A 1,153,433-nucleotide genomic window follows, 5' to 3' on the forward strand; every position below is an offset into this window, starting at 1 on the left:
CCATCACAAGCGTCGCCAGTCAGCTGACCCTGCTAAAAAAAAGGGGCTGGGCCAGTTCCAGTAAACCTACTACTGTGTCCCTGTGCATTACCTCCAAGTATGTGGGCCTAGAGCCCACTACTTTACATACCGGAACCACTCGACAGCACAGGTATCCGTGCTCTTATGAAAATAACAGCGGGCTCCGTTAACCTGGCTAGCCTGGCCCAAGCAGCCAAGACAGGAACAGCGGCAGAAGCAGAGATGGAGCTCCGGGCCTTGAAATAGTCAGATGCGCCTACAACACGCTAGAAGGCAAAATCTGGGAAGACGGAGAGCTGTAAACAGACACAGTTAAAGCATGTAGTCTGAGTCTGAAACGTAGCAAACAAATGTCTGAACACTGTATGTTCTACAGCTGCTTTGTGTCATGAGTTGATATCTACACAGTAGTTTTTACTAATGTAGTGTATAGTTAAACACCTAGGTAGCTGCGGCACAAATTCCATTTAGCTATGCATTTTCTCTGTATGCCAGTGTAGCACCCCCTTTCTTCAGGCTTTGTCACTCAACTGAGTTTAAATCTATTGAAAACAAAATCAGTGTCTTTGCAGTATATACAAATACGTACTGCTAGAAGAGTTTGCCTGTCTATGCATCAGACCAGGCCGAAAGTGATCTCCGAATGAAAAATTTGCGATGTGGCTGGCTACTAATGGAGTGTATATTGGTTGTATGTACTTAGTTTTTGTAGGTCACACTGCATATGTTAAACATGGTCACTTCAGAGCACTAGGGTCGGAGAGAGAAGACTGTTGGGGAAGAGTGGGGAGTTGCGGAGGCTAGAAGGAGGAACCATGAAAATCAGAATCTGGGTGGCAAACAACAGATATTTGTTTACATATGTTTAGGAAAAGATTGTTGGAAAATGTATTCCTTCAGATTGTTACTGAAAGTAGAATTGTCTTCAGTGTATTTCGGCCAGTGAGGAAGGGGGTTCCAGAGCTGTAGGCCAAGAACTGCAATTGTTCTTTCGGCGTTTTGGATATTTTCCTTTTGGGAGTGACAAGTAGAAGATTCTGACTGTGTTTGAGGTTCACATTAAGTTGATAACGTTTGGATTTTAAAATTGGGAGCATTCAGTCTTTGTGTATCAAATACGCAAGCCATTGGTCCATTAAAATAATGATTCTCTAGTGCCAGACTGGTGGTGTCCATATCCCTGACTTACAAGGTCTCCAGGCCTAAAATGTGAGCAAGTACACCCCAAAAGAGGCAAATTAGCCCATCGTGCTTCCCCAGGTGGACCATATCAGGACAGCAAAGCCATATAAAAGTTCACTACTCATACACTTGCTCAAGGCATCTAGTGCAGCCAGATATGAATCTAGTAGCTAACAAAGCTGCCTGGTTGCAAAAGACTTATGGTGAACTTGAGTGGGCTTATAGTTGTCCATTGCTTACCATTGGTTGGCTTTATTGTCGCTCTCATTACCATCCTTTTGAATGGCTGACTTTTATCCTTTCATTGTGGTGACTCATGTACAAGCCTACAGAATGACACGCTTGGCAACAGCACGTTTTGCTTTTTGTTGATGCTACACCGCATCAGCAGATGCCACTGGCAAAGCAATAGGTCAAAAAGGTGGGTCCATTCATTGGCTTTGACATGATTTTTAGGTTTAATATGTGACGTGACTGCACTATTCATATCCAATAAATTGAATTCTACGTTTCCTTTAAGCTGCGTTGGCTCAGCCTTCCACAGCCATCTGCTTCTTTTGCTCTAGAGCCTTCATCAGTTGACTTGAGACATTGTCTGATGGATGTTTGGTGGGCACCTCCTCCGCTATAGAAATGCTTGAGGGACTGTTTTAGATTTGAAATCAGTCAGAGCGCCGCCAAAAGCATTTGAAAAATGGATGCCACAGAAAAAATACAACTTTTTTCTGTGGGATCTATTTTTCAGGTGCTTGTGTCTGCATTCCCTCTTCAGTGCTGAGAGACAAACCAGCACTGGCAAAGACAATGGCTTTATTACGTTCGCATCCTTGATTTTGGACAAACGTCAAAGCTATTGGCTTCCCAAATGCTTATTAAATCTGACACTGGTAATAAGCTGAAAACCTTTAAACAAGCACAGTATTAAAGTAGAGAATAGTCTGTGTTTTTCACTTAAAATATTTTTTAAAGTGAACACTGATGCTGTGTTACAGGTAGAGGATTAATATTCACAAAGTGTCCATTTAGACGTTGTTGATTTATTTCAGTCATGTGATGTTCATAAAACAGTCTGCATATACCTTATAGAGGATGCATGTACTCCACAACATAGGTTTCTACAACAATCTATTAAATTAATTAAACTCGCCAACATATAATGAGACATTAAATAAAGCAAGATAAATAGTCAACTCTTTGGGTTTAGAGTGAGGGTGGACAAAGTTATAAACTTTGCCTTCAAAGTTGTGCATAGTTGGAAAATTGTGAGCTATTTCCAGAGCTTTTCAAGTTTGCTTGCGGGACAAGGTTACTGCAGAAAAATAAAGGGTATTTTGTAAGCAATCTTTCCTTCAAAAACGTCTTTGGTGGAGAATTCTGCTACAAATCTATATTTAGCAGGGGTCTTAAAACAAAGTTTGCACTTTCAAGAAGGTTCCAAAGATTGCAATGTTTTTAGTAAATTTAATGAAGTGCCATTTTTTCACACCAGTTTTCTACTGCAGCAAGGTTTGCTTTTAATGAAAGATGAGATTGTACCTGGTGGTTTATGCTCTTTGGCTACTCTCAGACCTACACAGCAAAATCTTAGTGGATGACAAGTTTTACAACAGAGACTTTCACCAAGTAGCATTCACTATTTCATTTCTTTGGCTTACTTCTGCCATTACCTAAGGAGCCAACTACGAGCAAATCAGTTTTGGCTCGACCCTTGAAAAGGAGAATTCCAGCTACAACAGCCAGCCCACACCCCATATTAATGAGCAAACAGACAACAGAAACGTGTTGGCTTTAAGCCTCATCATTGGGGTGCAGGTTGAGTCCTTGCAGCGCAGGGCACTAGAGACCAACAACTTGCCATATACCTTCCATTTGGAACGCTCAATTAGACAACACAAACTGATGCATCCATATGTCCTGCTTAGGTCCAGATAATCATTTTATGTAGAAAGGTATCTTGCTTATTATTCCATGCAGAGGAAAGTAAAAGTTACTTACCTTCAGTAATTATATTTCTGTTGTATAGATAATTTTCCTGCAGATTCCTTACCATAAGAATATCCTCCCAGACACCAGACGGGCCTGGAAAACATTTCTTCAGCAGTAGTTCACCAGCGCCACTTGTTGGCAACCTTACAGCTTCAGCCAATATGATGACACTGACATATAAAAGGTGCCAGACTGCACACTGACTTCAGTTCTTGTTTTTCGCGCCCCCATCTGCACTGTGTGAATCTCTCTCACTCTGCCTGTCCCTCACTAATGAAATTTCCTTAGCTTCAATAACAACTAGGTCAGGGTTCAAGCCCTATTCTAATTGCCTCAAGCGGAGGTCTGTGTTGGATCCACACAACATCTGCATATTGTATCTTGGCTTCAAGAACGTTTCCAAAGCATGTGATCATGTTCTCTGATTCACCCTAAGGCCATCAAGTAACAGAAAGCCAACTGTTTTTTTTGCTAGGGCCACATGCCAAAGGATACTCCTGCTCCCAAAGATAAGTCACCAGATAGGAATTGTCCATCCATAGGTTTATCCACAAGAACCATCACTGGAAAGAGAAATCCCATTCTTCCACAAGTAGGCAATCTCGTTCACTGGACTGTTCCCCGTTGCTGGACTCTTCCTTGTCATCGTAGCTGATTCCAAACCTGCAAAATATCCAACTGGAATTCCCTAGACCACCTGTTAAGCCTGTACAGGTCTAGACAGTATCAGCCGTGACACCACTATTGCTTCATGAGATCGAACCCCTGGCCATGATAGCCTGGGAATCATCTGACCACACCACGTTTGAGCTTCAATCAATCAAAGGCCATTTGTAGAGCACACGGCTACCTCAACAGAGGTGTCCTGGCGCTAGTAAAGCAGACTAGAGAGATTGAAGGCATAAGCTGCTATTCAGCCCGCTTGAAGAGCCAGGTTTTAACGCCTTTCTGAACTCGTTCTCTAAATTCAGCATGCGTAAATGATAAGGCAAGGCATTCCAAAGTTTGGCGGTCTTAGCTGTGAAGGACCTGCCACCCGTCTCATTTTGGCAAAGGGAGGGACATTAAGGAAGCATTGTTGACTATATCTTAATGTCCGCTCCTAGTGGTATAGGCTAAGCCTCATGACCCTTGCCATGGAGGGCTCAAAAGGCCAGGGTAAGGGCCTTAAATTCGATCCTCCTGGTTATGGGGAGATGTGCTGGCGCATAAGGACTTTGGGGATGAGCCTTGCCGCTGCGTTCTGAGCTGTCTGAAGCCTGTAGATCAGGTAACCAGGCAATGCCAGGTGGAGACAGTTGGCATAGTCAATTTGGGAGGTCACTAAGGTGTGAGCCATGATCCTGCGGCTCTCTTCTGGCAGGAAGCCTACAAATGTCCTGATAGATCACATTTATGCAAAGCAGGCTGCAGAAATGTGTGGGACTTGTGCAGTGAGGGCAAGGTCCTTCTCCCATCTGAATCCAAGGTTTTTAACTGAGTCCTTAGGGGAGGGTGGGGAAGCCAACTCCCAAGGCCACCAAAGGCATGGCAGGGGAGGCAATGCTTGATTAAAAAATAAGACCTCCATCTAATTGGCGTTTAGTTTCAAGCAATTCGCGTTGAGCCAAACAGCAATGTCCTTCAGGCAGTCCTAAATAATTGTCAAAGGCTGCAGTGGAATGTTCTTTAAAGGAGAACACCAACTGGGTGTCGTCCACATAAAAGACTATCTTAACCCCCTCTCCTGGTGATGAGGGCCACCAACGGGGCAAGGTAGATGTTAAAGAGCAGCGGGCTTAAGGCAGAACCCTGGCGCACTCCACATCTAAGCTGTTTAACTGATGAGGAGAAAGGGCAGAGGAAAACTTGTTGGTCACGGTCTTTGAGATAAGAATGAATCCACTCATGTGCCACCCCCTGCACTCCTATGTGTTTTAGTCTTTCCAGCAGGATACATGAGACACAGTGTTAAATGCTACAGAGAGATCCAACAGCACTAGCAAGGCAGAGGAGCCAGCATCCAATGAGATTCTAACTGAATCGGCTACTTCTACCAACTTGGTCTCAGTGCTGTAACCAGACCGGAATCCAGATTGAGAATCGTGTAAGAGCTCATTGGCTTCCACATAGTTGGCTAATTGTGGATGAGACAGTTTCTCTAGCACTTTGGCCTGTGCCAAAAGTAGGGGGATCGGTCTGAACTTGCTGAGCACTTAAGGATCGGCACTGGATTTCTTCAGTAGTGGTAACAGGTAGGCTAGTTTCCAAGTGGCTGTGAAGATTCCCATCCTGAAAGATGCATTCCAGATTTGGTTTAGGACGGGATTAAGCCACTCGTCCAGAGATCTGAACCACTGCGCAGGCAGGGATCTCCTGGAGATCCTGATTTACATTTCCTAAGTTCAGTCAAAGTCACCTCAACTGAAATTGGGAGGAATTTCGAAAATACGTGCCAGCAGTTCAGAGAGAAACGGGAATCCTTGCTTTCCCTGGACTCTGTCACTGATGTAAATGAAGAGTACAGCTGCGCTATCTTATCTTCGAAACATCCGATTGGCTAGAGCATATGCCTGGGAGGAATGGAAGCTGCAAACTATACCTGTGGGTTTAGTAAAGGATTTAACGATCCTAAAAACTTCTTTCGCAGAGTTTTCTGAGCTTGTGATATGGTCAGCCAGGTATTCCCTCTTGCACCTTAGCAATTTATGGTATTTCTTCAGAGCCTCTTTGTATGCACTTTTTGTTTCTGGCAGATAGACTTTCTCTAATTGCGTTCCAACCTTTTGCAGCTGCTTCTCTCCAGTCTGATCTCCTCTGAGAACCAAGGGGCGGACGGAGCCGTTCTGGGTGAATTAACAGGTCTCATGGGGGCAATCTTGTCTAGCGCAGATGTCGGCTACGCATTGAAGCCGACGACGTCTCGATAGAGGTTGTCAAATAGTTGGGGGCTAGATCTATCGAGACCTTACCCCAGGGTCTTAGTGGTGACCCTGCTCCAGTTCCTCTTGACTTCACTTGATTTTATATTTGCTAAATCTTTGGTCCTAAAGCTAAACAGAACAAAAACATGATCTGTCCAAACCATGCAGAGAGGCTCATCAACCCTCAGCTCCTGCATATTTGAGTAAATGAGAGGAGATCTTGCACATGACCTGCTTTATAAGTAGGGGATGGGACCAGCGGGGCTAAATTACAACCAATAAGGGCTGCTATAAAATGAGCACTATGAAGGCAGTTGGGGTCGTCGGCGTGGAGATAAAGATCCCTCAACACAGTAAAATTGTCATACCATGTGGATATCTGGGCTATGAAGTCTATCAGTTTAGGTGTGTGACTGTGTGGGCAATCTGGTGGCCTGTAGAGCAGCAGCCCAGCAAAGGAGAAAGAGGGGGATATTTTAATACAAAAGATTATGCCTTCGATGTTGCCAATTTGGCACAGGTTGGAGGTGGAAATCGCCCAAAAATCCTTAAAGATAATGGACACCCCACCCCCATATCTATCTCCACCCCTGTTGGCACACACCATTCGATAGCCTGGGCGCTTCCCTTGCCCTTAGCCATTGCTGTTATGGTCTTTCTAATAAGATGAATCTGGCAGCTTCTATCCATAGCTGCAAACTCCTCCCCACCCAGAAGAATCACAGGACGTCAGGGTTGGAGCTTGATTCTGGCACAGATGTATCACTTCCTCCATTTCCCTCACCCCAACTATGTTCTTCCAAATCAGTCCACCCATTTGTGTTTTAATAAAAATTTGAAATCTCAAATTGTTCTGTCTGCCACAAAGTAGTGCATATGACTCGTACTCTTATGCACTTTTCAAAAATTCAAACAGAAGAGGCAGATGGATTCAATCAGCAAATAGGTATTTTATGCACATTATTTAGGTTTACATTGTAGTTCAATTGCATTGTGTTTGACAAACAAGATGCTCTCAGGTACTTAGCAGGTATGACAAAAACCCTCCCTTCTCTTTGCCCCCTTTTGGCATGGATACAGCCAGAACCTGTTGCATTCTTATTTGTCTCTTCTTTTGACCTCGCAATTTACCCCTATAAAGCCATCACAGCAGCCCAATATGGATTGAGGGAGTCCTAAAGTAATACCCAACCGATCCTGCTATCTTTTAACTGCCCTCTAAGTCCTTATTACTTGGTGGAGGGTTAGAGGTGTTCCATCCATGTGGCTGAGTAGGTATGGTTAACAGCCCACTACTGCTCATTCTTCATGAAGGCAGCAAGGAGCCTTGCTGGGTAACATTTGTTATCCCCCATATCTTGCTTAATGTATCCTGTTGACCAGTCCAGTCCTGATCTGTCTTAGACTGCCTGATATGGAAAGCGACCAAGACACACTTACCTGTATCTGCCCATGAGTGACTTACCACTTCAGTCATCCTTGACTGAGGTTAACAGCTCCCTCAAAAGAAAATCCCCCAAAAGACCTATACAAATGGTGTTGTGGGGTGTGGTTTCGAACTGCACACATTACAGTGAGTAAAGGTAGTTAATGAGGGGTTCTTGTGTTCAAGAATCTATCATTGCCCTTGAGTCAATGTAGCCCAAGCTTTCAAGGATAGACGGAGCACAAATAAACTCATCATGTCCTCCAAATCAATTAGTTTTGTGTGATAAAGTATCAGCACTAGAAATTCAGTGGTTGAAGAGTTTAGTTTATTGCATCCATGGTCTAGATGGTAAATTGTGTGACCGAGCCCTCCAGTGTTTCTTGATATGCACTATTGTCTCCTGTTGCAGTATATCTGCACTTTTCCATGTAGTATTAATAGCTGCACTTTATCCCCACCAGTGCTATATTCGTCCTGCTCTGCAGGCTTTCGTCTTGAACACAATTTTCCAAAGTTCTTACTTAAAGAGCCTCATCATTCCATCCCCACCAGCTAATCACTAGCCACTTGTATTTACTCCCTCAACATGCCAAGTCCTAACCTCAATAGTGTGGAGAAGGCAGGTGCAAACTGATTGTCCCACACTACTATGCTAGTTGAGACATCGACAACTGGACAGCCCTCACCACCGAAGACACACTGAAGACAATGAAGTCAGTCCACTCCGGGGCCCCCACGGACCCCTGCCCTCACCACATTTTCAACAGAGCCGCCGACACCATCGCACCCATGCTCTGCCACACCATCAACCACTCCCTGGCAACCGCCTCGTTCCCTGATGACTGGAAACACGCTGAGATCAACCCCCTCCTGAAGAAACCCTCGGCGGACCCCACCGACCTCAAAAACTACAGACCCATCTCCCTGCTCCCGTTCCCAGCGAACGTCATCGAGAAAGCCATCAACAGCCAACTCGCCACATTCATCAAAGAGCACAACATCCTCGACTCCTCCCAATCCGGCTTCAGAAAAAACCACAGTACGGACACCGCCCTGCTCGCCGCAACAGACAACATCCGTACCTTACTGGACAAAGGAGAAACAGCTGCCCTCATTCTCCTCGACCTCTCAGCGGCATTTGACAGTCTCTCACCGCACCCTAATACGCAGACTCCACGACGCAGGGATCCAAGACAAGGCCCTCGACTGGATCTGCTCCTTCCTCTCCGGCAGAACGCAGCGGGTCAGACTCCCCCCCCCCCCCCCTTTCCTCTCGGACCCTACACCTACCACCTACCACCTGTGAAGTCCCCCAGGGGTCCTCCCTCAGCCCTGCGCTCTTCAACGTCTACATGGCTCCACTCGCCCCCATCGTCGGAACCTATGGACTCAACATTGTGTCATTCGCAGACGACACCCAACTCATCCTCTCCCTATCCAACAAACCCAACACCGCCAGACACAACTTTCGAGAAGGCAGGGAAGCCGTCACCAAACGGATGAAAACAGCTGCCTAAAACTAAACACCAACAAAACGTGTGTACTCATCATGGGCCCAAACCCAGACGCCTGGAATGACACCTGGTGGCCCCCCGCCCTCGGAAGCCCGCGCTCCCCCACGGACCAAGCACGCAACCTGGGAATCATCCTGGACTCAGAGCTCAAAATGGACCGCCAGATAAACTCTGTCTCGTCCTCCTGCTACCACACCCTCCGCCTGCTACGTAAGACCTTCAAATGGATCCCCCTCGAACACAGAAAGACTGTCACTCACGCCCTGATCACCAGCAGGCTCGACTACGGCAACGCTCTCTATGCCGGAATAAATAAAAACCTCACCCGCAAGCTACAGAACATCCAAAACACCGCCGCAAGACTGGTCTTCAACCTGCCAAGACACTGCCACATCTCCCAGCACCTGCACACACTCCACTGGCTCCCCATCGAAGCTAGAGTCACCTTCAAGATGCTAACCCACGCTCACAAGGCCCTCCACGACACCGGACCAGCATACCTGAATTGCCAACTCAAATTCCACGCACCCCAAAGGACCCTACGATCAGCCCAGCTCTCCTACGACATGATCCTCCGCACCAGAAAGTCCAGATCGGGAGGCCGCTCCTTCTCCTTCTGCACGGCCAGGGCCTGGAACGACCTTCCGCTCCACCTCAGACAGATAACATCGCTCCCCATCTTTGCAAGAAACCTCAAAACCTGGCTCTTCGACAGACCCCCTTCTTGATGGACTGGAACCTGCGAACCCCCCCTGCACTTGTCATAATCCAGTTCCCTCCCAGAAATGGAAACCCAGAAGGCAGATGCTGTCCAGGTGGACTGGCAAGAACCTGAACATAGATTAAATGTCTGCTTTTACCATTAGGGCATTTTTTTCCAGTCTTGTTGACCAATTAGATTGGTTTGTCAGATGACGCATACATGACTGGACATGTGTCCTAGCTCAAGCAGTTGTTGACTGTTACCCTAAGAGCAGGACCACTAACGCATCCAGCAGCGGTTGCTACTGGATAGGAGCCGGGGGAGAACGAAGAAAATGAAGGGAAAAAACACACTTAACTGGGCCGGCTGCCGTCTCCTTCCTCCGTCCTTTTCCTCCTGTTTCCCTGCCGGTAACATTATGCACTCGGGCTCCCAGACTCCCCATAGCTAATCACAACACTGCAATGCAGCGTTGTGATCGGTCTGAGCACCGTGGATCGGCACACAGACTGGGAATGGGAGGCTTTGCTTGTTTCTCACCATGCTGTGTAAAGCGAGCCCAGTGGGGAAAATGTAAAGTGTGCATGTCTGTTTGGCCAGCCCGAGAGGGCCAGCCAAGCAGTTATTCACACTTAAGGACCGGAAACAACTCCTCTCCCTGATCTCCTCTCCCCGATCTGGCCTGCCCAGCACCCCCAGAGAGCCACTGACTCAATAGGAAAAATAAAATGATAATAACGATATGTTATTATCATTTTATTTTTCCCTTTGAGCAGTGGCGGAGCCGACACTGGGTGCAACATTCAGTATTTGGCCTCATGTTTATTATGGACAATTCCAAGTGAGGAGAGGATGAAAGTGATGAAGGATGGTAAATCAAATTGACCTTCTATTCCCCCGATTTGCAGTTCTTTGCCTGTTTTTCAACTAATGTGAACTCTTTTTCCAAGTGAAGAGATACCCAAGAGGGCCTGCTGCTCCAGCTGCTAATTGCTTGCTTGTTGAAGGGGTTGTACACTCTACTGCGGCAGATTCATTTTGTTTCTCCTAGCTATTGGTTGGTCTTGTGCCCCACAACACTTGCTATTGAGATTGCGCCCCAGGCTCTAGCTAATAAACTCCTGCCCCTGATCCTGTACTGATGGTCCGTTACACAAAGAATCCTTGCTGCTTGGTGTTTGTTCTTTGGTGGAAAGGTAGTAATAGCAGGAACCATTTAGCTACAGTTGGGCCTGGACTCCCAGTGCTGGTCGAAAACCACCTGTAAAGTGCCAGCTAATGCCAAATGGGTGCTTGTCAGGTTGGTAATCAATCATTTATTAAATTTGCAACTCCTTCCACAATGGGGAGATCCAGGGGTGGCCTTCTGTTGTTATTTAGTCTGAAACTTCTATACAAAGCTGTATTAGTAGTGACAAGCTCCCCAAATATTTTAGCAGTAAGATTGAAGGGTGATAATTTGCCTACTATTTTGGTGGTAAATTTTTATAATTCCTTCACTAGGAATGACGAATTAGAACATCTATTAGCATTATCAGGGTTTCTGGATGATTATGATGAACACAATAATACCTTTTATTATTTGTTAGTGCTTGGGGATTTTACTATTCATGTTTGTCACATGCAATGTTTACAGAATTTGGATCTTGAGGAAGACCCACGCGGGAATATCCATTTCGAGCATACTAGGAGTGGGGTCTATCTGGAGAGTTTTTTATCGACATATTACTTGTTTGCCCCAGCACAAGGGGAAACTCAGTGCCCTGTCCCAACTTTTAATGGCCAAGGCAATGAGTCTACGATTGACTACATTTTAGTGTCATGTCTACTGAGGGACTCTCTAGGTCCTCTTAGTGTTGATCAGAGAGGCTTTAGTGACCATAATCCACTCACGTTGACCATCAATATCAGGGCACTTAATACTGAATTTGTACCATCCACCATTTTAAATTCTAATATAGTCTCTAAATGTCAAGGACGCAGGCTAAGGTGGAAGGTCATCACTCCTAGCGACTTTCTGGAAAACCTGTACATGAGTAATGCTGAGGACCTGGCAAAATGCCTAGGAGGAAATCCAGATCCATGGGAAATCCTGGATGCTTTTAATCGCATCACAGTACAGGTAACAGTTAATTTGACTAGGAAAAGTAAAATAAGGCCCAAGAAATTGAAAAACTGGTTCAACCAAGCTTGTAGTGACACCCATATGGCCCTTTTAGAAGTGCTTAAAGAATCTGGCAAGGACGCACAGAAGGTTGCGGAGGCAAGAAGGTCTTATAAAAAGGCTATTAAAAGTAAGAAAATTAAGTTAAAAGATATGGCCTGGGAAGAACTGACCAAAGAGAGTATTCAGAAAAGTAGTACTCAATTTTGGAAAGTGATCAATAGTCCCTTGTTTAACGAGACAGTAAACACTAATCAAGATTGCCTCATCCCACCAGATAAGTGGGTGGAGCATTACGGTGGCCTCTATGCCTGATTAAATAATTAATCTCTTGTGATTCAAAGTAAACCTACTCAGGTAGGAAAGATTAACCTCACAGAAGAGGAAGTGCTGGAGGCCACTGAGTCCACGGCACACGGGAAAGCACCCGGCCCGGATGGGGTGCTGGCAGATCTTTATAGGGCCGATCCGCATTTGTGGGCAAAGGTTTTAACTGCTGTGTTTAATGCAGTCACCATAGTGGGCCCCCCAGTGTCCTGGGGCAAAGCAGTTATTGTTCCTATATTTAAAAAGGGTTCAAGAGAGGATCCGGCGTGTTATCGGCCGATCTCTCTCCTGGACTCAGCAGCAAAAATCATGGGGAAGGTGGTCCTGGAGCGGCTGACAAACTGGTTGGAAGAGAATGCAGTCATCTCAGACTTGCAGTACGGGTTCAGAAAAGGAAGAGGTACTGTTGGGCAATGCCTCAACTTACACCTCCTCATAGGGAAGTACACAGTCGCAAAGCAGGGGGATTTACATCTAGCCTTTATGGATCTGTCCACTGCTTTCGACCTTGTAAACCGCCAGAAACTTTGGACTGCCCTGTTTGATATAGGTCTAGATCCCATACTGATATCCTTCCTAGCCGATATTCATAAAGATACTAGTGCTGCTGTGCGTTATAATGAGAACGGGAGCTTGACGGACGCCTGGCTTGTAAAGCGAGGGGTAAGGCAAGGATGTATCCTTGCTCCTCTGCTGTTTACACTTTATATAAACAAGTTGGGTGAAGCCTTAATTGCATCATGTAAGGATATCCCGAGAGTGGGCCATAAAAAGATTCCTGCGCTATTATACGCAGACGATGCTGTGTTGATAGCCAGGACGGCAAGAGGTTTACAATCACTTCTGGTTTGTTTTATTAGTTTTATGGACTCTTTGGATTTGAAAATTAATTTTAAAAAATCACACGCCATGACGTTAGGCAGCAGACGGGCGAAAAGGGCATCATTTGTCTGTAAAGGGCAGGAGCTAAGTAAAATACCTGCCTTCCCATACTTGGGTATTGTCTTTGACGATAGAAGATCGTGGGCAATGCAACGCTCGTTGAAAAAAAAACACATTAGTGAGGGCCACAGGGGCCCTGTTGGGCTTTGCTAAACGTTTAGGTTGTAAGCCATTACCGGCCATCATGAAAATCTATAACGCCAAATGTTTGCCCATGGTGTTGTATGGGAGTGAGGTGTGGGGCTATACTAAATCTAGCGAGATCCAAATGGCAGAAAATGTCTTTTTTAGAAAAGTCTTATTGCTCCCTCAATCTGCAGCATCCTTTAACATACATGAAGACTTGGGTGCTGGTTATATTTCTGACCAGATTGCTGTGGCTCCGATATTAGGATGGCTTAGAATCTGGTCACAGCAAGCTCCGAATTTAAATCAACAAATTATTCAGGACTGTCTGTCCTTGGACAAGGCCATGGCTATACCATGGATCCATTATATTAAAACCCAAATGGAGTCAATGGATAGCCTTGACTTGTTTACAAACCCTAGGGCCTTAAGTAAAATCGCGATTAAGGCAGTAAAATCTCAGTACTTAAACAGGTTGATGGTCCTAAGGGAAGAGGAGGAATTGGCAAAACCATTGGTTAGAAATTTTGTTATGTTAAGCACAGGGAGAGAGATTCAGCCGTACTTAACATACATAAATAAGCCATTCCATTTGTTTGTTCTGCAAAGGTTCAAACATGGCATGCTCCCATGGTTGTTATCTTTCCCCCGGGGGTATGCCAAAAATGGGACTCTAGGGCCTTGTCCGTGTGACAACAAATCAGAGCAAAATGTCCTGCATATGATCTTTTTCTGCGAGTTTTATGTACTGCAGCGAAAGAATTTTATCTTGCCACAGCTAAGATGTTGTAATTTTGAACAGGTCAGACCAGCTCTGGTTTATTTACAAATGCTTGGGTCTTCTGCAATATGTTTCGGGGTGGCGAGTTACATTATAGGGGCTGTGAGATGTCGTAAGAAAATGCTGCTACCCTAATCGCTCCCTTCTGCCTTTTTATGTCCGCAGTGTAACAGAAAGTTTTATTTTAGCGATAATTTGATGCAATAATTTCTGAAATTTTTATAAAAAATAATTAATTTTCCATTGGGTGACAAACTTTTTATTGTGTTTTTGTATTCATCAATTGTATAGCACTTTTTATATTGCAATATACTTAGTTGTGTTAATTATGACACAGTAATGTGACTAATTGTGAAAGGAATTTTATTGCGTATGCTTTGATGGTTTTAAAATGTTTAACCGAATAAAGCTAACTTTTGACTTTGGGTGCTTGTCAGTGACAGTGTGCCAGTACCATGTGATTGTGACATCCGCCCTCTGGTATAGTATGCCAGTAGAGTTTGCCTGACTTTGTTGCATAAAACTCCTGCACACTGGCGCTCTTGCTAATTCATTGCCTCCTTGTAATACCATGACTTGCCGGATATACCTTCATTCCACTGGTGGCACTCATGGTTATGGTGCCACCATCTGAGACCCCTATGTTGTCTCTATCTTTCCAGTATAACCTAATTGTACCTCATCATGGCGGGGCTTGCCTCAGGATACTCCTTACAAATTATGGCTAGTAATGCAAAGGCATTAATTTCATGTTTATTAAGGTCTCTTTTGGCCTGACCCGTTTCCTCTCCTCGCTGTTCTTTTCCTGACAAACACTCTTTAATGTACCAGTCCTCTCCATACATGTTCATACGCGTGAAGCTATCTTATGAATTTCCTGTTCCAGCCCCTTCTGTCATCTGCAGTATGTGCCAGCGAGTACTTCCCTCTCACCCCCATGATGGCCCTTGCTTGTGGTAGTAGTGGCAGGGCTGGGGTCTGGTGTCTTCTTTGCTACGTGGCACCACCACTATTATTTATTTATATTTGTTTTATTTTCAGTTAAAACCAAAAATTAGTTACAATACATGAATTGCATGGGTACATATATAGTTATACATTGCATTTCTTATATGGTCATACATGACAGTTAAGATAGTAGCATTGGGGAGGAGATAATGCAAGGAAAAGCAATTAGGTCTGTGCAGAACGATTCACCAACAATAACTATAGCAGATACTTACAGCTAGAGTAATCAGGACCGGTACATAATATTGTAAGCCTGTCTAGGTCTGTGCACATCTAATGCAAAAGTACATGTCTGTGTTGATCATGGTATCTATTGGATGTGCCAGTAGATATGATTTGAGGGGATCCCATATATTTCTGGGACGAGAAGCTAAGGGTAACAATTCTGCATAAGTGAGTGTCTGATCTTGCCAGAACATCATGTATTTGACCCATTCTTTGAACTTGGGGACCCGATCCCATCTACACGCCACTCTTAGCTTAGCCAGTAGTAGACCTATAGAAACAAAGCATCGGTATCCAACATCTATATTCTCTGTGTAGCCTAATAGGGCCGTCATGGATGAGACCTGTATTGAAGGTATAGTCATGAGTCCTGTAGCTGCAGATACCTGTCTCCAGTACTCCTCAATGTTGCTGCAGGCCCAGGCAAGGTGGAAGAAGTCTGCCCCTTCCCTCCCACATCTGTCACACTTGTCGTTATCTTGGAGTTTGTATTTGTACATTTTGGCAGGAGTACAGTAGATGCGATGTAGAAATTTATAGTGTGTAATGCGCAGACGACTGGTAGACGATACTTGTTCCGTCTGTGCACAACAATAAGTCCACTGCTTGTCTGTTATTTCCTGCCCGATATCGGTTTCCCATTTTCCCCTTGCAGCACTTTGTATCAGAGACTTATTAGCATAAGTGCAGTAATATAGTGTAGATACTACATGCGCAGCTGTTTCTGATTGTAATATCATATGTAGAGGGGAAGTGTTTGTGTTTCTTGCGGTTATGAAGGGGTGTACTCCTTAATACCCTGTCCATGTGTCCATAGAGGAGGGCATCTGGTTCTGGAACATCTGTTGCAGTGTACAAAATTTACTATTTAGATATAGGTCTCCCCAAGAATTTATAGCAAACTTCGTTTTTTTTTTTTTTTTTTAAACCCCTCCTGTAATACTGGCATCATTGGATGGTATACCAAAGGGGTGGCGGAGTGAGCTAAAGAATGATGATGGATTAAACCCAGATCAGTTGACTGGGGGTGAGTGCTTGCAATGTTCAACACTCCGTCCATCATCCCCTTTGGTTTTGCTTTCTTTTTTTGTTTTTAATCATTAGATGGTATACCAGGGGAAGCAGAGGTGAGTATAACATAGGGACCTGCATCCATTTGGCTATGTGCTGCCAGGCTTTTTTTTTTTTTTAAACTCTTTTTATTTAAACATAGAAACTTAGGTCATGTTACACAGCATCACATCTCACATAATATAATTGCATCGGTTTACACATTCGTCGGTACTTTCTCTTCCGCGCTGCAGGCAGAGCTACATTAAACATACATTGCGGTTCACAGTGTACAGTGGTCCTCTGGTGACGTGATAGCCGGCGGCTCACATATCCCTCCCCGGTATGTATTCCACTTAGTCCATATCGCCACCCATTTTTTGGGACAACCCCATGCTACGTAAATGGTTTTCTCGCGGATCATGCACCAGTCCATATCCTCCTTCCATTTCTTTAACGTAGGTGGCGTAGCGGCACCCCACAGCTGCGCTATGTTTCGCTTTGCCACCGTCTGCCCAAGTGTGGCCCACAACCTCCCGTGCACAGTTAAATCTGTGGGCTCCCACACATTCAGGAGGCATCTCTTGGCCTCCGGCAGCAGGGGCACACCTCACTCATAACTTTCAGTGTGCACCTCCAGAAGCCATGAACAACTGGGCACTCCCAGATTACGTGTAGGAATGTACCCTGCATTCCACATCCCCTCCTACACATCCCGTCCGCCCCACTCCCCATGTGGACTAGTTGGGCCCCTGATATGTAGGCTCTATGTAAAATCTTTAGTTGTATTAGTCTTAGCTTCGCCGATATAGCCACCTCCCTTGGCGAGGAGAGTGCTTCTTGCCATTCCTCATCGTCCACCTCCAAGCCATCCCTTACCCATTTCTCCCTGAGTGCCACGAGGGGGTCAGGGGTGTGATGGATGAGTTTTTTGTATGTGAGAGAAATACATTTGTCTGGCAGATGACCATCAAGCAGTCTATCCTCAAGTGGGGATGCCTCAGGGAGCTCCGAGCCGGGTCGGATGGCGGCTTGCAGGGCATGCCGTATCTGTGTATAACGGAAGTGTTCCGACGTCGCCATTCCGTATGTCTGTTGCAGTGTAGCAAACATCACCAATCCATCCCGCCCCCATAAGTCCCTAATGTGCGAAATGCCGATGAGGTCCCATTTTGTAAATCCTTTGCTACGCCCCAGAGTACCCAGCTTCTCTGTATCCCAGAGGGGGGTTGCTAACGTAAGTTTATTTGCCCACCCCAGGGTTTTGGTGGCCACATGCCACACCTGGACTGCGTGCTTCGTGGGGCCAGTGAGCAGATACCTATTGGGTCTGGAATACAGGGATCTCGTGAAGTCACCCTCCGGCAGCTGCCACCTGTCCATTCCGAACGCTGGGTCGTCGCCACTTCCGTACTGGCATTGGTTTATTGCTGCCAGTTGCGCTGCCCAATAGTATTTCCTGATGTCCGGAAGGGCTATACCTCCATCATACCACCCCAATGTGAGCTTGCCTAGCGCAATTCGGGGCCTGCCCTCCCACAATAGGTCTCTCTGCAGGGACTCGACCTCCCCAAAGAAGGTTTGCGGTACCGTGTCTGGGTAGTTTTGGAGGGCATAGAGGAATCTAGGCAGGGCCATCATTTTGAATAGGGCCGCTCTCCCTAGTAGGGACAGGGGCAACCTCTTCCAGACCTCTACATCTCTTCGCAGCCTTTGCAATGGAGGTAGCAGGTTTTTGTCGTACCGATTTTTAACGTCAGTAGTGATGAATATCCCTAGGTAACGGAAGCCGTCCTCCGCAATCTGAATTGCGCAGTCTCTCGGGAGGGAGGGGGCTTTTCCGTGGAGCATGTAAATCGATGACTTGCTCCAGTTAATACGAAAACCTGAGTTTCTTCCGAAACTGGCGAATATGTCTAACACCACCCTTATGGAACGCGCCGGGGAAGACAGATAAAGCAGTATATCGTCTGCATATAACGAGATCCTGTCCTCCCAGCCCTCAGTCCACCGGAGTCCGTGGATGGCCACGTCCCTGCGTATCCAAGCCGCCAGTGGCTCAAGCGAGAGAGCGAATAGCAACGGCGACAGGGGGCAACCCTGTCTAGTCCCTCTACCAAGAGTGAATAGTTCTGACGTCTTGTTGTTAACTGACACTTTCGCGAGCGGTTCGGCATATAGGAGGCGCACCCACCCTATAAATTTGGGCCCGAAACCTAGTTTCTTTAGCACTGCAAAGAGGTAAGCCCATTCAAGGATGTCAAATGCCATGGTTGCATCCAGTGAAACCACCATGGCGTCCTCCTGGATTCCGGGGCAACGCCCCAGAACACCATGTAGGCGTCTAAGCTTGAGGGCGGTATTCCGATGAGGCATGAAGCCCGACTGGTCAGGGTGCACTAGTTTGGTGATGACAGTACGGAGCCTGTTGGCTAAGACTTTGGCTAGTATTTTGGGTTCTGCGTTAAGGAGTGAAATAGGTCTATACGACGTGCACTCCGCCTTCGGTTTCCCTGGTTTGGGAATCGCGACCAACGTGGCTATGCGCTGATCTTTAGGTAACATTCCCTTCTTCTGACTATCGTAGTACATGGCTTTCAGGTATGGCACTATCTTATCAGGTTTAAGCTTGTAGAGTTCGATAGGAAGGCCATTGGGCCCTAATGCCTTACCCAACTTGAGATCCCCTTTTGCTTTGATTAGCTCTTCTGTAGTGAGGTCGTTTTCCATATCCTCTCGTTCCCGGTCCATTAGGGTGGGCAGCTGAATGTCTGCTAAGAAGGCAGCGGAGTCGTCCTCTGTGAGGTCAGACTGTCTCTGGTATACTTGCTCAAAGTACAGGGCCAGCTCTTTCACTATGTCGCTCGGTTCGGTTAGTATGGTACCCGAAGCGCTTCTGAGCTCTGGCACCACCCGCTGCTCCCTTTCTTTCTTATCCAGCCAGGCTATGAGTTTGCCCGCCTTATCGCCTTGGTCATATATACGCCCGTCTTTGTTGCAGGCAAGAGTTTTTGCCGCTTCTGTGGCGATGTCCTTATATTCCGCTGCCCTGAGTTGCAATTGGTGGGAGCTGTCATCGTCAGGCTCCCAGCCAATTTCCCCCTCAAGCCGTACGATTGCATGTTCGATCTCCGTCAGCTGTTTATTTTTCTCTTTACGCTTACCCGCTATGAGTGAGAGGGCTTGCCCCCTAATGACTGTCTTGAATGCCTCCCATAGAGTGGATGGTGAGTCCACCGTACCTTCATTGACTATAAAGTACTGCTCAATGGCCTTTACCAGTGCTGCTCTAGTCTCTGGGCTTTTAAGGTGCCATGGGTTTACCGGCATTAAGCCTTCGGCTCTCTTGTCCCCTATTGTGAGGTGGGCCCATATCGGCGAGTGGTCTGAAATGCCCCGGGGTAGGTGCGCAATTTCCGTGACAGTCATCTCCGTCTGCACTGGGGCGAGGATGTAGTTGAGTCTAGACAGTGTATTGTGCGCTCCCGACAAGAAAGTGTACCCTCTGCTGGTGGGGTGGTGTTTCCGCCAGACGTCGACCAGACCAAAGGCATTAAGGAATTGGGGGAGCCACTGCTGTCCTACTCCTATATCCCGCGGAGGATGCCTATCCCATTCCCCGGAGACCACGGAGTTAAAATCTCCTCCAATCACGAGGCGTCCCGTAGGTAAGCCCAATAAGAAGGCACCCAAATCTTTATATGATTGTGCTTGCAAACCCGGCGGAATGTATACCGCCACCAGTATGAGTGTGTGGCCCTCCCATTGTCCTACGACCGCGACGTAGCGCCCCAAAGGGTCTGTCCAGGAGCGTTGAATCGAAAAGGGGAAAGAGTGGCGCACTAGGATCCCAGTCCCCCTGGACCCCGCCGTGAACCCCGCATGTGTGACCATTTTGTAGCCCCATCTGTTAAGTGCTCTACAAGTGTTTCCCATCAAATGTGTCTCCTGTAGTAGTGCGACGTCAGGGGAGTGGCGTTTAATGTATTGTAGCACAATACTTCTTTTAATTTTGTCCCCCAACCCATTAACGTTCCAACTTAGAATTTTAAGACTTTTATCCCACTGCATGTGTGACGTGGAGAACAGGGAGTGTGGTGTTCCTCAAAATTCAAGTATCCCGACCATGCGACCGATGCTGCATAATTACACGACCAATAACAACCCCGCCTGCCTCCCTTTCCTTCCCTTGTCAACAACCCAACAAATACAGTCCCCCAAAGTTCCAACCCCAACATGTGCTGCCAGGCTTTGACCGTGCATGAGACTGTTGTGGGAGTAGTCTCCGTGGGCGGGGGCGTGCTAAGTATGACACCGTCTAGAGGAATAGGATCTGCCAGCCACTGTTCCACTGCCACCTGCGGCATATACATGGGGGGTGGAACCAATGCTGTACCTAATGAGCCTGAGCGCATATATAGTATAATTCTAGATTGGGTGCATCAAACCCTCCTTGCGAGTATGGCCTAGTGAGTATGTCCCATTGCAGTCTGGGCTGTGTACCACCCCAAATCAGTCTAATCATTTCTGTGCGTACGGATGCAAAGAAGTAAATGCCAGCGTCAAATGGAATATTCATAAATAAGTAAAAAAGCTTGGAGAGAACAACCATTTTTATGAGGGAAATGCGCCCCGCCAGACATAATGGCAATGAAATCTACCTCGTCACACTATTCGCGATTTTTTCCAGGGTTCTACTGTAATTAAGACGCATCAATTCAGACCTATCAGTCGTTATGCGTATTTCTAAGTACGTAATCTCTGTGTCACACCACTCTATGGGGAAGTCGGGAGTGAAGGCCTTCGCAGATACAGTAAGTGGAAAGATCTGAGGGTAACTCTAATTTATGTGTATTCCTGAAAGATCTCCAAATCGAACAAATTCTCTCAGTATGGGGTTTTGTTGGAAATGGCCCTTTTAGCAGGGTTACCCCCAAAACGTTTTGCTTCTTCCTCCTATTTTTTCCTGACCTGTGGTTGTTGGCTTTAGGACTCTGGGCACTTAACCACTGCTGATCAGTGCTAAAGTGCATATGCTCTCTGTATAAATTGTTATTGTGATTGGTTATCCATGATTGGTATATTTGTTTTACCAGTAGGTCCCTAGTAAAGTGCACCAAGTGTGCCAGGGCTGGTAAATCAAATGGTACTAGTGGGCTCGCAGCACTGATTGTGCCACCCACATGAATGTAGCCCTGAATAGATGTCTCAGGCCTGCCACCGCAGTGCCTGCGCGCAGTTTGCTATCTGCCATTTTCACCTGGCCAGTGTACTCACTAGCCAGGCTTTACCCTTCCCTTTCCTTACACATAGGACACCCCAATGGTAAGCCTAAGGTACCCCCCAGGGCAGGGTGCAGTGTATGTGAAAGGTAGGACATGTACTGGTGTATGTACCATGTCCTGATAGTGAAATACTGACAATTTTGTTTTTCACTATTGAAAGGCTATCTTGCCCATAGGACAGAATGGGGAATGCTTTGTAACATTTTACAAGCATATCTTCCCATAGGAGTGAGATAGAGAATTGGAGTCTGGTATCCCTGAACTCAGAATTTAACACATCTTTTAGTAAGGATGGTTTTTAAATTCTGTGTTTGAAAATAGCACTATTAGAAGGTGGCTATTTTCTTGTTCAACCTTTCTGTGTGCCTCTGCCTGGTTGTGGATTGACTGTCTGGCTTGGGAGTGACAGGGGCTGGGGTGGCTCCAGGAGTCTGGGTGAGTCAGCCTGGGCTGAATAGGCCAATCTGCATTTGGAGTGGTGGGAGGAGTAGTACCTGTCCCTGACTAGGGCTGTGCCTGCCTTCCACAAAAGACTGGCTCCACCTCCTGTGGTGTGTCTGAAGACCTTAGCCCACACTCACAAAGGAAGAAGTTGTGCACTGGCAGAGTGCACCCAGAACTGGTTTGGGCTGGGTTCAGGACCCCTTACACCTAGAGAACAAAGACATTTGGGGTATAAATATTAAGAGCTGAAACCCCTGTACTTTAGACTACTTTGTGATCAAGAGGAACCTTTGCCAAAGAGGACAGCTGAAGAGACTGAGGAGGAGTACTGCCCTTGATGTGTGTCTGGGGCTGGCCTGAAGTTTGCTGTTTCTGCTGAAGGAGAGGACAAGAGACTTTGCTGTGTGCTGTGTCCCCCTTGCTTGCAAAAGGACTTTGCTGTGTCCTGAAGAGAAAGTCTCAGAGGGCCTGAGAAGAGCTGGCCTCCTGTTGTGGGAACTCGGGAACATCAAAGATTCTACCCATCGTCTCAGCGACGCTGTGTGTGTGTGCTTTTTGCAGCCTGAGACTGTCGTGTTGTCCGCTGTACCTGTGTGCCTGAAGCGCACTGTGACCACACTGAACCCTGCAGCGTAACCATTGTACTGCTGCTAAATCACGCCAGAGCCGTCATCTGCAAAGAGCAGCGAGTGTTGCACCACCACCGGCCTGAGCTGGGGATTGCCAAGAAGTATTGCGAGCCGTCACCGCCGCTGTCCCGAGTCATCTGCCCAAGATTGAGAAGCACCCGAGATGGAGCTGCGCTGGGGTCCGATCCGCTGCAAGGCATCCCTAGCAACCGGGATTCCCCCAGCGAGGAACAGCTGTTGTCAAAGGAGATGCCCAGCGGGACGTTGAGCCGCGTGGAAAGGAGGAGAGAGGAAGAAACCCTCCGGTAACGATCGGACCGAAGTCCAGACCGCAGCGTGCGTCGCCGCCTGGGGCTGGTTACGTGTCTGTGAGAGACTGCTCTCGGCTCCCCCCTTCCTAGCGAGAGCCTCCGCTCGAGTGATTGCAGCGGCCCGTACTTGCCTGAGAGGAGCGGCAGTACCGGGGCCCGTGTTAAAGCTATTTACCTGTTTTAAAAGCATTTGGGGGCATACTTCTGCAATGGCTAACGAAGAGTCAGCAGTCCCGTGGTGAGAATCCGTGAAGAGCACTGTGTGTCGGTGCTGAACTGTGCTTTTGACTTTTTTGGTTAATTACACCGAGGAATACAAAACCTACAAGTTATTTGTGATAACATCTTGAAAAGTCACTTTACTGAATACGCATATGTTGGACTTTTGTCGTTTTGGTCTTGTCAAAGTTTAGATAAAGAAACCTTTATTTTTCTAAACTGGTGTGGTGTACATTTGTGGTGTTATCACTGTGTTACTGTGAGTGTTTGTACAAACACTTTACACATTGCCTTTTGGATAAGCCTGTCTGCTCGTGCCAAGCTACCAAGGGGGTGAGCAGGGGTTATCTAGAGTGTGTTTCCCCCTCACCCTGACTAGAAGCAAGGGTCCCTATTTGGTCAAAGGTACCTACCTCTGCCAACGATAGACCCCCATTTCTAACAGGTTTAGATTCTGCGGAGGATTTCTAAGCTACAGAGTAATATCGTCTGTGTACAGGAATATAAGAATGGATCGCATATGACACTGCAATGCTTTGTTCTGATGATGCTGACTTACCCTAGCCGCTAGGGGCTCAATCGCAAGCGCAAAAAGTAGAGGAGAAAGCAGACATCCCTGCCTTGTGCCGCGTGTAACGGAGAATGGTGATGAAGTCTGCCCATTAATAATAACCTTGACCACTGGGGAATTATATAGATATGTTAATAAAATTTGTAGAGTGCAGCGGTTACCCTCGGGGGTCCTTGCGCTATGTACTGCCTAACCGAAAGAGGGAAGAGGTCATTGGGTAAACAACCAGGTCTTCAAACCCTTCCTAAAAAGAAGAAGACTGAAGGCATTTCTCAGGTGGAATGACAGATCATTCCAAGCTTTAGATGCACATGCAATAAAGCTCCTGCCACCCCAACTGGACTTTTTAACAGAGGGCGTCAAGACCTTATTCGCTCCAGTAGACCGAAGGGTCCTACTGGGAACGTACCACTTGAACTTATTCTTCAAATGTTCTGGGCCTATATAGTAATATGGTAAACAAATAGTTCCATTCAACTGAATAAAAGACCTTTGTGGCGTCTTAAAAGACTGCCACTAGCACCAGCTGAGGGTCAACATTTTGCTGTATAGAGAATAAGGTGCAGAGGTTATGAGACATCGCCCTCCCTGGGATGAATCCAGCCTGATCAGGCAACACAAGTTTCTCCATCAAGAGGCTTTATCTATTAGCCAGAACTTTGGCCAGAATTTTTGCGTCATTGTTGATGAGGGAAAGTGGCTTATATGAACTACATGTGTCTGCAGGCTTACCAGGTTTTAGTAGTGATGTAATAAGAGCCTCTCTCATCGAGCACTGAAGAACGCCTGTTTCTTGAGCTTCTTCATAGGCCTCCTTTAGTATAGGGATCAGCTGATCAATATCCATTTTGTAATAGTCTATCGGAAGGCCATCTGATCCGGGGGCTTTACCTGACTTCATTTGCATGATTGCGGCCCGTATTTCGTCCGCTTCTAGAGGTGCCGCTAGGAATTCTCTTTGTGTATCCCCTAGCCAACCCTTGGCCACATCACCTAAATAATTAGATAAGTTGAGTGGTTGTTGTCTGCGGGATCTATACAAATTAGCATAGAACATAGTAAATGTAGTTAGTATATCTTTACTGCCTCTATATCTCTCCCCAGTGTCATCAGTAACCTCCATTACATAATTAGAGAAGCGAGGTTGATGAATCGTCTCCGCCAGGGCCTTACTGGGCCGTTCTCCTTCCCCATATTTGCGTGCCACGAAATATTTCACCCGGAAACAGACTTCTCTCTCAGCAGTATTCTTATATTCGGAGAACTTATCCCTGAAGTTTGGTTGTATGTCTCGTAAGACTCCAAAGTTCTTAGCTATACAGGAGCCTTGCATTATGACCTTAAAGGCTTCCCATACTGTGCCCATATGTGAAACTGAACTTACGTTCCTCTGGGAAAAGTCTGTCATTTCTTGACCCAGCTCGGATTAAAAGGCAGTGTCCAGAAGGGCATCTGGAGTGAGTTTCCAACTCCTAGGAGACTCGCCTAGCGCCGACGGAGACATTGTTAAGTGAACTGGGGCATGTCCGGATTATGTCCTGGCTAAGTGTTCATTCAGCATTAACTATCCAAGGCGCAACACCCCTGGTCACTACCCAATAATCCAGCCTAGCCCATGTTGAGTGTAGTGCTGTGAAATGTGTATCTTCCTTTTTCGCAGGATAAATGTGTCCCCATACGTCTAGAAGGCCATTATCTGAGAACATATCGAGCAGTATGTTATGGGTCTTAGTGTAATGATGTGGGAGAGGGTTAGATCTGTCGTTAACAGGGTTTAGCGCTGTGTTGAAATCTCTTCCCCATATTACATGCGTGGAACCTAGCCCGAGAATCTTCCCCTACAGTGAGGTGTAGAAGTCTGGGTCATCTGTATTTGGTCCATAACAACACACCAGGGTAACAGAGTGTAAACCAAGCCTGCCCCACATCATGCAATACCTCCCCTCAGAGTCGAAGTAAATGCCCCCTGGAGTGAAAGGAAAGTTTTTCTTGATGATTGCCATGCCTCTGAAGTATGAGGAGTGTGACGAAAACACTCTGTGTGCAGCCCATTTGCTAGCAAACGTGGGAGCGTGTCTCGGGTCAAAATGCATTTCCTGAAGCATGGTGATGTGAACGTGGTACCTGTCAAGGTATGCTAGTATCTGCCTATGCTTACGTGGATCCCCCCAACCCCCTAACATTCTATGTCAGCAATTGCATTGTCATTACAGTGTCCTGGACCTTTATGTTAAGCTTCATATTTGTGCGAGAAGATGTTCCCAGACCTATCGCTACCAATTTTCTTCTGTACATGTACAAGCATTTGCACCCATTTCGTCACAATGTTAAGTTGAATATGAAACAGTGCCCCCCCCCCCGCAACAGCAACCTAATCATGCTGGTAATCTTTAGCTCACCCCCTTTCTCTAATATCCCATCCCTTAACAAAAACATCAACAAACCCAACCCAAGTGGCCGAATGCCCTTGGGGTTATACCAGGGGGCCCACGAGATTCTCCCTTTCCGCCTAGCGGTGGAACAACCGATCATAAATCGGAGGAAAGGAAAGGAGGGGGGGGGGGGGGGGGGGGGGTTGCCCGGCATAGTCCAAGTCCATGTCCCAAAAATTCTTCAGTACCATTTTACCCACCCTTTGCTCTTCTCCAGGGCTACTTCTCTGCATATGCCGTCATGTCAATGTCTTCTTCTCAGGCTGCATCTGTGAGTCTCTTGTTTGGGAAAGTAGATTTAGAGCAGCATGTCGTCACTCCAACTACTCAGAAGTAGCAAGGACAAACCAACGGTTCGTGTCAAAGTTGTAGGTCTCCAGTTCTGTTTATCACTCTGACTGCGGAGATTGAGATCTGGATGCTTTGTCTTGAGTTGCACAAGAGGAGGTCTGTTGCTTGATACATTTGAGAAAATCTTCCACCTGTTGCACATTGGTAAAGAAATGCTGCTTGCCTTGATGCGTGACTCTCAGGCTTGCGGGATACATTAAGGCATAGTCAGTTTGAGCCTGAGGCAATTTTTGCTTGATTGCAGTGAATTTGCGTCTTGCTTCCTGTACCGCAGCTGTGAAATCGGGATATATGGTAAATTCGTTGCCCTCATGTTACAGATGTCGTTTTTCTCGGGCTAGTTTTAGAGCAACATCGCAACCCTGAAAATTGAGCAATCGCGCAATGATCAGCCGGGGTTTACTTCTGGGGGGGGGGGGGGGGGGTGTCTGGGGCCCAGTAAGCGATGTGCTCTCTCTATGGCCATTTGCAGCAAGAAGGCTCCAGCACCGAATGTTGCCCGCAGTAAACGTTCAATGTAGTCTTCCATACGGCCCGTATTTGTGCTTTCTGAAATTCCAATGATGCGCATATGCGCCTACCGCTCGCTTCCAGGTCTTCATTTTTGGCTGCAATTATTTTAAGAACCATATCCATCTGAGTAACCTGTTTTTGCATTTTTATCGTGGTATCCTCGGTGTCAGAAACGCACCGTTCGGTTTCCTTGATCCCCTCATCGTGCTTGTGCTGCTTGTGGACAATGGAGTCCATTTTGCTTTCTATGGAAGTGAGGTTATTTTGCATAGCTAGAAGGAGACTTTTTACATCATCGTCTTGGGCGGTGGCGGGTTCCTGTGACCGCTCCATGCTTGTGGGGTCTTATTCGTCTGCGCTTGAGCATGTGCTGGTCTTTTTGTCTACAAAGGTCAGCTTGGATTGTTTGCCATCTGTTTTCCCCATGTTCAGCTCAATGTGGCGTATTTGCACCTAGTACAGTGTAGAGGCGTGTTCTGTCTTTCTTCCACCTGACCCTTCAGAGTCTTTGAGTGTTGTTCTACCTCTATCTCCTGTGAGGCTGGCAAAAGAAAACCTTTTCCAAGTACGCGGCACCTGCTTATTTTACATAGTATTGACACCGTTGTTAATTAGAAGTCAAGCTACCCCTTAGTCAAGTTGTCTCAAAGGGATCACTGGCACCAGGTTCAGGGATTGTTATCAGAGGTGCAGGTTTATCATAAAACTGCCTCAATTTCCCAATGTGGCAGACTCAGGTGCAGTGCAGCAGAAACCCTCCTGATAGTGAAAGTCCGGGGGCCCAGCGCGCATTGGTATCAGGCCATGTATCACACCCACTAGGCAGAACAGCTGCTTTGAGAAGATAAATGTCACTGTCTAGTAGCGCTGAAACTGGTTTGGGGGAACCGCATCTATTCCGCATCTAACAGTATGTTGAGCAGCTTCGCGTTTGGTCTATGTGGACCAGAGCATTCAGTCTCTTGGAGTGACCACGCAGCAGTTATCCGGTAATCCACCTCGGTATACACGGACCTTGTTGTATCTCAAGATGGCGGTGTTGGCGGTCGCAGACCTTGCGCAGCTATGGCCGAGAGAGTCCTACGTCGCGCAATCCACTTTTACAGTCCCTTACCCAGATGGGTTGTCACAGTATGTTGCAGCACGGATGAATAGGGCTGTAAGGGGCTATATTGCTAACCTTACTTGTACGGCGCTGTTGTTTCTCTCAGGATTCGCCCGGTTGTAGCTTCCCAGTCACAATACAACTGGCGGGGGCCTCGCGTAGTTCTCTGAGCCGGCCTTTCCTCCACTGACGCAGCCCGTAATCTCCACCCCAGTCAGTCTGCGTGGCACCGCTGCAGCTAGAGGCCTCCTTTACCGGCGACAGAGACACCGATAGTGCCGGAGCGTGTCTTAGGCACTCAGCGCTTCACCAATAGTGATTTCTTTGGGAAAGGGCAGGATAATGCGACGGATTAGGCTGCCAGGCAGCAAGAGCCTCACTGTAGTGCAACCATCTTGATCGTGCGCCACCTAGCACCCCTCCACCACCACTATTATTTATGCCAATCGCCTTTTCTCTTTGCACTACTTGCAGATTTATGATAGACCCTCAATACTTTATTTTATATTTAACATATTTCTGTAGCGTGGAGAGCTTCACAGATTACATAGTGATCTAACCCCATTTAAGAAGGAACAGGTTTCTATAAGGAAGGGATTTCAAATATAACGGTAAGTCAGGGTGGTAAAGTCCAAAGAAGTATTTTTAAATCCTCCTAGAAATCAAGAAGATTCGGATTTACCCTGATGTAGTCCAGGATAGAGCTCCACAGTCTTGGAGCTAGATGGGAAAATGGCTGTTATCCTGGTTTGAGGAATTTCCAGAATTAAATGACTTCTGCCTCTGGTTTTTCGTTGTCCACTCTTCAAATGAAGTCATTCTTCAAAGGGGAAGAAAGGAACTCAGTCCTGCCAAGTGTCACTCATCAAGGGTTAGGCTAACCCATTCTCTGAATTTCCCCGCATTACAGGGAGGTTGCAGAATTCTCTCACATATCAGCTGAGCTGTGGCATTTTTCCCATTCTCTGTATTCTACCTTTTCAGTTTGCGGTGTTCCCCTCTCTTTCTGACACGGACAGCCAAAGAGGAGAGGGTGTTTTGAATCTTCATAGGATGATGGTTCACCCCACGAGCCGTCCCGCGATCCCAATCGGATCTCATTCGGCCTCCTCCCTGTCATGCACTGTGATGGGTAATTGGTGCTTGTCGCATGGGAGCACATACTCTGTGACTTGCTGCTCTACCTAACTCTTTTCCACCGTCCTGACTCTTGTAGCCGGTTATCGATGTGCACCTCGTAGCTGTTGTTACCCTCCTCCTGTGACCCCTTGACTGGGGGTGAATGTTTTGATTTGTTCTGCATTCCGTCCATCAATTGTGTGTCTTTTGCTTTCTCACCCTAAGTGCGCCGGGTATGCTCAGATGTGGGTCTCAGGCTTACTGTGCCACTGGAATTAGGCTATCCTGGCTGTTGAGGGGTGAAACCCCGAAACCGGTCCTAGGATGCTTGTTTCCGGTCCAGGGAGGACCTGGCTTGGCAGTTCGGGCTGGACTGTTTCCATGAGGCACAGGGTCAAGACTTATTTGCATATGGCCAGGTCTAAACTGGGGTGGCATGGTGAGCAAAAGAATGATGGATTTAACCCAGATCTCTTGACTGGGGGTAAATGTTTTGATTTGTTCCCGCATTTCGTCCATCAATTGTGTCTTTTTTGCTTTCTCGCCCTAAGTGTGCCAGGTTTGCCCAGACGTGGGTCCCGGGCTCACTGTGCCACTGGGATCAGGCTATCCTGGCTTTTTCAGGGGTGAAACTCTGAAACTGGTCTTAGGATGCTTGTTTCGGGTCCAGGGAGGACCTGGCTTGGCTGTTCGGGCTGGACTGTTACCATGAGGCACAGGGTCAATACTGACTTGCATATGGCTGGGTTCAAACTGGAATGGCATGGTGAGCAAAGGAATGATGGATTTAACCCAGATTTCTTGACTGGGGGTGAATGTTTTGATTTGTTCTGCATTCCGTCCATCAATTGTGTGTGTGTCTTTTACCCTCCTTCTGTGAGGCAGCAGAACAACAGCACTACAGTCTGGCACTCACAGGCAGAGCTGCTGAGACTTCAGTATGGTGATGTGAATAGCTTTATATATAATGGAAGCTATCTTGAATTTCATTCTTGCTTCAAGTAACCGTCAATGAGTAAGAAGAGGGAAATATGATCAGATTTCTTTGCTTCCGTTACTGGCCTGGCTGCAAAATATAGTATTGCTTCAAAAGGTTTAGTAGTAGCTTCACATCCGTATCTGTACATAGGTTAATCACAACGTTTTAAAGTGCTTTCAGGCTGACAACATTGGGGCAAATCCACAAAATCATTTATGAATACAGGAAGTAGTACTACAGGAGTTTGCTTCCATATGCTTCCATGCCTTTGTGACTCAACCCAGACACGCCCATTTCCCTGCAAGTAAAAATGCAAAGAGGACACAGTTTTTCTATTTATAGTAATTGTATACAAACGGATGCTCAGCTGTCAAAGCAAGCAAATCTGAAGGATTCGGGTATTTGGCTGTACGTGATCTTCACGAGGAAAGATTGAATTGCGGATGCACGGGTAGGCAGCATTTGTTCTGTTCTCTGTGAAGGCGCACTTTAATGGCACCTGTCCATATTGTACTTGTGTGCATGAGAGAAGTTGCTCTGTTACTACCAGAGGTGTATATATGCCACCTGTCCATATTGTACTTGTGTGCATGAGAGAAGTTGCACTGTTACTACCAGAGGTGTATATATGCCACCTGTCCATATTGTACTTGTGTGCATGAGAGAAGTTGCTCTGTTACTACCAGAGGTGTATATATGCCACCTGTCCATATTGTACTTGTGTGCATGAGAGAAGTTGCACTGTTACTACCAGAGGTGTATATATGCCACCTGTCCATATTGTACTTGTGTGCATGAGAGAAGTTGCTCTGTTACTACCAGAGGTGTATATATGCCACCTGTCCATATTGTACTTGTGTGCATGAGAGAAGTTGCACTGTTACTACCAGAGGTGTATATATGCCACCTGTCCATATTGTACTTGTGTGCATGAGAGAAGTTGCTCTGTTACTACCAGAGGTGTATATATGCCACCTGTCCATATTGTACTTGTGTGCATGAGAGAAGTTGCACTGTTACTACCAGAGGTGTATATATGCCACCTGTCCATATTGTACTTGTGTGCATGAGAGAAATTGCTCTGTTACTACCAGAGGTGTATATATACCACCTGTCCATATTGTACGTGGGTTCATGAGAGAAGTTGCTCTGTTACTACCAGAGGTGTATATATACCACCTGTCCATATTGTACTTGTGTGCATGAGAGAAGTTGCACTGTTACTACCAGAGGTGTATGAGGTGCAAAGCCTCTTCTGAACCTGAGCTGTTAGCGTCAAACCCTTTCCTGCTGCTGCTGCCTGTACTTTACGTGTTTCATGTTGAAGTGTGACACTTGTGCCGATGCCGTGTTGTACCTCTTATGCACGTGGGAGAAACTTGGCCTTACTGTAATTATTCTGTGTGTTAATAAGGTTGGAAAAATATTTGTTCTACGCAAATGCCAGAGTAGTAGACCTTGTTAGTGCTTCTTGAAAGAAGTAAACAGGACCGCCCAGTTTCATGTGCTCCTTCAGGGACATTGAAAGTTAAAATAACACTTAAAATGGTGGTTCTTCAATCAAAGAGTGCACTTAAACAACTACTTCAGTTGCCAAAAGAGAAATCACCCTACACTGGAAGTCGAGGATGGGTCCCAACTTCGCGAGGTGGAGGGCGACCTTTACCAAGTGGGCGGGTAGTGAGGGCACGCTCCGGCTGCAACTTGCGCTTTGGGGCAACGATGACAGGGCGCTGGACATGGCTCGGGCATGGGAGGCGCTGGTGGTTGACCTCCAGGGGTGGGGAATGGAGGGGGAGGGGGGCCCTGCAGCCCTGGAGCACCCGGCGGGAATCTAGGGGTGGAGTGACACTAGCTGGCTCGCTCATGAGGGCGGGGGGGCTTTCCTTTTCCTTTCTGCTTGAGCCTGATTATGGGGGTGGGGAGTAGCCTGCGGCTCCTAACACAGCTCCTTACGAGAGAGGCTTATCCTGGTATCTGTCGCCACGGCACACTGACATGGGGGTGGAGGGAGGGCGCGTTTGTTCAGGGGAGGGTTGGGGGACAGTGCATTGGTAGTTGGAAGTGGCTCGGATTGTACTTGGACATGGGTTATATAAGCAGGTGGCGGCCACTGTCCTGATTGTAGATGACAACTGTGATTGAGTAATGCAATAAAAATTGTTTTTGCAACAAAAAAAAATTAAACAACTACTTCAGATCTAGCCTCACATAACTGACGGCATTTTTAAAAATAATTATTTTGTTGGTTTTAACAATTAAGCAACATTACAATTCAATTGCATTTCCCAGGCTCCCTCTCTACCACCTCCCAAATATACAGGATAGAGACAAGCCACAGCAAGTACATTTCAACATTAGCTTATCCCTGGCTTCAGCTATGATAAACAACATATCTCGTCTTATCGTAAAATATTATATCAACAGAAGCGCATCGTATCTGCTACTTCTGCATCCTGCCCGTCCGTGGGACCCCCCATTTCTTGCTCTAAACGGACTTCTACTAAGTCCCATTCTATTTCACCCCCTGCTCTGCCCCACCTGTATGCCAATCTGTGATGCATCTTGCGTTCAGCCCGCACCCATCTTGCAAATTCCCATAGCCGTTGCTTCTGGGCAGGCAAACGTTTAGTCATTCATTTCACAGCTATACATTTCTTGGCCCCAGTGAAACCGGGTTCTAATACTTTCTCAACATTTCTGTTTTGTTTAGTGCGGATCACCAACCCCAGCAAACACATCTGGATCGTCGGCTGCAGTTGTAGCTCAGTCAGTATCCACAGTGTCTGAACCACTTCTCCCCACAAAGCTCACACAGCGGGCATGTTCATCACAGGTGTATGCAAGTCCCCTCCGCTATTCTACACTTGGGGCATTGCTCCGACTTGGTGGGGTCTAGTCTTTGCAGCCACTGTCATGTGGAACACCAGCATTTTACGTGCTCATGTTTAAACTTGACATATTTTCTTGAACTTTGATATTTGAACACTTTTGCTTGTGTGCTTGTACAGATATTGTTCCAAGCAATAACTTTGCTTACATTTGCACACCATCGTAGTCACATAATCAGAAGCCTTGAACATTCTGTACGAAAGCTAAAGTTCACTGTGCAAAATGTGCTTTTTATTATTATTCGCTGTGCAACAGCTTTTTCAGGGTAGAATCAATAACTGCAGCCTAACTGGAACTTCTGCATGGCAACATGGGTGATGTTTATTATATAAACAACATCATTTCCTTGTTGACTCAGACGAACATTTCGCTGGCACTGCGAAGTCGACCTGTACTGGAATTCCAGGCCAGCTGATTCATGTTTATCTCATGTGTGGAATGAAACCCAGCTCTCCACCAAGACTGGCTTTCTGATGAAACCCAAAGATAATGGGGGAGTTAGACCACCCTACAGGGATTCTGGCAGATTTACCCATCCTAGGTACACTAGGATAGGTAGTGCTAGGTAGGAGCATAATTTAATAGTATTTATATGCTGGCATTCTCTGTAACCAGCACAATGGTTGAATTATTCATCTACTTCACCATTCTTGTATTGCTGATCACACTATTTTGTTTCATTCCATTGATTATAACAGCACACATATTTCATGCAAGAAACTTAATGCTTCAATAAATATTGAAACACCATGTTAAGTATCACTTGTGTCTCTCTTTGGGTGTGCATGAGTTACCAAACAAAATGATTCTAGATCTGTACCACAATTTCCTTGGGGAGTCCGGCTTATCATGTTCTGAGGTTGCAGATTCCATCCTTTACCTTTCCAGGTTGGGTGTACTGTGAGATAGCAGGCCTAAGACCAACATATCCTGATGGTGTGCATAGAATCAGTCCTGCACAGTTTTGGTGCTTATGTTGTCCAACTAAAGCAATGCTTTTACTGAGAACGTATAAGCCACTGCTAACTTTCCAGCTTGGGTTCTTATTTAATGGATCACCTGAGTAATTTTCTTTTGTATACCCAAAGACCCCACTTACCTACTAACTGGAGACGTCTGTGGTGTTAGGGAAAATCCTCCTCAGCTGAGCAGGGAACCCCATGTATTGGTTGTAGGTTGCTCAAGCCTGAACCTTTCAAAGGATCAGCCCCCAGAGGTACCCTCTCTGAACTCTACAGATTCAAATGGCTGCTGCAGCACCAGTTAACATACCAGTGAGCTGCAGAGACATAGTCATTCAAATGTTACAACAACATGGGCTCCCCCTTGCAGGAGGAGATGTGACCTTCGTGGTTGAGGCCCACGAAGTATTACGGACAAAGGTATTCTATTCATGGGATACATTCCCAGAAGTAAATGCACAATCAAGACATTTTCATACCTACACTCTACCTGCAGCATCTAATAAGTACACAGCTTATGAAACACTATAGATACCCCTAAAATATCAAGAACACCAAATTTGGTTTGATGGTGCACTACCACACACAACACAAGATGTTAGAATAGGTTCCCTTAGCAATGAAGGAGCAATATGGCCAATCTTAGCCAGTTATACACCCTATCCAGATATAGCAAACATGACAGCAGCAGAACTGTGTACACCGTACACAGATCTCGTCAGAATATATAGATGTTTGACACAATACGTGATGCGAAAAATGACAGTAAAATGCAATGGGTTGCTGAAGCTGCACAACCCCAATTGGCTGTGCGTGGAATTAGTCCAGTTAACATCAATGCAGTCATGGGTAAAGTTCCACTCAGTAGGGAGGAGATTACATTCTGGATTGCACAAAAACAAATCAGCTTGAAGCACTGCGGGACCACAAGAAAAACATTTAATTCTCACAATATGCCTGCCAATGGGGATGGCTCCCCAGGTGGAAGACTGTGTGACTTGGGGCACAGTCTTTGATGCAGTATATACCAGAACACATGGCACACCCTTGTTAGCTGTTTTGCCAGAGGTGCTTAAACCGATCCAAAATGAGTATGGAACAGCTCCTGCCCTGGATTTGGGGATAAAACTGATGTGCAACTTTGCCGCAGTATCCGCAATAATGTTAAGTAACATTAAAAGGGAAGCACCAGCATTGGCTGTATGCCAGCGACTCGCGCGTGTGATTCCGGAGACCAGGAGCGTGAATTGCCTAAAATTATTGAGGAAACCCATGCATCAATAGGTAGAGATAATTTGGGAGCCTGACCTAACAAACCACAAATTAAGGGTCATTCTGAAAAGGATAACTTGAAGAAGGCACTGAGTCTTCTAAAAAGAAGTGGGATAATAAGAAAAATAAAGAAAAGACTATAGCACCGGTGGATCTCCACAACAGGAGCCCACTGAAATATGCTATAATCGGCAAAACCATGATACTATTAAAACGCCTGATAGGTATCAGGATACTGATACAAGTTTCTTTCAAGAGTCATCCGAAAAACGCTCTGAGAGAGGAGGACGATCAGAGTGCAGATCAGAGGAGTATGTGAAACCAAAGAAGGACTCACAATGCTCTTCTGACTATTTAATAAAATAGGAGGACAAACCTAAACAGTCAAAGCCTCATTTAAAAAAGAAGGTAGCTGGCCTTAAAGTCAAGCATTCCCCAGATATTGAGCACTCTGCTTCTGAACAGGGAATGGGCTCTGACCAAGCTGGACAGTGTGGCAGAAGTTACAATAGTTCACTGGAATCTTATGAAGTATCTGGCAGCATTAGCAACGAGTGACTACATCCAGGTGAAAACACTGGACAGGACACTGAGTGTCCCTAGTCAACTATATGAATTGCAACTCCAGATGGAGGGGGATATACAGCGTACCATAAATGTTCTTTTCTGAGAACTTGTCATTTGGCTATGACCGTCTCTTGGCTGAAAAGGATTGGCCACCTGAGTTTGTTCAAGAATGCCCCAAAGAAGAAAAGCTAATTTTATTTGCCTTTTCCTACCTCTTCCCAGATGCAGTCAAACATTCATATGCCAAGGAGTGGGCCCTAGCGCAAGATCCGGTGTTACACTACAACCATGTAGGTTAGAATGAACGACCCCCTTCATCACATCATACCTGTCAGGTCCACCCCACAACCACAAATAGAATACTCCTTTAAACATGAGGCTAAAAAACAAGTTCGAGAGATGCACAACTTGAATACCAAGGTGTAGTCGAACGTTGCACGTTCCCTATAAATAATCCTTTGCATCCAGGAATTAAACCAGACCATTCAGATTGTTTAGTGTTAGATAACAGTCTCTTGGACACTACTACATGCACATTCGATGTACAAAACATGCACTACGTGGCGCTAATGAACAATGTAGTGCAAAAGAAATACATAACCACATTTGACATCTCAAATGGATTTTTCTGCCAAAATACAGCACCTGAAAGCAGGTACTTGACTGCATTTAGCACCCTAGGTTCTCAAAAGCAGTTCTGTCAATAGCCCCAGGGGTATAAGAATAGCCAAGGGTTCTTTTCAGCCTGGGTAACAGAATTTTTACAAGATTTTGATGGCTGGGCATTGTTCTATGTTGATGACGTATACTTGATGGATGATGACCTTTCAACTCCTTTGGCTAGAGTAAATCCCATTGTTTTGGGATTTGCTCACATGGGCTGCAAATTTGAATTCAAGAAATCAAAAATTGCCAATCTTGGTGTCCTGTTCTTGGGATACAAGTTGTCAAGTGAAGGCAGAAGCCTTGCAACAGATTTCTTAGAGAAGTGTGCACGTCTACAACCACCAAACTGCAATCAATATTAGGTTTCCTAAATTCTGGCAGAACTTACATTCCAGATTGTGCAGAGTGGGTAAAACCGTTCTACAACTGGATTTGTCCATACTTTTCAAGTTCACATTGGACACCTGAACCCACACAAATTCTACGTTCAGTACAAACTGACATGCTAGCTTCAAAACGTTATACACACGCGTGAACACCACAAACCTGGTGATTCGTATACTTTCGGGTACATCAGGGTACCCCTGTGTCATGTTCTACAAAGGAGACACAGTACCTATTGCATATAAATCACATTTATATACAAATGCAGAAATGTGTTTTGCACCTACAGAAAAGATTCTGACGTCAGTACTGACTGCTGTAGTGAAAGAAATATCATTGACTCAGGGAAACATATAATTGTCGTGACTCCAGTCCCAGTCTTAGAGGCTGTGACGAAGGCCAGCATTCCAAAAGCAAAAGCTTTACATCCAAGATGGATACATTGGGCAACTCATTGACAGCAACAGATGTAAATCACATATTCAACTCTACACTGCAAACATATTTGCAATATGAACACAAATACCCTCTGCCCAGTGAAGTCATGCCTCTAGATCAGTATGATTTCGTCATCTATACTGAATGAATGAATACGTTTATTGTATGATTACTTAAAATCGTTACAATATAAAGTTAAAAGCATATAGCATGAATTAAAAACGGAATCAAGCTTTAAAATCGTACCAGTGAGAGGGTATGTATACAGCCGATGCAGACTGTGTAGTTGTCAAGTAGGGTTAAGAAGTCAATATAGTTCCTTTGTTGAGTCCCTAAGGAAAAGTGGTCCTTTTGGGGTGGGGTTCTGAAGTAGAGGAGCACGTCAGACTATTAGTCACTCTCTGTGTGCCATTTTTTTTTTTCAAGAGTGAACGTGCTTGGTAAATGAATTTGCCATATTCTTCACTGTATCCAAGGTGTAGAGCTGGCTGATGGCATCCTTTACTGTGTGAGTGCCCAGTTAAAGGAGTGTGGGTCTGAGGTAGATTTGGTAGGCTTGCCGCAGAGCTGGGCGGCATAGGAGTATATGTGCCAGGGACTCCCTTCTATAGTTGCATAGACGACACTCTGTGTTATCTGTAAGCCCTTTCAAGGTTGGATATAATTATTTTATGAGAAGAGGATGTAGTCTTGTGGCTAAAATCTGATATAATGCCTGACTCCCCACGACGCTTGGTCTCGTTTTCAGGACTTGTGGAAGCACAGAGTTTTGTAGAAGCCCCTGGCAGCAAGGGATTCCCTGTCCAGTTTGCGCGAGCAAAAACGCAGTTGCTTTTTTATAGTTAATTTGATGATGGCATGGTTGATTATTCTCGAGTCCCAATTCTCAGTGGCTAGCTGCAATAGCTCCTTTGCCTCTGAAAGTTTAGTAGACCAGGGAATGTTTGGTTTAGTGTAAATGGTTTTTGTGATGGCCTTCATGGAGTTAGCCATAGTTGCCAGGTGGTAGTATTTTGCTAAGGTGGTCAGCTCTTTTAATTTTTGTTGGATGAAGTCAAACTTAAGGCGGATCGAGGTGTTTCTTGTGGATGTGGGCATACAATATATTATATATTTTTTTATATGCAGCGCATTGTAATTTCTCCAGGTCTTTTGGAAATTATTCATGCCGTACGCATGAACACTCCCGAATTCTATCCCCTGATGAAGGGCAGTCCACCCGAAATGCATAGGGAAGATTAAAGGGAGAATTATAATCGTGGATACACTGTATTGATTAAGCCATAATTTAAATGCATTATGGAACTTGGATGCTTCGTGAATTAAGTTAATTCATGTAACAATGGCTACAAATATATCAGATGAACCGACCTCTTTTTGAACTATTGCCGTTCTTTCGGAAAAAAATATTTTTTTAAAGGATTTAAAGCCTCAGTTGAGGATCTTTGGTGCCTAGGGGGACATCCCCCTTGGGTGACGTGCAACTCTATTTTACGCTACGTTCTAGTCCGGAGAACGATACCCTAGGAGCACCTTACAACTTACAAGTAGAAGAGCTTTCTTAAATATTTGCAACAAGTAGTGCATGGGCCACAACTAGTTTTTGATTTTCTCCAGGTCTGCCGCAAGCATTCCTGGGAATGCCTGTTGCACGTAATTGTGATGGTTGCAGTTTAGCCCGCAGTACCCTTCGGATAGCCGCAGTTGTTTGGCTGTCTAGAGTGGCATGCAATTTGCAAAGGGAGTGTATGACATTTTTCCTTTCAGCTGCAGTTTTTGTAGGTGGAGCGAAGGGCGGCCAGTCTCACTTAGCCAGGCACCTAGGTAGTTGTAACTTTCATCTATACTGCCCTTTCTGCTCAGCCTAGCTTTGGGACAAAGCAATAAATACTCTTGCCGCGTGTACAGCAGTAAAGGGCAGGATGGAGATTTCCACTCCCATAAAACCTACATGCATTCACTTCGTATTTGCAGCACAGCTGGCTAAACTGAAAGCTTCAATTCTGGCACTTCGAGAATACAGATCCTTGATTCCCCACACTCACAGTGTGTGATTCGTATTCTTGAGTCCAGTCTTACAATGAGTACTTACACTACTGAAGCCAGAATGGATTCAGAGATTACAAGGGGTACACGATAAAGCACAAGCTGCTTTGAGGACAGGTGGTCAAACTAAAAGCGTGTCTGCCTCGTGATACACACATTGAGTCATCAACGTGTACTCTTTGTAGGGAATTCCATGGCTGACGAAGCCACAAAAGCAACAGTGCAAACTGCTGCAGTCACAATTACTCGTTCGAACATGGGGATAGATGGAGACATCATGACGGCTGTCAATGCTGCGCGCAGTTTCACTTGCTTGTTAAAAGGCTTTCCAACTAAATACTCCTACCAGTTCAGTGTGCAAAATATTCCATTTGCTCATATTCTTAGAGTGGGGGATGGAGTAAAACCTAATTCAGATCGCAGGTTAGGGTTGATCCTAGCAGTACACATATGCATTTGCTCATGCAGGGTTGGCAGCTACATTTTCACTATTGCAGCAACGCTACTAGTGGCCAGGTCTATACAAACAGACCAAGGACTTCATCCTTAAATGGGACATCAGCCAGCAGGTGAAGGTTTCCATCATAGCGCACCCACCACAGACACCTCAATTGATCTCCGGTAAGCCGCTGGCTTTTGTCTATTTGGACCAGTGCGGACACTTACAATCACATGGGTCTTACAAATACATCTTGGTGGCAGTTGATTCCTGCTCGCGATTCCTATGGATATGGCCCCAGCGATCAGCTGATACCCAAACTGTTGTGTAAGACTTGCAAGACTTCATCGGGACATATGCAGTCGCCACATTCCATTTTGACCAGGGTCCTGCATTCACCTTCAAGGCTTACAGAGACGCCATGGGAAAATTGGGTGTCACTGTGCAGTTGTCCTTACTCTATCACCCTGAGGTAAACGCGGTAGTGGAGAGGAAAAAAACATGACTAAAAGTAGTCTTAACAGCTACGGTATAAGGTTAAGGATGCAGTTGGGCTCACTACCTGTACGGGGTCAAGAAAGCCCTCAATATTCTGTCTAGAAAGTCCTTGGGTGGTCAGACTCTCTATGTGATCCTGTGTGGGTTCCAGGCCTTGACAGTCCCAGTACAGTGGCGACGGAAGCGCCTTTTGACATCAGTGAACATTTGGATGTTTTACAAAAACTGAACAACTTCTGAGATGCTCAGAGGAATATCCAGCAGAAACATTCCACCACTGGTGAAGTGAAGGAAGTGGTAGCAGCTCCTAGTTAGATTCCAAAGAGCGGGGATCTCGTCCAGGGTAAGATAGTGGGCAAAAAAGAATTTTGCCCATCCTATCTGTACTGGTAGTTGAAGGTACCAGAACTGTACTTGGACCGCTGCTTGCTGACAGCAAAACAAGAAATTGGAGTCAATAGATCTCATCACACCACATCATGTGGCCAGTTCTACATAGTAGGTCAAAAGGGCTCCTGGGAAGTTTCTAGTCATCGCTCACTACCATACAGTTATAAAGCAGTGGAATGCTGTGCATGGTCAAAGACGAGCATAAAACAGCAAGTGGAAAGTTAACACAATGTGGTGTTCTTTAAAGGGGAGAGTTTTTTATTCTTTTCTAAACTGGAGCAGTGTTGAGGCGGTCCTGGTGAATACTGGGATGTTGTTCTAGATCCTGGGGGGCTAGATTAAGAAGTCTGCCTTCTTTTAAAAATACTTCTTAGCCTGCAGTCTGATGGTGCACTAGTTGGGGGTGTGCAAACAACTATGAGAGATAGTTAGCTTGTCTGTAAGATAAGCAGATGTGCTTGTTGTGATGGCTTTGTAAATGATGCAGTTGGTTTTTCAAGATGGTGTGGTCCTGCAAAGGGAGCCAGTAGAGTTCCATCAGTATGGGGGTGATGTGATCATATTTCTCAGACCGTGGATAAGACATGCTGCTGAATGTAGGGTGCCTTAAAGGAATGACAGTGTGGAGTCTGGGAGGCTAGGAACCACCATTGAGATAAGAGTACAAGGGCTTGAACAGCATTTCTGAAGTCGCTTTCTGGAAGAAATGGTTTCACTCTCTTTCTTTAGAAGAGAGAGCTCATTCCTGGGCATCTTTTCTATTTTTGGTAATGTGTTTCTTGAGATTGAGGTTGGAGTCCCAGGTGAATCAAGTGAAAAAGGGGGATTTAAAGCTGTGAAGATTCATGTCATTGAGACAGGTTTGCACTGTTTCTTGTTTGTTGTTCTTTGTAAATAACAGGAATTCTGCCTTGGTTGGGTTGAGCTTCAAATATGTTTTGGACACCCAGGTCTGGATAATGTGCAGGCAGTGTTTTGAAGAACTGAATGTCTGAACCACAGGAGACTTCCAAGTAGAGATTCTGTATTTTCTGCATATTGATGTATCTTGATGCTGTTATCTGTAAATAGATCAAAAAGCGGGATTATGTAGAGGATGTAGATGGCAGAGTAAAGTAGGGAACATTGGAGGACTTTGCAAGTGATAGGGATATTTTCGGACCTGGAGGTGTAGCGCCGGTTGGAAAGATAGGAGAACCAGTAAAGGACAGCAACGGTGAATTCCTTTTGAGATTCCAGCGTACGTCTGATAGTGGGATGTCAACTGTGTCAAAGGCAGCTGAAAAGTCCAGCAATAGCAGGAGACAGTGTCCGTCTTCATTTGTGGTCAAGTAGGCACTGTCTATAATGTGTAAGGTAGCAGTCCCCGTACTGCAGCATGATCTGAAAGTAGACCAGTAGTTGTGCAGGAGATGGTTAGCATTGATGTGATTTTGACGATGAATATAGACTGCTTTTTCAGTGATCTTGCTGATAAATGGTAGGCGAGTGATTTTGGTGTGGTCATCTGGGTCTAGTGTAGGTTTATTTAGGCGTGACAGGATCTAGCCTTTCTTGAGAGCTTCTGGGAAGATGCCTTGAGTTACTGAGACATTGAGAATGGTGAGTAGGGGTGAGAAATCCTCCCTAGAGAGGGCTTTGATGAAGGACTAGGGTAAGACATCATTGTAATTGTAGTTATTTATACTACCTCTGATGAGATGTTTAATCGTTTTACGGCAAGTAACAGGCTACTCTGTAACCCGAGGTTAGTTGTAATCTAGTGGTATGGGATTATTGGTTATTGGTATTAGTAGTGCTCTCTAGCAATTCCACGCATTTACTTTAGTTTCTTCGCGGTAGATTAAAATTAATACCAATTAGGTCTGATCATTTGCAGAGCTAATGTGATTTCGGGCAAATTACTTTTTTACTCACAAAATTTTTTTTATTTGGCACTAGCTGAGAGCATCTCACCAAATTGCAGACAGGTGTATATTTTGTTTTGATACCTTAGCCCACTATACGTTGTTGCTTTGGCACCACAGAACAGCTGCAGATATGAAAGGTACTCAGTGCTAGCATCCCAAGTGTATGTGGCTAGTGTGGTAGATGCACTGTAAGTGGTCTGTGGATTCCATTTTGGAAGCCTCTGGCCTGCCCATGTGCAAAAGATGGGATGTTTTTCCCCCCCCCAGACAGTGAAGTTTGTTGCTGCTATTCCTGAAGCAGGAGGGAGGTGCCTAGACACTGAAGTGAGTACAGAGGAGACGGGGCTCCTTTAGAAATTCAATTAGGTCCTTTTGCTGATAGGGGTTGATAATCCTTCCTATATACAACAAAGTGATGGGTGAAATGCTTGAATTAATCCTAGCCACTGGTAATTACTTGGGGCCACATCCCATTCTATCATACTTTTACACACCATCCAACTTCAGTTTGGGCCAGCCATATGCAAATCATCCTTGACCCTGCTCTAATGGGAACAGTTCTGCCCAAACTGGGAGGCCAGGTCCTACCTGAACCAGAACACAAGTAACCCAGGAAAGGTTTTGCCCTAGTTAGGGCTCATCAACCAGGTATAACTTGGTTCCAATGACACAGTATGCACAGGACCCACATCAAGGCATACCCGTCCCACTTAGAGCGACACAAAAAAGTATACAGAAAGTAATGGATGGAATGCTTGAATTAATCTCAGCCACTGGTAATTACTCAGGGCTGCATCCCAGTCCATCGTTCTTTTGCAAACAATGCCATCTCAGTTTGGATCCAGCCATTAAGCATATCAGTCTATACCCTGCTCCAATGGGAACATTCCAGCCCAAACTGTCAGGCTACGGCCTTTCTGAACTTGCACCCAACCAACCCTGGGCTAGTTTTGCCCTTGTTAGGGCTCATCAGCCAGGTATAGCTTGGTTTCAGGGGCACAGTGTGTAGCTTATTTAAACTCATAACTTAGCTCACATAACTTCTCTGGAAGGCTTTCTTTGCTCTTAATTATTTAAATAATATTGTAATTCATTGATTGCATATGGGGTATAGTATTCCTCCAGCCTCACAAAACCAGGCCCAGATAATACAACTCAGTGTGGTCCAACACAACGAGGGCCGGTCAGTGCTTTAAAACCAGACCCTCTCTAAGCCCAAGCCTCAGGGATACTCCTGACACTCGTGGAAATAAACATAGCTCTCTGAAGGTCATTTCACTGGTTGTATTCCCTTAAGTAACATGTACCTGTGCACCAGTTTGAGATCAGCTGCTCCTTAATGCTTCATAAAAAAGTGCCTTTAGGAAGTTGAGTAATTCAGCTAGATCTTCAAGAGATTGGGCTTTAAAAACTGACCATTGCAGGACTCTACGGGGTGGGTGTTGTGTTGTTGATGTGATGTCGAAGCATTGTATTTTTTTACTGAAAAAGAGGTTGATCGTATTGGACTTTTCTGTGGATGAGCAAGGTGGGTCTGGTAGGGGGTTAATTCAGTGCTTTATTGTCTTGAAAAGAGTTCTGCTTCTGTTGGCAGCATCATTGATGGTGTTGGTATACTTTTCAATCACTGAAATAATGAGCTGTCTGCATGTTGCGCTGAGCCTCTTCAATATTGTGATGTCATTTGAAGTCCACTTTTTCTTTTTAGCCTGTAGATGGATCAAAGATTGTCAGCAAAGTCTTTAGAGCACCAGCGTGCTTAAGGATTTGGCTTGTACTTGTGTGTTTTAATTGGGGTGTGAATATTTACGTAGTTTTCCAAAAAACGTGAAGTTGTTTAGAGGGGTGTTGGCATCAGCCGTATAGTTGATAGGGTGAGAGAGAGGTTCAAGCATTAGGTTGTCATTGAGGAAGTATTCATTTGGAAGAACCTTGAGTAAAATCTTTGACTGCATTGAGACTAGGGCACTGGTTTGGTAGTCATTTTCTGAAGAAGTTTAGTTCTTACCGCATGCAGAGCTTTTGTATGCAAGTAGCACTCTTTTTGTGATGGATACCTGTACCTGCAGTTCCTGGCTCAGATTTTAGTGTTGCTAGGCTTGGTACACTGGGTGGTATCAATAGACCTGCAGTCTGCTTACTTTCATATTCAGATCCTGCCTACACACTGGAAGTACATGCACTTTGTGGTGGGTTCTACCCATTACCACTTTACAGTCAAGTCAAAATAAGCTTTGTTCGAATTCACAAGTGATTCTTAAAAGCTACAAACATAACATGTTTCATTGATTGCATATGGGGTAGCATTTTCCGGTACAAAAAAGCTGGTCGGCATTGTGCGAAGCCCAGCTGCAGTAACAAGGGTTTTTTATATATTTCTTCCTCATCCCAGAAAAAAGTTTACAGAACAAAACAGTGTGCATAGTGCTCTGCAGAGACATGTCGTCACAGGTGCATTTCCCCAGGTCAGATGACCAGTTGTTAATGGTGGGGAAGCTGATTAGATGATGGAAGATATCCAATCGGAACCGGGCCAGGACAAGCCTGTGGTGTGCGTTGAACACATTAGCTAAGTAAAATTGCATATTGAAGCTAGTCGATATCATCTGATTCCGCTGGACAGAAGGTTTCAAGATTTCAGATGCTAGACTCGTTTCCTCTAATAAGGATAAACATTTATTTTTGAGTACTTTTGTTTGAACACATACCAAGCTCTCTGGATGGTCGAAGTACTCAGGATGACCAATGTCTGCCAGAAAGTTATGCACAAATTTGAGCCATGGGATTTTAAGGGCCGACGTGGATCTAAGACAATCAGTTATAATAGATCGGTTAAGTGTAGTGTATTGCGATGACCACATTTTGTGCCATAATAATACTGGCTCTATCCTGATCAGGTCTGCAGTATAAGGGGCTCCTAATTCCGTATGGTAGATGTAAGTTGCACTGCTTTTCAGAACAACAAGGAGGTTCCCAAAAATGCATTTTCTTCCAATTGAAGACTATCAAACTGCCTGTGCCCCCGTAGTTTGGACCCATGCATGGCAGTGGGTCTGCATTTGGCCTTGTAAATGGTCAACATTTCCCTCAGGTGTTTACTTCCTTGAGTACTAGCAAACTGCAGCAGGGCCCTTTTAGTTTTATTGAAGTGGAGTTGCCTTGATTTTATTGCCTGTGCCACTCCCTAGTATGACTAAATACAATCCCCAGAAAAGAAAGTAGATGTGTACTGAATTTATGTGCCCTCAATACAAATGTCACGGCAACAAGAGGCCGAATGCTTAATTTTCATTGCAAAGGTTTTACCGATGTTATTTTTTAGGCCATGGTACCTCTTTACAGTGCTTCCTTTTTTATTGTAAGCTGCAAGAGACATGCTACCAACTTGATTTGGTTATCTGCTTACAAGTTCCTGTTCCTTTATTTTATGAAACATGCAGCTTCAATAATAGATAAAAGCAAAACACACTCAAATAAAGAGCAGTTTGACAGGATGGATAGCAAGTTGTAAGAGGCTCTGCTGAATTAAACATGGTGCACTGCTATTCTATATTTGCGATTCATTGTTCTAATATGATCCCTAACCATCTCCCACTAATAAGCAATTTACTCACAGAAGCTGCCTGATGGGTGTCTGCCTGATATGTTTTGGTTTTTCACGCAGCCTGAGCAAGAAGGGGTAGTCGGTGTGCCATACACACGTGCAAAGTTAGTCTAAGGTCTTGGAAGAACTGGCTAGATAAAGATACATAAGGGCAGTCTGTATCCCTTTTTCTGGCAAATGTGTATATTCACCCAGGGAGAGCATCCGACTCACTGGTAGAATCCATTTGTCCTGTGTGCAAAGGAGAAGTACCCCTGAAGAGTGCTCTTTGACTAGGATGGTGGGTGATTTTAATGCTAAAATTTGTTTTTTTTTCTGTGATGCCCTTCTCCAACCATGAGTTGGGGGATGTATGGTCCATCCCAGAATCCTTACTTCCAGGCCATATAAGATCTGATAGACGAGGTCCGTCTCTTTTGCATAATTGGAGAATGTTTGATCTTGTGATGATGAATGGTAGATTCCCAGAGGACTCCCCCGCATCTTCTACCTTTCAGGGCCCACATGGGCACTCATTGATAGACTATTCGACAGTATCCTACCAATTTTTTGGTGCATGCACGCAATTTAAGATACTGCCCACAAACATGAGTGACCATGGAGTTTGGGCAGTGGATGTTAACATGGAACTCGAGCTGCTAGAACCTAGGAATCAAAGGGACGAAAGTATTTTATACAATCATAGTAATGGGCGTACCTTTTGGTCGAATAATATGCTCCCTTGTTTCAAGAGAATCTTTGAAAATGTGGCTCCTGATTGTAATCAGGAATCCCCCATTTCTACGTTTGAGAGGACATTGGCCCTGACTTGATTGTGGGGAAATAAAAAGCAAGTTATCAGCTCTAAATCCTATAGTGGTTAAATCATTGGAGATCAAAAAATTAAATTGGGAGAATAACGCCTTCATCAGGGAACAATTTAGGCAGTCCTCAATACATAGGCAAAGGGAAATTAATAGATTAAAACAGTTAAGGAAAAGAAAATTGGTATCTGAACGTAGAAGGGTAGAAGATGCAAATTGGATCAAACTACGAGAGGCTGCACAGTCCGGTGATACCAGGAAATATTGGGCTTTAATAGCCAAATTCTGTGATGGTAGAGATAAGGCAAAACCCATTTTGATATCGGATGCAGAATGGACTATATACATTTCCCAGCTTTATGCTCTAAATTCCTCGGCCGGGTGGAATTTTGACTTTGTCTCTGACTCCTCCGTGGGGAGCGATTATGGAGCTCCCTCGTGTAATGAAATAGAGGGTTATATCAAAGGGGCACTCAATGGGGCAAGGTATTCAGGCGCAATGGGCCTCGATAATTTACCAATAGGCATAAATAAACAGGACAGCGAAGCATGGGCAGAATTCTTGTGTCCATTATTTTCGTTTTTGTTACACACATGGGGTCACTCCGCCGTCCTTGAAGGGCAGTATAGTTGTCCTGTTATATAAAAAGGGCCCTAAATGTTCTCCTGCAAGCTTTAGACAGATCACACTTTTGGATGCGACCGGTAAACTGTTTGCCAAGAGCCTTCTTATCCATCTTCAAGACTGGGCTTTTCGAAACGGTTTTATTCCTGTAGAGCAAACAGTGTTCCTCAAAAACAGTGGTACCCTTGATAACATCACCGCTCTGCAAACTCTAATTGAAAAATATCCAATGAGCCGGGGAATGCAGCTATATACAGCCTTTATAGATTTCTCAACAGCTTTTGACAGGGTTGATTGGGGTTCCTTGTGGAGAAAACTAGTCACTATGGGGATACCTGTGAATTTATTTAGATGTATTATTGCACTGTACTCCTCCCCTTGGACGCAGGTCCTATTGGGGGAAACACTTGGTCTGTCAAGCAAAATAGAGACCCATGTTGGCTGAAGCAGGGAAAGAGTGTTCTTTTTAGGAATTATCAAAAAGCAAACAATCTGTTTGGTTTTGAGATGGGCAGCATGGGGGCCCTTCTCAAACAAGTTTTGAAAACTAGAATTTAAAAAACGATCTACAATGTATCTCATAAAAGAGACATTTCACTGTGTGCAGAGAACTGTAATCATGACTGTATAGCCGGGAGTAGTATCTATAAAAAGCCACAACCTAATGTTTTATGGAACCTCCAACACGGAGTACCTAGAACTATTTTGCTGCTTAGGCTGAACTTACTCCCCTTAAGAATTGTAACAGGAGCTTGGGAAGGGCTTCCTAGGCATGAAAGACTCTGCCACCTATGTGGCACTTGTGTACAAGATTTAAATCATGTCCTATTTGTTTGTCCTCTATTACAACCCTTACGCCATAGATATTTAAGACCTTCTTTCCTAAAGTACATTATTGGCACCGCAGAGAAAGCCCGTAATTGCCTGCTGGCCCTCCCTTCTGAACTAGTATGTTTTAATTTTATTTGCTTATTTAAACATTTTTTTTTACTTATGTTAGAATAATATTGGTTTACTGAGTACTTAAAAATTGGATATTAGTAGTGCCATTGTGCTATGTTTACCTTGAATCCTGAAGGTTTGCTTTTACTATGATTTTTTAAAATCCTGAGGCATTAATTGTATTATTGCATATATATATATATATATATATATTTGTAATTACTGCAAAAGCCTAATTGAAGTTTTCTAAGGATTTAATGGTTTTAACTTAATTTATGTTCCTGCACTTGCACTTTTTTGCTACTTACTATGCTGCTAGCTATTGTGTACTGTACCTTGAATCGTAAAATCCTGCTTTTACTATGAGTTTTTAATCCTTTGGCATTAATTGTATTATTGTATATATATTTTTTTGTAATCACCACAAGAGTCTAACTGAAGTTTTCTAAGGATTCAATAGTTGTAATCTGATTTATGTCCCTGCACACTTGGCACTTGAAGGGTCACTGAAACAGACATTATATATAAGCTTTTCCCTTGTTTTACATATAACGATGAATTTTATATTGTAAAAATTGAACATTTTCCTTAATGGGGGGGTTGTGACGATCTTGGATGTATATTTGTATGTGCAACTCTTCGTAGTCCCAAATCATAATAAATTGAATTGAATTGGAAGAACTGTTGGCAGTCATGGTGATCTTTGATAGTTTATGCCTCAGTGATAGGATTAAATTACAAAGCCAATGACCACTACTGCTAGGGAACACTTGGACAAGAAACGTCAAATCAATACTCTAATCCGCTATAATTACTCACAATCTATTAACTTTTGAGTTGAGTGGCTCCTGCACATGCCACTTGCTGCATTCCTTTCTGTAATATGAGCACAGGGGCTTGCTCAAGAGATTATTGTCTGTTCTTTTAAATATTATAGAGATCGTGAAAGCACGCGACGTGTCATGCTTCAAGGCAGCGCTGCTATCTCCCTTTCATGATAACTAATACCTCTATCTATCACTCGTCTCCCCAGGGCGCTCAGCAGAACTGAACCTCTTGGATCGGGAGTTGTTGGATTGCTGGTGCCGTTAGTCCCACAGGCAGTTGTAAACCTGAGCAAATGTGGGCTTGCCCCATACCGCTCCGCCACCTGGCGTGAGTTCAGTGTTAGGGGGTCACAGCGTGAGGACCCCTCAAGAGAATAGTGTCCGTTGGTACGTAATCCAGGTGCTAGGTGGCCAATCAGGTGGGCGGTCAGTATAGATGACTCATCCACTGGCCTTCATTGATCGCCCGTAAACTAACCCAATTGTGCCTTGCCTACATGTGCAAAATAAACCTGCAGCAAGTTTTCTCCAACAAAATTTGGTGTTTCTGTTGGCTCACTCATTTCATGTGTCACTTGCATGCCTGGGGCGCAAGGGGCTAAGGGGTATCGGCGTTAAGGTACCTGCAGGAAGGCAGAATGGCTCAGCAAAGAATTTGAAATGCTGACTCTGAAAAAACATGATTTCTATGCACATTTACAGTGCCTTCACATATTTTTTGTTCAGATTACTGGGAAAAAATGGATAGTCGGCATTAATAAGTGACGCCTGTAAACATATATCTCTTGATTGGCATTGCAGCGCAATGTAAAGCTGTCCTCAAAATGAAAGGATTTTAATGAATTTGTTTATGTGAGGATGTCTGTCTGTTGCATAAATAATGTCTGCCCTTTGCAGAGGGCTGTATTAGTTGTAAAGTATGCACAATTGATTTACCAACTTTTGTGATGAAACTGTGGCATTCTTTTCAGGTTTTCCAAGTCAGACTCAAAAATGCAGATCTGAATTTTATCTATGCCACTTACATTCTGATCTGTGAAGCCCATGCCTTAAAAAAGAAAAACAAAATACATGCCTCGAATGCATAGTGTTTTCAGCTCAAAATGTGAGAACTAGCAGTTACCAAACATAACATGGGGTCAACTTTGCAGCTATTCTTTGACTGTAGGACACACTATCAAGGTAGATTTTGCAATAAAATAAACAGGCTGACCAAGTTTCAAAGCTTGTTACCTTGTCCCAATATATGGATGACTGTTTCAAGGAGGTATGTAGCATTGCTGACTCCTTAAGTCAGATTTGAGGAGATATTATGTTTGAAAGATTTGATGACATAACATTAATTTCTTTTTTAAACTTTATTTCTGAAAAAATAAACAGTTATAGAATATATTCCTCTCACAGACAGATTTAATAACAACAGATACAGCTGCATCACATGTACATTGCAAGTACAATCCAGGCAAAAATTAGATATATAGGGCGGGGGACTGCATATGACCCATCACAGATGTTAACACAACAAAGCAGCATGCACACCACCCGGGCACCCTTGGGAGCGGCCAAATATAATCCTATTATGGATGGTCATTTGATGCAGGGGGTTGGGGAGCCATGTCCACGACCGCATCGACTTCCAAACACAGCATACAAGCCAGCTCGCATCCGATAAACCTACAAGTGATGGCACTGCGTTAGATATATCATTCAGCATCTCTCAACTCTCCCTCCCCACTAGTGTTGTTCCTCCTGAGCACCAAGTATAGGTGGTACGGGCCCCATATTTCTTTTGGGCGACTACGGGGCGGAACGAGGTCGTGATAAGCGTCTGATTGGATATTACAGTATACCATATCTGTATGCCACTCTTTTACTGCCGGAAGGGAACTTTTCATCCAACGCATTGCTATCCTGGGGCGGGCTAGTAACAAGCCCACGCCACAAGTCACCGTTAATTCTTTGGGACATCTCTATCAGAGCCCAGTAGGGCTATCAGTGGTGTGAAAGTCAGTGTCTCCTCAGTCATCTCTTTCAGAATCTTAAATATTGCAAGCCAAAAATGCTGCACTCATGGGCAGTTCTATGCTATGTGTGCAAAACCAGCACCATCCGTCCCGCAGTGAGAGCACAAGGAATCCACATGCAAGCCATAGAGGAATAAGAGGACCAGAGTATGGTATACCTGATTGAGATACTTAAAGTATACAAGTCGATGGTGCCCATTCAAGCAGATGGTTCGAATTACAGAACAAAAGTAAGCCCACTGTGTTTCGCTAATCTCTACACCCAGGTCTTCTAGCCAGTCATGGCAAGCCTTGGCGATGTCAGACTGTTGGGCCTCCTGTGAGAAAGAGTATAGTGTTGCCGTTGCTGGCAATGGCGACATCGCTTCTGGTAGATAGGTGACAGCTCCAATGGTTTCACAATGGAGTCATCCAATAATGGTAACATCATTTGGCGCGCCCGATAATAACGCTGCGCACTGACATGTGCCCAGTTATAGAGGACCCCCATCCTCAAAGAAATCACCCATGTACCATATTCCAAGTCCCCACAATGCCTCCGCTGCCGCCTTTTCCTACCCTCAACGGAAACCACCCGCACCATTACAGAGGGAGCAGCTGGCAGTAAAGCATGGGTCATTTTTGCAAGTCCTATGAGATTGATCACATGAAACCGACGCATCGGTCTATCAAATAAGAATTGAGGCAGCGATAGAGGAAATGCCGCGTCACGCTCTAGATGGAGATGTGGTAAATCCTGCAGGCCATGAAACCGGTATTAGGCAAACATACATTGCACAGCCCTTTAGTAGGCCTCCAGGTCTGGAACTTATTTCATATGGGAGTGTGAGCGTATGCCAGCGCATACGTTGCGGGTTTACCAGCCCACGCAAAACGCACCAGAATGCCTCCCAGGGTCTGGAAGAATGCACTAGGTAAGTGTATCGGAATATTTGCAAATAAGAACAGAAATCTGGGGAGGACTACCACCTTCATGATGGCTATGCATCCACATAGAGAAAGAGGTAAGTGAATCCAACGGTCCACCACCTCAGTGACACGATGCAAAGCCTTTCCGTACTTATTGTGCAGCACAATTTCTGGGTCTGTGTGAACTTGGAGCCCAAGTAGCGAACTGGCTCCATCGTCTATCTAAACAGAAATTCTAGTGGTATTGGGGCCATGTCAGTGGTAAGGGATTTGTCTCAATTAATATGTAGTCCAAAATGGCCACCACAGAGAACAACCTCTCTAGGGACCGGCGAGAGGCTATGTTCAGGGTCCCGAACGTACAGGGGCGGATCATCTGCATATGTTGATATTATGAGTTTATAATGCGGAAATCGAACTCCGCGATGGGAGTGATATTCCCACAGGGCACAAGCCAAAGGCTTCGCAACTAGTGCATAAAGTAGAGGGGATAAGGGGCACCCTTGTCGCATGCCCCTCGTGTTGGCTATCGGTGACGACACCCCCCCATTAAGACCTATGTATGCCGTTGGTTCCATAGAAAGAACTCTGACCAGCTGCAGGTATCACCCACTCCTACTCAATGTAACACAGAAAACCTAACCCCCAACTAAAAATTAAAAGCTTTCTCTGCATCCTAACAAATCGCTGTGACATGGACATCAGGGTCAATGCATGTGATCACTCCAAAGAGAGTGCGAAAAATATATGAGAGGCCGGCCAGGAATAAAGCTGGATTGTTCAGAACCCACAATGTTGGGGGGCAAATGTGCCAGTCGGTTATCCAAGACCTTGGCAAAGAGCTTAGTATCAGTATTTAAGAGAGACAGTGGCCAGTAGGAAGAACATTGGTCGGCCGGTTTACCCAGCTTGAGCAGAGTGACCAGTAACGCCTCACGCACTGTCGGGTCATACATCCATTTCGCACCATCACCTTGAAAAGGTTGACCAGATGTGGTATAAGTTTGTCCTGGTAAACCTTAAAAAAGGACACTGTCAAGCCGTCTGAGCCCGGTGCCTTCCCGCTCTGCATATCTTTCAATGCAGCAGCGATATCAGTGGGGCAAAGAGGTGCCGTATGCCACACTCTGTAAGCATTAGTCAACCACTTCATGGTTATGTGTGTTAGGTAGTCATAATTCGCAAAGTGTAAAGATCTGTGAAATAGCAGCTGAATCGATCTGCCACACGGCGGACCCCATGCAAGGGCTCACCCTGCTCATCCATGACAGTTAGAACTGCACTGTCTTTCCAGGTAGGTCAAACAAGGGTGGCTAGAGTAGCACCTGGTCTCCCACTCTCCCCATAGATTGTGGCCATAGCATACTCTCCTAAGTGCGTGGCTTCATTCTGAGACAGCACATTATATTACTTTAGCTTGGCTTAGAGGTTGCTCAATACTTTCAGCTCTGCTGTCTCACCACGAGCATGCTCTAGATCAGTCAAGTCCTTCTCCAACCTTATAAGATGGACCCAAACTGAGCGTAGCACACCAGCATGCTTTGGGATAGTAACCCCCTGGATATAGGCTTTAAAAGCCTCCCAGATAGTGGTGAATTTTGCTACAGAGCCCAACTTGGTGTGAAAGTAGTTATCAATCGCCTGCAGCAGTTTCTGGCGAAAAACAGCATCTAGCAATGAATACTGCGGGAAGTGCCTGGAGAGCGTGTGTAGGTCCTCAAGCTCAAGGAATAATCTTACTGGTGAGTAGTCTGAGTATGTACAAGGCGGATGATCAAACTGCTGGACTGTGTACATCAGACTGTGTAGGACAAGTCAATACATGTATGCTTTGTCATGAACAGTGGAGTAATGTGTGTACTACCTACCCTGTGGAGAGTGATAGCGCCATAAATCTACCAAGCTACAACACTAAGCAAATGCTGCAGTGGCACAGGCTTCCAACGAAGGTCACCAGGGCGGGCTCCAAGAGCGTTCCAAGTCTGGCGACTGAATGCAGTTTGTCACCACCCCATATCTGAGGTAGACTGTCATAGTGGGCCAGCTTAGCCTGAAGGGCATGATAAAACTGTACGTCGTCGTAGTTAAGCTCATAGACCCCCACCAGTAACACGTCAAAGTGTTCTTTACAGCAATGCACCACCATGAAACGCCCCCCAGGGTCCATACATACATCCTGCAATTGTATCCTGACCCACGCCTGGCCCAAATAAGGACCCCGCGGGATGTGTATTAAAACCAGTAGCATGACATGCCCCCCTCATGCACCTCTGTGTGAGCAGCCCGCTGTGTGGAGCCAAGTGTGTCTTCTGCAGTATGGCTACAGCTATCTGGTGACACTATAGATACAGCACTACTTTACAGATCTTCCTGCTACCGTTCAGCCCTCTAACATTCCAAGTTATGAAATTCGACAGTGAAGGGCGCCCATTGAAAGTTGTAGTGTCTCCCACCGCATCAGGCATTTCTACTTCATGCTATAGAAAACAAGTTGTCCAGCTGCATCGCATGTAGCAGTCTCTGCCCTCGTCTGAGACTACAACTAGTCTAATATGCCTACCACCTCCCCCCGACCACGCCATGTCCCCCAACATGTGACATAACAACTTGCTTCCCATCCCAGGCCCCCCCAACCAGCAAACCCCAACAAGAAAAATGTGCTGTACACATGGAGGCAGAGAATGCATGCTGAACACCCCCGTAACACAGTCACAAAGGGGCCACATGCAAAATATGCAACGCGCCAATCATGCAATAAAGAAACATGAATATACATCCCTACTTTACATCCATCTGTATGTATCCAGTTAAACAGCAGGCAGTAGCCCCCTCTGCGGACCTGCCACTCGACCTCAGAACAAATGATCACGGTAAAACAAAAGGGGGATCACCACAGCCACCGACCCCACACATCCTCCAGGCATCATGCGTGTTGAAATATACGTCCAAGCCTGCATTCACAGACATGGAATTAGCTTAAAAAACAGAACAACACTGCAAGACACAATATCAGAAATGAGCTCACCCTTAGCAGTTCATGATGCGCTAAAGATAAGCGATAGGTCAGCATCAACCAGGTCCTTCCATATTGGGAGAGGCCAGAGGCACGCCGTCGTCCGCCTTTGGGAACCTCTGTCTGCCACTCGCCAACTCATGTTGCTTAAGGAATTGTTGCAGCCTTTTAGGATCACCAAGACCTTTTTTTCCCCATCAACAGTCACCTGCAAGCGAGCAAGGTAGAGCATAGCATTTTTAATCTTCAGTTCTTCCAGTTTCCTCTTGACAGGAAGAAATTGTCTCTTCACCTCCTGGACTTGTGTGAAGTCTGGATTAATGGAAAGTTCTGTGCCTTCGTATCAAAGAGTTTGTAGTTCCCATGAGCGACATAGTGCTGCGTCACGGTCTCAAGGCTAAGCAGTCTTGCTATAATCATAGGGGGCCGAGCCCCCGGCACTGGGGCCAGTGAACGGTTAGTGCGTTCCATGACGAATAGATCAGAAAATATCTCGTGCCCTAGTCGTTCTATAAGGAGCCTCTCCACAAAGGTTTCTATATTGCCCACATTTGTTGATTCAGCCAGGCCAGTGATGTGAACATTAGTCCGTCTGGAGCAGGCTTCCAAATCTTCTGCCTTTGCCTGCAGCACTGACAATGTCATCTCCATCTGCTTTTATACCCTGGCTGTCAGGATTTTATGTAGTTCTCCTCCCATCTTAGGTCTCGAGGTGTCTGCACTTGTCTCAGGTGCTGCTGCCCCATTCCCTCGCAGCCTAGAGGTTTTTCTCTGCTCAAACTGTAGTTTAGGTTGAGTCTTATCAGTCTTGCCTTTGGTGATAGGTGCTGCTCAGGCCTTTGAAAGCACGGAGTTGGAGGTATACACTTATGTAGATAGAAAAAGGCACAAGAAAGTGGTCAAAGAGTCTTTAGGTCGCCAGGCAGGTGACTCCATACACTACAGTAACGTGGTCAAGTAGGTATGATGAGGCCCGTATGGAGGGACCGCTGTAGAGCACATGCCGCACCGCAAGCCTGCACTGGCAGTAGATGATGAGTACTGGTGCTTCAGGCAGTCTCCCACTCTCGTGCCAGAGGACTGCACAGCGAGTAGGCCAGTATAGAGGGTCGGGCCCTGCAGTCTGTGTGAGCTAGGGCCCCTGTTCCATCTGATGCTGACAATCACTAGGAGCCCCAATTAATGAGGGGGTGCAGTCTCCAGCAGGCACCCCAGGTACTGGCAATGTGGTGTGACAGTGGTTTGGCACCCTCCCTACAAACTCTGAGGCTGCAAGTGAGCGCAGCAACACACAAGTCTAGCTGTCCCGTGCAGCAAGACACATCCTTGAGTGCAGAGTAGGCAGGCCTCGCAGCATCACATTAAGGGTGGTAGATATCCCCTGGGCTTGTAACGTCTGCTCACCTCAGGAGGTCTCAGAAGGCAGGAAGAGGCTGCAGGACAAATCGAGCCTCTGTTCCCATCATGGGCCCTGAGATGTAAGCACTCCGCCGTATGCAGGGCCCTCAGTTGCCGGCGGGACGCCAGCCACAGATCAGCGATGATGTAGTTTGGAGCCCCTCTTATGCACCGTGGGCTCCGGACAAAGACTGAAAGGGGCACAACAGGTCAGTGTCTGGCACCAGCCTCACGAAGCAGACCTCATCATGTCCGCAAGGTAGGCCGCAGCAAATCATGACGCTACCCCGGTAGCTACAGTTCCATGCAGCTTTAGGAGAAGGTATGTGGCAAACAGGGTGATGGCTCGGAGTGCACTATATACCACAATGGCGCATGATATTACAGGGTACTGGAAATGGCCGAAAGAGCTTGCCTAGCAGGCGGCCATCTTCGGGCCGGGCAAGCTCTGCCCCCCCCCCCCCCCCCCCCCCCATATCCATTTATAAAACCTCAAGATTAAAAATGTAAAATACAGCAGGGCCTACTCAGTCTTTTATCTATCCGAAGTTAAGCAAAATCTATTGATTTTGATTATGCATTGAAACATGCCACTGCGAAACCTATGACTCCGTCTTCAGTATTCATTTAACAATTTACTGTGCTCTGTGATTGTAAAAAGAGGGCTTTTGGTAATATTTCTCTCGTTACATGGGCATAATAGCATAGTTCTACTCACAATGAAGTGTCACACATAAGGAATGGCAATGTCACACAAGAACACAGAAAAAATGAAAATGCCACACAAACTGAAAACCTGGCAGCTCTGTGCCCTTGGCTCCCTCGGTACCCAGTCTCAGGGCAGAGCTTGCACACTGTCTTTGTGCTGGTTCCTCCGAAGCCCTTTTACCAGAGAACAAGGCCCTCATACGACCTCCCATCAACGAGGAAATGCACCCTCTTTTCACTTTTTAAAGCAGTAGTTTGGAGTGGTATTTACACTATTTGGTGCTGCACTCTCAAGCATGGTTGGGTTCTTGGTGCACATGGCCTTTGCTGCAGCACACAGAGACCTTACACTGTTGCACACTGAGGAAAACAATTAGAGGGAAATTGGTCATGAAGATCCTACGATTGCTTGTCTATTGACTTCGTTCATCCTCCTGGTCACACATGGACGCTGGCCCATGAGCTCTTCATTGGTGTCTTCGCAGGCAGTGGTTCCATTATCAGGGAGACTTGAAGGAATCTATTGTGGTCTCTGGGGATGCTGCAGCGGAGTTGAGCTAGAGGGAAAAGAGAACAACCTGATTTGACGGACACTCTTCTGTTCAGCTTCAGCAGTGACCACAGTAGCGACAGACGCTTCCACTTTCAAGTGGGGTGTGCATCTGGAGGACCTGGAGCTCAGAGGCCTTTGATCTCCAGAAGAGCAGAGATTGCACATCAATCTGCCAGAATTGACGGCTATGTGGTTGGTGCTCAAGGACTTCCTCCCTACCCTTCGAGGTCAGTTGATCCAGATCTTGACCGAAAACATAACCACAATGTGGTACCTGAACGAACAGGGAGTAGTGGGGTCTTAGCTTCTCTTACGAGAAGCCCTGAGGCTCTGGACCAGGGCACATTAACAAGGTCAAAGGCTGGAGGCCAATCAATCAGCAGGTTCCTTGAACCACAGAACCAAAAGCCTGAGTCTATTCCAACTTACAGATCCCAAGTGGCGCATTCACTCTGAGGTCATTTGAATTCTCTTCAAGCTTGGGGGCATACTTCAAGTGTATCTGTTTGCCACTCAGAACAACACTTATTGCTCGCAATTCTGTGCCCTCTATTATCGGTTGCGGACATCCTTGAGGCACACATTTCAGTTAGTGTAGAAGTTTCCCCTTGACTCTGCATTTACTCCCATGCCCTAGATTCCTCGGGTTCTGAGGAAGATTCACCAAGTCTGGGCCCAATTAATTCCGATCGCCCGGCAAGAAGGGTGATGGTGCACAAACCTATAGCACCTCACTGGAGCAGCCCTTCATCTTTTACCTCTTATCAGGAAGGACCTTACACCTTCAAACAGAGGTGGCAATGTGATCCTTTCTGCACATCATGCCTCTACCAAATTGGTTTATTCAGGGAGGTGGAACAGTTTATTTAGTGGTGCACTGAGTTAGTGGTGTGCATAATTAGTGATACATCCTTATCTAATTTATTACAGTTTGCACTATCTTTGCTCTATGAGGCAAGAGGCTGTATGGTAGCTACTGTTAAAGGTTATTTCTCACCCTTGTTGGCATTCCTGTGTGTACCAGATCAGCCCTTCCTGTTCAAATCAGCTGTGATTGTTGGTCCAATTGCCTCATCGATATTCACTGCAATAGTGTTTGACAGTCCCTGAGACCTCAGAGCTTCTGTTTAATAGTTTTGTGATTTTAGTTTATCTGCATAAACTAAATAGGTAAGCCATGTCTAACCAAAATTTGTGGATATTGTTTTCTGTTGGATTCACAGTCTTAGGCAAATGTATATAGAGAAGAGCAGAGGGGTCGGGATACACCCCTGCTTTAATCTATTTGCAGTACGGATTTTGGGGGTTATGCCCTGCCAAGTGGACAGTTTTACTGAACTTAGTTTTCTCTATGAAGTTCAACTAGGAGATGCAACAATGAGTGATCGATTCCTCATGACTGTAATTTTGCCCAGAGACAGTTGCGGTCGACTCTGTCGAAAGCTGTTGAAAAGACTATGTAACATATGTATAGTCTCTTGCTTCTGGTAGATACCACATTATTTGCCAACATGGATAATGTCAAAATATTGCCAATAGTTAAGCCTTGGGACTAAATCCTGTTTGATGGAATTTGATGTTATTTTGTATACATAGGTGGCAGAATTGATCCTTTCCAAGAAGAAAGGCTATGCCCATTAGAAAGAGCATTAGCAAAAAGTGGAGTCAGCAAAGTACTCTAGTTGTCAGGATTAATTTGTAATACAGCTATAGGTATCCAAATGGGACCTAGTTGAACAAAATGACATTTTCTTGTATTGGTTTGTCAGACATGTTCTGGTAGGTTGTGTATACATCTGGATTCAGCAATAAAAGTTTCCTAATTTCTGTATGTGATATTATAGTCACAGAATATTTTATAACTCTGTGTTCCGAGGTCTACAACTAGCCTAATGTTTCGAGAATCTTTAGAGTTGATAGTTATCTCTAATTCAACCCAGGCTTCTTATTGTTTAACTTGGATATTAACAAGGGCCATTTTGAGGTTACATTTAAATTGTCTTAACTTCTCGTCCCTAGAAGTCGATGTTTGGGATTTCAAGATCCACATTAATTATTTCCAGTATTTTCTTTTTTTCCCTGTATGTTTAAGTAATTCAAAATTGGTATTTGATTTATGAAGTTTCGCTTAATAGTTTAGTGTAAAAGATAAGAAATTGAAAACATTTTTTTAAAAAGGAATTCCCAGTTCAGGACCCATGAGTGAGCGGTGCAGTTTAAGCTAGATGGAAGACAACTATGGTTAACTATGACATCCTGCTGCCATAAAATATTGACTGGATTATTGAAGGCACAATCCCTTCAATTATTTTCTTTTGTTATAATAACAGTAGATTCATCATCATCAGACGTATTGTAGCATTTATAACTACACTTTAAGCTGAAATGTTGGGGATAATTATCACCATCTGCTCTTTTAATGATTTTAAAATCCACACATTTGCAAGATTCTGTGGCATGGATGAAGGTATAATCAATAATACTTTTAAATTATTTTACCTAAAGGTATGCTGTGCTGGATAGTCATTCTCCATTCAGCCATTTAGGTGTCAGAATCCAAAGTAACGCAGAACGGAACTAAGGGTTTTACTAAGTCGTTTCAATCTAGTCATGTCCTGTGAAGGCGATGGACTCATATAAATAAAGTAAGAGAAGTCTTCTTAAATGGCACATTTTGTATTTGGTAACGAGGTGGCATTAAAATACTTGCTGTTCTAATAGTATATTAATGACGAATTCAACCAGATGTTGTAGGTCTTCCAAGACGACAGATGTGATAACTTAGTCTTTGATGATCAAGGGTGATATATAGATGTTGATTAGTAGTTGGCTTTTACTATGAAATTAAAAACCAAAAACAGCTAAATACTATTTGATTTTGACATTGATCTGAACCCTTCAGTATCCAGTTTGTTGACTAATTTTAGTAATCCGCAACTTGTTGTTCCTATCCTACTATTTGCTGCTAATATATCAAAAGTGGTGGACTTCAGAAAGTGGAAGTGGGTAGTTTTCCGTGCTTCTTGTAAATAGATTTGGTAATCAGTAAACATACTAATTTAGAGATACTTTTTAATTGTATATTACTGCCAAAGTTCCATGAACAAATCTGCATTGTTTGATTGCAAACACATGTTTATCAATTGTCTATCAGGGAGTCTGCAACCCTCTACCACTCCTAGGTCTGGATTTCCAGTTACTTTCAGAATCTGTATATTCTTCCAAGATTGCTTGTGGTAAGGAGAGTATTATCTGCTTGTTTGGCACAGGGTCCTCTGTTGCAGTGATTTTTAAGTTGTCTGGCTCACTCAATATAATGAACGTGTGGAGGGACGCCTACATCACAGCCTGCCAATGTAAAAACAAATAGGACCCACACACCAGCATAATGGTAGCAGCATTTGCTCTGGTAGAAGGAGTGTTTAAAATTTCTGGGGGCTGCTTGCTGTTTAGCCCATAGCAGATCTTAATGCATGAAATAATTCATTGGGAGATGGTTCTTGTTTGCACCACTTTTCCCTGTTTTGAGTCAGAGAAGCCCAATGGATTGTCTCTGGTCCAATCAATGGAAAAGCTGAAGGCCCACTTAGGAGCAAGGAGGCTGAGCCGTTCTTTCTCCTTAAAGGGTGAGGTGGAGGGTAAAAATCCTGCAAGGTGGTGGATTGCCCTATGTGGAAGGGGGTGACTACGTTCAGCAGGAATGCCGCTTTTGTCCCAACGCCCAACTTGTCCGGGAAGTAATGTGTGGTGGTGTTGCACAGGCAAACCCTAGAGTTCGATCAATTGTTGAGATGTTATGGCAACGAGAAACACTGTTTTTACGGTCCAAAACTGATAGAGCAGCTTTGCATTGTTCCAAAGAGTTTATGCAAGGACCAAATTAAGGTACCACTGTGGCATCACAAAAGGTTTTGGCGGTAACATGTGATGTGGATCAGCTCTTTCAGGAACACATTTAAACAGGTGATTTGAACAGGGATGGCTGATCTTGCAAGAGTAAGAAGGCTGAATGATAATCATTTACTGTTGCCACAGCAATGCCTTGCAGGGACTAGAGAAAACAAAACATGAGGATGGCAATAGCTTGGCTTGTAAGAGATGAATGTCACAGGAGGACCACCAAACTTCCCCAGCGTTGCACAGACACTGTTTTGGTGGAAGGATGCCTGGTTGCCAGAATTACACCAACCACTTTGGGAGGAAGACTGAAAGCCATCAGCTGTCGCTGGTAAATCTTCATAAATGGAAATGTAGAACCTGGCCATGCTGCTGCCACAGGTGGCCTTCCCGAAGTGGTTGCCAGATTGGAGGGACATATGCTCATGGACACAGATTCTGGGTACCCCACACTGCTCGCCCAGTCCAGCGCCAGTAGGATGACTTGGGCCCAGTCTGTCTTGATCTTTTTAGGAACTTTAAAGCAGCAGAAGTAGGGGAGTACAGGAGTTCCCAACCCAAATTCAGACAGAAAGAGTCTGTGAGGGAGAACTACTTGCCAACTCCTACTCACAAAAGTTTGGACACTACACGGTCTCTGCTGCAGCAAATCGATCGAGCCAGAGTTCTACACTATGTTAGGAGATGCCCTGTCAGCATAAGAGTGTAACTGACATTTGTGATCTGCTAGGCACCGCAGCTGACATTGTCTACCCTGGCGTTTAAAGAGCCTACCATGTGTTGGGTAATCGGGCAGATGCACTGAGCGCTCTGCCACTTCTGAGATGTGGCGTCTCCTGGCACAGGTCCGACAACCCCACACCTCTTTGTTTGTTGCAATACCACATGGTGTTTGTGTTGTTCATGAGAACCTGTATCCGTTCCCCCCTGATGGACAGAAGAAACTCCTTCAATGATAAGTGAATCGTTTGTAACTCCAGTGAAGTGGAGTAGAGTCTCTGCCAGAGATGAGTCCTCTGATCACGATATCTCCCAAATGACCTCCCAAACCCAGCAACAATGCATCTGCCACAACCATTGGCTTTGGGTATCGTAGGGAAAGGGGTCTGTTGCCAGTTCAATTGAATTCAAGCAGCCCTCACAGCAAGTCTTTTGCAGTATCCTCTGACACCTGGTTGGAATCTCACAAGTTCTGCTAGTACTGAGCCCACTGAAACTTCGGATCCCACTACAGAGCTCGCCTATGTCAACAGGTGTGGTTCCACAAGCAGGATAGAGGAGGCCAAGACACTCCGGATCCATTTTCTCTGAGACCCAGATTAGGGGTTGAACATTAAGATCATAGCCTGAATGCCCTGCACTCGTTTAGGCGGGGGAAAGACGTGGAAGAGCACTGTATCCAGGATGGCTCTGATGCACAAAATCTGTTGTGAAGGAGTCAGGTGTAACTTTACCAAGCCCAACAATGTCAAGTCACCTACGTGTGCAGGTGGTTTACAATTGTTGCAGGTGAGCCTGCCTTCAGCTACTAGTTGTCAAGGTTTAGAAGGACTGGAATTCCCAACCTCAGAAGATGGGCTGCGACCATCACCTTTGTTAACACTCGAAGTGCACTGGTAAGGGCACTTGGCCTACCTGAAACTGTAGATGACTGTAGGATTGCACAACAGGGATAAGAAGGAAAATGCTACTTACCAGTATGCATCTGTTATTGGCATGTAGAGCTGCAGATTCACACACTGTGCATAGATGGCCATCTGGTGTTGGGCCCTGATGTTTGCGCTTTGTTGTTGTCTTGGAAGAAGTCTTTGGAAGTCACGAGATAGGTGACTCCCCCTTTGGACAATAGTGCGCATGGGCATAGACTCCATCTTCAGATTGTTTTTTCGCCAAGAAGGGAAATGATGGAGTTTTGTGAGAAACAGAAATAGATGTCCATGTATGTTGAATCTAATTAAGATAATACTGGAACAGATAAAGGTAGGGAGGTGGGTGGGCGTGTGGGAATCTGCAGCTCTACATGCCAAGAACAGATGCCTACTGCTATGTAGCATTTTCCGTTCGAGGCATATGAGCTGCAGATCACACACTGTGCATAGAGTGCATAGCAGTACTCCTCCTTAGCGGCGACTACCAGTATCTGTTGCAGTAGTTTGAAATAGCGTTTTTCGTACAGCTTGGCCCACACTAGCTTGTTGTTTTCCCTGCACATCTACACAATAGCGTTTTGTGAATGTGTGCAGTGTAGACCATGTAGCTGCTTTGCAGATGTCATCTAAGGGAATGTTCCCTAAAAATGCCATTGAAGCCCCTATTTTTCGGGTAGAGTAGGCTTTAGGGGGAATAGACAGTGTATGTTTTGCTTTGTGATAGCAAATTTGTATACATTTGACAATCCACCTTGCAATCCCAGACTTTGATATGGCATTGTCTTTATGTGGTGGTGAGAAGGATACAAAAAGTTGTTTTGTTCTACGAAAGGGTTTTGTTCTGTCAATATAGTAAAGGAGTGCTCTTTTCATGTCTAGTGTATGAAGAGCTCTTTCTGCTACTGTTTGTGGTTGTGAGAAGAACACTGGCAACTCAACAGATTAGTTGAGATGGAAGGGAGAAATAACTTTAGGAAGGAATTTAGGATTTTTCCTGAGAACCACTTTGTTATGATGGAGTTGTAAAAATGGTTCTTGAAAAGTTAGTGCCTCTAGCTCACTGACTCTTCTAAGAGATTCAATGGCCACAAAGAAAGCGACTTTCCATGTAAGAAATTATAGCTCGCATTTATGCCGAGGCTCGAATGGAGGACCCATTAATCCTGTGAGGACGATGTTTCGATTCCACACTGGGGAGGGTGGTACCCTGGGAGGAATTATTCTTTTGAGGCCTTCCATAAATGCTTTAATGGCAGGCACCTTGAACAATGATAGATGTCTATTTTGTAGGTAAGCTGCGATGGCAGCGAGATGTAATCTAATTGATCTGTATGCTAGATTACATCTTTGAAGATGCAGCAGGTAACAAATGATGTCCTGAGTGGAGGCATTGATGTTCTTATTGTTACAGTATATAACAAATCTTTTCCACTTGGCTGCATAGCAGGCTCTAGCGGTGGGGCGCCTAGCTTCTTTGATAACGTTCATACAATCAGGTGGAAGATTGAGATGCCCAAACTCTAGGACTTCAGGAGCCAGATCACCAGGTTGAGCTGTGCTGGATCTGGGTGTCTGATCTCTCCATGGTTGTGTTAAGAGCTGTGGGGAGAGGTGTAGTTTTTGGTGCGGTACTACTGATAGTTCCAGCAATGTTGTGCACCACGGTTGTCTGGCCCATGCTGGAGCAACTAGGATCAGTGTTAGTGACTGTTGTTGCAGCTTGCGCACCAATAATGGAATGAGTGGGAGAGGTGGAAAAGCATACGCAAATCTGCCTGACCAATTCATCCATATCACATTGCCTTTGAACAATGGGTGTGGATATCTGGCGGCAAAGCTTGGGAATTTTGTGTTGTAATGTGCGGCGAAGAGATCTATCTCTAGCTGCTCCCACATTTGGAAAAACGGTTGAAGAATTTGTAGATGAAGTTCCCACTCGTGATTCTGTTGTGTCTGCCGACTTAACAGATCTGCCATGTGATTTTGAATTCCTGGGAGATGTTGGGCTAAAAGGAATATGTTTTGAGGAATAGCCCACCTCCATATGCTCTGTGCTAGTTGAGAGAGCTGCAGAGAGTGCGTCCCCCCCCTGTTTTTGTAAATAGTACATTGCTGTCATATTGTCAGTGTGGACTAAGACAGCTTTGCCTGATATCTGATTCTGGAATGATTTTAATGCCAGAAAGATTGCTAGTAACTCCAAGTGATTGATGTGGAGTAGCCTTTGTTGAGGTGTCCATGTGCCTTGTATGGTGTGAGGAAGTAGATGAGCTCCCCAGCCGGTGAGCGATGCGTCTGCTGTTAGCACAATCTGTGGAACTGGCTCTAGGAACGGTCGCCCTTTGGAAAGGTTTTGGGTGTTCCACCACTGCAGAGAGCCATGTGTGCGGCTGTCCACCAACACCAAATCGGTCAGCTGACCTTGAGCTTGGTTCCACTAATGTGCTAAGTATTCCTGTAAGGGGTGCATCTGGAGTCTTGCATGAGGTACTATGAATATGCAAGAGGCCATCATCCCTATGAGTTGCATGAACACTCGAGCTGGAAGGGAGTGTTGCAGCTGGAACCTTGTTATAAGGGCTTGCTTGCTATCCTGGCTGGACTGGGATACGCAATGCTTTTTGAGGTGTTTATTGTGGCACCCAGATATTGTTAGATGTGATATGGTTGGAGGTGAGACTTTGTGAGGTTTATGGTAAACGCCAAGTCGTGAAGTAGTTGGATCGTGGCGTGTGTGTGATTTACACACTGGGTATGTGATTTGGCTTTTATGAGCCCGTCGTCCAAATATGGGAAGACGTGAATTTGTTGTCTTCTTAAGTGGGCTGCTACCACTGCCAGACATTTTGTGAAGACCCTGGGTGCTGTGGTGACTCCAAATGGGAGAAGCTTGAACTGGTAATGCTGACCGTCCACCACAAACCGAAGATATTTCCTGTGAGCAGGGTGAATGGGAATGTGGAAGTAGGCGTCCTTGAGGTCTAATGTGGCAAGGAACTCGCCCTGTTTGAGTAGAGGGAGGGCCTGTTGAAGAGTGACCATATGGAAATGGTCTGATTGTATGTAGAGGTTTAATGGTCTGAGGTCCAAGATGGATCTCAGGGTTCCGTCCTTCTGTGGAATGAGGAAGTACAGGGAGTAAACCCCTGTGTTTTAGTGATGAAGGGGGAACTGGTTCTATTGCATGTTTTTCTAGGAGGGAAAGCACCTCTTGTTTTAGAAGCGTTAAGTGCTCTACTGACATTGGACCCTGCTTGGGTGGTATTTTTGGGGGAGTCGAAGTAAGCTCTAGGCAATAACCCGATTGGATGATTTGTCCCACCCACCTGTCCGTGGTAATGTTGTTCCAGACAGGTAGGAACTGTAGCAATCTTCCCCCGACCGGATTAGAGTGGTCCGGGGGGGAGTGGAGGGAAGTCATTGTTTAGTGGTGGAGGCGGTGCGAGTATTTGTAGTTTTGCCTCTACCCTTGTTGTTATTGCCCCTGCAGCCTCCTCTTTAATAGCCTCTGTTAGATGAGTTCTGGGTGGGACTCTTGTAGGAAGTGGGGGGGTTATTAGTGGTAAAACCTCATGAGGCGCCCCTATAAGAGGAGCGACGAAAGGAACTTCTGGGAGCTTGCGATTGCAAAGCTCCCATTGATTTGGCAGTGTCGGTATCCTTCTTCATCTTCTCCTAAGATGAATCTACAGTGGGCCCAAAACGGTTGATTTAATATGGTAGTTTGAACCTCAGGTTGAAGCCGGCAATGCGTAGCCAGGCATGTCTGCGTAAAAGGACACTGGGGCTTATAGTCCGGGATGCTGTGTCTGCAGCGTCCAGAGCACAACGAATGGCGGTATTAGTTATGAGCTTGCCTTCCTGGATGAGATCATTGGAACGTGTTTTATATTGGTCTGGAAGGTGTTATTTGGGTCTCTAGCTCACCGTAGTGTGCCCTTTGATATCAAGCAAGCAAACCCTGTATGTTGGCAATCCTCCATATGTTGGCTGCTTGGGACACCGTACTTTTACCAGAAGCGTCCAGCAGTTTTGACTCCTTGTCAGGAGGTGGAGCATCTCCTGTGGTTTGGGAATTAGCCCTTTTCCTGGCATTGGAGACCAATAAGGAATCCAAGGGTACCTGCCCTTTAATATAAACAGGGTCAGCTGGGGCAGACTTGTACTTCTTTTCTACCCCGGGGTTAATGACTCTGGCCCTTACAGGATCCTTAAACACTTCAGGAGCATGTTTGATTACCCCTTTTAACATTGGGAGAATGGAAGTGGACCTTTGTGATGGTGCAAAAGTGTCCATGAGGAAATCTTCCTCTACAGGATCTGTGCGTAAGTTCACTCCGTGGTATTCTGCTGCTCTGTTTATGAGCTGACCTTTAGTGTCCTCTGGAGGGGATGTTCTAGATGAGTAGATGTCATCCTGTGGTGTGTCTGGGACCTCTGGTGTGTCATAATCCTTTCATGGGTCTTTTGGGGTACCAGGAGGACTAGGTTCCCCTAAAGGTTGATCAGCCCCTTCGTTTTCAGAGGTATCATCATCCTGAGGTGGAGGAGATGGTGAGGGCAGTGAATATGGGATAGGAGAGAGGTGTGGAGGAGGAGGTGGAGAAGGAATTCTTAAAGAAGAAGTTGCAATGTCTCTTTTCTTTAAAGGAAGTGGAGCTGGTACAGGTTTGTCCATTCTTTTTTTCTTGGAAGGACTAAGTATAAGTTGACCTGTGTTGGGGTCTTTTTGAAGAGTTTTTTGGAACAGGTCGAAAAAGCTCCTCCTCAGGAGTATGTTGTTTTGGTGCCGATTTTTTCGGGTCCGACTGTTTGTGTGGCAGAGGTTTTAGAGTCGTTTTGTGCTCCTTAGGTCTGGAATCGGGAGTTTTCCTGGGTTCCGGTAGGGTCTTCCGCACCGGTTGTTTGTTCGGTTCCGAGGGTTTTTTCGGATCCGAAGGCTGAGCGCCCGAGGTCTTTGGAACCGGGTTTTTACTTGGTTCCGACTAATTTTTCGGAGCCGGGACGCCCGTACCAATGAATTTCGGTGCCGAAGGCATCGATGTGGAGCTAGGCGTTGGTGCTGAGGAAGGCAGTGGTTTCTTTTTTGGTGCCAGGGATTGAGTTTCGGCACCAACAGCAGGCTGGCTCGATCCCGAGTGGCCTGAAGGCGTGTGTATCGACTTCTTTGCTGAGCCCGAAGGCGGGGCGTGAGTTTTGCCCCGGTCTGCACCTAGGCCTAAGGTGAAAGTGTGACCGAAGCCTTTTTGGGAATGAGTGGTGGGAAGGGTTCGACGTCCCTACTTATGACCCGCTGCCCCAGAGTGAGGTCTTCGACGTCAGAGTCGTCGGCTTCGGAGGCGCTGATGTAGCCCTCTTGGATCTGCTCCTGCACGTTGATGCCTTCCTGGAAGATGTCGTCCGGGATCGATGTCAATGATCGAGCCATGGTTCTTCGAGCTCGACGATCCCGAATTGTCTTCTTGGAGCGGAAAGAGGCACAAGCTAGACAGTCTTTGGCCTTGTGCTCGGGTGAAAGGCAGAGGTTACACACCTCGTGATGATCGGTGTGTGGAAACTTGGTTCCACATTTAGGACACTTTTTGAAGGGAGTCCTTATGGCGCACGTAGGCCCGAAGGCCTGCGTTGACGACCGGAATTGAAGAGTTCAAGTTTGAAGAGATGCGCGTCGAATGGGAACGCGATCGAAACAATAACCAAGATTGGGTGAAGGATTTCGCTTCAAAAGGTAGATCGGTAACGACACCGAACTGGAGCGCGATGAACACATCTGAACATGGAGTCGATGCCCATGCGCTCTATTATCCAAAGGAGGAGTCACCAATCTCGTGACTTCCAAAGACTTCTTCCCAGACAACAACACAGTGCAAACATCCAGGCCCAACACCAGATGGCGATCTATGCACAGTGTGTGATCTGCAGCTCATATGCTTCGAACAATATGTTTCTGCAGATCCACCACCATCCAGTCGTCTGGATCCAGGGTGGACAGAACTTGTGCCAGGGTGAGCATTTTGATCTTGTCTTTTTGCAGAAATCAGTTCAGAGGACCTAGAGTGAGGATAGGACAGAGGCCTCTGTCCTTTTTTTCAGCACCAGGAAATAACTTGAGTAACATTCAGTCCCAATCTCTAAGGCCAGCACCCTCTCTATTGCTCCCTTGGCTAAGAGGGCTTGAAGTTCTCCTTGGAGTATGGGCGAATGGTCCCCGGGGGGGGGGGGGGGGTAGCTGTGTGGAAGGCATATCCATGAGATGTGACATGAAGGGGGGGGGGAAGTAACTGTGTTCCAATATCTGGAGCATCCATTGGTTGGATGTGATGCTACTGCACCTGAGGAGGTAGAAAGTTATCCAGCCACCCACCGAGGTTGGCCTAAAATGATTTTGCGGCAGTGGCCATTTAGTATATTGCCCCTAGGGGCCTGGATGCTGTCGGCCTGATAGCTTGCCTCTACCTCGAAAGGACAGAGAGGCCTGCTGTTGAAGTACGTTGACATTGCCTCTGCTGGTATCTTCTGCCAAGGCCTGGAAAGGAGTGAAATTGCTGGAGGAACTGCCGAATGGGCGCAGTAGCTTTGCTCCATATCCGAGGCCAAGTCTGTCTTTACTCCAAAGAGTCTAGAGCCATCATATGGCATGTGCATCAAAGATTGCTGTGAATCCAGGCATGGCATTGAAGCACTACACTGACAACGCCCCTACCCAGACAGTTGGTTGTGTCCAGAACCAAGTGGATTGAGTACTTTACTGCATCCTGGCTTTCTTTACTGAGATGTTGCAGTGTTGGCCAAATATCACCTGGAATGCTGGCTGGCGGTGTGGCTGGGAATGCACCGAGTCTACTCATAGATGCCTGTACCTCCATGCTCTCAGTGGTAGGATGTTGGGTCAGGAAATCCAGGTCTCCAGGGGCAGGACTGTGCCCCTCTTGCCATTCATCTGTTAACAGAATGAGAAGATCCCTGATTTTGTCTAAGTGCCCATTAGAACATTGAAGAGAGCCTCATTAAATGGAAGATTATGTGCCTAGTAGACAAGCTTCTTACGTTCGGTAATGCCTTATCTGGTAGAGACATGATCTAGCCACAGATTCCTTATCCTTGAACTTCCAGGCTGGAACCAGAAGATTTTTGTTAGCAGTACACCTGCGCACCGGCATGTGGCGTCGGTCGACTCCGCGTGACGTTGTGTTCGTCGACATGACGTCCGTGTTGTCAATATAACAGACACTCCGGCGCGCGGACGTCTGTACTTTTGATTTTCCACATCCGAAGCATGAAGCCATGAAGTGACTGACCATGGTGTGTTTAAAAATAAACATCTAGGGACCTGAAGGGGAACATCCCTGACACTTAAAACCAATTCCGCAGTGTGGAGAGGATGGGTGGGTTGGTAAGGAATCTGAGGCTAGATCATGTCTTTACCAGATAAGGCGTTACAGAAGGTAAGTAACTTGTCCATCTGATAGAGACATCTAGCCGCAGATTCCTTACCTTTGAACAGATACCCAAGCAATACCATCCCCGTAGGAGGGACTGCAGAACGGCCTAAACCAGAAAATCCTGCAAAAAGGGAGCGACCAAACAGGCCTTCTCTGCGAACCTGGGAATCCAGGTAGAACTGTTTGGCGAACGTGTGCAGAGATGCCCACGTGGCAGCTTGGCAGATATCGTAAACGGGAACACCATGCTGAAGAGCAATGGTGCCCGCTTTTGCCCTAGTGGAAGGGGCTCTAAGCCCTCAGGGGGATCTTTCTTCGATAAAGTGTAGCAGATTTTTATACAGAGGATAACCCATTGGGATGTAGTCCTCTTTTGGACAGCACTGTCTTTCTTTGCACCCGCGTATCCTATAAAGAGTTGGTCGTCCACCGGGAACTCTTCGGTTCGATTGAGGTAGAATGATAATGCTCTTTTTGGGTCCAGACTAAGGAGACGCGCCTCTTCTTTGGAAGTGTGCGGGGGTGCACAGAAGGCGGTGAGAGTAACCGACTGCCCCATATGGAAGGGTGTTATCACCTTAGGCAGAAAAGACACCCTTGTGTGGAGCACCACTTTGTCCGGAAAGACTGGCGGGTAAGCAGGCTGTGAAGACAGTGCCTGCAGTTCACTCACCCTCCTGGCAGAGGTTATTGCCACCTAACAAGCTGTCTTGATGGTAAGCAACTATAGAGGGCAGTTGTCTAGCGGCTCAAACGGTACGCACATCAGGAAGGTAAGAACCAAATTAAGGTCCCACTGTGGCATAATAAAAGGTGAAGGAGGAAACAAGTGGGTTAACCCTTCAAGAATCTGCACCAGAGGGAATTTGAAAAGAGATGGCTGATCAGGCAGCAGAAAAAAAAAGAGGACAGGGCCGAAAGACAGCCCTTCAATGTGCCCAAGGCAGAGCCCTCCTGAGCAAAGGAAAGTATAAACAGTAGGACTTCAGCTAAAGGAGCAGAAGGGGGGTCAATAGACCGGTCTGTACAATATTTACAAAATGTGTTCCATCGGCATGGGTATACTGACTTTGTAGAGGGACGCCTGGCTGGCAAAATAACCTCACAGACTTCGGGAGGAAGGTTGAAAGCTGTCAACTTCCACCGCTCAATCTCCATGCAAGGAGGCAGAGAGTGGAGAGGTTTGGGTGGAGAACCCTCCCCTGCTGCTGCGAGGCGCGAAACTGCACCGTGTCCAGAACCGCTCCAATAAAAAGGAGCATCTGAGAGGGGGTCGGGTGTGACTTTGGCATGTTAATAATAAACCCCAGGGAATGCAGAAGGTTCGCCGTAGCCTGAAAGCGGGAGACAATCGCTTGGGGCAAGCCTGCTTTCAACAACCAGTCGTCGAGATAGGGGGAAGACTGGAACCCCTGATCCCCGCAGAAGGGGTGTGGCCACCGCATTCACCTTTGTGAACACCCGAGGGGCGCTGGTGAGGCCAAAGGGGAGCACCGTAAATTGAAAGTGCTTGTGGCCCACTGTGAACTGTAGGTAGTGATGATGGGCAGACAGGATGGGGATATGAAAATAGCTATCCTGCAAGTCCAGCACTACCATCCAGTCTCCTGGGTCCAAGGCAGACAGGACCTGGGCAAGGGTGAGCATCTTGAATTTTTCCTTTTTGAGGAAGTAATTAAGGGCTCTGAGGTCCAGGATAGGACGAGGGCCTTTGTCCTTCTTCGGAACCAGAAAGTAGTGGGAATAGCAACCACTGCCCACTTCGGGCACAGGAACCTTTTCTATAGCACCCTTGGCCAAGATAGTCTTGACTTCCTCACGGAGTAAAGCAAGGTGATCCTCAGTCAGCCGATAGTACACTGGAGGCATAGCTGGAGGAGCAGTCTTGAAGGGGAGGGAGTAGCCCCTTTGGATAATTTGCAACACCCACCTGTCTGATGTAATGTCTCGCCAGTGGTGGAGATGATGGCATACTCTGCCACCGGCTGGTTGAGAGTGATCCCGAGGGAACGGACTAGGAAGGTTTTGCGGTGGAGGAGGGGATCGTTGCTTGGCTCGACTTCTGGTTTCTCGACCCATGGGACCGAGGTGAACAGCGGCCATGGCCCCGCAGAGGTTGCTGAACTTGCGGGCCCTCTAGTCGGAATAGGGTTGACGCAGCCGAAAGCCCCTTCAGTAGCCACGAAAGGCGGATGAGGCCCTAGGGGTTGTGGTGAGACCCAAAGACCTGGCCGTGGACCGCGAGTCTTTGAAGCGCTCAAGGGCAGCATCCGCCTTGTCTCCAAAGAGACTGGAACCATCAAAGGGCATGTCCATGAGTTTCGCCTGGACATCCCCCGAAAAACCAGACATTCTCAACCAGGCATGGTGCTGAGGGGCCACTGTTGTGGAAATCGCTCCATGCACCCTGACCACCATCAGCTCTGTTAAGAACGGAGGCAGAGATGCCATTCCTCAGTGGCCATTCTCTGAGCGAATGAGCTGGAAGGCACTTGTGCAAGCATTTCTTTGTCCCTTTGTCCGCAGCACCAGGAGGTGGGAACGGCATATGGCCAGTTAATGCTGTGAAAGTGAAGGAAGTGTGTAAATTAACTAGCTGTATGAAGCACTCTGCATGCTGAAATGCTGTGAGGTGGGGAATGCCCCATGTACGCCACCCAGCTGTAATTCATTTGCTGGAAAGACTGCGGTGGTTCCAGGGAGAGACAGCCAAAGAGTTTCGCCGTGCTAGTCTGTGGGAAGAGAACACATGAGCGCGGAGACAGCTGTGGAGCGGGAGCAAGTTCTGTGGGAGTAGATTCGGTCGCCCGAGGTCCGCGGTCCATGTCTGAGGATCGCAGCAGGCTGTAAGCTGTACGCCCGGACCCAAAACCCGCCGTAAATCTGCTAGGTCAAATAAAACAAAACTATAACGAAGAGTCCGATGCGCTCACGGGATGACAATTAACTCTGTGCCCATCCAGGCAGAAGGCTGAAATCTGCAGCCAGGGCAGTACACCGAAGTTAATGTGGGAGACGCCGAGCTGCTGTTCCGTGCTCCTGACCCCTCGTCGACCTTCAGCCTGTGGCACCCGCCGGTACAACATACGGGTGGTCGGACATGGGGGGATAAAGTATTTTTTCTCCCCATAGAGCGGGGATTTCCCCATAGAGTGGGCGCAGGGATGCATTGTGATGCCCAATACTTTAAGTGCCTGCGCCGGCACCTGGACCAGCGCCTGCACTTGGACCAACTTAAGACCAGCACGGGGAGGACCACACTGTACAGCCTTATTCTGGTCGCCCGGGGAGAGCAGGACTCACCAGACCACCGTGGCAGCGAGGGAGCGGGACAGGACAGCAAGTCCCAGGCCCCCTTGTGGCTTGCTGTGACGCCAGCATCTCGCGCCAGGAGGCTCTTGAAATTCGCGTCTGGGCTCCCGCAGCACCCGTCCGCAGCTGGCTGAGGCTGGGCTGGACCCCCTCCCTTGGTTTTGCCTCATTTCATTAATCCGGCTCTTCGAATGGACTGCCTTGTCGTGGCCGCATTTAACTAGAGCAGAGGCAAATTGAGGCCTGGACTTCCACAACAACTCTAAGGGCAACCTCAAGACAAACTGTAAGTGACCCAAGCTCTTTGTTTTTCCTTCAGCTGCAATTATTTTATTAGTTCTGTCTGACCTTCCTCTTGTCCCAACACGGCATACAACTGAGGAAGGGCACACCTGAGCCTAGTCTAGGCATATTAAACTGATTTTAGTATTGTACCCAGCTAAATTTGTTATCATGGGCAAACAAACTACAATCGCTCTTTGCCATGCACCACCACGGCTTGTACCCCCCTCTCTACCGCAGACATCTATTGACCGAATGCTTCAAAGGGCAATTGGCGTTGTGGCAAATGAGATTGAACTCACTGAGCGTAGACTATTACTAACTCCAGACCTCCTACAGATTAGTACTATCACAGACTCTCAAATGTCACAGTATGGGAATGATCAACCCCCTGAAACAGCCAAATTGACCCTGTCTCCAGGGTCTGACATTGGCTAGACCCCCAAAGTCGTTACTAGAAGGAGGGGACCCACCAAGGGTGTAGTTAAACCCGTCTGCCCATGACAGCAATCCAAGTCAACAAGGGCTGGGGCCAAGCGTAAGAAGACCACCGACGGCTCGCCAGACCCAATCGTGTCGGAGGGGGAACTTTGGTCCACAGACTTGACACCACCAGCTTGGGTAGCTCCCATGCTAGAAGCATTACGCGGCCAAATTCGAGACATTATGACTGAAGAACTTGTCCACATTTCCACCCGACTGGACCTACTTTCCATTACATGTACTTGCAATGCTGGGATAGTATCTAAGCCCTCTACATCGACAAAGTGATCGCAGATCCAGATGAATCTGGAATAACTGAGACCAGAGAGAAGTCCAATACTACCAGCAGGGACCCAAACGCCACTCAGGAAGGCCAAAAAACAGCGCGAGAAAGGCCACAAAGCAAGGGGTAGTGTATCTGGACACGAGGGTACCTTTGGACCATTCCATGATAAGGGGGGGACAATGAGACTGAGAGGTGAGGAGGCGATGGACTTGCCAACTATAAACCTCCCACTAGCCTCCACTCCTTATGTCATTGTTCTTACAGGAGTCCCATCTTTTAAAGAAGGACAGAGGGAAACCCATTTTGAGTTAAAAAAATAAATGTTTACATCTGTTTGCCAGACACAGCCAATTTAATTGTGCCAATGCTGATGAAATACTCCTGACACGTAGAGTGGGTTGGGTGGGTAATAAACCCATAGATGTTAGGGGGGACTGTATTATAGTCAATTTCAGAAACCCCATTACTGTGTACAGTCTATTGCACTCAAGCAATTGTCTTCCAATTATAGGTTCTACTATTAGACTCTCCTCGCTCACCCATTTTTATGTACCAGCAGCTTTTTATGATGAAAGGGACAATCCTAGATCGAGGCATCACATATGGTGCCAGAATCAGCAAAGGACAGGGCAGGGCCCCCCCATATGTCCTACTATTTTCCAACAAAGTCAGGGAAGGTCTCAGAGTTAAACACAACACATGGCACCAGGCACAGACAATGACAGGACATGGCCCATCTTTAATGCAACCCTATGTCTTCAACCTGCCCCTGGCAAACAGATTTGGGGCTCTAGAGGAGGTCAATTGACTATTATGGGGCAACCTTGGACATACCATGCGAAGGATCACCCAATGGGAAAGGCCCTGGACCCAAAGCAGAAGTCACCTAGTCCGCAAGAAATTAACCCTACCTTGACCACTGAAATCACCTACATTGGGGAAATCACTTTCCTTGACCGCCCCTTAGTTCCAATCCCACCTGTCAGTCTTAAACCTTCCCCTACCCCCAAGGTCTTACAATCTGGTATTATTTACTTACCCATTAGCCCCAATCTATCCATGTGATAGCAGAAGAAACAAAGACAACATAGATAGGGGGACAGATACCACAATAATTTTTGATCCCCCGAACATGCCTTCAGAAATAACTCCAGGCACTGCACTCAAACTAGCCACTGCTATTCAAGTAAAGATTCTAGAGCAGGGGGATCTTGTAGGCAGTAAGAGTGCAGCAGACGAGCTTAAGATCATGTCCTGGAATGTGGCAGGCATCAAAAACAAGCTTGACTGCCCCGACTGCGGGATGTTTGTAGATAAGTGTGATATCTGCATGTTTCAGGAAACTTGGTCGGTGGTGGACTCAACCCGTAAGGGTTTTGTTTCATTCCACATACCAGCTGTAATTAAGGGACGAGGTAGACCATCGGGCGGGCTCTGCACGTGGGTAGGGAGTCATCTTGGATGCAGGACCACTCTAGTGCCACATAACTCCCCAGACATAATTTGCCTTGTACTGAATTAACAATTGCCCTAATTAACATATATTCAAGGCCGGTTAGGACTGGGCGGGAGTCAGCAACTTTAAAACAACTTGATAATTTGCTAGCTAGCCTCCCGAATAATGCCTCAGTAGTGCTGGGTGGCGATATAAACTGGAAATTTGAACCTCTGAAAGACCTAATGGGCCCATTTGCTACAGAAGAGGATGAGTTGTGGGCTATCCCTGAAACCAATATTCCCCCCATCAGGGCCTGGACACCACTGGCGCTTCAAATCAAGGCGCTCACCCTAAAGTACTCTTTGAGAGCCTGTAATAGTCGTTTTGGTTCAGACTCCCCGGGGAACCACACTTTTAATAGAGCTGGCTATTCCTCTATTTTAGACTATATTTTTCTAGAAACTAACCTCTGGCCAGAGATTTTATTGTTTGCTCACGGCACAACAGCGACCATAACGCCTTACTACTCACACTAAATTTGCCACCTAGTGGGAACAAATCTGTAAAACCATCTGAAGCTGACCACAGACTGACCCTTTCAGATAATAGACGGAAAGTTAGGTGGAGCTTGGTGGAAAAATCACATAGTAAATTGGCTTTCTTATTCACTACCATTATTCCCAATATTGAGGCCCTATCAGAGCTAGTGAAGTCTGGAGACCTTGCTGCGTCTCTGGACGAACTCAAAATAATTAATGAATCTACAATCACAAAGCTCCAGGAGACATTTTGGTCATCGTGCACCAAGGGCCGTGGGAGGACGCCAAGGCGTTCTTGGTTTAACGAAGACTGTCGGGCAGCCAAAAAGGCATTAATAGAGGCCATAAGAATACAGAGTAACACCACAGTGAAAGCAGCTAGATATGATTATAAAACCACAATTGCAGCTGCTAAACTCTCATGGGAAACTGATCAGTGGGACAGTCTGAAATCCGCTCTGGATTCTAAAGATTTGAAATCTTTCTGGAGCATTGTGACCACTGGTAGTACCACTGGCCACGCGGCACTCGAGCCAAATATATCGGCTGACAGCTGGAGAGAGCACTTCCTAGCCCTCTACGCCTCACTAGATGGTGCAGAGGGAGGCCAGACCCTAGACACCCTGATTCTGCCAGGACTGGTACAGATACTCCCGAGATAACTTTGACTGAAGTCCATAAAGCTTTAAACAAAATCATACCTGGTAAGGCAGCCGGACTGGATAAGATCTGGGGCCCATATTTTTGGGTGATCTTTAACGCCATCTTGCAGGGAATGGTCGTTCCTACAACCTGGCTAGGTGCAGAGATCATCCCAGTGTCCAAGAAGGGATCACCCTTGTTACCGGCAAATTATAGACCGATCAGCTTGATCGATGTCTCGCAGAAAATCTTTGCCGGGATCCTCTTGAACCGGTTGCAATCCTGGCTCGAACAAAAGATCTTGACCCCACTGCAGGCTGGTTTTAGGGAGAAAACGTCAATTATAGACTAGATATTCAGGCTCCAACTTCTCTATTGGAAAACAGTCAATCTAGAAGGCGGTAGCCTATATCTGGTCTTTGTTGATCTGAAGAGTGCTTTTGATTTGGTACCCAGAGACGCACTATGGAGGGTTTATCTCTTAAATATACTGCGTAGAGTACATACTGAAAATTATGCCCAAATCAGATTTGGGAAAAAAGGGGAATTAACGCAGCCCATCCTTGTCAATAGGGGAGTCAGGCAGGGATGTGTGCTTGCCCCCACCCTGTTCTGCATCTACATCAATGGGTTGATAGATGCTCTGAGATCATGCAAAGACACAGATGCTCCGAAAATCGCCCTAAAGCATTTTCCTGCTATGATGTTTGCAGATGATACTCTCCTCCTCTCTAAGTCGCCGATGGGCATCCAAAGAATTCTAGATGGATTTTGTGAGTTTTGTAGGAGCAGGGGATTAGAGATTAACATCAATAAAATAAAATGTATGATCTTCAACACCAGCAAATCCACACGCCCAAACCCACATATGAATGGAATCCCTTTGGTCCAGGTCCATGTATTTGACTACTTGGGCTTAACCCTTACATCAAAACATGACTTGGGGGGGGGGGGGGGGGGGTGCGTGGGCTCAGATTAAGAAATCCAACCTCAAATTGACACAAACTACAGGCGACCTGGCTAAGTCTTTTAGAAAGACTATCCAAAAGCCAGTTAGCCCGGTTATGGAGATTTATAAAAGCCAGGCGAGGAGTGCTGCCTTATATGGGGTTGAATTCTGGGGGCACTCTAATCATAGGTCTTTAGCTAGGGCTACCGATAAGCTCCCCCTTAGTTCCATTGCGTATGGACCTAGGGGTTAGATCCTTTGCTGAGGTAATTGCCTGTAGGCCACTACTCTTTTGGCGGCGCCTTTGGGTAACACCAGAATTGTCCGAGTACAAACTAGAGCTTTCGGAAATTCTGAGACTCCCCGGCTCAGGGAAGCTGCCGTGGCTTCTATTTGTCAGGGAGAGCCTCTATGAAATAGGTCTAAAAAAATTATGGGACAATGCCGACACAGCCTGTTTGAGTATATCACGTAAGTCTTTGAGTACTAGTTATTGGGGCAGACTATCTGCAAAACTTCATGCAGAACCCACACATGGCACCCTCACTTCACTCTTCTTGGAAGTAAAAGACACTTGCAGGCTGGAGGCATGTCTTGACGAAATCCGCCCGGCACTAGGAAGGAAACTATATGTGCAGTTTCGCCATGGCTGCCAACCTCTGCGTGCTTTCACAGGTAAATGGTCGGGTGGAAACACAAGTGGGTGTCCGGCATGTAATTTGTGTGATGAGACCGAAGTCAATGTTTTCTTTTTTTGCCCGAGGAATCAAACAGCAAGGCATAGATGGCTGTTTCAGCTGTGTAAAAACCTGGGCACAACACATGGCATGGAAGCATTTAGAATCTTAAAATACAACACAAATTCTCATATAGTCTATGCAGTTTCACGTTTTTTAAGTTCCATGTGGTGGGTCAGGAGAAACTTCCTCCAGATGCAAGATCAAGGACTTGATTATGCCTGATTTTATTATAATTTTTTAACCTAACAATGTATTATCTTTAATGAATTGTTTTTATTCTTCTTAAATTTTTACTTATTTGTATATATTTGTGGCTGTTCTTTTATGGTGAAATACCGAAATATTGGACTGGACTGGAAATCGCTCTGCCTAGCGAGTCCGTCGTGCCCAAGCCACATCTGATGGCGAACCTAGCTGTCGCTCTCCCATCTGAGATAGCTTTAGAGAGTAGCACCTGCACAGCTGTATCTCATATCGAATGGGAGTAACAGCCCAAAAGGCATTCGGTGTTCACGGACGTCAATGCTAGACTGGCAGAAGAAAACATTTTCTTTCTGAACTTCTCCAGTCTCTTGGATTCCCTGTCTGGGGGTGGGGAAGGAAACGTACCACAAAAGGTGGAAACCTGGACCACCAAGCTTTGAGGGTAGGGTGGGTGGTGAGGAAAAGTGGGTCGCCCGGTGCAGGGTGATTGCGGCGGGCGATCGTTCTATTCACAGGAGCCCCTGTGCTGGGTTTGGACCAGGTCTCCAAAAGGAAGTCTGTTAAGGCCTCTTTGAAGGGCAGGAGGGGTTTCAGGCTGCAGGACCTCTGTCAAGATGTTAGTCTTGACCGCCACTGTAGGAAGTTGCAGGTCGAGGACCTTCACAGCCATATGCACCACAATGGCGAAGGACGCTCCCTCCTCCACAGCCAGAGTATGAGGGGAAAGCATGCCCGAGTCTGGGGAGGTGTCCAAGCCACTGGTATCACCCAGTTCCTCGTATCAGTCGACATCTTGTTGGAGCGGCATTTCTATAAGATCTTGCTCCTCCTCCCACTCCTCTTCCTCCATTCCTAACCCTTCAAAATAGGGCAGGGTGAATGGTATGGAGCCGTACGACTCCATGGGTGCCGGTCTCGGCATGGAGGTTAGCCCTACCAACTTTGTGTTGTCAGGAATAAGGATCGGAGAGGTGCCGCCAGTGGGCTCCGGGTCAGCCGAGGACCTTGCGCCTGATGCAAAGCTGGGGAAGGTCGCTGTGGAGGTGCAACTGGCGTGGGTCCGGACCCGGGAACGGGTCCAATCAGAGGCCATGAGGCCGGAAACACTGGCATTGGAACCACGGGGCCCCTCCATATTCTGACCCTGCGGGGCCCGAAGGCGCGTCAGCAGGGTCAGGCTGCCCAAATATGGTACAAGTGGCATAATAAAACTCTTTCAGCTGGGCGGGGGTCACTCCCGGACCTGGGAAGGGGGATGGAAACGTGGAGCCCACCCAGGAACCTACTCCGTGGAGCGGGGCCTTGAATGCCAAGGCTCCACTGCCACGCTGCGAGCCGGACGTGGCAAAGTTGAAGCACACTTTGACTTCTTGTGTTTTTTGTGGTGCCTCTTACATGACTTAGACGAAGAGGACTTAAATTCTCTGGAGCGGTGCTCGGATCTTCCTCTTGACCAGGATTGAGACCGACGAGGCGACCTCCACGGTGCTGGGAGCCATGCCGCAAGAAGCTTTAGGGACTGCTCCCTCATAGCCTTCGGCGCCATGGCCCGGCAGTCGGAGCACGACTTGGAGTTGTGGTCGTGCTCCAGGCACCAGAGACACTAAATGGGGGTCCGTGACCGACATGGCACGGTGATAGGTGCCACATGGCTTGTACCCTGAAGACTTCTAACTCAGCATGACCCCTAAACACACCTACAAAGTTGACAAAAAGGTCGAAAAAGTCTCTTTAACGGATCGGTGCTGGCTGGTGCGGAAAGAAAATAACTGACGTCAGTGTGCCAGAGTGGCAGTTATATTGACAATGTTATGATGACGACAAACAAGACGCCGATGACGTCACACTGAGTCGACAGACGCCAACTACTGGCCTGCTGGGGTACTGCTATGAAACATCTTCTGGATTCAGCCTGACGCCTGGAAGTTCAAAAGTAAGGAATCTGCAGTTAGATGTCTCTATCAGATTAGGATGTTCTGGGCTGCAGGACCTCTGTTAAAACATTAGTCTTGACCTCCGTACTTGGCAGAGTGAGTGGCAACACTTCTGCTGATCACTGTGGTGAAGAAGACTGGCTCCTCAGGTGCCATGGCAGTGAGTAAGTAAAGGCCATTGTCAGGAAAAGTGCCAAGGGCACTGGGATATTGCAAGTCCCAAAATAACGTTTCATCATTGTATCGTAAGGGCTCCTATCACCAGCATTGTGGTGTTGGGTGTCAGGGTCCAAATAATAAAAATGACGAACCGTTTCGAACTCAGGGAAGGTTGTTGATTTTGGAATATGATAAAGCTATCAGATTCTCTTCTAACGTCAGTCACTGAAGCTAGCAGTGTGGTAACGTCACTGAATGTCGCGCTGGAGCCAACAGAGCAGAGCTCAAACAAGGGCCAAGTCTTGGAACAATGTTCTTTAGTATTTGTGACAAATCTGCTGGTGGTAACCTGCCTGGAGACCGCCTCAGATCTTTGGAGCCTGAAGGTGTGACTGAGGGCTTCGGAGAAGTACCAAAATCTTGTCTATCGCTGCTTTCATTTCTTTAAGCATTTGCAGCGTCACTGATGACCGGAAGAAAACAGGGTGCTTTGGGAGTAAAGTTTGAATCGGATCCAAAATCGGGGAACAAGTCCCGCCGCATGAAGGTACCCAGGGTATCGCATGAGACTGAATGGTGCAAGTGGCCTGAGGAAGAGGAGCCATGCTTAATCTTTGTATGCTTTTTGGACTTGTTTGACTTACCCGAGTATCACAACTTCAATGATGATCGGTCACGGGAGCAGAGCCGCGCCCTCATCTGAGACAGGGTCTTCCTCAACTTCTTCTAGCTTCTGTGACAGCAAGTTTGGTTTGTGTTTGAAGTCCAGATACCAGCAACAGACAGCGTGTGTGTCTGTAACCGACATTTGGCAGTGCCTTTAATCCTGTTGTTTTCTAAAGACACATATCCCTTGTACACTGGAAAAAGCTTGAGGGAAGAAGTAATGTAAGGTGACAGAATTCAAAGGAGTTCCAGAATCAGTGTCGGAAGGTGTTGAATGAAAGGAACTGATGTCAGCACGAGGACGTGGTGCATATATAGGGGCCCAGATGTCATATCCAGGGTAGGACGTATCCAGTGTGGAGCGACAACGCCACCCACTGACTCGCAAGGAAATTGCTAAAAAAAGAACCTCAGGATCCAGTCTGACACCTGCGGTATTCAGAAGGTGAGCAATATGCGATTAGAAATCTCTATCAGAATTTTCATTTGCTGCCAGCCTGTCAGACTACCTGGATCTGCACTGGACAAAGGGGAAAAAAATCCTCTGTCCACTCAGACTAGCCATTAAAATATGATAATAACTACAGAGTTGGTAGCGCTAGGTCTATATTTAAATATTATTTAAAACATTTAAAACATTTGTATAGCGCATCTGTCACCTAGCAGGTATCCTGGCGCTGGGAAAGTTGCTCCTAAGGTGGAAAGTGATGGGAAACTGAGAACAGTTTGCCAGAGAAGTAGTTAAGGGAAAAGCCAGGTTTTAATCCGCTTTCTGAATGGAAGAAGTTGCGATGTTTGGCGGATGTCGACAGGCAAACTATTCCAAAGTTTTGCGGCTGCCACTCTGAAGGATCTTCCCCCTGTCCTGACCTTGTTGAATCTTGGTACAGTGACAAGGCAGGCTGAGGCTGAGCGGAGAGTTCTGGTAGGGGTGTACCAGGTGAACATGGTTTGCAGGGATCTAGGCCCGACTCCGTGTAGTGCTTTAAAAACAAGACAGAGTGCTTTGAAAGCTACTCGCTGCTTCAGAGGGAGCCAGTGCAGCTCGGCTAAAGCTGCTGTGGCCGAGGATCTCCTGGTCCAGCCAAGGGCTAGTTTGGCGGTGGCCGTCTGGACTCTTTGGAGTCGGTCTAACAGTACAGCTGGGGACTCGAGCAGCAATGCGTTGCAGTAGTCAAGGCGACTAAGAATGGTACACCTGACTATTAACGCTCGGGCCTGTGCGGGAAGAAGTGGCATGATCTTGCGTAAAGAACGCAGTAAGGCCGAGCAGGTGGACACTGTTTTCGCGACCTGCGTTTCCATGCTAAGCTTGTTGTCCATCATGACACCTAGGTTGCGGACAGTGGTGATCAGCTGTGGTTTTTCCGGGGGCCAAAATTCAGTAGGGAACAGGCGAGGAATCCGGCTTCCAGCGCAAAACAGGACCTCGGTTTTGGAGGAGTTGAATTGCAGGGAGTTTTTTTGCAGCCAACCAGCTGTGTCTCTCAGGCAGTCGTGAAACGATTCTAGAGGGATCGATTCTTCCCCCTCCCAGGAGAGGATGAGCTGGGTGTCATCTGCGTAGTTAATAGCTTTTAGCCTATGGGATTTAATTATTGTGACTAAAGGTTTAAGGTAAACGTTAAAAAGGATGGGGCTGATGGACGAGCCTGCTCCAGATGTTTCGAGAGACAAGAGCTCACCCAGTGCTCGGCAACTTTCGCCGGGAAAGGTAGGAGAGAAATAGGCCGATAGTTTAATAAACACTCAGGATTCAGTGAGGGTTTCTTCAACAACGGGGTGATAAGTGCTTGCTTCCAAGGAGACGGGACAAATCCGCAACGCAGGGATTGGTTACAAATCCTGCAGAGGGTGCAGAAGAGTTCTGTTCCAAAAGCTTTCCAGGTTTTTGGGGGCAAAGGGTCGAGGGGGGAACCCGAAGTGATCCCGTGTGCCAGTCTATCGAAATCCGCTTCCAAGATAGGGGGAAATACCCCCAAACATTCCCTAGGTGGGTGCCCTGGGCTCACCGGATAAAGGTCAGTAGTGGCGGCCCCGGGGCCGTTGAGACTATCCAGTGAGGGGGAGGTGTTCAGGTTGTGGATAATGGTCTCAATTTTATCCTTAAAAAACAGTGCGAGATTATCGCAGAGTGTTTGTGTAGGAGGGATTGATTTTTTGGCACAGTCAGGGTGGACGAGGTTGTTAAGAATCTGGAAGATGCTTTTGGAGCTATTAGCGGCATTAACTATAGTGGAGCAGAAGTAGGTAGATTTACTTTTAACAATTGCCGATTTGTATTCCCGGACTTTATTTTTCCAAAGTGATTTATTTGTGTCGGAGTAGCCTAGCCTCCATTTCCTCTCAGCCTGTTTACAGGCTAATTTGAGGACTTTCAAAGAGTCGTTAAACCAGGGGGCTGATGCTCTGCCCTTAGGTTTACATCTTTTTAAGCGAACCAGGGAGTCGGTAATTGAGGATATCCTCGTACAAAAGGCCTTGTAGTTGTCCTCAACCGGATTAGCGGGGGAAAAGCTATCTTCCACGCAAAACACGGCACCGGTAGAACTCAGTTTTTCCAGAGCTTTCCAGTCTCTGTACATAAATTCTGAGGAGGTGCTGTGTGCCGGCATTCTAGCCCCTATACAGGTAATATGAAATTTGAGAAGGGCATGATCAGTCCAGCCCATAGGCAGGATGTCGTTCAGGTGTACTAACTGAGGGGTAGAGAAGATTAGGTCGAGTCGATGACCTGCTTTATAAATGGGTTCCTTAACCAGTTGATAGAGTCCCACGCTTTCGCAAGAGAGCAAAAGATTATGCAGTCCAGTATCCAGACTACCGTTCGGCCAGAGGTTGAAGTCACCTAAGATGATTAATTTGTTGTGGGAGGTTGCCATGTTTGTGAAGGTGGTGAGTAGCGATTGTTGTTGTTGGGAGGTAAAGGTCCCAGGAGGGCGGTAACAGATAATTGCCGTAAAAGTGGCTCTAGTGTGACAGTTTATGGAGAGGCCGAGGAGCTCGGTCCCAGCGACCGGATCCAAGTCTATGATGTTGACGAGCCAAGAGGCTCTGTAGATAATACCTACTCCACCACCGCGGCCTTTGGGTCTAGGAAGGTGCAAGATTTTAAAGTCCTGAGGACAGTCCCAGTCTAGTTCAATGTCACAGTCGGCGTGGGTCCACGTCTCGGTTAGAAAGAGAACGTCTAAGTGATGGGTGTCAATAAGTAGTTGAGTTTCATTAGCGTGGTTTGGCAGTGATCTGACGTTAAGAAGACCTCCCAGGAGCAGACCCCTACTGACGAAGTCATGCAGTGGAAAGGCGGTGTCAGTAAAAGTAAGCTGACCCTCGTGCGCATACTCTCTCAGATTGAGCAAGGTCTCACGAGTATAAAGCGGGGGCCTCGTGGGGATCTGAGCAGAGTGGTCCGCGCTAGTCGCGTCCTTGTCGCGGACATAGATGCACATATACAGTTGATTATCTCTTTTTGCTATGTGGAAGACACACACAGTCTTTCTAGTTAACAAACTTGGTCTTGTTTTCACTTGTTGCATCACGTAATTTTATAATCCTTGGTATCATCACTTTTTGCCATCCAAACTTCTTCATTCTGTTGCCCTGTCTCTTACCTGTTGTCCAGACGCTTCATCTTGTTTTAATTCTTTTGGCATCCTATCAAGTCAGGAATAAGATAGTATTCACTACCCTCAGTTCAAAAACCCAACTAATGGTGGTAAAGCCTTTTCTGTTTTAATTCCCCAACTATGGAATCTTCTGCCTGAAAATCCCCGCAAGGAACCCACACTCCGCGCTTTCAGGAAACAACTCAAGACTCTGCTGTTTAGGAAGGCTCTGGACACAGCATAAAATCCCTCTAAGCGTTGCTTCTGTAACTGCTGGTGGGTTTGGCTACCTTCTCAAAGCGCTAAGAGACCTGCCGGTGATTATGCGCGATACAAATCCGAGATAACATAACTACAGGTGTTCATAAACTACCCATATTCTTGAATTATTCAACCAACTTTGATAAAGTAGTTTTACTGTAATTTTCAGTTAGTAGACTGTATGAGCTTTACGGTTATGTACAGTGCTTTGGATTAAAAAAATATAATAAATAAAACCATTAAATACATTTCAAATAGCAATCAAACCTAGAGGGATCATAAGCAGGATGTGCCCTTCTACTCAAATAGCGTATTACAAGTCAAATGCCCTTTTTTGACGTCCATATTTAATATTTACAGTATGGGAGGGTAAATATACAGTAATAGTTTTACAAAATTAACATCCTTGGAAACAACTTAGCTTAAAAAATAAACAAAAAGAATGAATCAACGGCTATGTCACCTCTTTAAATGTAACAATATTTTCTTTAAACAGAACATCCTTCAATTAGCTGTAAAGATAACAGGGAAGTATGATTTATCACATCTTTTTATATACAGGAATAAAGTATGTGGGAAGGGTGGGTGGTAATGAAGAGGATCCCCTTTGCTGGTTTCAAACGAAGTTTCGAAAACCCTTGAAAAAGTGGCTGGAATTCCCAATATCCAAGCAGCACTTGTTTTATTTGGTCCATGCCAACAAGCGTCCATTTAACTTTTTTAGTTAGAAGTTCAGACAATAAATATCTACACGCCTTTGTCATCAACATTTTTGGGTCCAGAGATTTGTTTGTAGGCGTTCGACGGATGGACTATCTTCAACCGATCGGTTATCCACTTCTTCACCCCTGCTGCCTCTTCACTCAGCAGGCTCCCCTGAACGAGGACCGTGGTGCTCTGTCCCAGCATCCCCATCCATTCACAGCATCAGTTGTTACTTAAAGCCACCCTCCACAAAGTCTTGCCTGGGTGTCTTGCTCGCTGTAATCAGCTCTGTGGGTAGTAGTTATAGTTCCATGTATTCTGATAACTATAAGCACCATAATTCTGTAGATTGGAAACAAAACAACAAATCAGAGAAAAGCTATGCATAGAGAGCATTCTACCAAATTAATCTATGGAAAATACAATTGTGCGAATAGATTACATCTGGGTGGAGCTGGGGCACAGCCGAATATGGTGAATAGCGGTACATGTCAATCACACCAGTTTTATAGTCAACCGATTATTCATGTGTTCTACTTATCCAAATCTACTTAGTAACCATCTTGAGGATGTTTATTTTGAAACACCAAAAGGAGTCTGCATTAATGGGGACCTCATTTGTGGAGCCCCACTGTCAGAAGCACAAATACAGAGCGCTCAGTTGCAAGGAGCCAAGGCCATCAATGGAATCTCAATTTTCAAAGAAAGAACCTTCTTGTGTGCTAGTAGGGAATGCCTACTTCTAAATACAATGATTTCCATTCTTCGCACCAATACAGTACTAAGAACGCCAAATTTTACAGATATTGCTCATGCAGCCAAAAGAGTAATAGCTAGACACTAACCTGATACCAGGTGTTGTAATTATATGGTGCCGACGCGGCCACTTCGGTGGTGCTCACACCTCCCCCCATCAAACTCGTTGAAGTTTGTGCGGTGATCACTGGTTGGGCTGTGATCTCTCCGGTCTTGACCTTCTTTTCCTCTGGCTCATCTGCACTTCTACAAGTCAAAGAGAATGTATTAAAAGTTGCTCGAGGACTGGCACAAAACCATGTCATCTTCATAGCTGTTTTAAAATGTGTGTTTGGAAAGCTACATATCTGGACAGTACTCAAGCAAGACCAAAGGCAAAGCCAATCACCAAGTACAATTGGCAAAAGGTTACTTACTCTTAGGCACAGTATTAGAATGTTTCATAGCTTCATGCTTAGAAGTTACATAGAAGAAAACAACTTGTGCACTTTAATGAGGTGTTTCAATTTTCAGCCAAGTAGTTAACAGGCCTTTAGCATTGTCCTGGTGCCGCCCTCTCAGAGAAAAGATCAGGTACCATGTGAATCTATGAAAAATACCAAAGCTGTAGAGCTTTATGTACTTTTTCACAGTATACTAAAAAACAGTATAACATGGGCAAGGCTTGAGTGAGGATCACCTCAATTAAAACTCTGCAATACCACCTGACCCACTTAGACGAATTTCTGGCAAAAGCCAGACAATGTTATTCTATGGGGGAAAGTTTGGTTATCGGAAAATCACAGTTGTAATAATTTTTTAGGGTCAGTGCTGGGCACAAAGATCCAGCACTGGGATCTCTCCTGGTAACAGGTGAGTAATTTTGTTTTTGTTGATCGGGTGATTTTTAGTGAATATTTCAAAGTTTCAAAACTCGACACTTAGAAGAATTTCCAAGTGAAAACCAGCCAATGTTACCTTATGGAGAAAATGCAAGTTATCGGTTTTCGGGTAAATACTCGACTGGCAGAGTTAAGGATCTGGGGTTAGACTCGGGGGTCTCCCAGGGTCAGGTAGGTACAGTTGTTACACCCTCAGCGGCACAGGGGCAGCCGGGTGCAGGGAGAGTAGGCCCAATGTTAGCCTATGGCGGGCAGGGGGCCTTTGGTTGGTGGCTGCTAGCAGGCAGGCCACGCGGCTGTGGGAGCGGAGCTCCTGGTCACTTACACAGGGCAAGTGGGGAAGTAGAAGAGAACAGATGCTGCACTTCCAGTGGCACTCGGGCGGCTGGGTGCAGGGTGGTTTTGGGCCGTTGGGCACCCAATGTATTTCAAAGGGAAAGCTGCAAGATGAACAAAGGCTGCAAGCTCGGGGGCGGAGATTCTTCAGGTGTGACCACCACTTCGAGAGGTACGATGGGAAGCTGTAGGTTAGGTAGGCACCCAGGAGTTGGGCACAGGGGGCTGCAGGGCGCCCGGTGCAGGGGTGTCTTTTGGTGTTGGGAAGTCTTACACTCTGCTGGTCGCGGGTGGGGTCCCTGGTTGTGAGGCTGCAGGCGTCGTCAGGAGCGTCGAGGAGGGTCCTTGGGTGCTGGATTCGTGGTCACAGTCGCCGGGGGGACGTCCTCGTGGTCTTTGTTCACTCAGGCACAGGCCAGGCTCAGCGGGTGCAGAGTGTGCTGGATTCGCGTCCCTGGCTAGCACCAGGGGTTGTTGCTGTTTGAGCAGAACCACTGCTCGTGGGAGTCCCAGTCTTTGGATGAGCAAGGCAGTCAGGTCCTCCGGGGTTTTCGAGGTCGCTGACCAAAGGAGACACCGGGATTTAGTAGAAGCAGGTTCGAGGGTCGACAGGCCTGTAGGGCTGGGGCCAAGTCAGTTGGTGTCGTCCTCTTGTTAGCAGCTGCACGTCAGGTCTTCTTTCTTCTTGTTTCAGAATCGGGATCTGAGGAAGGAAGGTTCAGGGTGCCCCTAAATACAAAATTTAGGGGTGTTACAGGTAGGGAGAGGTCAAGGACCAATGGGTCCCTTTCCTGGGGTGAGTACACCCCCTGTCCTGCCACTCTCCAGTGGGAGGTGGCAGGAGCCTAGTCCTGATTGGGTAGGGCTCCTCATCCTCAAGATGACGAGAGCACGGAGTCGTGCTTCACCTCGCCTCCCCCACCTGAGGGGTGGGGTTGGCAGAGGCTGGCACACTCCCTTTCCTCCCTTGGGTTTTCCCGCCAGTGTGGGGGTCAGAACAGGTGGGGACCAGTTGCTGAGTACAGCAAGTGGTCTGGGGAGGCTCACAAAGGCGGCATGCCTTTGAAGCTTCCCCTTCCCATCCTGGGGGAGGAGGCTTGGCATCTCGCCCCAGGATGTGCATTGTTGCAGGTCCACGAGAGCGAATGTCTCTCTACCCAGGGGGCCAGCAACCTGTCTTCTGGGTGGCAGCCTCTCAGTCAGGACACGGGTTGTGGGTTAGTTTCAGGGGGCAACTCTAAGTTGCCCTCTGTCGTGCATTTTACATTAAATCCCACACTGGCATCAGTGTGGGTTTAATGTGCTGAGAAGTTTGATACCAAACTTCTCAGTGTAGCCATTATGGTGCTGTGGAGTTCGTAATGACAACCTCCCAGCACCACTGGCATAGTGCACCCAGCTAGAGGGGTGACTGAGGTATGCCAGGGCAGTGTGCAGGGTGCCTTTTGGGGTCGGATCTTCTTACGAGCTCCGGGTCGCGGTTAGGGGAGCCTTCTGGATTTTGGTTGCAGGCGTCGGCTTGAGGCAGATCAGGGGGTCACCGGATCTCAAGTCAGGATCGCCGGGGTGACCTCCTCTCGGTGTTTTTCTACTCGAGCTCAGGCCGGGTTCGGCGGGTGCAGAGTGGGCTGGATTTGCGGTCTCCGGCTACTGCTAGAGGTTGCAGTTGAACAAATCCGGTGTTCACGGGAGAAGCAGTCTTTGGAAGTGAAGGCAGGCAGGTCCTCCGGGGTTTTTGAGGTTGTTGGCTGCAGGACACACCGGGATTTCGTAGGAGCAGGTTCGAGGGGAGACGGGCTGGGGCCAAGTCAGTGGGCGTCTTCCTCTTGTTAGCTGGCTGCACGGCTTTTCAGTCCTTCTTGTCGTTGCTGGATCTGAGGAAGCAAGGTTCAGGGTGCCCCCTAAATACTAAATTTAGGGGTGTTACAGGTAGGTAAAGGGCAGGGACCAATAAGTCCCTTCCCTGGGGTGGGTACAACCCCTATCGTGCCACCCTTCAGTGGGACGAGGGTAGGAGCCTGTCCCTGGTTGGTTGGGTCCCCCCCATCCTTAATATGGCGGGGACTCTGTTGTGCTTTACCTCGCCTGCCCCACCTGAGGGGTAGGGTTGGAAGAGGTGGGCACACCTCTTTCCCTCACTTGTTTTTCCCGACGGTTCTCCCGCCCAAAGTGGGGGGTAGAACCAGTGGGGACCAGTTGCTGAAAGCAGCAAATGGTCTGGGGAGGCTCACAAAGGCGGCATGCCTTTGAAGCTTCCCCTTCGTGAACCCTGCCCATCATGGGGGAGGAGGCTTGACACCTCGTCCCAGGATGTGCATGGTTTCAGGCCCCCCGAGAGCAGCAGGGTCTCGACCCAGGGGTCCAGAAACATGTCAGTTGGTGGCAGCCTAAGCAGCCATTCAGTCGGGTCATTAGAAGTTGGTCGAGTTTCAGGGGGCATCTCTAAGATGCCCTCTGTTGTGCATTTTACATTAAATCCCACACTGGCATCAGCGTGGGTTTAATGTGCTGAGAAGTTGATACCAAACTTCCCAGTTTTCAGTGTAGACATTATGGTGTTGTGGAGTTCGTAATGACAAACTCCCAGCATCATATACTCTTAATGGCAGCACTGCACTTACAACGCCCAAGAATGGACTTGGGCTCATGCACCTGTACCCTCACCACTGGTATAGTGCACCCTGCTAGAGGGATGACTGATGTATGAAAGGGCAGTGGTTTGTGGGCATGGCACACAGGGATGTGTGCCATGTCGACTGGTTTGTTCTGCACCAAGACACTCAGCCTGCAAAGGCAGTGTGTGTGTGTCAGGGTACAGGGCCTCTAAGGGTGGCACAGTAAGTACTGCAGCCCTTAGGGGCCTTCTCTGGTCACAGGGCCCTGGGTACCTAGGGTACCATTTATCAGGGGCTGACATGTGGCCAGAGATGCCAATTGGGTTTAGGCTTCAATACAGTTTTAGGGAAGGAACACCGGCCCTGGGCACCTGATTGGCAGGAGCCCAGGGCACACTCAGTCAAAGTACATATGCAATTCAGCAAAAAGTGGGAGCATACCATGCAAGAAAGATGGCACTTTCTCACACCACCCTTTTAAAAGGTTTTGTGTGTTCCACCACTGCAGAGAGCGATGGGTGCGGCCGTCTACCAACACTAGATCTGATAACAGACCCTGAGCCCGGTTCCATTGACTTGCTAAGCATTCCTGTAGGGGACGCATTTGAAGTCTTGCGTAAGGTACTATTAGAATGCAAGACGCCATCATTCCCAGTAACTGCATGAACACTCGAGCTGATAATGAGTGTTGAGGCTGAAACTGAGACCGCAGGACCTGAATATTTCGAGCTCTGGCCGGAGTTGGGTAGGCTAGAGTTTTTTTGTGTCTATGGTAGCTCCTAGATATGCTTGAGTGGTGGATGGTTGGAGATGGGATTTGAACAGATTTACTGTGAATCCTAGCTGGTGGAGCAACTGCACAGTTTTTTGTGTGTGTTGTAGACCGCTGTCTTGCGAGCTGGCTTTTATAAGCCAGTCGTCTTAAGTATGGGAGGACGTGAATGTATTGTCTTTGTAGATGGGCTGCGACTACTGTCAAGCATTTTGTGAAAACCCTGGGTGCGGTTGTCACTCCGAATGGGAGCACCTTGAATTGATAATGCTGCCCTAATACCACGAACCCGAGGTATTTGCGGTGCACAGGGTGTATTGGTATATGAAAGGAGGTATGCTTTAAATACAGAGTGGAGAGAAAGGCGCCTTGCTGAAGGAGCGAAAACACTCATTTGAGTGTTACCATATGAAAGTGGTCCGACTAAATGTATAGATTTAGTTCACTGAAGTCCAAAATGGGCCTGGGAGAGCTGTCATTTTTGGGAATTAGAAAGTAGAGGGAGTACACACCTGCCCCTTGATATTGTAAAGGGACTGGTTCTATAGCACCTTTCTGTATGAGAGATAGAACTTCTTGCTTTAGAAGGGTGAGATGTTCTTGTCACATGAGGTATGACCTTGGAGGTATGTTCGGTGGAGTGTTTGTAAGCTCCAGGCAGTAACCATATTGGATAATTTGTAGAACCCATTCTTCTGATGTAATCCTATTCCAAATGGGTAGAAACTGGGAAAGACGTCCCCCGACAGGAGTGGAATGATCGGGGGATTTGAAAGGAAGTCACTGTTTGTTATTTGCAAAGGAAGCGTGTGTTGAATTACCTCTGCCTCTTCCCTTTCCATTGTTTCCTCTATATCCACCTCTAAAGTAACCTCTTGAAGAGGGCGACTAATTGTTGCCCTTCTAAGAGGAGGAGGGATTTTCTGTAGATTAATTTTTTGAGCCACCCCTGTAAAATGATCGACGATAGGGTCCCCTGTTGGAAGGTGATTGTAAGGCCCCCATGGACTTAGCAACCTTGGTATCCTTTTTCATTTTCTCCAGCGAGGTATCAACCGCTGGACCAAAGAGGTATTCTTTATCAAATGGTTGGTTAAGAATAGAGGCTTGCACCTCAGGTTTGAAGCCTGAAATTCTTAACCAGGCATGTCTATGGAGCAGTACGCTAGTGTTTACTGCTTAGGCTGCTGTGTCTGCTGCATCTAAGGCACATCTGATAGAGGAATTAGTTATAAGTTTACCTTCTTGAATAAGGTCGTTAGCTATGGACTTATGCTCATCAGGAAGAAATTGAATGAGCTTCTCGAGCTCAACATAATGAGCCCTATCGTATCTAGCTAATAGAGCGTGAGCATTGGCAATGTGCCAATTATTAGCTGCTTGTGACGCTAACCTTTTGCCCGGAGCATCAATCAATTTTGATTCTTTATCAGGATGAAGGGCTTCACCTGTGGTCTGTGAGTTAGCTCTCTTATGTGCATTGGAAAACTACCAGAGAGTCCAAGGGCAACTGACCTTTAATATATGCGGGTCAGTAGGTGCAGGTTTATGTTTTTTCTCTACCCTGGGATTAATGATTCTTGCTTTAACAGGGTTTTTAAATTTGTCATCAGTATGTTTAAGCATACCTTTTAGCATTGGTAATGTTTGGGTAGCCCTCTGAGAGGAACTCAGGGTTTGTTTCAAACAACAAATCCTCGTCTAAAGCCTCCTTATGTAGCTCTACCCCATGATACTGTGCAGCTCTGTTAAGGAGCTCAATATATCCAATATTGACATCAGGAGGAGAAGGTCTGGACAGATATAAGTCAGCGTCATTATCCGGCTGTGGGTCAATGTCATAATTGTCCCATGGGTCAGTATCCTGTGGGATATACTCCTCCCCATCCCTATATCTTGTGGGTCAGGTGATAGTGGAGGAGGAGAATGTGTGGGTGGGATGAGCAAGTTTGGATCAGTGGGTGAAGCAGACTGAATGTACGATAGAGAAGGGTTAGTATCCACATTTTTCTTCTTGAGAGGAATGTGGTAATCCTCTGGTATGGCCAATTTCCTTTTCTCAGGTAATTTGGCATGAATGTGTCCAGTTTCTGGATTAATCACAATTTCTTTCTGTTTCGGATCCGAAGGTGGAATATCCGACCGAGGGTCTGTGGTTGAACTGGTTTCTTTAGATGTCGTTTTTTTGCGCCGAGAATATTGGCTTCAAAGGTTTCGGCTCTGAAGATTTCGGCTCAGAAGATTTAGTCTTTGATAACACTGGAATGGAGACGAGTACGTGTTTAGATGCCGAAGGTTTGGGATCGGCACCGGCATTTGGACAAGTAGAGCCCGAGCTGGAAGATTTTCTGTGCGTCTCGCACCGAGCCCGAAGGCTGGGCGCTCAAAACCTTTTCTCTGTGCCGAGTTTGGCTCGAAGGTAGAGGCGGGACTGGAGCCTTTTTAGGGAGGAGGTGGTAGGGGAAGGAAGTCTCTGTACTCACGATCCTTTGGCCCGGTGTGAGGTCTTCGGCATCGGAGTCGGCTTCTGACAGGGAGATGTATTCCTCCTCGCATTCGGCTTCTTGCGCGTGAGAGTCTTCATATTCGGAGTCATCTCCGACAAGATCCGCTGCAGAGCCGCTTTCTTGATGTATTTCGTGACGTCGAGCCCGGCGATCAGGGAGCGTCTTCTTCGATCGAAACGACTGCCACGCGTCGCAGTCTTTCTCGTCGTGTTCCGGGGATAGGCAAAGGTTGCACACTTCATGCAAGTTGGTGCCTGGAAACTTAGCGCAACACCCAGGCCAGAACTTGAATGGAGTCCGTTCCATTGACCGCTACCGACCCCGGCGCAGGTGGGTCCAATGGCCCTCCACAAATCTTCTGATCGAAGAATTTTGAGTGTAAACGAACCGAGGAGAATGGGAACGCGATCATTAAACATTACAGTTGAGGGTAGTGGATTGCGCGTCGAAGGTAACCCGAAAAACGGTGCCGAACCGGCACACAACAATTCACATCAGAATCCGATGGCAGAAGAAACAATCTAACTATGGAGTCAAAGCCCATGCACACTATCACCAAAAGGAGGAGTCACCTACCTCGTGACTGGAAAGACTTCTTCGAAGAAAAACAAAGTTCAAACATCTGGACCCAACACTAGATGGTGATCTATGCATAGCATGTGATCTACAGCTCACATGCCGCGAACATGTTCTTTCCAAAGCTATCCAGCCTCTTGGATTCCCTACACACAGGAAGTAGAGGCTGGGACCACCATACTCTTGGGGGTTGGGTGAAAAAAGTGGGGCAGCTCGGTGCAATGTGGTGGCTGCGAGCGATTGTTCTATTCACAGGAGCCCATGTGCTGGGTTTGGACTAGGTCCCCAGAACGACATCAGTTAATGCCTCATTAAATGGAAGCAAGGGTTCCTTGGTACAGGACCTCTGTCAAGACATTGGTCTTGACTGGCATGGTAGGAATTTGCAGGTCCAAGACCTTTGCAGCCCTACGCACCAGGGGAAGGTCGAATGGGTGTGACCAGTGCGGGGCCAAAAGGCACTGGCAAGGTCAGGGTGCCCAAATATTGTACACATGTCGTCATAAAACTTTTAACTGGGCAGGGCCCGCTCCCGGGCACGGAACGGAAACTTGGAGCTGACCCAGGTACCGTTCCGTGGAGTGGGGCCTCGAACGGTAAGACTCCTCCGTCTCGTTACCAAGTCTTCAGAGTCAGGAGTTGTAGTGGACAGCTGTGCATAGGTTCGAAGGAAGCGCACAAGAGGAAAGTTAGGACCAGATTTATATCCCACTGTGGCATCACAAAAAGTAGGAGAGGAAACGCAAGTCAAACCTTTTAGAAACCTCATCACAACAAGTAATTTGAACAAGGGCAGCTGGCCTGGCAAATGTAAAAAGGCCAAAAGGGTTGACTAATAACAATTAATGGTGCACACTGCATTTCCTTTCTGGGCCATAGATAAAATGAACAACAAGACTGACAACAGTTTGGCCTGTTAAGGGGTCTTTATTGTGGGTACATACCAGGCAAACACGAGGAGATTATGGACGGAGCGCTGAAACTTTTCAGACACTCACCCACAGTCACAGATCTGAGTTGAATCCATCTTTATTCTTTAGTTCACTTCGCCACCCCAGTTCAGACACAGCTATATGCAAATCAGTCTTGACCCTGTGCCTCATGGGAACAGTCCAGCTCGAACTGTCAAGCCATGTCTTCCCTGGACCGCAAACAAGCACCCTGGGACCGGTTTTGGGGTAACAGCCCTCATCAGCCAGGCTAGCTGGAATCCAGAGACAAAGTGAGCAAGGGACCCACGTCTGGGCATTCCCTGCCAACTTAGGGCGAACAAAGCAAACAAAAGGAGATGATGGACAGAGCGCTGAAACTTGTCAGACACTCACCCCCAGTCACAGATTTATATCCCACTGTGGCATCACAAAGGGTAAAAGAGGTAACACAAGTCAAACATTTTAGAAACCTCATCACAACAAGTAATTTGAACAAGGACAGCTGGCCTGGCAAATGTAAAAAGGCCAAAAGGGTTGACCAATAACCGTTAATGGTGCACACTGCAATTCCTTTCTGGGCCAGAAATAAAATGAACAACAAGACTGACAACAGTTTGGCCAGTTAAGGGGTCTTTATTGCGGGTACCATACCAAGCAGCAGATTTTTCCAAGCCACTGGTTTAGACCGACTTGGAAAAGGGATGCCTGGCATCCACAACTTCGGGAGAAAGATCAAACGCAGTCAACAACTGAAGCTCAATCTATATAAATGGAGGCACAGGTTCAGGTACAGAACCCTGCCCTGCTGCAGCAGCAAAACATTTTTCTGAAGCAGCTGATTGATTGGAGGACAGATGCTCATAACCAGAAGTTCAGGGTGCCACACTCCTGGGCCAATCTGGTGGCAGGATGACACAGGCCCGATAATTCCTGATCTTCAGAACTCTGGGCAGGAAAGGCAGCGGAGAGAAGGCAAACATTAGTCTTGAGGTGCACTCTAGAAAGAAGGCATCTCAGAAAGAGCTACTTTGGAAACTCCAACACACAAAATGGTCGAGATTGCGTGTCGTTGTGGTGGCTAAAAGATATAGCCAGAATTCTCTCTATTCCTGGAAGACACCATGTATCACACCAAAGTGCAACTACCATTCATGATGTGCTAAGCATCCTCGCCGGCGTTTAAAGATCCTGCCAGATGGTGTGCCACCAGAAAGATTCAATGGCTGTTCAGCACTCCCAGAGGTGCAGATCCTCCTGACAGGGCCCAAGACCCCACCCTGCCCTGCATGTTGCAGTGGAACATGGCGGTGGTGTTGTATGTGAACACCTTTACTCTGTTGGTGGGTATAAAGGCTTCCAACATCAAGCAAATCACACTCAACTTTAACTGATGTGCAGTTGAGTCTCTGCCAGAGGCCTCGCGGATCTCCACCCCTCCCAGATGGCCTACCCAACCCAGTAGTGATGCATCTGAGGTCACAGTCAGCTTTGTGGGGGGTGGGGGGGGGGGAGGGTTAAGAGAGGGGGCTGCCACTGACTCAATTGCTGTTTAGTAGATGCCACTACACATCTTTTGTAGTCTACTCTGGAATATGGATACAATTTGACATATTACCCTGATGATGTACCTGGTATGTCTGGCCAGAGGGCTACAGAATACCAACAACCCCAGGAGCCTCAGGGTTATCTGCACTAAGATCCACGACAGACGCTGAAATAGCTGTATCATAGCCTGAATATACTGAAGACTGCTTCAGTGGAAAGGCACAAACCGTACTGTATCCAGAATTGCTCCATTGAACGGCACCCTCTGCAAAGGAGTCAGGTGTCACTTTGTCATGTTGATAATAAATCCTCAATAATGCTAAGAGCTTCAGTGTTGTCTGGAGGTGGCTGTCCACCCTGGGCCAGCCCACCTTTAGCAGCCGGTCGCAGAGTTAGGGGGAAGACTGGTAACCCAATCTCCAAATGTGTGCTCTGACCAATGATCTGTTTTGTGTACACCTGAGGAGCGCTGGTGAAGCCAAAAGGGAGCACTGTAAACTGAAAATGCTCCTGGCCCACTGTGAACTGCAAGATGGTGATGTGAAATTAAGCGTCCTGAAAGTCCAACGCCACCATCTAGTCTCCAGGGTCTAGGGCAGATAGGACCCTGGGCTAGCGTGACTATACTGAATTTCTCCTTCCACAGGAAAGCTTTGAGAGGGCGCAGATCTAAAATAGGATACAAGTCTCTATCCTCCAGCAGGATCAACACACAGTTCCAGCGTCTGAGGCCGGAACCCTCACTATGGCACCTTTGTCCAAAAGGGCATGCATTTCCGTCTCCAAGACAGACAAATGGCCGTCCATCAGTCACCTAGATGGTGGTGGAAGGAGTGGTAGAGTAAAGAGAAATGGGAAGGTGTAGCTCAGATGGACAATTTGAATGACCCCACTTGTCTGAAGTTACGGTCTGCCATCCTTAGAGAAAATATAAGCCTTCAACAGATGGCTGTGTGCTGGCAAGGACACAAAGTGGCTTTGCAGTTGCTGGAGTTGCGGGAAACTGGGCTGCATGTTGCCCCTGCTGTACTGAGTGTTGCCTCTGAGAACCAGAGCCACATAAGGGTTGAAAGGCCAGCTGGCCTGGTGGATGAGTCTAGCACAAGTGAAATGAACACCCCTACCGTGGCCATGAAGAGGGTGAAATTAATGGTGGAACTGTCGTGTGGGAGCACAAAGACCCAAGGATCATATTGTGGCTATACTCCAACAGTTCCAACCACGAGTCCGCTTTGTCCCCAAAAAGGCAAGAGTTATCTAATGCCAAGTTTATTAAGAAGGCTTGGACATCACTGGAGAAGCTTGTAGACCTCATCCAGGCATGGCGCCAAAGAGCCATACTCGTACAAAGTGCTCAACCTAAACATTTAGTTCTGTCCAATGCAGAAGTATGATAAACTTTGCAGCATCGCGATCTAGATAGGCCAACCACCCCTAACCAGTTCTGAAAGAGAAGATATTGGATTAACATATTCTCTAAGGTTTGACTGTTTAAAAGTGGTACCCACTTTAGTTCCAGTTCCAAGTCCTCTAGGTCCAAAGAAGGGAGTGCTCCCTAGAGTAAAGAGGACTGCTGTTTAACCAGTACTGGTGTCTGTCTGAAACCCAATTTCCCCAGGTTCCGGGAAGTCATCTAAGCCTTGCTTTTCTGTAATAAGCTATTAATTTGACCTTAGGTGCCTAGGAGCCAAATTGCTTGCTGAGAGACAAAAGGATTTTACCAAACCTTGTAGGAGGCGTGACTGTCCAGGAAAATCCAGAAGTAGTAAGACCAGTGGTGTAGCTAGCCTTATGGCTGCCCGTGGCAGGCTGTGCTTTTGCCGCCCTGCTGCGGCCCCATTAAAGACAGGGATGGGGCTTGGGCGGGTGCTGCCGAGAGTCGCCCGCAACAGTCAATATGTAAGGGGAGAGGGAGAGATTGCCGCCTGAGACGCAAGTTAGGAGCGGAAGAAGGCTGCCGCCCCCCAAAACTCGTGCAGCCCTTGACGGACCGCACCCTTGCTGCGCCACTGAGTAAGACCCTGGCGCTGGTTGCTGCAGGACAGAGGAGAGGTCTGTGTGTCCCTGGTGTAGGTGGGCATAGGACTCTCTTGGTTGTGGTTCAAGGTATGAACTGCAGAATCACAGCTGTTTAGTGCCACTACACCAAGAATTGCAACTGCGGTTGAAGCTGTGCCACTGTGACCCAAAGAAATGCAACAGTGATTCATCCCATGGCGCATCCAATGCCAACATGACCAAATGAAGTGCCACCAAGGCTCATCCTGTGCTACTATGACCAAAAGAAGGAGTAGTTTCTTTTCTGTAACTCCAGTTCTGTAGTAGGGGTATCTCTGTGATAGTCATAATCTAGGGAATAGTCCCGCCCATGTGCGGGGACCCCGGAGCAATAAAAAAAATAATCTCTTAAAGTGTCAAGCCATGCAGACCTGCATCTGCACTTAAGAGAGAATTTAATCTAAAGACAGATAATGCAGCCTACACCCACAGGCTACACTGTCCAGTACTTCAACTAGGAAATTCCACCAACATCCACAAACAGCACTGCCTGCCCAGCTTTTTCCACAAGGAAAAAACCTGCCTCTACCAGCAGAAGCCTCTGGAATGATAGAGAGAAAGGAATGGACAGACAAGCCCCATAGGCTGCCATTATGTGGCTCAGAACAGGATACTGTGCCTTTAAGAAAACTTTCCAGAACTTTTCCCAGTATCCCAGAATGCACAGCAGGTCCCTTTACTTTCAGTTCTTTTTGAAGGCGTAGCACGCCAGACCTGTAGCATTCCTTACATTAATAAATATCTCTCCACCGGGGAGGAGGGTGGGCGCTTATGACTATCACAGAGATACCCCTACTACAGAACTGGAGTTACAGAAAAGAAACTACTAGTAGGGGATCTCTGTGTATAGTCATAATCTAGTGAGTAGAATGGCAAGCCCATCCCCACAACAAAAACGGCGGCGGCGAAGAACTCAAAATAACACCACTATTGTGCGAACAAATTTCGCAGTGAAGCCTGCCCAACCTGAGCATCTGCCCTGGCATCCGTGTCCAGACAGTAATGCTTAGCAAAAGTATGGACTGACCTCCAAGTGGCCGCCTTGCAGATTTCTGCAATCGGAACATTACGTAGCAAAGCAGATGTAGCCGCTTTGCCCCTGGTGGAATGAGCCTTAGGTTTACCCCCTAAGGTCTTATTAGCCATTTGATAACACAATTGTATACAGGACACAATCCACCGAGAGATGGACTGTTTAGAGGTAGCAAGACCGGTCCTGACTGATCCATAATTGATAAACAATTGGTCTGACCTACGAATATCCTTGGTCTTATCAAGATAAAACTTCAACACCCTCCTAACATCCAGGGAATGGAGAGACCTTTCCGCTGGAGAAGAGGGATTCTGAAAAAACGTAGATAAAGTTATGGTCTGGTTGACATGAAAATCAGAAATAACCTTAGGAAGAAATTTAGGGTGAGTACGCATAACAACCTTAGTAGCATGAAATGCAGTATAAGGTTCTTGACAACATAATGCCTGAAGTTCACTCACCCTGCGGGCCGATGTAATGGCCACTAGGAACGCCGCCTTCCAGGACAGGTGCTGCAACGAAGCCTTGTGAATAGGTTCAAAAGGCTCCCTCATCAGTCTGGACAGCACCACATTCAATTCCTAGGAAGGCGAGGGAAGTCTGACAGGAGGGAACACCTTCTTCAAGCCTTCCAAAAAATCCTTGACCACAGGGATCTGAAAGAAGGAAGTCTGTGAAGGGCATTTCCTGTAAGCAGTCAAAGCAGCGAGATGAACCTTAATGGAGTGGAAATTAAGGCCAGACTGCGCCAAATGTAAAAGATATGGAAGGATGACATCTTCCTTACAGGTCGTCGGGTCAACGTTCTTGGACTTGCACCAGATGCAGAATCTCTTCCACTTGTAAGCATTGGAAGTCCTAGTGGAAGGACGTTTAGCCTCCTTCAGTATGTCCATACAATCTTCTGGTAGATTCAAATGGCCATATTGCACTATCTCAGGAGCCATGCCGCCAAACTCAAAGACGAAAGGTTGGGATGCACCATCCGCCCCCCGAACATTGTGAGAAGGTCCGGCCTGCACGGCAGCCGCATGTGAGGAAGGAGAGACCGGTGAAGTAGGTCCGTGAACCACCACTGCCTGGGCCATTCCGGGGCAATGAGGATCATCCGCGCCCCGGACTTGGACAGTTTGATGAGCACCGCCGGAATCAGGGGAATGGGTGGAAAAGCGTACAGAAAGCTGTTCGACCAGTCGATCCATAGCGCATTCCCCAGCGTCCCCCGCTGGTAGTACCTGGATGCGAAGTCTCGGCATTTGCTGTTTTCGGCGGTGGCGAACAGATCTACGTCTGGAGTCCCCCACCTTGCGAAGACTTCTCCAAGTACTTCGTCGTTTATGACCCATTCGTGGTTTTCCTGAGGCAGCCTGCTCAGTGCGTCCGCCTGAACATTCTGCACCCCCGGCAGATGCGTGGCCGTAATCATCAGTCCCCGGGCCAGAAGCCAGTGCCAGATCGCCTGCGCCTCCTGCGACAGAGTGCGCATTCTCGACCACCCCTGCTTGTTGAGGTAATACATCGTGGTTGTATTGTCCGTCTGTATCAGCAGCGAGTTGGTCTGGAAGGACGATGGAAGGCCTTCAATGCCAAGGAAACGGCTCTGAGTTCCAGGAAATTGATGTGGTACGTAGACTCCAGCAGAGACCACTTTCCTTGTATCTGTAAGTCTCCGGAGTACGCTCCCCAGCCTTGGAGAGACGCATCCGTCACGATACTCGTCGTGGGAATGTCCTTGTGGAAGGGAACTCCCCTGAGGAGATTTTCCGCTGAACACCACCATTTCAGAGACTGAAGAGCATGCAGAGACAGTCGTATCTTGTCGTCCCAAGAACCTGTCCTCTGATCCCACTGATCCTCCAAGCACTCCTGCAGTGGTCTCATGTGCAGCCGTGCGTGAGGAGTGAGGAATATACAGGAGGCCATCGGCCCAGCAGCGAAGACACCTTCCTCACTGTCGTCGATGGAGCGGTCATGAGGTCCTGAGCCTTCCGAAGGAGCGATAACCGTCTCCCCTCCGAAGGAGACACGCTTGCTGACAGCGTATCTATGGAGGCCCCCAAGTACTGTATGCACTGGACCGGAGTTGGGACAGATTTGGACATGTTGATGTGTAACCCCAGCTTGTTCAAGAGAGCGCACGTCCTCCGGAAGTGCGCCTGCGCTTCCGAGAAAGATGAGGCCTTGATCAACCAGTCGTCCAGGTACGGGTAGACAAACACCTTGTTCCTCCGCAGGTGTGCCGCTACCACTGCCATGCACTTCGAGAAGGTCCTGGGCGCAGACTTTAGCCCCAATGGCAATACTGTGTATTGATAATGATTGGCGCCGACTTGGAATCGCAGGAACTTCCTGTGTTTCCTTGCAATGGGCACATGGAAGTACGCATCCTGTAGGTCTATGGCACAGAGCCAGTCTCCCCGTTGCAGCTGAGGGTAAATCTGATGCAACGATAGCATGCGAAACTTCTCTCTGCGAATCCATTTGTTTGCTTGCCGCAAATCCAGAATGGGCCTGAACTCGTTCTTGTCCTTCTTGCGAACCAGGAAGAACCAAGAGTACAGACCTCTTCCCCTTTGAGACAGAGGTACGTCTTCCACTGCCTTTTTCCGTAACAGGATGTCCGCCTCCGCCTGGAGCTCTCGCAGTTGATACTGCGAGCTTACCGGCGGAATTGCTGGAGGCGGTCTGATGAACCGAAGACTGTATCCATTGCAAACAATATTCAGCACCCACTTGTCCTGAGTAATTTTTCTCCACTCTGCCAGAAAAAATTTAATGCTTCCCCCCACTGGAGTGGGTAACGGTTGCAGGGGGAGTAGACGCTCAGGGCCAAGACCCAGCCGGGCCCTTGGTAGCAGTAGCTGGCGTTTCTGGAAGGGTTTCCGGAACTGCTGCTGCTGGTGTTGCTGCTGTCCCGAGGCCTGCCCACGCCCTCTGCCCGCAGACCTGAACCGTCTCTGGAACGGGCGCATCTTCTTCTCGGGCTTCTCCAACCCGACAGCCGTCAGGGTCTCTGCCTCCGTCTTCATGCGGGCCATCTCATCGTCCGCATGCCTGCCGAAAAGGGTTCCCCCCGAGAAAGGTAGATTGGCCACTCTATGTTGGGCCTCTGGCTTGAGCGAGGTAAGGCGCAGCCACGCGTGACGTCGTTGGTGGACGCCATGACAATACCCATGCGCCGCCAGCAGGGACACATCCGCTGCCGCACTGATCACCTGGTTTGATACCAGCATCCCCTCGCGCAAAGTCTCCAAGAAGTCCTCTTTCTTGTCGCGAGGCAGCAGCTCCGCGTACTGCTGGAGAGACTCCCACAGGGCACGGTCGTAACGCCCCAGCAGAGCCCCAGCACTTGCCGCCTTCATGGTGGTAGAAGCCGTCCCACAGACCTTCCTGCCCGCCAAATCTAGCCAGCGGCTCTCGTCGGGCGGAACCGTCGATGAAGGGGTGGTAGCATGCTGCTTCCTCGCCGCCGTCACAATAACCGAGTCCGGCTTCGGGTCCATCCTCAAAAAAGTCGGGTCCGAGTCCGGCGCCCGATACTTTTTCAGGAGCCGTGAGGGGGCGGATTTCGTCACCGCCGGAGTGAGGAACAACTCCATAGCGGGCTCCACCAGTCCCGGCACTAGAGGCAGCAGGGGGCGAGACAGGTGCTTCTTGTGCAGCGTCTCGAATATCACGGACGTCGTAGGTGTCGGTACCGTCACCGTGATTCCCAACTTGGCTGCCCCCCTCAGTAGTACCTCTTGGAAGGAGACTAGGTCGTCAACCGGCGACACCCTCGTCCCTGGCGAGTCCGACAGCGTCGGCGAGAAGTCCCTGGCAGATGATCGTGTGCGTGATCTGGATCTGCGCCTCCTGCGGCGTCGCCCCGATGTTGACGACGAACGCCCACGGCTCCTCGATCTCCCTCTCTGTCCGGAGCGGGAGCGCGATCTCCTTGGCTTCGGTCTGTCCGCCGGCCTCGCCGGGCCCGGCGACGGTGGCTTACCCTGGCGCCGCGGCCTAGGAGTTCCCTGCGGCTGAGTCAGATACCTGGGCAACGAGACCGACGGTGGCGGAACCGCGGGTGGGACCGAAGGCGTGCGAGGCGGGATAAAACGAGGAGGAGGAGGAGGTGGAGGAGGAGGAGGCGGTGATGGTGTCGGTCAGGGTGGAGGAGGAGGAGGAGGAGATGGCGTAGGGATCCGCGGCGCGGGCTCCCGTGGCAAAGGAGTGCAGGGCAGAGACCCCGGCCTCGTCGGTGTATACACCACGGAGTATACCGAGCCCGGGGACTTCCTGCGCCGCCTCGACGTCGATCGCCTCCTCGACGTCAATCGCCTCCTCGACGCGATGCCGAACGCCGCTTCGACGCGATGCCGAACGCCGCCGCGACGGCGAACGCCACCGTGACGGCGAACGCCGCCTCGGCGGCAAGCGTCTCCGCGACGGCAAGCGTCTCCTCGACGTCGATCGCCTCCTCGACGTCGATCGCCTCCTCGACGTCGATCGCCTCCTCGACGTCGATCGCCTCCTCGACGTCGATCGCCTCCTCGACGTCGATCGCCTCCTCGACGTCGATCGCCTCCTCGACGTCGATCGCCTCCTCGACGTCGATCGCCTCCTCGACGTCGATAGCCTCCTCGACGTCGATAGCCTCCTCGACGTCGATCGCCTCCTCGACGTCGATCGCCTCCTCGACGTCGATCGCCTCCTCGACGTCGATCGCCTCCTCGACGTCGATCGCCTCCTCGAAGCGATGCCGAACGCCGCCTCGACGCCGAACGCCGCCTCGACGCGACGCCGAACGCCGCCTCGACGGCGAACGCCGCCTCGGCGGCAAGCGTCTCCTCGACGGCAAGCGTCTCCTCGACGGCGACAGGCGACCTCCCCTCGACGCCGACGCCGGGCCTCGACGTCGATGACTTGACAGCGACGTCGACTGTTTCGACGAAGACGTTGAGCGTCGACGCCGCTTCTCCCCAGAGCCCTGGGGAGAAGGTGAACAGACCGTAGTCATCCCCCTCGACGCCGTAGTCGACGGCGGCGGAGAATGAGGACGTTTGCCGGTCTTCCTTCCCCTGGGGAGCCCCCCAGAGGCCTCAGCATGGGCAGAATCAGCCCCTCCAGACCCACCTTGTGCCTTCAGCCTTCTGGCCTCCAGGACTTGGAGCCTGATCTTCATCCTCTCTCTCAAGGTCCTGGCCGAGAACGAGTGGCAGATTTCACACTCCTCCGGCACATGGGACTGGGGAAGGCAGAAGATGCACACCCTGTGTGGGTCTGATTTAGCCTTCTTCCTATCGCACTCTGGGCACTTGTCAAACAAGCCAGGCATGATGACAACACCAGAAAGAAGGCCACAACACTAAAAGCCTGAAAAGTGACAAAATCACCAAATAAACCCTTGAAAAGGGAGAGCTCAATGCTCCAGGGTCCTGCTAGCAGGAGCCGGAAAAAAAAACTGAAAGTAAAGGGACCTGCTGTGCATTCTGGGATATTGGGAAAAGTTCTGGAAAGTTTTCTTAAAGTCACAGTATCCTGTTCTGAGCCACATAATGGCAGCCTATGGGGCTTGTCTGTCCATTCCTTTCTCTCTATCATTCCAGAGGCTTCTGCTGGTAGAGGCAGGTTTTTTCCTTGTGGAAAAAGCTGGGCAGGCAGTGCTGTTTGTGGATGTTGGTGGAATTTCCTAGTTGAAGTACCGGACAGTGTAGCCTGTGGGTATAGGCTGCATTATCTGTCTTTAGATTAAATTCTCTCTTAAGTGTAGATGCAGGTCTGCATGGCTTGACACCTTAAGAGATTATTTTTTTTATTGCTCCGGGGTCCCCGCACATGGGCGGGACTATTCCCTAGATTATGACTATACACAGAGATCTCCTACTACAGAACCTTGATCACAGCTCATCATGTTCCACTATGATATAGAGATTAGTGTGATTACTTTGGGCTGCTACACTAGAACCCACCCTCTGAAGCTGGGGCATGAAAGCTTAGCGCCAAGAGGTGCGTAGCAACGTAGCCGTGGTATAATCTTCCTGTGGAGCCACAGTGACTCCTAGTTTACCTTAATCCCAAACCTGAACGGCCTCATATATTGGTTCCTGCGACGTCCCAGGACTGCAACCTCCCTGAAGCAGGAGGCTCCTGCGCTGGACCCGAAGGGTGAACACTCTCCCACAAGTAAGAAAGGGACTGTCAGCTATACCAGCTGGCCTAAGCCATACGCTTCCAGGGCATGTATTGTGATGAGAACCCAGAGACAATTGTGAACTGTGATGAAATGAGCGTATTGAGCATACTATAGGCAGTTAATCTGTACCTCAGTCTTTATTCATACTTCCACAGAGATTCATATCATGAGTTGACAATTATTTAGACTAGAGGAGGGCAGGAACCTAAGGGGGAAAAACAAGTTAGCAGATTTAGGCACTGTTAGCCCAGTTCACTAAATTGTACTGTTGATTATAATGTTTGTAGTATTTCGTTTAGGGGTGTAAAAGGTAATTTGCTTACTAGATTAGGCAGTCAGTTATTGTGCTGTTGTTGAGTTCTAAACTTGATCACCCACATACATCCTACCACAGAAGCACCTGACTGTACACCATTGTACCACTGATAGTCAAGTGCTCAAGGGGTTGAAGTTGGCCCAGCTTGCACTGTGAAGGAAAGTGCCCCTTTTTGCATGGCTGCCCCCACTTTGTGCCTAATGTTGATGGTCTTTGACTGAGTGTGCCTTGGGCTCTTGCCAACCAGGTACCCATGGCCTATGTTCTTTCCCTAAAACTGTACTACTGCACACCCAATTGGCAACTTTCTGGCCACATGTAAGTCCCTTGTAAAAGGTACCATAGGTACCAAGGGCACTGTGACCAGGGAAGGCCTCTGAGGACTGCAGCACATATTGTGCCACCCTTAAAGGCCCTGTACCTCCACACCCACACACTGCCCTTGCAGGCTGCGTCTTTTGGTGCAGAGCAAAGTGAAGAGTCGACCTAGCACACATCCCTGTGTGCCATGCCTGCAATGCACTGCCTATGGCATAGGTAAGCTACCCCTCTAGCTGGGTGCACTATACCATTAGTGAGGTTACAGGTGCATGAGCCCTGAACCCCGATAGTGTCTAAGTCCATTCTTAGACATTGCAAGTGCAGTAAAGCCATAAAGAAAATATGGTTGGGGAGTTTGTCATTACAAACTCCACAGCACCATATTGGCTTTACTGAAATCTGGGAAGTCTAATATCAAACTTCTCAGGACATTAAACCCACACCGATGCCAATGTGGGATTTTATGTCAAATGCACTCAGAGGGCATCTTAGAGATGCTCCCTGAAAAATGAACTAGCTAGTGTCCTGGCTGACTGGCTGCTCACCAGCTGCCACCCCCAGATATGTTTCTGTGTCCCTGGGTTGACAGCCTTCCGCTCTCGGGGGTCCTGAAACAAAGCACATGCAGGGCAGAGGTGCTAAGCCTGCTCCCTCAGGATCGGCATGGTCCACGAAGGGGAAGCTTCAAAGGCTTGTCGACTTTGTGAGCTGACCGAGCCATTTGCTGCTTCCAGCAACTGGCCCCCACCGGTTCTGACCCTCACTTTGGGCGGGAGAATCGATGGAAAGACCAAGCTAGGAGGAGAGGTGTGCCCACCTGTGCCAAGCCCAACCCTCAGGTGGTGGTTGCGGTGGTGATATGAAGCACAACTCTCAGTCCCCGCCATCTTAGGTTAAAATCTGTAAATGTAATAAAGACCAGATGCAGTAAACAATACAGTGCCCCTTTGGTAGGAGCCGAGTGATTATGCAAGTCAATGAGGCGTAACATGAAAAGGAATACAAAATTCCAACAACCCTCCCTCTCCATTTCATGCCCCTCCTCTCCTTCGCCCCGCGAGCCCCCAGAGGGAAAGACCAGATTTGTCACAGGGTGCCTCACATTGCTGGGGGTTGGGCTGGGTCCTGTAACAGTGCAGGGACAGTTTCTATGCTGGAGATGTTGCGCGCAGTGTCTAGCCCGGTAAAAAATGTCACCCCATTCCTTCAGTGATGATGTCCACCCCAGCTCTGCCTCCCAGCGCTTCTGGCCTGCGGATTTAGTCAAGTGTTCCGGGGGCCACAAGCGATGATAAAGCTCCGTGGTAAGATGTTTGCTTGACTGTTTGGTGAGTAACCATTCCTCATAAGGGGTGAGCAGTCAGTTCGCCCCTTGGAGTGTCGAGGACTGCATCACCCAGTGGTGTATCTGCTGGTAGGGATATTATTCAGTTTCCGTCAGTGCAAAGTCAGAGCGGAAATCCTCAAAGGACAAGGGACCCTCCGTATCGAGTAAGTGGCCAATCGATCTGTGCCCCTCTCTGTCCCAGTGTTTGAAGGCTACGAAGTCGAGACCCGGAGTAAAGTTGGGGTTGTTAGTTATAGGCGTGAGTGGCAACGGGAAAGTGGTAAGGCCACTTCGGGTGGCTGTCGGTTCGCAGGCCCTTAGGGTTGCCCGCGTGATCGGGGACCTGTAAAGCCCGGGAGGGCGGTGGGTTTTATGAATAAAAGGGATCTTCCACAGGGACTGACCCAGCAAGGCGCGTTTCGTGAATAACCAGTGCTTTTCAGACTCGCTCTGGTACCATTCCTACAGAGCCCGCTGCTGGGTGGCCCTAAAATAACGATCTATATTGGGAATACCTAGGCTGCCCTCCCCCGGGGGTCTATAGCTCAAGTCCCTGTTCTTCCTTGGTTTTTATCTGCCCAGATGAAAGAGAGGAACTCTTTTTGAAGTTGCTTCAAAGTACAGGGGGGAGGGCTCCACAGGCAATGTTTGAAAGAGATATAGTATTTTCAGAAGCACACTCATTTTGAGTGTCGCCACCCTACCCAACAAAGAGAGGCCAAATGGTTGCCAGCGATGTAGATCCCGCCGGGTCTGTGTCAAAAGGTGGGTGTAATTTAAGGTGACTGTATCTTGGATGGAAGGCGCCAGCTTTATACCCAAGTACAGTATGGATTTCTGGTCCCACGGAATTGGGTAAATCTGCGTCCATAGTAGGTGGCAGTAAAGAGAAACCCAGGGCTTGTGACTTGGACACATTGAACTGGAAGCCCGAGGCCACGGCGAACGTCTCGAGTTCTGTGAGAAAGGCCGGTATTGACAGCATTGGGGGCCTCAAGTGTAGCAATGACATAGTCCGCATATAAGCTAATGGTGTGGCGTTCTCCCCCAAACTGGACCTCAATACTCTTTTGGTTCTCCCGCACTCTCTGAGCCAAAGGTTCCATATACAGGGCAAATAGCAACGGAGAGAGTGGGCAGCCCTGTCTCATTCCCCGTGCTATCGGGAAGGGATCGGAGGTGAATCCATTTACCCAGACTTTGGCTGAGGGGTGGCTATAGCTACTAAACACCCATTTGTGGAAGCGATTCCCTACCCCAAACTGCTCCAGAGTGGCCTCCAGAAATGGCCAGTGCACCCTGTTGAACGCCTTTTCAGCGTCGACAGACATCACCCGGTCCTCTGACTGGTGTTGGGCTTTGTCTAGGAGGTGGAGTAGTCTCCGTGTATTGTCGCCACATTGTCTGGTCGCCACGAACCCGGCCTGATCCAGATCTATCAAACCCGGCATAATTGGTCCCAATCTAGCGGTCAGGATTCCTGTGAATAACTTTAGATCGATGTTCAACAGGGATATTAGCTGGTAGGAAGCACAATTCCGGCTATCCTTACTGGGCTTAGGGAGGACAACCGAGGCAAGAAGCATCGTGGGTGGGATATCAGAGGTGTCCTCGATTGCGTTAAGAGTTGAGTTAGTATCAGGGCTAGGATGGTGCAAAAGGTTTTTTAGAAAATAGCTGTGAACCCAGCTGGGCCCGGAGATTTAAGGAGTTTGAGTCGAGCTATGGCCGAGATCATCTCCTTGATGCAGATTGGGCTATCTAAGGTGGAGGCCTGGTCAGGGGTCAGCCGGGAGTGGGTTATTCCCTGGAGATAATTGAGGGTATCCCCCACTCTGGCAGCTGCTGAGCAGCGTACAGCTCAGCATAGAAGTCTCTAAACATGCGGAGATGTCTCGTATCCAGTATGCTTGGAGCCCTGCGCGTCACAGATCTTTTGGACAGTAGCCGCCTGGCGCTGAGCGTGTAGTTTGTGGGCCAGCAGGCGCCCACATCTACCCCCCCCTCCCCCCGGTGTGGACCAAGTGCTTCAGATGTAGGGCAGCGTATTCCGCCCTAGGGATTAGAAACTTATAGAAAAATCTATCCAGCTGTAAGTCTTATGGGTGTAGGAATAGAATGTGTAGTCTGTTGAGTGGGGACAGAGGGCGCGCCAGATGTCGACTAACCGCATTACCTGCAGACATTCTTTCCCGCTTTCGGACAAAGCCCCTGTCTGTCCCTGCCTTTGGGCTGAGCGGTCAAGTTAGCTGCTAACGAACAAGTTACTTGCCTTCGGTAATGATATATCTGTAAGAGACAGATTAGTTATAGATTCCTTACCTTAGAATTACCCTCAAATGCAAAAACAACAATTGATGGAGAGAATGCAGAACAATGTCATACACTCACCCCAGTACAGAGATCTGGGCCTAAATTCATAGTTTTTTTGCTCACCATGCCATTCTAGTTTGAACCCAGCCATATGCAAATCGGTCTTGACCCTGTGCCTCATGGGAACAGTCCAGCCCAAACTGCCAAGCCAGGTCCTCCCTGGACTGGAAACAAGCATCCTAGGACCGATTTCGGGGTTTCACCCCTCTTCAGCCAGGATAGCTTGATTCCAGTGGCATGGAGAGCACGGGACCCACGTCTGGGCATACCCGTCCCACTCGGGGTGACAAATGCAAAAACAACAGTTGATAGAAAGAATGCAGAACAATTTCATACATTCACCCCAGAACAGAGATCTGGGCCAAAATCCATCGTTTTTTTGCTCACCATGCCATTCCAATTTGAACCCAGCCATATGCAAATCAGTCTTGACCCTGTGCCTCATGGGAACAGTCCAGCTCGAACTGCCAAGCCAGGTCCTCCCTGGACTGGAAACAAGCATCCTAGGACTGGTTTCATCTCCTTATGTTTGCTTTGTTCGCCCTAAGTTGGCAGGGTATGCCCAGACGTGGGTCCCTTGCTCACTTTGCCACTGGATTCAAGCTAGCCCGGCTGAAGAGGGCTGTTAGCCTGAAACCGGTCCCAGGATGCTTGTTTCCGGTCCAGGGAAGACATGGCTTGGCAGTTCGGGCTGGACTGTTCCCATGAGGCACAGGGTCAAGACCGATTTGCATATAGCTGTGTCTGAACTGGGGTGGCAGAGTGAGCTAAAGAATGATGATGGATTCAACCCAGATCTGTGACTGGGGGTGATTGTTTGAAAAGTTTCAGCACTCCGTCCATCATCTCCTTGTTTTTGCTTAGTATTACCCTCAGGCGTCAGACTGGATCCGGAGAATTTTTCGTCAGTAGTACCCCTGCGCGTCGAAAGGTGGCGTCGGTCGGCTCTGCGTTCGTAGTTGGCGTCGTGGTCGCTGAGATGACGTCATGGTAGCTACTTAGACGCCACCTGCACGTGCAGACGTCAGTTTTTTTTTTCCACAACATTCCACGCCAGAAGTGCAGAGCACTGCAAGACACTGACCACTGCACAAAACTAGGGCCCTGAAAAGGATTCCCTGACCCTAGAAGTCAGTTTGCAGAAAGGGGGCGGATGGGTGGGGCGGTAAGGAATCTATAACTAATCTAGGTCTCTTGTTTATCTGAAAGAGACAATTAGTTATAGATTCCTTACCTTCTAATAGATGCCCCAGCAATACCAACCCTGGAGGTGGGTCTACCAACCAAGTTCACACCAGAAAGTCCTGGAGAACAGAATAGCCAAAAAAAAACACGCAAGGAGGTGGAGGCTGGACAGGTTCGGGTAGAGGACCGTCCCCTGCTGCTGCGAAAGAAGATCCTCCCCAAGAGGCAGTTTGATCGGAGGATCGATGGCCATGTGTAACAGCTCAAGATACGTGACTCTTTGTGCCCAATCCGGAACCACAAGAATGACTTGGTCGCGCTTGATCTTCTTCAGCATTCTGGGGAGAAGTGGTATAGACGGAAAGGCATATAGAAGATTGCAACTTCACTTGTGACGAAAAGCACTTCCTAGCAAGTGCCCCCTTGGAAACTCCAACGCGCAGAATTGCTGACATTGCGTGTTCTCTTCGGTGCGAATAGATCTAACCAAGGCTCTCCCCACTGCCGAAAGAGACCTTGCACCACCTCCGAGTGAAGACGCCATTCGTGATCCATCATGCACTTGCGGCTGAGTTCGTCCGCCCTGGCGTTCAGTAAACCTGCCCGGTGTTGAACTACCAGGGTTATGCCCTGATGTTCCAGCCATGTCCAGAGACAGAGAGCCTCTTGACATAGGGTCCAGGACCCCACCCCGCACTGTTTGTTGCAGTACCACATGGCGGTGGTGTTGTCTGTGAACACCTGCACTACTCTTCCTCGGACAGAAGTAAGGAATGCTTTCAGCGCAAGACGTATCACCCGGAGCTCCAGAAGGTTGATGTGGAGCCTGGACTCCGCAGGAGACCAGAGGCCTCTGACCTCCGCCTCTCCCTAAAAGTGATGCATCCGTCACCACTGTGTACTCCGGTTGGGTAAGGGAGAGGGATCCGCCGTTGACCCAACGCTGGTTCGTTAGCCACCACTGCAATTGTTGTGCAGTGCCCTCCGAGATATGAACGCAATCAGACAGATTCCCCTGAAGCTGTGCCCACTGGAACTTCAGGTCCCACTGCAGAGCTCTTCGGAGCCCCTGCTGTCGTTCAATTAAGCCCTCACTGACATCATTTTGGGGTGCTGTTAAGGCCAAAGGGGAGCACGGTGAACTGAAAGTGCTCGTGGCCTACCGTGAATCGTAGGTAATGCCGGTGGGCCGGCAGGACGGGAATGTGAAAGTAAGCGTCCTGCAAGTCTAATGCTACCATCCAGTCTCCAGGTCAGACCGGACCGGAGCTTGCATCAACAGTTTGAACTTCTCCTTCTGGAGGAAGTGGTTGACATTCCTGAGATCCAAGATAGGACGCAGGCCTTTGCCCTTCTTGGACACCAGAAAGTAGTGGGAATAGCAACCATGACCTACTTCTTGGGGCAGGAACTCGCTCGATGGCTCCTTTGGCCACGAGTGCCGAAACTTCCTGTTGGTGAAGGGCCAGATGATGCTCCGACATGCGATGGTGCTGAGGTGGCATGGATGGAGGGGTAGTTTTGAAGGGGAGGGGAGGGACTAGCCCATTCGGTCTATCTGCAAAACCCACCTGTCTGATCTGATGGTACGCCAGTTGGGGAGGTGATGGTGAATCCTGCCGCCCCCTGGCGATTGGTGGCCCTGAAAGGTTGGACTAGGAGGGTTTGGAGGCTGCTGCAGAGGGGGCTGTGGTGGACTGGCCCGCTCGCTGGCCCCCAGACCCACGGCGGTGGTTCCCAGGTCCCGGCCGTGCAGGGGCTGAACAGCTTGCGCAGGCCTGTGGCTCTGGGTGGAATGTGGTGTTGCACCCCTTCCATAGCCACAAAAGCAGACTGCGCAGGGCGGGTGGTGGAGAGGGCAAGAACTTGGCCGTAGCCCGAGAGTCCTGAAAAGCGCTCTAGCGCGTTATCTGCCTTGTCGCCAAACCAGTAGACCGCAGCCAGGCGTAGCGTCGAAGGGCTATCGATGTTGCAATCGTCCTGCCTAGCGAGTCGGCGGTGTCCAGTCCACAGCAAATGGTAAACTTGGCTGCATCTCTCGCCTCGGCAACTGCACGGGAGAGTACGGCCCGGGCTGCATCCGGGCACTGGGGCAGCACCTGCGCCACTGTATCCCACACGGTGTGGGTGTAATGGCCCAACAGACATGCAGTGTTTACCGACCGCAGTGCCAAGCTGGAGGAAGAAAACATCTTCCCAAGGTGGTTCAACTTTTTGGATTGCCTTTCAGGTGGTGCGTTAGGGAATGCGCCTTTGGACGTGGAGGCTTGGACCACCAAGCTCTCAGGAGAAGGGTGTTGGGAGAAGAGAGCAGGTTCGCCCGGAGCAGGGCAGTGGATTTGGGCGATCATCCTATCCACTGGCTCCCCTGTGTTGGGCCTGGACTAGGTGCCCAAAATGATGTCAGTGAGGGCTTCAATGAACGACAGCAGGGGCTCCGAAGAGCTCTCAGTCGGTTGAAGCTTCTCCGTCAGGAGGTTAGTCCGGACCGCCACCGTAGGTAGCTAGAGGTTGAGAGCCTCGGCCGCCCTACGCTACACCACTGTTAAAGAAGCTCCCTCCTCTGTAGCCACGGTAGGAGGAGACAACATGCCAAGGTCTGGGGAAGTATCTAGTCCACTGGCATCCCCCAACTCCTCTCGCTAGTCCGGATCATAATCTAGCTGGTTGCCAATCCGGCCTAAAAGAACCAGGATGGAACAAGGGCACAAAAGTACCCGTCGGCCCTGGATTCGGTGTCGGTTGATGCTGGTCCGATTCTGTGTCCACGTCAGGGTGGAGGCCAGGGTTGACGCCGGCTGGGCACACACCCGGCGTCGGCTGCGGACGTGGTGCTGGTGAAATCAGGGCCGGTGCAGGTATGGTCAGGTCGACCGGCGCCGATCCGGATCCAGGCCTGGATCCAAGGGGACCCTGTGGTGCCAGGACCGAAGGCCCAGGGCCCCCAGCTGAGACCGCGGGGACCGAAGGCGCGCCAGCGGAGTCAGGCTGCCCAAAGATGACATACATCGCCTCGTAGAAACTCCAAAGCTGGGCAGGGGTTGTCCTGGGAAGGGAAGGAAACTGAGTCGACCCAGCGGACTCCGCACGTGGAGCCGCACCACCTGTATCCCTCGTCACGTCGGCCTACGGACTGGGAGAAGTCAAAGAGCGACGATGCTTCTTCGACTTCGTGTGCTTCGACTTACCTGAGGAGTGCGAAGACTTGGAAGAGGACAGGTGGTGGTGGTGGCTCCACGACTGGTCCCTCGACTTCCCACACGACCAGGACCTCGAGAAGCTTTCGGGACCGCTCCTGCAAAGACTTCGGATTCATGGTCTGGCAGTCGGACTACGACGTGGAGCCGTAGTCGGGTTCCAGACAGAACAGGCAACACACAGTGCAGATCTGTCACCAATATTAACTGTTGGCAGGAACTGCAAGCCTTGAAACCGGGCATCCCTGAGGTACAACAGGAGTCGAAGACACAAAAACGACATCGACTAAAGTCAGCAAAAAGACAGTCAAACAATGACTGGAGGTACCGCTCTCTATGGATCTGTGCTGGCTGGTGCGGAAAAAAAGAACTGACGTCAGCGTGCGAAGGCGGAGTCTAAGTAGCTACCGCAACGTCATCCCGATGACCACGACGCCAACGACAAACGCAGAGCCGACTGACGCCAACTTTCGACGTGCAGGGGTACAGCTGCCGGAAAATTCTCTGGATCCAGTCTGACGCCTGGGGGTAATTCTAAGGTAAGGAATCTATAACTAATGTTCTCTTTCAGATCACTGTATTTAAGTCGCCCCCTATAAGTATCTGCCGGTCCGGGGAGGCCGCTAGGTCTGCAACTGCTCTATGGAGAAACGCCTCCTGGGCCTTGTTGGGTGCGTAAATAGTGGCTAGCGTGTGCGTGCCTATAGCTTTAGAGAAGGCCAGGAGCTCCCCTTTAATCTCGGATACCCTTATCCCTACAATTACAAGAGAGAAGGATGGCTTCTCCAGCCTTTTTGGTGGGGAGTGAAGAGAAATATTGCAGTGGATAAGCCTTAAAGCGGAGTCTGTGGGTGTCACTGGGGAGGAGAGTCTCTTGAAGTAAGCAAATATGCAAGCTTGTGTTCGAGGTATGACAAGATGGCCCTTTTTTAATGGGGCTGTTAAGCCCCTGTACATTCAGGGCTAGAAAGTTAATGCTTGCTGGCATGTGGGCCGGAATAGGGATATACTGCTAGAATAAGGTATTGGCATGCATCAAGAATGTCTTCATGTAGGTGAGCGCATGAGATCAGGCACTGGGGCCAGCATGGGACAAGCGCAGTTATGCAGAGCTGAGAGTGCAAAGGGGTGGGGTAGGAGATCCACCAAAAAATGAAAGAAAAACCCCAACAAAACAAGTGTACAAATAAAAGAGAATGTCATTTAACAATCAAGTGTCCAGAGCTTACAACTCCTGGAGAGGAAATTACGGGGTACCAGTGGCCGGCATCTCTCCATCCCCTTCCGAACACAGCCCCATGCTCAAAGTGGTTCTGGTGACGGGCAAGGGGGTAAGCAGCTGTTCGCGGTTTCTTTTCACTGCCTCTAAAAGCCTATTCCAAGGATGCTCTGGTCAGGGACGCCAGGACTGCCTGCCGCTCCTTGGCCATGGTGTCTGAGTCAGGTCGTGATGATGGCCAGGGACGGTTACCGACTCTCGCTATGCTGCGTGCGGCGGATTCGATCATTGAACTCATTGTTCAAAGCTGATTGGAGTGAGGCAATTCGTGCCCATGATCTCCTAGAAATTACGTTGATACACTGCTGTAGCATCTACCCCTTCATCCAGCCCTGGGTTGCAGATTCCACAGTTTATCCAGTCACAGAAGTCTTTTAATATATGTAGTGAACGATGGCTAATGTGCAGCCGGTTTGGGGGCCCACCTGACACATCGGCAGGAATTTTCATCTTTTTCTTCAAACCCCTAAGCCCATTACTGGATACTTAATATGTAATTCTTTAACTGAGCCCCTTGTACCACATATCCGGAGGACCTTACATGACAAACAGATGGCTTGTTATTACTGAACTTACCATAATATCTACGCCCTGAAGAAGGAATTGTGTATGTTCCTAAGTGTTACGAAACACGCGTCGGCGTTTTGTCCTGTTGGTTCATTTTTGTCTCCAACTCATTGCATAATTATTGTATTGTATTATGGTCTATATGTAATTGTTTTTTTTTTATTGTTTGAATTTGTCGTATTGTGTCGTCTGGGTTGATCGTACTTTATAATTGTCATATTATGTTGTGTATTGGATTATTATGTGGGCTCTTCTTTTACCAGTGATTTGCTATTATTCACATGAATGTATAGGTTTACATGTGATTTTAAGTAATTAATTTATATGTATGTTGTATCTATAAATATTTATATTTTTTGATAATAAAAGTTATAAATTATATGTTTGTGGGACAATTTTATGCTTATTTTGGATGAACCACCAGATTTGAAGCGGGAAAGATTTGGTTTTTTCCTTGCGTGATGATGTGCTAGGCAGCTTGATAGTGGTCCATCTGTGGCCACTTCGGCGTCTGTAACTTGAGTTGCTCCGTTGCGTCTTCTCGGCTATAGGTTCCTCAATATTCAGGAGCTTGTAGGCCACCGAGAGAAATCTTATTTGCCTGAGCTCCCTCTTGAAGGTGAAAAATCAGTTGAAAGGGGTGTCCCCAGGAGTACGCGATGCCAGCTTCCCTAAGGTGTGACGTTATTGGGAGAATTGACTTGCGCTTGACTAAGGTAGAGGCTGCTAGGTCTTGGTATAGAATTTGTGTTTGACCTGGAAAACAGAGTTGCCATGGCCGCTTGAAGTCTTCGCTCCTTGAGCTGGCAGTCGTGCACACGTCAGAATATCTGCAGAGGGGGCCCGGGCCGCCCTCCAAGGGCCCCCTCAATGTGTGCGGACCAGTTTGACTGGGAAGTCCTGGGGTTCGCCCAGAAATGAGCGGAAAAAGTATACCACTAGCGCTTCAATGTTACTGTCCTCCTCTCCATATGCCTTGCCTGGAATGCGGATGTTATTCCGCCGGGACCTGTTTTCTAAGTCCTCCGTATGGGCTTGAAGGTTGAGACGGTTGAGATTCTGTTCTTGTAGCCGTAGGGCTTCTTGATGGAAACTCTCTAGTTCCTCTAGCATGTTGACCCTTTACCCCAAAGAGTCTACATCAAGATGCACCTCTCGCAGGTCAGCCGTGAGGTCTCGTTTCATGGCGGACAGGTCTGCGCGGAGGGAAGGGAAAAGAGATTCCAGGAAGGATCGGCTGACTGGAGCCCCCGCTACCTCAGCCTCCTCTGCGGACTTTGCCGCAATCTGGCCCTCGGGCTGCGAGTTGGTTGACTTAAGCAACATTTCCTTCACTGTTCTGTCCTTTCGGGCCTTGCAGGCCGCCATTGCCATATGTTGCCGTTCTTGTTCTTATGTGAGCATAGCAAACTTTGTTTAGAAGTCCCAAGGGAAGGAGAGTGCTATTCAGGTGGGTCACAATTCACCCCCTCCTCCTTCGCTGTGAGCCATAGTCTCCTCTTGAGGCGTTGGCCTGCCCCAATGAGCTCTCCTGTCTGGTCGGGCCTGTTGCTGGCAGAGTCACTTTGTGCTCCATGAAGTGTAGCCCTGAGCAGGCAGATGACCTCGGACCCTTAGTCCCAGTCCCTGGGCCCGAGCCCCATTCCGTTACTGTTGAGCGTTGGGACGACCCCCGACTCCCAGAAGTCCGCTGGGGGATAGTTGTGTGTTAGGGCCACTCCCACAGGTAGGGACCGCGCTGGAGTCACCCACCTCGACCACGTCGCTGGTCTGTGAAAGATGGGTCCCACGATATGGTAGCACAGAGTGAGATGCCACCCCCCCTTCGGTCCGTTTCAGTCTTCAGCTCTATTCAACACTAGCCACTGGGTGAAGGCCCTAGTCCGAACAATCGACCACGTGGCAGGGGCTGTGGTCCGTGCACCTTCGATTCTTTCTTCTTGGCCAGGGCTCGTGTAGGCTGCCCAAGGTGCCCCTGCAGCTTCGATCCAGGCAACCAACCCCAAAGCAGTGGCTGATTCCTTAGGTATTGTGGGCCCTGCTGCCTCTGCTGCTCTCTTCGGTGCCAGCTCTGGGCTTTCTCAAAGTGTCCTCCTCCCAGCATGGTGGCAGCCGGCGAGGAGCCCAGGCCCGCCTAGCCTACGCAGTCCCCTGGGGCCCGGGCCCCAAACAGACCGCCAAGGCCTGCTTCCTCAGTATTACTCCCCATGTCCAGACTCGGAGTGTGGATGGGCAAGGGCGCAGCACCAGCCCGGAGTCAGCTGGGATGGGTAAACTCCTCGCGCCCCTGATGGTTCCTTACTGCCCCCGGCGTGGTTTGGATCGCTTGGGGCGCCTCGCACTCACCAAATCAGTGGCAGCATGGACCGCCGCAGTTGCGATTCTCTCGTCTCTGCGGGTCGGTCGCTCTCCTCACTCTCCTTGAGTGTGGCCCCGGGTATCCTCAGCAGGCTGTCAGACCGCTGGTTCCACACGCTTGTGAGGCCTGTAAACCCTCCTGCAGCCGAACCTTGCATGGACGCATGAGGGAACCTCCTCCTACCTCAGAGCCCGGCCGGAGGAGCCCCACTCCCAGGCACCGCCAGTGGTGTCACCCGGTGTCTGGCCCCTTCAGGCAAACCTGCACCCCAGGCTCGGTGAGGGGTCCGCTCGCACCTCTCCAGCTCGCGAAGGGCGTCCTCAGGACGGCTGCTCTCCTCCGCAGGGCCGAACCGAGCAGCTGCCACGCCACAGAACTAGTCTGTGAAAACATGCACCGGGAACACCCCTGTTAGCGGCGTGACCAGAGGGAGGGGTTGTGAGAAAGTGCCCTCTTTCTTTCATGGTATGCCCCCACTTTTTGCTGAATTGCTGATGTTCTTTGACTGAGTGTGCCCTGAGCTTCTGCTAATCAGGTATCCGGGGCCTATGTTCCTTCCCTAAAACTGCATTGAAGGCTAAACCCAATTGGCATCTCTGGCCACATGTCACCCCTCGTAAATGGTACCACAAGTACCCAGGGCACTGTGACCAGAGAAGGCCTTCAAGGGCTGCAGCACTTATTGTGCCACTGTTATAGGCTCTGTACCCGGACACTCACACACTGCCTTTGCAGGCTGGGTGTCTTGGTGCAGAACTAAGTGAAGAGTCGACATATGTGTGCCATGCCCACAAACCACTGCCCTGGCATACATCAGTCACCCCTCTAGCTGAGTGCCAGTGGTGAGGGTACAGGTGCATGAGCCCTGTACCCCTACAGTGCCCAAGTCCATTCCTGGGCACTGTAAGTGCAGTGCTGCCATTAAGAGTATATGGTGCTGGGAGTTTGTCATTACGATCTGCACAACACCATAATGGCTACACTGAAGACTGAGAAGTTTGGTATCAAACTTCTCAGCACATTAAACCCACACTGATGCCAGTGTGGGATTTAATGTAAAATGCACGACAGAGGACAACTTAGAGTTGCCCCCTGAAACTAACCCACAACCTGTGTCCTGACTGAGAGGCTGCCTAGGCTGCCACCCAGCAGACAGGTTGCTGGCCCCCTGGGTAGAGAGACATCCGCTCTTGTGGACCTGCAACAATGCACATCTTGGGGCGAGGTGCCAAGCCTCCTCCCCCAGGATGGGCAGGGTTCACGACAGAGAAGCTTCAAAGACATGCCGCCTTTGTGAGTCTCTCCAGACCATTTACTGATTTCAGCAACTGGTCCCCACTGGTTCTACCCCCCACTTTGGGCGGGAGAACCGGCGGGACAAACAAGTGAGGAAGAGAGGTGTGCCCACCTCCGCCAACTCCACCCCTCAGGTGGGGGAGGCGAGGTGAAGCACAACCTCGAGTCCCCACAATCTTGAGGATGGGGGACCCAGCCAACCAGAGACAGGCTCCTGCCCCCCTCCCACTGGAGAGTGGTAGAATAGGGGGTGTACCCACCCCAGGCAAGGGACCCATTGGTCCATGCCTTTACCTACCTGTAACGCCCCTAAATTTAGTATTTAGGGGGCACCCTGAACCTACCTTCCTCAGATCCAGAAACGACAAGAAAAGAAGATAACAATAAGGACGAAGAGCCGTGCAGAGCTAACAAGAGGACGACGCCCAGTGACTTGGCCCCAGCTCTGACTCCCCTCGAACCTGCTCCTGCAAAATCCCTGTGTGTCCTGCAGCCAGCAACCTCAAAAACCCCGGAGGACCTGCCTACCTTCACTTCAAAGACTAAATCTCCCGTGAACACCGGACTTGTTCAAACTGCAGCTTCTGGTGCCAGCCAGAGACCACGAATCCAGCCCACTCTGCACCCGCCAAACCCGGCGCGAGCTAGAGTGGAAAAACACCACGAGGAGGTCACCCCGGCGATCCTGACCCGAGATCCAGCGACCCCTGACCTGCCTCAAGCCTCCAGCCGACGCCTGCAGCCTAAATCCAGAAGGCACCCCAACCGCGACCAGGAGCTGGTAAGAAGATCCAACCACCAAAAGGCACCCCTGCACCTGACGCCCCACGGCCTTGTGTGCCCAAACCAACAGTGCCTAACCAACCCTTAACTTCCCAACTTACCTCTCCAAGTGGTAGTCACACCCAGAATTCCTTCGTCTCTCTGCCTGAAGTGCTTTTGCAAACCAGAGGTTCTCCATAGCTAACAGGGGGCCCGACGTCGAAACAGCACTCTGCACCCGGCCGCCCCAGTGCCGCTGAGCGTGCACCTTTTGCACTACTTTGTTTCCCCATTTCCCCTGAGCTTAACCTTAGGAGCTTTGCTCCCACGACCCTGTGGCCTGTTTGCCAACAGCCACCAACCGGAGGTCCCCTATCCTCCATTGGATAACATTGGGCCTCAACACTCTGCACCCGGCCGCCCTAGTGCCGCTGAGGGTGCAACAACAGTGTATCACTGACCCTGGGGAACCCCTGAGTCTAACCCCTGAACCTTAACTCCCACAGGAGTTTACTTACCGGTGAACCGTTAACCTGTTTTCCTCCCATAGGATAGATAACATTGTCACTTTTTCTCCAAAATGTTTTCAAGTGTGGAGTTTTGAAATCCAAAAATATTCCTTAAAAATCGCACAAATAACCAAAACGTGTTTACTCACCTGTTTGTAGGCAATGTTCCAGTGCTGAATCTAGGCATCCAGCACTGAGTTAGAAAAGTAAGGTGAAAAGTAACTTACCTGCAATGTACTGTAAAAGCCTATTCATTTGAATGTACTGCTCCAAAAAGTTTCTAAGTGTGGAGTTTTGAAATCAGAAAATATTGTTTAAAAATCGCACGAATAACCAAAACCTAATTTCTTACCTGTTTCCAGGAAATGTCCCAGTGCGCTGAATCTAGGTATCCAGCAGAGTTAGAAAAGTAGCGTAAAAAGTAACTTACCTGTAATTTACTGAAAAAGCCATTTCATTGTACTGCATTTGCTAAGTGTTGCATACTACTGCTCCCCTGTCAAAGTACAATTTCTATTGCATTTTCAAACTGTTCTATATCCAGTAACTTATTACTGAAAAGTGTTTAATGCTTACCTGTGCCAGGCTTCCTTGGTTCTAAAAATAAACAACAGTATATTTTTATTCAAAAACAATTGGCCTAGAGTTCAGTTCTTGAGTGTGTACATCAAATGCTTAACACGGTCCTCTGATACTGCCTTACTGCTCGACCAAGCTACCACCATTAGAGAGTAAGGTTCTATCTAACTTTAACCTCTGCCTACCTCTGGGGACACTTGAACTCTATACACACTATACCTAATTCTGGTGTAGTATTATATAGAGCCAGTTTCTTACAGGGGTCGCCAGTCTTCGGGCCCCCTTCCATCTCTAAATAAACGGGGCTATGCCAGGTGGGAGCCGAGAGACCCGAGGGCACGTCCTACCAGGTCGCCATCTTGGCCACACACCCTAGTCCCCATCAACGTGAAGATGGAGGGACCCAGACAACCAGAGTGAAAGGTGGCATTATAGAGGGTGTAACCACCCCAAGGAAGGGACCCATTGGTCCCAACCTGTACCTACCTGAAACACCCCAAATTTCTAAATTTAGTATTTAGGGGCAACCCCGAACCTTGCCTCCTCAGACCAGCAAGAAGAAGAAGAAGGACCGAAGATCTGTGCTGAAGGAAAGAGGAGGAGGACACCATCTGCCTTGGCCCCAGTCCTACTGTCCTGTCTCAAGCTCGACCTGCTCCAGCGAAATCATGCATGTCGTGCAGCCAGCAGCCCCCAGAACCCGCAGGACTTACCTTGCCTTCCCTAAAAAGACTTAATCTCCTGTGAGCACCGGACCTGCTCAAGAAACACTCTGGCTCCGGCCAAATCTGTGAGTCTGCACCCAATGTCCGAGTTTGAGTGGCCAAACATCACGAGGAGGTCTCCCTAGCGATCCTGACCTGAGATGGGCCTAGCTCCCATCAATGCTGGCAGAAACTTAGGAAATAGGGACAGAGAGGAATCTTACGATGCCAAAATCCCCAAAAAGATTGTCCCCAAATTTGAGGAAGGTGATGAGATCACCAAATGGTTCACAGCTTTTGAGAGGCATTGTGAAATGAGAAAAGTAAAGAAGTCACACAGGAGGGGTTCTCCTTTGGGAACTGTTCACTGGTAACTGCAAGGAAAGACTCCTACTGGGGCAGATGCTGGGTCTTATGACCTCCTGTAGAATACTCTGATTGAGGGCTCTGGGCTCACAACTGAGGAATATAGGATTAGATTCAGGGGGGGCTCGCAAAATTCACAGCCAATCCTGGGTTGACTTTGTAGACTGCTCAGTTTAAGACACTAGATGGATGGTTAACTGGAAATAATATGCATGATTTCAATGTACTTCACAGTCTGTTTATGAAAGAACATATTTTGAGTAATTGCACTAATGAAAAGTTGCATCAGAATCTGGTAGATCTAAGTCTAATTTCTCCCTAAGAATTGGGAAAGAAGGCAGACCACTGGGTTAAGACTAGGGTAACAAGCACTGAAAATGCAATAGGTCTCGCCTTTGATTAAGTTAAAGCCATTTGCTTTGCTAATGGTATTGTAAAGCAAAGCAAATGGCTAACAATGAAAGTTGAGACCTATTGCATTTTTAATGCTTGTTTGTCATGTGTTTGGTGTTATTTGTATTTATACATGTATTGTGGTTTTTTGGTGTAGTAGTGTTTTTTATATATGTATTTGTGTATATTTATGTGCTGTCTTGTGTCAATTGTTTCAGCCCTGAATAAGTTATTTTGTAAAGAACGATACGCGTTGGCTGATGTCTGACTGCATGTTTTACGATAAAGAATAAAAGAAACTTAAAGGACTTCCTTATTAGCGTTTGGACTTTTTTCCTGGTGCACCTTCCATTTCCTTAAAACCCGGCTATTCTCCATCTAACCTCTGTCCCTCAGCCGATCTCTTTTTCCGAAACTAGCGCTGGTGATGCCCCGTTGCTGGGGCAGCCTTGCGCTTTTACAAATACTGTAACATAACATAACAATAGGTGTGTTCTCTTTAAAGCGCCCAGCTTCTCCTTGAAGCCAGAGAGGCGCTTTATCCAATAGATGAAATCATCTGCTTTGCTGACACTTTGACTGGGAAGAAGGGCCGTGCAGCTTCCCATGCACCTCCACACACGTGGTTGTCTTCAGGGCTTTAAGTGGGTCTGACCGGGTCTGAGCACCGGCAGTTTTTTTAAAGGGGCCTCGAAACGGGTCTCTAGCGGGCTCTCTTTTGTGCCCTGACACAGGCGGTTTGTCTTTTTCCGGACTGCAGTGACACATCGATGTGCGCTACTCACACTGCTCACTTCTCACAAGTGGAGAAGTTACAGCATGACGTCATGCCTGGTGAGCGTTGTAGGGAAGGAAAATCCTTTAAAGTCTTTTTCTCTCTAGATTTCCCCTTCTCTTTTTGAAACACAGGAGCAGCAACATTGTCTTGGTGTCACCAGGGCTTTAAGTAGAAGCTTTTTCAATATTATATACAAGCCATAGTTGCTGCTTATTTATCTTGTGCAACTAACAACCATTGACAAAGCCAATAGTCCTGACTTGTTGTATCACATCTGGATGCAATGACAAACAGCAAAATAAAAGTCGGTGGCACACTATGCTAAGCACAGATTATTCGCTTATGTGTTTTTAAGCCACGCCCTTAACTACATTGGCCACGCCCCTTGAGACCCCCCAGTTTCTTCATCCCACTTAAAGCCCTGCTTGTCTTCATGGCGCAGCAACAGTGCACAGTGCTCCTGGATGATGATATGGTGCACAGCGCGGGAAACCCGCCCTTTTTTCTGCCCTAGTGATTTAAACATCTGCTGGGGTGCCGCACACCTGGCATGTGGCCTGCAAACAAGGCCCCCCTATCCCTCATAGGATAACATTGGGCCTAACTCTCTCTGCACCCGGCCGCCCTAGAGTCGCTGAGGGTGAACCAACTGTACTTACCTGACCCTGGGAGACCCCTGAGTCTGTGCCCAGAACCTCAACTCTGCCAGTCGAGTACTTACCCTTAAACCGCAAACTCCATTTTCCTCATAGGGTAACATTGACTGGCTTTTTCCTGAAATTTCTTCTAAGTGTGGACTTTTCAAATCTTCAAATATTCACCAAAAATCAGCCAAGTGACACAAACGAATTTACTCACCTGCTCTTAGGTGAGCTCTCAGTGCTGGATCTTGGTGCCCAGCACTGACTCTGAAAAGTACCCACAACTATACTTACCTTTAACTCATTTTTCTTCCATAGGAAACCATTGACTGTTTTTCTGTGAAATTTCTTCTAAGTGTTGATTTCTGCAATCTTTAAATATTCTTCAAAAATCGTATAATATCTGAAAACGTAATTACTTACCTGTTTTGGATAAAGGTCCCAGTACTGAGTCTAGGCACCCAGTACTGGATTACAAAAGTAATGAGAACATACTGTACCTATACCCTGAATTTTCTTCCATAGGGAATCATTGATTGTTTGCTCTGAAATATTTTGTCAACTTTTAAAACAGATAAATATTAGTTAAAAATCATTACAGTACCAAAGTCGACTTTCATCAACTGATTCTGAGAACTGACCCAGTACTGAATCTAGGATCCAGTCCTGGAATTACAAAAGTAATCTAAAAAGTAATCTGTTGCATATAACTTGAATTTATCATTGAGCTCAATGTATTGTTGTGTTTAGAAATAGAGTTGCCTACTGCAACTACTTGTAACTGTTTACTAAAAAGTCTATTGCATATACAAAAGTATTTTTATGAAACATCTCCTGTCGAGAAAGTATATTTTAATTCCAAGTGTTGGTTCTAAAATAAAACTAGCATATATTTTTTATATACAAACCATTGGCCTAGAGTTCAGTTATTGAGTGTGTGGAACCATTTGCTGACTGAGTGTGTACAACAAATGATTTATACTGTCCTCTGATACTGCCTTACTGCTCGACCATGCTACCACTTTGGAGAGTAAGGTTATATCTAACTTTAACCTCTGTTAAACCCTTGGGGTCTGTGGACTCTGTACACCCTGTACCTATTAAGGAACAGTACATACAGAGCCACTTTCTCACAAATTCCGTTCGAGGCATATGAGCTGCAGATTATACACTGTGCATAGATTATATAGCAGTACCCAACCCTAGCGGCGACCACCGGCATCCGTTGCAGTCGTTTGAAACAGTGTTTTTAGTACAGCTTGGCCAACACTAGCTTGTTGCTTGGTTTGCACATCTACACAGTAATGTTTTGTGAAGGTGTGCGGTGTTGACCATGTCGCTGCCTTGCAGATGTCCTCTAGTGGTATGTTCCCTAGGAATGCCATAGAAGCCCCTATCTTCCTTGTAGAGTGGGCTTTTAGGGGGAACCGATAGCGTTCGTTTTGCTTTGTGGTAGCAAATCTGTATGCATTTTACAGTCCACCTAGCTATCCCTGATTTGGAAATAGGGTTGCCTTTGTGTGGTGGGGAGAAGGAAACAAATAGCTGTTTGGTTTTTCTGAAAGGTTGTGTTCTCTGGATGTAGTAAAGTAAAGCCCTTTTAACATCCAGTGTGTGTAAGGCTCTTTCCGCAACTGTTTGGGGTTGCGAGAAAAAGACTGGTAATCCTACCGACTGGTTTAGATGGAATGGAGAAATGACTTTGGGTAGAAATTTGGGATTGGTGCGGAGTACAACCTTGATGTGATGCATCTGAAGAAAAGGTTCCTGTATAGTGAGTGCCTGTATTTCACTAACTCTTCTGAGGGAAGTGATGGCCACTAGAAAAGCTGTTTTCCATGTGAGAAATTGCAGCTCGCACTTATGTAATGGTTTGAAAGGGGATCCCATTAACCGTGTGAGGACTATATTCAAGTTCCAAACAGGTGAGGGTGGCACTCTGGGTGGAATTACTCTTTTGAGGCCTTCCATAAGGGCTTTGATGGCAGGCACTTTGAAAAGTGAGAGGTGCTGCCTATTTTGTAAATAGGCAGCAATTGCAGCGAGGTGTAACCGAATGGAAGTATATGCTAGGTTACACCTTTGTAAATGGAGTAAATAACATATAATGTGCTGTATGGATACATTTAATGGATTGATTGCGTTGTTGTGGCAGTAAACAACAAATCTTTTCCACTTTGCTGCATAGCACGTCCTAGTAGTAGGGCGTCTAGCTTCCCTGATAATGTTCATGCAATCAGGGGGAAGGTTAAGGTATCCAAATTCTAGGACCTCAGGAGCCAGATCGCAAGGTTGAATTGAGCTGGGTCCGGGTGCCTGATCTCTCCATGGTTCTGGGTTAGGAGGCATGGCGAGAGGCGTAGCTTTTGGTGTGGTACTACTGAGAGTTCCAGCAGTGTGGTGTACCACGGTTGTCTGGCCCATGTTGGAGCTACCAGGATCAGAGTTAGGGAATGCTGCTGTAGCTTTCGCACCACTAATGGAATTAGTGGGAGAGGTGGAAAAGCGTATGCAAATTTGTTTGACCAGTTTATCCATATCGCATTGCCTTCGGACAATGGGTGTGGATATCTGGCGGCGAAGCTTGGGCATTTTTTGTTTTCGTGGGTGGCGAATCGAATATGCTACTTACCAGTATGCATCTGTTCTTGGCATGTAGGGCTGCTGACATTCATATCTGAGCATAGATCGCCGCCTAGTGTTGGGTCCGGATGATTGCACATTGTTGTCCTGGAAGAGTCTTCGAAGTATCACGAGATAGGTGGCTCCTCCCCTGGACTACAGTGCGCATTGGGCATCCCCTCCATCCTTGGATTGTTTTTCGACCTTGTGGCATTGATGGAGTGTAATACAGTGAATGATGACCATGCTAACTAGTAATTACTGAATGCTACAGCTGCTACAGGCGCCGGGGAGGAGGGTGGGCGATATGAATGTCAGCAGCCCTCAATGCCAAGAACAGATGCATACTGGTAAGTAGCATATTCGGTTCAAGGCATGTGGGCTGCTGAATTCATATCTGTGCAATAGATTATATAGCAGTCCCTCCATTTAGCGGCGGCTTCCCGTGCCAGCTGCAGCAGTCTGAAAAAGAGTTTTGAGAACAGCCTGTCCTACAGCTGCCTGCTGTCTTGAGTGTACATCTACACAGTAGTGCTTGGTAAATGTATGTATAGTGGACCATGTGGCTGCTCTACATATCTCCTCTAAAGGAATATTTCCCAGGAAAGCCATGGAGGCCCCTAACTTTCGTGTGGAGTGGGCTCTCGGAGGAATCGTTAGTGTGCGCTTAGCTTTTTGATAGCAAATCTGTATACTCTTAACGATCCACCTAGCTATACCTGCTTTGGAAATGGGGTTGCCTTTGTGCTGTGGAGAAAAGGCAACAAACAGTTGTTTTGTCTTCCTGAAATTCTGTGTTTTGTCAATATAGTACATGAGAGCTCTTTTGAGATCAAGTGTGTGGAGCATTCTCTCTGCTACATTCTCAGGATTAGGATAAAACACTGGTAGTTCTATGGATTGGTTCATATGGAACTGCAAAATTACCTTGGGCATGAAAGTAGGGTTGGTGCGTAGTACGACCCTGTTGGCATGAACCTGTATAAATGGCTCTTGAATGGTTAGTGCCTGAAGTTCACTAACTCTTCTTAGTGAAGTAATGGCAACTAGGAAAGCTACTTTCCAGGTTAGAAATTGAATCTCACAAGAGTGTAGAGGTTCAAAAGGTGGTCCCATCAGTCTGGTGAGGACCACATTTAGGTTCCAGACTGGTGAAGGAGGGTGTCTTGGAGGAATCACACGTTTGAGTCCCTCCAAGAAAGCTTTGATGGCAGGCACTTTGAACAGTGAGAGGTGCTGCCTGTTCTGAAGGTAAACTGCCAGTGCGGTTAAATGTATACGGGTGGAATTGTATGCTAGATTGCATCGGTATAAGTGTAATAGATAACAGATAATGTTTTGAGTTGATGCATCCAGCGGATTGATGTCATTATTTTTACAATAAATGACAAACCTTTTCCACTTAGCCGCATAGCAGGCTCTGGTAGTGGGTCTCCTTGCCTCCTTGATGATATTCATACATTCTGGAGTCAAGTTAAGGTAGCCAAATTCTAAGATCTCAGGAGCCAGATCGCCAGGTTCAGCTGTTGCGGATCTGGGTGCTGAACCTCGCCATGGCTCTGCGTTAAAAGCGTGGGTGTTAGCCGTAGTCTTTGATGCGGTACCACGGAGAGCTCCAGAAACGTGGCGTACCATGGCTGGCGTGCCCACGTTGGAGCAACCAGGATGAGCGTCATCGAGTGTTGCCTCAGTTTGCGTGCCACCAGCGGTATTAATTGTGCTGGGGGGAAAAGCGTACGCAAATCTGCCTGACCAGTTCATCCATATCGCATTGCCCTGCGACTGTGGATGTGGGAACCTGGCGGCAAAGTTTTGGCATTTTGCGTTTTCCTTTGTGGCGAATAGGTCTATCTCTGGATGACCCCACCGTTGGAAGTACGGTTGGAGTAATGATGGATGTAGCTCCCACTCGTGTATTTGGTGGCTGTGTCTGCTGAGCAGATCCGCCATCTGGTTGTCCTTGCCCGGGAAGTGTTCCGCCATGAGGAAGATGTTCCTCTGAATGGCCCACTTCCACATGGTCTGAGCCAGATGAGACAACTGTGGGGAGTGTGTTCCTCCCTGCTTTTGTATGTAGTACATGGCGGTCATGTTGTCCGTCCGCATCAACACGACTTTGTTGCACAAGTGTACTTTGAATGCCTTCATTGCAAGTAAGATTGCCATGAGTTCCAGAAGGTTGATGTGCATCCTCCTTTGCTGTGTCGTCCATAGTCCCTGCACTGTGTAATTGAGTACATGAGCTCCCTATCCCTGGAGAGAGGCGTCCGCTGTCAGTATGATTTGTGGGACAGGCTCTTGGAACGGTCGGCCCTTGCAAAGGTTTTGTGGATTCCACCAATGCAGAGAGTTGTATGCCCGACCGCTCACCAACACTAGGTCTTTCAACTGTCCGTGAGCCTGATTCCACTGACGTGCCAAGCACTCCTGAAGCGGGCGCATATGTAATCTCGCGTGCGGGACTATGAAGATGCAGGAGGCCATCATGCCTATCAACTGCATAAACACTCGTGCCGGTAGTGAGTGTTGAGGTTTGAACTTTTTTATGAGCAACTGCATGCTGTTGATCCTCACTGAATTGGGCTGTGCCTTGGCTGCCAGAGTGTCTATGGTCGCGCCTAGGTACTGCTGTAAGTGGGAGGGTTGAAGGTGGGACTTTGGATAATTCAGTGAGAATCCCAGGATGTGAAGAAGGTGAATGGTGTGGGATATGTGGTTGGCACACTGCTGGGCTGACTTTCCCTGGATAAGCCAGTCGTCCAGATAAGGATAGACATGTATGTGCTGTCTCCTTAAGTGTGCCGCCACTGTTGCTAGGCACTTGGTGAACACTCTGGGTGCCGTTGTTACTCCGAAAGGGAGGACTTTGAACTGGTAATGTTGATTTAGAACAGTGAACCTGAGATATTTTCTGTGTGATGGGTGTATGGGTATATGGAAATACGCATCTTTGAGATCTAGTGTTGCGAGAAAGTCTCCCTGACTGAGTAACGGCAGCACCTGTTGTAGGGTGAGCATGTGAAAATGCTCTGACAGAATGTAACGGTTTAGAGGTCTTAAATCCAGTATGGGTCTGAGAGACCCGTCCTTTTTGGGGATCAGAAAATACAGTGAGTACACTCCTGATCCCTGTTCTTCTGCAGGCACGAGTTCTATGGCTCCTTTTTGGAGCATACTGAGAACTTCCTGGTGGAATAAGTGCAAGTGCTCTGCGGACATAGGACGGTGTCTTGGTGGTATGTTTGGTGGAGCGGATGTAAGCTCCAGACATTAACCGTACTGGATAATGTCTCTCACCCACCTGTCTGTTGTGATGGATTTCCAGACCGGCAGGAACTCTTGGAGTCTCCCCCCGACAGGTGTTATGTGGTCGGGGGGCAGTGACAAGGCGTCACTGTTTGTTGGTGGCGGAGGACCTGGAGCTGTTGTTCCCTCGGCCTTTGACGTTGTTTCCACGGTATCCACCTCTATTATTCTTATTATAGGTGGTCTGTGAACCTCCTTTAGAGTACTGCGACTGTTGGGAGTTCTGGTTTTTAGATGGTCCTCTGGTGCTAGAGCGACGAAAGGATCCACTCCGAAACTGCTGTGATTGCAGAGCCCCCATAGACTTCGCAGTCTCTATCTTTTTTGATCTTTTCTAGGGTGGTGTCAACTTCGGGGCCAAAGAGGGAGTCAGGGTTGACAGGTTGATTGAGTATAGTTGTCTGTATCTCTGGTTTGAATCCCGAGATTCTTAACCAAGCATGGTGTTGATAGCCCTATCTGCAGTGTCTGCTACGTCAAGAGCGCACTTAATGGAAGCGTTGCTTATGAGCTTCCCTTCTCTAATAAGCAACTCTGCTCCTTCCTTATACTGATCTGGGAGGTGCTGTAGCAGTGTCTCTAGGGTATCATAATGCGCCCTGTCGTATCTAGCCAGAAGTGCCTGAGTGTTGGCAATTCTCCAGATGTTAGCTGCCTGTGCAGCAACTCTCTTTCCTGATGTTTCCAAGACCTTAGACTCCTTGTCAGGGGGAGGAGCATCACCCGTCGTCTGTGAGTTGGCTCTCTTCCGAGCATTGGAAACCACCAACGAGTCCAAAGGCAACTGGCCTCTTATGTAGGTAGGGTCCACAGGAGCTGGCCTATATTTTTTGTCAATCCTAGGGTTTAGTACTCTAGCCCTTGTAGTCTCCTTAAAAATGTCATTAGCCGGTTTTAGGACCCCTTTCAGCATGGGCAGAGTTTTAACAGATCTTTCTGAGGTAGAGAAGGTATCCATCAGAAAATCATCCTCAATAGGATCAGTGTGGAGCTGTACATCATGATTTTTAGCTGCTCTCTCAATCAAGGCATTGAAAGCAGCAGTATCCTCAGTAGGAAATGTTTTTACCACATATGCCTGTGTGTCTGGAGCAGTTTGTGGGTCCCCTGTACCAGTATTGTCCACCCAAGGTTGGTTTTGATCTTCAGGGTCAGTGTCCACAGGATAAGTGTCCTCAACATCACCAGCATCCCCTGCATCCACATCAAATTGTGTGGGTGAGAATGACTGAGGCTTCTGGTCATAATATTGAATATGCTCTACCAGAACTGGTGATGTGGCCCTCTTTTTCTTCAATGGAATTTTGTATGGCTCCATTGATTTCTCTGGCAGTATCTTTCTTTTATATATTGAAAGTCTACCAGTCTCCGCATCGATAAACTGCCTTGGCTCCTCATCTTCCTGAGGTACTTCGACAGCTCTCTGTCCCATTGGCATTCCTGTTGGTGCTTCGACAGTTTTCTTCGGGTCGACCCGTTTTTGCGGCTCGGGACCCGTCTTTGCGTCGAACATCTTCGGTCGTACTGCCGGTGGTAGTCCGAATTTTATGTGCGTCGACGCAATGTGAACTGTGCTGGTCGTCTTCGGCTGCGGGGGTGCTTTTGCGCCGAGCATGGAAGCAGTGTCGTGGATGCGGAGTAACGACTCCGACACCTTCTTCTTTAGGAAGGGAGACGGTGTTGTCGATTCGACACGTTCCTTCGATACCCGTTTTGACGTGGCATCTAACCCCGAACCAGACGCCGTGTCCTCGACACGAGGACTGGGATGGGTCGGCTCTCGCGGGTCGCTCTGTATTTCTGTGTCGACCATCCTCGGCGCCGATTTTTTAGGGTAGGCAACCTTGACCTTGGTCTTCGGCGCCGCCTTCGGCTCGACGTCCCCATGAGATCTCTCGGCGTCGACGGCCTTCTTTTGTGTTTTCGGCTCCGAGGGCTTCGAGGCCTTGTTGCCGATGAGAGACTCTTTCACTTTCGGTTTCGAGTTAGGTGCCTTTGCCTTCAGTTTCGATTTCGTTTGATCGAATGATGGCGCTTTCGATACCGATGGCTCTTTAGGGTAGTTCGACGCCGGGCCTTTATGCGGGGCTGAAGAACGAGAGGAATGATCTTGGGTAAGGCCTTGTGGCGATCCCTCGACCTGAGCCTTATCGAGTGCCTCTTTGGGCCCTGTACTGACATGTGGGCCTAGCTCATCTTCCGAGCCATCCTCCTCTGCCCCAAGGGCCTCTTCGTCGTCTCCTACCTCTTCGACGACAGCATCTTCCTCTTCATCTACTATACGCTCGTCTTCGGCATCATAGTCGGATTCTCGCTCCGAAGCCGGATCCGATAGCTCCCCCTGAACTTCAAGGTCCACGACCTCCTCATCTTCGGTCCCGAAGATGTTGTCCGGGTTTGGCGTCACTTTCTGCACCTCGAGCCGAGCTGCTCGACGAATGCGAAGGGTCTTCTTCGATCGAAACCTGGAACACGCCATACAGGTGGCTTCGTTGTGGTTTGGAGAGAGACACTTGTTGCACACTGGGTGCACGTCGAAACGAGCATACTTAGCGTTGCAAAGAGGGCAACACTTAAAGGGGCTATTCGATGTCTTTGGTTCCATCGTTGATGATCTACTCGAGAACGCACTCGACAAAAATACTTGGCGCCGAACGAAAACAATACCGACGAATTTAAAAGCCTAAATACTCAAAGAGCTAAGATTAGGACATCCGAACCCAATGGCGGAAAAAAACAATCTAAGGATGGAGGGGATGCCCATGCGCACTGTAGTCCAGGGGAGGAGCCACCTATCTCGTGATACTTCGAAGACTCTTCCAGGACAACAATGTGCAATCATCCGGACCCAACACTAGGCGGCGATCTATGCACAGATATGAATTCAGCAGCCCACATGCCTCGAACAGGTCTATGTGTGGATGCCCCCACTTCTGAAAGAACGGGTGAAGAACCTGTGGGTGAAGTTCCCACTCGTGGATCTGCTGTGTCTGTCTGATCAGCAGATCTGTCACGGTGTTTTGTACTCCTGGGACGTGTTGGGCTAGGAGAAAAATCTTTTGTGGAATTGCCCATCTCCATATGCTCTGTGCTAACTGAGAGAGCTGTGGAGAGTGTGTGCCCCACTGTTTTTGAATGTAGTACATGGCAGTCATGTTGTCTGTGCGAATGAGGACTGCCTTGCCTGAAATCTGCGCCTGGAAGGATTTTAGGGCAAGGAAGATCGCCAGTAACTCCAGATGGTTGATGTGGAGTAACTTCTGTTGCAGCGTCCATGTGCCCTGTGCTGTGAGATGTAACAGATGAGCTCCCCAGCCGGAGAGCGATGCATCTGCCGTTAGGATTATTTGTGGGACCGGGTCCAGGAACGGTCGACCTCTGGAAAGGTTTGTGGTGTTCCACCACTGCAGAGAGCGATGGGTGCGACCGTCCAGCAACACCAGATCTGTCAGTTGTCTCTGGGCCTGGTTCCACTGGCGCGCCAAGCACTCTTGGAGTGGACGCATTTGGAGTCTTGCATGGGGCACTATAAAGATGCAAGAGGCCATCATCCCTATGAGCTGCATTAACACTCTTGCTGGGAGAGAGTGTTGACATAGGAATTTTTGACGCAGCGCCTGTATTTTTGCAATTCTGGCAGGATTGGGATAGGCTATGGCTTTTGAGGTGTCTATGGTGCCTCCGAGATATTGTTTTGTGTGTGATGGTACCAGGTGGGATTTTTGATGGTTCACCGTGAAACCTAGCTGGTGAAGTAGTTGGACCGTAGCGGCGGTATGTTCCACACATTGTTGGTAGGACATGGCTTTTATCAGCCAATCGTCCAGATAGGGGAAGACGTGAATGTGCTGTCTTCTGAGGTGTGCAGCCACTACTGCCAGGCACTTGGTGAAAACCCTTGGTGCTGTTGTTACCCCGAAAGGGAGCACCTTGAACTGGTAGTGTTGTCCGTCTACCACAAACCTGAGGTACTTTCTGTGAGACTGGTGTACTGGGATGTGAAAGTACGCGTCTTTCAAGTCCAGAGTGGTGAGAAAATCGTTCTGGGAGAGAAGTGGAAGAACCTGTTGGAGGGTTACCATGTGAAAATGGTCTGAATGAATGTAGGTGTTTAGAGGTCTGAGATCTAAAATAGGTCGTAGGGTCTCGTCCGTCTTTGGAATTAGAAAGTACAGGGAGTAGACCCCTAAATTTTGTTGATTTATGGGGACCTGCTCTATTGCTCCTTTTTGCAGGAGGGAGATCACCTCTTGTGTTAGTAGCGCAGTATGTTCTTGCGACATAGGTGCCTGGGTGGAATGTTGGGGGGTGTAGATGTTAATTCTAGGCAATACCCTGACTGAATAATTTGTGTCACCCATCTGTCTGAGGTGATTGTCTCCCAGACGTGAAGGAAATGTTGTAGTCTGCCTCCGACTGGAGTGGAATGGTCTGGAGGGAGCGGGGGAAAGTCATTGGGCAGGAGGTGTGGCAGAGCGGGCGGTATTTGTTTTGCCTCTGCCCTTATTATTATTGCCTCTGTATCCGCCTCTTTGATAACCCTTCGTGAAGGTAGACTGAGGAGGGGATTTATAGGACGTGGATGCACTGTCCGAGGAGTAGCCTCTGCCCGTGCCCCGAAAGGAAGAACGGCGAAAGGAGTGCCTGGGAGTCTGAGTCTGTAGGGCTCCCATAGATTTCGCCGTGTCTGTATCTTTTTTCATGGGCTTCGTCTACTTAAGGGCCAAATAGATGATCTTGGTTGAATGGGTGATTTAAAATAGAGGCTTGTACCTCTGGTTTAAACCCTGAAACCCTGAGCCAGGCATGGCGACGGAGAAGGACACTGGTGTTTATGGCCCTGGAGGCTGTATCTGCTGCATCTAGGGCACATCGTATCGAGGTATTGGTTATTGTTTTTCCCTCTTGAATAAGTTCATTAGCCCTAGTCTTGTACTTTTCAGGGAGATGGTGCATGATGGTCTCTAGCTCATCATAATGCGCCCTGTCGTATCGGGCCAACAGTGCTTGCGTATTGGCAATACGCCATATATTGGCCGCTTGTGACGCAGTGCGCATCTAGGAGCTTGGACTCTTTGTCAGGTGGGGGCGCCTCGCCTGACACCTGAGAATTTGAGCGCTTCCTAGCTGTAGATACCACTAGGGAATCTAATGGTGCAGGGCCTTTAATGTAAGAAGGGTCTGTGGGGGCGGCTTTGTATTTCTTCTCTATCCGAGGTTTTAGGACCCAGGCCCTGACTGGGTCTTTAAAAAACCTCAGGGGAATGTTTAACTACGCCCTTTAACATAGGTAGAATGGCAGTGGACCTATGTGTATCGTCAAAGGTGTCTAGGAGTAGTGTGCCGCCCGTTGTAACAAATGGTGAAAACCCAAGGAATCTTCAGGAGGGGATGGCCTAGATGGATAAAGGTCATCCTGTGGGACATCTGGGATGTCCGGATTGTTATAATCATCCCATGGGTCTGGAGATCCAGTAGGGGTGGGATCTTGCGGCACATCTGCTGGATCATAGTAAGGGTCCCCCAAATCGTCTGGGACAGGAGACAAGGTGGGGGAACGATGAGGTGGAGGGGGTGGAGGTGGAGAGGGTGGAGGAGGTGGGGAAGGTCTGTTTTGCACTTCGCGCCTTTTGCACAACAAGAATCCTATCGATCTTAAAACTGTTTTTATATAGTGTATTCTGATTACCTAAATTGTTGCTCACCTTTTGCCGCCAGTGCCTTAGACAACCTCACCCCTGACCCCGGTCCGTCACGGCGTGTGCCGATTGCACGGAGGGTTGCTTAGGGGTTGCACAACTTCCGGTTTTACGCCGGAAGCGCAGGTGCGCATTCTACTGTCTTCCCCGCATCATTACTACTTTAGTGGGCTGTGGGCGCGGACGCGCGCAGCGGCGCGCCAAAGGCAAGCCCGTCTGCGCCCGTCCGCGCCTGGCAGCGTCCAACGGCCACATTTGCTGCCGGTTTTGGTCTAGAATATATCAACACTCGTCTCTCTCTGTCACTAAGCTTCCCCGACCTCCCTGCCGTGTGACCACATGACAATGGGGTTTCTTCAATATTCGAGTGCCCAACTTAAGGATTTAAACGCCTTCTTTATAAATGGCACCTGTCTATTTCAAAAGGGCCTGCTCCAATGCCCTGAAATTATGCTTTCACCCAGTCTAACCAACGTATCCCCACCTGCTAATTCTAGGCTGCAGAAGAAGCATGAAGCCCCCCTCCCCTCACTGAAAGCTATCTATTTTAACGCCCGCTCTGTCTCCAAATATTCTTTGGAGATATGGGATCTACTGGACCAAACCGACCCAGACATATGTTTCATCACGGAAACTTGGCTTCATGAACACGCTGGTCCCGACCTGCATGTAGCCTTCCCTTCTGCTTACAAAACGATTTGTGTTGATAGAAAAGAGAAAAGGGGGGGAGGTCTCCTAATTGCCTACAAAAGCACTTTAACAATCAGTGCTCTTGAAAATATATCGGGCAATCACATGGAAATATGTATCTTTAAAATTATAGGCCTTTTAAGTGGGTCTTGGAGAGGAGCCCTGGTTTACCGTCCCCCCCGGTATGAAAGGGGACTTTTCGGACCTTCTAGTTGAAACAATTGCCCCGCATGTTATAGCCACCGACAACTTCCTTCTCCTTGGTGATTTTAACTACCATGCGGAACTGCTACATAACCAGGACACGGATAAACTACTTTCAAACACTAACTCTCTTGGTCTGGTCCAAATGGTGGCAGGGTCTACCCACTTTGCAGGCCATACGCTTGACCTTCTCTTTTCTAATGCACCGGAACTAATCATCAAAACCCCGGAGCCTTTACTATGGTCTGATCATTTCTTGTTGGAATTCACTATGCCCATTGCCATCAGAAAGAAACTGCATTCTGATAGCAATCAAGTATTTTGTAGGCCTTGGCGTAAAGTAACGTCATCACTGTTCCAAGATAAGTTCTGCTCTTATTCCCCAAATCCTGAGGTGAGTGTCAATGACGATGCTACGCAGTTAGATAAAGCAATTCTGACTACACTGGATCTCATTGCCCCGACACAGATCATCAGGTCCAACAGCCGAACCTCTTTCTGGTACACTGACCATCTAAAAATTTGTAAAAAATTGTGTCGCACCGCAGAAAAATTGTGGCGGAAAACTAAACGCCCAATAGATCGTGAAAGTTATCAAAGACTTCACCATAGTTACATGCGTGAAATTAAACTAGCTAAAAAAACTCACCTGGTAAGTCGGATAACTAAAGCAGAAAACTCCTCTAGGGAACTATATTACATCTTTAAAGAATTTACTTCCGCTGCCGATGAGCATACCGGTCCCGTCTCTCAAATCTGGATAGATTCGCTATCAGAATTCTTCGAGGAAAAAGTTACGAAGATTCACAAAACTTTCCCCTCCACTCCCGCACACGGGCAAACTGAATCTCTGTGCCCTGTACTTGACCAATGCAACCTCTTGACTGACTTTATGGAGTGTGACCTTAAGTCCGTCACCATGGTCATGAACAAAATTAAATCTGGCTCTCCCGCAGACCCTTTCCCTTCAAAATATTTTCCAATGATGGCCCCTACAGTCCTACCAGGGCTGGTCAGTCTATTTAACAAATCCTTGGCGGAATCTGAGTTTCCCCTATGCTGGAAGACTGCCAGAATTAGACCAATCCTGAAGAAGCCTTCGGCAGACCCGGAGATACTCCTGAACTACCGGCCAATTTCTCTCTTACCCTACTTCGGGAAAATATTGGAGTCATTGGTTAATAAACAGTTGGTGTGCCACCACGAAAGCCACGGGCTCTTGGATCCCTCGCAATCGGGTTTCCGAGCAGCTCACAGCACTGAGATCGCTCTGGTAGAGGTTACCAACAACATCAGATTTGCACTGGACAAACACCAGTCCGCGATCCTCGTGCTGCTTGACCTGTCGGCTGCCTTCGACACCATCTCCCATCATATCCTTGAACGACGTCTCTGGGAGATTGGTGTCAGGGGGCAGGCCTTGAAATGGTTCATCAGCTACTTGAAGGACCGAAAAACTATTGTCCAGATGGGTAACATCTCCTCCAGGGAACGATCTGTAACTATGGGTGTGCCTCAGGGCTCTATTTTGAGCCCTACTCTTTTTAATATCTACATGGCCCCCCTTGCTGCTGTGATCAGAACCTATGGCTTCTGTTGGACCTGTCAGCCTTAGGGTAGTCTCCCCATTTATTTTTGATCGTGCCTCATTTTTTCCACCCTCATTTTTGATGTTGGGCTTAGGTCTCCGGGCGCCTTTTCATTGCCAACCAGTGTTAAGGTGCAGGTGCTCCCTTCTCCCAAGATGGCTGCCACAGACCCCTGTTACTGCGGAGTGGTCTTTCATAGTAGCACCCTAGCTGCCAGGAGCTGGCTGGAACCCCACAACAATGTTGCAACACCAGCCCGCCTTTTTTGTCCCATATGTAGTATGGGGAAGCTCCTGGAATGTGCTGGAACCTTCTAGAAGGGAGGTGTGGTTTTTACTTTTGCCGCCTTGGCTAGAGGTCACCTGACCTAGGCATACATAAGTGAGGGAGGGAACTTTTTCCAGTAGTTGGCCAGTTGGGGTGAAGCAGAGCTGGAGAATACACGCAGGAGTGTAGGCGGTAGGGCCTAGCCAGGGACTTATGCCTCTGAGAGTGACAGGATTTAGGTGCTGCCTCTTAAGTGAGTGAGGGATCCTGTGAAACCCACTGATCTTGCCCAGCAGTAGGAGGACCCAGGGAACCTCTGCCCAGCCTGACTAGGAAGGACCTAGTCGCCAACTCATCCCCTACCCCCCAAGGAACAGAACCCCAAGGGCGCCAGTATCATCTGCGCCACAAAGACTGACTTTTGAAACTGCAGAAGTACCATTCTGAAACTTCATGCCAAGCTAACTATTGTAACTTCGTGAAACGACTGATTGCCTGACTGCTGGGGATCGACCAGGTGCTGGCGCTGTGTTTCCTGCGCTGCCAGACCTGACCTGTGACCCCCGGTGCAAATCTGCTGTCGAGCGCGGAGCTGGCCGTGCTCCCGCTTAATTTGTGACCCCCCCCCGGGTGCCAGGACCCGCAACGCGATCACCGCCGCGGCCCGTGGGCCTCAGGGAAGTGTCAGTGTCAAGTCGGAGCCCGCGGAGAAGCCCGGGGCCCCGCCGTTGCAGCGTCCGAAGGAAGAGCGAGAGTCCGGGAGTGTCCCGCGCCGTTGCGCGCATTGGAAGGAGGACCCGGATCGGAACAGAGCGACAAGATCAAGGTAACCCCCCGGGGGCTGGGAGGTAGCGTGGCCGTGTGGCGGCCTGAGACTCGCCCCCCCCCCTGCTCCCCGGGAGTCGTGGGAAGGCCCGGTGCGCCCCCTGCCAGGTGGGAACGACACCGCATGCAGGAACTGTGACTCCCCCCCCCCCCCTCCGTGGGATTTCCCGCCGTAATTGTGAGTCTCCCCTCCGTGGGATTACCCTCTCCTGGGGACTGCCGTTCGCAGGACTCAACAGTGCTCAATGCGTTCTATGTCCTCGCAGCGCTGATCGTTCAATTGCATTCAACAGTGCTCCATGCGTTCTATGTGGGAGTAGCGCTGATCTTCCAATTGTATTTATCAATGCTCAATGCGTTCTATGTTAGAGTAGCGCTGATCGCTCAAGTGTAGTTACCAGTGCTCCATGCGTTCTATGTTAGCGTAGCGCTGATCGCTCAAGTGTAGTTACCAGTGCTCAATGCGTTCTATGTTAGAGTAACGCTGATCGTTCCATTGTATTCAACAGTGCTCAATGCGTTCTATGTTAGAGCAACGCTGATCGTTCCATTGTATTCAACAGTGCTCAATGCGTTCTATGTCTCAGTAACGCTAATCATTCCTGTGTATTCGCCAACCCACAAGCGCTCCTTTCGCCAGTGAAGGTCCCAAGTGCAAGGCGCTTACTGTGCCCACCACGCTTATGCTCAGGGTGCTAGGCAAGCATTATACGACCGCAAGTTATGCTCATGTGCCTTTGTTTCTTCGTCGACACCCGTAGCGCCACGTGTGCAGGCCCCGGCCCGCAGCACTAGGGAGGTTCATACTGCAGGGGTTGTGGAGGTAACAGTACTGAGAGGCTGTAATGCACATGTTAAAGCGTACAGGTAATGAACAACTGTAATGCACATGTTGAAGGGTACAGGTCATGAACAGCGGTAATGCACATGTTAAAGTGTACAGGTAATGAGAAACTGTAATGCAAATGTGAATGTGTATAAGCTAAGATACATTGCCCTCCAAGATCACCACGTGTGATCCTTTGATTAGATAAAACTTGATTAATTTGTATTCACCTTATTGTGTGGCGTCCATTATTGTGTGCGTTTACTGCTTCAGAGGATGCGTGTGTTGTATGGTCGCTTAACACACAGGCCTTTGGGTGCCCAGCCGCTCGTGTCACGTTACCCCCTTAGGGCCTGGAGACCCCAGGTCTTACATTGTTGGCGAGCGGTGGGATATTAGGACCTGTGACCATACAGCACCCTTCCGTGAAGCGGAGGGCGCCACAATTAAATGCCTATTGTTTTTCTCCAAAAAGCTCTGAAACCATTGATTGCTGTGTATATTGATTCCACTGTCCAGGCTGAGTGTGTGAAAGAATCCTGGTTAGCTGGTTACTGTCACCCATATCCTAGGTCCCCACCTGTCACGATGGATTTCCGGTTAGCTGACCTCGAGGGGTACACGGTAAAGCAACTGAGAGAGTTCGGGCAGGGGATGGGGGTACCTGGGGTGCGGAAGGCCAAAGGACCGGAACTCCGTACCGCCATTAGGACATGGGTAGAGGCCCACCCAGAAGGGAGAGAGGATGAGGGACAGGAGGCGCCAGATGCACCTCAGGAGGAGAGCGCCCAGGAAGTACTAGACATATTAAATGTAGATGGGTCTGAAAATGTGCCCCCAGGGAGACGTTCTGGGGCCAGTAGTAGGACAGGGTCTAGAAGGAGCGCGTCTCCAGAGGAGTACGAGGACAGAAGGGAAGAGAGGCAGTTAAAATGGGAGCTGGCTAAATTGGAGCATGAAAGAGAGAGAGAGAGAGAACAAGAAATGGGCAATGGAGGAGAAGAAGCTGGCGCACGAGCTTCAGCTAAAAGAGTTGGGGCTGCACGCCCTCCAATTGAATGCGTCCAATAAGGACAATGGTGGCAGCATACCTAAGGAGTCTCACGAGTCAAAATTCTACCTACCTAAGGAAGTCATTGCCAATTACACAGTGGGGGACGACATTGCTAAATGGTTGGAGGCATACGAGGTAGCCTTGACTGCCCATGGGGTACCCGAGAGTAATTGGGGAGGTGGTTTATATCGGTATATACCTCCCAATGTCAGGGACACCCTGTTATATTTGGCCAAGGCGGATCAGGTCAGGTATGCCCCCATGAAAGAGGCTTTACTGAAAAAGTTTGGTCTTAACCCCGAGAGGTACAGGCAGAAGTTCCGTGGCAGCCATAAGCTGTCCACACAGACATGGGTGGATTTTTTTGATTATGCGAGAAAGGCACTAGATGGTTGGGTGCGTGGCAGCGAGGTGCAGGACTATCGAGGGGTGTACAATCTTTTTTTACGGGAGCACCTCTTGGATAAGTGCTTTCCGGAGCTGCGCCAACATCTGGTGGACCGCAAGTTGATGGATCCCCGTGAGCTTGCGGAGGAGGCAGATATTTGGGTGAGCACCCGGGTGTCTCACAAGGGCCCCGGGGGAGATGGCTCGAAAGGTGGACAGGGTTTCCCCCAGAAGAAAGAGGGGGGAGATAAAAAGGTGGAGTTCTCGAAAGGTCCCCAAAATAAGTTTGGGAAGGGAGTAGGAACCCCACCCCCGTCCAATTCCACAAGACCCACTTACCCTGACAGGAGTCAGCAGCCAAGGATTGTGCGGTGCTACGAATGTGGGGAGATTGGACACTACAAGGGAGATCCCAAGTGTCGCAAGCGACCCCCAGCCCCAACGGGCGGGAAAAGTCCTGGGGTGAGTAGTATAGCGCTTGGGGCGGAGCTGCCCTTAGATAGGGAAGGGGAGTGGAGTGGACAGGCCTGACGCTGGTTTCACTCGGGGACAGAGAGGTGGTTCCCGTAGTGTCCCTGCCCCCGAACACTGCTAAGTATCAGCAGAGGGTGAGAGTTAACGGGGAGGAGGTGGATGCTCTGAGGGACACAGGGGCCAGCATGACCACTGTCGTGCGGCGGCTGGTGTCCCCAGACCAAGTAGTCCCCGAGGAGTTCCATCCCGCCGTATTGGCTGACGGCAGTCTGAGTCACTATCCAGTGGCTCGTGTTCCATTTGAGTGGGGAGGAGTCAAAGGCCTACTGAGAGTTGCTGTGAGCCCTGCCTTGCCTGTGGGGTGCTTGCTAGGGAACGACCTGGAGCACACCAAGTGGAAAGATGTCGAGTTTCGAGCTCACACCGAGATGCTGGGATTACCAGGGTGGACTTGCGTAGTCACGCGGTCCATGGCTGTCCAGCATGAAACTCACCCTGGGTTGGAGCCTGGAATAATGGCCCAACCCAACACCAGAAGAGGAAAAAAGAAGGTGGTAAAGGACACCCCCGTGAGATGGATGGGGAGGCCGCAGAGGTGCCCCCGGAGTCCGTGGAGGTGGATGTCGTTCCAGTGGAGGACTTGCCGACCCTTGCTGACTGGCATGTGGGAGGAGGCCCTACCCGGGAGGAATTTTGTCAGGCACAAAGGGCGTGCCCCACGCTTGAAGGCATGCGGCGACAGGCCGAAGCCCAAGTGGCCAGTCAGGAGTTGGGAGGATATCATGTGTATTGGGAGGATGGTCTCCTATACAGTGAGCCCAGGGTGCCGGTACATGGATCTTCGAGGGCCATAGTGGTCCCCCAATGTTACCGGGCCTTCCTGCTGGAGTTAGCGCACGAGATTCCCTTAGCCGGACACCTGGGCCAGGACAAAACCTTTGCACGGTTGGTCCCTCATTTTTATTGGCCCAGGATGAGGATTGCCTCAGACACCTTCTGTAAGACCTGTAAGTCTTGTCAGGCAAGTGGCAAGACTGGGACTAAATTGAAGGTCCCTTTGGAACCGCTCCCTGTGGTCGGGACCCCTTTTGAGAGGGTCGGTATTGATATTGTTGGGCCATTGGACCCTCCGACCGCAGCGGGACACCGGTTCATTCTGGTTTTGGTGGACCACGCCACAAGGTACCCAGAGGCTATTCCTCTGAGGACCATCACTGCACCGGTGGTGGCGCGGGCACTGTTGGGGATTTTTACCCGAGTGGGATTCCCCAAGGTCGTGGTGTCGGACAGGGGCACCAATTTCATGTCAGCCTACATGCAGGCCATGTGGAAGGAGTGTGGGGTGACCTACCGGTTCTCCACTCCTTACCACCCCCAGACTAACGGACTTGTAGAGCGCTTCAATAAGACATTGAAGGGTATGATCCGAAGCCTGCCAGAGGGCTTGAGGCGTAAATGGGACGTCCTCCTCCCCTGCTTGTTGTTCTCCTACCGGGAGGTACCGCAGAAGGGAGTCGGGTTCAGCCCGTTTGAGTTGCTCTATGGCCATACCGTTAGGGGTCCCCTCAGTTTAGTGAAAGAGGGGTGGGAGAAGACTTCACAGAAGCTTCCCCGTGACATTGTCAGCTACATGCTGGCGTTCCGCAGCCAGATGGCCAAGCTGTGGAAGGCGGCCTCAGAGAACCTGGAGGCTAGCCAGACCGTGATGAAGGAGTGGTATGACCGCAACGCTCGGACGGTCGAGTTGGACGTTGGACAGAAGGTGTGGGTTATGGAACCTGGTGAGCTTCGTGCCCTCCAGGACCGGTGGACTGGTCCGTACGACATTGTGGAGCGACGAGGCCAGACCACGTACGTTGTAGATTTGAAAAACCCCCGTCAGCCCCTCAGGGTGCTCCACGTCAACCGCCTGAAGCCGCACCATGAGTGATCAGAGCTTGCTCTCCTTATGGTGACGGATGGGAGCGAGGAGGAAGAGAGTGAGGCTCTTCCTGACCTTCTAGCGGTACAGGAGAAGGATGGTTCGGTGGAAGTGTAGTCCTCTCCCCATCCTTGACCCCAGAGCAACAGAGGGACTGCCGCCATGTCCTGGGACAGTTCGCCTCGTTGTTCTCCCTCACGCCTGGAATCACTCATCTGTGTACCCATGATGTGGACACAGGGGACAGCCCCCCGGTGAAGAACAAGTCTTACCGGCTCTCTGACCGAGTGAAAGATAGCATCCAGCGTGAGGTAGCCAAAATGCTGGAGCTGGGGGTGATAGAACCTTCCAGCAGCCCGTGGGCTAGTTCAGTGGTGTTGGTGCCGAAAGCGGCCCCACCGGGAACGACACCGGCGCTTCGGTTCCGTGTGGACTACCGGGGGTTGAACTCTGTCACGAAGACAGATGCTCACCCCATCCCACGTGCAGACGAGCTGGTGGACCGGCTGGGAGCAGCCTGGTACCTCAGCTCCATCGATCTGACATCCGGATATTGGCAGATTGCCATGGCCGATGGAGCACGGGAGAAAACAGCATTCTCCACCCCCGAGGGCCACTACCAGTTCCGAGTGATGCCCTTTGGGCTCAAAAATGCTCCGGCCACATTCCAGCGGTTAGTGAATCAGGTACTATCTGGCCTGGAGTCCTTCTCAGCGGCCTACCTGGATGACATAGCTGTCTTCAGTGGTACCTGGTAGGACCATCTGCAACACCTCCAGGAGGTATTGCAGGCACTGCAACGTGCTGGCCTAACAATTAAAGCCAGCAAGTGCCAGATTGGACAGGGATCTGTCGTGTACCTGGGACACCTGGTGGGCGGAGGTAAGGTGCAACCCCTCCAGGCCAAAATAGAGACCATCTTGGCTTGGGAGCCCCCCAAGACCCAAACAGAGGTCCGAGCTTTCCTCGGCCTCACTGGGTATTAACGCCGGTTCGTCAAGGGATATGGTACCATCGTAACCCCCTTGACGGAATTGACCTCGAAGAAGCAACCTCGCAAGGTCATATGGACAGCTGCATGCCAAGAAACCTTTGACACGCTGAAACATGCGATGTGTACCGCTCTAGTACTAGCAACACCAGATTTCAGCAAGGAATTTATTGTGCAGACCGACGCCTCAGAGCACGGCATAGGTGCGGTGCTCTCGCAACTCAACACAGAGGGCCAAGATCAACCAGTGGCCTTCATATCCAGAAGACTCCTCCCTCGGGAACGGCGATGGAGCACCATTGAGAGAGAAGCCTTCGCGGTGGTATGGGCTCTGAAGAAGTTGAGGCCATACCTCTTTGGAACTCACTTCCTTATCCAGACCGACCACCGTCCCCTTCGCTGGCTCATGCAGATGAGAGGCGAAAACCCCAAGTTGTTGAGGTGGTCCATTTCCCTACAGGGGATGGATTTTCGGGTGGAACATCGGCCCGGAGTTGACCACGTCAATGCTGACGGTCTCTCCAGGTTTTTCCGCCTTAGCGATGAGAACTCCCTAGAGGTTGGGTAGCTCTCCCCTCTTTCGGGTGGGGGGGACGCGAGTTGGACCTGTCAGCCTTAGGGTAGTCTCCCCATTTATTTTTGATCGTGCCTCATTTTTTCCACCCTCATTTTTGATGTTGGACTTAGGTCTCCGGGCGCCTTTTCATTGTCAACCAGTGTTAAGGTGCAGGTGCTCCCTTCTCCCAAGATGGCTGTCACAGACCCCTGTTACTGCGGAGTGGTCTTTCATAGTAGCACCCTAGCTGCCAGGAGCTGGCTGGAACCCCACAACAATGTTGCAACACCAGCCCGCCTTTTTTGTCCCATAGGTAGTATGGGGAAGCTCCTGGAATGTGCTGGAACCTTCTAGAAGGGAGGTGTGGTTTTTACTTTTGCCGCCTTGGCTAGAGGTCACCCGACCTAGGGATACATAAGTGAGGGAGGGAACTTTTTCCAGTAGTTGGCCAGTTGGGGTGAAGCAGAGCTGGAGAATCCACGCAGGAGTGTAGGCGGTAGGGCCTAGCCAGGGACTTATGCCTCTGAGAGTGACAGGATTTAGGTGCTGCCTCTTAAGGGAGTGAGGGATCCTGTGAAACCCACTGATCTTGCCCAGCAGTAGGAGGACCCAGGGAACCTCTGCCCAGCCTGACTAGAAAGGACCTAGTCGCCAACTCATCCCCTACCCCCCAAGGAACAGAACCCCAAGGGCGCCAGTATCATCTGCGCCACAAAGACTGACTTTTGAAACTGCAGAAGTACCATTCTGAAACTTCATGCCAAGCTAACTATTGTAACTTCGTGAAACGACTGATTGCCTGACTGCTGGGGATCGACCAGGTGCTGGCGCTGTGTTTCCTGCGCTGCCAGACCTGACCTGTGACCCCCGGTGCAAATCTGCTGTCGAGCGCGGAGCTGGCCGAGCTCCCGCTTAATTTGTGACCCCCCCCCGGGTGCCAGGACCCGCAACGCGATCACCGCCGCGGCCCGTGGGCCTCAGGGAAGTGTCAGTGTCAAGTCGGAGCCCGCGGAGAAGCCCGGGGCCCCGCCGTCGCAGCATCCGAAGGAAGAGCGAGAGTCCGGGAGTGTCCCGCGCCGTTGCGCGCATCGGAAGGAGGACCCGGATCGGAACCGAGCGACGAGATCAAGGTAACCCCCCGGGGGCTGGGAGGTAGCGCGGCCGTGTGGCGGCCTGAGACTCGCCCCCCCCTGCTCCCCGGGAGTCGTGGGAAGGCCCGGTGCGCCCCCTGCCAGGTGGGAACGACACCGCATGCAGGAACTGTGACTTTCCCCCCTCCGTGGGATTTCCCGCCGTAATTGTGAGTCTCCCCTCCATGGGATTACCCTCTCCTGGGGACTGCCGTTCGCAGGACTCAACAGTGCTCAATGTGTTCTATGTCCTCGCAGCGCTGATCGTTCAATTGTATTCAACAGTGCTCCATGCGTTCTATGTGGGAGTAGCGCTGATCGCTCAAGTGTAGTTACCAGTGCTCCATGCGTTCTATGTTAGCGTAGCGCTGATCGCTCAAGTGTAGTTACCAGTGCTCAATGCGTTCTATGTTAGAGTAACGCTGATCGTTCCATTGTATTCAACAGTGCTCAATGCGTTCTATGTTAGAGTAACGCTGATCGTTCCATTGTATTCAACAGTGCTCAATGCGTTCTATGTTAGAGCAACGCTGATCGTTCCATTGTATTCAACAGTGCTCAATGCGTTCTATGTCTCAGTAACGCTAATCATTCCTGTGTATTCGCCAACCCACAAGCGCTCCTTTCGCCAGTGAAGGTCCCAAGTGCAAGGCGCTTACTGTGCCCACCATGCTTATGCTCAGGGTGCTAGGCAGGCATTATACGACCGCAAGTTATGCTCATGTGCCTTTGTTTCTTCGTAGACACCCGTAGCGCCACGTGTGCAGGCCCCGGCCCGCAGCACTAGGGAGGTTCATACTGCAGGGGTTGCGGAGGTAACAGTACTGAGAGGCTGTAATGCACATGTTAAAGCGTACAGGTAATGAACAACTGTAATGCAAATGTGAATGTGTATAAGCTAAGATACATTGCCCTCCAAGATCACCACGTGTGATCCTTTGATTAGATAAAACTTGATTAATTTGCATTCACCTTATTGTGTGGCGTCCATTATTGTGTGTGTTTACTGCTTCAGAGGATGCGTGTGTTGTATGGTCGCTTAACACACAGGCCTTTGGGTGCCCAGCCGCTCGTGTCACGTTACCCCCTTAGGGCCTGGAGACCCCAGGTCTTACAGCTTCGATGTCCTGTCCTACGCAGATGATACCCAGATTCTGGTCACGCTGGGCCCTGTCCCCAGCGAAACCAAGAAGCGTTTTAAGGACTGTTTGACCCATGTGGACAAATGGATGACATCGAACCATCTTCAGTTAAATGGGACTAAGTCTGAGATCATGCTTTTTGGTAAAGCGTCCAACCACTGGTCGCAGGATTGGTGGCCATCCAGGCTTGGCCCATGTCCCCCCCATAAGAATTTGGTCCGGAACCTAGGAGTCCACTTGGACAGTTGTCTGTCCATGAAGGGGCATGTGAATCATATCATTGGCACCTGCTTCGGTGTTATGCGGAGCCTTCGTAAAGTCTTCAAATGGCTCCCCCTTGAAGCCCGTAGACCTCTAATACAAGGTCTTATAATTAACAGAATGGATTACGGCAACGCCCTACTGTTATCTATCAATTCTGATCTCCTTGATAGACTTCAGGTTCTCCAGAACACCGCTGCGAGGCTGGTCCTCGACCGCCCTTATAGATCACCGTTGGCACCCTGTCTTAAACCTCTCCACTGGCTCCCAGTGAGAAAACGCACCCTTTTTAAGACCTTGTGTCTTACACACAAACAAATGTATGACAGGGGTCCTAAATATTGGGTGCAAAAACTACGATGGTATAAACCATCTAGGGCACTGCGCTCAAGTGACGTTGCTCTGCTCACCCCTCTCAAAATCCACACTGTTCGACAGGGTGGGCGTGCTTTCTCATTTCTGGCTCCTGCATCCTGGAACAAAATGCCATTTGAACTTCGCAGCATTTCAGGCCACAACTGTTTCCGAAAAAGACTGAAGACCTGGCTGTTTGGATAAGAGCCGTGGGTCCCTTTTTCCCTTCTGCTTCACTAGACTGCAAGCGCCATGAGACTCGCAAGAGTGATATGTGCGCGATATAAATACCCATGACTTGACTTGACTTGAAAGGAGAGGTAGCAATGTCCTTTCTCTTTGGAGATGGAGGTGGAGCTGGCTTGTCCAAGTGTCTCTTTTTTGAAGACAATGTCAAGTGTCCAGTCTTTGGATCCTTGGTGATGGTTTTTTGCAAAGGATCCGGTGTGAAAAGCTCCTGTGACACTGGTTGTTCGGTCGGCGCCGATGGTTTCGGGGCCGACGGCTTTTTAGGTTGGTCGAAGCTGTGCTTCCTTGGAACCTCTGTTTTTTTGGTCGGTGCCGAAGAAGGTCTCAGCACGGGAGTGTCGGTGCCGAGGGTCTTGTGATGTATGGTCGGCGCCGGAGGAGCAGGTTTCGATACCGAAGACTTCGGTGCCGGGTTCGGGGTGGAGGCCGATTTTTTCTTCGGTGTCGAAGGGTGTTACTCGGCACCGGTGGTCGGCTGGCTCGAGCCCGAGCTGCCGGAAGGCTTAATAGGCTTCTTTACCGGGCCCGAAGGTGGGGTGTGAGAAGCAGTGTCCTTGGTCTTGCCTAGGCCCGGAGGTGAAGGTGTGACCGAAGCCTTTTTCGGTATCGGCGTGGGAGGGGGAATTATACTCACGACCCGCTGCGCCGGGGTGATGTCCTCCAAATCTGAGTCGTCTGTCTAGGAAGCGCTGACTAGGTCGTCGTCCTCCTGTTCGATGTCCTGCTGTCCCGGAGCTTAGACGTCGTCCCCGAAGATGTCGACTGGAGCGGAGGTCGAGGAGTGCGCCATGTTGCGTCTAGCCCGATCTCGAATGGTCTTTTTTGAGCAAAAAGACTTGCAGGCGGGACAGTCTCGGGCCTCGTGTTCTGGGGAGAGGCAGAGGTTGCACACCTCATGGAGATCGGTGTGGGGAAACTTGGACCCACATCGAGGGCACTTCTTGAAGGGAGTTCTTTCCATCAGCCGAGACCGGAGCCGGAATAGGCCCGAAGGCCGCTGTCGACCACCGGAATCGAAGAAGTGCCGGAGAGAAGATGAATAAGATGATTTATAACTTTGAAGAAGCTCGATGAGCGAGGATTTGTGCGTCGATCGGTGAACTGGGAAGTTTGGAACCGGAGCGCGAAGTATTACATCCGAGCCCGATGGCGGAAAAAAACAATCTGAGGATGGAGCCGAAGCCCATGCGCAATGCTAACCAGAGGAGGAGTCACCAACCTTGTGACTCCCAAAGACTTTCCAAGAGGAAAAACAAACTGCAAACATCCGGGCCCAACACCAGATGGCGATCTATGCACAGTGTATAATCTGCAGCTCATATGCCTCGAACAAGTTTTTTCAGTACCCCTGGATCAATGGTACTAGAATGGAAACCCTCAGGGATACCAGTGTCACCATGGTTTCCATAGAGCAATACTTGATTGGAAAGTCATATCTAGTCACCAACGCTGACAGTGTTACTACCAACCATGCCATGGTAACATTAGACGGGGAGTGGGTGGTGGTTACTGGCCTGAAACAGGTAGTGGTCTCTCCAAAACTACCATCTACCTGTCTGCTTGGAAACAACCTGGAGACCTCAGCATGGGCTGAGGTAGAATTGAGAACCCATGCAGCAATGCTGGACATCGCTGAAAATGTGTGTGTCATGACTAGAGCACAGAGCCGAGCACAAGTTGAAAAATAAGTGTTGGTGACTGAAAGAATGGCCCTAACTTCCAAAATAGAAGGCAAGAAGACTAGGGAACCAGATTCTGGACAGCACATGATTCAGGACACCTCTTCCCAGGCAGAGGACTTATCAGCCCCAGAGGGAACTGAGCCCATGGAACTTGATACTTACCAGGTTAAGCTCTTAGGCCAAAGGGGACCCGCTAGGGAACAGCTGTGCTTTGAACAGCAGGCCTGCCCAACTCTTGAAAGCCTGAAGAAGCAAGCTGCTGTACAGGAAAAGGGAGATGTTTGTGGATCCCACAGAGCCTATTCGGAGGACGCAGGACTCCCCAGCCTGGTGCCACTAAGAGTGGCAGTGCCTCAGATGTACAGAGTTTTTTACTCACATTGGCTCATGACATACCCTAGCTGGGCATCTTGGCCAGACCAAAACTTGGGACCCACTAGTCAGCCGTTTCTACTGGCCCAAGATTTCCTAGAAAGTAAAGGAGTTTGTCAGCTCCTGTGTCACCTGCCAAGGCAGTAGCAAGACAGGTGTATACCCAAAGGCCTACCAGTGATTGAGGTTCCCTTTGAAAGGGTAGGTGTTGATATAGTGGGTCCACTTGAACCTCCCACAGACTCAGGCAACACATTTATACTGGTGGTAGTGGATCATGCCACAAGGTATCCTGAAACAATTCCCCTTAGGACTACTATAACTCCTGCAGTAGCCAAGGCCCTCACTAGTGTCTAAGGAGGTGGTATCAGACAGAGGGTCAAACTTCATGTCTGCATACCTCAACCCATGTGGAGTGCAGTACAAGTTTACTACACCCCGTCATCCACAAACCAGTGGTCTTGTTGAAAGGTTTAACAAGACATTGAAATACATGATCATGGGACTCCTTGAAAAACTCAAAATGTGATGGGATGTCCTTTTGCCATGCTTTCTTTTTGCATACAGGGAGTTGCCTCAGAAGGGAGTAGGGTTTTCCCCATTTGAACTTCTGTTTGGCCACCCTGTTAGGGGACCACTAATGTCTTGTTAAAGAGGGTTGGGGAAGCCTCTCCAAGAACCCAAATAGGATATTATGTACTATGTACTAGGCCTAAGGTCCAGAATGGCAGTGTACATGGAAAAAGCTTCCAAGAATTTTGAGGCCAGCCAGGAGCTCCAGAAGCACTGATAATACCAAAAATCTGCACTGATAGAATTCGGACCAAGAAAAAAGGTGTGGGGTTTGGAGCCTGTGGCACCAAGGGCCCGCTGGGACAAATTGAGTGTATGTTACCCTATCTTAGAAAAGAAAAGTGAGGTTGCCTACTTGGTGGACCTGAGCACAAGCAGGACACCCAAAAGGGTGATCCATGTGAACCGCCTAAAACTTTCCCATGACAGGGCTGACATAACCACGCTGATGGTTACTGATGAGGATCAGGAGACAGTGAGTGAATCTCTCCCTGACCTCCTCTCTTACAGCCCCAAAAGATTGGTCAGTGGATGGAGTGGTCTATTCAGAAACTCTCACTGCCCAACAACAGGCTGACTATAGGCAGGTCTTAAAGCAGTATGCTCAGGTCTTCTCCTTAACCGCTGGTCAGACACTCTGGTGTACCCATGATGTGGACACTGGAGACAGTGTACCTGTCAAAAATAAAATCTATTGCCAGTCTGATCAAGTTAAGGAGAGCATCAGAGCTGAAGTCAGCAAGATGCTGGATGTGGGGGTTATTGAACCCTCTGGGGGTCCTCTGGGCCAGCCCAGTGGTCTTAGTCCCCAAACCTCATCCACAGGGTGGAAAGAAAGACATGAGGTTTTGTGTGGACGACAGAGGTCTTAATGCTTTCACCAAGTCAGATGCTCACCCCATAACCAGGGCTGATGAGATGATAGATAAATTGGGGTTATCCTAATTCCTTAATACCTTTGACTTAACTGCAGGGTACCGGCAAACTGGTATTGCCCCAGGAGCCCAAAAAAACACTGCATTCTCCACACCTGATGGGCATTATCAATTTACTGTTATGTCCTTTGTTTTAGAGAATGCCCCTGCCACTTTCCAAAGGTTGGTAAATCAAGTCCTTGCTGGATTGGAGGCCTTTAGTGCAGCATATCTTAATGATATTGATGTCTTTAGCTCCACCTGGCAGGATCACCTGGTCCACCTGGGGAAGGTATTAAGGCCCTGCAAACTGCAGGCCTAACTATCAATGCATTAAAATGCCAGATAGGGCAGGGCACAGTTACATACTTGAACCACCTTGTTGGTGGAGGCCAAGTGCAACCCCTACAGCCCAAGATCCAGGCTATTCTGGACTGGGAGCGTCCAACAACTCAGGCTCAAATCAGGGCATTCCTTGGCTTGACTGGGTATTACAGGAGGTTTGTCAAGGGGTATGGATCCATTGTGACACCCCTCACAGAACCCACCTCCAAGAAAATGCCCAAGAAGATAAACTGGGCAGTTAGCTGTCACAAGGCTTAGGAAACCGGTCCTAGGATGCTTGTTTCCGGTCCAGGGAGGACCTGGCTTAGCAGTTCGGGCTGGACTGTTCCCATGAGGCACAGGGTCAAGACTGATTTGCATATGGCCAGGTCTAAACTGGGGTGGCATGGTGAGCAAAAGAATGATGGATTTAACCCAGATCTTTGGACTGGGGGTGAATGTTTTGATTTATTCTGCATTCCGTCCATCAATTGTGTGTCTTTTGCTTCCACGCCCTAAGTGTGCCGGGAATGCCCAGACATGGATCCCAGGCTCACTGTGCCACTGGATTCAAGCTATCCTGGCTGAAGAGGGGTGAAACCCCGAAACCGGTCCTAAGATGCTTGTTTCTGGTCCAGGGAGGACCTGGCTTAGCAGTTCGGGCTGGACTGTTCCCATGAGGCACAGGGTCAAGACAGATTTGCATATGGCCAGGTCTAAACTGGGGTGGCATGGTGAGCAAAAGAATGATGGATTTAACCCAGATCTTTTGACTGGGGGTGAATGCTTTGATTTATTCTGTATTCGTCCATCAATTGTGTGTCTTTTGCTTCCTCGCCCTAAGTGCGCCGGGTATGCCCAGACGTGGGTCCCGGGCTCACTGTGCCACTGGATTCAAGCAATCCTGGCTGAAGAGGGGTGAAACCCCAAAACCGGTCCTAGGATACATGTTTCCAGTCCACGGAGGACCTGGCTTAGCAGTTCGGGCTGGACTGTTCCCATGAGGCACAGGGTCAAGACTGATTTGCATATGGCCAGGTCTAAACTGGGGTGGCATGATGAGCAAAACAATGATGGATTTAGCCCAGATCTTTTGACTGGGGGTGAATGTTTTGATTTATTCTGCATTCTGTCCATCAATTGTGTGTCTTTTGGATACCTAGATTCAGCACTGGGAAATATGTTTTGGTTATTCGTGCGATTTTTAAAGAATATTTTTAGATTTTAAAACTCCACACGTAGAAACTTTTTGGAAGAAAATTGTCAATGTTATCCTATGGAGGAAAAACAGGTTAGCGTTTCACAGGTAAGTTATCCACTGTGGGATGCACTCTTGTTGCACCCTCAACGGCACTACGGCGGCCGGGTGCAGAGTGTTGAGGCCCAATGTTATCCAATGGGGGATAGGGGGACTCCGGTTGGTGGCTGCTGGCAAGCAGGCCACTGGGTTGTGGGAGCAAAGCTCCTAGGGTTTAGGTCAGTGCAAATTGGTAAACAAAGTAGCACAAAAGGTGCACCCTCAGCGGCATTGGGGCGGCCGGGTGCAGGGTGCTGTTTCGAGGTCGGGTGCCCTGTTTTCAATGGAAAACCTCCGGTTTGCAAAAGCACTGCATGCAGGGAGACGAAGGACTTTTGGGTGGGACCACCACCTCGAGAGGTAAGTTGGGAAGTTAGGGGTTGGTTAGGCACCGTCAGTTTGGGCACACAAGGCCGTGGGACATCGGGTGCAGGGGTGCCTTTTGGGGTCAGAGGTGCCTTTTGGGGTCGGATCTTCTTACGAGCTCCGGGTCGCGGTTAGGGGAGCCTTCTGGATTTTGGTTGCAGGCGTCGGCTTGAGGCAGATCAGGGGGTCACCGGATCTCAAGTCAGGATCGCCGGGGTGACCTCCTCTCGGTGTTTTTCTACTCGAGGTCAGGCCGGGTTCGGCGGGTGCAGAGTGGGCTGGATTCGCGGTCTCCGGCTACTGCTAGAGGTTGCAGTTGAACAAATCCGATGTTCACGAGAGAAGCAGTCTTTGGAAGTGAAGGCAGGCAGGTCCTCCGGGGTTTTTGAGGTTGCTGGCTGCAGGACACACCGGGATTTCGTAGGAGCAGGTTCGAGGGGAGACGGGCTGGGGCCAAGTCAGTGGGCGTCTTCCTCTTGTTAGCTGGCTGCACGGCTTTTCGGTCCTTCTTCTTGTCGTTGCTGGATCTGAGGAAGCAAGGTTCAGGGTGCCCCCTAAATACTAAATTTAGGGATGTTACAGGTAGGTAAAGGGCAGGGACCAATAAGTCCCTTCCCTGGGGTGGGTACAACCCCTATCGTGCCACCCTCCAGTGGGACGGGGGTAGGAGCCTGTCCCTGGTTGGTTGGGTCCCCCCATCCTTAATATGGCGGGGACTCTGTTGTGCTTTACCTCGCCTGCCCCACTTGAGGGGTAGGGTTGGAAGAGGTGGGCACACCTCTTTCCCTCACTTGTTTTTCCCGATGGTTCTCCCGCCCAAAGTGGGGGGTAGAACCAGTGGGGACCAGTTGCTGAAAGAAGCAAATGGTCTTGGGAGGCTCACAAAGGCGGCATGCCTTTGAAGCTTCCCCTTCGTGAACCCTGCCCATCATGGGGGAGGAGGCTTGACACCTCGTCCCAGGATGTGCATGGTTTCAGGCCCCCGAGAGCAGCAGGGTCTCGACCCAGGGGTCCAGAAACATGTCTGTTGGTGGCAGCCTAAGCAGCCATTCAGTCGGGTCATTAGAAGTTGGTCGAGTTTCAGAGGGCATCTCTAAGATGCCCTCTGTTGTGCATTTTACATTAAATCCCACACTGGCATCAGCGTGGGTTTAATGTGCTGAGAAGTTGATACCAAACTTCCCAGTTTTCAGTGTAGACATTATGGTGTTGTGGAGTTCGTAATGACAAACTCCCAGCATCATATACTCTTAATGGCAGCACTGCACTTACAATGCCCAAGAGTGGACTTGGGCACTGTAGAGGTACAGGGCTCATTCACCTGTACCATCACCACTGGCATAGTGCAACCTGCTAGAGGGGTGAATGATCTATGCCAGGGCAGTGTTTGTGGGCATGGCACACAGAGATGTGTGCCATGTCGACTTCACTTTGTTCTGCACCAAGACACGCAGCCTGCAAAGACAGTGTGTGTGTGTCAGGATACAGGACCTCTAAGGGTGGCACAATAAGTGCTGCAGCCCTTAGAGGCCTTCTCTGGTCACAGTGCCCTGGGTACCTGTGGTACCATTTACCAGGAGCTGACCTGTGGCCAGAGATGCCAATTGAGTTTAGGCTTCAATGCAATTTTATGGAAGGAACATAGGCCCTGGGTACCTGATTAGCAGGAGGCCAGGGCACACTCAGTCAAAGAACATCAGCAAATCAGCAAAAAGTGGGGGCATACCATGCAGAAAGAGGGCACTTTCTTACACAGGGTGGATATGTAGTAAAGTCCCCTTTTTTGCATGGTAGCCACCCAATTTTTGCCTGATGTTGAAGTGCCTTGACTGAGTGTGCCCTGGGCTCCTGCCAACCAGGTACCCAGGGCCTATGTTCTTTCCCTAAAACTGTACTATTGCACACCTCTCTGGCCACAAGTAAGTCCCTTGTAAAAGGTACCAAGGGCACTGTGACCAGGGAAGGCCTCTAAGGACTGCAGCACAAATTTTGCCATCCTTAGAGACCCTGTACCGCCACACCCACACACTACCCTTACAGGCTGCATATTTTGGTGAAGAGCAAAGTGAAGAGTCGACATGGCACACATCGCTGTGTGCCATGCCTGAAATCCACTGGCTATGGCATAGGTAAGCCACCCCTCTAGGTGGGTGCACTATACCACTGGTGAGGGTACAGGTGCATGAGCCCTATACCCCTACAGTGTCTAAGTCCATTCTTAGACATTGTAAGTTCAGGAAAGCCATAAAGAGTATATGGTCTGGGAGTTTGCTATTACAGACTCTACAGCACCATAATGGTTTGACTGAAATCTGGGAAGTTTGATATCAAACTTCTCAGCACATTAAACTCACTCTGATGCCAGTGTAGCATTTAATGCCAAATGCAATCAGAGGGCATCTTAGAGATGCCCCCTGAAAAAGTGTCCTGGCTGACTGGCTGCTTGCCAGTTGCCAGCCACAGACATGTTTCTGCACCCCTGGGTCAAGAGTCTACCGCTCTCAGGGTCCTGAAACCAAGCACATCCTGGGCAGAGGTGCCAAGCCTCCTACCCAGGATGGGCTGGGGCCATGAAGGGGAAGCTTCAAAGGCTTGCCACCTTTGTGAGCTGACCCAGCCATTTGCTTCTCCCAGCAACTGGCCCCCACCAATTCTGACCCCCACTTTGGGTGGGAGAAACAGCAGGAAAACCAAGCTAAGAGAAAAGGTGTGCCCACCTTTGCCAAACTCAACCCTCAGGTGGGGGAGGTGAGGCGAAGCACAACTCTCAGTCCCTGCCATCTTGAAGATGGCGGGACCTAGCCAGCCAGAGGGATGCTTATGCCTCCCTCCCACTGGAGGGTGGCATAACAGGGGGTGTACCAAACCCCAAGGAAGGGACCCTTTGATCCCAACCTGCACCTACCTGAAACACCCCTAAATTTAGTATTTAGGGGCAACCCCAAATCTTGCCTCCTCAGACAAGCAAGAAGAAGGAGGAGGACCCAAGATCCATGCTGAAGGAGGGAGGAGGAGGAGGACACCAACTGCCTTGGCTCCCGCCCTACCGGCCTGTCCCGACATCAACATGCTCCAGCGAAATCCTGGCATGTCCTGCAGCCAGCAGCCCCCCAGAACCCAGGGGACCTGCACAACGAGGAGGTCTCTCCGGCGATCATGACTTGGGATCTGGTGATCCTTGACCTCCAGTCTCCCGACGATGCCTCCAGTCTCTATCTGGAGGATCCCACGACCGGAGCCGGTAAGGAAAACCCGACACCAAAAGACACCCCATCGCGCCACTTCCTTGGGTGGCCCAACCAACTGTGCCCCGAATCCCCTCGACATCCCAACTTACCTCTCCAACCAGTGGTCATCTCCAGAAGATCTTTATGCCCGAGCCTGCAGTATTTGTTCAGACCGGAGCTTCCCAATTGAAACCAAGAGGGCTCCCGACGTTGATCCAGCACCCTGCACCCGGCCACACCTGTGCCGTGTGGGTGCACCTTATGTGCCAGCTTGGATCCTCCTTTGCCCTGAGCATACTTCTAGGAGCTTTTCTCCCACATCGAAGTGGCAAGCCTGGAAGCAGCCACCAACCGAAGGCCACTTATCCTCCATTGGATAACATTAGGCCTCAGCGCTATGCACCCGTCCGCCCTAGCGCCGCTGAGGGTGCTCATTGAGTGCATCCTTGACCCTGGGGGAATCCTTGTTCTAACCCCAGAAACTCAACTCCCAAGACCGATTACTTACCTTTTAAACCATAACCTCATTTTCTTCCATAGGACGGCATTGACTGTTTTCCTGTGAAAAAAGTTCTAAGTGTGGAGTTGAAAATTGTAACAAAATCTACAAGTGTGTTTTGACAACAAATTTAATTACTTACCTTTACCTAGGAAATGTCCCAGTGTGGTATCTAGGCATGCCACACTGAGTAGAAAAAGTTATCCTGAAAGCTAATAAAAAGTAATCCAAAAGTAATTACAAATGTATTTACACATTTTTACAAACTTGTAAGGAAAGTCTTTATTCATCCAGCTTGCTTTTTAACAATCTGTCTTGAAAAGTACAATCATATTTACCTGTACCAAGTCCTGCTTGGTTCTATGAATAAAAAACAACAAAGAAATATTTTTGATACTAACAATGGGTCTGAGTTCAGTCTTTGAGTGTGTGATATCATTTCTTGCTTTAGAGTGTACAATAAATGCTTAACACTACCCTCTGATAAAGCCTTACTGCTCGCCCACACTGCCACAAATAGAGAGTAAGGTATCTCTGAAAGCCTTTGGGGATCCGCTGGACTCTGTGCACACTATACCTTACTTTGGTAGAGTACATACAGATCCAGCTTTCAACACACAGCCATAGAAAGGATGGGACATCAGAGGCAAACAACCCCATCCCCTTAGGTTAAGGTCCAGTAGTCCCAGCTTGCTGCCCTGTACCCCCCCCCCCCCCCCTCAAATGGAAGGGCGTGACAACTGGCATCAAGCAGTGCAAGATCCTGCAAAACCAATTCCCACTTTCAACAAAAGCAACATGTTCACCATGTACATATTAAGACCTGCACATTAAATATAGTAAATTGAAGGTTAGAGGGGGCAGACCTTGAAAGCCTGTACTTCAATCAGTAAAGAGATCTTTGTTTGCATAGGGTACGGAGGCCTCTCAAGAACAAGGTCAGGGAGGCCCTTGTGAATTATATGCGAGACCAGTTACAGAAACTGAAATGGAGGGAAGAAACTGTCTGTACTATGATTTGTACCATGATAAGAAGCATGGGAGGGATTGCTGTAGTGTGAGGCTCCCTTAGCCCTTATCACAGTTTCCCCAGGCACAGACATGTGTATACTCAGATTTGCTTTTCAGTTTTTCCCCTCAAAACAATCACCACCACTACTGTTGTCTTCCATTTTCTTGTTAAGTCTAGCAGAGACACTGAATGTGGAGTTGGCTTTTGAGTAAGTTGTGACTGAGGAAGAAAAGAAGGAAGGCTGAGAGGAACAAATTAAGAATAACTAGTCAGAAGCAAGAAGAAAGTAGGAAGGAGAGAAGGAGAACTGGCTCATGAAGAAAGAAAAAGGAAGCATGAGGAGCAGCTAAAAGAAAGGAAATGTCAGGAAAGAGAAAGAGGATTGGAGCGAGAGGATAGTTTTAGAACAAGATAAGCTCAGAATAGTAGGTGAAGCAAATAAATCTGGGAAAAGCAATTTCACTTACAGTTCTACCAGAATACCTGCTAAGGTTCCAAAGGAGCTTTGGCATATGTATGTGGAGGGCCAAGATCGGGTGATGTGCTTAAGGCAGCCACATTAATGAGCTGCTTGGCAATTAAAGGTATGGCATTCATTGGAAGGGTGGCTGTGGCTAAAGAAAATGAAGGAAACCCTGATCAGATGATTTACGCTCAAGCCAGCTACATACCTTCAGAAGTTTGAAGACATTAAGAGAGCACATGTTGTTCCATCTGAAACTTGTATCCCTGATGTTCTGCGTGATTGGAAGGATTGGATGAGAAATATGGAGGCCAACGATCCACAACTGGATGCTGAACACAGATGTGTTCAGAATCCATTTATGGTAGTTGGTTTGTCCAGTTTAGGGGTATGGGAGATCTGTACTGGATGGCTGGTGATACTGAGAAGATGCGGTTGAGGAGGTCCCCATTGGAGTTGGTTGGTTGGGAGAAATTCTGCACCACTTTGAGTATGTTCAGGCAATTGAGATGGATATCTTTGTTTGCAACCTCCTCGACAACTCAAGCATGAGAAAGACACCCAGGAGGAAGGTGTGGGAGTCTCGGATGGACTAACTGGTATACTGCTCTGAGATTTCACTAAATTGTTGCTTTATCTGTAAGGCCTGTAGAAGTGAGGAGCTCCTCGCTCAGTATTGCTTGCCTAGGATCTCCTCTGCTTTTGGACCATGAGCGTATAATCAGGGGAAATCTAAAGGCAGGCGAATTTATATCGGATTTGAGGATCACATTTCGATAGTTTAGTACCCCAGCAATAAGAGAACAAGGAAGGCCTCTCAGCTCTGGCTGCTGTGCCCGTGCTTGGTGCGCTCTCTCTAGGATGAAACAGTACGAGAGCTTATACCTCGGCAGCGAAGAGGTGATTCGGTTTTCAGAACTTTTTCGGGGTGGACACCCTCCATATCCTCAAGGAACCCAACAAACCAGAGGTTATTTCTACGTTCCCTGCGTTCAGCATCCTTCACCCTTTCTCCCACAGTTTTGGACACTGGCAACAGGTAGAACACAGAGGATTTGAGAACTAGAATTGGGTCCTCTGACATGGAGATCTGGTTTTCAACCTCAGTCACCCTGACCACCACACTATGCACATCTTTCTTGAGCAGCATGAGGTCTCTTTTCCAACCTCTCTGATAACAGCCTCAAGGACTGAGCATGACACCTGGTTTGTTTTATGAATACACTGGTAGATGATTCTCACAGCGGCTGCTTTGCTGTCACACCAGGAGAGGGGTTCGAAGGTGGTCAAGCGTACCTGTGCATCTTGGTTTGCACTCCAGCTCCTGTGGCCCACACTCTCACCATGTTGTGGATTATTTTAAGGGTTGAAGTAGAAGCATCCCCACCTTGAGCCTTGGTTGATATGTACACAACACTATGGCCAGTCAGCATGGATTGGATACTTTGATAGAGAGTCTTTTGGATTGATTGGGGCAGGTCTGATGTCAGACATGCCACTGTCCTCACCGCCAGAAAGTTCTGTAAGGCTCTAATCAGTGATGAGTATCAGATGGGCAAAATCTCACCACAGCAAGTCCTGTGGATGGCCCAGTCCCTCTCCCCTGCCAAAAAAAAAAACCTTTGGTCACTACACCTCCCACCAACATTCACAGGGAGGAGGAGCCAGGCTCCATGGGGCATCCAAACGTGGACTCTCTTCCTTCGTACTGCCCTACATTGGAACAGTTGTTTCCCCCAAAATGCCATGGCCCTTCTCCTCAACCCACCTGCCATACTTCAGCGTGTACCCTGCTCTCTTGCTCTGTAGCATCACTTCATGAGCAGTACAAGTATCCGGGTAAACAACAAAGTTCTCCTGGCAGGTTTGTTTTGGCCCTCAATGCACTCTATATGCATCTCTAGGGGAGGTGGGGCACTGGGAGACCCTCCTCCACTAGTCATGCAGGTCTCTGGTGTGAGATCAGTCAACCAGAACAGAACGGCAGAGGGGGTCAAAGAGGCATGCTGCACCGTCAACTGTTTACCGTGCCCTCATGTCTCATCTGTTGCAAACGCACTGGTCAAGTAGACTAAAAACACTATTTGTCAAAATATCCACTTACCCATTCTCAGTTACTTTACGCTTTGAGGCCTGAAGTTTTAAGAGCTTCTGGTGTTCATCATAGGCAGTCAATAAGCTGTAAGGAGACAGAAAAGAAGTTGGTAAACCACAACGATCTAACTAAACACACATGCTCCACTCACATACACTTTACCAGACAATATGGGCCTTTTTTATTTTGGGGATTAAAAGTTAAATATAGCCTCTGGATTAAAGACCCCCACTACATCTATACATGGTGGTGATGGAAACCTGAGAGCGATATAAAAGAAACTTACAGACGATGTTGTATCTCTGAATTCTGGTGCTTGAAGGTAACCATCAAGAGAGCAATGTTTGGAGTCAGGTGGGATTTTAGTACAAATAAACCTTTATGTATAAATGTCAATTTATTCTAACCCTCACTCATCTCAGCAACATTCTAAATGGCAACGGGACAACTTTCCGTCTTATATAAGGTAGACATACTAAAAAAGGATTGTGAATTGGGCCTGGAAATCATTTGGCAGATGATGCAAAAAATACCTTTGCAACAAGGCTATCAGAATTAAGGCAGTTTGTTCAGTTACTTTTTCCACCAGAGGTTAATGCATTTGTGTCTGGGAGAGTTGTAGATTTGAAAGGTTGTGGAGGGGGGCGTGGCTTGGCGCCCGCTGGTGATGGCGGCGTTCCGGTGAAGCTCCGAGGCAGCGGAGAGAGACCACCCGGTTCCCGTTCATCTAGCCTGGGGACAGTTAGCCGAGGGAGTGTCGGAAGATGCCCTGACACCCCCAATGCTCGGTGGAAGCACTCTTGGAGTCCCGCGAAGCCGCAATTTCTGTCGTAAGTTTTGACAGGAATCACTCGATGCGGCCGCCATCTTGGATTTGCCGAGTGACGCACATTTGCTGCGGTTTTACAGCGTCAGCCTAATGCTCCTCATGCCTAATTCCACACAACTTTAAATGACTTTCTTTTTGCCTGTTTTGTTAGTTCCTCTCATTTGCTTGGAGCCATTATATCACTGGAACACATGTTTTCCCTGAAGGGCGTATGGAAGCAGCTTCCACATGAAATGCTCCCGCTCCATACAGCTGTTTCTGTTTAGTCAGCTCAGTATTGACTCATTCGTTGCTGATATGGACCCCTCTTTGGCGTTTTACTAGTGACATGTTGTGATATTGTAGCTTACCTGGTGGCTTCCTGCGCTCAGCTTCATCGTTCGCAGTGGACACTTGTGAGGTAGGCGAGAGGTCTTTTCTCCTCACCAATTTTTCCAGCCTCATTTTTGGTCGCGCAGTGAGTGGGTGCCATATCCCTACCATTTGGCATTGTATGGCCACTGCTTTTTCCCCTCACAGCTCCCTTGAACGGCTGTGAAGTTGGCTGCATTCTTTTCACGAGCTATCAGTTATCATCGCACTTCTGTCATGTTATATACTATGTAGCCTCCGTCTCTACCTCCTGTGCCCTCTGCTGAGTTAGCCATTTTACGGCTTTGTTATATGGGCAGATTTAAGTCAATGTCGCGCTTGACTCGTTCCGCCAAGCCCCAGATTGCGAAGAACTCTAAGGTTTTTTCTGCTTTTTCACAATTGGAAGATTCTTTAAACTCGTCTGGCTCTGATACGCCAATGGATCCTCCTAGGAACCCACAAGACAACTCTAAACCTAACACGAAGAGACTCAAGTCAAACTCTCTTTCTCCTCCAAAACATTCAGGGCCAGTATCCATGGAGTTGTTGTTAGAGGAGATAAGATCCTTGCGCCCATTCATGGAAGAGACCAATATTAAACTCCAGGTTCTTACAGATAATTGGTCGCAAATGGAAACAAGAGTATCTTCAATTGAAAAGTCTGTTCAGTCCTATCAAGAGACTTCCTCTGCGGTCTCCACCCTGAAGTCTCAAGTCTCAGATCTTCAACAGCAAGTGGAGCAGCTGGAGAACAGGAATCGGCGCAATAACCTTCGCATTTATGGTCTGGTTGAAGGCCTTGAGGGTTCCGATCCAATCGTCTTTTTCAAGTCGTTCCTTCCCAAGCTCCTGCATCTGCCACAGGATAAGGTCCTCAACATTCAGCGTGCTCACAGGCTGGGTCGACCACCTCCTTCTACTTCTTCCTCTCAGAGACCCAGAGGGGTTATCATCTATTTTCTGGAGTACACCGACCTTCTGATGGTTTTAGCAGCAGCCAAATCTTCTCCAAACTTAACCTGGGCTGGTTCTTCCCTGTTCTTTGCACAGGACTACGCCAAGGCTACTGCTGCTCGGCGAAAGGCTTTCCTGAACTCTAGAGCGGATCTGCGAGCAATGGGGGCGCAATATGGCCTTTATCACCCATGTCTGTTCAAAGTCACCTACAACAACAAGACTACCACATACGAAGATCCAGTGCGCCTACAGAGTTTCATTAATGCGCACAGGTCATCTGCTATGGATTCCTCCGGACCTTCATCTTCTGCTCATGGCTGACTCCTATTTGTATTTGTCTCATATGGCTATTGCATTTTCTTCCAGTTCATCTGAATTTGTTCTGATTCTTTGTCTTCCTGCTGTGTTAAGTATTCATTATCTATGTATGATGGTGTTCCCTGTTCTCCCTGTAAGTCATGGCTCCGACAGGCTCCCTTGATATGTTTTAATCATTTGTTTCTCCCCTTTTTCGTATCACAGGTTTGTGTTCCCGTACGTGACGATGTCTCTCGATCCCTGCCTCGTTGTTCCTGGATGTGCTGCCCTACCCATGTGGCTCCTTCCTCCCTCCACCCTCTCTCGTATTTCTCCTCCATAGGTATGTTTTTTCCCCATTCCCTTCCTTGTCTTCCTACTGCATCCGTTGGTCTTTCCTCCTCTTTTTCCCTTCTCCTTCTTCCCCTGTTCGTGTTTCTATTCAATTGTTTATATTGCAATTCAGCTTCTTTGACTAGACCCTCTTGTCTATATAAGGGTTACATTTCTTGTTCTTCTCAGCTTACCCGTTTTATAATTTTTTTCCTCTCTCTGGTTTTTTATTCTTGCGTCCATAATGTTTCCCTATATTCTCCTTTTTATTCTCCTCTTTGTGCTAATGCCTTTGCTCTCACTTTTGTTGCGAGTTGTACTCTTTGCCGTTCTGGCTATATTCGACCCCCTTCTAAAAACTGCACTTTATCACACACTACACGGGTTGAGAGAAGTGGGAACTTATTTGGTCTAGTTTTCCCCTCTCGTAACGGCACAAACGTGCATCTCCATCCCCGTGGACTTTTATTTTGGATCAGGGGTCCTACGAATAAAATTTTCAGGGCCTCCTGACCCATTTTAACTCACATTCACTAACACCTCCTCCCACATACCCGCACTCACCACTGTGGCAACTCCTAAAAGATCTCCGCTAGAGAGCCCCTAGGGGCCCGTGAGGGACTGCAGCGCCACCCCCACGAGGAGCAACCTTGCCCGATGATGATGCTATACACTCGTAAGGGTGTGTGAGGGCACTACGTACCAAACTAAGGAGTACCTTCCTCTTTCTTTGCACACTCACCTATCCCAGGAGACTACCCCTCTTCTTGCTACAGCACATAATTAGTGGCTGTATCCCCCACCACCTATAGGAACTGAAACCATCCATTGTGATTAAATGTACTGATTTTGGGAGCATTGGTTCAGGACCTTTCTCTAAATAGCTCCTAGTCCCCCCCTCTCCATTTTGATTTACTCTTCTATTCCCACTTCTCCCTTACTTCTGGCTTCCTGTGTTATCTTCGACGCTGTTGCATTTTCTTCCTCTTTTCTTGCTATGGCTTGCGCTCTTGATCGCTTGCTTCCTTTTTTTCACTTCAGCGTGTTTGTACTGGCTTTTCTTTTATCTTTCTATCCCACTTCCTCTTCATGGGTGTTCCTTTCAATAGCTATAATATTTAAGTGTTTTGCAGATAAGTTATTGTTATGTCGTTGAATATAGTATCATGGAATGTGAGGGGTATTAATTCTCCGATCAAGCGTATTCTATCACACCTCGCCAAACTAAATGTTGATATTGCATTCCTCCAAGAAACGCATTTGAATGAGGTAGAGTCTGCTAAGCTTAAACGTGGTTGGGTCGGTGAATTGTTTTACTCACAGGGTGATGGCAAACGCAACGGTGTGGCAATCCTCTGTCGTAAATCTCTTCCATTCCAGGCCCTGGCACATGAATCGGATGATTCCGGCCGATGGGCTTACGTCAAGCTATCACTCAGAGGTGCTCCGGTTTCACTCCTTAATGTTTACGGCCCTACTATGGGCGAGCCTTCTTTCTGGGCTGATTTTTCCCCACTTTTAACTAAATTTGTGGATCATAATTTTATTCTAGCGGGGGATTGCAATCACCCTCTTGACCCTTTTATCGATAGGAAGTCCATGGCCCCTTATATTCCTAACAAACCTCATAAGCTGTTCTGCCATGCTATTTCGCAACATAAGTTGGTAGATTCCTGGCGCCTTTGTAATCCAGGGTTGCGGGAGTATACTTTTTACTCTCCTTGCCACCAATCCCAATCACGACTTGATTACATCTTTGTTTCACACAACCTCACTCAATCACTCTTACACTCCGAGATTGGCTTGATATTACTCTCTGATCACGCCCCTGTTCTCACAAGCGTCGATATAGTCCCTAAAAATACTGGCCCTAGGAGATGGCGTTTTAATAACTCCCTCCTTCTCGATCCTAAGTTTACGTCCACCTTTACTTCCTTTTTTGATGAATTCTTTCTGATTAAGGATGATGCCACTCTTCCTGATCACACTATTTGGGATGCTTTTAAGGCAGCAGCACGTGACTTTATTATTCGTTACGTTGCGGACAAACGCAGAACTGCTCGTAGACTCACTAAAACTCTCCTTTCTGACATCAAGAAACTGGAACATGAGTATTTTACCTCTCATTCTGCTGATAGCTTGACAGCCCTTGTTGCAGCAAAAATGAAATTTAATGAGAAGTCTACGGAGGATGCCTCCTTGTACTTACTGAAATCGACAGCTAAATTTTACGGGGGCCGGAATAAAGCGGGAAAGCTCTTGGCTAATTATTTGAAGGTTAAACATAATAAGTTGAATATTGAATCCATTTATGACTCCGATGACACTTTAAAACACATGGATGCCGACATTCTCGCTGAATTTTCACGTTTTTATGAAACTTTGTATACATCTGAAACCCACTCCTCTCCCACCTCCCTTGCCAATTTTTTCTCAAATATTCACGCACCACCCAACTTCCCAATTGATCTCTCTTCTTTAGAATCCGATGTCACTCAAAAAGAATTACTCATTGCACTGCAACACCTCAAACTTAACAAAGCCCCTGGCCCTGATGGTTTTACTGTCGAATTTTACCTTCACTTTTCCAAATTGCTGATTCCGCGACTGCACTCCCTTCTCCACAACTTTATTACTCTTGGTGCTTCCTCAGGGACATTCTCGGACGCCCACATCTGTCTCATACCTAAGCCTGGGAAGGACGCACAATATTGCAAAAACTACAGACCCATATCATTAGTCAATATTGACTATAAACTCTTCGCTAAGGCGCTGGCGATCCGCTTAGATCATCTTCTTCCTGATCTCCTAGGCGAGGAGCAGTCTGGGTTTGTCAAAGGCCGATATATCACGGATAACACTAGACTCCTATTCAACATCCTGTCAAAGTCTTCCCGCTGTCAATATCCACTTGCTGCGATTGCCCTCGACGCCGAAAAGGCTTTCGATCGGGTCGAATGGCGCTATCTTTTTCATACTCTCACTTGGTTTGGTTTCGGCCCTAGATTTATTTCTTTAGTATCCCTATTATACTCTCATCCCAGAGCGGCGGTCTATGCGAATGGTCAAATTTCCTCTTATTTTGATCTTGGTAGAGGCGTTCGCCAGGGTTGCCCCTTGTCTCCCTTCCTCTTCAACCTCGCGTTAGAACCTTTTCTGTCCAGGCTACGTCAGAATCCCGCCATTCATGGTTTCCAATTTGCAAACACTCATATCAAACTTGCTGCTTATGCAGATGATATTTTACTTTTTCTTTCTAACCCCACAGAATCCGTCCCTGCTTTTATGGCCGAAGTTAGGCAGTTTTCCTCTATCTCTGGGTACAAGCTTAATCATGACAAATGCAAGATTCTTCCCCTGACCAAATTTACATTTAAACAGGATTTCAGTGAATCTCGGTTTACTTGGTGTCCTTCACATATTAAGTATCTGGGCCTACACATTACCCCCTCCATTTCAGACACTATCTCTCTATGCATGTCCAAATGTACACAAAAGATTGCAGACCTCACTGCTAGATGGCATCCCTTATACCTTTCTTGGTGGGGTCGTCTCGATACTATTAAAATGATGCTCTCCCCTATTGTTCTCTATACGCTTTCCAATATCCCAGTGTCTATCCCAGCGAAATTCTTTACAAAAATTAACTCAGCATTATCCTCGTTTCTATGGAATTCCAAAAAACCTAGAATGTCCGTGGTCAGGCTCATTCGCCCTGCATCGGAGGGTGGTGTCAATTTTCCTGACTTTCCTGCATATCAGAAGGCCTTTTTACTATGTCAAGCCTCCCTCTGGTTACTTGACCCCTCTTCTCCTTGCCCTCTATGGGTTAAGGTCGAACGTACTCTCCTGTCTCCATTCTCCTTTGCAGAATATCTTGCTTTCTCTCATAAGCCCTCTTCGATTCCTACTTCTATTCATAAATACACTCTTAAGCTTTTATTGTCTGTCACTCCTGATCCCCCAAAGACCACTGCTGACCTTCTTTCTTCCCCCATCTGGCATAATAAATATCTTTTAATTGGTGGTAAGCCCGTCTATTGGAAAACTTGGAGAATCCGAGGTTTGATCTGGATTTCGCAGCACTTCTCTGGTCTTACCTTTCTCTCTTTTCCTGATATATGCTCTTCTTATGGCCTACCCTTGTCTTTTCTCTCTAAATATCTTTTGCTTAAGGCTGCTGTATTGGAGATTTTCGAGCGACTCTCGGTCCTCCCATCTTCCCCTATTTCATGTACTCCTACCTCTCAACTCCATTCTTTCCTTCGTAACACTCCTAAAGCATCCCTTATCTATAAGCGCCTCCACTCACATGAGTCCACTAGACCTAAATCCAGTGTTGAGCTTCAATGGGAAGTTGACTTCGGATTAGAATGCCCGACATCTCTTTGGGACAAAATCTGGGTAAAGCTGCGTAAAACTTCTAGAGCGGCTTCCCTGACACAATCATTATTTTTCATTTACAATAGACTACTTCTTACTCCCTCCACAATGCATAACCGATTTCCCACTACACCAGACAAATGTTGGTCATGTGATTCTCCCAATGCCACCTTATTCCACATGTTATTCCTTTGCAAGCACGTACATGCTTTTTGGTTACAAGTATGGGCTCAAATTAATGTTATCTTTCACACCTGTATTCCTCTCTCCCCGTCCCACCTTTTCTTAGGTAGTTTATCCCCTGATTGGGACAATGCTGACATGTGCGTTCGTATTGTTGATTTATTATTGGCCGTTGCCTTTCAACAGATTACTGTTAATTGGAAAAGCGCTACCAACATTTCTTTTAAGGCGTGGTGGTATAATGTCTGTCATAACCATAGACTTGATAATGCCTTTGTCTTTCCTATTCAATTAGCTGCTAGGCGAGCTGACCTATGGCTCCCCATTACGTTATATCTAGACAACTGTGCTGCCTGTTCAACCTCTCCATCACCTGTTCAGCAAGAGGTTCCTAAACCCCCATGATACCCTTCTCACATTCAGTATTTGTCAACATGTTGTTTTATTTTCATGCTCTTCGCTTATACTGATTTTTTTTTAATGACTGATGTAATATCCTTGTTTCTTTTTCAACACTCATGATTATTGTTTTACCATTTTTGATGTACACTCTCCTATATGCATTGTATTTTCCTATCCCCTCCCTCTTCACCTTCTCCCTCTCTTCCCCCCTCCCTCTCATATTGATATTTTGTATTGCATCTCTCTTTTTTGCTGATCAATAAACTTCTTTCAAACTTAAAAGAAAGGTTGTGGAGCCACTAGGCTCACTCTCAACAGACCTGAACTGAAGACCTCAGTATTTAAAAGTATGTTATGCTTCAGAATTGGAAGAAATTGAAACATGGCTGCTCTTTTCTGCTCTTTTCATTATCCTTGAAATTTAAGTAAGGCATTTCAACTACACCACATTGCTTTTCCTTCTGTACTGAATGACAAGCCATGCCTGTTCACATAATAACTTCAGTTTTCTCAGCAGGCAAGGTGGTATTTGAACACTGATGCCCTAAATGTAAAAGAACTTCAATATGGCACAATAATTAAATGTTCCAATGGGCCACCAGATTATAAAGCTAAAGCACCAAGGCCAGATGGGGTAAACAACACCTACACAGCATCTAAAAATGGTGGTTATGGAAACTGCACCAGGAGGGAGAATGGTGTGTTCGACAAATAGTGAGAAAATACAATAGCAAGAGTTTCATGGATTGTAAATCTGGACCGTATGGTGGAACATTTGACTACCTAGTGCTTAGGCTTTTAAAAAAGGATACTGGCTGAGGTAAGAACTGTCAAACTAATAAGATACATGCACAGGAAGAAGAGACTACTTTCAATTCTGGGTCACCATTATGACTGTGTACATTTAAGGCACACACTAACATCCCCCCATAGGTGAAATCTTAGAAACAGGTATATTAAAGGGTACACTTTTTTTCATAAACATTTAAAGTATTTTAGCACTGCCTATCGAAATGCAGAATTTCAGGTTATACTAAAGAGAATGAAAAATAAAATGAAATCAACAGGGTGTAAGTAAGGCTTTCTAATTTACACACAAAAAAAAGGTAGAATACATAGCTAACTGTGAAGCAGCCTAATCGGGTGAACATTTGCCACTGTGGATCCAAGGCAGTAGAGTGCTCCAGAATAACAGAATGTAAGGCAGTGACAATTGATACAAGTTGATTGTGGCAGGCTAGTAGGTAGAAAGATCTCGATTAGTATTTCATCATGAACCTTTCTAGCCCTACACTGGTGGAGGGAGAGTAGTTTATGAATTGTATGAAAATACTACTGGTGGAAAATTAGGATTCCAAGCAACCTTTGCATCATCACCGAAAATTAATTTATATTCAAATATACTAACCTCATCGATTGTTTGAGGCAGTGTTGAAGTCTGTATAATATAAATTATAATACAGTTGGGAAAAAACTACTAAAAAGTCAATTCATAGGGTTCATCAGACAAAGAAAACTATTTAAGAGTGAGTTCTAGAAGAAATTTAACAAGTACACCCTAGCAAAAACTTGCCTTCATGCTGATACTTTCATAGAGATAAAATCGCTAGATGTGAAATCTCCATTTGAGAAGGTTTGGTTCTGAACTTGAACATGCTGATTCTTATGATAGGAGTTCATCAGGTAAAAGCTTACCACTCAAGCTATGGATGACTTCAATGTTACTAAGCCTGCACAGATGAAAAGAAAACAATGCATGGATTTGACACCATATTTGCCCTTACAAGGAACATCACAGAGTTGCTTTGATCTCAAGACTTTGTAGAAATCCTCCTGCGGAGAAGATGTCTTACTTGAAGCTAGGGTAAGAGAGAGTCAAAAAAACTGATACAAGTTGCAGGAAAAGACAAATAATACAGTTGATAGGGATACTTGCAACTTTGAAAAAAGGTGTTCAATTTCCATGGATAAGAGGTTTCCCTAACTGGACTAAATACTTTCACAAGGCCTTCAACAAATGTTCTAACACTGGAATTGTAAATGCAGGTGACTAAAAATGACAGTTATGCAGTAATAGGCACAAAATGTATGTTAATGAATGAAAACTGGGAGCCAGATTAAGCGAGGTAAAGAAGATGAAGTAGTGCATTTTCTTTTTGGAAGTTACCAGGGCTGCCTATCCTTTTCAAAGACATATGAAGACCTTGTGGAAGGGCATTTAGCTTCTTTCGGTATGACCATGCAGTCATCCAAAAGAAATGACAGTATGGAAGGCTGGTGTTTAACCCTTTAATAAAGCGAACATGACATACCTCTGTAATGCGGAGAATGTTCTCCACATTACCAAGACCAGGCAGGGGCAAGCTAAAGTCATCATCTGAGAAACAAACAGCCACTGGGAAACAGGTAAGTTTTAAGGCCCGCATCACTGGGAATTCATTACCCCACTCCTCCCTGACATGGCACCTACTAGAACGGAAAAAAGGTAAAGGGCTTACAAGGAAAATGTTTAAAAAAAACGTATTGAAAAATAATTATTTACAACTTAATTGCATCAACACAATGATAAAGTACAAAATCTTATTGTTTAAATGATTGTCCCAAGAGGAGACAATATGAAGCAATATATAAATAACAATGTGAAAAAAGAAAAGGAAAGAGCAGGTGTACATAGAGATATGGTAGAAAATCCAATGTATTTAAAAATGCCTGGGGGATTAAGGGGTACACAACAAATAATTTCCAAAAATACATAAACACTGTATCATCACAGTCTAATGCAGTTGAGAATAACAAATTTCGATGCATGAAATGTCCTCTCTCATAGGCATATATTATTGGTATTCACTGAAGCATACATAGTCCATAAGGAAGAAGAGGTGGACGTATTGTCGACATTTCAGTCTCAAATTAAATCAATCCACAAGACCATCCCAGGACTGAAATGTTGAGGATACATCCACCTCTCCTTCCTTGCAAATTGCTCTTCTTCACTTATAGACTATTTATGCTTTAGTGAAGACCAATAATATATATAAAAGTGGACATTTCATACATTGACACATGTTCATTTGTTATTCTCAACTGCACTGAACTGTGATGATACAGTTTTGATGTATTTCCGGAAATTGTTGTGTACTGTAGGAAAGTGCCCCTTTTAGACATGTCGCCCCCACTTTTTGCCTCATATGTGATGCAATTTTGACAGAAGTGCACTGGCTTCCTGCTATCCAGGTCCCCAGTGCCAGATCTCTATCCCTAAAACTGTACAATTGTTCCCCAAATTTGTAATACCTTTAGCAACCCTTGTAAGTCCCTAGTAAATGGTTCCCCTGGTACCTAGGGCAAGGAGGTTCATGAGTGTCTCTAAGGGTATCTTCTTGAGAACTATGGGCAGGAGCAGTATCGGCGGGAATGCATACAGGAAGCCTGTGCTACACTCAAGACGAAAAGTGTCTCAGAGCGTGAGTCGCTTTGGAAAATCCAGCACCTAAAAGTGCTGACATTGCATATTCTCAGCAGTGGTGAATAGATGTATCCAGGGCTCTCCCCAATCGTTGCAAAGACCTTACGCCACCCCCAAATATAGACACAATTTGTGATTCGAAAAGCATCACCTGCATTTTTCTGCTATGGAGGTCAGAGAACCCGCCAGATGTTAAGCCACCAGGAATATGTCCTAATATTCCAGCCATGACCAGAGATGCAGGGCCTCTTGACATAGGGTCCATGTCCCCACCCAGCCTTGTTTGTTGCAACATCACGTGGCGTGGTGCTGTCTGTGAACACCTGAAATAGTCTTCCCTTAATAGAATGAAGAAAAGCTTTCAATCACAGGCGGATCACTCAACTTCATCAGGTTGATAAGGAGCTGAGACTCTTCTGGAGACCAGAGTCCTTTGATCTTCACCTCTCCCAGGTGGCAACCCCAACTCAGTAATGATGAATCTGTCACTACTGCGAGCTCTGGGTGAGGAGGGGAAGAGGCATCTGCCACTGACCCTACCTAGGTTTGTCAACCATAACTGCAGATCTATTACAGTTCCCAGTGATATCTTGCCCGGGTTGGAGAGAGTCCCCTTAAAGTCCCACAAAAGAGCCCACATATGCCATTGGGCAAGTAATGCATGAGGCCCAGAAGCCGCAGATTCAGTCTCACCTAAATCCAGGATAGAGGTTAAAACATTGGAATCATAGCCTGAATATCCTGAACTCACTAAGCCAGAAACTGCACTTGGTCCAGAATAGCCGTGATGAAAGGGAGCATCTGAGAGGGAGTCACGTGTGACCCAAGACGTTGATAGTAAACTCCCAACGAAAGCTGAAAAGCATCTGTAGTCCAGAGGTGGGAGACGACTGCCTGGGGCAAGCTTGCCTTCAACAGCCAGTTGTTGAGGTAGGGGAAGATTGGAAATCCTGACCTCCAGAGATGTGCTGCAACAACCACTATCAATTTGGTGAATATCCAAAGGGCACTGGTGAGGCCAAAACGTAGCACAGCAAACAGAAAATGCTTATAGCCTACTATGAACCGCAGGTAACACAGGAAAGGGATGAAGAAGTAGGCGGCATGCTTGTCTAGCGCTACCATCTAGTCACCAAGATCCAAGGCACACAGAACGTGAGCATCTTGAATTTCACCTCCTTCAGGAGAAGTTGAGGGCAATGGTCTAAAATAGGGCAGAGGCCGCCATCCTTCTTGGGCACCAGAACGTAGTGGGAAGAGCAACCAGAGTCTACTTATGATGTGGGTATCCTCTCAATGGCTACTTTGCCAATAGAGCCTGCACTTCTTGACAAAACATCAAAAAGGTTGTCCAAAAAATGGACAGTGGTAGATCTCCCCGGATCTGTGGGGATAGCATGGAAAGAAAAGGACCGTTGTAAGTGCACTGGGGTGGCACCGATATAGGTACTGTGCTGGTCACTTCTGGTGTGGACCACGCTGATACAGATCCGATCGATGCCACTTACTGGCACATAGGGCTTCTGCTTGAAATTTTCCGGATCCAGTCTGACCCCCTGGGAATATTCTATGGTATGGAATTTGCAGCTAGAAGTCTGAATTAGACACACAGATGAATACCCTTGCCTATACCAAACTTCAACCACAAGCATGTTCACCTACAAGTCCACCTGTAATCACTCAAGATTACATACAAATGCCAAACAATACAACACAAGCAGAATGTTATGTGTACACTTCTACGGGAATATCTGCTTCTTTGTCCAGAGTCTCAAATTATCTGCTGATTGAGAATATTATAACATTCAGCCTTCTGGCATATATGGGTGAGGCTTTTTGTATAGGACCACATAGATCTGAAATTGCACCCATGTGCACTCAATGTTGACTTCGCTTAGGTAAGGGCTGCCGTATTTGGGTCCTGAGCCAACCAGTACTTAGAGAAACCAACCATCTTCAGACCTTTCTGAAAACTAGACAGCGTTGTGAGTCCAAGTCACTGTGGAATGCCTTGTCAACATCAAACCTATGCCTAGGTAATCCAATATGGTTTCATGGGGAATAGCTCTAGCATCGAGTCCTAGGTTAGCAGACACCCAGGAAACCACACCAATCCATCGTGTTCTCAAAAACTAGAGCTCCATAGTAGCGAGTCTTGCGTGGATCCTTGCACAATTTCGTACCCAGAATGCCTTGTATAAGTCAAAGTAAGGAGGACAAAAATTCCTTTTTTACACTTTTATGTAACAGAAAATAACAGGACCATATAGCAAATAGCTAAATTCTTACCTCCCAGAGTCCCCATGCTTCGCACAAAGAAAAATATATCATAGGTGTGGATGAGTCTATTGCCTGTGACAAGAATGAACCAAAAGAATGAACCAAACTTGTGACCATTTGGACGCCACACTGGCATGACACTGACTTAACATGGTCACGGTATCCCATCTGTTCCTATCCAGTATCGTAGGTCCACCCACAAATGTAGGGTGCTGCTTTCATTGGGAGAAGCGTGGGAATGCAGGTTGATAGGCCTGTTTTTGGACTGCAAGATTTGGAATTTCAGTCATAAATATAAGAAGATGGGAGGTTTTCACCCAATCTTTGGCCTTTGCAGTGCACTTTGGGTAAGAAAATGTACTAGTCACATCACAAGTCCTACCACCATTGAGTCCCCTGGGTATCAGGTTTTCAGAAATGTCTGGAATTGGTAGGTTACCCTGGGTGCAGGCGTATCCCTGATCTACATACATTCCCAGAATGACTCAAATTCATCAGAAAAATCATGATATTTCTAGTGTGTTTCTTTGAGCCTTTCTTGTGGCGGGTGGGAAGCCCACACAAGCAAGTGGGGCAAAAGTTTTGATCAAGTGACGTGTGAAATCTCTGGTTGATACGACTTTTGCCGATGCCAACAGATTCTAGACCTCCCCCACAAAGCAATATAAGGCCCCTTTGTGACTTTGTGCTACAGTTTGACATTTGAAGGACATACAGTTAAGAAAAAGTAGTGGAATTTACTCAAGCCACACCACCCTATACTCCCTTGGGGGTCTAGTTTTCAGAACTATCTGGGGCAGGTAGGTTGCAATGGATGCAAGACAACCTCAGGCTGAAATACTGCAGATTACCTATAATTAATTTAATTTGATGCATAAATCTTGATGCATAAGTGGGGGTACTGTTTCTGTTTGGGAAAGTGTGGAACGCCAAAAGTAGAACATTTTTGGCTTCCAAAGGCAAAAAAAAACATTTAGTAAAACTGCTTCAAAGTCACCAATAATTATGAATAATATCTAATTTCAGGGTACGCAAGGAAAAGTTACTTACCTGTGGTAACACATTTTCTGGTGGATACTCCATCTGCCTGAAGATTCCTCCGCTGTAGTACAATCCCAAACTCCACCATGGACCTGGAAAGGTCAAAGCTCTCACATCGCCAGTTGGGGTGCTGGCTTAGTATTAACGCCAGAAGTGGTGTCAGATGAGGTCACTGACGCCATATAACTGCCTCCCTTCTCCCTACCCCCGGAAACAGACGTCTATTTCCATCCATTCCTTTTCCTAGTCTTTGTGACAAGTGGACGGAGAGATATTGATAATAAGGTTGTGCAGAACCAAGGGCAATGTGGAATCATTAACTCTCCCTAAAGAACAAGTTACTTACCTTCGGTAACGATGTATTTGTAAGAAACATTAGTTAGTTAGATTCCTCACCTTAGAATTCCTCACCTTAGAATATCCCCAGGCGTCAGACTGGATCCGGAAGATTTTTCGTCAGCAATACCCCTTGCGCGTCGCTAGGCGTCTTCTGCGGCTCCGCGTCCGTCGTCGGCGCCGGAATGACGTCGGAGTACTTAGACGCTGCCCTTGCGCGCTGACGTCAGTTCTTGTACATAGCTTTCCGCGCCAGGAACGCAGAGCCATGCAAAGACCGACACTGGTGCCAAAAACAAAATCTAGGGGCCTGAAAAGGATAACCTTAACCCTAGATGTCAGTTCGCAGAACGGGGAGGATGGGTGGGTCGGTGAGGAATCTAACTAACTAATGTTTCTTACAGATACATCGTTACCGAAGGTAAGTAACTTGTTCATCTGAAAGAAACACGTTAGTTAGATTCCTCACCTTAGAATAGATACCCAAGCAATACCATCCCCGGTGGTGGGTCTGCGAACCAAGATCACACCAGAAAGTCCTGGAGGACAGAACGGCCAAAGAAGCCATCCCTCCGGACTTGGCTGTCAAGGCAATAATGCCTGGCAAACGTGTGTAGCGAAGCCCACGTTGCCGCCTGACAGATGTCCTGCAAAGGGACACCCCGTCCCAAAGCAGTAGTAGCCGCTGTGGCCCGAGTAGAATGGGCGCACAGCCCAACAGGAGGGTCCTTTTTTGCCAAGGAGTAACAAATTTTGATGCACAAAACGACCCACCGAGAGATGGTCCGTTTGTGCACAGCTTTCCCCTTCTTAGCACCCACGTATCCAACGAAAAGTTGGTCGTCCACCCGGAACTGCTTTGTGCGGTCCAAATAAAAGGAGAGCGCACGTTTTGGGTCCAGACGGTGGAGCCTCTCTTCCTCTTTGGAAGGATGCGGAGGCGGAAAGAAGGTGGCCAAGGTGACAGACTGCCCAAGATGAAATGGAGTCACCACTTTCGGAAGAAAGGAGGGACGAGGCCGAAGGACAACCTTGTCCGGATGAACAGAGAGAAAAGGAGGCTTTGAAGATAAAGCCTGGAGCTCACTCACCCGTCTAGCCGAGGTGATGGCTACCAGAAAAGCAGTCTTAAGCGTCAGCAGACGAAGGGGACAATTATGAAGAGGCTCAAAGGGAGCACACATTAGAAATGTGAGAACAAGATTCAAGTCCCACTGAGGCATTACAAAAGGGACAGGAGGGAACGTGTGAGTAATGCCTTTTAGAAAGCGTGTAACTACAGGGGACTTGAAAAGAGAAGGCTGATCAGGAAGCCGCAAGAAGGCAGAGATGGCAGCAAGATAACCTTTCAGGGTGCCCAGGGCAGAGCCCTGCCGGGCCAAAGAAAGAAGAAACAGTAGAACCTCAGAAAGAGGGGCGGAAAGGGGATCCACAGCCTTTGCTGTGCACCATGCCACAAATATGTTCCACCGGCAGGCGTATACCGTCTTTGTGGAGGGACGTCTGGCTGCCAGAATGACATCACAGACTTCAGGAGGCCAGTCAAATGGCATCAACTGCCGCCGCTCAATCTCCACGCATGGAGGTGGAGGCTGGACAGGTTCGGGTGGAGGACCGTCCCCTGCTGCTGCGACACAAGATCCTCCCGAAGGGGCAGACGTATCGGAGGATCGGTCAACATACTGAGTAGCTCGGGATACCAGTACCTTCGTGCCCAATCCGGAGCCACCAAGATGACTTGGGCCCGGTCGTGCCTGATCTTCTTCAGCACTCTGGGCAGAAGTGGTATAGGCGGAAAGGCGTACAACAGACCGCAACTCCACTCGTGACGAAAAGCGTCGCCGAGCGAGTGCCGCCTTGGAAATTCCAACGCGCAGAACTGCTTACACTGCGCGTTCTCTTCGGTGGCGAATAGATCTAACCAAGGCTCTCCCCACTGCTGAAAGAGACCTTGCGCCACTTCGGAGTTCAGACGCCATTCGTGATCCATCATGCACCGGCGGCTGAGTTCGTCTGCTCTGGCGTTCAGAGAGCCCGCCAGATGTTGAACCACCAGGGTGACGCCCTGGTGTTCCAGCCATGTCCAGAGGCGCAGAGCCTCCTGACAAAGGGTCCACGACCCCACCCCGCCCTGTTTGTTGCAATACCACATGGCGGTGGTGTTGTCCGTGAACACCTGCACGACACTTCCCCTGACAGAGGGAAGGAAGGCTTTCAGTGCAAGTCGGATCGCTCTCAACTCCAACAGGTTGATGTGGAGACGAGACTCCGCCGGAGACCAGAGGCCTCTGATCTCCGCCTCTCCCATATGGCCACCCCATCCCAGGAGGGACGCATCCGTCACTACGACATGCTCCGGTTGGGGAAGGGAGAGGCTCTTGCCCTTGACCCAATCGCGGTCCGTGAGCCACCACTGCAACTGCTGTGCAGTGCCCTCCGAGATCAAGACATGGTCGGACAGGTTGCCGTGATGCTGGGCCCACTGAAACTTCAGGTCCCACTGCAGAGCCCGCATGCGCCGCCTGGCGTGATGCACTAGTAGGATGCAGGAGGCCATCAGCCCCAGAAGCCGCAACACTAGCCTGACCGAAACCCAGGATAGAGGCCGAAAGATGGGAATCAGGGCCTGAATATCCCGGACCCGCTGTTCCGGCGGATAGACCCGGAACTGCGCCGAATCGAGAACCGCTCCGATGAAGAGGAGCTTCTGAGAGGGACTCAAGTGTGACTTCGGCACGTTGATGGAAAATCCCAGCAAATGCAGGAGATCCGCCGTAGTCTGGAGGTGGGAGACGACTGTCTGGGGCGAGCCCGCCTTCAACAACCAGTCGTCGAGATAGGGGAAGACTGGAACCCCTGATCTGCGCAGATGAGCTGCGACCACCGCCATCACTTTCGTGAACACCCGAGGGGCACTGGTGAGGCCGAAGGGGAGCACGGTAAACTGAAAGTGCTCTTGGCCCACCGTGAACCGCAGGTAACGCCGGTGGGCCGGCAGGACGGGGATGTGGAAATATGCGTCCTGCAATTCCAACGCTACCATCCAGTCTCCGGGGTCTAGGGCAGCTAGAACCTGAGCCAAAGTTAACATTTTGAACCTTTCCTTCCGGAGGAAGGCATTGACGTTCCGGAGGTCCAAGATAGGGCGTAGGCCCCCTTTGCCCTTCTTGGGAACCAGAAAGTAGTGGGAATAACAACCACGACCTACTTCTGGGCTCGGAACGCGCTCGACGGCCCCCTTGGCCAAGAGGGCCGAAACTTCCTCGTGGAGAAGATTCAAATGATCCCCAGAGATACGGTGGTGCTGCGGTGGCATGGCTGGAGGGGTCGTCTCGAAGGGGAGGGAGTAGCCCCTTCGGACGATTTGCAGCACCCACCTGTCCGATGTGATGGACCGCCAGTGGAGCAGGTGATGACGAACTCTGCCGCCCACTGGCGTGGAATGGGCCTGAAAACTCGGACTAGGAAGGCTTTGAGGCGGATGCTGCCGGGGTGGATGTGGGCTGACCTCGTCGTCCTCCAGAACCGCCTCGGCGGAAACCACGTCCGCGACCGCGCGCAGGTTGGTTCTGCGGCTGGTGGCTAGGCGCACGTGAGGAGGCACCCCTTCCTTGGCCACGAAAGGGGCGAAAGGCGGAAGTTTGCGACCGCGGGGCCGAGAGGCCCAAGGACTTGGCCGTAGCCCGGGAGTCCTTAAAGCGATTCAGCGCACTGTCCGCTTTCTCGCCAAAAAGGCGAGTGCCATCAAAGGGCATGTCCATGAGAGTGCTCTGGACATCGCCCGAAAAGGACGTGGACCGCAGCCAGGTGTGACGTCTAAGCGCCACTGTGGTAGAAATTGCCCTACCCAGCGAGTCCGTAGTGTCAAGCCCACATCTGATAGCATGTCGCGCTGCATCCCTCCCATCGGCCAGAGCCTGGGTAAGTCGTGTCCGGACCTCCTCCGGACACAGGGGCAGCACGTCCTCCACCGCATTCCACAGAGAGTGGGAATAACGGTCCAAGAGACAGGCGGTGTTCAAAGACCGCAGGCCCAAACTAAGGGAGAACAGCTTCTTGCCAAACTGTTCCAGTCTCTTGGAATCCCGGTCCGGCGGGGCGGTCGGGAAGGAGGATTGGGAGGTAGAGGCCTGGATAACCAGGCACTCGGGGGTAGGGTGTTGGAACAGAAAACTGGGGTCGCCCGGAGCAGGGCGGTGGCGCCTGGCGACGTTCCTGTCCACAGGAGGAACTGTGGAGGGCTTGGACCAGGTGCCCTGCAGAACGTCAATGAGGGCCTCATTGAATTGCAGCAGAGGCTCAGTGGAGCTTGCTGCAGACTGAAGCACCTCAGTAAGGACGTTAGTCCTCACAGCCACGGCAGGCAGCTCGAGCCCAAGGGCTGCGGCCGCCTTGCGCAGCACCACAGAGAAAGGAGCGCCCTCCTCCGAAGCCACAGTCGGAGGAGAGACGAATCCAGTGTCCGGAGAGGTATCCAGGCCACTGGCCTCCCCCAGTTCATCTGCCCAGTCCTGTGACATTTGAGCCTGAACGGCCATAGGATCCTCGGATCCCTCCCAGTTGTCCCCATCATCCGATTCCTGGTATACAGGAGGAAGGAGCGGAGCCGGGCGATAGACATAATGTGTCTACAGCGGCGCCGAACGCGGCGTCCATCGACGCCGTATCGGCGCCGGGCCCGGAGCGGGGCTGAACTGGGGCTCGACGTCGAGCGGAGTCGGCGTCGGAGGTGGTACCGGTGTCGACGCCGGTGGAGGAGGCGCGACGAGGTCGACCGGCGTCGGCGGGGACTTGGGAACGGGTCCCTCGGGCGCTTGCGGCGTCGAGGCCGGAGCCGTCAACGCGCCGGGGCCGGAGCCGCCGGCAGGCAAGGCAGCCCAGTCGGGTCCGCGGGGCCCGAAGGCGCGCCAGCGGGCGTCGACGGCGGAGCCAGGCTCCTCATGGCCGAGAGGAAGGCACTGACTTCCGCCGGCGTCGCGTCAGTCCCAGGGACCGGTGGGTATGGGGACTTGCGCGGCGCCTGTGGCTCCGCTGGAGCCGTGGGGGTGGAGCCACCCTGACCCTCGGCCGAGTCGCGCGACCGGCGAGGGGAGTCCGAAGAGCGGTGTCGACTTTTGGACTTCTTGGAGTGCTTCGACTTACCCGAAGACTTGGATCCCGACGACCGATGATGACGTCGGCTGCGGCTCCGCGACCGATCCTTGGACCTCCTCCTGGACCGGGATCGAGAGGGGCGCGGAGCCGAGTGGCGAATCTCGAGAAGCTTACGGGACCGCTCCCGTCTAGCCTTCGAGGTCAGGGCCTTGCAGTCCGAACACGACTCCGCGTCGTGGTCGAGGCCCAAGCAGTAAAGACACCGGCGGTGATGGTCCGTAACCGACATCAAGCGGTATCAGTCAGCACAGGCTTTAAAACCAGGCATCCTACCGGCACCGGAGTCGAGACAAGATCAAAAAGGATCGAAAAAAGTTAGTCAAAAAGTGACTAAAGGGGTAGCTCTCCCGGATCTGCGCTTACTGGCGCGGAAAAAAGAAGAACTGACGTCGGCGCGCGAGGGCGGCGTCTAAGTACTCCGACGACGTCATTCCGGCGCACGACGCCGACGACGGACGCGGAGCCGCAGACGACGCCTAGCGACGCGCAAGGGGTATTGCTGACGAAAAATCTTCCGGATCCAGTCTGACGCCTGGGGATATTCTAAGGTGAGGAATTCTAAGGTGAGGAATCTAACTAACGTGTTTCTTTCAGATACATATCCATCAAAAGATGAGGCAGGTGGGTCGATATCGTTACCAGAGTAAGTAACTATTTCTTCAGATGGATACTTCTATCTGCAGATTTTTCACCTGTAGAATAGATTCCAAAGCAAAACCCTGCCCAGGAGGAGGGTTGATGGATGGTTAGACTAGGGAATTGTGCAAGACGGATCTGGAAAAGTGGCCATCCCTATGCAATTCAGAATCCAAGCAGTAATGCTTAGCAAAGATGTGCAGAGATGCCCATGTTGCTGCCTTGCATATCACCCCTATCCATACTACCCTGGTAAACGCCACAAGTAGTTGATTTTGCTTTGGTGGGTTGTGCTTTGACTGTCTACTAGAGGCTCTTTCTTGGCCAAAGAATAGCAGATCCTAATACAGAGGATTATCCATTGGGAAGGAGTCTACTTCCAAACTGTTTTCCCCTAGGTGGACAATATGATGTCTACTACCTCTGGTGTGGCAACTGAAAGGAATTCAGATGTTCCAGCTCAATCTCCAGGCATGTAGGTGGAGGCCTCAGAGATTGGGGTGCAGAACCATTGCTTCTGACAGAAAGAAGAGCTAGTCTGAATTGCAGCTAGAGATGAGGAAATATGGAGAATCATCGAATATCCTCTTACAACATCCTCCTTGGCCAATCTGGGCTGATGAAAATTACTGGGGGCCGGTCATGGTGAAGTTCCCTCAGAACCTGAAGAATCAAGGGGATGGGGGAAAAGCATGATAGAGTGGAAAATTCAGTTTCAACTGAAAAGCATTCGCCAAAGCTCCCCATAACAGATACTGGAGGGCACAGAACTGATGGCATGGTGGAGTTTCCAAGGAGGGCAACAGGTCCACAAGAGGAATGCTCCACTGGGCAAAGATGTCCTGGACTACCTCCGGCAGAAGTTGTTAATTGTGACCTGCAAGATAACACTGGCTCAGGCTGTGGTCCCTGAGATTCGGAGACCTTGCTAGTGATTTACTGTTATCCATATTGCTTGGTGGTGAACCCAAGACCACAGTCTCAATGCCTCCAAACAAAGGCAGTGAGACCCTACGCCCAATTTCTTGTTGGCGTACCACATTGCCATGGAGTTGTCCGGACCAATCTTGGATAGAGAGGAGGAAGGTTTTGAGCGCCAGCCAGAATGCTTGCATTTCCAACAGGTTGAAATGAAGAACATGTTCTTACGGGAAAAGAGAGGCATCTGATCTTCAGATCCTCCAGGTGAGCTCCCCACCCTAAGAGGGAGGCACCCATCACTACTGTAGTAGAGGAAGTGAAGGCCATGCAGCAGCTGAGGCTCGCCTCTCTAACCCGCCAAGCCATTTCCGCCGCAGTGTTGTGGGAGATCACAATGAAGTCTGACAAATGTAGCCCCTGCCTGCGGAGGCAACACTGGAAGGCCCGACGTACCAAAGTGCGGGCATCACTAGGAGAATGCAGGTAGCAAACAGATCCTAGAATCTGAGGATTCTCAGAACTGGAACTCTTGTGTCTTGCTGGAAAAATGGAACTCTTTCCTGGATGTCAGTTATCTGGATGGTGGAAAGGTGAGAAGTGTGATGTCCTGCATGACCCTATGAATTGGAGTAGTGCTACATCTTGTTGCAGGATGAAAACACGACCGGACGAGGGAATGTAGAGGAAGGATAGGGCTAGAAGGGGCATGGAGCCTGAAAGAAAGGTGTAATCATTTCTATTCTCTGTAAGTCCCACTGGCCTGAAGTAATGACCAGGCCAGTAGACAAATTATTCACACTCTCATGGGCTCCAAATGAGTTGGGGAAGCGTACACAGTCTGCTTGCCTGGTGATGCAGGGGAGGAGGAGGGTTGGTGGGCGGATCCTTAGCACCTTCCTCTGATTCTTACTCTATAGTGCTCAACCAGCAGATTCTGCTGTTTTGGAGATTGTAGATGGTAGGACTGTCGTTGGTGAAAGGAGAATCCTCTTGATACCAGAAAAATGCCAAAATTTACAGTAATCCCTGGTGGGTGTGGACAATTAGAGTCCCAAGGAACGGGTTGTAGCCCTACTGGGTTTAAAGCGCTCCAGCACCAAATCCACTTTATTCTCATAACAGGTGTGTCCCGTCAAATGGAACATCCATTAACTATAAATCATTTTTGAGAGGGGGCATTCATTCAACCCCTGTCAGTAAGACAGAACCGGGGTAATATTCCTAGTTTAACTCAGCCATTACAAGCTAATTTCATTAATACATTATGTCTATGTAATTAGTATCCACATTTCTTAAGTAAGCTTGGACAACGAAGGAAAAATTTTAAATGCATAACCTAGCATGCCTGTAGATTGAGACAGAGACATCCATGACTCAGTCTACGGAGCAGAGGCATCCAGTCCTTATTTCATTATGTGGTGGGATGCATACTGGTTATCCTATACCACCTTTTGAAAATGTGCTCTCATGTCTCCAGGCACATGAGGTACTACCATCTGAGCCATATCCCATAGGGAATAAGTGGAGCGTGCTAGAAGGCAGTTTGCATTCAGGTACTTCAAGTTGATACCCCCCACAGAGAAGTTATCTTCTTCCAAGCTTCTAAACACTTTGACTCTCTATTCAAAGCGATAGTCATTGAGGTCCCAGCCTAATGTCCTGATGCCTGCATAATCAGACTCTCTAGCAAAGGTTAAGAGGAGAGGAAATGTAGATTTCCCTTAGCAGGAAAGTAGCTACAAACCACCTGTCTATTAACTGCTTTCCATTTGTGGGGAAGTGTTCAGATCACTAGCAGATGACAGACCTACAAATTCTTGGTTTAGTCTGCCAGCGTCATCATTGCCTAAGGCATACACGTTCTGAGTCAGATAAAAAAAATCATGAATCTTCTGCCTGTTCTCTCTCTCCTCTTATAAACTATGCATTCTCTTATCAACTTTAGTTGTGGCACGGCTTCAGAGATTGGTAACGAAGGCTCTGGGGATGTACGTGGTGGCAGTGTCTGTGGTGGCAGAGTCCGTAGATATGGCACAGCATATTGAGGCGCTGGGACAAAAGAAAAGCAAGCTGGTGTTGGTACCAGTGGGATGGAGACGAGTAGGATTTGAGCCAATGGCAAGAACATTGGAAGGACTTACGGTGCCATGGGACCTGAAGTTGCGACAAGTGGAGGCAACCCTGGAGGACAAGGAAAATATGCCATCAAGAAATGCTGCCTGATCTGAGCCTGGAGCATGAAACGCAGGTAAGACTGGAGCCTGTAATGCAGAGGTGGGTTGAGGAGATCGGACAGCTCAGAGACCGGGTCTGAAGCAGAGCTGCTAGGAGCAGGGTCAGCAAGCTCCAGCGAAACCAACTCCAGCTCAGAAGACAAGATCCTGCTGGAGTCAGAAATCTATGAAATTACTTACCTTTGGAGTGTTTTCTTCTCTTACTACCGGAATAATGTGTCCAGGATGCTCTAGAACGTGGCCTGGAAAGATGTTTAACACAGAATAATGCAAGCGATGCACACCGAATTAGTAAAGTAACAGTAAAGGTAAAGTAAAATAGTAGTTCGCTAGCTAGGCTGATGGTGTGTGCTACACAGTAATTGTGAGCTGCCCGTCCCACATCCGGACTAGGTATGAAAAGAGTCAAGCAGCAAAGTTGCTTGAATTAACTGTGTGCACTACTAGAGGAAGTTTTCACATATTTATGACAGTTTCAACTAAACATAACACAATTTAAAGCTCTGTTCATACAAAAAACAATGTAGTCAGAAAAGTGTAAATGGTTACAATCAATTATCTCATATATACTAATCATGATACAATAAACATAAGTGTGAAGTATAGACTTCTTAATGCAAATTCCAATCAATTGCGCAATGCCCTATGCATTTCGGGACACTTCGTCCCTTCTTCAGGGGCCACTGTGAAATAAACCGAAATGACCAATCATTTGGTATTGTATTATAATAACTATAACTTGCAGCTACCTTATTTAATGACACCCCCTACCTGGAGAGTCAAAAATGTCAATCAGAAATAGAAACATGCAAGGAAACTTACATGCATACCTTGTGCTACCGAAAAAACAGTTGCCGCTGCAACTAGTCTCTACTACTAAACATGTACCAACTTCTGTGGAGCCCCGCAGGAAGGATAACAATGTCACAAGAATAGTAACCATTATGTGCAAGAGATATCAACGCTATGAAAAATCGGAAAGAGTGAACGATAAAACAGTGCTCTGAATCAAACATGCTGGGTGTGTATACTACAAGTAGATCCAGTGACGGGTGTACATGCAGTAGAGTACTTACTGCCAAGCGAGGACAGCGTTGTGTAATTAGTGGTGAACGGTGGACGAGTATCTTCCAAAAAGTGCCACAACATATAAATGAAAATCAAGTGTGATTGGAAATACAGTGCGATAAGAATAGTAGAGAGATAAATATACCTGTGGGAATAACCGCTATGCTTGGCGAGACCTGAAACATGTGCAAAGATAAACTCACACATCAATGCCTTGAAAATGCCAAAGAAACAAGCAAATCGATATTAAACAAAAAGCGGCTCACCGGAACGCGTGAAAGAACTGGGTCACAAGACAACAGGTACACAAACTTCAGAAGACGCTAACTTGCGGTCTTCAACATATACGTGAGACGGTAACCGCGCTTTCCTGGTGCCGGTCACATGATAATAACTTCGCCCGAATACAAACCAATCTCATCCCCTAAGCAAATGTAGCGGCCATATTGGTGCGGTGCATGGAGTGCTGAAAGTATATGGAACAGTCACAAACCGTATAAATTAAATTATAGGAACACTGAGCGCGATTGACTTTCTAAACTGGTAACTGATCCAGAGAAAGCTCAGAATATAATGGTGGAAAAAACCACCCAGCTAGACATAATTCATTGGTAAAATGTGCTGATGGAGCACCACAAAACCACCTTGTGGAGGCACGGCCAATAGGAAAAGTAACCATAGTGTACATATGCCACAATCAATTAAAACAAACAAAAAGAACGCTGCCCTGTCCTCATCACAAAAAAATATATACGTGCCTCAATTCAATAAAATCATGCTAACATGACTTGCCTAACAGTGATCTCATAAAACCGGGAGTGTCATTAAATGATATCATGCAGATGAATGAAGTACAGTTTAATGGTACTAACAAACGGTTTTGCTGAAGGCGCTCAAGTCCCGCAATAGGCAACATATCACGTGTATATTATTTTCATAGAACACATTATCCACAATCGTCCTGTAACATAGGCATAATCTATTTGCCATAAACGTTTGATTGATACAAGGATCAACATGACACATATGCTGTATGACAAATCTGTTGAATTCTCATTTACAGACTGATTGTAGAGTTGTAAAAGTATAGATAAATAAAAAAGTGTGCAGAAATAAATGCGCTCAATCCTATTGTATATAATGCAGAACAAGGGTGAGAAGATAAGGAAGATGTAGCTGAACAAAGAACTGTGTTGAGATCTTTATATGAAACAACTTGGGTCTAATTTATCGTTGAGACCCAATGGCATCATTGAATTGAATTTCTTGATCCCAAAAACTTGTTTTTGAGACAAGATTTTACTTGGGTCCAAACCCTCTTTAGGTTGTACTTTTTCCAGAATTAGGAATCGTACTTGGGCTATGTTGTGACATTGTTCCAACCAGTGGACTACCATGTCGGAATTGGTATTCTTGGTCCGAATCATGCTTTTGTGTTCTACAATTCTAATTTTGATTTTTCTTTCGGTTTTTCCAATGTAAAGAAACCAGCAGGGGCATTTTATACAATAGATCACATGGGTGGTGTTACAGGCTGATGAATGTTTGAGAGTGACTTTTTCTCCAGTTCTAGGATGTGTAATAAACTTTTGCTGCATTACGTTGTTACAATGAATGCAATTATTGCATTTTCTCATACCTCCGAAGTTGGTGCTGCATTTGTTCTTTTTAACGGCTAAAAGCTCCTTGAGGTTTTGGCTTCTAGTATAGGCAAAAAATGGGCGTTCCCGAAATGAATTGCCAAAATCGGGTTCGTGTTGTAGAAGTTCCCATCACTTGTTGATCACCTTTTTGATTCTTCTGGATCTAGTTGAAAACTTAGATACGAAATCCATGCGACTGGTAACAGGGTTTTGTTTAATCGTCACTGAATCACTACGATCAATGTTTTCAATTTGTTTTTCGGCTTTTAGAACAATTTCCAGAAGGTACCCTCGTAAAAATCGCTGTTTGATGAGAGTGATATCTTGATCACATTTTTCTCTGGTGGAGACAATCCTTTTGATGCGCAACATTTGAGAGTAAGGTAGATTCTGAATCAAATGCGGAGAGTGGAAACTTTGAAATAACAGTGTGTTGTTTCGATCGGTAGGTTTAACGAATACACTGGTATTAATACCTTGCTCATTTTTCTCAATCATGACATCTAAAAAAGGTAATTGGGTGATATTGATATTATGAGTGAATTACATTCTGTTGTTTTTGGTGTTTTGGTTGTTTTTATGTTTCAAAGACTCTTCTTTGTAAGACCAAATTAGAAAAATATCATCGATGTATCGACAAAACATCAATAGATGCTCACTCCATGTGGGATCTTTGAAAATATGTTCTTCTTCAAAGGCAGCCATGAAAGTGTTAGCATACGTGGGAGCCCCCCAAAACCCATGGAGGTCCCACTTTTTTGAAGGAAAAATTCTTCTCCCCAACGAAAATAACTGTGTTGCAAACAGAATTGAAGAAGTTCCAATATGAAGACTTTATGGGCACGAATCTGGGGCTGTTGCAGAAGAGCCCATTAGACAGTATCAATCCCTTCTTGTAGGGGAATTGAGGTGGTGTAGAGTGAGGTAACGTCTATCATACATAGCAACCATTCTTTAATGTTGGTGGTATCCAAATTTTGTAAATGTGACAAACTTGGTGGTGTCACGTATGTATGATTTCCAAGAACAAACGATAGGCTGCAAGAATTGGTCGATGTATTTACCCAAAGGTTCAAACAATGACCCACATCCAGACACAATGGGTCTGAAAGGTGGGTCAGTGGGGTCTTTATGTATTTTCGGTAGCATATAGATATGCGGTCTCTTGGAGAACGGCTGAATAAGAAAACTTCTAGTTTTAGAAGTAATCCAGTCCATGTCTAGGGCATTGTCAAATCCTTGACAATGCCCTAGACATGGACTGGATAGCGACAATGTGAGTGGTTGGTGCGAGATCAGACGCATTCTGGATTCAGCAGGGGACAAGACAGGGAGGCCCCCTGTCCACCCTGCTGTTTGCTCTTGCTATGGAGCCCCTGGAGGTGTGGGTGAGGATTGACACTCAGGTGTGCTTTGAATGGGAGCAGGGAGCCTTGGATAGAATAGCACAATAAGAAAAGGATGTCCTCTTCTTCTTGACTGACCAGGAGTGCACGGGGCCCACATCCTGACAATTATGCACATATTTGGCAATTCATAGGCCTCCATTCCAATATATCTAAATCTACAGTGTCCTGGCGAATAGTTGCCCACAGGGATTTAGTTGGGCATCAGAACTACAGATCGCCTCAGAAGGCCTTCGGTACTTAGGTGTATGTGTGTCCACTGATGCCGCAGTGGCGTGGGAGCGAAACCTGGGACCAGTACTGGCTCACCTGAGGGAGGATGTTTGGGTGTGGTCCGTCTTGCCATCTCTCCCGGACAGGCAGATCAGCCATTTTTAAAATGGTGTCATTACCCCGTTTCTTGTACCAATTACAAAACTTCCCATATGACATCCCACAACAGTGGTTCCGACAACTAAACTCTACCCTCCGTAGCTTCCTTTAGGATGGCAATGCCCCTCGTACTACTCTCAGCAAATGTTTTAAATCTACTTACTATGGAGGTATCGCAGCAGCTGACATTGAATCATATTACTGAACTCCACATTTGCTGATCATTAATAACTGGTTGTATAGCCTCCAGGGCAATCCCGTCTTCGAGTCAGAGAAGGGAGCAATGGGAGACACCCCTCTAGTCTCCTATTTGTATGGCGAGGCAGCCTGGACAGCCCTGCTTCAGCTACCAGAGTAGTTCTAAACCAATGGAAAAATACTCTCCGACAAATGGGGAGGTGGCGAAGGCTGACAGAGGCAACACAACTCTGGTGGGGCACATGCTTCCGCAGGTGGCTGAACTGTTTTTTTTTTTTTTTAATGAGACTTGATAGGGATCTCTACCCTGGGTGATGTTATGAATGGGACAGTCCTCAAATCCTTTCGGACTCTACAAAGGAAATATGAGCCTCACCGCAATCAGTTCCATTGTTATTTACAACTCTGTCATGTCCTAACACCATATGCAGAGGCCCTGGCTGACATCCCTAAATGTAATCCGCTAGAGGGTAAGATTACTTCAGAGGATCATAAGATTACAAAACTATACCAAACTCTCCTGACTAATCAACCTGACACATTCCCCGCCCTTCGAAGGGCATGGGAAAATTACCTGGGGCACCTAGAGGATGAAGACTGGACCGGGGCCACAGAGGCATTTAGGGCGGCGGCTAGACTCAGACTGATCCAGCTGAAATACCTCCACAGTGTCTATATTGCTCGCTCTCTCCTATGAAGGATGGGGGTGATTGTTTCTCCAACCTGCCTCCGATGACACACCGCAGACAGAACATTCATACAAACTGTCTGGGGTTGTCCTGCCTTAGATCCGTTTTGGCGCGAGGTGACTTTCTGCCTGGCATATCTTGATGGACTCCAAACCTACCCTCTTATATATCAATGACACAATGGGTGGCAACCACTATAAATTAGCGCTGCTCTTTCTGGATCTGACCCTAGCTAAACAGGACATAGCCAAAGAGTGGAAGGCGATGTGGAAAAAAGGGATGGACCATTGCATGGGCTTAGAAAGGCGATGTACAAGGCGCGTGGCCGCCTGCAGAAACCCACCAAGGTGTGGCAGGCATGGGCAGATTATAGAGGATGAGGCACGATTGGGAGGGGGTGGGACACTTGTTGTTCTCAGAGATGTTGCTTTAATCTATGGATTGTGGGTGGTAGGACGGGGCAAGGAAAAACACGCAGGGATCTGGCGATGTTTGGGTTATTTGTACATTTGCCACCAGAGGCTAACATTTTTAAAAACAATAAAATCTGCCCCCCACCCCAAAACAAAAGATGCCCAGGGAACAATAAAAGGAGATTGCTCACTGGTACTTTAAAATGTTCCTGTTCATTGACGTGCAAGTTTGAACTGAGGAGCCAATATCTCTTTCTACATTAGAACTCCAAGACTGTCTTAGAACACTGACATTTATAGAATGGAACTTGCTACTTTGTGAGTCTTTTCTGATCAGAGGAAGGACATAATGTACCCAGGGGTAGTTTTGTGAACCTCGCCAACAATGCTACAAACAAAAATCACAAGATGAAGGTCACCTCAAATCACTCAATTGTCCAAACCAGGAAAAGTCCAGCTTATGCAATGTGTGCCACTCTTTGTAATGTGCATCTAGGACTCCAGGTATATTAAATGTATTAATATATTTATATTGGTTGGGCAGATGCAAGTAAGCTACTGAGTCTCCCCTCTATACAAAGCTATTTGTGAATAAAAGGTCACGGCCGTCAAACTGCATATCATAAATCTCCATATCTTTCAACTTCAGACAAATGCTAAAGTTTTTGTAACCTCCCTACTAATGCTGAGGGAGAGTAAGCCGGTTCTGAAATCAAGCAAAAGAGTTCATTGGCAAAAAGAGCAACTTGATAGCGATCTGATTTAGTTTGAGCCTCTTTTATGGCACTACTGTAATTCAATTTCTTCACAAGATGTTCCACTACCAGAGCAAATGATGGTCACAAAAGAGTGCAATACTATCTTGCCCCTCTTGAAGGTGTTATCAGCAAGGACAATTATGAATCCACTTTCTCTCTCGTAGGAGGGTCACCAAAATTAACACCTTGAAGTTTGTACATTTAGGAGCTACCATATTTTTGTTTTCTCTTTTCAGAGAAAATTCCAATCAACTCAGTCTATATGCTTTCTCCGCAACAAAAGATCATTCAAGATTTGTCATGGAGAATCGTATCAGTCATAGTTTTTTGACATATTTGTTTCTGCAAATAATAAACCTAAAACCTTATTTATTGTAGGGCAATTTTTGCAAGAAAGAAATTCACTTCTCAAGCAAATTTGCATCTGCTTCTACACCAGTCATTTGAAGATCTGAGATACCATACAAAAGGATTTTACCTCTTTATGTTGGATCCAAAATCTTCTAGAAATTCCATCCGGCGCTGGGAGAAAACTACTTTGGTATCAGCAGGGAGGCTGCTGCACAGGACCCGCTCTATGCAGTTTATGGTGTTACGCTCATTGTGGTTGACATCAGCGCTGAACTCCATTTCAAGTAGATTCAAATACAGCTTTGCATTCTCCTGCATTAAATGTCCAACAAAATAGGTCTTAGAAATCAAGGTGTGCCTTTGCAGAAAAAAAAACTTTTTTAAAGAGATAAATGACTTAGTTGTAATGACAGTTTTACAAGAAGGGCATCTTTCCAGTTTTATAATCTTGGAATAATCTCCAGCCATGATACTGGTCCCAAGACCTCAACATATATTTGTTTTTGAATCTTATATTGGAGTTTTTTTTTTTTTAGAATACACAGAAAGAGAAAACATATCTTTACTGTTACTGCTCTCTTTTGTAACGGATGTTCATCCAAATACCTTCACCACATTTGAAACATTTAAAACCTCTTGATATTCATAAACTCCACTGAAGAGGGGCTGAAGATCACATCAACTATAAGGAAGGACCAACAGTAGAGGAACACACTATTTAACATATCCACCGTACACTACCATAATCCTCCAGGTAACTATTTCATAACTACATGGGTACTGTTTTATAGATCACTTTGTTTGATTCAGTTCTTATCAGCAAAATTGAAGTGATTGTCTTAACCCCACTCCTCTACTTCTGCAATTCAGCAGTGAGTCATGCTTTAAACTACACTCAACAACCTCAGTTTCAGTCTTCTCTGAAAATGAAGGCGCTTGTTAGGTACAGAGGTAGCCAAACTATCATGTGGGCTAATGCTGCCAAACCAGTGCATACTTTATCATTGTTCATCTACGGCCCCTGGACCTGAAGCAATTTTTTACTGTTCAGTCAACAAGTATGATTATTTTCCTACCTTAAAGACTGTAAAGGGGAGAACAAAAAGAACTGTGTTGGAGGCATTGGTGAGAAATGAGACAACGATCTAGGAGGGCCAGGAGAGAGGTGGGGATTATATAACAGAGTTTTAATCGTTGTTCAATGTTACAGTATACAACACCTTAGAGCTCATGTGATACAATTATTCTGAACAACAAAAAGACCAGCAGTAACAAAACCTCAGAATTATGAATGGAAATCCCATACTTGTTTGTAGAACCAACAATCATCAGAATGTAGACATAAAATGTACGTCAATGGCGGAGAAAAATATCCACACAAAAATGTAATTATCGGGACAAAAGGCGATTTCTGGAAAAAAGACACTCCGGTAACTACCACTCTGAGGTGAACCCCACAAATCTATAGTGCCTTACTCCATGGGTTACACTCTTGTGAAACGAGCACTGACAACACTTTCTAATTACTTGTCTTGAGCAACAGTCTGCTTCTTGAACCAAGACAGTCTGGTACTCAGTTCTTGGCTCCAGAGGGTGACAGTGAGTGTTTTTTCTTGTGTGCAGATTAATATAGTGCAGACCAGAGGTATTGGAGTGCCTTACATGAGCACAGTTACATTACACATGGACACATTCATGTTTTGTAGGCAGGTGGAGATTGAGTGATATGCCCAGAATCACAGGATGTTGAGCCGATGGGGAAACTCAAACCTGTTTCCCCAGTTTAAAAGTTAGCAGCTCTGGCCGTCACGCCACATCCTGTTTTCTGTGGATAGTTTTTAGACCCCTGGTCGTGTTTGGTGCAGGTATAGTCTCGCCTTCTCTGCAATTATACTTATCCATGCTACTCTCCCGTTCTCCTTTGACTACTCCTCTTTACTCTCTGCTCGTCTCTAACTCCTCTGCTCTTGCTCCTTCCTCTTTTGTCTTCAAACATATTTGGGCCTTTGATAAACTTCCTTTCTTGCTTCCCCTCTGTTCGCCAATGGTCTCCAGCACATCTTCTCTTACTCTAACCTTCTGTCTGTTTCTGCCACTTCTATGTTCATGCTTTCACTTCTTAGCTGCTCCACGTCTGCAAACAAAATCTATTTTGATCTTTCTACTTTCAGCCCTTGCCATAAGCTTGTATTGGTTAGGCATTTTAACATCTGGTTAGTGGATCCATGTTCATGACGGGCTTGAACTAGATGCACAGCATTTAGTGACCCTTTTTTGGTGGTTGCATATATCACTGGATGGGCATGGTGCAGAAAGTCTGGTGCTCAAAAGATCAGAAGGATGCAGAAGGGATCACTATTGAACTTGCAGCAGTGCAAACACATGCAGAGGTGACGAGAAGGTACAGGAAATAGAATGAGACTAAGTGTCCAGATAGATGACAAAGGAGAGAGCCCATGAATTGGGACACTGGGGAGGAGATAGAAGATACAGTGCTCCTGGAAAGCGACTCTACTGTGATCTGTGCTATAATTTTCACTACTAGTCGTGCGGTTCAAGCGGGATAGATAAGGAGATTCAGACTTACAAACAAATACATGAGTGATTTTGGTTACTGTAGGGTGCTGACGGAGAAGAAAATAAAAGCAACTTAACATGAGAAATCAGTTTACCAGGTTAATGTGAATAACTATGCCCAAATGTTTTCAGTCAGTGGTGACCAATGTTTCATATGTAGCGGAGTTGAAAGCAAATCTATGTAGCTCAGTGTTTAGTCAACTAATGTGACTGGGTTAGAATCTCAAATTATGGTTAAAAGCGTTCCACAACCTGTGACCTTGTACACCCAGCATGACTGCCTCAGAGTTTCATCATCTTGAAAGATTGTTGCTTAGTCAGAGGAGCGGGCACTGAATAAAGATTTTATAATGGGGTATAGTGTGGTCTCACCTTCTGAAGGTATTCTAGACCTTTGCTCCACTGTGCTTCATGAATCCTGCACAGAAGATCACATACAGATATGAAACTACTGTCTACACGAAAACAATGGAATCCTTTAGGCTATGGCTTGACATGGACCTATTTAAAGGAGGTTTAGGCACATTATCACTGCCTGGCTATGCAGCTTGGCAAGCTGATTCTTGGTGGAAAAAGTTTAGATCTTACAATAGTCCAGGTGTTCCATGATAAAAGTGGTCATCATCATCAACATCCTGTGGTGTCCTCTGCTCTGGCTAGGATCACAGTCAGAGCCAAGAAGATAATGGAGCCTCGACTGGTAGAAAAGAGGACAGGGTCCCTGGAGGCCTCATTTTATGGATAACAAGTGACTAACAACTCCATAGCCAATTTCCAGATTGTGTTCTCAGATTTATTAGAGCCTTGAAGATAAAGAACAAAGATAGGTGACCATTAGGAGGCGGGCCAACATTAGTTGGTTGGGATTACCTGGGGAACACTCTATATCTTTGCACTCCGAGGTATTTCTATAGAAAGAGATGAATTTAGGGCCCAGTGTTGCTCCTGTTGCAGTCAGCAGAGTGATACGCTTGCCTGCAATGGGTGCACGCACCAATGACTATCAACAAGGAATAGAGTTGGCAACTTTGAGGGGGAGATCCACATGAACTAGTATTGACATGAGCAACTGGTTAGGGTCCGGTATGACGTACTGGCAAGAGACTTGTTTTCTTTCCTGTCACCATTACAAAGAGAAACAAATTGTAGATCCTGAGGAAGTAACTGGTGTGGAGGGCTCAGGCTACTGTACGTTTTTCAGATCTATCTGACGCTGGTATCAAATGGGAAGAACTTCCAATTTGGACTGGGACAGGCTCCAAGCACTTCCACTCATAGTGAGACAGGCAGGGATCTACAAAATGAGCATACGGGCCTGGCCAGACTTCCTAATGTTTAACAGTTGATTACAATAATCTCTTTTTTTCTATCCACACAGTGCCTGTGGGTATACTCGTACTCCGAACATTCTTTGATGCCCTATTATTTAAGGGTTACTTGATACAATGGAAGTTTGTAGAATAATGTCATAAATCCACTTCCCACACCTCCCTGCCCCACCCCACTTTTACTCCGAGCAGTTACAGTCTTTATGATATAACTGTCTTTTGAGAATTATTTAAAATGTTTTCATTTTTCTGATTGTTGGAGCTATACTTTGTAGGAAGCTGGCTCTTTATATAGGGAAACAAAAAGAGATATACTGTGTAAAGGCAAACCCCAATTGGTCTAAAGAGGCACAAATGACCCTCCCATGCCTATTATACGAGCTGCAAAGCAAACCATTTACGATCCCGCCAAGGTCTTTAGGAAAATTGACCACAACGACCGAACACTCCGGTGGAATAGCACCACCCCGGAAATCGCACTATATATGCTACAGAGCAGGGTATAAGATGGAGGACTAGCAGTCCCAGATATCCTGATGTATTACTGGGTGACGCAGCTAATCGTGATTAACAACATCTATATGGATCAGCAAGAACCAGCCTATCAAGTAGACAGAGAAGGAGGGTACGAGGCTATCCTGTAATGTCAAAAAAGAGAACGCTCTCCCAACACACACCCAGAAGGTAGTCCGGACGTGGAGAGAGGCCACAAACTATTTTGGCTGGTGGGGAAAACAAACAAACTTAACCCCGTTTTGGCATAGCACATGCTACGCGAGGTTGGGGGCCTACCAGGCTTCTCAAGATGGGAGTTAATAGACATAGAATACCTGGGAAGCATCTGGAGGGGCAGGCACTGGTGCGGTTTACGGTCCTCCACCGGAATATGAACTGGCAGAGTCGGAATAATACAGGTTCATCCAGCTCATCCATGTCATAAGGAGCCATATACTGGAAGGGGATCAGCTGCCCCAAGGCATCCCCTCCAGAGGATCGTTTACTTGCAGATCCTATACCCGACAACAAATTTCCACCATTTATACAAAACTGATGAACAACTCCCCAGGTCCATTAGTAATGTAACGTAACACTTGGGCTGAAGACTTGGGCAACATTGATGATGATGACTGGGCAGACACCATCGAGAGCCCCAGGGAGACAGCTATTTGGCCAGATTCAGACTGGTACAACTAAGGATTTTACATAGGTGCTACTGCTCAAGAATGGTAATACAGAAGACTGGTAAAACAGATACGCCGCTTTGTCTTCAGGGGAGGAAACATTCTTTCATACCCAATGGGAATATACAAGAATATTTGAAACAAGTAACTGAAGTAAAGTCTCAAGTGTTGTTGGCCGCAGTTTCCGTGGATACAAAATGGCAACTACTGTCTATTTTTGGAGAGAAGGCCTGGCCCAAGTACCCGGAAAAATTGGCTGGTGTTATTGGTAGGGGTAGTGGTAGTTAAGTGAATTATAGCATGTGCATGGGGCAGTGCAGCTCTCCTGAAAATTGAGGATTGTGCATTGGAACTAGATTGGTGTCACAGGGCAGAACAAGGGGTGTACCCGAGTATGGGGTGCTCCAAGAAATGAGGGAACGTTTGGGGGTGCCTGGTGCAAATTTAGAGGGGCCTGAGGGGGAGAAAGGATGGGTGGGGGGTGGAATGCACTGTATGAGAAGACAATCAAGTTCCATAAATTGTAATAAGCCGTTAAAGCGCCGTTATCATGATCTGTCCTAGTTCGCATCAGACACAGTCCACTGTATTGTATGATACATAAAAATCTGGAATCACTAGCCATATATGCTGTATGTTATGCAATGGTTTGATAAAGAGAGTTTAAAAAATAAATAATAACTCTGAGACTAACTTAGAAAAATAAATTGTATTTGTATGTAAATTTGGATAGGTTGGAAAGGTTGGTAGCTGTGCGCGCTATGCCTGTGGAAAGAAGGTAAATAACTTGTCTATCTGATTGAGACAGCTAGCTGCAGATTCATTACCTTTCTATAGATACCCAAGTAACACCATCCCAGGAGGAGGGACTGCGGAAAGTCTAGACCTGGAAGTCCTGCAGGACAGAGTGGCCAAAAAGCAAGTCCCTGTGGACTTGACTGTCCAGACAGTAGTGCTTGGCGAACGTGTGCAGTGATGCCCAAGTTGCTGCCTGACAAATGTCGAGGACTGGAACTCCACGTTACAAGGCTGCTCTGGTGGAATGAGTACTTAAGCCTAGCTTTTTGGCTAGAGCGTAGCAAATGTTGATGCAGAGGACAACCCATCGTGAGATAGTCCTCTTCTGCACTGCATAATATTACTTTGATCCAACATACCCATGAAGAGTTTTATTTATTTAATTACCCCCCCCCCCCCCAAAAAAAACCTTTATTGAACTTTAGACATGATACACTTATGCATTCAGTTGTACAGCTTGACATCTTTACATAGCATGGATTGATGACTGCAACAGGATATAAGCAGACAGTTGGCATTGCGCTACATCATTGATTCATGTGTGCAGTGTGCAAGTGAGAAGTCTAGCATTATGGGTCGGTACCGTTGGGCCCAGCGCTTTTAGTCGGGGCGTCAGGGGTGAATGACTGGTCAGGGAGCTGCCCGGAATTAGCAATTTGATGTAAGTAGGAGATCAAAGGGCCCCATATATCGAGAGGTCCCAGTATTTGCTTAGGTGTTTCTGGCAGTAGGCTACGTCGGCAAGCCAATGCTTGTGCTGTGGTGCCGGTCGGCGGCCCCAGTGTATCGCCACTTGGCCAAAATCAGCAGCATCGCGATCAGTGTGCGATTGGCATGAGTAACGTCTTTGACATGGGCCAGTAGGCAGAGGAGAGGGTCCGGCGTAATGTATTCGGTGGTGCTGTCGCTAATGGTTGTGCACACTTCATGCCAAACTTCTGTAACCTTGGGGCATGACCAGGTCAAATGCGCGAAAGTCTCGTCCGGAGTCGTGCAGTGCGCACATCTGCTGTTATCAGTCAGACCCATCTTGTGTAGTGCAGTAGGGGTGTGGTAGAGAGTAAGAATTTAAAATGAATGAGTTGCAGCTGCAGCTGTACTGCCACTGCGTTGGCCCGTCAGTTAGGTCGGTCGCCCACGCGTTGAGGGCGTGCTCAGTGTTGATGGGGGAGGCCACTAGTGTATAAGCATATAGTCTAGTGACGAGTTTATGTGGGGAGGATATATATATATATATATATATATATATATATATATATATATATATATTTTATCTACTGGCGGTCGCCAGTAGATAGTTATAGTTAGGACCATGTTTCCATAGGAAATCCGCAACATTCTATTTGGAATAACTTTGGCGCCGGTCGACGAATCCTCGCGAAATTTTCAAAACTAATATATGAACATTTAATAGATAACCTTTCACAACGAAGCGCATAATATGTCCTCCGTGTGCGGACGGTGCGCGAAGCGCATCGTGCGTACATGGTCCATCCAGCGTACCCATCCAGCGTAACGTGCCCACCGTGCGTGCACGGCACTAACTGCGTAAAGTTGGCGCGCGGTGCGCGAAGCGCACCGCGTGCTCACTGTGCGCGCACGGTGCGCAAAGCGCACCGTTCGCGCACGGAACGAACTGCGTGAAGTGGGCGCGCACGCCACGAACGGCGTAAAGTAACTTAGCATTTAAAAAACCGTACAAATTCACTGAAAAAACCATAGGTTTCACACATGTTATAGTTAGCTGGACATTTCACTCGTGAAAAACCATTGAAATTCCCCCGTTATAGTTAGTGCAGGCAACTATAACTCACGCGACCGCAATCCTCTGCTGATGACATATGTGTCTTTATGAAAAAAAAATATTTGTAATATATGTATAGCTAAAATTTAATGGAAGAAGACATGGGCAAATAAGTGTCTAAATACAGTATTAGCATCAGCAGAGGATTGCGGTCGCGTGAGTTATAGTTGCCTGCACTAACTATAACGGGGGAATTTCAATGGTTTTTCACGAGTGAAATGTCCAGCTAACTATAACATGTGTGAAACCTATGGTTTTTTCAGTGAATATATATATATATATATATATATACATATATTACCTACTGGCGGTCGCCAGTAGGTAGTTATAGTTAGGACCACGTTTCCATAGGAAATCCGCAACATTCTATTTTGAATAACTTTGGCGCCGGTTGACGAATCCTCGCGAATTTTTCAAAATAGGTGGGGCGCTACGCTCCGCTCCTACCCTGAAAGTCTCGGGGGGATTCGTCAAGCGGGGGCTGAGATAAAAGGGGGGTCCCAAAACGCGTTTTTCCCATGCATTTTTCCATCGGACCTTTAGACAGGGCTACAGCCCGAACGGCTGAACAGAATTACTAGAAATTTGGCAGAGAGGTAGTCCTCAGGTCAAGGAAGTGCCTTTTGTAGGTTTGGTGTAAATCTGTTCAGTAGATTCTGAGAAAATAGCCTTTAAATCAATATATATATCTGAGCCAGCTTACGGTGCGCTTACGGTACGCCTACCGTACGCGTACGGTGGCGTGCGCGAGCGCGATTCTGATTGGCACTTAGATCCTAGTAAACATTCGAATCGGCCGAAACCAGGAAGCGGCGGCCGCCATTTTCTCTCTCGCACTGAGAGTGATGTTTAAAAAATAAAGCCCAAAAACATGTAAAGGGGCTGTTTAGACAGCTCCCACACACATAGCCATGTTGAGGTAGTTCCCCAAGATCCCCCAAGGCCAAAAACGGAATTTTTTATTTTTCGCTAATTTCGCCGATTACGCTTACCGTACGCGTACGGTAAAAAATTTTTAAAAAAAAAAAGTATCCACACTCTCCCCACCCCGTGTGCAATTGGTGGCCGATGGCCACCAATTGTGCATGACTTATTAGTGCTGAGAAAAACTATAATATTTAAAAAAAAAATAATAAAAAAAAAAATTATCCACACTCTCTCCACCCCGTGTGCAAATGGTGCCCGAAGGGCACCATTTGTGCATGGCTTATAAAAATTACGAAAAAATTAAAATATTACCTTTCAAAACGAAGTGCATCATATGTCCTCCATGTGCGCACGGTGCGCGAAGCGCATCGTGCGTACATGGCCCATCAAGCGTAACGTGGGCACGCGGTGCGCGTAGCGCACCGCGTGCCCACCGTGCGTGCACAGCACTAACTGCGTAAAGTGGGCGCGCGGTGCGCGAAGCGCACCGCGTGCTTACTGTGCGCGCACGGTGCGCGAAGCGCACCGTGCGCGCACGGAACGAACTGCGTTAAGTGGGCGCGCACGCCACAAATGGCGTAAAGTAACTTAGCATTTAAAAAACCGTACAAATTCACTGAAAAAACCATAGGTTTCACACACGTTATAGTTAGGAATTAGCATTTAAAAAACCTTGCTAATTCACTGAAAAAACCATAGGTTTCACACATGTTATAGTTAGCTGGACATTTTACTGATAAAAAACCAATGAAATTCCCCCGTTATAGTTACTGTAGGCAACTATAACTCACGCGACCGTAATCCTCTGCTGATGACATATGTGTCTTTATGAAAAAAAAAATATTTGTAATATATGTATAGCTAAAATTTAATGGAAGAAGACATGGGCAAATAAGTGTCTAAATACAGTATTAGCATCAGCAGAGGATTACGGTCGCGTGAGTTATAGTTGCCTACAGTAACTATAACGGGGGAATTTCATTGGTTTTTTATCAGTAAAATGTCCAGCTAACTATAACATGTGTGAAACCTATGGTTTTTTCAGTGAATATATATATATATATATATATATATATATATATATATATATATATATATATACATGGGAACCCCCCTTTTTTCTCAGCCCCCACTTGACGAATCCCCCCGAGACTTTCAGGGTAGGAGCGGAGCGTAGCGCCCCATTAGTTTTGAAAATTTCGCGAGGATTCGTCAACCGGCGCCAAAGTTATTCCAAATAGAATGTTGCGGATTTCCTATGGAAACAGGGTCCTAACTATAACTATCTACTGGTGACCGCCAGTAGATAATATATATGGAATATGCTACTTACCAGTATGCATCTGTTCTTGGCATGTAGAGCTGCAGAGTTGTACACTTAGCATAGGTCGCCATCTGGTGTTGGGCCCGGATGTTTGCAGTTTGTTTTTCTTCTTGGACAGTCTTTGGAAGTCACGAGTTTGGTGACTCCTCCTTCGGTCCGTACTGCGCATGGGCTTCGGCTCCATCCTCAGATTGTTTTTCGCCAACAGGGAAATGATGGAGCGTAGTAATAACAGTGAGAAACCCATGTGTTGTATCTAAATAAGATGTACTGGAACGGATACAGGTAGCCGGGGAGGCGGGTGGGCGTGTACAACTCTGCAGCTCTACATGCCAAGAACAGATGCATACTGGTAAGTAGCATATTCCGTTCGAGGCATATGAGCTGCAGATTGTACACTTAGCATAGATTATATAGCAGTACCCAACCTTAGCGGCGACCACCGGTATCCGTTGCAGCTGTTTGAAAAAGTGTCTTTAGTACAGCCTGGCCCACCCTAGCTTGCTGCTTGGAATGCACATCTACACAGTAGTGTTTTGTGAAGGTGTGCGGTGTAGACCATGTGGCTGCGTTGCAGATGTCATCTAAGGGTATATTCCCTAGAAAAGCCATAGAAGCCCCTAACTTTCTTGTAGAGTGGGCTTTAGGGGGAACAGATAATGTTCTCTTTGCCTTTTGATAGCAAATTTGTATGCATTTTACAATCCACCTAGCTATCCCTGATTTTGAAATGGGGTTGCCTTTATGTGGTGGAGAGAAGGAAACGAACAATTGTTTAGTCTTCCTGAAGGGTTGCGTTCTTTGTATGTAGTATAGTAACGCCCTTTTTACATCAAGTGTGTGTAAGGCCCTTTCTGCAACAGATTGGGGTTGCGAAAAGAAGACAGGTAATTCCACCGATTGATTGAGATGGAAGGGGGAAATGACCTTGGGCAGAAACTTCGGATTTGTGCGAAGTATGACCTTGCTGTGATGCATTTGTATGTAGGGTTCCTGTATGGTGAACGCTTGTATTTCACCAACCCTTCTAAGGGAAGTGATAGCTACAAGGAAAGCTGTTTTCCAGGTGAGAAACTGTAGCTCACATTTGTGCATTGGTTCGAAGGGCGGACCCATTAGTCGTGTAAGAACTAAATTTAGATTCCATACAGGGGAAGGTGGTGCCCTGGGAGGAATTACTCGTTTAAGGCCTTCCATGAAGGCTTTAATAGCGGGCACTCTGAAGAGTGATAAATGCTGCCTGTTTTGTAGATAAGCAGCGATCGCTGCTAGGTGTAGGCGTATGGATGAATATGCCAGGTTACACCTGTGAAGATGGAGTAGATAGCATATGATGTGCTGTATGGATGCATCTAGAGGGTTGATTGTATTGTTACGGCAGTAAATTACAAATCTTTTCCACTTTGCGGCATAGCATGCTCTAGTGGTAGGACGTCTGGCTTCCATGATGATGTTCATACAATCAGGGGGAAGGTTAAGGTATCCGAATTCTAGGATTTCAGGAGCCAGATCGCCAGGTTGAGCTGAGCTGGGTCCGGGTGCCTGATTTCTCCATGGTTCTGGGTTAGGAGGCATGGGGATAGATGCAGTTTTTGATGTGGTACCACTGACAGTTGTAGTAGCGTGGTGTACCACGGCTGCCTGGCCCACGTCGGAGCTACCAGAATGAGTGTGAGTGAGTGCTGTTGTAGCTTCCTGACCACTAATGGAATTAGTGGGAGAGGTGGAAAGGCGTATGCAAATCTGCCTGACCAGTTCATCCATATCGCATTGCCCTTGGACAATGGGTGTGGGTATCTGGCGGCGAAGCTTGGGCATTTTTTGTTTTCGTGGGTGGCGAAGAGGTCTATCTGAGGATGCCCCCACTGTTGGAAGAATGGGTGAAGAACTTGTGGATGCAGTTCCCATTCGTGTATTTGTTGCGTTTGTCTGCTGAGCAGATCTGCCATGGTGTTTTGTACGCCTGGAACGTGCTGTGCCAGGAGAAAGATGTTTTGAGGAATTGCCCATCTCCATATGCTCTGGGCTAAGCGGGAGAGCTGGGGAGAGTGTGTCCCCCCCTGTTTTTGGATATAATACATTGCAGTCATATTGTCTGTGCGAATGAGGACTGCTTTGCCCGAAATCTGTTTTTGGAAAGATTTTAGGGCTAGAAAGATCGCCAAGAGCTCCAGATGGTTGATGTGGAGCGATTTTTGCTGTGGCGTCCATAGACCTTGCATGGTGAGGTGTAGAAGGTGCGCTCCCCAGCCGGAGAGCGATGCGTCCGCTGTTAGAGTCACTTGAGGAACCGGGTCCAGGAACGGCCGCCCTTTGGAAAGGTTTGTGGTGTTCCACCACTGCAGAGAGTGATGTGTGCGGCCGTCCACCAACACCAGATCCGTCAGCTGACCCTGGGCCTGGTTCCACTGTTGTGCTAGGCACTCTTGAAGTGGACGCATGTGGAGTCTTGCATGGGGCACTATGAAAATGCAAGACGCCATCATTCCTATGAGCTTCATAAACACTCTTGCTGGAAGAGAGTGCTGAGGAAGGAATGTTTTGCGTAAGGCTTGAATGCTTGTGATTCTGGCTGAGTTTGGATAGGCAATACCCTTGGAGGTGTCTATAGTGGCCCCGAGGTATTGCTTTGCGTGAGATGGTATGAGGTGGGACTTTTGGTAGTTCACCGTGAAGCCTAGCTGGTGGAGCAGTTGGATGGTGCTGTTTGTATGCTGCACACATTGGTCGTAGGACGCGGCTTTTATTAGCCAGTCGTCTAGGTAAGGGAAGACGTGAATATGTTGACGTCTGAGGTGTGCTGCTACTACTGCTAGGCATTTGGTAAACACCCGTGGTGCGGTGGTGACCCCGAAGGGGAGAACCGTGAATTGGTAATGTTGCCCGTCCACCACGAACCTGAGGTATTTCCTGTGAGAGGGGTGTATTGGAATGTGAAAGTATGCGTCTTTCAGATCCAAGGTTGTGAGAAAGTCTCCCTGGCAGAGGAGTGGGAGGACTTGTTGTAGAGTGACCATGTGAAAATGGTCTGAGTGTATGTAGGCATTTAGAGGCCGGAGGTCCAGAATGGGTCTGAGGGTCTCGTCTCTCTTTGGTATTAAGAAATATAGAGAGTAGACCCCTAGATTTCGTTGGTTGACGGGAACCTGCTCTATAGCATGTTTTTGCAGGAGTGAAAGTACCTCTTGTTTGAGCAGTGTGGAATGTTCTTGAGACATTGGACGGTGCCTTGGTGGGATATTGGGTGGGGTAGATGTTAGCTCTAGACAGTACCCTGACCGAATAATTTGGGTCACCCATTTGTCCGATGTTATGGACTCCCATACGTGGATAAAGTTTTGTAGTCTGCCCCCGACCGGAGTGGAATGGTCTGGGGGGAGCGGAGGGGAGTCATTGTGCGGGGGGGGTGGCAGAACGGGTGTTGTTGGTTTTGCCCCTGCCCTTATTGTTGTTACCCCTGTAACCACCTCTCTGATTGCCCTTTGAAAAGGTATTTTGAGGAGGGGACTTGTAGGAGGAAGAGGCGTTATCGGTGGAGGAGCCTCTGCCTGTGCCACGAAAGGACGAGCGTCGAAAGGAACGTTTGGAGGCTTGTGTTTGGAGTGCCCCCATAGACTTTGCTGTGTCTGTGTCTTTCTTCATCTTTTCGAGCGCTTCGTCTACCTTTGGCCCAAAGAGTGTTTCCTGGTCAAAGGGGTGATTGAGTATGGATGCCTGGACTTCTGGTTTGAACCCTGAGATCCTGAGCCAGGCGTGGCGGCGAAGCAGGACACTGGTATTTATGGCCCTAGAAGCAGTGTCGGCTGCATCGAGGGCACACTTAATGGAGGTGTTTGTGATTAGTTTACCCTCCTGTATAAGGTCATGAGCCTTGTGCTTGTATTTTTCTGGAAGGTGCTGCATAAGAGCCTCTAGTTCGTCATAGTGTGCTCTATCATATCGCGCAAGCAGTGCTTGTGTGTTTGCAATGCGCCACATGTTTGCAGCTTGGGAGGCGGTGCGTTTACCAGACGCGTCCAGAAGTTTAGATTCTTTGTCTGGCGGTGGGGCATCTCCTGAGGATTGGGAGTTAGCCCGCTTTCTAGCTGTGGAGACAACTAGGGAATCTAGGGGAGCAGGGCCCTTGATGTAAGCAGGGTCTGTGGGTGCCGCCTTGTACTTCTTCTCTATTCTAGGGTTCAGTACTCTGGCTCTGACAGGGTCTTTGAACACCTCTGTAGCGTGCTTGGTGACACCCTTAAGCATGGGTAAAATGGAAGTAGATTTGTCTTGTATATCAAATGTATCCAGTAGGAAGTCTTCTTCTACTGGTTCACTGTGCATGTCCACCCCATGGTAGTGTGCTGCTCTTTGCACTAAATGATGAAACCCTAAGGAGTCCTCTGGAGGAGACGGCCTTGATGGGTATAGGTCGTCCTGAGGTACATTGGGTATATCAGGGTTATTGTAATCCTCCCATGGATCTGGGGTCCCTGGTGGAGTGGGATCCATTGGGGGGTCCGCCGGGTAATTGTCCGGATCCCCATCATCTGGATCTGGGGATGGGGCCGGATCATAGTGAGGTAAAGGTGGCGGAGACCTGTGAGGTGGAGGCGGTGGAGGAGGTGTGGGTAGGGGAGGCGGTGGTGGGGAGGGCACTCTGAGGGGAGAAGTAGCAGAGTCCTTCCTTTTGGGTGGAGGAGGAGGAGCCGGAGCATCGAGGCGTCTTTTCTTGGTAGTTAAAGTCAAAAGCCCAGTCTTTGGATCCTTGGACAAAGTCTTTTGTAAAGGGTCTGGTGTAAACAGAGCCAACGGTGTCGAGTCGTCTGTCGGCACCGGTGATTTCGGAACCGGGGGTTTCGATGGTCTGTGTGCGCCATGCTTTTTTGAGGTCTCCGGGTGTTTCGGCGTCGAATGATGTTTCGGCGCCGGAGCGTCGGTGCCGACAGATTTGTGTTTGTGTTTGGTCGGCACCGAGTGTCCAGGCTTCGGCACCGGTGGTTTCGGAGTCGAGCTGGATTTTGCAGTCTTCGGTGCCGGATGCTGTTTTTCGGCACCGGGTGTCGGCTGGCTCGATCCCGAGCTGCCATGAGACTTTGGGTGCTTCGACACCGGGCCCGAAGGTGGGGTGATCGAAGTTTTGGTTTTGGTTTTGCCCAGGCCGGCAGGCGAGGGAGTAACCTGAGTCTCTTTGGTTTTCGGCGCGGGGGTGGGAGGGGGCATAGTACTCACGGCCCGCTGCGCTGGTGTAACGTCCTCCACGTCGGAGTCGTCGGCCTCGGAAGCGCTGACGACGTCTTCCTCCTGCTCGGTGTGTGTTTGCCCCGAAGCTTCGGCGTCGTCTCCGAAGATGTCCGGTGGAGCTGCCGAGGATGAGTGCGCCATGGTGCGTCGAGCTCTTCGATCTCGGATGGTCTTCTTCGATCGAAAAGACTTGCAGGCGGGGCAGTCTCTAGCCTCGTGTTCCGGAGAGAGGCAAAGGTTACACACCTGATGGAGGTCGGTGTGGGGAAATTTAGACCCACATTTTGGGCACTTTTTGAACGGAGTCCTTTCCATTGGCCGGGACCGGAGTCGCGGAGGGCCCGAAGGCCGGTGTCGATGTACGGGATGGAGAAAATTGCCGCTACGAGAGATGAAGATGATGAAGGAACTCGAAGAATCGAGGATTTTCCGTCGAGGCTGGAACCGTAGAAGTTCGAAGCCGGAGCACGAAGTATCACATCCGAGCCCGATGGCGGAAAAAAACAATCTGAGGATGGAGCCGAAGCCCATGCGCAGTACGGACCGAAGGAGGAGTCACCAAACTCGTGACTTCCAAAGACTGTCCAAGAAGAAAAACAAACTGCAAACATCCGGGCCCAACACCAGATGGCGACCTATGCTAAGTGTACAATCTGCAGCTCATATGCCTCGAACATATATTTATTTATTCCAGAGCAGCGTTAGGCTGGGGGGCAAGTGGAAACGCGAGGTTAGCAGTTCACAAGGAGGGAGAAAAAGTTATTGGAGTAGAGGTCGGCGTTAGTGTGAATGTCCAGGTTCGCGGTGCGTCGTGCCATTCCGGTTGTTAGTAGCGGAGGGAAGGAGGGGTTGTTAGCAAGTGGCATTGAAGGTGCAAATAAATCCCTCTCTAGAGTGTTTACGGAGCCTATCCCAAGCCCAGCGGACGCACTCCACAATGTTTATTGCAGCTTGGGGGGCCTTGAACGGCAGAAACAATGCCATCTGTAGTGGCCAAGGTGCAGTCAGGTCCGTCTCGACCGCCACGTGTGGTTGAAAGGGCATAGGGGATAGCCAGAAGTTAAGGAAACTGGCTTGAGCACAGAGTGCATGAGGTTTGGGGCCCCATGCCGCCTGAAGAGAGAGGGAGAGTTAGGATGTCTTAGGCAATGCGGGGTAGGCGGCCAGTCCAGATCATTGTAATCACATTAGAGCGCAGGCTTTTAAAAAAATTGTGAAGTCAGTGGAATCGGGATGTATAAAAACAGGTATATGCTCAACCATATGCCTAGGTATTAAGTGGGACCCGTAGCCCATATGAACCTGTATTCCGTGGAGAAGGACAGTGCCACAAAAGGGGCGAAAAGCAGATGGGGGACGTGTGGCCACTGAGAGGCCCAAAGACTTGGCTAAAGCCCATGTGTCCGTAAAGCGTTCCGGGGCCATGTTTGCTTTGTCTCGGAAGAGACCGGTGCATTCAAAGGGCATGTCCATGAGGAAGCCTGGACATCACCAGAAAAGCCAGAAGTTCTCAGACAAGTATGGTGTTGAACAGCCACTGTGGATGACATCCCACAACAAAGGCAAACTTTGCTGCATCTCTCCCATCTGATACAGCTTGGAAGAGGATGGCTTGGGCCTCCTTAAGGACCTGTTATGTTATGTTATGTTAAGGGGGATTTGTATAGCGCACGGCTACTCAAAAAGAGTGTCCCGGCGCTGGAGTAACTACCTCAAGAAGAGAGAGATCAGACACGCTATCAATCCTACCAGTCAAGATTTATTGATGGAAACTGCCAGGTCTTAAGATGGCGTCTAAAGCTGAGAAGTTCTGGATCACTTCTGAGGGCAAAGGGAAGAGATTTCCATAGCCTGCTTACGATCACCTGGAAGGAGCGTCCTCCCTTCCTTGTCAAGGGAAATTTTGGCACCACTAGCAGGTGTTGTGTTGAAGATCTTAGCGTCCTGCCTGAACAATAGGGAGCGATTCTTTTTCTGAGATATAAGGCTCCGTTATCGTGTAAGGCCTTGAAACCAAGGACCAATGCCTTGAAATTAATTCTGTTTTTTACTTGGAGCCAATGTAACGTTTTAAGGTGGCTGGCCAGATGGGTCCTAGGTCCGACCCTCAGAACAGCTCTGGTCACCGCATTTTGGACCAGCTGGAGGCGGTTAACTAGGAATTTCGGGATGCCCAGGTAGAGGACATTCACGTAGTCCAGTCTAGAAATAATTAAGGCTTGAACTACCATCTGTCTATGGGGTAGAGGCAGAAGTGAGAGAAAATTTCTCAACATTTTTAGAAGCCTGAAACCTGTGCCCGTCACAGATTTCACCTGCGACTTCATGGAAAGATCCGAGTCTAATAGGACTCCAAGATTTTTCACAGTGGTGACGGGGCTAGGGGGAGATGGTTGGTCCTGGGGCCACCAATTCTTCCATTCATCCCCTGGAGTATGTCCAAAGAAGATCATTTCGGTTTTGGACGAATTACAGGACAGCTGATTCCGACGGAATCAGCCAAAGATGTTAGACAGACAATCATTGATTACACTTTCATTAAAAGGTTCGTCCTTTCCATATGTGAACAAGATTTGTGAGTCGTCTGCATAGGTTATAATCTTAGCACCAAATTTTTCAGCGAGAGATGCCAGAGGGGCCATATAGATATTACAAAGAGTCGGGCTCAACACAGAGCCCTGAGGTACTCCAACATTAAGTTGGGGAATATCTGCAGAAAAAGGGGGGGACAAACCGATTATTGACGAACGTTAAGGAAGGAGGAAAACCAGCTGAGCACTGTGCCCCCAAGACCGCATTCTCTCAATCTCTGAAGGAGACGGTCATGGGGCACGGTATCAAAAGCGGCCGAAAGGTCGAGCAGTATTAGAAGTGCTTTTCCTCCTCTGTCAAGGGTATTTTTAATGCTTTCAGAGATTTCTAGCAGAGCTGTCTCTGTGCTATAATTTGCTCCGAAACCCGATTGACTGGGATGTAGGGCATTAGTGGCTTCTATATAGTTGGTAATGACTGCTTTCACATGTTTTTCCAAAGCTTTTGCAAAAAAAGGAAGAAGTGTTATAGGCCTATAATTGTTGGCAACGGCCGGGTCAGCAGAAGGCTTCTTCAGAAGAGGGAGTATTTTGCCCTGTTTCCATCTAGCTGGAACTTTTCCAGTAGTTAGTGAAAGATTCATAACTTGGTTGGCGACGGGATTCACAACTTCGGCAACAGATGCTATTATTTTCGCAGGACACGGATTTTAAGGCTACCTAGATTTGAGCGCTCTCATGATGGTAAGAGAAGTGTGCAGAGATATCAAAGGAAACTCTACTAGAGCGTCCGCCTTGTAACAGCCTATAGGGTCCGGAGCATTGGCCGAGTTTCGCCGTGAGGATAGATCAAAAGAATCCTGGATGGACTTAATCTTATCGTGGAAAAATTTAGCAATATTCACGGTCCGTTCTAGCGTGGGGATAAAAGGACTCTGAGTGACATTAGGGGAAACGAAATCTTTCACTATCTTAAAAAGTTCTTTGCTACAGTTGTTGGCGGAATCAATTCTTTTAGCTAAAAAGCTTTTCTTCTCATTGCGGACCTTCAAGTAGTGAGTTTTGAGAGCCAGTTTGTACATGAGTTTGCTCTGAGGGTCATAGTTTTTCCTCCAAGAGCGCTCGAGGCATTTACAGGCCCTTTTGCTCTTTCTCAGTTCCTCTGAAAACCAAGGAGCGAGGGACTATCGCGCGCGACCCTATGAGCTTTGGGGGGGGGGCAAGGTGAAATGTCCAATTGTGAAGCCACTTTTCTAAAGCGGATGCTGCATCTTCAAGAAGACCTTTCACAGGGATGGGATGATGGGTTATTATTTCCGCTAGGGCTTCGGGGGTAATGGCCTTAAAGGATCTAGTTACCTTGGGTTGATTGACACAAAGACCAGGGCTTGTGACGCTCTACACTTATCCAAAAAGTGAGCAAAAAGTGGTCAGACCAAGCTATCGATAAAGGATTATCGAATTCAATGTTGTGTGTCGAGAAAATCTGGTCTAAAATATGACCCTTGTCATGCGTTTGGGTAAACACAAATGGAGCCATACTAAAAATGTTTAATGATTCACATAGCATCTTGTTCTGGTCAAAATGCAAATTAAAATCGCCTAAAACCATACAATGGTTATATCAAACGTCCTGCCGGCCCCGGTGGCCTATAAATGACCATTCCTGCAACAGACTGGTGCGCAGAGATCGAAAGATAAAACCCTAATCCTCTGCTCCTTCAAGGTCATTTACTGGAACAACAGAGCACCGGAGGGAGTTTTTGTAAATAATGGCTACCCCCCCACCTCTACTATCAATTTGGTTTTTCCTAATAATTTTGTAGTCCGGAGGTATGGCGTTCGCAAGAGTAGGGTTAGATCCTTCGTGGAGCCATGTTTCTGTAATAAATACAAGATCAGGCTTGTCCTCCACAAGAAGGTCATGCAAGTGAAATTAATGCTTCTTCACGGATCTAGCATTCATAAGAAGAACAGTTGGCAGCACTTGCACAACTGTTTCCCACATGGAATGGGTGTAACGGCCGAATAGGCATGAAGTGTTCACTGACTGCAATGCAGGGCTGGTGGAAGAAAAAAAAATGGCTTATTCCAACCAACCAGCCTTTTGGAAACCCTGTCCAGGGGTGCGGAAGGGAACACACCTTGTGAGGTCAATCAGGTGTTTGTTAAGTGCGACTACTCACCCGTGAGGGTCTCAAGGCGCTGGGGGAGGGGAGTTTTGCAGCTTTCAGTCCATAAAGGAGGGGGTCTGTCGAAGAGCTAGGTTTTGAGGTTTCTTGTGAAGATGGGGAGAGATGTTGTCTGTCGGAGGTGGAGAGGGAGGGCTCTGGCCGCGAGGAAGGAGAAGGAGCGACCGCCTGATCTGGTCTTTCTGGTGTGGGGGAACACACCGTAGGAGAGCTGGGCTGCTCGTAGGGTCCTTTGTGGTGCGTGGAATTTGAGTCGGCTGTTCAGGTATGCTGGTCCAGTATCGTGGAGGGCCTTGTGAGCGTGGGTGAGCATCTTGAAGGTGACTCTAGCTTCGATGGGGTGCCAGTGGAGTGTGCGCAGGTGCTGGGAGATTTGGCAGTGTCTTGGCAGGTTGAGGACCAGTCTTGCGGCGGCGTTTTGGATGTTCTGTAGCTTGCGGGTGAGGTTTTTGTTTATTCTGGCATCGAGTGCGTTGCCGTAGTCGAGCCTGCTGGTGACCAGGGAGTGAGTGACGGTCTTTCTGTGTTCGAGGTGGATCCATTTGAAGGTCTTATGTAGGAGGCGGAGGGTGTGGAAGCAGGAGGACGAGACGAAGTTGATCTGGCGGTCCATTTTATGACGCCATGTGCCTTATATTTGGGCGGCCAGACCCTCCAGGCCCACCGTCAGGCCCTGGAGGGTCAGAAGGGGCTCCATTGGTTTCTGCATCAGCAGCCCCAGCGCCAATGTCCCCAATGGATCCGGTGGTGGATTCGGGCCGACGCCAGTCGCACCACTGCGACCTTCCGGGCGCTGGACCCGGAGTCGAGACTACCAACTCCACCAGTGCCTCCCGGCAACAGCCTGAGAGGGGAACAGGTACCAGCTTGTACCACCAAGCTGTCGGGAGGAGGATGGTTGGTGAGGAAATTTGGGTCGCCTAGTGCAAGGCGATGGCGATTGTCCTATTCACTGGAGCCCCTGTGCTGTGCTTGGACCAGGTTCCCAGAAGGTCAAGGCCTCTTTGAATGGCAGGAGGGGTTCCGAGGAGGACACATCCGGCAACAGGACCTCTGTCAAGAGGTTTGTCTTGACTTTCACCAAAGGGAGCTGAAGGTCCAGGACCTCAGCTGCCCTTCTCAACACTATAGCATATGAAACTCCCTCCTCCATAGCCACAGTAGGGGGACAGAGCAGGCCAGAATCTGGAGAGGTATCCAGTCCACTGGCCTCACCCAATTCCTCATACAAGTCCATTTCGTGCTCAGGCTGGTCTTGTAAAGGGTCCAACGACCCCACCCAATCTTCCTCCGTTCCGAGCCCTTCAAAATATGGCCGAGGAACCGACCTAGGACCCAAAGGTGCTGTGGGCGCCTGAATTGGTGCTGGTAGGCACCGATTGGGCTCTGGGTCATCTAGGATAAGAATGGGGCTGGGTTTGCCGGGAGGCACTGGCGGAGTTGGTAGTCTCGACTCCGGGGCCAGCGCCAGGGAAGGTCGCAGTGGCGTGACTGGCCTCGGCCCGGATCCACCACCGGATCCATTGGGGGCATTGGCTCTGGAGCTGCTGGCGCAGAAACCAATGGAGCCCCCTCTGAGCCTCCAGGGCCTGGAGGGTCTGGCCGCCCAAATATGAGGCACATGGCGTCATAAAATTATTTGATCTGGACAGGGGTTGCTCCTGGGAAGTCAGGAAAGCGTGGAGCAGACACAGGCGCAGGTTCCGCTGAACGAGACCTAGAGAGCCGAGACTCCTCTGTCATGTCAGCTGACGGTTGGGGAGAAGTTGAAGCACATTTCGACTTCTTCTGTTTCTTATGCCTTTTACCTGACCTTCCCGACCAATTCAAGTTGGAGGATGAGGACTTAGGACTTTCGGAGCAGTGCCCAGACCTTTCTCTCGACCGAGAATGAGACCTCCGGGCGAACGATGCAGGGGCGAACGATGCAGTGCCGAGCGCAAGGCCGCAAGCAGCTTTAGGGACAGCTCCCTCAAAGCTTCTGAAGCATGACTTCGAGTTGTGGTCGTGCTCCAGGCACCAAAGACAAATCAAGTGTGGATACATCTCCAACATGGCGTGATGGCAGGCACCACATGGTTTGAATCCTGAAGTCTTCTTTGACATGTTGGAAAATACCTACACAGCAAAAAATGTTTGACAAAATGTCTTAAACAGCCTTTGAAAAAGTGACAGATGGTAGCTCTCTTCACGGATCTGCACTGGCTGGCGCGGAAAGAAAAGAACTGACGTCAGCGCATGGAGGTGGTGCCTATACAGTTGATGAGGACGTCACAACGGTGGGGATGCAGCCAAGGTCATCACGCAGAGCCGACCAACGTCACCTACTGGCGTGCAAGGGTATAGCTCGGAGAAAATTCTTCCAGATCTAGTCTTTCACCTGGGAAATTCAAAGGTAAGGAATCCGCGGCTAGATGTCTCTGTCAGATGCTCCATTTAGGGGCATCTGGGGAGTGACAGGTAGTAGCCTATGGGCTACTTACCTTTAGGGTGTCTACACCCTTTATATGACCATTTCCTGTGGGAAGTGGGCATATCCCTGACCCAGAGAGGCTAATTCTGCCAAAACTGAAATGGTGTTATTCTAAAAGTCGTGTCCACTTCAGGTAGCCCACTTAGGAGTGGTACTAGCCTGAGAGGGGAACACGCCTCCTGATTAGCTCATTTTCCTGCCTGTCCTAGTGCCAAATGGGCCCGGGGTGGCATTTCCCCGCTCTGGGGAAGCATTGGGCCGCATTTAAAAGGTGGCAGAGGCCTTTGAAACCTTGATATGTTGATTACTTAGCCATTCTGCTTGGAGGAGGTGACAACACCTCCAGCTGGGAAGTCACTGTTTCTGCCCTCAGACAGTGCGGGCTCTTACCTGCAGGAAGTCAGAAACCTGGCTGTAGTGGCAGGCTGGTCTGCACCAGTGAGCCAGTACACAGTTAGTCGATAGATTTTCAGGGGCGCCTCTAGGGATCCCTCTGGGTGCATGTTTTAATAAATCCATCACTGGAATCAGTGTGGGTTTATTAATACGACTTGTTTGATACCAAACAACTCTAGTTTCAGTCAAGCCATCATGTTTGTGGGGAACTCTTGAACACCACGGACCAGCACATTTACTCAAAATGGCTTCCATGTGCACTTGTGATATCTAAGAATCAACTTAGGCATCACAGGGGCATATCTGCTCATGCACATATGTCCACACATATTATGCTGTGCATACTTTAGCTATCTAGTGTCGGGCTCGGATGTGTACAACCTACTTTTCTTCAAAAGATGTATTTTCGAGCCATGGGACTAGGTGACTCCACCTATCAGAGGTAATGCGGACTGGCATTGGCTCCATTGTTAGACTGTTTTTTTCTGCAAGAAGGGTGTGACTACAGATAGAGCATAGAGATGCAGTAACAGAAAACTATATTCATGCAAAGTAGAAAGTATGAATATACGAAAAAAGGAAGAAAGAGTATCTGCAACAACCACAGGCATCCGGGGAGGAAGGGTGTGAGTATGAGAATCAACAGCACTCCATGTCACGAACAGATGCTTACAGGGTAACATTTTCAGTTTCTGGCATGTGTAACTGTAGATACACATGCTGTGCTAAGACTGTAAAGCAGCTCTCCTAAAGTGGTGGCTTAGCTTTAAGATGTTGCAGAAGACTGGAATAGTGTGCATAGGACAGCCTGGCAAAATACAGGTTGTTGTCTGCTCCGGAGATCCACACAGTAGTGCTTAGTAAAGGTGTGAGGAGTGGCCAAGGAGCTGCTTTACAGATGTCAGCTAGTGGTTTATTACCTAAGAAAGCCACAAAAGCCCCTTTCTTCCAAGCAGAATAGGGTCTGAGCGGGGCAGTCAGAGACCTTTTAGCTTTAGCATAACAAGTCTGAATGCACTTGACAAGCCAACATGCAACTCCTGCCTTGGAGGTAGCAGGCCCTTTATGTGGCTTAGAGTAGGACACCAATGTCTGTTGTCTCTTACAAAATGGTTTTGTTCTGTCAATGTAGTACGTTATCGCTCTTTTGACGTCCAGAGTATTTAAATCAAGCTCCTCTACAGCCTGGATGTGGAAGCAGATTGGCAAGCCGATTGTCTGATTAAGGGGGGAGTTGGCAACCACCTTGGGGAGTAATTTGGATTGGTTCGGAGGACCACCCTATCATTTTGAACCTGGAAGAATGGTTCATCCGATGTAAGAGCGTGCATCTCACTGACTTGTCTAACGGAAGCCATGGCTAGAAGGAAAACTACTTACCATGATAAAAATTGCAATGGGTAAGAGTGAAGTGGCTCCAAAGGAGGCCCATGAGCCAGTTATGACCCGTACTTATGTTACTTATTGGAGCAGGAGGAGTACGGGGCGGAATAACCCATCTAAGGCCTTTCATAAAAGCCTTAATGACCGATCCTTTGAAGAGCGAAGCGTGTTGCATATTCTGTAGGTCATCAGCAACAGCAGCCAGATGCAACCGATTGGAAGTGTAGGCAAGGCTTGATTTCTGTTGGCGGTAACAGACATTGTCTTGAACCAATGCTGTAAGCAGACTGATATGTTTGGAAAGGCAATAATGTACAAAACGTTTCCATTTGGCTGCGTAACACGCCCTGGCAGTAGGCCTCTGTGCTTCTCCAAGAATAGACATACACTCCTCCAGAAGGTAAAGGTAACCAAACTCTCAGAAGCCAAATTGTAAAATTGAGCTACTGAGGATTGGGGTGCCAGGGAGAATTGTCGTTTTGTGTAAGATGGTCCGACCTGTTGGGAGTTTCTTGAGGGGGAATAGTGAGCGCTCTAGCAGGGTGGAGTTATTAAGATGAGGGTAAGGGATATCTACCTCAGTCTGCGGACTACAAACGGTAGGAGCGGGAGAGGCAGAAAAGCGTAGGCTGACCAGTTCATCTATGGTGCATTGCCCATGGACTGTGTGTGTGGTAACCTAGAAGGGAGGTTTGTTGGGTTACTTTTTCGGCAGTGGCGCACAGATCTATCTGAGGAAACCCCCACCGCTGGAAGTATGGGAGTAGGACCACGGGTGGGGTTCCCACTCATGGACCTGTTGATGCGTCTAGCTGAGCAGGTCGGCGAGATTCTTGTCCACTCGGAGAATGTATTGGAGAATCAGAAGTACTCTGATGTATCAACCACAGCCAAATGCCCTGGGCTACTGCTGACAGGTAGGTGGAATGTGTGTCCCCTTGTTTCTGTAAGTAGAACATGGCAGTCATTTTGTTAGTGTATACTAAGATTATCTTGTTCTGAATAAGAGGGCAGAACGCCAGATTAGTGAGCTGAATGCCCACCAGTTCAAGTTAATTGATGTGAAGGACTGTTGTGGAGAGGACCAGGATCCCTTAGCGGTGAGGTGACCGAGCTGTGCAGCTAGTGAGCAAGGCGTTCGCGGTGATGGTGACTTGTGGATCTCGGCTGAGGAAGGGCTGCACTCACATTGGGTTGTTTGTGTTCCACCATTGCAGATAGCGATGTGTGCGGCTCCCCAGCAACACTAGGTCCTCTAGATGACCCTCCGCCTGACATCACTGTGTTACTAGGCACTCTTTCAATGGGTGCATGTGCAACCTGGCATGAGGAACTATGGCTATGGACATGGGGCCAGATGTACGAGCTGTTTTTGCATGCGCAAATGGCTTTGCAATCTGTTTTCGCATGCAAAAACCTACAGGGCCATGTACAAAGCCTATTTAGTGAGTCGCTAAATAGGTTTTGCGGCTTGCTATTAGGAGGGGGCGTTCCGTTCCCTTCCTAATAGCGACCGCAAAGCCATGTACTAATGTTTTGCGACCGCAATTGTGGTCGCAAAACACTTGCAAATGGTAATGGAGTCTCAAATGGGAAGGGATTCCCAGGGGAGCCCTTCCCACTGGCTCTGAGAACATTTTTTAAGGGCAGGCAGTGGTCCCAGGGACCACGACCTGCCCTTAAAAAATGAACGAAAATGTTTTTATTTATTTTTTTAAATGCATCCCGATTTCCTTTAAGGAAAACGGGCTGCATTAAAAAAACAAAAAGACTGCATTATTGACAAGCATTTTGCAAGTCGCAAATTGCAAGTCGCAATTTTCGACTCGCAAAATGCTTGGTCGTACATCTGGCCCCAGGTTCCTCGCAATTGCATCACCGTTCTGACAGTTACCTGGCGGCCCAGCTGAAAAAAGAAGCAGTAGGTTTTGGAATGCTTGAACCCTTGCAGGGCTGAAGTAAGCCTTTCCCACCTGCACTTGAAATCTGGCCCACAGAAAGGGCTCCACTTGAAGGGGCTGAAGGTGTAAGTTAGTCAAGTTGATGGTAAAGCCTAGCCTGTACAAGGTGTGGACGGTGGTCTGCGTATGCATTAGTTATTGTTGGTGTATGGCACTCTTGATCAACCTGTCATCCAGGTAAAAGAACACGTGGATGCAGTTCCTTCGGGGATGCGCTGCTATCACGTCCAAACATTTTATAAAAACCCTGGGAGCTGTGGTAACCCTGGAAGGGTGAAATTTGAACTAGAAATGCTGTCCACTTGCCACAAACCTCCGGTATCTTTGATGTGCCAGGTGAATGGGGATGTGGAAGTAAGTGTTCTTCAGATCGAGAGCAGCCATGAAGTTGCCTTGTTGCAGCAGAGAATGACCTCTTGTGGAGTCACCATATGGAAGTGCTCCAACAAAATGTACCTATTGAGAAGTCTGAGCTCGAGGATTGGTCTTAGTGAGCTATCCTTTGTGGAGATAAGGAAGTTCGTCTGCAGATACTGCGTCTCGGTTCAAAAACTGTATGAGCCACATATGGAAGTGGATGCAGACAAAAGGTCTTAAACTTAACACTTCAAAAACGGAAGTTATGCTTTTTGGCAACACGCCTATTGTCTGGTCAGATATCTGGTGGCCAAGTCACATGATTAAGAACCTTGGAGTTCTGTTTGACTCCAAGCTCTTCTTCGAATCCCAGATCAATAACACCACAGCATATTGCTTCTTCATCCTCAAAATCCTGAAAAAAGTACTTCATCCAATTAGAGCTCAGGAAAACAGCCTTAATTGGTTCGAGGCTGGACTACTGCAACACCCTTCTTACCAGTGCAAGCAAGTGTAGTTTACACAAACTGCAAACTACTGAAAATGCCGCTGCCAGAGTTCTGCTTGGGCTTACTCGCTTCGATTCAGCCTCCAAGGCTCTCGCAGAACTACATTGGCTGCCCATCATTAAGCGCATGCAGTTTTAAGGCCTTATGTATTGCATTAAAGGCTACACATGGCAAGGGCCCATGGCAACTGTCGCAACTTTTCAGACCCTACATCCCAGGCAGATCACTAAGATCATCTAACAGTGGCAACTTATCTATCCCCAAGATTTCAAAGTAAAATGGGGAGGCAAAAGTTTTACCTACACCACTGCTAAACTCTGGAACTCCCTGCCCACTTCCTTTAGAAACAAACATAACATGCTTCAATTTAGGAAGTGTTTAAAAACCTGGCTTTATTAGAGCAAAAAAAAAAACTATGCCCATGAGGTTGGACACAGGCCCCGGCAGCGGACGACATCGTCCACTGAGCCACCAGACCCGGCATACACACATCTGTTATGTTATTTTATACATTTATTTTTATAGCGCACGGCTACTCCAAAGGAGTGTCCCGGCGCTTTATCGAGGCAGCTCAGAATAAAAAACATAACACCATACAGCGAACAACTGAAACAAAGAACAGCAGAAATACTAAAGGTTAAAAAGCCAGGTCTTCAGGCTCTTCCTAAAGTGAAGCAGATTAATAGAGGACCGTAGGGCCAATGGGAGGGTGTTCCACAACTGAGGGGCCCTCAGACTAAAGGAGCGCCCTCCAGAGCGTGCCTTCCTAATTCGAGGAACCACAGCCAAGAACAGAGATTCGGATCGCAAGGATCTGGCAGGGCGGTAGAAGGCGAGCCTGCGTTGGAGGTATTTCGCGCCCATGCCAAAAAGCGCTTTATGCGCCAGCGTCAGAACTTTAAACATGATCCGCTTCCGGATGGGCAGCCAATGAAGCGACTGCAACAAACCGGAGGCTCCAACTCGCCTATGGAGGCCAAAAATAGCGCGAGCTGCAGCGTTCTGCACAGCCTGCAGCCGCTGAACAAGATAGTCCGGGAGACCACTGTACAGGACATTAGCATATTCCAATCTGGAACCAACCAAGGCCTGTACAGTGATCTTTCTGTGCTCTTCCGAGAGCAGAGGCAAAAACCTCCGGAGCATCTTGAGTAGCCCGAAGCAAGTGCCCGTTAGACCACGAACATGTGGCACCAGTGTCAGGCTATTATCCATCTTTACACCCAAATTCTTTGCCACCAGCGAAGCCAGGGCAGGGGGGACACATATCCGACGGCCACCAGGCCCGCCAATCAGGGTCGAGGGAGCAGCCAAAAAACAACACCTCCGATTTATCTGAATTGGCCTTAAGGCCATTCGACTGGAACCAGCTAAAGACCGACTCCAAGTAGCCCCGGATGTTCTCCCCATCAAAAGCCTGATCCTTCCCACACGCGAAAAGCAGCTGCGTGTCATCGGCGTAGGAAACGATCTGGGCCCCAGAAGACTCCACCAGTGCCGCCAGAGGTGTCATAAAGATGTTAAAGAGAGTCGGGCTCATCACAGATCCCTGCGGAACACCGACTCTCAATGGCGGCATCTCGGCGGAGCTCGGAGAGGCCCAGACCGTTTGTCGGCGGCCCTCCAGGAAAGATGAAAACCAATCCAACACCGTCCCCCTCAGACCGATGTCATAAAGTCTGGCGAGAAGCATCTCGTGGGGGACGGTGTCAAAGGCCGCCGAGAGATCGAGCACGACAAGCATAGCGCGACCTCCAGAGTCCAGCGTCTCCCTAATGATCTCAGACACCCCCAACAGTGCCGTCTCCGTACTTAAATTAGGACGGAAACCGGACTGTGAAGGGTGTAGCAGATCACTGGACTCAAGAAAGCTGGAAAGAACGCCGTGCACATGCTTCTCCGTGATCTTGGCCAGCGCCGGAAGGAGGGAGATCGGCCTGTAATTGGCCAATACCTCCGAGTCCAGCCCCGGCTTTTTGAGGAGGGGGATCACCATCGCCCTTTTCCAGGGCGATGGAACCTGCCCCTCCTTCAGAGACACATTCACAAGTGGGTTGACCACAGTCGCCATCTTAGCCAGAAATTTGGCCGGGCAAGGATCTAATGGCGAACCCGACTTAAGATTGGCCAGAAGCGCCAAGGAAGCATCGGTGGAAATAGGTGGAAACTCTGCGAGGACCACAGCCTGTGAAGGCCACCACACCGGTCCCACCACCACGCTCGCATGCACCACGGCTGAGCCCACTGCGAAAGAGTCCTGAATGGACTTAATCTTATCCGTGAAAAATCTGGCTAGGTTACAGACCCACAACTCAAATGGAACCCCTTGGGGCAGGTTGGATCTGGGGGCCATAAACTCCCTAACTACCGCAAAGATCTCCTTGCATGAGTTTGAGGCGGCCTCAATCCTCCTGGCCAAGAAAACCTTTTTTTCCACGGAGAATATCACAGTGGTAGGCTTTAACCCTTGACCTATAGGCCGCTCTGGCCTCCAGATCATAATGGAGGCGCCACGCCCTTTCTGCCACCTTGCATTGGCGACGAGTGGCCAGCAGTGCCTCAGTGAACCAGGGGGCCGAGACCCTCTTGATCATATTTCTTGGGGCCATAACTGGGGCAAGAACATCTCTCTCTCTATTTATCTATCGCTCGCTCTGTCTCCCTCCCTCTCTCTATATCTCCCTCCTTCTCGCTATCTCTCCCTCCCTCTCTCCCTCCCTCTGTCTCCCTCCATCTGTCTGTCCCTGTCTCCCTCCCTCGGTCTCCCTCCCTCTGTCCCTGTCTCCCTCCCTCCCTCTGTCTCCCTCTGTGTAGGTCTCCCTCCCTCTGTCTGTCTCTCTCCCTCTCTGTCTATACAGAGCCACTTTTCTTACAGCATGCTCTTGTGGTAGGGCGTCTAGCCTCTCTAATGACGTTCATGCAGTCAGGTGGAAGATTAAGATGGCCAAACTCTATGATTTCAGGTGCCAAATCGCAAGGTTGAGTTGACTGGGATCTGGAATCCTTATCGCTCCATGGTTCTGAGTGAGAAGTTTAGGGGAGAGGTGTAGTTTTTGATGAGGAACTAGTGATAGTTCCAACAGTGTTGTGAACCATGGTTGTCGAGACCATGTGTGAGCAACTAGGATCATTGTGAGGGAATGTTGTTTGAGCTTCCGAATCACTAATGGAATTAGTGAGAGAGGTAGAAAAGCGTAAGCAAATATCCCTGACCATTTGATCCGTAGCGCATTGCCTTTGGACAATGGGTGTGGATACCTGGACACGAAGTTTGGGCATTGTGCTAAGATGTGTGTGGCGAACAGATCCATCTCTGGGTAGCCCCACATTTGGAAAAATGGGAGAAGAAAGGTGTGGTTCCCATTCGTGGATCTGTTGTCTTTGACCACTGAGCAGATTTGTAATTTGATTGTTTACTCCTGGGAGATGTTCTGCAAGGAGATATATTTTTTGAGGCATGGCCCATCTCCATATGCTTTGAGTTAGGTGTGAGAGCTGTAGAGAGTGTGTCCCTCTCTGTTTTTGTAAGTAGTACCTTGCTGTCATGTTGTCTGTACGAACTAGGACAGCTTTGCCTATTAGATGTATCTGAGAAGCTTTCAGTGCTAGAAAAATTGCTAGCAGCTCCAGATGTTTTATGTGGAGTCGTTTTTGTTGTAGAGTCCACATGCCCTTAATGGTATGTTTTCGGAGATGAGCTCCCCAACCGGTGAGGGATGCGTCTGTTGTGAGCACTATCTGTGGAACCGGGTCGATGAGTGGCCGCCAGTTGGAATGTTTTTGTGTATTCCACCACTGCAGAGAGCGAGGAGTGTGGTCGTCCACCAACACCAGATCGGTTAGCTGACCTTGATCCTGGTTCCACTGATGTGCTAAGCATTCTTGTAGGGGACGCATTTGGAGTAAAGCGTAAGGAACAATTAGAATGCAAGACGCCATCATTCCGATCAATTACATAAAGACTTGTGCTGGTAGTGAGTGTTGTGGTTGAAACTGTGATATTAGGGTTTCCCTGTTGCGTATTCTGACTGGGTTGGGGTACGCTATTGCTTTGCAAGTATCCATTGTGGCTCCTACGTACGCTTGCGTATTGGAGGGTTGAAGATGAGACTTGGTGAGGTTGACCGTGAATCCTAAATTGTGAAGTAGCTGAACTGTCTTGTGAGTGTGGTGCATACAGCTGTGTTGCGACTTGGCTTTTAATAGCCAGTCATCTGAGTAAGGGAAGACGTGAATGTGTTGTCTTCTTAAATGAGCTGTGACTACTGCTAGACACTTGGGGAAGACTCTTGGTGTTTTAGTTACCCCGAATGGGAAGACTTTGAATTGGTAATGTTGTCCGTCCACCACGAACCGGAGATATTTCCTGTGAACTGGGTGAATGGGAATATGGAAGTAGGCGTCCTTTAAACCTAATGTGGAAAGAAGGTCGCCATGCTGAAGTAATGGTAGCACCTGCTGAAGGGTGATCATGTGGAAGTGGTCCGATTGAATGTAGAGGTTTAGTTGTCTTCGGTCCAATATGGGCCTGAGGGAGCGTCTTTTTTGGAATCGAAAAGTAAAGGGAGTACACTCCCATCCCTTGATGACGTATTGGGACTGGTTCTATTGAATTTCTGTCTAACAGAGAGAGGACTTCTTGTTTTAACTGGGTGAGATGTTCTGGTGACTTTGCATGCTATCTTGGAAGGATTGTTGTAGTGCTGGAAAGTTCCAGGCAATAACCATGTTGGATAATTTGTATTACCCACTTGTCTAAGGTGATTGAATCCCAGACAGCTTTATTATTACAGTTAATCAAAACCATAACATACAGACGTATTAATAAAATTCAAGGATTAAAATATAAGAGTTAATAAAAGAAGAAGAAAAAGAAAAATTATATATACATTTATAAATCAGCTGTATGAAAAATAAGTGTCACAGTGCTTATCATAAAGGGTTTAACTTTTATCAACGTACATATGTGCAAGTAAGGATAGAGTTTGTCAGTTTCTTAATGCTGAGCATTATGCAATGCAATTAGGATAATATTAACAAACTTCCCAGCTCTTGCTAAGACTTGGGCAAGTTATTACTGAAGCATAAATCCGATGCTTCCCTGCAATGTCTCAGTAACTTTTCCCGGTAAACTGGGACCAGTAGGCGTTGGCGGTCATTGGCAAGGTGAGGGCAACAACATAACAGATGAAACCAGGACTCATGTGGATAGTTGCAGAGCCTACATGTTAGCTGGCCATTCTTCCGAGCCCACAGCGGGTTGAAGTAATGAATTAGGAGTGCTAGCAGCCTCATATAAATAATTTTATTACGAGTCAGTGATTGTTGAGAGCAGCTAAAATATGGTTGAGGTTTCGCCTTGATATACGAGTCATTCAAAGCTGCAAGGAGCGATTGTTTTGGAAGCCGAGCAACATCTCTCTCAAATGATACTAAAGTGACTTGGTTTTTTATCGTTTTTTTCTGCACTGACAAGGAAATGATTGGATTAGTAAAGTTGGTGATTTCAATCTTTAATGTGGAGATGGCCACGTGCAGCTGTCTGTACCAAGGAGAAAGTTTGTCCGTGAATACTGATTGCAATTGTTCTTTCATGGATTGAGCAGGTGCACGTAGAGCAGGGGTCCTCATAGTACGGCCCGCGGGCCGCCAGCGGCCCGGCAAGCCTTCCCTGGCGGCCCGCGGACCTTCCAGACATCGTACCTGAGCAAGCACCGCCGGTTGCAGCAGCGCGGAGCTATGGGGGCCGGGCGATTTTTTAAAAGCCAAGTCACTTGTAAATGAGGCTTTGTTGTATTTCACCTCTTTTTAGCGCCCCTGCATCTCCCCTCTGAATGAGTGGAGATGCAGGGGCGCTAAGAGGAGATGAAATACAACAAAGCCTCATTAACATCAGTGTTAAAGGCAGTGCCCCGACACTGCGATCAAAGAACAACAGACACTGCTGCTACGTGCGCCATCATGAAAGAACAGACGGCAACAGTTTCTCTCCTCACGTCTGCTCCACATTAAGACTGAAATGCAAAAAGTGGAGAGAATAGCAAGTCAAAAGACAAGTCATGCATATAAACTGTACTTTATGTTGACAAATATGATAACTTGCTCTCAGAAATGTCCGCAAGTTCCATTTGCCCTTTTGGTTTAAATAGGATTCATATTTTTCAAATTTCGAGGGTTTATATATTATTGAAAATCCTCACTGAATGCTTCGGTAGAAGAAGAAGATTGTTTGGAAGCATATGGACCTTTAGAAATTACAAACATGTCACCAATTAATATTTTCACTGTTGCTTGCTGACGTAAAGGTCACGCCAGGAATGTTTAGGTTTCCAGTTTGAAAGGCAAAACGTGCCACTCCCTCGTTAGATGAAAAGCTAGAAATGTACATAAATTGCCTCATTACCAAGTGAATGGTCTTTAAAAGACCCGTTAAGTACTTGGGTGCGACGGCTGTGTGCGCTCTGTCCACTCTGTGCCCCGCCCCGCCTCCCCTCTCATCCTGTGCAGTTCAGGAGAGAAATTGTTTGTAGAGAGGCAGATGTAAGGGAATATCGCAAGGACGCCTTTTAGGGCTGAATCGAGGTACTGAATCACTAAAAAAGCAGAGGGGGAAGACAGAGAGAGGGAGACAGAGAGAGGGAGAGACAGAGAGAGAGGGAGGGAGACAGAGTGAGAGGGAGGGAGGGAGACAGAGGGAGAACAGAGGAGGAGGGAGCGAGACAGAGAGAGGGAGACACAGAGTGAGTGAGACAGTGAGTGAGACAGGGAGGGAGACAGAGAGAAAGAGAGACAAACAGAGTGATGGAGACAGAGGGAGAGAGATAGAGAGAGGGAGGGAGACGGAGAGAGGGAGAGTGATAGAGAGAAGGAGAGCGAGAGAGAGAAGGAGAGAGAGAAGGAGAGAGAGAGAGAGAGAAGGAGAGAGAGAGAGAGAGAAGGAGAGAGAGAGAGAGAGAAGGAGAGAGAGTGAGGGAGGGAGCCAGAGAGAGGGAGGGAGCCAGAGGGAGGGAGGGAGCCAGAGGGAGGGAGGGAGACAGAGCGATAGATAGATAGATAGATAGATAGATAGATAGATACATAGATAGATAGATAGATAGGTGTGAATGCCTGGTCTGGTGGCTCAGTGGACGAAGGCGTCCGCTGCAGGGGCCTGTGTTCAACCTCATGGTGATAGTTTTTTTTTGTCTAGCCCCGCCCCCTCCCCCACAGGCCCCGCCCCCACCGGTGCGGCCCTCAGCCAGAAACCACACTGTAACTTTGGCCCCCGAGAGAAAGTTTGTGAGTACCCCTGACGTAGAGTGTGGATGTAGAATTTAATTAAATCTCCCAGGCAGTGAAGTTCTGCGCTTTCCAGGCCCAGCTCGAGTCTCAGTCTCGTCCTCCTAGCAATATTTGATATTTTGCTAGAAATATATCCATTTTGCCAGGGAAAGCCAGGTGGCCATAGGACACTGCCGGGAGCAGTTTAGAGCGTAGAACCCTTAAAATTGACTCAGCTGTAGGGCTGTGCAAGTGCCGATTCAAGCGCCTCAGACTGTATAGAACGCCTGCTCCCTTGGGCCGAAGATGTTTAAGATGGGATACTTGATTAGCCTTTTCATTGAACCAGACTCCTAGGTAATTGTAACTGGTACAGGTTGCTATATGTAGACCGCCTGCTCGCCAAGACAGATTTTTCCCAAAGATCATGACTTTGGTTTTTGATTCGTTCATCAGAAGATTGTTTTTTATGTTATATATGTAAAGGGCAGCGAGCGCTCTTTGTAGACCCGTTTTTGTATGGTCCATGATAATAATGTCATCAGCGTATTGCATAATCTGTAGTCGTGTGCCACCTAATTTTGGGGCGACCAAGGTTGCGCTTGCCAGTTCTTTTGGCAGATCAGCAGTGTAAAGATTGAATAGTAGTGGGGCTAATACGCTGCTTTGCTTTAAACCATTTTTAGTTGCGATTTTTGCAAATACTGTTGTGGCGCTTGTTTTAATCCTCACCCAGGTTTTCTGATGCAGAGATATCAGGGCAGAGAGAAGTGCAGATGGTATCCCCCAGGAATTAAATTTGTTCCATAGAGTCCCTCGGTTGACTCTGTCGAACGCTGCGCTGAAGTCCACAAATCAGCAAAATAATGGTAGATGATTGGCCAGAGTGGCTCTCCACGAAAGATAGGACAGCGCTATTATATTGTCCGTCGTGGAGCAGCCTGATCTGAAGCGGGACTGAGTATGAGGAAGAATGCTATTTTCTGTGACCCAGTTCTCAAGTTCTACCAGCAGGACCTGAGCATAGGTCTTAGCTTCGATATCCAATAGAGCTATTAGCCTATAATTTGCCGGATTTGAGCGGTTTACCCTTTTTATGAAGTGGATGTAATATTGAGCCCTGCCAGGTGGATGGAATTGTAGCTGTGAGAAAAGCTTGTTTAAAAAGAGATGTAAGGATGTCTGCCCAGAATGAACGATTTGATTTAAAAACTGTGGCGGGTATTCCATTTGGCCCTGGCGCACCCTCATTCCTCATACGACTAATGATCTTTGTTACTTAGGCTGCCGAGATGCCTAAGCCCTGGGTGTTTTCATTATTTGTTTCTTGAGGAGGGGAGAGAACTGACTACTCCCCTGTCCCACTGCCGTAGAGCTGAATGATATGGTTCACCCAGACATTCTCAGGTACTCCGTTATCCTTAGACTGGCCACTGTTATTGACTTGGTTGATGTATCTCCAAAATGGGGCTGGATTGTCCTTATTTAGGAGCTGGTTTAGATCGTTTGGCGCCTGTTTTTTTTGAGTATCCAATGTTCCCCCCCAGTGCCCGATGCAGGTCTATCAGGAGATTAGGCCAGTAATCTAAGAGGGCTTGCGAGCCGAGAGCAGTATTTAATTGTTCATTTTTAGTAATCCATGCACACAGTTTTGTACCGAGATTGGTGTTCCACTTTATCCTACGTGGGATTTTATCTCGTTCCTCGCCCGTAGATACGCCTACAGACATAAATTTGCAAGATACAGCAGTGGAAAGGCAAAAAGATGCTCTAAGGGGCCTGTGGTCACTCGGTTGTCAATGGCAAAATCATTCAGGTGCAAAGCTAATGTGCTACCAATGAATAGGTAATCAATTGTAGAAATATTCCTGTATGTTGGAAGCGGGGCCCATGTTTGATCCTTTGCTTTCTTGAGATTGTAAGCGGATGATATAGAACAGGCATCAAATAAGGCTTGAAGTGCCGCAACCTCTTTTGAATGTTTGTTTCCATTTCTTGTTTTGTCGAGAGATCTGTTGTTGAAGTCCCCGACTATAAGTGGATTATGATGAGGATATTTGATGAAAGTCTCCAATAATGGATGCCTGGTCATCGAGAGCTTGGTTTCTCTGATACAAGGCTGGATTAACATAACAGTTAAATAATAGCAGTCTGAGTGGATTATAATTATTTTTTACTCCATTGATGAGTAATACTTGAATTACAGGTGAGGGAGGTGCAAGTGAAATTACATCCAGCCTTCGAGAGTGCTTGATGTAAACAGAGAGACTGCCCATTGGCCGCCCAAAAATATTGCGTCTTAAAGCCGGGACATGATTTTCAAAATACCCGGAGAGAGCTGTAGTGGATGTTGCCCATGTCTCCTGGAGACAAATTATATCACTGCTTTGGAGGTAGTCTAGGACGGAATCATTTTTTAACAATTTCTGAAGACCAGCCACATTCCAAGAAATGATTGTTAAGTGGTTATTTTGCTCTTTCAGTATATTAGCTCTTTTGCCTTTATAGGACTTAAAGGTGCCGTCGGGCCGAATGAGGACCACATTCGACGCGATATCCGAATTGGTTGTTTGTGTCCTATTTGCTAGTAAAAACTCTTCTCTGATTAGTGGAGCGAGTGATCCTCAGTGGTTCATGTTGGGAGAAGATACTGGTAGAATTATGACCGTGACGGATATCGACAGCACATTTTAGGATAGAATAGGTATTTAGAGATTTATTGTCTAAAACGTGAGGGTATCTGTCTTGAGGTAAATGCCTAATCTCAATACCCCAGTCAGCCAATTGGTTGGCTTCACACAGCATTGCCGTTAGATGTGACTGTTGGTATTGCCCGATCACAGTGGATTCATCGTGGGGGTTGCCTGGCAGGCTTTGAAATTTAACCCAGGCAACATCTACTGAGCCTATGTGCTCCAGTGATGATATAGGAGTAAATAACCGCAGGATGCTCAAAACATCGTAGTTACCTTTGGCATGGTATCTTGGTGTAAGTGCGACCTCCACCACTCCTGGTTTTAAATGACTGCTGCTCGTTGAGGTTTCCGGAATGACTTGATTGTCAGATGCAGGTATTAGTTGATGTATTGGAGGGGTGCTGTATACCATTGGTGCTGGAGAGGATTTTATCGCCTGTTGATGCAGCATGTTAGTGCTGTGTACGGCACTGAACAGTGGTTGCGTGCAAGCCTCCACCTGTGGCCCTGAAGTTATAGGTGGAAGTGTCAGTCAAGGAGCGAGGCTAATCCTCGCATCTGGGCCTTCCGTGGACTTAGGCTGAGTTGATGTTATATGAGCCTGCCCTTTCATGTTATCAGGAAAAGAAGTGGAGGGGGCGTTGGAATTAATTGTCCCTCGAGCGGAAACGTCAGCTGAACTCTTAATGAGTGGTTGTTTGATGAATTGTAGATGATGTGGAAGCACTTCTCTGTTTTTCTTTCCTGATAACTGTACTGAAAAAATTGGATAGAGCTTAACAGGGGCAATATTTGGCTTGATTGTATGTGTACGTGTAAGAAGGGTCGCTGCTCGATTTTTAGTTTTTTCCCTTTTTTGAGCTTTCCTCAGTTTTTTCTTTGCTTTTGTAGAAAGCAAGCCTTCCTTCTGTTTGATCTCTGGGGCGCCATCTCGTTCTTCAATTGTTTGGTAGCTGGTTGAAAGGCAGGGTGCGACGGTTATAGGCCTCGTTGAGGGAGATAAACTTAAGGCAGTGGGTGAAGGCAAGTGTGATGTTTCAATTGAACTTGCAGCCGGGTCTTTAAGTAAGTTGGTAGGGTTCTTGAAAGTTTCTGTGTTTGATTTAGTTGAAGTCAGTTGTAAAGATGAACCGAGAGGGGCTCTTGGGATCCGAACTGAGTCTGCTAAGGTGGTCAAAAGTGCAGGAAGATTTGCCCACTGGTCCACAATGGCCGCACATGAACATGAACAGGTTGTTTGTGAGGTGGATATCAAGTTTGTAATTTGATCCATTTTTCCTTTCAAGTCTGCCAGACATGTAGCTATTGTCTGCAAGAGATCCATTTGGAAATCCATCTTGGAAGATTGCCAAAGTAGGGCTTTGGCTGTTATGTATTGTGGATTAGTGAGTTTTGGCGATTCGGAAGCAACCATGAAACTTGGGTTTTCTATGTTTTGAGAAGTACAGTGGTGATGATTTGATCCACTAGATGGTCTATGCTATTGTGGAGTAGACTCCAGGCTTTGCTCGATTTTGGTTTCAAGTTGCTGTAAAAATAATGCTGAAAGTTCTCCTAAGTCTTGTTTTTTTGAGACAACAGGTGAGCCTGAGGCAGTGATCAAAGGGAGATCTTGCCTAATGGGTGAGTGAGATTGGTGTATTTGTGCCTCGGTTGTTATGGGTCTTCTTGATGTGCATGAGGCTGATTTACAACTGCCAATGGGAGACAATGAGTGAAGATCCATTGAAGCAGAGCTTATGTTAGCATTGGGGGCGGAGTCTGGCCCCAAGGACAATTGAGTGAGACTATTGACAGTATCCATATTTGAGCAGGAAAGAGAGCGGCATTTTGTTTTCATAGGGCAGGGGCCCTGGGAGTTTGTTGCGGAATGAAGGAGATCTTCCTTGACACTTAAATTGTTTCTTAGATGGTCTGTCCTGTCGTTAGATGAAACTCCATTTGAGGGCTTTGGAAGCAAATATTTAGTTATCAAACCAGTGTTGGTATTGTTTTGGGCTATTCTGTATCTTGGGGGCCCCTGGGTTCTGTGCGTTTATGCATATTGGGCTAGAATCGTTAGTCAGTGGCCCTGCTAGGGCTGCGACTCCATTGGCGTCGACTGCTGACATTGACCTGGAAACCGGAATCCTTTTTGACATCTTAGGAGAAAATAAATGTGCAGCGTGATGTATTAGTTAGTCCTGGAGCAAAATAGGATGGTAAACTGGAAAGTTCAAATAATTGCTAGATAAGCATAGAAAGACGTGTGTAGGCTGTGAGCAGGGCACACTGGTGACCCGTTGGCCGCACCCAACCTAGTTGGGCCGCTTCCACGGGCTCACTGGGCACGCACTAAGCAGCAGCCTCTAATGCCAGCCACGCTCACCTTTGTGTATGGACGAAGGGAGGTTCACAGGGCTCTCAAGGAGTATTATACCAGGGTTGTTTCCGGCCAAGTAATATGATGAATGGGGAGCAAGTATAAAAGGCGGGCAGAGCTCACAGGGCACTCAGCATACGCAAAGTCACTTTTACCACAGTTGCTACTTTTGCTGCTTGCGAAATGCCATTTCCCGTCTGCCTTTACGAGGTTCACCAGTCCTCCTGTGCTCCCCCTTGTTGGAGAGGGTTGCGAATGGTTGCAGTGAATGCGATGAAACAGAGGTGTTTATTCATGCCCAATGGAGCAGCTCCTGCGTTTCTAGATCTGAACACGACCCGGGACCCCCAAACAGACCTGACGTGCTGATCTAGGTCTAAGGGCTGTCAGGAGTAATTACTGTCAGTGTCACTTTTTCAAGGGGCTTGAAATCACGGCTCCTGCCGCAATTGGGCTGCTCCCGCAGCTCTGGCTGCTACTGGAGTAGCTGTTTTAACTTCTGTTGAATAAACCTTACTAGCTGCTACACAGAGACCCTCAGAAAGCCTCTCACAGCCTTACAGAGTCTTTGTCACTCCCCGACGCTGAGGCTCACAGCTGCTGCGGAGAATGAAAAAGACCCTTGCCACTACTGCCCCTCTCACGCTGCAGAGTGGTAGTAGCGGCTCCTGCCGTTTGCAGAGAGGCCTTTCGTAGATGGAATCTGCGGGGGTCCGTCACGGCTCATGCAGCTGCCGGGCTGCTCCAGTGGCTGCCTGCAGCTTCCTGCCGCCGCCGCTGTAACCCGGGCAGCCTCTCTGCCACTTGCCACAGAAGAGAGGCAGGGAGCGTCCGCTGAAATCCTGCGCGGCAGCGCGGGCAACAGGAAGCGCCGGACTCGGCGTCCTCAACGCGCACACAGTCAGCGGTGCTCGCGGTCGGCTCGGGTTGTCACCAAGATGCGGGCTGGATTCTGGATTCCTGTGGAGCCGCTACTGCAAGCAGCGTGTGACAAGCAACTCCACCCAGCTATCCACAGACTCAGCTGGTTCTCCACTACTCCTGAAACTGTCTCGCCAAAAAGCCACAATGTCTGCCACTCTGGAAAGGCAGCTCCGACACAGGCATCGGCTGGGACCTCTAGAAACTGCCTCTGGTCTAGAGACGGCGGGAAGAGACGGGCGATGTGAAGGAGGGTGCGGCTGCTCTCCAGCGGACCCTTCACTAATCTACACACTGGTGCTCTGCGGGCCGCTGCAAGCCTCGAGGCCTCTCCCGCTGCCGAGTCGCTGCCGCCACCGGAGACTGGTGGAATCCGCGGGAGGCCCCTGGAGACCGCGGGGGGCTCAACCCGGGGGCTGGCGTCACGGGAACCATCCTCTAAACGAGCCACTCTCCGCTCATGCTCAGCTCCCTCGCTCCGCTCTGCTATGTTTCTGTAATCTGTAACCTCTCACACCGCCTACATAAAACAGAGAAATGAATCTAATGACAGGTAGGAACTGTGAGAGACGCCCCCGACATGAGTGGAATGATCGGGGGGTAATGGAGGGAAGTCACTGTTTATTGGCAGGGGAAGTGCGAGTAGAGTTACCTCTGCCTCTTCGCTTGTTATTATTTCCTCTGTAACCTCCTCGAAAATATCCTCCGAGGAGTTAGATTGGTTGTTCTCATTGTAAGAGGAGGAAGGATTTTCTGACGACAGTGTTTTTGAGCCACCCCTGTAAAAGGAGGGATGAAAGGAACCCCTGCTAGAAGGTAATTGTAGGGCTCCCATGGATTTTGCAGTTTCGGTTTCTTACTTCATTTTTTATAATGCAGTATCTACTGATGGCCCGAAAAGATGCTCTTTGTCAAAGGGCTGATTAAGTATGGAGGATTGTACCTCCTGCTTGAATCCAGAGATGCGAAGCCAAGCGTGTCTCCGCAACCGTATGCTAGTGTTAACAGCATGAGAACCTGTGTTTTATGGAAGTGTTGGTGATGAGCTTTCCCTCTTGAATGATGTGGTTAGCCTTAGTTTTATACTTGTCTGGTAAATGTTGCACAAGTTTTTCCAACTCTTCGAAGTGTGCCCTGTCATAGCGTGCCAACAGAGCCTCAGCATTGGCAATACACCAATAACTGGCGGCTTGTGAAGCTACTCTTTTGACAGAGGCATAAATAAGCTTAGCCTCCTTATCAGGAGGAGGGGTGTCACCCATAGTTTGAGAGTTAGCTCTCTTGCGGGCATTAGACACAACAAGAGAATCTAATGGTAACTGACCTTTTATGTATACAGGGTCTGTAGGAGCGGGCTTGTATTTTTTGTCAACCCTAGGTGTCAGTATCCTGGCTCTAACTGGGCCTTTGAATACCTCGTCGGTATGCTTTAACATGCCTTTTAGCATGGGTTAAGTGTTAGTAGACCTCTGTGAGTGTGTGAATGTTTCTACCAGGAAATCCCCTTCTAGAGGGTCTGCATGTAGCTCCACCCTGTGATTTTGGGCAGCCCTGTTGATAAGTTCAGTAAAGCCAATGTTGTCATCAGGTGGGCAAGGTCTGGGGGATACAGGTCAGGGTCATTAGGTTGATCTGGATCCTTATCATAATCATCCTAGGGATCTGTGTCATGCGGTATGTCTGGATTTTGAGGGATATGATGATCGTCATCCCCATTCCCATCCCCGTCTGTAAAATCGTCATCCTGTGAGTCAGGTGACATTGGAGGTGGTGAATTTGATGGTGTAATGTTGGGAATAGGAGGAGGAGATGGAGGTATGCAAGGGGGAGAAGGGTTAGTGCCCATATCTCTTCTTTTCTTCAGAGGTATAGGGTCATCTTGAGGGAGATCGAACTTCAGTTTTTTAGGAAGAGTAGCCAGAAGGTGTCTTGGATCAATAGTAAGTCTTTTCAGTTTTGGACCCAGAGGTGTCTTGGGATGGAATTTCTTCTGAAGGAGCATCCGTCCCTTTAGGAGTGGATTTCGGCATCAAAGATTTAGGCTCAGTGTCTTTATGCGCTGAGTGTTTTGAATCCTTATGCTTAGTTTTGGATAGTTTAGGCTGTGGAGTCTTTGGAGTGGTATGTTTCGGCTCCAAACTTTTCAGCACGGAGGTTGTCGGCACCGAGCTTTTAAATGTGGAGAGTTTCGGCTCCGAAGCTTTCAGCTTGGACATTTTCGGTTCAGAGTCTTTTGCTTTGGAGGGTTTCGCCTCAGAGGTTTTCGGCGTGGAAGATGTTTTCTGTGGCGGCGGCGTAGGAAGTGGCACGTTTCTCCTTCTTCGGTGTCGAAGGTATTGGTTTAGCACTGGACTGGGGCCGGCTTGTGTTTTTGTTCCATAGCCCGGCTGGAGCGCAGGGCATCTGAAACCTTTTCTCGGTGTCGACCGGAGCCCGAGGGTGAGGGTGATACTGAAGCCTTATCTTTTGTTTTAGTGGGTACATTGAGATCAGTACTCGCGGTACGTTGACCTGGGGTGACGTTCAGGTCTTCATCCATGTCGGTGTTGGCTTCGGACACGGAGACCAGTTCTTCGTCTTCTGCGGTAGGACGGTGTTCTTCCTCTTCGCAGAAGATGTCCGGTACGGAGCCGCCGTCTCTTTGCATCTCGTGGTGTCGAGCCCGAAGATCACGGGTGGTCTTCTTTCATCAGAACGATCAACAGGCCTCACAGGATTAGTCTTTGTGTTCCGAGGATAAGCACAGGTTGCAGACCACGTGCAAGTCGGTGCGTGGAAACCTAGCACGACACCCGGGACATAGCTTCAACAGAGTCTGTTCCATCGACTGCTGGCGTGGTCGGAATGGGTAGGCTCGACAGCCCGCCTCGAAGTTCCCGATCGAAGGTTTTTACAGTGTACATGATGTGAGAAGTTGGCCTGATGTATGATGTCACTAGTTCTAGTGTACACCTTATATCAGTCCAAACACCCCTTATGGTGATTGGTTGTAAAGTCAACCTTATAGACCAGCTATCCTAGTGGTAGCATGGACAAGAGCAGTCTTAGGCTAAACTCTGAATGGCATGTGAAGCCAGCTGTGATACCATATATAATCCCTTGAATACCAAATAAAAGGACACCACAACAGATATATCGAATAGTTTCTTACCTGTCGGTGTAGTTTTGCAGCTTGAAGATCTTTCTGGATTCACTATGCTGTGCATTATTCCGCGATCTTGTGGTAGGGTCCGGATTCGTAGTCTTTTCTTTGTTTTTTTTTCGTAGCCCAGGTGGGCGTCGACGTACACCATTTGGTGCACCTCCCGTGACGTCGTCGTGCTTCCTGCGGAAGTCCCACCTTTGGGGCGCCATCTTCGGGTTCTTTTTTCCTTTCCTTTTTTTTTTTTTTTTTAACCCTAGGCGGTTGATTAATCCTTCTTGTCCCTTTATCTGTATGTTTGTATTTCTTTGATCTTTTCCATTTTACCCCCTCTTCCTCCAGCCTCATCTTCCTGGCGGAGGTGGGTGGGTTCGCTAGTGAATCCAGAAAGATCTTCAAGCTGCAAAACTACACCGACAGGTAAGAAACTATTCGTTTTGCAGCGTGAATCTTTCTGGATTCACTATGCTGTGCATCGATTTTGTAGCGGTTTTCCTAGTCCTGTGGCGGCTGGGTGGTAGATGAGCGTTGGTCGTTGAAAATGTGCTGAAGCACCTTCTGTCCAACCTGTGCTTCCTTGTTCATCTGAATGTCCACGCAGTAGTGTTTCGTGAACGTGTGCACAGATGCCCAAGTTGCCGCGAGGCATATGTCCTGGATGGGCGTGTTCGCCAGGAAGGCCACGGTGGCCCCTTTCTTCCTTGTGGAGTGAGCCTGCGGCCCCTCCGCTAGCTCCTGTCCAGCCTGTTTGTGGCAGAACTGAATAGTGAGGGCAATCCACCTTGCGATGGTGCCCTTAGTCACTGGTCTACCCATGAAGCTAGTAGCAAAGGACACAAACAGCTGTTTCGACTTCCTGAGTTCCTTGGTTCTCTCAATGTAGTGCATCACCGCTCTTCTGGCATCGAGGGTGTGCAGTGCCTTTTCTGCGTTTGTAGTCGGGTTTTGGAAGACACTTGGTATCTGGATAGCCTGATTTATGTGGAACGCCGACACTACCTTGGGCATGAAGTGTGGGTCCGTTCTCAGGACTATTCTATCTTTGTGAATCTGAATGTAGGGTTCCTGCAGCGTTAGTGCTTGAAGCTCGCTCACCCTGCGTAGTGAGGTTATGGCCACCAGAAAGGCTGTTTTCATAGTCAACATCTGCAGTGTGGCCTTGTGAATGGGTTCAAACGGTGCCTTCATGAGCTCCGTCAGGACCACATTCAGATTCCATGCCGGCGGCGGCAACCTTTTCGGGGGGGCCATCCTTTTGGCTCCTTCCATGAATCTCCTCACCACCTGCGAGCTGAAGAAACTTCCACCTTTTTCACCTCTGGTGTAGGCCACGATGGCCGCTAGGTGTACCCTTAGTGAGCTCGAGCAGAGGTTACTCTTTAGAAGGTGTGTGAGGTACCTCAGTACTGTTGAGTCTCTTGTCATTCTGTTTTGCAGGCCCTTTTTCCGGCACCACACAGTGAACCTCTTCCACTTTGCGCTGTAGCATTTTCGTGTAGTTGGTTTCCTCGCCTCCCGTAGCACTCGCATCGTGCTCGGCGGCAATCTTAGGTGTGCGAACTCTAGGTCTTCAGGAGCCATGCCGCCAGGTTGAGGGTCTCTGGCTCTGGGTGCAGGACCTCTCCGTTTTGCATTGAGAGCAGGTCCTTCCTCCTCTCGAACCTGTATGGGTCGCCTTGTGCCATTTCTTGAATTTGTGAGAACCATGTCTGCCTCGCCCACTGTGGAGCCACCAGGATCAGGGTCATGTTGCTGGTTCTGCACTTGTCGAGCACTCTGTGCAACAGGGGTATCGGTGGAAAGGCGTAGGCAAATGTCCTCGACCAGCTTATCCATAGGGCATTTCCCTTGGATTGCTGATCTGGTTGCCTGGACGCGAAGCTTTGGCATTTTGCATTGTGGCGTGTTGCAAAAAGGTCTATTGTGGGAGTCCCCCATCTCCGGAAGAGTTTCTCCGTTTCCTGGCCATTGAGCTCCCACTCGTGTGATGCTGAGGTCTGCCTGCTTAGCCAGTCTGCCTCCACATTGTCCTTCCCCGGTAGGTGAATTGCCAGTAGATCTATCCTGAGAGGTATGGCCCATCTCCAAATCTCCTGAGCTAGGGATGAGAGCGGGAACGACTGTGTCCCCCCTTGTTTGTTGATGTAGAACATCGCCGTGGTGTTGTCTGTTTGGACCAACACCCTCTTGTTGAACAGGTGCCTCTGGAATGCCTTCAGGGCTAGCAGGATTGTTTTCAACTCGAGGTAGTTGATATGGCGGACCGCATCTGCTGGGGCCCATAGACCCCTCACTCTGAGGTTGTCCATGTGCGCTCCCCATCCCTTCTGCGATGCGTCCGTGGTAATGGTCACTGTTGGGATTGGTGGTGTCAGGCTTCTCCCTGCTGTTATGTTGTCTCTGTTCCACCAAGTTATCTCCTCCTGCACTGCGTGCGTAACAACCACTAGATCCTCCCAGCTTCCGTTTGCTTGTGACCATTGTTGTTGTAGCCATTCCTGGAATGGTCTCATGTGCAGGCGTACATTCGGCACCAGCTGGATACAGGACGCCATCATCCCCATCATCTTGCTCACAGCCCTCACTGTCAGAGCTCGCCCCTTCTGGTAGAGCTTCGCCTCCTTCAGTAGAGCCTCTGTCCTCCTCTCGCTGGGCACTACTGTACTGTTGCGGGAGTTGATCTTTGCCCCCAGGAAAATCTTCACCTGCTCCGGTTCCATCGATGATTTTCCCCAGTGGATCGAGAATCCCAGATTTGTGAGGGTGTCTGTTACGCGTTTTGCGTGCCTCTCGCACTTTCCGCGTGAGTTTGCCTTGACCAGCCAGTCGTCCAAGTAGGGGTAGACATGTATTCCCTGCCTTCGTAGGTGCGCCGCTACCGCCGACAGGCATTTTGTAAAGACCCTTGGTGCTGATTTTAATCCGAAGGCCAGGGTCGTGAACTGGTAGTGTTCTTGTCCGATGTTGAATCTTAGAAGGCCCTTGTGCCTTCTGTTTATTGGGATGTGAAGATAGGCATCCTTGAGGTCCACGGTGACCATGAAGTCCCCTTCTCTTATCTGTGGCAGAACCTCCTGCAGTGAAGTCATTTTGAACCTTTGCGTTCTGATGAACTTGTTTAGGTAACGGAGGTCTAGTATGGGTCTGAGGTCTAGTATGGGTCTGAGGTCTCCGTCTACCTTCGGAACCACGAAGTAGTTTGAGTAGACCCCTTTGTTGCGTTCTCTGAACGGCACTGTCTCTATGGCTCCCTTTTGCAGGAGTTTCCGCGTTTCTTCTCTGAGTATTGCCAGTTCTTGGGCCGATCTCAGTCTTCCCCTTGGTTTCCCGTTTGGAGGTCTTTTCTCCAAATCTACGCAGTACCCGTACTGCACAACGTTCCGTATCCACTGGTCTGTGGTTATACGCCGCCACTCCTGAAGGTAGAACCTCAGTCTCCCGCCTACTGGTGTCGTATGCTCGTAGGCTCTTGAATTTTCTCTTCCCCCTGATGACAATTTTTTGCGCCTCACCCTTGGGGTCCTGACGAGGGTAGGCGACCTCTTGCGTGCTGAGTCACTTCGTCGAGGGCTGTTCGCCCCCTCTCCTCCTTTGGCCACGTCCGTTCCCTCTCCCGCGAAAGGACTGGCCCCGAGGTTGATATTGCCAGCTTTGCTTCTGCTGACCTTGTCCGTGACCTTCACCCTGCTGACTTTGTTGGAACGCCTGGTGCGACGTCCCCTGCTGGCTTCCTCCCCTACCGTAGGGTCTTCTCGAGGGATTTCCTCGCCTCATTCCCCTCAGCTGTAGGGCCCCCATGGACCTCGCCGTCTCGTTTTCTTTTTTCAGCTGGGTGAGCTTGTCGTCCACTGTTGCTCCGAACAGTGTCTCTCCATTGAAGGGGGTGCCAAGGATGTTGTTCTGCACTTCCGGTTTGAATCCCGAGATTCTTAGCCATGCATGCCTCCTCTCTGTGACCCCTATGGCCATGAGTCTTGCTGAAGTTTCTGCCCCATCCAACGCCGTCTTTATACAGGAGTTGGCGATGTTTTTGCCTTCATCTATCAGGTGAGAGGCTCTCTGCCGGTATTCTTCGGGGAGGTGCTTTACTAACTCCCCCATCTCATCCCAGTGCTGGTATTGGTGTCTATTGAGGAGTGCATTTGAATTCGCCATGCGCCAGTGCATTGCGGCGTTCCTCTCGACCTTTCTTCCTGTGAGGTCAATCCTCCTGCTCTCCTTATCCGGGGGTGGGCCCGAAGTTGCTGGTACGTTGGCCCTTCTCCTGGCCGTGGAGGCTATGATGGAGTCCGCGGTCACGCTACCCTTGATGTAAGGGGGGTCCAGGGAGGAGTGCTTATATTTCTTCTCTGTCCTGGGCGTGATCGACCGGCAGGTCGCAGGTTCCTTGAAGGCTTCTCTCCCCTGATTCATCACGCTTTGTAGCATGGGGAGGAACTGGCTCCTTGTCTGGATGGGGAGCAGTGTCTCGACGAGAAAATCGGCTTTCGGTTTCTCCTCGTCGAGTTTGACGCCGAAGGCCATTGCTGCGCTCCTGACCACCATATTGTAGACCCCGATGTCGTCGGGTGGCGAAGGCCTCGAAGGGTACGTGTCCACGGGCTCCTCCGGGTTTTCGGTGTCGAGATCGTGCCATTCGACGTCGTTGCTGGTAGATGCCGCCGATTCGTAGAACGACCGTTGGTCTTCTTCCTCGGCTTCTCCCTCATAATAGGGCTCTTCTTCCTCTTCGAGTTCCCTTGTCAGCCCTTCGGCGTCGAACTCGTCTTCGACCTCCTCGACGTCCGCTGATGGAACCGTTGGAATCTTGAATTCCTTCATTCTGGCGTCGAACTCCTTCTTTCTTTGAAGGATGTTCTCCATTTCGGCCTCGAGCCGCCTCTTCTTTTTCTCCATCTCGGAGATGCTTTCGGCGTCGACCGCGGGTCTTTTCGATGAAACTTGCGTCGACGTCGAACGTTCTTTCTGCGTCGATCGGCCCGTTTCATGGGATGCTTTCGACGACCCTTGCCTTTCGGCGTCTTTCGGCACCAGGGAGTCCTTATCTAAGGATCCGCTCGGCCTCTTGTCCGTGGTTCCCCCTTTGGACGTCGAAGTTTTCGGCGCCGGGGCTCCCTTCGTGGACTTTGACTCAGATTTTCTCGAGTCACCCTCGTGTTGTCGAGGTACTTTCTGTTTTGCGCTCGACGATTCTCTTACCTCGTCTTCTTTTTTCTTGTCGGTCTCTACGACCGTGAAGTTTTCGGCTGTCTCGGCGACGTTGTCCTCGTCGTCCGAGGAGAGGCCCAGAGCGTAGAGCGTCGGGGGCTTCCCCTTGCCATCCATGCTGGCGTTGGCCCTTCTCTGCCGCTCTCTCACCCTGAGTGTCTTCGGCGCGAAGGCTGAGCAGGCGTTGCAGTCGATACTCTGGTGATCGACCGGTAGGCAGAGGTTGCAGACCGGATGCTGGTCTCTCTGCGCGAACTTGTGGTGGCAGTTTGGGCAGAACTTGAATGGCGTCTTGTCCATTGCGGTCAGGGTCTCTGAGCGTGCATTCTCCAAGGCCGTCGAAGAAAAAGGGCGCTGGTCCTCCTTTCTTCGCGCTCCTGATGAAATCTTTTCCTTTCCTGATATCTTCTAGTGTTTCTATCGACGAAACTCGCTTTTCTTCCTTCTTCCTTCGAGTGTAATTCTGGAGCTTCCCGATGACGATCCAGACCCAACGGCAGAAAAAAGAATCTGAAGATGGCGCCCCAAAGGTGGGACTTCCGCAGGAAGCACGACGACGTCACGGGAGGTGCACCAAATGGTGTACGTCGACGCCCACCTGGGCTACGAAAAAAAAAAAAGAAAAGAAAAAGACTACGAATCCGGACCCAACCACAAGATCGCGGAATAATGCACAGCATAGTGAATCCAGAAAGATTCACGCTGCAAAAATATAAAATAAAGTGTATTTATTCTAGTCAAACCCTCAGCACTCTTTATGAGATTAGAGGTAAGTACAACACAGTCTTATTTAAGCATACATTAAGTCACACAGGTAAGTAATACAGTTAGGCCCTAGGGGCCACGCAAACCATATACTAAGTAAGACCACTGTCACGGAAATAGGATAGGCCTAGGCCTAGGGAATCGCTGGGGCTACACTACACTAGCAACAGTTAGGAAGTGGGAGGCCCACGGGATTCAGGTGCAGAGTGGAAACACTCACGCGTAATGCGTAAAAGTCGATAGAAATAGTAGTTGTTAGCAATTAACAGTTTAAGGACACTTCTGAAGCAGCTAGAGAGTCGAGACTCGGAAACTAGACCCTAGGATAGTCACTACCCTTGTGAGCACCGAAGTACCCAAGTTACCTAGCACACGGGCTGCGGGTGCATAGGTGTGAACTTGCGTCGGGTTTCGTCGTGGACTTCTATGGATGCCTGAAGGAAAGTTGTTGACAGGCAGTCAGTGAAGAGTGTCCGGTGGATCCCAAGGCCGGGATCAAGAAGAGAGGAGACCTGCAAGCAGAAGGGACAGAGTCAAGGTCACTAGCCAGTGACCACGTGGAACCAGGAAGGAACCAGGCGATGTCGTGAAGATTGCAGGTGAAGGTGAAGCTTGTCGCTGCAGCCACGAGGACCAGGGAACGTCGAGGACGACCAGGACCAGGAGGCGAGCTGTCCCACGAGGGCTCTTGCTGTCGGCGGCGTCGAAGTTGGACTAGGACTCACCAAGCCTTGGCAAGCGGAACCCACGGAGGACTTGCTTCTGGTGCAGACCAGGAAGGTCTGGGGTGCTTCTCTTTTGCAAGGAAGCGGGAGCCAGTCTGGAGGAGCCAAACCAGCAGTGAAGATTTCGGGATGCGTCGTCACAAAGGCCACTAGCCAACGGGCAAGCAACCGGACAGGCGCGGCAAGCAGGAAAATGCAGAAGGGCCCCACGCAGGACTCGTGGAGTGTGGGGGGCTGATCTTCGGTGCAGATGGTGCTTGGGGTTTCTCAATCCCCGGTGCACAACTTCGAGGGTACCTCAGAAGCTGCGCAGGGAAGATACTCGCCACTTTTCCCAGGTAGCCGGTCCCACGTCTCTCGTCGCCTCCACGGATCTCAGCTCGGCTGTGGATGTGGATCAGGGTCGGAGAAGTCTGGAAGTCAAGGCTCTGGTCGGGCTCTGCAGTCGGTCCCTCGTAGAACTTTAGCAAAGCAAAGGGTAGTCTCTTGATGGTGCCTGTTTGCACAGGGTAGCCACTCCTTGGCCACAAGGGAGATTCTTCAGTCTTCTTCTTTCGTCGAATGTCCAAGGTCCAGAGTTTCTGTTCAAGTTGCAGGTTCAGGATAATCTAATCTCCTGGGGCCCAGCTACCACTCTTATACTAATCTGGGGGGCTAGGTTGCCTGCTAGGTCACGCCTTATGGGTGGGACCTGGGAGGGGGGTGGTTACACCCCCTTCCCTTTGTCCAGTTTTGCGCCAGGACTGGGGCTGGAGTGCCCCAGCACCGGTTTGAACTGGACTATGCATGGGACACCTTGTGTGCCCCAGGCAGGTCTCATTCCTTTCAGCCCTCCCTGCCCCAATACACTAAAGTCTGTCTGGGGAGGTGCTAGCACCTCCCCAAGCAGGAAACCTATTGTCCAAGCCTCCCTTGCCGGGATCACTCCCAGCAGCAGGAGGTCAGACTTGTGTCTGTGGCAGCAGCATCCATTTTGTGATGCTGAGGCTTTGGTTAGAGTTAAACAGCAAAGTAGGATTTTAACATGTCTCTCCCTCTAGAAGGGGGAAATAATATCCTCATCACCAGAAATGGTATGGGGGTATTATTCCAAAGTGTTAGACACCTTACACGACATGTTTTGATAAAGCCAAACCATAGTTACCATAACCTCTTAAGATTATAAGGCACTTTAAGAGTATATGGTAGGCTATATCATAGAACAGCTATAAGGACATGGTTCCGAAAGCTGCAGACAGGCTCAGCTCATGCTAGAGCACCATCTCACATGTTACCAAGCACTCTGCCTCCAGGATTGTTAAGGCCTGCCATAGGAGTGACTGATAGGTACACATGTGTCTATATATAAGGGTAGATATAGGCATACTATATCTAAGCAAGGGGTGATTACACGACCTTGCCCCAGCTGAGTGATCAGCCAGTTGTGTCTGATTGGAAGGCCAGACCAGGGGTGGCACAATACATGCTGCAGCCCCTGGGAGGCCTAGGGTACACCTATGCCCTGGGTACCTAGGGTACACTGTACAGGGTCCAATAAGGTGATCCTTACCAATTGGGAATGTACCTAGGGTACATGGAGTCCATTTTAAAGAGAGAGCAGACAGCCTGAGACCCTGAATGGCAGGATCTCAGGCCAACTAAGTCGAAAACCAGCTAGACACTAGGCGAAAAGTTGGGGGTAACCATAGTCAGATATCCACCTTCCTACACATGATACGTGTTGAATGGGAAACCGCAATCGAAATACAATACCGTCGAGGATAGAGGATGGCGCGTCGAAGGGGTTCGGAAATGATAGCGAACCGGAGCGCAGCAATACACATCCGAACCCGATGGCGGAAAAAAACAATCTGGCGATGGAGTCGATGCCCATGCGCACTATCACCGAAAGGAGGAGTCCCCTACCTCGTGACTACAAAGACTTCTTCGAAGAAAAACAAAGTGCAAACATCCGGGCCCAACACCAGATGGCGATCTATGCTAACGCATATGATCTACAGCTCATATGCCTCAAACATGCAATTACAATACAATAGATCACATCAGTGGAAAAAGTCTTGTGTTGGCTTATTGTATTCAAGACTTGGCATGAGGCACCAATTTAATAAAGGTGTGCCCATGTTGTAATTCTGGCCCTGGCATGATGGAGGTAATTCTTGTCATACAGGGGAGTCACACACTGTACATTTTTAAACAAACTGGACCATTTCCAGGAGAGGGACAGCCTTCATTGGCTTAGCACACAATGAAAGTAGTTAAATATTAAATAAGTACACTTTCAGAGCTGATGGCTTTTTAGCAAATTTATGTGAAAATTGGGCATACAATGCTCCATTTGATCCCATTATTTTCAACATGTTCTGATGATAGTAGTTCTCAAGCTATCTGGCATTGTTTTCTGGGATTTATGGCAAGTATTAATACCCACCACTTGCAAAAATTATCAGCCACCACTAGTTAATGCACTATGTTTGTTCCCACGTGTGGTTACTAATCCTCATCTCTCATGTTTATTAAATGATTAGTAGCTAGAATTAATTTTGATTTGCCAAAAAATGACGCTGCTGCACAAACTATTAATTTTGTTTATGCATATTTTGAAATGCTTAGACCAGCAGTCTCACAATTTTTCTAAATCACAAGCTTTTGGAAGTGTAAGGCTCGCAAAGATTAATCCTGCTCCTGGTTTTGACACACAACTAACAAAGACAAAATAGAAGGCAAATTAAATATGGTGTCATGCCCAGAGAAACCGCACCCAATATCAGCCCGAGCATAAGCCCACCCAAAAAATAAGAAGGCTGGCCAAAACGGGAGCATATTTGAGGGGCTTCCCACATGGTAGTAACTTCTCTCCCTTACTCAGGCAGAATGCACAGGCAACGCACCAGGAGTCAACAGGAATGCATTACAGTCAGGGCAACGAATATGCTACGGAGACTGAACAAGTAAATTATCTAGAATCTACTGAAAGTAGAGAGGGTGGACTCCTTTGATGCACACTGCACGGATCTACTCTGGGAGCACACTGGTTCACGTCAGAGTTCATGTAAAAACATGACCTAAGTCCAGTTAGGTTTGTGACCAAACAATTGAGTGCAATAAACTAAATCTTACCAGCCAGACCCGTAAAGGTGGCCCAACTGGCTGCTCAATCTTGATTCAGTCTAAGTTTTGCAAAGGCTGTGCAAGGTGAATGTACAAAGCGTACTCTCCTCAAAAGCCTCATCTAATAGAGCCTCGAACACCTTACGCTGTATCAAGTGCAACCAAGCTAGTTTAGGCAGTTCTGGAGAAACAGATTCTGAGGGTACGTATAGGCAGTCTGTCGGCACTGCAGCTTCTAGCGAGGAAGACTGGGTACACCATAGTCTTTTATAGTCCTATCTGGATGCCACAAAGTTGATTATTGTCTGCACTCTGGAGGTCTAGGTCCAGGGGTTTATGCAGAATGTAGAAAAAGCAGACTAATTGACTTTGGGTGCAAACGTCCATTTTGCACTGTGCTGGTCGACTGCACACTTCACAGTGAAACAGAACCCTCAGGCGGTTTCAGGAGCACGCACTTGAAGTGCTTCACTTGTAAATATTGCCGTTTAACTCCAGAAGCCATATTGCAGAAATGTTGCACTAGTGCCACCAAAAGAAATACATTGAATGCTTTTACTAACTGGCACTATGGCTTTGCAAATGTGTCCATTATAAGTGGAATTTGGTTGAGTTCCCAAAAACAAGAGCATGGTTGCACCAAAAAATTAAAGAGCTCAAAGCCACTGGGACATTTTATAAGTCACAGGTGAATGTTACCAGAATGCACGTGAGCAAAAACAGGAAACATTTCCACCCAGTTGTCAGCAATGCACTTTCCCCCCTTTTTTCCATCATAACACTGTCAACATAGTTTTTTAAAATTATTCTAATTAGAAAGTCTGGTCTCCTACACTGCAGACTAAACAAAATAGAATTGAGCCAAGTGCGGCCATTCCTACTGTGGGATCAGGCTGGAGGTTAAGGCTGTAGTACTGTAACACTGGAAGTTATAAAGTAACCACCACAGCAAAATCGGTTTAGATTAGACTTCCAACTGCTCGCCACTGCTGTGGGGCGACGGACAAGTATCATTTTATCAGATTACCACTAGGTCTGTTTATGTAATACCTGAAAACCGATAACACCTACCCTGGCTGCTAGTACCGGCTTCTGCGGGAATATAAAACATTACATAGTGCTGTCAGGAACAATGTCCCAGTAAGGCACAGTAAACAGGAGCAGATCAATTGAAATGGTGAATAGATCATAAAACAAGGCGTTCCTGTAATCTTACCTCAAGCCACCATAGACAGCTGTGTCTAATTAATGTTTGTAAAGTAAATAAAGAGATGTAGGCGGGCCACGCCATGCAGAACAAAAGAAAGACGCAGCTGGAATGTTTAAAGATAAAGCGCTGTGCTGTGCTGATGAAGGAATAAAGTGTGGCGTCCACTGTCTGGTTTCCCCGTGTTTCAGTAAACAAACCAATACAGCAACAAAGGTTTTTTTTTTTAAAAACGAAACTTGTAAAAAAAACTATTCCATGAAGCTCCCACTGTCAGGTTTCCCCGACAGAAAGCCAAAAGAAAAAAAAAGTCCTGTGATAGAGAAACAAGCAGTAATACTTGTAACTGGGCCAGTCGCCAAGGACAGGAACCACCCACAGAAAGGAGAGACAAATGTAGCAATTGACCATTGAAAGCTAAGGAATTGATTCAAGCACACACAGGAACGAATTGGGCGCAAGAGGCGTGATTAATGCCCAGTGAGGAGATGCATGTCTCGCAGAGCAGCGCATGCATGCTGCCCTGGGCTCGACCTCTAAAGTACCTTTGAAACACCAACATTGGCAATTTGTTTCCTACCTTTTGCTTAATTAGAGTAATATTTTAGACAAGATGCTACAGAAAAACTAATCAGAGCTAAAGGTTTGTTTTTTCATTTTTTTTTTTAAGCGGGTAGAGCTCAAGTGTGGGCAGAGAAGTGATCACTTACTGGAACTATTACTATTGTTAATGTAAGTAATGTTGTTTCGCCAGCAAAGGATAATCCTCATAATTATAATTTTGAATTAAATGGTAGGTGGGCATTGGTTGCTTTGATTACACAAATTGAAGGCCTTATGCCTTGGAGAGTGAGCTTTAGAACACCCTGAAGTACCCAACTGGCATTTTGGTAATAAAGTTGGAACACTTCCACAAGAACGTAGACTACTTATTTACGGATTTCCATGCATCAACCTGAACTTAAGTGATTACAAGCTGGTTGGACCTTCTGATACTCATCTTGCTAGAGCAGCAGGATTTTGGAAAACTGCAACTGTATAGGTTAGTTGATGTGTAACTCTAAAACAAACTATAATAGGTAGAAAGGGACTTAGTCTAGATGAAGATACATGGTGTAGAAAGTGGCAGGCCCAAATTTCACTCACACTCTGGGAAGAATTTATATCTGTATTATGGACATCATTTTCCGGGTGAAAGTAATGTTGTTTCAGACCCTTGCAAGGGTTAAAAATGCAAATTGATTCTGAAATGATTTAAGTTTCAAGGAAAGGGCTATGATAAGGAAAGGAATTAAAGGCCTAATCAGGCCCTCTGGAAAATGAACCCTGAAAAATGATCTCTGCTTCAGAGATGTTCTACATGCTGTAAGGGCTAGGAATGATATTCATAGAAACACACTGAAGTTCAGAGTTAGCTAGCTATAACAAGCGGGAAGCCATGTTATTATTGCTACTCCTAGAAAGCAGGTCTGATCTTCAGGGATGTACAGAGGGAGCTATAGTAAATAATCCTAGCACTTCTGGATACATGTGTCTTTCCCAGTAGGGAGAAATGAGATTGATTGTGGAGTCCTGAATACCAAGAAACCAGATTAGAAGAACAATGCATAATGTCAGCTTGCCTGGATGCATAAAGATGACATTCTTCTTTCTGTGGCACACAGGTCTATTATCAACTTCTTCAGGAAGCGAAGGGAAAACATAATATGTCCAGGTGTACATTTGCGCTCTCCAGCAAGCCGCCACTACATTAAAAATTTGACCATTAAGGAAGACTGCTGCTGAACTCACATGCACAGCACATGTGGCAAATTTCCTAACCCCCAGGGTTTCTGGGTTTCCCTAGACAAGATGTTTGATCTTGTTTCCCAATGTTCCCATACATCAAATATGAGGGCTGTTTTCTTTACCTGTACCAGTGCTGTCTATCCATGAAGCATCTGTAGCTATCCCTAAAGTACCAGTGTGCGCGCTCTCAATTTCCAAATGTCCAGACGGAACAAAGGTTTTAGCAGAAGGAGCTCCAATTGGGGCTCTCCAACCTTTAAGGGAAGCATCTGTGATTACGATCATATGATGTTGAACAGGCTCCAACTAGAAGCCCCATCAAAGTGTTCTTCATGTCCAGTATTCCCAATGTACCGACATCTGCACGCGCTGAAATTTAACACATCTCAGCACCAATGTCTTTGGCAAGTGCTTTTTAAGGACAGGAAAATGTAGGTGGGCAGCACGCTAAATAAAGGAACACCTTCTATGACTGGAGAATGGTAGGTTCTGGTCACCAGGATCATTCTCAGAAACAAGCTGCTCTTCAGCAGTGTTTCTGAAGGGAGACTGAGTCTATCTCCGTTGTCATCCACTTGACTCTCACTGCCCTAGTGGTCACCAAATAGAACAGAGCCCACAAAAAAGGAGGTTAGCTATGTGGAGAAGAGACTCAGATAGGAGTTCCAAAACATTGATTAGAACCTCGACAACTTCAACCAAGCATGCTTCTGGAGCTAATAAATACATATGCACCTTGTTTGCAAAGGGGACCTCGGAGCAGACCTGTGTCAAAAATACTGTGCTGATTGGGTTCTCCAGCCTTTGCACAGCCTTTTGCAACTGCTGCAATGTGCAAATCTCAAACTATTGCAGTCTTAACTGTTACATAGTTATATCAAACTCTGTTGTATATGCTAGGTCAGCAAATGACAAAGGCTCCTTAAAGGGTTTTTTTTTAGTGGAAAAGGTGCATCCTGTAGATGTTATCTGCAGTCAATTGTACTCTGTACAATAATGTTCACCAATTGGTGACAAATCCTCATACTGATCCAGATCAAATAGGGGTGAGGCTTCATCTACCAAGGGTCCTTAACAACAGGATGATCATTAAGGGCATGCTGCATAACTCTCCTGGGTTAAAATGGCTCCTTTCATGTTGAAAGGGGAAATCCCTATATGCATCTCCAGTCACTCAGCTACTCAGTGTCCTAAGGCACTGAACAGGATTGAGTTGAGAGGGACCTTGCTGCAAAATGTAACAGCCAAACATACAGAGGGCAGGTGGAAGGTACATGAGCCACTGGCAGGAATCAGAGCCTGCACCTGGGGTAATATGCAGAAACAGGTTTCTTACTCTGCATTTAAAAAAAATATATATTCTTTCCAGACCTATTATTGGGCCTAAAATGTTGAACGGGGCAAAACACTTGGTGACCTTTGAACTGTGTGCTGAGGATAGCTTCCACTTCTCTCCCTTTTGGATCTTGGTATTATTTTCAAGAAGGACCTACAGGCTGAACGGTCTTCGGCGGAAGGTATGAAAGTATATTCTATAAGCTCCTGGAGTGTCCATCTTCATTTGTTATCTTGCCTCACAAGCTGAGCGTTAAATGAAAAAGGCTGCACCTCTAGAAGGTAACAGAATGGGGGAGGGAGGGGGGGGGGCGGAGCTAAGCACTCCATCATGGTGGAGGTGCTCTAAGCGAGTTCAAGAGGCCCGCAATTAATCCTGCCCAATCCTGCCTGCCATCGTACTCCCTTGCTGCCACGACGAAATCCCCCCCCCCCCGTCCGTCCAGGCAAAGCCAGACCTAGGTCCATCTACTGAGCTCCGCAGCGGCTGCCGGATCGCTTTCTGCCCGCTCTGACGTGGCTGGTATGCCCTGCCAGCAGTGTCGTCTGGGGCTTGGGGCTGCCGCTGAGCTGTCCTGGGGGCGTGGTTGAGCACTCGGTGCCCCATCTGGAGCGGTGTTTCGGGGGTGTGGCCCTGGGCGCTTTTGTAGCCCGACGTGAGCTGGACCTGTGCATCGGAGGACACCTGGCCTAGAGAGCCGGCCCTGCAGAGTTGTGTGCAGTGGCTGGCAGTCGGCACCGCAAGCGGGTGCTTCAGAGCTTCGGCGGGGGCTACTGAGCTGCGTGCCTGGGGCGACGGTGTCTGGAGTGCCGGCCTTGCGGAGCTGTGCGCAGTGCCCGGAGGCACCATTTGTGGTGAGCACGACGAGGATCTGGACCTGCTGACGCTTCTGGGCCGGGGCCGGATCTGCAGCCCGCACGCTGCGAGGCACCAGACGACGTACCGTAGGACACTGCCGGCTGTATGCCCTGTCAGGGGTGAAGTTCTACAAAGGCGCCGGGGACCAGACGGATTCAAGGCCCATACTTTTGGAGACATCCAGGCCTTGCGGAGAGGATAGCTCCAGGCATCGAGGTGAGGCACCCTTTAGGGGGAGGGAGGGCGTGCTCCCGACTGCGGAGGCGGCCGGATTAGATCCCGTGCGGCTTGCGGTCAGGTGGGGCCTTCTCTTGCCCTAATGTCAGGGGCATGGTTTTGGGTGCTGCCCCCCAGCCCTTAGATGTAGCACAACACCACAAGGTACTGGCCCAGAGACAACACCAACTTGACACTGGGGTCGCTCAGGGTCTGGAATTGAGGCCCCCCTGGTCACTGGCATCTGAGAAGAGACATATACGGCTGGAGTCCCTGTGGTGCACACACCCCTTGATTGGCAGTGCCCGCTGCCCGCATATATCGTAGTGACTGACTAAGCAGGGCGTGTCGCTGGGGCCTCGTTTCTCCCTCCTAGTTTTTGGCTCTGGCAGTGAGGGCCCGCTGCTGGCTCTTGGTGCACGGCGTCCCCAGATCTGAGGTGGGCGCATGGTATAACACATGGTTAAGTCGTCAATACCCACACAGCATGTCCAAGGATAAGGCCTCGTGCCCGGGCCTAAATAGAGCACTATGGACCGTTTTATGGCCATGGCATCACCCCCCTTAGAGAATGTGAGGACCACTTCGGGCCTGCCAGACAATGCTGTGCTCCTGCAGGCCATTACTCAGTCCAGACAGGCATTGGAGGCTCAGATCGGTGCGGTGGGGACAGAGGTCACACTCCTGAGCCAGGTCCTCGGCAACGCTGTTGACTGCATCACTGAAGTTGAGGACGCGGTAACCACACTGCAACGCAAGGTCGCATCTCTGGAGCAGTTGACCAAGGGTCTCACCTTAAAGGTAGAAGACGTCAAAGGATGGGCTAGGCTAAAAAAGCCTCCGCTTTGTAGGTTTTCCAGAAAACTGTGAGGGGAATGATGCTGGACAGTTCCTTACACAATGGCTCACCTCTTGGATCCCAGACACCGCTCTCTTGTCTTGCTTGGCCATTGAACGTGCACATAGGGCCCTGCAGCAGACCTCGACACATGATCGCACAAATTGTAAACTTCTGAGATCGAGATGCCAACACGCAGCAGGCTAGGCTTAAGACCAATCTGGTTTACGAGTCCCATCGGGTAATGATTTTCCCCGGACTACACGAAAATGGTGCAACAGCAACACCAGTCCTTTACCGCGGCCAAGGCGCGCCTCCATGACCTCAAGATGCCATACATGCTCCTGTATCTGGCCCACCAGAGAATTGTTTTTAACTCCCGCACCTTATTTTTTGACACCCTGAAGGAGGTTTTCACATGGACTGATGAACAGCATATTAAGCCACATACTCCGCCACACAGAGACTCTGATTCCTCGACGGGAGACTTGACCAGGACACAACCGAAACCCAAGGACAAAAGATGCCATAGGTCCAGGTCCACGTGGCGATCCAAAAATAAAAAGCAGGACCTGGAGAGTTTGCAGCCCCTAAGGAATAACAATGCCCGTGATAGAATTTTATTCCTCAGACGGGGTCATCTAGATGTTCTTCATGTATGCTAGCTGATGAGCAGGAAGTATATGGGCCACATGTATGGGCTGCTCCAGTACCACCCAGTAGGATTCGGGACACTTTAGGGACCCTGGGGATCCATTGGGGAGTCGACGTTCCGCCTTCCTGTTGGGGGTGGGATGTCAGGCTTACCACTACAGATACTTCAGTTGTTTTGAGGAATTGGGGTGGGCTGGGTGGGGGTTGGGTTGTTTAACAAGTTTTGGTTTGCTTGTTTCTGATTTGTTTTGGCTGCATAGTTCTAATGTCCCTGCTCTCACTGTTTCCTCGATCATTAGTTTCCACATATTGCTCTCCTAGGACACAATGGTGGCAAATCCCATGGCACACTCCCCTGGGCAGCTACATATTGTGAGCTCCAACACGCAGGGGTTGCTCAACAAGATCAAATGAGGGACGATTCTCCGCCAGGCCAAAAACATAGGAGGTGATATTCTTCTTCTTCAAGAAATGCACATGCTTGGCACGAAGGCCCTCTGTCCTGCCCACTAAGGCTTTGCATACACCTTCCATGCGGGATTTATGAGGGGTTCCAGGGGGCTGGCCATCCTGATTCACTGCTGTGTTGCATTCACTTCGATACAAAAATGGATTGATATCCATGGGCGTTATCTATTTGTGCATGGAACTTTGGCTGGCTAACACATTGTGCTTGGTAGTATATATGCCCCCCCGGCCAGAATTTCATAGATCACTTGGTGGAGATTTGGAGTACTCTGCCCAATGGACCGACTGTGATAGGTGGGGATTGGAATGATGTGATATCCCAGAGGGTAGATAGGTGGCGCCCAACGATCCAGCAGCAATACCAAGGTGTGCTGATGGATGACGCACGGGCGCGTGGCTTGCCACACAAAGTAGGATCTATCAGTGGGGTGACAAATCTGGAAAGCTTCTCATTCGTTTGTGTCAACAAGCGTAAGCAGACCCTACACTCCGAGGTCTCAGCGCCCCTGATAATACGCTCATGACCGATCCTGTGGAGCTGGCCAACAGCTTCACAGACTACTATTTGTCCTTATACACAGCCCGTGAGGTCATTGCGGCCTCCGAGATAGAGACATTTTTTGATGACCTTCCCCCAAGAGCTCTCTCCGAGAAAGCCAGGGAATCATTGGAAGCCTCCCTGACCTTAGAAGAACTGCCCACCGCACTGGCTGATCTACATGCGGGTAAGGCACCAGGCCCCAACGGCCTTCCCAGTGAATTCTATAAAGCCTATATGGGCCTGCTGGGTCCGCATTACCTCGCGGCTATACAAGAAGCAGTTCAGACCACATTCATGTCCCCCAACTGGAGACATGCAGAAATTGTTGTGTTCTAGAAACCGGGGCGTACCCCGGAACTCCATGCCTCCTATAGGCCAATCTCTCTTATGAATGTGGAGGCAAAGCTTCTGGCTAAGGTGCTTGCCACTAGACTGTTGGTCAATCTTCCCGACCTGATTCACCTGGATCAGGCAGGGTTTATGCTCTGGCATGCCACTCGACAAAATATCCGTCAAGTTCATAACGCAATCGCTGTGGTTGACTGTCTTCACCGCCCCCGCAGCCCTTTTATTGGCCGACCTAAATCGAGCTTTTGATTCTGTCAGCTGGACATGTCTTTTCATTCTTTTGCAATGTCTAAACTTTGGTCCGAAATTCCTTTCATAAATACGTATGCTATACCAGGGGCTGACTCCATCAGTGCATATGACTGGCAGGGTGTCCGTATCATTTCCAATTAGCCGGGGCACCAGACAGGGGTGCCCACTCTCCTCATTGCTATTCACCTTAGCCATCAAACCAATGGCGGCCTGGATTCGTATAAATGCCCAGGTCAGAGGCTTTGAGTGGTCCGATGGGGTGTCTGATCGATTGGCCCTGTAGCCGAAGATGTTCTTTTGTTTATGACTGATCCCTCTAGGTCTGGCCCCCGAATCCTCCAAATTATGTATGTATTCGGTAAGACTTCGGAGCTCTTCATGAATGTAAACAAATCTACATTACGGCCACTTCGTGGATCTTCGGGCAATTATAAATGGGCCTCGGACCTCTCTCAGACCCGAGATGGATTAAAATACCTAGGAGTCTTAATAACTGATAGCCAGGAGATATCCCGGGCACAGGGGTTCTCTCGAAGATTAAAACAGAGATAAAGTCTTGGCCAGGATTGCCCCTCTCTCTGTATGGCCGCTCGGCGATATTAAAGATGATACCCCTTCCCAGGCTCTTATACCAATTACAGAATCACCCCTATCCAACCCCGCAGCTCTGGTTTAGACAGATTAACTATGTTGAACGAGTTCTTCGGGGGGGGGGCTCTAATTTACAAGTTCTTAACGATTGGTGGTATTGCCCGAGAGACGAACCAGCACATTTGTTAGAGAGATGATTATTAGAGGATTTGTCACGTTGAAAATATCTATACGGCCGTGTTAATACCCGCGCCCTCCCTCCGGCTACCAACGTAGTGCTGGCAGTTTGGCATTAGTCCCTTCGCCGTGCTGGCTGGCAGAAGCTGCTTACGGGTGAGGCCCTGCTGAGATGCAATCAAATGCTCCCACACTTGCAACAATTCCAGGGTTGGGACCGGATTGGGATCTTACTCTCAAATCCTTTTTGGACCTTCAGGAAGAGTACTCTATGCCACTCTCTCAATTCTACAAATATTTGCAGTTTCGCCACGCACTCGCCCCATATCTGAGGGACCCCACAGCTCTTCCTGAATTTAGTCCCTTAGAGCGGCGGCTTCTCATGGGTGATTTGGAGGACCATACTTGAATCCCTCCTGGAGACCTGGCAGACATGTATAGGCTCCATCGGCAATGACGATTGGAGGGAGGCCCTTGAGTCCCCCTGGTTGGCCGCTATCTCCATACGCCCGAGCCTGATACAGCTGAAATACCTACATAGGGCATACTTCACCTGGGTGAGGTTATACAGGGCGGGTCTCATTGCTTCCCCGGCAGGTCTCTGTTGTGGGGTAGAGGAGGCCACGTTCATCCACACGGTATGAACATGCCCAGGGCTGGACAGGTTCTGGAGAGGCGTTCACAGATGTTTGTCAGAAGTAGTGAGGTGGACAATACACAGTACACCACGGCTTGCATTACTACACATCACAGAAGACATAGGGGCAACCGATATAAGCGTCACTTACTGTTTCTTGGTCTAACCATGACTAAGCAAGATCTAGCCCATGCTTGGAAAGCACACTCCCCTTCCCTGTTGGTGGTTTGGAAGAGGGGGTTAGACTTTTGCATGGGGTTGGAGGAGCCGGTCTTTAGGGCTTAGGGATGCCCCCAAAAACACACACACACACATGGCCACATTGGGCAGACTTCAGGGGACTTGTCCTGATCCCACCGACCTCACAGCCCACATTGTCGGACCCATGGGTTTTGCCTCATGTTTAGTGCAACATTCGCACGCTCCGCTATTGAGTTGATGAGGAGGATGATGATCGCAGTGACAGCGCCCAGGGACAAGCTCATAATATCAAGATATTTTTCCTTTTCTTTTGCTTTCGCAGCCAGTGTTCTTCTCTTTCTTTTCTGTCGGTTTATATGATCAATGTATAAAGGAGCCATTTTCCATATGTACGCCAATATAATGTCTTGTCATATATGGATAACGCAACTCCTGGAGCATGTTCTAGGTGGGAAAAACTCCGTTATTAAAAAACAAACAAAAAAAAAAAGTAACAGAATTGTGTGAAACGTAAAATGCATTCAGTGGCTGTGTCCATGGATTCAGAAAAAAGAGCCATGGTAAAACGCCCCCCTAGGGGCCAGTCTCTTTATCCGAAAATAAGCACCACTCACAGAAGCTAAATAAGATTTGAAGGAGCATATACCCATTATTGCACTGATGCTGTTACATGTACACTCACATTTTATCATTTAGATACCATGAAAGGTAGAAAAAAATCTGTTTTAAATTCTGAAATTTGCAGTTGTGAAGAACCATCCCAGCAGAAGAGAATAAGTAAGGTAACGATAATGGAAAGGACCCCGTGCTGGAAAATGTAAAAACACTGCTGCTGTTTTTTGTCCTTAAATGCAAAGTGTACCAAACTGTGTTAATTTAGTACCACACCCACCTCACTGGAAATGATCCAAACTCCAGCAAAGGAAGTCAATGTTCTCTGGACTCCACAGCTCCTAAGACCAACATAGCTCAGATTTCGATGATAAAGGCAATATTTCATGAGGTATGCTCCATTCTATTCAGTGAGACATCAAATTGGAATTGTCAACTTTCGATTAATATTCCTATCCTTTTCCTTGTACATGTGTAATCTGTGGGAATATTTGAACCAGGGGCTTTCTGCTTATCCCAAGTCTGATTTCATCAGAAAAGCAATTAGCCGACCATGTGGGGTCTGTGGCAAAAACACACCTTTGAGCATTATATCTGCACAATAAGTGCATATATTGTGTGTACCTGCAGTCAAACCTCAGGAGACTACAATATGATGGACATCTTTAGCCAAGACCATTCAAGACAAAGTGCAGGGTCCTTTGGTGGCTCAAAGGGAAGGAATTATCAGGTGATGAATCAGTTTGGAGAACACCTCCAACTGCCTAAAAAACAAAAATCCACCTGCATTTCCTTTATCATTGGTCTCTTTCAGTAAACCTAAATCGTCCTAGACACACTTTCCAATAATGGAATTATTTTTGCCTTTATTGATAGAAAACTTTCCATTAATGGAAATTATTTTTGCCTTTGAATGACCACCTTGACAGGGCAACTCCACTGATGGCTTCTTCAGCAATTCTCCTGACAACACAAATGTCAAATACAGCTCATTTGGACCTCAAACAACTACTCTAGTCCCACTGTTGAAGACGCAGAGCAGATCCTCATATAGTCTGCAGTTTTCTTGCTGATGTCTTTGCTTTTTTTCAATCAAGATTTTTGAAGCAACTGTTAGCATGAACTCTCCTGGAGTCTGTGTCTGTCATAGACACTGTACAGTCCTGTTTCTGATGAGATTCATGTAACACAAACTGTTCCAGGAGAAGCGTTGTAGCTTTGATCTTATAAATATCTCACAGCTGCCTCTGAGACAGTCTGCCATCAACGTTTAACCAGTAGATTCCAGAAGATGCAGATTAATTCACTACTAATGAACATCTGTCTCCCCATGTAAACCATCAATACAGGAGATAAAGGGAAGCAACTAGCTGGAGTCTGAACCAGAATGCAATGTTGTTTACTACAGCGCAAATATAGAATTCACCATTATTTACTTAGTATATTGTGACAAAGCTCACTTAGAATGTTGCATGTAGTCAAATACTTCATCCCCAGAACTTACCGGATCTTTCTCTAAAGCTTCCTGGAGTACTTCCCTGGCCTTGCTCAGATTGTTTTGGACTTTCAGCACCTGTCGAGCCAACTTAATGGAATAGTATGTAGCTAGATGGGTTCCTTCATTCATCAAGATGGCTTCTCGGAGGAGCGCTTCTGCTGCTTCTAGGTTTCCAACACGCCGTTCCAAGCTCACTCTGCGCAGGCGCACCATGGCAAGTCCAGGAACCGCTTCTTCCAACCTCTTCAAAATGTTCCGGGCCTCTTGCACATCACCTGCAGGGAAGTGATAGGAGAAAATAATAGCAATGTCTGGGGGTAACACATGGGACATTCGCTAAATCAAGTGAGGTGTTATTTTTAAATTGAATAGAGGATGAAGACTTGGTCAAATAAAACAAGGGTATATTTCTCTATTAAGTCTTGCAACATAAACATGAGAAACCAAAGAGTTTATGGTTCAGAGTCAGAAACACTAAGGGCCTGATTAAGAGTTTGGTGGACAGGTTACTCCATCACAAACGTGACGGATATCCTTCCGCCACATTACGAGTTCCATGATATCCAATGGAACATAATGGAACTTGTAATAGGGCGGAGGGTAGAAATCTGTCTGCCAAACTCATAATCATGCCCTTAGTGTGTCATGTAACCTAACATAGCAAACAGGTTTTATCATCTTACAGGTAAGAAATTATATGTGCTCTTAATGAAACAAAGGAACTATATGACAAACAAATGGCACCGTATGATTATGTAATGTTGGTTTGCTTTATGATAACAATACAACAATGAAAGGCTTCACCATTGAGGAATTCTTGTTTGATAATGCAGGATGTCTCAGCGTCAGAGGCATAACGTCTGTGAATTACAATACTATAAGGTCAGTCACTAGTAACGGTATGGCACAGGGAAGCTGAAAGTTTAAATGTGTTTGGTAGTTTAGGAAATGACCAAAAAGTACAGATGTTTCACTTATTCAACTATGCAGCATCACTTTCACTTGGAGCCGATAAAGGGGACTTTAATTTAACTTAATTTAGGTATTATAGGTAGGGCCAATCGGAGACCATTACATAGACTCACACTATTAAGAGAAGGATAGAAAGCAGTCACCTCTGGGAAATTAATCACTTTAGGAGGAAAAAGACTTTGTAATCCTGGTTCAACATGGATGGTGTTAATACTTTCATACACAGTGGACTATCTCCACTCAAGTGTGGGATTCAGGATTTCATTATTTTAATAATGTAGGAAATAATTTACAGAAGAAACCACACCTACAGCAGGCAACATTTTAGGTATTTTCTTCACAAGGAAGCAGCAAATTATACTGCGATACACAAACTGCACATGCATAATGTGACCCCTGTCCAAACTATGACTCAAATACAGCCAGGTGGGCGAGGTATATGTGAATTCATAGAAAATTCCAACACTGGAGAATCCTAGTTCTCTTTAAGAATCTCCATTGATAATCATAAATACTGAATAGTCCTACCCACGTGCAGGGATCCCGGAGCACTTCTTTAAAATACATATTCTAAAGTGTAGATGTTCGCCTTTCTTAAGAAGGCTATAACCACTTAATTTATTACAAAGTTTTGCAACCTATAAATGAGTCTATATTGGACAATTGCTTTAATTTGCATTTAAAAAAAGGCTAATATATAATTCGAAAATCGGGACAATTAGTAGGGGCTGTGTAATTTGTCCTATAACTCTCATTCACCAAGCTATTTTAAAAGGAAAATCGTGAGGTAGGAAGAGAACAATATAGAATTATGGACTGCAGCTCTGCAGGTATGAAAAGGGGCTCTGTGCCATTAACAGCTCACAGCCGACCAATATCCCATTATACCCAGTAGGTGGAAGTTACCTCAGTTCGTTTTACTGAATAAAGTGTATTATTACTTAGGGAAACAGATTGTCTGTTAATCGTCTCTGCTCACCCACCGGGGAGGAGGGTGGGTTGCTTATGATTTCAATGGAGATTCCCCTGAGACAGAACTAGGATTACAGGTAAGAAACCATTCCTTCTCTCTCAAGGGATCTCCATTGATAATCATAAGCACCGAATAGGTTAGCAAGACCATCCCTACAAACTACGGAGGAAGGGAAAATAGACGATTCATGGAGAAAGCTACGAAAAGAAATTCCTCAGGGAAACCTGTCCTACTGGAGCATCTGTTCTTGCATCCGAGCCCAAACAATAATACCTGGTAAATGTGTGAACCGATTTCCACATATCTGCTTTGCATTTTCAGCAATAGGAATATTTCTCAAAGCAGCTGTAGCTGCTTTCCCTCTAGTGGAATAAGATATTGGCCGACCCGTCATAACTTTATTTTCTTTCTAGTAGCATAACAGAATGCAATAAACTATCCACTTTAATATAGACAGAATGCAAGAAAATATCCACTTTAATATAGATAAACAATTGATTAGACTTGCGTATATCTTTTGTTTTGTCTGGATACAATTTTAAGATTTGTCGAACATCCAAAGTGATGAGAGTTCCTTCTGCTGGCGGTGGAAGGGTGTTGAAAGAAAGGAGGCAAAGTAATAGACTGATTAATGTGAAAATCCTAAACAACTTTGGGTAAGAATTTCGGATAGATCCTCATCTTACTGCTATGGAATACTGTGTATGGTTCGCGAGAACATTAAGCATGAATCCCACAAACCCAATGTGCTGATGTGATGGAATATAGGAAAGCAGCCTTCCAAGAAAGGTGTTTTAATGAGGCTTTATGAAAGGGTTGAGAAGGAGATGCCATGAGAAATGAGAGTACAATGTTAAATTTCCAAGTGAGAGCAGGGACTGTGTTTTTTGGGAGAAACTTTCTGTTCGAGGCATATGAGCTGCAGATTACACACTGTGCATAGATCGCCATCTGGTGTTGGGCCCGGATGTTTGCACTTGTTTTTGTCTTGGAAAGTCTTTGGACGTCACGAGGTATGTGACTCCTCCTTTGGATCATAGTGTGCATGGGCATCGGCTACATCCTCAGATTGTTTTTTCCCGCTATCGGACTCGGATGTGTTCTCGCGTTCTAGCTCGGAACCGTTAACGTTTTCTCTGCGACGCGCAATCCTTCCCTTCTCGACGGTATTGTTTTCGATCGCGTTTCCAACCACACGCGCCCTTCAACTCGAAGTCTTCGATTCCGGTCGTCGACGAAGGCCTTCGGGCCAACAGGGCCTTATCTCTGGCTCATGGAAAGGACGCCATTTAAAAAGTGTCCTCGATGTGGGTCGAAGTTTCCCCACACCGACCTACATGAGGTGTGCAACCTCTGCCTCTCACCAGAGCACGAGGCCAGAGACTGTCCGGCTTGTGCCTCCTTCCGCTCCAAAAAGACCATCCGGGACGACGAGCTCGAAGAACAATGGCGCGCTCGTCATCTTCGATCCCCGACGACATCTTTCAATAGGCGTCGATGTTCCGGAGCAGGGTCGAGTCGAGGAAGCCATCATCAGCGCCTCCGAATCAGACGATTCCGACGTCGAAGACATCACTCCAGCTCAAAGGGACATGAGTACAGAAGTAGACTCCCACCAACCCACCCCCTCGACACTGTTGAAAAAGGCTTCAGTACCATCTACACCTTTGGGCCCAAGTGCACGCCGAGACACTGCTTCCCATGCCCCGCCTTCGGGCCCGGTAAAGAAGCCTGCTAAGCCTTTAGGCGACTCGGGCTCGAGTCAGCCTACCCTCGGTACCGACAAGCCAACTCCGGCACCGAAGAAAAAGGCGTCTTCGACCTCATCCACGCCGACCGCTGCTCCCACATCGAAGGACTCGGCGTCGAAGGCTAGCACCAGTTCTTCGGCACCGACAACACCCTCGGAGCCAACCAAAGACCTCGGAACCGAAACAACAGCACCCGGCTCCAACTTGAAAAGCCACTTCAAAAATACACGGTTCCAAGACTAAAACCGCTACTGAGGCAACGCCCAAAAAACTTACGGCACCGACGGATCTGTCTCCCACAGATGAACTGTTTCGACAAGATCCTACCCGAAAAACTCTAATGAAGGATCCTAAGACTTCCTACACCTATATACTTGGATTTAAGGCCGTGCGTCCATATGAATAAAGTATTGCCCACAGACTAGGTGTACAAAAACATATGACTAAGTCATTTATTGAATTTTTTTCATTTTTTAGAAAGACTATTATTTGTCCATTTTAAATTAGAAATGAATTACAACATTTAGACAAAATCATTATGTCAACAACAAAACACACCATATCGACATAAATAGAAAACAGCAATAGAAAACATCAAAGCACCATACAAAACTAACAAGGGTACAAAAAAGATACATGTGAGACAATGCAATTTTTTTTAAAAAGACAGTACATCATAAAAAGTGCAACAAAATGTAAACGCCAAGACAAGCAACAACGCGCGTTTCGGAGCTAAACAATATACAGGCTCCTTCCTCAGGGCGTATAAGGTAGGTCTTTCAGGCGACAACACGAACTACGCACATTTCCTTGACATGCGTCAAATGGTGTAGAAGTTGACAGAGTTTCAGAATTTACAACCATAAGTTTGCGACGTAATTAATTTCTGAAAAGACATCCAAGCTAGGATAGCTAATATAATATGCTTTCTGTGGTTGAGATTCCGACGAGTTTAAGTTCTACTGTTTAAGAAGCTTCCACAAGTTAGGAGCATCATTGGTAGATTTGTAAAAAGAGCAACCAATCAGCTTCGATAGGAGTGAAAAAGTGAAACCTGAAAACTCTGTAACTTGACCGACCCGTAGAGTTACTCTCCGTATCACAAGTGTCCTAAATAGACAGAATTCAGCGAGGTATCTGGAGTAGAGGCTTATCGCGGCTTACGGGATCGGCAGCGTCCATCGGCAGACGCTGCCGATCCCGTAAGCCGCGATAAGCCTCTACTCCAGATACCTCGCTGAATTCTGTCTATTTAGGACACTTGTGATACGGGGAGTAACTCTACGGGTCGGTCAAGTTACAGAGTTTTCAGGTTTCACTTTTTCACTCCTATCGAAGCTGATTGGTTGCTCTTTTTACAAATCTACCAACGATGCTCCTAACTTGTGGAAGCTTCTTAAACAGTAGAACTTAAACTCGTCGGAATCTCAACCACAGAAAGCATATTATATTAGCTATCCTAGCTTGGATGTCTTTTCAGAAATTAATTACGTCGCAAACTTATGGTTGTAAATTCTGAAACTCTGTCAACTTCTACACCATTTGACGCATGTCAAGGAAATGTGCGTAGTTCGTGTTGTCGCCTGAAAGACCTACCTTATACGCCCTGAGGAAGGAGCCTGTATATTGTTTAGCTCCGAAACGCGCGTTGGCGCTTGTCTTGGCGTTTACATTTTGTTGCACTTTTTATGATGTACTGTCTTTTTTTTTAAAAATTGCATTGTCTCACATGTATCTTTTTTGTACCCTTGTTAGTTTTGTATGGTGCTTTGATGTTTTCTATTGCTGTTTTCTATTTATGTAGATATGGTGTGTTTTGTTGTTGACATAATGATTTTGTCTAAATGTTGTAATTCATTTCTAATTTAAAATGGACAAATAATAGTCTTTCTAAAAAATGAAAAAAATTCAATAAATGACTTAGTCATATATTTTTGTACACCTAGTCTGTGGGCAATACTTTATTCATATGGACGCACGGCCTTAAATCCAAGTATATAGGTGTAGGAAGTCCTTGTTGTTATTGATTATATTTTTCCCTGACACTTTCCTCACATATTCCTTAGTTCAGGGTCCCTCTGTTGTAGCTTATAGGATCCTAAGACTGGTCATTTAATGCTCAGTATCAAAAAAAAACCACTACACATGCCTGCACCTGGTCCACCACCAAAGAAGAGAGACTTTGCCACCTCTCAATTAAGGATTCCTTCTCCTCTTCCTCCTCCTCTTCCTCCTCCTCCCCCACCACACCACTCTCCCACACCATCACCTACCCCAATAGATGATAATGATGACAACACATCAGACGATGAAAGGGGAGGTGCGGACGATCATCCCCTTGGGGACCCTACCCATACTGGCTCCCCTGACCCCTGGGATGATTATAGTGTCCCAGATGTCCCTTACACCCCACAAGATTATATTTATCCCTCCAGGCCTCTCCCCCCCCCCCAAGAGGAAAATATTGGGTTCAACCAGCTCCTTCACAGAGCTGCCCAATACCACGGGGTGGCCCTGCATACAGAACCAGTAGAGGAGGATTTTCTTATGGATACCTTTGACACCACACAAAGGTCCACCTCAACACTGCCCATGCTTAAAGGGGTCATTAAGCATGCAACAGAGATCTTTAAAGACCCAGTCAGGGCTTGGGTCATCAACCCAAGAATAGAGAAGAAATATAAAGCTGCCCCTACTGACCCAGTATACATTAAGTGTCCCGCACCACTACACTCCCTAGTAGTCTCTAACGCCAGGAAGAGGGCAAATTCCCAAACGTCAGGTGACGCACCACCACCAGACAAGGAATCCAAACTCCTAGACTCCTCTGGCAAACGCACGTCGATCTCCTGTTTCTCAAAGTCGACCCAGCTCTTGGCAGCGCGCAAGTAGGCACTGTACCCCGTCTCGACGTTGATGTCCTAGAAATTGATCTGGAATGACACTGTATTTGAGGATGTCCTCTCTTATTGGATCTCCCACTCCTAGAGTCCTCAGGAAGAGCACTGGTAGAGGACCGACCCTCTCCTCGCTCATGTGACGTCCCCCCATTAGACTGCGCCTCCTGTGGTCTGCGTTGCTCTTCAGCTCCATGAAAGCGATCTTCTCTCTGTGCCTCAGGGTCCACCTTGAGAAGGTCTTGCAATGCTGACATCTATCAGGGATGAGGCTGTCAGGAAGGCAGATAATACACTTAAGTCATAAGGGTCTGATTTGGCCTTCTTTCTTCCACAGGCATTTTATTTGACTAGAAAAATAATTTTCCTGTCAGAAAATGACAGAAAAACATGGACATTGTTGAAAAGAGTGAAGATGTTGACAAAAATCTCTGAGAGAAAGTTTTGAAGGAAAAAGCCAAAAAAGCCGAGCTCAGTGCTCCAAGATCTCGTCACCAGGATCCGGAAAAAAAGAACCGAGGTAATTGCCACCTACTGGTCATGATTGTGGGATGTGAGACCTTAAAGGCACAGTCTCTCTTCATACCTTCATAGCTGCAGCCTAGAAGTAATATAAATATAAATAATTTCTTTCACAGATATCTACGATCATGTATTACCATTACAATAATGGGGTAGAAACAATCTGGTACTGGCTCTTAGAGAGGAACATCTACATCACAAAACCTCCAACGAGGATAGGTTCCTCAGACACAGCAACATGAGTATTGTAGGAAGCTGGCTCTGTATATACTACACCAAAATGAGGTATAGTATGCACAGAGTCCAGTGGAACCCCAAAGATAGGCAGAGGTAAATGTAGATAGCACCTTAGTCTCTATTTGTGGTTGTGTGGGCGAGCAGTAAGGCTTTATCAGAGGGTAGTGTTATGCATTTGTTGTACAAACTCAATCAGCAAATGACGTCACACACTCAAAGACTGAATTCAGACCAATTTTGTTTGTATAAAAATATTAAGTTACTTTATTTCTAGAGGCAAGCCTGGCACAGATAAGTCAAATAAATGCTTTGCAAAATCTTATGTAATGTTTTACAATTGAATGCAGGTTCAAATGCAATTGATTGAAACACAGGTAAGCGAAAGGTGATCTGAAAAGTAATTTCAACATTTTAAGACTACTTTTCAAGTTACTTTTTCTACTTGGTGTGATATGTCTAGATATCACACTGGGACATTTTCTAGATAAAAGGTAAATAAAATCAGTTTTGTACAGTTGTAGTTTTTCAGGTTTTCATACAAATCAACTCCACACTTGGAACATTTTTCAAGGGAAAACAGTCAATGTATTCCTATGGGGGGAAATTAAGTTACGGTTAACAATTAAGTACTTGGTCTTTGGGATTGAGTTTCAAGGGTTAGAAGAAGGGTTTCCCCAGGGTCAAGAATGCACTCTCAAAGCACCATCAGCGGCACTAGGGTGGCCAGGTGCAGAGTGCTGAGACCCAATGTTATCCAAAGGGAATAGGTGGCCTCCGGTTGGTGGCAGCTCATGAGCAGGCCACAAGGTTGTGGGAGCAAAGCTCCTGGTGTTAGGCTTAGGGCAAAGGGGTATCTGGTTTAGCACACAGAGTGCACCCGCAGCAGCACAGGGTAGGCTGTGTGCAGGACGCTGTTTTGGCATCGGGTGCCCTGTTGTTTTCAATGAAGTTTTTGGTTTTTAGCTGCAGAGTTGGTCCAGGAAGACTTCCAGGTGGAGCCAACAGCTGGAGGGCTCAGGGACATAGGTGCTGCTCGGGTTCTTATCTCCAGGGCGTGGGACAGCTGGATGTGAGGGTGTCTTTTGAGGTTGGATTTCACCTTACCAGGCCACTCGCGGTTGGAGGGGGTCTACGTGCAGAGGCTGCAGGCGATGTTGGGAGTCCTAGAGGGGTCAACCCACGGTGGACTCGGACTCTGGGGGTCCTCGCTTGGACCGGTGGGCCACTCAAACTTGGGCCGTAGGTGACGGGTGCAGTGGTGGCGTCAGGTTTCTTTTGCCTCAGCTGGCTCAGAGTCTGTCTTGGGAGTTTCTTTTGAACAGACCTGCTGTTCACAGGAGATTCGCTCTTTGTTGAAGGCAGTCAGTCCTCCCAGGGTTCTGGAGGTCGCTGGCTGCAGGACAAGGCGACTTTTGGAGCAGGATCTCTGGATACTGCAGACGGGCCGGTAGGGCTGGGGCCAAGTCAGTTCTCTGCATTCTCCTCAGCAGGGTGTCCTTCTTTCGACCTTCTTCTTCGTAGGTTGTGGGAATCTGTCTTCTTGGTTCAGGGCGTCCCCCTAAATACTGTATTTAGGGGGCTTTTTAGGGGTCTTGAGGTCAGTAGCCAATGGGCTACTGACCTTAGGGTGACTACACCCTTGGTGAGCTCACCCCCACATGGAGGAGTGAGCACAATCCCTAATCCTGATTGGGGAGTGCCTGCCATCTGCAAGATGGCGGGCACTGAAGAGTCTGCTTCACTTCACCTCCCCCACCTGAGGGGTTGGCAGAGGTGGGCACACCTTTTGGGCTAGCTAATTTTCCCCACCTGTCTTCCCACCGAAAAGGAGGGGAGACAGGAAAGGGGCCTATTCCTGATACCAGGAGAGGCTGGGGGTCGCATTCCAAAGCTGCTAGGCCTTTGAAGCTCCCCTGCAACAGATGGCTCTTCCTGGCCTGTGGGAGATGTGAACACCTCCGCCCAGGAAAAGCTTTGTTTCCGGGCTCAGGGAGTGAAGGCTCCCACCCCAGGGGTCCAGAATTGCTTGTGTTGGCAGGCTGGTGTGTACTAGTCAGGGAACCCACCAGAGGCTGGTTATTTTTCAGGGGGCATCTCTAAGATGCCCTCTGAGTGCATTTTTCAATAAATTCCACAAGTGGCAACAGAGTGGGATTAATGTGCTGAGAAGTTTGATACAAAACTTCCCAGTTTTCAGTAAAGCCAGTACGGTGCTTTGGAGTTCATAATGACGAACTCCCAGCACCATATACTCTTAATGGCAGTTGTTAGAACTGGCGATTTCTGGTTGGCTAAGGCTTGCGCCAAAGCCAGGCAGAAACCACCACTCTAGTCAGGGCAAGGAAGCTACACGCCAAAGACAACCCCTGCTCACCCCCTTGGTAGCTTGGCACGAGCAGTCAGGCTTATCTCTGAGGCAAGGTGTAAAGCGTTTGCGCGCGCACCCAGCAACAACACCCAAGGCCCACCACAAAGGAAACTCCACACAAGGTATTCTATAAAAATAACCTTTTTATTATACACAACACATTAGATAAAAACACACACTTTACAATGTGCCAACAGGCACGGGCAGAATTTACAAGGGATTATATGTACAGGGGACAGGGCCACATGGGCCACTGTCAGGAATTAGCACCTTTAGATATTTAGCACTTAGCACCAAATATAAAATTACTGTAGCACAAAAATAACATATATATAGCACACAACCAGTACTTACTGGTAATAAGAAAGTACCACCTACGCAACCCTAACCACTTTAGGAGACTATCACGCAGGGACTCAGAACCTCCCTAGTACCACCGGTACCAGGGGAACACAACCCCCTAAGTATCACAATACCTGTAGGGGAAAACACACATTACACATGATGCATAAAACATTCAGAGGTGCAGAACATGGCACATGACGCATAAACTCATTCAGAGGTGCCGGGCAGGTAAACACATGATGCATAAAACATTCAGCGGTGTCATAAAAGGAAACACATGATGCATAAAACATTCAGAGGTGCAGGTAAGGAACCTTAGCGAGAAACTCTCATGAGCCACCACCTGTGGCAGTCCCTAGGCCAACTGGCCTTGTCAGGGCTAAGACGCCCTGTGTCCGGTAAAGCTGCGCCAGCTGCGCAGACCAAAACGAGAAATGTCCCCCACCTAAACGTGGCAGCTGCCCACTAAGTGCTGGGCAGCTGTGGAACGAACTCAGGCACCGGCGTGCCTCTGGGGCCCCCTCTAGGGCTCTGTCCATACAAAATGCCCCCTAGAGCCTTCGTGGCTCTGCACAACCAATGCCCCACAACGTTGGAGCGGCCCTCTGGCAAGCGGGGCCGCTCAAGTACCGGCAGGGATAGGTGGGGGCCCCCTCTCTGGGACCCTCGAAACTCAATTTACCCCCGTCGTTGGAGCCTCACGGGGCTCGTGAGCACGGCTCCCCGCACCCCCAGCCCTTCTAGACACTCACCGGGCTGCTCGGGGGACTCCCGCGTCGTCTCCGCTCTCCGGCTGTGGGAACGTCGAGGCTTCCAGTAACGCGGAGGGGCAGGCACCGACAATGTGCCTCGCGCCCCCTCCGCACCAGCTCTAGCCGCACTCCTTCCCTCCGTCCAGCGCGGGGTAGGCTCCCGCCTGGATCTTCGCTGTACAGGAGCGCGGGGTATGCTCCCGTCCGCTTCCTGATTTCAGGACGAGGCTTCCGTCCCGCGGCACGCCCCCAGGGGACGCCTGACTTCCTGTCTTCCCCGGGACCGCGGCGGTGATTTCTCGGCAATGAGAGGGGTGGGCTCCCTCGCAACCACCACCCATAAGCGGGGTAGGCACCCGCCAACGAAAGGATCAGATAAGCGGGGTGGGCACCCGCCAGCACACAGATCAGCGGGGTGATAAAAGTGCCGGGTGGGCACCGGCCTCCGGAATCAAAGCGCACACAGCGCTAGGAAGCCAAACAGCGTGCCCAGCGCTACACCATCCAAGGAGCGCTCCCAGGCGCTGTAAATCAAAAAGGTCCAGTAATAAAGTCCTTCCAAGAGCAGGGGGGCAAAGACTGGGCCCAGAGCCAGCTCACAGGGCCCTCCAGCAGGGAGGCAGTCCCCAGTGGCGGTCTCTCCTGGCGCCCAGCAGCAGCAGGCCCCCCTCAAGTTGATCCTGCAAGAGAACACCGAATGTAAGGGGACACAGCCCCTTTTTATACAGTAAATTCTTTGTCTGCAAGGTGCAGGGAAGGGGCGAACCAGTTACATCTGGTTCCTGAGCACTTTGTTTTGCTCAGCCCCTCTCCCTATTCACTGGCAGGACAGGGTCATCAGACGTACCACAGGGGCCGGAGCCAGCAGTGTGTGGGGAAAGCCCTGTCCTATTCAGGACCCAGGTGTACTCCTCCCCAGCCATCAGTATGCTAAACTCCCATTCACCACTGGGTGACTCCTCCTGTCCCTGGGGATTTCCCTAGCCCGTCACATGACCTACACCAGCCAATCGCCAGACAAGCCACACATTTCATACTGCACACTGAAGTGTCCACTTCTAGAAGTGACACTTCCACACTAGGTACATGCACGCCGCACATATCATCGCGCAGCATTCAATCACACGAGTCCGCACATACCAAACTCGGGCCTGCACACCCCACGCATCAGGAACTACCAGGACACATACATTCCCCCATGCATTCCTATGGGAGGGCAGGCCAACCTCACAACACGCACGCACTTTACCCTGGGACACAGCGGTAAAGTGCGCAGAAACCCAAAAATCACTAAACCAAGTCATCAATAAAAAGAAAAAAGTCTCGGGGGTGAGCCTGCCAGAAGGGCCGGGTCCAACAGCAGTACTGCACTTACAAAGTCTAAGAATTGGCTTAGAAACTGTAGGGGTACAGATCTCGTGCACCTGTACCCTCACCACTGGTATAGTACACCCAGCTAGAGGGTGGGCTGACCTATGCCAGGGCAGTGGGTTGTAGGCATGGCACAGGGATGTGTGCCTTGTCTACTCTTCACTTTGTTCTTTACCAAAACAAGCAGCCTGCAATGACAGTGTGTGTGTAAAGGTACAGGGCCTCTTAAGGGTGGCACAATAAGTGCTGCAGCCCTTAGACGCCTAACCTGGCCACAGTGCCCTTGGTTCCCATGCTACCTTTTACAAGGGACTGACATGTGGCCAGAGAGGTGCCAATTGGGGGTACAAGGTACAGTTTTTGGGAAAGAACACAGGCCCTGGGAGCCTGATTGGCAGGAACCCAGGGCACATCAAGCCAAAGTGCATCAGTAGTCTTGCAAAAAGTGCGTGGGGGGGGGGGGGGTTACTGCAGCACAAACCTAGCTTCCTACAAGTATGTGTAAGTTACATTTTTACTGACCACGTCTTAGAATAGGCTATTTCAAATATAATGCTATTAAAGGCAATTAAATATATATATATATATATACACACACACACACACGGGTTTAGGGCTGGGCATGCGTATAGGGTGAGTACAGGGTGATAAGGGTTGTTTAAGGGGTGGGTAGGAATATTGGGTTTTAAGGGTGATTATAGGGTTAAGGGGTTGGTAGGTGTAGTAACCACTGTGGTAATGGCATGACATACTGAAGGTTCTGTCACCTCCTTGGTGATGGAATGTTCATGCTAGAAGTCTAGAGTGATATTTGTATTAATTCCCTGGAAGCTGTCATTGATGAGCAGTAATAAAGACGACTTCTCTACCTACAAGCTGTGTTGGTGGTCACTTCAATTGGCGACGCGATTGGATTTACTGCTCATCTCTACACCCACGTGTGCGGAATCTCTCTACTTGAGATTTGTGCTTCAAAATTTTTTTTGGGGGGGGGGGGGTAAAGGATTGTCTTTGACACAAACAATATCAGAATCCTATTGAAATGCTCTGACTTTTCCGTTGCCGATGGGACACTCGGTCTCGGCTATCACTGACATCATCTAAAGTCTGTCAAATTCCTTTATTTCACTGCGGAACGAGAGGATTCATGGACCAGACTTAACAGCGTCAACCGGCACTTTCAGTTAATCACAACAGTCTTTGGAGCTTCATCTTACCTTCGGCATCGGGTTAGTCTCTGTTCTGCATCTTGCTGCTTGCCTGATCGGTGAATCGCTTCAGGAGGTGCACGAGATCCGAGGAAGCCGTTGGTCTTCACTCTTCTATGCCGGCTGGTGAAATGATGACGTGGTGTGCGTATTAGTGATGACGCTGTCACGTTCATCGAGTATTCTGCCTCTTTCTACATTCTAGCTGTGAGGTCAGTGCGCTCTTGTTTGCCTCACGTGGTTACGCCCTCCAGTAGTGAAGTCAGCGCGCTAAGAATAATCATCCTACTCCGTATGCTGTGTTACTCAGCAAGATGTTCGCAACGGAAGGGGACTGTAAGATATTTACTGTGAGTCAAGGTACTGTTGCATCGCTCTGCACGTCGTTTCTCATTTAAATCTATTCATCGGAGCAACGCTCGTCTATTTTCTAGCAAATACATTACTAACGTTCTAGCGCCATCTTGTGGATCTTCATATAAGGATGAAGGACTCATGTAGTGTACTGGGTAAATGCTGACTGTTAAAACGACTTCTTTTTCTTTACAGGTGCAATTTCACAAATTCTTTTTATTCTAGAGCAAATCTGACAACGTTTGAGATCAATATATATAACAAAATATATAATTTGTGTTGGGTATCAAAAAAAAAAAAAAAAAAAAAAAGAATATTTGTTGGGAAAGGGAGAATACTTGTTGTTTTACCTCAAAATCTCGTAGCTTGTTTTTCATTGCATTTTTATTATGCAGAATGTACAGGCACCTTCTCCTTTCCTACAGCTTCCAGGAGACCCACCAGTAGAGTGGAAAGTATGGTACAGGGCATTTACGAAATATTTAGGAGCCATTGGTGGCCTTAGGTTTAGCGCTGAACGCAAGAGATTTATCCTTGAACACAACCTTGGTTTTGAGGGTCAGGCTGTGTTAGAACATTTACCTTTACCTGTAGTAGCAGAGGGTAATGAACCGTTAAATGATTTTGATCAAGCAATACAAATGTTAGAAAAACAATTCGATGTTGAGAAGAGTTTGGTAGTAGCTAGGCACAAGTTTTTTACGAGGGAACAACAAGCTTCTGAAAGCATTGTGTCGTATGTTGCTTTGTTGCGTATTTTGGCTTCTGAATGTGAGCTTGAAAATTTTACGTCTCAACTCACCAGGGACCAAATCGTTGTACGATGTAGAGATAAAAAAGTTCAACAGAAGTTATTAACTTTAAAAAATCCATCTCTTGAAGAAACGGTCTCTATAGTCAAGAGCATTGAGTTATCCCAGATGTCTTCCAACGAGCTTAGATCAGACAAATCTATGGTTGGTGTTGTAAATGAAGGGAAAAATGGGGCGGAGAAGAATAGTGGGTCTGGGAAATTGCCTGCAGTTAGACAGGATAAGAAACAATTCTATTTTCAAAAGAAAAAATGTGTGTTCCAAATGTGGTTTTCCTTCACATTTCCCTAACTCACTTATTTGTCCTGCTAGGAATGCTTCTTGTAGAAATTGTGGTAAGCAAGGTCATTTTGCTAAAGTGTGTACTTCTAGGAGGAATATTAATGTTGTGTGGGAGGAGAATGACAAAGTGGAGAGTGACACGGAAGTCGTAAGCTCCATGAGTGATTTAATGTTAGTGGTTAAAGAGGATTGTGAGGAGTGTGCGGATCCATTATAGTTGATGGAAAAACTTTGAAATTGCTTGCTGATTCAGGAGCACGTATGACGATGATAACTGAAGAGTTGTTTGGATCTGTGTGGGGTGATAAGCATCTTGAACCTCCTGATAGAAGTCCCGTATCTTATGAAGGAAGGAAGATTCAACTAAAGGGCTTTTTTGAAAGTACATTAGTTTTCAAAGAGAGATCTATAACTGGGAAGATCTATGTGGCTATAAAAGGGTTCAATATCCTAGGGTGGTATCACCAAGGTTTATTCGGGATGACCCTTAGACCTGGCACAAAGGAACCAGTGTCCATTGTCAATGAATTTACATGCGATGATGACCCTTCGAGTTGGGGGAAGAAAATTTCCCAATGTTTTTTGTGACACAAGGTTTAATCAATGGTTTTAAACATCTAATCAAAGTAAAAGATGGAGCTATTCCAATTAAACATCAATTGCGAAATGCACCCTTGAGTGTTAGGGATGATTTAACGAAAGAGTTGGAGAAGATGTGTGAATCAGGTGTGATTGAACCCATCGAATCCTCTCTCTGGTTAAGTCCCTTGGTGGTCACACGGAAAAAGAATGGGAATCTCAGAGTCTGCATTGATCTGCGCTGTCTTAATAGGAATATATGAGTGGACTCACACCCGCTACCTCGCATTGATGATATAGTCGCTAAGTTTCAAGGTTTCAAATGGTTTTCGAAGATAGACTTATCTTCGGCTTATCATCAAGTTGAACTGGACGTATCGTCTAAACACTTGACTGCTTTTGTTTCTCCATCTGGGACTTTCCAATTCAAAAGGATGCCGTTTGGGCTAGCCTCTGCAGCTTCCGTGTTCCAGTTCCAGCGTGTCATGGAAAAAGTTGTGATGGGAGTTCATAACACTGTTGTCTTTCAAAATGATAGCCTAGTGGCAGGAGTTTGCAGATCTTCGCATGACAAAAGCTTGAATGAAGTCTTAAATAGATTACAAGAGAAGGGTATTGTGGGTAATTTGAGCAAATGTGTTTTTGGTGTGGAGTCCATTGATTATCTAGGACACCGCATATCTGGAAAGGGGATTCTTCCTACAATAGGTCTGATAGAGGCTATTGTCAAGGTTCCTTCTCCCAAGACCAAAGAGCAAGTTTAATCTTTCTTAGGAATGTGTGAGTTTTATTCAAAGTTAATTTCCAATTTTTCAGCCAAAACTGCTCATTTACGTGAACTTTTGAAGAGAGGAACTGTTTTTCTCTGGGATCAAAGGTGTCAAACTGATTTTAATAATATTAAGAGTGAACTTGGTTCCTGCAAAATCTTGACTCCCTTTGATCCTTCTTTAGAATCTATCGTATCTGTGGATGCAAGTATTGATTGCCTTGGTGGCATGTTGACTCAAATGGAAGGTGGTGCTGAACATACTCTTGGTTTCATCTCTCGATCATTACGTCCCAGCGAAAAAAAATTATTCTGTCATCGAGAGAGAACTTCTGGCTTGTTGTTGGGCAATTGAGAGGTTTGAAAGTTTTCTCTGGGGTAGATCTTTTAAGCTATTGACTGATCACAAATCTCTTATTCTTATTCTCAACAGTGTTGTAGTGAAAGATCACACTCCCAGGATCGCTAGATTGAGTTCCAAACTTCTTCAATACAATTTCGTGGTTGAACATATTCCTGGAGGAAAAAACATAAGACCTGACCTACTTTCTAGACTGCCTTTGCCGGATGTGCAGAGTGAATGTACTGGAGATGAAGATGAGGAATGTTTAATTGTGAGTATTGATGTTTGTAAAGAGAGGTGTTTCAAGGAGGAAGAGTGGTTTGATGCAATGCAGTCTGATTATGTTCTTAAGGAAGTAAGAAAATGTATCATTAAAGGTTGGCCAAAGGAAAAATATCTGGATAGAGATTTGAAACCTTTTTCTAAAGTGGCTGATGAATTGTCTCTAGAAGGTGGTGAGATGATTTTACGTGGTGATAGATTTGTACCTCCTGCAAGTTTGAGAGATCGTATAATTATGGCCGGACATGAAGGTCATTTGGGGCAAACATGCACCAAACGTAGAATTCGTTCAATTTATTGGTGGCCTTCAATGGATCGTCATATAGAGGATATGGTTGAGAGGTGTTTTACTTGTTGTGCCAGTGACAAAGTAATCAAGACTGTCATTCCTCCCAAAGTCAAAGTTGACTTACCTTCTGGGCCTCGGATGAAACTGGCGTTGGATTTTATTGGACCGTTTAATGCTTTGCCCAATAAATACAAATTTGCCTTGGTCATTGCCGATTATTACAGCAAATGGTGGGAGGTTTGTTTTATGACTGATCCCAATACGAATGAAGTCATTAAGTTTTTAGAGGGTCTTTTTGCAAGAGAAGGTTTTCCAAAGGAATTAGTGTCAGACAATGGAGTACAGTTTGTCTCCAAAGAAATGTCCAGTTTTTTTGAATTAATCTGGTATTATCCATCGGCGAGTTGCTCTTTACCACCCACAAGGGAATGGTTTCATTGAGCGCATGAATCGCATATTGGTGGAATGTGTGCAATGGGCGGTCTCTGAAAATATTGATATTAAAGGAGCTGTACAGAGTATGCTGTGGGCTCATCGGACCACACCGGGCACTGAGTTTGGGAAAAGTCCTTTCGAGCTATTGAGAGGGAGAGTTGCTACGTTCTGCATGTGTCCAGCTTGGATGAGGCAGTGGGGACTATTGTCCAGGTCGTCTGTGTCATCTTCTGAGGAGAGAGTTGACGGAGAGACGCATTCTCCTGTACACAAAAAAGCTAATGCTAAGGAAAACACTTCATACCTTTCAGGACAGAGTTCTCATAAAGAAGGATGGACCCACAAAATCAATGTAGGAGATTGGGTTAAGATAAAGAATCCTCATAATGTACCCAAAGGTCTCTCAAAATTTTGTCAACCGATGTGTGTTGATTCAGTTTCACATTATGCGGTGAGATTCAATGGGAAGAATTGGTGGAATGTATCCAGGATTTATAGAATGCCTGATAAAGTTGTACATCAAATGGGTTTGAAAAATAATCCTGCTTTTTCTTCTAATAAATCATCTCTTGATGGTGTGGAGATTGACTTGAGTGGGAAAAGTTCAACTAACGATGGTATACCTCCAGATACGTCTACTCCTTTGGTGAGGAAGAGTAGTCGCAGGAGATTTGTTCCCAAACGTTTGGATTTATGAAGCTTACTAGTTGGTTTAAGCTAATTTAAGTTATCAGTACTTATCTGTTCTTTTTATTTATTTTCCTTTTTCTGCTTATTATTGTATTTAATTTTGTTTATATTGTTCTTCTCTTTCTCCTTTAATTATTCAATCAGTATGTTTCTGTGAGAAAGGGAGATATTGTAGTATCCACTGTGGTAATGGCATGACATACTGAAGGTTCTGTCACCTCCTTGGTGATGGAATGTTCATGCTAGAAGTCTAGAGTGATATTTGTATTCATTCCCTGGAAGCTGTCGTTGATGAGCAGTAATAAAGACGACTTCTCTACCTACAAGCTGTGTTGGTGGTCACTTCAGTAGGGTTATAGGGTGGTAAGGGTATTTGAGGATTTAGGGATAGATAAGGGTATAGGGTAGTAAGGGATTTTTTAAGGTTTTGGGGAGGGGAGGGGGAAAGCGTGGTAATTTGTTTTGCTAGGATTTACTGGTGTGTAAGGGTGTTCCTACGGTTTAGGGGTGGGTAGGGTTATATGGTGACAATGGTGTTTTTTAGGGTTTAAAGGTGGGTAAGGGTATTGGGTTAGAAGGGTATTTAATGGTTTAGGGGTGGATAAGGGTATTGGGCTGTAAGGGTGTTTTCAGGATTTAGGGGTTGGTAGGGTTTATGGGTATGTAAGGTCATACAGTAATAAGGGATTTTTATGTGTTTAGGGGTGGGTGTTTTTTTTTAGGGCAGTCAGTATTTTTTGGATCCTAGGGTCGGGTAGGGGCATGGGTTGGTAGGGGTATAAATAGGGTTTCGGTTGGGTAAGGGTATTGAGTTGTAGAGGTGTTTTTAGGGTTTGGGTTGGTAGGGTTATAGGGTGGTAAGGGTGTTTTTAGGGCTTAAGGGTGAATAATGGTATTGGGTGATAAGGGTATTTTTAGGGGTTTGGGTGGATAGGGGCATATTGAGGTGGTAATAGTATTTTTTTATGGTTTCGGGTGAGTAGGGGCATAGGGTGAAAAGGGTAAATAATAAAAGGAGGTCTGAGTTGGTTGTGCCAATAAATAAAATATATATCTCTTCAGACCTGTTACAAGGCGGAACAAATTGCTCAGAAACCGCAGCTTGCGAGGTATGTAATCAATTTCTTTTTATTTAAGTCTTCAATCCGTCACCAGTTCATTGTTCCAACAATTAATATTATTTCTGGAGTGCAAAATTTGAACATGGAACTAATTCCCCAGGCCGAGGCGTTTCGGCTTCCGCCTTCTACTGGGGCTTATTCTTACACAGTGAGTCCTATTCTCTCCTTATCAACTGTCCCTGTACAATACTATACTATATATATCTATATATATATATTTAGTTTTACTTGCTGGTGTGGTAAAGGCATACGCGTGGTAAAGGCAAGTGTTGTAATGCCATACATTCATATGGGCATCATACCTTCAGTCCACCTTTCATATCCTACTACTGGCTACCTCTCTAGTATTCTTCCTAACAATGTCAGTCAAGAAGTCACCCCGGATTTAACAGAGAAGACTGTTCGTAGGTCTGGTGAGTGGTAATGTCTTTCTACCATGAAAAGTATCAGTTAATAAGGAGAATGCAGCTATGTCCTAGTAAGTGGCTTGGCAATGTTGTTTCAAAGGATGCTAGGGTCATGTTCTTGTGCACAAGTTGTTCCTGTGGTGATGCCAAGCATTGCTCAGCTTAATTGGCCTTCTTTGTGGTGAGAAAAGATGGACCCACATACTATATTGAATTCTGCTTCAGAACGAAGGAGAACAGTTATTTAAATTTGGTCCTGAAGAAGCGGACCGTTTGAGGCCCCTTTTTGTTGGAAAGTACTGAGATTCCCATCACCACAGTTTCCTCAGAGTATGGCTGATGCCCAATTACCCTCTTTGAATGGATGGCTATCAAAATGGACAATGAAAAAAGAAGAGGTGTAAAATTCCTCACTTAGGGCTTGGCCCTAATATTCAAATCCTCCTTTAGAAACACATTAAAGAAGTTCCAGGATCCGACACATTCTCCGACGGGTGCTGATGTTTTGAATTCTGTCATTAAAAATGATAATACAAAGTGGAGACAGAAAACAAGCATCTAGACTTAATTAAAAATGAAAACGTTAGAGCTAAAATGTAGGCGTGTCTAAAGTAAAGCCTGGTGGCCTGAACTAATTTTAAGGTTCTGAATCTGTGAAAAATCTTTGCTGGCAATCCTGTGTTCAGATTCAGCAATCCAATGATGGAAAGACAGTAGATTTGAATTATAAATCATATTGATCTGAAATCAAAATATTTGGCCATACTGTGAGCAGGTGCTTGAGACAAATTATGAAATTAAGAAAACGTGCGGTCAAGATAGAACGACCGCGCTCTTTTTAGGTCCAGACAGTGGAGTTGCTCCTCTTCCTTAGAGGTATGTGGAGAAAAATAGAAGGTGGGTAAGGTGAAAGATTGGCACACATTAAATGGTGTTATCACTATTAGCAGTTGACAGGCCCTAGTGCAAAGCACCAGTTTGTCCTGGATAAAATGAAAATAATGGAGACTTGATAGATAAAGCATGAAGCTCGCTCACCATCTGGACAGACGTGATTGCCACGAGGAAGGCTGCTTTAATTGTGAGCATCCGGAGAGAACAATTGTAAAGAAGCTTGAAAGGAGCACAGATCAAGAATGTGAGGGCCAAATTAAGGTCCCACTGAGGCATATTAAAAGGAGAAAGAGGAAACATATGTACAAGACCCTTCAAAAATCGATTTACAATAGGGGACTTAAATAAAGAGGGCTGGTCAGGCAGCTGCAAGAAGGCAAACAGAGCAGAAAGATAACCCTTCAAAGTGCCCAAAGCAGACCCATGCTGGGAAAGGGTAAGGATAAAAAGTAAAATATCAGCAAGAGAGGCAAAAAGTGTCAACAGACTTTTCTGTATAATATGATACAAATCGCTGCCAACAGCGGGCATATACAGTCTTGGTGGAGGAACACCTGGCTAATCAGAATAACATTGCAGACTTCTGGAGGTAGGTCGAAAGCTATCAACTGCCGCCGCTCAATCTCCATACAAGGAGGACAGTTGACCAGTTAGGTTGGAAGACCCTCTCTGGCTGTGGCGACGGAAGATCCTCCAGAAGGGGCGGCCTGATCAGAGGATGGACACATGTTCAGAAGCTTGGGATACCAGACTCTCGGTGCCCAGTCAGAAACCACAAGGATGACTTGGACCCGGTCGTTCCTGATCTTCTTGAGAACTGTAGGCAGGTGTAGTATGGGTGGAGAGGCGTTCAGGAGGCCCGAGCTCCACTTGAGACGAAAAGCCTGTCCGAACAAGAGCCGCCTTGGTAACTCCAGCACACAAACTGCTGACATTACGCGTTCTGGGCAGAGACAAACAGATCTAACCTAGGCTCTTCCCACTGCTGAGTGAGATCTTGTGCCACCTATGGGTGGAGCGGCCATCCGTGATCCATTAGGCGTCGACGGCTGAGTTTGCTCACTCAGGTGTTCAGGGAACCTGCCAGGAGTTAAACCAATGGGGAAATGCCCTGCTGTTCCAGTCATGTCCAGAGATGCAGGGCCTCTTGAAAGAGGGTCATCAACCACACCCAGTTTGTTGCAGTACCACATGGTGGTGGTGGTGTCCGTGAACTCCTCCACTAGCCTTCCCTTGATGGAGGGTAGAAAGGATTTCAACGCCAGTCGGATTGCACTGAGCTCCAGCATATTGATGTGGAGTTCAGATGTCGCCAGAGACCGGAGTCCTCTGATCTCCACCTCTCCCAGGAGTGACGCATCTGTCACTACTGTGAGATCTGGTTCTGCCTCTGACCCAATTGCGGTTCGTAAGCCACCACTGCAGGTCCTTTGCACTTCCCTTCAAGATCTGGACCATGTAGGAGAGATTCCCTTGATAATGCACCCACTTATATTTCAGATACCCACTTCAGAGCCTGCATATGCCATCTGGCATGCGTCACTGGCAGGTTGCAGGAGGCCATGAGGCCCAGCACCCTGAGTCATTCTCACAGAAACCAGGATACAGGTTCAAACATCTGTATCATAGCCTTAATATCCTACATTCGCTGCTCTAGAGGATAAGCCTGAAACTGCAGTGTCCAGAAGAGCTTTGATGAACGGAAGCATCTGAGAGAGAGTCAGGTGTGACTTCGGCACATTGAAAGTGAACCCCAAAAAAGGTAGGAGGTACACTGTAGTAGTCTAGAGGTGGGAGACGACAGCCTGGGGCAAGCCCGCCCTCAACAGCCAGGCATCGAGGTAGGGGAAGACTGGCTCCCCTGACCTGCGCAGATAAACTGCGACCACTGCCATCACCTTGGTGAACAATCGAGGGGCGATGGTAAGGCCAAAAGGGAGCACGGTGAACTAAAAATATTAGTGGCCTATTGTAAATAGCCAGTAGTGCCAATGGGCAGGCATGACGGAAATGTGAAACTAGGCATCCTGCAAGTCCAACGCTACATCCAGTCTGCTGGGTGCAGGGCACACAATACCTGCGCCCAATGTGAGCATCCTGAACTTCTCCTATTTGAGGAAGTAGTTGAGGGCTCAGGGATCTAGGACAGGGTGAAGACCCTTGTCCTTCTTGGAGACCAGAAAGTAGCGGAAATAGCAACCACAGCCCACTTCTGGCACCAGAACACACTCTATGACTCTCTTGGCCAAGAGAGACGTGACTTCCTCGCGGAGTAGTGACAAGCGATCCTCCATCAGCTGGTCGTAAGATGGGGGTATGGAGGGAGGTGTGGTCTCAAAGTGGAAGGAGTAGCTCCTTCAGACGATCTGCAGAACCCACCTGTCCGATGTTATGGACTGTCAGTAGTGGAGGTGATGGTGGATCCTGCCACCAGCTAGGCACCCCTGATTTAAAAGTATAAGATTAGGAAGATTAGGATGCCACAGTTGCTGGGGGTGGAGGTGGCTGGACCAGACTGCTGGCCACCTGACCCATGAGTTGGTAGGAGCCACGCAGAGGCTGGGAAGCTTGCGTGGCTCAGTGGCTGGGGCAGGGTTGGCGTGGCTGAAAGTCCTTTCAGTGACCACGAACGGAGCAAAAGGCAAACTGGAATTGACATGGAGCAGCCGAGAGGCCAAAGGACTCAGCCGTAGTCCGCGAGTCCTTAAAGCGCTCCACTCGGTACTTGCTATACAGGTTACGAGTGCCAGATCTCTTTTCCTAAAACTGTACAATTGTTCCCCCAGTAGACAATGGCTTTAGCACCCCCTGCAAGTCCCTTGTAAATGGTACCCCCCCCGGTACAGCGGGCAAGGAGGCTAAAGAGGGTACCTAAGGGCTGCAGGATCTAGGGTGCCACCCTAAGGGACCCCTCAGCACCTTCATGAAAACTGGCATTGCAGGCTGTGTGACATGGGGCAGAGAAAAGTGAAGACACAACATGGCACACCGCCTGTGTGCCATGCCTGCAGACACTGCATGCAGTATAGGCAAGTCACCCATCAGCAGGCCTTCCAGCCCAAAGGCATGGGGTACTATACTATATGTGAAGACATATCTACATGATCAGATATGCCCCTGGGATGTCTAAGTCGATTCTTAGATATTACAAGTGAACCGTGAAGTCATATTAAGTACATGTGATGGACAGTGGTAATTACGAGTTCACCAGCTACATGATGACTTCACCGAAACTAGAGATGGAGGTACTGCCTAAAGATGCATTTAAGTGAACGGTTTACTTATCTGTGAAATTCAATATTTAAAAATATACCTACTTGATAAAGAAGGATAAGGTACTTACCTGTAATCCTAGTTCTCTTCAAGGGGTATATTCATCAAAGTCATAAGCACTGAGTAGTCCCGCCCACGTGCGGGGACCCCGCAGCATTAATGGAAAAATATATGCATATACTCATATATATATATATATATATATATATTATCTACTGGCGGTCGCCAGTAGATAGTTATAGTTAGGACCCTGTTTCCATAGGAAATCCGCAACATTCTATTTTGAATAACTTTGGCGCCGGTCGACGAATCCTCGCGAAATTTTCAAAATAGGTGGGGAACTACGCTCCGCTCCTACCCTGAAAGTCTCGGGGGGATTCGTAAAGCGGGGGCTGAGAAAAAAGGGGGGTCCCAAAACGCATTTTTCCCATGCATTTTTCCATAGGACCTTTAGACACAGCTACAGCCCGAACGGCTGAACAGAGTTACTTGAAATTTGGCAGAGAGGTAGTCCTCAGGTCAAGGAAGTGCCTTTTGTAGGTCTGGTGTAAATCTGTTCAGTAGTTCCTTAGAAAATAGCATTTAAATCAATATATATATCTGAGCCAGCTTACGGTACGCGTACGGTGCCGTGCGCGATTCTGATTGGCTGTTAGATCTTAGTAAACATTCGAATCGTTCGAAACGAGGAAGCGGCGGCCGCCATTTTCTCTCTCGCACTCTGAGGGGGGGGGGGAGTAAAAACAAAGGGAAAAAACATGTAAAGAGAGCGGTTAGACAAGTCCTAACCACCTAGCCTTGGTGAATGTGTCCCCCAAGAACCCCCAAGGCCAAAGATTCATTTTTAATTTTTTCCGAAAAATCGCCGATTACGCTTACCGTACGCGTTCGGTAAAAATTATTTGTAAAAAAAAAATTATCCACAATCTCCCCACCCCGTGTGCAAATGGGGCCTGAAGGGCAACTTTTGTGCATGGCATATAATTCACCAAAAATAAAATGTCAAAGCTCACCTTTCACCACGAAGCGCATAATATGTCCTCCATGTGCGCACGGTGCGCGAAGCGCATCGTGCGTACATGGCCCATCCAGCGTAACGTGGGCACGCGGTGCGGGTAGCGCACCGCGTGCCCACCGTGCGTGCACGCCACTAACTGCGTAAATTGGGCGCACCGTGCGCGCACGGAATGAACTGCGTTAAGTGGGCGCGCACGCCACGAATGGCGTAAAGTAACTTAGCATTTAAAAAACCGTACAAATTCACTGAAAAAACCATAGGTTTCACACACGTTATAGTTAGGAATTAGCATTTAAAAAACCTTGCAAATTCAGTGAAAAAACCATAGGTTTCACACATGTTATAGTTAGCTGGACATTTTACTGATAAAAAACCAATGAAATTCCCCCGTTATAGTTAGTGCAGGCAACTATAACTCACGCGACCGCAATCCTCTGCTGATGACATATGTGTCTTTATGAAAAAAAAATATTTGCAATATATGTATAGCTAAAATTTTATGGAAGAAGACATGGGCAAATAAGTGTCTAAATACGGCATTAGCATCAGCAGAGGATTGCGGTCGCGTGAGTTATAGTTGCCTGCACTAACTATAACGGGGGAATTTCATTGGTTTTTTATCAGTAAAATGTCCAGCTAACTAGAACATGTGTGAAACCTATGGTTTTTTCACTGAATATATATATATATATATATATATATATATATATATATATATATATATATATATATATATATATATATATATATATATATATTTAAAATATACACGCGTATATAAAATATGCAGCCTAAACCATAATACTATGCCCAAATATGCCAATATTTCATTGCAATTTTTTTTGTTTGAAATACTTAAAAACATGTAAAATAACATTTTCATGACAAAGAAAATGTACCTTAAACTTGTTTTGAACATAGCCTTTATTTTCAAAGGGAAAAAAGCAAGGTGATAGGAGGCAGATTAGCCTAGAATGCTGCATATAGAACACTCAGAAAAACCTGGTGCCGTGCCTTTAAGACCTCCAGGCTCCCATCATACTCCACGGGTGACAGTTAGGCACCCGCCTTCAAGAGTTCAGCAGATGCGTGGAAACCGGAGCGGTGATTTAATTACTGCCGGAAACGCCGCTGAGGCTGGCACGCCAACTGTTATCGAGGGTTATCCAAACCCTGGGTTAGCGGGAATTGGACCGCTACCCGCGTTACCCACCTTTTCCATCTCCAGCGGCTAGGCGAGAGGTGAATATCGCATGACTGGCCGCACACGGCAGTGGGAGATGCCGGCAATGTGAACAATGACACGTGAACATTGTTGAAACTGATCATCACGGAGAACATTGCCCCGTCAACATGGCGGCCCAAAACGAATAATGCAATTCTATCGCAGGACCGGAGGCGAGGATTATGCTAGAGTCAGGCGCTTGCAGTATTTAATGGAGTGAACGTCATGCGCTTGTGATTACATTTTAGCACTGTAGAAGGAAGTTTTTCTGAAACGCGTCTGCATAATAAATGTATCCATTCACCCTGTGAGTGCCCTGTGGAGCCTTTGATATGGAATATGCTACTTACCAGTATGCATCTGTTCTTGGCATGTAGAGCTGCAGATCTACACACTGTGCATAGATCGCCATCTGGTGTTGGGCCCGGATGTTTGCACTTGTTTTTGTCTTGGAAAGTCTTTGGAAGTCACGAGGTATGTGACTCCTCCTTTGGATCATAGTGCGCATATGCTTCGGCTTCATCCTCAGATTGTTTTTCGCCAGCAGGGAAATGATGGAGCTTAGTAAGAAACAGGAAAGAAGCCCATGTGTGGTGTATCTAAATAAGGTAATACTGGAACAGATAAAGGTAGCCGGGGAGGCGGGTGGGAGTGTGTAGATCTGCAGCTCTACATGCCAAGAACAGATGCAAACTGGTAAGTAGCATATTCCGTTCGAGGCATATGAGCTGCAGATTACACACTGTGTATAGATTGTAAAGCAGTATCCACCCCTAGTGGCGACCACCAGTATCTGTTGCAGTAGTTTAAAATAGTGTTTTGAGTACAGCCTGGCCCACACTAGCCTGTTTAGTTTGCACATCAACACAGTAGTGTTTAGTGAATGTGTGTGGTGTAGACCATGTAGCTGCTCTGCAGATATCATCTAAAGGAATGTTTCCTAAAAATGCCATTGAAGCCCCTATCTTTCGTGTAGAGTGGGCTTTAGGAGGAACAGATAATGTACATTTTGCTGTATGGTAACAACTCTGTATGCATTTGACAATCCACCTAGCTATCCCAGATTTTGATATGGGGTTGCCTTTGTGTGGTGGTGAGAAAGACACGAATAATTGTTTGGTCTTACGAAAGGTTTTTTTTCTCTCTATGTAGTATAGTAGTGCTCGTTTGACATCTAAGGTGTGAAGAGCTCTTTCTGCAACTGTTTGTGGCTGCGAGAAGAATACAGGCAGCTCTACAGATTGATTGAGGAGGAAGGGAGAAATGACTTTAGGGTGTAATTTAGGGTTAGTCCGGAGAACAACTTTATTAAGATGCATCTGGAGAACTCTTCGTAGAGAAGTAATGGCTACGAGGAAAGCAGTTTTCCATGTTAAGAATTGTAGCTCACATTTATGCAGAGGTTCAAATGGAGGCCCCATTAGTCTTGTGAGAACGATGTTTAAATTCCACACAGGGGAAGGTGGTACTCTGGGGGGAATTATTCTTTTGAGTCCTTCCATAAAGGCCTTTATGGCAGGTACTCTGAAAAGTGAGAGGTGCTGTCTATTTTGTAGATATGCTGCTATGGCAGCAAGATGCAATCTGATAGAGGTATAGGCTAGGTTGCATCTTTGGAGGTGTAGTAAGTAGCCTATGATGTGTTGGATAGACACATCTAAGGAATTAGTGTCGTTGTTATGGCAGTATACTACTAATCTCTTCCACTTGGCTGCATAGCATGCTCTAGTGGTAGGCCGTCTAGCTTCTTTGATGACGTTCACACAGTCAGGAGGAAAGTTAAGGTAACCAAATTCTAGGATTTCAGGAGCCAGATCGCTAGGTTGAGCTGAGCTGGGTCTAGGTGTTGGATCACTCCATGGTTCTGGGTTAAGAGGCGTGGAGAGAGGTATAGTTTTTGGTGCGGAACTACTGAGAGTTGCAGCAGTGTGGTGTACCATGACTGCCTGGCCCAAGTTGGAGCAACTAGGACGAGCGTTAATGAGTGTTGCTGTAGTTTGCGCACCACTAGTGGAATGAGTGGGAGAGGCGGAAAAGCGTACGCAAATCTGCCTGACCAGTTCATCCATATCGCATTGCCTTTGGACAATGGGTGAGGATACCTGGCGGCGAAGCTTGGGCTTTTGGCGTTTTCTTGGGTGGCGAAGAGGTCTAAGTGTGGTTGCCCCCAAATCTGAAAAAACAGTTGAAGAACTTGTGGATGAAGTTCCCACTCATGGATTTGTTCTATTTGACGACTCAAGAGGTCGGCTATTGTGCTTTGGACTCCTGGGACATGTTGGGCTAGGAGAAAGATGTTCTGAGGTATAGCCCACCTCCATATGCTCTGTGCAAGTTGAGAGAGCTGCAGAGAGTGTGTCCCCCCTTGTTTTTGGATATAATACATGGCTGTCATGTTGTCGGTGCGGACTAAGACAGTCTTGCCCGATATTTGTTTTTGAAATGCTTTTAAGGCTAGGAATATGGCTAGTAACCCCAGGTGGTTGATGTGGAGTAACTTTTGTTGAGGTGTCCACCTGCCCTGCATGGTGTGATGTAGTAGGTGAGCTCCCCAGCCGAAGAGCGATGCGTCCGCTGTCATGACTATTTGAGGAACTGGCTCGAGGAACGGTCGCCCTTTGGCAAGGCTCTTGGTGTTCCACCACTGCAGAGAGCGATGGGTACGACCGTCTACCAACACCAGATCTGTTAGCTGACCTTGAGCCTGGTTCCATTGGCGTGCTAAGCACTCTTGGAGAAGACGCATCTGGAGTCTTGCATAAGGCACTATGAATATGCAAGAGGCCATCATCCCTATGAGTTGCATGAACACTCAAGCTGGAGGAGAGTGTTGCGGTTGGAATTTGGTGAGAAGAGCTTGGATGCTCGCTATCCTGGCTGGAGCGCTTTTGAGGTGTCTATGGTGGCACCGAGATATTGTTGCATGTGGGACGGTTGCAGTTGGGACTTGGGGTGATTTATTGTGAACCCCAGGTTGTGAAGTTGTTGAATAGTGGCGTGAGTGTGTTGTACACACTGATTGTACGATTTGGCTTTTAAAAGCCAGTCGTCTAGATATGGGAAGACATGTATGTGTTGTCTTCTTAGGTGTGCTGCCACTACTGCTAGGAACTTGGTGAACACTCTTGGCACTGTGGTGACTCCGAATGGGAATTTATAGTGCTGACCGTCCACTACGAATCTGAGATATTTTCTGTGAGCGCTGTGAATGGGAATGTGGAAATAGGCGACCTTGAGGTCTAGAGTAGCAAGGAAGTTGCCCTGGGAAAGCAGAGGGAGGACCTGCTGAAGTGTGACCATGTGGAAGTGGTCTGAATGTATGTATAGATTTAAGGGTCTGAGGTCTAAAATAGGCCTTCGAGAGCCGTCCTTTTTTGGTATGAGAAAATATAGGGAGTAGACTCCCTTGTTTTGTTGGTTCAAGGGAACTGGTTCTATTGCACTTTTTTGTAGGAGGGAGAGTACCTCCTGTTTTAACAGTAACAGATGTTCTTGTGACATTGAACGATGTTTGGGTGGGATGTTTGGGGGTGGTGGATGTTAGTTCGAGACAGTAGCCTGATTAAATGATTTCGTGGACCCACCTGTCTGAAGTGATGTTTATCCAGGCAGGGAGAAATTGGTGAAGTCTTCCCCGACTGGAGTGGAATAGTCGAGGGGAAGTGGAGGGAAGTCATGGGGTATGTGTGGAGGCAGAGCGGGAGTTGTCATTTTTGCCTCTGCCTCTGCTGTTATTCCCCCTGTAACCACTCCTTTGGTAACCTCTAGTAAAGGTGGATTGTGAGAGAGCTTTGTAAGAGGTGGAGGGGCTATCAGAGGAGTAGCCTCGATGGGTGCCTCTAAAGGATGAGCGACGAAAAGACCTTCTGGGAGCTTGCGATTGCAAGGCTCCCATAGATTTGGCAGTGTCTGTATCCTTCTTCATTTTTTCAAGGGATACATCTACATTGGGCCCAAATAGGTGTTGCTCATCAAAAGGCTGACTGAGTATAGAACTCTCTACCTCTGGTTTAAAACCGGATATACGTAACCAGGCATGCCTGCACAAAAGGACACTGGTGTTGATTGCCCTTGAGGCGGTGTCTCCTGCATCTAGGGCACAGCGAATGGAGGTGTTAGTGATGGTCTCACCCTCTTGGATTAGTTCACTGGCCATATTTTTGTATTTGTCAGGTGTTGCATTATGGACTCGAGTTCGTCATAATGTGCCCTGTCATATCTGGCTAGGAGCGCTTGGGTGTTAGCAATGCGCCAAATATTTGCTGCCTGTGACGCTGTGCGCTTGCCAGAGGCGTCTAAGAGTTTCGATTCCTTGTCTGGTGGTGGTGCGTCACCTGACGTTTGGGAATTTGCCCTCTTCCTGGCATTAGAGACTACTAGGGAGTCTAGTGGTGCGGGGCCCTTAATGTATACTGGGTCAGTAGGGGCAGCCTTGTATTTCTTTTCTATTCTTAGGTGGATGACCGAGCCCTGACGGGGTCTTTAAAGATCTCACGTGAGTGATTAATGACCCCTTTAAGCATGGGCAGTGTTGAGGTAGACTTTTGTGTGGTGTCAAAGGTATCCATTAGAAAATCCTCCTCTACTGGATCTGTATGTAGGGCTACCCCATGGTACTGGGCAACTCTTTGAAGGAGCTGGTTGAATCCGATATTGTCCTCTGGGGGGAGGGCCTGGAGGGATAAATATCATCCTGTGGGGTGTAAGGGACATCTGGGACACTGTAATCATCCCAGGGGTCAGGGGAGGCAGTAGGAGTAGGGTCCCCATGGGGTTTATCATCCGCACCTCCCCCTGCCTCATCTGAGGTGTTATCATCATCATCTATTGGGGTAGGTGATGGTGTGGGAGAGTGGTGTGGTGTGGTGGAGGAGGAGGAAGAGGAGAAGGAACCCTTAATGGAGAGGTAGCAAAGTCTCTCTTCTTTGGTGGTGGTGCAGGCGCAGGCATGTTTAGTGGTCTTTTCCTGATGCTGAGCATTAAATGACCAGTCTTGGGGTCCTTCATTAGAGTCTTTTGGACAGGATCTGGTCGAAACAGTTCTTCTGTGGGAGACAGATCGTTCGGAGCCGAGGGCTTCGGAGCCGTACGTTTTTTGGGCGTCAACTCGGTAGCGGTTCTAGGCTTGGAAGTGTCTTTATGAGTTGGAACCGGTTGCTGTTTTTTCGGTTCCGAGGTCTTCGGTTTGGAAGTATCGGCGCCTTTCGCCGGGTTTTTTTTTTAGTCGGCACTGAGGGTGTTGTCGGTGCCGAGGAACTGGTGCTAGCCTTTGACGCCAAGTGCTTCGATGTGGGAGCACCGGTCGGCGTGGATGAGGTCGATGACGCTTTTTTCTTCGGTGCCGGATGTTCGGTACCGAGGGTAGGCTGACTTGAGCTCGAGTCGCTTAGAGGCTTACTAGGCTTCTTTATCAGGCCCGATGGCGGGGCATGGGAAGCAGTGTCACGACGTGCACCTGGGCCCAAAGGTGGAGGTGGTACCGAAGCCTTTTTGGACGATGTCGAGGGGGTGGGTGGGTGGGTCGGGGTCGACGTCTGTACTCACGGCCCTTTGAGCTGGAGTGATGTCTTCGACGTCTGAATCATCTGCTTCGGAGGCGCTGATAAAAGCTGCTTCGACTCGACCCGACCCTACTCAGGAACATCGACGCCCTCTTGAAAGATGTCGTCTGGGATCAAAGATGACGAGCGCGCCATTGTCCTTCAAGCTCGTCGGTCCCGGATGGTCTTTTTGGAGCGGAAGGAGGCACAAGCTGGACAGTCTCTGGCCTCGTGCTCTGGTGAGAGGCAGTGGTTGCACACCTCATGTAGGTCGGTGTGGGGAAACTTCGACCCACATCGAGGACACTTTTTAAATGACGTCCTTTCCATGAGCCGGAGATGAGGCCCTTGTCGACGACCGGAATCGAAGACTTCGAAGTTGAAGGGTCGCGTGTGGCTGGAAACGCGATCGAAAACAATACAGTCGAGATGGGAAGGATTGTGCGTCGAAAGAGAAAACCGTTTCTGAACTGGAACGCGAGAACACATCTGAGCCCGATGGCGGAAAAAAACAATCTGAGGATGGAGCCAAAGCCCATGCGCACTATGATCCAAAGGAGGAGTCACATACCTCGTGACTTCCAAAGACTTTCCAAGACAAAAAGAAGTGCAAACATCCAGGCCCAACACCAGATGGCGCTCTATGCACAGTGTGTAATCTGCAGCTCATATGCTTCGAAAAAAAAGAAAAAAAAAAAAAATTATATATATATATATATATATATATGTATGTATGTATGTATGTATGTATGTATGTATGCATGTATGTATATGTATATGGTCCAAGCATTTGAGCTGCAGATTACACACTTTTGCATAGATCGCCATCTGGTGTTGGGCCCGGATGTTTGCAGGTTGTTTTTCCTCTTGGAAAGTCTTTGGAAGTCACGAGGTCGGTGACTCCTCCCTTGGTTCGTTTTTTTCCACCATCGGGCTCGGATGTAATACTTTGCGCTCCGGTTCCGAACATTTCCAGTTCGACGATCGAAGCGGAATCCTCGCTCTTCGCGGTATTGTTCAGATCCTGATCTCCTCAATCACCTTCTCTTCGACACACCTTCGATTCCATTCGTCGACGGCGGCCTTCGGGCCTATCCAAGCTCCGATCCCGGCTGATGGAAAGAACTCCATTTAAGAAGTGCCCTCGATGTGGGTCCAAATTCCCCCACACCGATCTTCATGAGGTGTGCAACCTCTGCCTCTCCCCTGAACACGAGGCTCGAGACTGTCCCGCCTGCAAGTCTTTCAGATCCAAAAAGACTATTCGAGATCGAAGGGCCAGACGAAACATGGCGCACTCCTCGACTTCCGTTCCAGTCGACATCTTTGGGGACGACGTCGAAGCTCCGGGACAGCAGCACACCGAAGAGGACCTCGTCAGTGCTTCCGAAGCCGACGACTCGGATGTGGAGGACATCACCCCTGCGCAGAGGGTCGTGAGTAAAATACCCCCTCCCACACCCGCGCCCACACCCAAAAAGGCTTCATCACGCCTTTGCCTCCGGGCCTGGGCAAGACCAAAGACACTGCTTCGAACACCCCACCTTCGGGCCCGGTGAAGAAGCCTAATAAGCCTTCCGGCGGCTCGGGCTCCAGCCAGCCTGCCAGCGGTGCCCATAAACACACTTCGGCACCGAAAAAGAGATCGGCCCTTACCTCGACACCGAGCTCCGCACCAAAGCCCTCGGTGTCGAAACCCAGCCTCTCGGTACCGACCAAACATCATAAGGGCCTCGGCACCGACACTCCCGCGCTGAAGCCTGCCTCGGCGCCGACCCAAAAAATCGGAGGTTCCAAAAAAGCACGTCACGGACAAGCCTAAAAAGCCATCGGCCCCGAAACCTTCGGCGCCGACCGAACAGCCATTGTCTCAAGAACTGTTTACACCAGATCCTTTGCAAAAGACACTTACCAAGGATAAAAAAACTGGACATTTGGCACTTTCTTCTAAAAAGAGACATTTGGACAAACCAGGTCCGCCTCCACCTCCAAAGTGGAAAGACTGCTACCTCCCCTTTCAGAGTGCCTTCCCCACCTCCTCCACCCTCTCCACCCTCGCCCCCTCCGCCTTCTCTACCCCTGCCTCATCACTCTCCGACCCCGTCTCCAGACCATGATGATCAGGGGGACCCATACTACGATCCAGCAGATGTGCCACAAGACCCCACCCCTACATTATCCCCAGACCCATGGGACGATTATAATAATCCAGACATTCCAGATGTCCCACAAGATGACCTTTATCCATCCAGGCCATCTCCACCAGAAGACTCATTAGGTTTTCACCACCTACTTCAGAGGGCGGCACATTATCACGGGGTAGAGCTACACACTGACCCAGTAGAGGAAGATTTCCTCCTAGACACCTTTGATACCGCACATAGGTCTACTTCTATACTACCTATGCTCAAAGGGGTAATAAAACATGCGCCAGAGGTTTTTAAAGACCCAGTCAGGGCTAGGGTCCTAAACCCACGCATAGAGAAAAAGTATAAAGCTGCCCCCACAGATCCTGCCTACATCAAAGGGCCAGCGCCACTGGATTCCCTAGTGGTATCCACTGCACGGAAGAGGTTAAATTCCCAGGCATCAGGCGAAGCACCACCGCCTGACAAAGAGTCAAAGCTCCTGGACGCGTCAGGAAAGCACACTGCGTCACAGGCAGCCAATATATGGCGTATTGCCAACACTCAAGCGCTATTGGCCAGATACGACAGAGCGCATTATGATGAACTAGAAACCATCATGCACCATCTCCCAGAAAAATACAGAAATAGGGCCAATGAATTAATTCAAGAGGGTAAGACCATAACTAACACCTCTATACGCTGTGCCTTAGACGCAGCAGACACAGCCTCCAGGGCCATTTACACTAGCGTCCTCCTCCGTCGCCATGCTTGGCTGAGAGTTTCAGGCTTTAAACCGGAGGTACAAGCCTCCATATTAAATCATCCATTTGACCAAGAACATCTATTCGGCCCAAAGGTAGATGAGGCCCTCGAGAAGATGAAGAAAGACACAGATACGGCGAAATCTATGGGAGCCCTACAGTCACACCCTCCTAGGCGCTCCTTTCGCCGCTCTTCCTTTCGGGGCACCGGCAGAGACTACTCCTCAGATAGCGCGTCCACGTCCTACAAATCCCCTGCTCAATCCACCTTCACAAGGGGTTATCAAAGAGGCGGCTATAGAGGCAATAACAATAAAGGCAGAGGCAAAACAAATACCGCCCGCTCTGCCATACCACCTACCCAATGACTTCCCCCTGCTCCCTCCAGACCATCCCCCTCCGGTCGGGGGCAGACTACAACATTTCCTTCACGTCTGGGAGTCTATCACATCAGACAGATGGGTGACCCAAATTATTCGCTCAGGGTACTGCCTAGAATTGACATATACCCCCCCAACATTCCACCCAGGCAACGCCCAACAATGTCACAAGAACATTCCACGTTACTAAAACAGGAGGTAATCTCCCTCCTACAAAAAGAGGCAATAGAACAAGTCCCCGCCAATCAGCAAAATTTAGGGGTCTACTCCCTATATTTTCTGATACCAAAAAGAGACGAGACTCTACGACCTATCTTAGATCTCCGGCCTCTAAACACATACATACATTCGGACCATTTTCACATGGTAACACTTCAGCAGGTACTTCCGCTCCTCTCCCACAACGACTTTCTCACCACACTGGACTTGAAAGACGCATACTTTCACATTCCGGTACACCATGCCCACAGAAAGTACCTCAGATTTGTAGTGGACGGGCAACACTACCAGTTCAGGGTGCTCCCATTCGGGGTCACAACAGCACCAAGGGTATTCACCAAGTGCCTAGCGGTAGTGGCGGCACACCTCAGAAGACAGCACATTCACGTCTTCCCATATTTGGACAACTGGCTAATAAAAGCCACGTCCTACAATCAAAGTGTACATCACACAGCCACTACAATCCAACTACTTCACCAGCTAGGTTTCACGGTGAACCACCAAAAATCCCAGTTAATAACATCCCACACAAAGCAATACCTCGGTGCCACCATAGACGCCTCAAAAGCCATAGCCTACCCCAATCCTGCCAGGATTGCAAGCATTCAGGCTTTGCGTCAAAGATTCATACCTCAACACTCTCTCCCAGCAAGAGTGTTTATGCAACTGATAGGGATGATGGCCACTTGCATTTTCATAGTGCCTCATGCAAGACTCCAGATGCGTCCACTCCAAGAGTGCTTAGCGCGCCAATGGAACCAGGCCCAGGGGCAACTGACAGATCTGGTGTTGGTAGACGGTCGCACCTATCGCTCTCTGCAGTGGTGGAACACCACGAATCTTTCCAGAGGTTGACCGTTCCTGGACCCGGTTCCACAAATAATCCTAACAACAGACGCATCGCTCTCCGGCTGGGGAGCTCATCTATTACACCTAACAGTGCAGGGCACATGGACGCGGCAACAAAAATTACTCCACATCAACCATCTGGAGTTACTGGCAATCTTTCTAGCCCTAAAATCCTTTCACACTCACATTTTAGGCAAGGCAGTCCTTATTCGCACAGACAACATGACGGCCATGTACTACATTCAAAAACAAGGCGGCACACACTCTCCACAGCTCTCTCAACTAGCACAGAGCATATGGAGATGGGCAATTCCACACAAAATCTTTCTCCTAGCCCAACATGTCCCAGGAGTCCAAAACACCATGGCAGATCTGCTCAGCAGACAAACGCAGCAGATCCACGAGTGGGAACTTCACCCGCAGGTTCTTCACCCGTTCTTTCAGATGTGGGGGCATCCACACATAGACCTCTTCGCCACCCACGAAAACAAAAAATGCCCAAGCTTCGCCGCCAGATACCTACACCCATTGTCCAAAGGCAATGCGATATGGATGAACTGGTCAGGCAAATTTGTGTACGCCTTTCCACCTCTCCCACTAATTCCATTAGTGGTGCGAAAGCTACAACAGCACTCCCTCACACTTATTCTAGTAGCTCCAACATGGGCCAGACAACCGTGGTACACCACGCTGCTGGAACTCTCGGTAGTGCCACACCAAAAGTTACACCTCTCACCATGCCTCCTAACCCAGAACCATGGAGAGCTCAGACACCCGGACCCAGCTCAGCTCAACCTTGCGATCTGGCTCCTGAGATCCTAGAATTAGGATACCTTAACCTTCCCCCTGACTGTATGAACGTCATCAGAAAAGCTAGGCGCCCTACTACTAGAGCCTGCTACGCGGCAAAGTGGAAAAGATTTGTTGTTTATTGCCATAACAACACAATCAACCCTCTAGACGTATCTATACAGCACATCATATGCTACTTACTCCATCTACAAAGGTGTAACCTAGCATATACATCCATTCGGCTACACCTCGCAGCAATTGCCGCTTACCTACAAAACAGACAGCACCCATCACTTTTCAGAGTGCCTGCCATTAAAGCCTTCATGGAAGGCCTCAAACGAATAATTCCCCCCAGAGTACCACCCTCACCTGTGTGGAACTTAAATATAGTTCTCACAAGGCTAATGGGACCGCCTTTCAAACCTTTGCATAAATGTGAACTGCAATTTCTCACATGGAAAACAGCTTTCCTTGTAGCCATCACTTCCCTTAGAAGGGTCAGTGAGATACAAGCATTTACTATACAAGAACCTTTTCTCCAAATGCACCCGAACAAAGTTGTCCTCCGTACTAACCCAAAATTCCTACCCAAAGTCATTTCCCCCTTTCATCTAAACCAATCGGTAGAATTACCGTTTTTTTTCTTGCAACCTCAAACTGTTGCAGAAAGGGCGCTACACACACTGGATGTTAAAAGGGCCTTACTTTACTATATCCAGAGAACACAACCTTTCAGAAAGACAAAACAACTGTTTGTCTCTTTCTCTCCACCACATAAAGGCAACCCCATCTCTAAATCAGGGATAGCTTGGTGGATTGTAAAATGCATACAGATTTGCTACCACAAGGCAAAACGCACGCTATCTGTTCCCCCTAAAGCCCACTCTACACGAAAGATAGGGGCTTCTATGGCTTTTCTAGGGAACATCCCATTAGATGATATCTGTAAAGCAGCTACATGGTCAACACCGCACACTTTCATTAAACATTACTGTGTAGATGTGCAAACCAAGCAACAAGCTAGTGTGGGCCAGGCTGTACTAAAAACACTTTTTCAAACTACTGCAACAGATACCGGTGGTCGCCGCTAGGGTTGGGAACTGCTATATAGGCTATGCAAAAGTGTGTAATCTGCAGCTCATATGCCTCGAACGGAATATGCTACTTACCAGTATGCATCTGTTCTTGGCATGTAGAGCTGCAGATCTACACACGCCCACCCGCCTCCCCGGCTACCTGTATCTGTTCCAGTCTATCTTATTTAGAAACAACACACATGGGTTTCTTCACTGTTATTACTACGCTCTGTCTTTCCCTGTTGGCGAAAAACAATCTGAGGATGGAGCCGAAGCCCATGCGCAATACGAACCAAGGGAGGAGTCACCAACCTCGTGACTTCCAAACACTTTCCAAGAGGAAAAACAAACTGCAAACATCCAGGCCCAACACCAGATGGCGATCTATGCATAAGTGTGTAGATCTGCAGCTCTACATGCCAAGAACAGATGCATACTGGTAAGTAGCATATTATATATATATATATTATCTACTGGCGGTCGCCAGTAGATAGTTATAGTTAGGACCGAGTTTCCATAGGAAATCTCAAAATTCTATTTTGAATAACTTTGACGCCGATTGACGAATCCTCGCGAAATTTTCAAAACTAATGGGGCGCTCCGCTCCGCTCCTACGCTGAAAGTCTCGGGGTGATTCGTCAAGCGGGGGCTGAGGAAAAAGGGGGGGTCCCAAAACGCGTTTTCCCCATGGATTTTTCCATAGGGACTTTAATCGCAGCTACAGCCCGAACGGCTGAACAGAATTACGTGAAATTTGGCAGAGAGGTAGCCATAAGGTCCATGAAGTGCCTTTTGCAGGTTTGGTGTAAATATGCTCAGTATTTCCAGAGAAAATAGCATTTTAATCAATATATATATCTGTACACGCGCAGCGTGCGCGCTGGGTGCGCGCACCTTGCCGTGCGCGAGCGCAATTCTGATTGGTTGTTAGATCTTAGTAAACATTCGAATCGGTCGAAACCAGGAAGTGTCGGACGCCATTTTGTCTCTCGCACTCTGAGGGAGTGAAAAACAAATGTGGAGAACGTGAAAAGGGGGCAGGGTGGACAGTTCCTGACCCCCTAGCCGTCGTCAGGGGGTCCCAGAAGGACCCCCAAGGGCAAAAAATTTTTTTAATTTTTTTTCGAAAAATCGCCGAGTGCGCGCACCACCCAAACGGAAAAAATTCTGCGAAGTTCGCGCAGCGTGCGCGCATTCCGCGATTTTTCGAAAAAAAAAAAAATGTATTTGGCCCTTGGGGGCGAAGCGCTCCGTGCCCACCGTGCGCGAAGCGCACCGTGTGCGAACGGTACGAACTGCGTAAAGTGGGCGTGCAGTGCGCGAAGCGCACCGCGTGCCCGCGGCGTGAAAAAGTTTTGTTTAAAAAAATATATTAATAAATACATAACTTAGCATTTAAAAAACCGTACAAATTCACTGAAAAAACCATAGGTTTCACACACGTTATAGTTAGGAATTAGCATTTAAAAAACCTTGCAAATTCACTTAAAAAACCATAGGTTTCACACATGTTATAGTTAGCTGGGCATTTCCCTCGTAAAAAACCAATGGAATTCCCCCGTTATAGTTAGTGCAGGCAACTATAACTCACGCGACCGCAATCCGCTGCTGATGACGTCAGATATTACATCACTGATGACATATGTGTCTTTCTGAAAAAAAAAAAAATGAAATATATGTATAGCTAAAGATGAATGGAAGAAGACATGGGTAAATAAGTGTCTAAATACAGTGATATCTGACGTCAGCAGCGGATTGCGGTCGCGTGAGTTATAGTTGCCTGCACTAACTGAAACGGGGGAATTTCATTGGTTTTTTACGAGGGAAATGCCCAGCTAACTATAACATGTGTGAAACCTATGGTTTTTTAAGTGAATTTGCAAGGTTTTTAAAATGCTAATTCCTAACTATAACGTGTGTGAAACCTATGGTTTTTTCAGTGAATTTGCAAGGTTTTTTTAAATGCTAATTCCTAACTATAACGTGTGTGAAACCTATGGTTTTTTCAGTATATTATATATATATATATATATATATATATATATATATATAATCCATTCAACCTTTTTTCCGTTGGATTCAGGTGAGACACGAATCCAAAAACAGGAACAGACACCTCTTATTTAGTGCAATTTGTTTTATTTGATTGATGCATATATCAAATATACACACATATATAAAATATGCCGCCTAAACCATTATACTAGGCCCAAATATGCCAATATTTAATTGCAATTGTTTTCGTTTGAAATACTTACAAACATGTAAGATAACATTTTCATGACAAAGAAAATGTACCTCCAACTTGTTTTTGAACATAGCCTTTATTTTCAAAGGGAAAAAAGCAAGGTGATAGCAGGCAGATTAGCCTAGAATGCTGCAGATAGAACACTCAGAAAAACCTGGTGCCGTGCCTTTAAGACCTCCAGGCTCCCATCATACCCCACAGGTGACAGTTAGGTCAGGTCTTTTTGACGGCATATTACATTGTATTCATATCATTATATGACATGTATTCGTCCGGGGATAGAGTAGCAAGCCCATGCCTGGACCCTGCGGACGAATGCCTGTGTAACAAGTACATCCTGAATTAAACAATTATCCAAACCAATTTCTCAAGGATGCTTGCCCAAACTGAGCATCTGCTTGAGTATTAGAATCTAGGCAGTAATGGCAGGCAAAGGTGTGAACCGACTGCCATGCAGCTCCTTTGCATATCTCCTGAATAGGTACATTTTTAAGCAGCACTGTAGTAGCCGCTTTACCTCTCGTAGAGTCAGCCTTGGCTTGCCAGGAAGCTGTTTATGAGTTAACTGATAGGCTAATGTGATGCAGGACACTATCCATCGAGCGATGGATCTTTTAGAAGAGGGAAAACCAGTGTGCATTGGACCATAGTTAAGAAAGAGATGGCCAGACTTCCTTATATCCCTAGCTCTAGCCAGATAGAATTTTCAGATCAAGTGAATGCAACACTCTTTCAGGAGGAGTGTTAAGATTAGAAAAAAATGACGATAGAGTGATAGACTGATTAATATGGAAATGTGAAATCACTTTAGGTAGGAAACTCGGGTGAGTCCTCATGACCACTCAATTCGCATGGAACACTAGATAAAGCTCTGCGGAGCATAAGGCCTGATTTTCGCTTACCCTACGAGCCGAGGTAATTGCCACTAGAAAAGCGACCTTCCAAGAGACGTTCTGTAGAGAAGCCTTGTGTATGGATTTAAAAAGGGGACCCATTAATTTAGAAAGGTTCCAGATTAAGTTCCCAGGTAGGGGAAGGTAACTGAATTGGAAGGTAGACCATTTTCAGCCCTTCCAGGAAGTCTTTAACAACTGGCATTTGAAAGAAGGAAGCCTGAGTAGGAGACTTCCTAAAAGCTGTAATTGCTGCCAGATGTACCCAGATACAGGAAAATCTTAAGCCTGCTTTAGCTAGGTACAAACGATATGGCAAAATAACTTGTTTTTGACTCCTGATAGGGTCATGACCATTAGCTGTACACCATAAATAGAAATGCTTCCATTGTAAAGCATATGACTTTCTCGTCAAAGGCCTTCTCGCTTCCTTTAAGATCTGCATACAGTCTTGCGAGAGGCCTAGGTGACCATATTGTAAGACCTCAGGAGCCATGGTGTCAATCTCAATGACGGGAGGTTGGGATGGAAAACTTTCCCTCCTCACCAGGTTAGCAGATCCGTAAGGCATGGCAATCTCCTCTCTACTGTGTCTTGGATAGTTATAACAGGTCTGTGTACCACCATTGGCGAGGCCACTCTGGTGGGATCAGGATCATTTCAGTCCTGGATTTGTAGAGCTTGTTGATCACCAGAGGCACGAGAGTAACTGGTCGAAAGGCGTAAAGTAATTTCTCTGACCAGTCGATCAAGAGCGCATTCCTCCTGGAGCCTGGTTGGGGGTACCTGGACAAGAAGGCGCGGCATTTTGTGTTTGCCGCGTCTGCGAATAAGTCGATGTCTGGAGAACCCCATGTCCGAAAAATATCTTGTGCTATTTCATCTGTCACTACCCAGTCGTGCGCTTCGACGAAGTTTCGGCTGAGGTCGCCCCCCTGTGTATTGAGGGAGCCTGGAAGGTGGACTGCAGATATGGACATGTTCCTCTCCAGTAGCCATTTCCAAATTGCTTGAGCCTCCAGAGACAGGGGTCTAGATCTGGTCCCTCCCCGCTTGTTCAGGTAATACATTCTTGTGGTGTTGTCCGTCTGAACCAACAGGGAGTGCAACTCTATGGAGGGGAAGAATGCTTTTAGAGCCAGATGCACAGCTCTGAGTTCCAACATGTTGATGGGGTAAGTTTTCTCCTTGTCAGACCACATCCCGTGTACCTGAAGAGATCCCATGTGACCGCCCCAGCTCTGGAGAGATGCAACATCTATGTGGCCCCACTTGCGAGACTAGTAAGATCCCAGGGGATGGAGGTGGTATCGTATGCAGACGACACGCAGATCATGGTGTCTGTGTCACAGTCTATTAGCATCTCGGCAGCTGGTTTCAGGAGCTGCATGCAATCGATTGACGATTGGATGACCCTTAATTCTTTGAGGTTGAATGGTGACAAGACTGAGGTCCTGATCTTTGGAAAGGATAGAGATGCCTGGTCGAATGAATGGTGGCCGCCTTCATTGGGGACGTGCCCAACCCCTTCTCAGTCTGCAAAAAACCTGGGGGTCATTTTTGACACTGAGTTGGCTATGAATCTGCAGATAAATAGAACTGTAGCTACCTGCTGGGGAGTTTTAAAAATCCTCCGTAGAATAGTTCACTACTTATCTCCACAAGCAAGAAAACAAACAGTTGTTGCACTGATCGGGTCTCGCTTAGATTATTGTAACGCACTATATACTCAGATCAACAAGGGATTGCTGCTGCGTTTACAAGTAACACAGAATGCAGCAGCAAGATTTGTTCTTGACCTTCCTATTTCAGCCTCCGTCACTCTGGCTAGGAAGAATCTTCATTGGTTGCCCATTGAACATCGTATTTCTTTTAAAATTGTTTGTTTAGTCCACAAGGCACTTATGGCAGGACCGACTGATGGATTAGGATCTCTGCTGTCTAGATATGTCCCTGGCAGATGTCTTAGATCTGCTCAACAGAATCTCCTTGTTATCCCCCCTATCAAGAAGACAAGATGGGGAGCAAGAGCCTTTGCATCGATTGCTCCGCGTCTGTGGAACGCACTCCCCTCTGAGCTCAAGGCTATTTAATCTTTGCCCCTTTTTAAGGGAGCCCTTAAGACCTGGTTCTTTAGGAAAGCATATCACTAACATTGCAGGACTATTCTAGCTATTATTTTAGGCGCCTTGATGCCCTTTGGGCTGAGTTTTTGCGCGTTATAAATTTAATTTCATTCATTCATCTGTGACGATACTCAGTTTGTGAATTTCCTGATTGAAAGGAACTCCTTGCAGAAGATGAGACCGTTGCATCCACCATCTTATTGAGATTTGGAATGAGTAAAGAAGTGTTCTGGTGTCCTTCCAACCATTGGAAGCTTGCTTTCTCAGGAAGGCCGCCACCACCGCCATGCATTCTGAGAAGGTGCGAGGAGCAGACTTGAGTCCGAAAGGAACGACTTTGAACTGGAAATGGTCTGAGACTATCCTGAAATGAAGGAACTTCCTGTGTTTTCAAGAAATTGGGATTTGAAAGTAAGCATCCTGAAGGTCTATAGAGCACATCCTATCCTCTTGATGGATGTGTGGGATGATTTGATGTAAGGCCAGCATCCTGAATCTCTCTCTGAGAACATATTTGTTTAAGAGTCTGAGATCTAGTATTGGCCTTAACTCCTTTGTTGGAACCAGGAAGTAACGTGAATAAATCCCCTGTCGATGGTGTTGCCTAGGACCCCTTTAGATGGCCTATTTTTGTAGCAGGATGGATGCCTCCTCTTGCAGCAGATCTAGCCGACTGACTGGGATTGTTCGAGGAGGCACGGATGGTGGTGGAGACTTTAATCTGATTGAGTACCCATTCCGCACAATATTGAGTACCCATTTGTCCTGTCTTATTTTTATCCACTCTTCCAAATGAAGACATACTTCCTCCCACCGGAGTTGGTAACAAAGTTGGAGGAAGCAAGAACTCACTTCTTAGATTGTTGTTTTGCAGTAGGAGGGGTTTGTCTAGAGCCCCCTCTTCCTCTACCATGCCATCACTGATGGAAATGAGATCTTGAATGGTGGTGCTGTGAGGACCAATGAGGGGTTTGAACCCAACCGCCTTCAAGGTATCCAACTCGGATTTCATCCATGACATCTCATCGTCCGCATGAGAGCCAAAGAGAGATGTACCATCGAAGAAGAGGTTGAGTATTCTATGTTGGGTCTCCGGTTTCAGTCCTGTGAGTCTCAGCCATGAGGATCTCCTAGCACAAATACCATGTGAATAGCCATAGGAAGCAAGGTCTGAGGCATCCGCTGCCGCGCTGATGACCTGATTCGCCACGAGACCTCCCCCATGTAGAATCGCCTGAAAATGTTGCCGATCTTTCTTTGGCGATTTTTCTGTAAAGATTGAGAGGGAGTCCCACAGCGAGTGGTCATAACGACCTAGTAGAGAAGATGCGCTTGCCACCTTCATGAAAGAGGCAGAGGTGTTGCACATTCTCTTTCCAATGGCATCTGTGGCTTTGCTGTCTTTGTCAGGGGGAACAGTAGATGATGAGGCCCCCAGCCGATACAATGACAGTCTGGTAGGTCTGACTTCAGAAAAAAGGGTCCTGCCCTGGAGCCCTGTACTTTTTTAATATCCTTGATGGCGCCACTCCCACCGAAGCTGGTGTCAGGAAAGAGTGGAGAGCTGGTTCTAGCAATCCAGGCACCAAGGAGAGAAGAGGTCTAGTGGAAGACCTGTGATGCAGTCTCTCGAAAATTACAGATGTTGATGAAACAGCTGTAGGCATCTAAATGTTGAGCTTCGAAGCCCCTCTACACAACACCTCGTAAAATGAACTAATATCATCCACTGGCGACACTCTAGCCGGTGGAGTGGATGACAGAGTCTGAGAGTATTCAGCCTTTGATGATGATGATTCAGAAGACCATGAAGCAGACCTGTGTCTTCGCTCTCTGGTTGAACTGTGCCTAGACCTGAGATGACTAAGGGGATACCTTGATCTGTGTCTCCTCGATGCTGTGGACTTCTGAGGTGTAGTATGTCGCACTTGCCTGTCAGGCGAATGAGAAGGCGAGTATATTTGCGAGTAGTCTGGACCATGGGGTAGTTTTCTGCATCTTCCATTTCCTTACACTCTTCAACCATCTTGGGGAGCGGTTAGTCGGAGGTGTATGGTGCACTGGAACCGGAGAGCCCTCTGGCGTTACCTGGACGATTCGCAGTTCTGAACAGGATGACGCACTCCTCAACGCCAGCTCTTTACCAGTCAGATCATGGATCTCCATTGACGGATCCCTCAACGTCGACACTGGTGAGCAATCTGTTTTCAGCCTCTTGGCCGTTAGAGTCCTACAAGTGGAAATAGGCCTCGATGTCGACCTCCTCGACGACGACCCCGCCAGTAACCTTTTCGACGTCGGAGATGATCTTTTTCTCGACGTTGGAGGCACTTCCTCGCAGGTGACTTACTCAACGTCTACCTCCTCGATGGCGATGCTCGCCCTGCCGTCGGCGGCGAAGGAGACGAACGGCTATGAGTGCAACCTTCGTTCGAGCACAACTTGAGCGTGCCAAAAATAGGCCCAAAGAACTGTTTAATATTGTTAGGAAAAAAACATTGTCCACTCCCCCTGAGCTGATTACCTCAACAGAGAGATGTGAGGAAATTGCTAACTTCCTCTCGGATAAAATTTCCAAAATTGATCAGTCCTTCCATCCAACCCTACCCCCTCCCTCCCCCAGACTTACTGCTTACGTTCCCATTGATTTACCTCCCCTGTTGACCCTGCCCCTTCCTCCTAATCCTCCAACTCACTGACCCACTTCAACGTCTCCCGATTTCAACCTTTCCAACGTACAGCTGAAAACATTGCCTCCTGGCATACTTTCCACCCCGTGACTGAACACTAAGTCCTTAACATAATTTCCAAACTCAAGCCAACCTCAAACACCAAAGAGCCCCTCCCCTCAAACCTTGTCCAAGATCTTAAGCACATCATTGCCCCGTACTGGACTACTATCATCAACACCTCCTTTGTCACCGGTTGTGTCCCCAACTCTCTCCAATTAGGACAAATCACTCCCATTCTTAAAAACCCCTCTGCTGACACAAATGACGTCAATAATCTCCGCCCTATCTCAAACCTCTCACTTCTATTCAAAGTCCTTGAAAAATGTGCTCTCCGACAATTGGACAATCACATCTGCAACTTTAACCTTCTTGACTCCTGGGTTCAGAAAAGGATGCAGCACAGAAACAGCCATGCTTAATATCGTCGATGACCTCCACTAGTCACTCGACAATGGTGAGTCCTGCCTACTTATTCTCCTTGACTTCTCTGCTGCATTTGATACAGTTAACCATGCTTCCTTACTTAATTCACTTAAAGCTCAATTTGGCCTTAATGGTCTTATCCTCAAATGATTCTCCTCTTATCTCCGACACAGAACACAGCAAATCAAAATCCTCGACTGCCTCTCGAACCCTACACCTGTCTCCCTAGGCATCCCTCAGGGCTCCATTCTCTCCCCCTCTCTCTTTAACCTCCTTATGGAACCACTTACCCTTATTCTGAAACAAGCAGGAATCAGCAACCACCTCTATGCCGATGACACACAACTTTACTACAACCTCCTCAAACTTAATCCCAAAAAAACAGAAATCATTCTCTTCTCTCCTAACAACAACCAGCTCCCCATCCGAAGCTGGCTCTCGGACTTAAATGCTCTTAACTGCTCGCTCTCCTTATCAAACTCAACAAAATCACTTGGTTTCACTATTGACAATAAACTTACTCTTAATGACCACATAAAAAACTCGGCTAAAGGAGCTCTCTTCACTCTCTGACATCTTAAAAAAATCAAACCCGTCATTCCAGCTGACGACTTTAAAGGGGTTGTCCATTCACTAGTTCTTTACAAAATGGACTACGGTAACGCTATCCTCTCCGGTACCCCTAAAGGACATCTTGCCACCTTTAGCTCTGTGCTCAACCTAGCTGCCAGGCTAATCACGGACTGCAAACGTTTTGATCATATCTCTCCTGCCCTCAAAGCCCTCAATTGGCTACCTGTTGAATGAAGATCTTCCTACAAGACTGCATGCATAACACACAAAGCTCTTCACCAACAAACCCCCTTCTACCTTACAAACAAGCTCAAAAAAGCAGGCTGCTCCCGTATGATGAGATTTTTAAAGAGGACAATGGTCCTTGTTGCAAGGAAATTAAAGCAAGGCAATGAATATAGAACAGAATCGGCTCTATATTGTATCTATCCAGCCGGATAGTAAGATTTAATCAAGAATAATAACAGGTGTCAAAGCGCTAAACAAACAATGTACAGTGGGATATAGTCCCTTATCCAATGGCAAAGAAGTAAAGCAAAGTGAGGTGACAAGGTGTCAGGGTGCTGAAATGCAAAAGACCATTTCAGGCAAAACAAAGGGAAGCTTGTTGTATAATACGAACAATGAAACAAGCGTGATAATTAGCACAGCCGTTACACATGGTATACAAATAGTTTGTGTGCACAGTGTTTAAGCAGTCGACGACGTTTCGATCCCATTTACATAGATACCGGGATCATCATCAGGACATGAATTACTGTATGCCTGAGCATCATATGAGTATAAACAACTATATACATGATAAAAAAAGAGATGGGAGAAAAAAAGGGAGGGGGAGAAAGGGATGAGAATAAAGGTACAAGAATTAAGGTGGGAGATCGATAACGAGCAGGGTTCAATTGGGACTTAAAACCTTGATTCAGATGGTGAATGCCGGTTCGGGCGAGAACGTAATTAAAACGGTTGTGGTGTGCCGGTGGCTTATAACCGATAGCGAGCATGGTACAGTCGGGACTTTGGGACCGTGATTCTAATGGTGAAAGCTGGTTTCGGCAGGATCGCAATTAGAACGGTCGTGGTATGCCGGTGAGATTAAAAGGAACTCTTACTCTTGGTTGCGCGTAAACTTTAAGGGTAAATTCCGAGTACCGGGTGAGAATAAAACCACGTAGTTCCAAATCTAATGAGGGGGGGAAGACTGGAATCAGCAAGTAACTACGGGGCAGAAGGAAGGAGCGGGGTAGAATGGCATGAGTCAAACCTTACCTTCAATCAATAATTGTGGGAGGGAGCCAGCGGCGTGGAGTTCATGGGGCTGATTCCTCGTTGTTTGGTAAGGTCAATCGCGGAATGGGCATTGCCGGCAGGGTGAATACCGATAAGGAAGGGACCTGGTCAATTGTTGGCTCGTGGGCGCATGACAAGGGCGGGGTTGGCAGTTGGTGCAGCCCTTACCTAATAGTCCGTGAGTGAGGCGGTGCCGGGTGGCCAGGGGTCTTGGGATGGTAAGTCTGCATCTAGGTTGGAGCTCGATGAATGACCAGGAGGAGAACGAATCCGAAGCCTGTTTAAGTATCGCAGGAAGCCTAGGAATAATGCAACCGCTGGGATGCAAGTCATGAGCATGGCGGCCATGTTAGGTGAGGGGATCCTGATTGAAGAGGAGGAACGCTGTGCTTGGCGGTAGGGGGAGCCTAGGTTAATTACGTGCATTTAGAAGGTTAACCGGTGTGAAAATAAAGTGAGTTAAAGTGAAATAACCGAATATTCCCATGAGTTAATGTGTGAAGATGGGAAGTATGAAATAAGAGAGCAGAATAGGCATGGAAAAAAGGGCGAGTTACAGTGCGACAAAAAAATTCTGAAAGATTGTAAATAACATGTAGCTAACACGGTGGAATGAACAAACAATAAACAGAGTATCGTCAATTATTAAAAAAGGGGAGAAAACATGTTAAGAACATATTATAGTTGTACGGAAGCTGGTGCACTTGTTACAGAAGATTGTAAAACATATTTGGCAGTGAGAACGGTCAGAGTAGAGTTGTCCAGTCTTCATTTCTGTTCAGTCCGTTTCTAATACTCTGAGTACGCAAAATCCATTTTAATTGCTCCTTATTTAGTAAACTGCCAATGTCTGCTCCTCTTGGAGGGGGTTTTATCTGGCTGATGACTGTCCATTTGATAACGTCTTCGTTGTGCCCTGCAGCAGTGAAATGTTCAACGAGGAGTGCATTGGGCGTTTTGCAGCGAATGCAGCTTTGGTGCTGGCAGATCCTGAGTCTTGCTTTCTGTGTCGTTTGTCCTATATAGATTTTTTGGCAGGGACATTGAATCACATAAATAACATTGCATGAATTACAATTGGTGAAGCTTCTTGAGGTGATTTTGACATTATTGAATGTGAATTCTGTACCTTCCATACTGAACGTACAAACGCTGCAGTTGCCACACTTAGAGTGCCCTAGGACTGGGTTGAAACCCCATAGTTCAGTTAATGTTGCTGCGGGCCTGGAGGTGGGAAGTGCTGCTCTGACCAAGTGGTCCTTTATGTTGCTACTTTTGCGGGATGCAAAGAAAGGGCGATTCATGGTAAGTGCGCCTACATTAAGAATCGTCCAGTGCTTGAGGACCGATTTCCGTATGGCATTGGACACAGGTGCAAAGGTGGTCACACATACCATCCAATCTTGGTTGGTTTTTCTCGGGGGCTGGCCCCTTCCATGGCTGCCGCTCAACATATTAGCCGCACTTTTTCCGATCACTCACCGGTGCTGTCTAGATTCCGACTGCCGGACATACTGGGAGGGCCCCCTTCCTGGCGTCTTCCCCCCAACGCGCTGCTGGATGATCTATTCCGCCATGAAATACGTCAAGACATCGAAGATTTTATATCCCATAACAAAGGATCGGTAGAGCGGGTAGCCACACTGTGGGAGGCATTGAAAGTTACGATCCGCGGCAGTTGCATATCCAAGGGCTCGGGCGTCTTGCGGGTTTTACGCAACACGCTACACACATTGGAAAACACACTCCGCACACTAGAAACCCAGCCGGACTTTCCCACGGACCACGTGGCTCAGGCCCGATATCGAGAAGCGCTGTCAGAATATACTACCACTGCAGACAGGGAGGTGAATTTTCGGGGAAAACATTCCAGAGCTAGAGCTTATGGAGAGGGGGAACGCCCCGGGAGTTTCCTGGCGGGTGTCATTCGTCCCCGACGCGGCTCCAATTTCGTCCTGGAGTTGGAGGGAGACGGTCAGCAACCATTAAGAGATACACACTCAATTTTAGGCGCTTTTGTCAGCCACTATTCCGCACTATATGCTACTACCAGAACGGGACTCCTAGAAATGGATGAGTATCTGAGGGAGATCACTCTAGGGTGGCTTCCGGACAGGCATAGAGAATTCCTGGCAGAACCCATAAGTCAAGACGAAATAAGGGATGCTATTAACCAGATGGCTCCTGGGAAGGCCCCTGGACTAGACGGGCTGCCTATGGACTTCTATAAGGCTTACGCGGATATCCTTATACCGGTGCTCCGTGAGGTGTACCTTGAGGCCCATGAGTCGGGAATCCTTCCCCCATCCATGCAGGAAGCCCTAATCATTTCCCTGCTGAAACCCGGTAAACCGCCCGGGAGTTGTGACTCATACCGGCCTCTGTCCCTAATCAACTGTGATACTAAAATCCTATCCAAAGTCCTGGCCAATCGCCTGCAGCTGCTGATGGGGGGGCTGGTGCTGTCGGACCAGGCTGGATTCCTCCCGGGCAGAGCCACCTCATATAATATGCGCACACTCTTCTCCATATTACAAAATGTGGACCCCGGCTTGCCAATGGTGGCGGTGTTTTTAGACGCCACTAAAGCCTTCGACTCATTAGAATGGGACTACCTCCTATGCATACTACGGAACATGGGAATGCCGATAGGCTTCACACAGTGGATACATACACTTTACAGTCAACCAGTTGCCCGGGTTGGAGTAAATGGTCGGATATCGGACGCATTTGCAATATCCAGGGGCACACGTCAGGGTTGCCCCTTATCACCATTACTGTTCGCCTTAGCGATAGAACCACTGGCGGCCAGACTCCGTCAGCACCACAGGGAGAAGGCCCTACGCTGCCTACAGAGAGAGGTACTCGTTTCCTTATATGCAGACGACATCACGCTATATGTACGTGATCCCTGCGATAACCTAAACCCCCTGCTGCGAGAGTTCATCCGGTTCGCTGGAATGTCAGGAATTCACATTAATTGGGGAAAATCCACTATCTTCCCGCTTACGACAGCGGCCCAACCATTCACCCTCGATTATCCTCTGAAATGGTGCGCAGAAGAGGTCCGATATTTGGGCATAGAGCTCACTAGAGATCGGGACGAGCTAATGCGGATGAATTATGGCCGTGCACTTGACCATATCCAAAGCTGCGTGACCAGATGGATCACATTGCCACTCTCGTTCGCCGGACGCGCGTCCCTCATCAAGATGGTGATCCTGCCTAAACTCCTATATCTCTTTCTCAACATTCCATACTACCCAGGTAGGCCCTTCTTCAAAATGCTGCGTTCTGAACTCATCAGATTGGTCTGGGGGGGAAAACAACCAAGATTGCGCTGGGAGGTCTTGACTCGCCCATTCGCGAATGGCGGCTTTGACCTACCGGAACTCGAACTGTACTACTATAGTGCCCAAGCACACTATATACATTATTGGATCCGCCCCACGCCCTTTCTGCCTCAGGTAGCAGTGGAGCATTGGTTGGCAGACCCGATTCCGCTGGAGGGTGCCTTATTTAGTGCACCCGTGACCCAAGTTGCGGATGCTACAACGGTCTCTAGCACAGTCATGGCGTGGCGTCGCATCGCGGTAAAAACTAATACAGCCTTACCATACTCTCCGCTGCTTCCATTGACGTACCATCCCGACATACCTCTACTGCAGGAACGAATATTCAAAATCTTCCTAAACAAACTCAACATCAAAACATGGGGAGACCTATACCATGATGGTCGGTTTAGATCGCAGGCACACATGTTCGCTGACCTTACACCCACACCTATGGATACATTTATATATATACGACTTCGGAGCGGGATTAGAGCACTAACAGCGGAGTATCCGGCCGAGCCACCCACACTGGCCCCTCTACATCAGCTGCTCAAAGCCACTACCCCTGCGCATGCGGTTTCGCACCTCTATCACTTAACACACGCTAGTCCGGAGCCGGAACATTGCAGGGCGCGCAGTGACTGGGAGGGAGAACTGGGAGACCCCATCGCAGACGACGTCTGGGAGTTCTGCTGCACGCAAACCGAACAAATATCTTCCAGCTGCAGGTTCAGGGTCATTCACTACAAGTTTCTGCATAGACTCTATCAGACACCAGCCCGCATGCATAGGTTCGGCCTTCGGGAGGATGACCATTGCTGGCGCTGTCATGCACCCGCGGCAGATTTCTTACATGTGGCGTGGGGATGCCGGGAGGTGACTGAATACTGGGGCCTGGTATATTCGGGCATATCAGAGATGATAAATACACCATTGTCACCATCTCCGGTGCAGGCGTTACTGGGATACACAAAAACTATCAGAAAGTCTGAACGCAGCTTCGCCACAATCGCATTTCTTATGGCTAAGAGACTGATAGCTTGCAGATGGGGCAGGGGAAGAGCCCCGAAATTCAAGGACTGGATCAGTAACATGGTGAAATGTCAGGAGACGTTGCTCCTATACGCGGAATTGCTGCCCGCGGCCTCTCGACCGTTGGACATATGGAGCCCTCTCACGACATACCTGCTCTCACACCCCATAACATAACACACCATTCAAGGCTCCACTGAACAGGTCATGAGACACCGCACCCAATGGACCTACCCTGTATACACGATAGCCTTAGAAGACGGGATAGGGCAGATACAGCTGCACCACTACATACATATAGGAAGGCCTCCAGCGGTGACGGCTTAGAGATACAGCTTCCACGCTGCGGGGAATCGGGCAGGGGGAATACCAGGAGGTGGAGATGGGAGGGGATGCCTCATTGAATCCATACGCCACTGGGTGATACGCATTGAAGGGGGAGATAATAAGATACTGTGACATGAGACGGGGTAGGGTGGCCATCAATATTTGTTGCCCGGCGGGGTCTGTCCAAGTCAGTGATTAAGAAGCCGGACGGCCTTCACTCGTTTAATCATTATACGTTTTGTTAAACACATTGACGCGGCCGGCCCCTTGCGGGTTGTGGATGAACCGCTGTGTACAACATTACATTTCATTCTCCTGTCACGCTGCCGGCCCCCGAGGTTGTAGGCATAAGCTGTGTAATGTGACTAAATGTTGAATAAAGATTGTTTAAAACCCAAAAAACAAAAAAACAAAAATTCTTGGTTGGTTTTGATTTTTGGAGAAAGGAGAACCTCTCTAGGGCAGTACCATGCTCTTTTTAGTGCATTACGTACCAGACGTCTGGGGTAGCCACGAGTTTAAAGTTTAGCTGACAGTTCAGAGGCTTCGCGGAAATAATCTACTTTATGAAAGCAATTTCTCCTGATACGTAAGAATTGAGAGTAAGGTAGGGAGTCTCTTAGGGCCCGTGGATGGTTGCTGTCATATTTAAGCAAGGTATTTCTTTCTGTTTGCTTTCGATATAGGCTAGTAATCAGTTCGCCATTGAAATGATGAATAGTGAGATCTAGAAATGGGATAGAGGACCTACTGTGTGTGAGAGTAAAGGTCAAGCCCTGACAGTTGTTATTGAGCCAGTGTAGGAACTGATTGAGACTCTCTATAGTGGAGCGCCAGAGTAAGAAAATGTCATCTATGTACCGTTTCCATAAAATGATACCCGACTGAAAAGGATTGTGGCTAGTGAGAATTTTGGGTGTTTCTGGCTGGTCCATGAACAATATGGCTAGGTTTGGTGCGAAAACTGCGCCCATGGATGTGCCCTTTACCTGCTGCTAGAATTAATTGTCAAAGGTGAAAAAATTCCTTGTCAACCATAGTTCCAACAGTTGTAGTATGAAGATGGTGGGTACATTGTAGGGACGTGGTCTCTGATCAAGGATGTGTTCAATGACCAACAATGCTTCGACCTGCGGTATATTTGTTTACAGGGATTCCACATCCAGGGTGCATAGGGTATCAGAATCCGTGTTGAAAGGGTGATGCTCAACTATGTTTATCATAGCCATGCTGTCTCTGATGTAGCATTTGGTTTTGGGGACAAAATCCTTTATGAAGTGATCCACATACTGACCTAATGGTTCGAGAATAGAGCCACATCCCGATACGATGGGGCGCCCAGGAGGTACTGCAAGATTTTTGTGGATTTTAGGGAGAGTGTAAATCACCGGAGTTCGTAGAGATTTAATGTTGAGAAATAAAACTTATTTCTGACTTAGGAAGCCTTGTGTTTTACCTTCAGTAGTAATCTGTGAGATTAGTTGCTGGAGTTCTTTTGTGGGATTGGTGGGTAGTCTGCAGTAGTGGTCTGTGTTGGACAACTGGCGAAAGATTTCCTGTTTGTATAAATCCCTTTCTTGTAAGACTATGCCACAATCTTTATCGGCCGCCTTTATTACAATGGTTTCATTGTTCTTTAATGTATCAATAGCCTTTTTCTCTTCTAATGATATGTTGTATGGAATAAAGCGTCTGGTATTCTCAAGTGGGGATAAATCTTTGAGTACCATTTTCTCGAAGGTGGCAATCTCGCTAGGAATCATATTTGCCGTTGGAGAGAAGGTGAAAGGTGGGCGTAAAGGTGTGTTGGTACAAACCACGGGTGTGGGGTTAAGTGAAAAATACAAATGTAGCCGTATTCGTCGAAAGAACCTTAAAAGTTCAGTTTGGAGTTCAAGGAAGTTGGGCTTAATGGTGGGGACAAAGGAGAGTCCTTTGCTGAGTAAGGCTAGTTTTGACTCAGCCAGGATGTGTTTAGAGAGGTAGAAGATGGGGATGGTCTGGTTCTCAGAAGTATTTGCTACCACTGGTAACATTTTTGTCGTGTCTGGCGTTCTCCTGGGGGATTGTACCATTGTTGTTGTCTGCCGCGGCCTCGTTTGGGAGGTTCGTTCTGGACTCTGCCTAAAAAATTATGGTTTGGGGGTCGAGTGGAGGGTCCGGGGGGTCTCACCTTGATCTGAGTTGTCTGAAGAATCAACAGAAGTGTCAGAAAAGCCAACTAGATTGTTGCGCCTGTTGTACCTACCCCAAGGTTTCAGGTTTTGAGGGTTGGAGTATGTGCGATTGGTATAGAAATCTTTTTGTAAATAGGGGTATGTCCTTTCTACTATGTATGATCTTATGTCTTTCTTGACTTTAATCGATTTTTTATTTTGTTCTAATCTATGGAACTCGTCGGTAGTTTTCTGTTCTTGTTCAAGTAATTTCTTACAATCAGTGATTGAACTGGTATCCTTTATTTGTTTTCAATATCCTGTATCTCTTGTTGTAAAGTTTTCAATGTTTCAATTGCTGTGTCAATTCCGAGTACCATCCAGTGTCTGGAACAGGTAGAACCTATATAACTGAAATTGTTTATGTATTTAGGGTTGTCGGTGAAAACTCCTGGTATATTACGAACTTGGAGACCCACTGGTATAACATTTGCTTTGAGATATTCAGTAAGCATGCGGATCATGAGTTGCAGTCTAACATATTTCTTCTTGCATTTTTCTAGTTGTTCTGCAAGTGAAATAGTGGCACCACTGCCCATATGATGAGAAGCACTAATGCCTTACTCCTGGTCCTCCCTCTGTTAAAAAAGAAAACCACACAGTTGTGTTCCTTCTCCGGGAATGCCACGATGATCTGGTATGCTCTCCCTAGGGACTTGCGCTGTAAACCCTTCTACCTCAGCTTTAAAAAAGACCTCAAATCGCACCTTCTCAACAAATATTGGGGTCCTTAACCTCACCTCTGCCTCCTCTTACAAGCCTCCACCAATCTGGTACCACTCCCCTGCCCCCCGGATTCTCCCTCTGATGTTACTTCCTTTCTCCCCAAACTGTTCTCCCCCTTCTATACTTATCAATCTTTTCCTTCTTCCTTGCCAACCAGCCTCGAACTTTGACTTCCCCCCTGCACTCAACTATGAGCTGTATACTGTGTTTTTTGTCATCGTACCTAAACAGCTTCGCTTGATAGCCTTTTCTCATGTAATTTATCTCCTGTTAGTTTTATATTGTTCCTATTCCAAATAGCTTTTCTTGATAACCCTGCCCCTATTTAAATAGTGTTTTTGCCCACTTGTCAATTTAAATTGTCTGTTATCCTGACGTCTATGTCTCTATCCTATTGAACAACTGTCTTCTCTGTACCAATCAACGCTCATGTAAAGTGCTCTGATACCCACAGGTCCAGCCAGCGTATATACAACCTCTCAAATAAATAAAAATGAATAGATTGGCGTCGATTTTCTATGTACCTTCGACGTCTGTGGTGTTCTTGACGTCAGCGCCGAGGTTCTCGACGGCGACCTCACCTGTCGGTGATGTGTCTTCGACGTCGAGCATCTGCCTTAGGCGAGACTGACTCTGACCGCATGGGAGAGAGTATCAACGTCGGTCGGTGAGAGGTCTTAGCCGTACTTGAATTAACCCCCTTCGACGGCGAAACAGTCTTCGACGTCGGTCTCGGTTCCGAGGATTTGGAGGCTGAAGAAGAGCACAAGGGTATTCTTGATGTCTACTTTTCCCTCGATGGCGAAGTTGACCGATGTTTTAGTTTTTCACCTTTTTTTTGTGCTCTGGTCTTCTGTGAGAGGAGGCCTCTTTAGAGGAATGTCCTTCCTTGCCACTTGCAGATTTTCCTCTCTCCTGCATAGGATGAAGCTTTATCTTCTCCCTTTCACGAAGGGTTCTTCTTGAAAATTGTTGGCAGTAGTAGCACTTGTCAGGCCTGTGTGTAGATGGTAGACACACAATACAGACCGAGTGCGGATCAGACTTTGCCATTTTCTTCCCACAGGAAAGGCACTTATTAAATAAGGCTGACATTCTGACAGGAAAAATAGCTGCAAAGTCCGAAAAAATTATGAGAATAGTACGCTAAGTACTAAAATCATCGAGTGAAGACAGAAATTCTCACTTGAAAAGATCAATTAGTGACAAAAAAACACTAACTGACGGGCTTAAAGCTTCAGGATCTTCACAGAGGGAGCCGGAAAAAAGAACTGACCTGTCACCCGTGGGGCATGATGGGAGCCTGGAGGTCTTAAAGCCACGGCGCCAGTTTTTTTCTGAGCATTCTAGGCTAATCTGCCTTTGAAAATAGAGGCTATGTTCAAAAACATGGAGGTACATTTTCTTTGCCATGAAAATGTTATTTGACATGTTCTTAAGTATTTCAAACGAAAAAAATTACAATGCTATATTTGAGCCTAGTATTATGGGTTAGGCTGCATTTTTATATACATGTGTGTATATTTGAAATATATATGGAATATGCTACTTACCAGTATGCATCTGTTCTTGGCATGTAGAGCGGCAGATCTACACACTTTTGCATAGATCGCCATCTGGTGTCGGGCCCGGATGTTTGCAGTTTGTTTTTCCTCTTGGAAAGTCTTTGGAAGTCACGAGGTCGGTGACTCCTCCTTTGGATCATATTGCGCATGGGCTTCGGCTCCATCCTCAGATTGTTTTTCGCCAGCAGGGAAAGATGGAGCGTAGTAACAACAGTGAAGAAACCCATGTGTGTTGTATCTAAATAAGATAGACTGGAACAGATACAGGTAGCCGGGGAGGCGGGTGGGCGTGTGTAGATCTGCAGCTCTACATGCCAAGAACAGATGCATACTGGTAAGAAGCATATTCCGTTTGAGGCATATGAGCTGCAGATTAAATAGCAGTTCCCAACCCTAGCGGCGACCACCGGTATCTGTTGCAGTGGTTTGAAATAATGTTTTTAGTACAGCCTGGCCCACACTAGCTTGCTGCTTGGTTTGCACATCTACACAATAGTGTTTAGTGAAAGTGTGCGGTGTTGACCATGTAGCTGCTTTGCAGATATCATCTAATGGGATGTTCCTTAGAAAAGCCATAGAAGCACCTATCTTCCGTGTAGAATGGGCTTTAGGGGGAACGGATAGCGTTCGTTTTGCTTTGTGGTAGCAAATCTGGATGCATTTTACAATCCACCTAACTATCCCTGATTTTGAGATGGGGTTGCCATTGTGTGGTGGAGAGAAAGAGACAAACAGTTGTTTGGTCTTTCTGAAAGGTTGTGTTCTTTGTATATAGTAAAGTAAGGCTTGTTTGACATCTAGCGTGTGTAGAGCTCTTTCTGCAACGGTCTGAGGTTGCGAGAAAAATACTGGTAATTCTACAGATTGGTTTAGGTGAAAAGGGGAAATGACTTTAGGTAGGAATTTTGGGTTGGTACGGAGAACAACCTTGTTCTGGTGCATTTGAAGAAAAGGTTCTTGTATTGTAAGTGCTTGTATCTCACTGACCCTTCTAAGGGAAGTGATGGCTACAAGGAAAGCTGTTTTCCATGTGAGAAATTGCAATTCGCATTTATGCAAAGGTTCGAAGGGAGGCCCCATCAGCCTTGTGAGAACGATATTTAAGTTCCACACAGGTGAGGGTGGTACTCTGGGGGGAATTATTCTTTTTAGGCCTTCCATGAAGGCTTTAATGGCAGGTACTCTGAAAAGTGATAGGTGCTGCCTGTTCTGTAGGTAAGCTGCAATTGCTGCGAGGTGTAGCCAAATGGAGGTATAGGCTAGATTACACCTTTGTAGATGGAGTAAGTAGCATATGATGTGTGGTATAGACCAGTCTAGAGGATTTATTGTGTTGTTATGGCAATAAACCACAAATCTTTTCCACTTGGCAGCGTAGCAGGCTCTAGTGGTAGGGCGTCTAGCTTCTCTGATGACGTTCATACAGTCAGGGGGAAGGGTTAGGTATCCTAATTCTAGGATTTCAGGAGCCAGATCGCAAGGTTGAGCTGAGCTGGGTCCGGGTGTCTGATCTCTCCATGGTTCTGGGTTAGGAGGCATGGTATGAGGTGTAGCTTTTGGTGTGGTACTACCGAGAGTTCCAGCAGCGTGGTGTGTACCACGGTTGTCTGGCCCATGTTGGAGCTACTAGGATCAGTGTGAGGGAATGCTGTTGTAGCTTTCGCACCACTAATGGAATTAGTGGGAGAGATGGAAAAGCGTACGCAAATTTGCCTGACCAGTTCATCCATTTCGCATTTCCTTTGGACAATGGGTGTGGGTATCTGGCGGCAAAGCTTGGGCATTTTTTGTTTTCATGGGTGGCGAAGAGGTCTATCTGTGGATGCCCCCACATTTGAAAGAACGGATGAAGAACCTGTGGGTGAAGTTCCAACTCGTGGATCTGTTGTGTCTGTCTGCTGAGCAGATCTGCCACAGTGTTTTGGACTCCTGGGACATGTTGGGCTAGGAGAAAGATTTTGTGCGGAATTGCCCATCTCCATATGCTCTGTGCTAATTGAGAGAGCTGTGGAGAGCGTGTGCCGCCTTGTTTTTAAATAGAATTACATGGCCGTCATGTTGTCTGTGCGAATGAGGACTGCCTTGCCTGAAATCCGTGGTTGAAAGGACTTTGGGGCTTGAAAGGTTGCTAGTAACGATTTGGGAAAAAGGGGGTGGTGATGGACAGAGTTTCTGAATGATGCAGAATACTCTTACCAAGTCAAGAGATCATGGTTTTAATCCATCACCGTTTTTTAGCTCACTGCACCATCCCAGCTCAGAACCTGGCTACATGCAAATTAGTCTGTACCTGTCCCAGTGCATGATGGGAACAAGGCAAACCAAACTACCAAGCCAATTCTTATACTGGGAAGGAAACAAGCTTCCGGGGACCTGTTCTGGCATCACAGCCTTCGTCAGCCCGGCTTGCCTGAATCCTGATGGTGCAATGAGCAAGGGACTCACGTCTGAGCATACCCTCCCACACTGAGTGTGGATAAAAACGATTTGGGAAAAAGGGGGTGGTGATGGACAGAGTTTCTGAATGATGCAGAATACTCTTACCAAGTCAAGAGATCATGGTTTTAATCCATCACCGTTTTTTAGCTCACTGCACCATCCCAGCTCAGAACCTGGCTACATGCAAATTAGTCTGTACCTGTCCCAGTGCATGATGGGAACAGGGCAAACCAAACTACCAAGCCAATTCTTATACTGGGAAGGAAACAAGCTTCCGGGGACCTGTTTCTGGCATCACAGCCTTCGTCAGCCCGGCTTGCCTGAATCCTGATGGCGCAATGAGCAAGGGACTCACGTCTGAGCATACCCTCCCACACTGAGTGTGGATAAAAACGATTTGGGAAAAAGGGGGTGGTGATGGACAGAGTTTCTGAATGATGCAGAATACTCTTACCAAGTCAAGAGATCATGGTTTTAATCCATCACCGTTTTTTTAGCTCACTGCACCATCCCAGCTCAGAACCTGGCTACATGCAAATTAGTCTGTACCTGTCCCAGTGCATGATGGGAACAGGGCAAACCAAACTACCAAGCCAATTCTTATACTGGGAAGGAAACAAGCTTCCGGGGACCTGTTTCTGGCATCACAGCCTTCGTCAGCCCGGCTTGCCTGAATCCTGATGGTGCAATGAGCAAGGGACTCACGTCTGAGCATACCCTCCCACACTGAGTGTGGATAAAAACGATTTGGGAAAAAGGGGGTGGTGATGGACAGAGTTTCTGAATGATGCAGAATACTCTTACGAAGTCAAGAGATCATGGTTTTAATCCATCACCGTTTTTTAGCTCACTGCACCATCCCAGCTCAGAACCTGGCTACATGCAAATTAGTCTGTACCTGTCCCAGTGCATGATGGGAACAGGGCAAACCAAACTACCAAGCTAATTCTTATACTGGGAAGGAAACAAGCTTCCGGGGACCTGTTTCTGGCATCACAGCCTTCGTCAGCCCGGCTTGCCTGAATCCTGATGGTGCAATGAGCAAGGGACTCACGTCTGAGCATACCCTCCCACACTGAGTGTGGATAAAAACGATTTGGGAAAAAGGGGGTGGTGATGGACAGAGTTTCTGAATGATGCAGAATACTCTTACCAAGTCAAGAGATCATGGTTTTAATCCATCACCGTTTTTTAGCTCACTGCACCATCCCAGCTCAGAACCTGGCTACATGCAAATTAGTCTGTACCTGTCCCAGTGCATGATGGGAACAGGGCAAACCAAACTACCAAGCTAATTCTTATACTGGGAAGGAAACAAGCTTCCGGGGACCTGTTTCTGGCATCACAGCCTTCGTCAGCCCGGCTTGCCTGAATCCTGATGGTGCAATGAGCAAGGGACTCACGTCTGAGCATACCCTCCCACACTGAGTGTGGATAAAAACGATTTGGGAAAAAGGGGGTGGTGATGGACAGAGTTTCTGAATGATGCAGAATACTCTTACCAAGTCAAGAGATCATGGTTTTAATCCATCACCGTTTTTTAGCTCACTGCACCATCCCAGCTCAGAACCTGGCTACATGCAAATTAGTCTGTACCTGTCCCAGTGCATGATGGGAACAGGGCAAACCAAACTACCAAGCCAATTCTTATACTGGGAAGGAAACAAGCTTCCGGGGACCTGTTTCTGGCATCACAGCCTTCGTCAGCCCGGCTTGCCTGAATCCTGATGGTGCAATGAGCAAGGGACTCACGTCTGAGCATACCCTCTCACACTGAGTGTGGATAAAAACGATTGGGGAAAAAGGGGGTGGTGATGGACAGAGTTTCTGAATGATGCAGAATACTCTTACCAAGTCAAGAGATCATGGTTTTAATCCATCACCGTTTTTTAGCTCACTGCACCATCCCAGCTCAGAACCTGGCTACATGCAAATTAGTCTGTACCTGTCCCAGTGCATGATGGGAACAGGGCAAACCAAACTACCAAGCCAATTCTTATACTGGGAAGGAAACAAGCTTCCGGGGACCTGTTTCTGGCATCACAGCCTTCGTCAGCCCGGCTTGCCTGAATCCTGATGGTGCAATGAGCAAGGGACTCACGTCTGAGCATACCCTCCCACACTGAGTGTGGATAAAAACGATTTGGGTTTTTGCTTTGATCTCCATAAGTTGGCAGGGTATGCTCAGACGTGAGTCCCTTACTCACTTTGCCACTGGATTCAAGCAAGCCTGGCTGAAGACGGCTGAAATGCCAGAAACCGGTCCTAGGAAGCTTGTTTCCAGTCCAGGGAAGACATGGCTTGGCAGTTCGGGCTGGACTGTTCCCATGAGGCACAGGGTCAGACTGATCTGCATATGGCCATGTCTGAACTGGGGTGGCAGAGTGGGCTAAAGAACGGTGATGGATTAAACCCAGATCAGTTGACTGGGGGTGAGTGCTTGCAATGTTCAACACTCCGTCCATCATTTCCTTTGATCTCCATAAGTTGGCAGGGTATGCTCAGACGTGAGTCCCTTGCTCACTTTGCCACTGGATTCAAGCAAGCCTGGCTGAAGACGGCTGAAATGCCAGAAACCGGTCCTAGGAAGCTTGTTTCCGGTCCAGGGAAGACATGGCTTGGCAGTTCGGGCTGGACTGTTCCCATGAGGCACAGGGTCAGACTGATCTGCATATGGCCATGTCTGAACTGGGGTGGCAGAGTGGGCTAAAGAACGGTGATGGATTAAACCCAGATCAGTTGACTGGGGGTGAGTGCTTGCAATGTTCAACACTCCGTCCATCATTTCCTTTGGAAGGTTGCTAGTAACTACAGATGGTTGATATGGAGTAACTTTTGCTGAGTCGTCCATGTGCCCTGCACTGTGAGATGTAATGTAGTGGAGAAGTGTGGCTCAATGATGCAGAGGTCTAGCCCGGGACCAGGGTTCAATTCCCCGCCTCGGCGGGTCTTGGGCTCAAAAATTCCACGGACCTGATAATTCTCGCCTCAGTGCCATTCCAATCATGGAGTCCCACTCTGCAACTCTGGGCAATAGCTTGCTTAATCTCCACAACGGCCCCCACAACGCTAAGGATGCCTGGCCTCCACCTTGGGGGTGCCCAGGAGTGGATGCCTCACAGGGAAAGCCAGGATGGGTTCCACAGCGGTATTCGTACAAGCGCCTTGAGACCCTTGCGGGTGAGTAGTGCGCTATACAAGTATCAATTTACATTTACATAGGTGAGCTCCCCAGCCGGAGAGCGATGCGTCTGTTAGTATTATTTGTGGAACCGGGTCCAGGAACGGTCGACCTTTGGAAAGGTTTGTGGTATTCCACCACTGCAGAGAGCGATGGGTGTGACTGTCTACCAACACCAGATCTGTCAGTTGCCCCTGGGCCTGGTTCCATTGGCCCGCTAAGCACTCTTTGTGAGAAAGTGGCTCTGTATATACTGTTCCCTAATAGGTACAGGGTGTACAGAGTCCACAGTCCCCCAGAGGCTGATAGAGGTCAAAGTTAGGTATGACCTTACTCTCAAAAGTGGTAGCTTGGTCGAGCAGTAAGGCAGTACCAGAGGACAGTGTAAAGCATTTATTGTACACACTCAGTCAGCAAATGGTTTCACACACTCAATAACTAAACTCTAGGCCAATGGTTTATGTATATAAAATATATGCTTGTTTTATTTTTAGAACCACAAAGGGGGTAAAAATATACTTTCTCAGAATGAGAGATTGAATATAAATACTTTTGTCTTAAGCAATAAATTTGTGTACACAGTCACAGTTGGTTGCAATAAACAATCCTATTTCCTAAACATCACAATGCATTGAGCTCAATGGTAAATTTAGGTTATTTGTAATAAATTACTTTTCAGATTACTTTTGGAATTCCAGGTCTGGCTCCTAGATCCAACCTTGGGTCAGTATTCAGAATCAAGTGATGAAAGTCGACTTAATAACTGTAATGATTTTTAAATAATATTTAGCTATTTCAAAAGTTAGCACTTAGAAAATATTTCAAAGAAAACATTCAATGGATCTCTATGGCAAGAAATTCAAATTGCAGGTAGAGTACTTTATCGTTACTTTAGTAATCCAGGATAGGTACCTAGACCCAGGACTGGGGTCCTTATCAAAAACAGGTAAGTAATTTCGTTTGCAGAAATGGTACGATTTTAAAAGAATATTTCAAATTTGCAAAAATAGACAGAAGAAATTTCACAGAAAAGCAGACAATGGTTTCCCATGGGAGAAAAATGAGTTAGAGGTAAGTATAGTTGTGAGTACTTTTCAGGGTCAGGTCTGGGCACCAAGATCCAGCACTGGGAGCTCACCCAGGAACAGGTGAGTAAATTCGTTTTTGTCACTTGGCTGATTTTTGGTGAATTTTTACAGTTTTGAAAAGTTCACACTTAGAAGATTTTTGAAGAAAAAGCCAGTCAATGTTACCCTATGAGGAAAATGAAGTTAGCGGTTTAAGGGTAAGTACTCGACTGGCAGAGTTGAAATTCTGGGCATAGACTCAGGGGTCCCCCAGTGTCAGGTAGGTACAGTTGGTTAACCCTCAGCGGTTTCAGGACGGCCGGGTGCAGAGTGAGTTAGGCCCAATGTTATCCTATGAGGGATAGGGGGGCCTTGGTTGGTGGCTGCTGTCTGGCAAGCCACGCTGCTGTGGGAGCTGGACTCCTGGTCACTTACTCAGGGCAAGTGGGGAAGTAAGTTAGTGTAGAGAGTGCACTGCCAGGGCCACTCGGGCGGCTGGGTGCAGGGTGCTTTTGAGCCTTCGGGCGCTCAATGGAAATCAATGGGAATGTTCCGGTTTGGAAAAAGGCTGCAGGCTCGGGGACGAGGATGTTTCCGGTGCCACCACCACTTCGAGGGGTAAGTTGGGTAGTTGTAGGTTAGGTGGGTACCCCGGGATTGGGCACAGGGGGCCGCAGGGCGCCGGGTGCAGGGGTGCCTTTTGATGTCGGGAATCTTACCCTCTGGTTGATCGCGGTTGGGGTGGCACTCGGTTCTGAGGCTGCAGGCTTCGTCCGGGATGTCGAGGGGGGTCCTTGGGTGCCGGACTCGGGGTCACAGTCGCCGTGGGGTCGTCCTCAGGGTCTTTGTCCACTCCGGCACTGGCCAGGCTTGGCTGGTGCAGAGTGTGTTGGGTCCGCGGTTCCGGGCTGCTGCCAGGAGTTAGGAATAGGTTTCTCGAGTAGAGCCTCTACTCATGGGAGTCCCAGGGGCTTAGAGCCAAAAGGTAGCCAGGTCCTCCGGGGTTGGTGCGGTTGCTGGCCACGGGAGATGCCGCGCTGGTGCAGGTTCGAGAGTCGACAGGCCGGTAGGGCTGGGGCCAAAGCAGTTGGTGTCTTCTTCTCTTTTTAGCAGCTGCAGGGCAGGTCCTTGGTCTTCTTGTTCTTCTTGTAGTTTTCTATCTGGAATCTGAGGAAGGAAGGTTCTGGGTGCCCCTAAATACTAGATTTAGGGGCGTTACAGGTAGGTGAAGGCCAGGGACCAATGGGTCCTTGTCCTAGGGTGGGTACACCCCCTATCCTGCCTCTCTCCTGTGGGAGGGGGGCAGTAGCCTAATACTGATAGGGTAGGGCCTCCCATCTTCAAGATGGCGAGAGCCCGGAGATGTGCTTCACCTCGCCTCCCCCACCTGAGGGGTGGGGTGGGCAGGCTGGCACATCCCCTGTCCTTGTATGGGGTTTCCGGCCAAGCTTCCCGCCAGAGTGGGGGGTTGCAGTGGCCTGGGGAAACTCCAAATGGCGGCATGCCTTTGAAGCTTCCCTTTGCTCGTCCTGGGGGAGGAGATTTCTCACCTCCCCCAGGATGTGCATTGTTGCAGGCCCGGGAGAGAAGGAGCTCTCCCACCCAGGGGTCCAGCAACGTGTCTGCTGTGTGGCAGCCTGGGCAGCCTCAGAGCAGACGTGGATTGTAGGTTAGCTGTAAGGGGGCATCTCTAAGATGCCCTCTGGGGTGCTCAGTACATTAAATCCCACACTGGCATCAGTGTGGGTTTAATGTGCTGAGAAGTTTGATACCAAACTTCCCAGTCTTCAGTGTTGCCATTATGGTGCTGTGGAGCTCGTTTTTGACGAGCTCTCAGCCCCATGTACTCATACATGGCAGCACTGTACTTACAGTGCCCAGGAATGGACCTGGGTACTGTAGGGGCACAGGGCTCCTGCTCCTGTGCCCACACCATAGGAATAAGGCACCCAGCCAGAGGGGTGGCTGACATATGCCTTGGCAGTGTAGGTGATGGGCATGGCACACAGAGATGTGTGCCATGTCGACTCTTTGTTTTGTCCTGCACCCAGACACTCAGCCTGCAAAGGCAGTGTGTGTGTGTAAGGGCACAGGGCCCGTAAGGATGGCACAATGAGTGCTGCAGCCCTTAGAGGCCTTCCCTGGTCACAAGGCCCTGGGTACCTAGGGTACCATTTACTAGGGGCTGATATGTGGCCAGGGTTTGCCAATTGGGAGTTTGTATTTTAGGGAAGGAACACAGGCCCTGGGCACCTGATTGGCAGGAGCCCAGGGCATAGCAAGGAAAAGTGCATCAGCTATTAGGCAAAAAGGGGGGGGGGGGGGGGGGTTACTGCAACAGAAACCCACTTTCTCACACTCTTGGAGTGGACGCATCTGGAGTCTTGCGTGAGGCACTATGAAAATGCAAGAGGCCATCATCCCTATCAGTTGCATACACACTCTTGCTGGAAGGGAGTGTTGAAGTACGAATTTTTGTCGCAAAGCCTGAATGCTTGCAATCCTGGCCGGATTGGGGTAGGCTATTGCTTTTGAGGTGTCTATGGTGGCACCGAGGTATTGTTTTATGTGGGATGGTGTTAGCTGGGACTTTTGGTGGTTCACCATGAAGCCTAGTTGGTGAAGTAGTTGGATTGTAGTGGCGGTGTGGTGTACACATTGGTTGTATGAAGTGGCTTTTATCAGCCAGTCGTCCAAAAGTATGGGAAGACGTGAATGTGCTGTCTTCTGAGGTGTGCCGCCACTACCGCTAGGCACTTGGTGAATACCCGTGGTGCTGTTGACTCCGAATGGGAGCACCTTGAACTGGTAGTGTTGTCCGTCCACTACAAATTTGAGGTACTTTCTGTGAGCATGGTGTACTGGAATGTGGAAGTATGCGTCTTTCAAGTCCAGTGTGGTGAGAAAGTCGTTCTGGGAGAGGAGCGGAAGCACCTGCTGAAGCGTTACCATGTGAAAATGGTCTGAGTGTATGTATGTGTTTAGGGGCTGGAGATCTAGAATAGGTCGTAGAGTCTCGTCCCTTTTTGGTATTAGAAAATATAGGGAGTAGACCCCTAAATGTTGCTGATTGACGGGAACGTGTTCTATTGCCTGTTTTTGTAGGAGGGAGATTACCTCCTGCTTTAGTAATGTGGGATGTTCTTGTGACATTGGGCGTTGCCTGGGTGGAATGTTTGGGATGGGGGCGGGGGGGTGGGGGGGGGGGGGGGGAAGATGTTAATTCCAGGCAGTATCCTGACCGAATAATTTGGGTCACCCATTTGTCTGAGGTGATGGTCTCCAAGGCATGAAGGACATTTTGAAGTCTGCCCCCGACCGGAGTGGGATGGTCTGGAGGGAGCGGGGGGGAAGTCATTGGGTAGGCGGTGTGGCAGAGCGGGCGGTATTTGTTTTGCCTCTGCCTTTATTATTGTTTCCCCTCTAGCCACCTCTTTGATAACCCCTTGTGAAGGTGGACTGAGTGGGGGATTTGTAGGAAGTGGACGCGTTATCTGAGGAGTAGCCTCTAGATGTACTCCGAAAGGAAGAGCGGCGAAAAGAGCGCCTAGGAGGGTGTGACTGTAGGGCTCCCATGGACTTCGCCGTATCGGTGTCCTTCTACATTTTTTCGAGGGCCTCATCTACCTTTGGGCCGAATAGGTGTTCCTGGTCAAAGGGATGATTCAGGATGGAGGCTTGTACCTCTGGTTTAAATCCTGATATTCTTAGCCAAGCATGGCGACGGAGGAGGACGCTAGTAATAATGGCCCTGGAGGCTGTGTCTGCTGCCTCTAAGGCACAGCGTATAGAGGTGTTAGTGATTTTCTTACCCTCTTGAATTAATTAATTGGCCCTAGTTTTATATCTTTCAGGGAGGTGTTGCATTATATTTTCCAATTCAGTATAATGTGCCTTATCGTATCTGGCCAATAGCGCTTGGGTGTTGGCGATACGCCCTATATTGGCTGCCTGTGACGCAGTGCGCTTTCCTGATGCGTCCAGTAGCTTTGACTCTGTCAGGTAGTGGTGCTTCGCCTGACACCTGGGAATTTGATCTTTTCCGTGCAGTGGAAACCACTAGGGAATCTAGTGGCGCTGGCCCTTTAATATAGGCGGGATCTGTGGGGGCAGCTTTGTATTTTTTGTCTATGCGTGGGTTAATGACCCTGGCCCTGACTGGGTCCTTAAAAACCTCTGGCGCATGCTTCACCACCCCCTTAAGCATAGGTAGTATGGATGTAGACCTATGTGTGGTATCAAATGTGTCGAGGAGGAAATCCTCCTCCACTGGGTCAGTGAGCAACTCTACCCCGTGATAGTGTGCCGCCCTTTGAAGTAGATGGCGAAACCCTAATGAGTCTTCCGGTGGAGATGGCCTAGAAAGGTATCTTGTGGGACGTCGGAAATATCTGGGTTATTGTAGTCGTCCCATGGGTCTGGGGATCCTGTAGGGGTGGGGTCTTGGGGCACATCCCCTATATCGTGATATGGGTCCCCCTGATCATCATCGTCTGGAGACGGGGTCGGAGAGCGATGAGGTGGGGGTGGAGAAGGCGGAGGGGGCAGAGGTGGAGAGGGTGGGGGAGGTGGAAGAGGTGGGGAAGGTATTCTGAAAGGAGAGGTAGCAGAGTCCTTCCTCTTTGGAGGTGGAGGCGGAGCTGGTTTGTCCCAATGTCTCTTTTTGGAAGAGAGTGCCAGATGTCCAGTTTTTGGATCCCTGGTGAGTTTTTTGTAAGGGATCCGGTGTAAATAGTTCCTGTGACAATGGTTGGTCCGTCGGCGCCGAAGTTTTCGGGGCCGATGACTTTTTAGGCTTGTCTGTGCCAGTTTGCTTAGCACTGGGCTTGGGAACCTCCGATTTCTTGATCGACGCCGAGACGGGCTTCGGCTTGGAAGTGTCGGTGCCGAGCGCCTTATGGGGTTTGGTCGGTACCAAAGATGGTGTCGGTACGGAAGCGCTGGGTTCCGACCCAGAGGGCTTCGGTGCGGAGCTCGGTGTCGAGGTAGAGGCTGGTTTCTTTTTCGGTGCCGAAGTGTGTTTCTCGGCACCGCTGGCAGGCTGGCTCGAGCCCGAGCCGCCGGAAGGCTTAGTTGGCTTCTTCACCGGGCCTGAAGGTGGGGTGTGTGAAGCAGTGTCTCTGGTCTTGCTTAGGCCCGGAGGCGAAGGCGTGACCAAAGCCTTTTTGGGTGTTGGCGCGGGTGTGGGGCGGGGGTATAGTACTCACGACCCTCTGCGCCGGAGTGATATCTTCCACATCTGAGTTGTCGGCCTCGGAAGCACTGACTAGGTCCTCTACGGTGCGCTGCTGTCCCGGATCTTCGATGTCGTCTCCGAAGATGTCGACTGGAACGGAGGTCGAGGAGTGTGCCATGTTTCTTCTGGCTCTTCGGTCCCGAATAGTCTTTTTCGATCGGAAAGACTTACAGGCCGGATAGTCTCGAGCCTCGTGTTCAGGGGAGAGGCAGAGGTTGCATACCTCATGAAGATCGGTGTGGGGGAATTTGGACCCACATCGAGGACACTTCTTGAATGGAGTTCTTTCCATCAGCCGGGACCGGAGCTTGGGTAGGCCCGAAGGCCGCCGTCGACGACTGGAACCGAAGATTTGTCGATGAGAAGGTGCGTTCATTTGAGGAGATCGCGATCGAAACAATACTGCGATGTGAGGTGAGGATTCCGCTTCGATCGTCGAACTGGAAATGTTCGGATCGGAGCGCGAAGATTACATCCGAGCCCGATGGCGGAAAAAAACAATCTGAGGATGGAGCCGAAGCCCATGCGCAATACGATCCAAAGGAGGAGTCACCGACCTCGTGACTTCCAAAGACTTTCCAAGAGGAAAAACAAATTGCAAACATCCGGGCCCAACACCAGATGGCGATCTATGCAAGAGTGTGTAATCTGCAGCTCATATGACTCGAATATATATATATATATATATATATATATATATATATATATATGTATATATATATATATATATATTCATTGAAAAAACCATAGGTTTCACACATGTTATAGTTAGCGGAAATTTTACTGATAAAAAACCAATGAAATTCCCCCGTTATAGTTAGTGCAGGCAACTATAACTCACGCGACCGCAATCCTCTGCTGATGCTAATACTGTATTTAGACACTTATTTGCCCATGTCTTCTTCCATACATTTTTAGCTATACATATATTACAAATATTTTTTTTTCATAAAGACACATATGTCATCAGCAGAAGATTGCGGTCGCGTGAGTTATAGTTGCCTGCACTAACTATAACGGGGGAATTTCATTGGTTTTTTATCAGTAAAATTTCCGCTAACTATAACATGTGTGAAACCTATGGTTTTTTCAGTGAATTTGCAAGGTTTTTTAAATGCTGATTCCTAACTATAACGTGTGTGAAACCTATGGTTTTTTCAGTGAATTTGTACGGTTTTTTAAATGCTAAGTTACTTTACGCCATTCGTGGCGTGCGCGCCCACTTAACGCAGTTCGTTCCGTGCGCGCACGGTGCGCTTCGCGCACCGTGCGCGCACAGTGAGCACGCGGTGCGCTTTGCGCACCGCGCGCCCACGTTACGCAGTTAGTGCCGTGCACGCACGGTGGGCACGCGATGCGCTACGCGTACCGCGTGCCCACGTTACGCTAAATGGGCCATGTACGCACGATGCGCTTCGCGCACCGTGCGCACATGGAGGACATATGATGCACTTCGTTTTGAAAGGTAATATTTTAATTTTTCGTATATGTTATAAGCCATGAACAAATGGTGCCCTTCGGGCACCATTTGCACACGGGGTGGAGAGAGTGTGGATAATTTTTTTTTTATTAATTTTTTTTTAAATATTTTAGTTTAACTCATCTTTAATAAGCCATGCACAATTGGTGCCCTTCGGGCACCAATTGAACACGGGGTGGGGAGAGTGTGGATAATTATTTTTTTTTTAGAATTTTTTACCGTACGCGTACGGTAAGCGTAATCGGCGAAATTAGCGAAAAAATAAAAATTCCGTTATTGGCCTTGGGGGATCTTTGGGGACTCCCTCAACATTGCTATGTGTGTGGGAGCTGTCTAAACAGCCCCTTTACATGTTTTTGTGCTTTATATTTTAAACATCACTCTCAGTGCGAGAGAGAAAATGGCGGCCGCCGCTTCCTGGTTTCGGCCGATTCGAATGTTTACTAAGATCTAAGAGCCAATCAGAATCGCGCTCGCGCACGCCACCGTACGCGTACGGTAAGCGTACCGTAAGCGCACCGTAAGCTGGCTCAGATATATATATTGATTTAAAGGCTATTTTCTCAGAATCTACTGAACAGATTTACACCAAACCTACAAAAGGCACTTCCTTGACCTGAGGACTACCTCTCTGCCAAATTTCTAGTAATTCTGTTCAGCCGTTCGGGCTGTAGCCCTGTCTAAAGGTCCTATGGAAAAATGCATGGGAAAAACGCGTTTTGGGACCCCCCTTTTATCTCAGCCCCCGCTTGACGAATCCCCCCGAGACTTTCAGGGTAGGAGCGGAGCGTAGCGCCCCACCTATTTTGAAAAATTCGCGAGGATTCGTCGACCGGCGCCAAAGTTATTCAAAATAGAATGTTGCGGATTTCCTATGGAAACGTGGTCCTAACTATAACTACCTACTGGCGACCGCCAGTAGGTAATATATATATATGTATATATTATATATATATATTATCTACTGGCGGTCGTAGATAGTTATAGTTACAACCTAGTTTCCATAGGAAATCTCAAAATTCTATTTTGAATAACTTTGGCGCCGGTTGACGAATCCTCGCGAAATTTTCAAAACTAATGGGGCGCTCCGTTCAGCTCCTACCCTCAAAGTCTCGGGGTGATTCGTAAAGCGGGGGCCGAGAAAAAGGGGGGGGGTCCCAAAACACGTTTTACCCATGCATTTTTCCATAGGACCTTTAGTCGCAGCTACAGCCCGAACGGCTGAACAGAATTACGTGAAATTTGGCAGAGAGGTAGCCATAAGGTCAAGGAAGTGCCTTTTGCAGGTCTGGTGCAAATCTGTTCAGTATTTCCTGAGAAAATAGCATTTAAAAGCATATCAATATCTATACGCGCGCACCGTGCGCGCACCCTGCCGTGCGCGAGCTCAATTTTGATTGTTTGTTAGATGGCGGTAAACATTCGAATCGGTCGAAACCAGGAAGTGTCGGCCGCCATTTTGTCTCTCGCAGTCTGAGGGGGTGAAACAAAAAAGGTGGAGAACGTGAAATGGGGGCAGAGTGGACAGTTCCTGACCCCCTAGCTTTGGTCAGGGGGTCACAGAAGGACCCCCAAGGGCGAAAAAACCACATTTAAAAAATAAAAAAAAAAAATCGCGAGGTGCGCGCACGGTGAAAAACCTGAAAAAAATTAAAATAAATAAATACATAACTAAGCATTTAAAAAAACGTACAAATTCACTGAAAAAACCATAGGTTTCACACACGTTATAGTTACGAATTAGCATTTAAAAAACCTTGCAAATTCACTTAAAAAACCATAGGTTTCACACATGTTATAGTTAGCTGGACATTTCACTCGTAAAAACACCAATGAAATTCCTCCTTTATAGTTAGTGCAGGCAACTATAACTCACGCGACCGCAATCCTCTGCTGATGACGTCAGATATTACATCACTGATGACATATGTGTCTTTATGAAAAATAAATATTTGTAATATATGTATAGCTAAAGATTGATGGAAGAAGACATGGGTAAATAAGTGTCTAAATACAGTGATGTAATATCTGACGTCATCAGCAGAGGATTGCGGTCGCATGAGTTATAGTTGCCTGCACTAACTATAACGGGGGAATTTCATTGGTTTTTTACGAGTGAAATGTCCAGCTAACTATAACATGTGTGAAACCTATGGTTTTTTAAGTGAATATATATATATATATATATTGCAGTCCAATGTAAATAAATATGTGCACTCAGAAGTCCGAGTCAGGATATTTATTCCAATTCTGAATAATATCCTGACTTTGAATTCTGAGTGCACGTATTTATTTACATTGGACTGCAATAACATGCCAGTTTTGCTCTACTGGCTGTACGTGCCACCGATCTACGGGCGGAGCTCCCAGTAAGGGCGCCAATACTGTGAAAATATATATACACACATTTTTTTTGTTAATGCTCCGGGGTCTACGCACGTGGGCGGGACAATTCAGTGCTTATGACTATTGATGAGTATCCCCTGGAGGAGAAGTTCTTGGTATCAAAATATAGAAAAATACAACTAATTTTCTAAATTGGTCTTCGCTGGATTTCTCATTTACTGCCTTTGTGAGTACAACAAATGCTTAGCACTACCGTCTGAAAGGCCAAAACTGCTTGCACACATTAACACAAAAGAGAAATTAGTGTTCTTATTTTTGTCTCTGTAAACTAATAAGGGTTGCCTGGACTCTTTACACAGTGTACCTAATTATGGTCCACTATATAAAGAGACCGCTTCCTACAACCCTGAAAAGTCAGACATTCCCAGCCAGGCATGGCGTCTGAGGGCCACTGCTGACAAAAACGCTCTGCCTAGCAAGTTAGTTCTGTCCAAGCTACAGTGTATAGTGAACTTTGCTGCGTATCTTCCGTCTGTAACTGCTTGCGAGAGAATGGCCTGTGGCTCCTACAGGACCTGTGGCAGCACTTGCGCAACCGTTTCCCACAGTGTGTAGGATTAGAGGCCTACTAAGCATGCAGGATCAGCAGCCCACTAAGCATGCAGTGTTCACTACCTGAAATGCAAGGCTGGCGGAAGAAAACATTTTCTTTCTCAAGCTGCCTGGCTTCTTGGATTTCCTGTCCGGGCGGCAAGGAACGTGCCATGGGTGTGGAGGCTCAGACCTACAAGCTCTCCCTGGTAGCGTGTTCGGTGAGGAAATTTGGATCTCTTGGAGCAGGGCAATAGGCAATCGTCCTATTCACAGGAGCTCATGGGCTGGGTTTGGACCAGGATCCCAGAAGGACACCGGTGAGGGCCTCACTGACCTGGAGTAGTGGTTCACAGGAGGAGACTCTCGGTTGCAGCAACACCATCAAGATGTTGATCATGACTGCTACCGAGGACAACTAAAGGTAGAAGACCTTGCCACCCTCCAAACCACCATTGCGTATGTGGCTCCCTCCTCCATAGCCACGGTAGGGGGAGAAAGCATGCCGGTATCTGGAGACGTATCCCTTCAGCTGGCATCACCCAGTTCCTCACAGCAGCCAATATCCTGATCATAAGGCTGGTATTCTAAAGGGTCCGGCTCTCCCTCTGAAGGAAACTGGCTCTGTATATGCTATACCAAAAAGAGGTATAGTGTGCACGGAGTCCAGTGAGTTCCCAAAGTATAGCAGAGGATAAAGTAGATAGTACCTTAGTCTCAATTTAGGGGTAGCTGGACTGAGCAGTCAGGTTTATCAGAGGTCTGTGTTAAGCATTTATTGTACACACACAGGTAAGAAAGAATGTCACACACTTAAGACTGAATTCAGACCAATTTTAAGTATAAAAAGTTAATACTTTGTGTTTTATTAAAGAAACAAGGTTTCCTTAGTGCAGATAAGTTTGCAGTACTTCAAAGTAACAACACTTTTCAGGAAATGCAATACTGGTTGAAGAATGTTAAAATATACTTTTACAGCTTGTTATTTCTTTTTTAAATGCAGCACAATTACAGTTTAGGCTTTCCAATGTAAAGATAGGTAATGCAAGGTATTGGTTTGAGTTCATTGCAATCCTAAGGAGGAAGACAAGGTTAGTAACTTACGGGTAAGTACTAGGGTTAGGAGTTCAGTCTCAGATTTCTAGCACTGGCACGGGACAAGGGTCAGGTAGGTATAAAGATTGGACCCTCATTCTTGTTAGGAGAGGCTGAATCTCCAGGTTGGTGTCCATCCTTCCTACGGGTGTGACACCAGGCCTTTAGGGGATCAAAATTCTTACCCTTATACCGACCAGGAAGACGTCTGGGGCCCAACCTCATGAACAGGGTTTTAGGGGGCTTTAGAAGCCTCTTAGTTTTTATCTTTAGGGGGGGAGGGGGGGGGGGGAAATCACCCCCTTTCCCCTGGAAAGGTTTTATATCCCCTCTCTTTTGGTTACCCCCAGTAGAAGTTTTGATCACCCTAATCTTGACCCAAAGGTCAGCCTTCTTTCCCAATTTTTGGGGAGAAATTAGACCTAGGTCCACCAGAAACTGATGCAACTTTCATTAGTACAATTACTTAACGTGTTCTTTCATCAAAATATTATAATGCCCACATCACTTCCAGTTAACTAACCATCTAGTGTTTTTACTGAGTAGTGTATGAAGCCAACCCTGGACTGGCTTGGGGTTTTGTAAGCCCCCTGAATGGAATCCTACACTCCTCAGTTGTGAGTCCAAAGCCCTCAATCAGGGTGCCCTTCATGAGGTCACAGAACTCAGCATCTGGCCCGATGAGGGTCAGAAGTGTGTCTCTGCAATTACCAGAGAACCATTCCCAAAGTAAGGCTCCACAGCGTGACTTCTTGACTTGCCTTATTCCACAAGCCCTCTCAAAGGCTGTGAACCATTTAGGGATGTCAACACCCTCCTCATATTTGAGGACAATCTCTTTGGGGATTTTAGGGTCAGAAGTCTCTTTCTCCCTAGATTCTAAGTTGCTGTCGCCATTGCTGGGAGCTAAGCCCAGCTCTGCTCTCTATTCTTCCATAGCCTGGACTCCAAATCTAATCTTTTGGTCAACCTTGCTAGAAGGATGTCCTCTTCATTGAGGTTGTCCTCGATCTCATCCGGACCCGACTCACCTATGTGCATTCTATGTGCTGTGAGTACTACCTTTGAAATCAGGGGCTCAAGCGCCCGGTTCTCCTTATTTAGTGGGGGAGGTTGTCCTCTACATCACTAACATCCTCTTCTGAGTTGGAATCTCCCCCCTCAGAAGGGTGGTCCCTTGACTATTGTGCCAAGATCTCCTGGAGCTTGGTCTTGGAAGAATGGGCCCCCATGAAAATCTTTTTAAGCTTACACTGAACTCTCTCATCTCTAGATGATGGAAGTGAGCCAGGTCGAGTTTCTCAAACAAAGTCGATAGTACCTTACTCTCAATTTAGTAGTGGCTGGGCTGAGCAGTCAGGCTTATCAGAGGGCTGTGCTATACATTTATTGTACACAATCAGGCAAGAAAGGATGTCACACACTCAAAGCCTGAATCCTGACTAATTGCAAGTATAAAAGATGTATACTCTGCTTTTTATTAAAGAATCAAGTTTTCCTTAGTGAAGATAGTTTTGCAGTATTTCAAAATAACAACACGTTTCAGGAAATGCAATACTGGTTGAAGAATGTCGAAATATACTTTTACAGTTTGTTATTACTTTTGTAAATGCAGCACAATTACAGTTTAGGCTTTGCAATGTAAAGAAAGGCAATGCAAGGAATTGGTTTGAGTACGATGCAATCCTATTGAGGAAGAGAAGGTTAGTAACTCATGGGTAAGTACTAGGGTTAGGAGTTGAGTCTCTGGTTTTTATGGAGACAGGGGGTAGTCCGAAGAGCACTGGTTACAGGTAGGTACTTGCGATTTCTGGGTCAGGACCCAGGGATCAGTGATCAGCACAAAGGGGGCCAAAAGTAGGCACCCAAGAGCGCACCAACAGCGGCACATGGGTGGCAAGGTGCAAAAACGGCATAGGGCTTACCATAGGAGGTCAATAGAGATCGTTGGTCAGGAAGAAGTACTGCAGGTTTGAAGCAGGAGAGTTGGTAAAGAGTCTCAGCAACTGGAGTGTGAAGTTGGAGGACTGCTGAACACAGACCCCGGCGGTGGGGCACCCCAAGGCCAGTGGGCTGTGGATGCAGGGGTGTCTTTTCATGTCAATTTTCTCACCAACTCCGGCCGCAGCAGGGCTGCTGGCGTCAAAGTTAAGGTCAGAGGAGGTTGTCCATCACTGGATCCCAGGTCAGGATTGCCAGGGGCAGATCGCTGTGGTGTTGAGCCGCTCAGACTCAGGCCGAGGGGTTCAGAGTGGTGTAGACCCGCGGTTCTGTCTGGATTCAGAGTCTGGAGTTGAGTTTGTTGTTAGACAAATCTGGTGTCCACGGGAGATCATAGTCTTTCTCGAAGGGCAGGTCTCCGGGGTTCTTCAAGGCTGCGGGACCTGCTGGTGTCAGCTCAAGGGTCTCTGAAGCAGGAAACAGGCCGGTAGGGCTGGGGCCAAATCATTTGTCGTTGTCCTCTTCTCTGCAGCACAGCTCTTCGGTCCTTCTTCTTAGGTTGTTGAATCTAAGGCGCAAGGTTTAGGGGTGCCTTTAAATGCTTAGATTGAGGGGCGTTACAGGGGTGTGCAGGTTGGGACCAATGAGTACCTTCCCTGGGGTGTCTACACCCCTTCTTATACAACCCTCCATTGGGAGGGGCCACATGCTGCATCCTGATTGGGGAGTCCCCTCATCTTCAAGATGGAGGGGACGGAGATGTGTGCTTCACTTAGCCTCCCCCACCTGAGGGGAGGGGTTGGCAAAGGTGGGCACACCTCCCTTTCTTTCTAGGTTTTCCTGCCGAATTTCCCGTCCAAAGTGGGGTTCAGAACTGGTGGGAGCCAACTGCTGATAGCAGCAAAGGCTGGGGGTAGTTTACAAAGGCAGCAAGGCTTTGAAGTTTCCCCTTTATGGACCCTGCCCATCCTGGGGGAGGAGGCATGACACCTCTGCCCAGGATGTGCTTTGTTTCTGGACCCGGAGGGAAGAAGGCTCTATACCTAGGGGTCCAGAAACCGGTCTGGTGGTGGCAGATAGAGGGTAGCCGTTCAGGACCCACACTGGGCTTGTCGTTTTCCAGGGAGCATCTCTAAGATGATCTCTGAGTGTATTTTATAATAAATCCAATACTGGTACCAGTGCGGGTTTAATGTGCTGAGAAGTTTGGTACCAAACTTCAGTCAAGCCATTATGGAGCTGTGGAGTTCGTGCTGACAAATTCCCAGCCCATGTAGTCAAAATGGCTTTGCTTCACTTGCAATGTCTTTGAATGGCACAGACACTATAGGTGCATATTGCTCAGGCAGCTATGCCCTTACTAATGGTAAGGTGCACAGTGTCTTTAAGGCTGTCAGGCCTGCTGGAGGGGTCATTTACCCATACCACATGCAGTGTTGGTGGGCATGGCACACAGGGATGTGTGCCATGTCGACGCTTCAGTTTGGTCTGCACCAAAACACGCAGCCTGCAATGGCAGTATGTGGGTCTTTGAGGGAGGAATAATACATGCTGCAGTCCTCAGAGGCACTCTCTAGTCACAAGGCCCTTGATACCAGGGGTACTTTTTCCAAGGGACTTACAGGTGGCTCAGAGGAGTGCCAAATGTGGAGACAAAGGTACAGTTTTGGTAAAGACCACAGGCCCTGGTAGCCTTATTGGCAGGGACCCAGGGCACAGTCAGTCAGGTTGGCATCATGTATCTGGCAAAAGGTTAGGGAGTAACCATGCAAAAAAATGGGCACTTTCCTACACCCTCCCATTCCTCTCTAAGCCCTAGCCCTTCGAAATAGAGCTTAGGCTCCGACCTAGGACACTGAGGTCCTGTCGGCGCCGATCGTCATGGCACCATGTTGGAATCAGGGATCATAATGGGGCTGTCGCCCCTGGTGGGCGGCAGGAGCATCAGGGCTGGCGCAGAGGAAGGTTGGAGTGGCACGACTGATCTGGATCCATGATCCATAGGGACCCGCTGGAGCCGCGGCATGGAGCCAGATGAGGCTTGATCCGATCCTGCAGGGTCTGAAGGCACACCGGAGGGTTTTGTACCACTCAAAAATGAGACACATGGCCTCATAAAACTCTCATTTGAGGGGGAAGCTTTGGCTCCTGGAAAACTGGGGAGGCACGGAATCAGCCCAGGCGCAGGTCCTGAGAAATCAGTTCTCGAATGCCGATTTTCCTTCATTGCATTGGCCAACGGACTGGAAGAAGTTGAAGAGCTTCAAATTTTTGTGTTTTATGTACCCTGATGATTTCGAGTGGGACGAAGAGGACTTCAGACTCCTGGAACAGTCCTAAGACCGTCCTTTTGAGCAGCACCATGACTTCCACAGAGTCGCATACCGGGCTGCTAGCAGCTTCAGGGACTGCTTCCTCAAAGCCTTCGGCGCCATGGCCCATCAGTCGGAACACAACTTGGAGTCGTGGTTACACTCCACCACTCCAGACACCAAAAACACACAAAGTGTGGGTTCGTCACGGATAAGGCGCATTGACAGGTGCCACAGGGTTTAAAATGCGTCTTCCTCAGTGGCATCCTCGACACACCAGGAGAAAAAACCTCAAAAAGGGTGTCAAAATGTAGAAACAAGCATTTGCAATGCAATAGGTCTCGCATTACTGAAAGTTTGAGCTATTGGCTTTGCAAATAATAATGCAGCAACAATAGCTCAAACTTTCAGTAGTTTTTTTTGTGTGTGCTGTGCTGCTGAAACACTCTGATGCCAATCAGGCTTTTAAATAATGAGTTCAGTGCAAGGGTGATGTACGAAGTTTAAAAAATGAGAGCTTGGCATAACTCCGGTGGCTGAAGTGTCGGTGGTGGGGTTGGTTGGACGAGGGGGGGAATCTGTGGCCATCCAGAGTCTCCTACCTCCAGTTCGCACAGTCTAGAATACTTCCCGGTCGTTAGTTGCATGTAAAGTGAAGTGATATATATATTTTGCATCGCTATTCAGTGGTGGATTAGGGGCAGGTGTGTCTCCGTCCGAAACGAGCTGGATGTTTAAGTGAGAGCAGGGGGTGGGGGAGCTTGACGGGCGCAGTTTACGGCGCTCTCACGGCAGTAGGAACAGTGTTGTTGGTATGGCACATGTATGATCGTGCCTTTTATGGTTTTGACATTTATTGATCACACCACATGGGACTTCTTCGCAAACTGTAATATGCCCCACTCTTTATGTTTTCAGATGCTGTTTTTTTAGCGTGTGCTGTGCTGCTGACAAACGAAACACTCCGATGCCAATCAGGCTTTTAAATAATGAGTTCGGTGCGAGGGTGATGTACGAAGTTTAACAAGCATGGTTCTTTACACTGTTACATGGGAAGCAACAGAAAATAAAATGAATCACATTCTATGGCACAGAATGAATAATCACACTTGCAAACATTGTAATCAGCTGGCAGAAAGGTGTGACTTTTTACTGACACGTCGTTACGATTTAAGTACACTGCTATTGTTGCGCAGCTGCGCTTTGAAGAAGTTGGCTGTGCAGCGTATCCAGTTCTTGGAACAGAACAACTGGCGCTGAATAGAGGCACAGCCAATAACAGCACAGCGGCAGAAAATAACCACAGAGAGGCAAACTGCCACTCGGAGGTTTCATTGACACATTGTTCACAGCCAGTTGAACTGCCTCTGATTAAAGACTGTGCACCAATAACTGAGTGAGTGAGAGCGGTTTCATCCAGTCTTTTGCCTCTGTTGGCAACACCGCAGGAACCTGATTCCGACACCATGTTATTAATTTTAAATATTTGCAGAGTGTTACTCCCCAAAAAGGGCTCAATACGTTTTCCTGCACACCTGTTCCCAGTCAATAGGCATCAGTGAGAGGCTGCAGCCAGATATAAAAAGACAAAGCCTTGTTATAGTGGAAATTGCCGCTGTGGGTGCCGATGAAGCATGCATGGCGTCGACCTGCCCGGGGGCGTGCTGTGTCTTCTGAACATGGAGACAACAGAACTGTTGATAAAATGGAGTTGCTGCATTTCATGTAACTGGGACAAACCAACCTTAGTTGGGCGAGCCGCACATTTTATAAACATCACGCACGGCCACCATCGGTAACAAAACAAGCTGTTCAAATGCTGCTTGTGAGCCACAAACTCAGACACGTACCGTGACATGGTCATATGACCCCTGCAGCTGGTGCAAGCGCCCTGGACGTGCGTCCTATATTTTTGGGTCACTGAAATACACATGTGATGCATAAAATATAGAGATTAGTACCATCCACTGCTCAGCGGCCATTTAGACTCTGCCCACTGCGAATGTTCAGAATTTGGCAATCTCAATAAGAACAGAAATGAGTACTCACTTTCACGCAACAATCACCAGGACGCTAAAATCCGCCAGCAGTTACGAAGCAGAAAATAACATCGAACCGCAAGGGAGTGGCGCAGCCCCTTGTCTTTCATCGCAGACTGATGGAAAACAGTACACGAGCCACAAGGTTCCTGCAGAGTTTACAGAAACAAAAGCGATTTGTGTCTCATTCCGAAGCGAAGCCAGCCAGGTCCATTGAGAACAAGAGCACGCTCAGGCTGATACTGTGCGCTATACAGACACCCTTACTCATCTAGCGAGGCCTGCTGAGCACCACATGCAGGAGCGGGAGCAGCAGCAGACATGCAGCCCTTCCTTGATCCATCGTGGTCCTCTCACACTCTGGCCCGGCCATCCCCTGACTGACAGGAGGGACTCGCACACAGCCTTATTTACTCAGGAGGGCAGAGGCTCTGTGCCCACTACCAGCAGGTTTAGACGTCGCTCTGCCTGGCCCATCGCACAGGAGGCCGGCCCCATCAATGCTTAGGCTAGAGGAAAATAAGGCATAAGCAGGGGGCGCGGAGGGCACCTGCGGCGTCTCTCCCAGCCCCAGACCTCCTCGGACTAGCCAGAGATAGGGACAGTTGTGAGATTTGCTAATGCATTAGGCACAGTCACGCTTATTACTGCTGGTACGCGGTATGGCTATCGGAACCAGGGAGGACCAGGCACGGGGAGCTCGCTGGCTGCCCCAAGTCTGCAGCCCCCGCATAACTGGGCCAGCAGAGAGGGCCCGGGCAGAGTGGCTCTGGGAGCACACACACCTCCACCCAAAACAAAGCACCGGGCCCGTGATACAGCAGCTGTGACACATTCTAATATAACTATGGAGCAGCAACTCATGTTTCATTTGTTTAGCAACGTAAGCAAAAGTCCATGAAAAACGTTGCAACTTGCAAGTTTGGGGAATTTTTTCGTATTGTGTGCATATAGAGACCGTTACGATTTACCCTCATGTGCCCTCCTATTACCAACATAAAAGTGGGCGCGCATTATAGACAAACGGCCGCACGCATATAAACTAAAAAAAACAAACAGCCCCACGCATACAAATTTTTTTTTTAAACGTCCGCTAATGTCTCATCTGCGCTTGGAAAGTGAAAGCGGCCAAGGCCCTGAATGTAAGCCGGGAATCGAAAGTAGTGGTGCACGCGCACCACATAGGAGCGGGGGGAGGGAGCAAGCAGCGATGCGAATGCGCGCTGCTGCGCGTGCTAGACACGGACGGGAATGGGCGCTGCAAAGGTGGGACGTGCGCCCGCCTTTGCCCAATCGCATGCCTTTTAAAAAAAAAAAAAAAAAAAGAAACACGCGAAATCCAATGCCTGCCGGCGAAAGCCTGATCACACGCACGACCGTGTGGTCAGGTTTCAAAACCCCCTTACAAGAGGTCTCTGGGCACTGCAACGCTAGGCGCGAGACCTAAAAATCCTGTCAAAAACGGACAGAGGGGTAGCTCTTCTCTATGATCAGTGCTGATTGTCGCGGAAAGAAAATAACTGATGTCAGCATGCCGTGGTGACACCTATATAGGTGACGCGGAAATCACTTCCGGCACAGACGAATCGTGGAGCAGATCGATGCCCACCTACCGGCACGCAGGGGTACTGCTCTCGAAAAATCTTTCGGATCCAGTCGGGTGCCTGGGTAAATTTAAAGGTAAGAGATCTGCGGCTAGACGTCTCTATCAGATACAGGCTCCTGCTTCACCCTGTCTCTCTTAATCTCTCACTTTAAATGGACTCCATATATTTTATGCTAGAACTTCAGTTCACCAGTATTTTCTCACTACTTACTGTCACTTGACTATCTCTCATTGCAAATTTTGCTACAGCCTCACTTACAGTTCAAAAAGCATAATTGCTTTCCTGTCAGAGGTTCTAACGTACCCAGTTGCGAAGACTGTGAAGCTGGTATCCACACACTGATGCTCTCCTCTGCTTCTAGCCACTGATCTGTTGGAAGTGAGCAGACTATGCCTAAAGATTCAGAAATGCTCAGCCTTTTTCTCATAGGTGGAGACTTGCTTCTGCTCTAAGATAATGACTGTACAAGGCTATTTGCCATGTGACATGGGCTCAAACATCGTTATCCAACAAGGACCACAGGTCAGATGAAGACCAGAGTTCATGGGTTCATGGGTAACCAGGCACTTTAGAAATACTGTTTCATTCATTCATTCATTCATTTCTCCACATACACACATGCTGCTGTTCTCTGTAGAATGTATGGTATGTTCACCTGTGAATTCTGAGAATTAAAATTTCTTCTGTGATAGCAAAAAGTTAGCAAATTTCCAGACAACAGAAGGTTTCAAAGAGTTGTACCCGTTTGAGTTGACTGTAGTGCTTTCCGGTCATGGACCCATGTGTTTTAGTGTTCAATGTCAACACTCTGGAGATTACAAACATTTTTAGAACCATTGTTAACTCTTAATCCCTCTTTAGATATTCTTAAAAGCATATTTGGGTTCCAAATTTGATAAAACTTCGCTAGAAGGCTAAAATAAAATTCCAGAAGTTTATGAAACAAAAGGCGTACACGGTAGGAGGTTTGGCTTTTAAAATTGCTGTTTAGGATTTTTTGAAAGCACACTGAGAAAATAACTCGTCAGACAGGGTGTTCGTATAAAATGTAAAAAAAATTAAAATAGTCAAAATCCAAATAACTTAGTATGTGTCGACTTTTGTGTTTTTGATACCCTTCTGGTTCAGGTTGTTAAATTTCAAATCTACTTTGAAGCCTAATTAAGAAATTGCTTGACCCAGGCAAAACCTTTGTTGCGTTTTATAGAGAAACGCTGATTGTCCTATGTATAACTGAGGTGCAAAACAGCGATTTCAGGAAGCACTTTGAGAAAAATGTGTTTAGGTGACAAAGTGCAAGTGCTATATTTCATTTACATAGCGTACACCGCAAATTAAAATGTGTTTTCAGACTTTAAATTATTAGTAAGCATTATTATCCAGTTCAATGGTAATCGTATTATAGCCTTCAGAAAGATGTAAGCCCAGTCAGGATTTCTGCTGACTACACCTACTGGAAGAAGCAATAAACCAACTAAACAATCACAACAAATTAAAATTAACAAAATGATGATTTAAGCTGGCCAGTATTAAAGGAAGGAGTGGCCTGTGGATATATTCTACAGGGTCAACATTATTATTTATATCTCCATGTAATTTACCTTAGACTAGCACACCATAGAAAGAGTATGTGTTGAAGTTAACCTGGGAGTGTAAACTTTCAAAGAGGAAGTGAACCAAGTTTCCAATTACCTCGAAACAAAAGCATCTTATCTAGACACAAATTTGGAATATCATTAGGCGCAACTGTGGATTTCCCCCTTTTTCTTTAACACTGCCCACTAAAAGAGGAATCAGGACAAAAGATGCAAGTCAGATTTCCTGTACCTTGTTTTTCCTCAAAGGCTGCCCACAACAAGTGAAGGTTGGGTTTCCTTGGTAGGTGGTAGAGGCAAGAACGCTGAAAAACACTCCTGGTTCCAATTACTGTATGGTTCTCCAGGTACTTGGCGTACTGTGTGAAGGAAACAATTGATGAGGGTGAAATGAAAAACACAAGAAGACTAAATATTACCTGGCCTCACTATGGTCTGCTGAAAACTAGAAAAGAAAAATGTACTTATTATACTTTGAAGTTTATGGTGTACTCACGTTGAGGACGTTTGATAACAAATCTTCAGAAATTCTTGCACCTTGATATTTAGGTTTGAAACATGGGCAAGATAACAATATACAAATGCAAAGAATGTAGTGATTAGGATTCAAATGATATGAAAAAGGACGACTGCAAAAAAGATGAGTGTGCTCTACCAAGAACACAAGAAAATGTTTGCTCACTCCAATTCCAAGATAAAATGGGGTAAAGGCTGACATTTGTAGAGATGGAAGTTGGCTGAAATAGCCTCCCATCAAAATCACAGTAATTCCTCCTCGCTTTAACCAAGCAAGTTCAAAATTACCATAGTAACTTGCATTCCAAATTCTGCAACACCTTCAGTCATTTTTTATTTTTTTTTCAACCGTTATTTTTCGGTTTTTTACAAATAGTAAAATCAATATAGCAGAGATTGTCAGGAAAAAGTTTACAGTTGAGTAAGATCCACGGCCAAGTGCAAGATTATAAAAACATTACATGGTCACAATCCGCTTCACCAGTCATCCAACAACATTGTGTCATAATATCATCAGAAAATCAACAAGCGTCCTCTGCAGCTGAAAATCCACTAGCATCCGAGTCATGCTGATCACTCAAGTACACCTCTGGGTTTAAAAACACGTGACATAACTTCCTCCAAGTCCTGCGATCCTATTCTAGCTTCTCATCCCTCTTACTAGTTTTCATATGAACCTCCTCCACCAGGGGCCACTCACACACACATCCCTCATCTAGTCATCCAGAGAGGGGTAACGCTTCTCAATCCAGGTTATCGCCACCCTGCGTTTAGCTAGGACAAGGAAGAGTTGTAATTATTTGTACTCCAATTTGCGTTTCTTAGGCTTCGTAACATACCCGAGTAGACAATTCAGCGGGGTTGTCTGTACCCTAAAACCTGTACCCCTTTTCACCGACTTCACCACCCGGGTCCATAAGCAGTGTATCTCAGGGCAGTCCCATGACAGATGCAGGAAATCGGTCCGGTAGCACCGCACTGTGGGCACGCAGCTGAGCGTGCAGGGTCGATGCGGCTCAGGCTCATTGAGGTCATATATGTGCGATGTAAATAGTTAAAATGTATCAACTTGAGGCGCACATTGCAGGACACCGTGCTCATAAGTGTGTTATCGCTTTCCACTTTGACTCAGGCAGGGGGCCAGTTAGGTCCCCATCCTATTCCGAGCAGGCCCTAGAAGGAGGGCCTGCAGTGTCTAATCTCATAGCACTATACAGGAAGGAAATAAGCCAACAACTGGAACAACTGGTAAGCTTTATATCCAGTGTTTGCGTTGTTGGCGGGACATATGAATATATGTGAGCCACGTTGCCCTAGCAAGGTCTGAGAGTCCGGCATACTGAAGGAACTGGCCCTGACCACGCCCAAAACAGTTACAAGCCTACTAGTGGGAGATGAAAGTTTTGTTTAGGTACAGGTCAATCAATACCGGACGACTCCCCCCATACTTGGAATGACATCCCATCCATCATTTTCCGCACTGGTGTAAGTATCCACATGGGAAGCTCCCTGTGGAATGGCGTGTGTTTTAAAATGCGTTCTACGAACAATTACCATACTTTTGCAGTCTGTTTGACTACATAGGGCATGTCACCAGAGATACCAGCACCCTCCATCAGAGCCGTTTGGAGTCTATTCGGTTGGACTCGTCCCCTCAGAAGTCTTTTTCCAGTTTTCTCCCTCATCGAACCACCGGGCTGCATGTTGCAACTTAGCTGCATAGTAGTATAAATCCATCCTGGGAGCTTCGAGTCTCCCCTCGTCATACCACTGTGTCAATGTATGCATGGCTACTCTACTACGACGGCCTGCCCACAATAGAGAGACCAACACTGAGTTCAGTTGCTTAAATACACGCATGGGAATGTTGCACATCAATTTCTGGAGCGTGTATAGGCAACACAGTAGTACCACCATCTTTGAGACCGGCAGCCTACCCATGAGGGAGAACGGCAGGGAGTTCCAAAAACCCACTTATACCTGGAGAGCTTCTACCACCCTGGACACATTGAGGTGGAGGGATTTTAAGTTGTCATGCGTCACCTGCACTCCTTGATATCTGAAATGCCCAGTTTCCCATCTCAGCCCAAGACTCACACGCTGCTCCAACGGCAATGCAGACAATTCAGCCAGAGGAAAGAACAGAGACTTATGCTTATTTAGCTGTAATCTGGAGTACGCTTCCAAGTCTTCCAAGAGCTGTAAAAGCTTAGGAATCGCATCACAATGGGAGGAGATATAGAACTGGGCATCATGCGCGTATAGTGAGATTACCTGCGGGCTCCCACCAATATTTATGCTCTACCCATCATGGTCTCTGCATGCCCAAACTGCGAGTGACTCAATGGCCAGTGTAAAGAGCAGCTGTGATAGCGGGCAGCCCAGGCACGTTCCCCGCCCCAGTGTCCACATCTCCATCCACCTGCACCCAAATCAGTATAGAGAAGTTTAACCCATCTGTAGAACCATGGACCGAAACCAGAGGACCTCAACGCTTCCAGTAAATACCCCCAGTCAATGGTGTCAAACGCTTTCTCAAGGTCCACAGCCATTAGTGCCAGTTCCTCATCCAAGCCCTGAACCTCATGCATGATATGTGTTAAACACCTTCTGTTCATGCCCGGGTTGCGGCCGGGTTTGAAACAACATTGAGCTTCATGTATCAAGAAGGGCATGTATGGAGACAGATGCCTAGCCAGTACTTTAGAATATTTTGACATCAGAATTGATCATGGTTAATGGGAGATATGCCGCCGCGTCCCGATCGTAACCCCCCTGTTTCATGAGCATACAAATCTCCCCCTCCCGCATGGTTGAGGGTAAAACTCCCTGCTCAAATACCTCCTTATACACCAGTAACAGAATTTGGGCCAGCTTTTCTGAGAAGGTGTGATAAAATTCCGGTAGAAACCAATCTCCTTCCGGCGCCTTGGCCCTGGGGAGCTCCTGCAGAGATTCAAGAACAACATCTAGCATCAGTCATGTCTCTTATTCCTTCATCCCCTCCGACAGGAGGTGTGTCCACACCAGTCTCTGCAGGAAAGGGACATAGCAGTCCACACAAACAGCAGAATACGCTGTGTACACCTTCTGTAAGCGCTGTTTAAACACTTCCAATATGCCTACCCTGGTGTAAACCATGTACCCAGTGGAGCTACACAGTCAGTTCAGCAGAGGTGGAGCCTGCTCCTTCCGTAGAATCCAGGCCAGTAGGCGTCCGGATTTGTCCCCTTCAGCATGCAGCTGCTGGCGATAACAGCAGAACATATATTTGCCCAGCCTGTCCCAGATGTCACTTGTCTGGTCTCGAATTTTCACGGTCATGACCGTCGGCGGTGGGGAGTGCGAAGTCACCTGTCTGGACTTCTACTAATTCGTCTTCCCCTTCTTTTAATTCCCGTTGCCGTAGCCGCCTGACCACACATGTTAATCCCATGGCCACACCCCGCAACACAGCTTGTAGTGCCTCTCACTTCATGGCTCTACTGGGGATCAGCCTCCTATTGTGTGACATATAGTCCGTTATTGCCAGAGAAAGTGTCTCCCTCCCCTCTTGATCCTCCAATATGTCAGGTGGCATCCTCCAACTCTGGGAACCCTGTATATGCAGGTTGCATTGAGCCACGCAACTTATAGTATAGTCTGACTGGAGTCTGGCCAAGTGGGTCACCTCCAGCTCCAGAAAGGCAGGCAACCCAGACACCAGTGCCCCATCTAATCTACTATGCGTATTGTGCATGGGCGAATAGCAAGTGAAAACCTTCTGTGTTGGGTGCCATTCCCGCCAAGCATCGTGCATGGCCAGTTACCCCATACAGCTTGCAGTTTCTTAGTCATTTGTGGTTTTGTACCGCCTCTAGGCAGCTGAAGTGCCCTAGCCACAGGAGTGGCACATCAATATCTGTGGCTACCAGGTCTAGCATTGTCTGATAAAAAGCAGGCTCATCTGTGTTTGGTGCAAAAGTGTTCAGTATAACAATATCACGACCATCAAGGACGCTGCGTAGTAGTACATACCGGCAATCCACATCGACCTCCATGAATATAGGGGTAAACGGGTAACCCACACCAAGGTACCTCTAGCATATGTTGAATAGGAGGAGTGAAACATCTGACCCCACCATATTTTAGCCACTCTGCCGGCCCCCATATCACCTAGATGTGTCTCTTGTAAGCAGGCAATCGAAATGCGGTGGCATTATAATAGGAGAGCACCCTGTGGCACTTTGTGCATGCATCCACACCTTGGACATTCCAACTGAGAAACCTAACCTCCGTTGTCATACTGGCACATCATGTAATTTGCACTGCATGTAGAGCCCCAGCCGCTATTAACAATCTCAACTGAACACACCACCCACGGACAATGTACGTGCAACCACGCTATCATTATTGCCCACCCATGCTTGTGCCAGGACGTGAAGAGCTTCCCCATACACCAGACTGGGGCTAATAACAAGGCACTACTGTGCAACAACCCTACCCACCCAGTATTAGACCAGCAACTACTTATAGGCATGTCCTTGACTCACAGCAGTGCCAAGCTATTGAGAGCAACCAGACGTAACTTACACCCCCACACATTGCACCCCGTCTTCTCAACTTGGCCCCATCCCTCACGCCCACACTGAGGGCCGCCACATCCGCCCCCCCCCCCCCCCCCAATCAGGCAAGCGTCAAGCAGTAAGCAAACGCTAATATACACATGCAAAGAGCAAACCATTCAGGCGATCCATCTTTGAGTGCCCCCAGGGGGCCATGTTCTTCAATGTTTCAGGAACAATGTCTACAGACGGGCACAATGGCTGCGGCTGATCATCAGGATCCGATGTTATGGATGCAGAAAGAGAAAGCGGACCCTCATTCCCCCGATGCGTCCAGCTGCATGGTACCATCCACCCACACGGTGACCCTCTGCTGCTCCTGTGCGTCGTCTTCTCATGTTACCGCCTGTCCAGTCTTATGCTATGTTCTTTTGTTTTAAAGGGTGCCGCATTTCCATCGTCGGCCACGTTGTTCCAGCGGTGGGATAGCGTCATCCCAATTCTCCGGCCATTCCCAGACTTCACCTGGGGACTCAAAAAAGTACGCCATACCCTGCAACAGGAGTTTCAGTTTAGCAGATTATAGGAGCATATATTGCAATTACTGCTCTCATAGCTTTCTCTTGACCCCCAGGAATGACTTCCCCAGTTCCTGCACCTGCCTGGTGTAGTCCAGGTAAATAGGGATTTTATTGTTCTCATAGTAGAGGTCTTTCAGTTCCCTGGCCGCCCGTAGTATACAGTCTCTGTCTCAATAATTCAACACTTTTGCTAGGATGGACCTCGGTGGTGTGCCAGGTGGGGGGAGGCGGCACCAGGGCCATGAGCTCTCTCTCCAAGATAAATACCTCTGAGAGCCCCAAAGAGCACAACTGCATGCGAATCCACTGCTCCAGGAATTGCTCCACCAAGCCCCGCTCCACTCGCCCCTGAAAGCCCAGCACTCAGATGTTTCTGCATCTGAAGCGGTCCTCCGAATCATCAGCACGGCGCTCCAAGGCATTCGTCAATATGGATATCAGGGCCACCTGCTATTTAAGCGACGCCACCTCTCCCTTCAAGTCTACGATGTCGCCCTCAGCCGTGGTCACCTTATGCACAATTTTTCGTGGGTTCGCCCTCAACAGATTTACATCTATGAAAACAGTCTCAATCTGATATTCCAATGCCTTCCTAGACCCCTGGATGGCGACCAGCAGCACAACATGGCTGGGCTTTCCCTGCTCCTTACCTGCCCCCTCCTTGGTGCCACCAGTCTGCCTCGTTATGCGTTGTGGTGGATGGCGGGGTGTGGTATATTGAGTTACTGTGTTGCCACCTGAAATTTTTGCAGCCTTATCAATGCCCATTGCAGCAGCTGGTGTTACCACCGCGGGGCCCTGCACAACCCCCTCCACACAGACCAGCTTCAGGGGGGCCCTCCAGGGACCCTTGGGACCGACCCATTGCTTTGGTCTCACAGCAAGCAGGGAGATCAAGTAGCCCTGCCCCCAGGCAGTGAGTCTTCCCACAACAGGCACTCTCCCCCGTCAAGCAGCGCACATGCCAGGAAAATGTCCTTCTTGGTGGGGGGGGGGGGGGGGGGGGGGGGGAGTGGGGGCTCAAACCATAACACTGTCCCTGTGACACTTCACCCTAGGTGTCCAGTACATTTCTCAGAGGGGGAGGGTGGTCCAGTTTGTGTGTTGAACAAAATATGGCCAGCAGTCTCAGGAGAATCACCTCTCTGCCCGGAGCGCTCTGTCCTGGTTGGCTCAAATCCCATATAGCCAATGTTTCTCCAGGGCTCTCTATGTAGCAGCGCTCACCAGGAGCGTGCCGCAGGAGACCACCAACAGGGGATGTAGGCCTGGCACCAAGCGGGGTGAAAGCGCCCCAGCAACAGAAAATGCACAATTCCAAACTCCTCGCCCGGTTTCTGAAGGGGCTCGACCTTCCACTAGCCGCAGTCAGGCCAAGGCAGTCCCTCACCACAGCGCCAGTCACCACCACCTCAGCCAATGTCGAGCCCCAGCACTCGCCGCAGGCCCGTCCAGGAGGAGGCCAAGGAACAACACCAAGGGCCGAAGGCTCCACTCTCATCGTTGGCAGGCCGACCACGGCTCCCTCCAGCAGTGTCACCACTATCGCAAAGACCGCGCCCCAGACCAAGTGTCGGGAGCGCGCGGCCGACTCAGCCTCTCAACGCCGCAGGTGTCCACACCCAGATGCAGCCCACGGCACTCTCACCCCTGTACAGCGGGGAAGGCGAGGAGCACCAGTCATAGATACCTCAGCCGGTAGTATGGGTTCCGTGGGACGCAAGCGTCCCACCTGCAACTACTCGTCCTCTGGGCCCGGGGTCGGCCCAAACTGCTGATGGCCACTGACCAGCTTAATGCACCGGATTCTCCCGCAAGTCAGACCCACAGGGGAGGCGGCAAGGCACAATGTTTCTGCGTTGAAATTGTGCTTTTTCTAGGAGTAATAGATAGGGCAGGATTCCCAGGCAGGCCCACAGAGAGCCCAGAGGCTCGCGTCCTGTCAGCCATGTTGCTTGGCCACTTCAGTCATGTTAGTTAAGACTAGCTTTTAAGTTTGTGCCGGCGCAGGTATGCAATTATGTTATTCCCCAAACACTCAACTGCATTTATCTCACAACCCCCGGAAGTAATAGGAACACAAGTGACGGTAGGTCCGGGGTGTAGAAATTATAGGAATTATTAAGGGCTTAGTCGTAATAAGGGCCTTAGAGTTTAAAAGCCAAGTCAAGTCCAACAATTCTTCATCATCTGCAATTGAAAGTATGTTACAGCCTTGAATTTTCTTGAACAGAAGCTGCTTGAACACAAATAACTTGGATTTTGTCTGGATTCAAGTTAGTTTTCTCGTAGGTTTGACCTTGTAAATCTGTTTTCAAAATTTGCATGTAATAAAACTTATGGTTCTTGTCATATGCACTGCTTTGAAGCAATAATTATGGCATCATAGCAGTAAAATGTAATTACGTATAAAATAAAACTTGAGGTGGTTTTACTTTTATGTGACTTGGTTCACAGGATCTGTAGAATTTCTTCAATCTAGCAGAGACCAGATGGGCCCAACGAACAAACTGCGTTTTTGAAGAAAAGGATGCAACTTATCGTTATGTGCCCTGGGAAGGCTATTACAAACCATCCAGCCAACAAACATGCAAAAAATATCGTTTGAGGACACACAAATACTTTTGAGGAGGGCACTGAAATTAACTTTGACTGAGTAGTGATTATATCAAGATTGAAGAGCAGCTCATGTAGCTGATCTGCACACCACATTACTACCCTCCATGGAATGATAGTACTGAACTGTAAATCAGAATACTTAGAAGGCTGGTACTAACTACTGCTAGCCTGCCTCCTAAATTAAGTACAAAGGCCCTAAAAGGGACAAAAGCAGTGGCCTCCGTTACAAGTGGCCTGGGTAACAGGCTGGTATTTGCCCACCCCCGAGTTACGGATACCTGTACTACAAATAACTTCAGGGGCAGTAAAAGTCCAGTCAATTAAGATTTCACTAAGTAAATTGGGAATTACCAGAGGAATTTCTAATTTTGTACCAGAATTTCAGATACATGGTATCCCAGCATATCTCACAGTTTAAACGGGTCAATAACTGTTGATATGGGGAAATAAATGCTGGTACGGGCCCCATCAAAATGAATTCGCTACTTGTAATGAGGGACAGTGGGTGTGTTTTTCACTTGAGCTGGATAAGATTAGGGGGGTGCTAACAGCCTTATTTCTTACAAGTAGTCTGGGTTAACACTGGTTAAATGCCCATCACTTCATGATGCACTTTCTGGACTCAGGACCACAATTACAAAGCAAGCAGTTAGTTACCATTCTAGGCAGAGGGCACCGACCACTCAAAGAACGTCCTGAGAAGAGGGCGATGAATGCTTCATTAATGGGAACATGTTCCTGAAAAGTGGATTTGACCTGGTGATGAGATAACCTGAGCAGTGCGCATCTTCATGGTGCAGTAGCACAAGTTACTTACCTTTGGTAACGATATATCTGTAACAAACATTAGTAGTGATAGATTCCTTACCTTAGAATTACCCCCAGGCGTCAGACTGGACCCGGAAAGTTTTTGTCAGCAGTACCCGTGCGCGTCGTTAGGCGTCGTCGTGCGGCTCCGCGTACGTTGTTGGCGTCGTCGGCACGGAGATGATGTCGCTAGAGCTACTTGGTTCTGTACACGACTTTCAGTGCCAGGAACGCAGAGCCATGCAAGAAACTGACCACTGGTGCCATGAAACTAGGGCCCTGAAAGGAATGACCTTAACCCTAGAAATCAGTTCGCAGAACAGGGAGGATGGGTGGGGCGGTAAGGAATCTATCACTACTAATGTTTCTTACAGATATATCGTTACCGAAGGTAAGTAACTTGTGCATTTCATAGAAACACATAGTGATAGATTCCTTACCTTAGAATAGATACCCCGGCAATTTCAACCCCGGTGGTGGGTCTGCGAACCAAGATCACACCAGAAAATCCTCGAGAACAGAACGGCCAAAGAAGCCGTCGCTCTGGACTTGGCTGTCCAGGTAATAATGCTTGGTAAACGTGTGCAGCGAGGCCCGCGTAGCTGCCTGACAGATGTCATGCAAGGGAACTCCCCGTCCCAAAGCAGTAGTAGCTGCCGTCGCCCTGGTAGAATGGGCGCGCAGCCCCACCGGAGGCTCCCTTTTAGCCAAAGAATAACCAGCCTTTATGCACAGAACGACCCACCGAGAGATGGTCCGCTTGTGCACGGCCCGACCTTTCTTGGTGCCCACGTAGCCAACAAAGTGCTGGTCATCCACCCGGAACTGTTGCGTGCGGTTCAGGTAGAATGAGAGCGCATGTTTTGGGTCCAGACGGCGGACCCTCTCTTCCTCTTTTGAGGGATGCGGAGGCAGAAAGATGGTGGGCAAAGTGATGGTCTGCCCGATATGAAAGGCGGTGACAACCTTTGGCAGAAAAGATGGACGAATCCTTAAAACCACTTTGTCCGAATGGACAGAGAGAAAAGGAGGTTTAGAAGAAAGAGCCTGCAGCTCACTCACTCTTCTGGCAGAGGTGATGGCCACCTGGAAAGCTGTCTTTAAAGTGAGAAGACGAAGAGGACAGTTGTGAAGTGGCTCAAAGGGAGCATACATCAGATATACCAGAACCAGGTTCAAGTCCCACTGAGGCATTATGAAAGTTACAGGAGGAAAAAGATGAGTAATGCCTTTTAAGACTCTATTTACAACAGGGAACTTGGAAAGGGAAGGCTGATCTGGAAGCTGTAAAAAGGCTGAAATGGCCAAGAGATAGCCCTTGATAGTGCCCAGAGTAGAGCCCTGCTGGGCCACAGAAAGGAGGAATAAAAGGACCTCTGAAAGAGGGGCAGAAAAGGGATCCACAGCCTTTGCTGTGCACCATGCCACAAACGTGTTCCACTGGCAGGGGTATACCGTCTTAGTGGAGGGACGCCTGGCTTCCAAGATTACATCACAAACTACGGGAGGCAGGTCAAAAGACGTCAACTGCAGCCGCTCAATCTCCACGCAAGGAGGTGGAAACTGGACAGGTTTGGGTGGAGGACCGTCCCCTGTTGCTGCGACAGAAGATCCTCCTGAAGAGGCAGTCGGATCGGGGGATCGATAGCCATGCTGAGTAGCTCAGGATACCATACTCTGAGCCCAGTCCGGAGCCACAAGAATGACTTGGGCCTGGTCGCGCTTGATCTTCTTCAGCACTCCGGGTAGAAGTGGTATAGGCGGAAAGGTGTATAGTAGACCTCAACTCCACTCGTGATGAAAAGCGTCGCCTAGCGAGTGCCGCCTTGGAAATTCCAACGCGCAGAACTGATGACATTGCGCGTTCTCTTCGGTGGCAAAAAGATCTAACCAAGGCTCTCCCCACTTTTGAAAGAGACCTTGCGCCACGTCCGAGTGCAGACGCCATTCATGATCCATCATGAACCGGCGGCTGAGTTAGTCTGCCCTGGCGTTCAGAGAACCTGCCCGGTGTTGAACCACCAGGGAAATGCCCTGATGTTCCAGCCATGTCCAGAGACGCAGAGCCTCCTGACATAGGGTCCACGACCCCACCCCGCCATGTTTGTTGCAGTACCACATGGCGGTGGTCTTGTCTGTGAACACCTGCACTACTCTCCCCTTGACAGAGGGAAGGAATGCCTTCAGTGCAAGTCAGATCGTCCGAAGCTCCAGAAGGTTGATATGGAGCCGGGACTCTGCCGGAGACCAGAGTCCTCTGATCTCCGCCTCCCATGTGGCCGCCCCCTCCCAGAAGGGACGTGTCAGTCACCACTGTGTGTTCGGGTTGGGGAAGGGAGAGGGATCTGCCATTGACCCAATCGCGATTCGAGAGCCACCACTGAAATTGTTGTGTAGTGCCCTCCGAGATCTGGGCGTGATCGGACTGGTTGTCCTGATGCTGTACCCACTGGAACTTCAGGTCCCACTGCAGAGCCTGCATATGCCATCTGGCATGATCCACCAACAGGATGCAGGAGGCCATCAGGCCCAGTAGCCGGAGGGTCATCCTGACCGAAACCCGGGATAGAGGCTGAAAGATCGGAATCATAGCCCGAATATCCAGGACTCGCTGCTCTGGAGGATAAACCCGAAACTGCGCCGAATCCAGAACCGCTCCGATGAAGAGGAGCTTCTGAGAGGGAATCAGGTGCGACTTCGGCACGTTGATGGAGAACCCCAGCAAATGCAGGAGGTCGGCCGTAGTCTGGAAGTGGGAGATGACTGCCTGGGGCGAGCCCGCCTTCAACAACCAGTCGTCGAGATAGGGGAAGACCGGAACCACTGATCTGCACAGATGAGCTGCGACCACCGCCATCACTTTCGTGAACACCCGAGGGGCGCTGGTAAGGCCAAAGGGGAGCACGGTGAACTGAAAGTGCTTATGGCCTACCGTGAACCGCAGGTAACGCCAGTGGGCCGGCAGGACGGGGATATGAAAGTAAGCGTCCTGCAAGTCCAACGCTACCATCCAGTCTTGAGGGTCTAGGGCAGACAAGACTTGAGCAATTGTGAGCATCTTGAACTTCTCCTTCCGGAGGAAGCGAATGACGTTCCGAAGGTCTAATACTTCTGGCCCAGGAACGTGCTCGATGGCCCCCTTGGCCAAGATGGCCATGACTTCCGGTTGAAGAAGCACAAGATGGTCCCCCGACATGCGGTGATACTGAGGTGGCATGGCTGGAGGGGAAGTCTCGAAGGGGAGGGAGTAGTCCCTTCGGACAATTTGCAACACCCACTTGTCCGATGTAATGTTGCGCCAGTGGGGGAGATGATGGCGAATCCTGCCGCCCACTGGCGTTTGATGGGCCTGAAAGGTCGGACTAGGAAGGCTTTGCAGTGGACGCTGCGGGGTGGAGGTGGACTGACCCGCCCGCCGGCCCCCAGAACCGCCTCGACGGTTCCCACGTCCGCGCTGAGGCTGCTGCTGCGCAGACCTGTGGCTCTGGAACTAACGTGTTGGGGGCACCCCTTCCGTGGCCATGAAAGGAAAGAAAAGTGGAAGGCGGAGGAGGAGGTGTGGCCGACAGGCTCAAGGACTTGGCTGTAGCCCGTGAGTCCTTCAAGCGCTCCAATGCACTATCCGCTTTATTGCCAAAAAGGCGAATGCCATCAAACGGCATGTCCGTCAAGGTGTTATGGACATCCCCTGAGAAGCCAGTTGTTCTGAGCCAGGCGTGGCGCCGAAGCACCACCGTCGTGGAAATCGCCCTGCCCAGCGAGTCAGCAGTATCAAGCCCACAACGAATACTTTACTTCGCTGCATCTCTCCCAGCTGCAACAGCTTGGGAGAGAGCTGTCCGTGCCTCCTCCAGACAGTTGGGCAGCAACTGGGCAACCTTATTCCACAAAGAGTGGGAATAACGGCCCAAGAGGCATACAGTGTTAACCGACCGCAGCCCTAAGCTGGCAGATGAAAACAGCTTCTTGCCAAGCTGCTCCAGCTTCTTGGATTCCCTATCCGGGGAAGGTGAAGGGAACGCGCTCTGGGAAGTAGAGGCCTGGACAACCAAGCTCTCGTGAGTGGGGTGTTGGGAGAGAACGTGGGGGTCCCCGGAGCCGGGAAATGGCGTCGGGCCACGGTCATGTCCACAGGAGCCCCTGTGTTGGGCCTGGATCAAGTGCCCAAAAGGACGTCAGAAAGTGCATCATTAAACGGCAGCAAGGGTTCCAAAGAGGTCGCTGCCGGCTGAAGCACTTCTGTCAGGAGGTTAGTCCTGACGGCCACTGTCGGGAGTTCGAGGTGGAGTACTACCACTGCGTAACGGACTCCCTCCTCCATAGCCATGGTAGGAGGAGACAGAATGCCAAGGTCAGGTGAGGTGTCAAGACCACTAGCATCCCCCAAATCCTCTGCCCAGTCCGGATCATAATCACACTGTTGTGTGAGAGGGTTCTCAGACCCCTCCCAGTCCTCCCCTTCCTCCGAAGTCTGCGAAACAGGCTGAAAATAAGGAGGAGGACTGACACAGGGGAAAAAGGGCCCCATCAGCGTTGGGATCGGCGCCGATCCGGCACCATGTCCAGTTCAGGGCTGAAACTAGCGGGCGACATCGGAGGTGGTGCCGGTGGGGTCGGTGGAGGTGTCATAAGGTCAACCGGCATCGACTGGGGTCCAATCCCGGAAGGTTCTGCAGTCCTGGAGCTGTCGTTGATGACGGGGCCGGAGTCGCCCGCGAAGGAAGGACAGGACCTCCAGTCGGGCCTGCTGGGCCCTTAGGCGCACTGGGGGGCCAGACAGCCCAAAGAGTCAGGCCATGGCAGCAAGAAACTCTTGCACCTGAGCAGGCGTCGCCGACGGACCCGGAAAGGGTGGGTAGGCCGGCGGCGACTTCGCAGGCTCCGCTGGAGCTGTGGGGGTAGCACCACCCGCACCCTCAGTCGCGACGGGAAGTCGAGGAGCGACAACGCTTCTTTGACTTCTTTTTGGAATGCTTCGACTTACCTGACCCAGAGTGTGAAGACTTAGATCCAGAGGAACAATAGTAACGGCTCCGCGATCGGGACCTTAAGCGGCGCGGAGCCGACTTCCGGACTTCCAGCAACTTTCAGGACCGCTTCCGCAAAGTCTTCGACGCCATGGTCCGGCAGTCGGGGCACGACTTGGGAGTCATGGTCGTGCGCCAGGCAGTAAAGACACACGTGGTGTGGGTCCGTCACCGACATCATGCGGTGACAGTCCCCACAGTTCTTAAAGCCGGGCATCCCTATGACACCAGGAGTCGATCGACTCGAAGAAAATGAGACAAAAGGCCTCGAAAAAACTCAGTCAAAAAGTGACTGGGGGTACTTGCTTATCCCGGATCTGCGCTTGCTGGCGCGGAAAAATAAGAACTGACGTCAGCACGCGTAGGCGCGTCTAAGTAGCTCCAGCGATGTCATCTCGGCGCCAACGACGCACGCAGAGCCGCACGACGACCCCTTCCGACGCGCAGGGGTACTGCTGACACCTGGGGGTAATTCTAAGGTAGGAATCTATCACTACGTGTTTCTTTCAGATTACATATGCACAATCTTAATGCTGAGCGTAGCCCTCAGGTGACTAACCTTGGATCAAGAAATGTAAATGATCTGTTCAGAAAATGCTTTAAGCATCTAGATTACCGGAATTGTTCCCTCAACTGTAAGAACATTTTTGAATGAAAGTTTTTTACTTCAAATGAAAAGTGCACTGTTCTATAGATTTAAAACACATCGTAGCGGGGATTACTAAAAACAACTCATCTTTCTGAAGGCACAAAAGAGGAAAAGAAAAGGTCAAATATCTAAAAACAAATCTGCTGCTCTAAGGGTGATAACAAATAGTTATGTGGCCACTCACTGCTTTCTGGTGTTTTTTTTTTGCAGTCTTAATAAAGGCAATGTTCTCATCAGAAGACAGGTGATAGTTCAGAGAAAACTTAGATGAAGCTGTTCAGGTCGTATTTTTATCTCACACAGACTGGAAATACCCTGCATATCAGTCAACCAAATTCCATCCGCATCCCTTGAACGAAATGTGCTTGTTTTATTAATGTAGGCTCTGCTTTATGCAGACATATTATTTTAAATTGACCAAAATTATTCTGGTTACCCCTTTTCACTTTATTTATCTTTAATCTTATTTCCTTATAAAGCATGTTCTGCTCCACTTTCTATTTCATATCTTTTTCCTCTCCCATATTGCTGCATAAGTCTATTTAATCAAGGGGCTAAGCGCCCCAGCACTCTTGTTCATTTGGGAGTGCAACTACGGCAAGGGCATCTCTTGGGTATGTTACTCTATTTCCCCTTTTTCCATTACAGATGCACTTCAGAGGGGACGTACAAAGCAGCACCAAAGAAAGCCAGTGTGTATGGGTTCACAAAAGAATGGGTAAAGGGCACTAGCCCTTTGACAGGGGAAATACCGCCAATACTAACTGATAATCAGGACACATTTTCGCATGCTTGTAGATCACCTGATCTCACCATTTCCTTAGACCCTGCCTCTCAGTGCTTAAACCTGCATATAGTACTTTAATATAAAGGTCTAAAATCTCTTGAAAGCTAAACTTAAGGCTTTACAGCCTCTGAGCAACACACCAAACAGACTTGTATAAAACTTGTCTACTCTTTTCAAGCCTTCAAAGTGACCTAGGTGGCGAAAAATGATGGATTGGAATGCAGGTCAAGCTACTACCAGTGGCTATGAGCTGTGCAAGCATTCCACCCATCACTTTTGTGTTTTCCTCAGTGCAAAACCCTACATGAGACAGTATGCCCAAACACGGGTCACATGCACGCTGTGCCAAGATTATCAAGCAATACCGCCCTGATGAGGCCTAGCTTGGCAGAAATCAGAATGAGGTTGCTAATGTTGCCTTTCAGAAGGGATCTGACTTGACAGTACAGAATAGACTGTTCCTACTGGAGCAGGACCAAGGGTGGACTAAGTGATATAGTGGTTGAAAATGATGGACTTGACCCTTGTGCTTTGATCATTAGGACTGCCATAAAAAATAATTTAAAAAAACACCTATTGAGATAACCTTGACATCGAGAAAGAAATGAGTGCTGGAGACAAACAATGTACCAAAACCCCAGGGGCACACAGGGAACGCATTGAGGGGAAAAGTGGCAAAAATAGTGGAAGTGGCAGATGCAGGTTCATTTGCTGCACTAAAGCAGTCTTGGACCAAAGAGGTTCCACTGAGCAAGTAAACCCGAGCAAAAGCTTCCCCTAACTTGCACATAAAAAGTCATTTTTGGATGGTAAAACACATAAAGAGACATTTAGTAAAGTACAGACAGGAGCTTCAAACACAAAATGTTCAGTTTAGAGTAAAAGAACAAGTTACTTAAGTTCAGTAATGCCTTACCTGGTAGAGACTGTATCTAGCCGCAGAGTCCTTAACTTTTGAATTTCCTTAGGCGTCCTTCATGAACAGTACCTCTGCGTGCCGGTAGGTAGCATCGACCAGCAGCTGTGTCCGTCATCGGTGCCGGAAGAGACGTTGTGGTACCTATATAGTTGCCACCCAGGTGTGATGACATCAGTTACATTTCATGACTTTCCACACCAGAAGCGCAGAGCCATTAAGAACACTGACCACTGGTACGCCAAAACTAGAGTTCTGAAAGGGGTCCTCCTTGGCCCTAGAAATCGGGTTGCAAAGCGGGGACGATGGGTGCGTCGGTAAGGAATCTGCGGCTAGATATAGTCTCTATCAAATAAGGCATTACCAAAGGTAAGTAACTTGTTCATCTGATAGAGACTTCTAGCTGCAGACTCCTTACCTTTTGCATAGATACCCAAGCATTACCATCCACGAGGAGGGTCTGCAATCTAATTTCAAATGAAAAAGTAATGCAGGACCAAACAGGCAAAGTGCCTACCCCAAGTGATGCAGACCTGACTGTCAAGGGAATAATGTTTGGCAAATGTGTGCAGGGAAGCCCACACTGTTGACCGACAGATGTCCAGGACCAAAACTTCATGAGCTAACACAGTGGTTGCAGCTTTATCTTTTGTGGAATCAGCTTGCAAGCCCTCAGGAGGTTGCTTCTTGGCCACTGCATGGCAGAAATTGATGCAGAGCAGGACCTATCTGGAAATGGTCCTGTTCTGCACCTCCTGACCGTTGTTTACACCACATACCCCACGAAGAGTTGGTCGTCCACCCAGAACACTCATGTGTGGTCAAGGTTTTATGGGTCCAGAAGGTGGAGTTGCTCCTCTTCTCGAGGAGCATGAAAGGTAGGCAAGGTGATAGATTGGCCTACATGAAAAGGCTTGACCACTTAATAGAAAGGAGGCCCTTGTACGAAGCACCACTTTGTCAGGATAGACTGAGAGGTAAGGTAGCTTAGATGATAAGCCCTACAGCTCACTCACTCTACAGGCAGATGTAATTTCCACAAAGAAGGCTGTTTTCGGTGTGAGAAGCTTGAGGAGAAAAATTGTGTAGAGGCTTGAAAGGAGCACACATCAGAAAAGTCAAAACCAAATTAAGGTCCCACTGTGGCATAATGAATGCGAAAGGAGAGAAGAGATGAGTTAGACCTTTGAGGAACCTATGTACAATAGGTACAAAGAGGGTTGATCAAGCCACCGCAAGAAAGCAGAAATTGCAGACAGATAGTTCTTAGGAGTGCCTAGAGCAGAGTCCTGCTAGGCAAGAGAAAGGATGAAAAGCAGAACTTCAGAAAGAGGGGCATAAAGGGGATAAACAAACTTTTCTGCACAGCATGCCACGATTTGTTTCCATCGGCAGCCGAACACCGTTTTGGTGAGGGGACGTCTGGTTGCCAAGATCACATTACAGACTTTGGGAAGAAGGTTAAAAGCTGTCAATTGTCGCCGCTCAATCTCCACACAAAGAAGGAGGACAGCGGACGGGTTCAGGTGAAGAACCCTTCCCAGCGGCTGTGACAGAAGATCTGCCCGAAGGGTCAGCCTGATTGGAGGATTGATGGACATGCTCAGAAGCGTGGGATACCAGACTCTCCAAGTCCAGAGCCACGAGGAAGCCTGAACTGCACTCCATACGAAAAGTGTCTCCAAGCGAGAGCCGCCTTGGAAACTTCAGTGTGCAAAACTGCTGAGCTGGCGTGTTGTAAGTGGAGGCAAACTGATCTAACAAAGGCTCTCCCCACTGCTGAGTGAGACCTTGCGCCGCCTCCGGGAGATGCCATTTGTGATCTACTAGGCATCTTCGGCTGAGTTTGTCCGCTTCGCCGTTCAGAGAACCCACCAGGTGATGAACCACCAGGGATATGCCATGCTATTCCAGCCATGTCCAGAGCCGCAGGGCCTCTTGATAGACCCCATCCACAACCCCACCCCGCCGTTTGTTGCAGAACCCCATGGAGGTGGCGTTGTCTGTGAAAACTTGTACCACCCTTCCACTGATGGTGAGAAGAAAGGCTTTTAATGCCAGTCAGATCGCACAGAGCTCCAACAGCTTGATGTGGAGTCCGGGTGCTGCCAGAGACCAGAGTCCTATGATCTCCACCTCTCCCAGATGGCTGCCCCATCACAGGAGTGACGCATGCGTCACTACTGTGAGATCTGGTAGAGGAAGGGAAAGGGGTCTGCCTTTGACCAAATCAGGGTTCGTTAGCCACTATTGCAGATCATTCGCAGTTACCTCAGAGACATGGACCAGATCGGAGAGATTCCCCCATATGCTGCGCCCACTGGAACTTCAGGTCTCAGTGCAGAGCCCGCAAATGCTATCTGGCATGTGTCACCAGCTGGATGCAGGAGCCCATGAGGTCCAGCAGCCTCAGAGTCAGTCTTACCGAAACCCAGAATAGAGGCTGAAATATCGGTATCATAACCTGAAAATCCTGGGCTCGCCGCTCAGGAGGATAAGTGCGAAACTGTACTGTGTCCACAACCGCTCAGATGAAAGGGAGAATCTGAGAGGGAGTCAGGTGTGACTTCGGCACATTGTAAGTGAACCTCAGTGAGTGCAGAAGGTTCACCATAGTCTGGAGGTGGGAGACAATAGCCTGGGGCGAGCTCGCCTTCAGCAGCCAGTCGAGGTAGGGGAAGGCTGGCACCACTGCCCTCCGCAGATGAGCTGCAACCTCGGCCATCACCTTGCAGAACACTTGAGGAGCGCTGGTAAGCACAGTGAACTGAAAGTGCTTGTGGCCTATTTTAAACCACAGATAGCGTCGGTGGGCAGGCAGGACGGTAATACGAAAACAAGTTAAACACCACCATCCAGTTTCCTGGGTCCAGAGCAGACGAGACCTCAGCCAACGTGAGCGTATTGAATTTCTCCTTTTTGAGGAAGAGATTGAGAGTTCGAAGATCAAGGATAGGACGAAGGCCCTTGACCTTTTTGGGTACCAGAAAGTAGGGGGAATAACAACCACAGCCTACTTCTGGCACCGGAACCCTCTCTAGGGCTCCCTTGGCCACGAGAACCGGGACCTCCTCGCTGAGAACAGACAGATGATCCTCGGTCAGCCGATTGTGACATTATGGCATTGTGGGAGGGGTGGTCTTGAAGCGGAATGAGTAGCCCCTTTGGACAATATGCAAAACCTACCTGTAATATGTTATGGACTGCCAATGAAGCAGGTTAAGGCAAATTCTGCCACCAACTGGGTGCCCATGGAGGTAAAGGGGCAGACTTGGAGGGATTGGATATGGTGAAGTGGGGGGGGGGGGGGGTAGTGACCACACCACTGGTCACCTGACCCTAAAGGTCTGTGAGTAACACGCCCTCATCCACACAGAGGTTGTGGAGCATGCGCAGTGGCTGGGCTGGAATTGGCAAGGCTGCAAGCCCCTTCCGTAGATACGAAAGGAGCCAATGGCAGATTGGGGTGGACATGGGGCCTCAGAGAGGCCTAGAAGCCTGGCCACAGCACGAGAATCCTTAAAGCGCTCGAGCGCCGAATCTGCCTTGTCTCAGAAGAGGCAGGCGCCATTGAAGGGCATGGCCATAAGGGAGGCTTGAACATCCACCAAAAAGCCAGTTGTCCTCAGCCAGGCAAGGCGTCTGTTGTGGCAAGTGCTCTGCTAGCGAGTTGGTTGTGTCAAGTCTGCACTGAGGCAGCACTTGCGCAGCCATATCCCGCAAAGTGTGGTAATAACAGCCCACAAGGCATACGTTGTTCATGGACCCCAATGCCAGGCTGGCGGAAGAAAACATCTTCCCAAATGAATCCAGCCTCTTGGATTCCCTATCCTGGGGAGCGGTAGGGAAAGCGCCTTAGGAGGTGGAGGCTTGGACCACCAAGCTCTCAGGGGTAAGGTGTTGCATGAGGAAGTTTGGGTCCCCATTTGCAGGAGCCCCTGTGCTAGGTATGGACCAGGTACACAGAAAAACATTGTTGAATGGGACTGGGGTTTCTGACGTGGAGACTCCCGGTTGTAGTACCTCACTCAAGAGATTAGTCTTGACAGGAGGGTACTGTAGGTCAAAGACCTCAGCCTCCCTCCGCACCACCACTGCGTAGGACGCGCCCTCTTCTGTAGCCACGGTAGGGGGAGAAAGCTGATCAGTGTCTGGAGAAGTATCCAGGGTGCTTGACTCACCCAGTTCCTCACACCACTCCATACTCTGGTCTTCCTTATAGGGCTGGTTTTCTAAAGGGTTCAGCAACCCCCTTCCCAGTCTTCCCCGAGTCCTAGTCCATGAGAATAAGGCTCAGGCTCTATTTTAGGAGGCAAGACTCCTGCCGGTGCCAGAGTTGGCAGTGTGTGATGCCCATCCAGCCCGTGACAATGGGGATGGAGGTGCCGGGTGCATCGGGAAAGGTCGAGATGGCACGACTGGCGTCGGACAAGATCCAGGAATCGATCCCTGGGGCCCGCCAGAACCACCTCCACGGAACCAGATGGGGCCCCTTCAGACCCCACGGGACCCGAAGGTGCATAAACTGGGTCGGACCACCTATATGAGGCGCGTGGCCCCACAGAACTCCTTTAGTTGGGCGGTGGTCGCTACGGCCTTCGGAAATTCGAGGAGGCATGGAGCCAGCCCAGGCGCAGGTTCTGGGGAGCGAGACCGAGAATGGCAAAGCGTCCTGGTCTCGCCAGGTGACGGACGAGAAGTCGAATGGCATTTCGACTTTACTCTTTTTCTTGTGCCTTCTACCTGAGCTCCAGAGGACTTCAAATGGGAGGAAGAGGACTTCTGACTATGTAAATGCTCCAGCGACCTTCTCTTTGACCAGGACCTCAACTGCCGTGGAATTGCATGCCGGGCTGCTAGCAGCGTCAGGGATTGTTCCCTCAAAGCCTCCATGGTCATGGCCTGGCAATCGGAGCAAGAGTTGGTGTTGTGGTTGTGCTCCAAGGACCACAGACAGAAAAGGTGCGGGTCTGCCACTGACATCGGTCAGTGACAGGCGTCGCAGGACTTCAAACCAGACCTGGGTGAAGACATCTCAACACACCAGGAGGTAAGACCTCAAATACAGTCAACAAAACATCGAAAAAAAGCCTATAAAAAAAAAAAGAGGGGTAGCTCTTTTCCGGGTCAGTGCTGACTGGCGCTGGAAGAAAAGAACAGACGTGAGCACGCCTGGGTGTTGCCTATTAGATACCATGATGTCACTTCCGGGACGGACGCGGAGCCGATCCACAGCACATACAGGCACGCAGGTGTACTGCTTATGAAAAATCTTCCAGATCCAGTCGGACGCCTGGGGAAATTTAAAAGGTATGGAATCTGAGGCTAGAAGTCTTTATCAGATGAAGACAACACCTGTGGTCAGAGACCCTTGCAAGAAAACAAAAAAAAGAAAAGTGGTTAATGGGCATAGTATTCCATTTTGGTTGTTAAGAGGTATTTAGCGGCCTTATATGATCTATGGTATTGAGTAGGGAAGTCCTTATCATCCCATCTGTTTATTGTTTGCTTCTCGCCCCCCCCATCTCATTCAACTGACTGAATATATTATATACTACAGTGACTGTTGTTGCTTTTGTATTTATATTTTCCATTTTTGAAGACTAAGACAAAAATGTAATCGTGAACATTAGGATTATTTTTTATTTTAAAGTCAGACAGAGGTCTATGTTTAAATATTATGTTTAAATAACTTGCACTTGGGTCGAAATTTTATAAGAAAATCCCATGATGGAAAATCGTACTTTAACAATTGAAGACCACTGAGTGGTGACCCCATCAGAGTATAGCTGCATGAGAAGCAACTGCAGTATAGGGCCATATCTCACGAAGCAGTAAATTCAAATAGGAGAGTAATGATAAACAATATCAGCTTAAAAAAATCCACGATTTCGGAGTAGACTTTGAAGGTTTAGGAACACCACTCAAAATAGGTTTGCACCTGGGAAGCTCACCTTCAGCCAAAACTCCTCATAGAGGGCACAGGCAATAACACAGCGCTCAAACAGCACGATCGTGCGAGAATGTGAACCACTGGAGATTTCAAAGTCCAGGTAGTCACGCCAGTTGATCAGTTGGGCCCTCTCTAATGGCTTTACATGAAAGTAAGGCCTCCTAATCTGAAAAGAAAAAGAAAAAAGGATGGTGTCATAGCACCTTTACAGATTTCATTGAAGCAATTTAAGGCACAGGTTAAACGATCAATATCACATGATGAATAAACTGAGGAAAGAGTCAATATTAACAAAAATATATTTGAATTTTTGAATGACGAAATGCTAGGAAAGAAAAATATGCTTTGTAAATGTTTTTTTACATAAGTGTTAGCAAACAGCTTGTCGAAAGGGCAAGGCAACTTTAATGAGTTAATTACCTTAGGTTGCATGCTTTCTGGTGGGTGCTCTGTTAAATGACAGATCATCCTCTTGTTAATTTCCCCATATACCGGACTGGATCTACACAGGTGACACAATCATCCTCCTTGGTGACAATGAGCTGCATAAAGGTACCAACCCAGCACCCCTAGACATTCCACGTCCAAGAAAGTGGAACGTAGCTGAGAGAATTGATCTTTTACATGCAGTCTACAAAGAATAACTTTGGACCACATTAATACTCAAACGTTCACACCAGAAAATAGATTGGAGGGCAGGTTATAAGGAATTTGCAGTTAGAGTGACCATCAGAAAAAGAATTATAGCATTCAAGTTACTTTTTCAATAAGTATTTGTAGCTGAATATTGCATGTTGTGAATCAATACTAAAACAACTCCCCTCTCAAGGAAGTGAATCTGGGGAGCGGACTTTACACCACAAGGACCACAAAAGGTAAAATGACTCTCTTTCCAGACTTCTGAATTAATTCAGTAGTGCCTGATGCAAGTATGGACAGAAAACCACATGGCTGCCTGGCAGATTTAAAAAACTGGAACACCCAAGCTAAAGCAGTAGTTGCAGCTTTTGTTATGGATGGAGGAATGAGTCCGGAAGAACTCCGGGTCTTTTTTCTTAACATAGTTCGATGCAAAAATCTATTGATTGGCAAATGGTCTATTTCTGGGCTGTGTTCCCTTTCTTCATACTAGGAACCCAGCAAAGAGCTGAACATCCATGAATGGGGAAAAAAGGAACACAAAAGATTCCAACTGGTGTAACCTCTCCTCTTTATATGGATGTGGTAATAAAAAGAATATAAGAAGTGGGATGGGCAGCTCCACGCAGAAAGGTTACACCATTTTCAGTAAAAAGGATGCATCATCATAAGCACCAGTTTGTCAAGAAAAAAGGTAGTGCATGGAGGATTAACTGACAAAGAATGCAACTCACTGATGTGATACGCAGAAGTGACAGCAATGAAAAACACAGACCTGAGAGTTAAGAGTCGCAGAGCACCAGTGTGGAGTGCACACATCAAGAATGTTTCAAATATACTAAGATCCCACTGCCACATAATGAAAGGGGAAGGTAAAACATATGAAAGCATCACAAAAGATTAATAATGAGGGTTGGTTAGGTAAAACAAAGAAAGACTGAAAAGGCAAAGCCTTTGTCAGACCAAAGATAACACAGAAAAAGTATGTCAGACAATGTAGACTGTAGAGGGCTGTTTCCTTGCAGCAGGCAAGAATCATGGACTAGCAGTCTGCAGTCAAAATTACATCAAACACCTCCGAAGATTGATTAAAGCCGTTCATTTGGTTCTGCTGAAACGTCCACCATGAAGGTGCAGGTTTGGTGCATCATCCTACTGTGCTGTTCTATCAAAGAGGAAGCCAAAGTGGAGAGAAGATGCTCAGAGTCAGCACTTAGGAGCACTTCACCCTGCCGGCCAATGCTGAGCCACACTGACTTTCCCCAGTACCTGCTGGATCAATGGCAAAACAGGGAAATGATTTCAACAGACTTAAGTCCCACTAAAGGCAGAACATGTCTCCAAGGGACCCTATAGATGAAACTTCAGACCACAAAAGGCTGGACCATGAGCATATTTGGAGGTAGCAAATAGTCCCTCTTGACTAAGATACACTGCGACATATCCAAGTGCAGACAGCACTCCTGATTGGCAACTGCCTTCTGAAGTTGTCTGCCCTGACGTTTAGGGACCCTGCTAGATGACTGATAGTCAAGAAAATCTTGTGAAGTGCCAGCCATCAGATCCTGCAGACAGAGGGCACAAGATTCCACTCCACCCTACTTGTTGCAACAAAACATGGTGTTTGTATTGTCAGTTCGCATTTGGATCGACCTGCCCTTGATGGAAGGAAGAAAGGGCTCTATGGCCAGCCTCATGGCTTTCAAGTTCAGAAGATTTATGTGGTGGTGCTGCTCCATTTGAAAGCAAAGATCTCTGATCCCTACCTAATCAATGCAGAGATGACACATCAGCTACTACTCTAAGGTCGGAAGGGGGCAAGGAAACTGGCTTGTTGAATGTCAGATTGGTATTCACTGTCCACTACTGAAGGTCCTCAGCCCAAAGTCCACTGAAGGACCTAGATATGCCAATGGGTGAGGCATCAGTAGGATGCACAAAACCCAGACTCGTTGAAGGGCCGGAAATCCTTATGGGCAACTGTGACCTGAACAGCACCATTAAAGGGAGTCTTCTGCAACAGCCGGAATGGAAGGATTATGTTACTTACCCAGTAAGCATGTGTTTTTGGCGTGTAGTGCTGTAGATTCACATGCTTTGCAAATGTCTGGCATCGAGTGTTGGGCTTGGATGATTACAAGTTGTTTTTCTTTGAAGAATTCTTTGAGTCATGAGGCTATGTGACTCCTCCCTTCGGTAACAATGCACAAGGGCATTGGTTCTTGGCGTTCTGAAATGGGTTGGAAAGTAGCCACAGTATTTTCAGGTGTTTTAAGGTAAGTGTTAGTCCCGATCCACTGGGCGTGTCATCTGCAAAGCATTGAGGCGGGGCCGTGTGTTTCAAGTGAGACACGACTAACGGAGCAGCGTGCCTTGCGGGATCAGCATAAGTTAAGCAGCAGGCTCGGGACTTGAATGTGGCACCCACTATGGATGGGCTAATGTGACCCAGTAGACTCTTGTGACTGAATTACTGAAAGGAGTCAGAGGGGAGAACTCTTGAGTATGGCCTAATACTCTACATTTCCTGGATGTCGACATCAGTGAATGGCGAAAAACATCAAGCATATTGCACTAAAGTTAGTGGGACAAAAAGTGGCCCGACAACTAACAAAGCCCCAGAAGGATTGTGTTATTGCTTTTGAATGTCATTTACCTTTGCATGCGTAGTACTAGAATGAAAAACTTTTTTATATAAAAACAAGCTTTTGACTTGACACGGATTTATTGTTCGCGTTGCTTGCACATTGAGCTAGAAGTCGTGTTCACCACTCTGTTTCTGCGTCTCCCCCCCCCCCCTGCTAACCCCCCCAAAGGAGCCTTGACAGCTCGTCTAACGCTACCAAACTAAGAGCCAGGTGCAGAAGGGGTGCTTGGCCCATTTGAGTGGGATCCATAGTAAGTCGGGCCCCAGGAATCTAGGGTAAAATGCTTCAGCCACAATGGATGGGTCCAGCAACTCCTGCTTGCCCGTGACCCAGTGAAAGGGGTTCTCACATTTACCGTGTGGCTACTCCAACAGGTCTAGAAGATCTGTAAACCAGCACTGCTGTTGCCATTTTGAGCTATGGGGATCATTCTGGCTTTGCAATGAGACAATCTGATCAACAGAATTCAAACAAATTTGTAAATAAACAACTTTGCCCAGTCTATAAAAAGGGCATTCCCCTTTGACCCAAATTGATAGTACCTGGAGGCACAGTATAGGCATTTTCAGGGGAAAGCCGCAATTGTAATAGATGCTTCACAGAACTTACCTGTTGAGGAACCACTCTGGATTTTTCTTAAAACAATGTGGACAAGGAAGGTGAACCACCATGATTTGTTAGTCCCTTGCTATGGACAATTTCCAGATTGTTTGTACTTCCAGGAATAGTGGTTTGAAGTCCCTCTATGCTTTTTCAGATACATTGTTGTTGTGTTGTCCATGCAAACATAAAGGGACTTTACCTTGACAAAAGGATTGAAAAACTTTACAGACAGATGGATTGCTCTCCGTTCCAGTAGTCTATATGGGAACATATTGCCTAAAACTCTAGATGGTCCAAGTTAGCGCTCCATCCCAGAAGAAAGGAGTCTGTGATGATTGCCTCTGTTAGAATTTCCGAATAAATAGGAACTTCGTTCAACAGATTTTGAGACCAGAACCACCACCAATTAATGACTGAATGGCAGACTGGGATAGAGGGAATACATTTTCCCTGCTGCCTATTAGCTGGCACCATTGGTCTTTCAGACGTTGCTGAGGGGTTCTTATGGGGTGGCTGAAAGATGTAAGAGGTCTGGATCCTAGGAGAGTGAGATGTGGCTTGTTATAGATAAAGAGTTCATAGCTTATTATAGTAGTTCAGATGAATAAAAGACAGTCTTCTGTGAAGGATTAACTCTTGCGGACAGAGTCTCAAGAATTGCACCCAAGTAGTCTGTTGATTCAACTAGTACAGCGGTTGACTTTTTGAGCCTGACATTCGGGCCCAGATGCTATGGGACTCAGAAGACGTCCTGAAAGAAATGGTTTAGAAATTCCACTTATAAAGCCAGTCTGGATAGGAATAGACAACGATTTTGTGTTTCCTGAGATATGCCGCAACCACTGCTATACGTTTAGAAAATGTGCTTGGCACAGGCTTTAGCCCAAATGTATGGATTTTGAACAGGAATCCTTGTTTAGGTACTCTTTAACTAGAATGTAAGAAAATAAATTACTTGCCTATAACTGCAGTTTTCCATGTGTTTGTATCTTTCATAGATTCACATGCTTGAACGATTCCCTGTTGTCGAAGTGGGAGTCCGAAGGTACTATAATAAAGCAGTATGTATCACTATCATAAGCTAAAATGGCAATGAAAAAGTCAGTTTAATAGCCTATGTCCTTTTTTTTTTTTTTTTTTTTTAAAAAGACCAACCTTGAACTATATAGCCAATCAGGCAACACCCCAACAGAGGCCGAGGCCCTCAGATTTTCAAGCACAAGTGAGAATAAAAAATCCTGAGAAAAAAGGGGAGCCTCTCGGCGGAGAAGGGCATGTTGCATGTAAATATATGAAAGATACCAATACTGGATAACTGCTGTGACAGGCAGGCAACTTATTTTCCTGTCCAGTATTGGATCTATAACAGATTCATATGCTTGAATAAGAATAGCAAGCAGTTACTGTATTTGTAGATCTTATAGTATTAGCACAAATAGCGGATGGTAGGTAGAAAATATAAACATAACATTCCTATGTCATTTAATTAAATAATATATAAATATATAACAGTACAATTTCCATAAATACATAAGCAAACACGTGGAACCAAAAGAGGCTCTCTTTATTGAAATAAGTGGTGTCGTAACATTTGTCCAACCGCTGTATCTCTGTGTTGTGCCGATTCCAGGTAATTATGCTGCAAGAATTAGATGCACACTCTCCCAAGTTGCAGCCAGATATATCTTTTCCAGAGGCACTTCCACAAACAAAGAATTTGAGATGGAAACTGCCCTAGTTGAGTGCGCCTTAGTTTTCACTGTGAGGGGATTGCCAGCCTTTGAGTGGAAGAACTGGATTGTAGATAAAATTCATCAAGCAATGGTTGCTATCGTGGCTGGAGCACCCTTATGAGTGTGTTCATCTGAGTTCAACAGTTGGTCAGTCCTCATGAGTTGTTTAGTGCAATGTAAGTAGAATTTTAGATATCATTTGATACTTAGCATATAAATAGATCTCTCAGCTGGTGATGCTGGATTCGTGAAGAAAGTCCAAAATATTATAGGTTCATTGAGGCAAAATCCGAAGGAACCTTCGGAATAAATGTTTGGATTGGTTCTGAGAAGTACTAAATTGTCTGTGAGGTGTGCTCTGTGAATATGTTTGAATCAACTGTCATGAATTGAAATATAACTATGTTCAGGTGCCAGTCCAGGGAAGTAGGCCTTATTGGAGGTAAAAACTCTGAATGATGCTTTCACGAACTGTTTGATGATTCTGCTAGAGCAGAAAGAGAGAAAATTTGATGTGCATCTATATCTTGATATTGCTGCAAGCTGTACCTTAACAGACGCATGTACCAACTGTGACTGAGCAAGCAAGAGTATATAGGGTAGTTAACTGCCAGATTGTGGTAGTAGAGGATGTACGTTTGATTTCTGGTGCCATAGGCAGAGATGATTCCATTACAGTTTACATGTCTGTATCATCACTCCTGCCTTGACTTTGAGAGAATAAACCTGCAGTCCTAAGAAATATTGAGATCTCTGAATTTATGGAATTTAGGAGCTGTGCGCATAAGAGGAGAGTGGTCGGGTCAGAATGAAGGACCTGGCCTAAGTTCATCATCAAAAGTTATTGGATGTTGGTAGGTGAATGTGAGTGTATTGTATTCCGATAGAAGGAGGAGCACCTTGTGTAAATACTGCATGGGCCTCCTGGGGGCTATTAGGATGAGATATCACCGCTCCGATTTACTCTAGCTGAGAATCATTGGTATTAAAGGAATCATGGGAAAAAGTAGTCATAGATCCCGGGCCATCTGTCCAAACACATTCCTCCACGATCCTGGCTGTGGATGTCAATTCGCATAGAACTGGCATTTATGGTTTTCATTTGTTGCAGAGATCTAGACTGATCAACCTCTTATTCGTGGAGGCGGTTTCCAGTTCTGCTTTGTATGAGTGCTAAAAGAAAAGGAACATATTCGGCCTGAAGAGTGATTCAAGGGGTTGTTAGTCTGCTCCAGATTTCCTGATTTTCTTTGGACAGCATCAGTAATCTTGTGTCACTTCGTTTGTTCACGTATTGCATGCTGGTGGTATTGTCTGTGCAAACTAACACAGAAGACCCTGCTATCATTGGCAGGAAGGTTTGGAAACTAAATTAGATGGCTTTGAGCTCTAGCCAATTGATAGGCATGCTTCTTCTGGAGTGAAGACCACTTCCCTTGAATTTGTAGGTTCTGTAGATGACCACCCAGCTCTCCAGGGAGGCATCCGTTGTCACTAAGAAGTGATGTAATTGAGATAAGAATATGGGGATGTCTGACAGGTGGGAGGTCTGGGACTACCAGGTTAGAGCTTCCATCATACCTGTGAGAAGTTCACTAGACCTTAATGATTCTTTTGTTTGAATCTATTGTTTTTGTAGCTGTTCCTATAAGGGTCTCATTTTCAGGTGTGCAAGAGGGATTATATTGATCGCTGAGGGCATGATGGCCGTAACTTAATTGAACAGACGTACTGAAATTTAAAAAAATGATTAGTTCAAGAGCCAGTTCCTAGAACCTTCATTGCTCATCTTGGGATAGAAAGTCTTTGTCTTGGACAGTATCTAGAGTTGCAGCCCCAAACTGTATCTTCTTGGATGGAGGATTTTATGATTTCTGATAATTCACAAGGAGACCCAGTTTGTATATATATCTACATGCACACACACACATACGCATATACACACACACACACACACACACACACATATATATATATATACACACGCACACACATATATATATATATACACACGCACACACATATACACACACACACACATGTATATATACACACACACATATACACACACACACACACATATATATATATATACAGGGGAACAACCTTTACAACGCAACTTTTACAACGCACTACACTTACAACGCATTTTTTACAACGCAACATCCACTACAACGCATTCCATTACATCGCAGGACACTACAACGCATTTTTAAAAACTACCTTTACAACGCATTCCATTACATCGCATACTACCTTTACAACGCATACCATTACAACGCATAATGTTATATTAAAACCCCTACACTATCCAACACTTACCCTACTGTTGCACCCCCTGGAGTTAGAATAGTAATTTTTACCCCTATACTATCCAACACTTACCCTACTGTTGCACCCCCTGGAGTTAGAATAGTAATTTTTACCCCTATACTATCCAACACTTACCCTACTGTTGCACCCCCTGGAGTAAGAATAGTAATTTTTACCCCTATACTATCCAACACTTACCCTACTGTTGCACCCCCTGGAGTAAGAATAGTAATTTTTACCCCTATACTATCCAACAATTACCCTACTGTTGCACCCCCTGGAGTAAGATTAGTAATTTTTACCCCTATACTATCCAATACTTACCTTAAATGCAATGTAATATTATGCGTTGTAATGGTATGCGTTGTAAAGGTAGTATGCGTTGTAATGGAATGCGTTGTAAAGGTAGTTTTTAAAAATGCGTTGTAGTGTCCTGCGATGTAATGGAATGTGTTGTAGTGGATGTTGCGTTGTAAAAAATGCGTTGTAAGTGCATGCATTGTAAAAGTGTGCGTTGTAACGACGTACATCCATATATACACACACACGTATATATACACAAACACACACATATATATATTACCTACTGGCGGTCGCCAGTAGGTAGTTGTAGTTAGGACCCTCTTACCATAGGAAATCCGCAACATTCTATTTTGAATAACTTTGGCGCCGGTCGACGAATCCTCGCGAATTTTTCAAAATAGGTGGGGCGCTACGCTCCGCTCCTACCCTGAAAGTCTCGGGGGGATTCGTCAAGCGGGGGCTGAGATAAAAGGGGGGTCCCAAAACACGTTTTTCCCATGCATTTTTCCATAGGACCTTTAGACAGAGCTACAGCCCGAACGGCTGAACAGAATTTAATGAAATTTGGCAGAGAGGTAGTCCTCCGGTCAAGGAAGTGCCTTTTGTAGGTTTGGTGTAAATCTGTTCAGTAGATTCTGTGAAAATAGCCTTTAAATCAATATATATCTGAGCCAGCTTACGGTGCGCTTACCGTACGCGTACGGTGACGTGCGCGAGCGCGATTCTGATTGGCCGTTAGATCTTAGTAAACATTCGAATCGGTCGAAACCAGGAAGCGGCGGCCGCCATTTTCTCTCTCGCACTCTGACAGGGGGTTGAAAAACAAAGTGCAAAAACATGTAAAGGGGCTGTTTAGACAGCTCCCAAGCACCTAGCCATGCCGAGGGAGTCCCCAACGATCCCCCAAGTGAAAAAAGGCAATTTTAATTTTTTAGAAAATTTCGCCGATTACGCTTACCGTACGCGTACGGTAGGAAATATAAAAAAAATAAAAAAAATATCCACATTCTCCCCACCCCGTGTGCAAATGGTGCCCGAAGGGCACCATTTATGCATTGTTTATTGGAGTAAAACAAAACATATATTTTACCTGTCACAACGATGCTCATCATATGTCCTCCATGTGCGCACGGTGCGCGAAGCGCATCGTGCGTTCATGGCCCATCTAGCGTAACGTGGGCACGCGGTGCGCGAAGCGCACCGCGTGCTCACTGTGCGCGCACGGTGCGCGCACGGAACGAACTGCGTTAAGTGGGCGCGCACGCCACAAATGGCGTAAAGTAACTTAGCATTTAAAAAAACGTACAAATTCACTGAAAAAACCATAGGTTTCACACATGTTATAGTTAGCTGGACATTTTACTGATAAAAAAACCAATGAAATTCCCCCGTTATAGTTACTGTAGGCAACTATAACTCACGCGACCGCAATCCTCTGCTGATGACATATGTGTCTTTATGAAAAAAAAATATTTGTAATATATGTATAGCTAAAATTTAATGGAAGAAGACATGGGCAAATAAGTGTCTAAATACAGTATTAGCATCAGCAGAGGATTACGGTCGCGTGAGTTATAGTTGCCTACAGTAACTATAACGGGGGAATTTCATTGGTTTTTTATCAGTAAAATGTCCAGCTAACTATAACATGTGTGAAACCTATGGTTTTTTCAGTGAATATATATATATATATACACACACACACACACACATATATATATATATACACACACATATATATATTACTTACTGGCGGTCGCCAGTAGGTAGTTATAGTTAGGACCTATTATCCATAGGAAATCCGCAACATTCTATTTGGAATAACTTTGGCGCCGGTTGACGAATCTTAGTGAAAGTTTCAAAACTAGTGGAGCGCTCCGGTCCGCTCCTATCCTGAAAGTCTCGGGGTGAATCGTCAAACGGGGGCCGAAAAAAAAGGGGGGTCCCAAAACGTGTTTTCGCCATGCAATTCCATAGAAACCGTTAATCGCAGCTGCAACCCGAACTGCTGAACGGAATTACACCAAATTTGGCAAAGAGGTAGCCCTTGGTTCACACTCGTGCCTTTTGGTTAAATGGTGTAAATCCGGTCAGTAGTTGCTGAGAGAAATCCAAAGTAAAATCATAGATATATCTGGGCGGAGCCTAACCACACATCTCATCGTGAGATCTGATTGGCTGTCAGCACTTCATCCAAGAAGAGTTGGCAGCCATCTTGGGACACGATAGCACCTCATTAAAAAGCATTGTAGTTAATAGAAGGTTTTAAGACTTTAGTTACATTATAAATCATTTGTTGATGGTACCATACTCATTTTAGGAATTGTGGTGTGTTCTAAGGTGATTTTACCATGTGAAAAAGCCTTCTGCTGGGATATCATGAATCATGTTTGAGAGAAAACTATTTTCTCATGCTTTTCCCCACAGAGGTTTGGAAGATGATCTATAAGCTAAACTGAGAGCATATTTTCTGTAAATTCACATTATCTTTCTCAGTCATGTGAGAATGAAGTCTAACATTCTCAGTAAAACATGTACATCCAACAAGGGCAGAGACTGTCAGTTGATTCCTTTGTGTTCTACTGCAGCTTCCCAGAGTGTTCTAAAGAACAACTAGAGCGCTAACAGTTCTACTTATGACAAACGTATGGCACACCTGAAGCCATCTTGATTGGAATAAAGTGGTAACTTAAAACATTTAATTTAAAAAGGAACAAAATGAGGGGGTTCATTTAGCCATAGAAAGTATGATTAGTGCTGCAGAAAGAAAATGAGGGCACATTTTGAGTGACTGCTCAAATCCTCTTCTATTTCATTAAAACATTCTGACATGCAGACTGAAACCTGCACTTTCAATACCAGCAGCAGACTTCCCTAGTGAGCAGTAGCTTTACTACAGTGATCTAATGAGCAACTAGAGTACTAACATTCTGAATGTATGGCGAATGTGTGACACCTCTGAATGCCTTCTTGATGGAATCAAAGTAAAAAACTGAAAGTATTTCCTACTGAGGAAACTGTAGTAAATGAGGAAATTAGGAAACTTCATAACAAATAAATCTCCCAAGACGGCCACCAGAGAGCAAGTAGTAGAGAGTGAGTAGTAGAGTGAGTAGTAGAGAGTGAGTAGCACAGAGTAAGTAGTAGAGTAGTGGAGTAGTAGAGTAGTAGAGCGTAGTAGAGAGTGAGTAGTAGAGTGAGTAGTAGAGAGCGAGTAGTAGAGAGCCAGTAGTGGAGAGTGAGTAGTAGAGAGTGAGTAGTAGAGAGAGTAGTAGTAGAGAGAGTAGTAGAGAGAGAGAGTAGTAGAGAGTGAGTAGTAAAGTGAGTGGTAGAGAGCGAGTCGTAGAGAGTAAATAGTGGAGAGTGAGTAGTGGAGAGTAGTAGAGAGAGAGTAGTAGAGAGTGAGTAGTAGTGAGTAGTAGAGAGTAGTAGAGAGTGAGTAGTAGAGAGAGTAGTAGAGTGTGAGTAGTAGAGAGTAGTAGAGAGTGAGTAGTAGAGAGTAAGTAGTAGAGTAGTAGAGTAGTGGAGTAGTAGAGAGAGTAGTAGAGAGTAGTTGAGAGCGAGTAGTAGAGAGTGAGTAGTGGAGAGTGAGTAGTGGAGAGTGAGTAGTGGAGAGTGAGTAAGAGAGAGTATTAGAGAGCGAGTAGTAGAGAACGAGTAGTAAAGAGCGAGTAGTAGAGAGTGAGTAGTAGAGAGTGTAGTAGAGAGTGTAGTAGAGAGTGTAGTAGAGAGTGAGTAGTAGAGTGAGTAGTAGAGAGAGTGTAGTAGAGAGAGTAGTAGAGAGAGTAGTAGAGAGAGTGTAGTAGAGAGTAGTAGAGAGAGTAGTAGAGAGTGAGTAGTAGAGAGTTGTAGAGAGTAGAAGAGAGTGAGTAGTAGAGAGTGAGTAGGAGAAAGTGAGTAGTAGAGTAGTAGCGAGTGAGTAGTAGAGAGTGAGTAGAGAGAGCGTAGTAGCGTGAGTAGTAGAGTGTTAGTAGAGAGTAGTAGAGAGTGAGTAGTAGAGTTGTAGAGAATGAGTAGTAGAGAGAGTAGTAAAGAGTGAGTAGTAGAGAGTAGTAGAGAGAGAGTAGTAGAGAGAGAGTAGTAGAGAGAGTAGTAGGGAGTGAGTAGAAGAGAGTGAGTAGTAGAGAATGAGTAGTAGAGAGTAGTAGCGAGTGAGTAGTAGAGAGAGTAGTAGAGAGTAGTAGCGAGTGAGTAGTAGAGAGAGTAGTAGAGAGAGTAGTAGAGAGAGTAGTAGAGAGAGTAGTAGAGAGAGTAGTAGAGAGAGTAGTAGAGAGAGTAGTAGAGTGAATAGTAGAGAGTAGTAGAGAGTGAGTAGCAGAGAGTAGTAGAGAGTGAGTAGTAGAGAGTGAGTAGTAGAGAGCAGTAGAGTGAGTAGTAGAGAGTGAGTAGTAGAGGGAGAGTAGAGAGTGAGTAGTAGAGAGTAGTCAATCAGTGTCAGTCAGTGTCATTCAGTCAGTGTCATTCAGTCAGTGTCATTCAGTCAGTGTCAGTCAATCAGTGTCAGTCAATCAGTGTCAGTCAATCAGTGTCAGTCAATCAGTGTCAGTCAATCAGTGTCAGTTCATGTCAGTGTGTGTCAGTGTCAGTCAGTCAGTGTCAGCTAGAGCAGCTCTGCTGACCTGGTTCTCTGGCTCTAAAGCAGCTCTGCTGACCTGGTTTCTCTGGCTCTACAGCAGGTCTGCTGACCTGGTTCTCTGCCTCTAGAGCTGCTCTGCTGACCTAGTTCTTAGGCTACAGAGCAGCTCTGCTGATCTGGTTCTCTGGCTCTACAACAGCTCTGCTGACCTGGTTCTCTGGCTCTAAAGCAGCTCTGCTGACCCGGTTCTATGGCTCTAAAGCAGTTCTGCTGACATGGTTCTCTGGCTCTAGAGCAGCTCTGCTGACCTGGTTCACTCCCTCTAGAGCAGCTCTGCTGACCTGGTTCTCTCCCTCTAAAGCAGCTCTACTGACCTGGTTTCTCTGGATCTACAGCAGCTCTGCTGATCTGGTTCTCTGGCTCTAAAGCAGCACTGCTGAACTGGTTCTCTCCCTCTAAAGCAGCTCTGCTGACCTGGTTTCTCTGGCTCTACAGCAGCTCTGCTGACCTGGTTCTCTGGCTCTAGAGCAGCTCTGCTGACCTGGTTCTCTGGCTCTAGAGCAGCTCTGCTGACCTGGTTCTCTAGCCCTACAACAGCTCTGCTGACCTGGTTCTCTCCCTCTAAAGCAGCTCTGCTGACCTGGTTCTCTCCCTCTAAAGCAGCTCTGCTGACCTGGTTCTCTCCCTCTAAAGCAGCTCTACTGACCTGGTTTCTCTGGCTCTACTGCAGCTCTGCTGATCTGGTTCTCTGGCTCTAGAGCAGCTCTGATGACTTGGCTCTTAGGCTCTATAGCAGCTCTGCTGACCTGGTTCTCTGCCTCTAGATCAGCTCTGATGACCTGGTTCTCTGGCTCTAAAGCAGCTCTGCTGAACTGGTTCTCTGGCTCTAAAGCAGCTCTGCTGACCTGGTTCTATGGCTCTAAAGCAGCTCTGCTGACCTGGTTCTCTGGCTCTAGAGCAGCTCTGCTGACCTGGTACTCTGGCTCTAAAGCAGCTCTGCTGACCTGGTTCTCTGGCTCTAAAGCAGTTCTGCTGACCTGGTTCTCTGCCCCTAGAGCAGCTCTGCTGACCTGGTTCTCTGGCTCTAGAGCAGCTCTGCTGACCTGGTTCTCTGGCTCTAGAGCAGCTCTGCTGACCTGGTTCTCTGGCTCTAAAGCAGTTCTGCTGACCTGGTTCTCTGGCTCTAAAGCAGTTCTGCTGACCTAGTTCTCTCCCTCTAAAGCAGCTCTGCTGACCTGGTTCTCTGGCTCTAGAGCAGCTCTGCTGACCTGGTTCTCTGGCTCTAAAGCAGCTCTACTGACCTGGTTCTCTCCCTCTAAAGAACTCTGCTGACCTGGTTCTCTGGCTCTAAAGCAGTTCTGCTGACCTGGTTCTCTGCCCCTAGAGCAGCTCTGCTGACCTGCTTCTTAGGCTCTAGAGCAGCTCTGCTGACCTGGTTCTCTGCGCTCATGATGCACGCACTCTACTTCGCAAAAATATGTTTAAATATAATATAAGTTTATTATAAGTACAAATATATTATTTTTATGAATATCTTAGATAATCTCTTGCCCTAATATGTATATTAAAGACACATACATATCATTTTGGAACATAATTTATTTTTTGTCGGAGTCGTGCACCCAGCGCGCCCCAGCATGTATATGACATCAAGTGGGACCTGCCACCGCGCAAGCATCTCGTACCGTAATGCGCATGTGTCGCGAATGCGCAGGAGTCGCGGACTGGTCGCATACCAATCGCGCACATCACGTAATATTAAATGTATATGATGTAACTGAAAAACAAGCAGACGTCGCACACCGTACGCGGATCCTTCACAACTTTCCTAAAATGGGGGCTAGAATCCGCGCACCCACGGTGATGCGTACGCGTTGACTGCGCGACTCCGAAAAAAAAATTTAATTTTTTTTAAAGAAAATATACATATATTAAAATAAAAAATGAAAACAAAAAACTTAACCAATATTTCAGTTTGAATGCTTTTTTAAAAAGAATTGTGCAATTTTCAGAAAAATATATAATGTTATTTAATGAATAACATATTTTTAAAAAAAACTTAAAAAACTGTAGAAAATCAGCACAAAAAAATAGGTATAACTACTATCACACTTAAAAATTAGCATTTAAAAAACCTTTGAAATTCACTGAAAAAAACCATAGGTTTCAGAGACGTTATAGTTAGAAATAAGCATTTAAAAAAGCTTTGAAATTCACTGAAAAAAAACATAGGTTTCAGGGGTGTTATAGTTAGCTGGCCATTTCACTCGTACAAAACCATAGAAATTCCTCCGTTATAGTTGGTTCTGCTATGCCCCGGAGCTCCGTGTGCCTTTTGGATGGATTAGTCATACGGAAGAGGTGATTCCGGCATGGCTGTGTTTACGAAGGAGTCCCACCGCCGGAGCTATGCGGGTCCGCTCGCTGTTGAGATTGCTACAGCTGAGCAGAACGGGAGATGCCCACAGTATTTTACAGAGGATTACCAGAGCCCCTTGTGATTGTTTTATGAAGTGACTCTGACGGCGCCCATGAGGGTGGACTATTAACACTACCAGTCCCACAATGCATTGGGTGTTATCTGCATGTTGATTGAGGAAATAAGAGAGGGATTTTACTGTTCAGTGTCTCTGCCGTCATTCTCACATATGGCCCATGATGATGGGCGTTACCTGCCCGAAACGCGTTGGCTGAAGGAAGGAGGCTGTATCTGGAACACTTTCCCTTCGTGTGGAGTGATCCTGGGTGTGTCATCCATCGTAGGGGTAACCTGTTGTAAACCATATATATACACATATACACACACACACATACATATACACACACACATATATATATATACATACATATATACACATACATATATGTATATGTATGTATATATGTATGTGTGTGTGTGTGTGTGTAAAGGTACATATAACAATGTACATAAAAATCTTAGTCTGTTGTAAACAACATAAGTATAGTCATTCAGTCAAATTTCTTTATTCGATAACTTAATATCATAAAAGACATTTGTGCAATCATGAGCAAAAACAGTTAATTACATAGTTAAAAAATCTTGATATATAAAAAGTTCATACTATACTTATTGTGAGCTATTTGACCCATTATAACACATACATAAATAAAAAACCTTTTTAAAAAGAGACTATCATAAAATGATGCTCTCCCAGTGCAGGAACATGTTAAAATGCAAAAGATATGCTATTCAGGGCCACTTAGGGCCGGCAGTGAGGTATTTGTCTTTTTCCTGATACGGATAGCAGCAACCAGGAAACTAGCAACATGAAACATTATTCGTGGTGTATTAAGTTACTGTAGATACACAAGTGCTGGCCTAACCTGTGTGAATCCCGCCTCCCTCAAAATTGGGAACAAAAACTTCCTTCTACAATCATTATATTGGTCACAAAACATAAAGAAGTGAAGGGTATCCTGTGTTGAAAAGTTGTCACATTTACAGGGGTCAGCACGTTCCGGAGTACACCATGTTCGGAAAAAACCCAAAGAAAAATGTATCAGGTTAAGCCGAAATCTAATTAAAAGGTACCGATGATATGGGATGTTCACTATAGTCAGATATGGTTCAGGGCCTGGGCAGCTAACCAGGGCATAGTTAGCTCTTGCTACTGGTTTCATCAGTTCAGTCTCCTCTCGCTCTAATGATAACATGACCAGTAGGGCATTTCTTGTCAGTACAATGTCCTTTTTTGTTAAAGTTTCTGGTGAGGAGAAAAGGACCACGCGCCCTATTTTTTGGAAACCAGATTTTATATAAGCCAGCCATGGAATTTTGTTAGCATTATCCAGTCTTATGCAATTTTTCAATATAGTATGGTTTAGGGAGATTTCTTCATTCAACCAGGTCTTTAGCCAATATATCAAAGGAGCAATTTTGATTTGATCAGTAACAAATCCAACCCCTACTTCAGTATGAGTGGAAAAGGTGGGGGTGGGCTGGGGAACAGAGAGGACTCTTCTCAGAAATTTGTTCTCCATTAACTGAATTTTGTCATGGTTGGTGTAACTCCATATTTGACAACCATACATTGCAACGGCCAGGCATTTGGCTTTGTATACCTTTAGAAGAGCTTCTACTGGTCTAACCCCCAACTTTTTAGTGAACCCCATAAGTCCTGAGACGGTCCTTGCAAACGCCACACTACGACTGTTGTTTTGTGGGCGCCAAGTTCCTTTTTCGTCAAAGACGACCCCTAGATAAGGGAATGTGGGTACCCTGGAGACCACTTCCCCACTACAGAAAAAAGTTTTAACTTTGGTTTTCAACTTTACCCTCCCTGCGATCAGAACCTGGGATTTTTTTGGATTTATTTTGAAATCCAGGTTCTCCATGAAATTTCCAAAGGCATCCAACAGCTTTTGTAGGCCTACCCCAGTGCGTGCCAGAAGGGCATCATCCGCGTAGAGGAGGACCGGTATAACCAGTTCCCCTATACGTGGAGTGTCCAAGGAAACCTCCCCCAATTGTGACTCAAGGGCATTTATATATAGTGTGAACAGCAGGGGCGCCAGAATACACCCCTGTCTGACCCCCCTTTCTGACCTTAAGTGTCTAGTGCTTCGCCCCTCAGTATTGACTCTGATTTTAGCCGAAAGGTCCGAGTGTAAGTCTGCTAAAAAGTGTACGAGAGGTGCATCAATTCCCATATCTAAAAGTATATTCCAAAGCTTTGACCTATTTACGAGGTCAAAAGCAGAGGAGAGGTCCATAAACCCCATGTATAATGACCCCTCCTTGGCCACTGTGTACTTACTAATTAAAAGATGCAGGTTTAGACACTGGTCAATGGTACTCCGTTTTGATCTAAAACCATATTGGGCGTTAGACAATACACCTCTCTCATCCAACCACTCACTCAGTCTATGCAGGACCACTCCACCTAGTATTTTTACTGAAGAATCAATTAAAGAAATAGGTCTATAACAAGAAGGATCCTGCCTAGCACCTTTTTCGAACACTGGGATAATGATTGATGTGGCCCATGATGCTGGAAGACTATTTGGCCCGATCGTGTTAAAAATATTAGTTAAGACTTTTGACCAGATATCTGGGGCAGCTCTGAACAGATCCGCGGGGACCCCATCGGGTCCGGGAGCCTTGTTTTTTGACATTTCCCCTATAGCCCTTTCAACTTCAGAGACCTCAAAAGTCAAAGGGGACAGGACGTTATCGGGCAAATTGGGTAAAGCACATTGGCCCTTTGCAGGGAGGCTGTATATCTTTTCAAAGTGGGCTATCCAAACCTCATCCGCGATGTTACAGTCCAAAGGGGAATTATCATCTTTTTTAAACAGTAGCTGATTTACAGTTGCCCAGAATTTTCCACTGTCTTTCAGTACTTCAGTTGACAAGAGTTTTATCCAAGCTTCATCCCGCAGTTCCAGTTTTCTTTCAGTTAGTGCTTGTTTGTAGGCTCGTCTACGAGTGGCTATAAGCCCCCTATCCCTGGGAATGGCCTTCAAGGCCTTCAGAAGGGCAGCATGGGACTGTGAAAATTTTTTGTTAAACCATCTTTTACCGGTCTGGGATTTCGGTTTCCCTTTAATAAGTAGACTTTGATTTACTTGTACACAGACACTATTAAAAGCATTAATAATGTCAGGGCCTTGAGCCTCAGCATCTAAACAGGTATTAATCTCTACCTCTACTGTGGATAAGATCTTCGATAAAAAGGTCTCTAGGACCACTTTTGCCCATTTCAATTTTCTCCCCTGATCCGTTAGGGAGACCTCTCTCACCACCTTTTGTGATGTGGGCCTAAAGAACAATGGGTCCCCCGGAATCAGTTTGAGTATCACCAGGTTGTGGTCGCTAAAAGTAGAAACCTCTGTTAAATCTTAAAACTTGAGATAGCATAAATGAAGTCAAAAATACATAATCAATGATTGTACCTTTGTCTTTCCCCTTAAATGTCGGGATCCTATTATCAGCCTCCCCACAACCCGACTCATAGAGGTTCCAGTTTGCCAAAAAAAGTTCCAGTTCCTCCCCCTGTTTCGAATGTTCAAAATGAGATGGTGCAGAGAACGGTGGGCCCTCATAGGCCTTACCCCCACACAGATTGTCACAGGGATGAATATTTAGGTCCCCCATCAGAAGAATGTCAAAAGAATTTGACCTCAGACTATAAGTTAAAAGAAACTGTTCTAGCAAATCTAGATTATTTTCTGATTCCATAGAGTTATAAAAATTAATAAATAATACTTTAGTTGTGTCAGACACTGAAAGTTCTACTACTAGACAGTTATGGCATCCTGCTTCGAGCTGCATGAGAGAGCCCTTTATCTCTAAGGAGAACAAACTAATCAGCCCTCCCTTCGCTCTCCCTGCAGCGCTTTGTCTAGCTGGAATATAGAAATGACAATAACCATCCAGAGAAAAGCAGTTTTGAGCATCCCATGTCTCTAGAAGGGATATTATGTCAAATGTTTTTAAAAACCCCTTCCATATTATATCACCCGTTTTGGCCCTTATACCGGCTACATTCCAGCTCATAATTCTGCAGGATGAGGCTGGGGTCCCTTCTACAGGTGCCTGATCCTGAGGGTTACTTAGTCAATCGTTCCCGTCCATTCCTGAGAGTGCAGAGAAGCTATTGGCCAGTGTACACCCCAGGACATTAGAGATCTCCTTGTTTGTACTTACAACCCTGAGTGGGTTCCCGCCCTCTATCGTGGGCTGAGAGCCTCTGTGTGTATGTATTAGGGATACTGGTGCTCTGTCCGGTGGTCGTACCACTAGGGCAGAGGGGTACCATACCTTATTTTGATAAAAGTAGCCCAGGGAAAGGGGCCTAATGCCCGAGTTTAACAAATCAGAACCGTCCCAAAAGAGGCGTTGTGCCATGTGACAAGATTTAAAGTTAATCACCACACAATCCCCCTCATGCGTTTTTCTTCTGAAACCAACCCATCCTACTCTTCTGACCATATTTATGTTGGTGACTATGTCCATGTCCCCGCTACAGAAGTTTTTGCACCAGGTTTTGGTTCTCTCCATTAAGTCTTGGGTACTTTCACTCCCATTATTTTTCAGTGGGGGGACCCCTGTTAACACAGCCATTAAGGGAGCAGCTTGTGGCGGAAGGTGTACATTAAAGTGGCATGACAGCTCAACTGAGTCTTTAGTAAAATGTTGTGAGCCCGCCAGGGTGGAATTCCGCGAATTTTCTGCTATACTACCACTAGAGAGGTGAGACCTAGTAACCCCCTCAAGAACTGGCCCGACTACCCCACTGTTTACTACAGGTACATGTGCATTCTGATGTTATTCCCTTAGAGTGGCATTATTTTTATTCACACCTTGCAACTGATTCCCTGAGTCTAGGGTCGGTGGGAATGGTGTTCTGTTTAAGAGCTCACGGTATTCTTGGACAAAGGTGTCTAGGGCATTGCATCAGGCCCGCTACACACGTGTTTAAAACATCAACAATGTCCTTGGCAATTCTAGTCAGTGCCGGCTCGAGATGCAGGTTAATGAGCCCTTCAATTTTGTTACTAAGTCTATTAACCAGTTCATCTTCCATAGCCTCCGGTGTTTTGTTTTATCAATGTGCTTAGTCTTTTTATTGCACTTCTTCGTTTGCTTATCCCCCTAGCCCAGTTCGGGTGGTGGGGTCTGTATATTCTCCTGAGATGATGGGGAAGGCTGACTGCCTTCGGTTGAGCCTGCTATAACCAGCAATACATTGCTTGGATCCGGGTGGGGTTCAGATTGTGTAACGAGTTGAGCGACTACAGACTCTTGTGTGACCCCCTCCTGGTCGTGGCCAGCCTCCCCGTTTTCTGTCAGAGTTATTCCAAGTTCTTTTTCTGTGTTTGCGATTTCCTTTGTAATCGCTCCCACAGCAGATGTCAGATATGATAATATAGTATCTGCCTTTCGTGGTATCTTTGCCTTCTTGTTCCCTTGGCCCCATTGCAAAAGTGTTTACGCTTACCCATGGTTGATTTTTAGGGGGGTGGCCCGTCCCGTCCCCTGTCGTCCCCGGACGGCCACAGACGGCCCGCCCTTTGCCCGGGCTTCGCCCGGCGTCGCCCACGCTTCGCCCGGCATCGCCCCCGCGCGCGTCCGCGACGAGGAGGGAGCAGCCGCTGTATAAGCGCCTCCGGGCGCGCAGTGAGCAGGAAGTGGGCGGTGCTGGCAGGTGTCGCTAAGCTGTCTGGGAGCTGTAGTTCCCCCCCACAGCAGCCGTGCAGTTCGAAAAGCTACAGCGGCGGAGGGAACACACAGCGTCGGGGCCCCAGTAGCAAATGTTCTCCCAGGTGGTGGCGGTGAGTCGGCCTCGACCCTCGCAGCGTTAGCTTTGTCCCCCGCTCCTCAGTGGGAGCAGCCGCTGTATAAGCGCCTCCGGGCATGCAGTGAGCAGGAAGTGGGCGGCGCTGGCAGGTGTCGCTAAGCTGTCTGGGAGCTGTAGTTCCCCCCCACAGCGGCCGTGCAGTTCGAAAAGCTACGGTAGCAGAGGGAACACACAGCGTCGGGGCCCCAGTAGCAAATGTTCTCCCAGGTGGTGGCGGTGAGTTGGCCTCGACCCTCGCAGCGTTAGTCAAACCATATAGGAAGGTGGGAAGGAAAGAGGCTTGCCTTATTAAAAAAAGATTACGGAGAACCACTTGTCCTACTGCTGTGTCAGTGTTGCTTGGGGCTTCCAACAGTAATGCCGTGTTAACGTTTGCCTGATGGACCAGGTTGCTGCTCTCTGTTGTATAGGTATACCGGCAAAAAGGTCTTTTGAAGAGGAAACAGCCCCCGTTGAGTGGACTTTCGCTGTAGAAGACAGTAGTTTGCCTCCTTGTTGATGGCATAACTGTATAGCTGCTGATATCCATCGTGCTATAGTCTGTTTAGTAACCGGATAGCCTTTCCTGACATTTCCATGTGCCACAAACAGTTGGTCTGTTTTGCTTATGCTGGCGGTCCTCTGCAAATAGAATTTTATACATCTCTTGAGATCCAAAGAGTGCAATGATCTTGTCGCTGGTGTTTGCGGATTTGAGAAAAGGTTTTTAAGATGACTGGTTCATTTAAATGAAAATCCGATGGGACCTTAGGGATGAAAGTAGGATTGGTGCGAAGTATAATAGAGCTCCTTGCAAATTGAAGGAAAGGGTGACAAATAGTGAAAGCTTGTATGTCGCTTACTCATCTAGCTGATGTTAGAGCCAGCAGAAGGGACGTGTTCCATGTGATATATTTTAGCTCCACTCTATGAATGGGCTCAAACGCTCCTTTCATAAGTTGAGCAAGCACAATGTTGAGATGCCAAGGCGGAGGTGGCCGCCTTATTGGTGGGAACATCCTAAACAAGCTTTTTAGAAATTGCTTCAGGATTCTGGAAGAGCAAAGTGACTGTGACCCATTCTGCAGTCGAAATCTGGACGTGCTGGCAAGGTAGACCTTTATGGACAAACGAGAGAGACCGGACTTTGCCAACTGGTGGGAAAAAGGTAGTAACTGCTTTGGTGGTGACTGGATAGGATGCACCTCGGTGCTTGAACACCAGAGACAGAATCTTTTCCATTTGAGCTTGTAAGTTTTCATATGGACTGTCCTCTAGCATTAGCAAGGACTTCCTGACAATCAGCCAGGATGGCTAGACCAGGCAAACTCATACTGTTGAGAAGCCAAGCCGACAATCAAAGAGATGTTGGGTCTGGATGATGGACCCGGTTGTGATTTGTCGTCAACAGTCTCGGTATTGATCGTAACTGAATGGGTTTGCACTCCGAGAGAAGGAGATTCGTGAACGACAACTGGCGAGGCCACCTCAGTGCTAAGAGCACGTTTCGGCACAGATCCTTCTTTTTTTTCTGGAGCACCCTTGGACTTAAAGGAATCTGAGAAAAAGCTTAAGCATATATCTTTTACCAATTGATCAAAAACGCATTACCCCACGATCCCTGTTGGGTTAGCCAGCTGGTGAAGTACTGGCATTTGCCGTTCTGACTGGTCCCAAATAAGTCCAAATTTGGTTTGCCCCACAACTGAAAGAGGTGATCCAATGTTGGTTGGTGCAGGTCCCACTTGTAGCTGACAGAACTTGCCCTACTTAGGGAATGCGCAAGTATATTGGTCACTCCTGGAACATGTTCCGCTGCTAAGATTATCTGGTGCTGAATTGCCCATTCCCATATTTGCTGAGCTTGCAGAGTCAGTGCATTCAATCTTGTTCCACCTTGTTTGTTTACATAGTGCATACTTGTAGCATTGTCTGTCGGCATTAAAACTGATGCGCCTGAGATTTTTAAAAGAAAGGACTTCAGAGCCAGGTAAACATCTTTGAGTTCCAACAGACTGATATGTAGGGACCTTTGATTGCTGTCCCATTTGCCCGTGACTGTTAAACTCTGCGTATGTGCTCCCTAGCCTTCGAGGGAGGCGCCCGTCTTAATTACGTGTAGCGTAGAGTCTATCAAGAAAAAGTGGCCTGTGGCTATGTTCAGGATGGGAGCCCACCATTGAAGTGCATTGTTCATCTGTGGAGTTATCTGGATGATATCTTCAAAGGACCCTGAGATCTGTAGGCATTGACTGTCTAGTTCCTCCTGCAAGGGTCTCATGCGCAAGCAGCAATTGGGAATGTGGAGAATGCAGGAGGACAGCATTCTCAGTAGTGATTTGTACTTTTTGTAACGAGGAGTAGAGCTGCCAGCCAGCGTATCTTTTCTTGTCTTTCCTGTGAGGCGAAGATCTTTGCTTGTAGAGTGTCTATAGTTGCTCCTAAACATTTTCTGACTCTTGAGGGAATTAGTTGAGACTTTGGAACGTTGATGGACAGCCCCAGAGACTGGAAAAGAGACGGGCAATCCTGAGTATGACTGCTTAAGGATTTCGCTTTTATGAGGCAATAGTCCAGGTAAGGGAAAATTTGAATCTCTGCAAGGCCGAAGGGCAGAACTCGGAACTGATAGAACGTGTTGGCTACTCTGAAGCATAAGAATTTCCTGTGTTTGGGTTGAATGGGGATGTGGAAATAGGCATCCTGAAGATCTAAGGTAGTCATGTGATCTCTTTGATCACAAATTGAAGCACCTCCTGAAGAGACAACATACAAAAGGTCTGTTTTCAGGAATTTGTTGAGGTGACGAAGGTCCAAGATGGGCTGCCATTCTCCCGATTAATTTCTTATAAGGAAAAATTTTGAATATAACCCTGTCCCTCGGTGTGCACTTGGTAACACTTCAATCGCTCCCTTGTGCAACATGATGTTTATCTGAGAGAGTAGTTCTGTTAGATGAGAGGGCGAAGGCCCCTGGCGTGGGCAATATGGAGGAATCTGTTGAAGTTCCAAAGTGTGACAGCTGGAAACTATATCTAGGACCCATCTGTCCGTTGTGATCATAGACCATTTGGGGAGGAAACAGGAAATCTTTCCACCAAATTCGAAGAAAGTAGTGTGATTTGTGGCCGACACTAGAGGTTTGTCACTGCTTCTTGGAGGCGTCTCTGCAGGATGTTTTTCCTCTATTGTCCTTGTAGGAGGCAGCTGGAGGCTGCTTGTACCACTGCTGATGATGTTATGCTGACGAGTATTGGGATTGTCCCTGATATGGTTGAAACTGTCTGTATTGGCTATAACCTGCCCGAAAGGAAGACGAGCTGTGGCCTCTAGCTCCACAAAAATGCTGTCTTTTGAATTGCAGGGTGCCTAACGCCTTTGCTGTGTCCATATCCTTATTAATCGCTTGTAGCACTTCACCAAAGTGTTGGCCAAACAGGGATTTGCCATCTTAAGGCCTTATTTTATACTTCCTGGTGGAAAGAAGTAGCTCTCAACCATCCCTGTCTTAGGAATGCCGCCCAGGCCAACTGACGGAAACCTGTAGACGAAACATCTACAGTACATTCAAATAATCTCCACAGAGATCCTCTCCCCTCTTGAAGAATTATCTCTTGCTTCTGCCCTTGAGTCCTAAGGCACCAGATCAATGAAAGACAAAATGTTCGACCACATTTGACTGTCATATCGACCTACATTAGAGAGTGAGTTCACTGCCCTAACAGTGGTTGCTGCCATAGTAGAGAATTTCTTGCCAATGGTGTCAAGAGGTCTACTGTCTCTGTCAGGAGGGGCGGACAGGGGTGAAGCAGGATTTCTTGCACGACATTGAGCCACATGAGATATCACCAAATCCGGCTTTAGTTACCCTATGTTGTCAGGTGCTTTGTATTGTTTTTCCAGCTCAGGTAAGACTGCTGGAATGTAAGCTGGTGTCCGCATTACCTTCAGACCTTCCTCCCATATGAAATCCACTATGGGGATTGAACAAACCTGTCTCTTAGTCTTTTCCTTAAAATCATATAGAAAACAATCAGATTATTTGGTAAACATGGGAAGCTGAATTCTCTTTGCCGCTCTTTCCATAAGTGTATGAAAGCCTTCCGTGTCTTCAGGTGGCGAATCTACCAGAGGTTGGATTGACAGAGATGGCGTCTGTATCTGGTAATAGTCCCATTCGTTAGGCAGAGTTACTTCTTCCAGTTCTCCTTCCTCTCTTTTATTGTCCGTAGTGTGATGCTCCAGACCCTGCCGTTGCAATGCTGTAGGTGGTGGAGAAAGAGGAGGAGATCCTACTATCCAAGACGGTCGAGCAATCAGAGTTTGAGGGACTGAGGTAGCTGGTTCTGATAGTGGGAATCTGCTGTAGTAAACTTCCACCATGCGCTGCAGATTTGATACTAGGGAAACAGGCATTTGACTAGTTTGCTCCCTCCGTCTATCTTGGTTGAGATCCTGAGGGTAGTAATAATACTCAACGTCATCCTCCTGGCATTTTATCCAGATGTCAGAAGGGCTGTGAGCCACACCAAACATGCCCTCTTCATCAAAGTCCCCTTCCTCTTCAACCCCATAGTCAAAAAGTTATTTTGGAGGACTGGGGTAAACCTTACTAGGAGAAGTGCGAATAGGCAGGATTTCTTGTGAAGCTCTTCGTTTGGGCTGGTAAACTGTAGATGAGAAAACAGTGTCCTAGGCTACTTGCATCTTCGTCGACATAGAATCAGATCTGTTACTCTGTGCAGTGGACAAGATAGTCGACGAAGGAAGCGTCGACGGAGTAACCAATGACAAAATAGTCTATGTCAAGCAAACCGTTGGAGGGGCTGTTGATGACGGTGCCTTAGTCGACGATTCTTCGGTCGACGATAATGTTCGTCAACGCAAGCTTGTGGATGTAGGCCTTGGGTCCGTCGATGGAGCCACTGTCGACGAGAGATTCTTCTTCTTAAGGGCAGACCACAACCGCAGCGGCGATAACATATCCGACGACGAATCCTTCAACAACAGTCCTTTTTCCGGCATTGTTTTAGTAGACGATGTTGTCGACGTAGAAGGCCTCACCTTTACTGAAACTATGGTCAATTGAGATGTAGATGTGGACATTATGAGTTCAGTCTGAGGAGATGAGAAAGTTGACGTCCTCGTCGTAGTTGTGGCATGCATCTTTCTGAGGTGATGAAACCGTCTCCGGTAGGGACCTGGAAGTTGTCTTTACCTTAGAGGAGGTAGTAGAAGGTGTAGAGGGAACAGAATGACCCTTGTGAGAGGTAGACTCCCTTTTGGAGCAAGAGGGCTGATCATCAGATTTCAATGGAGGATGCGGTTTCTTAAGCACCTTTGCAGCCTTAGGGAAGACCATTTCCACCTCACTTGTCCTCTTTTTTGAAGCAGCAGTCTTGAGGGAGGAATCACTGTCGTCGTTAGACAGAGGATTGTGTTTGGTCATTAATTTCTGTAGCCACAGAAGAAGCTGTCCCTCTCTATCTCTCAAAGTTTTTTGAGAGAAAGTTCTGCAGATTTTACAGTCTCTCACCTGGTGGTCAGGGTGAAAGCAGTAAGGAATATGCTACTTACCAGTATGCATCTGTTCTTGGCATGTAGAGCTGCAGATCCACACACTAGCATAGTAGATCGCCATCTGGTGTTGGGCTCGGATGCTTGCACGTTGTTGTTGTCGTCTTGGAAGAAGTCTTTGTAGTCACGAGGTAGATAACTCCTCCCTTGGACGATAGTGCGCATGGGCATCAACTCCATCGTTAGATTGTTTTTCGCCATGATGGGAAATGATGGAGTTAGTAGAAGAGAGAGAGAGATGTCCATGTGTGATATCTAAGTGAGATAAAGCTGGAACAGATACAGGTCCCGGGGAGGCGGGTGGGCTTGTGTGGATCTGCAGCTCTACACGCCAAGAACAGATGCATACTGGTAAGAAGCATATTCCGTTCGAGGCATATGAGCTGCAGATCACACACTAGCATAGACTATATAGCAGTATGTCCCCTAGCGGTGGTCAACTGTATCGGTTGCAGCAGTTTGAAATAAAGTTAAGGACAGCTTGGCCCACAGAAGCTTGTTGCTTTGCTTGTATGTCAACACAATAGTGTTTAGTGAAGGTGTGTGTTGTAGACCATGTGGCTGCCTTACAAATGTCTTCTAAGGGAATGTTACCTAAGAATGCCATGGAAGGCCCTAGTTTGTGGGTAGAATGCGCTCTTGGGGGAACTGTTAGTGTGCGTTTAGCTTTCTCGTAGCATATTTGGATACATTTAACGATCCACCTAGCAATCCCAGATTTGGAGATGGGGTTGCCTTTATGTGGTGGAGAGAAAGCTACAAACAATTGTTTTGTTTTGCGGAAAGATTTAGTTCCGTCAATGTAGTTAAGAAGGGCTCTTTTAACGTCTAAGGTGTGAAGAGCTCTTTCCGCTACAGAGTCTGGGTTTGGGAAGAACACTGGTAACTCTATTGATTGGTTGAGATGAAAAGGAGATATGACTTTTGGAAGGAACTTTGGATTTGTCCTAAGAACCACTTTGTTACGATGTAATTGTAAGAATGGTTCTTGTATGGTTAAAGCCTGGATTTCACTTACTCTTCTGTGGGATGTGATTGTGATAAGAAAAGCTACTTTCCATGTGAGGAACTGTAGTTCGCATTTATGTAGAGGTTCAAATGGGGGTCCCATGAGCCTAGTAAGAACAATGTTTAGATTCCACACAGGAGAGGGTGGTAATCTGGGAGGAATAATTCTTTTAAGTCCTTCCATGAAGGCTTTGATCGCTGGGACTCTAAAGAGTGACAAGTGCTGTCGATTTTGTAAGTAAGCTGCTAATACTGCTAGGTGGAGACGTATGGATGAGTATGCTAAATTACATCTTTGCAAGTGTAGTAAGCAGCAAATGATGTTCTGGATGGATGCATCCAGTGGGTGTATATTATTATTAGTGCAGTAAATGGCAAATCTTTTCCATTTTGCAGCATAGCAAGCTCTAGTTGTAGGCCTTCTGGCTTTTTTTTTTTTAATATTCATGCAGTCTGGTGGCAGGTTAAATTAACCAAACTCTAGGACTTCAGGAGCCAGATCGCCAGATTCAACTGACCTGGGTCTGGATGTCTGATCTCTCCATGGTTCTGGGTTATTAAGGACGGGGAGAGATGCAGTTTTTGGTGTGGAACTAGAGAGAGTTCCAGCAGTGTTGTGAACCATGGCTGGCGATCCCATGTGGGAGCTACTAGGATTAGTTTGAGAGACTGCTGCCTGAGCTTGCGTACCACTAGTGGAATGAGTGGGAGAGGCGGAAAAGCGTACGCAAATCTGCCTGACCAGTTCATCCATATCGCATTGCCCTTTGACTCCAGGTGGGGAAACCAGGCGGTGAAGGTTGGGCATTTTGCGTTTTCGTGCAGAGAATATGTGCCTCCTTGTTTTTGTATGTAATACATGGCTGTCATGTTGTCCGTCCGGATAAGGACAGCCTTGTTAAGTGCATGTAGTTGGAAGGATTTGAGTGCTAGAAATACTGCTACCAGTTCTAGGTAATTGATATGGAGCACTTTCTGTTGAGTGGTCCATTTGCCCTGAGTGGTGTGTCCGAGTAGATGGGCTCCCCAGCATGTGAGTGATGCGTCTGTTGTCAGCACTATTTGTGGAAGAGGCTCCAGGAACGGCCGCCCTTTGGACAAGTTTGTTATGTTCCACCACTGTAGAGAGCGATATGTGCCGCTGTCCACCAATACCAGATCTGTAAGTTGTCCGTGAGCCTGGTTCCACTGATGTGCTTGACATTCCTGTAAGGGACGCATTTGCAGTCTTGCATAAGGCACAATGAAGATGCAAGATGCCATCATGCCTATGAGCTACATGAACACTCTGGCTGGAAGAGAGTGTTGGTTTTGAAATTTTGTGATAAGAGTTTGTATACTGGCTATCCTGGCTGGACTGGGATATGCTAGGGCTGTGGAGGTGTTTATGGTAGCTCCTAGATATTGGTGGATATGAGAGGGTTGGAGATGAGACTTGGGGTAGTTGATAGTAAACCGCAAGTTGTGTAATAGTTGGATGGTTTGGTGAGTGTGTAGAACACATTGGTCTAGTGACTTGGCTTTTATTAGCCAGACGTCTAGATACGGGAAGACATGAATTTGTGGTCTTCTGAGATGCGCTGCTACTACTACTGCAAGACATTTTGTGAATACCCTGGGAGCGGTTGTTACCCCGAATGGGAGGACTGTGAACTGGTAGTGTTGTCCGTCCACCACAAACCTGAGGTACTTCATGTGAGCGGGATGTATGGGAATGTGGAAGTAGGCGTCCTTGAGATCTAGTGTGGCAAGGAAATCGCCTTGTTGCAGCAGTGGGAGCACTTGTTGAAGAGTGATCATATAGAAATGATCTGAGTGGATATACAAATTTAGGGGTCTGGGGTAGAGTATTGGTCTCAGAGTCCCGTCCTTTTTGGGGATTAGGAAGTACAGCGAGTATACCCCTGTTCCGTGATGCTCTAAGGGAACTGGTTCTATTGCGTGCTTTTGAAGCAGTGAGAGAACCTCTTGTTTGAGGAGCGCAAGATGGTCTGCGGACATGGGACGCTGTTTGGGTGGTATGTGTGGGGGGTAGCTGTAAGTTCCAGGCAGTAACCATACTGGATAATTTGTCTTACCCACCTGTCTGTTTTGATGGAGTTCCAGACAGGTAGGAACTGTGTTAGTTGCCCCCGACTGGAGTGGAATGGTCTGGGGGGAGCGGAGGAAAGTCACTGTTTTGTGGCAGGGGCGGTGCGAGTGTTGTTATTACCTCGACCCTTGTTGTTGTTCCCTCTGTGTCCGCCTCTAAAATATCCTCTACTGGGGGATGTTTGTGTAGTGGCTTTGAATGTAGATGAGGTGTCTGCACCCATATTTAGAGGCTCCTCTGTAGAACGAGTGCCGAAAGGAGCCACGCGTTTGTGGAGGCTGTAATGCTCTCATGGACTTAGCAGTCTCGGTGTCCTTTTTCATTTTTTCAAGGGCAGCGTCTACAGCCGGCCCAAATAGCTGTTCTTGGTTGAACGGGTGACTGAATATGGTAGTTTGTACCTCTTGCTTAAAGCCTGAAATGCGGAGCCAGGCATGTCTTCTAAGGAGCACACTGGTGTTAATTGATCTGCTGCGTCAAGAGCACATTTAATTGAGGCATTTGAAATTAGTTTGGCCTCTTGGATAAGGGCATTTGCCTGGGTTTTATACTGGTCAGGCAGATGTTCTAACTGGTCGTAGTGTGCCCTGTCATATCGTGCCAGTAGTGCTTGGGTGTTGGCAATACGCCAGTGATTAGCGGCTTGTGCTGCTACTCTTTTGCCAGACGCTTCTAGCAGTTTGGATTCTTTATCCGGGGGTGGTGCATCTCCGGCGGTCTGTGAGTTGGCGCGTTTCTTAGCATTGGAAACGACTGGAGAAACCAAAGGCAACTGTCCTTTGATGTAAGTAGGATCTTCAGGGGCAGGCCTATATTTCTTTTCTATTCTAGGGTTAAGAACCCTGGTACGGATGGGGTCTTTAAATACTTCAGGGGCGTGCTTAATGACTCCTTTGATCATAGGTAATATTTGCACTGACTTTTGGGATTGTTCAAAAGTGTCTAAGAGGAAATCTTCCTCTGGTGCATCGGAGCGCATTGTAACCCCATGATACAGTGCAGCTGTATTTAATAATTGGCCAAACCCCAAGTGATCATCTGGGGGAAGATGGTTTTGAGTGATATGGCAGTGGGTCTGTTGGGATAGGGAATGCCCAATCATCAAGTGGTGAGGTATCTGGATCCGTGAACGGGTCATTAGGATCCCCCCCACTCCCTAGGTCATCATCTGGAGGTGGTGTATGTGGTAGAGAAGTTACCGGTAAGGGTGGTGTAGGCAGAGGAGGTGGGTTAGAAGGCAGTGTAGGAGAAGGGGGCATAGGCGATGTTGCAGAGTCCTTCTTGTGTACAGGAACTGGAGCAGATGGTGTGTCCAGTTTTCGTATTTTACATGGCACAGCATGTTCAGTTTTTGGGTTGATATAAATCTTTTTCTGCCTTGGATCGATGGGATCTGGGTGAAAAAGTTCTTGTTCTTGGTAACCGTTTTCGGTGCCGATTTTTCCGGTTCCGAGCGAGGTTGCGGTTGATCCTTATAGCTTTTGGCTTTAGGAGGTGTATGAGAGCCCTTAGCCGTTTGTTTCGGTGCCGAGGATGTTTTCGGAGCCGAAGCTGGATCTTTAGGCTTGGGAACCTTCGAAGCCGGCCCTATGGGCCTTGGCGTTTTTGGCAGTGGAAGGCGTTGGAGCCGATATCGGCGCCGAGCGTTCTTTTGGCTTAGGTACCGAAGGTGCGGGCGGGACAATGACATGCCATTTGCTCGGTCCCGAGCTACCGGAAGGCTTGTCTTTTTTCTTCGGAGTCGAGCCCGGAGGCAGGGCTTCTGAAGGATGTTTTCAGTCTCGAGTGGGGCCAACAGGCGAAGTCTTGACCACTGCCTTTTGTTTTGGAGGGGTTGGGGCAGGGGCAGGGGCAGTAGTACTCACACGTTGCCCAGGAGTGATGAGGTCGTCTGAGTCTTCTGCCTCGGAGAGGATTTCGAGATCCTCTGAATCTTCTTCTGGGACATCGGGGCCTTCATCAAAGATGTCCTCTGGTTACGGAGCTGGTCTCTGTGCCATGATGTGTCTTCTAGCCCTTCGATCTCGGATGGTCTTTTTGGATCGAAAGGATGCACAGGCTGGACAGCTGGACTCGTCGTGTTCAGGTGATAGGCACAGGTTGCAGACCTCGTGATGGTCACTGTGCGGAAATTTTGCTCCACACTGGGGGCATTCTTTGAAAGGCGTCCTTTCCATGAGCCGTAGGCCTTATGGCGTGGATAGGCCCAGCGGCCCGCGTCGATGTCCGGAATCGAGCCGATGAAATCGACGTCGAAGATGAAGGTGATTCGATGGTTTTTCTGTACATTTTGCGCTTCGAGAAGCTTGGAATTAAGATTTCCAACTGGAGCAGAAAAGTTGCATCCGAACCCAATGGCGGAAAAAAAACAATCTAACGATGGAGTTGATGCCCATGCGCACTATCGTCCAAGGGAGGAGTCATCTCCCTCGTGACTACAAAGACTTCTTCGAAGACAACAAAAACGTGCAAGCATCCAAGCCCAACACCAGATGGCGATATACTATGCTAGTGTGTGATCTGCAGCTCATATGCCTCGAACATACACTTCTTGTGGGGATCATCCAAGTATAGTCTGAGCTTCCCACGGGTGTCACAATGCCTAAATAGAGACTCTTAGTAGAAGACATGCTGAGCTGAAGAAAAATATTGAACAGTAGGCCAAAAGAGAAAAGTACTGAACACCTTCACACGACGTGCAGTAGAAAATCTGAGAGCCTGGAGCCTCTGTGGAGAGGGTTCTAGAGGGTGCTGTCGCCTGATTGGCTGGAATTTGGACCATTCCTTATGGCTAGGACGAGATATTAAAGTGAATGTTTTTTCTCTATTAACTTCAATGGTAAAGTCCTTACTTACAGCTTTTAATGTAAAGTGGGACTCCCACTTTGACAGGAAATGATGTAAGCATGTTGTTCTAAGAAAGATCCAATGCTGGAGAAACAAATTTTATAACCCACGATTTCACTTACTATTTTTAATTAACATTTCCCTGTTTAGAAAAAGATACATAACAGATAATGTGTAATATGTTACTATATTGCATTCTCAGGGTTCTGTTGACACTTACAAACCCTTCAGTTGATTATATATTCGAAAGTAGCAGTGTAGTTATGGTTCAGACTCACTTTCCATTGAAAAGCCATTTTTTGATCTGCCTTTAACATTTGACCCCCAAGGACAGATTTGCATGAAATTTGATAATTCACTAGCTTAGTCAACTAAGCACTTCGACACACCAAGTTTCTTGAAGATCTGGCAGAGGTAGAAGAGCTAAAGGGATGGCAGCAAAGGAGTTTGGGGGAAAAAAAACATGTTTTCCCATTTTAGCTCCCAGTGGAAGGCAAATGCTACTTACCAGTATGCATCTGTTCTTGGCATGTAGAGCTGCAGATCTACACACTGTGCATAGATCGCCATCTGGTGTTGGGCCCGGATGTTTGCAGTTGTTTTTCCTCTTGGAAAGTCTTTGGAAGTCACGAGGTATGGGACTCCTCCTTTGGATCGTATTGCGCATGGGCTTCGGCTCCATCCTCAGATTGTTTTTCGCCAGCAGGGAAATGATGGAGCGTAGTAAGAAACAGTGAAGATGCCCATGTGTGTTGTATCTAAATAAGATAAACTGGAACAGATAAAGGTAGCCGGGGAGGCAGGTGGGCGTGTGTAGATCTGCAGCTCTACATGCCAAGAACAGATGCATACTGGTAAGTAGCATTTGCCGTTCGAGGCATATGAGCTACAGATTACACACTGTGCATAGATTATATAGCAGTACCCATCCTTAGCTGCGACCACCAGTATCTATTGCAGTGGTTTGAAACAATGTCTTGAGTACAGCCTGGCCCACACTAGCTTGTTGCTTAGTTTGCACATCTACACAATAGTGTTTAGTGAAAGTGTGCGGTGTTGACCATGTAGCTGCTTTGCAGATATCATCTAAGGGGATGTTCCCTAAGAATCCCATGGAAGCCCCTATCTTACGTGTAGAGTGGGATTTAGGGGGAACAGATAGCGTTCGTTTTGCTTTGTGGTAGCAAATCTGAATGCATTTGACAATCCACCTAGCTATCCCAGATTTGGAGATGGGTTGCCTTTATGTGGTGGTGAGAAGGAGACGAACAGTTGCTTGGTTTTACCAAAAGGTTGTGTTCTCTCGATGCAGTAGAGTAAGGCTCGTTTTACATCTAGTGTGTGGAGAGCTCTTTCTTCAACGGTCTGTGGTTGCAAGAAGAATACGGGTAGTTCCACAGATTGGTTTAGGTGAAAGGGAGAAATTACTTTAGGGAGGAATTTTGGATTAGTACGTAGAACAACCTTATTATGGTGCATTTGCAGAAAAGGTTCTTGAATAGTGAGTGCTTGTATCTCACTGACTCTTCTGAGGGAAGTGATGGCTACTAGAAAAGCAGTTTTCCATTTTAGGAATTGAAGTTCACATTTGTGTAGAGGTTCAAAGGGAGGCCCCATTAGTCTGGTGAGAACGATGTTTAGGTTCCACATAGGTGAGGGTGGCACTCTGGGGGGAATTATTCTTTTGAGGCCTTCCATGAAGGCTTTTATGGCAGGTACTTTAAAGAGTGATAGGTGCTGCCTGTTTTGTAGGGAGGCTGCTATGTCTGCAAGGTGCAGTCGAATAGACGTGTAGGCTAGATTGCATCTCTAAGTGTAGTAAATAGCATATGATGTGTTGAATGGACACATCTAAGGGATTGAAGTTATTGCTGTGACAATAGACTACAAATCGTTTCCACTTGGCTGCATAGCAAACTCTAGTAGTAGGACGTCTAGCTTCTCTAATGACGTTCATACAGTCTGGGGGGAGATTTAGATAACCGAATTCTAGGATTTCAGGAGCCAGATCGCAAGGTTGAGCAGAGCTGGGTCCGGGTGTCTGATCTCTCCATGGTTCTGGGTTAAGAGATGTGGAGAGAGTTGTAGCTTTTGATGCGGTACTACTGATAGTTCCAGCAGTGTGGTGTACCATGGTTGTCTGGCCCAAGTCGGAGTGTGAGGGAATGTTGTTGTAGTTTGCGCACCACTAATGGAATGAGTGGGAGAGGCGGAAAAGCGTACGCAAATCTGCCTGACCAGTTCATCCATATCGCATTGCCTTTGGACAATGGGTGTGGATACCTGGCGGCGAAGCGTGGGCATTTGGCGTTTTCTTGGGTGGCGAAGAGGTCTATCTCTGGATGCCCCCACATTTGAAAGTACGGGTGAAGAACTTGTGGATGGAGTTCCCAGTCGTGGATCTGTTGAGTTTGTCTGCTCAGGAGATCTGCTATAGTGTTTTGGACTCCTGGGACATGTTGGGCTAGGAGAAAGATTTTTCGGGGTATGGCCCATCTCCATATGCTCTGTGCTAGCTGAGAGAGCTGCGGAGAGTGTGTGCCTCCTTGCTTTTGTATATAGTACATGGCTGTCATGTTGTCTGTGCGGACAAGGACAGCCTTGCCTGAGATGTGTGTTTAAAAAGATTTTTAGGGCTAAAAATATGGCTAGTAACTCCAGATGGTTGATGTGGAGTAACTTTTGTTGAGGTGTCCACCTGCCCTGCATGGTGTGATGTAGTAGGTGAGCTCCCCAGCCGGAGAGCGATGCGTCCACTGTTAGTACTATCTGAGGAACCGGGTCCAGGAACGGTCGCCCTTTGTAAAGGTTTTTGGTGGTCCACCACTGCAGAGAGCGATGGGTACGACCGTCTACCAACACCAGATCTGTCAGCTGACCCTGGGCCTGGTTCCATTGACGTGCTAAGCACTCTGGGAGAGGACGCATCTGGAGTCTTGCGTGAGGTACTATGAATATGCAAGAGGCCATCATCCCTATAAGTTGCATTAACACTCGAGCTGGAAGAGAGTGTTGTGGCAGAAATTTGGCGCGTAGAGCCTGAATGCTTGTTATCCTGGCAGGACTGGGGTAGGCTAGCGCTCTTGAGGGCTGGTTGTAGATGGGACTTTGCGTGGTTTACTGTGAAGCCCAGTTCGTGAAGTAGCTGGATAGTGGCGTGCGTGTGTTGTACACACTGTTTGTATGAGCTGGCTTTTATTAGCCAGTCGTCTAGGTATGGAAAGACCTGGATGTGTTGTCGTCGCAGGTGTGCGGCCACTACTGCTAGGCACTTGGTAAATACTCATGGTGCTGTGGTGACTCTGAATGGGAGCACTTTGAATTGATAGTGTTGGCCGTCCACCACAAATCTGAGGAACTTCCTGTGAGCGTTGTGAACAGGAATGTGGAAATAGGCGACTTTGAGGTCTAAAGTGGCCAGGAAATCTTTTTGGAGAGCAGGGGAAGTACCTGCTGGAGTGTGACCATGTGAAAATGGTCTGAGTGGATATATTGGTTCAGGGGCCTGAGGTCTAAGATGGGCCTTAGCGTATCGCCCCTTTTTGGTATGAGAAAATATAGGGAGTAAACCCCTATATTGTGTTGGTTGATAGGAACTAGTTCTATTGCCCCCTTTTGTAGGAGGGAGATTACCTCCTGCTTTAGTAGTGTTAAATGTTCCTGTGACATTGGGCGATGTTTGGGTGGAATGTTTGGGGGGTAGATGTTAGTTCGAGGCAATAGCCTGACCGAATTATTTGTGTTACCCATTTGTCTGAGGTGATGGTAGTCCAGAAAGTAAGGAAATTGTGGAGTCTGCCCCCGACCGGAGTGGAATGGTCTAGGGGGAGTGGAGGGAAGTCATTGGGTAGGGGTGGAGGCAGAGCGGGAGGTGTTTGTCTTGCCTCTGCCTTTATTATTGTTGCCTCTGTAGCCGCCTCTTTGGTAACCCCTTGTAAAGGTGGATTGGGTAGGGGCTTTATAGGAAGTGGAAGCGGTGACAGAGGAGTAGCCTCTGGATGTGCTTCGAAAAGAAGAGCGGCGAAAAGAGCGCCTGGGAGTGTGTGATTGTTAGGCTCCCATAGATTGCCGTATCTGTGTCTTTCTTCATTTTTTCCAGGGCCTCATCTACTTTTGGGCCGAACAGATGTTCCTGGTCAAAAGGGTGGTTCAGGATGGAAGCTTGCACCTCTGGTTTGAAACCTGAAATCCTTAGCCAGGCATGGCAACGGAGGAGGACGCTGGTGTTAATTGCCCTAGAGGCGGTGTCAGCTGCATCTAGGGCACAGCGAATGGAGGTGTTGGTGATAGTTTTACCCTCCTGGATTAACTCCTTGGCTCTATTTGTATATTTGTCAGGGAGGTGTTGCATTATGGCTTCTAGTTCGTCATAATGGGCCCTGTCGTATCTTGCCAGAAGCGCTTGTGTATTTGCGATGCGCCATATGTTGGCAGCCTGGGATGCAGTACGCTTGCCCGATGTGTCCAAGAGTTTTGACTCTTTATCAGGTGGTGGTGCTTCGCCTGATGCTTGGGAGTTTGCTCGCTTTCGTGCTGTAGACACTACTAGGGAATCTAGTGGTGCTGGCCCTCTGATGTAGGCGGGATCTGTAGGGGCGGCCTTATATATTTTGTCTATGCGGGGGTTGATGACCCTGGCTGGGACTGATCTTTAAAGACCTCCGGCGCGTGCTTAATAACTCCTTTGAGCATGGGCAGGATGGAGGTGGCCCTGTGTGTCGTGTCGAAAGTATCAAGGAGGAAGTCCTCCTCCACGGGGTCGGTATGGAGATCCACACCGTGGTAGTGTGCAGCCCTCTGCAGTAGGTGGTTGAACCCCAATGAATCTTCTCGTGGGGATGGTCTTGAAGGGTGGAGATCATCCTGCGGGACGTCAGGAATGTTATAGTCGTCCAATGGGTCTGGGGAGCCTGTGGGAGTGGGTTTCCTCTGTAGGTTGGTCATGGGGCTTGTCCCCTATGTCATCATAGACATCATCATTGGAGGGGGTGGTGATGGGGGCGAAGGTATTCTTAGAGGGGAAGTAGCAAAGTCATTCCTCTTTGGAGGTGGAGCTGGGGCAGGCTTGTCCAGCTGTCTCTTTTTGATGCTGAGCATCAAATGTCCAGTCTTAGGATCCTTGCAATGGATCAGGCTTTAAACGTTCTTCAGAGAGTGGCCTGTCCGTCGGCGCCGAAGGCATCTGGCCGTAGGTTTTTTGGTTTTAGAGTCTGCACTAGTGCGCTGTTTTGCACTATGCGGCTTCGAAAGGGCTGGTTGGTTTCTCGGCTCCGAGATGGTTTTCGGCTTCGAGATATGGGTGTCGGTGGCCTTGTGTTTTTTTGCTCGGTTCCGGGGACGGTGTCAGTACCGAGGTGCTTGAGCTGGTTTTCTGCGCAGAGTGCTTCGGTAAGGAGCTCGGTGCAGAGGAGGAGGCCATTTTCTTTTTCGCCGTGGGTACGGAGGAGTGTTTCTCGGCACTGATGGTGGGCTGGCTCGAGCCTGAGCTGCCGGAAGGCTTAATAAGCTTCTTTACCAGTCCCGAAGGTGCGGTGTGGGAAGCAGTGTTCTTGGTCGTGCCTAGGCTCGGAGGCGAAGGCGTGACCGAAATCTTTTTCGATGCCGTCAAGGGTGTGTGTGGGGTGGGGTGGATTTCGGTACTCACGACCCTCTGTGTCGGAGTGATGTCCTCCACATCTGAATCGTCGGCTTCGGAGGCGCTGACGAGGCCCTCTTCGGTGTGTGGTCCTTCCGGAGCGTCGATGCCTTCTCCGAAGAGGACGTCTGGGATCGCCGTCGACGAGTGTGCCATAGTTCTTCGTGCCCTTCGGTCTCGAATGGTTTTCCTGGATCGGAAGGATTTGCACGCCGGACAGTCTCGAGCCTCGTGTCCAGGGGAGAGGCAGAGGTTGCATACTTAGCGAAGATCGGTGTGGGGAATTTGGACCCACATCGAGGGCACTTCTTGAAGGGAGTCCTTTCCATTAGCCAGGACCGGAGCTTGGGTAGGCCCGAAGGCCGTCGACTGGAATCGAAGGTCGCCGCGTCGAGTGAGGGGATTGCGATCGAAAACAATACCGCAAAAAGGGGTGAGGATTGCGCGTCGATTGGAGAACTAGAAACTGTTCGGAACCGGAGAGCAAAGATCACATCCGAGCCCGATGGCGGAAAAAAACAATCTGAGGATGGAGCCGAAGCCCATGCGCAATACGATCCAAAGGAGGAGTCACATACCTCGTGACTTCCAAAGACTTTCCAAGAGGAAAAACAACTGCAAACATCTGGTCAGAACACCAGATGGCGATCTATGCACAGTGTGTAATCTGCAGCTCATATGCCTCGAACATTTTGCTCCCACCCAAATAAAATTACGCCAAATTTGGCATGAAAATAGAACTTTACTCAAAGTGTGCTTGTATTGGTTTGGAGTAAATCTGTTCAGTAGTTTTTGAGATATTAGCATTAAAAAAGGTTTCTGAGAGGCCTTTAAAGAGTTTTAACTAGCAAGTCACAACTTGCTTCTTCTGTCAATTCACCATTTTGAATCTTTTGACAAACATGATTGATGGACACTAAAGAAATAGTTTTGACCATCTTAAGACTCATGTGTTTGCACAGACTAGCATGCTTCGTACTATGTACAAAACATTCCACAGCCATGGGTGGCCATCATCAAAGGGACTCAACCAGGTGCAGTGCTGAGGTGAGGTGAGCCCAGTGGCATGGTCAAATGAAGTGTTAAAAAAACCCTCAGGAAAAAAGTGCATGACTCAAGAGTCAGGAAATCATGCAAGCTGCCATTTTAGGTAGTGGAATTGGCTGCCGCTTTCTGAAAAATTGTGGGTTGCATGTCACTTTCGAGAAACACAGCATGTGAGGCTGAGAAATAGGGATATGTAGAGAAGAAAATAGGCACCCATAACAGAATGGGAGACGACAGCCGCATGAACCAGAGGTTGGAAATTATGTACATCATAAAACCAATTAAGTTCATTGAAGTAAACCACAATTATGAATCTGGCTCAAAGGCAACAAACCCCTGAAATTCTCCACTTATGTTTAGAGCAAACAAAACATGTCAGAACTCGTCACACTTCATGCTCATAAGACAAAAACCGCTATCCACATTACAACATGGCGGGTGACACAAATGATGGTGCATGTTTTGTGTGCTGATAACCATAACTGGCGAATTTCAGTGGAGTCCCAATTTTTTTTTTTTAAACAATTTTTATTTTTCCAACAACACAGTATCAATATACATCAGGCATCGTTACAGTGATTACATTCTTCCCCCAGTATAGCCGGAATTGTGTATTCACACACATTTGAGCCTTAAATTGAACATTTTCACATTTCTGTTCTGCGAACCATAATCTTCGCAGTATATTATTGAGCATAAACATTTTAGCCAGGACCAGTACTAAAGTTAGCCAACAAGCAATGTACTCCTTAAGTGCGAAGGGGAGAGGATACGACCTCAGACAATAACTGGGCCAACAGTGCCTGTCTTTCGCGCCGTAGTTCTATCGTGGGCAATATGCAAATGTCCCCTCTGTACCTGTTCCACCCCCCCCCACCGCCCCCCATTTGTGATCCCATTTCTTAGGGTATCCCGTCCCTTGAATACTGTTTTCTCTGCAATCATAGCTGAGTCCATATCTGTAGCCCAGTCTCGTAACAACGGGACGCCGTCCACAACCCACTTTCGTGCAATATTGCGTTTTGCAATTGTAAAGCCCATTAAGGCCCAATCTTGTTGAGCCCGGGAAAGGTCAGTTGCATGCCAAACATTAAGCAGGCAAAGCTGGGGAGATAGCTCAAGGGACTTATCACACATTCTCTCTAGTTGACGGGTGACTGCGTTCCAGTAGTGCTGTATGTGTGGGCATTCCCATAAGATGTGGAAAAAAGTCCCTGTCCTATAGGACCCAAGTCAGTCTCCCAACACCCTTTTAGCTTCTGCAGTGGATCTGCCCAATTGTTGACAAGCTTTTTATATATAGCATGTGTTATCTGTATATATCTAAATGCCTCCGATGGTGCCAGTTGATATTTTGTCTGGAGGTCACTAAATGAGGCTATCCTACCCTTCACCCACATGTCTCCCACTGTAGAAATGCCGTTTGTATCCCATTTATCGAACCCCGGGCATCGACTAAGTTGACCCAGAAGATCAGGCTCCCATAACGGAGTCGCCTTGGTTATGCGCTTATACCACCTTAGCTTTCTTGTAACTCTGTGCCAGGTTTCAACCGGAAGGGCAGTGGGACCAGTTAATTTAAGTTTGCGGGAATTTGTGTGTAGAGCCCTATTGTATCCACCCGCTCCCATAAGCCATCGGTCCGTGCGGAAATAATGGGAGCCAAACACCCAGCTGTTGATCGCTATCAACTGGGAAGCCCGGTGGTAAAGTCGGTGGTCTGGCAGTCCTATGCCCCCGTCATTCCACCCCATCGTAAGCTTGGGCAATGCAATGCGTGGATCTCGGTCTTCCCATAAGAGGCCACGTAGAACGCCATCGATTTGGGTAAAGTAGGAATCTGGTATAGGGTTAGGAGCATTTTGCAGCACATAAAGAAAGCGTGGGAGCGCAAGCATCTTGAACAGAGATGCGCGTCCCAGGAGGGTGAGAGGGAGAGAACGGCAGTGGCTGGCATCAGACTTGAGGCGCTGAAGGGGACCAAGCAAGTTTTGTTCATAAAAGAGGCTGACATCTGGGGTAATAAAGATGCCAAGATATCGAAACCCCCGTGTTGCGACCGGTATCTCATACCCCATTGGACTGCTGGGGGGAGCACCCCACAGCGCATATATCTGGGACTTGGACCAGTTTATCTTGTATCCTGAGTGGGAACTGAAAATATGGAAAATGTGCAACACACGCCGTAGGTATAGCGCTGGTGCGGCTAGATATAAGAGAATATCGTCAGCGTATAACGAAATGCAGTCCTCATGGTCCGCTGTGCATTTAAGCCCCCGGATCTTGGGGTCACCCCTAACCAGGACAACCAAGGGCTCCAATACCAGTGCGAATAATAAGGAGGACAAGGGGCACCCCTGCTTCGTGCCCCGATGTAGAGTAAAAGTGGCCGATTGATGATTATTGACGACGACGTGTGCTGTGGGTTGAGTGTAGAGTAACCGAATCCATTGTATCAGCTTAGGCCCAAATCCCATACGAGCCAACACTGAAAATAGGAAGTCCCACTCGACGGTGTCGAACGCCATACTGGCATCTAATGATAACAGGATGGCGTCTTCTTCGATAGTATCAATCTGCCAAGAGCCCCGTGTACCCTCCGTAGATTTCGGGCCGGATTGTTCCGGATGAACTAAGTCGGTGATGTAGGGAAGGAGACAATTGGACAAACAAAATTTTGGCTTCGACTGTCAGCAGGGAGATAGGACAGTAGGATTTGCAATCCTCGACTGGTTTATTGGGTTTATGAACAACCACAATGGCAGCATTTCGGACATCTTCTGGGAGAAGTCCCAGCTCGAAGCACTCCTGGTAGAGATTCAACAGGTGAGGGGCCAACAGCGTAGCCATGGGTTTAAAGAGCTCGATGGGAAGTCCATTGGGACCCATCACCTTTCCAGAGCGGACACCATAAATAGCCTTTTGAATCTCAGGTACAGTAATATCCATCGCGAGCTTCTCCTATCCTGTGGGGAGATGATGACCACCTCAATCTTGGCCAAAAAGTCAGCGGACATCGGAGTTTGAGACGTCGGCGAATTAGTATACACCTCCTCAAAATAAGATGCAAAGGTGACAGCTATAGATTTAGGATCCGTGAGAAGTGTACCATCCGGGGCTGAGATTACGTGGACCCATCTCGAAGCCAGCTCTTTGCGCTCCAGGTGTCTCAAATTTGAGTCAGAATCATAACTCAGTTTTTATCTGTTTGTTTCAATATATATATATGTTTCCAGACAGATGTATCTTTACATATATTCTCGAAGAAACTAAAGTTGAGAGGGAGCTAAAGGTAGACTAATTTGTTCAAATCGGCCTTTACCCTAAAAACTAAAATAACACGAAATTCATGAATTATGGTAATAATTTCACCTCTAATCCCAACCCTATAGAGCGAAGTCAAATTTAACTCCCCCCTGTTATTATTTCAAAAACCTTGAATTGATACGTTTAGGCAACTGTTGATTATATTTTTAAGTGTAACGTTGTGATGACAGAGTGACTAAGTTATGTTAAACAGTGCCAGACAACTATGTTCTGAAGGTGCATACGCCACCTACCGCTTCTTCAAAGGTCCAGCGTCTGCTGACTTCTGCTTCATTCTGCTTGAACAACTGCTCCCGGAGAGAAATAATGAGCTCCCGCATTTTTTGCAGGTCCACATCACTCTAGCAAGAAAAGAACAAAAACTGGAGGTTATGTCAGAACATAGGTGGACGTTCTTAAAACTCTGTGAATAACTGTTTTGCAAAAAAAATTTAAAAGGCAGTTTTCAGAAATGTCGTCACTTAAGCAGTTAATGAGCTTACCATTTACACACACCTGTACAAACACTAGAACAAGCGAACCTAAAAAAAGTACATACATAAAAAGGCATGCATCTTTGTAGGAAACTGGCTCTGTATATGATATTATCGCTAGGTCGTAATACCGTGCACAGAGTCCAGAGGTTCCCTAAAAGTGTACAGGGCTCATTTTATAAATGTATACTTTGTTGTTTTTTAGTTTAAGACCCAGGTCTTCGTAATAAGGTAAGTATGTTTTTAATTAAAACTACTTTTCACTTTCAAAAATCGACACTTAGAAACTTTCTCACACTGTCCAATGTTATCCTATGGGGAAAACTAGACTGCAGTTAAACAGGTGAGTATCGAACTTACAATTTCAGTCTTTGGAGCCAAAAGCCAGCCAGGGGTCAGGTAAGTACCAAAACTGCATCACCAGCGGCAGCCGTGTGCAGATGTCAAAATCTGAGTTCGACCCAATGCTTTCCAACGGAGACAGGGGGTGGCTGAACACTGCTTGCAAGTAGATAAATCGGCTGCAGGGGCCAGGATTTGGGGGTTAGGTTAAGCACAGGAAGAAGGGGGGGCGCACAAAGCACCATCAAACGTACACCAAACCGCAGCACAGGGGCGGTCAGGTGCAGGGTGCAAATTCAACATCGGGCACCAAGTGCTTTTCAATGGAGGTTTTCTTGATTGTAAAGAGCTGCAGGTGTGGCACAGGAGGTTGCAGGAGGAAGACCAGCGACAAAAGAGGTAAGTTGGGATGTAGAGGGTCGTAGGGAAACTGTCGGTTCAACTCACCAAGGACAGGGGCTTCAGGTGCAGGGGTGCCTTTGGACATCGGAGTCTTCTTATGGAGCCAGTGGCGGTTGGGAGGAGCCTCTGATTCACACTGCAGCCGCCGTCATGGAGAGCAAGAGAGGTCAGCCAATGCTGGATATGAGGTCAGGATCACCGGGGAGACTTCACTGCACAGGTGAGCCACTCTGACTCGGGCCGTGGGAAAAGTGGGCTGGGGATGCGGATCCGCCTGTATCCGGAGTCTTTAGAGTCGGTTTCTTCTGGTTAGGTCCGCTGTCCTCGAGAGATTGGAGTCTTTATTGAAGGCAACAGTCCATCAGCGGTTTTGGAGGTCGCTGCTGCATGACAGGTCGCAGGATCGAAGCTGGAGACAGGCCGGTAGGGCTGGGGCCAAGTCAGTTGTTGTCTTCTGGCTTCTGCTGCAAGGTGTCTTCTTTCTTCTTAGGTCATCACAGATCAGAGGGCCAGGTCTGTGGGAGCCACCTAAATACTAAATTTAGGAGGAGCCTTAGGGGATTAGCAGGTAGGGTCAATGGGCACCTTAGCTGGGTTGACTACACCCTCTATTATGCCACCCTCCTGTGGGAGAGGCATAGGTCTAGCCCTGATTGGAGGGGTCCCCCATCTTAAAGATGGCAGGGAATGAAAAGTGTGCTTCAACTCGCTTCCCCCCACCTTAGGGACAGGGTTGGTAGAGGTGACACACCTATCTTTTTTAATTTTCCCGCCAGTTTTCCTGCCCAAGGTGGGGGTGTAAACCAGGGGCTGCCATCTGCTGCAAGCAGCAGAGGCTGGGTGTCACATTATAAAGGTGGCAGGCCTGTAAAGCTTCCACTCTTCGAGCATTGGCCCATCCTTGGGGAGGAGGCATGACACCTCTGCCCAGGATGGGCATTTTTTCTGGTCCCAGAGAGCAGGGGCTCTCTCCCCAGGGGTCCAGAAACATGCCTGGTGGTGGCTGGCTGCCTACAGCTGGTCAGAGACCACACCAGTGTTGGTAGGGATTCAGGGGGCCCTTCTGAGGTGCCCTCTTGGTACACGATACAATAAATCCCACACTGGCATCAGTGTGGGCTTACTGACAAAAGCAGTTTGGCATGAAACACTCTTGTATCCAGTGAAGCAATCATGATGCTGTGGAACTAGAGTTGTTGAGTTCCCAGCCCATGTACTCTCTATGGCTTCACTGGCACTTAAAATATCAGGAAATGGTGCCCAATATTGCAGGGACATATCTGCTCATGAAGATATGCCCTTACCTGTAGTGTAGTGCACCCTGCCTTAGGTCTGTGGGACCTGCTGGAAAGATGACTTACCTATGCTGCCAGGCAGTGCTATTTGGCATGGCACCCAGGCTGAATGCCATGCTGACTGTCATTTTCTCCCTGGTGTTATTGAAATTGTACATTCCAATCCCCACATTGTAGTAAAGTGCTTCCCAAAATCAACTTTGGTGCTAGGAGCACGGCGAAATGGGGATCTGCTAATTTTTTATATATTCAGAACCCCTTAAGTCTTTCCTAGGTGTTCCAGGGGTGGGGGTCCTATAGCTATAAGCAGGGCCCTTATACAACCTGTTTTATAGGCCTGGTATTGAAGAAATTGCCCAGTTCATTTTTCCATTGCAGATCCCCAGCCCATAGGTTAACATTGGAAGAGGTTATTAGTTAATAACTGGAGAAAGAAAATCCCAAATCTAGGATTAAAGGACTCAGTAGGATGGTAATCACAAATCCAACAATATGGTATTGTTGAATTTCTTCTAAAATGTACAGACAAGAAGTTATGAGACTTTCTTGTCTGTAGGCCAAAATTCAACCCTGTAATGCTCTGCCCTAATTGGTCATAGATAAGTGGATTAGCCTGGCTGCTTTGAAGAGGTGATAAATGACCTCTGGGTAAGGAGGAGAGGTTGGTGGGCATAGGAATGCCAGAGCCAGAGGGAGGGGTAGTAAATAATGCTCTTCAAGGGAAGGAGGAGACAAGCCAAAGACACCAATTTCATATACAACTCTCCTCTTTGAACCAAGGCAGATGCTAGGCTTAAGAAAGGAATGAGCAGGTGCAAGGAGTAGAGACTATGGAGATTAGCCATCCTACGGGGGGTCTTTAGCCAGATCTTCTCTCCCTGATGAAAATCCTGGCATGTTGAATTTTGGAAGAATAGTGTTTTCTTGGGTTAGCATTATGCCACACTTTGGAGGAAGTGGTTATGCTCTGGGGTGTTGATTGACCTGTACCTCATTGGACAGGAGTGCCCTCCTGCTTGACCCCAGAGAACACTGAATAAGTATCTGAGAGGGGCAGTGCCTCTCAGATCTGCTTTTTGAAACCGAAGAGAAACAGAGCCCACACTAAAGAGTTTGGTGTGCATTCACCAGGCCCTGCACCTTGAAAATTGCGCCTAATGCACCATCTGAAACTACAGCCCTGTGGATCAAACTTGCTTTAAAAGGACTAAAAAGTGGATTCCCTACAAGCTACAGGTTAACAGAGCGCACCTGGACCATCATCACAAAGAATCCCCAGCCTGGAAAACTACCAGTGGATTTGTAAGGGTTTTGTCCAAGTGGCTTGTGGGAACTGAAGTCCCAAACTTTCAAGGTCCCTCTTGAAGATTCCAGACCCTTGAATTGTGTTTTGGACACTTTTGGACCCGCAAGAGGATCTACAAGGAGGAGTTCCTAACAGGTTTAAGCCTGCTGGAGGTGGCTGCACAAGCCTGGTGGGAAATCCTCCAGAACAATTGCTAAATGCGAATGTGTCCCTGTCAGAGGCAACCAAATGTCCAAAAGTGGCACTGCTGCTTTCTAAGACTAGAAAGTGACTAATCTTTAAAACAAAATACATATCTCTGGTTCCCTACAGTGGATTTGTTTTGTTTTGGTGTCAGATAAAGATAAAAATATTTCCTACTTTTATAAAACGGAGTTGGATTTTTATTGTGTGTTGTGCTTTAATGATTTACTGAATTTGTGTGTTTAAATGCTTTACATACCTGTCTTTAAAGTTAAGCCTGCCTAGCTCGCAGCCAAGCTACCAAGGGTTGAGCATGATAATAATTTTGCTATTCTGAGCCCTGTATCGTGTCAGTGGTATTATTGCCAGTGGTAAATGCATATCTGCCACTACTAATAATACACTTCCCAACACAAGGAGTTAAACACAAGATGTTCTTGGTGTTCCCTACTGGAGTACTGCAACGGTAGCCAAAAGGAAGATGTTGGTGGCCCACAATGAGTTATTTAACCTAAGTGCGCTTGCAACAGTAGAGCGAATGGCTATCCTAAAGAGAGGTTCACAGAAAAAAAAAACATTTGGCGTCACCCAAGTAAAGGCAGCTAGGTAGTTCTTCGACAATTCAACAATAGCAACAAAAACTATTAAATGTCATGACTGAGCTGGTAGAAGGTTTCTAATTATGGATTGGTATATGAAATTGTCCTCTTGTTGGACATTTTTCTGATGAAAGAAATCAGAAGGATGAAATGAAAGGCGTATTTCCCATCTCAGGGAATCGAAACGGTCTCACCTCCAAGTACATTACTGGGCCTTGTAAAGAAGGAATATGCTACTTACCAGTATGCATCTGTTCTTGGCATGTAGAGCTGCAGAGTTGTACACTTAGCATAGGTCGCCATCTGGTGTTGGGCCCGGATGTTTGCAGTTTGTTTTTGTTCTTGGACAGTCTTTGGAAGTCACGAGTTTGGTGACTCCTCCTTCGGTCCGTACTGCGCATGGGCTTCGGCTCCATCCTCAGATTGTTTTTCGCCAACAGGGAAATGATGGAGCGTAGTAATAACAGTGAGAAACCCATGTGTTGTATCTAAATAAGATGTACTGGAACGGATACAGGTAGCCGGGGAGGCGGGTGGGCGTGTACAACTCTGCAGCTCTACATGCCAAGAACAGATGCATACTGGTAAGTAGCATATTCCGTTCGAGGCATATGAGCTGCAGATTGTACACTTAGCATAGATTATATAGCAGTACCCAACCTTAGCGGCGACCACCGGTATCCGTTGCAGCTGTTTGAAAAAGTGTCTTTAGTACAGCCTGGCCCACCCTAGCTTGCTGCTTGGAATGCACATCTACACAGTAGTGTTTTGTGAAGGTGTGCGGTGTAGACCATGTGGCTGCCTTGCAGATGTCATCTAAGTGTATATTCCCTAGAAAAGCCATAGAAGCCCCTAACTTTCTTGTAGAGTGGGCTTTAGGGGGAACAGATAATGTTCTCTTTGCCTTTTGATAGCAAATTTGTATGCATTTTACAATCCACCTAGCTATCCCTGATTTTGAAATGGGGTTGCCTTTATGTGGTGGAGAGAAGGAAACAAACAATTGTTTAGTCTTCCTGAAGGGTTGCGTTCTTTGTATGTAGTATAGTAACGCCCTTTTTACATCAAGTGTGTGTAAGGCCCTTTCTGCAACAGATTGGGGTTGCGAGAAGAAGACAGGTAATTCCACTGATTGATTGAGGTGGAAGGGGGAAATGACTTTGGGCAGAAACTTCGGATTTGTGCGAAGTATGACCTTGCTGTGATGCATTTGTATGTAGGGTTCCTGTATGGTGAACGCTTGTATTTCACCAACCCTTCTAAGGGAAGTGATAGCTACAAGGAAAGCTGTTTTCCAGGTGAGAAACTGTAGCTCACATTTGTGCATTGGTTCGAAGGGCGGACCCATTAGTCGTGTAAGAACTAAATTTAGATTCCATACAGGGGAAGGTGGTGCCCTGGGAGGAATTACTCGTTTAAGGCCTTCCATGAAGGCTTTAATAGCGGGCACTCTGAAGAGTGATAAATGCTGCCTGTTTTGTAGATAAGCAGCGATCGCTGCTAGGTGTAGGCGTATGGATGAATATGCCAGGTTACACCTGTGAAGATGGAGCAGATAGCATATGATGTGCTGTATGGATGCATCTAGAGGGTTGATTGTATTGTTGCGGCAGTAAATTACAAATCTTTTCCACTTTGCGGCATAGCATGCTCTAGTGGTAGGACGTCTGGCTTCCATGATGATGTTCATACAATCAGGGGGAAGGTTAAGGTATCCGAATTCTAGGATTTCAGGAGCCAGATCGCCAGGTTGAGCTGAGCTGGGTCCGGGTGCCTGATTTCTCCATGGTTCTGGGTTAGGAGGCATGGGGATAGATGCAGTTTTTGATGTGGTACCACTGACAGTTGTAGTAGCGTGGTGTACCACGGCTGCCTGGCCCACGTCTGAGCTACCAGAATGAGTGTGAGGGAGTGCTGTTGTAGCTTCCTGACCACTAATGGAATTAGTGGGAGAGGTGGAAAGGCGTATGCAAATCTGCCTGACCAGTTCATCCATATCGCATTGCCCTTGGACAATGGGTGTGGGTATCTGGCGGCGAAGCTTGGGCATTTTTTGTTTTCGTGGGTGGCGAAGAGGTCTATCTGAGGATGCCCCCACTGTTGGAAGAATGGGTGAAGAACTTGTGGATGCAGTTCCCATTCGTGTATTTGTTGCGTTTGTCTGCTGAGCAGATCTGCCATGGTGTTTTGTACGCCTGGAACGTGCTGTGCCAGGAGAAAGATGTTTTGAGGAATTGCCAATCTCCATATGCTCTGGGCTAAGCGGGAGAGCTGGGGAGAGTGTCCCCCCCCCTGTTTTTGGATATAATACATTGCAGTCATATTGTCTGTGCGAATGAGGACTGCTTTGCCCGAAATCTGTTTTTGGAAAGATTTTAGGGCTAGAAAGATCGCCAAGAGCTCCAGATGGTTGATGTGGAGCGATTTTTGCTGTGGCGTCCATAGACCTTGCATGGTGAGGTGTAGAAGGTGCGCTCCCCAGCCGGAGAGCGATGCGTCCGCTGTTAGAGTCACTTGAGGAACCGGGTCCAGGAACGGCCGCCCTTTGGAAAGGTTTGTGGTGTTCCACCACTGCAGAGAGTGATGTGTGCGGCCGTCCACCAACACCAGATCCGTCAGCTGACCCTGGGCCTGGTTCCACTGTTGTGCTAGGCACTCTTGAAGTGGACGCATGTGGAGTCTTGCATGGGGCACTATGAAAATGCAAGACGCCATCATTCCTATGAGCTTCATAAACACTCTTGCTGGAAGAGAGTGCTGAGGAAGGAATGTTTTGCGTAAGGCTTGAATGCTTGTGATTCTGGCTGAGTTTGGATAGGCAATACCCTTGGAGGTGTCTATAGTGGCCCCGAGGTATTGCTTTGCGTGAGATGGTATGAGGTGGGACTTTTGGTAGTTCACCGTGAAGCCTAGCTGGTGGAGCAGTTGGATGGTGCTGTTTGTATGCTGCACACATTGGTCGTAGGACGCGGCTTTTATCAGCCAGTCGTCTAGGTAAGGGAAGACGTGAATATGTTGACGTCTGAGGTGTGCTGCTACTACTGCTAGGCATTTGGTAAACACCCGTGGTGCGGTGGTGACCCCGAAGGGGAGAACCATGAATTGGTAATGTTGCCCGTCCACCACGAACCTGAGGTATTTCCTGTGAGAGGGGTGTATTGGAATGTGAAAGTATGCGTCTTTCAGATCCAAGGTTGTGAGAAAGTCTCCCTGGCAGAGGAGTGGGAGGACTTGTTGTAGAGTGACCATGTGAAAATGGTCTGAGTGTATGTAGGCATTTAGAGGCCGGAGGTCCAGAATGGGTCTGAGGGTCTCGTCTCTCTTTGGTATTAAGAAATATAGAGAGTAGACCCCTAGATTTCGTTGTTTGACGGGGACCTGCTCTATAGCATGTTTTTGCAGGAGTGAAAGTACCTCTTGTTTGAGCAGTGTGGAATGTTCTTGAGACATTGGACGGTGCCTTGGTGGGATATTGGGTGGGGTAGATGTTAGCTCTAGACAGTACCCTGACCGAATGATTTGGGTCACCCATTTGTCCGATGTTATGGACTCCCATACGTGGATAAAGTTTTGTAGTCTGCCCCCGACCGGAGTGGAATGGTCTGGGGGGAGCGGAGGGGAGTCATTGTGCGGGGGGGGTGGCAGAACGGGTGTTGTTGGTTTTGCCCCTGCCCTTATTGTTGTTACCCCTGTAACCACCTCTCTGATTGCCCTTTGAAAAGGTATTTTGAGGAGGGGACTTGTAGGAGGTAGAGGCGTTATCGGTGGAGGAGCCTCTACCTGTGCCACGAAAGGACGAGCGTCGAAAGGAACGTTTGGAGGCTTGTGTTTGGAGTGCCCCCATAGACTTTGCTGTGTCTGTGTCTTTCTTCATCTTTTCGAGCGCTTCGTCTACCTTTGGCCCAAAGAGTGTTTCCTGGTCAAAGGGGTGATTGAGTATGGATGCCTGGACTTCAGGTTTGAACCCTGAGATCCTGAGCCAGGCGTGGCGGCGAAGCAGGACACTGGTATTTATGGCCCTAGAAGCAGTGTCGGCTGCATCGAGGGCACACTTAATGGAGGTGTTTGTGATTAGTTTACCCTCCTGTATAAGGTCATGAGCCTTGTGCTTGTATTTTTCTGGAAGGTGCTGCATAAGAGCCTCTAGTTCGTCATAGTGTGCTCTATCATATCGCGCAAGCAGTGCTTGTGTGTTTGCAATGCGCCACATGTTTGCAGCTTGGGAGGCGGTGCGTTTACCAGACGCGTCCAGAAGTTTAGATTCTTTGTCTGGCGGTGGGGCATCTCCTGAGGATTGGGAGTTAGCCCGCTTTCTAGCTGTGGAGACAACTAGGGAATCTAGGGGAGCAGGGCCCTTGATGTAAGCAGGGTCTGTGGGTGCCGCCTTGTACTTCTTCTCTATTCTAGGGTTCAGTACTCTGGCTCTGACAGGGTCTTTGAACACCTCTGTAGCGTGCTTGGTGACACCCTTAAGCATGGGTAAAATGGAAGTAGATTTGTCTTGTATATCAAATGTATCCAGTAGGAAGTCTTCTTCTACTGGTTCACTGTGCATGTCCACCCCATGGTAGTGTGCTGCTCTCTGCACTAAATGATGAAACCCTAAGGAGTCCTCTGGAGGAGACGGCCTTGATGGGTATAGGTCGTCCTGAGGTACATTGGGTATATCAGGGTTATTGTAATCCTCCCATGGATCTGGGGTCCCTGGTGGAGTGGGATCCATTGGGGCGTCCGCCGGGTAATTGTCCGGATCCCCATCATCCGGATCTGGGGATGGGGCCGGATCGTAGTGAGGTAAAGGTGGCGGAGACCTGTGAGGTGGAGGCGGCGGAGGAGGTGGAGTGGGTAGGGGAGGCGGTGGTGGGGAGGGTACTCTGAGGGGAGAAGTAGCAGAGTCCTTCCTTTTGGGTGGAGGAGGAGGAGCCGGAGCATCAAGGCGTCTTTTCTTGGTAGTTAAAGTCAAAAGCCCAGTCTTTGGATCTTTGGACAAAGTCTTTTGTAAAGGGTCTGGTGTAAACAGAGCCAACGGTGTCGAGTCGTCTGTCGGCACCGGTGATTTCGGAACCGGGGGTTTCGATGGTCTGTGTGCGCCATGCTTTTTTGAGGTCTCCGGGTGTTTCGGCGTCGAAGGATGTTTCGGCGCCGGAGCGTCGGTGCCGACAGATTTGTGTTTATGTTTGGTCGGCACCGAGTGTCCAGGCTTCGGCACCGGTGGTTTCGGAGTCGAGCTGGATTTTGCAGTCTTCGGTGCCGGATGCTGTTTTTCGGCACCGGGTGTCGGCTGGCTCGATCCCGAGCTGCCATGAGACTTTGGGTGCTTCGACACCGGGCCCGAAGGTGGGGTGATCGAAGTTTTGGTTTTGGTTTTGCCCAGGCCGGCAGGCGAGGGAGTAACCTGAGTCTCTTTGGTTTTCGGCGCGGGGGTGGGAGGGGGCATAGTACTCACGGCCCGCTGCGCTGGTGTAACGTCCTCCACGTCGGAGTCGTCGGCCTCGGAAGCGCTGACGACGTCTTCCTCCTGCTCGGTGTGTGTTTGCCCCGAAGCTTCGGCGTCGTCTCCGAAGATGTCCGGTGGAGCTGCCGAGGATGAGTGCGCCATGGTGCGTCGAGCTCTTCGATCTCGGATGGTCTTCTTCGATCGAAAAGACTTGCAGGCGGGGCAGTCTCTAGCCTCGTGTTCCGGAGAGAGGCAAAGGTTACACACCTGATGGAGGTCGGTGTGGGGAAATTTAGACCCACATTTTGGGCACTTTTTGAACGGAGTCCTTTCCATCGGCCGGGACCGGAGTCGCGGAGGGCCCGAAGGCCGGTGTCGATGTACGGGATGGAGAAAAGTGCCGCTTCGAGAGATGAAGATGATGAAGGAACTCGAAGAATCGAGGATTTTCCGTCGAGGCTGGAACCGTAGAAGTTCGAAGCCGGAGCACGAAGTATCACATCCGAGCCCGATGGCGGAAAAAAACAATCTGAGGATGGAGCCGAAGCCCATGCGCAGTACGGACCGAAGGAGGAGTCGCCAAACTCGTGACTTCCAAAGACTGTCCAAGAACAAAAACAAACTGCAAACATCCGGGCCCAACACCAGATGGCGACCTATGCTAAGTGTACAATCTGCAGCTCATATGCCTCGAACTAAGCATTTCATGTTGTAAGAAGTGGCAACTGACCCCACTCAGGAGTGTCCCAGTGTTGAAATACCAGTTTCAGTGGTCTAGCATCCAGCCCTCACTCACGGGGTGCAGACTTGCCTCTGCTGAAGTCATCTACCAAGTTGCAGCTGGGTCAAGGAACATGTTTGTCTGATGTAGGTTTTGTACCGGTGTGCCCATGTGCTGCAACAGCTGAGCTTTGTGACTTCTGATAGGCAGATGTAATATGGGCCTATCATATTGCCTGTGGTGATTTTGAGATCTGTTATTAAGATGAAACTGAGGAAGTCCTTGCGAGACCAGCACAGAGCCTTAAGTTCCAGGATGGACAAGTAAAAAACTGTTTTCTCCCTTTTCCAATGACCATTCGATGATATCACTTGCAGGTGAGTCCCTCACTTTTTTAGGGAGGCTTTGTTGATCAGATAGAATGTAGGTAATGTTGGTGCTTGAAGTGGTGAACCAAGTTGGCTGACAGCACACGCGTCTAGAGCGCTCCACTGTCACAATCCTGCAGTTATCCTGTTGCATCATGCACACCTACAAGGGACCAACACAGCTGCCACTTTGGGACCGCTGTTCCCTGCTCTGTGGGTGGGTGATCAGAGGCGTTGGTGTCCCATCTGATGTGTCCCAGATTGGGATTTGGAGTGCGAACTGGGATCTTCCACGAGCCACGCGGCTGCTAGGCCTGGGCTTTGGTGCGGTCCTTGGACGCCTCTTTAGATAGTAGAGCAGAGGCTGGTGTTGGCGACTGGGATTCAGCATCGGATTGCTCCCTTTCCGAGTGGATCTGGGGGAGGGCCACAGAGGGAGCACAGCATCCTGTGCCCACTGGACAGAGGAGGAGGAGTGTAGGCCCATGCACCCTGGGAGCAGCTGCCAGGACCCAAATGGAGCGGTGCCAGAACCCAATTAGAGCAGTGCCGAAACCCAAATGGAGCGGTGCCCGACCCTTTGACGTTGCCGCACTTGTGACTGGGGTAAAGCACCGAGGCCTAGAGGAAGCGGTTCCTGCTGATGTGACATTCTCATCCATGGGCCTGCGTTCAGGGCCTCTGCTGTCGGGCCCCAGCAGAGGTGCGGCTGTGAAAGTCTTCTCATTGGCCTCCAGAGTGACTAGGAGGTACTGTGCGATGAGGGCCTGTGGACTAGTGAAGCCTCTAACTGGTGAGGAGCGAATTAAGCTGCTTTGCCCTGACCCCACTGCTGGCTGGTAAATCGCAGAGTGCTTCGCCTGCTGAGGTGACAGTTGGGGTCAGTCCTGGGGAGTGAGTTGAGGGCGGACGCGGTTTGCTCCCGCTGGTGGTGCCCCTGCCCTCCTCTGTGCGGGGCAGCCCTAACATCCTGCTTCAGAGCCTCACGATGGAGACAATATTGGAAAGAGCAGGGCATCAAGGTCTCAGCAGAGCAACACCATCATGCAATACACTAGGCCTCAGGCCCCCGCATGACCAAAATAGGAGGGAGGTGAAGCCCCCCTCCAAGGTAGTTACCCTCCACTGGCAGAGGAGTTCACCTGAGCAAATCCACTGGTGGCAATACACGGATACAAAGCTACGATGGAGAAGATTGAATTGGTTTCAGTCGAGATCAACCTCTTAAGGGCAGATCTGTGGAAAAGGATCAGACAAAGCCTATGCAGCAGAGGAGACCACTGAGGGACTCCACGCTGAGGTCACGACTCTCAGAGCACAACTGGCTACCATGACAGAGATGACACGCATCCTTGAGAACCGGGTGGATGATGCAGAGGAGAGATCTCACCGTAACATACGCCTCTGGGGTTTCCTGTGCGAGTGGAGGTAACCTCTGCAGAACGCTTCCTGGAAGAATTGATACTGCAGGTGCATAGGGCCCTGCCAGCCAGAACTTTACTGGGGGCTACACCTCTAAAGCTTTCATTGCTTGGATTTTAAACTATAGAGACATGGACTGTGTCCTCGGGGCTCCCAGGGAGGCAGCATCATTGCACCACGAGAACCACAAATTCACCATTTATCCTGATTAGCCTCAAAAAGTGCAAACCCAAAGAATGTCCCTCCTGGAGGGAAAGAACAAGTTACTTACTTTCGGTAACACCTTATCTGGTAAAGACATAGTCTCGCTGCAGATTCCAGACATTAGAATTCTCCCCAGGCGGCAGACTGGACCTGTTAACTTTTTCAGCAGTACCTCTACGCGCTGGTAGAGGGCGCAGTGCAACTACATACCAACATCGTCCACATATGCCATGTCCCTGGAGTCCATGCCCCTCCCAGACGCACTTAGGTCAGTTTCTTCTGTGAGTATTTACTGAACCAAAATAAGGACCCAACATAGAAACTGGCTGTGGAAACAATGTGCCATATAAGATAAATATCTCGTATTAACAATTACAAAATCGAAATACACAGTATGCAATACAAAGAAAGGGATCTTTAATGTAAGATGGAAACAGTTCACAGACGGGGAAGATAGGTGGATCGGTAGGGAATCTGCAGCTCGATTATGTCTCGACCAGATTTGGGGTTACTGAAGGTAAGTAACTTGTTTATATGATAGAGACGTCTAGCCGCAGATTCCTTACCTTAGAATAGATACCCAAACAATACCATCCCCGAGGGTAGGTCTACGAACTGATCGTACTAAAAATCCCTGAATAGAACTAGCCAGTCTGTAATAAGACAGATGAGAACTGACATTCTTAGGAAGTTAGATGAGCAAGAGCATACACTTGACCCTAAGAACTGTGGCAAGAACCACAGGCAAGTAAAGTCAAAGACGGGGAAAAGCATGGAAATAGTTACCCATGACACAGGAACAGAAATGTGTCCGTAGACAATATTCAATATAAATACAATACTAGGTCACTCTCAAGGTGGGATCTGACCCATGGTTGGCCCTGACTTGGCAACAGCCAATGCCACTCGGCTATTGGGTCTTGACTGAGAAAACTAGTATGCAAGTCAATCGTACTTCGCAAAATGCGGAAATAATAGGCCCATGAACCGAACCCATGGGCCGGTGGGGCTCGGAGGGCTACAGGCAATGGCGGATGCATTAGAGGGAAACCTGTCCTGAGAGACACTGAGAAAGGAAGCTTAGAAAAGATACACGATGGAGGAGCATGGATGAATGCAACCACAGAAAAAATCCCGAAGACAAGAACAAGTATTGACATGTGCAACACTTGTGTTAAGAAAAAAGTACCAGAGACAGCACAACAACGATGGGATCATTAAACGCTTAGAACCCATAGAAGTGGAAAAAAGTGCTAGTGCATACATAGTGACTACATGAAGATGAGGCAGCAAGATAAGAATGAAGGATACATCCACATAAGCTGTATATAGACCGTCATTACAAAATGTAGATTAACACATATATAGAGATACACAACATATACGCACTGCTATATACACACACACACACACACACACACACACACAATAACCGCCTTGCATATAAACATATCGATGACTGAAGAAGCAATCACTTCGCTGAAGCTGAGAAACATAAGAAGTGTGGGCTGAGTAATCAGCAACATAGTACTAACCATAAAATAGTGATAGAGAGCGAGAGGAAACAAATAAGACTATAACTAGGCCCAGAAGCAGGCCAGGGTGAGAGAGGTTAACCCATGAAGGCTTAGAAAAAGGTATTGAGCCTTATCATCCAACGGTAAGGCACATCTGACAGAGCAGAAGCCGACTGAAGATCGGCTGAAAGTAAAACACAGTCTCATAGGGACTACATCCGCACAAGGGGCACAGTTCAAAAATTGAACCAAGCAATGAAAGCTAAGCAAAAGAAGAGATGTCAGCTAAAGAACAACAACAATTGTTGATTAGAGAAAAAAAAATGTCCCACAGGAAGGGGTGTGTTGGGGAGATGGACATTCAAATTACCAAAGGAATAGCGCAATACTCCTACAGCTCTGATTATACCAAGGTACATAGGTGAAGAAAACCCAGAATTAGGTTAAGAAATGAAATGCACAATAGAGGAGGATATTCTTCATGAAGAAGAAACACCAGCAATAAAAGATAATGCATAGGTGTAATGACGAACGTCGGAGGGCAGGATATTAGGCACCGTACAGAACAAAATTAAAACAGTTGTCCATAGAGAGAGTTACCAAAGGGGACCCTAGTCCAGGAGAACACAACCTTAATGTTCTAGGAACATTTCCAAGTAACAAGGAATGCTCCGAAAGGTGGATGAGCCATTAGAACACAAAAAAAAGACCATATAGTGTCTTTGCAAGGATAAAAATGTAGACACCTTGATGCCAAGCGTGTGTATAAACTCCTAAAAAGGAGGTGTAAGTGGCAATATATGGGAAAATAACTTTTCTGTAGGCAATAAATGAGTATGACAAATGTCCTGACAGGAAAAGTTGAAGCAAGGACAGCGAGACATGTGGTAGAAAAAAGTAGGTAGATAAAGAATGTGGAGGAAACCACAAAGCAGCGCTGATGAAGAAAACATTTTGTCGGGGGAAAAGCACCCCTAGGTAAAAATCACAAGTGAATGAAACGTGTGCACCAGAGTAGTCCATTAAAAGTGCACCCTGCTGAAGAAGAGCGAGAAGCTCCCTAAAGGAATGAAGGACACAGAGAAAAGAGTGTCCCTAGTGGGAAATAATGGCCAGGCCAGTAACAAGGAGAACAGAGTAGAGACTGTGGCATATTTCCCACTGCTCAAGTGGAAATTTAGAGCCTTTGGCAAACAGAATCACACAAGAAGAGTAGCAGAAAGGGGGCTCCTGGTATAGAACAAGGAGAAACGAGAGATGCACGAGAAAGGAATCTCACATTTTATCCAAATATCAGGCAGGTTTTAGAGCCAAAACTAGCACAATTGACCAGGTTTTTAGATTTCTTTGTATAATTTGGAAGTATATTACAGTTAAGAAAGCCCATTTGTATATTGCCTTTGTAGACCTTAAGGCAGCCTTTGACCTCATCCCCAGAAATCCCCAGAAATCTCCTGTGGAAATCACTAAGAGACCAGGGTGTCCCAGGGGAAATCCTCGTGCAGATCCGAAGACTACACGAGGATAACTTTGCAAGGGTCCGATGGGGTCTAAATGGCGAACTTACAGACCGCATACAAGTAAAAAGGGGGGTAAGGCAGGGATGCGTGCTGGCCCCTACCTTATTTTCGTTGTATGTTAATGACATCCCTGAATATCTCTTGGGTTGCGAACACAATTCTCCCAAGTTAGGGGGTGCCAGCACTTTTATTCCCCGATGACACAATTTTAATATCACAAACCCCCAAAGGTCTGCAAAGCCTATTAAATACTTTCGAAATTTACTGTGAAACGAAGGGCTTGGAAATAAATTCTACCAAAACGAAATATATGGCAGTTAATCCACACAAATCTTTTTTTTAAAACCTAAGTGTCAAAAATGAGAAGCTAAATTTTAACTACTTAGGCATTACATTGGATTCTAAAATGAATTGGAGATCGCAGTTGGAAAAAAGCAAAACTATATTAATCCAAAACTCAGTACCAATAATAAGGAAGCATGAGAATAGTTTGTCTAAAGCCGTTTCCCCTGCACTTGAGTTATATAAATATAGGGTGCAATCAGCATGCCTTTATGGGGCTGAATTGTGGGGCCACGTAACAAAGAATACTTTTATGGTGGTCGAAAATAAATTCTTTTAGAAACTGCTTAGCTTACCTATGCGTACACCATTAATGCCAGTAGTGATGGATTTAAATATCCGTCGCACTGATTTGCAGGCAACTTTACGGCCATTACTGTTTTGGGTCCACCTGTGGTCAACAGATGAACTTGTTAATTATAGAGAAGGCCTGGAGGAAGTTTTAAGAATTAAAAATTGTACAAGGCTGCCATGGTTAAACCACGTTTGGGATTGGTTTTGTTAGGACTAAAGCACTTCTGGGATGACCCTCGCGGACTGTCGATGAGCTCAAAAAAACTGTTGAAACTGACTTTTTGGGCATTTAATCAAGATATTTTATCCCACAGCTCAAAAATAGGCATTTTATCTACAAGGTTTCTTTCAATAAAACCAAATGGGAAATGTGAGTCCTTTTTAGATGAGATTCAACCACAGCTTGCTAAATCTCTATCTGAAATTCCGCTACGGTGTTCTACAGATAAATGCAAATACAGTAAAATGGGCACGTAGCGTTGTGGATGTAAGCGACGGTTGTTGTGCTATTTGCCACACAGGTGCAAAAGAGAATGAACTGCATGTGTTATTCTTCTGCCCACCTTATATATATTCCAGGAAGAAATGGATTAAAGCTATTTGTCAGCTTTTGGGCATTAGATCCTGTTATGAAGCAGCAAGAATACTACGATCAGATACGACACAAGCAGTAGTTTTTAGTGTGAGCAGATACCTCTTTGGGGTTGATTTAACAAGAAAGAGAATAGGACTGAAATGTTAGAAATTTGTAGGAACCTGTGTGTTTTATCTGAATTTATACTTAACCTTACACCTTGCTGGTTCTGCATGATAGGGACTATGCCCTATTATGTATTATTTGAGGTGTACGATTATAACATGTACTTATGAAGGTATGAATTAAATTATTGTTAAAATGCTATCCTATTACTAAATGTATCTATTGACGGAATTTTATTTATTGATCTTTTTAATATCTAAGAAAGGTCTAGTATTGGGACATTGATTCTCAACAAACGCGTATCTGTCGGGCGGGGTACCCTTTGAAAATTATATGATGTCTTTTATATGAATTGAATGTAATCTTTTATGGTTTTTTAAATCGAACTAAAGATCATTGATTGAAACGTTATTTATCAACGTGAAGTGCTGGGTTAAAAGTGCCACCAGTTAGAATGTGAGTCAGAGCTCGTAAACTCTAGACCACAAATGGCTCTCATAAGACGTGGAGAACCATAACCTGCCATCGACAGTGTAAAAAGGATAAGAATAATACCTGCAGGAAGTGTCATCAGTAGGTGGGATAGACAACCATGCCATGGAATGCTTAAATCGAGAAAGAAATGAAGGACCAACATCCCCCATACAAACTGAAATGGGTCGATTTAGGGAGACAGACAGGAGCAAGAGCAGAGCCAAGTTTCTATTCCACTCAGACTGCTGTGAAAACGCGGCAAAGCAGAGTAGGCATGAGCACCGAAAAAGTGGGTGGTGCCATCAAAGGCATGTCAAGCTAAGTGGTTTGAACAGCCTCTGAAAAGGCAGAGGTGCATAGCCAGGCACAATGACGTAGCATCACTGAAGAAGCCATGGCCTGACCTACCAAAGCAGGGATAGCCATCCCACATGTAATGTGTAATATAGCCGCCTGTTGCCCATCTTGGATCAACTGGGTTAGCTCGCTCCGGGTATCATCCAGAAGCCATGGCACAGACGTTTCAAGGAATCACACAATGTATGGGATAAACATCCAAGAACGCATAATGCATTAATGGAATGCAAAGCAGAACTTATGGAGGAGAAGATGTGCCTGCCACAAGCATAATGTCCCTGGAATCTCTAACTGAACATGAGGAAGAGAGTAGATATCATACAAGGCCGAAGCAGCCTATACCACCAACCTATGAGGAGTAGGGTGCCAGGAGAAGACAGACACGATCATCATCGGCCAGAAGTTGTCTGTGAGATATAGAGTGATCCACCGGGGCATTCGTATCAGGTTTAGCCCAGCTCCTGACAAAATGTCATATAAGGTGTCACTATCAGGAAGCACCGGCTCCACCCCTGTTTGGCCCTGATGGAGAACGCCAATTAGGGGATCAGTAGATTTTAAGTTACAGAAGGAAGTGTTCTATCCAAAATCAGAGCAACTTGTCTTAGCATATTAGCTAAAGAGGAGCAAGCCTCTGTAGCAAGACTAGGAGGGGAGAGAAGGCCTGAGGCTGTGGAAGACTCTAATCCACTAGTGTCACCCAGTTCAGTTAGCCACCTATCATCCACAGGAGGCTGAGCAGAATCAGCTATGAGGTGCAGAAACCTTGACTCGTCCCTATCACCTCCTAAACAGTGTTCCTCAGAAGGAAAAACATTGGAGGACTCCACAGAAAGCGAAAGAAGGGTGTCTGAGATAGGGGGCACCATTTGCTCTGCAATATATGTCAACCGGCAACAAGTTGGCGACGTCTCGAAGTCAGAAAAGGGAAGGAGCACTGTGTAGATTCGTCTTTGAAGTCGGCTGATCGGATACAAGCGTCAAGGGCGGGAACCCCAAGGACTTTGCACTGGTGCCGAGACAAAGTAGACCAACGAACCTGAGGGCCTAACGGAAGCCGAGGTTGTACCCGCTGGCCAGACACAGTTAAGGCACCTCTCACCTCCTTGGGGCATCAAGGCGCTCCAGGGGAGGGTAAAGACTCATAGATGGCATGCAGTAATATGCTGGCATCTGGGTGAGAATCTCCTCTGCTCCAGGGTAGTCAGGGAGGCGAGGGGTTAACACGTGTACGAAGTCCTCAACCAGCAAGTGAGAGAAGACGTGAAAGTTGGAATTACTCAGTGGCAAAGTCTGGAGATGACACATATCGACCAACGCTGAAACTTACCATGGGACGACAATGGAGAGTGACGTCTACGGGAATGGTTTCCAGACCGGGACCGCAAATGAACTGTGCAATGACTGCGAGAGCCGCACCGACAGGAGCTTCATTCAATATTCCCGCAGTGCCTTCAGTCGAAGAAGATAGAAGTCACACTCCTCGGAGTCATGGTGCCCTTCCACAGCACCATATACAAATGAAGTAAGGGCCGGGAACGAAATTTGCCGTCTACAAGACCCACAAGATTGGAACAGAAAAGCACACGGTTTCAACAATAAAAACAGGTAACAGCTTCTCCGGATCCGCGGTGTAAGCATGAAAAAGAAGAAAAGGATGTCAGCGCTTCAGCGAGGGGCTTTTATAGACTCTGGTGATGTTGCATACATGGACGACGTCGGTACGAAGTAACGTTGCACCCTTTACCGACGCACAGGGGTACTGCTGAAAACGTTTCCAGGTCAAGTCTGAATCCTGGGGAGAATTCTAAGGTAAGGAAGCTGCAGGTAGACGTCCCTATCAGATACAAAAACTTTGAGACATGGGTTTCAATTACATGTTGTTTTATCCTGCTCATCTACGTGTGATAGCCACGTTTTTTGAGCACCCTGAGGAAATGAGGACCTGGCTTGATAGGGCACAGACTGTTCCTTCAAGGAACTGAAGCTCAGCAGGGACGTCTGCAAGACATGAATCAGAGATGAGTTAGGGGTACTACCGTGCCTCTGGTTCAATTGAACTTGGGGGTTGACTATGCCCACGCATCTTGATTCAGGATGACAGAACTACATGTGAGGATGGGGTGTTGTCCTCCAGAGGAGTGGAGGGAACTGTGTGTTCCCTTGGTCGGTCTGGGGAGGACACAATGGAACCCAACAACATTAGAGCCTGAACAGAGCAGGGCTCATTCACACTGTGGTGGGCGGTTGCTAATCAATTTCTTGGAACTTGCTGATGACCACTAGAACAACAATGCTTGCTAATCACTAGTAGCTGCCATGTGCAGGCTTGATGGGCAGGGGGTGGATGCTGCTTGCTGGACGGACCTGATTCATCACTTAATCAAGGCAAGACATAGCTGATTATATTACCTGTATAACTAAGATCTACTCCAACAGAGCATCTACATCAAGAAGGTACGGAGTAGCTGAAGTACAACCCCATCAGCTACCTTGGGGACTTCCTGGTTCTAGGCACTGAAGTGCGGATCGGCCTCCCGCACATTTTCTTTCCTAATACGACATCATAACAGTTGGGGAGGGGATTACGTAACTCATTGTTTTACTTACTTTGGGGGTACTGAGCTTGACATTTAGGTTTAGCCAGACCTGATAGGCAGATTTGTCTAGGTTTTTTTTTTTAGACCTTTATTAACAGTTAGTGAAGTTGACACAGCAGGGGACCTACATCCCAGCGGGCCGGCACTGCATCTCACAGGGGTTCATATCGAAGGGGATAGGGGGAGATTCACAGCAAGCCACCTACAACCCATCGGGCTGGCCACGTAGGGGGGTGCACACAGGTTATTCTGCCAACTGTTCAGGTCTTCAATAAACTTCAGTAACACAAAAAGAAGGGAAAAAAAGGCCAAAGTTCCCGTACCACTGTTTCCCGTCCGAATCAGTTCTCAACGCCGCCACTCCTCGCTATGTGCCCGCATCCCACCCCGCCGCCACTCTCCAATCCCCATATGGCATAGCCCCCGCCATCCCGCCCCCTCTCTCCATTCATGAGTTTATCCCCCCTCCCAACCTCCCACCCTCCCCGGCAGCTGGGCTGAGTTGGGATCTTCATTATCAGTGTGCTGCAGGAGATAGGTTTGCAAAGGTGCCCAAATGTCCTGTGGGCGAGTTGTAGGCGGAAGATGTTCAGCATAAGTGTGAAGCTGATCCTGAAAAAATATGAGGTTGTTCATCCACTCCTTAAATTTTGGGGCGCGGCCTCTCCCCCAGCGGCAAGCAATCTGTCTTTTTGCCAACAGAAGGGCCAAAGAAGTGTATTTTCGGATCTTACCAGGCAATTTCTCAGTGTACCCCAAAAGTGCCACAAGGGGGGTATCAGGTATGCGCACCCCGGTCATCTCTTCCAATGCGGTGAAAACCGCCCTCCAGTAGTGACGGACTAGTGGGCAACCCCAGGCCAAGTGTCCGAGCCCCGCCCCTTCCACTCCGCATCATTCGCAACGGTCATTGTCCCGCAGTCGGGCAGGTGTATAGTACGATTGGTGTAAATATCTATAATGTATGAGTCGTAGTCTGCTGTTAACCGAAATGTCGCCAGTCTGCCGGCAGCAGAAAGCCAACTGTTCCTTCGTGGGGGGGTGTCCCATGTGGTTCTCCCATCTGGCTTTAGCCGGGGTGGGGCCCCACTCCCTCTCCTTCTGTGTATTGGTGTATAGTCGCGAGACTACATGTTCCGGGGAATCCTGCTGCATTAGATTGTGCAAGGGAACCATAATAGACGGTTCCAAGGGAAAGCAGGGCGCAAGGTCGCGAACGTCCTGTCTTAGTCGCACATAATAGAAACGCTCTAGCGGGGTAGGGGAGGAGGCACCAAAGAATTCTTCACTGGTGCAAAAGGTCCCACTTGTGTACAGATGACCCCAAGTGGTCCGGGAAAGTTTCCGTAACATCCGACAGCAGCCTCCCTCCTGTGCGACCGATATGTCGTGCCGACCTCGGAAAGGCGCCAGGGGTGAGTACAAAAGGGGGGTTTGGAGTTTCTGCGCCAAGTCCCACCAAGCGCGAGTGGTACATTGGACAGTCGTGGAGGCCAGGTGTCTAGGTACGGCCGCTGCGCTCAAGTAAGCCGATGAAGGGGTGGGGGTCCATATATCCATCCTCCACTGCCAAGTGAGGCATGTATGGAGGCGGATGGACATTGGACAGTCGTGGAGGCCAGGTGTCTAGGTACGGCCGGAGCGATACCCAAGTACGTAACCGATTCTGCGCACCAAGCCAAGGGATACTCCGGCTCGAACCGCGGGGTGGATTCCGTCAAGGGGAATATCTGGGACTTACTCCAGTTCAGCTTGACGCCCGATAGTCGGCCGAACAATATCATAACACGAAGGATAGGATTAAGGCTTACGTCCGGGTTTCGCAGATAGAGAGTCAAGTCGTCTGCATACAGTGATATTAAAATTTGCCTTTCCGGATAGACCAGGGCAGATTCCCGATGGTGCTGCTGAATTTTCGCTGCTAGGGGCTCGATGGCAATAGCAAACAGGAGGGGTGACGAGGGGCACCCCTGTCGTGTGCTCCTGGTTATCGCAAAGGGAGCCGATTGCGCCCCGTTAATAAGGATCCGCGCCTGCAGTCCCGAGTACAACAAATTGATCCAGGCCAGAAAGGGGGGGGGGGGGGATTTCTCTGCAGTACGAACGCAATGAAGTCCCACTACAAAGAATCGAACGCCTTAGTGGCGTCTAGGAATATCGCCGTGGCGTTGGTGTCCGGAGCAATATCCTGCAGTAGCGCAAACAGCGTGCGCAAGTTATTGGAAGTACCTCTAGTAGGCACAAAGCCCGATTGGTCCGGGAGGACCAGTGCGGTCATCAGAGGGCTAATACGGTTGGCAATTAATTTAGCTAGGATTTTCGCATCCACGTTTATTAAAGAAAGGGGTCTGTACGATTCACAATATTTGGCATCCTTTCCAGGCTTAGGTATGGAGATAATGTAAGCTTCTCTCATGGAGGGGGGGTAGAAAACCAGATTCCCTAGCCTCCTCATATACATGTCGCAGAATCGGGATGAGCAAGTGATGAAAGGTTTTATAGAATTCCGCCGGGAGGCCGTCCGGCCCCGGCGCCTTCCCAGATGACAGCTGCATACTAGCAGTTATCTCCTCATCCTCGTGATGACGCAACAGAAAGTCCCGTTGCCCAACCCCCAGCCACGCGATCGCGGTATCTTCAAAAAAGTGGTCAAACTCAATAGAGTTATCTCGTTGAGTCATGTAGAGATCTTTATAAAAGCGTCGGAACGTTGCCACTATAGCCGCCGTATCCCTGTGGGTCTGGCCGTCAGCATCCTCAATCTCTAGGACTGCGTTTGAAAAACGCGGGGGCCGGATGAGAGATGCCAGCCCCCTACCCGGGCGGTCGCCCTCCCTGTATTGGCGGGCCCTAAAGTATTTTCCCCTGAATTTACATTCTTGTTCCGCAGTGTCTTGGTATTCATCGAGCGTACTCCTAAACTGTGCCTGTAGCTCGGCTGTCGGCGCAGTCTGTATTTTCGTTTCGATATGTTTGAGGTCCCCCTCGAGCCGCCGCAGTCTAGCCCTAATATCTCTCAGGATCCCCCCGCTCTTAGCAATGCACAGGCCTCGAACGGTGACCTTAAAGGCCTCCCAAATAGTGGAGTATTGCCGAACCGAGTTTTCATTGCGCGTGAAGAAGTCTGATCTCCTGTTCAAGTTCTTGTTTAAAAACGGGGTCAAGCAAAGAAAGTGGATTCAGGCGCCAATACAGGAATGGAGAACTTTCATGCGGAGGGGTAAGAACTATGAGCACTGGGGAATGGTCGGAGTAAGTGCGTGGGGGATGGAGAGTATGCGTCAGCCATGGGATAAGCCCTTTAGTAAGAAGCCACAAATCTATTATGGACCAGGAGGCCCGAGCCGTGGTAAAACAGGTCCCTTCCCTCTTTAACGGATGCATATGCCGCCACGCATCCACAAGATCGTGATCAGCCATAATCATTTTTAAAGTGGATTGGGATGTGGACCAGTGGCGGGGTTGCGGGTGTGAGCGATCCAAGGCAGGCTCAATAGTGATATTCAGGTCTTCCCCCCCACAGCAAATGCGTGGAGCCTATTTCCAAGATTTTACCCCAGAGTAGTCTAAAAAATTCAGGGTCATCGGAGTTAGGCCCATAGCATGAAACAAATGTAAAACGTCTGTGCGGCTAATCTGCCCCAAGCAATGGAATATTGACCCTGCTTGTCCACCAGGGACCCAATAGAAGTATATGGAAGATTTTTACGCACGAGAATGCACATGCATACGAGGAGTAGGACGAGAAACTGGTATAGCTAGCCCAACGAGCAGCAAATGTATGGGTAGCGTTAGGATTAAAATGGGTTTCTTGCAACATAGCGCATTGTATATTATGACTGTCTAAATATGCCAGGATATGGCGGCGCTTGCGCGGGTCCCCTAATCCCTGCACGTTCCATGTGAGGAACCGAAATGTGGGCTGAGTCGGGGGATCAGTCATGGCGACAGGCATAAGAAGACATTCAGCAGCGATGTGCGTTAGATGGTAGCGGCGGATCTGTGTCACACTTAATGTCGGAGAAGCAGTGGCGTGTAGCAAGGCATTGAACTGGTCGATTCTATGGCCAAAAATAAACTTCCCCCCTCACTCCTCCCACATCAGCAGCCCAATCCTGCTGAGGTCCCCGTCCCTCCCACCAGCCAGTGTCCCCAGCGACATCGTCACTGGGTTCTACACAATAAGACTAAGTATTAACAACAAACAGTCAACACTTTGCAACCACAACCAAGGTATACCAACAATAGGTAGGGTTCACCTGATGGGTGAGTTATAGAGGGCGTCCAAAACCTCTACGCAGAAGCGAGGGCGTTCGGGCAACGGTAGAAAATCATCTCGCACCAGTTCAGATATTAAGTCTATGGCTTACTGGGTGACCAGCACAGACATAACATTGTTGTACAGGATAAAGTCGCTACCAGTATACAGGTCACAAGAGTGGGACAATGAGCTTACCAGGTCCGCACCTTCCAGGACACTATAAGCGCGATGCCACTGAGCAGGGGAAGGGAGGGGGGGGGGGGGGGCGAGCGCGCCCAGTCGTCCATACAGCTCATCCTGTTCAGTGTCTATGCCGTATCGCGCCCCCCTCCGCACCCGCTGGAGAAACAAAAAGGGTGACTCCGCGGAAGAGAAAAAATATCTTGATGGCAAGTTACAGTCCAGTATACAAGGGTTAGTATAGGATCGATGCAGCAGTGCTTCACTCTATGTCGGAGGCGCCACCACGTTCATACGGGGGGCGCGAAGGAGAGGCGCGGGCCTCCGGCTGTCTTGACAAGCCTTTAAGAAAAACCGGTGCTTGGTGGGGGGTATTACAGAAAAACGGTTTCCCCGAATGCGTGATTTCGAGCCGCGCCGGTAAAAGCATTGGGCAGGGAAGATTAAGCTGCTGCAGTTTCTTTTAAACTGTAAGAAATTTTCGCCTCTGTTCTTGAACCGCCATGGTGAAGTCGGGGTAGAGAGAAGTGTCCATGCCCTCAAAGCGGAGCTGCCCGCATTCGCGGGATAGGCGGAGGGCGGCATCGCGGTCCCGATAAGTAAGCGAGCGATGATTGGGTGGGGAGTGGCCCCCGGGACAGGCCGCACCGACAGGGTGCGGTGCGCCCGCTCCACCACCAAGACCGGCAAGGAGGCGTCCCTCCCGAACAGCGCGATAAGGAGACGCCTCACAAATTCCTCCATCCACCCTGTAGCCGTCGTCTCGGATATTCCAAGAATTCAGAGGTTATTGCGGCGAGAGCGGGATTCCAAGTCTTCGTTCTTAGCGGCTAGCACTTTTAGAGCCCTCTCCATTTCCAAAGTCCGGGAGGTGGTGGCAGTGGCAGTGTCCTCGAGGTCCGAAATCCGGCGCTCCGCCTCCGTCAACCGGTCCTCATGCTTGTCTACCCTATGCATGACTCCATCCAGTCGTGCACTCATTGAGTCCATCTTAGCTTCGATGGAGGTCAGGCTGGACTGCATGATGAGCAAGAGTCCCTTCAAATCTGCAGTGGAAGGGGGCTGGGACTCCGCATGATCGTCCTCCTGTTCTGCCTGTGAGCGGGTAGTTTTCCGTGCTTCAAAGGACAGCTTCGGCTGGCGGCCGTCAATTTTCCCAATCTCGGAAACCGGGGGCCTTCAACCACACACCAGCGCTATAGGGGAGAGTAGTCAACCGCGAGTACCCGATCCTTCGCTTTCTCTCTGCCCCGAGTGTTGTTCGTAGGCTTATCCTCTCTGAGTTACGCAGATCCCAGGTAGACCGCCAGGCCCCAAGAAGGCACAGCGGCAAGCCAAAAGCGATCCCCACCCCTCCAGTGCCAGTGTCCAGTTTCCTCCCGATCACCGCTCTCCTCGAAGCGCGACACCACTTTGAGCACCTCCCGGTGCGCTTGTACCACACATTGCCCCTGCTATACTGCCAATTATAGTAACAACACACCTACTAACCATCACACTCCTACAAGTGTGACAGTTCAGACTTTTTCAGGCACACAAAGTTATAAGAATGGCTTGGATGGCAGGTAATAGTCATCTCTAAATTAGCCAGACAGCGCCACTTTGTGGCAGACTGTTACAAGCGCCATGGGTTGACAATTAAGTGCCAGTGTCGAGCGTTGGAAAGCACTTGCTCAAATTAAGCACTGCCTGGGAGGACTTGAGCCACTGAATCCCAAAGTGGGTGAGAATAACACCCCAGCAGGCAGCTTGTGATTACTGACCTAAGCATCAAGCGGGTGGATGAGAAAAATCTCCTCCCAAACTCGTCTATCCCTTTGGATTCCCTAGTGGGTGGAGTAATAGGCAATGTGTGGTGGTTAGTTTTGCTTACAGACGCCTGCATCACTAAACTTTCAGGTGAGGGGTGAGGCGACAAAAATGCTTGATTGCCCAGGGCAAGGCGTGGCGTTGTGCAATTTGGCAGTTGACCAGAGGCGGGAGCTAGATTTGGCCCATGTCCACAACAAGGTATCTGTAAGGGCCTCGTTAATTGGTAAGAGGGGCTCAGTAGATGCCTGCCTCAGCTGAAGAACTTCCATTAAGTACATTTGTCTTGACATTCAAGATGTGGAGGAGGAGGTCAAGACTTCGGCCGCCCTATGTATAACCATGCCATAAGAAGCAGTCTCCTCAGTGGTAGAACCTGGTTGAAAGAGGATTTCGGACTCCAGGAAGGTATCAAGGCCCCTAGCCTGCTGCAGGCTGTCATACCAACTCTCTTCGTGATAAGGTTGGCCAATTTAATCACTCACATCATTGTCCTAATCCAGGCCAAACAGGGAACTTCAGAGCATGTTGTTGTGGAGGTAGGTAAAGTGGCGGACATGGAGCCTAAACGCATCGAGGTGCGACTTTGATTGAGGTGAAACCAGTGCTGAGGTGACACCAGATAGGACAATCGGGGCTTCTTTTTCCGGTGTCAATGGATTTGTCATTGATGTCGAGGGGCCAAAACTGGCTTGGACAGTGGAGCCAGAGGTGGAGTTGAGACTCAAACCACTGAAAATGTGTTCTACTAGTGCTTAGTATGCCTCATCTAACATTTCTTCTATTTTAAGGCATGTGTTCCACTAATTATGCCAGGCTTATGTTGCATGGTTGTGAATTGTGGCTATAGGCAGGTTCGTCATCCTTTTTTATTCTATTACTTGTGATATGGGTGAGAACCGATTAGTCATATTTTTTTTTATGGCTCAAAACTGTGCTAGCGAACTACATTCTTGGGAGATATAGGGGTAAAAAAAAGAAACGGAGAGACGGAAACCCAAAACTTGGCCAGATGAGAAAACCAGGTCGGAAAAGCCGACCAGGGCGAGTGAGCGGGATATGTGGAGAAATAAATGCATCATAACAGGCCATTTACACTGCTGTGATGGTATGAAGGATTGCAGTGCAGTGATATCATGTAGTACACCCTGATGCATTCTGTGGCAGTGTGATCATATTTACAGCTCTTCATTCCAGCTATGTGTAGCCTGTGCAAGCGGCTCAGCATAAGCGGAAAGAGAATAACATCGGGATGTCCTGGTGTTAGATCATTTCCCCCCAAAACGTTTTACAGTCATTTATTTGGAACAAGCAACAGGGTCATTTAGCAGTTTGTAAGAACATGGGGCTCTGTGTTAAATTTACTTAAGATACAATCAGACACTTGCCTATGGTGGTCACTGTGCACTAATAAAAATCAAGTAGCCTTCTCTCAACTTTCTGCACAGCAATAACGATCCCCCATTGAATGTGGAAATGTGCTGAGCCCCAATAAGAGATATCATTAGGGTGATGGAAGGTTTAAGGGGCTGATGACAACGGTTTGAAAAGTGGGCAAAATAAATTCACTCTTTCTATGGCTGCCATGTTCACGACTGGAAAAGAAGGCTCCGCACATGCGCACAACGCACTTAACAGCACTGGTGAAGTAATTCAGAAGTTCCAAGTCTTTTCCACACAATGCATTAGTCTGCCTGAACTCAGGCAAGAGAAGTATTCTAGACTGCTGATAGCGAAGTTGTGGCCGTCATCGTGAGGCTAAGGTTGCCCAAGTTTTTACAAAGAAAGTGCCATTGTATATCCTCCAGTAAGAAGACTGAAAAGGGTGAGTCATGGAGTTTCTACGAGGCAGACACATTGAAATGTTCAGATGTGTTTGGGAGGTAAAAATAATCACTTACAGAATTACATCTACAATAGTTACCATACTCCTTGCTCTGCGGCCGTTTGTCCTGGAATCATACGCCACGCTATGTCTTGTGCAAGTGCAATCACATAAACACCACATGCACACAGGGACAGAAGGGACACCAATGGCCTAGGAGGGGATTGCGGCGACACGTGGAAGGAAGCTACAATAAAGACATGCTTCCACAAACACGACCCGCAAAACAAAAAGAAAATAATGCCGAAAACCAACAGATACAAAGCAGAGCACAGGGTTAGTGGTCATTGGCCGGTGCTCCTGGAATGAAGAGGAAAAAAAAAAAAGGGCGGGACAAAGCCAATAGATAACCCAGCAGCAGAATAAAAAGCTATTTTGACCAACAAAGAAGGGACCAATCAGATGGCAATAGGCTGGCTGGAAGCCCACAGACTGACGACAGCAGGTCTTGGATAGACAGCCCATGCGCTGCCTAGACTCGACATAAAAAGGAAAGGAATCAGCAGCGAGAAGTCTCTATCAGAACATAATTCTGTTTCAAGTAAGTTAAAATACAGACCTCCTTAAGCTTAGTTTCCACAGAAGAAGGAAATCTGAGGAAGCTGAAAGTAAAATAATTCAGAGTCTCAACTGACTCTTGAAAGCTACTTCAGTGGAAACCTATAAAGGATTACCCCTTAACTTGACGTGTAGTACAATATCACAGCTGGCTAGTATTTACATTTCACAATTAGGTGGCTTGAAAACACGAAGTGTAATGTTAAACAAAATGTTTACTTTCAGCCTTTAACCTTATTATTGATGATATCCAGCCTGACAACTGGTAATTAACTCAAGCACGCATGAAATACCCAATGCTGGAGATGCATTTAAGTATATTTAGGATACTGTCACTCTGTGGGATGTGTTTTCATAACATAAATATGTCTTAATAAAATTAATGAAATATTCGAGAACAGAATGGAAATAAAACATTTACCAATGCCTTACCCATAAGCTTGTTACAGTTCAAGTGGAATACCAAGACAAATATTCATTGAAAGGAGAACAGATGCAAAGAACTATCGGACATTCGGGGCTGACCGGAGAAAAGATTAAGAACGCAGACAGAGATTGGGGCGGGGGCAGAAATATTAACAATCCAAGCTAAGCCTTTGATACTGATATGTGACATGTTCATTGCCTACTATACATTAGTGATATTCTAAGCACTGGAGAACGTGTGGTTGCTGTATTGTTTGGCAACTTACATTGCTAAGGTGTTTATGCCTCTGTGCCTTAAAAAGACAATAAAAACTGTTACAAATACAATGCATGCTAACCTAAGATGAGTAAATGAGAGTAATCAAATTACAAATGAACTTTTTGTCCTTACAGGAAGGAAATTGCGTTCATTTTTAATGGAAAGGTGAAGATGGTCACAGTGCCTTGAGACGCTCACGGGTGATGCAGCTGCGCTCTACAAATCCTGATTGGTTGATTGAACTGTTCCCATCCGTTGGCAACATTTACCATCCTGATTGCTCAAGCTTTCTGATCAGTAACATATTAGCAAGAGAGAGCACAGGTGTACCTGTTTATCAGGTTCTGCTACTTGGGCAGCTTCTTCACTTCCTTCGTGCCCTTGAACCTGGTCTCCAGACCCCATGTTTGTTGAAGCGGATGTTGCCTCGGGCACAAGCTTTGACTTCAGCCACATATACTCTTCTTTGGATAGGATATCCACTGGAGAGTTACTGGTCACATGCTCTTTAAACCTGCCATACAATGAGTAGTGAAAGCTGTAATTTTCAGGAGCACAATTTACAGAGATTTTAATAGCAACATATTTGAAGCACAAAAAGCATCAAAACAACAAGTTTTTTACATTGTTTCTACTGTAATCTGGAACTTTTTACCCTCCAGAAAACATATCCTCTCTCTATCATGTAATCCAAGAACAGCTGTCACGCTTACCTTTCTGGTACATGTAACTATGAATGTATTTAAAGAGAATGTACTTGCATAATGATTCTGCAGACCTCTACGTCACTGAACAGTCACTGAGATATGAGACGGGGCTCTATTCCCCATGTGACTTGACTACAGGGAGGACCTCATACTAATTAGCTTAATTTACTGACTGGATTATTAATATTTTTTCTACTTACCTTGATTTACTCATTGGTATTTGGACTGCAGTAACACTCATTGCTTCACTGTATAGCAAGGGTCAAGACACCTGTAAAAAACTCAGCACGTTGTCCTGAGGATGGTCTTATGTACTTTTTAGACGACAGGAGACTAAAACGTTGACGTATTGACCACCACAATTTACAAGCCGAACCTCAAAGAAATTTCTCCACAAAAACAAAGGGGGACTATATGGTTATGGTTGGGTGGGTGGCCACCGGCCTATCTCGGATCACTTCTGGGACTCAAAAAACAATACTTTGCAGATCTTGTCTTGACCGTGTAAGAGTGAGATTTGTTTGGACCCTTACTTTATTAGCTTGTTTACTAATACATTCAAATGTATGTTGACATACAAAGTACACACACCTTCTTTACCTAGTATTGCATTCTGTATAATCCACTTTTTTGCTACTTATTGCTTATTGTGTAAAGGGGAGCGGATATATTTTTAAGTGTCCCTTAAATAAGACGAGCGAGCATTTTCTGCTTCAGGCCATTTTTTGTTGCTCATGCAAGCAATGCATGTTCAATGAGTTCAATACAAAAGACCACTTCTTTTGAAGTGAAAGGGAGGACAATTGGATAGTGCATTAATACAAGACTGTCTTTTTAATCAGGGCACTGCTTGACACAAGGCAAGATGGCAACTTGACTTTGAGCTCTGCCTCACCAGGTGACACCATCCTAAAATATCCTGTTAGGAAAGTCAAAAAAATACATGCTGAACCTACTCCAGAAAGAGAAAGCGATCTGAAGTGCGCTGGCAGAGATCAAACACATGCTGTGCCTCACCACTCACACTAAGATCTTCTGTCTCGCCCCCATCCTCATACTGCGGGTGTCAAATAGACCCATGAAGAAAAGGGATCTGGCTTGAATGCACACCGATTCTCTCCACTTCTCTTTGCTGATAGAACCAGTGGCCGGTTGGCTATGAATAGATCCTAGACTTTGAGGCTTTAAATGGGGGAAAGAATAGAAGATTGCACCTCACTTAAAGCGGATGGCATTCTATTATTTGGTGCAGCTCAGAGTACCTCAATTCTCAGATTTCTGGAAATGTTCAGTCCATATGGAGTGTAAATCTGCTTTCTTTTCGAATATACACTAGGAGAACGCCCCTCACCCCCTCAACACATAGGCATTTATTATAACTCAATGCTGGAGTTTTCAGTATCTAGGGATGGAGGTGACCAGCGACAGACTTTCTACAACTTTGACCACCAAAGAGTATTACACAGTTCAATATATTCATTGAAAAAACAAAGGTTAAAGTAACGTTAGAGTTAGGTGACTGTCAGTGACAACATTAACATTTTGAATAAAAAAAGGAAAACACTGAAATTCACCAGTTATCGTTAGCAGAGCTAACTAAAACTTGCGACCTGCCAAGCACTGCTTGACCTCACATATTACATCACTCATGACATGTTTTAGGACATCATTTATGACATCACTGATTACATCTCAAATTGCATCATTGATGACATCACTGAGGACATCATTCATTGAGTGTGCTATTTTAAGTTACAGTTTACATAGTGGCAGGTAACAACCATATTACTTTTCTGTTGGAAACAGCCCACTCCCACTCCGCAGGGTGGTGGTGGACCTTCCCGACACAATGGGGTAGCTTGGCTCGAGTGGTCAGGAAACAGGCGCAGTGCTAAGCATACCATATACCCATACAATAACCATGCGTGCATCCGTTCCAAAAACGACTCTACACCGTAAAAATTATGAAAATATTCTTTCTTTATCTTTTTCTCTTAGTTGCTGATTGGAAAAATAAATAAGTCAATCACAATATACAAATTTCAATTAGTGCAGGTCAAATAAATATTGGCTGTTTGATGAAATAAATAGGGGTGATCATAAATAACAGGGCATAAATACAAGGGCAATATATACAGACAATTAAATACTTTGAGGCAATAAATACTGTATCAATAAATATTGTACACCAACAAGTCCTGTGGACCTATAAATATAGTGCAGCAATAAATAGGTAAAAACTCAATAAATACAGTATCCCCAATAAATAATTACAAGTATACAGCACCCCTCATATAATCAGATGACACTTCACTTCTTAAGGGCTGATTTGGCCCAGGCACAGCTTGTAGGGTTGTGGAAGGCTTGAGGGGGGAGGCTACTCCCTGGCTGGGACAAGGCTGAGGCCTAAATTGAGGTAGATCAAAGGGGGGGGGGAATACCAATGCCCTGGCTTTCCTTCTCCACACAACCTCTCTAGGTTAGTCCCAGTTCACCCCAGGCACAGTCAGGTGGGTTTCAGCACCTCCCTAGCCCCTTAGAGCAGTCTCTCAGGTCTCCACAGGGCCTTAGGCGCCCTCTACTCCACTTACTGCCCTTTTTCTGATGTTCCGACGCCGCTGGAGTCGTGTCGACGCCGTGAGGCGGTTCCGGTTCGGTCTCGGCGGCCTCGGCACAATGTCAGTTCTTTGACGACGCCGGCAGGCGGTTCCGGTCCGATGTCGGTGGCCTCGGTTCGGTCTCGACCTCCGATTCGACGGCGTCGGGCAGTCTCTTCACGATGTCGACTTCGGGCGGCTCCGGTCCGATGGCGCTCTCGGCTCCGATGACGTCGGCCGGCCTGGCCTCGATGTCGACTTCCGGCGACTCCGGGGTGCGATCCTCACCCCCGACCTCCGGTGCTCCTCCTCTCAGGTTCCGGGCGACTCCGGAGTGCGATCCTCACTCCCGACCTCCGGTTCACCTCTACCTCGGTCTCCGACGACTCCGGAGGGCGGACTTCACTCCTCCGATGACGCCGCTCGCTCGACCTCGGTTCACTTCCTCCTCGACCTCTGGTATTCCTCTCGACCCCCGTCGGCGCCCTCTCACGACCTCAGGCGGCTCCGGGTACGACGTCTGCTACTTCAGTCAGCGCCGCTTCTCCACCTCGGGCTCCAGGTCTTCAGGCTACTCGACGCCGGATTTCAGGGAAACCAGTTCTCAGGTCAGAATCTTGCTGTCTTCTTGGTTCTAAGGCCTGTTCCTGCTGTCCAGGTCCTTAGGATGGTTTTCTTCTGTCTTCTTCCCACACAGGGCTATAGGCTGGGATCCATCAGTAGGGACAAGTATCAAGGGTGGGTTTATGGACCCCACTCCAGGCACAAGTTTCCACCCCTGCTGCTTCACTCCTTCCTCCTTCACTGTTGTGCTCCTCTCTCTTCACCAGTCAGGTGCCAACTGCCAGCTCCAACTGCCAACTGCCTCTCTTATCCTCCCAACATTCTAAACGGTCTCCAACTGTCACAGAGTTCTGGAATCTCCTGGAATGTTCTGGAAGGTGCTGGTAGGTTCCAGTGGATGCTGGTGATGTCACAGGTGGCCACCATTTTGTGCTTCAGGCCCTCAGACAGAAGTTTCAGGGGTAGCTAAAATGGCTCCCTGAATCTGCAGCAACACGAAAAAGTCTGGTGGTTCCCAAAAAGGAAAAATTCAAACAGGGTTTGAGGCAAAAGTGGGACAAAATAAATAATGATGAGGAGGGACCACCCAAAGGGCTGACAGGTCTAACACGCGTCCCCCCCAGCTGAAAGTGGGGAGAGCTACCCAACCCCTTGGGAGTTCTCATCACTAAGGCGGAAATACCTTGAGAGACCGTCTGCATTGGCGTGGTCCACTCCAGGCCGATGTTCCACCTGAAAGTCCATCCCCTGTAGGGAAATAGACCACCTCAACAACTTGGGATTCTCCCCCTTCATTTGCATCAGCCAACGAAGGGGTCGGTGGTCGGTCTGAACTAGGAAGTGCGAGCCAAACAGGTATGGCCGCAACTTCTTCAGAGCCCATACCACTGCAAAGGCTTCACGCTCTATTGCACTCCACTTCTGTTCCCTGGGAAGTAGTCTCCTGGATAGGAAGACCACGGGTTGATCCAGACCCTCTTCGTTGAGTTGCGATAACACTGCCCCAATGCCATGTTCTGATGCATCTGTCTGGACAATGAACTTCTTGGAAAAGTCTGGGGCCCTTAAGACCGGGGCCTCGCACATGGCTTTCTTCAATTTCTCAAAGGCTTGCTGACAAGCCTCCGTCCAGACTACCCGTCGAGGTTGTTTCTTGGACGTGAGCTCCGTGAGAGGGGCTACGATGGTACCGTACCCCTTCACGAAGCGGCGATAGTATCCCGTGAGGCCCAAAAATGCTCGGACCTCAGTCTGTGTCTTGGGGGGTTCCCAGGCCATGATGGCCTCGATCTTCGCCTGGAGGGGTTGCACCGTTCCCCTACCCACCAAGTGTCCAAGGTACACTACCGACCCCTGCCCGATCTGGCACTTGCTGGCCTTGATCGTCAATCCAGCTTGTCTCAGGGCCTGGAGAACAGCTTGCAGGTGACGCAAGTGATCCTCCCAGCTGTTACTGAAGACGGCTATGTCATCCAGATAAGCAGCAGAGAAACTCTCCATCCCGGTGAGGATCTGGTTTACCAGGCGCTGAAACGTGGCAGGTGCGTTCTTGAGCCCAAAGGGCATCACACAGAACTGGTAGTGGCCATTGGGCGTGGAGAAGGCTGACCTTTCCCTTGCTCCATCAGTCAAAGAGATCTGCCAGTACCCCGAGGTAAGGTCAAAGGTACTTAGATATTGGGCAGCTCCCAGCCGGTCAATCAATTCATCCGCCCTAGGGATCGGATGTGCATCAGTCTTTGTCACTGAATTCAGTCCCCGGTAGTCCACACAGAACCTCAGTTCTGGTTGGGCACCCGGTGGTGCAGCTTTCGGTACTAACACCACCGGACTGGACCAGGGGCTGCTAGAAGGTTCAATCACTCCTAGCTCCAGCATCTTAGTGACTTCACTATGAATGCTGGCCTTCACCTTGTCTGACATCCGGTAGATCTTGGACTTCACAGGTGGGCTGTCTCCTGTGTCCACGTCATGGACGCACAGGTGAGTCCTACCCGGGACAAGGGAGAACAACGCAGAGTACTGCCCCAGGACCTGGCGACAGTCCTCCTGCTGTTCAGGAGTTAGAGATGGGGAGAGAATCACTCCCTCCACCGACCCATCCTTTTCCTGAGACGCAAACAGATCAGGGAGAGGCTCGCTTTCCACGTCCTCTCCTCCGTCAGTCACCATCATCAAGATGACTTCGGGCCTCTCGTGGTGGGGTTTGAGGCGGTTGGCATGCAGCACCCGCAGGGGCTGACGAGGGGTCTTCAGGTCCACCAAGTAGGTAGCCTTACCCTTCTTCTCCAACACCTCAAAGGGTCCTGACCAGCGATCCTGGAGGGCACTAAGCTCTCCTGGTTCGATCACCCACACCTTCTGGCCAGGCTCCAACTCCACCGGGTGAGCGTTGTGGTCATACCACGCCTTCATTACTGCTTGGCTGGCTTCCAAGTTGTCAGAAGCTTGCTTCCACAACTTAGCCATTTGGCTCCGGAAGGCCAGCATGTAGCTCACCACATCCTGGGGAAGCTTTCTGGGAGTTCTTTCCCATCCGTCTCTCACCAGGTTGAGAGGTCCACGTACAGGGTGCCCATACAGAAGCTCGAAAGGGCTGAAGCCCACTCCCTTCTGTGGCACTTCCCTGTAGGAAAAAAGTAAACAGGGTAGGAGGACGTCCCATTTCCTCCGCAGGCTTTCAGGCAGACTTCTGATCATGCCTTTTAAGGTTTTGTTAAACCTTTCCACCAGACCATTGGTCTGGGGGTGGTAAGGAGTTGTGAACCGGTAGGTCACTCCACACTCCTTCCACATTGCCCGCATATATGCTGACATGAAGTTGGTCCCCCTGTCGGACACAACTTCCTTGGGAAAACCCACTCGGGTAAAGATTCCCATCAGGGCCCTAGCCACAACAGGTGCTGTTATGGTCCTCAGAGGTATTGCCTCTGGGTACCGTGTGGCATGATCCACCAGAACCAGGATAAACCTGTGACCAGCTGTAGTTGGTGGATCTAATGGACCCACAATGTCGATGCCCACCCTTTCAAAGGGGGTGCTAACGACAGGAAGTGGTTCCAGGGGAGCTTTCAGCTTCACCCCTGTTTTCCCACTGGCTTGGCAAGACACACATGTCCGGCAGTAGGTATCGGACGACACTTTCATCTGAGGCCAATAAAAGTGTGGGACAAGACGGGCGAAGGTCTTGTCTTGCCCCAGGTGTCCTGCCAATGGTATCTCGTGAGCCAACTCTAAAAGGAAGGCTCGATAACGTTGAGGAACTACCAAGGCTCGTGACGATCCATGTAGGGGCGCCTTGGGTTCACTGTAGAGGAGGCCATCCTCCCAGTAAACACTGTAGTTCCCTTCAACGTTCCCTGCTGCCTGGGCTTCGGCCTGTCGCCTCAGCCCCTCAAGGGTAGGGCACTCCCTCTGGCCCTGGCAGAATTCCTCCCTGGACGGGCCTCCCTCCACGTGCCACTCGGCCGGGATGGGTAGGTCCTCCAGGTTGGTAACGTCCCCCTCCGCAGACTCCTGGTCCACCACCTCCGGTGGCCTATCCGTCCTACGGGGCGGAGACGCCGAGGCAGGCTCCTCCTGTCCTCGGTTCTTCCCTTGACTGGCAGCTGGCTGGGCCTTTGTTCCAGGCTCCAGCCGGAATGAACTCCCTCTTCGGGTAGTCTCGGACCTTGTGCTAACACAGGCCCAGTCAGGTGTACCCAGCATCTCGGTGTGAGTCCGGTATTCCACCTCCTTCCAAGCGTTGTGCTCCATGTCATTGCCCAGCAGACAATCGACTGGCACGGCAGGGCTTACGGCAACTCGAAGTGAACCTGCAACCCCCCCCCATTCAAAGGGAACCTCGGCCACGGGATAGTGACCTGTTCTGCCGTCAGCCATCGCGGCTGGGTGGAGTACATCGGGAATTACCTGCTCTGGAGACACCAGTTGGCTACGCACCATAGTCATACTGGCTCCTGTGTCTCTCAGAGCCTCCCCTCTTTGGCCGTTGATGGTGATCCACTGCCCATACTTTGCGGTATTTGCGGGCACCTGGATCTTAGGAACCATCTCCCGTTCTCCCAGGGACACTAAAGTGACACCCGCCCACTCCCTTCCCTTAGTTAAGGGCATCTCCTCCCCGAGCACTACACTAGCTACTCCGGGGGTCTTTCCTCCAGTGGGAGGGGGTGATCGTTTCTGACACTTCGGATCTCCTTTATAGTGTCCAACGCCACCGCACTCGTAGCAATGGACAACCCTTGGCTGCTGACTCTGGCCAGGATTAGGGTTTCTGGGAGGGTTAGCCTTAGAGGTGAATCCTGTTCCCTTCCCTTGGAAGTTATTTTGGGGGCCTTTGGAGAACTCCTTTTTCTTTTCCCCTCCCTCTTTCTTCTGGGGGGCGCCCTGTCCGGCCTTTTGAGTATCCCCTCCAGTCCCCCTTGTGGACACCCGGGTACTAGCCCAAATGTCCGCCTCCTCAGCAAGCTTCCGGGGACTGGTCAGCTTGCTATCCACCAGGTGTTGCCGCAGTTCAGGGAAACATTTCTCGAGCAGGTGTTCCTTCAGTACTAGGTCAAACAACTCCTCGTAGTTCCTCACTTCACTGCCCTGAATCCAACCTTCCATTGCCTTCTTCGCATAGTCCAGGAAGTCCACCCAATTCTGCGTGCCCAGCTTGTGACTACCCCTGAACTTCTGTCTGTACTTTTCAGGTGTTAGTCCAAACTTTCTGATGAGCGCCAGTTTCATGGTGGGGTAGTGGGTTTGCTCATCCTCTTCGAGGGCCAATAAAGCATCCCTACCAGCTGGAGGCATGTACTTATACAATCCCCCTCCCCAGTACTTCTCCGGAACCCCATGGGCCCTCAGTGAGACCTCATAGGCCGCTAGCCACTTGGCGATATCGTCGCCCACTCCATAGCTAGCCACTATGTCCTTTGGCAGGTATGGTTTAGTTTCCCTGGTGATCTCTTGGGTTTGGCTGCCACCATTAGGAACAGGTTGTGCCCCGATTCTCAAGATCTGAAGATCTATTTCTTTCAGTCGCAATTCATGGGCCATCCTCTGCTCCTCTTTCTCCTTTTCCAGCCTTGCTAAGTCCCATGTGAGCTGTCTCTTCTCCCTCCGGTCCGTTAGCTCCACTTCAGACAAGCCACCGCTAGAGGCACGGCTGCCCCCCCTAGAAAGTGTCCTGGGCCCTGCTGACAGGTTCCCCACCTCAGGTTGGTACATCTCAGCCCCCTCGGGGTCAGGCTCTCCATCCCTGTCTTCTTCCTCAGCCTTGCTTTCCCTGCGTGCCTCCCCCCAAGCCCTTAAGCTGGTTTGAAGTGCACCCTTCTTTGCTCCTGGGGGACAATACACCCCCTCTCGCTGGCAAAACTCCCTGAGTTGGGCCACAGTGTACGTGTCTAGATTTTCAAGAACAAACTCCATCTTGCCCACTCAGGTTAGAGGACAGGTTTTGTGCAGTAACAATGCAGGGGGGTACCTTTAGTAATACCTCCTCCCACCACCAGAGTAAGTTTGGAAAAAGCAAAAACCCACAATTAGGAAGGCCGCTTTGAGAAAACTCCCGGTGTAGGCCTATGGACTACCCACAGTTATTGTTGAGTATATGTAGGCACAGCTCTATCCCACCACTGAACACCAATTTATGTTGGAAACAGCCCACTCCCACTCCGCAGGGTGGTGGTGGACCTTCCCGACACAATGGGGTAGCTTGGCTCGAGTGGTCAGGAAACAGGCGCAGTGCTAAGCATACCATATACCCATACAATAACCATGCGTGCATCCGTTCCAAAAACGACTCTACACCGTAAAAATTATGAAAATATTCTTTCTTTATCTTTTTCTCTTAGTTGCTGATTGGAAAAATAAATAAGTCAATCACAATATACAAATTTCAATTAGTGCAGGTCAAATAAATATTGGCTGTTTGATGAAATAAATAGGGGTGATCATAAATAACAGGGCATAAATACAAGGGCAATATATACAGACAATTAAATACTTTGAGGCAATAAATACTGTATCAATAAATATTGTACACCAACAAGTCCTGTGGACCTATAAATATAGTGCAGCAATAAATAGGTAAAAACTCAATAAATACAGTATCCCCAATAAATAATTACAAGTATACAGCACCCCTCATATAATCAGATGACACTTCACTTCTTAAGGGCTGATTTGGCCCAGGCACAGCTTGTAGGGTTGTGGAAGGCTTGAGGGGGGAGGCTACTCCCTGGCTGGGACAAGGCTGAGGCCTAAACTGAGGTAGATCAAAGGGGGGGGGGAATACCAATGCCCTGGCTTTCCTTCTCCACACAACCTCTCTAGGTTAGTCCCAGTTCACCCCAGGCACAGTCAGGTGGGTTTCAGCACCTCCCTAGCCCCTTAGAGCAGTCTCTCAGGTCTCCACAGGGCCTTAGGCGCCCTCTACTCCACTTACTGCCCTTTTTCTGATGTTCCGACGCCGCTGGAGTCGTGTCGACGCCGTGAGGCGGTTCCGGTTCGGTCTCGGCGGCCTCGGCACAATGTCAGTTCTTTGACGACGCCGGCAGGCGGTTCCGGTCCGATGTCGGTGGCCTCGGTTCGGTCTCGACCTCCGATTCGACGGCGTCGGGCAGTCTCTTCACGATGTCGACTTCGGGCGGCTCCGGTCCGATGGCGCTCTCGGCTCCGATGACGTCGGCCGGCCTGGCCTCGATGTCGACTTCCGGCGACTCCGGGGTGCGATCCTCACCCCCGACCTCCGGTGCTCCTCCTCTCAGGTTCCGGGCGACTCCGGAGTGCGATCCTCACTCCCGACCTCCGGTTCACCTCTACCTCGGTCTCCGACGACTCCGGAGGGCGGACTTCACTCCTCCGATGACGCCGCTCGCTCGACCTCGGTTCACTTCCTCCTCGACCTCTGGTATTCCTCTCGACCCCCGTCGGCGCCCTCTCACGACCTCAGGCGGCTCCGGGTACGACGTCTGCTACTTCAGTCAGCGCCGCTTCTCCACCTCGGGCTCCAGGTCTTCAGGCTACTCGACGCCGGATTTCAGGGAAACCAGTTCTCAGGTCAGAATCTTGCTGTCTTCTTGGTTCTAAGGCCTGTTCCTGCTGTCCAGGTCCTTAGGATGGTTTTCTTCTGTCTTCTTCCCACACAGGGCTATAGGCTGGGATCCATCAGTAGGGACAAGTATCAAGGGTGGGTTTATGGACCCCACTCCAGGCACAAGTTTCCACCCCTGCTGCTTCACTCCTTCCTCCTTCACTGTTGTGCTCCTCTCTCTTCACCAGTCAGGTGCCAACTGCCAGCTCCAACTGCCAACTGCCTCTCTTATCCTCCCAACATTCTAAACGGTCTCCAACTGTCACAGAGTTCTGGAATCTCCTGGAATGTTCTGGAAGGTGCTGGTAGGTTCCAGTGGATGCTGGTGATGTCACAGGTGGCCACCATTTTGTGCTTCAGGCCCTCAGACAGAAGTTTCAGGGGTAGCTAAAATGGCTCCCTGAATCTGCAGCAACACGAAAAAGTCTGGTGGTTCCCAAAAAGGAAAAATTCAAACAGGGTTTGAGGCAAAAGTGGGACAAAATAAATAATGATGAGGAGGGACCACCCAAAGGGCTGACAGGTCTAACATTTTCTATCTAATTTCGTACAGCCTGTGTCCAGTTAGTGGGTGTAAGTGTTCACAAACGCATGTGCTTCTAATGCATCATAAGTGTGTACATGTGAAAATTACGTATAACTTGTCATAATGCAAAACTTGAAAATTAATAAAAACAGATTTAAAAAAAAAATGAATCATAGGTTTGTAGAGGTACAGAACACATTATAAAGTTTTGTATTGAAGAGTAACTCGGAGTGCAGATGACAGTTGACAACTTGTGTCCTGTATGTTCCAAGCACATTTTTTGGTTCTGCAGAAAAAGTTCCAAACAGGGCAAAGATTCTACGTAGTAGATACTAAGTACAGTAAGCAGCCTAAAGTAATTAGACAGAATTGTCACAGCATGACAATTTCTACATCATAACACAGAAGACTGCGTGCATCAGGTACTAACGAAAGGTCATGTGCTTCTTTAGCTTCAGAAGATGAGCTATCTGTAAAGTTTTCACCGCAGTATGAAGGCTGCAGGTTGTATGATATTTAGCACCTTCAGACCTTTGTTATTTTAAGCGGATAGTGTAGTAGTAAATATCTTTTCTTGATTTTGCATTTTGAAATTGAGGAACCTACATGTCAATTCACCTGCAGAACTCTTATTGAGCCAGCTATCCATGACGTGATTCCAGTAATTCTTTTTAAGGTGATTTACCGATCTTTTTTCAATTTGCTGGGGGTAAGCCACAGATCAAACATGCCAAGTTTATTCAACCATGTTTTGATGTGGTTGAACCACGCGATACTCCCTTTAGTGTCTAATAATAGTATATCTTGAATTGACTCTTTCAAGGGTAGTGGTGAATCATTCACCCATATGCGCATCCAATAGACTAATGGTCGGAGAGCAATTACATGAGAAATGCTACTCATTCCTAAATCTAGGCGCATGGGTATGAGTGGTGCGATTCGGGGAAGTTCCATTATTGATCTTATGAAATTATTTTCAACCTTCTCAATGGCAGCTACATTTACATGCCCCCATAGCTCTGTGTCGTACAGCACTGCCCCTAGTCCCTTTGCCTGATGCACTTGGGTGACTGGGATCAATGGTCTGAAGCTTGACTTTTTAAACTTTTTGCATAGGGCCGATCCCACATGTTGTAGTGAGAATTGGCTTTTTTTCTATTTGGGGTGACCACAATAGTGTGTTAAAAAACCTCACCCCCAGATAGTGTAATAGTTTAACTTCTTCCAGCACAGTTGAGCCCAGTTTTATACTTCAGTTAAAAGACTTATGACGATTAAAAACCATGAATTTTGTTTTTAGGTGATTGATTTCCAGCCCCTGTTCTTCACAGCCCCTCCCAAATATGTCCACTAAGTTTTGGAGCCCCATCGGTAACCTCGAAATAAGCAGGGTGTTGTCTGCAAAGAGTGGTGCAGGCACCTCACGTCCTGCAAGCTTGGGAGGATCGCCCTCATCCTCCTGGACCTCTCGGCAGCCTTCGATACCGTATGCCATCGCACCCTAATAACCCGCCTCTTCAACACTGGGATCCAAGGAAAGGCCCTGGACTGGATCACCTCGCTCCTCTCCGACAGAACCCAGAGAGTCCGCCTCCCTCCCTTCCGCTCAGAAGCCACCAAGATCATCTGCGGCGTACCCCAAGGCTCATCGCTCAGCCCTACCCTCTTCAATATCTACATGAGCCCCCTCGCCGCCATCGCACGCAAACACAACATCAACATCATATCCTACGCCGACGACACCCAGCTGATACTCTCCCTCACCAAAGACCCAGCCACCGCCAAAACCAACCTACCGTAAGGAATGAAAGATGTTGCAGAATGGATGAAGCTCAGCCGCCTGAAGCTGAACTCAGACAAGACGGAGGTCCTCATCCTCGGACAATCCCCAGCCGCCTGGGACGACTCCTGGTGGCCCTCAGCACTGGGATCCGCACCGACACCCTCGGACCACGCACGCAACCTGGGATTCATCCTGGATTCCTCCCTCACGATGACCAAGCAAGTCAACGCCGTCTCGTCATCATGTTTCAACACCCTGCGCATGCTCCAAAAGATCTTCTGGTGGATCCCCACCTAAACCAGAAAGACGGTCACCCAGGCCCTCGTCACCAGCCGACTGGACTACGGAAATGCCCTATACGCAGGAACCACCGCCAAACTTCAGAAACGACTACAACGCATACAGAACGCCTCCGCACGACTCATCCTCGACATCCCTCGCCACAGCCACATATCCGCCAACCTGACAAAACTGCACTGGCTCCCCGTCAACAAGAGGATCACATTCAGGCTCCTCATCCACGCACACAAAGCGCTCCACGACATAGGCCCCGAATACCTCAACAACCGCCTCTCGCTCTACACTCCCACCCGCCAGCTCCGCTCCGCCAGCCTCGCCCTCGCCACCATTCCACGGATTCGCAGAACCACCGCCAGAGGAAGATCGTTCTTCTACCTGGTAGCCAAAACATGGAACTCCCTCCCCGCACACCTACGAACAACCCAGGACCATCTCACCTTCAGGGAACTCCTCAAGACCTGGGTTTTCGAGCTGTAACAGCACCCACCCCCCATTCAGCGCCTTGAGACCCTCACGGGTATCCTGTTCATTGCACTCTGTCCATGCACCTGTCCATTGCACCCTGTCCGGCAGTCTATCCATATGTCCTGTGCCAATAGGTCTCGCCTTTGGGACCTTATAAGTATTTAGTTATGCAGCACAATATCCTTGGTGCAACAACATCAACTGTTGCATGGCTAAACTTTTATAAGGTCCCAAAGGCGAGAGCAGCGGTCTGCAGAGCTGCCGCTCACTCCCCCCCCCCCCCCAGCTGTGATTACATTTGCAGTGGTCATTTCCCAAATGTCTGCCCGACAAAAAAATTAAATAAGTGCCCCCCGCCCAGGCTTTTCTCACCCCACTGCTTAGAGCCAGTAGCTTCCTGTGGCTAGCAATCTGACAGCCCTGCAATCAGACACACTTGCACAGACCAGCCTGCCACTTTCATTAGGCGACAGAGCTTCACGTGTGATTGTGGGCCCAGCAAACAAGACCATAAAACATAATAAATTAGATTTCTGATTTCTGTCTCCCCCAACATCTCCTCAGACTCCTTGCTATCGTTCATCCTGTCTGCGGGATTAACGCCACCGCTTCATAACCACATCTCTCCCATCCAGCTCTCCTTCCCGTGGAGAGCAGCCCACAAAACAAGGGGAAGGAGCAAAACACACCAAAAACAAGACAACGCCAGGGAGGGGAGGAAACCAGGGGGAATGTTATAACAAGACAAAGAAGAAAAAACAACGCGAATCAGAGAAGACAGGCGACAGAGACCACGAACAAACACGAGAGACAGAAACTGGGACAAAGACACACACCAACAGAAACAGGTTACAGAGACAAACAACAGAAAAAACAGCGAAACAGGGACAGATGGGAAAGCCAACAAGATGAACACAAGAGAAAGAGTGAGCTAGAAGGAAAAATGCACACTGAGGCAAAGAAAGCAAAGAAATACAGCGAAACAGAGACACAGCGAAACAGAGACACACAGATGACAAAGACAACACGGGGAACGCAAGAGAAAGGAAGCGCTATGTAACGCCCTGAACGTCTCAGGATCGTTTAACAGACACGACAATGAGGACGCAACCACTTGTGAAGGGTTAGTTCTTTTAATGAAGGCAAATAAAATACAAAGAACAAACAAAAGTTATAGTCACTGGAATCCTCCAGGCTAAGTACGTTACCAGCCCACAGCACGGATGGTCCTAACCGTCCTCTGCATATACGCCGATCCCGGCGTATGCCAACAGAGGGCAGAAATGAAATGGCCGACAATGCCAATCGGTAGGCTGTGAGGGGCACGAAGAGTGTTGGGGAGAATCGAGGAGTCAGGGAAACACCCAGCCGGGGTCTCTACCTGAAGGGAGCAGCCGCTCAACCTCTTCCTCAGACTGCACCGGGACGCGGAGTCACCTCCTGGTGATGCGTCACCGATACCCCAATCACAAGCAAGAAGACTGAACCGAGAGCAGCCGCTCGATCGATCGATCCTGTGGACTCCCGAGTCTGTAACGCGGCAAACACCTCCTGGTGTGCGTTACAGCTGGCAGTCCCTGTGTCTCTGGTCGGGCTGGGAGTTACGACTCCAACCAGCAAAAGCGCCACTGTGCTTGGACTCAGCCGAGTCAAAAAGCGAAGCTCAATGGTTGACCGGTAGAGCTTTCGGGTCCTTCACAGGTGACGATGGGGCAAGACACGGCCCAGGGAGTAACGACTCGACCTACCTCCGTTCTTGCCTTACTGGAGCACCACTCCGGAACACTGCTCTTCACGAAGCAGGTACGTCGGTGTAAACACAATATCCGACAGCCTTGTACCTCCCGGTTCCTCCCTTTATAGGGCGTGTTTTCCTTGAGTTATGTAACAGCTCTCCTGTTTACATAAGGGCGTGTTTCCCTTGAGTTATGTAACAGCTCTCCTGTTTACATAAGGGCGTGTTTCCCTTGAGTTATGTAACAGCTCTCCTGTTTACATAAGGGCGTGTTTCCCTTGAGTTATGTAACAGCTCTCCTGTTTACATAAGGGCGTGTTTCCCTTGTATGACAGGAATTCTTGACAGTACATCCTCCCTCTCAGCGGCTCCCCACGGGTCCAGCGCTGGCAGGAAAACGCCGATGGAACAAGGAGACCAAGCGCGGAGCATGAACCCCTTCAGCCGGTTCCCATGACTGCTCCTCCGGGCCATAGCCTTTCCACGCAACCAGGTACCACAGCTTCCCCCTGCGCCATTGGGACGCCCGTATGCCCGACACTTCATACTCCACCTCCGACTCCACGCATACCGGCCTAGGTGTCCCAGACGGCTTGGAGGGTGCTGGTTTGAGCAATGATACATGAAAGACAGGGTGTATCCGCAATGACTGGGGCAAGCACACCTTCACGTTCACGGGACCCATACACTTGGTAATTCGATAGGGGCCCATGTACTTGGGATGGAACACACTGTTCTTTCGAAACCTCATGTTTCTTGTGGATATCCAGACGTAGTCTCCAGTGCGGTACAGTGGCCCGGGCCTTCTCTTCCTGTCTGCCGCAGCCTTGTATCTTCTCTTGGCCTCTATTAGGACAGCCCTTGAGCGCATCAACGTGTCTTTTATGTGTGCCACCCTGTCCGCTGTGGCGGGAATCCTGTCCTCTCTGAACGGATGTAGAAATGGCAAGAACCTGGGATGTTGGCCGTAGTTGCTATAGAACGGAGATGACTGTGCGGAGCTGTGAGTGGCGTTGTTATAGGCGATCTCTGCAACCCATAGCAAGTCGACCCATTCTTCCCTGCCCTGGTCCACAAAACATCGCAGATACTGTTTGAGCGTTTGGTTCAGGCGCTCGGTTTGGCCGTCCGTTTGAGGGTGGTAGCTGGTGGACAGGGCGGTCTTAACATGCAGCGCAGTGCACCAAGTCTTCCAGAATTGCGCAGTAAACTGCGACCCCCGGTCCGACACGATCACCCCAGGTAATCCATGCAGTCGTACCACATTCTTTAGGAGTAGTGACGCCAATTCCCCGGCCGTAGGGACTCTCTTGCAGGGGATGAAGTGCCCCATTTTCGTCAAGTAATCCACCACCACCAGTATTGCCGTCATCCCCTGGTCTACCGGTAGGCCCACCACGAAGTCCAGTGATATGCTATCCCATGGTCTATCCGGGGTCGGAAGTGGATGTAAGAGCCCTTGGGTTCGGCCATGGTAGGCCTTCATGGTAGCACACGTAGGACACTCCTGTCCCCACCTCCTGACATCCACTCTCATGGTTGGCCACCAGAAATGCCGTCCCATGCTAGCCACCGTTTTTTCAAAGCCCAAATGACCTGCGCATGGAGAGTCATGGCACCAGATGAATGCTTGTTTCCTTAGCCTAGGCGTGGGTATCAATAGGCACCTGCCCTTCAGGGGTATCCCGTCCTTCAGCCGCCATTCTCTGTGACTGAGGAGCCACCTCCGCCATGCGAATGACCTGATCCCTCTCTTTATTCCCCTCAGGAAAGTATCCGGTTGGATAACCCCCAATACCATCCTCGGGGAAATGATGGAACGCTCGGTTGCAGGCAATGGTTCCTTAACTGCAGATTGACGGGACAGGGCGTCCGCCTTCCGGTTTTCCGTCCCCGGCCGATATGTGATGCGGAAGTTGAACCCCGCAAAGAAGATCATCCACCGCAGCTGCCTGGGAGAAAGGTGTCTAGTGGCAGTCATGAACTGTAGGTTCCGATGGTCCGTGTACACCGATACCACATGTCTTGCCCCCATCAACCAATGCCTCCATTCGGTGAAGGCGTCCTTGATTGCGAGAAGCTCCTTCTCCGCAATATGGTAGTTGCGTTCGGCGTCGTTGAGTTTGCGGGACATGTACGCAACGGGATGAAGCACCCCTGTGTCGTGGTTGCGTTGGGACAAGATAGCCCCCAGCGCCACATCCGACGCGTCCGCTTCCACCACGTAGGGGAGATCCGGATCGGGGTGAGCCAACACCGGCGCCTTACCAAAGGCGCTTTTCAGGGCCTCAAAGGCTTTGTTCGCTTCAGGGGACCAGACAAACTCCTTGGACTTCCTCAGTAGCTGTGTGATTGGGGCCACCACTCCTGAAAATCCATCTATAAACCGCCTGTAAAAGTTGGCGAAGCCAATGAAACTTTGGACGTCCTTCACGCTTTGGGGCACCGACCATTCTTTCACCGCCTTGATCTTTCGTTCTGCCATCTCCTGTCCCTCTGGACTCAGCATCACTCCGAGGAATTCCACGGATGTGACGTGGAAGTCACACTTGCTGAGTTTACAAAACAGCATGTTTTCCCTCAGCTTTGGAGCACAGCTTTGACGTGGTGTACGTGCTCCTCCACACTGGACGAATAGATGAGGATGTCGTCGATATATACGACCACGTAGATATCCAACTCCTCTCTGAATACCTCATTCAAAAAGTACTGAAAGGCTGCCGGGGCGTTGCACAGACCGAACGGCATGACGAGGTACTCAAAAAGGCCGAACCTGGTCTTAAAGGCGGTCTTCCACTCGTCTCCGTCCCTCATGCGCACCAGATGGTATGCCCCTTTCAAATCCAACTTGGTGTAGATACGAGCTTTCTTGACCTGTTCCAGAAGTACACTGATGAGAGGCAAGGGGTACCGATTTTTTATGGTTATCGCATTAAATGCCCTAAAGTCCACACAGGCTCTCAGCTCCCCATTAGCCTTCGGGATGAAGAAGAGTGGCGAGGCGGCCGGAGACTTGGACGGGCGGATGAATCCTAGCTTGAGGAGTTTATCCAGGTACCCCCGGAGATGCACGTTTTCAGGCTCCGTCAGGGCATACAGCCTGCCGCTGGGAACGCTGGCCCCTGGCACCAGGTCGATCTGGCAGTCAAACTGTCTATGTGGTGGTAGCACTTCCGCCTTCACCTCATCAAATACATCCTCAAAACTGTGATAAGCCTGGGGGAGAGCCACATCTTTTTCTGCCGCTGTAGCCACCGTCTGACTCCCGCTCTCATCTGCGTCAAGGGATTCCGTTCTTATTCCACAATGCAGGATGCAATACGGTGACGTCATTTCGATGCGATGTGTTGGCCAATCCACAAAGGGGTTGTGTTTCTGTAGCCACGGCAATCCCAATATGACGCCATATTGGGGCGCTCGGATGATGTTAAAATCGATTTGTTCCAAATGGTTCCTCCCATATCTCATCGGAAGGACCCCCGTGTGCTGTCCGATGGGCCCCGTCACCAGTCGCCTTCCGTCTACCGCATAGACGTCTTCGGGTACTGCTTTGGGAAGAAGCACTAGCCCTAGCCTGCATGCCTCGTTGTGGTCCATAAACATGCCAGTGGCCCCTGAATCCACCATGGCCACAACGGGTATCCACTGGTCATGCACTCCCACGTGCACCGTGATAAACAGGTGTCGTTGTCCCTTAGTGACCGAGTTGGAAAGTGAAGGGATGGATGAGTGACTCCGAGATGCCCCTTCTCTGGTCTTGGAGTCCTCTAGTTTTCCGCCGGTATGTCCACCACGGCTGTTACCGACCGGTTGGCCCGATAACGTGACGTCTTCGGTTTGGCAGGGCATTCACGTACGTAGTGGCCTTTTTTGCCACAATATAGGCACAATCCTTGTTTACGGCGTGACTCTTTCTCCGTGGCTGTGAGGCTCGCTCGTATTGCGCTGATGTCCATGGGTTCTCCCTTGGATGCGGTGGAAGTTTCAGGACTTCCCACCGTCACATAGGATGGAAGGGATTTTCCTTTTCTCCCATGATCCCCCTTTCTTTCACTTAGCCTATGTTCCAGCCGTAATACCAGGTTGATAAGGCCCTCACATGTCTTGGGTTGAGGGTCAATATGAGCCACGGCGTCCTTGAGCTCATCGCACAGCCCTTGATGGAAGAGCGCCGTCTGTTTAGCAACAGGCCACTTGGTTTCCGCAACCAGCCTTCGGAACGCGTTGAGATACTGCACCAGGTCGTTGGATCCCTGTCTCAACTCAAGCATTTCACGGTCCGCCGTGTACGAGTCAGCCCTTCTGTCGAATACCTTCAGGAATTCCTCGCGAAAAGCACCCCAATCACATAAGAGGGGGTCGTCCCTGCTCACCAGAGGTACGGCCCATTGTGCCGCGTTTCCAGCCAAATAGGATATAAGGAAAGCCACACGAGCCTGACTCGTGGGGAACGCCTTTGGTTTGCACGATAAATGTAGCGCCACTTGTGTGAGGAATACCTGCACTGTGTTAGGATCCCCACTGTACCTCTCTGGTGTTGCCAAGGGGATGGCTACCGGCATTTCCACTACTACCGCAGGGGTCTGGTTCGTGAGGGAGGTGCTGGGCGTGAGCGGGTCCAATTGGATAGCATCCAGTCTGGCTTTTACATCGGCTGTTTCTTGCCTAGAGGCAGCCACTTCAACTTGCATGGCCGCTAAAGCAGCCAGCACATCATCAAGTGTTGCCATGTCTGTTATCGAGCGGGAGACAGTTAGTGTTATTAAGGTCGGATATTTTGTAACGCCCTGAACGTCTCAGGATTGTTTAACAGACACGACAATGAGGACGCAACCACTTGTGAAGGGTTAGTTCTTTTAATGAAGGCAAATAAAATACAAAGAACAAACAAAAGTTATAGTCACTGGAATCCTCCAGGCTAAGTACGTTACCAGCCCACAGCACGGATGGTCCTAACCGTCCTCTGCATATACGCCGATCCCGGCGTATGCCAACAGAGGGCAGAAATGAAATGGCCGACAATGCCAATCGGTAGGCTGTGAGGGGCACGAAGAGTGTTGGGGAGAATCGAGGAGTCAGGGAAACACCCAGCCGGGGTCTCTACCTGAAGGGAGCAGCCGCTCAACCTCTTCCTCAGACTGCACCGGGACGCGGAGTCACCTCCTGGTGATGCGTCACCGATACCCCAATCACAAGCAAGAAGACTGAACCGAGAGCAGCCGCTCGATCGATCCTGTGGACTTCCGAGTCTGTAACGCGGCAAACACCTCCTGGTGTGCGTTACAGCTGGCAGTCCCTGTGTCTCTGGTCGGGCTGGGAGTTACGACTCCAACCAGCAAAAGCGCCACTGCGCTTGGACTCAGCCGAGTCAAAAAGCGAAGCTCAATGGTTGACCGGTAGAGCTTCCGGGTCCTTCACAGGTGACGATGGGGCAAGACACGGCCCAGGGAGTAACGACTCGACCTACCTCCGTTCTTGCCTTACTGGAGCACCACTCCGGAAGACTGCTCTTCACGAAGCAGGTACGTCGGTGTAAACACAATATCCGACAGCCTTGTACCTCCCGGTTCCTCCCTTTATAGGGCGTGTTTTCCTTGAGTTATGTAACAGCTCTCCTGTTTACATAAGGGCGTGTTTCCCTTGAGTTATGTAACAGCTCTCCTGTTTACATAAGGGCGTGTTTCCCTTGAGTTATGTAACAGCTCTCCTGTTTACATAAGGGCGTGTTTCCCTTGAGTTATGTAACAGCTCTCCTGTTTACATAAGGGCGTGTTTCCCTTGTATGACAGGAATTCTTGACACGCTAAAAGGAGAAATACACACAGTGAGGCAAAGAAAGCGAAAAAATATAGCGAAACGGTGACACAGATGACAAAGACAACAAGGTAAACACAAGAGAAAGACAGCTACCAGGGGAAATACACACAGTGAGGCACGGGAGCGAAAAAATACAGCGAAACAGAGACGCACAGGTGTCAAAGAAAACAAAAAGGTGAAACCTTACACAGAGAGAAAGAATGGGAAAAGAAGCGAGACAGCCTTGGAAACCCAACTAACTGTGGTTGTGAGTGGGTGAGGAGAGAGGCGCGTGCATGTGTTTGCTAGCCCGGGAGTGGTGCGTGCGTGTATGCGTGCGCGCAGTCTGCTCTTTTTCAAAGCACATACTCGTGCTTGTGGTGCGCCCCTGCTAGGTGTATGCCGCTACAAGCATGAGTATGTGATTCGAAAAAGAGCTGAACGACGGCTAAAGGTCCTCCTATGCAGCGCATGTGTGCTGCGTAGGCGAAACCTAAAAATGATCCAGTCAAGCAAGAGCAGACACAAGTTTCCCTGCCTGAGCCACTGCAGGGAGGGAAATCCCTATGTCCCGGGGGATGGTATCCCCAGGACATAGCATGTGAGCCGCCCTGGGGGAATAGGGTCCCCAGGGCCATTGATGGCTCAGGGAGGGAGGGTGCATGGTCCCTCTTCCCATTATAAGTATTGGCCCTGGGGTGGGCTCCCTGGGAACTTTAGAGGCTTGGGAAAGGGGGCCATGCAGGCCCTTCTCCATGTAAATTAATTATAGTCCCTGGGTGGGTTGCCCAGGGCTTCTGGTTGCTCAGGGAGGGAGGCCACGTGCCCCCCCCTTCCCACATGAACTAATTTCAGGCCTGGGAATGGGCTCCTCGGGACTCTGAGGGGTGGCTGCACAGCCCCCTCCCCTTTATAAATACAGCCCCAGAGGTGGGCTCCCCAGGCTATAAACGTAATAAACATGGCCTGACCACAATTTGTTTTCCACAAGTCCCATGGGACCACAGCATTTGTTGCAGAGTTTTGGTTTTTGGCCCCCCTTGGATCTAGGGTTCTTTCTTTGTCCACCCCATGGGGCCTAGGGCCTAAGGGTATTGCAGACCTGCCAACTAACACGGCGTCACCGTGTGTCACGCGATTTTGGCTCTCTTCACACGGTGTTCCGGTGAGGAGCCGAAATCGCACAGTGGCAGGGAAAACGAGCTGAAAACCACTGTAAACAGTGGATTTCCAGCTGGTTTTTGGAGGCAATAAGCAGCCTATGTCCATTAAAAGGTGTGAAAACACCCTAAGACATCGGCAACAGCCTTGATGATCTTTTGTTTTGTTTTGTTTTTGGGAGGGGAGGGGGTGAGGGTCTTGGTGAGGGGCAGAGTGCCTCTTAGATAGCTCTCCGCACCAGGCCCCGCCCCTTCCTCACACAGTGAAGTTATTTTGTAAGTTGGCAGGTTCGGTGTTCCTACTATGCCCCTTATACTACTTTTCATTTCTTTTTTCTGGAAAAGGGACTAAGTCCCAGAGTCCTGTAATGACTGCCAGTAACATTGATCTCATGTTGCTTGCGGCCAATCAGAGCACTCGCTTCTGTTAGAGTGAGATGGCCCAAGGGAAATAAAGCTCCCTGGGCCAGTCAAACTGATCCATTTTTTAATTGGCACTCCCGCGAGAGTCTCTCGAGACTCTTGTGGACCCAACTGTCCAGATATACAATTATTTTTTACCCTTAATTTCTCAAAAACAACTGAACGGATTTACAGCAAATCACAAAAGCACAATCTGTGGACCAAGATCTAGCTTCCTGCCAAATATGGTGTGATTCCATTCAGCAGTTTTTGAAGTAGCCAGTCTTGAGAAATGTATGGGGATTTCGCGTTTTGGGACCCACTTTTTTTTCGGCCCTATTCTAACAAGCATCGGAAATGCAATAGGTTTCGCATTTGTTGGAATCGGAGCTATTGGCACTGTAAATGCCAATGTTTTTAGCTCGAGCCTGATTAGTGCATGCGCTGCTCTGCCAGCCATGCTGTATTAGAGTATAGCCTTGAAGGCCCTCCCACTCTCCGCCCATATTTGTCATTGGCTTGTGTCATTGTCCTTCGTAAAATCCAACTTCTGATTCGTTAATAGGCTTGTTAGACCCTCTTAAGTACCGCCTTGTCTTCATTTGTAACCTCCCACGAGGACTGGCCCTTTTACTTTGGTTGTTACATAGTATGTCTTCTTTAGTCTGTAAGTACTATTTTTTTTTTTTAACTGTTTCTCCTACTACAGGAACTACATTCTTTCTTGCAACATTCAGCGCGCCACGCTTCCTGGATTTTCCATCGAACCGGACTCGTTTACTCCACTTTCACTCACCATCGAGAGCATAAGCGGTGTACACCTCATATCTAAACTCTATAGGGCAGGCGCTGGGATGCTGTCGGTTAACGACGACAAAGTCTGCAGGGATTGGGAGGGTGATTTGGGCCGCCCCATCACAGACGAACAATGGGCAAAATGCTGTTCAGTCATGAAAGACATTTCACTTAACAGGAGGTGTAAATCGCTACATTTTAAGTTTCTGCGCAGAATTTACTTCACACCGGTCAAAGCTCATAGGCTTGACCCGACCAGACCTCACACCTGCCGCAAATGCGACGCCCCACACGCAGATTATGACCACCTCACCTGGACCTGTCCCACATTACAATCATATTGGGAGAAAGTGTATAAAACGCTAAGCGACATGATCAAACTGACCCTCATCCCCACACCGGAAGTGGCACTTCTGGGCTATGTGGTGAACTTACCAAAAACAGTTAGGAAATTTGCATCCCCCAGCTTATTGCTGGCCAAAAGAGAAATCACTATTCACTGGGGTCGTAGGTTAGTTCCCACTTTACGGAGTTGGCTGAATAGTCTGGCTCATTGTAATACCAATAGTGAGGTGTATTCCAGCACACTGCCTAGCTCTTCCCGTCCCAAGGACATTTGGGGTCCATACAGGCCCTATGTGGAATCCATTCAACACGCCTCTGACTCACTGCTGGAATTGGGCATTGTCCCTACCGGGGTCGGATAGACAGTTACATGGTCCTCTGACGACAGACACTCAGTGCGATTCCCTGTCCTGTAGTGATGGGTTCCCTCTCGCTATATGGCCGCTCCTGTGATTGTTGGGTTTGGATGGGTTCCTATCTCCGCTACTAACCAATGTATGTTTCTGCTGGGGGATGAAGGGGAGGGGGGGGGCGTGGGGATTGTGTTCTTTTATCTTCATCAAAGTGACTGTTGCTATTCTTTCTATTGATATGAGCCATGACAGAATTGGTATTGATCCTTTATGTTTCATAGTAACTGCTTCGATTGTAATGTCAAAACAGTTAACAATTATGATCGCATTGCAGTGATGTGTTAAAATGATAAACAAATAAAAAATAAAAAATAAACCTGGCTCTCCATGGGATGCTAGTTGAGAAAAGAAAGACATGGCTTAGACTGATATTCCAGACTCAATGTCTCCCCTTCGCTTCAGGGGATTTATAGTGAAAAGACTGTGGCTGCTCCATTACTATTGGAGTTGGGAAGCAGGAACAGAGCCTCATCGTTTGAAATGCAGAAGAACCTTAATAACAGACCTCCCCATTAGAACAGTATATGTGGTTTCTATTAAAACAAGCATTAGGCATTGGATTATGAGTGGAGTGTTTTGTAAGAGGGCAAATAAGAAAACATTTAAGAAAGTTTACTTTCAATATAGTCACTGGGAACGGATTGGCCAAATGCTTACACCTCAGGTCACCCTGGCCCCCAGGGCCAGACAATCTACAGCGCACATCTTATTGCAAAAGAGGAATACGTTTAACAGACAAATCCACTCACTGAGGCCAGGATTTTCTAATTTAAAAAGTGAGAGAAGTGATGAAAATAGCAAAATGAGGGTAAATATACCTCTCTGCTGCAAAACTACCTTTAACCTTGGTCTCATTCATGCAAAGGTAAATGCAAATTTTATGTAGCGCCTCAAGCTGCATGTACCATCTTTGAGAGGAGACACTGCCCCCACCCAAAGGTACTCGTGGATGAAAGAGATTCGACAGGACTATGCCATGAATTAACCCCCCTGGCCAACAGGCTCAATTTGATGAGTTATTTGAAAGTCTATCTTTAAGGGGCCATTATTAGTATAATTAAAAAGGCAACTTATCATCATCATCATCAGCTCTAGTGCCAAGTAGTTCAGGAAGCGCACAAAGTGTGCACATTGTAAAGCAGTAACTTTCTGAAAACATTAAATCTGCTCATACACAAAGCATTGAGCTATGCCTTTAATTTGAAAAAGGAGTCAGCTCCTTTGTACACATTATTCAAAGAACTGGTAAAGGAACTCTGCCTTCAAAAGCAATGCTCTGAAAGCATAGTTAAATGAAAACCAATGTTTAGTTATTTGTAGAGGGCTAGACTAACTAAAGAGAAACCGAGCACTGAAAGGGAGGAACGGAAGAGTGAATAAGGGTGGGGACCATTACAAATAAATCAGGATAGTTTACAATTATCCAGATTTTGTATTTTGCTTTTTTTTGTAAAGCCCGTCGACAAAGTAAACAACGCTAATATAAAACACCTGCAATGGTGCCGTAGTGCTGGGAAAGAAAATGGAGGTATAGACTCCATGTTAAAACAAGCAGTGTTGTGAGGGTGCAGTATCACAGGCTTTCACTAGGTGTCGCTTGGGATCTCTTTTGGCCACATATGGTACTGCAACATGACAAGAGAAAGGATATGGCGCAACAGTGAGAGCTACTGACTGGGGAGCTAGGGATCCGTGTTCGAGTCTAGTGTGGGCTGATTGTTTCATTTTCCGCAATCACATGGACAGGGGCGCTACATAAATAAAAGCGATTCATTTACAATATAAAAATTTGTTTGTAAAGTAACAACAAAAAAACAAGCAAAACAGCAGTGGCCTCTGAGGGGTGGTGGGGGCCTGCAAGCAGTGTTGTGGGAAGGGAGGGTGGGGGTGGCACGGAGATTAACAAAAATTAACGAGCAAAGAGGCAGGCATTTTTTCAAGCCCATATCCTAGATACAGCATGTCTGGAAGAGACTGCTCAAGTGCTGCCTAGGCAAGACCTAAAAATGGTTGCCGCACCAATGCCTGCAAATGGCACAAGTCTGAGGACATAGAACGTATGGAATAAAAGAATTTCAGGCTGAAAGTGAGCATGTTAAATCCACAGTGCTGTGGGCAAGGCCACTGGAGGTAGGTGGCAGGGAGGCAAAATTATGCGGCAGGGTTGAGTAAATTTTGCAGCAAGAATAGGCAAATTATGCAGCGTAACGCGGCACATTTTCTGATAGTACTATTTAATTATTTTTACACTTGACACTTTTGAGCATTGATTATACCTTATTAGTACCAGTTTAACTTCAAAATATAGCAATAAGCCAAAATAAATCTGCCCATTCTACTTTTACAAAGAGCTTTCCACTACGCGGCAACACAAGCTGCAGCATTTTTAGTTCATTTTTAACCATGTGAGCTAAAAATATATTTTTTGCTAAAATCAGCAGAATATGAGGCAGATGATGGCTTATGCAGTAAATCTAGAACTATGCAAAAACGCTGCAGCATAGTTCCAGTGGCAGTAGTTATGGGTAGGCTTTATCACTAGACATGGATGCAAGTGAGAAGGGGTGATCTGTTAACCAGATCGGGGAGAGGAAATGACTTGACCAGTCTGGGTTAGACTGTAATCTATCTTTACAACAACAACTCGATTTTAGTAAGTGCTGTGTACTTTTGGAGTTGCAAATCACTGCATGTTTCAGCTGTGAGCATTTAACTGAGTGGGCCTCTGTGGGTCTGCTGGCTTGGAGACTGGCAGAGCTGCAGTGCTAAAGACTGTAAGAAATGTAAAGGCTTCTTTGACAGCTCATTGGCAGTGCACACAGAACTGCCATCCTCCTCTATGGTGGCTCACAAAATGAGCTAGCTTGGAGAGCTGCATGTGTGCAATGGAGTCAGGTGGGGATTGTCCTTGCCTTTAGTAGTAAAAACAGAAAATAGTTTGTATTTTTTTTTTTTAACTTCATAGCCTTGCATACCAAAGCTCATCTCCATATCAGTTGTCTGTACAAGCGCCAGTTAACTTAAGCAGTGCCCAGGCTTTCACACAGCGGCAAGAACACCTGGGGGTTTGCCTGAACGGGTTGCAGGGATGGATGCCCTCAGCATGCGCCAGTGCTGGCCGAGAAAGGCACACAGTTTACTCTCACCAAAGTGACGTCGCATTTTATTCTTGCACATTCTCCCACCCTCACAAGGTTTGAAACAGGCTGAACTTTGGCCACCAAAACGTGTTATTTAAGACGACAATGTATCAGTAGCATTGCCACAGGCTATTTATGATAATATTTTAAATCACTGCAACCAAATCCATCATGTGCTATGGTGCATAGTCACGGATGACTAGGATCAGGAACTGCAGAGCAGAGTGTAGTCACTGAATGATCGGATCTTGGTCAAGAGAGGTGCTCATAAAAAAAAATGAAAGTGAACTTGTGTAAAGTGTTACAATATCTTCAAGTCTCATCATGTTTTGCAAAAAGTGGGTTATTCTGAGGAGCTAGGTGGGTATTTCTACATCACTATGCAGTACTCAAAAATGCAAAGGTTTTAACTGAGGGGTTTGAAAAACAGAGCATCTCACCACATAATATAGATTGCAACATATGGAGAGTCTCTAGTTCTAAAGAACAAGGTCTGCTTGAAAAAGAATCACTTCAATCTCTATATGAGCAACAACACTACTTGTTATGACCGTGATGCGATATGACACAAGAACGATAAATAATTCACTACACAGATCAAATGCTGTAAAAGCAACCTCAGAGACTAGCTACAAAACATTACCATACTAAATAAACCAGATAAAAGCGATTTGCCCGGGACCACAAGTTCTTATCTAACAGGAAAGTCATAGAAAGAACTATGACACCTCTACTACATGGGGAGAGCAACATGCATTCCTCTTTTCTATACACGCTAACACTTCGAAATCAGCCAAAAGCAAACACCAGGTTCCCTCAAAGACACAGCTTGACATTTGACCTCTGTCTTTGAATGCACATCAAATGTGACGAGATAAGAACAAGATTTACAGGCCTGTTTGCAGAAAGGCAGCTCTTGGAAGGATACTGGTAAATAAGGTTTTGGCATGGGGGGAGAGAGTGAATCAGGAGAGCCTAAGCCAGCAAATAACAGGCAAGAAAGTGTGAGTTACAAACCAAAAAGATATATATATATATATATATATATATATATATATATATATATATATATATATATATATATATATATTATTTATATTTATTTATATTTATATATTACAGGCTCCTCATTTTGATAGGTTGCTACCTTGGTGTAGTGGATTTCCCGAATCTCTCTTAACAAACTACAAAACCACACATTTGAAATGGAAATAGAGCTGCATCAAATGCCTGGGAATACGCAGAACAGGATGAGCCCTCAATCACAATGGATCACACGGCAACGAAATCCAAAATATATGTCCACTTCACATATATGGGGATGGTCAAACGGGGTCCTAGGAGATTTAGGTTTTACTCTTCTCACAGCCTCGGAGACCCATTAAAGACAATTAACATTGGTCAGTGTAACTAAAGAATGAAACACCTGTGTGGCACAGTACATTCCTCAAGACTGTAACATCCTTGACACTGCAACATTTGCCAGGGACCTTAGGAGACAAGACCTCACTGGGACTGAGAACCAGGGTAAAATGTGGAAGCTGGAATTATATTTTTCTTGTACCTGTATAAGTTGGCCTCATCCACATTTTTTCACAAAGAAGTTATGTTCACAATAGTGAAACCGAAGTTTAGCCAGAAGAACTACACAAGGTGGGGCCACAACTTAAAAAAACAATGAAGAGGAACTCTACTCCATAAGGTGCGGAGGAAGGACAGATGCTGCTAGATACGGATATGCTGCAATATTAGATGTAGGAATTTATTTAAGGGGTGCAGATGTACCTCATACATTTCTAACAATTGTTCCCACAGTGCATCTTGCTGTACACTGTTGTAATGCTTCCATAAAGTGTGCAATAAGTTGAGGGCCAGGTTCTAGGACATCAGGAGCCACGCTACAATAATTTAACCACTGTTCCTGATCAATAACTCGCTCTGAACGTCTGGTCATAGGGGTCTACTGCAAGTCTTCCCAGAACTGGAAAAATCCTTGTTGCCCATCTTCTATCTGAGGCAAACTTGAAGATCCTAATCCAAGCCATTCACCATGTTCTTCATCAGAACTGGGTGATACTGACCAAGAGGCTGGACTCAGTATCAGAGCTTTACTTTGTAAGACATCTATTGTGGCCCTGTTATCGTCTGTAAAACAGGACTGTTTTATTTGCCCGTTGAGATTATTTCTTTAGAACTTGAAAATGGACACTTAAACACTGCTCTTGCCAATGTTCAACTGCAATGCACTGATGTGCTTCTGTAACCCTAAAGATAAAGAATGGTCCTTCGGGGTGGTGAGAGACCTATCCATCAAAACTGGTCCAGGTGTGATGGTAGAAAGGACATACCTAATCACAGATTGGGAGACTGTCCATCAATAAAACTACCGACTGCAGGCAGATATTAACAAAAAAAGATCAATTTAGTCTCCTGAAGATGGTTTTCATTGCCATACAAATTATTTTTTAAATACAAGCATTTTGGGAACTCACAGGATAAAACCAAGGCATCAATCAGCCTTCTACACTAGTGAAGTTTAATCTCCGAAAGCTGCATACATCAGGAGCAATGGATTGTGCCCTGGTAAGCAACACTATGACCTTCACCGTTTGGAATGTTAAGTGTTGAAAACTGTTCCTAAGAATTTGTCCTTGTTCTTGGAGAAGTCAAGTTTAGAAAACTGAAGCCTTGTCCTGCATTGATGTTTCTTTATCTAGCGCTTGTGGCACTCAGTCATCCGGATATAGGTATACCTTAATACCCTCCTTAATGAGTAAGGTCAGATACTGAGAACAGCAACTCAGTAAACATTCTTGTGACTGATAGGGACATGAGGAGCAAGACTCAAAACTCAAGGGTTCCACTCGAAACTGGAGGGTCCCACTCATAAACAAATCTTATGAATGTTGTTTTCTCCACATATAGCAAAAGCAATGAAGCCTTGCTGCCCAAATGTCTTGTGCATTTGCTTAAAGGCGGATTTGTTCAGCTTCAGAAGATCTAGAATCTAGATCTTTGTTTTTTCTGAACCACGAAGAAAAGGTAATCATCCTGTTCTTTTGTTATATCTTTCTGTACTCCTTTCCCGCCCCTTGATGTGCTTCTTGACCTCATGTTTTCATGCTTTGATCAGTTTCTTCAAGGAAGCATTGGAGTGGGTCGTTTTTTGAATTCTAAGACATGTGTTGCATGAATTATGTTGGGCATCCATTTTGCGGTTGTCGTGTCTTCCCACTTTGAAAAACGTAGGCTACACAAGCCGGGGAAAAGTTGTAGAAAGGCATGCTTGCTCTGAAGATTGGGATTTGGAGGAATCAGAATCTTACCTAGTCAAGCTGGGGGATCCATTGAGCTGAGATGGGCATCTTCCTATATTAAAAAACCTCTAATAAAAGCCTCAAAAGATTTGAAAGGGTTTCCTTTAGTTTGGAAAAACATAGCATCATTATGTCAATTTCTGTGAACTGTTGCAATCAATTAATCCAAGTGCTTCACAAATAAGCCATGCCAATAAAACTGCATGTTTAGAATACACGTTTTGGATGCCAGGGAAGAAAGTGCTCAACCAACATTGTCTACGTAATCACTGATTATCTGGGTAGATATCTACAACCTGCATCAGCAATGCCCACTAGCATTTTGACAGTTTGTTGCTAGCCTGAAGTCCATCTGTTTCAATTGCAAGAACTCCTTTTCACCATAGGAATAAAGTTAAGGAACTCCTTTATCCTGTTCCTTGTTTCTGCATTGTATCTGCTTAGGTTGCTAAGGAGGTTGCAGCAAGGACAGTAGCGGATGTTGGGGAAGGACAACACTGCTCCTGATCCCACAGAATTTGTGGCCCACCTCATTTGTTCTCCTTTCTCAGATCTCACCTACGCAGCGCGCATGCGCTGCTTAGGAAAAAGACCTTTAGCAATTAATTCCCTTTTTCGGCCAAAAACGTGCATGCGTTGCATTGCTTTGAATGGCAACGCGTGCATGCTTGGCGATTCCCTCGCGGGAGCGAGCTTTCAAACCATGTGTTAATTACAAACATATGGTTCCTGCTCGCTCCCGCAAGAGAAACAGGCGCAGGCCTCCTTCTCTCTCCCCTCCCCCTGCTGCCTCCTCCTCTCCTCGTCTTTTTTTCCCCCTTCAGCGTGAGGCGCGCGCGCTTGTCTTAGTATGGGCTGTCAAGCTTAACGTTACTACATACTACAACTGGATAGCCTTGAAGTTAACCCAAGCATGTGCTAAATAAATATGCAAAAATGTGGTCTAATTTACTGTTTGCATAATATTGTTACATAGTCTATAAATTAGGACCCAAGTAACGGCGAGGCAATGTCTGAAAAAATAATCGATGTATATGAATGTATCAAGTGCTTAATTTGTGCCAGTGATTCCATGTGGTGGGCACTCGTTTTTTGGGGATCGGAAATTATATTTTATCATCAGATTTTGGCCCAGCGCAAGAGAAAAAAGGCAGAAAAGGGGGAAAGTAAAAAATGATAGGAAAGGATCACAAAGGATGAAATCAGTGCTGAGAAGAACCTGCAAATGTGAGGTAAACAGGAAGAAAGAGAAAGATGAGGAGGACTTAAGACTTGGGGGCTTTGGCAATTGGCAGCACAAGCCTGCACTTTTTTTTAAATGATGTACTGGCTTGATATTGCGCACTCTGGGTGATCTTATTCCAACTGAGTACAGTCGTTTTTTTTATCTCGGTAAAGATGTGCTCTTCTCAGGGGAGTAGCGGTCAATAGTCCAACAGGTGCCGTACTAGCACCAGGGCCCAGAGACAGAAGGGGCCCACTGAACCCTAATTAATTATGTATTTTACTACTAAATCAGTGGTCGTGGGGGCCTATTTTCCATGCTAGCGCACAAGGGCCCATCATCACACCCTTGCTACGCCACGGCTCCCCTTGCCTAACTAGCACGAGCCTCCAGGTGTTTTCACAGCTCTGCGGTGGATACAGAGTTTCAGGGTCACACTGCAAACAAGCGTGTCTGGCAAGCCCATGATATGGGAATCTAATACTGCGCAAGTAGGGACCAAAGTCTTCCACAGACAACAGACTTAACGGGCAGTAAAGTGCAGACACCTGCGCCTCTCCTAGGAAGGCGCGCGATACAGCTGACGAGCCTCGCGCTGTAGACGTGCGCACTGGGACCCGAGAGGGAACTGCCTGGTTGGAAAAGGCCTTTATCCCCCCCAAAGTCTCACTGGACATGAGCAGGACATGTCCCGGAGACGGGCAGGCAAATCTGGCTGCACCAGTCTGTTTCTGAGATCGTGTTCTTGCTCGTGAGCCGTGTATTGTTATTAGCAGCTTACTTAAAAAGGCAGTTGAGTTACACAGGGGGCTGCTTATTAATTGTTGTTTTCATGTCATCAGCTTGGTGAGCACTTGATGATTTAATCAGCTAAATTCGCAGTCAAGGGACGAGGCAGAGGGAGGGGGAGACAATTAAAAGAAATGTAGGTGCGCAGCTGTTTGGAAGCTAACCAGTGGAATTATCTGCCATTGCCTCGGCTTGTCATGCGCATCTCCAGAAGGTAACCTGTTCCGATGGCTGGAGAGACACCTCGGCGAGAAACCGCGGGGCTTCTGAGATCAGCTAATGTTGTATCATGTTCCTCGATGACTGCTGCGGCGCTTCTTTTTAAAGAAATCAGCTGTGAAAAGATGATAGGGAGAAATGTGCTTGTTTTCCAGCAATTGGCAACTGCCCTCTGGAGGGCCAAGCCATTGAGGTCGAGATGGGTCACCTGGATCACCTACACAACTTCTCGTGCCTTGGGCTATCTAGAAAGGCGCTGGTCTCGGGCAACTCTATGGTGGAAGCTGGCACCTTCGGTTAATAAGCATTGGCATAGCCAATAGGTCTCGCTTTTGGGACCTTATACGTATTTAGTTATGCAGCACAATATCCTTGGTGCAACATCATCAACTGTTGCATGGCTAAACACTTATAAGGTACAAAAAGCGAGACCATTTGGCTTTGCCAATGCTTGTTTCTTTTTGAAAGCACAGCTACCACGTGTCAGCAAGGGTTCTTATTGCCAAACTGCCTGGCTACAGCTGTACAAAGAGGTTTTTGATAAAGAGCTTGGGCCGTCTTTTTCTTTTGAGATGCAGAGTACACATACACTTCACTTCCCAAGCACAACTAAGGCCAGTCTGATTTTAAAATGATGATGTGTCTCTGTTTTCACGCGAGCATATAATATACCAGCGCATATCTTTGTGATTGCCCGTCATCCCTAGTGGTCATGTGAGTGGCAAAGGAGGGATATCCCTGAATTATTTGCAAATAAGATTGAAAAGAAATTCTGAAAAATCTACTACCTTTGACTAAAAGCAAATACATGAGTAGAAGAGCACACTGAAAACGATAAAAGGCTCCCACCCTATGATCTGAACTTGCTGCTGGCTCGACAGGAGTAGTAATGTGCATGCCAATATCTACTTTGAAGTTGGGTCCAGGACAATCTTTCTGATATTTGGACGCCCAGTTCATTTTTTGGCAGCAGCAGAGGGGGCAGGACTACAGGACCCAGCGTTACTCATGGCAGGAAGCCACCAGCATTTCCAACAGCGCCCAGAGGCGCCTACATTAGTGAGAAGTGGTTCCCGGGCATGGCCCGGGTGAAGACAGGGCCTGCCTGCGCCCGTCCGAGGCCGAGCTGGGCCCTACTCTTGGCGGCTGTATTAAAGGATACTCCTGTTCTATGAGGATGAGTCCCACTGTTTTAGTCTCTAGAGGAGCTTGCCAAGTCATAACCAAGGGAAAACATAAAAGCACTGGTGGGGTTTCCTTTGCCTAGCCACCAGCCAAGGTAACCACTATTGACAAAATGCTCCAGAGGGCCATAGGAGCTATTGCCACGGAAATAGAGCTCACTGAGAGGAGGCTCTCTAGGAGGCAGTGGAGAGTCCCCACCTAGTACATCAAGAACAATACCTCCCACATCCATAATTATGCCCTCAGAGTTCCTCTGTAGAATCGGGAGCAGCCACTATATCTACGTCCTCCAGTACCAAAGTATTGAGGTCTAACAGGTCCCCCTTAACCACGTCATCAGTAAAGGGGAAGAAACCACAGGAAATCCTGGAGTCCAAATCTAAAGAGCTGATTATAATAAGTCATCTTGGGCAAGCAATTCAACACCTGCTCTGCCTGTAAAATTGAAAGCCAAATTCCGCAGAACCCACCAACAGAAAGGGGGTGAAAAGTCCTGACATAACCAAACCAGAATGGATAGTCACCATAGTGGATGATGCAATGGACTGACTTAAGGGGTTGATTAGTTCAGTACTTACTCCACTCCTGGACAAGTTGACTGTTCTTGAATCTATGCTACTTTCTCTGACCAAAATCAACCTGCTGATTGAATGTCCTCAGCCAGAAGTCTCTCTTCCTCACATAGAAATGCTTGCAGGAGCTCGCACCCAGAGACCCTCACATCACTTGTTTCAAAGCCTGCCTGAGAGTCTGGAAAAGGATGGAGGTTCTTGACCAAAAGTCATTAATCACACCACTGATACTACTCTCAATAACCAGAGGCACCCTGGGTAAGGAGAGAATGATGGACTCCCCTCCCTGTGACACCTTGCGACTATTGATCTTCTTCTGGAAGCATGTCCCTATGTGGTTGTGATGACTGGGGTCCCTGGACTTAAGGATGAGCTAAGGGAAATCCATATACAATTAAGAAACAAGTGCCTTAACTGGCTGGGAAAGTATAAGGACTTCCCCATCGAGAAGGCGAACGACATTCTGTTTACACAGCATGTGGGTTGGCTTGGGAAGGGAGCCAAGGATTGTCCGGGAGACTGCGTGATCGTCAATTTTAGAGACCCCGCAGTAGTCGATAGGTACTATGTAAGGATGGCTTTGGACTTATCAGCGTTTCTGGGGTGAGATTATTTACCTTGGGTTATTTTTACAGGCCCCACCTAAAACCCCCTACTAGGTCACTGGAAGCCACCTCTAACCCCCAATATTTGTGCGCCATGTTCTTGAACCTCAACCAGCCACAGTTAGGGCAACTGTACAATATACCAGTGCACAATAGGTAAGGTCTGCTGGACCACGTGAATTGACTTAATGAAAGAAGCAGTCCTATTCATGTCTTGAGTGTTGAACCTTTTAATAGGGTAATTGGTGGGAAGAAGATGTATGTTTGTTCTTACGGTCATAGCAGGGTGGTAATTCAAGCTTGGGACCTTTAGTACCCTTACAGCACTGCGACTGACCTACAGTGAAAGGAGCTTCTCAAGAAATAGATTGTGAGGCTGACCCCTGCGGGAGTACTTTCATTCCGCCTGATCGTAGAGTGTTAAATACTCCATTAATGGACAAGCCATCAGACCCAGGCGGTGGTAGTCGTATGGTATACACCAGGGGTCCCCAAAAGACTAGGCACCATCAAGGGATGCATGAAAAACTAAGGATACTTTCCTGGAATGTTGCTGGTCTGGGCGCCAAACTGGATGATCCCAACTGGACTAACTATATAAACAGCTTTGACATTTGTCTTTTCCAAGAAACTTGGCTAACGCAGGAAATTAGCCATTCGAACTCCGCTACATTCTGTGCTAATGTCAGGTCGCTTGGCAAGGGAAGACCTTCTGGGGGACTCTCAACCTGGATTGGGGTGTATGCGGGATGTAAGGTGCTGGGGTCAGAAATAGTTGCAGAGGACATTCTTTGTCTAGCTATTAAACTATCTAATGGATGTTTAAGCAACATCTACAACATTTATTTGAGACCTTCCGCCAAGAGTCAGGAATCCCCCACCATAGAAGTGTTAATCTCACACATAACTGGCCTTCACTCCAATGTGCAAAAATAATAGTGGGGGGTGATTTTAATTGTCAGTTTGAACCCCTGGATTTGTTTAATCTTTACTCCCTGCCGGAAAAGGACATTATTTGTTAAATTCCTGCACTTATCATTCCCCTATTCAAAAGTGGCGATACAACTACATGCCCTAACCTTTAATTGCATGATACGATCATGCAACGGAAGGACCAAATCTGACAGAAAAGGAAACCACACCTTTAATAGAATTGGTAGCACCAGCCTCATTGACTATATCCTCTTAGATGTCAAACTCTGGCCGTCCTTAGAGGACATGGTGCTGGCGCAGAGGCATGATAGTGATCATAACGCCCTTGAGGTGGGACTGGATCTTCCATCACTACAAACCCAGCAATCTCACTCACAACCACTTAACAAGAGGTGTAAACTAAAGAACAATAAACTAAGAATCCAGTGGTCAGCTGTCGCTAGGTCTGAGTGGGCCCTGAGATCAATATATAACAAGGTGGACCAAGCTCTGGAGATTTGTAGCACTCTGAAACCTGGGCCTTTTGAGGAATCAGCCACACCAGAGGTTGAAGTCATACATAATTTCATCTTCATTAGTTTAAAGATGGACTTTTTCCAAAGAAGCCAAAAGCTGTTAGCCAAGGAATAGCACAGCATCCTGGTTTAACAAAGAATGTACTATGGCCAAGAGCGCTCTGATCATTGCAATTAGGTCCTGGGGCAGGGCAGTCATCCAGGAAAAGAGACAAAACAACCTGTGTAAGGGCAAAGAGTAAATAGGATAGTCAAAACTGGGAACTCCTCTTTGCAGCAGCAAGGGATTACAATCAAAACTTATTTTGGATCTTAAGTGCCACTGGGAACAGGGAAGGAAGATCCAAAATTGATAATAAAGTTATGGCAGAGGTAGCCCATTTTACCGATCTATAGGTAGCTAAACCTGTTGAGGTCCCAGTTCCTGAACATACAATTATCCCTCTGCATTCAGGGACAGAAGGGTTAAAGACGACTATCGCCTGATAGAGTGTATGGAGGTAGAATAGGCCATCAGAATGATAGCACCTTGTAAGGCACCTGGCATTGACAAGATCCCCGGAGACTTGTTTTTAATCGGAAAAAGACATTTTGGTACCCTATTTTACTATGTTTTATTTTTTTGTATTTATTGATTTTCAATTACATGAAATCGTTTCATCAGAATCAATCATATTCAGACAGATCAACGTGAATCATCAGGTAATGGTCACTACATACAGAAGCATTGCATATTGGAAAGGCAGTATCGTTCTACATCTTGTTGTTGTCTTTTGGCTTCCACATATACATTACATCCGTCAAATCCTAAGTGTCAACAATCCCTTGATACTTAAAGAGGAGGCAGATAACGCCCGCACAGCAATGGTCTATGACCCGTTATACATGTATCTACTCCCAGATAGTCAACAATAGGTATGAGAAAGGCAAGGGAGAGAGGTCGAGACAGCATGAGCCAAGGGGCATTATATGTACAGTTTGGCCCCAGAGGTCTATGTCTCCATTTCAACGCTAGTGACTTCAGGAGCGGCTGAGGGCAGGGCAGCAAGGTATGTTCTCAGGGGATTCCAAATGTCTCTGTGGCAAGAAGTCAACGGGAGCAGTTCAGCATAAGAGCACAATTTTTCTTGACAATATGTGAGATCAGAGAGCCAGTCCTTAAACTTTGGCGCTCTTCCTCTGCCCCATCTGTAAGCAATACGGCGTTTAGCCATCAACAAAGTAAGCGATAGAAAGCGACGGTGGGGCTTCGCCACCAGTGCAGTGTACCCCAGTAGAGCCATTAGTGGAGTGGGTTCTAAAGGAAGGGCTGTCATCTGCGCTAGGGCCTAATAGTTCTGCCTCCAGTACTGCAGCACATCTACAGCTATCACAATGATCCGTCTCCTTCAATTTATATTCATACATTTTGACAGGGGTATAATATATTCGGTGCAAGAATTTAAAATGTGTAATACGAAGCCTGCTACTGGACGAGACTTGCTCTGTGTGTAAGCAACAGTAATCCCAGTGTTCAACTGTGAGTTCTAATCCTAATTCTGTGTTCCAATGTGCACAAGAGGAGCAAGGGGCTCTTTCTCGTTGGGTATGGATGGTATGATAGAGTCTAGAGACAACATGTCCCGGTGAAGCAGCCTTCAAAACCATGTGCAGCGGGGCCAGCGTGGGGCGCTCCTGAGGGGATGCTGGAGAGATATGTTGCATACCCTGTCGGAGCTGCAAATAGAGGAATACGTCTAAGGGGGATGGTGGATTATCAAGAAACAGTTGTTCCTGTGATTTAAACGTCCCATTAAAGTATAGGTCTCCCCAATTAGCAATATTCAGTCGTACAAGTAGTTCATGAAATCCCTTCTCCTGTAGTAGTGGCAAGTGTGGGCGGTATACCAGGGGGAGTAGAGGTGAATAGAGCACCGTTCCACCTTGTAATGCAAGAATGCGGTGCCAGTCCGCTACCGTGCATTTGAGCGTTGTGGGTGTTTTGTCTCTTGGTTGCAAATTGGAGTAAATCATGCCCGTAAGGGGAATAGGATCCGCCAGCCAATGCTCTGCTGCAACCTGCGGCATGTACGCAGGGGGATGGAACCAAAAATAAGCATAGTGTGCCTGTGCGCAAGTGTGGTACAATTCGAAATCAGGGACGTCAAAGTCCCCCCGCGGCATAGGGCCTAGTGATTAAATACCATTGCAATCACGGCTGTTTGCCCCCCCAAACAAGTCTGATCATTTCAAACCGCAGCGCCTTAAAAATATGCCTGCCTGGGTGGTATGGAATATTAAGAAACAAATATAGCAGCTGCGGGAGAACCACCATCTTTATCAGGGAGACTCAACCCGCTAAAGAAAGGGGCAGTGAGTTCCATCGAGTCACGTTGCCAGCAATACGATCGAGGGACGTACCATAATTGAGGCGTATTAACTCCTCACGATTTCTGGAGATGCATATCCCCAGGTATCGCAAATCTGAGCCGCACCACTCCAGTGGAAAGTCCATGGGGAATCGCACAGCAGCGGGTGTGAGAGGAAAGACTACCGACTTTCCTCAATTGATATGTACCCCGGAAGGCTTCCCACACACAATAAGTTCTCGCAGGAGTGGATTCAAGTTGTTTTGTGGGTCTTGAACATATAGTGTGACGTCGTCAGCGTAAAGTGATATCAGTATTTGGCGCAAATTGCATCTCAACGCCTTGTCCTGATGACGTTGGCGTAGCTTGGCCGCCAGGGGTTCAATCGTAAGGGCGAAAAGAAGGGGGGAAAGAGGGCATTCCTGTCTAGTACCCCTGGTTAAGGGGAAGTCTGTAAATATGTGGCCATTGATCAGGACTTTGGCGGAAGGGTAGTTATATAACAAGCGGATACACAAGAGCAATAGTGGAGGGAAGCCCATACGCTGCAGAACCCTCAATATATAGTCCCATTCGACCGAATCGAATGCCTTGATGGTGTCTAAAAAGACCGCTGCCAGGGCCAGGTTGAGATCCACGTTATGTAATATAGAAAAGAGTGTTCGTAAGTTGTGTGGTCCAGCGCACTGGGATAAATCCTGACTGATCGGGGAGAACCAGCCTTTCCATGAGTAAGCTCAGGCTATTGGCAATGACTTTAGCGAGAATTTTGGCATCACAATAAGTGACAGAGGTCTGTACGAGTCAAAGTGCGGGCAACCTTCCAGGTTTAAGTAGGGAGATGATGAGAGCCTCTCTCATGGGGGGGGGGGGAGCCTACCTTGCTCCAGGGCATCCTCATACACCTCCTGGAGAATGGGAGCTAGGAGATCAATGTACGCTTTTTAGAATTCAGTGGGGAAGCCCATCTAACCCAGAGGCCTTCCCCGACTTCATTTGCATATTAACTTCCCTGATTTCATCTAACTTAAATGGGGCGCTCAAGAATTCCCTCTGTGAGTCTCCCAACCACACCAGAGCAATGTCAGCAAGAAAAGTGTCAAGATCAAGAGTATCCCGTCTTCCTGAGGTGTATAACCTGGAATAGTGAGCCTTAAATGTGGCTAGAATGTCAGCCGTGTCTCTGTATAAAACCTCCCCAGGCCCCTCGATTTCCAGGACATAATTGGAAAATCTAGGCTTTCGTATGGTTTCCGCCAACGCCCTACCCGGTCTTTCTCCCTCGCCGTAGCGTCGAGCCACCCGATAGTTTCCTCTGAATTTTGCCTCCCTATCCGCTGTGTCAGCGTAGTCCGAGAGTTTATTCCGAAGTTCACTCTGTGTTCTGCCATCAGCGCCCTGTGAGAGTCTAGTCTCTATACCCCTGAGGTCCTTCTCCAATGTCTGTAAGGTGCGTTGGATGTCCCGTAAGACGCCACAACTTTTTGAGCGACAGAACCCCCTAATTGTAACCTTCAATGCCTCCCAGACTGTCTCGACGCTCTCTACAGAGCCCCTGTTCCTCTGCAAAAAGTCAGTTATTTCTTGACCCAATTTGTCGTGGAATACTGCACCAAGCAGCGTGAGGGGCGACAACCTCCAATTTTGCGTGGAATGTCCCATCCCAGAGGGAAATCGTCAGTTTTACAGGAGAGTGGTCAGAGAATGTGCGGGCCAACTGCGTGACTGAAAGCATTGTTGGCACAAGGCTGCGGGAGAGGAGACAATAGTCCAATCTAGCCCATGAAGCAGAATGTGTTGTGAAATGTGTACCCTCATCAGTGTGGGGATGTAGGTGACGACATGCATTTATCAGCTCGCCATTGGCCATTATGTCTTGCAGCACTTTGTGTGCTCTAGTGTAATGATGTGGTGCAGAATTGGATCTATCTCGAACAGGATAAAGAGCAACATTGAAATCTCCGCCCCATATTATGTGTGTGGAGCCAATCTCTAGTATTTTTCCCCACAGCACGGCAAAGAACTCTGGGGCATTGATGTTAGGGCCATAACAGCACGCCAGGGTGACAGACTCAGGGCCTATTCTTCCCCACACAATGCAATAACGACCTTGCCGATCGCCTACCGTGCCAGCGACCACAAAGGGGGATGTTCTTTTTTTATGAGTATAGCTGTCCCTCTAGAATAGGAGGAATAGGAGGAGAATATTCGATGATCCGCCCATTTGGATGCAAATGTGCTGTTGTGTTGAGGGTTGAGATGGGTTTCTTGGAGCATCACAATTTGTGTCTAATGGCGGTCTTAGTATGACAAAACCCTCGGTCTCTTTCTCGGGTCACCCAGCCCCCTAACATTCCAGGTGAGGATAATTAGACCCTGGGGATGTGATGAGTTAGGCATCAGAGAACATAAAAATAACTGTTTGTCGCGCTGATTTCCGTGCTTCTGTACTGAACATTAAGAATCGAGGCCTCGACTGTCTGATACAGCATATCTTCTGTATTAAAACAACACTCATTAACAACCCTAGTCCCCCCTCCCACTGAAGCATCCCAAACATGCCAGTAAGTGCACTCCCTCCCCCTTCCCAACAGCCCATAAATGGCAAATAATTCTGCAGCTTAATCTGCAGCAAGAGTCAAGGGGGTACGCCCTCTGAGGGAAACCTCTAGGGGCGAACACGGTTCCTCCCCGCCCTCGGAATGGCAGGACGATGGAGCGATCATGCTTCTCGAGGGTGAGGGCGCTCAGTACATGTAGTAGCATGCCCTTGTACAATATTAGCCTGGTAGATACCATCAGGCGACCATTTCTTCCTGAGCAGGTCATCCGGTTCATCAGATATGACAGGGGTACATCTCCCCGGGCATCATGGGGACTTTGGTTACGTGTCATTTCCAACAGTTAGTCTTTGTTCTCAGGAGTTTTACTCGGAGACATATCCGGTGTGGAGGAAGTGTCATTTTGTCTCTTCAATCGTTTCAGGAAGTCGTCCACCTGCTGCGGGTTGGTGAAAAAGGATTGCTTGCCCTGGAGCGTGACTCATAGCTTCGCTGGGTAGAGAAGAGGGACTCTTTCTGTGCCTGGCGCAACTTCTGTTTGGCGGGGTTAAACTTGCGTCGTTCCTCCTGCATTGCACTCGTGAAATCTGGGTAGATCGTAAATTTGTTGCGCTCGTAGACAAGTTGGTGCTTTTCCCGTGCTATCTTGAGGACGACATAACGATCACGATAATTTAGAAGGCGTGCTATTATGGGGCGTGGTGTGCCTCCCGGTGGCGGTATGGGGCCGAGGGTGTGGTGCGCCCTTTCAACTATAAATTGGGAGGAAAAGGATGCAGCTCCGAGGGTGTCTGTCAGCAGCCGTTCAATATACTCTTCCATTTTGCCTGTGTTGGTACTCTCCGGAATACCAAGGACGCTTATATTATTTCTGCGACTGCGCGCCTCCAAGTCCTCGTTCTTTGCGGGAATTATTTTGAGCCTCTGCGCCATATGGGTCTGCATGTTGTTGGTACTGTCCTCCACGTCAGATATGCGGCGCTCAGTTTCTTTAATGCGTTCATTGTGTCCCTCAAACTTGTGGACAATAGCATCCATACGATTAGTCATGGCATCCATTTTTTCATTAATAGTGGTGAGGCTCTGGCGCACCTCTATCAGCAATGATTTCCTATCATCCTCCTGTGAGGGAGGTGTGTTCCGTGTGGCATTCTCCCTGGTCCCCCCTACTTCTTCCTGCTGAGCGCGCCCAGCCTTCTTAGCCTCAAAAGTCAGCCGGAGTTGCCTGGTGTCTGGCTTCCCCATCATTGATGTGGAGGATCGTCCGGTTGCGTGTGGAGGGCTACAGGCCCAGGAGTGCTGCAAGAAGTGGGTTGCAATAATCGTGCACTGCTGTCAGGTGTATTTCAAACAACGATATTAGGCTGCCAACGATTACCAGCAGTGGCGTTCTACACATCCGTCGGGAGGCACGAGACTTCGGGGATAGTGCTGCTCCGCAGTATGGCCCTCTGCAACACTCAGGAGAGCAGCGGATGGTCTGCCCAGCCCGCAAGCCCACGCGCTCACTGCACCACAAGGGCCAGCTCTGTCTTGCAGATGAGCCCAGCGTAGCGCCCTCCGACCATGAAACCGCGGGCTGCAGCGCCAATCTCCCCTCAACCGGCGGCACAACAGCGGGGAAATTCACCACCTGCTGGAGCCCATTAGTCCACCGGAGCACCGCAGCACCGGCAGAGAAGGGGTAAGCTCAAACTGTGGCCGCCGAAAATCCGGTACGGGGAAATGCATCAGGGTTAGCAAGTGCGTTTTTTTGTTTTCCCCAGCTACAAGTCGGCGGTGTGGGCTGATATGAACAGTGTTATGCCAGGCTGGCGTTGGTCATTAGGGGGTATTATGTCACAGCAATGGAGACCTCTCCGCGCCACACACCTCTCTTCAGGAGCCTCAGTCACGAGCCACGGCTGCAGCGATATGCAGATTCTGGGATTACCCACCAGGAGAAGATGGCGGGACTAGATAGCGCAGTATATGCCAAAGGTCAGTCAGGAGTTGATGTCGCCCGCAATCTGTTAATCGCAGTTCGCTTAGTCATTCACGTCTTCGCATTAGCGGCAGGGTTGAAGACGCACAGTTGCTGCACTTGCCTCTTCATTGGTGCGTAAGGGATCAGGAGCCGAGGGATGGGGGCCTTCTCGGTTGTGCTGGCATCACGATCGCGTTACAACAAACAATTGATGGACGGAATGCTGACAATGCAGACATTCTCCCCCAGTCAAGAGATCTGGGTTAAATCCATCGTTCTTTTGCCCACTACACCACCCCAGTTTAGGCATGGCCATATGCAAATCAGTCTTGACCCTGTGCCTCATGGGAACAGTCCAGCCCGAACTGCCAAGCCATGTCTTCCCTGGACCGGAATCAAGCATCCTAGGACCGGTTTCTGGCTATCAGCCGTCATCAGCCAGGATAGCTTGACTCCAGTGGCGTAGTGAGCACGGGTCCCACGTCTGGGAATACCCATCCCACTTAGGGCGAAAAGCGTTACAACAAACAATTGATGGACGGAATGCTGACAATGCAGACATTCTCCCCCAGTCAAGAGATTTGGGTTAAATCCATCGTTCTTTTGCCCACTACACCACCCCAGTTTAGACATGGCCATATGCAAATCAGTCTTGACCCTGTGCCTCATGGGAACAGTCCAGCCCGAACTGCCAAGCCATGTCTTCCCTGGACCGGAATCAAGCATCCTAGGACCGGTTTCTGGCTATCAGCCGTCATCAGCCAGGATAGCTTGACTCCAGTGGCGTAGTGAGCACGGGTCCCACGTCTGGGAATACCCATCCCACTTAGGGCGAAAAGCGTTACAACAAACAATTGATGGACGGAATGCTGACAATGCAGACATTCTCCCCCAGTCAAGAGATCTGGGTTAAATCCACGATCGCGGCATTCCCTCCCAAGAGTTTAACTGGGCTTGCAAAGTGGGGGTGGGGGGGTGCTGAACATATATAAGGGGTCCCAAGTTTATTTTGCCTGATATTCAACTATACATGCACCAGGCCCTTGCGGGAGCCTTTACCCGAATGAGATTTGGGGTAAAAAAAAAACCAAAAATCTTTGATAATGTCTAGAAATAGATTTATAAGGCAGCTTTTGTGTCTAACAGTCAGCACTCCCCTATTACCTTGAGGCTTGACTTGGGACTCTGGTACTGACTCCGCCTTCTTATTTACTGGAGACACATCTGGGTTACCCCATAACTCGTTACACCGAAATGGGCTGGAGGAAATTCTTAGCCATCTGAATACATTTAAACTCTCCTGGATAAAATTTGTTAAAGACTCTTTTAAGGAGATTGGCTTGTCCAAACTTTGGCATGATCCAGTGGGCTGCTACCCAGCAATCACTGAGAATGAGCTGAAAACTAATTAAAAAAATTGCGAAGGCAATAATCTTTTAATACATGCACAAGGCACTTTATCTACCTAATTTCTTGTGTTTAAGGATAACTTTCTGTGGGAATATTTCTGTGATGACACAGAGGTGAATTTAGCTAAAACACTTTATGTGCAATTCAGACATGGAAATCTCCCCCTCAACAGTTTTAAGTCAAAATGGTCAGGAATACCGACCACTATAGACCAGGAGTGCCAATTGTGTGGCTCTAAGAGGGAGGATCCACCCCATCTGTTATTCTTTTGTCCAGCCTACAAAGGACTGCGTGTAAAATGGTTGATACCCATTTGCAGGGACTTAGGCACTTTAAGGAATGAGTAAGCTTTTAGAATCCTTCAACCGACACAACCCCACATTTGGTATTTGCACTGTCCGGGTTCTTGTGTCATGCATGGTTGATAAGAAATAGGGGAAATGCTGCTTTGAATTAAATTGGCACTTTTATGGTATTGTACAACTCCAGAATTTATTATTTAACCTAATATGTATGCTTATCTTGGATCTATGATTTTATGTAGTTGTGGGACCCATGCATGAATTCTAATTGTATTTTTATGACTTGATGGTTTCTTTTATCCTTTTTAACACGTTGATGCTGATTTTAACTTTCTGTGGCTCTTGCATTTGTATCTTTAATGTGTATCTCTTTTATGGCATATTGGTGAAATAAAGATTATTGGATTGGATGAATAGCTTTTCAGAGTAGTCGTTTCAGCTACTAAATTTACTGCTTGTATAAAGCAAATCCACCCTGTAGTCATCAATGCAACAACATTATTTTAGTAAAAAATTAGTTGAAAAAGTTATCTGGTCAACATACTTCTCAAAATGGTGACTGTAGAGCTGCGTGGGTGTGGACAGGACTCGATCATAAATGACAGTCATGGCCTGCAAGTCGCATTGTGCCTTCGCCCACTCCACATACATCTCCCACAGTTTGTCCGAACGAAAATCCATTCCTGCTGCTGCCAACGCCATCTCAAAAACACTGCAACAGAAACAGCATAAACATTTTAGTATCTAGAACAGTGGTCCATAGATTAATTTTCAGAGGGGGATAATTGTGGATTAAAGCTATCGGTTCCTAGCAATGAAATCAGTGGGAAGGGCAATAACTCAATTTTTCCTGTGTGAAAGAATTAGCCTTTTTTTTAGAATGAAGATAAATGATTTCACAAAAAGTAGTGTCATGGAACAAGACAATGTTAAGAGAAGGACTGGTGCCTATCAGGAAATGGACAGAGGAAAAGTATCACCACTGATAATTGGTACCCATACCTCTAGTTTACAGGCACCCATTAAATATAATTTACCTCACTGAAACCATATGTATGTATTGTATCAACATAATTTGCATTTTTGGGTCTGGGCTAACAAGTATTCTATTACAGACAATGGTAACAGAAACTACTCATGTTTGTTCTTTAATCCTACAGTGTAACAGAAAAGCAACTAATTATTTTCCTATTATTTGATGCATTTAACATCGGTCCTTGTATAGTCCTTCAACCAGGTTTAGAACGACTGTGTTCTCAACTCAACCAGGAAAAGCAATGCACTTTTTTTTCATTCTTGCAAACAAATCAATGTGGTGCGCCCTTTTAAAATGTGCAGTTAAGGTACATTTAAAATGAATCAAATTAACATCCACTTATAAATACACTCACTCAATCGGTGTCAAATTAGGCAAAGATTGTGCCTGGGGTGTTAAGCAGAAAAGTGGCGAAGTGCGGGGGGGCGGAGCTTAGCTCGCAACGAAGATGGCTGCTTGAGCTCGGAGCTCCGGCGAGCCACTCCATATATCCGCAAATAATCCTTACTCCTACGTCTCCCGAAACAGCGGCGACCCCCAGCGGAACATCCGGAGGTGCTGGGCAGCCGACCGCCGCGATTTCTGGCCCGCTTGAGCGAGGGGGCGCCCCCCGGAGACGTCGACTCAGGAGGCGTCCGAGGCCGCAGATCCACGGCCTCGAGTGAGAGGGACGGCCGACGACGTGACGCAACGTGCGGCCGGCGGCGGCCGCGAGGGACGGACCCGTGGCGCATAGTGGCGGACAGCGGAGATCGGCTGTGGTGACCCGCGACGAGCAAAGAGGCAACAGGCAGCGCTGTGTGCTGGGCGCCGGGAAGTAGTGACCTAGATCGGCGGAGAGCACGCTGGGAGGCCCTGGGTGAGTCCAGCGCTGCTCGGAGAGCGGACGGCCGGCGGCACCCCCTTCGAGCCCCGAGGCCAGCGAGATCAGAGGCGGAGCGGCTCGGAGTGAGGGCAGCTGGGGGCAATTCTGGGCCTCGTTGAAGCGGCGGCCTGGGCTGGAGGCGCTGGGGTGCTCAGCAGCGGCAGTGCGGAGGAGGCAACACGACAAGAGAAACCACGGGTGAGGAGCCTCCGGGGCAGAGCTGGGCGAGAACACCACGAGCAGGGAGTGAGAGAAGCGGAGGCAGTGTGGGCGGCCTAACGACGACACGGTGAAGACTGCTGACGGCTGGTACGCCGGGTGGTTCCATCTGGTGCTGCACAAGCCGCCAGGGCGCCTGCGGGGGGCTGCCTGCGATCGCGATACAGCCACGCGGCCGCGGGAGCGTGCCCAGGCCGGACGACATCTTGCTGACCGGAGTGTGGGTGCAGGATGGGTAAGCCCGACAAAACCCAGTCGAAACTGAAGTTCGCGCAGCGGCGCCCCCAGACGCAGTCACCGCAGGAGGATGCTGCGGGAGGCGGATCTGAGCCTGCGGAGGACGACCGGGACATGCGGAGCCTCTTGTTGTCCATGGAGAAGGGGTTGCAGAGCGGCATCACTGCCCTGGGCGCGAAGATTGACGCGCTCTCCTACCGAATGGACCGCATGGGGGAACGCCTGGACAAGCACTCGGAACGCCTGGACCAGGCTGATGGTCGCATATCGGAGGTGGAGGGAGCGCAGACGACACTGGATCGCGACCACAGGAAGCTCGAGCGCCAACTGCAGATGCTGCAGGACAAAACGGAGGACTTAGAGGCCCGTTCTCGGCGATGCAACTTGCGAATCACTGGCCTGCCGGAGTCCACTGCCACGGGCCGCATGGAGACCTTCGTAGAAACGCTGTTGGTTGCGCTGCTGGGGAAAGATGTGTTCTCCGGGATGTTCGTGGTGGAAAGAGCGCACAGGTCCCTGGGCCCAAGGCCCCCGCCGGGTGCACCGCCCCGGCCGGTCATAGCTAAACTATTGAATTATAGGGACCGTGATGCAGCGCTAAGAGCGGCCCGGGAAAAGAAGACATTGTCCTACGAGGGGTCGTCCATCTCGCTCTACCCGGACTTCACGGCCCGGGTCCAGGAGGCCAGGCGACAGTTTGTCCCCGCCAAAAAGCAACTCCGAGAACTGGGAGTGGACTATGCTATGCTGTACCCGGCTAAGCTGCGAGTCAACCGGCAGGGCAAGTCGCACATTTTCCAAGACCCTAAAGCGCTCCAGAAGGCATTGAAAGACTGGGCGAAGGAGCCGCGCCGGAGTCCGGTGACGTCGCCGCGGGGGGATGAGAGAGCCGGCGACCTGGACGCACAGGACTGACCATGAGTGTAGGCCCCACCTAGTTGGTACATTTGGGGTGACAGGATTGGCGGAAGAGATGTAAGCATTGGAGGGCACGGGTGGGGGGAGTTTGGACTATATCGCTATGGGGTACAGTACATTGTGAGATGCACCCCCCCCCCTGATTCGGCGCTATAGGGACTCACATGGACAGTGACTCATCCCCCAATTGCTCTAATCCTGTATATGGTTGTCGTTGGCGCTGCAGGGGCCTCCAATCTGGGAGGGCCTAGGGAGGGACTGGGAGATATAACAGTGGCTCGCTGGACCGGGCGGCGGCAGTTAGGTGTTAGGTGCTTCCACACTAGTGTGTGAGCGCTGAGCGACCTCCGCCCGCGTGTGCGTCCCACACCTTTAAGGGTTCAAAGTTATGGGTGGGGTGGCGGGAGGTATGGGGTGCCCACGTTTGGGAATCTGCAAGGCCGAGTTGGGTTGGGTCTTCTGTGGGTGGGGGGGAAGGAGGGGTTTGAGTTACGGGGGTTTGAGGTCACTAAGTCGGGGTGCGCGTTTCGATCTGCTTGTAAGCTCCTGCGCTTGGCGACGCGCTCAGCTGAAGGATTTGCACCCTGGAGCAAGCCATGGCTGACACCGAAGCGGCCACACCTGAGAGGCACGACACACTAAGAATCCTCACTTGGAATGTAAGGGGACTTAATGATTACCGCAAAGCCCGAAAGGTGGTGCACTATCTTAAGAGGCATAGGATAGATATAGCTTTCCTACAGGAGACACATCTCCCTAACAACAGCCCTATCCTACGCACTAGGGACCTTAGGGAGGCACATGCGGCGGGGTTCACTACACACTCTCGAGGGGTGTTGACGTGGGTGAGCCCGCGGGTGGAGCACAGATTGCAGTACATGGCCTCGGACAACGCGGGCAGGTATGCGCTCACGCGCTTCCAGGGAAAGGGCATGGATTTACTCCTGGTTAACTGTTATGGGCCGAACTATGACTGCCCTGAGTTTTTCACAGCGCTGACAGCGGCGGTGGGGGATGCAGGCGCGCGGCATGTGCTTTGGGGCGGCGACTTTAATGTAGTTTTGGACCCGGAGCTGGATCGCTCAGGCGGCCCGAAACGAGCGCAACCGGCGGCAGCGAAGGCGATTGCTCGAGGTATGCTCTGTTTGGATCTCGTTGATTTGTGGAGAACTCGTAACCCGGCAATAGGGGGCTACACACATTACTCCGCATACCATAACCTGCATACGCGTATAGATTACTGGCTACTATCTGCGCCCCTCCTACCGCAGATACGCGAGTGCACGGTACTCCCGCGCACGCTTTCCGACCATTCGCCGATACTGATCTCCCTGGCGGCGCCCAGAAAGGTCCCCCCGCCGTTTCTTTGGCGATTTCCCCCATACTCGCTGCAAGATCCCTTGTTCAAGGAGGAGCTGACGGCCGCGATCGAGCTATTCTTTGCCACCAATCTAGGCTCCGTGGAGGACTTCCAGACAGTTTGGGAGACCTTTAAGGTCCACATTCGCGGTGTGGCGATGGCCAAACACTCGGGGGTACTCCGAGATATCCGGCGACGCCTTGCGACGCAGGAACGTGACCTGGCTGCACTTGAGGTAAGACTGATGGAGACGGGTGGAGAGGACGCTACAGCGGAGCTAAAAACACTCCTGGCAGAGTACCACGAAACTGCTGATGCAGAGGTGCTGCACTTAGGGAAGTACGCTACGGCCAGGGTTTATGGTGAGGGTGATAGACCGGGGTCGGTGTTAGCTAATCTGCTCAAGGCTAGCAGACGCAGACCTGCCGTCACGCAGATCAAGTCGGGGGATGGCTCGCTGCTCCTGACAGATGAGGAGGTGGTGGAGCGATTCAGGACGTATTATGCCGCGCTCTACGCTTCTCAGCAAGCGGGGATGGAGGACAGCATAGGGGACTACCTGGACTATATAAAGTTGCCGTTCCTAGCGAACGAACACAGGGAGTTTCTATCCCTGCCTATCGAGAGGGATGAAATTCTAGAGGCTCTGGCGAGCATGAAGGCGCAGAGCGCCCCTGGAGCTGATGGCCTCACGGTCGCGTTCTACCGCGCTTTTATAGACCAGCTTTTGCCGCACGTGTCGACGCTGTTCGACGATATGTGCATTAAGGGACATATGCCACCGTCCATGCGCGAGGCGCTATTGGTCGCCATTCCAAAGCCGGGAAAACCACCAGATGAGTGCAGCTCCTATCGACCGCTATCGCTGCTCAACGTGGATGCGAAGCTATATGCCAAGGTCCTGGCCACCCGGTTGGCCCTACTCGCTCCCGAGCTGGTCGCCCCAGAGCAGGCAGGGTTCATGCCCGGCAGGAACCTCACATACAATTTGCGGACAGTGTTTGGAGTCATGCAACATGTTCGCCCTGACGTGCGCGCGCTCGCTGTCTTCCTCGACATGGAAAAGGCCTTTGACTCTGTCGAATGGCCATTCATGCGACAGGTCCTGACTAGAATGGGGCTAGGCCCGATCTTCCTCCAAATGATAGGGGTGCTGTATAGTAGCCCCACGGCGAGAATACGATTGGGCGATCGAGTCACGGAACCAATAGCAATCTCGAGGGGCACGAGGCAGGGCTGCCCCCTATCGCCTCTGCTGTACGCCCTGGTGGCGGAGCCGCTGGCATGCGCTATGCGTGAATACCATAGCCTGCGAGGTATTAATTTTCCAACTTACAGGATAACGATATCCACGTATGCAGATGACACCCTGCTGTATGTCAGGGACCCAGAAAATAACCTGGCCCCGGTACTGAGGGAGGTTGTTCAATTTGGAGCGCTCTCCGGGCTGAAGGTTAACTGGGACAAGTCGATCGTGTTCCCGCTGACACCGGTCACGACCCCATTTGATATGGAATACCCGTTGCACTGGTCGGAGGACCCGATCCGATACCTGGGGATACAGCTCCATAGGGACTCAGAAGTGGTGCTGTCTGAGAATTACGGGAGGGCCATCAGTAAACTGGAAGACGACGTGGAGACCTGGATCAAGCTGCCCCTTTCGTTATTGGGGCGCATATCCATCATGAAAATGGTGGTGCTCCCTCGGTTTCTGTTTCTGTTTGCGAACATCCCCATGGTGCTGTCACGTGCTTTCTTCGCGCGGCTACAGGCATCAATGCTAAGGCTGGCGTGGGGTGGCAAGCAGGCGCGGACAAGCTGGAGAGTGCTGACGCTACCTTACCAGATGGGTGGCCTAGGAGCACCCGACATGGAGCTGTACTATCGGGTGGCGCAGGGGGCTCAGGCGCATGGCTGGATCCACGGGGGTGAGACTGTCCCGTATCTCAAGTTAGAGACATTATTTGCGGCGCCGCTACCGCTCCCCGCGGTCATTTTTGGGCATCCGGACCGTCGCACGGGATTCCTTGATTCCTTGAACTCCACTAGGCATGCCTGGAACTGTATACTGCAGCGCGAATCGGGGGCGCAGCTATATTCACCGGCAATGTCAATTGCTTGGGCGGTGTGGCTGGCCCCTTGTAATGAGGAAGCAGTGCGGCGAACACTTAACGAGATGGGTGTACACACCGTGGGCGACATGTTTGCTGACGGCCAAGTCAAGACGTGGGAGGCGGTGGCGGCCTTGGGCATCGAGGGCACGCAGCTGCAGCGTTTTCAGTATCACAGAGTTAGACATGCCTGGAAACAGTTGTTGGGGGGTGACATGGAGGAGCCGGCGGAGGTTCCGGAACTGACATACATAATTAAGAATGATAACCCCCGCGGGCTGATCTCTAAGCTGTACCGAATGGCGCAATCTCATAGGGTGCACGAGTTTGCAAAAAGCAGGCTGGACTGGCAAAGGGACTTAGGGATCACAATTGACGATGCTATGTGGGCGTACTGCTGCACGGGGATCAAACGCATCTCTCTGCATGGCAGACACCGACTAGTCCATTTCAAGTTCCTCAACAGGTACTACTACACACCAGAGCGCTTACATAGATATGGACTGCGTGACGACCCTGTATGTGAACGGTGCACACACCCGGCTGCGGACTTCCTACACGTAGCGTGGCACTGCCCGGGCATATACAGCTACTGGGAAGCGGTATTCCACCAGATAGTGTGGGTGACGGGGGTAGCGCTGGCTCTAGACCCGGCAGTGGCGTTATTGGGGCATTCCAGAGTGGTGCCGAAGGCGGCCCGACGCCTGGTGGATATGGGGATGCTTGTTGCGAAGCGACGAGTTGCGATGAGCTGGATGCGTGGCCCCGTGCCCACGGTGGAGCAGTGGAAGCGAGATGTGCTATACTGCTGCACCCAAGCGGAGAGGTTCAGTGAGTTGCTGCCACCGCGTAGTCGGCCTAAAAACTTCTGGGAATTGTACGTAGAGTACCTGAGCGGTCGGGAGACTGTCGCGGGGAGCCCGGAAGTGGGTCCTGATACGGAGACTACAGTAGAGGTAGCTTCCGGGAGCGGTGATTGTATGGGGGACGCATGAGGAGAATGAGGGGCGACTGAGTGCGGGAGACGAATGGGGCTGCGACTGACTTAGGACCTCAATTGTTTAGTTGGGATGGGTGGGCTAGGGGAGTTGGGGGGAATCGGGGGGGAGGAAGGGGGCTGGGAGTTTATGGCCAAAAAATGCGAGACTGTGCCCTGCGTTCTGGGGGGAGGAGCACTCTAGACCCGGCCACCGGCAGAGGGCCTGCCCTGTACAAGAGCGTCGCGATGGAGGGACACTCGAGAAGCAGGGGATATTAATTCAGTCATTCACGGCGATGCCCGACCTCCGGGATGTGGGATAGCCGGTACAGTTGGTTGTGATATGCTGAAAGAAGGCGGGCCCCAGGTTGGTGGCACGCGGATATGTTCATGATTATGCCCTGTTTTGCAGTCAATAAAAACATTTAAAAAAAAAAAAAAGTGGCGAAGTGCGTGCAAGGCGTTTTGTAGTGTTCATGCACTACTGATACACAACTGAACCTTTAACTGTTGTCATACTACAATATGATGAACCTGGGAGTAGGATAATGAGATAAGCTACCTTAAGGGTCCGCAGCCTAATTTCGGAGGGTTCCGAAGTAATTGTGTTTATATAGCGCTTACTACCACCTAATGAGGCTCTGAAGTGTTGGGCTAAGTCAGAGTGGAGGTAGGGGATATTTTGGAATAGGTCAGAGTACAGGTTTGGGGAGATTAGTTAACTTTTTTTTTTCTTTTCTCTGCAGTGGGAGGAAAATATATAGATATGTAGATACATAACCAAACATAAGAGATATACATACATAAGGATTTTAGCCCGCATATGGAAAATAATCGGGAGATATAAAATTGTACTAGAAAAAGCCCCATATGTGCATGCAAGGATAAATATTTACAAACTCCGGCTTTCCATTTATTCTGTAAAATACGTTAAAAAAAAAAAAATCTTTTATATGTGTACACCAATATTTTAGTGGCGAAGCACTTAAACATACAATTGGTATAAACATATTTACACATTGTGACAGATGTGTGTTATTATAGGAAAATAAGCCCATAAGCGTACACTTATCACCTTATATGATATGGATGTACTTGTATATGGATATGATAAAGTTGTACATATATGTGATATATATATATTTTTTTTAACACTTTTTTTTCATTTTCCTAGTAAGTATAAAAATATATATAATATTGATATTAACACTATAAAGCGTGAAGTGTTACCGAAAAGGCATCCTGGCACTAAATATCAGATTCAATTTGAGACACGGGCTAGAGCTCATACAGCCAGGTCATTGAAGCTTTTCTGAAAGCAAGATGTATAGACCTGGCAAGCTGTTCCATAGGGTGGTCACCGGTATGGAGACCTACATAAATGCAGAGTTTTGCATGTCACATTATTTTTGCAGTTTGTGTCGTAGTGGAAGGGGGCCAAGGCTTGATAAAAGGCTCTGTGCGTAATGTATAAGGATTTTAAAATGATGTGCTGGTTGACAGGAAGCCAGTGCAGGAAGCCAGTGAAGCGAGTCAAGAGTTGCCGCAGTGGAGTGTCAAGGTAATGAAAGCACAAATTTTGCTGCCGCTGTCCGAAGATGCTGTAAGCACTAAAGATATTTAGTTCCGCCCAGGAAAAGAGTATTCCATAGTCCAGTCTGCTTAACATCGTATTTTGGACTACCAAATACCGACAACGAGTGGGCAGCTGAGGTAGTATCTTACATGAAGACTTCATTATTCCAAAGCACATAGATGATCATTTGATTACATGCAAGGTAAGAAATAGGTAATTATCAATGTCCATTCCTAGCTTCCGAACCGTCTCAACTGCAACAGGGGGTCGAATTGTCTTAAGGAGGCCTCAAATCTGCCGGCAAATATCATCCTGGTGATCCCACGAAGCAACTCATTACTTCAGTCTTGTCCTCATTAAATTTAAGAGAGTTGACTTTGAGCCATTAGGAGAGGTCTCTCATACTTTATAAAAATACATCATTGGGTATCAAGACCGTCTGACAAAAGATTGTGTTGATACCCAAAAGTTGACTTGACAGAAGGAAAATGACGGAGATACTCTGACTTAATCTTGTAGAGCTGAGTTCTAGCATAAATAATATTGGAATCTGTTATTACTTAAGCTTCAGATGTATCCATGGTGGAGAAACGGGCCGCATGAGCGCGACTGGAGCACGGATGGGCTTGACTTAGGTGCGCCATTGTTGCGGCTGCACTGCAGGTCAACTTAAGTTCTGTGCCGTAAAATTAAAACTGTAGCCCTAACCATAATGGCGTGTCTGGGGAAACAGAACAGAGGAAAAATGGTGTCTGTTCTCTGAAAGTGCAAATAGTAAAAAAAAAATTTAAAAACCTCAACTCCCCTCTTCTGAATTGGAACGAAGCCCAAAAAAGATAGATACTTCCCCCTCAAAAAAACTCAACACACCACTAAAAAACAAAACAAAAAACAATTTCGATCTCTCGTTCTATACAGTGCTTCATGTGCTAGAAAAACGGATATTTAATGCAGCCGCACTGCAGGTAAACTTGGGTATTGTGCCATTAAAGAAATGCTGGAGTGTAGGAAGCTGGCTCTGTATATACTATACCAAAGCAAGGTATAGTGAGCACAGAGTCCAGTGGATCCCCAAAGGTAGGCAGAGGCTAAAGTAGCTAATACCTTACTCTCTATTTGTGGTAGTGTGGGCGAGCAGTAAGGCGTTATCAGAGGGTAGTGTTAAGCATTTATTGTACACACTGAGGCAAGAAATGATTTCACACACTCAAAGACTGAACTCTGACCAATTTGTTTTGTATTGTTTTGTATAAAAAATATTATTTAGTAGCATTTTATTTCTAGAACCAAGCCAGGCCTGGTGCAGCTAAGTGTAATAATACTTTACAGGAATAATACAGTTGAATGCAGTTGTATGTAATTGGTTTGGATACAGGTAGGACAATTATTCAGAAACAGTTGAAATTACTCTTCAGTTACTTTGCAGTTACTGTACGATTACTTATTAAATTACTTTACAAGTTCCTTTTCCTACTGAGTGTGATATGCCTAGATATCACACTGGGAGATTTCCTAAATAAAAGGTAAGTAAATCAGTTCTTGTAAATATAGTTTCTTAAGGTTTCATACAATTTTCCAACTCCTCACTTCAAACATTTTTCACAGAAAAACAGTCAATGCAATCCTATGGGAGGAAATTAAGTTATCGGTTTACAGGTAAGTACAAGGGTTCCCCCAGGGTCAAGGCTGCACTCCAAGAGAAACCTCAGCAGCATCAGGGCAGCTAGGTGCAGAGCGCTGAGGCTCAATGTTATCCAATAGGGAATAGGGGGCCACTGGTTGATGGCTGCTCACCAGCAGGCCATAAGGTTGAGGGAACAAAGCTCCTGGACTTAAACTCATGGCACAGGGGGGTTCAAGTTAGCACCCAAGGTGCACCCACAGCAGCACTAGGGCGACCGGGTGCAGGGTGTTTTGGCATCGATTGCCCTGTTACTTTCAATGGGGATTCTCCTGTTTGAACAAACACAGCAGGCTGTGGGACGAACATCTTCTGGAGGCGACCACGAGTTGGAGAGGTAAGCTGGGATGTCATGGGATGCCGGGACACCTTCGGCTGGGCCAACCAAAGCTGTGGGGGATCGGGTGCAGGGCTGTCTTTTGGGGTCTAATTGTTTCTTACTGGCTCCGGTCGCTGTCGGGGGGATTCTCCAGAAAGGAGCTGCAGGCATGGTCAGGAGACTTGAGGTAGGTCAGGGATTACAGATCCCAGGTCAGGATCGCCGGGGAGACCTCCTTGTAGTGTTGGGCCACTCGAACTCGGGCCATGGGCGTCGGGTGCAGAGTGGTGCAGACTTAAAGATTTGGCCGGAGCCAGAGTCTGTTGGTGAGCAAATCTGGTGCTCACAGGAGACAAAGTCTGGTCGGGGAAGGCAGGGCAGGTCCTCCGGGTTCTGAGGGGCTGCTGCCTGCAGAACACACCGGGATTCTGCTGGAGCAGGTCGAGGTCTGGACAGGCTGCTAGTTCTGGGGCCAAGTGAGTTGGTGTCCTCCCTCTTCTTCCTTCAGCACGGCACTTCGGTCCTTCTTCTTGTTGTTTCTTTTTGTCTGAGGGGGCAAGGTTCAAAGTTGCCCCTAAATACTAAATTTATGGGCGTTTCAGGTAACGGTTGGGACCAATGGGTCCCCTCCTTGGGGTTGGTACAACCCCTATTATGCCACCCTCCAGTGGGATGGGGGCATAAGCTTCAGTCTGGTTGGCTTGGCCCCCCCTATCTTCAAGATGGCAAGGACTGAGAGTCGTGCTTCGCCTCGCCTCCCCCACTGGAGTGGTGGTGTTGGCAAAGGTGGGCACACCTCTCCTCCTAACTTGATGTTCCCATCGATTCTCCTGCTCAAAGTGGGGGTCAGAACCTATGTGAGCCAGTTGCGTGGAGCAGCAAATGGCTGGGGTAGCTCACAAAACCGGCCCTGCCCATCCTAGGGGAGGAGGCTCGGCACCTCTGCCCAGGATGTGCTTTGTTTCAGGACCCCCAGAGCGGGAGGCTATTGACCCAGGAGTCCAGAACCATGTCTGGGGGTGGCAGCTGGCGAGCAGCCAATCAGCCAAGACACTAGAGTCAGGTCGTTTTTCAGGGGGCATCTCTAAGATACCTTCTGAGTGCATTTTACATTAAATCCCACACAGGAATCAGTGTGGGTTTAATGTGCTGAGAAGTTTGACACCAAACTTCCCAGATTTCAGCAAAGCCATTCTGGTGCTGTGGAGTTCATAATGACAAACTCCCAGACCATATACTCTTTATGGCTTCACTGCACTTACAATGTCTAGGAATAGGCTTAGGTACTGTAGGGGTACAGGGCTCATGTACCTGTACCCTCACCAGTGGCAAGTGCACCGAGCTAGAGGGGCGGCTGACCTACGCCAATGCCAGTGGGTTGCAGGCATGGCACACAGGGATGTGTGCCATGACAACTCTTCACTTTTCTCTGCACCAAAACACTCAGCCTGCAATGGCAGTGTGTGGGTGTTCAGGTACAGGACCTCTAAGGGTGACACATTAAGTGATGTAGCCCTTAGAGGCTTTCTTTGGCCACAGGGCCCTTTGTACCTAGGGTACATTTTACAAGAGACTTACATGTGGCCAGAGAGGGGCCAATTTGGGGGTACACAGTACAGTTTTAGGCCAAGAACACAGGCCCTAGGTACCTGGTTGGCAGGAACCCAGGGCACACTCAGTCAAAGAGCATCGACATCAGGCAAAAAGTGGTGGGCAACTTTGCAAAAAGGGGCACTTTCCTACCTGGAGCCCTAACCAGAATGGCGCCCTAGTTTGGGGAAACAGAGGAAAGATGGGGTCTGTTCCCAAAAGAGTAAACAGTATAGTATAATATAAAATACGCAATTCCCCACTGCTAAATTGAAATGATGCCAAAAAATGTAGTTACTTTCCCCCCAATTAAAACTCAACACACCACTTCTAACAGAACAACAATTTTAATCTCTCATCCTATATAAATATGTAGTACAAGTAGAAATCAATAACTCGAAAGAAGCTGTTTCACGGCATAGATCATAAAACTGAACAAGGTAAGTGCAACTTGTCAAAAGAACAGAGTAACAAAAAATGAGAGGCCCTGTGTTTTAGCCAGAGACTGAAAGCAAGCTTCAGATTCCTTCCAAAAGACTCCAGTGATTCAAATGGAAGAAACCCCCCTTCTGAAAGGCATCCTACCTACCTTCTACAACACCTGTTGCAGATATACGGAACATAGTTTTAAAGGCTTTAGTCCACATACATCTTGAGCTTACGGCTAGAACAGATATTAAGTCCAACTCTTGAAAGCCATCTTTTCCTGTTGGCTACATCAGGTTAACAGAATTTGCAAGCTGAAGGATGTAAAGGCTGTAGAAACTTGCACAGGAATTATTACATATACAGTAGGTTTAAGAGAATGTTTTACTTCCCTGACCGACCCAATCCTTGTGTTTCACACAACCCAAAAAAATTAGCATACCCAACTTTTTGGAAAATGCATTTTTCGGCACGAGAATAATCAGTAACCAAATTAAAAGGGCGGAAGGTTTTCCTCTGGATAAGACCAAAGATATTAAACAATGTTCTAGGCTTCTCATTGCTGTGAAAGATCCTGGACATGCCACCAGACTTCAAATGCTTTGATAGGCATGTTCAACCAATGTCAGTTTCGAATCAGCAATCAAGGATACTCCTTTTGCCTTTCAGAAGCATTCTTAGAATGTTAGCACTAGGCCTCACTCTTGGTTTATCCATGCCATTCTGAAACATATTGGTCTTTAATCCTTTTGTTGGAACTCTCCTCACTTCTCATTATTTATTCAAACTTAAGAATCTTCTCATTTGTATCCATGAAGGGAAACGGCTGAAAGAATAGGTAAATACAGCTGCAGTAGCAACTTATGAAATATTACACCTCCAGTGTCTTAGCCTACAAGTCACTCTCCTTCACCATCACTACATCCTAGCCAATGCAAGCACTGGGATATAGAAATTAATCAGATAATGTGGTCAGAGCCTGGAAGTCGTCTGGAAATTCCTTCCTCAGACATCCAACCTTTCTTGGGTACTGTCTAAAGTGAGGACTTCCCATTTGTGTTGCTGAAGGAACGAAATACAAAAATTACTATGAGTAACTCACTCTTTTCAAACCCACCTCATGATGGACAACAGATGTACAATGTCTACTTATAAATAAGAGTAAACCTTTCAGAAGCAAAGAACCCTACTTTGAAATTCTCTGGAGCAACTCAATCTGAGTCATGTCTGCCGTTTCCTGGAGGAAAGTGATGAAATGGATCCAGAGATCGACACTGAGCGGAATGAACTGCACTCCCTGTTCAAATACCTGCAAAGCAGCATTAAAACAAGATAAATGTGCATTAAAAAACACATATGTAAATAGTAAATTCACAACTAGACTGCCAGAAATATGATATAGAATTATAAAATATGAACTATGCAACCTGTCCTTTCAGTTGTTAAATGTTAAATGTAAGCTTGCCTTTAACTCTGTACAAGACTCTTACCTTTTGGTCAGATTCACACTATACACAAACTTCCATACATACTGCTGAGATATATGTAAGATTACAAATACATGTGAATAAATATACACAGCTAGAAATCGGCAGGTGGGAAATAAATTGTTTGCAGACTCCCAAGGATTCATTTACAGGTCACACATACGTAACAAAGATGTGTAACCTAAGAACTGATCCGAACCCTTGCACAATCCTTACCTGCTCAGCTTCTTTCAAGTAGCCAAATCGCCGCTCCATGTCAGCATATTTCTTCCAGTATCCATAGCAGTAAGGATAGCGGGTGAAAAATGCATTGTAGGCTTTTCTGGAAGCCACAATGCTGTTCTGAAAAAAGTAAAATCATGTCACATGGCTGAACAGGTAAACAATTCATACAATTTCCCCGACATTGCATATATGTTCTCTTACTTGTGGTTACTGCAGATATCGCGTCTCGAAAGAAACCTGTGTTTTGACCAAGTCGGCAAGGGTTCCCGCCCTCGCTCACTCCTTTACTCAAATCCTGCACCACAGCAGCAAGCAAGACAAATGCTTAAAATATTTTACAGAACCAGACATAATGACCAAGTCTAAATCCAGGATACAGGAAGATATAGCTTCCACAGACAAACTAACAGCATTGAATAACAGACTATATGACAAACTTTACAGAGAGTTTTTTTTGCTGTGGCATATAAAAACCTTTATTCAGAACAGTGATTTTTCTTGGCATGTTCCCATATCCTAGAGAGTGTGCCGCTGCTCTAATAGTAGGCTCAGTTGGCTTCTAAATACTTTTCATTGACTACTGAACGCAATAAGCAATAGTATTATTTTGTAATAACTGTGTGCAACAGTTTATTTTCGAAACACAATAGCCACAGAACAGCCCCTCATTCCAATGCATTGCCCTTGAAGCAAAAATATATGTAACCTGGAAGCACAATTTAAGCATCACTAACTTATTCAATGTGTATGTGTGACAAAGGGGAGTACAAAAATAGAAGTCCCCCTGGTTTACAAGGGCACTTCACTTAAAAATAAATAATTAAAAAATCTTGGTGGAGCCTTGTTTTTAAGAGGGTTCTGCAGTTTTGCATATTAGAAGAAAAACAAATCACCGGTGGTGCTATTACCGGACATAATGAATGGTACATATTTTATTGTCTTTCGTAGAACAAAAGACTGGTGACCCTATCAGCAAACCAATATCTCACCAGGCGATTTCTCATGGTTATTTGCAGTTAATGCTCAAGATCCAATTTTGGGCAGCAGGAAGCAGAGACAATGCGGTGACATTCCTTGGAGAATCTCCTATTTGAAACGTTCCCCTTTAAAAACACAGATATGGCAGTCTTTAGGACCTTTGGAGAGAGGTTTCTTTGCCCATATTCTAGAACTTTAGGAAAAGCTGGATTTTTAAATACTGGGATACAATGAAAAACACTACTGCGATGTGTGAGAGCAAGCCTGGTCTGGGTGGATTTTTCAAATGAGGAGACTGTAGTAGGTGAAGCAAGTCATTATATCCTTATCTGCCTGGTACAGAGAGGAACTATGAAATCCACGTCCATTGGAACCACTCCAGGAGTGAAGAGAGCAAAAAACCCTTTTCGGACAGCTCACATGATGGATATTCCCAATCAAAGCAGTGCTTCAGGAACGGGATGTGCGAGAACTGCTTTTAGACTATGCAGATTACCATCACCTGCATCATAAAGTGGAATGATACCTAGTGCAGGGCAGAGAAGACTGACATGCTTGCTACAAGTAAATACGTTCAGCACTTTTTTTATGGAACTTTTATACATAAGATAAAAATGATAAGTGAAGTAAAGGGAAAGAAAAGAAATCTTAAAAGATCTTATCTGATGTTAACTTCTTAAAAATGCTATTTTGGTTTACCCATCATTTTTAACACAACATATGTGGAGATATGAAATCAAAAATAAGTACATACATGGCTAAGGTAACAACCTACCTCCTTTTCAACATACTCCAACAAATCGGTCCATGCTGTGAAATCAAACGGGTTCTCCTGTGCTGCTTTCCAGTGCTTCTCAAACTCCACTGAGTATGGAAAGGAACCATCATCTGACTCAATCCCAAGACAAAGTGTGCCTCCATGGTTGAGATAGCTGGTATATGCAGATGTGGCAGTCCCAGGGTCTGTGCCATTGCAAACTTCCGTTACCCGACGACTCTGCTGCTGATTGATAGTGAGGTCTTTTGTAGCTAGTATGCCCTGGCCTGTTCCAAGGATAAAAAAACAAATGCCAACTTAAACATGCACCACCCCTGTCACATCTTAACCTCCTCAACTTTAAATCGACTGTACCACCATTAATTCGTAAAACATTACCTATATGACTATCAATCCAACTCTGCATGCATCCTCTCTGATGTTCCGCACTATAAATGTTGCACTCTTCTAGCACTAGCTCTCTGTGATGCCCTTCTTAGCTGCCCCCTGATAAACCCATTTCACTTTCGCTCCTCTGGGCTATAGCCTGGAACTCAGCATTCCTCCAGAACAAAGCCTATAGGCTATGCAATACAATATGACAGTTACTAACGTACTTGTGGCCTATACCCATATCGGAAACCTTTAAAATCTAACTGTGTTTCAGAACTGTACTAAGGCAGAACCTAATACATGATTGCAATCACCTCCAAAATGCTGCCGATCAGAACAATGGCAAATATTTGGAGAGTCCAGGTGTCTCCAAACAGTTGATCGCAGCTACCAGTAGCTCATAGACATGTTCATGTAGCTTGCAGCCTTGAGTTCAAAGTTAAAGGAAAGCTGTGTTTATTCTACATTATTATCATCAGGTTCTAGATACCAGGGCCTAATAAAAGAGCAGTGCAGGAATCAGATTTATGAGCTAGGGTCAGGCACAGAGTATAGGAACTGAGGTATTTAAATAAAAGTCCTTGTCAAATCAATATTGGAGCGCAAGAGCAAAATGATGTTCCTGAATGCTTTTAAAAGGTAGAATATTAAATGAAGACTTAACTAAATTATTAAGTTAACTCTTAATTTCAATTTTCTCCCATTTCAAAGTGGCGTATTTACAAATAGCAGGCCTCTTGCTCCCAGTGGCCAGTAAACACTGTGCCATATTTATAACTGAAAAGTAGAGTATTCTTTTTTTTAATGGGAGAAATTTAAAGTGAAAAAAAATAATTCTATGAAACATTAAGTCTTAATGTTTTTCTCCACTTACGATTAAGCCAATCACATCTTAATATTTTGTGAAGCATGTTACTTCACTTTAAATTCCTCCCATTTAAACAAATAGCTGTATTTGTCTGTTATAAATATGGCACTGTGTCTACAGGCTAATGGGTGCAAGATGCCTGCTGTTTGTAAAAGAGAAAGAGAAATGGGACAACATTTAAATGAGTTTTATAAAATCCATATAATCATGAAATTAACTTCAGTTTAATTTACTCCCATTTCAAAGTGTCACATTTACATAAATTAGGCATCTTGATCCCAGTGGCTGGCAAACACGGTGCCACATTTATAACTAAAAAATACAGCCATTTTTTAAGTGGTAAGTGTAAGAAATTTAGAGTGGAGAAAAATTAACATTTTTGCAGCACCTTTTTCTGCACTTTAAATTGATTCCATCTTTAAAAAGAAATAGTTGTATGTTTGTGTTATACATGTAAAGATGACACATACTGTTAAAGATATGGCCTGTGCTATAGGTAAATTAAAGGCCTGTCAATAAATATGAGATCATGTACTCTTAATAAAACTGGAGAGAATCCACATCTTCACCTCGACAGTTAGATCAAAGGAAAGGGTGTCTTTACTTGACATGTTATATGAATGCCCAAAAATGTATCTTTTCTGGGAAGATGTTGAGAGAAATCAGACTGATATTTCAGGTTTTAAAGAGAAAAATCCAGTTGGGATGTGTTTAAATGAATACTCCTTACCAATTATTGGACTAAATAGGCATCCTACTTATGGAGTTTCTTTTTTACTTGCATTAACACCTAAAACAAATCTTTGCCATTACAAAAAAGTTAATGGTCTTTCATACATTACGTTATGGTCATGGTTCTGCTTTGTTTGAAGCCGCATGACATTTTAATGGCAAATGTTATTTCAAAGTTAGTACAGACAAAATAGATGATAAAAATGACCTTTATTTGCAACATATAAAACCTCTTGTGTTTTAATTTTAGCTTCAAGCTACTGCTTCTATATCGATAAGGAGTCATTTCGACCCTCTCTCATAGTTTCCTTTGAACAGGCTATAATCAGGGCAGTGGAGTGGCTGACAAGTACATCCAGATAATTCCACAATGTCACCAGAGATTAGCGTCAACCATTGGAAGAACCCGGACGAGCACTGAAATAGTTATAAAATTAGCACATAAATGGGGAGCTATTCTTATACACTGCACAAACAGCTTATAGACATCATGCTTGCAAGTCTTAGGGGATACTAGGCATTATTGATTCTTACAGAGAGATCCGAATGCAGATTTACTTATTGAATTCAAATCCTTAATAAGGACCCTGGAATGGCCAACTGGATAACGAAACACATGTCTGATTTTTTGGTAACACAAGACCCAAGAACACCATACTTTTTATATACTTCCAGAATTTATAAACCAACTAGAGCCCTTACCAGATGTCGTATTGTATCAGGCTTAGAGTCTGTAATGGAACCACTATTTAGATTCTGTAGTTGGTTCTTCCAAACTCTGGTGTTAGAGATACCCTCAAAGGAGAGCTTTAACAGCAGACTGCCGCTGTGACAGCGCCTGCCGCACGTTTCTGCATGGTGCAGCATGCACCATGTCGTGCATGCCACATCATGCAGAAACAGGGGTGCAATTACAGGGGGCACCACACGTGTCCCCCTCATGCACCTCCAGGTCCTGTTAGGGCCCCCTTAGTTGCATCTCTAACACCCTTTTCATGGCAGGCTCACCGCCATGATATGGGGGTCGAAATTCAACTCTAAATATGCTCAGCGGCACCGCCAGCATATTACTGCCCCTTTCCACTGTGCCACCGGATCCTGCGTCCCGGCGGAGGCAGCAGTCCAACCGCCACACTAGAAATATGGCAGATGGCAGCAACCAACATTCCTCACCATATATGGTACACCGGAAACCTTTTATTACCTATTGTATTCTGTATGTAATAAAAACACCAATCGAATGCAAATTGAGACAGTCCTCAGACCTAGTGCCTGTAACTCTTTCCCCAGCCGAACTGTTTAAACAAGCAAATTGTTCCTGTTATGCCAAACACCTCGTCTTCTGTTCTTTAAGGAATCCTCCTTCAAGCAACATTTTAGCAAGCAAGTTAGAAGGATTGGGACTTCGTATCTGACTGCAGCCAAAGGAAGGTGACTCTGCCAGGACTGATTCACATTTGCCCAACGAGAAAGGTGTGTACTTCTGGATCTACACTGAATCGCTGTCAGAAGAACTGTGGTGCTGATCAAAGTACTCAGCTGGACTCTTTTTTCTAGAAGGACTGCGTTCCTGCTTGTCACTGTGCTGCCTGCTGTACCCTGACTCTGCTGGAAGGAGAGCTCACTCTACATTCCCACCAAAGTGATTTCCAAGGGCTTGTTAGCTTGCCTCCTGTTTCTGAAGTCTCAGGGACACAGAAGACTTCCTGCAGTTCTACTGGTGCTGTTGCACTCTGCTTTTTGTGAATCCTACCCTTGCCAGAGGTGCCCCCTCCAAGTTCTGGGCCTCATAAGTGGGTTCTGCAGCTGAGCTTCTGCCACATTCGACGCAATGCTGTGCAAGCCCCACAAAGCCTCACTGCACAGCTGAACAATCTTAGAACTGACGCCGGACGACACGAAGCCTCTCCTCACAGTGAAAAACGAAATAGGCTGTTTTTCACTACCAGTACATACAAAGCATACAATCACATTTCCTTCCCTTTGCTTACTTAGCAGCCTGCCCTCTGGGTTGCAAAGGGCAGTCCTTACGGATGACTTCTATGTAATAAAAGAGGCAGTTCAGGGCTTCGCAAGCCATAGTGACAACGAACTGCAGGTGCAGGCCCTGCCGTGGCAGGCCTGAGACACTGTTTGGGGGCTACCTATGTGGGGGACACAATCAGCACTGCAAGCCCACTAGTAGCATCGAATTTACAGGCCCTGGGCACCTGTAATGCCCATTACTAAGGACGTGCAAGTAAATTAAATATGGCAATTAGGTACGATCCGTGTTTTAGGGGAGAGAGCACAAACACTTTAGCACGGATTAGCAGTGCTAAAGTGCGCAGTACTAGAGCCAGCACAAAAATGGGTACAGAAAATGGAGGGAGGCAGGTGCAAACGTTGGGGGAAGAACCTCCCAAGGTTGTTAAGCCTAACAGACATGAACAATGAAGCATTGACACTTGCCATCCAAGCACTGTATAATCTAGAGAGAAGCATGTGTGAAGAGGGAGCTACCCTGAGCAGGAGTGGGTTTCAAATTGGTACTCCTGGCTCCAATGATGGATGTACAGTTTATGTAAATCACTGTTACCAGTCATCATTGTGTTTGTATTCGTATGCAGGATTATACAACTCGGGATCACCTGCTGTAAAAATGCAGTCCTCAAATTGGGTAGAATGCAAGTAAATAGGGAGGTAGTGGTTGTCAATAGCAAACTTAAGGAACAACAGGGCCCAAGTACAGGAATTGTCGAAATGCATAAGTTAGGTAGTGCAGCTGAAAAATCAACTTGGGGGGGGGGGGGGGGGGGGTTGGCCAGAGGAGGTACCCACGCTCCTAAAAACACCATAAAGTCAGATGCCACATGAGTTAGAGACATATAGCCAATCAGGTACTAGCACACGTAGTGATCACACGCTCCACATGCAGGACATCTGTACACATTCAGCAGTGGCCACACTGTGTCCATGTGAGGTCAAGACCCAACCGAAATAACCATTGACCATTACTTAATTACTCTAAAGGCAGAATTCAACATTCCTCACCATATATGGTACACCGGAAACTTTTTATTAACTATTATATTCTACATATGAGAAGGACACTAATCAAACGTAAATTGAAGCAGTCTTCAGATCTAGTGCCTGTAACTCTTTTTCTGCCCGAACTGTTTAATTAAACAAATCGTTCATGTTTTGCCAAACACCTCATCTTCTGTTTTTTAAGGTATCCTACTTCAAGCAACATTTTGGCGTGCCAGATAGGAGGATTGGAACCTTGTACCCGACTGCAGCAGAAGGAAGGTAACTCCACCCGGACGGATTCACGTTTGTGCAAAGAGAAAGATGGGCGCAGACTGCAACTGATTGGAAGTTTTGCTGAATCCCTGGGGCAGAGGTCCATCCTGAAGCAGCTGTCACAGAGGGTAAGAGACTACATCTGAACCTAAAAAATAGTCTAAAGCATTTGGCATATGGCAAACTAGGGAGAAGCGTAAACAGTCCTCAGACCTAGTGCCTGTAACTGTTCTCCTGTCATGTAGTTCCTATAAATCTATATAGGTTCTGCATGTTTTGACAACAAACTATGGGATTGGTGTCAAGAGACACCCCCACCAGATATGTTCGCCTGTATACCAGCTAGCTCACAGTGCCACTGTGACCTCCGTTTATCAAGGAGCGAATAGTTTCTGGCAATTATCAAACATGACAACCCTGTCCCCTCAGGGATCGTGGAAACAGTGAAGTACTTTTCGCTCAGTCACTTGTGTTCGCTTTGTCTCAGAGAAATACACATATTACATGGTGGGGATGTTTTCAATAAGCATTTATTGAACCAGCGTCATTCTAGTGTAAAATATGTGTGCTGCAACAACCATATGACAGAAACAGATGTATACTGGTATATGCACCAACAGAGTAAATAGATGGTAGATTTCTACCATAAGGCTAAAACAATGGATATACGCTGGCATATAAATACATGACAGTAATAATGTGTACCCCTACAATGCGGTCCCCAACTAGATGTACCTAAATGTACCTAGCATGTATGTAGGTGCATATCCAAGAATCCCCTTAGGATGGAGCCTACCCCATTACCTAATGTGGGAGGGCGAAGGACCCCGCCTTGGTTTCCAGATGAACACTCCGAAAGGGAAATCAGACCACTGCGTGCTGGAGTGTCTGCGTGTAGGAACCTCAGCGTCTCGTGTCAGCATGGAAGTCTTTCTCCTCTGCCTGCCCCAGCAAAGATATGGTGCTTATATACCCAAGAGGTACCCTCAGGGGTTCTACCTTGCTGTGTCATGTCGGCCAAGCATGACAATGGTAATAAACCTTATACACAGTTATTATGCAGAAGATGGTAATACTGCTGCGATTCTGAGAATCCTCATGCATAATAAATGAGGCTAGTTTTCAGGGAAAACGCCACAACATTTATGCAGCACCTAACTAGGTACAAGGTTAACACCAAAAACAGTTATGTAGTACAATGGCAGGGTAATTGTAGATAAAAGATTAGGAGACTATCCAAGCCTATATTGGGGTACACTGAGATTCATAACACCCACTCCTCATTAGACTAGACGATATACTACAAAAATAAAAAGGGTATGTTCTTATCATTGTTGGACTTGGCGTCTTTTGACGTTTTTCCCCAGTCTTTTTGTTTTCTGACCTCCCGGTTTTGACTCTGTTTTTGCTGGTTTAGTGTCTCTGTGCACTTTCTTACTGCTGTTCAGTGTTAAAGTGCAAGTGCTCCTGTTGTTAAATGTCTTATGGATTGGTGTTTGCATGATTGTCATATTTGATTTACTAGTGAGTCCCTAGTACAGTGCACTGAGAGTGCCCAGGGCCTGTAAATCAAATGCTACTAATGGACCTGCAGCACTGATTGTGCCACCCACAGAAGTAGCCCGTTAAAGGTAACTCGGATCTGCCACTGCAGAGTCTGTGCGCAGTTTGTAAGTGCCATGTAGACTTGGAAAGTGCACCCACTTGCCAGGCCCTAATCTTCCCTTTTCTTACATATATGTCGCCCCTAAGGTAGGCCCAAGGTACCCCTGTGGGCAGGGTGCTGTATATGTTGATAGTAGGACATGTATTGGTGTGTGTGGCATGTCCTGATAGTGAATTACAGTGCCCTTTATTTTTTCACAATGGAAGGCTAGAATGGGAGCGTTGCTTATAACATCTTATAAGCATAACTTCCCATTGGGACAAGATAGAGAAATTGAGTTTAGTATGCCTGGACTCAGAATGTAAAAATGCATCTTTTAGTAAAGATGATTTTTATGTTCTCTGTTTGAAAATACCATATTTAGAAAGTAGGTATTTTCTTGCTTAGCCATCCTGTGTGCCTCTGCTGAGTTTGTGGATTGACTGTATGGCTTTGGAGTGACAGGGGCTGAAGATGTGTATTCTCGTCAGACAGCCACTGGGGGGTCAGGTGTGTCCTGCCTTTCCTGGATGAGTCAGGGCTGAACTGAATAGACCTGGGCTTCATTTAGAGTAGTGGGAGGAGATTTCCTTGCACCTGAATGGGCCTGGTCTGCTGTAGACAATGCCGTTGCTGCCTCCTGCTGGGAAGCTCGGCCAGAGAGGGCCAAACTGGTTTGGACTAAGCACAGACACTCTCTGCCTGAGAGAACAAAGGCATTTTGAGTATTACTATTTGGGCCCAGATCCCAGGACTTTAGAACTCTTTTGGAACCAAGAAGACTGCCAAGAAGAAGAGCTGGAGAAGCTGTGAGGAGGGACTACCACTTTGCTGTGTGCTTTGCCGTGTTGGCCTGCAGTGGCTGCTACTGTCTTGGGCAGTGATGGGCCTGGACAGAACTTTCTGCAACTTCGTTTTGTGAGTTTCACAAAGGGCTTGAGGTAGAGTTAGCCCCCTGTTCAAGAAGTCTCAAGAACAGCAAAGACTTCAACCAGCACTGGGGACTGCGAGTTTTGTGCTACAACAGAAGAAAAAGCAGCCCGAAGGCGTCAACGACACCGCTGCCAAATGTGTGTCCTGAAGGCACCGCAGTGAGCACCACTGCACTTCGCACAGCTACCCTGGTCTCACCGACGACGGCAGTTGGCGATACCACTGAGCCACCACTTGTACGCCGCGACCTGTGGGCACCGCACCGCCTTGCGCCGTCGACCTGGTATCCCAGACGCTGCCGCTCCACGCTGACAGTGGCGCCACTGCTTGCACCGTGGTTCGAGAGAACCTCTCGTGAGCTACACGATGCACCGTGCTCATACCGCACCGCAGCCTTGGCCTGATGGCGACATCGACTCCCGGTCATCAGCCGATGACAGCGCTTCAGCAAGGACGATGCCGCTGCTTGCACCATAACCTGCCAGCACCGCGATGAGCAATGCATCACTAGGCACCGCAGCCCTGGTCTCACCAACGCCACTAGACGACCGTCACTGAGCCGCTGTTGCACTGCGGCCTGAGGGCACCACACACCGCATCACTGCACTTCGCACCGCAGCCCCGATGCCGGCGCTCCCGACTTCCACCGTGAGGAGTTTGATCTGCAACACGTTTGACTTCAAGGGCCCGACAACTCCTGCACTGACCTCCAGAACGGACACCTGCTCTTGGGGGCTCTTCCAGAGGTCGCCAAGGCCCTGCATTTCTAAAGGTACTGTTTTGCGGGTCTTCCAGACACAGTAGCTGGCCCGCGACGCCGTGGTCAGCCAGAACAGTTTAGGATTTGTTGTTCACAACGCCGTGATAACCCCAAACGGAGCTATCGACTTCAGGGAACTGTATTTCAAGTCTACTTTTCATTATTGAGAACTGTATAGTGGATTTTTATCATTTTTGGTCTTGTTTTGGATATATAAAAATATTGGATTTTTTTTCTAAACTGGTGTGGTGTCCTTTTGTAGTGTTTTCACTATATAAACAGGGGGAGAGTGGGGGTTATTTGGGAAGTATCTAGGAAGAAGGGTGCATACTTGGACAAAGGTACCTACATCTGCCCACTTGAGACCCCCATTTCTAACAATAATCAGTCATAAAAACATTGTTAAATGTTCACAATAGAAACTTCTATAAGTATAAAAATGTTTAAAAGGATATTAATTCCTTTACATATGGAAAAAAGCTCTATAAGTCCCCTAAAATATGGTCATATATAGTTTGAGCAACGGAGTATGCCTGAAAGCCATTGTGCTCAGTAAGAGCGAGAAGAGAAAAATGTGTTTAAAATTCCAATTACGGTTGTTTTGGAAAAGAGGACGAATTGTTCAGAGCACACAGAGAGCCAAATTTTTATGTTTCCTGTGTGGGAGACGCAACATCACTGCTGCTTGCCTTCGCAGACGAAGATCAGGTCAATAGCGCAAAGGTGATCTTTTCAGTTCCTACAGCCGATACTGAGGAAGCATTTGAAATATCCAAAGCCTGTGTGCCTGCCGTAGAGCCGGTATCCAATCCAACAGGAGCTGAATCATCCCGTGGTGGCTCTAAGAATGCCAACATCAACATGGAAATATGCTGAGGACACTGCACTATGTGGGCCATTAACGGGTCCAGCAATACATCCACGTCCGGAGGCGCAACCGGAGGAAGTGTTAGACAGAGGTCAAACACGCATTCTTGTCCGCAAAACAAACAGCAGAGAACAGGGAAAACACAGTCAATCCAGAGTGGTCTTTATGATAGGAACCAAGACTCGCTTAGATCCCGAAGTCGAGGTGTGCCCTGATGGGAGTACCATGTGGTCATAGTAACGTCGCTCCAAGAGCATTCTTTACATCTCCTTGGTGACTGGGACATTCATTGCGTAGCAGAATAATCAAAATCTGGATACCCACTACCAGTAGCAGGATCAGCGGAAGCCCTCCACAAATGCTTCCCAACACAGAGTGTATAAAAGCTGGAATCACTCCGAAGACTGTCTGAAAGGTACTTAACAGTCTCAAACCTACGGTATTAAATAGGTGGACTATACCCTGCATATCAGACATGTTAAAGATATGTTGTACCATTTCTCTGAAATGGAAAGGGCAATTTGTTCGTACCAGTGCCTGTATCTCAGCTGAGGACCTGGCAACCTGAAGATCAAAAGTCTTTCAGTTGAGGTTAAGGGCACATCCTTCTGTAAAAGCATGACTTTCAGTCGGCTCTGAGAATTAAACCGTATAAAGGAAACATTCAACGAAGGCGATAACAGTGCCTTCCTGACTGTTTGGGTGGGTGGAAACAATACTTGCATACAGCAAGTAACCCTGGAACTTACTGTGACTAGATATGCGATGCCTGAAAGCATCCCACAACAACTTTGATCATTCAGCATTAAGTAACTCCCATTCGATATCAGCCTGAACCCTGGATTAATCACGATAGCCGGGGATCCCTTCAAATGACAGGATAAGTTTCCGACTGAACCATTACAGGCCACGTGAAGCATACTATCATGGCAAATTAGAGACCCACTTAATGAAGTCTCGCAGTATGTACGACTGAGAAACACTTCAGTGTCCCCATTCCTGCATTTAAATCTATACAGTAACTCCCAAGATTCATGGATGAAGTCCTTACCCATTGCTTCATATCTGCCTACCTGGTGGTATTCTAAGCAATTTTGAAATTGGAAAATTGTTACTGGCAATGTTATGTGGCCATGAATTAACCATTCTTGTGGATGGTGACTGCCACAGTGAAAGGTAATTGGTCCAATTTTTCAATGTGCAGCATTGTGTATTTTGCATCTCTTTGTGCAATTGTTGTGTGCCTTTCTGTTAGATTATCACCAGGGCACGAGACCAGAGCGCAAGGATTGTAGCGTCCAGCTTAATAGAATTGATCATAACAATGATTGTCCATGTTGTAGTATGGACAGATCCTGTTCCATTAATATCTATAGCAGAAGACACAATGTTGCCCAGTGAATAAATCCTGGATGTTAGAGTGGTCATTCCACTGTCAACCACTGCCAAAGCTTTTTATAAGTTATCTCTCTACAGCTTCCTGTTGAGACATTTTCCAAACTTCGTTGTCAATAGGGTATAAGAATTGTTTACGACGTGGCTTCAGGGGGCCTAGCAAAATCCCCTAAGATCCATGTCATCTGAGAGTAAGGACAAGTGCTATTTTACCTGGGACAATGTTGAGGTTCTCAATCAATCTAGGCATAACTTCCCAACACTGTAGGATGTCACGACCTCCGGATGTTCTCGTTGTACATATCGTAGGTCCTGGTCTATAGATACTTAATCCCTCGTGGTACCCTTGAATCTTGACTGGTACCTATTTGTGTTGATAGGTCAAACTAACCATCCCTTCCAATTTGGGTCTGGTGAATTGCAGGAAACGTCATGCATGATGTCATCTAATGTACCATCACTGTGTTCTGTATAATTTTGCCATCCCTCAAAGTGTAAAGACGAGGGAATACGAGGTGTGTTCAAGTCCTTAATCTTGGCTAACACAAGGCAGTAAGTTGCACAGTGTCATTCAGGAAGATAATCTTCTGTGAAATGAGGCATGCTCTGAATAGTGCCTCATTTCCCTGAACCTGCCATTTCTTAGTCCCCCAGACTGATTTTATGTCTATAGTGTCTTTCCAGAAGTTGAATCCCTGTTCAGACAGTTGGGAAATAAAGGATGCAGAGTATATATGTTTTGTGTTAGTAAGCATATTTTTGCTCACAGATGTAGGTACATGCTTATAATAAAATGAGTGTGGATCCGATGTGTTAAACCCAGAAAAATAAGCAAAGCTTTGTTTGTGGAAACATTTGTAAACCACCTTTCGCTGTTGTTGGGCAATGTTCCCATTGGTGGTATGTGAAAACATTATGTGCTGTACTTGCTTTATGTACAAAACGAAGACCAAAATGTTGAGAACAATACATGGTGTCTAAATGTCAACATCAGATGTATCATCATACATTTCTTTTTTCTTGAATGCAGCAGATTGTTCTAAATCACACAGCATACTATTTACAGTTTTAAAATCCCAAGCATTGGAGAATGTGCTGGAAGGGATGATATAATTCAAAGAAATTTTAAATACATGTTGTATTTTCAAAAGTTCAGTGGGACCAAATACATCATATGAAAGCCTATCCCAAAGTATTCCAACTGGAACTGCTGTAATGTTCACAAAGGACAGGTCTCTCTGTTCATAGTGAGATGATGTATGTGGTTTCAGTACCAAATTCACATGTGATACTGCTAAGCGTTCTGGAAGATAATGTCCATTCAGTAGCAAGGAAAAGACAGTCACTAAACCTATCCAGAGGACTAGGAACAGTAGACCAATTGCTATCCAAAGCTGTAGCCAGGGTGAAAAAAGTTAAGTCTTTTTCAACCAAAGGTAGAACTCCTGAAATCGTTTTTTTGCGGAAAATTGCTGCTGGCGTTGACTCAGGTTGACTTGGATCCAGAGAGAAGTTATCAAAATTGATTAAATAGCAAGGTGCAGTTCGATCTATTTTCAGTAGCTCAGCAGGTCTTGTTGAACTGGCAGATGGCTCGTTTTGAGGCATGTCACATATATGTCGGTATTAGGCCGAACGGAGATCTGTGTTTCATTTGTGTTTTGATGTTAGATTTCAATAGGCACAAGCTCCATTCCATTGTAGGCAACTCTGTTACTTTGTAGAGTAGATTCTTCAAATGCTATTAGTCTTTCTGTCTGAACCTCCTGTATGGTAGCAAGAGGAGATCGGCGGCTACCCAGGAGCCCACGTGGCCGGCTATTCAGTATCGGCCACATAGTGTGGTTTGATCAGATCAATGGAGACTAATCTTCTTTCTTTATTTCCGACAAGAGGCGGAAGAAGTATCGTTCTTGCTCCTTCGACAGCCAGGACAGGAGTAGGCGTTCTGTAAGATGGCCCAAATTCCTTCTTGTCCACTATTTTTTTCTCTGTCAAGATCCCCAACTTTTGGAACCCAGGCAGGTCTTGCCGGTACTGATTTTACTTCCCCAGTGGCGGTGCGTTTTACTTGGACGTTATGCTTTGTAGTGCCCGGAATTCATTGAGTTCCTGTAAAACAGCCAAACGATCATTTATATCAAACCCCTTTTCATCCGCCACTGTGCTGCGACAATTGAGGTTGCATACCCACATTCTTGTTCCAAACAGGACTTCATAAGGAGTACAGCCTCTCAGGGAGCTTCATGGCATGTAATTAAGGGCCCTCTGGGTCCCATATAGGGGATGGACCCAACTGCCACCGAGCGGAATACCCTTGCTGTTCATGATTGCTTTAAGTCTAAGTGTTTCCTCTCCACAATCAAATTTCCCTCGGGATGATATGGAGATAAGTACCATAATGCAACACCCTAATTTTCCATGGCTTTCAAGTCTACTTTTCATGAGATCTAAACGCGGGCCACGGTCACAATGTAATGTGCCAATTAAGTATGACCCTAGAAAGACTTGCAAATCCTTTATAACAGTTCAGGCGTCAGCCGAGCGTGGAGGCCAAACCCACAAGAATCTAGAGCATGAATCCACTGCCACCAAGATATACTTGTACGCTCCATCAGATTGTAAGGGGCCACAGTGGTCCTGATAGACATAAGCGAGAGGTCTGTCCATTATCAGTAATGGTGTTTGCGGTGAACGTGCTACAGTTGAACCCTTAATCTGCTGACAGATGTTGCACTTAAGTACAAATGCTTTTGTCGGTTTTGTTAAACCTGGCCACCAATAGTGTTGTTTCAATAGTGAAACCGTTGCAGTAATACCTGCGTGTGCTGAACCCAGAACTTCATGTGCAGCTAGAATTAAACCTAATCTGCGATCCAAGTTTGGTATTACTCTATCCCTCACTCCTGGAATTTGAGTATACGGTACTGTTAGAAATTGGATTTTTGGTCGGCTAGGGCATGTGCCAAAGTTGGGCAGAAACCACCACCCTAGTCAGGATAAGGGAGTTACACTCCTAAAATAACCCCTGCTCACCCCCTTGGTAGCTTGGCACGAGCAGTCAGGCTTATCTTAAAGGCAGTGTGTAAAGCATTTGCACATAACCAACAGTAATACAGTGTAAGCACTACAAAAGGACACCACATCAGTTTACAAAAATATCCAATTTTTTATACATTTAAGACAAGACCGAAAACGCTAAAAATCCACAATACAGTACTTAAAAATCTTCAATTATCAAAATATGCTTGGAAACAGTTCTGGCTGACCGCAGCGTCGCAGGCCAGCTATGGTGTCGGGAAGACCCGCAAACAGTACCTTTTAGAAATGCAGGGCGTTGGCGACCGCTCGTTGAGCTTCCAAAAGCACAGCGTCCGCAGGCGTCGGTTCCGAAGGTCGGTGAAGGAGTCGTCGGGCCCTTGAAGTCACACGTGTTGCAGGTCGAACTCCCCACTGTTGAAGTCAGGAGTGCTGGTGTCAGCAGGTGTTGGGTGCCTCAGGTCGGGATAGAGCAGCGGCACAGTGGTGGCATCAGAGGGCGGCGTCAGTGAGACCAGGGTCACGGCACGAGGTGAAGGCAGTGCTTGTTGCAGTGCTGGCAGGTCACGGGGCAAGCAGCGGCGTTGTCGTGGCTGAAGTGCTGTAGTCGACTGACGAACTGGAGTCGATGGCGGGGCACCTGTAGGCCAAGGCTGCGGTACGGGATGAGGGCGGTGTGTCGTGCAACTTTACGAGCCGCGCCCTCGAACCACGGTGCAAGCAGCAGCGTAGATTTCGGCGTGGAGCAGCGTCATCGGGGATACCAAGGCATCGTCGTGAAGCGAGGCGGTGCAGAGTGCGGTGCCCACAGGTCGCGGTGCGAGCAGCGGCTCGGTGGCGGCATCAGCAGGCGATGTCAGTGAGACCAGGGTCGCGGTGCGGCGTTGCCCTCTGCGGTGCCTTCAGGACACGGAGTCATCAGCGACGTCGTAGACGGCGTCGGGTTGCTTTTTCCTCTGTTGCAGCACAAAACACACAGTTCCCAGTGCTGAAGGCAGAAGAGCTTGAAGTCTTTCCTGCTCCGGAGACTTCTTGAACAGGGGACAAGCTCTACCTCAAGCCCTAGGAGAAACTCACAAAAGTAGATTGCAGAAGAGGGGTCGTAGTTTGCCCCAGCACAAGATGGCCACGTAATTACAAAGCTCCGCGAGCCTTCAGCCCTACACGTCAATGATCCTGATCAGCGGTGCCATTGCTCGACTGATCCATACAGCTTTGAATAGTGCCCTACGGGAACTATCTGCTGACACCTTCCCTGCACCGGAGGTCACCCTGGAACGGTTGCAGTACACCACGGGCCTGCCATGGTGGAGGGAGGATCCCCTGCCCGTGATAGTGGCTGTCGGACGGTGCCTGCGGAGTCCTCCAATTCACTAGATTGAGCCCTTACCTGCGCTGGGGATCGCTGCAGTGCCAGTGCCTCTGCCTGCCGCCTACTGTAAGCAGCTCCCGCGGTGCCTTGTAATCTGCGGGAGCCATGCGGTGGAGGTCTGAGGGGATGACCCAGTGCATGGCTCGGAGCCGGGGGGAAATCGGAGGCCTCGGTCGGCGGCACTTGGATTCCCGCCTGTGCCCGTCCTCGCGGTGAGCCGCAGCGACTGGTCCGATTGGAGATCAGAGGGATCTCGCGCTGAGCTTCCTGAAGCGTGACGTCTGCTGGTGCATCACTGCCGGCGCTTTCCTGACTGCCTCATTTGGACACCGGAGCTGCGGTGCCTCAATGCCCTTGCCTGAGGGGCGCCCTCCGGCTGGTCTGCTGTGGTGATCTGGAGGCCCGAGAGCCCCCTGATAATGTGCATCAGCCCTCTGCCCCTGCTGTGGGGATCGAGCGGGGCACTGCAAGTTCGGGGAGTGGAGGCCTCAGCTGGGCCCTGCCAATTTTCTGCTTGAGGGAGGCTCCTGATGCGGATAACCCGACGCGGATGGTGGTGTTGAGTCATACTGTGTTTGACCTCTACAGGTGGGTCCGGATAACTGAGCTTGCTGGGCCGCTGCATCTGATGTACTAGAGCCATGCAATATTGTCTCCCCTGCGCTGTGGAACTGTGATGAGGACCCCTGTGATACTTCTTCCTCTCTGGTGACTGGTGGACGCTACGTTCTATCTCAGCACTGAGTCTGCCCTGGGGCGCTGCTTCTGTATGAAGACATTGCGGACACCCCATAACACGGCTGGCCTAGCTTTAAACACACTTGGAGAGACCATAATCACCTTGACTGGGCCGCTGTTATCCTCGCTGGTCACGCAAGACGGCCTCCAGCACTACGAGACTTCCCACACCTGTTCTGGGGGAGCTCCTTGTCATTGGGCAGGCGATCCGCCGACGAGCGCACTGGTGAGGTGGCTAGCTGGTACGTTGGCCTACCATCCTTGGGCACTACTGCTCCGACGATAGTTCTACATAGCGGGTCCCCAGGCGGAATTCACTATGGGCAAGGTCGACAAAACGCAGACAAAGCTCCTGTTCGACGCAAAGCGATCTCAAACTAGAGAGACGGGTGGGGCCCGTTCCGCAGACACCCAGGCGGAAAACTCGGAGGAAGAACCCGGTGAGGTCAAACAAATGTTCGCCGCGTTGCAAAAGAGCCTGATGGTGATTGATGGGAAAATCGACTCCCTAGTCTTACGCATGGATAGGATGACGGAGAGGCTGGATAAGCACGCGGATAGATATGTCGGCGCGCCGGATTACAGAAGCTGAAGAGGCCCAAACCGAAACAGTCTCAATACACAAACAGCTGGCCAAGATTCTCACATCTCTTCAGGATAAGACGGAGGACTTGGAAGCCCGCTCTTGTCAGAGCAATCTTCGCATCACGGGTCTTCCGGAGTCCACCTCAAAGAGCAATGCTGAACAATTCATGGAAAAACTCCTCATCACTCTACTAGGCCGGGAGACCTTCTCGGATATCTTTGTGATCGAAAGAGCCCACCGTTCGCTGGGCCGGCGCCCGCTCCCAGGCGCCCCTCCGCGCCCGATGATAGCCAAATTGCTAAATTATCGAGATAGGGATTCCGCCTTGCAGCGTGCCAGAGAAATAGGCGAGCTTCAGTATGAAGGCTCCGTGATTTCGCTCTACCCAGACTTTACGGCGAAAGTGCAGGAGGCGAGACATAAATTCAATTCTCTCAAGCTACAACTCCGTGATCAAAACATCACCTACGCCATGCTATATCCTGCCAGACTAAGGGTCAACTTCGACGGCGCATCCTGGATCTTTTCAGACCCGAAGGCACTGCAGAAGGCACTTAAGGAACTTTCCAAGCGACCAAAGAGAGATGTGGTGGAGGAGACCTTACCCGAATCGACAGATGGTCTGCTGGAAGGCCGCATTGACGATAACTATTAATACTCCATTAATGTCTCTGAGATCCAACAGGCTTGCACCCATCTCATACTGTTTTGTTTCTCCGAAGTCTGAGTTCGAGGGGCTCTTGAGTCCAGACCCATGCTGGATCCTGTTGGCTGTCTGCGGGGCTAAAGGACAGCCCAGATCTCTCGCAAGTATTTGCAAACTTTATGCAGTGGCGGGGATGCTTGCTATTTGGCTGTATAATAAACACTGACTTTAATGTGCAGGTGGGATCTACTGTTGGCGACCTTAGATAGAACTCCTTTAATACTTTTTCTTTATATAGGCCCGATTGTTTCAACACGTTCACTATAGTGTAGTTTAGGGCAGATGGTTAGTTGTATTGCTTAGGTAGCATCCGCCCCGTGTGTTACTCACTACATGGCTTGTTGCCATTTACTAGGGGAAGGGGACAGGGAGGGCGGCCGGGGGAATGTTGACTGTGCTCAATTTGGGTTGGCATGACGTGGGTGGGGGGTGGAGATCTGTCTGTGATTGTGTGTTTGTTTTTGATGGTTTCTATAATTTTTTTAAAGTCTGCAATGATGTTTCCGCATACGATACACTCAGAGGGTAGAGTAGGATACCGCAGGATGGTTGCGTGCACTGCCAACAGAATATGTACGGACAAAATAGCTGGAGCTCTCTCTCTGCACTCACATAAATTTGGAGGATAGATTGAGGTTCAGGACTTGGAATATAAGGGGGCTCAACGACCAACGTAAAATTAGGAAGACTATGGCATATCTCACTAGACACAACATTGATGTAGCACTACTACAGGAAACACACCTCCCACTAGCAAATCTACCGCTGACCCGTGGTAAGATTAGAGGCACTATCCACGCTGCAAGTTTTACTACGCACGCCCAGGGAGTCCTAACGTGGCTCAATCCCAAGGCTCAAATCACCCTAGAGGAATTGCATACAGATGCTGATGGTAGATATGTAATATCCAAGTGTGCAGGCAGAGGCATGGAATGTATACTGATTAATGTGTATGGCCCTAATCACGACTGCCCGCAATTTTTTAAAGATCTAATGGTCCTACTTCGTAAGTTACCTGATCTGCCACAGATCCTTAATCCAGATTTGGACTGCTCCGGGGGCCCTCCACGACACCGCTCTCTGGCCGCTGAGGCTATTCTGGGACCATGACGGAAATAGCACTAGTGGACGTATGGCGCTCTCGCTCGTCTGAGAAGGGAGGTCTCACGCATTATTCAGCTCCACATAATTTACACACTAGAATCGATAATTGGCTGTTGGCTAGTGTTCTAACACCAGGTATCCGGAGCTGCGAGATCTTACCCCGTACTTACTCGGACCACTCCCCAATACTTCTCACACTAGCAACTGCCACTAAGCGACCCCCATACGCTCTGCTTGACTAGGTTTTTAAAGCGGAAATGCTAGAAGCAATCAAGGTTTTTTTGCCACTAACGTGGGCTCGGTTGCGCAATTCACCACGGTTTGGGAGGCCTTTCAGGTCTACCTACGCGGCATTGCTATATCCAAGCACTCGGGAGTGCTGAAGTCAATCAGGGGCCCACTGGCCTTGCTAGAGCAAAACCTAGCAAAATTAAAAGGGGATAGGTCCGGCACAGATGATGCCAACAGGGATGAAGTCCTTAAATCCACTCTGGAGGACTATCACTTGGAGGAGGACAGGGAGGTCAAGCTAATGGGCAAATATGCAGTGGCACGAACATACAGAGAAGGCAAGCGCCCTGGCGCTGCACTAGCTAATCTTATGAAGGGGCGCCAAACTGCTACCCAGCTCATCGAAATAGATTTGGATACCGCTGAGCGAGTTGTCGACTCCGACAAGGTCGCTGAATGTTTTAGGAGCTATTACGCTAACTTGTATAAATCAAGGTCACATGCCACAGATTCTGAGATGCTGGATTATTTAGAATACATAAAATTACCCTGGCTATTAGACGGACACAGAGAATAATTGAAGAGACAGATAGAGGCGTGGGATATACAAGGCGCGCTATCTACAATGCGCTCCGGAGGGGAAGATGGGTTAACGGTGGGGTTTTATAAAGTATTTCAGGACTTACTTACCCCTCATCTAATAACGCGGTTTGAGGAAATGGCCGAGGGTGGGTCCATGCCTCCCACGATGCGAGAGGCCCTCTTGGTTGTTATCCCAAAGCCTGGGAAGTCCCAGCATAATTGCTCCTCTTATCAACCACTCTCTTTGCTTAATGTGGACACAAAACGTTTTGCAAAACTTTTGGAGAACCGCCTGGCACCTCTTATGCCATCTCTTATTGGGCCGGAAGAAATAGGCTTTGTCCCGGGATGTACACTTACACATAACATTCGCACATAACATTCGCACTGTATTTGGGGCAATTCAACATACAAAGCAAGATACCAAAGTCGCCGCTATCTTCTTAGATGCGGAAAAAGCTCTCGACTCGGTGGAGTGGAAATTTAGGCTATTAATCCTTGAACGCATGGGCCTGGGACCCCTCTTCCTCCAACTGATCTCCACTCTTTACTCGGCCCCCGTATCCAGAGTGCGGGTAGGCAATACTTTACCGCTCCATTGTTGATCTCCAGAGGTACCCGCCAGGGTTGCCCGCACTCCCCGCTCCTTTACGCCCATGTGGCGGAACCGTTAGCTTGTGCGCTTAGAGAATACCGTAGCCAGAGGGGAATTCGGTTCCCTGGGTATAGTTTCATCCTATGCAGATGATACTCTTCTTTACATACGAGACCCAGCTCAGAACCTGTTCCCAGTATTACGGGAAGTGGTGAAATTAGGGGAATTTTCAGGCTTGAAAATTAACTGGGCAAATCTATCATATTCCCTCTCACCCCAGCGATAATACCCAAAGACCTTAACTTCCCCTTGGAGTGGTCCACAGACCTGGTGAGATACTTGGGTATCCAGATTCATACCAATTCCGAATTGGTGTTTAAAGACAATTACGGCAAAGCCATTGCTAAATTAGAAGATGACATTAACAGATGGATTCGCCTTCCCCTTTCGCTCCTTGGCAGAATTTCCATCATGAAAATGGTGGTCCTCCCTAGATTACTTTTCCTGTTTGCCAATATTCCAATTGTTCTCCCGGCACACTTCTTTAAACATCTTAAAATGCTGCTAATAAAACTTGCCTGGGCAGATAAACAGCTGCGCGCCAGTTGGGATCGCCTCACTCTCCCATATTCAATGGGAGGGCTGGGCGCCCCGGACCTCTACTATCGGGCCGCCCAGGCATCACATGCTTTTTATTGGTTACATCAACGGTCACCCCCTCCCCATTTACATATAGAACGAATTGCGCTGGATCCTGAGCCATTAGCAATTGCATTGTTTAGAGCTGCACACCGTAACACTGGTATCCTTGATTCGATTAATGCTACAACGCATGCTTGGCAGAACCTCCTAAATCGCCAGGCACTTTCAATGCTATACTCCCCCCCCCCCCCCCTTATTCCTACTGCATGGTGCGCATGGCTCACAGTCCTTACTACCCCCGAAATGTTAACGGCCCTGCATTCATTAGGAATAGAAAACATTGGCGCTTTCTTTAGTGATGGGAAGGGGAAAGAATGGGAGGATTTAATACCGACCGAACCACTGCCTACCCCTTTATTAATATTCCACTATTTGAGGGCTAGAAGCGCACTCCGAGACCTGCTGGGGGAAGAGCTACTGGAACCTCCTGAGGTGCTTCCTCTCTCCACCCTGCTCCGCTCCTCCTCTCCCAACAGATTAGTCTCCCACCCAATATTTATACCCCAAAATCCTTTGATCTCTTAGGCAGAGAGTGTGTGTGCCCAGCCAGAACCAGTTCTGCCTTCTCTGGTGTGACTTCCTGGTAGGAGGTGGAGACAGCATGGTCAGTGGCAGAGCAGGCCCTTTGAGGTGGAAGGAAGTCTCCTCCTCCTTCCCCAATTGCAGCCCAGGTCTATTCAGCCCAGGTCTATTCAGCCCTTTCCTGACCCACCTAGACTATCTGGAGACACCCCTGCTCCCCAGCCTTCCGTCATCCAAAACCCAGACAGGCAATCCACATTCCAGCAGGGGCACACAGGATGACTGAGCAAGAAAAGACCTACTGTCTAAAAGTGGCATTTTCAAACACAGAATGTAAAAAACACCTTCACTAAAAGATGCATCTTTGGATTCTGAGTTCAGCCATACTAAACTTCATTTTCCTACCTAATTCCCCGGGCCAGTTATGTTTATAAATTGTTAAAGACAAACTCCCCATTCTATCCTATGGGGAACAGGTAGCCTTGTAATAGCGAAAAACGAAATGGGCCGTAATTCACTATCAGGACATTCCACACACACACCAGGGCATGTCCTACCTCTCACATACACTGCACCTGGCCCACAAGGGTACCTTGGGCCAACCTTATGGGTGGCTGACATGTAAGAAAAGGGAAGGTGAGGGAGTGGCAAGTGTGTGCACTGGCCAAGTCGTCATGGCAGTTACAAACTGTGCGCAGACTCTGCAATGGCGGGTCTGAATTACCTTTTATGGGCCGTTCGTGTGGGTGGCACAATCCCGTGCTGCAGCCCACCAATGGCATTTGATTCACAGGCCCTGGCACACGCAGTGCACTTTACTAGGGACTGACACGTAAATCAAACAGGCCAATCATGGAAACACCAATCCTTAACACATTTTAGCACAGGAGCACTTGCACTTTACCACTGATTAACAGTGAGAAAAGTGCGCAGAAACACTAAGCCAGCACAAACAGAGTCAGAACCGGGAGGTAGAAAGCAAAAACACTCATGGGAAACACGTCAAAAGATGCAAAGTCTAACACATGTCCCCTCCAGCTGAAAGTAGGGAGAACTACCCACCCTCTTGGGAGTTCTCTTCACTAAGGCGGAAGAACCTGGCCAGACCATCTGCATTGGCGTGCTCTGTGCCAGGACGGTGTTCCACCGTAAAGTCCATTCCCTTTAGGAAGATGGACCACCTCAGCAGTTTTGGATTCTCACCCCTCATTTTATTAAACATCTGAGGGGCCTGTGATCTGTCTGAACCCGGAAGTGAGTCCTAAACAGTTAGGGCCTCAGCTTCTTCAGTGCACAGACCACAGCGAATGCCTCCCTTTCGATGGCACTCCACCTCTGTTCCCAGGGGAGTAGTCTCCTGCTAAGGAAGACTACAGGCTGGTCTAGGCCCTCTTCGTTCAGTTGTAAGAGCACAGCTCCCACACCATGCTCTGAAGAGTCAGTCTGCATGACGAATTCCTTGGAGAAGTCGGGTGCCTTGAGCACGGGTGCCGTGGCCATAGCGGCCTTCAGGGAATCAAAAGCCTTCTGGCAGGACTCAGTCCAGATCACCTTCTTGGGCTGCTTCCTGGAAGTCCACTCTGTCAAGGGGGCACCAATGGTGCCAAAGCCCTTAACAAACCTCCTGTAGTATCCGGTGAGACCTCAGAAGGCTCTCACCTCTATCTGGGTCTTGGGGGGCTCCCAAGCCAGAAAGGTGTCGATGTCAGGTTGTAGGGGCGCCACCTGGCCGCTTCCCACCTGGTGTCCCAAGTACACCACAGAACTCTGCCCGATCTGGCACTTGCTGGCCTTGATTGTGAGGTCTGCCCTTTGCAGAGCCCTCAACACTTCACCGAGGTGTTGCAAGTGCTCTGCCCAGCTGGAACTGAACACTGCGATGTCATCCAGGTAGTCGGCACTGAAATCCTCCAGTCCAGCCAGCACCTGGTTGACCAACCTCTGAAAGGTGGCAGGGGCATAATTCAACCCAAAGGGCATCACCCGGAACTGGTAATGTCCTTAGGGGGTTGAGAATGCCGACCTCTCCTTGGCCCCCTGGGTTAGGGCAATCTGCCAGTACCCAGACGTTAAATCGAACGTGCTGAGGAACTTGGCAGCTCCCAACTGATCAATGAGCTCATCAGCTCTGGGGATGGGGTGTGCGTCAGTCCTGGTGACGGCATTGAGCCCCCGGTAGTCCACACAAAACCACCGTTCTGGAGTGGCACCGGGTGCAGCTTCCTTTGGAACCAAGACCACTGGGCTGGCCCAAGGACTGCTGGAAGGCTCGATCACCCCTAACGCCAACATCTTAGAGACCTCTTTGATGCTAGTCTTGACCTGGTCAGGCAACCTGTAAAATCTTGTGCTTCACAGGAGGGCTGTCACCGGTGTCCATGTCATGGATACTCCAGTGAGTAACACCTGGCATCAGAGAGAACAGTGGGCAAATTGACCCAACACTTGGCGACAGTTGCTCTGCTGCTTGGGGGGGGTCGGGGTAGGGGAGAGGATCACACCTTTCACGGACCCATCGTGCTCCTTGGCAGACAGGAGGTCAGGGAGAGGTTCACTCTCCTCTTCCACCCCATCATCTGCCGCGAAGATCATGCTCACTTCGGACCTCTCTAAGTGGGGTTTGAGGCAGTTCACATAGAGGACCCTCAAAGGATTCCATGGAGCCTGCAAATCCACAAAGGTAGGTGACATCACTTTTGCACTCCACCACCTCAAACGGCCCAGTTCACTTGTTCTGCAAGGCACAAGGTTCCACTGGGGCCATAACCCACACTTTCTGCCCAGGTTGGAATTCGACCAGAGTGGCGTTCTGATCATACCACTTCTTCATTTCTTCCTGGCTGGCTTCTAGGTTCGCCTGAGCGAGTTTCCTGAAGCGGGCGGTTTGGTTTCTGAAGGTCAGTATGTAACTAAACACATCCTGAGGAGTTATCCTGGGAGCGGCCTCCCAGCCTTCCTTCACCAAACTCAGAGGTCCTCTCACAGGGTGACCATACAGAAGCTCAAATGGACTGAACCCAAGAGAAGTCTGTGGTACCTCCCTGTATGTAAAGAGAAGGCACGGCAAGGGGACGTCCCACTTGTTCCCTGGAGTGTAACCCGCGCTATACAAACACTAATTACATTACATTACTTACGCCTCATGGGTTCTGTTAGACACTTAATAATGCCCTTCAAGGTCTGGTTGAATTTCTCCACCAGACCGTTACCTTGTGGGTGGTAAACTTGTAGGTTACACCACACTCCTTCCACAGGGATGTCATATACTTGGATATGAAATTGTTTCCTCTATCAGAAACCACCTCGCTGTGGAACCCCATGCAGGAAAACATCCCCATTAACGCCCGGCCCACCACTGGCACCATCGTTGTTCCGAGACAGATTGCCTCCGGGTACCGGGTTGCATGGTCCACCAAGACCAGGATGTACCCGTTGCCCATGGCTGTCTTGGGATGCAGTGGCCCCACAATGTCCATCCCTACCCATTCAAAGGGTGTTCCAACGACTGGAAAAGGCTGCCACTTGCCTGGCAAGTTTGGCAAGACCTGCAATGTCCATCTGATTGCCTTCGCATTTAGGGCCAAAAGTGGGTGACAAGCCTGTCAAGGGTCTTGTCCTGCCCCAAATGTCCTGCCAAAGGCACGTCAAGCCAGACCCAGTAGGAAGGTCCTGAAACGCTGGGGTACCACCAGCACACGGGCTGACCCAGGCTCAGCGACCTTAGGCTCACTATACAGGAGATCATTCTCCCAGTAGATCCAATGTGATCCGCGCTGATCACCAGCTGCCTGGTCTGCAGCCTGCCGCCGCAGACCCTCCAGAGAAGGGCACTCTTTTTGCTCCTTGCAGAATTCCTCCCTGGTGGGACCCCCTTCTTGCTGCCAATGGGTCAGCTGCTAGATGTTCCCCAATTCAGCTACCTGCTCCCTTGTAGGCACTGGGGCGTCCCCCTCGAGGTACGCCTCCTCCCGGTCCGTGGGAACGTCAGGGGCCGGTTTGCTGCGCCCCTTGCCCTTTCTCTTGGCCGGGACTTGGGCCACTGTTTCAGGCTCCAAGTCCTCTTGATCACCCTCTCTGGCCGCCATTGACCGAGTGGACATGCATGCTCACTATGGCAACCCAAGCATCTCCAAGTGAGACACGAGCTCAACATCCTTCCATAAGGACTGCTCCAGGTCGTTACCTAGCAGATAATCTACAGGCATGGAAGGGCTCACAACCACCCTCAAGGCACCGGAGAACCCCCCCCCCCCACTCGAAGGGAGACTGCGCCACCAGACACTGGCGCTCTGAATTGTCCACAGCAATTACTTAGTGGAATGTCCCGGGGACTACCTGCTTCTCAGAGACCAGGTGACACCGGACTGTGATCACACTGGCTCCAGTATCTCTGAGAGCCTCTACCCTTTTCCCATTGATGGTCACCCAGGTGCTGTATTTCTTTGTGTTAAGGGGCACCTGGTTTCCTGGGACCATCTCACTGCCCCCTAGTGAGACGAGGGTCATTTCTGCGGGATCCCCACCCTCCTGTGGGTACTCTTCCTCCACAAGCGCTACAACTAGCCAACAACTTGGACTGCCCACCGATGGGTGGCTGTGCCCTCTTAGGTCACTTGGGGTCCCCCTTCATGTGGCCCACCTGGTCACATGAAAAACACTTGCGGGGGACGGTCTCAGCAGGCTTCCCTGAGGAGACCCCTTGCATCTTATCTCCGGGGGATGGGAACCTTTACCCTGAGTGTTAGTTTGGGGCGCTTTAGAGAACTCCTGTGTTTTACCCTTGCTCCCCCCCACTTTTCTGCTGGATACCCTGCCCACCTTTGGCTGAGTCTTCCCCAAACGCTTTCTTGTGGACCTGGGTACTCACCCAGCGGTCCGCCTCCATAGCAAGCTTCCTGGGGTCAGTCGGCTTATTATCGACTAGTTGCTAGCGCAGACCTGAAAAACAGACTAGAGAAGTGTTCCCATGCAATCAAATTGTCGAGCCCCTGAAAAATCTGTCACATTACTGCCCTTCACCCAGCCATCCAGTGACCTGCAAAACATAACTACACATTCTAACCAAGTGTTGGCATCAGATTTCTTACTGGACCTGAACTGATCCCTGTATTTTTCAGGAGTGAGACCATATCTAGGGAGAAGAGCCTCCTTCATGTCAGCATAGGTGACCCAAAGCTACTAAAGTATCCCTTGCTTGTTCTGGAAACAGAGGCCACGATCCTGCTCGACAATTCTCCTCAGGGACCCCATTCATGTGTATCGCTGCCTCGTAACCCTGAAACCACCTTTGTATGTCGTCCCCCTTCTTGAATTCCTTGCCTACATTCTTAGGGATGTGTAAAATTCTGTCTGTCTGGTTGAGTTGCTGCCACCATCTGAGCTGGCTGTATTCCTTAGCTCCAGCTCCTTAAGACGTCACTCATGATCTATCATCTTCCTTTCCTCCATGGCTATTCTTTTGTCTTCCCTTTCACTTTCTATCCTGAGTTTCTCCAACTCGAACTTCCTTGCTTCCTGCCTGTCCTCCAGCTCCTCAGGGGACAGGCCACTGCTGCCTGGCCTGGAGTGTTCCCCCCCTCCCAAAAGCACATCTACCCTAGGAGTAGGCTCCTCCGCCTCTACACTGAGATCACCAGACTGCTCGCTGGCAAGTCCAGCTGCTCCCCAGCTCCTTTTGTAGCTCCTCCTTCCTAGTGAGGCCTCTGACTTGGACTTTTAGGTTTTTGCAAATTGATTTCAATACCTAACATTGTAGGATTCCAACCTATCCTCCTCAAATGCAATTTCCAGGGATGCAACAGATGATGCTCTTGATTCAGGCATGATGAAGTAGCAAGTTCAAACTGGCAAGATCAAAAATAGGCCAAAAAGAAAAAGAACCAGTATGTGGTACGTAGTGGCCTGCGATATGGTAGTAGTACACACCAATCACTGTAAGTCAAGTGCAAACGCAAGTCCTATCCTCACCGCTGACTACCAATGTTAGAAATTTGATTTTTGGTCAGCTAGGGCATGTGCCAAAGTCGGGCAGAAACCCCCACTCTAGTCAGGATAAGGGAGTTACACTCCTAAAATAACCCCTGCTCAACCCCTTGGTAGCTTGGCACGAGCAGTCAGACTTATCTTAAAGGCAGTGTGTAAAGCATTTGCACATAACCAACAGTAATACAGTGTTAGCACTACAAAAGGACACACCAGTTTAGAAAAATATCCAATATTTTTATATATTTAAGACAAGACCAAGAAGCATTTGCAATGCAATAGGTCTCGCATTTACACCAGTTTCAGCTATTGACATTGTAAATGACAATGTCTTATTTTTGTTTTCGTTCTTAAAACATAAATAAAAGGCATTGCCATTTATAATGCCAATAGCTTAAACTCTCGTATACCTAATACGTAGGTATTCTATATATCTGCAGTAATAGTGATCTCACACCTATATCTGAAGTAATGGTGATCTCACACATATATCTGCAGTGATGGTGATCTCCACAAATATCTGCAGTGATGGTGATCTCACACCTGTATATTGGCAGTGATAGTGATTCCACACCTATATCTGCAGTAATGGTAATCTCACACCTATAGCTGAAGTAATGGTGATCTCACACCTATAGCTGAAGTAATGGTGATCTCACACCTATAGCTGAAGTAATGGTGATCTCACACCTATAGCTGAAGTAATGGTGATCTCACACCTATAGCTGAAGTGATGGTGATCTCACACCTATATCTGAAGTGATGGTGATCTCACACCTATATCTGAAGTGATGGTGATCTCACACCTATATCTAAAGTAATATCTGCAGCGATAGTGATCTCACACCTATATCTGCAGTGATGGTGATCTCACACCTATATCTGCAGTGATGGTGATCTTACACACTTATATCTGCAGTGATAGTGATCTCACACCTATATCTGCAGTGATAGTGATCTCACACCTATATCTGCAGTGATAGTGATCTCACACCTATATCTGCAGTGATGGTGATCTCACACCTATATCTGCAGTGATGGTGATCTCACACCTATATCTGCAGTGATGGTGATCTCACACCTATATCTGCAGTGATAGTGATCTCACACCTATATCTGCAGTGATAGTGATCTCACACCTACATCTGAAGTAATGGTGATCTCACACCTATATCTGAAGTGATAGTGATCTCACACCTATACGTGCAGTGATGGTGATCTCACACCTAGATCTGCAGTGATATTGATCTCACACCTATATCTGCAGTGATAGTGATCTCACACCTATATCTGCAGTGATAGTGATCTCACACCTATATCTGCAGTGATAGTGATCTCACACCTATATCTGAAGTAATGGTGATCTCACACCTATATCTGAAGTAATGGTGATCTCACACCAATATCTGCAGTGATGGTGATCTCACACCAATATCTGCAGTGATGGTGATCTCACACCTATATCTGCAGTGATGGTGATCTCACACCTATATCTGCAGTGATGGTGATCTCACACCTATATCTGCAGTGATGGTGATCTCACACCTATATCTGCAGTGATGGTGATCTCACACCAATATCTGCAGTGATGGTGATCTCACACCAATATCTGCAGTGATGGTGATCTCACACCAATATCTGCAGTGATGGTGATCTCACACCAATATCTGCAGTGATGGTGATCTCACACCAATATCTGCAGTGATGGTGATCTCACACCAATATCTGCAGTGATAGTGATCTCATACCAATATCTGCAGTGATGGTGATCTCACACCAATATCTGTAGTGATGGTGATCTCACACCAATATATGCAGAGATGGTGATCTCACACCAATATCTGCAGAGATGGTGATCTCACACCAATATTTGCTGTGATGGTGATCTCACACCAATATCTGCAGTGATGGTGATCTCACACCTATATCTGCAGTAATGGTGATCTCATACCTTTCTACTGTTAGCACATCACTACAGCAAGGCCAAGTGAAAGGAGCCCCTTGGGTGTGAAGGGGCGTCTTGAATCCTCAATAAACAACAAAGGAAGGCTGGACTCTGGTGTTGAGCAGTGATTGGTTGATGAGAGCCTCGGCAGCTGGCAGAGGGGGAGATGGTGCACATGTATGCTCTGGCGGCAGAGGGGGGCAATGGTGTATGTATATCAGCACAGAAATCTGCTTAAACTAAACATTAGATTTAGGGTGAGGAAAAATACAGTAGCGTGAATATTTTATTTTGGTGTAGACTGTGCACGGTGCTGTTTTGTAATGTGGTCACCGGCAGACATAATCACATTTAGAAAAAAAAACAAGACTTCGGAAACATGAGCCTTCACTACACGCCTCCTTTAGATAAGAAATACCCTCACGACAGCCGTTAAGCAAACGATCCAGTCTGGATGGTAACAAAGAAGCCTCATTTTCAATCGGAGGCCACCGTTTAGCACAAACAATGACGCCAGCCAATAAAAATTATGGGCAGGGCTTCAAGTCCCCTTCTGAAATCTCCTCTACCACAATATGTCTCGTAGAGCGAGCAGCGCATGTGCGCTGCAACGCTAGGCAAGACTTAAAAACGATAAAAATCCACAATACAGTACTTAAAAATCTCCAATTATCACAGCGTCGTAAGCAAACTAATCCAAACAGTTCTGGCTGACCGTGGCGTCGCGGGCCAGCTACAGTGTCAGGAAGACCCGCAAACAGTACCTTTTAGAAATGCAGGGCGTCGGCGACCACTCGTTGAGCTTCCTAAAGTACGGCGTCCGCAGGCATCAGTTTCAGAGGTCGGTGCAGGAGTCGTCGGGGCCCTTGAAGACACACGCGCTGCAGGTCGAACACCCCTCTGTTGAAGTCAGAAGCGCTGGCGTCAGGTGCTGTGGTGCGAAGTGCGGCGTGCGTTGCCCTCAGGTCGTAATGCGAGCAGCGGCTCGGTGGTGGCGTCAGATAGCGTAATCAGTGAGACCAGGGTCGCGATGCGAGGTGAAGGCGGTGCTTGTCGCGGTGCTGGCACGTCACGTTGCAAGCAGCGGCATCATCATGGCTCAAGCGCTGTCGTCGGATGACAAACTGGAGTTGATGGCGCCGGCGTCGGTAGGCCAAGTTGCGGTGCAGGATGAGGGCGGTGCATCATGTAACTTTATGAGCGGTGCCCTCAAACCACGGTGCAAGCAGCGGCGTAGATTTCGGCATGGAGCAGCGTCATCGGGGATACCAAGGCGTCATCATGAAGCGAGCCGGTGCGGAGCCAACAGGTCGCGGTGCGGGTAGCGGTGTCAGCAGGCATAGGTGAGACCAGGGTCGCGGTGCGGTGTTAAGGCGGTGCCCTCTGCGGTGCCTTCAGGACACGGAGTCATCAGCGGCATCGTAGACAGCGTCGGGTTGCTTTTACCTCTGTTGCAGCACAAAACACACAGTTCCCAGTGCTGAGGGCAGAAGAGCTTGAAGTCTTTGCTGTTCCTGAGACTTCTTAAACACGGGGCAAGCTCTACCTCAAGTCCTTGGAGAAACTCACAAAAGTAGACTGCAGAAAGTTCAGTCTAGTCCTTTCACTGCCAAAGATAGAAGCAGCCACTGCAGGCCAAAACAGCAAAGCACACAGCAAAGTGGTAATTCCTCCTCACAGCTTCTCCAGCTCTTCTTCTTGTCACTGTTCTTGGTCCAAAAGAGTTCTAAAAGTCAGGGGTCTGGGCCCAAATATTTATATCCCAAAATCCTTTGATCTCTTAGGCAGAGTGTGTCTGTGCCCAGCCAGAACCAGTTCTGCCTTCTCTGGTGTGACTTCCTGGCAGGAGGTGGAGACGGTATGGTCAGAGGCAGACCAGGCCCTTTGAGGTGCAAGGAAATCTCCTCCCCCTTCCCCAATTGTAGACCAGGTCTATTCAGGCCTTTCCTGACCCACCTAGACTATCTGGAGACACTCCTGCTTCCCAGCCTTCTGTCATCCAAAACCCACACAGGCAATCCACATTCCAAAAGAGGCACACGGGATGACTGAGCAAGAAAATACCTACCTTCTAAAACTGGTATTTTCAAACACAGAATGTAAAAATCACCTTCACTAAAAGATGCATATTTAGATTCTGAGTTCAGACATACTAAACTTCATTCTCCTACCTAATCCTAATTCCAGGGTTAGTTATGTTTATAAGATGTTAAAAACAAACTCCCCATTCTCTCCTATAGGGAACAGGTAGCCTTGCAATAGTGAAAAACGAAATTGGCCGTAGTTCACCATCAGCACATGCCACACACACCAGAGCATGTCCTACCTTTCACATACACTGCACCCGGCCCACAGGGGTACCATGGGCCTTTCTTAGGGGTGGCTGACATGTAAGAAAAGGGAAGGTGAGGAACTGGCAAGTGTGTGCAGTGGCCAAGTCGATATGGCAGTTACAAACTGCGTGCAGACTCCGCAATGGCGGGTCTGAGTTACCTTTTACGGGCCATTCGTGTGGGTGGCACAATCCCGTGCTGCAGCCCACCAACGGCATTTGAGTCACAGGCCCTAAGTGGACTGACACATAAATCAAACAGGCCAATCTTGGAAACACCAATCCTTAACACATTTTACCACAGGAGCACTTGCACTTTACCACTGATTAGCAGTGAGAAAAGTGCACAGAAACACTAAGCCAGCACAGACAGAGTCAGAACCAGGAGGTCAGAAAGCAAAAAAACTCAGGGGGAACAAGCCAAAAGATGCCAAGTCTAACAGGTACATTTTGTGCATCTAACTTGTAGGAGTACTTGAGTGGAACGCCTATTGGCAAAGCTGTGCTTTTTTTGCGAAGGGATGACAGCTACCATTATCTGTCCGTCTATCCTCATTTTTGCACTGTTGCCTTGGCGGCTTCATCAGCCAATGAATTCCCTTCAACGTGCACGCCCACACGTTGATGACTTAGCGTACGAATCACATGAGTCCGTGGCAAGCCTTTTTTCAGCTCTGCCAATTGCTCCCAAACCAACTTGTGCTTTATTGTGCAACCTTTTGAGTCTTTAAAACCATTCTGACCCCAGTAGTGAAGATATTCACTGTATGACTGGACACAATAAAATGAATCGCACACAATAAGTGTGGAGAATTCTCGATCTGTGTATTTTAGTGCCTGTTGAGCCGTGCAATATCCTAGACACTGCGTCTGCATATTGCTAGGACTGAACTTGCCCTCCCGCATAAGCACCCTTTACAATCGCACATGCTGCGCTGTATTGCTGTTTACTACATACGGCAGGCTGAGTAGATCCATCAGTGTAAACAATGTATTCATACCTATCTAGAGGCATTATTTAATCCCGGAGAGGATATTCTTGTTTGTACTGCAGAAATGCTGGCATTTTTAGTGTAGAATCAAATTTGTAGTAATTTGTTGCAGTGAGAGAATTAGCTCATTGTATCCATCGTGGATGTAGTGCTTTTGCATTTGGAACGCTAACTTTTGTAACAACAATTATTCGTTTCTACTTAGCCAGTGCTCTCTCTTTCTCACTACAGCAGTCTGTACTGCTGTTAAAACCTTTTCAATTGATGCAAAACGCATCTCAGCATTTGTGTACAAATGAGATTTGTATGCAATTGGTACAGTTTCGCCTTCCTTGAAGGTGAGGTAAGTGTATGCGGATTGACCCGCTTTTATATGGACCACCAAATTCGTAGTGTTTACACCTGTGTGTGTGTGCGTTTGGAAGCCATCATGTCAGCTTGTAAGGAATGTAGTGTTTCTGTATGCTCTAATGTCCAGTGTTGAACTGAGAAATCAGGTCTGATTAAGTCGTAGAAAGGTTTTACTCTTTCTGCGTAATCCAAAATGTATGTTCTGCCAAAATTTAGGAATCCTAAAATGGATTGTACATCTTTCAGAGTCTTTTGAGGTTGGAGCACCACACACTTTTCTTAAAAAGGTAGCTGCCAGGCTTTTCCCTTCACTTGAAAGCTCATATCACAAAAATAGGTCATTGAGGTGGGCAATTTTTGATTTTTTAAAGTTAAATTTGTAGCCCTCAGAGACGAACCCCAAATTTATGCTGTTCACCCTGGTCAAGTGATCCAATAATTCATCATCCATCAGGTAAATATCATTCACACAGGACAATGCCTCTTCATCAAAATGTTTAAGCAACTCTTGCTGAGAAAGCTGTCAAATATCTGCTCTCAGGTACTATATTTTGGCAAGAGAATCCATCTGACATATCTAGTGCTTTGTATTTTTCTGCACAATGTTATTCTTCAATGCAGCACTGGGTGCATTTTGTACTGCAAAGGTTTTTGTGCATTTGCTTAAATGCCTGTAGTCTAAAACTAGATTATATGAATTATTGGGTTTCATTACTGAAACCAAAGGATTATGCATGGAAGAGGTGCAATTTTCTATTTCACCTTGATGTACATTCAAGTTGATCTAGGACCTCCCTGACTTGTGTTTTTGCATCATGTTTTATTGGGTATTGTGTCTGTGGAGTTGGAGTAGTTTTCATTGGGATTATAAAGTGAGGTGACTCAGCACCCCACCCTTCGTGATTGCGGTATAATGCAGGAGCTAATGCTACCACCCACTCCTGTGCTTATGAATGTTTCAGTGATTCTGGAAAGAGGTCAGAGAAGGCTGGTAAAATTACTGTTTCTCCTTTTGGGCAATCCATAACAAACTCAGGTGGCCAATCTTTTTCTGCTAAAAGAATGTTCTATCCAAAAGTCAGGTTCTTCCAAAAGAGACATTTTACTTTCCTGGGTATGTCTCCGTCCATGTGGAGTGTCATTTCATACAACTGGTGTGGGACACTTACTCTAGCATCAGGTGTTTCCACTGTGATATGTTCATTCTACACCGCTGTCACCAGAAAATCCATAAGTTTGTGGCGAGCTATTGTTTCTGCTGCGCTATCTTGCATCGTCAGAGCCCATTCCCCGTTCAGTAGCTGAGTCCTCAGTAGCCTGGGCATTTCATATTTTAAGTCTTGCTACCTTCTTCTTAAATTGAGTTTTCGATTTTGGTTTATCTTCTTTTTTTATATTAAAGTCTGTACTGTGATGTGTGTCTCTTAACTTTGTTTGCTCTTCTGATCTGTGTTCTGACGGTCCTTCCGTCTCTGAGTTTTTTGATGAACCGGTGAAAGGACCAAGAGGAACTTGTATCAGTATTCTGATACCTGTCAGTTTTTTTAATGTTATCACAATTTCTAATGTTATACCTCCTTTCTGAGGGCTCCTGTTGAGGAGACCCACCTCTAGATTGTGATCAATTCTCTCTCTATTTTTTTGTGTTTTATTATCCCATTTCTTCTTTGACGGATCAGGTGCTTGCTTGGTGTTATCCTTTTCAGGACTACCCAATACTTCTGTTTTGTTAGCTATAGATCCAGATCTCTACCTTATTCGGCATATGTATCTTCAATAATTTTTGGTAATTCTTGCTCCTGGTGTGCAGGAGTGCATTCTCTCAAGCGCCGGCGTATAGCCACATCTGCTGCCTCCCTTTTTAGGTCTTGGCCTGCGTAGGCTGAGCTTGCGCAGTCTCGCCGGCGAGATCTTATGTTTCTTAGTGTGGGGCTTGAACCCGCCCCCTTCTCCATTGGCTGGCTTCCTAAACGGAGGCCAGCCATTGGAGGAGAGGGGCGTCTGTCCATTTAAGCCCCGTCTTTTTCGGATTCGGGGGCGTGTTTTTTAGTTTCTTTCTCTCCTCTGGAATGTAAACATTCCAGCCAATGGGAAGAGGAGAGAAAGAAAAACGCGCCCCCGAATCCAAAAATGACGCTGCGTTTCTCCGAGGCATTTCTGCTTGACCTCGGAGAAAGATGGTGGTGTTCATGGCGTCATCCCTGTCCACCATGGTACCCCGTACACGGCCCGGCTGGTGCTTGTCCCCTCCCCCTGCTCTCGGCTCCCTCGGTGCTCCTGTGTCCGGCTGCTGCTCTGGTCTCCTCCCCCTGTCCTCTCCGGCTGGCGCTGTTCACTCTCCTCCCCCTGGCGCTCGCTCCCTCTCCTCGGGCTTAAGATGGTGGTGTTCATGGCAGTTCATCCCTCCTTACATAATTAATGCAATTGCTTGATGAAATGGGATAATTACGCCATAGGAGAGTTTCAACCAGTGAGGAGGGGGCGCCATTAGATGAAAGCCTCGGTAATCATGTTTTTGGGCGTCTGGGAGCGGCGAGAGGTTTAATTGAATGCTTATCGAGTGCCTTTCGGCCTCTGGTAAGTGTGTCTGAGTGAGCTGCGGTGTGAAAGGCCGGGCTCCCTGGTGACGCTGCGCCCCGGCCTCGAGGGGGGTACCCAGCGCAGGGGCAGGGAAGGGTGGGGCAGGGCTCGGTAATTGCCTCCTCCGCAGACACTTGTTGTAACCCAATCAGTGCTCAGCTGCTCCCCATCTGTCTGCAGCTGCCGGCCCCGCACCGACATGCGTCGTTTAGTCACGGTAAGAGCTGCGAAGGAGGGGTGCACCGCAGAAACTAGGCGCTTTCCTTTGTGTGTGTGGGGTTGGGGGAGTATTCCCTCACTATTGGGCCTCCTCAGCAGATATCCCAGATAACCCCAGCTTTAAACTTCTCGGAGTCGAGCTCTGAAGTCCTCCCAGGTTGGATGGGAGTTGCTAATCCACTCCGGTGGGTCTGAGCATAGGGGTGGGGTGGGGGAAAGGAGGGGAGAAAGCAGGGTTACATGTGCAAGGATGGGTTGGGTCATACAGATAGGTCCGTTGCAGTAGGACACTAGCCCAATTCTCCAGCTTCACCGCGTGAGCATCTCATCGTATCCCAATTTTCTATTTACAGTTTAGGATTAATGAAAATAGTTGCGTCTTTAGACGTGATTTTTAGGGGCGGGGCACACAGGAGGCCACAGATGATTCAGGAAGGCCACTTTTAGCGGACAAACATGAAGATTGTGTGCATGCTTTAATTTTTTATATAGATATATATACACAGTTATTTGCACTTTTTAAGCAGACTGTTAATTTGGTGTTAGTCACTCACTCCTTTTCACACCACTCTTTTCTGCAGTTGCTTTGTTGGCCATTTGCAGCCCCTTTCTCCTCATATCTTTTTTAAACAAGCATTTTGTATATCTAACTTGTCTTCTCTTTCCTCTTCAGCCCTCTGTCCTGCAAGTAGTTTCTTGCATCTATTCACTTTCCCCTCACCCAATCACCTATACACACTGCATTTTCTTTAATTTTCGCTCTGTCAATATTTTAGCAGCTAGGTACCACCTTCACACTTTTTGTCATATATATTAACATTTACAATATGCACACCTGACCGTTGTTCAGTGCACTCTGCAGAGAGGCCAAGGATTGGATGTGCATGTATTCCAAACTCCTTTGTTACCCACTGGTAGGCACTGTGTGACGTTCGCACTGCGTTTGGCGTGAGCTCAACAGCTCTCAATTGAACCAGTACTCGCACAGCTATGTAAGAGCAACTCTTTCCACATTGTGCACTATACATGATTAATGTGTTGCATGAAACAACTACACAGACGCACCTTCCTAAAAAAAACAAATACTCTTAGGGAATGCAAGAGTAGGGAATGCAAGAGTAAGACATTTTTGAAATGTAAACAAGACCAACATGAATGTTCCCTTGCTGAAAGGGCAGTGTCTGCTACTGTTGCCTGTAATTAGGCACTAAAGGAACCAGGACTTTTACAGGTGAGGCACCAGCTCCACCAGGCACCCCTCTAATGGGCCATGCACTGTTTCCAAATTCAGGACTAAATCTCCCAGAAAGTGAAGAAAACTAGTATTGGTAAAACCAATAGGTCTGTTGTTTGTGCCAGCCTTTTGCCTTTGTCCGTGCTGGTTTGTAAATCTTTTTTGTTGGGATAGCTGTTGGGCCCTTTTTTAAAAAGGGGGATAAATGCGAAAATGTTTTTTTAGTTGCTCTAAAAGCACACATTACTATACTATAGCCCTGGCACAGAAGGGCACTATTTTGTGTGTGGCTTTGCTCCTTGTGAAAGGGCATAATGCTGTAACTCACAGTAAAGGTAATCAGTAGCTGAAGTGGGCCAACCAATTGTCCAAGTTGTACTGGGCGGAACAAAAACATTTTGCTTGTGTTTGGTTGTGAGCTTTTAGATAGAAATCACAACCTAGATCGTAGTCTTGTGATGTGTATTGTATCACGTTTATATAGCTCTTGCTACTGCTGAAGAGGCGTTGGGAGTGCTTTATGCTGGGTGGCACGCTGCTCCGCAACCCAAGTTTAGTGGTTCGTCCAGTGTTATTGGTTTTGTTGGTAATTGGGATCAGTCTTGTCTCACTCAGCAGCCCGTGCTCGGCTTATGACTCACCCGGATTGTTGCATTATTCCTTCTTTGCGGTCATATGACTGGGACAAACATGGCCACGCGGTGCGAGTTATTATTTGGAAAGGGTGACCTGTGTACCCTCCCGGACTGGCCCTGGTCACCTTTTCCCTTTGCTTCACACAGGCCAGTGTGGAACGTCCTTGTTAACAAGATAAGCGGGCAGAATAACCAGGCAGGGATGAGTGTCAGGGTCACATGATTGCACCCTGGTCACACTCACACAGCTGTATCTCAGCAGGTTCATGCATTTGCTGCAGAGTCGAATGTGTATACACAGCTTCCTTTCCTTCTAAAACAGTATAGTGAGCCTGCTGCGTTGTTCCCTGTGTATTCTACAGGGTACAGAATCAAATCCTGGCTCGTCGGCTCAGTGGGTTAATGTGTTTGCTGCAGAGGTCTCTATGTGTGTGTGTGTGTATGTGTATGTGTGTGCCTGTGTGTGTGTGGCTCTGTGTGGGTGGCTTTTTTTGTAGGTGGCTCTATGCGTGGGTGGCTCCGTCTGTGTGTGGGTAACTCTGTGTGTGTGTGTAGGTGGCTCTGTGTGGGTGTCTCGATTTGTGTGTGGGTTGCTCTATGTGAATAGCTCTGTGTAGGTGGCTCTGTGTGTGTGGGTGGCTTTGTGTGTGTGGCTCTGTGTGTGGGTGCAAATGCAATAGGTCTCGCATTTGAGAGAGATTAAGCTATTGACATTGTACATAACAATGCCGTTTCTTTAAATGTTTTAAAAACAAAAACATAAACAAAAATAATGTCATGAGCAATGCCAATAGCTCTAACTTTGACAATGCCGAGACCATTGCATTGTAAATGCTTGTTATGTTTGCTAACATAATCCTGGATACCTGGGAAAAAAGTGCCTAATAATTCCATCCTCAAGTTTAGAGCAAGTTCTGCTCCATACTCATTCCTTATCTGTCTTAATATGTCTTGTATTACTGCTATTGAAGGGATACCATGAGTTCTGGTATGGATGGCAGCGAAGACTGCACCCCAAGACGTACAATCCTCTATCGGGGAAGCTATCTCCACTGGCAAGCATATTGTCAGTATTCTGTGTTGTTCTTGTGGGCTCTGTGTGGAAACACTGCCTCTAACTATGCTATCTTTTGTGCTTTCCAGAATGGCATTTGCTTACGTTTATTGGGCATTCTTCCCATGACTGCATTTATTGTTTGTAGGGTAATTTAGTCGCAGTTCCTTGTAGGTGACCTCCTGGGCTAACACTTGTAGGTTGAAGCGTGAGTGTTCTCATAATGAACTGTGTCAGTTTTATTATTTCTTTGTGAAGTGGACATAGGTCTGCTATTGGCAATGTGTCAATGTCTGGATGCGTCGTGTAAGCCGCTAGGACCGGCCAAGTCACTCCGTCTCTGCTGAGCGGACAGAGTCTCACTTTTTCTGTGGTGTGTGGGAGGGTGCCTCTAAACCAGTTTATATGCTCCTGGTAACTGAGTGGAACTTCAATGTCCTCGTATGGACAGTAATCTTCTGGTATCTCATCCGGAGTGTAAGAATGAAATGTATTAGTGCGCGCATCTGCAGGTGGGAATTTAACCCATGAATAGAATACCTCTGTCCTGAATCAGGTTCATGCATTTGCTGCAGAGTCGAATGTGTATACACAGCTTCCTTTCCTTCTAAAACAGTATAGTGAGCCTGCTGCGTTGTTCCCTGTGTATTCTACAGGGTACAGAATCAAATCCTGGCTCGTCGGCTCAGTGGGTTAATGTGTTTGCTGCAGAGGTCTCTATGTGTGTGTGTGTGTGTGTGTGTGTATGTGTGTGCCTGTGTGTGTGTGGCTCTGTGTGGGTGGCTTTTTTTGTAGGTGGCTCTATGCGTGGGTGGCTCCGTCTGTGTGTGGGTAACTCTGTGTGTGTGTGTAGGTGGCTCTGTGTGGGTGTCTCTATTTGTGTGTGGGTTGCTCTATGTGAATAGCTCTGTGTAGGTGGCTCTGTGTGTGTGGGTGGCTTTGTGTGTGTGGCTCTGTGTGTGGGTGCAAATGCAATAGGTCTCGCATTTGAGAGAGATTAAGCTATTGACATTGTAAATAACAATGCCGTTTCTTTAAATGTTTTAAAAACAAAAACATAAACAAAAATAATGTCATGAGCAATGCCAATAGCTCTAACTTTGACAATGCCGAGACCATTGCATTGTAAATGCTTGTTATGTTTGCTAACATAATCCTGGATACCTGGGAAAAAAGTGCCTAATAATTCCATCCTCAAGTTTAGAGCAAGTTCTGCTCCATACTCATTCCTTATCTGTCTTAATATGTCTTGTATTACTGCTATTGAAGGGATACCATGAGTTCTGGTATGGATGGCAGCGAAGACTGCACCCCAAGACGTACAATCCTCAATCGGGGAAGCTATCTCCACTGGCAAGCATATTGTCAGTATTCTGTGTTGTTCTTGTGGGCTCTGTGTGGAAACACTGCCTCTAACTATGCTATCTTCTGTGCTTTCCAGAATGGCATTTGCTTACGTTTAGTGGGCATTCTTCCCATGACTGCATTTATTATTTGTAGGGTAATTTAGTTGCAGTTCCTTGTAGGTGACCTCCTGGGCTAACACTTGTAGGTTGAAGCGTGAGTGTTCTCATAATGAACTGTGTCAGTTTTATTATTTCTTTGTGAAGTGGACATAGGTCTGCTATTGGCAATGTGTCAATGTCTGGATGCGTCGTGTAAGCCGCTAGGACCGGCCAAGTCACTCCGTCTCTGCTGAGCGGACAGAGTCTCACTTTTTCTGTGGTGTGTGGGAGGGTGCCTCTAAACCAGTTTATATGCTCCTGGTAACTGAGTGGAACTTCAATGTCCTCGTATGGACAGTAATCTTCTGGTATTTCATCCGGAGTGTAAGAATGAAATGTATTAGTGCGCGCATCTGCAGGTGGGAATTTAACCCATGAATAGAATACCTCTGTCCTGAATGATTTGTGTGCCTCAATCACGAATGTTACAATCCCACCTAATGCTGGGACTTGAAACTCTGCTAGTTTTAAAGTAAGTGCATTTCTGAAATTTTCTGAAATCTTTATACCACCTTCCTGCTCCCCATCCCCTGCTGCATTCACATGAAATGCTGCCACAGCGTTCTCTTTGACAGACACTGTTGAAAGAGTTTCACGGAAAGGGAGATAAGGTTTTATGAACAATGTAGGGAACTATAATCCTTCAAGCCAATACATAGCATATGCCTACTCAGCTGTGGCTGATTTTTCCCTTCCCACTCCAGACGTCACTGGGTAGATGCGAGTAGGGGTCTCTGAGAAAGCACGACTGAACTACTCAGAATTGACTGTTAAATAAGAACCAAATCAACGTTGGCTGCACCATGTCGTGTAGTTCCTATAAATGTATATAGGATCTGCGCGTTTAGACAACATAAACTGTGGGATTGGTGTCAAGACTGACTCCAGACACTCCCACCAGATATGTTCGCCTGTATACCAGCTAGCTCACAGTGCCACTATGAACTTTTTTTACAAAGGATCGAATAGTTTCTGGCAACTATCGAACATGACAACCCTGTGCCCTCAGGGATCATGGAAACAGTACAGTACTTTTCGCTCAGTCACTCTTGGTCACTTTGTCTCAGAGCCCTTGGTAACTCCTAGGACGCTGATTTTGTGACATAGCTATCCTCATTGGGCAGAGTTGACACCTCAGTCTCAGTTTTTATTTCAACGGTTTCCCAGTGCTAAAGCAGTTTCTTAACACCCATACAGTATATGGAATGAGTGTGGGAGGATAACTTGTGTGTGTTGCCAAGAGGGGCAGGTGAATCCAGATTTATTATTAAATCGTTTCTAGGATTACCACCTTTGTCTAGGAGCGGATAGTGGCAGACTATTAGTTTCTGGCAACTATCGAACATGACAACCCTGTCCCCTCAGGGATCGTGGAAACAGTAAAGTACTTTTTGCTCAGTCACTCACTCGGTCTCAGAGAGAGACACAGAATAAACCGTGGGAATGTTTTCAATAAGCATTTATTGAACCAGCATAATTCTAGTGTAAAATATATATGTGCTGCAACAACCATATGACAGAAACAGATGTATACTGGTATAAGCACCAACAGGGTAAATAGATGGTAGAATTCTACCATAATGCTAAAACAATGGATATACGCTGGCATATAAATACATGACAGTAATAAAGTGTACCCCTACAATGCTGACCCTAACTAGATGTACCTAAATGCACGTAGCATGCATGTAGGTGTATAGCTAAGAATCCCCTTAGGATAGAGCCAACCCGATTACTTGATGTGGGAGAGCGAAGGACCCCATCATGGTCTTGAGATGGGCACCCAGCAAGGGATGTCCGATCACTGCGTGCTGGAGTGTCTGCGTGCAGGAACCTCAGAGTCTCGTGTCAGCATGAAACTCTTTCTCCTCTGCCTGTCCCCAGCAAATATATGGTGCTTATATACCCAAAAGGTACTCTCAGGGGTTCTAGCTTGCTGTTTCATGTCGGCTGAGGATGATGATGGTTATGAACCTTGTACACAGTTATTATGCAGAAGATGGTAATCCTTCTGTGATTCTGAGAGGATTCTCAGAATCACATAATAAATGAGGCTAGTTTTCGGGGAAAACCACACGACATTTTGGACCCAGATTAGGAACGGAGTAGTCTAGACTGAGCTATAGTCATGATGCCCTCAATAGTGTTTCATCTCCTTACACTTGGTAACTAATTGGTAGAGAATATCCCTTCCACTTCATATTAAATATCTGATATAACCAAGCCTGGGCAAAGCACTACGCTAGCGAAGTTTGCGCTACTTTGGACTACGCGAATTGCACGTAGCACAGTGCAAACACGCGTAGCGTAGTGCAGCGGCCATTTTTTGCTTGCTCGCGGTCCTCAACATCAAGTTGGCGACCGCGAGCAAGCAAAATGACATCCCGGCGAGACGTTTCCCTTGTTCGCGATCAGCAACATCAAGATGCCAATCGCGAGCTTGGAAAATAAACCTCCCGGCGAGATTCTCAACGGGGGGAGGTCAGGTTTCTCATTGCGAGAGGTCGCGTATGCTCGCGACCGCTAGCGATGATAAACTACCAGTCTGCGTTGAGAAAGCTGCCGCTCGAGTAAAAATCTACTCGAACGGCAGAAAACTACAGCTCGCACTGTGCAAGATGCCGTTTTCAATGATTGGACAGTGCCGGATGATTGTCTGCACTGTGCAATCATTGAAAACGGCATCTTGCACAGTGCGAACAGGGTACTACGCAGTTCGCGAAGTGTTTGCGTATCTACGCATAGCGCTACTTCGCGAACTACGCCCAGGGTTAGATATAACATGAGGATGTACTAACAGACCACAGTGGCCACTTGATAATAAAATATTTTAGGCAACATTATTTTATCCTTCTCAGAAACATTTGTATACTACCATCTTCTGTGTAATAAAGCGAATACTGTAAAATAAGTACACTATCCTTATTCTGCTCCGTCACTAATTCGTTCAACATTCTGATGATACGCCCATGCTGTGCAATTCCTATGACACATGACATGCCCAAAGCATCTTTTTCATTATTCTACATTTTACTGACTTGGGGTTTTCAAGGGACTTCCCTTAATTTAAGCAATAGGGTCCACAAAACTAGGGCAATTGCACATTAAGACACTCACTACCTCTCCACCCCACGGGGTACATATTACCCCCACTTTAAGTATGCTAGGACCATTGTTTTTCACATTGTTTTGCCGAGTGTAAATTACATGTGTGAATTTGAAGTAAACCCAATGGTACCTGGCTGTTTCTTTTGGGATAAACCAGAAATGGGTAGGTTATACCTCTTGTATTGTATTACAGCAAGTAATAGGAGTGCTATCACATGGATCTGTGCCCTACAAAAAGCAAAATTATTTCTCGTAATGTCTGTTGGGTGTAGCACGGTCCCCCTTCACTATACATGTACACACATTAGGGAAGGCTGCTAGATATTTGGGACCTGAGCCATGAGGAAGGCCACTGACCTGGGAGGGGTTTATTGGTGGCGCAAGCATATTGCCTCATGCAGGAATAATCGACATCTCATTGCATTCTCCCGTTAGGTTTTAATTTTACCAGGGGCACAATCAATAAAACATAGGTTTGGGTGACCTACTACATCATTTTAGATTTTGAAATCTCGATCCCTCTAAACCAACATCACTATACAAGACCTTCAAAGAGTGGTTGAATCCATTCAAGCAAGACTGGACCCTGGATGAAAATCAGACACAATGTTGATGTATGCCACAAATTTGTGGATGAGGGTCCTGGTCCAGAAAAAAAGGGAAAAAAAAACTTTGGAAATTTATCTTATGAGGTTTGTTTCTTACGGAAGGCTTTACTGTGTAGTTGTATATTTGATATCTAGGGTTGATGGTATAGGCTACTACGTTCCCTCGCTATCTACCTTAATTAGTTTTGATTGGATGCAACATAGATCACAATTATAATGCTTAGGGAGCAAAGTCTTTTATCAAAGTATATTATTTATGTGTAGATGGATTGTCTCCGGTTTATACTGTGTAAATCTTTGACTGGTGCTTGCCTCTGAAAGTCAGGCAGGGGAAATATAAGAAATTACATTTTTAATTGGGAAAAATCACAAGTCGGTACGAAAGGGGGTGGTGATGGACGGAGCATCAGAACCAATCAAACACTCACACCCAGTCAGCAGATCTGGGTTTGATCCATCACCGTTCTTTGGCCCACTCTGCCACCCCAGTTCAGACATGGCCATATGCAAATCAGTCTGACCCTGTGCCTCATGGGAACAGTCCAGCCCGAACTGCCAAGCCATGCCTTCCCTGGACCGGAAACAAGCTTCCTAGGACCGGTTTCTGGCATTTCAGCCGTCGTCAGCCAGGCTTGCTTGAATCCAGTGGCAAAGTGAGCAAGGGACTCACGTCTGAGCATACCCTGCCAACTTATGGCGAACAAAGCGGTACGAAAGGGGGTGGTGATGGACGGAGCATCAGAACCACACAGAGGCACAGGGTCAGACTGATTTGCATATGGCCATGTCTGAACTGGGGTGGCAGAGTGGGCTAAAGAACGGTGATGGATCAAACCCAGATCTGTTGACTGGGTGTGAGTGTTTGATTGGTTCTGATGCTCCGTCCATCACCACCCCCTTTTGTACAACAATCACAAGTCTACAGTGTGAACTCTCAAAGACGATAAATTAAACTGATCTTAACCTCTGGGTAGAATGGCACAGAGCACATAAGCTTAATTTAGGGCAATGTCTAAATAATTTGTGCAGCACCAAAACAATATTAAATTCAAACTACAACATGATAAATAATTCCAAACTAAATTAGAAAAATAGAGAAAAGGGTAATAAACAAAAAAAACATTCAATAAGAGGCACCAGAGATAGGATTTTTTTAAAGTTTCAAGCAAACATAGCGTCACAAAGCGCCAATGTCGTGGCACACCAGGACCGAAGTTCAATTTGAGGCCGACCGCACTGGAGTCTGGGTCGGGTACCCCAACCAAGTTTGTCCTGGTCAAAGACTTTACCTTCTGATTCTTATAAATACCAACCAACCACAAGAGTACACTTCTGAGACCCTTTGACCTCAATGGAGCCACATAGAGACTCATAGGTTGTCATAAAGAGCAAACAGCCAGGTCCAGTTGCCTCTGGTCAGCTGGGACCTTACAGGAAAAGGCCTTTTGCAACTTGTTTTCTCCCTGTAGCCACAGTGGATGTCAGCCAATTGACCCTTTAAGTGCACTTCTTCATCCTCGGCAGATAAAGGAGAAGATCCAGTACTTCAGGGCTCTATTTAGGTCACAGACAGCACGTCCCATCCTCTTCTGGTCCTTTGCAGGTCCACAAAGTGTTCTAAAGAGGGTACCTACAGATGCCAAATTTATGACTGGCACAAGCTAGTGGGTATGGTTGATTCCTAGTCCATTCCTATCCAATGAAGTAAAAGTTCCCCGGGCCAAACCTAATTCCCCTTTTCAGACATTCTTGTTTGCCGTACTGGAAACAAGCCCAAAAAGCCATGTGTCATGGCATTTTCAAGACGGTGAAAGTCTTCAGACGCATTAAACTTGGGCTCTGATGCTAGGGGTGTGAATAGGGAATGTACTATGCTAATAAGTGTACTCCCCCATCTAGCACTAAAATCCGGTTTAAAGTAAGCACTGGTAGGAAAAAGCAGAGAACTTCAACCAGACAAAGAGAATCCACAAGAATTCTCTTGGCATCCTATGGTCTCCATTTCAAGTGCACAACAAGTGGCTCAATATGACACGGTGCTGTCAAAAAGTGGCCCACAGCCTCCACCCTTACACTTTTGTTAAGCTCAGAAGGGTCAGTTTATTGTTTGCTCCTGGGGGGCATTTTGCATCTCATTTGTACCTACCAAGCCCTGAGAACAGTCTGATCAGCCTTCTGACAGTTCAAGCAGGTTTACATTAACCTTTCTAAAAGTGACTTTTCCTCAATATTTATTAAAAGTATGACTTCAACATTGAATTAGATTTTGAATAACTATTAAAAGTAGTTGTTTAATTATTTTTTCTAGCTGTCCAGAGTTAGCAGTATTGGTATTTTAATCTGAACTTTGGTTTTCTATATACGACAGCTAGGCCTGTCGCAGTAAAAATAGCTTTAAGGACCTTGTAGCAGATGCGGTAATGTTAATTTCCTACATGTAGAGATCAACAACAGAAGAGTGTGTCCATCAGGTGTGAACGAGTGCAGAGCGATGTAAAAACGTGAATCACTATGTTGTTAAAAGAACCCTCACTCACCAACCTAGTTGGTGACATGCTTCATCATTGGGTTCCCACCGGAGAGACCGAATGTCTCCCCGGTGTGCTGCGACGCCAGAATTACAGCGGAGCTGGTTTTTCGTGTGTGGATGCAGTGCAAAGGGTGATAGTGTAAGTTAAAATATGCCACAGTTTCAACCAATAAGGAATTTTTAATAGTGGTAAACCGGACACAATTAAAAATAGTGTGGCGGACGTTAAAAACTGGTGATAATTGGGCCAGCTACGTCCTAAATCTGGTGCAAAGTGATTAAAGTGGTCAACATGTTTCTGCTTCTGGCGTTAATACACAAAGCATTCTTCAGGACCTAGTGTGAGACCACCACGGCGGTATACGCGCGCTAAGGCGTACCCTAACCTGTGGGGTCTGATACCGCTTTAGACTTACGGTCAAGATTGCCCTTCAGGAATTTCTGAGAGCTTCAGTTCTGTTGAGGCAAAGTAGAAAAAACGACACAGAACAAACAAACAGTGATTCACACAATACATATATAATTGCACAGGAAACAGGCTTGGGCTAATCACACAAACATTGTGAAAGTAGCTCCTTTTTACGAGAATGTCCGACATTGGTCGCGTTACATCGATGATGTTTTTTTCATTTGGACCGGCGATCAATCATCTTTGAATGATTATATTGAATGGTTGAATGCGGCTGACCATAACATCAGGTTCACTGCCCATGTTAGCACTACCAAGCTTGAGTTCCTTGACATCTGGATTGAACATCATAATTGTAAGCTTACGGTGTCATTATATACGAAGCCCACAGCCAGAAACACCCTGCTTCATTTCGAAAGTTTCCACCCCAGGAGCCAGAAAGACGGGATTCCTTTCAGTCAATTTCTGCGTCCCCGCAGAAATTGTACTTCCGTTAAGGATTATCTCCTTCATGCGGAAACCATGAAGCTCAAGTTTATCAGCAGAGGCTATCCTCCCAGAATGGTGAGAAATGCTTCCAAAAGGGCACGTTTTTACAACCGTGATGCCATGTTTGAACCCAAACCGCAAAACAGAGTAGACAAACTTGTTTTTTTCACAAAACATTCTCCATTCAATAACAAGTTAAGACAAATCATTAATTCAGAGTGGCATTTGTTAAACCTTGGTGAACAAACTATCTCTATTCCGAAACCAATCTTTGCATTTCGCAAAAATAAGAACCTCAGAAATCTTTTGGTGAGAGCTAAAGATTCAGATCAAAAAACCTGGGTACAAAAATCCATTGATGGACCATCCCCTGTAAGAGGTAACCATAAATGTGGCTCCTGCCATGCATGCACCAATGCTATCATTGGCACCTCCATATGCATCAATGGGTATACCGCTGACTTGAGGGAGATGACCAACTGCAGAACATCTAACTGCATATATGTCATTCAATGTCCTTGTCTGCTCTCCTATGTAGGTGAAACCTCTAGAGAGGTCAGGGTTCGGATAGGGGAACATAAATCCAATATTAGATGTTCCAAACATACTGCACCTATTGTGACCCATTGGATGGAGAAAAACCATAAAGAAAATGAGCTACGCTGGTCCATTCTTGAGAGAATCCGCCACCAAAAGGGATATAACCCAGATAGAATTCGCAAAAAGCGCGAGGTTTTTTGGATTTATATCCTTAATACGAAGGAAAAGGGGCTGAATGAGTCCCTTCCATGGGAAAATGCGCTTCTGTAACCACACCTGGCTTTCCCTCTGTGACGCGTGACCTGCTCTCCGCATATTTCTGGTATCTATCTGTACGATCTTTTGATTGAACTGGAGAAATTGGCTTTTCTCCTCTGTGACACGTTTATTAAACTTTTCTTGATTCCCCTACTATGAAAGATTGGTTTTGGTAATCTCTTTCATTCATCTTTTCCTTTGAGGCTGCTGCCCGTCCTAAATACCCCCCCCTCCCCCCGCCCCCCATCCCCTTGCCTCTCTGGAAATTCCTCGCATCCTTATTTTCTTTACCTCATTCGTAGGGAATGCTTCCCCTTTAAATCTGAGGGAATAGTCTTCTGGTTCACACCCCCGATCGTCGCTCTCCCGATTGGAGAGTTTAAATAGCCTGATTATTGCGGGCTTTTTTCACTCGCAAGCGACCGCTTTTTCTCGGACGCCGCTTCGGAGACGTCGGTTTATCCGTTTGGGACGCCCTTCAAATAACTAAGGTATTGCTGCTCCATCTAGCACTTTTGTTTTTTGTTTGGTGTGAGTCTTAGTGTTTAGAGGACTTGTTGTGAATTATCCCGTGTCCTTATTCCTTATTCTTTTGTCTTTTGTTTTGTTGTTTTAGTTTATCAACGGCTATTTACCGTCTCGCCAGTTTCCCGCATCATTCGACGAATCTGGCTTGCATCATTTAGCATTTCTGTTTTCTTTTACACGGAATAGATAACGTTCTTCGGTGTATTTGGCTGGGGTTTTTGAAACTAGGTGAGTTCTGACTATTTTTACAGTGTTTAACTCGTTTCTCCCCTGCAGACCTTGTCTGATACTCTAGACCTGGATTTTCCCTTTGGCCTAAACGATCTTTGTCTATTATCTCATTTTTTCTGTTTTTGTCTTGTTTTTTTCTGCATCAGCGGCGAATCTACTGGAAATGAGGTGCCTTCGCTGCTTCTTATCCGCCTAGATTGAATTTTTGGCGTGTGGGTTTCTCGCGGTGCAATTACTTTTGAGTTTCCCCTGGATTTGTATTCTATCTAGGTAAATACCTTTGGAGTTGTAATTATATTTATGTCGGTTTATTTGTATATATGTCCTCAGTCTACATTCATTATTTTTCTGTTGGTTTAGTATGCCATCGCTTAGTCGTATTGAAACCTCCTAGAAGTTATCTTGCTGATATATGCCTCTCCTATCGACACAGGTAATTTTCTGTTCTAAATGATGTTTGTTTACATATTGGTTATTCGAAGATTCGTTTTTGTTTTACCTGCATTTACATTCTTCTTCTTTTTTCCTTTTGACTCTTTATCTTTTTCATCCCTCTTTGTTCTAATTTTTCAGTGCGCACGTTTAACCTCCTGATTTTAATTATATTATTGTATATATCAGTTCTTTTGATGCAGCTGAGATACTCTTTGTGAAAATAACACATATGAATCTGTTCTCATTGGTCTGTTTCAGTTCTCTTTTTATGTATATACGTCATTCTCCTCTGTTTTTGTTTCAGGTCCCTATTTTGATTTGTGTGGTTCTGTTTTCGCCCTGAAGAAGGTGGTTCTCCGTTTTTCGGAGTTGTTTCACCGAAACGCGCGTCGGCGTTTTACACAAGGGCCCCTCCCTCTTGACCCTCCATACTGGACTCAACATCTGGATATACTGTCTTCCTCTGAAATCCTTATTCCACCTAGACCTTTATACTCATTTGTGTTCTTGAGTATTTCTGTGAAGACTTTTTTGAGGGTTGGGTTCTTTGCGTGCACCACTTATTCAGCTCCAGCATAAACAGCACAGCTGTATATATTTTGATGAATGTGTGTGATTGGTTGTGAATGAATGTGTATATGACTAGATTTTCCCTTTTTTCTCAAGTGGGAACCTGTGTTTTTTGAATTTTGTCTCACAAAGAAGCCTTTAATGTATTATATTTATATATATCGTTTATCTTAATCAATGAAATAAATATTTGTATAAAAATTCCAATTGAAGTGGTTGTGTACCTATATATGTATACACTTATGTGTTCTTTTTCCTTTGTGTGTCTCTAGCTTGCATCTAAAAATATTTATTGATACTGTGTACCTTTTTGATAAATAGGGTAGAGTTCTCTTCCTTTTGCTCTGAATATGGTACACATGTACCCAGGGCATAGGTACCCCAAAGGCCTCCCATGGGCTGAAGCATGCATTATGCCACCCATGACAGGCCATGCAAAACGGAACCACAGGCCTGCCATTGCAGCCTGTGTACGATAGTGCATGCACCACTTACTATAGATATAGGTTTACTATTATCTATAGGTCACTAAACTTAAAACCTATCAGTCACCCCTCTAGCAGGCCTTGACAGTCCTGAAGGCAGGGTGCTGGGTTTTACGTGAGAGGGTGCCCCATATAAGCAGAGCACCCCTGCAGCATTCTGAGACCATTCTCCCAGATTGTCGAGGACGCAGCCAGACATATAGGTAGAGGTGCCTTATATGCTCGCGCAAAATGCTATCTCGAAAACTGCTGCAACAAAACAAGTTGTGTTTGGTATCAAACACCTTGGAATCATACCTCCACACCAGTAACCAGTGTGAGAGGTATGATTCCACCCTTCTGAAGTGAGCTTCGTGGGGTCCTTGGTCTTACCGGTACCAGCCTTCTCGACCCGGACAGCTCAAAATGGTTGCTGCCGACCAGAGAGACATTTCTGCCCTCCTGCTGCTGAGCCAAGCTCAAGCAGGGGAAGGCAGCACAATAGGCATCCTGTCACAGGGAGGTGTGACCACCTCCCAGACATGATTTAGTGTATTGGGGCTGGGTGGGTGCACTTCCAAAGTGCCTGAAAGTCTGCATGAGGGGTACATCCCAGGCCTGGGAGCCGTTGGCTCCTGCTCTGGTGCGAAACTGGACAAAGGACAGGGGAGTATCCTCCCCACTGTCCTGACCCACCCCTGGGAGGGTCCCCTAAATCTGTCCCTCCCTCTCCCATGGGTACTTAAGGGCTTCCCTTGCAGTAGGACCCTAGATTTGACGTGGACAAGATTCTGAACAAGAAACCACTGATTTTCGACTGTCTGGAAACTCTGGACTTCGCCTGGGCCCAACTTCGTCTCCCATTCTGTCCAAAGCATCGCCTGTGTCCGTGGCACCAACAGGCTCCGTGCAGGACATGTGGAATATCAAGGACAACTGAAGTGATCTAACTTGGGGTGAAGGAGTCACTCCGCTGCATTCACAGGCACCGTAACACAACTGACCCGTCTGCTGATCTTGAGCTCCTACGGACTCCAAAGGCTCCAGCAACACAGGAGGTGGGTTCCTACATTCCTTGAGGTCGAGCTGCCCTCTTACCAAGTCTGAGACCAGTATCCCTCGTGGGGACCGCATAACCCAAACCCCTGTGCACCACATACTTTTGCAAGTACATATGCTTATTGGCGTTCCCCAACTAAGTGCATTGGGCTATCAACTGCGCCAACCTCTGCGCACATTTCTTACAAAGGACTTCGGCCTCCTCGCACTCTGTGCCCTGCAAGCTGTTACTTTGTGAAACTGCTAGAGGTCCCCTTGCAACTCCTGTGCCTTCGGCCTGTGGGTTAATTTGATTGACAACACTGCTTTTCTTGGGCTTCCCTGGTTGCTCCAGGCCTGCCCTGACTCCCCTTGCTGTGGTGAGTCTCCTGGTCCTTGCTGGGCCAGACCGTACCCTTACTCGACCTCCTTCGTGGGTTGCCGCTGCCAAGGCTTGTTGATGCTACTGCTGGACACCGAACCCTCAGCACTCTACATCCTTCGTGGGACAGCTCATATCTGGCCCCAGGTCGTCCTCGACGTCTCCTGGTCCCTGCAGCTGTAGAGTCAAGGTCTCCATCGTCACACCTTAAGCACCCGACATCGGTGGGCATTCAGCTACCGAGCCCCTGGTCACTCTTGAGTGACCCAGACTCTGTCCCCTCTGCTTTCAGGTACTCTTCAACTTAAATCCATCTTTGGATTCCACTAGAAACTTTTCTTCTTTCCCGCAGTGGCATTTCCTTGAAGTCCTCCATGGAGATCGATGGTGGTTTCCAACACCACTGCAGCCCTATGCACCCGGCTTCCCTGGGATAGGTAACTCTGGTACTATGGTATCCACGGGTGGGGTGGCTCTCGAACCTCCTATGATCCAAAGGGTTCCTTCAGAATCCACTGGGAAAGGTCCTTAAACTTTAAAACTGCAACAGCGACTCTCCCATTGAATTGTACATAGCACGCGGTCGTGTTCTCACACTGCACCCGTCCTCCGTGGGGTCCCTACTTACTCACGTTGGGTGGTTCCTTGGGGTGCCAGTGATTCTACAACCTCTAGACACTGTCTTGACTCGAATCGTGGTTCTTATACCACTATTTTAATATATGGTTTGGTCTCCCACCGGAGCCCACTGTGTATTAGTGCTACTTACGATTGTTTCTGTGCTACAGTATCATGTGCTTTGTGTTCATCTGCGTATAGCAGATACTGTATGGTATTTGGAGTGTGTTATAATAATAAATACATATTTTTATAACTACTGTGTGGTTCTCCTTTCATTTAACCAATACAATAAGGTTGCATTCTGGTAAAACAAGCTGCTTAACAGTCCTTCAAGACTAAGCCTGAAGGCTGTTCTCCACAGCTACCACTTGGATAGCTTTCTAAGGTTATCTTTGACCTCTTAAATCACCATAAGGGTTGTTTGGACTGGTGCAAGGTGCCCACTTTAATTAGTGGACATCATACACCAGGCCAACTTCTCACACATACCTTTAAGGTGAGCAAATCTAGAGTGTTGCTGGTGTTGGGGGTGCTCTATACAGGAGCTGCTTTCTACCTAAACCTGAGACCTACCCAGAGTTCTCTGCTTCTTTTTTTGCATATATTTCCTCAATTCAATTTTATTTTCATAAGTGCAATTCTCACCACAACCACCACCAACCGGTATCAGCCAAAAATGTCTTGCTCAAATACGGGAATATCTTGAAGAAGGATCCAGATATTGGGGAAAATATATCGGGAGTTTGAAAGGATAAGATGCAACTGCTCAGCTGACATTGTGATGGTAAAAACACGGAACAAAGATTCATACAAAGAGGCTTTAAATACAGAGATATCGCACAAGGACAAGAATGAGCATGATCCTTGGTACGAGTTACAACTCATCAACAAAGACAGTGAAAAGAATAACAAGAAGGAGAATGTCATCAGAATGATGCTCACATATAGCAAGGGAAATAATAAAATCCCAAAGATCTTGACCAAATACTGGAATATCTTGAAGAAGGATCCAGATATTGGGGATAAAATAGGCTCAAGACCAAATGTAACGTATCGAAAGGTCCCCTCACTTAAAGACCAATTGGTTAAAAGTCATTTTACTGTGAGCAAAACTAATAATTGCCTACAAAAACAACAAATGGGTTAGATTCGTTGTGAAAAGTGCAAAGCATGCAGAGTTGAAAAAATATAAAGGAGATTCAGGACTTTAAAGGCGAACTTTTAACATTAGTGAGAGAATCAGGTATGATTCAACTTACGTGGTTTATGTCATTGAATGCATTTGTAGATTAAGATACATAGGAAGTACAACGTGTTCCCTAAAGAAAAGAATCTTAGAACATATCAGAGCAATCTAGAAAGGAGGTATGAACTATGCAATCGCTAAACATCTTTGCACCCACCCGAACAAGAACTAGCTAGATAGCAAATACTTTGGTATAGCGACAGTCTCCAAAAATTAAAGAGGAGGAAAAAGAACTTTAAAACTGAGATGACTTGAATCAAGACTGATCATTAGATTCAGAACAAAGACTCCTTATAGCTTACATGGAGATGAAAAATTGTACATCCATTTATAAGTGAAATTGTCTGGTGATGAGAACGAAATGGATTATGAACAAGAAAAGAGTACACAAATTAAGAACATGTTTGGAATTAAGGGTTATAAGAAAAAAAAAGATTGATAAAAAAACATGAATATCACATTCAGAGGAACCCCAGTCTGTTCAACCTCAAGGGACTAACACACTAAGCTAGGATATCCAAGGAGGTGAGATGAGGACAGACAGACAAAGAGGGAGGAAAAGGGAGAGAAGCAAAGCAATAGGACCCGAGTGATCCGTGGAAAGGGACAAAGCCTTACAAAGGCTGACAATAACAGCAGAAGAAGGTGATGTTCTTAGATCTTGCATAAGCACTTAGCTAACTAAAATCTGTACGAAAAGACAAAATACGTCTAATTGAGACTGGGCACTGAGCCCAATATATAATAAAGCAGAGAGCTTACATTCCAAAATAAAAATCGATAGACAGGAAAATGTGAGACCATGTCTAAGAGAACTGGACAGCACTCACTATGAATGATGAAAGATCAATATGCGATGACATACCCCCAAATATGGAAGAAGCCAAGGGCAACATCAAAGACTGGACCTGGAAAGAAATGATGAGTACAAACAAAAAGAACAGTATAAAAATAAAAAAAGACTACAAAACAATAGCTATCATTGTAACTGCTAATAGAGAAAAACTACGACTCCTCATAATGGGCTGAAATGGGTGACAGTATAAATACAAAAAGTAATGAGTGACTCACATTACTGTGAGCAAGACCTTTTTGGTTGAAACACATTGGTGGTGGTTGTGGTGAGAATTGCACTTATAAAAATAAAATTGAATTGAGGAAATCTACTCTCCGGGAGTGCGATGAATCTTTGCTGATAAATTGATGCAAGGTACAGTCCACCTTTGACGCCAGCACCTGCTGTGAAAAGAGCGCACTACTGACAGACTATATTAGTGGAACGAACACACACACTTTTTTCAAATTTGTGAGGAAATTGAACCCGAGGAAGTTTTTTTTTTTTTACAATAACAGCAAGCAGGGAGATATGGAATTTCCTAGAGAGACATACCCCGATTCCAATTGGGTAGGTGATATGGATCTGTTGCAAGATCTGGAACAGCTGGAGAGGGATAATGAGGGAAGATGCCCCCTTTCATCATCCAGAGAAATAACAGACACTTTGGGTTTAGATATTTACGGTAGTATCAAAACACCATTTAAGCCCAAGTCAATTTTTGTACCAAATCTTCCAAGGGATTCTCTGGGCATATATTCAAACCTTGTCATTAATGATTTAAAGGCATTATCATTAATGTCTAGTGAGAACTTTTTGAGTGGCAATAAAAGGAAAGGGCTGAAAGGACATTGCGGTTCGCCAGTCCGATAAGGGAGGGAACATTGTATTGTGGCCCCTTGTCATGTACAATATCGAGGCTAAGTTGCAGTTAAGGGATGTAATGTGTTATCATAAAGTACCACAAGCCAATCTAGTTGAAATTAAAAATGGGTTCCATGCTGATTTAGTAGGGTGGAGAGGGCCAAGTCTAATCTCTCAGTCTGAATATTTGTATCTTAAGGTGGACGCCCCTATAACTCCAATACTTTACTTGATTCCAAAAATCCACAAGAATCAGGAAACTCCCCCCGGGAGACCCATTATTTCAGCAATAGACAGCTTACTTGAAACCACGTCCTGATATATTGACCGTTTTCTGAAAGAATTTGTTGGTAGTCCTACATACAAAATACAGGGTACTTTCTTAGAAGAATCTATGACATTCTGTGGGAAGAGTCCTATGTCTTGATGACGTTGGACGTGACTTCGCTGTACACCAGCATTTCCCATTAGGATGGGCTTGGAGCCAAGAAGTATTTTTTGGGTTCAAGACTACTTTATTTCTAACAACATTCTGACATGCTTATTGAAATGACAAGATGGTGCATAGAGAATAACTTTTTTATGTATGGTAAGGAAATTTACAGGCAGGTAAGGGGGTACAGCCATGGGCACCTGCTTCGCCCCGAGTTTGCAAACCTTCATATGGGATGGTGGGAGGAGCAGGTGCTCAGGGTCAAGTATGCCAAGGAATGTCCGGGAGTGTCATTCTTTGGACAAGATTTATAGATCAGGCCTCGAAAATTTCACTCGCAATTGTGATTGAAATTTTAGCAGATCAAGCTATTTTTACCACTTGCTCGACCCTGCTGGCGAGTAAACTTATGCTGGAAGAAATAGGTGTTCTGTTCCATCATAAAGTGAATGAGCAATTTAAACACCTTTACATCTTGTTTTACTTGACACATTTGCCAACTGCTCAAGGACAGAGGTCAAATGTCAGTTTGTCTTTTTGCTAATTGTTGCTCATGTGCTCCTTGAAAATTGTGTTTACTTTTCTTTCTCTTAACAGTTAATGCTTTTTGTCAAGTGAGCTATTTGACAATAATTATGAAACAAAATGCAGTAAAATGTCCTTTTTTCTCTAAAAGAACATTTGAACAGCTTGCAAATGAAAGAACCTTTTTTGTAATTCAGAATGTGATGCAAACAAAGATTTAAATTGGAGGAAAACAAATCAGAACACTTTACTTGGTGATGTGCAAATGACAAATATTTGCAGAAACTTTATTTCCAAACATTGTACACTATATAGTTTCAAAACCACGTCAGTGATACATTCTGTGGCCATTTCAATGTAAAATCTGCTAATTGCAAATAACAGTGGGCTGCTGCTTTATGCTTTAGTTATTTATTTATTAAACGTTTTTCAACATGATGTGAGAGATATTTCTGGCCAAGCCCTGATGACAATGCATTTAATGAACTAAGAGGCGAGTCTGCAGTCAAGTGTATCTTATATGTGGCTAGATTTACATTCTATATGGAGCAAATATTTAGTCTATTAAATCAAACAAAAGCGTTTTCTGTACAGCAGACGTGCTGAACTTGCGTATTTGAAGGTGCTCTCATATGTGATAAAGAAGAAAATGGCGCCTCCGAATTAAAATACTTGCCCAGGATCACATAATTTGAAATCAGTTTATGGGTCAAGAGCATTACAATTAGGTTGAGTAGATTATTTAAATGACTAGACCTGCAGGTCTAGTAATATTTCGGGGATTTTTCGAGCCCTGTAGATGATCTTCTTATGATGTGGAAGGGCACCCTTGAATTAGCCCAGACATTTGTGTCAGAACTAAACATTAATACTCTAAATCTAAAATTTACTGCAACTATTAGTACCAGGGCTCGAAAAATAATTACATTTTTACTGGACCTGCAGGTCCAGTAACCTACTATATCTACTCGACCTAACTGAAATGCACTTGCCCTCTGTCTTTGAAAGCAAGTAAATGTGAAATGTAGGATGCCTTTAAATCTTGCTCTCTTGTCACATTTCCTCTGCTTTCAGAGACAGAGGTCAAAAGTCAGTTTATTTTCCTACTGGCCAGAAAGGGCAAGTAGACCTAAAAATAGCTTGCCCTAATTAAATCTGGCTCGGAAATGCGGGTGGATTTTTAGAGCCCTGAGTACATCTGATAATTAGCTTTTTCGGATTTGGAGGTATTTATGAAAAATAATAAACTACATACGAAAACACACAGGAAACCCACAGCAAGGAATTTCATTTTACATTCACATAGTTTTCATCTAAATAACCTGAAGCAGAGTATTCCGTATGCAGAACATCTGCGGAGGAAGAGGAACTGTAGCGATTTAACAACTCTGAAGGAAGCCCAGGAGCAATTGCGAGCAAGACTTTTTGGGAGAGGCTACAGCTCCTAAGTATTAGAACAAGCCAACACAAGGTTGAGGGAATAACTAGAGACTCATTGTTATTCTTGAACAAGGAAGAAGACAAAGTGACTAGAGGTGCTAGATAGAATAAAGGAAAGGATGAATTGCGAATGATAACAGGATTCAATGCCTATCATGCGAAGGTGAGAGAAAATGACTAGGCATTGGCATTTAATCAAGAGTGATCCAATATTAGGTAGAGAAACATCTCGTAAACCTTTGCTGACCTTTAGACGTGCCAAATCAATGCGTCAAGAGCTAGTCGTAAGTAGTCCTGAAGTGACAGAACCGGAAGGTTGGCTGAGAGCCAGCCCTGGGTTCCTAAGGTGTCACAGGTGCAAAGCTTGCAAACACAGTCTAAATAGAAGAGAAGTACAATCACCACTGTTGAAAACCCCATGGAAGATCCGCAATCCCTACAATTGTATGAGTGACCATACAGTGTATATCTTACAGTGTTCCTACCCTCAACTTTACGTAGGGAATACCATACATATGGCACATGTGAGAATTTTGCAACATCTCAGGGCGGTGAAAAATTGTGACAAGAGCTATCCTGTTGTCAGGCATATAAACGTGATACATGGAGGTAATTTAAATGAATTTTTTTACCTTGTTGTTGACTTAGTCCCTAAGAACAGACGAGGTGGGAATCGAGAACTTAAACTAAGGCAAATAGAATTGAAATATACTGTGATATTAAACACTAAAATACCATATGGCTTAAACTCGGATGAAGAATTATATGTACATATTTAAAAAGTATTCTTCTCTTGATTGACAAAGAAGCTAATAGGAACAATGGACTGCAAGTTTGTATATTGGGAAATTTTGGAGATTTATTTTGTATCACATTGAGCATTTCAGAACAAAAATGTAAAAATGGGTAACAAGTGCGTGCGTCTATACAACAGGCTGTGTTGTGTGCTAAATTGAGTAGAGAACAAATTAGGGAGAGGGGTATACTTTATGTGATAGGGCACTCACTAGAGACCTATCCTCTCCTTATCTTCTCCTAAATTGAAATGGTCATTCATCTTTTGTAAGTTGGGTTTATATCAAGTGACATTCAATGGGATTCAGCACTAGCCGCAGATATTTATATGTCCATGGGCACTAGCTAGTGAGGTTTACTTCTCATTTTTTAAGGGAGCGTATATGAATGAACATGGCGGTATAACGGAGTCAAGGGTGTGGTTTGGACGCCGGTGAAGATGGCTGCGTGAGCCCTTGTCTCCTCTCGTGTGAATGACTGAAATTATCTTTCCACCCTCTTCCTGCATTGATCGATATCATACCTGTAGGGAAATCCGTGTCGGAACACAGCAGCATCAGATTGAAGTACTCCTTGGCTCTACGAGTACAGCTTCTCTGTCTCTAACCTTCGCCGACCGGTACTCTAGACGGACATACGCCATACGCCAGGATGAATCGGGCAGCATTGCGCTGATGACAGATGCCGAGCGTGAGTGCCTTCAAACCACGGAACTCTCCACGACCGAATGAATGAGCGGAAACTGATCACCCCAGGGATCGCTCCAGTGATCACTCCAAGGATCGCTCCATCAAGCAGCAATGAAATGTACAGTACGACCGTGCGCTAGTATTTAAAATCGCGACTGCACCCGCGGTTGTACCCGCAACATTTACCTGAACCAAGCCCTCATTTAGAACTCCTCTGTGCTCAACTGCAGCCTGATCTGTCACTAGGCATAGAAGCAGCATGGAAGCGGTACATCTGATCGGCACGATTAACAAGCTTGATTAACACCGAGTGGGGTGTTGAATATGCAGGCAATGGCATGTAATGGCGGCCAAATTAGCGCGAAAATCGGCGCATAAAATACTGAATCATCCAACCGACTTTGCGCTTGAACACCTGTAACGTCAGTAACAAATTGAGCCCGGGCATACTAAACAAACAAAATATGCAGCACTTTAAGGCAATGCAATGGGATACATGCATGTATGTCTCTTTTGACCTGCAGTCGGGTGCCTGACTTTAAGATGGCGGCTAATTGAACCGTTCTCGTACTCTTAAAATCACTTGGTAATGCACCTCAAGTTGGTAATGCACCTCAAGGTAATGCACCTCAAGTTAATGCCCTAAGGAACCTAAGAGACCGCAAGTCAATGCCCTAAGAGATCACTTCCACTTTAAATAAAATTCACCAGCTGCAGCCACACGCCTGACCCCGACATGGTTCCCTGGTAACATTCTAGAGGAGTCTGAGCCCACGCTGAGTACTACTACATTCTATGTGCAGTCCTTGTGCATTCTACGTGCATTCTGAAGGTCTTTGTGCGTTCTGAAGGACTCTGTGCACCCAGCATACAGTGTACTCTGTATACACTGTAAGCATCACAAATCTGCTGTTATTTGAAGCTATCACAAATCTGCCACCAAGACTGAGAAAAACTGCAACTTTCCAAAATGGCGGATAAAGAGCTCAAGAGCCTTAAGAGAATCAAAGCGGACCCACCAAGCCCAGACTCTCCCACTAAAGGCAAACGGGACATCAACGCAACGATGGCTACCATACTAAGTAAGTTAGCTGAGGTTCATGATCCCGCCAAATCAACAAAGGAAGAAATCTCTGCAATTAGGCAAGATATTAGAGACACTAACGTCAGACTATCTGAAACAGAAAACAGGATTACCCAACTAGAAGACACCGAAACCAAAGTACGTAAATCCCTCAAAAGCCTAACAATCACAACAGACTCCTTGACAAAACGCCTGGCAGGGCTTGAAGACAGGAACAGAAGGGGGAATCTTAGAATGTTGGGGATTCAGGAAGGAGAGGAAGATCCTTCAGGCTCATGCATTGTCTTCCTGGAAAAATGGTTTGCGGAAGCCACCAACTTGACCTCTATTAAACCTCTGGAATTCGACAGGGCCCATCGGGTCCCTACTACACTTGTAGCAAGCCAGAGAACACCAAGGCCTATTGTATGCAAACCTCTCCGCTACCAACATGTAGAGCAGATCCTTGCCTTCATGCGCAAAAACAACCATATCCTGTGGAGAAACAATTAAATTTACATCTCTCAAGATTACAGCAAGGAAACCATGGACACCAGAAAGGGGTTCCTAGCACTTCGACCAAAGCTACGAACCTTGAACTATCAATTTGCCTTTGCAGGACCAGCAAAATTCCGAGTAATGATCCAGGGATCCTCGCACTTTTTCAGAGATCACCTACAACTAAAAAGATTCCTCGATGGCTCGGATGATCCCGCCATGGACACGGCGACACCGGGTACTTCTAATTACAGGCTCTTAGGGCGCTCTTGGGTTGCTTAACTCACTTTGATGCTTTAATGCTATGCAGCGCTCACAAATATTTTTTAGCCTTATGCAGGTTGTTGCTCCCTGGTCATGATGACTTCTAAAATCTGCAGTGATTTGTACAACATTGATTGTCCTCCTCTGCTATGGTATCCTGTTATGATAAACAACTAGCTGCCAACTAGCTGCCTGAACTGTCCGTACTGCATGCCATTAGTTGTCATTTTACTAGATAGACAGACATGCCATTAGATAGGCATTAGATAAGCATGTCACTAGATATTGATGTCATTAAACACTGGATATCAAACAAATCGAGGGAAGAGAGGGCTTCAAGTAATAACAATGAATTTTATTGTTATCAAGGTCCAGCATACATGCCCATGAATAAGTGAAAACAGAAGGTATGCAGTTCCTAACGTGAATGCAAGGTGTGACAGAATAGCTAGGGGGTAACACGGTGGTGGCAGGGAACTGTGGTGAATAGCAGGAGTAAAAGTTACTCCTTGTTTGGAAAAGAAGACCCTCACACACCCAACAAGCGGGTGTCTTGCTTCATCACCGGGTCTCTGCTCCTTATCGGGCCGGCGGGTGCAATGCCCGATCAGGCACCTAATAGGGCCTTCCTAGTGGAGATCTTTTATTCCAACGCCGGTGAGTGATGTGTGTGTGGGGTGGGAAAAAACAATGTTAAGACATAAGTGAGTGTAGGTGCAAAAAGAGGTTGAAGTGAAGAGATTAAAACAGGGGTAGGTGATCCACTAAATAATTTTTAATACAGTGTGGTCACCATCCTGGTTAAAAAATGTATAGTCCGCACATGTGACACCAGTAGTTAAGTGAGTGTATGTGCTGACGTGGTCAATAGGTCAACATGTTTCTTGCCTTTGTATATAATAAATGGCAATTCATCAGGACCGGGAAAATATTGCGGCTACCTACACCTCTTTGGTGGTGCCCAGTGTCTATAAGAGACTAAGTGGTGAGCACGCATACAGCACCCTAAAAAAGTGTGGTACCGTATCTAAAAAGCACACCCTCCTGGGCTGTGCTGCATACAGGGCCGGGGGGGGAGTACACACTAAATTCTAGTGTCTGTTCCGTGACTCCGAAGACGCCGTCCACCTAGTAACGCGCCAGCCGCTGTAGACCCGGTGATGAAGCAAGACATTAAACACTGGATGTCATGAGACATTAGATATTAGACATTGTCAGATATTACTATATATTGTTAGATACTGCTAGTTATATTCCTAGATATATTGCTAGATATTGCTATCAGTAGATATTGCAAGTTTAAGGGATACTGCTCCCATGAATAATACGTTATGTGTTGCAATGAGCCGTCCCATGAACCCGGCAACATTTAGTTGTCAGTTCTTAGTTCCGCGTTCCTTTTGATCTTGTGTTCTTTATATTATTATTTTTCATTGTTTTCTGTCTTTTCAATGATGCTCACAATTGTTCGCCTTGCTCAAGTACCTTACCTATTTCTTTAAGTATTGGTGCAACCAATTTGTATGTGATGCTCTATAGACGTAATGCGTGTTGTCATGCAGGTACAAAGTTTTTCTGCTCAATGGTATTATCTTACAGTAATAACTTCATATATACATGGTACACCCTGACCGGTGAAATGCGCCAAAGATATGTCATGTTTCTCTACCTGCTCATCATGCTTTTTCTCTTAGGTACCAGAGCTTGCTATGATGCCTTTATTCACAAGGGTGGAACTGCACTGATCTGTATTTCCTATCAAGGTGATATATCTCTACACCCAACTATCGTGCCCCTTGTCTCTAGTCCAGTATTTCACACACCCTATCACCATACAGTGAGTAAAGGGTACAAAAGCCGCTGGAGAACTAGGGATGCATATACAATGTTGAGAACACACTTATGATGTCGCAAACCCCCCCCCCCCCCCCCCCCCCCCCAAGGGTCTCAGCACATAATAACCTCAAGATACTCTCACTGAATGTTAAGGGCTTAAACCACCCAGTCAAATGGAGGAAGATTCTTGATTACCTCCAAAAACAAAAAGGTGACGCCTTCCTACTACAGGAGACTAAGATTGACTCAAAACAATTTATCTCACTTAGAAATAGGTTCTGTAGTGAAGTTGCTGGCTCTGATGCAATAGGGAAGAAGAATGGTGTCCTGACTCTAGTAGCAAAAAAATCAAACATCGACATGAAAACACACACATCCGATACCAAAGGGAGATGGGTTACGACAAAATTGGCAAAGGACAATACTGAATTCTACATTACTAATATTTATGCACCTAACAAGGACGGCTTCGAATGCTGGGAAGACTTAAACAAACTGACAATATCCCAGACACTGCTATGCACATACTAGTGTGCGATTTTAATCTACCCATCGACCCGGTATTAGACTCACGATGCACGTTTTGCAGCAATAACTCTCATAAAGCCCTTATTAAACTCTGTACACGTTTCAATCTGTTAGACACTTGAAGGTTACATAAACCCTACAGGGAGGGAATACACATTCTACTCGCCCCCACATAACTCTTACTCACGCATTGACTACCTACTTATTTCCAGCAATGCCACTGCAAGAATCGAAGAAACTTCGATTGAGCCAAGAGTGATCTCAGACCATTCATGTATCACCCTATCTATATCTGACCCAAAACCACCCCAAAAAGAATCGCTTTGGAGGCTCAACAATGAAGTTTTAGAAAAAGAGTCCCACGGACAACTCATTGAAAATGCAATACAGAATTACCTCATGGATAACAAACTGGATGACACATCAGACCTCACCCGATGGGAGGCTTTGAAGAGTACTATCAGAGGAAAGATTATTTTAATTAGAGCTGCCATGAATAGGGATTATAATAATCTTGAGAAGCTAGAAAAAGAGATTGCTATACAAGAGGGGAAACATGTAATATCACATGATGCAACAGTCATGAACGAAATAGTGACTAAGAAATATGAGTATAATAAAATTCTCAGAGCAGGAATATGGATAAGTAAACAAAAAAGTACAAAGCTTTGTGAGTCCAATAAGGCTGGGAAGAGCCTAGCTGCATACTTAAAGTTTAAAGTACAGAAGAACACGATTAAGAATCTAAGATCATAAAGGTTTAGCTCACTCTGATCCAGATAAAATTGCAGAACTTTTTAAGGACTTCTACAGTACTCTGTATAGCAAAAACCAGGAGATGGATAGCACAAAAACGCAAGACTATCTAAATGAATGCAAACTTCCCGCCCTTTCAGATCAAGAACAGCTAGAAATCAATAGCCCAATTACCACCTCAGAGGTCAAAAGCGCAATTAAGTCCCTCAAAACTAGGAAGGCTCCGGGGCCTGACGGGTTTAGTGCCAAATTTTACAAATGCTTCTCCTCACTACTAACTCTTCCACTTATAAACCTGTTCCATGAGTTCAGTAGCTGTGGCAAAATTAATGGGACGCTAGCAGAAGCCATTATAGCAGTAATCCCAAAAGAAGGGAAAGACCTAACACTCCCCAAAAACTATAGACCGATATCCCTAATTAACTTAGTAAAATTTACGCAATGATTCTCCCCAAGCGTCTTCAAAAATTCTTACCCAGGGAGGAGCCTAGCGCTTGACCAAGATGGCCGCGTGAGCCTTGAGCTCCCGCGACCCTCGCGCCCTCCTGCAATTATCCTGTCCTAAATCCTGATTTTCATGCACGGAATCCTGCAGATGAGTCACAGCTGGGGCGATTGACGTTGTCCGGGCTAAGATCGCCCACCGGGAACCGAAGTTGTGCATGGCGGAAGATTGCGGCCTACCTCCGAAGGATGCCAGGGGCTTGCGTTGGCAGGATGCCCGGCCACTAATTGAACAACAGCGGCCTCGGGGGGTGTGAACTGGCGGACGGGTGCCGCTGCACTTTCACTTTCTCGCCCTTTGCTTGCTCTGGGTCGGGAGTGCTTCGTGCCGGTCCCCTGCTGTCTGGAAGACCTCCGCTCGGCCCTGGCTGGCTGCTGACGTCCTAGTTGACCCTGTTTCCTCTGGCTGAGTGAGGGACGTCTTTTTGCGACTGACCGCCCTGCTGTTCGAGATGTCGACCAAATCGGAGGCAGACAAGTCGAAGTCTAAGACTACCAGGCGGGGAGGCTATACCCAATCCAACAATATGGATCGCTATGCCCAGCAGAAGGGGTCGCCTGGTGGATCGGGACACTCGCTGGAAGCACAGAAGGCCGATTCATCCCCAGCCTCGGAGTTATCATTGCAGGATATCAAGGGGGCGATAGATGGGATGCAATCTTCGATTGGGCGACAATTCGAGACCCTGGCGCACAAGGTGGACATGATTTTGGTTGATGTCAACTTGATTCGCGCGGACCTGGGCAAAACCAATGAGCGGGTCAAGTCCCTGGACCTCAAGACTACTGGTCTCGCGGACGATGTCTCGGAACTCCAGGCTGAGGTTCGTAAGCTACGCACCGCGAATGACCTCTCCGCCCGCCAGCTCGAAGACTTTGAAGGTCGGGCCCGGCGCAACAATGTGCGCCTTATTGGGGTCCCGGAAACTTCGGAGGAGCTCTCCGTGGATTTACTCGTCGAGGACTTGGTGGTGAATCATCTTGCGCCTAAGGGCCTTGGCAAGTTTTTTGCGGTGGAGCGGGCTCACCGAGTGCCTGGCGGACGGCCTAAGGTGGGAGCCCCCCCGCGGCCGATTGTCGCCCGGATCTTTAATTTTCGGGATCGAGACGCTATCCTGCAAGCATCGAGGGTGACAGGCCCGGTGCCTTTTCAGAATGCCTCTGTGAGCTTTTATCCTGACTTCACCCAGATAGTGCAGAAACAGAGGCAGAGTTTCCTGGGGGTGAAGCGGCGGCTTAGGGAGATGGACCTGAAGTATGCCATGCTTTTCCCAGCCAGGCTACGTGTGGTGTATGAGGATCGGACTTTCTTCTTCGAATCACCGGACATGGCGGGGGACTGGTTGGATGTGCTCCCTCGGCGACAGCCCGGCCGGGACCGCGTGGATGGAGCGGAAGGCGACCGGGATGGACAGAAGTGATACCCCCGGTGTCGGTCTGTTTTGACTCAGCCCCGGACAGTGACTCGTACCCTACTGCAGTAATGGGAGGGCGGGGGGGGGGAAGATAGGAGCTCTTTCCTCCCTTGGGGTACTTTCTGTAGATTTGTTTTTTGATAGGGCGACAGGCACACTGCAAGTTGGGGGGGCTTTGTAAGCTGACGCAGGGGTGCAGGGAGGGGGGGGGGATTCGGGATGTTGGGGTTGTTGTTGGGGGTTGTTTTTTTCTTGCAAGGCGTAGCAATGGTTGTCAGTATTGTCCGATCGTGGTTCTCCGGGGGGGGTGGAGGTCTCTTTGTGTTTGGGGATGGGGGATAGGGGCTTAAACATAATTAGCTGGAATGTCAATGGCTTAGGGGATCGTATTAAACGGGGGATAGTCCTGCAATTCTTGAAACGGACCTCGCCAGATGTGGTCCTCCTGCAGGAGACCCACCTTATAGGGAATAGATGTTATGCACTTAACAGAAAGGGTTATAAATTCATTGCTCACTCTGGGTTTTCCTCGGGCTCCAGGGGTGCGGGCATACTTGTTAGAGCTTCCCTACCATTTGAGGTTGACTCCACCATCGCTGATGACAGGGGGCGCTTTGTGGCTGTGGCGGGGAGGTGGGAGGGCAGAACGTTGGTATTGGTTTCTGTTTATGTCCCTCCTGCCCTGCAGGCCTCCACGTTTGCTGATCTGGGCAAGGCCTTGTTGGAACTCCCCGAAGGGATGCTAGTGGTGGGAGGAGACTTCAATGCGGTTGGGTCTGGAATGCTAGATAGGTACCCGCCCAGGGACACCGGGGGTGCTCAGAAGTGGCTTCCCGACTTTATAGATACTTTTGGTCTGGTAGACTGTTGTAGGCTACGGCACCCCACTCAGAGACAATATACCTTTCATTCCGGGGCCCACGGGAGTCTCTCTCGGATCGATTACCTGCTTACTCTGGCTGCGCACGCCTCATTGGTATCTGAGGCTAGGCACATGGCACGGGGCATTTCTGATCATTCGCCGGTGTGGGCCCGTCTGGATATTGGCCGGGTGGTGGGGGGCAGGGTGGCTCCCATTAACCCCTGGTACTTTCGTGACCCCAAGCTGCGCAGTGCGTTGCTGAAGACAGTTGATCACTATTTTCAAGATAATCAGGGTTCAGTTGAATCGGCGGTGTCCTTGTGGGAAGCTTTTAAGACTGTATTGAGAGGGGAGGCCCTTTCCTTGGTAGTGGCCGCCAAGCGGCGGAGAGACGCCGAGGTGACACAAGTAGAGGACGAGATAGCGGCTTTAGAAGTGGCCTTGGAAGAGGATGTTGCAACGGCCACACTGCATAATTTGAGCTTGAAGCAATTGGAATATAGGGATCTGGTGACGAACGCTGCCAAGACCCTCAATAGGGAGCAGCAGGGTCGATTGTACGATGTTGGTGATAAGGCCGGGAAATTGCTGGCGTGGTTGGATAAAAAAAAGAGCGTGTTAATCGAGTGGTGCCGGAGTTGTCGATGGATGGGGGAGAGGTTGTCACTGACCCCGACGGTATAGTTCAGTGTTTCTCGGACTATTTTCGTACGGTATACACCTCGGTCTCGGATAGGCCGACTGAGGACTCGTGTGACCTTCTGCGTGATATCGCTCTGCCCTGCCTTTCTGCCATTGATAGGGATGACCTCGATGGCGATATTACTGTAGACGAAGTGGCGTGTGCTATCCGTGCGGTGCGCTCCGGTAAGGCCTCGGGCCCAAATGGTTTGCCGATTGAGCTGTATAAGCTTCGCCCGGATAAGTTGGCTCCTCACCTGCGCGCCATGTTCGTGGTGGCGCGGGTGAATGGGTTTCTTCCGCTTGATTAACGGCTGGCGACAATTGTGGTCATACATAAAGACAAGTGTGGCTCCTATCGGCCGATATCACTTCTCAACACCGAGCCGAAAATCCTTGCTAAGATCCTTGCTAACCGCCTGGTCCGGGTGCTTGGCGACTTGATCCACCCGGATCAGTCGGGCTTTATCCCGCACCGTAACACTGCACTGAATCTTAGACGTCTCCGTGGAGTGATTGCTAGGACGGGCACGATGCGAGAGCCGGCTATTGTGGCGTCCCTCGATGCCACGATGGCCTTCGATACGGTGGAGTGGGCATACCTGTGGGCTGTGCTAGCCAAGTTCGGCTTTGGGCCTGGATTTGTAGGCTGGGTGAGGTTGCTCTATGAGGGGCCTCTTGCTAGCGTCGTGGTGAACGGGCGGGCGTCGACACCGTTCGAGCTCGGGAGAGGCACCCGGCAGGGTTGTCCCCTGTCGCCGTTGTTGTTCGCCTTTGCTCTTGAGCCGCTGGCGGCGTGGATACGATGGCACCTCGATATACGTGGGATTCGTTGGTCGCCTGACCACGAAGACCGTATTTCACTTTACGCCGACGAGATTCTGTTATACCTCGCCTCGCCTAAGAAATCTCTTATAGTGGTTTGTGACGTCTTGACTTCTTTCGGTAGGAACTCTGGTCTTGTCATCAACTGGGGGAAGTCATACTTGTATGTCCTGTGTGGGGATGTCCCGCCTGTCCCGCGCAACTGCTCGATCCAGATAGCCCAGCAGGGTTTTTTTGTATTTGGGGATTTATATTTCCACCGACCCCATTTTACGATACGAGAAGAACTTGCTCCCTACCTTGGCACGTCTGCGACAGGACGTGGCGGGCTGGCGGCGGTTGCCGCTTTCCCTCCTTGGCCGTGCCGCCCTGTTTAAAATGATGTCTCTTCCCCGCTTCCTCTATGCCCTGCAGAATACCCTTGACTTGGTCCCGGCCAGTTATTTCCGTGAGGTCGAAAGCCACCAGCGCGCGCTATTGTGGGAAGGGCGTCCACGCATAGCGATTGCTAAGTTGACGCTTCCATGGTATGACGGTGGTATCGCGCTTCCAGACATTCGACGTTATTATTGGGCCACTCAGTTGAGCGCGATTAACCATGGTGTATATGGTCCGGCGCTGAGCCCCGGCTTCGTCATGGACTGATGGTTACTACGTGGGGGTAATTACCACAGAGCGTTGTACTCGAAGTCGTCGGACTTAACCCTTACGGGGCCCACCAGGGTGGCCGTGCATGTATGGAAGGTGGCGACGGATTTACTGGGCTGGAAGGGTAAGCTTACCCTTGCCACCCCTCTGTTTGACTCCGATATTCTGGGAAAGCTTTGGCATACAAAAGGGTTTGAGAAATGGGACCTGATCGGCATATCCAGGGTTGGAGACCTTTTGGTTAAGGGTAGGATAAAGTCATTCGAGGAGCTGCAGAAGGAATATGAGCTAGGGAGCACGGAGTTCTTCCGATACGCTCAAGTGTGCCACGCCTTGCGGTCAGTCCTTGTAGAAGGGGAGAGGGTGCCTGAGTCCTCTCCGTTAGAGGACCGGATCCTGGATGGCCATATGCCAGAGAGTACGATCTCGCTCATTTATAAGAAACTAATTAATGTTCGGGCGGATCTTCTTCTAGGGTTGCGCGATCAATGGACCAGGGATGGCCTCGAACTCGATGATGAGGATTGGCAGTATGCAGTTTCTTCTCCCAAAGAGGTCGCGATCCCCGCGCGCCTGCGACTGGTGCAGCTTAAAATACTCCATAGGGTCTACGTGACGGGGCCCAGGCTGGTCCATATATGTTTCTCTGAGGAGGGCTTATGTAAGAGAGGCTGTGGTATGGTGGGCACCTTCCTACATATTATTTGGGAATGCGGTGCGATTATGGAGTTTTGGAAGCGAATCCACGATGTGATGGGGGAGGTGACGGGCATCGTCATGCAGCCTGAGGCGCGGTGTTGTCTCCTGAATGTTTGGGGTCCTACTGACCACGACGCGGCACAGACTCAATGGGTGACCCAAGGGAACATGGTAGCCAAGCGCGACATCGCTCGTCTGTGGGGCTCTACTAGGCCTCCTACATTGACAGCGTGGATGGAAAACATGGATTGGAGCATGTTTAGGGAGAAGACAGTGTATTGTGCTCGAGGGCGCCCTCGGAAATGGCACTCTGTATGGGGGCGATGGAACCAGTACAGAGGGGGCATATGCCTGCCCCCAGACCCGGACCCGCCTGAGGAGCAGCTCTCCCCTTAGCTTTCTTTCCGGCTTTGTACTTCTTGCTGCTATGTGTTTGTCTTCTTGAGTCTCTGACTTCCCCTCCTTTCCCTTGCTATCGACCTGTGTCCGTTGGACGAAATGGGGCTCGCTCCCCCTGATGGGAACCCTTTTTATGCTTTCAGTACTTATCGCCTTGCTTGTGTTTAGGTTTGGGTTTGTGTTTATTTAAAACTGAACCTTTGACTCTCCTGTCAGTGAAATGTGGACGCTCGCATGTGTTGTGTTTCTAAAGCTGCCATACCTCCGGGTTGTCGGCTGAATAGCTGTGTCACTGATTTGAAAGAATAAAGGTTTTTGGAAAAAAAAAAAAAAAAGGTTGACAGACTTTGGTAAACAGCTCAAATACAGCAGGCTCAACATGAGAGTTGTGATCTAGAACATAAGTGGAGGACATAAGTGCTTAATGTTGATAAAGATCTATGTAAGAAATATCATAAAGTACAAGAGCTAATTCTTAAAGCAAAGAAAATATATCATGCAAGGAAAATTGTTGAACCCCATCTTAAGAGCAGAGAGTTTTCAGCGGATTGTAATGATTGAGCACCCGCTTACTTTAGGAATGTATGGAGCGTTACCAGTTCTAGGCCCACATCCCGAACGGACAGAAAATACTTATACTGGGCTTGCTAGCCAATACATCCTGAATTTCTTTATGTGAATGTTTAATTGTATGATTATAAATGCCAATAAAAATAACTTTAAAAAAAAAAAAAAAATTCTTACCCAAACTTATCCACCCCTCGCAAGTTTTTTTTAAATAGACTATCTAGTGACAACACCAGAATCCTAGCTCATGTACTGGAGAAAGCTAAACTTAATGACTCACCAACAGTGGCTATCACTCTGGATGCCGAAAAGGCTTTCAACAAAGTAGATTGAGCCTACCTGAAAGCAACGCTGGATAAATTCAACCTGGGTGAGAATTTTACGCGCATGGTATTGTCACTCTATTTTAACCCCTTGGCCAGAGTAAGAGCGGGAGGCACCCTCTCATCCTCCTTCAAATTAGAACAAGGCACAAGACAAGGCTGCCCGCTTTCCCCCTCCCTATTTCTGCTTGCAATTGAACCCTTCCTATACCATCTTAGGAATAATAGCCAGATCTCAGGGATACGTTTCAATGACTACACAGTAAAGATTACTGCGTATGCCGACTACGTACTAGTTGTCTCCGAGAATGCCGAAGCTGCTATCCCTGCTCTCATGTCTTCAATAGAAGACTTTGCTGCAGTATCTGGATACAAATTAAATAAAGATAAGACTGAAGTTAAACACCTAAATAACCTTGGTGGTAAAGAAATTATGGGTGACTGGTGTCTCCTGTGGCAACCTAAATGCTTCAAGCACCTGGGCCTGGACTTCACCGGAGACTTGATCACCACCCATCAAACCAACGAGAACGCACTCTACAAGAAAATCTCTTCATTGCCAGATGGTTGGTATCCTAAATATCTATTGTGGTGGGGTAGGGCTGAGACATTAAAAATGATGGTTACTCCTCTTGTTAACTATCTAGCTAGCATGCTACCAATTACTTTTTCAAATGACTTCTTGAATAGAATCTATAAACTTTTTAATACGTTCCTCTGGCAAGGCAAGAAACCCAGAATATCAATGACAAAACTCCAATTACCGAAGGAGAAATGTGGTCTGGGCCTTCCGAACTTTAGGAACTATCAAACAGCATATCTTTGCAAACAAGGTGCCAACTGGTTAATCACTCAGACTGACTATACCCCAGTATGGATAGATCTAGAAAGGTCAATCATCAATGACATGTCTCTACCTGCCCTCCTTACCATGGATGTATCCCACCTCCCTCACTCAAAGTACATTCTGCTTAACAGTAAGAGAGCCCTTTTACGGCTGGACCACCTCCCCAAACTAAAAATCAATAAGTCCAACATGTCTGCCCTCTGGCGCAACCCGAGCCTGAAGATAGATGGTGAGATGCTCCACTGGGACATTGGTCTCAAAACGGCATAAATCTAGTCAAAAACCTCTTTATAGGGGGCCCTTCCCATTACCTTTTTCTACCCTCCAAGACCGACACGGACTAAAACCAATGGACTTTTATAACTTCCTAAACTAAAATCTCTCCTCTCGATGTGCTCTATTAAACCCTTCGACCCGTCGATAGTCTCCAAGATATCACAACTACTAGAGTCAGGACACACCGTCTCTAAAATATATAAACTTCTTTCTCCCAAGCCTCGCAAATCTCACAGAAAATGTGAAGTTAAGTGGGAATCTGAACCCAACAACATCCCATATGACTGGGATAAAATACATATCACACCATTTTTCAAATAAAATATCTCCAATACTGTCGCAAACCAAACTTATGCTAATAAATAGGACATACTGGACACCAGAGAAGTTTGTTTTAACTCAATCTAAGTGAGAGCCCGACATGCTGGAACTATAAAGCCGACGTTGGTAACCTCTCCCACATGCTCTTCTCTTGCCGTACCCTACAAACATACTGGGACAAGGTTTACGAATGTATAAGTAACACTTTCAACATAGCACCTCCAAGGGAATTTTCATATATTATATTAGGTGCCCTGGACCCTAAAGTCGATAATGTAAATGACCGATACTTGCTAGACCTCATGCTCACCTTAGCCTGTAAAATTGTACTGTGTAAGTGGAAAAACACCAACGATGTGTCTTTTAGAAAGTGGCAAGAATGGCTATATTCCCTCAGAGGAGCGGACAATACTGCGCTCCATACCTCTCCATGGCGTAAAACCCACAGGAAACTCTGGAAATCCCTTGATGTCACATCATTCTCATACGACCAGCCGTGAAATTCTCCGGTACTGTATTGTAATTCTGCGAATACCTTGGTTGGGCACTTGAGCAATTTATAGTTTATTTTATTTATTATTATTTACTTTGTCTTTGTATCTGTTTTCCCCTGTTGGACTGATTTTCTTCTTCTTATTATTATTACTGTTCTTATTATTTGTTATTTCTTGCAAGTCAATAAAAACTATTTGAAATACAAAAAACATGGAGGTATAACATCTTGCTTAATCAGTTTTAGAAATAATAGAACATCTCAATAATTGGTAAATTATGAAATTGGTGGTATGAATATTGTAATACAGCACCGGCACTTTAAAAAATTGTGGCGGCGCGGGTAGATACCATTTGCACTCAATCTAACCACTAATGGTAGACAGAGCCTCGACAACAATAATATCATTGCTACAAAGCACTAGCGCTTTAAACCCATTTTATCTTGATATGATAATTAGTAGTTGTAGTGAATTATGGTATCGCACAGCACAGGCACTTTATATGTAAATAACTAAAACACAAAAAAACAGAAGAGCATAAGTCGAAAAAGAAAAAAAAAAAAAGATTATGCTGTAATTTTTGCAAAAGTGTTTCTACTATGTTTATTATGTGCAAACATCATGTGTTCCATCATTTATATGGCAGGAGCATCGGCGCCTATTGTGGGTGATCAAGGCAGCAGGAACAGCCGAAACGTATTACAGCTAAATTAAAAACGTGCAAGTAACTTTCATTGAGGTGTCAGTGTTTGGTTTTTTAAGAAATGACTGGAGTTGGTTGATATATATATCTACATACAGCATTTCCTGCAGCAACAATAAGTTGATGGATTTAAAATGCTTGAGCCAATGTTTGACCACCAGGAACGCTTATGTGTGGCACTGACGTCTATCACTTTAGCATATCTGTGCCATTGCAGAAGGATTGCAACTATGTGCCTCAGTACCACTGGAAACTACCAGCAAACCTGTTTAGCCTTTTGAAGCCTTATCAATGAAGTGCAGCTTGAAGTCCTGGGCGCACAAGGCTCAGAACGTATTTCATGGTGAAATCTCCATCTTTGACTCAATCAGATAACAGAGAGCATACACTGCCTTTTATCTGTTCAGAGCTGATACAACAAAAAATGATCTGTGTATATATTAACATCTATTATGTAGTCTCAAAGACAAGTTAGCCTGCAGTGTTTTTTTTAAGAAAAATTCCCAATATTCATCTTGGCACCAATGTCAGAAACTTTGTTGAGATCTCATCTGATTATTTGGATGCACAACTTTTGAACTTATTTTATAGACAAATCTAATGCTCACTTTACACAGAGACAATCTACTCTAAAAAAATAAATTTTGCTGTGCAGTGATGGCTTTTTTGGGTCAGTAAAGAACTGTGGAAGTTGCCTGAGGTGCTGAAAGAAGTCTGGGACAGCTGTGCTCAGCTTGGTTTAGACTTTAGAATGTTACTGTGGAGAGATTTATAATAAATGATGCTCCTATTTTAATGTAAACATGCCTATTTGAAAGTGAAAATGCTCTGCTCAAATAATTAGCTTTATTCTTAAGATTCAAAACAATGTCAAACTAATGTATAAAATTAAATGCCACCAAAATTATAAGTGAACTACAAAATTTGCCTTTCGCATGATGCAAAATTTGCTTAACAATGCAACAGTTTCCTGAAGGATGGGAGAAAGTATTTTTTTTATTATCACTGTGTCATATTGTGTCCAAAATCCAAACCACATCATGGTCTACAGTTTGCACTGACAACCCAATTTCAACACCCCTGAACAGCCAAGTGCCCAAAGGAAGTCAGTAGGTTATTCAATTGTTAACTAGTAGTGTTGCGGACCTCTAACATTTCTGGTATGTAACAACACACACCACTGGTATATAACAGTACAACACAGGATACTGCCTACTAAACACTGACTAACCTGGCATCCTGTGAAAAGGCTTTGAACACACTCTGAAAACTGGATGACCTTTGAGTGACTCTGGAAGTCTGTGCCAACAAACATGCCCTTTTGGCTCCCCCATTTTCAAGACATTGGTATAATTGGCGCATCTCTGACCTCATTTTGGCCCCTTTTTAGGTCTCGGGACCATCCGGTCGGCAGACCGGAAGTCCGGAGATTTAATGACTTGGAGAAGAGGGGCTTGCACCCGCCCCTCTTCTCCCCTGTTCTCCATTGGCTGGCCTCTTGAATGCTGGCCAGCCACTGGAGAAAAGGTCAGTCACTCCGTTGAAGCCCCGTCTTTTTCGGATCGGGGGGGCGTGTTTTTTCGTTGCTTTTCGCAGGGCGTGTTTTTCTCTCCTCCAGCCAATGGCAAGAGGAGAGAAAAAGAAACACGCCCCCGAATCCGAAACCGACGCTGCGTTTCTCCGAGGCATTTCTGCTTTGCCTCGGAGAAAGGCGGTGGTGTCCCGGCATCCGGACGCATTTGTTAATTTCCAATACTTGTTTTGCCAAAGGCGCTGGTAATAACAATACATTGAGAGCGAGGTTCACTAACAGCGTTCACGTCTCGAAACAGACGTGAACTGTACACGTTGATTGATAGCCACAATTGGCCGTAGCTGCATTTCCTGTTGCAGTGCAGGAAGCTCGGTGAGCTTTCTCCAGGGCCAACCACCGAGCAGTGCTGAAGCTTTTTTCCCAGCATGCCCAGCTCTGGCGTTTATGTGTGTGCGAAAGGAGATAGACAGGGCGAGCAGGGAAAGAAAGGGAAGCTAAGATGGCAGCGCTGAGAGTGCAGCTTTCAGTGGGGCAGGAAAGGAGAGGAAGCCGCCTTCTGCACTAAGACCAGGAGCAGACCGGTGACTGAGGCTGCCCCAGAGTGTAGTAGGCGCTGGTCTTTCCCTGCAGACGAACGGACGCAGGGGAAACCTGCGCGGGCTGCACGTGCCCTGGAACGCTGACACCAACCGGCATCATCAGGCAGCCGGGGTTTGAGGCGGTGCCAGCGTTCCATGACCGCGTGGACCCACTTTCCTGTGTTGTACGAGACGATGCCCCTCCCGGCAATGTTAGTCATTGAACGTAATGTCTTAACATTTCCTGCCTTGTCACCAGGAGGTGCACATGCCTTCTCTCGCATGGCTCCTTCGCCAGTGCAGAGGGCATTCCGGGAAATGGGTGGGAGGGGCGGGGTATCCCTATCCGGGTTTCATTCTCACAACGCATTCACCGCTTCAGGACAGACGCCCTTTTGCGAAAGGGTGGGGAGGAGGCGTTGGTTTAGGGATAATAGTAACGGTAATAAGGGGGGGGGGGGTCGCACGGGCACCTTAATTGTACAGATCCTCACCTATTTCCAGCATCACTACACTACACCTTTCCAAAATAGGAACCGTACAAGAAGCCCAGGTTCGTTGCACACATACATTAGTGAAGCGAGGCCATTTTTCATCCTCCCATATGCGTGAGTATTTTCTTTTCGTTTCTATTGAATGATGAAACGTAGTTTCCTTTGTGTGCTTACAGTATCAACATCGCACCTTTTTATTGCTTCCTAAAGGTAGTGTTCGCGTTTAAGTGGAGTCCCTTGAATTTTACGTCCTTCAGCCTTTACAGCACTCACATTCCTTGCATAACTACGGATCGTTTTGTTATTCCTTGGATGACATTATCATAAAAATACTGTTTCGGTCTACAGCAAAGCAATGATGTTCGTGACGTCGCCAAGTACATTTTGCTTGTTTGTAAACTGATGTGTCCTTCAACCGGGACATTCACTTGTGCTTTTGCTTGCTGTAGGAGCATGGTCACGTACGTGTTTGGAACAGTGTACCTCTTTTTCTGGGGTTATTTTACCTGAAAGTTGATGTATCTTTTATATAGATATATTTATTATGCCCCCCCCCTTCCCCCCCATTTAACCCTATGTTCATGCCGTGGATACACTTTGTAATGCCCACCCAACACAGAGACGTAGCCAGGGTGGAGCGGTCTTGTTTACCACTGACTGAGGATGGCAGTGCTCGCCCACATCATTTACATTTCGAAGCGCTGGCACGCAGCACACACTGCCTGCCTCAAACCTTGGCTTGATGCGTTGACAGGGTGGTGCTGGGTCAGGTCATGTCTAGATACGGGCAACTTCCTCTCAGAAGGTTTCCTACGCGCAGATGTGCTCAATCATGGGGTGTTCGCTTTTAGTTGGCCTTCTAAAAGTAGCGTGGAGCCATGACTGTCGGGTGACATCAGACCCTTCTAAGAGAAGTTCTTGGAGTAAAATCCCGAGGAAGAGCCATATAAGACTCCCGAGGTTGCGTGAATTCAAGGCTGCGATAATAGTGGTCCCTTAATGCATTGGACACGCTGCACAATGACATCATGGGATTATTTCAGGAGACTGACACAGCGCCGCAGTTTATCTCATCTTCTGTGCAACGCACCTGCATCTTTCAAATAGATCGCTATGGCAGCAGTCCTTTTCTTGGGCCTCAGAGGGCCCTCCTTACGTGCTGCTTTCCTCTTGGAAATAAGAATGTTTTTCATTATACTGTTGTCCTTTGAGGTGGTGGCCTATGCTTTGGAAACAAATAAAATGTTGATTTAGCCATGATACTTTTATCTTAGTTGCTTCGCAATGTTTCATTGACGTGAACTCTGTATGTGTGGGTGCAAATGCAATAGGTCTCTTATTGGAGAGTGATTACGCTATTGACATTGTAAATAACAATGCCGTTTCTTTAAATGTTTTAAAAACAAAAACATACAAGAATGTCATGAGCAATGCCAACAGCTCTAACTTTAACAATGCCGAGACCATTGCATTGTAAATGCTTGTTTTTATAGCAATCATATTCAATCCAACATTCCTTTTTTCAGCAAAGCTTACGTATTTGTCAAGTGGGGATCTGCAGGGTTGTTTAACTTTTCAGAATAAGACAATTACATGCATTTACCTACATTATGGTATGGTAACAATATTAGATAGGATCACAGCCAGGAAGTCCTTAGCACATACAGGAGAAAAAGGAAATGTGTTTATATGGAATAGGAAGCACAGCATCAATGGAAAAAGTGACTTCCCACCATGCCCACAAAATTAAATTAAAGTTACAAATAGGCAAGAAAATGCACTAGATGGATAGCCGTGGGTACCAATAAGTAACACATAAATGAACTGGTCCAATGGCAAAGAACCTTGATGCTATAACTTTCATAGGAGTAGTGCCTGTCTGTCTGATGTTTTAATCTCCAGACATCTGTCAAGCCTAAGGCATTGGTAAACTGCACAGTTTGTGGTCGGGCGTGGTGTGTCAGTATGAGGTGTGGATCTATTGGTCCATAAGTCAAGAATGTTGTTAAAGTCAACTCTTATTTTTAGTCTTGTGGCAGTGGATTCCGATAATATAAGGACTCTCTCCTCAAGGACCCACTGTTGAAGCCTGCGAGAGGCATAAGCATTATGGATCAGGATCGATTATCGACTTCATATGCCTTGGAGTCCCACACAGCATTCAGGTGGGTCTTCCCACTTTCTTGTTAACTAAAATGGAAGATTCTTCCTCATTTAGATTGCTACTCCCAGTGAACCCTTAGTAAATCCTGCATGGGCCAGGGAGACACAATGACCCTGTTGGAGGAATTCATAGTGTGATCCCAGTAGGTGAGTTTCTTGCAACAGAACTAGGTCAAGTGGCTTTTCGCAGGGATACTGGGCCACTATCCCTCTCTAAATTCTATTGGCCAGGCCACTGACATACCAGGTAAGGACTCTCAGGGCGGTGGAAATCTACCTCACCAGGCAGCATGGGGATGGGGCCCAATATGGAAAACTATAGGATCTTCACCGGTTCTTCTTGCATTTCGATACGGGAGTCACAGGTATATGTGGAAGTCATTAACACACAAAACTAACAACATCCCCAACTGTACCCTCCTCTCCACATTTCCTAACAGGAGGTTCAAAACTACCCACTTTCACAACTTAGGAAAGGTCTGCTGGCTAACCCTCCCCTTCTACCCAAAGCTATGCACACAACCTGTACTGTATCATTTTTTAAACCCGAGATAAACAAGAATTCAACAACATCAGCATGGTGGCAGATTCCACACCTCCTCCAAGGGCAATAAAAATATTTATCAGTCTACCAACAGTCACGTTTTCAAGGTGAGGGCGGCCCCACTTCCGCAGAATAAACGGGCCCACCCTGCTGCCTGATCCGTCAATAGTATATCCGGAGACTCCTACACCCCAGTATCATGGTGGACTCCCCCTTCAGGTATGCAAGGCTGACTGGTGACCACATCTGCCCCAGCCAACAGAGGACCTCCATCAACTCCAGGGTTGCGAGAGGGCGACTTGTGTCAGTTATAAAAAGGTCTAAGGAACCCCAGATCGCCCCCAAGGTGTTCATTTTTCTGTTTGGTGGATTAGGCCTCCATATATTGCTGAAATGTAATCGAAATAAATTTGTAGGGAACCGTTGCTCATTGTATCACTACAAATTCCCTTGGTTCCTGATCAGCATGTTGAGTCAACCCTTGTGTTGGATTAATACTACCTCTGCTTGGCAAGTACACTCCAAATCTACAATGCAGACTCCTCACCATGCTGTATTGTAAAGGGCCTTCGTAGTCCAGTGTTTGCTATTTTCGTCCTCTGGTCTAATACACTGTCCCCTTGCTGTCTGTCACCCCTCGTACCAGAGTAAGTCTCCCATAATATGGAGTCATAGAGACAAGGTTACAAAATATTCCTGTTTCCGGGTACAAAGTACCAAAACAAATAGTTACCCAGGAAATAGGTATATCTTACCTATTAAATTATCCACCATGCCAAACTTTGATAAATCATTTCCTTTATAGAGTTACAGTCGGCACCATATTTTAACTGCCAGTGTGTTTCTCTTGTTTTCAGCCTGCTTTTGGAATTCATGAAGTGCACATTTTGCGAACCTTTAGCAGACAAAGAAACTAGTTTTCAGGAGACGATTATGATCATCCATTTGCAATGCTTTGTCCACGATCTGGCAGTGACAGCAAATGTTGTACTTTTCACAAACGTATATCACCTGTTTTGAAGTGACTCCAATTATATTGTTTTGCGTTTCTTGTTTTAGGAGTGTTCTTATGCATGTGATCATCTAGAGTTGAAAAACGGTATGTACTTTACATCCAGTCACACTAGTGTTATCCATGTGTTATTCCACCTTCATTTTTAATCCATTCTATTTGATTTGATGTGCTGTTTGCCATTTAGCTTTCTTTTCTATTGTACTGTTTACTTACTAGTATGCAGTTTAACAACATTCACCTCCTTTCTTATAAAGTTAAATTAGTGAGTGCACTTTAGTGACATGCTTCATCATAATCATAAATAGCAATTGCTACTTAGAGAAGAAGAGCATGATAACCTATTATTGCAAATTTACTGGGGCAAAGTTTTAACACTTAGGACCACAACCTTAGTTAAAAAATCATTACAAATTATAGAACCATTAAAAATGTCAGAAATTGTACTGTGACCCAGGATAGCTAATAAATCTCTAAATCCACCAAATATGGTTTATGAAGAGAAGCCAGTTGAACTCATACAAAGCCGAACATGCCTTTGCCTCCTCTATCAGAGGTGTAACAGAGACAGTCTCAGAATGTATGCTGCTATGTCAGACCCATGTTGTTTCCCCCTGAAACTTACAATCTTTTCAATTTTTGGCACATTTTAGCAGACTCTTTTGGGCCAACTGTTTGGTTTTCTCCCTAGTTATTTACAAACATTTATTTACTAAGACTCACTGTTGGAACACCATGCCCTACTTCTTTAAGCAAGTTCTCTTTTTGCCAAGTTGTTTAGAGGGAATACACTATTTCCTGCTAAAGCAGATCTCTGAAAGGAAAGGTCATCTGCACATAGACAATGTCCGCTGTGATTTACTCTGAGAAAAGAAGCATCCGAAAGGCACTTTAGTTTCAGACCCGGAACTAACCAGAACCTGCTGCTATTGGTACATCTGGAACATGCATCCGAGTCTGTTTCTTCGTGGGTAAGAACAAGTCTGAAATAACAGTGGATTGCAGTATCAGACAAAAGGAATCCACAGACATAGGCACATAACTTTGAAGCGTTTTCCCTCTCACGAAAGACTACAGGATGGCCAGGGAAGAAAACGTATTGATCAGTGATAATTGCCTTAGTTTTGACTGCCAAACACATGTCCTTTCTAAACCACCTTTTGCAATTTTTGCTTCTTCATTGACTCATTGCAGGGTCCACCACCTGGTTAACGTACCAGCTGGCCAGATTCAAGATTTAGAAATACCTGTGGGATGATACAAGAAATTCATGCCTGTGGTCTTTCAACAGTTTCTGTGGATTAGAATACCACATGCCTCCCATTCATCATTTAGACTGGTCCCAGATGAGTGCGGAGCTGCTGACCGACTGCTGTTAGGGCACAAGTCAGCAAGCTGTGCTCATGTTAGACAACAGACACCACTAACCCTAAACTTAGAAGTGGGCTAACCTCATTAGAAATAGCAGACAAACTTTCAGAACTACAGGGCACTAAGCCCTTACTTCGCAAGTTCCGGAAACATTATGTATAGATTGTCCTTGAAGTTGCTTTGTTCCTGCATTACGTGTTTGCGTACAGCTGGGTCACAATCAGTATAGATTTATGACAAGTAACCGGAGAGAACCGCCCTTCTTAGTTTGTGGCCGGAGAGAACTTCGTTTGGGGCATACAATCAGTGCCTGTACCTGTTTGAAGCACCTTGTCTTCCTCCCGCCGCCGCACTCGCCAGCTTCGCGGCCGCTGTGTGGTGGAAGACTATCTCCCAGGGTGCCTAGCGCTAAAGGCGGAACCCGACGTGACACCCAACGCACCTGGTGGCGCTACAAATTGCAGCTCAGTCCCCGCGTCGCGGGAAGCTCGCGGGCAGCGCCGGGCTAAGCCCGGGCAAAGGGCGGGCCCTCTGTGGCCCTCAGAGGCCTGAGGAGTCTGGGCTGGGCACTACCCCTGGCCGATCAGCCACCCATCGATAAGTATATCTTAAATGGCCCCCATGGAGTCCAAGCCTACCGCTAAGAACTCGGTTAAAAAAACGCCTATCCATACACGCTCAGTTACAAGGAATACTGCCCAAACTAAAACACCGCTGCTAACTGCAATTGACCGCATGCTCCAACAAACAATTGTGGTGGTAGCAAACGCCATTGAAAATACCGAGAGACGATTGTCGTTACCACCCAGTACCTGTCTAGTTCAGCAGGTATTACAACCTGCTGATTGTAATGAACATAATATAAATGTAACATCACTATCAAATGATTCTATATTAATGCAATCTTACACAGGTCTCCCTGGGGCCGTGCCAACCCATGTGGCAGATCCTCCCTCACTTCCTGCAGTGTTTCAAGATAGGGATAGTCGGTTGTCCCTAAGTCCTAATTTGCAGATTATTGCGATACCATCAGAGGAACCAGAGCCTAGTAAGGCGCCCGAGACCAGCACAATCTTGATTTCCTGCGATAATGATGACCCTATCCCCACAATTGATTCACTTAATAATAGCTGTGTCGATAGTACGACCGATCACGGCTTTGTTCACCGCAGACCTAGACGCACGCATAATAGAAAATTATTGGCCCCAAGTAGGGGGTGTGCTAAACAAATGGGTAGAAGAAAGAAGGTAACTCTGCCATTATTTGAACAGACCAATGGAAGAGAACCACCACAGTCAAGCTCAAAACTGGGTCTTAGTGGCAATGGGGAGTCTACAATGGGTCATATTATGGATGCTATGAAGCTCCTTATTGCCCCCCTAAATGACAAACTGGAGCAGATATGTAAAAAAGTGGAAAATCTGGAGAAATTGGGTTTAGCTAAATTAGATATCCTTGAACATCTGGGTTCACAAGTTACTCCAACCCCTTTGCATGTACCTACTGTGAATAAGGTTACTATGACTGCCACAAACACAACTAAATCACAGTACCCTTCTGCTAGAAATGTGACCCCCACGGCAGCTCCCGACAAGCCCACCAACTTACATACCTATACCTTAGGTAACACCACAAGTGGGCCTTCCTCTTCCTCTTCCTCTTTTTCTGGGGTAAGAGGAGGAGTGCCAACGGGCCATACTACAGTAAGTGGGAATCCACCAGCACGCAGCCATTATAATAATATCATCCCTGCAGTGATTAATCTCCCGCCAGAAAGTAGACCATATGTGGCAATTCTTGCAAATGTCCCAAAACTTAAACCCTCCCAATATGAAAACAGCGAAACACTTAAAAACAAAATCTTGTACTGGCTTACCCATAATTGTGGATTCCCCTTAAGTGGGGCAAGCCAGATCCTCTCAACCCAAAGGGTAGGGTGGGTGGGCCCCAGTAAAAAGGAAATTAGTGGGGACTGCGTAATCATTAATTTCAAAACCATCGAATGGGCAAGAGATTCCATCTTGAACGCGCCCATCCCCTCAGACAATGATTACAATACCACCTTGTTCCCATTGGACTACTTTTACAGAAACCTGGTGGGATTTAAGATTCCCATGCAGAACTTTAAACACCCCAGAGTAATTAATACGACGTATCCACTAGCACAGCAGGCATCAGCGCAATCAGTTGGGTACCCTTTGACCTTTTATGACCCAAATAACCAGTATGCTCCACAGCAAACACCGAACTTATTCAGATTGCCAAACCCTAACTACCTTAATAACCATAACGTCCCTGGGCCGGGAACTAACATTTATGGTCAATATGCAGTCCCAACATCGAATAGATTTCAGATATTCAATTCCTTAGACGAAAATGACTGACCCGGGAAAACCCGCGTCGAAGAACCATCTGTAACTGAGGACCCTAGGCTGATGGCTGTTAATACAGTTGAGGAATCTTCAATAGACATCACTATAAGAAGTTCTAATGATCCAACTGTGTTAGATGCCACCATATGTACTGCTGAAAATCGCATGGGAAACCCAATAATATCATCAGCCACAATAGTTACCAACCCATCCCAAGTAGCCTTAGAAGAGAACCTGAGGGCTATTACGTGGAATATAGCTGGGCTAGCCTCTAAGGTAAACACCCCCATATGGGCTGACTTTATTAAACAGGGTTACGATATTATTTGCCTGCAAGAAACTTGGGATAGGGCTGAAGTACACGTTGAGGGCTATACTTCCTTTAACGTGCAGGCTGTGGCATCCCAAGCTGGCCGAGCCAAGGGTGGACTCGTGACCCTGATATCCACCGCACTGACTGAGTTTTGTGTTAGTGATCATGTAGTTCTAGGTGAACATGCTTCTGTTCTGCGTATGGCCCATAGCGGATACAGAGACTTAATAATAGTGAACTTTTATAATAACATTGCCGGGCACAAACAGGGAAAGTTTATTTCTGACATAGAGCGGGCCATTGACGCGATTTTATTGAGTACACCCAAACCTGCTGCCATCATATGGGTAGGAGATTTTAACATTAAATCATGTACCTATGCACTCAAGGGGGCATGTGGCCATAGGGAGGAGTACTCGGGAAGGGAAACAACATGTGTATATAATCATTTCCCGCATAACAACTATGGTAGTGCTCTGAATAACCTATTGGCTAAATATGACCTGGACCTCCTAGAATGTAATAAGAACACAAACAATGTTAGATGTCCGACATTCCATGGGAGGAACAGCCAATCATTTATTGATCATATTATGATATCTTGCTCCGTAGCTTATATCAATGTTTGGGTGATTGAACAAACGGTCAGTGATCACAACAGTGTAACTGTTGAACTATTGGGTTGGGGAATCAAAAGGAATACCTTTGGTCAACCAATTCAGGATATTGCTGCAGAAAGACCGAATGGGATGAGGGTGAAATGGACAAAAGTTGACCCCACTAAACTTGTTGCCAACGTGATCATAAATTGCTGTGGAGAGGTCGAGTATTGCTTATCGCCGGAACCATGCCCACGAATCCTGTTATCCAAATTCCTAACTATTACAAAAACCATTGAGAAATCCCTGACATTTAAACCTCGGAAATCAAGGAAAGCCAAGGCGGTGTGGTTTGATGACCATTGTGCTCAGTCATTAAAAAGGTTAAAAACTTCACTTGATGCCACACCAAGAGAAGTTTGTAAGATCAGGGAAGAGCGCCATAATTACAAAATTGCACTCTCTACTAGGAAGAAGGAATTGCAGGACGAGGCATGGGAAAAATTAGATCTGGCTGCAGATACCAAAGATCATAAACTTTTTTGGGACACTGTAAATAGTCCGTTCTTGAAGAACGACAACATCCCTGAACTAACCTCGCATGTTAGTTGTCAGGCCTGGATAGCTCACTTCACTGGGATTTTTAATTCTGATTTTATCTCTGATTTTACTTCCGTTTTTAATTCTAATGTTTTAACTGATACACCAACCTGTTTTAAATGGGAGAAATTACTGTTCTCGGTGACATTAAGTGAGGTGACTGAGGCAATTGAAAAGAGTAAGGGGGGGAAAGCCCCGGGTCCGGACGGGGTCCCTGTGGACTTTTTCAAATCTGAGATTGTTTTATGGGCCCCCATTTTAACCCGTTATTTTAATGCTGCAATCGAGGATAAGTTACCAACCTCATGGGGTCAATCCATCTTAGTACCACTCTTTAAAAAGGGTTCTAGGGCCGAAGCACGAAATTATCGCCCAATTTCACTTTTAGACTCGTCGTTAAAGATTTTGAGTCGTATACTTTTGGTGAGATTAGAGACCTGGGCCGAAGACAATAATGTTCTTTCGCCTATTCAGTTTGGGTTCCGAAGGGGTCTAGGAACTATGGAGCAGTGCGTGAACCTTGAACTTATTATCGGCAAGTACACTAAAGCCAAGGAGGGGAATTTTTTATGTGCTTTGCCGATCTAAGTTCTGCATTTGATCTAGTGGATCACGCACTGCTCTGGCCAGTACTACTTGCCATGGGCGCACCACCTGAAATCATCCACCTCTTGGCTAGAATGTATAGTAATCTTTCAAGTAAGGTTAGATTCGGAACAGATGGTGAATGCACCCCCCTTTTTAAAATTGGTAGAGGGATCCGACATGGGTGCGTGCTTGCCCCCCTTTTATTCTCCCTTTTTATAAATCAGGTTGATCAATTTTTACAAGAATTTTATGCTGATGCTCCCATCATCAATGGAAAGCAAATACCCGTCCTTTTATATGCGGACGACGCGGTCCTGATTTCCAGGACCGCGAATGGGTTGCAAAAGTTAATTGAGAAGTTTCATATTTTTATTCAGGGCAGAAAGCTTAAAATTAACAAGGGTAAGACTAGGACTATGACTTGTGGTAAGAAAATAAAGAAAAACAAGTCATTCTTTTTAGATGGGGATAAACTTGAGGCTGTCCAACATTTTTGCTACTTAGGTATTACCTTTTCAGGAGATGGGAGATGGGTAAACGAGCAATCCTGTGTTGGTCTGAAGATGACCAGAAATACAAATTGCATCTTCAGATTCGCCTCTAAACTGGGGGGTCGTAGAATCCGAGAGATGATTTCCATCTATAACTCAAGGTGCATGTCCTCTGCCCTGTATGGAGCAGGGATATGGGGATATAATCCTCAGATTGCCCTGTCCATCCAGCAAGAGGAAAATAAGTACCTGAAACGACTATTATGCCTCCCCGCTTCTGCCTCAAACGAGATTACCCACAGAGAGCTAGGCATAAATTATGTCACAGACCTGATTGCATTGCGTCCCCTGTCCCTATGGCGGTCCATATGGGCCAAAGAAGAAACCAGGTTTACCCAGGAAGTAATTTTGGACTGTATCAAACTTGATCGGCATTCGAAAATCCCCTGGCTAAAACACATTCACTCCTGGTATAAGATTCTCTTTGGTCAGGATATTTTTAAAGATATTTTAACAAAATCGGTTTTAACAAAGCGTGACCTCAAAACCACTTATTTGGATCATGCAAAAGGGACCAGAATGAAGGAGTATGCAATGCAAAGTACGTTCAAATTATATATGGAGTACAACCTTAGCACAAGACTCCCATCCTACCTTACATTCGTTAGCATTAATTCTCATCGCTTCGTTCTAGCACGCCTGAGGCTGGGAATAGTCCACCATTTGGTGGCTTTCCCAACCGTAAAAAAACCCGGGTTATGTCTGTGCCCATGCGATGGGAAATCTAAACAGAGCATCTGCCACTTTTTACTTTTTTGTAATTTTTATACTGGTTTTAGAAAGTCTTATTTGAAGCAACTATTTTTAGAATATAAGATGTACAATACAAGAGCCGCAATACAATTGTTGTTTGATTTGGCTTCCCCGAATGTGTGCTATCGTGTGGCCACCTACATTCTAAAATGTATCTGGCACAGGAAATCAATTATTATATGATTTCCTCCTTTCGTTATCCCCGTTCACCCGTTGGCTATTACATTCTATGACTATTGGTGATTTACTGTTGAGTTACATTGTTTGTACGTGTATTTATTTTTGCACTGGCGTTTGCACAAACCCTTATTACAAACAAATTGCTGCTAAAATGTCTAAACTGAATTAACTCCCTCCTCAACAACTACTGCTAAAATTTATACAGTGACCAAATTTAACTCTGTAAACAAAAGCGATATACCTTATTGATTTAACAATATTGGCATGGATAGTGATGTAATTTTAAATGTTTCATTATTTAACTTTCATAAATTTGATTCTTAACTGTTTTGATGTATGTTGCTATATGGTTGTACTTGTACAAACCGAATAAAGCATTTTGACTGACTGACAAGTAACAAAGTAACACTGATTAGGCAGGACAATTACAAGCTTGCTTTCAGCATTGTCTTGATTACAGTCCTTCAGTGATTATAATACTTAAATATTTCTAACTATTGCTTACCTTAGTAATGTTTGCCTAGTTGCTTTGTTATAGTATTGTTGCGTTCTTTTTCATGACTGTACTATGTTAATGAATATTTAGCAACTGTGAACAGCATAAAGCATGCATAGCAAGATTCCATGTTTTAACAAGTATACCGAGTTATATCACAGTTTGAGTATTATGTACTCTATCATTTGAATTTTCATTGTAAACATGTATTGTGTTATTGCAGTGTTGTGCAGACGTCTGTGCAAGGACAAATACATACGTATTCCAACTACGATAATATTATTGTAAGGTACCCAGATTCACCCTAAATCACCTTCCATGAGCTCAGCCTTGGCTGTATGTCCAAACATGGCTAGGAGGCAATAATAGTTAGTGAGGTCAACTTTCGTTACAAGGCAAGTAGATGATGATCTGGTTAACAGGGAACCCTATCAGTCCTTTTATAATACTAGGCAGTCCCTACGACAAACACAGGAGAAAATGTTTGCTCAAATCCTGCGCTGTATCCACGGAGCGATCATGACAGAATATCTCCGTGGGAATATAGCGCCAACAGGCTTGTTGGTCACGAATGCACCCAGAATCTTTCTGGATGACCCCCTTTTTAGAAAAGAGTGGTCACTCATTGCATGGCGCTGTTCGAGGGATTGGCTTATCCTGATAATTAACACTGCCAAGCGCATATCGGATGCAATACTAATTAAGATCAAAACCAGTGAAGATCACCTCATTACAGAAATTAAACTATCACTGTATAAAAAGAAGCTTGAAGAAGTGAACAAAGAGATCATTGAACACAAGGAATATCTCATGCAAAAAAAGATTTCCAAATTACAAAAAGATCTAAAAAAATTTAGTCATGAGAAGGTATACCCTTACATAAAGGATGATTACAAAGGAGAGGACAATTCAGACTCAGGTTCTTCACGCAATGACCGGTCGGGATCTTCTGATTCCGAACAGGACAGTTGGTCTAGTGATGGCTCATACAAAAATTGGCAGAACAAACCGAGAAGACCGCGACGCGGGAACTTCAATCAAAGATTTGGACACCCACAAGTGTACCCCTGGTCTGGCCCATTTGGTCCAGTCCCATTTCAAGGACCGCCTCAGTTTCCAATGGGTCCTTACTTTCAGCCCGAATTTAACCAGCATTTTTTAGGACAGGGTGGAAGAAGAGGGAAACGAGGAAGACGCGGCAACAGGAGAGTACAGTGGGAGGAGGACAGGCCAGGACCGAACACAAGGAGCAACTCCAGAGACCAACCACAACCGGGGACAAGCACAATGAGGGATTAGTAGTTAACTTAACAGACATAACCCTCACCGCAGATGAGATGTCAGTCTTGGAAAAAGGCCTCGGATTTGTTCCAACTACCCACCTAGACAAATTCCAGTTACGCTGTGAACTTGGGGAATTTTTTAGGAAGATTAGACTCAAGGTCTTCTTCCAAGACAAGGAAGAAGTCATTAGCGATGGCGAATACACTGATCTAAGACCCAAATCAACCTTTTACCCACCTTCAAACATGATGCCACCAGAAGTACTGGCCTTTGAAGAAGCAGTTGTCAAAGAAATAGAGGAACTACAACCCAGAGCTGATTCTTTCAATAACCTGAGCAACAAAGAACGTTTGGCTTTGACTAAATTGCAAAATCGCACAGAAATAATAATAAAACCCGCAGACAAAGGGGGTGCCACAGTCATCCAAAGTTCAATGGCATACAAGACCGCATGCCTCACCTTGCTGGCTGACACTAAATTCTACAAGAAAATCAACAGTGATCCCACAAACAGATTAAAGACAACTGTATCGGCTCTGACATCAGATGCACTTGGGAAGGGATGGATCACTAAAAAAGAACACGCATTTTTGAACCAAGAGGAACCCAGAATTCCGCTATTTTACACCATTCCTAAGATCCACAAGGGTAAGGTACCTCCCCCAGGGAGACCTATAGTATCAGGTATTGGCTCGATTTTGGAACCTCTATCCCAATATACCGACTGGTTCCTACGCCCCCTGGTCAAACAGATTACATCATATGTACAGGACACTAAACATCTCTTGAATCTTCTGACCAACATCGAATATGACCCAACAAATTGCTTCCTAGTAAGTCTAGATGTGGAAGCACTTTATACAAGTATACCCCAGACCGAAAGCATTGGAGTCATTGAACAACTTCTGGAGAATGAGGAATGGCAATGGACTGCACCAAAAGAATGGATCATTACATTAATGAGATTAGCATTAACGGAAAATTTCTTCAAGTTCGAATCTCAGTTGTACTGGCAAATCCATGGAACTTCTATGGGGAGCACCTTTGCTCCTAGTATAGCATGTCTATACATGAGCCATTTTGAAAACCAATATATTTGGAATGCTAACCCATACACTATTAACATCTGTAAGTGGTATCGCTATATCGATGACATTCTTATGGTATGGCGAGGCGATACCCAGAGCCTTTCTAACTTCACTCTGTGGATCAATGATCTTAACCCTCATTTACGATTTACTGTTAACAAAGACAGAGAAACCATCCCGTTTTTGGACATCAACATCATTGCTAAAGATGGCACACTGAGTAGCTCACTATACAGGAAACCGACTGACAGGAACAGCCTGTTGAGATTCGACAGTGCCCATCCGCGATCTCTCAGGGAAAATCTCCCGGTAGGACAATTCCTACGCATACGTAGAAATTGTTCTGAAATTCGAGACTACAAGAAAGAGGCAAAGACACTCACTAACAAACTGAAACAAAGAAACTATCCAACTAAAATAATCGAACAGGCTAATAAAAGAGCACGGAATACTCCTAGAGAGGCCCTGCTCGAGACTCATGAAAGACAACAACCTCAAAATATGATCTGTGTTACCACTTTCAACTCGTCCTCCAACGATGTTAAAAAGATCATAAATAAAAGGTGGTCCATTCTCACCTCCAACAAACTTTCATTGAACAAACCCATGTTCTCCTTTAAAAAGAACCGTAGTCTGAGAGATACCCTGATCCATACAGACTCTTATGGAAGTATGGGTCACGTTCAAACAACACTATGGGATACGCCCCCAGTGACTGGACATTACCCTTGCGGGTCCTGTGTAGCTTGTGAATTCACTAGAGCTAGCAAAACACTTGAACTCGGCCTCAACACCCCCTGGGAGCAACGATCTCATACCAACTGCAATTCTGAAGGAGTCGTCTACCTCATAAAATGTCCATGTGACTTGACCTACATAGGCATGACCAGCCGCAAAATAAAAATTCGGATAAGCGAGCATAGAAGTACCATCAGACGCATGGTCACAGCTACCAGACTCACCACACACTTTGTCGAGAAACATCATAAAGACACTGATATACGATGGACAGTCATTGAGAAGATCAAGGGCACCAGGAACCTACAGAAAAGACTCCTAGAGAGAGAACAACGTTGGGTGTATCGTTTGGGAACACATGAAACAGGATTAAATGACTCTATACCGTGGAGTCAACTTAATAAATAAATCAACCCCTTGGATACTCCACCTGTTGACATTGAGCTACAGACACCCTGTCTGAACTATTAATTAACACTACTGACAGTGCACATCCCCGCTTCTAAACCACTTAGATGCTGGACGGGTTTTGTTTGTTACCAGTACGACAACACAATGGTCATTATTGAACCAACCATTCAACCCCCGCCTCTCAACCTCTGTATTCTAATTATGCATCAATGTCGAACCATACGTAGACTTCTATCGATAAATGAAGTAATGACTAAATACCAATTTTTAGTCTTCACGTCTGGGTATCGCTGGCTATTTACGTTCTACCAGCGGCGTTTTTAATAATTTGTAATATCTTGTTCTATTTAACTTATGTCCCATCCGCTGCTCGCCACACACGAGCGCCCAGTCTGGCAACCCCCCCCCCCTCCTTTTTAATTCCCTCTGGGTTACACAACCAGTTAAGATCCACTTCCATCTTTTGAGCGCCCAGACTTGCACTCGTGTCCTTCTTTTTTGAATCCTTTTTGACCCTCTCTGGGGCACATGGTTATAATACCTAGCGTAGATCGCACACCTTCAGTTTAGCCATCCATTCTATTATGAACCACAACTCCCATCTACCCCACACGCCGTGACGTCTGACGTCACTTCCTGTAACTAAGGGGCGTGTTTTTCAATCAAATGATTCCGGCGCGCTTTCCCCGTTATATATACCCGTCCCAGGCTTTACTACCATGCGAAAGCCGAGGACCAGAACCAAATAGGTAGCGGGCAGGGCGGTTGATCTTCACGAAGTAAGTACTTTTACCCGCACGATGTCCCACTCACTGTGTGTCATCCTCCGTTCCATGACCCCACCTATACGGAACGACCTGCTGTCATTTCTTCGTTTTTTTCTATTTACCGCGTGACACCCTTTCATTCACGGTTCCCCCAGGACAGCCCTATCTGGCCCCTGGTCCTGAGAGATTCAGTCTACCTTCCCGATTTGGGTAAAGTATAACTGTAGATATATCACGTATGAAAGTGTTGTGTGCATGTGTAGTATGTTATTTTTCAGTCACTTATTTATCTGCCCACCCGTAGCATAGTTCTTGGTATCGCCAGGAACACACATGGTTTTTAATGTGCACTAGTACCTGGAGACACTGTGTGCACGCTATTTTAAAAAAAAACAGACATCACTCTGTTATCGCTAGAATGCGAATCATCTTGCCACGCTCACAGTATGTCTGTCACAACTTCTACGATATGTTGCAGTCATTATGAGTGGCATGATAGGAGGACACTCCTCCTCACGTGAGCATGCGCACAAGGATCCACGCATGTTCACGGGCGGTAAACACCGTACCGCTCTAAGAGAAATGAAATAAGCGGCAACCTGACCGCTGGTATATTTTTATATGTTGTTTGTCTCTACTTCTTCCCTTACAGATGGAGCCTGGCAGTTTACACACATCCACTGTTAATTAAACCACGTGGAGCAGCTACTCTGCCCTCACTATACTGACAGGATAGGGACACCCCATTACGTGTAATTACACTCACATAGGGGAGTTACTTTTTTTGCCCTGAAGAAAGTCCTGGACCATTTTTTGGCCCCTTTTCGGACTGAAACATGTCGGCACTAGGGTCTTAGGACCATAACACTCCTAAAAAACCCAATTTTTTTAAGTATTTTAATTACCCGGACAGACCCAAGAATAAAGGGATACTGGGGATCTGTCTTAGGTATTTTATTTAGTTAACTCCCTCTGTCGTAGAACATATTAAAAGCACTCCCAACACTGTGGTCGAGCCCACCCGGACTTCTAGGGGTCTGGGTGACCCGATGATGAAGCATGACACCACTAGGGTGTGTGAGGGTAACTTAAAGAAACACTTAGTTTCCCCACGACCACGGTTGTATTAGGCACAACCTTGAATTCTCATTTCTCTTCCCCTATTCCTTTATTTTACTAGATCTCCATAGATCTGCTAGAGTATTTTTTGTGCATATAGTTTGTATGGGAGGATATACTCTACACAATCCTGCCTCTCTTACCCCCCCAGTCATTGGGACTTCCCAATACTTCTGATGTGTTATAGACGTCTGTGCAAGGACAAATACATACGTATTCCAACTACGATAATATTATTGTAAGGTACCCAGATTCACCCTAAATCACCTTCCATGAGCTCAGCCTTGGCTGTATGTCCAAACATGGCTAGGAGGCAATAATAGTTAGTGAGGTCAACTTTCGTTACAAGGCAAGTAGATGATGATCTGGTTAACAGGGAACCCTATCAGTCCTTTTATAATACTAGGCAGTCCCTACGACAAACACAGGAGAAAATGTTTGCTCAAATCCTGCGCTGTATCCAGCCAAATTTATTTATCAAGAATTAAGTTACTGCTACTGCCAACATAAGCTAGACTCGAACACTATGAGTGTTCAATGGGTTGCAGGCCCCAAGCCTTACACCCTTTTGATCGCGAGGTGAACACAAACTGGAAACTTGCCTGCAATTCAAATGTCTATCAAACCACTATCTGAAGATTTAAAGAAGGGTGAGATCGAGTTTCATTACAATCACTTGCTGCACCTATAGATTTAAGCCTACTTAACAATATACTGAGAGAAGGCAGGTTGGATTTGAACCATTTAACAAGCTCAACCAAAGCACACAAAAAGGCCCATAAGCGGATCCCTAAAAAAAAGCAAAGAGCCCAATGTTTATGTACTCCTAACCTAGCACATCTAGGGCTCCTTATAATAGGCATTTAATAGAACATTCCACAACAGTAACATTTCCAGACTTCTCCTTGCCTACAAGGCCACTTATCCATACACCAAACTATATTTAAATACATTTACCTGCATACATGCTCTTCTGACAGATGTAATAGTGCTGCAATATAGCAAAAGTCAAGAATGTCACAGATGATATACTAGCTCTCAAAAATTAGGATACCCCAGACCCAATACCTTACATGAGACATAACTGTTAAGGCGTACATCACACTCATTCCTTGATGTACTGTCTTAAAGGAATGTATGACGTTACTACGCATACATTCACAACGCGGTACTTTACATCGCGTTTGTTACAACTCAAGTCGTTACAACGACTTGCGCTGGAGGGCGCTGGACTTAGGAATAGTATGATTTACTAGTCCAACTCCAGTCTACATACAGTAGGGAAGGTGTTGGAACAGTAAATCATACTATTTGTTAGGTTAGAGCGCCATCCAACGCAAGTCGTTGTAACAACTTGCGTTGTAATGCCCGCGATGTAAAGGCACTGCGATGCAATGCCAGCGTTGTGAAGGATGTTTCCCATCTTAAATATTTATACTATGAACAAAGCAATGTTCTCTATCCATGCCAATCACCTTGTCTCATCTAGCTAGTAATGACGATGCTAAAACTGTCACACTGCACCCTGTAATGCACACTGTGCTCTCTCCTATAGGACTATCACTCTCCTTCGGGAAGCCTGACGAAAATCAGACTTTTATATCTGCAGCCTCTGGATTAGAACAGCATTGCCAGAGATAGATGCGCACATCACTGCATCCCAAGACACCACACATGATCACACTATAAACCATCAGGATCACACACACCCTATATAAATATGATAGTCCTTAATCATGGTTCTATCGGAGACCCAACAGCACTTGACGGAAGAATGTCATAACACACTATAATTCCATACAGACCTTCAAATGGGATCATAAAATAGCATAAGTGAAAACAGAACTATTATATATTGATGCGCACAATATATCAATTTAGCCCCAGAGGTCGCAAAAAGCAGCCAAACTAACAGGACTGTAACTCACCACAGTAACATACTGTAGAAGTACTCTGAAAATAAACCATAACACATCACAACATCATGTGCACAACAGTGCATCACAATTACCAACATATACTGTGATGCCTAAAAAGAAACTTCTACTCCAGCTGAGTAATGAACAACAGACCACACCAACAGCAGCAAAAATGCACTGGACATCTGTATAGCAATCTTGTGACACAGGTCACAAATCATTCCCAAGATCTAACATAATTTACCAACACACTATTATACACAAACCACTTTTAGACTAAATGTTAAACCTGCTTTCTACTAATCTCTAACAAACTCCAACAAATATCAGATTCAATCGAATCGATGGCATTCCCAGTATCATAAGACAAGGCACCAAGCCTACGAATATGCTAGGATTCCAAGGAAGTGGCCGTTAGTGACATACAAAAGTTTTTTTTTTTAAACTGAAAAGCATGGATCTAATGTGTATGGAACAAGGTACATGAAACAGAGGGCATTAGGTGATCAAGTCTTCCTGCCTGACCCGTTTACTATCCAGGTGTACACCACGTTACTCATTCAATTCGGTCAAAAATAAGAGCTGAAATAAAGGGCAACGGCTCTTCAACATAGGCTCCTGGTAGCTGGAAAAATGTTACAAAGGAATCATTTAGAAAAAGATATTCAAAAATGTTGCCTAAATTGTCTGTCCCAACAGTGACATTGAGAAATAAATCACACCAAAGTTGCATAATGTTAAGAAGGAATTAATCCTGAGGAAAAGGCGCACACGAAAATTGGATAAATCATATTGTTCGGTATATTTGATTTTGGGGTGAAAATCAAAACATTCCACAAAAACCATTACCCTTGTCAGATCAATTTCAATATCTGACTGAGAAAACTAAAGATTAATGTCCGAAAAGTCCACTCTAGTCAATGCCAATATGTTTACACCATAAAGATGGAACAAACAAATGGTGAAGATCCAGTAGATTAATGTGGGAAGAGCTGGACTTGGCATCAACATTTATTCTATCTTCCACATGTTGATTGATTCACTACTGCCCTGTTTCAGGATTTTTTCCCCAAATAAATGTTTAATGATTTTCCAACTTGTCATTCTGGGTATAAAATAGAATAAATCATATATTTTATTATGAGGGCTATCTTTATCAATTATATAAATACATAGAAGTCAGCTATGTGATTCTAATTTATTATGGTGGTCCTTACGATGGTCTTGCAGACTAGGAACAATAGAGACCAAAACGTTGATGCCAAGTCCTACTCTTCCCACGTGAATCTACTGGACCTTCATCATATTTTTGTAATCCTTACTGTGTAAAGATACTGACATTGATTAGAGTGGACTTTACAGACATTAATCCAGATAAGATATGGTTCAGATAAGAATTTATAGTTGCATTTCTACAGTGAGCAACAACTGATGCCACCGCCAACAACCTCTTTTTTTCCCTGTAACCCACCACGGACTATCTAGTCCAAGAAAAGAGACCTGAATCAGACCTGGACTCACCTGCTGGGAGCACGGAGCCAGTATCCCCCACAAGCAGGTTTTCACTTGTGTTTGCAGATTCATCATCGTCCAGATCCATTGGGCTGCCAGGATACTCTTGAGCACAGTCCTCTTGCTCATCTATGGTGTCAGTCTCTGGTAAAGTCAGTGCACCCCAAGCGTGATTTCCTTTTGTACCTGTTCTTAGTGACTCTTCAATTCCTTTCGCAGTTACTGAAGTCAAAGGCCCAGATAGCATTTGCTGATCATCATCCGACACAGATGTAACCAAAGGACTATCCTCAGGTGCCAACTCCTCGGAAACAGATGGGGCCAAAGGACCCTCCTCTGCCTGCTCTTCTGAAACAAATGGCACCAAAGGGTCTTCTTCAGTGACTTGCTCCTTCAAGCCAGCAAAGTCCTTCAAATTTCTCACTTCTTGTTTTCTGAGCAATAATGGGGTTTTAAAGCTTCCTACAATCATCTGGTTACCAGGAATGGACTTTCCCAACGAACTATCCTCTGCCACTTTTTTATGGAGACTGGAAGTGGCTCTCCCAACAACCTCTTCTGCTTTCAAAACCCCCTTAATCACCAGTTTTTGGGAACTGCCAAAGGAATCTGGTAGATTATTTGCGGTTTGATTTGGAGAACTGGCTCCAGCAGCCAATTCATCAGTAACGTTTTCTGGTGCAAATTCTGCCTCTTGATCATCTTCTGTCGTCATATGGCTGTTAAGCTTTTCCAGCTCCTCTTCCACTGTACTCTTTCGGAGACTAGCAAAAGCAGTCTCTGTTAGAGCGCCTGACGTAAAAGTGCCTGAAGACTGCAGTTTGTGTACTGCTTCGCGGTTCAGAGTGACAGGCACCTCTGGAAACTTTTCCACTGCATTCTTCTTTGACCTTGCAAGACATACAGAGCCCTCTTCTGCTGGGAGCTTTATAAGATTGATTGCAGGTCCCTGGCCCTCTTCACCTTTATAGTTCTGGAGACTTGTCAAAGCATGCATACTGTCTATTTCCAAGACCTTACGAGGACTGGCTAGAGCTTGAGGGAAAGTCTCTACTGTCTCTTTCTTTGGACTTGCTAAGAAATGTCGAGGGTCCACCTCTGCTGATCTATTAAACAGATCTGCAGTGTTCCCTAGTTCATTCCCCATAGACGGTTCTTTTGGAGTTGCCTGTGCTTGCAAAGAATTGGACTTTGCCATAGCAACAGGAATCACGGTGAGCTTTAAGGCTTCTGTTTTTACTAGACTCATTGGAACTTCAGATGACAGGGTTTCTCCATCACTCCGAAGCTCTGTGGAACTTCCGAGGGCTGGCAAGACCACCCCCTCTGCTGTCAGCTTCCTGGACTCCGAATCAGTCTGCAAATAAGAATAACCAGACAGCCCTGGTGTTTGCAGAGGTTCCTGCAAAGACTTATCCATCACCATATTTGAAGAGCCTTGCATAACTACTTCCTTGGTCCCCTGCTTAGGCATTTGTGGGCCACTATTTTTAGACTCAGCCTTTAAGAGACATGCAGAGTCTTTGCTATTCGGGCTCTCGGATGAAAGCTCCAATTGGCTGGGGGACATTTGTTCTTTTTTGATAGCAGTCTTTACAGGATTTTCAAAAGTTGGTGAAACTAGCACTGTCGAAGGAAGTGGTAAGGAACCATGACAGAGGGGTCTTGGTTCATCTTCTTTCGCAACATGGTCCATATCAAATGCCATCTGATTAAGATGAAGTACTGTTGATAAACATATTTTGTCCACAGATGTCATATTAATTGGACTATTGGAGACTTTCTCTTTTTCCTGATCTCCTAACAACTTTATAGGACTAGTTGGGGCCATCTCAGCTTCCTCATCTGCCACAAGGTGAATCTGAACTGGTTCTACAAATCTTGCCACAGAAGACATTGGAGCCACTTCCCTTTCCTCTTTAGACACGTTTATGTGACTTTCATAGTTGACGGGACTACCTGGAGCCATTTCAGCTTCTTCCTCTTCTTCCTCCGCTTTTTCAGCAGCAGGTTTCACAGCTCCTGATGGCACAAAAAGTCCTTTTTTCTTCTCCTTTACATAAAAAGTCATTGCCAGGGCCGACTGGGAATGTTCTGCACTTGCCACGTTCACTGAACTGATTGGGTTTGAAGCTAGTGGATGCACCTTAACAGGGCTTCCAGCTGCTGAACCTGAAACCACTTTCATGGGACTAGCTGGGGCGGACTGTGCCTCTTCGTCTTCAGCTACCATCATGAGACCCCATGGAGATAGAGGTTCATTCTGTGCTGATGCCATCTTCGCACAACTAGTCGGAGCCTGGTGCAAATTCTCTGTTCTTGCAGGGGCTGACTGGGCATCATCTTCTGATCTTAACTCGATTGATTTTGGCAAAAGGACACATTCCTCGAGGGACCTCGAATGATCATCCAAGCTTCCTCTATTTTGGCATTCTTTCTCTTTCTTTTCCTCCACAGCAATACTGCTGGAGTCGATTGCATCTTGCCCTTCTAAATTTACAGTGCTCAAAGTGGCTTCACATGTCCCCAAATCCTGAATGCCTGAGCCACCTCCATCAAACTCCTCTTTCGTCGGCCCTCCGGTGGCGTTAGCAGGGGTCCTCTCAATGGCCGCTGCCTGGCACCCATCCGATAAATTAGGAGGTGTTCCTAGTGTATGCCATTCTTCCTGGCGCCTCTCAGTAAAACCTACTGTAGTCAATCCTTCAAGACTTTCATCAGACCCTTCCATTGATCTAACAAAGATCGCTCTCATCCCAGTTTCCTCCACAGGATTGAAAGTTCCTTGTTGCGCAGCACCATCTGGTGTTATCTCTGCTTCCTCCTCTTCTGTGGACCCCAGGACCTCTTCCTCTTCTGAGACTCCGGCCGCCGTCATGTCTCCTAAGCCTTCCTTTTCGCAGAGTTGACTCCCGGGCCAAAAGGCTGCCTGTTCACCCCGATGAGCTGCAACTGAGCGCTCGTCCTCTCTCTCTTCAGCCATCTTGCGAAGACCAAGCAGCAGCTCGTTCCCTCTCCCTAACACTCATGAACCACCGAAAACACGGGACTGGAGAGCGGTAAAGGAGCGGAGAGCTATGGGAGAATGGGAGACAGTGGCGACTGCGGATGAAACGTCACGAACAAGCACTGACAAGGGGACGGAGAGACACCGTGTTAATGAGGTGGATAAACATGGCGGCCATTTTAGAATGTTTAGACGACTGTTAAATAAATGCACAATAATAACCTGAAATAGTAAATCTAAGACTCATGCCCAAAAGTATAATGTGATATAAACTCTTTTTTAATTGTTAAAACGTAATGTTTGACAAGTAGTGTTATATTTTAATCTAATTAGTGAATAGGTTTCTTGACAACGTATCATTTTCGGTGTGGTTTTCCTACTAACAAGACTTAATATTCGCAATTTCGTTTAAAAATCTTGTTGTTTTCTTTTTAAACGATACTCTAACAAGATGGCCGGGCTTTTGTCTGCGGGAGGGGGCCAGGCTACAAAACAGACCTGTCATTTCACCCCTTAAACGAGGATAATATAAGTCATATGACTCTCACTTGGTTTGCCATGTTCCATTGGGACGATGTACTTTAATTCTCCTTTCTTTTCTGACAATAACGCGCACCCCCGCGCTGCTTGCTTTATTGGTTAGGGGCCGAAACAATAAGGTAATCGTGGAATAGATGGAAGTTAATCGTGGAATAGATGCGAAGTAATTTCGCTATTGCCATTGGCTACTAGGTTAGTCGCTACTACAATAGAAAGAGGACCAGTAGTGTGAATGGGACTTTCCTGTACATTGAGGAAGAAACACTGGTCTATTTACTGTTGTATTGTAATGTAGATTTTCCAAGTAATTTAAGAAGGAAAGTCTTAATTGTATTAAAGAGATGGAGGTGAGTATTATGCTTCTCCAATCTTACATTTATTTCAATAGCAGCAGTAGTCAAGAAAATATAAAAACTACATATCCCATGAGGCTTCGAAACAACTAGCCAAAGGGAAACAAAAGCAGTTCTAATAACAGCCAATGGGGTGACAACATTACCTATAATACCTAGCTTGACTGAAAACAGTCCTCTTTTCTTGAGCCAGAAGCTTTAAAAATAATTTTACTTATGCTTTTATTAACATTGCATATTCAACTTACATAACACTCCAGGAATATGGCAGTACAGCTTTCATTTTCTGGCATCATAGTCATACATGCCAACATTTTAGAAGAGTAAAGTGGGAAATTTTGAAAAAATAAACAGGAGACTGTATTTCTCCCATTGACTTCTATTGAGGCCTGAATCTGGTCTATTGGCTGAGGGATTTGCAAGCATGCTGCTGCAGGATTGGATATCAGAAACGCAAATATACTTTTGTTCCTTACCTGTCAGGAGCACAGAGAAAGCACTATGGCAGGCAGAGAGAGAGTGACAAAAATGCTGTGCACTGGCCTACAGGATCGAGTTACTGGCAGTGCATACTCCGAGTCACACAAGACCAGGACCTATTGTATACATGCATACACAAACCTTTGAGGGACTAGAGATTGAGACTTCCCTCACTCTCCCAACCAAACTATAGAACTAACTACACGAGAAGGACATAAAACCAGCTACTTTATAGAGGACTGGGAATGTTGAGACTAAAGACATTAAAGGGGGAGAACCCCTACTGGAAAACCAATAGGGTTGTTAGAATTGCCCTCACCCACTTAGTAGAGGCATGCTTCATCATAGGGCCCCTAACACACCCTGGCGCAGACCTAAACTCAGGGTGGAACGCATATTTCAAAAATTCAAATATATGCTTTTTTCTATACTTGTCAGGAGCGCGGACTAATCGCTATGGCTGGCAGAGAAAGCATGGCAAAAACGTTGTGCACGCTCCTGCAGGAGTAGGTTACTGTTCAGTGTATCATCCGAATCACAAGACCAGCCCCTGCCATCTGAAGCCCACGGAAAAATTAGGGTTTCTGCATGCAGGAATCAGGAGGTGGGAGACTATTCCTGAAATCGGTAGTCTCCCACCTGCCTGAATCAGGAGGGTTGGCAAGTATCCAATAGGTACGCATCCTGAGTGTGTCTACTAAAGGCAAGTATTTACATATACTTATTCCTACCATTTGATTAACTAAACTAGGAGGGATTAGGACTGTAATAAGGGATATGTATCCTGAAGAAGGCCAGTGACCCAGAAGGGCGTTTGGAATTGGCTGAAACATGTCAGTAAATGCAGGCAGTGTAATGGAGATGTAGCTCCTCCTATATATCCGGTGATCATATTTTTAACCCGGTCAAGGGGGGCCCATAATAAATAACAATTTGGGCACTCAGACAGTTTTAAATATCTTTTTCGCTGCAATAGGGATCCCTCTCATGAAAATATGATCTGATCCTGCAGCAGCACACTTGTAAGTCCCATACTCGTCACTAGACCCGATAGAAACCGCAATATAAGTCAATGGGAGAAATACATTCACCTGATTATTTTGAAAAATCTCCCACATTCCTCTTCCAAAATGTTGGCATGTATGCAATTGGCTGAAGCCCGCCAAGGAATCGGGGTTTCAGCATTAGGAGGCGGGAGGCTAGCCTTGAAATCGGCTGAATCGGGAGGGTTGGCATGTATGCATAGTGTATCTTCTCCCCTCCCTCACCCCCCCCATCTGTCTTCATCATTGCTACCACACTCATGATTTAGTCTATTTATTCCTGCCGTGGTGATGAGCTCCCATCTTGCAGTGCTAGCAGATAGGTTGTGGCAGGGTCTCATACATCTCTGGGCCTTGAGGTTGTCGGCAATTCTTCCACACATACATTCAATTGATCTCTACAACACGCAACATCCTTCAGACATTGTTCCACTTTAGGAGCTGCCTTCTTTCCCTAGTGTATAGCCATCTGTCTCTTGGCTAGCAGTGTAATGATAGCTCTCGGGCCACATACGTCCTAATGACTACCAAGAAGGTGAGACGCTCACTCACAATGCTAGATGTTTTGTTTGTCCAGGTGTTCAATCTTGGGTTACTGCGGTGTATTGGCTTTTTACTACCCTGTTGTCTTACTTCTTGATGCTTTTTGAACCTTATATTGGTCTACTATGAGTATGGGTTCTATTTGTACCATTCTATATCTCTAAAGCCATTTCTGCTTTTCAGCATTAGTATTAGGGTTTGCGTATTTTTGCATATTGTTGATCTGTATGTTCTCTCAGTCTCTTTTATTCCACTTTTCTGATGCCCATTTCTACATCCATTATTCAAAATTTTAATTTCTCTTTTTTTTTTATCCGATTGTTCTTATTCCTAACTTTTCTAATTTTTTCTAAATTTTTAATTTTTTTCTGGTTATTATTTTTCTTTTCTTCTTCTCCCACCATGTGTGTATATATATATATTCACTTAAAAAAACATAGGTTTCACACATGTTATAGTTAGGTGGATATTTCACTCGTAAAAAACCAATGAAATTCCACCGTTAAAGTTAGTTCAGATAACTATAACTCGCGCGCCCGCAATCCTCTGCTCATGACGTCACATATTACATCACTCATGACATGGTCAGTGGCATCACTCTTGACATCACTGATGACATCATCCTTGTGATAGAGTGGCGGTCGCACTGAAAACAAACAAAATGGCAGCCGACACTTCCTGATTTTGACCGATTCGAACGTTGACTGACATGTAACAACCAATCAGAATTACGCTCGCGCACGTTAGGGTGCGCGCACTGTGCGCGCACGGTGCGCGCACGGTGCGCGGCTATAGATATGTATGTGCTTTTAACTGCAATTTTCTCAGGAACTACTGAACAGATTGTCTCCATATATGTAAAAGGGACATCCCTGACCTGAGGACTACCTCTCTGCCAAATTTCAAGTAATTCTGTTCAGCCGTTCGGGCTGTACCTTCGACTAAAGGTCCTATGGGAAAATGCATGGGGAAAACGCGTTTTGGGACCCCCCTTTTTTCTCGGCCCCGCTTGACGAATCCCCCCGAGACTTTCAGGGTAGGAGCTGAGCGGAGCGCCCCATTAGTTTTGAAAATTTCGCGAAGATTCGTCAACCGGCGCCAAAATTATTCAAAATAGAATTTTGAGATTTCCTATGGAAACACGGTCCTAACTATAACTATCTACTGGCGACCGCCAGTAGATAATATATATTCACTTAAAAAACCATAGGTTTTACACACGTTATAGTTAGGAATTAGCATTTAAAAAACCTTGCAAATTCACTGAAAAAACCATAGGTTTCACACATGTTATAGTTAGCTGGACATTTCACTCGTAAAAAACCATTGAAATTCCCCCGTTATAGTTAGTTCAGCTAAATATAACTCGCGCGACCGCAATCCACTGCTGATGACGTCACATATTACATCACTGTATTCACTAAGATACTGTTAATAAGTGAGTTATACAATTAATTTTACAAAAAAAAACATCCATTTAGACACTTATTTACCCATTTATTCTTCCATTAACCTTTAGATATACATATATAAAAAATATTTATTTTTCAGAAAGACACATATTCACTGGATGATGTCATCAGTGATGTATTATGTGACGTCATCAGCAATGGATTGCGGTCGCGCGAGTTATATTTAGCTGAACTAACTATAACGGGGGAATTTCAATGGTTTTTTATGAGTGAAATGTCCAGCTAACTATAACATGTGTGAAACCTATGGTTTTTTCAGTGAATTTGCAAGTTTTTTTAAATGCTGATTCCTAACTATAACGTGTGTAAAATCTATGGTTTTTTAAGTGAATTTGCAAGGTTTTTTAAATGCTAATTTCTAACTATAACGTGTGTGAAACCTATGGTTTTTTTAGTGAATTTGTAAGGTTTTTTAAATGCTAATTTATGTATGTATTATTATATTTTTTATATATTTATTTTACAATAAACTACCTATGTATATAGTTATAGATTGACTGTATCCTGTAATATGGAATGGCTCAGCTCTTTTTTTTTGAATTTGGATAAAGTTGAACAGCATAGTTAATATCTTCTATAAACTTATAAACAGTTTAAAATGTTTTTTTTTTATTTAAGGGTTTTTCACCATGCGCGCACGGTGCATGCACCCCTGCGATTTTTCGAAAAAAAATAAAATGTTTTTTTCACCCTTCGGGGTCCTTCAGGGACCCCCTGACAAAGGCTAGGGGGTCAGGAACTGTCTACCCTGCCCCCTTTTCACGTTCTCCACCTTTCTTTTTCACTGCCACACACAAAATGGTGTCCGACACTTCCTGATTTCGACCGATTCGAATGTTGACTGACATCTAACCACCAATCAGAATTACGCTTGCGCACATTTGGTGCACGCACGGTGCGCGCATATAGATATTTATGTACTTTTAACTGCAATTTTCTCAGGAACTACTGAACAGATTGACACCATATATGCAAAAGGCACATGCCTGACCTGAGGACTACCTCTTTGCCAAATTTCAAGTAATTCTGTTCAGCCATTCGGGCTGTACCTTCGACTAAAGGTCCTATGGGTAAATGCATGGGGAAAACGCGTTTTGGGACCCCCCTTTTTTCTCAGCCCCCGCTTGACGAATCACCCCGAGACTTTCAGGGTAGGAGCTGGGCGGAGCGTCCCATTAGTTTTGAAAATTTCACGAAGATAAGTCAACCGGCGCCAAAGTTATTCAAAATAGAATTTTCAGATTTCCTATAGGAACTCGGTCCTAACTATAACTATCTACTGGCGACCGCCAGTAGATAATGTATATATATATATATATATATATATATATATATTACCTACTGGCAGCCGCCAGTAGGTAGTTATAGTTAGGACCTATTTTCCATAGGAAATCCGCAACATTCTATTTGGAATAACGTTGGCGCCGATTGACGAATCTTCGCGAACTTTTCCAAACTTTTGGCCAGCTCCGGTCTGCTCCTATCCTGAAAATTTCACGGTGATTCATCAAGTGGGGGCCGAGAAAAAAGGGGGGTCCCAAAACACGTTTTCCCCGTGCATTTTCCCATAGGACCTGTTGACGCAGCTACTGCCTGAACTGCTGAACGGAATTACACCAAATTTGGCAAAGAGGTAGTCCTCAGCTCAGACTCGTGCCTTTTGCTTAAATGGTGTAAATCTGTTCAGTAGTTCCTGAGAAAATTAGAGTTAAAAAGATAGATATATCTGGGCGGAGCCTAACCACACATCTCATCGTGAGATCTGATTGGCTGTCAGTACTTCATCCAAGAAGTGTTGGCATCCATCTTGGGACCAATATTCATGATAGCACCTCATTAAAAAGCATTGCAGTTAATAGAAGGTTTTAAGACTTTAGTTACATCATAAATCATTTGTTGATGGTACCATACTCATTTTAGGAATTGTGGTGTGTTCTAAGGTGATTTTACCATGTGAAAAAGCCTTCTGCTGTGATATCATGAATCATGTTTGAGAGAAAACTATTTTCTCATGCTTTTCCCACAGAGGCTTGGAAGGTGATCTATAAGCTAAACTGAGAGCATATTCTCTGTAAATTCACATTATCTTTATCAGTCATGTGAGAATGAAGTCTGACATTCTCAGTAAAACATGTACATCCAACAAGGGCAGAGCCTGTCAGTTGATTCCTTTGTGTTCTACTGCAGCTTCCCAGAATGTTCTAAAGAACAACTAGAGCGCTAACAGTCCTACTTATGACAAACGTATTGCACACCTGAAGCCATCTTGATTGGAATAAAGTGGTAACTCTTAAAACACATCTGAATGCCTTCTAGATGGAACCAAAGTAAAAAACTGAAAGTATTTCCTACTGAGGAGACTGCAGTAAATGAGGAAATTAGGAAACTTCATAACAAATAAATCTCCCAAGATGGCCACCAGAGACAAAAGAGCCCAAATGTAGCTCAAATATCACCCAGATGTAGCCCACATGTAGCCCAATGACAGAAGTGTGCAAAACACTTATTCTTTGTGAATTTGCAGTTTTATATAGTGCAGACTTGTCAGGTATTGGAGTGCTTTACATGAGCATTGGTTACATCACACAAGATCAAATTCATTTTGGTTGTAGACATGGGGAGATTAAGTGATTTGACCAGAATCACAGAATGTTGAGCTGAAGCAGAAACTCCAACCTGGTTCCCCACTTGCAAAGTCTGCAGCTCTGGAAGTAACACCACATCCTCTCCCCTAAGTGCAACATTTAATCAAGTGGTCAACTGGATAAAAAAGCATAAAGATTACAAATAATTTAAAAGTTATTTGTCGCTATTTGAAAACTCAGAAAATATGTCCTCATTTTAGTTGTTTAGAGCACTAACATTAATTTTGATGCAAATAAGACCCTCTAATATATGTAATTTCTAAAGAAAATGCTCTAGGTATTACAGTTTTGATTACATCGAGATGACGTCAGGCGTTCCACACTTTTGTAATAAATATAGAATGTTAGCAATCTAGTTGTTCATTGGGATACTGTTGAGAGGCAGAGGCCAGGGGCACGGACTCTGAAAATTGAAGGCAGGTATGAGAGTGCAGAAGCAACAATTTGACCACACTGGGCAGGCAGGAAGGGCAGTGGTAGCACAACAGACTATGGAGGGCAGTGGAAAGGGGGGCAGGGGCAACAAACCAACAATACAAGACTGGCAAGAGAGGCTGTGGCAATATAATAGACCATTGTGGGCAGAAGGAAGAGGCAGTGGTAGTACAACCATACATGCCAACAGACCCGTTTCAGCCAGGAAACGTCCAATGTTTTTAAGCTCAAATGGGCTTTATTTGATCTGTCTCCTGTCTACAATCCCCTCTTTTTCAATGTAACTCAAAGGGGAAAATCAATACCCCAGTTTTTTTTCAAAATCTCCCTCTTACCAAGTTCAAAATGTTCGCAAGTATGGTACATTGGATCATGGTAGGCAGGAGGCATTGGGGTAGGGACATGGACTTGGATAACAGTGGATAGTAGGGACATGGAGAGGTGCACCAAACTGACCCTACAGGGCAGGCATCAGTGTTTGCAGCAGCACAATACACCACACAGGGCATGCGGGACGGGAGTGCAGCACAACAATCCATAGAAAGCAATAGGGAGGGGACAGGACCATGCACATGGACAACAGAGAACAGAGGGGAAAGAGGCAATGGTAGCTAGCTGACCATAATGGACAGACAGGAGAGAAAGCTGCAGCATAACAGACCATAAAGGGCAGGAGGGACGGATCAGGGGCATCACAATGGAACAGACAAGCCAGGTGGGAGGGAATAGGGGGTCTGCACATGGAAACAGAGGGTTGGGGGCAAGGGGGCAGGTCAGGAGCAGCAAGATGACCATGGAGGTCAGGCAGGATGGGCACTAGAAACATGACACACCATGGAGAGCAACAGTGAGACTATGATGGCATACACACAGACCATGGAGGAAAGGTGGGAGGGGGTCAGGGGCAGCTAGCTGACCACACAGGGAAGGTGGGAGGGGCCATGGCAGCACAGAAGACCATGCATGGCAAGCAGGAGGGTTATTGGCAGCACAATGGCTATGATGGGCAAGAAGGAGGCTGCAGGGGCATGCACAAAGGACCATGGAGGATAGAAGAAAGGGTCAGGACCTGGGCACAGACAAGAGAGTTCAGGGGACGGGGCCTCACAACAGACCGCGCGGGGCAGGCAGGAGGAGCAGTTGCAGCACAACAGACCAGGGAGGGCAGAAGGGTGTGGCAGTAAAATGGACCATGGAAGACAGGAGGAAGGGGATAGGGGCGTGGCATGTGGACAGGCAGGGTGGAGGTGGCAGGGACAGGGTACAGTCATCTGACAATGCTAGGCAGGTGGGAGTGGAGTGGCAGCTCAACAGAACCCTCAGACTAGATAGGAGTGGCAGGTCCATGGAACATGGTGTGCAAAAAGGATGGAGCAGGGGCATGCACAAAGACATCGGAGGGCAGGCGGAAGGAGAATAGGGACAGCAAGCTAAGCCCAGAGGCTAAGCAGGAGGTCAATGATGGGCCATAGAATTGGGCAATGGAGGGCAGGAGGAGTGGACTGGTAAATCATGCTAAATGGGGGGCAGTGGCAACACATCAGACCATGCATGGCAGGAGGGAGGAGGCTAGTCCATCGATTCAGACAACAGAGGATAGGGAAGAGGTGGATGGGGCAGCAAGCTAACTGTTCAGAGAAGGTGGGTATTAGGAACTTTATTGTTTTTAAAATGTGTGTCTGTGCGAACTACTTAAAATATGAACAAGTATGCAGAATAATCTCACTTTTATTCAGGAAGAAGAGGACATATGTGACTGTGACTCCAGGCTCACTTGGCAGAAATACCCCCTGACCCTCCACCCCCCATCGCAAAATGTAATGCCCGCGAAAAGGGTAGGTGAACGCAGTGTTATATAGAACATAGTCCTGAGAGCACGATTGAAAATGAAAACTAGATAAAATATATGGCATAAACTATGCACCAAAAAGTGTGATATAAGATGAACCCGGGCCTGAAATATAATATGGAATACATTGTGCGCAATGACAGATTCATTGGAGAGCGCGAGATAGCACAGGCACTAGCGCGTGCTATGCGATATGCGCCTTGGAGTGTAATATGCACAGGGCAGTGTTGTGTAACCTAACTAGTCTCTAAAGTTGTAATATAAAATATGTGCTGGGGAGTGTAACGTTGCATATGCACTGTGACAAAGATATGGATCCCAGATTGTAATATGTATGGCATAGCGCTGTGCGTTATAACATAGACATCGAGGAACGCACGTTAGATGGGGCAATATAACCCGTGCGAAGGCAAGTGTGACATGACATATTCACGGGGTGGTGTTACAGTGCACATGGGCTAGAGAGTGTCATAGCATACGCACTAGCTGGTGGAATACAACACAGAGGTGTGTGGCACTCGGCGGGAACTGGTGGGTGTAACACAGCATTGGGCTCAGCCAGGAGCACGCTGTGACTCTCAAGTGAGGTTCGTCTCCTTTCCAGAGAGTAAAATAAAAAGTATTACACATTCGGCGGTGGATGTGTGTTTTATTAACCGTGAGGTTGCATAGTTTGGTCGAATTTTTGTTGAATCCCCTTTGAATGGCTTGGTGTGCGTGTGTATTAAATGTGCCCGCCAATAGCTACCCATGTTTGTATAAATAAACAACAAGGGTGTCTACTTGGAGAGCCGGGATTAGGCACGGTAGGGTGTCAGACACGTCAGAGCTTCACTAGCGGTGTAAATACATTCCACGTGGATTCATTGTATGCATAGTTGCCTTTTAATGAATATCACGCAAATCGTCATGGTGATAGGTACATACGGTTTGTCCAGCATGTCCTAGGTGTTTCTATAAATATATATTTTTTAAGAATAATAAAAAACAAAGGCCGGCCCCGGGGGATGGGGTCCCCGGGGCCATAAGTGGCCTGAGGAGGGGGGCAACGCAGCCCCCCTCCTAAAGAATAATAAAAAAAAAAAGGCCATGACCTGGGGGTTGGGGTCCCCGGGGCCGATTAAGGCCTTGGGAGGGGGGCCACGCGGCACCCTTCCAAATTAATTTTTTTCAACAAAAAAATGAGGGTGCAGGCCCGGGGGGATGGGGTCGCCAGGGCCAATAAATTAGAAAAAGAAGGGGGGCCACACAGCACTCCTTCTTAAAAAAATAAAATAAATAAAAGACCGGCATTGCGCCGGAGGCCACGCCCCCTCCTTGCAGCACTCTGCAAACGCGCCCCCTGGCCAGTTGTAAGTTGGGGAATTAATTCCCCTTCAATACTTGGGGTCCCTGAGGGCCAACTAGCCCAACAGGTATCTCCAGTATGCGCCAGGGAGCTGCGTTGCAGACAGGTGTTCTGAGGCCACGCCCCTTTTTACACCTCTATGAAACGCAGCTCTGTGGCGCTTACTGGAGGTACCTAGTGGGCTAGTTTGACCCTAGGGACCCTTAGGATTCAAGGGGACTTAATCTCTCAACTTAGAACTGCCACAGGGCGCGTTTACACAGTAGTGAAGGGAGGGGACGGGGCCTGAGGTGACGTGTGCAAACACGCCCTGTGGCGCATTTTAAGTTGGGGAAATAATTCCCTTTCAATCCTGAGGGACCCTGGGGGCCAACTAGCCCACCAGGTGCTTCCAGTAAGCGCCACTGCTCTGCGTTGCAGAGAGGTGGTGCAGGCCGTGCACCTTTTAACACCTCTCTGCAGTGGCGCTTACTGGACGTACCTAGTGGGCTATTTTGCCCCTAGGGACCCTCAGGATTCAAGGGGACTTAATCTCCCAACTTAAAACGGCCACAGGGCATGTTTACACAGTGGGGAAGAGAGGGGACGGGGCCTGAGGTGAAGTGTGCGAACACACCCTATGGCGCGTTTTAAGTTGGGGAAATAATTCCCCTTCAATCCTGAGGGCCCCTGGGGGCTAACTAGCCCACCAGGTGCTTCCAGTAAGCGCCACTGAGCTGTGTTGCAGAGAGGTGGTCCAGGCCGTGCCACTTTTTACACCTCTCTGCAACGCAGCTCTGTGGCGCTTACTGGAGGTACCTAGTGGGCTAGTTGGACCCTAGGGACCCTCAGGATTCAAATAAACTTAATCTCCCAACTAAAAACGGCCACAGGGCGTGTTTACACAGTGGTGAAGGGAGGGGACGGGGCCTGAGTTAACGTGTGCAAACACGCCTTGTGGTGCTTTTTAAGTTGGGGAAATAATTCCCCTTCAATCCTTAGGGACCCTGGGTGCCAGCTAGCCCACCAGGTGCTTCCAGTAAGCGCCATTGCGCTGCGTTGCAGAGAGGTGGTCTAGGCCGTGCCCCTTTTTACATCTCTCTGCAACGCAGCTCTGTGGCGCTTACTGGAGGTACCTAGTGGTCTAGTTGGACCCTAGGGACCCTCAGGATTCAAGGGGACTTAATCTCCCAACTTAAAACGGCCACAGGGTGTGTTTACACAGTGGGGAAGGGAGGGGACGGGGCCTGAGGTGACGTGTGCAAACACGCTCTGTGGCGCGTTTTAAGAGGTAGTTTTAATCCCCTGCCCTATTATATGCTAGGGGCTTACAGAGGAGGTCATGCTAATCACAGGGGGACCCCAACACATAGTGTTCCCAAGTGTATGTAGGTGTTTTCACTGTATTCTGAGTGTCTTTAAACATAACACTGGCTCTAGGACTGGTTAGTCAGACTCTGTTACCACCAGTATCCGTCTGAAAAAGTTGAGGGTACAGGATGATTTTGCAACAAGGCTTCTTTCTGCTCTTCTTTTTGTTCTTTCTGCACATTATCCTTCTTCCTGCACTTTTCTTCGTCTTTGAGGACTTCTGTTGCTTCTTTCTGCATTTCTTTTTTTTCTTTCTGTGCGGTTTTTCTTCTTTCTTCACATGTCCTATCTCTGTAGGCATAGTTAGAAATTAGCATTTAAAAAAGCTTTGAAATTCACTGAAAAAACCATAGGTTTCAGGCACGTTATAGTTAGGAATTAGCATTTAAAAAACCTTAGAAATTCACTGAAGAAACCATAGGTTTCAGGGGCGTTATAGTTAGCTGGACTTTTCACTCGTACAAAACCAGTGAAATTCCCCCGTTATAGTTAGTTCAGCTAACTATAACTCGCGCGCCCGCAATGCACTGCTGATGACGTCACATATTACATCACTCATGACATGGTCAGTGACATCACTCATGACATCACTGATGACATCTCAAATTACATCACTGATGACATCACTGATGACATCATCCTTGTGATAGAGTGGCAGACCTCCTCTCCCCCTAATATAACCTTTGATACACACATTCAAAAATAGAAACAAAATTTTTCAAAACAATGGACATACCAATACCAGTTACAACAACCTATTCAGTAATTCTAAGATCCACAAACACATCCACTCATTCACCAACAGTCCTATACAGTCACTCATACATGTACTCACTCATCATATGTACTCATACACCTATACATCCTGTTACACAATGCCACTCATCCATAGTTACTCACACACATAGTCACTCATGCTAATAAAGAATCAAACATCCATTTACTTGCATATACAGTTATACACACACCACCACACTTACTTCTACAGAAACTTACACATACTTAGTCTTTTGAACAATCACTTATAGAAAAACAAACTTATTCATACAGAACTCTTCCAATCTCTCACTCTCACATATACTCACTTATATACACCAATAGTCACATATACTAGTTTAAAACATATGTAGTTACTCATAAAGACACTATTGAGACAGTCATTCACTCACTAACACACCCATGTACACACTCATCCACCCATACAGTCCTGCACACATGCTGTCTTCAACACATACAAACAGTGAGTCACTCATTCATGCACCTATGCACTACGTAATACCCCCACCTAACCATACAGACACTCAGACGCTCATACTGATACTCACAAAACCAACTAATAACCTATATAGACACTCATGTAGCTACTCACCAACCCATGCAGCCACTTATACACAAAGTGAGAGACTGATACAGATATTTACATATTTAAACATTACTCACTAAGCCATGTATTCACTAAGATACACTTAATCAGTCAGTTATACAATCAATCTTTCAAAAACAAATCATCCATTTAGACACTTATATACCCATTTATTCTTCCATCGACCTTGAGATATACATATATAAAACATATGTAATTTTCAGAAAAACGCACATTCACTAGATGATGTCATCAGTGATGTCATTTGAGATGTCATCAGTGATGTCATGAGTGATGTCACTGACCATGTCATGAGTGATGTAATATGTGACGTCATCAGCAGTGCATTGCGGGTGCGCGAGTTATAGTTAGCTGAACTAACTATAACGGGGGAATTTCAATGGTTTTGTACGAGTGAAAAGTCCAGCTAACTATAACGCCCCTGAAACCTATGGTTTCTTCAGTGAATTTCTATGGTTTTTTAAATGCTAATTCCTAACTATAACGTGCCTGAAACCTATGGTTTTTTCAGTGAATATATATATATGTACACTTATGTTAGTATTATCTTTGGTACAATTTTAGAATATATGACTTATACACCTTTATCTGTTTTGGCATATGCTTTGGCACGTGATATAGCACTTTGTTATTGTGTTTATGGTTAATATAAGGAATGGTGTGTATTTTATGTGTATTATGTTGTGTTTCCTTTTTGGTCATTGTATATGTATTGTTTTTGTGACGTTGTATACTTTATGTATGGTAAACTATTATGTATCTATATGTCTTTTATATGTATATTTATGTGGTATATGTTGTGATTATTACAGCCCTGACAAAGTTCCCGTGGCACTAGGGAACGAAACGCGTTGGCTGTGTGCCGGCTTTAACCAAACTACACCAATAAAAAGAAGATTTTTGGATAACGTTCGCTTCCTGACTGACCTCACTTAGAGTGCACCTTCCTTTCTTGTGGACCTTCTGTGTAATTGACATCTTGCAGCAGCGGATGCTGGAAGTGGCTGCACTTGTGCAAAAATATATGAAACTGGTGGGACTCAATGTGCTTGACCTTGGTCTGCTGCTGTATGCTTTTTAGTGTTTTGTAATCCTCAGCAGTGTAATGATGTTTACTAATTCATGATTTCCTGGCTGTATAGTGTTAGCTATTCCTAGTAGACAGAGCTGTGAGGTACAGTCTATCCGCTCTGCCACCATTTCAGACAATACCTGTATTACCCGTGCCCAGAACTGATATATAAATGTACAGGTCCATGCTAAGTGTAGAAAATCCGCTTCCATTGCTCCGCATCCTGTGCACCTACCGTCCCCGCATGGAGACCAATTTTATATAATTTCAGTGGTGTGTGATAAAGTTGTTGTAAGTATTTAAAATGTATTATTCTGAGATTGCACTTAGCAGTGAGCTTCCCCGTGAGTGTGCAGCAGGCCTCCCAATTCTCCTATGACAGGGGCGAGTCTAGCACTTCATTCCACCTGTTGAGAGCAGCCCCTGGATCCTCCTTCGCTTCTCATCAAGAGGCATGGTAGAGTCGTTTCACTAGGGGGTATATTCACAAGAACGTGTGATAACTACCGTTAGAGTAGCGTAACGCAACTCTAAATATCGCAGCCCATCGTGGGAAAATAACCCCGTGTCAACGTGGAATTCACAACAAGGCCGTAGCATGCAATAGACCCCCAGATAACGCGTCAAATGTCAGTGTCAAAATCAACGCCACGCCGCAAAAATGCAAAACGCAAACGCGAAAATTCATGCAATGAGGCCAATTGCGGTACAAAAAGTAGCGAAAACCAGCCACAGGTCTGCCAATCCCACGCGTCTTGCGGGAAAATGCACCATAAAAACCACAGAAACAACACACCAGAAACAAGCCTACGCACGGAGCAACATGGATGCACCATGACCTAGCACAGAGGACAACGCGAACCCCACAACCCCCACAGACCACCAGCAAGGAACAACGGGCTCGGGGAAAGCCAAGGAGAAAAGGGAGAAGAAGACGGGGTGCAGACCGCAGGAAAACAAAACCAGCGTCACAGAGGTGACAGAACACTACCAGCAACTAACCCACAAGCAAACTACCGTGAATGCTGCCGGAGTGTCAAGGAGGCCAACGGAGGAGGCCATGAGGCGCCTGCAGGACATGACAACCTAAACCAGACACAAACCCGCTGCCAACAGGAAGGCAGCAACGGCGCCAGGAGGTGTCAGTCCAGCAACACAGGAGGAGCTGGAGGAAACCCAGGCCACAGTCATCAGTGTGGAGACGGTGCAAGGAGTAGGGAGTACGGACACAGCTCGAGAGGACCTGACAACATCAACAGGGAAAGTAACGGACAGGGACGGGGGGAGATGGGCACAATGACATACATGCACATCAAGGCGTAGCAGACTGCGCACCCACAATTACCCCGGATCATGCCCCACATCCACTTGGCACACTGCAGCACACACACACATTGCAAGAACAGCACACCCACATCGACGACAACGTGGTACAATGCGCATAGCCGACACTGCAGAACAGAAGACACAACTGGCTAGGCACATGCACAAAAATATGCCGACGACATCTGACAGAGCAGGAAACTGTGAAATGGAAATGTATGCATACGCCCTCACATCCGTCATGTAGTCCAAATCTACACTGTCCCGCAGAAGAATCCAGCACCTCACAAACAGTCACAATGTACATTGCCAAACAGTCTGCATGTAAACCAGAACAATGCGCCAACATACATGTCAACACAATGTCAACCTGCATCTCCCCTTCACATTGCAGAGGGGCACACAGCTCCTCCAGCAGAGCACAGAAGACAACACATCTGTGATGCCGGAGAGGACCACCACACCGTTGACACCGACGCCCTACAACAGCCCATGGATATCCCACGCAAACCACCACCAGGACCAGGGCAGACAAGCTACTCGGAGGAGAACACAGCCCCTGCAACAGACTACACAGCAGGAAGCACACACAAGCACAGCTGGCAAATGACACTTCACCCACCCACACATAGCACCCCAATGCCATGTGTCAGCACGCCAAAAGGAGGTGGCCCAACAGGTGGGGGTGGGTGCCGAACCCATGGAAGGCGAGCTAGAACACATATGTTGGTGTCACCCTCAGGGACCACCCACACCCCACAAACGAGACCCACACTGCTATAGAGACACATGCAGATGCACATTCACAGTACAGAACCACGCCCAGGGCTACGTGCTTCTAATTCACACCCCTACGCTGGCGTGGCGTACGCCGGGCCATCCCACTCCGGTCACGCTTGGGGGGGGCGTAACAGGCAAGATTTCCGCGAGGTCCCCCACTGGCTGTGGTGACATGTTGCGTCCACTGTCCACTTCACTCCATACACCAGAGGTGTATGTCACCATGGACACTGGTGTGTGCTGCATACTGCGGTCTGTCCAGCACATCTCCGCCACGCTTGGCATTGTGTACTTTCCCAATCATGGTACTACTGCATCCTTCACACATGCCTGTTTGCCACCTCTCCCCACATTTGGCTGTTGTGTGGCTGAGGTGCCAAGCCGTTGATGGCTCATGTTCACGGCTTGGCCAGGTAACCATTGTGAGTTGTTCTGTCGTGTCTGGTGGGTGGGCATGTTGTTGTGCATGTTGGTTGTGATTTTGTGACGTGTGCAGTGCCAGAGTTGTGATTTGCATGGTTGTGGAGTTGAGGTGAGTGGGGTGTTCATTTGAAACTTGCCAAGGGGCCTGCATTTCCCTTGTTGCCATCCTGGGTACGCTGGTTGATGATGGACGGTCGGAGGATGAAGGAATCATGCACACTGGCTGTGTATTTGAAGGCGACATTGTTGGAGGTTCCACGGTGTTCTGTTGTTTCCTGCACATTGGGGTGGGACTTGTGCTTTCTGTTGCGGTTATTGTGTGCTGTGTCACCGGGGGCACAGGTAGGACATGTGTGCTGTGGGTTGCCCCCAACACGTGCGTGCATCCTGCTATGGCGTATGGTCCTTGCTTGGTCTCCAGCGTGACCTGCGCATTGTGTTGGACGTATTGGGACTGGGGTACCAGGGTGATAGTGATGTCCAGGACAGGTGTGAGGGACTTGGATGTGGCTGGCTGTGAGACTCCTCTGACTCTGGCAGGTGTTGGTTGGGGGTGCCAGGGGCCAACAGGTGCAGCCAAGCCAGCAGCTTGGTGTGGGGTGGGATGTTGGTTGTCCGCTGTGTTGGTGCCGATGGCCTGTTAGGCGATGATGGTCGGGATGCGTGGGATGGTTGTCCCTTTCAGCCTGTGGTGGACGGTGACATTGTCAGAGCTTGGGTCTGAGCGGCTGGTACGCTTCCTGGGGGTCCGCTGTCTTTGTCTGCGCTGCATCTGTGGTGGTACGGGGGGGGTGTTCCGGGTGTGGGTTGTGGTCCTCGGGTGTTGTTGGTGTGTTTTGTGGCCCTCTTGGGTGTCCGGTCTGCATGATGGGTTCCATGGCATCTGTTGCCCTTCCGATGTGGCCTTGGGCTGTGCTCCCTTTTGTGGTGCAGGCTGCCATCCGACTTTACACCAGGTCAGAGCAGGTGTAGATTTCCTGGTGCTAACGCTCCTTATCACCTGTTTTGTGTTTTTATCGCAGATCTGGCTGGTCGTTGAGACTGTTGAGGTGTGATGTCGCGGCTTTTGGCACGGGAACGCCCACTCTGCATCTCATTAGCGATTGTTGCGGGGGGGGCTCTGTGGTGATGTTTTTTGCGGCTGCTATCGCGGGTAAACTGGTGCTGTGGGCTGTTAGCGCCAGCTTGTGAATGGGGAGGTAAATTAATCATGACTTTGGCTGCGATAAAGTGCTGTTAATTCTGCGATAGCATCTTGTGAATATGCCCCTAGGTGTTAATGCGAGCTGTTAGTTAGCATCATCTGTAGAGCTTCTAGTATACCCGGCTCTTCCGGGAACTGAGGATATAACGATCTTCGCGCTACCCTGACTCTAATGTATGTATACACCATTAGCAAACTTTCTGGAAAATAACAACATTTTTCATCCAACTCAGATGGTCTTCTGTACCCACCATAGCATGGAAGCAACACTTCTGGTGGTCACAGAAGAGCTCAAAGCTATACTAGATAACGGAGGCTCAGCCGCCATCCTACTACTGGATTTAAGTGCGGCATTCAACACAGTGGATTACAAGATCCTAAGAAAAAGAATTTGCAAGGTGGGAATTCAGGGCAAAGCATTAGATTGGCTCACCTCTTATATGGAAAACAGATCCTACCAAGTCATGGACAAAGACTGCCTCTCTGACAGCTTTCTGATGATTTGTAGTGCCCCTCAGGGATCGTCTCTCAGCCCTACGTTGTTCAATATATATGTGCGCCAGCTTGCCACCATAGTGCAGGACTTTAACCTGTCAGCGGTCTCCTGTGCAGATGACACCCAGCAGGTTGTTTCTCTTACAGAAGGCCCTAATCCAGGGACATAAACATTTAGCACCCTGTTTGGATAAACTGCATCGCTGTATATCAAGCTGCTGCCTAAAGCTGAATGGTGATAAGATGGACTTCATGATCCTTGGAAACCAGGCCATACACTCACCTCTGATCAGGTGGCCGGTTGACATGGGCCCTGTTGCACAGTGCCCGCCAGGCTTTCGTTGTATTACGAATTATATTGATTTCTAGTCCGGTGATCTCTGGTTGCTCATTTAGCAACACTGCCGTAAGAGGTGTTGGGTGTGCATCATCGCTTTCTACTGCCAGGTGCTGCAGATTTTGTGTAGGGAAATACCAGTGGTTTGCGAACTGCGCTTGTGCGCAGAGGTAATACAAATATATATCCGGGGCCCCAACCCCCCCCCGGTTTATATGGTGTTGTCAGAGTTGTCCAGCTGCACCTAGATTGTTTGCCTTCCCACGCTAGGTGTATCATGTGTGTTTTTAGGGTTCGGAGGCCAGTGCTATGGGAAAGTTGGTAAACATGTACAGAAACCGGGTCAGTACAACCATTTTCATTGATGCTATTCTGTCAGCCAGTGAGAGAGGTAAACATATCCATCTGCCCACTTGTTCTGTCAGTTTAGTGATTGCCCTCCCATAAATTAGTCTTATCACCGTCTCCAGGACTCTATGTACCCACACTCCCAGGTACTTAACCTGCTCCAGGCTCCACTCTAGAAGATATTCTAGTATATGCGGTTCCATGACTTGTGGAAGAGGGAACACCAATGATTTATTCCAATTTATGCTCAGCCCTGCGTACCACTCATACCGTATGTAGTAGCATATCAGCGGTGCCAGATGCGTTTCCGGATCACGTACATATAGAACCATGTCATCCGCATAGAGGGAGATGGCCAATGGGCATTGGCGGAACCGCAGGGCCGCCTCTGCATGCTGTTGTCCTATCACATGCCATCGGCTCTAATGCAAGTGCAAATAAAATGGATGAGAGGGGGCATCCTTGTCTCATCCCCCTGTGAATGCCAATTGGGTCTGAAATCTCACCATTAATCCGTATTCTTGCTACCGGTTTGTTATAGAGCAGGCGGATCCACTGCAAGAATGCCACCGGTATTCCCCATGCGGCGGAGCACCGTAAAGATATATTCCCATTGTATTGAATCAAAAGCCTTCACAGCATCCAGAGGTACCGCTGCCGCTTTAAGCTTCGGATCCAATTGATGCAGGACGGCCAACAACGTCCACAAATTATATGTCACTAAGTGGGAGGGCACAAAACCCGACTGGTCTGGTAGTACCAAGTTGGGCAACAGTGGCTGCAAATGCGCAGCGAGTATTTTCACCAGTATTTTCGTGTCCACATTTATGAGTGATAGTGGTCTGTATGAATCATACCTGTCCAGGGCCTTATCTGGTTTTAACAGCGCTATTATCAGAGCTTCATGAAGCGTTGGTGGCAAAATTTGTTTACCATGTGCTTCAACATACATAGCATGCAGTTGTGGTATCAAGGTGCTGGCATATGCTTGATAAAATTCACTGTGGAGGCCATCCCCGCTGGATGCCTTCCAATTTGGTAAGGTACGTATAGCATCTGCCACTTCCTCTGTTGTAATTGGCTGCAACAGAAACTCTCTCTCTCTTGATGAGAGCCACGCTAGTGCTATATCCTCAAGATATGTAGTAGTGTCCTCCTCCCTTGCTGCTCACGTAGCCAGTACAGCTGGCTATAAAGCTGCACAAATTGGGACAGGATGGTCTGGGTGTCATAACACCTGCCTCCGTCTGCAGTCTCTATTTCCATGACATGTGTTTGCAATTTGGATTTGGCTAGTTTTGAAGCTAAGGTGCGACCTGGCCTTCCACCCTCCCCATATGATCATTCTTTCCATCTCCTAGACATATGCAGCACTTCTTGCTCAGCTGTGCTGGCATGTTCTGTGTGGTATTCTCTCATTTCCACTAACAGCCTGTGGTCTGGGTTCCGCGTATACTGTTGTTCTATTGTTTTCAGTGTGCCTTCAATGCTTTCCAGCCGTGTGCGTAACAACTTCAAGACCCCTGCATGCACCCCCCTGCTTTCACCCCATATAGTAGCTTTGAAAGCCTCCCACAAGGTCACTGCCTCCGCCACGGATCCCTCATTTTCTTGGAAGTATCTTACAATCGGCTCCCATATGTTGTCTCTAAACACCAGGTCCAGCAAGGACAAGGCCTGCAACCGCCACTGGAATGGTGGACGCCTGTGTGTGGGAATTCAAAGTCCTAGTAAAACTGGGGCATGATCCGACAATGTTCTAGCCATGTGAGTCACCTCCACTGTCCATGTGCACACTTCTTGCAACACTAACCAATAATCTAGGCGGGACCATGTGCAATGAACTGCCAATATGTATGTCCCTTACTTAGTGCCTGGGTTATGTGTCCACCACACTCCCACCAACCCAAATTCAGCCATGTTATCTCACATTACCTGGCTGCCTGCTTTCCCAGTCAGTCTGTGGTGGCCGATCTGTCTAGGTCAGGATCGATGTATATGTTGAGATCCGCCCCTCACAGCAGCACCTCCACATGTAGGGTATTTAGGTGCGACCAACATTTTGTATAGAATTCCGGCTTGTCAACATTGGGGTCATATGTATTTACAATCATCACTCTAGTGCCTCCCAGGAATCCCTGAATTATAACAAATCTCCCTTGATGATCTGTTTCTGAGTGCATGAGTGCAAAGGGAGTGCCCCTCTTTATAAGCAATATTACTCCCCCAAAGTACGAGGAGTAGGATGAAGCAACTCTCTCTTCTGCCCATCTAGCCCCTATTTTGAGCTACGCCGAGCTCACCAGGTGCAGCTCCTGCAGTAGTGCTATTTGTATCTTGTTATGGTCTAGGTACGCCAGGACGTTTCTGGTTTTCTTTGGGTTGTTAAGGACTCGCACATTCCAAGTTAAAAGTCTAACTTGGCTCAACCCGTCACGTCCCCATACTTAGTTTTGCATTCGTTAGATTTGGGCAGGTGTATCGGGCATTGGAGAGAGACGCACCACAGTTAAGTGTATGTCGTACTGCCCCTGCAACAAACAACTACAAACCCTTCCCCCTCCTCCCACCCACGTCAGCACCCTTGTCATACTAAAGCCATCCCATTTACCCTAAACAGACCAACAATATAGCGAGCGTCATCTAAAGGGACATCTTTAATCCCCTTCCGCTTGCTCTCTTTATTCATTCTGACATGCATAAAGGATATATTTCGCCTCCTTTGGTACATTACTGTCTTTTCAGGGCTGGAGCGCTTGGGTCCTCCCATTGCCTTATTGCACGTGTTAGTCTGTCGAAAAGTCATCTTCTCAGATCGGGGTCAGCATCCAGCCAGTGTAACCTTTATCACAAATCCATGTATGGCGTGACCTTGTGTCCTTATATACTGCTTGTTTAATTTTCAATCCCCGGCTCTTTCCGTGTGCTGCATTTGCTTGCATTTTGATATAATCCATTTCCGCTTTGGGAGTTGTAAAGATTCTTTGTGGATCCCCAAACTCTATGCGCAGACGCGCTGGGTATAGTGTAGCATAGGGTATATTCTCTGCCTGCAGCTTCTTTTTCACTGCCATAAATTCTTTACATGTTGCCTAGACTGTCGCTTCGAAATCTGGGATAAAGGCAGTGCTATTTCCTTTATATTGTATAGTTTGCTTCTCTCTTGCCAGCCTTAATATGGAGTCATGGTCTCGGTAGTTTAGCTATTTGGCCACTATCGGGTGCGGGGTGCACCCGGGGGTGGGCGCACCATTAGTGTTCTATGCACCTTCTCAACAATCATGACTGTAGACAGTTGCTCAGCTCCAAAGATTTCTCGTAGCATTTTCTCCACCTACAGCTCCATCCTGCCATTATTAGTTGATTCCGGTTGTCCTGTGATGCACAGGTTATTGTGGTGTGATCACGCCTCTAAAATTTTTGGCCTGTATTAAAGCTAGCACTTTTTCCATGTTCAGGTATTTTGTGGTTACAGTTTGTAGGCCGTCTTCTGTCGCTGACAAGCGTAGCTCTACATCCCCGATTCTAGCACCCTGTTTGTCAGTTTAGCTACCATATTGTCCATGCATATATTTAATGCATCAATTTTCCCATCAGTTGAGTTCAGACTTTGCTGAATTGGCAGTAGCGTAGCTTCCTGCGCCCTGGCTTTCTGAGAAGGGGGTTCCTGCTCCGAGTCAGACAGTGCATGCTGGTGTGCTTTTGCTTTTTCGCCTCAAATGTGAGCCGTATTTGCTGTTTCTCCATTTTCCCCACTGCCCCTCATGCGTGTGACAGTTTATTGTTGGTTTACCCCCTGGGTTCTGGCAGCGGGGTACAGGCACGCTTCAGTATCCTGGCTCCCAAGGCTCTTATGTCTGTCAGTTAGTAGATAGTATTACCCTGTCCAACCTGCCACATGTTGTCTCCTCGCAGAGGGTCGAATGGGGTCACCTTTAGTGCACAATGTTCCCTAGAGTTAGGTAGTTGTGCCCCCAGTCCTTTATTTTGCTAAGGAACTATTTACCACATACCTCTATATGTCTCTGGTGCTCCTTATTTAAAGGCTTTGGTTGCAGTTTGCATGTTTCTGGATCTAAAATCTCCCTTTCATTCTACTTGCAGGTATCTCCAGCTCACATAGCGCTCAGTCTATGGCTCTCGTGCTCCTGAGCTTTTTGCACTCCCACTTCTAGCTGTACTGAGTCTCCACTCAGGGCCCAGTTTATTTTCCTGCTGCAGAGCCCTATTACGTGACGCATACCATGCAACTATTTACGGACCAAGTGCTGGGTAGTTTGTTTGCCTCGTTCTTTCTGCTGCAACCTCTGAGTGAATTGTGCTTGTTCTTCCCCAGTTGCAGCGCCGCTCAACCACCGCTGTGTTTTAGGCTTTCCTCCAACCCCTTTCTCTGCTCTTCCACCGCACTGTGGGCTACTCATCTCCTTTTTCCCACTGTCGTGTCCGTATCAGTCTCTGCGAGCCGTGCGGGTCCTAGCAGCTCTGCGTCTCCTGCTTGGGAGACGCTGCTTCCTTCGTACGCCTCCTGTGGATGAGGCTTTCACCTCCTTGTCACACTCTGTAACTCTGCAGCTGCGTCTCCGGCGACTCGCCTCTCTCTTCCAAAGCAGCGCGGTCCTCACGCCTAGCTGTCCCTGCCCCCAGAAGCTATACATTTACTGCAGTGGTTCAGGACGTCTTGCACTGATGAGGTGCAGCACCAACTAGTCGGGCATCATTCTCACCGTTTCAGCTTGGGCACCGGTGGTAGGTTGTTGCCATTTTGTTCAGCAATTTGCCTGGTCGCGGCTGCCACCCACGTCGGCAACTGTTTCAGCCCCCGGCGTGTTTAGTGACAGCATGCCCTGCTTCATTTACCTGGATGGCAGTTATTACTGAGGAAAAGATGAAGGATTATTTCACTCGGTCAGCAGAGCTGCACTAATGTGCGGCCATCTTACCGTGGGCTCTCTAGCCAACCCCTTGAGCGAGAAGTTAAGCATAATTATTAACTAAAAGGCAAATAGAAAGCACAATGGAAAATAAACATAAACTGTTCTTGGAAAAAATCCATAAAGCTGGGTCCAAAAGGGAGAGCCGAAAACTTGGGGGAATAGGACACACTAGGAAGATCCGCATCTGAAGATTTTGGAGGTGATGATTGATGGCATGCTGGATTGTTCTTAGGCGGATGAAGGCGATGGAAAAGCAGTGACTGTTAGTGCAGGCAAAACACTAAATTAGTACAGTGTTGGGGAGGGATAATACTTGCCTCTGTGTCTTTAATAAAATTAAGACTTTCCTCCATATATTAATTCGAAAATCTCCATTTTATTGCAAGACCAGAGACTCCTAATATGCTTGTTTAAAACATGTTAATTGCAACAGAAGTTGCAGTATGTACAGGTTTTGGAACCTGCCCAGAAGGCTTTAGATGCCGTAGCACCCTTGGAAGAGTGAGCACCAAAAATGGAGGTATCAATCCCGCAAGAGACATTACCCACCTGACCTAATGGGCGAGAGATGGGGAAGAAACAGGTTTTTGAGCTTTCTTGAAGGAAAGGAGAAGTTGGGTTTCTGAGACTGTTCTAAGATAAATTGTATTTTGCTCATAAACCTTAAGACATTTTTCTAATACAGAGTTTGGGTTGATTTGGGAAATAAGGATCAAACACAGTAGTTAGCTTTGTTTTTGTGCGCCTACTTATGGAGTAAAGGGCACCTGTGGGAGTAAAATGGCGAGCTGGTACATCCATCAGACAGACGTTTTATTGATATCAAACATAATAGCATTGTTAGTTTTGCAGACAACATTTTGAGTGAAAGATCAATATTATCTGGCCAGGAGATAGAAAAATTCAAAATAACATTTAAGTCCCACAATTGACCGTATTTTGGAATAGGAGGGTTGCACAATTTTACTCCCTTTAAGAGGTGGCAGACAAGCAGATGTTCTCCCACAGGTTCTCCATTGATGTGAGCGTGGTTTGTGGAAATGGCTGACCTGTAAAGGTCCATAGTTCGATACATTTTTCCTCCACTAGCTTTGTCTTCATAGAAATTGACAATGAAAGTGTTGTAAAGTTGCTTTACTTCTTAAATGACACAGTCCACAGGCACATTAGAGGTAGAAGTATCGTTTAATTAGATGTAGGTCATAGGAGAAACATCCCAGCCATCTTTATTAGCCAGGCACCAGTTACAATTTAAAGTATCACATTCTTATTGGAATATTCTCCACATAAAGGTTCCCCAGTCACATTCAACTTTGGCTAATAGCAGTGCCAAGTTCCCACACACCGCCTTCTCATATAATTAACATATTGCTCAGTTTATACCTGAATATGTACAAGAGCATAAATATAATAAAATATGCAGTTATACAGGAATACATATTGACCTGACCTATAAAACGCAACTACATAACATCTGTCAGGCAATTATACAATGTAATAACATTTTGTACTGTTTCCTTCATTTCTTTCATAATCCTGCTAGTACTAGGGAATCTGCACCTTTCTCAAACTTCGTGTTAATACCAAGTTTCCATTCTCTTTATTTTTTGTTCTTCTTCTCCATTCTCATTATTTACCTTTTTTCCAGCATTCCTTCCACCCCATATTTCGATACAAATACTCTGATTAGGTTCCACACCCTAGTATCAGCTTAACATTTTTATCATCAATATAGGATCTGAGAGCTTTCTGCTGTTTCCCAGCATCCTGATTCTCACCCAGTCCCCTACATTCACCTGCATGACTGTCACTCTCTTCCTTTCATCAAACCATTTTTCCTCCCTTCCATTTTCTTTTCCTCTCTCTCTCTCTTGAATAGTCATACTTTCCTTTCTCTTTTCACATTTTAAATTCACCCAAGAAGGTGTCCTTGCACTGTTTGGTCTTTGTTTCCTGAAGAGCTCAAATGAGGATTTACCAGTCACCGAATGTGGTGTTAAATGATATACATCAACTTTCCTACACACTTCTTCCCTCCATTCCTCAGCAGTATCTTTAGCCATCCTGATTGTTTCCTTCAACACCCTGTTAAATGTCAGACCTCCAAAAGGTGCCATGTCAGTAGTAGGCACATTGCAGGGCGAAAGTCTGTGCCCAAGAGGAAGAAGACAGCCAGGAACCAACTGTTGGGTGATGTTGAATCGAAAACGGAACTTAAAGATGGCCGCCGCTTTCTAATCACAGAGGCGGTCTAGTTTATTTCCCCACAGGTGTTCTGAGGCTAGTTGAGACAAACGCGCACTTCACTGAAGAATTTACAGAGTACGCACCTTCAGGAAAAGCTCCACAGAATTCTGGTACCAGAGCATGAGACAAATTGAAAGGCATTGTATAAAGTTAAAGGCATAGACTGATACTTACCTGCAAATGAGAAATACGATAATTAATCCTGTAAAAGAAAGAAAGAGCAAAGGTTACATTAAGTGAACTGTACAGTTTTAGAAAAAACATAGACATCAACATAGTTAAAGAATAAATACAGGAATTTGGAAAAGTTATTCAGAGAATAGAAGCACCCACATAAGAAGTAAGTGAAGAAAAAGACTTTAATAAAATAAATAATTAAAGTTAGCAAGAAAGGTAAATTGGTTAAAAAGAGATATCTTGTTTTGATAGGTGAAATCTTCTGGTGCATCAATAAAGAAAGAAAGAGAGAAAGTAATACAAATAAATCTAGAGGAGAGGCACAGTACTTGGAACTTTGGGTAGGTATAGAAAGTAGAAGTAGAAGAGAATACTGGAATAGAGTAGAATAGGTGATAAATAATTCTTGTGTTTAATATTTAGATCCTCTCAGAAAAAATACAGTCTGCTGTTCGGACGAAGAAGCAGGTGAAAGAGAGAAGACCAAGTTTCAGGACCAGTCTCTTCTTAGTTTATTATTTTATCCACTCCCCCTTCCCCCTTGAGGGTAGTTTTGGAGTCTAGATATTAAACTGGACCTCCGAGCTATCTTTGAAGGGGAGTTGGGAACCAGCATCTCTGTTCCTGTGAAAGATTCTTGGTAAGACTACTCTCTGTGCCCTGACAGAGTGAAGTGCCCACGTTTTAAAACTTGCACCTGGACAGAAATGGCTGAAGGAATAAACTTGCAGACCTTAGGAACGGTTTTAGAGACTACACAGAAGGAGTTGTTGGCAGTAAGAGAGGGAAACCAGAGTCTTAGACAGGAGGTGGTAAACTCAAGGAGAGAAATAGTAGAATTAGCTCAAAGATTAAGGCAACCATTTAGTACAGGACAAGAAACATTAGATCCTCCCATTATAGGCCCAAGTAGAATGACAACACAAGTAATCCATTCCTTGTCGCCAGTTATACCGTTAGCCCCCCCAGAGCGATTTAGTGGAGATCCACAAAAGGCACAGATATTCATCACTCAGTGCTCTCTACACTTCATGTGTCGCCCTTCAATTTTCCCAGATGCGCAGTCAAGGGTGGCCTTTGTTTTGTCATACTTAAGTGGTGATGCAGCGTCTTGGTCCATGCCTCTGGTTTATCGTGATGACCCTCTACTGCATAATTATGAAGCATTCAAGCAAGAATTTCTTTGGATTTTTGACAGACGAAGAATCTCTCAAGCGGTTGATAATGAATTACTCGATTTAAGGCAAGGAAATCGAGACCTTGTGGCATACCTAGCGCAGTTTAACAAACTGGTAGTGGAAACTGACTGGCCAGAGAGTTAAAGAGCTGCAGTCTTTTATAGAGGGCTAAGAGATGAAATCAAAGACGTGCTGGCGCAAATACCAAATCGACCCACAGAAATTTCAGAGCTGGTAGACCTGGTCTTAGAAATAGACTTCCGTCAAGGCGAGAGAAAAGGAGAAAAGAGAAGGGATTTTAAACCAATAATTCCCAGATTTGAGAGGGCTTGGTCAGAAGGCAAGGATGGACAGATGGTTTCAGACCCATGCAAATAGGAATGATAAGAGGTCCTTTGACAAAAGAGGAAAAGGAGAAGAGAAGAACGGGCAACTTATGCATGTACTGTGGCTCCAGTGGACACTTCGTTAGAGGTTGTCCAAAGAAACCAAAGACTTCCTTTAAGCCAAAAGAAAACTTGCTGGAAAACCAAATGGGGTTCTGGCTCAATTGGCAGCAAGGCCAAACCAACTATCATCAAAAAACAGAACAAAAGCCAATGCTGCATGTAACTCGTCTACACTTTAGATGGTGAACTGAATCAAACAGTAACACTAACAACCACTTTTTCCGTTGGATTTAATCCAGAAAATATTTTACTTTTTACATTAAATACTTTTTCAATTGTTGAAACATATTCATTACAAAAACAGACAAAATAGACTACATTAGCACAACAATATCGACATTTTGACTAAATTTTATGCAATTCGACACCAATACATATGAACTACACTCAACCATATAAACATCTCAGTCATACTATTCATCCATCCTCACTCGACGACATACACATTAAAACAATAATAAACAATCAATAGATCAACAGGCCATCAGTAGACAAAACTTAGCATAGTTATAAATCACTACACTTTATTATTTAGAAAAGATTGGCCAAGGGCGGAAAGGTCTACGCGTTTCGAATCCCTTTGTGTGCGGGGATTCTCATCAGGACCAACACTTTGCTGTAACAAAGCAGAGAAAATGTTTTACTAAAGTGACCCCACACTATTATGTTGTGACTGCATGCATTTGGCTTAGTTCTTACCTTATTCTAAAAAAGCTGACATTTTCAGAGATGTTACTACTTCAATCCATAGCCTAAATAGATAAAAGAACCAACAAAATGTCACCTCTTCGTGTTTCTGTGACCAAAGCGACAGACTATTCATCAAAAACTAGCCCATCTTACTTGTAAAGCTGTGGTGGGCGAGAGCCTAGAGAGCCAGACGATCTTCTCTCCTCACTTGTATTTTGTACAGCGACGGTTTCTTAGTAAATCACCAATCTCGACGTGCACTTAATCAAAAACATGAACAATGTTGTCTGTCAATATGGCCCTTCGTGGTGCAAGTTTGTTATGCTGAGATTTTTGTAGAGAGATTACAAGCTTACCTCAAAGAGTGTAAGCGTGAAGGGTCTGACGATCTCCTTTCTCCGCTGTACTTCATACAGCGACGGGTGTTCCAAGTGGGGGGGCGACCAAAGGGGGACTCTGGCTAACGCGGAGAATCAATCTCGGCGTGGGTTCAATCTGGGGAAAAAACGGACGGTGCAAGCCGGTCAAATGTATGCCTGCATGTGAATTAGTGAGTTGCGAGGCCGTAGAGGAGGCAAGGGAGTCTTACCAAAAGGAGCACGAATGCTCAAGTCTCTTCGCTTCAGTGGCTGGCCTCCGTATTGGTGCGAGCTGTAAACGGCTGGTCCCAGCATTCATTTAGGCGTTTCTGTCGTGCGCGTGTGACTGAACTACAAGTCACATGGGAGTTGTAGTTTGGCAGGTATTTCAAAGCGTTTTTTCCCCAAAGTTAATGAAAGGACCAACTTAATAAATTACATCCAAGGAGAGCATGCGTACTCGAGTCTTTTAATTAGGTGGCCTTGATGCGAGCTGGTCAAACCTATAAAGTTTAGGCGTTCTGACGTGAACAAGCAACTGAACTACCCATCTGATGGGAGTTGTAGTTTTTACCATGTGTTTCATTGCGTTTTCATTTCGGAACGATGAGGCTAAGAGGGGAACAAACTTTATCAGCACTATTTGTAAACACACCAATTTCGCAGGTTCATAGGTTGTAAATCTCAGAGAGTTCATTTAATCCATTGATAGACATATTAAATTTGATGATGAGCATGGCTTCTCTTTTTTTCTTTTTTTTTTTTTAAAACCTTTATTACAATTTCGAAAAGATACAAGTATGGGCCTACAACCAACAGGCCGGCCGCTAAACGCAGTGTAAACCTGGGCACGACTTAACATGCACATCAATGAAGCAGCAAAAGAGTTACTAAAGTGCTAATTATCGCAGTCAGCCACAGCCGCAGTCCCTAAACAAACAAGAAAGGTTTCATATTTTTGAAAAACAGAAAACATCAAACTCACAAGGCAGAGGAGGTTAATGGCAGAAACATGTGCTCCTCGTATCGAGGGAGTAAACCAACCCGGGTAGACAGAGGGGGGGGGAGGGGTGCAAGGCAGAAGCGACAAAGTCGCATGTCGCAGGAGCATACAGGAATGCGGGGGCTAGGGAGACAGAGCGGCGTCCAACTCACGCGTCTGGGGCGGGGCGCAAATACCTCCACGATAGGAGTTCCAGGGACCCCACACCTTAATCCACTTCCCTGGCTTGCCTCTCGCCACATACACCGTTTTCTCTCGAAACATACACCAGTCCATGTGTTCCTTCCACTCGGTGACCGTTGGCGGCCTCTGGGAGCCCCACAGTTGTGCGATGTCACGCTTCGCTATCATATAGCCTAGAGTCACCCATTGCGTCTGCGTCACATTGTAATCAGTCGGCTCCCAGACATTCAGCAAGCATCTACGTGCCTCCGGCAACAAGGCAACATGCGTGACTTCTTCTAACACCGCATGCACTCTGCACCGAAACCGAGTCACCTCCGGACACTCCCAAAAGATATGGAGAAAAGTCCCCAGTAGCCCACAGCCTCGCTTACACAAACCATCCACCGAATACCCCATACGCAGCAAGCCAGGCCCCGTGACGTACACTCTATGCAGTATCTTAAGCTGGACGAACCGCAATCGGGCCGGGATAGCCACCTCTTTCGGGGAGGCCACCGCTGACACCCAATCCTCGTCGTCCAGTTCTATACCGTCTGCAATCCATGTCTCCCGCAATGAGGCCAGCAAACCCATTCGATCATTGATAAGCTTTTTATAAATCAACGAAATGGTGCTATCCGGTACATAGCCGTCCAATACTCTGTCTTCCAACGGGGAATGCTCCGGAATAGCCGCCACGTCTGAAAAAACGGAACACAAGGCATGATGAACTTGAACATACCGATAGTATTCCCTATCATTCAACTGGTATTCCGTTTTCAGCATGTCGAACGTCTTAAATTTCCCTTTCGTCCAGAGATCCCCTACCGTGCTGATACCAATCGTATCCCACTTCTCGAAGCCTTTCGTAGTATACAGACAACCCAAACGCTGGGACGCGTACAATGGCGTAGCCCGAGTCAAGCGATCCCTCCACCCCATCGCCGCATTTGCTGCATGCCACACCTGCACTGCGACCCGCGTCGGGCCCGTCAACCGCGCATCAAGGGACCCCGAGTATAGTGCTCGATTATAGTCTCCGCCTGGCAGTAGCAATTTGTCCATCTCAAAAGCCGGGTTCAAAGCCGGGCAATAAATCCCGTGATTGACAGCAGCCAACTGGGAGGCCCAGTAATATCGCTTAATGTCAGGGAGGGCGACCCCCCCGTCATACCACGGTAGGGTCAGTTTAGCAAGAGCAATCCGCGGCCGCCCATCCCAAAACAATCGACGCTGGAGACACTCCACCTCCCGAAAATAACGGGCCGGCACTACGTCCATAGTATTCTGCAGGGCGTACAAAAAGCGTGGTAGCGACATCATTTTGAACAATGCTGCCCGGCCGAGCGGCGAGAGCGGCAGCCGCCGCCAACCCGCCACATCCGCCCTTAGGCGCTGAAGGGGGGGAGAAGATTCCGTTCATACCGGGCCACCGGATCCAGGGTTATAAAGATACCCAAATACGTGAACCCCGACTCCGCAATCTGGATAGGGCACCCCCGCGGAAGGGGGGGGCCTCCCCGGAGAGAACGTATACACAAGACTTAGCCCAGTTAATTACCAATCCGGAGATGCGACCAAAGGAGCTCAACACATCCACCAATACAATGAGCGATTTACGCGGAGATGCAAGATACAAGAGGATATCGTCCGCATATAGGGAAACACGATCCTCGTATTCCGGCGTCCATCTAAGGCCACGTATCGAGGGGTGCCACCGCAACCATTCTGCAAGGGGCTCCAAGCAAAGCGCAAAGAGAAGAGGCGACAGTGGACATCCCTGTCGGGTGCCCCTACCCAAAACAAAGAGAGCCGACACCCGTCCGTTGACCACTACCTGTGCCAGTGGGTTGTCATAACGCAATTTCACCCAACCGATAAACCCCGGGCCAAACCCAAACTTCGCCAACGCCGCCCAGATGTATGGCCATTCCAAGGTGTCGAACGCCATGGTAGCGTCCAAGGACGCCAAGATGGCCGGCTCACGAATGAATGGGGCGCGAGCAAGGACGCCATGCAGTCGCCGCAGGTTCAAATCGGTATTGCGATGGGGTATAAAACCGGATTGATCCTGATGAATCAGGTCGCCCACAACCCGGATCAGACGATTGGCCAGTACCTTGGCGAGGATTTTGGGCTCCGCGTTTAACAAAGAGATAGGCCTGTAAGAAGTACACCGATCCCGCGGCTTCCCTTCCTTATGGATAACAACAATAGTAGCAAGACGTTGGTCAGAAGGGAGGGAGCTCGCCGCCTGAGCCTCAAGGAACATGTCTCGGAGATACGGGGCAATCGCATCTGGGCGCAGCTTATACAATTCGATGGGAAGTCCATTAGGACCCATGGCCTTACCCGAGGCAATGGAGCGAATGGCCAAAGCAATCTCATCTGGCGATAGGGCCGCATCCATCAATACTTTATCCTCATCAGATAGGGAAGGCAGAGTAATATCTCGAAGCAGCAGTCGAGAGTCTTCCTCCGATCGCTCTGAGACCGGAGAGTAGACCCCGTGAAAATACTCCGCAAAGCAATCAACAATGTCACCGGGGTCCGTCACACGCACACCATCCACCCTCTCAATCTCCGACACCACTCGACTCGCTCTCTCCTTCTTATCCAACCAGGCAATCAACTTCCCTGCCTTATCACCCATATCGTACAATCGCCCCTGTTGCTCCCTGCCCATACTCCTAGCAGATTCAGTAACCAGCGCCTTATAGTCGGCCTGCTTAAGCTCCAGCACATGCAATCTGTCATCCGTAACACCTTGCTCCAAATCACTCTCCAACTCGGTGATCTCATTTTCTAGCCGAACAACCTCCTGCGCCTCGCATTTTTTGGTGTGGGAAATGAGAGATAGGGCCTGGCCCCGGAGCACCGTCATAAAGGCCTCCCAAAGGGAGACGGCGGAAGACACCGACCCCACGTTATCATTAAAATAGTGTTCCAAAGACTTAACCAGGTCTGCACGGATCGTGGGGTTTCGTAGGTACCAGGGGTTGATCGGCGCCACCCTCCCCTCCACCCCCAAGGCGATATCTAGGTGTAGCAAAAGAGGGGAGTGATCAGATATACCGCGTGCCAAGTGGCGCACTTCCCCGATCATCCCAGCTTGGGCCGCAGGCACTAGCATATAGTCAAGCCTCAAAAGACTACCGTGGGCCCCAGAGTGGAAGGTATATTGCGCCTGTCCAGGGTGTTTCAACCGCCAGCAGTCTATCAGTCCCAGGGTATCCAGAAAGCCCCCCAGCCAGTTCTGGGCCCGAGGGAGGTCCCTAGGGGGGTGTCGATCTTCAACTCCGGAAACCACTGCGTTAAAATCCCCCCCCAAGACCAAAACCCCCCCTGGAAGCCCAAGTAGCAGGCGCCCCAAATCAGCAAAGGTGGCCGTCTGCAGGCCCGGCGGCACGTAGACCGCGACCAGCGAAATCAATCTACCCTCCCACCTCCCCACCAGCGCAGTGTAGCGCCCTCTGTCGTCGTGGAGCAACTCATCCACCACCAGCGGGAAAGAGGTCCTGACTAAGATGTCCACTCCCCTCGAGCCAGAGGTGAAACCAGAATGGGCCAGGAGGCGATATCCTCGTCTGTTCATGGCATGAAAAGAGTGCCCTATGAGGTGCGTTTCCTGCAAGAACACAATGTCAGGCGAAATACGTTTCAAGAACTGCAGGACTACCCCCCGCTTTATCCTGTCCCCCAGCCCATTCACATTCCAGGAAAGAAGTCTCAGTCCCCTACCCCCCATCCCTCCCAGCACAAAATATCCCCCTCCCGGGGAGCACAATCATAATAGCACAGCAAAAAATATTACCCCGCCTTGTGAAACAAACAAACAAACCCCAACCCCCCCCCATCAACCCCAACAAAACTCCCCCCTCCCTGCACCCCTGCGTGAGCCCGAACAGCCCCCCCAACATGCAGTGTGCCTGTCGCCCCAATATGAAGAAAGGACAAGAAAAAACCCCAGAAGGAGGAAAGGACCCCAGCAAGCCCCCCGCAACCTCCAAATACCACGGGGCAAATCGTTACAAACTGGAGTCCAGTGCAGCCACAGGTGCAAAACGTTACCAATACAGTCCATCACCAGGATCACAGTTCCATTCCTACTCCGTCAAACCCTCTCCGCTCTCCGCCATCCGACCCTCCCGATCCCGACCCTTGGGCAGGGCATCCAGCCACTCTCCCACCGCCTCCGGCCGGTCGAAGAAGTGGGAGCGACCATCCAACTCGACCCGCAGCCTAGCCGGGAACAGCATCGCATACTTGAACTCCATGTCTCTCAAGCGCCGTTTGATGGCCGAGAATCCCTTCCGTTGCTTTTGAACCGCTTGTGTAAAGTCTGGGTAAAAGCTAACATTAGAGTTCTCAAACCGTAATGGCCCAGCCACCCTCACCGCCTGCAGGATAGCGTCTCTATCCCGAAAATTAAAAAGTCGGGCAATGATAGGCCTCGGGGGGGGGGCACCCACCTTGGGCGCACCCCCCGGGATCCTGTGGGCCCGTTCCACAGCGAAGAACTTGCTCAGCCCTTTGGGTGCTAGATGAGTCACCACTAGATCCTCCACAAAAAGATCCACAGCAGACTCCTCCGACCGTTCGGGCACGCCGATAATGCGGACGTTGTTCCATCTGGCCCTGCCTTCGGAGTCCTCAAGGCGACGCTCGGTCAGGTCACTGGTGAGCTGCAACCTCCGCACCGTCGTCTGCAAGGCGGCCACATCTACCGTTAGGCTCGACGCTGCTTGGGTCAATGAGTCGACCCGGTCATTGGTTTTCGACAGGTCCGCTCTGACCAAGGTGACATCAATCAGCACCGAGTCCAATTTGTTAGCCAGAGTATCCAATTGCTGGTTCACAGTCACCTTCATCTCCTCAATGGCCCCCATGACATCCAACAGGGTCAATTCGGATGACGCGCCCGAGGCCTCCTTGGGCGGCTCAGGCGATTTACGCGATCCACTAGGGGATCCCTTTGGCTGTGCATAGCGGTCCATATTGTTGGCTTGGGATTAAGCTCCCCTCCGGGTAGATTTGGGTTTCAGTTTGTCGCCGTCCGCTCTCGTCGTCATCGTCAGCGATCAGCAAGGTCAGCACCCTCCAGCACCCGGAGGAAGGCCAGGAGATCCGGGCCGCCAACTGAAAGAGGCCTGTTTACAGTTCAAGACTAGGCCTTGCACTCCGTACTCTGCGCAGCTCTCCCAATGTCCCACGCATCAGTCTCGGTAGCTCAACTCGAAACCGAAAGTGAAAGCACGGGGTCCGGGGCAGGCCCAGCCTGGCATGCCGCTGTTGTTCAATTCGCAGCCGGGCACCTCACCAACCCGAGTTCGGCACCAAGGCCGGAGAAGGCCGCAAAGTTCAGATTGCCAAAAAACACGTTCCCGGAGTCCAATTTCGATTTGGAAAACGAGTGGCACCTTAGCGCAAGATCATAAACAAAAGCCCATCGAAAAAATCAGGATAATGACAGGATAGACGTGGGAGGTTGCGGAGGCCCCCGGGAGCCACAAGCCTACGCGGCCATCTTGGTTGCGCGCTAGGCTCCTTCCATGGCTTCTCTTTTGAGTAGTTTCTCATCCAAGTCGCCACCTCCCTGATCTTGTTCCACTTTGGAGATTACTGTCCATTTGAATTCCCTTTCTGTGTGGTTCTTCAAGTGCCAATGATTCACCAGTGGTGCATTTTGCACATTTTTGCGAATTCTTGATTTATGTTGCTGGATTCGATTCCTTACCTCCTGGTTGGTCTTTCCAATATACAATTTGTTACATGGGCAACGAATGCCATAAACTACAAATTTCGATTTGCAGTTGGAAAAGGTCTCATGTTTCCAATGCAAACCGTTGTGGGAGAACAGGTTTCCTTCAATGGTTGAGTCGCAGCAAACACATGTGCCGCACTTGTGGTGTCCCTGTATAGGTGGAAGGCACAACAGATTTCTTATATCTGGGCCTTTATTTCTAGGTAGTGCTGCTCGCACTATCTGATTGGCAATGCTTTTATCCTTCTTGAAAGCAAATTGAAATTGAAAAAGTATTTAATGTAAAAAGTAAAATATTTTCTGGATTAAATTCAACGGAAAAAGTGGTTGTTAGTGTTACTGTTTGATTCAATTCACCATCTAAAGTGTAGACGAGTTACATGCAGCATTGGCTTTTGTTCTGTTAAAAGAAAACTTGCAGCACCACCTGTAGCGGGAGTTGGACCGGTGGATGCTAATCAAAAATCAACTCCAAAGGAACATCAAGTAGCTAATACCCTGCAGTTGTCCGCCCCACACTTGATTTTATCTATGGTAATTAAGTTTTGGCAAGTAACACTGACAGAGGTTTCGGTAATGATAGATTCCGGAGCCACTGGAAACTTTTGTGATCTAAAATTTGCATCCAAGGTGGGGTTGTGAGCAATACTAAAACCTAAGAGTGAACCGGTCCGGGCGGTGGACGGAACAAATCTCTCCTCCAGACCCATAGTGAGCCATACGGAGCAGGTGCAACTAATTTCTAGTGACGGACACAAAGAAGTAATTCAATTTAACTTAATTGATGCACCCCAGTTTCAGCTCATCTTAGGTCTACCTTGGCTTACAGAACACAACCCAACCATCAATTGGAGCTCCAGGACAATAGTAATGGATTCGGAGTATTGTAAAAAGAACTGTTTTGAAGCGAAAGAAAAAACCAATGGGTGTAATTCTGCTCATTTTTTGTGTATGACTGGAATATCCGTGTGCGTCATCAATTGCCAAGAAATACCGCAAGAATATCAAGATTTTGAAGATGTTTTCAATGAAACAGAGGCAGAACAATTGCTACCCCATCGGGTGTATGATTGTAAGATAGGTCTTGAACCGAGCTCTAATCTGCCTTGCAGTCGAGTTTATGCTCTAACTGAAAAAGAACATCAACATTTGAAAGAATACTTAGACAAATACCCGGCGAATGGTTTCATCCGGCCATCACAATCTTCTGTATCTTTGCCTCTATTTTTCGTGCTAAAGAAGGAAGGAGATTTGAGGACTTGTATTGATTATCGCGCAATTAACAAGATCACCAAGAAAAACCGTTACCCGCTTCCACTAATTTCCGTCCTATTGGATCAGGTGAAAGGAGCCCAGATATATACCAAACTTGATCTTAGAGGAGCCTACCACCTTGTTCGAATGCACGAGGGAGATGAGTGGAAGACAGCCTTCAGAACGAGATTTGGACTATTCGAATACCAAGTCATGCCGTATGGTCTGTGCAATGCCCCGGCTGCCTTCCAGCATTTTATTAATGACATCCTCAATGAATATATAGATCAATGCGCAATTGTGTACATTGACGATATTCTGATTTATTCATCTGAAAAAAATAAGCATCGAGGGCAAGTAAGGGGAATCTTACAGAAGCTCAGAGAAAACAAGCTGTTTGTAAAACTAGAAAAATGTGCGTTCAATGTTTCCCAGGTGGAGTTTTTAGGTTTTGTCCTTTCTCCAACCGAAATAAATATGGATGAGCGAAAGATCAAGGCTGTGGTTGACTGGAAGTCCCTTGAAAGTGTTAAGGAGGTCCAGAGCTTTATAGGGTTCGCAAATTTTTATAGAAGATTTATAAGCGAATTCTCGTGGAAAATACATCCCCTTACACGATTACTCAGGAAGGGAGTTCACTTTGAATGGACAGAAGAAACCAAAGAAGCCTTTAAATCTTCGAAGAAAGACTTTACCACTGCACCAATACTCTTACATGCAGATCCTTCAGAACCGTTTTACGTTGAGACTGATGCCTCCGATCTAGCAGTCGGAGGAGTGCTATCCCAACGACACAAGGTAACGAGTCAGTTGCATCCAGTCGCCTACAGATCAAGAAAACTGACGCCTGCTGAAGTGAATTACACTATAACGGAAAAGGAGTTATTGGCCATCAAAGATGCCTTTAAAGAGTGGCGACACTATCTCATGGGAGCTCAGCATCAAGTAACAGTTTTCACTGATCATCGAAACGTTTTGAAATCAGCTAGGACACTAACTCCAAGACATTGATGGTCGTTATACTTTGCTGATTATGACCTTGTAATCACTTACAGACCTGGGGCTCAGAATGAGAAGGCTGACGCCTTATCCAGACTAGGAACTAATAACCAAAAGAGTCAAACAGAAAATCAAAGTATAATTCCGAGTTCAAAAATCATTTGCGCCACAACCTCAATTGACCTGAAGGAACAAATAACCAAAACCATGTGTCCAGAAGAAATGCAAGATTGGGTCAAAGAAGAAGCAGAAAGAGAAATTCAACATCAGCTACCTTATTATAAAGGGGCCTTGTACTTGCCCACCGAAGAGTTACAAAATCAAGCAATGTATGAGTGCCACGACAATCTTTTAGCAGGACACAAGGGAGAAGCAAAGACTGAAGAATTAGTTAAAAGACATTATTGGTGGCCTCATATGACCAGAGACATTGAAAAGTATGTTAAGACCTGTGAAATCTGCTCTCAGGGAAAATCAGAACGGCAAGCTCCTAAGGGGTTGTTACAACCTTTGCCTACACCACCTTTTCCATGGCACACGGTCACACTAGTTCTCATAGTAGATTTACCTCTTAGTCAAGGTTTCAACACCATTCTAGTGGTAGTAGACGCATTTTCAAAGATGGCACATTTCATGGCTCTAAAAGGGGTTCCCACTGCTAAGCAGGTAGCTAGCCATTTTAGTACACAGATAGTGAAGATTCACGGAATCCCAAAGGTTGTTATTTCGGATAGGGGTACACAGTTCATGTCTCATTTTTGGATGGCCTTTGTGGAAGGTCTGGGAATCGAAGCCAGATATTCAACAGGCTACCACCCAAGACAGATGGACAGAGAGAGTGAACCAAGAAATAGAGCAGTACCTAAGGTTGCTCCTTTTGAAACAAGAGGGAGAGTGGTCAGATTATTTATGGGCTGCAGAGTTTGCACACAATAACGCCCGAAATGTCTCCACAGGCTATTCCCCATTTTACCTGAACTATGGCCGACACCCAAATTCTACAAATTCTACAATATGGCAAACTGATATTTCGATCCCAGCAGTAAAAGATTTAGTGTCTCATTTAAGACAAGTCCACCAAACTGCTATACAAAACTTAGAACAAGCCAAAAAGAAATATAAGACTTATGCAGACAGAAAGAGACGAGAGGGCCATCCCTTAGAGAAAGGAGATAGTGTTTGGTTAAGTACAAAGAACCTTAGGTTAAAAGGTAACAGAAAATTCCAACCCAGATTTATAGGGCCTTATCGGATTTAAGACAAGATGACTCAAGTTACTTATTGGTTAAAGCTACCCACCAAGTTGAAAATTCATCCAGTCTTTCATGTGTCCTTGTTGAAAAGAGCACCACCAGAACTGCGAAAAAACTTGCCTCCAAAACCCATCCATTTAGAATCTGGAGTTGAATTTGAAGTAAAAGAAATGTTAGATTCGAAGGAGGTTAAAGGAAAATTGTACTACTTGGTGGATTGGAAGGGCTATGGGCCAGAGGAGCGATCTTGGGAATTGGAGTCAGATGTTCATGCTCCGAGATTGGTGAAATCTTTCCATCAAAGATTCCCTATGAAGCCAAGATTGAGAGGACCTCCTTTGTTGGGGGGTACTGTCAGACCTCCAAAAGGTGCCATGTCAATAGAAGGCACATTGCCGGGCGAAAGACTTTGCCCAAGAGGAAGAAGACAGCCAGGAACCAACTGTTGGGCGATGTTGAATCGAAAACGGAACTTAAAGATGGCCGCCGCTTTCTAATCACAGAGGCGGTCTAGTCTATTTCCCCACAGGTGTTCTGAGGCTAGTTGACAAACGCGCACTTCACTGAAGAATTTACAGAGTACGCACCTTCAGGAAAAGCTCCACAGAATTCTGGTACCAGAGATAATATTTTGTCGGGAATTCGCCCGGATTTATCGTCCGCTGCCTCCGACGGGAGTAGTCTAGGTCAGCCCCTAGATTTCCAGCCTCATTCCTGGCGACTACGAGGAGTGAACTTTACAGAAGTGACAGTTGGCGCCGCCTCTCTCTCAGCAATCCACATCTATTGATGACAGCGACTCGCCGGCGTTATCGTTAACGCAGAGTCTACCTGAGAGGAAGATGATTAAAAGGATTAATGTTTATAGAGCATGAGACAAATTGAAAGGCATTGTATAAAGTTAAAGGCATAGACTAATACTTACCTGCAAATGAGAAATACGATAGTTAATCCTGAAAGAAAGAAAGAGCAAAGGTTACATTAAGTGAACTGTACAGTTTTAGAAAAAACTTGGGGCCAGATGTAGGTGGCTAAATACCGGTTGGTAACGGCGAAATTCAGTAAATTTCAGCGTTACTGACCGGTATTTAGCCATGTGCGATGTAGGTAAGGAATCGGTAAACAAGGAATCGGTAAATACCGATTCCTTATTGCTCTTGCATTTAAGGAATCGGTAATACCGATTCCTTAAATGCAATGTAGGAAGCACTGAAAACAGTGCACCTCAACCTTAAGAATCGCTATTTACCACCAACTTGAAGTTGGTGGTAAGTAGCGATTTTCTTACAAAAAGCACTTTTTTGATTTTTTTAATGTGCCATGTGGCACACATCCATGCCTTTAGGGCATGTATGTGCGCCACATGTGCACACAGGCACATTTCAGGGGTGCAACAGGGTGTCCTTCGGACAAGCTGGCACCCTTGAAATACCTCCAGCTATTAACGATTGAGTAATACCGAATCGCTAATAGTGAATGTCTTCACATTCATTCCTATGGGCCTCCAAGCCCATAGAAATGAATCGGTAGGTATTTCTTATTACCGGATCTCAATTACCAATTCGGTAATAAGGAATATTAAGGATTTGGTATTTTTTACCGAATCTTTACCTACATAGGAAATACCGATTTCTTAATACCGAATCGGTAAAATTCGGTATTAAGGAATCGGTATTTCACATTTACCTACATCTGTCCCATAGACTTCAACATAGTTAAGGAATAAATACAGGAATTGGGAAAAGTTATTCAGAGAATAGAAGCACCCACATAAGAAGTAAGTGAAGAAAAAGCCTTTAATAAAATAAATAATTAAAGTTAGTAAGAAAGGTAAATTGGTTAAAAAGAGATATATTGTTTTGATAGGTGAAATCTTCTGGTGCATCAATAAAGAAAGAAAGAGAGAAAGTAATACAAATAAATCTAGTGGAGAGGCACAGTACTTGGAACTTTGGGTAGGTATAGAACGTAGAAGTAGAAGAGAATACTGGAATAGAGTAGAACAGGTGATAAATAATTCTTGTGTTTAATATTTAGATTCTCTCAGAAAAAATACAGTCTGCTGTTCGGACGAAGAAGCAGGTGAAAGAGAGAAGGCCAAGTTTCAGGACCAGTCTCTTCTTAGTTTATTATTTTATCCACTCCCCCTTCCCCCTTGAGGGTAGTTTTGGAGTCTAGATATTAAACTGGACCTCCGAGGTATCTTTGAAGGGGAGTTGGGAACCAGCGTCTCTGTTCCTGTGCAAGATTCTTGGTAAGACTACTCTCTGTGCCCTGACATTAAAGCGTTCCACTACGCTATTGGCCTATGGGTGATATAAAGCACATTTCCTGTGTTTAAATCCTTTCTCACCTGAAAACTCCTCCATATTTTTGGAAACTAACTTTACTCCATTCTCAGTTAACAAAACCCCAGGGATTCCATCCAGACTAATGAGTTATTTAAGGAAATGCCACCACATGTCTGGTTTCTATTCCTTGAGTAAACATTATTTCTGACCACCTTGAAAATAGGCCTATTAACACAATGACATAAGTGGACCCTACTTGTGAATGAACAGGACCTAAAATATCCAGGGCGACTTCCTCCCATTGACCTTTTGGCAACTGCCTTTTAACCATGGGTTGAAACTTATGCTTCAAAATGTTATCACTCGTCTTACATTGATTAAACTCACAAACCAATCTTTCTGCATTGATGTCCATCCATGACCACTAATAAACAGACCTTAGTCTCTCCTTTTATTAAAATTTATTTTTTTAAAATATTTTTTATTGAAGTACAAATTACAAACACTTTAAAACCCACAAATACATCCATAAAAAGTTTCTTTTAGGTAAAATATTAGAAATACAAGATCGATAAATAGCACAAATATACTAAGAAGCCATGAACAATAATAAAAAAAAAAAACAACATCGATTTAAGCCTTTTTGCAACAAGCATAAAGCAATATCCGCTCCCAAGCATGGGCGTAGCCTACACATCAATTCAAATCTCAAATATTTTGTCCACTCTGAGTAACACAGAAAGATAATACAAAAAATCTTAATCAAAATAGGTTGCCCAAATTTTTTCAAACTTCTTGGGCCCCCCTACTCGTAAAGCATAAGTTCGCTCACTTTTTTTTAACTGATTTCATCTTTCGGGCCCATTCATGGACAGAGGGTATGAGATCTGTACGTCATCTTTGCAACAAAAGTGATCTGGCTACCGCCATTGCAATGTATAGAAATTTAACAAGCTTATCAGGCAAGAAAAGATCTGGATCAAAACCTAAAATTATTAACAAATTGTTCAATCCTAATACAATACTGCATTCAGATTCCAAATAACAAAAAATTTCTTTCCAAAACCTCTGAATCATTGCAAAATAATGTGTGACCAATTGGCTGTAAGATGATTAATACAGGCGAAAGTACTGCGCCGATTGACTGGTATACATTTTAGAGAGGGAAAGAGGGGTTCGATAAAGTTGCCATTTACCGAAGAATAACATCCTTCGCCAATTCGCTCCTCTTAGCGTACTGAAATTAAAATTATTAATTGCGGACCACATTCTGGCTGAAATTTCTAATCCTTCATGTTTCATTCATTTTGCAATTGCCTTCTGCCCAAGATCGGGGCCCTTAACTGAGGCTAAACGCTTTTCCCATTCCCCAGTTTTTTTTTTTTTTTTTTTTTTTTAAAGTTTTTATTGAACAATAATTCGATTACAAGCACGGGCCTACAACCACCAGGGCCGGCCGCTAAGTACAGAATGAAATATACATTTATCAAAGCTGCAGTCGGTTCCCGGGGGTCGGCCCCGTAGTGAGTCCGGATAGTTCTAGAGGCACAGGAGACTTAGATCAAACAAACACAGAAAACTAAAAGAAAAACAAAAGGCGAGGCATAAAGACAAACCCCAGTTTTTTTAACAACCGTATCCTCTAAAAGTTCATGAACTACATGATGTTGATCACAAATTTGGGTTAAGTCTAATTCACTAAGGAATTTGCTAAAAATACTATATGACCCCAAAAGAAGAAAATCATTAACGATCAATTGTGACATTTCCGCCATACTCAACCATCTACCATTCCTCAAAAACGGAATCCAGCAGTGGCCCACTTTAGTGTAAGTTCTGAGAATTCTCTACTCCCTGACAATAACATAAGGCCAGATAACGAAGTTGAGGACCTAATTACAGGGATGGAATATCTTTTGAAGAGAGACTTCCTCCCATGGACCTTTTGGCAACTGCCTTTTAACCATGGGTTGAAACCTATGCTTCAAAATGTTATCACTCGTCTTACATTGATTACACTCGCAAACCAATCTTTCTGCATTGATGTCCATCCATGGCCACCAATAAACAGACCTTAGTCTCTCCTTTGTCGTGGATATTCTCAGGTGCCCTTCATGCACCAGATTTGACAATGGTTTCCTCAGGATAATCAGTGGCACCAATTTCATTCCACAAAATAATAGTCAATTTTTCCAATAATTCCTCGCTTACATTCCAGAACTTCTGACTCTCTTTGCCATCATAACCCTTCCTTACTCCATCCAAACTTTAACAGCTCAAAAACGTCTTGGATAACTCCATCATCACAAGAAGCTTTTCTCCACTCCTCTTCTAAAATTGCCACACCGTCAATGGCACAAACACACTCTTCTTCATCTACATCAGCTTCTTCACCCCCAATTTCATTTTTGTTTGACACTAATCTGGATAACGCGTCAGCAACAACATTGCTCACTCCTGAAATATACTATTCTTCCTGACACTCATCAATGCCTTCCTTCTGGAAAATCTCTTACAGAGGCTTATGATTGTCTGCATTTTAAATTCATGCCCCCATAAAAACATCCTAATTTTCCTTACCAACCAATATATTGCTAAGGGTTCCCTCTCAATTACGGAATACCTGGTTTCCAGTCCCTTCAAACCTCTAGACACAAACATGATAGTTTTAGTATTGGATCCTTCACCTTGCAAAAATACTGATCCCAACCCCTTGACACTTGCATCTGTAACCAATGTAGATTTCATGTTGGGGTCAAAACTTCATAAATTAGGAGCTTCAGCAAGTTCTCGTTTTATTACCTAGAACTAATTTTCACAATCTTGTTCACAAAAAAACTCTTCCCTTTTCTTTAACACATTCCTCATCATAGTACTCTTTGAGGCAAAATTTTGTATGAACAATAAGATTTTGGCCATCTGAAAACACTTGAGTAATTCCTCTTTGTTCTTAGGAGAAGACAGCCCATTTATTGTACTGATAAAACTTGTTTTAGGTTTTATGCTACTACTAGATAACTCATGCCCTAAATACTCTATGTGTGACTACCTAAATTAGCATTTTCCCCTCTTGGTGGTTACGTTTACTGCTTCCTAAGAACTGTCCGCACTCTCTCATCATGCAGACTTACATTGGAGCCATAAATAAGTATATTGTCTTGATATATCTTGATTCCCTCCAACCCTTTTAAAACTTCCTCTATAGCTATCTGGAAAATAGAGGCTGCTGACACCAAACCAAATGGCATTCTTTTGTACCTAAAGGTGCCAAATGGTATTATAAATGCAGTTACATTGTTTGATCTTTCATCTAGTTCTATCTGGTGCTATGCTGATTTTAAGTAAATCGAAGAAAACACTTCAGCACCCTTTAATGACATTAACACATTTGCTATGTTAGGAATGGAATACTTATCTACTACCACTCCTTTGTTCAACTCCCATATTTCCATGCACACCCTCACCTCTTCACTGCTCTTTTTAGTTACAACAACTGAGTCGAACCATTCTGTTCCTTCCACTTATTCTATCATTCCCTCCTTTCGCAATCTTTCTAGTTCCAGTCGCATATCTTCTCTCACCGCAAGTGGTACATTGCGTACCTTACCACATACTGAATGCACACCATCCTTCAATTTGAAAGTGTGAATGTACCCTTTAAGACATCTTAATTCAGGTCTAAATACTGATGGGAACTCTTCCAATAGACTCTGAGTGAAATAATCAGATGGTGAACCATCCCCTTTGTTATGTTACCAGTTGAACAACATCCTTCACAATTGAAGGTGAAGCACTTTTATGATCAAGCATGACTCCTAGATCTCTTTGATCAAACCAGCTTCAGATGCTATCAACGTTTGTTGAGACATAAATCTTGCCAGCAACAAATCTTTTCTTATGTTCAATCATACCTATGAAATAACCTTTCAATTTTATAGGCTCACTTCTGCATGCAAAAGGTTTGATATCTGGTTTCATCAATTGCACACTTCCCGCTAGATGTTGGTTAAAAACCTAATTGGATACCAGTGTTATCTTAGCTCCTGAGCCAAAAATCACTGTTGTCTGTTTCCCATCCACAAGAATATCGTCAATAGGAATTTTTTTAGCTCCTCTTCCAACTTTAAAGACTATCTGCTCACACTCAATGTCAAAATCATTGTCAATATCTACAACTACTTCTTTTACCTAAACATTGTTTTTCCCATTTTTGTTCTCACATTTACATCGGTATTGACCTTTCTCACCACAACCCCTAAACATTGTATTCAATGCTGGACATTATTTATGAAAAGCTAAATGTTTTTAGTCCTACACCTTAAGCATTTACTTGAATCCTTGTTTTTCTGCCTAACATATTTGTTTTGATCTTTGGCCCCTTTCTGATTTAAAGGACATCCTTGTTTGTTTTTTACCACATTAACCCCTTCGCTGCTAGGCCTATTCCCCTCCTGTGCTAAGCCTTTTTTGGGCTATTTGGGGTAGTGCGCGCTTATGCCCCTGTAACTTTTTGACCACATTAGGTATCCACGCCAAATTTGCGTCCTTTTCTTCCAACATCATGCGGATTCTAAAGGTACCCAGGGTTTGTGGATTCTCATAGAGGGTTCCCAGAAATTAGTCAAAATACAGCAACATTTTGTTTTTTTTGTGAAAAATGGGGAAAAGTGGCTGCAAATGAAAGCGTCTGGGGTTTTCTCTGCAAATGATATCAAAAAGGGGTTTGTGGGGCTGAAATCACCATATCTCCAGCTTTTTGTCAGAAATCCAACATTTTTTACACAGTTTTGACATTTTTCTGGGAAATACCCTATTTTTGCAATTTTTTGTGCTTTCAACCTCCTTCCAGATAATGGTAGAAATGGGTAGAAAAGCAATAATGGATCCGGGAAAGCTATACATTTTTGAAAAGTAGATGATTCAGCAAGGGGTCATTTGTGTAGATCCATCGAGGTTTCTTTATAGAAACTAACAGTTAAATATAGGAAAAATTAAAAATTTGTTGAAAAAAGCAGCCTTTTGTGTCAACGTTTTCACCTGTAACTTCTTCTAATGATGACATCTCTTTGAAAGCAATGTACCGCTACATCCGCTGGACCTTCCTGGTGTGGGGATATATAGGACTTGTAGGTTCACCAAGAGCCCAACGAACCCAGAGTAAAAAACTGAGCAGCATTTTGCAATGTTTTTTTTTTTTGTTCCGGGTATATAGCAATTATTGTGTGAAAATGTATACATGGAAAAATTGGTATGAAAGACACCTATGTATTTCTGAAATAGGAACAAATTACAGAGTTTAGAAACAGTGCATATTTGCACATTTTTGAAATTGGGAATACTCATACTTGCATGACAATTATTGGTCATTTTTCAAAATGACTTTTTTTTACACAATGTCTTTCATTTCGAAGGGAGAAATGCATCAAAAATCAATAGGTAATAACAGTTGCTTTACAAATCTGAACTACCCTAAGTCTCCCGATAAAAATGGTACCTCACTTGTGTGGGTAGGTATAGTGCCCACGACAGGAAGTGGCTCAAAACCTAAGGTGAACACACCACATTTTCACACTGAAAATGTACACATTTTTTGCGAAGAGTCTAGCTGTAGTTTTTGAACCCTAGCTCTACCGGCACCTAGGGAAACCTAGCAAACCTATACATTTTTGAAAACTAGACACCCAGGGAAATCCAGGATGGGGTGACTTGACTGCCTCCCACCATGATCTGTTACCCAGAATCCCTTGCAAACCTAACAATTGACAAAAAAACCACTTTTCCCCCACATTTCTGTGATGGAAAGTTCTGGAATCTGCGTGGATCCATAAATTTCCACCCACCCCGCGTTCCCCAAAGTCCTACGAGAAAAATGGTACCTCACTTGTGGGGGTCGGCCTAGTGCCCGCGACAGGAAACGGCGCAAAATGCAACGTGGTCACACCTCAATTTTGCAGTGAAAAATGACCCTTTTTTGGCAAAGTGCCTAGCTGTAGTTTTTGAACCCTAGCCCTGCCGGCACATAGGGAACCCTAGAAAACCTATATATTTTTGAAAACTAGACACCCAGGGGAATCCAGGATGGGGTAACTTGAGTGCCTCCCACCATGGTCTGTTACCCAGAATCCCTTGCAAACGTAAAAAATTGACAAAAAAACACACATTTTCCCCACATTTCTGTGATGGAAAGTTCTGGAATCTGCGTGGATCCACAAATTTCCACCCACCCCGCGTCCCCAAAGTCCTACGAGAAAAATGGTACCTCACTTGTGCGGGTCGGCCTAGTGCCTGCGACAGGAAACGGCGCAAAACGCAACGTGGTCACACCTCAATTTTGCAGTGAAAAATGACCCTTTTTTGGCAAAGTGCCTAGCTGTAGTTTTTGAACCCTAGCCCTGCCGGCACCTAGGGAAACCTAGCAAACCTATATATTTTTGAAAACTAGACACCCAGGGGAATCCAGGATGGGGTGACTTGAGTGCCTCCCACCATGGTCTGTTACCCAGAATCCCTTGCAAACGTAAAATATTGACAAAAAAAACACATTTTCCCCACATTTCTGTGATGGAAAGTTCTGGAATCTGCGTGGATCCACAAATTTCCACCCACCCCGCGTCCCCAAAGTCCTACGAGAAAAATGGTACCTCACTTGTGTGGGTCGGCCTAGTGCCTGCGACAGGAAACGGCGCAAAACGCAACGTGGTCACACCTCAATTTTGCAGTGAAAAATGACCCTTTTTTGGCAAAGTGCCTAGCTGTAGTTTTTGAACCCTAGCCCTGCCGGCACCTAGGGAAACCTAGCATACCTATATATTTTTGAAAACTAGACACCCAGGGGAATCCAGGATGGGGTGACTTGAGTGCCTCCCACCATGGTCTGTTACCCAGAATCCCTTGCAAACGTAAAATATTGACAAAAAAAACACATTTTCCCCACATTTCTGTGATGGAAAGTTCTGGAACTGCGTGGATCCACAAATTTCCACCCACCCCGCGTTCCCCAAAGTCCTACGAGAAAAATGGTACCTCACTTGTACGGGTCGGCCTAGTGCCCGCGACAGGAAACGGCACAAAATGTAACGTGGTCACACCTCAATTTTGCAGTGAAAAATGACCCTTTTTTGGCAAAGTGCCTAGCTGTAGTTTTTTAACCCTAGCCCCGCCGGCACCTAGGGAAACCTAGCAAACCTATATATTTTTTAAAACTAGACACCCAGGGGAATCCAGGATGGGGTGACTTGAGTGCCTCCCACCATGGTCTGTTACCCAGAATCCCTTGCAAACGTAAAAAATTGACAAAAAAAACACATTTTCCCCACATTTCTGTGATGGAAAGTTCTGGAATCTGCGTGGATCCCCAAATTTCCACCCACCCTGCGTCCCCTAAAGTCCTACGAGAAACATGGTACCTCACTTGTGCGGGTCAGCCTAGTGCCCGCGACAGGAAACGGCGCAAAACGCAACGTGGTCACACCTCAATTTTGCAGTGAAAAATGACCCTTTTTTGGCAAAGTGCCTAGCTGTAGTTTTTTAACCCTAGCCCTGCCGGTACCTAGGGAAACCTAGCAAACCTATATATTTTTGAAACCTAGACACCCAGGGGAATTCAGGATGGGGTCACTTGACTGCCTCCCACCAGGTTCTGTTACCCAGAATCCCTTGCAAATGTAAAAAATTGACCAAAAAAACACATTTTCCCCACATTTCTGTGATGGAAAGTTCTGGAATCTGCGTGGATCCACAATTTTCCACCCACCCCGCGTTCCCCAAAGTCCTACGTGAAAAATGGTACCTCACTTGTGCAGGTCGGCCTAGTGCCCGTGACAGGAAACGGCGCAAAACGCAACGTGGTCACACCTCAATTTTGCAGTGAAAAATGACCCTTTTTTGGCAAAGTAACTAGCTGTAGTTTTTGAACCCTAGTTCTGCCGGCACATAGGGAAACCTACCAAACCCACACATTTCTGAAAACTAGACACCCGGCGGCTTCCAGGGAGGTATAGCTTGCATAGATCCCCCAACGTTTCCTTACCCAGAATCCCCTGCAAACCTCAATTTTAGCTGAAAAAATCACTTTTTTCACACATTTTGGTGTGGGAAAGTTGTGGCATCACCGGGCTCACACCAATTTACCACCACCCAGCGTTCCCCCAGGTCTCTCGGTAAAAATGGTGCCTCACTTGTGTGGGAAGCCCAAGTACCCGCGGCAGGCAAGGGCCCAAAACGTAGTGAGGCGACATCAAAATGGCCTATCGCAAAACCACCTGGTTTTGCAAGGGGGGTCACTTGGGTTTTTGGCCCTTTGCTCGGCGGCCATCTAGGGAAACTTACCAAACCCATGCATTTCTGAAAACTAGACACCCGGCGGCTTCCAGGGAGGTATGGCTTGCGTGGATCTCCCAACGTTTCCTTACCCAGAATCCCCGGCAAACCTCAATTTTAGCTGAAAAAATCACTTTTTTCACACATTTTGGTGTGGGAAAGTTGTGGCATCACCGGGCTCACACAAATTTACCACCACCCAGCATTCCCCCAGGTCTCCCGGTAAAAATGGTGCCTCACTTGGGTGGGAAGCCCAAGTACCCGCGGCAGGCAAGGGCCCAAAACGTAGTGAGGCGACATCAAAATGGCCTATCGCAAAACCCCCTGGTTTTGCAAGGAGGGTCACTTGGGTTTCTGGCACGGTGCTCGGCGGCCATCAAGGGAAACCTACCAAAGCCATACATTTCTGAAAACTCGACACCCGGCGGCTTCCAGGGAGGTATGGCTTGCGTGGATCCCCCAACGTTTCCTTAACCAGAATCCCCTGCAAACCTCAATTTTAGCTGAAAAAATCACTTTTTTCACACATTTTGGTGTGGGAAAGTTGTGGCATCACCGGGCTCACACAAATTTTCCACCACCCAGCGTTCCCCTAGGTCTCCCGGTAAAAATGGTGCCTCAGTTGTGTGGGAGGCCGAAGTACCCGCGACAGGCAAGGGCTCAAGTGGAAAAGATGGATAGCCAACTTCTTGTACCAAATGTAAGCCTTACGAAGAGCAGCGTAAGGTTCCAACCTCTGATCTACTCTGTCAACACCACCCATGTGCCTATTATAGTCTAAAATGCACACAGGTTTGCGCGCTTCAGCGACCTGACCCCAAACAGTCACAGGTGCAGTGCTTTCATCATGGATGGTAGTCAGCATGTAGACATCTCTCCTGTCTGAAAACTTCACAGCAAGAAGCTCCTCGCAACGCAATGCACTGCACTGTCCCCGCACAAGCTTTTGACAAACAAGTTCTTTTGGGAAACCTTTACGATTAGAGCAGATTGTGCCACAAGCAACAGTGTCCACTTTGGCCAATTCCCTGAACAACCGCACACCAGTGTAGAAGTTATCTACATATAAATGGTGGCCTTTGTTAAAAAATCCTCTACCAAGATCCCAAACAATTTTCTCAGTCACTCCAAAAGTGGACGGACAACCAGGGGGGTAATCCTGGATTCCTTACCGGTGTACACCCTGAAATTAGAGACATATCCAGTCCTACTGTCACACAGCATATACAGCTTAATTCCATAGCGTGCCCTCTTACTAGGAATGTATTGCCTAAAAACCAAGCGGCCCTTGAACAACACCAAAGACTCATCCACTGCCATTTCTTTCCCAGGAGCATAGATCTCAGAAAATCGATCAACAAAGTGATCAAGGACAGGCCTAATCTTAAAAAGACGGTCACACTCAGGGTGATCTCGTGGCAACGCTAAACCATTATCAACAAAATGCATCATCCGAAGCAGAAGCAGATACCTGTCACGAGTCATGACTGCCAGAAAAATAGCAGTTGCCATCAAGGGACTAGTAGACCACTATGAAGACATTGATGGCTTCCTTAGCAAGCCCATCAACAAAGTTAAACCCAAGAACTTCTTCATCTCTTCAAGATTTGTGGGAGTCCACCGGGTAGCTCTAGAGTGTGGCTTAAGACTGGCACTGTTGTCCCTCAAAAACTGTTCGGCATACAAATTAGTCTGCTCAACAATCTCTGCCAAAAACACATCGTCCATAAACAACTGAAAAACATTTATTGGCAAAAAGTTTTTAGTATTCACTCTACACCCTGGAACACCAGTAAAGTCTGGCAATGCCGGCTGCACCATGCCAGGGGCAACCCAGAGGTCATCACTTTCAAAGGGAAGCCTTGCAGCCCCAGCCTGCAGCCCAGATGCCTCTTGCCGCACTACACCAACGGGAAGGCTTGCAGCCGCAGGCTGCAGCCAAGAAGCCTCTTGCCGCACTACACCAACGGGAAGCCTTGCAGCCCCAGGCTGCAGCCCAGATGCCTCTTGCTGCACTATCGGCACATCAGTCTCCTCCTCTAACACAGGAACTTCATCCGCACTAAGAGTATCTTCATCATCCGATGACTCCATATGGAGCGAAAACTCACTGCCAGAATCGTCCCCTGCCTCCTCTGCCTCAGATGCAGAGTCAGTCTCTGAACCATGGTCAGAGGAAGACACAACCAACAACCTGCTGAGCAGTAATCCTGCGGCTAGCCATTATACTTACTAAGATAGAAGACTGCACAAACAAGTCAACAACAACCAACAATGTGCAAACCAAGTAAGTAAAGACATGTGTACCTTTATCACAAAGATCAATGTACTCAAAAACTATAGAATTCAATTACAAGAGACAGCTACACTCACCAGAACCTACTCTGCAGTGACACAGCAAAAACCAACGATATCCAACTAGAAAGAAGAAAAAAAAACAAATTACTCACAAGACAACAAAATACACATCGAGCACAAATGCAAACAGTTTTTGACACTCAAAAACCAAACATACGGCTATTATTACAGCATTTGCAAAAAAAAATTCATGCAGAGAAATCAAACACATTTCCATTGTAGAAAAAAAGTCTCTTACCAAACTACACAAACAGCAGAACCACCAGTAACGAAACGGCAAACTGGAAAGAGCAAAAGCCTTCACCTAGAACAAAAAAGTAAAAAAAAAAAACATTGCAATTGCAATTCACAAAAAATATAACAATAAACATTATAACATGCTATGTTACTACCCAAATGGTCAATCGGGTTGTGTGCCAGGTGGGGCAGAAAACAGCAGGAAAAAAAAAAGGCTACTCTGTCCCGGGACATCCCTGGTGTCTAGTGGGCTTTTCTGCCCCCCCTGGGAGCGGAAACGGCAACAAAATCAAACCGATCTGCCCCCAGAGGGGGCAGAAAAGTCTTTCAACGAAAATGGGGCCCCAGGAAGCGACCCTTGCCCAAGGGGTCGCTTCCTACCACAACAAAGACATCCCTGGTGTCTAGTGGGCTTTTCTGCCCCCCCTGGGAGCGGAAACGGCAACAAAATCAAAGCGATCTGCCCCCAGCAGAAAAGTCTTCCAAAAATAATGGGGCCCCAGGAAGCGACCCTTGCCCAAGGGGTCGCTTCCTACCACAACAAAGACATCCCTGGTGTCTAGTGGGGGCATCCCTGCTCCACGATCGCGACGCTATGCGCGATTGTGAAGCAGGGATGCCCAGCATTGAGACATCAGGGGAGAGGAAATACTTTTTTCTCTCCCCCGATGCCTCAATCGCTAACAAAATCACCCCCGCTGCCCCACCAGCCAGCAAAACTTACCTCCTCCTTGCTGGACGCCTGGAAGCAAATGGCTTCCAGGCGTCCCAGCGCTTCCTGATGACGTCGGCGTGCGCTGCGCGCGCTGCGCGCGCTGACGTCATGGGGAAGCGTGGGGGGGCTCGGGGGTGACAGCGGAAACTCTTCCGCTGCCATCCCCCTCTGTGGGGGCAGGATCGATGCCAGGGGCTGTGCTCATGACGGAGCGGTTCCGTCATAAGCACAGCCCAACCAATGCTCATGACGGAACCGCTCCGTCATGAGCATCGAAGGGGTTAACGTCTGGCATTGTGTCTTTTTTAAACACCTCCACAGATTTCAAAGAGTGATCAATATTTTTAGCTATCATCAAAACATCTTCTAAAGGGGGATCGTTTTTCTGCCAAAGTTCATCCCTGACTTTCTCAGTGCTGCATCCCAGCATGAACTGGTCCCTTATCCTTTCAGACATGGTACCCAAAATATTACACGCGATGCCAATTTTCACCCTCCTGCCAAAGTGATATCTCTCGAGAATGGTAGTAATGTTGGGCAAATGGTAATTGTCTAACTTTCTTATGCATAACTCATAGTCATTCAATTCTGCTGCATCACAGTCAGTAACAGCTGGAAGATGATTGAACACCTCCTGCCCTTGGGACCCAAACAGTGCAATAAAAGAGCTGTTTTATGTTCAGAGCTCAATAAGGGGTTCACAAACTCTAGCGTATCGCTCAAATACCTTCTTCCACTTGTTCCATTTTATTGTTGGTTCTCCTGGCAGGGACAGGAAAACCGGTAGTGCGGCCACATTCTGCACAGTGTGTCACAACTCTACAATAATGCCAGATAGCATTAGGTTTATGTTTATGGCTGTTACTACTCCATCACCCTGTTTAAACAGAGGTGTGCTTATCGCTGTGATTGCGCAAGCACTATTTTATTTCTATACTGGCTACACAAGTGCCTCTAGCCAGAAGTTCACAAACACTAAAAATAACCACAACTTAATTTGTTTTTTACTTTACTTACAAAGCCTGCAAGTCACTGTATAGTAGCCCAACACCAAATGTCAGGTTACTTTAAAATTACCAAAGCATGCCTGTCTCTGAACATTAATGTGAAGACAGCGTACAGGCAAATTAAAGCAAAAGCATGCCTGTCGCTATACTTGACAACATTAAATAGCTTCTAACAATATGGAGCGTGCTTGTTGCCAAGACTCCATAAGTACAGACAAATACAGTAAAGTCATGCCTATTATCGAGAACGTCGTGCCCGCTTATGCAATTCGTTGTGATTTGTCCCAACTATTCAAAATGGCTGCTCCAACTTCAAAATGCGTCGATTTCTAAAAATGCATAGGGCTTATTTCGAATGCAATGCGCACATAGTGTGCAGGTTCAGCAGCAATTGTAGAAGGAGATTGTGCTTGATTCTGAAGCGCATGCGCACAAAGCTTCATGCCTCACCTCCCTCACTCTCTACGGCTTCTCTCACGCTCACCCACCAGCCGGAATCACTGCTCCACTCAGAATCAAGAGCTTGCGATGCTTCACACCTCCCTCATGCCTAACCATTAGCTGGAATTGCGTGGCTCCATTTTCCAAGAAGATGCTGCTACGGTTCACATGCCTCTCAAATGATGCCTGTGTGCAGAAGGATCCTGCAGCGGTGCTTGCAAAAACTGCTTAGTTGTTTTGGGGGTATAATTAACCACACTTCACTCTTACCGCTCTTCTTCAGAGTTCCACTGCACTCATAGCATAACCTCCATGTGCACAATGTTTCCAACGTCTTGTTTCGAATGGAGAGATGTTGAGATGTTTTCTCTTCCTTGACTGTCATTTCTGGTTTTCAACCTTTTTAGAACTGGGGTCTCTAGTTGGCAATGGATTGCACCTTTGTCCAAGTAGGGACCCTTGCTTCTAGTCAGGGTAATGGAGTTACTCCCTTAGACAACCCCTGCTCATCCCCATGGGAGCTCGGCATGAGCAGACAGGCGTATCTCATAAGCAGTGTGTAAAGCATTTGTGCACACATACAGTAAGACAGTGAAAACACCACACATGGACACCAAACCAGTTTCGAGAAATAGGAAATCTTTATCTAAACAAAACGACCAAAACAACATTCATATATAAAGATATCACCAAAAAAGATTATTCACAAAGATAAAGCTTGCAGCAAGAAAAAGCTCCACCTGGGGCTATTACAACATTGTGGCCACTGAAAATCACAAAGTATGGTGCCAACCGTGAGGTGCGCAGCATCAGGACCGGAGTCACACGGACCCCCACAGGGGAGGTGAGGCGTCGTTTCCTTACTGAGTTACAGGGGAGGTGAGGCGTCGGTTACTTACTGTTGCCGGGAAAGTGACTTTATGGTGGGGCGAGGCGTCGGTTCCTTACGACGATACAGGGTTGATGGATTCGGCAGGTAACCCATGTCAGGTATCGGCTCCGCGATGAAGAAGCGCTGGCGTTGGTGAGGTCGGCAGAGACGTTTTAAGGCATGGGCAAAGTGGGCTCTGGCCCAGGGCCCCAGCCTTTCAGGAGGCCCCTTCATACAGTCAGCCCTGTTCTGCAGAGTCTTGCCTGATGGACTTCAATAATCCTTAAACAGATTATTTTAAATAAGATTTTCCTTTAATTTATTTTTTAATGTCAGTGTTGTGTGAGAGTCTATTACAGACATTTTACAGATAAATGTTGAGTTTTTTTTTTATGCAATGCCCATAAAATATAGTTTTTTAAACATCAAAATAGGACCACACATATGAGAAATGGGAGGGTGTCACAGAGATTATTTTCAGTAATATTAGAGAGCTGCTGCTGTGTTACAATATTGAAAACACCACTATCCCTTGTAGAAGTGGGTCTGTGCACTGTTAGAGACCTGGCAATAGAGGGCATGAAAGAGCTAAAATTGAATCATAAATTTGAAACCGTTCTGAACAGGGGACCCAAAAATACATCTGACCCAGGGTCCCCAAAATCCTTAAGATGTCCCTGGAATTCAGGGATGCGGTATGAGTCGGGCAGTGTGTTTTGCACTTCACGATTGGTGCCCACGACTTTGTTGCAGGTCGTGGCGTTGTTTGCCAGTGTTGGTGTTGCTATTTCTCTCTGTGGCAGCTAAAACAGCAGTTTCAGGTGCAGGAGGACAGAGGAAATTAAGTCTTTATGTCCCTGAGACTTCAGAACAGGAGGCAAGCTCTACGCAGAGACCATGGAGATCTTTTACAAGCAGGATACCCAGCACAGTTCAGTCTTTGTCCTCTCCTTGGCAGAAACAGCTGATGCAGACCAATCCCACACAGCACAAGGGCAATATTTCTCCTTCAGCTTTCCCAGCTTTTCTCCTTAGCAGAGGTTCCTCTTGAGTCCATAAGTAATCTACAGTTCTGGGGTCTGGGCCCCAATATCTATACCACATTTTCCTTTGTTCTCTTGTGGCAGAGAGTCTCTTAGCTCAGTCCAAACCAGTTTGGTCCTCTCTGTTCCAGCTTCCTGGTTGGAGGTGGAGGCAACATTGAGTAAGGCAGACAGGGTCTATTCAGGTGCAAGAAATCTCCTCCCACTACTCTAAATACAGCCCAGGCCAATTCAGCCAGCTCTGACTCATTCAGGAAAGGCAGGACACACCTCAACCCCCTAAATGGCTGGCTACAGTGAATCCATATCCCCAGCCCCTGTCACTCCAAAGCCAGTCAGTTAATCACCAACCCAGTAGAGGCACACAGGATGGTTTAACAAGAAAATGCCTACTTACTAAAAGTGGAAAAGGAACTATTGATGGACAGAATGCAGAACAAATCAAAACATTCACCCCCAGTCAAGAGATCTGGGTTAAATCCATCATTCTTTCGCTCACCCTGCCATCCCAGTTTAGACCTGGCCATATGCAAATCAGTCTTGAACCTGTGCCTCATGGGAACAGTCCAGCCCGAACTGCTAAGCCAGGTCCTCCTCGGACCGGAAACAAGCATCCTAGGACCGGTTTCGGGGTTTCACCCCTCTTCAGCCAGGATAGCTTGATTCCAGTGGCATGGAGAGCACGGGACTCACGTCTGAGCATACCCGTCCCACTCGGGGTGACAAATGCAAAAAGAACTATTGATGGACGGAATGCAGAACAGATCTTGGCTGAAGAGGGGTGAAACCCCGAAACCGGTTCTAGGATGCTTGTTTCCAGTCCAGGGAGGACCTGGCTTGGCAGTTCGGGCTGAACTGTTCCCATGAGGCACAGGGTCGAGACTGATTTGCATATGGCTGGGTTCAAAATGGAATGGCATGGTGAGCAAAAAAATGATGGATTTAGGCCCAGATCTCTAATCTTGGGTGAATGTATGACATTGTTCTGCATTCTGTCCATCAACTGTTGTCTTTACTTACTAAAAGTGGCATTTTCTAACACATAATTTATAAATCATCGTTACTAAAAGATGTGTGATTAAATTCTGAGCTCAGAGAGCCCAAACTCCATTTCTCTATCTTGTCCCAATGGGAAGGTATACTTGGTAGCTGTTACAACATATCATCACATATTCTATCCTATGGGACAGATTGCCTTTCAAAAGTAAAAAACCTAATACACTGTCTTCTACTATCAGTACATGTCCTATCTTTCACATACACTGTACCCTACCCAGATGGGTACATTGGTCTACCTGAGAGGTATCTTACATGTAAGAAAAGGAAAGGGTAGGGCCTGGCAAGTGCGTGCACTTGCCAGCTGACATGGCAGTTTACAACTGCACGCAGACATTGCAGTGGCAAGTCTGGGAACCCTTTGCAAGGATGCTTGTGTGGGTGGCACAATCAGTGCTACAGGCCCACTAGCAGAACTTGATTTACAGGCCCTGGGAAGACACTGTGCACTATACTAGTGACTTACCAGTTAATCAAATAAACCAATCATGGAAACACCAATCCGTAATCACAATTTACATAGGGAGCGCTTGTCCTTTGGCACTGATCAGCAGTGGCAAAGGGCCCAAAGCATCTAGAACAGCAAAAACAAAATCCAGCACACAGCAAAAATACAGGAGGTAGAGGCAAAAAGGTAGGAGAAACCACACCAAGGATGCCAGGTCTAACACACCTCTTTAAGAGTTTCCCTTGTCACCAGTGTTGTAAAGTTGCTTCACTTTTTCTTAAATGACACAGTCCACAGGCACATTAGAGGTAGAAGTATGGTTTAATTAGATGTAGATCCCAGGAGAAACATCCCAGCCATCTTCATTAGCCAGGCGCCAGGCACCAGTTACAATTTAAAGCATCACATTCTTATTGGAATATTCTCTGCATTGAAATTTCAGTGCAATGTGACACCGCTACATTCTACTTTGGCTCATGTCAGTACCAAGTCACCACAGAAAGTTACATCTGCTCAAAAAGGATAGATAGATTTTCCCAAACACCATCTTGTCCATCAAGACCAGGCTGATTTGTAAGCCTTAGTGGTACATGGGGCACAGGTTTATTGATGTACTCTACAGCTTCTGGCGTAATGAAAGGGAGAGACTGGGAGTTCCCACTATTTGCCAGGCAGAGAGAGTGAGGAAGTTGTCTAGTACTAGTTTGTGAGGAAAACCCTGTGGGTTCAGCAGGAGATTGGGAAAGGAAGATAGTAGAACTGAAAAACTGATTGCACGTTCTCGAAAAGATGGGAACCATACGTGTGATTGCCAGAATTGAACTTCGATGACTAAGCTTGCTTGCTGTCATCTGGCTTGAGCTAAATTCCTGTTTATCATAAGAAAAGAAAGGAAGGCGTAGTTGATTGCTTTGGACCAGTCCTGTAACAAGGCATTCGAACCTAAAGCTGGGGGTCTGGGCGCCAGCTGAAGAATTGGGAAGGTGATAATTGATTCTGGTCGCAAACAGATCTATTTTGAAAGGTCCCCATTTGTGAAACAAGGACTTGAATAACAAAGGGTGAAGCCCCCAGTCGTTATAGACACGAATATAACATGTCAGTTACAGTATTGAGATCTCCTGGCAGATATTCTGCACGGACAAATATATTGTGAAGAAGGTAGAATTCCTAAAATCTCTTTGCTAGTTCTGCTAGGGGCTTGGATCCATTGCCGCCAAGATGATTGCTGTACCGAACTTCAGTAATGCTGTCCATGCGGAGAAGGATGGAGCAGTGCACTTTGATTTTTGCTTGGCTTTTGATTGCAAAGGAACCTGCAAGCATCTCTAAACATTTTATATGCAAAATGGTCTCCTCGCATGAACATATACCCCCAGTCGAGATTAGGCCAAACCGGGTGCCCGAACTTGTCCAGCTTGCATCAGATTCTAATACAGGATTGGGGGCTGACGCGAAGACGGCGCTGCCTATTCGAGGCCTCTAAATGGTCTATCCACCATTGGAGTTCTAGTTAAGATTCTGGATCTAGACTGATGGATTCGGAGTAAGCAAGGCCCCTGCGAAAGTTGACAATCTTTAGCCTTTTGTACGGTTCGGTAGTGGAGAGGACCTGCAAAAATTGTCGGATTGAAGAAGAGAGAAGACCCACGATTCTCGCCAGAGATCTGAGAGAAATGGAAGACCTTTGAAGAGTCTGGAGATTCTCTGAATTGATGGCTTTGACTGTGGACACGGGTAAGTGAAGCATTGTACTTGTAGAGTTTATCAGAAATCCATCGGAGTGGAAGGAACTAGAATACATTTTTCTGTGTTGATGAGAAAACCTAGATCTGAAATCAAGGAACAAGTAAGGCGAACTTGTGATTGGAGTGGTGTAACTTCTGATACATTTAAAGAATATTGTCTAGGTAAATGATAAGTCTGATACCTTGAAATCTGATATGACCCACAACCAGCTTCATTAGTTCTGTAAAGCACCATGGTGCTGAAGAAAGTCCGAATGGAATAGAATAAAATGTATATGTATTTTCCGGCCATTGGAATTAAAGAAAATTCCTGTGGTCGCGATGTATTTGAACTGTAAGGTATTCATCCTGAAGATTTATCCTTACTTTCCAATTGTGTTGAAGTAATGAGTCCCTGAGATGGAAGATTGTCTCCATCTTGAAAAGACGGTAAATCACAAACCAAACTGGTTGAAGTGTCTAAGATTGATAACAGGTCTCATCTCTTTGTATTTCTTTTTGTGATATTACTTGACGTCTTCCTCTGACACGCACGCAACATGGAACAACAACTTAGAACTATACCTTGTATTCTCTTTAGAATGATGCTACTAGAATATTGTTGTGAGATTCTAGTTGGATCAGTTGAAGCTAGCTGTTGGTGTATGAGGCGCAATAAACCTACCTACTTCACTTTCATGGTGTTTCCGCTTCTTCTTCATCTGGGAAACACCACACTTTTGTACTAAGAATAGAGAACTGATTAAACCTGAGGGGTTGGAAGAGGAAAGTTGGACTGCTTTTTTGTGTAAGAGCGACTCAATTTCTAGAGATATTAGGCTGGATATGTCGGATGATAATTTTGGCGTGAGGTGAAACACAGTTTGAAAAAGCATTGTGTTAAGCTCTATAGAGTAAGCTTGTACGGTGTTTAGGACCCAGGGATCTGAGGTTATAGATTGCCATTTTGTTAGAATGAATCGGAGTCGGCCTCCTACAGGAAGATGGCTAGAAAGGAGACTTGCCTTCTTGGGTTGAGTATCTATAGCTGTTTTGTCCTCGTCCGCAGAAACCTCTGCCTCTCTGGGGGTAGAATTGTGGTTTGTAATCTTGATAGTTTGCATTGTAGGAACCCCTAAATCCTTGGTTCTGAAGTTACGGCTGGTAAAGCAGCTCCTGCCTTTACCGGCCTGGCAAAAACACGGTGGGGAAAAAAAATTGAGCGACTGTTGGGCTCTGACTATGGAGGCAAAAGTAGTGACATATTTGCTGAGTTCTTTAGTAAAGGAATCTCCAAATAAGAGTCCTTATACCTTAATACCGGAGTCCATAGAAGCAAGGTTTGCCAATTTAAAATCTAACTTCAGCAAAAGGCCTTTCCTCCATTCGTGAGTAATGGCGGAGTTTGCATTACCTAACAAACAAATTGTCTATGTCCGCATAGACAATTTTTCAGGATCAATGATGGAGTTATCTAACCTGGTAAATTTAGCCAAGTCGAAGATTCGAGCCAGAGGACCTGTAATGTCTCCACTCTTTTAAGAGGATTATTACCGAATTTGGAGAAAAACATAAGCATGTTAGGATCAATAATGGGGGTGGATTCCGATTTTAATTTGGAGCTGGTTTGTTTGTCTAGTGGCAAACGAAGTCTGGAGGCAATATGTTCAGCTGGTAAACAACGTTTACCGCAAAACTTTGTCCCCGCAGGGAATCACAACGCGGTCATTACAACGACCGCGTTGTGATTCCGCATACCATTACTCCGCAAGCCAGAACAACGACTTGCGGAGGGGCGAGGAAGGTGTTGGATTTAAAATCCAACACCTTCCCTAGTGTCCGCACAGACTGGAGTTGGAATAGTAAATTATACTATTCCAACATCCAGCGCCCCCCTCCGCAAGTCGTTGTTCCGACTTGCGCAGTAATGGTATGCGGAATCACAACGCGGTCGTTGTAACGACCGCGTTGTGGTTCCCTGCGGGGACAAAGACTGCGGGATGATGAGATAGATTTTGTTCAGCTACATGAGTGGCTGGGAAAAATTCAGTAGAAAAATGGGCATGCCATCTGAGTCCAAAAACGTTTTAGAAGTTAAGGGAGAGGGCGAAATCAACTTGCTTTTTTATCAGGAGGGGCTAAGAAAGGATCTACTTGTCATCATCTGTGTCAAGGATTTGAAAAATCACAATTTTGGATGCTTTGTTATCAATAGTTTTACATTAGATTTGCATTTGACAGCCACCTTAGTACTCCCCTGACTGAACATTTTTAGCCGATACGGGAATCACCACAGTTTTGCGATTTCTGCTTTCCCCCACAGAATGGGTCAAAATAGTCTTAGACACCAGATTAATGACTGGATTTTCAATATTATTTGTTACTTTATCCATCAACACTGCAACAGCCTGTTCCACATAGGATTGAATGAATCCATTTAAATTATATTTTTAATTTCCCCGTCCTCGTTGTTTTCATTACATCTTGGGGAACTATCCAATTCCATGTTTGAAAACTGATAAAAAACATGTTCATTAATGCAGAAGATGACAAAGAAAGACAAACATGTTAATAAACAAGGGGGAAGAGAAGGAGCAAGGTCTCCTCCCAGTGGGTGTGTACGCACTGTTAAAGAACGGAAGACAGTCCTGGGAGGAGCGGAAAACAAGGGCGTGCCCCTGGAAGTGTCTCACCTTCGAAAGTTGGAAAGTCTGAAGACGTCGACCGGAGGTCTGACAACAGGCTGCAGATGGGAGACAAGCATGAAAGGGCACACAAACAGAAACGGGGCAGAGGTGGAGTGAATAGAGTGTCTCTTTTGCTGCACGACCAGAAAATGGCGGACCCGGCCGGGGACATGAGACCAGAACTCAGGGGGGTGAAGTGCTTGTGACTAAGCAAGGGATGACCTTAAGGAAATACCAATGTCCAATTCATGGAGTACATAATAAATCACTGGCTAATAGCAATATTGAGTAATTAAAGCACGGAATCAGAAGGCAAAATACTTATCTTGACTGTGAGCAGCAAGAAATGAGGACTATGCGCAGTCAAGATAGGTGTCACAGGGTCTCCCACCTCTCCCCAATTGACGACCCCAAAGATATGGAGGAAGATCCCTTCCCCGCTCATGTTGTACCTTCTCTTTTCTTACAGCCATCTCATCCTTTTACGGCTTCAGCTATACCTGAGAAACGGTACAGTGGCCCCTTTAATTCGGAATACATCCTGGAAGCATCTCCCGCCCGTAGTGATTACGCCATTCTGGTGTTTCCACCAATGACGGCAGAAAAGGAATAATCAGGAAGTTTAAAGCAGGGAGTCTATGGAGAATGTGGAGCGACTGCTGAGCCTACGTCAGCCTTCAAGGAGACGCCAACGATTCCAGTGGAAGAGGATGATCCCACTGTTACCCCCTGGGACCAGTTATTGAGGACCAACGAGACAAAGACACAAAGAACTGGCCCGGCTTTGGAGGAAAGGTGGAAGTCACCCGAAGCACTCCAGAGGACCGCCGAAGCGAGACAAAGACCCCATGCAGAAGCCAGCCACATTCCAGGAGGAGCGTGGCTCACACAGGTACGGAGCCGCCTGAGTGGCTTAGGAAGGAGGTGGGGTTTAACACCCGGTAAAAGCAACTAGCAGAAAAGAAGGGGAAGGGATACCCGCATGTCCCTGACAAATAGTCCCCCCCCCTTGACACTGGTGAAGGCTTTTATTAAGGTGCACACACCCCAACACTACCCGACCCCACTTCACACAAAGTTTCCCAACATGACCATTTTCTCCGGCCTTTCTTTTATCTGAGGCACTCACGAGGAACCGGTGGGGAAAGGTGAAGACTACCCCAACGCGAGTCAAGAAGCGAAGGACAGCGAAACCACCATCTTGTATATCTTGGACTCACTATGAAATAAAATAGTGATAAGACAGAAAACACCCTACGCTCCTCTTTATTTCGCTAATTTCCTACAATAGGTATTATAGGTAATGCTGCCACCTTATTGGCTGTTATTAGTATTACGTTTTGTAACCCATTGGCTAATTGGTTCAAAACCTCATGGGAGTTGCAGTTTTTATAATTTCTTAACTGCTGCTATTGTAATAAATGCAAGATTAGAGAAGCATAATAGGAGCCTCCAGTCCTGCAATAAAATTGCTTTTATATAGTGCTCACTACCCATGACGAAGCGTTAAAGCACTTTATGGCGGATAGCTGCTACTCCATCGCCCACAGTTAATGATGAATCCAGTAGTTATTCATTATTGTGTTATGTTTGTTGGTTAGTCAATTAGTCTTGTGCTGTTAGAAAAATTAATGAAACAGAAGAACTTCCTCCACTTTCAAGTTGTGATGCATTACATTAATAAGAATGTTAGTACTTTTCTCTGTGCTAATTTCAGAGACCATAAAGTGCTATCAGATGGACTGAGATTCACAGTTGAGCATGGTCAACAATACATTCAATAAATGTGAAGCACATTAGGCTCCACAAGAAAGACAGAGAATGAGTATGTTTCAAACCATAAAAGTTTATTAAAGATTCAAAGTTTACAGAAGGCAAAAATCCCATTAGTATCAAATTATCAAAATGCATATGCTTAGGTTATAATGCAATTCAAAATTAAACCAAAATTTCATACGTCAGATTATGAACCAGCATGAATTTGCCTCAAAGGTAAAGACAAAGGGAAGTCAATTCTTTCACTTGGGAGAACACACTAAAAATCTTCAGCTCTCCTCTGCTCTGTTCTAAGTCTGAATCTGAATCACAAGCTGAACTCTAGTCTATTCTGAAGTAGCTTAAATCACACAATCACACAGGTTAAATTACACAATTGTAACATTTTACACTCCTACACACAGCTCTCACTTGACAATACAATCAGTTTAAGCAAGATGATACAATTATATGCTCTTTGGGATTCAGGATTCCTCACAATGCAGCTTCTCTCAGTGCACTTCAAACGTACCCTTCCCGTAACAGGATGAGAGACAGGGACTAGCCTGTACACTGGAGGCGTCTTCGTGAATGCGCTACTCATTAAAACATTCCATAATCATTACAAAGAAAAGAAAACATTTCTTAACTGGGGAAAGAAAGCAAAATAAATAGCATTTGATAATTTGGTCTCCAGCATCACCTTGTTTTAAAAAGTTCACATGTCACAAAGCAAGATGGCAGACTTCAGTAGACATTTTAAAATTCAGACCTATGTTAGCTTTGGTCAATCTAAACAAAAATTTGCAGGTTTTCCCACAGATAAAGTTAGCTTTTTTATGTGTTCATGTCATATTAAGGCAAAACATTTAATATGTAAGCACAGAGTCACCAATTCTTCCCTCTGGTGATTCTGGGAATCACCACAAACCACATTTTCCTTGAATTGAAATCTCCCATTACACAGAAGTTGTCGATTTTCACGGCTTTTGCCTGGACTCGTGCAACCCTTTAAAATCACAATCTACCTTGTCTTGGAAGTTGTCTATTGTCACAGAAAAGTCCTCCGGATGGCATTGGACGTGCACCCCTCTCCTGATTGCCCCAACTGTTCTGAGGTCTGGATCTCCAATTCTGATTTTTGTTGTCGTATGCACACATGCGTCATGCCTATGCGCCAAGACATACGCCTGTCTCAAGCGTTGCGGTCTTGTTGGACAGGGAGGGGAATGCAAATGGCTTCCCTCAAACTGGTGAAAGGTTATTGCCTTTATCATGAGTTAAGCAGCACGAGCACGGTGGTGGCAGAATACGTTGCAGTGACCAGTAGGAGTCAACAGGTCCTTTTAACCTGTGTCACTGGAGTGAGGCCTACAGGCTGACTTATTCACAATTCTGCTGCTGTTTGATTAACTCACCCTTGGCCTACATCTGTTTTATGTGTAGTGCCATGCAGTGCATTTGTGATGTACATATGTGTTCCTGTGATTGGTACAATATAGAGATAATGCAGTACTGTGCAGTGAGTGTAAGTTACATGCATTTTCTTGGTGTATGTGTGCGTATGAGAGAGGTACAGTACATGATTTAGTGTTTTGCAGATTGTGTATGTTATTTGCATATGCTGGGTGTATGTGTGCCTGTGAATTGTACAATACTGGGATAATGCAGTACTGTGCAGTGCATGCATGTTATATGCATATGCTGGGTGTATGTTAGACCTGGCCCTTTTGACAGGTTTATCCCCAAACATTTTGCTTTTTGCCTCATATTTTTCTGCCCCTGTTTTCGTTGGCTATAGGATTCTGGGCACTTTACTACTGCTGATCAGTGCTAAAGTGCATTTGTTCTCTGCATAACTTGGGACAATGATTGGTAATCCATGATTGGCATATTTGATTTTCTGACAAGTCCCTGGTAAAGTGCACAATGTGTGCCAGGGCCTGAAAATCAAATGCTACTAGTGGCTTGCAGCACTGGTTGTGCCACCCACATGAGTAGCCCTGCAAATCTGTCCCAGACCTACCACTGTAGTGTCTGGGCGCAGTTGTAAACTGCCATGCTGTACTTGCCTGTGCACCCACTTGCTAGGCCTAAACCTTCCATTTCCTTACTTGTAAGGCACCTCTAAGGTAGGCCCACGGTTCCGCCATGGGGAGAGTGCAGTGTATGTGCAAGGTGGGATATGTAGTGGTGTGTGTGACATCTCCTGATAGTGAAATACCGTGTACAACGATTTTTCACTATTGAAAGGCTATCTGTCTCATAGGCTTATCATTGGGGTTGCAGTATACCATTTTTACACGTGTAACTTGCAATAAGTTTAGAACTCACTATACAGAGAAGAGCTACCCAAACTTTTTAGTAACAGGTAACCATGACAGTGGGAAAGACACACTGTTATCCCTTACTATCAGAAACTTGCAATAAGGACAAGATCGGAAAATTAAGTTTAGACTCTCTGAACTCAGAATTTATTAACGCACCTTTTGTTAAGGGTGGTTTTTAAATCCTGTGTTTGAAAATGCCACATTTGGAAAGTGGGCATGTTCTTACTTTACCATTCTGTGTGCCAGTTTGTGTAATTAGCATCTGGTGTGTGAGTGACAGGAGCTGAAATGTGCATTCACTCTAGACAGTCACTGGGGGGGGGGGTGTGAGGTGTGCCCTGCCTTGCCTTGATGAGTCATCACAGGGCTGAATAGCCCTGGTCTGCATTTAGAGTGGTGGGAGGAGTTTTGCTTTCTCCTGAATAGGCTGGGTCTCCTTTTCCACAATGCTGTCTCCACCCCCTGTGGTTATGTTGCACCAGGGAGAACAGGAATGGTTTTGACTGGGGTCAGAGACCCTTGTCACAAAGAGATCAAATACATTTTGTGGTATAAGTATTTCACCTCAAACCCCAGGACTTTAGATTACTTCGAGGTACAAGAGGACCCTGCCAAGAAGAAGAGCGAAAGGAGTGTGTGAAGAGCGCTACCTTTTCTGAGTTAGGGGTGAGTTGGCCTGCAGTTGCTACTTCGGTCTGTGGTGGAGGAACAGGGCAGACTCTTTTTGCCCTCCTGTGGTATCCTGTTTGTGAAGAATCTCCAAGGGCTTGCGTGTGCTGGTCTCCTGTTAGAAGTCTCAGGGATACCAAAGACTTCATGGAAAAAGATCCTTGCTGGATCTCAAAGGAAACCTGTAGAGGAAGGACTGAACTGTTCTTCACTCCTTTATTTCATGCAAAAGTGCGAAGGAGCCATTAATTTTCGAGCTCAGTGCATGGAGAGCACTGATTGAAGGGCCCCTTGTGTGTGGAGAAGCAGGAGGGGAGAGCTTGTGGAGGAAGTGCTCTCCTCCTCCCACCTGGCAGCTGGTGCAGGTGTGCACTCACGGAGACGCATGGTGCCCTCCACAGTAAAAGTGTGTGGTTAGCAGTACTCTAATCAAGCGCATGGTGAGCGTTTTCCTTCTGATGCCCTGAAGTGTCTGGTGGGCGTTGTTGTCGGAGAAGCCGTGCAGCCTTTCTGCTTTTCCCGTGGTAGCGAGGCGAACTACCCCGCTGTTCAGCAAAACCACAGAGATGCCGTGGCATGAGGCGCCGAAGAAGAGCCTGGGAGTGCGACTCCTACGGTGATCCCAGAAGCCTTCTGTGACAGCAGATGCAGCTGCGAGATGAAATCCCAGGAAGTGGCGAGAAGAGAGCCGAGAGGCCTTCGCTGACATCAGTGGTGGGCGGGGCTCTGGCATGAAGAGAGACTGCACTGTGGGCAGCCAAAGTCGTAAGCGGCCCAAGGAGAAAGCGGAAGAGCTCCGCTGCCATCCTGCTGTGGGCCGAGCTGTGGCGGGAGGCCTGCTTGCAGTGTGGTTACCGGGAGCCCTGCGACGGCTCAGAGCCATTTCATACCCTTGCCCCAGGGACCGGGCTGCCCAACATCATTGCAGCTGCCCTGGGGCTCCTCACTTGTCTCCGAAACATGGCAGTGCTTCTCTACTGGGGTGCGAGCCTCACAGGAGGAGCGGCTGCCCCACCTGTTCGCAGGCCACAGCCCTTCATTGTTTACAATACGGGGGCCCAGCGAGAACGCCGCTGAACCTGCCGTGTGCAACACCTGCCTCCTCCTGGTTTTGCCACACGTGGAGGAGCATTAGCATTCCTGAATCGGGTGGGTAACACAGTGAGATGAGACCTCCGTGGAGGACCTAACCACAAGTTTGTTCCCAGGTAAACCAAGGTAATTACTGTATACCCAGTAGTAGGTGTGCAGGTGCTCCTGCGGCCTACCTGTGACACCATCAAGCCATCTGATTTCTAGCAGCCGGCTTCCTAGGAGTACCGCAAATCCGGCCCTGGCTTTGGTCCATAACCTAGCCAACCAGAAACCCCATTTCTAACAGTGAGCCTGTGAGTGGTACAATACATGTATTTTTTAGTGCTGTGCAGTGTATGTATGTTATATGCATGTGCTGGGTGAATGTGTGCCTGCAAGTGGTGCAACACATGGCTGACTCTGGTTTCCATTTTGTGAGACCCATGTCTGCATGGAGAAACATGAGGAGAGGAGGTAGCGGAATCCCTCCACCCCCAATAAATTTGCATATTGCTGCATTCCTGTAAGCTAGGTGGGACTCACTGGACGGAGAAAGAGCCAGCCTTCCCCAGTGCACTTAAAAGGGTGCTCTTTGATTTAGAGAGAGCTCACAAAGAAGGGGCCTGGAGACATCTTAGGAAGGAGATGGGGCTAAGAGAATCATAAAACATAGGGCTAAAGGCCTGGGTTAACCTTATGATGCACAGACTGCTATGTCCTGTGTTTATGTACATGAAGATACTAGTGGTCCTCGGCAGACTCCTTACAAGTATTACATAATCTGACGGGTGGGGCTAATAAAGTTTGAGATGCAGTGCGCTCAGTTAACAGTTGCATGCTGAAGAATAAAGATGTGCAAACCAGAGCTCCGTGTGTGGCATGGTCTGTTAAATGTTCCCGGGCAGGGGAGGACGCTACAACTGGCGATGAGATAGGGAATACATGCCCCCCAATGATACAAGACTGCTCTCCCTTAGAGGTAGCCATGGTCCAGCAACCTGCTCATGCATGACACGTGAGCCTCAAGAAACAGTCTACAGGTGGCGTGTGTGGGATCAAAGCAGAACTCTAGCTTTTGAGAGGCCCTTGAAGAAGGTATCAGCCCAACAGAGGAACACAGTCAGTGAACCTGCCAAAAATATACTGGTAAGGCTGGAATATGAGATACTGCATCACAGCATAACACAGAGACACAATTGATACAAAGCAGAAAAGTTAATGATAGTGACAACCAGGTACAAAGTAGTGCTAGAGACAGAGATTATAGTTGCAAAGAAGAGCTAAAGGCAGTGACAACCAGATACGAGAAAGAGCTAAAGACAGTGACAAGCGGGTATAAAAGTATAACTCCACTTACCAGAGCGAATGAGAAAAGTGCAACCCGACCTCCAATCGAGACTTGGACGGGGGCCTGTGTGCTCAAAGTATCATGCAGTATCCACAACAACCCTAGCATAAGCATGGGATTGTGCTTATGAAGCCGTTGGTCCCCGCAGGAGCAACCCAAGGTGCAGCTGGTGGCCCTAAACACAATTCAAAAGATCTTCAAGCTTTGAAACTCTCCAACGGCTGTTAGAAAGAGCATCAAGTATGGCGCCACCTCGTAATTGAAACCACCACCTCCATTCGATACGGCAAAAAAAGCTGAATATTGCCACCAGTTGGTCTGCTTTGATTGAAACTTTCAATGAATTTATAGATGCTATAGAAGAAGCAGATTACAAAAAGATCATCAAATACTTAAAGAACCTTGCAGGTGACAGGAGTAAAAGAGGTGATAAAGAAGATATCACAAGCTGGTAAAATATCATACCATCAAATCAAGAAGACGTTGGAGGCCAAGTTCAATCCAATGCCGAATGTTGACTATGAAAAGTGCACTTTCAACCAAGCAAGACAGCAACCTGGTGAGATGATGAATGAGTTTATTGAGAGACTTGAAACACTTATAGAGCACTACAAGTTAAATGAATTCAATGATGAAGAAGCTATGCGTCTGAGACTTATTCATGGTTGCCTCTCTGACTCTTTGCGATGACACAAGCTGAGAGAAACACTCAGTTTGGAGAAAGTGCCCATGACTGCAAGAGTGAGTGGAGGAACGTGCTGATCGACAAGCTGTTAATATGGAAGCGGGAACAACCCAAAATGAATCAGCATTGAGCATGAAAAGTAAATAGAAAAATAAGGCAGAGGCCGATGGAGTGATGTCTGCAAAGAAAAATAAATTGTATTTCAGCTATGGGTTCTTCTTGCCACATGAAGGTACATGTCCTGCTTATGGGACAAATATTCAAAGGCTGTGGGAAGGAAAACCATTTCAAAACCGTTTTCAAAGCAAAAGAGAAACTAAATGCATCACCGAATGACGAGATAATGGACGCCAGAAAGTTCCGGAATCACTTTAGCCACTCCCACCAGTCCAAATAGCAACATTGACTAAGTCAAGTGGAAACAAAACAAAGTCTACCATTATCAAATTCATCATCCATTAGTTCATTGATGTCATCATCGAGTGACGATCAGGAGAATGGATGTGCAATAGTAATGTCAGTCACAGATCGACAGGTTCATGTAGGTTTGTCCACTTGCAGGAAAAGACACAAGTCTGAAAAGAATCACCACATGAAGCAACAAAGTTCCTTTGGACATTGTCCTAAAATCACGCTTAAGGTGAAAGGGTGCCCTACAATATTCATTCACAGAAGTCCTCATCCTCAGCCCATCTCCGTCTGCCTGGGACGACTCCTGGTGGCCGACTGCACTAGGAACAGCCCAGACACCCACAGACCACGCACGCAACTTGGGATTCATCCTTGACTCCTCCCTCTCCATGTCCAAGCAGGTCAACGCCGTCTCCTCCTCCTGCTTCTACACCCTCCGCATACTCCGCAGGATCTACAAGTGGATCCCGACCGAAACCAGAAGAACGGTGACCCAAGCCCTCGTCAGCAGCTGGCTGGACTACGGCAATGCACTCTACGCCGGAATCCCCACCAAACACCTACAACGACTACAACGCATCCAGAACGCCTCGGCCCGCCTGATCCTCGACCTCCCCCGCCGCAACCACATCACCCCTCACCTGAGAGACCTGCACTCGCTCCCCATCAAAAAGAGGATCACCTTCAAACTCCTCACCCACGCACACAAAGCGCTCCACAACTCTGGACCAGCGTACCTGAACAGCAGACTCCACTTCTACACCCCCACCCGCCAGCTCCGTTCTGCAAGCCTCGCCCTCGCCGCCGTCCCCTGAACCCAACGAAGCACCTTCGGAGGCAGATCCTTCTCCTTCCTCGCGGCCAAGACCTGGAACACTTTCCCAACCCACCTACGGCAGACCCAGGACCTGCTCGCCTTCAGGAGGCTCCTCAAGACCTGGCTCTTCGAGCGGTAGCAGCAGCCCCCCCCACCCCTTTTAGCGCCTTGAGACCCTCACGGGTGTGTAGCGCGCTCTATAAATTCTGTGATTGATTATAGAAAGGTTTGTCAATAAACATCATGCCGGCAGAGAAGTACAAAGAGCTGTTCCAGATACCAACTCTCACACCGTCAAGAACCAAAGCGTATACCTGGGTAGCTTCTACACCCTTGCTGAGTAAATGATCCTTTGTGGCGACCATGCGGCACAATAAAACAACAGTGCAAGCACCGATTCATGTACTTCATCAAGTGCATGCTTCTTAAGTTTCGACACTGCTGCTGACATGTGGCTGATTTCTATTGAATGTCCATTCTGAAATAGTGAGTCAATTCCCGACATTGTTTCATGGACTTGGGAAACTTAACACAATGATGGTACAGCTTCACATTAACCCCTTGTGTGCCGCGCCCTTTCCCCGCCCTGTGCCGGGCGTTGCATTAGCGGGCGGGGTTCATGACGAGCTGGACTCGTCATGGGCACAGCGCAACCGCGGCCCATGACGAGTCCAGCTCGTCATGGGCACAGAAGGGGTTAAAGAAGATATTGGCTCCATTGCACAGCAACACAGTCTAATTGCTTTTCACTTACAGGAAGCCATTGAGAAAGAACCAGAAACACTGTTAAAGCATGACTTTTTTTTTTTCACTGAACAGCAAACATAGAAAAATGTGTTACATCATAGAAATTCATTAACAATATACAAATAGGTATATTTCATCATTAAAATTAGAAATTCATTTATGGCTTGGTATAATAATATTGCCTAGTCTCTCTTAGACATAATAAAGTGCAAAGTGCTGAAAATAGCTTCAAAAGAGCATATTCTGAGAATAAAGAAAAAAACTATATTGTACGAGGATTCAAGGCCAATAACATCCAATCACTATACATTACATCAGGTCTCTATCTACTTCCTCCAAATATGTCCAAACCCGCAGAAACCTTCTAGTTGCTCCAACCCTTTTTGCGTAAGCTTCTTCGAATTTCCTTGTGCGACTCATTTCGTTAAACCATTGTGCGTATGTAGGTACTTGGGAAGTCCTCCTATTCTGAAGAATCAGGGATCCTGCCACTAAAGAGGCTATTGCAATAAAACTCCCCCCCCCCTTTTTTGCTCTTGAGACCTTTTGACTCAGTTTAGAGATGCCAAAGAGAACCAAGGGAGCTTCAGGCTTGAGTTGAATGTACAGACCCTTACTAAGAGCCCCAAATATTGTGTTCTAAAACTGGGTCAATATTGGCCAAGCAAAAAAAGCATGGAGCCAGTCGTCTGCTTCCAATTGCAGGCAGCGAAAGCATTTGTCCTCCAGGTCAAGGAACATTTTATGGAGAGCTTTCAGGCTATAATAATCCATTCAGCGTGACAAGAATGACATTCACTTAAAGCGACCTCCCTTAAAGACTTGCCAAGTTGTGCTATTGTTTGCCACTCACCCTCAGTAAAGAAGCAATTTGATGTCTCGGAGATGTTAACCAAAAAGAGTTTATTAAGTGGATTTCCCCATGATTCCGCCGAAGTCTATACCAATTACTGACCCCTCTTAACTTTGTTCTAATGAGAGCAGCCGTAAGGGGAGATGAGCCTGCACTAGCCACAAGGCAAAATGTCTTCATTAGATGCGTTATCTGCAAGTATCCAAAGAAAAATAGCATACAATATGACCGCACCTAGCTAGGAGTTCTTGCCAGGTAATGCATCTCCCTCCCATCAGAAAGTGACCCAATTCTCTGAAACCATGAATATTCCAAAATCTTAAATGACTAGACTGGATATTCAGCCGTACACAAGTTTACATTCCCTGAGCTGCAAGTATTCATATTCAGCAGACATAATAGTCATGGAGTATAAAAACTGAAGTTGCATGCATAGTTCTTGTAGTGTCTTGTACCTAGTTTTTTGGGGCGTTTTGCTATCTTTATGAAGCCCGGAAGCTGGGACCCGGCTTCCTCTATCATTTTCTCCAGAAATAAACAATCTAAGGATCCCTGGAGGTCAATTATGTGAACAAGCATATCTTTAAGAGAGGCTTGATAATGAGTCCGGATCTGGGGCAGAGTGAGTCCCCCTGATCAATTTCAAGTTTAAATACCGGATATTTAACCCAGGGTGTTCTTTTATTCCAAATAAATTGACAAAATAATACTTCCAGTTCTATAAAATATGACATAATTACTTTTATCGGGACATTAATAAAAAGAAAGATTAATAGGGGTAGAACTGACATTTTGATAAGAGAAACCCGACCAATTAAGGTGAGGGGCAAGAGTGTCCATCTATCTAATAACGCTCTAATTTTCTTCATCATGGGGACATACAACTCTGCATAGGAATTAGTAATGTATATGTTGTGTCCTATGAAGGTAGACACCTGGAGTCAGGATGTATTATCAAGTCTTCTTTATTCAGTCTCCAGTACAGGTTACATCAATCTTTAGTCCAGACAGCAGAGGTGTGGTACCAGCCCCACCAGGAGCAACCTGCCTATCTGCTCAGCCCATCTCTAACTGCCAACACTCATCCACTCAGACACCCAGGCATTCCACGCATCACAGGCACACCAGCATTCCATGACCAACTCACACTCTGGCTGAGCAGCTAGTGGCAGCAGGGCTGGAGTACATGTTATACAACTAAGTAGGGTATAACAGTATACTCCAAGGAACCAAATTGGATTGTTGGATAGAACTTGACATTGGAGAGTAACGGGAGGAATATTCATCGAGGTGTTAAACACCAAAATCTCTGTTTTCTTTTGATTAATTTTATACCATGAGCTCAGAATGTATTGCGGTTTAAGCACCAGCCGTGTTAGTAGCCAAATGATCTACCAAGGTTGACAGCTTTTTGACCTTCAAACTATTAAGACCACACCTACAGAAGGTATCATAGGACCACATATATCACCTACTATTTGTGAAGGACTAAGATTAGGCTTTCCAGGAGCCACTACTCTCTTATCATCTACATGAAACACTTTTAGAAACACAAAACCTAAATTAGAACTACTTGGCCAATTGCATGGAAGCTGAAAGTAAACATTATTCCTGGATACATATCACACATCATCTAAAGGCATGTCAAAATTCGAAATATAAAATCCAAACATTCTTAACAATAAAACAGACTCATGATTGTATGTCAGGACCGGAGGGTTCAGCTTATGCTTTACTTTCTTTTACTTATTTAGTTCAGCAATCCCAAAAAATTAGAACCAACCATAGTAACATGTAAGATTTCCCTGTTAGTCCAAGTGACTTCAAAGTCCACCAATCAGGTAGTTCAAGCACCCCATAAAACAATCATCAAGGAATAGCAATTTCTCTTTCTTCACTGCTCAGTAGTCAGGTAAGCACTTTTCTTTAAGGATGTTTTTATGTATTGTGTGTTGTACTTTCTGTAATGTTGATTTGTAGTGTGCTACTTTAAATACATTGTGCTTTCCACTGTTTAAAGTTTGCCCTTAAAGGGGTTGAGTTTTACCTTTCAAGCGGCCCTTGATGCTTCCAGCAACTCAGCAGCGGGGCCAGTGGCTTTAACTATGCCCACGAGCGGGCGGGACCTCTCAGCGGGGTCCCCCAGTAGAGACAACAAACATCAGCTGCAGAACTGATCGGCAGCTAGCCTACGTTCCCCATCTAGGCAGAATGTTGCACGTGGTTGCTGCCTCGCCATGTGCTCCTCGCATGCAGTGACAATTAAACGCCACTAGAGGGCGTTTCAGGCTGGAAGATGCTCGCTCTCCACTTGAGTCTCTATCTTCTCCCTCAAGACTGTTAGGAAGAAGAGCAGCGCACACGGAGACGGACCCAGGGCCTCTCTTGAGACTTTCCCCTGCTTCCACAGGTGTTCCTTAAAATTTCCTGTTGCAGGACTATATGCTGGAGCGCTGAGTCTCTGCTGTGGGTCTTTCTTTGTTTTGAGCCTTCCAGTATAAAGCCCAATATACACAATAGGTATTGCCTATTGCTTAGCCCTTTTACTTAGAAAAACCCTTATATTCCCTAGCCAATATAACGGATATCAGGTAGGCCCTGATCAGAACTGGTAGATGCAAGGGTGGGTAGCCCCTCTGGGATTGGGGAGGAACTGTTTCCCCTTGCCCTGGATGACAAGTTTGTGGATGCAGTGGATGCCACACTGTGGAGGGCTATGTCCTTCACCACTGATCCCTTGAGCAGGCAGATTTTTTTTAAGGCTGCTTAGTGCAGCATGAACCACCACTGTGGAGAGTCCTGGCTCCTTGGAGACCATTAGAACCTCAAGAGGCTTTCAAGGCAAATGATAAAAACAAAGCTAAAGGCATTGCAGGGGCCAAAACCAAGGATCCGCTTCCTCTGATGCCTTTGAAAGACTCAAACATCCCTGAAACGCCAAGCCTCTACACTGGAGGATCCGAGCGATCCCGATCAACCTAGGCTTATCCCCATTGATGATAAAGGGCAGCCCTTCTGTGGAGATGGAGATGATGGGAAAGACTTAGGTGACCTGGGCCAGTATGACGAGTCGGACATTGAGCTGGGGCCAAGACTCCCTGGAAACCAGAAGGCGGTTTCAACTATGCGAAGTTGGATAGCATCATTGCTGGTGGGGCATCTGGGTTCGGTGACGCAGAAAGTATGTTAAATGTGAACAATATGTACCACTCATGTTCTGTGGAATGGGTTCCGGGAGCTAGAGTAGCCTAGAATGTGGCCAATCAAATTAAGAAACCCTTAGACAGGAGGTCAGAGGCTGCCTAAGGGAGGAATGTCCTCGCTCATGCCTGAATGAAAAAATAGCTCTGACACTGGAAATGGACAACAAAATGGGCACTTTCATAACTACATTTGTTAAGGACCCTAAGTTGGGAATTGACTGCTTCTGGAAAACTTGCCAGGGTAAATTACTGGACATCCAGGGCCCGTTGACAAAGGATACTGGGTATGGCTGCAGAGGTCACAGATGCTGGAAACCTTATTTCCCCTGAGGTTCTGTCAGACTGGGTGCAGGGAGCGATATGCTTCCTTGGGAATGCGTATAGTGTCATCTCATCAGAGAAGAGATTTTCTCCTCCTTAAAATTGATCTCAAGTTGTGAGAATTGGCTACTCGGAGGTGGAATCAATGGCCGATGTAGCCTTTTTGGGGACGTTTATAAAGGAACTGGGCAAGATTTCGGATAAGGCCCAGCAGTTTAAGAAGTGGGTGTTCATCAAGCACATTTTTGGTGAGGCCCCTCAAGAGGTCTCTCCCAAGGCTCCCAGAGATTCCCATGCAGCTCCCAACATCAATACCAAGACGAGATCCATGGCAGGGGTTGTAGAGGCAGAAGAGGCTTCCACAAAGCAGCTTAAACCCCATGCGGGGCATCAGGTAAGGAGTGCTCCTTCTTCCCAACCAAAAGTGGGTGGTTGACAAGGACTGTTCTTTCACACTTGGAGGGAGGTGACGGGGGATGCGAGGGTCTTGCAAACCCGTTTGGATTTCCAGATAGAATTCTACAGAGCCACTGTTCAGATCAGAATACTTCATCCCATTGTTTATTCAGGTGCAGACAGTCTCCTAATTTGCTATGTGGTAAGCTCCCTCTTGGACAACAAATCGATCATTCCCATAGTCTTAGAGCCACAAGGTTTCCTCTGTCGAAAAGAAAAACAAAGGTACTCAGCCAGTGATAAATTTAGGGGTCCATTGCTATTTCAAGATGGAGTGCCTCCATCTTTTACGGTACATTCTTTTATCAAACAACTGGATGGTGAGGCTGGACCTCATGGACACATATTTCCCCATCCTGATTTTTTCCCTGCACAGTAGATTCCTGCAGTTCGTCTGGGATAATCAGGTTTACGAGTTTGTTGCACTCCCTTTCAGTCTCTAATTCACTCCTTGGTGTTACACCATATGCATGCAACCAGTGGTGGAAATTTAGGTCATGCGACCAGTGGTGAAACATTTACATTCCAAGAGCATCAGACTGATCATTTATCTGGATGATATTCTGATATTAATTCAGGATCCGTTAGCCCTCATTCAATATCTGGAGTTGTCTTGGCCTCTCCCATAATCTCAGGTTTTCGTTATCAACGTCTAGAAATTAGAGTTCACTCCTTCACAATCAATGCTTTTTCTGTGCTTTGTCATAGATTCAGTTCAGCAGGCTCTGAGACCTCTTCACAAAAAACTTTGTTGCTCATATGGAAGGAGCTGAGGTGCATCACAGTGAAGGACTTTGCCTCTCTTTGCTATCTGGCCAGGCGAGTCGGTCTCCTGGCGTCCTCTGTTCAGGCAGTCTTTGCAGGTCTGTTACACTACAGGGCTCTTCAGAAGCTGAAATCAGTTCATCTATGGAAGTGGATGTGTTATTCAGCCCTAGTTCAGCTGAGGTCAAGATGAGATTCAGTGGTTGCTAAACCATATGATGGCTTGGAATAGGAGAGAAATTTTTGGTTTGGTACTGGATGTGGTCATCAAATCAAATGCAAGCCTCAGTGCAGAGCGGTCACTACAGGAGGCCTATAGACTATAGGAAGGTGCACCAGGAAAGAGTCCAAATCCAGTGTAAATTTCGAATTATCTTCTTTATTATTCTTCAATTTAAACTTTAAAATCCAGGACGCCTGTGGTTGTAGCAAGAATAAGAGCTGCACATTAACTTCTTATAACTGCTTGCAGGTTCCTTTGTGGTACAATCTCTCACAAGAGACAAGGTGTTGTGCTCCATCCTGCTGAAGATCAACAATGGGTCAGCTGTACGATACACCAACCACCTCGGCTGAAAAAGATAGTAGGCACTAGCAGAACTCACAAAGGACTGCTGGCACTTTTGTCTGGATAGGAAAATAGCGGTGTGAGCAGAGACTCTCCCAGGGAAAATTTAACCGCACGGGAGATTGGAATTTCTGACATTTGAAGGACTTCAACTTCTGAAAGATGGATCCAGCAATATTCAAGGTGATCAGAGGCATGTGGGGACCTTGCGACGTGGACTTCTTTGCGTCTCACCTAGACCACCAGCTTCCATGGTTTTCTAGCTGGAAGCCGGATCCCCTAGGGATGGCAACCGATACATTCTTGCAAGACTGAAGTCATATCTGAGGCAACGTGTTCTGGTGCTTTTCAGTGATCACAATGATTACAATGAAGGTCATATGCCAGAAGGCTTACGATTCTGGTAACTCCGATTTGGAGATCTCAAGAATGCTTTTTAGTTCTTCTGTAACTTTTTATGAATTATCCAATCTGACTCCCCCAGAGTCAGTCCATGCTTGTGGGCAGCGAGGGCAACTTACACCACCTAGTGCTGGATGGGTCGCTCAGTGTCATAACTTTGAGGATATTCAGGGACACTTGGGTCTCCAGAGCCTTTTGAAACAGGCTTCATATTTCATTAAGAGAGCATGACGAATTCCATTTCTAAACAGTATGGCTCTTCTTGGTGCAGATGGAACAGTTGGTGATTGAAATGGAATCCGGGTCCCTTGGGGGAGGATTTAGTGAACATTTTAATTTTTTTAATCTTAACTAGCTCAGAAGCGCCTGGCATATCATGCAATTTATACAATTAGGTTGGCAATCTAGGCTGGTCACAAGCCATGGCACGGTGTTCCAGTGAGGGACTATCCGTTGGAATGCAAGTTGTTAAGGGGAATTCATCTCTCTAATTCCCTGCAGTGTTGATATTCTTAGTTATGGAATGTCAATTTGGTGTTGCTTGAATTTGAGTAAAATATTTATTTGTCATGAAAGCAACTTACAGGTAAGCTTGCAATGCTTCTATGTTTGATCACTTGCATACAGATTTCTGATATGAGAGTGCTTTATATGTCTTGTAGGATTTTTACACCAGAAGTGTCAAGGGGCACCAAACCAACATTAGGACAGTCCACTAGCCATATTTTCTGGATTATCCTACGTTTTGTGTAGTCAGATGTATTAGAGCTAATGAATCGTTCACTAGGGAGGTCAGGCCAGCAGCTTCTAAACCATTGTTGATTTAGTTGAAGAAACCCTTTAAACCAGTTTTCTCCTTTACGATTCCACATGCGCCTGCTTAGTGATGTCAGGAGCAGCCATTGTCTTTGAGGTGGGGGGTTGGTTGGAGGATACCCGGATGGCAGGGGCAGGGGAATGATCAGATTCAACATTTAAGAAGTTTTATTTGAAATCTGTTACGGTTATGGCATATATGATGGTAAGTAAGCTTTAAACAAGCATAATCTGAAGCCTCTGGTCCTGTCAGAGAATGTAAAAATTCCTAGCTATCATGAAGGAAAGTTTTAATTCTATAAATGACATGGAGGCACATAATATCCCACGCGACAGGAAATCAGAGTCAATCTTCCTGCCCTCATGCTGGTGACCCTTGGGAGTGCATTGAGATAAGTATTTTTCTCTTACCCCTGGTTTACACACTTGTGATGGTCAGATACAATGGTCACATAAGTGGTTGTGTTATGATCATTTGGTTGAGATGCTTTTCTGTAATTTAGTTGTTCTTGCATGGACCTTGAAGTAGATACTAATAATAGTTTCTTTTTTGTAGGTAATAATCAGAAGCACATTTTTTACTGAAGAATATTAGAGACTTCTGCAAAAGGAAAGGGGAAGTGATGTACCCTGAGGGTGGTTTTATGGGGTGTCTGAACTACCTGATTGATGGACTTTGAAGTTGCTAAGACTTATGGAATTAGAAGTTCCGTCGCATTATTATGGTTGTTTCCAATTTTGTTGGGCTGCTGAACTAAATAACTGGTAGAATGGAAAGCATAATCTTTGCCTACGTGTCCTTAATAGAATTGAAACTTTTCTTCATGATAGCTAGGAAAGTTTTCATAATACTACAAGATAATGATTAAGTGAGGGGCAAGTGGTGTAGACATGGGAAGAAACAACACAAACATAGCTATTTCGTTCACCCATGTCTTTCGAATACTCATGTAACAGTCTAAAACAAACATTGTCTGAAAAATTACCTTCATAATCACTTTTGTGTAATATTTTCATATTAAATCCACGTTGCTCATATGAATAGGCCCGGTTAGATCTAGTTTCATTTGAAGCATGCTCAACAGGAGAGTTAATAGCCGATAGTAATCCAATCATTAGTAAGACTAGGGCAATTACAGCAACAAAAATTTCAATTGTAGAACTTTTCAGTGCGGTTGACATCATGAGTTCTCTTGAGCCAAATTAAACCGAAAAGAAATCTATTTGTTGACACTGTTGTGGACGCTCTTCCTGACCTGGTGAAAAATACCTCTACCCTCGAGCTCGCCGTGAGGAGAACGGCTCGACCCACGGGCTTACCTGATCGCTCTTTGCACCACTGACATCGCCATCACCATTGCCGTGAGGGGAACGGCTCCTGGAAACTCCAACTCCCAGAGTGCTTAGCCCCGGGCGCTCACTGCTGATGTCATCGCAGTGCCCGGGCTGCATTTAAGCCTCTCAAGCGCCCCGCGGCGCGGGACGCTCTTCCTGACCTGGTGAAAAATACCTCTACCCTCGAGCTCGCCGTGAGGAGAACGGCTCGACCCACGGGCTTACCTGATCGCTCTTTGCACCACTGACATCGCCATCACCATTGCCGTGAGGGGAACGGCTCCTGGAAACTCCAACTCCCAGAGTGCTTAGCCCCGGGCGCTCACTGCTGATGTCATCGCAGCGCCCGGGCTGCATTTAAGCCTCTCAAGCGCCCCGCGGCGCGGGACGCGCGCGGGCAGCGCCCGGGCGAAGCGGGTCCGGAGGAGGCTGGGCTGGGCAACCCCCCTGACATATGCTGTTGGACCTTCGAACCGTAAGTGCTGTGGTGTGGTCGTATGGATCTGGGATTTGACTGTCAGTCCTTGCTGGGTACTGGAGTTTGTTTACAACTTAATCTGACTTGTCTGTTAGCAGCCCTCGCAGCCCTCTTTGGACTTGTGCTAATCGACTGATCTGGATCTGGTTATACACTTTCATCCTGTGGCATAGGTCACGTAGTAAAAAAGTGGACATTCGACTGTGGGCTACAGAAAATCGGACTGGGCAATTTTTATTGTATTGTTTTTCCATAGGTCGCTGTTATTTTTAATTCTGCCTATTTTGTACTCTGTACTCTGTTTGTCACTCAGTTGTGGCCTTTTTCTAAAATGAGTAGGAGGGAAAATAAAAAAACTGCCACAGGGGCTGGAGTAATGGGCACATTGGACCAATTTATCACTAGAGCGACTTCTGTTTTGGAGAAAGAGATTGCCATTACAGAGCGTCGTCTCTCACTGGAACCCATGGCAAGTAAAAGATCTTCCTTGGGCCCGTTAGCCACAGTTCACTCACCCATCCAGCCTGCTCCTACGGTTTTGCAGACGAGGTTTACGGATCCTCTGTCCCCCCAACCTTCCAGCTCTGGTAGTGAACTTGTTAATTTTGTTACTGCTCCTTCACCTGTGCATGTAGCCGCACGCAGTAAAGGGAAAAGAGTAACAACTAGAGCTGCTGTGGAAAATAGGCTCAAACCTACCATTATTACGACTGATTCCTCCACTAAAAGGAAAAGGGGGGGTGAGTCACAAAGACCTCGTTCTGCCAAATTGCCTAGATTAAACATTCAAGCAAAGTCGGCGATCTCTGGCCAGGTCATTGAGTCTGCCCCCTCTACTTTTTCAACTATTCCTTCTAACCCAACAGATAATGCGGACTTTAGTCTTCTAGGCGGTGAGGTTATGTGGCGCAGGTTAGAGAACCTTATGTCTACTTTAATAACTCCTATTACCTATAGGCTACAAAAAATTGAGGAAATTGTATCTAAACTCATCACACTAGGTAAACTTACAAAAAAGGATCTCCCTGCCTTTGAAAGCCAATCTCCTTTTTTACTGCCCCCTTCAAATCCAATAGATACTAGGTTTGACACCCTCCTTCCATCTCAGCCTACAGTCGATCCTCTAAGCCAACCTACTGGGGTTTTTAATCCTACAGGGTTGGGTGCTGCCAAGTCCTCCTCTCCAACTCATAAGCTGATGCCCCAGCCTGGGACTTTGGTTAATTTGGCTAACACTTCAGGAGAATTTGCCCAAACATCTCTGCCTTCCTCTCAGGAGCATATTTTGACCCCAGTTAGTAAGCCAAATGGTCTCCCTCGTGCTAGTAGTACTGACAATACCAGTAACAACCGAAACAGGCCAAGCCTCTCACTCCAGCTCGATACAAAGACGGATAAGACCTTGCAAGGACAAAGGCTGAGTAGGGACTCTCTCCATTTACCGCCGGAAGCGGCTCCCTTAGTGGTCATTTTGAGTAATGTTCCCCAAAGTCACGCCCTGAATCTACGGGGCAACTGTTGTACAAAACAAGACACTGGCTTAGTACTAAACTAAAGGGAGCAGGTTACTGGAACGAGGACATTCTTAACCACATGATTATGGCTAGACGTAGCACATAGGGTTGGTCCCCGTTACAAGGACTTGAAAGGTGACTGTGTGACAATTAACTTTGATAATGTCTATTCTCCCAGATTGATACTTAACATCTTGGGTGGAGCCTCCAGGCTTAAGGTAGACTCAATATTAGTTTTACCCCTGGGGTTTTTTTATGACCAGAATTCTTGTCCATCTTTTCCATGTCACCCTCCTAACGAATCCGGGTTTCTTAGAGTTACCTCGAGGTGTGACCGTAGATTTGGAGAGACTCTTGTACAAAATAGGTTTGCCCCACTATCCGACCTAGAAGCCTGTGATTGACCGCCAATTATTAATTCGCCATGTAGGGACCGTATAGAGGAGTGCGTCAAAGGACCAAATTATTCCTCACCCCTCTTGGCAGTCCAGCCATTAGCCCCAGGCCGGGACTCCCCGTGTGTTCTACCGATTCCTTCTACTATAGAGCACTTGGTCTCTTGTGAGATGCCCCTAGGCTCAAACCCTCTTGCCCTGATGTCTTGGAATGTTGCTGGGCTATCTGCTAAACTTTGTTCTATTGAATGGTCGGATCTGGTAGATAGCCATGATTTTGTCGCATTCCAAGAGACTTGGTCAACGACCACTATCCACCGCCCGGGCTATCTGGCTTTTGCCAAAGTAGCAACCTCTAAAAGGCTGGGACGTCCTAGCGGTGGATTATTGATCTGGGTTAGGCAGCACTCATCCTTTCAAATCAGAGAAATCCCAACGAATAGTGGAGACATTTTGGCTTTAAAAATTTTGAGGGATGGCCTAGTGCTGTTTACCTTGATCAACATTTATTCACGAGGTCAAGTGGGGGGCAGACAATCACCTACTATTCAGCTCTTGGACTCCCTGTGTGATGATTTAGTTCACTCCAAATCCTTGGTGTTAGTGGGTGATTTTAACTGCACCTTTGAGCCCCTGGGCTACGAAGATGGCAGCCTAAGTGCGGAAGAGGACTCAACTTGGGGTATTCCACCTTTATCTCTTCCTCCCATTAAAAAGTGGAGTGAGGCGGCCCTTCAACTAAAAGGTTTCACCCTGGGGCGGGACCTTAGGGCTTTGAATGGTAGAACCTCTTCAGATCTGAATGGTAGCCACACTTTCTCGAATGGGAGGAGTGGCAGTAGGATAGATTACATCTTTGTTAGCCTGGATTTATGGCCCACGGTATTGGACATGATGGTCATTCCCAGACCAGAAAGTGTTCACGATCCCTTATCAATGAGGCTGGCCTCAACGATTTTAGCGTATAACAACTCTGAGCGTGAGACGCTAATTGGTGATCTGGTAGTATCAAACGATTCTCGTCGTTTGAAGTGGGCTTTTATATCAGGCAACGACAGTATCCTAAGCAAATTTGGTATGCTAATCGAGGAAACTCTACTTAAACTTTCAGCCTTTAACCCCTTAGATGAATCTCTTCCAAGTATAATGAGCGAACACGAGATTCTCTTTGCTAAGTTGAAGCTCTTACTAACTGGGAATAAACAGAGAAATAAATCTTTTGTACGGAAGGCAGCTAAATGGTACGATAAAGAGTGCTCTGCAGCCTTTAATCGGCTCTCGATGGCCATTAAGTCTAAGGATATTGTTTTAATCAAAACCGTAAGGGTTGAGTACAAGAAGGCTCTCCTTAAAGCAAAAAAACGGTTTGATTTAGACAGATGGGAGGACCTGACGAAGGCAACCTATGAGAAGAACTGGACTCATTTTTGGCATTTAATTAAATGGGGCAGTGGAGTGGAAGTTGCCACCCCACATAATAATGTCCCTCCTGACAAATGGGTTTCCCATTATCAAGCTCAGTTCACTTCCCCACCCAGCCATGTATCTGGTTATAGTGAATTTGCAACTTCGGAGGTTCTAACTTTTGGCTTATCGGAAGTTGAGGCTTCAATAGATTCGGCACCAGTAGGTAGGGCACCAGGTCTGGATTGTATTCCGTCGGACCTTTTTAAACGTAATAGAACAAATTGGGCTAGGTATATTTGTATTCTGATTAATTCTATAGCTCGGGGCGCACCTTTACCTGCCTCTTGGCTAGGCGCTGAAATTGTTCCAATTTTTAAAAAAGGGGATCGTTCCTGTCCTGGCAATTACAGACCTATCAGTTTAATTGACCCACTTCAAAAAATTGTCGCCCGGACAATATTAATGAGGGTTCACGACTGGTTAGATGAGTCTAGGGTGCTATCTGATTACCAAGCAGGCTTTAGGTCACATGTAAGCACCATTGATCAGGTTTTTAGATTTATTATGATTAGGGCTCCCGGTTTTATGGTATTTATTTTTTTGCCATTTCCGTCTGTATTTATCCATATTTATTTTTTGGGCATTTTTTCTGTATTTATCCACATTTATTTTTGCCACAAACAAAAGCCAACGCTACAGCTAGTATTTTTCCACATTTATTTAAATTGACAATGCACACAGGGCCAGCTCTAGGGCGGTGCGACTGGTGCCACCGCACCGGGTGCTGCCTTCCTGGGGGCACCGTGTTTGCAACTTTAGTATGTTTTTCAAGCACCTGCTGCAGCGTTTCTTTCTTCTGGTAATTACCAGGCCTCACAAAAATGTCAAGAAAACTCGTGTGATTAATTATCTTCCTGGAGAGAGATCAGTGTTTTGTATAGTTGAGGTTTTAACTTATGTTAAGTTAGTGCAGAGGGTTAACATGCCTGCTGCAAAGAACGTGTACCAAGTAGATTACAGAGTGCATATAATGTAAACAGATCAGCAGGTTACTGCTTTTAAAAAAGACATCCTTTTGTTACTTGCAATTTATAACTTAAAGTCCTAATATTCAACAGTGAGCTATTAACTTTCATAGGACTGCATGCCCACTGCAAAGTATACATTAGAACATTGATTAATGTTGTATAAAGGGTTAATTTGGCTAGAATTCGATTATTGTTATTGAAAAAAACCTCCCAACTATGCTGTTTCTTTTTCGACTCTGAGTTTGTGCTTCTCCAGACCAAGCACTCTTAAATTATACTGCCTACCAGTATGCATGACATGTACCTACATTTTTAGTCCTTTGGCTTATGTAACATTTCCTATACACTGATTTACACATGTATGATTGATAGTCTCTATGTAATGTGTGTGTTTGATGCAAAGTGCTCTGGCACCCTACACTTGTATGAGGGAGAGCCAGGTACCTATACCCACAACCCAACATGCAGAGGCTGACACACACAGACAAAGTACAAACAGGATTGAACTCAGTCTCACCCTATGCAAAAACAATCAGACAGTGCACACTCGGGCACGTAGAGAGGAACAGGGAGATACACCGACAGAAAGGACGATGTATAAATGCAGGTTTCATGTCCACCTAATATTTAATCATTTGATGATGAACTTGGGCGGGCACAGAAGATCCTGGGCAGAGAGGGGGGAAGTGCCGATGCTGACAGGCACACACACACAGACAGTCTTTGAGCTGCCAGCCGCACCCGAGTACTTCACAGGTCTTTAAAAGACCATTCACTTGTTAACGAGGCTGGGTGGGGGTGGGGGGGGAAGGGTGTCAGGCGTGGGCTTAACTGGGAGTTTTATATAGCGCTAGCGGAAAGATGGGCTGAGCGTCGATATTTCAGTCTGACTTGCTGAGCATCCACGAGACCATCTTCAGTGTTGTGTTGTTTATATGAAGATGATGGACCCCCCATACTACAAGCATTAAAAGGGAACAGAACTGTACTACAAACACCGCATTGGTTTGTAACGTTAAGCATACACCTGCAATGAACTGAGCAACGGAGCCAAGAGTGCTGCTCATAGGTATGTGAGGATAGAAACCATCACAATATTTAAAAACACCAAAACTGGTATATCACCTTTAAAGAGTTCCCTCGAGATGGTTGTGCCTAACATACAAAATAAATGGAAAAGAGTTAAAATATCATTCATAGGACATCTGTTTGCAAGGTTAGTTCTAACGATATTGCAAACTGAGAAGTGAGTTAAAAAACATAGCCAAGGGTGTGCTATGAGGACTGTAATTTAGGATGTGCATTGTTACGTAACGTTCATCATAGAAAGAATACAGCTGCGCTTACTTTGAGGGCCTGGGGCAGTGAAGTAATTGCCCCCGCAAGAGTTGTGCACTGGCCTGACAGGTTGCTGGCAGTGCGTACCTCCCCCCTCCCCCCCCACGTTTGTGGCAGCCCGGGCTGAAACAGCTTACACACAGCCGCCCCCGAGCACTTCACAGGTCTTTAAAAGACCATTTGCTTGTTAATGGGGCTTTGTTGGTTGTTCACCCCTTCTAGAGCCCCTGCATCGCCACTCCGACTATTGCTGGAAGAATTAGCACCTTACACAATACTGCCCTGTCAGCTGAAACCCAGAGGCATCGGGTTTTTGCTTGCAGGAATCGGGAGGCGGGAGACTAGCGCGGCAACATTTACTCGTATTTTACCGTTTATAAATATAAATACAGACAAAGGAAATATCGATTTCCGTCTGTATTTATATGTATAAATCCGTAAATACGGAAAACCGGGAGCCCTAATTATGATTTACTGGTGTACGGTCATTTTATCCGGGGGAACTCTGTATGCAGCATTTGTCGACTTAAAATCTGCTTTCGACTTAGTCCCCCGCAACAAACTTTGGGATTCCCTTAAGGAAGCCGGCATGCCGACCCATCTTTTACTCTTTATAATTAGACTCCATACTTCGAACTTTGCCCAAGTACGATGGGGTCAACAGGGCGAAACAACCAACAAATTCCCTGTAAACAGAGGTGTCAGGCAGGGATGCGTTTTAGCTCCCACCCTGTTCTCCCTTTACATAAATAGGGTTATATCCTACTATACAAATTATCCAACCGACGCCCCTACCTTAGATGGTTCCAGGGTCCCGCTTCTTATGTTTGCAGACGATACGCTGATTTTATCAAAAACTCAATCTGGTCTGCAGAAGGCCCTGGATCGCTTCATGGTTTTTTGCAATGATCACGACTTGGTAATCAACGTTGAAAAGACTAAGTATATGGTGATGCATAAACATAAAAAAATCAAGAGCCAAGTGTCACTGGATGGCACCCTTCTAGAACAGACTGATACCTTCCCCTATCTGGGCATTACAATGAATCGGAAGTTATCTTGGAAGCCACAGATAGACTTATATGTCCTGAAACATAATCAGCTTGCTGGAGCTATTCTAAAAGAATTCAGAGCTTCCTTTATAAAATCGGTAGGACCCGCAATTGCTCTACACAAGGGGAAAGTTAGAGCATAAATAATATATGGAGCGGAGATCTGGGGCTTTGATAACCTATCGCCTTTAGTTAAAGCACAAAACAAGTTCTTGCGCTCACTCACGTCCCTCCCACAATCTACCCCCATACTGCCCTTATTGTTAGACTTGGGGTGCAGGGCACTAAATGAGGAAGCCGAGTATAGACCTCTCTCCTACTGGAGAAGACTGTGGACCACCCCCGAGTTGCTGTCGTATGCCAATGCAATTTGGTACATTAAGAATCTCGACACGCAAAAGAGAATTGCTTGGCTTCAAAACATCAAAAAGGGCTTGACGGAAATGGGGCTGAGTCATTTATGGGTGGATCCTAGGGGCAATCAGTTTCCTAGCAAGCTAGAGTTTAAAACCCTATATTGGGATTTCGGGATAAGAAAACTGTGGTCTGACACGAACAGCAGCTCACTATCCGGTCTCTTTTTGGAACATAAACTTTTAGGTAGCTTTGAACCCTACTGGAATTTTGTTTCCAAAACAGGAGACCGTAAACTATACCACCAGTTTAGAGTGGGGTCTCTCCCGCTCAATTCCTTTAGTTATAAGTGGAAGGGCGGATCAGATAGTTCCTGCCCTTTCTGCTTAACTCAGGTCGAGTCTACTGCTCACGTCTTGTTTGTATGCCCAGCTTATGCTCTCCCTAGGAAAATCTGGCTTAAGCCGATCTGTTCTAATTTAGGTACCAGATCACATAAAACGGCTATGCGTCTTCTGAGAACTAATACTCGAGAGGACATAGTTGTTGCTCTAGCCAAGTTCCTCAGTTGGTCTTGGGCCATACGTAGGGTCCAGGTTATTAGGAACAATCCCTCATCGCTATTAGCTTTAGAACTCTAGATTCATCTAGCTCTGTTATACCTAGTCCTCTTTTTATTTTTCTTACTAGACAATGAAAGATCTTACTTTTTACATGGTTTTAGCATTACCTCTTGGGCTGGTCCCATTTGGAGGATTTTGTCGTATTTGTGTTTTATGTATACTGTCTTTTTTGTATTGTATCTTTCATGATGTAACAATCGAATAAAGATTTGTTGATTGATTGATTGGAAATCAGCAAAACGTGTACTTCTTTTCACGGTAAATCTGGTCATTCAAGTTAACTTCAGGATTAGGAACCTACAATCTTTCACTGGATACCAAAAGCAAAATTCTACTCTTTTACAGGATACCTATAGGAACCTAAAATCTTCATCCAGGTGCCTAAGGTACAAAACATGAAATTTCAACGTCCAGACGTATGTCACTTGAACTCAATTTTCCAAAATATAATTCAATCTTTATCTGTAGTAGCATCATTCATGAGGGTTTATCAAAAACACTTCAATGATTCTCAGTTTGAAGAGCTCTCAGATGAGGATTGCTTTTACCAAAGTAGGTCCACTCAGGAGATGAAAATCTTTGGTTTTGAACACTTTGTCTCTGATTTTCAGACGCTTGGATTTTCACTCTGTGACATGCTGTTCGGTTGGCTCTAGTTCAGTAATACTCAGGGATGCCGACCTTGACTTGTGGCTCCCTGGTCAACACCAGCACTGAGCTCGTGTTTATTCGACTCCGCACCAACATAAAAAATATGTTAAATAAACAGGCAAGCATTTATTTAAAGGTTAATTTAAGTTAAAGAAAGAAAGTGATTAGAGTGTCCTGCATAACTTCAATTTAGAAACACCATTATTTTGAATGGCATCTTGCAGCAAAAGTGTAAAAATATGATAAAGTCTGTACAAAACTTCATAAAGTGTATATAATTAACATGCAGAACCATTTCATTATATCAGTGCATTGAGAAGTATTTTTGTTTAAAGTGATAGCTTTCAAAAATGAATTTAAGACATTTTCAGTAGTACAAAGTGATACCTTTGACATCAATCAAAAGTGACAGTTATCCCGCCCTGGAAGTGATGTCATTTCTGCTACCAGAACTTCAGGGTCCCAGGGGGCCTTCCCTGGAAATTACGGCACTTCCGGGGGTTGGGTGTGGGGAGGAATTAACATGACCCTATTGGGTCACGTATGTTGTGACATCACCCTGGTCATGTGCTAGTCAGGTTCGTATGGTCCTACCATGTGGTTAGGGTGATGTCACAACAGTCTCGGGCCCATGCCCTGTTTCTAGGGCATTGTCACAGACAAAATTGCAGCATTCTTGTGGTGGACAGTCTGGGATTCTCTAACAAAATAAGCCAGGGCATGTTCAGGCAGCTGCAGGCATGAAGTGGCTTGTGCCTCAACACGCTCCTTGCATGTTTTTGTTTGAGACTCGCATTTTTATGCAACATTTAGAGGGGGTTGGTGGGTTTTGTCAAATAGGAACAATTTGATGCATTTGTATTATGTAGAGTGGAAGACTGTCCCAGGGCATGGGCAAAACAGAGCCGCTCGTGGTAAGGGAGGGATCTGTACAGACAGCGTTAGAAAGAGGGGACCATATTGCATTTTTTGACGTAGTTAGGGAAAGATTTAGTATAGACCCTCTGGATTTTTTGATTTCCTTCTTTAAAAAGCTGATGGTGATTCGGGCTTCGGGCAGGTATCTCTAATTGAATTGCTAATTAGTAGCACAGGCTCCTCAATTTTCACAACTATATAGATGCCTGCTAGAAGGGGTGCCAGACGATCTAGACAAGCATAGGCTGAGATGGCAGGATAAGCTTGCGGTTACGGATTCTTGCCTTTTGAAATCACTAGAAATGGGGGATACCGTACTGTGTTCCGCCACCCTGTGGTCACAACATTTTAAGACTCTGACTTTTACATAACGCCTGCGAAAATTGCTAAATAGGGAGGAGTGGAGGGAACACACTCATTGTTTCAGATGTAAGGCACTTGGTGTGGATATAGTACACATTTTCTCCACATGTCCTTACATAGAACCGATAGGCTGAGAAATTTCAGTTTTTTTACGTCGTGTATTAAAAGAGGATTTTCCTTTGTCACCCCAGCTTATGTTACTAGGTGTAACTGCACAAGATGGGAAAAAGGAGAAGAGCTCACTTTCATAGCGATGTCTGTTCTTAGAATCGGTGTTGCCTCAGCCTAGCTAGACCCGCAACACATGACCTTTCCGCAGTGGGAAGGCCGATTTTTGCACATATATAATTTAGAAAAGGCACTTTATGATAGAAGCGGCAGAAAGGGTAGCATCAGAGGGAAAAGGATCTAGGGCCCTTTTACTACCTTGGTTACTCCATTTGCTCAAGAAGTATGAATGTTATGGTAACAATCAATCATGGTTTTGTATATAAAATGAATTTTTTATGTATTTTCTGCCTTTTAGATATACACTGTATTATTGCTATAGACTATGTAGGCTGCTGCTGTATGTAATGGATTTTTTAGTTTGGATGGTTAAACGTAACCGAAACAACCTAAAATCTTCGGCTTATTGCCTGTATATAGCCCTTATAATCTTATATTCTCTAGCCTTTGGTATACTGTTTTATTTGATTATCGCATTAATTGGCTTCATAATGATTATTATTCTAAATGAAATGTGGTTTTTGGATTGTATGTATAAGTATTTTGACTATTTGCTGCAATTGCACTGTTTTTTCGGGAAATTTAAAAATAAAAAAGAAAGAGGGCTTTTAGGAGAGGAGGGGCGTGAGAAATGAATGGTGTATAGAGAGATAGAGAGAGAGAGACAGAGGAGACAGAGAGAGAGAAAATAAAGTCACTGTAGCCTGCGGTGACAGATTCGTATAAGACCCAGTGCCAGAGCCTCTCTGGCTCCTAAGCTACGTGCCAGAATCCTTGATGGGACAGAGGGGCGCTTTTCAATGAGATGCGCAGAAAATAACTCACAGACAGAACACCACAAACTTATCTGTCTCCCTAAGCCATCCGTCTTATCAGAAGCGGTACCATTTTGACTTAAGTAGGTCTTTTATTAGAAACGTCTAGACAAATTCTTAAAGAAATCAAAACTGATAGGATATGAACCCCAAAGACAGATGGGTACTACTCCCCCACCCCAAAGTAGGACACATCTCATCAACAAAACACACATTTTTTGACTTAACTAGGTCTTTTGTTTGAAACATCTAGAAAAAATTAATAAAGTTGGAATGGCCTTGGAGGTGTGGAAATGGAGGGGGCCTTTGGTGGACCCCCAGCACCAGGGACCACCACCTCCCTGTGGCTAAAGTAAAGATTGGAGGGTGTACACGCACCCCCACTCCTGGAGCAAAAGATGGCCCTGAGGACCACAGGCCCCTAGGGCCAGCTCCCACTATGTCCTGGGGTGCCCACCCCGGAACATATTTGTTTACTATGGCTTGGCCGGAGCTTTACAGCTCCTGCCAAGCCATATCAAACTGTGCTCACTTTCAGCAAACAAGAGTGCAAAACAGCTCCAGCTTTCTGAAAGTGAGCACAATTGCTTTGACAGAGAGGGAGCTGCATGTTAGCAGCTCCCTCTTTGTCAAAGCAATGCTGGCTCCTGCAGGAGGTGAGGAGCAGGCAGGGACCGCGGGGCCCTTGAAGATCCACCCGCGGTCTCCATCATTGTCGAGTGGTTGCCCTGGGTGGGACCAGGGCACCCACAACAGAGGCTTGGCCCCGAGGTATGGGGTCCCTGGGGCAGAAATCAACCTGGGAAGGGGACTACTTGGCCCTCTCCTTTTAATGTAATGAGAAAGATTAAAAAATGGCCACGCCCTAGGGGTGGTGTCCCGGGTGCCGAAAACTGCCCATGGAAGGGAGGGCCACATGGCCCCCCCTCACCTGATTATTAAAATATAAAATAAAACGCCTCACCCCCTTTTACCACCAGTCTGCAAATGCGCCTCCTGGCGCACTACTAGTTGGGGGATGAAGACCCCTTTTCTCCAGAGGGTCCTTGGCGGACAACTACACCTCCTGTTATGTCCAGTAAGTTCTACACAGTGGGATTGTCGAGAGGTTGTTGGAGGCAACACCCCCTTTCTCCACTACTTTTCAAACGCACCTCCTGGTGCACTAGTAGTTGGGGGATGAAGTCCCTTTGGCTCTTGTGGGTCCTTGGGGGACAACTACCCCTCCTGTTACTTTCAGTAAGTCCCACAGAGCCAGATTGCTGAGGGAACTTTCTCCACTACTCTCAAAACATTAAAGTTCCAGTATATTTCACCCTCTCTGCCCCCTCCTCCAGTTCATGAAGAGACCAGCCATCTACATGTGTGTCCAATTGCAGTCTCATAATGTGCTGATTCCGTTGTGTGTCTTTCCATAGCCCGCGATCCTTCCTCTCTTGTCCCTTGTGCTACTCCTAGCATGTCATCCAATAATCACCCTCCTACTCTTCTGTGTCTCCAGTATCTAAGGACCCCCAAACCATCTTGTATTTTTTCTCACAGCCCCTGCCCTTATAAACCTCTATTTCAAAAAGTTTACAAAATACCATGCCCTTTTCCCATTTCCTGAATGATGGTGATATTTCACATTCCCACGTCTGGGCAATGTCCCTTTTCACCACCATATACCCCAGGTTCACCAGAATCTTCTGGTATCTCGTGAGATCTGACGGTTCCCATATGCCCAACAGGGTCCTTTGGGGCATCAACTCATTAGTGGCCCCAACTGCCTCCTCTAAGGATTGGACACTTTTTTCCAGAATTGACCTATTCCAGGGCAGTGCCACCAAGAATGAATAAAAGTCCCTTCTGCACCACACTTTCTGAGACACAAAGCATGCTCAGCCTTTCCAATTTTGTGAATCAATGTTCTGGTATAATATGTCCTATTCAAATATTTTTTTAAATAAATGATAGGGGGCAGGGTAGGAATACCCTTATCCCCCAGATATGGTGGGGGGTTCCCACAGGTACCCCACAGGGGGTTAAAAGTTTTTTCTTTTATTCAATTTTGCCGCAAATTTGCGGAAGGGTCCTTGGATCAGCAGCAAAATTGAAAAACAAAGATGCACGGGCTCCCACTCGTCTTATATAGGAAGCCCCAGGGTAGGCCAAATCATAATTATGCGGGTGGTGCCCATGCTGCATCCCCAGTGCCCCGGGGACTGCCACCACCCCGTTGCTTTATGAATTACCAAAGCGGGGAACTGCATTGTCCCCCACACAGCCCCGGGGGCTGCCACCTCCCGGGGGCTATGAATTTGAATAATGCGGGTTGACCGCACAGCCTCCTTGCAGCCCCGGGGACCACCAGTACCCTGGAGTTTTAGCCAAAATAAATGCCGGGGAGGTGCACACCCCCCTGCAGGTTCGGGGACCACCACCTCCTTGAGCGTTAACTTTAATTAATGGGGGACAGCGTGGACCTCCCCCAGCCCCAGGAACTGCCCCCGCCTGGGGCAATTAACACAGAAATGCATGGTCCCACGCGGCCCCACCGCAGACCTGGGAACCGCCAACTCCCCAGGGCTCAAATAATTCAATAGAGGGGCCCATTGTGGACCCCCGGCACAGGGGACCAACACCTCCCTGGGGCTAAAGTAAAGATTGGAGGAGGGTCACGGGCCCCTCTCCTGGAGCCTAAGATGGCTGTGGGAACTGCCACCTGCTATGTCCCAGGTGCCTTCCCCACCCCCGGAACATAGCTGTTTGCCTGTTTGCTATGGCTTGGCAGTAGCTTCGCTCCCACCAAGCCATATCAAACTGTGCTCACATTCAGCAAGCAAGAGTGCATAAAATGGCCCAGCTTGCTGCAAGCAAGCACAATTGCTTTGACAGAGCGAAAGCTGCATGTTAGCGGCTCCCTCTTTGTCAAAGCAATGCCGGCTCTTGCAGGAGGTGGGGAGCCGGCAGGGACTGCGGGATCCTTGAAGCTCTGTGGTCTCTATCATTGTTGAGTGGTTGCCCTGGGTGGCACCAGGGCACCCACAACAGAGGCTGGGGCCCCGAAGTACGGCATCCCCTGGGCCAAAATTAGCCTGGGAAGAGAACTACTTGGCCCCTTCCTTTTAATATGAGACAGATAAAAAAAAAGGCTGGGCCCTGGGGAAGGGGGTCACAGGGACCAAATACAGCCCAGGGAAGGAGGGCCACGTGGCCCCCCTCACCTGATTATTAAAAAAGAAAACAAAACGCCTTGCCCCTTTTTACCACAAATCTGCTAACGTACCTCCTGTTGCACAACTAGTTGGGGGATGGTGTCCCCTTTCCTCCACAGGGTCCTTGGAGGACAACCACCCATCCGGTTATCTCCTGTAAGTTCTACACGGTGGGATTGTTGACAGGTTGTTGGGGGCCACGCCCCCCTTCTCCACCACTTTACAAACACGACTCCTGGTGCACTAGTAGTTGGGGGATGAAGTCCCATTTGCTGTTGTGGGTCCTTGGTTGCCAGCTATCCCTCCTGTTACCTCTAGTAAGTCCAACAGAGCGGGATTGCTGAGGAACTTTCTCCACCGCTCTCCAAACAGTACAGTTCTGGTATATTTCACCCTCCCTACCCCCCCTCCCTGTTCAAGATGAGGCAAGCCATCTATATGTGCGTCCAATTGTAGAGTGATATCATGTGCCAATCCCGTTGTGTGCATTTCTATCGCCCACGATTCTTCCTCTCTTGTCCCTTGTGCTACTCCTATGATGTTATCCAATATTCACCCTCCTACTCTTCTGTGTCTCCAGGATCCAAGGTCCCCCAAACCATCTCGTATTTTTCTCACAGCCCCTACCCTTATAGACCTCTATTTCAATAATTTTACAACGTGCCATACCCTCTTCCCATTTCCTGAATGATGGCTATGTTTCACATCCCCACGTCTGGGCAATGTCCCTTTTTGCCACCAGAATCTTTTGGCCCCTTCTGTTGGGAAACCTAGCACGTCTTGCCAATCTTCCTCATTAATTTCCCCAATATCTTGCTTCCATCTGTATTTGAGGTGTATCGGTGACCCCTGGGTGTGCCACATTCTTGTACCATACGTCAATGATATCAGTTTATGTCATTCCTGCCCATCCAATAACTCTCTCTCTAACGGAGTCTCTTCATCTTTATCTATGCTATGGGTTAGAGCATGTCTCAGCTGCCTGTACTTTAGCCACTGTGTAGTTGGCATCTGATATTCGCCTTGTAGAATATCAAAGGCAACTACCCCATTAGCATCCCATACCTCAGCCAGCATAGTTATGCCTGTCTGATCTCAACCCAGAAAACCCTTCAGATAAACCACCTGTCTCAATCGATTGCCCTCCCCAAGGGGCGTACAGAATGTACGTCTCTTATCCCATTTTATCCCCCTCTGTAAATTGTTCCATACTTTCAATACAGTGTCTGTATCTGGGCTTGCCCGCCCACTTAATCGGCCTCCATACAGAACTTGCATGCAACTGTGATCTCCCATTCCCCATCAGTCCCCCGCACTGCCAGGTGCTCTCTATCTGCAGATACCAAATTATTCACCACACTAACCTGCACTGCTTCATAATATTTTCGCACATTAGGCAGTGCTTTACCTCCTTCGTATTTATATTGTTGCAGGATCCGCATCGCCTTATGGGGCTGTCCCCTCACCCAGAGGAATATAACACATAACTACGCGATGTATTACATCACATGCTTTTACAACCCGGTTGTTACAACGACCGCGTTGTTAGTACGAGATGCATTTACATCGCAAGTCATTATAACGACTTGCAGTAGGGGGCGTGTCGGACTTAGGAATAGTATTATTTATCATTCCTACTACAGTTTAAGCAACAGTAGGGAAGGTGTTGGAATTCATTTCCAATACCTCAGCACCCCTACAGCAAGTCGTTGTAATGACTTGCGATGTAAATGCATCGCGTACTAACAACGCAGTCGTTGTAACGACCGCCTTGTAATAGTACTGCGTTGTAATGACAGCGTTGTAAATGCTGTTTCCCCACCCATAGCAGTGTCCTCACCATGGCATCTACCCATGGGAAGAATGTCTTTGGTATCTCATATGGGCTATTCTGCAGTACATACAATAACCAGGGATGAGTTATCATTTTAAACATTGCCGCCTTGCCTAGCAGAGACAGTGGTAATGTACTCCAGTGCTTTACATCCCCTTCCAGTCTCTGAAACAATGGATCAAGATTGGCCTAAGTGTGGGAAGGGCCATCTCTAGTTATCCATATACCCAAATATTTAAAACTGTGGGGTTCCACCCTGGAAGTTAGTGGCATCAGATCTGTTTGCCTTCATTCCCCCCATCGGGAACAGGAGTGATTTCTACCAATTGATCGCAAATCCTGAGAACTCCCCAAATAATTGGAAAATTTCACACATATGGGCCAGCGATTATTTAGTGTGGGTCAAATAAAGCAGAATGTCGTACGCATTTAATGATATTTATTCTTCCCATCTGGATTCTCCTGTCCAGTCCCAAATCCGGATATCTACCCTCATGAGGGTCGCCAATGGTTCTATCACCAGAGCGAAGAGCATTGGTGAGAACGGGCATCCCTGTCTCATGCCCCTCCCGATAGGGTATCCCACGGACAGGCAACCATTACATTTTATTCAATCACGGGGCTTCTGATACAGTAACTTGATCCAGTTGATGTAGCAGACCCAAATTGAATTATCCACAGAAGCAGAAGCAGGAAAGCCCACTCCGCTGAATCAAACGCCTTATTGATGTCCAGGGATACCACTGCCCAGGGCTTCTCACCTACCACTGATTGCGCTGTATTATTATGAAGTCTCCTCAAGTTTATTTTTGTCAAACGACTTTGCAGAAAACTTGTCTGGTCCAGATTGACCGGGTCAGTCACCACTGTACAAAGCCTATTAGCTATCACTTTTGCAAGAATTTTTGGTATCAACATTTGGTACCGGGATTGGTCTATAGGAGTCACACCTCTGTGAGGGTTTCCCTGCTTTAGGTTTGAGCACAATTGTAGCCATGCGCACATCGTCCAGCAGGGACACCTTAAGGAGAACATCCTGGTACATTAAGAGCATCGGTTTGGCCACCTTACCTGCCATTTTACTGAATAATTCTAGGGCAGCCCACTTGGGCCTGATGTTGGAATTTTTGAAGAAGGCGATTGGGTGGAAGCCATGGCATCCCCAAAAAGATGGCTATCTGGTTTTGATTTCACTTGATCATTATCCGAATGCTACACCTTTCCTACGATGCCCGAACTACCTTGGTTCGGATGGGACGGGCATGAGATGACCAATATCTATGGGGCTGCAAACAAACGGGAACCTTTTTTTCTATATCCTTTGGGACTGTCCGCTTATACACAACTACTAGGATGAGGTGATTGATTGGTTGAGGTCAACTGGGGGTGCAGGCATTACCCTATCATCTAAACAATGTGTTTCTGTTTGATGCTTTAATTAAAAAAAAAAAGATTTTTGTAAAAAAAAATGAATGATCAATTACAAAATTAATTACCAATAAAAAATTAATGAAAAATAAATTAAACATATTTATAATTTAAATAACTTCCCACCCTGTCCCGCTACAAACCCAACAACCCATTATAACACTATAAATTATTAATAACATTAACATAAAATAAAAACACTTACAATTACAAGCTACATGTTTAAAAATGAACAATTATGCCAACATTACTAACAACTAAAATTAGTGTAGTACGTAAAATGTATTAAAATAATAAAAAAACAATATTTTTTATAACTAAATCACTGCAAACGATATTAAAAACAACATTCTTTAAAACGATATTACTGACCAAAAAAACGATATTCTTGACAACAATATTCCTTACCAAGATATTTTTACAGCATGATTTTTTTTACTGATATTTCAACCTCAGATTTGCCATGACATATGGCATTTTGGGCCTGTCTGCAGTAGGGCAAACAGAGACTACTGCAAAATTAGGTAGGACATCGCCTGGGAACCTTTACCCATTGTGGGGTGAGTGTGGGGTGGAAGGGCAGGAGTCACTCCCACCCACTGACTAGTGCCAGGCAATATGTGGCATCAGCAGGCACTTTCAGGCCCTCCAGAAGATCAGAAGAGGGATGTACCTGCTGTCTGTGACTTTAGAGGAGCCCTGAATGACTAGACCTGCTCCCTCTTGTATCCATGGCAGAGAAGTGGGTATCAAGGGTCAGTTGGCTGACCTCCTATGTGGCTAAACCTGCAAGAGCTTTTTCTGGAAGTACCCAGCTGACCAGTGGCAACTGGACGTTAACTGGCACTGCTGTTGGCCTCTGCCTAACACGCTTTGAGTCTCTAAATGCCTACCCTGAGGTCCTGGGTGCTTTAGAAGTGTACTGCTGTGGTTTATTGGGACTTTTATTTATTTATTTATTTCAAGAAATGTACAGGAGCGAATATGTTCACACAGCTTTTTGCCTACAACCCAAAGGCCGGCAGCTTATTACTAACATCAGCCTTATTAGCAGAACACAGCTTGTGTGCCTTCAACCCAACGGGCCGGCAGCGATATATCAGATCCGTTGTAAAGCAGCCGCTGTACCCATACGTTATCTTATTACAGCTGGTTACGAAATTATGTATATTTAAAATCTAAACAAGCCAACCACCCTCCCCCCCCACCCTATCTGCCTTCTCCTAATGTATTTTGACGCCACCCAGCATGCCCTGCAGTTTACTTGGTTGTCGTGGACCAACTATCTCCAGAGTCCCCTATGTGTCTCGCGATCCCAAATTGTCTCTCCCTTTACTTCCCGAAATGTATAACGCATGCTGTATAGATTAGTTCTGGCATACGTATTGTGATGATCCCTGCAGTTTCTATCTTCCTAGCGCTTCTGAAGGTCAGAACACCCCGCGGCCAGCCAGGCCACCAGTAATGTCCAGATGCCTGCCGGTCTGGATCTGCTAGGCATTAACTCCCAATAGTGGGACAGCTGGTCTTTACAATATATCACTGCGTTTAGCCATTCCGCTATAGTAGGGGGCTGTTGTTTTTTCCAATGAATCACCACCTGTCTCTTCGCCTGCAGTAGCAACATGGCCGTAAGCTTACGGGATTTCTTTGGGACCTCAGATACGAAGCCCAAAAGCGCCGTCAGTGGAGTGACCGGCAACTGATGACCTGTGATTTGCCGAATAGGTCTAAACACTGCCTCCCAGTAACCTCCTATCAGATCGCAGTCCCATGCTTAGTGGGAGAATGTAGTGCTAGGAGCTCCGCATCTCCAACAGTCCATGTCTGGGTGTATGCCCATGCGATGTAACTGTGATGGCGTTCTGTATAATCTGTGCAAGTAATTGAAGAGGTGTTCTAGCTGCGAGCAACAGAATTTCCACTGCTTATCTGTGATAACAATACCTGAATCCTCCTCCCACTCCGCCCTAGCCGTGCGTTCTGTTATCGGTGATTCTTTTTGCGTTATGCTGTATATGCGCGTAATCAACTTGCGAGGAGACGGACTTGCCAGTACGTTTTCTAATGCAGGTAGTGTCGGCGGTACTTGCGGGAAGGACGCATATCGAGCACGGCACGCGGCCGTAATTGATAGCATAGGAGTGTATCTGATGCCGTGGGTGTTTGATCTTTGCACATCTGTTGTAGTGTTAGGAAAGTATTATCGGGGAAAAGATCCCCACCCTTCACTAGGGCATGAGCCGTTGCTCTAAGTGTTATCGCCTTGTCCACTAGTAGAGCCAATAGTGGGTTACCCCTCAGCGGCATAGATGAAGCATATAATTCCACTATATTGGCCCTTTTAGCTATCTCTTTCCATGCCCAACTCAAAGGTTCTACCATATCAATTTCTGAATGGGGCCGTTTGTAAGGCTGGTATAACGCCGTTTCTAGCGGGGTGGGAGCCACTCTATCTATTTCTATCGCTACATGGGGCTGGAAGGGCGTAGGGTGCTGCCAAAAATGCAAAAACTGCGCCTGCGCACTGTACGCATTGGAGCACCCAAGCCCCCCTGAGCAAAGGGCAGTGTCAACAGCTTCCAGGATACTCTCGGTTGTTTACCCGCCCATACCAGTTTGAGTACATGAGATCGCAGTTGTCTAAAAAAAATTGTATTTAGCGGCATTGGTATGTTGACGAACAAATATAAGAGCTTGGGAAGTATCACCATTTTTATGATGGCTATACGCCCCATTAGTGACAACGGTAGCTGCTTCCATTTCTGGACCTTGCGTACTATCCAGTCCATTACCCTACCATAGTTTGCCAACCATATTTCCTGTACCGAGCTGCTTACCCATATTCCTAGGTATTTAACCTCCTCTGCGGCCCACTTGATGGGGTACTTTGTGTCAAACTGACGTGTGTTATCAGTGAGCGGAAATATCACAGACTTGGACCAGTTCACCTGTATACCTGCAAGGCCGCCATACCGGACTATCTCTCGCATAACAGACCCAAAATTGTCCCTGGGGTTTGTGAGGTACACTATCATGTCATTTCCATACATTGAGATCAGCAGACCTCTGGTCGTGAACCCAATGCACCTCTGCATGTGGTGCTGGCGGAGACGGGCCGCCAATGGCTCCGTGGCGATAGCGAACTACAGCGGCGATAATGGACAGCCCTGTCTCGTCCCCCTGGTTACGGCGAAAGGTTCTGATGGCTGCCCATTTATTCGCACCCTAGCCATAGGTTTCATGTACAACAACTGTATTTGTTTAATAAACAGGGGGCTAAACCCCATGCGGGGCAGCAAAACGAAGAGAAATTGCCACTCTAACGAATCAAACGCCTTAGTGGCGTCTAGTAGTGCAGCAATTGCCTGGACATAAGGGGCCAGATAGTGTAAAACACCAAACAGCGTACGTAAATTATGGGCAGTTGATCGACCCAGTATAAAACCAGACTGATCTGGCAGTGCTGTTTGCGGTAGGATGGGTTGCAGCCTATTGGCTATGAGTTTGGCACAGATTTTAGCATCCAGAATTATCAGGGAGAGGGGGCGATACGAGTCCGGGGCTGTGGGATCTTTGCCAGGTTTCAACAAGGCTCTCATAATAGCCTCTCTCAATGTGGAGGGGAGGATGCCTGTCTCCATAGCCTCGTGAGATACCTGCAACAGAAGTGGCGCCAGTAAATCTGAGTATTCTTAATAAAAGGCCGCTGTCAACCCGTCAGCCCCCGGAGCCTTTCCAGCCGGCATACTACCTATTACTTGCCGAACATCTTCCACCGTAATGGGAAGCTCCATTTATTGCCTTGCACTATTGCTGAACCATGCCAATGCCATGGTATCAAGGTAGTCTGTTAAGTGAGATTGGGAAGGGGCAGTCTTGGATGTATATAAATTTCCGTAATACCGGGCCATTGTGGCAAGAATTTCCGGCGGTGACCTGACCAGCTCCCCATCCTCTGTACTTATTTCAGTTATGTATTCCGCACCCCTTGGCGACCTGAGCAATCCCGCCACAGTTTTCCCGGCTCTGTCTCCTTCTCCAAATCGCCTTGCCTGTGCATTTTTGTATAAATACACCGCTTCTCTTTCCGCCTCTGCCTGATATTCTGTTAGCTTAGCCCAGATCTGTGCCATATTCGGTGGCGTTGGAAAGCGAGTCTGCATTTCCTCTAGTTACCCTATCTCTAGCTCTAGTCTTCGCAGTGTAGTACGGATATCTCTAAGAACCCCCGCCTTGAGTGCAATACAATTGCCGCGCACCACAGCCTTAAACGCCTCCCACAATATGCCAGGGGAATCCACTGAGCCTTCATTTAGTGTAAAGTAATCTTCTATTTTCCCCCGTAATTCCTCTCTAAAGACTTGGTCTTGCAGTGCTCCGGAGGGAAATCTCCAATTGAACGGAGCGATATATGGCCCTGGCACCTTCAACGTCAATTCTGGTGCATGGTCTGGGAATGTACGTGGGTGATGCTCAGCCGCCGTTACCCAAGCATGCATGTCCCTAGACAGCAACCAAAAGTCTAGCCTCGACCAGGCGCCACAATGTCGCGTCACACATGTGCCCTTTCGAAGTGTCAGGTGTAGCGCTCTCCATGAGTCTACTAGTTGCATGTCAGTTATAATGTCTTGCAGCGTCGCAGCTGCTCTCGGGTGGTGTTCACGTGCTATACCATGCCTATCAGCAACGTCTGAAAGGACTGCATTGAAGTCTCCCTCCCCCATATGACCAAGGTGTTGTTTGATGTTTGCAACAGATGTCCAATGTTACGAAAAAAAACAGGGTCGTCCGTGTTGGGACCATAGTTATTTATGATCATCGTGGGTGTATTGTATAGTGTACCCTGTATCAAGATGTAGTGGCCTTCTCTGTCTAGAACTGTGCGGTGTGTGCGCCATTGCAGTCCCCTATGCAGCAGCACAGCAACTCCCAGTGAATAGTTGGAGTACCCGCCAGCAATTATCTCCCCCCATCTTTTGTTTCTTAACATACCTGCCGTGCTATCCGTCAGGTGGGTCTCTTGCAGCAGACATATGTCCACTCCGTGTCTGGTGAGGTATGAGTGTACCAATCTCGCCTTACGGCGATCATTCAGACCCCTGATATTCCAAGTAATACATTTTAGAGATGACATTGTGGTAACATAGACCATTCAAAGCGACAACCCACAAGGAACTTATGATCTCCCGGTACTGTTACGAAGAGATCTTGAAGCCAAGTGCTGTCTGCATTAACAGCTAAGCAGCATCTCAATAGGAACATATCTCCCTGTGCCCTCCCCCATCGACTATTAGTCTTATATTGATCTTGTGGCAGATATCTCAGAAAAAGGCTAACTTTATTCCCCCGTCCCCACCCACACTAACCCCCCAAACAGGTTGTGGATTCCCACCCAGTACCCAAAACTTGAAAACAAAGGCCCCATATTAGGAGCTCTGAGGGAATCATCCCGCGAGGAACATGAGTCCACCGGCATAACACCTCTGCGCTCATGGCAGGGTGGCCGAGCTGTATACTAGTCACCCCAGGTCAGAAAGACATTATGTCTGCACATCAGTATCCCTTTATGTGCCGGGAGAACCCCAACATCTACGGAAAACTATACAAGACTATCTAATAAAGTCTTATGCACCTGAAACAGCATTTACTGCTAAACCATCCCAAAACAATATCTCTATATCTTGTACTTAGCTGCTCCTCCAGTGCGGCAGAGCAAAGTCCTCAGTCATTGTCGCTCAGGTTATTTGCCTCAGGCGCGTCTTCCAACTGTGCCTTTTGTCTCTGCTCCTTGGCCAGCTGCTTGGCATACGTCAGGGCAGCTCTCGCATCCATGAAGAAGGTGGGCTTGCCTGGCCCTTGTATTCTCAATTTAGCTGGATAGATTAGCGAGTATTTAGTGCCGATCTGTTGGAAGATATTTTTAGCTGGCAGGAACTCCCCGCGGGCCGCCTGAACCTGTAATGTGAAGTCTGGGTAAATGGCGATGGTGTTTCCGTCATAATGCACATTCCTTTTCTCTCGCGCTGATCGAAGTATCGCATCTCGATCTCGATTACCTGTAGCACCCCATCCATCTCTTGCATTTTTTTATCCATTTCCGTCTGCCCCTCTTCCGCCTCCGTGACTCTGGTTTCCAGCACTCCCATTCGGCCCTCCTGTTTGTCCATTCTCTGTGTTATACGATCCATGCGCACCGCCAGGGAGTCCATTTTGGAATCGAGACCCTGAAGGCTCATGTTAAGGTCCTTAAACATGGCACGGATGTCCTCTGCCGGTGGCATCGAAGTGGCCCCCTCCTCCACCTGACTCTGCTGCCCAGTCTCGACCTCCGCCACTTTGTTTGCTTTTTTGTCGAAGGTGAGCCTTGGCTGCCTCGTATCTGGCTTCCCCATTGTGTCCGATCCGTGCCTCTCCGCTGTCTGGTACGAAAACCAGCTCTACCGCAGCAGGCCACCTTCAGTGATGAGCAATATACAGCAGCAGGTGGCACTGCTATAGTCTTCCCTTTCTGCAGCTTTTCAGGGCAGTCAGACGTCCTGCTGTTACAGCCTCTCTGTGGGGCACTCATAGGCCATCCTCGCCCGGCGCGTCCCAATACTCCCTTACGCTGGTAGCCTCCTGTACAATCGTCAGCTAATGCCCAGCACAACCTTCACCCTCACTAACGGGCTGACGTATTCCGTGTGCAGCGTACTGGATGTGTGGCAGGGACCGCTTCTTCTGTGTCCCCGGTCTCTAGATGGCACCCCTCAGCGCTGTCCGGCATCTTCAGAACACACGACTGCACTGCCAAAGGGTCACGGCGGCAATGTACTCCAAGGCAGCGGCGCGGCCGCTACTAGCAGGCGTCTGCGCTTTACGATACCGTCTGCATATCTCCCCGCCGAAGGTTAGCAGCCCAGCTCCCGCCTCCCATGCTCCAGAAACCTCAGCTCCGCCGCCCCGAGTCGGCCCTCGTAGATCCCACCAGTCGCTTCCCACGGGGCACACTGTCTCCCCGCACTGCAAAAGCAGCAAGTTGGGTTGGCAGTGTCTCTCCACCCTCTGTAGGCGCTCTGATTCACATTAGCCCTCGACGCCATTGATGTCTGCAATCTGGCTACGACTTATAAGGCTTTACTCCGTAGTGGCGGCCAGGCAAGCCCTCACTTCGGCCCTACCTCCTCCCGAAGACGATATCCCACTGTATGGCCTCTGGAGGGGGAGAGCACCACGCTTGTATATGTAGTGCCCCGCAAGTCTCCCAAACTGCTTCTGCAGATTTCCTCACAGCACCAACCGGAGCGACAGATTTACCGAGCCGCACCGCTCCCCCAGGGCCCCAGTACGCGTCGGCTCCTTTAGTCTTCCGCATTAATTCATCCGCCGCCTGCCTTGCGTTAGATTGTAGGGGCCCCCAGCCTCTGCGTGGCGCTGCCTGAGATTTTCTCACCGTAGGCCAGCCGCCGCCGCTCCGTCCCGTGCGCGACTTCCAGCCGCGAAGCAGGGCCTCCCGGAAAGGGTTTACTCGAGGTCCCGGCCTCGCCGCCTTCAGGCCTGTTATATATCTCCGGCTCCAGCGGCACCCAACGTTTGTATTTTCGGACTCCGTCTGTGTCACCTCTGCAACTGATCTGTGGGACAGCAGCAAGCACTATCATGGGGTGATATTGCTGGATTTTAAAGGATTAATTCGGCTCAGTCGGCGGAGCCTCGCTAATGCGCGGCCATTTTGCAAGCCGGCGAAGCCACGCCCCCGTGGTTTATTGGGACTTAAAGACCAAGTGCCCTATTAGTTTCTTGGTGCAGAAGTTGCTGCCAGTGTATAAGTGATCCTTGATGCCCATGTTCTTCCTACCAAGGCACTTTCAAAGTTTTAACTCATGGTGTGTGAATTCGTTTTTCATTTTTTACCTCTCTCACATAGTTAGATCCTACCTTATCCTTTTTGGCACTAACCTTGCCTGCTTCCCTTTCTTTCTCTCGCTCCTCGGTCAGCCGCACACTTCCTGTGCTGATTGAGCTGAGGGAGCCGAGTGTTCTGTATGCCTCCTCCGACAGCTGCCATATTGGACGGCGGCAGTCTAGTTGTCAAGAGGACTCCCTCTTAAATTCCAATCATGGCGCCGGCGCACAACGCACCGATTGCTAGTTGCTGCAAGTGTATAAGTGATCCTTGAAGCCCGTGTTCTTCCTATCACAGCACTTTCAAAGTTTTAACTGCTGGTGTGTAAAGTTGTTTTTCATTTCTTACCTCTCTTGCCTAGTTGGACCCTACCTTATCCTTGTTGGCACTAACCTTGCCTGCTTCCCTGGTTCCCTCTCGCTACTCGGTCTGCTGCAGAACTTCCTGTGCTGATTTAGTGGAGGGAGCCAAGTGTTCCACGTTCCTCCCTCCAACGGCTGCTATATTGGATGGTGGCAGTCTAGTTGTCAAGAGGGCTACCTCTTAAATTCTGACCATGGCGCATATAAGCAGCAGACATGCCACCGGCTAGCTGAAAGCGTGCCAAAGGCTAGCCCGTCTACGCCCATCGCCAGGCACCAGGAACCCTGCATCTCTATCTCCAGAGCCTAACTCGCCTGTCCAGATAAAATATGATAGTCAGGAATGAAAGAATCTCAGGTACAGAAGGCAGCATTTCTCCTCGCAACAGCCACCGAACTTAGAGGGCCCTTTTTCCTGTCACAATTGTAAGATCTAATGCTTTGTTCATAATCTACCCTCTAAAGCTTTTAAATGTAGGGACCACAACTCCTCTGGTACACAACCTTTTACCCCCAACACCTTACCCACCCATACCAGGGATATATTCAAGGGTAACCTGCCTAATCCTTCTTTGACATTAAAGAGTCTCTAGTTTAATGCAAGGTCCATTCCTAAATATCCTATAGAAATTGGGGACCTGATAACTCAGCAATCACCGGACTAATGTTTTATCACTGAAACATAGCTCAAACCTCAAACTCTTCCTTGCATTCCCGTTGCGCTCCTTGGGGAACTATAAAATAATCAAATTAGACAGAGAACTAAGACCAGGTGGGGGAGTAGCCATCGTCTTCCGAGACTCACTCAAAGTTACATTACTTAACTCAGCGCTCACCGACTGAGCTGAAATTGAGATATTTAAAATCGATCTTCCCCACGGTGTCATATGGAAGGGAGCTCTAGTCTATCGTCCCCCAAGCTCCAAGAAAGACTTTAGTATCAAATCAGTGGTACTAATTACCCATATGTTCTATCTGCGCAAAAGTTCTTCCTTATTGGAGATTTCAATTATCATGCTGAAATAGCATCGGATTCGGAAATCTCCAATTTACTATCCAATATAAAATGTTGGACCTCCATCTGACTGAAGCAAGCCCCACACATAGGGTCATACTCTGGACCTTCTCTTCACTAATTCCCAGGCCATGCAAATGGATGTCCCTGAACCTTTGCGATGGACAGCCCATTTTTTATTAAAATTTTAAAATTCCTCCCAATGCCATCCCCACGAAAGTCTCCTCTGGGAGACATGGGAGTGCAAGACTTTAGAAGCAGGTGATCGCCATCAGATTTCAGTCTGCCTTTAGGGCTCCTGAATTAGAGAATACTACAGACATCAATTCCACCTGGACAGCGTTCTCCATCTCCCTCACAGAGGCACCTGACACAGTGGCTCCAAATCGTCCGGCCATCAATAGACCAATGCGACCTAACATCCCTTGGTAGCCGGGTAGCTGAAGGTTTGTCATCAAGGATGGTCTATTCCTAGTCCTCTGCTATTTCAGCATCTCAAGTCCCAGTCTCCAACCACCCGAACACCCTCTTGTGTCTATGTTACTATTGTGCAGTCAGTTCATTTTAACCCCTCAGCCCAAATATTTGTTTCCTTGGGGCATCACCAGTAACCTGGTGTTTAGCCTCCTAATGACTCTTTTTCTCATGAGCAACTCTCAGGTGAACTCATTATGTTCCTATATTTTACTTCATTTTGCAGGATGTCTGACATGAGAAGATTAGGATCATCTGGCAGATGTTTCACTCCAGAGGTTTTTATCTTTGTTTTGCTTAGACAAACAACAACTGCCTTGAGAACAAAATACTATCTCAGCCTCCCAGGGGATTCAAAGGTTTGAGGAGTTGATTGTTTACATTTTCCTGACAATATTATAAGAACCACACGAATTTTCCTTGAGGGTCAACTTCTGATTTACAATGTATGAACTTATGCGCAGGCTGTGAGAGGCAGGTACTCCCATTTTCAGTGCCCATTCGGACAGAGGCGCCATGGTCTCCTTGTGCTATACAATGGGGCCATAATCACAGGATATAATCTGTAAGGCTAATTGGCCCTCAGATTCAGTTTTCAAGCAATTCTACTATGAAATAGGAAGCAACCCATTTTCAATTGTTTTTGATGAGCTTTGAACTTGTATAATCAGAGCCACTGATCCAGACATAACATTAAACATTTTCTATTATTCATGACCAAGAATTTTCAGTTCAATTAAGGACAAATAAGTGAGGGATATCCCACCCTTTATTATGTACTGTGTTTATGTTGATATGATGTTGATAAATGCGAAAGTATCATAAATTTAGTGATTCCATTACTAGGTATTGCGTCTTAGTATTATCCTAAATTGTTATTTGGATGGGATTACTTGTAAAAGATTGGTGTTTACTCCTTTGTTCCTTTGTTCAGTTGTACATCAAAGGCAACAGTACATTTCATGAGAAGTAAGTACTATTTGATGAAATCCTCCCTGCAAGCAGAAGTGGTCTTTCAAGGGACCGGCCTGATTATATAGATACATGCACTGACATTGGTGGGTAGAGTCTTATTCATGGGAGTTGCATTGTGTTCTCAAAGTACTATAGATGTTCTAGTTTCTTTGATTTAAAATTGATGTATTGTTAAAACATTTAACATGGCTCCTATTTGATAAATGCAAGAAATAGGATGCACAATCCTCGTCTTTGTGTTCTTTAATTAATAGATTTGAAAGTTCTTATTTATGAATGCTAGACAATTTCTGGCTGTTGTGGACTATGGCAATGTCATCTATGCTATCAAGAACTGCTTCCATCTAGTTCCCCTTCAGTAGGAGTAAATTATTTTTTTGCTGAATATTGTCACTTTTTAGCAGACGGTCCTGCTAGCTCCTTCTTAAAAAGAGCTTTCTGTTCTGGACCATTTCTGCTCAGAGTCCCGATGTCAGGATTTCCTAATGCCACTCAAAACTTCTTCCATTCTGCGATAATCAATCCTATCGCTCCTCTTCTCCTTGGGGAATCCGTTCAAGTGCACTGCAGGAATAGGAAACAGCAGTCATCAGAAAAGTTAAGCCCAACTTAAAGTTACAGAATAGCTGTGATAATAAGTCTTGGGTCAGCAATGAGGTAATCCAGTCTAGGAATCAGATTTCTCTGATTTGTTATTCACATCTTGCTGCTTTATGCATGGGTTTCCCTCTCCTGTGCTTTGAGTTGCAGTTTCGGTGGGTGTGTACCCAAGGAAACTCTGTCCATCAATGTATATCTTTCCATTATAATTGTAGAAAACCACACCATTTTCTGGTCCCTCTGTATGGTAGCAGTCTAGTGGTGTATGGCCAAGAGAGCTGTGTCACTTTTAATATTGAGAAGAAAAATTGCAGAAACTGTCTCAAAGATCCCACCTAAAGTAATCCCCAGAATGTGAATTTATTTGAGAATTTCTAATAAAACTGCCATAGTGGAGGTTGCTATGTGGGATAGTGCACTTTTTAGCAAAAACCCTTGGCCAAGTGCAATACTCTTGAATAGAAGGTGCCATTCCTTCAGAAAGGCACATAGCGAGTACTCTATGATTCTCTTATGTAGTAGTTTGAGGGTATAATTTGATGGCTTCTAAGAGTGATCCAAAAGAGTATATTAGCTTCTCTTACTTTGACATTTCTTCAACACTGCATTTATCATCTATAGATATGAGAGCAGTGAAGAAGCTGGTCCTCTAGTCTACTCTTTCGTTCAATTGTATCAGTTTACTCGTAAATGACTTCTGTGAATACCAAAAGTCGTAAAGTTAGACTTTTGGCTCAGATTACCTTTGTGAATCGGCCCCATCATCTGACTGAATTCTACAACTCTAAAAACACAAGAGCCTGGTGCCTGTCACTGGACATCACATTATTGCAAAAAAAGACTGCTCCTCATGGTATAAAACCATGCCCTGCCACTAGGCCAACGTCAGGCTAGAAGAGAGTAAATTAATTCAGTCATGCATATATGTTGCAACTATAGAATGGGATCTTTACTCCACTTCATACTTGTATGCAGAAAACTCCACATGACTGCTGCTAAAGAACACTGGTATATGGAACACCAGATCTGCAGTGATTTTCCTCCTGATGGAGAACTCAGGAAGTGAGTTGCTCAGGTGGCTTTCCTGGAACAGTATCCCACCTACAGGGGAAAACAGAAATTGTAGCCAAAGTACAATGAAAACAGACATTATGAACCTACCATCAATTACCCATGCATGGGCTTACTTTTTGTACTTATATCAACGCTTATAAATTCACTTACTTTATTAGTATTTTATTATATTCTCTCAAACACGAAAGGCCTCCGGCCAAACGTAGTAAATTAAACTGAAATTGATACTCTTGTTCATATCTTTCTGTATAACTTTTACAAAGATAACTCTTGGTTTTTGAATAGACAATTTAAAAGAATAATACAATAGGAAGTGAAACACTTTAAAGCATAGTAAATTCTAAATAACCATGCCGACTGTGGAGGCTGTAAAAATAAAAATGCACCCTATTGCTATGAACTATAAGGTTAGAAGTGAATCCTATATTAATGAGTGTGGTCTATGTTTTTCAAACAAAATGTAACAACTAATAATGATGCAATATTTTTTCCAGTTTATCCAGATTATTAATGTAGGTTATGAATGTACTACACACAAAAGGTGATGCTTGAACATAGCTGGCAGGCACTTGAGGTAGCATTCCAACGTATAATTTTTCACCCACTGTGCCACTCTACACAAAAGGCCTGTATTATGCAAATCAGGTCTGACCCTGCTCCTCATGGGAACATTCAATCCCAAACCACCGTTCAAGACCCTCTCCAGAAGGGAACAGAAGCAATCCTAGAATGGAGTTGGCCTTATTAGACATCATCAGTGATTTACAGCTTTGATCCTGTGGGACAGAAAGCAAGGTACCCACGTCGGGCCATATTCTTGCCCACTTCAAGTGTTGTATAATGCAGATGAAAGGTGATGGGACGAATGCTTGCAAATAGTCTAGTCACTAGCAATCCCTTGGTGTAGCATTCCAACCCATTGGTTTGTATCCACTGTGCCTCTATGCTCAAAGGGCTGCCTTATGCAAATTGTTTGTTGAGTGTTATAAATGTAATGAATTTTAGGAAATTTGGAAAGAGTTGCATGTTATGTGCAGCTAAATTTGTGGCACAGACAGAAACATAACACAGTTCTTGTAGGCAGAGCATGCTACTCAGTTCTGGTCTGGTCCGTGTTTTCGTTGTGCCTAAGCAGTGCCTGAGCAGTGTGTGAGCAGGCGTGCAGCAGCAAGCGGCGGCGGTAGCAGCGGGCGCAGGAGCTTCCCGGTTTCCCGGTCGAAAAGCCACAACAGTACCTCGATAGTGCCGCAAACTGTCAGCGGGGGCGGTGTATCTCGGCGGCCGGTGCATCCCGGGGGCCGCCGCTTCCCGGTTCTTCCAGACTCCCGTGCTTGAACACAGGCAGGCGTGCAGCAGCAGCAGGCAGCAGGCAGCGGCGGCCACAGGAGTTTCCCATTCAGGGTGAGACACAACTTCGCCACGATAGTGCCGCAAACTGACAGTGGCGGCCGGTGCATCTTGGTTCTCCCGGTCCGGCCGGACTCCCGATCTCCAGCACAGTACAGCAGTAGCAGCGGCGGCCGCCGAAGGACCTCTGGTAAGGCGGGTGAGGTGAGCCACAGCCCTGCAACCGAAAGAGGTCTGGAAGACGCCTTGAAGGCAGCTGTTGTGGAGCTGGAGTCCGCAGAACACAACAGCGGGCCATAAGACAGCACAAGACTCCTTCACCTCGACTGCAGCTCAAAACTAGAATTAAGCAGCAAGTGGGCTGCGAACATGGGCCACATCCAGCGGCAATCAATTTCCAGCTAGCTCCTGGACCCTGGGGAGTAGTGGGAGAGGCAGGTACAACCTTCTTAGGCAACGGGAGAGTGCACCCACTTGACCTGCATTTCTGCCAGCGGTACATCACTTCATCATTTCACCATCATTTCACCATCGTCAGTCTGCCAGCGGCAGGGAGGTGAGTGAGTTCACGCACCCTGGTAGCCCCGGGGGTCCCCAAACCTGCTCTATCACCCTTACCTCCTCTGGCATCCCTCACCCTACTTCACCTCACCTCACCCTCTCTGGCATCGGGCTCTCTGGCATCGGGCTCACGGATCTGTTCAAGGACCCGAAAGCTTAGCCCAGACGCAGCTTGCCTGCTCCTGTGAGTCAGCCCACTCCCCTTGGAGCGAGGGAGCAAGGCGACGCCCGCCCCAGGTCTCCAACACCAGTCAGCGAACTAGGGAACCAAATAGCTGGAGAGCCAGGGGGGGGGAGAAAAAGCTCTACGTCTACCAGCACTATGAGGTCGGGGAAGGCCAGGGGGCCTCCTGAATTTAAGCCCAAGCCCAAACCAAGTGTAAAACCAAAGCCAAGGACAAGGAAAGGAACGGATCATAATAAAAAGAAAACGAGTTCAAACTCATCCACCTGCACAGAGTCGAATGTCTCTTTAACAGAGCAGGCGGAGCAGACACCGGGGGGGAACAACACTATAACAGAGCAGGAATTACCAACGACCTTGCTCCCAGATGCCTTTACAAATGAGCCACAAACTGCAAAAAATCTTTACCAACCTAAAATATACACGAAGTTCGAATTTCTAAAAGACGCCGGCTCTGCTATCTTCTCCAGCAACAGACACCTGCACGGCTTGCAAACCCCACTGCTCCCCTCTGTACTAAAACCAACGTGTTCGTCACCACCAAAGCTTGAGGCGGCAAGCCTCTTTTTTACAGGAAATTTAACGACAGACCCGCACCAGTGCAGTAACTCAAAGCACACGAACCACTGCACTCCTCTGGAGACCTCAAATGCAAGAGGAAAGTCACACGACTCAACCCCCAAGCAGGAACTCCCACCCGTTCACCTAGAGGACCTAGATGACAAGGATAAACGCAGCCAGGGAGGTGACACGCTACCCCCCGTAGATGAGCACAAAGCCAATGTGAAACCTACCTCAGCATTAAAACCAGCTGACGGTTCAGACAGGTGCCCAACAGCAAGGGATTCAGAGGCTGCCATACAGACATCGTCATCGGCTGTACCCGAGGAAAGAGTTCCCAGCTTGGCGTTGGGCACACAAATTATGAGCTATAGTCAAAGCACACCTATCAAGTCGCACCCAAGGGCCAGATGTGCTCCTCCACACACAGATCGGGAAACCTACGGTCTTGCAACAAGCTCCTCTGGCATGGAGGCAGCAAGCCCCCATAACTCTAGTCAGGATGTGGAAGGCAAGGCAACAGGGCCTTATTTTAACACACAAGAATGGAAAGAGATACTAGCAACCTACATACCAGACCATAAAGAGCCCCAATCCCTCGATCCATCTCCGGCAGTCAAAAACACCAATAATCTCGGGAACACTCCTAAGGAGACAGAGCGGGTAAAAGAACAGAACAATGGAACTTGGGGCTCATTGCTAAATACAATCCAGCTAGCTGTAGATGCCCTGCAATACCAATCAGAGAAAATGGAGCTACAACTCACCCTTCTCAATACACTGGCAGTCTTTACAGCTGGCATCGATGACAAGCTGGGCAATTTGAACAACTTGATCAGGAGAGCACAAACTAGTACCTACCTGAGCTGCAATTGCAGCCAAGCTGTCGATAAACTAGCCACATTACCCTCAATGCTAACCGATCTAATAGGAGATCTGAGGAATCTACACAGAGGGAACGCAATACAGAAAACGGGCCCAACTAAATCTGAAGAGGGAGCCTTCAGGTCCAAAGTATCTGGATTAGAGCCAACTGAACATCCCGCTCCCGCAAACGAGGAGATATCTCAGATGGGACCGGCCCGACCCCCAAAACTTAACGCAAAACAAAGGCGGCAACAAAAAAGAAAAGGGCGTAAGCAAACTTCCGAATCATCCACGACAAATTACTTTCCTATCTTCTTTACCACAGAGGAAAAATCTTCGGCTAGCTTAGACAATGCCCTCATCATAGAAGGGGTAGTCCACGCGCCCACTGACCCTACTCGACAACAGAAAAATGCAAACGATAGCCGGCCTAAGCAACAGGGGCAAAGGCCCCAAGGTCCAATGACTAGTGACCAAACTGAACAAACAGATGTACAAGGTCCATCGGCAAGAGATCAAACGGAACAAACAGATACACATAGAGATGTGGCAGTAATGACCAAACAGCGCACACAGCCAAGCGGCGCCAAGAACAACGAAACAAGGCCCCCCGACGACCAAGTGGGAGAATTAACATCGCCAAACAAGGAACCTTCTCTTCAGAGGGAAATACCCGTGGCGACAACTAATCAACATACATCAATAATAAAGGCAAACAAGCATCCCCTCAGGCTAAACTCTGAAGAGGGGGCCATAGAAAGACCAACTGGCACAATGCTAAGCTCAAACCACGAAGTCCAAAGGAGAGCCACACCAATCATGACTACCCACTCTGCTCCAATTCAACTAGAGCACTTACAAGCAAATTGGCCATCTGAAACAGGAATAATACCAAAGCAAACAATTCCAACCAAAGTAATAACATTCATGACTAATATGCCAGGCAAAGGCTCTAACCTGGCACTTCACGTAGTACACCCAGGCCAAGGTTCACCAGCTCGCCAGGAGGAAGGAAACAAAAAACAATCAACAGAGATCTTGGTTTTCTAGCCAGAATATACGTCACAAGGGCATCATGACAGGCTAAATCGTGGCAAAATTCTTAAACTTATGGAATGCATCCCCAACCTGGTGGGAATAAGCACTAAGGACTTGATCTCGGTCGAATTCCTACCCGCAACAAACTCAAACTCCCCAGAGGCGACCAAGACTACCTGGTGCTCTAGCAAAGTCGCCGACTTAATCGCAGCAGAAGCAGCGCAATTTAAGATATGGGGCATCAAGCTAGTTCCTTTACAAAGACCAGCCTACCCCTCACCACTTCAGAGGAGGACAAGACCGGAACCAGAGTCCCAACAGGTAAATACCGTTAGCGTCCTTAGAGGCACCTTGGGAAGCTCGCCCAAAACAAGAGAGATCAGCCCCTGGCAGCGACCAATCGACAGGCCGAAGGAGACTGCCGGATTCGAGCCGGCACCCACAACGAGCCGGCGGGGCATAGCATCAAAGGACTATCAGTCTCGGACTCTCATCGTTACTAAGTCCCCGCGAGGAAGTCCGCCAAACAAACACACACACAGCTCCCGGGGACGTACAGTAGCTTGTGCAAGGGGAGTATCATATCAAAATCGAGCACTAACAAGAGAAACACTATCTCGCACAATCTTCACATGTCCCGAAGAGGCCTGACGCTACCAACAAATTAGTGACGAGCAAAAGGGAAGGTTACCAACCATAAGCATTTGTTCTTGGAACATAAATGGCCTAAACTCAAAAATGGACGATCCGGATTTCCAAAAATACATCTCTTTATTCGACATAATAATGCTGCAAGAAACCTGGCTCACAACCACACAACATATCATGGGCTTCACATGCTATTCTACAGCAGCGATCAGAACTAACAGATTTGGTCACCAATCTGGAGGCTTGGCTACATACATATCCACCACAACAATACCTTCGGCAGTCCTTATGGACTCATCCACATCCACATCATTAACAGGGAAGATAAAAATACAGCTAGGCAATAAAGAAGAAGAGATATGCCTTGTCAACGCATACGTTCACCCCAAACACAGAGCCAAAGACTCTAACACAATCAGCAACCAATTGACGGAGTATGTCACTCAGATGGAAAAGCCTCTTTTCCTCTTGACAGGGGACTTCAACCAAAATTTACTTGGTTCAACAGCAGAAGAAGAGGCTTTAGCCCTCAATAAAATCTACACCATTCCACCATTCCCCGCTACATAGGAGGAAAAATCAAAGTAACGCCTTACTTAAAGATCTAGAAAATCAAAATCTTCGGGCCTTAAATGGAAGATTTCCGACTGACTCTCCTCCAGTAGAAACCTTCTACTCTCAAACTGCTAGCTCTATTCTGGATTACACTTTCGCCAGTCTGGCATTATTTCCACATATCCGGGGGTTCAGAATGGGGGACAAGGGCGAAAGTGACCACCGTCCCCAGGAATGCCATCTGACATCGAGGACGCAAACTGCAATTAAGCCAGACAATATGCTAGGGAAGATCTAATTCGATCAACCTGAAAAGGATCAAATGCACGCCAACTAACTCAACCATCTTGGCTGAAACTGCCCTCCTCATATACAACATACACAAACCAGATGCAGCTGGGCACATCTCCCATTGGGAGCAATACACAGGATTTTTGCTAAATGAACTGGCAACTAAGAACGCCCCAAAAAGCAACCTCCATAAAGAAATTAGCAAAAGCAACTTAAAAAAAGGTCAGAGAGCTCAAGTAAGGTCACATAAAAGAACAGTCATCTTGACCTTACGGAAGTTAAGATCAGTCCCTAACAATGTACATCTTCAAGCAGAGCTGAGAAAACAAAGGGCTGAGCTCAATCGTATAAAATGGACCATAAAAAAAGATGCTGAAAACGAGGCATGGGCAAAAATACTATATGACACTAAAAGCAGCAATAGCGCCCGCTTCTGGTAATCAATGAACAGGATCTTGCGTCCACAACATAAAGACCTAGGATCACACATCGTGGAAGAGTCATGGATCAACTACCTCTACAGCCACTTTAATGACCATCTGGAATATACAGGAGCACAAAGAGGTAACAACATAGAGGCAGACCCCACCACGCCAACGCCGGGACCTCTGATCAAGAGAGAGCAAGGCCAAACTAAAAACTATTTGGAGCTACCAGCCGCTCAGCAAATAGCTGTAATAAAAAAGCAGATTTGTAAGGGCAGGAAAGAAGGCGCGCCAGGACCCAATGGCATCCCGCCATCCCTATTCAAGGAAAAAAACACAGAATGGGCAACTATTCTGCAACCGATATTTTCGGAAGTTAGACTCCTAAATAGAATTCCAGAATCTTGGAGAGGGTCGACGATCGTCCCTATATACAAAAAAGGCAACAAAATGGACCCCAACAACTATCGCCTAGTAGCCCTCCTTGACAATGAGGCAAAATACTTTGCGGGAACTATCCTAGAAGAGATTGTGCAATGGGCGGAAGCAAATCAGATTATTCCATTCAACCAGACCGGTTTCCGGAAAAACACAGTAACATCAACCAACATTCTGGCTATCTCCCTAATCATAGATGCTGCAAAAACTAAAAAACTTCCGCTGCACCTGTGCTACATCGACATCAGTGCAGCATTTGACAACATCGAGAGAGGCAGACTTTGGGGGAAATTGGCGCAATGGGGCATACCACAGCCGACGCTCAATATGCTGAAGCTCCTCCACTCTGACACTTGGGTGCAAGTGAAGCTAGGAGGCGGCACACACCTGTCATCTAAGGTTTGGACCACCAAAGGCCTCAAGCAAGGGTGTGTGCTTGCCCCAATATTGTTTAATCTGTACATGGCTGACCTACCAAGTCTACTCAAAACATTCAACTCCCATTCCCCGAGGGTGGGAGGTAAATCTCTGAGTAATCTTCTGTACGCGGATGACGTCGTACTACTCAGCCACACCTATATCGGCCTCCAGCAGCTTCTGATCCAAATGCATAGCTACGCAACGGAAAACAATCTAAAAATAAACTTGAGTAAGACCCGAACCATGTCAATCAACACCAAGAACAAACATCAGAAGCCATGGGCCCTAGGTGGCCAAAAAATAGAGCCAGCGTCTGAGTACAAATACCTCGGCGTTATCTTCGACAGAGACGGCACATTTGCACAGCATTAACCAGAAATAAAAAGGAGAGGGATCTGCATTGCCGTCTCATTGAAAAACTTAGCCAACCATCTGACGGGGCCAATTTTGACTCCTTACTTGAAGGTTATTCAGGCTAAACTACTCCCTTCCATCTGCTATGGCAGTGAGGCACTACGAGGAAGAGACTCTAAGAACCTGGATACAATCCAAACAAAAGCCTACAGAATAATGTTTTCGCTCCCGCACTACACTTCGCCTGCCCAAATAAGGCTGGAGTTTGGTTTGTTAAAATTAGACCTTGCCAGACAGGTAGCCTACATTATCTGCTGCCACAAACTCCGCTCGGCCACGGCTAACACCCTAAATTCGCTGCTATGGCAAGACATTAAAAGCAGTGACGAATCTCAAGCAAGATCTTACTTGAAGGTAGCCCTGGGGGTCACCAACCAACTTGCGACTTGGGATATGCAACTTGGGCATAACACTTTTAAAAAACTGGTTTGGAAAAACGTAAAATCTCTTTCCTTATTAGAGGACAAGGTCGCATTTACAAAAAGAAACCACGCATGGATGACCTTAAACTCATACAAAACCCTGACACCACAATCATATTTCAGTCAGGGCTATCCCAAGGCCATAAAACTGCGGTTCTTGAAACTCAGATTAGGGGTCTTGCCGAGCAGAGAGCATCTTCCACCATGGCTCAGGAGCAATGGCCAAGAAGCCTGTCCGCTCTGTAATGAAGAAAAGGGCGATATTCTCCACTTGACTTGCCTCTGTGAAGAGCTTCGGCTAGCCCGCTAACACTTCTTAAAGGACCAGTTCAAGCAGTTAAGGACTAGCACTAGAAGGCAAGCAGTGCTTGCCTGTATGAACCCTGCAAACACGTAACTGAACTGCAGATATGTTAAGTTCCTTGCGATGACCGAGCACAGACTGTTAAACTCACTAAAACCGGCGATCAACTACACAGACAACAAGTAGGAGGTCATTAGGACGCCAAGGAACATACTGCCCTGCATCAGGGAAAAAATTCTGCTGGACAATTACTCTGGGTTTTTTACTGCACGTTTTTAATTTGGGAATATAATGAACAAAACTTTTATGCTATTTTAAATTTATGTAAAATGTTTGCACTGGTTTTAATTAACTATGCACAATAAACTTACTTACTTACTTACTCAGTATGTGGTACTCAACCCTCAGTCTTGACATAACTACATTCCAAGTGCTGTTCTACTGCTGTTGTGCTCTTTGTTAGCCTGTCTTTCTGTGGTGCCTTTCTGGAGATTGTATGGGATGGTGGGTTATTAAATTACACCAAAACATGGTCAGTACTTCTCTTCATAGACATTAGAAACACATCCACGTGAAAAGCAGTCAGCTGCTCTCTGAGTCCACGTTACCAAGAAAGTTACGTTTCAATACCCAGTATATTACTGACAGCATTGTACGGCATGTTAAACTCTCAGATAGAGGACACATGCAAACAATGGACATTTGTCGTCTTTTCAAGCCTTATCGAAGAAATCAGGTTTTTGCCCTTGTTGACTTCAACAAAGCCCATGGGAAAAAGTGGTAGTGAAAATCAGTTGCTTGCAGGTCGAGTTACGTGGAACCCAAGAAGGGTAAAAGGGATGCGGGTCCCAGGAACAAGCCACGACAGTCAATTCAGTTTTACCTGGCTTGAGAAGCCTGGTTGCAGAATTGTCCTGGCTGTCCTTGGTGCTGAAGCGGGATTTGCGGGAGAGCTAATTTTACTGCTTACATGGTGCTGGTGGGGATCAAGGGTGCAAAAAGGTGACAACAAAGCCACTGCTGATGTCGGATTAAGGTTTTGCAGAGTTCTCTCGAGGTGCAGCATCGAGTAAAGGGGTGGTTGCCAGACTGGCGACCAACAAGCATGGGCAGCAGTAAGCACATTGGAAAGTTAATTCAACATCTGGGTTCCTGGGGGAAATAGTAGCTGCCTGAAACTTTGTGGAGGTCAGGACTATGTTTCCCACAATGTACTGGAACATCTACTTCTTGGCGATCCCGGAGAGGGCCTGATGGCCAGCTATTCTTCGGTTCTGGTGCAGTGTTTTTACATACGGTTGCAGGGGACTCGTGTCACCAGTCCAGGGGATTCTGGTAATACCTTTGGCTCTCAAAAGGGTCCCTCTGTCTGGGTAAACTGAACTTTGGTCCATGAAGAGCTGTGTTCGTTCAGGTCCAAGAAAGTTGCCACAGGTGCAGAGTATCACACCTTTGGTTTGTGCAGCTCCTGTTGTTGCAGAAACGGGTCTCCTCTTTTGTCCTTGTTGCAAGTCAGATCATAACTGAAGTTCTGGTGGTAGGGGTATCCCTTAAATCCTGGATTTAGGAGAGTTAGTGGTGTGGGTGCAAGTGGCTAATGGGCTACTAGCCCCAGTGGCTAATCCGCCCCTGAGGTGACCACATCCGGAGTGTAGATCAGCTTTTCTACCCAAAACACACTATTCTACAACTTTTAAAAATGGCAGACATCTTCCTTTGCTATACAGACCAGGTAGCTCGCCCTAGAGGTGTAGAGGTGTGGCTAGCCCTCTGGTGGTGTACGCCTCCTGAATACCTAATTTTCCCACCTGCCCGGGTGCAAAATTGCTTGGGGGCAGGGAGAGGGCTGTTTTCTCCTTTGGGAGGCAGCATCGTTGTATATCACAGGCTGTATAGCCTTTGAAGCTCATCACCCTGATGTGCCACTTCACTAGCCAACCTGACAGGCAGGGAGTTGTGTCCTCTGTTCCATCCAGGCCATTGTTTCTGACTCCTGGGAGAATTCACACATCCTGGCAGGGGTCATATTCCTGTTTTGGTGGTAGCAAGCATGGGCTGGCAGCCAAAGCATAGGAAAGGCTGGGGCAACCAGGTGGGCAACCTTTAAGGTAGCCACCTGGGTGCATGCCACATTGCCCTCGACATAAGAATATTATCAGGGGTGATGGGGCATGTTGTTTGATGCCAAAAACAACATTTTTAAACAATACCATAATGAAACTGCCAACCTCGGATTTACATGGGTGCCAGACCATGTTATCCTATGGACTGTCTATCACTTATAGTGTGCTTTAATGGTAAGGGCAACTATAGGGACATATAAGGTTGCACTACATGTCTACACCTTTAATTAATGCAGGAGGCCTTCCTTAGGGATTGACTGGCATATATTAAAAATAGTGCATTGACTTCGTCACACATGGTGAGGGCAAAGTCGAGTTCGACCAGTTTGCCCAGCTCCTGCAGTCTGCAATGGCAGGTCTGCTATCAGTAGTTACGTGGGTCACTAGGGTTGGCACAAACAGAACTTCCTCCCTTATGACCCATTTCACACCCATGCAAGGGGAACCATCATAGTAGGAACATATAAGGGGGTTAAAGTCCTTTGCCAATTGGGACTATCTATTCACACATATCAGTTTTAGGGAGAGAGCACTGGCACTGTGGCCTAGGCAGCAGGCACCAGTGCACTTTCAGAGTTAAGTCAAGAAAACATTTATTTTGATTCAGAGAACAACAGAAGTTTCACAATAAAATATTCACAATTCATGACACCTCAACAAAGAAAGATTAAAAAACAGTTATTCATAAACTTTCAGCAAAGGCAATTAAAAAGGATCATTTTAAAAAGACAATTAGAATTACAAAGTCACCTCCTGATGAACCTATGCCAATTTCACTCATTACGCTTTCTAATCATGATGGAGCCCCTCATGAAGTTTGCTACTGCGATGCGGATATCAGGTGAGGCCAATGTATGCAAGTAATTAAAACCATCATTATATGTGCAAGGACAAATATTCCTTAATAATGGAAGCAGAAATCTGGTTCTCACTGATTTATATAACGTGCAAATGGAGAAAGTGCAACGTGCTTTGCCTAGAAAATGTATCACATGGGCAAGGCATCGGTTCGCCCGCCCATCCTCCTTGACAAGGAAATGCTAACAAAAAGTGCACGGTGCATAGTCGGAATCTAGTAAGGTAAAATCTAATTTGGGAATTAGTAGTAAAAGATAAAAAAAATTGTGCGGGGGCAGAAGGCAAATGGGACACTCCTATGTCACCTTGCAATTGACGGCCGCGCATATTGCCCTGGGTGAAAAACGCCTTTTTAATGGTGTGCTTAGCTATTGGAGGGACTCTTTTAGGGTTTTGAAAGAAGTATCCTAGACCTATTTCTTGAAACTTTTCTCTCACAAAGCAGAGCCAGGGGTTCTTTAAAGCAATAAATGTGTTAAGGTTATCCTTAATCACTTCTCTTGAAAACGTGAAATCTTCTGAGAGCCAAATCTTAGCCCATAAGTACAAAGGGACACAGACAATACGATCTTCTATAAATTCTTGGTCCAATTCTGCGTGGCAAGATAAAGTGGGGGCACCTTTTATTACAATCAGTAGTCTTTTGATGAATAAATTCTCTTCTAGTTAGAGCTGTTGGCTTCCATTCTACCCCCAGACCCCTGCCCCATATGTAGCAATAGGGATGCATTTATCTCTGTAAAGAGTTAGTAATTCATTCACCTGTTTGTGCCTCAGTTTACAGGCAAACCGAAATCGTGCATCCACAGCCCTGCTAGTCTGCTGTGCTCTAATGGTTAAAAGTGGTTCCCGCTTTATTTAGTTGTTAAATAAGTTATCCAACAAAAAGGAAAGAGGAGGAAGTCCAAAGGCTCGTTCGTCTCCCCACATTTAAATATTAAACAATGCGAACGAGCTAAAGGTATTTACTTAGATCAACTGGCAATTCTTGTTTATCCAAGGGGTATCCCTTACAAAAAAACGTACGTTTTTTAAATGAACCCTCACCCACCAACCTTGTTGGTGGCATGCTTCATCATAGGGTTCCCACCCAGGGGGCCGAATGCCGTCTGGGTGTAGTGCGACGCCTTATTACAGCGGAGTGTTTTTTTTTCTTTTCTTTTTTTGTGTGAACATGTTAAATTAAAATGACCTCCAGGATACTAAATTAATTTATTGTGCAGATCCACGTGTAGGATTAAAAGATTAGTTTAGACGTATGTGAGCAAAAATTATCTCGCATGTCCCTTAAAATTTGTGAATAGTCCTCAAGAAATAAAATGTTCTACATGTTTCAACCAATACTAGATCAATCGATTGTCTTCAGGACCAGAAATCTCAAGTTGAATTCTCAGCCTGAGTTTGTGAAAATGGCCACACACGCTAAGGTGTGCTCATATGTGGTAAGATGGAACTTACAAATCCTGTCAGCATAAGTTCCTTATTCGAGTTACGAACACTATCCATAACATGGAGCCTGGCGGGGAGGCGGTGCCTAATGTCACACATACGCCAAGGTCAGCTGCCTGCAGATATACCTGTCTTTTATCAGTATTGCTGTGTCCTTGTCCTTGGTCAGGGTGGTTTTACGTGTCCTTGTAAATATGGGGCAGGAGGTTGCGCCAGCAGTGAGTCACAAAAAGTGACGCACTGGTTGTGCAAGAGGCTTACAAATAAGCTCCAATGTTTGTAAAATTGGTTAATTACTATTTGTATTTGTTTTGAGTTTTTTTCATTTATTTATTTACATGTTTAAGTATTCTGGTGGTTATTTACAAGCCACTTGCGCCACTGGGGTGTCACTTTTTGTGTCGCACCGCTGGCGCATCCACCTGCCCCATATTTACAAGGACACATAAAGCCACCCTGTGTGGCTTTTCCTGTCCTTGTAAATATGTCCCCTTCTCATGCAATACTTTGGGTGGAAGGGGAGTGACATGGGTGTTGCTGTGGGTGTTCCCACGCAAAACCCATGTATTCTGACTCATTTTCAGGTTTACGAGAATTTGTAAACTTGGTAATGCGTCAGAATGCTACGCCACCCCAGGGGTGACATAGCCAGGTGCAACGATGAGAAATGTTTACATTTCTCCTCGTTTTTTCCTCTTTCTAGGGGTGCTGCATTCTACAGCACACACAGAAAGAAGAAAACACCTCTTTTTTGTTGTTTTTGTGCAGGAAGGTACCCCTTCCTGCGTCAGCGCAGGGGAATGCACAAGGATGCGTCATATTTTTGTAAATATGACGCATCCATGTGCTTTGAAAGTGCAGCAAAAAAAGGCCTTGTGGTGCCGCGCTGCCGCAATTTCTTGTAAATAAGACCCTATATATATATATATTGACATTGACAAAGGTGTTCTGTGTGCACTCTGGACCCAATACAAATTGTATGAACTCTCCCCGTGAATGCTGGTGCTTTGTGTTTCTTCGAGCCCGGCTCTGTAACGAATGCACCCTCGTGCGACAAGCACCCGCCCGTGAGTGCAGAGAAAATCAGTGCCACACAACCTCTGACTATATATATATATATATATATATATATATATATATATATATATATATATATATATATATATATATATATATATATATATATATGTATATAATATATACTATATATATATATATATAGTAAATATATCCTAACAATCCGTTGATATTGAACAAACGATGCAGAGCCCAATTCCTTCTTAGCGTGGTTTTATTATTATTTCATGTAGCAAAACGCCTGCTGCGTTTGGGAGTAGCCGCTCCTTGGTCACGGGTCAAACTACGTTTGTATTCACCAATTGTATATAGTGACATAAATGTCAACGTAAAGGCAGGACTATTGTATCACATATAATACCTTGCAAAACGGCATCCATTTTTAAAGGGGTCAATTTGTATACATTCTGTGCTTTAACCCCTTCGATGCTCATGACGGAATGGTTCCGTCATGAGCATCGGTGCCCCTGTGCTCATGACGGAACCATTCCGTCATGAGGCCAGGGGCACGAAATCCCTCTGCTGCAGACAGCAGAGGGATTTCTATTTAATCCCTTTGACCTTGGGAGCCGGGGAAGAGCTTCCCCAGCTCCCGAGGCCCCCTCCCTGGTTTCTGTGCAATGACGATCAGCGCGCACGTTGCGCTGTCGTCATTGCACAGAAACCGAAACTGAAATGAGCCTTTAGGCTCATTTCAGTTTCACTTTCTATGTGCTTAGGGGGCTATTTCAGCCCCCCGGGCACGTAGAAAGACGGGAGAGGTATCATTTGAAAGGGGAGAATTTCCCCAGTGGATCCCTGCTTGGGGATCGCCCCAGGAGGGCGATACCCAAGCAGGGATTCACCCACTAGACACCAGGGAGGGGGGAGCGGCCCCTTGGGCAAGGGCTTTTGCTCCCCCCAAATGGTTTGGGTGTGATTTAGTCTTTTTGCCCCCCATTGGAGGGCAAAAGCCCACTAGACACCAGGGATATTACCTTTTGGCCGCATAATTTATTAGGGTGGGGGCTGCCCATAAAGGGCATGTCCATGCCCCCACCCTGCAAAATTTACAGCCTTTCTGCCCCCCCTGGGGGGCAGTAGCCCCTAATCTGCCCCCCCCGGGGGGCAGAAAGCCCACAATATGCCAGGGATTTTTTTTGTAATATAATTTGTGGTGGGGGCTGCCCATGCCCCCACCCACACCCGCAAAAATGACAGCCTTTCTGCCCCCCCTGGGGGGCATATGGGGGCATTAGCCCCAAATCTGCCCCTCCGGGGGGCAAAAAGCCCAATAGACGCCAGGGATTTTTTAGGCAAGTTTTAATTAGGGTGAGGACATTGGCATGCCCGTTTTGGGCAGCCCCCACCCTAATTAAAATTTGCCCAAATAACTCCCTGGCGTCTAGCAGACTTTCTGCCTGCCCTGGGGGGGAAGATAGTGGCAGTAGCCCCCAATCTGCCCCCCGGGGGGGGGGGGTAAAAAGCCCACTAGACGCCAACAATTACGCTGGCTTTTTTTAAGCGTGGGGGCTGACCAGAATGGGCATACCAATGCCCCCACCCCCCCAAAAAATAGCCACAGTGTTTCTGCCCCCCTTGGGGGCATATCGGGGCAGCCCCCTCCCCCCCCTCGATACCTCCCCTGTGTGGCAGAAAGCCGACTAGGCACGGATTTGTTTTTAGCAATATGCCTACCTGGGGATTTTGGGCCCTAGCGCAGCCGGCACATAGGGAAACCTAACAAACCCACACATTTCTGAAAACTAGACACCCGGGGGAGTCCAGCGAGGTATGGCTTGCGTGGGTCCCCTAACGTTTTCCTACCCACAATCCCCTGCAAACCTCAAACTTAGCTGAAAAATTCACTTTTTTTCTCAAAGTTCTGTGTGGGAAAGTTCTGGAATCTACGTGGATCCACACATTTCCTCACTTGTGTGGGAGGCCCAAGTACCAGCGACAGGGAAGGGCCCAAAACATTTTTTGAAAGGCAATGTTGATGTTGCCTCAAAACGTTTTGTGTCCTCGCCTGTCGCGGGTACTTGGGCCTCCCACACAAGCGAGGCACCATTTTTATCGGGACACCTGGGGGAACGCTGGGTGGTAGGAAATTTGTGTGAGCCCGGTAATGCCACACTTTCCCACACAAAAATGTGTGAGAAAAGTGATTTTTTCAGCTAAAATAGAGGTTTGCAGGGGATTCTGGGTAAGGCAGCGTTGGGTGATCCACGCAAGCCATACCTGCCTAGAAGCATCCAGGTGTCTAGTTTTCAGAAATGTGTGGGTTTGGTAGGTTTCCCTAGATGGCCGCCGAGCACGGGGTCAAAAACCCAGGTGACTGCCTTGCAAAACCAGGTGGTTTTGAGATAGGCAATTTTGATGTCGCCTCACTAAGTTTTGGGCCCTAGCCTGTCACAGGTACTTTGGCCTCCCACACAAGTGAGGCACCATTTTTATTGGGAGACCTGGGGGAATGCTGGGTGGTGGGAAATTTGTGTAAGCCCGGTGATGCCACACTTTCCCACACAAAAATGTGTGAAAAAAGTGATTTTTTCAGCTACAATTGAGGTTTGCAGGGAATTCTGGGTAAGGAAACGTTGGGGGATCCATGCAAGCCATACCTCCCTTGAAGCCCCCGGGTGTCTAGTTTTCAAAAATGTATAGGTTTGCTAGGTTTTCCAAGGTGCCGGCAGACCTATGGTATAAAAACGACAGCTAGGCACTTTGCCAAAAAAAGCGTAATTTTTCACTGCGAAATTGAGGTGTGACCACATTGCGTTTTGCGCCGTTTCCTGTCGCGGGCACTAGGCCGACCCACACAAGTGAGGTACCATTTTTCTCATAAGACTTTGGGGAACACGGGGTGGGTGGAAATTTGTGGATCCACGCAGATTCCAGAACTTTCCACCACAGAAATGTGGGGGAAATGTGGTTTTTTTGCCAATTTTTTAGGTTTGCAAGGGATTCTGGGTAACAGAACCTGGTGGGAGGCAGTCAAGCCACCCCATCCTGGATTCCCCTGGGTGTCTAGTTTTAAAAAATGTGTCGGATTGCTAGGTTTCCTTAGGTGCCGGCAGAGCTAGGGTTCATAAACTACAGCTAGGCACTTTGCCAAAAAAGGGTCATTTTTCACTGCGAAATTGAGTTGTGACCACGTTGCGTTTTGCGCAGTTTCCTGTCATGAGCACTAGGCCGACCCACACAAGTGAGGTACCATTTTACATGGAAGACTTTGGGGAACGTGGGGTGGGTAGAAAATTGTGGATCCTCGCAGATTTCAGAGCTTTCCACCACAGAAATGTGGGGAAAATGTGTTTTTTTGGACAATTTATTTAGATTTGCAAGGGATTCTGGGTAAGAGAACCTGGTGGAGGCAGCTAAGTCACCCCATCCTGGATTTCCCTGGGTGTCTAGTTTAAAAAAATTTATAGGTTTGCTAGGTTTCCCTAGGTGCCAGCAGACCTATGGTTCAAAAATGACAGCTAGGCACTTTGCCAAAAATGGGTAATTTTTCACTGCGAAATTGAGGTGTGACCACGTTGCGTTTTGCGCCGTTTCCTGTCGCGGGCACTATGCCGACCCACACAAGTGAGGTACATTTTTCTCGGAAGACTTTGGGGAACGCGGGGTGGGTGGAAATTTGTGGATCCACACAGATTCCAGAACAGGGGTCTCCAACCGGTCGATCGCGAGCTACCGGTAGCTCACCAAACCCCCATGAGTTGCTCGCGCCTCGCATCTCAGTTGTGATGCCTGTTCTCATCATTTATAGTTCTTAGGCCTTTTTTCATAGCCGTTGCCTGCCATCACCAAAACCAGATGCTCAGATTGGCCTAACTGAGTTTAGCTGGGGTGGGCAGGGCAAAGATGATGACACTGTTTCTCCACGCCACCTGCCTTTCACAGCCTGGCACCGCAGTCTTGATTGTGCAAGTCAAGACATGTGCCGGAGCAAGCACCAGGTGGGTCGGAGTGGAGCAGCAAGTCCCGGAAAGCCTTCTAGCATGCAGGTGGCGCAAGCAGTATTGAACTGCTACGAACCCCACCAGCTGCCTTTTTCTGCCTGCAACATATTTCAGCAGCAGATCAAACGCTAAGCGCTGGCCTGGCCAGTAAACATCATAATAATGCATTGTTCTCTAGACTCGAGCTGCGATGTGAGTCTTCTATCCTTAGCCACTGGTATGCCACGGGCTCTTGAAAGACTGGGAATATCTTTCTCCCGCTTTCCAGCTCTTGGTTATAAACAGGACAGCAGTGTGTTGCCAAGTTCCAGTTTCCTTTACTGAAGGCACACGATAAATCTGCACTTCTGAAAACAGTGTAATTGTTCCTCTCTTCAGAACAGCTACGATTTTATGATCCAGATTTAACTCTTTCATACCCTCTGTGGCCAGGTCACTGACAGAGCACAGGCACGCTCATCGAAATTATGCATGTGTTTTAGACTATTTCTACTCACTAGCTGTGAAGATTGCCATCATTTGCAGAGATTGGTAACGTTTCTATAACTTCGTTAACCCTTTTCTTTGTTCCTCGTTTTAATACTCCATGTTCCAACGTTTTCTCACTAGAATTAACCTAGCAAAGTACAGCGAACACCCTGCTACTGGTAGGTGTTTCGTGGTTTGTATGCAAAGATTATTGTTGCCTTTATTTGGCTAATCCAAGTAGGAGTCGTGACACTTGGAGGTTGTTGTAATGTTTTTTTTAGTAGTAAAAGCTAATCTGCATTACGTGTAGTTTATATGTGTACATTGTAAAGGGATTTTACCATTCTAAGGCTAGTTGTCATTCACAATTGGCAGAGAAGAACGTACAGCTTTTACGTCTGCAGGGTCTGCTGGCCATTTAAGACATCAGCCTTTTTGCATTGATTTCCGAGAGCTGGTTCTTGTCCCCGTACATTTGGATATTTATACAAGCCCTCAATGTAGGTGGCTTACTTGAGCAGAGTGTGATCTTGCCCAGTGCCTGTTCTAAATGGTTGCACGTAACTGGGAGTTGGATGGCTGATGTTGGCATGCAAGTCAGCCTCCTGCCTTGAAACTTTAGATTCTAGTGGTGCCATTGACGCCATTTCCTTCTAACAATTGGTCTGTTTAAGAGGGCAGCTGGTAGTGCATTGCTGCTTTCAAATTCTTAAGCAGTTGGGATCTGCGATTGTTGTCCGAGTCTAATGGCAGTCTTAATGTCCTATATCCAATATTCAGGGATAGGGATGTGTGTTTTCAATATTTGACACAGCAGCAGCTCACTTACTGCAAATAGTCTCTGTGATGCTGTCGCATTTCTAATATGTGATGTGTTTCGATCGAAAGAAACTTTTTGCATGAACATTAACACAACATTTCTCTGCAAAAGGTCTGTAGCAGACTCTCACATGTCATCCACATTCATAATAAATTAAAGGAAAATTATATTTAAAATGATTTGTTTAAAAATTAAAGGTGTATCGGGCAAGGCTCTCTGCAGAACTGAGCTGGCACTATCGGGGCCCATGAAAGGGTGGTGCTCTGGTCCAGAGCCCCTCTTTTCCCATGCCTTTAAACTTCTCTGTTCCTAGTGCATGTGGTAATCAACACCAACACTACAATTTTCTCTGGGTAGCAAAGTTCCGGATCATGGACAGATCTGGAGTATTCCAGTTAAATCTTCAGTTGAGTTTGACTGCCTCTTAGGACCAGAGCATAATTGTTAAGAGCGTTTTGACGCCAATATAGTAATGAAAATAGCCAGCCCTTCTCTTTATTCAATAAACGCAGTTAAAAAACGATAGGTGTTTCCCACACTTTCATAAAGAGTCAGGTCCCAAAATTGTTATACAGATGCATTGTGAGCCACTGCCCAGGCCTAGTAGCTGTATTGGTGAGGCGGCTTTGTAGATTTTACTTGCAGACTAAATGCTGTGGAAAAAATAAACGGTGTGAAACTCTGCTTTATTAATGATTACATTTATTCATTGAAATAAAACAGCGTTTCAAACTCTTTTTTTCTCAAAACAAATAGCATCTATCTTAGAAGTTATCCTGTTTACAAAGGAAGCTATGGGAGGGTACCTACCTGCCTAAACAGAATAGCCACATAAAGAACTGGAAACCTTCCCATTGGCCCCAGGCATAGAGCATCTTTGACTGTTGAAATTCTATTTTTTCACAAACTCAGTGAAGCTTGTACTTGATTGGGCCATGTATTATGTCGAAAAATATGTATTCTACATAAAGAAAAATCCCGTTTCACCCCTACAAAAAAAATATGGTAGAAAATAAAATCCTTAATAAATCAAATGGTTTAAAAATTATTTTAATCTGAACCAGGATGGGAGATTTTAAAACTTTACAAAAACAAGAGTATGTGGTGAAGGGGAAATAATTGAGGTTCTTACTAAAATGAGTCTCTTTTTTGAAAACTAGTGACTGCACATCTAAGCTAGACTTCAACAAATCACATTTTGTAAGTAATATATATGTTGAGGTTTAACTTTTGCAGTGTGTGAACAAGTTGATTGAGGATTACAAGTGGAGGTCATAGGCTTGTATCGCACATAGATTGTTATACTTTCCAGCAATGCTTCCAAGCAAGATAAGCTTTTGCTACGGCTGTCTGTCACTTCAAAAGAGGTAGTGTGGCCCCTTTTGTTTAAACAAAAGTAACGGTTCCGAAGAAATTAGGCTTAAAGTCAATGAAACTGGACGTGCGGCGTCTCTCGAAAAGATGCGCGAGTTGCTTGGCCTTAAGTAGCTCACGACGATTTTCACTGACCAGAAGTAGCTCTCACTACAGAAAAGGTTAGGGACCTCTGTTCCAGAACTTTCCACCACAGAAATGTGGGGAAAATGTGTTTTTTTGGACAATTGTTTAGGTTTGCAAGGGATTCTGGGTAACAGAACCTGGTGGGAGGCAGTCAAGTTACCCCACCCTGGATTCCCCTGGGTGTCTAGTTTTCAAAAATGTATAGATTTGCTAGGTTTCCCTCGGTGCCGGCAGAGCTAGTGTTCAAAAACTACAGCTAGACACTTTGCAAAAAAAGGGTACATTTTCATTGTGAAAATGTGGTGTGTTCACGTTGGGTTTTGAGCCATTTCTTGTCGTGGGCACTATGCCTACCCACACAAGTGAGGTACCATTTTTATCGGGAGACTTAGAGTAATTCAGATTTGTAAAGCAACTGTTATTACCTTTTTATTTTTGATGCATTTCTGCCTTCCAAATGAAAGACATTTTTGTAAAAAAGAAGTAATTTTGAAAAATGACCGATAATTCTCATGCTAGTATGAGTATTCCCAATTTCGAAAATGTGCAAATATATACTGTTTCTAAACTCTATAATTTGTTCCCATTTCAGAAATACATAGGTGTCTTTCATACCGATTTTTCCATGTATACATTTTCCCATAATAATTGCTATATACCCGGAACATAATAAAAAACCATTGCAAATTGCTGCTCAGTTTTTGACTCTGGGTTCGTCGGGTTCTTGGTGAACCTACAAGTCCTATATATCCCCACAACCAGGAAGGTCCAGCGGATGTAACGGTATATTGCTTTCAAAGAGCTGTCATATTTACAGGTGAAAACGTTGACACAAAAGGCTGTTTTTTTCAACTAATTTTCAATTTTTCCTATATTTAACTGTTAGTTTCTATAAAGATACCTTGAATGATCTACACAAATGACCCCTTGCTGAATTCAGAATTTTGTCTACTTTTCTAAAATGTATAGCTTTCCAGGATCCATTATTGCTTTCATACCCATTTCTACCATTAACTGGAAGGAGGTTGAAAGCACAACAAATAGCAAAAATAGGCTCTGTCCCAGAAAAATGCCAAAACTGTGCAAAAAATGTTAGTTTTCTGACAAAAGTCTGTCATTCCCTGAAAGCTGGGAAAATGGTGATTTCAGCCCCACAAACCCTTTTTTGATACCATTTGCAGGGAAAAACCCAGACACTTTCATTTGCAGCCCTTGTTTCCAATTTTTTCCAAACAAAACAAAATGTTGCTGTATTTTGGCTAATTTCTGGGACTCCTCCAGGGGAATCCTGGTATACAGGGTTCATTCAAATGTAAATCATAAAGTAAATGCGGCTGTCATGCTTCCCAATAAAGTTCATTACCCCAATGAGTTACCATTACACACAGGGGCTGTTTTCAGGCTGTGATAACCCTTGGTAGAAGACTCAGCGTTCCGGTTGCACTGTCCCAATGAACGTGCCGGACCCGCTCGTCCGCGGGAAGGCTTCTCCGCGACCCGGGCAGGCCGCAATTAATATCAACACAACGAAAATACCCAACTTGGAGAGCCACGTACGTGAGTACTTCCTTTATTCTGTCAGGCAGCCTGGTCGCAACCTCCATAAGCACAGAAATTCTGCATGTCATACTTTTTCTTACGCGTTTCGAGAGTCTGTGCTCCTTTGTTCACAGATGATGGCCATTGGGGGCAGATAGCATACCTCCGACTCTTAAATACACAGTAACATCAGTCCCGCCTACGTAGGCGTGTTAGCAAAGTGCATACTGGTATACAGAGTTCATTCAAACGTAAATCATAAAGTAAAGGCGGCCGACATGCACTTTGCTAACACGCCAACGTAGGCGGGACTTATGTTACTGTGTATTTAAGAGTCGCGGTATGCTCTCTGCCCCCAATTGCTATATATATATATATATATATATATATATATATATATATATATATATATATATATATATATATATATATATATATTACACAGTGGCTGTAGTCACACTGTAGTTATAGTTAGGGTTAACCAGAGATAGAGATTCAACAGATTTTTAGTCCCTTAATAACGTTGCATCCATTTGACAAATGGCCACAAACATTTGCACATCTATTGCACCAGTTAGATTGGTGGAGGATTGAGAGTTTTGTGGCGTTTGGTCAAGGGGGTGGAAAGATAAAAAGGAGGGGGGATTCCAAAACATACTAAAATGTAATGCATTTTACATTGACGTTTGTATTTCACATAGCATGAAAACATTCAGTTGGAATTAGATGAAAATCGTCAAGATTGAAGATTTTGGTGTGCAGAGGATTCTTTTTGTTGTTGCATCTAAAAAGGGTAAGTATTTTCAGTGTTTAAACGTAGTGATATCTATTGTTGTGGTAGTATCGCAAAGCTACAGCGGTACATAGTGATTGCGGTACATAGTGATGTGAAGGCATTACAGGATTGTCTAATGACAGGTTTTACAGAATTGAAAGGCAGCCATCTTGTTTTGTGGTGCACTTTGACTGTGTTGTTCTGTATAACCCTCAGTGTAAAATAAGTATTAGGTTTGGTAATTTTCCTCTATCTATTACCACTGTTGTCAGGCGGGGAAAGGTAGGGAAAATATTTACAAAACTTTCATTTATTTAACAAATATATTATGGAGTACCGCTGTACTTCCACAAAATTTCCCAGAAAGTACAGTGGTATCTTTAAAACATTTCTTTACACTAACACAGGAATTTTTTAGCATAGTTTGTTTAAGGTTATGTTGGCTCCTAAAAGAGCCTTTGATTTAAACTGTTGAATTGCAAATTATATCTGACTACCAAGCCATTCATGGATGTTTGTGAGGAACATATTATTGCCATGGGAGGTTAAATCCACACCATTGCCACAATATAGATAGGGTTTGGAAAAAATAATGGTTAAGCGATAAATTGAAGAGATGGTATGATCTCTCAGGAACGCAAACACAGTCTTGTAAATATGTTTGCAGCTTTTCTCAAACTTTACTGCATTCGTTGTTGAGCATTTCCTTTTTGCCTTTAGCAAATATTTGAAAACACAAATTGTGTATTAGCGAATGTATTCATTGCACACTGGAAAGTAGCTTTCATCACTCTCTATATTCTTACACCAGTACGTTTACCTAAATAATTTTCTCCACCATGAATGATCATAAACTGTGGATGATCAAAACCACTAAGGGCCTGGTTACAGCTGTCGGAGGCTTTCCGCCCAACATCATAGGCTTCAGTCCGACCGCCATATTAGAATGACGGCGGTCGGAATGAAACCTGTGGGGGGATTTTGACGCTCTTCTGAAGGGCTCAAGGAGCCCATCAGAGCTTCAGAAACCACCATAATCCCCTAATGACAGCGGAGCCAGGCTCAGCTCCGCCATCGGGATTATGATGGCACTTTCCTTCAGCCTTTTCATGTTGGCCTTTCTGACATGGAAAGGCTATCGGAAAGTGGTTTTGGGGGCCCCTAGCAGGGCCTTCTTGCTCCCTAAACATCTCTGCACTGGTGGCATGCACGGTGAGGGGCCTGCCACCTGGTGCAGGGATGTTTAAACATAAATTTTACAATGGCAGCTTGTGCTGCGGGTCTTTTCCACTCGCTGCACAAAGTGCCATTATAAATTGGATGTTTTCAACCGCCCATATGGCGGTCACATCCTAATACTGAGGTCGGATCTGCTGACCTAACAACAGGCGGCTCCAGACCGCTACGGTGTCGGGCGGATCGTAATGAACACCTAAGTGAAGAAACCAGAGGGAGGATGTTATTCCACCTCAAACCTCTTTCAGCAGCCCATGTAATATTTATGTCTTCCAAACCTAAATTAATTTCACAACAATTATTTTTGGCATACTCCCTAGCCCAATAAATGAAACTATGTCCAACTATACAAAATCGAAACATCTTGTTTACACACTATAAAATATGTTTTTCAAACAGTCAGTCACTGGATGAAAGTTGTATATGTATATACTGGGAGAAAACATTAACCAATTGAAGACTTAATAATATTTGATAGTTTTACAACTAACACTGAATTTGTTCTCTGGTATATTGGGCCACCAAGAGAGCTCAAATACAACTAAACAAGCACACTGAGTGAATGCATTACATTTTGTACTGGGATAGAATGGTAGCCCAAACCTACTAAATATATGATAACACCATTTCTACTGTGATAACAACTTTAGTGCAATTTAAGCTGATACGTATAGCTAATTATAGCTAGACTTACTCAGTAATGAATTTGTACCTTCAACATTTTCCAAGTATTTCGGGTCATTTTAGCTATATGCTGATGAATTACATCAAACAAATATGTAGATTTTGACCTATTATGTGATTGTTTAGTATACCAATTACCTACTACTATGTTTCTTTTTGTTTAATATTTACCTACAGTTTAATATACATTTAGCAGTATGTCTTCAAAATATTACCTTAAGAAAAATAAAACGAAAATACACTCCAAGCATATGAGAGAATATTCGGAAGGGGTTTGGGGCGGTGCACCACCAATTAGCTTATCAATATATTACACCAAGTGGTCAGTAGTTGGTGGTCAAAAAATCTTTATTTTAAATTGATTGTCCAAACAAAGCCTCAGCCAACGCGTTTCGTTCAGATTGAACTTCGTCAGGGCTGGAAGAATATAGAAAAACATGACATAAATAAACGCACCACACATAACATTTAAAAATACATTGAAAGACACCATTTAAAAGTTAACACAAGCTAAGAGAATGCGCACAGGACAAATGTTAAGTGTAACCTAGACAATAAGTATACAGATATTACCAAACAGAACAATTTTATACAAAACAACACGTAACAATACAAATAAAACCATTACATTAATATCAAGGGAGGCGACAGTGTGCCTCTGTGGTTCCAAAATATATATGTTCTGAAAGACCCTTGTTGCTTGTGAGTATAATTTAATCAAGAGTGCCCCTAACTTGAGCATGATTCCTATATATATAGTGTTATATCTGAATGCCCCATATAGCCATGTGCAATATACAGTATTTCATCAGAAATTAGGGGAGGAATTGGCGAGGGGCATGTATGGGCCTGTGTAGCTCAAAGTTGGGTTTACCCATGCTCTCAATAAACTTTTTATACATAGAAAAAGCAAGCTAATTAGGACAGAAAGGCAGGAAAAAACTTTGAAGAAAACGTCCCCCGTAGGGAGACACGTACCATAAGTAAAAGTGCGAGTGCAATCCAATGGAAAACCAAAGTCTATGTAGACAAATATCCGTCTCGCGAAGAGCTGTGAGCAATGAAGTATGTTTCAGGACTGTTTACCTGAAACATACTTCATTGCTCACAGCTCTTCGCGAGACGGATATTTGTCTACATAGACTTTGGTTTTCCATTGGATTGCACTCGCACTTTTACTTATGGTACGTGTCTCCCTACGGGGGACGTTTTCTTCAAAGTTTTTTCCTGCCTTTCTGTCCTAATTAGCTTGCTTTTTCTATGTATAAAAAGTTTATTGAGAGCATGGGTAAACCCAACTTTGAGCTACACAGGCCCATACATGCCCCTCGCCAATTCCTCCCCTAATTTCTGATGAAATACTGTATATTGCACATGGCTATATGGGGCATTCAGATATAACACTATATATATAGGAATCATGCTCAAGTTAGGGGCACTCTTGATTAAATTATACTCACAAGCAACAAGGGTCTTTCAGAACATATATATTTTGGAACCACAGAGGCACACTGTCGCCTCCCTTGATATTAATGTAATGGTTTTATTTGTATTGTTACGTGTTGTTTTGTATAAAATTGTTCTGTTTGGTAATATCTGTATACTTATTGTCTAGGTTACACTTAACATTTGTCCTGTGCGCATTCTCTTAGCTTGTGTTAACTTTTAAATGGTGTCTTTCAATGTATTTTTAAATGTTATGTGTGGTGCGTTTATTTATGTCATGTTTTTCTATATTCTTCCAGCCCTGACGAAGTTCAATCTGAACGAAACGCGTTGGCTGAGGCTTTGTTTGGACAATCAATTTAAAATAAAGATTTTTTGACCACCAACTACTGACCACTTGGTGTAATATATTGATAAGCTAATTGGTGGTGCACCGCCCCAAACCCCTTCCGAAATTTCAATGATCTGCTTGGCAGTTGGCATCTACTAACGGCGGATGCAGGGGCGTTTGTATGCACACCATCACTAACTTTTAAACCATTTTATACGTACTGGGAACACAGTAAGGAGGTGCAGTCATTGGAGTCCGCCGTTAATCCTGCTTTTTTCATATGAGAGAATATATAAAACACCTACAAAAGGAGACAAGGGATGGAACAAACTGACCACTAGCAATGGTACCACTAATTGTTTGTATCGTCATTACCAATGTTGCACTTATAGAAAGCATTTCAAGCTTACAACTGGCTGCAAAATAGGTAATATATGTACAGAACTAGCATTTAAAGAGCAAAAGGATAATTTATTTAAATTATATAGTCGGACAAATAAGGAGACCATAAGAAATATTGTATGTAAATAGTTTAAAAATTGCATTTTGTTCTGTTAAATCAGAAAGCGGTCTCTCTCCAAGAAATAATATTGACAGACTCATGCAGAAACAATATTATCAACATATTGTAGAAAAAGCTTTCACAGTGAAAAGAAAATGATTTATTTTAACCATAAATCGCCATCAGAAGCCTGAAACATTTAATTGGAAAATATAAAATACATACTTTAAAGAATTTGTTTTTTTTTAAATTAAATTATCTTCTGTAATATTTTTGGAGGGTCTTGGAGCCACACCTCCAGCACAGAACCATACTTTCATCAAGAGACTTACCATCTATGGAAGGCTTAGAAAAAAATATTAAAATTATTTCTGAAATGCATCCACACCATTTTCAGAACAGGATAGCTAAACATCCTGTATACCAATGGGATTGTACTTCTGTTTGCAATATTCAAAATAAATGTTATGTTAATGGGATTTGTATAGCGCACAGCTACTCAAAAGAATGTCCCAGCGCTGCATCAGGCAGGCTACAATATCTGTACATGTCCTGTTAGGCTTTCTGTCACTTGTGATCATTGTTCACTCTTAGACCTAAGATAGTTCTTTGTGTTTTGTAGTAAACTTGATTGGGGTATTCCTATCTTGCAGGTCTATAAACTTTTCTCCCTTGGACCTTCCCCCATTGTTGTGTTTTCTATTTAGTACGGCCTTCGGCCGTGGGTCCTTTTGGTTGTGTCTCCACAATCCTTCGGAGCCTTCATATTTTCACGCTCTTTATTTCTTTTTGTGTCGGGATTTACGCTCGCACCAACTAACTTTAATTTACCAACATGTCGAAACGACAAGGCCTAGCTTTTGATGACACAATTGCAGCTGACATTCTGTCTACGCCTAGTATCATAGACTCTGGTCCCATTACCAACAGGAGCCCTAATGATGATTGGACAAAATTATTAGTCCTTAAACGCTCACACTCCCGCACCTATATTCATGGGGCCATCATGACGGAGTATTTAAGGGCAGACTGTGCACCAACTGGCTTGATTGTGAAAAATGCCCCCAGGATGTTCTTAGAGGATAAAGCCTTCCTCAAAGATTGGTCCCTCATTGCATAGCGATGCACGAGGGACTGGCTGATTTTGATAATCACCACGGCCAAAAAGATAGCAGACACAATATTAGTAGAGATCCAGACCCTGTAGGCACAGATAAAGTCCGTATTAGTCACTACTGCCTACAACAAACAGACCAAAGAAACAGATAAAAACAACACAGACTTTAAGGATGCAGTCTTAGCCAACAAGATCGTGAAGTTCAAAAAAGATTTGGCCAAATTCTCTCTTGAAAGAGTCTACCCGTACACAAGTGACTCTTATGTACCGCCCCAATTTAACCAAAGAAACAAACGATATGGCTCCAACTATTCAACCTCCGCCAGTGAAGATGGCTCCTCTGACTCTGATGCCTCCAACTATGAGAATCCAGGCGGAAGGAATCAAGGTAGACGCAACAGAGGTCCGAGGAGAGGAAGAGGAGGTTACCTTGGACTAGCACCCTCGCAATGGTGGCCGCCTGGCCCTTACGGGTATCCGCAACAACCTTTCCAAACACCTATGTTTCCTTTTCAACCCTTCTCTACTGCAATGCCCAATGAGTCTTTTTTAGGACAGGGCCAAAACCGACCAAGAGGACGCAGAAGGGGCCCACAGGCCAATGTGCACTAGAGCCCCTCTCCCTCATCACGGACACGCAGCAACTTGAAGACATCGCCAGTCCCAGGGATGAGCAGCGAAACACTCTAGTAGTGAACCTCAGCCAAGGTGTGCTCACTGAGGTGGAAAAAACTGCCCTAGAAAAAGGACTAGGCTTTGTTTCTACAATCAAAGGGGACTCTTTTACCATTATGCAAGAATTGGCTGGATTCTTCAGGAAAATAAGACTACAAGCTTTTTACAGTGACAAATCTTCAATGACAACTGACTCAAGGACTACCAACACTGGGTTAAAACCAAAGTCTACGTTTAACCCTCCGATACATTTGGTCCCCCCTGAGATTGCCGCCTTTGAAAAACCGGTTCTCTACGATGTGGAAACCATTATCAACACGGATACCAATCAATATCAGAATCTTCCGAAAGCATTTGGCGAAGGATGAATCCATCGTCATAAAGCCAGCAGACAAGGGGGGTGCCACTGTCATCCTTGATACAGAAGTTTACAGAACTGAATGTAGACGTCAACTGGAAGACAGAAGATACTACCGATCCCTGAAAATGGACCCCTCGAAGAGGTTAACCAATACCATCAAAGACCTTGTGTATGATGCCAAAAAGTGAAGGATGGATAACTGACAATGAGGCGAATTTCTTGACCACCCAACATCCTGTAACACCATACTTCTACGTGTTACCGAAGATCCACAAAGGAAAGATACCACCTCCGGGCAGACCCATCATTTCGGGGATAGGCTCCCTGCTTGAGCCCCTGTCGACCTTTGTGGATTTCTTCTTGAAACCCATTGTAGCGAAGATGCCAACATATATACAGGATACTAAAGACCTGTTACAAGACTTAACTTTTGACCAAGAAGAAGATCTCTTGATTTCGTTCGACGTAGAGTCACTATACACATGTATCCCTCAGGACGAGACTCTCGTCACTATTCAATCTCTGTTGGAGGAAGAAGACCTTGACTCTATCACTCCTTTGAGTTGCATCATGGCCTGTGCCACCTTGGCGATGAAAGAGAACTTTTTCAAGTTTGTGGAAGAACTCTTCCTACAGACATCGTGGAATTCCATGGGCAGTGTTTTTGCCCCCAGCCTAGCAAATCTCTACGTGCATACTTTTGAACAGACTGAGGTTCTCCAGCAATCCAATCCCTTCAGACATCACATACTGGAAGAGGTACATAGATGACATCTTTGTGATCTGGAAAGGGACACCGGCGTCAGTCATAGCCTTCCACAGCTGGCTCAACACAAGAAATGAGTACTTACTATTCACATATGAACTCTCTCAATCCAGCCTTCCTTTTCTTGATGTCAGGATCTATCCGGAGAACGGTTTGCTTGCAACTGAACTCTATCGCAAGCCGATGGCACGTAATTCGTTGTTATCCTACAATAGCTTCCACCCAAAAGCCCTGCGGGATAATCTTCCATTTGGGCAATTTCTACGTCTCCGTCAGAACTGTTCCAGTATGGAGAAATACACAGAACATGCTAGATCCCTTTCTGCACAGCTTAAAGAAAGGCAATATCCTGTTAACATCATTCGTAGGTGCAGAAAGAGGGCTTTGAATAACCATCGTTAAGCCCTCATTGAAAAAGCACCAGCCAAAGAAGCATTACAGAGACTTACCTGTGTTAACACGTTCTGTGGTTATTCTAATTAAATCAAGAATACCATTCTGAAACATTGGCGTATTCTCAATGTTGGAGCCACATCTTTACCATCTCCCCTGTTTGCTTTTAAGCGTAGCTGCAATATAAAAGACATGTTGGTGCACACTCACCCTCACTCCAAAAAACACTCAACAAAGTATCCCTTTGGGGATTGCCCCCCGTTAAGGGACACTTTCCGTGCGGCTCGTGTGCGGTCTGTCCACAAACTACGCAAACTACTGAGATTGATATAGGCACGGATAGACCATGGTGTCTCTCTAAACACACTAACTGCAATAGGGAGAAACTGATCTATATGATCACGTGCCCCTGCAATATGCGATATGTTGGGACGACTACAAGGAAAATAAAGACACGAATCCTTGAACACAAAAGCACTGTCAGGTGTAAAAATGACTAACCATTTCATTAATTATGATCATACGGAGCGGGATATTAAATGGGTAGTGTTGGAGCAACCCTTTATTCCCCCACGCGTGACAGATATTCAGAAGTTTCTCTTCATTCGAGAACAGCGTTGGGTGCACAAATTGCATACTGACACCATGGGGTTAAACGACGATATACCATGGCTATTGCTTTAGAACTAGCCATGAGTAAAGATCAGTAGTCTGCTTTCCTGATACAAGTTCATGATTGTGACATATTGCTCTGTTCACATTAATGGCCCTTCTCATCATGTATTGCATCCTTTAATGTGAGTTTCTCATAAGCTTTCTTAGTTAGGTAAATACCATCAGTACTGGCATCCTTCTTGACCTAGTCACCAGCTAGGAATATTGATGGTACTATTTGGGTGTTTACTTTGTTAAACAAATTTGATGAACCATTTACATGTTGCACTTCCTGCGCGTGTGTCATAAACACGGATAATATTTTGCTTCTCTAATATTGGGTGTTATGCTTAAACAGTTCATCAAGTTTACAAATAACCTACTGTATTCATTCTTTTGTTAAAAACATTCATTTAATTAACATTTCGTGCATAGAGTTTCATTTAAACACTGTGGAATATTCCAATAAATTCTTTGTATGTGTTCCCTTTCAATTGCGCTTGCTCGATTGATGGGACACTACATTATGTTAGCGGCTGCCCCTTTGAGCATGCTCAGTACTTAGAACCACCGCTTCTCTACTGGGCATGCTCGGTTCATGGGACACTGCATTAGGTTAGTAGCTGCCTCTTTGATCATGCTCAGTACGTGGAACTACCGTTTTCCCAATCAAGCACATTCGGAGGCACCTTCTGGGTCCACCACAGCTGCCGGCAGTCAACCTTGATCACAGGCACTATTTAACAGAGTGGGTTAGCCTCCAGCCGGTACCTCCGGTTCCAGCTCAACGACCGTCCGGGGTACCAACAGAGAGGTAAGGGCTTGCATGAGCAGAATAGGAACTTTGGTTCAGAAACTGTTTAGATTATGTCCCCTACTCTTTTTCTCTATTATTTTGTTACCCTCTGATTCTCTTTAATTTTGAAACTAGCATTACAAAGAGAGTGTGTTGGGAGAATGATCTCCATCAGATATATTTTCACATACTATCTGATTGGCATTCCCAAACCCTTTTTTTGCTCAATAGTTGTATGTCACCAGACAACCTTACTTAAATTCCATCATTTATTCCTCTTTTGACTGAAGGCCAGTCTACCTAATATTCATACATAGTCTTAAAGTTGGTTTGTTTGCTGATGTGTCTCTCTGTGACACTTAAGAATATTTTGAGGAATAGACCAATTTGTCAGCAAGTAGGTTTCTCCACGGTCTGACAGAGGGATTTTTTATTCTTCTTAGAGCGGGGTCCCCCTTCCCTGAGATGTTACCAGGTTGAGGTGAGGGTGGATATCCAACTATTTGGGTAAGTGCCTTGCCCACAGCACGGGCTTCCAATTATTTCTAATTGGTTTATTAGTAGTAAATATATACTACAATAGTGTTGTATGAACTTTTGACACTTTTCTGACAGAGATTTTGTTTACGTTATTCTTTTGGATATACCCAGTAATACCGAAGACATATGTACTGATTACTGGTGTAGTATCAAAATGTATTGTTCGTTTGTCTAAGCACCAAATAGCAGCAGCTTATTGTTTACACACGGTCCCGAAGAAAGCCCAGATTCTTCTCTACAGATCAATAGGGCTGAAACATGTTGACCTTTTACATCGAGCAGTTTAAAGCTCTATACTGCTCTATTTGCACTGCTTTTTAACCCTGATGGTGAAACCTACAAAATAAGAATATTTTGGTTCTCACCACTCAGTTTTAACTTCACCACACTCTTTTTCCTAAATTAGCTTATTGTTTGCGCTGCTGTTTTCTCACTCCACTCACCGCATAAGGGACTAAAAAGGATCTCCTTTGTATACAGCCTCATCTTTACATATAACATCCCTGGACTCCTCCCTCACAGTGAGGGGGTTGTAGCCCTTGGTGGAACTAGGTTTTTTCCATCGGGAGAAAGAACTCAATGATGAAGCATGTCACCTAGGGTGAGTGAGGGTTCCAGTCGTATAAAGGGATTTTTCCTAGTGGGAGTTTACCGTAACTAACCTCTGTCACTTGTGATCATTGTTCACTCTTAGACCCAAGATAGTTCTTTGTGTTTTGTAGTAAACTTGAGTGGGGTATTCCTATCTTGCAGGTCTATAAACTTTTCTCCCTTGGACCCTCCCCCATTGTTGTGTTTTCAGGCTTCATGGAAGAGCCGTGTTTTAGTTTTTTCTTGAAAGAGGAAAGTTCCATTGTCGTTCGAAGCTCCAGAGAGAGTTTAATCCAGGTCACCTGCCCGAGATAGGAAAATGACCTGCCACCAGCACTGGCTCAACGGATTTTAGGAACTCTAGCCAGATGCTCGGAGAAGAGGCATAGATTTCTAGAAGGGATATAGTCATGAACCCGCTCTCTCAAATAGCCAGATCCCAAATTGTGCAGAGCTTTGTGGACAAGGACCCGGATTGAACAAGAATCCTTTTATTAATAGTAAGCCAGTGCAGAGGTTTCATGTGCGAGGACGTATGTATTTTTGGGGGAAGATTGAGGAGTATCTGGGCCGCTGTGTTCTGCACCACCTGAAGCCTGCTAAACTGGTACTCTGGGAGACCCAGGTTTAGTGCATTCCTGTAGTCCAGCCTGTAGGTTATTAAAGCTTGGATCACAGTTCTCTTGTCGTTTTCTGACAAAAGGGGAAGGAATTTATTCAGGAACTGTAACAGCCCAAAACAGGAGCTAGTCAGTGCCTGGATCTGTGGTTGAAAACAGAGAGCACTGTCAAACTTAATTCCTAAGTTTTTTATGGTGCCATGTTGTGGGCCAGGGATGGGGAGCTTCCTTTGGCCAGAAGGTACTCCATAGGTCTGGTGATGTTGGACCAGAAAACATAATCTCGGTTGTATCCGGGTTGCAATTCAATTTTTGATAGAAAACCAATGGAACACATTAGATAGACTATTTTTAATGACTTCCCCCGCGAGCTCTTCTCCCTTTCCCACTGGAAAAAAGAAGCTGGATATTGTTTGATATCACCTCAGCTCCCAAAATTTCCGCTACAACAGCTAAGGGCGTGAGGTAAATATTGAACAATGTCATCGTAACACCGCTCTTAACCTGCGGCGGCTCCACGGCGCCCTCGCTAGGGCAGAGTACCTCTCCGAACCAGCCGTACTGGTTTCTTTGGATGCCACGATGGCCTTTGATACCATCGAGTGGCCATTCCTCTGGGCTGTCTTGACCAAATTCGGCTTTGGGGAGGGATTTCTTGGCTGGGTGAAGCTTCTTTACACTGGACCAATGGCTCAGGTGGTTGTCAATGGGCGGGTCTCTCGGCCTTTCGCTCTCGGTAGGGGTACGAGGCAGGGGTGCCCGTTGTCCCCTCTGCTCTTTGCTCTCGCCTTGGAGCCGCTCGCTGCCTGGCTCCGCTGGGAGCCCTCGATTAGAGGGATCCGGTGGGCCCCGGGCTTCGAGGATCGGGTCTCGTTGTACGCGGATGATATTCTTTTGTATCTCACCTCGCCGCGACAGTCGCTTAATGTTCTCTTTGATGTTCTTACTTCCTTTGGGAGGAACTCGGGTTTGACGATTAACTGGTCTAAATCCTGTGTCTATCCTATCTCTGGTGGCCCTCCCCTCTTGCCGCCTCGGCTTCCGATCCAACTATCTCTGTCCGGCTTTAAATACCTGGGGGTGTACGTCTCGTTGGACCCGGCCGTTCGCTATGAGCAGAACCTCCTGCTTCCGCTTCGGCGTTTGAGGGAGGATACGGCTCGGTGGTGTAAGCTGCCCTTGTCCCCGCTTGGTCGCGCAGCGCTGTTTAAAATGATGTCCCTTCCCAGATTCCTTTATGCACTACAAAACTCCTTCGACGTCATTCCGGTGGCCTACTTTCGGGAGGTGGAGAGCCTGCAGAGGAGACTGGTATGGGATGGGCGGGCGCGCATCGCTCTGGCAAAGCTTACTCTCCCCTGGTACGACGGGGGCATTGCGCTTCCCGACATTAGAAGGTACTATTGGGCCTCACAGCTATCGGCCATTAACCATGCCACGTATGCGCCTGGCTTGAACCCGGCGTATGAGATGGATAAATTCCTGCTTCCCGGCGGTAACTATAATAGGGCGCTTTACTCCCGCTCGGCTGGAAGGACCCTTACGGGCCCTACTAAGATTGCGGTAAGGATCTGGAAGGCAGCTAATGTAGCCATGGGCTGGAGTGAGCGCTTAACATGTGCCACTCCTTTATTTGCCTCCGACCGACTGGGAAGCCTCTGGAAAACGAAAGGCTTTGAGCGTTGGGACACGATCGGTATTAGCAGAGTGGGAGACCTATGGATTAAGGGCGCGGTTAAAACCTTCGCGGCGCTCCAGAGTGAATACGAGCTTACTGAAAGGGAGTTCTTCCGCTACGCCCAGGTTCGGCACGCCCTGTTATCGGTCTTTGGGGTAGGGACCAAGGTCCCGGCTTCTTCGCCCCTCGAGGACCGCATACTCGATGGTCACGTGCCTGACAGCACTATCTCTCTAATTTATAAAAAACTTATTAATAATCGGGCTGACCTCTTGGTGCGTCTTCGGGAGGCATGGACGGGAGATGGGGTGGAGCTGGACGACGAGGACTGGCAGTCCGCACTGTCGTCCCCTAAGGAGGTGGCCATCCCGGCCCGTCTCCGTCTGGTCCAGCTTAAGATTCTCCACCGGGTGTACGTGACGGGTCCCCGTTTGGTTTCGATGGGATTTTCTGAAGACGGGCTCTGTAAGCGGGGCTGTGGGCTTAGTGCCACCTTTCTCCACATCCTTTGGGAGTGCCGCGAGGTGGCGGAATACTGGCGCCGGGTGCATGTGGTAATGGGACAAGTCACCGGGGTCGCCCTGCTGCCGGAGGTGCGTCGCTGTGTTCTGAATGTGTGGGAGCCCAATGATTATAACGCGGCCCAGGCTCGGTGGGCGGCCCTGGGGAACATGATTGCCAAGAGAGATATAGCGCAGCTTTGGGGTTCCCAGCGGCCGCCCACTGTGTCTGTATGGAAGGAGAACATGGACTGGTGCATGTTCAGGGAGAAGACTGTGTATGTGGCTCGTGGTAAACCGGGGGCATGGGGTAGAATCTGGGGGCAATGGAATCAGTATCGGGGAAATATCTGTGCTCCCCCCCTGGTGGACACTTCCGAGGTTGCCTTGTCCCCCTGACCCTTGATGGTTCCTTGCGTATTTGGAATATCCGAGTGTAGACCTGGCTCTCCCGTGACCCCCCCTGACCTCTTAGTCCTCCTTTCCCTTGACCGCCATCTGGTGGTCGGATGTAGGGTCCCCCTGCTGTAGTCTGACGCCCACTTCATGTCACTACGCCTCGCCTTTTGTTTTTAGTTGTTATTTATGGTAAACGTATGTATCCTGATTCCCTTAGGAGTATCCGGAGCTTCTGTAACGGGCTGGGGACCTTGGGTCGGTTGATGACTTTAACACTGTGTGAGCCTTTTTGATTCTAGCGGCCGGCCCTGGTGGTTGTAGGCCCATGCTTGTATCCTTTTTTCTGTTTAATAAAAACCTTTTAAAAAAAAAAAAAAAAAAAAAAAAATATTGAACAATGTAGGGCTGAGTGCCAAGCCAGAGGCACTCCAACCGTTAGCTGGTGAGCCTTTGACTAAAAAAGAGGCAACCAAACTTCTTGGCTTCTTCCTTCCAGAAAGTAGGAGAGTCACGTCAGGGCAGTGCCCTTGATTCCAATAATTTGAAGTCTATCAAGAAGTCTCTGATGGGGGACAGTATCAAAGGCTGCCGATAAGTCAAGCATGATCAAGACAGCCTTCCTAGCAATGTCTAGAGTGCCACTTATGCACTCCACAACCTCTATCAGGGATGTCTCAGTGCAAAAATGGGATCTGAAGCACAACTTACTTGGGGGCAAAAGATTATTCTCCTCCAAAAATCGATACCGTAGTGAATTATATTGTTTAGATCCTGCAAATTTATGCAGACATTTTTAATCCCAAATTCCAAATTATGCTGAAATACTTACCAAACAAAAAAACAAATCCCCTTGGAGAGGGACTTGATTACTTTTGGAGAAAAGAGTAGCAAGCAAGAGGCTTACCTCATATTCATATGCTTCTGTGGATTAAAGATGCCCCAAACTTTAACTCTGTCTCCGATGAGTCTGTGATACATTTCAATGAACAATCTGTCACTCGTGACATCCCTAATAAAGAAAACAAATCCAAAACTGTTCGAACAAGTTTTAACATTCAGTCATTGACTCCTTAAACTAATATATTTATTAACCATATTTAAACAAAGTGTTGACACAATCTGTGTTTTACAGGAGGAACAGTAGGTAGAGTGCATAGCTTTACATATTACATTTTAAAATAAAATTGATTTACAATCCTGAATTGGAATGTAAACAAATCTTTTATAGTTAGTGACAGCTTAACCTGCATTCAAGCAATATAAACATTCATGTTCCCAATAGCAGCACACACCAAAAAGATGTATTTGTGGCACACAGTCATCAACTAATATCTGTAGAACAGCCATACAAAAGTCTTAGGCATCTTGCTGTTAATTTATAGAAAATTAAATAGTACCTGTGTATATACACCTGTAACAGTAATTGTAGAGAGACAGTTGTGTTATCTGACTGCAGTACAGAACACATGTTATGTAAGCATTTTCATAAAAGGGTATGGATGTTTTGTAGGAGTAGTTCTCTTACTGAAAGTAAGTAAAAACATTTACAAAAACATTGTTATAGTAGGTAATGCCATTATATTAAACTGAAATCCATTGATTTCTATGCTGTTTTTTTTTTTACAAGGTTGTTTATTGAGCTGCGGTGTATTAATGCAAAAAGTTTATTTTCTTTTCAGATATATTTTAAGCTTAGATACAATTGGCTATTCTCCCAAAAAAGGAGTATATGTTCTTCTCAGTGATTGTATTTGCACCTACAAGTAGTGCCTGAATTATTTTTTGTCTCATTAAAGTCTATTATATACAGTTATGCAAATGTCTTCACATGCGACAGAGCAATGTATGACATACCCTCTCTGAAAACATTATCTCTAATATTAATTAATGCATAATCCAAGGTTAGTCTTTGAGATTTGTGGATGTCACTGCATAAGCTAAATAAATAGGAAACTGTTCTTTGCAAAATATAAATCTTTAATAACTAAAACCCTTGCTGATCCTCGGCTAATTTTTGGAGGTTCTTGTGTATGGTCAAATTTAACAATAACGAATTCTATGTCTTCGTTTCCTTAATAGTAAACAAAATGTAGCACATGTCCCATAGCTCCATTTACAAGTTCATTTTCCACATCCAAATTTCTGCATAAAATAAAGCGACAATTTTTACATAGATGTAAGTCTTTTTCCAATCTTGCAGTATGTGTCACAGATTTCATAATGGTCAATAATTTTGTTGATAATGCTTTACTAATAGGGATGCTTACTCAATGACTTTCCACTGCATCTTTACCAGGCGTATGTATGATTTCTTCCTTTTCCAAATGTAGCATTTCTCTATTTAAGTCAGGGCATTCTTTAAGGGTTGACATCAAACACACAATGGATAATCTATGTAAAAGAAGAGGATGCATAACTTGTGTAGGAGATGTACAGTTTGAAATAAAGCAGAAATAGCTGTTCGTAGAAGTATACTCTTTCCCTCTTTAGTTGGGATTCCTAACCTAACATCTTGCAATATTTTTGTATATTCTACATCATTAGCGTGTCTCATATTTTGTGTGAGTTCAGTATAGGTAAAATGCAACAAAATGTTAACTTTCTCTATACTTCACAGGGAATTACGAGTTTCTTTTTCTTTGCCATTTTCTTCACCATTCTTGTGAAGCTCAACAGCGAGACCACAGCAGTCCCACCCTCCCAAGACCTCTGCAACAAACTCAGCACCTTTGTACACCACAAGATCAAGCAGATCCATGACAGCTTCGACACCAAAGATCCTTCCACCATGCCTGCCACCTCTGCACCCAACGACGCTGTCCCCCAACAGATCCTGCTCAAATGGACCACGCTCACCACAGAGGATACGCTCAAGACCATGAAGAGCATCCATTCCGGAGCCCCCTCAGACCCCTGCCTGCACCACATCTTCCACAGAGCTGCCACCTCCTTTGCCCCTGAGCTATGCTGCACCATCAACTGGTCCATCGAGGCTGCCACCTTCCCTGACGACTGGAAACATGCCAAGATCAAGCCCCTGTTGAAGAAGCCCTCCCCTGACCCAGCAGACCTCAAGAACTTCAGACCCATCTCCTTGCTCCCCTTTCCAGCCAAGGTCATCAAAAAGGCCATTAACGCACAACTCTCCGAGTTCATCTAAGCCAACCACATCCTGGACATCTCCCAATCCGACTTCTGAAGCAACCATGGCACTGAGACCGCCCTCCTCACTGCCACCGATCACATCCGTTCCCTCCTCGACCGGGACCAAACACTAGCCCTCATCCCCTGGACCTCTCTGCCGCCTTCGTCATTGTCTCCCACAGCACCCTAAGCATGATGCCGGCATCTGCAACAAAGCCCTGGACTGGATCTGCTCCTTCCTAACTGGTCGAACACAGTGATTCAGACTACCACCGTTCCTCTCAGAACCCACAGAGATCAGCTGCAGAGTGCCACAGGGTTCATCCCTGAGCCCCATCCTCTTCAACATATACATGGCCTCTCTCACAGCCATTGTCAGGAACCATAGACACAACATTGTCTCCTACACCAATGACAGCCAGCTGGCCCTCTACCTCACCAACAAATCCACAGCTGCCAGAGACAACTTCCATGATGGGATGAAGGCTGTCGCCACCTGAATGAAAGACAGCTGCCTCAAACTCAACTCGAACAAGACTGAAGTCCTCATCCTGGGACCCACCTTTCTCTGCTTGGGATGACTCCTGGTGGCCCATTGCACTAGGAACACCCTCCTCACCCACGGACCAAACTCAAAACCTCGACATCATACTGGACTCCTCGCTTACAATGAACCGCCAGATCAACACCGTCTCCTCATCGTGCTTCCAAGCACTTCGTCTCCTTCAAAAGACTATCAGATGGTTCCCCGCCAATTCCAGAAATACGGTCACCCATGCACTCATCAGCAGCAGACTTGACTACAGCAACGCACTCTACGCAGCATCACCAAAAAAGTTCCTCAGGAAACTACAGAACGTTCAAAACATCACAGCCAGGCTGGTCCTCAACATCCCCCGCCACAACCACATCACCAAACACCTGCCAGAACTCCACTGGCTCCCAGTCAACAAAAAGACTCTCTTTTAAGCACCTCATACACCCCTACAAAGCCCTCTGCAATGCAGGACCAGCATATCTAAACCACCACCTCCCATTCCACGTACCCAGAGACACCTTTGCTCCACCAAACTGGCCGTGGCCACTGTCCCTTGGATCTGCAAGACTGGGACCTGAGGAAGATCCTGCTCCTACATTGCCCAAAGACCTGGAACACCCTGCCTCTCCACCTCAGACAAGTCCCGTAGCTTACCCAATTCAGGAAGGATCTCAAGAACCTGGCTCTTCGACTGAAACCCAGTGCCCAGACGGATTTGAAGCCCCCCCATCAGCGCCTTGAGACCCTCACGGGTGAGTAGTCGCGCAATATAAACCATGATTGATTGATTGATAAAAGTCTTAAAAGTTGGCTAACCTTTTACAGGAGTAAGTTGCAGAAGATCTCCAGAAACAATCATGTTTCTCTTCCAATCAAAATATCAAAGATAACCTTTAGAAAGCTATCCTAGTGGTAGCTGTGGAGAGTAGCGTTCAGGCTTAATCTCGAAGGAATGTATAGCAGCTTGTTTTACCAGAATATCACCTCCTGAATGACTAAAGGAAAGGAGAATCACACAGTAGTTGTATAAAAATATGTATTTATTAATATAACTCTCTCTACTAGTCTCTATACGAGACTAGGGCACAACGTACACAATACTGAATCAATAGAACATTCGTAAGTAGCAAATTTCACAGCGGGCTCCAGGGGGAGACGTTTTTTGAGCTGGACGATCGTGTGGAGAGGGGTGCATTTAATCACCGATACACGCTCAATATTGCAAAAAATTATTTGAGGTGAAATATACTCATTGTCTGGGAATCAACTTTTTTCAAATTAACTGGTTGTGAACGGGGAGCTTCACAGGGATCGACTCACGCCAGTAAGGAAGACAATGTTGTGCTTGACCTGTCTTTTTATTTCGTATCAATATTCTGGGTCCAAAGATGGGGAGGGAAAACAAAGTCAGAAGGGGGACGTAGGGGCTGTAGATGAGAGGGCTAATGTTCGGCTGCAGGCGAAGTTGGTGTATGTCGATTTTCTCTCGAAGGTTGAACCGGGGACAGCGGCACTCAGAGGCTGGCGTCTTGTATTGCGATATTCTTCTCCCTCAGGTAACACCGGCATAAAGGGAATAGAACAAAAAAAGGAAAGGTTCAGCTCTTCGTCTCTTGCCTGTCTGACTGTCCCAGGGGTAGGTAGTGCGTGAGGGGTTCACCACAGTGTCTCTCGGACTGCTTCTGGGATTGGGGAAGTGCTCGTGCTCTAGGAAGGTGAGGGGAAATGCGCGGGTGCAGCGTTTTGACTCGGGGGGGGGGGGTTTGCCTTTTTATTACGCTCCTTGCTCCTCGCGTTCCCCTAGTCTACCTCCCGACCCAGCCCGCCACACGGCTCCGTACCTGAGCGAGCCACACCTCTCCAGAGGTGTGGCTGGGCGATACACAGGGTCGTTGGCCTCCAGGCTCTCCTTCCTCCAGTCGGACTCCGCACTCTGTCTCTCCTCGCTCGTCTTCTTCTTCTGCTACTCCGTCTCCTTTCGTCTCTCCGTGTTCCTTCTCGCCTTCCGGGTTTCCCGATCGCTGTTGTTCTCCTCCCCCTTTTCTTTCTCCTTTCCATGATCCGATAGGTTCCTCATCCGTGTCGTCACCTTCGGGGCGTGGTTTCGCCAGGCAGATCTCCAGTTAAAGGGACCGGCGCCTTCACTGTGATTCTCGGGCATCCAAACGTCTCTGTTCATAGGATTTGGAAAGGCCTGCTGTAAACGAGATAAATCAGTGTGTTCGGGGGTAGGTGTCGACCATTCTTCGTGTTCCTGTTCCTCTCTCAGGGCCGCAAGAGGGGGTTCTGTTGCCTCCCGGTGACACTGGTCTAAATACATTTACAATAGTCAAGTGAAAACGCATCAAATATATACTGTGAACCCTGAAGAAGTCCGATTGTGAACAAAACGCGTTGGCGGTTGCAAAGCGCTTTTAAAAAAAAGAAAAATAAAGGATGAAGTTCAATACTACAACATAACATCGACTCCTTTTTGGGAAATACAGCTGTGTTACAAGATCATTTTACTGTGTATTCTACACGTTCGACATTTATAAGTGTGCTGGGCTATCCTTTTGTTGGAGACCGAACCATATACTAGAAAAATGGTTTAACAATAACGACTTGACTAGACACAGTGCCTAAAGCACGTAGAATCACTGGGATCTCAAGGAACCACCCAGAGGAGTGACACTGGGAGCCCACGCAGGATGGGTGCAGTGAGGAGACACAACCGCGTGCTCCGTACAACTCTATGGGTAAGTGGCGGTTGTAAAGTTACAAGTTATGGACACTTCTACGAGGACTTCGAGCAAACCCTTTGGAACATAGGCGGTTCTAAGGCCAACCCACCAGTGAGTACCGAGGTGCCCGTGTTACCTATCCCAGAGCAGCCGAGTACATAGGGGTCAAGTGGTATCGGAAACCTTCGTCGTTTTCAATGGAGAGTTGCAAAGAAGTACTGCTGCCAGGAGGGCGAAGAGTGTCCGGTGGAATCCAAGCCTGGATTCTAGGTGAGAGGAACCTGAAAGCAGAGGGGACAGAGCCTTGGTCACTTCAGGTGACCAGCTTCCCTGACGACTGGAAACATGCCAAGATCAAGCCCCTGTTGAAGAAGCCCTCCCCTGACCCAGCAGACCTCAAGAACTTCAGACCCATCTCCTTGCTCCCCTTTCCAGCCAAGGTCATCAAAAAGGCCATTAACGCACAACTCTCCGAGTTCATCTAAGCCAACCACATCCTGGACATCTCCCAATCCGACTTCTGAAGCAACCATGGCACTGAGACCGCCCTCCTTCAGGTGACCAGGGGCTCGGTAGCCGAATGCACACCTATGTCAGATGGTTCAGGTATGAAGAAGGGTTGCTTGACTCACTCTGCAACCAAGGGGATCAGGCGACGTCGAGAATGACCAGGATCTAGAGGTGAGACAAAGGATGTCGAGTGCTGAGGGGTCGATGTCCGGCTGGAGCACCAACAAGCCTTGGCAAATGCAACTCATGCGGTCAGAGTAAACAGGTTACAGTGTGGACTAGCAAGGTCCGAGGGACTCACCGAACAATGGAGAGTCATGGCACATCTAGAGCAACCAGGTAAGCCCAAGAACAAACAAGGTGACCCTTGCCAGGACCCACAGGCCAACGGACCAGAGATCGCAAGGCGACCTCAAGCTAGTTTGCAAAGTACCAGCCCACAGGGCACTCGGTGAGTGGAGGCTGGATATCTTCGGTACAATTACTGCTCGAGGTCAGGACTACAAGAAGTCCAATGCACAAGCTCGGGAATTGTCAACAAGCATATGCAACTGCAAATGTAAGTGGTGCACAGGGGTTCGGGTTGCACGGCCGCCACGAGGGATACTGATCTCAGAATCGCTGAGAGGTCAGATCCACCTCAGAGACCTTCAGGAACTCACCTCCTGTATTGCTGAAATATTTGCAGTCCTCAGGAGCTCAGGAGAAGCAAACCAGTCAGATGCATTTAGGTGCGTGCTTTTGCAGGGGAGTAACTCCTTTACTCCAAGGGAGATTCTTCAGTCGTCCAGCATCGTGCAGGCAGTCGAAGTACTTGGTTTCTTCATAGCAGAATCTTGTCCAGGTAAACTGTAAAGTCCTGTAGCCAGGTAACCCACTTTATACCCATGGGAAGGGGTTGGAAAGATTCTGTGAACCCTCCTAGGGGAGAGGCAGGACAGAGGGGTGGCTACACCCTAGGCCTTTGTCCAGTTTCGTGCCAGAGCAGGAACCAATGGCTCCCAGAACTGGTTTGAGCTGGGCTATGCACAGGAAAACCAAATGTGCCCCCAGTGCAGACTTTCTGGCATTCTCAGAGTGCACCCACCCAGCCCCAATACACTAAACCCGGTGTGGGAGGTGGTCACACCTCCCTGTGACAGGATGCCTATTGCCATGCCTTCCTCTGATCAAGCTTGGCTCAGCAGCAGGAGAGCAGAATCGTGTCTCTGGCTGGCAGCGTCCATTTTGTGCTGCCCAGGTCTAGAGAGCTGGTACCGGGTAGACCAGTGACCCACATATGTCCCTTTGGAAGAGTGAAATCATACCTCCCACATGACTCCAAGGTGTTTGACACCAAACACAACATGTTTCTAAGCAGCCGTTTTAAAGTTAGCATTTACTGCGAGGTTATAATGCGCTTAAACATATATTTCTGGCTGCATCACAGACAACCCCGGAGAATGGTCTCCGAAGGCTGCAGAGGGGCTCTGCTCTTTAAGGGGCACCCTCTCACATAAAACCCAGCACCCTGCCTTCAGGATTGATAAGGCCTGACATAGGGGTGACTGATAGGTTTTTAAGTGTAGTGATTTAGATAGATATAGTAAACCTATATCTTAAGTAAGTAAGCTTACACAGTCTGCTGTAGCAGGCTTGTCGTGTCAATTTGAATGGCCTCTCATGGGTGGCATAATACATGCTTCAGCCCATGGGAGGCCTCTGTGGTACCTATGCCCTGGGTACATGGCTTACCATATACTAGGGAGTGATAAGGGTACGCCAGTATCCAATCTGGAGTGTACCTAAAGTACATAGATAGCAAATTTAGGGAGAAAGCAGATAAACTGGGGTCCTTAATAGCAGGATCCCAGTCAGACTAGTCGAAAAACAGTGTGACATCAGCAAAAAGTGTGGGTAACCATAAGAAGCAGATACTACTTTCCTGCACAACCCCCCCCCCCCCAAACGGAGAGACATTAAACTAACCATGACCAGTTGAGTCTTCATGTTCTAAGTGGAAATATCTGGAGAGTCCATCTTCATTGGCATGGTTACTCTCAGGTCTATGTTGCACTGTATAGTCCATCCTCTGTAGGGAAATGGACCACCTCAAGAGTTTGGGGTTTTCACTCTTTTTTTTTTTTTTAAATTTTTTATTCGAAACCGTTAGCACACAATAAAATACAAACAAGGGCCTACAACCACCAGGGCCGGCCGCTATAGAGCCCGGGGGCCCGCAATGTAACGCCACACAATCCGTCGAACCATAGGCAAGGCGCCCGGCAGTTCGTAAGCACATATAACAGGCCGTGGCCGTAGGCCAGGAGCAATTGAAAACAACAGTTTCATTTTGTATTAAATATAAAACACACTCAAGGCAATGAGAGTCCGAAGTAGCAGCGTGCTCTTCCCGGGACGGGGAATAACATATAGTGTCCAAAGCAGTTCCTGTCCGGAAGCTGTAGAGGGGGGCAATGGGAAAACAAAGCATGGAGCACACCTCAAGCCCTCCCGCGGAACGCGCGGCTAGGGGGTCAGAGCAATATCGACCTCTAATGGCAGAGGCGGGGTGCAGATACGTCCCCGATATAGATTCCACGGACCCCATACCCTAGCCCATTCCCTGGCTTGCCTCTCGCCACATACGCCGTCTTTTCCCTAAACATACACCAGTCCATATTCTCCTTCCATACGTCAATCGTGGGCGGCCTCGGGGAGCCCCATAGCTGTGCAATGTTACGCTTAGCCACCATGTACCCCAAGGTCACCCACTGCGTCTGTGCCGCATTACAATCATTCGGTTCCCAGACATTCAACAAACACCTCCTAGCCTCTGGCAACAGGGCCACATGCGTGACCCCCTCCATTACGGTGTGGATACCGTTCCAGAATCGCACAACCTCCGAACATTCCCACAAAATATGAAGAAACGTGCCCGGCAGGCCACATCCACGCTTACACAATCCATCCATCGAATAACCCATACGCAGCAAACCGGGCCCTGTGACATACACTCTATGGAGGATCTTCAGCTGTACAAACCGTAGGCGGGCCGGGATCGCCACCTCTTTCGGGGAGGCCACCGCCGATACCCAGTCCTCATCATCCAATTCCAAGCCATCGCCCGTCCACGCCTCCCTCAAACGGAGCAGCGAGTCCGCACGATCGTTAATGAGTTTCTTATAAATTAGGGAAATAGTGCTGTCGGGCACATAGCCATCCAACACTCTATCCTCCAGTGGGGAATACTCGGGGATAGCAGTAGCATCCGGAAAGACCGAACAAAGTGCATGGTAGACTTGAGCATACCGGAAGTACTCTCTATCGTTTAATTTATATTCAATTTTAAGCATTTAGAACGTTTTGAAAGCTCCCTTCGCCCACAGATCACCCACCTTACATATACCAATCATATCCCATTTCTCAAAGCCTTTCGATCTCCACAAACAGCCCAACCGCCCAGAAGCATACAACGGCGTCGCCCCTCCACCCCATCGCAGCATTCGCCGCGTGCCACACGTGCACTGCCACCCGCGTGGGTCCCGTCAACCGCATGTCCTGGGTCACCGAGTACAGCGCCCTATTATAGTCTCCACCCGGAAGCAGGAGTTTATCCATCTCAAAGGCCGGGTTTAAGGCAGGACCATATATCCCGTGGTTCACCGCCGCCAACTGAGACGCCCAATAGTATCGTTTAATATCGGGGAGGGCGACCCCCCCATCATACCAAGGGAGCGTCAACTTGGCGAGAGCAATCCGCGGCCGCCCGTCCCAAAACAGTTGGCGCTGAAGACCCTCCACCTCCCGGAAATAACGGGCCGGCACGACATCAAGAGTATTTTGCAAGGCATACAAGAAACGAGGCAGCGACATCATTTTAAACAATGCCGCCCGTCCGAGCGGCGAGAGTGGAAGTCGTCGCCATCTCGCTACGTCGGCCTTCAATCGCTGGAGGGGAGGTAGAAGGTTTCGCTCATAGCGAACCGCGGGGTCCAGTGAGATAAAGATTCCCAAATATTTGAACCCCAGGGTAACAATCTGAGCTGGGCAACCCCGCGGCAGCAGGTGGGCATCCCCCGAGAGGACGTAGACGCACGACTTGGCCCAGTTGATGACCAGGCCAGAGTTGCGGCCAAAAGAATTCAGCACGTCCACCAATACAATTAGCGACTGCCGGGGAGACGTGAGATACAGAAGGATATCTTTCCGCGTAAAGGGAGACACGGTCTTCGAATTCCAGCGTCCATCTAATGCCTCGCAACGACGGCTCCCAACGCAACCAGGCGGCGAGAGGCTCCAAAGAAAGTGCAAAGAGAAGGGGTGATAGCGGACACCCCTGCCGCGTACCTCTCCCCAGTGCGAAGGGAGCCGACGCCCTACCATTCACTACCACCTGAGCCAGTGGGTCAGCGTATAGTAATTTTACCCAACCAATAAACTCCGGGCCGAACCCAAATTTCGCCAACACGGCCCAAATATATGGCCACTCCAAAGTGTCGAATGCCATAGTAGCATCCAAAGATGCCAAGATGGCCGGCTCACGTATGAATTCCGCTCTAGCAAGCACGCCGTGTAACCGCCTCAGATTTAGAGCGGTATTCCGATGGGGTATAAAACCAGACTGATCCTGATGAATCAAGTCGCCCACGACCCGAACCAGTCGGTTAGCCAACACTTTAGCCAGAATTTTGGGTTCTGCGTTCAACAGAGAAATGGGCCTATAGGAGGCGCAGCGATCTCGCGGCTTCCCCTCTTTGTGGATCACAACTATGCTGGCGAGGCGTTGGTCAGGGGGGAGGAAGCCCGCCGCACGGGCCGCCAAAAACATGTCTCGAAGATATGGTGCTATCTTATCGGGACGCAACTTGTAGAGTTCGATGGGAAGACCATTGGGACCCACCGCTTTACCCGAAGCAATCGAACGAGTGGCCAAAGCGATCTCATCTTACGACAACGTCGCCTCCATCAACACCGCGTCTGCCTCCGATAGGGTTGGCAATGTGATGTCTCTAAGCAGGCTATGGGAATCCTCCTCCGATCGCGACGAGACCGGAGAGTATACTCCGCGGAAATGAGCTGCGAAGCAGTCAATGATCTCAACCGGGTCAGTCACACGCACTCCATCACTCCTCTCCACAACGGGCACCACCCTGCTAGCTCTCTCCCTCCTATCCAACCAAGCAATCAGTTTTCCGGCCTTATCCCCCACATCATACAACCGCCCTTGCTGCTCTCTACTCATCTCTTTAGCCGCTTCCGTGACTAACGCTTTGTAATCTGACTGTTTGAGGCTGAGAACCAGCAATTTCTCCTAAGTAACCCCACTCTCCAAGTCCTCCTACATTACAGCTATTTCCGCTTCCAGGCGGACCACCTCCGCTCTCTCGCACTTCTTAGTATGGGAGATAAGGGACAAGGCCTGCCCCCTGACCACCACCTTATAAGCCTCCCAGAGGGAGACGGCCGACGACACCGACCCCACGTTATCAGTAAAGTAGTGATCAGTGGACTTGACCAACTCCGCGCGGATCTTAGGGTTACGAAGATACCAGGTGTTAATGGGTGCCACTCTCCCCTCTGCCCCAGAGACTACCCTCAGCTGCAACCATAGAGGGGAATGGTCAGAGATACCTCGGGCTAAATGACGCACCTCCCCAATCATTCCAGCTTGGGTCGCCGGCATAAGCATATAGTCAAGTCTCGAGAGACTCCCATGGGCCCCCGAGTGAAAGGTGTATTGCGCCTGTCCCGGATGCATCAATCTCCAGCAATCTACAAGTCCCAAAGTGTCCAAAAAACCACCCAACCAGGCCTGAGCCCTAGGGAGATCCCTGGGAGGGTGGCGGTCCTCCAATCCGGAGACAACGGCATTAAAATCACCACCCAACACCAAAACCCCCCCAGGGAGTCCCAGGACCAAACGCCCCAAATCAGCAAACGTAGCCGTTTGTAACCCCGGAGGTACATATACAGCCACGAGCGACACAGTCCTGCCCTCCCATCTCCCCACCAGCGCCACATATCGCCCCCTATCATCATGAAGCACCTCGTCCACTTCCAATGGGAGAGAGGCCCTAACCAGAATGCCCACTCCCCTAGAGCCAGAAGTAAAACCAGAGTGAGCGGCAAGGCGATAGCCCCTCCTATTTAGGGCCTGGAAGGAGTTCCCAATCAAATGTGTCTCCTACAGGAAAACAATGTCGGGCGAGGCTCGTTTCAAGAACTGCAACACCACCCCGCGCTTGATCCTGTCCCCCAGACCGTTCACATTCCACGAAAGGATTCTCAATCCCCTACCCCCCATCCCACTCCCGCACATGATACCCACATCCTGGAGAGCACAACCCAGAGAGTTCAGCAGAAAACTTCACATTGCCTTGCAAAACAAGAAAACAACCATCCCCAACAACCCCCCTCCCCCACAATCCCCGAACAACAACTCCCCCCTCCCTGCACTCCTGCTTGAGCCCAGACAGCCCCCCCCAACTTGCAGTGTGCCTGTCGCCCTAACCTATACCACAAAAAGAACCCCAGAAGGAGGAAAGGACCCCAATAAGCTCCCCACAACCCCCAGGCACTTGAAGGGCATGATGTACCAGATTAAAGTACAATTGAGCCAAGGTACAAAACCTCGCCAGTCTAGTCAATCGCCAGGAACCAAGTTCTAGTCCCGCTCCACCACATCCCGTTCGTTTTCCGCCGTCCGACTGTCTCGGTCCCGTCCCCGCGGCAGAGCATCCAACCAGTCTCCAACTGCCTCCGGCCGGTCAAAAAAGTGGGAACGACCCTGGAACTCAACCCGCAACCTCGCCGGGAACAACATCGCGTATTTCAACTCCATGTCTCTCAAGCGCCGTTTCACACCCAAAAATCCCAGCCGCTGTTTCTGGACCGCTTGCGTGAAGTCCGGATAGAAGCTGACATTGGAGTTCACAAACTTCAGCGGCCCTGCCACCCGCGACGCCTGAAGGATAGCATCTCTATCTCGAAAGTTGAAAAGTCGGGCAATTATAGGCCTCGGGGGAGCACCCACTTTGGGCGCACCACCCGGAATCCTATGGGCCCGCTCCACCGCAAAGAACTTGCTCAATCCCTTGGGCGCGAGATGATTGATCACCAGATCCTCCACAAATAGATCCGCGGCAGATTCCTCCGATCTTTCCGGCACTCCGATGATACGAACGTTATTCCGTCTAGCCCTGCTTTCAGAGTCCTCAAGTCGACGATCCGTCTGGTCACTGGCCAGCCGCAGCCGGCGGACCTCCGTCTGCAGGGCTGCCACATCCACAGTTAGGCTCGACGCCGCTTGAGACAAAGAGTCGACCCGATCGTTGGTTTTGGACAGGTCTGACCTGACCAAATTCACATCAATAAGGACCGCGTCCAATTGATGCGCCAGGGTATCAAACCGCTGACCCACCGCAGCCTTCATCTCCTCAATGGCGCCCATAACGTCTTGCAGGGTCAATTCTGACGATGGGCCCGAAACCTCTTTAGCCCTCTCAGGCGATTTATGCAAGCCACTGGGGGACCCCTTCAGCTGCGCATACCGGTCCATATTGTTGGCCTGTGCATAGGATCCCCTCCGGGTTGACTTGGGTTTCGACTTGTCACCGTCTAGTCTAGTCGCCATCGTCCGGAGGCCACCAGAGTTGGCACTCGTCGAAGCCGGGGATAGGAACCTGTTGGCCAAGTTAGTCGAACACTGCAGTCGCGGGCAGGAAGTCCATGTGTAGTCCGAAAGTCAGGCCAGACACTCCGCCGTCCGCTCTCCTCTGAAACACCGAGGTCTCAGCCGATCTCAAAAGGACAGACTCGAAAACGAAAGTGAAAGTGCGGGGTACGCGGCAAGTCAGGCTCAGCATGCCGCTGTTGTTCACTTCGTACCCGGGCACCCCACCAACTCGAGATCGGGACCGAGGCAACAGCAGGCCGCAATCTTCGGAGGGCGACCATTCGGGCTCCCGGCGTCCGATCTGAATTTGGAAAACGGGTGGCACCTCAGCGCGGATGCATCAGCAAAAGCCCATCAAGTTTACCAGGATTTAGTCAGGATAGACGTGGGAGGTTGCGGAGGCCCTCGAGAGCCGTAAGCCTACGCGGCCATCTTGGTTGCGCGCTAGGCTCCTCCTCCGGGGTTTTCACTCTTCATCTGTTTTAGCCATATGGCTTATGGTCTGTCTGAACAATGAAGTGAGTGCCAAGCAAATATGGCCTCAATTTCTTCAGAGCCCAAACCACAGCAAAGGCTTCCCTCTCAATAGCTGGACAACATTTCTCTCTGGGGGTCAACCTGCTGCTAATGAAAGCTACTGGCTGATCCTGACCCTCTTCATTCAATTGTGATAACACAGCCCCTACCCCCAATTCAGATGCATCTGTTTGAATAATGAATTGTTTGGAATAATCAGGACTTTGCAGAATGAGAGCAGTGTACATGGCCTGCTTCAGGTCATCAAATGCCGTTTGACAGCCAACTGTTCACTGAACTTTCTCAAGGAGTTTCTTGGAAGTTAAGTCATTCAAAGGGGTCACTATGCAGCCATATCCTTTGACAAACCTCCTGTAGTACCCAGTCAGACCCAAGAAAGCTCTGACCCGAGTCTGGGTAGTTGGAGCAACCTATTTCATGATGGTTTGGATTTTGCTCTGCAATGGTTGAACCTGTCCTCCACCCACAATGTGGCCTAGGTATACAACCGTACTCTGCTCTATCTGGCACTTGGTGGCCTTGATAGTGAGGCCTGCCTTTTGCAGGGCCTCCAGAACATTTCTCCGATGGATCAGGTGATTCTCCCAGGTGGAGCTAAAGACAGCAATATCATCTAGATAAGCTGCACTCTAGGCTTCCAGACCTGTGAGAACTTTATTCACCAGCCTTTGAAATGTGGCAGGTGCATTCTTCAAGCCAAAAGGCATCACCACAAATTGGTAGTGCCCACTAGGGGTTGAAAATGCTGTTTTTGGTTTAGCATCCTCAGCTAATCTGAATTGCCAGTAACCAGCTGACAGGTCAAATGTACTTAAGAACTTGGCTGAGGCCAAAGTGTCAATTAGTTCATCTGCCCTTGAAATTGGGTGAGCATCGGTCCTAGTGACTGCATTGAGTCCCCTGTAGTCAACACAGAACCTCATCTCTGTCTTACCACCCTGGGTGTGAGGTTATGGTACCAAGACTACTGGACTAGCCCAAGGGCTATCTGAGGGCTCAATCACTCCCAGTTCCAACATCTTCTGGACTTCAGTCCTGATACAGTCCCTGACATGATCAGGTTGCCTGTAAATCATATTTTTAACATGCAGATTGTCACCTGTGTCCACCTCATGTGTACCACAGGTAGTCTGACTTGGAGTCAGCGAAAACATGTGTCTGTACTGATTGAGGACCTTCCTACAATCAGTCTGTTGCTGTTCAGTGAGGCTGCCTGCCAAGGCTACACCATCAACTGAACCATCATGAGGGTTCTGTGAGAGGAGGTCAGGGAGTGGATCACTCTCTTCCTCCTGTCCCTCATCAGTGGCCATGAGCAAGCCCATGTCTGCCCTGTCCACATATGGCTTGAGCCTGTTCACATGGAGCACCCTATGGGGGATCCTGGGAGTTCCAAGATCCACCAGGTAGGTAACCTCTCCCTTTTGCTCAAGAATTTGATGGGGCCCACTCCTCTGGTCTTGGAGAGCAGCTGCGGCCACAGGCTCCAACACCCATATCTTTAGTCCTGGCTGATACACAGTCAAAACAGACATTTGGTCATGCCAGGCCTTTTGCAATTCCTGGCTAGCCTCAAGGTGTTTGGATGCCTTCTTCATGTACTCAGCCATCCTGGAGCGGAGACCAAGTACATAGTCCACTATGTCCTGTTTAGGTGGTTTGAGAGGTAACTCCCATCCCTCCTTAACCAAACATAAGGGACCCCTAACTGGATGTCCAAACAGAAGTTCAAAAGGGCTGTAGCCAAACCCCTTCTGAGGAACCTCTCTGTAGGCAAAGAGAAGGCAGGGCAAAAGGATATCCCATCTACACCTAAGCTTTTCAGGGAGACCTTTTATCATGCACTTGAGGGTTTTGCTGAATTTCTCAACTAACCCATTGCATTGTGGGTGATAAGGTGTGGTGAATTTGTAATTCACGCCACACTCCTTCCACATAGCAGTCAGATAACCAGACATGAAGTTTGCATGTCTGTCTGATACTACCTACTTAGGGAAACCAACTCTGGAAAAGATTCCCTGGAGAGCTCTAGTCACAGCAGGAGCTGTGGTAGTCCTAAGCAGTATTGCCTCTGGATACCTAGTGGCATGGTCCACCACCACTAGTATGAATCTGTGCCCAGATGCAGTTGGTGGATCCATGGGACCAACAATGTCAATCCCAACCCTCTCAAAGGGAACCCCCACCACAGGCAGTGGTATCAGGAGGGCCTTTGTAGTACCACCTGCCTTACCACTGGCTTGGCAAGTGATACAGGAGCGACAAAACTCCTTTGTGTCTTCTGACATGTGAGGCCAGTGAAAGTGAGGGACAAGCCTGTCCCAGGAATTACTTTGGCCTAAGTGTCCTGCTAATGGGATGTCAATTGCCAGTGTTAATAGAAAGCCTCTAAACTTCAGAGGTATAACCAACCTCCTGGTAGCACCAGGCTTGGGGTCTCTACCCTCTGAATACAGAAGTCCATCATCCCAGTAGATCATGTGGGGCCCACTGGCACTCCCAGCAGCCTCGACAGCAGCTTGCTGTCTGAGGGGATCAAGGAAGGGGCAGATCAGCTGCTCCTGGCTCAGATCTGCCCTGGAAGGGCCCCTGTCCCCAATAACTCATTCTGGTCAGGTTCAAATTCCTCTGAGACAGTTCCTTCACAGGGGCTGGGATAATCTCCCTCAAGAGACTGATCCTCACTCTGAGGCAGGAGGGAAGACACTGGCTTACCCCTTCTGCTCCTTCTCTTGGAAGGCACCTGGTCCATCTTTTCAGGATCTAGGGCCTGTTCAGTGGAAGACATTTTTGCCTGTGACCTAGTCATGGCAAACACATCTGCAGGGATGCCCAACATTTCTCCATGTGTCCTGAGTTCCACTTCAGCCCAAGCTGAAGTCTCCAAATCATTGCCCAACAAGCCGTTAGACCTCTGGCTTCCTGTACAGTTAGCTGGCAATCCTAGGTTGCTCAGGTGCCTGTTTTGTAAAGAGTAAGATACTTTAGAGAGAGTCCCTTACATATTTTAGAGGTGGAGTTTGAACACGATCCCTACCTTTAAATGCAAACCAATCAAGGGAATCGGTGCTTGGCTTCTGGACTCCCAAATCTAATTCCACGCCCCTCCCTTCTCCTCCCCTCAGCGTCTTTGTTCCTACCGTTTGCTGAGCTCTGGGGAACGTGTGCCTGTTTCTAGGTATCACTTCCAGTAGAATTTCTTTCTTGGAATTTATCTTGCATCTCGACCTTAGATAAACACTCTTGAAACTTGACGCCTGACTACTAACCTGACGAGGCTGACAGATACACTTTCAGGTTAGGTATTTCCTTATTTTGGAAAGCCTGCGTGTTCCCTTCGCACGCAGTCCTGTTAATCTCTCCCTTTATGCGACCGCGTTTTCCCTTCTTTGAAGTGCCTTCTCTCCTTTGAGTACGCGGTGCGCTAAAGACTTCCCCTCCCTGCAGACATCGAATACCGATACGCGCGGTGAGCGTTTTGAATTTCCTTTCACAATAAGATATTTTTGTTTGTTCAAACGCGCGATACGCGTTTGCAGTGTAGTTTGGCTACATTGTTCTTTATTTATAAACGTGTGGTATGCGTTTACAGTTTTGAACCGGATACATTGTTTTAACTGGATACATTGTTACTTATAAGCGCGAAGTACGCGTCTTTATTTTCCGGGCTGGATACATTGTATTTAAGTACGTGTTGTGCACGCTAGCCTTCCTACTAAAGCGGACAGATAAGGAGTGTGTGTTAAACAGTGCTGAGTGCATCCAACGGACTATTACTTATCTTTCACTTGTGAGACTCTATGGCTTTCCCCCATTTTCTGATTAGAGTGTTAGAGTCCTGATAAAATTTTATTTACACTACTGACTCCAGCCTTTGAAGAGAATCCTGCACTCGCCACATAGCGACTCCTAACTGTCCCTGTATTGCTTACAGAGATGTCCAGCCGGTAAGAGATTGTCTACCTTTATACAGCAGGCACTGAGTTTTCCTTGTGTTCTTGAGGTGGGAGGGCAATTGTTTTGATGGTTATTCTGTTGTTCTCCACAGGTTCTCATCCACCTACTTCCACTGTTGACTTGCCTATGAGGGAACCGGCTGGGGGATTGAGACATAGTCACATTCGTGCAGTCTCTCCCCACATCTCCTTGGGTCAGTCCCTTGGTATATAGTGTGTAGTTATATCGGATACTGGCCTGGGGAGTGTGGGGAACTTCTCTTCGCTCCTGTGGATTGGGCCGCGATCCCTGCAACAGGTTAGTGGCACCGGCAACAGAAAGCCAAGCCCACGAATTTAGTCCACCCGAGCGAAGATGAATATGGAAGGGGCTAGCTCCACTATTGATGCTTCCATCCCACGACCCTCATTAGAAGAGTTGGCAGCCGCCATAATAGACCTTCAAACTAAGGTTGGGAGACTGAGAGCAGAAAATCAGCGGTTACATACTGAGTTAGCCAAAGCTAGGCTTCCACCTACACCTAATGCTGGCAGTACCGAGACAGGTCAACAGAGCAAACGCACTTATATTCAACCTGCCCGTTTTACCGCCCCCTCGTCTCTGACTACCCCTGTATCCTCGATTACCACGAATCCACAGCCTATCCATGTATTGGTTCATACTCAGAATCCTGTGCCGTTGGCAGCACCTGAAAGGTTTCATGGGGACAGTGAGAAGTATAGCGTGTTTATAAATCAGTGCCATCTTCATTTTTTATGTAAGACTTCTTCATTTCCTGATGACGCGGCCAAAGTGGCTTTTGTAATTTCCTACCTAGGGGGAAATGCGGCTAAATGGGCTGTTCCTTTAGTTGAAAACAATGACCCTCTTTTGTATGATTTTGTTGCGTTTAAGGAAAGGATGCGAAGCTTGTTTACCCGACATACTTATGTCCAGGCCAGTGACAATGAACTGTTAAACCTAAGGCAAGGCTCTAAAGATCTTCTCACATACCTCACGGAATTCAATAGATTGGTTGTTGAGACACAATGGCCTGAGGAGAAGAGGACTTCCTTGTTTTATCGGTGCTTGAACGATGATTTAAAAGACCTTCTTCCACAAATAGTAGACCCCCCTGAAGACTGTCATGCCTTCATCGATTTAGTAGTGAAGTTAAATCATCGATTAAGTGAGAGGAAAGGAGTAAAATCTCATAGTACTTCTTCCTGATTTCTAGTGGTCAGAGGGGATAGGAAGAACAGCAGAAAAGGTAAGGACACTAGCGAACCTATGCAAATAGGGGGTATGACAGCCCCCTTGTCTCTTGAAGAAAAAGAAAAGCGTAGGAAGGAAGAACAATCTGTGTCTTTACTGCGGCAAGGGAGGGCATTATGCTAGAGCCTGTCCCGCAAAGCCTACCCTCTCTCCTAAGACAGCAGCCATTTGTCAAGGCACTTCTCAACGGGCGGAAAACTAATTAACTTGAAGAAAACAGAGACCGATTCTTCAAGTTGTTGGACCTTTCAGGTCTCTCAGAATCAAACATGTATATCCGCCCCAGTAGCTAGGCATTTTACTCTCTCTGTCACCTTGATAGTTTCAACTCAGCGTCGAAAGGTGTTGTTCATACTTCTGGATTCCTGAGCCACAGGTAATTTTCTAGACATTCATCTTGCTCAGACCTTAGGAATTCCTTTCTTGCCTAAGACCAAACCAGAGCCTGTAAGGGCCGTGGACGGAACAGAATTGTCTTCAGGTTTAATATCGTATCATACCCCTGCTTTGACGATGGTATGTAGTAACGGTCATTCTGAGTCCATCATATTTGATCTGATTGATACACCTAATTTTGGGGCTATCCTTGGGGTTCCGTGGTTACAAGTTCACAACCCCCATATTGACTGGAACACACGCAAAATAACCCTGAAGTCCCCTCATTGTTTATTACAATGTTATAAAGAAGCCAAAGAATGGGAGACATCACTGTGTTGTGCCCTGGACACTGCAGAAGATAGTCTACAAGTTCCTCCTCTGTATAAAGATTTTAGAGAAGTGTTTGATGAAGTCAAGGCTACCTCGCTGCCTCCTGACAGGAGTTATGATTGTCATATAGATTTAATTCCGGGAGCAGACCTGCCTGTGAGTCGAGTTTATGCCTTGACTGAACCAGAAACAGAATACTTACAAGAGTATATTGTTGAAATGTTGGAAAAAGGCTTCAATAGGCATTCTACCTCTCCTGTATCTTCTCCCATCTTCTTCATCCCTAAGTGAGAAGGAGGCTTAAGAGCATGCCTAGATTATCGCGCTTTGAACAGGGTCACCATTAAGAATAAGTACCCTTTTCCTCTTATTTCAATCTTGTTAGACCAAGTGCGGGGGGCTAAGATTTTTACTAAGTTAGACCTCTGAGGAGCCTATTACCTGATTAGAATCAAAGAAGGGGACGAATGGAAAACCGCATTTCGGACAAAATTCGGATTGTTTGAGTACTGTGTAATGCCATTCGGTCTTTGTAATGCCCCTGCGGCATTTCTATTCTTCATAAATGATATATTGCGGGAGTATCTAGACCTTTTTGTGATCGTCTATATAGACGATATATTAATCTTCTCCAAAACTGAACAGGAGCATATCGACCATGTTAGAAAGGTGTTACAAAAATTGAAAGACAATCAGTTGTTTGCAAATTTGGATAAATGTACCTTTCACACTACCAAAGTGGAGTTCCTAGGATTCGTCATCTCACCTGAGGGCATTCACATGGATCCCAAAAAGGTTGAAGCCTTGGTTAATTGGCCCAGTCCTCGTAGTGTAAAAGAAGTACTGTCATTCATAGGGTTCGCTAACTTCTATAGGCGATTTATTGATCATTTCGCGGATCTTATTGCACCTATCACCCGGTTGCTCTGCAAGGGATTCTCCTTTGTTTGGTCCAATGAAGCAGAACAGTCCTTTTCACGACTCAAGGAAAAATTTCTCTCTTCCCCCATCGTTCGTCATGCAGACAACACCCAACCATATTATGTAGAGGCAGATGCTTCTCAATATGCAGTTGGGGGGTGTTGTCTCAACGTAATCCTGCCACTGGCTGTTTACATCCGGTGGCGTACTTCTCCAAGACGCTTCTACCCGCGGAACAAAATTACACTATAGGGGAAAGAGAACTCTTACCAATCAAGCTTGCATTTCAGGAATGGAGGTATTACCTTTTGGGGTCCCCTCACACTGTTACTATCTATACAGACCATCGGAATCTACAGTTCTTTAAATCTGTAAGGGCCTTGACACCCCGACAGATGAGATGTGTCTTGTTTTTTAGCGAGTATGATTTTATTATCACTTATCGATCAGGTGCACAACAAGGGAAGGCAGATGCCTTGTCCAGGTTGGGGTCAGAAAGAAAAGTCCGAGTGAGTGAATACCCTCCAATTATACCTTGTCAGAAGATCACTGGGCTGGGTGAAGTGGGCCATAATCAAGCACCCTTTTTGGAACAGTTACTGACAGCTTATGCTACTATATCTCCCCAGGAGTGGACAAAAGAACCCCTGAACACTATAGTTGAGGGGTTGTACTATCATAACAATTGATTGTATGTGCCGCTAGGAGACTTACAGCAGCAGGTTATCAGATGGTGTCACGCTTCCTCTTTAGCTGGGCACTCAGGTGGAGAAATAACTGTGCAAACATGTCAACGATGGTTTTGGTGGGAAGGAATGAATAAAGATATACTGGCCTATGTCTCCTCTTGTCCAGTTTGTGCTAGACAAAAGTCCTTACACCTTGCCCCTGCTGGGCTGTTACAACCTATCACTGTGCCTTCGATTCCGTGGCATACAATCAGTAAGGACTTCATCACGGATCTCTCTTGAACGCAAGGTTACACCACCATATTGGTAGTTGTAGACATGTTCACCAAGATGTCCCACTTTATTCCCTTGAAGAAGCTACCTTCAGCCAAAGAGTTGACACAGACTTTCATAGAACAAGTCGTTCGATTACATGGTCTTCCCTCTATACTTATAACTGATAGAGGGGTACAATTCGTTTCTCGGTTCTGGCAGGGTTTGTGTGTTTCCTTGGGCATAGATCATAGACTGTCCACTGAGTGCCATCCACAAACAGATGGACAAACCGAGAGAACCAACCAGACATTGGAGCAATATCTACGCTGTTTATTGTCAACTGCAACGTCTGATTGGGTACAAGCCCTTCCATTAGCAGAGTTTGCATACAACAATGCTACGCATGCTTCTACAGGAATGTCTCCTTTTTTTTGTGCTCACGCTCACGCACACCACACCAGATTCTTACCCTTTCCCTTGCCATCCCACTTATCTAATATTCCGGCAGTTCAAACACATCATACACTCCTCTTAAAGACTTGGGAAAAGGCAAAGAGCGAGTTAGTAAAGGCCAAAGAAACCATGAAACAGCAAGCCGATAAACATCGCAATCCTGCTCCAGAATATAAAGTGGGTGACAAGGTGTGGTTAGCTACTAAAAATTTAAGACTGGAAGGACCCTGTAAATTACAACTCCGCTATATAGGGCCTTATACTATTACCAAGGTTATAACTCCTGTAACATTGAGACTAGAGTAACCACCAGAAATGCGCATCCACCCAGTGTTCCATGCCTCCTTACTAAAAAAGCACACCCCTTCACTTGATCCTGAAAGTCCTCCTCCTCCTATCTCGGTAAATGGGGATATGGAATACGAAGTGAAAAGAATAATGGATTCCCGCAGGTATAAAGGCAAACTTCTGTATCTTATAGATTGGGTAGATACTCCCCAGAAGACAGATCTTGGGAACCTGCAGAAAACGTATATGCCCCTACCCTAGTCCGTAGATTCCATGCTCTCTACCCATCAAAACCCCGACCAGTGAGTAGACCTTTGGGTGGGAGAACTGTTAGACCTCTGGCTTCCTGTACAGTTAGCTGGCAATCCTAGGTTGCTCAGGTGCCTGTTTTGTAAAGAGTAAGACACTTTAGAGAGAGTCCCTTACATATTTTAGAGGTGGAGTATGAACACGTTCCCTACCTTTAAATGCAAACCAATCAAGGGAACCGGTGCTTGGCTTCTGGACTCCTGAATCCAATTCCACGCCCCTCCCTTCTCCTTGCCTCAGCGTCTTTGTTCCTACCGTTTGCTGAGCTCTGGGGAACTGTGTGCCTGTTTCTAGGTATCAATTCCACTAGAATTTCTTTCTTGGAATTATCTTGCATCTCGACCTTAGATAAACACTCTTGAAACTTGACGCCTGACTACTAACCCGACGAGGCTGACAGATACACTTTCAGGTTAGGTATTTCCTTATTTTGGAAAGCCTGCGTGTTCCCTTCGCACGCAGTCACGTTAATCTCTTCCTTTATGCGACTGCGTTTTCCCTTATTAGAAGTGCCTTCTCTCCTTTGAGTATGCGGTGCGCTAAAGACTTCCCCTCTCTGCAGACATCGAACACCAATACGCGCGGTGAGCGTTTTGAATTTCCTTTCACAATAAGATATTTTTGTTTGTTCAAACACGCAATACGCGTTTGCAGTGTAGTTTGGCTACATTGTTCTTTATTTATAAACGCGTGGTACGCGTTTGCAGTTTTGAACCGGATACATTGTTTGAACTGGATACATTGTTACTTATAAGCGCTAAGTACGCGTCTTTATTTTCCGGGCTGGATACATTGTATTTAAGTACGCGTTGTGCACGCTAGCCTTCCTACTAAAGCGGACAGATAAGGAGTGTGTGTCAACAGTGCTGAGTGCATCCAACGGACTATTACTTATCTTTCACTTGTGAGACTCTATGGCTTTCCCCCATTTTCTGATTAGAGTATTAGAGTCCTGATAGCATTTTATTTACACTACTGACTCCAGACTTTAAAGAGAATCCTGCACTCGCCACATAGCGACTCCTAACTGTCCCTGTATTGCTTACAGAGATGTCCAGCCGGTAAGAGATTGTCTACCTTTATAAAGCAGGCACTAAGTTTTCCTTGTGTTCTTGAGGTGGGAGGGCAATTGTTTTGATGGTTATTCTGTTGTTCTCCACAGGTTCTCATCCACCTACTTCCACTGTTGACTTGCCTATGAGGGAACCGGCTGGGGGATTGAGACATAGTCACACCCACGCAGTCTCTCCCCACATCTTCTTGGGTCAGTCCCTTGGTATATAGTGTGTAGTTATATTGGGTACTGGCCTGGGGAGTGTGGGGAACTTCTCTTCGCTCCTGTGGATTGGGCCGCGATCCCTGCAACAGGTTAGTGGCACCGGCAACACAAGCATTCCACAGGAAGATCTGAGCTAACCACAACTTTCTTAGGGCCAGTTACCCCTCCTCAGGTGATATTCACAACTGCCAAGGAATGGTCTGTCCTGATATTGTTTGCATTGGTCACTTGGTACATCTCACCAAGTATGATACATTCAAGGCCCACAAGATCTTTTGTCACCATTGTGACACTTGCACCTGTGTCCCTGTATGCCATGGCCTTCTTATCATTTATTAAAGGCTGTTGTCTGTACTTAGCCAGGTTACTGGGACTGACAAATAAGGAGGCAATATTTATGCCTCCATCACAGACCAAAACAGCCTGAGTTGGAATTCTGACTAGGCCAGAATCCATCTTGGTTTCCAAGGTTAACCTTACTATACCCTCGTTCTATACACCACCACTTGAAATTGAGCTAGGGGGAACAGTTGCCTTAGGGGCAGTGGTGGCTGGAGTAGATTCCTTGGCCCTTGGACAATTGGCATCCTTTGTCCAAAGTGTCTTCTCTCTACAGATATGACACCAAGGTTTCTTTTTGCCTTTTCCTTTGTTAGATTGTGACTCCCCTCCAGATGTAGGTTTTTGGGGCCCTTGTGAAGACTTCTGGTCTTTACCCTTTTCCCCACCCTTATCTAAAGTTTTAGTGTCTTGCTTCTTTTGGTCACCACCTTGATTTTGAGCTTTCTGCTTCACCCTGGTTCGGACCCATTTGTCTGCCTTCTTTCCCAATTCTTGGGGAGAGGTCAGATCAGAATCAACCAAGTACTGATGCAACAACTGATATGGGTAATTATTAAGGATCTGCTCCCTCATAATTAAATTGTACAATCCTTTAAAATCTTTCACTTTACTGCCAAGTAACCAGCCTTCCAGAGCCTTAGTAGCATAATCTACAAAGTCAACCCAGTCCTGAGTGGGTGCCTTCTGGGTGTCTCTGAACTTAATCCTGTACTGTTCAGTGGTTAAGCCAAACCCGTCAATGAGAGAATTCTTCAGGACTGAATAATTGTCAGCATCCTTTTCTCTAACAGTGAGGAGCTTATCTCTACCTTTGTCAGCAAAGGAGAGCCACTAGATAGCTGCCACTGCTCTTGAGGGACCCTCTATACTTTACAGGCCCTCTCTAGTGCAGTTATCCATTTGAGGATATCATCCCCACTCTGATAGGGAGGGACTATCTTGTTCAGGTTCCTATGATCAGGAGTATACTCCTTAACCCTAGGCACACTGTTGCTGCTACAGTGGGACTCTAGACCCAATCTCTTTGTTGCTCTCTGGAGCTCTAGAGATTCTCAGTCTAGGGCCAACTGCTCCTTCTTGAGCTTAAGCATGATTCTCTCAAGCTCCAAAAGTTGGCACTGTCTATCATAAGAGGATTCCCTCTTATTTGATACGGAAGTCCCGAAAAGTTCCTGAGTGATGAGATTCTACAGAGGTAGTTCTGGATCTTCTAGGTAAACTCTGTACTCTTCCTGGTGAAGTAAAGAGAGGGCCACTGGGGCCTTCCCCCCACCTAAAGGAAGATCTATGTTGTCCAGGTTAGAATCCTCTTGATTGTCCTGGTCAGGGTTTGAGTCCAGATCAAAGAAGGTTTCACTTACTGGACTTTCCTCATTCCCTGCCCCACCCACTCTATCTACCTAACCAGACCCTGGGGTCTTCCTAAGGTCATCTAAGAGCAAAATCTCAAAGAGATGTTGAGTGTTTGCTGTTCTCCCTGTCCTCAACTTCCTAGATGTGCACATGGCTCTCAATTGGAGTTGGCAGAGAGCCACTGGCTTCTCCTCTAGAAGACATACTAGTGTTATGTGGTGTAGGCACCTACCTAACCTAGTGGAGACTAAACTCTCTTGAGTTGGAGAAAGTGTGTGCTAGACCCTTGGCTTACCCAACTCCAAGTTCAGTAGAACTTACTTATTCTAATCTTGATGTATTATATGTTCCTAATACTTAGTGGTTTTCAGTTAATAATTCAATGAGATGTATCTGGTAAAACAATAGCAAGCTTGAATCCCAACCGCTGCACAGCAGTGTGAGAAGGTGGCCTGGTATATGCTGTCCACTAATTAAAATGGGCAACCTGTACCAGTCCACACGACCCTTATGATGTATGAGGTCAAAGATAACCTTTGGAAAGCTATCCTAGTGGTAGCTGTGGAGAGCAGCCTTCAGGCTTAATCTTGAAGGATTGTAAAGCAGCTTGTTTTACCAGAATATCCCCTCCTGAATGACTAAATGAAAGGAGAACCACACAGTAGTTGTATAAAAATATGTATTTATTAATATAACACTCTCTACTAGTCTCTATACGAGACTAGGGCACAAAGTACACAATACTGAACCAATAGAACGTTCGTAAGTAGCAAATTACACAGTGGGCTCCAGGGGGAGACCGAACCATATACTAAAAAAATGATATAACAATGACGACTTGACTAGACACAGTGCCTAGAGCACGTAGAATCGCTGGGACCCCAAGGAACCACCCAGAGGAGTGACACAGGGAGCCCACGGAGGATGGGTGTAGTGAGGAAACACAACCGTGTGCTCCGTACAACTCTATGGGAAAGTCGCGGTTGTAAAGTTACAAGTAAAGGACACTTCTACGAAGACTTCGAGCAAACCCTTTGGAACATAGGAAGTTCTAAGGCCAATCCACCAGTGAGTACCGAGGTACCCGTGTTACCTATCCCAGAGGAGCTGGGTGCATAGAGGTCAAGTGGTGTTGGAAACCTTCGTCGTTTTCAATGGAGAGTAAGTACTTCTGCCAGGAGGGCGAAGAGTGTCCGGTGGAATCCAAGCCTGGATTCTAGGTGAGAGGAACCTGAAAGCAGAAGGGACATAGTCTGGGTCACTGCAGGTGACCAGGGGCCCTGTAGTCGAATGCCTACCGATGTTGGATGCTTCAGGCGCGAAGAACGGTTGCTTGACTCTGCAGCCATGGGGACCAGAAGACAACAAGGATGACCAGGATCCGGAGGTGAGCTTTCCCATGAAGGATGTCGAGTGTTGAGGGGTTGATGTCCGGCTGGAGCACCAACAAGCCTCGGCAAATGCAACCCATGCGGTCAGAGTAAACAGGTTACGGTGTGGACCAGTAAAGTCCAGGGGACCCTCCAAGCAATGGAAAGTCAGGGCACGTCTGGAGCAACCAGGTAAGCACAAGAACAAACAAGGTGACCCTCGCCCGGACCCACAGGCCAACGGACCAGGGATCGCGAGGAGACCTCAAGCTAGTTTGCAAAGTACCAGCCCACAGGATACTCGGTGAGTGGAGGCCGGATATCTTCAGTGCAATTACTGCTCGGGTGAGGACTACACAGAGTACAATGCACAAGTTCGGAAATTGTCAACAAGCATATGCAATTGCAAATGTACGCGGTGCACAGGGTTCGGGTTGCACATCCCCCATAAGGGATACTGGCCTCAGAATCGCTGAGAGGTCAGGTCTACTTCAGGGACTTTTGGGAAACCAACTCCTGTGTTACTGAAATCTTCAGAGTCCTCAGGAGCTTGGGAGAAGCAAACCGGTCAGATGCATTTAGGTGCCTGCTTTTGCAGGGGAGTAACTCCTTTACTCCAAGGGAGATTCTTCAGTTGTCCAGCATCGTGCAGGCAGTCGAAGTACCTGGTTTCTTCATAGCAGAATCTTTTCCAGGTGAAATCTAAAGTCCTGTAGCCAGATAACCCACTATATACCCATGGGAAGGGATTGAAAAGATTCTGTGGACCCTCCTAGGGGAGGGGCAGGACAGAGGGGTGGCTACACCGACGTCCTTTGTCCAGTTCCGCACCAGAGCAGGAGCCAATGGCTCCCAGAACTGGTTTGAGCTGGACTATGCCCAGGGACACCAAATGTGCCCCCAGTGGAAACTTTTTGGCACTCTCAGAGTGCATCCACCCAGCCCCAATACACTAAACCCTGTCTGGGAGGTGGTCACACCTCCCTGTGACAAGATGCCTATTGTCATGCTTTCCTCTGCTCAAGCTTGGCTCAGCAGCAGGAGAGCTGAATCGTGTCTGTGGCTGGCAGCATCCATTTTGTGCTGCCCAGGTCGAGAAAGCTGGTACCGGGTAGACCAGTGACCCACATATGTCCCTTTGGAAGGGTGAAATCATACCTCCCACATGACTCCAAGGTGTTTGACACCAAACACAACATGTTTCTAAGCAGCCGTTTTAAAGTTAGCATTTACCGCGAGGTTATAATGCACTTAAACATATATGTCTGGCTGCATAACAGACAACCCCGGAGAATGGTCCCCGAAGGCTGCAGAGGTGCTCTGCTCATGCAGGGGCACCCTCTCATGTAAAACCCAGCACCCTGCCTTCAGGATTGATAAGGCCTGCCATAGGGGTGACTGATGGGTTTTTAAGTGTAGTGATTTAGATAGATATAGTGTACCTAAATCTTAAGTAAGTGGTGCAAGCACCAGCTTACACTGTCTGCTGTAGCAGGCTTGTCGTGTCAATTTGAATGGCATCTCATGAGTGACATAATACATGCTTCAGCCCATTGGAGGCCTCTGAGGTACCTATGCCCTGGGTATATGGTGTACCATATACTAGGGACTGATAAGAGTACCCCAGTATCCAATCTGGAGTGTACTTAAAGTACATAGATAGCAATTTTAGGGAGAAAGCAGATAGACTGGGGTCCTGAATAGCAGGATCACAGTCAGACTAGTCCAAAAACAGTATGACATCAGTAAAAAGTGGGGGTAACCATAAGTAGTAGATACTACTTTCCTACATAGAGGATGACTGCAGGCAATGTGGGACCCTGCTAAATGAGGGTGATGTCCCCAAGTGCGGCCTTTGATTGGCAAAATCCTTAGCCTAAGATAGGCTGTTTTTGAATTCGGCTGAAGATCTGATGTTGGAGGCAGTATCACGGCACAAGCTGGCGACCGTCTCAGACGAAAGTATGCATGGGAGTACATTATTTGCATAGGACAGCCCTCTTCTCAGTCACATTATTATGCTGCAGTTGCCTTGTAGCGTTACTAGAGGGCAGCAGTATGAACATAAAAGCACACTGAAGCTTTTCTACTGCTCGCTGACATGCCTCTTGCTCATTTTTGTCTTGCAGGGCCTACGGAGTGGAGGACTGTAATGACTGACTGAATGAGTAATGAGGAACGGCCGGCCTATATTCGTGGTGAAGGGGGAAGTTTTGGAAGGTAAAGAGCAAGATGAAAGTGTCCAAGCATACATGTTTGCTGAGTGATTGAGTGAGTGTGTCACCTCTCTTTGAAGGGACACATGAGAGAGGAACAGCAGCTCCATAGTCCTCAGTTAGGAGAGGAAGCATAGATGAATATTTCTCTCAAATAGAAAGACTTGCACCACCTCAAAGCTGGCAAGTGCGATATGATGCTTTGCAGGTGTATGGATTTGCCATGTATGGTGCATTAATACGCATGGTTAGTGAGAATTTTCCCAGAATGTCAGTAGCGCACCCTTTGGGAGTATCCTTAGGCCAGAAGGGTCAGGCACTCCTTTTCGGGTATGAGGCCAAGAAATACTTTGGGAAGCTTGTGCCAGTCATCTGCAGGCTTTAAAGATACTGGGTGAAAGTTACTAAGGGAGCAAGGCTGTACAACATTTGGTCACGGTTGGACAGAAATCTTTAGCAGGTACTTTTGACCACCCTTCACTGTGGGACCAGGATCCCCATTCCTCTGTGCCTCTGACACCTTTTTTGACCTCTGGATACCACTGTCTCATTACAACTCAAATGTTCCCTCCTGGTACCCCAGCTTTGGTAGTGCACCAACCACGTTTCAATCCTTCGATTGATCCCAAACACCCTTCCTTTCTGCCCTCCATTCACTTTCTATCAGTAACTCAGTTGCTTCTGTCACTGTTCAGTCCCAAGTGACTTTTTTGATGCACATTGATTGGGTATGTATACAGGCACATACCGCTCTGTACAGCCCCTCACAGCACATGTAGACTTTAAATCATAAATACATGTTCTGCCTAACAGTAAGGCCTGGCCTTCCTTCTGTGGATTATATCCCCATAAGGAGGACAAATAAATTGAAGAGTACGCCAAACTCTCTACAGTCGCTGCCAATCACTGCACTGCTGCCTATTTGCATGCCATGATTATTCTCTATGACCCATCCAACCAATTGCCATAGGTACCCTCGCCCTGCCCCATTTGTCTGCTCCACTGCCCTCCTTTATTTAGGAAATGATGGGCTCTCAGATTTCATAGCGGGAATCTCTATTCTGTCTGTCTGCAATAAAAAATGTCCAAGGGTCCCTATGACATGCCTTATGGAGGGGAGGAGAGGCAATAAAATATTGGGGAGCCCCGCCTGCAAAAATACCACCACATGCTCCTTGTTGTATATTTCAATACCATAACCGCAGTAGGGTTGTATTGTCCCCTCTTGTGTTTGGTAATTTAAACTGTCACAAACCTGTTCACCCCCCCCAGCTCCCCTGTTGCCCCTATCCTTTTTGGGGTACACCCCATAAGGGAGGAGGGGAGCAATAAAATCTAAAGATAGCCCCCCAAAATATCCCAGAAGCCATGTCATTCTGTGCCCTCCATCACCCTTCATAATGCACCCCCAAACCCCTTTTAATACTGCTCCCCCCAAATGTGATTGCCCCCCGAAATCAGAGTGTAATGGGGGTACAGTAACAAAACAATTGGGGTTGCTCACCATAAGTCCCGATCTCTGTAATCACCCCATCTGTGTCCTGAGCAACCACTACATGAGAGCCCACCTTTGCCCCCACTCTGCTCACTCCTCTCTTCCCCGGACTTGCTGAGTGCCCCAGCCCCTCCTCCATCTATGACCCCTTCTTAGTCACTTGGGCCCCAATCACCAATCCTTGCTCTCCCCTACATCTTTTTCCCTGCACACCGACTCTACCCACCCAATCTGCCTAGGCTCCTCCTACACACCCCTCACTCAACAGATGCTACCCTTTTCACCTGTCACCTACCCTTGCTCTAATCACACCCATTTTAATTACCAACCACTCTCCAAGGCACCATTCACCAGGGGTGACATCACTCTTACGCCACACACACACACACACACACACACACACACACACACACACACACACACACACACACACACACACACACACACACGCACACACACACACACACAAACACACACACACACACACAAACACACACACACACACACACACACACACACACCCCCCCCCAACCAACCAACCAAACACGTGTTACCAGTCTTGTGGGGACTATGTGTGAATACCTGCCTTGTGGGGACTAAACTTTCACAATGTTTTTAAACTACACTAATAACAGAAAAATGTTAAGAAAAAATTCATGATACAGGATCCTGCTTCAAATTTGCAAATATATTGTTCTTTTATCGTGCGCACAGCACCATCCTTTTGGGGACTTGAACACGTGCTACCATCCTTGTGGGGACCTAGTCTGTAACACTATTTGTGATTGAATACAGTCAAAGGCACATGGCTAAATGTTTATTTTATCAACAATATACACAAACATTATAATCTATTCATATATAAATTGATGCATATATACTAGAGGTATACATTAAAGACAGATTATGTTAATGTGCCAGAAAATATCATAAGATGCTTAAAGAAAGACACTTAAAGCTGTATTCAACCTATTTATTAGTGCTTAAAATCTTAGGAGATAATGGAACTAATACATAAAGAAATTAACATATGGAACCAAGGAAAATGGTCAAGTGGAGTCCAGAGCTTGATTAGCTGATTACATTTTTGCCAAAATAGATGTTCAAGACCCCACAGAGATAGTGGCTGAATATCATTGTGCTTAAGTCTCCATAGAAATAGTGTGTACATTCTAAGCTTAAATCCCATTATAAAGAGTGTGAAGCTAATGATGTTCAAGTCCACACAGAGGTTGTGTGTAATTATAGGAATGCTCAAGTCCCCAAAGAGATGGCATGTTATTATAGCGATGTTTAAGTCCTCAAAAAGATAGTGTGTTATCATAGAGATGTTCAAGTCCCCACAGAGATAGTGTGTTGTTATAGAGATGTTCAAGCCCCCACAGAGATGGTGTGTTATCCGAGAGATGTTCAAGCCCCCATAGAGATGGTGTGTTATTACAGTGTTGTTCAAGTCCCCACAAAGATAGTGTGTTATTATAGCGATGTTTAAGTCCCCACAGAGATAGTGCATGAAGGTGATTGTGTTTAAGTCCTCATTCAAATAAGGCCCGATTCACAAAGGTAAACTTAGAAAAAAAGTCTAACTGCACTACTTTTCAGCATTCCCAAAGGTAAATTTAGACCAAAAGTCTAACTTTACTACTTTTCAATATTCTCAAATCCCAATACAGAGAATGTGAAGCTGATGATATTCAAGTCAAAGCAAACACAAGGAGATGATGGACGGAGTGCTGGAACTTTTAAGTCACTTACCCCCAGTCACAGATCTGGGTTGAATCCATCATCGTTCTTTAGCTCACATCGCCACCCCAATTCAGACCCAGTTATATGCAAATCAGTCTGGACCCTGTGCCTCGTGGCACCCCCTGGAGCTTCAAGTCGAAACAGAGCTTGTGTTTAATTACAGGAATGCTCAAGTACCCACAGAGATGGTATTTTTTTATAGTGATGTTCAAATCCCCACAAAGATAGTGTCTTATTATAGTTTTTTCAAGTCCCCACAAAGATATTGTGTTATTATAGCGATGTTTAAGTCCCCACAGAGATGTGTTTAAGTCCTCATTAAAATAGGGCCCTATTCACAAAGGTAAATTTAGACAAAAAATCCAACTTTTCTACTTTTCAGTTTCACAAATGTAAACTTAGACCAAAAGTCTAACTTTACTACTTTTATGTATTCACATAGTCCCATACAGAGAATGTGAAGCTGATGATCCTTAAGCCAAAACCGAGCTTGCATATAATTACAGGAATGCTCAAGTCCCCAAAGAGATGGTGTATGACTACAGTATTACCACTGTCGCCAAGAAGCATGTGTGTGATTATAGACATGCCCAGGACCCCACAGAGATAGTGTGTGATTATAGAGATGTTGAGGTCCCCACAGAGATAGTGTGTGATTATAGATATGCCCAGGTCCCCACAGAGATAGTGTGAGATTATAGACATGCCCAGGTCCCCACAGAGATAGTGTGTGATTATAGAGATGTTGAGGTCTCCACAGAGATAGTGTGTGATTATAGAGATGTTTAGATCCCCACAGAGATGGTGCGTGACTATAGTATTACCACGGGAATGTGTGTGATTATAGACATGCCCGGGTCCCCATAGAGATAGAGTATGATTAAAGACATGCCCAGGTCCTCACAGATATAGTGTTTAATTATAGACATGCGCAGGTCCCCACAGAGAGGATTAACGGGATGTACGCGGATAGCACACAGTGATAGTGCATGATTAAAGTCATGTACATGTCCTCACATAGAGATTGTGGTTTAAGTCCTCACAGTGATAATGTGTGATTACAGTCATATTCAAGTCAAGTCTCCACAGTGATGTGTGTATTGATAGGTTTGTTGGAGAACACATACAGATCGTATTAGTCTGGTGGCTTAAATGAATGAATCCACTTGATGGATGTGTTTGACCACTCTCTCACATGTTTGAATCCTGGTGCTACCACTCAGCCTTTATTCCTTCTAAACAAGGTGAAACATGGGAAACTTTGACAAAGTTGAAACCTCTACTTTTATATCTGGAGTGTAAAATAGAAATCTTTAAACAAGGCTCAAACATTCTCTAAAGTGTCCATGTCAGCTACAAGAGACTTTCTCAGTGTTGATGGTCTTGTTATTTGAAGGGCAAATCTTATACAAGAGTCTTACAAATTGTATTCCTGAACTGAGCTTGTATGCTCATAATGTAAGAGTAGAGAAAGTCACTTTGGCTGACATGCAGCTGTCTTTTTCATGGGAATAAAAACCTCAGAATGTGCCTACTTTAACTATGGGAATCTTTCACAATGTTAACAAAACTTTTTTGAGGAGTCCGCCCAAATGTTGTGCTTCGGTGTGTGTGGTCTATAAAACTAGGCTTCCTAAAAGGAGCCGGTGAATCATTTGTTTAGGAATAGAGTGGGACAATTTGATAGTCATGCACTAGCTGTTTTTGTGAGAAAAGAAACCTTCCAAAATATCATGTGACATAAATATGTTGTCAAAAATATCACCACTGCAAAAATAAAGTGGAACAGAATATCAAAATATAGGGGCCGATTCTGATCCGGGTCGGAAGGGCACCAAACGCGATCCGGCTGGAAAAACTACGCGCCGTACGCGTGTTTGCCGCCCGACTCATACAGCTGTACGAGCGAGCAAGTACGATGCGAGCTACAAGAAATTCACCGACCGACTCGTTTCCAGGTCCGAACCGCTCCGTACGTCTCGGTCGGAAGCTAACCGTGGAGTGCAATGGATGCGATTCAAGACCGAGCCAGTACGATGCACGCGTCAGACAGCCTGTGCGAGCCGGAGTGTCCGGCTCGCAAATCATCCGGGTGGTTGCCTTTGGGGGTCTCCGTCAGAACCCCTGTCACCCGCAGCCCTATGACTCAGACACAGGGGGAGACCCATGGGTCTCCCCAACACAGGCATGTACGGTGCAAATGGCACCGACGCGTACTCACTGTAGGGGGCGCACTTGTCCGCGACATACCCATTCAGCCAATGGGAGCCCATGTACGCGTCGTACGACCGGCTCCCATTGACTTCTATGGGAGTCCGACCGACCCGAGTCCAACAGCATACGGCTGCATCGTACTCGCTCGGTCGGACTGCAGGACTCCGGCTCGGTCGGAAAACACTCTGGATCTGGCTCGGAATCGATCCCTAAGGATGCAGGTTTTATTGTCTGCAATATGGTAATAAATACAATTGTTGTAATTAATATTGGGTACTTTAGTATACTTGTAATAAACATTGTTTTTAATTAAATATATATATACTTTTGCAATTTTAAATGTGTACTTGAATTTTCAATTGGTAATTAGATGGGTCTGGTGGCTCAGTAATATTGGGTAACAATAAACACCTGTTAGCGCCAAGATACCTAAGAGTTAATGTGCGATCTACAAATACCTATGTTAAGTATTTCATAATTTAGTAGGGGGATATTGGGTTTTTAGGGGAATATGGTGGGAGGTTAATTACATTTTAACAATTTTTTTAATGTTAAGTAATGTATGGTAAAATCAATATATAAATGGTCAGTATGTAATGTTTTAATTGTTCTTTCATTTATTTGGGTTTAATTTCAGATTTTTAATTCATATTTTTTATGGTATAATTAGTTATAGATAATTTAGCAGCATGTTCAGTTTGTAGGGGAATAGAGTGAGAAATGATTTAAATGAAAATAGTTCTCTTTATTAATTTTTTGTTATTTAAATATTTAATGTATAAATCATTATATAATTTTTCATTGAATCTTTAAAATGAAAGAATAGTTTTATTTAGACAATGCAAGAAATAATTAGTAATACATATCAGTAAGTGTATATTTATAATTTTTATGTTTAATTTATTTTAATTTTATTATTGTTTTATTTATATTTCAATTTATCTTCTTCGTGTTTGTGAGTTTTTTCAGTAGTAGTGAGAGAAGTGAATTCTACGTATGTTTATTTAAATATTTCATTCAATTATACATTTATTTTGTATATTTATAATTAAATTGTGCATTTTATTTAAATGTGTACAATATATGTTTTCTAATTTATCTATGGTTAGTCATTTTATGTTTTTAGGTATTTAAATATTTTTTTTAAATGACTGCATTGGAATGGTATATGTAACCTTTCTGAAATCCAACACTTTCCCTACTGTTGCTTAAATTGGGGTGGGAACAGTAAATCTAGTCCATCCAATTCCTATGCTTTCCTTATTTTGCTTAATTGGGGTGGGGCTAGTTAATATAACCCTTACAAAGTCCAACACTTTCCCTACTGTTGCTTTGGATGGATGGAAAATTGTAAATATAACCCCTTTCAAGTCCAATACTTTTCCTTCTGTTTTATATATATTGGGATGGGAATAGCAAATCTAATCCTTCTGAAGTCCAACACTTTCCCAGCTGTTGCTTACATTGCAGTGGGAATAGTAAATCTAACCTCTCAGAAATTCAGCATTTTCCCTGCTTTTGCTTAGGGTGGAATGGGAATAGTAAATGTGAACCCTTCAGAGGTTCAACACCTTCTCTACTGTTGTTTAGACTGGAGTGGAAATGGCCATTTGAACCCCTCTGAAGTCCAACTCTTTCTCTAATGTTACTTAGATTGGATTGGAAGTAGCAAACACTGACCTTCTAGTGGACTTGATCCCTTCATAGCAAAGCTCTGCCTCGTAGCTGCTGCTGCCCCTGTTCCTGCTGCTGACCCTTGGTCAGGAGCTCGAGACTCACCTCCACCCGCACACCCCTGCCTGCGCCTCATATCTGGTGGTTTAGTGGTAGAGCTTCACTGCTCTGCTGCTGGGCTGTCCCTCTGCCTCTCTTTTCTGATTTCTGCCTTTATTCAGCTTTTTACTTTACCTTTTTATTTCCTTTGTTTGCCACCCTTGTTCCTGTTGCTGTGATCCCCATGGCCTGACCCCTCCAGTGACCCTTCCTCTCCTGCATTTCCTGCCTCTTAGCTGTCCAGCCCCCAGCACAACTTAATGACAGCTGCTGCGCGGCTGCACCACTGGGGTGCCAAAGGCAGGCCTTTCTGCACTTGCCGTGCCTGGACCATGCCCAGCCCCAGGGACTCTGGTTCTCGGACCTTCCACCGCTATGATGCCAGCACCCTCCTCACCCACAACTCGGGACGCCATACCGCCTGCAACCTCGCGTCACTGAAGACCCAAGGACCCTTCTTCTGCCAGAACTGCAGCCCCATCCTCACCCACGCCAGCATGCCAGATCCTCTGGCCGCCCAACCGACCAACAGCACACTCGACAGACCAAACTGCATACTCCTCAACGTGCAATCCCTCCACAAACACGCCACAGAAATCTGGGACCTCCTCAACGTGACCTCTCCCGACATCACCTTCTTCATGGAAACCTTGATCAACCCCTGATCCGGACCAGACATCGCCATCACTATCCCCGATGGCTACAAAATCACCTGCAAGGACTGCACCGACCGACAAGGAGGAGGCATCGCCATCATCCACAAGAACGCGCTCCGACTGACCATGCACTCAAACGACCAAATGACAATCATGGAACACCTCCACTTCCAGATCCAGACCAACAACACCCTTTGCAGCACCCTCATCTACAGGCCCCCAAGGCCTCCGCCAGCTCTTCACTGACACCAACGTAGACCTCATCGTACCCCAGGCTCTAGCATCCACCGATTATATCCTACTCAGAAACTTCAACTTCCACCTGGACAACCCCAGTGACCAGAACACTGCCTCCCTACTGGTGAACCTTGTCAAAATCGGAATCAAGCAGTTAGTCACCACACCGACTTACTCAGCTGGATACATGCTCGAACCCATTTTCTCTGCCAGTAGAAACATCACCTACAGCCACACCACCAAATTCGGCTGGACTGACCACCACTACGTGCATCTTGCCTTTGCCATGTCCAACGTACACTATCACCCTCATCATCCCCCCTCGTAGCTGGAACAAGGACACAGAAGATCTTTTCGTCAACTTCCTCAGCACAACGACTCCGCCAACACCGCAGCGCAAAACCCTCACCAATGGATCTCCAACTGCGCCGACACTGTGGCCCCCTCCAGAAGACACCAGGCAAGCTACACTCGAAGAAAGCCAGTTGGTTCACTCCCGCCCTCCATGAGTCTGGGCGACTTGAGAAGTCAACATACATTCCACCCTCCCAAGACCTCTGCAACAAACTTGGCGCCTGCTTCCACCACCAGATCAGGCAGATCTATTACAGCTTTACCACCCAAAACCCTGCTACCATTCGCATTATACTCATGTACTTGCAGTAAAATGTTGTTGCAAATGACACAATAGTATGTGAAGTGGTGCAACTTTGGAAATTTTGCTCAGCAAGTGTAGAGCAATGTTCAAAAAAGTCTGTGACTCTCGCTGCTTTATTTAATTTTCTTGTGGTCTAAAAATGATGGTAGAACGTAATAATGGGAGTTGGTGATATGAGAAGTAGCACTACACCTTTTTTAAAAGGAAGGGACACTGCCTAGTACTGTACAATTATATGTCGTTGACTTGGGGAAGGACACCATGATGTGGAAAGACTGATGCTCTAAACGATTTTTAACTAAAAGAAGTACTGCTCATGCGATGATCTTATAAAGAGTACGGCATGTTATAAGAAAAAGAAGTTGTGCATGGGTATTTGCGTAGTAAGGGATTTTTTAAGGTTTAGGGTGGGCATAGGTTTTGGGTGGCAGGGGAACTTTCAGGGTTTAGAGTGGGTATGGGTTTTTGGGTGGCAATGAATCTTTAGGGTTTAGTGTTTGTGTGGGTTTTTGGGTGGCAAGGATTTTTTTAGGGTCGGTATGGGTTTTTGAGCGGCAAGGGATTTTTTAGGGTTTAGGGTGAATACGGATTTTTGAATGGTAAGGGATATTTTAGGGTGGGTATGATTTTTTTGGGGCGGCAATTGGATTTTTATGGTTTAGGGTGGATATGAGTTTTTGGGCAGTAAGGGATTTTTTAGGTTTTAGGGTGGGTGTGGATTTTTAGGTGATATGGGCTTTTTAGGGTTTAGGGTGCGTATGGGTTTTTGGGTGGCAAGGGAAATTTTAGATTTTAGGGCGGGCATGGGTTTTTGGGTGGCAAGATAATTTTTAAGGTTTAGAGTGGGTGAGGGTTTTTGGGGGCAAGGTACATTTTATGGTTTAGGTTGGGTATGGGTTTTCCGGTGTTAAGGAATTTTTAAGATTTATGGTGGTTATGAGTTTTTGGGTTGTGAGGTTTGTGTTAGGGTTTTGGGTGGGCATGGCTTTTTGGGTGGCAAGGGAATTTCTAGAGTTTACGGTGGGTATGGGTGTTTGGTGTTGAGGTATTTTTTCGGGTTTAGTGTGAATATAGGTTTGTAGGTGATAGGAGTTTTTTAGGGTTTAGGGTGGGTATGGGTTTTTGGGAGGCACAGGAATTTTTAGGGTTTACGGTGGGTATGGATTTTTGGTTGGCAAGGGAATTTTCAGGGTTTATGGTGGGTATGGGATATTGGTTGGTAAGGGATTTTTTAAGTTTTAGGGCGGGTATGTTTTTTCTTTAAGCGATATGGGCTTTTTTTGGTTTAGGGTGGACATGGGTTTTTGGGCAGTAAGGGATTTTTTTAGGTTTTAGGGTGGGTATGGGTTTTAGGTGATATGGGCTTTTTAGGGTTTATGGTGCGTATGGGTTTTTGTGTGGCCAGGGAAATTCTAGGGTTTAAGGTGGGTATGGTTTTTGTATGGCAAGGGACATTTTAGGGTGGCAAGGGAATTTCTAGAGTTTAGGGTGGGTATGGGTGTTTGGTGCTAAGGAATTTTTTCGTGTTTAGTGTGCATATAGGTTTGTAGGTGATAAGGAGTTTTTTTAGGGTTTACGGTGGGTATGGATTTTTGGGTGGCAAGGGAATTTTCAGGATTTATGGTGGGTATGGGTTATTGGTTGGTAAGGGATTTTTTAGGTTTTAGTGTGGGTATGTTTTTTTAAGCAATATGGGCTTTGTTATGGTTTAGGGTGTGTACGGGTTTTTGGGTGGCAAGGGAATTTCTAGGGTTTAGGGTGGGTATAGGTTTTTGGGTAGAAGGGTATTTTTTAGGGTTTAGGTTGATTATAGGTTCTGAGGTGATAAGAGATTTTTTAGCGTTTAGGGTGGCTATGGGTTTTTTGGGTGGCAAGGAAATTTGTAGGGTTTCGGCTGGGTATGGGATTTTGGGTGGCAAGGAAATTTTTAGGGTTCAGGATGGGTATGGATTTTTGAGTGGCAAGGTATTTTTTAGGGTTTAGGGTGGGTATGGGTTTTTGGGCGACAACTGCATCTTTTAGATTTAGGGTGGGTATGGGTATTTGGGTGGAAAGGGATTTTTTAAGGTTTAGGGTGGTTATAGGTTTTTGGGTGGTAAGAGGTTTTTAGGGTTTAGGATGGGTATGATTTTTGGGTGGCAAGCGAATTTTTAGGGTTTAGGGTGGGTGTAGGTTTTTGGGTGGTAAGGTTTTTTTTTAGGGTTTAGGGTGGGTATGGGTTTTTATGGGTAGCAAGGGATTTCTATCATTTAAGGTGGGTGTGGGATTTTTGGTGGCCATAGATTTTGTATGATTAACGGTGGGTATGGGTGTTTGGGTGGCAATGGAATTTTTAAGGTTTTTGGTGGGTGTGGGCTTTTGTGGGGCAAGGGAAATTATATGGTTTAGGGTGGGTATGGGTTTTTGTGTGATAAGGAATTTTTAGGGTTTAAGTTGGGTATGGTTTTTGGATGATAATGATTTTATTAGGGTTTTGCATTTGTATGGGTTTTTGGATGGAAAGGGATTGTTTTAGGGATTAACATATACAAGGATACAGAAACATCTCAGAAAGAAACCAAAATGCTGGTCTAGTGACAAACTATGGTAAACAAAAATGTATTTTACATTTCCCTTTTTAGCAAGCCCCCACTTTTTTCATCCCACTTTCAAACCTGTCTGCACATATTTCCATATGACTGATTGCAGCCAGCAGGTGTGGGTGCTTCCTGAAACCTGGTTAGAGCATCATTTTCTTCCAAGTCGATGCTGCATGTACTGCAAGTCACTTGGCCTGAAGTTGTAGCGCTGTACAATTTTCACATTACAGGCACTGTTGAGCATGTTAATGCAATAAGATACGGGGACATTTTCAATTTGTTTAATATTTTAAGACTATATGTTTCCACTGCTTTAGAAACCTTGCATTCTCACTAAATTCGTTTGCACCATTTGCCAATTGCTTTTTTTTTATTCTTGGGAGGAGATTCACCCAAACTTCATGTTTGTCCATTAAGCTTGCTCTCTTTGCTCCCTACATAAAAACCATAACCAAAGTTTACAAAATGTTACTTTTAAATGTCACCAACTGCCACTGGCCGAATACACACAACTCATTCTCTCCCTCTCCGACAAGAGACCCAACAGAAGAGTCAAGTTCACTGCATGCATGACCAAAGTTGCTAAATGGATGAGCGTCAACTGCCTCAAGATTAACACTGATAAGATAGAACTAGTGATTTTCATAAAGAACACCTCGCCATAGGACTCCAACTGGTAACCAGCCAAGTTCAGACCCACAACCACACCCAGCACCTATACCAGGAACCTCAAAATCATCAACAGCATAGTGGACATAAATGCAAAAGTCAGCACCATCACCACACTCTGGAAATGCTGAGAAGTATTTTCAAAATGGCATCTTAGCAACACTTGAAAAATGGTCACTAGCAAGTTAGACTACCGGAACAGCCTCTACTCTGAGATCACCAAGCAACCCACTAGAAGACTACAATCCATTCAGAACTCAGCAGTCTTACTCATCCACAGCATCCCACATAGTGCTCACATCACACCATACCTCAGGGAGCTCCACTGACTCCTGATACACAAACACACTCATTTTAAACACATCACACACTCACCAAAGGCACTAACCAACTTAGACACCACGTATCTGAATAGCTGCATCTCCTTCCACCAGACAGACTAGACACCACTGTTCCACATGACTCCAATCTGCATACATTTCACGCATACGCAGAACTAGGATGATGTGCGTTCTATTACATTACTCCTAAAGCGCCGTACGACCTCCCACTCCACATCAGAGCCTCCTTCTTTCTTCTCTTCTTGAATTCTGCAAGAAGCTGAAGACCAGATTCTCCAATCAAACAAACTAGAGATGGCTCAGGATACTGAAATTTTGAGTCAGGCTTGAGCCTGAATCCTGGCTCTGAATCAGCTTGAAGTTCTGTAGGAACCTTGATCCAAAAACAAGTTGATCTTTCATGTGGCTTTTGCCTGCTTTACTCCCTCTTCCCATGATGTGGTGTTATGGCCAGCTCTTTAGACTGTGCAACTGGGTAACCAGTTTTAAGCCTTGGCACTAGACCAACAGTAATCCATGTTAGCAATGCAGTCCCTGTTTACATTTCACATTTTTTTCATGCTGCATTCCCCAAGTGTAATTTAGTTTTGCCAGATGTTATTTTTCTGTAGGTTTTTTCATGCAACATAGAATTCTTGTCTAGTGCACACAGTGAACTGAGTCGCCCATAGGTGTCTGGGTGAATTTGGGTTGAGGATGGCAATTCCTATTGGGGTTCAGTTGAGGGCTTTGTAGTTGAAGATGAGGGCAGTGAGTTTCTCACATTGCATGGCATTGGGTCATAAATGTGTGCATATTACATGCTGATCGAATGCGTGGACTCTGTGCAGCACACGGAGCGATGGGAACAAGTGTTGCTTTGTTGGGTTGGCCTGCAGTTGCTGCTTCTGTCTTTGGGCAGTGGAAAGGATGGACTTTTGCCTTGCTGTGGTATCCTATTTAAGAAGATTTTCTAAGGGCTTTAAGTAGAGCTTGATTCAGGGACACAAAGGGCCCAATTCACAGAACTAACTTAAGACAAAATCCTAAACTTACTACTTTTGGTATTCACAGAAGTTAGGATTTTGTCCTAAGTTTGACTTAAGACAAACTTAAGACAGACTTAAGACAAACTTAAGACAAACTTAAGACAAACTTAAGACAAACTTAAGACAGACTTAAGACAGACTTAAGACAGACTTAAGACAGACTTAAGACAAACTTAAGTCTGTCTTAAGTCTGTCTTAAGTCTGTCTTAAGTTTGTCTTAAGTTTGTCTTAAGACAAACTTAAGACAAAATCCTAACTTCTGTGAATACCAAAAGTAGTAAGTTTAGGATTTTGTCTTAAGTTAGTTCTGTGAATCGGGCCCAAAGACTTTACCTGCAACTTGCTAAACAACACCTGGCTTCCTCTGCTGGACTCCTGGTTGCCAAAGGGTGCCAATTCTAGATCCTGGGGGAGCGATGCTGCCAGTAATGCTGCAACATACACCGAGGCTGTGGGCACCTGTTCGTGAAGTATACAACGCTCTGCCCTGACTGCACCGCAGCTCTGACAACCGCCGATACCTGCAAGTTATCGTTCTTCCCGACACCAGCGCTCGCACTGACACCTGACGTCGCCAGCAACTGCATCTCATCATCGCGAAGCCAATAACCGATGTGGGTGACTTCCCAAACTCATCGACACTGACTGCTGAATGGAATTGATGCCTCATGGACTCAATGTCTCGCCTCCCTGTGGCAGTAAGGAGCCAGCCCTCGCCTTGGCCCATTGATGCTTCACCTCCGTGATGCTGTGCACCATCCATTGACTCTGATTTCCAAGGTACTGTTACTTAGGGATCAATGTGAATAGGTGGCCGGCCTGTACACCTTGCAGTCAACGGATGTACTTGGGATTTGTGCCTATCACGATGTCGTAATAGCCCCAGTTGGACCTATATGTTGTTACAAGCGTTATTTTTTCAATACTCATTCTAAAAGTGATATCTTGATATATGTGTGCTGGATTCTTGTCATTGTTTGGTTTGGATAAAGGCAGGCATGGAATTCCAATACTTCTTTATGCAGATGATGCGGTTTTAATTTCAAGAACAGAGAAGGGACTTCAATCCTTGTTAAATGTTTTTAACTTGTTTATGACGGACAGAGACCTTCTGGTAAATAATACAAAATCATTTGTTCTTCAAGTTGGTCAGCAACCAAAAAGGTCCTTCTCATTTAAGATTGGTGAAGAAGTAATTCCCTTATCTAAAACTTTCTCCTATCTAGGAGTTCTCTTTGATACAAAATTAAATTGGGAACCTCATCTTGAAAAAAAGAAAGGAGAAATGGTGAGGGTTAATGCATCTATTTTCAACCTTGCTGCGAAACTGGGGAAAAAACCCATTTGTGCCATGCTGAAATTGTATAATGCTAAGTCCGTGGCAACTGCATCTTATGGCAGCGAAATTTGGGGGTATGTTGGCGGGGAGCAATTACAGATCGTGGAAAATTCATTTATGAAGCGCCTACTGTGTGTCTCCATTGGTACGTCTAACCTTGTTGTTCATGAGGAGTTGGGGACGCAATATTTATGTGATCTGCTTTCTCTACGTCCCTTGACCTGCTGGCTCAAATTATGGCTAAATGAGGACATACCCCTAACACACTTAATTGTGAAGGACTTTATGGGCCTGGACAAGGCAATGTGCTCCCCTTGGCTAAACTATTTAAAGTCAAACTTTGCAAAACTTGGACGATCTGAACTTTTTGCTAATCCATGCCTAATTTCAAAGGGAGATCTGGAGTCCGTCAAACAGGCCTTTTTGATGGATATGAGGACCCTGAGAGAAGAAGTGGAGCTTCAGAAACATAGTGTGAGGAAGTTTGTTATGCTAAAGACTACTGAGGCTCTTGAACCATACCTGGCAGGTTCACTGACCACACATGAAAAATTCTTACTGACCAGATTTAGGTTTAATCTGTTCCAACACCTGCTTATTAGACCTAAGACTGATATTTTTAACAAATCAGCAGCGCCTTGCGGCTGCGACGGAAAGTCTCCGCAGGATATGCTGCATTTTATTTTTTTATGTAAATTTTATGAATTTCCACGCAAGCGATACTTAGTAACTCTTTTAAAAAAACTTGGTTTTAAACAAATCAGGCCGGCACTTTTGTATTTGCAGCTTTTGCACAGTGACAGTATCCTCCAAATCAAGGAGTTTTTAAAGTTATCTGTCAGACTGAGAAACTGTCTGGACCAGTAATGTTTAAATCATGAAACTCTGCCCTTTTTATGTGCCCATACCATCAATGTATTTCCTCCTGTGCACTGTCACTTGGTGAAATGTATGGTTTTCTTTTCTTCTGTGACAAAGTATTGTATATTGTATACGCACTTTTATGGTTTGCAAAAGAACCGAAATAAAGTATTTTATTGATTGATATCTTGATATATGTGTGCTGGATTCTTGTCATTGTTTGGTTTGGATAAAGGCATTTTAATTTTCTAAATTGGTGTGTCCATTTGTAGTGTTTTCACTGTGTTACTATGTGTTTTATGTACTAATGCTTTACACATTGCCTCTGATATAAGTCTGTCTGCTCATGCCAAGGTACCAATGGGGTGAGCAAAGGTTATTTTACAAGTGTAAACCCCCTTACCCTGAGTAGAGGGAAAGTTCCCTACTTGGACAGGGTACAAACCTGTCAACGTTGTCTTTGGGTTCTCATGAGTCAGGACACCCCTCCCTTAAGTATGACATAAAATAGCATACTTTACTTTGTACATCTGCATATTTCGAAATATGGCGCCATATTTTGTCATGTAATTGTAAATTGTATTGATATAACGCTTACTATCCCCTTGATGAGGTGTGCATTTTGAGGCCAGTAGCACACTACCCAGGGGTACATGTTTAGAGTTAAATAGATAGCAGATTATTAATCTGTACAAGTTTTGCCCTTAACCCACTCAGAACGTATTACATTGTTCACAGAAATCGTAATAGCAACACCTCCTTATTGGAATCTGGTATTTGGATAGACCTTTGCAGGTCAGAAAAGGGCTCTCCTGCAATCAAAATGATTTGCACAGAAGTTAGAGGAGATGAATCCTCACATGGAATACTCCTCTAGTTTGAGACTTTAACTGAATTCATCTTTGTAATCTGGTATGTATGTTTTTCATCCTTTCCAGCAACAGCAAGCAGGCACTGTGAAAATGTACAGAAGGTACAGCCTGGAAACTAATTAAGGATAGCAACAATAGTTTGAGACTGATGTTAGAGTTGTTAGTAATTCCTTGATGATCTGGCCATGCACATCAAGCATAAACCTTCTGCAGATGTTTGAGTCTTGGAGATTAATTATGTTCACTTTTTTCCTACCAAACCATGGAATTAGGAGTGACTGAATCTCTGTAACCTTAAATCAAAGTAAGCTTCTTTAAGAGCTTCCTCGGCTCAGTGTAGAAATTGTCTTGACTTCCGATACCAATACACCATAAAAGTAAAACATTTCTGCTGACCTGCTAGATACAAAGTCTCAGTATGTTGAAGATTGGTGGCTGAACTAGACACTCTGATATGATCCATCAAGATCCCCAGAACGATAAAAGAGAAATCTGACAGTATAACTACTCAGTTGATTCTTGGCTGTGTTAAAAATATTTCAGCATAATGGATCCATGTTGTTTGCTACTCTTGGTTATCATTTGTAGTATGTGGTCCAACTTGTTGGCTTCAAGCCAACCCACCCTTCAGGTTTACATGGAGTTCCTGTCTGAGGTATTAGCCTTCCTGCTACTTGGAGGATAACTCCATACACCTACGTGGATGAATACTTCAGCCTGACCCACGAAGCAGCTGGTAAGTAAGGAGTTGGAGGCGATCTGCCACTGCCCTTCAAATTCACATAATTTTGGAAGCAAGGAAAAGTCTAAGTGTCACCCCTAACTCAGTGTCCTCGTTATATTGACTTATTTCTTGCTTTGTCAGGCCACTATAATTCATTTATGGTATTTGTTTGTTAGCAGCAACACTTACTTTATTATGGATGGTATGTGAATATTTTGGCGTTTGAAGAAAGAGGGAGGTCTAATCTTCAGATTGCTGCATACTTTATCAATTGCGGTCTTAAAATGTAACATTCACTGGCCCTGTTGTTCCACAAATACAATGCTGACTGACTACTTAGACTGAAGTCGAGTCAGAAACCTTGAACCACAATGGGTTTTCAGAGTGCTACAGGAGAGAGGATGTGGTGTTGCAGCAGAGCTGCTTACTTTGGCACAGTTCCAAAGCAGGTTCAAACCTCTTAGTTCATGTACAGGATAGTCTGAGGCCAGAACAACTCTAATTTAACAAAACTGATTAGTAAGAATGTGACAGGGAATAGCAGTATTTATGTAAAGCCTAGATTGCTTAATGGTAATCTCCAATTCTTCTAGTCCAAGCTTCTTTGTCATAGTCTTTACATCCTACCAAACATCTTTCCACCTAGAGCTTTGCTTTGCCTGGAATGCTTCTATAATTGGCCAGATTCTCTTTTAACATATTTATTTGGTGGGCAAGAAAACTATCTTTACAGATTTTTAGTGTTTATAAATGCAAGTTATTTTCTCTGAGGTGTAATCCACCTCATTAGTACGGCCTGTGATGAGAAAGAGTATGACAGTAGGTAATGAAGATAACCTGTAAGGTACTGATTATGTGTCTGACAGAGCAGACTTCTCATTTGGAAATCAGATCTACCCTATCACGACTGGGACAGGTTTCGCACACGTAGTTTTCCTGGATACAAGAACAGCAGATCTTATTTTCCTGGTTGAAATTTCCAGCTGGAAAAATTGAATGAAGCTTTGGCTGCAACAGCATACAATCCTCATCCCCAAATCTGGACAAGCATTTTGTCTGGTTACAGGGAAGCATTCACTCTCCCCCCGCCACAAACTGTTCTTCCCTTTGTCTCCCCAACCTTCCAAACTCCTCCACCCACTCGGAAGCCACCGCTTCTACTTACAATCTGCTAAAACTAGCTGGGAATAATGTGCAGAATTCCACACTGTAATTTGGCATCTACATAGCTATTTCCCATTCCAAAAGTTATGACTCATCATAGGTCAGTACAATGGTTCAGATCAAGTGCTACTTTGCCTAGTAAACTGTGAGCTATCGAAGTGTCAGGTAACATTTAGGCCTGTGCATAATCTTCACTAGTTGGGTGAAATCCTAAGTAATATATAAATGTCACATTATGTAAAATGTGCAAAATGCTCACCATTTCAAATTATGTCAAGTTTATACTTATATTCCCCTGTTGGATGCTGGTTTGAATAGAAGTTGTCTAGCAGGGAGGCCTTTTATCCATGAACTAGTCAATTTCTGCTTAAGCCAATCTCTGTCTGTCTACACATTTTGTAACATTTCTGTTCTGGGTATGCCCACAGCCATCACCTATCATCTAGAAAAGTCATGTGAGGTGCACATTGTGTAATTGAGCAACTATTTTTCTGAAATTTTGTATAACTTTGGGAAAAAATAAGTTGTGCAAATTCACCACATCCCTAATAATAACAAGTATCTGAGCCAAATACTCATGGCAGTAGCAGACTGGAAGACACATTAAAAAACATATTTTAATTAAGTGTATAACGCTGCTTGCAACATATCAGGTTTTACAAATATTATGACATCCATGAGGTAGAAGACAACTATGTAAATACAAGGCAGTAGGGGGATAGTCAACTATAAAGCCAATGAGTTGGGATCTGAAGGTAGTGGAAAATGTAACTGTGTGTAAATTAAAGAAACACCAGCCGTGCACAAATCCACTTTTTGAAGTAAAGTGGAGCCTGTATCCTATGCTGACAAGACATCATGGCAAATGTTGTGAGAAGAAGCACATCTAACAAAAAGTAAGCATCCCTTTCTTTACCATCCTTTGTCAAATAAAATTGAGTCTAAAGTGGACCTTCCAGAGGTACCAATTGTGTTTTTTCCAGCTAGCTGTTCAGCATGTCCACTCTTTGTATGGGAGTGCACCCAGTTAAACATCCACAGCTCCCAGAGAGGTGGGAATAGCCATTTTTTCTACGGAAAAAGGGAAAAAGCCAGGTATCGCAGACCACTTCTGTTGTCTAATTGGGGTTCTGGCGAATTAGTGCAAAATATATTTGGACCAGCACAGCTTGCAGGTGTGTAGAAAGAGTCCTCCTCCCCTCTCACTAGCTAAAAACATGGTAATATAGATTTTTTCCAAGATACCATGGCGCCTAGTCTGGATGGCAACCCACTACAAGATGAAGGTCTTGGTTAGCATTTGCTGCGTAAGGATTGGTAACACCTATTGTAAATCATTTAATAAACCATTTGTGGGCAGAATGGCATGGCAGCCAGTATGACAGATAGAGATTGTGTAGCTTATGTGATTATAGGCACAATACAGGCTGATTAAATAATTTCTGTTAGATACACTATAATATGTAGCAAAATACACTCAACCAAAATATACATCATTACTCATATAAGTCATACCCTAAGAGTTAGTTAGTACAAGGGATTAGTACTGCACACTGCACTGCAATAGGGGTTATCATGTATTGCATGCATGCAACATCGCATGGTGTGTTGCAGGTAATAGTAGGACAAAAACATACAAGGTGGCAAGAGCACACCTGGGGCCTTATTACACAAAGTGCCCCGGGGGCACAACAGGTGTTTGCACCCGCTTTGCGCGTCCGAGTCACTTTGGTATTACAGAAGAGGCTGCAAATGCTTGTGCCGCCCCTTCTGTACTACAGATAGCACCGGTGCATATATAGCACGATCATCAAAGGTTGTTCCCTCGTTTGCATGGGGCATGGCCCCCTCCAAAGGAGGGAGTCTCTTTGCCTCTACGCCATACTACAGACCAGGACGTAAAGACAAAGAAGCACTCAGGAGGTGCACTGAGAGTGCTCCACAAAAAGGTAGCACACAGTCAGTACACCCCTTAATGGCAGACCTCTGGAGGGGGTAAAGGGGGCTCTACAGACCCTCCAGACATCCCCTTACAGGCGGGTGCAGTCACTCACTATACCCACCTGCATACAGCTCTCTATCCCCTCGTAAAAGTGAAGGTGGCTTGCCACCTGCACAGTGAAACACGGAGCAGCTGCTTTAAAGGTGCTCTATATTTCACTTGAATGCGCTGCTCTAGGGGCAGCTGCCCTGGAGGCAGTGCCTTCATCCTAATATGGCACACTTTCCTTGTTTGCGCAGGGCACCCCTTTTGAAAGGTGCACCCTGGCGCAAACAAAGAAAATGCACCATATTCGTATTGCGGCCCCAGGTTGACTGGCACTTCTGAAAAATCATAAATTATAACAATGATAGGTTTTAGATTAACCTGTGGGAAAACAACCTGGAAAGACTGATGTATGTTTCCTGGAACAGGTGGGTTTTTGGGGTTATGTAATATCCCGGTGCAATCCCTGAATGAATTGCTTCTTCCTGTGACATCATCTATTTTTGAACTTTTTAGGACGCGATAGAGCCGCAGGCCACAAACCTACAATGGTTATCTCTTTCTGATACAGGCACACCACTTCTGAGTAATCAATTTTGGAGTCCCTGCTTCCCAGCTGCGGCTCCTCCGCTAAGGCGGAGGATCGTCTCCCATCTGCTCTGGGAGCAGTTTAAAAAGAAAAACGAAAATGATAATAGCTAAGATTATCATTTTTGTTTTTCTTCCTGCTTAGGTGCAGGGCGGCGTGGCGGGTGGGGCTGGGCTGGCTAGAGCAGGGGCCAGGGGGAGGAGTGTTAAGCACACTCTAACGTGTGCAGGATGGTTTGGCTGGCCCTCTTGGGCCGACCAATCAGTCCTGCGCACTTTGCATGTTCCCCACCAGGATGCATTACACAGCCTGGTGGGGAACATGCATAGCCTAAATGTTTCCGTCTGAGTGCTGGACCACGATGCTCAGACCAATACCAACGCTGCATTGCAGCAATGTGTTTGGCCAGGGGACTCTGGGAGGCTGTGTGCTTCCTGCTGCGGCTCGGAGGAGATGACGGAGGAGAGGCGGCAGCCGGTGGCACTCAGGTAAGTCATTTTATTTTATTTGTTATTCCTCTCCTCTTCCATCCCGTCCACCACACCCGCTCAGTAGCAGCTGCTACTTCTGCTTCCTAACAAATCTTTGTTCAATTGGAAGGAAACCCAATTCACAGTCCCATGACATCCTTGGTTCAAAAGGTTTCTGTCTTACACCTGTGGGCTTCGGTTACATCATGGTCGTCATAAGATAGCAAATTTTCCAGTCCTGAATTGGTCTTATCAACCTAAGACTTCATTCTCTATGGATTTTTATAGCTATCACTAGGGTAGCTACTCCTTACCAAGTGGGCCTCTCAGACCTACTACTGTAGGCTCTGTAGGCGTCTACAAATATTGCTAGGATAGTAGCTAGTGTTCCGTAACTGGATAGTATTTCTACTACTGTAGGTGCTGTATGAATGATCGTTTTTTACCTTCTTCTGTAAGACAGTACATAATGCATAGCTGCTTACAAAAACCATAAATACCGAACTAAATGGCATTGTTTGTGACAACAGCATTGCAAACCAATTTCCTTATGCATGACAAAATTAGTAATATTGTGAGGATGATTTTATATAAATGTGCAGAGCAACCTGTGTACATATATATAAAACAAATGAGACAAAAAACTGCATGCAGATTGTCACACCCAGCATTACAATCACGGGATAAATAGCTTGACAGTCAGTAATCCCTTTGCAGGAACATCATGACAATTTACATTTCCTTTAGTCATATGTATCTTTTCCGTTCACTAACAAGGGATGTGCTGAAGGAGAATCCACTTGGCGAAACGACTTGCTTAAATAATATCAGACCTTCATCCTTCAACATTTTTTTTAAGAAGCAGCAAGTTGATGTCCATTTAAAGCACAAGTCCTGTGTTTTAAAAAAAAATAGGTTTCCTCTGGACCAATTTCTACTGCCCCCAATGGCTCTGGCACGATTTTAAAAGGGGAGAGTGTACCCTTCGCGAATCAGATACTACCCCAACTCAGGGTTTGGTAATTCATCACACCTCTTTCATGATCCTACCTATCTGCATTGCAGAAAGAATAGCAATGCCATTTTGAGTTTGCAGATCCTCAGATGTACTAAGATTGAATTCACCAGAACTAGTCGCACTGTGAATCCAGTTAGATTTTGCAAACTGACCTATGCATTAATAGGCGATTTTGCAAGATTCCTGTATAAAGTGGCTCAAAATCCAACCTACCTCATTAGTATTAATGACATAGGTTACAAATTGTGACTCAGCCCAGTTGGTAGCACTTCTAAATCCCAATTTAGGAGTTGGTATAAGTTTACAGACTCCTAAAACCTGATTAATAGATAGGGAAAACCTAGTTTGCCTTTGCAAATTCAGCTAATTTGCGAATTTGACATCACAAATAGGTCAGTTAGTCTGGCGCTTTGCCAATCGGAAGGTGTGTTTGACAGCAATAGAGATTTGTATATCTGGAAACTAGTTTCTGATTTAAGGTTTTGGAGACTTCTTGACAACTGTGTGATACACAGTGTAACAATTGTAATTTACTAAACACAACATTTCCAATATAGAAAACATGCCTTTGGTGAGGTTTGAACAACAGTCTGTAATATTCATACATTTAATCAGTGACAAAAACAAATGCATATCAACCATGTAATAAAAGCATGATAGTCTGTACATGTTGTGCATGATAACCTGCAAATCCTCATATAGATTAGCATACTATCTGTCTACAAGTCACTTCAGTACTTTGGGTATTAGCCCTACACAATATCCATACCATACCATATTTTCTGTTCTTACCAACCTTCGATCTATCTCAAAACCTAAAACCAGTGTGGAAATGTGGATTTCCCTGATCAGTTATGTCCCCTATCTTGGACCCCAACGGTTCTATATGCATGTTACAAGTACATGTATGTTCCCTCCAGTTTCAGTTTCTAAGACGCAAACATATGTGTGTCTACCGTCGACATGTTCTCTGTCAGATCCGCCATCGATGGGCTGGATATTCGATTCCTAAGTATGAAAGGCCACCGACTTTATATGGCTAAGTTACTGCATTTTTACAGTTCAGGCAAGTAGGCCCGATTCTGTCCTCAAAGCCTTTCCCTGCTCTCTGTCTCTGACAGCTTCAGCTTGAGCTCGCATCTGTATCCATGAACTTTGTCCTACTCCCTGTGCAGCTAACGGTGCCTGCCTCGGCCAGTTTTCGCCTGCCTGCCAAGAAGCTGTATTTCACCTTCGAATTATCTATTTTGCTCTCCAGCCGATGCATTCCTGTCTAGTGATTTAGGTAAACATTTCCTTTAGCTCACAAGCAAAGGACTCAGCCTTTCCGTCCTCCTGCAAGTGATTCATAGCCCTGTTGCCATGGAAAGTTTTCTGCCCCTCGCATCTCATATAGACACTTAGACGCTTGTACACGCACACACAGTTAGTATAGAATAGATTCTGTCCGAGAGTCCTTCCTTGTGGATAACATAGTTCTCTAAACATAGGATGGTAGATATGATTTGGGATTAGGTTGACTTGACCCCCCAGACTTCTCGTCTCCACATGTAGAGCTAAATGTCAAGTCCCCTTCACCCCCTAGTTGCACGTCAATCACACGTCATACTGCTGCGCACGCATCTATGTTAAGTATTATCGTATAGATCCACCTATGTAAGATAATCAGAGCCAATTATGTTTCTTTTTGCTCCTTATTACGCCTAGTTTCGATTACGTGTCACTATGTTAATTTATCTTATCAATTGTTACGCCTTTTTTGCATTTGTTTCATTGTAAGTGTATGACCTATAAAAGTTGCTTCTTGTCAATAAAGTATTGTACTTCACTTCCTGAACCCTCGTGGTGACGGAACCTGAAGGCCGCGACTCGAGTCGGCCATTTTTGATGGAATAAAGCCCATTTAGAAAACCTCTTATACCACGGATTCTGCCTCTTGTTATTCTGAGCTATTTTACTGTATTTTAAAGATTCCGTATGAAATTCAGGTTAGGTAAAAAAGAATATTAACCACATAATGGCGCCCGAACAGGGACACTTTCTCATCTCACGCGCCGGCGGTGCGTTGCAGGCCCGGTCTCCTGCCACAACTGGACGGACCATAAACGCGTACCAGCAGGATTTCCTGTAAGCTCCCTCCGGTCAAGCGGGGGCGACTGAGGCTGCGATCAACCCAGACGAGGCGGTGAGAAGTGCGAAGTATCCCGACCAGAGCCTAGCTGAGAGAGCAAGATCCGAGGTATACAGAGGCCCACCAGGTTTCTCGAAATCCCGATGTCCAGAGGGTCCGCTGTCCGCAGTCATCGAGTCCTGTCCTTTCTCTGAGGCCTTCCGTTTCAAGGAGCTACTCGGTGAGTACCATCGCCGGGGAGGCGTGTTGACGCGCACATAGGTTGTGCCGGTCAAGACGGATTTGGGTACACAAATCCGGTCTGCACTGTTTAGCAGTGTATATGTACTGTTTAGCAGTATATCAAGTATTCCGAAGTATTCAGTTACTGTCAAGAATTCAGCGTGGTGATTAGTTAGGCAGACTGTCATCATTGTCGGTCATCGTTAAAATATTTAATGTTCAATATTTAAAGTGTTTAAATGTCTTGCATATTGTGGTATGAATGATTGTTCATTGTTCACTGTTCATTATTGTGTTTTTTCGTATTAAGTGAATTCAAGAGTAAGTATCAGATCAGTTGTCAATATGCCGCTCTTCTCGAAGTTAAGACAGATTACTACCAGAAAAGGGGTGCTTGAAGAAGCAGTTCCTATTCCTCCTAGGGACACTCCAGGGCATTTTATGTACCATAAGCATGGCTTAGATGCCATATTGTTTCTTGATCTATGGGTAGATTATACCAAGGGATTACCGGAAAGTCAAAGGTGGCCCGCAGCGGGAACCTGGGATGCAGAGTGCATCATGAAAGTGGAGGAAGAGTTATGGAAAAGAAAGGTCAGACAGTCACAGAAAGACGCTGTTGAGTTATGGCGTAAAGAATCTCATAGACGTACAGAAAAAGCACGTAGACAAGAAGAGAGGAGTAAAGAAAGTTCAAATAAAGTTCAAGAAAATCTATTAATTGAGGAAGGTATCCGAGTGAAATCAGAACAAGTAAATAGACAAAGAAATGCTCTTATGAATGGTATGTATCCCCTTCTAGCCGAAGGACTACCTAAGGCTGTTACAGAGATGCCAAAAGACTTGCCACCCCCATTATTTCCAATTAAGGTACATCAAAAAGGGCATCCCAGAACCAGACATTCCTGACATTCCATTAAAATACATGACATTCCTGACATTGCATTCCAAGACATGACATTCCTGACATTCCATTAAAAGACATGACATTCCTGATATTCCGTTAAAAGACATGACATTCCTGACATTCCATTCCAAGACGTGACATTCCATTAAAAGACATGACATTCCTGACATTGCATTAAAAGACATGACATTCCTGACATTCCATTCCAAGACATGACATTCCATTAAAAGACATAACATTCCTGACATTCCATTAAAATACATGACATTCCTGACATTCCTGACATTCCATTAAAAGACATGACATTCCTGACATTCCATTCCAAGACATGACATTCCATTAAAAGACATGACATTCCTGACATTCCATTAAAAGACATGACATTCCTGACATCCCATTCCAAGACATGACATTCCATTAAAAGACATGACATTCCTGACATTCCATTAAAAGACATGACATTCCTGACATTCCATTCCAAGACATGACATTCCATTAAAAGACATGACATTCCTGACATTCCATTAAAAGACATGACATTCCTGACATTCCATTCCAAGACATGACATTCCATTAAAAGACATGACATTCCTGACATTACATTAAAAGACATGACATTCCTGACATTCCATTAAAAGACATGACATTCCATTAAAAGACATGACATTCCTGATATTCCATTAAAAGACATGACATTCCTGACATTCCATTAAAAGACATGACATTCCTGACATTCCATTAAAAGACATGACATTCCTGACATTCCATTCCAAGACATGACATTCCATTAAAAGACATGACATTCCTGACATTCCATTAAAAGTCATGACATTCCTGATATTCCATTCCAAGACATGACATTCCTGACATTCCATTAAATGACATGACATTCCTGATATTCCATTAAAAAACATGACATTCCTGACATTCCTTTAAAAGACATGACATTCCTGACATGCCTGAAATTCCATTGAAAGACATGACATTCCTGACATTCCATTAAAAGACATGACATTCCTGACATTCCATTAAAAGACATGACATTCCTGACATTCCATTCCAAGACATGACATTCCATTAAAAGACATGACATTCCTGACATTCCATTAAAATACATGACATTCCTGATATTCCTGACATTCCATTAAAAGACATGACATTCCTGACATTCCATTCCAAGACATGACATTCCTAACATTCCATTAAAAGACATGACATTCCTGACATTCCATTAAAAGACATGACATTCCTAACATTCCATTAAAAGACATGACATTCCTGACATTCCATTAAAAGACATGACATTCCATTAAAAGACATGACATTCTTGACATTCCATTAAAAGACATGACATTCCTGACATTCCATGACATTCCTGACATTCCATTAAAAGACATGACATTCCTGACATTCCATTAAAAGACATGACATTCCTGACATTCCATTAAAAAACATGACATTTCTGACATTCCATTAAAAGACATGACATTCCTGACATTCCATTAAAAGACATGACATTCCTGACATTCCATTAAAAGACATGACATTCCTGACATTCCATTCCAAGACATGACATTCCATTAAAAGACATGACATTCCTGACATTCCATTAAAAGACATGACATTCCATTAAAAGACATGACATTCCTGACATTCCATTAAAAGACATGACATTCCTGACATTCCTGACATTCCATTAAAAGACATGACATTCCTGACATTCCATTCCAAGACATGACATTCCATTAAAAGACATGACATTCCTGACATTCCATTAAAAGACATGATATTCCTGACATTCCATTCCAAGACATGACATTCCATTAAAAGACATGACATTCCATTAAAAGACATGACATTCCTGACATTCCATTAAAAGACATGACATTCCTGACATTCCATTAAAAGACATGACATTCCATTAAAAGACATGACATTCCTGACATTCCATTAAAAGACATGACATTCCTGACATTCTATTAAAAGACATGACATTCCTGACATTCCATTCCAAGACATGACATTCCATTAAAAGACATGACATTCCTGACATTCCATTAAAAGACATGACATTCCTGATATTCCATTAAAAGACATGACATTCCTGACATTCCATTAAAAGACATGACATTCCTGACATTCCATGACATTCCTGACATTCCATTCCAAGACATGACATTCCTGACATTCCATTAAAACACATGACATTCCTGACATTCCATTAAAAGACATGACATTCCTGACATTCTATTCCAAGACATTCCATTCCATTAAAAGACATGACATTCCTGACATTCCATTAAAAGACATGACATTCCTGACATTCCATGACATTCCTGACATTCCATTAAAAGACATGACATTCCTGACATTCCATTAAAATACATGACATTCCTGACATTCCTGACATTCCATTAAAAAACATGACATTCCTGACATTCCATTAAAAGACATGACATTCCTGACATTCCATTAAAAGACATGACATTCCTGACATTCCATTCCAAGACATGACATTCCATTAAAAGACATGACATTCCTGACATTCCATTAAAAGACATGACATTCCATTAAAAGACATGACATTCCTGACATTCCATTAAAAGACATGACATTCCTGACATTCCTGACATTCCATTAAAATACATGACATTCCTGACATTCCTGACATTCCATTAAAAAACATGACATTCCTGACATTCCATTAAAAGACATGACATTCCTGACATTCCATTCCAAGACATGACATTCCATTAAAAGACATGACATTCCTGACATTCCATTAAAAGACATGACATTCCTGACATTCCATTAAAAGACATGACATTCCTGACATTCCATTCCAAGACATGACATTCCTGATATTCCATTAAAAGACATGACATTCCGTTAAAAGACATGACATTCCTGACATGCCTGACATTCCATTGAAAGACATGGCATTCCTGACATTCCATTAAAAGACATGACATTCCTGACATTCCATTAAAAGACATGACATTCCTGACATTCCATTCCAAGACATGACATTCCTGATATTCCATTAAAAGACATGACATTCCGTTAAAAGACATGACATTCCTGACATGCCTGACATTCCATTGAAAGACATGACATTCCTGACATTCCATTAAAAGACATGAAATTCCTGACATTCCATGACATTCCTGACATTCCATGACATTCCTGACATTCCATTAAAAGACATGACATTCCTGACATTCCATTAAAAGACATGACATTCCTGACATTCCATTAAAAGACATGACATTCCATTAAAAGACATGACATTCCTGACATTCCATTAAAAAACATGACATTCCTGATATTCCATTAAAAGACATGACATTCCTGACATTCCATTAAAAGACATGACATTCCTGACATTCCATTCCAAGACATGACATTCCATTAAAAGACATGACATTCCTGACATTCCATTAAAAGACATGACATTCCATTAAAAGACATGACATTCCTGTCATTCCATTAAAAGACATGACATTCCTGACATTCCATTAAAAGACATGACATTCCTGACATTCCTGACATTCCATTAAAAGACATGACATTCCTGACATTCCATTCCAAGACATGACATTCCATTAAAAGACATGATATTCCTGACATTCCATTAAAAGACATGACATTCCTGACATTCCATTAAAAGACATGACATTCCTGACATTCCATTAAAAGACATGACATTCCTGACATTCCATTCCAAGACATGACATTCCTGACATTCCATTAAAAGACATGACATTCCTGATATTCCATTAAAAGACATGACATTCCGTTAAAAGACATGACATTCCTGACATGCCTGACATTCCATTGAAAGACATGACATTCCTGACATTCCATTAAAAGACATGACATTCCTGACATTCCATTAAAAGACATGACATTCCTGACATTCCATTCCAAGACATGACATTCCATTAAAAGACATGACATTCCTGACATTCCATTAAAATACATGACATTCCTGACATTCCATTAAAAGACATGACATTCCTGACATTCTATTCCAAGACATGACATTCCATTAAAAGACATGACATTCCTGACATTCCATTAAAAGACATGACATTCCTGACATTCCATTAAAAGACATGACATTTCTGACATTCCATTAAAATACATGACATTCCATTAAAAGACATGACATTCCTGACATTCCATTAAAAGACATGACATTCCTGACATTCCAATAAAAGACATGACATTCCTGACATTCCTGACATTCCATTAAAAGACATGACATTCCTGACATTCCATTCCAAGACATGACATTCCATTAAAAGACATGACATTCCTGACATTCCATTAAAAGACATGACATTCCTGACATTCCATTCCAAGACATGACATTCCTGACATTCCATGATATTCCTGACATTCCATTAAAAGACATGACATTCCTGACATTCCATTAAAATACATGACATTCCTGACATTCCATTAAAAGACATGACATTCCTGACATTCCATTCCAAGACATGACATTCCTGACATTCCATTAAAAGACATGACATTCCTGACATTCCATTCCAAGACATGACATTCCATTAAAAGACATGACATTCCTGACATTCCATTAAAAGACATGACATTCCTGACATTCCATTAAAAGACATGACATTCCTGACATTCCATTAAAAGACATGACATTCCTGACATTCCATTCCAAGACATGACATTCCTGACATTCCATTAAAAGACATGACATTCCTGATATTCCATTAAAAGACATGACATTCCGTTAAAAGACATGACATTCCTGACATGCCTGACATTCCATTGAAAGACATGACATTCCTGACATTCCATTAAAAGACATGACATTCCTGACATTCCATTAAAAGACATGACATTCCTGACATTCCATTCCAAGACATGACATTCCATTAAAAGACATGACATTCCTGACATTCCATTAAAATACATGACATTCCTGACATTCCTGACATTCCATTAAAAGACATGACATTCCTGACATTCCATTCCAAGACATGACATTCCATTAAAAGACATGACATTCCTGACATTCCATTAAAAGACATGACATTCCTGACATCCCATTCCAAGACATGACATTCCATTAAAAGACATGACATTCCTGACATTCCATTAAAAGACATGACATTCCTGACATTCCATTCCAAGACATGACATTCCATTAAAAGACATGACATTCCTGACATTCCATTAAAAGACATGACATTCCTGACATTCCATTCCAAGACATGACATTCCATTAAAAGACATGACATTCCTGACATTACATTAAAAGACATGACATTCCTGACATTCCATTAAAAGACATGACATTCCATTAAAAGACATAACATTCCTGATATTCCATTAAAAGACATGACATTCTTGACATTCCATTAAAAGACATGACATTCCTGACATTCCATTAAAAGACATGACATTCCTGACATTCCATTCCAAGACATGACATTCCATTAAAAGACATGACATTCCTGACATTCCATTAAAAGACATGACATTCCATTAAAAGACATGACATTCCTGACATTCCATTAAAAAACATGACATTCCTGACATTCCATTAAAAGACATGAAATTCCTGACATTCCATTAAAAGACATGACATTCCTGACATTCCATTCCAAGACATGACATTCCATTAACAGACATAACATTCCTGACATTCCATTAAAAGACATGACATTCCATTAAAAGACATGACATTCCTGACATTCCATTAAAAGACATGACATTCCTGACATTCCATTAAAAGACATGACATTCCTGACATTCCTGACATTCCATTAAAAGACATGACATTCCTGACATTCCATTCCAAGACATGACATTCCATTAAAAGACATGATATTCCTGACATTCCATTAAAAGACATGACATTCCTGACATTCCATTCCAAGACATGACATTCCATTAAAAGACATGACATTCCTGACATTCCATTAAAAGACATGACATTCCTGATATTCCATTCCAAGACATGACATTCCTGACATTCCATTAAATGACATGACATTCCTGATATTCCATTAAAAAACATGACATTCCTGACATTCCTTTAAAAGACATGACATTCCTGACATGCCTGAAATTCCATTGAAAGACATGACATTCCTGACATTCCATTAAAAGACATGACATTCCTGACATTCCATTAAAAGACATGACATTCCTGACATTCCATTCCAAGACATGACATTCCATTAAAAGACATGACATTCCTGACATTCCATTAAAATACATGACATTCCTGATATTCCTGACATTCCATTAAAAGACATGACATTCCTGACATTCCATTCCAAGACATGACATTCCTAACATTCCATTAAAAGACATGACATTCCTGACATTCCATTAAAAGACATGACATTCCTAACATTCCATTAAAAGACATGACATTCCTGACATTCCATTAAAAGACATGACATTCCATTAAAAGACATGACATTCTTGACATTCCATTAAAAGACATGACATTCCTGACATTCCATGACATTCCTGACATTCCATTAAAAGACATGACATTCCTGACATTCCATTAAAAGACATGACATTCCTGACATTCCTGACATTCCATTAAAAAACATGACATTTCTGACATTCCATTAAAAGACATGACATTCCTGACATTCCATTAAAAGACATGACATTCCTGACATTCCATTAAAAGACATGACATTCCTGACATTCCATTCCAAGACATGACATTCCATTAAAAGACATGACATTCCTGACATTCCATTAAAAGACATGACATTCCATTAAAAGACATGACATTCCTGACATTCCATTAAAAGACATGACATTCCTGACATTCCTGACATTCCATTAAAAGACATGACATTCCTGACATTCCATTCCAAGACATGACATTCCATTAAAAGACATGACATTCCTGACATTCCATTAAAAGACATGATATTCCTGACATTCCATTCCAAGACATGACATTCCATTAAAAGACATGACATTCCATTAAAAGACATGACATTCCTGACATTCCATTAAAAGACATGACATTCCTGACATTCCATTAAAAGACATGACATTCCATTAAAAGACATGACATTCCTGACATTCCATTAAAAGACATGACATTCCTGACATTCTATTAAAAGACATGACATTCCTGACATTCCATTCCAAGACATGACATTCCATTAAAAGACATGACATTCCTGACATTCCATTAAAAGACATGACATTCCTGATATTCCATTAAAAGACATGACATTCCTGACATTCCATTAAAAGACATGACATTCCTGACATTCCATGACATTCCTGACATTCCATTCCAAGACATGACATTCCTGACATTCCATTAAAACACATGACATTCCTGACATTCCATTAAAAGACATGACATTCCTGACATTCTATTCCAAGACATTCCATTCCATTAAAAGACATGACATTCCTGACATTCCATTAAAAGACATGACATTCCTGACATTCCATGACATTCCTGACATTCCATTAAAAGACATGACATTCCTGACATTCCATTAAAATACATGACATTCCTGACATTCCTGACATTCCATTAAAAAACATGACATTCCTGACATTCCATTAAAAGACATGACATTCCTGACATTCCATTAAAAGACATGACATTCCTGACATTCCATTCCAAGACATGACATTCCATTAAAAGACATGACATTCCTGACATTCCATTAAAAGACATGACATTCCATTAAAAGACATGACATTCCTGACATTCCATTAAAAGACATGACATTCCTGACATTCCTGACATTCCATTAAAATACATGACATTCCTGACATTCCTGACATTCCATTAAAAAACATGACATTCCTGACATTCCATTAAAAGACATGACATTCCTGACATTCCATTCCAAGACATGACATTCCATTAAAAGACATGACATTCCTGACATTCCATTAAAAGACATGACATTCCTGACATTCCATTAAAAGACATGACATTCCTGACATTCCATTCCAAGACATGACATTCCTGATATTCCATTAAAAGACATGACATTCCGTTAAAAGACATGACATTCCTGACATGCCTGACATTCCATTGAAAGACATGGCATTCCTGACATTCCATTAAAAGACATGACATTCCTGACATTCCATTAAAAGACATGACATTCCTGACATTCCATTCCAAGACATGACATTCCTGATATTCCATTAAAAGACATGACATTCCGTTAAAAGACATGACATTCCTGACATGCCTGACATTCCATTGAAAGACATGACATTCCTGACATTCCATTAAAAGACATGAAATTCCTGACATTCCATGACATTCCTGACATTCCATGACATTCCTGACATTCCATTAAAAGACATGACATTCCTGACATTCCATTAAAAGACATGACATTCCTGACATTCCATTAAAAGACATGACATTCCATTAAAAGACATGACATTCCTGACATTCCATTAAAAAACATGACATTCCTGATATTCCATTAAAAGACATGACATTCCTGACATTCCATTAAAAGACATGACATTCCTGACATTCCATTCCAAGACATGACATTCCATTAAAAGACATGACATTCCTGACATTCCATTAAAAGACATGACATTCCATTAAAAGACATGACATTCCTGTCATTCCATTAAAAGACATGACATTCCTGACATTCCATTAAAAGACATGACATTCCTGACATTCCTGACATTCCATTAAAAGACATGACATTCCTGACATTCCATTCCAAGACATGACATTCCATTAAAAGACATGATATTCCTGACATTCCATTAAAAGACATGACATTCCTGACATTCCATTAAAAGACATGACATTCCTGACATTCCATTAAAAGACATGACATTCCTGACATTCCATTCCAAGACATGACATTCCTGACATTCCATTAAAAGACATGACATTCCTGATATTCCATTAAAAGACATGACATTCCGTTAAAAGACATGACATTCCTGACATGCCTGACATTCCATTGAAAGACATGACATTCCTGACATTCCATTAAAAGACATGACATTCCTGACATTCCATTAAAAGACATGACATTCCTGACATTCCATTCCAAGACATGACATTCCATTAAAAGACATGACATTCCTGACATTCCATTAAAATACATGACATTCCTGACATTCCTGACATTCCATTAAAAGACATGACATTCCTGACATTCTATTCCAAGACATGACATTCCATTAAAAGACATGACATTCCTGACATTCCATTAAAAGACATGACATTCCTGACATTCCATTAAAAGACATGACATTTCTGACATTCCATTAAAATACATGACATTCCATTAAAAGACATGACATTCCTGACATTCCATTAAAAGACATGACATTCCTGACATTCCAATAAAAGACATGACATTCCTGACATTCCTGACATTCCATTAAAAGACATGACATTCCTGACATTCCATTCCAAGACATGACATTCCATTAAAAGACATGACATTCCTGACATTCCATTAAAAGACATGACATTCCTGACATTCCATTAAAAGACATGACATTCCTGACATTCCATTCCAAGACATGACATTCCTGACATTCCATGATATTCCTGACATTCCATTAAAAGACATGACATTCCTGACATTCCATTAAAATACATGACATTCCTGACATTCCATTAAAAGACATGACATTCCTGACATTCCATTCCAAGACATGACATTCCTGACATTCCATTAAAAGACATGACATTCCTGACATTCCATTCCAAGACATGACATTCCATTAAAAGACATGACATTCCTGACATTCCATTAAAAGACATGACATTCCTGACATTCCATTAAAAGACATGACATTCCTGACATTCCATTAAAAGACATGACATTCCTGACATTCCATTCCAAGACATGACATTCCTGACATTCCATTAAAAGACATGACATTCCTGATATTCCATTAAAAGACATGACATTCCGTTAAAAGACATGACATTCCTGACATGCCTGACATTCCATTGAAAGACATGACATTCCTGACATTCCATTAAAAGACATGACATTCCTGACATTCCATTAAAAGACATGACATTCCTGACATTCCATTCCAAGACATGACATTCCATTAAAAGACATGACATTCCTGACATTCCATTAAAATACATGACATTCCTGACATTCCTGACATTCCATTAAAAGACATGACATTCCTGACATTCCATTCTAAGACATGACATTCCATTAAAAGACATGACATTCCTGACATTCCATTAAAAGACATGACATTCCTGACATCCCATTCCAAGACATGACATTCCATTAAAAGACATGACATTCCTGACATTCCATTAAAAGACATGACATTCCTGACATTCCATTCCAAGACATGACATTCCATTAAAAGACATGACATTCCTGACATTCCATTAAAAGACATGACATTCCTGACATTCCATTCCAAGACATGACATTCCATTAAAAGACATGACATTCCTGACATTACATTAAAAGACATGACATTCCTGACATTCCATTAAAAGACATGACATTCCATTAAAAGACATGACATTCCTGATATTCCATTAAAAGACATGACATTCCTGACATTCCATTAAAAGACATGACATTCCTGACATTCCATTAAAAGACATGACATTCCTGACATTCCATTCCAAGACATGACATTCCATTAAAAGACATGACATTCCTGACATTCCATTAAAAGACATGACATTCCATTAAAAGACATGACATTCCTGACATTCCATTAAAAAACATGACATTCCTGACATTCCATTAAAAGACATGAAATTCCTGACATTCCATTAAAAGACATGACATTCCTGACATTCCATTCCAAGACATGACATTCCATTAACAGACATAACATTCCTGACATTCCATTAAAAGACATGACATTCCATTAAAAGACATGACATTCCTGACATTCCATTAAAAGACATGACATTCCTGACATTCCATTAAAAGACATGACATTCCTGACATTCCTGACATTCCATTAAAAGACATGACATTCCTGACATTCCATTCCAAGACATGACATTCCATTAAAAGACATGATATTCCTGACATTCCATTAAAAGACATGACATTCCTGACATTCCATTAAAAGACATGACATTCCTGACATTCCATTCCAAGACATGACATTCCTGACATTCCATTAAAAGACATGACATTCCTGATATTCCATTAAAAGACATGACATTCCGTTAAAAGACATGACATTCCTGACATGCCTGACATTCCATTGAAAGACATGACATTCCTGATATTCCATTAAAAGACATGACATTCCTGACATTCCATTAAAAGACATGACATTCCTGACATTCCATTCCAAGATATGACATTCCATTAAAAGACATGACATTCCTGACATTCCATTAAAATACATGACATTCCTGACATTCCTGACATTCCATTAAAAACATGACATTCCTGACATTCTATTCCAAGACATGACATTCCATTAAAAGACATGACATTCCTGACATTCCATTAAAAGACATGACATTCCTGACATTCCATTAAAAGACATGACATTCCTGACATTCCATTAAAATACATGACATTCCATTAAAAGACATGACATTCCTGACATTCCATTAAAAGACATGACATTCCTGACATTCCAATAAAAGACATGACATTCCTGACATTCTTGACATTCCATTAAAAGACATGACATTCCTGACATTCCATTCCAAGACATGACATTCCATTAAAAGACATGACATTCCTGACATTCCATTAAAAGACATGACATTCCTGACATTCCATTAAAAGATATGACATTCTTGACATTCCATTAAAAGACATGACATTCCTGACATTCCATGACATTCCTGACATTCCATTAAAAGACATGACATTCCTGACATTCCATTAAAAGACATGACATTCCTGACATTCCATTAAAAGACATGACATTCCTGACATTCCATTCCAAGACATGACATTCCTGACATTCCATTAAAAGACATGCCATTCCTGACATTCCATTAAAAGACATGACATTCCTGACATTCCATTCCAAGACATGACATTCCATTAAAAGACATGACATAACTGACATTCCATTAAAAGACATGACATTCCTGACATTCTATTCCAAGACATGACATTCCATTAAAAGACATGACATTCCTGACATTCCATTAAAAGACATGACATTCCTGACATTCCATTAAAAGACATGACATTCCTGACATTCCATTAAAAGACATGACATTCCGTTAAAAGACATGACATTCCTGACATGCCTGACATTCCATTGAAAGACATGACATTCCTGACATTCCATTAAAAGACATGACATTCCTGACATTCCATTAAAAGACATGACATTCCTGACATTCCATTCCAAGACATGACATTCCATTAAAAGACATGACATTCCTGACATTCCATTAAAATACATGACATTCCTGACATTCCTGACATTCCATTAAAAGACATGACATTCCTGACATTCCATTCCAAGACATGACATTCCATTAAAAGACATGACATTCCTGACATTCCATTAAAAGACATGACATTCCTGACATCCCATTCCAAGACATGACATTCCATTAAAAGACATGACATTCCTGATATTCCATTAAAAGACATGACATTCCTGACATTCCATTAAAAGACATGATATTCCTGACATTCCATTAAAAGACATGACATTCCTGACATTCTATTCCAAGACATGACATTCCATTAAAAGACATGACATTCCTGACATTCCATTAAAAGACATGACATTCCTGACATTCCATTAAAAGACATGACATTCCTGACATTCCATTAAAAGACATGACATTCCTGACATTCCATTCCAAGACATGACATTCCATTAAAAGACATGACATTCCTGACATTCCATTAAAAGACATGACATTCCTGACATTCCATTCCAAGACATGACATTCCATTAAAAGACATGACATTCCTGACATTACATTAAAAGACATGACATTCCTGACATTCCATTAAAAGACATGACATTCCTGACATTCCATTAAAAGACATGACATTCCTGACATTCCATTCCAAGACATGACATTCCATTAAAAGACATGACATTCCTGACATTCCATTAAAAGACATGACATTCCATTAAAAGACATGACATTCCTGACATTCCATTAAAAAACATGACATTCCTGACATTCCATTAAAAGACATGAAATTCCTGACATTCCATTAAAAGACATGACATTCCTGACATTCCATTCCAAGACATGACATTCCATTAACAGACATGACATTCCTGACATTCCATTAAAAGACATGACATTCCATTAAAAGACATGACATTCCTGACATTCCATTAAAAGACATGACATTCCTGACATTCCATTAAAAGACATGACATTCCTGACATTCCTGACATTCCATTAAAAGACATGACATTCCTGACATTCCATTCCAAGACATGACATTCCATTAAAAGACATGATATTCCTGACATTCCATTAAAAGACATGACATTCCTGACATTCCATTAAAAGACATGACATTCCTGACATTCCATTCCAAGACATGATATTCCTGACATTCCATTAAAAGACATGACATTCCTGATATTCCATTAAAAGACATGACATTCCGTTAAAAGACATGACATTCCTGACATGCCTGACATTCCATTGAAAGACATGACATTCCTGACATTCCATTAAAAGACATGACATTCCTGACATTCCATTAAAAGACATGACATTCCTGACATTCCATTCCAAGACATGACATTCCATTAAAAGACATGACATTCCTGACATTCCATTAAAATACATGACATTCCTGACATTCCTGATATTCCATTAAAAGACATGACATTCCTGACATTCTATTCCAAGACATGACATTCCATTAAAAGACATGACATTCCTGACATTCCATTAAAAGACATGACATTCCTGACATTCCATTAAAAGACATGACATTCCTGACATTCCATTAAAATACATGACATTCCATTAAAGACATGACATTCCTGACATTCCATTAAAAGACATGACATTCCTGACATTCCAATAAAAGACATGACATTCCTGACATTCTTGACATTCCATTAAAAGACATGACATTCCTGACATTCCATTCCAAGACATGACATTCCATTAAAAGACATGACATTCCTGACATTCCATTAAAAGACATGACATTCCTGACATTCCATTAAAAGACATGACATTCTTGACATTCCATTAAAAGACATGACATTCCTGACATTCCATGACATTCCTGACATTCCATTAAAAGACATGACATTCCTGACATTCTATTAAAAGACATGACATTCCTGACATTCCATTAAAAGACATGACATTCCTGACATTCCATTCCAAGACATGACATTCCTGACATTCCATTAAAAGACATGCCATTCCTGACATTCCATTAAAAGACATGACATTCCTGACATTCCATTCCAAGACATGACATTCCATTAAAAGACATGACATTCCTGACATTCCATTAAAAGACATGACATTCCTGACATTCTATTCCAAGACATGAGATTCCATTAAAAGACATGACATTCCTGACATTCCATTAAAAGACATGACATTCCTGACATTCCATTAAAAGACATGACATTCCTGACATTCCATTAAAAGACATGACATTCCTGACATTCCATTAAAAGATATGACATTCCGTTAAAAGACATGACATTCCTGACATGCCTGACATTCCATTGAAAGACATGACATTCCTGACATTCCATTAAAAGACATGACATTCCTGACATTCCATTAAAAGACATGACATTCCTGACATTCCATTCCAAGACATGACATTCCATTAAAAGACATGACATTCCTGACATTCCATTAAAATACATGACATTCCTGACATTCCTGACATTCCATTAAAAGACATGACATTCCTGACATTCCATTCCAAGACATGACATTCCATTAAAAGACATGACATTCCTGACATTCCATTAAAAGACATGACATTCCTGACATCCCATTCCAAGACATGACATTCCATTAAAAGACATGACATTCCTGATATTCCATTAAAAGACATGACATTCCTGACATTCCATTAAAAGACATGATATTCCTGACATTCCATTAAAAGACATGACATTCCTGACATTCTATTCCAAGACATGACATTCCATTAAAAGACATGACATTCCTGACATTCCATTAAAAGACATGACATTCCTGACATTCCATTAAAAGACATGACATTCCTGACATTCCATTCCAAGACATGACATTCCATTAAAAGACATGACATTCCATTAAAAGACATGACATTCCTGACATTCCATTAAAAGACATGACATTCCTGACATTCCATTAAAATACATGACATTCCTGACATTGCATTCCAAGACATGACATTCCTGACATTCCATTAAAAGACATGACATTCCTGATAATCCGTTAAAAGACATGACATTCCTGACATTCCATTAAAAGACATGACATTCCTGACATTCCATTAAAAGACAAGACATTCCTGACATTCCATTCCAAGACATGACATTCCTGACATTCCATTAAAAGACATGACATTCCTGATATTCCATTAAAAGAAATGACATTCCGTTAAAAGACATGACATTCCTGACATGCCTGACATTCCATTGAAAGACATGACATTCCTGACATTCCATTAAAAGACATGACATTCCTGACATTCCATTAAAAGACATGACATTCCTGACATTCCATTCCAAGACATGACATTCCATTAAAAGACATGACATTCCTGACATTCCATTAAAATACATGACATTCCTGACATTCCTGACATTCCATTAAAAGACATGACATTCCTGTCATTCCATTCCAAGACATGACATTCCATTAAAAGACATGACATTCCTGACATTCCATTAAAAGACATGACATTCCTGACATTCCATTAAAAGACATGACATTCCTGACATTCCATTAAAAGACATGACATTCCATTAAAAGACATGACATTCCTGACATTCCATTAAAAGACATGACATTCCTGACATTCCATTAAAAGACATGATATTCCTGACATTCCATTAAAAGACATGACATTCCTGACATTCCATTCCAAGACATGACATTCCATTAAAAGACATGACATTCCTGACATTCCATTAAAAGACATGACATTCCTGACATTCCATTAAAAGACATGACATTCTTGACATTCCATTAAAAGACATGACATTCCTGACATTCCTGACATTCCATTAAAAGACATGACATTCCTGACATTCCATTAAAATACATGACATTCCTGACATTGCATTCCAAGACATGACATTCCTGACATTCCATTAAAAGACATGACATTCCTGATATTCCGTTAAAAGACATGACATTCCTGACATTCCATTCCAAGACGTGACATTCCATTAAAAGACATGACATTCCTGACATTGCATTAAAAGACATGACATTCCTGACATTCCATTCCAAGACATGACATTCCATTAAAAGACATAACATTCCTGACATTCCATTAAAATACATGACATTCCTGACATTCCTGACATTCCATTAAAAGACATGACATTCCTGACATTCCATTCCAAGACATGACATTCCATTAAAAGACATGACATTCCTGACATTCCATTAAAAGACATGACATTCCTGACATCCCATTCCAAGACATGACATTCCATTAAAAGACATGACATTCCTGACATTCCATTAAAAGACATGACATTCCTGACATTCCATTCCAAGACATGACATTCCATTAAAAGACATGACATTCCTGACATTCCATTAAAAGACATGACATTCCTGACATTCCATTCCAAGACATGACATTCCATTAAAAGACATGACATTCCTGACATTACATTAAAAGACATGACATTCCTGACATTCCATTAAAAGACATGACATTCCATTAAAAGACATGACATTCCTGATATTCCATTAAAAGACATGACATTCCTGACATTCCATTAAAAGACATGACATTCCTGACATTCCATTAAAAGACATGACATTCCTGACATTCCATTCCAAGACATGACATTCCATTAAAAGACATGACATTCCTGACATTCCATTAAAAGTCATGACATTCCTGATATTCCATTCCAAGACATGACATTCCTGACATTCCATTAAATGACATGACATTCCTGATATTCCATTAAAAAACATGACATTCCTGACATTCCTTTAAAAGACATGACATTCCTGACATGCCTGAAATTCCATTGAAAGACATGACATTCCTGACATTCCATTAAAAGACATGACATTCCTGACATTCCATTAAAAGACATGACATTCCTGACATTCCATTCCAAGACATGACATTCCATTAAAAGACATGACATTCCTGACATTCCATTAAAATACATGACATTCCTGATATTCCTGACATTCCATTAAAAGACATGACATTCCTGACATTCCATTCCAAGACATGACATTCCTAACATTCCATTAAAAGACATGACATTCCTGACATTCCATTAAAAGACATGACATTCCTAACATTCCATTAAAAGACATGACATTCCTGACATTCCATTAAAAGACATGACATTCCATTAAAAGACATGACATTCTTGACATTCCATTAAAAGACATGACATTCCTGACATTCCATGACATTCCTGACATTCCATTAAAAGACATGACATTCCTGACATTCCATTAAAAGACATGACATTCCTGACATTCCATTAAAAAACATGACATTTCTGACATTCCATTAAAAGACATGACATTCCTGACATTCCATTAAAAGACATGACATTCCTGACATTCCATTAAAAGACATGACATTCCTGACATTCCATTCCAAGACATGACATTCCATTAAAAGACATGACATTCCTGACATTCCATTAAAAGACATGACATTCCATTAAAAGACATGACATTCCTGACATTCCATTAAAAGACATGACATTCCTGACATTCCTGACATTCCATTAAAAGACATGACATTCCTGACATTCCATTCCAAGACATGACATTCCATTAAAAGACATGACATTCCTGACATTCCATTAAAAGACATGATATTCCTGACATTCCATTCCAAGACATGACATTCCATTAAAAGACATGACATTCCATTAAAAGACATGACATTCCTGACATTCCATTAAAAGACATGACATTCCTGACATTCCATTAAAAGACATGACATTCCATTAAAAGACATGACATTCCTGACATTCCATTAAAAGACATGACATTCCTGACATTCTATTAAAAGACATGACATTCCTGACATTCCATTCCAAGACATGACATTCCATTAAAAGACATGACATTCCTGACATTCCATTAAAAGACATGACATTCCTGATATTCCATTAAAAGACATGACATTCCTGACATTCCATTAAAAGACATGACATTCCTGACATTCCATGACATTCCTGACATTCCATTCCAAGACATGACATTCCTGACATTCCATTAAAACACATGACATTCCTGACATTCCATTAAAAGACATGACATTCCTGACATTCTATTCCAAGACATTCCATTCCATTAAAAGACATGACATTCCTGACATTCCATTAAAAGACATGACATTCCTGACATTCCATGACATTCCTGACATTCCATTAAAAGACATGACATTCCTGACATTCCATTAAAATACATGACATTCCTGACATTCCTGACATTCCATTAAAAAACATGACATTCCTGACATTCCATTAAAAGACATGACATTCCTGACATTCCATTAAAAGACATGACATTCCTGACATTCCATTCCAAGACATGACATTCCATTAAAAGACATGACATTCCTGACATTCCATTAAAAGACATGACATTCCATTAAAAGACATGACATTCCTGACATTCCATTAAAAGACATGACATTCCTGACATTCCTGACATTCCATTAAAATACATGACATTCCTGACATTCCATTCCAAGACATGACATTCCATTAAAAGACATGACATTCCTGACATTCCATTAAAAGACATGATATTCCTGACATTCCATTCCAAGACATGACATTCCATTAAAAGACATGACATTCCATTAAAAGACATGACATTCCTGACATTCCATTAAAAGACATGACATTCCTGACATTCCATTAAAAGACATGACATTCCATTAAAAGACATGACATTCCTGACATTCCATTAAAAGACATGACATTCCTGACATTCTATTAAAAGACATGACATTCCTGACATTCCATTCCAAGACATGACATTCCATTAAAAGACATGACATTCCTGACATTCCATTAAAAGACATGACATTCCTGACATTCCATTCCAAGACATGACATTCCATTAAAAGACATGATATTCCTGACATTCCATTAAAAGACATGACATTCCTGACATTCCATTAGAAGACATGACATTCCTGACATTCCATTCCAAGACTTGACATACCATTAAAAGACATGACATTCCTGATATTCCATTCCAAGACATGACATTCCTGACATTCCATTAAATGACATGACATTCCTGATATTCCATTAAAAAACATGACATTCCTGACATTCCGTTAAAAGACATGACATTCCTGACATGCCTGAAATTCCATTGAAAGACATGACATTCCTGACATTCCATTAAAAGACATGACATTCCTGACATTCCATTAAAATACATGACATTCCATTAAAGACATGACATTCCTGACATTCCATTAAAAGACATGACATTCCTGACATTCCAATAAAAGACATGACATTCCTGACATTCTTGACATTCCATTAAAAGACATGACATTCCTGACATTCCATTCCAAGACATGACATTCCATTAAAAGACATGACATTCCTGACATTCCATTAAAAGACATGACATTCCTGACATTCCATTAAAAGACATGACATTCTTGACATTCCATTAAAAGACATGACATTCCTGACATTCCATGACATTCCTGACATTCCATTAAAAGACATGACATTCCTGACATTCCATTAAAAGACATGACATTCCTGACATTCCATTAAAAGACATGACATTCCTGACATTCCATTCCAAGACATGACATTCCTGACATTCCATTAAAAGACATGCCATTCCTGACATTCCATTAAAAGACATGACATTCCTGACATTCCATTCCAAGACATGACATTCCATTAAAAGACATGACATTCCTGACATTCCATTAAAAGACATGACATTCCTGACATTCTATTCCAAGACATGACATTCCATTAAAAGACATGACATTCCTGACATTCCATTAAAAGACATGACATTCCTGACATTCCATTAAAAGACATGACATTCCTGACATTCCATTAAAAGACATGACATTCCGTTAAAAGACATGACATTCCTGACATGCCTGACATTCCATTGAAAGACATGACATTCCTGACATTCCATTAAAAGACATGACATTCCTGACATTCCATTCCAAGACATGACATTCCATTAAAAGACATGACATTCCTGACATTCCATTAAAATACATGACATTCCTGACATTCCTGACATTCCATTAAAAGACATGACATTCCTGACATTCCATTCCAAGACATGACATTCCATTAAAAGACATGACATTCCTGACATTCCATTAAAAGACATGACATTCCTGACATCCCATTCCAAGACATGACATTCCATTAAAAGACATGACATTCCTGATATTCCATTAAAAGACATGACATTCCTGACATTCCATTAAAAGACATGATATTCCTGACATTCCATTAAAAGACATGACATTCCTGACATTCTATTCCAAGACATGACATTCCATTAAAAGACATGACATTCCTGACATTCCATTAAAAGACATGACATTCCTGACATTCCATTAAAAGACATGACATTCCTGACATTCCATTAAAAGACATGACATTCCTGACATTCCATTCCAAGACATGACATTCCATTAAAAGACATGACATTCCTGACATTCCATTAAAAGACATGACATTCCTGACATTCCATTAAAAGACATGACATTCCATTAAAAGACATGACATTCCTGATATTCCATTAAAAGACATGACATTCCTGACATTCCATTAAAAGACATGATATTCCTGACATTCCATTAAAAGACATGACATTCCTGACATTCCATTCCAAGACATGACATTCCATTAAAAGACATGACATTCCTGACATTCCATTAAAAGACATGACATTCCATTAAAAGACATGACATTCCTGACATTCCATTAAAAAACATGACATTCCTGACATTCCATTAAAAGACATGACATTCCTGACATTCCATTAAAAGACATGATATTCCTGACATTCCATTCCAAGACATGACATTCCATTAAAAGACATGACATTCCTGACATTCCATTAAAAGACATGACATTCCATTAAAAGACATGACATTCCTGACATTCCATTAAAAGACATGACATTCCTGACATTCCATTAAAAGACATGACATTCCTGAAATTCCTGACATTCCATTAAAAGACATGACATTCCTGACATTCCATTCCAAGACATGACATTCCATTAAAAGACATGATATTCCTGACATTCCATTAAAAGACATGACATTCCTGACATTCCATTAAAAGACATGACATTCCTGACATTCCATTCCAAGACATGACATTCCTGACATTCCATTAAAAGACATGACATTCCTGATATTCCATTAAAAGACATGACATTCCGTTAAAAGACATGACATTCCTGACATGCCTGACATTCCATTGAAAGACATGACATTCCTGACATTCCATTAAAAGACATGACATTCCTGACATTCCATTAAAAGACATGACATTCCTGACATTCCATTCCAAGACATGACATTCCATTAAAAGACATGACATTCCTGACATTCCATTAAAATACATGACATTCCTGACATTCCTGACATTCCATTAAAAGACATGACATTCCTGACATTCTATTCCAAGACATGACATTCCATTAAAAGACATGACATTCCTGACATTCCATTAAAAGACATGACATTCCTGACATTCCATTAAAAGACATGACATTCCTGACATTCCATTAAAATACATGACATTCCATTAAAAGACATGACATTCCTGACATTCCATTAAAAGACATGACATTCCTGACATTCCAATAAAAGACATGACATTCCTGACATTCCTGACATTCCATTAAAAGACATGACATTCCTGACATTCCATTCCAAGACATGACATTCCATTAAAAGACATGACATTCCTGACATTCCATTAAAAGACATGACATTCCTGACATTCCATTAAAAGACATGACATTCCTGACATTCCATTAAAAGACATGACATTCTTGACATTCCATTAAAAGACATGACATTCCTGACATTCCATGACATTCCTGACATTCCATTAAAAGACATGACATTCCTGACATTCCATTAAAAGACATGACATTCCTGACATTCCATTCCAAGACATGACATTCCTGACATTCTATTAAAAGACATGACATTCCTGATATTCCGTTAAAAGACATGACATTCCTGACATTCCATTCCAAGACATGACATTCCATTAAAAGACATGACATTCCTGACATTCCATTAAAAGACATGACATTCCTGACATTCCATTCCAAGACATGACATTCCATTAAAAGACATGACATTCCTGACATTCCATTAAAAGACATGACATTCCTGACATTCCATTAAAAGACATGAGATTCCATTAAAAGACATGACATTCCTGATATTCCATTAAAAGACATGACATTCCTGATATTCCATTAAAAGACATGACATTCCTGACAATCCATTAAAAGACATGACATTCCTGACATTCCATTAAAAGACATGACATTCCTGACATTCCATTCCAAGACATGACATTCCATTAAAAGACATGACATTCCATTAAAAGATATGACATTCCATTGAAAGACATGACATTCCTGACATTCCATTAAAAGACATGACATTCCTGACATTCCATTAAAAGACATGACATTCCTGACATTCCATTCCAAGACATGACATTCCATTAAAAGACATGACATTCCTGACATTCCATTAAAAGACATGACATTCCTGACATTCCTGACATTCCATTAAAAGACATGACATTCCTGTCATTCCATTCCAAGACATGACATTCCATTAAAAGACATGACATTCCTGACATTCCATTAAAAGACATGACATTCCTGACATTCCATTAAAAGACATGACATTCCTGACATTCCATTAAAAGACATGACATTCCATTAAAAGACATGACATTCCTGACATTCCATTAAAAGACATGACATTCCTGACATTCCTGACATTCCATTAAAAGACATGACATTCCTGACATTCCATTCCAAGACATGACATTCCATTAAAAGACATGACATTCCTGACATTCCATTAAAAGACATGACATTCCTGACATTCCATTAAAAGACATGACATTCTTGACATTCCATTTAAAGTTATGACATTCCTGACATTCCATGACATTCCTGACATTCCATTAAAAGACATGACATTCCTGACATTCCATTAAAATACATGACATTCCTGACATTGCATTCCAAGACATGACATTCCTGACATTCCATTAAAAGACATGACATTCCTGATAATCCGTTAAAAGACATGACATTCCTGACATTCCATTAAAAGACATGACATTCCTGACATTCCATTAAAAGACAAGACATTCCTGACATTCCATTCCAAGACATGACATTCCTGACATTCCATTAAAAGACATGACATTCCTGATATTCCATTAAAAGACATGACATTCCGTTAAAAGACATGACATTCCTGACATGCCTGACATTCCATTGAAAGACATGACATTCCTGACATTCCATTAAAAGACATGACATTCCTGACATTCCATTAAAAGACATGACATTCCTGACATTCCATTCCAAGACATGACATTCCATTAAAAGACATGACATTCCTGACATTCCATTAAAATACATGACATTCCTGACATTCCTGACATTCCATTAAAAGACATGACATTCCTGTCATTCCATTCCAAGACATGACATTCCATTAAAAGACATGACATTCCTGACATTCCATTAAAAGACATGACATTCCTGACATTCCATTAAAAGACATGACATTCCTGACATTCCATTAAAAGACATGACATTCCATTAAAAGACATGACATTCCTGACATTCCATTAAAAGACATGACATTCCTGACATTCCATTAAAAGACATGATATTCCTGACATTCCATTAAAAGACATGACATTCCTGACATTCCATTCCAAGACATGACATTCCATTAAAAGACATGACATTCCTGACATTCCATTAAAAGACATGACATTCCTGACATTCCATTAAAAGACATGACATTCTTGACATTCCATTAAAAGACATGACATTCCTGACATTCCTGACATTCCATTAAAAGACATGACATTCCTGACATTCCATTAAAATACATGACATTCCTGACATTGCATTCCAAGACATGACATTCCTGACATTCCATTAAAAGACATGACATTCCTGATATTCCGTTAAAAGACATGACATTCCTGACATTCCATTCCAAGACGTGACATTCCATTAAAAGACATGACATTCCTGACATTGCATTAAAAGACATGACATTCCTGACATTCCATTCCAAGACATGACATTCCATTAAAAGACCTAACATTCCTGACATTCCATTAAAATACATGACATTCCTGACATTCCTGACATTCCATTAAAAGACATGACATTCCTGACATTCCATTCCAAGACATGACATTCCATTAAAAGACATGACATTCCTGACATTCCATTAAAAGACATGACATTCCTGACATCCCATTCCAAGACATGACATTCCATTAAAAGACATGACATTCCTGACATTCCATTAAAAGACATGACATTCCTGACATTCCATTCCAAGACATGACATTCCATTAAAAGACATGACATTCCTGACATTCCATTAAAAGACATGACATTCCTGATATTCCATTCCAAGACATGACATTCCATTAAAAGACATGACATTCCTGACATTACATTAAAAGACATGACATTCCTGACATTCCATTAAAAGACATGACATTCCATTAAAAGACATGACATTCCTGATATTCCATTAAAAGACATGACATTCCTGACATTCCATTAAAAGACATGACATTCCTGACATTCCATTAAAAGACATGACATTCCTGACATTCCATTCCAAGACATGACATTCCATTAAAAGACATGACATTCCTGACATTCCATTAAAAGACATGACATTCCTGACATTCCTGACATTCCATTAAAAGACATGACATTCCTGTCATTCCATTCCAAGACATGACATTCCATTAAAAGACATGACATTCCTGACATTCCATTAAAAGACATGACATTCCTGACATTCCATTAAAAGACATGACATTCCTGACATTCCATTAAAAGACATGACATTCCATTAAAAGACATGACATTCCTGACATTCCATTAAAAGACATGACATTCCTGACATTCCTGACATTCCATTAAAAGACATGACATTCCTGACATTCCATTCCAAGACATGACATTCCATTAAAAGACATGACATTCCTGACATTCCATTAAAAGACATGACATTCCTGACATTCCATTAAAAGACATGACATTCTTGACATTCCATTTAAAGTTATGACATTCCTGACATTCCATGACATTCCTGACATTCCATTAAAAGACATGACATTCCTGACATTCCATTAAAATACATGACATTCCTGACATTGCATTCCAAGACATGACATTCCTGACATTCCATTAAAAGACATGACATTCCTGATAATCCGTTAAAAGACATGACATTCCTGACATTCCATTAAAAGACATGACATTCCTGACATTCCATTAAAAGACAAGACATTCCTGACATTCCATTCCAAGACATGACATTCCTGACATTCCATTAAAAGACATGACATTCCTGATATTCCATTAAAAGACATGACATTCCGTTAAAAGACATGACATTCCTGACATGCCTGACATTCCATTGAAAGACATGACATTCCTGACATTCCATTAAAAGACATGACATTCCTGACATTCCATTAAAAGACATGACATTCCTGACATTCCATTCCAAGACATGACATTCCATTAAAAGACATGACATTCCTGACATTCCATTAAAATACATGACATTCCTGACATTCCTGACATTCCATTAAAAGACATGACATTCCTGTCATTCCATTCCAAGACATGACATTCCATTAAAAGACATGACATTCCTGACATTCCATTAAAAGACATGACATTCCTGACATTCCATTAAAAGACATGACATTCCTGACATTCCATTAAAAGACATGACATTCCATTAAAAGACATGACATTCCTGACATTCCATTAAAAGACATGACATTCCTGACATTCCATTAAAAGACATGATATTCCTGACATTCCATTAAAAGACATGACATTCCTGACATTCCATTCCAAGACATGACATTCCATTAAAAGACATGACATTCCTGACATTCCATTAAAAGACATGACATTCCTGACATTCCATTAAAAGACATGACATTCTTGACATTCCATTAAAAGACATGACATTCCTGACATTCCTGACATTCCATTAAAAGACATGACATTCCTGACATTCCATTAAAATACATGACATTCCTGACATTGCATTCCAAGACATGACATTCCTGACATTCCATTAAAAGACATGACATTCCTGATATTCCGTTAAAAGACATGACATTCCTGACATTCCATTCCAAGACGTGACATTCCATTAAAAGACATGACATTCCTGACATTGCATTAAAAGACATGACATTCCTGACATTCCATTCCAAGACATGACATTCCATTAAAAGACATAACATTCCTGACATTCCATTAAAATACATGACATTCCTGACATTCCTGACATTCCATTAAAAGACATGACATTCCTGACATTCCATTCCAAGACATGACATTCCATTAAAAGACATGACATTCCTGACATTCCATTAAAAGACATGACATTCCTGACATCCCATTCCAAGACATGACATTCCATTAAAAGACATGACATTCCTGACATTCCATTAAAAGACATGACATTCCTGACATTCCATTCCAAGACATGACATTCCATTAAAAGACATGACATTCCTGACATTCCATTAAAAGACATGACATTCCTGACATTCCATTCCAAGACATGACATTCCATTAAAAGACATGACATTCCTGACATTACATTAAAAGACATGACATTCCTGACATTCCATTAAAAGACATGACATTCCATTAAAAGACATGACATTCCTGATATTCCATTAAAAGACATGACATTCCTGACATTCCATTAAAAGACATGACATTCCTGACATTCCATTAAAAGACATGACATTCCTGACATTCCATTCCAAGACATGACATTCCATTAAAAGACATGACATTCCTGACATTCCATTAAAAGACATGACATTCCTGATATTCCATTCCAAGACATGACATTCCTGACATTCCATTAAATGACATGACATTCCTGATATTCCATTAAAAAACATGACATTCCTGACATTCCTTTAAAAGACATGACATTCCTGACATGCCTGAAATTCCATTGAAAGACATGACATTCCTGACATTCCATTAAAAGACATGACATTCCTGACATTCCATTAAAAGACATGACATTCCTGACATTCCATTCCAAGACATGACATTCCATTAAAAGACATGACATTCCTGACATTCCATTAAAATACATGACATTCCTGATATTCCTGACATTCCATTAAAAGACATGACATTCCTGACATTCCATTCTAAGACATGACATTCCTAACATTCCATTAAAAGACATGACATTCCTGACATTCCATTAAAAGACATGACATTCCTAACATTCCATTAAAAGACATGACATTCCTGACATTCCATTAAAAGACATGACATTCCATTAAAAGACATGACATTCTTGACATTCCATTAAAAGACATGACATTCCTGACATTCCATGACATTCCTGACATTCCATTAAAAGACATGACATTCCTGACATTCCATTAAAAGACATGACATTCCTGACATTCCTGACATTCCATTAAAAAACATGACATTTCTGACATTCCATTAAAAGACATGACATTCCTGACATTCCATTAAAAGACATGACATTCCTGACATTCCATTAAAAGACATGACATTCCTGACATTCCATTCCAAGACATGACATTCCATTAAAAGACATGACATTCCTGACATTCCATTAAAAGACATGACATTCCATTAAAAGACATGACATTCCTGACATTCCATTAAAAGACATGACATTCCTGACATTCCATTAAAAGACATGACATTCCTGACATTCCATTCCAAGACATGACATTCCATTAAAAGACATGACATTCCTGACATTCCATTAAAAGACATGATATTCCTGACATTCCATTCCAAGACATGACATTCCATTAAAAGACATGACATTCCATTAAAAGACATGACATTCCTGACATTCCATTAAAAGACATGACATTCCTGACATTCCATTAAAAGACATGACATTCCATTAAAAGACATGACATTCCTGACATTCCATTAAAAGACATGACATTCCTGACATTCCTGACATTCCATTAAAAGACATGACATTCCTGACATTCCATTCCAAGACATGACATTCCATTAAAAGACATGATATTCCTGACATTCCATTAAAAGACATGACATTCCTGACATTCCATTAAAAGACATGACATTCCTGACATTCCATTAAAAGACATGACATTCCTGACATTCCATTCCAAGACATGACATTCCTGACATTCCATTAAAAGACATGACATTCCTGACATTCCATTAAAAGACATGACATTCCTGACATTCCATTCCAAGACATGACATTCCATTAAAAGACATGACATTCCTGACATTCCATTAAAAGACATGACATTCCTGACATTCCATTAAAAGACATGACATTCCATTAAAAGACATGACATTCCTGATATTCCATTAAAAGACATGACATTCCTGACATTCCATTAAAAGACATGATATTCCTGACATTCCATTAAAAGACATGACATTCCTGACATTCCATTCCAAGACATGACATTCCATTAAAAGACATGACATTCCTGACATTCCATTAAAAGACATGACATTCCATTAAAAGACATGACATTCCTGACATTCCATTAAAAAACATGACATTCCTGACATTCCATTAAAAGACATGACATTCCTGACATTCCATTAAAAGACATGATATTCCTGACATTCCATTCCAAGACATGACATTCCATTAAAAGACATGACATTCCTGACATTCCATTAAAAGACATGACATTCCATTAAAAGACATGACATTCCTGACATTCCATTAAAAGACATGACATTCCTGACATTCCATTAAAAGACATGACATTCCTGAAATTCCTGACATTCCATTAAAAGACATGACATTCCTGACATTCCATTCCAAGACATGACATTCCATTAAAAGACATGATATTCCTGACATTCCATTAAAAGACATGACATTCCTGACATTCCATTAAAAGACATGACATTCCTGACATTCCATTCCAAGACATGACATTCCTGACATTCCATTAAAAGACATGACATTCCTGATATTCCATTAAAAGACATGACATTCCGTTAAAAGACATGACATTCCTGACATGCCTGACATTCCATTGAAAGACATGACATTCCTGACATTCCATTAAAAGACATGACATTCCTGACATTCCATTAAAAGACATGACATTCCTGACATTCCATTCCAAGACATGACATTCCATTAAAAGACATGACATTCCTGACATTCCATTAAAATACATGACATTCCTGACATTCCTGACATTCCATTAAAAGACATGACATTCCTGACATTCTATTCCAAGACATGACATTCCATTAAAAGACATGACATTCCTGACATTCCATTAAAAGACATGACATTCCTGACATTCCATTAAAAGACATGACATTCCTGACATTCCATTAAAATACATGACATTCCATTAAAAGACATGACATTCCTGACATTCCATTAAAAGACATGACATTCCTGACATTCCAATAAAAGACATGACATTCCTGACATTCCTGACATTCCATTAAAAGACATGACATTCCTGACATTCCATTCCAAGACATGACATTCCATTAAAAGACATGACATTCCTGACATTCCATTAAAAGACATGACATTCCTGACATTCCATTAAAAGACATGACATTCCTGACATTCCATTAAAAGACATGACATTCTTGACATTCCATTAAAAGACATGACATTCCTGACATTCCATGACATTCCTGACATTCCATTAAAAGACATGACATTCCTGACATTCCATTAAAAGACATGACATTCCTGACATTCCATTCCAAGACATGACATTCCTGACATTCTATTAAAAGACATGACATTCCTGATATTCCGTTAAAAGACATGACATTCCTGACATTCCATTCCAAGACATGACATTCCATTAAAAGACATGACATTCCTGACATTCCATTAAAAGACATGACATTCCTGACATTCCATTCCAAGACATGACATTCCATTAAAAGACATGACATTCCTGACATTCCATTAAAAGACATGACATTCCTGACATTCCATTAAAAGACATGAGATTCCATTAAAAGACATGACATTCCTGATATTCCATTAAAAGACATGACATTCCTGATATTCCATTAAAAGACATGACATTCCTGACAATCCATTAAAAGACATGACATTCCTGACATTCCATTAAAAGACATGACATTCCTGACATTCCATTCCAAGACATGACATTCCATTAAAAGACATGACATTCCATTAAAAGATATGACATTCCATTGAAAGACATGACATTCCTGACATTCCATTAAAAGACATGACATTCCTGACATTCCATTAAAAGACATGACATTCCTGACATTCCATTCCAAGACATGACATTCCATTAAAAGACATGACATTCCTGACATTCCATTAAAAGACATGACATTCCTGACATTCCATTAAAAGACATGACATTCCTGTCATTCCATTCCAAGACATGACATTCCATTAAAAGACATGACATTCCTGACATTCCATTAAAAGACATGACATTCCTGACATTCCATTAAAAGACATGACATTCCTGACATTCCATTAAAAGACATGACATTCCATTAAAAGACATGACATTCCTGACATTCCATTAAAAGACATGACATTCCTGACATTCCTGACATTCCATTAAAAGACATGACATTCCTGACATTCCATTCCAAGACATGACATTCCATTAAAAGACATGACATTCCTGACATTCCATTAAAAGACATGACATTCCTGACATTCCATTAAAAGACATGACATTCTTGACATTCCATTTAAAGTTATGACATTCCTGACATTCCATGACATTCCTGACATTCCATTAAAAGACATGACATTCCTGACATTCCATTAAAATACATGACATTCCTGACATTGCATTCCAAGACATGACATTCCTGACATTCCATTAAAAGACATGACATTCCTGATAATCCGTTAAAAGACATGACATTCCTGACATTCCATTAAAAGACATGACATTCCTGACATTCCATTAAAAGACAAGACATTCCTGACATTCCATTCCAAGACATGACATTCCTGACATTCCATTAAAAGACATGACATTCCTGATATTCCATTAAAAGACATGACATTCCGTTAAAAGACATGACATTCCTGACATGCCTGACATTCCATTGAAAGACATGACATTCCTGACATTCCATTAAAAGACATGACATTCCTGACATTCCATTAAAAGACATGACATTCCTGACATTCCATTCCAAGACATGACATTCCATTAAAAGACATGACATTCCTGACATTCCATTAAAATACATGACATTCCTGACATTCCTGACATTCCATTAAAAGACATGACATTCCTGTCATTCCATTCCAAGACATGACATTCCATTAAAAGACATGACATTCCTGACATTCCATTAAAAGACATGACATTCCTGACATTCCATTAAAAGACATGACATTCCTGACATTCCATTAAAAGACATGACATTCCATTAAAAGACATGACATTCCTGACATTCCATTAAAAGACATGACATTCCTGACATTCCATTAAAAGACATGATATTCCTGACATTCCATTAAAAGACATGACATTCCTGACATTCCATTCCAAGACATGACATTCCATTAAAAGACATGACATTCCTGACATTCCATTAAAAGACATGACATTCCTGACATTTCATTAAAAGACATGACATTCTTGACATTCCATTAAAAGACATGACATTCCTGACATTCCTGACATTCCATTAAAAGACATGACATTCCTGACATTCCATTAAAATACATGACATTCCTGACATTGCATTCCAAGACATGACATTCCTGACATTCCATTAAAAGACATGACATTCCTGATATTCCGTTAAAAGACATGACATTCCTGACATTCCATTCCAAGACGTGACATTCCATTAAAAGACATGACATTCCTGACATTGCATTAAAAGACATGACATTCCTGACATTCCATTCCAAGACATGACATTCCATTAAAAGACCTAACATTCCTGACATTCCATTAAAATACATGACATTCCTGACATTCCTGACATTCCATTAAAAGACATGACATTCCTGACATTCCATTCCAAGACATGACATTCCATTAAAAGACATGACATTCCTGACATTCCATTAAAAGACATGACATTCCTGACATCCCATTCCAAGACATGACATTCCATTAAAAGACATGACATTCCTGACATTCCATTAAAAGACATGACATTCCTGACATTCCATTCCAAGACATGACATTCCATTAAAAGACATGACATTCCTGACATTCCATTAAAAGACATGACATTCCTGACATTCCATTCCAAGACATGACATTCCATTAAAAGACATGACATTCCTGACATTACATTAAAAGACATGACATTCCTGACATTCCATTAAAAGACATGACATTCCATTAAAAGACATGACATTCCTGATATTCCATTAAAAGACATGACATTCCTGACATTCCATTAAAAGACATGACATTCCTGACATTCCATTAAAAGACATGACATTCCTGACATTCCATTCCAAGACATGACATTCCATTAAAAGACATGACATTCCTGACATTCCATTAAAAGACATGACATTCCTGACATTCCTGACATTCCATTAAAAGACATGACATTCCTGTCATTCCATTCCAAGACATGACATTCCATTAAAAGACATGACATTCCTGACATTCCATTAAAAGACATGACATTCCTGACATTCCATTAAAAGACATGACATTCCTGACATTCCATTAAAAGACATGACATTCCATTAAAAGACATGACATTCCTGACATTCCATTAAAAGACATGACATTCCTGACATTCCTGACATTCCATTAAAAGACATGACATTCCTGACATTCCATTCCAAGACATGACATTCCATTAAAAGACATGACATTCCTGACATTCCATTAAAAGACATGACATTCCTGACATTCCATTAAAAGACATGACATTCTTGACATTCCATTTAAAGTTATGACATTCCTGACATTCCATGACATTCCTGACATTCCATTAAAAGACATGACATTCCTGACATTCCATTAAAATACATGACATTCCTGACATTGCATTCCAAGACATGACATTCCTGACATTCCATTAAAAGACATGACATTCCTGATAATCCGTTAAAAGACATGACATTCCTGACATTCCATTAAAAGACATGACATTCCTGACATTCCATTAAAAGACAAGACATTCCTGACATTCCATTCCAAGACATGACATTCCTGACATTCCATTAAAAGACATGACATTCCTGATATTCCATTAAAAGACATGACATTCCGTTAAAAGACATGACATTCCTGACATGCCTGACATTCCATTGAAAGACATGACATTCCTGACATTCCATTAAAAGACATGACATTCCTGACATTCCATTAAAAGACATGACATTCCTGACATTCCATTCCAAGACATGACATTCCATTAAAAGACATGACATTCCTGACATTCCATTAAAATACATGACATTCCTGACATTCCTGACATTCCATTAAAAGACATGACATTCCTGTCATTCCATTCCAAGACATGACATTCCATTAAAAGACATGACATTCCTGACATTCCATTAAAAGACATGACATTCCTGACATTCCATTAAAAGACATGACATTCCTGACATTCCATTAAAAGACATGACATTCCATTAAAAGACATGACATTCCTGACATTCCATTAAAAGACATGACATTCCTGACATTCCATTAAAAGACATGATATTCCTGACATTCCATTAAAAGACATGACATTCCTGACATTCCATTCCAAGACATGACATTCCATTAAAAGACATGACATTCCTGACATTCCATTAAAAGACATGACATTCCTGACATTCCATTAAAAGACATGACATTCTTGACATTCCATTAAAAGACATGACATTCCTGACATTCCTGACATTCCATTAAAAGACATGACATTCCTGACATTCCATTAAAATACATGACATTCCTGACATTGCATTCCAAGACATGACATTCCTGACATTCCATTAAAAGACATGACATTCCTGATATTCCGTTAAAAGACATGACATTCCTGACATTCCATTCCAAGACGTGACATTCCATTAAAAGACATGACATTCCTGACATTGCATTAAAAGACATGACATTCCTGACATTCCATTCCAAGACATGACATTCCATTAAAAGACATAACATTCCTGACATTCCATTAAAATACATGACATTCCTGACATTCCTGACATTCCATTAAAAGACATGACATTCCTGACATTCCATTCCAAGACATGACATTCCATTAAAAGACATGACATTCCTGACATTCCATTAAAAGACATGACATTCCTGACATCCCATTCCAAGACATGACATTCCATTAAAAGACATGACATTCCTGACATTCCATTAAAAGACATGACATTCCTGACATTCCATTCCAAGACATGACATTCCATTAAAAGACATGACATTCCTGACATTCCATTAAAAGACATGACATTCCTGACATTCCATTCCAAGACATGACATTCCATTAAAAGACATGACATTCCTGACATTACATTAAAAGACATGACATTCCTGACATTCCATTAAAAGACATGACATTCCATTAAAAGACATGACATTCCTGATATTCCATTAAAAGACATGACATTCCTGACATTCCATTAAAAGACATGACATTCCTGACATTCCATTAAAAGACATGACATTCCTGACATTCCATTCCAAGACATGACATTCCATTAAAAGACATGACATTCCTGACATTCCATTAAAAGACATGACATTCCTGATATTCCATTCCAAGACATGACATTCCTGACATTCCATTAAATGACATGACATTCCTGATATTCCATTAAAAAACATGACATTCCTGACATTCCTTTAAAAGACATGACATTCCTGACATGCCTGAAATTCCATTGAAAGACATGACATTCCTGACATTCCATTAAAAGACATGACATTCCTGACATTCCATTAAAAGACATGACATTCCTGACATTCCATTCCAAGACATGACATTCCATTAAAAGACATGACATTCCTGACATTCCATTAAAATACATGACATTCCTGATATTCCTGACATTCCATTAAAAGACATGACATTCCTGACATTCCATTCTAAGACATGACATTCCTAACATTCCATTAAAAGACATGACATTCCTGACATTCCATTAAAAGACATGACATTCCTAACATTCCATTAAAAGACATGACATTCCTGACATTCCATTAAAAGACATGACATTCCATTAAAAGACATGACATTCTTGACATTCCATTAAAAGACATGACATTCCTGACATTCCATGACATTCCTGACATTCCATTAAAAGACATGACATTCCTGACATTCCATTAAAAGACATGACATTCCTGACATTCCTGACATTCCATTAAAAAACATGACATTTCTGACATTCCATTAAAAGACATGACATTCCTGACATTCCATTAAAAGACATGACATTCCTGACATTCCATTAAAAGACATGACATTCCTGACATTCCATTCCAAGACATGACATTCCATTAAAAGACATGACATTCCTGACATTCCATTAAAAGACATGACATTCCATTAAAAGACATGACATTCCTGACATTCCATTAAAAGACATGACATTCCTGACATTCCATTAAAAGACATGACATTCCTGACATTCCATTCCAAGACATGACATTCCATTAAAAGACATGACATTCCTGACATTCCATTAAAAGACATGATATTCCTGACATTCCATTCCAAGACATGACATTCCATTAAAAGACATGACATTCCATTAAAAGACATGACATTCCTGACATTCCATTAAAAGACATGACATTCCTGACATTCCATTAAAAGACATGACATTCCATTAAAAGACATGACATTCCTGATATTCCATTAAAAGACATGACATTCCTGACATTCCATTAAAAGACATGATATTCCTGACATTCCATTCCAAGACATGACATTCCATTAAAAGACATGACATTCCTGACATTCCATTAAAAGACATGACATTCCTGATATTCCATTAAAAGACATGACATTCCTGACATTCCATTAAAAGACATGACATTCCTGACATTCCATGACATTCCTGACATTCCATTCCAAGACATGACATTCCTGACATTCCATTAAAACACATGACATTCCTGACATTCCATTAAAAGACATGACATTCCTGACATTCTATTCCAAGACATTCCATTCCATTAAAAGACATGACATTCCTGACATTCCATTAAAAGACATGACATTCCTGACATTCCATGACATTCCTGACATTCCATTAAAAGACATGACATTCCTGACATTCCATTAAAATACATGACATTCCTGACATTCCTGACATTCCATTAAAAAACATGACATTCCTGACATTCCATTAAAAGACATGACATTCCTGACATTCCATTAAAAGACATGACATTCCTGACATTCCATTCCAAGACATGACATTCCATTAAAAGACATGACATTCCTGACATTCCATCAAAAGACATGACATTCCATTAAAAGACATGACATTCCTGACATTCCATTAAAAGACATGACATTCCTGACATTCCTGACATTCCATTAAAATACATGACATTCCTGACATTCCTGACATTCCATTAAAAAACATGACATTCCTGACATTCCATTAAAAGACATGACATTCCTGACATTCCATTCCAAGACATGACATTCCATTAAAAGACATGACATTCCTGACATTCCATTAAAAGACATGACATTCCTGACATTCCATTAAAAGACATGACATTCCTGACATTCCATTCCAAGACATGACATTCCTGATATTCCATTAAAAGACATGACATTCCGTTAAAAGACATGACATTCCTGACATGCCTGACATTCCATTGAAAGACATGGCATTCCTGACATTCCATTAAAAGACATGACATTCCTGACATTCCATTAAAAGACATGACATTCCTGACATTCCATTCCAAGACATGACATTCCTGATATTCCATTAAAAGACATGACATTCCGTTAAAAGACATGACATTCCTGACATGCCTGACATTCCATTGAAAGACATGACATTCCTGACATTCCATTAAAAGACATGAAATTCCTGACATTCCATGACATTCCTGACATTCCATGACATTCCTGACATTCCATTAAAAGACATGACATTCCTGACATTCCATTAAAAGACATGACATTCCTGACATTCCATTAAAAGACATGACATTCCATTAAAAGACATGACATTCCTGACATTCCATTAAAAAACATGACATTCCTGATATTCCATTAAAAGACATGACATTCCTGACATTCCATTAAAAGACATGACATTCCTGACATTCCATTCCAAGACATGACATTCCATTAAAAGACATGACATTCCTGACATTCCATTAAAAGACATGACATTCCATTAAAAGACATGACATTCCTGTCATTCCATTAAAAGACATGACATTCCTGACATTCCATTAAAAGACATGACATTCCTGACATTCCTGACATTCCATTAAAAGACATGACATTCCTGACATTCCATTCCAAGACATGACATTCCATTAAAAGACATGATATTCCTGACATTCCATTAAAAGACATGACATTCCTGACATTCCATTAAAAGACATGACATTCCTGACATTCCATTAAAAGACATGACATTCCTGACATTCCATTCCAAGACATGACATTCCTGACATTCCATTAAAAGACATGACATTCCTGATATTCCATTAAAAGACATGACATTCCGTTAAAAGACATGACATTCCTGACATGCCTGACATTCCATTGAAAGACATGACATTCCTGACATTCCATTAAAAGACATGACATTCCTGACATTCCATTAAAAGACATGACATTCCTGACATTCCATTCCAAGACATGACATTCCATTAAAAGACATGACATTCCTGACATTCCATTAAAATACATGACATTCCTGACATTCCTGACATTCCATTAAAAGACATGACATTCCTGACATTCTATTCCAAGACATGACATTCCATTAAAAGACATGACATTCCTGACATTCCATTAAAAGACATGACATTCCTGACATTCCATTAAAAGACATGACATTTCTGACATTCCATTAAAATACATGACATTCCATTAAAAGACATGACATTCCTGACATTCCATTAAAAGACATGACATTCCTGACATTCCAATAAAAGACATGACATTGCTGACATTCCTGACATTCCATTAAAAGACATGACATTCCTGACATTCCATTCCAAGACATGACATTCCATTAAAAGACATGACATTCCTGACATTCCATTAAAAGACATGACATTCCTGACATTCCATTAAAAGACATGACATTCCTGACATTCCATTCCAAGACATGACATTCCTGACATTCCATGATATTCCTGACATTCCATTAAAAGACATGACATTCCTGACATTCCATTAAAATACATGACATTCCTGACATTCCATTAAAAGACATGACATTCCTGACATTCCATTCCAAGACATGACATTCCTGACATTCCATTAAAAGACATGACATTCCTGACATTCCATTCCAAGACATGACATTCCATTAAAAGACATGACATTCCTGACATTCCATTAAAAGACATGACATTCCTGACATTCCATTAAAAGACATGACATTCCTGACATTCCATTAAAAGACATGACATTCCTGACATTCCATTCCAAGACATGACATTCCTGACATTCCATTAAAAGACATGACATTCCTGATATTCCATTAAAAGACATGACATTCCGTTAAAAGACATGACATTCCTGACATGCCTGACATTCCATTGAAAGACATGACATTCCTGACATTCCATTAAAAGACATGACATTCCTGACATTCCATTAAAAGACATGACATTCCTGACATTCCATTCCAAGACATGACATTCCATTAAAAGACATGACATTCCTGACATTCCATTAAAATACATGACATTCCTGACATTCCTGACATTCCATTAAAAGACATGACATTCCTGACATTCCATTCCAAGACATGACATTCCATTAAAAGACATGACATTCCTGACATTCCATTAAAAGACATGACATTCCTGACATCCCATTCCAAGACATGACATTCCATTAAAAGACATGACATTCCTGACATTCCATTAAAAGACATGACATTCCTGACATTCCATTCCAAGACATGACATTCCATTAAAAGACATGACATTCCTGACATTCCATTAAAAGACATGACATTCCTGACATTCCATTCCAAGACATGACATTCCATTAAAAGACATGACATTCCTGACATTACATTAAAAGACATGACATTCCTGACATTCCATTAAAAGACATGACATTCCATTAAAAGACATGACATTCCTGATATTCCATTAAAAGACATGACATTCCTGACATTCCATTAAAAGACATGACATTCCTGACATTCCATTAAAAGACATGACATTCCTGACATTCCATTCCAAGACATGACATTCCATTAAAAGACATGACATTCCTGACATTCCATTAAAAGACATGACATTCCATTAAAAGACATGACATTCCTGACATTCCATTAAAAAACATGACATTCCTGACATTCCATTAAAAGACATGAAATTCCTGACATTCCATTAAAAGACATGACATTCCTGACATTCCATTCCAAGACATGACATTCCATTAACAGACATAACATTCCTGACATTCCATTAAAAGACATGACATTCCATTAAAAGACATGACATTCCTGACATTCCATTAAAAGACATGACATTCCTGACATTCCATTAAAAGACATGACATTCCTGACATTCCTGACATTCCATTAAAAGACATGACATTCCTGACATTCCATTCCAAGACATGACATTCCATTAAAAGACATGATATTCCTGACATTCCATTAAAAGACATGACATTCCTGACATTCCATTAAAAGACATGACATTCCTGACATTCCATTCCAAGACATGACATTCCTGACATTCCATTAAAAGACATGACATTCCTGATATTCCATTAAAAGACATGACATTCCGTTAAAAGACATGACATTCCTGACATGCCTGACATTCCATTGAAAGACATGACATTCCTGATATTCCATTAAAAGACATGACATTCCTGACATTCCATTAAAAGACATGACATTCCTGACATTCCATTCCAAGATATGACATTCCATTAAAAGACATGACATTCCTGACATTCCATTAAAATACATGACATTCCTGACATTCCTGACATTCCATTAAAAGACATGACATTCCTGACATTCTATTCCAAGACATGACATTCCATTAAAAGACATGACATTCCTGACATTCCATTAAAAGACATGACATTCCTGACATTCCATTAAAAGACATGACATTCCTGACATTCCATTAAAATACATGACATTCCATTAAAAGACATGACATTCCTGACATTCCATTAAAAGACATGACATTCCTGACATTCCAATAAAAGACATGACATTCCTGACATTCTTGACATTCCATTAAAAGACATGACATTCCTGACATTCCATTCCAAGACATGACATTCCATTAAAAGACATGACATTCCTGACATTCCATTAAAAGACATGACATTCCTGACATTCCATTAAAAGATATGACATTCTTGACATTCCATTAAAAGACATGACATTCCTGACATTCCATGACATTCCTGACATTCCATTAAAAGACATGACATTCCTGACATTCCATTAAAAGACATGACATTCCTGACATTCCATTAAAAGACATGACATTCCTGACATTCCATTCCAAGACATGACATTCCTGACATTCCATTAAAAGACATGCCATTCCTGACATTCCATTAAAAGACATGACATTCCTGACATTCCATTCCAAGACATGACATTCCATTAAAAGACATGACATAACTGACATTCCATTAAAAGACATGACATTCCTGACATTCTATTCCAAGACATGACATTCCATTAAAAGACATGACATTCCTGACATTCCATTAAAAGACATGACATTCCTGACATTCCATTAAAAGACATGACATTCCTGACATTCCATTAAAAGACATGACATTCCTGACATTCCATTAAAAGACATGACATTCCGTTAAAAGACATGACATTCCTGACATGCCTGACATTCCATTGAAAGACATGACATTCCTGACATTCCATTAAAAGACATGACATTCCTGACATTCCATTAAAAGACATGACATTCCTGACATTCCATTCCAAGACATGACATTCCATTAAAAGACATGACATTCCTGACATTCCATTAAAATACATGACATTCCTGACATTCCTGACATTCCATTAAAAGACATGACATTCCTGACATTCCATTCCAAGACATGACATTCCATTAAAAGACATGACATTCCTGACATTCCATTAAAAGACATGACATTCCTGACATCCCATTCCAAGACATGACATTCCATTAAAAGACATGACATTCCTGATATTCCATTAAAAGACATGACATTCCTGACATTCCATTAAAAGACATGATATTCCTGACATTCCATTAAAAGACATGACATTCCTGACATTCTATTCCAAGACATGACATTCCATTAAAAGACATGACATTCCTGACATTCCATTAAAAGACATGACATTCCTGACATTCCATTAAAAGACATGACATTCCTGACATTCCATTAAAAGACATGACATTCCTGACATTCCATTCCAAGACATGACATTCCATTAAAAGACATGACATTCCTGACATTCCATTAAAAGACATGACATTCCTGACATTCCATTCCAAGACATGACATTCCATTAAAAGACATGACATTCCTGACATTACATTAAAAGACATGACATTCCTGACATTCCATTAAAAGACATGACATTCCTGACATTCCATTAAAAGACATGACATTCCTGACATTCCATTCCAAGACATGACATTCCATTAAAAGACATGACATTCCTGACATTCCATTAAAAGACATGACATTCCATTAAAAGACATGACATTCCTGACATTCCATTAAAAAACATGACATTCCTGACATTCCATTAAAAGACATGAAATTCCTGACATTCCATTAAAAGACATGACATTCCTGACATTCCATTCCAAGACATGACATTCCATTAACAGACATGACATTCCTGACATTCCATTAAAAGACATGACATTCCATTAAAAGACATGACATTCCTGACATTCCATTAAAAGACATGACATTCCTGACATTCCATTAAAAGACATGACATTCCTGACATTCCTGACATTCCATTAAAAGACATGACATTCCTGACATTCCATTCCAAGACATGACATTCCATTAAAAGACATGATATTCCTGACATTCCATTAAAAGACATGACATTCCTGACATTCCATTAAAAGACATGACATTCCTGACATTCCATTCCAAGACATGACATTCCTGACATTCCATTAAAAGACATGACATTCCTGATATTCCATTAAAAGACATGACATTCCGTTAAAAGACATGACATTCCTGACATGCCTGACATTCCATTGAAAGACATGACATTCCTGACATTCCATTAAAAGACATGACATTCCTGACATTCCATTCCAAGACATGACATTCCATTAAAAGACATGACATTCCTGACATTCCATTAAAATACATGACATTCCTGACATTCCTGACATTCCATTAAAAGACATGACATTCCTGACATTCTATTCCAAGACATGACATTCCATTAAAAGACATGACATTCCTGACATTCCATTAAAAGACATGACATTCCTGACATTCCATTAAAAGACATGACATTCCTGACATTCCATTAAAATACATGACATTCCATTAAAGACATGACATTCCTGACATTCCATTAAAAGACATGACATTCCTGACATTCCAATAAAAGACATGACATTCCTGACATTCTTGACATTCCATTAAAAGACATGACATTCCTGACATTCCATTCCAAGACATGACATTCCATTAAAAGACATGACATTCCTGACATTCCATTAAAAGACATGACATTCCTGACATTCCATTAAAAGACATGACATTCTTGACATTCCATTAAAAGACATGACATTCCTGACATTCCATGACATTCCTGACATTCCATTAAAAGACATGACATTCCTGACATTCTATTAAAAGACATGACATTCCTGACATTCCATTAAAAGACATGACATTCCTGACATTCCATTCCAAGACATGACATTCCTGACATTCCATTAAAAGACATGCCATTCCTGACATTCCATTAAAAGACATGACATTCCTGACATTCCATTCCAAGACATGACATTCCATTAAAAGACATGACATTCCTGACATTCCATTAAAAGACATGACATTCCTGACATTCTATTCCAAGACATGACATTCCATTAAAAGACATGACATTCCTGACATTCCATTAAAAGACATGACATTCCTGACATTCCTGACATTCCATTAAAAGACATGACATTCCTGACATTCCATTCCAAGACATGACATTCCATTAAAAGACATGACATTCCTGACATTCCATTAAAAGACATGACATTCCTGACATTCCATTAAAAGACATGACATTCTTGACATTCCATTTAAAGTTATGACATTCCTGACATTCCATGACATTCCTGACATTCCATTAAAAGACATGACATTCCTGACATTCCATTAAAATACATGACATTCCTGACATTGCATTCCAAGACATGACATTCCTGACATTCCATTAAAAGACATGACATTCCTGATAATCCGTTAAAAGACATGACATTCCTGACATTCCATTAAAAGACATGACATTCCTGACATTCCATTAAAAGACAAGACATTCCTGACATTCCATTCCAAGACATGACATTCCTGACATTCCATTAAAAGACATGACATTCCTGATATTCCATTAAAAGACATGACATTCCGTTAAAAGACATGACATTCCTGACATGCCTGACATTCCATTGAAAGACATGACATTCCTGACATTCCATTAAAAGACATGACATTCCTGACATTCCATTAAAAGACATGACATTCCTGACATTCCATTCCAAGACATGACATTCCATTAAAAGACATGACATTCCTGACATTCCATTAAAATACATGACATTCCTGACATTCCTGACATTCCATTAAAAGACATGACATTCCTGTCATTCCATTCCAAGACATGACATTCCATTAAAAGACATGACATTCCTGACATTCCATTAAAAGACATGACATTCCTGACATTCCATTAAAAGACATGACATTCCTGACATTCCATTAAAAGACATGACATTCCATTAAAAGACATGACATTCCTGACATTCCATTAAAAGACATGACATTCCTGACATTCCATTAAAAGACATGATATTCCTGACATTCCATTAAAAGACATGACATTCCTGACATTCCATTCCAAGACATGACATTCCATTAAAAGACATGACATTCCTGACATTCCATTAAAAGACATGACATTCCTGACATTCCATTAAAAGACATGACATTCTTGACATTCCATTAAAAGACATGACATTCCTGACATTCCTGACATTCCATTAAAAGACATGACATTCCTGACATTCCATTAAAATACATGACATTCCTGACATTGCATTCCAAGACATGACATTCCTGACATTCCATTAAAAGACATGACATTCCTGATATTCCGTTAAAAGACATGACATTCCTGACATTCCATTCCAAGACGTGACATTCCATTAAAAGACATGACATTCCTGACATTGCATTAAAAGACATGACATTCCTGACATTCCATTCCAAGACATGACATTCCATTAAAAGACATAACATTCCTGACATTCCATTAAAATACATGACATTCCTGACATTCCTGACATTCCATTAAAAGACATGACATTCCTGACATTCCATTCCAAGACATGACATTCCATTAAAAGACATGACATTCCTGACATTCCATTAAAAGACATGACATTCCTGACATCCCATTCCAAGACATGACATTCCATTAAAAGACATGACATTCCTGACATTCCATTAAAAGACATGACATTCCTGACATTCCATTCCAAGACATGACATTCCATTAAAAGACATGACATTCCTGACATTCCATTAAAAGACATGACATTCCTGACATTCCATTCCAAGACATGACATTCCATTAAAAGACATGACATTCCTGACATTACATTAAAAGACATGACATTCCTGACATTCCATTAAAAGACATGACATTCCATTAAAAGACATGACATTCCTGATATTCCATTAAAAGACATGACATTCCTGACATTCCATTAAAAGACATGACATTCCTGACATTCCATTAAAAGACATGACATTCCTGACATTCCATTCCAAGACATGACATTCCATTAAAAGACATGACATTCCTGACATTCCATTAAAAGACATGACATTCCTGATATTCCATTCCAAGACATGACATTCCTGACATTCCATTAAATGACATGACATTCCTGATATTCCATTAAAAAACATGACATTCCTGACATTCCTTTAAAAGACATGACATTCCTGACATGCCTGAAATTCCATTGAAAGACATGACATTCCTGACATTCCATTAAAAGACATGACATTCCTGACATTCCATTAAAAGACATGACATTCCTGACATTCCATTCCAAGACATGACATTCCATTAAAAGACATGACATTCCTGACATTCCATTAAAATACATGACATTCCTGATATTCCTGACATTCCATTAAAAGACATGACATTCCTGACATTCCATTCCAAGACATGACATTCCTAACATTCCATTAAAAGACATGACATTCCTGACATTCCATTAAAAGACATGACATTCCTAACATTCCATTAAAAGACATGACATTCCTGACATTCCATTAAAAGACATGACATTCCATTAAAAGACATGACATTCTTGACATTCCATTAAAAGACATGACATTCCTGACATTCCATGACATTCCTGACATTCCATTAAAAGACATGACATTCCTGACATTCCATTAAAAGACATGACATTCCTGACATTCCTGACATTCCATTAAAAAACATGACATTTCTGACATTCCATTAAAAGACATGACATTCCTGACATTCCATTAAAAGACATGACATTCCTGACATTCCATTAAAAGACATGACATTCCTGACATTCCATTCCAAGACATGACATTCCATTAAAAGACATGACATTCCTGACATTCCATTAAAAGACATGACATTCCATTAAAAGACATGACATTCCTGACATTCCATTAAAAGACATGACATTCCTGACATTCCTGACATTCCATTAAAAGACATGACATTCCTGACATTCCATTCCAAGACATGACATTCCATTAAAAGACATGACATTCTGACATTCCATTAAAAGACATGATATTCCTGACATTCCATTCCAAGACATGACATTCCATTAAAAGACATGACATTCCATTAAAAGACATGACATTCCTGACATTCCATTAAAAGACATGACATTCCTGACATTCCATTAAAAGACATGACATTCCATTAAAAGACATGACATTCCTGACATTCCATTAAAAGACATGACATTCCTGACATTCTATTAAAAGACATGACATTCCTGACATTCCATTCCAAGACATGACATTCCATTAAAAGACATGACATTCCTGACATTCCATTAAAAGACATGACATTCCTGATATTCCATTAAAAGACATGACATTCCTGACATTCCATTAAAAGACATGACATTCCTGACATTCCATGACATTCCTGACATTCCATTCCAAGACATGACATTCCTGACATTCCATTAAAACACATGACATTCCTGACATTCCATTAAAAGACATGACATTCCTGACATTCTATTCCAAGACATTCCATTCCATTAAAAGACATGACATTCCTGACATTCCATTAAAAGACATGACATTCCTGACATTCCATGACATTCCTGACATTCCATTAAAAGACATGACATTCCTGACATTCCATTAAAATACATGACATTCCTGACATTCCTGACATTCCATTAAAAAACATGACATTCCTGACATTCCATTAAAAGACATGACATTCCTGACATTCCATTAAAAGACATGACATTCCTGACATTCCATTCCAAGACATGACATTCCATTAAAAGACATGACATTCCTGACATTCCATTAAAAGACATGACATTCCATTAAAAGACATGACATTCCTGACATTCCATTAAAAGACATGACATTCCTGACATTCCTGACATTCCATTAAAATACATGACATTCCTGACATTCCTGACATTCCATTAAAAAACATGACATTCCTGACATTCCATTAAAAGACATGACATTCCTGACATTCCATTCCAAGACATGACATTCCATTAAAAGACATGACATTCCTGACATTCCATTAAAAGACATGACATTCCTGACATTCCATTAAAAGACATGACATTCCTGACATTCCATTCCAAGACATGACATTCCTGATATTCCATTAAAAGACATGACATTCCGTTAAAAGACATGACATTCCTGACATGCCTGACATTCCATTGAAAGACATGGCATTCCTGACATTCCATTAAAAGACATGACATTCCTGACATTCCATTAAAAGACATGACATTCCTGACATTCCATTCCAAGACATGACATTCCTGATATTCCATTAAAAGACATGACATTCCGTTAAAAGACATGACATTCCTGACATGCCTGACATTCCATTGAAAGACATGACATTGCTGACATTCCATTAAAAGACATGAAATTCCTGACATTCCATGACATTCCTGACATTCCATGACATTCCTGACATTCCATTAAAAGACATGACATTCCTGACATTCCATTAAAAGACATGACATTCCTGACATTCCATTAAAAGACATGACATTCCATTAAAAGACATGACATTCCTGACATTCCATTAAAAAACATGACATTCCTGATATTCCATTAAAAGACATGACATTCCTGACATTCCATTAAAAGACATGACATTCCTGACATTCCATTCCAAGACATGACATTCCATTAAAAGACATGACATTCCTGACATTCCATTAAAAGACATGACATTCCATTAAAAGACATGACATTCCTGTCATTCCATTAAAAGACATGACATTCCTGACATTCCATTAAAAGACATGACATTCCTGACATTCCTGACATTCCATTAAAAGACATGACATTCCTGACATTCCATTCCAAGACATGACATTCCATTAAAAGACATGATATTCCTGACATTCCATTAAAAGACATGACATTCCTGACATTCCATTAAAAGACATGACATTCCTGACATTCCATTAAAAGACATGACATTCCTGACATTCCATTCCAAGACATGACATTCCTGACATTCCATTAAAAGACATGACATTCCTGATATTCCATTAAAAGACATGACATTCCGTTAAAAGACATGACATTCCTGACATGCCTGACATTCCATTGAAAGACATGACATTCCTGACATTCCATTAAAAGACATGACATTCCTGACATTCCATTAAAAGACATGACATTCCTGACATTCCATTCCAAGACATGACATTCCATTAAAAGACATGACATTCCTGACATTCCATTAAAATACATGACATTCCTGACATTCCTGACATTCCATTAAAAGACATGACATTCCTGACATTCTATTCCAAGACATGACATTCCATTAAAAGACATGACATTCCTGACATTCCATTAAAAGACATGACATTCCTGACATTCCATTAAAAGACATGACATTTCTGACATTCCATTAAAATACATGACATTCCATTAAAAGACATGACATTCCTGACATTCCATTAAAAGACATGACATTCCTGACATTCCAATAAAAGACATGACATTCCTGACATTCCTGACATTCCATTAAAAGACATGACATTCCTGACATTCCATTCCAAGACATGACATTCCATTAAAAGACATGACATTCCTGACATTCCATTAAAAGACATGACATTCCTGACATTCCATTAAAAGACATGACATTCCTGACATTCCATTCCAAGACATGACATTCCTGACATTCCATGATATTCCTGACATTCCATTAAAAGACATGACATTCCTGACATTCCATTAAAATACATGACATTCCTGACATTCCATTAAAAGACATGACATTCCTGACATTCCATTCCAAGACATGACATTCCTGACATTCCATTAAAAGACATGACATTCCTGACATTCCATTCCAAGACATGACATTCCATTAAAAGACATGACATTCCTGACATTCCATTAAAAGACATGACATTCCTGACATTCCATTAAAAGACATGACATTCCTGACATTCCATTCCAAGACATGACATTCCTGACATTCCATTAAAAGACATGACATTCCTGATATTCCATTAAAAGACATGACATTCCGTTAAAAGACATGACATTCCTGACATGCCTGACATTCCATTGAAAGACATGACATTCCTGACATTCCATTAAAAGACATGACATTCCTGACATTCCATTAAAAGACATGACATTCCTGACATTCCATTCCAAGACATGACATTCCATTAAAAGACATGACATTCCTGACATTCCATTAAAATACATGACATTCCTGACATTCCTGACATTCCATTAAAAGACATGACATTCCTGACATTCCATTCCAAGACATGACATTCCATTAAAAGACATGACATTCCTGACATTCCATTAAAAGACATGACATTCCTGACATTCCATTCCAAGACATGACATTCCATTAAAAGACATGACATTCCTGACATTACATTAAAAGACATGACATTCCTGACATTCCATTAAAAGACATGACATTCCATTAAAAGACATGACATTCCTGATATTCCATTAAAAGACATGACATTCCTGACATTCCATTAAAAGACATGACATTCCTGACATTCCATTAAAAGACATGACATTCCTGACATTCCATTCCAAGACATGACATTCCATTAAAAGACATGACATTCCTGACATTCCATTAAAAGACATGACATTCCATTAAAAGACATGACATTCCTGACATTCCATTAAAAAACATGACATTCCTGACATTCCATTAAAAGACATGAAATTCCTGACATTCCATTAAAAGACATGACATTCCTGACATTCCATTCCAAGACATGACATTCCATTAACAGACATAACATTCCTGACATTCCATTAAAAGACATGACATTCCATTAAAAGACATGACATTCCTGACATTCCATTAAAAGACATGACATTCCTGACATTCCATTAAAAGACATGACATTCCTGACATTCCTGACATTCCATTAAAAGACATGACATTCCTGACATTCCATTCCAAGACATGACATTCCATTAAAAGACATGATATTCCTGACATTCCATTAAAAGACATGACATTCCTGACATTCCATTAAAAGACATGACATTCCTGACATTCCATTCCAAGACATGACATTCCTGACATTCCATTAAAAGACATGACATTCCTGATATTCCATTAAAAGACATGACATTCCGTTAAAAGACATGACATTCCTGACATGCCTGACATTCCATTGAAAGACATGACATTCCTGATATTCCATTAAAAGACATGACATTCCTGACATTCCATTAAAAGACATGACATTCCTGACATTCCATTCCAAGATATGACATTCCATTAAAAGACATGACATTCCTGACATTCCATTAAAATACATGACATTCCTGACATTCCTGACATTCCATTAAAAACATGACATTCCTGACATTCTATTCCAAGACATGACATTCCATTAAAAGACATGACATTCCTGACATTCCATTAAAAGACATGACATTCCTGACATTCCATTAAAAGACATGACATTCCTGACATTCCATTAAAATACATGACATTCCATTAAAAGACATGACATTCCTGACATTCCATTAAAAGACATGACATTCCTGACATTCCAATAAAAGACATGACATTCCTGACATTCTTGACATTCCATTAAAAGACATGACATTCCTGACATTCCATTCCAAGACATGACATTCCATTAAAAGACATGACATTCCTGACATTCCATTAAAAGACATGACATTCCTGACATTCCATTAAAAGATATGACATTCTTGACATTCCATTAAAAGACATGACATTCCTGACATTCCATGACATTCCTGACATTCCATTAAAAGACATGACATTCCTGACATTCCATTAAAAGACATGACATTCCTGACATTCCATTAAAAGACATGACATTCCTGACATTCCATTCCAAGACATGACATTCCTGACATTCCATTAAAAGACATGCCATTCCTGACATTCCATTAAAAGACATGACATTCCTGACATTCCATTCCAAGACATGACATTCCATTAAAAGACATGACATAACTGACATTCCATTAAAAGACATGACATTCCTGACATTCTATTCCAAGACATGACATTCCATTAAAAGACATGACATTCCTGACATTCCATTAAAAGACATGACATTCCTGACATTCCATTAAAAGACATGACATTCCTGACATTCCATTAAAAGACATGACATTCCGTTAAAAGACATGACATTCCTGACATGCCTGACATTCCATTGAAAGACATGACATTCCTGACATTCCATTAAAAGACATGACATTCCTGACATTCCATTAAAAGACATGACATTCCTGACATTCCATTCCAAGACATGACATTCCATTAAAAGACATGACATTCCTGACATTCCATTAAAATACATGACATTCCTGACATTCCTGACATTCCATTAAAAGACATGACATTCCTGACATTCCATTCCAAGACATGACATTCCATTAAAAGACATGACATTCCTGACATTCCATTAAAAGACATGACATTCCTGACATCCCATTCCAAGACATGACATTCCATTAAAAGACATGACATTCCTGATATTCCATTAAAAGACATGACATTCCTGACATTCCATTAAAAGACATGATATTCCTGACATTCCATTAAAAGACATGACATTCCTGACATTCTATTCCAAGACATGACATTCCATTAAAAGACATGACATTCCTGACATTCCATTAAAAGACATGACATTCCTGACATTCCATTAAAAGACATGACATTCCTGACATTCCATTAAAAGACATGACATTCCTGACATTCCATTCCAAGACATGACATTCCATTAAAAGACATGACATTCCTGACATTCCATTAAAAGACATGACATTCCTGACATTCCATTCCAAGACATGACATTCCATTAAAAGACATGACATTCCTGACATTACATTAAAAGACATGACATTCCTGACATTCCATTAAAAGACATGACATTCCTGACATTCCATTAAAAGACATGACATTCCTGACATTCCATTCCAAGACATGACATTCCATTAAAAGACATGACATTCCTGACATTCCATTAAAAGACATGACATTCCATTAAAAGACATGACATTCCTGACATTCCATTAAAAAACATGACATTCCTGACATTCCATTAAAAGACATGAAATTCCTGACATTCCATTAAAAGACATGACATTCCTGACATTCCATTCCAAGACATGACATTCCATTAACAGACATGACATTCCTGACATTCCATTAAAAGACATGACATTCCATTAAAAGACATGACATTCCTGACATTCCATTAAAAGACATGACATTCCTGACATTCCATTAAAAGACATGACATTCCTGACATTCCTGACATTCCATTAAAAGACATGACATTCCTGACATTCCATTCCAAGACATGACATTCCATTAAAAGACATGATATTCCTGACATTCCATTAAAAGACATGACATTCCTGACATTCCATTAAAAGACATGACATTCCTGACATTCCATTCCAAGACATGACATTCCTGACATTCCATTAAAAGACATGACATTCCTGATATTCCATTAAAAGACATGACATTCCGTTAAAAGACATGACATTCCTGACATGCCTGACATTCCATTGAAAGACATGACATTCCTGACATTCCATTAAAAGACATGACATTCCTGACATTCCATTAAAAGACATGACATTCCTGACATTCCATTCCAAGACATGACATTCCATTAAAAGACATGACATTCCTGACATTCCATTAAAATACATGACATTCCTGACATTCCTGACATTCCATTAAAAGACATGACATTCCTGACATTCTATTCCAAGACATGACATTCCATTAAAAGACATGACATTCCTGACATTCCATTAAAAGACATGACATTCCTGACATTCCATTAAAAGACATGACATTCCTGACATTCCATTAAAATACATGACATTCCATTAAAGACATGACATTCCTGACATTCCATTAAAAGACATGACATTCCTGACATTCCAATAAAAGACATGACATTCCTGACATTCTTGACATTCCATTAAAAGACATGACATTCCTGACATTCCATTCCAAGACATGACATTCCATTAAAAGACATGACATTCCTGACATTCCATTAAAAGACATGACATTCCTGACATTCCATTAAAAGACATGACATTCTTGACATTCCATTAAAAGACATGACATTCCTGACATTCCATGACATTCCTGACATTCCATTAAAAGACATGACATTCCTGACATTCTATTAAAAGACATGACATTCCTGACATTCCATTAAAAGACATGACATTCCTGACATTCCATTCCAAGACATGACATTCCTGACATTCCATTAAAAGACATGCCATTCCTGACATTCCATTAAAAGACATGACATTCCTGACATTCCATTCCAAGACATGACATTCCATTAAAAGACATGACATTCCTGACATTCCATTAAAAGACATGACATTCCTGACATTCTATTCCAAGACATGAGATTCCATTAAAAGACATGACATTCCTGACATTCCATTAAAAGACATGACATTCCTGACATTCCATTAAAAGACATGACATTCCTGACATTCCATTAAAAGACATGACATTCCTGACATTCCATTAAAAGATATGACATTCCGTTAAAAGACATGACATTCCTGACATGCCTGACATTCCATTGAAAGACATGACATTCCTGACATTCCATTAAAAGACATGACATTCCTGACATTCCATTAAAAGACATGACATTCCTGACATTCCATTCCAAGACATGACATTCCATTAAAAGACATGACATTCCTGACATTCCATTAAAATACATGACATTCCTGACATTCCTGACATTCCATTAAAAGACATGACATTCCTGACATTCCATTCCAAGACATGACATTCCATTAAAAGACATGACATTCCTGACATTCCATTAAAAGACATGACATTCCTGACATCCCATTCCAAGACATGACATTCCATTAAAAGACATGACATTCCTGATATTCCATTAAAAGACATGACATTCCTGACATTCCATTAAAAGACATGATATTCCTGACATTCCATTAAAAGACATGACATTCCTGACATTCTATTCCAAGACATGACATTCCATTAAAAGACATGACATTCCTGACATTCCATTAAAAGACATGACATTCCTGACATTCCATTAAAAGACATGACATTCCTGACATTCCATTAAAAGACATGACATTCCTGACATTCCATTCCAAGACATGACATTCCATTAAAAGACATGACATTCCTGACATTCCATTAAAAGACATGACATTCCTGACATTCCATTAAAAGACATGACATTCCATTAAAAGACATGACATTCCTGATATTCCATTAAAAGACATGACATTCCTGACATTCCATTAAAAGACATGATATTCCTGACATTCCATTAAAAGACATGACATTCCTGACATTCCATTCCAAGACATGACATTCCATTAAAAGACATGACATTCCTGACATTCCATTAAAAGACATGACATTCCATTAAAAGACATGACATTCCTGACATTCCATTAAAAAACATGACATTCCTGACATTCCATTAAAAGACATGACATTCCTGACATTCCATTAAAAGACATGACATTCCTGACATTCCATTCCAAGACATGACATTCCATTAAAAGACATGACATTCCTGACATTCCATTAAAAGACATGACATTCCATTAAAAGACATGACATTCCTGACATTCCATTAAAAGACATGACATTCCTGACATTCCATTAAAAGACATGACATTCCTGACATTCTTGACATTCCATTAAAAGACATGACATTCCTGACATTCCATTCCAAGACATGACATTCCATTAAAAGACATGATATTCCTGACATTCCATTAAAAGACATGACATTCCTGACATTCCATTAAAAGACATGACATTCCTGACATTCCATTCCAAGACATGACATTCCTGACATTCCATTAAAAGACATGACATTCCTGATATTCCATTAAAAGACATGACATTCCGTTAAAAGACATGACATTCCTGACATGCCTGACATTCCATTGAAAGACATGACATTCCTGACATTCCATTAAAAGACATGACATTCCTGACATTCCATTAAAAGACATGACATTCCTGACATTCCATTCCAAGACATGACATTCCATTAAAAGACATGACATTCCTGACATTCCATTAAAATACATGACATTCCTGACATTCCTGACATTCCATTAAAAGACATGACATTCCTGACATTCCATTCCAAGACATGACATTCCATTAAAAGACATGACATTCCTGACATTCCATTAAAAGACATGACATTCCTGACATTCCATTCCAAGACATGACATTCCATTAAAAGACATGACATTCCTGACATTCCATTAAAAGACATGACATTCCTGACATTCCATTAAAAGACATGACATTCTTGACATTCCATTTAAAGTTATGACATTCCTGACATTCCATGACATTCCTGACATTCCATTAAAAGACATGACATTCCTGACATTCCATTAAAATACATGACATTCCTGACATTGCATTCCAAGACATGACATTCCTGACATTCCATTAAAAGACATGACATTCCTGATAATCCGTTAAAAGACATGACATTCCTGACATTCCATTAAAAGACATGACATTCCTGACATTCCATTAAAAGACAAGACATTCCTGACATTCCATTCCAAGACATGACATTCCTGACATTCCATTAAAAGACATGACATTCCTGATATTCCATTAAAAGAAATGACATTCCGTTAAAAGACATGACATTCCTGACATGCCTGACATTCCATTGAAAGACATGACATTCCTGACATTCCATTAAAAGACATGACATTCCTGACATTCCATTAAAAGACATGACATTCCTGACATTCCATTCCAAGACATGACATTCCATTAAAAGACATGACATTCCTGACATTCCATTAAAATACATGACATTCCTGACATTCCTGACATTCCATTAAAAGACATGACATTCCTGTCATTCCATTCCAAGACATGACATTCCATTAAAAGACATGACATTCCTGACATTCCATTAAAAGACATGACATTCCTGACATTCCATTAAAAGACATGACATTCCTGACATTCCATTAAAAGACATGACATTCCATTAAAAGACATGACATTCCTGACATTCCATTAAAAGACATGACATTCCTGACATTCCATTAAAAGACATGATATTCCTGACATTCCATTAAAAGACATGACATTCCTGACATTCCATTCCAAGACATGACATTCCATTAAAAGACATGACATTCCTGACATTCCATTAAAAGACATGACATTCCTGACATTCCATTAAAAGACATGACATTCTTGACATTCCATTAAAAGACATGACATTCCTGACATTCCTGACATTCCATTAAAAGACATGACATTCCTGACATTCCATTAAAATACATGACATTCCTGACATTGCATTCCAAGACATGACATTCCTGACATTCCATTAAAAGACATGACATTCCTGATATTCCGTTAAAAGACATGACATTCCTGACATTCCATTCCAAGACGTGACATTCCATTAAAAGACATGACATTCCTGACATTGCATTAAAAGACATGACATTCCTGACATTCCATTCCAAGACATGACATTCCATTAAAAGACATAACATTCCTGACATTCCATTAAAATACATGACATTCCTGACATTCCTGACATTCCATTAAAAGACATGACATTCCTGACATTCCATTCCAAGACATGACATTCCATTAAAAGACATGACATTCCTGACATTCCATTAAAAGACATGACATTCCTGACATCCCATTCCAAGACATGACATTCCATTAAAAGACATGACATTCCTGACATTCCATTAAAAGACATGACATTCCTGACATTCCATTCCAAGACATGACATTCCATTAAAAGACATGACATTCCTGACATTCCATTAAAAGACATGACATTCCTGACATTCCATTCCAAGACATGACATTCCATTAAAAGACATGACATTCCTGACATTACATTAAAAGACATGACATTCCTGACATTCCATTAAAAGACATGACATTCCATTAAAAGACATGACATTCCTGATATTCCATTAAAAGACATGACATTCCTGACATTCCATTAAAAGACATGACATTCCTGACATTCCATTAAAAGACATGACATTCCTGACATTCCATTCCAAGACATGACATTCCATTAAAAGACATGACATTCCTGACATTCCATTAAAAGTCATGACATTCCTGATATTCCATTCCAAGACATGACATTCCTGACATTCCATTAAATGACATGACATTCCTGATATTCCATTAAAAAACATGACATTCCTGACATTCCTTTAAAAGACATGACATTCCTGACATGCCTGAAATTCCATTGAAAGACATGACATTCCTGACATTCCATTAAAAGACATGACATTCCTGACATTCCATTAAAAGACATGACATTCCTGACATTCCATTCCAAGACATGACATTCCATTAAAAGACATGACATTCCTGACATTCCATTAAAATACATGACATTCCTGATATTCCTGACATTCCATTAAAAGACATGACATTCCTGACATTCCATTCCAAGACATGACATTCCTAACATTCCATTAAAAGACATGACATTCCTGACATTCCATTAAAAGACATGACATTCCTAACATTCCATTAAAAGACATGACATTCCTGACATTCCATTAAAAGACATGACATTCCATTAAAAGACATGACATTCTTGACATTCCATTAAAAGACATGACATTCCTGACATTCCATGACATTCCTGACATTCCATTAAAAGACATGACATTCCTGACATTCCATTAAAAGACATGACATTCCTGACATTCCATTAAAAAACATGACATTTCTGACATTCCATTAAAAGACATGACATTCCTGACATTCCATTAAAAGACATGACATTCCTGACATTCCATTAAAAGACATGACATTCCTGACATTCCATTCCAAGACATGACATTCCATTAAAAGACATGACATTCCTGACATTCCATTAAAAGACATGACATTCCATTAAAAGACATGACATTCCTGACATTCCATTAAAAGACATGACATTCCTGACATTCCTGACATTCCATTAAAAGACATGACATTCCTGACATTCCATTCCAAGACATGACATTCCATTAAAAGACATGACATTCCTGACATTCCATTAAAAGACATGATATTCCTGACATTCTATTCCAAGACATGACATTCCATTAAAAGACATGACATTCCATTAAAAGACATGACATTCCTGACATTCCATTAAAAGACATGACATTCCTGACATTCCATTAAAAGACATGACATTCCATTAAAAGACATGACATTCCTGACATTCCATTAAAAGACATGACATTCCTGACATTCTATTAAAAGACATGACATTCCTGACATTCCATTCCAAGACATGACATTCCATTAAAAGACATGACATTCCTGACATTCCATTAAAAGACATGACATTCCTGATATTCCATTAAAAGACATGACATTCCTGACATTCCATTAAAAGACATGACATTCCTGACATTCCATGACATTCCTGACATTCCATTCCAAGACATGACATTCCTGACATTCCATTAAAACACATGACATTCCTGACATTCCATTAAAAGACATGACATTCCTGACATTCTATTCCAAGACATTCCATTCCATTAAAAGACATGACATTCCTGACATTCCATTAGAAGACATGACATTCCTGACATTCCATGACATTCCTGACATTCCATTAAAAGACATGACATTCCTGACATTCCATTAAAATACATGACATTCCTGACATTCCTGACATTCCATTAAAAAACATGACATTCCTGACATTCCATTAAAAGACATGACATTCCTGACATTCCATTAAAAGACATGACATTCCTGACATTCCATTCCAAGACATGACATTCCATTAAAAGACATGACATTCCTGACATTCCATTAAAAGACATGACATTCCATTAAAAGACATGACATTCCTGACATTCCATTAAAAGACATGACATTCCTGACATTCCTGACATTCCATTAAAATACATGACATTCCTGACATTCCTGACATTCCATTAAAAAACATGACATTCCTGACATTCCATTAAAAGACATGACATTCCTGACATTCCATTCCAAGACATGACATTCCATTAAAAGACATGACATTCCTGACATTCCATTAAAAGACATGACATTCCTGACATTCCATTAAAAGACATGACATTCCTGACATTCCATTCCAAGACATGACATTCCTGATATTCCATTAAAAGACATGACATTCCGTTAAAAGACATGACATTCCTGACATGCCTGACATTCCATTGAAAGACATGGCATTCCTGACATTCCATTAAAAGACATGACATTCCTGACATTCCATTAAAAGACATGACATTCCTGACATTCCATTCCAAGACATGACATTCCTGATATTCCATTAAAAGACATGACATTCCGTTAAAAGACATGACATTCCTGACATGCCTGACATTCCATTGAAAGACATGACATTCCTGACATTCCATTAAAAGACATGAAATTCCTGACATTCCATGACATTCCTGACATTCCATGACATTCCTGACATTCCATTAAAAGACATGACATTCCTGACATTCCATTAAAAGACATGACATTCCTGACATTCCATTAAAAGACATGACATTCCATTAAAAGACATGACATTCCTGACATTCCATTAAAAAACATGACATTCCTGATATTCCATTAAAAGACATGACATTCCTGACATTCCATTAAAAGACATGACATTCCTGACATTCCATTCCAAGACATGACATTCCATTAAAAGACATGACATTCCTGACATTCCATTAAAAGACATGACATTCCATTAAAAGACATGACATTCCTGTCATTCCATTAAAAGACATGACATTCCTGACATTCCATTAAAAGACATGACATTCCTGACATTCCTGACATTCCATTAAAAGACATGACATTCCTGACATTCCATTCCAAGACATGACATTCCATTAAAAGACATGATATTCCTGACATTCCATTAAAAGACATGACATTCCTGACATTCCATTAAAAGACATGACATTCCTGACATTCCATTAAAAGACATGACATTCCTGACATTCCATTCCAAGACATGACATTCCTGACATTCCATTAAAAGACATGACATTCCTGATATTCCATTAAAAGACATGACATTCCGTTAAAAGACATGACATTCCTGACATGCCTGACATTCCATTGAAAGACATGACATTCCTGACATTCCATTAAAAGACATGACATTCCTGACATTCCATTAAAAGACATGACATTCCTGACATTCCATTCCAAGACATGACATTCCATTAAAAGACATGACATTCCTGACATTCCATTAAAATACATGACATTCCTGACATTCCTGACATTCCATTAAAAGACATGACATTCCTGACATTCTATTCCAAGACATGACATTCCATTAAAAGACATGACATTCCTGACATTCCATTAAAAGACATGACATTCCTGACATTCCATTAAAAGACATGACATTTCTGACATTCCATTAAAATACATGACATTCCATTAAAAGACATGACATTCCTGACATTCCATTAAAAGACATGACATTCCTGACATTCCAATAAAAGACATGACATTCCTGACATTCCTGACATTCCATTAAAAGACATGACATTCCTGACATTCCATTCCAAGACATGACATTCCATTAAAAGACATGACATTCCTGACATTCCATTAAAAGACATGACATTCCTGACATTCCATTAAAAGACATGACATTCCTGACATTCCATTCCAAGACATGACATTCCTGACATTCCATGATATTCCTGACATTCCATTAAAAGACATGACATTCCTGACATTCCATTAAAATACATGACATTCCTGACATTCCATTAAAAGACATGACATTCCTGACATTCCATTCCAAGACATGACATTCCTGACATTCCATTAAAAGACATGACATTCCTGACATTCCATTCCAAGACATGACATTCCATTAAAAGACATGACATTCCTGACATTCCATTAAAAGACATGACATTCCTGACATTCCATTAAAAGACATGACATTCCTGACATTCCATTAAAAGACATGACATTCCTGACATTCCATTCCAAGACATGACATTCCTGACATTCCATTAAAAGACATGACATTCCTGATATTCCATTAAAAGACATGACATTCCGTTAAAAGACATGACATTCCTGACATGCCTGACATTCCATTGAAAGACATGACATTCCTGACATTCCATTAAAAGACATGACATTCCTGACATTCCATTAAAAGACATGACATTCCTGACATTCCATTCCAAGACATGACATTCCATTAAAAGACATGACATTCCTGACATTCCATTAAAATACATGACATTCCTGACATTCCTGACATTCCATTAAAAGACATGACATTCCTGACATTCCATTCCAAGACATGACATTCCATTAAAAGACATGACATTCCTGACATTCCATTAAAAGACATGACATTCCTGACATCCCATTCCAAGACATGACATTCCATTAAAAGACATGACATTCCTGACATTCCATTAAAAGACATGACATTCCTGACATTCCATTCCAAGACATGACATTCCATTAAAAGACATGACATTCCTGACATTCCATTAAAAGACATGACATTCCTGACATTCCATTCCAAGACATGACATTCCATTAAAAGACATGACATTCCTGACATTACATTAAAAGACATGACATTCCTGACATTCCATTAAAAGACATGACATTCCATTAAAAGACATGACATTCCTGATATTCCATTAAAAGACATGACATTCTTGACATTCCATTAAAAGACATGACATTCCTGACATTCCATTAAAAGACATGACATTCCTGACATTCCATTCCAAGACATGACATTCCATTAAAAGACATGACATTCCTGACATTCCATTAAAAGACATGACATTCCATTAAAAGACATGACATTCCTGACATTCCATTAAAAAACATGACATTCCTGACATTCCATTAAAAGACATGAAATTCCTGACATTCCATTAAAAGACATGACATTCCTGACATTCCATTCCAAGACATGACATTCCATTAACAGACATAACATTCCTGACATTCCATTAAAAGACATGACATTCCATTAAAAGACATGACATTCCTGACATTCCATTAAAAGACATGACATTCCTGACATTCCATTAAAAGACATGACATTCCTGACATTCCTGACATTCCATTAAAAGACATGACATTCCTGACATTCCATTCCAAGACATGACATTCCATTAAAAGACATGATATTCCTGACATTCCATTAAAAGACATGACATTCCTGACATTCCATTAAAAGACATGACATTCCTGACATTCCATTCCAAGACATGACATTCCTGACATTCCATTAAAAGACATGACATTCCTGATATTCCATTAAAAGACATGACATTCCGTTAAAAGACATGACATTCCTGACATGCCTGACATTCCATTGAAAGACATGACATTCCTGATATTCCATTAAAAGACATGACATTCCTGACATTCCATTAAAAGACATGACATTCCTGACATTCCATTCCAAGATATGACATTCCATTAAAAGACATGACATTCCTGACATTCCATTAAAATACATGACATTCCTGACATTCCTGACATTCCATTAAAAGACATGACATTCCTGACATTCTATTCCAAGACATGACATTCCATTAAAAGACATGACATTCCTGACATTCCATTAAAAGACATGACATTCCTGACATTCCATTAAAAGACATGACATTCCTGACATTCCATTAAAATACATGACATTCCATTAAAAGACATGACATTCCTGACATTCCATTAAAAGACATGACATTCCTGACATTCCAATAAAAGACATGACATTCCTGACATTCTTGACATTCCATTAAAAGACATGACATTCCTGACATTCCATTCCAAGACATGACATTCCATTAAAAGACATGACATTCCTGACATTCCATTAAAAGACATGACATTCCTGACATTCCATTAAAAGATATGACATTCTTGACATTCCATTAAAAGACATGACATTCCTGACATTCCATGACATTCCTGACATTCCATTAAAAGACATGACATTCCTGACATTCCATTAAAAGACATGACATTCCTGACATTCCATTAAAAGACATGACATTCCTGACATTCCATTCCAAGACATGACATTCCTGACATTCCATTAAAAGACATGCCATTCCTGACATTCCATTAAAAGACATGACATTCCTGACATTCCATTCCAAGACATGACATTCCATTAAAAGACATGACATAACTGACATTCCATTAAAAGACATGACATTCCTGACATTCTATTCCAAGACATGACATTCCATTAAAAGACATGACATTCCTGACATTCCATTAAAAGACATGACATTCCTGACATTCCATTAAAAGACATGACATTCCTGACATTCCATTAAAAGACATGACATTCCTGACATTCCATTAAAAGACATGACATTCCGTTAAAAGACATGACATTCCTGACATGCCTGACATTCCATTGAAAGACATGACATTCCTGACATTCCATTAAAAGACATGACATTCCTGACATTCCATTAAAAGACATGACATTCCTGACATTCCATTCCAAGACATGACATTCCATTAAAAGACATGACATTCCTGACATTCCATTAAAATACATGACATTCCTGACATTCCTGACATTCCATTAAAAGACATGACATTCCTGACATTCCATTCCAAGACATGACATTCCATTAAAAGACATGACATTCCTGACATTCCATTAAAAGACATGACATTCCTGACATCCCATTCCAAGACATGACATTCCATTAAAAGACATGACATTCCTGATATTCCATTAAAAGACATGACATTCCTGACATTCCATTAAAAGACATGATATTCCTGACATTCCATTAAAAGACATGACATTCCTGACATTCTATTCCAAGACATGACATTCCATTAAAAGACATGACATTCCTGACATTCCATTAAAAGACATGACATTCCTGACATTCCATTAAAAGACATGACATTCCTGACATTCCATTAAAAGACATGACATTCCTGACATTCCATTCCAAGACATGACATTCCATTAAAAGACATGACATTCCTGACATTCCATTAAAAGACATGACATTCCTGACATTCCATTCCAAGACATGACATTCCATTAAAAGACATGACATTCCTGACATTACATTAAAAGACATGACATTCCTGACATTCCATTAAAAGACATGACATTCCTGACATTCCATTAAAAGACATGACATTCCTGACATTCCATTCCAAGACATGACATTCCATTAAAAGACATGACATTCCTGACATTCCATTAAAAGACATGACATTCCATTAAAAGACATGACATTCCTGACATTCCATTAAAAAACATGACATTCCTGACATTCCATTAAAAGACATGAAATTCCTGACATTCCATTAAAAGACATGACATTCCTGACATTCCATTCCAAGACATGACATTCCATTAACAGACATGACATTCCTGACATTCCATTAAAAGACATGACATTCCATTAAAAGACATGACATTCCTGACATTCCATTAAAAGACATGACATTCCTGACATTCCATTAAAAGACATGACATTCCTGACATTCCTGACATTCCATTAAAAGACATGACATTCCTGACATTCCATTCCAAGACATGACATTCCATTAAAAGACATGATATTCCTGACATTCCATTAAAAGACATGACATTCCTGACATTCCATTAAAAGACATGACATTCCTGACATTCCATTCCAAGACATGACATTCCTGACATTCCATTAAAAGACATGACATTCCTGATATTCCATTAAAAGACATGACATTCCGTTAAAAGACATGACATTCCTGACATGCCTGACATTCCATTGAAAGACATGACATTCCTGACATTCCATTAAAAGACATGACATTCCTGACATTCCATTAAAAGACATGACATTCCTGACATTCCATTCCAAGACATGACATTCCATTAAAAGACATGACATTCCTGACATTCCATTAATATACATGACATTCCTGACATTCCTGACATTCCATTAAAAGACATGACATTCCTGACATTCTATTCCAAGACATGACATTCCATTAAAAGACATGACATTCCTGACATTCCATTAAAAGACATGATATTCCTGACATTCCATTAAAAGACATGACATTCCTGACATTCCATTAAAATACATGACATTCCATTAAAGACATGACATTCCTGACATTCCATTAAAAGACATGACATTCCTGACATTCCAATAAAAGACATGACATTCCTGACATTCTTGACATTCCATTAAAAGACATGACATTCCTGACATTCCATTCCAAGACATGACATTCCATTAAAAGACATGACATTCCTGACATTCCATTAAAAGACATGACATTCCTGACATTCCATTAAAAGACATGACATTCTTGACATTCCATTAAAAGACATGACATTCCTGACATTCCATGACATTCCTGACATTCCATTAAAAGACATGACATTCCTGACATTCTATTAAAAGACATGACATTCCTGACATTCCATTAAAAGACATGACATTCCTGACATTCCATTCCAAGACATGACATTCCTGACATTCCATTAAAAGACATGCCATTCCTGACATTCCATTAAAAGACATGACATTCCTGACATTCCATTCCAAGACATGACATTCCATTAAAAGACATGACATTCCTGACATTCCATTAAAAGACATGACATTCCTGACATTCTATTCCAAGACATGAGATTCCATTAAAAGACATGACATTCCTGACATTCCATTAAAAGACATGACATTCCTGACATTCCATTAAAAGACATGACATTCCTGACATTCCATTAAAAGATATGACATTCCGTTAAAAGACATGACATTCCTGACATGCCTGACATTCCATTGAAAGACATGACATTCCTGACATTCCATTAAAAGACATGACATTCCTGACATTCCATTAAAAGACATGACATTCCTGACATTCCATTCCAAGACATGACATTCCATTAAAAGACATGACATTCCTGACATTCCATTAAAATACATGACATTCCTGACATTCCTGACATTCCATTAAAAGACATGACATTCCTGACATTCCATTCCAAGACATGACATTCCATTAAAAGACATGACATTCCTGACATTCCATTAAAAGACATGACATTCCTGACATCCCATTCCAAGACATGACATTCCATTAAAAGACATGACATTCCTGATATTCCATTAAAAGACATGACATTCCTGACATTCCATTAAAAGACATGATATTCCTGACATTCCATTAAAAGACATGACATTCCTGACATTCTATTCCAAGACATGACATTCCATTAAAAGACATGACATTCCTGACATTCCATTAAAAGACATGACATTCCTGACATTCCATTAAAAGACATGACATTCCTGACATTCCATTAAAAGACATGACATTCCTGACATTCCATTCCAAGACATGACATTCCATTAAAAGACATGACATTCCTGACATTCCATTAAAAGACATGACATTCCTGACATTCCATTAAAAGACATGACATTCCATTAAAAGACATGACATTCCTGATATTCCATTAAAAGACATGACATTCCTGACATTCCATTAAAAGACATGATATTCCTGACATTCCATTAAAAGACATGACATTCCTGACATTCCATTCCAAGACATGACATTCCATTAAAAGACATGACATTCCTGACATTCCATTAAAAGACATGACATTCCATTAAAAGACATGACATTCCTGACATTCCATTAAAAAACATGACATTCCTGACATTCCATTAAAAGACATGACATTCCTGACATTCCATTAAAAGACATGACATTCCTGACATTCCATTCCAAGACATGACATTCCATTAAAAGACATGACATTCCTGACATTCCATTAAAAGACATGACATTCCATTAAAAGACATGACATTCCTGACATTCCATTAAAAGACATGACATTCCTGACATTCCATTAAAAGACATGACATTCCTGACATTCTTGACATTCCATTAAAAGACATGACATTCCTGACATTCCATTCCAAGACATGACATTCCATTAAAAGACATGATATTCCTGACATTCCATTAAAAGACATGACATTCCTGACATTCCATTAAAAGACATGACATTCCTGACATTCCATTCCAAGACATGACATTCCTGACATTCCATTAAAAGACATGACATTCCTGATATTCCATTAAAAGACATGACATTCCGTTAAAAGACATGACATTCCTGACATGCCTGACATTCCATTGAAAGACATGACATTCCTGACATTCCATTAAAAGACATGACATTCCTGACATTCCATTAAAAGACATGACATTCCTGACATTCCATTCCAAGACATGACATTCCATTAAAAGACATGACATTCCTGACATTCCATTAAAATACATGACATTCCTGACATTCCTGACATTCCATTAAAAGACATGACATTCCTGACATTCTATTCCAAGACATGACATTCCATTAAAAGACATGACATTCCTGACATTCCATTAAAAGACATGACATTCCTGACATTCCATTAAAATACATGACATTCCATTAAAAGACATGACATTCCTGACATTCCATTAAAAGACATGACATTCCTGACATTCCAATAAAAGACATGACATTCCTGACATTCCTGACATTCCATTAAAAGACATGACATTCCTGACATTCCATTCCAAGACATGACATTCCATTAAAAGACATGACATTCCTGACATTCCATTAAAAGACATGACATTCCTGACATTCCATTAAAAGACATGACATTCTTGACATTCCATTAAAAGACATGACATTCCTGACATTCCATGACATTCCTGACATTCCATTAAAAGACATGACATTCCTGACATTCCATTAAAAGACATGACATTCCTGACATTCCATTCCAAGACATGACATTCCTGACATTCCATTAAAAGACATGACATTCCTGATATTCCGTTAAAAGACATGACATTCCTGACATTCCATTCCAAGACATGACATTCCATTAAAAGACATGACATTCCTGACATTCCATTAAAAGACATGACATTCCTGACATTCCATTCCAAGACATGACATTCCATTAAAAGACATGACATTCCTGACATTCCATTAAAAGACATGACATTCCTGACATTCCATTAAAAGACATGAGATTCCATTAAAAGACATGACATTCCTGATATTCCATTAAAAGACATGACATTCCTGATATTCCATTAAAAGACATGACATTCCTGACATTCCATTAAAAGACATGACATTCCTGACATTCCATTAAAAGACATGACATTCCTGACATTCCATTCCAAGACATGACATTCCATTAAAAGACATGACATTCCATTAAAAGATATGACATTCCATTGAAAGACATGACATTCCTGACATTCCATTAAAAGACATGACATTCCTGACATTCCATTAAAAGACATGACATTCCTGACATTCCATTCCAAGACATGACATTCCATTAAAAGACATGACATTCCTGACATTCCATTAAAAGACATGACATTCCTGACATTCCTGACATTCCATTAAAAGACATGACATTCCTGTCATTCCATTCCAAGACATGACATTCCATTAAAAGACATGACATTCCTGACATTCCATTAAAAGACATGACATTCCTGACATTCCATTAAAAGACATGACATTCCTGACATTCCATTAAAAGACATGACATTCCATTAAAAGACATGACATTCCTGACATTCCATTAAAAGACATGACATTCCTGACATTCCTGACATTCCATTAAAAGACATGACATTCCTGACATTCCATTCCAAGACATGACATTCCATTAAAAGACATGACATTCCTGACATTCCATTAAAAGACATGACATTCCTGACATTCCATTAAAAGACATGACATTCTTGACATTCCATTAAAAGACATGACATTCCTGACATTCCATGACATTCCTGACATTCCATTAAAAGACATGACATTCCTGACATTCCATTAAAATACATGACATTCCTGACATTGCATTCCAAGACATGACATTCCTGACATTCCATTAAAAGACATGACATTCCTGATAATCCGTTAAAAGACATGACATTCCTGACATTCCATTAAAAGACATGACATTCCTGACATTCCATTAAAAGACAAGACATTCCTGACATTCCATTCCAAGACATGACATTCCTGACATTCCATTAAAAGACATGACATTCCTGATATTCCATTAAAAGACATGACATTCCGTTAAAAGACATGACATTCCTGACATGCCTGACATTCCATTGAAAGACATGACATTCCTGACATTCCATTAAAAGACATGACATTCCTGACATTCCATTAAAAGACATGACATTCCTGACATTCCATTCCAAGACATGACATTCCATTAAAAGACATGACATTCCTGACATTCCATTAAAATACATGACATTCCTGACATTCCTGACATTCCATTAAAAGACATGACATTCCTGTCATTCCATTCCAAGACATGACATTCCATTAAAAGACATGACATTCCTGACATTCCATTAAAAAACATGACATTCCTGACATTCCATTAAACGACATGACATTCCTGACATTCCATTAAAAGACATGACATTCCATTAAAAGACATGACATTCCTGACATTCCATTAAAAGACATGACATTCCTGACATTCCATTAAAAGACATGATATTCCTGACATTCCTGACATTCCATTAAAAGACATGACATTCCTGACATTCCATTCCAAGACATGACATTCCATTAAAAGACATGACATTCCTGATATTCCATTAAAAGACATGACATTCCTGACATTCCATTAAAAGACATGACATTCTTGACATTCCATTAAAAGACATGACATTCCTGACATTCCATGACATTCCTGACATTCCATTAAAAGACATGACATTCCTGACATTCCATTAAAAGACATGACATTCCTGATATTCCGTTAAAAGACATGACATTCCTGACATTCCATTCCAAGACGTGACATTCCATTAAAAGACATGACATTCCTGACATTGCATTAAAAGACATGACATTCCTGACATTCCATTCCAAGACATGACATTCCATTAAAAGACATAACATTCCTGACATTCCATTAAAATACATGACATTCCTGACATTCCTGACATTCCATTAAAAGACATGAAATTCCTGACATTCCATTCCAAGACATGACATTCCATTAAAAGACATGACATTCCTGACATTCCATTAAAAGACATGACATTCCTGACATCCCATTCCAAGACATGACATTCCATTAAAAGACATGACATTTCTGACATTCCATTAAAAGACATGACATTCCTGACATTCCATTCCAAGACATGACATTCCATTAAAAGACATGACATTCCTGACATTCCATTAAAAGACATGACATTCCTGACATTCCATTCCAAGACATGACATTCCATTAAAAGACATGACATTCCTGACATTACATTAAAAGACATGACATTCCTGACATTCCATTAAAAGACATGACATTCCATTAAAAGACATGACATTCCTGATATTCCATTAAAAGACATGACATTCCTGACATTCCATTAAAAGACATGACATTCCTGACATTCCATTAAAAGACATGACATTCCTGACATTCCATTCCAAGACATGACATTCCATTAAAAGACATGACATTCCTGACATTCCATTAAAAGACATGACATTCCTGATATTCCATTCCAAGACATGACATTCCTGACATTCCATTAAATGACATGACATTCCTGATATTCCATTAAAAAACATGACATTCCTGACATTCCGTTAAAAGACATGACATTCCTGACATGCCTGAAATTCCATTGAAAGACATGACATTCCTGAAATTCCATTAAAAGACATGACATTCCTGACATTCCATTAAAAGACATGACATTCCTGACATTCCATTAAAAGACATGACATTCCTGACATTCCATTAAAAGACATGACATTCCTGACATTCCATTCCAAGACATGACATTCCAATAAAAGACATGACATTCCTGACATTCCATTAAAATACATGACATTCCTGATATTCCTGACATTCCATTAAAAGACATGACATTCCTGACATTCCATTCCAAGACATGACATTCCATTAAAAGACATGACATTCCTGACATTCCATTAAAAGACATGACATTCCTAACATTCCATTAAAAGACATGACATTCCTGACATTCCATTAAAAGACATGACATTCCAATAAAAGACATGACATTCTTGACATTCCATTAAAAGACATGACATTCCTGACATTCCATTAAAAGACATGACATTCCTGACATTCCATTAAAAGACATGACATTCCTGACATTCCATTAAAAGACATGACATTCCTGACATTCCATTAAAAGACATGACATTCCGTTAAAAGACATGACATTCCTGACATGCCTGACATTCCATTGAAAGACATGACATTCCTGACATTCCATTAAAAGACATGACATTCCTGACATTCCATTAAAAGACATGACATTCCTGACATTCCATTCCAAGACATGACATTCCATTAAAAGACATGACATTCCTGACATTCCATTAAAATACATGACATTCCTGACATTCCTGACATTCCATTAAAAGACATGACATTCCTGACATTCCATTCCAAGACATGACATTCCATTAAAAGACATGACATTCCTGACATTCCATTAAAAGACATGACATTCCTGACATCCCATTCCAAGACATGACATTCCATTAAAAGACATGACATTCCTGATATTCCATTAAAAGACATGACATTCCTGACATTCCATTAAAAGACATGATATTCCTGACATTCCATTAAAAGACATGACATTCCTGACATTCTATTCCAAGACATGACATTCCATTAAAAGACATGACATTCCTGACATTCCATTAAAAGACATGACATTCCTGACATTCCATTAAAAGACATGACATTCCTGACATTCCATTAAAAGACATGACATTCCTGACATTCCATTCCAAGACATGACATTCCATTAAAAGACATGACATTCCTGACATTCCATTAAAAGACATGACATTCCTGACATTCCATTCCAAGACATGACATTCCATTAAAAGACATGACATTCCTGACATTACATTAAAAGACATGACATTCCTGACATTCCATTAAAAGACATGACATTCCTGACATTCCATTAAAAGACATGACATTCCTGACATTCCATTCCAAGACATGACATTCCATTAAAAGACATGACATTCCTGACATTCCATTAAAAGACATGACATTCCATTAAAAGACATGACATTCCTGACATTCCATTAAAAAACATGACATTCCTGACATTCCATTAAAAGACATGAAATTCCTGACATTCCATTAAAAGACATGACATTCCTGACATTCCATTCCAAGACATGACATTCCATTAACAGACATGACATTCCTGACATTCCATTAAAAGACATGACATTCCATTAAAAGACATGACATTCCTGACATTCCATTAAAAGACATGACATTCCTGACATTCCATTAAAAGACATGACATTCCTGACATTCCTGACATTCCATTAAAAGACATGACATTCCTGACATTCCATTCCAAGACATGACATTCCATTAAAAGACATGATATTCCTGACATTCCATTAAAAGACATGACATTCCTGACATTCCATTAAAAGACATGACATTCCTGACATTCCATTCCAAGACATGACATTCCTGACATTCCATTAAAAGACATGACATTCCTGATATTCCATTAAAAGACATGACATTCCGTTAAAAGACATGACATTCCTGACATGCCTGACATTCCATTGAAAGACATGACATTCCTGACATTCCATTAAAAGACATGACATTCCTGACATTCCATTAAAAGACATGACATTCCTGACATTCCATTCCAAGACATGACATTCCATTAAAAGACATGACATTCCTGACATTCCATTAATATACATGACATTCCTGACATTCCTGACATTCCATTAAAAGACATGACATTCCTGACATTCTATTCCAAGACATGACATTCCATTAAAAGACATGACATTCCTGACATTCCATTAAAAGACATGATATTCCTGACATTCCATTAAAAGACATGACATTCCTGACATTCCATTAAAATACATGACATTCCATTAAAGACATGACATTCCTGACATTCCATTAAAAGACATGACATTCCTGACATTCCAATAAAAGACATGACATTCCTGACATTCTTGACATTCCATTAAAAGACATGACATTCCTGACATTCCATTCCAAGACATGACATTCCATTAAAAGACATGACATTCCTGACATTCCATTAAAAGACATGACATTCCTGACATTCCATTAAAAGACATGACATTCTTGACATTCCATTAAAAGACATGACATTCCTGACATTCCATGACATTCCTGACATTCCATTAAAAGACATGACATTCCTGACATTCTATTAAAAGACATGACATTCCTGACATTCCATTAAAAGACATGACATTCCTGACATTCCATTCCAAGACATGACATTCCTGACATTCCATTAAAAGACATGCCATTCCTGACATTCCATTAAAAGACATGACATTCCTGACATTCCATTCCAAGACATGACATTCCATTAAAAGACATGACATTCCTGACATTCCATTAAAAGACATGACATTCCTGACATTCTATTCCAAGACATGAGATTCCATTAAAAGACATGACATTCCTGACATTCCATTAAAAGACATGACATTCCTGACATTCCATTAAAAGACATGACATTCCTGACATTCCATTAAAAGATATGACATTCCGTTAAAAGACATGACATTCCTGACATGCCTGACATTCCATTGAAAGACATGACATTCCTGACATTCCATTAAAAGACATGACATTCCTGACATTCCATTCCAAGACATGACATTCCATTAAAAGACATGACATTCCTGACATTCCATTAAAATACATGACATTCCTGACATTCCTGACATTCCATTAAAAGACATGACATTCCTGACATTCCATTCCAAGACATGACATTCCATTAAAAGACATGACATTCCTGACATTCCATTAAAAGACATGACATTCCTGACATCCCATTCCAAGACATGACATTCCATTAAAAGACATGACATTCCTGATATTCCATTAAAAGACATGACATTCCTGACATTCCATTAAAAGACATGATATTCCTGACATTCCATTAAAAGACATGACATTCCTGACATTCTATTCCAAGACATGACATTCCATTAAAAGACATGACATTCCTGACATTCCATTAAAAGACATGACATTCCTGACATTCCATTAAAAGACATGACATTCCTGACATTCCATTAAAAGACATGACATTCCTGACATTCCATTCCAAGACATGACATTCCATTAAAAGACATGACATTCCTGACATTCCATTAAAAGACATGACATTCCTGACATTCCATTAAAAGACATGACATTCCATTAAAAGACATGACATTCCTGATATTCCATTAAAAGACATGACATTCCTGACATTCCATTAAAAGACATGATATTCCTGACATTCCATTAAAAGACATGACATTCCTGACATTCCATTCCAAGACATGACATTCCATTAAAAGACATGACATTCCTGACATTCCATTAAAAGACATGACATTCCATTAAAAGACATGACATTCCTGACATTCCATTAAAAAACATGACATTCCTGACATTCCATTAAAAGACATGACATTCCTGACATTCCATTAAAAGACATGACATTCCTGACATTCCATTCCAAGACATGACATTCCATTAAAAGACATGACATTCCTGACATTCCATTAAAAGACATGACATTCCATTAAAAGACATGACATTCCTGACATTCCATTAAAAGACATGACATTCCTGACATTCCATTAAAAGACATGACATTCCTGACATTCTTGACATTCCATTAAAAGACATGACATTCCTGACATTCCATTCCAAGACATGACATTCCATTAAAAGACATGATATTCCTGACATTCCATTAAAAGACATGACATTCCTGACATTCCATTAAAAGACATGACATTCCTGACATTCCATTCCAAGACATGACATTCCTGACATTCCATTAAAAGACATGACATTCCTGATATTCCATTAAAAGACATGACATTCCGTTAAAAGACATGACATTCCTGACATGCCTGACATTCCATTGAAAGACATGACATTCCTGACATTCCATTAAAAGACATGACATTCCTGACATTCCATTAAAAGACATGACATTCCTGACATTCCATTCCAAGACATGACATTCCATTAAAAGACATGACATTCCTGACATTCCATTAAAATACATGACATTCCTGACATTCCTGACATTCCATTAAAAGACATGACATTCCTGACATTCTATTCCAAGACATGACATTCCATTAAAAGACATGACATTCCTGACATTCCATTAAAAGACATGACATTCCTGACATTCCATTAAAATACATGACATTCCATTAAAAGACATGACATTCCTGACATTCCATTAAAAGACATGACATTCCTGACATTCCAATAAAAGACATGACATTCCTGACATTCCTGACATTCCATTAAAAGACATGACATTCCTGACATTCCATTCCAAGACATGACATTCCATTAAAAGACATGACATTCCTGACATTCCATTAAAAGACATGACATTCCTGACATTCCATGACATTCCTGACATTCCATTAAAAGACATGACATTCCTGACATTCCATTAAAAGACATGACATTCCTGACATTCCATTCCAAGACATGACATTCCTGACATTCCATTAAAAGACATGACATTCCTGATATTCCGTTAAAAGACATGACATTCCTGACATTCCATTCCAAGACATGACATTCCATTAAAAGACATGACATTCCTGACATTCCATTAAAAGACATGACATTCCTGACATTCCATTCCAAGACATGACATTCCATTAAAAGACATGACATTCCTGACATTCCATTAAAAGACATGACATTCCTGACATTCCATTAAAAGACATGAGATTCCATTAAAAGACATGACATTCCTGATATTCCATTAAAAGACATGACATTCCTGATATTCCATTAAAAGACATGACATTCCTGACATTCCATTAAAAGACATGACATTCCTGACATTCCATTAAAAGACATGACATTCCTGACATTCCATTCCAAGACATGACATTCCATTAAAAGACATGACATTCCATTAAAAGATATGACATTCCATTGAAAGACATGACATTCCTGACATTCCATTAAAAGACATGACATTCCTGACATTCCATTAAAAGACATGACATTCCTGACATTCCATTCCAAGACATGACATTCCATTAAAAGACATGACATTCCTGACATTCCATTAAAAGACATGACATTCCTGACATTCCTGACATTCCATTAAAAGACATGACATTCCTGTCATTCCATTCCAAGACATGACATTCCATTAAAAGACATGACATTCCTGACATTCCATTAAAAGACATGACATTCCTGACATTCCATTAAAAGACATGACATTCCTGACATTCCATTAAAAGACATGACATTCCATTAAAAGACATGACATTCCTGACATTCCATTAAAAGACATGACATTCCTGACATTCCTGACATTCCATTAAAAGACATGACATTCCTGAAATTCCATTCCAAGACATGACATTCCATTAAAAGACATGACATTCCTGACATTCCATTAAAAGACATGACATTCCTGACATTCCATTAAAAGACATGACATTCTTGACATTCCATTAAAAGACATGACATTCCTGACATTCCATGACATTCCTGACATTCCATTAAAAGACATGACATTCCTGACATTCCATTAAAATACATGACATTCCTGACATTGCATTCCAAGACATGACATTCCTGACATTCCATTAAAAGACATGACATTCCTGATAATCCGTTAAAAGACATGACATTCCTGACATTCCATTAAAAGACATGACATTCCTGACATTCCATTAAAAGACAAGACATTCCTGACATTCCATTCCAAGACATGACATTCCTGACATTCCATTAAAAGACATGACATTCCTGATAATTCATTAAAAGACATGACATTCCGTTAAAAGACATGACATTCCTGACATGCCTGACATTCCATTGAAAGACATGACATTCCTGACATTCCATTAAAAGACATGACATTCCTGACATTCCATTAAAAGACATGACATTCCTGACATTCCATTCCAAGACATGACATTCCATTAAAAGACATGACATTCCTGACATTCCATTAAAATACATGACATTCCTGACATTCCTGACATTCCATTAAAAGACATGACATTCCTGTCATTCCATTCCAAGACATGACATTCCATTAAAAGACATGACATTCCTGACATTCCATTAAAAGACATGACATTCCTGACATTCCATTAAAAGACATGATATTCCTGACATTCCTGACATTCCATTAAAAGACATGACATTCCTGACATTCCATTCCAAGACATGACATTCCATTAAAAGACATGACATTCCTGATATTCCATTAAAAGACATGACATTCCTGACATTCCATTAAAAGACATGACATTCTTGACATTCCATTAAAAGACATGACATTCCTGACATTCCATGACATTCCTGACATTCCATTAAAAGACATGACATTCCTGACATTCCATTAAAAGACATGACATTCCTGATATTCCGTTAAAAGACATGACATTCCTGACATTCCATTCCAAGACGTGACATTCCATTAAAAGACATGACATTCCTGACATTGCATTAAAAGACATGACATTCCTGACATTCCATTCCAAGACATGACATTCCATTAAAAGACATAACATTCCTGACATTCCATTAAAATACATGACATTCCTGACATTCCTGACATTCCATTAAAAGACATGAAATTCCTGACATTCCATTCCAAGACATGACATTCCATTAAAAGACATGACATTCCTGACATTCCATTAAAAGACATGACATTCCTGACATCCCATTCCAAGACATGACATTCCATTAAAAGACATGACATTTCTGACATTCCATTAAAAGACATGACATTCCTGACATTCCATTCCAAGACATGACATTCCATTAAAAGACATGACATTCCTGACATTCCATTAAAAGACATGACATTCCTGACATTCCATTCCAAGACATGACATTCCATTAAAAGACATGACATTCCTGACATTACATTAAAAGACATGACATTCCTGACATTCCATTAAAAGACATGACATTCCATTAAAAGACATGACATTCCTGATATTCCATTAAAAGACATGACATTCCTGACATTCCATTAAAAGACATGACATTCCTGACATTCCATTAAAAGACATGACATTCCTGACATTCCATTCCAAGACATGACATTCCATTAAAAGACATGACATTCCTGACATTCCATTAAAAGACATGACATTCCTGATATTCCATTCCAAGACATGACATTCCTGACATTCCATTAAATGACATGACATTCCTGATATTCCATTAAAAAACATGACATTCCTGACATTCCGTTAAAAGACATGACATTCCTGACATGCCTGAAATTCCATTGAAAGACATGACATTCCTGACATTCCATTAAAAGACATGACATTCCTGACATTCCATTAAAAGACATGACATTCCTGACATTCCATTCCAAGACATGACATTCCAATAAAAGACATGACATTCCTGACATTCCATTAAAATACATGACATTCCTGATATTCCTGACATTCCATTAAAAGACATGACATTCCTGACATTCCATTCCAAGACATGACATTCCATTAAAAGACATGACATTCCTGACATTCCATTAAAAGACATGACATTCCTAACATTCCATTAAAAGACATGACATTCCTGACATTCCATTAAAAGACATGACATTCCAATAAAAGACATGACATTCTTGACATTCCATTAAAAGACATGACATTCCTGACATTCCATGACATTCCTGACATTCCATTAAAAGACATGACATTCCTGACATTCCATTAAAAGACATGACATTCCTGACATTCCTGACATTCCATTAAAAAACATGACATTTCTGACATTCCATTAAAAGACATGACATTCCTGACATTCCATTAAAAGACATGACATTCTTGACATTCCATTAAAAGACATGACATTCCTGACATTCCATTCCAAGACATGACATTCCATTAAAAGACATGACATTCCTGACATTCCATTAAAAGACATGACATTCCATTAAAAGACATGACATTCCTGACATTCCATTAAAAGACATGACATTCCTGACATTCCTGACATTCCATTAAAAGACATGACATTCCTGACATTCCATTCCAAGACATGACATTCCATTAAAAGACATGACATTCCTGACATTCCATTAAAAGACATGATATTCCTGACATTCCATTCCAAGACATGACATTCCATTAAAAGACATGACATTCCATTAAAAGACATGACATTCCTGACATTCCATTAAAAGACATGACATTCCTGACATTCCATTAAAAGACATGACATTCCATTAAAAGACATGACATTCCTGACATTCCATTAAAAGACATGACATTCCTGACATTCTATTAAAAGACATGACATTCCTGACATTCCATTCCAAGACATGACATTCCATTAAAAGACATGACATTCCTGACATTCCATTAAAAGACATGACATTCCTGACATTCCATTCCAAGACATGACATTCCATTAAAAGACATGATATTCCTGACATTCCATTAAAAGACATGACATTCCTGACATTCCATTAGAAGACATGACATTCCTGACATTCCATTCCAAGACTTGACATACCATTAAAAGACATGACATTCCTGATATTCCATTCCAAGACATGACATTCCTGACATTCCATTAAATGACATGACATTCCTGATATTCCAATAAAAAACATGACATTCCTGACATTCCGTTAAAAGACATGACATTCCTGACATGCCTGAAATTCCATTGAAAGACATGACATTCCTGACATTCCATTAAAAGACATGACATTCCTGACATTCCATTAAAATACATGACATTCCATTAAAGACATGACATTCCTGACATTCCATTAAAAGACATGACATTCCTGACATTCCAATAAAAGACATGACATTCCTGACATTCTTGACATTCCATTAAAAGACATGACATTCCTGACATTCCATTCCAAGACATGACATTCCATTAAAAGACATGACATTCCTGACATTCCATTAAAAGACATGACATTCCTGACATTCCATTAAAAGACATGACATTCTTGACATTCCATTAAAAGACATGACATTCCTGACATTCCATGACATTCCTGACATTCCATTAAAAGACATGACATTCCTGACATTCCATTAAAAGACATGACATTCCTGACATTCCATTAAAAGACATGACATTCCTGACATTCCATTCCAAGACATGACATTCCTGACATTCCATTAAAAGACATGCCATTCCTGACATTCCATTAAAAGACATGACATTCCTGACATTCCATTCCAAGACATGACATTCCATTAAAAGACATGGCATTCCTGACATTCCATTAAAAGACATGACATTCCTGACATTCTATTCCAAGACATGACATTCCATTAAAAGACATGACATTCCTGACATTCCATTAAAAGACATGACATTCCTGACATTCCATTAAAAGACATGACATTCCTGACATTCCATTAAAAGACATGACATTCCGTTAAAAGACATGACATTCCTGACATGCCTGACATTCCATTGAAAGACATGACATTCCTGACATTCCATTAAAAGACATGACATTCCTGACATTCCATTCCAAGACATGACATTCCATTAAAAGACATGACATTCCTGACATTCCATTAAAATACATGACATTCCTGACATTCCTGACATTCCATTAAAAGACATGACATTCCTGACATTCCATTCCAAGACATGACATTCCATTAAAAGACATGACATTCCTGACATTCCATTAAAAGACATGACATTCCTGACATCCCATTCCAAGACATGACATTCCATTAAAAGACATGACATTCCTGATATTCCATTAAAAGACATGACATTCCTGACATTCCATTAAAAGACATGATATTCCTGACATTCCATTAAAAGACATGACATTCCTGACATTCTATTCCAAGACATGACATTCCATTAAAAGACATGACATTCCTGACATTCCATTAAAAGACATGACATTCCTGACATTCCATTAAAAGACATGACATTCCTGACATTCCATTAAAAGACATGACATTCCTGACATTCCATTCCAAGACATGACATTCCATTAAAAGACATGACATTCCTGACATTCCATTAAAAGACATGACATTCCTGACATTCCATTAAAAGACATGACATTCCATTAAAAGACATGACATTCCTGATATTCCATTAAAAGACATGACATTCCTGACATTCCATTAAAAGACATGATATTCCTGACATTCCATTAAAAGACATGACATTCCTGACATTCCATTCCAAGACATGACATTCCATTAAAAGACATGACATTCCTGACATTCCATTAAAAGACATGACATTCCATTAAAAGACATGACATTCCTGACATTCCATTAAAAAACATGACATTCCTGACATTCCATTAAAAGACATGACATTCCTGACATTCCATTAAAAGACATGATATTCCTGACATTCCATTCCAAGACATGACATTCCATTAAAAGACATGACATTCCTGACATTCCATTAAAAGACATGACATTCCATTAAAAGACATGACATTCCTGACATTCCATTAAAAGACATGACATTCCTGACATTCCATTAAAAGACATGACATTCCTGAAATTCCTGACATTCCATTAAAAGACATGACATTCCTGACATTCCATTCCAAGACATGACATTCCATTAAAAGACATGATATTCCTGACATTCCATTAAAAGACATGACATTCCTGACATTCCATTAAAAGACATGACATTCCTGACATTCCATTCCAAGACATGACATTCCTGACATTCCATTGAAAGACATGACATTCCTGACATTCCATTAAAAGACATGACATTCCTGACATTCCATTAAAAGACATGACATTCCTGACATTCCATTCCAAGACATGACATTCCATTAAAAGACATGACATTCCTGACATTCCATTAAAATACATGACATTCCTGACATTCCTGACATTCCATTAAAAGACATGACATTCCTGACATTCTATTCCAAGACATGACATTCCATTAAAAGACATGACATTCCTGACATTCCATTAAAAGACATGACATTCCTGACATTCCATTAAAAGACATGACATTCCTGACATTCCATTAAAATACATGACATTCCATTAAAAGACATGACATTCCTGACATTCCATTAAAAGACATGACATTCCTGACATTCCAATAAAAGACATGACATTCCTGACATTCCTGACATTCCATTAAAAGACATGACATTCCTGACATTCCATTCCAAGACATGACATTCCATTAAAAGACATGACATTCCTGACATTCCATTAAAAGACATGACATTCCTGACATTCCATTAAAAGACATGACATTCCTGACATTCCATTAAAAGACATGACATTCTTGACATTCCATTAAAAGACATGACATTCCTGACATTCCATGACATTCCTGACATTCCATTAAAAGACATGACATTCCTGACATTCCATTAAAAGACATGACATTCCTGACATTCCATTCCAAGACATGACATTCCTGACATTCCATTAAAAGACATGACATTCCTGATATTCCGTTAAAAGACATGACATTCCTGACATTCCATTCCAAGACATGACATTCCATTAAAAGACATGACATTCCTGACATTCCATTAAAAGACATGACATTCCTGACATTCCATTCCAAGACATGACATTCCATTAAAAGACATGACATTCCTGACATTCCATTAAAAGACATGACATTCCTGACATTCCATTAAAAGACATGAGATTCCATTAAAAGACATGACATTCCTGATATTCCATTAAAAGACATGACATTCCTGATATTCCATTAAAAGACATGACATTCCTGACAATCCATTAAAAGACATGACATTCCTGACATTCCATTAAAAGACATGACATTCCTGACATTCCATTCCAAGACATGACATTCCATTAAAAGACATGACATTCCATTAAAAGATATGACATTCCATTGAAAGACATGACATTCCTGACATTCCATTAAAAGACATGACATTCCTGACATTCCATTAAAAGACATGACATTCCTGACATTCCATTCCAAGACATGACATTCCATTAAAAGACATGACATTCCTGACATTCCATTAAAAGACATGACATTCCTGACATTCCTGACATTCCATTAAAAGACATGACATTCCTGTCATTCCATTCCAAGACATGACATTCCATTAAAAGACATGACATTCCTGACATTCCATTAAAAGACATGACATTCCTGACATTCCATTAAAAGACATGACATTCCTGACATTCCATTAAAAGACATGACATTCCATTAAAAGACATGACATTCCTGACATTCCATTAAAAGACATGACATTCCTGACATTCCATTAAAAGACATGACATTCCTGACATTCCATTCCAAGACATGACATTCCATTAAAAGACATGACATTCCTGACATTCCATTAAAAGACATGACATTCCTGACATTCCATTAAAAGACATGACATTCTTGACATTCCATTTAAAGTTATGACATTCCTGACATTCCATGACATTCCTGACATTCCATTAAAAGACATGACATTCCTGACATTCCATTAAAATACATGACATTCCTGACATTGCATTCCAAGACATGACATTCCTGACATTCCATTAAAAGACATGACATTCCTGATAATCCGTTAAAAGACATGACATTCCTGACATTCCATTAAAAGACATGACATTCCTGACATTCCATTAAAAGACAAGACATTCCTGACATTCCATTCCAAGACATGACATTCCTGACATTCCATTAAAAGACATGACATTCCTGATATTCCATTAAAAGACATGACATTCCGTTAAAAGACATGACATTCCTGACATGCCTGACATTCCATTGAAAGACATGACATTCCTGACATTCCATTAAAAGACATGACATTCCTGACATTCCATTAAAAGACATGACATTCCTGACATTCCATTCCAAGACATGACATTCCATTAAAAGACATGACATTCCTGACATTCCATTAAAATACATGACATTCCTGACATTCCTGACATTCCATTAAAAGACATGACATTCCTGTCATTCCATTCCAAGACATGACATTCCATTAAAAGACATGACATTCCTGACATTCCATTAAAAGACATGACATTCCTGACATTCCATTAAAAGACATGACATTCCTGACATTCCATTAAAAGACATGACATTCCATTAAAAGACATGACATTCCTGACATTCCATTAAAAGACATGACATTCCTGACATTCCATTAAAAGACATGATATTCCTGACATTCCATTAAAAGACATGACATTCCTGACATTCCATTCCAAGACATGACATTCCATTAAAAGACATGACATTCCTGACATTCCATTAAAAGACATGACATTCCTGACATTCCATTAAAAGACATGACATTCTTGACATTCCATTAAAAGACATGACATTCCTGACATTCCTGACATTCCATTAAAAGACATGACATTCCTGACATTCCATTAAAATACATGACATTCCTGACATTGCATTCCAAGACATGACATTCCTGACATTCCATTAAAAGACATGACATTCCTGATATTCCGTTAAAAGACATGACATTCCTGACATTCCATTCCAAGACGTGACATTCCATTAAAAGACATGACATTCCTGACATTGCATTAAAAGACATGACATTCCTGACATTCCATTCCAAGACATGACATTCCATTAAAAGACCTAACATTCCTGACATTCCATTAAAATACATGACATTCCTGACATTCCTGACATTCCATTAAAAGACATGACATTCCTGACATTCCATTCCAAGACATGACATTCCATTAAAAGACATGACATTCCTGACATTCCATTAAAAGACATGACATTCCTGACATTCCATTAAAAGACATGACATTCCTGATATTCCATTAAAAGACATGACATTCCGTTAAAAGACATGACATTCCTGACATGCCTGACATTCCATTGAAAGACATGACATTCCTGATATTCCATTAAAAGACATGACATTCCTGACATTCCATTAAAAGACATGACATTCCTGACATTCCATTCCAAGATATGACATTCCATTAAAAGACATGACATTCCTGACATTCCATTAAAATACATGACATTCCTGACATTCCTGACATTCCATTAAAAGACATGACATTCCTGACATTCCATTCCAAGACATGACATTCCATTAAAAGACATGACATTCCTGACATTCCATTAAAAGACATGACATTCCTGACATCCCATTCCAAGACATGACATTCCATTAAAAGACATGACATTCCTGATATTCCATTAAAAGACATGACATTCCTGACATTCCATTAAAAGACATGATATTCCTGACATTCCATTAAAAGACATGACATTCCTGACATTCTATTCCAAGACATGACATTCCATTAAAAGACATGACATTCCTGACATTCCATTAAAAGACATGACATTCCTGACATTCCATTAAAAGACATGACATTCCTGACATTCCATTAAAAGACATGACATTCCTGACATTCCATTCCAAGACATGACATTCCATTAAAAGACATGACATTCCTGACATTCCATTAAAAGACATGACATTCCTGACATTCCATTCCAAGACATGACATTCCATTAAAAGACATGACATTCCTGACATTACATTAAAAGACATGACATTCCTGACATTCCATTAAAAGACATGACATTCCTGACATTCCATTAAAAGACATGACATTCCTGACATTCCATTCCAAGACATGACATTCCATTAAAAGACATGACATTCCTGACATTCCATTAAAAGACATGACATTCCATTAAAAGACATGACATTCCTGACATTCCATTAAAAAACATGACATTCCTGACATTCCATTAAAAGACATGAAATTCCTGACATTCCATTAAAAGACATGACATTCCTGACATTCCATTCCAAGACATGACATTCCATTAACAGACATGACATTCCTGACATTCCATTAAAAGACATGACATTCCATTAAAAGACATGACATTCCTGACATTCCATTAAAAGACATGACATTCCTGACATTCCATTAAAAGACATGACATTCCTGACATTCCTGACATTCCATTAAAAGACATGACATTCCTGACATTCCATTCCAAGACATGACATTCCATTAAAAGACATGATATTCCTGACATTCCATTAAAAGACATGACATTCCTGACATTCCATTAAAAGACATGACATTCCTGACATTCCATTCCAAGACATGACATTCCTGACATTCCATTAAAAGACATGACATTCCTGATATTCCATTAAAAGACATGACATTCCGTTAAAAGACATGACATTCCTGACATGCCTGACATTCCATTGAAAGACATGACATTCCTGACATTCCATTAAAAGACATGACATTCCTGACATTCCATTAAAAGACATGACATTCCTGACATTCCATTCCAAGACATGACATTCCATTAAAAGACATGACATTCCTGACATTCCATTAATATACATGACATTCCTGACATTCCTGACATTCCATTAAAAGACATGACATTCCTGACATTCTATTCCAAGACATGACATTCCATTAAAAGACATGACATTCCTGACATTCCATTAAAAGACATGATATTCCTGACATTCCATTAAAAGACATGACATTCCTGACATTCCATTAAAATACATGACATTCCATTAAAGACATGACATTCCTGACATTCCATTAAAAGACATGACATTCCTGACATTCCAATAAAAGACATGACATTCCTGACATTCTTGACATTCCATTAAAAGACATGACATTCCTGACATTCCATTCCAAGACATGACATTCCATTAAAAGACATGACATTCCTGACATTCCATTAAAAGACATGACATTCCTGACATTCCATTAAAAGACATGACATTCTTGACATTCCATTAAAAGACATGACATTCCTGACATTCCATGACATTCCTGACATTCCATTAAAAGACATGACATTCCTGACATTCTATTAAAAGACATGACATTCCTGACATTCCATTAAAAGACATGACATTCCTGACATTCCATTCCAAGACATGACATTCCTGACATTCCATTAAAAGACATGCCATTCCTGACATTCCATTAAAAGACATGACATTCCTGACATTCCATTCCAAGACATGACATTCCATTAAAAGACATGACATTCCTGACATTCCATTAAAAGACATGACATTCCTGACATTCTATTCCAAGACATGAGATTCCATTAAAAGACATGACATTCCTGACATTCCATTAAAAGACATGACATTCCTGACATTCCATTAAAAGACATGACATTCCTGACATTCCATTAAAAGATATGACATTCCGTTAAAAGACATGACATTCCTGACATGCCTGACATTCCATTGAAAGACATGACATTCCTGACATTCCATTAAAAGACATGACATTCCTGACATTCCATTAAAAGACATGACATTCCTGACATTCCATTCCAAGACATGACATTCCATTAAAAGACATGACATTCCTGACATTCCATTAAAATACATGACATTCCTGACATTCCTGACATTCCATTAAAAGACATGACATTCCTGACATTCCATTCCAAGACATGACATTCCATTAAAAGACATGACATTCCTGACATTCCATTAAAAGACATGACATTCCTGACATCCCATTCCAAGACATGACATTCCATTAAAAGACATGACATTCCTGATATTCCATTAAAAGACATGACATTCCTGACATTCCATTAAAAGACATGATATTCCTGACATTCCATTAAAAGACATGACATTCCTGACATTCTATTCCAAGACATGACATTCCATTAAAAGACATGACATTCCTGACATTCCATTAAAAGACATGACATTCCTGACATTCCATTAAAAGACATGACATTCCTGACATTCCATTAAAAGACATGACATTCCTGACATTCCATTCCAAGACATGACATTCCATTAAAAGACATGACATTCCTGACATTCCATTAAAAGACATGACATTCCTGACATTCCATTAAAAGACATGACATTCCATTAAAAGACATGACATTCCTGATATTCCATTAAAAGACATGACATTCCTGACATTCCATTAAAAGACATGATATTCCTGACATTCCATTAAAAGACATGACATTCCTGACATTCCATTCCAAGACATGACATTCCATTAAAAGACATGACATTCCTGACATTCCATTAAAAGACATGACATTCCATTAAAAGACATGACATTCCTGACATTCCATTAAAAAACATGACATTCCTGACATTCCATTAAAAGACATGACATTCCTGACATTCCATTAAAAGACATGACATTCCTGACATTCCATTCCAAGACATGACATTCCATTAAAAGACATGACATTCCTGACATTCCATTAAAAGACATGACATTCCATTAAAAGACATGACATTCCTGACATTCCATTAAAAGACATGACATTCCTGACATTCCATTAAAAGACATGACATTCCTGACATTCTTGACATTCCATTAAAAGACATGACATTCCTGACATTCCATTCCAAGACATGACATTCCATTAAAAGACATGATATTCCTGACATTCCATTAAAAGACATGACATTCCTGACATTCCATTAAAAGACATGACATTCCTGACATTCCATTCCAAGACATGACATTCCTGACATTCCATTAAAAGACATGACATTCCTGATATTCCATTAAAAGACATGACATTCCGTTAAAAGACATGACATTCCTGACATGCCTGACATTCCATTGAAAGACATGACATTCCTGACATTCCATTAAAAGACATGACATTCCTGACATTCCATTAAAAGACATGACATTCCTGACATTCCATTCCAAGACATGACATTCCATTAAAAGACATGACATTCCTGACATTCCATTAAAATACATGACATTCCTGACATTCCTGACATTCCATTAAAAGACATGACATTCCTGACATTCTATTCCAAGACATGACATTCCATTAAAAGACATGACATTCCTGACATTCCATTAAAAGACATGACATTCCTGACATTCCATTAAAATACATGACATTCCATTAAAAGACATGACATTCCTGACATTCCATTAAAAGACATGACATTCCTGACATTCCAATAAAAGACATGACATTCCTGACATTCCTGACATTCCATTAAAAGACATGACATTCCTGACATTCCATTCCAAGACATGACATTCCATTAAAAGACATGACATTCCTGACATTCCATTAAAAGACATGACATTCCTGACATTCCATTAAAAGACATGACATTCTTGACATTCCATTAAAAGACATGACATTCCTGACATTCCATGACATTCCTGACATTCCATTAAAAGACATGACATTCCTGACATTCCATTAAAAGACATGACATTCCTGACATTCCATTCCAAGACATGACATTCCTGACATTCCATTAAAAGACATGACATTCCTGATATTCCGTTAAAAGACATGACATTCCTGACATTCCATTCCAAGACATGACATTCCATTAAAAGACATGACATTCCTGACATTCCATTAAAAGACATGACATTCCTGACATTCCATTCCAAGACATGACATTCCATTAAAAGACATGACATTCCTGACATTCCATTAAAAGACATGACATTCCTGACATTCCATTAAAAGACATGAGATTCCATTAAAAGACATGACATTCCTGATATTCCATTAAAAGACATGACATTCCTGATATTCCATTAAAAGACATGACATTCCTGACATTCCATTAAAAGACATGACATTCCTGACATTCCATTAAAAGACATGACATTCCTGACATTCCATTCCAAGACATGACATTCCATTAAAAGACATGACATTCCATTAAAAGATATGACATTCCATTGAAAGACATGACATTCCTGACATTCCATTAAAAGACATGACATTCCTGACATTCCATTAAAAGACATGACATTCCTGACATTCCATTCCAAGACATGACATTCCATTAAAAGACATGACATTCCTGACATTCCATTAAAAGACATGACATTCCTGACATTCCTGACATTCCATTAAAAGACATGACATTCCTGTCATTCCATTCCAAGACATGACATTCCATTAAAAGACATGACATTCCTGACATTCCATTAAAAGACATGACATTCCTGACATTCCATTAAAAGACATGACATTCCTGACATTCCATTAAAAGACATGACATTCCATTAAAAGACATGACATTCCTGACATTCCATTAAAAGACATGACATTCCTGACATTCCTGACATTCCATTAAAAGACATGACATTCCTGACATTCCATTCCAAGACATGACATTCCATTAAAAGACATGACATTCCTGACATTCCATTAAAAGACATGACATTCCTGACATTCCATTAAAAGACATGACATTCTTGACATTCCATTAAAAGACATGACATTCCTGACATTCCATGACATTCCTGACATTCCATTAAAAGACATGACATTCCTGACATTCCATTAAAATACATGACATTCCTGACATTGCATTCCAAGACATGACATTCCTGACATTCCATTAAAAGACATGACATTCCTGATAATCCGTTAAAAGACATGACATTCCTGACATTCCATTAAAAGACATGACATTCCTGACATTCCATTAAAAGACAAGACATTCCTGACATTCCATTCCAAGACATGACATTCCTGACATTCCATTAAAAGACATGACATTCCTGATATTCCATTAAAAGACATGACATTCCGTTAAAAGACATGACATTCCTGACATGCCTGACATTCCATTGAAAGACATGACATTCCTGACATTCCATTAAAAGACATGACATTCCTGACATTCCATTAAAAGACATGACATTCCTGACATTCCATTCCAAGACATGACATTCCATTAAAAGACATGACATTCCTGACATTCCATTAAAATACATGACATTCCTGACATTCCTGACATTCCATTAAAAGACATGACATTCCTGTCATTCCATTCCAAGACATGACATTCCATTAAAAGACATGACATTCCTGACATTCCATTAAAAAACATGACATTCCTGACATTCCATTAAACGACATGACATTCCTGACATTCCATTAAAAGACATGACATTCCATTAAAAGACATGACATTCCTGACATTCCATTAAAAGACATGACATTCCTGACATTCCATTAAAAGACATGATATTCCTGACATTCCTGACATTCCATTAAAAGACATGACATTCCTGACATTCCATTCCAAGACATGACATTCCATTAAAAGACATGACATTCCTGATATTCCATTAAAAGACATGACATTCCTGACATTCCATTAAAAGACATGACATTCTTGACATTCCATTAAAAGACATGACATTCCTGACATTCCATGACATTCCTGACATTCCATTAAAAGACATGACATTCCTGACATTCCATTAAAAGACATGACATTCCTGATATTCCGTTAAAAGACATGACATTCCTGACATTCCATTCCAAGACGTGACATTCCATTAAAAGACATGACATTCCTGACATTGCATTAAAAGACATGACATTCCTGACATTCCATTCCAAGACATGACATTCCATTAAAAGACATAACATTCCTGACATTCCATTAAAATACATGACATTCCTGACATTCCTGACATTCCATTAAAAGACATGAAATTCCTGACATTCCATTCCAAGACATGACATTCCATTAAAAGACATGACATTCCTGACATTCCATTAAAAGACATGACATTCCTGACATCCCATTCCAAGACATGACATTCCATTAAAAGACATGACATTTCTGACATTCCATTAAAAGACATGACATTCCTGACATTCCATTCCAAGACATGACATTCCATTAAAAGACATGACATTCCTGACATTCCATTAAAAGACATGACATTCCTGACATTCCATTCCAAGACATGACATTCCATTAAAAGACATGACATTCCTGACATTACATTAAAAGACATGACATTCCTGACATTCCATTAAAAGACATGACATTCCATTAAAAGACATGACATTCCTGATATTCCATTAAAAGACATGACATTCCTGACATTCCATTAAAAGACATGACATTCCTGACATTCCATTAAAAGACATGACATTCCTGACATTCCATTCCAAGACATGACATTCCATTAAAAGACATGACATTCCTGACATTCCATTAAAAGACATGACATTCCTGATATTCCATTCCAAGACATGACATTCCTGACATTCCATTAAATGACATGACATTCCTGATATTCCATTAAAAAACATGACATTCCTGACATTCCGTTAAAAGACATGACATTCCTGACATGCCTGAAATTCCATTGAAAGACATGACATTCCTGAAATTCCATTAAAAGACATGACATTCCTGACATTCCATTAAAAGACATGACATTCCTGACATTCCATTAAAAGACATGACATTCCTGACATTCCATTAAAAGACATGACATTCCTGACATTCCATTCCAAGACATGACATTCCAATAAAAGACATGACATTCCTGACATTCCATTAAAATACATGACATTCCTGATATTCCTGACATTCCATTAAAAGACATGACATTCCTGACATTCCATTCCAAGACATGACATTCCATTAAAAGACATGACATTCCTGACATTCCATTAAAAGACATGACATTCCTAACATTCCATTAAAAGACATGACATTCCTGACATTCCATTAAAAGACATGACATTCCAATAAAAGACATGACATTCTTGACATTCCATTAAAAGACATGACATTCCTGACATTCCATTAAAAGACATGACATTCCTGACATTCCATTAAAAGACATGACATTCCTGACATTCCATTAAAAGACATGACATTCCTGACATTCCATTAAAAGACATGACATTCCGTTAAAAGACATGACATTCCTGACATGCCTGACATTCCATTGAAAGACATGACATTCCTGACATTCCATTAAAAGACATGACATTCCTGACATTCCATTAAAAGACATGACATTCCTGACATTCCATTCCAAGACATGACATTCCATTAAAAGACATGACATTCCTGACATTCCATTAAAATACATGACATTCCTGACATTCCTGACATTCCATTAAAAGACATGACATTCCTGACATTCCATTCCAAGACATGACATTCCATTAAAAGACATGACATTCCTGACATTCCATTAAAAGACATGACATTCCTGACATCCCATTCCAAGACATGACATTCCATTAAAAGACATGACATTCCTGATATTCCATTAAAAGACATGACATTCCTGACATTCCATTAAAAGACATGATATTCCTGACATTCCATTAAAAGACATGACATTCCTGACATTCTATTCCAAGACATGACATTCCATTAAAAGACATGACATTCCTGACATTCCATTAAAAGACATGACATTCCTGACATTCCATTAAAAGACATGACATTCCTGACATTCCATTAAAAGACATGACATTCCTGACATTCCATTCCAAGACATGACATTCCATTAAAAGACATGACATTCCTGACATTCCATTAAAAGACATGACATTCCTGACATTCCATTCCAAGACATGACATTCCATTAAAAGACATGACATTCCTGACATTACATTAAAAGACATGACATTCCTGACATTCCATTAAAAGACATGACATTCCTGACATTCCATTAAAAGACATGACATTCCTGACATTCCATTCCAAGACATGACATTCCATTAAAAGACATGACATTCCTGACATTCCATTAAAAGACATGACATTCCATTAAAAGACATGACATTCCTGACATTCCATTAAAAAACATGACATTCCTGACATTCCATTAAAAGACATGAAATTCCTGACATTCCATTAAAAGACATGACATTCCTGACATTCCATTCCAAGACATGACATTCCATTAACAGACATGACATTCCTGACATTCCATTAAAAGACATGACATTCCATTAAAAGACATGACATTCCTGACATTCCATTAAAAGACATGACATTCCTGACATTCCATTAAAAGACATGACATTCCTGACATTCCTGACATTCCATTAAAAGACATGACATTCCTGACATTCCATTCCAAGACATGACATTCCATTAAAAGACATGATATTCCTGACATTCCATTAAAAGACATGACATTCCTGACATTCCATTAAAAGACATGACATTCCTGACATTCCATTCCAAGACATGACATTCCTGACATTCCATTAAAAGACATGACATTCCTGATATTCCATTAAAAGACATGACATTCCGTTAAAAGACATGACATTCCTGACATGCCTGACATTCCATTGAAAGACATGACATTCCTGACATTCCATTAAAAGACATGACATTCCTGACATTCCATTAAAAGACATGACATTCCTGACATTCCATTCCAAGACATGACATTCCATTAAAAGACATGACATTCCTGACATTCCATTAATATACATGACATTCCTGACATTCCTGACATTCCATTAAAAGACATGACATTCCTGACATTCTATTCCAAGACATGACATTCCATTAAAAGACATGACATTCCTGACATTCCATTAAAAGACATGATATTCCTGACATTCCATTAAAAGACATGACATTCCTGACATTCCATTAAAATACATGACATTCCATTAAAGACATGACATTCCTGACATTCCATTAAAAGACATGACATTCCTGACATTCCAATAAAAGACATGACATTCCTGACATTCTTGACATTCCATTAAAAGACATGACATTCCTGACATTCCATTCCAAGACATGACATTCCATTAAAAGACATGACATTCCTGACATTCCATTAAAAGACATGACATTCCTGACATTCCATTAAAAGACATGACATTCTTGACATTCCATTAAAAGACATGACATTCCTGACATTCCATGACATTCCTGACATTCCATTAAAAGACATGACATTCCTGACATTCTATTAAAAGACATGACATTCCTGACATTCCATTAAAAGACATGACATTCCTGACATTCCATTCCAAGACATGACATTCCTGACATTCCATTAAAAGACATGCCATTCCTGACATTCCATTAAAAGACATGACATTCCTGACATTCCATTCCAAGACATGACATTCCATTAAAAGACATGACATTCCTGACATTCCATTAAAAGACATGACATTCCTGACATTCTATTCCAAGACATGAGATTCCATTAAAAGACATGACATTCCTGACATTCCATTAAAAGACATGACATTCCTGACATTCCATTAAAAGACATGACATTCCTGACATTCCATTAAAAGATATGACATTCCGTTAAAAGACATGACATTCCTGACATGCCTGACATTCCATTGAAAGACATGACATTCCTGACATTCCATTAAAAGACATGACATTCCTGACATTCCATTCCAAGACATGACATTCCATTAAAAGACATGACATTCCTGACATTCCATTAAAATACATGACATTCCTGACATTCCTGACATTCCATTAAAAGACATGACATTCCTGACATTCCATTCCAAGACATGACATTCCATTAAAAGACATGACATTCCTGACATTCCATTAAAAGACATGACATTCCTGACATCCCATTCCAAGACATGACATTCCATTAAAAGACATGACATTCCTGATATTCCATTAAAAGACATGACATTCCTGACATTCCATTAAAAGACATGATATTCCTGACATTCCATTAAAAGACATGACATTCCTGACATTCTATTCCAAGACATGACATTCCATTAAAAGACATGACATTCCTGACATTCCATTAAAAGACATGACATTCCTGACATTCCATTAAAAGACATGACATTCCTGACATTCCATTAAAAGACATGACATTCCTGACATTCCATTCCAAGACATGACATTCCATTAAAAGACATGACATTCCTGACATTCCATTAAAAGACATGACATTCCTGACATTCCATTAAAAGACATGACATTCCATTAAAAGACATGACATTCCTGATATTCCATTAAAAGACATGACATTCCTGACATTCCATTAAAAGACATGATATTCCTGACATTCCATTAAAAGACATGACATTCCTGACATTCCATTCCAAGACATGACATTCCATTAAAAGACATGACATTCCTGACATTCCATTAAAAGACATGACATTCCATTAAAAGACATGACATTCCTGACATTCCATTAAAAAACATGACATTCCTGACATTCCATTAAAAGACATGACATTCCTGACATTCCATTAAAAGACATGACATTCCTGACATTCCATTCCAAGACATGACATTCCATTAAAAGACATGACATTCCTGACATTCCATTAAAAGACATGACATTCCATTAAAAGACATGACATTCCTGACATTCCATTAAAAGACATGACATTCCTGACATTCCATTAAAAGACATGACATTCCTGACATTCTTGACATTCCATTAAAAGACATGACATTCCTGACATTCCATTCCAAGACATGACATTCCATTAAAAGACATGATATTCCTGACATTCCATTAAAAGACATGACATTCCTGACATTCCATTAAAAGACATGACATTCCTGACATTCCATTCCAAGACATGACATTCCTGACATTCCATTAAAAGACATGACATTCCTGATATTCCATTAAAAGACATGACATTCCGTTAAAAGACATGACATTCCTGACATGCCTGACATTCCATTGAAAGACATGACATTCCTGACATTCCATTAAAAGACATGACATTCCTGACATTCCATTAAAAGACATGACATTCCTGACATTCCATTCCAAGACATGACATTCCATTAAAAGACATGACATTCCTGACATTCCATTAAAATACATGACATTCCTGACATTCCTGACATTCCATTAAAAGACATGACATTCCTGACATTCTATTCCAAGACATGACATTCCATTAAAAGACATGACATTCCTGACATTCCATTAAAAGACATGACATTCCTGACATTCCATTAAAATACATGACATTCCATTAAAAGACATGACATTCCTGACATTCCATTAAAAGACATGACATTCCTGACATTCCAATAAAAGACATGACATTCCTGACATTCCTGACATTCCATTAAAAGACATGACATTCCTGACATTCCATTCCAAGACATGACATTCCATTAAAAGACATGACATTCCTGACATTCCATTAAAAGACATGACATTCCTGACATTCCATGACATTCCTGACATTCCATTAAAAGACATGACATTCCTGACATTCCATTAAAAGACATGACATTCCTGACATTCCATTCCAAGACATGACATTCCTGACATTCCATTAAAAGACATGACATTCCTGATATTCCGTTAAAAGACATGACATTCCTGACATTCCATTCCAAGACATGACATTCCATTAAAAGACATGACATTCCTGACATTCCATTAAAAGACATGACATTCCTGACATTCCATTCCAAGACATGACATTCCATTAAAAGACATGACATTCCTGACATTCCATTAAAAGACATGACATTCCTGACATTCCATTAAAAGACATGAGATTCCATTAAAAGACATGACATTCCTGATATTCCATTAAAAGACATGACATTCCTGATATTCCATTAAAAGACATGACATTCCTGACATTCCATTAAAAGACATGACATTCCTGACATTCCATTAAAAGACATGACATTCCTGACATTCCATTCCAAGACATGACATTCCATTAAAAGACATGACATTCCATTAAAAGATATGACATTCCATTGAAAGACATGACATTCCTGACATTCCATTAAAAGACATGACATTCCTGACATTCCATTAAAAGACATGACATTCCTGACATTCCATTCCAAGACATGACATTCCATTAAAAGACATGACATTCCTGACATTCCATTAAAAGACATGACATTCCTGACATTCCTGACATTCCATTAAAAGACATGACATTCCTGTCATTCCATTCCAAGACATGACATTCCATTAAAAGACATGACATTCCTGACATTCCATTAAAAGACATGACATTCCTGACATTCCATTAAAAGACATGACATTCCTGACATTCCATTAAAAGACATGACATTCCATTAAAAGACATGACATTCCTGACATTCCATTAAAAGACATGACATTCCTGACATTCCTGACATTCCATTAAAAGACATGACATTCCTGAAATTCCATTCCAAGACATGACATTCCATTAAAAGACATGACATTCCTGACATTCCATTAAAAGACATGACATTCCTGACATTCCATTAAAAGACATGACATTCTTGACATTCCATTAAAAGACATGACATTCCTGACATTCCATGACATTCCTGACATTCCATTAAAAGACATGACATTCCTGACATTCCATTAAAATACATGACATTCCTGACATTGCATTCCAAGACATGACATTCCTGACATTCCATTAAAAGACATGACATTCCTGATAATCCGTTAAAAGACATGACATTCCTGACATTCCATTAAAAGACATGACATTCCTGACATTCCATTAAAAGACAAGACATTCCTGACATTCCATTCCAAGACATGACATTCCTGACATTCCATTAAAAGACATGACATTCCTGATAATTCATTAAAAGACATGACATTCCGTTAAAAGACATGACATTCCTGACATGCCTGACATTCCATTGAAAGACATGACATTCCTGACATTCCATTAAAAGACATGACATTCCTGACATTCCATTAAAAGACATGACATTCCTGACATTCCATTCCAAGACATGACATTCCATTAAAAGACATGACATTCCTGACATTCCATTAAAATACATGACATTCCTGACATTCCTGACATTCCATTAAAAGACATGACATTCCTGTCATTCCATTCCAAGACATGACATTCCATTAAAAGACATGACATTCCTGACATTCCATTAAAAGACATGACATTCCTGACATTCCATTAAAAGACATGATATTCCTGACATTCCTGACATTCCATTAAAAGACATGACATTCCTGACATTCCATTCCAAGACATGACATTCCATTAAAAGACATGACATTCCTGATATTCCATTAAAAGACATGACATTCCTGACATTCCATTAAAAGACATGACATTCTTGACATTCCATTAAAAGACATGACATTCCTGACATTCCATGACATTCCTGACATTCCATTAAAAGACATGACATTCCTGACATTCCATTAAAAGACATGACATTCCTGATATTCCGTTAAAAGACATGACATTCCTGACATTCCATTCCAAGACGTGACATTCCATTAAAAGACATGACATTCCTGACATTGCATTAAAAGACATGACATTCCTGACATTCCATTCCAAGACATGACATTCCATTAAAAGACATAACATTCCTGACATTCCATTAAAATACATGACATTCCTGACATTCCTGACATTCCATTAAAAGACATGAAATTCCTGACATTCCATTCCAAGACATGACATTCCATTAAAAGACATGACATTCCTGACATTCCATTAAAAGACATGACATTCCTGACATCCCATTCCAAGACATGACATTCCATTAAAAGACATGACATTTCTGACATTCCATTAAAAGACATGACATTCCTGACATTCCATTCCAAGACATGACATTCCATTAAAAGACATGACATTCCTGACATTCCATTAAAAGACATGACATTCCTGACATTCCATTCCAAGACATGACATTCCATTAAAAGACATGACATTCCTGACATTACATTAAAAGACATGACATTCCTGACATTCCATTAAAAGACATGACATTCCATTAAAAGACATGACATTCCTGATATTCCATTAAAAGACATGACATTCCTGACATTCCATTAAAAGACATGACATTCCTGACATTCCATTAAAAGACATGACATTCCTGACATTCCATTCCAAGACATGACATTCCATTAAAAGACATGACATTCCTGACATTCCATTAAAAGACATGACATTCCTGATATTCCATTCCAAGACATGACATTCCTGACATTCCATTAAATGACATGACATTCCTGATATTCCATTAAAAAACATGACATTCCTGACATTCCGTTAAAAGACATGACATTCCTGACATGCCTGAAATTCCATTGAAAGACATGACATTCCTGACATTCCATTAAAAGACATGACATTCCTGACATTCCATTAAAAGACATGACATTCCTGACATTCCATTCCAAGACATGACATTCCAATAAAAGACATGACATTCCTGACATTCCATTAAAATACATGACATTCCTGATATTCCTGACATTCCATTAAAAGACATGACATTCCTGACATTCCATTCCAAGACATGACATTCCATTAAAAGACATGACATTCCTGACATTCCATTAAAAGACATGACATTCCTAACATTCCATTAAAAGACATGACATTCCTGACATTCCATTAAAAGACATGACATTCCAATAAAAGACATGACATTCTTGACATTCCATTAAAAGACATGACATTCCTGACATTCCATGACATTCCTGACATTCCATTAAAAGACATGACATTCCTGACATTCCATTAAAAGACATGACATTCCTGACATTCCTGACATTCCATTAAAAAACATGACATTTCTGACATTCCATTAAAAGACATGACATTCCTGACATTCCATTAAAAGACATGACATTCTTGACATTCCATTAAAAGACATGACATTCCTGACATTCCATTCCAAGACATGACATTCCATTAAAAGACATGACATTCCTGACATTCCATTAAAAGACATGACATTCCATTAAAAGACATGACATTCCTGACATTCCATTAAAAGACATGACATTCCTGACATTCCTGACATTCCATTAAAAGACATGACATTCCTGACATTCCATTCCAAGACATGACATTCCATTAAAAGACATGACATTCCTGACATTCCATTAAAAGACATGATATTCCTGACATTCCATTCCAAGACATGACATTCCATTAAAAGACATGACATTCCATTAAAAGACATGACATTCCTGACATTCCATTAAAAGACATGACATTCCTGACATTCCATTAAAAGACATGACATTCCATTAAAAGACATGACATTCCTGACATTCCATTAAAAGACATGACATTCCTGACATTCTATTAAAAGACATGACATTCCTGACATTCCATTCCAAGACATGACATTCCATTAAAAGACATGACATTCCTGACATTCCATTAAAAGACATGACATTCCTGACATTCCATTCCAAGACATGACATTCCATTAAAAGACATGATATTCCTGACATTCCATTAAAAGACATGACATTCCTGACATTCCATTAGAAGACATGACATTCCTGACATTCCATTCCAAGACTTGACATACCATTAAAAGACATGACATTCCTGATATTCCATTCCAAGACATGACATTCCTGACATTCCATTAAATGACATGACATTCCTGATATTCCAATAAAAAACATGACATTCCTGACATTCCGTTAAAAGACATGACATTCCTGACATGCCTGAAATTCCATTGAAAGACATGACATTCCTGACATTCCATTAAAAGACATGACATTCCTGACATTCCATTAAAATACATGACATTCCATTAAAGACATGACATTCCTGACATTCCATTAAAAGACATGACATTCCTGACATTCCAATAAAAGACATGACATTCCTGACATTCTTGACATTCCATTAAAAGACATGACATTCCTGACATTCCATTCCAAGACATGACATTCCATTAAAAGACATGACATTCCTGACATTCCATTAAAAGACATGACATTCCTGACATTCCATTAAAAGACATGACATTCTTGACATTCCATTAAAAGACATGACATTCCTGACATTCCATGACATTCCTGACATTCCATTAAAAGACATGACATTCCTGACATTCCATTAAAAGACATGACATTCCTGACATTCCATTAAAAGACATGACATTCCTGACATTCCATTCCAAGACATGACATTCCTGACATTCCATTAAAAGACATGCCATTCCTGACATTCCATTAAAAGACATGACATTCCTGACATTCCATTCCAAGACATGACATTCCATTAAAAGACATGGCATTCCTGACATTCCATTAAAAGACATGACATTCCTGACATTCTATTCCAAGACATGACATTCCATTAAAAGACATGACATTCCTGACATTCCATTAAAAGACATGACATTCCTGACATTCCATTAAAAGACATGACATTCCTGACATTCCATTAAAAGACATGACATTCCGTTAAAAGACATGACATTCCTGACATGCCTGACATTCCATTGAAAGACATGACATTCCTGACATTCCATTAAAAGACATGACATTCCTGACATTCCATTCCAAGACATGACATTCCATTAAAAGACATGACATTCCTGACATTCCATTAAAATACATGACATTCCTGACATTCCTGACATTCCATTAAAAGACATGACATTCCTGACATTCCATTCCAAGACATGACATTCCATTAAAAGACATGACATTCCTGACATTCCATTAAAAGACATGACATTCCTGACATCCCATTCCAAGACATGACATTCCATTAAAAGACATGACATTCCTGATATTCCATTAAAAGACATGACATTCCTGACATTCCATTAAAAGACATGATATTCCTGACATTCCATTAAAAGACATGACATTCCTGACATTCTATTCCAAGACATGACATTCCATTAAAAGACATGACATTCCTGACATTCCATTAAAAGACATGACATTCCTGACATTCCATTAAAAGACATGACATTCCTGACATTCCATTAAAAGACATGACATTCCTGACATTCCATTCCAAGACATGACATTCCATTAAAAGACATGACATTCCTGACATTCCATTAAAAGACATGACATTCCTGACATTCCATTAAAAGACATGACATTCCATTAAAAGACATGACATTCCTGATATTCCATTAAAAGACATGACATTCCTGACATTCCATTAAAAGACATGATATTCCTGACATTCCATTAAAAGACATGACATTCCTGACATTCCATTCCAAGACATGACATTCCATTAAAAGACATGACATTCCTGACATTCCATTAAAAGACATGACATTCCATTAAAAGACATGACATTCCTGACATTCCATTAAAAAACATGACATTCCTGACATTCCATTAAAAGACATGACATTCCTGACATTCCATTAAAAGACATGATATTCCTGACATTCCATTCCAAGACATGACATTCCATTAAAAGACATGACATTCCTGACATTCCATTAAAAGACATGACATTCCATTAAAAGACATGACATTCCTGACATTCCATTAAAAGACATGACATTCCTGACATTCCATTAAAAGACATGACATTCCTGAAATTCCTGACATTCCATTAAAAGACATGACATTCCTGACATTCCATTCCAAGACATGACATTCCATTAAAAGACATGATATTCCTGACATTCCATTAAAAGACATGACATTCCTGACATTCCATTAAAAGACATGACATTCCTGACATTCCATTCCAAGACATGACATTCCTGACATTCCATTGAAAGACATGACATTCCTGACATTCCATTAAAAGACATGACATTCCTGACATTCCATTAAAAGACATGACATTCCTGACATTCCATTCCAAGACATGACATTCCATTAAAAGACATGACATTCCTGACATTCCATTAAAATACATGACATTCCTGACATTCCTGACATTCCATTAAAAGACATGACATTCCTGACATTCTATTCCAAGACATGACATTCCATTAAAAGACATGACATTCCTGACATTCCATTAAAAGACATGACATTCCTGACATTCCATTAAAAGACATGACATTCCTGACATTCCATTAAAATACATGACATTCCATTAAAAGACATGACATTCCTGACATTCCATTAAAAGACATGACATTCCTGACATTCCAATAAAAGACATGACATTCCTGACATTCCTGACATTCCATTAAAAGACATGACATTCCTGACATTCCATTCCAAGACATGACATTCCATTAAAAGACATGACATTCCTGACATTCCATTAAAAGACATGACATTCCTGACATTCCATTAAAAGACATGACATTCCTGACATTCCATTAAAAGACATGACATTCTTGACATTCCATTAAAAGACATGACATTCCTGACATTCCATGACATTCCTGACATTCCATTAAAAGACATGACATTCCTGACATTCCATTAAAAGACATGACATTCCTGACATTCCATTCCAAGACATGACATTCCTGACATTCCATTAAAAGACATGACATTCCTGATATTCCGTTAAAAGACATGACATTCCTGACATTCCATTCCAAGACATGACATTCCATTAAAAGACATGACATTCCTGACATTCCATTAAAAGACATGACATTCCTGACATTCCATTCCAAGACATGACATTCCATTAAAAGACATGACATTCCTGACATTCCATTAAAAGACATGACATTCCTGACATTCCATTAAAAGACATGAGATTCCATTAAAAGACATGACATTCCTGATATTCCATTAAAAGACATGACATTCCTGATATTCCATTAAAAGACATGACATTCCTGACAATCCATTAAAAGACATGACATTCCTGACATTCCATTAAAAGACATGACATTCCTGACATTCCATTCCAAGACATGACATTCCATTAAAAGACATGACATTCCATTAAAAGATATGACATTCCATTGAAAGACATGACATTCCTGACATTCCATTAAAAGACATGACATTCCTGACATTCCATTAAAAGACATGACATTCCTGACATTCCATTCCAAGACATGACATTCCATTAAAAGACATGACATTCCTGACATTCCATTAAAAGACATGACATTCCTGACATTCCTGACATTCCATTAAAAGACATGACATTCCTGTCATTCCATTCCAAGACATGACATTCCATTAAAAGACATGACATTCCTGACATTCCATTAAAAGACATGACATTCCTGACATTCCATTAAAAGACATGACATTCCTGACATTCCATTAAAAGACATGACATTCCATTAAAAGACATGACATTCCTGACATTCCATTAAAAGACATGACATTCCTGACATTCCATTAAAAGACATGACATTCCTGACATTCCATTCCAAGACATGACATTCCATTAAAAGACATGACATTCCTGACATTCCATTAAAAGACATGACATTCCTGACATTCCATTAAAAGACATGACATTCTTGACATTCCATTTAAAGTTATGACATTCCTGACATTCCATGACATTCCTGACATTCCATTAAAAGACATGACATTCCTGACATTCCATTAAAATACATGACATTCCTGACATTGCATTCCAAGACATGACATTCCTGACATTCCATTAAAAGACATGACATTCCTGATAATCCGTTAAAAGACATGACATTCCTGACATTCCATTAAAAGACATGACATTCCTGACATTCCATTAAAAGACAAGACATTCCTGACATTCCATTCCAAGACATGACATTCCTGACATTCCATTAAAAGACATGACATTCCTGATATTCCATTAAAAGACATGACATTCCGTTAAAAGACATGACATTCCTGACATGCCTGACATTCCATTGAAAGACATGACATTCCTGACATTCCATTAAAAGACATGACATTCCTGACATTCCATTAAAAGACATGACATTCCTGACATTCCATTCCAAGACATGACATTCCATTAAAAGACATGACATTCCTGACATTCCATTAAAATACATGACATTCCTGACATTCCTGACATTCCATTAAAAGACATGACATTCCTGTCATTCCATTCCAAGACATGACATTCCATTAAAAGACATGACATTCCTGACATTCCATTAAAAGACATGACATTCCTGACATTCCATTAAAAGACATGACATTCCTGACATTCCATTAAAAGACATGACATTCCATTAAAAGACATGACATTCCTGACATTCCATTAAAAGACATGACATTCCTGACATTCCATTAAAAGACATGATATTCCTGACATTCCATTAAAAGACATGACATTCCTGACATTCCATTCCAAGACATGACATTCCATTAAAAGACATGACATTCCTGACATTCCATTAAAAGACATGACATTCCTGACATTCCATTAAAAGACATGACATTCTTGACATTCCATTAAAAGACATGACATTCCTGACATTCCTGACATTCCATTAAAAGACATGACATTCCTGACATTCCATTAAAATACATGACATTCCTGACATTGCATTCCAAGACATGACATTCCTGACATTCCATTAAAAGACATGACATTCCTGATATTCCGTTAAAAGACATGACATTCCTGACATTCCATTCCAAGACGTGACATTCCATTAAAAGACATGACATTCCTGACATTGCATTAAAAGACATGACATTCCTGACATTCCATTCCAAGACATGACATTCCATTAAAAGACCTAACATTCCTGACATTCCATTAAAATACATGACATTCCTGACATTCCTGACATTCCATTAAAAGACATGACATTCCTGACATTCCATTCCAAGACATGACATTCCATTAAAAGACATGACATTCCTGACATTCCATTAAAAGACATGACATTCCTGACATCCCATTCCAAGACATGACATTCCATTAAAAGACATGACATTCCTGACATTCCATTAAAAGACATGACATTCCTGACATTCCATTCCAAGACATGACATTCCATTAAAAGACATGACATTCCTGACATTCCATTAAAAGACATGACATTCCTGACATTCCATTCCAAGACATGACATTCCATTAAAAGACATGACATTCCTGACATTACATTAAAAGACATGACATTCCTGACATTCCATTAAAAGACATGACATTCCATTAAAAGACATGACATTCCTGATATTCCATTAAAAGACATGACATTCCTGACATTCCATTAAAAGACATGACATTCCTGACATTCCATTAAAAGACATGACATTCCTGACATTCCATTCCAAGACATGACATTCCATTAAAAGACATGACATTCCTGACATTCCATTAAAAGACATGACATTCCTGATATTCCATTCCAAGACATGACATTCCTGACATTCCATTAAATGACATGACATTCCTGATATTCCATTAAAAAACATGACATTCCTGACATTCCTTTAAAAGACATGACATTCCTGACATGCCTGAAATTCCATTGAAAGACATGACATTCCTGACATTCCATTAAAAGACATGACATTCCTGACATTCCATTAAAAGACATGACATTCCTGACATTCCATTCCAAGACATGACATTCCATTAAAAGACATGACATTCCTGACATTCCATTAAAATACATGACATTCCTGATATTCCTGACATTCCATTAAAAGACATGACATTCCTGACATTCCTGACATTCCATTAAAAGACATGACATTCCTGACATTCCATTCCAAGACATGACATTCCTAACATTCCATTAAAAGACATGACATTCCTGACATTCCATTAAAAGACATGACATTCCTAACATTCCATTAAAAGACATGACATTCCTGACATTCCATTAAAAGACATGACATTCCATTAAAAGACATGACATTCTTGACATTCCATTAAAAGACATGACATTCCTGACATTCCATGACATTCCTGACATTCCATTAAAAGACATGACATTCCTGACATTCCATTAAAAGACATGACATTCCTGACATTCCTGACATTCCATTAAAAAACATGACATTTCTGACATTCCATTAAAAGACATGACATTCCTGACATTCCATTAAAAGACATGACATTCCTGACTTTCCATTAAAAGACATGACATTCCTGACATTCCATTCCAAGACATGACATTCCATTAAAAGACATGACATTCCTGACATTCCATTAAAAGACATGACATTCCATTAAAAGACATGACATTCCTGACATTCCATTAAAAGACATGACATTCCTGACATTCCTGACATTCCATTAAAAGACATGACATTCCTGACATTCCATTCCAAGACATGACATTCCATTAAAAGACATGACATTCCTGACATTCCATTAAAAGACATGATATTCCTGACATTCCATTCCAAGACATGACATTCCATTAAAAGACATGACATTCCATTAAAAGACATGACATTCCTGACATTCCATTAAAAGACATGACATTCCTGACATTCCATTAAAAGACATGACATTCCATTAAAAGACATGACATTCCTGACATTCCATTAAAAGACATGACATTCCTGACATTCTATTAAAAGACATGACATTCCTGACATTCCATTCCAAGACATGACATTCCATTAAAAGACATGACATTCCTGACATTCCATTAAAAGACATGACATTCCTGATATTCCATTAAAAGACATGACATTCCTGACATTCCATTAAAAGACATGACATTCCTGACATTCCATGACATTCCTGACATTCCATTCCAAGACATGACATTCCTGACATTCCATTAAAACACATGACATTCCTGACATTCCATTAAAAGACATGATATTCCTGACATTCTATTCCAAGACATTCCATTCCATTAAAAGACATGACATTCCTGACATTCCATTAAAAGACATGACATTCCTGACATTCCATGACATTCCTGACATTCCATTAAAAGACATGACATTCCTGACATTCCATTAAAATACATGACATTCCTGACATTCCTGACATTCCATTAAAAAACATGACATTCCTGACATTCCATTAAAAGACATGACATTCCTGACATTCCATTAAAAGACATGACATTCCTGACATTCCATTCCAAGACATGACATTCCATTAAAAGACATGACATTCCTGACATTCCATTAAAAGACATGACATTCCATTAAAAGACATGACATTCCTGACATTCCATTAAAAGACATGACATTCCTGACATTCCTGACATTCCATTAAAATACATGACATTCCTGACATTCCTGACATTCCATTAAAAAACATGACATTCCTGACATTCCATTAAAAGACATGACATTCCTGACATTCCATTCCAAGACATGACATTCCATTAAAAGACATGACATTCCTGACATTCCATTAAAAGACATGACATTCCTGACATTCCATTAAAAGACATGACATTCCTGACATTCCATTCCAAGACATGACATTCCTGATATTCCATTAAAAGACATGACATTCCGTTAAAAGACATGACATTCCTGACATGCCTGACATTCCATTGAAAGACATGGCATTCCTGACATTCCATTAAAAGACATGACATTCCTGACATTCCATTAAAAGACATGACATTCCTGACATTCCATTCCAAGACATGACATTCCTGATATTCCATTAAAAGACATGACATTCCGTTAAAAGACATGACATTCCTGACATGCCTGACATTCCATTGAAAGACATGACATTCCTGACATTCCATTAAAAGACATGAAATTCCTGACATTCCATGACATTCCTGACATTCCATGACATTCCTGACATTCCATTAAAAGACATGACATTCCTGACATTCCATTAAAAGACATGACATTCCTGACATTCCATTAAAAGACATGGCATTCCCGACATTCAATTCCAAGACATGACATTCCTGATATTCCATTAAAAGACATGACATTCCTGACATTCCATTCCAAGACATGACATTCCATTAAAAGACATGACATTCCTGACATTCCATTAAAAGACATGACATTCCTGACATTCCATGACATTCCTGACATTCCATGACATTCCTAACATTCCATTAAAAGACATGACATTCCTGACATTCCTTTAAAAGACATGACATTCCTGACATTCCATTAAAAGACATGACATTCCTGACATTCCATTAAAAGACATGACATTCCTGATATTCCATTCCAAGACATGACATTCCATTAAAAGACATGACATTCCAGACATTCCATTAAAAGACATGACATTGTTGACATTCCATTAAAAGACATGACATTCCTGACATTCCATGATATTCCTGACATTCCATTAAAAGACATGACATTCCATTAAAAGACATGACATTCCTGACATTCCATTCCAAGACATGACATTCCTGACATTCCATTAAAAGACATGACATTCCTGATATTCCGTTAAAAGACATGACATTCCTGACATTCCTGACATTCCATTAAAATACATGACATTCCTGACATTCCTGACATTCCATTAAAAAACATGACATTCCTGACATTCCATTAAAAGACATGACATTCCTGACATTCCATTAAAAGACATGACATTCCTGACATTCCATTCCAAGACATGACATTCCATTAAAAGACATGACATTCCTGACATTCCATTAAAAGACATGACATTCCATTAAAAGACATGACATTCCTGATATTCCATTAAAAGACATGACATTCCTGACATTCCATTAAAAGACATGACATTCCTGACATTCCATTAAAAGACATGACATTCCTGACATTCCATTCCAAGACATGACATTCCATTAAAAGACATGACATTCCTGACATTCCATTAAAAGACATGACATTCCATTAAAAGACATGACATTCCTGACATTCCATTAAAAAACATGACATTCCTGACATTCCATTAAAAGACATGACATTCCTGACATTCCATTAAAAGACATGACATTCCTGACATTCCATTCCAAGACATGACATTCCATTAAAAGACATGACATTCCTGACATTCCATTAAAAGACATGACATTCCATTAAAAGACATGACATTCCTGACATTCCATTAAAAGACATGACATTCCTGACATTCCATTAAAAGACATGACATTCCTGACATTCCTGACATTCCATTAAAAGACATGACATTCCTGACATTCCATTCCAAGACATGACATTCCATTAAAAGACATGATATTCCTGACATTTCATTAAAAGACATGACATTCCTGACATTCCATTAAAAGACATGACATTCCTGACATTCCATTAAAAGACATGACATTCCTGACATTCCATTCCAAGACATGACATTCCTGACATTCCATTAAAAGACATGACATTCCTGACATTCCATTAAAAGACATGACATTCCTGATATTCCATTAAAAGATATGACATTCCGTTAAAAGACATGACATTCCTGACATGCCTGACATTCCATTGAAAGACATGACATTCCTGACATTCCATTAAAAGACATGACATTTCTGACATTCCATTAAAAGACATGACATTCCTGACATTCCATTCCAAGACATGACATTCCATTAAAAGACATGACATTCCTGACATTCCATTAAAATACATGACATTCCTGACATTCCATTAAAAGACATGACATTCCTGACATTCTATTCCAAGACATGACATTCCATTAAAAGACATGACATTCCTGACATTCCATTAAAAGACATGACATTCCTGACATTCCATTAAAATACATGACATTCCATTAAAAGACATGATATTCCTGACATTCCATTAAAAGACATGACATTCCTGACATTCCAATAAAAGACATGACATTCCTGACATTCCTGACATTCCATTAAAAGACATGACATTCCATTAAAAGACATGACATTCCTGACATTCCATTAAAAGACATGACATTCCATTAAAAGACATGACATTCCATTAAAAGACATGACATTCCTGACATTCCATTAAAAGACATGACATTCCTGACTTTCCATTAAAAGACATGATATTCCTGATATTCCGTTAAAAGACATGACATTCCTGACATTCCATTCCAAGACATGACATTCCATTAAAAGACATGACATTCCATTAAAAGACATGACATTCCTGACATTCCTGACATTCCATTAAAAGACATGACATTCATGACATTCCATTCCAAGACATGTCATTCCATTAAAAGACATGACATTCCTGACATTCCATTAAAAGGCATGACATTCCTGACATTCCATTAAAAGACATGACATTCCTGACATTCCATTCCAAAACATGACATTCCATTAAAAGACATGACATTCCTGACATTCCATTAAAAGACATGACATTCCTGACATTACATTAAAAGACATGACATTCCTGACATTCCATTAAAAGACATGACATTCCTGACATTACATTAAAAGACATGACATTCCTGACATTCCATTAAAAAACATGACATTCCTGACATTCCATTAAAAGACATGACATTCCATTAAAAGACATGACATTCCTGACATTCCATTAAAAGACATGACATTCCTGACATTCCATTAAAAGACATGACATTCCTGACATTCCTGACATTCCATTAGAAGACATGACATTCCTGACATTCCATTAAAAGACATGACATTCCTGACATTACATTAAAAGACATGACATTCCTGACATTCCATTAAAAAACATGACATTCCTGACATTCCATTAAAAGACATGACATTCCATTAAAAGACATGACATTCCTGATATTCCATTCCAAGACATGACATTCCTGACATTCCATTAAATGACATGACATTCCTGATATTCCATTAAAAAACATGACATTCCTGACATTCCGTTAAAAGACATGACATTCCTGACATGCCTGAAATTCCATTGAAAGACATGACATTCCTGACATTCCATTAAAAGACATGACATTCCTGACATTCCATTAAAAGACATGACATTCCTGACATTCCATTCCAAGACATGACATTCCATTAAAAGACATGACATTCCTGACATTCCATTAAAATACATGACATTCCTGATATTCCTGACATTCCATTAAAAGACATGACATTCCTAACATTCCATTCCAAGACATGACATTCCATTAAAAGACATGACATTCCTGACATTCCATTAAAAGACATGACATTCCTAACATTCCATTAAAAGACATGACATTCCTGACATTCCATTAAAAGACATGACATTCCATTAAAAGACATGATATTCTTGACATTCCATTAAAAGACATGACATTCCTGACATTCCATGACATTCCTGACATTCCATTAAAATACATGACATTCCTGACATTCCATTAAAAGACATGACATTCCTGACATTCCTGACATTCCATTAAAAAACATGACATTTCTGACATTCCATTAAAAGACATGACATTCCTGACATTCCATTAAAAGACATGACATTCCTGACATTCCATTCTAAGACATGACATTCCATTAAAAGACATGACATTCCTGACATTCCATTAAAAGACATGACATTCCATTAAAAGACATGACATTCCTGACATTCCATTAAAAGACATGACATTCCTGACATTCCTGACATTCCATTAAAAGACATGACATTCCTGACATTCCATTCCAAGACATGACATTCCATTAAAAGACATGACATTCCTGACATTCCATTAAAAGACATGATATTCCTGACATTCCATTCCAAGACATGACATTCCATTAAAAGACATGACATTCCATTAAAAGACATGACATTCCTGACATTCCATTAAAAGACATGACATTCCTGACATTCCATTAAAAGACATGACATTCCATTAAAAGACATGACATTCCTGACATTCCATTAAAAGACATGACATTCCTGACATTCTATTAAAAGACATGACATTCCTGACATTCCATTCCAAGACATGACATTCCATTAAAAGACATGACATTCCTGACATTCCATTAAAAGACATGACATTCCTGATATTCCATTAAAAGACATGACATTCCTGACATTCCATTAAAAGACATGACATTCCTGACATTCCATGACATTCCTGACATTCCATTCCAAGACATGACATTCCTGACATTCCATTAAAACACATGACATTCCTGACATTCCATTAAAAGACATGACATTCCTGACATTCTATTCCAAGACATTCCATTCCATTAAAAGACATGACATTCCTGACATTCCATTAAAAGACATGACATTCCTGACATTCCATGACATTCCTGACATTCCATTAAAAGACATGACATTCCTGACATTCCATTAAAATACATGACATTCCTGACATTCCTGACATTCCATTAAAAAACATGACATTCCTGACATTCCATTAAAAGACATGACATTCCTGACATTCCATTAAAAGACATGACATTCCTGACATTCCATTCCAAGACATGACATTCCATTAAAAGACATGACATTCCTGACATTCCATTAAAAGACATGACATTCCATTAAAAGACATGACATTCCTGACATTCCATTAAAAGACATGACATTCCTGACATTCCTGACATTCCATTAAAATACATGACATTCCTGACATTCCTGACATTCCATTAAAAAACATGACATTCCTGACATTCCATTAAAAGACATGACATTCCTGACATTCCATTCCAAGACATGACATTCCATTAAAAGACATGACATTCCTGACATTCCATTAAAAGACATGACATTCCTGACATTCCATTAAAAGACATGACATTCCTGACATTCCATTCCAAGACATGACATTCCTGATATTCCATTAAAAGACATGACATTCCGTTAAAAGACATGACATTCCTGACATGCCTGACATTCCATTGAAAGACATGGCATTCCTGACATTCCATTAAAAGACATGACATTCCTGACATTCCATTAAAAGACATGACATTCCTGACATTCCATTCCAAGACATGACATTCCTGATATTCCATTAAAAGACATGACATTCCGTTAAAAGACATGACATTCCTGACATGCCTGACATTCCATTGAAAGACATGACATTCCTGACATTCCATTAAAAGACATGAAATTCCTGACATTCCTGACATTCCATGACATTCCTGACATTCCATTAAAAGACATGACATTCCTGACATTCCATTAAAAGACATGACATTCCTGACATTCCATTAAAAGACATGGCATTCCCGACATTCAATTCCAAGACATGACATTCCTGATATTCCATTAAAAGACATGACATTCCTGACATTCCATTCCAAGACATGACATTCCATTAAAAGACATGACATTCCTGACATTCCATTAAAAGACATGACATTCCTGACATTCCATGACATTCCTGACATTCCATGACATTCCTAACATTCCATTAAAAGACATGACATTCCTGACATTCCTTTAAAAGACATGACATTCCTGACATTCCATTAAAAGACATGACATTCCTGACATTCCATTAAAAGACATGACATTCCTGATATTCCATTCCAAGACATGACATTCCATTAAAAGACATGACATTCCAGACATTCCATTAAAAGACATGACATTGTTGACATTCCATTAAAAGACATGACATTCCTGACATTCCATGATATTCCTGACATTCCATTAAAAGACATGACATTCCATTAAAAGACATGACATTCCTGACATTCCATTCCAAGACATGACATTCCTGACATTCCATTAAAAGACATGACATTCCATTAAAAGACATGACATTCCTGACATTCCATTAAAAGACATGACATTCCTGACATTCCATTAAAAGACATGACATTCCATTAAAAGACATGACATTCCTGACATTCCATTAAAAGACATGACATTCCTGACATTCCATTCCAAGACATGACATTCCATTAAAAGACATGACATTCCTGACATTCCATTAAAAGACATGACATTCCATTAAAAGACATGACATTCCTGATATTCCATTAAAAAACATGACATTCCTGACATTCCATTAAAAGACATGACATTCCTGACATTCCATTAAAAGACATGATATTCCTGACATTCCATTCCAAGACATGACATTCCATTAAAAGACATGACATTCCTGACATTCCATTAAAAGACATGACATTCCATTAAAAGACATGACATTCCTGACATTCCATTAAAAGACATGACATTCCTGACATTCCATTAAAAGACATGACATTCCTGACATTCCTGACATTCCATTAAAAGACATGACATTCCTGACATTCCATTCCAAGACATGACATTCCATTAAAAGACATGATATTCCTGACATTCCATTAAAAGACATGACATTCCTGACATTCCATTAAAAGACATGACATTCCTGACATTCCATTAAAAGACATGACATTCCTGACATTCCTGACATTCCATTAAAAGACATGACATTCCTGACATTCCATTCCAAGACATGACATTCCATTAAAAGACATGATATTCCTGACATTCCATTAAAAGACATGACATTCCTGACATTCCATTAAAAGACATGACATTCCTGACATTCCATTCCAAGACATGACATTCCTGACATTCCATTAAAAGACATGACATTCCTGATATTCCGTTAAAAGACATGACATTCCTGACATTCCATTCTAAGACATGACATTCCATTAAAAGACATGACATTCCTGACATTCCTTTAAAAGACATGACATTCCTGACATTCCATTCCAAGACATGACATTCCATTAAAAGACATGACATTCCTGACATTCCATTAAAAGACATGACATTCCTGACATTCCATTAAAAGACATGACATTCCATTAAAAGACATGACATTCCTGATATTCCATTAAAAGACATGACATTCCTGACATTCCATTAAAAGACATGACATTCCTGACATTCCATTAAAAGACATGACATTCCTGACATTCCATTCCAAGATATGACATTCCATTAAAAGACATGACATTCCATTAAAAGACATGACATTCCATTAAAAAACATGACATTCCTGACATTCCATTAAAAGACATGACATTCCTGACATTCCATTAAAAGACATGACATTCCTGACATTCTATTCCAAGACATGACATTCCATTAAAAGACATGACATTCCTGACATTCCATTAAAAGACATGACATTCCATTAAAAGACATGACATTCCTGACATTCCATTAAAAGATATGACATTCCTGACATTCCATTAAAAGACATGACATTCCTGACATTCCTGACATTCCATTAAAAGACATGAGATTCCTGACATTCCATTCCAAGACATGACATTCCATTAAAAGACATGACATTCCTGACATTCCATTAAAAGACATGATATTCCTGACATTCCATTAAAAGACATGACATTCCTGACATTCCATTCCAAGACATGACATTCCTGACATTCCATTAAAAGACATGACATTCCTGATATTCCATTAAGAGACATGACATTCCGTTAAAAGACATGACATTCCTGACATGCCTGACATTCCATTGAAAGACATGACATTCCTGACATTCCATTAAAAGACATGCCATTCCTGACATTCCATTAAAAGACATGACATTCCTGACATTCCATTCCAAGACATGACATTCCATTAAAAGACATGACATTCCTGACATTCCATTAAAATACATGATATTCCTGACATTCCATTAAAAGACATGACATTCCTGACATTCCATTAAAAGACATGACATTCCATTAAAAGACATGACATTCCTGACATTCCATTAAAAGACATGACATTCCTGACATTCCATTAAAAGACATGACATTCCATTAAAAGACATGACATTCCTGACATTCCATTAAAAGACATGACATTCCTGACATTCCATTAAAAGACCTGACATTCCTGACATTCCATTAAAAGACATGACATTCCTGACATTCCATTCCAAGACATGACATTCCATTAAAAGACATGACATTCCTGACATTCCATTAAAAGACATGACATTCCTGACATTCCATTAAAAGACATGACATTCTTGACATTCCATTAAAAGACATGACATTCCTGACATTCCATGACATTCCTGACATTCCATTAAAAGACATGACATTCCTGACATTCCATTAAAAGACATGACATTCCTGACATTCCATTCCAAGACATGACATTCCTGACATTCCATTCCAAGACATGACATTCCATTAAAAGACATGACATTCCTGACATTCCATTAAAAGACATGACATTCCTGACATTCCATTAAAAGACATGACATTCCTGACATTCCATTCTAAGACATGACATTCCTGACATTCCATCAAAAGACATGACATTCCTGACATTCCATTAAAAGACATGACATTCCTGACATTCCATTAAAAGACATGACATTCCATTCCAAGACATGACATTCCATTAAAAGACATGACATTCCTGACATTCCATTAAAAGACATGACATTCCTGACATTCCATTCCAAGACATGACATTCCATTAAAAGACATGACATTCCTGACATTCCATTAAAAGACATGACATTCCTGATATTCCATTAAAAGACATGACAGTCCTGACATTCCATTAAAAGACATGACATTCCTGATATTCCATTAAAAGACATGACATTCCTGACATTCCATTCTAAGACATGACATTCCTGATATTCCATTAAAAGACATGACATTCCTGACATTCCATTAAAAGACATGACATTCCTGACATTCCATTAAAAGACATGACATTCCTGACATTCCATTAAAAGACATGACATTCCTGACATTCCTGACATTCCATTAAAAGACATGACATTCCTGACATTCCATTCCAAGACATGACATTCCATTAAAAGACATGACATTCCTGACATTCCATTAAAAGACATGATATTCCTGACATTCCATTCCAAGACATGACATTCCATTAAAAGACATGACATTCCATTAAAAGACATGACATTCCTGACATTCCATTAAAAGACATGACATTCCTGACATTCCATTAAAAGACATGACATTCCATTAAAAGACATGACATTCCTGACATTCCATTAAAAGACATGACATTCCTGACATTCTATTAAAAGACATGACATTCCTGACATTCCATTCCAAGACATGACATTCCATTAAAAGACATGACATTCCTGACATTCCATTAAAAGACATGACATTCCTGATATTCCATTAAAAGACATGACATTCCTGACATTCCATTAAAAGACATGACATTCCTGACATTCCATGACATTCCTGACATTCCATTCCAAGACATGACATTCCTGACATTCCATTAAAACACATGACATTCCTGACATTCCATTAAAAGACATGACATTCCTGACATTCTATTCCAAGACATTCCATTCCATTAAAAGACATGACATTCCTGACATTCCATTAAAAGACATGACATTCCTGACATTCCATGACATTCCTGACATTCCATTAAAAGACATGACATTCCTGACATTCCATTAAAATACATGACATTCCTGACATTCCTGACATTCCATTAAAAAACATGACATTCCTGACATTCCATTAAAAGACATGACATTCCTGACATTCCATTAAAAGACATGACATTCCTGACATTCCATTCCAAGACATGACATTCCATTAAAAGACATGACATTCCTGACATTCCATTAAAAGACATGACATTCCATTAAAAGACATGACATTCCTGACATTCCATTAAAAGACATGACATTCCTGACATTCCTGACATTCCATTAAAATACATGACATTCCTGACATTCCTGACATTCCATTAAAAAACATGACATTCCTGACATTCCATTAAAAGACATGACATTCCTGACATTCCATTCCAAGACATGACATTCCATTAAAAGACATGACATTCCTGACATTCCATTAAAAGACATGACATTCCTGACATTCCATTCCAAGACATGACATTCCTGATATTCCATTAAAAGACATGACATTCCGTTAAAAGACATGACATTCCTGACATGCCTGACATTCCATTGAAAGACATGGCATTCCTGACATTCCATTAAAAGACATGACATTCCTGACATTCCATTAAAAGACATGACATTCCTGACATTCCATTCCAAGACATGACATTCCTGATATTCCATTAAAAGACATGACATTCCGTTAAAAGACATGACATTCCTGACATGCCTGACATTCCATTGAAAGACATGACATTCCTGACATTCCATTAAAAGACATGAAATTCCTGACATTCCATGACATTCCTGACATTCCATGACATTCCTGACATTCCATTAAAAGACATGACATTCCTGACATTCCATTAAAAGACATGACATTCCTGACATTCCATTAAAAGACATGGCATTCCCGACATTCAATTCCAAGACATGACATTCCTGATATTCCATTAAAAGACATGACATTCCTGACATTCCATTCCAAGACATGACATTCCATTAAAAGACATGACATTCCTGACATTCCATTAAAAGACATGACATTCCTGACATTCCATGACATTCCTGACATTCCATGACATTCCTAACATTCCATTAAAAGACATGACATTCCTGACATTCCTTTAAAAGACATGACATTCCTGACATTCCATTAAAAGACATGACATTCCTGACATTCCATTAAAAGACATGACATTCCTGATATTCCATTCCAAGACATGACATTCCATTAAAAGACATGACATTCCAGACATTCCATTAAAAGACATGACATTGTTGACATTCCATTAAAACACATGACATTCCTGACATTCCATGATATTCCTGACATTCCATTAAAAGACATGACATTCCATTAAAAGACATGACATTCCTGACATTCCATTCCAAGACATGACATTCCTGACATTCCATTAAAAGACATGACATTCCTGATATTCCGTTAAAAGACATGACATTCCTGACATTCCTGACATTCCATTAAAATACATGACATTCCTGACATTCCTGACATTCCATTAAAAAACATGACATTCCTGACATTTCATTAAAAGACATGACATTCCTGACATTCCATTAAAAGACATGACATTCCTGACATTCCATTCCAAGACATGACATTCCATTAAAAGACATGACATTCCTGACATTCCATTAAAAGACATGACATTCCTGACATTCCATTAAAAGACATGACATTCCATTAAAAGACATGACATTCCTGATATTCCATTAAAAGACATGACATTCCTGACATTCCATTAAAAGACATGACATTCCTGACATTCCATTAAAAGACATGACATTCCTGACATTCCATTCCAAGACATGACATTCCATTAAAAGACATGACATTCCTGACATTCCATTAAAAGACATGACATTCCATTAAAAGACATGACATTCCTGACATTCCATTAAAAAACATGACATTCCTGACATTCCATTAAAAGACATGACATTCCTGACATTCCATTAAAAGACATGACATTCCTGACATTCCATTCCAAGACATGACATTCCATTAAAAGACATGACATTCCTGACATTCCATTAAAAGACATGACATTCCATTAAAAGACATGACATTCCTGACATTCCATTAAAAGACATGACATTCCTGACATTCCATTAAAAGACATGACATTCCTGACATTCCTGACATTCCATTAAAAGACATGACATTCCTGACATTCCATTCCAAGACATGACATTCCATTAAAAGACATGATATTCCTGACATTCCATTAAAAGACATGACATTCCTGACATTCCATTAAAAGACATGACATTCCTGACATTCCATTCCAAGACATGACATTCCTGACATTCCATTAAAAGACATGACATTCCTGACATTCCATTAAAAGACATGACATTCCTGATATTCCATTAAAAGATATGACATTCCGTTAAAAGACATGACATTCCTGACATTCCATTAAAAGACATGACATTCCTGACATTCCATTAAAAGACATGACATTCCTGACATTCCATTCCAAGACATGACATTCCATTAAAAGACATGACATTCCTGACATTCCATTAAAATACATGACATTCCTGACATTCCATTAAAAGACATGACATTCCTGACATTCTATTCCAAGACATGACATTCCATTAAAAGACATGACATTCCTGACATTCCATTAAAAGACATGACATTCCTGACATTCCATTAAAATACATGACATTCCATTAAAAGACATGATATTCCTGACATTCCATTAAAAGACATGACATTCCTGACATTCCAATAAAAGACATGACATTCCTGACATTCCTGACATTCCTGACATTCCATTAAAAGACATGACATTCCATTAAAAGACATGACATTCCTGACATTCCATTAAAAGACATGACATTCCTGACATTCCATTAAAAGACATGACATTCCATTAAAAGACATGACATTCCTGACATTCCATTAAAAAACATGACATTCCTGACTTTCCATTAAAAGACATGATATTCCTGATATTCCGTTAAAAGACATGACATTCCTGACATTCCATTCCAAGACATGACATTCCATTAAAAGACATGACATTCCATTAAAAGACATGACATTCCTGACATTCCTGACATTCCATTAAAAGACATGACATTCCTGACATTCCATTCCAAGACATGTCATTCCATTAAAAGACATGACATTCCTGACATTCCATTAAAAGGCATGACATTCCTGACATTCCATTAAAAGACATGACATTCCTGACATTCCATTCCAAAACATGACATTCCATTAAAAGACATGACATTCCTGACATTCCATTAAAAGACATGACATTCCTGACATTACATTAAAAGACATGACATTCCTGACATTACATTAAAAGACATGACATTCCTGACATTCCATTAAAAAACATGACATTCCTGACATTACATTAAAAGACATGACATTCCATTAAAAGACATGACATTCCTGACATTCCATTAAAAGACATGACATTCCTGACATTCCATTAAAAGACATGACATTCCTGACATTCCTGACATTCCATTAGAAGACATGACATTCCTGACACTCCATTCCAAGACTTGACATACCATTAAAAGACATGACATTCCTGATATTCCATTCCAAGACATGACATTCCTGACATTCCATTAAATGACATGACATTCCTGATATTCCATTAAAAAACATGACATTCCTGACATTCCGTTAAAAGACATGACATTCCTGACATGCCTGAAATTCCATTGAAAGACATGACATTCCTGACATTCCATTAAAAGACATGACATTCCTGACATTCCATTAAAAGACATGACATTCCTGACATTCCATTCCAAGACATGACATTCCATTAAAAGACATGACATTCCTGACATTCCATTAAAATACATGACATTCCTGATATTCCTGACATTCCATTAAAAGACATGACATTCCTGACATTTCATTCCAAGACATGACATTCCATTAAAAGACATGACATTCCTGACATTCCATTAAAAGACATGACATTCCTAACATTCCATTAAAAGACATGACATTCCTGACATTCCATTAAAAGACATGACATTCCATTAAAAGACATGACATTCTTGACATTCCATTAAAAGACATGACATTCCTGACATTCCATGACATTCCTGACATTCCATTAAAAGACATGACATTCCTGACATTCCATTAAAAGACATGACATTCCTGACATTCCATTCCAAGACATGACATTCCTGACATTCCATTAAAAGACATGACATTCCTGATATTCCGTTAAAAGACATGACATTCCTGACATTCCATTCTAAGACATGACATTCCATTAAAAGACATGACATTCCTGACATTCCTTTAAAAGACATGACATTCCTGACATTCCATTCCAAGACATGACATTCCATTAAAAGACATGACATTCCTGACATTCCATTAAAAGACATGACATTCCTGACATTCCATTAAAAGACATGACATTCCATTAAAAGACATGACATTCCTGATATTCCATTAAAAGACATGACATTCCTGACATTCCATTAAAAGACATGACATTCCTGACATTCCATTCCAAGATATGACATTCCATTAAAAGACATGACATTCCATTAAAAGACATGACATTCCATTAAAAAACATGACATTCCTGACATTCCATTAAAAGACATGACATTCCTGACATTCCATTAAAAGACATGACATTCCTGACATTCTATTCCAAGACATGACATTCCATTAAAAGACATGACATTCCTGACATTCCATTAAAAGACATGACATTCCATTAAAAGACATGACATTCCTGACATTCCATTAAAAGATATGACATTCCTGACATTCCATTAAAAGACATGACATTCCTGACATTCCTGACATTCCATTAAAAGACATGAGATTCCTGACATTCCATTCCAAGACATGACATTCCATTAAAAGACATGACATTCCTGACATTCCATTAAAAGACATGATATTCCTGACATTCCATTAAAAGACATGACATTCCTGACATTCCATTCCAAGACATGACATTCCTGACATTCCATTAAAAGACATGACATTCCTGATATTCCATTAAGAGACATGACATTCCGTTAAAAGACATGACATTCCTGACATGCCTGACATTCCATTGAAAGACATGACATTCCTGACATTCCATTAAAAGACATGCCATTCCTGACATTCCATTAAAAGACATGACATTCCTGACATTCCATTCCAAGACATGACATTCCATTAAAAGACATGACATTCCTGACATTCCATTAAAATACATGATATTCCTGACATTCCATTAAAAGACATGACATTCCTGACATTCCATTAAAAGACATGACATTCCATTAAAAGACATGACATTCCTGACATTCCATTAAAAGACATGACATTCCTGACATTCCATTAAAAGACATGACATTCCATTAAAAGACATGACATTCCTGACATTCCATTAAAAGACATGACATTCCTGACATTCCATTAAAAGACCTGACATTCCTGACATTCCATTAAAAGACATGACATTCCTGACATTCCATTCCAAGACATGACATTTCATTAAAAGACATGACATTCCTGACATTCCATTAAAAGACATGACATTCCTGACATTCCATTAAAAGACATGACATTCTTGACATTCCATTAAAAGACATGACATTCCTGACATTCCATGACATTCCTGACATTCCATTAAAAGACATGACATTCCTGACATTCCATTAAAAGACATGACATTCCTGACATTCCATTCCAAGACATGACATTCCTGACATTCCATTCCAAGACATGACATTCCATTAAAAGACATGACATTCCTGACATTCCATTAAAAGACATGACATTCCTGACATTCCATTAAAAGACATGACATTCCTGACATTCCATTCTAAGACATGACATTCCTGACATTCCATTAAAAGACATGACATTCCTGATATTCCATTAAAAGACATGACATTCCATTAAAAAACATGATATTCCTGACATTCCATTAAAAGACATGACATTCCTGACATTCCATTAAAAGACATGACATTCCTGACATTCCATTAAAAGACATGACATTCCATTCCAAGACATGACATTCCATTAAAAGACATGACATTCCTGACATTCCATTAAAAGACATGACATTCCTGACATTCCATTCCAAGACATGACATTCCATTAAAAGACATGACATTCCTGACATTCCATTAAAAGACATGACATTCCTGATATTCCATTAAAAGACATGACAGTCCTGACATTCCATTAAAAGACATGACATTCCTGATATTCCATTAAAAGACATGACATTCCTGACATTCCATTCTAAGACATGACATTCCTGATATTCCATTAAAAGACATGACATTCCTGACATTCCATTAAAAGACATGACATTCCTGACATTCCATTAAAAGACATGACATTTCTGACATTCCATTAAAAGACATGACATTCCTGACATTAGTGACATTCCATTAAAAGACATGACATTCCTGACATTCCATTCCAAGACATGACATTCCATTAAAAGACATGACATTCCATTCCAAGACATGACATTCCATTACAAGACATGATATTCCTGACATTCCATTCCAAGACATGACATTCCATTAAAAGACATGACATTCCATTAAAAGACATGACATTCCTGACATTCCATTAAAAGACATGACATTCCTGACATTCCATTAAAAGACATGACATTCCATTAAAAGACATGACATTCCTGACATTCCATTAAAAGACATGACATTCCTGACATTCTATTAAAAGACATGACATTCCTGACATTCCATTCCAAGACATGACATTCCATTAAAAGACATGACATTCCTGACATTCCATTAAAAGACATGACATTCCTGATATTCCATTAAAAGACATGACATTCCTGACATTCCATTAAAAGACATGACATTCCTGACATTCCATGACATTCCTGACATTCCATTCCAAGACATGACATTCCTGACATTCCATTAAAACACATGACATTCCTGACATTCCATTAAAAGACATGACATTCCTGACATTCTATTCCAAGACATTCCATTCCATTAAAAGACATGACATTCCTGACATTCCATTAAAAGACATGACATTCCTGACATTCCATGACATTCCTGACATTCCATTAAAAGACATGACATTCCTGACATTCCATTAAAATACATGACATTCCTGACATTCCTGACATTCCATTAAAAAACATGACATTCCTGACATTCCATTAAAAGACATGACATTCCTGACATTCCATTAAAAGACATGACATTCCTGACATTCCATTCCAAGACATGACATTCCATTAAAAGACATGACATTCCTGACATTCCATTAAAAGACATGACATTCCATTAAAAGACATGACATTCCTGACATTCCATTAAAAGACATGACATTCCTGACATTCCTGACATTCCATTAAAATACATGACATTCCTGACATTCCTGACATTCCATTAAAAAACATGACATTCCTGACATTCCATTAAAAGACATGACATTCCTGACATTCCATTCCAAGACATGACATTCCATTAAAAGACATGACATTCCTGACATTCCATTAAAAGACATGACATTCCTGACATTCCATTCCAAGACATGACATTCCTGATATTCCATTAAAAGACATGACATTCCGTTAAAAGACATGACATTCCTGACATGCCTGACATTCCATTGAAAGACATGGCATTCCTGACATTCCATTAAAAGACATGACATTCCTGACATTCCATTAAAAGACATGACATTCCTGACATTCCATTCCAAGACATGACATTCCTGATATTCCATTAAAAGACATGACATTCCGTTAAAAGACATGACATTCCTGACATGCCTGACATTCCATTGAAAGACATGACATTCCTGACATTCCATTAAAAGACATGAAATTCCTGACATTCCATGACATTCCTGACATTCCATGACATTCCTGACATTCCATTAAAAGACATGACATTCCTGACATTCCATTAAAAGACATGACATTCCTGACATTCCATTAAAAGACATGGCATTCCCGACATTCAATTCCAAGACATGACATTCCTGATATTCCATTAAAAGACATGACATTCCTGACATTCCATTCCAAGACATGACATTCCATTAAAAGACATGACATTCCTGACATTCCATTAAAAGACATGACATTCCTGACATTCCATGACATTCCTGACATTCCATGACATTCCTAACATTCCATTAAAAGACATGACATTCCTGACATTCCTTTAAAAGACATGACATTCCTGACATTCCATTAAAAGACATGACATTCCTGACATTCCATTAAAAGACATGACATTCCTGATATTCCATTCCAAGACATGACATTCCATTAAAAGACATGACATTCCAGACATTCCATTAAAAGACATGACATTGTTGACATTCCATTAAAACACATGACATTCCTGACATTCCATGATATTCCTGACATTCCATTAAAAGACATGACATTCCATTAAAAGACATGACATTCCTGACATTCCATTCCAAGACATGACATTCCTGACATTCCATTAAAAGACATGACATTCCTGATATTCCGTTAAAAGACATGACATTCCTGACATTCCTGACATTCCATTAAAATACATGACATTCCTGACATTCCTGACATTCCATTAAAAAACATGACATTCCTGACATTTCATTAAAAGACATGACATTCCTGACATTCCATTAAAAGACATGACATTCCTGACATTCCATTCCAAGACATGACATTCCATTAAAAGACATGACATTCCTGACATTCCATTAAAAGACATGACATTCCTGACATTCCATTAAAAGACATGACATTCCATTAAAAGACATGACATTCCTGATATTCCATTAAAAGACATGACATTCCTGACATTCCATTAAAAGACATGACATTCCTGACATTCCATTAAAAGACATGACATTCCTGACATTCCATTCCAAGACATGACATTCCATTAAAAGACATGACATTCCTGACATTCCATTAAAAGACATGACATTCCATTAAAAGACATGACATTCCTGACATTCCATTAAAAGACATGACATTCCTGACATTCCATTAAAAGACATGACATTCCTGACATTCCTGACATTCCATTAAAAGACATGACATTCCTGACATTCCATTCCAAGACATGACATTCCATTAAAAGACATGATATTCCTGACATTCCATTAAAAGACATGACATTCCTGACATTCCATTAAAAGACATGACATTCCTGACATTCCATTAAAAGACATGACATTCCTGACATTCCATTCCAAGACATGACATTCCTGACATTCCATTAAAAGACATGACATTCCTGACATTCCATTAAAAGACATGACATTCCTGATATTCCATTAAAAGATATGACATTCCGTTAAAAGACATGACATTCCTGACATGCCTGACATTCCATTGAAAGACATGACATTCCTGACATTCCATTAAAAGACATGACATTCCTGACATTCCATTAAAAGACATGACATTCCTGACATTCCATTCCAAGACATGACATTCCATTAAAAGACATGACATTCCTGACATTCCATTAAAATACATGACATTCCTGACATTCCATTAAAAGACATGACATTCCTGACATTCTATTCCAAGACATGACATTCCATTAAAAGACATGACATTCCTGACATTCCATTAAAAGACATGACATTCCTGACATTCCATTAAAATACATGACATTCCATTAAAAGACATGATATTCCTGACATTCCATTAAAAGACATGACATTCCTGACATTCCAATAAAAGACATGACATTCCTGACATTCCTGACATTCCTGACATTCCATTAAAAGACATGACATTCCATTAAAAGACATGACATTCCTGACATTCCATTAAAAGACATGACATTCCTGACATTCCATTAAAAGACATGACATTCCATTAAAAGACATGACATTCCTGACATTCCATTAAAAGACATGACATTCCTGACTTTCCATTAAAAGACATGATATTCCTGATATTCCGTTAAAAGACATGACATTCCTGACATTCCATTCCAAGACATGACATTCCATTAAAAGACATGACATTCCATTAAAAGACATGACATTCCTGACATTCCTGACATTCCATTAAAAGACATGACATTCCTGACATTCCATTCCAAGACATGTCATTCCATTAAAAGACATGACATTCCTGACATTCCATTAAAAGGCATGACATTCCTGACATTCCATTAAAAGACATGACATTCCTGACATTCCATTCCAAAACATGACATTCCATTAAAAGACATGACATTCCTGACATTCCATTAAAAGACATGACATTCCTGACATTCCATTAAAATACATGACATTCCTGACATTCCTGACATTCCATTAAAAGACATGACATTCCTGACATTACATTAAAAGACATGACATTCCTGACATTCCATTAAAAAACATGACATTCCTGACATTCCATTAAAAGACATGACATTCCATTAAAAGACATGACATTCCTGACATTCCATTAAAAGACATGACATTCCTGACATTCCATTAAAAGACATGACATTCCTGACATTCCTGACATTCCATTAGAAGACATGACATTCCTGATATTCCATTCCAAGACTTGACATACCATTAAAAGACATGACATTCCTGATATTCCATTCCAAGACATGACATTCCTGACATTCCATTAAATGACATGACATTCCTGATATTCCATTGAAAAACATGACATTCCTGACATTCCGTTAAAAGACATGACATTCCTGACATGCCTGAAATTCCATTGAAAGACATGACATTCCTGACATTCCATTAAAAGACATGACATTCCTGACATTCCATTAAAAGACATGACATTCCTGACATTCCATTCCAAGACATGACATTCCATTAAAAGACATGACATTCCTGACATTCCATTAAAATACATGACATTCCTGACATTCCATTAAAAGACATGACATTCCTGACATTCTATTCCAAGACATGACATTCCATTAAAAGACATGACATTCCTGACATTCCATTAAAAGACATGACATTCCTGACATTCCATTAAAATACATGACATTCCATTAAAAGACATGATATTCCTGACATTCCATTAAAAGACATGACATTCCTGACATTCCAATAAAAGACATGACATTCCTGACATTCCTGACATTCCTGACATTCCATTAAAAGACATGACATTCCATTAAAAGACATGACATTCCTGACATTCCATTAAAAGACATGACATTCCTGACATTCCATTAAAAGACATGACATTCCATTAAAAGACATGACATTCCTGACATTCCATTAAAAAACATGACATTCCTGACTTTCCATTAAAAGACATGATATTCCTGATATTCCGTTAAAAGACATGACATTCCTGACATTCCATTCCAAGACATGACATTCCATTAAAAGACATGACATTCCATTAAAAGACATGACATTCCTGACATTCCTGACATTCCATTAAAAGACATGACATTCCTGACATTCCATTCCAAGACATGTCATTCCATTAAAAGACATGACATTCCTGACATTCCATTAAAAGGCATGACATTCCTGACATTCCATTAAAAGACATGACATTCCTGACATTCCATTCCAAAACATGACATTCCATTAAAAGACATGACATTCCTGACATTCCATTAAAAGACATGACATTCCTGACATTACATTAAAAGACATGACATTCCTGACATTACATTAAAAGACATGACATTCCTGACATTCCATTAAAAAACATGACATTCCTGACATTACATTAAAAGACATGACATTCCATTAAAAGACATGACATTCCTGACATTCCATTAAAAGACATGACATTCCTGACATTCCATTAAAAGACATGACATTCCTGACATTCCTGACATTCCATTAGAAGACATGACATTCCTGACACTCCATTCCAAGACTTGACATACCATTAAAAGACATGACATTCCTGATATTCCATTCCAAGACATGACATTCCTGACATTCCATTAAATGACATGACATTCCTGATATTCCATTAAAAAACATGACATTCCTGACATTCCGTTAAAAGACATGACATTCCTGACATGCCTGAAATTCCATTGAAAGACATGACATTCCTGACATTCCATTAAAAGACATGACATTCCTGACATTCCATTAAAAGACATGACATTCCTGACATTCCATTCCAAGACATGACATTCCATTAAAAGACATGACATTCCTGACATTCCATTAAAATACATGACATTCCTGATATTCCTGACATTCCATTAAAAGACATGACATTCCTGACATTTCATTCCAAGACATGACATTCCATTAAAAGACATGACATTCCTGACATTCCATTAAAAGACATGACATTCCTAACATTCCATTAAAAGACATGACATTCCTGACATTCCATTAAAAGACATGACATTCCATTAAAAGACATGACATTCTTGACATTCCATTAAAAGACATGACATTCCTGACATTCCATGACATTCCTGACATTCCATTAAAAGACATGACATTCCTGACATTCCATTAAAAGACATGACATTCCTGACATTCCATTCCAAGACATGACATTCCTGACATTCCATTAAAAGACATGACATTCCTGATATTCCGTTAAAAGACATGACATTCCTGACATTCCATTCTAAGACATGACATTCCATTAAAAGACATGACATTCCTGACATTCCTTTAAAAGACATGACATTCCTGACATTCCATTCCAAGACATGACATTCCATTAAAAGACATGACATTCCTGACATTCCATTAAAAGACATGACATTCCTGACATTCCATTAAAAGACATGACATTCCATTAAAAGACATGACATTCCTGATATTCCATTAAAAGACATGACATTCCTGACATTCCATTAAAAGACATGACATTCCTGACATTCCATTCCAAGATATGACATTCCATTAAAAGACATGACATTCCATTAAAAGACATGACATTCCATTAAAAAACATGACATTCCTGACATTCCATTAAAAGACATGACATTCCTGACATTCCATTAAAAGACATGACATTCCTGACATTCTATTCCAAGACATGACATTCCATTAAAAGACATGACATTCCTGACATTCCATTAAAAGACATGACATTCCATTAAAAGACATGACATTCCTGACATTCCATTAAAAGATATGACATTCCTGACATTCCATTAAAAGACATGACATTCCTGACATTCCTGACATTCCATTAAAAGACATGAGATTCCTGACATTCCATTCCAAGACATGACATTCCATTAAAAGACATGACATTCCTGACATTCCATTAAAAGACATGATATTCCTGACATTCCATTAAAAGACATGACATTCCTGACATTCCATTCCAAGACATGACATTCCTGACATTCCATTAAAAGACATGACATTCCTGATATTCCATTAAGAGACATGACATTCCGTTAAAAGACATGACATTCCTGACATGCCTGACATTCCATTGAAAGACATGACATTCCTGACATTCCATTAAAAGACATGCCATTCCTGACATTCCATTAAAAGACATGACATTCCTGACATTCCATTCCAAGACATGACATTCCATTAAAAGACATGACATTCCTGACATTCCATTAAAATACATGATATTCCTGACATTCCATTAAAAGACATGACATTCCTGACATTCCATTAAAAGACATGACATTCCATTAAAAGACATGACATTCCTGACATTCCATTAAAAGACATGACATTCCTGACATTCCATTAAAAGACATGACATTCCATTAAAAGACATGACATTCCTGACATTCCATTAAAAGACATGACATTCCTGACATTCCATTAAAAGACCTGACATTCCTGACATTCCATTAAAAGACATGACATTCCTGACATTCCATTCCAAGACATGACATTTCATTAAAAGACATGACATTCCTGACATTCCATTAAAAGACATGACATTCCTGACATTCCATTAAAAGACATGACATTCTTGACATTCCATTAAAAGACATGACATTCCTGACATTCCATGACATTCCTGACATTCCATTAAAAGACATGACATTCCTGACATTCCATTAAAAGACATGACATTCCTGACATTCCATTCCAAGACATGACATTCCTGACATTCCATTCCAAGACATGACATTCCATTAAAAGACATGACATTCCTGACATTCCATTAAAAGACATGACATTCCTGACATTCCATTAAAAGACATGACATTCCTGACATTCCATTCTAAGACATGACATTCCTGACATTCCATTAAAAGACATGACATTCCTGATATTCCATTAAAAGACATGACATTCCATTAAAAAACATGATATTCCTGACATTCCATTAAAAGACATGACATTCCTGACATTCCATTAAAAGACATGACATTCCTGACATTCCATTAAAAGACATGACATTCCATTCCAAGACATGACATTCCATTAAAAGACATGACATTCCTGACATTCCATTAAAAGACATGACATTCCTGACATTCCATTCCAAGACATGACATTCCATTAAAAGACATGACATTCCTGACATTCCATTAAAAGACATGACATTCCTGATATTCCATTAAAAGACATGACAGTCCTGACATTCCATTAAAAGACATGACATTCCTGATATTCCATTAAAAGACATGACATTCCTGACATTCCATTCTAAGACATGACATTCCTGATATTCCATTAAAAGACATGACATTCCTGACATTCCATTAAAAGACATGACATTCCTGACATTCCATTAAAAGACATGACATTTCTGACATTCCATTAAAAGACATGACATTCCTGACATTAGTGACATTCCATTAAAAGACATGACATTCCTGACATTCCATTCCAAGACATGACATTCCATTAAAAGACATGACATTCCATTCCAAGACATGACATTCCATTACAAGACATGATATTCCTGACATTCCATTCCAAGACATGACATTCCATTAAAAGACATGACATTCCATTAAAAGACATGACATTCCTGACATTCCATTAAAAGACATGACATTCCTGACATTCCATTAAAAGACATGACATTCCATTAAAAGACATGACATTCCTGACATTCCATTAAAAGACATGACATTCCTGACATTCTATTAAAAGACATGACATTCCTGACATTCCATTCCAAGACATGACATTCCATTAAAAGACATGACATTCCTGACATTCCATTAAAAGACATGACATTCCTGATATTCCATTAAAAGACATGACATTCCTGACATTCCATTAAAAGACATGACATTCCTGACATTCCATGACATTCCTGACATTCCATTCCAAGACATGACATTCCTGACATTCCATTAAAACACATGACATTCCTGACATTCCATTAAAAGACATGACATTCCTGACATTCTATTCCAAGACATTCCATTCCATTAAAAGACATGACATTCCTGACATTCCATTAAAAGACATGACATTCCTGACATTCCATGACATTCCTGACATTCCATTAAAAGACATGACATTCCTGACATTCCATTAAAATACATGACATTCCTGACATTCCTGACATTCCATTAAAAAACATGACATTCCTGACATTCCATTAAAAGACATGACATTCCTGACATTCCATTAAAAGACATGACATTCCTGACATTCCATTCCAAGACATGACATTCCATTAAAAGACATGACATTCCTGACATTCCATTAAAAGACATGACATTCCATTAAAAGACATGACATTCCTGACATTCCATTAAAAGACATGACATTCCTGACATTCCTGACATTCCATTAAAATACATGACATTCCTGACATTCCTGACATTCCATTAAAAAACATGACATTCCTGACATTCCATTAAAAGACATGACATTCCTGACATTCCATTCCAAGACATGACATTCCATTAAAAGACATGACATTCCTGACATTCCATTAAAAGACATGACATTCCTGACATTCCATTCCAAGACATGACATTCCTGATATTCCATTAAAAGACATGACATTCCGTTAAAAGACATGACATTCCTGACATGCCTGACATTCCATTGAAAGACATGGCATTCCTGACATTCCATTAAAAGACATGACATTCCTGACATTCCATTAAAAGACATGACATTCCTGACATTCCATTCCAAGACATGACATTCCTGATATTCCATTAAAAGACATGACATTCCGTTAAAAGACATGACATTCCTGACATGCCTGACATTCCATTGAAAGACATGACATTCCTGACATTCCATTAAAAGACATGAAATTCCTGACATTCCATGACATTCCTGACATTCCATGACATTCCTGACATTCCATTAAAAGACATGACATTCCTGACATTCCATTAAAAGACATGACATTCCTGACATTCCATTAAAAGACATGGCATTCCCGACATTCAATTCCAAGACATGACATTCCTGATATTCCATTAAAAGACATGACATTCCTGACATTCCATTCCAAGACATGACATTCCATTAAAAGACATGACATTCCTGACATTCCATTAAAAGACATGACATTCCTGACATTCCATGACATTCCTGACATTCCATGACATTCCTAACATTCCATTAAAAGACATGACATTCCTGACATTCCTTTAAAAGACATGACATTCCTGACATTCCATTAAAAGACATGACATTCCTGACATTCCATTAAAAGACATGACATTCCTGATATTCCATTCCAAGACATGACATTCCATTAAAAGACATGACATTCCAGACATTCCATTAAAAGACATGACATTGTTGACATTCCATTAAAACACATGACATTCCTGACATTCCATGATATTCCTGACATTCCATTAAAAGACATGACATTCCATTAAAAGACATGACATTCCTGACATTCCATTCCAAGACATGACATTCCTGACATTCCATTAAAAGACATGACATTCCTGATATTCCGTTAAAAGACATGACATTCCTGACATTCCTGACATTCCATTAAAATACATGACATTCCTGACATTCCTGACATTCCATTAAAAAACATGACATTCCTGACATTTCATTAAAAGACATGACATTCCTGACATTCCATTAAAAGACATGACATTCCTGACATTCCATTCCAAGACATGACATTCCATTAAAAGACATGACATTCCTGACATTCCATTAAAAGACATGACATTCCTGACATTCCATTAAAAGACATGACATTCCATTAAAAGACATGACATTCCTGATATTCCATTAAAAGACATGACATTCCTGACATTCCATTAAAAGACATGACATTCCTGACATTCCATTAAAAGACATGACATTCCTGACATTCCATTCCAAGACATGACATTCCATTAAAAGACATGACATTCCTGACATTCCATTAAAAGACATGACATTCCATTAAAAGACATGACATTCCTGACATTCCATTAAAAGACATGACATTCCTGACATTCCATTAAAAGACATGACATTCCTGACATTCCTGACATTCCATTAAAAGACATGACATTCCTGACATTCCATTCCAAGACATGACATTCCATTAAAAGACATGATATTCCTGACATTCCATTAAAAGACATGACATTCCTGACATTCCATTAAAAGACATGACATTCCTGACATTCCATTAAAAGACATGACATTCCTGACATTCCATTCCAAGACATGACATTCCTGACATTCCATTAAAAGACATGACATTCCTGACATTCCATTAAAAGACATGACATTCCTGATATTCCATTAAAAGATATGACATTCCGTTAAAAGACATGACATTCCTGACATGCCTGACATTCCATTGAAAGACATGACATTCCTGACATTCCATTAAAAGACATGACATTCCTGACATTCCATTAAAAGACATGACATTCCTGACATTCCATTCCAAGACATGACATTCCATTAAAAGACATGACATTCCTGACATTCCATTAAAATACATGACATTCCTGACATTCCATTAAAAGACATGACATTCCTGACATTCTATTCCAAGACATGACATTCCATTAAAAGACATGACATTCCTGACATTCCATTAAAAGACATGACATTCCTGACATTCCATTAAAATACATGACATTCCATTAAAAGACATGATATTCCTGACATTCCATTAAAAGACATGACATTCCTGACATTCCAATAAAAGACATGACATTCCTGACATTCCTGACATTCCTGACATTCCATTAAAAGACATGACATTCCATTAAAAGACATGACATTCCTGACATTCCATTAAAAGACATGACATTCCTGACATTCCATTAAAAGACATGACATTCCATTAAAAGACATGACATTCCTGACATTCCATTAAAAGACATGACATTCCTGACTTTCCATTAAAAGACATGATATTCCTGATATTCCGTTAAAAGACATGACATTCCTGACATTCCATTCCAAGACATGACATTCCATTAAAAGACATGACATTCCATTAAAAGACATGACATTCCTGACATTCCTGACATTCCATTAAAAGACATGACATTCCTGACATTCCATTCCAAGACATGTCATTCCATTAAAAGACATGACATTCCTGACATTCCATTAAAAGGCATGACATTCCTGACATTCCATTAAAAGACATGACATTCCTGACATTCCATTCCAAAACATGACATTCCATTAAAAGACATGACATTCCTGACATTCCATTAAAAGACATGACATTCCTGACATTCCATTAAAATACATGACATTCCTGACATTCCTGACATTCCATTAAAAGACATGACATTCCTGACATTACATTAAAAGACATGACATTCCTGACATTCCATTAAAAAACATGACATTCCTGACATTCCATTAAAAGACATGACATTCCATTAAAAGACATGACATTCCTGACATTCCATTAAAAGACATGACATTCCTGACATTCCATTAAAAGACATGACATTCCTGACATTCCTGACATTCCATTAGAAGACATGACATTCCTGATATTCCATTCCAAGACTTGACATACCATTAAAAGACATGACATTCCTGATATTCCATTCCAAGACATGACATTCCTGACATTCCATTAAATGACATGACATTCCTGATATTCCATTGAAAAACATGACATTCCTGACATTCCGTTAAAAGACATGACATTCCTGACATGCCTGAAATTCCATTGAAAGACATGACATTCCTGACATTCCATTAAAAGACATGACATTCCTGACATTCCATTAAAAGACATGACATTCCTGACATTCCATTCCAAGACATGACATTCCATTAAAAGACATGACATTCCTGACATTCCATTAAAATACATGACATTCCTGATATTCCTGACATTCCATTAAAAGACATGACATTCCTGACATTCCATTCCAAGACATGACATTCCATTAAAAGACATGACATTCCTGACATTCCATTAAAAGACATGACATTCCTAACATTCCATTAAAAGACATGACATTCCTGACATTCCATTAAAAGACATGACATTCCATTAAAAGACATGATATTCTTGACATTCCATTAAAAGACATGACATTCCTGACATTCCATGACATTCCTGACATTCCATTAAAATACATGACATTCCTGACATTCCATTAAAAGACATGACATTCCTGACATTCCTGACATTCCATTAAAAAACATGACATTTCTGACATTCCATTAAAAGACATGACATTCCTGACATTCCATTAAAAGACATGACATTCCTGACATTCCATTAAAAGACATGACATTCCTGACATTCCATTCCAAGACATGACATTCCATTAAAAGACATGACATTCCTGACATTCCATTAAAAGACATGACATTCCTGACATTCCATTAAAAGACATGACATTCCTGATATTCCATTAAAAGATATGACATTCCGTTAAAAGACATGACATTCCTGACATGCCTGACATTCCATTGAAAGACATGACATTCCTGACATTCCATTAAAAGACATGACATTCCTGACATTCCATTAAAAGACATGACATTCCTGACATTCCATTCCAAGACATGACATTCCATTAAAAGACATGACATTCCTGACATTCCATTAAAATACATGACATTCCTGACATTCCATTAAAAGACATGACATTCCTGACATTCTATTCCAAGACATGACATTCCATTAAAAGACATGACATTCCTGACATTCCATTAAAAGACATGACATTCCTGACATTCCATTAAAATACATGACATTCCATTAAAAGACATGATATTCCTGACATTCCATTAAAAGACATGACATTCCTGACATTCCAATAAAAGACATGACATTCCTGACATTCCTGACATTCCTGACATTCCATTAAAACACATGACATTCCATTAAAAGACATGACATTCCTGACATTCCATTAAAAGACATGACATTCCTGACATTCCATTAAAAGACATGACATTCTTGACATTCCATTAAAAGACATGACATTCCTGACATTCCATGACATTCCTGACATTCCATTAAAAGACATGACATTCCTGACATTCCATTAAAAGACATGACATTCCTGACATTCCATTAAAAGACATGACATTCCTGACATTCCATTCCAAGACATGATATTCCTGACATTCCATTAAAAGACATGACATTCCTGATATTCCGTTAAAAGACATGACATTCCTGACATTCCATTCTAAGACATGACATTCCATTAAAAGACATGACATTCCTGACATTCCTTTAAAAGACATGACATTCCTGACATTCCATTCCAAGACATGACATTCCATTAAAAGACATGACATTCCTGACATTCCATTAAAAGACATGACATTCCTGACATTCCATTAAAAGACATGACATTCCATTAAAAGACATGACATTCCTGATATTCCATTAAAAGACATGACATTCCTGACATTCCATTAAAAGACATGACATTCCTGACATTCCATTAAAAGACATGACATTCCTGACATTCCATTCCAAGATATGACATTCCATTAAAAGACATGACATTCCATTAAAAGACATGACATTCCATTAAAAAACATGACATTCCTGACATTCCATTAAAAGACATGACATTCCTGACATTCCATTAAAAGACATGACATTCCTGACATTCTATTCCAAGACATGACATTCCATTAAAAGACATGACATTCCTGACATTCCATTAAAAGACATGACATTCCATTAAAAGACATGACATTCCTGACATTCCATTAAAAGATATGACATTCCTGACATTCCATTAAAAGACATGACATTCCTGACATTCCTGACATTCCATTAAAAGACATGAGATTCCTGACATTCCATTCCAAGACATGACATTCCATTAAAAGACATGACATTCCTGACATTCCATTAAAAGACATGATATTCCTGACATTCCATTAAAAGACATGACATTCCTGACATTCCATTCCAAGACATGACATTCCTGACATTCCATTAAAAGACATGACATTCCTGATATTCCATTAAGAGACATGACATTCCGTTAAAAGACATGATATTCCTGACATGCCTGACATTCCATTGAAAGACATGACATTCCTGACATTCCATTAAAAGACATGCCATTCCTGACATTCCATTAAAAGACATGACATTCCTGACATTCCATTCCAAGACATGACATTCCATTAAAAGACATGACATTCCTGACATTCCATTAAAATACATGATATACCTGACATTCCATTAAAAGACATGACATTCCTGACATTCCATTAAAAGACATGATATTCCATTAAAAGACATGACATTCCTGACATTCCATTAAAAGACATGACATTCCTGACATTCCATTAAAAGACATGACATTCCATTCCAAGACATGACATTCCATTAAAAGACATGACATTCCTGACATTCCATTAAAAGACATGACATTCCTGACATTCCATTCCAAGACATGACATTCCATTAAAAGACATGACATTCCTGACATTCCATTAAAAGACATGACATTCCTGATATTCCATTAAAAGACATGACAGTCCTGACATTCCATTAAAAGACATGACATTCCTGACATTCCATTAAAAGACATGACATTCCTGACATTCCATTCTAAGACATGACATTCCTGATATTCCATTAAAAGACATGACATTCCTGACATTCCATTAAAAGACATGACATTCTTGACATTCCATTAAAAGACATGACATTCCTGACATTCCATGACATTCCTGACATTCCATTAAAAGACATGACATTCCTGATATTCCTTTAAAAGACATGACATTCCTGACATTCCATTCCAAGACATGACATTCCATTAAAAGACATGACATTCCTGACATTCCATTAAAAGACATGACATTCTTGACATTCCATTAAAAGACATGACATTCCTGACATTCCATTCCAAGACATGACATTCCTGGCATTCCATTAAAAGACATGACATTCCTGATATTCCATTAAAAGACATGACATTCCGTTAAAAGACATGACATTCCTGACATGCCTGACATTCCATTGAAAGACATGACATTCCTGACATTCCATTAAAAGACATGACATTCCTGACATTCCATTAAAATACATGACATTCCTGACATTCCATTAAAAGACATGACATTCCTGACATTCCATTAAAATACATGACATTCCTGACATTCCATTAAAAGACATGACATTCCTGACATTCCTTTAAAAGACATGACATTCCTGACATTCCATTAAAAGACATGACATTCCTGACATTCCATTAAAAGACATGACATTCCATTAAAAGACATGACATTCCTGACATTCCATTAAAAGACATGACATTCCTGACATGCCATTAAAAGACATGAAATTCCATTAAAAGACATGACATTCCTGACATTCCATTAAAAGACATGACATTCCTGACATTCCATTAAAAGACATGACATTCCTGACATTCCATTAAAAGACCTGACATTCCTGACATTCCATTAAAAGACATGACATTCCTGACATTCCATTCCAAGACTTGACATACCATTAAAAGACATGACATGCCTGACATTCCATTGAAAGACATGACATTCCTGACATTCCATTAAAAGACATGACATTCCTGACATTCCATTAAAAGACATGACATTCCTGACATTCCATTAAAAGACATGACATTCCATTAAAAGACATGACATTCCATTAAAAGACATGACATTCCTGACATGCCTGACATTCCATTGAAAGACATGACATTCCTGACATTCCATTAAAAGACATGACATTCCTGATATTCCGTTAAAAGACATGACATTCCTGACATTCCATTCCAAGACATGACATTCCATTAAAAGACATGACATTCCTGACATTCCATTAAAAGACATGACATTCCTGACATTCCATTCCAAGACATGACATTCCATTAAAAGACATGACATTCCTGACATTCCATTAAAAGGCGTGACATTCCTGACATTCCATTAAAAGACATGACATTCCTGACATTCCATTCCAAGACATGACATTCCATTAAAAGACATGACATTCCTGACATTCCATTAAAAGACATGACATTCCTGACATTCCATTAAAAGACATGGCATTCCTGACATTCCATTCCAAGACATGACATTCCTGACATTCCATTAAAAGACATGACATTCCTGACATTCCATTCCAAGACATGACATTCCATTAAAAGACATGACATTCCTGACATTCCATTAAAAGACATGACATTCCTGACATTCCATTAAAAGACATGACATTCCATTAAAATACATGATATTCCTGACATTCCATTAAAAGACATGACATTCCTGACATTCCATTAAAAGACATGACATTCCTGACATTCCATTAAAAGACATGACATTCCTGACATTCCATTCCAAGACATGACATTCCATTAAAAGACATGACATTCCTGACATTCCATTAAAAGACATGACATTCCTGACATTCCATTAAAAGACATGACATTCCTGACATTCCATTCCAAGACATGACATTCCTGACATTCCATTAAAAGACATGACATTCCTGATATTCCATTAAAAGACATGACATTCCTGACATTCCATTAAAAGACATGACATTCCTGACATTCCATTAAAAGACATGACATTCCTGATATTCCATTCAAAGACATGACATTCCTGACATTCCATTAAAAGACATGACATTCCATGACATTCCTGACATTCCATTAAAAGACATGATATTCCTGACATTCCATTAAAAGATATGACATTCCTGACATTCCATGACATTCCTGATATTCCATTAAAAGACATGACATTCCAGATATTCCATTAAAAGACATGACATTCCTGACATTCCATGACATTCCTGACATTCCATTAAAAGACATGACATTCCTGACATTCCATTAAAAGACATGACATTCCTGACATTCCATTAAAAGACATGACATTCCTGACATTCCATTCCAAGACATGACATTCCATTAAAAGACATGACATTCCTGACATTCCATGACATTCCCGACATTCCATGACATTCCTGACATTCCATTCCAAGACATGACATTCCATTAAAAGACATGACATTCCTGACATTCCATTAAAAGACATGACATTCCTGACATTCCATTAAAAGACATGGCATTCCTGACATTCCATTCCAAGACATGACATTCCTGACATTCCATTTAAAGACATGACAATCCTGACATTCCATTAAAAGACATGACATTCCTGATATTCCATTAAAAGACATGACATTTCTGACATTCCGTTAAAAGACATGACATTCCTGACATGCCTGACATTCCATTGAAAGACATGACATTCCTGACATTCCATTAAAAGACATGACATTCCTGACATTCCATTCCAAGACATGACATTCCATTAAAAGACATGACATTCCTGACATTCCATTAAAATACATGACATTCCTGACATACCATGACATTCCTGACATTCCATTAAAAGACATGCCATTCCTGACATTCCATTCCAATACATGACATTCCATTAAAAGACATGACATTCCTGACATTCCATTAAAAGACATGACATTCCTGACATTCCATTAAAAGACATGACATTCCTATTCCTGACATTCCATTAAAAGACATGACATTCCATTAAAAGACATGACATTCCTGATATTCCATTAAAAGACATGACATTCCTGACATTCCATTAAAAGACATGACATTCCTGACATTCCTGACATTCCATTAAAAGACATGACATTCCTGACATTCCATTCCAAGACATGACATTCCATTAAAAGACATGACATTCCTGACATTCCATTAAAAGACATGACATTCCTGACATTCCATTAAAAGACATGACATTCCTGACATTCCATTCCAAGACATGACATTCCTGATATTCCATTAAAAGACATGACATTCCTGACATTCCATTAAAAGACATGACATTCCATTAAAGGACATGACATTCCTAACATTCCATTAAAAGACATGACATTCCTGACATTCCTGACATTCCATTAAAAGACATGACATTCCTAATATTCCATTCAAAGACATGACATTCCTGACATTCCATTAAAAGACATGACATTCCATGACATTCCTGACATTCCATTAAAAGACATGATATTCCTGACATTCCATTAAAAGACATGACATTCCTGACATTCCATGACATTCCTGATATTCCATTAAAAGACATGATATTCCAGACATTCCATTAAAAGACATGACATTCCTGACATTCCTGACATTCCATGACATTCCTGACATTCCATTAAAAGACATGACATTCCTGACATTCCTGACATTCCATTAAAACATGACATTCCTAACATTCCATTAAAAGACATGACATTCCTGACATTCCATTAAAAGACATGACATTCCTGACATTCCATTAAAAGACATGACATTCCTGACATTCCATTAAAAGACATGACATTCCTGACATTCCATTCCAAGACATGACATTCCATTAAAAGACATGACATTCCTGACATTCCATTAAAAGACATGACATTCCTGATATTCCATTAAAAGACATGACAGTCCTGACATTCCATTAAAAGACATGACATTCCTGACATTCCATTAAAAGACATGACATTCCTGACATTCCATTCTAAGACATGACATTCCTGATATTCCATTAAAAGACATGACATTCCTGACATTCCATTAAAAGACATGACATTCTTGACATTCCATTAAAAGACATGACATTCCTGACATTCCATGACATTCCTGACATTCCATTAAAAGACATGACATTCCTGATATTCCTTTAAAAGACATGACATTCCTGACATTCCATTCCAAGACATGACATTCCATTAAAAGACATGACATTCCTGACATTCCATTAAAAGACATGACATTCTTGACATTCCATTAAAAGACATGACATTCCTGACATTCCATTCCAAGACATGACATTCCTGGCATTCCATTAAAAGACATGACATTCCTGATATTCCATTAAAAGACATGACATTCCGTTAAAAGACATGACATTCCTGACATGCCTGACATTCCATTGAAAGACATGACATTCCTGACATTCCATTAAAAGACATGACATTCCTGACATTCCATTAAAATACATGACATTCCTGACATTCCATTAAAAGACATGACATTCCTGACATTCCATTAAAATACATGACATTCCTGACATTCCATTAAAAGACATGACATTCCTGACATTCCTTTAAAAGACATGACATTCCTGACATTCCATTAAAAGACATGACATTCCTGACATTCCATTAAAAGACATGACATTCCATTAAAAGACATGACATTCCTGACATTCCATTAAAAGACATGACATTCCTGACATGCCATTAAAAGACATGAAATTCCATTAAAAGACATGACATTCCTGACATTCCATTAAAAGACATGACATTCCTGACATTCCATTAAAAGACATGACATTCCTGACATTCCATTAAAAGACCTGACATTCCTGACATTCCATTAAAAGACATGACATTCCTGACATTCCATTCCAAGACTTGACATACCATTAAAAGACATGACATGCCTGACATTCCATTGAAAGACATGACATTCCTGACATTCCATTAAAAGACATGACATTCCTGACATTCCATTAAAAGACATGACATTCCTGACATTCCATTAAAAGACATGACATTCCATTAAAAGACATGACATTCCATTAAAAGACATGACATTCCTGACATGCCTGACATTCCATTGAAAGACATGACATTCCTGACATTCCATTAAAAGACATGACATTCCTGATATTCCGTTAAAAGACATGACATTCCTGACATTCCATTCCAAGACATGACATTCCATTAAAAGACATGACATTCCTGACATTCCATTAAAAGACATGACATTCCTGACATTCCATTCCAAGACATGACATTCCATTAAAAGACATGACATTCCTGACATTCCATTAAAAGGCGTGACATTCCTGACATTCCATTAAAAGACATGACATTCCTGACATTCCATTCCAAGACATGACATTCCATTAAAAGACATGACATTCCTGACATTCCATTAAAAGACATGACATTCCTGACATTCCATTAAAAGACATGGCATTCCTGACATTCCATTCCAAGACATGACATTCCTGACATTCCATTAAAAGACATGACATTCCTGACATTCCATTCCAAGACATGACATTCCATTAAAAGACATGACATTCCTGACATTCCATTAAAAGACATGACATTCCTGACATTCCATTAAAAGACATGACATTCCATTAAAATACATGATATTCCTGACATTCCATTAAAAGACATGACATTCCTGACATTCCATTAAAAGACATGACATTCCTGACATTCCATTCCAAGACATGACATTCCATTAAAAGACATGACATTCCTGACATTCCATTAAAAGACATGACATTCCTGACATTCCATTAAAAGACATGACATTCCTGACATTCCATTCCAAGACATGACATTCCTGACATTCCATTAAAAGACATGACATTCCTGATATTCCATTAAAAGACATGACATTCCTGACATTCCATTAAAAGACATGACATTCCTGACATTCCATTAAAAGACATGACATTCCTGATATTCCATTCAAAGACATGACATTCCTGACATTCCATTAAAAGACATGACATTCCATGACATTCCTGACATTCCATTAAAAGACATGATATTCCTGACATTCCATTAAAAGATATGACATTCCTGACATTCCATGACATTCCTGATATTCCATTAAAAGACATGACATTCCAGATATTCCATTAAAAGACATGACATTCCTGCCATTCCATGACATTCCTGACATTCCATTAAAAGACATGACATTCCTGACATTCCATTAAAAGACATGACATTCCTGACATTCCATTAAAAGACATGACATTCCTGACATTCCATTCCAAGACATGACATTCCATTAAAAGACATGACATTCCTGACATTCCATGACATTCCCGACATTCCATGACATTCCTGACATTCCATTCCAAGACATGACATTCCATTAAAAGACATGACATTCCTGACATTCCATTAAAAGACATGACATTCCTGACATTCCATTAAAAGACATGGCATTCCTGACATTCCATTCCAAGACATGACATTCCTGACATTCCATTTAAAGACATGACAATCCTGACATTCCATTAAAAGACATGACATTCCTGATATTCCATTAAAAGACATGACATTTCTGACATTCCGTTAAAAGACATGACATTCCTGACATGCCTGACATTCCATTGAAAGACATGACATTCCTGACATTCCATTAAAAGACATGACATTCCTGACATTCCATTCCAAGACATGACATTCCATTAAAAGACATGACATTCCTGACATTCCATTAAAATACATGACATTCCTGACATTCCATGACATTCCTGACATTCCATTAAAAGACATGCCATTCCTGACATTCCATTCCAATACATGACATTCCATTAAAAGACATGACATTCCTGACATTCCATTAAAAGACATGACATTCCTGACATTCCATTAAAAGACATGACATTCCTATTCCTGACATTCCATTAAAAGACATGACATTCCATTAAAAGACATGACATTCCTGATATTCCATTAAAAGACATGACATTCCTGACATTCCATTAAAAGACATGACATTCCTGACATTCCTGACATTCCATTAAAAGACATGACATTCCTGACATTCCATTCCAAGACATGACATTCCATTAAAAGACATGACATTCCTGACATTCCATTAAAAGACATGACATTTCTGACATTCTATTAAAAGACATGACATTCCTGACATTCCATTCCAAGACATGACATTCCTGATATTCCATTAAAAGACATGACATTCCTGACATTCCATTAAAAGACATGACATTCCATTAAAGGACATGACATTCCTAACATTCCATTAAAAGACATGACATTCCTGACATTCCTGACATTCCATTAAAAGACATGACATTCCTAATATTCCATTCAAAGACATGACATTCCTGACATTCCATTAAAAGACATGACATTCCATGACATTCCTGACATTCCATTAAAAGACATGATATTCCTGACATTCCATTAAAAGACATGACATTCCTGACATTCCATGACATTCCTGATATTCCATTAAAAGACATGATATTCCAGACATTCCATTAAAAGACATGACATTCCTGACATTCCTGACATTCCATGACATTCCTGACATTCCATTAAAAGACATGACATTCCTGACATTCCTGACATTCCATTAAAACATGACATTCCTAACATTCCATTAAAAGACATGACATTCCTGACATTCCATTAAAAGACATGACATTCCTGACATTTCATTAAAAGACATGACATTCCTGACATTCCATTAAAAGACATGACATTCCTGACATTCCATTCCAAGACATGATATTCCATTAAAAGACATGACATTCCTGACATTCCATTAAAAGACATGACATTCCTGACATTCCATTAAAAGACATGACATTCCATTAAAAGACATGACATTCCTGACATTCCATTAAAAGACATGACATTCCTGACTTTCCATTAAAAGACATGACATTCCTGATATTCCGTTAAAAGACATGACATTCCTGACATTCCATTCCAAGACATGACATTCCATTAAAAGACATGACATTCCATTAAAAGACATGACATTCCTGACATTCCTGACATTCCATTAAAAGACATGACATTCCTGACATTCCATTCCAAGACATGTCATTCCATTAAAAGACATGACATTCCTGACATTCCATTAAAAGGCATGAAATTCCTGACATTCCATTAAAAGACATGACATTCCTGACATTCCATTCCAAAACATGACATTCCATTAAAAGACATGACATTCCTGACATTCCATTAAAAGACATGACATTCCTGACATTACATTAAAAGACATGACATTCCTGACATTCCATTAAAAGACATGGCATTCCTGACATTCCATTCCTGACATTCCATTCCAAGACATTCCATTAAAAGACATGACATTCCTGACATTCCATTCCAAGACATGACATTCCATTAAAAGACATGACATTCCTGATATTCCATTAAAAGACATGACATTCCTGACATTCCATGACATTCCTGACATTCCTGACATTCCTGACATTCCATTAAAAGACATGACATTCCTGACATTCCATTCCAAGACATGACATTCCATTAAAAGACATGACATTCCTGACATTCCATTAAAAGACATGACATTCTTGACATTCCATTAAAAGATATGACATTCCTGACATTCCATGACATTCCTGACATTCCATTAAAAGACATGACATTCCTGACACTCCATTAAAAGACATGATATTCCTGACATTCCATTCCAAGACCTGACATTCCATTAAAAGACATGACATTCCTGATATTCCGTTAAAAGACATGACATTCCTGACATTCCATTCCAAGACATGACATTCCATTAAAAGACATGACATTCCTGACATTCCATTCAAAGACATGACATTCCTGACATTCCTGACATTCCATTAAAAGACATGACATTCCTGACATTCCATTCCAAGACATGCCATTCCATTAAAAGATATGACATTCCTGACATTCCATTAAAAGACATGACATTCCTGACATTCCATTAAAAGACATGACATTCCTGACATTCCATTCCAAGACATGACATTCCTGATATTCCATTAAAAGACATGACATTCCTGACATTCCATTAAAAGACATGACATTCCATTAAAGGACATGACATTCCTAACATTCCATTAAAAGACATGACATTCCTGACATTCCTGACATTCCATTAAAAGACATGACATTCCTAATATTCCATTCAAAGACATGACATTCCTGACATTCCATTAAAAGACATGACATTCCATGACATTCCTGACATTCCATTAAAAGACATGATATTCCTGACATTCCATTAAAAGACATGACATTCCTGACATTCCATGACATTCCTGATATTCCATTAAAAGACATGATATTCCAGACATTCCATTAAAAGACATGACATTCCTGACATTCCTGACATTCCATGACATTCCTGACATTCCATTAAAAGACATGACATTCCTGACATTCCTGACATTCCATTAAAACATGACATTCCTAACATTCCATTAAAAGACATGACATTCCTGACATTCCATTAAAAGACATGACATTCCTGACATTTCATTAAAAGACATGACATTCCTGACATTCCATTAAAAGACATGACATTCCTGACATTCCATTCCAAGACATGATATTCCATTAAAAGACATGACATTCCTGACATTCCATTAAAAGACATGACATTCCTGACATTCCATTAAAAGACATGACATTCCATTAAAAGACATGACATTCCTGACATTCCATTAAAAGACATGACATTCCTGACTTTCCATTAAAAGACATGACATTCCTGATATTCCGTTAAAAGACATGACATTCCTGACATTCCATTCCAAGACATGACATTCCATTAAAAGACATGACATTCCATTAAAAGACATGACATTCCTGACATTCCTGACATTCCATTAAAAGACATGACATTCCTGACATTCCATTCCAAGACATGTCATTCCATTAAAAGACATGACATTCCTGACATTCCATTAAAAGGCATGAAATTCCTGACATTCCATTAAAAGACATGACATTCCTGACATTCCATTCCAAAACATGACATTCCATTAAAAGACATGACATTCCTGACATTCCATTAAAAGACATGACATTCCTGACATTACATTAAAAGACATGACATTCCTGACATTCCATTAAAAGACATGGCATTCCTGACATTCCATTCCTGACATTCCATTCCAAGACATTCCATTAAAAGACATGACATTCCTGACATTCCATTCCAAGACATGACATTCCATTAAAAGACATGACATTCCTGATATTCCATTAAAAGACATGACATTCCTGACATTCCATGACATTCCTGACATTCCTGACATTCCTGACATTCCATTAAAAGACATGACATTCCTGACATTCCATTCCAAGACATGACATTCCATTAAAAGACATGACATTCCTGACATTCCATTAAAAGACATGACATTCTTGACATTCCATTAAAAGATATGACATTCCTGACATTCCATGACATTCCTGACATTCCATTAAAAGACATGACATTCCTGACACTCCATTAAAAGACATGATATTCCTGACATTCCATTCCAAGACCTGACATTCCATTAAAAGACATGACATTCCTGATATTCCGTTAAAAGACATGACATTCCTGACATTCCATTCCAAGACATGACATTCCATTAAAAGACATGACATTCCTGACATTCCATTCAAAGACATGACATTCCTGACATTCCTGACATTCCATTAAAAGACATGACATTCCTGACATTCCATTCCAAGACATGCCATTCCATTAAAAGATATGACATTCCTGACATTCCATTAAAAGGCATGACATTCTTGACATTCCATTAAAAGACCTGACATTCCTGACATTCAATTAAAAGACATCACATTCCATTAAAAGACATGACATTCCTGACATTCCATGACATTCCTGATATTCCATTAAAAGACATGCCATTCCTGACATTCCATTCCAAGACATGACATTCCTGACATTCCATTAAAAGACATGACATTCCTGACATTCCATGACATTCCTGACATTCCATTAAAAGACATGACATTACTGACATTCCTGACATTCCATTAAAAGACATGACATTCCTGACATTCCATTAAAAGACATGACATTCCTGACATTCCATTGAAAGACATGACATTCCTGACATTCCTGACATTCCATTAAAAGACATGACATTCCTGACATTCCATTCCAAGACATGACATTCCTGACATTCCATTCTAAGACATGACATTCCATTAAAAGACATGCCATTCCTGACATTCCATTAAAAGACATGACATTCCTGACATTCCATTAAAAGACATGACATTCCTGACATTCCATTAAAAGACATGACATTCCATTAAAAGACATGACATTCCTGACATTCCATTAAAAGACATGACATTCCTGATATTCCATTAAAAGACATGACATTCCTGACATTCCATTAAAAGACATGCCATTCCTGATATTCCATTAAAAGACATGACATTCCTGACATTCCATTAAAAGACATGACATTCTTGACATTCCATGATATTCCTGACATTCCATTAAAAGGCTTGACATTCCTGACATTCCATTAAAAGACATGACATTCCTGACATTCCATTAAAAGACATGACATTCCTGACATTCCATTCCAAGACATGACATTCCATTAAAAGACATGACATTCCTGACATTCCATTAAAAGACATGACATTCCTGACATTCCATTAAAAGACATGACATTCCTGATATTCCATGACATTCCTGACATTCCATTAAAAGACATGACATTCCTGACATTCCTGACATTCCATTAAAAGACATGACATTCCTGACATTCCATTCCAAGACATGACATTCCTGACATTCCATTAAAAGACATGATATTCCTGACATTCCATGACATTCCTGACATTCCATTAAAAGACATGACATTCCTAACATTCCATTAAAAGACATGACATTCCTGACATTCCATTCCAAGACATGACATTCCATTAAAAGACATGACATTCCTGACATTCCATTAAAAGACATGACATTCCTGACATTCCATTAAAAGACATGACATTCCTGACATTCCATTAAAAGACATGACGTTCCTGACATTCCATTCCAAGACATGACATTCCATTAAAAGACATGACATTCCTGACATTCCATTAAAAGACATGACATTCCTGACATTCCATTAAAAGACATGACATTCCTGACATTCCATTAAAACACATTACATTCCATTAAAAGACATGACATTCCTGACATTCCATTAAAAGACATGACATTCCTGACATTCCATTCCAAGACATGACATTCCATTAAAAGACATGACATTCCTGACATTCCATTAAAAGACATGACATTCCTGACATTCCATTAAAAGACATGACATTCCTGACATTCCATTCCAAGTCATGACATTTCTGACATACCATTCCAAGACATGACATTCCATTAAAAGACATGATATTCCTGACATTCCATTAAAAGACATGACATTCCTGACATTCCATTAAAAGACATGACATTCCATGACATTCCTGACATTCCATTAAAAGACATGACATTCCTGACATTCCATTAAAAGACATGACATTCCATTAAAAGACATGACATTCGTGACATTCCATTAAAAGACATGACATTCCTGACATTCCATTAAAAGACATGACATTCCTGACATTCCATTAAAAGACATGACATTCCTGACATTCCATTAAAAGACATGACATTCCATTAAAAGACATGACATTCCTGACATTCCATTAAAAGACATGACATTTCAAACATTCCATTAAGAAGACATGACATTCCTGACATTCCATTAAAAACATGACATTCCTGACATTCCATTAAAAGACATGACATTCCTGACATTCCATTAAAAGACATGACATTCCTGACATTCCATTAAAAGACATGACATTCCTGACATTCAATTAAAAGACATGACATTCCATTAAAAGACATGACATTCCTGACATTCCATTAAAAGACATGACATTCCTGACATTCCATTAAAATACATGACATTCCTGACATTCCTGACATTCCATTAAAAGACATGACATTCCTGACATTCCATTCCAAGACATGACATTCCATTAAAAGACGTGACATTCCTGACATTCCATTAAAAGACATGACATTCCTGACATTCCATTCCAAGACATGACATTCCATTAAAAGACATGACATTCCTGACATTCCATTAAAAGACATGACATTCCTGATATTCCATGACATTCCTGACATTCCATTAAAAGACATGACATTCCTGACATTCCATGACATTCCTGACATTCCATTAAAAGACATGACATTCCTGATATTCCATTAAAAGACATGACATTCCTGACATTCCTGACATTCCATGACATTCCTGACATTCCATTAAAAGACATGACATTCCTGGCATTCCATTAAAAGACATGACATTCCTGACATTCCATGACATTCCTGACATTCCAATAAAAGACATGACATTCCTGACATTCCATTAAAAGACATGACAGTCCTGACATTCCATTAAAAGACATGACATTCCTGACATTCCATTCCAAGACATGACATTCCATTAAAAGACATGACATTCCTGACATTCCATTAAAAGACATGACATTCCTGACATTCCATTAAAAAACATGACATTCCTGACATTCCATTAAAAGACATGACATTCCTGACATTCCATTAAAAGACATGACATTCCTGATATTCCATTAAAAGACATGTCTTTTAATGGAATGTCAGGAATGTCATGACATTCCTGACATTCCATTCCAAGACATGACATTCCTGACATTCCATTCCAAGACATGACATTCCATTAAAAGACATGACATTCCTGACATTCCATTAAAAGACATGACATTCCTGACATTCCATTCCAAGACATGACATTCCATTAAAAGACATGACATTCCTGACATTCCATTAAAAGACATGACATTCCGTTAAAAGACATGACATTCCTGACATTCCATTAAAATACATGACATTCCTGACATTCCTGACATTCCATTAAAAAACATGACATTCCTGACATTCCATTAAAAGACATGACATTCCTGACATTCCATTAAAAGACATGACATTCCTGACATTCCATTCCAAGACATGACATTCCATTAAAAGACATGACATTCCTGACATTCCATTAAAAGACATGACATTCCATTAAAAGACATGACATTCCTGACATTCCATTAAAAGACATGACATTCCTGACATTCCTGACATTCCATTAAAAGACATGACATTCCTGACATTCCATTAAAAGACATGACATTCCATTAAAAGACATGACATTCCTGACATTCCATTAAAAGACATGACATTCCTGACATTCCTGACATTCCATTAAAAAACATGACATTCCTGACATTCCATTAAAAGACATGACATTCCTGACATTCCATTCCAAGACATGACATTCCATTAAAAGACATGACATTCCTGACATTCCATTAAAAGACATGACATTCCTGACATTCCATTAAAAGACATGACATTCCTGACATTCCATTCCAAGACATGACATTCCTGATATTCCATTAAAAGACATGACATTCCGTTAAAAGACATGACATTCCTGACATGCCTGACATTCCATTGAAAGACATGGCATTCCTGACATTCCATTAAAAGACATGACATTCCTGACATTCCATTAAAAGACATGACATTCCTGACATTCCATTCCAAGACATGACATTCCTGATATTTCATTAAAAGACATGACATTCCGTTAAAAGACATGACATTCCTGACATGCCTGACATTCCATTGAAAGACATGACATTCCTGACATTCCATTAAAAGACATGAAATTCCTGACATTCCATGATATTCCTGACATTCCATGACATTCCTGACATTCCATTAAAAGACATGACATTCCTGACATTCCATTAAAAGACATGACATTCCTGACATTCCATTAAAAGACATGGCATTCCCGACATTCAATTCCAAGACATGACATTCCTGATATTCCATTAAAAGACATGACATTCCTGACATTCCATTCCAAGACATGACATTCCATTAAAAGACATGACATTCCTGACATTCCATTAAAAGACATGACATTCCTGACATTCCATGACATTCCTGACATTCCATGACATTCCTAACATTCCATTAAAAGACATGACATTCCTGACATTCCTTTAAAAGACATGACATTCCTGACATTCCATTAAAAGACATGACATTCCTGACATTCCATTAAAAGACATGACATTCCTGATATTCCATTCCAAGACATGACATTCCATTAAAAGACATGACATTCCAGACATTCCATTAAAAGACATGACATTGTTGACATTCCATTAAAAGACATGACATTCCTGACATTCCATGATATTCCTGACATTCCATTAAAAGACATGACATTCCATTAAAAGACATGACATTCCTGACATTCCATTCCAAGACATGACATTCCTGACATTCCATTAAAAGACATGACATTCCTGATATTCCGTTAAAAGACATGACATTCCTGACATTCCTGACATTCCATTAAAATACATGACATTCCTGACATTCCATTAAAAAACATGACATTCCTGACATTCCATTAAAAGACATGACATTCCTGACATTCCATTAAAAGACATGACATTCCTGACATTCCATTCCAAGACATGACATTCCATTAAAAGACATGACATTCCTGACATTCCATTAAAAGACATGACATTCCTGACATTCCATTCCAAGACATGACATTCCATTAAAAGACATGACATTCCTGACATTCCATTAAAAGACATGACATTCCATTAAAAGACATGACATTCCTGACATTCCATTAAAAGACATGACATTCCTGACATTCCATTAAAAGACATGACATTCCTGACATTCCTGACATTCCATTAAAAGACATGACATTCCTGACATTCCATTCCAAGACATGACATTCCATTAAAAGACATGATATTCCTGATATTCCATTAAAAGACATGACATTCCTGACATTCCATTAAAAGACATGACATTCCTGACATTCCATTAAAAGACATGACATTCCTGACATTCCATTCCAAGACATGACATTCCTGACATTCCATTAAAAGACATGACATTCCTGACATTCCATTAAAAGACATGACATTCCTGATATTCCATTAAAAGATATGACATTCCGTTAAAAGACATGACATTCCTGACATGCCTGACATTCCATTGAAAGACATGACATTCCTGACATTCCATTAAAAGACATGACATTCCTGACATTCCATTAAAAGACATGACATTCCTGACATTCCATTCCAAGACATGACACTCCATTAAAAGACATGACATTCCTGACATTCCATTAAAATACATGACATTCCTGACATTCCATTAAAAGACATGACATTCCTGACATTCTATTCCAAGACATGACATTCCATTAAAAGACATGACATTCCTGACATTCCATTAAAAGACATGACATTCCTGACATTCCATTAAAATACATGACATTCCATTAAAAGACATGATATTCCTCACATTCCATTAAAAGACATGACATTCCTGACATTCCAATAAAAGACATGACATTCCTGACATTCCTGACATTCCTGACATTCCATTAAAAGACATGACATTCCATTAAAAGACATGACATTCCTGACATTCCATTAAAAGACATGACATTCCTGACATTCCATTAAAAGACATGACATTCTTGACATTCCATTAAAAGACATGACATTCCTGACATTCCATGACATTCCTGACATTCCATTAAAAGACATGACATTCCTGACATTCCATTAAAAGACATGACATTCCTGACATTCCATTAAAAGACATGACATTCCTGACATTCCATTCCAAGACATGACATTCCTGACATTCCATTAAAAGACATGACATTCCTGATATTCCGTTAAAAGACATGACATTCCTGACATTCCATTCTAAGACATGACATTCCATTAAAAGACATGACATTCCTGACATTCCTTTAAAAGACATGACATTCCTGACATTCCATTCCAAGACATGACATTCCATTAAAAGACATGACATTCCTGACATTCCATTAAAAGACATGACATTCCTGACATTCCATTAAAAGACATGACATTCCATTAAAAGACATGACATTCCTGATATTCCATTAAAAGACATGACATTCCTGACATTCCATTAAAAGACATGACATTCCTGACATTCCATTTAAAGACATGACATTCCTGACATTCCATTCCAAGATATGACATTTCATTAAAAGACATGACATTCCATTAAAAGACATGACATTCCATTAAAAAACATGACATTCCTGACATTCCATTAAAAGACATGACATTCCTGACATTCCATTAAAAGACATGACATTCCTGACATTCTATTCCAAGACATGACATTCCATTAAAAGACATGACATTCCTGACATTCCATTAAAAGACATGACATTCCATTAAAAGACATGACATTCCTGACATTCCATTAAAAGATATGACATTCCTGACATTCCATTAAAAGACATGACATTCCTGACATTCCTGACATTCCATTAAAAGACATGAGATTCCTGACATTCCATTCCAAGACATGACATTCCATTAAAAGACATGACATTCCTGACATTCCATTAAAAGACATGATATTCCTGACATTCCATTAAAAGACATGACATTCCTGACATTCCATTCCAAGACATGACATTCCTGACATTCCATTAAAAGACATGACATTCCTGATATTCCATTAAGAGACATGACATTCCGTTAAAAGACATGACATTCCTGACATGCCTGACATTCCATTGAAAGACATGACATTCCTGACATTCCATTAAAAGACATGCCATTCCTGACATTCCATTAAAAGACATGACATTCCTGACATTCCATTCCAAGACATGACATTCCATTAAAAGACATGACATTCCTGACATTCCATTAAAATACATGATATTCCTGACATTCCATTAAAAGACATGACATTCCTGACATTCCATTAAAAGACATGACATTCCATTAAAAGACATGACATTCCTGACATTCCATTAAAAGACATGACATTCCTGACATTCCATTAAAAGACATGACATTCCATTAAAAGACATGACATTCCTGACATTCCATTAAAAGACATGACATTCCTGACATTCCATTAAAAGACCTGACATTCCTGACATTCCATTAAAAGACATGACATTCCTGACATTCCATTCCAAGACATGACATTCCATTAAAAGACATGACATTCCTGACATTCCATTAAAAGACATGACATTCCTGACATTCCATGACATTCCTGACATTCCATTAAAAGACATGACATTCTTGACATTCCATTAAAAGACATGACATTCCTGACATTCCATTCCAAGACATGACATTCCTGACATTCCATTCCAAGACATGACATTCCATTAAAAGACATGACATTCCTGACATTCCATTAAAAGACATGACATTCCTGACATTCCATTAAAAGACATGACATTCCTGACATTCCATTCTAAGACATGACATTCCTGACATTCCATTAAAAGACATGACATTCCTGATATTCCATTAAAAGACATGACATTCCATTAAAAACATGATATTCCTGACATTCCATTAAAAGACATGATATTCCTGACATTCCATTAAAAGACATGACATTCCTGACATTCCATTAAAAGACATGACATTCCTGACATTCCATTAAAAGACATGACATTCCATTCCAAGACATGACATTCCATTAAAAGACATGACATTCCTGACATTCCATTAAAAGACATGACATTCCTGACATTCCATTCCAAGACATGACATTCCATTAAAAGACATGACATTCCTGACATTCCATTAAAAGACATGACATTCCTGATATTCCATTAAAAGACATGACAGTCCTGACATTCCATTAAAAGACATGACATTCCTGACATTCCATTAAAAGACATGACATTCCTGACATTCCATTCTAAGACATGACATTCCTGATATTCCATTAAAAGACATGACATTCCTGACATTCCATTAAAAGACATGACATTCTTGACATTCCATTAAAAGACATGACATTCCTGACATTCCATGACATTCCTGACATTCCATTAAAAGACATGACATTCCTGATATTCCTTTAAAAGACATGACATTCCTGACATTCCATTCCAAGACATGACATTGCATTAAAAGACATGACATTCCTGACATTCCATTAAAAGACATGACATTCTTGACATTCCATTAAAAGACATGACATTCCTGACATTCCATTCCAAGACATGACATTCCTGGCATTCCATTAAAAGACATGACATTCCTGATATTCCATTAAAAGACATGACATTCCGTTAAAAGACATGACATTCCTGACATTCCATTAAAAGACATGACATTCCTGACATTCCATTAAAATACATGACATTCCTGACATTCCATTAAAAGACATGACATTCCTGACATTCCATTAAAAGACATGACATTCCATTAAAAGACATGACATTCCTGACATTCCATTAAAAGACATGACATTCCTGACATGCCATTAAAAGACATGACATTCCATTAAAAGACATGACATTCCTGACATTCCATTAAAAGACATGACATTCCTGACATTCCATTAAAAGACATGACATTCCTGACATTCCATTAAAAGACCTGACATTCCTGACATTCCATTAAAAGACATGACATTCCTGACATTCCATTCCAAGACTTGACATACCATTAAAAGACATGACATGCCTGACATTCCATTGAAAGACATGACATTCCTGACATTCCATTAAAAGACATGACATTCCTGACATTCCATTAAAAGACATGACATTCCTGACATTCCATTAAAAGACATGACATTCCTGACATTCCATTAAAAGACATGACATTCCATTAAAAGACATGACATTCCATTAAAAGACATGACATTCCTGACATGCCTGACATTCCATTGAAAGACATGACATTCCTGACATTCCATTAAAAGACATGACATTCCTGATATTCCGTTAAAAGACATGACATTCCTGACATTCCATTCCAAGACATGACATTCCATTAAAAGACATGACATTCCTGACATTCCATTAAAAGACATGACATTCCTGACATTCCATTCCAAGACATGACATTCCATTAAAAGACATGACATTCCTGACATTCCATTAAAAGGTGTGACATTCCTGACATTCCATTAAAAGACATGACATTCCTGACATTCCATTCCAAGACATGACATTCCATTAAAAGACATGACATTCCTGACATTCCATTAAAAGACATGACATTCCTGACATTCCATTAAAAGACATGGCATTCCTGACATTCCATTCCAAGACATGACATTCCTGACATTCCATTAAAAGACATGACATTCCTGACATTCCATTCCAAGACATGACATTCCATTAAAATACATGACATTCCTGACATTCCATTAAAAGACATGACATTCCTGACATTCCATTAAAAGACATGACATTCCATTAAAATACATGATATTCCTGACATTCCATTAAAAGACATGACATTCCTGACATTCCATTAAAAGACATGACATTCCTGACATTCCATTAAAAGACATGACATTCCTGACATTCCATTCCAAGACATGACATTCCATTAAAAGACATGACATTCCTGACATTCCATTAAAAGACATGACATTCCTGACATTCCATTAAAAGACATGACATTCCTGACATTCCATTCCAAGACATGACATTCCTGACATTCCATTAAAAGACATGACATTCCTGATATTCCATTAAAAGACATGACATTCCTGACATTCCATTAAAAGACATGACATTCCTGACATTCCATTAAAAGACATGACATTCCTGACATTCCATTAAAAGACATGACATTCCTGATATTCCATTCAAAGACATGACATTCCTGACATTCCATTAAAAGACATGACATTCCATGACATTCCTGACATTCCATTAAAAGACATGATATTCCTGACATTCCATTAAAAGATATGACATTCCTGACATTCCTGACATTCCTGATATTCCATTAAAAGACATGACATTCCAGATATTCCATTAAAAGACATGACATTCCTGACATTCCATGACATTCCTGACATTCCATTAAAAGACATGACATTCCTGACATTCCATTCCAAGACATGACACTCCATTAAAAGACATGACATTCCTGACATTCCATTAAAATACATGACATTCCTGACATTCCATTAAAAGACATGACATTCCTGACATTCTATTCCAAGACATGACATTCCATTAAAAGACATGACATTCCTGACATTCCATTAAAAGACATGACATTCCTGACATTCCATTAAAATACATGACATTCCATTAAAAGACATGATATTCCTCACATTCCATTAAAAGACATGACATTCCTGACATTCCAATAAAAGACATGACATTCCTGACATTCCTGACATTCCTGACATTCCATTAAAAGACATGACATTCCATTAAAAGACATGACATTCCTGACATTCCATTAAAAGACATGACATTCCTGACATTCCATTAAAAGACATGACATTCTTGACATTCCATTAAAAGACATGACATTCCTGACATTCCATGACATTCCTGACATTCCATTAAAAGACATGACATTCCTGACATTCCATTAAAAGACATGACATTCCTGACATTCCATTAAAAGACATGACATTCCTGACATTCCATTCCAAGACATGACATTCCTGACATTCCATTAAAAGACATGACATTCCTGATATTCCGTTAAAAGACATGACATTCCTGACATTCCATTCTAAGACATGACATTCCATTAAAAGACATGACATTCCTGACATTCCTTTAAAAGACATGACATTCCTGACATTCCATTCCAAGACATGACATTCCATTAAAAGACATGACATTCCTGACATTCCATTAAAAGACATGACATTCCTGACATTCCATTAAAAGACATGACATTCCATTAAAAGACATGACATTCCTGATATTCCATTAAAAGACATGACATTCCTGACATTCCATTAAAAGACATGACATTCCTGACATTCCATTTAAAGACATGACATTCCTGACATTCCATTCCAAGATATGACATTCCATTAAAAGACATGACATTCCATTAAAAGACATGACATTCCATTAAAAAACATGACATTCCTGACATTCCATTAAAAGACATGACATTCCTGACATTCCATTAAAAGACATGACATTCCTGACATTCTATTCCAAGACATGACATTCCATTAAAAGACATGACATTCCTGACATTCCATTAAAAGACATGACATTCCATTAAAAGACATGACATTCCTGACATTCCATTAAAAGATATGACATTCCTGACATTCCATTAAAAGACATGACATTCCTGACATTCCTGACATTCCATTAAAAGACATGAGATTCCTGACATTCCATTCCAAGACATGACATTCCATTAAAAGACATGACATTCCTGACATTCCATTAAAAGACATGATATTCCTGACATTCCATTAAAAGACATGACATTCCTGACATTCCATTCCAAGACATGACATTCCTGACATTCCATTAAAAGACATGACATTCCTGATATTCCATTAAGAGACATGACATTCCGTTAAAAGACATGACATTCCTGACATGCCTGACATTCCATTGAAAGACATGACATTCCTGACATTCCATTAAAAGACATGCCATTCCTGACATTCCATTAAAAGACATGACATTCCTGACATTCCATTCCAAGACATGACATTCCATTAAAAGACATGACATTCCTGACATTCCATTAAAATACATGATATTCCTGACATTCCATTAAAAGACATGACATTCCTGACATTCCATTAAAAGACATGACATTCCATTAAAAGACATGACATTCCTGACATTCCATTAAAAGACATGACATTCCTGACATTCCATTAAAAGACATGACATTCCTGACATTCCATTCCAAGACATGACATTCCATTAAAAGACATGACATTCCTGACATTCCATTAAAAGACATGACATTCCTGACATTCCATGACATTCCTGACATTCCATTAAAAGACATGACATTCTTGACATTCCATTAAAAGACATGACATTCCTGACATTCCATTCCAAGACATGACATTCCTGACATTCCATTAAAAGACATGACATTCCTGATATTCCATTAAAAGACATGACATTCCTGACATTCCATTAAAAGACATGACATTCCTGACATTCCATTAAAAGACATGACATTCCTGATATTCCATTCAAAGACATGACATTCCTGACATTCCATTAAAAGACATGACATTCCATGACATTCCTGACATTCCATTAAAAGACATGATATTCCTGACATTCCATTAAAAGATATGACATTCCTGACATTCCATGACATTCCTGATATTCCATTAAAAGACATGACATTCCAGATATTCCATTAAAAGACATGACATTCCTGACATTCCATGACATTCCTGACATTCCATTAAAAGACATGACATTCCTGACATTCCATTAAAAGACATGACATTCCTGACATTCCATTAAAAGACATGACATTCCTGACATTCCATTCCAAGACATGACATTCCATTAAAAGACATGATATTCCTGACATTCCATTAAAAGACATGACATTCCTGACATTCCATTAAAAGACATGACATTCCTGACATTCCATTAAAAGACATGACATTCCATTCCAAGACATGACATTCCATTAAAAGACATGACATTCCTGACATTCCATTAAAAGACATGACATTCCTGACATTCCATTCCAAGACATGACATTCCATTAAAAGACATGACATTCCTGACATTCCATTAAAAGACATGACATTCCTGATATTCCATTAAAAGACATGACAGTCCTGACATTCCATTAAAAGACATGACATTCCTGACATTCCATTAAAAGACATGACATTCCTGACATTCCATTCTAAGACATGACATTCCTGATATTCCATTAAAAGACATGACATTCCTGACATTCCATTAAAAGACATGACATTCTTGACATTCCATTAAAAGACATGACATTCCTGACATTCCATGACATTCCTGACATTCCATTAAAAGACATGACATTCCTGATATTCCTTTAAAAGACATGACATTCCTGACATTCCATTCCAAGACATGACATTCCATTAAAAGACATGACATTCCTGACATTCCATTAAAAGACATGACATTCTTGACATTCCATTAAAAGACATGACATTCCTGACATTCCATTCCAAGACATGACATTCCTGGCATTCCATTAAGAGACATGACATTCCTGATATTCCATTAAAAGACATGACATTCCGTTAAAAGACATGACATTCCTGACATGCCTGACATTCCATTGAAAGACATGACATTCCTGACATTCCATTAAAAGACATGACATTCCTGACATTCCATTAAAATACATGACATTCCTGACATTCCATTAAAAGACATGACATTCCTGACATTCCATTAAAATACATGACATTCCTGACATTCCATTAAAAGACATGACATTCCTGACATTCCTTTAAAAGACATGACATTCCTGACATTCCATTAAAAGACATGACATTCCATTAAAAGACATGACATTCCTGACATTCCATTAAAAGACATGACATTCCATTAAAAGACATGACATTCCTGACATTCCATTAAAAGACATGACATTCCTGACATGCCATTAAAAGACATGACATTCCATTAAAAGACATGACATTCCTGACATTCCATTAAAAGACATGACATTCCTGACATTCCATTAAAAGACATGACATTCCTGACATTCCATTAAAAGACCTGACATTCCTGACATTCCATTAAAAGACATGACATTCCTGACATTCCATTCCAAGACTTGACATACCATTAAAAGACATGACATGCCTGACATTCCATTGAAAGACATGACATTCCTGACATTCCATTAAAAGACATGACATTCCTGACATTCCATTAAAAGACATGACATTCCTGACATTCCATTAAAAGACATGACATTCCTGACATTCCATTAAAAGACATGACATTCCATTAAAAGACATGACATTCCATTAAAAGACATGACATTCCTGACATGCCTGACATTCCATTGAAAGACATGACATTCCTGACATTCCATTAAAAGACATGACATTCCTGATATTCCGTTAAAAGACATGACATTCCTGACATTCCATTCCAAGACATGACATTCCATTAAAAGACATGACATTCCTGACATTCCATTAAAAGACATGACATTCCTGACATTCCATTCCAAGACATGACATTCCATTAAAAGACATAACATTCCTGACATTCCATTAAAAGGTGTGACATTCCTGACATTCCATTAAAAGACATGACATTCCTGACATTCCATTCCAAGACATGACATTCCATTAAAAGACATGACATTCCTGACATTCCATTAAAAGACATGACATTCCTGACATTCCATTAAAAGACATGGCATTCCTGACATTCCATTCCAAGACATGACATTCCTGACATTCCATTAAAAGACATGACATTCCTGACATTCCATTCCAAGACATGACATTCCATTAAAAGACATGACATTCCTGACATTCCATTAAAAGACATGACATTCCTGACATTCCATTCCAAGACTTGACATACCATTAAAAGACATGACATGCCTGACATTCCATTGAAAGACATGACATTCCTGACATTCCATTAAAAGACATGACATTCCTGACATTCCATTAAAAGACATGACATTCCTGACATTCCATTAAAAGACATGACATTCCTGACATTCCATTAAAAGACATGACATTCCATTAAAAGACATGACATTCCATTAAAAGACATGACATTCCTGACATGCCTGACATTCCATTGAAAGACATGACATTCCTGACATTCCATTAAAAGACATGACATTCCTGATATTCCGTTAAAAGACATGACATTCCTGACATTCCATTCCAAGACATGACATTCCATTAAAAGACATGACATTCCTGACATTCCATTAAAAGACATGACATTCCTGACATTCCATTCCAAGACATGACATTCCATTAAAAGACATGACATTCCTGACATTCCATTAAAAGGTGTGACATTCCTGACATTCCATTAAAAGACATGACATTCCTGACATTCCATTCCAAGACATGACATTCCATTAAAAGACATGACATTCCTGACATTCCATTAAAAGACATGACATTCCTGACATTCCATTAAAAGACATGGCATTCCTGACATTCCATTCCAAGACATGACATTCCTGACATTCCATTAAAAGACATGACATTCCTGACATTCCATTCCAAGACATGACATTCCATTAAAAGACATGACATTCCTGACATTCCATTAAAAGACATGACATTCCTGACATTCCATTAAAAGACATGACATTCCATTAAAATACATGATATTCCTGACATTCCATTAAAAGACATGACATTCCTGACATTCCATTAAAAGACATGACATTCCTGACATTCCATTAAAAGACATGACATTCCTGACATTCCATTCCAAGACATGACATTCCATTAAAAGACATGACATTCCTGACATTCCATTAAAAGACATGACATTCCTGACATTCCATTAAAAGACATGGCATTCCTGACATTCCATTCCAAGACATGACATTCCTGACATTCCATTAAAAGACATGACATTCCTGACATTCCATTCCAAGACATGACATTCCATTAAAAGACATGACATTCCTGACATTCCATTAAAAGACATGACATTCCTGACATTCCATTCCAAGACTTGACATACCATTAAAAGACATGACATGCCTGACATTCCATTGAAAGACATGACATTCCTGACATTCCATTAAAAGACATGACATTCCTGACATTCCATTAAAAGACATGACATTCCTGACATTCCATTAAAAGACATGACATTCCTGACATTCCATTAAAAGACATGACATTCCATTAAAAGACATGACATTCCATTAAAAGACATGACATTCCTGACATGCCTGACATTCCATTGAAAGACATGACATTCCTGACATTCCATTAAAAGACATGACATTCCTGATATTCCGTTAAAAGACATGACATTCCTGACATTCCATTCCAAGACATGACATTCCATTAAAAGACATGACATTCCTGACATTCCATTAAAAGACATGACATTCCTGACATTCCATTCCAAGACATGACATTCCATTAAAAGACATGACATTCCTGACATTCCATTAAAAGGTGTGACATTCCTGACATTCCATTAAAAGACATGACATTCCTGACATTCCATTCCAAGACATGACATTCCATTAAAAGACATGACATTCCTGACATTCCATTAAAAGACATGACATTCCTGACATTCCATTAAAAGACATGGCATTCCTGACATTCCATTCCAAGACATGACATTCCTGACATTCCATTAAAAGACATGACATTCCTGACATTCCATTCCAAGACATGACATTCCATTAAAAGACATGACATTCCTGACATTCCATTAAAAGACATGACATTCCTGACATTCCATTAAAAGACATGACATTCCTGATATTCCATTAAAAGATATGACATTCCGTTAAAAGACATGACATTCCTGACATGCCTGACATTCCATTGAAAGACATGACATTCCTGACATTCCATTAAAAGACATGACATTCCTGACATTCCATTAAAAGACATGACATTCCTGACATTCCATTCCAAGACATGACATTCCATTAAAAGACATGACATTCCTGACATTCCATTAAAATACATGACATTCCTGACATTCCATTAAAAGACATGACATTCCTGACATTCTATTCCAAGACATGACATTCCATTAAAAGACATGACATTCCTGACATTCCATTAAAAGACATGACATTCCTGACATTCCATTAAAATACATGACATTCCATTAAAAGACATGATATTCCTGACATTCCATTAAAAGACATGACATTCCTGACATTCCAATAAAAGACATGACATTCCTGACATTCCTGACATTCCTGACATTCCATTAAAACACATGACATTCCATTAAAAGACATGACATTCCTGACATTCCATTAAAAGACATGACATTCCTGACATTCCATTAAAAGACATGACATTCTTGACATTCCATTAAAAGACATGACATTCCTGACATTCCATGACATTCCTGACATTCCATTAAAAGACATGACATTCCTGACATTCCATTAAAAGACATGACATTCCTGACATTCCATTAAAAGACATGACATTCCTGACATTCCATTCCAAGACATGATATTCCTGACATTCCATTAAAAGACATGACATTCCTGATATTCCGTTAAAAGACATGACATTCCTGACATTCCATTCTAAGACATGACATTCCATTAAAAGACATGACATTCCTGACATTCCTTTAAAAGACATGACATTCCTGACATTCCATTCCAAGACATGACATTCCATTAAAAGACATGACATTCCTGACATTCCATTAAAAGACATGACATTCCTGACATTCCATTAAAAGACATGACATTCCATTAAAAGACATGACATTCCTGATATTCCATTAAAAGACATGACATTCCTGACATTCCATTAAAAGACATGACATTCCTGACATTCCATTAAAAGACATGACATTCCTGACATTCCATTCCAAGATATGACATTCCATTAAAAGACATGACATTCCATTAAAAGACATGACATTCCATTAAAAAACATGACATTCCTGACATTCCATTAAAAGACATGACATTCCTGACATTCCATTAAAAGACATGACATTCCTGACATTCTATTCCAAGACATGACATTCCATTAAAAGACATGACATTCCTGACATTCCATTAAAAGACATGACATTCCATTAAAAGACATGACATTCCTGACATTCCATTAAAAGATATGACATTCCTGACATTCCATTAAAAGACATGACATTCCTGACATTCCTGACATTCCATTAAAAGACATGAGATTCCTGACATTCCATTCCAAGACATGACATTCCATTAAAAGACATGACATTCCTGACATTCCATTAAAAGACATGATATTCCTGACATTCCATTAAAAGACATGACATTCCTGACATTCCATTCCAAGACATGACATTCCTGACATTCCATTAAAAGACATGACATTCCTGATATTCCATTAAGAGACATGACATTCCGTTAAAAGACATGATATTCCTGACATGCCTGACATTCCATTGAAAGACATGACATTCCTGACATTCCATTAAAAGACATGCCATTCCTGACATTCCATTAAAAGACATGACATTCCTGACATTCCATTCCAAGACATGACATTCCATTAAAAGACATGACATTCCTGACATTCCATTAAAATACATGATATACCTGACATTCCATTAAAAGACATGACATTCCTGACATTCCATTAAAAGACATGATATTCCATTAAAAGACATGACATTCCTGACATTCCATTAAAAGACATGACATTCCTGACATTCCATTAAAAGACATGACATTCCATTCCAAGACATGACATTCCATTAAAAGACATGACATTCCTGACATTCCATTAAAAGACATGACATTCCTGACATTCCATTCCAAGACATGACATTCCATTAAAAGACATGACATTCCTGACATTCCATTAAAAGACATGACATTCCTGATATTCCATTAAAAGACATGACAGTCCTGACATTCCATTAAAAGACATGACATTCCTGACATTCCATTAAAAGACATGACATTCCTGACATTCCATTCTAAGACATGACATTCCTGATATTCCATTAAAAGACATGACATTCCTGACATTCCATTAAAAGACATGACATTCTTGACATTCCATTAAAAGACATGACATTCCTGACATTCCATGACATTCCTGACATTCCATTAAAAGACATGACATTCCTGATATTCCTTTAAAAGACATGACATTCCTGACATTCCATTCCAAGACATGACATTCCATTAAAAGACATGACATTCCTGACATTCCATTAAAAGACATGACATTCTTGACATTCCATTAAAAGACATGACATTCCTGACATTCCATTCCAAGACATGACATTCCTGGCATTCCATTAAAAGACATGACATTCCTGATATTCCATTAAAAGACATGACATTCCGTTAAAAGACATGACATTCCTGACATGCCTGACATTCCATTGAAAGACATGACATTCCTGACATTCCATTAAAAGACATGACATTCCTGACATTCCATTAAAATACATGACATTCCTGACATTCCATTAAAAGACATGACATTCCTGACATTCCATTAAAATACATGACATTCCTGACATTCCATTAAAAGACATGACATTCCTGACATTCCTTTAAAAGACATGACATTCCTGACATTCCATTAAAAGACATGACATTCCTGACATTCCATTAAAAGACATGACATTCCATTAAAAGACATGACATTCCTGACATTCCATTAAAAGACATGACATTCCTGACATGCCATTAAAAGACATGAAATTCCATTAAAAGACATGACATTCCTGACATTCCATTAAAAGACATGACATTCCTGACATTCCATTAAAAGACATGACATTCCTGACATTCCATTAAAAGACCTGACATTCCTGACATTCCATTAAAAGACATGACATTCCTGACATTCCATTCCAAGACTTGACATACCATTAAAAGACATGACATGCCTGACATTCCATTGAAAGACATGACATTCCTGACATTCCATTAAAAGACATGACATTCCTGACATTCCATTAAAAGACATGACATTCCTGACATTCCATTAAAAGACATGACATTCCATTAAAAGACATGACATTCCATTAAAAGACATGACATTCCTGACATGCCTGACATTCCATTGAAAGACATGACATTCCTGACATTCCATTAAAAGACATGACATTCCTGATATTCCGTTAAAAGACATGACATTCCTGACATTCCATTCCAAGACATGACATTCCATTAAAAGACATGACATTCCTGACATTCCATTAAAAGACATGACATTCCTGACATTCCATTCCAAGACATGACATTCCATTAAAAGACATGACATTCCTGACATTCCATTAAAAGGCGTGACATTCCTGACATTCCATTAAAAGACATGACATTCCTGACATTCCATTCCAAGACATGACATTCCATTAAAAGACATGACATTCCTGACATTCCATTAAAAGACATGACATTCCTGACATTCCATTAAAAGACATGGCATTCCTGACATTCCATTCCAAGACATGACATTCCTGACATTCCATTAAAAGACATGACATTCCTGACATTCCATTCCAAGACATGACATTCCATTAAAAGACATGACATTCCTGACATTCCATTAAAAGACATGACATTCCTGACATTCCATTAAAAGACATGACATTCCATTAAAATACATGATATTCCTGACATTCCATTAAAAGACATGACATTCCTGACATTCCATTAAAAGACATGACATTCCTGACATTCCATTAAAAGACATGACATTCCTGACATTCCATTCCAAGACATGACATTCCATTAAAAGACATGACATTCCTGACATTCCATTAAAAGACATGACATTCCTGACATTCCATTAAAAGACATGACATTCCTGACATTCCATTCCAAGACATGACATTCCTGACATTCCATTAAAAGACATGACATTCCTGATATTCCATTAAAAGACATGACATTCCTGACATTCCATTAAAAGACATGACATTCCTGACATTCCATTAAAAGACATGACATTCCTGATATTCCATTCAAAGACATGACATTCCTGACATTCCATTAAAAGACATGACATTCCATGACATTCCTGACATTCCATTAAAAGACATGATATTCCTGACATTCCATTAAAAGATATGACATTCCTGACATTCCATGACATTCCTGATATTCCATTAAAAGACATGACATTCCAGATATTCCATTAAAAGACATGACATTCCTGACATTCCATGACATTCCTGACATTCCATTAAAAGACATGACATTCCTGACATTCCATTAAAAGACATGACATTCCTGACATTCCATTAAAAGACATGACATTCCTGACATTCCATTCCAAGACATGACATTCCATTAAAAGACATGACATTCCTGACATTCCATGACATTCCCGACATTCCATGACATTCCTGACATTCCATTCCAAGACATGACATTCCATTAAAAGACATGACATTCCTGACATTCCATTAAAAGACATGACATTCCTGACATTCCATTAAAAGACATGGCATTCCTGACATTCCATTCCAAGACATGACATTCCTGACATTCCATTTAAAGACATGACAATCCTGACATTCCATTAAAAGACATGACATTCCTGATATTCCATTAAAAGACATGACATTTCTGACATTCCGTTAAAAGACATGACATTCCTGACATGCCTGACATTCCATTGAAAGACATGACATTCCTGACATTCCATTAAAAGACATGACATTCCTGACATTCCATTCCAAGACATGACATTCCATTAAAAGACATGACATTCCTGACATTCCATTAAAATACATGACATTCCTGACATTCCATGACATTCCTGACATTCCATTAAAAGACATGCCATTCCTGACATTCCATTCCAATACATGACATTCCATTAAAAGACATGACATTCCTGACATTCCATTAAAAGACATGACATTCCTGACATTCCATTAAAAGACATGACATTCCTATTCCTGACATTCCATTAAAAGACATGACATTCCATTAAAAGACATGACATTCCTGATATTCCATTAAAAGACATGACATTCCTGACATTCCATTAAAAGACATGACATTCCTGACATTCCTGACATTCCATTAAAAGACATGACATTCCTGACATTCCATTCCAAGACATGACATTCCATTAAAAGACATGACATTCCTGACATTCCATTAAAAGACATGACATTCCTGACATTCCATTAAAAGACATGACATTCCTGACATTCCATTCCAAGACATGACATTCCTGATATTCCATTAAAAGACATGACATTCCTGACATTCCATTAAAAGACATGACATTCCATTAAAGGACATGACATTCCTAACATTCCATTAAAAGACATGACATTCCTGACATTCCTGACATTCCATTAAAAGACATGACATTCCTAATATTCCATTCAAAGACATGACATTCCTGACATTCCATTAAAAGACATGACATTCCATGACATTCCTGACATTCCATTAAAAGACATGATATTCCTGACATTCCATTAAAAGACATGACATTCCTGACATTCCATGACATTCCTGATATTCCATTAAAAGACATGATATTCCAGACATTCCATTAAAAGACATGACATTCCTGACATTCCTGACATTCCATGACATTCCTGACATTCCATTAAAAGACATGACATTCCTGACATTCCTGACATTCCATTAAAACATGACATTCCTAACATTCCATTAAAAGACATGACATTCCTGACATTCCATTAAAAGACATGACATTCCTGACATTCCATTAAAAGACATGACATTCCTGACATTCCATTAAAAGACATGACATTCCTGACATTCCATTCCAAGACATGACATTCCATTAAAAGACATGACATTCCTGACATTCCATTAAAAGACATGACATTCCTGATATTCCATTAAAAGACATGACAGTCCTGACATTCCATTAAAAGACATGACATTCCTGACATTCCATTAAAAGACATGACATTCCTGACATTCCATTCTAAGACATGACATTCCTGATATTCCATTAAAAGACATGACATTCCTGACATTCCATTAAAAGACATGACATTCTTGACATTCCATTAAAAGACATGACATTCCTGACATTCCATGACATTCCTGACATTCCATTAAAAGACATGACATTCCTGATATTCCTTTAAAAGACATGACATTCCTGACATTCCATTCCAAGACATGACATTCCATTAAAAGACATGACATTCCTGACATTCCATTAAAAGACATGACATTCTTGACATTCCATTAAAAGACATGACATTCCTGACATTCCATTCCAAGACATGACATTCCTGGCATTCCATTAAAAGACATGACATTCCTGATATTCCATTAAAAGACATGACATTCCGTTAAAAGACATGACATTCCTGACATGCCTGACATTCCATTGAAAGACATGACATTCCTGACATTCCATTAAAAGACATGACATTCCTGACATTCCATTAAAATACATGACATTCCTGACATTCCATTAAAAGACATGACATTCCTGACATTCCATTAAAATACATGACATTCCTGACATTCCATTAAAAGACATGACATTCCTGACATTCCTTTAAAAGACATGACATTCCTGACATTCCATTAAAAGACATGACATTCCTGACATTCCATTAAAAGACATGACATTCCATTAAAAGACATGACATTCCTGACATTCCATTAAAAGACATGACATTCCTGACATGCCATTAAAAGACATGAAATTCCATTAAAAGACATGACATTCCTGACATTCCATTAAAAGACATGACATTCCTGACATTCCATTAAAAGACATGACATTCCTGACATTCCATTAAAAGACCTGACATTCCTGACATTCCATTAAAAGACATGACATTCCTGACATTCCATTCCAAGACTTGACATACCATTAAAAGACATGACATGCCTGACATTCCATTGAAAGACATGACATTCCTGACATTCCATTAAAAGACATGACATTCCTGACATTCCATTAAAAGACATGACATTCCTGACATTCCATTAAAAGACATGACATTCCATTAAAAGACATGACATTCCATTAAAAGACATGACATTCCTGACATGCCTGACATTCCATTGAAAGACATGACATTCCTGACATTCCATTAAAAGACATGACATTCCTGATATTCCGTTAAAAGACATGACATTCCTGACATTCCATTCCAAGACATGACATTCCATTAAAAGACATGACATTCCTGACATTCCATTAAAAGACATGACATTCCTGACATTCCATTCCAAGACATGACATTCCATTAAAAGACATGACATTCCTGACATTCCATTAAAAGGCGTGACATTCCTGACATTCCATTAAAAGACATGACATTCCTGACATTCCATTCCAAGACATGACATTCCATTAAAAGACATGACATTCCTGACATTCCATTAAAAGACATGACATTCCTGACATTCCATTAAAAGACATGGCATTCCTGACATTCCATTCCAAGACATGACATTCCTGACATTCCATTAAAAGACATGACATTCCTGACATTCCATTCCAAGACATGACATTCCATTAAAAGACATGACATTCCTGACATTCCATTAAAAGACATGACATTCCTGACATTCCATTAAAAGACATGACATTCCATTAAAATACATGATATTCCTGACATTCCATTAAAAGACATGACATTCCTGACATTCCATTAAAAGACATGACATTCCTGACATTCCATTCCAAGACATGACATTCCATTAAAAGACATGACATTCCTGACATTCCATTAAAAGACATGACATTCCTGACATTCCATTAAAAGACATGACATTCCTGACATTCCATTCCAAGACATGACATTCCTGACATTCCATTAAAAGACATGACATTCCTGATATTCCATTAAAAGACATGACATTCCTGACATTCCATTAAAAGACATGACATTCCTGACATTCCATTAAAAGACATGACATTCCTGATATTCCATTCAAAGACATGACATTCCTGACATTCCATTAAAAGACATGACATTCCATGACATTCCTGACATTCCATTAAAAGACATGATATTCCTGACATTCCATTAAAAGATATGACATTCCTGACATTCCATGACATTCCTGATATTCCATTAAAAGACATGACATTCCAGATATTCCATTAAAAGACATGACATTCCTGACATTCCATGACATTCCTGACATTCCATTAAAAGACATGACATTCCTGACATTCCATTAAAAGACATGACATTCCTGACATTCCATTAAAAGACATGACATTCCTGACATTCCATTCCAAGACATGACATTCCATTAAAAGACATGACATTCCTGACATTCCATGACATTCCCGACATTCCATGACATTCCTGACATTCCATTCCAAGACATGACATTCCATTAAAAGACATGACATTCCTGACATTCCATTAAAAGACATGACATTCCTGACATTCCATTAAAAGACATGGCATTCCTGACATTCCATTCCAAGACATGACATTCCTGACATTCCATTTAAAGACATGACAATCCTGACATTCCATTAAAAGACATGACATTCCTGATATTCCATTAAAAGACATGACATTTCTGACATTCCGTTAAAAGACATGACATTCCTGACATGCCTGACATTCCATTGAAAGACATGACATTCCTGACATTCCATTAAAAGACATGACATTCCTGACATTCCATTCCAAGACATGACATTCCATTAAAAGACATGACATTCCTGACATTCCATTAAAATACATGACATTCCTGACATTCCATGACATTCCTGACATTCCATTAAAAGACATGCCATTCCTGACATTCCATTCCAATACATGACATTCCATTAAAAGACATGACATTCCTGACATTCCATTAAAAGACATGACATTCCTGACATTCCATTAAAAGACATGACATTCCTATTCCTGACATTCCATTAAAAGACATGACATTCCATTAAAAGACATGACATTCCTGATATTCCATTAAAAGACATGACATTCCTGACATTCCATTAAAAGACATGACATTCCTGACATTCCTGACATTCCATTAAAAGACATGACATTCCTGACATTCCATTCCAAGACATGACATTCCATTAAAAGACATGACATTCCTGACATTCCATTAAAAGACATGACATTCCTGACATTCCATTAAAAGACATGACATTCCTGACATTCCATTCCAAGACATGACATTCCTGATATTCCATTAAAAGACATGACATTCCTGACATTCCATTAAAAGACATGACATTCCATTAAAGGACATGACATTCCTAACATTCCATTAAAAGACATGACATTCCTGACATTCCTGACATTCCATTAAAAGACATGACATTCCTAATATTCCATTCAAAGACATGACATTCCTGACATTCCATTAAAAGACATGACATTCCATGACATTCCTGACATTCCATTAAAAGACATGATATTCCTGACATTCCATTAAAAGACATGACATTCCTGACATTCCATGACATTCCTGATATTCCATTAAAAGACATGATATTCCAGACATTCCATTAAAAGACATGACATTCCTGACATTCCTGACATTCCATGACATTCCTGACATTCCATTAAAAGACATGACATTCCTGACATTCCTGACATTCCATTAAAACATGACATTCCTAACATTCCATTAAAAGACATGACATTCCTGACATTCCATTAAAAGACATGACATTCCTGACATTTCATTAAAAGACATGACATTCCTGACATTCCATTAAAAGACATGACATTCCTGACATTCCATTCCAAGACATGATATTCCATTAAAAGACATGACATTCCTGACATTCCATTAAAAGACATGACATTCCTGACATTCCATTAAAAGACATGACATTCCATTAAAAGACATGACATTCCTGACATTCCATTAAAAGACATGACATTCCTGACTTTCCATTAAAAGACATGACATTCCTGATATTCCGTTAAAAGACATGACATTCCTGACATTCCATTCCAAGACATGACATTCCATTAAAAGACATGACATTCCATTAAAAGACATGACATTCCTGACATTCCTGACATTCCATTAAAAGACATGACATTCCTGACATTCCATTCCAAGACATGTCATTCCATTAAAAGACATGACATTCCTGACATTCCATTAAAAGGCATGAAATTCCTGACATTCCATTAAAAGACATGACATTCCTGACATTCCATTCCAAAACATGACATTCCATTAAAAGACATGACATTCCTGACATTCCATTAAAAGACATGACATTCCTGACATTACATTAAAAGACATGACATTCCTGACATTCCATTAAAAGACATGGCATTCCTGACATTCCATTCCTGACATTCCATTCCAAGACATTCCATTAAAAGACATGACATTCCTGACATTCCATTCCAAGACATGACATTCCATTAAAAGACATGACATTCCTGATATTCCATTAAAAGACATGACATTCCTGACATTCCATGACATTCCTGACATTCCTGACATTCCTGACATTCCATTAAAAGACATGACATTCCTGACATTCCATTCCAAGACATGACATTCCATTAAAAGACATGACATTCCTGACATTCCATTAAAAGACATGACATTCTTGACATTCCATTAAAAGATATGACATTCCTGACATTCCATGACATTCCTGACATTCCATTAAAAGACATGACATTCCTGACACTCCATTAAAAGACATGATATTCCTGACATTCCATTCCAAGACCTGACATTCCATTAAAAGACATGACATTCCTGATATTCCGTTAAAAGACATGACATTCCTGACATTCCATTCCAAGACATGACATTCCATTAAAAGACATGACATTCCTGACATTCCATTCAAAGACATGACATTCCTGACATTCCTGACATTCCATTAAAAGACATGACATTCCTGACATTCCATTCCAAGACATGCCATTCCATTAAAAGATATGACATTCCTGACATTCCATTAAAAGACATGACATTCCTGACATTCCATTAAAAGACATGACATTCCTGACATTCCATTCCAAGACATGACATTCCTGATATTCCATTAAAAGACATGACATTCCTGACATTCCATTAAAAGACATGACATTCCATTAAAGGACATGACATTCCTAACATTCCATTAAAAGACATGACATTCCTGACATTCCTGACATTCCATTAAAAGACATGACATTCCTAATATTCCATTCAAAGACATGACATTCCTGACATTCCATTAAAAGACATGACATTCCATGACATTCCTGACATTCCATTAAAAGACATGATATTCCTGACATTCCATTAAAAGACATGACATTCCTGACATTCCATGACATTCCTGATATTCCATTAAAAGACATGATATTCCAGACATTCCATTAAAAGACATGACATTCCTGACATTCCTGACATTCCATGACATTCCTGACATTCCATTAAAAGACATGACATTCCTGACATTCCTGACATTCCATTAAAACATGACATTCCTAACATTCCATTAAAAGACATGACATTCCTGACATTCCATTAAAAGACATGACATTCCTGACATTTCATTAAAAGACATGACATTCCTGACATTCCATTAAAAGACATGACATTCCTGACATTCCATTCCAAGACATGATATTCCATTAAAAGACATGACATTCCTGACATTCCATTAAAAGACATGACATTCCTGACATTCCATTAAAAGACATGACATTCCATTAAAAGACATGACATTCCTGACATTCCATTAAAAGACATGACATTCCTGACTTTCCATTAAAAGACATGACATTCCTGATATTCCGTTAAAAGACATGACATTCCTGACATTCCATTCCAAGACATGACATTCCATTAAAAGACATGACATTCCATTAAAAGACATGACATTCCTGACATTCCTGACATTCCATTAAAAGACATGACATTCCTGACATTCCATTCCAAGACATGTCATTCCATTAAAAGACATGACATTCCTGACATTCCATTAAAAGGCATGAAATTCCTGACATTCCATTAAAAGACATGACATTCCTGACATTCCATTCCAAAACATGACATTCCATTAAAAGACATGACATTCCTGACATTCCATTAAAAGACATGACATTCCTGACATTACATTAAAAGACATGACATTCCTGACATTCCATTAAAAGACATGGCATTCCTGACATTCCATTCCTGACATTCCATTCCAAGACATTCCATTAAAAGACATGACATTCCTGACATTCCATTCCAAGACATGACATTCCATTAAAAGACATGACATTCCTGATATTCCATTAAAAGACATGACATTCCTGACATTCCATGACATTCCTGACATTCCTGACATTCCTGACATTCCATTAAAAGACATGACATTCCTGACATTCCATTCCAAGACATGACATTCCATTAAAAGACATGACATTCCTGACATTCCATTAAAAGACATGACATTCTTGACATTCCATTAAAAGATATGACATTCCTGACATTCCATGACATTCCTGACATTCCATTAAAAGACATGACATTCCTGACACTCCATTAAAAGACATGATATTCCTGACATTCCATTCCAAGACCTGACATTCCATTAAAAGACATGACATTCCTGATATTCCGTTAAAAGACATGACATTCCTGACATTCCATTCCAAGACATGACATTCCATTAAAAGACATGACATTCCTGACATTCCATTCAAAGACATGACATTCCTGACATTCCTGACATTCCATTAAAAGACATGACATTCCTGACATTCCATTCCAAGACATGCCATTCCATTAAAAGATATGACATTCCTGACATTCCATTAAAAGGCATGACATTCTTGACATTCCATTAAAAGACCTGACATTCCTGACATTCAATTAAAAGACATCACATTCCATTAAAAGACATGACATTCCTGACATTCCATGACATTCCTGATATTCCATTAAAAGACATGCCATTCCTGACATTCCATTCCAAGACATGACATTCCTGACATTCCATTAAAAGACATGACATTCCTGACATTCCATGACATTCCTGACATTCCATTAAAAGACATGACATTACTGACATTCCTGACATTCCATTAAAAGACATGACATTCCTGACATTCCATTAAAAGACATGACATTCCTGACATTCCATTGAAAGACATGACATTCCTGACATTCCTGACATTCCATTAAAAGACATGACATTCCTGACATTCCATTCCAAGACATGACATTCCTGACATTCCATTCTAAGACATGACATTCCATTAAAAGACATGCCATTCCTGACATTCCATTAAAAGACATGACATTCCTGACATTCCATTAAAAGACATGACATTCCTGACATTCCATTAAAAGACATGACATTCCATTAAAAGACATGACATTCCTGACATTCCATTAAAAGACATGACATTCCTGATATTCCATTAAAAGACATGACATTCCTGACATTCCATTAAAAGACATGCCATTCCTGATATTCCATTAAAAGACATGACATTCCTGACATTCCATTAAAAGACATGACATTCTTGACATTCCATGATATTCCTGACATTCCATTAAAAGGCTTGACATTCCTGACATTCCATTAAAAGACATGACATTCCTGACATTCCATTAAAAGACATGACATTCCTGACATTCCATTCCAAGACATGACATTCCATTAAAAGACATGACATTCCTGACATTCCATTAAAAGACATGACATTCCTGACATTCCATTAAAAGACATGACATTCCTGATATTCCATGACATTCCTGACATTCCATTAAAAGACATGACATTCCTGACATTCCTGACATTCCATTAAAAGACATGACATTCCTGACATTCCATTCCAAGACATGACATTCCTGACATTCCATTAAAAGACATGATATTCCTGACATTCCATGACATTCCTGACATTCCATTAAAAGACATGACATTCCTAACATTCCATTAAAAGACATGACATTCCTGACATTCCATTCCAAGACATGACATTCCATTAAAAGACATGACATTCCTGACATTCCATTAAAAGACATGACATTCCTGACATTCCATTAAAAGACATGACATTCCTGACATTCCATTAAAAGACATGACGTTCCTGACATTCCACTCCAAGACATGACATTCCATTAAAAGACATGACATTCCTGACATTCCATTAAAAGACATGACATTCCTGACATTCCATTAAAAGACATGACATTCCTGACATTCCATTAAAACACATTACATTCCATTAAAAGACATGACATTCCTGACATTCCATTAAAAGACATGACATTCCTGACATTCCATTCCAAGACATGACATTCCATTAAAAGACATGACATTCCTGACATTCCATTAAAAGACATGACATTCCTGACATTCCATTAAAAGACATGACATTCCTGACATTCCATTCCAAGTCATGACATTTCTGACATACCATTCCAAGACATGACATTCCATTAAAAGACATGATATTCCTGACATTCCATTAAAAGACATGACATTCCTGACATTCCATTAAAAGACATGACATTCCATGACATTCCTGACATTCCATTAAAAGACATGACATTCCTGACATTCCATTAAAAGACATGACATTCCATTAAAAGACATGACATTCGTGACATTCCATTAAAAGACATGACATTCCTGACATTCCATTAAAAGACATGACATTCCTGACATTCCATTAAAAGACATGACATTCCTGACATTCCATTAAAAGACATGACATTCCATTAAAAGACATGACATTCCTGACATTCCATTAAAAGACATGACATTTCAAACATTCCATTAAGAAGACATGACATTCCTGACATTCCATTAAAAACATGACATTCCTGACATTCCATTAAAAGACATGACATTCCTGACATTCCATTAAAAGACATGACATTCCTGACATTCCATTAAAAGACATGACATTCCTGACATTCAATTAAAAGACATGACATTCCATTAAAAGACATGACATTCCTGACATTCCATTAAAAGACATGACATTCCTGACATTCCATTAAAATACATGACATTCCTGACATTCCTGACATTCCATTAAAAGACATGACATTCCTGACATTCCATTCCAAGACATGACATTCCATTAAAAGACGTGACATTCCTGACATTCCATTAAAAGACATGACATTCCTGACATTCCATTCCAAGACATGACATTCCATTAAAAGACATGACATTCCTGACATTCCATTAAAAGACATGACATTCCTGATATTCCATGACATTCCTGACATTCCATTAAAAGACATGACATTCCTGACATTCCATGACATTCCTGACATTCCATTAAAAGACATGACATTCCTGATATTCCATTAAAAGACATGACATTCCTGACATTCCTGACATTCCATGACATTCCTGACATTCCATTAAAAGACATGACATTCCTGGCATTCCATTAAAAGACATGACATTCCTGACATTCCATGACATTCCTGACATTCCAATAAAAGACATGACATTCCTGACATTCCATTAAAAGACATGACAGTCCTGACATTCCATTAAAAGACATGACATTCCTGACATTCCATTCCAAGACATGACATTCCATTAAAAGACATGACATTCCTGACATTCCATTAAAAGACATGACATTCCTGACATTCCATTAAAAAACATGACATTCCTGACATTCCATTAAAAGACATGACATTCCTGACATTCCATTAAAAGACATGACATTCCTGATATTCCATTAAAAGACATGTCTTTTAATGGAATGTCAGGAATGTCATGACATTCCTGACATTCCATTCCAAGACATGACATTCCTGACATTCCATTCCAAGACATGACATTCCATTAAAAGACATGACATTCCTGACATTCCATTAAAAGACATGACATTCCTGACATTCCATTCCAAGACATGACATTCCATTAAAAGACATGACATTCCTGACATTCCATTAAAAGACATGACATTCCGTTAAAAGACATGACATTCCTGACATTCCATTAAAATACATGACATTCCTGACATTCCTGACATTCCATTAAAAAACATGACATTCCTGACATTCCATTAAAAGACATGACATTCCTGACATTCCATTAAAAGACATGACATTCCTGACATTCCATTCCAAGACATGACATTCCATTAAAAGACATGACATTCCTGACATTCCATTAAAAGACATGACATTCCATTAAAAGACATGACATTCCTGACATTCCATTAAAAGACATGACATTCCTGACATTCCTGACATTCCATTAAAAGACATGACATTCCTGACATTCCATTAAAAGACATGACATTCCATTAAAAGACATGACATTCCTGACATTCCATTAAAAGACATGACATTCCTGACATTCCTGACATTCCATTAAAAAACATGACATTCCTGACATTCCATTAAAAGACATGACATTCCTGACATTCCATTCCAAGACATGACATTCCATTAAAAGACATGACATTCCTGACATTCCATTAAAAGACATGACATTCCTGACATTCCATTAAAAGACATGACATTCCTGACATTCCATTCCAAGACATGACATTCCTGATATTCCATTAAAAGACATGACATTCCGTTAAAAGACATGACATTCCTGACATGCCTGACATTCCATTGAAAGACATGGCATTCCTGACATTCCATTAAAAGACATGACATTCCTGACATTCCATTAAAAGACATGACATTCCTGACATTCCATTCCAAGACATGACATTCCTGATATTTCATTAAAAGACATGACATTCCGTTAAAAGACATGACATTCCTGACATGCCTGACATTCCATTGAAAGACATGACATTCCTGACATTCCATTAAAAGACATGAAATTCCTGACATTCCATGATATTCCTGACATTCCATGACATTCCTGACATTCCATTAAAAGACATGACATTCCTGACATTCCATTAAAAGACATGACATTCCTGACATTCCATTAAAAGACATGGCATTCCCGACATTCAATTCCAAGACATGACATTCCTGATATTCCATTAAAAGACATGACATTCCTGACATTCCATTCCAAGACATGACATTCCATTAAAAGACATGACATTCCTGACATTCCATTAAAAGACATGACATTCCTGACATTCCATGACATTCCTGACATTCCATGACATTCCTAACATTCCATTAAAAGACATGACATTCCTGACATTCCTTTAAAAGACATGACATTCCTGACATTCCATTAAAAGACATGACATTCCTGACATTCCATTAAAAGACATGACATTCCTGATATTCCATTCCAAGACATGACATTCCATTAAAAGACATGACATTCCAGACATTCCATTAAAAGACATGACATTGTTGACATTCCATTAAAAGACATGACATTCCTGACATTCCATGATATTCCTGACATTCCATTAAAAGACATGACATTCCATTAAAAGACATGACATTCCTGACATTCCATTCCAAGACATGACATTCCTGACATTCCATTAAAAGACATGACATTCCTGATATTCCGTTAAAAGACATGACATTCCTGACATTCCTGACATTCCATTAAAATACATGACATTCCTGACATTCCATTAAAAAACATGACATTCCTGACATTCCATTAAAAGACATGACATTCCTGACATTCCATTAAAAGACATGACATTCCTGACATTCCATTCCAAGACATGACATTCCATTAAAAGACATGACATTCCTGACATTCCATTAAAAGACATGACATTCCTGACATTCCATTCCAAGACATGACATTCCATTAAAAGACATGACATTCCTGACATTCCATTAAAAGACATGACATTCCATTAAAAGACATGACATTCCTGACATTCCATTAAAAGACATGACATTCCTGACATTCCATTAAAAGACATGACATTCCTGACATTCCTGACATTCCATTAAAAGACATGACATTCCTGACATTCCATTCCAAGACATGACATTCCATTAAAAGACATGATATTCCTGATATTCCATTAAAAGACATGACATTCCTGACATTCCATTAAAAGACATGACATTCCTGACATTCCATTAAAAGACATGACATTCCTGACATTCCATTCCAAGACATGACATTCCTGACATTCCATTAAAAGACATGACATTCCTGACATTCCATTAAAAGACATGACATTCCTGATATTCCATTAAAAGATATGACATTCCGTTAAAAGACATGACATTCCTGACATGCCTGACATTCCATTGAAAGACATGACATTCCTGACATTCCATTAAAAGACATGACATTCCTGACATTCCATTAAAAGACATGACATTCCTGACATTCCATTCCAAGACATGACACTCCATTAAAAGACATGACATTCCTGACATTCCATTAAAATACATGACATTCCTGACATTCCATTAAAAGACATGACATTCCTGACATTCTATTCCAAGACATGACATTCCATTAAAAGACATGACATTCCTGACATTCCATTAAAAGACATGACATTCCTGACATTCCATTAAAATACATGACATTCCATTAAAAGACATGATATTCCTCACATTCCATTAAAAGACATGACATTCCTGACATTCCAATAAAAGACATGACATTCCTGACATTCCTGACATTCCTGACATTCCATTAAAAGACATGACATTCCATTAAAAGACATGACATTCCTGACATTCCATTAAAAGACATGACATTCCTGACATTCCATTAAAAGACATGACATTCTTGACATTCCATTAAAAGACATGACATTCCTGACATTCCATGACATTCCTGACATTCCATTAAAAGACATGACATTCCTGACATTCCATTAAAAGACATGACATTCCTGACATTCCATTAAAAGACATGACATTCCTGACATTCCATTCCAAGACATGACATTCCTGACATTCCATTAAAAGACATGACATTCCTGATATTCCGTTAAAAGACATGACATTCCTGACATTCCATTCTAAGACATGACATTCCATTAAAAGACATGACATTCCTGACATTCCTTTAAAAGACATGACATTCCTGACATTCCATTCCAAGACATGACATTCCATTAAAAGACATGACATTCCTGACATTCCATTAAAAGACATGACATTCCTGACATTCCATTAAAAGACATGACATTCCATTAAAAGACATGACATTCCTGATATTCCATTAAAAGACATGACATTCCTGACATTCCATTAAAAGACATGACATTCCTGACATTCCATTTAAAGACATGACATTCCTGACATTCCATTAAAAGACATGACATTCCTGACATTCCATTAAAAGACATGACATTCCTGACATTCCATTCCAAGACATGACATTCCTGATATTCCATTAAAAGACATGACATTCCTGACATTCCATTAAAAGACATGACATTCCATTAAAGGACATGACATTCCTAACATTCCATTAAAAGACATGACATTCCTGACATTCCTGACATTCCATTAAAAGACATGACATTCCTAATATTCCATTCAAAGACATGACATTCCTGACATTCCATTAAAAGACATGACATTCCATGACATTCCTGACATTCCATTAAAAGACATGATATTCCTGACATTCCATTAAAAGACATGACATTCCTGACATTCCATGACATTCCTGATATTCCATTAAAAGACATGATATTCCAGACATTCCATTAAAAGACATGACATTCCTGACATTCCTGACATTCCATGACATTCCTGACATTCCATTAAAAGACATGACATTCCTGACATTCCTGACATTCCATTAAAACATGACATTCCTAACATTCCATTAAAAGACATGACATTCCTGACATTCCATTAAAAGACATGACATTCCTGACATTTCATTAAAAGACATGACATTCCTGACATTCCATTAAAAGACATGACATTCCTGACATTCCATTCCAAGACATGATATTCCATTAAAAGACATGACATTCCTGACATTCCATTAAAAGACATGACATTCCTGACATTCCATTAAAAGACATGACATTCCATTAAAAGACATGACATTCCTGACATTCCATTAAAAGACATGACATTCCTGACTTTCCATTAAAAGACATGACATTCCTGATATTCCGTTAAAAGACATGACATTCCTGACATTCCATTCCAAGACATGACATTCCATTAAAAGACATGACATTCCATTAAAAGACATGACATTCCTGACATTCCTGACATTCCATTAAAAGACATGACATTCCTGACATTCCATTCCAAGACATGTCATTCCATTAAAAGACATGACATTCCTGACATTCCATTAAAAGGCATGAAATTCCTGACATTCCATTAAAAGACATGACATTCCTGACATTCCATTCCAAAACATGACATTCCATTAAAAGACATGACATTCCTGACATTCCATTAAAAGACATGACATTCCTGACATTACATTAAAAGACATGACATTCCTGACATTCCATTAAAAGACATGGCATTCCTGACATTCCATTCCTGACATTCCATTCCAAGACATTCCATTAAAAGACATGACATTCCTGACATTCCATTCCAAGACATGACATTCCATTAAAAGACATGACATTCCTGATATTCCATTAAAAGACATGACATTCCTGACATTCCATGACATTCCTGACATTCCTGACATTCCTGACATTCCATTAAAAGACATGACATTCCTGACATTCCATTCCAAGACATGACATTCCATTAAAAGACATGACATTCCTGACATTCCATTAAAAGACATGACATTCTTGACATTCCATTAAAAGATATGACATTCCTGACATTCCATGACATTCCTGACATTCCATTAAAAGACATGACATTCCTGACACTCCATTAAAAGACATGATATTCCTGACATTCCATTCCAAGACCTGACATTCCATTAAAAGACATGACATTCCTGATATTCCGTTAAAAGACATGACATTCCTGACATTCCATTCCAAGACATGACATTCCATTAAAAGACATGACATTCCTGACATTCCATTCAAAGACATGACATTCCTGACATTCCTGACATTCCATTAAAAGACATGACATTCCTGACATTCCATTCCAAGACATGCCATTCCATTAAAAGATATGACATTCCTGACATTCCATTAAAAGACATGACATTCCTGACATTCCATTAAAAGACATGACATTCCTGACATTCCATTCCAAGACATGACATTCCTGATATTCCATTAAAAGACATGACATTCCTGACATTCCATTAAAAGACATGACATTCCATTAAAGGACATGACATTCCTAACATTCCATTAAAAGACATGACATTCCTGACATTCCTGACATTCCATTAAAAGACATGACATTCCTAATATTCCATTCAAAGACATGACATTCCTGACATTCCATTAAAAGACATGACATTCCATGACATTCCTGACATTCCATTAAAAGACATGATATTCCTGACATTCCATTAAAAGACATGACATTCCTGACATTCCATGACATTCCTGATATTCCATTAAAAGACATGATATTCCAGACATTCCATTAAAAGACATGACATTCCTGACATTCCTGACATTCCATGACATTCCTGACATTCCATTAAAAGACATGACATTCCTGACATTCCTGACATTCCATTAAAACATGACATTCCTAACATTCCATTAAAAGACATGACATTCCTGACATTCCATTAAAAGACATGACATTCCTGACATTTCATTAAAAGACATGACATTCCTGACATTCCATTAAAAGACATGACATTCCTGACATTCCATTCCAAGACATGATATTCCATTAAAAGACATGACATTCCTGACATTCCATTAAAAGACATGACATTCCTGACATTCCATTAAAAGACATGACATTCCATTAAAAGACATGACATTCCTGACATTCCATTAAAAGACATGACATTCCTGACTTTCCATTAAAAGACATGACATTCCTGATATTCCGTTAAAAGACATGACATTCCTGACATTCCATTCCAAGACATGACATTCCATTAAAAGACATGACATTCCATTAAAAGACATGACATTCCTGACATTCCTGACATTCCATTAAAAGACATGACATTCCTGACATTCCATTCCAAGACATGTCATTCCATTAAAAGACATGACATTCCTGACATTCCATTAAAAGGCATGAAATTCCTGACATTCCATTAAAAGACATGACATTCCTGACATTCCATTCCAAAACATGACATTCCATTAAAAGACATGACATTCCTGACATTCCATTAAAAGACATGACATTCCTGACATTACATTAAAAGACATGACATTCCTGACATTCCATTAAAAGACATGGCATTCCTGACATTCCATTCCTGACATTCCATTCCAAGACATTCCATTAAAAGACATGACATTCCTGACATTCCATTCCAAGACATGACATTCCATTAAAAGACATGACATTCCTGATATTCCATTAAAAGACATGACATTCCTGACATTCCATGACATTCCTGACATTCCTGACATTCCTGACATTCCATTAAAAGACATGACATTCCTGACATTCCATTCCAAGACATGACATTCCATTAAAAGACATGACATTCCTGACATTCCATTAAAAGACATGACATTCTTGACATTCCATTAAAAGATATGACATTCCTGACATTCCATGACATTCCTGACATTCCATTAAAAGACATGACATTCCTGACACTCCATTAAAAGACATGATATTCCTGACATTCCATTCCAAGACCTGACATTCCATTAAAAGACATGACATTCCTGATATTCCGTTAAAAGACATGACATTCCTGACATTCCATTCCAAGACATGACATTCCATTAAAAGACATGACATTCCTGACATTCCATTCAAAGACATGACATTCCTGACATTCCTGACATTCCATTAAAAGACATGACATTCCTGACATTCCATTCCAAGACATGCCATTCCATTAAAAGATATGACATTCCTGACATTCCATTAAAAGGCATGACATTCTTGACATTCCATTAAAAGACCTGACATTCCTGACATTCAATTAAAAGACATCACATTCCATTAAAAGACATGACATTCCTGACATTCCATGACATTCCTGATATTCCATTAAAAGACATGCCATTCCTGACATTCCATTCCAAGACATGACATTCCTGACATTCCATTAAAAGACATGACATTCCTGACATTCCATGACATTCCTGACATTCCATTAAAAGACATGACATTACTGACATTCCTGACATTCCATTAAAAGACATGACATTCCTGACATTCCATTAAAAGACATGACATTCCTGACATTCCATTGAAAGACATGACATTCCTGACATTCCTGACATTCCATTAAAAGACATGACATTCCTGACATTCCATTCCAAGACATGACATTCCTGACATTCCATTCTAAGACATGACATTCCATTAAAAGACATGCCATTCCTGACATTCCATTAAAAGACATGACATTCCTGACATTCCATTAAAAGACATGACATTCCTGACATTCCATTAAAAGACATGACATTCCATTAAAAGACATGACATTCCTGACATTCCATTAAAAGACATGACATTCCTGATATTCCATTAAAAGACATGACATTCCTGACATTCCATTAAAAGACATGCCATTCCTGATATTCCATTAAAAGACATGACATTCCTGACATTCCATTAAAAGACATGACATTCTTGACATTCCATGATATTCCTGACATTCCATTAAAAGGCTTGACATTCCTGACATTCCATTAAAAGACATGACATTCCTGACATTCCATTAAAAGACATGACATTCCTGACATTCCATTCCAAGACATGACATTCCATTAAAAGACATGACATTCCTGACATTCCATTAAAAGACATGACATTCCTGACATTCCATTAAAAGACATGACATTCCTGATATTCCATGACATTCCTGACATTCCATTAAAAGACATGACATTCCTGACATTCCTGACATTCCATTAAAAGACATGACATTCCTGACATTCCATTCCAAGACATGACATTCCTGACATTCCATTAAAAGACATGATATTCCTGACATTCCATGACATTCCTGACATTCCATTAAAAGACATGACATTCCTAACATTCCATTAAAAGACATGACATTCCTGACATTCCATTCCAAGACATGACATTCCATTAAAAGACATGACATTCCTGACATTCCATTAAAAGACATGACATTCCTGACATTCCATTAAAAGACATGACATTCCTGACATTCCATTAAAAGACATGACGTTCCTGACATTCCACTCCAAGACATGACATTCCATTAAAAGACATGACATTCCTGACATTCCATTAAAAGACATGACATTCCTGACATTCCATTAAAAGACATGACATTCCTGACATTCCATTAAAACACATTACATTCCATTAAAAGACATGACATTCCTGACATTCCATTAAAAGACATGACATTCCTGACATTCCATTCCAAGACATGACATTCCATTAAAAGACATGACATTCCTGACATTCCATTAAAAGACATGACATTCCTGACATTCCATTAAAAGACATGACATTCCTGACATTCCATTCCAAGTCATGACATTTCTGACATACCATTCCAAGACATGACATTCCATTAAAAGACATGATATTCCTGACATTCCATTAAAAGACATGACATTCCTGACATTCCATTAAAAGACATGACATTCCATGACATTCCTGACATTCCATTAAAAGACATGACATTCCTGACATTCCATTAAAAGACATGACATTCCATTAAAAGACATGACATTCGTGACATTCCATTAAAAGACATGACATTCCTGACATTCCATTAAAAGACATGACATTCCTGACATTCCATTAAAAGACATGACATTCCTGACATTCCATTAAAAGACATGACATTCCATTAAAAGACATGACATTCCTGACATTCCATTAAAAGACATGACATTTCAAACATTCCATTAAGAAGACATGACATTCCTGACATTCCATTAAAAACATGACATTCCTGACATTCCATTAAAAGACATGACATTCCTGACATTCCATTAAAAGACATGACATTCCTGACATTCCATTAAAAGACATGACATTCCTGACATTCAATTAAAAGACATGACATTCCATTAAAAGACATGACATTCCTGACATTCCATTAAAAGACATGACATTCCTGACATTCCATTAAAATACATGACATTCCTGACATTCCTGACATTCCATTAAAAGACATGACATTCCTGACATTCCATTCCAAGACATGACATTCCATTAAAAGACGTGACATTCCTGACATTCCATTAAAAGACATGACATTCCTGACATTCCATTCCAAGACATGACATTCCATTAAAAGACATGACATTCCTGACATTCCATTAAAAGACATGACATTCCTGATATTCCATGACATTCCTGACATTCCATTAAAAGACATGACATTCCTGACATTCCATGACATTCCTGACATTCCATTAAAAGACATGACATTCCTGATATTCCATTAAAAGACATGACATTCCTGACATTCCTGACATTCCATGACATTCCTGACATTCCATTAAAAGACATGACATTCCTGGCATTCCATTAAAAGACATGACATTCCTGACATTCCATGACATTCCTGACATTCCAATAAAAGACATGACATTCCTGACATTCCATTAAAAGACATGACAGTCCTGACATTCCATTAAAAGACATGACATTCCTGACATTCCATTCCAAGACATGACATTCCATTAAAAGACATGACATTCCTGACATTCCATTAAAAGACATGACATTCCTGACATTCCATTAAAAAACATGACATTCCTGACATTCCATTAAAAGACATGACATTCCTGACATTCCATTAAAAGACATGACATTCCTGATATTCCATTAAAAGACATGTCTTTTAATGGAATGTCAGGAATGTCATGACATTCCTGACATTCCATTCCAAGACATGACATTCCTGACATTCCATTCCAAGACATGACATTCCATTAAAAGACATGACATTCCTGACATTCCATTAAAAGACATGACATTCCTGACATTCCATTCCAAGACATGACATTCCATTAAAAGACATGACATTCCTGACATTCCATTAAAAGACATGACATTCCGTTAAAAGACATGACATTCCTGACATTCCATTAAAATACATGACATTCCTGACATTCCTGACATTCCATTAAAAAACATGACATTCCTGACATTCCATTAAAAGACATGACATTCCTGACATTCCATTAAAAGACATGACATTCCTGACATTCCATTCCAAGACATGACATTCCATTAAAAGACATGACATTCCTGACATTCCATTAAAAGACATGACATTCCATTAAAAGACATGACATTCCTGACATTCCATTAAAAGACATGACATTCCTGACATTCCTGACATTCCATTAAAAGACATGACATTCCTGACATTCCATTAAAAGACATGACATTCCATTAAAAGACATGACATTCCTGACATTCCATTAAAAGACATGACATTCCTGACATTCCTGACATTCCATTAAAAAACATGACATTCCTGACATTCCATTAAAAGACATGACATTCCTGACATTCCATTCCAAGACATGACATTCCATTAAAAGACATGACATTCCTGACATTCCATTAAAAGACATGACATTCCTGACATTCCATTAAAAGACATGACATTCCTGACATTCCATTCCAAGACATGACATTCCTGATATTCCATTAAAAGACATGACATTCCGTTAAAAGACATGACATTCCTGACATGCCTGACATTCCATTGAAAGACATGGCATTCCTGACATTCCATTAAAAGACATGACATTCCTGACATTCCATTAAAAGACATGACATTCCTGACATTCCATTCCAAGACATGACATTCCTGATATTTCATTAAAAGACATGACATTCCGTTAAAAGACATGACATTCCTGACATGCCTGACATTCCATTGAAAGACATGACATTCCTGACATTCCATTAAAAGACATGAAATTCCTGACATTCCATGATATTCCTGACATTCCATGACATTCCTGACATTCCATTAAAAGACATGACATTCCTGACATTCCATTAAAAGACATGACATTCCTGACATTCCATTAAAAGACATGGCATTCCCGACATTCAATTCCAAGACATGACATTCCTGATATTCCATTAAAAGACATGACATTCCTGACATTCCATTCCAAGACATGACATTCCATTAAAAGACATGACATTCCTGACATTCCATTAAAAGACATGACATTCCTGACATTCCATGACATTCCTGACATTCCATGACATTCCTAACATTCCATTAAAAGACATGACATTCCTGACATTCCTTTAAAAGACATGACATTCCTGACATTCCATTAAAAGACATGACATTCCTGACATTCCATTAAAAGACATGACATTCCTGATATTCCATTCCAAGACATGACATTCCATTAAAAGACATGACATTCCAGACATTCCATTAAAAGACATGACATTGTTGACATTCCATTAAAAGACATGACATTCCTGACATTCCATGATATTCCTGACATTCCATTAAAAGACATGACATTCCATTAAAAGACATGACATTCCTGACATTCCATTCCAAGACATGACATTCCTGACATTCCATTAAAAGACATGACATTCCTGATATTCCGTTAAAAGACATGACATTCCTGACATTCCTGACATTCCATTAAAATACATGACATTCCTGACATTCCATTAAAAAACATGACATTCCTGACATTCCATTAAAAGACATGACATTCCTGACATTCCATTAAAAGACATGACATTCCTGACATTCCATTCCAAGACATGACATTCCATTAAAAGACATGACATTCCTGACATTCCATTAAAAGACATGACATTCCTGACATTCCATTCCAAGACATGACATTCCATTAAAAGACATGACATTCCTGACATTCCATTAAAAGACATGACATTCCATTAAAAGACATGACATTCCTGACATTCCATTAAAAGACATGACATTCCTGACATTCCATTAAAAGACATGACATTCCTGACATTCCTGACATTCCATTAAAAGACATGACATTCCTGACATTCCATTCCAAGACATGACATTCCATTAAAAGACATGATATTCCTGATATTCCATTAAAAGACATGACATTCCTGACATTCCATTAAAAGACATGACATTCCTGACATTCCATTAAAAGACATGACATTCCTGACATTCCATTCCAAGACATGACATTCCTGACATTCCATTAAAAGACATGACATTCCTGACATTCCATTAAAAGACATGACATTCCTGATATTCCATTAAAAGATATGACATTCCGTTAAAAGACATGACATTCCTGACATGCCTGACATTCCATTGAAAGACATGACATTCCTGACATTCCATTAAAAGACATGACATTCCTGACATTCCATTAAAAGACATGACATTCCTGACATTCCATTCCAAGACATGACACTCCATTAAAAGACATGACATTCCTGACATTCCATTAAAATACATGACATTCCTGACATTCCATTAAAAGACATGACATTCCTGACATTCTATTCCAAGACATGACATTCCATTAAAAGACATGACATTCCTGACATTCCATTAAAAGACATGACATTCCTGACATTCCATTAAAATACATGACATTCCATTAAAAGACATGATATTCCTCACATTCCATTAAAAGACATGACATTCCTGACATTCCAATAAAAGACATGACATTCCTGACATTCCTGACATTCCTGACATTCCATTAAAAGACATGACATTCCATTAAAAGACATGACATTCCTGACATTCCATTAAAAGACATGACATTCCTGACATTCCATTAAAAGACATGACATTCTTGACATTCCATTAAAAGACATGACATTCCTGACATTCCATGACATTCCTGACATTCCATTAAAAGACATGACATTCCTGACATTCCATTAAAAGACATGACATTCCTGACATTCCATTAAAAGACATGACATTCCTGACATTCCATTCCAAGACATGACATTCCTGACATTCCATTAAAAGACATGACATTCCTGATATTCCGTTAAAAGACATGACATTCCTGACATTCCATTCTAAGACATGACATTCCATTAAAAGACATGACATTCCTGACATTCCTTTAAAAGACATGACATTCCTGACATTCCATTCCAAGACATGACATTCCATTAAAAGACATGACATTCCTGACATTCCATTAAAAGACATGACATTCCTGACATTCCATTAAAAGACATGACATTCCATTAAAAGACATGACATTCCTGATATTCCATTAAAAGACATGACATTCCTGACATTCCATTAAAAGACATGACATTCCTGACATTCCATTTAAAGACATGACATTCCTGACATTCCATTCCAAGATATGACATTCCATTAAAAGACATGACATTCCATTAAAAGACATGACATTCCATTAAAAAACATGACATTCCTGACATTCCATTAAAAGACATGACATTCCTGACATTCCATTAAAAGACATGACATTCCTGACATTCTATTCCAAGACATGACATTCCATTAAAAGACATGACATTCCTGACATTCCATTAAAAGACATGACATTCCATTAAAAGACATGACATTCCTGACATTCCATTAAAAGATATGACATTCCTGACATTCCATTAAAAGACATGACATTCCTGACATTCCTGACATTCCATTAAAAGACATGAGATTCCTGACATTCCATTCCAAGACATGACATTCCATTAAAAGACATGACATTCCTGACATTCCATTAAAAGACATGATATTCCTGACATTCCATTAAAAGACATGACATTCCTGACATTCCATTCCAAGACATGACATTCCTGACATTCCATTAAAAGACATGACATTCCTGATATTCCATTAAGAGACATGACATTCCGTTAAAAGACATGACATTCCTGACATGCCTGACATTCCATTGAAAGACATGACATTCCTGACATTCCATTAAAAGACATGCCATTCCTGACATTCCATTAAAAGACATGACATTCCTGACATTCCATTCCAAGACATGACATTCCATTAAAAGACATGACATTCCTGACATTCCATTAAAATACATGATATTCCTGACATTCCATTAAAAGACATGACATTCCTGACATTCCATTAAAAGACATGACATTCCATTAAAAGACATGACATTCCTGACATTCCATTAAAAGACATGACATTCCTGACATTCCATTAAAAGACATGACATTCCATTAAAAGACATGACATTCCTGACATTCCATTAAAAGACATGACATTCCTGACATTCCATTAAAAGACCTGACATTCCTGACATTCCATTAAAAGACATGACATTCCTGACATTCCATTCCAAGACATGACATTCCATTAAAAGACATGACATTCCTGACATTCCATTAAAAGACATGACATTCCTGACATTCCATGACATTCCTGACATTCCATTAAAAGACATGACATTCTTGACATTCCATTAAAAGACATGACATTCCTGACATTCCATTCCAAGACATGACATTCCTGACATTCCATTCCAAGACATGACATTCCATTAAAAGACATGACATTCCTGACATTCCATTAAAAGACATGACATTCCTGACATTCCATTAAAAGACATGACATTCCTGACATTCCATTCTAAGACATGACATTCCTGACATTCCATTAAAAGACATGACATTCCTGATATTCCATTAAAAGACATGACATTCCATTAAAAACATGATATTCCTGACATTCCATTAAAAGACATGATATTCCTGACATTCCATTAAAAGACATGACATTCCTGACATTCCATTAAAAGACATGACATTCCTGACATTCCATTAAAAGACATGACATTCCATTCCAAGACATGACATTCCATTAAAAGACATGACATTCCTGACATTCCATTAAAAGACATGACATTCCTGACATTCCATTCCAAGACATGACATTCCTGACATTCCATTCCAAGACATGACATTCCATTAAAAGACATGACATTCCTGACATTCCATTAAAAGACATGACATTCCTGATATTCCATTAAAAGACATGACAGTCCTGACATTCCATTAAAAGACATGACATTCCTGACATTCCATTAAAAGACATGACATTCCTGACATTCCATTCTAAGACATGACATTCCTGATATTCCATTAAAAGACATGACATTCCTGACATTCCATTAAAAGACATGACATTCTTGACATTCCATTAAAAGACATGACATTCCTGACATTCCATGACATTCCTGACATTCCATTAAAAGACATGACATTCCTGATATTCCTTTAAAAGACATGACATTCCTGACATTCCATTCCAAGACATGACATTGCATTAAAAGACATGACATTCCTGACATTCCATTAAAAGACATGACATTCTTGACATTCCATTAAAAGACATGACATTCCTGACATTCCATTCCAAGACATGACATTCCTGGCATTCCATTAAAAGACATGACATTCCTGATATTCCATTAAAAGACATGACATTCCGTTAAAAGACATGACATTCCTGACATTCCATTAAAAGACATGACATTCCTGACATTCCATTAAAATACATGACATTCCTGACATTCCATTAAAAGACATGACATTCCTGACATTCCATTAAAAGACATGACATTCCATTAAAAGACATGACATTCCTGACATTCCATTAAAAGACATGACATTCCTGACATGCCATTAAAAGACATGACATTCCATTAAAAGACATGACATTCCTGACATTCCATTAAAAGACATGACATTCCTGACATTCCATTAAAAGACATGACATTCCTGACATTCCATTAAAAGACCTGACATTCCTGACATTCCATTAAAAGACATGACATTCCTGACATTCCATTCCAAGACTTGACATACCATTAAAAGACATGACATGCCTGACATTCCATTGAAAGACATGACATTCCTGACATTCCATTAAAAGACATGACATTCCTGACATTCCATTAAAAGACATGACATTCCTGACATTCCATTAAAAGACATGACATTCCTGACATTCCATTAAAAGACATGACATTCCATTAAAAGACATGACATTCCATTAAAAGACATGACATTCCTGACATGCCTGACATTCCATTGAAAGACATGACATTCCTGACATTCCATTAAAAGACATGACATTCCTGATATTCCGTTAAAAGACATGACATTCCTGACATTCCATTCCAAGACATGACATTCCATTAAAAGACATGACATTCCTGACATTCCATTAAAAGACATGACATTCCTGACATTCCATTCCAAGACATGACATTCCATTAAAAGACATGACATTCCTGACATTCCATTAAAAGGTGTGACATTCCTGACATTCCATTAAAAGACATGACATTCCTGACATTCCATTCCAAGACATGACATTCCATTAAAAGACATGACATTCCTGACATTCCATTAAAAGACATGACATTCCTGACATTCCATTAAAAGACATGGCATTCCTGACATTCCATTCCAAGACATGACATTCCTGACATTCCATTAAAAGACATGACATTCCTGACATTCCATTCCAAGACATGACATTCCATTAAAATACATGACATTCCTGACATTCCATTAAAAGACATGACATTCCTGACATTCCATTAAAAGACATGACATTCCATTAAAATACATGATATTCCTGACATTCCATTAAAAGACATGACATTCCTGACATTCCATTAAAAGACATGACATTCCTGACATTCCATTAAAAGACATGACATTCCTGACATTCCATTCCAAGACATGACATTCCATTAAAAGACATGACATTCCTGACATTCCATTAAAAGACATGACATTCCTGACATTCCATTAAAAGACATGACATTCCTGACATTCCATTCCAAGACATGACATTCCTGACATTCCATTAAAAGACATGACATTCCTGATATTCCATTAAAAGACATGACATTCCTGACATTCCATTAAAAGACATGACATTCCTGACATTCCATTAAAAGACATGACATTCCTGACATTCCATTAAAAGACATGACATTCCTGATATTCCATTCAAAGACATGACATTCCTGACATTCCATTAAAAGACATGACATTCCATGACATTCCTGACATTCCATTAAAAGACATGATATTCCTGACATTCCATTAAAAGATATGACATTCCTGACATTCCTGACATTCCTGATATTCCATTAAAAGACATGACATTCCAGATATTCCATTAAAAGACATGACATTCCTGACATTCCATGACATTCCTGACATTCCATTAAAAGACATGACATTCCTGACATTCCATTCCAAGACATGACACTCCATTAAAAGACATGACATTCCTGACATTCCATTAAAATACATGACATTCCTGACATTCCATTAAAAGACATGACATTCCTGACATTCTATTCCAAGACATGACATTCCATTAAAAGACATGACATTCCTGACATTCCATTAAAAGACATGACATTCCTGACATTCCATTAAAATACATGACATTCCATTAAAAGACATGATATTCCTCACATTCCATTAAAAGACATGACATTCCTGACATTCCAATAAAAGACATGACATTCCTGACATTCCTGACATTCCTGACATTCCATTAAAAGACATGACATTCCATTAAAAGACATGACATTCCTGACATTCCATTAAAAGACATGACATTCCTGACATTCCATTAAAAGACATGACATTCTTGACATTCCATTAAAAGACATGACATTCCTGACATTCCATGACATTCCTGACATTCCATTAAAAGACATGACATTCCTGACATTCCATTAAAAGACATGACATTCCTGACATTCCATTAAAAGACATGACATTCCTGACATTCCATTCCAAGACATGACATTCCTGACATTCCATTAAAAGACATGACATTCCTGATATTCCGTTAAAAGACATGACATTCCTGACATTCCATTCTAAGACATGACATTCCATTAAAAGACATGACATTCCTGACATTCCTTTAAAAGACATGACATTCCTGACATTCCATTCCAAGACATGACATTCCATTAAAAGACATGACATTCCTGACATTCCATTAAAAGACATGACATTCCTGACATTCCATTAAAAGACATGACATTCCATTAAAAGACATGACATTCCTGATATTCCATTAAAAGACATGACATTCCTGACATTCCATTAAAAGACATGACATTCCTGACATTCCATTTAAAGACATGACATTCCTGACATTCCATTCCAAGATATGACATTCCATTAAAAGACATGACATTCCATTAAAAGACATGACATTCCATTAAAAAACATGACATTCCTGACATTCCATTAAAAGACATGACATTCCTGACATTCCATTAAAAGACATGACATTCCTGACATTCTATTCCAAGACATGACATTCCATTAAAAGACATGACATTCCTGACATTCCATTAAAAGACATGACATTCCATTAAAAGACATGACATTCCTGACATTCCATTAAAAGATATGACATTCCTGACATTCCATTAAAAGACATGACATTCCTGACATTCCTGACATTCCATTAAAAGACATGAGATTCCTGACATTCCATTCCAAGACATGACATTCCATTAAAAGACATGACATTCCTGACATTCCATTAAAAGACATGATATTCCTGACATTCCATTAAAAGACATGACATTCCTGACATTCCATTCCAAGACATGACATTCCTGACATTCCATTAAAAGACATGACATTCCTGATATTCCATTAAGAGACATGACATTCCGTTAAAAGACATGACATTCCTGACATGCCTGACATTCCATTGAAAGACATGACATTCCTGACATTCCATTAAAAGACATGCCATTCCTGACATTCCATTAAAAGACATGACATTCCTGACATTCCATTCCAAGACATGACATTCCATTAAAAGACATGACATTCCTGACATTCCATTAAAATACATGATATTCCTGACATTCCATTAAAAGACATGACATTCCTGACATTCCATTAAAAGACATGACATTCCATTAAAAGACATGACATTCCTGACATTCCATTAAAAGACATGACATTCCTGACATTCCATTAAAAGACATGACATTCCATTAAAAGACATGACATTCCTGACATTCCATTAAAAGACATGACATTCCTGACATTCCATTAAAAGACCTGACATTCCTGACATTCCATTAAAAGACATGACATTCCTGACATTCCATTCCAAGACATGACATTCCATTAAAAGACATGACATTCCTGACATTCCATTAAAAGACATGACATTCCTGACATTCCATGACATTCCTGACATTCCATTAAAAGACATGACATTCTTGACATTCCATTAAAAGACATGACATTCCTGACATTCCATTCCAAGACATGACATTCCTGACATTCCATTCCAAGACATGACATTCCATTAAAAGACATGACATTCCTGACATTCCATTAAAAGACATGACATTCCTGACATTCCATTAAAAGACATGACATTCCTGACATTCCATTCTAAGACATGACATTCCTGACATTCCATTAAAAGACATGACATTCCTGATATTCCATTAAAAGACATGACATTCCATTAAAAACATGATATTCCTGACATTCCATTAAAAGACATGATATTCCTGACATTCCATTAAAAGACATGACATTCCTGACATTCCATTAAAAGACATGACATTCCTGACATTCCATTAAAAGACATGACATTCCATTCCAAGACATGACATTCCATTAAAAGACATGACATTCCTGACATTCCATTAAAAGACATGACATTCCTGACATTCCATTCCAAGACATGACATTCCATTAAAAGACATGACATTCCTGACATTCCATTAAAAGACATGACATTCCTGATATTCCATTAAAAGACATGACAGTCCTGACATTCCATTAAAAGACATGACATTCCTGACATTCCATTAAAAGACATGACATTCCTGACATTCCATTCTAAGACATGACATTCCTGATATTCCATTAAAAGACATGACATTCCTGACATTCCATTAAAAGACATGACATTCTTGACATTCCATTAAAAGACATGACATTCCTGACATTCCATGACATTCCTGACATTCCATTAAAAGACATGACATTCCTGATATTCCTTTAAAAGACATGACATTCCTGACATTCCATTCCAAGACATGACATTGCATTAAAAGACATGACATTCCTGACATTCCATTAAAAGACATGACATTCTTGACATTCCATTAAAAGACATGACATTCCTGACATTCCATTCCAAGACATGACATTCCTGGCATTCCATTAAAAGACATGACATTCCTGATATTCCATTAAAAGACATGACATTCCGTTAAAAGACATGACATTCCTGACATTCCATTAAAAGACATGACATTCCTGACATTCCATTAAAATACATGACATTCCTGACATTCCATTAAAAGACATGACATTCCTGACATTCCATTAAAAGACATGACATTCCATTAAAAGACATGACATTCCTGACATTCCATTAAAAGACATGACATTCCTGACATGCCATTAAAAGACATGACATTCCATTAAAAGACATGACATTCCTGACATTCCATTAAAAGACATGACATTCCTGACATTCCATTAAAAGACATGACATTCCTGACATTCCATTAAAAGACCTGACATTCCTGACATTCCATTAAAAGACATGACATTCCTGACATTCCATTCCAAGACTTGACATACCATTAAAAGACATGACATGCCTGACATTCCATTGAAAGACATGACATTCCTGACATTCCATTAAAAGACATGACATTCCTGACATTCCATTAAAAGACATGACATTCCTGACATTCCATTAAAAGACATGACATTCCTGACATTCCATTAAAAGACATGACATTCCATTAAAAGACATGACATTCCATTAAAAGACATGACATTCCTGACATGCCTGACATTCCATTGAAAGACATGACATTCCTGACATTCCATTAAAAGACATGACATTCCTGATATTCCGTTAAAAGACATGACATTCCTGACATTCCATTCCAAGACATGACATTCCATTAAAAGACATGACATTCCTGACATTCCATTAAAAGACATGACATTCCTGACATTCCATTCCAAGACATGACATTCCATTAAAAGACATGACATTCCTGACATTCCATTAAAAGGTGTGACATTCCTGACATTCCATTAAAAGACATGACATTCCTGACATTCCATTCCAAGACATGACATTCCATTAAAAGACATGACATTCCTGACATTCCATTAAAAGACATGACATTCCTGACATTCCATTAAAAGACATGGCATTCCTGACATTCCATTCCAAGACATGACATTCCTGACATTCCATTAAAAGACATGACATTCCTGACATTCCATTCCAAGACATGACATTCCATTAAAATACATGACATTCCTGACATTCCATTAAAAGACATGACATTCCTGACATTCCATTAAAAGACATGACATTCCATTAAAATACATGATATTCCTGACATTCCATTAAAAGACATGACATTCCTGACATTCCATTAAAAGACATGACATTCCTGACATTCCATTAAAAGACATGACATTCCTGACATTCCATTCCAAGACATGACATTCCATTAAAAGACATGACATTCCTGACATTCCATTAAAAGACATGACATTCCTGACATTCCATTAAAAGACATGACATTCCTGACATTCCATTCCAAGACATGACATTCCTGACATTCCATTAAAAGACATGACATTCCTGATATTCCATTAAAAGACATGACATTCCTGACATTCCATTAAAAGACATGACATTCCTGACATTCCATTAAAAGACATGACATTCCTGACATTCCATTAAAAGACATGACATTCCTGATATTCCATTCAAAGACATGACATTCCTGACATTCCATTAAAAGACATGACATTCCATGACATTCCTGACATTCCATTAAAAGACATGATATTCCTGACATTCCATTAAAAGATATGACATTCCTGACATTCCATGACATTCCTGATATTCCATTAAAAGACATGACATTCCAGATATTCCATTAAAAGACATGACATTCCTGACATTCCATGACATTCCTGACATTCCATTAAAAGACATGACATTCCTGACATTCCATTAAAAGACATGACATTCCTGACATTCCATTAAAAGACATGACATTCCTGACATTCCATTCCAAGACATGACATTCCATTAAAAGACATGATATTCCTGACATTCCATTAAAAGACATGACATTCCTGACATTCCATTAAAAGACATGACATTCCTGACATTCCATTAAAAGACATGACATTCCATTCCAAGACATGACATTCCATTAAAAGACATGACATTCCTGACATTCCATTAAAAGACATGACATTCCTGACATTCCATTCCAAGACATGACATTCCATTAAAAGACATGACATTCCTGACATTCCATTAAAAGACATGACATTCCTGATATTCCATTAAAAGACATGACAGTCCTGACATTCCATTAAAAGACATGACATTCCTGACATTCCATTAAAAGACATGACATTCCTGACATTCCATTCTAAGACATGACATTCCTGATATTCCATTAAAAGACATGACATTCCTGACATTCCATTAAAAGACATGACATTCTTGACATTCCATTAAAAGACATGACATTCCTGACATTCCATGACATTCCTGACATTCCATTAAAAGACATGACATTCCTGATATTCCTTTAAAAGACATGACATTCCTGACATTCCATTCCAAGACATGACATTCCATTAAAAGACATGACATTCCTGACATTCCATTAAAAGACATGACATTCTTGACATTCCATTAAAAGACATGACATTCCTGACATTCCATTCCAAGACATGACATTCCTGGCATTCCATTAAGAGACATGACATTCCTGATATTCCATTAAAAGACATGACATTCCGTTAAAAGACATGACATTCCTGACATGCCTGACATTCCATTGAAAGACATGACATTCCTGACATTCCATTAAAAGACATGACATTCCTGACATTCCATTAAAATACATGACATTCCTGACATTCCATTAAAAGACATGACATTCCTGACATTCCATTAAAATACATGACATTCCTGACATTCCATTAAAAGACATGACATTCCTGACATTCCTTTAAAAGACATGACATTCCTGACATTCCATTAAAAGACATGACATTCCATTAAAAGACATGACATTCCTGACATTCCATTAAAAGACATGACATTCCATTAAAAGACATGACATTCCTGACATTCCATTAAAAGACATGACATTCCTGACATGCCATTAAAAGACATGACATTCCATTAAAAGACATGACATTCCTGACATTCCATTAAAAGACATGACATTCCTGACATTCCATTAAAAGACATGACATTCCTGACATTCCATTAAAAGACCTGACATTCCTGACATTCCATTAAAAGACATGACATTCCTGACATTCCATTCCAAGACTTGACATACCATTAAAAGACATGACATGCCTGACATTCCATTGAAAGACATGACATTCCTGACATTCCATTAAAAGACATGACATTCCTGACATTCCATTAAAAGACATGACATTCCTGACATTCCATTAAAAGACATGACATTCCTGACATTCCATTAAAAGACATGACATTCCATTAAAAGACATGACATTCCATTAAAAGACATGACATTCCTGACATGCCTGACATTCCATTGAAAGACATGACATTCCTGACATTCCATTAAAAGACATGACATTCCTGATATTCCGTTAAAAGACATGACATTCCTGACATTCCATTCCAAGACATGACATTCCATTAAAAGACATGACATTCCTGACATTCCATTAAAAGACATGACATTCCTGACATTCCATTCCAAGACATGACATTCCATTAAAAGACATAACATTCCTGACATTCCATTAAAAGGTGTGACATTCCTGACATTCCATTAAAAGACATGACATTCCTGACATTCCATTCCAAGACATGACATTCCATTAAAAGACATGACATTCCTGACATTCCATTAAAAGACATGACATTCCTGACATTCCATTAAAAGACATGGCATTCCTGACATTCCATTCCAAGACATGACATTCCTGACATTCCATTAAAAGACATGACATTCCTGACATTCCATTCCAAGACATGACATTCCATTAAAAGACATGACATTCCTGACATTCCATTAAAAGACATGACATTCCTGACATTCCATTCCAAGACTTGACATACCATTAAAAGACATGACATGCCTGACATTCCATTGAAAGACATGACATTCCTGACATTCCATTAAAAGACATGACATTCCTGACATTCCATTAAAAGACATGACATTCCTGACATTCCATTAAAAGACATGACATTCCTGACATTCCATTAAAAGACATGACATTCCATTAAAAGACATGACATTCCATTAAAAGACATGACATTCCTGACATGCCTGACATTCCATTGAAAGACATGACATTCCTGACATTCCATTAAAAGACATGACATTCCTGATATTCCGTTAAAAGACATGACATTCCTGACATTCCATTCCAAGACATGACATTCCATTAAAAGACATGACATTCCTGACATTCCATTAAAAGACATGACATTCCTGACATTCCATTCCAAGACATGACATTCCATTAAAAGACATGACATTCCTGACATTCCATTAAAAGGTGTGACATTCCTGACATTCCATTAAAAGACATGACATTCCTGACATTCCATTCCAAGACATGACATTCCATTAAAAGACATGACATTCCTGACATTCCATTAAAAGACATGACATTCCTGACATTCCATTAAAAGACATGGCATTCCTGACATTCCATTCCAAGACATGACATTCCTGACATTCCATTAAAAGACATGACATTCCTGACATTCCATTCCAAGACATGACATTCCATTAAAAGACATGACATTCCTGACATTCCATTAAAAGACATGACATTCCTGACATTCCATTAAAAGACATGACATTCCATTAAAATACATGATATTCCTGACATTCCATTAAAAGACATGACATTCCTGACATTCCATTAAAAGACATGACATTCCTGACATTCCATTAAAAGACATGACATTCCTGACATTCCATTCCAAGACATGACATTCCATTAAAAGACATGACATTCCTGACATTCCATTAAAAGACATGACATTCCTGACATTCCATTAAAAGACATGGCATTCCTGACATTCCATTCCAAGACATGACATTCCTGACATTCCATTAAAAGACATGACATTCCTGACATTCCATTCCAAGACATGACATTCCATTAAAAGACATGACATTCCTGACATTCCATTAAAAGACATGACATTCCTGACATTCCATTCCAAGACTTGACATACCATTAAAAGACATGACATGCCTGACATTCCATTGAAAGACATGACATTCCTGACATTCCATTAAAAGACATGACATTCCTGACATTCCATTAAAAGACATGACATTCCTGACATTCCATTAAAAGACATGACATTCCTGACATTCCATTAAAAGACATGACATTCCATTAAAAGACATGACATTCCATTAAAAGACATGACATTCCTGACATGCCTGACATTCCATTGAAAGACATGACATTCCTGACATTCCATTAAAAGACATGACATTCCTGATATTCCGTTAAAAGACATGACATTCCTGACATTCCATTCCAAGACATGACATTCCATTAAAAGACATGACATTCCTGACATTCCATTAAAAGACATGACATTCCTGACATTCCATTCCAAGACATGACATTCCATTAAAAGACATGACATTCCTGACATTCCATTAAAAGGTGTGACATTCCTGACATTCCATTAAAAGACATGACATTCCTGACATTCCATTCCAAGACATGACATTCCATTAAAAGACATGACATTCCTGACATTCCATTAAAAGACATGACATTCCTGACATTCCATTAAAAGACATGGCATTCCTGACATTCCATTCCAAGACATGACATTCCTGACATTCCATTAAAAGACATGACATTCCTGACATTCCATTCCAAGACATGACATTCCATTAAAAGACATGACATTCCTGACATTCCATTAAAAGACATGACATTCCTGACATTCCATTAAAAGACATGACATTCCATTAAAATACATGATATTCCTGACATTCCATTAAAAGACATGACATTCCTGACATTCCATTAAAAGACATGACATTCCTGACATTCCATTAAAAGACATGACATTCCTGACATTCCATTCCAAGACATGACATTCCATTAAAAGACATGACATTCCTGACATTCCATTAAAAGACATGACATTCCTGACATTCCATTAAAAGACATGACATTCCTGATATTCCATTAAAAGACATGACATTCCTGACATTCCATTAAAAGACATGACATTCCTGATATTCCATTAAAAGACATGACATTCCTGACATTCCATTAAAAGACATGACATTCCTGATATTCCATTCAAAGACATGACATTCCTGACATTCCATTAAAAGACATGACATTCCATGACATTCCTGACATTCCATTAAAAGACATGATATTCCTGACATTCCATTAAAAGATATGACATTCCTGACATTCCATGACATTCCTGATATTCCATTAAAAGACATGACATTCCAGATATTCCATTAAAAGACATGACATTCCTGACATTCCATGACATTCCTGACATTCCATTAAAAGACATGACATTCCTGACATTCCATTAAAAGACATGACATTCCTGACATTCCATTAAAAGACATGACATTCCTGACATTCCATTCCAAGACATGACATTCCATTAAAAGACATGACATTCCTGACATTCCATGACATTCCCGACATTCCATGACATTCCTGACATTCCATTCCAAGACATGACATTCCATTAAAAGACATGACATTCCTGACATTCCATTAAAAGACATGACATTCCTGACATTCCATTAAAAGACATGGCATTCCTGACATTCCATTCCAAGACATGACATTCCTGACATTCCATTTAAAGACATGACAATCCTGACATTCCATTAAAAGACATGACATTCCTGATATTCCATTAAAAGACATGACATTTCTGACATTCCGTTAAAAGACATGACATTCCTGACATGCCTGACATTCCATTGAAAGACATGACATTCCTGACATTCCATTAAAAGACATGACATTCCTGACATTCCATTCCAAGACATGACATTCCATTAAAAGACATGACATTCCTGACATTCCATTAAAATACATGACATTCCTGACATTCCATGACATTCCTGACATTCCATTAAAAGACATGCCATTCCTGACATTCCATTCCAATACATGACATTCCATTAAAAGACATGACATTCCTGACATTCCATTAAAAGACATGACATTCCTGACATTCCATTAAAAGACATGACATTCCTATTCCTGACATTCCATTAAAAGACATGACATTCCATTAAAAGACATGACATTCCTGATATTCCATTAAAAGACATGACATTCCTGACATTCCATTAAAAGACATGACATTCCTGACATTCCTGACATTCCATTAAAAGACATGATATTCCTGACATTCCATTCCAAGACATGACATTCCATTAAAAGACATGACATTCCTGACATTCCATTAAAAGACATGACATTCCTGACATTCCATTAAAAGACATGACATTCCTGACATTCCATTCCAAGACATGACATTCCTGATATTCCATTAAAAGACATGACATTCCTGACATTCCATTAAAAGACATGACATTCCTGACATTCCATTAAAGGACATGACATTCCTAACATTCCATTAAAAGACATGACATTCCTGACATTCCTGACATTCCATTAAAAGACATGTCTTTGAATGGAATGTTAGGAATGTCATGTCTTTTAATGGAATGTCAGGAATGTCAGGAATGTCATGTCTTTTAATGGAATGTCAGGAATGTCATGGAATGTCAGGAATGTCAGGAATGTCATGTCTTTTAATGGAATGTCTGGAATATCATGTCTTTTAATGGAATATCAGGAATGTCATGGAATGTCAGGAATGTCATGTCTTTTAATGGAATGTCAGGAATATCATGTCTTTTAATGGAATGTCAGGAATGTCATGGAATGTCATGTCTTTTAATGGAATGTCAGGAATGTCATGTCTTTGAATGGAATATTAGGAATGTCATGACATTCCTGACATTCCATTAAAAGACATGACATTCCATGACATTCCTGACATTCCATTAAAAGACATGATATTCCTGACATTCCATTAAAAGACATGACATTCCTGACATTCCATGACATTCCTGATATTCCATTAAAAGACATGATATTCCAGACATTCCATTAAAAGACATGACATTCCTGACATTCCTGACATTCCATGACATTCCTGACATTCCATTAAAAGACATGACATTCCTGACATTCCTGACATTCCATTAAAACATGACATTCCTAACATTCCATTAAAAGACATGACATTCCTGATATTCCATTAAAAGACATGACATTCCTGACATTCCATTAAAAGACATGACATTCCTGATAATACATGACATTCCTGATATTCCATTAAACGACATGACATTCCTGACATTCCATTAAAAGACATGATATTCCTGACATTCCATGACATTCCTGACATTCCATTAAAAGACATGACATTTCAAACATTCCATTAAGAAGACATGACATTCCTGACATTCCATTAAAAGACATGACATTCCTGACATTCCATTCCAAGACATGATATTCCATTAAAAGACATGACATTCCTGACATTCCATTAAAAGACATGACATTCCTGACATTCCATTAAAAGACATGACATTCCATTAAAAGACATGACATTCCTGACATTCCATTAAAAGACATGACATTCCTGACTTTCCATTAAAAGACATGACATTCCTGATATTCCGTTAAAAGACATGACATTCCTGACATTCCATTCCAAGACATGACATTCCATTAAAAGACATGACATTCCATTAAAAGACATGACATTCCTGACATTCCTGACATTCCATTAAAAGACATGACATTCCTGACATTCCATTCCAAGACATGTCATTCCATTAAAAGACATGACATTCCTGACATTCCATTAAAAGGCATGAAATTCCTGACATTCCATTAAAAGACATGACATTCCTGACATTCCATTCCAAAACATGACATTCCATTAAAAGACATGACATTCCTGACATTCCATTAAAAGATATGACATTCCTGACATTACATTAAAAGACATGACATTCCTGACATTCCATTAAAAGACATGGCATTCCTGACATTCCATTCCTGACATTCCATTCCAAGACATTCCATTAAAAGACATGACATTCCTGACATTCCATTCCAAGACATGACATTCCATTAAAAGACATGACATTCCTGATATTCCATTAAAAGACATGACATTCCTGACATTCCATGACATTCCTGACATTCCTGACATTCCTGACATTCCATTAAAAGACATGACATTCCTGACATTCCATTCCAAGACATGACATTCCATTAAAAGACATGACATTCCTGACATTCCATTAAAAGACATGACATTCTTGACATTCCATTAAAAGATATGACATTCCTGACATTCCATGACACATTAAAAGACATGACATTCCTGACACTCCATTAAAAGACATGATATTCCTGACATTCCATTCCAAGACCTGACATTCCATTAAAAGACATGACATTCCTGATATTCCGTTAAAAGACATGACATTCCTGACATTCCATTCCAAGACATGACATTCCATTAAAAGACATGACATTCCATTAAAAGACATGACATTCCTGACATTCCATTCAAAGACATGACATTCCTGACATTCCTGACATTCCATTAAAAGACATGACATTCCTGACATTCCATTCCAAGACATGCCATTCCATTAAAAGATATGACATTCCTGACATTCCATTAAAAGGCATGACATTCCTGACATTCCATTAAAAGACCTGACATTCCTGACATTCAATTAAAAGACATGACATTCCATTAAAAGACATGACATTCCTGACATTCCATGACATTCCTGATATTCCATTAAAAGACATGCCATTCCTGACATTCCATTCCAAGACATGACATTCCTGACATTCCATTAAAAGACATGACATTCCTGACATTCCATGACATTCCTGACATTCCATTAAAAGACATGACATTCCTGACATTCCTGACATTCCATTAAAAGACATGACATTCCTGACATTCCGTTAAAAGACATGACATTCCTGACATTCCATTGAAAGACATGACATTCCTGACATTCCTGACATTCCATTAAAAGACATGACATTCCTGACATTCCATTCCAAGACATGACATTCCTGACATTCCATTCCAAGACATGACATTCCATTAAAAGACATGCCATTCCTGACATTCCATTAAAAGACATGACATTCCTGACATTCCATTAAAAGACATGACATTCCATTAAAAGACATGACATTCCTGACATTCCATTAAAAGACATGACATTCCTGATATTCCATTAAAAGACATGACATTCCTGACATTCCATTAAAAGACATGCCATTCCTGATATTCCATTAAAAGACATGACATTCCTGACATTCCATTAAAAGACATGACATTCTTGACATTCCATGATATTCCTGACATTCCATTAAAAGGCTTGACATTCCTGACATTCCATTAAAAGACATGACATTCCTGACATTCCATTCCAAGACATGACATTCCATTAAAAGACATGACATTCCTGACATTCCATTAAAAGACATGACATTCCTGACATTCCATTAAAAGACATGACATTCCTGATATTCCATGACATTCCTGACATTCCATTAAAAGACATGACATTCCTGACATTCCATTAAAAGACATGACATTCCTGACATTCCTGACATTCCATTAAAAGACATGACATTCCTGACATTCCATTCCAAGACATGACATTCCTGACATTCCATTAAAAGACATGATATTCCTGACATTCCATGACATTCCTGACATTCCATTAAAAGACAGGACATTCCTGACATTCCATTAAAAGACATGACATTCCTAACATTCCATTAAAAGACATGACATTCCTGACATTCCATTCCAAGACATGACATTCCATTAAAAGACATGACATTCCTGACATTCCATTAAAAGACATGACATTCCTGACATTCCATTAAAAGACATGACATTCCTGACATTCCATTAAAAGACATGACGTTCCTGACATTCCATTCCAAGACATGACATTCCATTAAAAGACATGACATTCCTGACATTCCATTAAAAGACATGACATTCCTGACATTCCATTAAAAGACATGACATTCCTGACATTCCATTAAAACACATTACATTCCATTAAAAGACATGACATTCCTGACATTCCATTAAAAGACATGACATTCCTGACATTCCATTCCAAGACATGACATTCCATTAAAAGACATGACATTCCTGACATTCCATTAAAAGACATGACATTCCTGACATTCCATTAAAAGACATGACATTCCTGACATTCCATTCCAAGTCATGACATTTCTGACATACCATTCCAAGACATGACATTCCATTAAAAGACATGATATTCCTGACATTCCATTAAAAGACATGACATTCCTGACATTCCATTAAAAGACATGACATTCCATGACATTCCTGACATTCCATTAAAAGACATGACATTCCTGACATTCCATTAAAAGACATGACATTCCTGATAATACATGACATTCCTGATATTCCATTAAACGACATGACATTCCTGACATTCCATTAAAAGACATGATATTCCTGACATTCCATGACATTCCTGACATTCCATTAAAAGACATGACATTTCAAACATTCCATTAAGAAGACATGACATTCCTGACATTCCATTAAAAACATGACATTCCTGACATTCCATTAAAAGACATGACATTCCTGACATTCCATTAAAAGACATGACATTCCTGACATTCCATTAAAAGACATGACATTCCTGACATTCAATTAAAAGACATGACATTCCATTAAAAGACATGACATTCCTGACATTCCATTAAAAGACATGACATTCCTGACATTCCATTAAAAGACATGACATTCCTGACATTCCATTAAAAGACATGACATTCCTGACATTCCATTCCAAGACATGACATTCCATTAAAAGACATGACATTCCTGACATTCCATTAAAAGACATGACATTCCTGATATTCCATGACATTCCTGACATTCCATTAAAAGACATGACATTCCTGACATTCCATGACATTCCTGACATTCCATTAAAAGACATGACATTCCTGATATTCCATTAAAAGACATGACATTCCTGACATTCCATGACATTCCTGACATTCCATTAAAAGACATGACATTCCTGGCATTCCATTAAAAGACATGACATTCCTGACATTCCATGACATTCCTGACATTCCAATAAAAGACATGACATTCCTGACATTCCATTAAAAGACATGACAGTCCTGACATTCCATTAAAAGACATGACATTCCTGACATTCCATTCCAAGACATGACATTCCATTAAAAGACATGACATTCCTGACATTCCATTAAAAGACATGACATTCCTGACATTCCATTAAAAAACATGACATTCCTGACATCCCATTAAAAGACATGACATTCCTGACATTCCATTAAAAGACATGACATTCCTGACATTCCATTAAAAGACATGACATTCCTGATATTCCATTAAAAGACATGACATTCCTGACATTCCATTAAAAGACATGACATTCCTGACATTCCATTCCAAGACATGACATTCCTGACATTCCATTCCAAGACATGACATTCCATTAAAAGACATGACATTCCTGACATTCCATTAAAAGACATGACATTCCTGACATTCCATTAAAAGACATGACATTCCTTTAAAAGACATGACATTCCTGATATTCCATTAAAAGACATGACATTCCTGACATTCCATTAAAAGACATGACATTCCTGACATTCCTGACATTCCATTAAAAGACATGACATTCCTGACATTCCATTCCAAGACATGCCATTCCATTACAAGACATGACATTCCTAACATTCCATTAAAAGACATGACATTCCTGACATTCCATTAAAAGACATGACATTCCTGACATTCCATTCCAAGACATGACATTCCATTAAAAGGCATGACATTCCTAACATTCCATTAAAAGGCATGACATTCCTGACATTCCATTAAAAGACCTGACATTCCTGACATTCCACTAAAAGACATGACATTCCATTAAAAGACATGACATTTCTGACATTCCATGACATTCCTGATATTCCATTAAAAGACATGACATTCCTGACATTCCATTAAAAGACATGATATTCCATTAAAAGACATGACGTACCTGACATTCCATTAAAAGACTAAAGGAATGGAGAGTGAGTTGGGGGGTAGACAACATGTCAATAATGTCATAGGAAATATCTATGCACAGTGTCTAATGGGGACAATAAAGAAAAGGATGAGTCAGAATGAAAAGTGTTCAAAAGTCCCAATGTAATATCCAGACTCAAGTCACATCCATTAATAGTCTAAATTGTCCAAAATATTTCCAAAGTAACTTCCCTAACACAGAAAATGTCACCTCAGTGCTATCCAAGGTTAACGACAAGAGTTCCTGACCATTTATGTTGACCTCCTCCTTTGTTACAGAGAATTGCAAGATCTAGGGCAGGACTAGATGCCTAGATACCACCTGAGCAGCATCATCAATTGGGTAGTATGTTGAGCAGAGGGAGAAAACATACAGGGTCACAGAGGCAGCAAATGGGGAGAGGTGGAATTTAGCAGGTGGACAGAAAGAAGTCTACGTCACATTTGACCTAACTTGACTATGGTAGGGTTGAAACTCTCTACTGCTCACTTTGGTTCAATCAGTTACAAAATGTGTTGGAGGTAGCTGTCTGCAATAAAGAATACCTAAAGGAAAAAGCACAAAGGAATAAAAAAAACTCCAAAGTATCAAGAATGGTGGCAATTCCAGGGCACAAATCCAATGATGAATACTGGAGATTCAGAAAATTCCAAAATGACAGGAAAGTACTAGATGCCAAAGTTAAAGAGGAGTGGAATTGCACTAGCACTGACGGTACTTACAGGGCTCAAGCCTAAAGTAGAAAAATAAGTAAGAATTAACCAAGGGGCAATAAACTTGCTGAAAACTAAAAAGTAATCTGCTTGTGTTAGAAATATGAGTCTTTAGTTGGCAGGTTGTTACCCTGTCCAAGTAGGGACCCTTCTTCCTAGTCAGGATAAGGGAGTTACACTTCTGAAATAACCCCTGCTCACCCCCTTGGTAGCTTGGCATGAGCAGTCAGGCTTATCTCAGAGGCAGTGTGGAAAGCATTTGCACATAACCAGCAGTAATACAGTGAAAACACGACAAAATGACACCACACCAATTTTAGCAAAATAGCCAATATTTATCTGTGAAAAATAAGACCAAAATGATCAAAATCCAACATACAGTTATTCAATATGCCAATAAAGCAAAAATAGACTTTAAAAACTGTTCCTTGAAGTTGATAGCTCTGTCCGGGGCTTTCAGGGCATTGTGAACAAACAATTCCAACAGTTCTGGTCAGTCTCAGCGTCACCGGCCAGCTACAGTGTCAGGGAGACCTATAAAACAGTACCTTAGGGATGCAGGGCGTTGGAACTTGTGGTGATCTCCAGAGAGCGGCATCGGCCGGTGTCGTTTCCCGAAGCTGTGCAGGAGTCATCGGGCCCCTGAAGTCACATGCGTTGCAGGTCGAACTCCATGAGTTTGTAGTCAGGAGCAAAGGCATTGGCAGGCATAGGGGCTCCAATGTGAAGCAGAGCGCTGTAATGTGCCGTCACGGTGCAGGCAGCGGCTCGTTGACGGTCATCCAGCGGCATCGGTGAGACCAGGCCTGAGGTGTGAAGCAGGGCCGTGCTCATTGCAGTGCTGACAGGTCACAGTGCAGTCATCGTTGTCGTCATCGTTGAAGCTCTGTTGTCAGCTGATGAACTGGAATCGATAGTACCAGTGTCGGTGTGCCGAGGCTGCGGTATGGAACGGGGTGATGCATCATGGAACTTATGAGTGGTGCCCCCAAACCACGGTGCAAGCAGTGGCATCAAGAACGGCATGGAGCTGCATCATTGGGATACCAGGGCGGCGGTGTGAAGTGAGGCGGTGAGAAGTGCAGTGCCCACAGGTCAAGGTGCAGGCAGCAGCTCGGTGGCAGCGTCAGATGGCGGCATCTGAGAGACCAGGGTTGCAGTGCAAACTGCATAGTGCCCTCTGTGGTGCCATCAGGTCACGGAGCCGACAGCGGCATCGTTGATGGCATCAGGTTACATTTCTCCTCTGTGGCAGCTGAAACATCCAGTTCCAGAAGCTGGTACCCAGAAGATGTTGATGTCTTTGATTTCCCTGAGACTTCCAACAGGAGGCAAGCTCTACATCAAGCACTTAGGCTGCAGAAGGAACAGCCCAGTCATTTTGCTGCCCAAGACAGAAGCAGCTACTGCAGGCCAACCCACCCAAAAAAAGCAACAATGGCAAAAGGGCAGTACTCTCCCTGGCAGCTCTTTCAGCTCTTCTACCTGGCATGTTCCTCAGTCCAGCAGTAATCTAAAGTTCTGGGGTCAGGGCCCCAATATTTACCACATTTTCCTTTGAAATTGGTACAAACAAATATGGCACACATAAACAGGTTATCCTGGTTCAGGTTCACCTCGGGAGGTGGAGTTAGCTGTGAGAGGCAGCCACAGTCCATTCAGGTGAAGGCAATAACTATTCTAAATGCAGCCAGGTCTATTCAGCCTGGCTAGGATTCACCCAGGAAAGACAGGGCACACCTCACCCCCCCTTGTGCCTGTCTAGTGTGAATGGTAGTCCCCTGCTCCTGTCACTCTGAACACAGACGAGGAATACACAAAAAGGCAGAGGCACATAGATGGTTAGACAAGAAAATACCCAATTTCTAAAAGTGGTATTTTCAAACACGCAATATCAAAATCATCTTTACTAAAAGATGTATTTTTAAATCCTGAGTTCAGGCATACTAAGCTCCATTTTTCTATCGGATCTCACTGGCAAGCTACATTTGTAAAGTGTTACAAATCAGCTTCCATGTTAAGCTATGGAAGAGATAGCCTTTCAACAGTGAAAATGAAATACACAGTATTTTACTATTAGGACATGCAAAAAGACACCACTACATGTCCTACTTTTTAAATACACTGCATCCTGCCCATGGGTCTCCTTTGGGACTACCATAGAGGTTACTTAGATGTAAGAAAAGGGAAGGGTCTGGCAAGTGGGTGACACGGGAGTCAAAAACTGTGCAAATATATAGCAGTGGGAGGTCTGAGACACCTTTGGAAAGCTATGTGTGCCGGTGGTGAAGCAAATGCTGCAGGCCCACTAGTTGCATTTGATTTACAGGCCATAGGCAGACACAGTCCACTTTACTTAGTTGAAAATCAAAAAAGCCAATTATGTTAACACCAATCCATAAACACAATTTACATGGAGAGTATATGCACTTTAGCACTGATTAGCTGTGGTAAAGTGCCCAGAGTCCTAAAACCAATAAAAAATGGGAGGCCAAAAAGCAAAAAATCTGGGGTGAGCCCACTGAAAAAGCCAACTATAACAGCTTTTCAATGCTTTGATCTGAACTTAACTTCAAGTATTATTTTTTTTTTTTTAAGAGATGAACAGGAAATGAGCGAATAAAGTAAAACAAGCATGCATATTGATTTTGCAACAAACATCTACTGGGAATATCTGTGATTGAGAAATCTTGTCCTGGAGTAAGAAGGGACATGACAGTAAATTGCTAGATATCTCTGGGTATTCCCCTCGAACTACTGAACAGATGCAAAGTTGTTTGAAGGATGATAGTACTACTGCTTATGAATGGAGCACAAAGAACCAAAAGACCAGAAAATACAATGGCTGGGAAGAGGGAAGGGCATTGTGAGAAGTTGGCCTGGTATATGCTGTCCACTAGTTATAGTGGGCACCCTGTAATAGTCCAAACAACCCCTTATTGGTTATAGGTTAAAGACAACCTTTATTGAAAGCTATCCTAGTGGTAGCTATGGAGAGCAGCCTTCAGGCTAAGTCTTGAAGGAATGTACAGCAGCTTGTTTTACCAGTATATAATCTCTTGAATGGCTAAATGAAAGACAACCACACCAAGTATATATATAAAATATATGTATTTATTTCTAAACACACCCTCCTAGTCTCTTCATGAGACTAGAGGTCAAAACACATAAGTTACACTTCAAATATAACAGTAAAATAGTACAAATACACGTCAGGCCCTAGACCCTAGAGGTGAGCAAAACCATATACTAAAATAGTGGCATAAGAACCACACATTAACTAGACACAAGGCCTAGAGCCTGTAGAAGCACTGCGACCCCAAGGAACCACCCATGGTAGTGACACAGGGGACCCACGGGGGCCATGTGCAGTGTGAGAACACAGCTGCGAGCTCCCGTTAGCTTCTATGGGGATTTTTAAAGATTAGGAACACTTAGAAACGAGTCAGGACCAAACACTTTGGGACTTAAGAAGTTCTAGGGTCAACACCCATGTGAGCACCAGAGTACTCGTGTTACCTCACCCAGGGAAGCCAGGTGCATAGGTGTCAAACAGTGTTGGGTCGCGTCGTCGATTTCAATGGGAGCAGGTGAAGAAGTGTTGCTGCCGGGGAAGATGCGAAGTGTCCGAAGAGATCCAAGCCTGGATTGAAGCCAAGGAAAACCTGATAGCAGAGGGGACAGAGTCTGGGTCACTTTCCAGTGACCAGGAAGGCGATAGGCGGATGCCCACTGGTGTAGGGTGATTTCAGGTGGAGGAGGTGAAGCTTGACTCTTCAGCTACGAGGTCCAGGAGGTGTCGAGGACAACCAGGAGCTGGATTTGAGCTGTACCACAAAGGATGTTGAGTGCTGCAGTGTCGGTGCCCAGATTGGATACAACAAGCCTTGGCAACAGCAACCCACGCAGAAAAGAGAAAGATGCTTCCATGCAGACCAGCAAGATCTGAGGGACTCACCACTTGGTTGGGAGTCAGTGTACGTCTGGAGCAACCAGGGAAGCCCAAGAAAATTCAAAGTTACCCCCTCAGGGGCCACCAGTCGACAGACAAGGGATCGTGAAGGGACCACATGAAGAAACACAAAATGGCGGCCCACGGGTCACTCTGGGTGACTAGGCTGACAATCTTCAGTAGATTCTCTGCTCAAGGTAGGGGCTACAAGTAACCCCAAGCATGACTTCAAGAGACGTCGAGAAGTCAATACACTTGCAAAAGTGCACAGTGACCAGGAGTTCCAGTTCCACGCTTCTCACGAGGGCTGCAGATCTCAGCTTTGCTGGGGACTCAGGTCTGCCTCTGAGATGTCTGGAAACCCTCTTCCTGGGCTGCAAATACTTCAGAGTCCGGCGGGAGCTTCGGAGATGCAGACTGGCAAAAATGCTTTGTTGGTGCCTGCCAAGCAGGGGGAGTCACTCCTAGACCCCAAGGGAGATTTCTTCAGTCCTCTAGTCTTTAGCAGAGCATCGAAGTTCCAGGATTCAGCTTCAGAGTTTTGTTCAGGGATATCTAAAGTTCTGGTTACAGAGGTTCCTTACTTGTACCTAAGGAAGGGGTTGGACTAACTCTGGGGACCCACCTATGGGAGGGTTTGGAAAGAGGGGTGGCTACACCCATTTCCTTCGTCCAGTTTCATGCCAGAGCAGGGGCTGGAAGCCCCTAAACCGGTGTGAGCTGGATTATGCACAGGGACACCAAATAGTGCAGGAGTTCAAAGCACTCTGAGAGTGCTCCCACCCAGCCCCAATACACATAAGCCTGTCTGTGAGGTGGTTACACCTCCCTGTGACAGGAAACCTATTGTCCAGGCCTCCCCTGCCGCAGTTTCAGTCAGCAGCAGGAGGCCAGACCCGTGTCTGTGACTGCAGCATCCATTTTGTGATGCCAGAGCTCTAATAGATTTCTACCGGGTATACCAGTACTGCCATGTCTCTCCCTCTAGAAGGGTGGGATCATATCCTCACATCAAGAACTGATGTGGGGGTATGGTTCCAAGGTGTTTGATACCAAACAAGACATGTTTCCGTGCAGCCAGTCCAAAGTTAGCATTAACTGTCTTAGATATAATGCACTTAAGAGTATATGGTCATGCTGCACCACTGACAACTCCGGAAAAGAGATTCCGAAGGCTGCAGAGGGGCTCAGCTCATGCCTGGGCATCCTCTCACATATAACCAAGCACCCTGCCTTCAGGATTGATAAGGCCTGCCATAGGGGTGACTGATAGGTTACTATGGGCCATATGTAGGTAACCTTGAAATACCGATTCCAAATTACCGAATTTTACCGAATCGGTATTTAGAAATCGGTATTTCCTATGTACCTAATTGTTCGGTAATTTTTACCGATTCGGTAAAATTCGGTAAATGTTTACCGAATCAACAATACCGACCGGTGTTTCTGAACCGGTATTTACCGATTCAGAAATTCAAATGAACAGCAATTGAGGAATCAGCCAATCCTGTACAAACCCCACCCCACCCAACCAGGAAGTGGCCACACCCAGGCAGGTGCACACAATCAGAAGACTCTGGAGAGGCTGGGAGTGCAGAGGAGAGCAACAGAGCCAGTGCCTGAACTTGCACAAGAAATCTGACACAATGTCCAGCCAGGACACAGAAAGAGATGGAGGGGAAAGGAAGAGGAAACTGAAATTCAGTCCAAAGGAACTGCAGGTCCTTGTGGAGGAGGTAGTGAGGCAGCACACCAAGCTTTTTGGAAAGCAGTTCCTGCAAGTGGCAGAATCAGAAAAACAAAGGATCTGGCTTGGAATCCAGGCGCAGGTAAATGCCATAGGAGTGACCCCCCGGGACATTGATGTGCTGAAGAAGCGGTGGTACGACATCCGGATCATCACAAACAGGAAGATGTCTGATCTGAAAAAACAGGCCAGCCAGACAGGAGGAGGAAGGAACAGGGCACCTGCCCTGACTGAACTTGAGCAGCTCGTGGAGTCCACGATTGAGCCCGAAAGTGTGGTTGGGATTGGGGATGCAGACAGCTCTGCCAGAGCTGCTACCAAACAAGGTAAGAAGCATGCACAGCATTGTGCCCCCCCTTCCCCTATCCCAAACCCCCAATTGGGCAATGTGAATCTCACTCCAGTACAGGTGTTTGTGCAGACCAGCAATGCATTATGGGAGATGTAGTCATTGAAACCCCTATCATGACAGGAATCGCACAGAACAACAAGGCATGTGACACACATCAGCGATAAGCAGGCAGAGGACAATGAGATAGTGTTGCAGAATGTATTATGATGTGAGCAATGCAGGGCTGCAGGTACACTGAGCTGGTGTTACATTTCTGTCCACAGGCGATACTTCGCGCAGGACTGCTCAGGAGAAGGGAGAGAGGGCACCCCGGAAGGACAGCACCGAGAAGGCCACCACGAGTGATGGGCAGGCAACAGCACCACAGCCAGCCTCACCACCACAGCCAGCCTCACCACCACAGCCAGCCACGCCACCACAGCCAGCCTCGCCACTACTGCTGGCCTCACCAGCATCAACACCACCTGCATTGGTTAGGTCTAGGAGGCGTGCTGTAGCCAGACTGCATGTGTCCGAGTCCTCATCAGAAGACTCGAGGGGGGAGGAAACATCCACTGTGCCACTGGATGTTAGCACTGCTGGTTTGCTGTCCGCCTCTGAGGGAGCACACACAGGTACCAGACGCCGCCGCAGGGCTCGGGTGAGCAGTCCACCTCCACAGGGTGAGAGCCATGGTGTATTCGGAGGGCTCGGGTGAGCAGTCCACCTCCACAGGGTGAGAGCCATGGTGTATTCGGAGGGCTGGAGGCAACCATGGTCAAAGTGCAGCGCCTACAAGGCAAGGCAATCCAGTCAGTACAGCGCCAAATGAAGGGCCTCAATGAAAAAATGGGCAACATTGACAGGGGCATAAACTCAATGGCTGAGGGCATGAGGGAGATGGCTGCGGGCATGCGGGACATGTCCCAGTCTGTGATGCTGCTGTGCAGTAAAATGGATGAGGACAGAGCAACACGGCGAAGGGAGAGGCAGAAAATTGATCACCACACAAGGGCAGTGAACCGCCTAGCAACTGCCACTTCGCTGCTCTGCAGGCGCTCCGTGGCAATGCAGGAGGGGCTTGCACACTGCGGCAATGATGTTTCTAGGGGGCTGGTGAAGGTGACCACTGCTCTTGAGGTGCTGCTTACAAGCCAGTCTGCCACAACTGGTGCTGTGGATGTTGGGGACAGCGAGGACACGACCAGTAGGAGCAGCATTACCCCCCAGTAACAGACACCCGGAGGAGCAGCAGACGGCATGGGGCTGCCACTAGTTACACAGCCAGGGAGGACAGTGAGTCACTGGCATCCCGCACTGTAGTGCGTGGACGCAGACGCTAATGCAGCCCACACTACCAGGACAGAGTTGGGTGAAGTAACCCATGACATCCTACTATGGATGTCACATATTTCATAGGCAAGTTTGATCATTTGTGTTGTGGAGTAGTGCCCACAAATTAAAACTATGTCATTGCATTCAATAACTGGCTGTGTCTCCTTACTTACTCAGAAATAGTTGCATGTGATCTCTGCCCGTCTCTGTCTACCATCTGTTGCTGCTGGCACTCCTGCTGCGTTGGGCTCTGGCTGTGCAACTTCATCATCATTGTCCTCAAAATCTGTTATTACCACTTCTGTACCTTTCTTTGTGGCAAGGGTGTGCAGCATTGCACAAGTTGCAATGATTTTGCAGCAGATGATGGGTGTGTACTGACGTGCGCCTCCGCTTTTGTGGAGGCAGCGGAACCTGCTTTTCAATAGTCCAAACGTGCGCTCCACCACTTTGCGTGTTGATTTGTGTGCCACATTATATCGTCTCTCACTCAGGTTTGATGGGTGTAGGTAGGGAGTGAGGATGAATGACCGCACGGCATATGCACTATTGCCTAGGTGAGTAAGAGAGTACCATTAGTCACATACACCAATACACATTCATATGCGGTAAGTATTAGGGAGTGTCACAGTGATTTACCTAGCAGGTATCCTTCTCCAAATTCTCCGGCAACCAGGCGTGTGTAGATCCCACTGTTCTGGAAGATGTAGGAGTCGTGGGTGCTCCCAGGAAACTTTGCTACGATGTCAGTGATTATGTTGCCAGCATCGCAGATTACCTGCACATTTATGGAGTGGGTGGACTTTCTGTTCCTGTAGATATGCTCAGTGGCTGCTGGTGGGCAGATTGGAATGTGTGTGCCATCAATACAGCCTATGACATGCGGGAACTGTGCCATCTGGTAAAAGTCGGTCTTTGTTTTCAGCAGTTCAGCCTGTGTGTTTGGGAAGCTAATGTAGTGTTGCATTCTCTGCATCATGGCATCCAGGACCTTCCTGAAGAAACGGGACAGGCAACTCTGGGATACCCCGCCTACCGCAGCTATCACCCCCTGATAACTGCCAGATGCCAGTAGATGTAGGCTACAGAGTACCTGCACATGTGGAGGTATGGCATGCGCCCTTGTTGTTGGATGGTCCAGGAGTGGGTGCAAGTCCCTTATCAGGTCCATGATGGTTTGGGGGTGAAGCCTGTACCTTTCATGTATCTCAGCCTCAGTCTGTTGAAAGAGTGTGCTGCGCTGTCTGTAAATGTGCTCCTCCTGTCTCCAAATCCTCAGACCTGCTGCCTGTAGACGTAGGCGCCTTGCAATCACATAGAGGGCCGCCATGGTGTTCACGCTGTTGCATTTTGGGATTGCTTATATGCACTGTGGCTGATTACTAAGGGTGGGCGTAGTTCGCGAAGTAGCACTTCGCGAAGCTACGCAAAGTGAAGTTCGCACTACGCGAGCTACGCGTAGCACTTCGCGAACTGCGTAGTAACATGTTCGCACTGTGCAAGATGTTGTTTTCAATGATTGCACAGTGCTGGTTGCTTGTCCGCACTGTGCAATCATTGAAAATGGCATCTTGCACAGTGCGAGCTGTAGTTTTCTGCTGCTCGAGTAGATTTTTACTCGAGCCGCAGCTTTCTCAACGCGAACTGGTAGTTTCTCATCGCGAGCGGTCGCGAGCATACGCTACCCCTCGCAATGAGAAACCTGACCTCCTCGCGTTGGGAATCTCGCCGGGAGGTTTATTTTCCATGCTCGCGATCGCCAACTTGATGTTGCTGATCGCGAACAAGGAAAAAGTCTCGCCGGGATGTCATTTTGCTTGCTCGCGGTCGCCAACTTGACGTTGAGGACCGCGAGCAAGCAAAAAATGTCCGCAGCACTACGCAACACTACGCTACGCGTGTTCGCACTGTGCTACGTGCAGTTCACATAGTGCGAAGTAGCGCGAACTTCGCAAACTACGCGAGCGTAGCGTAGTGCTTCGCCCAGGCTTACTGATTACCACCTGCTTTCACTCAGTGTTAATTACTGACTCTTAAATACCGAATTTCATGGAATTCGGTAATAACCAATTTACCTACATCTCTTTTCTCGTTTTACCATTTCATATTTACCGATTCGGTAAATATGAATTCGGTAATTATGAATCGGTAATTTAGAATTCGGTAAAGATGAATCGGTATTTACCGATTCATAATTACCGAATCTTTCTTTTTGGACTCCTACATCTTATTCGCCTAAATACCGGTCGGTAACGGGAAATTTACCGATTTTCGGCCGTTACCGACCGGTATTTAGCTACCTACATATGGCCCTTAGTGCAGTGATAGGTGAGGGATAGTGAACCTATACCTCAGTAAGGGGTGCATGCACCACCTTACCCAGGCTGCAGTAGCAGACCTGTGGTGTCATTTTGCATTGCTTTCCAGGGGTGGCAGAATACATGCTGCAGCCCCTGGTAGGCCTCTGGGGTAACTATGCCCTGGGTACATAGTATACCATATACTAGGGACTCACAAGGGTACCCCAGAATCCAATCTGGAGTGTACCTAAAGTACATGCAATCAATTTAGAGAGGAAGCAGCTAGGCTGGGACCCTGAATAGCAGGGTCTCAGCCAGACTAAAGTAAAAAAACAGTGGAACACTAGCAAAAAGTGGGGGTAAACATGTGAAGCAGATCCTACTCATCTACACACATGCCCAGCAAATGCTGACACAGCAAGCAGAGCAGGGTTCGCGTGAGCTGGAGAAGCAAGGATTAAAAGGATACATGTTCCCTCCCATGCCATAGGTTAGCAGAGATCTGCCACAATGTCTTAACCTGCAAAGCACCACAGCCTTTATCTGCCTTATGGAAGCCCTGCCAAGCCTTTTCCAACCCAAAAGCACAACGGTGGGTGTGGCCATGGGTACACATGGTCGATGACCATGAATATAGGAGGCAGAAGACCTCCAAAATCTGGTTAACTTGCACCTCTTTGTGGCATCTGACTGCTTCCACCACCTCTGCAAGGTCTCTAGAGATTGACCTATGACTAGCCATTGGATTGTCTCAGGGCCTCCTTGAAATCAGCCTGCGAAATTTACTGTGGGATATCAGAGGTGACTGGGGTTCACAAATGTGTAGATGTAGCACTTGGTTCTTCACCCTACAACATAAACCTTTGTTAGAGATGTACAAAGCACATTGTTACCTTTGCACAAGGGATTCCTTAACCTACTCAAGCAAAATCACATTCACATTCCCTCATAATGGCACACAGGAATGTAAACATGATTCTAGGACTAACATGTGGTGATTGATGAATGCAGCATGCATTGCAGTTTATTTGATATTTCCTAGCAGCTATTCTAAGGCATACATTATTTGGGCATGTTTTAACACTGGACTGTTTGTAGTGTTACAATGTCACGATGTTTTAGATATCTTTTTTAAACTGTCTATGATAGGTGCCTGCCACAATTCAAGTAGACAGGAACATTAGCCCCTCTACCCTACCACCAACGCTGGCCAATAGAACCGCCACCAAACCACTGTCTCCCTGCCTTCATGCGCCTTCCTCATATATGGATATCAAAACTCTGCTCTATAGAGCAGCCAAATTAACGCAGAGCATCCATAACTCCATTCTGGACCTAAAGAACCTTCTTCACCTTACTGAACTCTCCTTCTCTAAGTTCAAGCCTCCACTTAACCCCACCCACCTCCCTACCACAGAGCCCCCAATCACCCCTACCGCTTTCCTTGAGACACCTTCGCCCTCGCAAGTAACCATGCCACCTCTCGGCGGAGGAAATTCTAGCTCTCCTCCTCTCCTACAACTCTACCCTGGTCACCCCAAGTCCGCTAGACCTTATTGAAGAGGAAATTTTAGCCATCCTCCTTTCCTACAACTCTGCCTCAGTAACCCTAGTCCACAAGTCGTGAAGGTCGAACATGCCATCCGCACGGTCACTATCAGCCCCTACAGATCAGCCACCCTCCGCTACAGAAGTGTGGTTGATAGCAACCTAGAGCCAGTACCATTTTCCACCCCATCACACAACACTCTCTCCGACCCCCCTTTATCTGGCCTCCTAATTAATTGGGGCTCAGCAGTTAAGCATACCGCTGATGTCGCAGATCTCATAATGAGCCAAAACTTTGACTTAACAATCCTGACAGAATCATGGCTCAATGAATCCTCATTTCCATGCATGGTCCTCCTAGTCCCTCCCAACTACAACATTGAAAGGCTGGACAGGCAATCTAGCAGAAAAGGGGGCAGCATTGCCTGCATTTACCGCTCTAGCCTCCTCATCACGGAAAACCTGGCAAACACCACAGACTCCTGTGAATACCTTGCACTTTCCATATGTAGCAGAACTAACCAACTATGCAATCTGCACATCTTTTACCAACGCCCAGGCACGAATGACGCCTTCACTGATCACCTCATGGAAATTATCACAGCCAAGGTTTCCTCCAACTCTAAAAACATTTTCCTTGGGGACTTCAACCTGCACCGGAATGACCCCAAGGATCCTCATGTCAACACCATCAAAGATCTCCTGGCCGATCAAGCCCTAACCCAAGCCTGCAGACTCCCTACGCACTCGAAAGGCGCCATTCTTGACTGGATCATCGCTAAGGAACCAATAGTCAAGCTTATCGCTATTGACCCTTGTGACTGGTCGGACCACCACGCTATCACCTTCCTATTACCTGGCACCCACAAAGCAAGGACACCGCAACAGGTGTTGCCCAAACGCTGGATCAGAGACTCCAAGAACCTTGATCCCAGGGAACTGGCAGCTTGCTGTAAGTCTGACTTCCCCTCTCCATATCACATCACTCAGTGACCTCAATGATCACTACTCTGCGACTATAACTAACATTCTTGATGACTTTGCCCCGCTAAAACTAAAAAGAACCCAAACCAAAGACAGAAACCCCTGGTTCAATGGGTCCCTCAACAGCTAGAGGAAAGCCCTCCGGCAGTCAGAAAGAATTTGGAGACAGCACCCCTCAGGCCCACATTTAAAACTTCTCCGCCAGGCCAGAAATGACTACAACAGGAACATCCTCAACTCAAAAAAATAATTCTTCAGAGCAGAACTGGGGAACGCCAAGAACAGACCCCGCAAACTCTTCGAATTGGTCAAACACCAATCCAACAAACTTGCCAAAACATTGAAAGAAACCCCCAAGTCACTAATATCATCCGAGGAATTCTCCTCCTTTTTCTCAGACAAAAACACAGCCTTAGGAAACAAACTTAGATCTGCAACCCACTCTCAATCCCTTCCAGATCTGCCTCCCTCCGAGCCGCCTCCACAGGCTTCACCCAAAAACCAAGCGCACTGGACAGACTTCAAAATCTATGACGAATCCTATCCACCTTAAATCCGAACAACCACTTTAATGACCCACTTCCCTCTAACTGCCTAGCTGTCGTTGCCCAATCCATCATTCCCAGCTGGACTTCAATAATTAATGCCACCCTGCTTCAGGGATCGATACCTGACTCTCTGAAAGCCGGTCAAGTCCTACCCATCCTAAAAGAGCCAGCGCTTGACCCTGCCTACCCTGACAACTTTAGACCTATCTCTAACATCCCACTCGTAGCTAAAGTTCTGGAGAAGTGTGTGCAACAGCAGCTGAGCCAACACATCACCAACTTCCACCTACTAGACGACTTCCAATCCGGTTTCAGGCCAGGGCACAGCACGGAAACCACCATTCTCCACATCGTGGATGATGCCCTCCGAGCCCTTGATCAAGGTAAAACCTATCTTCTAATCCTCCTAGATCTATCCTTGGCCATCGACATGGTCAATCATGAAAAACTACTCAAACACCTCAAACTCAGGATGGGATTGGATGGCACTGTTCTTGAATGGTTTAGGTCCTTCCTCCACAACCACTCTCAGAGATTCCTAATTAACAGCAACCTGTCTGCTCCCTCTCCGTCACAGTTGGTGTCCCCAAGGATTAACCCTGTCCCCTACCCTCTTCAACCTTTACCTTGAAGCGATTGCCTAAGTACTACACACCACAAATATCTCCTACCACATGTACGCTGACGACACCCAGATCTACATCAAAATCTCCTCCATCGAAGATATTCTTTCCATGAATGAAGCCCTGAAATTGACTGTCCAATTGCTCTCCTCCAATCAACTCAAACTCAACGCAAAGAAGACAGCATTTCTACTAATTTCCCCTCCCAAAGCCAATCCTGAGACTCAGGTATGGATTAGGGCCATCACAACCTTAAACTGTCCTCCGACCATCGTGGACTCGGCCAAATCCCTCAGAATAACCCTTGACTGTAACTTGACCATGCGGGACCACATCAACGTGATGGCCAAATCAGCCAGATTCCACCTGAGCTACCTAAGGAAACTCAAACCTTTCCTTGATACTCCTGACCTAAAAATGGCAGTCCAGTCACTTGTCATCTCTAGAATCCAATATGGCTGCTCTACCCTCTCCGGTGTACCCAAGATCTCCCTGGCCCCTTTAAAAGGCTGCCTAACGCGGCCGCTAGACTACTAACAGGCTCAAGGAAATTCAACCACATTTCACCACATATGAAAGCTCTGAGCTGGCTCCCTCTACAGTCCAGAATCCACTCAAATTAACATGTATCACGCACAAAGCATTATACTCAAACTCCCCCGATATCTTGCCCAGAAACTCGTGATATCCAGAGGAACCATAAACTCCCAGTCCGCCAGAGACCTCTTGCTCCAACCTGCATGTTTTCGGAAAAAGAAAACTTGCAATCGAGCTTCCTCCAGGGGCCGCACCAAGAATATGGAACTCACTCCCGCCCGCCATTGGAAGAATCCCTTCTCTGGCTCTCTTCAAAAAAGATGACAAAACCTTCCTAATGGGCAAATTCCTCGCCTAAAATTCTGCCTTCTAATCATCCAATGACCTTACTCCACTTCTGTCTAATACATTCCCCTGGAGTACCCAGACACCATCCACCCGGCACCTCCGGGCATCCCACCATGGACCCTGGGACCTGGTTTCTCATATATTATTATTGTAAAATGTGATTATTTGTCCTTCTTCCAAGGCTCTCTAGCGCACCGCCATAAAGGGCTACCATAGGGCCCTCCACGTTGAGCGTGCCGCATTGTATGCTGAGCAGATTAGAAGGAGCTCAAATCCGGCTAAGACTATTTTTTCCATAGTGACGGAGCCTAAAATTCAGAAGGATGTTGTAAGTTCAGTGATTACCTCTGATTCGCATCTGGCTAATTATTTTGTCAAGAAGGTTGAGGACATTTATAAAAGCTTCCCAATGGTTCCCATAGATCCTCCCGAGATCTCTTGTAACCTCACTGATGTATCCTTGAAGCCTTCCCCCCTATAACGCAAGAGGTTCTATTGACACTTTGCTCCAAGGTAAAGTCGGGCTCTCCTGCCAATCCTTTAAAGCCGGACCAATTTAAAAAACTACTATCTACTGTCATTTACCCTCTGGAAATGGTGATCAATGGGTCCTTGAGCGCAGCGGTTGTGCCCAGGGCCTGGAAGCAAGCCAGGGTACTGCCGCTGCTCAATAAACCATCTTTAGACCCTTATAAACCTGAAAGCTTTCGTCCCATTTCCCTGCTACCTTGGATCGCAAAGATCGCCGAGGCCTATATCAATTCCCTTCGGTGCTGTGGTTGCTGCAGAACCTGGACTGGGACGGGTCCAGGATGCTGTTCTCCTCGAGGTAGCGGGTCAGTTGTTTGTTGACGATCTTCTCGATGACATTCGCTGGGAACGGAAGTAGGGAGATGGGCCAGAAGTTCTTGAGGTCCTTGGGGTCCGCCTTGGGTTTCTTGAGTAAGGCATTGACCTCGGCGTGCTATCAGCTCTCCGAGAAGGTTGCCTTAAATTAAATGAAACATTTTCTCTTCTTCTCTATTTCATGTTTATTACTGTTTGTTTGATATTTCTAATTCAGTTTGTATCTATTGCAACTTTTTTATATTATGTTGGTGTCAGTCAATGAATGCCTGACAAGCCAATAAATAATAAGGATTGAATAGAAAAGTAAATGAACCTAGCTGTGCAGCATTTAAACATACAAAATAAATATGCTGAGTAGATCTCTTTTCGGAACCCACCCCATCCTCTTTTACACACACACACACACACACACACACACACACGCACGCACGCACGCACGCACGCACTCACGCACACACACACACACACACGCACGCACGCACACACACACACACACAACCACACACACACACACACACACACACACACACACACGTACACACACACGTCTCTCACCATACCTCTTTTTTCTGCAAACTTTTCACTCCAGAAGACATAGCTGTGACCTACAATCCACACTGTGAACATCTTCCAAGGAGATCTGGATGCACTCAGGAGGTGTATTTCAGTAGAAAGGCAATATGAAATGAAAGACAGTTGTAAAATGGAGGCATACATATTTTTTTAACATAAAAAGAAGACATTGGCAGATTCAAATCTTTTAACAGAAAAAAGTAGGCTGTATGTGTATATTTTTAGAAGCATGTTTTGTATTGGTTCAGAAAATTGTGTTCCCACAGAAGATTAGATTGGATTTGCTGTTAGGTTGGACAGGTGAACCACTCTTGCTCTTTGGATTTGAAACATTGTGTGCTGAACTTCTGACCTCTCTCCTCACAGCAGTGTTCCATGAGCTGTTGCTATGGTAGCAGGCAGAAGTCAAGTTGGGGGAAGGGTACATTTGGAAAGGGGTTGAAGTTTTCAACCAATAGAAATGTGTGATTTCATTTGAAAAAAAGTGGGAAGCACTGAGATTTGAAATTAACATGTATATGTGTGAAAAAAGAGAGGGAAACATTGCCATTTACTGGTTCTGGAGAGAGGAGAGAGGTGTAGAGCTCTGATATTCTGACTCTGATAGTCTGCTGTTTGAGTGGCGCATTTCTTTCACAACTAACTAATTTTAAAGGTGAGTTATGAGTTTGAGAGGGGAAGTATGTGGTGATTTTTGAGATAAATATTAGAATTGTGAATCTTCTTCAAAAGTTATGTTTTACATTTTGAGGTTTGGGAGATATTTAACTGTCTTTAACTAGTTAAATATTATGGAGTATGTTTTCACCATAAGTTAATGTGTAGTGGTAACAATGAGGAATACTGTTTTGTGCCTACCATCAAACCATGAGTCTGTGTGCAGAGAAGAATTGTTGACAGAGATTTAATTTGTGTTGCTGTAGAAAAGTAAGACTTGCAGTTGAAATAAAAGGACAGCTTCTTTTTAATTGTGATGGTTAGGATTTAGCAGAAATTACTTTGAAAGAAAAGAGAGGAAAATGGCAACACATTTGAAATTAGCATTAGTTCTGTAAGAATTGCAGTCCCAGGAAAGGGGCAGCCTGTGTTTTGTGCCTACAAACACAGCATGAGTCTGTGTGCATATAGGAATTGTTGTCTGAGATTTAATTTGTGAAGTTGTTGTTCTGTAAGAATTGCAGACCAAGGAAAGGGGCAGTCTGTTTTCAAAACACAAATTAACTCTTACCACACATGCACTGTTACATACATCCCAGCAGTCTTCATGCAGTTTTGGAAGTCTCTTTGCTCACCTGTCTTGCACCAGACAATACACAGTCTCCAGAAACACACTCTTGGCACATACGCAGCAGCTTCTCCAACACTCCCATGCGTAGTACTCAGCTCTGTGTGCTGTTTCAGATAGCACTGTGTAACGCAAACACATTCAACGTCACCAAGGCTCATTTCCTTTGCTCTCGTGTAGTCACTCACCCAGGTTGCACATGCTCATGGTATGAAGTAGCTGGTAGGACATGTGCTCTTTTCTGCCTCTGTGATCTACAAGGAAAATGTAAAAAATATTTGTATTTCCTAATCCTTCCTTTTCATGATTCCTTTTCTTCACCTCTCTTTGTTCATTTGTTTTTTTAAAAACCTCCTTGGGTGCGCGCAGCGTGCGCGCACCCCAAAAAATAAAAATAAAAATAAAAAAAAAATCCCCCAAAAATATTTTTGGGCTTAGTTTTTAGGTGGCTCTGAAAAGAGCCCTTGAGTTAATGTAGGGAAACAGGAAGAGAAAAACGAAAAAAAGAAAAAACATCTATGGCCTAGAGCAATGATTCGCATTAAATTTTCGTTGAAGGAGAACAAGACTGGTCTCCCCCACAGAAATAAGACTACCGCAATCAGTGCACCGTGTAGACAACCTCGCCAAACAAGGTGGACCAACAAGAGGAGTAGAAAAAGGTGAAGGCACCATCTCTTCCCCCTTTTATATCCAAATTTAGAATGACAACAAATGGTGTCCCCCAGGGCTCTTCCCTCATCCATCCTTTATTCAATATTTATATCAAACCTCTCATCTCACTTATAAAATCCACAATATTAAGTTAATTAACTATGCAGGCGATAATCAGTTAATTCTGTCGCTGATCAATAACCAGGAGGATACCATAGGTAACTTCCAGGCATGTATTCTTGACATCTTTGACTGGATAAATGCAAATTTACTCAAGATGAATGGAAACAAAACTGAACTCCTCTGTTGCTCCTCCAATAAAATCCTGGTATCCCTATCGCCTAACTTCTGGCCGTTACCCACAGAAATGCCACTGGGCAACCCAGCGGCAGTACGAAAGTTAGGTGTGATCATTGATCAAGGTCTGTCTATGGAAGAATCAAGTGACTTGTTTTGCACTGATCCAGGCCCTTAGGAAGCTATATACTCTGCTTGACCTCCCAGCTAGATCACTGATTTCCAAAGGTGTAATACTACGTAGGCTGGACCATTGCAACGCCCTGTTGCTAGGAGCTCCTAGCTATTTGTCAAAAAAGCTAGAGTGCATCCAGATAATCACAGCTAAGCTAACATTGAACAGATCTCGATATTCAACTGCCACAGAGGCCTTGAAGGAGCTCCACTGGCTGCCTGTCAACTAGAGAATTATCTTTAAATCTCTCTGTATTGTCCATAAGGCACTACACAATAAAGGACCAAAACCCTTCCAAAACAAACAAAAAAAATATACTCCTGGCAGAAACCTCCGATCAACCACAAGCAACTATGTCCAAGAACTCAGATTTAAAAAATTCAGACAAGGAGGACGTACCTTTACCGTCAATGCAGCTCAGATATGGAATAAATTACCAGCTCCCCTACGATCTTACTCTGACTTACTAAAATTAAGGAAATCACTGAAAACATGGCTATTCCCTCACTAGCAACCCGCTCTTCAGTTTCTCCATCAGCTGTTTCCTTACATAGTGGTTATAGCGCCAGGATATCATTTTTGGTCACAGTGCGCTTTATAAATAACCCTTACAATTATAATTCACAACTCCAGACAGACTCTGTGACACCTATTCACAAACCTATAGAGACACTGTCACACCCATTCACGAATCCATACAATTACTGTTACATCCATTAACAAACCTATACAGATATTGTCCCACAAAAAATTATACCATAAAAACACTGTTACACCCATTTCCAAACCCATTTATGCACCAATAATGATACCCATTTAGACTCTGTTATACCTTATACTCTATATAGTAGAAATATTAAATGTGCTCTTTTGCATTGAATGTTTGCTTTTAGTTTGCTGATCCGCGATGGATCCATGGATTTGATAAATTGAAAAAAAAGGATTTGCCATTAAAAATAATAACTGTTTGCGACATAGGGTGGCTCTTAGAAGAGTCATTGTGTTAATTGTGTGTATACGATGACTACATATACGAACGAATGCAAAGTTTCAAGTTGTTCAGAATCATTCTGTTGCCTTCATCTGCGATGTGAACGCCATCTCTTCTGTATATTCCATGCATGTTGAAGTGGAGGTTATTATTGTAGACAGAGCCCATGTTATGGTCTCTGGGAAATGCTGAAACAGTTTTATTAACATGTTTCCTAGCTTTTTCTATCCGTGGACAAAATGCAGAACACCGGTTCCATCTCTGGCATCTGTTAGAAAACACAAAGGCAGTGTGGGAGAACAGTTGCATTCATTGTTCAAATGTATTCTTCATTAGGATTTCTAGTCCTACCTCAGTCAATGTGCCTAGGTCATTGCCACCACAGTGCACAATCATGAGGTCCGGATGTTGGTTCTCCATAATGCTATCAACCAATGGAACCAGTTGATGCCACTTTAACCCTCTCTGGCCAAACCAATTCATATCCACATTAGGCAAACCTAGGTCCATGTCAATCCCTCTGTTTCTAGCAAACTCTCTTGCCCAGAACACATATCTATGACCCACAATCCACACTCTAACCATTTTGAAGGATGGAGCAGCAGCACACAGGAGAAGTCTGCAGCTGAATGAGGCAGTTTTGAAAATTAAGTCAGATAAAAATGACTCTAGCAAGTAAAGTTTAACACATCACATTTGATTGGATGGTGTAAGTGAGGTAGTGATTAAAACTAGGTTGTGCAATTAATTTAAAGTAAGTACATGTGTGATTGGTTATGAAGAGTATGTTTGTAATTGTATAGACTCAACCACACCTGAAAATTTGCCTTGGAAGTTAGCATTCTGCCATAGAGACAGTTGTGCACTTCTGAACTACTACTAGCATAGAATGTTACATTTGTGGTCACTATGGAAACAGAACTAAAGGTGTATGGGGAAGGGGACTAAAGAAAGCCTAGAATGTCAATATGAGAAAACATTGTTTATGAAAGAAATAGTGAATAAGAATTGTTTGGGTCTAAATGTTGGTATTTGTAGTAAGTGGTGTATAAATGGCAGTGTTTAGGAATATTTTTCTTAAAAGATTTCAATTTGCCAAATGGATCCGCTGCAAGGTTATGTGGGGTGGGGCAACGCTGAGACCCTTGGTTGCGTTTGTGAATCTTCGGATCTCAGGCAAAACTGTTACCAAATTGGGCTCTCTTTAGAGGAGTCAAACAAAAGGTTAAGAAATTTGACCATTCAGAAGAGCTGTATGATTAGTAAGGAAATTAAATGATGTGAAATGAAAAGAAAAGAAAAGAAATTAAAGCAGTGTTTCTATTTGTTTGCAGAGCCTCTAACCTTGAAAGCAAAGTTGAATAGGGTGCCATTAATGGTTGCCTTGTAAGACAGCGGTTTACCATTCATCTGCTCAGTTTTTGTGTGCTTTCTTGAGACAAGTTTGAGAACCTGATACTGAGAAAGAGAAATACTCACTAACAATTACATTTAACAGGTATGTGTATTAAGCTGTAGCATAAAAAAGTTGATACAGAAGGACTGAGTGTGAGTAAGGTGGATGAAAGAGAGCAGGATGTTTGAGAAAAGTAAAAGGAAATGTTGAAAGTGAGTAGAAGATGACAATAAAGTAAAGTGAATTGATCAGGAACTATCAATAAAAAGTGGTGACGAAAAATAAAACGGAGGTATTCAGCAATGCAGGGAGTGTCACAAGGAATGAAATGCTAATGTATGCAGTGAGATATTGAAGGATTTTCTCATGTATACAGTTATGCAATGACATATACACAGATATGTAGATTAAGATGAGCTGGTTCACACTGATGCTTTTGCTAATCAGCAAGGTATAGTTAAATATATTTCCTTTATCACATAATGATATAGCTGTGCATACAATAGCGTAGCAAATGGTACAGTGATGCATACATTTATAGAGTGAGAAGGAAGCTGATGTGTGCAGTAAGTCACTCAGAGATATCGATGTATGCAGTTAGATAACTAGCTCAATAGTAAAATGTAAGCTGAAATATTCAGAGAGAAATTGAAGTACATAGCAGGACATGTAGAGATAGTGGAAGATATAGTGAGCAATTAAAGTACACAATTACATATACAGTAACACACTTATAGATACAGGCACAGAGTAATGAGGCCGTAATAGAGGTAGACATATAGATACGTTTTGAGAGATTCTAAGCAGACACTAATGTAGGGACAACAACTAAAAAGTAGATTACACAATTTCTAGAAAGATATCCAGCAAAAAATACAGACAATGTCACAACCATTTACATACCTGTACAGTTACTCTCACATCCTCTGACATACCCATACAGACACCCTTATATCCAATTATATACCCATAGAGAGTCTCTGACACCCTCTCACATACCTATTCAGAAATTCTTTATTCCCATTCACATACTGATACAGAGACTCTAACAGCCTCTTACATACATATGTAGACACCCTTATACCCATTCACATACCCATACACAGACTCTGATACCCTGTCACATACCCATACATAGACTGCCACACCCTGTCACATACCCATACAGGCACCTTTATACCTATACAGATACTCTCCCACCCTCTCACATATCCATACAGATATCTATTCTACACTGACACCCTGTCACATACCCATACAGACTCTCACACCCCCTCACATACCTATACAGTGTCACACCCATAATCATCATCATACAGATCCTCTCACACCCTTTCATATACCTATACAGACGTCCTTTATTCTGATTCACATACCCAGTGTCACATCCATTCACATAACCATACAGAGGCTCTAACACCTTGTCGCATACCCATGTAGATACCCTTATACCCATACACATACCCATAAAGAGACTCTCACATACCCATATATAGACTGTCATACCCTCTCACATACCCATACAAATAGTATCTTAATCATTCTCATACCATACAGAGACTCTCACACACTTTCAAATACCCCTATAGACACCATTATGTCCATTCACATACCCATACACAGACCGTCACACCCTCTAACATACCCATACATAGACTGTCAAACCCTGCTACATACCCATACAGGCACCCTTATAACTATTCACATACCTATACAGATACTCTCACACTCTTTCACGTATCCTTACAGAAACCCTTATACACATTCATATAGCTATATGAAGACCCCGGCATCCTTGTACATACTCATTCAGACCTCTTTTATTCACATTCATATACTTATACAGACTGTGTGACACCAATTCACATACTCATACAGACTCTTAACCCTCTCACATGACCATACAGAGACAGTTATACCCATGAACATACTGATACAGAGACTCTCACAAATCCATAGAGAAACTTTTAAACCCAGTCACATACCCATACGAAGACTGTCATACCCTCCCACATACCCACACACATGGTGTCATAACCTTTCACATACCCATGCAGAGACCCTCACACACTCTTACATACACATGTAGGCACCGTTATATCCATTCACATACCTATACACAGACTCTCACACCCACACACATACCCATACATAGACTGCCAGACCCTGTTACATACCCATACAGACACCCTTATACCAGTCACATACCCATAGAGAGTCTCTCACACCAGCAGCAGCAGGTAAGAGCAATGGGGCCGGGTGAGGGGATTTCGAGGGACGACAATGAGGGAAAATTAATAATTTATTTAATTTTCCCTCGTGGGCGTCTCCCGAAATCCCCCCACCCGAACCCACCGCTCTTACATGCAACGGCGGCGGCTGTCTCACACCCTTTCACATACCTATTGATACCTCTTTTATTCCCATTCACATACTTATACAGAGAGTGTGACATTCATTCACAAATCATACAGACTCTTACACCCTCTCACTTATCCATATAGACGGTTATATGATTAAACAACTACTACCTAAACAACGAATTCCCAAACCACGAATGCTAAACCATGAGCAATGCCAAACCACTACATTCGTAACGACTTCCTAAACCACAAAAAATATTCAATTAGCACATTACCCGATTATACCACTATGTTCTTAAAATAATGCATGTTTGAAACATGAAATTTAAAAAAAATTTAAATAGACATGAATTTTCAAATAAATAATTTTAAGTGAAGAATCGTTAAATTAACAATTAGATATTGTTTTTTTTCAATACCGGACAAACTACAAAATGACAGTAACTAACGCGTAGAAACAATAAAATAAAAGACCATCATCTGTGTTTACACTATTGACTACAATGCTCACTAAAACGGCGGCATAACGAACGGAAAGAATAAGACCAAATGCACTAATTAAATCGATGATAAAAAGCAGGTTCTCACAGATAATAAAAAAAAATTTGAAATGGATTGCCAAACATATTTTCATTTGTAAAAAGATTTTTCTTAAATAAACCATATAAACAAGCATTGGCATAGCCAATAGGTCTCTCCTTTGGGACCTTATAAGTGTTTAGCCATGCAACAGTTGCATAACTAAATACTTATAAGGTCCCAAAAGCAAGACCTATTGGTTATGCCAAGCGGCCGTGAAAGTGATCGCGATCAAACATCAAAGCGGCCGCAAAAGTGAAAGTAATCGCGGTAAAAGCGGCGCGCGCGTCCGCGCACATGCACTGTAGCTCTAGGCTGGCCTGGTAGCACTTTTTGGAGCCCTCTCAATAAGTCTCGCCAGACCAGAGCATGCGCTGGGTCAGGCGAGACCTAAAAACAGACAACGACCATTTTGTAACCATTTCAACTGTGGTAACCAGAGAGAACAGTCGCATCAAGCACAGAACAACATTGCCACAGTGATAAACTAACCAACAATGCCATCTACTGGCATAAAAAGGTAAATAAAAGCAAAGTCTATTATATCGACAGCGTGAATCAAACAAGAAAATGATCAAATTAAATAGAAAAATAATAGTTATAACTTTTTTGAGAACAATTGGAAACAGACTAAGTAACCTATTGAGACAGGCATAATAAGCAATAACATAAAATAAAAAGTATTTCTTTTAAATGAATAGAACATGAGTTATTTAAAAAAATAAAACATGTATACTAGTTAGAATTTTAAATTACATGTAGAAAGAACACCGATCCGCCCTCCACCCACAACTTCCTTCCCATCACCCTCTTCCACACCCCAAAAAAATATAAAATGTTATGTCAAAAGCAAATATATGTATATAAATAATAAAGACATTTTGGTAATACATTTCAGCTCCACTTCTAACATCTGCAATTGATTGAAGTCACCGAGGAGTATTGAGTCCTCCATATACTACAAACGTCAAATCGAAGTAAGTTCACATCATTTAAAAAAAAAAAAAGAGAAATTAGTAACAACATATATCTTCATAGACATGTGTGTTCATAAATAAGGACTGGAAGAACAATGGATACTTTCTAAAGAGAAAATAATCATTAGTGAATAGGCTACAACATTTCAAAATAAAAGTACTCGAAGTACTAACCAAATATAGGAAGTAAAACAGTCAATTATGAAAGGCTATATCAACTAGACTGTGTGATTCAAATAAAAAAAGATACTGAAAAGTGACTAGATTATAATTTAATATTACAACTCTACAACAGAAAATGAGGGGTATTCAAAATTTGTGAAAAATAATTTTCTAATTACAGAAATCTTCCACAATCAAACAATACTTTGAAAATACAAGCATCAAGGAGACTGCACAGCTCCATAACAAGAGATAAATATATGCACAGTAAGTTCATGTTAAATTGAAGTCAATTTTTCTTTTAACTAATACAAGTGGGTGCTTAACAAAAGTCAGGAGCTCAACAGTGGGTAAGTGAAATTTTACAATTAAAATCCACTGAGTACTACCCACTCATCAAATCAAACCAGAAAACAATTTCCAATCGATAACTAGATAGCAAGTCTATAATCCATCTCATTTTACAATTTCCCTTAGAGAAGATGCTGGAAAGTGACTAAGACCCAAAACAACAATGCAACTCCCCCAGGAAATTAACACAGATTAGCTGTGAAAAAATCACTTATTGTACAGTTTCTTTTCTTATTTCAGAATTCAACTCCTTTAATATCCCCACCACATAACACTCCGCAACTTCGAAGACATTAACATCCCTAATCATTTAACGCTACCTTTCTCTAATTAAACCTTTCTTTTGTATGATAATGGAAACCTTCTTAAAATAATTATAATTTGTTGGCACTAATCATAACCTTATAACACTAGAGAACAGTCCAATTTGGATGATGGATGGTACTTTCAAATTAAAACCCCATCCATTTTCACAAATTTACACTCTTCATGCTGTAAAAATAACACAACAGTCTCTTTAGTGTATGCTTTGCTGCCTGACAAACAATCTTCAACGTACACTGAATTGTTATCAGTGATAAAAACCAAAACCATGAATAAAAGTCCTGGAAAAGTAATTATTGATTTTGAATTGGCAATGATTAGTACTATTATAAAATATACACTGAAACACAAATCCAAGGATGTTTCCTTCACTTTTCGAAGGCTTATTGGCGTAAAATTCAGAAATCATCCTTGGTTGAAGACTATTTAGCAAGCAGCAAACTTCAATTTGATTTAAGAAAACTAACTGCGTTATGTTTTGTACCGCCTGAGAGTGTAGATGAGTACTACACTGTAATTACTGAATCAGATTTTTTTTACTCAAAATGAAGACAAAATGTCACCTATACTAAAGTACTTTGAGGATGCATGGATTGGACGTCTAAGCAGGTCGGGTCGCAGGAGAAAACCCAAGTATCCTATAGAATGGTGGAACTGCTATTCAACCTGCTTGGAGGGTGGTGCAAAAACAAACAATGCCATTGAGGGATGGCACAATTCTTTCAATAAAGAAAGAGCAAAGTTTCCAGGAAATGCAAATGGCGCAATCACTGTCAGGTAGTCTGAATGCATGGATTTCTAAAAAAAGTAAAGAAATGCCTGAGAGACTTTTGGCAAAACGTCAACAATTTACGTTGATGGTGGCTTCTAACTTGACGGTATTGCGTACATATTACATTACTGAAAAATACTAACATCATCAACAAATTACTTGTCATTTTTTCCTCTTTCAACAATTCAATTGGAATTTTTGAAAATATTTCTCACTAAAAAAAGGAAAGTTGGGGTTCCTACCTTAAGATGTCTTCATTTTTTCAACTCAATGGGACTGCTAAATATTCCATGAGTCACCAACTCGTCACCAACTCGTCACCACCGTCTTTTCCAAAATCATTTTTTTTATAAAAAACTCCCCAGAAAATAATTTTGTTTTTAAAATACACAAAACAGGGACATTTTTAAAATAGGCAACTACATTAGCCTCAATCTATACTGTAACTGAAGTTTCCATTAAAAAAAAGAAAAAAAGTCACCAACTATTATCCCATGTTTCTTACTAATATTGGCAACTATATTAGCCAAAATCCTTGAAGAGAATGCTTTTTGGACGAGAAGTGAAAAAATGTTTGAGATAGTCATATATCCATTTTTTATTTTTAAAAAAAGGCAACTATATTAGCCTAAATCCGTGGAAAAACCAAATTTGTGCTCATTTGAAAGCTAAAAATCACCTATAAATGTGCACTGAACCAAATATATTCCTTGACACCTTCAACAGGCACATCACCTTATTGCAGCAGAACTTCACTATGGGGTCGATTCCAATCTCGCTCGGAAGGGCTCCGAACGCGATCCAGTGGGAAAAAGGTACGAGTTGGACGCGTGTTTCACGACCGACTCTGACACCTGTACGAGCGAGCAAGTACGATGCAAGTGTACGCGTGTGTTCCGACCGAACCATTTCCGGATCCGAGCCGCTCCAACTGACTCGTATGGACAGGATTCGCACCGCGCAATGGAGACGTTTCACGACGAGCAAGCACGATGTACGCGTCGGACTGTCGGATCGAGCCGAAGTTTCCGGCTTGCAAAACGTCCGGGAAGCTGCCTCTGGGGGTCCGCGTCGGACCCCCACAACACGCAGCCTTACGACTCGGACACAGGGGGGACCCAAGGGTCTCCCCAGCACAGGCATGTACGATGCGGATGGCACTGACACGTACCCACTGTAGGGGGGCCCTTGTGCGAGACGTATCAATTCAGTCAATGGGAGCCCATGTACACTTCGTACAACCGGCTCCCATTGACTTCTATGGTAGCCCGACCGAACTGAGTCCGGCAGCATGCGGCTGCATCGTACTCACTCAGTCGGACTGCAGGGGTCCGGCTCGGTCGGAAAACACTCCGGATCCGGCTCGGTTGGAGAGCTTTCCGACCCAGATCGGAATCGACCCCTATATGTCTTTTTTTCAATTAAATCTTTTGTTAAAAGGACATTTAATCGTAGTACGCATCAACCTAAAAAAAAAACATGCGCCGATTTAGGAGCCGATTCCGATGGCCGGTCGGACAGCTGTCCGTAGCCTTACCCTGCGACCGACACGTACCCGTAGCCGGTCCATCCTGTATAGGAAGTACGATGCGCATAACTGCCAAAAACACGACCGACACGTAGGCTGTGAATCAAGACCCATTCTCCATCCGAGCCGTAACTCCCAAAGAGGAACCGTGTCGCCCGGAAGCAGTATCCATAGCAGTTTCGGCATGACAAGTAGGATGCGTACTTCCTACGCGCCGGACGGGTTGTCACGTACGGCACTTCAAAGCATCCGGAAAACAAGCATATCAGCTACGATTCGCGCCACAAATCAATACACGGCTACGAGACGGACCAGCTTGCAGCGGGTACGAGACGGAGCAAAATGCAGCGTGTACGACACAAACACATCATGAATCCCATCGCGCAGGTCATACCAGTACTCTACATCTATGACCGGATCAGGGACCGACGCCGACGGCGCAGACGGTAAGTCAGACACCTACCACATAAACAAACGACACGTACCCGCAAAATGGCACACACACACAGGGGATACATATCCTGGCCACTAACGACAGCCCACCATAGGGGTTGCATGGCCAGCACCACCAACACCACCATCCATAGGGGGCCTGTTGCCCATCACCCCTGCCACCCCCACTCATAGGGCTTCTGTTGCCCATCACTCCTGCCACCCCCACTCACAGGGCTTATGTTGCCCATCACCCTTGCCACCCCCACTCACAGGGCTTATGTTTCCCATCACTCCTGCCACCCCCACTCGCAGGGCTTATGTTGCCCATCACCCCTGCCACCCACACCCATAGGGGACCTGTTGTCCATCACCCCTGCCACCCCCACTCATAGGGCTTATTTTGCCCATCACCCCTACAACCCCCACTCACAGGGCTTATGTTGCCCATCACCCCTGCCACCCACACCCATAGGGGGCCTGTTGCCTATCACCCCTGCCACCCTCACTCACAGGGCTTATGTTGCCCATCACCCCTGCCACCCCCACCCATAGCGGACCTGTTGCCCATCACCCCTGCCACCCCCACTCATAGGGCTTATGTTTCCCATCACTCCTGCCACCCTCACTCACAGGGCTTATGTTGCCCATCACCCCTGCCACCCACACCCATAGGGGACCTGTTGCCCATCACCCCTGCCACCCCCACTCATAGGGCTTATGTTTCCCATCACCCCTGCCAACCCCACTCACAGGGCTTATGTTGCCCATCACCCCTGCCACCCCCACTCACAGGGCTTATGTTGCCCATCACCCCTGCCACCCACAGGGGGCCTGGTGCCTATCACCCCTGCCAACCCCACTCACAGCATTACCAACATGGGCAGCCCAAAAAACCTGAACCAGGGGCAATAATGTCTGTTTCTAGAACCTTGGTTAGCATAATTTGTTTAAAAGTACAAAACATAAATATACAGATCAGTAATACATTAATGAAAAAAGAAAAGAGAGAGAGAGAAAAAGTATAATAAGAATACCCATATGTAAAAAAGCAATATAAATGTATTACAAAAGCGAAAACAATTAAGGCAATAACTCTCAAAATAATGTGCTGGTATACAAACAATACAAATCACAAACCAGACAAGTGGCAAACGAAAAAATACACGTTACAGTGAGGGTACAACATATACATAAATAAATGTGTCCTTCATAAGTATTGGCCACAAAAGCGTCTACGGCGTTTCGACCACTGTAAAATTACAAGGTCATCCTCAGGACTGGGAGTTCCAATGAGCGTCACACCTAATTCAGTATCTATTAAAATGGGGGGTAAGGACTTCAACCTTAATTACTTCGATTGGTGCAAACACAATTTCGCAACATCAATAAAATGGGCGGATATTGCTTCAACCAGCCACAAAAGATCCAAAGTTCAAAGTTACAGCCCATCTCAAAGAATCCAGATTTATTTATTTAGGATTTGTCAGCAACAATCCTTGTAGTTAAAGGAATGGTATCAGAAGTTGGTGAGCAAAACACCAGTGCGCATCCACACATAAATCAACAGGACAGACCAAAGAGCGGAAATAAATTCCAGAGCTTCTCGTGCCAGGGCTTATGTTTCCCATCACCCCTGCCACCCCCACTCACAGGCCTTATGTTGCCCATCACCCCTGCCACCCCCACCCATAGGGGACCTGTTGCCCATCACCCCTGCCACCTCCACTCATAGGGCTTATGTTTCCCATCACCCCTGCCACCCCCACTCACAGGGCTTATGTTGCCCATCACCCCTGCCACCCACACCCATAGGGGAACTTATGTTTTCCCATCACCCCTGCTACCACCACTCACAGGGCTTATGTTGCCCATCACCCCTGCCACCCCCACTCACAGGGCTTATGTTGCCCATCACCCCTGCCACCCACACCCATAGGGGGCCTGTTGCCCATCAACCCTGCCACCCCCACTCATAGGGCTTATGTTTCCCATCACCCCTGCCACCCCCACTCACAGGGCTTATGTTGCCCATCACGCCTGCCACCCCCACTCACAGGGCTTATGTTTCCCATCACCCCTGCCACCCCCACTCACAGGGCTTATGTTTCCCATCACCCCTGCCACCCCCACTCACAGGGGACCTGTTGGCCATTACCCCTGCCACCCCCAGCCATAGGATGGGTGATGCGCAACACATCCAGCATACGCAAACATCAGGTATGTCTGCAAAATACATCCCCCACAACATCATGACAACAGTGTGTAGTCTGTGACAAATGCCCACACCAGTGAATATGGCTACGAGCATACAATGTAAGTAACAGCACATGTGTGACCAACACATGAGTGTGACATACACAAGGCAAGCATCACCATAGCACTGTGGCAATGTAAAAAGAACACCCCCTCACTGTGTAGAACAGAAGTCAAGTGGGGGCTCAAAAAATGCAGCAGATGTGGAGCATTGTGGTGATGGGGACCAAACCCCCCTCAGCACAGTGACCAAAAGGTAAGTGTCATCATGGTCAAAGCTGCAAATAACAAACAGCATGTATGATCCCTGCTCCCAACACATCAAACACCTCTGGTGCAAAATAGTGGTTGTGTCCCATACGCACATGTGTTGAAGCAAACAGTGCTGTGAAAACATAACACTCTCGGCCATGTGCAGACAAGCACAACACATGGGGGCTGACAATGCACACAGCGTACAATGACACAACAGCAGAAGTGACCATCACTAAGCATGCAGACATCTCGAAAAGAGACACACCAAGCAAAACAACATGTGTAGACTGTAGGTGTCAGCTCACTAACTCACATTCCATGCCAGCAATGGCAGCCAACAACCAGGATGAATGTGCACAATGATGTGAAATGACTCACAGGGTCAGCATGCAAAGTCACAGAAACAGCATCCAGACAAAGGTCCACAACAGCAATACCAATGCACTGGTGCAGATGCACACACACAAACAGGCAAACTCACACTGCACATCGGACACAACATGTGTGTGTGTGTGTGTGTGTCTCAGTGTCCCCAGGCAACTACACAACACATGAGGGGGGCTGAACCACAGTGACACAGATGTGGACACAGTGCCATACAAAAGCAAACCATCATTGGGACACCCTCAGTGGGCAATCAGGCGTTGGGAGATGAGAGGAAGCACAACAGACACTAGCTGGAATGAACACCAACTAACACAGCAAGAGACTGACACACAACAGCACAATCCCCAGGGACAAGACATTGGTGTGACACAAGCATGCATGACACCTCCACTGTGATGACAAAGGCAGATGTCGTACAAAATGGGAAACCCAGACATGTGTCCTGTGCCACAAACGTACATCACACATACACAAACACAAATCACTCAGCATGGGCACTCATCCATGGACAAACGGGAACTAGGGGACCATCCATGCAAACATTCACACCAGTCCACCCTCAACACCACACACTTGAAATGCAACAATGTGTATCTGTGAAGCCCACATGGACATGTGACATTGCACATGCCCACATGACAAACACAGGAATGTTTGCAGGAACTAAGGTGCACACACACATCACACAAGAACTGTTTACAACCCTGGGGAATGACAGACACACTCCACAGTATGCGGTACATGGCCATGACCTCAAAGCTCATGTGACCTTCACAATCCCTGCCACAGTCCCAGGACTATGCAGATGCCAAGGAGGAACACAAGGCACCCATGCTGACACCTGCCAGCATCGCTGCCGTGAACCCGACAAGTGGGAGCAGTCGCACACACATACAAATGTCGCAATCACTGAAAACTACCACCTAGGGACAACTACATGATATTGCGAACAAACAAGTGCCTTGAGGAACCCTCACTGTGTCCCATCTGTGTCTGACAACATCATCAACACTCAGAACTGACAAATCACAATGATGATACACCAATTAACAGTAGTGAGTCATGCACCCACACATCTGGTAGCCCATTGGATGGGATGAACCCAGTACCACTCAGCAAGCATCAACAACAGGAACATATCAAGGGAACACTGTCTGTGTATGAACAGGGATGTGGACACACACACATGCACATACAACACACACCATGGGCCCAGGCCATGTCACTGGACAACACACTAACTTGAGGGGACACAACTCCTGTGGGAGCCCAGCTGTGCCAAACATATTCACCGCAAGTCCCACTCATGTCTGCAGAACACTTGGTCAGTCAGCCATCAGTTACCGCACACTGAAGGCTCTGGTTACAACAGCCTGGGTACGGGAGTCACCCCTAAGTCAGCTGCACATGCCCCAAACATATGTCTAGCAAGTTGCACAGAGGACCCAGTTTCTTCTATTACAATGATGCTCACACCTGTAGGGCCAGTAGTGATGAGCACAAAGTATGTGGAAGTGACAATGTGGACAATGGGAAGCACATCATATGTGCAGGGGTGCAAGCCACAGATGTGACCATGCCAATGAAATGCTCACAGAGAGATGTACACAAATAGTTGATCCAGACACACCCAGGTAGCTGCAAAGGATGACATGGATACCCATCAGAATAGGATACATATCTCATGGACCACAGGGAGTACCTCACATCAATACATCAGTATGCAACATTGTAAACCAAGCATTACAGGTGCAAGGGCATCTAAAACAACCTCAACATGATGTACAGCTAAATCAAGTTCACAGGGACAAAGTAAAAAGCTTTATTCAGCATATGAAAAGTGAAACATCTGTTCCAACAAAAGGCCAATGGCCAGTGCATGTCCAAAGGGCAAGGAGTGGACTAGAGTCACAAATGCAGTATATGAAATTCGAAACGTCTGTGCAAACAAAAGGCCAATGGCCAGTCCATGTCAAATTGCAAATGCAGTATATGAAATTCGAAACGTCTGTGCAAACAAAAGGCCAATGGCCAGTCCATGTCAAATTGCCAAGGAGTGAACTAGAGTGACAACTGTCACACCTTGCTTGCCTGCACTGCTACGGACCAGGGTCATCCCCTCGGAGGGGCATACATGGGGGCAGGCCAGGCACCGCAGGGACAGGATCAGGGCGCAGCAGAAGGAGGCAGTGAAGAGGTGGGGGATGCAGGCAAGACACTTGCAACTGCAGTGGAGATGACTTAAGTGGTGGGTGCCGTCACAACTGTGGGGCACAAGTCAGATGGGGTGGGTGCCGGCACAACTTCAATGGGCAGGTCAGATGGAGTGGATTGGTTTACCACTGCAGTGCCCAAGTCAGACGGGGTGGGCGTGGACTCCAAAGCAGTTCCTACATCCATGGGAGCGGAATGGGGGACAGGTGAGGTCTGCAGGGCAGGGGGTGGTGACACGGTCCCCACATCAGTGGCAGCAACTGTCTGACCAGGTGTGGAGGAGCAAGTGCTAGGGGGGGATGGCCTTAGCATTTTGGGGATGGTATATCTGTGTGTGGGGAAACCCGGGGCAGGGAGTGGCGGGGGAACCTCTGGAGTAGTGGCCTGGGGGATGGAGGATGGAGACTTTGCCTTGGAGCTACGTGCTGGCGGGGGGGTCTTGCTCTTCTTGCGCCGGGGGGACTTGCGGGTTGGCGTCTCGGTCTGACTGCGCCTGGGGGAGGGTGTCCGGATGTGAGGGGCACTCCCTTCTGTATGTGGGGACTTCCTCTTCCCCTTGTAATCAGGATCTGCTGGGTCGGTGGGGAAGAGGCCAAGGTCACAGAGGAAGAGCTTCTGGGGGGATGGGGTTGCAGGTGAGGCAAGGGAAGGGGGCTGGGAGGGAGAGGTCTCGGAACACTGCGAAGTGGTTGTGGATGACTGTGTGTGTGTCAGCAAACCAGCCCCTGTGAGTGTGGAATCAGTCCCCTGCGCTTGCTTGTGTGCACGTCTAGACCTTTGTTTGGGGGTTTCTGTGCTTTGGACAGGTAGTGTGCTAGGAATTGTGGGTGCTGCAGGGGTAGGAGGGGTGTGGGACTGTTGGAGGAGGGACACTGCTGCCGTCAGGGAGGAGGCCACGGACTGTTTAGTCCTCTGTAGGGCAGACATGCCAGAGGAAATGCCCTCCATGAACGACACCAGTTGTGTCAACAGACCTGTGTATGCATGGAGGACCTTCAGCATCGATGTCTGCCCCACATGCATCTGTCGAAGTAAGTCCACCAACTCCTCACTCAGGGCAGCAGGGCACACAGGGGCAGGGGGTGCGGTGCCTGGCACAAAGGAGGCATGCTCACGAACACGGGAGCCCACAGGGACCTCTGGGATGGGAGCCAATGGGAAGGGGGTGGTGGTGGCAGCGGAGACAGCCTCACTAGCTGGGGTTTGGTGGCTGCTGACACCCGCCTCCACAGGGGAGTCATCCTCAGAGCTGCTGTGGCCTTCAGCTGGGGGGGATGGTGCTGACGACTCCTCTGTGTGGCTCCACTCGCCCTCCGTGCCACTGGGTCCACCCAACTCCTCTCCTTCTGTCCTTGTAAGGCTCTGTGGCTCCTCCTGTTCCGTGGAGCTGTCCCCTTCTGTGGCCGTGGATGTATCTGGATAGGAAAAGGAAGTAAGAGAACAACATCAGTCACCTGCACCGACTACACACACCACAGTGAGTACATCACATCACAGGGAAGCCCTGGCATCATCGGCTGAACGCAGCTCAAAGTGCCAACACTGTTTAGAATAAGACAATTGTCATTTCCAACATCAACCATGGCACACATATCCCTCCTTGACTTGGACACATATGTCTGTTGCATGTTGGATGCTAATACCCCAATGTGCCAACATGCACTACCCACACATTAGTTGTACATGCAAGTGAACATGTAGGAGTATGTCACTAGACCCACAGCACACCTCTTGCGACTGACTCAGCACAGGTGTCCGGATGAAGGGATGGGCAGAGACTCATTTCACATGCTTGGGATGCATGCCAGCAACACACACTATGATGTACTCATGTCCTGATGGGCAAGGCCACAATGGGGTGCATGGTGCACACTTGAACACAACGCAAGCTCACTCATAGCAAGTTGGTCTGGTGGTCTGTCTTGCTGACATGTTGATCACACATGTGTGTGCACGGTTCCCTGGTTCGGCGCATGATGCCTACATAATCAGGAGTAGTCACATTGCAACGCTGATGTCACAGATGCCAGCTCAGAGGTGCCTGGCTTGTCGGTGTGTACTGACTGTTTCTCATTGTGTGTGTTTGTCAGTGTTGTATTCCGCACTCCTACCAAACTCATCTACTTTTCATTTTTGTGTGTGTAAGTGACTCCGGATACCCCAACATGCTGTGGTTGCTGACACCCCTCAGGAACTCTGTGACACCAGCCGAGCTGCGCTACAATGAGGCACATGGTCAGAGCAGGAGGGTGATTGAGCGGACATTCGGCCTCCTGAAAAGCCGCTTTCGCTGCCTGGACAAGACCGGAGGGGCCCTCCCATATGAGCCTGCAAAGGTGTGCAAAATAATACTGGTCTGCTGCATGCTACACAACATGGCGGTGCGGAAGGAGGTGCCTCTCATCCTGGATGAGGATGACGACGACCAATGTCCGGCACCTGTGGAGGATCCCGGCCTGGGCCAAGATGCCAGTGATGATGAAGATGATGGTGACGTCCGCTCCCAGCTCATCAACAACTTCTTCACCTGAAAGTGAGTTTCCAGGGTTGTTATGTCAATGTATGGAGGTAGCCAGGAATGCGTTGAGCCAGCTCTGTTGCTGTCTGAGTGTGTCTGTGTGCCACTTGACTGGATGCATACTGTGATGTGTCCATTCAGGTGGTGTGTACTCCACAATAGGGTAGTACTGCTAACTAGTGTTTGTGTAGGTGTTTTGCAACATGTTTTGTGCATGTGTATTGCATTTCTCTCCTGTTTGTCTGTGCTTTTGACTGTATCTTGTCTGTCCTTACCAGGGTCCTTTGCCTGTTGTATGGTCAACACTGACCCCCCAACACCCAGAAGCCAACACCAGTGTGTAAGTTGACAATTCCCATCAACTGATGTACCACACATCCCTGGACTTCCATTCTCCAAAACATTGTGAGCGTGTGTCCACTGTTACGTAGAATTACCATGCAACTATTGTGGAATAAACATGTAATGAACCTGTGCTACGCTTTGTTATGTGCGTTGTCTGTCTTCCCACATCTGAGTGATATCTGCTTACCTCACCTGTGGACTTGTTACCACTGACTGTGCTTGGTGTTGTGTCTGTGCATGCCAATGGGTTTCAGGTCAACATCATTGTGTGTGATGAGTCACATGGCCATGGTGAGTATGTTTTGTGTTGCCATAGTGGTGTGTCTCCCTCACATGTGTCACATCCCCATGACTGACCTTACGTTGGTCACATTGTTGCAGTATTTGGCATGCACTGTGTTGTGTAGCAGATCGACTTCGCCCTGAACATGACAAGTTTGAATCACAACAGAAGCAAGTATGGTGTACTGGTGAGTTTATTTACAAACATGTGTGAGTGAGGTTCACAGGATGGTGGGTGCTGTACAGTGGTTTGGGAATCCAAAGTTCACATTTGAGTTGGAAGTGCTGGTAGATGAAATGTCCAGAGTAAAGTCCACAGTCATCTGAAACATTGGCCCAACATGAACCCTCCATGTCATGTGGGCGAGTTGTGTGCGATTGGACGAGGTGAACGGGTTGCGCACAAAGAACATTGTCCAGATCAGGTTTAGAGGCCCTGGGGGATGTGCTGGGACATCTGCCTCTCACATGTCCTTCTTCAGACGACCCCTCTTCTTCCGGGGGGGATCCTCATGTGCAGGCCTCTGGGGTGCAGGGGACTATCCGCCAGAGTCCTCCTCCCTCCCTGTGGCGCTGGCAGATGGTGTTGTGACAGATGTTGTGGGCACACAGGGGGGTGGGGACAGGTTGGTGTTGATCTGGCGGAGGCATTGTAGTATGTCCCGATGCACCGCAGTAACGGCATCCCACTTTGCCTCCATGCGGGCATGGTGGGCAACCTGCTCCTGTTTTATGTCCTTGAGGATCCCCACTACCTGGCCAAATCCTCCGGTGCTATCCTGGTACGCATCTATGATGTGTGCCAGTTGGGGGTCATCATGCAGTCCAGACCCCTCTGCAAGGCGTGCCCTGTGCCTCCCACCCCTCCCAGCACCCCTCTCCACACGGGCAGGACCAGTGGCGGTACGCACAGGTGACCCTGGGACCCCTTGGGTGGTGTTGCTGGTGGTGTTGGCTGTAGCTTCCGGGGGGTCCTGTGTCCCTGTGCTGTGGGTGTTGATTGTCCTTGGTCTGTCCGTGTTGGCAGGGGTGACCTGTCGGTGTCCAGATGGTGGAGGTGTGGGTACAGGGGGGCAGATGTTGCTGCTGCTGGTGCTGCATGATGGCTCACACCGGAGGGGCCAGGTTGGTCGTCGTCATCCGAAGAGGACAGTGAGAGAGTCAGACCAGAGAGCTCAATGTTCAACAGAGTCTGGGACTGGGTATCCTCATCACTTGTCAGTGGGTGCCAAGCACGACCTGTGTTTGGAAGAGACACACAATGTGATTTATGTTTCTACATGCATCGTTGGTTCACAAACATAACATTTTCTACTTTTCTAACAGATGCCTGCCTGTACACTGCTTTTACCCAGCTTGTCACAGACAGAGTTTGATCTTGTTGTTGGCCATTTGCCAGCATGGCCTTGTGCTCCCCACAACAGAGCCCAGTGTCAGACATCTTGTCGGTCCCTTCCCACTCCCTGTGAGGCAAGTATGGTTCAGGTTGATCTTGCTGGGCCATGTGGATGGGTTTAGGCTGTCTGCGACTGCGAGACCCATCATACTCTTGGCTACACCCCCCTTCCCAGCATGACCATGCTTCCTCCTTCTTGACTCTGCTTCCCTGTGAGGGGGTGTGACAGCAATGACAAGATGGCTGACTGTGAAATCCTGGTGTTTGTTTGGCTACAAGTCCAAAGAGAGCCCCTGTGCTTCACACAGCTGCACCCAGTACGGGGTGTCTTTTGATGATGTTTCACAGAGGTGTGAGTCAATACATTCTACCCGGTGAGTTGTGTGGAGTTTGTGTTGAGGGGGGTGTGTGTCTCCACATGCTGGTAAGTATGGTGAGAGCTGTCAGTCCTCCTTCCCACCCGGCCAAACATCCCACCATGAAACGTGCTTCCATTGGAGGGCGTGCAAGTTGTCTTTCAGGATGTCAGTCAGTGGTGTCCTGCTTCTGATTTGCGCACATGCCCTAGCAGGGCCTTGTGCTCCCCGCAACAGGACCCAGTGTCAGCCATTTTTATCAGTCATTTTCCACTCCCTGTGATGTGGACATGTTTCAGAGAGGTCTTGATGGGCCAATCAGGAGTGGGAGTATTTTCTGTGACTACAGGCCCCATCATGCTTTTGTCTACACTCACTTCACCTGCATCCCCACTATTCCTTCCTGACAGTCAGCTGCACTGTGAGGTGGTGTCTTGGGTTGATTATCTATTGGTTAGTGTAGGTTTGCTTGGGGTGCATGGTTTCACTGTCCCCTTGACACACAATCTTGTGTTTGTTGTTTGTGTACTCACCAGTCTCTGGGATGTCTGTTAGGCCATGGACGCTCTCTGGTGGTAGGATGTCCCGCACCTTCTCCTCCCAGGTCCTGAAGTAGACTGGTTTGGCAGGAGGGCCACCGCCGGTGCGCTGACTTAAGGCGTGATCTTTCTCGATGAGTTTCTTGACCCTCCTGCGCACGTCATACCACCTGTTCTGGATATCGTCCTTTGTGCGCAACGTTGGTGCTGGTGCGTTCACCTTGTCCACAATCCTCGCCCACATCTTGGTTTTCTGTGAGATGGGGGTCCTTTGAACCAATGTACCAAACAAATGTGGCTCTACTCTCATGATCTCATCTACCAGCACTTCTAACTGACTATCTGTGAACTTTGGATTCTTCTTTGGAGGCATGGTGATGGGTGGTGGTGGTGAGGGATGTGTGTGTGAGGGTGCAAGTGATGGTGGGTTGGTGTTGGTTTTGCTGTGTGTCTGTGTGTGTGCTTTTGTATGAGGTGCTGATGGTGTGTGAGTTGTGTGATGTGTGAGTTGTAAGTGTGTCCTTGGTTGCTGTGTACTGGTGTTTGCTGCTGGCTGTGTCTCCTGTTTGCAAAGGATGATGGTAGTGATTGTAGTCCTTTATATAGTTGTAGTTCTGGGTGTGTCTTTGTCCAATTAATTTGTGTTGGGTATTTATTGGCTTAGTCATTGCTTGTATGGTCCTATTTTGGTGTTTTTTCCTTTGTGTTTTGTAGGCATGTAGGAGACGTTCATGTGACGGAAACGGACGCTGCTGTTGTCTCGTGCGGGCTTCTCCGCCTCGTTCACGCTGCCTGTCTTCTGTGTTTGGTAGGCGTCGTTCGCGGCAGTCTCTATTGCTTGTGTGCCGGGTTGTCTGTGCGTGTCGGTCGTGCGGCTTGGTCTCCGTGCGAGTCGGTCTGGTTTTACACGCATTGCATCGTACTGCGCTAATCGTACATCGCGGGTACGGGTCGGTCGCGTTGATTCCGGGTTCGTGTCGGTCGGTGAAAATCTCATCGGTTTTCCGGCCGGATCACTATTTTCCCTCTGGCTCGGTCGTACGACTTGTATTCCGTACGTGTCGGTTGTAATTTACTCGCGTTGCATCGTACTGCACGGGTCGTATAGCGCTGGTCCGTGTCGGTTGGTATTCGGTCCGGGTCTGTGTCGGTCGATTCGTTTTGCAGCCGGAATCGGCCCCTTTGTGGTTCCACAACATAAAATACACAAGCAAAAACAAAAAGCAGACACTGGGACGAAGAGCTTGGGCAGGGGTTAACGGATGAACAATGGGATTACTGTTGTGCGCAAACGTCACAAATTTCTGCCAGTTGTAGACTACGCGTGATTCAATATAAATTCCTACAGCGCTTATATTATACACCTGCCAAGAAATACCGCTTCAAATTGCAGGATCATGATAGATGCCACAGATGCGGCGCGACAGGGGCGGATTTCTTACACCTGGCATGGGTATGTTCAGCGATACAGGACTATTGGAATCAGGTGTTTGGTGCGCTTGGGAAAATGATAAACATCTCACTGGAAAGTGTTCCAACGATGGCACTCCTGGGCTATACTGCACAGATTCCCAAGGCGTATCGGAAATTAATTGTCATATCACTATTGCTGGCTAAGCGATGGGTGGCCTGCAGTTGGGGTAGGGGGCGGGCCCCTAAATTTAAGGACTGGTTGGCTGATTTACTATATTGTCAGGAACAAGTTACTACCTATGCGGAGACACTTCCCAGGGCGTCCAGGCCTAGAGACATATGGGGACCCCTGCAGCAATATCTCCTTCAATATGCTGCAGACGATGGGATCGTTGCTACCAATGCTGTTGTATGATGGGCTGCCAAGATCTTATGCCTGCCTTGACGCGCTATAGCTGTATACTCAGAGACATTCTTGCAGAGTAATGTGGGGTACGGGGTATGCACTGGTTGTGTCTGGGCTATTCTGGATTACGAATGCATTATCTGCCTATGATTTCCACTGTACATGGAGATTCTGCCTCTATATCAGTATTTTGTTACGAAGTTATATCACACTCAGTCGGATAAGCACTATCTCTCACTTGTGTGGTGCACCCCCTGTTTGTTTACTCTGAAATGTATACCTGTCCTATGGTACATATGCACTGTTTTGCTCTATGTTGAAAATCAAAATAAAAGAATTAAAAAAAACAAAAAGCATTCTCAAACAATTTCGTTTTTTTGTTTTTTTAAATAAGCCATCCGCATGGAGGAAATGCAAAAAAACACATGCATCAGTGAAGAAAATCGGCGTAACTCATCGTAACACGAAGAGTTATCCCGATTCAATCTTAAACACATCCTTAAGATTTAACTTTACATTAGAGGTATCCACCATCTTTTTAAATATGTGAAGAGTTTTAAAAACGTACCTGTCTGCGTAACTTCCGTCTTCTCTTCTTCACCGCAAGGCACTACGGAAAACAGGGGAAGACATTCTACCTCATATATTAGCAGATTCAACAGATATAGAAAACGGACAAACATTTCCATTGAAAGTTATTGGAAAGCGTGGGAAAATGTTTATATGCAATAAAAAAAATCTTTAAAACAAGTTAGTGTAAGAATATTAAATACAATTATTTTTACCTAAGTTTGAAACTAATTTTATAACATATAATTAATAAATTATTTTTTTTAGCAAATCTTTGACTCGGAATTTATTATTTTAGAAAATAAATATTTATATTTAGTGCCCGATTCCGATCTCGGTTGGAGGGGCTCCTGACGGCATTCGGCACAAGTGACTCTGTCTCGTACGCGCGATTTACGGATGACTCCTACCGCTTTATGAGTGAGCAAGTATGATGCAAAGATAGCCCCGCGCTCTGACCGACTCGTACTGGTCAGCGACACCGTCTGGACGACTCTGACTTCATCGACGCGCACCGCGCAATGGGTCTGATTTCTGAGCAACCAAGTATGATTCGTGCATCAAGCAGCCGGATCGACTCGGAACCTCTGACACGAAAAAGGTCCAGGACGCGGACTTCGGGGGGATGTAGCGGGCCCCCCTTCACCCGTAGCCCTATGAATTGGTCACAGGTCCCCCCTACACATGCATGTGCGGTGGGCACCAACGTGTCCCCACGACAGGAGGCGCCTTTTTCCCGGACATACTTTTTTCACGATGGAAACCTATGTAAACAACATACATCAGGTTCCCATTAACTTCAATGGGGCTCCGACTGACCCGAGTCTGTCAGCTCGTACCTGCATTGTGCTCGGGAGTTCATAGCCCAGGAGACACGAGTCAGTCGGAAAGCTCTACGGGACAGAGTTGGCCGTAGGGCTTTTCGAGCGAGATCAGAATCGGGCCCTTAATGTTAAAATATATTGAACCAATGTAAATAATTGTTTTTCAATATTAAAGGTTTATGATTTTTTTACATTTTTCTTATCAAATAAGTGTAGTAATCCTTTTTTATTTTTGCTAAAAAAAGAATTATTAGCCAAAGAATAAAAAATAATACATGGGTAGAAAATTACTTCCCCAAACATTACCCATCGATTCACTACATCCCATGCCTAGAGGTGAGTATTTAAGTTATTTTAAAACATGCTTTTATTAATTTTAAAATTAATTCACTAAAAATTAAAATGTAATAAAATTAATCTGTAAATTACTAATGTAATACACAGGTAATAAAAATGTTACCTGGGTATTAAATATCTTCCCCACCCATTACCCCTAACATCCCTACATCCCATCCCTAGAGGTAAGTATTTTTTTATATAAAACACATATAAATCCATTTTAGAATATTAATAATTTTTTTTTTTTAAGAACAATTTAATTCTGACAATTTAGACATTTAAAAACCATACCTGGGTATTAAATTACTTCCCCACCCATTACCCCTTGATTCCCTACATCCCATCTCTTGAGGTAAGTATTTAGGATAATAAAATACATCCCTTTAATAAATTAAAAAATTAAATCTATATATACAAAAACATATATATAATGAATCTAAAAAATAATAATTTAATACATGGGCAATAAAAATGTTACTTGGATATTAAATTACTTCCCCACCCATTACCCCTATCATCCCTGCATCCCGTCCCTAGAGGTGAGTATTTTTCATATAAAACACATTTCTAAATCCATTTTAGATTAGTAATAATTTAATTAAAAAACAAAACAAAATTCTGACAATTTAGACATTTAAAAAACATACCTGGATATTAAATTAATTCCCCACCCATTACCCCTTGATTTCCTACATCCCGTCCCTACAGGTAAGTATTAAGGATAATTAAATACATCCCTTTAATAAATTAAAAAATTAAAATCTGTATATACCAAAAAATATGTATAATTAATCTAAACATTTATAATTTAATACACGGGCAATACATTTTTTACCTGAGTATTAAATTACTTCCCCACCCATTACCCCTAACATCCCTACATCCTGTCCCTAGAGGTAACTATTCTTGTTATAAGACACATTTCTAAATCCATTTTATAATATTAAAAAATGAATATAAACAAAACAATTTAATTCTGACAATCTAATCATTTTAAAAATATACCTCGGTATTAAATTACTTCGCCACCTATTACCCCTTGATTTCGTACATCCCGTCCCCATAGGTAAGTATATACATTAATAAAGTAAATCCCTTTTACATATGTTTTATATATTAAAATTAAAAACAAAAAATAAAAAAAGTATGATTATTCTGTAAATTAATAAATTAATACACAGGCAATAAAAATATTACCTGGGTATTAAATTACTTCCCCACCCATTAATTCATTTTCGTTTTTATTAAATTAATTACAATAAACATCCCCATCCATTCCCACCTATTTCCTAGATCCAAACCCCATAGGTAAGTTTTAGGGTTTCAAGTTCCAAAATACATTTAAATGTCCTACCTGACAACCTTTAACAAATGCCTCAACTGCCAGGAGCGGGACCCAGTCTGGAAAAGATGTATAAACACTCTCAAACCACAGCTTGTCATTGTTATTACAATAGTGCCATCAATTGGCCAATTACGAGGTCGTTTTTTTCGTGGGTTAGGAAAGTCGTTCCTGTGCGTCGTAGTTAATGATGTGGTGGATAATAGATAGGTCGTTGTTTGAGATTTGTTGTTCAGGTCAGTCATTTTAAAAACTTCGTTATTAAGGCTGTTTGCCCATAAAGACACTGTTATACCCATTCACATACTGATACAGAGACTTTGACATCCTGTCACATGGTCATAGAGAGACTGTTACACCCTCTTACATACTCATACATAGACTGTCACAGCTTAGCACATACCTATTAAGACCTCCTTTATTCATATCTACATATGCAGACAAACACTCTGACACCCATTCACATACCCATGCAGACACCCTTATACCCATTAATATTTCCATACAGATTGACACACCCTGTCACTTATCCATACATAGACTTTCACACCCTCTCACATAGCCATACAGACAGTGTCAGAACCATACACATAGCCATGCAGAGACTCCCACACACCCTGACATACCCATGTAGAGACCCTTATATCCATTTACATACACAGGCTTTCACACTCTCTCACATATCTATTCATAGACTGTCAGACCCTCTCACATACCTACAGAGACATTGTCACAACTATTCACATACCTATACAGATACTCCCACACCCTGTCACATATCTATACAGATACCGCTATACCCATACACAGGCTCTCACACCCTCTCTTAATATGTTGTATTGTTTCGTGGATTAACCAGTTACTCAGTGAATTAATAATTACATGATTTAATCTGGACCTTAATGTATTATTTATTACTTTTCCAGATATACAGTTTCGAAAAAGAAGATCTACAATGCCTTACAAAATACAAAAAAGAAAAACAGAAGAAACAGTATTATCAACTTCAAAGTGAGACAGAAAAACTAAATTAGGTGGAGAATGTCCAGAGGAAAAAAAGAGAAGCTGGTTAGAGTACTAAACAGTTTCTCAAAAAATTAATTCGTAAAATGCAGAATGAGGGTACAGTCTTATCTAAAAATGGAATTTGTACATCGAGGTACCGATTCCGATCCGGTAAAAAAAATTACCGTACGACTCGTATCCGTATTTTTTTACGTACGAGTCGCACAAGTACCATACAAACTGCCAAGTGCGATTGGGACGTGAAAAATAACTACGAATAGTGTTGGGAAAAATCTATGAGCGCGCGTCGGGAAGTGTCCACATCCAAATATCGTCGGGAAAAGTGTACGAAAGTGATCCGGACAGTTTCACTTACAAATCGTAAAACACAAGTCCGAGCGCGCAAGTACGATCTCGACCGCCTGTCCGAATACACAATCGCACGTAAAAAGGCCCGTACGGAGGCAACGCAGTAGCACACATGTACACGGGTAAACTCATGCCCGTGTACGAGCCGTACAACCCCCCCAACCCCCCCAACCCCAAATATGCCAGCACCGTACAGCACCCTGTCCGCACTGTACCCCAGCCCCGCAACTGTACGCGCCGTACCCCCCCCCCCCCATGTACGCGCGGTACCCCCCCATGTACGCGCCGTACCACCGCATGTACGTACTGTACACCCAGCCCCCCACCGCATGTACGCACGAAGCCCTGCACCGCATGTACGTACTATACCCCCAGCCCCCCACTGCATGGACGCACCGAAGCCCTGCACCACATGTACGTACTGTACCCCCAGCCCCCCACCGCATGTAGGCACCCAACCCCTGCACCGCATGTACGCACCGCACACCAACACCGTACCCCAGCCCCCTCACCCAGCATCGCGTATGTACGGATCGTACCTACGTGAAAAATACTCTTACAGAACCTGGACACTTGGAAACAGCACAAGGAGGGCCAATCCGACTCGCAAAGCAACGCAAAACACGTTGACATGACAAAATACATCTCAAAGACTGACCTGGCACATCCAAACAGGCAAACAGAGGCCCAAAATCACAACCACCACTTATAACACACCCACGAAAATTCAAACACAGCCACACCCAAAAATGGACCAATAAAAAGGGCCCACACACACACCCCATGAGCCTTTGCAACAGACCCACTGCTGCCAGACCGCACAGACAAACAACCCCACACAACTGCAACCTTCGCTACACCGTCACTCACACACCTTCACACAACCACCTCCACACAACCACCTCCACAAACATCCCCCTCTTCACATTCACACACACACACACACACAACCATCCACACCCACACCCCACACCATGCCCACAGACAAGAATCCAAAGTTCACCACGGCGGAGCTGGAGCTCCTTGTCAACGAAGTCATCAGAGTCGAGCCACAGCTGTTTGGAACATTGGTCAGACAGACCAGCATAGCTGAAAAATCTGCCACGTTGCAGAGGATTGTCGACAAGGTGAATGCTGTTGCGCCCGTCCGAAGGACCAGGCATGAATGCCAAGCCAGGTGGTACGATCTGCGCAGGGCGGTCAAGAGGAAGATGAATGAAGAACATGCCCAGACCAACATCACTGGAGGTGGGCCGCCCCGCAGACCCGTACACTACCATCCCTGGGAGGAGAAGGTGATGGCCATGCTACCGCCGGTGGGACTACACGGAGTGGACGGAGTCTCAGAGCCTGGTGAGTACACAAACAACTCATGTAACTTGGGGGGAATGGCATCCACACCCCAACCACCCAAGGCGCAACTAGAGCAAAATTTCGTGGGAGGCTAAGAAAAAATTACGTGGGGGGATGAATCTTGTAAGCCATAGGCAGAGTGGAGCTGCAGGGGCTGTTAAAGGGGTGAAACAACAGCGAGGCCTCATTAACACGCAAATGGCCTGTTAAAGACCTGTGAAGTGCTCGGGTGCGGCTGTGAGTGCGCCGGGAAGCTGTCTCATCCCGGGCTGCCACACACGACGGGGGGGGGCTGAAGCCCTGTGAGTCCAATGGGTGTTGCGCGCCTGCCAACCACAACAAATGCACGCACCTACCCCCAAGCACTCACCGCACACAACCACAACCAGAAACCATGCCCATGCCACGAACGTCACCATTCACCCATCACAAATCAAGGCAAGACCATGTCCAAGGATACAGCAACCAAAACCACAAGACTGGATGTCCGGGAGGCTGGGAGGGTGGGCCACACACAACACATTGTCAAAATGAGACACAGACAACAATGTCATCAGCCCATATGGCATAGGTACATACCCATGCACAATGCACAGGGACTGGCAAAGTACTGACAAGGTAGATGACACTGGGCCCTGCTGTATGCAGCACAAGGCCCTCCTGGGACCACTGTTCACCCAAACACCAACTCCACAAGCACAGGTATCTAGCACAGGAACTCACACTCACTGCCATGCCAGCATGCACCATGAGGGGACACACACATCACCTGGGAGACCCAATGACAACTCACACTACACACAACACCAGGCCCGGTCACAACCCCCCCCCTAACACAAGCACACACCCCCGGGGCAGGCAACGGATTCACACACTCCCACAATGGACATGTGACACAACAAGACCAATCCAGAGCCAAATAAGCATCAGAGCCAACAATCTACAGGTCAAACACTCAGGAGAACATCCCAATCTGTCCCCCGCAACATACCCATCCCCAAGTGGACATTGACAGGAACGCTAGGCACATCCAACTACCTGGAGGAACTGTGTCAAATAGAATATGTATGAAACATGGATGTGGCATGAAACAGCATTAACATTGTCTCTCTCTCACACACAGGGCAACGTCGACGATCTCCCCCCAACACTGGGGGAGAAGAATCACAGTCCCAGGCACCGCGTGAAGACGATCCCACCGGCAGCGACGACTCTCACCACTCCGTGGATGACCCCGACCAACCTGGCCCCTCTGGTGTACAAGCCCCTGCAGCACCTGCATCAGGTACATCTGTGCCAACCACCAACCCCATTCCTGCCACATCCCAGGAGACACCCAGGAGCCCTGCTCGCACTGAACAACACAGCCAGTCTGACCAGGAGGGACAAGGTCCTCCGGGCACCCAGGAGGAGGCAGGCAACCCTGCAAATGCCATCCCTCAGGGGTCCCGGAGACCCGATGTACCCACAACGGCAGGCCAGGCTCATGTGGGCAGGGGTGGTGGGAGTGGAGGCAGGCGGAGGCGCGAACCTGACCAGCCAGCTCAGGAGCCCGGTCTGACACACATACGCAACATCCTGGACTCATACCGGCGTGACACCAGAGGCATGGACCAGGTCGTGGCCAGACTTTCCGGGATGCAGGGGACCCTCGATGAGATCAAGAACCTGCAGGTTGAGCATCATGCCAGTCATCAACAACACCAAGGACGGATGGAGGCAAGACTGGCTGAGCTCCTGGCGGTGCACAGGGACGTGGGACAATCACTCCGTCAGATCGCCCAAAGCCTGGCAAACCCTCCCTGTACTACCAGGCGTAGACCAGCACCAGACACAGGGAGGGACGAGGAGGAGGAGGATTCGTCTGACGGAGCGTCCCTGACATCATCAAGGCCTGCATCTGAGGGTCCCCGGAGGAAGGTGGGTCGTCCACGTAAGAGACCGTGAGAGTTACCGGACCATCACCGTCTCCCAGGTCACCTGGCCTGGCACCTGGCCGTCTGGCGCAACAGCAGCACCTCACCCAGTGACATTCTCTGCCACATGGACTTGCTGGTCACAGTCTGACCAATGATGACCAACACTGTGGTCTGGACTGTGATGACTCCAACTGACAAGGATGCCATCTCCCCCTGTGAACTTTGGATTCTATTGGCACCACAAGACTCACCCCACCAAAAATAAATTCACATTGTTGTGCACATGAGATGTTGCTGTCATTTTGCATTATTCAACGACATATGTGTGTGGAAATGTCTAACTATGCCTGAGTGTTGAACTAACTCCAGCCATCCATACGCTGGGATCAGAGTCTGGTACAGGACACACATGGGTCACAAGGTATCATTCAATGTAGGCATTGAGCACAACACTCACCTGTGATGGCCTCTGGCTGCTGAGGGGGGGCTTGCTAAACTGTGTGGACACACCTATTTGGGAGATCATCATCAAGGCGTAGAGGTCATGGCCCATGTGGAGGTACCCGGGAAGGGAGTCCCAGGTATGTGTTGCCAGGTGGGAGAACAATGTCCTGTATGCTGGAGTACGGTGGATGTTAAGAACGGTGGCCAGGGCAAGGTTGGATGCATGGAGATGGCCCAACGGGATCTAGGATGACAGATGCACAAGGTAGGTTTGGGGTCGGGGTTGTGGACTGCCTCCTGAGTGTGGGTGGGGAGTGTGGAGGTCATCCTGCAGCAGACAGTGATCCATTGCAGCTATCTATGGTGGACGGTGAGGTGGCTGGGGCGCAGGGTGTAGAAGCTGAGGTGTGCAGATGCACCCTGGAAGTGGACCAGGTTCCTGGGAGTGCGGATGTACTTGTACCGTAGAGGGCAGGCCAGTATATGAGACGGATGTTGTCATGGACCTGGGGGATGGTCTGTCGTAACTTGGAGTGGATCTATCTGTGGATCATGTGCATGATGCAGAGGGCGTTGCAGCATGAGGCACAGATGCTGTGGACTAGCATGGCATATGCGAGCGAGCCAAACATGATGCACACTATCTTGTGTATGTGGCCACTGGGTGCATGTGCAGGGCTTGCAGCAGCAGGTGTGAAGTACTGGGTATTTTAGACCCAGCGGTGCAGGGACACACACCCTATGACTTCTGGGTTCACCCTGTTCCAGACCTACAGAAACACAGAGTCTTCTGGGTGAAGTCAAAGATTAATTTATTGGCTGAAGACCAATTACAGGTATCCTAGAAGTACAACAGCGTGTATGTTCTCAGGAGACTGCTGAAAATCATAGGAACGGGCTTCTCCTTAAATACAAAATATCATGCTTCAGGCACACATTCCTTGGTTTACGATATGGCCATATAAAGGTATACATTACAAACGAAAAAGCAGAGTCATGATGACCATCCCACATTCCAGTTCGGCCTGCCCACAATGATTTACACAGTAAGGTTCAGATCCCACATCGGATGTCAATAGACCCCCCAATAAACACGAGCATCTCCTGTTTTGGGAAACAAGTCATAAAGCAGGAACAAGCAGGTGTGAAAGAGATTAGCCGGAGGATTGTGTAGAATGAAAGGGTTTTATGATGGGTCAAGCCCTGATGCTAATCACAGGTGGACGGAGGAAGGGGAGCTCGTGAGACCGGTTTGACCTGGGGCAGCAGAGCCAGCTGCCCAGGTCACAGAGAAGTCAGAGGAGAAGTCCATGTACTGTGAGGCCCGTATTTACTCCATTATAGCCTATGTGAGGGCAATGACAAGATGGCCACTGCTTCCAAAATGGAACCCGCGTAGTGAAGCAGAATAGCGTGTACACAGTGCATTCATAGCTATGTCATGTTATGTTATGTTATGTTATGTTATTTTTAATTTATTGAGCGCACAGCTACTCGGAAGTGTCCCGGCGCTAACAACAAACAAGGCGGCCAAGCAGCAGATGTCCATTAAAATAGCAATGTCTTCAGGGATTTTCGAAACAGGTACGGATCACAGATAGCCCTCAAAGCCAAGGGAAGAGAGTTCCACGCAAGGCAGGCTCTGCGGGCAAACGAATTGCCCCCCATACGTATAGCTAGAACGATATATAAAGCACTTGTACATGCCGCATTTACCATTTGCGGTTTGCTAATACCAAGATAGACAGGGGTAGGGCCCTGTCCCCTACGCGGTCCCGAATATTAAAGTACGACAGACCCTCCTTTTGCCCTTACATAGGCAATCACTATACTCATCTTAATCCGAGTCCAGGTCAATGTTCACGAAGTCATGGAGATGTTGCTGTAGCATCATCCTATTACTTAGTTCGTCCCTCGATACAGGTTTCCTTACACATAAGGTAGCACAGAGGCCACATATCGCAGGAGCACACTGTATACACAGACAGAACAGGAAAAGAATGGCTAAGATCATTCCAATGACCATCAGAACTTTCCAACCCCAGGCGGATATCAATTCCCAGAACCACCCCACCAGTGACCAGTCTCCCTTATCCACGTGTATGGATTCAGATATTTTATGGAGTTTGGAGATGGCTTGATACACTGTTGGAGCATTATCTGGTATGAAAATGCAGCAACTGGATTGGATGACCTTGCATACCCCACCGCGGTCTGCAAGAATAACGTCTAGAACCATGCGGTTCTGTAAAGTCATAAGGCGATCCGCTTGGAGCTCAGCCGTCAGATTACCAAGGGCACCAGCCGTTACATTGACAGTGGATTCAACCACACGAGTCAGCTGTCTCAGGTTCCTACTATTGACCATAGGTCCCCAAAACGGCAGGAAACCCAAGAAGAAGTCTCCCGCTTCCTGACCGGCAGTATCCTCCTTACTAATCACACCTCTCACAACTCTGGTCTTGTGATAGTCAGAGGCAGCAGTAAATGTCGGCGGTAGCAAGTTCGCAATATAACATGTGCCCGAGAAATCAGGGGGCAACCATGTATATGCTCGGTCATTACAGATGAAATATGTGCCCTTGGCAGCCAAAAATGCAGGGGAAAACTGTGACGGGAAAGTGTACGTTTCAGTACAGTCACTTCTTCCCAGTTGAGCTCTAGGATTCTGACCATTACCCTGTAAGCAAAACCGACCCATGTGGGGTACGACCCAGATTGGAGATGAGATTTTTCGCTGTCTTTCACCCAGACTAATACTATACCCCGTCGCGTTCCATCCTACATAAGGTCTCAACTCTTCTTTGGGAATGGATGAGTATGCATCGATATCCCTACTCATATCGGCAACTCCTTTTATCAAAGCCTTATTATTGGTGATAGGTCTGATGGAACGCGGTTGGCGAGGGGAGTATGTATCTAGAGCATAGAGAAACATGGTCTGGAATGCCCATGACGATCCATTGTAACTATACGGCAGCACCAGGTAGGGAATACCCTTGTTAATGGTATGTGGCATTAACCCGCACACCCAGCAATTGGTCGTATTCATTACCAGTTGGTGCTGGTGCAAGAGCTGGATAAACGAGTTATTTACAAACTCTGATCGTCTGGTCTGTTCGTGCTCAGGCAAAGGGTGAAAAGAGTGAGAGGAGGCAGTAGAAAGAGGTATAGGCTGTTCAGTGGGTGCAATGGGCTTTTGAGCGGAGAAGAACACAAATCCTACAATAAACATTGTGATACTACACAGTGTAAAAAGGCACAAAAATACAAAACATTTACTTTTTACAATTCTACACATCCTTGCGTTAAAGTTCATTTCCTCAATCGGTCTCTCCATCTTAAAAAACTCCATCCTCTAATCGGGCCGCTCGCGGCGGATGAGTTTCTTCTGCTAAGGAGTACGCCTGTCAGTCCAGGGAAACGCCCTAGACCAACCAGAACCATTGACCTAGCGTCTTCGGCCTGTACCCCAAAGTCTTAGCACCGCGACCCTGCGGCAGAACCCGGATGGTGGTTCGAAAAACGAAAAATCAAGAAAGTCCTTCAGATGGGAGAGCAAAAAATGTCAAAAAGGAAATAGTAAGGAAATCTTTATTTGTCCATGGGTCTTGGTCTCAAATTATAACGGAGACGGCCAGGTGCTGTTTGGTCTTGAAACAAAAGTTCAGGCTCAGTGGTGTCCAATCGATTTGATGGTGGCACAGCTTCCTGCAGAATATTGTCACTCTCTTGGTCTGAAACTGTGCCTCTTATGCGTGCGTCACTGAATGGTACAAAACGAGGTACAGTGTCTGTCTCAAAGTCGGCGATACCCTCCTTGACCCACTGGTCATATGGCAGAGGCAAGGGGACTACTTTGCAGTGGGTACCATGGATCCAGTGCTTCTTCCCTTTTACTCGCACCGCTGACCTTGTCGACAGGAGTACAAGGTGAGGGCCGATCCAGCGAGGCTCGTCGTTGCTCTTACGCTGGAAATTTCGGATCAGGACCCACGAGCCAGGGTTGATAGGGTGTCCAGGAGGTTCAGAAGCTTGGGGAAGAGTATCATGTACCTGTTGGTGCAAAACACGCAGTTTAACAGTCAAATCATACAGGTAATCGAGTAGTACTGGATGCTCAATCTCACTAAACTTCGTAGGCCTCGGTACACCCCATACGTTGGCCGGACGGCCAAAAACGACCTCGTAAGGGCTAAGTCCCACTCGTGAGTGTATGGTCATTCTGGTGGACAGGAGTGCTAAAGGCAGAGCGTCAGGCCATTTAAGACCGGTGCTCGCCTGGATTTTGGCCAGCTTGAGCTTTAAGGCTCCATTGTAGCGTTCTACTAGTCCAGCTGATTGGGGGTGATTTGCAGCATGGAACTTCTGCTTTATCCCTAGCCCTTCACACACATTCTTCATCACTTTACCCACAAACTCACTTCCATTATCACACCACACCATTCTTGGCATCCCAAACCTAGGGAAAAATTCCTTCACAAGGGCTTTGGCTGTGGATAGGGCAGTGTTATCTTTCAGAGGATAAGCCTCTATCCATTTTGAGAAAGCACAAACAACCACCAGTACATATTTCAGGTTGTTGCATCTTTCCATGTGAATAAAGTCCAGCTGCAAAACTTCAAATGGACATGATGGGGGTGCAAAGTGACCAGCTGGAGTTGGGGTTCCCCTACCAGGGTTATACTTCAAGCATACCATGCAATTCTTGACCACATTCTCTGCACACTTGGGAATCCCAGCATTCTGCCATACTGGAGCCAACAACTTGCATATACCTTTCGTACTGATATGTGCCATTCCATGTGCCATAGTAACCACTGGAAGCACATATGCATCAGGCAATAACCATCGCCTATGTTCTGTTAGATCAATCCAACAACCATTCTCATCCAACTTACCCATACTTTCTCTCCACTTGCTTAACTCTTCCTCTGTGGCTTCAGCCTGAAGCGACTTCACACTCTCTATTGTGTTCTCACACATTCCCACATCATTAACCCATCTTGCGGGGCCTGCAACATACATTCTAGTCTTCACATTCTGTGCTGTTTCTTTCGCCGTCTCATCAGCAAATGCATTCCCACGTCCAACATCATCTGTGACTTTCCTGTGCGCACTGCATTTCATGATCGCAACTTGCAACGGTAGGGTCAGTGACTCAAGGAGATCATTCACCAACTGAATTTTAGCTCCATGCGACGTCAGGAAACCACGCTCCTTCCACAGTCGCCCAAAATTATGAGCCACGCCAAAGGCGTACTGGCTATCTGTGTATATATTTACTCTCATTCCTTCAGATAACACACATGCTCTCGGGAGGGCGATTAATTCTGCTGCTTGGGCCGAATTATGTGGCACTCGTGCAGTTTCCACGACCGTGTGTAAAGTCGTGATAGCATATGCAGCGGTCGTGTCACCATTAGGGAGTTTGAAACATGAACCATCCACCCATAAAGTGCCATCACACTCAGTCAGGGGAGTATCTTTTAGATCTACTCTCCCTTTCGTCTCTTCTTCTGTTCTGAACAGACAGTCATGTTGCTCAATCTCATCTGAGTCTGCTGGAATTGGTAACAATGTAGCTGGATTCAGCGTATTGCATCTCTTTATGTGTATGTGATTTGCTAACAGTGTAAGCTCATAACCTGATAATCGCGCACTAGTCAAGTGTTGTGTCTTGGTCCTATTTAATAATGTGTCTACAGCATGTGGAACCATAACAATCAATGTATTGTCCATTACCAAACCAGCAGATTGTCGGATAGACATTGCTGCAGCAGCTGTCGCTCTCAGACAGCTTGGCAATGCCCTCGCTACAGGGTCCAAGGTTGATGAAAAATATGCGCATGGGCGCGGTCTGTCGCCAAAAGGCTGTGTTAACACTGACAACGCACATCCATCTTTCTCGTGAACATACAATGTAAAAGGTTTGCTGTAGTCAGGAGTGCCCAACACAGGAGCCGAACATAATGCATTACGCAATTCCACAAAACTTTTCTGGCACTCTTCAGACCATGGGATAGGATTCAGTGTGTCTTTGCATGTTAAGACTACCAAAGGTTTTGCCAACAAAGAAAAACTAGGGATCCAATGCCTACAGTATGAAGTGATGCCCAAGAAAGCACGTACTTCTCTCTGTGTTCTTGGCACACTCAACTGTGCAATGGCTTGAAATCTTTCTGGGGTCAGTTTCCTTCCCTCCTTCGATAAGAGATGACCTAAGTAGGTCACTTCTTGTCGACAATATTGCAGCTTAGAGAGAGACACCTTGTGATGGAAAGCGGATAAATGGCGCAACAGTGACAATGTGGCTTCTTTACAAATCTTTTCAGTATCCGCAGCAATTAGTAAATTGTCCACGTACTGAATCAGGATAGCGCCACTAGGTAAAACAAGTGCATCAAGCTGCGCTTTCAAAGCTTGACTGTATATTGATGGACTTTCACAGTAGCCCTGGGGAGCGCGTTTGAAGCGGAAGCTTCGGCCTCCCAGACTAAAGCCAAAAATATCTCTGCTCTCTTCTGCAATTGGGATGCTAAAGAAAGCATTCTTTAAATCAATCACTGAAAACCATGCAGCAGAGGCTGGAATCATTGTTAACAAGGCAGTTATATCAGGGACAACCGGAAACTGTGGCACAACAATCTTATTAACCTCTCTGAGATCGATCACAAATCTGTAAACAGGTGGCTGTGAAGGGTCCGTTCGTTTTAAGACAGGTAAAATCGGACTATTGCAAACGTTGCCTCTTGTCTCCTCAATCACACCCTTATTAATCAAGTCGCTGACAATGTCTAACAATGCTTTCTGGCCTTCATTAGAGATCTTGTACTGGGGAATACGTGGCAGTCTGACAATCGCCTTTAAAGTCACCACATATGGCGGTATCTCCAAGAGGCCCACATCATTGGGACCAGTAGCCCAAAGGGCATCCGGAAGGGATGACAATTCAGGCGGCATTGTGTTTTTAGACAAGTACATTGGGGAAATCACTTTCTTGCCTAATGTAAGTTGTACTCCTGAAGGAGAACAATACAGTGTAGCATGCAATCTTTTCAACAAATCTAATCCCAGTAAATTCTCACCACAACCTGTTGTCAGAATCAGGGGTGCTTTCAGCTCGCAAGGTCCAACAGAAAGTGACATGGGACTAGAAATCGGGTTCCTAACTGGGGCGCCAGAAAAACCTACTGAAACATTTATATCGCCAGACAAAGGTGCGCCAGGGAGTTTTGAATGCATGATTGAACTCTTTGCAGCACCAGTGTCTAGCAGAAAAGGCTCCGTTACATTTGCTGTAGTCACCTCAACATACGGTCCACTCTGATCCACTGGCACTGAAACAACTCCCTCTCTCTGTCTATGGCTGTCCTAGTAATCATTACTTTCTGCATCACCATCCTCTGCATAATAATCATTATTATAATACTGGGCCGTATTACTAGTTGCGTTAGCTTGCTGATCAAAGCTATTGATGGTATTTTGAGGCGGCAGAGGACGCGCGTTCTGGGGAGCATTTCCACGCCCTCTGCCTCTAGGAGCTTGCTTACCACCCCTACCTCTTGCGCCATACGCATTACCGTTCCGCTGCATTAATTTAGGGCAACTATATTTATAATGACCTTCCTCTTTGCAGTATGAACATTGGTTGGGACCTACAGGGACACGTGGTTGATAATACCCATTCATTTGCTGGTTGTTCTGAAACTGTTGGGGTTGGTGATAGACACCTTGGGGTTGTCTATAATTATTCTGACCTCCACGTGGCGGATAGGCCTGCTGTAAAAGGACCTTTGTCTTTAATTCCTTTGTTTTCTTTTCTGTTCTATCTTTCTCGTCTTTATCTCTATTTTCATAATACTGTGCAGTAGCCAGTATTTGCGCTGAAGAAGAAACAGCCCAAGAACTTTCTGAATCTTTTAACTTTTTACACAGGTCAGGGAGTAGATTCTGCACAAACTTATCCACAAATAACCGTTGGCCACCCTCAGTACTCATATCCTGCCCACTGTGGTCAATAAACGTTTCTTCAAACCTAGTAAAGAAGTCTGACACTGTCTCATCTTTCTTCTGCTTACATGCAGATAGCTTGTCCCAATTTACGCGCATCGCGGGCATTATTGTCTTCATATACGTGATGATTCTACCAGGCAGTTCAGCTACTAAAGGTTCTGGTTTCGCGCCACCAGTTTGTCTAGCATCAGCAGCAACGATGTTAGCCCATGTGTCCCCTAGTTCTGCATCGTGATCTGCATTACGAATTGACCCCCATAGAGGCTGTGGAACAACATTACCAAATAACATGTCTATGTCGGCCAGATTCATAACGCATGACCCTGCCGTCTGTGACAACTCTTTATAATAACCTGCTGGGTTTTTACGGGGATCAGGTAAGGACTGCTTAAGTGCTAACACCTCTGAGCGCTTCCATGGAACATGCACCCAAACACGCTGGAAATGCGCTGGCACAGCGGCGATACCGGCACCAGCTGCAACTGCTTCCTTCCATACCGGGGGAACTTCTCTCATGGGGTATTGTCGCGCTTTGACCTTTTTCCCCACAAGAACATCTTGTTCAAACAATGACTGTTGACAATCATCATTCCTGAAGGACAATACAACCGCAACTGCTTTATCTACCTCGCGGTCCACAATTATACCAGTTCCAAAATCAAACCTCACTCTACACAATTCCTGCGGGCTCGGATTTTTACCACTATCCTCCAATTCCTCATAGAGAATTTCGCACATTTTCTCAAACACATATCTCTGTTTTGGGGCATCCCACTGATGGAAAACGTTGACAACTGATTCCACATCATACAGTGAAGGGAAAACAATCCATCTACGCGCCATGCTGTCTATTACCTTTTTCTCATCAGGGTTAGGCAATTGGCTACGCAATTGCTTACGCTGTAAACCAGGAGTCGCACCAGATGACTCAAAGAGAGGCGACATTAACGTAGTAACCACATTAGCTAAGCGCTGTCGCGCTGAAGGAGAAGCTGAGGCGAAAACAGGGGGATAAACAGAGGGGAGAAAAGAGGATGTAGAAACAGGTACTGGAGTGGTGCAAGGAAGAGTGTCAGAAGAGGCAGCTGCTGTATTAGGCAAAGTCGCAGGAAGTGCGGGGGCAATTGGAAGCACAACTGGCGGCCCTTGAGAGGGCTGCGCTACATGGATAAGAGCCGGCTGCAAAGCAACTGGCGGTAGCGGCAAGGCTTGCAGTATATTGACTGGAGGTGGCATATTCACAAGCTGGGGAGGTGCCGTGGCATTTTGAGCATACGGGGGTGGCGAACTCAACAAATGTGACATCAGGGGATCTTTCTCCTTTTCTTCTAACTCATTTTGCTTAGAATGTGGTAAAGCTGGGTAACATTTGTCAATCCCTAACTTGCGCTGCCTGTGCAATTGCTCACTCATCTGCTCCTCCTCATTGTCTTTAAATTGTACAGCTGCTTGCATTACTGTCATACCTTTCTCTCTCTTATTCTTTTTCGCTAGCTTAATTTCCTTCTGTTTGGCTTCCTTTCGCCATAAGCGGAAAGAGTCAAACATCGCCGGCCGGGCTTTCTTCTTAAACAATTTAATTTCCAAATTATCTAAAATATCGGTATCGAAACTACCATTTTGGGGCCATTTTAAAACACCGTCTTTCCTGGTGTAGTGGATCCATACTTCGTTATATGCAATGGGGCCTACGCCATGTTTTACATAGAGCTCATAAGTTGGAGTTCCAACCGGAGGAACCGGACATGATTCCTCTAGCTGGAAATCTTTTCCACAACCCAAACAGAATAATCTACCAAATAGTCCAGAACCAGGCATCTTTGCTCACTAGTCTAGATCCAAACGTCAAAGGATTATCGATTACGATATTCTCATGAATACACGAGACCTCTGGCTTTGGCGTTTGCAAACTCCAAATTACCAAATTACCAAATCAAACGATCCCGAAGGATACCAAAAACAAATGGGAGACGCTCCACTTATACTTAACTGAATATTGCTGATCGATGGCGTCACCAGAAGACTCTCTCGATTGTTTCGCTCTCTCAAAACTCGTCAAGGGTCCAAAACAGGTCGATTAATCAGGGCAGCAGTCCTTCGTAGCCGTCGGGACGCGGAGAACCTCGCAGAAAAGACTTTCGGACCACGTCGACATGCAGGGGTCGATGAAGTGGCGGCCTTCCTCCGGAATTTCCACACGAAGCTCCTCACGAACCTCTGGCTTGGACTGGTACCGCTGAAATCGTCCCGAGTTGGGCGCCAAACTGAAGTACTGGGTATTTTAGACCCAGCGGTGCAGGGACACACACCCTATGACTTCTGGGTTCACCCTGTTCCAGACCTACAGAAACACAGAGTCTTCTGGGTGAAGTCAAAGATTCATTTATTGGCTGCAGACCAATTACAGGTATCCTAGAAGTACAACAGCGTGTATGTTCTCAGGAGACTGCTGAAAATCATAGGAACGGGCTTCTCCTTAAATACAAAATATCATGCTTCAGGCACACATTCCTTGGTTTACGATATGGCCATATAAAGGTATACATTACAAACGAAAAAGCAGAGTCATGATGACCATCCCACATTCCAGTTCGGCCAGCCCACAATGATTTACACAGTAAGGTTCAGATCCCACATCGGATGTCAATAGACCCCCCAATAAACACGAGCATCTCCTGTTTTGGGAAACAAGTCATAAAGCAGGAACAAGCAGGTGTGAAAGAGATTAGCCGGAGGATTGTGTAGAATAAAAGGGTTTTATGATGGGTCAAGCCCTGATGCTAATCACAGGTGGACGGAGGAAGGGGAGCTCGTGAGACCGGTTTGACCTGGGGCAGCAGAGCCAGCTGCCCAGGTCACAGAGAAGTCAGAGGAGAAGTCCATGTACTGTGAGGCCCGTATTTACTCCATTATAGCCTATGTGAGGGCAATGACAAGATGGCCACTGCTTCCAAAATGGAACCCGCGTAGTGAAGCAGAATAGCGTGTACACAGTGCATTCAGAGCTAGAACGATATATAAAGCACTTGTACATGCCGCATTTACCATTTGCGGTTTGCTAATACCAAGATAGACAGGGGTAGGGCCCTGTCCCCTACGCGGTCCCGAATATTAAAGTACGACAGGCGCCACCTCCCTGAAAAATGCCCCATTTTGCACACAAAGACTAGGATGTCAGAAGGACAACTGCAACAGGCGCGTGTGTAAAGTAAGGAGTGTCCAGTGTCACATGGCACACCCAGAGACAATGCATGCACAATCACCAAAGAGCCATTACACCGGATCAGGAAACTGAAGGGTGACCTGCGCACAGGAGACACACCCTCAGCAGCTGGTGATGGCCAATTGTGTGGTTGACCTTGCTAAAAAACATACACGACCATGTACTTTGTGCCCAATAGAGAGCCTAATCCATAAGCAACTGCATGCATGTCGCTAGACTACACATGGACTCCTATGCATTATCGACAGCAAGTATGCCAGAGGGATGTATGATGTTGCAACGCATGCTTTTACAACGCATGCTGTTACAACAAAATTTTTACAACGCAAATGCAGTGACAACGCAAGTCTTTACAACGCAAGTCTTTACATCGATTTGCACTAGATGGCGTGCTAACATTAAAAAAGTGTAATTTACTATTCTAACTCCAGTCCACGTAACAGTAGGGAAGGTGTTTGGATAGTAAACTACACTATTTTTAATGTTAGCACGCCATCTAGTGCAAGTCGATGTAAAGACTTGCGTTGTAATGGCATGCGTTGTCATTTCGTTGTAAAGGTAGTGCGTTGTAAAAGTTGCGTTGTAAAGGTTGTTCCCCATGCCAGAGATGCCGCATGCCAAGTGGCAAGAAACCTGCATTGACAGAGACGAGGCACCTTGGAGTGTGACGAACACCTTTATTACTCAGCCTCACACAAATGGAATTGCATCCATTGGAACAGTATCACAGGTCATTCGGCTGACCTTGTGTGACCCACACTGGACACCCCCTGCAACACACAGATGTGGTACATCCTACTGAGCTGGGACACAAGTGAAGGGGTTGAGCCTCACACCCCTTGCTGCACACGGAGAGTGTACAATTCCCCATTGAGCCTCATATGGGGATGTCCCACACCATGTCCACCATTGGCATCCGTATGTTCCTGAGGGACGTCATACACACATTGATGCCTTCATCACATTCCACAATCCATGACAGATGACTGTCAGGAAGGCTGACTATCAATTCATGGGAGCCATGCAACACGTCAGGTGGCCCATGGTGGATCGACATGTATGCACGGTAATACAACATGCACAGGAGCAGTCCCCACATATCACAAACACGTACCACCCACAAAACGCCTTGCTGCACTCCTTATCCAAAATTACTTTTCACCATGTCTGCGCATGTAACTCTGCTCCAGCCCACGTTGCGATACTCATGAGGAATAGCAGGAGTGCAATGATGACATGAGCAGACGACCGCCGCAGGAAGCTGGGGAGGACAGACACACAACAAGTCAGCGAAGAGCTAGTAATCCGCAGACATGTACATGCACTCTACAGGATTTATGTTGTCACCATGCTAATTATGAGATATGTGTACCCGATGAAATTTGGGGAATGACATCATGACTTGAATGACACATCAGAACACACCTCCAAGTCACTTAGCACACAGTTAGCTCAACACACACATTGCAACACATGCCACACCAGGCCCTAAGCGCGCACACTCAGACACAGGGACTCACCATCATGAGAAGAAGTTGCGGATGAGCTGACTCCGGATGTCCTCATCCTCATCCTCACTTGCCCCGTGCCCGAGCCCCTCATCCTCCACGGGTGGATTATCCTGCTCATCCGGATCCAGGATGAGTGGCACGGCCTTCTCCACTGCCATGTTGTGCAGCATGCAGCACACAAGGAAGATTTTGCAGACCTTCACCGGGGCATATGGGAGTGCGCCGCCGGTCTTGTGGAGGCACCGGAATCTGCTCTTCAGGAGTCCAAACGTCTTCTCAATCACGCGCCTCGTCTGCCCATGGGTGTCATTGTACCGGTGTTCTACGGCTGTTCTGGGGTTGCGGAGTGGCGTCATCATCCATGGCATGTTGGGATAGCCAGCGTCCCCTACATGGAAACATCATGGACAGAAGTGGGTCAGGAGAAGCAGTAAGATATGAAGATACCACTGAATACAGGACTAACAGAGTATACCTACCAACAAGACATGCACGTTCATTGCGCAGCTGCAGCATCATTTCAGGCACCCTGCTACGCCTCATGATGTAGGCATCGTGTGCTGATCCTGGAAAATGGGCACAGACATGGGTTATCATCATGTTAGCAAGACATTCCACAAGGGCATTGATGGAGTGGTAATGTTTGCGGTTACGGAAGGCTACCTCCTGTGCGTGTGGTGGTACCAAAGCCACATGTGTCCCATCAATGTCCCCAATGACGTGGGGCATCCCTCCCAGGGCATAGAACTCACCCTTGACACCTGTCAACTGCTCACGAGTCGGGAAATGTATGAATTCATCCAGGTTTACCAACATGGCCTCTAACACATCATGCAGGACACGGCTGAACATGGTCTGGGACATGCCACCTACATCAGCTATGGTCAATTGAAACGTACTCGTGGCAAAGAAATGTAGGGCTGCCATCACCTTCATCTTGGGTGTCAGTGCAGTAGGATACCTGTGTAGCGGTTGGAGGTGTGGTTCCAGCCTTGTGGTCAAGTCGTCAATCAACGGTTGGGAGAAGCGGTAGCGGCGTATACAGTCACGTTCCCTCATGGCAGCCAAGTCTGGCATTGGTCGGGGGAGAGGCGGTGCCCTGCAGAAGTTTGGAAGGAATGACAAAGATTGAGTACAGCACTACACCACTGTCAATGAACTGAGCACATGTTCAACAGCTAATACACATATGCTACATACAGAGTATGTACTGTGCAATGCATCCAGGACACGTATGCCAGCCAGGTGACACCCCTGCCTACAGTCAGCTACACACGTGGGTGCTCAATTTCAACATGACATGCCATGAAACTAGCTGTGGGCCAGTGTAAGTGAACAGGCAGACGCATTACAGGAGTGACAGACAACCACATATGTGCATGAGAAGGATGTCTCATCATACAGACCGGTTGCGGAACACCAGATGCACAGGTCACATGTCCTTGAAATAGGACAGTCCACACACCTTGCCATGAAGGGGTACATGTCAGGAATGATCACACATACATTGAGACTACGCAGATATGTTCTTGTCTCGCAAGGCCATGTGCGATGCATGCATACAGCCGCTACGTCTGATCCCACATGTGGCCTGGTGTGGGTAATAGTGTGCCATGCCCATCGACACGCACACACATGTTGGATGCAGCAACTGCAGATGCATGTCACAGAACAACTACAGCAAGCTCATGGGAACACTTGACACACACATGACATAGTCACATCATGCAACGCCGGTAGATACATGTCAGGTGTCATTATCCGTGTACCTGGCATCAGGGGACAGTTGCGGGTGTAGGTGACTGTGCCATGCCAGTTATGCAGTGCCCGACTGTCCACAGAGGGTAGCTCCTCTGTATCAATTGATATCAAGTAAATTTGCTGTTGTGTCATGCTCCCCATTGTTTCACAGTGGCATGGTGGCTAAACCAACTGTGTGGTGCAGGGCCTACATATGTTTGTGGTATTGTAGATGACACTCATGTTGCTGTTCATGCAATGCCCTGTGTCCTATGTAGTTTGGACTCATGTGTCATATGTCTACAGGTGTCTGATCATTTCCTGTCTCTTCACCTTGACCACAGCATCGCGGGGGACACCGAGGGAGACACTGGCACGGACGTGGGGGAGGGATCCAGCACCGGGGCCACCAGTGCTGGGGAGTCTGGCGCAGCAGGTGGAATGGAGGCCGAGGGGAGTCAGGCGGAGGACCTGTCCAGTCCCATCACCGCCCTCCCACTTGCTCGGGTCCCTTGTGTCCGTGCTAGGCGACAACAGGTGCGTGAGAGGCGGTAAGGAGGTGTATTTAAAAGGTGAAGGGTGCACTTCCACTCTGGATCATTCTGTGGTGTGTAGGCAGATTCAATTGCATGGTGCAGGTCATATGCACGCTCATGATTTAGCTTGTTTTCTGAAGTGGATTTGTGTGCCAGTCATGACCCCGTCTTGTGTGCTGCTTGATAATGGTAATTATGTGCTGTTCAATGAAGAAGCTTGCTGTGGGATGCTTCCGGGAATTGCTCACATCGTGACTGTATCACTGCGAGTGGTTTTCTGTCATTACGTCCTTTTCCCACGCCCGCATGGCCGGCTGGATGTATCCTTCTGGCCTTCCATTCCAACCTTGAAAGCAGAGTTAAACAAGATGTGCAGAATAAGGGCTCTATTGTCTCAAAAACAAGTCGTGTTGACTTCATACCGAGAAACATTTGTCCTTCACGTAGCTCACACGCGCACAGAGGTGCAAGCGCTTTTGGGCACTGCTCTCCCACTACATATTTGGGACTCGGATTCAGACTATCTTTCATGCCTCGTCAACAGGTGGCCTGGATGTTTTTTTCAGAATTGTGTGCTCTGGCCTCGTGACCTCCTTCCATACTCTGTTTGGTGTGATCCCCGCATTTCATCATTCGATTTGTTCTAGCGTCTTCGGAGGTCTCCCTTTGCTTCTCGCACTCGTGGCTTGGGTGCTATTGTTGATCTGCATACTACGCTGTGGCTTCACAACTTGCGTTAGAAGACAGCATGCACCGGCTGCTCCATCTTCGGAAACAGATGCTTGAATTCTACTGCACTCTGCCGCTGGCGGCCTTAAGCAGTGCCTATGGATTGTCCTTCCGGTTTCCCTTCTTTACCTGCGTGCAACCTGTCTTTCATTGCCTAGATTGTCCATTCGAATGGGCTCTGGATTTTTGCCTGTGTAACTCGGTGTCTCCTGACCCGGATTATGATCGACTAATGAGCCCCTTAGTGGCTCATGAGTTGGACTGCTCTGGCGTCGGGATTATGGCCTGTGCTGCAGCACATGGAGTCCTTGGGAATTGGGACATCGGAACCGCTGCAACTGAATTCTTATCCAGAAGTTATCTTGATGTCCCCACCTGTTGTCCACAAATGGTGCTGGATGCCCCGATTGTTGAGGAACACGTGTGTTCTTTCCCCCTGCTGAACTGGATGGCAGAGAATTTTGCAGAACGTTCAAATGATTTCCTCTTGGAAGCTGTTGCGACTTATTGTGCCTATACCTTGCTGGACTGACTTTAGCCCTGCTCATTTCATGGTGCATCCATCGATGTTATGTTTTTCCCCTTTTACATGGTTCATTACCCTGCAACATCGTTCATCATTGACATTTCTTTTCTGACTTTTTCGCTTCCCTTCTATGGACTTCCAGTTCATGCCCTTGGTTACGTTGTATCAGACTTGAACTCTGCGTTCTCGATTTAGCACCCCTAGTGGTTAGTAGTACGAACAAGGGGGGGTGTAGTCATGATTCCTATCTCCCTATGTACAATGCTAAGTTGGCACCACCGCGTTAGTTGTTAGTGAGCCATCTTGCCAATTTTGCTGCTTTTGCACGCGACACTGTAGTTGCGTGTAATCATTTTAAAAATGCCTAGTCGAGTTAGCTTCACATGAGGACTGTCAGTTGTGTGACATCCTTCACAGTGAGCAGCGAGCTTGTACTGTACATTGTGTACACAAACATTCTGGGTGACTAGACGGTGCATGTTGTTGTGTGCAGGTTGATCGCCCCACTATTTGGCCATGACATGCACGCAGCTGCAGATACCTGATAGACGAATGCTTGCCATATTGTAGTGCAGCACGTTTGAGTTTCATTGCGATGGGGAACTTTCGCAGGGGAAGAGACTAGATGATCCTGTGATGTGATACCACTGAGCTGATATGTAGGGTGGGTGGTCCCCCGTTCAAGCCTGGAGACCTTCTATTAGTCGAATTATACTACTATTGTTTTACTGCGACAGGAAGATTGCTGTTTACACTGTCATTTACTCATGATTGCTCCTTTCATTGTCTATGATATTGCAACTTTGATGATGCATCTGAACTTAACCATTTGTCTGCTTATGTTAGCCACGGTACTGCATCTTAGGACGCGAGGTTCATTGAATGAACTCTTTCAACTTTACCGTGTCTGTGTATATTCTGTTGTGGACTGATCTGAGAATAATGACGTACAGGTATGTCTGATTCCCAGCATTCGTGAGAATATTGTAATGCGCTTGTTCTGGGTTGTCTATACATTGGGACCGCCGAGCTCAACCTCGGCTAACGAATGGAACACTAAGCTAGTCGGATGAGGGGTTCTGGGTTCTGAGGGTAGTTTGTGGTACACCAGACATGTCTCCTTCGTGCCAGGCTCCGCACCCCCTGCCCCTGTCTCCCCTGCTGCCGTCCATGCAGAGTCTGTGGACATTCAGCGGCAGTTGCAGGTTGGTCAGACATGGCTCCTGCGTGTCCTCCATGGCCACACCAGACTGCTGACATGGATGGAGTCGTACATGGAGGGCATGTCATCAGCGATGTCTGACCAACGGATGTTGCTGAGGTCCATGGACTCGTCACTGACGGCAGCAGTGGCTCTCCTGCAGCGCTCCGTCCCCCCCGCTACCCCGGCACCATCCGCACTTCCCACTCCCATGCCTGTCCCATACACACCCAGATGTCCCCATGCTCGCACCACACCAGACACAGGCAGCACACCACCAGGGGAGGCCAAGCGCACACCTCCTGTCACGCACACACAGGGGGGACAAGGCACAGGCAGTGGGTTGGGGGGAATACAGCAGCCACGCTGTCACAGTAGGATTCCGCAGTCCTCACGAGCCACTACCTCCGAACCCACTCCCCTTGGCTCTCCTGCCCAACAGTCGGACAGGGAGTCCTTCATGGCCAGTCCGTCCCCTGCCCCAGTGTGACACCACCACGCAAGCTTTTGAGGGATTCCCCGGGCAGGGTAGTTGATTCCCCCCCCCTGTCCACACCCTCCCACAGTTGCGCTGCGACCCATCCCTCCGACACCCCCCCTCCTTGGGGCCTGTGGTTCCTTCGGGTGCAGGGGAGACACTGGAAGAGCTTGCTGCCGTGTGCAGCGCCATACTGACCTCCTCCTTTGGCACTGTCGTCCGTCCCTGCACCCACGACACCTACCCGTGCCCCTCCTTTCCCTGCGGTGCCTGATTCTTCCCCCCCACATGATGCCCCCCACTCTGTGGATGATATGGTACAGTGCACTGTGCAGGCACGCTAGGGGAGACACGTCCCGACGTGTCCCCCCAGGACTTCGCATCTGGCGTGGCCCATGGGCTTGGTGAAGAGTGTACTGTAGCTACTTTACTTTGACATGCTGATTGTGGTTTTTTTTTTTCCTTGCAAACGTATGTTTATCTGGTATTGCTGTTGGTGCTGCTGCTCCCTGAGTTGGGGTGGTGATGATGTGTTGTGTGTCTGGGAAATGTTGTGGTGTGCTGCTCATGGGGTGGACCCTGGTATCTGCATGCCGTCACAAGGTGACTGCATGTATTCTTAGGTGATGTTGGCTCTTACTGCATGGTGACATTGTCCCAAGGTGTGTTCCTTACTCTGTGGCACCTGCCATCTTCCCTGCAGGGTGTTTCCCAATTGTTGTGCTGAGCTGTGTCAACATTTCCTCGGTGTGTGACACGTCCCTTCGACTTTCGCCATGCATGCTCGCTATGTCTCCACCTGCATCGTTAGTGGCATCCTTGCTGGACACTGTACTTGTGTATGGAATGTATTGACATGACTTCATGTGGACATTTTCCCTTTTCCGCACTATGCATGTGTGTACTCCCTGCCTCACACACATGTGTTACGTGTTCTGCAGGGTATTTGGGCACGTGACTGTCAATTGTGGGCATTGTATCTGTGTGTCCTCCACCCTTTTCCTTCCATGGGAGGCTACAACTTGTTGGCTGCCCCGGCACCTGTGCATTTCTATCATTCCTGGTATGTGGGTGACAGTGTGTGTTCCCTTAGGTTCTCTTACTTTAGTGGTGTTTGACATGAGGATACTGTCTTGTTGCATGATCTCAGTGTGTGTATTGTGCTGCCTCTGCCAGGGGTGGGTATGCATTTGTAATTTGTCATCACACCCACATGTGGTGTGTAATGCAGTGGGGGAAGGACCTCCATCCTCATGGGAGTGGGACACTGCAGTCAGTGATGTGTTGTCATGGAACTCTCAACATTGTCGCACATTGTGTATGCCTTCATGCACCCATGCAGTTTGGCTCATCGCAGGGTGATGTACACACCCCCATGACTCTGTCCACTGCTGGGGGTCCTCTGCACCCACCCCTCATATGTCTGGGCACTGCTGGGAGGACTCTGCACCCACCCCTCCTATGTCTGGGCACTGCTGGGAGTCCTCTGCACCCACCCCTCATATGTCTGGGCACTGCTGGGGGTCCTCTGCACCCACCCCTCATATGTCTGGGCGCTGCTGGGAGTGATAGGCACCCACCCCTCATATGTTTGGGCACTGCTGGGAGTGATAGGCACCCACCCCTCATATGTCTGGGCACTGCTGGGAGTGATGGGCACCCACCCCTCTGTATGTGTCCACTGTCGTGGTATGAGCCGTACCCACGCGCTGATGTCCTGGGTACGGCCCGTACCCCTGCGGCACCCCAACTTTGGGGGTGCGGCCCGTTCCCATGCCTTTGGGACGTGGGTACCGGCCGTGCCGCCATTGTTGGTGTGACGTTGGGGTGGGCGTGGTATGTGCCGTACCCACGCGCTGATGCCCTGGGTACGGCCCGTACCCCTACGGCACCCCAACTTTGGGAGTGCGGCCCGTTCCCATGCCTTTGGGACGTGGGTACCGGCCGTGCCGCCATTGTTGTTGTGACGTAGGGGTGGGTGTGGTACGGTCCGTACCCACGCTCTGGGGGCGTGGGGACGTCCCGTACCACCATTGTGGTGGTGACGGGTACGCGTCCACGTCCACTTCCGTTGTGGTGGGACGTGGGATTGGTGGACACGCCCCCCGTTGTGGCCCGACCATGGAGGTAATTATTGTGCAGGTTGTATTTGTATTTTGTGGGGTGTGGGTTATGTTTCTTGCCCCTTGCACCCCACCCCCCCCTTTGCCCCTGGGGGTTGTTCTGACCTTCTGCGGCGTCTGCGTCGGTTTCTGTACACGAGGTGGTAGGCTTTGAGGGCCGGGATGACGCGTAGGTTGGGGTCCATGGCTGTCCGTCGCGTACCGGTACTCCCTGCGTCACAATTTTCTGGCAGTTTTTGGCTCCCATAAAAACTGCTGCGTGCGGAGTGACGTCGGCACGAATCGTACTTGCTGGTCCGTAGAACGCTGCCTGACTCCGTCCGGACGTCGCGGATGCGCCGTCCAGATTCAGATTTGTATGTATTTTTTTGCCGGTCGGTGTTTTTTACGACTCGTACGGAAATGGTGTTTCTGTGCGAATCGTACTTGCGAGTTTGTAAGGTGTTTTTCCCGGTTACGAGCCGGACGGAAAAAACGCTCAGGCCGACCATTCGTACCCGGGTTTTACCGGATCGGAATCGACATCCAAGTGGGAAAAAGCAAGGAGTATGTGTTTCACAAAGTAGGAAATGTTCTAAAAAATCTGAGAGTTTGTCATGGAGACAGAAACAATTTAAGGAGTTAAGAGCTAAAATGTTTCGCACTACGGTAATACAAAATTTGCAGAAAAGAATGAAAAAATATCAGAGGAGAAGTGATGCATTTAAGCAAAAGCTACACATTGAGAGTGTTGTAGAGAAAGCATTAGCTTTGAAGAGGAAGGTATTTATATTTAGATTGAGGACACTAGACAAAACAGTCTTGTGCATGAAGAACGGAAGTGCTTGAAAAAGGCTTATTAATAGAACACATTTTTGAAAATTGCTTAAAGGTGAACGGAAGCATACGTTTAGTACAGAATCTTATTTCAATGAGGAAAGCAATTTCCAAGAGTATACACTAGTGCATGCTGTTGATTTAACTGGTGGTCGTTGTTATGAAGTAAATGATGGTAATCCTGTTGCAAAAGAGTAGATGGTTCCTAGGAATGTAGAGAAAGTGATAGCTGAAGAGGTGCATGGAAGGTGTAGACAGGCCCCAGTATACAAATGGAAGTGTAGTAGTATTTGCAGTATTTGTTAAGAATCAATTGATTAATTACAAAATTTCATACGTGACTTTTCATGCAGAAGTCTGAAAAAGAAAATTACAATTTTGCAAGGGTTAGATCCATGCAAAGTTAGGAATTATAGTAATTTACAGGGACTTTCACTGGCATGTCTTTCAAGGAAAGTTTGCAGAAGCAGATTTCATCATTTTAGGATGGTAGCTGTTCACCACTCCAAAATACGAACTTTGGTTAGAAGAATTTACTATATAAAAACTCCTGCTTTATGTTTAGGAGAGATGAATAGAAGTTTATTGTATGGGACCTTAGAAGAGGTAGAGAGAGTTTGTGAAGATGTTCAGTTTCAGTTGTTTGGTCCAAAAAAAGCGTTTAGGGAAAATGAAGAGTTGGTTGCTGGAGGTGTAGAAGAATAAGATACAGAAATTACAACTGAAAACTTTGCTCAAGACATCTCAGAAAAACCAATCTACTTTGTATTTGTTGTCGACGCACTCACTACAAAACGCAAACTCCGAATGTAGTTGTGTTCTCAAAAATTTAAAAAGTGAACAATGATAAGTCATGAGAATTTGGTGCATATTTATTTGTTGAGGAAAGATTTGATTTATCCACAGAGCAGATTATCTGTAGGTACTGCTATAACAAGTTAGAGAATAATAAAATGTCAGCTAGAGGTATACATAACAAGTTAGAATTGGTATCCATTCCACAAGAGGTTAAAGCATTGAATGTTTATGAATCCACATACATCCTTTTCAAGCAATAGTTTGTTTGGTGCCAAAGACAGGGAAATTACCTCCTAAGCTCCAGAGAGGACTAAAAGGAAGAGTTGTATATTTACCTTTAGATTTGAAAAATAATATTGAAACTGTAGGAGTAGATAGAGAGATAGAAAAAACACTTATTTTGGTAAATGGGGTTCCAACAAAAGGATAGAAAAATGTGGCAAGAGTTATTAAATGTTAGTAAAGTTAAAAAAGCAATATCGTACTTTGTTCAAAATACTATTTACTATAGAAATCTTGATGTTGCTGAAAATGAAATTTGCTTTGAGGATGATAACTTACCTTCATGTGGGCAGATTGAAAAGTTGATCTACATTAGAAGAAATCTAGGAATACTATAGCATCCACCCTCTGCATTCTAAAGAAGTCATTGGTGATGCTATTGAATTGTTTCAAATGAAGCAAGCAAAAGGAAGTCCCTTAAGTGTCAGGGAAAAAAGCTTTGAAGCTCATTGTTTCCCGCAACTGTTTCCCACTGGAGTAGGTGGACGCTCTGATGACCGACCTGTACAGATACCAACAGCTGAATACCGCTCAACACGATTATACTCAGAGGATCCAAGATTTCGTCAGTGCATTCCATACAAATTTCATCTCTTGTTTGAGAGTGACTTGTCTGGACTTTCTTCTGCTGTGAATCATATATGGAAGACAGGAGCAAATCTTCAAAATTTGTCTGCAAGGGAATTTGTTGATAAAGTTCAAGAAAAAGATGAAAACTTGGAATATAACAATGAATTTGATGGCATGTCAACGGGGAATGAATGAGTATTAATATTATCATCATGGAGAACTCAAATGTATGTTGAGAAACCTAGGAGCACCTACTTGGTTTGGTATACTTAGTTGTATACGGAATGCACACTGGATGATCTGCTTGAAACTTTGAGAGAGGCAAATTCAAATATTTAGGACATTAATGTAAAGACAGCAGGAGAACTTTGCTGTTTGGATCCTGCTGTTTGCATATTTTAAACCACAGATTCTAATCCATGCTATCTTTTATCTACAACGAAAGTAACCCTCCTCTTGGTGAAGTAACTGTTTTTTTTGGCATAAAGAGTACCAAGCAAGAGGTGCTCCTCATATTCACATGCTGTTATGGATAAAAGGTGCTCCAAAATTTGGAACAAAGAGTGATGAGTGTGTGCTCTCTTTCATAGAACAGTATGTGACATGCGCCATCCCGAAACACACTACTGACATAGGCCTGAGCCAACAAGTTCTGTGGTTTCAAACAAGCAGAATAGGGTGTCCCCTACGTCTGCCCTGCCTCACTCCTTTTTTAATGTCCTAAAGCAGGGACAGGGACTGGTCGACTTTATGTTCAAGTACTGCCAACCTCATTTTAGGCTGGTTGGTGGCTGGCACAGTTCTTGATGGTCTACTCTGTGATGTTCTATTAGTTGGTGCCTGTGACCGTCCACCTGGTACATGGCTTCCCACACTTGGCCGGCTTGTTGTTTGGGCACCCCTGGGGAAGACAGAGCACTGCCCATTTACCTTTTCCCTTAGGAACCAATGTCCAATGGACCAGTTTGCCCTGCCAACACTCCTCAAGTGGTGATAGCGCACCTTTCTCTTCTGGAAATTCTTTTTTTATCTCTGGTGTCATGTTGTCTGTGGAAAAAGTGTACATCAAATGTCAGTCATAGGCTGACAAGGTTAACATCACAACATAAGGTATAATTACAATATCGACTACAACTATGTCAGTTGCCCCAACAGCCAAAATACAACTTGCATCTTTGATTGCCAACACACATACCTACATCTGCCAAATCAGATGTATAAGGACCCATAAATAAAGGTAACATAGTATAAACTGTGAGAAACCTACACCAAAGGCAGATGTTATGATAACCATCTCCATACAGGGTATCTATAGACACATATTGATGTCTGCAACCATTGATTGTTAAACAGTTTTACCATGTCTGTGAATAGGTATACCTTGGTCATCCTGTAATGTTTGTATGCCACAGGCTATTTACATTATCAGAAGTGTCATGTGATGTCAGCTCATTACTTGCATCTCTGTATTGTAGAAAAGATGTGACACACAGCCATTTTATTGAATAATGACTTACTATACAGATGACTTTGTTAGCAAGTGACTTAACAATGGATGCAGGAAACGTACATCACATCAGACAGTGGCATGTACACAAATCCACAGTATTACATTAAGGCATTCTACTAATTATGCAATGTTATGCAGTCATATTTCCCATTACCATGTTGACATGAAATGGGCACGTGGTCCACCACAGCATGATGATAGATGACAGTCCCTCATCCCATTAGACTGGTATATTTGGGCCACACTGGCGTATTCAGTGTTAACATGAGAAACTTCTTAACTATATGTTGTACTTTATCCATTTTATATTTGAAATGCAATGGGGTGACAGCAACAATGTATGCACAGTGGAATTCAAAACATGACCAATTGAAAATGTTTTCAAACATGATTGAGTGCCTTGTGGTCTGTCGTGTGCTTGAGTTTTACTTAGCAACAAGCAGGCCATTCCCATAGGTCTCATTGTGATTGATGGCAGATTGGCGGAAGATGTAGGAGTTGTGGGCACTGCTAGGGTACTTTGCAAGTACATTAAAGAATAAGCCCAGATGGTCCACCACTGCCTGCACATTCATTGAATAGGTGTGCTTCCAGTTGCGGTAGATGTGTGCAGTTTCTGCAGGAGGCACAAGTTGCACATGGGTGCAGTCCATTGCCCCCAAAGCATGTGGAAATCCAGAAATGGCATAAAAGCCTTGCTTGTTGTCCTGTTGTTGCTGCGCAGTGTTGGGGAAGTATAGGTACTGTGGCGTAAGGATTATGATGGCATCCAGGACGGTAGGGAGAAACCTGGAGAAGTATGCCTGGGATACTCCTGCCACTCTGGGGGTGGTGGGTTGGAAAGCTACTGATGCCAGCATGTGGAGGGCAGCGAGTAGCTTGACCTGCAGAGGGATGTTGGTGCAGCGCTGGGATATGGGCTTCAGCCTTGGTGCAATCTGGTTTAGGAGGTGGACAATGGAACCCTTCTTGAGCCTGTACTGGACAATGACCTCCTCTTGCGTGAGGTCAATGAGGGTGATCCTCTGACGGTATATCTGCTCCTTTCTCCGGCGTTGCCTTGGTGGTGGTGGTTGTGGTGGTAGTGGTCTCCTTGCTGCAATAGCGGAAGATCCATTGCGTAGGATGATGTGGATGTGTTCTACTTTTATACAAGTATGTTAGCATCATTTTTAAGACCAGCTATTTCCTAGTGCAAAAAATCTGCCGCTAATGAGACCTAGCGCAGTTTTTCATTTTCAGCGATGTTCAGAAAACCACGTGTACATATGGCGTAGGGTTTTACCATGAGAACAACTACCTTGCATATCATTTTTGGTAAGTCCCGCTAGCTGAACTGGCATTGTTTAAAATCTCCGCTAACTGTGAAAAAGTGACACTAGAGGGGTCTAGCAGCACTTTGTAAATATGGCAATAAAAAATAAATGCTGTAGCGTCAAAATAATTATGCTACAGTGGCATTAAATCCTTGTAAATATGCCCCTTATTTTCCAGACTCAGGAGAAAAGAGAGTTTTTTCTATTTAGCACTTCTTCAACTTTTCAAACCTTGCTGTGAGGAATCTGAATTAGCAGAAGGCAATCGCTACTATGAAGATTCACTTAATGCTGTAAAAGACCGTGTTCAGTCTTTCAAAATGATATGCAAATGTTAAGTGATGAGATTCCTCTATCCAACCGGTATATTTGCGTTGGAGACCACAGGCAATTTGGTCACCTATGATGGCACATCACAGACTTTGATGACCATTTAAATAACGCACTCCACATTTCTGTGGGGACTACCCAGCCATGGGAGCTGTTACCTAGCTTGTCATAACTAGGCACCAGTTACAAGCTGTCTCTTTCGTACCCCATTGTCCTGGTGAGATTCAACAAGAAGAAGCAATTAGAGCAGAGGTAGCTAGGGAAACTTCTCAAAGCAGTCAAAGTTCTCCAGCACTTAGTCAAGATCCTCTTGGAGCACCTATTATTCAAAATGAAGCTGCAATAGCAATGAATGAGGTGGAAACTGCAAAGGAGCAAAATAGACAGGAAATTGAAGATCTGGAACAGTTAGTTGCACGACTCAACAACGAACAGAAAGACATATATTGAAGTAAAAGAGAAAATAGGACATTAATTTCTCCATGACAACAAATAATGCAGTTGCTCTTCCTTTAAACCAATTTAATTACATATTAGTGGTCAAGCTGGTACTGGGAAAAGCTTTTAAATTAAAGTGCTGACCACATACCTACAGATGTCAACACAATCAAATGTGTTGTGTGTAGTGACAGCACCATAATTGGCTGCATACAATATTAAAGGAATTACTCTACCTCTACTACTGATACTACCTGTAGAACATAAAAATAAGCTGGAATACCAGAAGTTATTTGGTGAAGCATGGCATGAGGTGGCAAGAGTTTTGAAGAAAATGAAACTTTTAAACATTGATGAGGTAAGCATGGTCTCAAACTTAATGCTTGCTTTTATTCACTTATGAATGCAATACATGTAAAGAGACCTCCTGTAGCTAACCCCTGTGAAGTGAAACCTATTTTCAAGACCCTTGTCCATGAGCAAACATGTAATTCATTAGGAAGTATTGGAATTATAAGTATATGGCTGAATTTCCAATACAGAGAACTGTTGAAAAATATGTGTCAGTATCTTATGAGGTATATGGAAATATTCTGAAGGACTTCAGAGTTGGAGTCCTCACCAAGGAAGGTAAGAGTACCTTACAAAATTGGGGGGCATGGTTTCGCCAGCGGCAAGATGGCTGCGCTTTAAGTCAGCTCTGCCCACCGGGCGAGAAACATCAGTTCATCATCCTGCAGGGAGCCACTCATCAGACTGCACGGACACTGACCAGTGCTCCCCGACACCCTGAGACACCGCTGATGCCATTTTGGGACCTGCTGGTGAATTGGTGAGGCCTGCTGTGAGGCGGCCTACGGCGGCGGGGTGTGGCCAGTAGGAGGCGCAGCTGCAGACTCAGCGTGTGGACCGGCTGCTATGTTTGCGGTGCGACCGCGCCTGTGGGGCTAGTGTTCACCTGGCCTGCTGCCGGTCCCGTGGACTGGAATTCCAACTGTGGGACCCACGCGGTTAAGGATCGGACCGTGGGCAGAGGGCCGTGACCCTCCGCGAGCCTTCAACATGGCAGCCCCCACTCGGCTGTGGGGAGCTCGGCCGTTTGCGATGTAGGGGCCTTTGATCCTGCTGCCACCCTGACACGCTTAATCCTGCCGCCCCCCTCTCCTTGCGTCTGCCTAAGGGGAGGCCGTCACGGACCAGACAGCGCTTCTGCCCACGCGGGGCCCATAATTTCAGTGCTGTAAGGAAATGCGCCATGACAATCTGCCTACTGAGGCCTAGGCATGACAACGCTGTGGGCAGGAGCTGCTGCGGGCCGGGCGGCCTGCCCCCCCAAATAAAGACCATTGCAAGCTGTGTGGCCTGCTCTGGTGTGCTCCTGTGCTGGGCCCCCATGTGAAGTGGAAGGGAAGCGGATTGGCTGGCGGCTTGTGGTGCAGGGTATAGACTCTACTATGAACTGGTTACTGGTGAGTCGATCCGATACCTGGTGCATTTCACAACTTGGCCACTGCCTGGCCCCCCCGCCTTGCTTAGTTGCTGAGACTTGCTAGCTTTGCTGTTCTTGCTGCCCTTACATGGTGTTGAGGAGATTGTCCCCCTCCTGTGGCTGGCACTGCATTTGCTCATTGGGAAGCGGCAGCCTCAAAAATCCATTGGGATCTCCCCTGCGTGGGACCTTGGGCTTCGAGGGCCCTGTGTCTGTGGATGAAGTAGGGTTCTGGTGTCTATCCCCCCTCCTTGCCAGAATACGCCATTCTAGTTTGCTCTTGAGGCCCTGGAGCGGGACATCTGCCCCCCTTTGCCCATACCTGCGGACCCTGGATGTGGCCTGGTGCGTAACACTAGGCTGGTTCCTAGGCGCCTTTTGCCCCCGCTTGGATCCCTCCTAATTATCCTGGGACTGAACTCTTGGCAGTGCTCTCCAGCCATTGTGCTCACACATCTTTCCCCCTTGCCTTCTGCTTGACATGGGGAAAACAGACCAAAAACAACCTAAATTGAACTTTGAGAGGAGGCGCATTGGTTGCGGTGCCGACGCATTACAGGATGCGGGCGATCTGGCCACGCAGACGGAGACTCCCGCTGCCCAGGACAACAATATCAAATCAATACTCCTTGATGTAGAGAACAGTCTAAAAGCTACTGACTCTAAAATCGACCCTTTGGTGATACATTTAGACCAGATAAAGCTACGCGATGACACCCGCGACAACCGCATTACTCATGGACAGGCCCGAGTCTCCGATGCGGATGACTCCATAGCTGAGGAACAACAAAAACTACTTCAAATAGACAAGATTCAGGACCTCATATGTGCCAAGAATGAAGACCTTGAGATGAGATCCTGGAGGAACAATCTCCGTATCATGGGGATTCCGGAGACCACAGAAATGGGCAGAGTCGAGGACTACTTGGAGTTCCTGCTGCGCGAACTCTTTGGTCCGGCACTATCGGAATGCTTCATTGTGGAACGTGCTCAGCGCTCGCTGGGACCCTGACCCCCGCCTGGGGATGCAGCGTGACCAATAATTGCCCGCATCCTAAATTACGGTGATCGGGACACCATCCTCCAGACGGCCAGAGAGATGAAGGAAGTGCGCCATCAGGGACGTTAGCATTTTTCCCAGACTTCACCCTAAATGTTCAAAATGCCAGGAGAGATTTCCTACCGGCCAAGAGATTGCTTCAACAGCTCAACGTCACTTACGCCTTCCTCTATCCAGCCAAACTGAGGGTAGACATTGGTGGCAAGCCCCGCTACTTTATGGACCCTAAAGCAGCTGCATCATTCGCCAAACAACTGAAGAAGGACCGGCCACTGTCCCAGCATCGTGAGGAAGAGACCGGCTAGCTAAGTGACAATGATTGATCCCCTATTTTACTTTGCTTATTATGTGTGCACTGAACCCATGTACATTTGAATGCCCTACTGGGATTATATTGTTTGTCTTCTGGTTCAATTGCTCGTATTGCTCTTCCCACGGGGGAACTGACTGTGCTATATGGGTTCAATCCTAGAACTGTTCGCCTTCGCCCGGTCAGCCCGTCTCTTACGGAGGGATGGCCCGCCTGAGCCCATGCTCCCACCTGGGATGATTCCCACTAGTTGCCTGTTCCTCCATTGTATTTTGCTGGGGGGTGGCGGGGGAATGTTTCTCAACCTGTTTGGGGGGTTGGAGTGGGTGGAGGGTGGGTATGGGTTATTGTTCCTGAGGGCATGCCTCTCAGCTACTCCATTGCAGGACCATGTTTTTTCTAACTCTCTAACATGTTCAGCACCTGCTGTTCACTGTCGCAATCCACATCAATACATGGGTGGAAAGACATCACATTCGTCCGCTGACCACCGCAGAAGCTATTGTATGCACACATTAGACATAATACATCCAGATGGCTGAGGTTAATTGTATAACTTGGAATACCAGGGGGCATCAATGACCATCAGAAGTCTAGGCTCATTCATGCCTATCTTACCCGTCACAGCACTGACATGCTTTTTACAGGAGACACGCCTTGCCTCAGCCAATACGGCCAGGCTCAAGGCCCGCCGCTGGGGGGGAGGCTCACTCGGCTGCCTATTCCAACTACGCTAGGAGGGTCACTATCCTAATCAGGCGGGGTCTGCCATGGTGCACCGAACATACTTATATAGATTCTGCAGGTAGTTATGTCCTTTTAGCAGGCACACTATACTCTCAACCTCTAATTCTAGCTGCCATCTATGGCCCTAATATTGATGACCCAGACTTTTTCTTAAATGTATGGAGACTGATCTCCTCCTGTGGCTCACATCCTATTATTTGGTGGGTGATGTTAACGTTGCACTTCTTAGCACACACAACATCCACAGGCCACGGCCACCCTCCACACATTGATATGGGACAACACCCTAGTGGACTTATGGAGACACACTCATCCCACGAAAGCCAAAGGCACATGCATCTCCACGACACACGGCCCTTGGTCGCACATTGACCTATGATTAGCAACCAGATAAGTAGCAAATTGAACCACATCGACTGAACACATGCCCTGTACCATATCCGACCATGCCCCAGTCTGCCGCACACTAAAGATCCCGCTGACCCGCCAATGCATGTTCTCCTGTCGTCTCCCACCTCATGCTCTGCGTGACGCTGTTTTTACGGAAGAAGTACGCAGCACCATCACAGAATGTTTCGACCTTAACACAGGCTTGGTTGATTCCCCCTCTGTTCTCTGGGAATGTTTCAGGGTGGTGATCAGAGGGGTGTGCATCGCAAAGCAGCCTGGAGTTCTTCGGGCCATTAGGGGCACTCTTAAACGCTTGGAGGCCAAACTCTCAGCCCTAGTCAGGGACTACTGCTCAAACCCAGATATCCTAGCTAACATCCGGATCAAAATCTCTGAATATCACTCGGAAGCCGACCGTGAAGTTAGCTGCCTGGGCCGCGAGGCGATGGCCTGTAGGTATGGTGAGGGTGAAAGCCCAAGCAGAATGCTGGCCAACATGCTGCGTAAGCTTCACGCGTCCACCTACATGATGGAGATTTGCTACAAATTGGTAGACAGAATTACTGCACCGGACTATATCATAAAAACAATTGCTAGCCTCTATTTCCAACTCTACTGCGGGCTCCGTAGTGGACCCTGACTCCCTCCAACACTATTTTGACTCCATTGAGCTCCTGTGGCTCAGCCCTTTGCACTGGGAAAACCTTGATGCCCCTTTCACTAATGAGGAAATTACCCAGGTTATTTCGGGGCTTCCTGCTAATAAAGCCCCCGGCACAGACTGCCTCACTCCCGCTTTTTATAAAGAATATGTCCCACTCCTGATCCCTCACCTGGTGGACATGTATAACAAGTCCATAGACGTTTGCTGTCTCCCTCCTTCGCTCCATGAAGTGCTTATTACTCTCATACTGAAACCTGATAAATCACCCACGTCCTGTGACTCCTAACGCCCACTCTCACTTATAAATACTGGCCAAGGTGCTGGCAAACCGGTTGCTTCTCCTCATGCCTTTAATAGTGCAGCCAGATCAATCTGGCTTTATTCCTGGCCGTGCTACATCGCATAATCTTCGCATCATCTTTTCAGTGCTACATCAAATCAATCCCATTCTCCCCACGGTCGCTGCACCTCTCGACGCGACCAAAGCGTTCGACTCCCTCAAATGGCCTTTCCTGTTTCCCCTTTTGGCTCACCTGGGCCTCAGGGCGGGCTTCATTCGGATTATTAAACTATTATATACCCTCCCTACTGTGCGCATTAACCTCAACGGCCAGATCACCAATCCCATCAAGATTACTAGAAGCACACAGCAAGGCTGTCCCCTCTCGGTGTTGCTCTTTGCCGTCGCCATGGACCCCCTGGCGGCACGACTCCGCCAACATCATACCCATCGGGGCATTGGATTCTCTGCACGTGCCTGATTCACTTTCATGTACGCTGACGATATTGCATTATTTATTCGTGAACCAAACAAGAATCTAGACCCTATGGCTAGAGAGGTTATAGGTTTTGGGGGACTCTGACATCCAAGTGAATTGGAGAAAATCCACTCTATTCCCTTTAACGGATGCCACGCAACCCTGCGAGACTGAATTTACGCTCAAATGGGCAACTGAGCCAACGTGATATTTGGGCATTTGGCTCAGCAGGAACACTGATGACCTCTAGTCTGTTAACTACGGCAGGGCCATAGAATGGCTTAAATCTAAAATCCCAACATGGAACAAATTGCCGCTCTACCTATCTGGCGGTATTGCAATCGAGAAAATGATTGTCTTGCCAAAAGTTTAATATCTGTTCCTAAATGTACAGCTCCCACTAAACCATTCAATTCTTTAACAGACTACGATCCAAATTAATGTCTTTGGCATGGGCTGGGTGCCAACCGCACATAGCCTATGAGGTCCTGATGCTCCCTTTCGCCGTCAGTGGCCACGGGGATCCTGACTTGCAATTGTATGCCTACAGTGTCCAAGCGAGTTTCCTACATTTTTGACTCCACCCAACAGCATTCTGCTGTGGAGGCGGACTTGGCCTCTCCCTGGCCGCTCAGCACCACTCTCTTCCTGCCCTATAAAAATCCCCGGAATGAGATAAACACGATCGCATGCTCGCTCTGGGCATGGGAAGGACTCAGGAAATACTGTGGCATTGATACCCTATATCCCCCATTTATGCAGCTGACTGCAAATCCTGCCTTCCCCCATTGCAAAATCCTGGCATGGTGCACCGTGCAAAAGCGTCGGTATCAGCATAAAAGCGGATTGTACCCTGACGGCTGCTTCCTCTTTCCCCCTGAACGCACAGCTACTAGAACACCCACGCTATTGGATAGCCTGTTGTTCCACCAGATGCGGGCGACATGCAAAAGCACTAACAAAACATTTCCGGCGCCAACTTCCACTCTCACCACCTTGGAATACATCCACACATGTACCACACATCGTAAGCTGATCACTTGAATCTACACACTATCCATGGCGGTTACATCTACTATCACAGAACTGGCGCAAGACGCCTGGTGGGCGGACCTGTTAGACAGCCCTACGCGGACCTGTTAGACAGCCCTACACCTAAGCAATGGAAATATTGCTGCATTCAAACCAAAAAACTCTCCCCTAATTACAGACTCAAGCAAATATACTTCAAGTTTCTTCATAGGATGGACCACACTCCCTTCGCGCTGCGCAGAATGGGCCTTATCACAGATGCACGCTGCCAGCGTTGCGCAGCGCCCGACACCTCGTTTATACACTTGCCGTGGGTCTGTCCTAGGGTGGAAGCCTACTGGCTGGAAGTGTGTGCGTCCATTAGTGCTATCACATCCACTACCCTCACACCTAATCCCCTTCTTTGCTTGCTTGGCTACATCCAGGAGGTGCCTGATGCCTGTAGACGTCTTGTGACAATGATTCTGGTCCTGGCCAGGCGCAGAGGGGCAATACACTGCGGGCGCAGACCAGCACCGACACTCAAACTCTGGCTCGCTGATGCAGCATTTTGTCAGACACAATTGTCAGAATTTTGGAATCTTATGCCAAGTGCTAGTAGGCCGTATGATATCTGGGGACCCCTGGTGACAGATCTACATAGTCTAGCAGACAACACCTCAGACCACAATGCCCCCGTAAATAACTTGGAGCTCACTTCGGTGCGGATGACAGATGCCTAGAGCGGGGCCATGGGGGAAACCCACATGTATGTGTATAGTAATGTTCCTATTTGCCTCTCAATAATTATTGGCACCAAAAAAAAAGAAACAAAAAAGAACACCTTACAAAATTGACTTATCAAAAAACTATTCTGCTCTAAGAAGACACCAGCTCCATTCATGTTCAATTTGATTGAGGATGGAAAATCATTACTTTCTTTAATGCCTACATCTCAGAATCCCGGTCAGCCGCCGACAGGAGAGGAGCGTCTCTTGTGATTGAGCATCATTTGGGAGATTGACTTTCGTGATTTTTCCAGTTTTTCAATTGACTTCTCTACTTTGATGGATGTCACAGTGAGTGCCTAACTCCCTCCTCCCCATTTGAATTCCTCTATCCAACCTGTGTATTCACGTTGGAGACCAAAGACAACTTGGTCACTTATGATGACATATCACAGACTTGGATGACCATTTAGATAACGCACTCCACATTTCTGTGGGGACTACCCAGCCATGGGAGCTGTTACCCGGCCTGCCATACCTAAGCACCAATTACGGGTAGTCTCTCCTGTACCCCTTTGTCCTGATGAAGATTCGCAAGTGGAGGTTGTAAGTTACCCCCTGCACATCTAGTCGGGTCTAAACATCGACACACACACCAATCCAGGACCTGTACCACCTCTCTCCAATATTGGATGATGCATTTTTGAGTATGCTGGCACCATCCTAAAATAATGGACCGCAAAGAATGAAGAACTTGTAGACAGGCCCATCTACACTGGTGTACTTCTCCCAGCATTGTCTCAGCCAGTGTTCCTTTCAAATTGTAATATAGTATTTTTTCAAATTGCCGTCCTTTGAATTTTCCCCCTCTTATTCACTTCACACAAAAGCACTTTTTCTCTGCACTCTTTCTCTAGAGCGACCTTTTATAGATATATTGTTATATTTGGTGATGAATTTGCTACTTTCGTAACAAAAGATTATATCAAAACGATTTTTTTTTTTTTTTAAAGGGGTTGTTTCTTTTTCTTTTGTGCGGATTGAAGCACATTTAATACTCTCCTGTGCAACTATTGTGTTAAGACATTTTTTGAGGGACCTGGCTGATTAATTTAGAAAAAGTGACAACCTCTTTGGCTTGTCCACGGAGGAACATTGGAACCAATTGTTGTTCTTATTACAGTCTACCCAGGTCCTTTGACGTTTATTGGATTACCCTATTAGTTCTTAATGGGTATATCGCAAGATGTGCAGCAATTTCAATGAAGAATTACTGAAACTGGAAAAAGGAACTTTTTGAACTAACAGCTATTGATAAAATGGAGCACCAGGGAGTAACAATACTGCTGACTGAGAAACTACAAGCAAAACTGGACTCTTTAGAAAAATCTATATCTAGTACTGCTAAATTAGAAAAGTGTTTACGTGTTTGTAGAAATTGTAAAGTAATTTTGCGGCAAAAGTTAAATGTTCAGGAAGACATAGTAAATGATGCAATGGGTAAAGTAATTGGTTTTTATTAATTTTCCAACTAGGAATGAAGTTGAATATGTAGCTGTAAAATTGATCAGATTGATGTTGTGAAACAGATTGGCCAATGTGTTTTTCGGTTTTTGCTTGCAAAAGACTTATATGTGAGGCGGCACCAGTTCCCATTCACTCTAGCATATGGTGTACCTATTAATAAATCTCAAGGTTTAAGTGTAGATGTAGCTTTTATTAGTATTGGGAGTAGTGTATTCAAAGAAGGTGTGCCATACGTTGGATTGTCACGAGTTAGAACACGGTCTGGTTTGTTTTTAGTTGATTTTGATGAAAACAAAGTTAGTGCTGACACTGTTTGTGTTAGAAAGTAAAATCGGTTGAGAAGTGAATATGCTACTCACTTAGGACAGTACCCTATTTATCAGAAACAGACAATCTGTCCTAAGCACAAACTTACTAAGCAATCAATACATTTTGTGTAAAAGAAAGATAAAGAAAGGATAAGAAGAAGAAACAACAAAATAAAGGAGAAATCGTAGGGTTTCAGTTGGGAAATAGAAATTGTGTATCAACTGCTATGCTAATTTAGTTCTGAACGTAGCCTTTCATTTACCTCACATCTAGTAAATACAATTGAGGATATAGGAGACAGCAGGTTCTGATCAGAAACATTGTTTGCTGCAATGTTTACTTAGTAGTAGGATCGTACTACATTCTACTTCATGAATACAATGTAGTGGACACAGTCAGTGGATCTGCACTATTTTTTCAGAACTCTCAGCAAGTAGCAAAAGAGTTTATTATGGTTATCCTTTGTCTTTTGGAACAAGAAGACGTGAATATTGAAGAGTTATTTGGTTTACGTTACAAATGGGATCATGATTGTGTGGATTGCTCTTTCACATCTACTAATAATTTAAATTCTGAAAGGTTCCTCTATTTACCATTATTGGATTCGAAAACTATACCATTTGAGACTGATAAGAAATGCAAACCAGAACATGACTTGCCCCAATTGTAGATCTGATTGTATGTCTACATTACAGATACACAGAAGTGGTAAATACCTTATATTGATGCATCAACAATGTAGAGTAGATGGATCAAAACTAGAAACTACAATTTCTAACTTTAAAGCCAGAAACATTTCAATTTCTGGAAGAACGTACACAACGCTATCGTTTTTCATGAAGGAGTACATATAACTTCAGGGCACTACAATGTGTACTTAAAAACTCTAAGTGGATGGACGGAATGCAATGACAGTTATCTAACATACAAACATAAACTGCCTTTTAAACTTCCAGAGTCATACCTTTTATTTTTGCAGCTAAAGTTCTAAGAAGGGTTTCTCTTTAAAATGTGGTTTACTGTGTTTGTTCTGTATAGCTTATTAGTCTTTAAGACATCATTTGGCCTACTAAGGGGTCTTTAAAATGGACTTTTACATACAGATATATGTTACATCTATTTTCATAGATGGGCTACTTGAATATTATACTATGTTTTGTTTTTGGATATGTTTATTTATAGTAGTTGAGTAGGTACAAGTGAAATTAATTTTCAACGGTTTGTAGTGAGTGCATGCATAGTATGATGTCTTCATAGTGTTCTACTGTGCAAGTCTGTTTTTTTACTATAATCTATGTGATTATTTTTTCCCTGCTGTTCAATGATGAAACTTCATAAAGTACATTGTTTAAGGTTTAGCTGTATGAAACCTGAGAACAGCAAAAAAAAAAAAAAAGAAAAAAGTTTCAGATACATGTTTCATTGCTTTAGAGATTTTCAGCTTGCTATGGTTCTTTATTAACAAAACTAAAATAAATTCCCCCATATTTTCAAATGACGTCTTAGGACAACTATTTCAACTTCAATGTTGGCTGATAAAGTTTTGTTTTTCAGAGATGTTTGGCTGATGATTCATCTTCCTGCTTCTCCGTCGCTGGAGGAACTTCCAGTGTCTTTTCAAGTGTAGGATTAGCACATGTCCTTTTGTTTTTACAACAAAACAAAACAAAAGAAATTGAAAACAATGTCTCTTCACCATCTTCAATATGGTTATAATGTCATAATTTTCTTTTTTTTAAAGTTATTAGTATTTAGAACAGTAGACAACCATTTCTTTAAACTCTGCACAAGTTGGTGCAATGCTGATATTTGCATAAGGTTGGTTGGATGTAGATGACGATGCTCCTGTGTCACTACAAGATGTTGCTTTCTCCTTCAGCTTTCTAAAATATGCATGTTCGTTTCACTCTTGATGTGCTTCCACATAGAGGATGTGCCGTAACTGTACTTTTTCATAGTACCTCTCGGAAGCGGCTTCCTACACAACTTGCATTCAGCATACCTGGCAATGGTTCTCTTTTCTCCAGCAGGTACAATGAACCTTTTGTGCGGAAGTAACTTCTTGTTCCACTACTCCTTCTTCCTCTTGTGCAGCTACAGCAGCTGATACATTTGCTTTTGCCATAATGGAAGGCACCAATCGGCTTTGCACCTTTCTCCACCAACAGCCAGGTTCAAACTGACTGTTTTGAGCGTGTTTCTCCCAAAATGTCGGTGTGGTTCAAGAGGAACCAATAGAAATAAAGCTTTGGTTTTTATTATTGAGTGAGTCAGCAGATTCCGATGCAAATCCTCAGATTCGCGTTCTAATAAAACAGTTCATTTCAGCAGGAAATTGAAAAGAACCATTAAAACGGTTAAATATGTTTAGCCTAATACTATTATATAATTATAAAGTTCCAATAACCCCAAAATGATTGTTTAGTATTCCAGCAAATCCGCGGATCTGCAAGTTCGTTGCTACCATATGATCGGAATAAAAAAAACATAGAATTGAAATCGGAGGAGCCTAAAGTTCCGCAAGAAATCTGCAGATACTAAATTTCATTAAAAAAATGCATGCAGTTATAATACTTATATATAAAATGTTACTAGTGTTCAATTGTTTTCCCACAAAAAATGTATTATCATCATTTACATTTTACTGATTATCACTCGTGTCTCATCTATTTTTGAACTCTGTACTATTTGCACTACTTTCTGATTGTTTTTTTCTGAAAAATTTAAATTAATATTTTCACCTTTTTAATCATATTTTGTATTTGTTTATTGCAAACTTATATTAATCCACGGGATTTGCCAATGACTGTGGTTGTAGCAGACTTCCTGTGAACAATCTACCACACCATTAAAACAATAATAAAAATGTACTTAAAAAAAGGAGAGATGTTGTAGTTAGGGCTTAATTATGAGTCCGACAGTCCAATCGATTCCAGACATGTGGTGGCATGGTGGTCCAGCGACTGCCACACTGGTGGTCCAACCACCCCCTATGACTTGGGTGGTTGAACTGCAATTAAACCGCTGGCTGCGCGGTGAAGCGACCGTCAGGGGCATGTAATATGCAGGTGGTGCTGCTGCGGCACAGCCATGCATATTAAAAGTTTCAGGACCGCCAGTGGTTCCATGGAGGTCCATGGAAAGGCTGGCGATGCTGAAACAAAGGCCCCCTGTGCACCCACACCCTGAGGATGCATGCAGGGGGGCAACATGTGCCCCACTGTGTGCATACACCCAAGTTCCTGCACTGTGCTGTGTGTAATCTAGGATGCATTTAAAGTCCCCTGGCCACACTATAGGGACCCCCAGATATCGGACAATTTCCTGTTCCAACTCGGTAAAGAACCCACCATCAACTACAATGGGGGCATATCCATTCAGGAGGCACACCACCATGATATTCAAGGCTCCATACAAGAGTAGATACCACCCCTCAATATCTGCCTTAAGCCCCCAGGGCTGGAACAGGACCTGAGGAGCAATCCATACGAATACACCTTGCACATAACTGGAATACGTGGCAGAATACAACTTACGCGTTCACTTCTTATGCAACTTCTGCATGTCGCCGTGGCGTATGTGCGTCTCCTGCAACATTGCAATATGTATTCCCTGCCTAGGGAGATATGTCTGCATCCTGTAATGTTTGACATAGGAGTTGAGACTATTCACATTTAACGTTAGCAACCTAAGACAATCAAGCATGGCAGTTGTGTGTGTCCCGTCCCACCCAGCTGTCCCTACCCCTTGTACCGGGACTCCAAACCACCCAACCACATAACTTCGGCTCCAACACCACTGAAGCGACCCCAATAGTATTGCTGCACCTATTAACTTGAAAAGAATTCCCCCAATCTCCCAGGGTAAACATGACAAAGAAACAACTTGTGTCTCCCAAAGCATCGTTACCATGATCTGCTCCCCAGGAATGCTTGCACTTCTGCACTCATAAGTGCCAGTACACCCCAATCTGGTACTCTGGGTTGTATGACAGGGCAGTGTCACCCTGTGCCAGCCACAACGGCAGCCGACTCTGAGTTCTGCCCAGCCCAGTTCTACCCACACACTTCACACAATATTCCATCCACCATAAACAAACTCACAACTCTAACAGTGTTCCCGTCACAAACCTACTCACTCAACGCACCGCACTTAAAAACCACAACTCAGGGGCTAATTCTCATCTACTAGGTTCTTGTTGCACTGCCAAGCAGGGTATTAGGATGGAGGAATGGGGAAACATCATGAAGAGCCCCTGACCATCCTCCCAAAGGGAAGGGTCAGGCGACTACCCAAGACTCACTCCTCTGCCAGGCAGGCGGAGCCCTCTATGGCAGTCTAGAACAACAGTTCCGCGGCCCACACCCTTGCAAAGGGATAAACGTTGCCACTTGAGTAGCCCCATCATTTTTCCCTCAATTCCGGGATGTCCTCCAGTCTCCGAGCTACTGTCGCCAGAGTTAGTGGCCGTCATGACCTACATCAGAGCCCCCCACCTCAGCCCAGTCCACACATTGAAGCTCCATGTCCAGTGTGCCATCATAAGAAAGAAAGTTAGCAGTAAATTCAGAGATCGGAGATCATTGAACAGTGTATTGTGATGAACTGAAGTTAAATACAGTGCGGGTCTAGGGTTGTGCAACCAGTGCCACCGCACCGGGTGCTACCTTCCTGAGGGAGCAGTGTTTGCAAGTTTATTATGTTTTTAAAGCACCTGCTGCCGCGTTGCTTTCCTTCAGCAATTACCAGGCCTCACAAAAATGTCAAGATAACTCCTGTGATTAATGTTCTTCCTGGAGAGAGAATGGAGTTTTGTATAGTTGATGTTTTGACTTATGTGAAGGTAGTGCAGAGGGTTAATATGCCTGCTGCAAAAAAACGTGTACCATGTAGATTACATAGTGCATATAATATAAATAGATCAGCAGGTTACTGCTTTTAAAAGAGACTTTTTTTTTACTTGCAATTTATAGCTTAAAGTCCTAATATAGAACAGTGAGCTACTAACTTTCATCATAGAACTGCATACAACTGCATACACTCAAAGTATACATTAGAGCATTAATTAATGTTGCAAATGGGTTAATTTGGGTAGAAATTGATTCTTACTATGCAAGAAAACTCCCAACTATGCTGTTTCTTTTTCTGCTCTGAGTTTGTGCTTCTCCACACCAAGCACTCCCAAACTATACTGCCTACCAGTATGGATGACATGTGACACCTACACTTTTAGTCCTTTGGCTTATGTAACATTTCCTATACACTGATTTACACACGTATGTTTTATTGTCTCTGTGTAATGTGCGTGTGAAGCCAAGTGCTCTGACATCCTTTACTGGTATGAGTGGCGCTATATAACTAATTCAATGCATCTGAGAGGGAGTGGCTATAGAGACTTAGTGACTGTTAAAGGGTGCTAGTGAGAGAATCCGTGGTGGAGGTAGTCATTGGGGGCGCCAACTAACATTGTCGCACTGGGCACCACCAGCGCTAAAGTCGGCCCTGGTTAAATCCAGCAGTCAACATTATAATCAGAAGGAATAAGGTGGTGAAATGGATAGGCATGAAGACTACCACACAATATTTAGAAATGACGAGGGGAGTCACAGGCACATCGATATTACAGGCATGGGACGCTTTACTAGTAGACCGGGAATAAGCAGAAAAATGACATACCATCCAAAACCACACGAGTAATGATAGATGGTGCACACAAGGCAGATAGAACTTGTAAGGCAACACCATATTAGTAAGCTTGATAGAGGACAGATCCAAGTACCTATATGAACAGTATCTAAATAATGAAAGGGAATGAGGACTGCAGAACCACAATAGTGGAGAGGTTTGTAGGTACCTATTGATGGAATGGCATACATGAATATTTTCATAGAGATTGGATGCAGTGACTTGTTAATGTAAGGTGCGCAGGTTATGCTTTCCTTCCAAGCATTTATTTGGACACAGTGTTCTCTATTTCCCAAAACCATTAAAAAAGGTTTAAAAAGCATCTTCCCTCACATAACCCTGTTCAATCTCTCAGTCAAATGAATATAGTTTTGAAAATGAAACTCGTGTTGAAAATCTTTCTAAATGTTTTGCCTCACTCACCCCTGCCATTTAACCTCTTGATTAAAAAATGTGTACAGTGAAATAAATTCAGTTTATGACCGGTCCACACCTCCCTGATTAAAATAATCCTCTCTTTGTTTTCAGATACTTTGGTGAGTAACACCTACCATGCTCACTAGTTCCTCTGAAAGGAATTAAGCTGCTGCAGCTTTTAAATCCTAATGAACATATACCAAAACATCCAAAAAGCCCTGTATAATAGTAAATGCTATAGGATGTCATAATGATCTGACTCTCTGGACGGTGTACTGCGTTTCCTATAGGGCCCACTGTAGTTCTCCCCTATATCAGCCTAACTAGGTTGTAGGCCACTTTTGCTTTGCACATTACAAAGTAACATGTTTGTTTGTTTGCCACATTATTGTAGACATATGCTGCACATGTTTTGTTATTCAGCTCTTCTGCTGGGATTCATTCTAAAAATTTCATAGAAGGCCGAACAAGATTGTGCCCGGTTTTTCTCTGTGGTCGTTCACTTACACATTCTAACACATAGACGTAACAAAGAGACCAAGCTACTGTTTTCTAGCATGGCATTTCTTATTATATAAGCCGAGAGTTGCTGTTTTGAAAATAGAGAGGAGAATTTCTAGCAGAGGAAAGGTCCCGGGATGAGCGTGCCAGCTTTGCGCAATCTGAGATGCAGACCAGCTAATGACAAATGCCAGGTATAGGGCCTGGCTCTAATTCCAGAGATCTCTGCCATATAATTGTGCTCATGTTGTGAGGTTATGCTAAGGCAAATATATCATTCCCTAAGTTAGCGCTTTTCATTGTGTACAGTTTATTCATAATTTATTTTCTTGTCTGTATTTATTTTTAAATGTGGATAAAAGTGGAAATTGGTTTCTTTTTAATTAATTCTTTTTTTGATAAACACATTTTTATTGATATTAACAAGAAATACCAGCCAATCATCAAGGTTCCATGATAACAAAAGAATTCATACAATGGTCTGGACAATCCAAAGGTCAAGTGCATACAAAGCAAGAGGACAGCATTAGGAGAATCCCCTACAAAACTAAACAAAGCCCCCCAACCACTTCCCCCAAACCCTACGATACTTCTTGGGGCAACCACGTGCTGCATACATTGTTTTCTCATGTGGCGCACCAGTCGACCCCCGCCCACTTCCCCACAGTGGGAGGGTCAGGACTTTTCCAAACAGAGGCTATATCCCTCTTCGCCACCGCCATTGCTGTAGTATAAAACAATTTTTCATGTCTGGACCCGTCCAACCCATCTGTGATGCCCAAGATCGCATGCTTCGGATCGTGAGGAATCTCCCACCCCAGCACCTCGGTGAGCTCCTCCTCAATGTCTCCCCAGAAGCGTGCCAAGCGTGAGCACGACCACACCACATGGAAAAAGTCAGCTGGCTCGTGGCCACACTTCTCGCAAGCGGGGGACGGCAGGAACCCCACGCGGTGCAGACGTGCCGGTGTCAAATATGCAGCATGCAAGAAGTAGAGCTATATCATGCGCAGTCTGGCTGAGGCCATGACTGTCCTGGGCGCCATAAGGGCGTCGCACTAGTCTTCCTCTTCCAGGGAGCCCACCCATTCCTCCCAATGGTTCCGCAGCCGCTCAAGTGAGGTGGGGGTATTGTTAGTGAGTGTCCGATAGATGCGGGAGATGCCCGCCCTTCCCAGGTCCCCCAGCAGGATTTGTGCCTCGGGCGGGCTGTGGTCTGGGAGACGAGTGCCAGTCGTGAGGTGCACCTGAAGGGCGTGACGCAGTTGTAAATATTTGTAAAACTGTGAGCGGTGTAAGGAATATCTACCCTGGAGGTCCTGAAAGGAGCGCATATGATTGCCCACCCAAACGTCGCCCAGCTGCGAGATACCTATCAGGTCCCACGACCGGAAGCCCTGCAGCCCGTTGACTTCCCTGAGCCAGTTCCCCTGCCACAAGGGTGTGCATTGGTTCAGAGTGCAGGTCCATTTGGTGTGGCAGAGCGCAGCCCGCCATGCCAGGAATGCCGAATGAGTCATGTCAGGCAGACGAGACGGGACAGGTGCCCCATACATCATCGATTGGAGGTTGGACAAGCCCAACTCACTAATCTCCAACCTATATGCCGGATCAGACTAACCCTCGTGCAGCACAAGCAAGTGCGTTGCCAGGTAATACAGGTATAAATGGGTCATCCTCAGACCCCCATCAAAGGAAGGTATCTGACAGATGCCCAGGGTCAATCGGGACCTGCCCCTCCCCCAAAGGAATTTGGAAGCCATGCCGTCAAACTCCCGGAACCACGCTCTCGAGAAATTAAGGGGGGTGTTTTGGAGCATATAAAGGAACCTGGGAAGCATCATCATTTTAAAAAGCGCGACTCTTCCCATGGGATTCAGTGGCAGTGGCTGCCATTTCTACAAATCAGACCTGACCCGCTTCACCAGGGGAGTGACATTAAGAGCCCAGCTGAGTTCGGGGACTAAAGACACCCATATCCCTAAGTACTTAAACGACTGGCGGCGGAGCGGTATGGTGGACTGCCACTCAAAACACTCCCTGGAAATGTGGAGGGGGACCAAGACCGACTTACCAGGATTGAGCCAGAGGCTTGCTCAAAAGACCGGAGGATCCGGAGGCAGTGGGGGCCCGAGCTCGCGGGGTCCGCCAGATAAATCAAGATGTCGTCCGCGTAGAGAGCGATTTATCCGCCTCTGTATTGGGCCATTCCCAGCCCGCAACTGTCCGCAGGAGCGTATCAGGACTGCCAGGGGCTCCATCACCAGCGCGAAGAGCAGGGGAGAGAGGGGGCAACCCTGCCTCGTTCCCCTACAGATCCGGAAGGGTTCGGATAGAACCCTGTTTACCAGAACGCGAGCCCTCGGGCAAGCATATAGTACGCGGACGAGACCACGAAAGCGGGGTCCGAAGCCCATCTCCGCCAGGACGTCATCCAAAAACCCCCAATCCACAGAGTCGAAGGCTTTCTCAAAATCTACCAGAAGAAGTGTAAGGTAAGGGGTGAGTAAATTGCGATGAGCCAGGGCTGAGTGGAGCCTCCGCAAACAGTGAAGGGTACCACGGGAAGGCATGAACCCGCATTGGTCTGGATGGACCAGCGTGTGTAAGTGGGGTTTGAGGCATTGAGCGAGTATCGTGGCGTACAGTTTTAGCTCCATGTTAATAAGTGAGATGGGACAATAGTCTTCGTACCGAGGCGAGGGTGGCTGGGATTTAGGCAGGACCACAATGGTGGCCATGTCAGTCTCCGGCAGGAAGGAACCCTTCTCCACTGCTTCCTGGAATAGCTGGGCAAGGTGTGGAGTCAACGTCTCGCAGAACAGGGCGTAATACTCTTGGGGGAGGCCGTCCGGACCCAGTGTTTTGCCGGATGAGACAAGGGCAATCGCCTTCCCAATCTCATCACGGGTGATGGGACGGTCCAGGTCCGCCTGCACTGCCAAATCCAGGTGAGGGAGCCGACCGTCTCCAGCTCGCCGCATGTCTAAGAGAGACAGGGAGGGAGTCCGGGCCATATAGAGCTGCCGATAGTATCGAGCGAAAGACTGGGCCATGCCGGCGGAGGATTTACATACCGAGCCGTCTTGATCTATGATTTTGGGTATTATATGGTTCGCTCTGGGGTATGTGGCCAGTCTGTGGAGTAGGGAGCCGTTCTTATCTCCCCATCTGTACACCCTAGCAATAGAAGAGCGCCAGAGGAGTTTAGCCGCATCCATCGACAATTGTCGAATCTCTTCGCATGTGTGGGCGAGGAGTCTCATTTCGGAGGCGTCAGGGTTTAGGGCGGTGGACCGTTCAAGACGTAAGGCCTGTGCCTCGCGTGAAGTGAGCTGGTCCAACTGCACATGCCGCTAGGTTTTGAGTTGCCCCTTGGCCACTCCGCGGATCGTGGCCTTGCCAGCCTCCCACAGAGTACCCGGCGACGACACCGACCCCTCATCGGTTTGGAAGTAATGCTGGAGTTTCTGTCCCACCACTTTCCGGAAGTCCCTGTCCTGGAGGAACTACGCATTCAACCTTCAGGTCTGACTCATTGAGGCAGGAGGGGGGCCCATGGTGAGCATTACCGGGGAGTGATCGGATATACCCCGTGGGAGGATTGCGACATCCTGGAGCCGAAGGCAGTCGGTCGAGGGAATGTAAATGATGTCTAAGCGCACGTGTGTGTGGTGCGCGGCTGAAGTGTGAGTGAATTGTCTAGATTGCGGGTGCCATGTACGCCATGCATCATAAAGGCCTAGGGATTCGGCCCAGCTCGTTAAGTGTTTTGCATGCGCCAGTCTGCCTTGGGAGGGGATCCCAGTCGTGTCCAGATCCGGGGAAGGGACCGCGTTGAAGTCACCCCCCAGAAAGGTGGAGCCCGGGGTCAAGGAGGCCAGGAATCCGATGGCTGCGCCAAGGGTCACGGCAAGCTGAGCTGGAGGGGAGTATAATGACACCAGGTTAAGGGGTATGCCATTCAGAGTGCCGGATAGGGCCGGAAAGGTGCTGTACCAGGATCGCAACCCCACGGGATCCGCGTGTAAAGCCCGAGGGGTTGCGATCATACTCAGAGGGTACCCCAACAGACTTGTTAGGGATGCTCTCAAGAGAGCGAGATATTACAATAGGGATGCGCTGTTCATCCCCAAAGAGAAAGAAAATGAGATGGAAAAACTGGTTTGTGTCATCAAACACTCCCCCATAAACCACAAAATACGTCAAATTGTCAACTCACAATGGCATCTACTCAATCTGGACAACCAGACAACTAGGATCCCGAAACCTCTTTTCGCATTCCGACGGAATAAAAACCTCAAAAACATGTTGGTAAGGGCTAAACTGCCAGAACGAAACATTGCGACACAGAGATCCATAACTGGCAGCACCCCCGTTGTGGGTCACTATCAATGTGGAAGCTGCCAGGCATGTCCTAATGCCATTATTGGTGACAATTTCGTAATCAATGGTAGGAAACTCAACCTCAAAGAAATGACTAACTGCAAAACATCGAACTGCATATACGTCATCTTATGCCCCTGTGACATCCCCTACGTGGGGGAGACTGGCAGAGAATGCAAAACACGCATAGGGGAACATAAGTCCAACATCAGGCGCAACAATCTCACAGCCCCATTGGTTAAACACTGGATGGAGTCCAAACATACAGAGAAAGAACTGCGTTGGACCATCTTAGAGAAGGTCAGAACACAAAAGGGCATCGACAGCGCTCGCATTCGAAAGAAGCGAGAAGTTTTTTGGATTTTTCTTCTGGACTCCAAAACACAGGGATTAAACGAGGAATTACCTTGGGAAAACGCAATTATATAATCCCCTTAATACAGCGAGTTACCTGCCTTCTAAGACTACCTCCATCATTTTGTTTCTTCCTCGATCGCAGTTCCCACGCTAAATCTGTTTCGGACTTTGATTCATTAACCTCGTATTCCTGTAACGTTATATGACACTTACTAATCTCATTTGGAGTGTCCCCATATATCTCTCACCGGAGCTATGTTTATTTTGATCTTTTGAATTCTTTCCTACAAACTGTGCGACTCAACACGTTCCACACTGGGCCCCCGCGCAATTTAGTGCAGTTTATGCACTTCTTAATGACCAGCCCCTGTTACCAGTCCTGAAAAATCCGGTCCGATATTTCTCACCGGAGCTATGTTTATTTTGATCTTTTGAATTCTTTCCTACAAAGTGTGCGACTCAACACGTTCCATACTGGGCCTCCGCGCAACAATAGTGCAGTTCATGCACTTCTTAATGACCAGCCCCTGTTACCATTTCTGAAAAATCCGGTCCGATATTCCTCGTGTGATCCTTAGCCACCTCTTACATGCCGCTTTTTGACGTAGCTTGTGCACTCCCCCTAACGATATTTAAACAGCTGAGTGCCGTCAAACTGTTCGTTCCTCTTTCCACGGAGAGAGCCTCATTGAGGGAGGAGTATTTTTCAACAGTCCGTGCTGCCCGAGCGAGTTCAGACGAATTTCTATCCAGCTAAGAAACGGTTCCACGGTAAGCAGCCTCAAAAATCGTTGTCATATTTCAAGGTGAAGCTTTCCCAAACTCCCTGCGCTCCCGGTGAGCGCTAACAGCATCTGCTTTCTGTTTATGTTTAGAACTCGCGGCAAACACACATCATTACCCAGCCATCTTATCGGAGCTACGTGGCCTCTTCAGTATAGAAAGACCCTCTTGAGGAAGAAGCGCCTCCCATTATCTGCTCGGCTCGAGTGAGCTTAGACGGGTGTTTCACTTTGCCGAGACACATCCTCACGGTAAGCGGCTTTAATAATTGATGCAACTAGGCGAGTTGGAACCCTTTTAAATCCCCCGCGCTCTTCATTAACGCCAACACATTTTGTTCTTTGATTATTTTTAGAGTTCGCGCCAAGTCCGCGTTATTGCCTAATCTACATATCCAATCCGAGTTACGTGGTTTTCTCCTTTCTAACTATCCAGTCTGGATATTTCTCTACGGTGAGCGAATTGTTAAAAACGGCGGAACTATGTTAGTAAAGGTGCTCACAAACCTCTCGTTTTTTCTTCTTTTTTATTACTTTGTAACACCGAGTGTTTCTTGACTCTCAGATCTGGAGGAATTGTCATATCATTCATCACCTACCCCACTTCCTCGGAGTCGCCCTCACGTTTTGGGCCAAGCAGCGGAATCAAGTTTTTTCCTTTTTAATCAAGTAGGTAGCTCACCTCGACAATTAAGATTGTTGATCGTTATCTGGAGTCTTTAGTAGAACGACTCAATGATAGTGTTTTGTACTTCTCTTTCCAGACTCAGAATTTCAACTGACTTGTCTGTTAGCAACCACTAAAGATATTGTGGGACTCACTGAACCCCAGGTAGATCAATCCCATGTTTTGTGGCTTTTGTTATTTAGTATTCATTCATTTCAGTCTCCATAACTTAACCAAAATCTCTTTCCTTACTTGCTCTCAGATTCATTAACTCCCTTAGAGGACGAGCTCTTTTCTACTGCTATTCACGTCCCCTGCAAGAAACTTTGAACTTGTCTTACTGAACCTGAGGATATTTCCCCTATGTTTATTGGTGAGCATGCATCTGTACCTTATCTCTGAGCCATCTGTTGGCGTTTAGAAATAGGAATGTTAGCAGCAACCCTTAAACCACTCTTGGGCTCCTGTCATAAACTGTCCTCATATTGTTTCTTTTACAAACCTCACTCTATTTGTTCTATTTCTTATTTTTTCCACTTATCTGTTCGATGTGTGCAACATTTTAATATAAACAATATATCATGTTCTCAACCACTCTATTGCCTAGACCAGTGCCTATCCAATTTAATGATTGAAATGTCTAAGTGTTGAAAATGTTAGATCCCTCAATGTAACAATTCAAAATTTGTATACTATGTTCATATTTTGTGTCTATTACCTGATAGGTCCCATGGAAACCGAATTTGAATAATTTCATGCCCTGAAGAAGGTGTTACCCCAGGAAAGGGGGTGTCACACCGAAACGCGCCTCGGCGTCTTGAACTGAATAGTTCTTCACACAGATTCATTACTTTCCATTATTGGATATTTTTGATTGTATTAATATTCATGTCTTATTTTCTATTTGTGTGTCTTCACGCCTTAATAGACTAGCCTACCACGTTGGGCCTCTAAATTGTTCACTTTTTTACCCCTTAGGATGTATGCTTTATATGTGATTATGGTGTGATTGAGTATGAATGAGAGTACTGAATAATTTTATGTCTTAGGCTTTCCATGGGCATTATTGTTTTGTAGGACCATTTTGGCCTTTGTTCGTTAAAATGTCTTTGCAATATTAATTTGCACACTTATTAAATAAGTTTTTTCATTTAATTCAGGAATCAAAACAAAATAAAAAAAGATAAATATCGTTAATTGTTTTTCATCTTGATTTATGCATGGTCTAGATAGAGTGGTTCCTCTCTTTTCAAAAATTGACTTATATGCAACATTTAAAAGATTATAGGTATAGCAGATCGTTTTATATTTATTTGTGATTTATCCCCTGCTGCTCTACCTCCATTGTCTTAGGGGTCCCCCTTTTGTAGTGGTTTTTCCAAACCCTGTCATACCCATAATGTGTTAAAAAGGGGCAGCGATTACCCAATAGATATGTCTCTTGCAGCAGTAAGACTTCGACCCCAAGATGCTGTGCCTAGCGAAGTACCGCCGTGCGCTTGAGGCGATCAAGGAGACCATTGACATTCCAGGACAGAAGAAGCAATGATACCCCTTGCTGTAGTATGTCAGCCATAATCATAGACCGTCCCGGAGGGGGGGGGGGATTGGGAGCCCAGACGTCAGGTACAACGACCCCTGATGGATAAAGTGTGGCTTCCTGCAAGCGCTGATTTAAAGGAACAAGGAGGAGCTGGTATGGTGAAACAAAAGGAGAACTCAGAACAAATAACAGAAAACTTGGGACAACGGTCCCCCCACCCACGTCCTACCCCCACCCCCCACCCCATACTTCAGAACCAGAAGCATCTGTCGCCCTAACGAAAAAACACTACAGGACCAAACTAAAATGCTTGGGATCAAGCAAGGCATAGAGGACCCCTCCTCATGACAGGATGTCCATACTCAAGTCCAAGAAGAGAGAAAACAGTTAAGTTGGATCATGCCTCCGGCCGCGGAGCCAGGCCCGGCGGGCAGAGGCAGACTCAGGCTGGGCGGCTGAGAAGCGTTGGGCTGCGGGAAAGGTCAGTGTCCGGGAGATCAGGCATGGAGGAGGCAGGCGAGGCCCCCCCACGTCCCAGGCGGCCAGAGGAGCCAGAGCGCCACACAGCCTGGGTGTCCACCGGGGATGGCCCGGCCTCCCAGACGGGGATCAGCGGGGAGTCAGATCGGGCCCTCCTGTGCCCACGGCACCTACGTGAGCGGTTGCGTTGGGGTCTTGGTTCCGGCGGGCCAACGTGAGGGGGTCCGCTCTCCGCCCCACCCTGGAGAGGAGGTTGGTCAGTGGGCCGAATGGGACGCTCCTCCGTGGCCCAGGTCCATGCATCCGCCGGGGAGTCAAAGAACAGAGTTTTATTGGCAAACACCACCCATGCCGGGAAGAGGAGTCGGTATTGGATATTGAGGGCCCGTAGCTTCTGCTTGACCTCCCCAAACGTGCGGCGCTGGCCACGGCCCTCTTAGGTAAAGTCTGGAAAAATCAGGATTGAATGGTTCTCATAAGGGAGGCGTCGCTGCCTGTGGGCTTCAGCCAAGATGCGGTCCTTGTAATTGAGGATTCTCATTATGACTGGGCGGGGCGGCGCGCCCGCCGGAGGCCTCGGCGCCAAGGATCGGTGCGCTCGTTCTATTGCAAACCAGGGGGAAAGGGAGCCCTCAGGGAGCCAGGACCTCAACCATTTCTCAACGAATTCAGCGGGGCGGCCCTGCTCCGCCCCCTCCGGAAATCCCACCAGGCGAAGGTTGTTGCGACGCAATCGATTTTCAGCATCTTCGCCCCTCCGGAGCAGCTCCTGAGTGTGAGCCTGGAGGCGCGCCACCTGTCCCTTAAGTTGCTGAACGTCGTCTTCCACTGATGATATACGGGATTCAGTTTCAGAGATCCGGGCCGTGGCGTTTCGGAGGTCCTGCCGAATGAGGGTCATGTCCACCCAGACTTCTGCTATCTTGCCCTCAACTGAGGACTGCGAGGTGTGGATGGCCTGCAGGATGGTAGACAGATCGGAAGGCGCCGACACCTTCTTTTCGGCACCACACCCCGTGGCCCCACCGTCGGTGGTTGTGAAGCAGTCTATCTTGGTCTGAGTGTCCGGTGTCCTGGCCGGCCCGTTCCGGCCCATGGCGGCACCCCCAGGGGCAGATGGGAAACTCTCCAAGTGACTCGAGGCGCACACGCCACGGGCGGGCCACCGGATCGCCCAGAGGGTCCAGTGTCTAAGAAGCCACCCGAGGTGGAGGTGGTGGGCGGGGCAAGGACACCCGGCTAGAAGACGTGGGTCCTAGATGCAGATCTCCAGACTCCAACGGCAGGCCGGGGGGGGGGACTCACCGGAAGTCCCTCACGCTGCCCTGGAGGCCCAGCCGAACACCCCCAACTCCACCGCACTGGCCGAGGAAAAAAGGAGCAGCGGCCAGGCCAGCCAGAGAAGTCCCAAGCTCAGGAAATCCAAAGGAGTGCAGCACAGGCTTAGGCCTCCTGGGAAAGGGGCCCAGTGTTCAGGCAGGCCGCCAAGGAGGGCGAGAAGAACAGAAGCTGTACCCCAGAGCCCCACGGGTGGCCCAGGATGGAGGAAGGCCCGGGAGAGGATGCCCCTCGCCGCCCGATATATGCGGCCGGTCACCCTATCACCAGGCACCACCCAAGAGGCCGGGCGGGTGGATGCAGCGTCACTGGCAGATCAGGAGGAGCGTGGGCCCAGCGCAGTCAAGGCCGTAGGCCCGAAGATGGGAGGAGCACAACACCGCCACCCGGAAAAGCGGCCGAGATCACCCTGCCCCAGTGTTGAATGGCACAAAGCAATTCCCAGGCTAGGCCGCCCACGCTCGCAGAGGGGGCCCCTTCCATCCACTGCGGGACCCCCTCCCGCAGCCGGGACTTACCACCAGTGATGCAGCTGAGCCGGCCACTCAGGACATGAACACCCAGCCAGACGGCCGAGCCCCACAGCGATGCGCCCGCACACAGGCCAGGGCGGACGTCGGCCCCTGGCGACAGCAGGACTCTTCTTCGCCCAGGCCGTCACTCCGCCGCCAACCCACCGCCCGACACAGCGGCCGAAGGGCGCAGACTGCAGCGGGGTTTCAGAAGACAGCAGCGGCGGCCGAGCTCCACAGCGGTGCGCCCGCACACAGGCCGGTCGCAGGATCCTCCGTCGCCAAGCCGCTACACCGCAGCCAGCCCGCCGCCCGACACAGCGGCCGAAGGGCATAGACCGCCACGGGGTCCGTGAATGATGGTAGCGGTGGCTCCTAGTGAGGAGAGCGCATCCGGCGGCACCCCACCGTGTGCAGCCCGCCCGGAAGGTCGGCCCCGCCGGGTCCCCAGCACCGCACTCGTGGACAAGTGGCCCGGGCGAGCAAGCAGCGCCCAAGCACCCGCGGCACACCGCCAGGCGCCCTCAATATCACTCCGTATGCCCCCGCTCGTCGCTCCCTGCAACAGGGCTCAGGGGGTCCCAGCGCTTCAGAATGCGGTGGTCAGAACGGCCGCACCGCCATCTTGGGTCCACGCCAGCCGAGCAAGTGATTCTCCCCCAAGACGGGACCTTGTCGCCAGAATTCAGCTGCCAGGCAAGCAGCCGGGTGCACTGCTGTCCCGGAGGTGATGAAATGCGGGTAAGTGCTCTCTTCTTAGCTGGATGACGAGCGGATGGTGGAGGTGTCCGGGAGCGCACTCAAGGTGCTCGGCAGACTCCCTCTTTTTAATTAATTCTAAATACTGTCTGCCATAACTGCTAGACTCCCTCTTTTTAATTAATTCTAAATACTGTCTGCCATAACTGCTAGGCCAATAGCTGTGTGGATTGATAGGTGAGGGGGATAAAAAAGAAAGGCCTTTTAGTAAAGAGGCTTTAACAGCACTAGATGGGTACACGGTTGATACTGAAATTTGCATATTTTCTTATAAGTACATTGATTTATCTTCTGCAGGTGTTTACAGCATTGAAACCTAGTAGGCATTCAAGGAAAAGTGCATATTTACTGGTTAAATAAATGTAGAAATATACTGATTTCAGCTTCATTTTTCCACAAAACGCAAAATAAATATGAGTAAATACAGATACAATTAGCAAAAAATAAATATGGATAAATACAGACTTAAAGGTCAAAAAAATAAATATCGTAAAACCAGGAGCCCTATTCATAATGCTAATTGTTCTATTTAGTTGCATATGTTTTCTATTGCAGCACAGTTGCTACACGATAGAGCACTATAGTTTCAATAAGTATTGTAAACTTTCCTTGTGTCTGTCATTTGTGTATTAAGGACATGTATAAGTGAGAAAACGAAAGGTGCTGATCCTTTACCATGGTTCCCTGAGGGGATCAGAGTGTTGTGTTCTGGGGTGCCAACTTACCTGTTACTCTGGGAAGGTTAGGAGGGTAGGTATGGCACTATGAGCTAGTCGTATTTGGGCCCGTAGGTACTAATGTGGTATGGTGACTTAGTCCCTATATACTGACGTTCTACAATCCCAGGCATAGTTCTGTTCCTAAACACAATCCATGCAACATGGCGCCACCAAAGTTTGGTCTGGTACTTATTCACGGGTCTCCTGAATAGTGCTTGTGCGTTTGCATAACACTCTAACACTAGAGACATCCATAGTGTTGGGGATTAATCCTCTACAGTGTTTACAGGAAGCACCTAATTCTTGATTCAGTTTGTTTTGTGCATGTTGTTCGCACAACCACCAACAGTTGGCTTGCCAAGACAAGCCCAGTTGCCTGCAGTGCCTACAATGTAATTGTTCATTCAGTTATGGGCAAAATTCCCACAAATTATGAGGAAATTCCATTTTGGATTGCCCCCCAAAAAATCAACCAAATTAAAGCTGTGTGTCCCCTTACAGGACCACAAGACAAGCACAGAATTCTAACTATGTGCTTTCCCCACGGAATGGTTCCCGATATAAGGGACTGCAACATTTGTGGAACAGTCTTTGCTGCTGTCTATACCTTCAGTCATAGCAATCCATCCACGTCAGTCTTACCAGACTTGTTAAAACAAATACAGAATGAACACAGGGCAGCTGATGCCCTGGATTTGTGAATGAAACTAATGTGAAATTTTCCTGTGGTGTCCGCAATGATTCTGTATAACATTAAAGGTAGAGTAATCTCTGGCTATACGTCAATGGCTCACACCAGTTGCACAAGTCCACTTGAACATGAGCTGCCTATTAATATTACTGATGAGTACACATCCTTAGGTTGAAACAATTTGGGAACTAAACCTACTAAACCACCTCTTGGCAAACCTACAGACAAGGAAGCCAAGCAGCTCTGTGTGTTTGTTAACAAATTATGGTATAAATCTTAACAAACGCAGAGGATCTCCACCCCTGGAGCCCTTTGAGAGGCGTAGCGATTTTCACGATGACACTAAAATTAAGGCTCCAGACGACAGGTATCATATTTTTGATACACGTACTCCTTGTTCCTTACAGGACTCATCTGACAAGCAGCATGAGAAAGTAGAGCAATCTGATCGCAGTCAAGAAGAGGAACTGAAACCAAAAAGTGAGACACAAGGCTCGCCTGATGTGAAGATGAAGGAGGAAAAGCCTCCTCAACATAAAGCGCCATTTCAGAAAAAGAAAGGTGCGCCTATAACAGCAAAATATGCCACAGACACAGAGAACCCTCCTCCTGAACAGGAGTTCTGCAGTGACTCTCCTCAACAGTGCAGCAGAAGTCACTATAGTGCACTGGAATCTCCAGGAGTTTCTGGCAGCGAGAGCAACAGATACCTTCATTACAATTGAAACCCCAGGTAGGCTCGTAGCCCTCCACATAGGTTATATGACTAGGATATACAAATTGAGGGTGACATACAGTGTACCATTAAAGCAATATTCTGAGAAAATGTAACTTTGTCTTACGACATCCTTTTAGCGGAGGTCAATTTTCCCCCACTCTTTATTCAAACATTTTGTCCCTGATGAAGTCAACAAAGCTTATGCTGCAGAATGGGCTCTTTCACAAGCCCTAGCTTTATACCGCAATCATATCGGCTGGGATAAGGACTCTCCTTATCATGTCATACCCATACGGTCCAGCCTGCAATTGCGACCACAATACCCTAATAAATGTGATGCTAAGGTACATATTAGAGAAATACTCTCCCAACTGGAGTATAGGGACTAATTGAACCCTGTGTCTCTCAGAGGAATAAACACATTTTTCCTGCTTTGAAACAGATTCATTCATATTGCATAGTCTTAGACTACAGACATTTAAATGGTCATACGTGAACTTTTGCTATACAAAATACACACAGTACGGAATTGATTAATAATATAGTCAGTAAATAATACAAAACGTCCTTGGTTATTTCCAATGGTCTTTTCAGCCACAATCTAGCGCCTGAGAGCACCAGTTTAACAAAGGGATATAAGAACAGTCCAGGATTGGTTGCTGCCCGCATAGTGTCAATTCTACATTATATTGACCCACACACATTATCCTACGTAAATTAAACCCACACTTGGCCAGAGTGGATCAATAATTTTAGGATTCACTGCATGTGGCTATAAGTAAAATTTTAGAAGTAGAATTTCTAAGTGTCCTTTTCTTAGGATATGAACTTACGCATTAGGGTAAAAGTCTTGCCCCTCACTTTTTGGAGAAGTGTGCACAATTGCACCCTTCAAACACTTTAAAGAAACTACAATCCTTGTTAGGATTCCTTACTTTTGGCAGAACATACACTTCTGAATATGTACAACACATAATATCACTTTATGAATTAATTCACCCTGAACTTTTCAGTTCATATTGGACATCAGAACACACAGGTGTGCTCAGATCTTTACAATCTGACTTGCTTGCAATACGTCACTTACATACACAAGTAAATACCAGGAACCTGGTTATCCGAGTCTTACCGGGTGCAATTGGATTTACCTATATCACTTTTAACGTAGGTGAAACAGTGCCAATAGAATATAAATTGCATTTATATTCCAGTGCAGAAATGCGTTTTCCTTCCACTGAAAAATTACTCATTGCTGTGCAGATGGTAAATCTTGAAGAGCGGCCTCTTGCACAAGGAAAACACATCATTGTCGTTACTCCCGAGCCAGCCTTAGAGGCTGTCGCAAAGGCCAGTGTGCCTAACTCTAAAGCTCTCCATCCTAGATGGATACAATGAGCAACATCTTGAACAGCTGCTGATGTAGACTTTGTCTTTGACCCGTCTATATATAAGCATTTCTTCAGTATGAGCATGTTTGCCCCATGCCCACCCCTGTCTTACCTCTTGAACAGTATAAGGCAAATGCTACTTACCATTATGCATCTGTTCTTGGCATGTAGAGCTGCAGATCTACACACTGTGCATAGATCGCCATCTGGTGTTGGGCCCGGATGTTTGCAGTTGTTTTTCCTCTGGGAAAGTCTTTGGAAGTCACGAGGACTGTGACTCCTCCCTTGGATCGTATTACGCAGGGGCTTCGGCTCCATCCTCAGATTGTTTTTCGCCAGCCGGGAAATGATGGAGCGTAGTAATAAACAGTGAAGATGCCCATGTGTGTTTTATCTAAATAAGATAAACTGGAACAGATAGAGGTAGCCGGGAAGGCGGGTGGGCGTGTGTAGATCTGCAGCTCTACATGCCAAGAACAGATGCATACTGGTAAGTAGCATTTGCCGTTCGAGGCATATGAGCTGCAGATTACACACTGTGCATAGATTATATAGCAGTACCCATCCCTAGCGGCGACCACCAGTATCTGTTGCAGTGGTTTGAAACAATGTTTTGAGTACAGCCTGGCCCACACTAGCTTGTTGCTTAGTTTGCACATCTACACAATAGTGTTTAGTGAAAGTGTGCGGTGTTGACCATGTAGCTGCTTTGCAGATATCATCTAAGGCGATGTTCCCTAAAAATGCCATGGAAGCCCCTATCTTACATGTAGAGTGGGCTTTGGGGGAACAGATAGTGTTCGTTTTGCCTTGTGGTAGCAAATCTGAATGCATTTGACAATCCATCTAGCTATCCCAGATTTAGGGATGGGGTTGCCTTTATGTGGTGGTGAGAAGGAAACGAACAATTGTGTTGTCTTACGAAAGGGTTGTGTTCTCTCGATGTAGTAGAGTAAGGCTCGTTTGACATCTAATGTCTGGAGAGCTCTTTCTGCAACGGTTTGTGGTTGCGAGAAGAATACGGGTAGTTCCACAGATTGGTTTAGGTGAAAGGGAGAAATGACTTTAGGGAGGAATTTTGGATTAGTACGGAGAACCACCTTGTTATGGTGCATTTGCAGAAAGGGTTCTTGAATGGTGAGTGCTTGTATCTCGCTGACCCTTCTGAGAGAAGTGATGGCTACAAGAAAAGCAGTTTTCCATGTTAGCAATTGAAGTTCACATTTGTGTAGAGGTTCAAAGGGAGGCCCCATTTGTCTGGTGAGAACGATGTTTAGGTTCCACACCAGTGAGGGTGGCACTCTTGGGGGAATTATTCTTTTGAGGCCTTCCATGAAGGCTTTTATGGCAGGTACTCTAAAGAGAGATAGATGTTGCCTGTTTTGTAGATAAGCTGCTATGGCTGCAAGGTGCAGTCTAATAGACGTGTAGGATAGATTGCATCTTTGTAGGTGTAGTAAATAGCCTATGATGTGTTGAATGGACCCATCTAGGGGATTGAAGTTATTGTTGTGACAGTAGATCACAAAACGTTTCCACTTGGCTGCGTAGCAAGCTCTAGTGGTAGGTCGTCTAGCTTCTTTAATGACTTTCATACAGTCCGGGGGAAGATTTAGGTAACCGAATTCTAAGATTTCAGGAGCCAGATCGCAAGGTTGAGCTGAGCTGGGTCCGGGTGCCTGATCTCTCCACGGTTCTGGGTTAAGAGGCGTGGAGAGAGGTGTAATTTTTGGTGCGGTACTACAGATAGTTCCAGCAGTGTGGTGTACCACGGTTGTCTGGCCCAAGTTGGAGCTACAAGGATGAGAGTGAGGGAGTGTTGTTGTAGTTTGCGCACCACTAATGGAATGAGTGGGAGAGGAGGAAAAGCGTATGCAAATCTGCCTGACCAGTTCATCCATATCGCATTGCCTTTGGACAATGGATGTGGATATCTGGCGGCGAAGCTTGGGCATTTGGCGTTTTCATGGGTGGTGAAGAGGTCTATCTGTGAATGCCCCCACATTTGAAAGTACGGGTGAAGAACATGTGGATGGAGTTCCCACTCGTGGATCTGTTGTGTTTGTCTGCTCAGCAGATCTGCCATAGTGTTTTGGACTCCTGGGACATGTTGGGCTAGGAGAAAGATTTGTTGGGGTATGGCCCATCTCCATATGCTCTGTGCTAGGTGAGAGAGCTGGGGAGAGTGTGTGCCACCTTGTTTTTGTATATAGTACATGGCTGTCATGTTGTCGGTGCGGACTAAGACGGACTTGCCTGAGACATGCGTTTGAAAGGCCTTTGGGGCTAAGAATATGGCTAGTAACTCTAGATGGCTGATGTGGAGCAACTTTTGTTGAGGCGTCCACCTGCCCTGCATGGTGTGATGTAGTATGTGAGCTCCCCAGCCGGAGAGCGATGCGTCTGTTGTTAGTACTATTTGAGGAACCGGTTCCAGGAACGGTCGTCCTTTGGAAAGGTTTGTGGTGGTCCACCACTGCAGAGAGCGATGGGCACGACCGTCTACCAACACCAGATATGTCAATTGACCCTGGGCCTGGTTCCATTGGCGCGCTAAGCACTCTTGGAGAGGACGCATCTGGAGTCTTGCGTGAGGCACTATGAATATGCAAGAGGCCATCATTCCTATAAGCTGCATGAACACTCGAGCTGGAAGAGAGTGTTGTGGCTACAATTTGGCGCGGAGAGCCTGAATGCTTGCTATCCTGGCAGGACTGGGATAGGATAGTGCTTTTGCGTTGTCTATGGTGGCACTGAGGTATTGTTTTACGTGGGATGGTTGCAGATGGGACTTCATGTGATTTACTGTGAAGCCCAGGTCGTGAAGTAGTTGGATAGTGGTGTGAGTGTGTTGTACACACTGGTTGTATGAGTTGGCTTTTATGAGCCAGTCGTCTAGGTATGGGAAGACATGGATGTGTTGTCTTCGCAGGTGGGCTGCCACTACCGCTAGGCACTTGGTAAACACCTGTGGTGCTGTGGTGACTCTGAAGGGGAGCACCTTGAAATGATAGTGTTGACCGTCCACTACAAATCTGAGAAACTTCCTGTGAGCGTTGTGAACAGGAATGTGGAAATAGGCGTCCTTGAGGTCTAAGGTGGCCAGGAAGTTGTTTTGGGAGAGCAGTGGAAGTACCTGCTGGAGTGTGACCATGTGAAAATGGTCTGAGTGTATATAGTGATTTAGGGGTCTGAGGTCTAGGATGGGCCTTAGAGTGCTGTCCCTTTTTGGTATGAGAAAATATAGGGAGTAAACTCCCATATTTTGTTGGTGGGTAGGAACTAGTTCTATCGCATTCTTTTGTAGGAGGGAGATTACCTCCTGCTTTAGTAATGCTAAATGTTCCTGTGACATTGGGCGTTGTTTGCGTGGAATGTTTGGGGGGGTAGATGTTAGTTCGAGGCAGTAGCCTGACCGAATTATTTGTATTACCCATTTGTCTGAGGTGATGGTAGTCCAGACAGGAAGGAAATTGTGGAGTCTGCCCCCGACCGGAGTGGGATGGTCTGGGGGGAGTGGAGGGAAGTCATTGAGTAGGGGTGGAGGCAGAGCAGGAGGTGTTTGTCTTGCCTCTGGCTTTATTATTGTTGCCCCTGTAGCCGCCTCTTTGGTAACCCCTTGTAAAGGTGGATTGGGTATGGCTTTATAGGAAGTAGAAGCGGTGTCAGAGGAGTAGCCTCTGGAGGTGCTTTCGAAAGGAAGAGTGGCGAAAGGAGCGCCTGGGAGGGTGCGATTGTAAGGCTCCCATAGACTTCGCTAAAGAGAGATAGATGTTGCCTGTTTTGTAGATAAGCTGCTATGGCTGCAAGGTGCAGTCTAATAGACGTGTAGGATAGATTGCATCTTTGTAGGTGTAGTAACTAGCCTATGATGTGTTGAATGGACACATCTAGGGGATTGAAGTTATTGTTGTGACAGTAGATCACAAAACGTTTCCACTTGGCTGCGTAGCAAGCTCTAGTGGTAGGTCGTCTAGCTTCTTTAATGACGTTCATACAGTCCGGGGGAAGATTTTGGTAACCGAATTCTAAGATTTCAGGAGCCAGATCGCAAGGTTGAGCTGAGCTGGGTCCGGGTGCCTGATCTCTCTATGGTTCTGGGTTAGGAGGCGTGGAGAGAGGTGTAATTTGTGGTGCGGTACTACAGATAGTTCCAGCAGTGTGGTGTACCACGTTTGTCTGGCCCAAGTTGGAGCTACAAGGATGAGAGTGAGCGAGTGTTGTTGTAGTTTGCGCACCACTAATGGAATGAGTGGGAGAGGAGGAAAAGCGTACGCAAATCTGCCTGACCAGTTCATCCATATCGCATTGCCTTTGGACAATGGGTGTGGATATCTGGCGGCGAAGCTTGGGCATTTGGCGTTTTCGTGGGTGGCGAAGAGGTCTATCTGTGGATGCCCCCACATTTGAAAGTACGGGGGAAGAACATGTGGATGGAGTTCCCACTCGTGGATCTGTTGTGTTTGTCTGCTCAGCAGATCTGCCATAGTGTTTTGGACTCCTGGGACATGTTGGGCTAGGAGAAAGATTTTTTGGGGTATGGCCCATCTCCATATGCTCTGTGCTAGGTGAGAGAGCTGGGGAGTGTGTGTGCCGCCTTGTTTTTGTATATAGTACATGGCTGTCATGTTGTCGGTGCGGACTAAGACGGCCTTGCCTGAGACATGCGTTTGAAAGGCCTTTAGGGCTAAGAATATGGCTAGTAACTGTAGATGGTTGATGTGGAGCAACTTTTGTTGCGGCGTCCACCTGCCCTGCATGGTGTGATGTAGTATGTGAGCTCCCCAGCCAGAGAGCGATGCGTCCGTTGTTAGTACTATTTGAGGAACCGGTTCCAGGAACGGTTGTCCTTTGGAAAGGTTTGTGGTGGTCCACCACTGCAGAGAGCGATGGGCACGACCATCTACCAACACGAGATCTGTCAATTGATCCTGGGCCTGGTTCCATTGGCGCGCTAAGCATTCTTGGAGAGGACGCATCTGGAGTCTTGCGTGAGGCACTATGAATATGCAAGAGGCCATCATTCCTATAAGTTGCATGAACACTTGAGCTGGAAGAGAGTGTTGTGGTTGAAATTTGGCACGGAGAGCCTGAATGCTTGCTATCCTGGCAGGACTGGGATAGGCTAGCGCTTTTGCGGTGTCTATGGTGGCACCGAGGTATTGTTTTACGTGGGATGGTTGCAAATGGGACTTCATGCGATTTACTGTGAAGCAGTTGGATAGTGGCGCGAGTGTGTTGTACACACTGGTTGTATGAGTTGGCTTTTATGAGCCAGTCGTCTAGGTATGGGAAGACATGGATGACTTCGCAGGTGTGCTGCCACTACCGCAAGGCACTTGGTAAACACCTGTGGTGCTGTGGTGACTCTGAAGGGGAGCACCTTGAATTGATAGTGTTGACCGTCCACTACAAATCTGAGAAACTTCCTGTGAGCGTTGTGAACAGGAATGTGGAAATAGGTGTCCTTGAGGTCTAAGGTGGCCAGGAAGTTGTTTTGGGAGAGCTGTAGAAGTACCTGCTGGAGTGTGACCATGTGAAAATGGTCTGAGTGTATTTAGTGATTTAGGGGTCTGAGGTCTAGGATGGGCCTTAGAGTGTCATCCCTTTTTGGTATGAGAAAATATAGGGAGTAAACTCCCATTTGTTGTTGGTGGGTAGGGACTAGTTCTATCACATTCTTTTGTAGGAGGGAGATTACCTCCTGCTTTAGTAATGCTAAATGTTCCTGTGACATTGGGCGTTGTTTGCGTGGAATGTTTGGGGGGGTAGATGTTAGTTCGAGGCAGTAGCCTGACCGAATTATTTGTATTACCCATTTGTCTGAGGTGATGGTAGTCCAGACAGGAAGGAAATTGTGGAGTCTGCCCCCGACCGGAGTGGGATGGTCTGGGGGGAGTGGAGGGAAGTCATTGAGTAGGGGTGGAGGCAGAGTAGGAGGTGTTTGTCTTGCCTCTGGCTTTATTATTGTTGCCCCTGTAGCCGCCTCTTTGGTAACCCCTTGTAAAGGTGGATTGGGTAGGGGCTTTATAGGAAGTAGAAGCGGTGTCAGAGGAGTAGCCTCTGGAGGTGCTTTCGAAAGGAAGAGCGGCGAAAGGAGCGCCTGGGAGGGTGCGATTGTAAGGCTCCCATAGACTTCGCTGTATCTGTGTCTTTCTTCATTTTTTCTAGGGCCTCGTCAACTTTTGGGCCGAACAGATGTTTCTGGTCAAAGGGGTGGTTCAGGATGGAAGCTTGCACCTCTGGTTTGTAACCTGAAATTCGTAGCCAGGCATGCCGACGGAGGACGCTGGTGTTAATTGCCCTAGAGGCGGTGTCAGCTGCATCTAGGGCACAGCGAATGGAGGTGTTGGTGATAGTTTTACCCTCCTGGATTAACTCATTGGCTCTATTTGTATATTTGTCAGGGAGGTGTTGCACTATGGCTTCTAGTTCATCATAATGTGCCCTGTCATATCTTGCATGTTGGCAGCCTGGGATGCAGTGCGCTTGTCTGATGCGTCCAAGAGTTTGGACTCCTTATCAGGTGGTGGTGCCTCGCCTGATGCGTGGGAGATTGCACGCTTTCTTGCAGTGGACACTACTAGGGAATCTAGTGGTGCTGGCCCTCTGATGTAGGTGGGGTCTGTAGGGGCGGCCTTATATTTTTTGTCTATGCGAGGGTTGATGACCCTGGCTCTGACTGGGTCCTTAAAGACCTCCGGCGCGTGCTTGATAACGCCTTTGAGCATGGGCAGGATGGAAGTGGCCCTCTGTGCTGTGTCAAAGGTATCTAGGAGGAAGTCCTCCTCCACGGGGTCAGTATGGAGATCCACCCCGTGGTAGTGTGCAGCCCTCTGGAGTAGTTGGTTAAACCCCTTTGAGTCTTCCGGGGGGGATGGTCTTGAAGGGTAGAGATCATCCTGCGGGACATTAGGGATGTCTGGAATGTTATAGTCGTCCCATGGGTCTGGGGAGCCTGCAGGAGTGGGGTCCCCTGTGGGTTGGTCATGGGGCTCTCCCCTGTGTCATCATAGACATCATCATCCGGAGAGGGTGTGGGGGAATGATGAGGTGGGGGAGGAGAAGGAGGAGGTGGAGGAGCTGGTGGAGGAGGGGGTGATGGACTTCTCACAGGGGAGCTAGCAAAGTCTTTCCTCTTTGGAGGTGGAGCTAAGGCAGGCTTGTCCAGCAGTCTCTTTTTAATGCTGAGCATCAAATGTCCAGTCTTAGGGTCCTTGACCAGTGTTTTTTGCCATGGATCAGGCCTAAATAGTTCTTCAGTGAGTGGCTGATCCGTCGGCGCCGAAAGCATCGGGCCGTAGGTTTTTTAGTCTTGCAGTCTGCATCAGTTCGTTGTTTTGAACTGTGTGGCTTTGGAATGGCTGGTTGTTTACTCGGCTCCGAGATGACTTTCGGCTTCGAGGTGTGGGTGTTGATGGCTTTGTGTTTTTTGGTCGGCTCCAGGGACGGTGTCGGTACCAAGGAGCTGGTGCTTGTTTTCGGCGCCGAGTGCTTCGGTGTGGAGCTCGGTGCCGAGGAGGAGGCCATTTTCTTTTTAGGCGTCGGTGCGGAGGAGTGTTTCTCAGCACCGACGGCAGGCTTGCTCGAGCCCGAGCCGCTGGAAGGCTTGATAGGCTTCTTTACCGGGCCCAAAGGCGCGGTGTGGGAAGCAATGTCCTTGGTCGTGCCTAGGCCCGAGGGCGAAGGCGTGACCGAAGCCTTTTTGGATGCTGTGGAGGGTGTGGGGTGGGGGTGGATGTTGGTACTCACGACCCTCTGTGCCGCAGTGATGTCCTCGACATCTGAGTCGTCGGCCTCGGAGGCGCTGACAAGGCCCTCTTTGGTGTGCTGTCCTTCTGGAGCGTCGACGCCTTCTCCAAAGATGTCGTCTGGGATCGCTGTCGACGAGTGTGCCATGGCTCTTCTCGCCCTTCGGTCTCAAATGGTTTTCTTTGACCGGAAGGATTTGCACGCCAGACAGTCTCGAGCCTTGTGTTCAGGGGAGAGGCAAAGGTTGCATACCTCGTGGAGATCGGTGTGGGGAAATTTGGACCCATATCGAAAACACTTTTTGAATGGAGTCCTTTCCATCAGCCAGGACCGGAGCTTGGGTAGGCCCGAAGGCCCTTGTCGATGACCGGAATCGAAGACTTGGATCGATGAGAGCCGCGTCAAGTGTGGAGATCGCGATTGAAAACCATACCGCGAAAAGGGTGAAGGATTGCGCGCCGATAGAAGAACTGGAAACTGTTCGGAACCGGAGCGCAAAGATCACATCCAAGCCCCATGGCGGAAAAAAACAATCTGAGGATGGAGCCGAAGCCCATGCACAATACGATCCAAGGGAGGAGTCACATACCTCGTGACTTCCAAAGACTTTCCAAGAGGAAAAACAACTGCAAACATCCGGGCCCAACACCAGATGGCGATTTATGCACAGCGTGTAATCTGCAGCTCATATGCCTCAAACATATATATTCTACACTAATGGTTCAGCCCAGCCTACCATGGGTTATAAACAGCAATATTCTGCCGCATGCATCACCATTATTGGTGTTATGTTGGACGGGAAATTCCAAACACAAAAACACTCACCCAGTCCTTAGGGAACTAAACTGTGCAGTTGGCTGAACTGAAAGCTTTGCTTCTTGCACCAGAATATACAGATCCTGAATTCCCCACCCTTATAGGGTGTGATTCATATTACTGTGTAAAGTACTTTAATGATAATTTACATTATTGTCGGCGGAATGGATTCAAAGATTCTAAAGGCAACACAATTAGCATAAAACGCTTTGGGTTACAATGGTGGACCTCAAAGATAGGTTGCCACTGGCTCATATTATTCACAATTTGAGTCATCAGTGGGTGGGAGCACACGTTGTAGTAAATTCTTTGGCTAATGAAGCTGCCAAATCTGCAGTTGCAACTGCAACTGTTGCTGTAGTTACTCGTTCTAGAACAAGAATAGATTCTGATATCTTGGCTGCTGTTAATGCCAACAAACACCCTGCGCTGTAGTTAATACACGCCGTAATATCCTTAACGAGTTCAACATTTCAGTTCACAGCTTACATGAAACATTTCCCTGTCGTTAGATATGAACCCCTAGGAGGCATCTTCGTTCATGAATTATTGTAACTCCCAATTTCATATTGTTGTGAATGTGCCAACAAAAAGATCTTACTTACTGGAAAGGAATGCAACTCTCCTGTCAGACATTCACTCATTTGTAAACATGTGACCATACATGGCACCTGTAATTGGCTTGTAATGAATTTGGCCTGTTTTCTAAAAGGAATGTTAGCCCCTGCAATACTCCCCCTAATTACAGTCCTTTCAAATGGAAGTTATTTAATGTTAGGCGATCAGGACTGTTGTGGAATGAAAACGGAGATTCCATACATTTTATTGGTTTCCCAAATATTGACCTGCTGTAACATCCTCTTCCCTCCCACTTAAGGAGTTACTAATAGCTCGTTGTAGCCTTCCATTCCAACTTTAAAGGCAGATTTCAACAAGCTAAGCACTCAAAGCACTATTGTTTCAAAAAGATGTATCACTAACATCTGCTCGCGAAACCACTGAATTACAAGTTGCAAGGGCATCCAGTGAGATACAGACCTTGCTATACACCAATCTCCCATTACATTCAGGCAAATTAGTTCAGCATATTATTAATGCATCGAAAACTGCCGACCTTGCTCACTTTCTTATATAAGTTATATTTTCTGGCGTAGTCAGTTCATTCCAGAAACTTTTTGGAGTAATACCGACTTTTATTCATTCCCTTTTTTCCAGTGTATTCGGAGGCTTTCCGCTGCTGTTATTCCACATTTGTGGCATTTTGGTACTATTTTTGCTCCTCAGCAATGGATGTTCCATTTGCAAACCCACTGGACCTACCACCGCTCCAGCTGTGCCTTGAGCGCATGCTTCGATTCTTTTGAATATTCTTGCTCCAGGAACAGGACTTTGTCATTTTCATTCTGACCTGCCTGGTTTGCCTGCATACAACCTGTGTTTCATTGCCTCTGGTGCCCCTTTGAATGGGCATTAAATATTTGCTGGGTTTTGCCAACGCCGGCTCCCGAGAACATAGACCTGTTAATGAATCCATTAGCGACCCATGTTCAAAGTTGTCCCTTGGGCCTACGGCTTCTTCCGAATGTGAGCTATGAGCCACTTCTTTCAGCAGAAACAAGTGCCTCAGCACATGAATCACTAAATGCTGCCTCTAATAACAGGGATGCGGGTCACCCAGCTATGTTCTCAGCATCAACTAATATCAAGCATCATTTCTGTGGAGTTTGAGAACTGGGCTGTCACACAATCTCATCTGGGGAGATGGAATTTTTTCTGGTTTCACTGGCTTGTGAACTACGAGAGATATCATGGACGCCTCCGACACATCTTAACCCACACATTAATTTGGCTACCTTTTCAAAATTGATATTACTTTTTTAATTGTGATTTAAATTTTTTTTTATAACATGCTTATTAGCAAAGCTTTGAACTTCCTTAGCTTGCGCCTTAACTTTTTATTTTTTGTTAGTCATTAGGTCACTGTCCTGACCAAAAGGGGTGTATCGTGAGTTTCCTATGGCGCCCACTGTAGTTCTCCCCTATGTTAGCCTAATTGTAGGTTGTAGGCTCCTTTTGCTGTGCACACGTTTGTTTATGTGCCACGCTATTATTTTAGACATAGGCTGCACATGCTTTGTTATTCAGCTCTTCTGCTGGGATTTAGTCTAAACATTTCGTACATGGTCGAACAGTGTTGTACCCTGTTTTTCTCTGTGGTCGGTCATGAACACATTCTAAGCCATAGACATAACAAAGAGACCCAGCTGCTGTTTTCTAGCATGGCATTTAGCATATAAGGCGAGGCTTGCTGTTTCAAAAATAGCAGAGGAAAGATCCCGGGACGAGTGCGTTAGCTCTGCAGAATCTGAGATGCAGACCAGCTAACAGCACATGCCAGGTATGGGGTCTGGCTCTAATCTCAGAGATCTCTGATATATCATTGTGCTCTTGTAGTGGGACGGGTATGCCCAGACATGGGTCCCGTGCTCTCCATGTCACTGGAGTCAAGCTATCTTGGCTGATGAGGGGTGAAACCCTGAAACCAGTCCTAGGATGCTTGTTTTCAGTCCAGGGAGGACCAGGCCAATCAGTTTCGTCTGTTTCCATTGGGCGCAGGGTCAAGCCTGATTTGCATATGGCTGGATTCAAACTGGAATAGCAAGCAAAAAAATTATAGATTTAGGCCCAGATCTCTGTACTGGAGTGTATGCATGACATTGTTCAGCATTCTGTCCATCAATTGTTCTTTTTGCACGTAGTGAGGTTAGACATAAGCAAATATATAATTCGCCATAATAAGGCTTTTCATTGTGTACAGTTTATTGATAATGCGAATTGCTGTGCTCAGTAGCATATGTTTTTTAATTGATGCACAGTTGCTACATGATTAAGCACGATAGTTTCAATAAATACTGTAAACTTTTCTCATGTCTTTCATTTGTTTATTATGGATATGCTTAAGTGAGAGAGCAAAAGGTGATGATCCATTACCACGGTTTTCCGAGGGGACTACTGTGTTGTTTTCTGGGGTAACAACTTACCTGTTACTCTGGGAAGGTTGGGAAGGCAGGTATGGCACTATGAGCTAGTCGAATTTGGGTCCATAGGCACTAATGTGGGGCTGGTGACTAAGGGTCTTATTACACATGAGGCAGCCCTGGGACCACCATACTTGCGGTGGCAGTTCGACCATCGCCATCCATCCGCTGGAGCACAATAGCACAAGTGTGGCGGTGGGACTGCCACAACACTGCCACATCCACTGGGATCAAGGATCCCACTGCGATGACTGTCTGACAATGACCTAAATATGCTGGAGGTGCAGATGCCGGCACCGCCGAATATATTCCGACCTGCATATCCATTGCCTTGTTCATGGGGGGGATCCTTCCATGAAAATAGTGGAAACATCCAGATAAAGGGCCCTAACAGGACCTTCGGCTGATTCTGGGCCTGGGGGTGCTTGTGGAGGGGACACATCTTGTGCTCCCCTGGAATTGCACCCTCGTTCCTGCACGTTATGGAATGCACAACATGGTACATGACACACCATGCAGGAACGTGCTGCGGGACTCTCACGGTGGCGGTATGCTGGTTAGGCTCTCTCATAAGCCTAACACACCAACCACCATGAGGCCACCGCAACACCGCCAGCCCACCTTGGATTACACTCATAATCTGACGGCCAGGCTCACCATGGCCTTGGCAGTCTTCCTGGGAACGTTGCGGTGGAGGTCTCATAGGTAGACCGCCAAAGTCATAATAAGGCCCTTAGTCCCTCTATACTGACATTCTGTGATCCCAGCCATAGTTCTGTTCCTAAACAGAATCCTTGCAACAACGGCGACTGCATTAGCAGGTGCAGTGTAAGAGATGCGCCTACACCGGGGTTTAGTTTTGAGTTTGCAAACAAATCACAGCTCACAAGGCAATGGTGCACATTTTTACAACTAACCAAGAGGCAAGACTGTCCCTTTTCCCTGTAATCTAAAACAAGGGACAATGTTGATATTTTACTTTTCGACAAAGACTGTTAAGTCCAAGGCTTTTAGCACAATAGGAGCATCCTTTGGCTTGGTAACTTTGTGAAAGTGCAACAGAGCGCCAGTTATGAGACACATACTGTGGTAGTATTATATTCCTATTGTGCCATTTTAACACACATTAATATATTAGTGATGCCAATGCTGTGCAAAAGACAAAGGATTCTAAAAAACGAAATACATAGATATATACTCTCAATCCTGTTTAAAATGTTATTCACCAACAAATACCAGTTTGGCTTGTTTTGTATGCACAATATTTTAATAACACTGTGCCTTCTAACTCCCAGGGTAAAATAATTTGTGTAAAACATTGGGAGGGCTTTTCACAAACTACATTTTGTTGTATGTTTTCTACTGCAAAACGTAGTACAAAATGCTACTCACAAGGCTGTGTGCCAAGTTAGTGCCTCTGCCTCTCCTATACCTATATTTGCAGAGATCACCGACCTGATTGCAAAGTTTTAGCATTAACAGACATAAATCTTAGTAGCAAATGTGGGACGAACACAGGAGAGTGGCTGGAAAATGGGGAATATTCATTGAATAAAGAGAGGGGTTAAGAGAGAAGAAAGGAGGGGTTTAAGGAGGGTCCAGGAGGAGTTTAGGGAGGGACATCAACCCACTCACAAAAGAATAAGTCCATAGCAATTCACAAACTGTACTTCTATAATTGCTACAGCCGAAAAGGGACTGAAAACACTAATAAAGCATGCCAGCTCAGTGGGAGTAGGTCTAAAATCACATATGGTCCTAAAATAAAACCCGAAAGAAAATAATAGCCCTGACAGTGCTGGACTCTTGAAAACAAACTTAGATTTGCACACAATGTAATGAAAGCTGGCCTCCCCACTTTTCCTGCATATCATGGTTATCTTTAAAAAAAAAATTAGGCCTGTAGAAACTCATCTTTTCATTATAATTTACACTGCATCTACTTATTGTAAGAATCTCATTTGGAAGCACAGTAAAATTCAAGCCATCAAACCTTAATATTGAAACTTAAAGAAGAGAAGATAGAAAATCGCAAATACTTGACTTCAGAGTGCCTCTTGTAAAATAACTCCTGTTTGGAGAACAGTGTATGTGGTGTAACATAAATCTGCACAAATAATGATGCAGAACATTTTTGTGACAAAAATGGAATCACTGGTCCCTTTCTGTATGAGTTAATTTTAATAAACCACAATGTTACTAGTTAATCTTTTCAAAGTGTCTGCACTGCAGCACTGCAAGTGACTTTTTTGCTATCTTTTGATCCATTTGAGATAGAAGCATTTTTTTGGTGGAAACCTGCAAATTATACGGATGACAGTGGAACATGTGGAAAATACAACACATTTCCATGTATGTAGCTAATGAAAGGGCCTTACAATTCAATTTTCCCTGTAGCCGCTGTTATAACAATTAAGGTAGACATGTTGGATGAAGGGTTTCTACTTTATTAAATTGTGCCCTGTCAATTGGCCCCCCAATTAAAAAGAATTACCAAAAGTCTCAATTTAATCTTTTGATTCTGAATATGAACATAAACAACACCGGCAGTGCCCCAGGTAGGTTGATAGCCACACTGCGCTTTGACACGTTTGACGACACACTAAATCAGCGCTGTCCTTGTCCAGTCCGATTGGGGCCGTTTTCTTCTCGTTTACGGAGATTAACTCCAGGAGATATCTAGAAAGCCTCTGTAACATATACAGGGCATGGGGCATAATCTCCTCACTCACCCTTCCCTGTGAGAGTAGAATAAGGTCTTCTTGGTCCTGATAAAATGCCTTGATCCACTAGGGATTCCTATAGGCATGAAATATGTTGACCTTTGTACTCATACCTATTGCAGTTAAAAAGACCATTATATCTATTCATTCTCAAACCACGTTTTTGACAAAGGATCCCACCATTAAAATGTAGTTCTTTCTTGGATCCCCTTAGTCACGCACACAACTCTCACCCATTCTACTCACTCTTTGCTACCCACTCATACATATCACGTCGGTGGAAAAGAAAAGATCTCCGGCAAAGAGCCCACCTCGAGGGGCCTGTTGGGCATTGCAGCTCCGGCCCAACTAGGAGCTGCCCGATCATGAAGCATGACACCCCTGGGGATGTGTGAGGGCCCTTGTTCCTAAAAGGAGCACTCCCCTCCGCTAACCAGTCTCCCGGCCTAGATATTTACTTAGATATTTACATAGGAACAGTACACTCCTTGTTCACACAACTGTAAGGGGCCTCTGTGTACTGGACCTTAAAAAAAGCCCCAGTCCCTCCACCCTTGTTTTGTATGAACACAAACAGACACAGTTTTCTTAGTTTACATATTTTACTGTTACCTATAGCTTTATAAAGCCAGGACAGCCCTAGATCCACTTGTGGAAGCCGCCACCTCGGACTATGAACTGTTTCTGATACAATAAATAAATATAAAGAACCCCTGCCCATAGGCCCTCTTATTTCACTTTGTCCCCCCATTCCCTCCCAGACTGGGCATGATTGGTTTACTGATTACCATCCCACCCACCCCCACCCCCAAGAAAATGTGTCCATGGATAAACCAAGGTCATTAATGGCACGTTCTTCTTGGTGGACTGCAGCTTTGTCCTGGGGCATCAAAACATTGATCTCCAGTGATTTCTGTCCCTTGTGCTCTTTGCAAAACGCTACTGCTTTTAGAACCCAGGGGGATGTGCGTGCCCACTTCTCCATGTGCCGGGCACCAGCTGGTATCCATATTTATGGTGGTCTCCCTAGGGTGCCCAACAGTAGGGTCCCACCGGCTGTGACTACAACTGATGCATCACAGAGTTGCCGGACGGTGAGGACCAGCCGAAGATGGTCACTCTTGGATAATGGATCCTTTCCTGCAAACAGTTCCCCTTTGGAAGGGACTCTTTTGGCAGGGAGTTCCCCTCCATGCATACACAACGTCACTGGAGCCAGCATATTGATGTTAGACCTAGAAGAGAAGTGATCATGTGCTGTTGTTGTTTTCTCAACATCCACGTGGGCCTCACTTTCTCACTCATTTGGCACAGGAAGGGACGCAGGCAGCAGTGGTTGGGCGTAAGTGGTGGTGGCATAGTGGGGGTTTCTGTGGAAGGTGGTGGGTGCCGGTAACTGCTTAGCTTTTACTCCCACTCTGCATGCTGAGGCTGTTCTGTAGGTTAAGTCGGTTCATCTGAGCCTCTTCTAGGCTGCGCAGTCGCCGCAGCTGTAGGTCATCCAGCTTCTTCCACAGCTCCTGGCGCTCCTTCTCTTTTTTCAGGTCTCTAGTAGTTAGGAAGAAAGTAATAAAATGCATGAAACATGATAAAGTACTGTTTTCCATAATCAAAGCCAAAATAACTTGTTTGGTGTGTTTGTGATGTAGCGTGATGTAGGCCTGTGCATATTCAGCTAGTCCTGTATGTTTTCCTATTGTCAATGAATTAGCTGGCCAATAAGGCGACATTTTTTGGTATTTAATGTAATTAACTTAGACTCTCTTCAAATATAGGTTTCATAACATCTGTAATGTGTCTTAAATAGGCTGCGGGTTATGCAGACTACACTGTAACATTTTAGGGGGTTCTCTGAGCACAGTGAAATTTGCAGTGTTTTAATATATACGTCCATACATCCCACTCGGTACAATGAAGTTCTTTTATTACAAATCCCTGATAATGCAAGGTGGCCTACTATGGTATTCAAGGGGACCACTTACGGGCCCTTATGGGACAATAATGGCCGTTTCAAGAAGCATTATACCCAGGTAAACACAATGGGATCACATAGTGCTCCCTGGCAAAACATGCTTCTTAGGACATGAATGGATAATTTATAATTATTTGGTTAGGAATATGGCTGTGTTAAAGGCATGGCTAAATTGTACTTTTAATAATTAATTATTGTGTTCGATTAATTCTAGCCTCCCCACTTGAGCTTCTTTTTTGACAGGGGTGGATGGCTAGTAATAAATTAAAATTGAGTACGGTATAGACACACCTTTTGATTGTTAATGGCAGTTATGACTTATGGTTAGACACCTAGTGGCCTGCAAAAAGAGTGAAGAACCTGGAAGTTAAAATTGATAATTTGTTCTGAAAATGCAAATATTGAGAAAGATTGCCCTCCTTTGCTCCTTTGTGATAAGGCATCAGGTATCACAGCTGGATTATTTAAATGCGCTTTATCTAGAGTTACCTGACGCTTTGTTTTTAAACTCCAGATTTTCCATAGCACAGTACTTAAGACTAGTGACAGCTGCTCCCCACTTCATTTGTGCCAAGACTATCCTACAGAAGCTCCACTGGCTCCTGGTGAGTGTGAGTATGTGCTTTAAATCCTTCTGCATTTTTCATAAGTCTCGTTCCAGGGATCTCCCAGTCTTTATTCAAAGAGGCCTCCAGTCATACGCACCAAGAAAAACCCTGGAATCTTTTTCAGCCAATCTAAAGCTTGTATCTATATGTGTAGGTTCTGGGTGTGAGAACTCTGTTTTTTACTACCACTGCAAAATATTTTAATTCTCTTCCCCGTCAACCTATGCCCACAAACATCTTTACTCCAGTTTTGGCACCTGCCGAAAATGTGGATGTTTGAGCTAGTTTTTGCAGATCCATAATGAATGAGTTGTCTCAATTATCACTCCTCCATTTGGTGTAACACCCTGAGACCACTTGTGAAACTGCACTTTACAAATGCTTGATAACATAACAAATACAATATTTCCCAATTCAGGAATGTACTAGTTCTAGGAATCCACCATTAATCGATTTTGAATGCGATTGACCTTTCATACAAAAAAGGTTTAAATAGTCCTACTATCCCCAAAGCTACACATATAAAGGTGTCTGTGGTGTCTTGGGCTTGCCTGGACTCTTTCTATGCATGTGTAGATCTTGTATCCGTACATATTACAGATAGTCACATTATTCAATGTTTTAACATGTATATAAGTGGCTGCATAAATAGTAAATATTCATAACTATCTACAATTGCTTCACAATTGATCTAAATAAATATGTATAAATAAATGAACTAATTTAAAGTACAACACTTGAAAGCCATAGTTTATTTAATGCATCTTTAATCTACATATACTACCTTCCTTTATGCATCTATATACCTTCCATGCACTTATGGATCTATATCATTATTACTTTTGCATCTATATATTTATTACTTTTACTTATTTATTACTTTTCTTCTAATTCAGCATATCCAATGCACTACCCTATTTTTCACCCTATAACGTTGTTAATATATCCTCTAGCGGAACTCTGATTCATCTCAAATCTCTTTCTACTCCTCTTTCCAAAGCACTAGCCCTGTCCCTCCTCTATCAATAAATCCATTACCTCCAGTCTCTCATTCATCCCAAACCTCATACCACCACTATGACCCCAAAAAACCCTTGTGAGACTCTTCCCTACTCCACCCCTCCTTGCATCCTCTCATACCCTTTTTTACTATTCTGATCCCCCAAAACAAGCCTTTCCAAACCCTCCCTTTGACTCCTCCACCCACCTTTTACTCATCCCCCTCTACCTCCCTTTCACTCATCCCAAGCCCCCTCCAACTGCTATGAGCTCCAAAAGAAACAAAAAAAAAAAGAAGGAAAAAAGTTATAAATCCTTCCCTCCTTTCCCTCCACTATCCTTTTCAATCTAAATAACAGACTAACATGTCCACCACTCAAATTAATTTCACATTTCACTATACTAATTCACCACAAATCCTTTATGGGTTCCGTAGTAGCGTGCTACTTGTGGAAAAAGCACTTCAACACCTCATCATTGGTAGCAAGTGCTATATAAAAGCAAACCTTGTTACCTCTTCTACCTCTTCGCTATCCTTCTCAATCCAAATAACTGACGAACATATCCACCACTCAAATTACTTTCATATTTCACTATACTAATTCACCAGTAATCCTTTATGGGTTCCGGAGTAGCGTGCAACTCGCCGAAAAAACGCTTTTTCGACTCATCAGTGCTATATAAATGTAATTACATACAATACAATACAATTCTGCAGACAGGGTGCAGGCTAATGAAGGCATAGGTGTGACCATTGTAAGTTCATAATGGGACACAAGTACCTCTGACATGGAATGTATTTTGCATCTTCATAGTACACCTTGTGGTCACTTAAGGAAACCACAACTGATGGGAGTTTTCTATGACAATCTTTGTGCTAGTCAGTACTCTCTTCGCTCCTGAAATATACCATCTGGCCTTGGCTGAACTTTATATAAAAAACTATTTTTAAAAAGAAAGTGAAGAAGAACACGGAGGAGCAGAAGATGCCACGTCATTGACGTAGGTGTGTTACGGATTTTAAATATTGAGGAGCCATAATGTTGACTAAGGAAAATGGGCTTCTATTTGGATGTGGAATTCCAATAGTCTATATCTTTAGACTTGCAAATGTAGATAGGACACTATAACGCTTCACGTCAAATATTTGCCTTCTACTAGACCAATAATACCCGAAAGACCAGTGGCTGATTTATGGCCAGACTGGCAAAGAGTGTAATCTACTGTGTAAGGATCAGACACAAATCATTAGACCGTGTGTCAAGATGCAAGACTGATACCAAATCAGTAATAGTTAAAGTGCCTAAATCCAGCAATGATGTCTGTTTCTTTTGCTGCTACGACTTTTCGTGGGCCTCAAATTGCAGCATATGAGCATACTTACTGTTGCTTTTCTATTTTGTATGAGGCTGTCAGGTCTTCAAAGAGTTTTCCATTCATTTCCATGAAGGTCTTGAGCACATTATAGATCAAGGAGACAATTGTCCTGTGGAAAAGGACAGGATATGATGAGGTAAGTAAAGACAAGAGAAGAAACATGTGGAAGTGAAGACACTGGAAGATATGTGAAGGAGCAGGAAAACTGGGGGTTGAAGGATAGAGCAATGGAGACAGAAGAGAAGACACAAGGGTGTTCAGAGGTATCAGGAGAAGCACCAACTGTTCTAATATAAATATCCAAAATTTGATATAGTACCTAATGATGGAGTTCAATTAATTCTATGCACTCAGAACCGTGGCACATATGACAACTGAAGCAGGTGGACATACAATGATTTGCCCTAGTTCACAATATCGGTTCCAGTAGGGAAGCTGTGATTTGAAATCTGAGATCCACGATTCAAAACTAAAAAACTAGACCATTAGATCACATCTCAACCTAGCCTCACCTTAACTAGCCTTAAAATGTTTAGTGGGGCCTCAGTTGCACCATCCATCTCAGGAACCAACCCCTCTGACTCTAAAAAAAATCCTTGAAATGAGCATCATTGGCGAGTCCACTCACATATAAAAAAAATCAGTTAGAAGCAGAAATGTATATTGACATGATGAATCATATGAGATAGGCGTGATAACAGTGAGGATATACCAGAGGAAGAGTATTATGCCATCTGTAAATCTTCTGGGAGAGTGGTTGACGATATGCTTTTTTAATGGATATGTTTACTTATTGTTTTTTGTGATAAACAATCTATGCAATATATAGAATTACAGATGAGTAACTGTGAATGACAGGGGTGTTTTTAACCAAGTGGTTCAACATTACATCGAACAGCCTATGAGAGTTGTCTATGATGTCACTCCAAACCCCCTGATTAAACATATACCTGTTATTCACTGTGAAGACACAAGATACACGTTATATATGACCCCAAAATCATCAGCTCTGGCTTTCAAAATATATGCAGGTGGAAATAAGGGGGCATACATAAGTGGCCTGCCCTCCAACCATAAAAAAAACCTTAGGTGATCGTTCTTAAAGGTTATTACGCACCTCATAGGTAAAATGTCAGAGGGACTTTGGTCTTTGGAGATGACTAGGATGAGGTAATAGATGACTCAAGGGGAGAAGGCGGACCCTATAAAGGTCCCACACTAATGTCAAATTTCACAGAGACCCTGGAACTGTCCAATGGTTGGTGACTGTCTCACACACAAAGAGGGGCTTTACCTTTCACTCATGGGTCCAGTCCAACTGGACTATTATTTGTTGCCTAGGACAGCAGTGTGTAGAGTTATCGAGGTCCAAATTCTGGCTATCGGCCTCTCTGAGTATTCTCCAGTGGAGCTCTGTCTTGAGACGTAAATGGCCTGTGATGCGATGGAAACTAGGCACATGGCCTCTTTGGTACAAGACATGTAGAGCACACATAGACGATGCAATTGATACTTACCTCAGGCATAAACTGGCCCAAACAGGACTCCGTATATTCTCCTGGAGTTCTTTGGGAAGCCCTAAAGGCGAACCGTAGGGGAGAATATATACGTCTCCTCATTGGACATAAATGCTACCAACAGCAAACCGCAATAGATCTTGAGTTCTAGAGTTCCAATACCTTGCTACCCCATCACCTGACCTTCATAGAGACATACCACACATGCAAAGACTGCTGCAGCAGCTCATGATGAATGAAGTCAAGTCAGCTTGGCTGGTGGAACAGAGTCATATTTACCAATGGGGGATAAGGAAAGCGCATTGCTCCGCTGGCTCTGCCAAGACATCAGACACTACACCCCAAAAGCATACATTTCTGGACCAAATGGCTCAAAGATCCTGGGTGACCGGGTGATAGCTCAGCAGTTCATGCAGTTTTATGTAGTGCTGTATTCCATGAGGGAATGGTCCTGTCTGAAACATAGAAACATTTGCGTCTGACCTTCCTCTGCGGGGGTTGCCAGACGAAGAGAGGATTACTCTGAAGGATGACAATACAGAGGCACAACTCTTAGCAGTTCTAAAATGGTTTCAGTTGGGGAAGGTGCCGGGTCCTAATGGGTTCCCGGTGGATTCTTCAAATTAAACATCAGCAGACCTATTGACCCTCTCCAAAAACACTCTCTGGTAAGCAAGAGATTAAAGACTGTTTCCCCACTTGACGCTAGCTAAAATATTGGTTATCACTAAAGCAGGCCATCTTCCAGAGCTGTACTCTTCTTATTACCCCATTTCCCTCTTAACACCAAGGTAAATATACCTGCGAAAGCCTTAGCAGAATGGCTCATTACAGTACTACCCTCTCTGAGCCACAGAGATTAGGGTGGGCCACGTTGAGCTATGAGATACAATATACAGCGCTTGTATAATGCTTTTGTCCTGATAAACAGGCTGGAGTGCCCAGCCACGATCCAGTTGGCAGACATGGAGAAGGCGTTTTACTCGGTGGAGTGGGAATTTCTAATTGCCCTCCTTATTAGGCTTAACTTTGGACCTAGACTCATGTCACATGTACGACGACTCTACAGAAGCTCATCTGCTGAGGTTCCAGTGAGTTGGCGCTGTCAGAAACCTTTCCAATTCAAAGAGGAATGAGGCAGGGTTGCCCATTATCGCCATTTCTCTTTGTCATTACCATAGAGCCTCTAGTGGCTATCGATTGATGCTTAGGTGAAAGGGCTCAGCTGGGATGTTGATGTTTCAGAGAAGGTGTCCCTCAATGGTGAGGATGCTCTTATTTTCCTAACAGATCCTAAGAGATCGGGTCCCTGCACCCTACAGATATGCCACACGTTCTGGGAGATTACTGGCTTATAATGAGATAAGGCAAAATCATGAATGTTCCTGGCCAGCGCTTATTTCCAGAACTTAAAGTGGGCCCGGAAGCTCCAAATAGTTAGCTCCAAATAGTTACACAATGGTACAAATACTTAGGAGTATACTTTAGGACGATGCTGCGGTGACATGAGAGTGAAACATATAAACACTGATAGACTAAATTAGAGCAGACATTTCATTCAGGTCAATTTTCCCTATATCCCTTCTTGCCAGGTCTGTCATTTTTAAGATGCAAAACTTCTCAAATAAACTGTCCTACTCGTTTTTCACTAGAATAGATTTCCCCCTATGGAGCACACTTTGAAACTGGGGTTTCCCATTGTTTGCCCTATTAAAATGTGTTGAACCTACATATGAGGGAGGAATTGCGACAGCTGAGATACAGTCTTACTACACAGTCCCCCAACTGCTGATTGTAAACGAATGGTTGTATGATTTCCAGGGGGATCCCTCCTAGGTATTGGAAAATTGGGGGAAACAGCGTTTACATCGCATGTGCAACAACGCATGAGATTACAACGCGGTCTTTACAATGACCGCGTTGTTACAAAGCAAGCATTACATGGCAAGTCGTTTCTATGACTTGCTGTAGGAGGCGCGCTAAACTAAGGAATAGTATAATTTACTATTCCAACACCTTCCCTACTGTTGCACAAGCTGGAGTTGGAATAGTAAATTATACTATTCCTAAGTCCAGCGCGCCCCCTACAGTAAGTCGTAGAAACGGCTTGCGATGTAATGCTTTGCGTTGTAACAAGGAGGTCATTGTAATCGCATGCGTTGTAGCGCATGCAATGTTAACATCGCATATTCGAAAATTGGGCACTACATGGCACACACATACAACACTTGCTATATGGGGCAAGGTATATACAACCCTCACACTCTGGCCACCATGACTATGATATAGATTTAGAGAGATGCCCTTAAGGTACTGGGCTGGAATAAGTGATTCACTTAGGGAGCCGTGCTGTTGCTGTTTATTGCCACCAAGCCCGCCTGCTATGACCTACAAACGGGGGGACAGGAGCACAAGTCCCAGCCCACAACGCGCTGCGACGCCTCATCAGCAGGGGGTCAAATTGCAGTAGGGGCTCCCGCAGCGTGGGAGCCGTGCTGTTGCTGTTTGTTGCCACCAAGCCCGCCTGCCATTACCTACAAATGGGGGGACAGGACCACAAGCCCCAGCCCGCAACACGCTGTGACATCGCGTAAGCTGGGGGTCAAACTGCCATCAGGGTTCCGCAATGCAGGATGCCTGCGGTTGTGCCCGGGCACGCACAGAAATGCCGAAGCCCATCTGCGCCCGTCATCGGCAGGAAGAGGCAGGGCAGGGCCACCTCTCTTTCAAGCAACAAGTGGCTTTCAGGACTCAGCAAGAATATGAGGTGAGTGTTGTCTGCAACGACTCCCTGTTAACTCTTAAGGCAAGCTCAGCGACTGTAACCACTAAAGAGCAGATTCCGAGCTATAATAATGGTAAAGCGCACTGTGCTACCTCCTGCACGCCCTATTACTAGCAGCATTAACAGCATGCTTGAAAGGGTGGTTAATATCGTATCAGGTGAAATTGAACTTACGGTGCGCCGCTTGTCATTGGGCAGTGAGGGTCGAGTGGACATTTCGGAACCTACAGGTGTATCAACTAATCACACAAATGATTTGCCTTCGCCACAGCCCCATGAGACTAGCAATCATAAAACTTCACTTTCAAGCGGGAGCATAAGTGGCCATGAGATAGTTAAGTTACAGCCAGACACAGATATACCAACATCTACGGGAATTCCGGCTGCCAAAAGAAAGAGGAAGAGTAGGAAGCCCATCTGTTCCAAAAGGAGACAACCACCCCAAACAGGCCCCTCCCGAACTTGCCTGTCTGCTTGGATGCAGTCATCTTCGAACACTGGCACTTCCGGCATCTCTGGCACCCCTGCGATAGCACCTAATGTGAACTCGAGTCACTCCATTTGCTCCCAGACTGAGGTGGTATCGGACCTAGAGAACTTTGGGGATGCTATTGCCAACATTGTTTTTGCGATGGTGACCAAACAAATTAATGAGATTTTAGACAATAAATTTACTTTACTACTGGATCGTTTAGATAACCTGGCCACACTTATAGGGAAACCTGGCCAATCAGTGGGAAATGCACAAATTGTTGTAGCTGCGGGG

At 44.5% G+C, this 1,153,433-nt stretch overlaps 2 protein-coding genes across 2 annotated transcripts in view; both read right to left on the bottom strand.

Moving 5' to 3' along the window:
- Positions 1-87,007: 87,007 nt before the first annotated feature.
- LOC146798192 (uncharacterized) lies at positions 87,008-601,421 on the bottom strand. Its single transcript, XM_085625464.1, has 14 exons — positions 598,234-601,421; positions 501,824-502,092; positions 500,062-500,187; positions 499,549-499,667; positions 485,586-485,753; positions 439,613-439,796; positions 409,582-409,689; positions 366,699-366,863; positions 344,531-344,657; positions 259,978-260,246; positions 194,726-194,910; positions 163,904-163,978; positions 88,231-88,387; positions 87,008-87,727 (listed from the first exon to the last, which is right to left on the bottom strand). The coding sequence occupies exons 1-14, from the start codon at positions 601,205-601,207 to the stop codon at positions 87,668-87,670; spliced, it is 4,986 nt and encodes a 1,661-aa protein (XP_085481590.1). The 5' UTR covers positions 601,208-601,421; the 3' UTR covers positions 87,008-87,667.
- A 542,571-nt stretch (positions 601,422-1,143,992) lies between these two features.
- Positions 1,143,993-1,153,433, bottom strand: part of PPP2R5B (protein phosphatase 2 regulatory subunit B'beta) — a 450,317-nt gene continuing 440,876 nt past the window's right edge. Inside the window, exons 12-13 of the mRNA XM_085625465.1 lie at positions 1,148,373-1,148,474; positions 1,143,993-1,144,957 (exon numbers count right to left, since the gene is read on the bottom strand). Coding sequence (XP_085481591.1) covers positions 1,144,810-1,144,957; positions 1,148,373-1,148,474 — 250 coding nt within the window. The 3' untranslated portion in view covers positions 1,143,993-1,144,809. The remainder of the gene's footprint in view (positions 1,144,958-1,148,372; positions 1,148,475-1,153,433) is intronic.

Source organism: Triturus cristatus, chromosome 9 (assembly GCF_964204655.1).
Source record: "Triturus cristatus chromosome 9, aTriCri1.1, whole genome shotgun sequence".
NCBI lineage: Eukaryota > Metazoa > Chordata > Amphibia > Caudata > Salamandridae > Triturus > Triturus cristatus.

Excerpts from the sequence above, each read along its gene's own strand:
- LOC146798192 (XM_085625464.1), bottom strand. The coding sequence starts at position 601,207 with ATGGCTGAAGAGAGAGAGGACGAGCGCTCAGTTGCAGCTCATCGGGGT. Across the intron at positions 194,911-259,977 it reads AAGCTTTAGAGAAAGATCCG|GAGAATGCAAAGCTGTATTT; the intron begins GTAAGTTCTGGG and ends CATTTAATGCAG. Across the intron at positions 163,979-194,725 it reads TTTGGATCCAACATAAAGAG|CTTATTGACTGCCTATGATG; the intron begins GTAAAATCCTTT and ends GTCTCCTTACAG.